The following is a 1,121,788-nucleotide window of genomic DNA, read 5'->3' on the forward strand; positions in this document are numbered from 1 at the left end:
TGTATACTCTTTTCCGGCCACTACTTGGTATTGTCAGCTGATTGCTTCCATAAATGTAGCCACTACCATTCTGTATTTATGGCTGTCCTGTCTAGCTCTTCCAGACATTGTTACTGGTCAAACATTCCCCTCAGCATATTTTTAAGACTACTTGCCTCACTAATCTGTTAAAAATTGTTATCTCAAAAGAAACAAAACACGAAATTTGAATTGGTAGCTTTTTGGCTACAAGAAGCTTCTAGAAGAGTGTCTATTGAAAATAGCAGTGAGAGAAAAGGATTAGAAACACCCACAAGTGAGAATTCATCAAGAGACAGACTGGTTCCAACAACAAGGACTGGAAAAGGAGTAAAAATATACTGTGCAAAGTCCAATCTTTATGAGGATAATTTTTCTTATTTAAAAGCTGGCTACATTTGTGAAATGGATAGCTTGTAGTTTTAAGCCTGGCTGTTTCTTTCTGCGGCTTTTGTTTTGCTTCTTTGCATCAGTTTATGTTCTGACCTTGGGAACTTTTAGAACTCATGACATATAAGTACACTGTGTGAGGCGTTCGAGTTGTCCATACAGAAAACTGCTATCACTGAGAGAGCAGGCTGGGAGCACAGGGCACTGAGAGCAGGGCCAGACATGCTGGCCAGCAAGCACAGTTCACAAGCATCGTGGGCCATCCATAGCCACGGAAAAGCTGCTGTTGCATGTTTCCCAACAGCAGGATGTTATGTACAAAATGTTTTCATGTAAAGCTATTTATCCCATACTGGCTTTTTCTGTACTAGTCAGTGAAACATCCGCTGTCTATTCCCATCTTCAGCTTCTATCCCACCCTAGTTGTTCTGGCTTCCACTAAAATTCCCTGTTTACAGGATCACAGAGAGCTGTTTCAAACAGAAAGCCAGCATTCAGGTACCAAGAAGCATATGGGTGCCACATCTCTTTCCTTCAACAGAAAAACTGCAAACCAAGGCTTCCCTTTGCAAGTTGGCAGCACATCTCCTGCCCTGCCTCCCTGGGCAGATTTCCTGTGTACCATCAGCTGCTTTTTTTCCCAGTACACATGAAGACTTGAGTGAAGTTCTCCCTGCTAATCTGATGTCTCTGTGCCAGACTGACCCTCTGACCTGAGTTCAGAGGTCTATCTCATCCAGGCCAGTTTTAGATCCTTTCTTTGTTGTTCCCTGGGTTCTATGCGTGTGCATCATTCTTTTGAGCACAGTGTCAGAGGAGCGGCTGATTGCTGTTACCAACCGATGAATTTCACAACTCTTCATGCAGAGGCTTGCTGTCTTTTCTTGTGACATTCCCCATAATGAGAAGGATATCATCCAAAGAATCACAAAGAAGATAGGAATTAATAGTTTTCACTCAAGGTGAGATCAAAGTCATTGTATGGTAGAGAATCTGCCTGCTTACAAATGAGTAAGTCCGTGTACGGTTTTCAAGCAGTCTGCGGTGCAAATAATTGGTATAGTGAGGTTGTTTACATTGTTTGGAGTGCACTCTGTTGTATTATTAGAAGTGAGGCTTGAGGGGTAAACTCTAATATCTAATCCGGGCATGTATGTAAGACGAGATCAAAGTCCCATTTAGCAGACTCCTAACTCGCTATACAAAGACTCACTCTAAGTAAGAGTATATGAGGTCCTCATAAGACTTGCATTCCTTTATCCTTTATAGTTTTGTATGAACTTACCATCTAAGCCACAGTGCATGTTTCTAAGTCACTGCGGTAGCTCTTGCTCCCTGAAAGACTTTCTGGGATTAGGAACTTCATTGGCTGAGGGATTTTGTAATCTCCATCTTTAGCAATAAGCTGTTTCAAGACTGAAGAAGTTAATAACACCTGAATTCAGAATACTTCTCAAATGCCGTCACAGCGCTGTCTAAAATAGTACTTTTAATATTCAAATCTTCTCAACAAGTTTACAAGCTCGAAATTCCCCTGCTTGAGGAAATACCTTGAGTGATGATGACATGAAATTCTACACCAATAAAAGATAGCTATGGCCTGTGGAAGATCAAGTCGTACCCCTGTTATAGACACTCACAGATGTGTGTCTACACTGGCACTTAAACATCATGCAAGATTGCTTTCCATGCACAGAGAAAATGGGAGGGAATTGTAAACATCTTAGTCACACAATCCCCCATAAACTCCTACTCCAGCTGAAGAGTAAGCAACCATCTCTAACTATAAATTGAGCTCAGCCTACAGATTTGTTCCTTTAGAGACCTGTCTAGAAAGGTTTTGCTTCTCTAGCCAGAAGCCACAACACTATGTCTTCAATAAGTCCTGATACACAAATTACCCATAAACAGTCTTTAAAGATACCAGAAACACACAGAAATGGTGCCGCCAAGAGTTGCATGCTGCCTATCTGGCTCCACTTCCATGACTAGCTATCTACCTATTGCACAGTCTTTGGCAAATTAAAACAATGTACAGCGTGATATTTTCTTTGAAGAATGAGGATTTTCCAAATGAGCCTTGCTGTCAAAGATTTGTTTCTCACGTTCATTCATCATAGCATACCCCCTTTCTCTACCGATGGGATCAATCAAAACTGGGAGGATGATGGCTTTGGCCACACCCAGGCAGTTACTCTACACCCTCGTTGGTGAAGCTTGATGCAGGTTATTTGTAGATACTCTCGTCACATTATTGCTTTAGTGCAGCCATTCTAATAGCTGGCTGCTTTGTGACGATTCTGTCTCATTTCTCTCCCAGAGGGAAACCTTCATTCCAAGAGACAAGGATTCCTAGCCATTACCTCCTAGGTACTAACTACAATTTTCACTGTGCGTCTCAAAGACAAGATTTTAAAATATTGCTACATGATCAAAACAAGATATTAAATTGATATTGGATTCTTGCTCTTTTACATATTTTCCTACAGAGAGAACCTGCTCTTGTAAAATTGTGTTTTCTCTTTTGATGGAGTATGATAACACATTTTTAAAGCATAGAATTTCCATACATCATGCTCTGCCTGACAATCCCGACGCTAAAACAATTGCTGCTGGGTGCACACCACGCAGGAAAATGACAGGCCATACCTCACCTGACGTGCTAAGTAAAGGAGCATGATAAATTGCAAAATACCATACATTTTTTATGAAATACCTACTCATATAAAGGGTTTCAGGCCAAAGGGATTTGATTAGGATCTCTTCAGGACCTTGTCTGGCCAAAAGTTTATACCCAGCGCATGGAATCCATGTGAAACTGGGTAAAAACGATTGTTTGAGGGAAAAATTAATTACATAAAAGTTTGAAAGAATCTGACACTAAATGTATTTTTTGGCCAATTTGTTTAGAATGAGGAAGATTTAATTTTTCAAAAAATAATGTTCTTGCAGAAGACATAGAAACCAACAAAATAACGAATTAAAAACTGTTTGCCCCTCAGCGAAAATATGGTAACGAATGACTACTGAATGACAAGTACTACTTTTCAAATCTCACAAATATAAACGCTGGTTTTCAGTTATTTTTCTGAAAATAAATCACAGAATTTTTAATGTAAATTGTTAGAAAGCATCGTGGATTTTTTTATACAGTCATAAGAAATAAAGAAGTACTTGGGGTGCAAATAATATTTCTAAAAATAAATATCCTTCTGATGTATTTACCTAGTACACAGTGCACTTTATGGATTTCAAGTGTACTCTAAATGTTTAGAGAAATTTAAAACCGATCGTCATTTTGAGTTACTCCTTAGAAGAGTGGAGCACACATACCACACGAGCCAACACGTTTACAACATGAATGATGGCTCTCTCCTGGATTTGTGAAAGTCATGGGGACAATTCTTAGACTATTCTCGCTTCAGGACAAATGTGAGAGGCCAACACCAGTGCCACCTGTAACGTTCCTTGGCCTAAGCAATTTAAAATGCAACTTTCTTTCATTTATAATTCCAGTTCGAATCAAAGCATCAACTACCTCAAGCATCACTGCTCTTCAATATCTAATTTCACAGTTTCCTTAACACGTATCTCGTGTTATTTATTATAGTCAGAGGCATCCCAACACCTTGTCTGTCCCTGCTACCTTTTAAATGGCTTATCTGGCAAACCATCAATCACAAATCATGAAACATCTTTTAGCTTAAGTAAGATCAGCTAAGAAAGTAAACAAGGCTTGTGTGTCCTAATTGGAAACACTGCTCACATCAATAAGTGATAAATGGTCGTCCTATGATGGAATATTTATCCCCTAGATGCATCTGTAATGGAAAGTATGGACAAGATTAAAATCACTAGTCATTCTCTAACTTTGGGTCATAAAGATGTTGATAAAAATACAACCCAAATATTTTGTTTTCAAAGTAATTCTATTTGAGTTTTAGAAATTTTTTTTGTATTACCAAGAGAGTGTATGTGTGTATTTTACTTATGGCATTTACTGATAAACCAGAGATCATGAACAGCTTAAAAACAACAAAAATAAAAAATTTTTGAAAACATTTTCTTGAAAATGTTTCTGTATATTTTTAAAACCTTGTTTAGATCCAATAATTCCTTATTTGATATTTGTATTGATCAAATAAAATTTACTAAAGGTTTTCTTCTTAAGAGTTTTTTTGCTAATGCATACACAATATTGTGTTTTCTGAAGAATATTGTAAACACTAAAATAGATGTGTTCCAAGATAGGAATAGATAGCTTCCTTCATAACCTTTAACTCAGATAGCATGGGCGTGCTCACTTGCTCCATGGAGTCAATCATGCCAGTCATTCACACTATCCAGGTGATGCTCGTTCACTTTACAGGTAATTTATCGCGACAGCGGCACTGTCTCAGGGACGGTTCACACAAATAATTTCACTTAGGCAAACACTATTTTCCAGTAATGACAGAACAAAATAAACTTACGGAACATTTATGAACAGTGACATCACACTCTCAGTACACATTTGCCAACCTGTCTCTATTGTTTGCAAAGGAATTAACTGTGGTAAGAAAATCATTAGAGCCATCTGCTTTGATGGTGAGAAAGTGCATCCATGATCATTTTATTGTAGGAGCAAAGATGAGAGAACTATTTTAGAATGCTTTGAACATCATTTGCCCCAAATTTGACATTCAGGCTTATAAAAAAATAACAATATTGTCTGTTCTTGCTGAGGCTTCTTCCGAATGCATTTACTCATGTTGCTCAAGTAAGGACACTGAGTGTTGACTTACCCTTTATTAAAAATGTTTGTTATGAACACCTAAATGTCTAATGAATTTTCACCCATTAAATAATAAGTGAGGAAGGGATTTTAAAGTTGTTCATCAAAATAGCTTCCTTGAAAGAGTAAATAAATCCACCATCTACCTTTGCGATTTCTTTTAGTTTTCTTTCTTGCTCAAACAATTTAGATTTGTCATTTTCAAAACTACGACTCTTCATATCAAAGAAAATATCTGTCTTGACTTTGTCATGAATACTTTATTCAGAGGCATCCCTGTCATATAATTGTGCCTGGTGGATTTCATGTTAAAAGAAGGCAAAAATGCAGGTGCACAAAAACATGTATGCTCATAAGAGGAGCCCATTACTCTGTAGGTGTTTCTCATGGATGCACACGATTGGAAAACAAGAAAGAGGGGAGGAAAGAGCAGGTAAAGAAGAAAAGCAAATAAAGTTCATTGACAACTAGGGTCTTAAATGCTATGTGACTTCATAATATCGAGCATAAGCTTTGCCTTTGTCAGGGTGGTCTCACCCATGGCAACAGCATCTTACATGAAGAAAGATATTTGGGGCTCACTCTTTCAGAGAATGTCAGTGCATCGTGGCTGGAACACAGTGGAGAAAGCTCCCTTCATAGCCACAGGCACGTGAGATGGATGCTACTTGTATCATGTTAGACCAGGAAACAGAGGACATAACTTGAACCTTTAAAGCCTCACCTTTGGGAACTACTTCTGCCAACTAGGTCCTGTCTACATACAACAGGTTCTAAAGTGTCACCCTTACCCACCACACACAAATAGTGCCGCTACCTGATAACCATACATTCAAACAACAGCATTACAATGTATCCATGCTTTACCATAAATCTCTCTATTTTTCTGTCCCTTGGAACAGCAATGTAGGAAGGGCCTCTACAAAGCAGAACCTGTTCCCACACAGGTGGATTTAAATTCAGTAGATGTTCTATAACTAAATATATAATGAAAAAACAGAAAGAGGGCTGAATAAGTAGACAGAAAGACACATAAACTACAGCCTCCTTTGAAGGCTCAACTAAAGAAAATAAGGTGAATCCACCAAATAAGAACATTTATCTCAAATTTAGAAATCCCTTTTTCTTGCCCGTGTTTTCAGTTCAAAATGAAGAAAGAATGCAGTTGTATCCAAATGTCTGCATCCAAAATTTTAATCTGTGGGGTGAGAAATGAATCTTTTACTACATCTTTATCATAACTCCATGCAAATTTGTTCTGAAGAGTAGGATACAAAATATGTAGACAGGTTAGTTTTATAAGAGTTTCACACAATTCTCAATAAGAATGATAAAATAAAAGTTATATTTACTTAAAATGATGAGCATGTACCCTCAAATCTTGTGTCTATGTATGCAAAGTGAATTCACAAAGTGATGAGTTTTGCTCATTACTGAGAAAAACAGCTTTACAAACTGTTTAAACAAAATGATTAACAAAATGGTTAAAGTCAGCAAAGTTCAAAGGTGGCCCCAGACTAGCAATAACTGGCCTCCTGCTCTGAGTCTTTTTATGAAATAATCTTGGAAATAACAGAAAGATGTTTTAACGTCAATCAGAATTGAGCAATTTAGGGACACTCTCACTGAAACCAGGCCTTAAATTTCACACTAAAACATAGACTCCATCTTTACTCAGTGAATGGGAAACACATTGTGCCTTTTTAAAGATAGAATCTGTTACAATGAAATACTCGTAATGTCTAAAGGGTGGGTAGACGCTAAGTACAGGCCTAGAGTTTGCACAGTATGTATTCTTGGGTTGCTCACTCATCAACTTATATTCCCACTTAATATTTTGATTGGAATAAAATTGTCAAAACAATAACAGGACAATCGCTTTTAGAGAATGGAAATAGGTAATTTTATTTGTTAAATAAAACCATTGACATTTAAAAAAGAAATTAGTTTAATATGTTATATGAGACCTAACAGTTTGAGATGTTTTAGATTAAAATTCACTAGTGCACCATGACTTTTAATGGTTTTCTCTTGTTGATGCAACAAAACATATTAGTAGCTTTCTTCGAAACGAGAGGTTCACTTCCTCCGTGGCCACAAAAATTTGTCTACAACCCAGGTTTGAAATACCGTAGTTTCTGTGTGTCAACCATAGTAGTAAAGTCACTGATTCCTTAAGCATGCGACTAGTTCTTCTTGCACTGAAGCAGCCACATTAATACCTTTCATTGGAACTACTCTTCCATCTAGATGTTTAGCAGCTGTTCATTATGAACAGTTCCCATTACTTAACACAAACTAAGTAAAGAAAAATTAGGCCAATAATTTTATGATTCCCTCTCTTGTGGATGAAGGCCAACACTTTTTAAGGGACGTGGTGACTGCTAGAACATTTGGTACTGTCGCCTTCTATGAAAACACAAGGCTATCATCCAACCTTGAGCTGTGCACAGTGAATGCAAATGTCAGCTCTGAGAGAGAGAACTGAGAGAGAGAACAGATAACCCCTAGTCCTGTTATTCAAGGATCTGTGGTGTAACAACACACACTCCCTTTACCAAGGACCACCACCACCTCTCTATGGACTTCATGGACAATGATTTTAAATAGTACCATGCTTGGGGAGCTCATGCTCCCAACTTTGCACCACACCTTCCTACTCAATCAAGGACATTATTCAACCCTAGGAAATAAATATTAACTGTAATTATTATTGCAAATAATGAAACTTCAGTGACTGCTAGATGTTGGAGTTGAATCATAGAGAGTACTTGCCGGTATATATGAGGATCTACTTTTAATCACTGGTAGTGGCAAAAATAAAAGTAACATGAGAAGCAAACAAGCAAACTATAGTAAAATTATTGGGCTATTTAATCCATGTTTGCTTAATTCCGTATTGAAAATCTTAAATTTCTTAAATGACGTTGATAATGCCCATAAACTCTTCTCTCTAGCCTGTCTACCATCTCTGACCTCACTCTGGTCCCTAGAAGTCACACGCCAGGAGACCAATAGTAAGCTGCAATTAGTCTTGACATGTATGAACATATAAAGTTCCATATTCCACATGTACTTGGCCTATGCAGGGTCTTAGTGATTTCTCCATCCCTTTTGTGAACCGGGTCCTGGAGGCCTCCATGTTTTGTGTGTGTGTCAGAACATTCTCCTCTTCTCAATAGCTATTGAACTGCTCTTTCTTTTTCTTGGGTAGGCAAACATCTCTAACTTCATGCTGGAATGGGTGAAATAACATTATTTTTCAGCTTTCAAATATCTTCAAAAGGAATATAGGTTTCATTTAGGAAGACACAGAAATAGGATGCATAGCCTTAGCATCTCCATTAGAAAAAAGAGTCTTTCTGAAGAAATTGTGAACAACTTTCCTGCCGAGGACTAGAAATTTCTTATCTTTAGTGACTAGAGGTCTGACAAGATGGCTCAGCAGGCGAAGGTGATGCCTCTGAAGCCTAAGCTCTCACATTGAACCCTGGAACCTGAAGAAGGAGAGCCCCAAACCCCACAAGTTGTCCTCTGAACTCAACTTGCCATGCCGTGTGAAGTCCTGTATGTATGTGTACACATACATACATACACACACACACACACACACACACTAACACCACCAGCAACAGCAGCAGCAGCAGATTATAAATAATGACATGGAGACTTCTTATTAATTATGAAAGCTTAGCCTTTAGCTCAAGCTTATTTTTAAATAGCTCTTATAATTAATTAACCAATATTTTCAATCTACTTTCTGCCAAGTGGCATTTGACCTTTCCTCAGTAAGGCACATCCAACTTGCTCCGAATCTGATGACAAAATCCACATTTCTAGATTCCTCCTCCCAGTTTCTTTCTCTGCCTGGAAGTCCTGCCTATTTTCGCCTGTCTCACGACTGGCCATTCAGCTTTTTAATAAGCCGATCAGAAGGTACCTTAAGACATAGGCACACTGTCATACTATACAAAAGGATTATCCCACAACATACCCAAAGTCTGATAAGTTTTAAAAATAAATTTAATGATAATCTGATGAAATTAATATTTAATCAAAAGATTTAAAGCAACAAAAATTAAATATAACTACCAAATTCAAATGAAGCATCCAACTTACCAGGAAAGGGGTGGGGAGGGGAAGGGAGGCCTTAACAAAGGGGTGACACCAATGTGGATATGGCAGCCATCCTGGGACTGGTGGGAGGGATCACATCAGAAATGCAGTTGCTTTGTTTGCGTTGCACAATAGCTTGTGGGATATTTTTTCCAATGAGATTTTATTATGGTCCCAAGTTTTTATATAAGAAATGTCACGAATGCACAATGTGGAAAATGCTCTTTTGAAAAATAATTGAGAGAAAAAAAAGCAGAGGTATCTAATCGATAGCAACTGTAAAAGCCTTTCTGAAGTCATTTGTTTTAAGCAAAGGCTTAAAAATTATTTTAAGCACCAAAACATTGATCTGAAGTAATGGAGGAAATTGTGTTACCATTGATAGAATTCACGTGGTGCCATCCCAAAATGTGGCACAGTGGCATTTGATGAAATAGCTGAAGCTACTAGATAGTAGTGAATACTGCGACCTTCACTGACAGCATGCGGTGGACCTCACTGAAGAGATTTTTCTTTTAGATCCAAAAAGTCACAGAGTTCGAAGAAGACTTCAAGCAAATCTATCCACACACTCCTCCCCCTGTATAAAGTCAATTTCCCTTCTTATCAGTCATATACCTACAGAAACTCCACTGCTTATCGCACCTAAGCATAAGACCATGCAGAATTAATGCTGAGAGTCCTAGCATCTTGCTATGGCAAGAACATCACTTGATTCCTTGAGTAGCAGGCCAGCATAAATAACACCAAGAGATTCTGCTTTTAAAAAGGCATGAAACAAAACAGGATTCCTTGTTTCTTTTGTTCTACATTTGCAAAGGATCTCAGATTATGTAAAAAATTACATGGAGAAAATCTGTTTGTCTTTCTTAATGTCTTTTTTAAGATGTCTCAACTGTGAACCTAAGTGTGAAACACACTTCCTAATTATGACATGCACTATGATTTTAAGGAAGGCAATTACATTCAAGCTGCTACCATCAGTAACTAGTTGCAATTATCATGAAGGTGACATTGGCTTTTAAGGCAGTTACAAGTTAGCTTTATCTACACTTAAAATATTTGACAAATGATAACTTCAGGAAATTGGGCATATTTGGGATGTTATTATTCAAAGGTGTGTACTGAACCAGTTTACAATCAAGTTTTTAGAGGCCATTCATATAGAAAAAAAAACTTTTCAAGACTACCATATATAATTTGGACCAGGCATGCCTCAATCCAGCCCAGTCAGCATTCATAGCCTCTATCTTTGTAAGCAGGTCTCCTGACTGGAAATCTCTCTCACTTCCTCTCGTCAGCTGAGTGAGTCACCCAACCCTCATTGAAAACATCTGTGGACCTCCCCAACTCCACAGTTGTTTCCCCCACTTCTTTCCTCTGATAGAAGCTCTGACTGTGGTTTATAATGACTATCTCATTGTATTCTAACTGGCCGTGAATTTGGTATTGTTTGATATAAAATTTTGAAGACAACACACACACATACAAGAAAGAAACCCTGTATCATTATCTATCTTGTGACTAACAGGAAGCCGGCAGATAAGTACTCTTTCTTACATCTAACAAAAATAGATCAATTTCTTTTCCTTGTGGATAGTGCAGGAAAAACAAAATCTGTATTCATCTATATATAAAAATGTGCTATGCTTGTAGATATCAAATACAAATCCCTTCTTCCCGAGTTACTAATTAAACAAGAATCTGAATCCACAATAGCATGGCCCTGGGGGTGACAACCATAGATGCACTTCCTCCTAGCTGAATGTTTGACAGAAATATTCAAAATCTTAAGGCAGAGGAGACCACATGGTGTAAGAGAAAGACTGATGGAAAACCACACCTGGTGTATTGGCTCTTCCTGACATGCATACATTCCCATTCTCCTGATACTTCATGTGCAAATTAAATTTATGTTTAATTAATAACTTGTTTTTGGCTTTTGTGCTTGGTAACAGAAACACTGTAGACACGATATCTACCAGTCACTATTTCCTCCTGCTAGGTAGACAGCACTGCTGAGAAGCCCCTCCCACCAGTGCAGTCACCCCTCCTCTAATATCCGGCTTCTGCTTTTTTTCTTTGTCTTTTTTTAAATTTTATTTCACAGAAGGAGCACTTCTTATTTCTATGATTCCCTTTCAACACCTGGGATGCAGTGCTGGCTGCCTAGGCATTTTTCCTTGAGTTTTATTGAAATGGTTGATACCATTTTCCTCCAAATATAGCTATTTTCATTTGTTCTGCCGTATTCCTGACAGCCTGCTCTCTCTCCATCCACAGCACATGCGCCCTTGCACCCCGCCAGGCTGTGATCACCAGCCAATTTTCAGCTGCCAGCCTGTAGCTTTTATTTTATTCCGAGAAGTTATAAAAATACCAATTGTGCATCACTTTCTAATTCACGAAATGGTTTTAGTCTTTTGTTTTCTAATTCACTTCTTTTCTCTTTTATAGGCCTGCCAAAGCTGTGGCCTCTGCTGCCTTTGCATGTTTAATCAGAGTAACCAATGCGGAGAAGTTTTACAAGAAATTCAGTCTGATCTGTTTTGAAACATTTATTTATTCCATATGGCACTTAAAGCAACTGGATTATTTTTGGTCGTGATGCTGCAGAAACTAGATTCAAACTTTTTTTTGGGGGGGGGAGTATACACAAAGCGGAAGCCCAAGAGTGGTTTCGTAGCAAAGAGCTTCTGTGAGACAGGAATGAACAGACAGTTAAAGAGAACTGGAAAAATTGCAAGAAAAATTTGCTGAATTTAGAGTCACTAACACACAGCTCCGTTTGGAGGCTAAATTAGATTTTGTGTGGCAGTGGCCCTGGGTTTTTATTTTGTGTTTGTATCATGTATGAACCATGAGGTGGGACCCTGGGACTAGCGAATGATAGTGTACACTCCATATTAGCGGCAAGGAAGGAGGCAGAAGGGCAGAGTGGCCTTGTCCAGCCTGCACTTCGCACAGATCCAACCAATGCCTGGATATTAATGATTGTTTAAGAGACAAGCACATGATTTAATGTTGTCCAGTCTATGAAGTGTGACATTTTTCTTCCATAATTGCTTAAATACAGAAACTTAAATATTGCAAACCCAGTAGCTAGATATGGGCATTTTAGCACAACTGAAGCCATTTTCCTATAACAAAACAAATGAACTAACAGTCACAGGGGAAAAATGGTCACTAGAGATACACAAAAGCTGGAGCCTGGTCCTTAAACATCGCCTGCAGTCCGCTAACTCACATATGAACGGAGCGTCTGATAATTTATTTATGGAGTAATTAAAGCAACGTGAAAAATAATTTTCAGTGGGTTTTTTTATTGGTTCGTTGCTGACATTTTTAAAAACAGGGGAAAATGTGACATATAATCAGAGATGCAGAAAAAAATAAATATAAAATTCTGTGAACATTCTCCCACTAGAGCCAGTAGGCTACTGTGGCTATGAACTATTACATTCTGCTCAGCCCTTACCCATGGTTCCTAGAATAAGCCTGGGGGAAAGACCACCCTTGGAATATGTGTCACAGAACTGCTGGTAACAGACATTTTCAGCAGTGAGGAGCAGTTTCCAGGCTCTCTGGGTTCCAGGCGTGAGTCATGCTTCCTGTTAAGCCCACAGACAGCCTCTGTTTGACGCTTCTATTCAGTAACAGAATGGGGGCAGAATGGGTCTGTGTCAGTGAGCTGGAAGCAGTCAGCCTTCATGAGAAATGCAAATAGGTTTCATTTACAGGGATATGGGCTGGTGGCTTGACTCAAACACTTCATGCTCTTAGGAAGAAGGAAGCTAAACCACAGGCTTAATCCTTCACTAAATCTTGAGGTATTCTGTACCACAAATTAGAAAATTGAAACCAAAACGTGTTCTCTCCTTCCAAAACCGAGGAGCTCAGCTCTTACTTCAGAGGCTGGCAAGCCCATCACTCTGCATCATTTCGCTTGGTTCCTACCCGCTGTTTTACTTTAATCATCTGTCCCAAGCCTGGTTGGGGCACAGCCACCAACCCATGAGTGCCAGCTATAGGAACAGAGACTAGGTAGCAACAAGGCTTAAAGAGACAGTAAGGAGTTTCCAGTGACATGAAGGATCAGTGCTTCATGTCTGCAAGTTGTATTCCTGCAACTATTCCTTGCTGAGCAACTGCCAACTGGGAAACAAAATGTATCTGTATTGAGCATGTACAGATTTTTCCTCTGGTAATTATTTCCCATATAATACAGTATAAAATCTGCTTCCATAACACTGTTGTTGTGTTAATTTTTCTAAGTAACCTAGAGGTAACTTGAAGTAAGTAATGGTAACATGTAGGTTGTGTGCAATTTTATGTCACTGTATAAACAAGAGTCTTGAGCATGGGTGGGTTTGGTTATCCATCGGGATCACAGAATCAATCCCTCCTGGATAGAGACTGAAAATTGAATTGCTGAATGTTCCATGTAACTACAGGTTATCTTTTTATTATTTGGAAACAGCTATTAATCTGTAGACTTCAGATTAATCTTCAGTGTTGTAAGAATCACTAATTATAAAGTTAAACACAGTTGTTCCCTAAAGGTGGGACAAAAGTAGAGGAGAGGGCCCATCAATGCCATTTCATACACAAGGTTCTCTGCAGTTAGAGATGTTAGCAATGGTACACGGACTTCAGATAGCAAGAGAAGGGATGGAGTTCAGCTGTCGAGCACTTGCTGTGTGTGATTCTCGGTCTCAAATACCACCTAAGTACCACTGAAAAGCACAGCAGAAATGAAAACAGGGAAGGTAGGAGTGCTTTAAACTTAAATGACATGAGCATTTTATCTTGTTATACCTATTATCAAAGCAAAATTTTTTAAGGAAACAGCAACCACTTTCAACTTTTCTTCATATGAGAAAAGGAGCCCATAGAACAGAATTTGTATATGGTTAATAAATAAGTGACTTGGAAATTAAGAGGTAGAGAAGAATTCAATTAATTATGAGAATCTATAAGCTAAGAGTGACCTCACCAAATCTGACTTATTTAATCATCACAGTAAAGATAATAAAATTCTTAATGACAGAATGCAGTCATGAAATGTGTCCTTCTGTTTCTATGGTTTTCAAATGAATATTTAAATCAGGGAGTATTCATACTTTCAGTAATTTGGTCAATAAACAGCAAGTGTTAATGCCTTCCTGAAATATATGGGCATTTTTCTTGGGCTACAAAAAGAATAAAATAAAGTAGCATACTTTTTTGTTCCTGAGGACTTTCTGCTAGCAGAAGAAACACACAATGCTGGGTGGCTCTCTGCAGTAGTTGTATACAATCTTGTAGGCAGATCCTAATAATATTAAGATGCAAAATATTACAAGAAATAACTGAGGTTTGTAGATTAGAGTCTTTTATTAGCAGATGGTGATATCCAAATATCCAAAATATTCACTGAAAGAAAAAATATCCAATCAGATTTCATGATATGTCTTCTGGATTATATCTATTTAAATAAACAAAGTGAAATGAAAAAGACTTACCTGGGAACGATAAACTAGGTACTAGAAACATGGTTTGTTTAGTGAGTGGGCTTAAAGCATCCATTGCAGTGTAGGTAAAGGAATGGTGAGCTGAACCAGCAGGTAGAAATGCCGGCAGCCAAGCCTAACTAGTAAGTTCAGTCCCCAAAATAGACATGGGGGAAGCTAACTTCTGCAGCATCCAGGTTACCCTTTGATCTCTTCTCTCTCTCTCTCTCTCTCTCTCTCTCTCTCTCTCTCTCTTCCTCCCTCCCTCCCTCCCTCCCTCCCTCCCTCCCTCCCCCTCTTCCTCTCTCTCCCTCCCTCCCTTCCTCCCTCCATCGCTCCCTCCCCTCCCTCCCCCCTCTCCCTCTCCCTCTCTCTCTCCCTCCCCTCCCTCCCCCCTCTCCCTCTCCCTCTCTCTCTCCCTCCCTCCTTCCCTCTCCCTCCCTCCCCTCCCTCCCCCCTCTCCCTCTCCCTCTCTCTCTCCCTCCCTCCTTCCCTCTCCCTCCCTCCCTCCCTCCCCCTCTCTCCCTCTCATGCATGTGCATACATACACAAGAAATAAAAGCACATTTTTAAAATTAAAGTACCAGTTAAGGAAAATAAAGTTTCATCCTTAGGCCAACAGAGAACAAAAGAATGGCACAGAAAAAGTATTGTATGAAATGAATGAAAGGGGAAAAGTACTTGAGGCAGGAAAAGGAACTGAAAATAAGACCATTGTATTCCTTAAAGTGCATGGTGGCCTGTTGTTTAATTGTAATGATGCCAAGAAAAGCAATGGAAACGGACTCTTTTTTTTTAATTTTTTAATTTATTTATTTATTAAAGATTTCTGTCTCTTCCCCTCCACTGCCTCCCATTTCCCTCCCCCTCCCCCAATTAAGTCCCCCCCCCCTCAGCCCGAAAAGCAATCAGGGTTCCCTGCCCTGTGGGAAGTCCAAGGAACTCCCACCTCCATCCAGGTCTAGTAAGTTGAGCATCCAAACTGCCTAGGCTCCCACAAAGTCAGTGTGTGCAGTAGGATCAGAAACCCATTGCCATTGTTCTTGAGTTCTCAGTAGTCCTCATTGTCCGCTATGTTCAGAGAGTCCGGTTATAGCTGGCCTGGGTCTGGAAAAGCCTGGAGACGGACTCTTAGACCATATCATGAACCGACAGAATTTTTAGAAGGCTGAATTATGGAAGGCTGCCTGGTGCTTCTTGTACCCATCTCAGTGAACTCATATTTAAGTCTCCTTAACTTGATCTTGGCTGTAGGCATTTAGTCCAAGCATTTGGGAGGGAAAGGCAGATGGATCTTTGTGAGTTTGAGGCCAGTCTTGTCTACAAAGCAAGTTCCAGGACAGCTAGGGCTACACAGAGATACCTTGCCTCAAAAATAAAACACACACACATACACACACATACACAAAAAAGCTTGACCTTAGCTTCATTTTCTGACAAGACCTTCTTTAAACATAAGATAGGAAAGGAATCAGCCATCAGCATCTCTTCCTTCTTACTGCCCCCCCCCCCCACCCCATCCTATCTGGATAACACTGAGAGACTTTTCCACTGGACAATATAGTGGGTTTTTTTTTTTGTTCTGAAATTGTGTGGCTTCACTTAATGCTATACATTCCTAAGTCCAATCATTTCTTTGAAAAGTTTGTGACTAGCTATTTCTTTAGAGTGAACAGTAATTCTATATATATATATATGTATATACATGTGTGTGTGTATAAAACATTATTCACTCATAAGATGATGGACAACAAAGCTGATTCTATGATTCTAGTTATTCGTTAGAATAAACAAAGTGGCAGCAAACATTTGGTTGCAAATATTTCTTTGGTAGGACATAGAATTATACAGTATAAGCCCCGGAGTGAAATAGCTAGGCCATATCATGGCTCTAATTTTTTAATATTTTTGGGAAATCTCCACACTGATTTCTACAACCACCATATATTAATTTGCACGCCCACCAACAATAATAAAGGCTCCTTTCTCTCCACATCCTCTAACCTTTGATGTCAGATTTGTTGATGGAAGCTCTTCCGACTGTACAGTAAAAGAAGCAACCAGTGATGCAAGCGGATGCCCCACAGAAAATCTTAAGAGTACCATTGACACTTAAGGGAAGGGGCTAATAATCCAAAATTTACAAAGAATTTCAGAAATTAAATGCCAAGAAGAGAGACCTGTTATTCAGTGAATGGGCAAATGAAGTGCATAGGAAGCTTTCCAAAAGAGAAACATGAATGGGTAATTAATATTTTAAACTATGTACAGTATTGCTTGCCACCGGGGAAATGTAAATTATACTTACTATGAGGTACCACTTCACCTCAGTCAGGAAGGCTGTCTCCTCGTTTGATAGGCTGCTTTGCTCCTCTGTGAATGGAGCAGGAGTTTTCTCGTCTTCTGTAGTCCCATTGTCCACTTTTACTGGAGCCCGGGATGCTTCCGGTGTCCTAGCCACTAAGTTTAGTGTGTGGCTTCATGACTCCAATGATCTGTTAGTTAGGTGCTAGAGATTTTAGTAGGAATCTTGCTCTGGGGACTGATACTCTTCAGGCTGGTTCATAGGGCTGCAGATATTGTAAGGAAGAACAGTGGAAAGTGTGTTGCTGAACCAAGGGACAGAATTCTTAGTCCTGGGTCAAAAATGGGTGGCAAAGCTTCATAGGGAAGTGACTCTTTGTATTTTCTTTTTTTTAAGCATAATTTCTTTATTGAATCTTTGGGAATTTCACAACATGTACCCCAATTCTGCTCACCTTTGATTCCCTTCATATCCTCCTCTCCTCCTTACAGCGCCCCCCAATGAAAATTAAAAAAAAAATATCAAACCAAAACAAAGCAAGCAAGCAAACAAACACAACGAGAAAAGAACCAAACAAAAGCAAAACAACAAGAAGCTGTTAGCTCCCACATCTTTCCCGCCTCTCCAATACCTCTCCACGTGTCCTGGTGGCGCTGGGAGCCACTGGGTGTCGCACACTGTACTCTTTGTCTCTTTGAGTCACTAGTCGGCTTCAAGGCCTCTCATTTTTGGCACACTATCATCACTGATTTCTCACCAAAGCCCTCTTCCAGTATGTCACAGACACCAGAGTTATGGAGATCCTGATGTTCTCATTGCTCCAGCAGATCTGAAGTGATATTTCATTTGTATGTTAATACATAAAGCTTGCCTGAAGTTCAGCGACTAAAATGGCCACACTGTCAGCCTCACAGACCAGGCAGTGGTAATGCAACACCTTTAAGTCCAGGAGCCATGCCAGGTGGCCAAAGAAACCAGTGGTAGTGGTGCACACCTTTTATCCCAGCACTAGAGAGGAATATGAGAGGAGACAGCTCTTACACATAGTCTCCTGAGATTCCTGGAAGCAGAATCACCATTTCAGACTGAGGTAGAGGAAAGACTTAGTGGACGGCTGTTTTGCTTTCCTGACCTTCAAGTTATACCCCAACTCCTGCCTCTGGGTTTTTATTCATCTTTTTACATTTATTAAAATACAAATATGCTGGGAGGTGGTGGCGCACGCCTTTAATCCCAGCACTCAGGAGGCAGAGGCAGGCGGATCTCTGTGAGTTCGAGACCAGCCTGGTCTACAAGAGCTAGTTCCAGAACAGGCTCCAAAACCACAGAGAAACCCTGTCTCGAAAAACTAAAAAAAAATAAAAAATAAAAAAATAGATAAAATACAAATATCACTACACAGGTCCTAGATGGGGTAGATGCAAGAGAGGGTCAACCCCAGGCCCGACTGTTTTCCTGTGTGGCAGCTGAACACCATGGTCACTCTAGGCCACTAGGGCTGCCCACCTCAGGCAAGAAGTAAATCTAGTCCCCTAGGCCCTTGCTGTCAGGATCAGCTCTCCCCCACACATGTTGAGGGGCGCGGCCATCTGTCCGGCGTGCAGTGGGTCGAGGGGGCAGTTCTCCCAGGAAGAGGGTCAGGGCCAGTTCTCTTACTGCAGCATGCAGTGATAAATTGGGCTAGATATCCCTGGCCAGTGAAGGGCAAGGCTGGCTTAGCATGCTTGCAAATCATGCCTGATTCCGAGGGCCCCATAAAACAACTCAGACCACAGACATCTAACAGACTTCAACTGCAGCAGGACCACAGAACAAGTCATTGCTCTCTGCAGCCATTTGGGACCAGATGACATCCTGGCTCTGGGTGCAAGCAGAGGCCACTCATGTGAGGCTGGCTCTGGTGTTGGCATACCTACTAGACACCAAGACCACAGGTTGCAACCGGACAGCAGTCTTTTGTGTAACCTCTGATGAAACAGAGACACAGGCTGCAGTAGAACCATGGACCCAGACATGGTCCTCGGCTGCATCTGGGTCTGGATGTCACCGTTGTCCCAGGCGACAGTACAGGTCACTCAAATTGACTCAGTTGGCTTACCTCCTTATGGGCATCCACATGGCCCTCAGTGGCAACATGGCCACAGAAGGCAAAGTGATTCTTAAAGCCTGTCTTAAAAGGAGAATAAAAATTAGTCAGAAAGGCAAGATTGGAGGACAAGGAATCCAAGTAGATGCAAAGGGGAAGAGAAGGGAGAAACTGCGGCTCTAAATGCTGGCCATTCATTCTCACATCTGGAACTTCACATACCTCACGTACCCTTTTTTAATTACCATATGGAGATCGACCCTCCTCACATCAAATAAAACAACAAAAGCAAGTCTTTGAGTATATGGCATGTCTAAGACTCTTTGAAAGCACTCCCATTGAAGAATGTGCCTGGTCCTATATTGGAAGCACCTGGAAGCTAGTAATAATTGGCTTAAGTGACTGAAGAGCAAGCGACCATGATGCTTCATTCCCATATTGGCAGAAGAGAGACTTCGATTTAGGTAAATAATGATTTTAGGTCTTCTCAAGAGAAAGTAGTTTTTGCTATTTTACATCTAGTAATTTATAGGCGATGGCCCTAAACTATTGCTTGAGCTTCATTTTGAATCTTTTATAAGTCAATTTCTGCAGTGGCACACATGGCTATCATTTTAACTTCAGATTTTCTATCTCACAGGGGTAGATGTGATGGTGTTCACTTGTAATCCCACTGTCTGAGAAGGAGATACAGGAGAACAAGAGATCAAGGCCAGTCTCGGCTCCATAGTGACTTCAAGACTAGCCTGGGATAAATGACACAATGTGTCCAAAAGACATTCAATTCTTATTTTGTTTCATTTGGGTTTTTAGTTACCTGTGAAGGCCTCATACCAGGTCACTAGCACCAAATCCCCAAATATTAAGCTTGTTATAATGAGTTCTCTATAATTACCTTCCTTTGTGCTATATCTCTTTTTACTTATACACTTCTCACTAAAATTGAATGTTATCAGGTATATGATTTAATAACTGTAGGGCTTTCGAATCATTGTGTGTTGACTGATGTTTCTGTCCTGCCCAGTCTTGCAGCCTTTTAGTCCCAAAGAAAAACACAGAGGTCTACATTAATCATAAACTGGTTGGTCTATTAGCTTAGGCTTCTTATTAACTATTACATCCTACATTAACCCATAATTTTTGTCTGTGTCAGCCACATGGTTTGGTACCTTTTATCAGCAAGGCATTCTTATCTTGCTTCCTCTATGTCTGGATACAACTGCACACTGACTCTTTCCTCTTCCCAGAATTCTCCTGTTCTCGTCACCCCACCTATACTTCTTGCCTGGTCACCCTGCCTATACTTTCTGCCTGGTCACCCTGCCTATACTTCCTGCCTGGCTACTGGCCAATCAGCATTTTATTAAATTATATTAAAACAATACAATTGACAAACCTTTAAAGGGTATGAGATCATCGCCCCACAACAATTGTCAGTCAGAGTCTCAGTGTATCAACCAGTCTGGCTTTGAGCGACCTGACCGAAGCCATCCCTTTACCTCAGTCTCTAGAATAACTGGAACAGCAATTAGCCGACACCATCTTTGGCAAGAAAATTGCTTAGTGTCCCTTGACCCTTCTGGTTTATTTATATTCCATTCTAGACTCTTTATTCAATGAATATTATTTAGTTTTTGTTGTAACTTATCTATTGATAAAGCCAGGATTAGCTTCCCGAGGATACCATCATAAAATACCACAAACTAGGTAGTTTCAAACAACAGAAATTTTTTGTCTTCATGATTTTCGGGACCATGCCAGGGAGCTTCTGCAGACTGTTGCATCATCATTCTTTGCTCCTTTCTATCTTCTGAATTGTTTGCTAGCAATTTTGATATTGTAGTTGCTCAGCTGGTAACCCTAAAAACATGATTTCTTCCCTTCTTTTTGAAGGGAATCTCCCTGAGAATTTCTATCTTTAATATAAGACTTTAAGGACAGCTGGATTAGGAGCACACCCTACTCTTATAAGGCTACAGGTGAATTAATCACATCTGCATCAACTTTCTTTTATTTTATTTTTTGAGATTGTATCATATTGATGTTCTTTTGTATTTTTAATTTTTAAAAATTTTTATTACTTTATAAATAATATCAATCAAAATTTCCACTTCCTCCCCTCCTCCCACTTCCCTCCGGCTCCCCCACACACCCTCCTTCTCTCCTCACTCTAGTCCTAAGAGAGGGTAAGGTACCCTGCCCTGTGGGAAGTCCAAGGCCCTCCCCCCATCCAGGTTTATGAAGGTATGCATTCAAATAGAATAGGATCCCAAAAAGCCAGGACATGCAGTAGAGACAAATCCCAAGGCCATTATCATTAGCTTCTCAGTCTGCCCCAATTGTCAGCCACATTCTGAACTAGCCTTGTCCAGTAGTCAACTCTCTTTTTAAATAAAGTCACATTAAAATTGTCTTTTGTATGTTGAGCACAGTCAACCCGCAATAATTACGCATGCTCAGAAATAATAAAAGGTGATTTCAAGCTCATGGACCCGTGGACTGAAAGGTCGAGGCCTTGGTACATTAGGAACTAAGACCTTGGCACTTTAATTCCTTGTTTATTAATCATGGATAAGAACGGTGAGCAGTAATGGTGAGTTGCTAATAATTATTGAAAGTCATATAAAATAATAGACCAAAATGAATAGATTGAAATGATTGCTTAGTAACTGACAGAGAGCAAATGCGCAGTAAATGTCCCCAATCTCTCCTAAGCATATAAACTATGTCTGAATGTGAACTGTATTCCCTCTCTTGAATATTATCAAAGTTAACAATCTATGGGGAGAGAGAGGCATTATGACTCATGCCTAAGCACTGCCGAGGCTATGGCAGGGGAATTACCACAGTTAAAGGCCTTTCTGTCCTACACGGTGAAAAAGCTGAAAAACACAAAATAACTCACAAAACTGGGAGAGAGAGAGAGAGAGAGAGAGAGAGAGAGAGAGAGAGAGAGACGCCATGGAAAGAAGTTTCCTGCTTTGGTCTAAATTTCGTCCTTTGTTAGAATGCAGAACTTCCTGGCAATGTCTGAAAAAAAAATCCTGAAGACTCCAAGAACTAAGACTTAAGAAGCCTCTGGAGTGGAAAGGCACCCAAACTCCTAAATGAAGAGATTACTGTCAGCAGCCAACCTTGACCCCACAGCACATGTTGTACTCAGCTGACAAATGTACTTTTACATCAGCTGACTGCAGCCCCAGCAGAATTGTTTCTGAGTTTAGCAGAGGCAGAGATTTCTCGACATAAACCAAAGAGCAGGACCATTGAAAACACAGCAGGGCTACTGGTCTACATGCACATTAAACGATGACCCTGGTTTTTCTATTCTAAGTGATAGGAGTCATCTGTAAGGCTTTCTGCTCTGAAGACCACTGTAAGGCCAGTCACAGAAGTATCTAGTGAAGCATGAACCCAGTTGGGAGACACGGTAGCAGTCTCTGAGAGGCAGAGATGCAGAAACATCACAGCAGAATGGGATGTTAAACGTGAGAGCTGTAGTGCTTGCTTGCAGTGCTTGAAGGAAAATTAATATTACCTTATTTCGTATGTAAAGATGGCTGCAGGATGAATTAAAGGTGGCACATATCAAGCACAGGACCACAGAGAGAGCAAGGAAAAAAGCTAATTGGAGTAATCTGATTTGAAGAGATGAGAATTTTCTAGAGCTTATGTTAGAAAGCTTCTAGAGCAGAGGCCAAAGATCTTTTTCTGTAAAAGGCCAAATAGTAAATATTTCCAGCTTGGGGGCCATATGGTCTCTGTCAAAATAACTTAACTTTGTCATTGTGGTGCAAAAACAGTTGAAGACATCTGTATACAAATGGGCATGGCTGTGTTCCAGCGAAGGCTTATTTCTAAAAACGGAAAGGAGCCAGATTGGGCCAGTAGGCCACAGTGTACTGAACCCTTGCCTCTTTTTGCTGCTATGGCAAACGATTTGTTCAGCCTTATAAAAACAAACAGCACTTAAGCCCGTGTCACCTCTTCCTGGTCCACGGCTGCAAAGCTTTCCACAGAACTGAATTTCAGCCATCCAGGATGACTCGCCTTGCTAAGTGAGGTCAGTCCCTTGGGTCGCAAAGCCAGAAGCAGAGCCTGGGTGTGAATTTTCCATAGCAGATAGATGATTTTGTGTCTTGTTGGCACACCTGTTTGTGTCCAACCTGCTGCTTGCTGCATCTGCCTACTGTTCTTTCTCTTCTAACCCGCCTTCCCCCACTCGTGTTCTTGTTAGCTACTTTTTGTTTTCCTGAAATGTCATTTGATTTTGCAACTCCCCACCCCCCTCCACACACACACTTAGATCTGTGGCTTCTGTTCCTCTTCCTTCATGGAGCTGTGATTACAACACATCCATTCAAACTTGCTACATCTGTGACTGTGGCCCCTATACAGATTCCATGAGCACCATACTTGGCTAGAACAGCATTGGGTACGCAGAATCCTTAGGGTTTGATTTTACTCAAAAGGCTGAATTTGTTGAAATAGTATAAAGCACCAGGAAATGGGGGAGACATCAAACATTCTAAAGTGAAACTAGATTTACCACATCTCCTGAAGACAGTTTAGCTGAGCTGGAAGGAAAGGATCTACCAATATATCACCACTTTCTTTCACTAAAAATGCTGAACTCCTGAAGCCTGGGGTGACCTGAGTTGTCACACAGTTCTTAGCTAATCTGAAATCCTAACGTGTTGATTCTCTATGTTCAGTTTGCTTCTTTTGGTCTTTCTACCTGAACATGTGAAAAGCCAAAGAGAAGAGTCTGCAACGCTTCCCCTCCTTTTCAGCTTCTGACACCCTTACTCCTCATACCAATTCTTCAGGCCAAAGAACCAGAGTAGGTTTCCTTCCTACATCTCTTTCACAGACATAAGGTTCAGGGTTGTTCACTTCTAAGAAAGTTGAGCTTTGTAATTTCTTCAAGGCAACCATCTGCTCTTTCTTTCTGCTACCTTCCACCCACAAAACTGTCTCCTCACCACCTGCACCTTTCTTTGGTCGCTCTTCTTCCCATGGGTTGAGATTCACTCAGGTCAAGCACCTGAAACACCAATGTGACACTTCCAAGAAAAACATAAAGCAGGGAAGGGTTGCTTGATGCTTCCTTGTGATAAACCATTTCCTTCTGTGGTCCAGGCCCATGTATTAATTCAGTAGACCTGCTACAGCGAAGGACCATGAGGTGAGCAGCTAAAAGAGCAGAAAGTTATTGCCTCACAGTGCTGGGGGCTATAAGTTGGGATGAAGTTTTGTAAATTTTCTGAAGTCATTTTGTAGTGGTTATTCCCTTTTGAGAGCTGTGGGGGGAAAATCCATCCAGTCCTCTCTTCCAGCTCTTGGGAATTTGCTGCCGACATGCCTGTGGCTTCAATCACTCAGTCTTTATGGCATCCTTTCTCTGTATGTGCATCCAGATTTTCCTTTCCATAATGAGTCAAGTCTTTTAGATTAGAACCCACTTTATGAACCGCATCTTGCCTCGACTGTGTGTGCAGAGCCCCTATTTCCTGGTAAGATCACATTCCAGAGTTTGGGGGCTTCTGACTTCAACATGCAAATTCGAAGGGAACCATTGTTAAGAACATGAAAACCTTTACATTTCTAAGTTTGATGCAAAAGCAGTATTAGCCAAGAAATACTTCACAACCTCCGAGAGAGAGACAGCTTTCTGTGCTGTGCCCCCTTGGTGGCAATTCCCTCTCCATAATATTGCAAATTTATTGAACTCAATGGTCTGTGTTTTTCTCCATTTACTTCTTTACCCAGAAGTCTATCACACTGCCTGATAAGCGGTAGACATTGGAAAATGTTTACTGAATCAAAGAAGAAGTCTTCTACACACTAGAAGTAGTAGGGAAACTAATGTAGTTGTACTCCCATAGGGACCTCAATATTTCTAGCAAGTATTTGGTTTAATCTTAAGAAAAGCCACTCTGCCAACAAAAGAACTCCAATCAAACCAGATTAGACTGAATTAAAACACCCATGTTTAATAAATGCGGCACTCTCCGGTGAACTGAGACAGCATGGCAGGGAGAGGAGTCCACACAAACCAGAAACCAGGTGTTCCTTTTTTCTGGCAGGAGCCTAAATACCCCGTGGAAGTGGTCCTGACCCTCCCTGGGAGGGGTCTGTGCTTGGCAGGCTGGGAGTTGAAGTCCAAGCATTTGCCAGGCTGGGAATTGCAGTCCAAGCACTTGGCAGGTTGGGAATTGGAGTCCAACTCAATATTATATTTCAGACTCTTTGGATACAGTTGTGTTAGAGGGCTGGGGTTTCACTTTGACCAAACAGCAAGTACTCACATCACAATGCTTGGAAATCTTGTGATATCATGGTTAAGGAGACAGACGAGTGACCACTGATTCAGTCACTTATGGGTGGAACATGACATTACCTTGCTTTTACAAATTTTCATAAATTTCTTTACATGATATCAAAAAAAATTATCTTGAAGGATTGGACTGGAAGTTTCTTAAGCTCACATCTTCAACCCTGCTAGCATTGTGATAGTGTTATTTAAGACAGACACAAAGCCACTTCTCGTAGTCACAAGCTTGACCAGGACTTGCAGGAAGTGTTTCGGGATTTTGGCATAATGGTAAGACTGAGGAAAGTCTCCACACACAGCGAAAAAGGCTCTGAGCCAGATCCAAGAAGATAAAATACAACAAGCGACAGCTCCTGTCAGATGAAGGCAGCAGGGTCGATACTGGTCAACGAGAACAGACAACTGTGCCACAGCGGACTGCATTTAGACTCGCCACACCACCAACCAGAAACGCCACTTTCAGAAATCAGGGACAAAACAAGCATCATTTTCATCACTCTCTCTCCGGATCTGGGACCTTTACTTTGTCCTCGTTTTATATGCCAGGAAAATTTGTCACCATGTGACTAAAAGAACATTAAATGGAAAAACTCTAGTCATAGGACTTTGCTGTCTTCGTGACAATTTAACAAAATGCCTCATTTCGGGCTCAGAGCTAAAACAATGCTTCAAGCAGCCCACCTGGGACTCCCAAGCAGGCTGTTTATCAACAGGAGTTAAAGTCCCCTTCTGAGCAGCTGCTGTGGAGGTGTCTTCTCCCAGCAGAGAGGCACCTTTTCCGTGGTTCTACATTGATCAGTAACTTCTAGTTAACGGATGTATCTTGCTTCTGGGGCCTTGAGACCTGACAGCCTGTAGAAAGACTATTAAAATCACTTTGCTAACAAAGAAAAATCAATGGTTCTCCACAAGGAGGTGCCCTCCAGTACAATCAATATACAATAGGCTAATGCTGGGCTGGAAAGACTGTGGACAGATGTAAGCTTTTGATGAGATTAAAGGTATGGAAAGAAGGGAGATGTTTTTCGTCTTGCTGACGAAAGAAGAGAAACAAAGATGTAGTTTGCTGTAAGTTGCATCTGCTCTTCCTTCAGTAGACCTTAGTTATTAAAAGCACCATTTTTTCATTTGAGTATAATATTTTGAAAAGTATCATTTATCTTGTTTTCAGTTTATAGACTATGTTAGAGAGTTAGAGTTGTTCTACAAGGCATGCTCGTACAAGTAGTTCCAGATTCAAACTGGAGGGACAGATAGGAGTGGGAACCCCATCAGTTCTATTGTTAAGAGCTATGGAGGAAAAGTATGTGCTATATGTAATTTTTCCCCCACTAACTGTGAGACATATATGAATTAAGATGTCAAGCAGGTCTTGGCGCTTTTTTGTGTATTTTTGTACCAACAAATCAATAATGAACTGTCATTTTCAGGCGCGGGATTCAAGAGCAGAAAAATGACATTTCCATGGCTTTTATAGCAGCTATGTATTTTCATAAAGCCTTGCTTGCATGCCAACATTTTTTGAAGCAGGCATGAAACTTGAAATAAACCTCAGTTCCAGCTGTTCAGACCGGAGCAGAGCCCACTCTTGGTAACAAAGAACTTTATGCTGAGAACATGAAGTACATTTTTGCTCAAAGAAATATTGCAGCTGAATAGAGCACACACAAGCAGGGAACAATCATCAGTAACTTACATACCTAGCTATAATGGGTATGTATGAACTGAACTGAACTGACACTCGGCGTTAAAATGCTAAATGCTCTTGATTTCATAAGACCAGCAACATAATTCAGGACTGGTGTGTAAAATTTTGCACAATGGTAGATAAAACAAAAGTGCGGATATTTTACAATTTACACAGTATTTGAAAACACACATTATTTAGGAGGTAATTTTTGTTTATTGCAGATCATCTCATAGGAATTATTGTTTATGGCTTCTGGTCTCTTGAGTTTGAACTTAACTAGTTCACTCAAGTGTTGACCTTGAAAAGACATTCTTGGTTATAAGTAAGCCAAATCAATTGCTGGATATAAAGCAATGCGATTCTTAGTTCATGTGCCCCAAATAAAAGCCTGCACACTGGTTAGGCAGTTTTGGGCATTAAAGGCAAAATCTGAAGCTAGCAGAGTGGTATGGAGTAAAAATCCTAAAGAGATCTCTAAGGATGTTTATTCTCTCTGTGGCTCTTGTACGATCCCCATGCTTCTCTTGGAGGAACACAGGCATTGCTCTAATGCTGATCTGCATTGCCAGAGCCTCTCCCCATTCCATGTCAGATTCCCTTGCAGATCACATGCTTTCTGTGTAAGTACTCCATGGGTCTCTTTAGACAGATATAGTTCACGAAAGGGAGAAGCGATAACAGGAGATTCTTGGATGAGCAACAGTTATGGGAGGAGTATGCAAATTATGTGGATACAGATAGTGCAAAATAATGAAATTATCAAAGAACTCTAGTGTTTTATGATTGATATGTAGTTTTGAGGTTGATACCTCGTCTGAAATACGGTGAAATTTGTAATTTATATTTGACATTTATCAATTACAGGGTATCGCAATCTCTAGGATAAATGCTACTATGCCAAGAAATGCTGCAAAGTGAAAATAATAAAAGAAAGTGTAGCAAGTTAATGACTAATTACAACTTAGTAATTACAGGCAAACAAAATAAAACTTAAAAGAATTAAAAGGTATCCAACATAGAGTAAGAAACATACAAGAGATTGAAAAATGTGATTGAAGTCCGAAGGACACACATGGTAGGAGGAGGGAACGGACTCTGATATCTACACATGTGCTGTGGCACAGGTGTGTACATGTGAGCACACACACGAGGAGCGAGGAAGGGAGAGGAGAGAGAGACTCAACAATTTAATATCTATATTTAAATTTCATATGGATTTTAAAAAATAAGTTCTGCTTAGTTTTGTGTATTTTTATCTTATTATCTTCTTTGCAGGCAAGCTGTCTTGTTTTGAGATCTGAATGTCTGGAGCCTCCTATTTCTAACTTCACACTGTTCTAGCTTTGTGATCCCAAAGACAAGCACAAGGCACTCAGTAGGAATTCCTCAAAGGTTCGTTAGGTCTTCTGATCAACTGCTTTTATTTGATGCAATCCTCTTAATTAAAAACCGAAGAGACGAAGATGGATCAATTTAATGCTGTAGTAAGTCTATTAAAATCACGTGGAACCAGAAGTGCTTGCCAAGGAAAGACGCTTCGTAAACTCTAAAGTTACATTTCCTAGTGCTGTGACCCCCAAAGTCAGTTTTTGATGCTGTGTGAAAGAACAATTGTGATTTGTTGGGGAAACAAGGGTCTTTGCACCCACCGCTCCCACTCACGAGGGAAACCAGAAACATTAAACACTAAGAGCGGATATAAATGTTTTTTTTTAATATTTATTTATTTATTTATTATGTATACAATATTCTGTCTGTGTATATGCCTGCAGGCCACAAGAGGGCACCAGACCTCATTACAGATGGTTGTAAGCCACCATGTGGTTGCTGGGTATTGAACTCAGGACCTTTGAAAGAGCAGGCAATGCTCTTAACCTCTGAGCCATCTCTCCAGCCCCTCAGAGCAGATATAATACCTAAATTCCACCCAGAAATCTGGGAGTGGATGCTGTTAATGACCTGGTGACCTTTTTCCTCAGCTCCCAGTTAGTAGAATCCACTCTCAGGGGAGATGTCACGTGTGTTTTATGGCCTGTTGATCTCTATACTAGATTCTGGGTCTTGGCTATCAAATCTTCCTGTATGATCACATGTAATTTGATCTCTATGCTAGGTTCTGGGTCTTGGCTATCAGATCTTCCTGTATGGTCACATGTAATTTGATCTCTATGCTAGGTTCTGGGTCTTGGCTATCAGATCTTCCTGTATGGTCACATGTAATTTGCAGTGGAACTTCTGTGTAGTCACCCCTTCCTTTGTGTTGTAAACTGGTACTAGAATGATTGTTGACTGATTTTTTTTTTCAAATTCAATTGTGTTTAGATATGCTAGAAATAAATCACCCAGCATCAGACACTCTCGAAATTACATCTGGTTTGAATAAGTCAAATTGAACTGATGAAGTTTGCATTATCACCCCTTGGCAGTTTGTTTCCCTGTCTGCTGTGATATCTGCAGGGGCCCTCGGTGACTGACCCATTTGGGTGAAACATTCAACCTTGAATCATGTTAACATATACAGTTTGTGTGTGTGTGTGTGTGTGTGTGTGTGTGTGTGTGTGTGCATGCGCACGGGTGCACACATGTGCATATGGGTTTGTGTTGTTCATGTTTTCAAAACTGAAAATAAATTTCTCAAATTTTATAAAAATTATAAGGATGGTACCCCAATTCACTAGCACTTAACACATTTCTGTACTTTCTAAACAATTGTGTGCGTGCATTTACAACAATCTCAAATTAAGAATATTGCTAAAATAATTGTCTTTAACTGGAATTAGTATTATTTCTTAACTATGTGGCTATTTTATAAATAATTAGAGTATAATTTTATAATTGAGTGGGTTTTTAAAATTTTTTGTGTTCTTTTTACAATTTCAGTTCTCAGTATAAAGAATAGAATGCCAAATAACACGAAGATGCGTTTTTAAATTGCCATCACTCTTACCAGCCTCTGTGACCTTTACCTCCTATGTCATAGGATTCTGCTTTACACCTTCCCGCTCCTGTAGCAGGTGGAAGTCTGCTGGATGCCGGTCTTTATTTTTCCCATATATTATCAGTTGAAATGTGCTATGAGTACATATACTGTTAATTCTCAATATTTAGGTCTTTTTTTTCATTTTTGCTTTGAAAAAATATTTAATTAGCATGCAAAATAATGGCTTTAACTATGACAGCACACATGCATATCCTATACTGTTCTTACTTTCACACCCAACTATTCCTGTGTTCTCCATCCTCACTCTCTCCTGATGGTCCCCTTCTTCCCCCAAATTGTCTCTTTTCTCCTTTTATGTCAGATATTATTGTATAATTTCAAGATTCCTCACGTGAAAGAAAATGTATTTGTCCTTCTTGATCAAGTTTAACTCATTTAATAAGACACATATCTATTCACTATTGTGGATTGAGACATAATTATCTTCTGATTATGTCATTCTTTTTCTACTATCTGAAATATTTTTGTAAAGTATCTTCTCTTTAGTTAGTCAAAAAGGAAAAACAGAGTATGGGTAAACCACCAGCTACACATAAGAAAAAAAAGTATCTGCCCACCCCAGCTATTGTCAGCTTCCAATAACTCTCCTGTAAGGGATGATGAAGCATGGTTAATAAAAGCTTAGGGTCAGAAATTAGAGTTCAATCTGAAGATCCAAAAAGCAAAATATCCAGCCACTGACTCTTACCCCAACCTCAGTCTTAAATGGCAATTCTGTCTCCTGGAATCTCAGAAGACTGCATCTGAGAGCTGTCTCCCTCCCATTTTATATTCCTCTTTAGGGCTGGGATTAAAGGCGTACAACACTCAGATTAAAGGTGTGTGTTACTATAGCCTGGTCTATAAGGCTGACTAGTGGGATGTTGTACTTTCAGTTCTTCAGGCAGTCTTTATTTATTAAATTTCATTTGAAATGCCATGATAGGATGAGACCTAAAGAGCTCCTCCTCAATATATATATCTACACCACTGTAAACACCTCCTCTCGGTATAAACAATTACCCCTAGGTCTGCATGTACTTTTGGATTCCATGGTTCTGTGGACATGGGATGTTACTCATTCTAAGAAAATAAAATGTTTTTTCCCTTGAGAAGTAAAAAAAAAAGGCAATATTCTGAGGCCTTCACTAATGTTCCTCATAAGTTCAGAACATATTTATATCTCTCTGTAGCTGGAAATAAATCAATTGCTCTCATATTCAATAAGACTCCCTGAACTTCCCCCTTACCTTAACTGAAAAGATTTCATCGATTTGTTTTTGCATGGTTACCTTTTATACAAGGATATAGCTTTGTTGTGTCCTCTAAAATGGCCTTGACAGGACTTTCTGCTAGTTGATTAAACTCCAATGAACGTTAAAATAAGGTCACAGCAGTCCATCCTGCAACCCAGTACTTCCACTTCAAACACAAACACAGAACTGCATAGATAAATCATGTGACTTATGATAGTACAAAACGTACCTAAAAATAAAAACAAAACCAAGAGTAACAGAAAGTCCAACATTGGAAAACTGGTATAATAAATTACAGAATAAGTATCAAATTTAAAATTGCATAACATGAAAAAACTATACTATACAAGAGTCCTCATAAGCCAGAGCATCATCCAGAGAGTTTGTTCCAGAGAGCAGGCAGGAAAAGCTGAGCCTTGCTGGGACTTCTTTCTCAAAAGAAAATTAATTCAATAGTGAGAGAAGTTTCTGATGGAAACCATCAATTACTGTGGGATATTTATATACTTTGTGAAGAACTGTTGCTGTGATTGGTGTAACTTAAAAGCTAAACAGCCAATAAATGGGCAGGAAGTATAGGTGAGATTTCTGGGCAGAGAAAGAATTTGGAAGGAGGAATCCAGGCATGCGATTTTGCCAACAGACTCGGAGCAAGTTGGATAAGTCATACTAAGAAAGGGTAATTTAGCCACATACATTGGTTAATTAAGTTATAAAAGCAAGATGGTAAAGAGCCTAAACTAAAGTCAAGCTTTCACAATTAATAATAATTCCTCCAAAGCTACAGAAAAATAGAAAGAAGAAAGAAAAGAAAATAGTAAGTCTTCCTGTCATTATTTGCAAGTTGGTGGTCTGAAGTTCAACAACAACAAAAAAAAAAACTTTCTACAACAAATTGCATGAGTTCCAGAATACTATTTGTCCCCTGTCTTTTAGAATCAGGCCATCATCAGGTCTTATGTATCAATAACCGTTAATAATATCATATGCTTTTTAAAAGTTTTTCCCATGCTATCAATAAATCTCACATTCGCCTCAGCTGTTTCCCCTGCTTGTTGCTCCGAGGAGTCAATTACAGTCTTTACCAAGCTGTGTAGAAGTCTAGTAGACTCTTTCAGCAGTGTGTGAAGGCAATTTCCTTTTATCTAGTCCTTTACTCTTGGTCAGGTGTCTTGAATATGTTTGCTATCCATTCCAAGGGACAGAATTGAAATAAAGTCCACAATTCTTTGCTTGAGTTTTCTTGTGCATAAGCCAAGCTTGAATATACCTTATGGTGCACAGACCAAAAATTGTTGAGTTCTTTGGGATCAGGAAACAGTCCGAAAAGACCCAAAATAGATCAAGGAAAGCAAACCGGATCTGAAAAGTCAAGACAACACAATCCAAGATGGTTATGGAAGGACCTTTATGGCTTCCTTCCTTAGCCTCAGAGAGAGAAAGCAGTAACAGGCAGGTCAATGCCTGTCCTTTGCTGAGCTCAGGAAAGTCTTGCTAAAGAACAACCAGCCTGTGCACACTGCTCCTCTACACAGAGAAATGTGAAATTTTACTCCTCCATTACCCTGGTTTGTGTTCATCAGATCAGTGTTTTGATGCTTATACAATAATTATTTCATACTTTATTAACATATATGCTCTAGATTAACAAATTGAGTTAGTAGCAGGATGTTAATCCTGAATATAGATAAAATGAATGGATATGCAACTGGAGGGTGAGTTCTGGCCACTTTTCAGTGTTATGTGATGTGCTAACATCTGATACTGAAGATGCTTCATTTTGTTTGTATTATTTAATACTGAGAACTTGTGCTGACCAGTGACGAACGGAGCCTTCCTTGGTCCTCTCTGTCTTAGCTCTGGTGATCATTCTACCCCTGCTCTTCAGTTGTGTTTTCTGGTACCAGCTCATGTCCCCCAATCTTCGTTCAAGTCCTAAAGGAAAAACTTTCCTGAGGTTGACCTTTTAAGGAATTTTGCACAATTAAATCATTTCTTTAGTAAGGAGATTTCTACAGATATACACAAAAAGTTAAACAATAAGTTCTAACTGTCCATTGGTGGGTATCATAAAGACTTACTAGGAAATTAATTTTCTATTGTCCACCTTTCCATATCTTACTTATAGGGCCCGTAGAACTTTGTAGAAACAAACACCCTGGGCATCTGTAGTATTTTTTCATCTAGCAGGTCAGTTTTGACAGTCACTTTTTACTCACATCCCACCTTTCAAGTTCCAAACACCACTGTGAATTGAAGTAGGTTCGCTGTGTACTGGTCCTGGCTTGTCTACTCTAATGACTCCAAATGCCTGTCTCCAAAGGCTACATGAAGACTTTCTTAAAGATGGGGAGAAAGAGACAAGGAGCCTGGGTTTCACCATATGCTTATTCTTCAGATCTGCCTTTGAGGGTGGAGTCTCATCTACACAGGCAAAGAAATTCAGAAAGCAGCTTAGGCTGGGTCTTTACAATTCAAGGTCACAGGAATTGCTAGCCTGGCATATCAAAGTCCTGCTTTAGGGAGGAGTGATTATAAGAGAGTCCCAGCTGTTTAATTGGTCCATTCCTTTCTCCAGATGATACATTCCCAGGGCTTTCTGCAATAAGGCTTTGAACCATAATTAAAAGGAAGAGAGCAGGGGGAGTGCAAGGCTACCCAGTGGCCTACCCTACAGTCAACACCTATTGCTGAATTCTATATATACCCAGTGGCCTACCCTACAGTCAACACCTATTGCTGAATTCTAAATATACCCAGTGGCCTACCCTACAGTCAACACCTATTGCTGAATTCTATATATACCCAGTGGCCTACCCTACAGTCAACACCTATTGCTGAATTCTATATATACCCAGTGGCCTACCCTACAGTCAACACCTATTGCTGAATTCTATATATACCCAGTGGCCTACCCTAAAGTCAACACCTATTGCTGAATTCTAAATATACCCAGTGGCCTACCCTACAGTCAACACCTATTGCTGAATTCTATATATACCCAGTGGCCTACCCTACAGTCAACACCTATTGCTGAATTCTAAATATACCCAGTGGCCTACCCTACAGTCAACACCTATTGCTGAATTCTATATATACCCAGTGGCCTACCCTACAGTCAACACCTATTGCTGAATTCTATATATACCCAGTGGCCTACCCTACAGTCAACACCTATTGCTGAATTCTATATATACCCAGTGGCCTACTGATGGAGGAAGGTCATTGGCTAATAAAGGCACTGCCCTGGCCCATTTTATTGGTTAGAGGATAGGTGGGAGGAGTAAACAGAACAAAATGCTGGTAGGAAGAGGAAGTGAGCTCAGAGAGACTCCACAGCTCTGCTCTCTCGGGAGCAGATGCCTCAGAGAGAGACGCCATGCCCCGCTCCCAGGATGAAGCTCCGACCCAGGATGGACTAGGCTAGAATCTTCCCGGTAAGACCGGTTCTCACAGATTATTAGAGATGGGTTGATCGGGATGTGAGAATTAGCCAGTAAGGGCTAGGGCTAAAGGGCCAAGCAGTGATTAAATGAATACAGTTTGTGTGTTGTTATTTCGGGGCATAAGCTAGCCGAGCAGGCGGCCCGGGTGCTGGGAACGCAGCCCCGCCACTCTTATTACTTCAGCCTACCCTAAAGTCAACACCTATTGCTGAATTCTAAATATACCCAGTGGCCTACCCTACAGTCAACACCTATTGCTGAATTCTACATACACCCAGTGTCCTACCCTATAGTCAACACCTATTGCTGAATTCTATATAGCTTGATATTCTTCTCTGTGGGAGTAGAGCTGCCTTTTCATCTTACAAATTTCATTCACGATGGTATTTATAACTCATATTACAGACTCCCATGACTCTGAATAAAATTAAAATCAGTAGTCCATCTGGCCAGTGCTACTACTTATTGAAACCAGAGGCTTTCCTGACCCGCTCTTCAATGACACCGCTGTTATGCAAACTTTTGCTATATGCTTCAGAATGTATCACCTGTACATTTCTCCTTTCAAAACTCTATATCTAAGTTCACCAGTTTAGCCTGGGTAAGCTCAGCCACTTATTTGTTTGTTTGTTTGTTTGTTTATTAATTAATTAATTAATTAAAGATTTCTGTCTCTTCCCCACCACCGCCTCCCATTTCCCTCCCCCTTCCCCGATCAAGTCCCCCTCCCTCATCAGCCCAAAGAGCAATCAGGGTTCCCTGACCTGTGGGAAGTCCAAGGACCATCCACCTTCATCCAGGTCTAGTAAGGTGAGCATCCAAACTGCCTAGGCTCCCCCAAAGCCAGTACGTGCAGTAGGATCCAAAGAAAAACATAAAGGCATCCTCCTGAATATTAACCTTCATCAGGCAAGGAAAGGAGACAGAGACAGACTCACATTGGAGCACCGGACAGAAATCTCAAGGTCCAAATCAGGAGCAGAAGGAGAGAGAGCACAAGCAAGGAACTCAGTCACCTTCTTAAATCCTAGAATGTATTTAAAAAACCCTGTTTTTATTTTCTCACACTCCATGATTTTAATTATTCTCTCTCTCTCTCTACACTCCCCTCTTCCTCTCCCCCTGCCCCTCTTTCTCTCTCGGCAAAGAAGTCTGTTTTGTGACTCAGTGACCAGCTTGCAGTCTTCTCTCCCTAGTAACTGCCACTGTAATGCTAGTCAGTCAGATTTCTACCTTTCATTTATCATAAGTAATTAATAGTCATTTCATTTACATAATGATATGGGTAAGATGCATCTCCTTATGTTGTATAATCTCTAAGAGCAGGAAACTCCACTTTATCCATTCTGTATTTTTGAGCTTTTAGTACAGCATATGGCACAGATATGAAAATGCATAAATGCTTGTTTAAAAATGATTGATGCTCTGTTCTGGAATCTTCATTTCAGAGAACACCTGGCCGGAGAATGAGTTTCCAAATCATGGAGAAGGACGATGAAGGGTCAGTCAGCACTGAGTTTCCCAGAGTTCATCCTGAGGCAAATATGCATGCTCCGCCAATGCTGAACTGCAGTGTTCAACTATTAGCCAAGTCCTATCTTGAAGAATTTTCTTATCCCAGGAGAACTCCAGGATACAGGCCTGCAAAAGAGAGCAGGCCAATCAAAACCAGAGATCCCGATTTCTTGCCACAATCTGGCACAGAATGAAATCTGAATAAATATTTGTCAGTGTAATTATATTTCCTATAGGAATATAATTGGCAGTCCTTGATATATGGCAAACAGCTAGAGAGAAAAATAACAAAGACAGGTGGATTCTATCTAAACCATATCACATTTTCTCAAAGTTACAGAATTGTTACCAAATAATCCATGTTTTTTAAAGTATCTGTTTTACCAAAGAAGGACAACAATGTGCCTTTCTCCTGTGATTCAGTTAAATGAGAAAATGAATTTTTTAAATTTATTTATTTGTTAAGGATTTCTGCCTCCTCCCCGCCACCGCCGACCATTTCCCTCCGCCCCCCATCAATCCCCCTCCCTTATCAGCTCGAAGAGCAATCAGAGTTCCCTGACCTGTGGGAAGTCCAAGGACCGCCCACCTCCATCCAGGTCTAGTAAGGTGAGCATCCAAACTGTCTAGGCTCCCCCAAAGCCAGTACGTGCAGTAGGATCAAAAACCCATTGCCATTGTTCTTGAGTTCTCAGTAGTCCTCATTGTCCGCTATATTCAGAGAGTCCGGTTTTATCCCAGGCTTTTTCAGCCCCAGGCCAGCTGGCCTTGGAGAGTTCACAATAGAACATCCCCATTGTCTCAGTGTGTGGGTGCACCCCTCGCGGTCTTGAGTTCCTTGCTCGTGCTCTCTCTCCTTCTGCTCCTGATTTGGACCTTGAGATTTCTGTCCGGTGCTCCAATGTGGGTCTCTGTCTCTGTCTCCTTTCATCGCCTGATGAAGGTTAATATTCAGGAGGATGCCTATATGTTTGTCTTTGGATTCACCTTCTTATTTAGCTTCTCTAGGATCGCGAATTATAAGCTCAATGTCCTTTATTTATGGCTAGAAACCAAATATGAGTGAGTACATCCCATGTTCCTCTTTTTGGGTCTGGCTTACCTCACTCAGGATAATATATATATATATATATATATATATATATATATATATATATATATATATATTCCAAACTTTCTTCATCCATTCTTCCATTGAAGGTCATCTAGGTTGTTTCCAGGTTCTGGCTATTACAAACAATGCTGCTATGAATCAACCTACCCCTGGACCCAGCAATACCACTCTTGGGAATATACCCAAGAGAGGCCCTATCATACAACAAAAGTATATGCTCAACTATGTTCATAGAAAATGAATTTTTTAAGTACCAAGGTGTTTTAATTTTTGTTGTCCTCTATAAAACCTATTACTGGGTAATATTAGTTTTCATTTTCCTTTGCAAAATAAGCAATTATTCATTGTTTTTCATAAACTGAAAAAAAAACTGAAGTTCAGAGGAACATTGGGGATTCAAGTTCATTTACAAACCGGAAGGTAGTAGCAGACTCCATTGTGGATCTGCTGAGTTCAAGTCTGGACTTGGAATCATTATTCTGTAATGAACAAAGAGGACAGGCATCAAATATTGTCAAGTCCTAGAGAGAGGGAGAAGTAGCAATACAATTCTAGAGCATGTGCTGGCCGAGATGTACTGTGGGAATATCTTGCCATGTAGAGATGCAATCTTGCTACTTTGAGAAGACAGGGCTGGAAGAGACAAAACTGACCAATAGTGGTGATTCAATAATTATGTTCAACCTTCAAAAATCAAAGGACTATCTCTGGTAGGGTTCAATATTCATTTGCATGCACAGTTCCATATTTATTAAATAGCTATTCATAACTGAGTTTCTATATAAAGTAATAGTCAGTGCAGTTATCTATATAGTATATGTAATATATCCCTGCCTACCCAAGGTTTTACAGGTAATTCACTTTAGAATTTGATGTGGGACTCCCCTCTGTATGCTGTGAATAAGTTTTATTACCATTGATTAATGAATAAAGCTGTTTGGGACAATTATTTAGCAGAGTAAAGCCAGGTGGGAAATCAACAGTGTTAGAGAGAGAGAGTAGATGAAGTCAGAGAGACACCATGTCTAAAAGAGAAAGAAGCCGGAATGCTGGAACCTTACCAGTATGCCACAGTCTTGCAATATACAGATTAATAGAAATAGGTTAATTTAAGATGTAAAAGTTAATCAGTAATGTACCTAAGCAATTGGTCAAACAGTGTTGTAATTGATATGGTTTTTGTGTGATTATTCGGGTCTGAGTGGCTGGGAAACAAACCAACAGTCTCTTCCTACAGAATAGCACCCAAACTATTGGGGCTAACATTCATGACTGGCCACCCACTTCAGGTCAGTGTCCTTGTACACCCACTCACGGTAAGGAGAAAAGTAGCTGAGAGCACACTAGCAGCTCAGCACTCTCTGTCTAGGAAACTGGCTTGATGGGGTCTGCTAGGCATGCACAGGCAAGAGAACATGGCAGATTCCTACTGCCATACACAGAGATATTTCCAGGTCACTCAGTGTGCTACATAGCAGATTTAGCTTTTATTCAGATAAAAAGGATTTATGTGCTGCATGCTCCTTCCCAGAGTGTGGTGAGTGTGGCTCCTACCTGACGGTCCCAGAACTGGCAGTAAATGTACCTCTGCCATATTGAAAATCTAAGAGAAATGGTTTTTAATGTATATAGAATTCCCTGTGCATTTAAGAGGATATATGTGAACAAGATAAAATATTTTACTTCATGATTATAGTTGTTGTAATATATTATAAATGTGACCAAAATAAAATTATCAAAGAAAAATATCTATTCTGTGACTGCAGACAGAAAATCTAAGGTATTTGAAAAAGTCTTGAAATATGAGCAGAAATTCAAAATCCATGTAGAAGAATGAATAACATGAACAAAAACATGGATACAATAATGGTGATGGTGTATGTGATAAAGCCAAAGCTTGTTCTTCTATACAACTGATGAGAGGAAAGGAGTGTGCCTGTGTGTGTGTGTGTGTGTGTGTGTGTGTGTGTGTGTGTGTATGTGTATGTGTGTATGAGTGTTTGGGGGTGTGTGTGTGCCATAAGTATATTGTGCAAGTAAGAAAACAAGCTCTAGTAATCAGGTTTGACTTTCCACAATCTGACCTCTGTCTTCCAATAATCTGCCCTCTCATCTATGAAGTCTGTGGTAATATGAGAGTCATATTCCGGCACTGCATTCCAATACTGATTATAAAATTCAGGAATGTCTATTTTAGAATAAAATTCCTGAATATTTCTAATGATAGTTATAGGCATTGGCTGTTACATTGTGGGGTGGTGCTGGTTTTGAGAAGAGACTGACATTGTGGTGGCATGATTTTGGGAGCTTGTCCTGACTCCGCATGCCTCCAGCTTTTTGTTCTTGTTGGAGGTGGGGACTGAGTTGCAAGGATTAAGAATGCTTTCCAGATTTTAGTAATTCTGGGATTTCTTCCTTTTTCTCTATTTCCCTTACCTGTCAGTCTCCATTATCCTCCTGAAACTGTCTTTCAAATTTAAACATCCATGAGGACTAAGCCAGAAAGCAGTACTTCCCCGTGGCCTCTGCATCAGTTTGTGCCAGTAGGTTCTTGCATTGCTTGAGTTTCTGTAGAACTTTCTTTTTTTTTTTAAAGATTTTTTTTTTATGTATACAACATTCTGCCTCTATGTGTGCCTGCACGCCAGAAGAGGGCTCCAGATCTCATTACAGATGGTTGTGAGCCACCATGTGGTTGTTGGGAATTGAACTCAGGACCTCTGGAAGAGCAGCCAGTGCTCTTAACCACTGAGCCATCTCTCCAGCCCCAGAACTTTTTTTTTTTGATAATGAACCAAGACGCTGGAGTGTAGACGAAATAAACCTCTTCCTCTGCACGCTACTTTTGCTTGTGGTGTTCTATCATGGCAATAGAAACCCTAACTAAGGCAGACTATCAAGTTTTCTTTTCCACACCATAACCACCTGTTCTGACATGAGAGTACATTACCAGAAAAGTAAAATTAAGTCTGAAATTCACCCATGATGAACACGTAGAAACACAAGAAAATAAACTTAAGATTTGAAAACACTATTGCACAATTGGTATACTTTGAATGATACCTTTATCATTCTCTTGTGGCATTGAAAACTTGAAAATCCATACATCAAGGAAATGTGGCAGTGAACTGGTGCATGAAAGCCTTAGCCTTGTTCTCAAGTCGTGATGATAAATAAGTTTTCGGTAGAGCATGACTATAGGCACACTGACAAGTATGTGCATACTTATGGACTTGTGGGTATGTATGCATTCAGGACTTGGCTTCCAACAGTTATTGAGAGATACTGAGAAGAGTACTGTTGGTATCAGTAGCCAAGGTCTACAGATGGGATGCTTCTTCCAATGGGCTCTGTTTATGAGAAACCATAAATCCAAGAATGAGCTACTGGTAAGGAGACACTAGCTTGCAGAATTCAGTGAAAAAGTGAATTCAACCTTTAAGTTCATAGTGAATTTATAAAGAATATATACTGGAATTTAAATTTTTATTCAAATATATTATACAAACTATCTATTTGTGAGGAATTTTCTTATATTCTTGCCAAAGTTTTGCTCAGAAATCCATTACGTTGTGTATTCTGTTGCATAGTCTCGAGCTATTTCCTCTGATTGATTCAGATATACAGTGCTCTCCACTGTTACTAATTAGTAACTCCATTGTTACTAATGTAAGAATAAGTGTATTCATTTACAGTGTGCCTGCTTTTCTTATAGAAAACACTGAATTTCTTTTGCCACTTACCCCAATAGATACATCTATAGGATGACTTTTTCCCCTTTGTCTCATAATTGTGTGTGTGTCTTTACGTCTTTCATCTTACACTGGTCCTGCCACTTCGTAACTGTTCTTGTGTAAACTCTGAGTTCCCTCTGTACTTACTTGTTATTCCAAAAAGAAATGTTTCTAGACAGCATGCATCCTCTCCTCTAAAAATAATTTTAGTAATATATTCAGAAGCTGACGAATCATCTTGAACCTCCTCTCATATATCAAACATCACGTTGCTTCTCTTGGGTGATACCTGGTGCCATAAACTCAGAAGTAAATTCCTGCTTCCTGTCACCTCCTTGCATCGCAGGAGTGAATGCTCCACATTTCTCTCTTCCCTAGTTATTCCCAGGCTTTGCATTTACTACATGCATTCCTCACTCAGGCCAGGGCACTGCTGTGATGTTACTCCCTTGTTGCTTTTAGCAGTATGTAATTTTGAATTAGCTGTAAATTTCATTGGAATACTTCTACTCTCTCCTATTTAATTACCTCTTATATTTAACTTGCACCTGCCTAACATGAAGTACTCACATGCTGCAGTGAAATCAAGAATGCTGACCAAACCTAACCACTGCGGATTCATGAGATCAAAACAGGTTGGGTTGTCTTTTCTGTGGACCTTTCTATATTGCCAGGTCAACTGAGTGACTTAAAGAAGTAGCTTCTTCTGAGACACAGAAAGTTGAAATAAATGAATCCATAACAGACTTTCAGAGCCTGCAGAAACTAAAATGATCCAGTGATAAGTTACTGCATTTAAAAGCAGCAAAAATAGTGGAGGCCAATGCTATTCTTTTGATACATCAGGATTGATTGTATATATTGTCTGAAGTCACGGGGAGCATTCTTAGTCTTTTCTTTCACTTCTTTTTATCAAGCCCCAAAAAAACTGTGTGAATGTTAATGTGCACTGAACAAATCCTATGATCACCATAACACACTGTAGCACCTTGTAATGATCCATTCCCAAGCTGCCATATCAACGGTCCATTATTGCTGTTTTTTTAAACAATCTTTTATTTCATATCCATTCCTTAAATGGGTGTCAATAATCCTGATTATTTGAATGCATTTCAGAGTTCATGAAAGACTGTATCTAATGTATTTCTGAACTTTAAATGTATTACGTCTCCCAAATTGCATTCGTCTACTAATCTTATAATTCAATGAAAAAAAAAGGAATTAGATTTGTTTGGCATGATTTGTTCTGTGTAAACCCACGCAGCTCATTGTTCAGTGGTGCTTAAGTGATAAAGAATGTTCAAATCAAATCTCTTCAGCTATATTCTTATTTGAGTTCAGGAAACTAATTATTTTATTCATGTTTTTGGGTACCTTCTGGATCCTAAAACCTAAAGAACAATATCCTTTTTCAATATTGTTTTTCCCATTATTTCTTCTTAATTATTTGTTTTGTTCTTATGTAATTCCATTGTCCATTTTTATTGCTACCTTTTCTTATTAGGCTTTTATTCAAAGTATTAACTTTTTCATTCTAATTTCCTTTAACAAAGTTTTGGAAAAAAAGCATTGATTTGAAAAGATAAAAAGAGCATGAACATGAATCTGATGTCCAGCATCTCCTTGGGAATACAGGGAATGCCTGTGACATACTATACAACTTTCCCTACGCTCACCATAAGAGAAAGTACCATTATTTAAGCCTTAGTCATACATAGGGATTTCTTCACTTTCCCTTTATGTTCAGCCTATCCTGGTTAAAAGTAAATAAGCTATGCTTTATTCACACTTGTAGGGGAACTATCCTTTCTTGGATGGAGATGGAACAGGAAGGTGTTGCATAGTAGTAGGGGTAGTATATGGGAGAGGGACTGGTAAGAGAGGATGGCTAATAAATAAATAAATATATGATATATAGATGATAGATAGATAGATAGATAGATAGATAGATAGATAGATAGATAGATAATAAATAAGCAAGCAAACAAACTAGAGCCCGGATTGCAGTCCTCAGAAGGTAACTCTATTTAGAGACAGGGTCTTTACAAGCGGAGCTAAAATTAGGTCATGTGAGTGGACACGGATTTCCATATAAGTAGTATCTTTCCAGTATGGAGAATTTAGGCAAAGATAGAAAGACGCAGAAGAAAGACCATGCTAAGACCTGCAGGGAGCCAATGGCCTCCACAGATAAAGGCCCTGGAAAGATACAGTGCTCAGTAGACACCAATCCTGCCAACTCCTTGATTTGGGACACCTGCTCTCGAGACCTGTGATCCCATGCACTTCTACCGGGCAAGCCACCATTCTTGCCTCAGCACTGAAAAACTAGTGGAGCGCCTAACTGTACGTACGTAGTTTTGCTCTTGACTTTATTCCCTTCACTCTAGACTCTTACGTTGAGATGAATGACTCTGGTTCTCGCTAAGCACAGCTTTTACAAATACGAGCCTCAGTAGCCAGCTTTCAGATCTCATAGGAGCCAAAACTCTTAAAGATGATGGGAAGACATAAGGGATATTCTATATTGTCCAGTTTTCCTGTCCTCAAGATAGACTGAAAGATTATGTTCAGGGACTTAAGAAAGAAACATCATTCTACATGTAGTTCTTAAAATGTCAGTTACCTTGGAGAAATTCTTAAGCATGGGGCTAAAGCTTGCTGGTACTTGCTGGCAAAGAGTATTTGCACAAATTAAGAAAAAGCTCTGGTGTTCTCTTTCTAGGCTCCAAATCTTGATCTAAGTCATACAAGAACACAAAGATAGTTGATAATCATTGACTTCAGCACTAGGAACAAAAGTAGACTTAGTATTTCTGAAAGTCAGGGTTTTGTATATTTGTTTGTTTGTTTTGTTTTGTTTTGTTTTGCTAACCCCTTACAATTTCTGAAAGCTGTGTCCCCTATTTGCTGTTGTTCTAGTCAGGTCCTTTTTTTTTCTAACTAAAAGAGGTGAAGAATCGCCCTTATAGCTGAGTGGTAGTAGTTCATGCCTTTAATCCCAGCACTAGGAAAGCAGAGACAGGTGAATCCTGTGAATTCAAGGCCATTCTGGGCTACAGAGCGAGTTTCAGAATAATTAGAGCTGTTATACAGAGAAACTCTGTCTCAAAAAACAAAACAAAGAAACAAACAAAAAACTTCCCTTGTTTTCATGGAGACATATCCAGAGTCCATAAGCCTTAACTTGTATTCAGTTTATTACATTCAGTTTAACACGTAAAAAATTTTCTTCTTCTTTCTTCTTCTCCTTCTTCCTCTTCTTCTTTACCATATTCAGCAGTGTGACTTCACTGGCTCCTGCTTTGTCTCCATCCTTTATCAGCTGCACAACACTCAGAATTTCAATGGTATCAATGGAGATTTAGTTTAGATACCTAAGTCAGCTGGTACCTTATTGGCCAATAGAAAGTCCCTAACCTTGGGGAGGTCCTCCCTGGTGACAAAAGCCACAGGTTCTCCAAGGCTGGGTTGTTATCCAGATACTCCAGGATGGCCTGGCACATCATAGTAGTCTCAACTTTCAGCATTGTAGTTTTTCAAATGTTGAGTGATCTTAATGAAGTAGTTGGACTTCCAGGTTGCTGTGTCTTCCTTGGGCATAATGGCAGTACAACATGGATTGTCATACAAAGTTTAAAGATCATGCCACTCTAATGAGGATGCCTGGCAAGAACTGATAAATGTTCTTCAACAGGCAATTAGGATAAAGGCAACCCAGAAAGTCAATGAGTAAGCAGCCTGGCCTCAAAATGCTGGTGTCTCTAATTTCTACTTTTTTCTATTTCTTGACTAGTAGCATAATATCTAGGAATGTAAGAATGTTAAATCCATGATAATTATTATGAGTTACCATATATAGAAAGGGGAAAATAGATTAAGTTCGTCAGATTTTTTAAAATTCATTTTTCAGTAATGGAGCACTAGTCTAAAATATTATTCCTCAAAGCAACCTCAAGCAGAGCATTCTAGATAGGTTTTTTGACTCAGGCTACATTGAGAGTAAAACTGAGCCCTATTAATGTTACACAGGGGCAGTAAGAGTAAGAAGAGATGGCATCAGGCAGAAGGACAGTATCCCACACAGGGTGCGAACACAGGCAGATGCCAACTTGAGTTTCCTGCTATCAGTCAGATTAGTGGGCAAAGAGATAAAGGGCTGAATCAACCACTGTTGAGGGATCTTGTGACTCATCTCTACGGCCTTTGTGGGCGTCAGTGATAGGCTCAGAGTAGATGGCCAGTTGCTAGGTGATATACCAAAAATAGCTGCTCCACCTACAAAAGCGAGCCTTTGGCTTGGCTGTGTCCACATCAGTTGGTTCCTGTTGCTTAGCGCTATCACACAGAATAACACAACAACGCTCTCACTGAGCAGTGAGGAATCCCAGTATGTGCCTGTGCTCAGAGAGGACATGTGGCAAATGTCTTCCAGAAGTTAATGAGTAAGACTGCACTGCTTTGGTTCCCGAATCTTCAGATCAGGCACAGTATGTACCATGTGCTTTTATAGTTAGTGAGTAACTCACTGCTTTATGTCATAGCAATGGAAATTATTAAACTTTCAAATTAATTTGAATAAAGTCATCCTTGTGCTTCTATTACTAGATGCCATAAAACTACTTTTGTATAAAGCGCCAAACACAGTCATCACTAAAAGATGCATTCCAATTTACAGTCATCTGTTATAGATCTATATTGTTTAGTTTGAGTGCAAAAATAGATTTCTATAAATCTATCTTACACAGAAGGCACTTAATTTGAACAAAATATGCAAGCAAATGATTTTATGCCAGTATTCAATGCTAATTTCTAGAAGATTTATATGTCAAGAAATGGAGGGTTGAATATGTGGATTTCCCAATACAGAAAACGCTAAAACAAGTAATCTAGAATCCATCCTAGTATGAGTGAAGTCTTTCTGTGCATGATCAAATTGGGTCTAAAGTAATGAGTTATTATTTTTGTATTTCTCACTGTTTGGGTTGTAAAAAATAATGCCTCAGGAGTTCTTCATAATCATGAATTCTTGTGAAAGTGAGCACACAGGAAATCCAGGAAGGACATCTCTCTAGCATTCACTTTCCATGGTTCTCTTAATAGTCAACTTCAGAGGTAAGCATGAAAATTAATTTTAATGGCAATAGTTAGGTCACTTGTACTGTTTACGACTTTAGGTGCAAATGAAGATATGCAAAAGACCCACAGTTGGACCATATGCAGAAAATTAAACACTTTGGAGTGCTCATCTCTGGATGGGAATCTTTTTCACATGCACAAGATTGGAAAAGCTTAAGACAGACCAATTTTGAGCTGAAGAGGGGGAAGTGAACACATAGTCCCACCTCTGCCAAGAAGGTGTTTGTAATTGGCAGCAGCTGGGAGAGGGAACGCTAGTTCTCTTTGGTGGAGTCTCACTGAGCAGGTCAGCCACACTTAGAGGCATGCACAAACGGCCCACACAGGAGTAAACGGCACAAATTAGACTCCATGTTTTTTAGTGACACTTTTGCTGGTTTTGTTTTTAAAAGAGAAAGAATATGAGTTGAGTGGAGAGAATCTGGGGCTGTTTGGATGGCAGGGAAGAATATGAATAAAGTATATTGTATGAAATTCTCAAAGAATAAATTAACACAGAAAAAAGATTTTAAAAGATATTTAAAGAGAAGGGAAACAGGGTATAGGAATTTTGTATTTTTATATTTTTAGATTCTGCCTTTTAACTAATGAACAAAAAATATGCATTATTTCATTCTTAAATCAGTTTATCTTCTTCTATAGTTCTATAATATCACAGATTAAGAAAGAGTTAAAGAAGACAATTTGAAAGTTGGGATAAGAAAACATTCATTGTTCTTTATATTAAAAAGCTTCAGATTAATTACATGCTAGCACAAATATGGCATGTTTTGGAATAGTTTCTTTTTAAATATGTTATCTAAATAACCAGTATCTTAGAGAGTTTTATCACACTCTAAAGTTTATTAATAAAAAAAATCTTTCAATTCAAACTAAAGAAAGATAAAAGCAAAGGGTCACTTTATTGTTTGATGTGGGTTTTCAAACTATAAATTACATTTCCTTTTGGGGGGTGCATCCCTTCCATGGCAGATGTGTGGAGGACATAGTACAACTAGCAGGAGTCAGGTCTAAATCCTGGAGCTGTAACTGAGGTCATCTGGCTTGGCAGCAGGTGCCTTTCCCTCTGGGCCATCACACTAACCCTGGTGTGGATGGCTTGAAGCCTCTGTTGTTAGCATGTATCCCAAAGGCTGAATTGTTTAAAAACACTCAATTAGCTGGCAACTTCAGTATACTTTGCTCTCCCTGACACAATTAAAGGACTATTCGGACATTTTTATTTTCTTAATAAGGATATCAAACTATCATATAAAATTTAAGTCAATCTATTAGCAAATGAACCATGTTTATATATTTCAGACCCTAATACACAACTAAATATCAACTGGAGTATTTTAAATATTAATATTTTGTCTAAGAAAAATAAAAACATTTTGAAATCAAGTGGTTGCACACCCCTCTGAATATTGTTATTGACACTGGATGCTAAAGATCCTAGCCAGCAAGCGGAATTTTTTCTTTTGTTTTCCTTTTCATGTGAGGGCAGGGTTTCAAGACAGGGTTTCTCTGTAGCTTTGGAGCCTGTCCTGTAATTCACTCTGTAGACCAGACTGGCCTCACACTCACAGGAATCCTCCTGCCTCTGCCTCCCAAATGCTGGGATTAAAGTTGTGTGCTGCCACCAGTGCCTGGTCAGCAGGCAGATTTAAACTAGAATGCGTTTCAACATTTTTTCCCAAAGTATGGAAAACTTTGCTTAAAATTAAGTTTTAAAACTATTTTTAAGAACAAAGGAAATATTTCTGTTCAATTACAAATAGAATAACCATGTTGTGGAGGCGGTCAGCTTGATTCCTGAACAAAAGACGGCATTTTGCAGACTGAAAAGTCCTGTTACACACGTTATCTTTCCTTGAATCCACCATTTTTGTAACTTTCTATGAGGTGATTTTTCTAGTGATTTGGAATATTTACTTGTATATGATGCTGTTGTTACCCCCTTAGCAAAAGTAAGCCTTAACAACTGAGTAGTGCTTACGCAACACTTCCTGTTTGGTTCAGTTCTGCTCTTAATTCACTCCTGTTTCTTCTAAATCATGTGACTCATCCTTCTGTGCCTCAAAAGTTTTCTGAAGACTTTTTTGTCCCTCTTCGACTAACAGTGCGATGTGTACAGCTTACTGTGGAGTGCAGTGTGTGTGTGCACTGGCTGTGTGTACAGCTTACTGAGGAGTGCAGTGTGTGTGTGCACTTGCCGTGTGTACAGCTTACTGAGGAGTGCAGTGTGTGTGTGCACTGGCTGTGTATACAGCTTACTGTGGAGTGCAGTGTGTGTGTGCACTGGCTGTGTATACAGCTTACTGTGGAGTGCAGTGTGTGTGTGCACTGGCTGTGTATACAGTTTACTGTGGAGTGCAGTGTGTGTGTGCACTTGCCGTGTGTATACAGCTTACTGTGGAGTGCAGTGTGTGTGTGCACTTGCCGTGTGTATACAGCTTACTGTGGAGTGCAGTGTGTGTGTGCACTGGCTGTGTATACAGCTTACTGTGGAGTGCAGTGTGTGTGTGCACTGGCTGTGTATACAGCTTACTGTGGAGTGCAGTGTGTGTGTGCACTTGCCGTGTGTACAGCTTACTGAAGAGTGCAGTGTGTGTGTGCACTGGCTGTGTATACAGCTTACTGAAGAGTGCAGTGTGTGTGTGCACTGGCTGTGTATACAGCTTACTGAAGAGTGCAGTGTGTGTGTGCACTGGCTGTGTATACAGCTTACTGTGGAGTGCAGTGTGTGTGTGCACTGGCTGTGTGTACAGCTTACTGAGGAGTGCAGTGTGTGTGTGCACTGGCTGTGTATAAGGCTTACTGAGGAGTGCAGTGTGTGTGTGCACTGGCTGTGTATACAGCTTACTGTGGAGTGCAGTGTGTGTGTGCACTTGCTGTGTATAAGGCTTACTGAGGAGTGCAGTGTGTGTGTGCACTTGCCGTGTGTACAGCTTACTGAGGAGTGCAGTGTGTGTGTGCACTGGCTGTGTATACAGCTTACTGTGGAGTGCAGTGTGTGTGTGCACTTGCTGTGTATAAGGCTTGCTGAGGAGTGCAGTGTGTGTGTGCACTTGCCGTGTGTACAGCTTACTGAGGAGTGCAGTGTGTGTGTGCACTGGCTGTGTATAAGGCTTACTGAAGAGTGCAGTGTGCATGCTCTTCCTTGGTTAACGTTAGTCTGGAATCTGCAACAGAAAAGAATCGAAGGATACTTCAATCATTTTCATTTGTCTTTGCTGTTGTCTTAAACGATGTTTGATTTACTTTTTAGCTTTCCTACAAGGATTGTTCAAAAGGTAAGACTGAGCAATCAATCAATAACTCTTTCAGCCAAACATAATTATAATAGTTCATGTCAAGAGAAGTTAAAATGAGAATATAGTTAAGTCCAAGCTATGAGTCTGCTTGTGCTATCCTGACATCTCAGCACAGCCATGTTTCCTGAGCTCCTTAGAGAGACCTAGTCATGACAGAGGCCCTGTAGGCAAGTTTCATATCCTTGTGAGTCCCCAAAGTTCTCTTTGTTATTCCCTCAATACATGTATTAGAATTTAGTCAAATGTAACTGAAGAAGTTGGAACACAGTTGAAAAGTGCACTAAGTGTCATGGTACCTAAGTGGAAAGTGCACTAAGTGTCATGGTACCTAAGTGGAAAGTGCACTAATGATGGAGGAAGGTCATTGGCCAACAAAGAAACTGCTTGGCCCTGTGGGTGGAGTAAACAGAACAAAATGCTGGGAGGAAGAGGAAGTGAGGTCAGAGACTCCACAGCTCTGCTCTCCAGAGTAGACGCCTTAGCGGAGACGCCATGCCCTGCTCCCTGGCAGACACACAGGATGAAGCTCGGACCCAGGATGGACATAGGCTAGAATCTTCCTGGTAAGCGCACCTTGGAGTGCCATACACAGATGATTGGAAATGGGCTAAATTAATATGTGAGAATTAGCCTAGAAGACAATGGGCCAAGCAGTGTTTAAATGAATACAGTTTGTGTGTTGTTATTTCGGGACATAAGCCGGGCAGGCGGCTGGGGTGCTGGGAACACAGCCCCGCCACCCCTATTACTACACACTAAGTGTCATGGTACCTAAGTGGAAAGTGCACTAAGTGTCATGGTACCTAAGTGGAAAGTGCACTAAGTGTCATGGTACCTAAGTGGAAAGTGCACTAAGTGTGATGGTACCTTAGTGGAAAGTGTACTAAGTGTCATGGTACCTAAGTGGAAAGTGCACTAAGTGTCATGGTACCTAAGTGGAAAGTGCACTAAGTGTCATGGTACCTAAGTGGAAAGTGCACTAAGTGTCATGGTACCTAAATGGAAAGTACACTAAGTGTCATGGTACCTAAGTCCTTCGGAAACTGAAAGGGAGGAGTGATGGCACCAGCAAAGAAATACTACAGTTCAATCACAAATGATTCAAGCTGTAGCCCGTTAAGAGGCAGTCAACCACCGACCATAGGATGTGAGTGTGCCAGCATTCCAAGTGATCAACAACAATCCAATATTTTCAATTTCTGGGCTTTTATTTTAGACTTAAATCTTGAGCATACTTAATTTGTTATCACCACATGAATTTCATAATGATTTCCCAAACTGTAATTATAAGCTTAATACAACCAAGCAAATTAAAAAAAAAATCTCCCCCATAGAAACATACCTTTTGAATGGAGCTAAGTAAGAATATTGGTGTTTATAAGCAAAAAGAAACCTACCTTATATATGGATTCTTAAACCACCACTATTATATATACATTTTTATTGAACATTCCAAAACCGTTAATATTTCCATAAAGGCACCCGCTAGTCTAACCACAGTTTCCTCTTAAACTATAATTTTCCATAAAATGCCTTTTTTTTAATAAATAAAGTGTCTAAGTAAGTCTTACTTTTTTTAAAAAACAAAAATCAAGCCCTAAAACTACTAGTTGAGTTCTCTCTAAGTTTGGTCAGCTTTCCAAAGAACCCAGGAGGCAGTAAACACCTCTCCATCTTCCTAGGTCAGCACTCACCCAAATCTTTAAAATTAAACGTGACAGAAATGCTTTTATGAAACCTGACTCCTACATAATTCTTGTTGCAATTGTCTAACATACATATCAGCTGTCGTTAAGTTGATTCCTCCACCTATTCTGCCTATTTTTAATTTTTTTTGCCCATACCAAACTTCCTGGAAAAGAGCCTATTTGTTACTGATCTTAAAAAATTTTAGGGATTCAAATAGTTTTTTTCATGTTTTATGATTATATAATCTGGAAAGGGCTGCATGATAAAAACATGATTCATTTTAGAACACTCTAATCTGGTCCAAATTCGTGACATTAGGCAGGAAAATGCCCCTCATTGTCACATAAAGAGAAGTAGACTCAGTTTTTAGAAGTTCTGTTCCTTCAGTTAACAGAGACATATTGTTTATCGTGTTTATTGAACTAGCAGTTGTCATTTGCAGATGTGAAAATCAAAAGGAATCAACTCATTAGAGATACTAAAATTTTTTTTTCAAAACCTAATATAGCACGAGCACCAGATTTAACTGTGCTCCTGCCGTTATTATCACAGCTTAGTTATCTTTTCTATCATGGTGTGCTTAACTAGGACACGCAGGATCTTGAAGTCATACCAAAGCTTGATGTGTAACCCAGACGATTTGCTAGAACAGGTGAATTTTGATACAGAGATTTTTTTCAAAAGTATTTATGCAAAATAAGGGGTGATAATCTGAAAGGTAAATGATGACATTCTTTAGAATACACTCATTTTAGCAACCTCAATAAATAAATCAAGTGGGGTTTTGCTCTCTGGGGTCTTTGTGTGGGAAACTCAGTAAAGTTGAACAGTCTCCCCCAGGATCACATCATAATCCTAGGAACCTAGGAACTGATAATCTGTCAAAAGAAACGTGGCACAGGATTGAGGAGACTGAGAGGACAAGACCAACCTGGCTTTTCTAGGTAAACCCTAAATAGAATCACAAGGTCCCTTAAAAGAAGTCCGGCTAAGTGACAATGGAGAGGAAGGGATGTGTCCCAGGAGAGAAAATTGAAATGTAACTAGCAGTCAGGAAATGCTGACAGCCCAGACTGGAAAACAAAAAAAACAAACCAAAACCAAAAACAAAAACAAAAACAATGCCCCTCCTAATGTCTTGGCTTTAGCCCTTTAAGGCTGACTTTGAAATTTTAACCTCCAGAACTGCAGGAAGATAAATTTCTGTTGGTACTAAAGTCTAAGTAATTTGTTATAACATCTACAGGAAGCAAGGCTTCAGTGATTTGAGGAAATACACACACAGGTTTGCAAAATTTCATTTTGAAGCACCCCCGAATAAAATAATTTTTCATTGAAGGTGATATTCTGTGTTTTAAGAAATTATGCAATCTTTAATGAGAGACCTCAATCACTAGTGAATATATCTTTTCATTTCTTTTACTAAGTTGAAGGGAAACTTCACTTTACTAATTGTTATGTTTGGTAGCCAATGCTTTTGAAATACAAAATGCAAGAATCTTTCAGAAATCAGCTACTAGGTTTATTATCTACCTGAAAGGAAAAAGAGGCAGAAAACAAAAGACCACAAAAAATAAAATTATATAAAAACTTTCCTTTTGCTTAAGTTTACGAAGCTATATTTTAAATGCTTCTAAATTAAGAAAAGACTTAATGTTTGTTGATGACTTATTTAGTTAATTAAGTCACTACCTATGACAACACAACATGTAGTTGTCCTTAGATATGAAAATACCTTTATTCTTGTGATCCCTTGAAACAGCTCAGGATCCAGTTCATCTTCTCTGACTGATTAGAACAAGAATATTGAAAAGGCGAAAACAAAAGAACAATGGAAAAACAAGACTCCTCAGTATGATTTACATTTAAAGATGCATTTAGAATTTCCTTCTATTTTACCAAGTAGCCCAATCACAAACCTCAGCTGTCTGTCCAGTGACTACTTCACTGGTCATTTAGAAAGTCGGTCTCTGTTCTAAGTGTTGTAATGGCTACACGGTCATGGTGGTGTCCTCAGTCTTAAGGCGTACTTATCGCCCTGTGAAGGACCACGTAGTACACATGCAACACAGTCAATGAAATCATGTATACACATACATAGATATCAGAACGTTTCTGGAGGATGTGGATAGTACTGGGTTGGCTGTGTGAAGAGTGAAGTAATTGTCGGTTTCAAGAAAGAACTGTGGCCGGTGGGGCATGGGAGAATGGGTACCGTGGGCTCATCTTCACAAGGTCTTTCTTGTGCTCAGAAATGCTTTCCTAGGCTTATTTGGGCTCTGTGTTTAAGGGTTTTCTAAAAAATAATTATTTTCCTATATATTCTTCACAAAGTTATTCTCCAGAATAGTCAGAGATTGAACACAATTCATTTCCTTTGCTTGGATCTTGAAAGCAGCTACTCAGGGTTAATAAGACACTACTTCCTTATGGTTTTCAGGGTGAATGAACAACGCGGCACACCTTCGATGCTATTGTTTTTAAATGCAAAACCAAACAAAATGAAAACAAAGGCAACAACTTCGAAACTTTAGATCTTTGAATCTTCTTTCATACAGTCTGATCACATTTACAGGCATGTCCAGGAGACGACGGACTGCATCAGTTGTCACACAGCAACTTCCCGTATTCTTTAAACGTTCATGAACAGTGCTCCAAATCGCCAAAAGTTACACAAGTTCCCAGTTTCCCTTAGCAAGCTGAAGCTCACTCTTCATTTGTCAATGTGCATAAAAGCTGCTTATAGCAAGGCATGGTGTATTTCTTAAGCAATAAATGGTTCGAGTCATCTATTTTGTCCTGAAATGCTATCTGTAGTTAACTGCATTGCTTATAAATGGTCATAGTAAATTCAGCATGAAAGAGAATATTACAGAAAAGACAGCAGCAGAAGCATTAGCATTATCTAATATTTATATATGTTATCAACAGAACACAGCCGTGAAACATTTAAATGCATATCAATGGGTACCATGTCTAAAAATTACTATAGTACCTATTTAGTGTAGTGGATATTTTTCTTAAAGAGTGCTTGCTGTAACTAGAACAGCGTAATATGTGATTTAGTACAGTTAATTCTTATTGATTAAATAATGTATTTATGTACTGAAGATAGTGAAAGGAGACAGGTATTTTTTTTCTCTTTTTGCTTCATTGTGATCCCAGATTTAACACTTAAATGAAGATTCCAAAGGATCATGACATGTCATTATTTAACTGAAATGGGCATTGACATATTTAAAAGACAGTATTCCTACTGAAACAGCAAGATGGCACCGGATACATGTAATGCTACTGGCCTATGACTCAATTGGAGCCAGAGTCCAAAATTGTGCCACTTATTTACAGTAACGGTGATTACTCAAATTCAGAAAGAATTGCCCAAATATATGCTTACCCTTCACAAGTCATGTGTAAAGCAAAATGGAACAGAAAGAACAGCAAATGTAATTGCTAAATACTTTGCTTTTTTACAAGAGCTGCAAAACAGTCATTTCTAACATTAAACTGCCATTTACAGTAGATTTTTTTGTACACCTGCAAAGACTTCAGTAATGATGGGGAAATGCCCAAGGCAAACGGTCTCCAAGTAGATATTTACATATATGAAATCAAATGTACCGTAGATACCGAGAAAATTATCTTATGTTATTATGAATTCGAACAAAAATGATATAGCTTCATCATACAGAAAACCCGTAGGACCCCATCCCAAGCCTAAGTAAAAAGGAATCCCCAGTTCCCTCTGCCCGTTCACCCACCATCTTCCTCTAACCAAGAATGAATGTCTAAATTATTCCCACCCACCCTCAAATAAAGTGCGCAGTCCATGGCAGACCATAGAATAATGCAACAGGAAAAGCCCCTTTTTGTATTATTATTTTAAAAATAAAATACAAACAACAAAAATAAAACAAAGATTGAAGAGAATTCGATGATTCTCTCAATCTTGAAAAACAAAACAGGCGAAGCACGGGGTGCCCTGCTTGACTGTCTCTCCTTTCAGTACACGTAGCCTTCGTTGTAGGGGTGGGGGTTGCAGCAGCCCCCTTCTGGCATGTAGGCCATGCTTTCGTCAAAGTGAGACAGAGGCACCGTGTCCTCCTCGTTGATGTGACGTTCCATGTCCGTCTTCAGCAGTGGGCGCTGATTATCCGGAAAGGCCATGGAGAAAAGGGCTTCCGGGTCACACACAAATTTGTAGACATATCTCTCTCCAGCCACCTGAGAATAGCATGGAAAAGCCCAGCGTCACCGTCCCCACGTGGGTAGGGGAGAGAGAAACAAACACAGATTAAGACAACAGCAGGGATGGAGGGCAAAGGAAAACATTTGACTAAATCACAGATTACATTTTCATGGGGAAACGTTTTAACTTTGTGAAGTAAGCTGTGGTTCAATCAAGGGAATCACGAAATGTTGGCCTAGAGTAATAATTAATCTATTCCACAAATAGCTAGGAAACTCAGCAGTTTGCTTTTTCCTTTTTAAAATAAAGGGGTACTTATGCTGCCATTTGGGGAAGAAAACCAATGTGATGCAAGCAATTCACATTGAAGGGTTTGTCTTAAAGGTAACATCTTTGCTTTTAAAAATGTCTTTAAGGTTTATCTTGAAGGGTTTGTCTTAAAGGTAACATCTTTGCTTTTAAAAATGTCTTTAAGGTTTATCTTCCCCTATTATATTTCTACAACTTGCAAGTTTTAAAAGGAAAATGTGCTTTATTCCTAATAAGATGAAACTAGTGATCACTAATTCCCAAGATGCACTGCTTCTTTCTCCTCCATCTTTCCCCTGGCACCGTGCAGTCTCATCTGAAAAAACCCCAAAGATACATAGCCTTATTTAAATGAAGAATGGAGCAAGAGGACATTATCCTGAGCACATCACTTTTTAAAATGAAGGCAAGATACATTAGATGAAGCTTAAGGATGTGTGTAAAGTGTCAAATTGAAGTAAGAGGCGTAAAAAAAAAGTGAAAGGAGTCTAAAATACACACTGGGAAGGGAGGAAATGAGAAAAGGAAATGTGACAACTGCCTGAAATAAAGGAGGCATAGCATAATTTGTAGAGAAAGACATGCCCCAAACTTAAGTTTTGAAGAGTAATGCTTCTGTAGAAAATGATAAACAATTGAAGGAGACAGATAGATGTACCTGCCACTAATATACAATGCTGAGGAACTCAAGACCCAGATGAGATGGGGAACAAAGGCAGTTCCCTGTGCTAACTTTGGTGTGTGTGTGTGTTTGTGTGTGTAGTTCACAATTTCAGATAGCTGAAAAGTATTGACTGTCTTATGTTTCTATGTCCAAAGATCTTGCTAGTTGATTTGTGACATGGGGAAACAGTGTGCTCACAGTTTATAAATTCTCTGTTCATGTTTGGGAGAGGGGGAATGACTGCCAAGGAGCTCTGCTGCTCTGGACTCAGAGTTAGAATATCTGCTGCCCTGAATTTAAGTAAAAGGATCCACATCAGTGTCCAAATAATCTGGCTATGCAGAGGTTTGAAAGAGCTGACACTAAGCAGTGTTTATGAATCTGGACATGTTTCTTAAACTGCCCTTCAGTTCCTTGTCTTGTGAAACGGAGACAGGAAGGGCTCCCTGGAAAGCCAGCTGTGGCACATGGAGGGAAGTCTCTAGCCCAGCGCAAAGCAGAAGGGGGGCATGGAGCTTAATGCTCTTCCTTTAGTCCTCACTCCAAATTAAAAAGACAAACAAGGAAACTAATGAAAGGACTGCAAAACTGAAAAGCAGGCGGCACCAAACAAACGCTGAGCGATGATACACCTTAGCTTTGCTTCCTTTCCTCTTTATTTGTCGAAGTATTTTCAGGAAATGAAAGTAAAATAAATGCTTTATTCTGCATGCCTCTGAGTGTTTTATAGCCCACTGTGTTTAGTTTGAGGCTGCAGAAAAAGAATTGTTTGCCTTGGGTACTGGACCTGTCATTTTGCCCGATGTGTTGAGGTTGTCTTTACTGGGAAGCAGTGTAATAAATGAGAAGCATTTCATCATGTGGAATTTAAATGCACAAGATGCCATCGAAATTATAAAATCTCCTAGGGACTTCTGCCTCTGCTTCCTTCTAGTTTTCTCTGAATAAACATTTTTAGTGCTACTACTGTATTTATCGCACTTTAGATATTGCTGAGTTTAAAATAGGAGCTGACACACAGACAAAGTACATGATGCCTTCCTTTGTTAGGGATACAATTACAGGGTGAGAAACCCTGCATATTAGGTAAAATCTAAATGTAACAGTGAGATGGAAAAGCACAGGCATTCTGTGAAGGGATGTATCAGAAGGAAATGGGAGGTGGGTGTGTTGTCAAAGCCTAGAAACATATTTAAATTACACTTCCATTTTTAAAATTTTAAGAAAGCTCAGCAAGTAAGGCACTTGCCTCCAAGTCTGACAACTTGAGATCCATCCCTGGGTCCCACAGAGGGGCAAGCCAGGCCTGAGGACTGCTAGCTGTCATCTGACTTGCACACATATACTGATGGTACACACACAAAAGCACACAGGAAACATAGTAATTTTTCAAAATTTGAAGGAGAGGGAATGGGGGCATATTTGACCCAAACAAAGCTCTCTGTTTACAATTATTAAATAAAATAAATAAAATCGCAAACGTAAATGGTAAAGCAAAGAGAAGCAAATATATCATGGAAAATATAAACATTACTACATTAGTAAATATTTTTATAAGTATTGCTAATTTTTTAACTAGATGTGAAGATATTTTATCTACAAAGTACAAGAATCTTTCCAATACAACTTATTTCTATTTCATGATTACTGAAATTAATTACACTTAAAATGTTTTACTTGTATTAACGCTTTCAGTTATTTGTATTTTATTCTCCAGACTTCTAGCTTAATTGTGCTTTACATACATCACAAAGGCTTAATTAAAATTTTAAGCCAGTGAATAAATATCGTCATACAAACTTGGAATTCCCCATTATGTGTTTGTGTGTAATAAGGAGGGGAGTCACAGAGTTCTTCTGAATAAACTATGCTACAATGTACTTAACCATGAGAAGTGGCTCTTGGAACAGCAGGGAAATGACTGTACATGTTTGAATGTTAGTACTTGCTAACATAAGGGACCCTGGTTTGTTGCTGCGTATATGCAGAGTACAATCTCCACATGCTGGTGTGGTACCCAACCTGCCTTTCATGTGCCAAACAGTGGCATCCAAAGAGTCTGTTCTGTGGAGCATTCACATCCACCTGCAAGGCCTAGAGAAGCCGTAAAGCACCAACGGCTGAAGGAAATAATAACAAATATTCAAATGTTTTATCTTTATATATTCATTTATTCATGGCCTCCTTTATGTTATATATTAAGAACATTTTATCTTTATCCATGTTTTTGTCTTTTACACTAAACAACTTTTAAATATTAAAAGAAGCTCATTTGAATTAAAATATATTGAACTTTGTTCTACTAACCAAATGAGATGAAACATTTATTACAAGTAAGTGGTTTGGGATATTAAACTGTCAAGTGATGAAATCAGGCAAGATATGGAGCAAGAAAAAAAAGTGTTTTGCTCCTTTTTCTAATAAGAACAAGAGATGTTTTAAGAATCAGAACGAAAAGAAAAAAGAAAAGAAAGAGACAAGCATTTAAAGAATGTGTGGCTGTGGGCACAGTAAAATTACAGCTTCTAGAGACATGGAGATGTACTATTGATACTGAAATAACTTTTTATTACCACGTGTGATAAAGTGGAATCTTCAGAAAGCCTGCCCCTTGATAGACACTACTATACATTTATCTGCAGTGTCCATGACTTTTCAGACAGACCTGTGATGCTCCAAGCAGGAGTCAAGCATCTACGGGTGGAAGCCTGGCTGGAGCAGGACAGCGCTACTGTGATTGTAAGAACTGACTTAGAGACCGGTGGTGGGCACATCTCAGTGAGTTTGAACGCAATATCACCTCACCTTCTGCATGATTCCCTTCTCATAGTAATAGCGGAGAGAACGGCTAAGTTTGTCATAGTTCATAGCTGGCCTGTTCTTCTGAATGCCCCAACGCCGGGCCACCTGCCAGCAAAACAGGATCACATTGTTAGTGTTCAGCCTTCATCAGTCACATTGTTCAGGGTTAGTGGCACGTGCGTGCGTGCGCGCGCACACACACACACACACACACACACAAAGACATTTATCAGTGTATGACATTTCAACCCACAAAACCATGTCCAAATCCAAGGCATAAGTAAAACAGCCTCCTCCATGATCTGAGTTTCCTGGGTCCTGCTTTAAACCAGGCATGCGGTCCTCTTTCCTAAATGTCACAATAGAATTCTTTGTCACCATTGTTTTGAGCAGAAGTTAAATGGAAATAAGGGAATATGTTTCCATCAGGAAAGAACAGGCTGCAATTGACCAAAACAAGGCATATTTTCCCTTCTGCAATACACTATCAGTCTTTTCCTTCCTGAACTTTCAGACAAAAATTCCAATTAAGAACTGCTTAATAATTCCTTTGTAAAGGTGTTTTATTACATTTGTGACAAGAAGAAGGAGGAGGAGGAGGAGGAACAGGAGGAGGAGGAGGAGGAGGAGGAGGAGGAGGAGGAGGAGGAGGAGGAGGAAAGCCCCTGCTCAGATTGTGCGAAGAAAGAACAGCTTGGTAGTGTGGCTGCCGAGGAAACAGTATGCCGATTGTTAAACTAAACTACAAATAATTGTTATTGCCCTAAGTGGCCTCTGAAGAAAACTAGAGCTAACTCCAAACTGGAAAATTAAACTCATTTAGGAAACATTAATTGGAAGCTAAAAATAATGTGGAAGTGGAAAAAAACACCATATATGCAAGTCTCTCTCTCTTTCTTTCTTTCTTTCTTTCTTTCTTTCTTTCTTTCTTTCTCGCAGAATGCCCAGTGTTTATTAAAGATCTTGGAAGTGTTTAATGTGTTGCCGTGGTGGACCACTGGGTCTGGCCAAGGCAGAGCTCTCAGCACAGCTTTGGAAACACTTCTTCCCAATGGAGGTGCCATTCCACCTCCATGTCACATTGGACTGATAGAGGCATACACAGAGAGAAGTCTGCATCTTTGACTGCAGTAGAAGTCATGAACTCATTAATCCACACTCTTTTGTAGGCTGAGTGAGAGAAACCATGCACAGACTAAGCAAGCTTAGGAGAGCATTCTCTAAGAGACCGTGATCCATTGTTTCCATGAAATTACAAGTTGTTGTGTCCCATACAATAAAAAATATCCTCAAAGCCACCTCTCTGCTCCTCTTCTCTTCATTAGCCACAACCTTTCTGTTGTCCCCCTGCCCCTTTAAAACCAATGATCCTTACTATTCTTTCTATCACTAATTTGTATTCTTGGAATGAACATAAAATGGTCTTTAATCATATCAGTTGGTATACTATTTTGTGAGTAAAGTTGTGGTGATATTTTTTATGATCTAACAAATAAAGCTTTCTTGAAGACCAGAGTGCAAAAGTAGCCATAGTAGTCGGTCATACAGGTCAGGTAGTGGTGGCACACACCTTTAACCCCATACTAGTTAGCCATAGAGGCCCGGCGGTAGTGGTGCACGCCTTTAATATAAGAGCTGACAGAGGACTGATCTGCAAAATATACAAAGAACTCAAGAAACTAGACATCAAAAGAAGAAATCATCTAATAAAAATGGGGTACAGACCTAAAATGAGAACTCTTAACAGATGAATCTCAAATGGACAAAAGACACTTAAGCCATCAGGGAAATACAAATCAAAACAACTCTAAGATGCCATCTCATACCTGTCAAAACGGCCAAGATCAAATTACTGATGACAATTTATGCTGGAGAGGATGTGGAGTAAGCAGGACACTCCCCCATTGCTAGTGGGAGTGCAAACTTTTACGGCCCCTTTGGAAATCAGTACAGCAATTCCTTAGAAAATTAGAAATCAGTCTACCTCAAGACCTGGCAATACCACTCTCACCCAAAGGATGTTCAATCACACCACAAGGACATTTGCTCAACCATGTTCATAGCAGCATTATTTATAATAGCCAGAACCAGGAAACAACCTAGATGCCCCACACTTGAAGAATGGATTTAAAAAAAAATGTGGTACATTTACACAATGGAGTACTACACAGCTAAAAAAAATAAAGACATCTTAAAATTTGAAGGCAAATGAATGGATGTATATATAAAAAATGAGTGAGGTAACCTAAACCCAGAAAGACAAATATGATATGTATTTACTCATAAGTGACTTTTAGACATAAAGTAGTGAATAATCAGCCTACAGTCAGTCCACAACCCCAACAAATCTAAACAACAAAGAAGGCCTTAAGCGAGAAATACATGGAACCACCTAGAAAGGAGAAAAAGACAAGATCTCCTGAGTATAGTGGGAGTGTGGGGAATGGGGAGGGGGGGATGAAGGTGAAAGGCAGTAGCGAAAATATATAGCTCAATTAAGTACAGTAAAGCATTAAAAAATACCAGCACTAGAGAGGAGTATAAGGCAGGATGAGACAGAAACTCACTCTCTTTTCAGTCTGAAGATTTCGTAGAGGTAAGAGCTCCCTAGTGGATCCTTTGCTTCTGGGATCTTCAGGCAAACTTCATTTGTTAGATCATAACCTCATAAAGTGACATGATAGAGCAGGAACAGACTGTCTATTCAACTAGCAGCCATGGGGGCAGATACGTCTTAATTTTCCACCAACTTGGCAGTAAATATTCTAAGTAATAGTGAATAGGGTGGGGAAAAGTGGCAATAAGAAATAAATACAAGCCAGGCATGGGAAGAAATGCCGGTAATTCTAACACCTGGGATTTGAGTATGAGACTGGGGTGATGACAGGAGAATCAAGAGTTCCAGCTCACTCCGGGCTAGGAAACCCTGAAATGTCAAAGAGAATGGAGAGGAGGGGAAAGCAAAGAAGGGAGGGAGGGAGGGAGGGAGGGAGGGAGAGTCTTGGTTTTGTTTTTAAAATAAAATTAAACCTGTAATAGTGGCTGTCAGTGGCTCAATAGAGATGCAACTACACAGCATGTCAATCTCGGGGAATGCGAAAAGTGTTGCTAAGCAACAATGCCTGAAAACATTCATTTACAAATGAGTCTTTTCTAGAGTCTTACCAGAGTTCACTTCAAAATTAAAATGCAACAAACTTTATGGCAGCATTGTCATCTCTGAGAGAGCCATGTGATAGTTGCAAAACATGTCAGAGGGAGTTGTAAGAGCTTACAACCTATAGTGCCGATTAATTCTCAGCACTATGGATTAGTAGTCTAGGATTTAAAAGGTATGCCTTTAAACTTATTCTGGTCATAACCAGTATAAAGTTAAGGGGGAAAAACACCAACAATATACCTATACATTGTAGACAAAAGACAGAAAGCATAAATAACTTTCAGGCCACCTGAAAACTGGGAAAGTCAACTTGATCCCCATAAGCACTGATGTTATACACGGCAGCACTCAAAGCCAAGACATGATTGTCAACATAAAGTTTCAAAGATTAGGCCAAGACTTCCAAAATCTTTCTCAGGAAGTACTTTGAAATGAGCGCTTGCCCTGTTAGGAAGGAGCAGAAGGAGTGTAGCAACATGGCATTCACCCTTACTGTTAAGTACACTAAGTGAGTCAATGTAGTTGTTTAAGAATAACTTCATCCCTTTTATGATATTAGTAAATGTATCTTTGGTGCTGGGTGTTAGAACTCAAGGCCCTGTGTGGGCCAGGCAAGCACAGTATCAGTAACCTAAATCATCCAGCCCACCAACTTTGCAAGGTAATGCTTGGATATGGGACAGTAAAGCTAGAATCAGGATCTGGCTCTCCAACTTCCTGGTATTCAACTAGCTTGAGCATCATCAAGTTGTTGGCATGGAATCTTGTAGGTGTCTTGCTATATTAAAGAATGTTTCTGGGAATAATTCCCTATAATAACTGATAAATTTGGAAATAATAAGCCATTATCTCAGATACCTGAGTTATGTTTGCTAACGTTATCCAAGCACACTGAGCACATAAGCAGGCTAGAATTAGATGTTCATTCACTATCATTTTCAACTAAGAGATGAAACATGATAGAATAAAACCTGTGAGCAGCATAACATGGTGGCTTCCAAGACATCATTCACTGACTGCGGGGTCAACACAGAAAGGTTTGTATGTAGCGGAGTTTTAGAGAGAGACTGTGAGCCACACAGAGAAGGAAACAATTCACAGACCCTTTCCAAACGAGAAATCGGAGAAGACAGCACAGTCATTGTCTGGTGGATATGATTGTAAGTGTGAACTAAGTAACAATCAGAAATAGGACATAAAATTTTTAAAAATTTTAAATTTCTTCTGTTTTTTTTTTTGGTATGTGTGTATGTGTGTGTGGTTGATGATAGTGTCTTCCTTAATTACTTTCTTGACCTCACCTTTTGAGACAGGGCCTCCCACCAAACCTGGAATATGCTGATTCAACTAGACTAGCTTACAAGTGTGTCCCTAGGATCTTGCCGTGACTGCCTTCAGGGCACTGGGTTTAAAGGTATATGCTGCCACACCTGGCTGTTAGCATGGCTGCTGAGAACAGAAATCAAACCTTCACGCTTGTACAAAAGCATATTATCTACTGAGCTGTCCTCTGAGGCCCCTAGGAAAAGATGCTGAACAAAAGCTTCGGAGACATGTAGTACCTATTACACAATTCCCACTGAGCTTGTTACCATTTGGAAAGAGTCAACTGGCTGCATTACTGGGTCCTGCTTTGACTTCCTGCACCTGTGACAGCAAAGTCGTTGAAACGTCAGCTGTATGAAACACGTGATTGCATATCTCCCTTGCATTTAATTAATCACGAAAACTCAGGATGCTGGCACTAAGTGGCCAGCCAGTCAGATCTTCCATTCTTTTATTCAGATTCAAACGTCAAACGCCTAAATGCCACTGATTGTTGTATGAGAAACTTAATCACTTGTAGAATGTGGGCTCTTTGAAGTGGCTCAAATGTTCCTGACATCATTTAGTAATGTGTCCTGTCTTAACAAATATGACAAAAGAAAAATGTTCTGTTTCTGCTCGGTTTATTTTAATCACAGGTGGAGGGAAATGGCTGTTTAACTGACATAAATCCCTGTTGAACTTCCCCAGTCCAACTCTTGCTTTGATTATTAAAACCTTCCATGAGGGAGAGCACACATTCCTGTCATGGTAAAGCGCTCTGAGATTATCCTGTTAGGCATCTTTAGTCTTTGTGGCCTGCACCATATTTTGGTGGTTCTTCACTTATATTATTTAAGTACATCAACAGAAAGCCAAAGTTTCTTTAGAGCCAAATGGAGCTTTAAATACACTACAGATTTAAACAACCAAACGTTTAGCAATGGTATTTCCCACTTCTGAGTCCTCTGTGTGTGTTTGGTGTGAAGCCAGGACTCTATTGCAAAAGCAACCCTCTGAACAGATGTAAATTGTTGCAAACTGGGAGAGACTACTGCATTCCATGGCTTAACACCGTGAAGCAAATCCGTACTTTCACGTTGTTTTGACCTACTTTCAAATTTAGGATATGTCTATACAGTTTTAAAACTTTTTATATACCTTTCTAGCATATTAACCAAGTCCACTTATAGGAAATTGTGGCTTCCTATTGGAAATCTACTCAACTAACCTCTTCAGGCTCAATCAACTTGAATTCCATGCCTCGTCCAGTCCAGGCAATGAAATGAGAATTTGAAGGATCGTCCAGAAGAGCTACCAAAAACTGCCAAAGCTGAAGGGACCCTCGTCTCTGATACGTGGGTCCTTCCCGGTACATTCCTGGCTCTTGCTTAATGTCCCCTAAATTTAAAAAATAAGCTATTATCAGCAATATTGTTCCATTTGCATACAATTTACACCAAATCAACCATGAAAACACTTAAACACAGTTACCACATGGGTTTTGTAACAGTGCCATTAAATACAGATTTAAAATAATCAAATGTTTAAACGGAAACCATCAATCTACAGACTGTATAACAGTATGGATTCTCAATATAAATGTACACCAGTAAGGAGTAAATTCATAAACATCACTTGTTTATAAAAATCTCATACGATTATTTGTCTGTCATTTACATCTTTACAACCATCGTACCTAATCACACTCCTTTGTGTTGTGACTCCAAAGATGTAAACAGCTTTAAGTTCCGGGCGTTTTACTTGTATAAATTAATTTCTACAAAGTGTAATTTGTAAATACCTTACTGACCCATACACAACAGACTACTGAAAAACTCAGAGCACATATTTTGAGGTAAATTTAGTCATGTCATGAAGTCTAAGTGACCTGAACTTTCTATGAATTGGGGAACTCACAGAGAGTTAGAGGAGTCGACAGCTCTGTCATTCCAGCTAATGTACCTGCTTCTGGAAGCCACTGCTTTTTACTGGGCAACAAAGGAAACAACGTTCTTGATGGATACAGCTACCTGCATTTTGTTAATTTAATTTAGTTTCTTGGTCTTTTGTTGTGTTTATCAAGACAAGAGTTTTTCTATGTACTGGTGGATCTCCTGGAACTCACTCTGTAGACCAGGCTGGCCTGGAACTAAAACATCTGCTTCTGCTATCTGAGTGCTGGGATTAAAGGTAGTCTCCACTGCCCAGCTTGTTGGTTTTTGTTTTTTATTTTTTTTTGAAAGAGAATTGTAAGAGCCAGAGAGGTCTCACAGAGCACCAAGAGAACACGGTCCACAGAATCAACCAAGCAGGGCTCATAGGGGCTCCCAGAGCCTGAGCAACCACAGGTCTACACTGGGTTATCTGCAGAAATGCTGTGGATAAGTTGAGCTCTGGGATTTTTATTGGACTCAAACAGTGGGAGTAGGGGGTGTCTCTGACTCTTTTACTTGCTCCTGGGACCCCTTTCCTCCTACTGGGTTGTCTCCATCCTTGATATGAGGGATTTTGCTTAGTTTTATTGCATCTTGTTATGTCATGGTTGGTTGGGAATAATAAAAGAGGTCTGCTCTTTTCTGAAGGGAAGGGAAATGGAGGGGCAGTGGAACTGGGTGGGGAGGACTGGGAGGAGTAGAGGGAGAGGAGATGGCAGTCAGGATGTATTTGTGAGAGAAGAATTAATAATATCAAAAAATCATGTATACCAGAACATTTTGTGAAATAAACATTTTAAGAAAATAAAAAGTGAGCTCTCTTTCCCTGGTATGGAAAAATATAAAACAATCTCATGAGCAAAAGTGTTAACAGTGCTTTTGTTATACTACTTGGCTTTTCAAAGCAAAAAACCAAACCAGGATACTTAGTGTTGTGACCAATATTCCTTCCCTTCTGGCTCCAGCCACATGTCTCAGAACTATGTGAGCTGGCATGATTCACACTGCCTGTCTAATGCCTGCAGATGGATCAGGTATCTTCTTTGTTGAAGAAACAATACAGTTAAGTAGCTGTATTCACACTAAGTGTGAACTGCATAATGAACTAAATCACAAGCTCTCTAGAGATTTCTGGCAGAAAGTAAGCAGAACTACACCTCATCACATGACCAGAAAAAACAAACAAAAAAATCATACTCAAACAACAACACAAACACACACAGCTATCCAGTTCAACAGCCACTAAAGAATCATAATATTCTTTTTTTTTTAACCTGGAACATTTATCTTTATTTAAAAGTCAGTTTTATTTATCTCAGATTTTTCCTTCTAATATTACCATTTTTCTTTTTGTGGAGACAAGTGTGCAGCCATACAGACAGCGAAACCTTGTGAAATGAAGCTTCTTTGGTGTTGCCGTCTACAAATGTGACTTATTCAATTAGCTATATGCAAAAAAAAAAAAGAAAAAGAAAAAAAGAAAATCCTCTCTGATGTAATTTTGTCCTCTAATACTTAGAAAGACAAAAGCTAGCTTTAAATATATATGTATAATAAAATTACCCTATTTAAAGTCAAAGAAATCAAACCAGGACAGCGAGTTCACTAAGCACCAACATCTTATTTTTACCATAGTTTTAAGATAATTTCCCTTCTTATATACCCTTACTAATTTTGAGATTATTTAAAATGTGAAACTCGCAATAAATGAAAAGAACAAGGAAAGGACATTCCCAAAAGCAAATTTTAAGCCCCAGGTCAATAGAAAAAGCCAAATTTAAGGATTTTGATGGCGTGCTCATAGGGGTAGTTAAGACAGCTCGCAGTTCTGAAATAGAGGTATAACTCTCCACTACAGAAGAAAGCCGAAGCAGTGCTTCCCTTTGGGGTTTCAGTTCCATGACCTTTAATAATTTAGCCGTCTTAAGGGAGGCTGAGGAAATAGATCTTCCTAAAACTCCCCATGCTTTCCAAAAACTACAAGAACAGCAAGAAGCTTGGCAGTCAAGCCCTCAAGTAACTAATTAGAATAGACTGAGCAGCAATCTGAGCATACACTTCGCTGTTTAAATAATGACAATTAAAAACTCTGAGAGCACCCAAGTCATTACAGCCGAGATCCCCAAAGTTTTTGCAATCAGCTAATCAGAGGGCCCCTGCTCATTTCCTGTTTGACAATCAAAGCAGGAAATATGGAGACCACTCTGAAGAACCAGTAAATGAATTAACCGTTCCCTTTTCCTCCCAGCTTCCTTGTAAATGTCAGTTTTTGCCACGCGCATGTCAAGAACAGAAGATTCTATCTGGTTTGACGCTCTCTTCTAATATCTGGGACCCTTTCATTGTACTAGCGAGAGATATTTAAAAGGTAATGCTTCCCTAACTTCCTTTTAAGCAATTACGACATAATGCTACATTAGCAATGGACATCTTCCTTGGTGGGAGTGTGGGGGGCAAGCAATCAGTAAACTCAATGGGCAGTTATGTTGTTCTTGTGCTCCGTAATGCATCTTTTCATGAACAATAAAAAGAAAGGAGGCTGCATTAGTCATCAGTGCATCCCTAGCAGCATGTTTTCTCTTTTGCTTTGTTAATTACAGGATTGGCTTTCAGTAAATCTCAAATAACAAGCTGCATGCGCTCAGCGGGGCAAAGGAAAGATGCCTCGCTCTGCACGATGTGGAGTAACAATGACGTTCTTCTGTCCCGTCTCCAGAAAAGGAATTTTATGGAACGGAAGAGAAGAGAGAAACAGAGGGAGGGGGAGCAAAGGAACACCCAGTAACCTCACTGGTCCATAGTGGGTGATTGAAGATGAGCACAGACACCTGCAAGTGCCAATGTTAACTGCTTTCAGCAAAGGAAAATGCAATCTGCACTCATAAAAATCAATAACGAACCGGAGAGACACCCACCATCGAACTTCTCTGGGACAACACACGTGTCATCGTAGAACTGCCTGGGGCCCTTTTCAAACATGCAGCCTGTGGGGGGAGAGCAGGACATGGTTATTAAGGATAGAGTATGAAATCAAGCTCCCAAGTGCTTTAATCGCTGACAGAATGAGATTCTTTGAAAACGACTCTGTAATTTTCCAGCTATTCGATATTGGAAGCATCTGTTTGGCTCTTTGCCTCAGTTTCCCCATCTCTCATATGGGAACGAGAGCAATAGAGTTCTCGTGAGGACCAGATGACTTGAGTGTACTGCAGTTTAGACAGGCGCCACAGCACAGTGATGTGTAACCATCAGAGACTTATGGCTTCTGACCTTAGTGTAGACCTTACCAAAGTACTGGCAGACCCTGGCTTTACAGTGTATTGTTTTATGTTCTGGCTTCCTTTTTGTTTCATTACTTAAGAGAGAGACAGCAAAATGAATTTCCAGAATTGTCCTTGATTTCTGGTGTTGTCCCTGGCTCTCTGAAACTGAGTTAGTTTATCCTTCAATTCCTTGTCAAAAAATCTTGGGAGGCTAACCATCTCACTTTAAAACCATTTGTATTAGATTGTGTATGTATGCGTGCCTGTGTGTGTGTGTGTGTGTGTGTGTGTGTGTGTGTATGTGAATGAGTGGTTTGTGGTGTGCACACATCACAGGTGGACCTGAAGATCAGAGGACAATTTGTGGTAGTGGGCTGTCTCCTTCTGTTATGTGGATTTGGGGACTGAACTTGGCTCTCCAGGTTTGGCAGCAAGAATCTTCATTCATGGCGCCATCTGACTCACCCGCTCCTCCTCTTCATTAATAGTCAAGAGAGAGAGAAAGGGGTTTTTGTTTTTGTTTTTGTTTCGTTTTGTACTAACTCAGCTTACAGAAAAAGTGAAAATAAACTGATATCTTTTAATAACCATTTTCTCTCCCATGTATACCTGACTTTACCTAATTCTCACCTTTAATTATCGGAAGAAATTTCATGCAATTTTAACATAGTTTTATTTCTAAAATACAATGTTCTGTGTGGTAGGTTTATAATATTAATAACACTAGCAATAGTAATTATATGTTTTGCTCTCAAGTATTAAAGATTTTACTGTTTTCTGCTGTCATTTAAACATCTATTAATATCATTCACATAAAGCCAAGTTAGTCCTAACTGAAAAGGTTGTAGCTAAGTGAATTTTACAGAACAAACATGTTGTTTAAGTCATAGTTCCAGGAATCCTTCAGTGGAGATAATATCCAGATAAAATCATTTCTTGTCTAGTACTTTGTAGATGTCAAAATCTATTAGAGCAGGAGAGTTCCATTGTGGCTACCTGAAATAATAACTCCTTCTCTACACTGCTCATGTGAATCCATTCTGAATAACTACTTTTCCAAAATGTACAAAATCAAGGACATTGAAAGGCAAAGTCCCACCATGTTTAGCTATAAAACCGTGATTTAAGTTTCTGAGGTTGTAGACAGATATTCTCCATGATATGTGTCGGTAGAGTGAAGTTAGGTGTGCAATCACTAAGGAGCAATTTCTAGTTAAAGAGTGCCAGGTGCTGGGAGAAAAGAATACAACTGTTTGTGTGGACAAGACTCACGCTAACAACCAAGTACAAGCTACCATGATGTCAGAGACTAGCCTTTCATTTTGAAAAGCTAGAGCGTGTTTGTGTTTATTTCGCCTTGCTAGGGACTGAACCCAAGGCCTTGGATATACTTTCCAAGCACTCTGCCACTGATCATCCCCTGCCCCCAAAGGGTAATTTTTAAAATAATGTTTTAGAAACATAATGCATTTTCTCAAAGCACACAATGACTAAGTCGATCCGAATTTGGAATGTGTGGCTATTTTTAATGTTATTTATTAGGAACTTTTAAAAATGGAGAACTTAACTTCTGTTCTGCTTGGGTGAGCCAGGAAGCCTTCTTGCCTCATGTAGATGGAGTGGCAGCTAGGCACTTCTGAAAGAAGAAGCAAAACTTGTCAGAGAGAGGCAGGTTAGAGGGCAGGACCGGTGTGGGTAGAGAGAAATGAACAGGGTTGCCAAGAGCCCACTTAAGCAAGCCTGTCAGCATACAGTGGGCCTTGCCAGCGAGCCTCCAGAAACGAAAGAAAGCTCCATGGATCGCAGGGAAGGCTGGCACTCTTCAGTCAGAGGTGAACACAGTTTTACCGACTCAGCTTTGCTGAAGCTCAGCAGTAGGACACTGATGCCATACTCATATGTCTAAGGGTGGCTGGAATTAATTGATATACCCCACACTATTCGGTCTATGTGCACTGCGAAACTCAAAGGCTTAGTTACAGATGACTTCACAACTACTGAACAGGAATTACTAAGAAAAGATAGAAAAATTAAATCTCATGAGCTATCTTGAGCCTTTTGGGGTTTTTAGCTGTTTTTCTCAGGTAACAGTATATCTGGTTTTTCATTTTTATTAAGAATTTATAGATTATGTTTAAAGCTAATGAAGAAGCAATGCACAATAAAGAGTTTTACAATGCCCATGCTAAGAAAAAGCCCCACCTACAGGGCCAAGGGGCCTGGAAGAGAAACCAACATGGCTAACATGAAACTGCTTCACAGTGCTAACTCAGAACTGAACATGTTGGATGATTTCGATACGGAGAAGAAAATCAACATGGCTCGGGAGACATATCTAAATTCAAGACCTAATTACTATGTAAACTACTTAGCTTTGGACAAACCTTTCTTTGCCTGCATTTCTATAAAATAAAGTGTTGGGAGATGATCCCCGACACCTATTACAGTTCCCCGTGCTGAGGAAAGATTCACTCAGAATTCAGAGACCGATGCATGGCAGCCCCTCAAATTAAGTACCTTCCTGTATTTTTGGAGTCCCTTCTGAACCCCACCTATTAGCTATTTAATACTTTATTTTTATTTATTTTACTTAAAACTACTTCCTAAAAACACAAGTTTCAGATCTCCCAGAGTACTACCCTTGAATGCATAAACACTTGCTTAAGACAATTAGATCCTATGTACATTTTACTAGTTTTATTTTCCTTAAAGCACATAAAAAAAAGAAAACTAAATTTGTGCCACAAATGCAATACTTAATAAAAAATAAAAACTTCCTTTCCACTGCTAGTAATTCAAATATACCACCCTTAACAAATGAATCTCAAAGTCCAGTCTCTTCAGATCTATCCATCTAGGTACCTGTGGTAACAACAGATAAGCTATACCTATATTTGGCCTGTTTTTTTTCTGGATGTAAAAGTTTTCATTTTCAAAGTCAATTCTTATTGTGTGTTTCTTTCTTTGGTCTGATGACAAGCGATTTTTTTTTGGCATAATGATTAATGTCAACAAAATGAGCAATTTTTAACATAAAAATATTTTAACCCTTATGGTTCTAATCTAAAGCACTTAAACAGTAAGCCATAATTCTAACAACATTTTAAAAGTATGGTTGTGGTGACACACGCCTGTAATCAAGAGGCTTGAGGAAGAAAGATTGAAGATTTGAAATCATTCAGAGTTCCACAGAGACGGTCTCTCAAAAAACAAAACAATAACAACAAAAATACAAAGCCAAAAATGTAAGATGCTGGGAATGTAGTTCAGTAGTACAACCTGGCCGTAGGCAAAATTTCCACCATTAGAAAAATAAAATTTAGCACTTGTCTGAGAAAAAAGTACATAAGAAGGCATAGTCTTTGTGCTGAAGACAGTGGACAATTTGCAATTACACATTTTTCTATAACATGATTCGCACAATTTATTAGATAATGCATAATTCTGAGTCTATGAAGGTAGAGAGATTCTTTCCTGACAGAATTGACAATAGAACAAATAGTCACCAAATCACTTTATTCCAACCTTTAACAAATGACGAAGCCTGAAATTAATTTTTAATGTTGTTCTGATTTATTGCGAGGCAGAAGGTCCCTCAAAACAGGTGGGCCTGGAAGGCACAGTGTTAATGACTGTAGTCAGTGTAACAGCTGCTCGGAGGCAAGCATTTTGCTGTGCCCATGTTGACACCATGCCACAAAAATACTCTTCCTGACTGCGGCACACCTGGAGTACGGCTGTAAGAACAGCTGGCGGGCTCGGAGGCTGCTGGAGGAGAAGGCAGAGGGTGACGGTTATTACATATAAGCGTGACTAAATGCTCTTCCCATCCCAGGGTGGGAGAAGAAGAAACACAAGTATTTCTGAGGAACTCAGTATACGAGGCTGAAGGACACTTAGAGAAAGTGTTCTGATGTGGTGTAAAATTAGTGTAGCCCTGGAAATCTAGACACAGTCAGAGACCTTTGTGCATAATTTGTCTAACTCTGCATCGAGAAATACAGCTGATGTCTTTATTGCTGTTCTTATACTTGACTGTTCTTTGAGAATTCTAGGTCTCTCTAAATAATTAAAACAGATTGTTCTGAAGTTTATTAAAATATCAGTGGCACATAATAAGACTCAGGCCAGAATTTTCATTACAGTTTTCAACAGACCAACATGTGATTTACATTCTTAGGAAGACAATGGGTAACAATTGATGGAGAGAATTGTGCTTTTCCAATTCCTGCCATTTATTACATGAGAGTAAATCAAATTAGCAACTAGTTTTTAAAAGCAAGGCCTTGGCTATCATTTTAAAATCCAGTCTGCCCTTAAAATAGATGTCATTTTTAAAGTAGAGAGAAAACAGAAAAAAATTAAATAAAAGAAAGGGGTAGGAGCTTTATTCACATAGAATAACTAAAGTCATGTTATTCTAAAGTGATATCAGTTAATTTATGACTATCAGAGTGGGTCAGACTCTAATCAAATTGTAGAAACATTTCCAAAGTGATTATTCAATCAAACGACTAACATGGTTAATTAGCGGCCGTAAACATTGCTCTGAAGTTCATCAAAGTAATGACTTGCCCAGAAAAATTACCGCTAATTAAATTGCCTGCTGCTTTCATTTCTACCTTATCTAATAATAAAAAAAAGTCCAACTGGTGAGATCTGGCATTCCATTTGAACTTTTGCTAAATGTCCAGCAAAGACCCAAGCTGGGCTTCACCCAAGCGGTGACTTCAAAGGCCAGTGTCTGGTGATGGACAGTGGAGGTGTCACTGGGAAGATTTCCCTTTCCTGTGGAAAGAAGGACAATGCAATAGCGACAGACAGCCCACTGCAGCTTGGCCATCGCAAACGTGCATGATGGCGGACAGACATCCTCTAGATACACTATCCTATCTGGCATCCTCTGGCTATGATTTTAGGATGACCAGCACAGTACAGTGATGGCTGACAGCTGCTTTGTCACCTACCAGGCACAAATTCATGTCTAAAGTCTTCTGTTTCACGGGAGTATAGCTTCCGGCAGGTTAGTTAATGGCTCTATCCTCAACCCTCTCCTCTTATAAAACGGGAGTGCTATTGATACTTTTAAAACTGTAACCAAGAGGCACATATGGAAAAAGTTGTATGTATTATTTCCACTAACATATTCAGACAGAAGGAATTTAGGACCTCTTTCAATAATTTACTTGTATATATTTATTTTGTGTTCTTAAATTCCATGAACTTGTTGATTTGTTGCTTACTGTTGCAGTTATTCTGGAGTAGACTGTGTAAATCTATCTCTTAATCAATGATACCTAAAAATATATCGATTGACCAGTCATGAATTTGATTAAGCCAGAATTTCCCCCAGATATTCTGAATACTTGAGGACCCATCTTTGAACCTCATATTTTTGCCATATTAGCCCTTGTTGTTTGTTCTGAAATCACACTGGCTTAAGAAGTTTAAAAGTCAGTCTATAAATTGGATTATGTAAATTGAATTTAGGACAAAGGGTTTTTTATTGATGTAGAAACTTGTGGATCAAAGCGTTCTAAAACTCGATATTAGTGCTGACCAAATCAACGCAGAGAAATCACAGTGCCTGTAATTTGTTACAGATGAGCTCTTGTGGTGATGAAAGCTGATCTAATATGCTGGAAAAATTCAAAGCAGTGAAATGTGCTGGCCTCTCCGGGCTTCCACGCATGGAGGTGGAATCAAGAACAAAGCAGTCTCCAACCTGAACGCTTGGGCTCGGCTTCATGGAGGGTCACTACTGAAGGAATCAGATTTGGGTGTGATTCAGAAAGTATCACTTCATATCAAGATACATGTGCAAGAAACTTCTTTAAAAAGTGCTTGATCCCTCTTTGCCTTACAATGCAATACTGTGCTGGAAAAGACAATGATGACGTGGGAAGGTTTTCCAAAAGTTTTAGCACAGAATGCAGCTTTGAATTTGCACATCTAATATGCCAGGCACTCCTTTGATTTGCATATTTGCTGCTCAGTTGTACAAAATGAAAATTCCCCTTTAGGGTATCATTTGTGTAAGCTTCCAAAAGCCACGCCTGACCCAGAGAGGAAAGATTAGTCATGATTGGTTAGGTGGGTTTTAGTGGTTGTTGAAACTAGTTTGTTACCAAGTAGTGTGTAAACCCGGGATTATCTCATATAACAAACCTAACAAGGAGGTTGAAAATGAAGTCTCTCCTTCATTTGATGCTCCTGGCTGGATTTCTGCAGTAATAATCAATGTATAACTTAATTCAGCATTCAAATGTCTTAAGGTAAATGAGAAATCCCAGGAAAGTAGAAGTAGCTCAAGACGGTGCCTTTGCTTACATTTGAATTAGAATGCAGAAGTTGATTGGCTGTACACGTTGACTCCCTGTAGGAGCAATGGGACTAAGTAAAATTCACATGGAGCTACTCGTTCATTCATTCATTCACTCTTAAGATAGGGTTCGTTGTGTCTTATTGACTGACTGTACCCACTACTGGGACCACGAGCATGAACCACCATACTAGCTAAGCTCTGTTCAGTACATTTGGATAATGGAAGAAAGTTTAAAATGCTAAATATACAGAGTCAAAATAATGGATTCTGTAAAACATGCATTTGAAAGTAGCATGTACTTTGTAAGGGGTGTGTGTGAGTGCGCGCAGTACTACTATTTAACAAATTTCTGAAAATGTATGTATTAAATCCTGATGTAGCTGGGGATATACACAGTGGTAGAGTGCTTGCATAGAAATGCAAGAAGTAGTTGGTTCAAGACCAAGCATCAAAAGTAAGTAAGTAAATAAATAAATAAATCCTGGCATGAGCTCTTTTAACAAGCAATGACACCAACTTTAGAAAAAAAAGAAAAAAATATTAGAACATTGTTGTTTTCAATCCCTTCAGCTCCTCGAGTCCTGGCTTCACTAGGTTAGACTTGTTTGCTTCCTCTCACTCCTAATCTCACACGTTATGGCAAATCCCAAGGGGTGTCTAAGGCATAAATGACACAGTGTGGTGAAGATAGGAATAAATGCTAACACAGAAGCACCCACGCTACCCTCTAACTCCGCTTTTACATTTGACGCATGAGTGCACTTGGTTCTAGTTAATCAGGAAAACCACATTTTATAGTTTCCTAAAAGACACAAGTCATGGAAAAGATGTTTTTGTACCCATAATGTACTCCATATTGGAGAAATCTGCAAGTTATTAAGTCCAAAATAAGTTCCATCAGTTGTATGTTAGACTCTCATGAGAAGGATGACAAACAAAGAGTTAAAACAGAGAAGTTCTATGAACCGCTGGTTCTCAGCCATATAGATCTGTGTGGAAGGACTGAAGGGAAGTCATGGTGGGTGGTTAGGAGCACGTTTTGTTCTTTTGGAGGACCTAGGTTGCATTCCCAGTATGCACATGGAGGCTCACAACCACCCATAATTCTAATTTTAGGGGACCCAGATTCCTCTTCTGATCTCCCTGGGCACCAGGCAACACACATGATACACAAACATACACAAAAACCAAACACCCACGCACATATTATAAAATAAGTGATGGATTTGGAGATGACTTAAGTTTTGAGAAGGGAGTGATGAGTTTAGTATTGCTTCATCCATACTTGGGATATTTCTCAGCAAATGGAAGGATATAGAGCAAATCTACACTACAGTGAACCAGGAAAGAAAGAGGGAAGTCATGCAGTTAAGTGAATTCAGTATTTCTGAGACATAACAGCAGCATCGTGACAAACAATAGCATATAATTTTCCCTCTGAAACCAAAAATCTTACTCATAAGCTTCTGAGATACATTGTGGACAGTATCACCCAAAAACATGAGCAAGCCTAAACAGTATATGGACATTCTGAACTCAGGATACCATACGTTTCACAAGCTGGTGATTTTCATTAAACTAGAATAAAAAATAAAGTCAAAGAGCTGAAGGTACAGGCATTATCGTGACCTGGGATATCTATTAGAAATCACCATGCCCTGGCAGTTGAGACAGAGCTAAAAGTAAATGTGAGAACCAATGCCATTAGCTGACCCCATGGTTCACAGCAGCACTTTGCATTGGAGGATTTAGAGCTGGGTACCCAGTCCATCCTAATGTGTTTCCTGTTGGAATCTGTGATTTGAAAGAAAAGTATACTTGGTTTCATCTTTCCTGCGATTCTTACCTTATTCGGCAGTAATATAATATGCGTATAACTTGTTCTGCTTGCCTCCAACAAAAATGAAACTAGTAATCAAGTCTAGCATGAACTGGGTCAGACATAGCATACTAGATTTGCATATGTTGACTTTAGTAGAATATTTCAGATATGTCGTCTTATCCTCTAACCTAAATATGAGTTTGACACCTTGTTAAAGGGCTCATAATCTTTGAAGGAATCTGCAGAAATCGTGATAAAGTCATGCCAATGAATGGCCAGCATTATTGTCAGGGCCCTTCATATGTGTCTGCCGCTGTGTTAGGCACTTCCAAGCCTTAACCATACTTTATCTTTACAAAAGCACTACCCCCCTCCCCTTGTAAATAAATAAATGGAGAGCCAAAGGAAATCACAAAGTTTGCTCCATCTGATACAAATATCAGGCGCAGGAGTTAGTATTTTTTGAATGTCAGAGAAGCTAGGTGGTTTTATTGTTTAATGTTGGGCATAAATAAAGAGCAGATTATGTAGATAAAGCAATAAATTAATCAAGGTTCACACACAAAGAGGAGTCAGAGTTCAAAACTCAGAGTTCAAGAGATCTGTGAAATAATCACAGCCATAGGACTGCTGACTTTTCAGTCTCTGGTTGCTCTGTGGTTATTTTTCTATGTTTTGAAATACCTGTCCTTATACAATGTCACGGGCACTATTAAAGTCAATTAAATAGAGATATTCACACACATAGTGAAAATGGTAAGCATCTGATTAACCCAACACAAATTGTTTGACAAATATTTCAAGTTATTTGCATCTTACCTAGAAGAAATATTTATGAAACCCATTCCTCCTCTTGCCTAGTTCTTACCTCTTGCCTTCCATACTGGCATTTGAATATGAAACTCCTTGAGTACCAAAATATTTTATAAGAATATTTAAAATCCAAAAATATTCACTCCAATATGCATGCACATGCATGCACTCGTGCACACACACAGATAGATAGATAATAGATGGATAGATCGTTAGATAGATGATAGATAGATGATAGATAGTTAGATGATAGATAGATAAATAGATAGATGATAGATGATAGATGATAGATAGATAGATAGATAGATGATCGATAGATGATAGATAGATGATCGATAGATACTAGATAGATAGATAGATAGATAGATAGATAGATAGATAGATAATAGATAGATGATAGATAGATAGATAGATAGATAGATAGATAGATAGATAGATGATCGATGGATGATCGATAGATGATAGATAGATAGATAGATAGATAGATAGATAGATAGATAGATGATAGAGTTTTGAAAAGAAGGTGATCCTTTCTTTGCCTCTTTTGTTCATCTTTGCTAGCACAGAGAGGCAAGGTCAGCGGTCTTTAAAGTGTTTCACTTAATTTCAAATCTCAGCTCCACTTAAAAGAACAGTTACACGCTCATTTCACCCACTTGGGGTAAGCAACTCAAAGCCTGTGTCCTGGCTGCTTTGTTCGAAAAGAAACCATAAATTACACACTATGAAAGTGTACTCCACCCCCTTTTCCAAGCCAGTTCAACTAACAAGCACATTATCCCTTCCCTTCCCTTCCCCCTTTCCTGCCTGTAAAATCCAACTTAGACAAACACAGTCGGGCTGAGATGACATATTTGAATGGAATTCAGACCCACCAGTTCCTGTTTATGTTTCTGATTTGAGAATGTTGTCTTCTCATTCACCATACATTAGGGACTCTGGAAGGCCATAAGCAGTGTCAGGTTACACACAGGCAGGACCAAAGAGCATTAATCATTACTTCCAGTCAACTGGCAAAAGCAGCAGCTGATGGAACACTACACCCTCCAGCTCTGTATAAATGACATTCCAGAGAGCCAGGCTGTGTGTGTGTCTCTCTGTGTGTGTGCACGTGTGTGTGTTTCCTTTCAGTCTCCATTTTATGAATGAAACTCCAGGCTCTATGGAGTCCATTCATGGAAGAGAAATGCTTACAAGGCTCGGCCCCTAGGGATCAATCAGTCATGGGCAAAACTGATATGATTGGTTTAAGACAGCCTTCAGCCTTCCATTACTGACTTAAAATGCAGTCCCTGTCCATTTGACCTGTGTTAATGCATAAAGAGTAAATCCAGACTGTAGTCTCAATTCTCAAATCAAATCACTCGCCAAGGCCACTTACAGTAACTGTAGATTTAGAGTATACTGAAGCATTTCTTAGAAAAACTGATAGCATAAAGCCATATCCTGGCTTGGTAGAATTGCTATTTTAACCAGAAACCCACATAAGGAAGGTAGACAATTAAAAGCAGTCAAATTATGAGGCTGACCCATGAAGACAATTATAATAATGAGATCAATTAGATAAATACCACTGTCAGTTTTCACAGTTGAAGTACCTAAAACATCATCCTGCTTGTCCACAAATCCCTGATTGAGTGAGAGAAAATTGTCTTTGGATGCTAGAGAAACAGATAGGAGGTTACCATCTCCCACACAATCAATAGCTCATTCTTTAAAATTCCCAAGTGAATCTCAACTTGCATTTCTTCAAGCAACAGTGTTAAAAGTTAAAAAAAGAGGGAAAAACAAACCACAGCCTTATATGAAAGAAAATGTGGCCTTAAGTGAGAATATTTCATATGGAACAGGGCCAGAGCTCAGCCTGTGGGAGTGTTATATCTCAGGTACAAAAAGCCAGAGTTCATGGAACCATAATCATAGTTGTAACAGAAATTACCAAAAATGGCAATGTTCAAAATTATCTAATCTAAGCGATCACAGGGGATGAACTGGAAAGAGCCAGTGCTAACCCAAACAGTGTTACATGGGTTTTATGTGCAATCTGTAACTTGTGCCTTGCCTATTGAGGGAAGAAAGCATATCTATCTTCTGGTGACTTGAGGCCACATGGGAACATAGCTTCAATCAACAGGCCCCGAGTTCCCACCTGGGCAGTTAGCTGGGGAAGCATGGCATGCCAAGGGAGGGCAGAGGAGAAAGTCAGAAGCAGTAAAGTGCAGTATGTTTTAAATCTGTTTCCACTGTGGCATTGTGGCAGTTCAGCATTTAAATAAGAACCTCCAGCATCAGCAAATCAATGCTAGGAAACATTACAGCCTTATCTTGTATGCTCCAAATTTAAATAATTGAAGAATCACATGGGAAGAGGAGTGGTAACCCACCATATAAGGCACCACTATAAATGTAAATATAAGGCAGATAAATATACGCCTTTTTATGTGGTGTTTGTTTAAAAGACAGGATCTCACAATGTATCCTTCGTTGGCCTGAGGTTTCCTTTATAGACCAAGCTGGCCTCAAACACACGAAGTTGTGCTTGTCTTTGCCTCCAGAGTGCTGGAATTAGAAGCAAGTGCCACCAGTGCCAACATTATCTCATATTTTTAAGAATTTAATGTGCTATATAACCTCTATGACTTAATACATTTGAAACCCGACTTGAACAGCCCATGGAATATAACCTAGCAGCAATTTGAAGATAGATATTAAAATATTTTTTTGTTGATTGGTGATTTAGATTCTGTTCTGGTACTGAAATGGAGATAGCTTCCTACTTAACTTTAACTTTGTGATGGCACAAGAGCAGTATGCATTTAGTAGGAGCTGTAATTCAAAATTTGAAGTCTGGTCATGTCCATGGCTGGGCAGTGGTAGTTTGCTGCAGTTCCTTCTCAGTCACATGACCACAAAGATAGACAAACTATAAGGCTATACTAGTCTTAAGTTACACTGCTATGGAAGTTAAACATATTAAACATATTTTATGTATATTTTTTCTAAATGTGTTAAGAAGTATAATTTCATCATCCATGAAGGATGCTCTACAGTTTTTTTTTTTTTTGAAGAGTTCAACAGGTCTAGATATCGTGGCTTTTCCTATTTTAGGTGTTCCATTCTACCGACAGGAGGTGAACTGAAATAATGAGTGGACGAGCAGAGAAGGTATACGTTAGGAAGGATGTGGTGGCTCTCACAGCTGCCTTAGGGATTTCAAGCAGAAAAATGTATCCCACCTCTTTGTCCACTTCAGTGTCTAAACAGAGCCTAGTTCTGATTACATCTTTAAGATAAGTAAAAACAGAAAAATGGTCTTATCAGTATGAAATCACTGAATTGATGATGGTATAAAAATATTTACCAAATAGAAATTACACATCTCTTGCATTTTGAGAATAATGAAGGCCGAGATTTTATGACGTCTTAGAATATTCCAAAAGATGCCAAAAACCTTTTGTTTGCAATGTCCTGTGTTTTACCTGACTCTACTAGACTTTCAATAACTTATTTTTATCATTGAATTTGTTGTATTTCCTGGACAATATTTTTTTCTTCCTGAAAACACCTAATCATTGAGAATTCATGAAATGGTATCTTTGAAGCTAACTTTGCTAGGATATATGTCTCCTGCTGTAAGCAAATACTAAGTTGTTTTGTAAAGATGGTTGGAGTATGCATCTTCCCTATGGACTCCAGAACTGAAGACTTGCTCGCCCACTGTTAGTGCTGTTCAGGATATGGTGGAAATTAGGAGTTGGAGGAAATCAGTCCACAGAGGAAACTTCAAAGGTCCTATTTGGTCTCCTTCCCTGTCCCTATCTTTGGTTGTATAGGTCAGCAGAGTTAGGACGCAATTTCACTTTCATACATTTAGATCAGTGGTTCTCAACCTGTGGGTCTTGACCCCTTAGGGAGTTGAACAACCTAAGACCATTAGGAAACACAGATATCTACATTACAATTCAGAACAGTAAAAAGAAAACTGTTATGTTTTGAACTAGCAACGAAAAATAATTTTATGGTTGGGGGGTCACCACACCATGAAGAACTGTATTAAAGGTCATAGCATCAGGAAGGTCGAGGACCACTGATCTAGGTGTTTAGGATGATGGTCCACCAACACAGAAAAACACAGAACAGTACTTATAATATTGGAATATTCCACTAGACACACTTCTGAAACTGAAGAGGACTCAGAACTCTTATTAAAGTGTTGACCAAGGCCCACGGGAATAGCAGACATATCCATCACCTCTGACAGTAGAAACTTAAAACAAACTTTAGTTTTAACATATTTAACATGAGGTAAATATTTTAGAAGTATTTATTTTCCCATTTCTCTGCCTACATATCATATTTTTTTAGCCAGCTAATAACAGAAAATCTAAGTCTTTATGTTTTTCTAAGGTGATAAAAGATATCCGTGTGGAAAAATGAGAGAGGTTGTGTAGGTGAAAAATAGATGGACTGAAGAATAATTTGCAATGAAGACTAAAAAGAGGGATGTGCAATTTCACTAAGAGCTTCCTTGCATCTGTTTTAGGTGCTGCAGTACCTCACAAGCTTCCGCAAGGAAAGTGAACACAGCCGACGGAAGTTACGAGTCTTCTGCTCTGCTTTAAGGGTATGCATCGCACATCAGGATATTCAAATAAAAGTGTGAAGTCTGGTAAGAGAACCCATCTCATACAATGGACTTGTAGCTAGTGGGCTATGGATTTGCTTCTCTTCCTTCTAATTATTATTGAGCTTTTGCCAGAAGAGCTTTATCAAGAACCACCTCCTTGATAAACTCAGTTATTTTTCTTCAAGGTTTGTTTGTATTTCACGTGTAGGAGAATTTGCCCCCATGTTTGTACATTCACCACATGTGCACCTGATAACAACAGAGCTCAGCAGCCAACCTTAGGGCCCCTAGAACTGGAGCTACTGACAATTGTGAACTGCCACATAGGTGCTGGGAATCAAATTCAGGTTCGCTGCAAGAGCACTCTGAACAGCTGAGCCCTCTCTCCAGCCATTGAGAAACTCAGTTCGTAAAAATGTTTGAGGAGCTAGACAAGGTGGTGTGTGCCTTTAATCCCAGCAATTTGAACAGAGATATCTGTAAATTCACTGACTGCTAGGTCCACCTAGTTAACTCCAAGCGAGGTAGAGCTACACCATGAGGGCCTGTCTCAAAAGGAAACAGGAAGTTTGAAAGAAATTTGCTAGAAATGAAAAGGATCGAAAAGAGTACAACCTAATCTTTTACAGGGTTTGAGGCCTGACAATTCATTCCCTCAAAACAGTGAGCACCTAAAATTGGAGTAAAATTTGACCACGGGCCCATGTGAGCTACACTCTTCACTAAATTAGGGAAGCTCATAGCCAAAAGCTGAAAGCAGCTGATGTTATTCGAGCCCATGGATCTCATAGAGAGCCTTCAGCTGTACAGATTCTTAATCCAGAAGGAGGAAAATTATAATAGTACATGCAAAAATCTGTGGCACACTCCCCTTTATTCTGAACAAATACAATGAAAGACATGGGTTGAGCAATAAGCTAAGAACTACAAATAAAATTCTTATATATGCTCTGGTTTAGGATGGAACCAATGCTTCTGCAGAGGTTATATACATAAGTGGATGTATATCTGTATACATCTGCTGTGTATCTAGGGATGGTGGTCATGCACCAAGAGTAACAAGTACAGAGGCTGAGCAGGAGACAGTCTGAAAACCCCAAGGTTTACTTTGTCAGCACAATGAGAACCAGGCCAACTGAAGTTACATAGCAAGACCATCACAAAAATATAAATATATGGTGAATAATAAAGTGCCTGTACCACTGGAATTCTGAGGTGACATGGGGAGTTAAAACCTGGGCAAAGAAGCTCATCCAAGTGGGACGCTGCCTAAGGTAATTGCTTTACATGCTCCAGACAAGGCACTCCACATGTCCTAGCTGTATATGCTCACTTGGCCAATGAGTGCAGCACATACACTGAATTTTAGAAGGCAACTGACTAATAAACAGAAATCTGTGTGGTGCTCTACTCAGCACTAACTGGCTTGTGGACAGAAACAAATCATCAGAGTCGACATTGTGTTAGCTTCCGAACACAGTACCATGGTGTAACTGCCTAAAAGACTGGCTCCTTGAATAGCTAATTCTTTTCTCTTCTCTGTCTTCTGATCCAAGACATTCCCCCCTCTCATCCCTTGAATAAAGATTTCTCCTCTAATAACATAATATTTTGAATTTTTATCTTAAATATTCGGCAGTTGAAATTGCATTCCTGTAATTATAATTATAACTAATAGACCCTCCATTTCCCATGTCATAATTAATGTCAGGTTTTATTAGAGCACAATCATGCTGTCTTTTCTCTTTGAAGACATCTTTTATTGTCACAACATTTATAGTACATTGAATTAACCAATAAAGTACCCTAGAAGGGTAACTTTCTATCACAAATTCTAGTTTACTTGCTGAGAAAACCTCGCTGCTTGTGTTGCTTGAAAATCACATGTGATGTGTTTCCTGATGTGCTACTGGTTCAAACCCAACAGGAAAAAGAGAGAGTGGTGATTCAATGATAAATACATTAGAGTTCCTAAAGGGTTGTTTAATGTGCTCTTGGGAAAGATGAATGAGCTAATGACAACAAACAGAATATCCAGAGATCACCCCTGTTGGTTGCAACATACGACATGCGCAACGGATCAACTTCATACCAGCAAAATGTACTTTGATACCAACAGATTAGTGATTTTTTTCTAAATCATATCCCAAAGTGCTTTCTTTTAAATTACACTCAACAGTCCAATCTTTATTGTGTAACTATTCAAATGAAGCTGAACCTTACAGGCAAAACTGAAATTAGAATTAAGAAATGTTGTACAACTGTGTTGATTTAAAATGTAACGGGGTAGCATGAAATTAATGGCTTCTCAGAAGTTAAGTAGCACTTTATAAGTCAACTGCAAGATACAAGGCACACCTAGGAGAGGTACCCACAGTTATGACATGGTGCTGGAACTTCTAAGGGGCAAACATCGTGCTTGTGAGGCACACACAGTGGCCATCTAACATCCACACTGTATTTGACCCACAGGTACTGCTGTTATCTCTTACAGACCCACCCATTAATGTTTTGCTTCATTAGAATCATTAAATCTCTTCTTGCTTGGTCACATGGTGTAAATGATCAATTCCACCCTATACATGCATGTGTTTTCAATATAAACATCAGGAGACACATGTGGAACAAATCACAGAAGGTTTGATGATTCTCATTTTGGGCACTATAGATTTAAAAACATATAGTAAAAACACAAAATTTTCAACATATTGCACAAGTCCCATTGATTGGCTATTTGAGCTAATTCATAGAATTTCCATCTGTACTTTTATAAAATTCAGTGATGAATTCAACTGTACTGTAGCAAATGAAATACAGTTAGAGATAAGCTTAATAGCAGTTAAGAGAATTTGATATTCATGGACAGAAAATGTTTCCTACCTGCAGTAAAGTCCATTGGCTTGCAAAGTATTTAATTATGGAGATCCAATAGCAGATGTGAAACATCTCTAAACTCAAATCACTAGGAAGAATTTCAAGTTCCCAAGATGCCCACCCTCACTCAACAGGCAATTTTTCTAAATTGTAAACCATACAAAATAGATATCTATTATTTTTTCTTCTTTGAAAACATATCTGGAAAACAATCCAAAATTCCAGATCAAATTTAGCTATCAATAAAGCCTCTTAGTTCTGAAATAGAATGGAGCCAATGTTTCTACCAAGACTATCCCACCTACCTTCTTACTGTCCCTCAACCTAATGTTTCCCCAGACCTAGAAGGCTTGACATACAGACTTAAGGAACCTTCTGATCCTATGCCCTCTTAACCAGCTAACCCTGGGAGATTTTCTGAACCTAGATGGGGTCCCAAACAGATGCTCTGCCCTCAAGAAACCAAGCCTGGGATGAATCTACTAAAGACCTAGGAGGGTCAGTTGGACAGGTAACTCAGTGTTATTGGGAAATTACTGTGTTTTCAGGATGCTGAAGCATGCTTTAGAGTGGCTGGTGCCCTCAGCCATTTATCTTCCTGTCCTTTGAGGATAGAGGATGAGGGAGAACCTCTAAGTCACAGGGCTGTCTTGTTTTACACTCTGAGGGACATTCACATTTATTCAACTTAAAACCTGAAGGCAGTTTTCTGTTCCCCTGAGCAGAACTGAGCAGTTATTAGCAGGGGTGCAATAGTTCTTTGATAAAGGATGTCCATACCCTTGCATCCAGGTGGAAGGAAATTGCAGGGTACTTAAGTATCTCCACATCTAACAGCTACAATAACGTTAGTAATAAAAATTTACAGGTGTGTGGTGTCCTCCTTATAAAAATTATCCTTTACTTCACATATTCTTTCAAAATACCTAGAAATATAAAAAGTTTATGTCCTAATTTCAGAGATGGATAGCAGGAAAAACTCAATAGAGAAAAGTTTAGGTAAGTGTTTGAGTTTTAAAATTAAATGTTGGTCAAATTTGGGGGTAACATTTAAAATCAATTTTAAGCTTAACGTCAGGATGACCACTTTCCTCTGAAACATGATATGTAGAATTTCCTAGCTCTCTAAGACAAAGCTAAACCCCATGAAAGAAGCTTAAATCTGCTTTTCTTAAATGTTCCCTTTCTAGGTAAGAATTCTTACTTTAGGGCCACTGGAGTATTGACGCCAACATTTTTTTTTTAAGTTACCAAATATAAATGTCTAGCATAAAAGACTATTACTTTGTAAGCATTGTTTCTAAATAACGCTAACATAGAAAAGAAAAACACAGGACCAAGAAGGAAATTATAATTTGCTACTCTAGGTTGAGTATGTGGCATTTTACACATTGCACTCTCTTTGAACTGGTTTCATTTTCAGACATGATTTTGATCACCGTCACATGACTAAGTCATTTGATAACCATATGGGATAAAAATCAGAAAGATGCCACTTACAAATCAATGGTCAGAAGCCACCCAGTCTGACGACACTAATCAAATCAACCAGGGAGGAGAGAAGATGGTTTACATATAGTTCCATCCGAGGATAGGCCTACCTGAATCATATGCAAAATCTCTGGGTTCCTGTTTGATCATCAAAGGAGGGGGGAAGCTTTGGCTGGCTGCACCTCCAACCATGGTGTTGTGTTCATAGACTGGGTCGTGGTATTCCTGCTTAAAGCCTTGTGGTGGGAAGGGGATGTTTGGCTCAGACATCTGGCGTTGGTACATAGGACGCCCTTCCCTTGGCAATGTCGGCAGAGGAGGAAAAGAATTACAGGGTTCAGAAAGCTGACGACGAAACCTGGAGAAGAGAGGAGTGTTTCAGATGAGATGGTAACACAGAACTGCTTTAAAGGGTGGATATGATGCATAACTGCAGGAGTTTAATACCAACCGGCCCAATGTGCACAGATCTAAAAACCTGAGAATTCTCCTTCTTAGAACTGTAGTGCTATGGCTTTTAAATAGCACAATGACGTGTGCTCCCCTTTTAATCCATCCATTGCAAACACTTCAACAGATGATACAATTAAAGGTGTACTGCCAGTAGCTGTAGAACAATAAACTGTTTTGAATAAATATGGGCCCTAACAGCTAAAATGACCAATTTTAAGCTAATTGGATCATTTACATAACTTCTGGAAGAAAAGGTTCTCAAATACTTACATACAAGAAAAAGCAGGAACAACAGGATCTGATCTCAAATGGCATTCTTTCTCTTTAGAGTCTGTCACCAAACTAATCAGCAGCCAGACAAAAACCTATTTACTGGCTTTCCTTCCACAGCCATCAGTAATACAGGAAGCATGAGAAGACTGAATCTTCTCAAAATCAGCATGCCCTTAAATTACTCAGCAGTTAAATTAACAATATGTTCTTGTGGCAAATTTTGGCATTCTGGGGTTTATGTTTCTTTTTCTAAAGACTACCTCTGTCCTGTCAAACAGCACCACAGGACACACACCTGCTTTCACGAGTTGATCAAATTGAGTTGATCAAATACTAAGCCTATGTACACAGTCGGCCACCGAAGACGATGATACTAATAATATAAAGAGGACGGGCTGGTCTGGGAGAGTGTCAGGATGCTCGAGGGTCTAGGCACAGGTGAGGTCCGTGCTCCTTCATTCTTGGTAACGATTGGCTAATCACATAATTGTGTATCTCATCTGTAATTTCATTGACACACCACAAAGATGTGAACTAAAGATTTAAAAGTGCTCTAAAAATGCTCGAGTACTTAAAAAATAACCTATAAAACATATCCATAAGCAAATATTAGCCTATTAACCCCCACACACTAAAACATTCCTGAACCTTTAATTTTGAAAGTTAGCATTTAATTTCAGCAATGTTAAATGAAAATAAGGTAAAAGCCAAGGCATGGCAAAGCGATTGCTTTAGCATTTCGAAGCATACTCCATGCCAGGGCTTAACTCTAGGTATACCAGTCTCTTCCATGGAAAGCATGGAAATTCCACTTCCACCTGCACAAAATAAACTTAGAAACTCGGATATTGTGAAACAGCTAGGCTGGCTGGCGCTGCATTCATTTCCCTTCTTTTGCTTATTTCATTAGCCAAAAAAAGAAACAGAAATTATCATTAAGAACTGTCAAGGAGTGAATCAGAAAATTGTAACTTGAAGATAAAATAAGAAGCTGGCTCACTTGTGAAGCCTTAAAAGGAAGCTAATAATGCCTGCGCTGAAAGCTTTGTAAGGAAGCAAGTCATTTGCTTTTACGAGTCAACCTGATTTGTACTTCTTCTTGCTGGAGGCCACTTATGTGGCAGTGACAAGCTGCCCAGCAAGATGCACAGTCTCGGCGTCATTCTGGTTAGCCACTGACCAATGGGAAAGGGAAAGAAATGGACAAAATAATTTGGTGGCCGAGGACAGTGTGTTAATGCACCCGTGGGTAAAAAGAATCCAGGTAGGCATTTGGGGCACCGCTGAGGAAAAAAGGCAGGTCTCTTGCACAGTGGGTTAAAGACAAGGTGCCAAAGGACTGGCCTGAGGTGTGCAGGGAGGCTGAGGGAAGGAAGTGGAGCGCAGGCCAGCTGGCCACAAACCATTCCCAGAGTGAGGTGGGGTGCCAAGGCTGGGGGTGGCTATCTGGGGGAGGGATCTGTTCCCACAGCAAATTTGCCATTTATAACCAAGGGACTGCCATTTGTTGGCCAGAGCCCTCTAAGAAATCCTCATCAGAAACATAAGGTTTCAGAGATTTTCCTGGGACTGGCCAGCTGGTGCGATCCTCAAAACTCAGTCGGGGGGCAGTGGGAAAAGACCCCGAGCTTCCCTCCTGTAGTTCCGGGCCGGCTGTTCTCAGTCTCAAGTACTTGACTTCAAGTTGAGATACCAAAATGGATTTGGCTAAAGCATCTCCAGTTAGGTCATCTAAAAACAAGCACACCACTTACTCAGCAGTCACCGTGCCTTACCACGAGCCAGCCTGCGCCTGCGCGGAAGGCACATGGCATAACCCATAATCCAGTGCTCACTTGAATTGCAGGTTGGGGACGGGAGAGGGGGGTATATGTGTGACAAATTAGGGGAAGGCTGCAGAAGTGAAGGAAAGCAACCTTGACAGTGTTTTATCTCCTCTGCTTTTTCTTTCTGGTCCTGCGCAATGTGCTTCTGTTTAATGGCCCACCCTGCAATAGGCATTGTTTCCGTCGGTATTTTCAAAACTGTTTACACAGAAGCAGGCAACATTCTACTCTAAAGAAGCCTCATGTCTATGGGGGTGAGAAGGGAAAGACAATAGGTGGCATTCAGTAGCAAAACATGGCAGAACTGGGTGATGGGAACAAAGGTAGAAGATGACTCAGTTCACTGGGAAAACTAGGATTTCATCCTATTCCTTTAAAGCAAGGGAGGGACTGGATTTGTGGCTGTGACATACAGCGCATCTTTAGGTAACCAGATTTGCCTGTGGCACACCTGCTTCCTCTGCTATCCAGGCGTCCTTTCGGCCAGCTATTTTCACAGTGATGTTTCTCCACCAGCTATGGTTATAGCTCGTGTATAATGCTTGGCATTTCGGGGAGTCTGATTGTTTATGTAATCCTATATTAAGAATTTAATTATACAACTTTTCAATTAAAAGGCAGATTGAAAACAGAAAGGCAATAGAAACTGTGCTCTCTGAGTCCCCTAATGATTTCCTCCTGCTGCTTGTGGTCTTGGACAAATGCAGGCTACACAGGCCGCACAATGGAGTGTGATGTGCATCTCAGTTCAGACTCAGGGTTCTCATGGAGATAGTCACACATGCGGCCACATTTTGTCATCAGCTCAGGGCACACTTCAGATAAAGTCTTTTTCTCCCGTGGAGACTATTGTTAAAGATTTTCCAGGACAACACTGGTTATGGGGATGGGGGGAAGAGGGAGGAATAGGAACTTAGCTGGGTAGGGGGATCCCGTGTTCTAAATCACTTATTAAGACAGTAGTTCCCCCAGTTTTGTACTGATACATGGATTTCATCTCTGCCGGTCAGTGATTTTCTACCACAGCCCCCTCATTTGTGCCACACGCATGTTCTTCCCGTGTTCATTTCTAAGTGAGAATCATTGGACTGCTGTGGTAGCTGTTGAAGCACATGTCATGAGTGTGCTGGTATTGGTCATTGGAAAGGAAAGCAAAGAGATTAATCAAATAAGTTATACTCCGTAAGACTATGTAGGACCAAATCATTCAGTGTAAGATAATGAATCTAATTTCATAAGTCACCTACTAAAATGAGCCTGCTAACTGCGGGGAGCAAGTGCACGCGCGTGCTCACCTGCTAACTGTGGGGAGCAACACGCGTGTGCTCAGGGAGAAGCATGGCTGCACGTGAAGATGAAGTGAAGCGATTTAAGAAGTGAAGGAAAAATGTTCAAATGTCAGTCTACAGGTTGATTTTCCATTTTAGCAGCCCCTTTAAATGTTTATAAAAAGAAATGTTTGCAAATGATCCCCATGAATTATTTTTAGACAGACAGAACAAGCCTTACTGGAACTATTCTGTAGAGATGTGCAAAAGTAATAGGCTTGTCTAAAAACACTGTAGATCTTCAGAACACCTCAGAGGGATGTCCTCCACGAAAGCCTTAACTGAAAGAGGTTTGTTTGGGTTAGTTTTGTCTGAAATGACATCTTCAGCTTACCTGTGGTCCATGGGGTAGGTGCTGTCTGGTATGGACTGAGAAGGAGGGAGGTGAGCTGGGAAGGCCCGGTCAGGTTTCGGAGTATGAGCTGTATTTGGAGATGCATGATGTAGTGGAGACACTGGAGTACTGGATGGTGTCGGGGGGTTGGAGGGCCTCATTCCCACGTGTGGCTTCTGATCATAGGCACTACCCAGAGAACAAGAGAAAGTATGGGTTGCTTCGGAGTAATTTTTAAAGATTCCTGTCCTCACAAAGAAAACATATCTTAACCATAAGTGATAAGGGAGCAAAAACCTTTGGATTTTGTTTTTTAATTCTATAACTTATAAACTTCAAAGTCCCTATGTCATTAAACAGAAATTAGAATATGAAATCATAGATGACATGAACATTTGTAACATAAATTTCGTACACAGACAACTTAGTTAAGGAAGACCCTATGACGGAGAGACATCACCACCTCCATCTATTCTCACCAGACAGCTTTCAGTAAGCTGGGCAGATCCTTCCTACATAACTAAGACCTCATCATGACTTTCAGTAAGCTGGGCAGATCCTTCCTACATAACCAAGACCTCATCATGACTTTCAGTAAGCTGGGCAGATCCTTCCTACATAACTAAGACCTCATCATGGCTCTCCCTCCATACTATTTTTGAAAATAAGTCCTAATATTAGTTTAATAAGAGAGACCATATTGGATTTGCTTTTATTTGTGGTAGAATTTTCAGGCAATGCTATTGCTTTTGTAGATGTTTTATATTAAATAAATGATCTTTGGCCTTGAATTCCTCACTTGGGATAATAAAGATTAATGGGGAAAATTAAAATGTCTTGGATATATTTAAAGTTTCTTTAATTATGAGTGCAAAATAAAATTATTAAGAATAAAATCCTATTATCTTAGACTAACTTCCACTCTCAATTACAAAAGGAAAAAAGTAAGCTGTTTGTTTTCTATTATGAACTTAAATTGCTTCCCAATGTGTGGCTTTCTGGAATATGACTGAACTACTCTTTCCAATCTAGACAATATCTTACTGAAATCAGATTTTACTTTCTGAACGACAACAAAAACATATTTCCATGCAAAGTGTCTAGATTTACTCTTCAAATATAAAAACTGATGTGAGCCGGGCAGTGGTGGCGCACGCCTTTAATCCCAGCAATCGGGAGGCAGAGGCAGGCGGATCTCTGTGAGTTCTAGGCCAGCCTGGTCTACAAGAGCTAGTTCCAGGATAAGCTCCAAAGCTACAGAGAAACCCTGTCTCAAAAAACTTAAAAAAAAAAAACAAATAAAAACTGATGTGAGCTGAGTAAGGCAGTGTGTGCCTTTAACCACAGCAGAGGCAGGCAGTCTGCTGGGAGCCAACCAGATCTATAGACTGTGGTGCACAATCCAGACAATGCTACCCCATGAGATCCCATCTCATATACACCTCTCCCCCCCCTCACACACACACATATATCACACTGATATATATCAGTGGTATCAGTGATAGACATTTTGAAAGGAATACTTCTAGTCACATTAATGTATAATAACTTCCAGTTTCTCTATTAGTACAATAGAATTATATCCAAGTTTAAATACCCTTTCCAGAAGGGCAGGGGCATGTGCTATGTACATCTAGATTGGCTTTAAAGCAATCTGTACTCATATAAAGAACACTGGGAACGGAAATTGTGGAGGAGAAAAGAGAGGAACTGGAAGGGAGGAAATAGGGAAATAGAGGTAATTGAATATATTATACACATGCATGAAATTCCTAAGTGTTGAGTTCTACAAGTGTTTTTATTGATATTTCTGAACAAAAACATATTCTTTCTTAAAGTGGTTTGGTCAAGTCTTTCCCATAAAAAAAGAAACAAATGACTACTTAACCTAAGATATTGCTTTCATCTCCTGTAAGGTGTTTTATTAAATCTTATCATTTACACAAAGATGGAAGTACTAGAATGTTTTGTATACACCACATACGCTGAGAGAGATGTTTGTTTCCAGAAAACTTCTCCAAATTGTTGCCTCATTCCTCAACTGTTAATTTGTGGGTCAGAGACACACTGCCTCAAACAGTGTTTTATGATCACTGTAATAATCAGGGCTGAATTGCAAAGAGAATCCTATATCTAACTTGTTCAGATTGTATCTTGACTTTGAAATCATCCAATGTCAAAATAACTGTGATGGGAATACATGCCTTAAGAATAAAATACAAACAACACAACCAAATTTTCAAACATGTATTAGTGTCTTATATGAACTCATCATGCGGCCATAGTTCACTTTTACAATAGGTCTGCTTTATAAAACTTTGTAGTTCAACTGAGCTGCCCCCTCGTTTCAGGCTCCCATGAGTTTCTTAGGAAGCAAGATACAAAAAAATAATTTCAAGAAGAAACAGGAACAAAGGACTCTAACATTGTCAGTTGCCATGAGATGGTACAATTTAATTTTCTTGAGTCTTAGACCCCACAGATGCGAAAGAGGGCGCGTAGTGGACATATTTGCAGCCACACAGGATTCCTCAGGATCCTAGGGCATTATGAGCTTGAGCTGACACACCTTATAAAGGAGTGCACATATTTGGAATCGTTTTTCAAATATTCTCACACCACCTCCCTTTAAGAACTAAGTTTCTACTGTAATCAAGAGGAATAGTCAATAGCCAGAGCCAACTTTTTAGAATGCAATTAGAGGCCAAGATGAAGAGTAAGAGCGTGCAATTCACTGCAAAGAGATTTTAATGAACATATGTGTTATCAAATTTTCTAGCGAATGAACAATGTACTTAGAATGCACCACCCTTTAGTATCATTTCAAGAACAACTGGCTTTTTAATAGATAATTGCCTTGGTTAGGCATTATGAAATTCTAGTTTTATTGCAATTGTCCATGAATGTATCTTATAGATCATCAGTAAGGCCTATCAGATAACTAATGTACTGCTTTTGCTTGCCAAATGTTGTAGTTTTTTCTGATAAACTCTTTACCTAAAGTAGATAATGCATTCATTCTGATGGGAACCTTCGAAAGCTGCTTGTGCCAAATAAGACCCTCTTTTCAAACCCAAGATGCATCAATACAGTAGGAAAACAACTGATGATTGAGATGAGAATTATTACTTTTAAATGATGCTAAAGTGTGCGATGGCATGGCAAATGGGCCTTCAGAGTTCTGCTGCATACATTACCTAATTAGCTTATTATATCATAAAGATGTAACCCATAAAGCTGACTGGAGATTGTTGGATCGTTTCGTACTTTCTGTTCTGCACAGTATATAGCTGCTCTCCCTGAGAGCAGCACTGCTTACCTGATGCTGTACAGGCACTTTTCTCCATAGCTGAATTTAAAAGGTTGCTCTTGACTGCAGGCAGACCCGAGTTCTGAACAGGGGCTGTGGGGTTCTTTCTTGATTTTCAGTGGTAGTCCATGAAAAGCCACTAAAAACAGAACAAAAGTACCTGTCAAGATTCAATTCCATTAGGAACTCAGTCTACTAGTCTCTTTTACTTCTCTTATTTAAAGTATCATTAACATTTCATAGTAACTTATGCTTGCAAGAATAGTAGAATTTGATAATCCATGAGGCAGAAAGGATTCTGGGAGTTTTCTTGGGTCTGCCACCTGCTTTTCTACTTGTAGTGTGTAACAAAATGTATGCCTGTAATTTTTCTCTGCTTAAAGTAAATCAAATCAGTAGTAATTCACTTTGCTGATATTAACAATTCTACAAGCTCGCTTTTCAGAAAGGAAGCTTTGAAAACATGTCATAAAGATTTTGAATGACTACACAGGGGCAGGGAGGACTGGAACTCTTAGTCAAGGCTGGAGCACAGCTTTGGGTATTATTCAGTACCAATGCTTCAGTGTCAAGGATGTTATGGCACGTGACAAAGAAAATCCATGTGTAAGTCCAAAGGAAAGCCATAATACTGCAGAGAAGATGAAAACCAACCTATTTAATATTGGTGGTTATTTTTAAAACAGAAACTAAAGTACTTGCTTATCTCTTTACCAAAACTCTGAAGATTAAAATACAATGCATGGAAATTCTTTATCGCATGAAATTCTCAATAAAAGTTACTCCCCATCAAATGATGCTCTCCTTTTTCATATAATTTAGTTTGTAGCTATGTTTAAGGAAGGTTGCAGTTCATGTGCATTCATTTGTGCTTAATTTAATATAGATTATGTCATAAAATACACAGCATAAGGAATCTATGCCAGGCGGTGGTGGCGCACGCCTTTAATCCCAACACTCGGGAGGCAGAGGCAGGTAAATCTCTGGGAGTTCAAGGCCAGCCTGATCTACAAGAGCTAGTTCTAGGACCGGCACCAAAGCTACAGAGAAACCCTGTCTCGAAAAACCAAAAAAAAAAAAAATTAAAAATTAAAAAAATTAAAACAAAAGAAATCTATATACGTATATTCACACAAGTGTGTTTATTTTATGACTATAAAACCAACTAATAAATTTCACTGTACTTTCCAAAGTTTGATGAGCACTCAAGGGTTCAATATATAATTATTTCACTATTAAATGTCGCAATAAAAAATCTGATACCTGGGGAAAAATACCACAAAAGCACTCACATGTTCATCCAGTATACATGGGTGATATATGTGTGTTCGTCATTTCACTAAGTCATAGAATAACAAATATGTATGTTGCAACATATTTATTTGAACCCTGGCAAAACTTTTTAATTATTTACTAGTTCTTTGAATACAGATAGAAAATGTAGGCACTCAATTTCTAACACTGTGAATTAAAACTTAGGTTTTACATATTCTTAAATCAATTTGCCCTCAGAGAAGTAATGTTAAGATCTGGGAACTCAGATTTAATCTCCATAAAAAAAATGTGAAGACCTAAGATATTTTATTTCTACATTTTTCATACAAAACGTATAAAAATAGTAATCAGCTTACAAAATACACTTAACCCAAAATAAAAAATTAACAAATTAAGTTTTACTAAAATTAAAACGGTCTCTTTAAAGGCAACATTAGAAGAACAAAGGACAAGCCATGAGCTCCATGATGCTCACACCAGAAAGATCTGACAAATAATGCTCATTTTACATGAAAGGAATTGTTGCTTAGCAATACAAATCTCTAACTGGAATGGACAAAAGACTTGGACAAGTGGTTCACACACACACACACACAAAAAAAAATGGAGTAGTAACAAACAAGTGAAAATGTAATCAAATATTTCTCAAGCAGGAAATTGCTAATAAAACCACAATTATCACCAGATACTCATTAGAAAAACTAAACTATGAAAGTTGACAATACTGATTTTTAAATAAAGAAAATAATGGGAAATCCCATTCATGCTGCTAAGGAGATAGGTGGGTATAATCATCTCAGAAAAGGGTGTGACTACCTGTTAAGGTTCAACATGAATATACCTTATGATCTGGTAATTACACTAATATATATTCTCATATGTGTGTATATGCATATAGGAAAAAGGAATGCATGTGTTCCCCAAAATATGTATCTAGGACTGTTTGTGGGAGTTTTATTCATGAAAAGAAAACTAAAAAATGCTTTAAATATTCACTGGTGGAGGTAAGTCAGCAACCTATGGCATCTGCAGGGAAATAACATTCTGAAATAGCAGGGAACCAAGTACCTTCCATCGGGTCCACAAACACAGATGCTCTCACAGCTATGGAGTTAAGCCCTGTAATTTCCAAAACAAAGCTAACTGAGAGGGGAAAGGTTTGCTTTCGTGTTTAGTGTGTGGTTTTGTTCAGAGGCTCAGCTAAATTATGTCTCTAAGGTGATCTGTAACTCCATGGCTAGCATCTTCACTCAAAGGGGAGAAGTGGACGAGACATATGGGGTTGGGAGAACAACATGTGAAGGCAGAGATCAAGTTGAGGATTTTGCAAACCAGGAAATGTCAAAGACGGGCAAGAAAGTGACATAGATTAGGGGAAGAACTGTGGAGTGGATCCTTTCCCTTATTTCTCAAAACCCTTTCTACACATCTCTCTGCCTCTGTAGCCTCTGAAAATCAAGAGAAGTCACACCTGCCTTTAAGTCACACAAAACATGGCTTTTTGTTTTTACAGTCCAACCAAATTACTGCCCCATTCCCAGTCATTTTTGTAAGCAAGCTGGCTCTGTAATGATTTTATGTTACAAAAAATTCTAGGGTATTATCATCACTGGACAAACGCTGACTCCAAAGTGAGCCTTGGCAACATCAGAGTACCCTGCCTTCAAATAGATCAGCACTTGACAAATGTGCTGTAGGTCAGCTCTAGCAGTGGCGGGCTTCAATTCCAACTCTCTTTAAGGCTTCATTTTATGTGTGTGGAGCTGTTAGTCATTATAGACCAGGAATTAATTTTGTCTTTACTAGTCATATGTCAAATGACTAATCGGAGAGATCTAAGGTGCCCAAGAATTTTTGTTTGTTTGGTTACGCTTGTTTTGGTTTTTTGTTTGTTTGTTCTGGTTTTTTTTTTTTTTTTTTTTTTTGTGTGTGTGTGTCCTTTTAATTTCTGCCAGTGAAGAATAAAACTTAAATCCAAACTGAAGCCTTCAATTTTCTGCGCAGGAACATGGGGTTTCTCTTAAGTTCTTCACTTTAGCTTGCCTGCCTGCCTACTGGGGATCCCACCTATGACTTCATATACACGATTTATAAAATTTATCTGAGAGATGCAGAGACTCCCAGTAGAGAAGGCTGAGCTAGAGGCTGGCTAGGAATATTTCATCACAGGACTCGAGGCTTCGTGTCTGCTAATAGGAGGTTTTTCCAGATCATTGGCACCAGCGCAAGAGAAAGCAGCACATTCATTTCGTGCAATTTGCTGTACCTTCCCACATGGAGTCGGTGCATGTAAAAGGCTGTTAAGTACTAAATTATTCCTTATCAAATCACCATCATCTGGAGTCATGATCAACACTAATTAAATTACTTTCACTGAACTCGGCTCCAGCCTGCTGCTAAGACTGCTTACATTCCGCTTGCAGTACAGTCCTCCCTGGGTCTGGAACACAGAGCTGCAGGCATCGGCATTGTTTGTAGTTTAATTAAAGTGAATCTTTCCTTTTTCAAGTGAATTAAATCAAGCGAGTTAGCCTCTTCATTTCATTGACAAAGAAATGATGTTTCAAAATTATACTTTATTTCCTGACTTCATAGAGGTCCAGTCATTGATCTAGGTCTGAAATTCACAGCTCACCTCTGCTGTTCTCAAACACGGTTCCCATGAAACCCTGCAGCTCTAGCAATCAGTTCTTCTAGGGAGAGGCAGTTGGAACACTCAAGAGATGAGCCTTGCATTCTCTGCTTTGATGGAAGTTTGACCTTTGAAACCACATCTTAAGTCTGACTAATGATGGCTGAGTTTGTCTGATGGCTCAATTTAAGAGTTCCAAAATATCGGAACTTAAAAATACACATTTCCAAAATAAATTTAACTACTTCTTAATCTGACAGTTTACCAGGGGTTGTGGTATTCATTAGTAAGTGACTGGTAATTTTGTAACTGTTTTCATTTTAGAAGTGTGAACTGTGAAACATGGCTTACTTCCTTTTATTTTCTACCTACATCCTAGAAAGGCAAACAATTCGATCACAACACTAAAGAAGTAGCAAGAGTGGGAATACCACTTTAAAAATGTATCTTCGAGTGTGCAAAAACACAATATAAAATGACATGGCGGTAAAGAGAGTGGATTAAATTATCTCAGGAGAGTACTTTCCTAATTATGACAATACGACATCCTCGTAACCTTCTGCTGAGAACAGACTGTGTGTGTTATAATTATTGACTAAATGCTCATCCACAAATAGACGGAGTTAATGTGGACGGCTCACTTTAGAATCCTGATGGGAAGCAGCATCCACGTTTGAAAATAACTCAAATTTATGTAGTATTTTATGCTCTTCAAAGAACCACTACAACAATTCTATTACGGCCATTCTGGTTTGGTAGATTTGGTTGCTGCTGTGGTTTTAAGGTTGGGAGTGCTCAGATGGTGAAGGCCGAGTGCCCAGTTTGAGGCATTATGGTAAAGGGAGGAGGCCTTTAGGTGGTGAGGCATGGTAGAATGGTTGCTAGAGCGGGACTTCGAGGCACTGGTGCTTCTTATTCCAAGATGTAAGAAGTCTCTGTGACATGATGCATTGTGCACCGCAAATAAGAGAAGCATAGCCAGCTGCCTAAAGTCTCTCAAGCCATTAGCCAAAATAAATCTTTCTACTTTTTAAGTTGATTTTATTGGGTATTTAGTCACAGAAATGGAAAGCTAACATTGTCGTAAAGAAGCTAAGCAAGCCGTCTTGGTAAAGATCTAAGACTCCACGGCAGCAGGTTAAGACTTAGAGCCTTGTGCTGGAGAGATGACTCGGTGATGAAGAGAACCTGTTACTTTTAGAGGACATGGATTTGATTCCCACCATCTACAGGGTCTTTCATGACCATTCGCAGTGGACCACACGTCCTCTTCTGACCTTCCCAGGCACCAAGCATCTGTGTTCACAGACATAACAGAGGCACAATATTCACACAAAAAGCACAATGAATAAATCTAATTTAAAAATTTAGCTATTATTATATGCCTGTAATCCCAGCACTGGGAAGTAGACATGAAAGATCAGATGTTTAAGGTCCTCAAGGCCAGCCTGGGCTGCAAGAAACCCTGCTTTAAAAATGATAACGAATAAACAATTGTTTTAAAGAACCATGGGATTTGGGTTGCAATAAAATTCAAATTTGTTTATACTTTCACTTACAATGTTTCTTGTTCACACACACACTATAACATTATATAAAATCACATCAGGTATTCCCGAAACTTTTATTTCTTCAGTAATTACTGCATCTACCAGGCCACAGATGCGACAGTTGGTGCCGAGAACTAGAAAGCAATATTGAGCTCCGGGGTGCAGGTGCTGAGTGAGATGACTTCATAGCATCAAGCGCATATATGGGTCCAACCAGAGTTTTATTTAGATTTCTAAAATACATTTCCTCTAGTAAAGATCTTAGCCTGTTCTCTATGCCTTACGCTTGATTAATTCACGTGTGTGTGATACACACAGCTGTATGCATGACCTTACTAACATATTCCTGGCACTTATATCGAAATGCAAAAAGTTCTCAGAGCATTTGTGTTTCTTTTGGGCATTCTGCCTTCTTTCTATTTATTCCTGAGACCGAAGCCATTGAGAACTTTACACTGCTCACCTCGCACTGGAGCAAAGGTGGTACTCTCCTACAAGGAAAGCTTGCCCTACCCTGGGACAACCAAAACGTCCCAAGCAACAGACAAGTCTCCTTCTAGACATGGATAGAAAATGTAAGTAAGCAGTACTTGGCTTGACTCAGACCTTTCCCTTTTTTTGTTTTATTCCTTAATTATTCTAAGAGTAAAACAGAATAGTAATTTCTATGAATACAAAGCATTTGCCCTAGGAGAAGAAACCTTTATTTTTGGTTCTTCTGAAAGGGCAAGCAGGTCTTTGAAACAAATCTACAATTTTCAAGAGCTTTAAGCCAAGACTGCAGACTTCCCATGAGTATCCTTACATTGGTACTGAGATTTCTGGCCTACTACGAAAATAAAACCCAAACCAAAACAAGATGTTTAGGATAATAATCTACTATATGGTTCTTGAGTTCTTAAATGAGAGGCGGTAGCCACCTGTTTTTATAAATGTGGGGTTTTGTTTGTTTGCTTAATTGGTTGGTATGTTTTTGTTTTATTTATTTATTGCTTTTGTTGTTGTTCTTGGTTTTGGTTTGTTTTTTTTAAGTCTGGCCTTTTCTGTGTAACAGCCCTAGATGTCCTGGAAAACTGTGTAGACCAAGCTGGCCTCGAATTCATAGAGATCCACCTGCATTTTTAGCAGAACTCTTTCCCATCCCATTCCTTGGTGGACAGTCTGGGGCTAGTTTGTGATATGGGAGTGATTTCTTATTAATAAAGAAACTGCCTAGACCCATTTGATAGGCCAACCCTTAGGTAGGTGGAGTAAACAGAACGGAATGCTGGGAAAAAGAAGCTGAATCAGGGAGTCGCCATGATTCTCCCACTCCAGACAGACGCAGGTTAAGATCATTCCTGGTAAGCCAGCTCGTGGGCTACACAGATTAATAGAAATGGGTTAGATCAATATGTAAAAGCTAGCCAATAAGAAACTGAAACTAATGGGTCAGGCAGTGTTTAAAAGAATACAGTTTCCGTGTAATTATTTCGGGTAAAGCTAGCCGGGTGGCGGGACACAGCCCGCCGCTCCGTACTACAACAAGTTTGAGCCATGGTGGCTAACTTGAGTAGTCCTGACGAGAGGGCCTCCAACGTCTAAACATTTACCATCTGACTCTTTCCAGAGAACAGCTTGCTGACCCTCATCTCAGATCATGATCTATAGTGATAAGAGAGAAAGCAAACACGAGAGAAGCTGGCAGAGTGACGTGCGCTCATGTCCACTGTTAACCCAGTCAACAAAGGCCACCATCATCCGTTAACACTTTGTGTGGCCTCACGTAATCGGTTCACGGTGCTATACAAACAAGCTGGTGAAAAATGGCACAGAATTGAGACTCAGAGCTGCAAATTTATGAGGCATGAGGAATTTCAAAGCACTTACTTGGACCAGGGGGGGACATATAAGATGGAGAATTTTCTACACCTTTCTAGAAAATATAACCAAAAAAGTCAAAATAAAATCAAATCATGTTGTGAACATCAAAGTGCTTTATGGGGGAAAAAATGCTTGGCTGTAGAAGTGGTTTGGAGGAGGGAAAACCTCTGTAAAAGGTGAAAAAAATAAATGGTATACATAAATTAGATTATTTAAGACCACACCATGAAAAATGCATGCAGCCTTTTATACAAATCTATGTAGTTAAGAGTACACTCAGTAGATGAAGCACTCACTTTCATTTGGTATCGCTTCAAGTTCAGGTGATAAATCGATGGCAACGGCCTCAATTAGTGCTCCGTTAAATTTCAGAAGCAAAGGGGAAGGCTTGTGTACAAGTAAGGACAATAACGTAAATACACCTTGCAAGACAGCAAGGCTCAGAGCGTCCTCAAGCTCCATCTGTGGATCTCCAAAGATTCCTTCTCAGTACATTTACTTCAAGCTCTCCCCACCCTCCCAGCACACACACACACATACATACACTGACAGCCATTACTAAAGAGCCCAATCTCAGCTATCAGCAGAGTGCCTTTATGGGGCCATTAAGCCATTTCTCTTGTTTACAGTGCCTGAAGAAAGATGTGAATTATGTCTGTGACAAAGCAAGCGATAACATTTCTAAACTGCTATCAAAATGCAAACTGAAACACATCGAAGGGCAGGAACCCTGGTTTGAGTTTTCATGATTTTCCATTGTTTGCAGCATCTGGACGTATATTCCCCTATAATATCTCTGAGGCAGAAATTCAGAGCCTTGCACGGCAACATGATATCCATTTCTTTCTTCAATAGGATTCTTTAAGGCATGCTAAGGCTAAGAAAGATGCCACAGAAATGTGAAGGGGATGTTGCTGGATGCTGCACAGAAATTCGCTGTGTAGAGGCCCCCTTGATATTTCATGACTTAAAAGACTTTTGAGTCATCATGAAAAACAACCATTGTTTTCTGGACCTCAAAATTTTTTGATTCAAGATGTTGTTACATGTAGTCAAAGTTTTGAGACTGAGCTAGTGTTGGTTTAATCTTCAGAACACTCTGAATACAGGAATTCTAAGAGAAAGAGCCCTGGAGGAAAGCAGGGCAACTTGGGGACACCCGACACCTGCTGTCCCCAGGGAACTTTAGTGGAATCATGCATTTCCTAAGAGAGGAACCTAAGCCCCCAAAGACTCCTGGCAGTAACAGTGAGTGTCCTCTCTCCTGCATGGATTTCAGAATAATTCTGTCAGAGGCACACTTCAACAAAGGGGAGATCACACGTGAGAAAGTTCTGGAGGTGACAGTGACCCTGGAACTCACATCCGCATCTAGCCTCACTTGTCCACAGACTTGGCACCTGAAGGCAAAGCTGAACTAGAAACCCAGAATCCTTCCAGTCTGCAGAATGGGACCTCTTGGAGTTGTCACTTTGGGTACATTACAAAGCACCATTATAACATCATAACACAATACAGTGGATATACATTCTGGGTTCAGTGTGTCATCCCTCTCCTAGAAGGCAGTGGGGATCAAAGTGACTTCTCTCACTTGACTTTTCCCACCAGCTCTGATGATATTGATCAGAGGTTGCCAGCATTTCATTGGCTTCAACTACATTTGCTTACTTGTGATAATTTTCACATATCAGATTCAAATTAATTTTATGCTTTAAAGATTCAGACTTAAGAATTCTCAAGAAAGGAATGAAAGCAACAAAGCAATGCCACTAGATGTGGTCAATATTCCATCATGAAATACAGGTCAGCAGTTGACTGAGCCATGTTCGGCTGGCCCCTCCCACCAAGACCTGGGTTTTCATATTTGACATATTCTCTTTTGCCTCCATCCTAATCTCTAGCAAAATCTGCATTGATGTCACTTTAGCGCTTATCTGCTAGGCATTTGAGTGCCTTGTCCCTTATATAACATAGTCATGAGTGTACATGCCCACTATCTATCTATCTATCTATCTATCTATCTATCTATCTATCTATTCTATTCTATTCTCCACTCATCTCTACCTATCTATATTTCTACCTGTCTTATTCACATACACACACACAATCAACTCTAATCATAAATGCTATATTGATGGCTTACATCTGTAAGGCCGATCTCAGGCAAGAATGACAATATGCAGAGTTACTACTGAATAGACATAAGAGAAGAAAGGCAAAGATCTGATATAAGACTTTGGGGCACATGTTTCTGGGCCCATGTTGTGAAAATAGGCATTGAACTCCACTCCAGGCATTTTGGCACTGTGGAAATCATAGTAACTCACATTGGCAATGGCCCTTAATCATTATGAAAAAGTAAAATCAGGTATAAATGTTATAAATACCGTATTAAAGCAAGGAGGGCACATAATGCACATTAAAAAGCTGTGCAGGCAATGAGGTTGACATTTTAAGGCACTCACTGCTTTAAAAGGTGTTTTAAATCTCTTTTAAATTCAATTACATGGACCACCTACTTCCTAGTTGATATGGGAAAGGACAATATTAGTATATTAATAAAACAAAAAGAAATACCAAAACCAGGAAGTTATTATCCTAATTTTAAAAGCATCATCAATTGAAAAATAAAGAGTCTGGATGCACAATGTGTGGATTCACTTCTCTAAGCTAAAGTCCAGGTCTCATATAATGGCTGTTCAGCTTAGAAGTACTAAATGCTCCTTGCTTTCCCGGGCTAATCGTCAATAAGAGCATGCTGGGAGGAACGGGTTCTTCTTTCTGGAAAAGGGCAGGAACAGGGAAATGAAGTTCTAATGGAGGAATGATCCAAATTGAATCCCTTTTGCGTTTTGCCTTGGCTTTGAGACAGATCTTCCTACCCCTACTGGTCCAGTAGATGGCAAGCAGCACGACACTTTTTTTTTGGAAACAAATTCTGTGCCGTGAGCCCAAACATACAGCACTTCACATCCAACTGGCAAGAACAAAACAGAACACGCTGCAGCTATTTGAGAAACAGATCTAATCAATCGAAATGAAGTTCCCAAATGAGAAAATCCATCCAAATTCATATCTCCCTAGAGCTGTCCTATTTAATGAAGTCCTAACCCTAACCTTTCTGAGCCCAGAACCCACTTTCCTAATGAATCTGTCCCACTGTGCACTGATACAGGTACTCTTTAAGACCTGGAAAATCCCCAAAAGAAAGATAACTTCTCTCCACCCTCATCTGTGTCAAATGATGGGTACCAGGTATAGGAAATGACTAGGAAGAAAGTTATCACTCCTAGCAGGGCATAGCCAGGCAGACTCTAATACTTCTTGGTGTCTCTTAATCCAACGTAAAGAATCTATGAGGAATGTTGTGTAGCACAGGGGCCTGTGTATCCAGGAATGAGGGGCAGTCTTCTCTGGCCATTATGTAAACATGAAGACCACTTCCTTGCATTGAAGGAAGCCAGCACTTCAACCTCCTCTAGCATCCAGTACAAATCATAGGGTGTTGCCCTCAGAAGGTGATGAGGACAGATCTCTAACAAATAGCTTAAGAAAAGTGTGGTAAATTTGTCCTTCAAAATACACTGCTGAAAAATAACAAAGGAAGGAAGGAGGGAGGAAGGCAGAGAAGAAGGAGGGAAGGAAAGGAGAGATAAAAGAAAGCAGATCATAAACAAAGAAAACCCCAAATGCAAATGATATCAAAACTGTGTCACTTAAGAGTGACAAGATACAACTGTGACCTTCAATTTTCCTTTTTAATTAGCTCGTGAGCACGGAAAATCAAACCCAAAGTTTCATGGTAATTACTTTAACTATCGGCCACAGTAATATGCAAAACAAAATTAAGACAATATTACATTGCTTAAGAAGCCTGCCAAATACTAACATGCCTGTCCCTGTGGAATAAATACCAAACAACAGTCATTGTGGCTTGTGAGTTTAGCTCACATAAAAACAAGAACTCAGGCTGAGCAAGACGATCCACTTCTTAAAGGCACTTACCACCAAGCCTGAGGATCTGAGTTCAAGCCTCAAGCCTCACAGAGAGCAGAGTACATCCATGTATGCAGTGGCATGGGTACACACTCACACACACACACACACACACACACACACACACAAATAAATAAGTGTAAAAAATGTTTAACAGGCACTCAATTGCTTTATGAAGGAAAACAAACTAGTTTTCAATTTTAAGTTCAATAATAAGTAGTGAAACAAATATGTTTGACAGAATTCACTAAGTTAAGTTTTCAGAAGTAGAGCAATATGATTATAATTTTAGAAATCATCTCACATATATTAGCATGACTTGGACCAGGTCTCAAATACACACAGGGGAAAGAGACAGGGTATATGGCCCAGATAGGCGGAGGCGACGAGGGGGAAAACTGGACTAGAGTGTTGACATTTCACTCTATAATATATAGCATACCCAAGTCTAATAAGACTTTATTATTCTGCTATTTTAGATGATGATTTTTGCACTGACTGTTTTTTTATGTACCTCCTCAAAATGATCTTTTGGTTACTTGGTAACTCATTACTACTTGCATAATTCCACTTCCTTGTAAGCTACTGAATCCTTGTGTTTGATTATTAATTTCACATACTTTTCATCTGTTTAGGGGAAAAATAAAGCCTGCAATTTTCATAGTCTTAAACTGACCATTTTAGCACCAAAATAATACATAGCATAAGTAGGGAGCAGGTCCCATAGGGCAGCAGCACACCTGCCGCATCTCTGCGTGACCCTACAAAGGGCATGATTGACATCAATTCAAACATTATTAGCCACTTGGCACCGTGTTCAAAAAGACCCCGACAGTAGACAATCAAAGCTGGAAACGTGTTCTCAATACCAGAGCTAGGAAAGTTTACCCGGAAAAAGAAAGCCAGCTGGCTAGAGCCAAAAAAAAAAAAAGTACCTTTCAGTAAATACCAATAAAACTTTACAGGCTGCCAAAATAACAAAGATAAGGTGATCACAAAGGAAACCCGGCGATTTCCCTGATGAGAAACACCTTCTTCAGAAATGGGCTGTCACCCGGCCATATTACAGCTGTTAATGCCAACTCGGGTGAATACTCCAACGGCATTTCACTTAACATAACGTCTGGACAATTTGTATCCTAAAATAAATTTGAGAAAGGTCCTTCAGAATGCCCCGAAATGGGATGGATGAGATGGCTCAGCTGGTAAAGGCTTCTTGCACCAGAGCTGATGATCTCGGTGCTGTAGGGGACCGGGGAGTGAAAAGAGAAGACTGACTTCTGACCTCCACACACGTGCCATGGCATACACATGCGCACAGATTAAATAACAGGAACAATAAGAGTGAATAAAATACAATGCTTCATAATGTTTAAGGCACTGCTGCCTGAGTGTGTTAGAGAACTGCTTTTATGGGAAGTAGTTAGCACCTTGAAAATCTCCCTGCACTTTATCAGACTGAGAACTGCCCAGCAGGGCTACAAAGGGGGCTTAGCATTTCCACACACTGGCTGCCCTAGAAGAAGACCTGGGTTTGGATCCCAGCAGCCAGAGAGTGCTCACAACTTCCTGTAACATCGATTTCATGGGTTCTGATGCCCCTCTTCTGGTCCTTACAGACGCCAAGTATGCAAGTGGAACACAGACATCCATGTACAGAAAACATTCACACATAAAATAAAATAAAAAATAAATCTTTATAAAAAACCAACACTCATAGAAGAGAGCAGGAAGTATGCTTGAACTCATTGACACAGGAGACCACGTCCTAAATATAACCCCAGTAGCACAGACACTGAAAGAAACAATTAATAAATGGGACCTCCTAAAACTGAAAAGCTTCTGTAAAGCAAAGGACACAGTCTACAAGACAAAACGACAGCCTACATAATGGAAAAAGATCTTCACTAACCCCACATCAGACAGAGGTCTGATCTCCAAAATATACAAAGAACTCAAGAAATTCGTCATCAAAAGAACAAATAATTTAATAAAATAAATGGAGTAGAGACCTAAACAGAGAATTCTCAACAGAGGAATCTAAAATGGCTGAAAGACACTTAAGGAAATGCTCAACATCCTTAGTCATCAGAGAAATGCAAATCAAAACAACTCTGAGATTCCATCTTACACCTGTAAGAATAAGCAAGATCAGAAACACTGATGACAACTTATGCTGGAGAGTTTGTGGGGTAAAGGGAACACTTCTGCATTGCTGGTGGGAGTGCAAGCTGGTACAGCCTCTTTGGATGTCAGTGTGGAAATTTCTCAGAAAATTAGGAAACGGCCTTCCTAAAGACCCAGCAATACCACTTTGGGGTATATACCCAAAGAATGTCCAATCATTCCACAAAGACATGTGCTCAGCTATGTTCATAGCAGCATTGTTTGTCATAGCCAGAACCTGGAAACAATCTAATTGCCCCTCATCAGAAGAATGGATAAGGAAAATGTGATACATTTATACAATGTATCACACACAGCAAAAAAAAAAAAATAATAATAATGCCATCTTGAATTTTGCAGGCAAATGGATGGAGCTAGGAAATATTATTTTGAGTGAGGTAACCCAGACCCAGAAAGACAATTATCACATGTACTCACTCATTGCTGTTTTTTAAACATAAAGCAAAGAAAACCAACCCACAAATTACAATTCCAGAGAACCTAGACAACAATGAGGAACCTAAGAGAGACAGACATAGATCTAATCTACATGGGAAATAGAAAAGACAAGATCTACTGAGTAAATTGGGAGCAAGGGGACTTTGGGAGAAGGTTGAAGGAGAGGGGAGAGGCAGGGAGGGGAGCAGAGAAAAATGTAGAGATCAATAAAAATCAACTAAAAAAAACCTGGGCAGGTGGCATGCCCTCATCCACACACCCCCACCCTTCATCACCACCCCTACCAAAGCTGAAACAGCAGGGCTGAGTATCTGAGGCCAGCACAGCTAAATATCAAGTGTGTGTCTTAAACACACAACTATAGAGTAGTTTCACAAAAACAGGAGCAATAAGAGACAGGTAAAAAAAAATAGAACGGTTGGGAGGGCAACATTCTTTGTAGTACTTTTTATTAACAAATGGTAATAAAACATATTCACAGAAAACAGGGGAATCCCACATCATCTCCCCTTTTCTGTATAAATAAAAAGGATGGTTTTATCTTTAACATAGTAAAATTACATATAACTAAACAGGTATCAAGCAAGATTTACAATTAAAATATTTTTATTATTGATTTTATTGAGCTCTACATTTTTCTCTGCTCCCCTCCTTTCCTCTCCCCTCCTCTTCAACCCTCCCCCATGGTACCCACACTCCTAATTTACCCAGGGGATCTTGTCTTTTTCTACTTCCCATATAGATTAGATCCATGTAAGGACTCTTAGGGTCCTCATTGTTGTCTGATTGTGATTTGTAGGCTTGTTTTCTTTGCTTTATGTTTAAAAACCACTTATGAGTGAGTACATATGATAATCCACAGACTTACTAACACACGATACTTGACAAAAAAGCAAAAAATATATAAAATGGAAAAAAAGCATATTTAACAAATGGTGTTGGCATAACTGAATATCAACATGTAGAAGAATGAAAATAGATCTGTATCTATTACCATGCACAAAACTCAAGTCCGAATGGATCAAAGACCTCAAGATGGAGCCAGCCACATTGCCTATTTTGTCATTTTTAATCATATACAATATCATCTACTGTACAAGAGTGACACCAAAATACGAAGTTTAAGTCTCTGCTGACAAGTCCAGCCTATGCAAATGAAGCAGGAAGCAAACAAGCCAAACACAATGATAAAGAAAATCAAACGAGAAAGACTTAGATCTGCTTAGCTATAACCCGGAGATCAGCAGTAGGCAGGCACTGTGGTAAGACGCTTACATAAGAATTTGACTTTGCAAGCATTGTAAGAACAAACTGCAAACATGCAGCTCACATTTCCATAGCTAAAGGACACATTAGGCTTCAAGAAAACTGATACTTAAATAGATAATTTCAGAACTCTCTTATATTTTTGTAAGCAGCTTTTGCAACTGCTTTGACATATACTCTATCTATCTATCTATCTATCTATCTATCTATCTATCTATCATCTCTCATTTTAAAGTTGAGAATTACAATCATAAATGAGCCAGGTCACATTACAGGGGAGATTTAAGAGGGAACTCTCATTCACCTTCACAATCTTGAGAATGAACAGTTACTGAGAAGCCCTCTAGACACAGATATTTAGCTTACTAAATCAGATTTCATTACCTTACAGCAATCAATAACAAGGCATTATATAAAATTATAATTATATTTGACTGAGATGATATAGTAGTTGGAACAGCTGAAATTTATAATCAATAGTTATAGAAATGCTCATAATTGCCAATGCTTATGACATATGAGATATTCTCAGTTCATGCTCTGCTCATATACTAAGAGAGTCTTCTACAAAATGTATAGAAAATCACTTTTAGAATTGTATTATTTTTACTGATACAGGTTCTCAGTGGCCAGATCAAAGGACCCCTTCCCCTTCTCTTCTGCTCTAAAACCTTCCTGCCACAATGCCCACAAATCTCCTAAGGCTTCAATACGGGACAACAACACAAAGTAAGATCCAGCAGGAATGGAGCCAGATCCAAAGGGAACAGAGGCATCTCACCTGCCACTCATTTAACTCCCCAGAAAAAGTGTCATGGCAACACTCCAGTGGAGATTTTTTACTTTGACTTGCTAACTACAAAGCAGAATAAATTAAATTACAGCATATGACACAAACGGCAGAGCATAAAGCACAGTAATATAACCATGGTGTCCAGAAACTGTCGAAAATGGAAAATCATACCTCAGAATGATATTTAAATATTATCAATATCTTTCCTTTGATCTTGATTGGCACATTTTGTGGTAACATGAAAACACACAGTAGTAATCCTTCTACAGAGCAAGATTTTCTGTTATTCAGTGTACACAGGGGCACTAACTGGAAAGTAACTAATATATTTGGTGTTATTGCTTTACAAAATGTTCACTCAAATAAATATTAGTTACCAATAGCTACTAAATTTTTAAATGAAAAGATGTGTTTGTTATTTGATAAGGTCTAAGTGACATATCTAAGCAATAAAGTATTTTAATGTCTAGCTGCTTTCTTTAAAACTGTCGAAATTTTATTTATTGCTATGTTGACCTACTTAAACTTCAATTTGTCCTTTTGGAACTCTTCTATACTAGATGAGACAGAATAATGATGAAAGCAGGTCATGACTCCAGGCATATCGCTTTCCTATAATTTAGTGACCCAAGAGTGACAGTGACAATTAGCCTTCTTGTTTACACAATATAGGAGGTTGCGATAGAATGGATTTCCCCCCACATTTCCCTTTCAGTTTCCCCCCAGAATCATAATCTCATACTTTGGCGAATCCTTTGCTGTCTCCAGATATAAGGGGCCATGAGATGCATTAAATGCTGGAAGGTGACAGATCCAGCAACTTATACTAGCACATTAAGGTGTGTGTGTGTGTGTGTGTGTGCTATAGCCCTTGTTGTGATTGATAGTTCCAAGAAACTCAAAAAATATGAAGATGAAAGCATACTGCTCTGCTTCCAAGTGTGCTAAAAAAGATGGACTGATAAGCTTGGAAAAAGCACAGGGATACCAACTGCAAAATGATCACAGGATCACAAACATAATAGGCTGTTTTGCATTCTCCTCCTGGCCCCTTTGAGGTAAACAGAGCTTTGTAAATTGAGGGTGTGCAGATGATGGGCCTGGTTCTCTTCCCCCACTACACATCAGACTCCAAAAGAAATTAGAAAATTCTCAACGTATATTCATTATTTAGTACGTATTGTTCTAAGTATACTAAGTATAGTTAATTGAGCACGAGTGTGCAGATATGCTAAAATATACACTTGAAACAAACTCTTTGGTTTTTATCTTTCCTCTTTCTCTTTCTCAATGCAGTGTTAGCTAACTTCACCCTGAGAAATTTCCACGTTCACTTGTTCACCAGATAAGTCCTAAGTGCATCTGATGTACTTTCACTAGTCCACAGAATTTGACTAGTTCCCACCTACGAACCTTACACGTGGGAAATGGGAAAACCCCATTGTATAATGTCCATCTCTGGATTCGAACACTGGGCCTAGTCTTTCTGAAATACAACAAATGCACTTGCCTATCAGCAGCATTAACACCTGGGCTTCATCCACCCCGAAGACCTACACTTCTTTAACAAAATGAGTAGCAAACACAAATATTTGGGAAATTCTCTGCCGAGAGATGTCTGCCACTATTTTTTAGCTACTTTGGTCTATGTTTGTCACTATTACCTGACCAAACTGTTTACTTAAAAAAAAAACTTCAGTTTTGGCACAGCTCCATCTGATGGGCATTGGTTACAAGCAATTCTTGAGGAAAATATCTGTAGTTGGTCATAGTGTGCCCACACTTAACTTCTCTGGAACATAATTTTATCCCTTGAAAGAACATAAAATACAAAAGGACATGGTAGTTTCTACTAAATTAGGTTGTCGTGAAAAATCAGATGTCTTAGGACATAGTGTGCTTAGAAGAAGTTTCAGCACTCTGTGAGCCCTAGGCAAGAACTGTTAGGGTCCAACAAAGCACGGGCATAATGTTGAGAAATCTCTAGGTTCAGGTCATCTTTATTTGTCTATAAGCCTGGTTTGTGGTTGAAGGGCATGTTTCAATTTCTTCATGCAACTTTTCTTCAATCCTCCAAATTATGCTGACAAGGAGAAACAAAAATCAAGCAAGTAGAGAATTTAGGGTGTACGCCAGCAATCTGTCTGGGTTTCATTGTGAATATCATAGAGACTGTGCTAATAATAAATGCTCTGGACAACTTCTCCTCATTCAATCTTTACTCTCCTCACCCTTTGGAAGATGCCGAAATGGAAGGAATGGAGCAGTTAGTGACTTGCCTGCATTATAGTTAACAGAAGGGAGACTGACATGGTGCCCTAGCTTGCTCCCATGTCTGAAAAACTTTAGTTCAATCTCTATAACCAGCATAGTAGAGACAAAAACTGATGCCCTCTGAACTCCATTTGTGGGTCACGGCACACCCACACATGTACACGTACACACAGACAGAACTAAAAGAAAGGAGAGGGGAAATTGAGTCTGACGTGTAGGACTTCCCAGCTCTCTGAACTTATCGTACATTACCGTTATTTAAATATTTTGAGCATTCCTCCCTTCTTTCTCTAAGCTTCTCAGAATTCTTTCTGAAGGCAAGAATCTGGTTTTTTGTTTTTTACATAAAAACTAGTTCTCATATAAAAGAATAGCCATTATCTTGACATTCTAATCATACAAGTAAACCCAAAACCTTCTTAAATACAATACTTAAAACTAGCTTTCAAATGGTGAGCACTTAAGGAAACAAAATGATTGTTGTTGGTGGTATTCATTTGGCAACCGTGAATATAGTAAAGAAAACACTTAGAACACTGGGCTCAGAAAACACTGCTGCACAAACCAGAGAACAAGCAAGGTTTTCCATAAATTTGGAATGTACTTGATAGACCTGTAGTGCTTGTTCCCCTTCACGGGGAGTGGGACTGATCGATCTCTAATGAGAACTGCAACAACCTAGGAATACATGCTTCTTACATGTGTATCAGGAATGATATCACAAAACCTTGTCTTTGCTTGCTACATGAATCAGACACAATCACCTCACATTTTTTTCAACTGTACTATTGGCGTTGTTTTCTAATTTTTTATTCCTATTCATTTATCTTATAAACTTCTCTGGGTAACTGATATTGTCAAATTTGCACAGAGCTGCTGAGTTTTTCCAGACTGGGTGTTAAAATCTTGACAAAATACAGTTCCTTCACACATTATATTCAACCAACTCCCCTCAACATTTATTTAGAAAACTGGAAAAAAGTGGCAAGTCCAGATGTAAGCTGCACTGCCAGATATGCAGGGTTTGTGCATGCTGTACAGCGAGGTGTGCATGGTGTGTGCATGCTGTACTGCCAGGTGTGCAGGGTGTCTGCATGTTGTACTTCCAGGTGTGTAAGGTATGTGCATGCAATACTGCCAGGTGTGCATGCAGTATTGCCAGGTGTGCAGGGTGTCTGCATGTTGTACTGCCAGGTGTGCAGGGTGTCTGCATGCTGTACTGCCAGGTGTGCAGGGTGTCTGCATGCAGTCCTGCCAGGTGTGCAGGGTGTCTGCATGCAGTACTGCCAGGTGTGCAGGGTGTGTGCATGCTGTACAGCGAGGTGTGCAGGGTGTGTGCATGTTTTACTGCCAGGTGTACAGGGTGTCTGCATGTTGTACTGCCAGGTGTGCAGGGTGTGTGCATGCAGTATTGACAGGTGTGCAGGGTGTCTGCATGTTTTACTGCCAGGTGTGCAGGGTGTCTGCATGTTGTACTGCCAGGTGTGCAGGGTGTCTGCATGCAGTACTGCCAGGTGTACAGGGTGTGTGCATGCTGTACTGCCAGGTGTGCAGGGTGTCTGCATGTTGTACTGCCAGGTGTGCATGGTGTTTGCATGCAGTATTGCCAGGTGTGCAGGGTGTGTGCATGTTTTACTGCCAGGTGTGCAGGGTGTGTGCATGCTGTACTACCAGGTGTGCAGGGTGTGTGCATGTTTTACTGCCAGGTGTGCAGGGTGTCTGCATGTTGTACTGCCAGGTGTGCAGGGTGTCTGCATGCAGTACTGCCAGGTGTGCAGGGTGTCTGCATGCTGTACTGCCGGGTGTGCAGGGTGTCTGCATGCTGTACTGCCAGGTGTGCAGGGTGTGTGCATGTTGTACTGCCAGGTGTGCAGGGTGTCTGCATGTTTTTCTGCCAGGTGTGCAGGGTGTCTGCATGTTTTTCTGCCAGGTGTACAGGGTGTCTGCATGTTGTACTGCCAGGTGTGCAGGGTGTGTGCATGATGTACTGCTAAGTGTGCAGGGTGTCTGCATGCAGTACTGCCAGGTGTGCAGGGTGTGTGCATGATGTACTGCTAAGTGTGCAGGGTGTCTGCATGCTGTACTCCCAGCTTTATTGTTGCCTTCTAAGCTGGTAGCTGTTTCAAGATCTTCCTTCGAAGCTAAATAATCCTCGAATGCTAGCCTTCCATTCAGTGGGCAGGAAACCTAGCATCTACTCCTAAAAATGTTCAGCATAGTGATGTCAACTAACTGTTAGAATGTCAGTCTAAGTTGCTTTTCTGTGATTGGCATTCCTTGCTAAGACAGTTACGAACCCTCACTGACAATTTTGTCAAACTCCTATAGACCTGTTGGAGCACAGTGCCTCTTTTGCAGCTAGAAAGTTATCTATTTTACATGGGAGATCTTTGGCCACCCACAGTGTCAACAGCCAATTGCATTTAAGAGGATTTCCTGTAGCCTGCATGTAAAGTGGAGTACCGACCACCCCAATGGAATACAACCAATAGCCAAGGTCCTGTGGGTATTTTATTATTAAGTAGAGATAATCATAGAATTAACACCCTTCTGATGTAGTTCTCATCCTAATTATTACTATTTAACTGGTAATTTTTTTCTTCAGGCTGAGTGAATACTATAATTATTATGCATTGCATTGTAAAGGTTACATCTTAATTGAAAAATCACACTTTTTTTCCCTCAATGAATATATCAACTTCAAAATCAACAAAACACTGAAGACGTAGGCAATTTTACTAGAATCACAAATTAGCATGTTCTTGATCAACCAAGGTTCATAACCTGATGCATAAAATGCTAGCAGATCCTGTATCTGTGTCTCTATTACAAGAATTGGAACAGTCTAGCTGAACTTTCTATTCATGCAGCCCCATGATCTGCATGTCAACAGGCTTGAAACAATATTTCTGAGTTTCCTCTCAGGGTCCTTGTGACTGTCCCCTGAGCTATTTGGTGTGATCAACTGAAAGGGTCCCTGTTCTGGCCTCCATTTTACAGTATGTGTGTGTGTGACCCAAAGGTTAGGAGCTGTCCATGCAAGTGCCAAGCACATGGCCAAGCAAACAAATTATATGACACAAAGTGGTAAGTGGATCACAATGAACACGTCATAACACGAATAATAAGATTGAGATAGTTGTTGCCCATGCAACATCACAGAAACACACAGATACATTCTCATGTTATACCTGGGCCACCCACCATATGGTAGTACCTAATCCTTTGTACACATGGGATAATTAAGACACCATGATCTTAAGCTGCTTGTACCAGGTCACCTATCTAGTCAAATGATGTGGGAGTGTAATATATCAATCTGTTGATTTCATTGGTTAAGCAATAAAGAAACTGCTTGGCCCTCATAGGTTAAAACATAGGCGGGTGGAGTAAACAGAACAGAAGGCTGGGAGAAAGAAGCTGAGTCAGGCAGTAGCCATGATTCTCCCACTCCAGGCAGACGCAGGTTAAGATCATTCCTGGTAAGCCAGCTCTTGGGCTACACAGATTATAAGAAATGGGCTAGTCCAGGTGCGAGAGTTAGCCGAGAAAAGGCTAGATATAATGGGCCAAGCGGTGTTTAAAAGAATACAGTTTCCGTGTAATTATTTCGGGGCATAAGCTAAAGCTAGCCATGTGGGCGGCTGGGTGCCGGGGATGCAGCCCCGCCACTCTTATTACTACAGTCAAACACAGAGATTTGAACTTAGATGTGCAGGTACAGGACACTGCATTCGGATCCTTTGGTGAAAACCATGATGATTATAATACATAGCTCCAGTATCTGCAGCATCGTCACTACATGTAGCAGAAAAGGGGTTTTTAAAAGCAGTATAAGATAAAATATAACAAATGAGGCATCAATTAATTTCAGCAGATATTAGCAAACGTTTTGCCGTCATTATACATTCCCAAAGATAAACAATGCCCAAACTAAAATGTTAAAATTTCCTTTGGGAGCATCATTATTTTGTTAAGCAAACGTTCAGAATTCCTGACGCTGAAGTCATGTATACACAGGACTTAACCACATTTCTCCAAGTCAAAGCACAAGGACTGACATTTCCATAGGTTAATAAGGAACTCAGGATGCTGCCCACTCCATGCTTGCTTTCTGTCTATGCACTGTTCTGTCCATTCAGGATAAATTAGATGAATCCTATAAATAAGAAAATGCATATTTTGTTTTTCATTTCCTTTACTGCATTTTATGAGCATGTAAATGTATACATGCATACATGCATGTGCCAAAAATACTTACATAGAACCCACTCCCTTAAACAGCAACAGCTCAGTGAATGCCAGTCTAGCAATTTGCTGCAAAGAACAGAACAAAAAATGCTACAAGGTGCGTCTTGATGATGTCATACATATAGCCATGAAAATCTGAGAGCCACTGAACTTGTGTGAGTCTTGAAAGGTATGCCTACCTACCAAGGTAATGCTGCTAAAAAAAAATTAGGTGTGGAATGGGAAAATGGCCCACGAACTATAAGATGTCAAGGAGCTGCCAAAGATCAGTGTTAATTACTAGTACAGTATTTAGTTCCTAGCACCTAGCTCAACTCCTGGCACCATGAAGGGGCTTTGGCTTAAGTTATTTCTCTTTACACAAAAGGACAGTACAGATGGAATTAAAAGGATAAACTGAATATGGTCAAAGCAAAGATGATAAATTTTGTTAAAATCCACATTCGTTTAACGATCTAATTCTCATGAGCAAAAGCATATCTTCAAGTTTTGTGATGGCTGTAGGCTTAGAAGATATTACAATACTACATTTAAATACAAACAATATTGTTATGTTCCTGTATGTATGTGAAGGTTTTGCCTCTTCCTCTCCCTCTCTCCTTCCCCCTTCCTCCGCCTTATTTTCTTCCTCATCTTGCTCTGCAAACACACACACACAAACACAATTATACATTCAAAGAGTTGGTGATGATTAATATGTAACAAAATATTAAGAGATATGAGTATAATTTATGTAGCATGCAAGTAGAGGCATTTATATACAGGTTTGTATATGTTATATACATGCATAAATTCTGCCCAACTTCTACGCATAAATACTGGGATAGGCCTTTATGTCCCACAAAAATTCTCTCTTAACCTTCTGAAATTGCCATTTAAAAGCCCAGGGCCTAAATTTGCACTTTGATCAATGGATACCTCCGTCACAGAATGGCCTGACTGAAGCTTATTGATTAACTGATAACCTTCTAATGCACCATCCTTTAATCTGCAATACAACAGTGCATGAAAGCAGAGCTTTCAGAAAGGAAAACACTGATTATCCTGAAAGAAAGCGCTGCAAGAGACATCTGAGGCTGTCGGAAACATCCAGAACAACAGAGCCACATCCTCTAGTTCCTTGGCTTGCTGCGCAGGCCTGGGACAACTGCATCACCTGACGGTCTGGCCCCGTGCCAACGAATAGAAAGTAGTCAAATGAAATCAACATAGAGAGGCTGCGGTGTCCATGAAGACAGAGGAAACAACCTCTACCAGCAATAAAAGTTCACGTCACAGCCGGACCACTGTTTGAAAGGAACAGCCAGACCTGTTCAGAGTTGGCTTCAGTGCTCCTCAAACATCTTCTAGGAAGGGGTCAATGTATGGGAGCCCTACCGTCTTGACAGTGTTTGACAGAACTTTTGCTAGCAAGTCTACAGCTAGAGGAAATTCTCAAAACAGCTTCTTAAGCTTCAACTCGAAACGTCAGTGTCAAAAAGTTCAGTGGAGAAAAGTGGAGAAAAGTGGAGAAAAGGGAATGCATGCTTCTAATCCAAGTTTATCTACAGCTTTATAGATCCTTGATGGCAGCTAATGTAAACCATCTAAATAACAGTAAAATGAGAATTACGTATATGTATGTATGTATGTTATATATATTATATGTATAATACATATAGATATAGAATATATCTATATATTCTATATATCTATACATATAGATATAGAATAGAAACTGCATTGATTCATCTTTTCATCTATTCTATTTTTGTGCTCATAAGGCAGAAGGATATAAAAATAAATTTTAAACGAGGAAATGTACACTATCATATTCTAATATTACAAACAGACAATTTTGATTTAAAGAAGTTTTACAAGTTTTTTTATTTTGGATTATAGGTTTTTTTTTTTATTTTCTATTTTCCTGGCACACAATCTTCTTGTAAAAGCAGGGAGAGCCCAAGAACTCGTTTGGACATCAGTATTTCAACTCTAACTTTAAAATGTAGGTATCATTCACTTGCAGTATCATTTCAAACCAAAGCTCTGGGCTCCGGTGAAAATGGATTGGCTGCATACTAGGAACTCATGACGGCTACAGTACTCCCAGCAGGCTTGCTGGTCCCTCTCCCTGTCTTCTCTCTCCCTCAGTTTCTGTTTTGGAGTCCTGCTTGTTTGCTTCTGATTCAGGGTCTTGTCAAAACATAAAACCCAGAGTAGTCTTGAACTTGTGGTCCTCCTGCCTCAGCTTCCACAGTAGTTGGGATCACAACCCTGTGCCCTCTAACATTCTGCTTAATGCCTCTGCTGCTGTGGCCGATACGTCCATGGCCCACACAGGTCTCCCGAGCTCCAGAAACAAATACCTCTGCATTAGGAGCAGACAAATGCACAGGGCCTTCATAAACATCATTCTCATTTAAATAAACAAGAAAACAAATCTTCAATACAGTGAAAGCTAAGCACACCTCCCCTGATGACAGTTGGAGCTTGCAAACACCAAGCTTACTATCTTGTTTGCGCAATTAAACCAAATGAGTTTCCCAGTGAATATTTCAGAGCCTATCACTTGCTAGAAGATTTCTTTTGCCTTACCTAAGTCTCTTTTAATTCTTCGGACCTTAATGAGAAAAATTTTCACAAGTATCAGTGCCCTATATGAACAATCTTTATTAATCATAAATGTCTTGTTGTGTGTGTGTGTGTTTTGCCAGAACTCAAAGATATATGTATCTTACTCTACCACTGATCAATTTTCATAGCCTTTCTTTTGTTTTATTTTGTTTTTTTCTCAAGTAGAAATAGTTTTGATGTTTGTAGGTGGTCTAAGGACCAAGAAGGAAGATTACAACAAACTAAGCAACTGGGAGCCAAGAGCCAAACTGCATGACGTCATGCATCCCATGCTTTACTCCTTTGGTTACATTATGCTCTCTGGATTTCTCTTTCAATAAAACAAGAGCAATGCCAAATAGTTTCTCAGTATTGTACTAGATAGAGATCACTGGGAAACGTATTTTGAAATAGAAGTATAAATTAATGCTTATCAGAAGGCTCTAATCTGATAACTAGGTCTAGTTCCAATGCTGCATGCTTACAGTCTCCATAATTCCTCAAAGGAAAGTGAAACAGCAAAACAAAGCAGATGTTTACATTAGCTTTCTGACAAAGCCACCTATGAGTGAAGGTTTAAAAAAATAATTCTACCTACCCAAGACGTTAGTCATTCAATCAGTCGATACCCAGTGATGACCTACTGCGTGTGATTCAGACAAAGATGAATGGGACATGACCCATCGAAAGCCAGTTGAAAGAGGCATAGAATCAGGGAGTAGATGAAGCCACACCGACACACAGGAGCTACTAAGTCTAAGACATTAATGAATAAGTGCTATCTGAAGTGGATCAAAAGGAACAATTATGGTCTCAAAGCACAGAGAGGAGAATTCTGTGCATGGCAATAATTAACATTTAAACACAGAGCTGGTGTGTAGCTCAGGGGTAAAACATTTGCCAAGCATACAGCAAGCACAAGGTCTCAGTCTGATGTCCATCACTGAAGAACAAAACTACCCCAAAACAAAAAGCCATAAACAGCAAACTACAGCATATAATCTTTAATATATTAAAGTCAGGATAATGACTGGTGTAAGAAAAAGAGAGATAGGATTACAAACACTGAGCTGTTGCCTGGGAGACTCAGGGAGTACACCCATGTGCAAGGTTTACCTTGTGGAAATAAATGTAAAATTAAAGGGACAAGACTTAGCCACTTTTTTCTGCATATAGTAATAGATCCAAATTCAAATATATAATAATGATTGTGCATAGACAAACAGTTTACCTCACAGGACTTAAAGCAAACGGGATTGGGTCTGATCCACATTTGTCTACAGATGAAGCAAGATTGGACATGCTGTGATTGCAGAGATCTTTTGTCTGGTTGCTTACCACATACCAGGCACAGAATAGGGCTTCCAATCATGTTTGCTGCACAGCTAAGTTTGCAGTCTGATAAACTGATTGTACTTCTGTATTTGACTGTACAGGCATACACTCAATACAAGTAACGGTAACGCTAACAGGGTGGTGAGGCCTGGGCTCAGTTGTTCTTGTTGCATGTTCCAAAGCATTCCCAAGTCTCTCAAGAAGACTAAACTGACATATATATCCAGTTTGTCTTTAATCCCAGAACTAGCATTTGGGAGATGAACGTGACAAGACCATCCTCAGTTTTAAGGTCATCCTCAGCTACATATCAAATTCAAAGTCAGACCGGCTACACGACATTCTCACAAGAAATTTGAGAATTGTTTCACTATTAAAATGTATTATTCCTATTTTAAAGTCACAGGACGACAGACTATGAATACAGACTGCACTTGTAAGAACATAATCATCTCAATATTGCTAAGAAAAATATAGGCATAGATTCTGGTTTGAAGTTCAAAGGTGACTGCTAGCGTGCACAAGATGCCAAGCTCAAACTTCAGTAAGATAACAATGTCAAATATAAATATATAGATATAATGTTTATAAAATAATATTTATAAAAATATAAATATTTATACAGGATCCAAAATCATTTGTGCCACAATTGAAGAGTATAACTGTAGGCAACTGTGAAATACATGTTGTTTAAATGGCCTGACGTGCCGTCTATAGCATAAAGGGGTTTTTGTCAAACTATTTTTTAAATGATATTTGAGCGAGGCATGGTGGCATTAATCCCCTTATCCCATCCTTTATTAATGCCTCTAATGCTAGCTCTTAGGAAGCAGAGGCAGGTGAATCTATGTGAGTTCCAGACCAGCCTGGTCTACACAGTGAGTTCCGGGACAACCAGGACTACAGACGGAGATTTGATATCAATAAAATAAAACAGTATTTGAAAGCTTGTACACAAAAGCATTTCACCTGTTAAAAATTTCACCAGACAAATGGGTGTTTTTCTTTAGTCATTTACAATATTTTATGAATAATTATATCAATAATTAATAGTATCCCCTGCTATTGTCAAATGCAAATCATACTTGCGGGAGTAAAGCTTGTCATATTTTAAAAAGCAACAATATTAAACAAACATTCTAACTTCATGAGACACAGCACAAAGTCTCAGTTTAAAAAAAAAAACTCAACAACAGACAAAAGCAAGTAATGAGCCATGGGTCTAATGGAAGCAAGGGCGAGAAATGCAGACATAAAACTCCTTAAGAAACAGCACAGGCACAAAACTGCAAAAATGTGTCCTTGATATCTGATTTCATGATTATGTATGTTTACAAATCCTAATAAATGTCATATCCTGGACCAAGCAGTGAATAGGACTGCAAAGGATACTGTGTGTACACGACGAAACTCTGGGACAAGGACTACGGTCATTTTCAACCCTCTCCCTCCACCCAGATTATTTTATCCATAATAAGTCCAGTTACTGCGTAACAACCTGACTAATACTGAGTGGACTTCAACCAAAGAGGTCACAGATAACTCATCTTAAAGTAATTTGTTACTAATTATAGGCAGGAAGCATGGAAAGCACTTGTTACCACACTTCTTTTGAACATGTTTTAGAAGTAAGTTTCCAAAGCTGCTGCTGCATCAGGGCAAGCTGAAGGTGCAGGGCATTGGGAAAGACAAAGCTAACCACTTGGGCTGAAATAAGCACTTTCAGCCTTTATCTATATTGGTATAGCAAACCTTAGGGCTGTTAGGCTGATAGTCTTGCTTTGATTTTTGGTTTTTCCCTTGGGATTATGTCTAACTTACCTACCTTAGTAAGAAGATACTGACAAAAAAAAAATAAAATGTTTTTGCTACAGTACAGAGAATGCATTAAAACCAAGACTACAGAAATTTTCTAGTTATGACTATATAGCCCTTTGTAGTAATTTCTTTTTCTATAGTAATCGCATATCTATTTTTCCTTAAAGTCTAGCTTTAAATTCCAGCGTATATTTCCCCACATTTAGGGGTTAGCCTTTCTCTTGTTCTTTAGCATGGAAAAACTGGTAAGAACAAAATGTGACCTGTGACTAAGTCAGCTCTTTCCCATCCCATAGATAAGCCAAGTTTGAGTGACATACCCAAGGTAGGTAGCTGACTTTTATTTCTTCTCTTGGACTAGTGAATTTCGATATCACTTAAAACAAAAATGCTAGCAAGGCAGAGTTAGTGTTGGATTTTTCCCCATCTAAGTACTAGGCCCAGCCTAGCTTAGGTTCTGAGAGTGGAGGAGATAAGGCACCAGCACCACAATGCTGTGTCTGGAGATCTGTCACTGGGTTTCTACCTTGATTAGAAAATACAGTTCTTGTGAAACCAGCAAGGACCAAACTAAGATCTCTGCTTTCTTCCACATGTGCCAGGTGGGCTGTCTGTAGAGTCAGACACAGGACACACCTACACAGACAGCCAACAGAACTTTTATGGATGAGAATCCTGGCTAGAAAAGCTCGCATTCGGGTGGAGACAGCCTTGCTCCGCTCTAAGTAAGAGAGAGCGTTCACTGTTGAACTACTCATGGTTCTATACTGGAGTCAGCAATAACTCTCAACGCTCAAAGCAAAAGTAGAAAATAGGCTTTGGGATTGGAAAGTAAATATTAACTGTATCATCGATTTCAAGAGAGAAACATGTTTGGCAGGAGGATCTCTGTGAGTTCAAGGCCAGCCTAGTTCAGAGAAACTGTCTTGAAAAGCTGATATGGGATGTCCTTCTGTATATGTGTTACTTTTCTTGGTTAATGAATAAAGCTGCTAGGGCCCATAACAGGGCAGAATAGAAAGGTAGGTGGAAAAGCTAAGCTAAATGCTGGGAGAAAAAACGGTGGGGTCAGGGAGATGCAATGTGACTGATGAAGGAGACAGAAGCCAGAACTTTACCTGGTAAAGCACAGCCTTGTAGCAATACACAGAATAATAGAAGTGGGTTAATTCAAGATCTAAGAGTTAGTTAGAAATATGCTAGAGTCATTAGTCAAGCAGTGTTGCAATTAATACAATTTCTGTGTGATTATTTTAAGTATTATTATGTAGTCTCTGACTACAAAAAAAAACAAAATAGAAAACATTTTAAAGAGACATCATTTTGTAATTCCCTAGTGTGCTTGCTTAAATAATAAAAGGATGCGACATTTAGATAATATTGTTAGAAACTTGCCCTATTGTTGGATAATATCTAGATACACACACAATCTGGAATCAGGTACCATCAGCTCTGTAGAGACCACTGCTGCTGTCTCTACTCTGAGTAAGCAAATGGCAGGGTAGGTAAAATGTCCAACCTTACACTCCATGCTAGGCCTACATGGGAATCACCTAACAACCCTTAGAGATTCTGAGTCCAGGATCTATGATTTTCTACCTCTTACAAGGTAAAATAATTAAAATTTAGACAAAACACTTCTTTGTCTCTATCTTAACAGGCGAGAGATGAAATCTAGAATTGGCCATGGTAGTTACTGTCTCTAATCCTAGCAGCTGGAAGGTAGAGGCAGAGGTTTATGATTTAAGGTCTTCTTTGACTACATAGCAAGCTTAAGTCCAACACAGGCTACACAAGATCCTGTCTCAAACTCTTAAAAAATTGAAAAAAGAAGGGAAAGAGAATGGAGCTAGCTGACCCTCCTCTCTAGTTCTTGATGTGCTCAGAACAGATCAGCAGTTCCCTGCTCCTTCCATCCTACCTTCTTTACCACAGCAAACTATGCCATCTCAAAACTATAAACCATCATAAAACACCCTCCATCAAAACAGAAATGTATAAAATGGAGTTGGGAGCTGAAACAATGGCTAGAAAGTTAAAAAGCACTACCTGGTTTTCCAAAGGACCCAGGTTGAATTCCCAACACCCACATGGCTCCTCACAACCATCTGTAACTCCAATCCCAGGGGATCCAATGCCCTCTTCTAACCACAACAGGCACTGCACACGCACATGGATGCACAGAAAGACATTCAGGTAAAACACTAGACATATAAAATTTTAAAAAGAAAACAAGAACTATGATCAAATGTGGTTAAATGGAGAAGGTAATATCTGCTTATAATCAGAAACTTGAGACAGCTAGAAAGGAGAAAGATGCATGTTTATATCTAGAAGGGACAGTGAAATCAAAAACTGTAGGGACACAGAATGGTTTTATGTATGCCCAATACTGCATATATATTGCCTATTTCCTTAGTAAAACATTTGAATTGTGAAAAAGGAAAAAAGAAGCAACGACAATAACCAATGAACAGCAACAAACCATAGATAAAGAGGAGGCAGACTTCTCCAGAAAACTGGGATTCAGACCTCAGACATGGAGTCTCATGTGAAGAAAGACAAGACTATGAAAATGAGTCTTACTGGGGCAATAAGCTTAATGTTGCCTCAAAAATTTGAGAAAAGCAGAGATGGTGAGATCTCATTGAGTTCACAACCATGCTGGTCTTCACAGAAATTTCTAGTTCAGGCAGAGCCTCACAATGAGATGCTGTCCCTCTACAATAACATTTAGAGAAAGGAATGGGGTAGAGAAAGGGGAAGGAGGTGGGGTTAGAAAGAAAGGAGAAGAAACACTAACAGCACACTAACAACCTCAGTAACAAACTCATGGTCTACAATGGTAGCCATGGAACTGCTCTGGGAATGCCCCTCTCTCTGGCCAAGAGAGAGAGAGAGAGAGAGAGAGAAGACCACAAAGTCCTCTTGGCCAATCAAACCCCCAGATTTAGTCTAGGGAGAAGGTGTTAGGACTAACACTGAGAACCAAGCTTTCAACAAGGTCTCACACTGTACTAAAAAAGAAACAGGTGCTGGAAGATGTAGATTACTAGAAATGTGAAAAGTTAAGAAAAAAGTTAATACAAACCACAAGTGGAGTTTGCCAAAATAACTTAGTTAGTGAAAGCAAAGGATCTACAGGGCATACAACACAGCTCTGTGAAAAAGTGTGTGCTCAGCTTAAGTAAGGCCCTGGCTACTCCCCAGTATCTGCCCTTCAAAAAAAAGACTGGACAAGAATCATATTTCTTACAGGAATTTTTAAGTGTAGCTCCTCTACTGCCCCAAAATTCAACATAGGTGTTGTTACTAATTAAAAAAAAAAAACAAAACAAAACAAAAAACTTGAGAGAATTTCATTCTGGCTTTTATTTCCTCAAAGGTATCACCATGTAGTAACTGCGTTTAGAAGAACGATTCCCTACACACTGGCTTGTCTTGACTAATAATCGATGCCCCTCTAGTACTGTATTATGCATGTCAGATAGAGTGAAGCGTTTGAAAATAATCAGTTTAGAAAACACGTGAGGTTATTCCACCAAGGCCATCATTCTAAATGCTTTGCATTCCACTGTCCCTTTGAGAGAAAGACAGGGTAGAGCTCCAAGGTGTGCCCTGCTAGGAATGCTGCAGGACTCCTGAGAACATCCTGAACTTAGAAGTGCCCATGAACATTGACCATCCTGCGGATTCCTACTGAGAAAGACCAAAGTGACTAAAGCAGCCTAAGGAAACAAATTAGTTATGAAGATAATGTATAGCTGTAGGATGCACAAAATTTAGGATGGATTTTAAGACTATTGTGATACAACTGCATTTAAAATGTTAATTGATAAATGATTGATAAAATTTTTAACATATTTATAAAAAATTCAGTTCATTTACCATCCTTTATGAACTTCAGAAAAACTCATCTATGTAGTTTTACTCTTTGGAACTCCTGGAACTCACTCTGTAGACCAAGCTGGCCTTGAACTCACAGAGATCCTCCTGATTCTGTTTCCTGAGTGCTGGTATTAAAGTTGTGTGCCACCACCTTTTACCTTTGTGCCCAGCTTACCTTTTCAAATGATATTCTCTTTCTCCCTTTCTCTCTCTCTCTCTCTCTCTCTCTCTCTCTGTGTGTGTGTGTGTGTGTGTGTGTGTGTGTGTGTGCCCACGCACACTCGTGCATACATATGGAGGTCCTTTCAGAAGTCAGTTCTCTCCTTCCACTGTGTGTCCTGAGAATAGAACTCAGGGCATTAGACCAGGCAGCAAGTGTCTTCGTACACTGAGACATCTTGCTAACCATACATTCCCATGTTAAAATGACCATTGAAGTCCCTTTTCTAAAGAGATACTCTATTAGTTCCTCACTAAAGTTACAATATATCATAAAGTGATTAAGTGTTTCCACAACATGTCTAAGTTATGAAAATGTATAGGCACAAAACAAACAATGTCTTCAAACGATTTTTTTTTCTTGGAATGAATGAATTAAAAGTCATTTGCCGTTATTTGTTTTATTTTGTCTATCCTTGCTTTAAAAAATAGACATTCTCAAAACTTAGCCAGCAATAGTATAACATTGCATTCCAGATTTTTAATTCAAATAGTTTTTCAATAAAAATAAGAAATGTTGGCTGGGCAGTGGTGGCACATGCCTCTAATCCCAGAATTGGGGAAGCAGAGTCAGACAGATTTCTATGAGTTTGGGCCAGTCTGGTGTACAATGTGAGTTCCAGGACAGCTAGGGCTGATACACAGAGAAACCCTGTTTCATCGAAAAACCAATAAAGAAAAGAAAGAAAAAAGAAATGTTAAGAAACTATTTTAGAAATTCCCAGCTGTTGTAGTTTTATATCTGTTCAGTTTTAAAATGTCCTTAAGTACGGCAGAGATCCATAGGTTCTCTGAGTATGACTAAAGTGTTGAAGGAAGCTTTGCTGTCAACTTCACTAATCTTACTTTACCAGAGGACTGTAGCAATAAAGACATACAGAAATGTCTTGTTTTGTGGCAGTCTGTAAGGAAATACAATTATCTATGCTCATCTTGGAGAAATGTAGAAATGATTGGCCGCATTTGGGGTGAACAGTTTCTTCTTTCCCTAACAGTAAAATCCTTCTGTCCCACTAAGCGTCCCCAGACAGAAAGCCCTTCAGAAACCACACTGCCTCTCTAGTCTAGTTTCAGAGAGCTACTTCATGAAAAAAGCCTTCCTTCACTCCCAGCCCAAACACTCTACTACTTTCTTCAAATCATTCTTTTATTCTCTCTTTAGTACCATGATGTAGGAGTCCCCTCTTTTGTGTGAATACCACTGGTTAATAAAGGAACTGTTTTGGGCCTTCACAGGGAATAGAGGAAAGGAGGAAACTAAACTGAATGCTGGGAGAAAGGAGGAGTTAGAGAGAAGCCATGTAGCCCCTGTTGGAGATCTTTACCAGGTAAGCCATAGCCACTTGACGATACACAGATTGATAGAGATGGGTTAGTTTAGGAAATGAGTTACCCAGAAATACGCTCAAGCTATTAGCCAAATAGTATTGCAAATAATATGGTTTCTGTGTGATTATTTCAGGCCTGAGCAGTGGGGAAACAAACAAGCGACCTCCTTACAACAGTACCAAGTGAATTTAGCTGGGTAGCATCAGCTGAATAGTTTGGCAAGGCAGTTAAAATTTGAAATAGGCTATGCCTTAAATGAGTTTTATGAGACCATTTTAGAATTATGCTTACCCGTTGCTTATGCTTCTTTTATAAAGAAAGATGTTTCACTTATAAGTCTCAAGGTATCATTAACTTGTCAATACTCGGTGGCGAAAATGACATTACAATGATTAGGATAACTGTCTTCCTTCCCGTACATCTGTAACAGGCCAGTAGTGCTGAATATGACCCTCCCTCTTCAGAAATCCACAGTCTCTGGGCCAGGGATGAGGATTCACCCCTTTCCTGCCAGCAGAAGGAAGGCAAAGAAGATAGATGCACACTCTCTGAGTCTGAAAATAGTCTGTTCTGCATGCTAAGTTTCCAGCTGGCACAGAATGACCAGTGAGACAATGTCTTCTAAAAAAAAAAGAAAGAAAATTAAAGAAAAGAAAAGAAAGAAAAAAAAGGAAGAAAGAAAGAAAATCTATAATTCTCTAATACAATAGATACTAGAAACACAGTGCTGTAGGGTCACTCTGTAAGATGGGGCAGCAAGAAAAATCCAAGAAAGAAAAGCTAGACGTCGTCTGAAACGAGTGTGGTCACAGTAAAATCTTTTAAAGCCATATGAGGCATAAAAAGTGTGTCATGCTTGAAGAATTGAAAAGTGAAAAAGACTAAGGTATAGAAAGAGCTGGAAGGGACGGAGTACCAGAAGCACACGAGTCAAACAGTTGAGTTGAAGAGAAGGCCAAGGCCTGGGTTACAGAACAATTTTCTGCAGAGCTCAAACCTAAGGACTTTGTCCAGCAAGAGGAGCAAGGAGAAAATTAACAAGGCCAGAAAACTGTGTGGATGCAAAGGGCAGACTTGAAGGAGAAAGGATCGCAGGCAAGAAAACCAACCTCAAAACCTAGTCCCGACCTCTTTGGCATCAGCCTCAGCAGGCAGGGACAGAGGGAACAGGGATGGAACAGGTCAGAAATTTGAGATGCTTCTGAGAGGCAGAATGAACAACTCAGTAAGTGCAGGGTTTTGCAAAGAGCTGAAGGGACAGTGTAAATCAAAGATTTCCAGGTGGGTCAGCAAGGTCTTCATTCAGGACAGCAGAACCTAAGAGACGGAATTTGCTTCAACCAGGCACATTGGTGCATGCCTATAATCCCAGCATTTGGGAGGTGGAGGAAAAACGAGAAATTTGAGATCATTTGTGATCATCCATGATAGTGAGTTTGAGGCCTGCTTGGAAATTTATAAGACCCACCACAAAAATATAAAGAAAAACGAAACAACTGTTGATCTGGAAAAACACTGATCTTTCTGATGTGAATTCTCGATAGAGTTTCAGGCTGAAACTCTAAACGCTTATACTCCACCACACAGTGGAGGGTGTAGGGAGATTCTAGAGGTATCCTCCAGACGATCCTTGTGGGATGGGGACGTTAGGGAAGAAGATGGAGGAGACAGCAGAGAAGAGACCAACGATAGAAATAACGGCAGGGTGGGTGTGGTTGCTCAGAGCCCTGCTGGTCAGAAAATAACCATCACTCACGTGAGCCTCCAATGGTAGAAATCAAATTTAACTGAAAGCAAAACTTCATTTCTGTGGTCCTGCTAACCACATATCATCAGCTTAATAGATGAACAGTGGATGGAGTCAGAAGGGGAATCAGAGTGGGGGAAACAGAGAAGTGGGGTCACACTGCTGTGACTCAGAGTTTGGGGGGTGAAACACTGGAGCAGAAAAGTTGATAAAGATAGCGAATAAGAAGAGAAGTGAGTGTTGTTTGCTACCCTGACAGCCGGAGCAATGGTACCTGGTCCTGGAGCTCTCGCCAACTTAGTCGAAGGTGAAGTGACTCAACAAGGCTTCATTCATTCTCTAAGAGGACAGGATGAGCTTGCAGTGCAAAAGAAAAGTACCTTCACAGGAAAGGAAAGAGTGGATGCGACTGTCCCCTTCCCATGCTTTGATCAGTCAGTGTGGGCCTTGCATAGCTCTGGCCCTGAGTCACTGTCCTTCTGAGAGTTCTGAAGGTCTCTAGTTGAAATCTCAGGACGAAATTTCAGAGATACGTGGAATACTTGTATCCGCATACCAAACAGCACATCACGCTCACTCCTTTGATCAAAATGAAGGAGACCGAACAATGTTTGCAGGGCTGGGGAGACAGGGGCTGTTGCTTTGTGAGTATAGGGTTTCAGGCCTAATTGAAAACTCTGAATGCCTTGATGATGGTCTGGCAATCAGAACGTACTTAATGCCATTGAAAACTATATGTAAGATAATTTAAAATGAAAGAATTTGTTTTAGGTACATTTTACTACAAGGCTTTTAAACATCAAGCTATACTATGAAGAATTTGAATTATTTCTTCCTACAAGCGAAATTTGTCATCTGGTGGATGAAACTTGGCTGAGTCATTTCACATCCGAAGAAACTGGTGCAAATTCTGCCAGCCTTCAGGGTCGAACCCCCATCGGGAGGGCACATTTTTACACCTTTTCTTCTTTTGACCTCTTAGGTGGCTTTTGATTCTTGAGAAAGTTCTATCTACCCTCTATGTCTGGGAAGTTTAGGATAACAGACACTGAAAGCAGACACCTGCAGCAAACAGGTGTGTGGGAGACCAAGGTCGACAGCATGGGTTTCATGAGGTGTATGCTGGTAAGAAGCTCTTGTCCCTGTCCACGTCCACTCATCTGATACGATCAACAATCTGGATGCACAAAACAGGTTAGTGCTTCAAACAGCACTTAGAGGAAAGAGAAAGCACCAGACAGGTTTCAGACTGCAGAGCTGCTTTCACTTTCTACAAATGTAGTTGACTGTGGCTTGCCACAGGCCAGGTATTCAAAGGAAAGTTCAAAAAAGAATTAACTTATACAGCCTTAATGATAGAGTTTTGTTAGTATTGTTCTAGCTCATTATTATCACCGTTGATTTCTTGCTGTGACTAATATAAACTAAGCTTTCTCGTGTATGTATACATATATGTATAATGGGAAAATAGCCTCTAGAAGACAAGATCCAAGGCTCTTCCTGGAGACATGAATCCACCAGCTAGATTGAAGCATGTCCCTGGTGGATGAGGAGTAACTATGCTTCTTCTTCGGAATCACTTCACGGGTCAGTAGCTTCGGTTAACGCTAGAATTGCAGAGTATAAATATCAGCAGTAAACCCTGGGGCAAGAATGTTTGTGCAGGCAAAATGCTCACTCTGCAATTAAGGGAGGGCAAGCATCCATGAATCACTCTTCCTGCGTTTTGAAGGGCCCTGGAGTAAGGCTCCCGGGTAGGAACACAAAAGCAAAGCGATGCTGCAAGAAGCCAGTGGCTACTTCCATTGGTGCTACTGTAACCTGGAAGCTGAAAACGTCGGGCTGAGAATTAAATCAAAGCAGGATAACGTGTACGAAGATAGAGTAATACAATTAACCAACGCATGTCCGAGCCAAGATCTTTTTCCAACTTTTGGGATAACTAATTTCCCGTGGGTTTTCACTCTGCCTCCCGTCAGCCTCCAGACATTCCCTTGTGAAGGCATTGGCAAAACTGGAGTAAACACTTGCACATTCGCACAACACACCCTGTTTCCTCTCCAAGGAAATGCACTGCGGAGGGAGAACAAACGGGGCCAGCATTTCAACACTTCAGCTTTCCTCGCCCATCCCTGGAAGCTTTGTCCAGCTCGTGCACAGATTCTGCTGATGTCATGACCTGACAAATAAAAACACCTCACGACTAGAAGCCAAATACAGCACTGGCACAATGCGAAGACAGGCTCTAGAAGTTGAAACCAACTACGGAGAATGAATGAAAGAGACAGGACAGACATAGGGAAACGTGAGAGATGGGACAAGCTGTACTTACCACTTTCAGCCTGATAGTCTGGCACGGACTGCTCGTCATTGTCAGGTACCTGAGCTGAAGAAGAAAAGAGAAAGATTTTGAAAATTAAGAGAGGAACAGCCAAGGCATAAGGAACGTCAAGTCAGACGTGACAAGCAAGGCCTATTTTGAGGGAGCTCAGTCCTGCATTATTTGCCAATAATCTCCTGTAAAACAGTCTTGACAGCCTAGGAAAGGAAACGAAGAGGTCCATGGATGGAACTGGAAAACAGGAGTGTGGCAGAAATAGCGCTGTAGCAGGTGGGATCCCTCTGAATTTCACCTGCCAGATGGAGATGGCGAATAAAAGGTACAGGGTTCCTACATCCTGCAAGGATGCATCTTGCAGAAGTTGCCCATTCACCCACTGCCGGTGCTTAAGACCTCACGGTGAACTACAAGGATTTTTTTTTTCTTTTTAAGCGATGTGTAGCTATCACACAAATCCCCTACATTTTTTTGAAATGACTTCTTCTGGTAAATGCTGTCTCCTGCAAACAGGACTACCATAATTGAAAACATTTGTCCTAGGTTTATTCAAAGCAAGCCATCAAGCTTTAAAAATGAAAGAAACCTCATTGACTTGTGCTACGTGCAACAAAGCAATCTATCTTAACAATAATTGTATTCATAATAAAAATGAACAATAAAGCAAATGTCATCTTCTCATGCAAAATATTTTCCTGGTCATGCTAGTCAGCACTGAGGAAAGAGTTTCACCATTTGTCAGACCCTAGGGTCGACTGACTTCCCACTTCGTTAAAGGAGAAGGACTAACTGGGAGGCTGTAAAGCATTTGGCTCCAGTTGAAGCCAAGTCCATCCTTTCACCTTGAAATGTTTATTAACTTTAATGTGGACATCGAAATAACCCTACTCAGTCTCGCTGGATATTACTCAGTTTTCAAACGCAAACAGATATGCATAGCTTTTGTGTAAACAAATGACGCAAAACAGAAATCAGGCTACTTGTAACTTGGTGAGCATATAATAAACTGTCGTCATCCTTATTAACTTTCATTGTGATCTCATTAGCTAGAATTACCTTACTAATATTGTATAATACTGTAAAATTTTATCCGATCAAGTCTCATTAAAGCAGATGTCAATCAGATTTCTTTTGAATGAACTTATTCTGTGTGGGGAATGTTAATTGAAATAATCAGCCTGAGCCAGGCGTGTAATTCCTGCATTTGGAAGGCTGGGCTAGCATGAGGCACACAGGGAGCTCCAGGCTAGTTGAGGCTGCAAGCTGGGACTCTGTCTCAAAAATCAAATATCAGTGACAACAACGCCAACAATAACAATCACTCTCCGTTGAAATGGTTCATACTGATGAGTGAATTAAGAAAAAAATCCCTACCAAAAAGAAAGGAAGAATTTCATGATCTAATTCCATGTAAAAACAGAAGACATCCTCAGCGGGCTTTTCTTTTCTGTGTTCATCTTTTCAAATGGAAACATTTTTGTGAGTAAAGCATATGTTACCTTAGTCAAGAATATAACTATCCTAGGACAGTCTTTCCTGGGATTAAAATGTATATATCACAGAGTTGTTCTATAATGATTTTCCCTCATCCCAATACTTTATGGAGGACAGACCATTCCCTACTGCCAAAGAGAGGAGATTAATCAGCAGTAATTCCAAGTCATAACTGGTACTAACTTGATCAGCTTGTACGAGGCACAGTCTATTTTCTTATTCCACCAGTGTTTGAGGCTGCGCTTAACAATTTTCAAGGCCAACAAATTTCACCTCACAAACTCATAACTTGCCACCTATAGGTAAGTTATTTAATTTCCTTAAATGTCACCCACCGCCCCCTCCATTGAAGCTTAATGAAATAATAAGGGAATTCTTAAAACCAATAAATCAAGTAGTCTAAACACATCCCAGATAGTTGGATATGTTCTCCTTTACAACTGTCTATCACCCGCTTCCTAAAAGTCACACACAAATGCACTTAGGAGCATTATTGTGGCCAGCTTAGTGTTTTTATAGTTCTACATCTAACATACATGACCGGACAAGATGGGTGGTGGGGTGCACACCTTTGGTTCCAGCACTTGGGAGGCAGAGGCAGGAAGATCTCTGTGAATTTGAGATCAGCCTTGTCTACAGAGTGAGTTCCAAGACAGCCAGAGCTACACAGAAAAACCCTGTCTCAAAAAAAAAAAAAAAAAAAGACTGGAGGCGGGAAAAATGAGGATGAGTTTGCATTCTCTTAGCTTTTGACAACGTATTTTTGCTATTGACAACATAGTTTTTGATTTTCTGCTCAGACTGATGAATCACACATGAAGAAATGTACTTTATAACATGTTTTTACATCAAAAATAATTAAAAATCCTGTAATACATATTTAATGTAACAAATAAATAATTAAATCCTGGACTTAAAAACCACATCCATATTTTACTTTTCCCTCTAAACAGATACAGGCCAGGTGTGGCCTTTACTCCTAGCACCTGAGAGACAAGGCAGGTTGATTTCTGAGCTTTAGGGCATGTTGGACTACAGAGTGAGTTCCAGGACATCCTGGGCTACACAGCGTAACCAAAAACAAAAAAGTTAAACAGATAAAACAATTGAGATATAAAGTATGCTATTAAAAAGGCTGCACTTGGGACTGGAGAGATGGCTCAGTGGTTAAGACCACTTTCTGCTCTTTCAAAGTATCCAGGTTCAGTCCCCAGCACATAGCACCCAAAATGGTGGCTCAAACTCTCTGCAGTTCCAGTTCCATGGGAACTAGGTGCACACATGGCACACAGACATACTTGCAGTCAAAGTATTCATACCCATGAAATAATCTTTCGTTTAAAGTCAACCTTCATTCCAGTGTTGTGGCACAAAGGAGACAAATAAAATAAAATAAAATATCATTTGCAATAATCTAATGAAGATGTAACGCTTGTTTATAGGAATGGCTGAAAACAGGTAGTGAGTTATTTGCCACTTAATACGCTTGCACGGATATGCTCGACCAGACATTTTCCTTAGTTTCATAAGACAGACCTGCAGCTTCATAGAACACATGATACAAGTAACAGCATCCAAGGCCCCACTGGGAGTGTGGTATGTACTGGGTGTTGGCCTGTGTGTGGAGCTGGGGCCGAAGAATCTAGAAGGTAGACCTCACAAGTACAAAGAAAATAGCTCCAAACTAACAATTTGTAAAAAGAGTATGGATGAAGGATGCTATTTCTGTTCTAACTCCTTAACATACTGAATAAGTACTTCACACTTATGCTTGAACATATTACAGAATTTTAACAAAAAACATATGACTCACATTTTCGCAGAAGCTAATCTTAAGAAGCTGAATAGGCTGAACGAGGCAGCACGCTATTTAAATAGACAAAGGCTTAAGCCTACCCCTAACTTCAAGTTGGAGTAAAAGGAAAGCATTTAACCAAAAACACAACTTGGATTTGGGAAAGAAACTACGACACAGTCTCATCACACATGTATCATGCGTTTTCTTCCTTAATTCACAAAAATTCTATGAAGGAGCAGACTAGAGCTGCCGGAAACATTGTTGCAAGCCGTACCAATCCTCCCCCAAATTTGAAAATTAACAATATAAGTCAACCTAATTTTTTAAATGTTTTTTATTACATTACTGTCTACTCTAAAATATGCTTGAAGTGATCATCTTTGGGGAATAAAATTGTGTCTCTACACAATGTAATGAAAGAGGAAGGAGAAAAGGAATGGAGAAGGAGAGAAAATATATACCAAAGACCAGGAAAAGGCTGGCATGAACACTGAGTGTGTAGATTTGACTGGTAATAGCGGAATCAGTTCATTGCACATTAATAGATTAGTTGCAACTGAGTCTCCGAATCTTTGCTTTAAAGGGCTAGCAGACACTCTCTGTGCTTCTGGCTTTATCTAGTGTCCCATCCAAGGCTGCTTTAATACTCTTCCCTGCTAGGACATAGCAGCACTGTAGGAAAAAAATTCATAAAAGTATTCATCGCAACCAAAATGTCACAGAATCAATGCCCATTTTTAAACTTTAGTATCGGTTCCTAAACATCAGTGCCTTAGGGAAGGGTAGTTTTAAATACAGCTTGCTTTGGCTTTATGCTGGTTTCCAGCTTTTAAATAAAACAATATTCATTACTTAAGAAGTGGTGAACATTTAAAATATTTTTCAAATTTAGCTGCAGGCAAGAAAAAAACCCTCTTATTCTTACAAACAGCTGTCTGACGAGTTTTTTTTTAAGCAAAGGGGGGCGGAGGGAGTGGGAAAATTACAAATGAAACAAATGTCAAGTATTAAAGGGGTTAATATTTAATTAAAACCAGTTCTATCCACTGTAACAATGACCTGGAGCCAAACAAGGCGGAAGATGTATGACTCACTCTTTCTACCCGTGAATGAGACAGCTGATCTCCTCAGCATTTCCTCAAGACAAGCAGGCAGAACTGGATTTCTGCCTCCATTCACAAAAACACAGTCCAGCACGAGCCATGTGGCCCAACCGCAATCTCTTGGTGTCACACCCTTCCAGAGAACTAAAGCAAGTAAGCCGAACTTGCAGGGTAAACACGCCACTTTTATTGCTCTGTCTCAAACAGACCCATTAAGAAACACATGAGAATAAATGACATATAGAGAGAGGAGGTGGAGCGGGAGAAGGAGAAAGCAAAGCAAGATGTACAAATGCATATCTAATCCGTCATATTCTAGAGAGAACCTTGGCCCAAAACCACAGATGTACAGAATTTAGGAAAGAAAGTGGAAAATAAGGAAAGGTGACGAACGAAGGAAGAAAGAAAAAGGAGGAGAGGAGAGGAGAAGAGGGGAGGGATGGGGAGAAGGAAGGGCCACAAAATGGGGTAGCATCTACCTAAAGTGACAAAGCACTGGCTGAGTTTGTGAGAATCCCTAAGTTTGATTCCCAGCAGCAAAATGATACTAGTAATAAAATAAACAGATGGCCTTTTTCGCTTGTCTATCACTCAAGTTTTGAGTTATAAAAAAAAATGTAACATATTATTGCTGATGTTTGTAGTACAGGGATCATTCTTTACCTGAAGAAATCTAAATTTTATTTCAAGTAAAACAGGAAAATCAACATTTTCACTGTGGTACTCCTTCTAATCCTAAAATGAGACTTCAGTCCATGGAACAAAATAACCATGAGCTCACTAAGCCGAGTTTTATACCGCATCCGGTTTTAACATTAAAATGATTGCAAAGTAAAAGCATTAATTAGTGTAGAAATATAAACATATTTAAGTAGAAAGGGGAGGGGACTTCCCTAGACAGAAGGCCTTTAATGCTGGACACACTCTTTGTGTATGCAGGAAAAGCAGAAAACAGGAAGGTCTCAAGTCAGCTTCGGTTTCTAACTAAACTGACCTGCAGTGACTTGAAAACATAAAAGGGAAGCCCAGAGCCAGGCAGCAGCCGTCTGCAGCCAGATTTTTCTCCCTCTGCTTCTAGAGAGGCCTGGCTCTATCATTATTCTTATTATTTTTAATTACAAAGTTGTGCACAAATCAAAGACAAAGTTGTACTGCAACATGCAAGAGATTACGCATTCTCTGTAACTCCACTGCAAAAGTTCAGCAACATTTTACTCGTCGGCAGGCTGAGAAAACTACTCTCTGCTCCACCACATCCAATTTTTCTATTTAAACATAATGTCTCTTCTTTTGTAAGTAGATCACAGCTAAGTTACACTTACATTTAAAAGTAAGATACATGAGATCTACCTGCTACCTTTACTCCAAACGAGGGCCCTTTCACATCTTACAGCCTCTACTTCAGTACACCACACACACACACACACACACACACACACACACACACACACGTCATCTCCCATCTAATTCTAAGGACCTCTCTGGACTTTCTTAAATGCTGAACTATCAGACCTATTTTATATAATCATATAAAGCACTGCAGTTATAAAAAGTGCACCAAATAAGAAAAAGAAGTCTGAGCACATCCAGTGCCAACACGCATTCTATTTTCTTTTTAAAAGAGAGCTTGTGCAATCACTATGAGTGCCCCGAGAGCACTGTGGATGGCGGAGGTCACTGTGGAGAACAACAGCAGCTCATATTCCCACTCAGTATCATCAAAACATAATTTGGACATGGATTTTGTACCGGAAGCAAACTGAGAAAAAAGTAGTAACATCTCTATTTCTAGGCCAACATGGCCATTATTTGTCAATTTCATAAAACCAAAAGGCAGTCCCCTTGTTGGTAAGATAATAATAATGAAGTTTGGTGTAGAACATTGTTCTTGGTGATAAACCTCTAAGGTGTAGCTGTGGCTGCATCCTGAAATTTGACTTCACTGTCACAGAAAACCTTTTTACCCTGGTGGTGGCCAATCCACCGTTGGTGACTTTCTCGAAACTCAAGCTCATCACAGAGAGCCTCAAGACACCCAGACCACAACAACATAGGACAAAAGTAGTCATGTTTCACACGAGATGTATAGTGAAATAACTTCTTGTCATATAAGCTGTACTAGTAGGTAAATGTTGATAGAGCACTTTTAGAAAAATGCAATGCTTTCTTGACTTCATTTCTTGCCCTTTTCTATTTCTGTGCCCCCAAAATAAGAAGTTTGGAACAGCACTTACTATATATAGCTTTCGAAACAAGTTAAGAACAAAAAGTTACTACAATGCTGATAGGAGTGACATTTGAACTAGTTATTTCAAGGGATCAAATAATTCCAGTTGCCTGTCAGTAGCAATCTTATTCAAAGGACTGAGGATCAATAAAGAATTGTCCACAATGACGTTCAGTCTAAAATTGCTATGGTAACATTTAAAATAAACATAAACTCTTCCTTTTACCTGGTACTGTAGTCACTGAAAACATTAGCTTTAAACTTTTCTTCGGAATGGGATGATTTTACATTGTGGCATGTTTGTTATAAGCTTTTAAATTGCAGCATTATTGCTTGGGAAGTGCTTCTAATATGAAGTTGCCTTCAACAGATATGTTTTACATCTCTGTATGTGGATGAGGCTGCAGGGAGGACTGCCATCATATGTGCTCAGAGGGGACTTTAGCAGACTGAATACAGGAACTCTGTGATTTCCCTCCAAGAGTTCTGCCTTATCTAATTCAACTGCCTTTTGCAGACCAAACCTATTTCATAATCCACAATAATTTACTCATGACTAATCAACATGCTGTTCTTGATATAATTTATAAAAATTTTTATAGGAAAACATTTAAAATTCCAAGAGGCATCATTTCTATTTAGGGATTTTGAGAATTTTCTTTTTTCAAATGTGACTATCATGTGACACTTTGTAGCAAACTTGATTCTCAGGTCTGAAAAATTTTTAGAGACCTGTTATACTTTCTAGAGGGACTCTAGCTCACAGGAGAAACTTGATAAATTGTCAATGATCTCTTTTTAAAAGATCACACTGCCTTAAAATCCTATAGTCATTTTCTTGACTATGGAGCACTAAGAAAAAGGACAAATTCATAGCTTGCCAGTTTAGCAATCCATTCATTTCTGCTTATCTATTATATCAGAAATGAACAAAACTAGCAACACATTAAGTAGTCTAGTTCTGAGATTCTCTTATTGTTCAAGTCATAAGATAAGTCAAATTAAAATATATAAGCACAGTACTTATATTTAATTGCTAAGGATGAAAATTAAATGTGTAGTTTATTACCATAAAAAAACTGCCTTACTGTTAGATTTTTTAAATTACCTTAATAAATTTTGCTTACTGCATAACTGGATAAATTAATGTAACTACTTTGGAAAAGTTTATATTATTCTAAAGTGCAATATGTAAATAGTAACACACCTGGATATTCAATAGAGATCTCTAGCCTAATTTCTGAATTTACTAAGCTCATGAATTCTTTTCTAAGTAAAAGCTGGTATTTCTCCAAATACATTAGCCCTTATCTAGGTTTACGTTATGTAAAGATGAATCTCAGGGCTAATTTACAGGTAGTGAAGAGATAAGAATATTTCATACTGTTGTAGAAGGCAAACTCGGATAAATTATTCAACTCTCTTATCTGAGGAATAAGACACAAATAAAACAAGGGGAAAATAAGAAGTGAGAGAAAGAAAAATGTACTGAAGATGATAAAAGTCTGCCCCAGATCCACATTTTAAAATTCTAGAAACAGCTGCTATGCACATTCAAAATCTGCCAGCCAGTGCACTGATTTGGATTCAGTTTTCAAATCTAAACATCGCAAGAACCAATAAACCCTCCACAACAATTAAGGTAAGAATGGTAACTTATTTTGGATAAATGAATAAACTCTTGAATAAACAAAAATCCACATAACCTCCAACTTGGCAAAACCGACAGATAAAAGTTAATGCAAGAGCGTCTGCAATTTTTCATGAAAAGGCTATTTGAATATATGGTTTATGTTGCAATAATAAGTAATCTATTGCAGTAAGTTTCATTTAGCGATGAGAAAAAAAATGACCTTACATTTTTTAAAAAAACAAAACTTTCACTAATACTTACCATTCATTAACATATAAATGCATCCACCCTTTCAAAGGATAATTAAGAGCTATTTAACTTAAATGATTTTGAATCATTTAAGATTGCAAAAGCCTTTTGAAGAACTAGAGTTATCAGCAAGACAAAGAAACTTGTTTACATGCTAACAACAACTTGATCAAGTGCACAGAAGACCACAGCTAAAACTAGCTCATCTGTCTACCACAGTGCTGCCACAGCAGCCCTGGGTTCCACTTGGAGACCCTCCCTTCACTTTTAACCAGAATCAAATTCCCCTCAGAAAGCATATGCACATATATATACACATATACACATAAATATATATTATATAATATACCAAATATTTAACAAAACATACTAAATATTTAAATATCGGCAAATTTCTCATGTCACACAAACACACACACACACCACAATTGTAAAATAACATCTCACAAATATTGCAATTCCAAGAGAAAAAACTGAAATTGTAAATATTAACAAAAAAACCTTCCACCTTAAGCATATCTGAACATATGTCAAGATTTACCGATGCTACATCTTATTGTTTCTATAAACAAAGTTGCACAAAATAAAGGATATAATAGGTTGTAGCATAAAGTTTTTTAAGAAATCCAAAATGCCATTAAATGTCTCCACATTAAATTCTAATAAAAGTGATAAGATGTCAAAAGTCAAACTTTAACAACCATTACATGCATCATAACACACAAAACAATTTGAAAATCTTCACTCCCACTAAAAGATTTACTTTAAATCCCCCAGATTTCCTAGCTGTGAGATACACACCTAATGTTCTGTGTTGTGAGCAAGGAGGAAAGAAGACCCCTGCACTTAAATCTTGAAGCATCCCGTACTGATGAGCCCAGAGAAACTAATTTCTGCCATCAGAAAGTCCCCCACCAGAACACCAAATAATCAGATGCGCTGCTCAAAAGGAAACAGCAAGCCAGCCGGTTCTGGCTCGAGGTCTCCCGAGGTACAATAATATAAACCTGATCAATTGCAATTAAAATCCGAACAGAGACTTAGAACCTGAAGTCTTGGTGCATTAGCTCTTGCCAAAAGCAGATGTGATTGTGAGCTGGAAGCAATTTCTCCTGGTAATTTGTGATGACACTGGGTAGTGCAGCCCCAGAGTCCCCAAAGACAAGCTCATCAGAGGCTCTAATGTATGCATGGCACATGAGGTGGCTCTTTTAGAGCTCAATTAATTGGGCTGAGCATTAAGACAGCAAGTTCAGGACTCCCTCCACCCCCTTCTAGAGTTGCCTTTCCCCTTCAAAGCCATTTTTTTTTTCTTTTTGCCTTACCTTCAGCAAGCCATGTTTCTTGTAACTGGCTCAGATCTTGAAAGAGTTCTGAAAAGCAAGTCAAAGACACAAACATCAGACTCAACCGTCTGCGGTCTTCATTAACTGAAAATGTTTGTCATGATGCTGGCATTCAGCTTGATTGTAACTTAGAGAGCATCAAGTAAATACAGTATGCACCTCCGAAGTATCTGAATAATCCTGCTTACTTATGACATCAGTTAGATGACACTTTATGAGATTTCTTTAGACAAATAAGTGTCAGCTATCTTCCTTTTCTGTTTTAGCACATAATTCAGAGGTAAGCTCATAGAGAATGGAAAACATGCCTGCATTGAAATTCACCGTGGTGCTGAACTAAAGATCAATCATACAGAAACCTTTCATCAGTACACTTAACTCCTGCTAAAATAGGACCAGGGCAAAGAACAGAAAGACAAAACATTTACATCTTCTAAGTTTAGACACAAAATACCAACAGAACTCGAGTTAACTTCCAAGTTGTAATTTCCAGTCAAATACCTCAACACTAACAGGGGTGACTTCACAATCAGGCATTTAAAGAAAAACTTCTACATTAGCACACTTATAAAAGTCAAAGACAGATAGTACTCTGATTATGGTTTATTAGCAATTTCAAACTTTATTCTGGCATGGGGTGTGGGGAAAGAATGAAAATGTGATGAAGCTGTAGAATTCAGTACATTTAATTTAAATTCAAACTGAACTTTGGTAACTGAGCCTAAGTTTCTTCAGTCCATTATGAATGCCCCGCAGGTTGAAATAATTGCTAATTTATTGACTTTTTACCAACAGTTTATAGAAGAATCTGCAGCCTCATTTACCAAATAATATATAACTACTCATTAAGCCTGAAGTTTGATCTTGTGAACACTTCAAGGCCTATTAACAAGATGTCATGACTTCACAATACAGTCATCAAACTCACTCATAAAATTTCAACAGTAGTATATGGCTTCATTTATGTTGTTTAACTTGTAATAAAGTTGAAAGAAAAACGTAAGCAGTGTGAATAACTACTGGCTTTGTTCAAGGGTGTTAGACAGTTTTAAATTGTTAGCTCGGGGTAGGGAATTTGTTACATGCCATATGGACAAGAATAAACATGAAATAGTGTTTAAAAGAAGAAGGTCACTGTTAGGTGTTAATTTACTTCTTTCATTAGTAAGTGACAAGACTGTAAAATAGTCTCTAAGGCAAACTCTGTTGGAATGGGTGCATGTAAAGTCCATGTTAAGTTCAGGAGTCCCAATGTTTGTTATTTTTTAGATGAGCTTGAGATGGACCCCTTCTTTGGAGGTCAGAGGGTGTCAGGAAGAGGGGTTCAGCTCAGAGTCAAACCTCACCTTCTGAATCATGAGCCAGATCTCTGTTAATGACTTTTCTTTTCCTGACATTTGTTGGTTTCTCGTTACAATTTCTCCCACGCTGACTCTACAAAAGGGAAAAGATAAAATCCTTTAAAAGAACGGAAACCTCAGATGTCACACATAAAAAAAAAACATGCATACATAACAAAAGCCTACTGGATCCTCTCTGAGTTGGAAAATAAATAAAAGTTCACAGGAGAACTCCAATATGTATTGTCTGACTTTGACAGCGAAAGCTCACACTGAGAGTTGAACAGCAAGGGAGACTGGCTTCCCAGATCCTTCTACTCCTGTTTATTCAGAGCCCACGTAATCTCAGCAGCGAAACATTAAGCTAAAACACTTAATTTTTTTTTACTTAATCAACTAGATTAAAACACTGATTCCACTCTATCTCAGACAACACCCCCACCCGCAGTAAGAGAAGCCAAAGGAGTGAAAAACTGGAAAAAGCGAGAAAATGAAGGAGGAAAACCAGCACCCCCCCCCCCGACACCCCATGTAAATGAAAAGTGTCAGCGTTTGTCTCAACTTCGTTCTTTTCAGTGTGGCAGACAAACCCAGCCACAAACTTTGAGTGCAGCTGCAGCTGCCCTCCGTCTCCTGTTCCACTCATGGTGGACACTTTAACCAGAAGGGGTCTTAAAACAAAACTATGCCTTCTCCAAATCACTCAGAGGTAAGCTCATTTCGTAGATGGGTCTTCGAAAAGCAGAGTCGCCCTACAGTGGCAACAAAGCAGAAAAAGTGTCTCCAGTCCCAACCCCCTGCCCCCTCCCTCTGCATCTCTCGCTCTCCCCACCCCCGTCAGAGCCAACTTTATAAACAGCAACTTTCGAACTGATCACTCACGTTGGTGACCACGTAAGGCACTTGCTGGTCATAAAATCCATCCATTCTGCTGCTCTTCGCAAATATTAGCTCAGTGGTTTATATTTTGAGCATTTAGCTGGAGATTTCCTCGGGGTCTGGACTTCTATCAACCTAGAGGGGAACAAGATGGCTTTTAGGCTTAAAAAAAAATCATGAATGAAGCTCTTGCATTTGCATAGCTAATTACCCTCGACAGTCCCATTCACAAAAAAAATAACCCTCCCCTACGCCGCCTTCTTCACCTGGATCCAAGAGAGCTAAGAGAGTTCACAATTTACATATTTTCGGTCGTATCAAAAATCCTAACAAGAGGCAATGTATTTATTACACTCTGGACGTTCCCCGTTCTCTCAGTGTACCAGGCAGCTCTGATTCGCAAACGTGTGCAAAACTAGCAATGGCGATCAACGAGACTTGCTTTTCACCTAACGGGACTAAAGAGAAGGAGACACCTCTTTCATAAGGATAGTTTTTGCAACCCACAACCATGCAATTATCTGGAGAGACATAAAAAGTTGTTGGAAAGACCCACCTGAAGGCCACGCTAGGCGAACGGCTGCAAAAAATTCCCTCCAGATTTAATAAAAACATTAATTATTGCCCAGCACTTCCCCTTGGAAGCCGAAAGCGCCTCTGACAGAGCTCAATTCGGTGGTTTTTCCTCTACTTCTCCTCCAGGGGCCTCCAATCCAAACTGATGGATCGCTGCCTCCCATTGGCTCCACGTCTCTTTCACAAGATCGGATTTCGGGCTGTCAATCAGGCGGCTTTCGGCCCCTTCCCTTGGGTCTCTTGCGCCCCTCTTGCCTTCACGACTGCTCTACGGGGAGGCTCAGAGTCCGCACCCAGGAAAGGCACCCAGGAAAGCTTCCTAACTCACTGTTTCGGCCAAGACCCGGGGGATACTGAAACCTAGAGCACCGAGTCTACCAGTTGTCATTCCTAGCGTGTTTGATCCTTTATTAGGCAGATGTCCTTAAAGCCCGGTTGTGAGGTTCAGGTACAGAACTACAAAGCGGACGTCCCTAGTCCCTCTTTACGTCTGACCCCGAGCCCACCGCACGCTCCAGGCTCACTCCCCACCAGCTTTTGGCCCAAGCAATTTTCTCATTTTTTCGACACTAACCAACACTATAGGGCTTATTGGACCTTTAAAAATATTACATCCTCAACTCAAACGATCTCCTTTTGTCCGTGGGATTTAAAAATACTGTTAGGAAAGCAAATGGGAGAAGCTGCTTCTTAGGAGAGGTGGGACCGGGAGGGAGGACCCGAAACGAGTACGGAGCGGAGAAGGTGAGGAAAAGTATAAAAATCAGATTCACCCCCCAGCGAGTGCTGAAGGAACAAAAACCCCCTGCGGGCCACAGAGGGGTGGGGGAGAACTGGGTGGTTCAGATGCCCCCCCCCCCCCCCATACACACACGCACACACCCGCCGTTTCCGGAGCTTTTGTTATGTGTATACAGAGAGGCGGAGAGTGTCACTTACTGTACTTGAGGATTTCTCTTCCTCCACCAAGGAGGGGTGGGAAGAGCGGGGAAAGCTCGGGTTACAAGGACGTTGATGGGACCTTTGGCAGCGAGGACGTCACCGAAGCTGCCTACCCATGGGGCTTGGTTCAGATGTCCCTTTCGTGGCTGCTATCCTACCCGGGATGGGAGGCTGGGAGGAGGGGACCAGGAGCTTCAGGGTATGAAAGTCAGTTGAGGCGGACTAGGGCTAGTGACTAAAGGACTTTTCCAGCAGCTGCTTTTTCCCGTAGTGCTCATTTCTATTTGAAAGTTTCTTCCTTAAATGGTGAAGACATTAACATGGGAGCAGCGTGCGCGCCTGGCCCTCCAGACCCGCCGAGGAAGAGCAAGGTCTATGACGAAAACACTTTGCGTTTCACCCCGAGGGAAGTGTGGTCTTGGTGGGCACACACAATGCTCGCCCCGAGACTTGTCAGAGCACCGCGCGTCCCGCTTCGCGCAGAGAACTGCAAGAGAGCCTGGGCGAGGGCTGCGTTCGCGGCGCCGCAAAGCTGGAGTCGGGGAGCTCTGCAGTGCTTTGTGAGGGTGCAACCAGGACAGGGGACAATAGCGCGGGTGCCCAGCCGACCTGCAAACCCCAGGACAAGACAGCAACAGTTTCCAAAGCCCTTCTTAGAAGCCAGAACCGGACAGGTATCCAGGGCAACCGGGAGAGGGCGGAGCATCTCCAAAGGCCCCGCGAGCCTATCCCTGCAGCCAATGAAGAACCGTAGATTTCCAGTCCATTGTTGTTTATTGCTGACCCCGCAGCGCTCCGCCAGCGGATTGGCTGTTTTTGAGCAGGGGGCGTTGCCCGTGCCTTCCCCTCCCGAACCAACTTTCAGCTCCATTCACAAAATCCCAACCTCTCTGGGTCACGTGGTTGGGGGCGTGGAGGGAGAAGGAAAAAAAAAAGACACAACAAAGACCCAAGTTCCTAAAACCACTAAAGTTTATATTCGTCGCTACCTCCCCAATGCACCCTAGAAAGTAGATGAGGGAAAGTACCTTTTATCTGAGCAGGGGTAGAGAGTGAGGAACGAAGTTCTGGTTAAAGGAATGCTCACAGAGGATAATTCCAGGGTGCCCTGCCTCGAAGAAAATCCTGTCAAAGAACAGAGACCTGAGAGAGGGGAGAGAGCTTAGAAAGGACTAGAAACTCTTGCTTGCTCTTCAGCAAGAAGCTGTTTAAAAGTGCCAGCCGTCTCTATAGAAAGGAGAAAGTTCTCTTCTGAGGCTCTCTTGTTATCTCAGTGCCGTTTTCTCTCCAGGTTCTTTCAGTGCAAGTTTTCACTGGCTGACCATTTTGGTTTCAGCTTCCAAAGTCCATCAGCCCTCCACGGCCCCTTTTTCTCTGATGGTCATCGTGATGCTGGGCTCCGCATTTCCGCTTTCCAGCCCTGAGTCTCACAGTAGTTGAAACTGGTTTTCTTCTCTGACTAAACAACCATTCTCTCTACAGCTCTTCTAAGCAGCCTAAACTGCTGAACCAAGTGTACTTTTTGTGACCAGACGGCTATCTGAACCAGAATAACTTCTCTACGGCTTTCTCTTTCTCTGGCTTCTTAGTCAATGAGACATTTTCTCTCTTGATTGTTCTGCTCCTAGTTATTCATGAAATACTAGCATCTAGCCTGGAACCTATCTCTGGTCTACCCTTGTCACTGAGAAAAAGAACAATAGATCTCATAGCAGAAGGTAACAAAAGGGTTGAGAATTTAATTTTCAGTAGTGTTAAGGAGATGGAAAGTGGCTGCAGACGCAGCTGTACACATAGGAAGAGTGCTTTGGAGTCGCACAAGTTCCCGCCACTTTTGGAAACTGCCTTTTTCAATCTGCTTAGTGCATTTCAGGCCTTCGTGAATGGAAAATTTCATTTTGGCACGATTTCAAACACAGAGTGGCAGTGAAGAGGCCAAGAGGCTTTGACATTTATTTACTTGTATTTTGAAATCCCAATTGGGTTTTGAAATAAGAGCTCTTGAAGGAACATAGACCCTCCCCACCCCTGCTTTTTTTTCTGAAAGTTTTTTTTAACTTGCATATAAAGCCATTTAAAGCTTTATAGTTCCTTTGCTATTTTGTTAGTGAAACAATATACATTAGTGGCTTTCCTGCAGTTGACTTTATGACATTGAAAATGCATGTTAAGTAATTTAATTTCTAAAAGTTGTCCAGAAAAATACAAACTAGTGTGTTCCCACTTTTTAAAAATGGTTAATACAGCAGGCAGGGTGCCCATGCCTGTACTCCCAGCACTCGGGAGGTAGAAACAAGAGAAGTACTGCAGGTTTGAAGCTACTCTTGTCTATGAAGCAAGTTCCAGTTAAGGATACAGAAAGACACATATCCCTACTCTGAAAAAAAAAAAACAGTAAGTAAAATTAAATTATTAGCAGAATTAAAATTAAAAAATATTCTCAAAAATTGTATGATTAAGTAAACTAACATTTTTTTTTGTTTTACTAAAATACTATATAAGTGAACTGATGATGAACTAATTCCCCCCCACTTCCATAGGACTATATCAAATAATCATGATAAGATGTACTATTATCCAGGATTATGAGCAATGCAAAAATAACTCAAGGGGAAATTTGGTGTCTCACCTGCATGCTGAAAGATAGCTGATAACCTCATGCAGATGTCCCCGACAAGGGAAGCAGGACGTTGAGGTGATGGATAAGATTATCAAAGAAAAGACAGAGTAGGCGACATTCTTGTCCCCACAAGTGGTACTGCCACTACCCTCTAGAGGAAGTCTGTTCACCATGAAGTCAAAAAGTGGCTCCTAATGCCCAGAAATGTGGATGGCAGACTGAAATCATTCACAGACACTGCAGTTTGGAAGTTGAATACCTGTGTTCAAGGTCAGTGAGTTCAAGGAAGAGGGTGGGGTGTGGCATTATCTCCTGGGCCGTGGCTGGCTACCTGGAAATTTCCTCCTAAACTCAAAGTTAGAGCCAATAATCCTGACTTGAAAAATCCCACAAAAGCCACAAAAGTATTTATTAGAAGAAAAATTCTAGATTCAATCCATTCCCACCAATAAAGCAACAGGGTTAACGAATTATACTGCTTCAGAATTCAATTGCGATTACGTACCTCTTTTCTTTTCTTTTCTTTTCTTTTTTCTTTTTTCTTTTTTCTAACTAGGTGATTTTCCTGATTCGCAAATGAAATCATATAAGAAATACCCTAAGAATTCAAGTTCCTAGATGTGTTTGGTCTTGGGCACTGTGGGCTGGAGCTAAACTGCAGGGATCTGAACTCAGGGCAAAAGCTCAGTTCAAGGAAATTATCTCAGGCTAGCCCCTAGGCTGGAGAGTTTAGGGTAGAGGGTAGGGTATAACAGCCACTCAGTAACAGTTAGGGACTAAGGGATGCTACAAAAACCTGGAGGCCAGGTTTCTTTGATATGTTAACTAGGCACCTTAGCCTTTTGTCCCAGGTTTGTAAGTTAACAGGTGAGAATTCCTAACTCTGTTGTATGGCAAAGGAAAATTGTGGAATAGTCCTTTACACTGTAGGAATGGTTTAAGAAAGAAGCGGACTGGCCAATAGTTAGACAGAATAAGGTTGGACAGGAGAGTCAAACTGAGAATACTGGGTAGAAGGGTGGAGTCTCACGAGTATCAAGCAAACACAGAAGAAACAAGAGGAACATGCCATACTGAGAAGAGGGACCAAGCTCTTGGTAAAACATAGATAAGAAATATGGGCCAATTTAACATTTAAACTACCTAGTAACAAACCTGAGCTTTTGCCCGAGCATTTATAATTAATATTGAGTCTCGCTGTCAGTTAATTGGAAGTGACCTGTGGGACAAAATCTTCCACCTACAGAAAATAACTTGTTTTGGGGCAGAAACTACCAACAGTCAGTGATATTTAAAGGAGCTAACATTAGAAGGGATGAGGGCTCTCAGTTTTGCCCTTCTGCACTTTTGTAATTTCTGTTTGGTTTCCTTTGCCTCTCACACCTTCATCTTGACTTTGAAGTGTTGCTGTAGAATAATTTTCTTGTACATTGAAAAGATTTATCACTCGAATTATTTTAATAAAACTACAGATAGGAAATATATATATATATATATATATATATATATATATATATATATATATATATGTAGGTGGGGCAACCAAATTAAGGATGATGGGAAGGAGGAGAAGGGAGGAGTTAGGAGTCACCAATTAGACACAGAGGGAGCAGGAGATGAATGTGCCATGCTGATAAAGGTACCATCATGTGGCAGAGCACAAATAAAAATATGGGTTAATTTAGGTGTAAGAGTTAGCTGGTAATAAGCCTGAGCTATAGGCTGAGAATTTACAAATAATATTAAGTCTCTGATTCAATTACATGGGAAGTGGCTGCCAGGCATTTGAGACAAGGTGGTAGGGAGAGGAAATGTTTTATTACAATGTGCCACCAATGATTTTAGCTGTGTGTGTGTGTGTGTGTGTGTGTGTGTGTGTGTGTGCATGTCTATGTTTTCAAGTATCTTTGTGACTTACTTCTGAAAGACATAACAAAGAAAACAAACTAGGGAACACAATTTATGGTACCACATATTTTATTTTTTGTTTCTTTTAAAAGAAGACAGTGTGAGTAAAGGCAGATGTTTCTGTTTACGGGACACATTTTCTAAAACATTTTTTTCTAGATGTTGTTCTGAACACCATGAGAGCACTGGAGAGATCTGCACTCTCTTCTCTGAGCTCTGTGTTCTGTGTTAATGTTTGTCACAGTCTATCCACTGATAAACTCCTCAGAACTCAAGCATTTACCTGGATTGTCCTATTGTGAGTAAAAGCTCAGGAATCAGATATTGATGCAAAAACCTGATAGATCAAGAAAGCAGTGGAGGAGTGACTAGCTGAGCCTCTCCCATAAAGTAGCACATCTTTTGACTTAAATTTTGAAGTCAAGGTATTTCTAAATATATAGGTTGGTTGACTCTAGCAGTTTTCATAACCCAGTGTCTCTGCAGACAAAAAAATTCAAAGAAAACACAATAACATGCAGAATCAAGATTCTCTGTGTATTTCCCATCTTTATCTGGCTTGCTGTGGGACAATGATCTGTACCCTGTCATTTATATTTTAAATAAACACTGATTGGCCAGTATCCAGACAGGAATAGGTGGGACAACCATGCAGGAAGTAGAGGCTGGGCGATGAGAACAGGAGAATTCTGGAAAGAGGAAAGCTTTTGCCAGTTGTGACCCAGCCTAAGAGGATTTGACTTCCTAATCACAAAAGGTACCAAGCCACATGGCTAATGCAGACAAGAATTATGGGTTAATAAAAGTTATAAGAATTAGTTAATAAGAATCCTGAGGTAGTGGGCCAATCAGTTTATAACGAATGTAGACCTCTGTGTGATATCTTTGGGGCTGAATGGCTGTAGGACCTGGTGGGACAGAAAACCTCAGTCAACAATGGCTTTTTTATTTTATATTACATTATTCACTTTTTAAGGACTTTATTATTTTAAAACATTTTTTTAAATCTAAGACTGTATATACTTTTCCTCTGCTCTCTCCCAAGCCTATGTATATGTTTAAACACACACACTGTACCCATTTAATGGTCTTTCCTGTGTAAATCTGTCTTTATTGTATATCTGTATTGTTTTTTGAATGCACAAGAGAAATCTTAAACTTCTATGTCATTCTTCCTGAAAATGGCCTTAGCTTGAGTTAAGTTGAAAAAACAAAAAACAAAAAAACAAGGGACACACAGTCCAAGCCTTGTGTGGGTGATGGTGTTTTGAAAGCACACAAGACAAGAAAATATAAAATCCAGAACTGTCCATTAAAGAACTAAGAGCAGCCAAATATCTGCACAGAAAATTGCCTAAGATAAAAGTTTGTTCTTTCAGGCATGAGTTCCAGACCTGTCGGACTACATAGACGGATAACAGTGTCAAAAAAAAAAAACAATGATGTCCTTGATTTTCACAGTAGATTTCAAATGGTCCCAACATGAAGGGATGTATACATGCATGTGTGTATTACAGCTATATGTATTAATGGCTGTGTAGTTTGATGTAACAATCATTTCACAGTGTACGTATGTATCAAAACTGTTAATTTCATCTGATTTAGCAGACCTGTAATCCTGGCTACTTAAGAACTGAGGTAGGAAGATCACAATTTCAAGGCTACTCTTGGCAATCCAGTAAAACTGATTCAGAAATAAGAAGTTGAGCCAGAAATGATGGTGTACTGTTGTGTGAAGTTTTACCCCTTCAGCTGTTGGGGGGCACCACCCAGCTCCCAAATAACTCTCACATGGAGAAGGCTTGTTCTTAGTTAGGAATGCCTATCCTTAGCTTGGCTTGTTTCTTGCCAGCTTTTCTTTTTTTTTTCTTTTTTTTTTTTATTAAAAATTTCTGCCTCCTCCCCATCTCCCTTTTCCCTCCCCTCCCCCCACCCTCACTCATCTCCCCCTCCCCCTCCATCTCCAGTCCCAAGAGCAGTCAGGGTTCCCTGCTCTGTGGGAAGTCTAAGGTCCTCCCCACTCCATCCAGGTCTAGGAAGGTGAGCATCCAAACAGGCTAGGCTCCCAGCTTTTCTTAAAGTATCCTGACTACCTTTTGCCTCCAGGCTTTTATCGTTTTCTTCTGTGTACCTTATTGATAAATAAAGGAACTGCTTTGGGCCTATAGCAGAGCTATAGGGAAGCAGAGCAAGGTGGAGAAAACTAACCGGAATTCTGGGAGAAAGGAGGTAGAGTCAGAGAGAAGCCATGTAGCTTCTGCCAGAGACAGACACTGGGAACTTTACTGGGTAAGCCACAGCCATGTGGTCATACACAGATTAATGGAGATGGGTTAAATTAAGATATGAGAGTTAGCCAATAAGAAGCTAGAGCTAATGGGCCAAAGCAGTGATTTAAATAAAATAGTTTCTGTGTGATTATTTTGGTGCTAAGCAGCCAGGAACCAACAAGCAGCCTCCTTACTACACCTTATTTCTTTCTTAATCCTTGGCTGGCTGAGTGGCTGGCCTCTAGAGTCCTCCTCTCCTTGTTCCCTCTCTCCTCCTCTCCCTCTTTCAGATTTCTTCTATGTATAGCCTTTGCCTGCCAGCCCTGCCTATTCTTTCTCCTGCCTTGCTGTTGACTATTCAGCTCTTTATTAGAGCCATCAGGTGTTTTAGATAGGCAAAGAATCACAGCTCCACAGAACTGAACAAATGAAACATGAACAAAAATCATACACTTTAATATTCCCCAATAGTGTACACTTTTAATCTTAGCACTTGTGAGGCAGAGGCAGGTGGATCTCTGAGTTCAAAGTCACCGTGATCTACAAAGTTAGTTACAGGACAATCAGGGCTACACAGACAAACCTTGTCTCAAATGATGATGATGATGATGATAAATGAATAAAATGTTTAAAATAAGAAAGTAGAAGGGAGAGGAGGAAGAGGAGAAGGAAGAGGCGAGGAATATGCCTCAATGGGAGACACTTGGCTAATGTGTATTAAGTCCCAAGTTTCAACCATAATATTGAAAGCAAAATTCATGAATGCATCTTTTGCATTCTCCAATCTCACTTCAACAAAGGTGGAAAATAAAATCTTGCTCTAATAATTATAAATGATGATTTAGAAGTGTTATAGAGCTTAATTTATTTCTCAAAATGTGCAGGCTTATCTCCTTTTCTTTTTTTGGCACAGAAACATTCATTCTCTGGTTTTTCTAGACATGTGATATGATATGTGTAACAACAGGTGTCTGGAGTTGATGATTCATAACCTCAGCTGCACTAGGACCTCTTTTGATTTCCTATGTATTAGATAAAAGGCTTGGGATAGATGTTCTTGAACCTCCATTAAAGTAGTTCCTTGATTTTTTATTTAATCTTTGCAGCACTTGGGGGTACATTTTTTGAATTTTAATTTATTTATTCTTAAATAAAACAAACTATCTTTTTTCATTTTACATACCAACCCCAGTTCCCACTGCCTTCCCTCCTTCCATTCCCTCTATTCCCTTACCCCCATCCATTCCTCAGAGAGGGTAAGGCACATTGCTTTGGGGAAGGTCCAAGGACCTGCTTACTATATCTAGGCTGAGCAAGGTATCCATCCAAAGAGAATGTATCCCAAAGAGCCAGTACAAGCAGTAGAGATAAATCCTGGTGCCACTGTCAGTGGCCCCACAGTCTGCCCCAGCCATACAACTGTCACCCACATTCAGAGGATCAGCAATAGAGGAGAGAGAAGCCTGAACTGGCCTTGTCCTGTAGTCAGATTGATGAATATCTTAAATGTCACAATAAAACCTTCATCTGCAGGCAGAGTCTTGCAGCAGAGCACTAACTGGACTGAGCTTCCAAAGTCCAGTTGAAGAGTGGGAGGAGTGAGATTATGAACAAAGAGGTCAAGACCATGATCAGGACACCCACTGAAACAGTTTACCTGTGCTAATGGGAGTTCACCAACTACAGTTAGACAGGGAAAGAACCAGCATAGGATCAAATCAGTTCCAAGATTCTTATATTCCTTATAAATGGCTTTGCTGAGCATGCCAGCATGGAGAAAATGAAACACACACACACACACACACACACACCACACACACACACACACACACACACACACACACACCACCTCCACCAGAGTAATGGAAAGATAGCATTCACAAATCATTACCAGAAAGGAAGTTTAGCTCCAGTGCAGGTCCGATTACTTCTCTCCAAAAATCAGCTTGCAGATTTGCAAATTGCACCTAAAGATTATTTTCCAAAATTTATGTAAGGATGAAATAAACCAATAAACTGAATTGCCTAGCAGAAGAGGAGTTTCACATAAATTGCCATTCATGTACATTTAGAAAGTTTTCTAACAGTCAATGGTGATGTCTCCTCTTGGCAAGTCTTCCTTGGGATCGGCCCATACAATCTTATGGAGGTTTACAGCCCTATCCTAAACACAAGAAGCAGCCTGCCTTCCTGTCACTCTGAAAACAAATCTCTGGCCCTCATTCATTCAGGGGCCAATTCTTGATCCCTAACAGAGATGAAAGATTGTCTACTGTTCAGAGGATTGACACTTCAGGGTCCTCTCCATCTCTCTGGTGGCTAGCTGACTTGGTGTCTGTCACAATACATCAATTATCTTGCAGTTAAGATCTCCTTCCTAAGTTCAAAAGTCTGACACAACAGAAGGCTTGGCTGCAAGAAAGTACAACAAAATAGTGGTCCAAACCGAAGGACTTTCTAAGAGGGGGCAAAGAGTGGCCTTGTGTCCATCATTTTCTTAAATCCTAGAAAGTCTCCCCTGAATAAGGGTCACCAGTGATATTTAAGTCAGCGTCTTGATATTTGAAGAACAATGTGTCTTTGAACTTTGTAATAGTGATTTTACTTCTTTGTGATCTTCCCGAATTCCCTTTTATATTTAAAATGTTCCTTTTGTCCCGAGTTTCTTCTCAAGTTTAAAAATAGCCGTTTGACTACAGGCATTTCATGTGAGCACATCAAAGGATGCCGCAAATCTTCCTTGTATCTGCGTGGCACACTCTAAATAAAGCTCAGGGTTTTGCTCTTGGTTCACTTTTAGATCGCAGACTGCAATTACGCCTTGTAGGCAGGGTGTCAAATAATATCAGTGCTCCTTGGTTTATCATATGCATCTGGGAACGACACAGTCTACTTAGAAAAATGCTGTTTATGAATGAAGCCTTATCTTCCTGAGGGAAGATTTACATGTGATACTTCCAGCACTATTTGGGATCATAAAGGAAAGCAGTATTATCAGAATGGTCTTCCAGAAGGAATCCCATTGTTTCAAGAATTTACATTCCAAGTTATAACATGGATATTATGCTTTGAGCTTGCACACATTATCAGCCACTCCTAGTGACATCTTACCTCTATCTCCCTCTCCCTTTCCCCTCCCCTCTTTTTCTCTTCCTCCCACTCCTATTTTCCTCCTTCCTCACGCCTTCTCCTCCCTCCCCTCTGCCTGTTTTTTCCACCCTCTTTTTTTTATTGATTTTATTTTTATAAAAATATTTTATGGTGTAGCCCAAGCTAACACTGAGTTACCTATGTAGTAGAGGTTAGTCCTGAACTCCTGATCCTCCTACTTCCACCTCCTGAGCATCGAGATTATAGCCATATACCACCAAAACCTGTATGGTTCTTAAAAATAACTTGTGTTATTAATTAAAATGTAGGAAAAGGTCATGGAATTTATTAAACAGCTATAAATGGTTCTTTCCTAATGCAACGTGGGATATTCATTATATGATTCAATCTCACAAAAGGAAGATGCATCATTCATACACCCAGTTTGATATCAGCATCATCAATGGCATAATTACTCTTATCTTTTAGCAGACGGGTTCATACTCAGCAATATCTTGCCCATTTTATGTAAGCTTTCTGTTCCTGATCACTGGTTGAAACTACTCTAAATTATTGATTCTCAAATTATCTGCACTGAAAAGGCAAATGTTAATTATCTACTCTTGAGTCAGGTTAGGGTGAAGTTTAGAAACTCAGATCAGTCTACACTCATTATTACCACATTACTTTGACTAAAGAATCCTGAAGTACCCTCTCTGACATACATTATTATAGCATATGCCACCAGACAGGACCCTAAAATAAGAACAGAGACATAAACAAGAAAAACGCCTTTTAGGGGAGCTTCCAGAATATCTGTCCTGTTTCCCTGTTAAAGAAAAGACAATGGACTTAAAAGATGATAGGCTCGCTTGTGCTAAGGCTCCATGTCTCTTACCCAACTGCAAATTGTTTAGTTCTAAGATGTAATTTCATGAGTTATAAAGATCACCAGAGAACCTCTCACGCAATGAGTCTTTTGTGTCCTCATTGGAAAGTGACCAGTCTGCTGTCAGTGGCCCCCTTATTTGTTCATTTTATTTCCCTACTCCTAAAAGTTGCCTATAGGATTCAACTCACCGATATCCTTTTCCACTTAGAAGACTTGGATGTTACTGGGTTTGTGAATAGTAAATAAAAAGCTAATTAAATCATTCATATCTACATTGGTGAAGTTTTGTCCATTAACATTTGTGCCAGTTTGAAACCAAATCCCCCCATAGGGAGGGGTGCTATTAGGAGGTGTGGCTTTGTTGGAGTAGGTATAGCCTTGCTGAAATAAGTGTGTCACTGTGGGGTGGGCTTTGAGGTCTCCTATGCTCAAGCTACTCCTAGTGGCACAGTTTACTTCCTGTTGCCTTTGCGTCAAGATGTAGAAATCTCAGCTCCTTCTCCAGAACCGTTTCTGCCTGCATGCCATCAGGTTCTACCATGATGATGATGGACTGAACCACTAAACCTGTAAGGAAGCCCAACTAAAAGTTTTTCTTAAAAAGAGTTAGCATGGTCATGGTGTCTCTTCACTATAATATAAACTCGAATTAAGGCAACCCTCCTAACACAGATATTCTGTCACACATTAATCTATGTAGGTCACTAGAGACCTTAGCATGTTCAAGGCAAGGTATATAAAATCTGTTTCTCTTTTCTTCAAACGCTGTTTCTCCTAAACTGAATTAAATCGTTAGACTTTTGGGTTGTCATCATCTGGGGCTAGGAACTTGTCCAGTCAGCTCACTCATGGTAATTTACAAGTCTCAATTTCTTATTGACTGTTGGTCATATAATTTCAGCTTTTTTTTTTTTGCTTGTTTGCAACTTGATATGCTGATTTTCTGAACACATTTAAGAGGACACAGTACCCTTTCATTGGAGAGGAAAAGAAGAGGCTTTACTCTAGCCCAGATTCAAGGCCAAGGTAACCACAGACAAAGCACACTTGGGTGTTCACTGTGCAAAAATCTCAGCTTTTTGAATGTGGGTTTCTTTGTAAGGCTGCTTGTCACTTGGCCCCCTGTTTGAGTCCAAAGAGATAGCTCAGAATGGAGTCTTTTGAACCTTACCTTAGAAGTGACCCGTTGTCACTTCCTTCGTATGCTTTTTTGTATATACCAACCTACTTGATTATGACAAAGGCCGAAGGAGGCTGTAACTGCTAGTGGTCATTCTACAAGTGTTAGTGTTATGGAAAGCCCATTGTCTTAGGGTTTCTACTGTTGTGAAGAGACACTATGACCATGGCAACTCTTTTTTTTTCTTTTTAATCTAAAATAAAATTCTACTCTATGTGTTTTTCTCATCATGTGCCTTGATTCCCTTCATTCCTTACTCCTTCACATCTATCTTCCACCCCTGAGCCCTCTCCCCAAATAAAACAAAATTCAAGAGGAAAAAAAATGAAGGAAAAAAATGAAATGGGGGAATGTTGTAATAAGAGCGGCAGGGCTGCGTCCCCGCCACCCGGCTGCCCGCACGGCTAGCTTTACCCGAAATAATTACACAGAAACTGTATTCTTTTAAACACTGCTTGGCCCATTAGCTCTAGCCCTTACTGGCTAATTCTGATATCCCGATCAACCCATCTCTAATAAACTGTAGCACCAGTCTTACCGGGAAAGATTCAGCATGTCTGACCTGGCAGCTTGCTTCATCGCGTGTGTCTGCCCTGGAGAGCGGAGCATGGTCTCTCTGAGGCGTCTGCTCCCGAGAGGAGAGCTGTCGAGTCTGAGCTCACTTCCTCTTCCTCCCAGCATTCTGTTCTGTTTACTCCACCCACCTGTGTTCTAACCTATGAGGGCCAGCCAAGCAGTTTCTTTATTTTTTTAACCAATGACCTTCCTCCATCAGGGGAAGGAATTAAAAATATCTCTGTGCAATCTGCAGTGACACACAACAAGCCACACTATATACTCCATGATCCACACATCTCTACTTGCAAGGGTTCATTGCAAAGAGTCATTGGTCTGGTTTGAGATCCCTGGTCTCCACTACACATTCAATGCTGGGCCCCCACTAGGACTCTTCTTGGACATCCTGCTGGTGCCCTGTGTTATGGAGGTTCTACAGCTTTGAGTCTGCAGATAACCATGGCAACTCTTATAAAGGAAAACATTTAACTGAGGTGGCAACTTGGGGTTTCAGAGGTTTAGCCCATTATCATCATGACAGGGAGCATGATGGCATATAAGCAGACATGGTACTGGTTACATCTTGATCAGAAGGCCAATAGGAAGTTAATTGTGATACTAGGTGAAGATTAATCAAGAGACCTCTAAGTCCGCCCCCACAGTGACACACTTCCTGCAACAAGACCACACTTTCCAATACTGCCACTCCCTATGTGTTTATGGGGGCCAATTACATTCAAACCACCATACTCACTAAGGCTAAGCTATTACTTCTGGTCAAAAGCCTATACTCTATCCAGGGTCCAGGAATGACTTTGTCTATTCTGTTAAGAGTTAATACTATTGGGCAGGCCAGTCACCTGGCAAAAGGACTGCCCCCCAGGAAAGCTGTTTCATCTTAAGACATGGAAAAAGACGGTAGAAATACTTACCCCTAAAATGAGTTTATATAATTCTTAACAGAATCTCTGCTGTCCTCATGAGGTTCTGGTCTGTCTGCCTCCAGATTGGTGGCATTTTCCCCCTTTCTTCTGTTTTGTTCTTTTGGTTGTTGGTCAACACATAAGTCTACTTTCTTTAGTCCTGTGGACTCCTTCTCTAAAGCTCTCTTCCCCACTGTTTAGCTTCATGTCCGCCACATAGTTGCTTCTAAATCGCATTGTTTTCTCTCTTTCTCCTCTCTATCTCCCTCCTACAGGCAGCTGTTAAGGTTTATATCCTGGCTGGCCTAGGATTTTTCTCTCAAACACTAATAAATTGTCCTGGAGCTCTCTTTTGAATCATCATGACTAAGAACCCTTAGAGGTGTCTCTGATTATCTCAGTAACACAAACTGATAAAAGAATCATTTTTGTCTTTTTTTTTTATAATATGTGAAATACAACACATTCTATATTGAAGAAATTTTTCCCTCCTTAGGTTCACATGCTGTTCACAAAGAAACACAACCACAATACTATTAAGATTTTGGGTTTATTTATTTTCAGTGATGAAGGTGTTTTTAATTTTCTCAGAAACTAGGTAATTCGGAAGTTTGAAAGACTATTGAGTAAATTATAAAGAAAATAAACAAAAAATTGCAAGATAGTAATTTAGTTGGCCTGCGTACTGTGTGCATGAATGCCTACACATAGAGAGTTTGAGCTCTTACAACTTAAATTAACCCATATTTTTATCTACCCTCTGTCATGTGGCTGACCTCAAACTCACAGAGATCTACCTGCTTCTGTATCCTGAGTGCTGGGATTAAAGGAGTGCACCACCATTGGCCGACTCCCTCCCACATTTTTAATAACCAAGTATTTTCTTGGTTATTTCAGGTTCTTGGTTATTTCAGGTACGTTTCTTGGAAGAAGCTTGTCAGCTGGACCAGCAGCAACAACAAGTCCCGGGGTCAGCAAGAGAGCAATCTGTGGAGACACCACTGTTAGCCATGGGCCTCGACATGTATGTGCACACATGTGCAATGTCCACCTCCACACACACATGCAGGAGCTTACACATGTAACACACAATAATAAAAAAACAATCCGGGTATTGGCCAACATCCATCTCCTTGCTAAGACTAGACCAAAACTCAAGAGTTTCATAGCATAACTTGAGCTCCCTCAAAATTCAGATTTATTTATTGCTTTTTTGAGACAGCACCCCACACTGTGTAGCTTCGGCCGATCATTAACTCTAGACAGTCCTCTTGCTTTAGCTCCTCAAAGGTTTGGGATTAGGTTTGCGAGGAATGATACCTGGATTGTTTTTTATTATTGCTGTTGTTTTATTAAATTGTCTTTTCTGTTTCAGAAAATATGCTGAGAGGAGAGGCAGCTTTCTCAGAGTCCTAGCACACACTAGTAATATTATTTGTGGTTCACTGTGTGATTTAAGCATTATTAATGTTTGTTTTACAAATGTGGATGTCCTTACGTTTGGGGCATAGATTTTTCATAATTGACAAGTCATCTTGGTGAATTTTTCCTTTGGTAAATATGAAATGTCTTTTCCAGTATCTTGATTAATTTTGGTCGGAAGTCTATTTCGTTAGCTATTAGAATGACTACAACACCTTGCTTCTTTGGTCCATTTTCTTGGAAAATATTTTTCTAACCCTTTATTCTAAAGTAGTATTATTTTTGATATTGATATTGAGGTATGTTTCTTGGATGTAGCAGAAGGATTCTGTTTTCAATCCTTTTTGTTAGTCTGTGTATTTTTATTGAATTGAGACCATTTACATAGAAGATATCAATGACCAATGATTGTCAATTCCTATTATTTTCTTGTTGGGGGTGGGAATGTGTGTATGTGTGCGTTTCCCTTTTTTTGATTTTGCTGGTGTCAGATTATTTGCTGTATTTTCATGGGTTTAATTAACCTCCTTGGGATGGAGTTTTCCTTTTAGTACCTTCTATAGGGATGGGTTTGTTGATAGATATTGTTCAAATTTGTTTTTGACATAGTGTTGTAGGATATTGCTTTAAGATGTGTTACTTTCATTTATTTGTTAAATGAGGCATTTTTTATGTTGCATTTGTTTAACTGTGTGAATCTGTGTAACTTTACATGCCTAACACACCTGGTTGATCTAATAAAGAACTGATTGGCCAATAGCTAGGCAAGAGAGAGGATAGGTGGAGCTGGCACACAGAGAGAATGAATAGGAGAAGTGTGCCAGACCCCCAAAGAGAAAACAAACAAACAAACAACAACAACAAAAAAGCAAAACCAAACCAAACAAGATCAAAATAGCAACAGCTATGTCACGGATTATTTTATTTTCTCCATCTGTGGTGATTGAAAGTTTTGCTGGATATAGTGGTTTGAGCTGAAATCTGTGCTCTATTAGAGTTTGCAAGATATCTGTCCAGTCCTGGCTTTTATAGTCTCCATTGAGACGTGAGATGTAATTCTAATAGCTAGGTTTTTATGCTACTTGGTCTTTTCCCTGAATTCAGCTTTTAAAATTTTTTCTTTGTTTAGTGTTTTGGTTATGTGGCATGGGGACTTTCTTTTCTGGTCCACTCTATTCAGTATTCTGTAAGCGTCTTGTATTTTTCCGGATATCTCTCTCTTAAGGTTAGGAAAATTTTCTTCTATGATTTTGTTGAAATACTTTCTGGGCCTTTGAACTGGCAATCTTCTTCTTCTGTCCTTATTATTCATAGGATTGGTCTTTTCATAGTGTCTCAGATATCTGGATGTTTTCTGTCAGGAACGTTTAGGATTTAACCTTTCCTTTGACAGATGCTTCAGTTTCTCTATTGTATCTTCTACACCTGAGCTCACTTCCAACTGTTGTATTCTGTTGGTAATGCTTGCATCTATAGTTCCTGTTAGCGTACCTATAGTTTCCATTTCAGGATTCCCTCAGTTTGTATTTTCTTTATTGATTCTAGCTCTATTTTCATGTCTTGAACAGTTTTATTAATTTCCCTCATCTGCTTATTTGTTTTGTTCCTGACTTTCTTTAAGGATTTATTCATTTCCTCCAACTGTTTGTGTTTTCCTGGATTTCTTTAAGAGGTTTATTAATTTCCTCTTTAAGGATCTCTATTATCTTCAGAAAATTGGTTTGAAGGTAATTTTCTGTGCTTCAGCAGTTTTGGGATATCCTACTCTTGCTAAAGCAGGATAGCTAGGGTCTGGATGTTGCAGCATTGCCCTGACAGTTGTTATTTTTGTTCTTACACTGGTCTCTAGACCTTGGGTCATAATAGGGTTAGGTGCTTATTTCTGAGGTTATCTTTGTTGAATGGGAGCTTTTTCCTTTAATTTCTCTTTCTTCTCTGGTCTTCCAGCCAGAGTGCCTGTGGTTCTCATGCTTGCTGACTCCTCAAATCCAGTAGGATGTCTCTACTGGGGTTTGGCTGCTTACATTACCTCTGAGGTTTTTGGTGCTGGCATTACCTCTAAGTTTCTGGGGTTCTGACAATTGGTGTATCTTCTGAGTTTCTGGGTACTGTCATGGCTTCTAGCAGAGCAGAGGGCTTCTGGGGTTCTGGATACCTGCATGGCCTCTGGGGTTCATGAAATCAGTGTGATCTCTGGGGCTCCAGGTTGCAATGCATCCTCCAGTATAGCAAAGGGTTTCTGTTAGAGTTATGGCCTGTGATATGGAGAAGACAGGAATAGGGAGTGCTGTTGGGGAAAGTTGAGGGGGCTCTGGGAGAGCACTGGATTTCCGTGGGTGGGCTCTTACCTGGAGCTAATTGTCGATGTGACCTCTGGTAGAGCAGGGGTGCTTCTGCAGGAGTTGTCAGCCAGGATATATGGAGACTAGGGATGTGGAGCTTTGTTGGAAAGTTGGATGGGCTCTCTGGACGTGTTGGTGAGTGAGGTCTTACTTGTGGTTCTGAGTACCAGCACGGCCTCTGATAGAGTAGGGAGTTTCTGTTAGAGTTGTGAGCTGAGATGTATCTTATTTTATTATCCTTCCTTCCTTCCTTCCTTCCTTCCTTCCTTCCTTCCTTTCCTCCCTCCCTCCCTTCCTCCCTCCCTCCCTCCCTCCCTCCTTCCCTCCCTCCCTCCCTCCTTTCCTTCCTCCCTTACTCTTTTCTTTCATTTTTCAAGACAGGGTTTCTCTGTGTAATAGTCTTGTGTCCTGAAACTCACTTTGTAAACAAGGCTGGCCTCAAACTTTCTGACATTTGCCTGCCTCTGCTCCTAACTGTTGGGATTACAAGCATGCACCACCACCGCCCAGCTGATGTACTTTATTTTTAAGGCAGTATCTCACTATGTAAGCCCTGGCTGACTTAGGACTTTCTGTGCAGGCCAGGGTGACTTCAACTCACAGATGTCCACCTGCCTTTAGCTTCCTGAGTGCTTAGGCTAAAGTTGTTTTCTACCACGCCCCACCAATGATGATCTTTTCCAGTTCCCACCAGTAAATAAACTTTAAATCATTCTTTAACTTGAGGTTCCAGCCTCAAGATCTTAACTGCAAAAGTTCTATAACAGTCATTAATCACGATGAGAAAAATGAAACAGTTAAGATTAAAACAGATTTAAATTCTTTTCAATAAATCAAGTATTTTAACATTATTCTGTGTTTTATAAAAGAAATGTAAGGGTTTGGCTATTTCAGTATTATTTATAAGGACTTCCAAAATACGCATTATAGATTTCAATAAGCATTGCACTTAAATAAGAAACATTTTGTAATGAGACTGCATAACATGGACCATTAAAGCATTTATATGTAAAATTTTGCTTAGAGCACAGTCAGTTTTTCAGGGAGCCATACTTTCACAAAATTATTAAATGCTGATATTCTATATAATTGATATAATTTTAACATAGAGATCATCTTAAATGGATAAAACATGCTTCAATATATTCATTCAGACCTGCCATATGATATTTTATTTAAGGTGGAATTTAAGGAATTTGTCATCTTTGTTACCATATACCAGAGTCAGTTAACCAAGGCAAGTACATTAAACATGTAAGCAATGTTTTAATTATTATCATCACTGGTGATTAGATATATACATTCTTCTGTTTAGTACACATAGAAAATAATGCTGAGACACACTATTTTTTTAAACATCAGTTTGACTCAATAGACTACTGTAGGAATGAAAGTTTTAGATTTTTCTGACACTACTGCAGCTTTGAGAAATAAGGAATGACCTGGATAAGCAGGAATATAGACAGCTTTTTAAGAATACAGTTAGGATATTATTATTTTTTATTTCATAGTATGTCAGTAGAAGACATCTATGTGACTGATTTTGCTCATTTTCCTACAGGTTACATGTAAGCTAATATGGAGTGTATGTGTGTGTGTTTAGAAAAAAAATTGAGAAATGTTTATTTTATATATCAAATATAATTGTCTCAAGCATGATGAGGCTACAGCAGTCCCTGTGTCATATTGATCACTGTTCCCAGGTCATTTGTCTTTGCCATGCTTCCATGTATCTGGCCGTGTGACTTAGGATTTCATTCTGAAAGCAAAAATGATGGATTTGGTCAAATTATCTCTGTAATCTTGTAAAACATAGACAAGAATGGCAACATGAGTTCAATCTATTTTTTGTTTACTTGTTTATTTCAGTATCACATCAACCAATACAAATCAGGTCATAGGTCATTGCTATCTGGTTAGTTTGGTCCCCAGATCAGGATCAAATACATAAATTAGTTTTCACTTGGTGTGGCCTATAATGCCAGTACTGAAGAGACTGAGGCAGGAGGATCTCAATTAAAGGACTGTCTGGGCTACAAATGCAGATCACCTAAAAAATATGGGAGCTGGAGATAGTCTTAAATTTCTTTCTGTTGAAATCATGTCCACTAAGATCAGCCTCAAATGTCCCCTCCTCTCAAGGTGCTTCCTGATGTGCACATCTGGAGATGATAATCCTGATGTGCACATCTGGAGATGATAATCTTAAAGCGCTTTGTCCACAAAGCTCTCATAACTCTCATGTGCTTCTTGGTTGAGCATTTGTTGCCTGCAGGAAGAACATGGAAGTGGGGGCAAATCTCCTTATTTAAAGAGGAAGGGAAGATTTTCTGTTTTGGTGGGATATTCTGCATCAGAGACTGTTTTTATTTTTATTTTTTAAGTTCAGGAATGGCTGCTGCAAGATTCTGAAGAGTTCCTAAGGATTATTTTGGGGAGGATCCACTGCTCATGTGCAGAGTAAGGAAGGAATTAGGAGCTTGGATGATGAAGACACTTTTGCCAGGCCCAGAGCTCACATGGAACAGTGCGAACATTTATGCACAGACTCCAGCAATGTGCTCCGTTTTCTTCTGGGAGGCATAATTTTAATAACGGAACGTGATGCAGCTATGAGGAAGAAGCTTCCTAATGCTGTGAGATTATAAGACAGTATTTTAAAGGAGAAATGAGGGCGTGCGATTGAGCTATGGAATTTTAATGTGCATAAGAATCACTGTTGAAAAATACCCAGTAAGCTATAGTTCAATAAGTTTCTTGTGTGATAAGAAAGTTGGTGGTCTATAGATCAGACTTTGGCCCTGGCTGGGGATCATAGCAGCAACCTTAAAGGGAAATGCTGGCTGTCCACTTCCCATTTGTCTGGTGCTGGTTAAGCACACATTCATTATCTCCTTCATACAGTACCTTCAGTTTTAGTTATTCATATTATTTTCCAGTTTAGTGAGAGCCTAAGGTGGGAAGATGACGCAATCCCAGTGTCCGTGAAGGGCACAATCAGAGAAGAAACAAAGACGATCTGACTTCAGAATTCACACTGGAGAAATCCGTGATATTAAAATCTGTAGCTTTTGTCTTTCCTCTTGTCTTCCTCTTTTCAAAAGTTTCAACTGATTGGGCCCAGTGCCACATTTAACAAGATTGCCTGATTAAATTTACTCCAGTAAAAAATTTCATTCCTAAGTAGAGAAAGACCAGCTGGAACATAATCAGCCATCATAGTGGGATGCCCTAGATATGAAGATGCCCATCCTACCAAGAATAATACATATGCACATAGCAATAATTCCAAAATAAATATAGAAAACTTCCACAGCATGTGTTATTATAACCATTTAAGCAAAAACATAAGAACTTTAAAGTGGGACATTATCATTGCCTTGAACACTTGTTTTTTCACTCTGTCTCAAAATTGACATCTCAAAATAAATCCATGATCATGAAGCCTAAGTACTAATTGTCTAAAGGAATGGTCTGTAATAAAACATAATTACAGTCAGATTTAACTTTATTTTTCCCAACTACTTCTTGGCCAAAATAGCTATATTGTTTTAGATGGACAAGACACCTCCATTTCCTATAACATTGGAAGCAGAGATAACTTATGCTCCTTGATAAAAAGGAAAGATATAAAAGAAGCTTTGGGTTATATTCAAAGTCCAGTGAACCTACTATAAATGCTAACTCTGTCCATATGAAGAACCAGGTTTAAAGAGGTAATAATGAGGCTAGAGAAGACTTAGTCACCAGAATGCTTCCCTAGTCTACACCATAACAGCCAAATGTGGTAGCTAGACACCAAAAGTCACCAAATGAAGGCAGAAGGTCATTCAAGGTCATTCTTGGCCATACCAAGTTGGAGGAAAGTTTGAGCTATCATTCCTGGAGCAGGGGAGATATTGTTGAATATTTTTCCCCATAAATCTTCAGAAAAAATGAAAAGTTTTCATGCGTTGAATTTGGAGTTGATATCTACCTTTACTTATGGTTTCTTTTTCCTTTCAAATGTAGTAACTATCCTTTGTGATTAGGTTTGTTCTTAAAGATGAAAGCTGAAGAAAACATGGTGGCAGTATGTTTTTCCTGGTTAAAGGGGTAACACTTTTCTTATGCTAGAGAAGTACAATGTTAGTATTAGATAAAGTTACCTTTAATTTCAGACTAAGTAATAACTACCAGCTTGTCAAGTTATTATTTCTCTAGATCATTGGAGACGGCTTTTATTTGAACTTGACTCAGAATCACCTACGTCCCTAAACAATATGTGGGCACCGTGACCACTGACTTGTTTTTCTTTTCCATTTGTATCAGCTTGCTGTGAGCCCTTTTGCACCTTTAAGGGACTTACTAACCCCAAATTAGAGGGGAAAAAGAGCCTTGTAGTGCTGTTAACACTGTTATTGGAAAGCAAGTAGAGGTATAAGCTTAGACTGATGCAAAGTTCTCTTCTCACCAACCTCAGTAGGCTTTCACACTAAACTTCTAACTCCTTCGCTTCCAACAAAAGACTATCAAGCCTGGCCATTCAGGTTTGACCTCTGGAACCCAAAGAGAAAAACCGAATGTTGTGACAAGCCTCTATCTCAGTGGTCCTATAGTGAAATGGGAGGCAGAGATGGGAGTATCCTCAGAAAGCTGGCAGACCTGTAGCCTTGAAAATACAGCACGGCAGAGACAGGAACAATTCTGCTTTAGTACTCAGGAAGGAAAGAACTAACTCTCCCAATTTTCCCATTGTCCTCTGGTTCCATACTCGTGCTATAGTACGTGTGTACCTTCACACACACACATACACACACACACACACACACGAGAGAGAGAGAGAGAGAGAGAGAGAGAGAGAGAGAGAGAGAGAGAGAGAGATGAGGAGAGGCTACAAACCTCCAAAGCCTGCTCTGTGCTGGGTGATGTACTTGCTCCAGTGACGTTCAATCACCTAAAGATTCCAGAATTTGCATGACTAATGGACAACCAAGTATTAAGTATGTGAGCCTGTGGAGAACATTTTATAGAATCAAGGTTCTAATCTCAAAGAAGCTTTCTCAATTTACACCTTAGGATAAGCTGGTTTCCTCCCTAATTTTCCCCAGACTGTTGTGTGCTGCTCCAGTAATGCAGTTAGCAAATCATACAGCAGCTGGAATTATAGTTTTAGGTACATAGTTTCCAGAAATTGTGAACTCTGTTTGAAGACACATGCTCTAATATTCTGTCCCTAGCATGGTACCTCCAGACAAAGGATGCCAGTAAGTTTTGTTGTTGCTGTGTTGCTCCTTCCCACTTGTTACTGATAAGGTGTTTATGTCTATTGCAGGTCCCCACCTGATAAACCAATATAATTCTATTGACAAATGCTGATTACACGCTCATTTCTGCAGGACCAACTGTGTTCTCCTATTCCTAATATTCAGTTCTGAAAATATAAACCAAAAAGGATTGTAAATGTTTGATCTTGGGCAGTTTGCTTTTATGCTTGCTGTATTTGGACTTTGCTTCAATGCTAAGTTGACTGTTCCCGTGCATAAAATGTATAGGAGATGAAAGGAATGTGGGCATTGTACAAATCAGGCGAGTTGTTCTGAACATTTGCAAATTACCTACTTAACACTAGTGAACCTCCACCTACTAAGAGTAAACACTTGTGGTGTCACAAAGTATTTTAAACTTCTGTTGACAAAGATAGTTCCTATTTATTTAGGCACAAGACACAAGTTGAAGTCCCACTAATAATTCTCTGGTTTTAGTTAAGATCCAACTAGTTAATATTTCTTGGTGTTCAGTGGATATCCTAAATAAGTCAAAGAAACAGTGAACTGGCACATAAAATAGGCACATAAAATGTTTTCATGTGTTGTCTGAGTCTGGAGAAGTGAGAGCCATTTCCAACTGTCCACTTGGTCATCAAGTTCTTAGACATTCATTCAGTCTGCATAAATGTGACCTTTTAAACTTAAAGACCTATATTGATGAGTCTATCTGTATCCAGAATCCCCACCAAATTTATCCATGATTACATAATGCTAACTACTTGGACACTGGATTAAACTCGTATAGTCTTTGGAGCCATACCAAGCCTATTGAATCCCTTTTAGGACTTGTGGATGATCAATTTTCAGTGTGGACCAGCTTTCCAGAATCTTATATCTCCCCTGCCCCCTCCACTAGATCTCTATAGCTAAAGGAGAGAAAAACAAACAAACAAACAAACAAACCAAAAGCAAAACTACAAAATCAAAAGCACTAAGCCATGCCACAGAATTAAAGATTATGGAAAATGAAAAATAGCATTCTTTGCACAAACTGAATAATGAAGAATGACAGCATTTGTTAAACAACTATCAAATAAAATATGTTTCATGAATAGATTTTAAAATAAAGAAATGGTAGAGGGAGAAAGGCAAGGGAGGAGGGAGAAAGACAGGGAGAGAGGAACAGAGGCTTAAGAATAAAGAGTTTTATTCCTTTTCTATCAGGCTGTGTTCCTGCTTGAATTGTTTCTCATTCCACACTATGAGTAGAATTCAAAAAATCTGTTCTTTTAGCCTAAAAAATAATTATGACAGACTAGTTTCTTCCTTGAAATTTGTGTGTGTGTGTGTGTGTTATTTTTTCTTGAAATGACTTCCTCCTTCCAATTTTTGCTTCATTTTCTTACAACTATTTATATTCTTTAAATGAATTATCAGCATGCAAATCTCCTGTTTTTCTTTATTATTATTATTTTTCATTTATTTTATATATCAACCATTTCCCCTCCCTCCTCTCTTCCCATTCCATCTGCCCACAACCCATCTACACACCCATCCAATCCTAATCCATCAGAAAGGGCGGGCCTCCCAAAGGAGTCAATAAAGCATGTCATATTAAGTTGAGACAGGACCATGCATGTTCTTCCCCCTCCATCAAAGGCTGGGTGAGGCATCCCTGCATGGGGAATAGGTTCCAAAAAGCCAGGTCATGCACCAGGGACAGGTCCTGATCCCACTGCTAGGAGTCCCACAAACAGACCAAGCAATACAACTCTCAACCACATGCGGAGGGTCTAGGTCAATTCCTTGTAGGCTCCCTAGTTGTAGGTCCAGAGTCTGTGAGCTCCCACTAGCTCAGGTCAGGTGGATTTCCCTGTCATGATCTTGACCCCGCTGGCTCGTTTACCAGTTTAAAAAAATCCTTTTTCACGTATTCCTTAGGCTAATACTTCCCCCCTATTTCTTCTTTACAGTAGAACTCTATTGGATATTTGTCAACACCAACTTAAGTGTTTTTCCATCTATCCATTGTTCCTTTAATTCCATTGATGCTCCACCTGGTGCATCCTATTGCCACAAACAAGTTCCATGTTGATGAAGTAAATGTTACGTTTTCTTTCCTACTTCCATTTAATCTATTAGCAGCCCTGGACTGAGCACATACATGGTTATGTCTTTCTCTTGATTTATAGGGCATGTACTTTGCTTATCTTCTTAGTTATTTATAGCTACTGTTTCTCAGTGCCCAGCTTAAGGATACTTCTGAACTCCAGTCTTTAGGGTGCCTCCTGGGCTAATGCTTGTATTCTTCTATTGCTGTGTTGCTCTCAATGGTCTGATGCTAGTTTTTCTTCTATTGCTGTGTTCCTCTCAATGGTCTCACAGACTCAGCTCAAGACTTTAAACGCTTCCTATATTCTGAATATTTCTAAAGTCATATTTACAGCTTGGAGCTCTGCCCTGAGCATTTGACTCATACATGAGCTAATCACTTGGAACTTCACAAGGATATCTTACATAGATATTAAATGGAACAGCCTTCACACCAAGCTACTCCACATCTTTCACCTTTAACCTTGTTCTGGCAAAGCTTTCACTGACTCTGAGACTGAAGTCTCTTTGAATATTTTGAAAACACTTTTAGTTCTTCCTTCTTTCTCTTGCTTTACTATATTATATTATCAACGTTTCTTGGCTCTTTCTCCAAGTGTATTAGATTCCTATCATTTCTCATTTTCACAGCTTCTGCTTTAGTTCAGCCCTGAATCATCTATCACCTGAACTAGGGCAATGGCTTCTTAATGTTTCTTAACACATTTGCCTTTGTGCTCCTGAAAGTGTGCCCACCGGTGTGACAGTACGAGAGCAGCAGCAATCTCCTTTTCCCTGCTGTTTTGATGCAGGTTCTGTGAAGTTCAGGTTTAGTCTGAACTCATGATCCTCTTATGTCAGTGTTGAGTGCGGACTTTGCAGGTGTGTATACCCTGCCTCAAGATCATTTCAAAATGCTCTTCCATTTCCCACATCATCCAATGGTTTTTCCTTTCACTCAGAAAGATGAATGAAACCCACCACAGTGTAATACAAAATCCAAAGGACTGTATGCTGTCACACATGGAAACACATATATTCACATGTTCTACAATAATTTGCCCTATAACCTCAAGATTTCAGACAAGAAACATCTGTGTAACATAGTTTACTTCTGGGCCAGGATCTGGATGCATACTAATTCGTTCCTCTGGCTTAGGGTTTTGTACAAGGTATCAACTGGGGTTGTCTGACAAAAGGATCCAGTTGTAGAAGGCCCTTTTTGATACTTCTAATGTGGTTTGTAGGAGTCTCCAGTTGCCTGCTGGTCACTGAATGGAGGACTCAGTTCTTTTCATGAGCATCCCTGTAGGTTAGGTCAGCTCACATTGTGATCACAGTCAGAAAGTGTGGGCAAATGGTCAGAGAAGGTGATAAACATGAGCCAGCCATTTTTACAAAGGAATCTGAGGAGTGACCCTTTCTCAGAGCATTTCCCTGGGTCCAGCCCGTCAGCACCACTCAAGAGCGGCACTAAAACATTAAGGTCAGGAGGCAGGCAACATCAAGAGCCACAAGAAAAGCTACTTACCATAAAATCCCCCCCCCATTACATATCTGACTTTATTTCCTCTCATCACCTTCTACTTGGTCTCTGGGCTTCCATTTCGCCAGCTTCTTTGATTTTCCATATGTGAGTCATACCCTTCCATGACACTTGGGCTAAACAGGTGAAGTAGCTTTTGATTTTTGAAAGTTACACTCAAGTCCTGAGAAGGTATCTGAAGTCACTGGGATGGAAGTGACCTCATGGGAATGTCACAGCGGTCTATTGTCTTGAGGTCAGTAATGTGTTTAAAGCTGTTGCCGAGAGAATGGACTTCAAGGCATTACTTCGAGTTTTCACCATTGTGCACAAAGGAAAAGGCTTCTGAGTTAGAAGGAACTGGCTTGCAGGTGCTTCGGTCTAGTCCTAACTGTATTAACGGGTGGCGAGTTATCTCAATTGTCTCCAGACTTGTTCATTGCTCAACTTAAAACATCATGGTGGCCACAGTGCTAGACTGATCAAAAGAGAAATACCAAATAGACATTAAAGTACAAACTCAGAAAGAATTTATATGTATAGCTGCACATTTTTAAAAGACGAAAATATAAGAACTGCAAAAGTTACCTAGATTGAGTTGCACAGGAATTTGTAGCAAGGACCACACCCCCTGGGGATGCCTTACAAATGGCTGTAGTGTGGCAATGCAGGAGTGTGATCCCTGTGTCTGGGATGAGACCAGGGAGTCCAAGGCCGTGTACTGTGAATCTGAAGCTAGTTTGGGGAACATACGGCAATGTCTTAGGAGACAAAGTAAACAAAGACACAAACACACACACACACACACACACACACATTTTACAAATGATGCTTGAAGCTTAATTTAAACGGCACAGGTAAAATACACCATTACTAAGGAAGAAAAGACAAAGATATGCCTTTGAGTTGTCACATTAAAACAATAGTCTGTTTCGATGGAATGTCAACAGAAGCTGAGGTCTAAAGGAGAAAAGTGTTGTCAGGAGTCTATTTTGATAAGGTATTTGTTCTCCCTGCTCTCTCATTAGCAAGCCCCTTTTAAAGGTTGCTTGTGTTAGCGTACACTTCTTCAGACAAAGATCAGGCTTTATGAGTTCCAGTGAACTTCATAGATGCTTCATAAATATGAAATAATCAATTTCGACACAGCAAACAATGACAGGATCTTCAGCCAAAGCCCTACACTTTCCCGATCATTACATTATATACAGATAAATGCATTTAAAAAACTTGATTTGGTAGTATGTTTATATAAAGTACTTTTTAAAATTAATTTACAATCTCTTACAAACATGCATAGCTCACATTATAGATAATCACATTTTTTTGATGAAATATCAACATAATTTTGAGTACTTTAATTAACAGCATAAATATCAAATGTTAAGGATGAATATTTAAAAAAGAAGCAATTTTATCCCATTTTAAAAGGTCCAGACCTTTAAATAAATTCACATTAAAAATGTTACTGTAAGTTGGATTATTAAGGCAAACATTCTCAATTCCTATGCATTACAAAACAGCAAGGATTTTAATATATTAATAGATGGGGGTCATGGTTTTATTTAATATATCTAATGCTTGCTAATCACATTGTAAGTTCTTTTTACTCAACAGTATTTACCTGACATTTAAAAATTAAATGGAAAGAAATGCATTTAAACCTATACTATACATTTGAAATTGATAGTTTATATTTGGTATAAAAGGGATAAAATTTATAGTCCTGGCTGACAATTTTATGTAACAAGACATGAGAATGTAAAATTCCATTCAAATTCCTTTCTTATCACTATTCATGAAAACAGCATTTCTCAGCTGGGAAAGCTAACAGTGATATTACATGGTGACATTATTTCAGAAGAGTTGTCTACGATGCAGAATATCTAATTTTTTCACACATGAGTAAGGACTATGTAGAATTTAGCATTTAATTTGCATTTTCTGTGCAGAATTCTAAAGGGCAGGGTTAAGTATTTTTTTGAATTATTGTAATAACCTAAAATTAATTTTGAAGCAAGAATTTAGTATTTATGTATTTTTTTGGTCCAAATCACTCCAAATAGCTTTGCCAAAAGAATAGTATATCTTGATACACTAAAGACACAAACACTGTTATTGCTGCCTTAGAGAAAAGGAAAGTAGAGCATGGAATTGCATAAATGATTTTCCTACGGCAATCCAAATAAAGAATAGGCACCCAACACATCTACAGTTTCAGGATTCCTCAGTTTAATGGCTGATGATTTTCTGTTAAATATTAAAATAAGTAGAACACGGGATCACCTCGCACAGGAGAGGAGACACTGCTACCTGCTCTCTGTAACCTTACAGGATCATAGACAGTGCAATCCGGTGCAGTTTAACACACTGCCTCAGTGGAGAAGAAAACTGAAATCCAGGGGATCCAGGATTTGCCCAAGGCTTTGGTGTTTGTAAACAATACAGACTGGAAACAAACCCAGGGGTCTGTCTGTTTTATGTTTATTTTTTTAATATACTGCTATGTCTTCTGAGGTGATGGTAAAGAAATTATATCAAACTCCCACTCCCAGATCATTGTTCCTTTATGTAGTCAAACAACGAAAGATGGGGTTTTGTTATAAGAGAATCTGAGTTTAATGTGCTTCAAATATAGTGCATCCTAGACACTCTCATTCACCTTTATACTTAAATAACATCATTAAAAATATTTCTTAGCTCAGGATACTAGAATTTTCAACTCATTTATCCTTACCTTTGATTATTTACCTTATTTGATTTATTTCTCATTTAATAACAACATTACTTGTCTATTCCTGAAGTGTAACCATAATCAGGACCAACAAGCTGACTAGTCCTACCAAATCATAAGCATGCAAGGTGATAGAGCTGAGGAAGGGTAGAAGTTGGAGAAAAAGAGATTGCAAGAAGTTCAGAAAGGCAGGGAGAAAGTGAATGGGAAATTCACCACTATGTAGTTGGTACCTCACAAGTCAATAAGTAGTAGAAAGTTGATTTCTGTATGCAGAAGCATGAATTGTTTTTAGAATTTATCATTTGATAATCTCATACATGTATATAATAAATTCTGGTCACAGTCATTTCTCTACTCTCTCTGACCGTCTTCTCTCCCACCAAAGTCACCATCCTTAGGGATTCTCAGCGTGGGTTGTGGTCAGCTGAGCCACTTTGCTAAACAACTGCTGTCACATAGTCTGGAGCCGGATGCCTCCTCTCTCAGAGCCTAGTGCTGAGTGACAGTTGAGTTATAGTCACCATGGTAACGTTGGTTTCAGTTTCTTATGTATCAAGAGAGTGACAATGTCATTACAAGCTCATGTTTAAAAAGCTAAGAAAAGTCATCTCTGATATGTCCCCTGGTCAAAACAAGCCACAAGACCAACCCATATTCAACACTGTTGTACATCGCTGAACTATATCCCCTTATTCCTGGAACACGATATAAATACACTTAAACAAAGAATGAGAGAATGTGACTATAATTGTACAGTCTATTGTATTGCTACCCTCAAACTATGTCATATGAAGAACATTTGATTTAAAAAAAAAGGCTTGATTAATCTGTAAACAACAGCAAAGGAGCTATGGTAGACACTTTCTTTGACAGTGTAGAGTGACATTGTATTTTCTATTCCTCCAAGCCAAATGAAATATGAAGGAGACTTCAGAGTTAATTTATACCCAACATAAAGAGGAAGTCTTTAAAATAATGGTGAGATTCGCAGTCTTGGGAGGCATTAGGTATGTGTTGGAGCACATTTCCTGTGGGTATGTTGAAAGGCTGTAAGCATGGAAGGAGTTTAGCATGGTTGTATTATCTCTTCCAGTCCTGAATCTCCATGTATCTACATAATTCTTAGAGAGTGTAAGTCAGGGGCCAGGATCCAGTATCATGTTTGGGATGGGCCTGGGAATGAATGACAACCTCAACTACCAGCTTACAATGACAACAGAGTAAAAGACAGGGAGATCAGAACCTTAAAGAGATTTGAGACCCTGGAAAAGAAATAAGAAACAGAGTCTAGCAGAGGAACAGCAGAGGAATGGAAAGAAAGCCAGAGTCACTGATTTTACATGGGCCACCTCAGCACTTAGCTATGCAAGGAAAATGTGATTCTTCATTTAGAATACCCGTCTTACCCCATTCCTCTCTGACTTGTAAATCTTTTTCACCTGGAATTCCTATTTGTGAAGTTATTACTTGGTCAGAGTTATGGGGGCTCAAAGGCCCCCTCCCATCTGAGTTTCTCATCTATAATAGCATCCAAACTAGTATATCTTTCCTGAGAGGATAAATTACTGCAGCTGTGGGTTTAAAATCTACAGTTACTTCCACCCTCCTGCATTTTTAACTGAGTGTATATTCAGGCACTTCAGAGAGAAATATGACAAAGCAAGCAGGAGAACGCTGCATTACCTAATCCAACTCTACATTAGTGGCAGGATGAAGGCGAAAATCCAGGCCCAATAACTAAGGTAGACAGTTCTCAGGGGACTCTTTGGACTCCTCCCTCTCTATTTAGCTTTTACCTGGGTCTAACTTCAGTCTGATAACAAAGAGACACCTACATTTCTACAAATGTTTCCCTGTTTGCAGAAAAACAATAACTTTGTATGATAAATTTAGTATACAGTCTACAAGGAGAATAAATATCAAACTGACAATTAAAGATTAAGTTGGTTGTTTTTGTTTTTGTTTTTGTTTTTTTTTTTCTGAGACAGGGTTTGTCTTTGTAGCAGTCCTGGTTATCCTGGAGCTCTCTTTGTAGACCAGGATGACCTCAAACTCACAGAGATCCACCTGCCTCTACCTCCTAAATGCTGAAATTAAAGGCATGTCCCACAAGATGTGCCTTTACAGCTTAACTTTTAGAAAGAAATTTTCAAATGGAGTCAAACAGACTGCAGGCTCAACTCAAAACAGACAAATTCAGTACAAACAGGAGAACTTAGGATCAAATAGGTCCCTAGTAGAATTTCTTCTATAATAAAGTGCAGAATATATATATAGATATGGCTTGAATTGAGAAGTTGGAGTGAAGAGGAAACTATTGTTGGTCCTTGGCGAGATGGTTTGGCTGATTCTCCTGTATTCCTCAGACATCACTAAGCCATGATGCAGCGATGTCCATGGGTGGTGTTGACATTTTTCTACATGGAGGTTCTTTGAGTTTCATAGTTGGCACTATTTTCTTGGGGCACTTTAGTTGATAGAGATGTCTAGTCTCCTATACCCCTAGCAGTATTTCTCCATTCTCTCTGGCTTTCTAAGGAATTCACAGTCTTATTTCCAAGTTACTTGAGAATTTTATGATGACAACATTCGGATGGAAATAAAATTGTTTTCCTTTCCCATGTCTTAGGAGGATTTGGAAAGTCACAACAAATCTTTTATGATTGATATTCATATTTTACTTTTGTTTGTTTGTTTTTTGAGACAGAGTTTTTCTGTGTAACAGATCTAGCTGTCCTGGAACTAGCTCTTGTAGAGCAGACTGGCCTTGAACTCAGAGACACACCTGCCTCTGTTTCCAGAGTGTTGGGATTAAAAGCATGTGTGATCACTTCCCAGCTTCATTTTCCCTTTTAACTTTGCTCAACCTTGGTCTTTATCCTAAGTTACCAACAGTCAGGATCTTCTGAATCTTACTCGTACCCATAAAACTGAATACAATATTGAATCTTGATCACCTTTAACTCTCTAAGAGTGGGATTCTACTGCTTGTTTTCTGTATTCCTTGCTTCCTCAACCCCTTTGTCATTGAGGACTGAATCTAGGGCTCATATGGAAGCCTGTTCTTAACTCTGAGCTATATGTACCTCCAACCAGGCAAGTGCTTTCCCATTGAGGTGCACTCTTTTCTAAATCTTTTAAACATACATATTAGTGAGCATAATCTCTGTGTTGTCTCATGGGTTTCAAACATACATCCTTTTGTCTAACTGTGATGCTTGGCCCTTTGCACAGTCTCTCTCCATTCTGCCCCACTTCTATGTTTGTTTCTGGTTAGCTACTGTATCCTTTGCTGCAGAGTTTAACTTCTGTAAGTTCCGCAGGTAAATGAAACCATGTGGTATTTAAATATTTTTATTGATTTTTATTGAGCTCTGCATTTTTCTCCTCCCTGCCTCTCCCCTCCCCCAAGGTCCACATGCTTCCAATTTACTCAGGAGATCTTGTCTTTTTCTACTTTCTACTTCTCATGTAGATTATTCTATGTAAGTCTCTCTTAGTGTCCTCATTGTTGTCTAAATTCTCTGGGATTGTGGTTTGTTGGCTGGTTTTTCTATGTATTAAAGTTTTAAGCCTGGTTGGTTTCACTTTGCTGTGTGTCCTCAAGGTTCATACATTCTATAGGAAAGGCAACATTTCCTTCTTTCTTAAGAAGGAATGGCATCCCACTACAGGTCCATAACACATTTTCTTCTTTCATCCGCTGTGGTCGTGTAGGTTTATTTTGTATTTTATCTAATGTGAATAGTAATGAAATGAACAACAGGATGTTGGTGTCTTTTAAAAGACTGACTTTACTTCTTTGGGCCACCTACCCCATTGTGGGATTTCCAGGACATGCGCAGCTGTATTTTTTTTCTAAAGCACCCTTATACTGTTTCATGTTCTAATCAATGATGTACAAAGGTTGCCTTTTGCCACAGGTTCACCAACATTTATCACCCTTTGATCCTAGCTATTTAGACACCTGTGGTGCACCTACGAGGCAATAGCCTATTGTAGTTTTGGTTTGCATCTCCCTGATGACTACTGATGTTGAATGTTTTTCAGATACCTGCTACACATTTGCGTGTCTCCATCATACATATTTTTAAGGTCATTGCCCTATTTTTATTTGGGTTATTTATTTGTTTATTATTTTGCTATTGAGTTGCTTGAGGTCTCTGTGTATTTAGGAGTAATAACAGTTTATCAGTTGTATGAGTAAATTGTCCCCCAAAATATTTTTACTAAACAGTGTCATTCACTTTTATTTTATAAATTCCATTGGTCTGTTTTGTTCTTAAGGCAACCACAATAAAAGTGTGACTGTTAAAAATATATTGGAGTGCAGTTAAAAGGAAATAAAGTCAACCATTAGGTTCACTCAGAAGTTAAAGAATGTCACTTGTTAAAAAAGTCCGCTCACATGTGTTATACTATAGCTATTTATTTAGTGGACATAACAGTAGGTTGAAAACCAGGTTGCCATGTTGCTATGTGTTTATGATACCAATCATTTTTAACCAATGAAAAGAAAGATTGTGGGGATTAAGTAAACCATTTAGAGGAGCTCAGGGATAAAATGAATTTGAAAAGTTCATAGTCTAGTTTTCCCTTAAAGGTTTTACCAGATGATTGCAATGTTATGAGCTCCCCCAGGGCAACAATGAAGTTATTGTCACTTTTCATCCTTAAAAATTGTAGTAAATGATCAATGCCCATGCACCTGATGGATGTAAAGTGACCCTCGGGGGAAAGGAAATGTAATTACAGTACAAAACACAGTAGAAATGGGACTTGTAAAGCTGTGATTGTAAAGGTGAATGGCAGACCCCGCGCAGGAATTGGTACACAGAAGCATCTTAACTCCGGAAGCAGAGGTCGCAGCAGCACTGGGCTAGGATGCAGGCACATGGGAAGACTGGCTGAGTGCTAGGCTCTGCTATCCAAACAGCTGTACTTCTTCCTCAGTCTTAGTGCCAGCTTGGCGCTCTCCCCAATTCTTTGAAACTATGAAGATTCTACAAGAATCTGAGGAATATTTTTCTTTTATGGCTTTGAATCTTTAAATCATATTTGGTTGATACTTGACATACTTGTTGACAGCCCAAATGGATTTTTTAATAACGTAGCTTAGATAAATCTTTCTCATGCTGTAGGGGAGCCAAAAATGTTTTTATGGCTAACTCGAGCTTAATACTCAGCCAGAGTTTTTCTTTTCTTTTTTTATGCAACTGCTTAATTTTTAATATGGATTGGTTCTTTTTGGTAATTAAAAACAAACATTTTTGTAAAACTGCCAACATATTAATCAAAATAATGTAGGGTTTCTTACATCAGGCATTTAAATATATTTTAAACCTACTGGGATGAAGTAATAAATAAAATTAAAACAGATTGAAATAGATTCTTTCATTGCTTGTGTTCTGTGTAAAGCAAAGGTCATGTATAAAGTTCAACAGGGGCCATAATAATTTCAATAGATTCCAAATTTTATTAGGGGGATGCATGTAAGAATGTTTATATCACCATAATAACATACATCACCAGGAAATAAAAAACTGTGTGTTCCCTTGGTTTTATATGAGTATGTGTGAAATTTTGTCCCTAGCCAGTCATGTTCAAGGATGACCTAAATTCCCTGCTATTTTCATTGGTGTTCATCATCTGTTCTTAAATCAAAATTTGGCTAATTTTTTTTTGTCAATCATTGCTAGTAAGTCTCTAGATTAGTCAGGCAACAAATAAATAAATAATCAGGAAAAATTTATGTATTTGTTTATTTATAAATAAATAAATTATTTAATTCCCATGTGGATTAGCCCCATTTATGTCTCTCTTAGGGTCCTCTTTGCAGTCTGCTGTCTATCTGTCTATCTATCTATATCTATCTATATCTATCTATCTATCTATCTATCTATCTATCTAATCTCTCTATCATGTATTTCTGCACCAAAGACAACAACTCCAGTATATTCTCAGGCACCAGGTTTTATAACATATTCATCCCAAGGGTCCTGAAGTGGTCCTCACTGCCTTCTGTCTTTCTGTTTCAGGACCTGCACATGGATTTCCCTCACTTCTCTTGTTCCTATTCTAATATATTTCTGGATTTCTTTTGTTAAAGACTTTATCAAGTCTTGTACTGGAGATCAAGTACCAGTTTTTTTTTTTTTTTACCGTCTTGTAAGAGAAGTCAGCATATTCATAGTCATAATATTAAATTCCATGTGTTTCATTCTTTTACAAATATCTTATTTAATTGTCCACCTTTACTTGGAGACTATATAAAATATATTAATTTACATATCTTTGCAAAAGAAAACATTTTAAAATTATTTCTATTGAGTTATATATTTTTCTCCACTCCCCTCCCTTCTTCTTCTCTCTGCTTCTACCCTCTTCTATGGTCCTTATGTTCACAATTTACTCAGAAGATTTTGTCTTTTTCTACTTCCCATGTGGATTAGCCCCATTTATGTCTCTCTTAGGGTCCTCTTTGCTGTCTATGTTCTCTGGGATTGTGAATTGTAGGCTGTATATTTGCTTTATGTCTAAAAGACACTTATGAATGAATACATATGATATTTGTCTTTCGGGATCTGTGTTACCTCACTCAATATGATGTTTTCTAGATCTATCCATTTGTCTGCAAATTTCAAGATGTCATTATTTTTTTCCGTTGTGTAGTACTCCGTTGTGTAAACATATTACATTTTCCTTATCCATTCTTTGCTCGAGGGGCATTTAGGTTATTTCTAGTTCCTGGCTATGAAAAATAATGCTGCTATGAACATAGTTGAGCACATATCCTTGTGGTATGATTGAGCATCTGTAGGTGAAGGCTGCCAATTTATTTCCCAGCCTCCCAGACAGACCCAAAATCATTACATAGAAACTATATTATTTAAAACACTGCTTGGCCAATAGCTTAAGTGTATTGCTAGTTAGCTCTGATATCTCAAATTAACCCATCTCTATTAATCTGTGCATCACCACGTAGCCTACAGGCAGGGATCCATCTGGTGTCTGTCTCCTGCTATGGTTACATGGTGTCTTACTGTCTTACTGATTCTGCCTTCTTTCCTCCTCTGTCTGCTTGGAATTCCCACCTTGTTCGATTCTGCTAAGTGACTAGTGAGTCAAAACAACTTTATTCATTAGCCAATAAAAACAACACATACACAGAAGGAGTAGTGATATTGCTGGGTCTTGAGGTATGTTGTTTCCTAATTTTCTGAGGAATTGCCATACTGATATCTAAAGTGGCTGTACCAGTTTGCACTCCCACCAGCAACGGAAGAGTGTTCCCTTTACCACACATCCTCTCCAGCATAAATTGTCACCAGTGTTTTTGTATTTGGCCATTCTTACAGGTATAAGATGGAATCTCAGAGTTGTTTTGGTTTGCATTTCTCTGATGGCTAATGATGTTGAGCATTTCCTTAAGTGTCTTTCAATCATCAAAAGAATAAATAACCCAACAACAACAACAAAAAATGGTATACAGACCTAAACAGAGAACTTTCTACAGAGGAATCTAATTTATATTTTGAAAGGGGCCCTTGTATGTATCCCTGACTGGCCTGGATCTTGGTATGCAGACCAGGTTGGCCTCAAATAGATGTTCTATCATGATGGCACGCCTGGCAGTTCTTTTGATTTTCTCAGAATGTTAGAGTATTAACATATTAAATAATCAGCTGCATTCTGACTGCATCAGTTCAGCTTTTTTTCCAGAAGGATAAGATGAAACCTAAAGTTTCTTAATTCTGAACTTCACTTCACCTCAAAAATAAAGCTTGTTCAGTGATAGTAAATGATCATCGTCAGTAAAACAATGAGCCTCGGTGAACTTAGTCTGACTAACTGAATTCTAAAGAACATTCCCTCTGCTCAAAGAAAGTACCACATCATTAATTGTTAGAGACCTAATATATTCAAGGACTGATAGTTTGGCATGAACTGCCTAGAAGTTTGAAATAGCATGCAAGTGTATGTGGGGTTGAAAGCTGAACTGCCCTATAGATCTGTCTGCTTCCTCCTGATCGTCACATTTTCCAAGTATTTTTACAGTGATGCAAAGGTAAAGATAATCAGACTCCCATTTTCTTTATGTTGATGGAGCCACTGAAAGCTCCAAACCACCACAAAGTCAGGAAATGCAAAGTGTGGTCACTTTCCACAACCTATTATGAAACAAAATTGCTTAATATTCTTGCGCTATATTATTGATCTGAGCATACATCATCACCAGCAAGCAAGAGAGTGTGTGTCTCTTCTGCCTTTGTGTGCTGTAAAGAGTCAGCCAACTGCAGCCACCTGCATATTTTTCTGGTATCCCCAAAACATTGGTATAAATGTGCTGCAAACAGTAATCTGCGTCTTCCTATATTTCATAGTCTATCTATATTTCAGACGAGATACTAAAAGTACTTTATAAAAAGGTAATGATATTTCTGTATTTAGGAAGTATAAATATATTTCTATAAAGAAATAATTCAATTGAAATATGCTGTACTAAAATTTTGTTTCTGAGGGTATGAGTCAGTTTCATAAATGCCTCCGACCTGAATTAATTTTAATTTTTACTAACTGAAAAGTAATTTAAGTGCTATGTTTGTCTGATTCATGCAATTCTCTTGTGAAAATGGGTAGACTAAGATGGACTTTGTTGTAAAATAATTTTCCTATATAATATGAAGCAAATATATTCTTTCAGCTTTTGGTACTTTCTTTGGAAAAATAAAGTTTCATCAATTTCCCCTTACAATGATCTATATCTGTAAAAATGAACTGAGACCATTAAAGAAATTTGTAAGCATCAACAGCTTATGCAAGTTCATCAAAGTCTATGATTCAAAATATGACAGTACTTATATTTGATCTTTGTTTCTGTACCACTACCAATCTCTCCATCTCTCTCTGTCTCTTTCTCTCTTTCATGTGTGTGTACATGTGTGTTTGTGTGTGTGAAAGAGGGATAGAGAAAGAAAGCAAGAGAGAGAAAGATGAAAGATAGAGAGAGAAAGTGATTGAGTTTAAGTAGGGTTGTTTTCCCAGGAGTGTGGGTTGAAAATTATCTCCTGGAGCAAGGGAAATTTACCAGTAGCTACTGGACTCAAGGAAATGATCACCATCCCCCAGCAACCTTCAACTTCTAATAAACCCTTTGGATCACAAGTCCCTCTCCCACATCCATTATGAACTGTAGACTTGTACAGATCTTGTATGGGTAACAAGAGGTACTGTGAGTTATAAGTACAAAAACCATGTCTTGTCCAGCAGATTTATTTACCAACACACATTCATATCTTTTTGACATGACATTCTTTCTGTCCCATTTCCTGTGAAGTAACACTTTTTAAAATCTGTCTATCTATTTATTTATCTATCTATCGTCTTTCTATATCATCTGCTTATATCTTTCTGTCACTTCATCTATCACTTGTCTGTCTATCTATATCAACCATCCATTGGGTCTCTATGTGCACTTACATGTACATGTGTAGGTAAATTCCTTGGCACAAGTGTGGAGGTCAGAAGACACACTGTAGAACTTGGTTCTGTTCTTCTATTGTGTCAATCATACCAAGTGGCATCTCAATGTCCTCATTACCAACCACAAAGTGCTCACATTTTTTCTAGGATGAAAAAATTACCCTCCATCCAAATCTATCTCTATTTATAATGTTGTTGCTATTCCTATTTAATTTGAAAATAGGTGCAGTTGTTATCTTGGACAAATTTTCTAAGTTTCAAAAATGTTTTGCTTTCATTTTTATTTTTGTTTGAGACAGGATTTCTCTGTTCAGCTCTGGTTGTTCTGGAACATGCTCTGTAGACAAGGCTGACCTCAAATTCAGAGATCCACCTACTTGTCTCTGCCTTCCCAGTGACAGAATAAAAAGCTTGGGCCTCCATGTCTAGATACATATTAATTTTTCTATGTGAAGTTGCAGGCAGTGCTTGGATTCATCTTAAAAGATCCTTGTGATGATTTTATAATCTGGTTTGTTTGACTGAGCACCAGCCACAAAGATGATGACGATTGTCAGGCAAGTATTTGATGGCTTTTCCTGCCATGGAGACCTGATCTTGGTCCCTTCAGGGTTCATATGTGGAGCTGTTTATTCTCAGTAATCCCAAATATAGCTATACATGGAGGTAGGACATTTGAAGTAACAGAATGTGGCCATCAAATAATGCAGTGTGCCTGATGTCTTGGAAAAGAATCAGATTCCTTGAAAGTGAGTTACAGACCTTTGTGAGCCGCTGTGCAGGTACTGGGAACTGTATCTTGGTCCTCTGCAAGAGCAGCCAGTGCTTTTAGCCTCTGAGGCACCTATATATAGCTCCAGTTCATTTTCCACTTTTATTAGACCTTATCCTATGTTTTATTAAAGGTTTGATATTCAGTCCATCTTATTATTGGGAGGTGGGTGGTTGAAACTTCAAAAGGAGGATCTTTTGGAATCTTCTGGATTCTAGGAGCACACATTGAGGAGGGAACTGGGGTCCTAGTCCAACCTCTCTCTCTTCTATACTTCATGACCTTGGCACGAATGGCTTTTATGTTTGAAAAACATATAAAAACATATTATCCCTGTCATAAATATTTGGGATAAATAAGCTTATAAGCAAGAAGGGTTTATTCTGGATGATGATTTCAAAAGTTTGTTGCCAGGATCATCCAGCTCTCCAATTTCTGGAGCCAGGCTGTGTAAACATAGTAGAGGAAGAGGCTCACATCGTGAATGTCAGGGACTAAAAGAAATGGACAAACCTGGCCCCAATGTCTTCTTCAAGGACACACTTTAATAACAGAACCCCTCTTAAAGGGTTCACTATCTCCCCTTATTGCTACAGGCTGGCAACCAAGTGGTAATGTGTGAAACTGGTAGACATTTTCTGATCCGAACTCTGGACACTTTGCTTTGCCACACACTTCAGCCTTGAGTGCTGCCTCACACACACCCCAGAATAATGGGGTCAATCAACCGTGGGCTTTAAACTGTATACAGTAGGCAAATGCACCATAACTCATGAAAAATTGTTTTCTTGAGTGTTTAACACACACAAGTATGCACCTGTGAAAAAGCCAATAAATCAAGCTTAGCAACGTCTAAGAGTGCTGGACACACTCTCGTTAAACCGAGCATCCTCAGCAAAGCCATACGTTCCTGACCTCAATTTCTGTTTCAGCTTCTTTCACGTAGCTCAGTAGAAACCATCATAGTACTTCTTCATGGAGGCGCACTCCTATCTCCAGGCCTTTTGACGCTGTTGCTGTAGCCTTCACACCCTCCACAGGCAGAATTGAAGGCCCCTCGTTAAAAGTCACTATATATGCACTACGTTTTCAGAGGCGTGCTGTCCTAATTGGCTTGCCAATGCAGCAATAAAGCAGTGTCCAAACCCAACAAGACAAAGAAAGGCTGTATTTCATGTCATGATTCCCAGGTCATAATCCCTGACTGAGTGAGTCAGGGTAGGAAATTAAGGCAGGCACTCGGAAGTAGAATCTGAAGCTGACAGCGTAGGAATGCCTCCTGTTGGATGGTTGTGCATGACTCATTCCCCTTGCTTAGCTTAGCTTGCTTTACAATATGACCCAGGACAACATGCCCAGGCCTGGTACTGCCCAAAGAGGGCTGGGGCCTCCAACGTAATCATTAATCAAGAAAATTTCTGACAGTCTTTTCACAAGTCCAATCCGACAGGCAATTATTCAGTTGAGGTCTCCTCTACTAAGGTGAGTCAAATTGGTATCAAATTGGTGAAAACTGACCAGCACAAGTCCATCTTGGTAGAACCTCACTTCCCCTTTAATTCCTCATCCTCTTTACTGGTGTTAATTTTCATGGTACAAATCAACATCCAATATTATGCATTCGTTGTCTATTTGTAATCTGTTTCTGTGCTTGAGTGAAGCTACTTAGAGAAGAATGAGAGAATTCTATAATCTCTGCTTTAAGAAAACTCTCATAATGCACGTGCTAAAGTTGCTGCTAAATAAATGAGTCAATCATTTTAAGTTTGTAAATGATAGACATCATTTCATATTACATTTTACACTACTAATTATCTATCATATTGGCTCACTGTTGTTGCTTAACAGTTTCCACTGTGATAAAAACCCTCCATCTTCTGACAAAACTTAGACCAATATTGTAAAAGGGAGGTGAAAGAACAGGATATTTCAAGACAAAATATTTACAGGAAGATGAAACAATTGGATGCAAAAAGGAGGTAAAACATTCCATATTTTAGGGAAGCTCATTGAGACAGGAAGTGAACAAAATGGCCTCAGGAAGTCCCTGAAACTGAGATTCATTAGGAGCCTCCCTCTTCTAAACACAATAGAGATTGCTGAAAGGCACTCTCTCAGACAAGGCAAAGAAGACTCAGGGCCAAGCAGAGCTGCAAAGACTCTCTGACAAGACAAGTTGCAAAGTGGCTTCTCAAACACATTGATTTGCTTAGATGACGCTCTGAAAAAGGCAGCTGGAAAGAAGCAGAGGCCAGCTGAACTGCCCAGAAGAAACAGAAACCAGCTGAGCTTCCTGCAAGAGGCTCAGATCAACCAATCACTGGGAAAAGATACCTGTTAACCCATTGAGCTTCCTTTAGGTTGTGCAGTGTGCTCCAGGGTTCCAGCTTTCCTGCACTGTCACACATAGTAGGGTGGGCTTTGGTGATGCAAATGTCTAATGTTCATTTCTGCTCCTGTAAGTTATCCCTCATATATATTCCTATAAGTAACCCCAATAATACTTATAGCTTCACTATTTGGACTTTGGTGATGCCCATAGTTTTGTATGACATTGGTTCCCTGTTTAGTAATGAGTAGACATTTGCTCATGTCTTCCTGGTAACAGCGTCACACAACAAATATCAGACATTATCTGTTGAACTGACATTCATATGATGGCTTTTATCATGAGTAAGTGGTAGAAACAGCAAATAGGTCCTGTCTGACTATGTGAAGTGACAGGCTGCCTTTAAAATATTCACTCTGAATATAGTGTTTTATTTTTCTGCTCTTTTTCTTTTTCCTGGTATGGTTTTACTATGTATCTATGACTATCCAGGAACTCACACTGTAGACCAGACTGACCTTCCTCTCTTCTCTGAGTGTTGGGATTAAAATATTACACCACTACTGCCCAGCTTGTTTTTCTGCTCTTAAATGTTTTCATCTCGTTCCTCTCTTTTATTCTGGGTTTTCAATTTTCAACATTCTAGAATTTACTTGTGTGGCATAATCAAAGAATGGGCATGTTCAGGTCTGTTCTAGACCAAAGTCTTGTACTTTGAACACCTCTAAACACTGAAAGATGTTAAAAGTGCTGCAAGTCATTTAAAAAGGATCATAGCACACAAGTTACGCGGAACGAAAATAAGATTACAACCTTGTGGACCATTACGACTTTTTATAATGAACAAATGGAAATCACAATAAACTAGTTTTTTTAAATGCCAAATAGATGATAAATACCAGTATCTTGCCAGAAAAGAAAAATGTACAACGTTTATGCTTGGGAAATATTTTAGAAAACATTTTGTATAAATGACTGAGCACAAGTGTCCCCCAGCTGAATCTCAGAAAATCAGATTGAGGTTTAACTGCATAATAATTGTAATTCAGTTATAAATGACTTAAACGCTCAGCATTTCAGCTTTCTTATTACTGTCTTCAAAGTAGTTCATCAAGAAAAACTAAGTAGAGAGCCTTGTTCATCATGTCTACAAGCAAGGTCTCATGTATACTTGCACGGCAGGGTTCAGCCCTGTTTATAAAACGAAAATTCCTACGGCACAGTCTGACCAAAGAAGTTGTTGGACTTCCTGCAGTGAAAAGTTGTCTACATTGAGTTGGGTCAGCTTGGGCACAGTAGGAAAGTCACGCTGGGATTACTTTATTTAACCTGTGTCTGGTCATGCCATGTAACATGAAGAAGAAGAGAGTGGTAGAGGAGTGAGCTTGCTTTTCATTTTTAATTCCTTTTTAATTTTCTAAGCTACTAATATTTGGAGATTATTTCCTTTGAATGAAGTATATTACTAGCTAAAGAAATGAAGAAAGAGGAGGAAGAAACGAGAGTAGCAATCACTATAAAAGAAATCCAAATAAGCAAGCAAGCAAACAAACAAACAAAAACAAAGCTAAGTAAACATGAGATTGATGCTTCAGATTGCCTCTTTATCTTGAGTGGGGTCCAGTGGCCCCCAAATGTCCATCTACTGACAGCTTGATTGCCACACAGTGATATGCTGGGGGAAGTTGGGGTCCTTATGAGGAAAGGCTAGCGGAAAGAAGACAGACTGTTGGGCATGTGATTAAAGGGGACATTGGGGCCTTGCCCTCCTATCTTTGTTCATTTACAGCTACTGTGAGGTTAAGGGAATCTTGCCAGGACATATTATGTCACCACACAGATGACCAACTAGCTGTAGACTGTACCTTCCAAACGGTGAGCCAAGATTCTTCTTTGTTTGTCCCAGACGGTTGTAAAATGACGGAAAAATAACTAATAAAAGATACTGTAAAGAAAGCATTTGTTGTTAAATACGAAATTCTATATTAGAATGTTAATATCTGAGGTATATCAAACCCAGGGTCCATAATCAATTTCGAGGAATTTGTGAAATTCAACAGAGAAAGTTAAAGCTTTATCCTCATTAGCTTCCAATATAAAGCTAGTCTTTCTTCCAAATACAAATGTGGCTGGCAACGTAAAAGGACTAACTGTAATTTATCAGAAGAACTGCAAAGTCATGCTTCTTAGTGGAGTCACAACTGACTGTGGAAGGTCCATGCTGGTGGTTTCAAAGAATGGCAGATGTTGATATCCAATGAGTTAATGGAGCTTGCAATGGAAAATGTCATCAGCATCCACATTTCTTTATAATTAGTTTCCTTTATAAACACATGTATCTTGTTTTGGGCATTTCAAAATATTTTTCTGAAATTTTATTCTGTAATAGGGTAAGTATTCCAAAAGGTCCATTGCATAAAAATCACTTTAGAATCTGACAGTTTTGGGTTTTGATAGATGTCATTTTGTTTTGCTAAGATTTATTTTTTTAAAGGCAATTTAAAGGACAAGACAAAATTAGTTTTGGAGGCAGTTTCTTGAATACCCTAAAACTAACATTGCACCCAGTTTGCGATGCTTAAGTTAATGTCTACTTTGACAGGACCCAGATTCTTGCGGGATATAGGCCTTTAGGCGTTCCTGCACTAAGTGTGTCTGTGGGGGAGTGCCTTGATCAGGTTGATTGATGTGGAAAACCCCATCTTAACCTTGGACGGGACATTTTGAATGCTGATGCTGGAACGAAAAGGAGAGTGGAGTTGAGCACAAACATCGATTGTTTAAAAACAATTTATTAGTGTGAGTGTGCTTGTGTGTGCCGTGGTACACATGCAGACCTCAAAGAACTTTGGAGTCAGTTTTTTCCTTGTTCCTTTATGTGGGTTCCAGAACTGGAATTTCTTGTTTACTTTGGTAATATTATATCCCTCTGGAGTCTTTGATGCAGTTGAAGAATAGATAGATAGTTAAGTTGTTTTCCTTTGTTATGATAAAGATAAAATAGATGTAAATATTGTAATTTTTACTTGATAACTTTTGTTATATGTAATTTTGCTATGTTAAAGTTAAAGCCTTCCTTTTTGTTTAAACAGAAAAAGGGGAAATGATGGAGGAAGGTCATTGGTTAATTAAATAAAGAAACTGCTTGCTTTGATAGGTTAGAACATAGGTGGGTGGAGTAAACAGAACAGAATGCTGGGAGGAAGAGGAAGTGAGCTCAGAGACGCCATGCTCCCCTCTCCCAGGGAAGACATGATAGCTCTGCTCTCTGAGGCAGACGCATGAAGCTCAGACCCAGGATGGACGTAGGTTAGAATCTTCCCGGTAAGACTGATGCTACACAGATTATTAGAGATGGGTTGATTGGGATATGAGAACTAGCCTGTAAGGGCTAGAGTTAATGGGCCAAGCAGTGTTTAAAAGAATACAGTATCCGTGTAATTATTTAGAGGCATAAGCTAGCCCGCGGCCCGGGGTGCTGGGGACGCAGCCCCACCCCTCATATTACTACAGGAATTCACATGAAAGGCTCTACAGCAAACATTTTCCCAATGATCCTTGCTGCACTCCGGAATTCTGCTCCTTGACCAGAGATGGAATGTGACCAGCTCTCTCAGACTCTCTCCCCTATGATTTTCCTGCCACAATGAACGGGAACCAGAAACTGTGAGCCAGACAAATCCAGCAAGCTGCTTTTGAAATAGTGTTTATCACAGCAGCAGAGAAAGATATTTAAACAGAGATCAACTGAAAAAAATAGATTGATAGCAATACAAATTAAATTATAAGGTCTCTCCCTCTCAGGTGTAGCAGCCCAGTCCTGAACGCTGCTCCCCTGGCAGGAAAAAAGGGATAGGACATGGTGCTATTCACCTCTAATCTTGGGACTCTGGAGGCTGTGGGTGAAAATTCTGAGTTCAAGGTCAACCTGAGCCAGGTAGGGACAGACTGTCTGTCTCAGAAACTGAAGACAAGAAAGTAGAACCATGTCCTACAGTCTGGATGTGGGCCTGGGGAGGACAGACAGTGAGACTTTACATCGCCTTTGAAGTTACATGTGCAGCAGTTTCCCAGGGCAAGATTAGAGCCATTGTCCAATTTTAACCTCAGTACTTCATGACACCTTTGCTAAGAAATGTCCTAGATAACTTTGCTTCTGTGATTCTTTTTAGAAATCTTAAGAAAAATGGTGAAGTTTGCACTGGATTTGAGGCCCCTGGATGTCCTACCTGTATTGATTTCTGTGTTTCAGGATACTGTCTTTACTTTTAGAAAAAAAAGTAACTGGAAAAAAATTCACATTCTTTCTTAACTCCTGGGGAATTATTGAGGCACTGTTTCTTTCTTCAAGCTTTTGATTTTGTATAAATTTTTATCTTTATTTTTTAGTGGTGAGTCCCTGAAATCAAACCCAGGACATCACACACAGCTTCAAGTTCCTTGGTGTTCTGAGCTGTCTCACTGGGCAAAGCTGTAATTTTGGGTGCAAGGACAGTCTTTTTTTTTTTTAACTATTGTATTTGAAAATGCTTTATGGACTATGAAATTAACACATGGTGGGTATGAAAATCAAAGAGAAACGTAGGAAAACAAAAATAAGACCACCACAACTAAGCACAGTTCAAGAAATCATCAACCTAAATTTTACAATAATCTAGAAGTAGTCTGACTTCAAGTGCCTTCTGTAGTTGGGTTCCTTGGAAGTCATATGTATGTAGGTTAAGTGTGGGGCATGATGTGACCCAGGCTCTTCAGGTTTTTTTTTTTCTTGTGTTTATCTTTCCTCAACTTACAGCCTAGGCAAAGGCATGAGGAGAAGAGAAGGGATGAGGAGGAGATATTTAAAAAGGTGCCCTTTACTCTTGCCTGAAAAATTTATGGTACAGTAGATGCCACTTCTCTCTAACCACAATCTATTTACTAAAATAGGTATTATCATGCCCTTCGATTTCCTCATGGGGATTTCTCTTAAAGGTGCATTTTAAATAAACTAAAAATAAAGAGGCTTTCAAAAATAGAGCAAATATATTTAGAAGGTATAAAGCTACATATATTAAATGACCTTCCAGTTTATATATATTCTTTCATTTTGATGAAATGAAAGCATAAGCAACACAGCAGGCAATAAAATCAGAGTTCATCAAAGTTAACAATGGCCCATATAGAAGCATGGAGAAAAGGTCCTATGCTCGTAGCTAGCACTCAATAGAAGATGTGGCTGTATGTGGTGCTGAGAATCAAACCTAGGACCTAGTAGTCATAGGCAAACACTCTACCACTCAGTGAAAGCCTAGCCCTGAAAAACACGGTTCTCAAGATTCCACAGTTTAACATCTCAAAACTTACAGGCTTTTTTTGTTTTTGTGAAGAATGTCTTGAGCCTGGGTCTTTGAAATAGCACCAATTGGCCTTTAACTCACTGTGTAACATGAACTCAGGTGAGATTCTTAATTCTCATGTCTTCATTTCTGAGTTCTGGAATAACAGGCATGTACTGCCATACACAGCTACATTAAATAATGTACTTTTAATATTAACTGCTGCATAGACACCTAGAGCTTGTATATACAGGAGTTATTTATTGTATAATGTTTGCTGTATGAGTGCATTGTGCAATGCTTAAATCAGATTAAAGATATTGATCACCTCAAAGAGTTTTTCATTTCTTTATGTCAAAAATCTTAGAAATTTTTTCTTTTGGATTCTTTTGTCTTGTTTTGTTTTAATGTGTGTGGGTGTTTTGTCTGCATAGGTACCGGTAGATGGAAAATGCATATTTGCTTCCCAACTGCTCAGTCCCAAATAATCACACAAATACTATATTAATAACAACACTCTTTGGTCAATAACTTAGGCATATTTTAGCTAACTCTTACATCTTAAATTAACCCATTTCTATTAATCTGTGTATCATCACAAGGCTGTAGCCTACTGGTAAGGTTTCGGCTGGTGTCTGGCATGTGTCTACTTTGGAAGCTACATGGTATCTCCTTGACTCCACCTACTATCTTTGTACATCTCTTCTAGACTGTCTATATTCTGCTGTGCTATAAGTCAAAGAAGCTTCTTTATTAACTAATGGTAATGAAACATATTTATGGCATACAAAGGGGTACCCCGTGTCATCTCCCCCTTTTTTGTCTAAATAAAAAGGAAGGTTTTAACTTTAACATAGTAAAATTACATTTAACAAAGCAGGTATCAAGCAAGAATTATGGTTACAATATTTATATCTACTTTATCTTTTATCATAACTAAGGAAAATTATAACTATCTATTCTTCAACTCCATCAAAGACCCCGGAAGGATGTGATATTACCTAAGTTTAAAGAAAGTGCATTGTAAGCATCTTCCCAAACTTTAGAATTGACAGAGACAACTTGATGCCTGGACAGTCATCCAAAGTTATTATGTAACATTGGGACATCCATCTTCAGGCCCATAGTATCTGGTAGACTTTTCCATAAAGCAGGGAATTTGAAAGACTGTTCAGCCTCTACTGGCAGTTTGTTAGTCTTTTTATTCTATGTCCTGCAGAATGTCTGGCAGACTCTTTCATGAAGCAGGAACTCTGGTCTCACCCTTTTTAGGCAATTTCAGCAGTCATTTTTCTATGGGTCCTGCTTGTCCAGTTTATATAGCATACTTTGCTCACCACCACAACTCTGGGAAGCAGCTGGCCCATGCTGCTATGGAGTAACTTGTAGGCCCCATTCAAGTGCTTGGCCTTCTGAAAGATCCAGAGCTGTTTGTGCACATAGCAGCCTTCTTAAAGTTTTGTTGCTACCACTGAGGCAGGAAGCCTTCTCTTAAAGAACCATGCCATTGTTTCTTTTAGTAAACAAAGCAAATCTTAAAAAAAAAAATAGTACCTGCACACTACTTTCATGGATGATGGTAAAGGAGGCCAAAAGAGGAAGTCAGACATCCTGGGACTGGAGTTGCAGATGGTTGTGAGCTGCCTGTGGACACTGGGAAACTTTTGTAGTGTTTGCTGGACTTTTCTAGGTTTACAAGCAACAATGTGAAAGCAGTAAACCAGCAAAATGAAGCAAACACCAGTTTTCTAGACAAACAGTGCGCAGAGGGTTCAAATCTTCCTCCATATTTTAAATCAGAGTGCTTTCTGTCTCATCTGGTGACGTGAGGCATTGAACCTGTCCCGTAACTACATAATTAACTTTTTATTCTCTTCTGGGTGTAAAATGTAAATTCTACCTCAGATAAGGCAGATACTACTGTTTCTTTTCCTTCAGTTTCTAAGGATTTATTTTATTTTGAATTATGTTTCTCTCTTTCTCTCCCCCCCTCTCTCTCTGTGTGTGTGTGCTGTCGAGTTCAAAAGTTGGTGTCAGATCCACTGGAGGTAGACTTACAGGTGGTTGTCAATCATCATCAGATTTATGTGCCTGGAAATGATCTTGGGTTCCTCAGAAGACCAGCAAGTGTTCCTAAGCACTGCACAGCCTCTACAAACCTCTCTTGTCTACTTAAGATTTATTAATGTTTAGTTTACATGCAGCATAAGTTTCTGCATGGATGTATATCCACCACTTTGACACTCAGGACATTGCTTAAAATGTGGCATGGCTAAAACAATCATCTGACATGTCAGGTCACAAATATAAACATGAGAGACATAATCTGTGTAGTGAGAGTCACTTTCTCATGAAAAGGAAACTCAGCTGTTAGGAAGCGATTATGAGTACATAAGTAGGAAAATAAGAAATTTGAGATTTATTCCATTGTGACTCCAAGTTAGTGCAGGGGCCTTTATCAGTCAGAGATGTGGGCTGTATGAATACAAGCCATCAACTTAACTTAGCAAATCTGGTGGGTCTTGAGATTTATGCCACGCAGTCTGTGCCTTCTGCCTTTTATGGATTGTTATCTCTGTGCCTCACACTTGAATCCACCCTCTAGGGTTTGCTATGCACTCTTGCTTCTGCCTTGCATGAGCTCCGAGCTTCAGTTCCTGCCACTCTCTGCTTTTGTTGCCTTACATGGACATGATATGAGATAGCATCTTCTTTAGTGAACATTTTCACAGCTGAGCTGATTGGCTAGTCTAAGACTTGGCTGTCTTCAGACATACGCCCATCCCACCATCTGTGACAATGACAGTAGTAGTGTCTCATGCATTACATAATGGTTCCTATGGACTGGACTACAATTTAGTAGTCCATCAGCAGGACATGACTAATTAGAGTCGTGGGCAAATTATGGCATCAAATTGCTCTATTGAGTAGAGCACAATGATATGAGAAATATCACAGTTATCATATTGCACAGTAAGGTGACCACTCATTTTCTACACATCGATTGAGCAATGTCACAGAAAAGAACACACAAACAAGCTAATTTCTGGCAGTAAACTTGAAAGAGAATATTTAAAAAAGAAACTCTCATTGCAGAATAAATGTCATATGCACAATTAAAATTAGATGCCAGGTGCTGTTTTTGGTTGGGAAAGACAGTCACTCTTAGATGGGGATTACTGAGGCAAGCATGAAAGAATAGTATTAATAAGTGAATATTTGGGGCACACAATACAGGTTACTTCAGTAATTGTAAGAACTTGCAAAAACATGATATGTGGTTACAGGATACTGGCTGTTGTGCAGAGGGTATTTATTTCTTGGAACACAGTCCAAGTATGGAGTTTTGTGAGGATTCTCAGTGCTTGTGAGAAAATTCCAAGAAAACAAGAACCAGGGTCTTGAGACCTCAGTTTCTTTAAAACACAGAACTGTCTTGCAATGTGTTTCCATGCTCCTCCCAGGTATATGGGGAGGAGTGAGTTTACCTCAGCTGTTGTTATTCATGGGCCTCTATGGAAAACAGGCTTTTGCCACATGTAGCTTGTCCTTGTGGCTGAACACTCTACTCCTGTGATTCTTCTTAACCTTCAGAGTAGAAATTGCCTGGTGCTCTGAATAAAGTCGACAATTGCAGGAGATTTAGTTTGCCTCATTTTTAGACCTTGCTTTCCCGGGTTCCTGGCACTAACTACAGTAGAAAACGTTTCCAGAGAGCTAAGCTTCTACAGTGACAGCCATGGAGTTTAACCTAGGTGGGGTGGTGATTGACTGCTCAGAAAATTCTTAAAAGGAGAAACCATATGACCTAATTTACATGAAAAAGGATTTATGCTAAGCATGGAGGTTCACATCTTTAATCTCAGGTTAAAGAAGCAGGCAGATATCTGTTGTTTCCAAGTTCGAGACCAGTGTGGTCTACATAATGAATTCCAGGACAGCCAGGGCCACAGAGAATGATCCTGTCTTAGAAACAAACAAAACAAAACAAAACAGAAAAATTTCTTTACAATTGTCTTTAGTTACATGCATGGGGCTGTGTCTTCATGCAAGTATATGCATGTGAATTCAGGTGCTCATGATAAATTGGTGGTGTGCGGTGGAGCTGGAGGGATGATATCTGAGGTTGACTTCTGGCCTCCACACACATGCATGCATGTAAGTCATATACATATGTACACTCATGAGCACACGTGTAAGAGACATTGATACTGAACATAGCGGACAATGAGGAATACTGAGAATTCAAGAACAATTGCAGTGGGTTTTTGATCCTACTGCACGTACTGGCTTTGTGGGAGCCTAGGCAGTTTGAATGCTCACCTTAGGAGACCTGGATAGAGGTGGGCAGTCCTTGGGCTTCCCACAGGTCAGGGAACCCTGATTGCTCTTCGAGCAGATGAGGGGGGGGGCTTGATCGGGGGAGGGGGAGGGAAATGGGAAGCGGTTGTGGGGACGAGGCAGAAATCCTTAATAAATTTTAAAAAAAAGTGTTAGAATTAGCATTGTAAAAAAAAAAATAAAAAAAATAAATATAAAAAAATTAGCTTTGAGTAGCCAGATATGCAATAATATTAATTACCAAGTAGAACACACCAGTATGTAAGAACCTTACTGCCATGCTCCCTTCCATGATAATACATTAAATTTTTGAAACTGGAATTTCTGCCAGCTCCAATTGAATCGTTTCTTTCAAAAGAGTTGCCGTGGCCATGGTGTCTCTTCAGAGCAATAGAGCACTGAGACACAGAGGAGAGAGCAAAGGGGTAGATAGATCATTAAGGTTGGAGATAGAAATTCCTAGAGCCATTAGTGGTCAGATAAAAAAAAAAGTATCAGAATGAGGCAGGGTGGTTCTCCGTAGAGGGCAATGAGAAATAAGAGAGTCCTGGAGATTCAAACCAAGGGAGTGAGCGACTGATGGAAAGAGGGTGGTGAGTGAGGTAGGAATAGGAAGGGAGCAGAGGAGAATATTTGAGAAGAGTGCCTGCCAGGCAGAAGAGTTCTGTGACTCTAAGTAGATGCCAAGGAAAGAATGTGTTTCTAAAAGGAGGATGGTACAGAGGATGAGGTAGTATGTTAAGGAAAATCAGTTGAGGAAAAGTTATTTGGAAATGTGAGTAAATTTTAGAATAGAAAGAAACAACCATCAAGCTACGTAATGGGGAATAATTACAACATCGTTTTGCACATGGAACAGAAGTGCTAACGCATATTGGGGTTATTTTATGTGGACTAGTTTGAAAAGATAGTAAGATAAGCATTGAAAAGGCCCAAAATGTTCAACTTGGAGGTGTCATCAAGGCTAATCAAAGATGTTCACGGTCTTTTTTTTTTCTTTTTTCAGCAACTAATGAGAGCCTCTAGACTTTAGAGATGAGACGTTTCTGAATTCATAGAAATTTAAGATGAATCGACAGTATAAAACTAAAAGAAGAAAGTAAAAAAAGTTGAGGCAAACAAAATATATTTTGATAAAAGACATTTAGCAGGTTAGGCTTGGCTGATTTATTAAATATTAATACAAAATACATAATTTCTATCAATTTTGGGTTGAACTGGTTAAAAGCAGATAAAATTATTGATCAAAAGGGGAAGTCAAATGGGGAAGATGATTTTGTCTGTTCTGTTGAGGAGGCATTTTAAATTAAATATATAATTTTTGTTAATTGCTTAAGCATTTCATTTACCTATACAATGCATTTTGCTCACCCTTCCCACTGACTCCTTCCAGATCTGCTTTCCTTGACCCAATCCCTTTACTTCCCTACTGACCCAGAGTCTAATTTGTGCTGGCTATGTCGTCATGGGTGTGGGGCCATTTAATGAAACATTATCTGCCCATATCTTTAAGCTGACAATCCTTCTTTGGAAACCATCAACTGTCAATGACTCCTTAGGTAGAGATCCAGGCTTGTCAGCTCCTCCTGTAGGATGTACTTTGTAAAAGCAGAATAAATCACTCAATGGAAGAGTTTAAAGTTATTTAATAAAAGCATTATTTGTAAATAAATTCCTCTATTATTATTGTTGTTATTATTATTAATAATACTATTATTACTAAAATTATCAGTAGAGTCTTGTTTCATCAGAGATTCATCTATTTCTTTTTAACTTTTGCATAATATTAAGGCTAAATCCAGTCATTCTCTGTTTACTCTGTAAGCATTTTAGTAGATGTCTTCAAACAAGAGGTTTAAAACACCACAGCCATAATGACATACATACTAAAATTAATAATCCTGTAACATTATTGAATGTTGCTTAGAGTTTCTGCCTCACATATGTCCTAATATTTTTGTATGCTTGTAGGAATTAATGTTCAAATTACACAGCCAATTCCTTTTTTAAAGCTTGTGATATGGTGTAGCGCACATAGAAAGAGACATAGGATATATGGAAGACATGATGCACAATTATGAAAAAATACTGGCACCCATAAACACAGCTCCAGAGCTGAAACTGATCGGTGCTGGCAATTAACCTTCTTTGGTTTTGTTGTTGTTATTTGGTTCTTTTGTTTAGTGTTTCTCTCTCTCTCTCTCTTTTTTTTTGCTTGAGAGAAGATTCTTCTAAATTTTTTCGTTTACTCTTTGACAATTTTTGTGCATGCTTATAATGTATTTTGGTCATTTTCCTCCCTCCTTCTCAGCCTCCCTCACTATTTCATCCTGTTGAACCCTGATTCCTTTTGACAAACCTCCCAAATATTTTCATTTGTTTTTGCTTTGTGCCCCACTGAGTGTAGTTCTGGTTGCTTGTGCATGTATGAGTGAGAATATTTACAGGAATATGGGCAACTATCCACTGGCTACACCTCTGAAGAAAATGCCTCATAGGAAAGAGTCATTGTAAACAGCATCTCAATAGTTTTCAGAAACTAACTTTGTAACTTGATAATCATGAACTTGAATCCATCTTCCTGCCCTGATATCTTGAATATATGGATTTGGGTCTGAGTTGCCATGCCCTGGAGGTCTATCTTCTTGCTGCCCCTGTCCAATTCGTGTGGTTTTTCTGTGAAAAGCCAACGCCACACTGGCTTTGTACTTATTATTCTCTTGCTTTCTTTTCTTATTTTTTAAATACAGTTTTACCACATATGTATGTGTCCTTAAACAATATGTTGTTTACTTTTGCTTGTTTTGAAGCTTTAGAAAAATAACACATAATGTGTTCTGCTTCCTTTTCCCTCAACATAATGCATCTAAAGTTCATCCATATTGTTGGTGTGGCTGCAGTAAGCTCCTTTTTACTGCTATATAATCTTTCCCAGGATGCTTTCATTGTTTGCCTGTTTTACTCATGGGTAGCAGGTTCTAGTCTCTTTCAGAATGCACAATTCTTAAGAATAATGGATTTCCTGTAATGTAGTATGAAAGTTCAGACTGTTGGAGCCTAGGAATGGTTTTGCTTCAATATATTTGCCAACTTTAGCTTTTCACAATAATGTCAAAATGCTTTAAAAAGCAATTACATCAATTAATGTTGCCACTGAGAGTTTATTAGAATCTTCAGAGGTCAGTGTATTTTCGCCACAGTAACTTTTCTCATATCCTGTCCATTTTATTGGTAAGATAGTATGACTAGTAAAAAGTGTGTTTCTAATGTGCTTTTCCCCCTTGAGAACTAGTGAGATTTAACATTGTAACACACAAACATTTAATATTAAACCTTTTGTATACTATGAAATTTTGAGAACAGTTAGGGGTACAGAGTGAGATTCTATCTCAGAAAACCAACAAATGAAGGATAGATAGATAGATGATAGATAGATAGATAGATAGATAGATGATAGACATAGATTATAGATACATGATAGATAAATGATTGCTATTTGATAAATAATAGATAATGGCCATTATGTGGTTCCTATTGTCCTTGAATCCATAATATTCCTGATTACTCTCCGGAGTGCTGATATTACATATATCATGTAGGTTTTCTCATGCTGGTGATGCTGGTTTTGTTTTATGAAATAGTCCTGGCTGTCACCATCTGAAACTTGGAACTCACTGTGTAGATCAGGTTGGCTTAGAACTCACAGAGATCCGCCTGTCTCGATTTTCTTAGTTCCAGAATTAAAACTGGGAACCACCATGCCCACCTTTCAAGATTTTTGGCTGATATGATGAATATTTCTATCACCTCACTCTCCTTTTTTGGAGACTGCACCAGATAGGCCATCTACTTATTAGTTGCATAGTACTTCCCCTTCCTATCAGACTGGCTCTATTAGTGACAAGGTGATGGTTAATGAAACACTTACTTTACATAAAAATAATCCCAAAGTGAATGAATAGCGATGTAAAGGAGGTACCAGAAGCTAAATAAGGAATAAGTATCTATATGCGTGTAGCCGTATATCTCTCTGTGTATACACACACACACACACACACACACACACACACACACACACACGGGAAAGAAGCAGCAGGGAGATTGAAGTACTAGCAGGGGTTTCAGGCACCTACTTCGGACATATATGCCATGAATGATGGGAACAACCATGTAGCACCAATTGAGGCAGGCGTTAGGCCACCCACCAGTGTCTTAAGTCTACCAGTCATTATGTAGACTGCCGTAGAGGCTATGACTACAAACAAGCAGAAGGCTGACACAGTTTGGGGGAGGAACTGAAGTCTACACCTTCAGTGGATAAGATCAGTCGAAAAAATGATTCCTGTTAGAGGGAGTTTGAGCAACAGGTAATCTAGCATAATGAGTTCATGAAATAATCTAGAAATATAGCCATTCTTTATCTTCAGTCACAGCAGAGTGTTACAAATATCCATTCTATATTCTCGGTAACAGCAGATTGTTACAAACATAGTCTGCATCCAGTGCATATCTGATGAGACAAGAAGCAGAACACAGTGAGGAAATATTTCTTCCCCTAAATTGCTTTAATCTATGCATTAAACAATTAACAGCATCTCATTAACTAGACCTTGTATAAATCTATGCTTGATCATCTTAATTGGTTATTAACCTATTAATTCTTCTGTGTATTGGCTTTTTCCTTTCCAAGTTTCCCTTCATTAGAGAAAGACAATAAAATAAACAAAATATGTTTGGTCATTAGCATATCAATCTAATCATTATTGAAAAAAGTGAGGTTTTTTTCTTAACTACCTTAAAAAAAAGACTTGGAAGGGATTTGGCTGTGTTACTCACACAAATTTAACCATCATACATGGTTGCTCAATGGGCAACACACTCTGTAGAAGCCTGACTTATGTACTTCTCAAAGGAGCTCTTGAAGCGGGTATCACCTTAGAGCAGTTAACTACACATGCGGAACACATCACATCACTGCAATAACATCACATGAAATAAACACTGTGGTGTGCATTTCTCAAGTCAGTAAAAGCATCCATTCATCACATTCCAATCACATGGACTGAAGGCAGTGCCCGCTGCATTCCAGACAGGAGAGCCTAACATTTCCACTTCACTCCAGTTACGTCATGTTCTGTTGGTTATGGGATAGAATTGGGCCTCCATCTGTTGTAATCAAAGGAGTGAAGCCTAATATAATTGCTGTTTTCCCCAAGAATCTCTACAGAGAAACCAGATTTTGTTCTAAATGCCAAGTACAATCTTTACTGGTACTGGCTGTCTGGGACACTGTGTTGAGTCAAATGATTATATGGAGGGGGGAAAAGTTCAGTCATGTAGAATAGAGCTTCAAGCTCTGGTGAAATCTACATTTAGAGCCAGGAATTCTTTGTTGTTAAATGTTGTAGGAGGCCACTTGTACTTTCTGCTGGGCACGGTAAACCTGTGGAGCTCCCTCTTCATGCTTATAACTACCCCTTTATCACCATTTAGTAATTCTTCCTATTACAATTTTCTTGTTCAGGTCACTGTAGTTTCTTTCTCCTTTGGTTTTGGTTCAGATGGATATATTCTTTTTTTGAGTGAGATTTCTTCCACATAAGTTTGGATAAACATGTTGCCCGTGGTCATAAGAGCTAGCTGCACACAAGTAAGTGCATCCCAAGACTTTCTCCATTTGAGATTCTGGTGTTTCGGAGCTCATTGTTCCCCTCAGAACTTCGTGAAACTAATGTAAAGATCTACAACTGCCTGCATTTGCCAAGATGCAGGACACTTAGATCAGTTTGGATGAGCACAAGATTTGACATATTTGTCAATAATCCCAGGAATAATTTTGCATAGTATAATGTTTAGCAGCCACAGGAGAAGGGCAAACCAATATAATTAAGGTTAAGGGTATGTGGAACAACTGACTCAGAGAAACTTAATGTGTCGCTATTTCTATTTTAGCTTTGCTCATGAATCAATGAGCTCGGGCAAAGGTATGTAAAGGAATGTATTTTAAAATAAGATTTGGCTGTTTGGCTTGAGGAATTTTTAGCCTTGCTGGTTAACCTATCCATCTGGAAAACTTGCTATTTTTCTTGTGTACAGCATAAAATCTGGGAATGTCATTCAATTTCTTAGGGAAAATGTCACAAAATAGTATTCGTGTTTATTCAGTTACTGATTCTGTTAAAAAGAATGTCCAACAAATTCTGCAGAGTCAGTCATGGAAATTAGACTATTTTAGTATCAAAAAGTATAAATGCATGGAAGTATTATACCCCTTTTCTATTACCTCTATAAAAGTACCCAGTCACTAAGCACAACAATGGCATGTTCAAAATACACTGTACCATTTACTTTTTGGTACATACAGACCAAATTTTCTTTTTTAAAAAAAGGACATAATGGACCACATCAGGGAAATTTTAATACAATAAAATTTTAAATTATGCAGATTGTGTTAACAATAAAGAATTAAATGCAGTCTGACAATAAATAATTATGTTCCAATACTCGAGAGCTGAGCACAATAATTTTCTGTAGCTGCCTCTTTACAGATAAGCGTCTTGCAGAAAACAGAGATGAAGAGGAGCTAGGCTTAGAAGAGCTGATTAAATAGCATAGAAAGGAATCAATATAGTATTTACAGGGATCAGAAATTAGTACCTAAATATTGACCTCCTCAAGAAAATGTGGCTAGATCATGCCACATTAGAGAAAGACTTTGAATGGAGACAGACCTACAAAATTACAGATTAGTAATTTTCTCCTTTTATAGTTAAAAATTTCAAGATCAGAAGATCAGATTGTGAATAAAAATCAAATATGAGTAAATCTTTTAAAATGACTGAAATGTAGTCTTGAAAAAGCATTCAAGCAAAGTCTGTGCTGGTATTATGTGGGGGTGAGAAGAGTAAAGGCCTGAGTGATTTTGGTCGGGAGAAGTGGGGAACCAATTTGGGTGACCACAGAAATGCTTTCTCCTGAATTAAGTCAAGAGTTTTCAACTGTGTTCTTTATATGGCTTAATGATTTTCTAAAGCTATGCTAATTCTAACAAAATGCTCTTAAAGCAGTACATTTTGAACATTTACTTTATTTTCAACACATTATTTATAAGTACAGTGATACAATTAAAGTACAAGCTACAGGAGTTTAAAATCCTAACAGTTTATCCAAAGTGAAATAAAAAGAAAGTATGAATATTCCTCATAGATTTTTGGTGGAAAATGGAGGTTAAGAAAAGATGCCAGGAGAAAATTCTAACATCTAACATAGGGCCTACATAAAGAAACTTCTGGGAACAGCACAAGAATGCATACATCAAAGTGACTTCTTGGTTAGTAATGTAGCAAGTGGCAGGCTGCTTACTAGCATACAGGAAGTCCTGGCTTTAATCTCCAACAAGAAATAAAACCAGGCATAGTGCTGCATGTTTGTAATCCCAGTCCTCAGTGATTGGAAGCTGGAGGATCAGGAGTTCAATGTCATCCTCACCTACACAGAGAATGTGATGGCTATCCTTTGCTGTACAGGACCCTGTTTTAAGTAATAAGAACAAAATGAAGACCCACTGACATTATAATGCCCTGCATTTATTAATAATAAAGTTCCTCTACATATTTCTATAACCAGTAGATAGTGTTGCACAAAGAATTCAGTTATTCCTTAGGAATACTGGGCTGAAATTTGAAACATAGTAAATGAATTCAAATGTTATCTACTCCCACTTCTGTTCTCAATCTCAGGATGCCATGTCTCCGTAGCATAGCACACAGCATGGACTGAAGATACACTTCCATGGTGCTCCAAGTCTCATTGCCAGCAGTGACTTGGATGATTCTCTTAGCTTGCTGCACCTCAGTTACCGTTTATAAAAGGAAGAAGTGATGTTTATCTCATAGGATTATGTGAGGATCAAATCAGCATGTGGGAAGTGCTTGACTCATCATCCTAACTGGAATTAGACTGGAATTTTGTCTATTCAGTAAACTTTCAAGAATAGTCGTTTAGGTGTGGTGGGCATCATTGACTATCATAAGTATTATTGTAATTTTTTTGGTTACTCATGCCTACCAGATTGAGTTATATTTTAACCTTTTATGTAATTATATTAAATGCTCAAAACTTATGACTGCTCTTTGATGATTAGGCCTTCAGCAATAGTTGGATCAGGATTCTTTCAGTCTTCATACTTATTTGAGCCCCTCCACTGTTTATACCAGTGTTTATCCCATGGGTTTCTCCTGAGAGACACATCTTTGCTGCACCTGTTTCTCTATCCACCTGACTCAGGAAAACTTTTAAATTTTCCAGTATTTCAGAGACAGTTCTAAAAAGTTCTTCAAGCACGTTTGCACTCAGAAAATAACTTTGTGATTCTTTAATCAGAAATACTGATTTCCATTCCTAATTAGGCATATCAATCAGTAGATATTGTTCTTGTTGTTGACTTTACACGGAAGAGGGAGGGTGACATAGCAAAGCACAATTAGTCTGCCTGGACGGTGCTTCCCTAAGCTTTCAAATGACCAGCTCTAGCTCATCATTCATAGCTCAGTTCTGGTGTTGCCTTCTGTAGATGCTGCTTTGACCAGTCCATTTAAAAGCAGTACGTACCCTGTTACATTGCACATCAACTATTTTTCGTAACATGCACTTTTATTTGAGAGTATCTTTTCCATGGCTAAGTTTATTTATAAAGATGCCTGCATCACTTTTCCCCTTTCCCAGCCTCTATGACATTGGCAAAACGCTTACCTAGTAGTGATATTTTCTCATTTCCAATACGGGCCTGAGGGGCTCCAACATATCAGAGAAATTGTTATGCTCTTGATACAGTAAGTACTTTAGGAAAGTCTTCTCTTCTGAGGGACATTGGACAATATGACTTTTGGATTCTGAAACTAAATCTGTTTGTCAAGAAGGAAATAAAAGTTTGAAGGGAATGGAATTAGCACAAAAGAACCAGAGAGAGAACTTGGGGGAAACATCTAAAAAATATAATGACAGAATTTTAAAACTTGCTAAATTATCTTGATATCAGATAGAGATAAGAGACTTGAGTCAGTGACCTGGAGACTAATCAGGGAAGTTTGTCTCCTTTGAACAACAAGCGTAAAATGGAAGCAGTACATACAAAGACAACCATAATTCACCTTTAACAGCCAGAGGGAGATGAACTTATTTCAAGGACTTTCTTTCCACCTGTTACTATGAAGGTCAGAGTTAGTCATGCAGTATATGTCAAGTGGGGAAAAAAAAAGTTGTCAATGGTGAATTGTGTATTCAGAAAAATTAACCTTCAGAATTAAAGGGAAGAAACCATCCTCAGAAAAAAGAAAACCTAAGACAATGTGGTATTGATATTCATTTAAACAGAAAAGCAGTGATTTAAAATTAAATCTCGGGGTGTTAGGGTTGAACAAAGAACAAGAGACAAAATGAGAAAAAGAGTACATGGGTCAGGCTGCCCTTTCATCATAAATGCTTATGTCTGTGCTTGCTGACTGAAATAAAGTTAAGTCATCTGTTTGAGCCAATCGCTGCTGCTGTAACAAAAACAGTCTACACCTGGACATTTAAAAACAATAAAAATTTACTTCTCGGGTTCTGGAGGCTGGAAATATCTATAGTAAAGTTCTGTAGAACTGTCTTCTGTTAAGAGCTTGCTCTCTGCTCCCAAGAGAGACTTTGCAGCAACATAAATGCTTTATTCCCTAATAGTGCCACAAGTGATCTCCCTTTCACAAGTCTGGTGAAGGTGCTACCACATTGGGCAATGATCTTACTGCATTGATTTCAATACATGAGTTAGGGAAAACATGTTAATACCAGAGAACTAGTCTATACTACAGAAGACTGATATAAACACACACACACATTTATATGTGTAGATATGCATATATCAGCAGCCTCCAAAGGACATTTGGAAACAAGTAGTTGTGTTAATGAATAAAAATCTTTCCTTTTTATGACCACAGTAGCACTTCCTCAGGTGTTTCTTACTACTATGACTAAATGAGCATTGTTTTTAAACAATTGCTTAAGAATGCCTTATAATTGGCGTAAATCACAGAGCAGTTACAGAAGCAAGAGTCAAAACTTGGTGTGACAATCAGGTATTCTATATCCAGTTCATAGTAAAATATTTGATAAACTTTGGTCTGTTTTCCTTACACCAGTAGAACTAGAGACCAATAACCATATTTGAATCGGTACCGTCTCTTAGACTTTTCATTTATTTTAGAAAAGGAGCTAAATAGAGCATAAAGGGACCCTATGTGGGTGTATATCTCTTTGAAAATCTCTATGGGAATTCTGAGAGAAAAATCAAAGGCTTCGTGGTGCACAGCAAGGCAAGCTTAGGCCAATGTCTGAGGTGATGAAATTTAAGAAACGGATTTTCTGGTTGATTCTCAAAGTGGTGGTGACTTTGGTCTGTAACATGAATGAACATAACAGAATTCAAATCATTCAATGATGTGTCAAATGACAGTATACAGTAGCGGCTTCCCCCAAAGCCCAAACTGTTCATAAAAATGACCTGGTATGCCAAACGAAAAGATAGAGTATGCATCTAAGTCTTGCCAAAAGCATTTTACCTTTGCTGAGGGAAGTAGAAAAAAAATAAAAGTCTTAAATGGCTCTTGACAAAACTTAACACATATTTTTGGTTTAAATTCCAATGCTTACCAGCTGTAGCTAGGGCCACTAATGCTGTCATTTTTCTTGGATAAAGTATATAGAATCAGTTTGATCCTCCCAACTGAATTTCATCAGAAAAGAGTACTAACTTGTATCCATAGCTGAAGAGACAGAAACATCACTCTCAACAAAGTTTTTATATTTCTCATTACACTAAATACAAGTGGGCTAATAGAAATCGAATGAATGAGAAATGACAACAGCTGTTTTAAAAGATACAAGTCACATGGGACCGTAAATCTGCATTCTAAACTTATGTTTTATGAGAAACACTCAAGGACTGACAAGTAGTTTCCATTAGACACATTGTTATGGGTTTGTGTTGAAATTGGGTAACAGGAAAAATGTTGTGAGTCAGGGACAGACACACACAAATCTGTATACATATACACATATATGTATGTATATATATGCACACACATAAATGTATATTTACACACACACACACATGCACACACACACACACACACACACACACATATATATATATACATATATTCTATGTAATCATTTTCTTTTCAATGCTGGACTCAATGGTCCCTAGACTATAGATACTTTTCTGAAGGTTGATGAGGCAAACATAAACAAACAAACAAACAATGTTTATTAATAACCTGAACTTAACTGAAAGAATTCTGAAGAGTTCAGTAAAGTAGATGAATCCTCTAGGTCTCCATAAGTCAGATCTGACAACAGCAAATATTTTATTGCCTAATTGATATGATCCCATTTCTGTATCCTCAGAGAAATTTGATGTCATTGGGACTGGAGTAAAGTAGAGAATCTCTAGCCTGTGTCATCTCAGTGAGAAAATTTTGTATTAATAAAAGATGGGAGGAAGGTGAGATAGTTATTGAGACTGTACAGTGAGTTAAGAATGTTATGAAAGGAAAAATGCTAATATACTTTCTCCCTAATGATGGTTTGTGGCAAGAACATAGAGTTCTTTTAGCATTGCTTCTGATGCTCTAGGGGTGAGGCAGTATGCTAAGAACTCATGCTCTTCTGAAGAACTAAAATCATGGTAGCAGCAGTCATCACAATACACAGGCATTCGTGAATGTTAATAAATAACCATGTCCCCAGTGGTTGCAGTAAGAGGAGCTATGATGACCACTGAATCAAACAACATTTATATGACTATGTTTTAGGTTCCTGCTTACCAGTGTGAACCTGTTAAGAAAGACTCATGGAGAGTAGAAACTTAGAGGAAATGTTTACTGAAGTTCAGGGAGCACAGATGCACAGGATTCTGAATGATAATTTTGTGACTATTATAACTAAACAAATGGTTAAACAAATAAGTGCTACTATATTAGAAGAATACATGCTGATTGTCCCATTTGTCATTGTAAATGGAGATTGCTCATTCATTTCCTGGCTGCCCAGACCCCAAAAAACACACAGAAACTGTATTAATTGCAACACTGTTCAGCCAATGACTCAGGCATATTTCCAGCTAGCTCTTACATCTTGCATTAACCCATTTCTACTAATTGTGTATTACCACGAGGATGTAGCTTATGGGAAAGGTTCTGAGGTGTAGGAGGTTCTTCTATCTATGTGTTATTTTGATTGGTTAATGAATAAAGGAACTGCTTTGGGCCTATAGCAGAGCAATAGGGAAACAGAGCTAGGCAGAGAAAACTAAATGGAATGCTGGGAAGAAGAGGGTATAATCAGGGAGATGCCATAGATTCGCAGCCAGAGGTAGACGTGCTGAAACTTTGCTGGTAAGAAACCACCTCGTGGTGGTATACAGATTAATAGAAATGGGTTAAATTAAGATGCAAGAGTTATCCAATAAGAAGCTAGAGCTAATGGACCACACAGTGATTTCATTAATACAGTTACTGTGTGGGTATTTAGGGGCTAAGCTAGCCAGGCAACCGGAATGAACAAGCAGCTCCTTCTCTTGCAAAAGTTCTGGGTCCTTCTCCTTTGGCAGCTACAAGACATCTTATTGATTCCACCTACTCTCTCTATATCTCTTCTAACCTGGTTATATTCTGCCCTGCCATAGGCCAAATCAGCGTTATTCACTAGCTTTATTCATAAGAGCAACACATATACAAAAGGACATTCTATAACATCTTCTCTTTTCTGTCTAAATAAAAAGGAAGGTTTTAACTTTAACATAGAAAAATTACATATAACAAAACAGGTATCAAGGAAGAATTACACCTACAATATTTAATCTATTTATAAAAGTTTTACATCTAATTTATTTTTTATCATAACTAAGGAAAAAACTATAACTCTATCTGTCTTTAACTCTTCAAAGACCCCATAAAGATACAATATTACCTAAATAAATAGGAAGTGCATTGTAAGCAACTGCAACTACCAAAGTTCTAGAATTGACAGAGCCATCTTGCTGCCTGTACAGTCACTCATTGTTCTTCTGTAATGTTGGGGCATCCATCTTCAGCCTACAGACCAATAGTATCCGACAAACTTTTCCATGAATCAGGAAATTTGAAAGACTCTCTTGACTATTGGCAGTTTGTTAGTCACTTTCTTCTTCATCTTATAGAATGTCTGGCAGACTCTTTCATGATGTAGGAATCCTAAAGGACTATTTTAGCTGCAGGCTGTTGTAAAAAGGTCATTAGTTTGTTTCCTGGCCACCTAGCAACTCAGACCAGAAATAATCACATCAAAACTATATTATTTAAAACACTACTTAGCCCATTAACTCTAGCTTCTTTTTAGCTAACACTTGTATCTTAATTTAATCAATTTCTAGTAATCTGTGTATTGCCATATGACTGTGGTTTGGCAGATAAAGTTCTGGTGTCTATCTCTGGTGGGGTTACATGCTTCTCCTCACTCTTCCCTTCTTTCTCCCAGCATTCAGTTTAGTTTTCCCCGTATACCTAAGTTCTGCCATATCAATAGGCCATGTCATTTTCTCAGCACATCTGTCTCACTGCTTGGCCGATTAACTCTAGCTTCTTTTTGGCTAACATTTATATCTTAATTTAACCCATTTCTAGTAATCTGTGTATCACCATGTTGCTGTGGCTTACTGGGTAAAGTTCCCAGCATCTGTCTCTAGTAGGGCTACATGGTTTCTCTCCAACTCTGCCTCCTTTCTCTCAGCATTCAATTTAGTTTTCCCCACCTAGCCCTATTCTACCATATCAGGCCAAGCCAGTGTTTTAAATAATATAGTTTCTGTGTGATTATTTAGAGTCTGAGCTGATGGGCATCCAGGAAAAAACACTAATGGCCTTTTTACAACAAATTGGTACCTGCATGGCCAACTAAAATCCACTTAGCTTCCAGGTGGTTGGGAAAGTAGCTAGTGGCCTCCTCACAATAGTAGGCAAGTTCAGCAGTCATTTCTGTGGGTGCTACATGTTCAGTTCATGCAACATACCAAGAAGCAGTCAAGGCAAGAACAGTTTTTACCCAAATGGTTAGAAAACTCCATAAGGAGCCTTTCCAGTGCCTACCATCCTCTTGAAGTAGTTGGTGTTGCCAAGAACACTGTTGAGAAAAGTCTAAGTTCTTAGAACCTTTTAAATACTATATTTCATAGGTCTTTGAAGTGTTGAAGATTATCTATCTAACTGAAATACTTTGCTGTATAACTAGAAAACCTAACTAACATGACTAGAAGTTTGGCTATTATAAATGACTGTTAATCGGTATTTCTTAATTACATATTACATTTTTGAAAGACCTGGACAAACACAATGCTTTAAACAAGAGCAGGAAAACATATACACAGTGTAGCAAATTGACCTTAAGTTTGTATCAATAGACCAAAGTCCATACCAGTGTCATCATCTCTATCTATCATATCCCCCTTTAGATGAAATCAAACATTTATAAGCAATCATTTTGGGAATTTGGGCATTGTTTTCTCCAAACTGTTTCATGCTGTTTGCTGTATGAAGTATTTTTAGGATTCATGAAGACCTTTCTGGGGATCTTGTTCCATCAAACCTTATTAGCCTGGAAAGAATCCACAGGTTATCACCTTCCATGAAAATAAAAGCAGAACCTCTTTTCCAAAGTAACATACAGACTCAAATTTTGAAGTCAAAATACCTTTAAAATATATGTGCTGGTTTAGTTTAACAGTACCCAGAATCAAAAGTCTCTCTGCAGTCAACAAAAATTCTACGAAAGCACAATAATATGCACAATCCAGATTCTCTGTGTATACTCCAACTTTCATTGGCTTATTTTTTAATCTATTGCTTTTTAATATTTACTTTATTATCTCTACTCCTTTAATATATGACTGTCTTTACTCTCTCTTCTCTCTCTAAGTCCTTGCAAATTTATCTAACACTGTGATCCATTAAGAGGTCTTCTTTTTCAGTCTGACTCTGTCTTTATTGAGTATCTGTAATCCTTTCCTGACCAGAAGTGCTTCTTAAAATGCTAAGCAGCATGGATAGGGCTAATATGGCTTTGCCTATTGCCTCTGCCCCATCCAATATGGTGGAGGTATGTTTATTGCCTGTTGACTGAGGTTTCTGTCCTGCCCAGCAGAGCAACCTGAGCTCTTTGCCACTGAGGGATCATCTCTCTAGCCCTATCAGAATGTTCTTTGAGTGATGACCAAAATGTTGTCTCATTTTCCAGAGGGATTTCTGCTTAGGAATTCCAGTCTTCCTTTTAAACACAGTGAGTGCTGATGAGTTTGCTTAACAGACTTATGGAATATGGGTGAAAGGTTTATTACTTTTTTTTACACTCAATGATTAAAAGATCTATATGACATTTACAAAAATCTGAGATTTCTTTCCACTCATACTATATTTATGACTTCAAAGGTGAAATAATAATAGAATATTATGCTGTCACTTAAAGAGTCCTCTGTTTATCAGTCTTTATGCTGTTAAGTCCCAAAGAAATCACAGAGAGGCCTACATTAGTCAAAAACTGATTGGTCCAGTAGCTCAGGCTTCTTATCAATTAATTCTTATAACTTATATCACACCACTTACACACGCATATGCACACAAAAGAATGATAATGATTTGAGCTAGTTTGGTGTATATGTAGTTATTCAGATAGTTTTAAAGACTATGGAGTCATAATAATATGAAGCCTTTTCTTTCTATCATGAAGCACCTGAGGCAGACTAGTTATGAAGAAAAGGGAATTATTGAGCTTACAGTTTTGGAATTTCAAGGTTAATATTGGTAATATATAAGTTAAATGACACAACAAATGATTTCTTCTTTTGGACTGTTTGCCTGCTTGTATATTTTACATAGTCCCTCACTTGCTCCAAGTTTTAAAAAATCATAAAACAAAGCAACATGTTAGCAAAGTTCTTATGAGATAGTTGTGAATTCACCTCTGCGGCATATACATACTCATGATAGCACTGAGCTTTCAAAAAATTTTTTAAATTGAAATAGAATTATATCATTCCTTCTTTCCCTTTTCTCCCTCCAGTCCCTCCCTGTTATCCTTTCACCAATAGCTCCTGAAGGGACTCTAGCCAGCTCCAACATGTCAAACATGGCTCTGGCAGGCCTTGTCCTTCCCCCATTCCCTCTACCTTGTTTTACCATTAGATTACAGTCACCAAGGTCTGTTTTCTTATTTGGTCACTTCCTCCTCCTGGGGCTGAATACTGAGGCCCAGCTATCAAAGTATTGAAGTCCAGCAATCAAAAGTCCCCTTTTGGCTCACCTAATTAACACACTTAATTAAAATTAAACACCTCATCTTAGCACAGGGTTTCCCTTTTTATCTTATAGACCACTATTTGCCTATGGGCCATGTCTTTCCCCTTTCTATCCAGAGGTAGTTCTTTGCCCCCACCTCCTCTCCCTTGTTTCCTTCCTTTTCTCCCTCATCTTCTTTCTCATACTTTGCCTCTTATTCACTGCCCTCTGTCTCTCTGGAGTAAATAAATCTCCTTTGTGCTGAGAACTTCGTCTTTGGGTGACCTGAGCAGATATTTGACCTTAAACCTCCCATACCTGTCAAATCTGTCAGTTATTTTCTTTGATTGCTTTACTTTATTGATCAATTTATTACTGTTATAATTATAAATAATTTATATAAATATTTGAGACATGTTCTCACTGGGTGGCCCTGATGGTCTATGACTCTCTTTGTAGATCAGCTTGGAATCGAACTCACAGAGAAAAGCATGGCTCTGCCTCCCTAGTGCTGGCATAAAAGCATGTATCACTAGCACTGAGGTTTAATTAATTTTTTTAGTTGTGAAACATTTACTCAAATCAAGTCATTAAAAAAAAACTTAATGTGAAAAGGAGATAGGAGTCAAACTTCTCCGATTAGGACCCTGTCTCACAGGAACCCTATTTACTCAGTTATTTATGGTCTCCATACTCTTGTTTCAATAAAATCTGTGTCTAAAAAGGCTTTCAAATTGCTAGAAATTCATTTAGCGCAATTAAAAACAAAACAAAACTGTGGAATCAACAATTTCCAATTTTATTTACTGACCCAAATTTCTAAGTAGAAAACTTGGTTTACATTTAAACAATCTCCCTAAAAGCCTAGTCAACACTCTAGAGAATTTCTAATTAATCACTTAAAGGAATTAAATAAAAGGTCTTCTTTGTATTGTCCTGGCAAACCTTAAGGGCAAAGTGACATAAAAATAAAGCAACCGAGGGTAGGGAGGTGACTTATTTGCCAAAATGCTTGCCATGCAATCAAGAGGGCCTGAGTTTGGTCCCAGCACCCTCCTCACTCCTGCCCTCCCCTTCAACCCTCTCCCATGGTCCCCATGCTCCCATGCCTAGGAGAGCTTGTCTTTTATTTTTTATTACTTCCCATGTATGTTAGATCCATGTAGGTCTTTCTTAGGGTCCTCATTTTTGTCTAGGTTCTCTGGGATTATGATCTGTAGGCTCGTTTTCTTTGCTTTATGTTTTAAAACCACTTATGAGTGAGTGCATATATGATAATTGTCTTTCTGGGTCTGGGTTACCTCACTCAATCCAGATTTCTTGGTAAAGCAGAAGAACTTTTTCCAGGAACCTGCAGGTATCTGTAAGACAACTGGAACAGATTTACATCTTGGTGTCATAGAGAAAGGCTATCGCTTTTGGTTTAAAAGGCATGGACATTTTGGAAGACAATTAAAGGGAATTGGAATCTCTGGATCTTTGAAGACACATCGGAAACCTGTTAATCCTGGACTATGAAGTTTGTGAAAGAGATACACCTGTCTGTATTTTTATCAGAAAACAAATGAAAAGAGAAATGAACTACCACTACCTTAAGTCATCAAATGCCATTAGACGAATCTAAGAGTGATAAATGAGCAGAAATGAGATAATTCTTTTAGCTACACAGGAAATCCTAAGTTTCACCATACTAGTCTTTGGCAAACACCAGTCTTAGAAACAGTGCTTGCCTTTAGCTGCTGAGTCCAGGATCCCCGAACATTTTCCCTTGAAGGAGGGTTTAGTCTACCTGCTTTGGCAAGATGAGAGGATTCATCCTCCATGTATAGTGTCTAGGAAACTGGTGAGGTAGAAGGCAGCTTTTGCTGTGTGAGTGGCTTTGCCATACCCAAAGGCAAGACTCCAGGTGGAAGATCTTCTGTAACTATGTATCTTCTTGGAGGAGCTAGAGGTTGTTGTGGGAGCTGGCATGTCTGGGTCATAAGAAGCTCTTTTGTTAAATGCCATACTCTTAGTTCTACAAAGGCACTTGAGAACAGGTACCTTTACTTGCCAGGTGTATCCAAATTGACATGTAAGTGAAATTTAGACATATAGTTTACCCAATCAGTTACAGCTTACCAAAGCAAGTAAATGTAAGAAGGTTAGAAGGAGTATTTTAGTAAGTCAAAGAATTTTGGAGGTGGAATGTCTCTTTGGTAGGTCCAGCACACCTGGGTACTCTTACCAAAGATGGCACTGAAGTCAAAATGGCAGCTATCCTCGAGTTTGTATTTTTCCAGAGTTGTTGCAACCCAGAGTTATAAGTTTTAAAGATTTTAAAACAAGCATGCACACACACACATACACACACACACACACACACACAGACATAAGACAACCATACTGTGGTCACATTATTTACACATATAAATTAACAGACAGACAAACAAAACTTTTTTGGGGGAGAACCTGTAAAAACTGACCAACTTAAAATCCTAGTTTAGGTGGCAGAAGCCAGGGAAGCACACAGGTGATTCCATTAAGGGCCAGGTCAGCAGATGCTATAAGGGAGAACAGAAACATAAGGATGGTACACCTATGCAGTTTTATAGTGGGAGGACTGGGGGAAACAGATCCATTGTAGAGAGAATCCCAGTGTGACCATATTAATTCCAGGAATGCAGACAAACAATAAACAGCTAGAGACGGGGAGAGGGGGTTGGAAAGGGGGAACGGGAGTATAGCATACAGAAACCATGGACATATGGGTGGTTTGTTTGTTTTATATCATCAAAATTTTTTTGGCGTTAAGGGATATAAGGTGTCAGATAGCCCCCGTTCAAAAGGATTTTTGTAAAAAGCAGTCCAAGGGCATTTGGGGATCTGACTTTGAATTGTAGGTGCCCATCTTGCAAGTCTATGCTGACGCTCGAAACTCAAAGCCTAACTCAACACATCCGCTGTGATAGAATCTTGAGTCAAAAAACAGAGCGGTGTGGGAAATTCCTTGGAAGGACACCTCCTACCTAAGTAACCTCACAGGGGCAGGGCAGATCCTTTCTCTCCCATATTAGGCAAGTCCTTGTCTAATGAGGTCAGGTTGGCACCTGGCATAGCCTGTGACTTCAACAGAGTGCCCAACAAACTTATGAGACTCTGAACCTTAAGGCAATAGCTTGGAACAGGGAACTTACCCAGAAGAAGCCTATCTTAACCTGGCAAAGAGCAGGTGAGCATAAGAAAGGTGTTTTCCCAACATGCAGCCCTGGACCAGGGGGAAAAACAGCCCCCTCGGGGAGACCTCACAAACCTCTCTGCTGATGCAATATTCTGCATCAGACCAAATCAAACTGAATTAGTAAAAGCCCGGGTTCAATGGATGCCAGCACTCCCAGGTGGCCTTCCAGGCCCTCAGAGAGGAGGTGGGGGAGGAAGACCAGGAAAACCACTGAGAGGGGAAAGAAAGACCGGGAAGTCCACTTGTTCATTTTCTGGGGGTGGGGTTTAAATAGCCTGTGGGAGTGGTCTTGAGCCTCTCTGAGAGGGGGCCACCTTTTGGCAGGCTTTCTTGGGGGTGGTCTGGTCTGAGGCAACTCCCAGAGGAAGGGGCTTGGGATGGATCTTTCCACCCAAACATTCCGAACTTTCTGGATATATGGATGCTAGGGCCTGGGGTGGAGCCTTAACCCAAACAATATGCTATCCAACAAACAAACAAACAAACAAACAAACAAAAATCTCAACATCCAGAAAGATAAGAGAACTGCCTCAATGAAAGAGGATGTGGGTATACCTTGGGGAACTTGGCTGACAGTGTTTGGATGCCATTTTCACTTCTGTTTCCTTTGGCCCAGCTGGTACCGTTTCTCAACATACCTAGTAGAAAGGCAAGAGCAAAGATGCTCACAAGATAGCTGACTCCCAGTGATGAATGTTATTTGTATATGTGTTTTTAAAGGTTGACCATTTGGTACTGGACAGCCAATTGATATACTATTCTCTGGGGACGACCATCTTTCCTTCTTCCTTCCAGCTTTACTCAGTTACTCATAACTGTGTGGGATTGAAGTCTTGTGAGCTTTTTGCCATCAACTCTGGCCATGTTCATTGGAGTCAACCTTGCTCAGCTCACATTTTGGTGGTCATGTTGGTGAGACTTTATGGATGTAGCTTCTGATATTACTAGAAGACATGATCTCACAGTAAATTTCCCAGTCCTCCGGCTCTTAAAATCTTTCTCTCCCCTCTTCTGTAATGGTGTCCCTGAGTTTTAGGTGTGGATTTTCCCTGAGTGTTAGGTGTAGGAGGGTCCTGAAAAATCTATCCACAGGGACTGGGCTCCAGACTCCTGAATTTTGACTGGCTTTTACTTCCTGTAGTGGTCTCTGTCTATTATTATTCTTTGATGATGTGTGAAAACTGCATTTGTGTCTGAAGACTTGAAGACCCACCTAACATTGTCTCCACACTCACACAACTTTGGTTCCTCATTAAAAAAATGTATCAAGCCATTTTGTTGTTACTTTTATCTTCAAAGGCAGTGATTCTCAATCTTTCTAATGCTAGGACCCTTTAATATAGTTCCTCATGTTGTAGTGACCCCCAACTGTACACTTATTTTCATTGCTTCTTTTCATTTTCATTTGCTACTGTTATGAATCATAATCTAAATATTTTTGGGGATACAGGTTTGCCAAAGGTGAGACCTATCTGTTCTAGAGATTAGACACATAGTTTTTTAGAACACCCTTAAAAATTATATTTGTCTATGGGTGTTGTATCTGCAAGTGTTTCTGTCTAATCTTTGCATGTCTGGTACCTTCAGTAAGCAGAGGCCAGAAGAGGGCACCAGATCCCGTGAAACTGGTGTTCTGAACAGTAGTGAGATATCATGTAGGAGCTTGGAATTAAACCCAGGTCCTTTTCAAGAGCATCAAGTCCTCTACTTCACCATCTCCCCAGTCCCTAAATATGCCTTTTGTGCTCTGACACAATGGAAACCCACATTTCAGAGAATGACCTCACTAGTTTGGTCTACATTACACACCCTAAGTCCATTTAAAAAGAATTATCAAGTATATACATGCCAAACACAACACACTTCAATGAATTAAATAATTTAAAAAACCTTGTTTTCCTCTTATTTTAAACAGCAAGATAAATGTCTAATAAAATCTTGGACCATATAAAATCAATTATTTTTCTCAATCAAATTTTTCATAGGAAATATTTCTGTTTCAAGTAGCTATCATTTTTTTCCATGTAACTAAAATTGTTATATTCTGTCTTTGGTATTTTTTGATATTGCCAAGAAGCCTTTGTATTCTTTTGTGAGACACAAAGGAGAGAGTAAACTGAAAATGCAAAATGTTACTTATTATTATATTATGTATATTTGTAAGTGCATTCCTGACTGCATATAGAATGGTAGAATGAAATACAGACTATAAGTTATAAGAACTAGCTTTTAATCTATGACTAACTCACATGATCTTAGTTCTTAGAAAGGTTGAGTTCTTATAAACTAAATAGATTTTGTCAGTTGTAAAACTATACTATTTTATATGATGCATACACACCCAAGTTAATAAATTACCCAAATTAAAAAATATAAGCAGAATTATTGATTAGATTGTATTAGCAGAGAATAGGAAGCTAGCCTATTGAAAAGAGATATTTCTAGTACAAAGAGATTGTTGCCAAGAGGAGAAGTAGAATCACGAAGGTCATCATGTACCTGGCCAATTGTATAAGCAACTGAGGAGCAGACTTCTGACCTAGCCACAAAAATTGTGTTTGGAGACAGGATCAAAGACCCGGTGATTGAAGGAGAAATGGCAAAGAGTGAACTTCAGGAGGACATCACAGAAATGAGCTTTCTCCTCTGGGAATGAGCTTTCTGAAATTTTGAGGACCATAAAAATGCTTTAAATACATCACTGAAGGGCTTCTTCAGAGGGGACTCAAATCTACAGTTTAAAGTTTGCTAGTTGAAAGTGGGAGGAAAAAAAAAGGTTTTGTTATGTAACTGACTGTGTTGGCTTGGGAGACCTTTGTGGCTATGGAAATGTTCAGCCTATAGAACCACATGGATGGCAATTCCAGTAGGATAAGATCTGCATTCTAACTGACAGAACAGCGGTGAACCCAATAAGACATGCTCTTGACAATGTAGATCAACACATCAGTTTGCATGGGTTCTGTAGTGCAGAGGCCTGTCTTATGTAGCAGTCTCTAATTACACTATCTAAGAGTGTGAGCGTTACACAATACAAAGCTAGAGGTGATCATTGGGCTTCTGGTGAAGGGATCACTCAGCAGCCTCATACTATGCTCCATTTGTGGTCTCCTCTTACATTAGTTGAGCCCTGCACAACTGTGTTTCTCTGTGAGAAAAGCACTGTACAGAAATCTAGGTGGTCACCGTGGAGATCCCTTCAAACTATTAGTGATCCTACCTAGAAACTCATATCCTCCATAAATAAAGTATGGGTTGTGACATTATATGTGAACTTGGAAATTTGCCGTTGTCAAGCCCAACATAAGCTGTAGTGGAAACAAGAAAATGTGATTTGTGAAGCTGATTCAGCAAATGTTCTAAATAGCCCCGAATTTGCTCTTATTGTGAGAGATAAAACTTCAGTAAAATCTGAAAAGGCAATTAAGTTGTAAATGTGAAGTGTAATGTTAGAAGGAAACATGCTTGCAAGAGATTTATTTTAATAGCTGAGTAAATAAACTGTGGGCCCATATTATCTAGAAATGCAGAAATTCTGAAGGTATCATTGACATTTTCATTTCTGGTCCTTTGCATTTGAAGGAATTAATTCAGGGTTCTTGAATTTTAGGATGTATCAAAAATCCTTCTGCCAGAATTTGAAAAGTGAGCTTTATTTCACTTCTAGCCACCAGGATGAATGTAGGATGTGGTAAGGCTAAATCATCTTGCTACCTATTGGATGAGGGATTTGAAGGCAGCCCATTTGCTCTTCCCTCAGTTAAGACCCTGTCTCTTTTTACTTAGAGGTTAGTAGTGAGTTGAAAAGCATTCTTTTAAAGGTGCCCTGTGTTCTCTTCTGTTCTGACACTCATCTGTGCTTTCCAGATTAGAACTACCCTCTCTAGCACTTCCTCTCTCCTTGCTGGCAGTGCTGTGAATCGGGAGAGGTTTTATGCTATGAGAAGGTAAGGACTTGAGGTCCCTCACTTCTGCAAACTGATTGGCTTCTCTTCCCTCTTTCACACGCCTTCAGATTGATTGGGATGCATCTGCCAACTCAAACTTGACGAAACTGGATTTGTACATTAGCCCCAAAATGCAGCAAAAGCTAGAAGCTATTGTGATTGCCTACAGTTCCATTTATCCTTTAGATAAGTGCTCATTGATGGGATTCTGCCATCTCAATGCATTTTGGTATTCAAATATTTCTCTCGATGCCTTCTCCATTCTTATATCTTGGGAATAATGTTTCTGTCATTTCCTTTTATCTGCCAAGACAAGTGAAATGGGAAAGACAGGTTAGGCAGTGTAAGTCTCTTATGCTCCAGGGAACCGAGAATGAGCTGAGACTCTAGATCCACTGCTGGCTTGGAAATCTCAGGATCTGGCCTCTGCTTTCTGAGGGTTGTCCACATAAAATCTGAAGACAGTTGACAAAGTAAAGCTCCATCATCAATCTGCTTTGAGAGGGCATTTTTTTTTCATGCCTGTTGATACTAAAAGTGTATTTATTCTGAAACAGGCTGTATCTTTCAATGAGGCTTCTAGAACGTTCTTATGGCTGAGTCCTTATGAATCTCTTCTGACCCAGTGAGCAGGCATGATTGCCAGCACCCCCACTCCAACTCCTAGACACTTACATATTTTGTATTGTTCATTACTTTTCAATGTAATTTGTTATTTTACATGTTTGAAAATATCATAGAGATGCCCTTGAGAAAAGACTGTTTTTATACATAAACCTGGGTGTCACGTCTTACATAGAAGGCATTTAAAACTGCGACTTAATGCGTGCATGAGTCCCACACTCCACATTTTAGTTGTCTCTGGAAGATTTCATTTTTTGTCAGATCTGTAACAGATGATGGTTGAGTTTTGTCCAACAAATTAATCACCAAATTTTAAGAGCAATTGAATTTGCCTTTTTAAAAACTGGAGAAAAATTATTCTAGCTAGAATTTATAATTTTTATAAATTTTAATATTTAGATAGATATTTAATATTTAGATAGAGGATATTAACGGCAGACTCTCTGTTCTTTACATACACCATTGATTTTAGTCCATAACCTACCATATGTGAAAGATGCTGTTTTAATGCCTATTTATGTATAGATGAATGAAGACATAAAACATCTAAGTAATTTCTTCAGTCAGGTATAGGTCGAGTTACAATTAAAGTACATACCATGTTTTTTTGTTGTGCATGTTATTAACCTTGACTTCATGCTTCTTTCTTACCGTATGGTTGATTAAGTTTCAGTGTGACGTATTTTTCATAAAACTGGGTTGAATGCTTGGCACTTAATTTATCAGTGCTCAGAGATGAGGTCTTGGTGAATGAGTGTGTCCTATGACCTCTCAGTCTACTTATGAGTTCACAACTTGGAAGATGGCAGAAACACTATGAAATAGGCTCCAGTTTGATGAGATAGGTATTGGGGTGGAGCTTTCCCTGAAAGCTGTGGTTTGTACCCAGCTACCACCTTTTCCTTCCTTCCTTTTTTCTTTCCTTCCTTCCTTCTTTTCTTTCTTTATTCCTTCCTTCCCTCCTCCATCTATATATCCATTCACCAATATATACATCTATCTATCTATCTATCTATCTATCTATCTATCTATTTATCTATTTCTGCCTGTCTATCTATTATTCCTGTCTCCTTGGAAATGAATGTCCTTTTCTGCCATATCTTCCTGCCACTATGATGTTTTGTTTTACCATGGTATCCCCAAAATTAGCCTTGTGTTGTAGAAGTTTCCGGCGTCCAGCTCCCGGACGCCTGGCTAGCTTATACCCTGAAATAACAACACACAAATTGTATTCATTTAAACACTGCCTGGCCCATTAGTTCTAGTCTCTTGTTGGCTAACTCTCACATCTTGATTCAATCCATTTCTAATAATCTGTATGTCACCACGAGCTTGTGGCTTACCAGGAAAAATTCAGCATGTCTGACTTGGCAGCTTCATGGTGAGCGGCTCTCTGTCTTCCTCCTTTCTCACAGCATTCTGTTATTTCTATTCCACCTATCTAAGGTGCTGCCCTATCAAAAGGCCAAGGCAGTTTTCTCTATTCAACCAATGAAAGCAACAAATAGAAAGAAGACCCTCCTACACCAGCCCTGCCATAAATTGAAACCCTTAAAATCATGAGATAAAATAAACATTTCCTTCTTTCAAGCTATTTGCTTCAAGTTATTTTGTTATAGTGATGAAAAGCTGAATAACAGGGATATTACCAGTTTAGTGGAAGGAGATTTTATTGACTTTTAACTAAAGCACATGTTTAGAAGAATCCAGAGCTCACAACTCTGACAGGAGGCCCCTAAATGGATTTCTTTCAGTGCTTATTAATTATAAAACTTGAGGGCAAATACAAGAACCTGAGACAATTACTATGGCTGTGATGTACCTGCCATATTGCATTCTGGCTCCAAAATGACTGAGCAAAATTCTGGCCCCACCTATTCTCCCAAGAACCACACTTTCTCTCCTTTAGGGTTTGCCAAGGACTTGCTTATTCCTTCTTTCCAGCTTAACGTGAGTTTCACCTCTCAGACCAAATGTCCTTTTCAAATGGATAACTGACCACAACATAAACAGATTCCTGTAACAGCCCCCTGCCTCATCAGGGGTCATGCCCACTGCCAGAATCCCAGGCCACAACTTGGCTGAGGTCTTCAAGTGGACCAGAGCCATTCACACCACCAAAATCACTGCTCTGGCAGAGGATTCCCCCTGCTGGACCAGAGACTATGTATCAGCAGTCAGAACTCCAGCCTCTAACCAGGACTGAAACTCACTTCTTGTCCAGAGGCCACCCTCACTATCAGAAGTCCAGCCTACAACTCAAGTAGAGACCCTCTATTCAGCCACAGATCACACCAGCCAGAAGACCAGAGAGGAAACAGAGTGCAAGGAACAAAACACTCATCCAACAAAGATAAACTCAGAAACTGGTACCTAGACATGTAATCACCTCAAATCCAGCTGCCTACACATCAGTGTAAGAACTCAACCTAGAATAGCAAAGGCCGTTCATTACCAGAACTCACCCTATACAGAAAGTCTTGGATATACCAATATAGCTGAAAAACAAGAAAAATCTCCTTAAAACTGACTTTATGGTGACAGTAGAGGATATTAAAGAGAAAATGAATAAATCCCTTAAAGAAATTGAAGAAAACACAAACAAAAATAAATCCCTTAAAGAAAGCCAAGAAGAAACAAACAGATGAAGAAAACAAATACATTCAAGACTTGAAAGTGGAAATAGAAGCAATAAAGAAAACACAAACTGAAGGAATTCTGAAAATGGAAAAATCTAGGGAAGGAAATAGGAACAACAGATGCAAGCATAACCAACAGAATACAAGAGCTGTAAAAGAAAATCACAGGCATTGAAAATGTAATAGAAGAAACAGATTCATCTGTCAAAGTAAATGTTGAATGTAAAAATTTTCTGACATTGAGCATCCAGGAAATCTGGAATATTATGAAAAGACCAAACCTAAGAATAATAGGAATAAAGGAAATACAAGAATCCAAGCTCAAAGACCCAGAAAATATTTTCAACAAAACACAGAAGAAAAATTTTCTAACCCAAGAAAGGATATTCCTATAAAGGTACTAGAAGCTTGCAGAACACCAAATATATTGGACCAGAAAAATGTCCCCTCAACACATAATATTAAAAATATTTAACATATAGAACAAAGAAAAAATATTTAAAAAGGCAGCAAGAGAAAATGGCCAAGTAACAAATAAGAACAGACCTATTAGAATTATACCTAGCTTCTCAATGGAGACTCTAAGAGCCAGAAGACCTCAGAAGATGTCTTACAGACTCTCATAGGACATAGATGCCAGCCCAGACTGTGATATGCAGCAAAACTTTCCATCACCATTGCTGGAGAAAAAAACAATATTTCATGATAAAGTCAAATAAAACAATAGCTATCCACAAATCCAGGCCTAGAGAAGGTGCTAGAAGGAAAACACCAACCCAAGGCCTTAACTACCCAAGGAAACATAGAAAGGAAATAATTTTATACCAGCAAAACAAAAAGAAAGAACATACACACACACACACACACACACACACACACACACTTACCCCACACCTACCACCACCAAAAACCAATAGGTAAAAATCTTTGGTCATTGATATATCTCAATATCAATGAACTTAATTCACCAATAAAAGACATAGACCAACAGAACAGATATGAAAACAGGATAGTTCTTTCTTTTGTGTACAGGAAACACACCTCAACATCAAAGATATTCTCCAAGCACATGGACCTATGAAACAAGTTGGTATCTAGTATCTAACAAAATAGATTTCAAAACAAAAAAGAAAGAGAAGGACACATGCTACTCATCAAAGGAAAAATCTACCAAGATGATCTTTTAATTCTTGACATCTCTACTCCAAATGCAAGAACACACAATTTTGTAAAGGTAACACTACTAAACTTAAATCACACCACGAACCTCATGTATTGATAGTGGGACATTTCATACTACACTCTCACCAAACAGACAGGCCATCCTGACAAAAACCAAAAGCGCTGGAGCTAAAGGAGGTTATAAATGAAATGGATCTAAAAGATATCTACAAATCATTTCACCCAAACACAAAAGAATATTTCTTCTTCTTGTCACCTCTCAGAACATTTTCCAAAAATGATCACAAACTCACACACACAGAAAGACTCAACAAATACAAGAAAATAATAAAATCTGCAACCTATCAGACCACCACAGATTAAAACTGGATTTCAATCACAGAAACAACAGAAAACATACAAACTCATGGAAACAGAACAGTTCTCTACTGAATGACTACAGGTTCAAGTCAGAAATAAAGAAAGAAATTAAATACTTCCTAGAAGTCAGTTAATGGATGCACAGCATATCCAAACACACTGGGACACAATGAAAGTGGTGCTAAGAGGAAAGTTTATAGCACTAAGTGCCTACATAAAAAACTAATTGCCTATATAAAGAAGTCGGAGAGATATTATACTGGCAATTTGACAGCACACCCAAAAGCTCTAGAGCAAAAAGAAGCATCTATACCCAAAAGGAGTAGACTGTAGGAAATAATCAAACAGAGGACTGAAATCAATAAAACTTGGAGAAAGAGAACAGTACACACAATCAATGAAAGAAAGAGTTGGTTCTTTGAGAAAATTAACAAAGCCTTGTTCAGACTAACTAAAAGCTGAGAGAGAATATCCACGTTAACAAAATTGGAAATGAAGAGGGAAGCAACAATAGACACCAAGGAAATCCAAAAACTCAGCAGGCCATACTTTATAATTCTGTACAACATCAATTTGGAAAATCTAATAGAAGTGCACTAATTTCTTGATAGGTACCAAAGTTAAATCAAGATCATAAAGATAATTTAAATAGACTTATGATAATAAGGAAATAGAAGCAGTCATTAAAAGTCTCTCAACCAAAAAAGTAAAGAGCCAGACCGTTTTCATGCAGAATTCTACCAGACTTTCAAAGAAGAGTGAATGCCAATATTCTTCAATCTATTCCACCAGGTAGAAACGGAAGGGATACTGTTAAATTCATTTTATGAGACTACAGCTACCATCATATGCAAACAACACAAAGATTCAAGAAAGAGAATGACAGATCAATTTTCCTCATGAACATTGATGTGAAAATATTCAATAAAATACTCGCAAACTGAATCCAAGTACACATCATCGTACTTGGATTTCATCTTAGAGATGCAGGGATAGTTCAGCATATGATAATCAGTCAATGTAATTTACCATATAAACAAAATTTAAAAAAAAACACATAAGCCTCTCCTTAGATACTGATAAAGCCTTTTACAAAATCTAACACCCTTTCATGAGAAATATCTTGGAGAAATTAGGGATATAAAGGACATTAATAAACATAATAAAGGCTATTTATGACAAGTTTATATCCAACATCAAATTAAATGGAGAGAAACTCAAAACAATTCCACTAAAATCAAGAATAGGACAAGGCTGCTCACACTCACCTTAAATTCAATATAGTAATTGGAGCTCTAGAAGGAATTACACAATAACTGAAGGGGATCAAGGGGATGCAAACTGGGAAAGAAAGAGTCCAAGCATTGCTATTCACAGATTATATGACAGCATATGTAAACAATCCCAAAAACTCTAGCTGAGAATTCCCACAGCTTTAGCAAAGTGGCTAGTTTTACAACAACAACAAAATCAGTAGCCTTTTAATACATACATGACGAATGGGTTGAGAAAGTAATCAGACAGAAAAACAACACCCTTAACAGTAGCCACAAATAATATAAAATATCTTAGCGGTAACTCTAACTAAACAAGTGAAGACCAGTAGAAACTTGAATTCTTTGAAGAAAGAAATTGATGAAGATATCAGAAGACAGAAAGAAGTCCCATACTCATGAATCAGTAGAATCAACATAGAAAAAATGACTGTCCTACCAGATTAAATTAATCCCCATCAAGATTCCAGCATTATTCCAACAAACCATGAAAGGACAATACTCATCTTCATATAAAACAACAAACACCCAGGATAGCTAAAACATTCCTGTACAATATAAAACCTCTGGAGGTTTTACCATCTTTGATTTCAAACTGCACTATAGGGTGATAGCAATAAAAAAAAATGCACAGGATTGTCATAAAAACAGACAGGTTGATCAATGGAATTGAATTAAAGACACTACCATGAATCCACACACCTATGGCACCCAGTTTTTGAAATGGAAACCAGAAATTACAACAGAAAAAAAAGAAAGCATCTTTAACAAATGATGCTGGTTTATTTGGATATCAGCATGTAGAAAAATGCCAGTAGACCCATATTTATCACCATGTGCAAAACGTAAGATCAAGTGGATCAAGTCCCTCAACCTAAAACCAGATATACTGGTTGCGGGGTGGGGCATGCCTTTAGTTTCAGCACTGGGGAGGCAGCAGCAGGCTGTTCAGGGCCAGCTTCGTCTGCAAAGTGAGTTCTGGTACAGTCAGAGCCACACAGAAAAACATTATTTGCTGGTTTTGTCTTCTGAAACAACAGTCACTTGTACATTTTGTATACATAAGTTGAATTTTACATTAGAGAATTTAAATTTATATTATAAATCCAGAGAGCTATGTATTACGTTTTTTTTTTTTTATCGATACGGTACTTCATATAGAAAATGTGCTGCACAAAGATATTTGTGATGGATTTTTACACTTTACAAATTGCTGTGCACTATGGGAGAGTATTTAGAATATTCTCAAGTCTGAACTGGCTCCTGCAGTGACGATGGCACCCGCAGTGAGACCGGCTCATTCATTATTCAACAACTACACTGAGATGGAACACCTAACGATCATGCTATTTCAGCGACTGCATCACAAATCAACAAGAGTTTTCTTAAGAGATAGTGAGTATATTGAGAAATTAAAATAAACATCAATACAATAGAACCATTTTGTGTTCTAAAAAAACCTGAAAAACTAGCTAGTGTCATTCTAGAAAACTCTGGTTAGCAATGTGTCCCCATACTGTAAAAATGAGGTGTCTTTTAAAAGTCTTTATCATTTTTCCACTAAAATCTTTCTAGCCTATCGACTTTTCTTTCTTCTCATCTCCTGAGCCATAAAATACAAGTCACTGAGGGTTTTTTCTCATAGGATCCTCATAGTTTCCTTTTAATAGTTTAATTAATCAATATTAAATTATTACTTTAAAATTTTACTTGCTTTCATTTTCTGAGATTATACTATAATTACATAATGGATTTTTTGAAATGTTTCTTAATTTTCTCATTTTTAAGGTTCATTTTTATTGTTTGATTTAAAAATCAATTAAGAATAAAATATTTGACAATAGAACCCTTGTATATGATGCACTGTGATTACATCCAGAACTTCATCTAAGCTCCCCTTCCTCTGGCTGACCCACTTCTTCTTCCCAAGTAGTCTCCTCCTACTCCTCCTACCTTCCTCGACTCTCTCTCTCTCTCTCTCTCTCTCTCTCTCTCTCTCTCTCTCTCTCTTTTTAGATATCATGAAGGCAGTTCCAAAATCTCCTGGAGCACACCTGGTGTCAAACTTGTGTAGTAGACAAAGATGACCTTGAACTGCTGATTGTCTTGGAATCTGGATGAGTAGTGTAGGATTCCTCATCTGGCACAATCCTTCAACTTCTTCCCACCCTGTAAATGGTGTGGTCTCCAATCTATACCCCAGAAAGTTCTCTGGAATTGTTTTCAGCTGCAGACGTATAACTCAACATATCCATTCAAATCTCTGATTCTTTCCCTTCTCAAATGTAATGCTTTAAAATTGAGGCCATACTGTCTTTGACCCCGTTTGACTGATTTCTGTGTTTTATGATGGCATCAATGCCATTCTTTGCTTGAATAAGAAACGTGTTGCTTATAATCAATCGTAAATAACTATTTTATCTCTCTGTAGGGATAAGTCCCGCCCCTTGGGGGGCGTGTTCGCCTCGGGCTAATGTCTGCCTATAAATTTGGCTAGCCTGCTCCCAGCCATCGCTTCTGCTTTCCTAGTCTCCACGGGAATGGTGGTTCTGTAAGTCTATTTCTACATTAAAGCTATATATATATATATATATATATATATATATATATATATATATATTTACAATCTGTCTGCATTCGTTTATGCCGTTACATTTTGGCCCCAACGTGGGGCTCAAACCCAAGACCCTGAGATTAAGAGTCTCATGCTCTACCGACTGAGCTAGCCGGGCTGCCTGGGTGCTGGGGATGCAGCCCCGCAGCCCCTAATTACTACATCTCTCAAATATTTTTACATTTGTACCGCCTCACTTACCTCCTGTATGTTCCTCCTTCATGTTAAGAGCACATTCTTTCAGCTAAGTAGTTCAGCAAACCACCATCAAACAGCCCCATGGGCTTAGGTGCCTTCAGTGAGAAGGGCAATAGTCTTGGGAGTGTTATTTTGAGTTATTCTATACCAGTTCACATATATCTTTTAAAAAGCTCTAGTGTCCACTCATTCTATATTTCCCAATTATTCATGTTCTTCTTTGTTTTGAATTCTTTCATCTTAAATGAGGAAAGCTTGGATTTTCCATTTCATATTTTTAAAGTCTCAAGATAATTTTCATGTGCAAATAATTTTCATGTTATATTTAAGATACACAGAATTCTAAAATTACTTTGTATACCTAATAGTCATTTTCTTTATTATTCAGAAGATTATATTGTATTATTATAAATAGAAAAGCAACATAATTTTCACTCAGCTTTGTTACTATGAGGATCTTTTAGGTCTTGAAACAAAGAACACAGAGGAAGAACTGGGTCTTAAATCACAGCTTAGTCATGTCCTTGTTTAAGCCAGGGACTACCTCTTCTTCTTTATGTTAAGAAAATTGTGTCTCTTCAAGACTCATTTATAATCTACTACTCTCCAGTACCATGATAGAAACCTGGTTTCATGGATGCCCTGCTTCTCTTGTCACTCAGGCTGGAAGAACATGGTGGCTAAGTCTGTTGTTACTCAGGAAATGACTCCAATCTCTTCTGAAACCACCACGGTAGCATGGACGATGTCATCAGCTGCATCCTAGCTTTACTCCTATTCAAGCTGAAGAGCTGCCAGACCTTTCTGCAAGGTTCCTTAAAAAATGTGTCTGTCTGTCTGTCTTAGTTAGGGTTTCTGTAGCTGTGATAAAACAGTGACCAAAGGTGACTTGGGGAGGGAAGGCTTCAGTGTGCTTACATCACAGAGCAACAAAGGAAGTCAGGGCAAGAACTCAAGGCAGGAAACTGAAGGAAGGAACTGAAGCAGAAGCCACCGAGGAGTGCTGCTTACTGGCTTGCTCTTTATTGGTTGTTCAGTCTGCTTTTTTTTATACCTGGAATCATCTACCCCACAAGGTAGTACCACCCACAATAGGTTGGGCACTTCTATAATAATCACTATTTATTAAAATTCACTATAGACTTTTCTATAAGTTATTCTTATGGAACATCTTAAAAGAGAATCCTTCCCAAATGATTGTAGTTTGTGTCAAGTTGACATAAAACTAATCAACACTGTAATCAATCACCTACCTATAATTGGTCTAATGATCATCTATATATCTTCTACATATTAGCTATCTACTTTTATCTTCTACCTATTTGCCCATCTATCACCTATATATTTTCTAATAGATTAATCTATATTTCTTTTTATTAGCCATTTTTCTGGCTATATCTGTATGTCTACTACCTACCTATTGTCAATCAATCCATCATTTTCTGTCTTTTTTTCTGTCTGTCTGTCTGTCTATCTATCATCTATCTATCATCTATCTATCTATCTATCTATCATCTATTTGAAATCTAAATGATTAGTTGATATCTCAGAGGGAGATCTTTCTGGTTCTCTGAAGAAAAATATAATGTAACAACAAACTTACCAAGAAATAGTGCTAAAAATAAGGAAAACCTGTTAGAATAAAAACTACCCTTTATCATTTCAGTCTCTGGATATATATGAAATAAAAACATCCAAAAAATCTATATAATGATCACAAATTTTCAAAACTCCTGCCCTATTTGTTACTTAATTTGTTGTTGATCCTAAGGACTGTTCAGAGTAGCTCATTTCTGCAATGTTGCAGAATGGAACTAACTCTTGTATGTTTGTGTTTCTCTCTGCTCAGGATACTCTCAGAACTGTGAAATCACCCTCCTTTATAGTGTCGACTTTTCAACATCCTCCCGTCTCTCACCCTTGGCGAGCTGAAGGTCCTCTCCCTGTGCCTGTCTACTTCTTCACTTTGAGTATTTTCTTTGCTTCCTTCCTATGTGCTTCTCTAAAAAATGAGAGGAATAGGATGGTCTGACCTGCCTTTTAGATGAAAGAGAGAAGCTTTTAGCTTGACTTTGACCCTGTACCTTCTTTGATACTTCTTGAATTGCAATATCAAACAGCACCTCCATTCTCCAGTCCTCCTGAAATGGCACGGAATTTTCCAGTTAACTCTTTTCAGTTCCATTCTCCATGGGCTGATTGAATCTAGCATGTGCTTCTACTTAGCCTCACAATCAAAATGTATTAATTTAAACATATGTTCATATTTTTTCATAGCTGGGTCTGCTCTATCTTTAAAAATAAATAATAGCAGGAATCAGTGTGTTGTTAGAGCAAATGTTCACTCTTACTAGTCTGATATGTCTTATATCATATTAGATTTTTCAAGGCAATTATATTTTTCTTCAAGAGTTTTAGAGAGATCATGTCTAGCTTCTATGCCCAATTTTAACTCTAAAACTCTTTTTCTGTGTGTTCAAATTATCAATTAATTCAATTATTCTTTCTCCTATGAAATGCCTCACTACTAAACCTTTTTTTCTCGAAAGTTTAGAGTTAAACGTAAGGACAAAGGATTATTCATGATTGGTTCTTGTCCTATGATCAACCAAGTGAAGTCCTTCCTTCATCCCTCTCTCCCTCCTTCCCTCCCTTCCTTCCTTTCTTCTTTCCTACCTTCCTTTCTTTGAGACAGTATTTTGTGATGTAGCTAAGGTTAGACTCAAATTCTGTATTCAGTCAAGGATGACCTTGAACTTTGTATGCTCCAGCTTTCACCTTTTCAGTGCTAGAATTACAAGCAAATATTACCATGCCCTCTTGATTAGTTTATCATTCACAAATACATAAATTAACCCTCTCATTATTTCCCAATGCTTTGCAAATCTCTTGATAAACTTAGGAATAAATTATTAGCTAATATCTTCATTTCTTAAGTCATGAAACAATTTTATGACTGATATTAAAATATTCATTTCTAAGATAAAAAAGAAAAGTCAGGGTTATAATCAAGAGAGTCTGATTCGTTTGCAAATTGTATAAAATATACACCAATAATTATATTACCTTTTAGCCATTGAGTTTAAAACTACTATTCATAAAAAATTCCCCAATAAGTTAGAATGTCTATTTAACAACTAACCCATGGGAAGTGACTCAGCTCTCTGGATGAACACTGAACACTAACATACTTGGATGGTCCTTTTCTGTTCTTTTTTCCCTTTACTGTTTTTGAAGTTTCTGACACTTAGTGTCAGTGAAAAGTCTCCTGATACCAATTTTTGATCACTCTATACCATGATCCAGTTGGGAACTCCAGCATAAATCTGCCTTCAGAATGGCAAGGACATTTACATATTTGGAAATTTACTTTAGCTTTGGTTAAACAATAAAACCAACGAAATAGCTTGTAAATTAAAAACAGAAGTAGCATGTATCCTAGCTCCAGCATTCCTGAGCATATACCTAAAGGACTCCATGGCCTACTTCAGAGACACTTGCACAAACTTGTTCGCTGCCGTCATAGTCAAAGAAGAAGGAGCCAGAACCAGTCTGAATCTCCATCAACAGATGAATTATAATGGAAATGTGGCTCGTGTACATAATGGATACCACTCAAAACTAATAAAAAATGAAGCTATGAACATTTCAGAAAAAGGGATAGATATGGACAGTGTAAAACTAACTGAGGTGCTAGAAAGAAAAGAGCAGAAGTCTCCTTCAGGGGTTTTTAGCTCTAATGCATGAGCGCAAATGTGGATAAGATCTGAAATGGTAGAAAGGACACTGAGAGTCAAACGAGGTGACACAGAAAGCATGAAAGCAGAAGGACGACGGAGGGAAGAAGCTGCGGTGCGGAGCAAGTATAGGGAGATGAGAAAGAAGAATCGACCAAACCACACTTCATTAGAAAGTGCCAACATGATAGCTAATACTTTGCACGACAACTAAAATTATTTAATAAGTAAAACAAAAGGAAGTAAAACAGAAAAATTAAGTTCTAGAAATTAATTTTGAAATACACTAATCATGCAATGCTATTTATAAAAGGCAGCTGATATATACTTTTTAGTAAGCAACTGTATATATATATATATTTATATGCTATGAGACATTAAAGTAATATCTTTCATTTGCTTTTTCTGCTTTTAGTAAAGAAATGACTTAATTCTAGCTTCTGCCTGCTAGGTCCACTCATCCTTGTGTCCCTGAGAAGTTGTTGAATGACGTCATCTCTCAGCACAGACTATACACCCTTCAATTGTGGAGTAATTAAAAAAGTTAGCCATACTAAAAATGGATTCGGTTTTTATTGTGTAACAGATGCCACCGCCTGTATTGACAGCAGAGCCACATCTCAGTGCTGCAGATAGAAAATGAGAGGATTGGAGCCTGTGATGCTAAAGTGCTGAGATCACCATCATTTATTATTAATGAAAATAAATAAGAAATAAAAGAAAAAAATAACTTTTGTTCCTGCAGAAGTGCATGCAAGGTCTGTAGTGTGCATTGCCCGGTCACCAGTTCCACTCTTTCCCACACCACACCCCAAACATGTGCTGTGTGGCTGAAAATCCTCTCTCTACGACCTTGTCCTTTTGAGTTTTTATAAGTCCCCTTTCCCCAGCATCTGTCTCACTGTCACAAGACACAGAAGCTCCTTTCATCTTGTGTTTACATCACGAGGCTCAAGAGAGCTATTGACTTTGGTGGTTTGTTTAAAAATACCTAGAAAAAAATATGAGCACACCCGTCATAAGAAAAGATAGAGGGAGCTATGAATTTTGTTAGGTGACCTCTTATGAAACGTTCAGGCTGCCTCTGACACTCTCTCAGAGAACTGAGGTTATCAATGGAGCAGACATCATGAGAAATTCCCAGGTAGACTTTTCCCACCACCCAGCTCCTGAGTTTGTGATCCATGGAAAGTGTGAGATATAAAAATGGAAAGTGCTCTGGAAAAAGTAACGTTTTGTAGTAATAAATATATTGAATAATAATACTTAGTTAAGATGTCAAAAAATTTTAATTTTCTATCCGACTGTCTTGGAATTAAAAAGAGGGGGAAATATTTATTCTTTTATATTTCCTTTACTGCCAACTTGCTTCTTTTACTTTTTCTCTGAGAACATAATGAAAAAAATGAAAAATTGAAACCAAGGGGTTGGCTCAGCCAGGAAAATTGCTTACTACCCAGGCTTGGCACCCTGTGTTCAATTCATGTCACCCAACTAAAGGTGGACAGAACTGACTTCACACGGTTGTCCTCAGACCTCCACATGTCCGTTGAGATGCACACTCTACACATACACACAGCATGCGCACACATACAGAAACCATTTTAGATTCAAAAATAAAAATGTATCCAATCAAAGCAAACATTAACATGTTGACACTATATACGTCATTAGAAGAATCGAGAGTCTCAAGCAGGTTTTATTCTGTGATTGAACCTTTGGCAGATGAAAGATAGAATCCTACAGGTTCAAAATAACCAGGACTGAGTTAAGATTTTAAAAATATTTTTCCAACCTTATGTAATGTTCTATTTTTCATTATATTATCCATGTTAATGCTTATCACTCTTCATTGGAGGACTTATTTTGGTTAAAAATTAACAGAAAAGCAAGTATATATTGAATGATAAAGTTCTTGGGAATGGTTAGGGGTAGAAATAAATAGAAATACTCTGCCCTTTACTTGGGATTTGAGAAAACAATATATTTAGCACTCATATTGTTTTGTATATTCATTTATTTATTGTGGGATTCACATTTGTGTTCTACAACAAAACACAATTGCTTATTTAATATTTAATTAGCATTACAATTTTCCTTTTCTTTGCTTTCACATGATGAGTGCAAATTTGTTCTTTTTAAATCTAACTCAATAAAATATAAGATAAACCAAAAACTATCACACTGAAGTTTCATAGGACAAACTAAAAGAAAGAACAGGGCCTATGAGAGGGCATAAGAATTAGAGACCTACTTGTTCATACACTCAGGAATGCCATAAAAAAATGCTAAACTAAAAGTCCTAATATATTCTCAGAGGACTTGGGTGCAAACGTGTGCAGGCTCTGTGCTTGGTGCTTTCTGCTTCAGTTTCTGTGAATTGATGTGAGGTTTGCTCCTGCTAATTTAAAAGGTCTTGTTCTCCTGGTGACCCCCATCTCCGCTGGCTCTTGCATTCTTTCCACCTCTTCTTCCACAGAGTTCACTGAGCTCTGAGTGGAGGGATTTAATGACGACATCCCATTTAGAGCTGAGTGTTCCAAGACTCTCACTGTCTGCATGCCTGACTGTGGGTCTATTTGTTCCCATCAGCTGTGGGAGGAAGCTTTAGATTTATGTTTTCAATGAGGCAAAGGAAGCAGTTTTCAAATATTACCTTGAAGGAGAGGAATCTGAAAGTTGTTGTGTGAGAAATAATTTGATTATTTGTCTTTTTGGTGAAGTTAGAGCTTTATAATTTTGTAGCCAGGAATTTAGGATTTATCTGACATTATGCTCTTAGTCTCTATGCGGGATAGATAGTCACAGTTCACAAAGGTGGGGCAGTGGGTGTGGCTAACAGCAAAAGGCTTCCAGACTAGTGAAGAGTTCTTTCAATTTTTCCAATTTGCTGTTTTGAGTATATAATTATCATCTTGTCAAGTTTACTTTGATACCAAAGGCACTATTACATTTCCAAAATCCTAAATCATTGTTTCACTTTCCACATGGCTGGGCTGCTAGAAGTCAGGGTTGAAAAGCATGCGCTGCTCTTCAGAGGACCCATTGCTTAGCTTTCAGTGTACACGTTGCACAGTTCCAGGCTGTCTCTAACTCCAACTCGAGGGGATCCAACAGACTCTTCTGCACTCTTGGGGTACCTCAATTCATATGGGCACCACATGCACATGCAAACAATTAAAAATAAAAAAGTAGAATATGAAGGTGTACAAGTAAAGAGAGAGTATAAAAGCTTGGAGCTGGTCCAACTCTGAGCCTTCCCTTGTATCTCCTATATCACCAGTGCACAGCTCTAGGGAAGAGAGTTCAAACCACTGTGCTTTGGCTCAACAAGTCCCTACTGGTGAATATGTTGCTTCCCTTTCTCATTTACTATTTTGAAGGTGTTTGTGTGTGTGTACATATTCATGTGTGTAGGCGTACTTTCATGTGGAATGCATGCATGCAGAGATTAGTGTTGTTACTGGATACCTTCTACAATTCTTCCTTAACCTTTTTTTTTGCCAGATTTATTTAGTCTATGTTCATGAGTGTTTAGCTGTACATATGTCTGTTCACTACATGGAAGCCTGGCATCTGCAGAAATTGGAAGAGAGCTTCAGATCCTCAGGAACTAGAGTTACAGACGATTGATAACCAACATGTGGATGCTGAGAACTGTATCTTCCATAAGAATAGCAAGTGCTCAACCCTGAACCATCTCTTCAACTCCACCACCTTCATCTTTTTTTTTTAATTTATTTATTTATTAAGGATTTCTGCCTCGTCCCCACAACCGCTTCCCATTTCCCTCCCCCTCCCCCGATCAAGTCCCCCTCCCTCTTCTGCTCGAAGAGCAATCAGGGTTCCCTGACCTGTGGGAAGCCCAAGGACTGCCCACCTCTATCCAGGTCTCCTAAGGTGAGCATCCAAACTGCCTAGGCTACCACCTTCATCTTTTGAGACAAGTTTCATTCTGAACTTGCATCTCACTGATCTTCTAGACGGATGGTCCAACAAGTTCCACAGATTCCCATTTCTGTTTTCCATCATTAGGATTATAGATGTATGGTGCTGTCTCTGGCTCTTTATGTGGTTGTTGGATATTTAAGTTCAGGTCTTCATTTCTGTGCAGTAACCATTTTAACTACAGAGACATCATTTGATCAACTTCTTAGATTGCTGTCACATACCTGGATATCTGTTGCTGGTTCTTGGCAAGAAGTCACATTTTCTTACCAAATTCCTTGTCCATAAAGGTTCTTGAAAGCTCTTAGGCAGTTAACAGCTGGCTTTCTCACAGTAGTGCTCCGGAGCGAAAAGTACAAGTCTCAATATCTTTTATGTCCCAACAGTAGACATTGTGTGTATCATTTCCATAACATTTTCAGATTATGCAAGTAGTGGGAAAACACAACACAAGGGCATGGATGCAAGGGAAAAAGACCTTCAAACGCCCTTGTGAAGATGGATTAGATAAAGAAACCAATCATCAAATTCTAGCTTTGGGCATATTAACTTTGAAAGAATATCCCCGAATGCTAATCCTACCTAAATGGTCTTTCAACTGCTATAAAAATAGTGATATACCTCAGTTACTTGTGTTCTAAGATAGGTTTCTAATCCCTGATTTAGTGTTTGAATTCAAAGTACAGCTCAGTAGTTAATTCTTCAGGAACATTGGTAAGATCCATCAGCTACATGCAAAGATGGAATCTCTCACCTCACAGAATAAACGCCCCTTACTGGCACTCTCTGAGAAGTAATGGTTGTATAATCCTCATTAATTTAACATTAAATATCCAGCAAACATTACCTCATTATATAGGCCCTATTGTTACAGCACTATCAGTTCAATTGCCTTCTAATCAATGTAAGTGCAGTTTTGAGCGGAAATAGTGGTAAAGGCTGAGCAATCTGTAGATTTACAATGTGATATTTAGAGGTTACAAATAAACCGGAGGCAGTCGAATTGGGGGTGGATCACTCTGAGAAACTTGTAACTTTTAATGAGTTAACATTGTTTTATTAACAAGTAACAAAACAGTTACAGCATTCATAAAACAATTATTAGATGAACTGTAAAATGCAGTTATCATAATTTCAGGCAGCATGGGGTTTAAAATCATCTAGTACAAATTTTAAACCAACAGCCTCCCATTCCAGACAGCCAATACCTGCACATGTAGACAAACAGCCAGTCAGTGATGAACAACAAACTCAATATTTTAGATTTCTCGGCCACAAGGCCTTCTACAGTGGTATACAATTGACTTAGTAGTACCAAAGCAGTCACTTTATAGATAAATTAATAAATTGTGTAGATCTCAGTACAACTTTACTTGTGAAAACAGACAGTGAGCTGGATTTGATCCACAGGCCACAGTTTGCCAACCTTTGTTATAAAATGCAGGTTATTGCCAGCATCCAAACCCAATGTATAAACAGAATGCAACTTGAGCTCAGCCACTACTGATCCATGTTGTGTAAGCTAACACATTCTTGATGATACAATCATGTTATGTCCTGTGGGTTCAAGCACAGTTGGTGTTTACTCTATCAGGTTTACTGTACACATCTGAGTACATCTGAGTCCAGTTCAGACTTGGCTCTGAGGCCTTTCTCTGGTGATTCTTAATACCGCTAAAATTTCTCAAGGGCCGATTGAGCAGTCTTTATTGAGGTAACACTTCTGCTGTGTTCCCTTAACACTGACATTCTACTACTTAATAAGTTTTTGTTGATTTTAATTTTACAATTGTTTGTGTTCTCTACCTTTTTTGGTATTCTTTTTAGCATGAGGATGTAGCTAAGTGGTGATATTCTTTCCTATCGTGTCTGAGGCTCTGGGTTTGATTCCCAATGTGGCAAAAGAGAACAGGTATAGATAGAAGAGTAGACAAAACATTTTGAAAATGAAAGTCAATTTTTGGGTATTTGTACTGTTGAGGGTAGAAAGGTCCTTGTGCCAACAGATCACTACAGAAATCAGGAATATTAAATGCTGTTGGGGAAGCTCAGCCAATCACATCTTGCTTGGGTGTGGCGATCTGGTCCCCAGGGAAGAAAACCTGGAGATGCAGGTGTGCTTGCTCTCTGCGCATGGTGTTCCCCTGAACAGTTTGGACATTGGAACTTTTACTCTGGTCGCGTGAGTTTCCCCATTGTCAATTATTAAATTATATCTGTTGTTTTGAGCTGGTCTGGTTATTTTTAGCGTACTGGCTAAATACGCCTTCAAAATGCACAAGAGCCTCTTCCCCATGGAGGTGAAAAAAATACCTTTCTTCCCACTCAGATAGCTGCGAGATATTGTTAATGAAATGGTGGCTATCGTGTTATCTGTGGAGGCAGACCTCACTCCAATTCCCCAGAATGATTATCCCAGATTCTCCCCTCCCTAGACCCATCCCATCCTGAGGTGATATGTCACTTGTACTTTATGGCCTACTGACCTCTATTTCATCTCAGTCAGACACCACATTGGATTCCAGGCGTTTAGCGATAGAAACCACCTTCATAGTCCCCTGCACTTTGTAAAAGAATTTCTCTATAGTCACACCTTAAGTATTATTGTGCACCTGAAACGGGATGATTGTTGCCTGGAGACCTGGATCAGAATGCAAGTTTCCTTGAAATCTGTTCCCAAATTATACTGTCTTTTAAATAGACTGACAGTGAACCACCTGGCATTAGACTCCCCAAAGTCCGATCCAGGTTGCCGAAGTCAATTGGAACCGAGTTTCTGTTCTCACCCCGTCATAGGTCACTGCCTGTGTTGACACCTGCAGGGGTTCTCTCCATGTAACTCAGCATTGAGGACATAGAGCAACATAGATATAAGTGGGTAAAAACAGTTTTGATTGTTGCTAAATTAAACCAAGAAAAGGTTCTTATCTTCGTATCTTTTCATTTCTAGTTTCTTTATTTTTCTTCAGGCCCCTACTTTCTTCAAACAAAATTCTTGAAAGCATAGGAAATGTCCATATAAATTCCAATTTCTTGTCATGAAATATGTATATTTTATATCTCTGTGTGTGTCTGTTTTGTATTTGTGCAATAAATGTGTATGTGTGCATTTGTGCTTGAAAGTATTCATGTGTGTTTGCATGAATATTTTTAAGACCAGAGATCTACATCACATTTCTTCCTTCACTATTTTATTCCTTATTTGTTGAGACAGGGTCTCTCTCTGAACATGGAACTCACCAATTCACCAATGGCTAGAGAGCTCCAGAGACCTTCCTCTTTCTTTCTCCCCAGCTCTGTAATCACTAGTATGTGCCACTATCCCTAGTCTTTAAAGTTGGTGCTAGGGACTTAATGCTTGCATGGCATACACTTTACCAACCAAGTCATCTCCCCAGACCATAACTCTTTAGAAATATTCTAGAATATTTATAGAAACTCAACAAATGTTTGTTAAATGGATTGGAATATAAGGCTTGCATTTAGTTTTCCTAGGAAATCACAAAGGCAGAGCACAGGGAGTGGGACTAACAGATACATTCTCATTATGTCCAATACACTTGGCCTTTTGAATAGCCTTCACTACTGGGTCATTTCCCAGCTTCTCCACTTTATATGAGTGGTCTTCAGTGCTATCAGAAATCACAAGCCATTCTTTCCTCCAGAGTTATTCTTCTTCTCAAAGATCCCAGGTTTCCAATTAAAGTTTTTTTTTAATTTATTTATTTATTAAGGATTTCTGCCTCGTCCCCGCAACCACTTCCCATTTCCCTCCCCCTCCCCCGATCAAGTCCCCCTCCCTCATCTGCTCGAAGAGCAATCAGGGTTCCCTGACCTGTGGGAAGCCCAAGGACTGCCCACCTCTATCCAGGTCTCCTAAGGTGAGCATCCAAACTGCCTAGGCTCCCACAAAGCCAGTACGTGCAGTAGGATCAAAAACCCACTGCGATTGTTCTTGAATTCTCAGTATTCCTCATTGTCCGCTATGTTCAGCTAGTCCGAATTTATCCCATGCTTTTTCAGACCTAGGCCAGCTGGCCTTGGTGAGTTCCCAATAGAACATCCCCATTGTCTTAGTGTGTGGGTGCACCCCTCGTGGTCCTGAGTTCCTTGCTCGTGCTCCGTCTCCTTCTGCTCCTGATTTGGACCTTGAGATTTCTGTCCGGTGCTCCCATGTGGGTCTCTGTCTCTGTCTCCTTTCATCGCCTGATGAAGGTTAATATTCATGAGGATGCCTATGTGTTTGTCTTTGGATTCACCTTCTTATTTAGCTTCTCTAGGAACATGAATTATAAGCTCAATGTCCTAATCTATCTACAACCACTGCTTTTTTTCATAAATCAAGTAATATCTTTGGTTTCTCTGAAATGTAAATATTTAGGCCAGATGATATGTACACTACATTTTATTTAGTACTTAATCTTAAGAGTAGCAAGAAACCAAGCAAGAAACAAGTAAACAAAAAGACAAACCCAAATGGGCTCATGTATTACTCTCACCATTTCTGTAGACATCAGAGATGAGAACCCACTGGGTTATTCCTGGAAATGTGGATGTGAAGTACCTTAGAAGAATGTAAGAGAGAATTTTCTCCATTGGCTCCAGTCCCCTAATATGCAATGATTACCTTCAAACATGATATCTACTTCATGCTTTGATGGTTGTACATTTATCAGGATGGTTGATGCTATTCTCATATAGACCCAATAAATTGCATTGAATAGAAGAAAGCAAAAAACACTAGCCATAAGTAAAGTTAATCCTAGTACCTGTGCATGTAAGAAAAACCATGCTCAGTATTTAGAATACCAAGGCTGTCCCAACACCAGAGAAACAAGATAGAGTAGGAAGGGTTGAAATAAATGGAAACACTGGAATATGTGCCATGTAATAATGGCAGCATTTCATCGAATTGTGTTCTGTAAATTCTCCTGCATGCCTGCATTTAACTGTATGTGCATGTACATACATGATTCCATGTAGTCAAGGAGGTTCAAAGGTCCTCAGTACCACACTGTCCTTTTCTGGCAGATACTGTTTGCACTTTGACATTCCCATCTGTAGCTCAGACTCTTCTTACTTTCTCGGTGATAATCTTGTACTAAACGGTCTCTAATAAGCAGAAACATATAGAGAAGATTCTCAGTACTCTAATATCTTTCTTCTAACATTTATTAGTCAGTAATTGTAGTCTAACTATTTTTGAATAACATACAAATAGCTTTTGATTAGAGTATCGTTTTCCCAGAAAAGCTGGAAAAAGTCATTCCATCTATTGGACTTTTCTCACAGTAAATAGAAATGGTTACATCTCGGAATAGACGTTTTATAAGTCCAAACAAATAGAATGTGAACAATGAACTGAATTAGGAAAAAAATTAAACCCTAAGGGTTTAAATATTCAATTACAAAATTGGTCCAATATTATGAGTTTGCTTGATGCCTAAGGTCAAATAAACCAAGTTACATTTGGAGGCCGACTCATTATGTGTATCATTTTTATTTATTTAATTTTTTTTTGAAAATTTTGATTATTAAAAGACTCTGATTTTCTTCTTCATAAAAGGCATTTTGGCTTACTGTTTGGATATTTTCCGGTGCTAAAACGTTGGAATCTGACAAAAAACCCTGGGTTGAATCTTTCACCTTGCAGGGCATTTGTGTTGAAAGAGTACATTAGGGCATATAAATTGACAGCTTTAGATAAATTATTCAAACCTTCTCTATATTTTGGTTGATACAGAGCAAGACCTTTTCCTGCAAGGTATTCGTCATGGCTTCCTTTAGAAAGCACAGCAGAGGTAGTGAAAAATGCAGCATAGATGGAAGCTTTAACTTCTGGCCTAACATCTTTATTATTATCAGGCAATATCTGTCAGATGGTATTTAGAAAGATTGTAACTTGGAAAATATTATTCTTATTAAGTGAAACTAAGCATATCCTTTGAAAGATAACCTATCCTTGGTGAAAAACGTTAGTTTTCCTCTGAAACTCATATGTTAGTGGTTCATTTTAAGTAGTAGTGTAAGCCCTGGAAATCACGATTACCTCTACTCATTATTCTCCCTTCGATTTGGGCAGGAAGGTGCCCTCCATCAGTCAACTCCCTTGTTACTGAGATGCCCCTAGTGTCTAACTGTGGTAAAACTGTTCTCATTCTGTATTTCCATTATGTTTACAACTTGAAAGCCAATGAAGGGGAGCAGCCATTTCTTTGACAAGCACATTCTTATTCTTTTTAAAAAGATTCTTCCAATTTCTGAGACTTTCAGGCATAAATAGTGAAATATGATCCTATCTACCTCTCATTTATCCCACCCCAGCCTCCTCCATGTACAAGAAACCCCCCAAACAGGCACTTTCTCAGCTTCATGTACTTTTGTTGTGGTTGTTTTCTCCTTGTTTTGTTTTCTTTTATTTTGATAATGCCCGGAACTCAGTTAATAGTGCCCATATGTGTATGTGTAGTGGATCGTCTACTGGAGCATGGGAAACTTACTAATGGCCACATTCTAACCTTTCCCAGTGATTATCCATCCCCAACAGCTCCTCTGTAAAGGGTGGGTGCTGGACATGATCTACTTCATCTATGTAAGGACTTTGGCAGGGGTTGATCTTGCATGCTGTATATGAGTTCATGAATGTGTTAGCCATGTCCTATGTTGTAAAACAACATTTGACAATCCTCCTATCCATCATTCCTCTCCTATATCCATTCTGCCTCTTTGTTGGTGGCATTCCACTGTTGTTTACTGCTAAAAGATGCTTCTTTGAACTAAGCTGAGAACAGTCAAGTCTATAGTTACAAACATAGTTATAGTAGTTAGAAGGTAATTTGACAACATGGTCACTTAGCAAAATAGCAGGTTCTACCCTGAGGCCTATGACCTCCCCAGACATTTTTTTTTTTTACCATGATTACTGTATCAGCCAAAAATTTCCCTCCTGTGTAGAAGGGAACAAATCCAATCAGAAAGCAGGAAGTAGTTAATTAACCAATAAAATTGTGCAATTATTGTACCAATTTGCATGTCTTGCCTGGCAGTTCAATATACAGCTTACAAGAGGTAGTACTGGGTAATACCGTTGATATCTTTTCTCCCCCAGCAGCCTGCACAGCACTTCCGAGCATTAGTAAAACTAGCTTCCAGGGGGGAAGTTTTCTTGTCAGTTTGAGATTGATTTTTCTATATCCTGTGGCCAAAGTGTGCAGTATCTTCAGCAATAAGGTCTTACCATATAGCTATGGTGGGTAATCGGGGCAAGGGTGCATTGTTTTTGAGGCCTCTGAAAGATCCCTAACCAAAAACTCAGGTAGTGACATATCCCCTGTCTTCTACTGTGATTTCCATGTAACAATCCAGATCTTCAGGTATTGACCTTGTCTGAATATACAGGGCAGTTCTGGTGAAACTCATTTTATTTATTTATTTATTTATTTATTTATTTATTTAAGTTGTGTATTGAAATGGGCTCAGCAGTAGGTTTCCTTAAATACTGAATTTTGATTAACTCACCGGTTCCCCATCCCTCCCCCTTTCTATTTCCACACCCCAGTTCCCACTGAAGATTTTAGCCTTCAATATTTCCCATCTCCTTTCATTTTACATGTGTTCAATCATTCAAGTTACTTTCGAAAAGTTAGTTTTGAGATGGTAAATGTCTCTGAGGATTCTCATAACTTTTCCTTTGGGTTAGCCTTCCCCTTTACATCCTGTTTTTTTTCCGGAGTCCCACTCTGAACCCTGTTTAAACATTTCTGCCCCCATCTCCATATTACTACTTTAACTTGCCTAGAACCTGTCATCCCCACTCCCTTAAACATGCTACCCCACAAGCCCTTTCTAGTTCCCTGGCTTCTACCTGAGTCTTCAGTGTAGTAATAAGAGCTGCGGGGCTGCGTCCCCGTCACCCCGGCTGCCTGCTAGCTTATGCCCGAAATAACAACACACAAACTGTATTCATTTAAACACTGCTTGGCCCATTCTCTTCTAGGCTAATTCTCACATATTAATTTAGCCCATTTCTAATCATCTGTGTGTAGCACCCCAAGGTGCGCTTACCGGGAAGATTCTAGCCTACGTCCATCCTGGGTTGGAGATTCATCGCATGTGTCTCAGAGAGCGGAGCATGGCGTCTCTGCTCCAGAGAGCAGCTGTCGAGTCTGAGCTCACTTCCTCTTCCTCCCAGCACTTCAGGACATAAAGTAAAAGAATTAAAGCCTGACTCTACACATAAGAGAGAGGCTACAGCTTGTATTTTTCTGGATTTGAGTTTTCTCACTCCATGTACTATCTTACAGTTTCATCCATCTACCTACAAATTTAATGATTTCATTTGACTTTAATGCTAAGCAACATTCTATCATGATTGTGCACCACATTTTCCTTATCCAGTTGTCTATTGATGGACATCTAGGGTGATTCCATTTCCTATCTTTTGTGAACATATGAAAAGTGGAATATTATTCAGAGACAGCTTTGCATGCTCAGTTTGGAGCTGGGATGTGGTTAAGTGACCTCACCAGGTAAAAAAGCCAGAGGAAATTTTGATAAAAATTCTCTTTGCTGGGAAAAATAACCATTTAGATATGAGAATATTTTAGATATTTAGATAGGTGGATATACAGAAAGAAAGGGAGATATTTTAAGGTGTTATCATTTAGGCAACAACAAGAATTCCAAATGTCCAGTATTTGAGGCTTTCTAGTGTCATAAGTTTGCAAGAAAAGGGTACAGTAGTGATTGGTACAAATGACCCCAGAACTTGGTTTTGTCTCTCTTTCATCTTACTGAAATAGGTTGGACTTTGTAAGAGCCAGAAGGTTCTTTTGATTTTTAACCTTAAATTTCAGTTGAAACCAAGCCAGTCTACCTTATCTTTTTCTTCCTTTTAATCTTAGAACAGAAAATAGACTAATCTACTTTATTGTTGAGGATACTTGAGAAATTTCACCAATATAAAGAAACAGAGTCCATGTCTTTTAATAAACTGTGTTGTCTCTGAGTCTCCAAAACCCACCTAAAACTATGAACTTTTACAAGGGCAGAAAAAAAGTCTTCATTTGTTTTAGCATGTTTGTTGGGGGAGGTCGCTTGTTCATTCCTGGTTGCCCAGAACCGAAATAACAAAACAGAAACTGTATTAATTAAATTACTGTTTGGCCTATTAACTCTAATTTCTTATTGACTAGCTCTTACATCCTAAAGTAACCCATCTATGTTAATCTGTATATCGCCTCCTGGCTGTGGCTTACCAGCAAGATTCTGTCATGTCTGTCTCTGGTGGTGGCTACATGGCTTTTTCTGACTCTGCCTACTCTCTCCTCCTCTATCTGCTTGGAACTCCCACCTTGTCCTATTCTGCAAACCTATTGATTAAAACAGCTTTATTCATTAACCAATAAAAGCAGAACATAGGCAGAAGGACACCCACACCACACATTCTCCATGTGGGAGGAAGGATAGGAAGGGAAACCATGGGATCGTCTTAAATCCAAAATCACTGTTTGACTTTGTCTCTACCAAGCACTGTTCTAAATTCTTTGTATATAGTATTTTATTCCTTTTAGTCTAAGAAGCACTACAACCTTCATTTTGTAGATTTTAGTTTGAAGTACTAAGGCTCAGCCGCCTAATGTCACATAGCTGGAAAGCAAGTAAACCAGGGTTGTAAAGGGTCATTTGTGATGGGATCAGAAGGGTCTGCTCTCCATCCATATGTTTCTGTCATGCATAGTAACGTCCTCTATTTTATAGGAATAAGGATAACTAGAAACTCTGATCCACTGAAGATAAGCCTTTAAATGTATTTATGTCTTTTTATTTCTATGACTTTATTTATCCCTATTTTATAATTTTTTTTCAAGATTTTCAACTAGGGAAATTCAGAGGTTTCCTGGGAGAGGAATCTGAGTGATGTGTGTCTGCTGAGGTGATTTATAAACAGTTGGTTTCTGTTTAAAGTCTGTGTCAAAACCTCCATGTGTGCTTGCAGAATTCTGCATTGCTGATTAGTTATCATAGCTATTCATGCCCTGTGTCACTAAGAGTTATTGTCCTATGGGATTGCCTCAGTTTGGAAACAACTTTGAAGGGAAGTGATATCTTTAACAACTTTGTTTTTACATTTTCTTTTGCTGATGAACTTGCTGTTTCAAATATTCTCGAAGGACAGTAGAAATTAATAGTAATGAGCTCATTTGGAAAGGAACGGCTCGTGATCCCGTTGGCTCCGTTCTCACTGCTGCTGCTCATTTTATTTTAGGGAAGTTTGCTGAGTGCAGCAAGGTGGTTTTCACGAAAATAAACTATTGAATTTTGGTAAGACTCTGGGACAAAAAGTAAGAACGACAATTGCCTATAAAGTATGGACTTTTTACTGTCTGGTGAAGAACAGTAGGTGTAGGTGGCTTCTAAGTGATAAACATGTGCGTTTCTAACTTCATTTGTACACCTGCCAAGTCTCCCAGCAGCTGGATTCATTACAGCCATCTGAGCATTAATAACATGAGTCCAAAAATGTCCTCAACAACATGCATCCTACTAAACTTTGAAAGGCTGTTATATAACCAGTTGGGAAGTGTTTAACAGTATGCATAGTAAGTTTAGGGCATTTTTAGAAAGTAAAGTTTGTGGAGATTTTTCTTTCTTTTGTTTTCTATAAACTTTGGGTTTCAGAGGGTAGCCATTAAATGGTAACAGGGTTTTGTTGTTTCTTTGGTTTGGCTGGGTTTTTTTTTTTGTTTGTTGTTGTTATTTGCTTCTTTTTATCAAATAAAGGATCCATTACTCATAGAGATGTTGACAAATAAGATTCCCTTGACCTAAAAGTTGTATAAAGCTGACCATATCATGCAACATGTTCACATTTTCAGCATAGGTTTGAGAGGCTAATTCTCTATTATCTTGTTGAGAAGTGTGGGGAAGGAAGGTAAGAGGAGATAGGTCCTCCACATATGATGGAGACTCCCTTAGGTGACAATCCTCCTCTGAAGTCTGCTTTGCTTAGGCATCTGCTTATCTGCTGTAAAGTATTAGGCTGATAGACCCTGGAAGCAGCCGTCCTCACTGCATTCTTGAACTTGTTGCTTTGGTAACTTTCTTCACCTCACTGAGTTTATACTTTGAAAAATAGAGACATGGATACAGAATAGCATCAGTTGCAGATAGTTATTCTAATTGCTATATATGGTAAAACATGTAACTATCATATGTGTTAAGTGTTTAGTATATTAACCAAAACATGTTGCTTAAAGAATACAGCCATCGGTTTTTATTAAGACTGAAGAAAATTATCATGAATTGATTTTAAACATATGGAAACAAAGGATTGATTGACCATGTTAGAAAAGACTTCAGAAAGCATCTGGGAGTTCATCTTGTATCCCCAAAGCTGGCTGTAACAGGGACTTGAGAGGTTCCTAGGTCATGGTGTATAGTCATGTAAAGCAGAACACAGACCGGAGACAGGTGGCCATGAAACCAAGCAAAAGATTTTTCAAAATCTCAGAACGATGTCTAACCACTCCTGATTCAAACTTATAGGGGAGAAAATCATTCTACGGCCACCAGTTTTTGTCCAGTGCGTGGTAGAGTGTTTGCATCTGGCATGTGGTTGAAAGGAAAACAGTGCCAAAGCACCTGAAGTCATGCCCGAGACGATTCTGAACACAGCAAGCCTCCAAGAGCACCTCAGCTTTCAGTGCCCAGTAGAATGGGAACGGTGTTTAGAAATTGATTCTCAGGTGTTTTAGTCAGTAGAGCTCTTCAAAGGGATAGAACCAAAGAACGAATAAGATCTATATATAGCTGTCAGAGGGGATTATTTTCAGTTGATTTACACGATTAAAGGCTAGATAATCCTGCAATGGCTGCTGGAAGTTTAGAGAGCGGGGGACACTTGTAGCTGTTCAGCGTAGAGTCGGAATTCTCAGAGTGAGAGACTAAAGATGCTGCGGAGGTTGAGGGTCGAGAAGCACCTAGAGAGCTCCCGATGAACAAGTCTACACTGAAATGCTGAAGAATCTGGAATTTTAAATCATGAATGACAGTAGCGGGGTGGGGGGAGCCCTTTAAAAACTAGAGCAGGCGCCAGACATGTGGCTTCCTTCTCTGCTCCGTGATCCCTCTGGTTCCTGCAGTTGCTGGATAATTCCATCCGCATTCTGAGTGGATCTTTCCCATTCTGTTTTGTTGCTTTAACATACATGCCAAACATCTCTGGCAAAACCTCCGTAGAGACCCAGAAGTATCTTTACCAGTTTTCTGTACATCTTTTACTACGGTCAGGAGGACAACTGAGGACAACTGAATTCTAACCATTATGTGCAACTGCAATGTTTTCCTACCAAGAAGTATATATATATATATATATATATATATATATATATATATATATATATATATATATATCGAGACAGGGTTTCTCCGTAGCTTTTTGGTTCCTGTCCTGGAACTATCTCTTCTAGACCAGGCTGGCCTCGAACTCACAGAGATCTGCCTGTCTCTGCCTCCCGAGTGCTGGGATTAAAGGCGTGCAACACCACCGCCCGGCGAGAAGTTTCTTAAACACTTTAAAAAAATCAAGTTCCCTCACCATTTGGATTTTGCAACTTCCTGTTGGAGTGTAAAATTGACTGACTTAAAGAGGTAGCACAGTGGAAGTTGAATTCAGCATATTTCACATTGATAAAGAGTTTAACAAATTATGTGTGTATTCACAAGCTTATAATATTTGTTTGTCTGTGCATGTGGACATGCGTGCTATAGTACAAACGTTGTGGTCTTAGGCCAACTTGGAGTCAGTTCTGTGCTTCCCTTATGTAGAGCTCAGGGATCGAACTCAGGTCATGAGGCTTGGCAGCAAGCCTTTTTACCTGATGAACCATCTTGCCAATCCATTCTTTCTTTATTTATTTATTTATTTATTTATTTTTGATTTTTCGAGACAGGGTTTCTCCGTAGCTTTTGGTTCCTGTCCTGGAACTAGCTCTTGTAGAACAGGCTGGCCTCGAACTCACAGAGATCCGCCTGCCTCTGCCTCCAGAGTGCTGGGATTAAAGGCGTGCGCCACCACCACCCGGCCCAACCCATTCTTTAGCACTTTAACTGATAGTACGATCATATAGGGGCATGTCATGTTTTTTAATGCATGTATACACTATAGAACTCTCAAATTAGGGTAACATCATATATTTTAAAATGACACATCTCTATGGTGACATCTTCCTGGTAAGATTCTCCTTCTCTGATCATGAAATGCTGTATCATCACTCTCATTCATTGTTCTATGAAACAGAACACCAGGGATTTTTATGTTTTGCCTATGACTTAGTATCTGTTAAACATTTTTGTATCCTTCCTTACTGCTATTCTTTCCAGAGTCTAAAGACAACTGTTCCTCTCTCAGCTTGAATAAAGTCAGTGTTTATTTTTTTTTTACCATTGGTTGAGATGACATAGTATGGTACCTGTCTTCAATGTCTGGCTTGTTTCACTTTACAAAATGGCTTCCAGTTTCTTGTAATGGAATTTTAGTCATCAGTCTATGACCAAGTGTTCAGTCTTAGAAAATATCACGTCTTAATAGCTATGAGATTATTAGGAAAGTCAGAATGGAGATATCCATGCCAACATTTGGTTTACTGCAACAGGAATACTATGTTAATCTCCTTTCCTTCACTAGTTACAGAGGTACTAGTTAATTGAGTGAGCCGTGTCCCCTAACAAGTTTATGAAAAAAAAAAACTTCATGTAAACTAGAAACCAGTTCAACCAGAAGCTATTAGAAAAAGAACACGAGTCAGTAAGACTTCTCATTAGTAGGAGTAATTAAAAACCTGTTTGCTGAACTCTTCCTATGTGTTAGGTAAAACCTTTTTGTACAGTATTAGCAATAAAAACCATGTTTTAAATGAGGAAACAAATGTAGAAATACTTAGTTATGGTCTCTTTTTTGGAGGGGAGGTTGTACTACATACTCTTCCATTACAGAATGGAGATGAAAAAAGCAGACACAGCTGATGAGCAGGTGGGCAGGCAAGTTCCAGTCCATTTTCTCTAACTGATAGTTTCCCAACCTGACCTAAGCCACAAGAGAAACCTTAGAATCACTCATATTTTGGCTTCAAGTAAGTACTTAAAACAACTGCATTACCGACAAGAAGCCGTTCTTTTTTATTTTCATAGTGACACCTTAATAATGATATCCCACACTGACTTGCACTATGTGTTTTTCAGAGCCATGGAAAATCCTAAATCAATCGGAAGAAGCTGAAGGGAGATCTTCCCACCAGAACCCTGGAGTATTAACCCCAAATCTACTGCAATCTAACTTCATTACTCTGGCAAAATAAAAAAGATTTGAACTAATCTTTCTGAATCAATTGTGGAAATCAGAATAGGGATTGAATATTTCTTTAGGTCCATCCTCATTCTAAACTGTGTTCAGACTGCAAAAATTAAAGTAAGATACATTTGTAGATGCTTCTCTCTATGAGGGCACAATCACGATAAAATAAAAAAAAATGCCCCTCCCCACTAAGATGGATTGCATCATCTTTTCAGCCTTCTAACATACTTAGGATACTATTTTAAGAACTATACAATTAAATTGACAATTTTTTCTTTGAATGGCAGCAGGCTGGTTATATCAATATTAACTCAAATTACATACAGATTTTAATTCTTTTTACCATTTAGATGCTGTTGTTGAATTTTAGATATCAGTAAAATCCTTTCTAAATAAACCCATACTAATTGCCTTTGGATCTTGATTTGCAATGGCCATGCTAAATGTAGATTTTCCTGTGTTAATTACATGTAGAATCATGTGGGCTTTAGTAATAACACATGTGAAAATTGTTCTATAATCAATTTACATTTCATATTTAGTTTACTTTTCTAATCTTTTTCAGAATCCATGAGGCTGGCCCTCTATGAGAGCTCTCATTTATAAGAAAAGGTCAAGTGGAGTGGTTTCAGGTTTTCATTATATGAAGAAAACATTAGCAAAAGAAATAAACGTGATTTGATTATTTCTAACGCTTAGAAGCATAGTTCACTTTGAACTCTAAATTATTTATGACACAGGAGACACTTAGTAAATAACAGGAAAAGCAGACTGTGGTATTTGCTAACTTTAACACTTGGGCTACCAAAACCTGGATCTGATGAAAATTTATTTATCTTGAATTAATTCCTAAAGAATAGTTATAATTCTAGTTATAAAAATAGGTTAAAGCAATAGCAAATGACCAATATAACATTTGCAGGAAAATAAAAGTAGTCATTCAGGATTGGTGTTCAAGCTAACTGTTTAAAATTGGCAAGAATGCAAAATATGAATGATTGATAATTTGGCAGTTTTATTTCCGTGTTACCCAATGATGACAGCTACCTATGAAATACAAGATTTCATCCCCAGGACAATAAATTAATTCACAGAGGAAGGTTGGAAAACTAGGTGTGTGTACAAACGCATATCTGTCAGTAAAATAAATGCAAGTACAATTTAATATATTCAAGAAAGCTACCAATTTGAAAAAAGTTAACCTAAAGCAAAGACCTCCCTGGGCAAACAACTTTGAGGAAGTTATTATGTATTTCCAAGCTTATTGAAGTTTATGAAAATAAACTCTTGTTTTCTGTTTCATTTAATGCATCTAACTTTTCTCTGTGGTGTGCCATAGTTATCCCGCGCTCCTGAGAGTTGCCTGATTCTACTTGGAGTTTTCATTTAAGACAGCATGGGTTTGAATCCCAGGGCCTTGGATGGCCTTATTCATGGAAGAAAGTTCTCACAGATGATGCTCCCTTTCATCAAACTCATTAGTAAAACTCCTCACAGGTATGGCTTCTTATAATATCTGGTTTGTAGTAGAACAGATTGACCTTTTAATAAGGTATAAGTCAAAATGTCTTCCCCAGGAACTCCTTTTATTGTTTCACTGCATAGACTATTCAAAAATTCAATATTCATTGTGTAAACTTAAATTCTCTCAAATTCATGCTTTCTGTGGCACACTGTCTGTAAACATAAACGCTAGATCATTCACTTCAGTTTCTGGGTAGGGCTGTCCAAATACAATCATAACTGTGAGCATAGAACAGCTTTTACTTCTTTCTTTCCTCGTCACTCACTTATTCTTTCGTTTCTTACCTTTCATATTATCAGGATTTTGGAACTAAGCCTGTTTTATTGCTAGCACAATGAACATTCTGTTACCTTAAGTAATTCTTAAAGGAAGCATGTGTGATGATAACTCATATATCTATTCATATATATATATATATATATATATATAGTGGTTATAAATATTCTCAGTTATCATGGGTAAGATATTCACTTTTTTCATCCCAGAAACAGTAAAATCTTTTTCAAGGAGAAACATTCACCACATTTGTATAAATCCAAATCAGTAGTTTGCATTGGCAAGGAGATTGTGAGGAAGAACATTTTGAGAGAAGATATAAGTTGCAGACTTTGTAATTTTGATGCAGACCACACCTGGATACATATTTTGGTAATCCTAGTGTTGAATGGGTACTAGAATAGGCAGAATATCTTTATTTATTTGTAGTACCTATAAAAAATATAGGTAAGTACGGGAATGAGTATAGAATGCAAAGGAGAGGAGATGGAGGTGGTGGAAAATCTATTGAGAGATTTGATGACATCTTTCAATTAATAATAGAAATTATATTTCCTGGAGCTTTTGCTCTTCTGCACTGGTCTCAGGAAATAAGGAGAAGACAGTGGAAATACTTATAAGGGATCCCATCACCTTGAAAGATGAAAGCTAATGAGAGGAGAGTCGTATAGAATATCCTCAATGAGGTCTACAATCCGGAAAAGATCCCTAAAATAAAATAAGTTTGAAGAAAAAAAAAGTTTAGATTCTCCACTTGTGACCCTGGTCTAATGAGAAATGCAAGGTAGCAGAAATATTAGATATGAGCGTGCATTTTACCCAAAGGAAACTCAGGGGTAAATCATGCTTGGTGTCATATTTTGGGGAATAAGGGGCAAGCATTATCGGGGAGAAGAACCCCATAAATTCATAGGGAGTGGCCGTATAAGGAGGTGTGGCTTTGTTGGAGTGAATTTGGCTTTGTTGGAGGAAGTGTGCCATTTTGGGGGCAGGCTTTGATGTTTCCTTTGCTTAAGATGCTACCCAGTTTTTGAGTCCACATCCTGTTGCCTCAATAGCTAGCACCTCATAGCTAGCACCATGTCTACCTGCATGCTGCCATGCACCCTGCCATGATGATAATGGACTGAACCTCTGAACTGTGAGCTGCCACCTCAACTAAATGTTTTCCCTATATAAGAGCTGCCATGGTCATGGTGTCTCTTCACAGCAATAGAAACCCTAAGACAGAAGTTGGTACCAGGACTGGGGTATTGTGATGAGCCTGACCATGTTTTGTTTGGAGGAATTTGGACTTTGGTACTTTATGTTAGGAAAGCTGTAGGATGCTTTAAGCACTGTTTAATGGGCCATACTAGTAGAAGCTGATGAAAGACTATGAAAATGAGGTATTTATATACAACAAGTCATTACGGAGCTCTAAAGAAAAGGAAAATAATGAAATGTATAGGTTAGTGGATGGAATTGGAAAAAAGTTATACTGAACTATGTAACCCAGCTGAAGAAAGACAAATGCTCCAAGCTATCTATATGGATACCTATGGAAGCCAGGCATCTAGAAAGGGTTGGGCAGACTAGGAAATTCTATAAATGATAAAGCAGCAGTATGATATTGATATAGGTATGAATAATTTGCATTAGTATAGATTTTGCTTTATTGATAGAGATTTAAGGTCAATTTTGTTATATGTATATGTATTTCTGATATTGATTAAGGTATTGTGATTGTGTAGTTCATTATTAAAATGTAATGTATAATTAGGAAATATAGGTTGTTGATGGATAATCATAAATAATAGTCAAGTTTGTAGTCATGTTAGTTAATATTTTCTGGATGTGCGTAGATATATTTTAGATAGGCATTTTTCATATTTTCAAAGATTATAGAATATGGCATTTTAAAAGTTTTAATAACTGAGGACTTTTCATGACAATGAGACACTCTGCTCCTGGCAGACCAATCTACTTCAAGAGGAAGATGGGCATCAAAGAGGCTCGTTATGGAGTTTGATAGCCATTTGGGCAAGAAACTGCTCTTGTCTGGACTATTGCATAAACTGGACACAGAGAACCCGCAGAGAGAGGACTACTGAACTTGCCTAAGGTGAGATGATCTTTCGGGGTTCCTGATTCATGAAAGAGTCTATGAGACATTCTGCAGGACACAACAGATGGTGACTGAACTGACTTTGAATTTTCCTGCTTTATGGAAATGTCTGCTGGATACCATGGGCCTGAAGGCTGAAGATGGATGCCCCAACGGTACAGAGGAACCTTGGGTGACTGTCCAGGCAGCAAGATGTCTCTGTCATTTCTAGAGTTTTAAAAGTTGCTTTTTTCTTGTTTGCTTAGGTAGTATTGTGTCTTTCTGGAGTCTTTGATGGAGTTAAGAATAGTTAGTTATAGTTATAGTTTTCCTTAGTTATGATAAAGATTACTGTAACTTTTACTTGATAACCGTTTTGTTATATGTAATTTTGCTATGTTAAAGTTAAAGCCTTTTTTTTTTGTTTAAACAGAAAAAGGGGAAATGATGGAGGAAGGTCATTGGCTAATAAAGGAACTGCCTTGGCCCATTTTATTGGTTAGAAGATAGGTGGGAGGAGTAAAGAGAACAGAACGCTGGGAGGAAGAGGAAGTGAGCTCAGACTACACAGCTTTCCTCTCGGGAGCAGACGCCTGAGAAAGATGCCATGCCCCGCTCCCGGGCAGACACACGCCATGAAGCTCCGACCCAGGATGGACTAGGCTAGAATCTTCCCGGTAAGACCGGTTCTCACAGATTATTAGAGATGGGTTGATCGGGATATCAGAATTAGCCAGTAAGGGCTAGAGCTAAAGGGCCAAGCAGTGTTTAAATGAATACAGTTTGTGTGTTGTTATTTCGGGCATAAGCTAGCCAGGCGGCTGGGGTGTTGGGGACACAGCTCCGCCGCCCCTTATTACTACAGGATATAGATCATCTGCAAATACAGAAGGGTTGTATTGGAGGTGGAAATGTATACACAGGAGTAGAGGTGGGAGATGGAGGGGATGCATGGTAACAGAGGAGAGTTAACCAGAATGAATGCTGTCTGTGGAAATTTACTACTTTGTAGGCTAAATAACAATGCAAAGTATAGGCTGGAGAGATGGCACAGTGCTTAAGAACTTTTATCGCTCTTGAAGACAGCCAAATCTTGGGTTTCCATAACCCAGTCGAGTGGCCCATAGCCACCTGTAATCCTAGCTTTAAGAAAGTCCAATGTCTTTAGCCTCTGCAGGCCCCAAAGACTTTGAAAACAAAACAGTCTTTTGCCATTCCTTCTGATTGCTTTACCAGAACTAGTTTATAGGTAAAGTTACCACAAACTTTTATTACAGAACTTGGAGAGAAATTGAGATGAAACTGTACTGGAAGCTTGTTTTCAGGTGACTGCCTTTCACAGTACTGGAAAGACCTTCTATAGACTTTTGGGAATCAGGAGGGTAATCTGCTTTCTGATTGGATTCTAGACTCATTCCGCAGAACCAGATTTATGCCTGGTACTATAAACCTAGTTCAAAACCATGACTGAAGAGGTCTTAGGCTATAGGTTAAACTAGGCCATAGTTTGAAACTGAGTATTGCGATTTCACTAAATTGGCATGGCATCAAGCTGCCTTCTAAATACTTAGGTTTATACCCATAGACAAATGCTACTCTCAGCCTGTATCGAAGAAGCTTCTCTTTGCAATGAATGGTGGTGAATGCAGAAGATTATGATGGGTGCATGTGCTGAGAACACATGATTGCTGTGTGCTTAGCTCCAAACAGAACATTAAGAGGGTGAACCACACCCTCTAAAGTTCCAGGGACATTGTGGAAGGAGAGGCAGAAAGAATGTCAGATATAAACAACTGTAAAATGTCTGAAGGTCATCACAGCTATTGCATCCATGATCATAAAGGTCCTGTGACTGTCTCTTCTGGGCCTATACAAGATTAAGCCTGGCAACAGCTCATCATGAGTTGGAGAAAAACTCAATGGGCCCAATCTTCCCCGGCTGAACTTTTGGCTTCTGAGGGATTCTAGGGAGAAGAAGTTGGTCACATAAACAGCACTGGTTAATCTCGGAGGACGGGATCCGAAAGCAAGACAAAGAAAACTGTGAATACAATGTGGGAAAGTACTTCTTAAGGAGGATGGAGGGCTGGTGGGAATGTAAGGAAGATAAGAGAGTCTGGTCAGTAAGAGAGACAGTAATCCCAATCTATTACACATATGCACAAAACTTTTAAAGAACAAATCTAGTAAAAATACAAAGGCATGGCTGAAGATGTGGCTCAGTGGGTATAGACACTCACCTCACAGCCTGACAACCTGAGTTCTAATCTTGAAACCTTCATGGAGGACAGAGAAAACTGGCTTCTCCAAGTAGTTCTCTGACTTCCACATCCCCACATTAATTAAGATTTTTCTAAACATAGCCAACAAAATAAGACAAGAAAAAAATAAAAGAAAAAAGTCTATAGGAGATTAAGGATGAGGGAGTCACTTGGTATTCTTGCTGCTACTTTTCAAATGTTTGCTCTGTGCTGACAAGTGGTTTAAACCCATGGCTAAATTATGGATATGTCTCAAATCCAGTAAAAGATTTTAAACCAGTTAAGGATTTTTTTCCTTGAATTTACAAATATTGATGACTGGAAATATGAGTGCAAAGAGTAGTCAAATTATTTGTAAATAGAAGGTTTCTCAGTGAAACCTTAAATTGTATATTTACTAGACCCCAAAACATGCTTACCACAGAGCTACTTCTGAGAATTCAGGGGCATGAACAAAACTGGGAGCTAGCTTTGCTGGTGTGAGCTTTAAAACAAAGATCTAGAGGAGCACGATGAATCATTTTCAATATCATTAAAGATTTTTACCATTACCATGCATTTCAGTGACTTGCAATTAATTTAGATGATATACAACTGTGCTCCTTCGAGTTGTTAACTAAATGGACCAATTTGTGTGTGAGATATTTACGGGAATAAATGTTAGAAAAATTCATGTTTTTCTCTAAAGATGTCTCCAGTGATAGAACATATACTTTGAGACTAAGAAAAAAAACCTATGATATAACAACCTCAAAAGAGACATCAGATATTTATAACTACATATGTTAAGGTAATCTAAAGTAGTACAAGCCAAAGCCAACTAACTCTTCACAGATGTGCAAGAGGAGATCACAGCATGGACTGACTAGAGAGCACAGAAAGAGTTACAAACATGTATAAATATTTTGAAAATATTATTTAGCCCATCTGTAGCTCTTATATATGGCTAAGTACACAGAACTCGTTTTATTCATTATTTCTACCATAAATTTCAGTATAAGTCACAGTGTGTTTAGTGGTTAGATGTATGGTGAAGCAAGTTTTGAATGTTCTGGCAACTTTTTCATAGAATAATTATACTGAAGGAATTAATTTTCTAACGTTGCGAGGACAGAAGAGAATAAAGAGAATATGCGGGCAGTGATCTGGGAATTCCTTGGAGACCTTTGAGTTGCCCTGGAAGAACCTTCTAGGTCATTATCCAAATACAATACCTTTTTGGTATCATGATAAAAGCTAAATATGTCTGCATTCCTCTAATTAACTCAGAGCTCTGTTGTTGATAAAAACGTAATTCATGTGTATTTTCAATATTCTTGTTCTTACTCTCTCAAAATAGCTTATTGTAATACAAAGGAATATAGGTACATTGTCACACACAAATGTCTCATATTTCTCTGAACTCAAAATAATTTGCTTTGTTCAGCACAGAAGCCTTTTCCCAATTGAATTCAGTAATTCAGTCGGTGAGGAGCTGGATGCACCCTACAGCATTTTTTGTTGTTAGAAGTATTTTCCATCTCGCTGTTTTCTCTGCTTGCCTGTTCCCAAAGCTGTTTTTAAAATAACCACTCTGAGGCTTAATATTAATTAGATACTCTTTGTCCTATTAACTCAGGTTTCTTATTAACTACCTCTTACATTTTAAGTTAACACATTTCTCTTACTTTGTATTTTACTATGAGGCTTGTGGTTTGTTACCTCACATCTTGATTCTTGAGTGGCTGCATAGCATCTGCCTGACTCTGCCTTCTTTCTCCCAGCATTCACTTTAGTCGTCTCACCTAGTTTTATTCTACGTTGTCATAGGCCAACACAGGACCCATTCTTTTCCCTAAATATGTACAACTGCTAGAAGAGCTAACTATTTTAACGACTACCTTACATGATTAAATTCTGCAAAATAAGTATGGTTTATTTCTAAGGGAAATGGTGGTTCTGTGGAGACATTTGAGACAACCTCAAGAAAAGGTAAATCTGCAAAGGACATTTTTGAAGACCTAGAATTTTACAAAAAGAAATAAATATAATTAAGAAGATTCAGAGTAAAAGGATATGAGCACAAGGGACAAAAATAAAGAAATCAAGTCTCATATGTTCTGTTACCTAGGAGAGCCCAAGATGTTAGAGGTGCCCAAGTCTGGGGTACCTGCCGAGAAGAGCTGGTAGAGAAGGAGTGGAATCTGTCCAAAAGAAATAAGTGTGTTGCAGACAAAAAAAGATAAATAGAGTTGGAAACCTGAGTGTTTTGACATCAGGCATAGAGATGCACAGGTTGGAGTTTGCTCAACTGCCTTTTGGTCTTGTTTTGGTCCAGTATTTCCTTACTATGCTCCCTTCCATGAATTTTGGAACAGAAATATATATATATATATATATATATATATATATATATATATATCCTGTGCCCTTATATGTTGGAAGTATGTGATCTGATTTTTTATTTTGAGCTTGACAGGTGATTACAGTTAAGAGGTTGTAAGAATCTCAGAAGATAATTTGTACTTTGGACTTTGACACATTGCTGAGACTGTGATAGGCTAGGGGACTTTTGAATTTTCTCTAAATAAATTTTATGTTAAGATATTGTTAAAAGCTTTTGGGGGACAAGGAGTGCAATGTGGATATTTAAATGTAATTTCCCCTCATAATCTCACAGAGAGTGTTACTATTAGGAAGTATGAATTGTTGAAGTGGGTATGGCCTTGTTGGAGAAAGTGTGTCAGTGTGGGGTGGGCTTTGAGGTTTCCTATGCTCAGGATATCACTGTTTCAATTAAGTTCGGTTGCCTTCAAGATGTAACACTCTCAGCTCCAGCACCATGTCTGCCTTCATGCATACTTGCTCCCCATCATGATGGTAAAGAACTGAACCTCTGAAACTGTAAGCAAGCCATCTCAATCAAATGTTTACTTTATAAGAGTTGCTCTGGTGATGATGTCTCCTAGAGCATTAGAAACTGTCAGTAAGATACCACATAATTGGATCCCTAGGTACAAAGGTCTTGATCCCAACTAAGGCAGGGCTGCTGATCCAGGGCCTCTAATGGAAAGCAAATGAGAATGTTCTCACGATCTTTCAAATGAAGGGAGTGTCTGGTGCAGAATGAATGATACACAAGTGAATGGTTAACACTTTTATTTCAAAAACCAAGATTTGTACATAACACTTTCTGAGAAAATAATTAAGATACTTTAATTAAACAAACCCTATGTTTCAGACACTATAAGAATATATAGAAAGGTTCATATGAGAATTTACTCAAATTTTCAAACACAATGCAACTCAATTGGCTGGTTTAAGGGTGTGATTTCTGTCTTTCACAGAATGAAGACTTTTCTGAGATTTATTTATTCATTTTTATTAAATTCCACATCCTTGATATACTTTACAAGGGCTTTATCTTTTAATGTGGAATATAGGTTATGCATTGATTAATTCTTCAAGGGTTAATTGTGCCATAAACAGTGTACTTTTCTTTTTAGAACCAACAGAAACCAAATAACACTAGCAGAGAAAGGAAAGGAACCACCAAAAAGTCCTGTGTTGTTTGAGTAGCATAGACAGTCTCAGACTCAATCAGTTTCTGCCCTGAAAACTGTACTTGCCCCCAGTCCCTGAAAGCAGACAGTTGAACAAACTGGGGTGTGTGTGTATGAATCCTTAGAGCTCAGTATTTTACACGTTTGCCTTCGGGAGAGTGTCTTAGGCTGAATAGCTAACCGATTATATTAGAATGAACACAGTCGCATAACCATTAAAGGACAAAGATTTTCCCTCTATTACAAAAACCTGATTATCACTTTTCACATCAATTACATATGATACACACATGGTAGGAAGTGAGAAAACACACATGTGACCTTTGAAATTCTGGTTCCATATAGGAAGCACCTTCCTGTTTCCTGAAAGAGTGCATCTCTAGGTTAACACTAGGGTCTGTCTTCTTTCAGTAACAACTTGGTATATGGCAGTGTTTAGCAGGGTATGAAACTCCATTCGTGAGATCCTCTGTCCCTTGTAAGTTAGTGCAGTATTCGTTTTCACACCACTCCACTTAAACCTCATCACTACAATGCCTACTACAGTTAAAGAGGTTGACTCAACACCTCCAACACACACGCGCCTGCAAGAAAAGCTTCCATTTGGTAAAGCTAACACTCATTATTCATTATTTTAATATGCCATAGAACTTTCCATTTAGAATTTTCCCTAAAATATATATTCTTCTCATGAAGCTGTCATAAAAAAAGAAGAGAATATCTTCTCTTATTTCAAAATCATCAAAGTAGATTTTAAAAAACTACTTTCCAAATCCCAGGAGTAGTGTACTCAAAGGGCAAGCACATCATTTATCTAAAAAAAAAACAAATGAGTTTAGAAAAGTCAAATTTGATTCATTTCTGAAGATTGATCAGTGTTACCCATGAATCCAATGCTGCACTGAAAAGTAGTGCCTGTAAGCCTGGCAGAGCCCACTCTTTCAGATCCTAACATCCTACAGGCCGGTTCTTATAATTCTCTACAGTCGTTTCCCAGTGCAAAGATGCTTCAAATTGTTGAGAAGCTGCTGCTGCCCGAGTGCCCTTCTGAACATAAAGTATTCTGTGAATTCAGAATAAAATTTTGGCCCAAGGTCTGCTTGCCCATTTATAGAAAAACTCAACAATCTGTGTAAAAGTGTTTGTTCCCTGTAATCATAGATGCACAGCAGCATGGGTAAGTTATGTGGCATTAGGGCAGCAATGCGTTTGTGGTTGTTTTGAGCATTATTTTGGTCTAGATTACTGTTCTGCTGAATAACTATTTTATTATTACTATGTCAGGACAACTGATTGCGGTACTGAATTTGTAATTTTAATCATTATTTTCCTGGGAAAGCTAAATTATGTCTGCATTCTATTCAAAAGCTTTTATTTTTAAAGCAATTAAAGTTATTGTTGATTGGTATTTAGCATCCAATGTTCCTGGAATACTAAAGGAATACACTTTATACATAATCTTCCATTACAGAACATTGCTTGAGAGCAGCTATTTGATACAACAGCATTCACTTGAGTTTTCAAACCAAAGAACTAAAATTACAGTAATTTCACTTGAAATCAATAAATCCATGCACAGGGATATGTTCAACAGAATCACTAACTGTTATTTGTTATTCAAAGATGAATGAATCAATAGAAAAATAGAACTGATAAATCATTAGCACTTTAACGCAGAGCAGAGAGGAAAGCTGATAAATCATGCATTTCAAGCACACGTTTCCCTGATGGTGTGTTTGAAAACATAAACGTGCAGTGATGGGACAATGGTCAGTGTGACTGAACTACACTGAGGCTGTCAGAAGTACTCCATTTCATAGGAGAGCCTCAAATAAACACTATGGGAAGTAATTGTTCCACAATTTCTTTAAACAACCGGGACCCAAACCATGCCATGAACACCTTAAAGAGTGATCTAGGCCATTATTTCCAACATTTGAAATGTCATAGAGATGCGATTGGAGTGACCCAGTAGTAAGGGGCTAATTGCATGCATGATTTGCTTCCATGAGCTCAACATCATTGCAGGTAGCAATTTACCCAAGAAGGGAGCTGATGCAGTCATTTACCTTCTTGAAGTACACTTAGCAGACCCATTAAAAATTAGAGTCGTATTTGGCAGGGGGACCAAATAGCCATGAAATTGGCTATTGAGCTTTGTTCATGTTGTATAATTTACTGTTTTTGAATGGTGAACATTTTAAATACAACAAGTGGGTAACTCACTCTTTTCCAACATTTTGCTTTTCACAAACTCAGAAGAACTACTATTTTCTGATTCTTTGGTGGGAAACAGGTTCATTAGGCACATAGTTTAAAACATCTATTTGGCTACTTAGTGTGATAATACATCTGTGTCTAGATTCTCATGCAGAAACGACTAAGGCTTTTTATATTATCACAGTTACTGCCAGTAATGTATTTTCACTCATTTTATTGGAATTAAAAACAAAGCTAAACAAAAAAAAACGCTATTCTCTATTTTTTAGTTCATGAAAAATCTTATGCCTGATATTTTAATGTCCATTCAGAAGAGTAAAGATGTTGAAGATACAGCATGGTATCATAGCAACTACTTAATAAAATCTCTGATTTAAGCTTCTCCTTGAGTCACAGGTCTAATACCATGAATACACTCACTAATTATAGCAGGGCAAGGGATGGCAGTTTTGCACGTTGGATCATTGCAGCCTACGTATTAGTGCTTGCCGACGACAGCAATTACATAAAGAATTTTTTATTTTCCATCATATTTCTTTAATCTCTCACAGGTTTTCCCTCACAGTTTATAAATGGGACGGGGCTAAGATGTGAGTGGGAGACAGAAAAACCTATGGGAATGCATGCAACTAAAGTATGCAGTCTCACATAATATTCACTCCCACTTGTTCATGCAAAGATGCCTATAAAAACAGAGACAATAAGTTTTCTAATAGCCAAATTGTGCATCAACTCGACAGAAACTGTTAATTCCATGGTCAGAGCAGAAGACTTGAAATGACTCAGTGTTTCATGGCCTGTACTATTTAAATTTCTCTTGATAGAGGGTTACTCCTTGCTTCGGTTTCTTCTCCTTTTGATGAGTGAGCAGAACAACCCAGTTTTGGGAGGAGGGCCCATCAGCATTGGGGCTTGGTTCTTGTGTGTAATTCTTATCTAGGAAAGAGGAAGACAGAGGAAGAGTGTTATGAGGATAAAATGCCAAGTTCTGGGGAACTCTGCAGCTATACTTCATGAGTAACAAAAATAACACAAGGTTAAAACTCCATTTCAGAGTTTCAAGATTTCAAAGATATTTTAAGGATGGCTAGGATATACATTTCAGTGATACCCAAATGCTAACCCAAAGGAAAAATTAGTTGAAGTCACAATTTCAATATGGTCTTACGTCTAACCTCACACGTCCTACAGTCTCCCAGAGCTTTTGCTTCAGACTGCACGATTACCCAGTGTCATTTCTTCAACATCAGTCATGTATTATTGAAACAGGAAAAGATATGCCATTACTGCATCAAGAGTCCTGACCATGGCCCAGCAATAGGAGCTGCTTAACATTAGGCAAGCCTTATTTATCTTTTTAATCAGATTGTTTCTCTCTTTCAACACGAGCTGCAAGGCTTCATTTCCAAACAATCATTAGAAATGAAAGTCAAAAGTTAACATGCATGAAAGGTCAGAAATGATCTTTCTAATTTGTTAATTAATTGGTAATACAATAGAATCAGACGCCGAGAAGCCGCAGACACTCAGAGGCACTGTTCTAAAGCGACTCATGTTGATTTCTGTGATATGAAACTACGAATCACCTTAAATGAGACAACCTTAAAGTAGATTATGTCTGCAATTTTCTCTAATTCAACTCTAAATTAGAGAAGACATTTTATGAATATATGCTATGCTCAAAGCTAATTGAAAGCAATTATCAAAGTGGCATTTTGTCTGTGACTTTAAGATACATTGTAAGATAATAAATGATTCTCATTATGTAATAAAAAGGTCACATCTTGCCTTTGGGCTACTGACGCTACGAGCTTTTCAAAAGCAATCTGAGACATTTTCTTTAGCGAACTGCGACTAATGCAAGAGCCATCACTTATTAAATATCAGTTGTCACCTGCGCAGCATCCGCACCAGAGATGAGTATTCCTTTCAAAAAGAAACAGCACCTCATTAAAAAACTGAAAAAATATATCTCCGAAAGTGCATACCTGACATTTTCAGGTTAAAATAAATCTCCTTAACTTGTCATTCACTAATAGCAATGAAGCAAAGAAAATAGATGTTTGTCATGGGAATCACATCATTAAATCAGCATTAGGACTTTTGGGAAATGAAAATTCACATTCTAGAAAGATACTTAAAAAACTGAATGAACAAAAAACTTTAAACATGTTGGAGGCAGACTTTGCTAGAAAAATACAACTATTTTAATTATCATATTTGTAAAGGCCAATAGAATAAGCAAGGCCAAAACTCTCTGGATGCTGAGTCTATCTTATTTTTGTTGTTTGTTATGAAGTAAAAAATTGATTGCTGTCAGTTCATATGTCAATATTCCCACGACATATGCAGATTACAAATGATCTCTACCAAACTTTTCCTATTTTAGGTTTCTCCCACACTGAATCATTTTTTAATTTGTTCTTTTTAGTCATGTATGTATGTATGTATGTATGTATCATCTATCTATCTATCTATCTATCTATCTATCTATCTATCTATCTATCTATCAATCATTCTATCTACCTATTTTACATCCTGGCCACCATTGCCCTTCCCTCCTTTTTTCCCTGCTCCCCTAACTCCCCTGTGTTCGCACCCACCAATCCATTCCTCCTCCATTTCTGTTTACGATAGGGAGGTCACCCATGAATATCAACATGGCATACATGACAATACATGCCATACATGACAATACATGATAATACATAGTAATACATGACAATACACGACATATCAAATTGCAGTATGACTGAGTACCTCCTCATGTATTAAGGCTGGGCGAGGTGACCCAGGATGAAGACTCGGGTCCCTAAAGCCAGTAAAAGAGTAGAACACATTCTCTATTCCCACTGTTAGGAGTCCCCCAAGAGAACTAAGTGACAAAATTATAACATATATGCAGAGGGCCACAGTTAGTTCCATGTAGGCTCCCTCGTTATCAGTTCATTCTCTGGGATCCCCTATGATCTCAGGTTAGTTGATTCTGTGAGATTTATTGTGGAGTCCTTGCTCCCTCTGGCTTCTACAACCTTTTCTCTCCTCTTCTGCAGGATTCTCCAGTCTCAACCTAGTTTGGCTGTGGGTCTGCACCTGTTTCAATCAGTTACTGGATTAAGCCTTTCTGAAGACAGTTGGTCTAGGCACAAATCTATGCATATAGCACAATATCAATAGGCATCATTACATTGACTTTTTTCCCCTCTAGTCCTGTTTGGTTTTATCCTAGGTCTCTGGATCATCCAGACTATGGGACCTGTGTGTTAGGCATTGTCAGGGGTGGCACTGGGTTTTAGTCTGAACAGGCCATTGGTAAGTCACTCCTTCAATTTCTAGGCCACCCTTACCCCAGCACATCCCATAAGCAGGACAGACTATAGGTCGAACGTTCTGTGGCAGGGTTGGTTTCTCTCTCCCTCCACTTGAAGTCTTTCCTGGTCACAGGAGATGGTCAGTTCAGGCTATAGCTATGACCATCCCTGTAGATTTCTGGAAGATTCCCTTGCTAGCCAGGTTTTTACTGACCCTGAGATGCCCTCCCCCTTCCAGTAGGTCTTTTCAGTACTCTTCACCCTAGTCTGCTCCTCCCAACCTGATTGCGTGTTCCCATACCTGCCTGCACTCAGTTCACTCAAAAAATCTCTTATATTTCCCTTTCCAAGGGAGATCCCCATGTCCTTTTTGAGGCTTTCATGTTACCTAGCCTGAGAGGCTGAGGCAGAAGGAATATGGCTACATTCAGTCTCAAATAGACAGCAAAAGCCAAACCAAACTAAAGCAACCAATCAACCCACTGACCAACACACAAAAAAGAAAGCCATTTCCACTGATTTGAGTATGATGGTGGTGGTAAAATATGCCTGTAATTCCAGCCCTCAGGAAGCTAAGACAGGGAGACAGCCTGCTAGAACCAGTTTCACACACCAAAAAGAAATAGAAAATTTCGTTTAGAAACTTGGAGGTAGGAGGAGACCGAGTGGGAGAGGGAGAGGGAAAGAGTTCAAATGCAGTTACTCTCTAACTGGGAACAACATCCCTACTGAATACCACTTGCTAGAAAATGAAAGCCACAGTATCAGAAATGGGTTATTTCTTTTTATTATTGGCCAGGGTTCCCAGACAACCCCACCCCCCTGCAAATATTATAAGACATTGCCATTCTTTTGGGCTACCTTCCAGAACTTGATAAGTCCTCACATAAATGAGTCATAAATTAAGAATAGCAGCACATAGTACATAGTTTCTACATGGAGACTAAAATTTTTATTGCACATTAGCAAAAATGCATAAAGATGTACTGAGATTTATTGTGGCAGGGTTTCTGTGTATTGCTTTGCATGATGCTGTTGAATGCTGCTTCGTTCGATCACCTCTTTGAGTTGACCTCAATTTAAACTCATTCATATACAAATAAGCAATGCTATAGAAAAGGAGAGAATTGAAGAATTATTTCATAAAGGTGACAGAATAAGGAGTTTATACGTTCCTGTGTTCAGAACAGAAGGTGAATGAGGTCTCTTCACCTTAGGCATTGGTGCTTTTCTTGAAAAATTTACTGATACCTAAGTACAATAATAGAGGACAGGACAGTTCTTTTGAAAATTTATTACTAAATATCATTTGGCTCAGGTCTTTGTTAAGTATTTACCTGGTTTCCTGTCACCCAGCATCAAATATTTCCACCTACCATTATTATGAAAGGTAGAATTTACCTTGTTTTTGTAGTCTGAACACAGGCTACTCAGCATGCTTTACTTTGAGTCATATCTGTTTATCTAAATTCTTTTTTAAACTGTTTTTATTGAACTACGTGCTTTTCTCCACTCTCCTCTCTTCCTCTTCCTACCCTTCTACTCTCTTTCATGATCCATACCCTCCTCAATTCACTCAGTAGATCTTATCTTTTTCTACTTCCTATTTAGATCCACATATGTCTCTTTTATCTATTTATCTAAATTCTTAAGGCATTCTGATAAGACTGGAAGAGAGACAAGCTTTATTTCTTAAAGGAACTCTCCTATTGCAAGAGGTTCAATCTGGAACATCTCAAAAGGCATTAAATGTTTTCTCAGTAACGTGGTGGTGTTGGGATGCAGTGGAATTTTTGAAGGTGGGGTCTTGTAGGAGGAAGCTAGGTCATTGAGGGTGTGTTGTTGAGCTGACATTGAAACATATGATCCTTTCTCTCTTTTTTGTTTAAGGCCTGCTTTCCCCTCCTGGTGTTAGCTCCATTGTGTTCTGTACTATCACAGACTCAACAATTGGACCATGGGCTATAGCTTCTGAAGCTGTAAACCTTTTCTCCATATATTTTATTTCTCTTGAGTATTTTATCAAACTGAAAGAAAGCTGGTTAGCATATCCACTTTGAGAAGACTAATTCTTTCTGTGATTTTTACTATTTCCTTTATCTGATTTTGTTCTCATCCTTCCTAAGATGGATGTATCAACATTCTTATGTTAAAGGCCAAATAAAACTTGGTTTTTGTAATCTGAATAATACATTTATTTCTAAGTTCAAGAGCATAATTTGAGGACTGATCCTTCCTGACTTCCCCTTACTATTTATCCCTTCTTTCCCTTTCTACCAGCTACATTCCTGGAAAGCTCCTCCTTTCCGACGACAATTGCAAATGTGAGACAGTGGAGTGTTGCATGTGTGTTGTGCATTGGGCTGCAGAGATGCTGTCAGGAAACAATTTGCCATGGTGGAAGCTGCATTTCTTTTTCATCAACATAGTTAAGGATTGGGTAGCAGATTCGAGGCACGGCAATCAGAAGGCCAGGCAAGATAGTGATCCATTCAAGAAGTAAACTAGACTTTAGTTATGGGCGTGCCAAACTGAACTCGGCAGGGCAGAGTCAACAGAAGAGGAGGAGGCATAGCCTGTGCTATATGGTGATTTGGTTGTGCTGGTCTTTGGAAAAGGAGAATGCTTTTAAGTCTTCTGTGCCTCTAACCTCGAATTGCTATGTGTGACATTATAGAAAGAGAGGTACTTTGTGGCATCGGTGACAGCTGGGAAGCTGGTGATGTCAGTGTTGAGTATGACACTCTGAAGGAGAGGTTCAACGTCTTTGGATTTGTGGGTATGGAGTTCAGAAGGAATATGCAAATTTAATGTGCCCATAATAATGTGAGAATAGATTCCTGACAACGTAGCAAGTGTGAAATGTATATATATGATTTTTTTAACAGGTTAGTATTGGCATTTCAGATTGAAGCAAGAGAATGCCATCCCGTGACAGACGTAACTACAATACACAAGAGAAGGAGGAGTAAACACTAAAAGGAAGTGTGATCCTATTCTAATCTGCCTTCAGTGTGAGCTAGTCCTTACTTTTACATAGTATGTAACTTCCAAAGCACATGTGCTTGAAGGGCTTGCATGCTGAAATTCCTTACAATGGTCTGGGTATAATATATGTAAGCTAGTAAAATGTTTAACCTAATTTGAAATATTTAAATTCTGCTTGAGAGCTGTATGTTGCAGGATGTTTAAGCAGATGTCCACACAATCGTGAGGATGGCAAATGCCCATGCTTCTGTGAAGGGCTACATGGTGCTTTTGGCTTTGTGAGCTCTGTGGTCTTCATCTGCTCCACTCAACATTGCTGCTGTAGCTCAGCGTAGTTTTTGGACTATATGAAAATCAATGAGTGTGACTGCTCCAATAAAAATTTATTTATGGAAACTAAAATTTAAATTTCATAAAATTTTCACATTATGAAACATTACTCTTTTATATTTTTTCCCTTACCATTTAAAGATGTGAGAACCATTCTTATAGGCAGCTATATTAAACATAGGCATAATTTAGTGACCTTTGATACAATTAAGTTCTATATTGAAAAAAAACAATGCTGAACTATGAGTTACAAAGTGAAACCTTTTTAAATTTAAAAATATGTTATTTAAAATGATCAATGGTTGTGTGATGAAAATAACTTTTAGTGGTTTATCTTTGCTGTACTAAGTGCCACCATTCAGAATTTCTTTAGTCAAAAGTTTTCAGTTGGAACATATGCTAGTAGTCCTCAGGTTTGATAATATACACATTGATTATGTTTGGTTTCATTGAATAATGTCTTTAATTGATGCTCATGGCTCTATACTAGGTTAAGCATAATAACACTGTGGTTCTTAAGATTTAGCTCAGCAGACAGCAGTTTCCTTTATAAATAGTCTCGCCAAGTCTAGCCAAAAGTTTCTTTCCTTGCTTCATCTCTTTAGGAATTTATTATCACTGAGTTTATTCCTCTGCCTTAGAAATGTATGGAGTGTCCAAAGCAAAGGAAATAACATAAAATATCTGTCAGGAGAGCTTAATTTCTCAATTATCTGACACAGTAAACGTTACCTAGTTTGATTTTGGAATAAGATTGTATCCTTCCAACAATGGAAACTCTTCTAAATTCAAGCATGCAAAGAAGCCACATGACAGTGGTGGGGAACGTGACTATAAAATGTTTAGGTCCATAGATGCCAAAAGAGAGAAGATAGACAGACAGACAGACAGACAGACAGAAAGATTGAGGGAGGGATGGCAGGAGAGACAAAGCAATGAAACAACAACTTTCTAAAATATCTTCCCAGCTTCCTCATGCTTTCATTTTCTGGAATGATGACAATTTCCAAATTTAATGTTCTCTTTAATAGCATCATATTCAAAGAAGTCAGTGCAAAAATTTAAAACAAAATTTCTCAAAAATGAAGTTGCGGGTCTTCCTTTCTAATGTAATTCACAGGAATTTTAAAATATATATGAAAAAAGAAACATTTTTTTTTTCTGATGACAATGAGCTGAAGGATAGTTACATACCTCATACCTGGATTTGAAATCTCTTTTATGATATAAATTTGTTCATCATTCAAAAATATTTTATACCTTTAATTGTTTTCCAGGAAGGTCAAAGATATTTTTAAAGCATTTTTATTATTCCAGTGTCACTAGTGAGAATTATATTGATGTTTATTCCAGGAATTTTCAAATCCATATTCTTATGAGAAAACACTACTAACAACAGGATAGAAAAAAAATAACACAGAAAACTTCCCTCTCCTAACTGTAATAAAAATACATTCACAATTCATTTCTCATGAATATACTTCATCTCAAAATTCCTGTATGGTCCTTATCATCTAGTAAATCCAAAGAAAAGCAAGCACACAAACCAACCAACCAACAAACAACATGGACTCCAAGACATAAAGTAAATTCTGAGCTTGCCATGGTCACTAGATCCAACCAGTTTTTGAATTCTGGTCAACGGAAGCTCGAATATAACCAGCAAGTATCATATGATGCTATAGAGGTTGTCTATGTGACAACTAATAGTAGCTATTATTTTCAGCAGCAATTTCTTAATACTTTTAATGTAATCATTTGTTTTCCAGTGAAAAACACATTCTGACAACCTTTCAAGGATAAAAATGTCCAAATTCCTTAGCTGTCACTGAGACACTGCATAGTATGGTTACCTGCTTTCATTCCGGTGTCTGGGGGTACCCCTACCACGTGCTAGTTCACCTTATGCAAAAGGAATATGAGAAAAATAGAACTGTGGGGAACTGGCTAATTATTAAAAGCATTTTTTTTGAACCTACAGTTTTCAGTTCCTAAACTCAGTCATGCCCTTGCCCATGATGGGAATGATCAGAAAATCTCAGCCTTTAATGTTAAGGCTCCTAGAGTTAATACAATTTTGACATCCCATCTGTTCCAGAACGTCAGTTGAATGATGTCATGATAGTTGACCTTATCAGCAATGTGTCTGGTGCGTTGATGAGTGAACACACTCTAGTTAGCCCAGATTGAAGGGGCAGAGAAAGGGCAAAGACCGGTCCATGGAGACAAGAGTGGTTGGAGAGAGAAAGAGAGAGAGAGAGAGAGAGAGAGAGAGAGAGAGAGAGAGAGAGAGAGAGAAAACAAAGAAAGAAAAAAGAATGAAAAAGAAAGAAAGAAAGAAAGAAAGAAAGAGAAAGAGAAAGAGAAAGAGAGAAAGAGAAAGAGAAAGAGAAAGAGAAAATGATAGTAGGTGGGCAAGACCCACCTTTTAACAGGGAACGCAGGGAATGTGCACAGGATAAACCCTTAGTGGCTGCGGCTGGGAGGGATCCTGTCAGGACCCTAAGGGCTGGCCAGTGCAGATGCCTGAGTACTAACCGTCTCAATACAGTTTCTTACCTCTTTATAAAAAGCTTACAGTGTATTTGCTTAATTACTAATGTTAATGCATAAAGTCAAAGGAAATGGAGCAACAATGAAACGGGCCCAGGCCAGGCTCAGGTGTAGTGATCCACCTGAAGATGATCTTTAATTTCTGAAAGAACTCAATCCTGCGTTAGTCTAAGGATGCGTATCAGCGAGGCTACGCTTCTAATCTGACCCAGTCGAGAAGATGCTAGAATTTGGTTTACGTGCATATTTTGGTGCTTCATTCCTCTCTCCCTTCTCTGTGCACTGTCTGCTGTGTCCTGAACTCTGTTAGCTGCACGCAGGTCTCTCTCCATTAGCAGTTGTGGTCTTGCGTATCCACACTGTAAGCGCATAAGGCACTGCACAGCGGCACGCTTCTCATTATGTATCGTGTTTTTACATTCTATGTCCAGTTGGTTTTGGGATTTTTATTGAAAAGCTCCAATATGTGAGCTTATTATTTTTATCAAAATAAAATTAATTTTCAAAATTGAAACCAACAACGCTTTCAAAATCAGGAATAAAAGACCATTTTAGTTTTATTCACAACATTTAAACTGAATGTTTTAAGGTGAAGAACTATAGACAGGTAAGTCTAATTATAAACATAGCATTTGGGATAACTATAAAAAATGTAATAGGCCAATAAAAATTCTTTAAAATATTTTGCTCGAACTGCAATCAAATTTAATAAGTTTGGCATTAATTAAGCTCTAATAACGTACTTCAATATCTTTCCTAAGTAGTGTGATCCATTTCCCCTTCATCCAGTTCGAATTATGCATACTGTGGTGTCATCGTCATCTTAAAGCATACTGAGAAAATGACAGAGTTGCAAAATTAAAATCATTGATAAATGATATTTTTCATGTTTTATACTAATAGGTATTACTGGGCTTTTAAATTAATAGAGCTGTCAGGCCATGAACCAAAATGGAAATTAAATATTCCAGAAACACCTAAAGATGACACCGTGGAATATTTTAAATCTTAATTAGGAGGTGCAATTGTTTTGTCTTCTGTAACTGCAGCAAATTAATTGGAAATTAGTCACAAGCAATGCTTTTTTCCCTTTAACAACCTGAGATGAAGAGACTGGAGCTTTCTGCCTTGCCGTTCTTGTTTGAGGGCCAGAATGCACACAGGCAGTAAATTGTACTGTCAATTACAGAAAACAACAACTGTAGTGAAATTAGGAAAAATTAGGTACAGGTAAACAGAACTAATTAATGCACAAGTAAAAGGGAAGACATAAAATAATGCCTAGCTAAACACTAACTTGTCAGTCTTTGGGAAAAAAAAAGTAAAGTTTAGAAGTGTAAATTTATGCAAAATATTTACCAATTAAGACTTAGGTACAGGATGCATGCACTGTGTTTTATCTAACCACGTTTGTGGCATTATTTCTGTTTTCATCTTAGATTATGTCGTGTCCCCATAGAAGCAGCACCTCGCTTGTTGAAGTATATTTCATGTTAATTTTATATTCCTACAAATAGGAAGACTGATGCTCATTAAATAACAATATGCTCATTAAATAACAAAATTTCCTTCAGTAGAGAATTATTACTTTTCCATATTTAAATATTAAGTCCAATGTCATTTCTTTTGTGTCTTTGTTGTTTATTATTATTTATTTAATTTATTCCTTGACAGCTTCATAATTGTACATAATGATTATTCACCCTATCATCCTGTCTCATGCTCGCTCCTTCTGCTACTTTCTTTCTTCTGCTTTCTTGTCTTGTGTGTGCATGTGTGTTTGTGTGTCCTATCGAGTTCAATTAGGATTATTTAATACCATGGGTGGGAAGGTCCTTTACTGGGCCATATGCAATGTCCCATGTATCAGTGGTAACACCATTGTGACATCTCTTCCTCCTGCCGCTATTGACTGTCGGTAGTCAGGGAAATGTATGTAGACCCAGTCCAAATTCTAGGCACATCAAAAAATTCACTATTTGCATTTATCTACTTATAATTTGTGGATTACTCATTTTCATATACATTTGCTCCTTGCTGCATCCCTTCCACACCCTTCTAAAGGAAGACATTAGAACAGCACAAGACTCTCTAATGCTAGTATCTGTCAACTCAGGGAATGAGTGTTAAGTTACCATAGCTATGTAACTTTCAATGAGAAAATAATATTCATATCAGACTCCCCGAAGACTAGTTACTAGAAAGATCAGCCTGGTGCTTCAAACATTATTTAATAATATCTAAAGTTAATCAATTTAGTGTAAGGACCTGAAGTTAGGAAAGTTTACTGATAATTTTCATAACATTAATCTATTTGAAATAAATTCTGATCTAATTTTCTTTTCAGATGATTATTAAACATATTCTATATTATGGTGATATGCTGTTATTTTTCTGTGAGTTCATTTGCATATTCTAGTGGGAAACAATAAAAGTCACTGTCTCTCCTCCTGTAAAACGCTGGCTAAATCCTAAACCTATGTCAGACTTTTTTCCCCATCATAAGTCATATGGGTTTATCTCTTTATTCCAGTCCCTCAAAGATTATGGCGAAGCTACTCTAACTATAAAACAGGAAGAAGTCAGGCATGATGGCACACACCTCTAAGTCCAGCACTCAGGTAGCAGATCTCAGTGAGCTCAAGGCCAGTCTAGTTCTACATAGTTCCAGAATAGTCAAAGCTGTATAGAGAGATTCTGTCTCAAAAAACCAGAAAAAAAAAACACAAACAAAATCGAAGAAATCAAAAAACAAACAGCAAAGGAACAACTTCTACTCTCCCCCTCCAAAATAACTAACAACAACAACAACAACAAAAAAAAAACCCACAAACAAAAACCTCAGGAAGAAATTTCAACTGCATTAAATACTAAAGTTATACCATAAAAAATTGTTGTTTCTTTCTTTTGTTACTAAATACAATCAGTAATAATCTCAGCAATCTATCATTATTCTGTTGTGATTTATAGTAGTTGATATCATCAGTAAGACAGTCTTCGTAAGAAGCATAAGTAGTTCTGGAATTCAGAGGACATGGAAACTCTGCTCTGGTCTGTCTGCCCTTGTTTTTCCTCCACTGGGATGGAGAGAGGTACTTAACTTCCTAAGTAGTTTCTCCCTCCCTCCTGACAGAAATTCCATAAAACATTGCTTTCAAGGAGTGAAAAATATTTTTAACTTCTGACTGCATGCAATTTCTGCTAAAGTGCAAGAAAAGTTGACTATTTCAGTTGCAGATGCCAGCTTGCTCAAAATAACATTTAAAATCGTAAAACCTAGAAAGATTTTTAAATAAAAACTGATGAAAGGAAGTTGCTAGCGAAACGGCTGTGAGTCAGTCCAACAGGGTGGCAAGGTTTTAGAATTTCTAATTTCTCCTTAGTCCTCAGGCTTGGGGGTCAGTGACTTAAATAGTAAATATAAGGAAACCCAAATGCTGTGTGTGTGTGTGTGTATGTGTGTGTGTGTGTGTTTTAAAGGACAAATCTAGCTATGTTTTTATTGCTCAGATTGTCCCATTCTCTCCTAAATCTTCCCAGGCTATTGTTATTTTGACTGAAGTAGCTAGTTGGTGAAAACTGTTTCATGTTGAAGTTCATTTAAAAAAAAAATGTTTGTTGCTTCTTAAAAAACCCCAAAGAGTTCAAAATGGGGCTCAGTTGGTAAAATGATTGTTTAGGATGCACGAAGCCTTGGGTTTGATGCTCCACACTGCATAAATCTGAGCTCAGTAGCACACTCCTGGACCCCAGCTGTTGATTGGTAGTGAAGAAGAAATGTAAATGCAAGGTCAGTCTTAGCTACACAGGCAGTTGAATTCAAGCCTGGTTATGGTTACATAACACTTTGGCTATGTAAAAGAAAGAAACCAAAAGCAATATAAGTACATAAAACAGGTACTATTATGTTTTCTAATATAATATACGAAATGCCTATTTACATGATATTCCCAAATAGAGAGCAATTTTGTGCCTTCCAGCTCTGCATGGGCCTTTAAGAAGGCGATTAAAACATAAAGCCAGCCACACCAAACCTCATTGAAGAAAAAGTGGAAAGTACACTTGAATGCATTTGCACAGGAGACCACTTCCTAAATATAACACCAGTAGCACAGACACTGAGAGAAACAATTAATAAATGGGACCTCCTGAAACTGAAAAGCTTCTGTAAAGCAAAGGACATGGTCAATAAGACAAAATGACAGCCTACAGAATGGGAAAAGATTTTCACTAACCCCACATCTCCAAAATGCACAAACAACAACAACAACACCTTCTTAAACCGGTTTCCTGAGTATCAGCTCCCTGGGCAGGGCGAAGAGTGTGTGGCAAAGCATCTTCCTGGACCAACTGGCTATTGTACAACCACAGTTATTTCTTTCTCAGCCGTATTCAGAAAACTTCCAGAGCCTGCTGTTTCCTTCTCTGAACCTTCTATCCTTTGGCAAACAAGCGTAAGGAGCAGATGACAGGAGTAGCAATAGAAAACGAGTTGGAGAGAGTCTTATAACTCTGCCTCATGACCTAGGGTCGCACTTAGCCTGAATGCCACAGTCTAAAACTCCCCTTCTTGTATCCTACAGTCATGAACATGCTTCCACATACCAAAGAATCTTCAGAGAAAAATCCTCTGCACTTACTCAAATCATTACCGATACACAGAAATCCCTGAACTATTAATATTATCTTTATAGTTATGTGAGAGAGCTTAAACTGTTAATGTCAATCATTTTCACTCAAACAAGGTAGGCACTGTCTTAAATTGCCTAAATACAGGGTTAAGGTATGGCAAAAAAAAAATGAATGAAAATTTCCAAAGTGGCTAAGATTTTGTTAGCAGTCAAGTTTTAGGGCATTTATAAGACTTGTTTAGTAGTTTTGAAAGAGATATGGAAGTGGAAAATATATTGTGAAATTTCCAAGTCAGCAGATGGGCACTTGTGAAGGCTAATATGCTGGCTTGATGGAGGAAATTCAAGCAGATCTCAAAACAGCCCAAGGCAATCAAACCTGATGCAGAGGGGCAGGGTCCCTCTTTAACTAAAAACTGAGTCAGAGGCACTGCACTGTCCCTGAAAGTACTACAGACCCTGGGCAAACAGCTTGCAGCTAGCTGCTATCAGAGAGGCTGAAAAGCCAGCCGGGCCAGTTAGGGGAGAATTCAGATCATGAAGTGGACCAAAGGAAACACAAGGTTTGGGAATACCATCCCATCTTTCTTGTACTTCCTGGCTTGTGCTTAAAGACACCTATTTTATTTATGGAAGAAGTGAATACTAGTTCTCATACAAAGGCCAAAGAGAAATTGTACTTTTCTTATTCAAGGAGTAGGAAATACAGACCCTTCACATTAAGAGTAGTGAAGTGACCGCTGCTTCCCCCACACTCTGATGCCCTCCACCTTCTCCCCTTCTCAATTTCATGACTGAGATAGGTGCCTAAAACTCAGAAGAGGAGAAGCTTCCTTTGATAGTGAAATTTGGCCTGAGAAGGACAAAGAAGAGCCTGTCTGCTTCTATCCTCCAACTCTTCAGCCTGAGCTCCATTTTAAGTGTTCATTTTTCTTTTTGGCCTGTTCATTTTCTAAAGAGAAAGAGAAAAACTGTGGAGTTGGATGGGTAGATGGGTGGGAAGGTAGGGAGGATTTGAGAGGAGATGATCTTGATGAGAATATACTATACTCTATATATTATATATACTGTAATATGCTATATATTATATATGTATGTAATATACTATGAATCTCTATATAGATAGATATATCTTTACAGTATACATAACTACAAGATTGATCCATAAAACTAAAACCTTAGGTTTGTAGGTAGAAAAGCAACTCAAGAACTATAAAAGTCAAGTGTGGCAGAAATCAAGAAGGGGAGGATTCAAGGAAACTAGTCAATGAATATATGTGGATTACTCGGTTGACAATATTCCCACAAGAATCAAAGACTATCAAATCCCCAGTCCCCGTCATGGGAAGTCCAAAATCCAACAGGTCCAGTGGCCCCATGCAGAGAGAGCAGCACCCCTGGGTCTCCCAGTATTTCTACTTGGGCCCCAGGTAGCCACACCCTAATTAGATGTGATTGGTTGATAGTTTCTCCATCAGCTATCTCATTGGACTTAGTGTCCACTCAACAGAATGGGAATAGCATGTACTCCTGAAAACCTAGCCAGTTACAGGTGGATCATGAGATCATTGATATCAGAGGAGAATCTACTACTGCTGTGTTCCCAGTTGCTTTCTAAATAATTGTCATCATACCTACACAGAAATGCAGCTTTCACCCTCATCCTAGAAACCTCCCTTGGCAGTAGACAAATCCCATTACAGACAACCAGTACAGAAATGAGCTGATTGTGGGGGGCTTAAGACCAATGGGAACATCTAAAATTCAATTCCTACATCCAAGGCTCAGGAAACGTTAGAAGAGGAGACACTAAGATTATAAGACCAAGAGGACTGATAAGTTTGCAGTGAGATTGCATCCCCTAGAAATGATAGGGAAGTCATACTCATAAAGTCTCACAAACATGGCTTAAACAAGACCTGTACAATGACACCATCAAGAGATATGCCAACATAGAAGGGAGGCATTTAACAGTGCCCTGCCTCTACACAAAGAACTACAGACTACTAATGACTGCTAATAGAAGAATAATTAGTGTTTCCCAGGAATGAACAACTCGTTTACTTATTCAAAATTCCATAGTCTAAACTGAAATAATAACACACAAACAATACTGAATGGGCTCAGCAGATTATATATTTAGCAATAATAGTCAAAAAAGAGCATAAATTTGAGAAGGAGTAAGAGAGCATGGGAAGTGATAGAGGGAGAAAAGAGAAGGATAGATATAATTATATTTTAATAATTTTATTTTAAATTTGTGTGATTCTCCTGTGTTAACCCTTGAGGTGAATCAGCAGGGAATGACTTTCAAGGACACAGTGATGCTTGACAACAGAACGAGAGAAGGAAAGCACTGGGTTTCCAGACAGCATTATAGGACTTTCACATAGAAGATGAAATCAGAACAGTATTGTCAAGACTGAAAGCTGAACTCATGTGGGAAACAGAAAAGACAGACTCACACTTGGACCTTTTCAGTTCCCTGTGACAATGAGAACAATGAGAACAAGCCAATATTCTCCATAGAAATTGAACAAAAATCGTATTAAAAAACAAAACATATCATAACTCATACCATGATGTTTCAGGTCCTCAGAATATATCACGATATGTCTGAGTACATAAATAATCAGAATAACCCCAAAAAAGCCTACAGGGAAAAGACAGTCAGTGATTCAAACTCTGTGATGATATAAATATTAATTTTCTTAAACAAAGATTTAGCAGTTATTATACCTATGTTCTAAGAAGTAGTCGAAAAATTCATGAAATAATATTAAGATAGCCATCAATTGAGACTGTTTTTTGTTTTTGTTGTTTTGAGGTCATTTCTCATATAACCACAGTTGGTTTGGAAACTTCTTTATTGTCAAGGATGATCTTGAATTCCTAATCTTCCTGCCTCTAACCCCCAAAATGTCGAGATTATGGGTGTGTGACTCTTCATCTGAAATTTTATGACTTAGAAATACTGTGATCAAAACAAGACATCAATTGGAAGGGTTGAAGAATAGAATAGAAATAAGGGAAACATGAGTGAAGTTGACGTAGATGAATATTTATCATTCAGTTAGAAGAATGTCAAGAAAAAGGGGAAAATGAATAGACTGGGAACCGTGAAATAATATTCTTACATATATATCATTAATGTTATGGAAGACAAAGACTGGTGAAAAATCAAGAATTGAAGAAAAAAACACCAATATATAACAAAATGTATAACATAAATGAGCATTGCATGACATAATGTATATCATAATGTATGACATAAATTTACAGATTCTCAAAACTAGTGAAACTGAAACAGGGTATGGTCAGAGAACTCTATAATCAGATACCTCAACATCAAACTTCTGAGAGCCAGAGAAAGAAGGAAAATCTGAAAGTTGTCCCCCAGTCACCATGAAGTTAACACCCTAGACTATGAAAAAGAAATCACAAAATGCTTGAAGTAAGGTCAATGGTGCCGACACACATGCACAGTGAAGACATTCCTGTAGAGTGGGAGTCTTTGGAGACCTTGTCAGAGAAGCTGGGGAATGAAAAGAATCAAGCAAGTATTTCAGACAAATGAGAGGTAAAACAGATTTCTGAGAACATTGTCTTTAAGCTTGGCACAAAAAGGCCTTTTGTTTGCGTATGCATTCTATTGTATTAGTATTTAAATCCCCTTGTAATCCAGGAAACTTTTTAGAAAACCTATAAAATATATTAGGATTAAGGTTATTATCCTAGCTGGACATGGTGGCATATGCCTTTAATTTTAGCACTTGGGAGGCAAACACAAGTAGATCTCTGTAAGCTCAAGGCCAGCCTCGTCTTCATCTCACATTCCAAGTCATCCAGGACTATCCAGTGATATTCTTTCTCAAAATAAAGCACATATTCTAATAGGATCAAATAATTCAAGCCAGGTGTGGTGGCACATCCTTTTAATCCCTGCCTTCAGTAGGCAGAGACAGGAAGATCTCTGGGAGTTTAAGGCCAGGATGGTTCACACAGTGCGTTCCTGGACAACCAGGGTTATGTAGAAAGACCCTGTCTCAAAATAAAATCAATATAATAATAATAAAATAATATAATTATTTATAAATAATATCAATATGTATATTATAGTAATCTTAAAGTAAACCACAGTCAATAAGTTGTGTTGGTATTGTGCTTGACAAGAAATGGGGCTCCACTTTCAGACTGTGGTGAGCAACCTTTTGTTTTAGCAAAAGCCTTCAGTGTTTGGGGATTTCCATTGGACTACGTTGGCTAGCAACTCAATGAATGTGACCTACTCCCACCATTGGAAGACTCACCTGGCTACAAGAGATGATTAGTTGGGAAGCCATATGCCTTATTACTAGGAGTTCTCATTAGGATCGCCTCCATAGTTTCCCTTATATATGAGACTCAGAAAAGAAGTTCACTAAAGAATTGTAAAATGTATAAAGGTGAGAGATTTCAAGAGATAATAATTCAAATTATGATAGAATATAAATTAGGTATAAGATTTTGGACTCACTAAAATAGGATAGACAATTAAATATTTCCTCTGAATTTGTCAAATGCAAATGGGCTAGATATTATTGATGTACTTATTGCCTATATATAGTATATAGTTATTGTAGTTATTGCATATTGTTTTCCATTTTTAGTTATAGCCTTCTTTTTTATTTTAGAGAAAAAGGGAAATATAGTAATATTTGATTTGCATTTTAATAAATAAAGTTTCTATTGCACTAGGTTTCCACACATGGCCCAAGTGCCCCCACCAATGCCGCAGTCTTTCTCACGCTCTTCCTCCACTCCATCTATCCCCACCTGTTATCTCCCTACTCCCATTCCCATAAGCACCCAGTCCATATGTAAAATCTATTCTATTTCTTTCTCCTGGGGAGATAGCTGCATTCTCCCTAGACCTCTTCTCTTTACCTAACATCTCTGAGTTTATGGATTGTAGCTGGGCTATCATTTATTAAGAGGTTAATATTCACTTGAAAGTGAATAAGTGCCGTAATTGTTTCTCTGGGTCTGGGATACCTCACTCAGGATGATATTTCTTTCTAATTCCATCCATTTACCTGTAAATTTCATCATGTCATTCTTTTAAGAGCTGAGTAATTATCCGTGGTATTCTTTATTCATTCTGTTACGGGACATTTAAGTTATTTGTAGTTTCTGGCTATTATGAATAGTCACAATGGGTATGTTGAACAAGTGTCCTTATGATAGGATGGAGTGTCCTTTTAGTATATCTCCAAGAGTGGAATGGATAGATCTTGAGATAGATTGATTCCCAACTTTCTGAGGAATCACCATATTGGTTTCCCAATTGACTACACAAGCTTCCACTCTCCAGCAGTGCAGGAGTGCCCCCTTCCTCCACATGTTAGCCAGCATGAGTTGTCACTTATGGTACTGATCTTAACCATTCGACAGGTGTAAGATGGAATCTCAAAGCAGTTTCCCTGAGAATACAATTCAGCATCCGTGTCACCCTGTTGAAGTTTCCTACTGGAGCTGAGATAAGCCATTGTGTAGGAGCCAGATCATTAGAGGCATTGGGGGCATTGGAGTTGGGGCATCAAAGCAGCACAGTGCAGTGTGGCTCGGGGCAGCAGTGGGACGGACGGCTGTGGTTGGGCCAAGGTAAATAGCTCAATGCATCCAGTAATGATAAAAATACTATTTGACAAAAGATGGCACTCTGTTATAGATGGCAGATTAGTCAATTACTGTGAGTTCATGAGGCAGTACAGTCAACAGCCTGCTTCTCTCTTTTATCACCTGGACTTGGGTGAGGTACTTGATTTCTCAGGCTTCAGCCTTTCCTATTTTAATTTGTCATAGGGAATTATGATAACTTTATTGATTTAATGGCTTTTTAAAGATTAAATAAATAATGAATGTGAATACATTGAACATAAACTTTTAATGAATATTAATAAGTATTTGCTTAATAAATGTTAGGTATAATTATCATGATTCCCTCTGAATATCTCATGGTATTTCAAATGTTTAGAAAAATCTATTTGCCTTGAAATTGCTGTATGTAGGAAATTCAAATGTATAAAACTTTCTATTTTGGGTGCTAAAGGTCTGAGAAAAATTGGATTTACCAAGTGATGAGAGAGTAAACAACTTAAAATCCTAAAGAGCAGCATAGAAGGGCTAGATAGAACATATGCATATTTGCTGCTATGAAGTCAGCTCGATGTCAGCTACCACTTCGAAAAACCTCCTTATTTTTACTGCGGTCATTTTACCACTTAGTTATGATCTGTTTTGGCTTTAGCAATATGGAGGAAAGCTTCAAGAATTCTCTTTTTCTTAATCATTGAGCTCATGGTAGAATTCCATGGGCATCATTCTTTGAGAAGGTGTCACAGGTAATGACTAATACACAAATACTGGCTATCAAGATTTCAAGTCATTTACAGAGTACAGGATGTGTCCAATAAATATAAAACTAATATCACAGAAGTAGCCAGAGAAATTTAGTTACACCAAAACAGGAAACAGAAGGATTTAATCTTTGGAGACTGGAAAAGTATTCCTTCCACGATACATTCAAGCTCTTTGCTTTGAGAATATAATGAATAAAGATAACTCAAAATAACTTTTACATGTATTTCGATATGAAAAATATGTGAATGAATTGCTAGCCAAACTACATTATGTTCAGTGAGAGAAGATTTTAGGAGAAAGCATGTTTTAAAGTGCTATAATACCCCAAGAAGTATTTAAGAAATTTATAAATTCAAAATGTACTTGGTATTGGCAACCAAAATATGCAGGAGGAACAGTTCTGTATTCTGAGAACTCAGTGAAGATCAAAATGATGGTCCTCGACTTCTGGGAACTTATACCTAAAAGGAAGGGAAATGGTTGTACTTTCAGTGTGAACTGGTTGGTGCTATCACAAGCAGCGGACACAGGAGTGAGGTGGAGGTTAGTGGGGTGGAAGACAGGACAGAAATGGCAATGCCTACAGGAGGCTCTCTGGAGGAGAAGCAGCAAGAACCAGCCCAAAGCTTTAGCTGTGCCCCTCAGCAGTTAAGGAAGAAAGATTTTCCAAACTCTTAGGAAGTAATGGATTATTCAAAGGAAGACGGAGAAGAAGAAACTGTTTAAACGGCAAACTTGACCTGCGTTCACACAGAAAAGATTCTAAGCAGAGAGTATTATGGTGGAATTAGAGTTCACAGTGACGATGCCAAATGGAACTGGCAAGGTAAATGAAAAGGAAACAACACTGGAGATGGGAACATGTTTAGTCTTTTCTCCAGAAGCCAGAAATGCAATGGGCAAGTCTAGGATGGTGGCGGTAGTGTCAGAAGAAAAGGAAAGGACTGCAGAAATGAATAATGAAATTAAGTGGTAGTGTTTATTAGTTTGGGGGTGGGGAACGTAGTCTAGGATGACTCAGATTTCCAGCTCTGGAAACACTTGGGGAGGAATGGTCAAAATAATATGGAGAAGGACTACAATCCTCTGTACTTGTAAGGGAAGTCATGCAGGAAAGCTTAAGGTTCTTCAAGTTTTGTAGTCACTTCTTTATGTGTGGTTTATTGAGAGGGTTTCTCTGTGTATCACTTCTTGACAAAACTCCATCAGTAGTCTATAAACTGCAAAAGTGGGGATTGCTGGGTGCACAAATATGAAGTGATGTCTGATGTGGTCTGTGCCCTACCCTATTCTATTGTTCTAAATGCCTGTAATGGCATTTCATTTGCATTTTAATAAATAAAGATGGCCTGAAAATCAGAAAAGTAAAGCAACTACACTGGCCAGCCTTACAGACCAGGCAGCAATGACATATACCTTTAATCCCTGTAACCACAATGACACACACCTTTAATCCCAATAGCCCCGCTAGCTTTCCATAGAAACCAGGATGTAGTGGTGCACATTCCCTTAATCCCAGAAATCAAGAGGATTATAAAATGCGAGAGACAGCTCTCATTCTCAGTCTTATTCTGAGATTCCTGGGGACAGGATTGCCATTTTTGGTCTGAGGTAGAGGTAAAAGGCAGTGGCTGGCTACTTTGCTTTTCTGACCTTCACGTTGAACTCTGGCTTCTGTTTCTGGGTTTTTATTAATCATGCTTCATCTCCCTCCATGTTTCAGGCAGCCCTTCGCATCACATGAAAGCATGCTAACAAGGTCAATCTGTGCTGTGTGCTCAGGAGGAACAAGTTAGAAAATCAAATGAGGTTCTAGAGTTCAACTTACAGATAGCTCTTCCAAACCATCCATGTCAATGTGTCTTCTAGAATCCATAGTCTTCTAGTTTAAATAAGCTTATTAAAATCATGAAGAAAGTGTTCTTAGGCTAAAATCCACTCCTTAGCAATGCTGCGAGTACTGATGTACTGTGATAACAGGACTATTTAACAATTATCTACTGATTGTCTTTAGTGGGAGGGTATAGTAAGTCATGAAAGGAATTGTAAACTATGATTTAAAACCTTTTTAGCTTTTGCTTTTCTTGATATCTGTGACAAGATTTGGTGAAATTTATAAATAAACATGACTTTGACTTTTTTCTTGACATTCTGATAAATGATACAATCCATTTTAATGTTTTTAACTTCAGTATTGTTAAGATTTACAATATTAAGCAACCACCATCCATCTCAAGAAACTATATTATCTTGATTTTTAAAATAGCATTAATTGATTTAAGAATCAAGACATATGCATTTCTTGCCCTTCTCCACCATCTATTCAGTTCGAAAGAAAGCAGACCTTCTGGTTTCCTCTAAAATTATAACTGGAGAAACTCTTTCATAAATCGAATATCAGCTTATGGATATTTAAATTTAGCAAAGAATTTTAACATTCTACAAATTCTTATGAAAAACATTGTGCTATTTTATTGAAGGAAAAAACCCCTCTCTCTAGTTAAACTATACCACTGCTAAGAATATTAAATATTCTCTTTAGTTAAATTTAAAGTTCAAAGTCCCATGTGGTTCTAGGAAAAGTAGAATATTCCAGAATTTAAATTAATAATACTAAGCCTTAGTTTTGTATAACTCTTGGCTCACTGAGGTTATAATATATATTTTAAATGAATAAGTATATTTTCAGGAAAATATATCTAAATTTAAATTACATAAAATTATTAATTTAGTAATTCTAGATTATAATAATTAAAAGGTAATGTGAGTATCCTGCTACGAATTGAAAAATAAAATCTCTAAAATCAGTGTCAAAGGGCTTATGTTGAATCACTTCAACCTATCTAAAATTTCAATTAAAAATCCATAGATATTGTCCTTCAGAAGTGGAAAACAGCAGCTAGTGATTTGCTCAAAGCCTTGCCCAAGTGAGCTCTCAAGGCACCCAGGACTTTGCCACGTTGTGATGACAGTGGGATTAGTGAGGAAGAATGCAGGCCCCAGATCCTGTTGCATGGACTTTAGGTACTACTCTACTATGTATTAGCTGTGTAGAATATGACAAAACTTTAGCTTCCCCTTCTTCAGTGTGTTGATTCTATACAATGGAGCTAAATGCAACACATGTGTGTGAATTGCATGTGTCCATACAGAGCAAGTAGTTTGATGTATGTACATGTGAGTATCTTAGCAAATATAAAGTATTAGCACTGCCATTGTTGCTTCTTTACTCAAGACCCTGCAGCATCTGCAAGAATGCAGAGCCCTCCCAAGGAAGGTCTTGGGTTCCACTCTTTTTGTTTTATTTTTCTTATTCTCTTGTGAACTTGGCTGAACAACATTGGTCGTATATTAAAGACTACTACTAGTATTTTCATGATCCTTGCTGTCCTACATCATAAATATGATCACCACCATGACTAAAAGTTTACCACAATTCATACTATAACTGTCATAATCACTATTACTTTTTTCTGGCATTATGAGAATCAGCACATCCATAATATCATCACCATTATCATTTCTATTTCTGCTACCACCAGCATTGGAAACATCACTGCCATCTCTAACAGCGCAATTACTGCCACCATTAGTGTACTGTCTAGTTTTATGCCAAGTTGACACAAGCTAGAGTCATCGGAGAGGATTGAAGCCTCAATTGGGAAAATGTCCCCACAATGTATGACTGTAGGTGCTTTCTTAGTTAGTGATTGATGGTAGAGGGCCCAGTCAATTGGAAGCTGGTGGCCCTAGGTTTGTAAGACAGCAGCTTTGGGAAACCATGTGGAGGAAATCAGTAAGCAACACCCCTCCACGGCTTCTGCATCAGCTCCTGTCTCTGGGGGAGAAAGAGTTCCTGTCTCGATTTTCTTCAATGGGCTATGATTCAGGATACGTAAGACAAATAAATTCTTTCCTTCCCAAGCTGCTTTTGGTCATGCTTCGTCACAGCAATAGTAACCCTAACCAAGGCAACCCTAACTCTAACAATGGCAATACTTAACATCTGTGAAAGTATAAATGTTAATATGGCAGTCCCATTCAGAGAGTCTAAAGAACACCAGAGAAAGCAGAAACACATGAAATCTAGTAAGTGAAAGAAAAAAAAATGAAAGAATATTTGTAATTTACAACAAGAGAGCAGAAAACAACTGAACAAAAGCTATCCACCCCTCTGCATCAGGAGGATGAAAGGAACTGGCATATCTATAGGTGGACACGTAAAAGGAGATTCCTGCCTCTCACCCTATACAGAAATCACTTCTAAATGAACCAGAGAAGTTATTGGAAGACCTGAAGACAGAAGAGAAGGTAGGGCAAACACTTCGATATATTGGTGTAAGGAAAAGCCCTGTGTGTAGGACAGAAAATAATTATTCGGGAAATAATGTCAACAATCAGCAAATGGGAATTCATGAATTTTAAAAGCTTCTGAAAATCAAGAGAATTGGCTAAAGAAATGAAGAGACAGCCTACAAAATGTGAGAAAATTTTTGTTAGCTATATAACTTACAAGTACCATCTAGAATACACAAAGAATTAAAAATAGTAAACACCAACAAATTAAACATGTTAATAAGATGAGAAGACTTCTTAAAAGAAGAAATATTGAGAGGTAATAAACTTTAAAAAGTGTCTAATCACTGTCCATCAAGTAAATGTAAATAAAAAAAACCAAGATTTTGTTTCATCTCCACCAGAAAGCAATTATCAAGGAAAAAAAAAGATTTTTTTTTACCTTATTACTAAGAAAGTAGTGAACTTTAGTAACTATAAAAAAGTTCCAGATACAACAAATTTTCAACTTAACACTTCATATGTTATAATTTTCTTATTAGGTGCTTGGAAATTAAACAAAAGAATTAAGAGAAAAATTCTAAGTATTTTTCTCTTTGTCCCAGAGTTTATGGTAGGTCTTTGATCAACATATATTCAAAAGCTAGGTCATGGACAAGAGTGGACAGTGTCTCAGCCTGAATGCAATAGCTTCTCTACATAAACAAGAGGAAGAAAAGGATGCACCACATAGAGAAGACAGGACAAAAGATGAGATTTTGCAGCACCTTAGCCATAGAAATGCATGAACTATGGAAGGCAAGGGTAATACTGGTAATGATCCCCGAACACTTAGTACTCACTGTGCACGGGGTCTGCATCCATGGCTCCCCATCAATCTGCATTGGCAGCGACTTGCTCGTCCTGGAAAAAAAATATTTCACTGTAACTATAATGCAAATATATTTAATGTAAGGAATTATTTGTAAAGCACAATAAGTCCAAAGAAGACAAATGCTGACCTCTTCTGAAAGGGGGTTTCATTAACTATTAATGCATTAACTATTAATGAACACATTGAAAGGTTCTTTGGTCACAGTAATGTTAAAAGCTTCCTGGTAGATGTAGTGACATAAAGAATAATTCTGAAGGCCAGAAGAAGATACCAGGGTTTGTGTTCAAAGACACTATCTGAATTCCTAAGACCAAACTGACTCCTTGCTGGCAAACATGTTTCCACCATCACAACCACACACGTATGCAAACCTTAACAAAAACAAGTGGGGTGTCAAAGACTTGCTCGAACCAACACATTCATAAAACAGTATCTTTTGTGTCTGCACTACAGTATGTGGTTTTACTTTGGGGTCAAAATACATCTTATGCTTTTTTACAAGTGAAGGAATGTGAAAAATTCAAACTTTGGAAACTTTACCATATACCGATTTATAATTTAGATTTACAAAGTCACTGCTTCTCATTAGTCTATGAGGAAATGTAACTTAATAGTAAGTACATCAGTTGTTTTTTTCCTTAGGATAATTTGTTCAACAAATACATTGGTGCTTTGAGGGCTTGAGTGTGATTGAACAGAGAGATATATTAAAATTGCAGATTGGTTGGTGCTTCTACATGATTTGAATTTGTAATATCTCCCATGGACCTATATGTTAAAGATTAGGATCCTAACTGGTACCCCAACTTTGGAAACTTTGGAATCTAGAAATATCAATAGGTGGATATAAGTTGATCCCTAGAAATAGGTTCTTGATGGGGGCTGGAGATATGGCTCAGGGGTTAAGAGCATTGCCTGCTCTTCCTAAGGTCCTGAGTTCAATTCCCAGCAACCACATGGTGGCTCACAACCATCTGTAATGAGATCTGGTGCCCTCTTCTGGCCTGAAGACATACAGACAGAATATTGTATACATAATAAATAAATAAATATTAAAAAAAGAAATAGGTTCTTGAGACTGTGTTGTCCCTAGCCTTTGTCTTCTCTCTGTTTTCTGGCTGCCACGTTGCAGCCACCTGCTCTGCCACACTTTTGCCACATGCTGGGCCGACACTTATCAACTCTGCAAAATAAGCCCTCTCTCCTTTAAGATATTTTCCCCTCATTTTTTTTGGTAACCATTGTAGAAATGTAACCAAAACACCACGGTCGTAAATAAGAGATTAGATTCTGTAGAACACGATAAGAGGTAGCTACTAAAGCTATAAAATCTGTTCCTTTCCTTCATTTTCAAATATGTAAGCTTTAATCACTGATCAGCTGAAACAAAAATAAGACAAGTATCATTATCAGAAATCTTGGATCCTTTCAGTTAATTTGGGATTATGTCATGTCAACACATACTGTCAGTTACAGTCAGAGATCTACCTGATAAGCACAGAGGAACACTGAGCCAGCCGCCGGCCAGCACTTTTCAGCCCCGTGTATATTTGGCCCATTTCCATTGCGCCTTCCAAGCCAACAACCTCTAGCAGCTGGTCACTCAGATCTGAAAGAAAATAGATCGCTGGTCAGTCACAGTGAACATGCATGCCTGCAGTAATGCCACTGTATCTTATGGAAGTCACAAAAGCCAGTCCACAAAGTGTCTGTGTCGAAAATCAAAAGTAATGAAAAAAAAAATCCAGTATTTCTGTAAGTCTTAGTTTAACTAATCCTTGAAGCTCTATGGAAAACTCTTCGCTCTCAGCTTACTCTAAAGCAAGTGGGAAGAACAAATTCAGAGCCAAATAATACCAAAAAAAAAAAAAAAAGAAAAAGAAAAAAAAACCTACCAGTAGTTTTTAACATCAACAAACTTAATGTTATTCCACATGTATACATGGAAGAGCTATACAGCCCACATCAGACACTTGGCAGCAAATACTCATTTCATCACTATAAATAAAGCACACAGATCTACTGTCAGACGTGATTTTGTTAAATTACTCAAACAAGAAGCCCTGGAGATCATGGAGTCGAAGCTGTTTATTTTATAGGTTATCAAGACTGAGTCTTATTTTAAGTGGTTTGAACACAGAGTAACTGTGTAGAGGTTCAAGAAATGATAGAAGTTTCTGGAAACATTTTCTTTACGTTAAGGAATACTTACTCTACCAAAGTGACATTTAGGAGTAGATGAGATAATCAGCACTTTGCAAACATCATCTTATTATTATTAACAGAAACCCCGGAAAGGGGCTGGTACCACCTGTTAAGTATTTACTAAGCACATGTCACAGGATGAACCTCACTAGTTCACATCCCAAGCCAACTCAAAGAAGTTGAAAGTTAGGGATCACTTTTTAAATTTCTACATACCAAGGACATGATAAAGCTGAGTTTACTCACTTTGAAGTACAAACCACATAACACTGATTATATACAAAGTAGATACTTCAAAACTAGAGACATTTCTTGCATAATGTGTACTTTGTAAGCTGCCAGCACTTTTCACTGGCTATCACTTGTGCAGAAAGCAGAGGGTATCATCCCAGCAGCTGACTCTCAGGGGAACCTACCCCCACACGTTGACAGTGGATTTGCTCATTTATAGGACACGGGTGCTGAGGTCTTAATAGGAGGCAGAAAGCATGGTGACCACACATGCCTTTTTCTTTTGTGGTGCTCTTTGTTATGTTTTTTGTTTTCTGGAGACAGGTCGCAATGTGTAACTATGGCTGGCTTTAAACTTGGTATCAGACCAGGCTGACCTGGAACATAGAGATCCACCTGCCTCTGATGGACTTAATGGCACACACTACCCAGCTTAGTGTGGTATTCTTGCAATGTTTTTGCTGTATTTTTGAGTGTAGATAAATTTAATGCTGTTTTAGTGACAAAAAATGTCTGGAGTGGGTAGCGCTCAGAGGGAAGCCACAGCAATTACAGCAGATCAACACGTGGTCCTTCTGCACCATCAATGTTGAACTTCGGGAAAAGCAAATGTGTTTGTGTGGGCTCCATGTTGGACAGGAAGCTTTCACTAATTACTTGGGAATGTGTGATAGCTCAGAGTTCAGAGATGTTAATGATCCGTGTTCAATAGATACAACTGTCGTGAACAGCTCTTTGAAACTCCCAAAAGTTCATTAGGATCAGGATCATTAGTAAATGTAACATAAGCTCTTCAAACAGAATGTAAGGCCAAAACAATGTGTTAAATTGACTGACAAAAGAATATTATTCTAATTTTTTTTTGCACTGTAGCCATAACAGGATGTGGTCCCAAATAGAAACAACCATTGAGCCATAAACCAGTGCTACCGAGCTATGGATGGGACTTGAAGCTCCAGAGAAGCCATCTTGCTGCTTTCACCCTATTTAGACTTGTTTCTCAGAAGCTTATTCTCTGTTTTTAGCTTAAATTTCTGTTGCCAAGAACAGATGGACAAGGAATAGAAACATATTCTTTCAGCTGTAGCCGGCACTCAAATGTGCTTGGCTCTCTAGTCTGGGTGCTAATGTTCACATTTCTTAGGTATATGTCAACCAGAAAGTGGTACCGTGGCAGATGCTGATGGCCCAGCTACGTGCAAGTTAATAGTGATAATCTACACCCCAGTGATTGAGCACGTATTTGGGGTTGTGGTTTTCTACTGCTCAGTTCCTAAATAAATGAGATTTTATGTGATTTTTCCCCTAATGATCTGAGGCTGGGAACTATTCTCCAAGTGAAACCATTTCTCACAACAGAGTTGATCTGTGAGCCCTAACTTTTCTAGGAATCACAGGGATTTGTCTACACCCACACCATATTGCTACTGTCTACCACCCTCCTGCTGATTTTTATCTTCAATTTGTCTTCTTCTCCATGAAAAAAAAATACCCTGCAACTCAATTCTACTGTTAATAATCGGTAAAGAAGATAACACCTCATGAATCCAGAAGACTTAGACTTTTGGACTTTCCTGCCCTTGCATGAAAGGAATTCTCTAGAAATGGCATAATATTGAAGAATATGAGCAAGGGTAAATAAATACCATATTCCTTTTAATTAGGTATTAGGAGGAAAGCAAAGGAAAAGCTAAAACCCAAACAACCCTACAGTCGAATGTGCAAACAGGCTCCCATAAGATGTTGGTCTTTTGATGCGGTGTCCACATGTCTGTCCGCAATTCCTGAGAGCAGGATCCCAACTGACTTTGGATACATAACTGCAATCTATGTGTTGATGAATTTCTTTCTGTCTGTACCTTTAAAAACATTCAAGACTTCTTCATTTCATACCCAGTCAAATGTTAAGTGCAGCCATCTCCACAGAGCACGGACTGACAACATTCTCTTAATAAATTAGTGTGATCCCTGGGAGTTGATTGGATATTTAGAAGAGTTGTAGCAAACCCTAGCTCATGGCCCCAAATCCCCTGCATTGTCTGTTTTTCCATGAGGTAGGAATTAAGACTGACTTTTATAAATTGAACAAGTAGGATAAATGTGGCCAAAATAATATACAGTGACATGAGAACCATGTGATATTTCCAATTTTATTAATAATAAGTTTGTTTTCATTCTTCAGTTCTGTGACTAGTAAGCTCCAATGACAGTGTAGATCCTGTGTCAGGGAACCATGAGCATCCCAAAAGTCTAAAATGTTTTTTTTGTGTGAGCCTTTATAAAAAATGATTGTCCATTTCTATTTAAGAGAAACATTAGCTCTCTCAAATCACAGAGATTTTTACTTTAGTTTGCTGTTAAAGACAGAAATGACACCACGGTAGCCTGGAAGTCAGTATCTGGACGCACACATCAGTGCCCATATCCATGTGGTTCTCAGCTGTTTCAAACCACGGTGTCTCACTGCACTCACGTGCAATGAAGCTTTCCATGATCCATTTTTTGAATATAGACAGCTCATAAAACAGCAATGCTTCCAATCTACATCCGAAGAATCAGGACAGCCTAACATTCTCCTTTGGGCTCACTCATTAAATTCTTGTTCACTTTCTTGAGTGTGAAAGGTAGAATTGGGCTCACAAAAAAAGGATGGCACAATTGTGGTCAGACCTACAGATCTAGGTGAGGCACTTCTTCCCAAAGTCACCTGTTGAGCATCAGTAATCCCCATGGCTGGAGACACGGTTCAGAGAGAAGAGGCGCTTGCCAAGCCTGGCGAGGCCTAATGACCTGAGTTGGAAACCCTGAATCTATTTGGTGCGAGGAAGGACAGACTAACGCAGAGTGACCTCTGACCTCCACATATGAGCTGTGACAGGTATGTACACACATGCTGAAAAGACAAAGGAAACAATCCTGCCATAGGGTGTGAAACAGTGAAAACTAAGAGACAGAAATTGGGGTACAACCGGAAGGTCAAAGAAATAAAGCAGCCTGCCACAGGCTCTTATTTCTCTTCATTCCAAAAATTGGAATTCTGCCTCCATGAATCTCAGAATGATACTGAGACAAAGAGCTGTCTCCTCCCATTTTACAATCCTCTTTAGTTCTGGGATTAAGGGTGTGCACCACTACCACCTGATTTCTATGGCGAGCTAGTGTGTGTCATTATTGTCTGATCTGTAAGGTTGGCTATTGTGGCTGTTTTACTTTTCTGATCCTCAGGCAAGCTTTATTTATTAAAATACAAATAAGTTGCCACTACAAAGGGTGTGTGTTTCCCTCCTGAGGAAGATCGTACTCTTCTTTATCTTGAACATGGATAATACTTATGAATCAGGAAAGAGCAGGTGACTCAACATTAGCCTTGGAAGAGTCAGCACATTCCAGGAGAATAGTGACGTGTGTGTGTGTGTGTGTGTGTGTGTGTGTGTGTGTGCTCGCGCATGCTACAATGGACAGACCCCAGGTCCTCCCATGGTACAGGCAGTGCTCTGTGTCTGGCCACAGTCCCAGTCCTGCCTTTGACTTTTCAAAGTTTCTCCTGGATATTGTTAATGCTGCATTGTTTTATTATACAAGAAGCCAGGGGTATGAAGGAAAATCTGAATGTCAGAGGCACAGCTAGATTAGTGAGCACAGGAGCAGTGGAGCTAATAAGTGGGTAATATTTATTCATCGTCTCTTCATCTTGACAGCCAGGCCCTGGTAATATGTCTCATTATATAATTGTTTCAGACGGCCATATGTGAGAGAACAGAAGAAGATACGCTGCAAACACAGGCTGAGTGTGGGTTGTAGCGTTTCATAGAAGAATGTGTCCTGAAGGAAGAGGAGGGAGATGTGGAGCAGAGTAGGAAAATCTGTGTGGATGGCACCCAGCAACATGCTGTCCTACTGTGGGAGATGTGGATGAAGGTCCAGTTTATCACACAGTGACTTTCCGATTACATCGCACTTATCAAGTCCACTTTTGGCCTTTGACCATCAATGGGGCTCTGTATTCTGCACACAGGTAGGTTATATGCTTTCCGGTAATGTTCACTTTATCTAGCAACAGTTAGAAACATGCCTGAGGATCCAGAGTAATATTTTTTTTTCTGTATTTATGTTCCTACTGGAGATTAAACTGATGCTTGATTGTCTTAGTGCCTGCTTGGCCAACCATACATTCTAAATGAGCTGCAACCCAAATTCCCCGAGCAAACTTTTACAAGTCTAGTGTGCAGGAAACGCATCCACGAATGAGAACACAATTCAAAGATTCTCTGTCAGTGGCTGCATCCACTGCACACTAGTTTTCAGTTTACCCATAGTGGTCCATTGTCCTGCTGCTGTTGCTGACAGGATGAAGCATAAGAAGGAGGCTGATGCTGGGCTGACTTTAGTGAAAATTTCTTATCACACCGTCTGTATTGCACCATTTATAACTACAGTGGCAGGTGTTCAAGACCATACTGTGTGGCTGTGTAGCACTAACAATTGACAGAGGGAAAGGAAGAGTATATATATATATATATATATATATATATATATATATATATATACAAACATATATACATATATGTATACATACATAATACATACACACATATACATGCATACACACATTTATACACGCAAATTCTCTACTTCAGGCATTCTCTTAGTTAAAACTTGCAACTCTCAAAACAAAAACAAAAAGCAAGCAAACAAACAAACCTAACACTCCCAGCTTCCTTTGAGGTTAATACTATTCTCCTCATTTGGCTGATAGGAAACAGAACATGTGTGTAAGCCTTCACATATGATGGAAAACTGTGTGTTTTCAATGAGGTCTGCTTGGCCCCTACTTCTTGTTGTTGCAGGTACGTAGCAACAATAACTGAGGGAAAAAAAGAAATGAAAGCTGCAAAATCCTGCATCTTCATGCCATTTATTAATGATACTAATTATTTTTGATATTATTACTATAATAAAACACAGAAAATTTGTACTAATGAAGAGTGTGCCAAGTCATGTGTGCTCTGAAAAATCTCTGTGCCAAAAATAAGAAATTCCAAAAAAAATTTTGAGCTAATTTCTATCCAAAAATGATTTTTAAAAGAAATTAAGAGACAGAAAAATTTGGTAATTTATATTTGGTAAGTTTTATAAATTCTAAAAGTGTGTGAAGGATTAATACACACACATACAGGTATCACATGCCTTTAAAAATGACTTAAATTATACATCTGATTGTCTCATTTAAAGACATCTTAAAAAAAAAAAAAAAACAACTGGCCAGAGCTGACTATTACTTTATGGGTTTTCATTTTAAAATTCTGAACCTTCCTAAAAAGAAAAAGTTGTATTGTCAACAACTTCCCATTGTGACCAGAGCAGTTCAGGGACTATAAATTTCTTGATTATAGCTCACTTGAAACGTAATCTTCATCACAGGACACTCAACCCAAGTAATCATTCTACTGACAAGGCCCACAGAGAACTAGTTTAAAGATTCCCCACAGCCATCCACGGCTTCAACTTGCAGAGTGTAGATCAGGAAACCTAGGCGCAGTGTGTGTGTGTTAGAGAGAGTAGTGAACGGAATACAACTGCTTCTGGGTCCTGGAGTCAGCTTGCTCTCTCTGTGCTCTGTAGAGGAGCTGAAGGCTCTCACTTGTTTTCTGAGTGAATGAGCCATTAGCGTGGGAATGTTTCCACAGTGCATTGCCTCCTCTGCCCTCCTCTATAAACTAAGCTACTTCAAGTGTCTCCTCATATTAGTGCCATCGCTGAACAAAGCAAGGGCTCATGAATGAAGGCAGATGTCAGCAAATTCTGAACAGCTTTTGGAGGGGCATGTGCACCCTAACACTGTGGCCCGTGAAGGAGCAGAGTAAGCAGAGATATCCTGAATTCTTCCCCCCCCCAAAAAAAAAACAAAAACAAAAAACAAAAAACAACCAACCAAACAAACAAAGCAAAATAACAACAAAAACATTTAAAATCTCAACCTAATGTGGACACAGCCAGTGGCCCTTTCTTCGTAGCTATCTGGGTTTTCTAATTCTCTCTAGAAGAACGATGGACATCTGTTATTTTCTTAAAATGCAGAGCATAGAGAGATGCTTCTGCTGTTCCTTAATTACAACATCAAAGAATTATGGGGAAAAGAAAGCAACAACCAAAATCTTAAAACCGTAGTACTCTTAAACTCGTAAACCCATGATGAGACTTCAAATAAAGACAAAATATAATGATGAAAAACAATGATTTATGTTGAGTGTTTCCCTGTATATCAGAGCTGTTTTGGTATTCAATCTATCCTGCTTACATATAAATACTGCACATTCTATCTAGAGATTGAGAGACTTGATTATAGCTTGGGTTGTTGTGCATAAAAGCATTGCTGGTCAGAAGTAAATCTCACTCTCCTGGCTGTTTGTCTTCACAGAAAAGGCTCCAGGGCCAAGCAGAATTAAGTATCAACAATTCTTATTTGGAACCTTTAAGTGCCAAAATCGTGGAGAATTATAACCTGAAGTCTGGTATCTTGCAGGAGATCCCTTGAAAGTCTGCTGATTTTGAGGCGTTGTGCACTAATAACATAATTGCTCCTATTTGAATCTCTCTCTCTCTCTCTCTCTCTCTCTCTCTCTCTCTCTCTCTGTGTGTGTGTGTGTGTGTGTGTGTGTGTGTGTGGTGTGTACACACGCACATTAGTTTTGCTTTACTGAGAGACTGTGAATCTCTCCTCATGAACCCTGATGAGAACTGCTACCTGTTTTTTCAAACACAGACTCCCCTCCCTAGCTGCATCACCTTGCTAAACAAAGATGAACAGTTCTTGACTCATCCTTGCCTCTATGAAAACAAATATTCTAGTCGGGGAAGACTCCGCTGAGTTTGTCTTATTTGTTTGAAAGCTTATAACAGATTGGTGACAGATGGGCTGTCCTGTCTAATGTGCCTCCTATGAACAAGTCAGGATAGCCTGGTGGACACCTGGCTCCTATTTTGTAGCTTGCTTGCCCTCCTATTTCCAGTGCTGGAAGGTAATTTTATTTCATTACCTTGTGTCTACAGAAAAAGAATTGTACTATTGTCCAGGATTACTAAATTCAATTAATGTTGACACAAGTAGTTTTATTTGAATGGGATTTTAAATTAATTCCATTTGTAAATACTTAAAAGAAATACAATATCCTTTGCCTTGTCAATTATAGTGTTAGCAGATGAATCCATTCCACACAAACATCACTTTGAAGAGGGCACGAGCCGCCTAGCACTGCAGAGATTCTCAGTAGCCACTATCTCATGGTTTTTATTACTTGTGGGCTGCAAGTTTCCAAAGAGCACGCATTTCCAAAAAGTTCTGCCCTGACACAAATGCTGGGTTTAGAAAGGTTCAGCATCTGCTGACCAATAGTAACGTCAACGTCAGAGTGAGCCCCTGAGAAGTGTCTCTGTTCCCCTCCCCCTACTGGTGAACATTTCCCTCTCCCACCCTCTGGAAGTGTCTCCCCCCCCCCACCCCCGGCAACGCTGGTGATGGTAAGAGAGGGTCAAAGGCCAACTTTCAGATTCTTAACACTATGAAACAGAGGACTTTCTATTCCCTTATAAGGCGCTGTTTTGGGGGAATGAGGAAGCCAAACCTTTTTCGGATTAGACCCATGCATTTCACTTTTCTTCTGCCTACTCGTAGAAGACATGTAACTTTAAAAAAAAAATTCAAAACACCATTGCATTGATAACCCTGGTCCAAAGAAAAATGATTCTTTTTAGCTGTATTCTTCTAGAAGTGATTTGTTTAAAAGGCCTTCCCTGTATTGGTCGTGTAGCCCTTCATACAACAGGACAAAAGCAGCTCTATGAAAGAAGACGAAACTTGGACAAACCGTTAGAAGAAGAAAAAAGCAAAGTTCCTCTCTGTTTTTATCAAATTTGATTGCTGCAGCTGTTCCCAGCTTCTGTATTTTAAAAATAGCCTTATTCAGTGCCTTGTTGGCTAAAGGCCAGAGTGCCATTAGAACATGCTGTACGGAAAACCTCTATTCAGTTAGAGATACAGAAATATATTTAAGATCAGTGGGGGTCATCTGCACCAAACACTTGTAAAGGAAAATAGAATTTTAATGTGTTTGCACTGATCGCCACTTTTACTCGCTAGTTTGAAGTCCCTGTAAAAGCTTCTCTATTATTCTTTTATTTTTCTCTCTCAGGTAAAACTACAGAATAAGTATTGACTTTATTGGAAAAAATATTATTAGAATGGTCTGTTTCTCAGATAGCGATTGTAGAGCTGAATGCACATTTCAAAGAGAACCTATTAACAGCTTTGTTTGACACTTACAGGCACCCATCCAACAAGGTGGGAACTACTAAGTAGGTGTTTAAGTGGGTCACTACATCTCCCTCCTGAGGTCACTGAATCTAGCATAGAGGTAGTCTGTCCCCAAACCCAAATGAGTCTTTTGGAATTATGATAAATTTAATAACATTAGGCTCAAAATGTGTGGATATCGGGTGAAAAGAATGAATTACCTAGTGGCGTTTCAGAGTTAACCTTTGCACCTGTTCGGTCTTTCCCTTTTCCTCAACAAAGAGCTGAAGCCAGTGTTTGCGACTAAACAGATTTACAGAGGAGGGCTAATTTGTGTTCCCAGCAAAAGGAATTTGTTCTGCATGGAAGATATATATATATATATATATATATATATATATATATATATATATATATATTATTCTTTTGAATTCAGAGAAACGAGGTCATGAGGAAGAATTAGAAAGCTGAAATTGGCCTAGGTATGAACAGAAGCTTTCATTAGGAAACTGCACACCTTGTGCCAAGGTGTGAAAAACCTGAGAATTGACATTGCTTGAAAGCTAATGTCTTAACTTTCATAGAGACTGATAGAGGTCTCTTGGGGTAAAGACTTCAGACTTTATGACCCATAGTGGTAGCAATAGGCAGAGTGTATATATTTATTGTAGTCCCATGACCTCAAAGTCCCACAAGAAAGGAGAGGTTCAAAGACACATTCTCATATACGTAATAAGATGTGGTATTTTGAAGATAGAACATTATTATTAACAAACTCAATTTGTTTTTTTTTTTAATTTTAAGTAGAATCACACATTTTCCCTCCCTTTAAGGCCTCCAACCACTTCCATGTATGCCCCTGCTTCAGTTCAAATTAGCAGTCTCGCTTTCCTTCATGATTACTAATATATATGAGTAAGAGTATGAGTACATGCCAAGTTTGTTCAGTAAGTATGTTTTGGGATGAACACTTGGTATTAGAAAACCAAGGAGTGTTTTTTCCCCTGGTGAGCACAATCTCCCCCTTTCTTAGCAGTCGCTATTGTCTGTAGTTCTTCTATGGTTCACAACCATGAGATTCCTCCATCCATATTGACATGTCAACAAGTGTTATCATCATTTGGGTCTTGCTTAGACAACCCTATTATTGAAAATTCATGGATATGGCTTCTTTGTCCTTTATAGGAGATGCAAATATCATAACAGACTTCCTGTTTCTCTGAATGTTAGAATCTTTGTGCTCTTTCTTCCAAGGTGACTCCTGACTCTTAGGTGCAGTGATATTTTGCTTTAACAAATAAAGCTTGCCTGAAGAGCAGAGAGCAGAGTTAAATCATTAGTTAGTCATAGATGCCAGGGAATGGTGGCGCACACCTTTAATCCAAGGACTGCGGAGACAGAGGCTGTGGATCTGTTAGTTCAAGGTCACCCTTGGCTACCTGAAATTGATCCAGTCTAAAAGAGAAACAGAAGCTCACACCAAGATTATCTGAGCACTTGGGATCACACGCCTTTAACCCCAGCACTAGGGAGGTGGAGACAAGAGTGCTGTGGCTGGGAAGAGAGAGGAATATAAGGCTGGAGGAGACAGGAGCTCGTTACAGTCAGAGGATGCAGTCTGAGGCAGCAGTCTGAGGAGAGGATTGCCCTTTTGTTCTGAGGATTCAGTAGAGGTAGAAGGTCTCTCTAGTGGCCTCATGCACTGCTTCGCTGATTTCTCAGCTCCACCCCCTAATATGTGACTCTGTTTCTTTAGTTATTAAGAGCAATTAGAATTCGTGCAATACCTGGGTGTAGGGGTTGTGTTACGTATGTAACAGTTGGATCTGGACCTTATGGCAGCAATTGTTCTTTGCCTGTTGACCAGCCATGCTTTCTATAATGGTCTCTGTCTTCTTGTTCAGGAGAGAGAGCTACCTTTCTCTGTGAGTTTGGAGTGCAATTGGGAATTGTACTGCTTTAGAAAATTTGCAGTAGTGGGTTTCCCTTTATAATCCATAGCCTCTCGAACCTCCTTAGCTGGCGAAGTTTTTAGCACTAAACAGCATTCCCACTTTGTTGAATGATCATAAAGTCCGATTAGATTGCTGTTAGTTGCTGCCAGGATGCAAAGGCCACCATTGCAGCTTTAGGTCTATTTTATCATGCTGGTCATTGCTGTCATTCCTAGGCATCCCTGCTGCACATTGACTTGGTGCCTTGCTATATTGCATAGCATCTTCTACTGCAATAAAAACTAATCCTAAGGGAGGAGGTTTTTGGGTCATATACAACTCAATTCTCTGAGGATTGTGTCAGGAGTGTTTGGTATCTTTAACAAATAGGGATCCATTTTTTTGCTTCTGGGAGTCAACCAAGGGCATTTCTTTTGGAGCCTCTCTTAATAATAAGGTTTTCTGACACAGCATCAACTGGCTTAGTACTTGGTATGTAGACCTAATTAGCCCTTCTTCCTTAGCTTCCTGAATTCTGGTATTACTGGCATGTAGTACCATGCTCAACTTGAATTTTTAAAAATAGGCATAACCCTATCGGACTTTTACCCAAATGGAAACAGAGCTTAAATGCTTCTCTTATCGAGGATGAATGGCTACCAGCTTGGTATTGAAATAAGGAAGATGTAAAATATTTCAGGATGTGAGAGACATGAAGTGTGCCACATCCTGACGGTTTGGTTCCTAGAAGGTCACAGAGAGGGATAGCTCAAACTTCGAGGGTCACAGGCAGTTGCATTGAAATGATTCTCTCATTTAACATTTGGTGCAGTTGTACTGAACACCAGATTCAAGTGGAAGGTACTAAACTCAGACATGTCTTAGAAGTTCTGATTTCAAGTCCAAACTTCTGCTTCAGCTACAAAGGTAATCTCAGGCAAATCATTTAATATTTCTGGATAAGCTACAAGATCTCTAAAAGAGGAGCGATGCATGCTTTACCTTGTGATTAACTCTCTTGTTTCAATAAAACCCACAGCAATTTCCTTGCTTATTCTCTTTCTTCATCCACCAGACTAAATATACTTTATGCCTAAGTGATGCAATTATGAATTCTGTGACTGCTACACTTTTGATGGATCAACATTTCCTTGAGAGTGGCTTGGAAACTATTGGAGGTAAACTAATTAAGTGTGTGTGGCTCATGTGGAAGACACGTGACTGCAGATAGCGAATGGGTGGTGGGACGCAGAACTGGGAGAGGGAAAGAGCAACATGAAATGTATGAGCTGGAAAAGTTCCTTGGGGTAGATCAATGTGAAATGCAATTCGGCTGGGTGCCTCTTGAGAAAACCAGAGACTGGGCATTCCTACCATGAAGCCAAATAACAGATAGATTAAGTAGGCCAACACACTGCAGGCGGCAAGGGACAGCATTGGGTTGACTGTGAACTTGGACCAGAAATGAGACTCAGTCTGGTGTTATTGCTACAAAGATTGGGGACAGAGAGATGGCACTCTAGATACGTTCTAGGTATAAAGTAGAATTTAAAAGGCAATTGGACTCTACTATAAAAGAGAACAAAGCTCCTTAAAGCAGTGTGGGTCATGCCCCAGGGCAATAAAACTCTGTGTTGGGCGATTAGGTGAATACCAAGATTTCACTATACTATTGCTTTATGATTTCTTCAATAAAAATGGTAGTATTGACAAAATCTACAATTTCTTTGCTCTTTGGATATCAGAATTACACAAAAAGACATTTGTTATTTGCTATAAGCTTATTAGAGTCACAGGCATCACTGAAACCTGTATCAACACACACACACACACACACAAAATAAAGAAGCATATTAAAATTACACATGTCAGCTAAGCTGGGGTAGGTGTGCAGTAGAGAACAAGGAATAAAAGGAGCCTATTCTATACAAGCTGAGAAGCAGAGGCTCACAACCCATGGTGGGCTCTGATCTGTCAATAAACTTCTGCACGGTGGTAGGAGTCCAGGCTGCCTGTTTGTCAGAAAACTCATTCTGGTTACAAGCAGGGTGAAGTACCTGTGCTTAGCCATTCTCAAACCTAGTCCTAGAGGTTTCACTCAGTGAGCCAATGCATTCACTTTGTGGCCTTCTAAATGTTTATATTTAACTTGAAAAAGAGTCTAATTTGTTTAATAAGTCCAGCTGGATTTGTGTCACGACTGAATGACACCAAGTGACAGGTCCTTGGTAGACTTTAGTGGAGCTGTTTTCCATCATTGGAACGTTTCATTGTTCTGAGTTCTAGGAAGAGCAGAAATCTTGACAACCATCTATAGTCTTCACCTTATTTCTCATATTCCTTTCTGCAAATTCTAAGGCCTTGCCCGTAATGCAATCTCAAATTTCCTCAAGAAGCTTGATGCCACTTTCTGAAGTATAGGAAGTTTCAGCTCCTCCCCTATTTAGATGCTGACAGTCCTCTGGGCTTTTGTTGATTACCTATGTTCATCCCTGTGTCAAAAGTCCCCTAACGGCTCTAAAGCCTCAGCCTTTTTTGTTCCCTTGCTGATTAACCTATAATGTGAAGCAGTAATCAGAGAAATAAAGATCTGTGGTATGGGTATGGTTCAGGACCTGGGCTAAATCTTCTTTCTTAGTAGTTAATTTCACCACCTAGGAGAACATGCCTTTGGCCTTGTTGTTGGGAATGGTACTCACAAATACTTTAGCCTGATCCTCACTGTCCCTCCACACTCCCCATGAACAGAATTTCCAGTTTTTTATACAAATAATAGTGTCCACTTTTCTCCATTGTCTCTTCTTTATGGGGAATTGGGCAAGAGTTTTAAATTTCCTGGGTTATTTCAAGTTTATTTTGCTATATTACTCATATTGTTTCATAATTGTGCATAAAATTTCTTTGTCGGTTTTTCTATTTACTTCATCCAACAGAATTACATTGCACACCAGTAGACACACACACAATATACCAAAATGTGGATGTGTGTGACAAGGGCAGCAATACTGAGTAGTGTCATGGAGAATGGAGGCTGTTTAACTCTCCAAACAGGAGGTTCTTGGAGAACAGTGATGTGAGAGGTGATGTATGCTGTGAATATGTTTCATTGCCATTGGTTAATAAAGAAGCTGCTTTGGGCCAATGGCTTAATACAGAAAAGATAGGCTGAAAGAGATATAGCGAGAGAGTAGGCAGAGTCAGAGAAAATCCATGTAGCCTCCACCAGAGACAGACTTGCCAGAACCTTGCCCACAAGTCACAGCCACGTGATTATACACAAATTAATAGAAATGAGCTAATTTAAGATGTAAGAGCTAGTCAATGAGAAGCTAGAGCTAATAGGCCGAAAGTGATTTAATTAATACAGTTTTTTTTTAATGTGGTTATTTCATGTCTGAGCAACTGGGAATGAATGTAAAGATAGGAATAGTATTGGAAAGTCCAGAATTGGAGTCAGCCATAAAAGACAATATGTTTGGTACTTAGAGCTTGGAAATGTTTGCATAGTTTATGTGGGTGCACTTATGTATTGTCTTTCCTTTTCTCCCCACTAAACACCTCCTCCATGTACTCCTCTACCATGCTCTAGTTTGATCTCTTTCAAACATCTTCTTCAGTACCGTTAATACCTGAACTATCCTGCCAGTCCATGGATTGAATTTTTGAAAGACTATTTAGGGAGTTGAAGATGACAATATCTTCTGGGGGTGACTGTCTAAAACCAGCATCAGAACACCAGCAGTGTCTGGTGGGGGTCTGTTGTTTATCTGTTCACCCCCTCAAAGTAGAATTGAGAAGGGAACACTCTACTGCCTTTTAAATAAGGACACTAATCTTAGTGATGACAACATTAGGACCTAATCACCTCCCAAAGCCTCACCTTTCAATACCGTTCCCTCTGTGGTTAAGATAACATAGGAATTGGAGAACTGGGGGAGGCATGCAATCCACTGCAACTGGGTTCTCAGCAAGAAGCAGAATGATCATTTAGAGAAGCCCTTACGTAAACCTCATGAAAGATGACCAGGAATCAATCAATGTTGCATCCCCGTATTAAAATAAAGATTGTCCTAGGGACACAACTAACTAAACTGGCAGGAAGGTAGGGATTTTGAAAGAGAGATTAGGATGCCCAGGTTCAGTTCCAGTGCTTAACAGTTCCAGGAAAAGTTCAGAGAAAGTGCGTTGAGGTAGAAGATCAGGTAAATGTATTTTCAGTTGTACTGACAAGTGGGTGGCTGTGGTAAGCATTCATATACAGCACTCTACAGAGAAGACTGCTCAGAGAATGAAGATCTCTACATGTGAACATTATTTTCAAATTAAGTTAAAATCTTTCTGGGTGAGAATGATACATTGTGTTTCTTGGTTTGTGTTTAGATTCTCAAATGTACTATCTGGCGCAGGGGCCATCAATAAACCTTTGCAGAATTAAGGATATGTGCACGCTCCTTGATAGTCATCTATACTACCACTAAAAGAAAGATTCACCTTCAGATTTAGTTCCCAATGAATACCACCAGGGAAGTGATGGCTCAGGACCTTAAAGAAAACTTCTTGAAGTGACAGATACAAAACTGTGACCAGAAGATTGGATTAAAGGTAATCATCAATATGTTTGAGTATTTTTTTTTTAATTTTAGGTGTTGCTTTTGTTTTCTTCTTGTTGCTGTTGGTTTTGGTAATTTTCTATTTGTTGACATGGTCTTCTGTAGTCTAGACTGACCTCAAACTTGCTAAGTACCAGAGGTTAGGTGAATTCCAGATCCTTCTACCTCTGAAATGCACAAATTGTAGATATGAGACTACCACACTGAGCCAATTGTTTATATGTTTTCTTAGATTTATCCAGCTCTGTCCAGTTTCTTACATTTAATATGAGCATACAATGTTTATATCTTATGTGTAAGCTGTTGCTATTTGTAACTGTTCTTACCTGTAACGAGGAACATTCCTCACTGATCCAGGTCCACATAAGGATTAAAATCAGAGAAGGTAGATTCTTTTTGACAGCTCAAAGTCTAGGCCCATGAACTAGAAGCAGTAGCTCAAGGTTACAGACAGATGGAGTCTTTGACTGACAACATCAATAATATCTTTCCCAGCACTTTTAGACACTAAAAATACTATCTGGTCCCCACACTTGCAGTTTTCCTGGCCTTACTAACATTTATCAATCCTTATCATGACTCAAGAATACTGATATCTTCTTTACTTTTACTGACCACTTTAAAAATTCAAGTCAGTTCGTCACATTTGACTTTAAATAGCGTAAATACATTAGGATTAGCTCTGAAGCAATAAAGTGTTAAATAACAGTCTTCTAAATGATTATGAGTTTTAAAATATTTAAAAGATCTGCCTAAACTTTATAACATTTTAAGGCTAAAAGTTCTTTCTTTGGAAGGAGAAAGAGGTACCTGTTTGTCAATATAAGACGCTAATCGCACCATCACATTACTGGATGCTGGCCATGTGTTGTGAATTTTGACTTCTATCAAATGATGAATTCTTTTCCAGATAAGTCACCAGCAAAAGGCACTTACTTATTACACATGTTTTTCAGCATATGTTGCAAGTTTATTTTAATGCTGAAGAGGCACATTATGATCAAAGCAGAATTCTGCCCAATTTAAACTGTTCCAAGCTATTTTCATACATTCACTCATGTAATACTGTAAGATTTACATTAAAATGAACGCTTGTCTACAATTAAGCGATTCAGTCAACATTTAAAAAAAGGTGCAAATGTGTGCAATGTGAAAAAAAAAGTCGACAGATGTGCGAATCATCTTTGCTTGAGGGCCAGTGCCAAAAAGATACAGACACACACACACACTGATAATAATTGGATTAACCAACAATAAATAATAAACTATAAAATCAATGCTAAATGTAGAGATGAATATATAAATGTCACATATATGATATATGTGTGCTTGTGTTTGTGTTTCTCCATATTATGATATTTCTCTATTGCAATCATAAATAAATTTCAAGGTAGTATGAGAAGCCATAGGCATGAAAAACATTTAGAGATTCCATATGCGCAATCAGAGTATTTACCATAAAACCTTTGAAATAAGAATTATCAAGGATGTAGTAACAGAAAGATGAGTTTCAGGTTATCCAAGTCAATAAGCCTCCACATTTGGGCATCTGGTTGTTGTGCATGACCCTAAGAGTTCTTATTCTTATCTAAGTGAAGCTCTTCAAACATCATATAATGAATCCTGTATGATTTCCTGCAAGGGTATCCTGGAAACAGCAGAAGTCTGTGAGACATGTGAAATTAGTTCAGATGGGATCATTAAAATTTTTGAAGGCATATTTTGGTTACTGTTGGAAACATGTCTAGTCCTCCTCTGCTTCAGTGGGTGTTGTTGTGAGGAGGACGGCCACTTGTTCCTTTACCATCCTCACAGACTTTCAAAACAATCACACAGAAACTATATTATTTAAATTACTGCTTGGCCCATTAGCTCTAGATTCGTATTGGCTAGCTCTTACATATTAATTTAACCCATTTTCATTATTTTGTATTTTACCACGAGGCTCATAGCCTACCGGCATGGTTTCAGTATGTGTCTCTGGTGGGGCTACTTGGCTTCTCTCTGACTCTGCCCTTCATTCTCCAGAATTCAGTTTAGTTTTCCCTGCCTAGCTAAGTTCTGCCCAGCTATAGGTCCAAAGCAGTTCTTTATTAATCAATGGTATTCACAGCATACAGAGGGGAATCCCATATCAGGGTGTGGGGCCAAGACTCTGATATTGATTGGTGGTCTGTAACACTTAGTCATCCTGGAGCTTCTCTCATCAGAGACCATTAGTACGGGGTGGGTGCTTACGTGTTGACCTTATCCTGTTCTCCCCAATCAGCTACAGGACACTTTGATCCTTGTCCTACTAAATTCCCAGTGTCTTCTAATCAAAAACATAGATGCCCAGAGATGGTCTTGACTGACAGGCAGAATGTGATTGGAGGATATAAAAGGACAATATAGTAATGAAACTTACATATGGAAACATATGTACAAGGGGCTCTTCATATACGCATCCATGTTTAGCTTGATGAGAATAAAGACTGGTGTAAGCAAAGATGAATATTTTATCCAAGTTTCATGTTTGAAGTAGGATATGGGAAGGGTTAATGGGTATTCATGTTCCACTTTGAGCACCGCTGCCCTTGACAAGAAGTCATGGCTTGCCAGATAACCTCAACAGCTCCCTATTTTTATATTTCCTCCTTCCTTTTCTTATGGCTTGAGGTTTCTCTATGTTGGTGTACACATATGCTATCTTCATATGTCTATTGAAGAAAAGAGTTCAAAATAAAACTAGTTATATTAATCTTAGAGGATTTGAAGAAGCCAGCTGTTATTGGTCCCCTCTCTTTTTTCTGCTTTCTCTTTTCACATTTAGAGCACAGGAATCACCAGATTCTTTCTAAAGCTAGTTGGATTTGCACCTGGCTGCAAACACTGCTCCAGTTTATTGCCCCAGGTCTCCAGGGTTTGTTATACGAACAAAGGGGAACTCATGACCTCTTGGTATACTTCCTTCTTCATCTTTCCCTTTGCTCTTTCATACTTTCTTTGTGTTCTTCTCTTCATCCTTCTCTGTGTCTGAAGTACTTGGCTTTTAGGAGCCTGTCTATTTTATGAAATGATTCACTCAATTTCTGGAGCGATATAGGTCTAGTGATAGACAATGCATGCCTCAAACAATAACATGCTTCTCAGGAAATAAGCTGTATATAAACTGAGGACATAGGGTCAACCTGAAGAACTATCACTACTGTTATATCTATAAACATGCTTTAAAAATCACCACTCATCAAATTTTAAAATGAATCTCTTGGCTAAACATTTATTTGCTTCTACTGAATAATGGAAGACGGTCCCATCTCTCCACAAACCAAAATTAAGTATCACTGAAATTCCTTTTCATAGACATCTGATAAAGTTAGGCATTTGGAAAGATACAGACACTGTGTGCAACAGTAGAAACAAGATCAAAACATTTTGGTGTTCTTTCCCCCTTCAGTAGGACAGCAACTGCATGAAGCTATTCTCTGGAGTAATGATCTTGTCTGTCTCCGAAGGCTTTTGATCCTGCATTCGGGAGGTCATAGTCAGCCTCCAGCTGCACTGTGCTCCACTCCTATTAATTTAAAATGGGGGTGTCAGAGGTCCACATAACAAAACCTGTCCTTTGTCAGGTAAACTCTACCAGTTTCTCATTTGATGATATGAGAGTTTATCTTTAGAAAATAAACCATTTATATATTCTATTTCTTTGATTCTGACGAATAAAGAAAAACCCAAGAGAAGATAATAAAATATTTTTTCTTAAAGAAGGTTTACTTTAATCCCACATTTTAGTAACATTGCTTTGAAAAGGTGGTGAATATTATTATTTTTGTCATTATCTTCATTTTTTGTGAAGCAACCTAACATATTAAAAAGCTTTTCAACTCACTGCTGTCTTTTTTTTTTTAATATTGAAGATTCAATGAGGATACTGAGAGAAATGTAGCTGAAGACGCAGGTGCCCTAATAAATGGGTGGCCTTTGGATTACTGTATTTATGTGAGCTATGGCAAAACCGAGCAGAAACCTAAACGTTACACATGCAAAGTGGTACAACAAGAACATCTGTGTTGAGGGGACTGAACTGGCATGGCTAACACCTCCAGTGCCAGGTGCAAAGGAAATTTCAATACAGCTTGAGTCATCTTGACTGCTAGCATCTGCCGGCGTCAGATTATCGCCTGTGTTCGCAGTCCACCAGTATCCGTGCGGGTATTTATGGGATACATCTGGTGGTGATGTGGCCAAACAAGAAGGGCCGATGCCTTGGTTTCATTTCAGGGGGCAAATGCCTGACTCTTTAACTCAACACAAAGGCAAGTAGGGATTCTTTTCAGGCCCACAGGCAGGCAGCCAGCTCTGCAAGGCTGCTGAGCACGTAGCACTCAGCATGAGGACTGCTTTGTTTTGGTTGGTTCCCTTACATCACCACGTGTGCAATCTGGAGACATTTGTCCCTTCAGTTTAAATGTCTGTTTCTAGATATGATTGCCAGGAAAAGAAAAGGGTTTCTGTGTGTTGCCAGAGCTGTAACAGAGCTTCAATGTGACTTGGCTCAAAGTTTCAACATATATCTATTTTTCAGTATGAGTACGCGTGGAAGGCAAAGCAATGGCAAAGATCTTCCTCCCGTTAGTCCCCACCACATGAACCACACATGTCCAATCACTTTGACCACGTGAAGCTTACACCCCACATCTCAATTCATCACATCTCCCCATCCCTAAGAGATGAGCAGCCCACCGATGGCGAGACAGAGAGCTCATAAGGCAGCCACTGTTTCAGCCCTTTACTCCATGGGTCAGACCCAGTGAGCCCCTTTGCTTCCCGTCCATGGACTCTGCTTTTACATTAGGAAGCTTGCTTCCTTGCTTCCTGCTCTGCAGACCATCGGCCTCTGCTCTTTCCCTCAGACCCCTGTCATGGGAAGCAGTCACTCAGGCTTTTTCCCTAGGAAGAGCCTCTTGGGTCGGTGTATCCTTGCAACTGCCCTCTCGGTGTTACAATCAAACATCTTTACGAATCTCATGGCTATGCTCTCCTTCCTTCTCAGACAACTCAAATCTGGCTTCGTGCTTCCACTCATAAAACTCACTCTTGTTAAGTTTGTAAGTCGTGCTCCTTCAAGTTGCTGAACTCCAGTGTCTCCACCATTTCGTCGGAGATGTCTGCAGTGCTTCCAAATCCCTTCATTTCTCCTGCGCTCCTCTCCTCCTTGCCATTCCTTTCTCTGTATTCTCTATCCTTCCTCCTACAACACTGATAATTTCTTTTTAGATTCTTCAGCTTTCTTTTCTTTCCCTAATTAAGGAACAGCAGAATTGTGAGGCTTTTGTTCCGAGTCCCCTTTTTACTATACTCTATATTTGGAGAGTCTTATTCACAACTATGGCTCCCTTAACCAACTGTGCCTTTAAATTCTAGCCATGCTAGAAATCCCATAAGAACTTTAAGGACATAAATAGGCAAGGACAGAACGCATATTATAAAATCAAGCAAAATAGTGAATGTAAGAAAAGGAACCATCACACCTTCATATAAAGACCTATCAATCATGCTTCATAAACTGTCTCTTCCCTTATTCTATAAAGGTTCACCAAGCGCTTTGCGGGTATACTGTCACTCCACAGAAAAGTAAAAATGCTTCTCTCAAGGCAGTTGTTTCTCTACCCTTCAGGCAGTTCTTTTATTTTTCTTTTTGCCCATTTAGGTATAGGTGACGACAACTTTATTCCTGTGACCCCAATATGTTGATAATTCCTTTGCAATGCATGCTATTGTAAACACACCTTCCAAAGTCACCCTGATCACTTAATCTCTGTACCACTATAGCCCTCACTGATAAGCAAAGGTTAGTTTGCATTTGGATTTAAAGTAAACTAAGCTTTACTTTGTATGATGGATTCATATAAACAGAGACACATTTCCCAGTGTTTGTGTTAATGGGATTATAGTCTTGAGAGAGCTCAGATAATGTGCACGTTAAGAACAAAAAATGAGAAACTGTCATATTAATGTGTTCAAAAACAGAGAAGAGGGAAGGAAAAGGGCTGCCCTGTCTGGAGGAAATGCAGAAGAGACTGGAAATCTTTCACAAGCGGAGAAGTTTGAACCCATCCTAACTTAACCATGGCATTTGAAATTATATTTTCTATGTCATCGCTTAAATTTATAAATCTTGATCCAGATCAATGTGTCTCAACACTGAAATCACCTCACAAACCCATTCAATAGTTAAATGAAAATATCAGTCTGATGAAGAAAAAAAGTGAAAACCACAATGATATTTGCTCAGCCTTGTAGGTGAGTGTGTTGGTGGTCTGAGACATCTGCCAACAAAAGCTCTTTTTGTGCTCAGAGTTGACTAAAGGCCAAATGCTAATGGAAACGAAGGCCTGATCTGTTTTGGAAGTGGCTCTTGCCCATGATGAATAAGAGATGGCTTAGAGGAAGATAAAGAGAGACTGATCATAATTATGTCCATTTATGGACTTTCTAAGCTAAAATAATACATAATATCCTTTGAGAAAAACGCTGAACTACTATTCTTGTAACAGAGATTTTAAGCATAGCTTTATTAAGATATGATTCATGTAATATAAAATTGACCACTTAAATTTCATTAATTTTTGCAAAATTGAAAGATATGTGCAGCCATCATCACAGTAGAGATCAAGTTATTTTCATAATCCCAGAAAGAAGCTTACATCCTCCAGGCTTGCTTATTCGATGTTTGCTTTTTCTCTGATAGATTGTGAGTTCCTCTATCTACTGGGAAACTAATGATGAGCTCTACAAATCTGGCCATCCCAAATAGTTTTCACAAAAGCAAGCTTAATGTGGCCTTTTATAATTTTTCTATTTTATACTATGTTTCTTAAATTACTCCAAGTTATAGCAGGCATCAGGACTTTGCTCCCTTCTAGACCATTCGTGGATGATTCCACTGTGTTAATATAACTTATTTCTCTTATACTTTCATCCACTGTTTCACTCTTTGAGGGTGAGGGGACAGGGTTCTACTGTGTAGAACTCTTGATCTTCCCATTTAAAATCCCAAATTGCCTGGCATCATGGGTCTGCCACTGACTTCCATTTTAATTTCTTTAGCCATTTGCTATTGTTACAGTTTGAATCTTAAGTGCCCCAAAGGTATATGTATAGAAAACTTGACCTCTTGTCACAACGGTGTTCAAAAAAGTAAGAGACTGAAAAAGAACCCATTCTCTCCTGCTTAGTTCATTGATTTGTTTTATTTGTTCATGTTTTAAGCATGTGTAGTATATGTGTAAGCAACCATGTGACACAGCATGTGTGTGGATGTCAACTTGCAGGATTCAGTCTGTGTAGTAATAGGAGTGGCGGGCTACTTTCCCGGCACCCGGCCGCCCACATGGCTAGCTCTAGCTTATGCCCCGAAATAACAACACACAAACTGTATTCATTTAAACACTGCTTGGCCCATTTCTATCTAGCCTCTTCTAAGCTAACTCTCACATCAAGTCTGTCCTTCTACCTGGGCTCCAGCAGCCAGTGAATAACTCAGGCCACCGGGGCTTGATAACAGGTGCCTTTACTTGTCCAGCCCTTATCATTGCAGCTCAGATGGAACCTAATGAAGGACATTGTAACATTGGTGGATTCATCCAATGATTGATTTGTAGAGTTTCAGAGGGGCTTGTTAAGAAAGGTCAGTCATGTCTTCCTGCTTCCTGGTCACAATTAAATGAGCATTTCTCCCACCCTGAGTGGCCACTGCTCTTGGCCTCACAACAGGCCTAAAGGCAAAGGAACCAAGCAATAGCCGACTGAAGCCTCGGAAACCAAGAGCCAAAATAAACCTTTCTTCCTTTAAGTTGATTTCCCTCAGGTACTCTGTCCCAGTGACACAAAACTACTACCCAGCTGTTATGAATGATGTTTCTGTAAACACTGATCGCACGTCTCTGTATGACTGTATGCTTTCCTTTCTCTGTATCATTTATGAAGGAGTACTGAATTGTATATTTCTCTTTTTTGTATCCTTAGTTTTTCCTTCATGTTGATATTATGTGGTTAAGACACATATTTAAAACGCAAATACACCACAGAAGAACTGACACTTGGTTTTTACAACACCCCCACCCTTGTAAATCAGTAGTGCCGTTCTTTAAAGTCAATTGAACATCCAGTTACTGGGAGTGGTGAGATAGTTCTGTTGGTAAACTGATTGTCCTGAAAACACAAGGACATGGATTTCATCCCTGTAACCTGCATACAAAATGCTGGGCATGGTGACCATGCGCTTGTCATCTCAGGTCTGAGGAGGTCGAGGCAGAAAGAGCCCTAGAGCACTCTGGACAGCCAGTCTGGTCTAGAGCCTAATTAATTTCAAGCCAGTCTTGGGAAGATAAAAGAAGGTAGGTCGTCAGAGAGCAACTGAGAAATAACAGATGATATCGTCCTCTGATTTCCACACAGATCTACACACATGTGTATTCACAAACAAGAACACCCCTGCACATAAATTTGTCTGTGATTGTTATTTGAATAGTAGCTATTTTCTTAATCACTTACTTTCATTGTATTTTTTATGTTTGATTATGAAGTACTTTATAGTCAACATGTACTGACATGTTAGTTTTTATCTTTCCCATGTGATTATCTCTGACTGATTGAATTTTTCAGTCAACTTCCAGTTGATGGCATTCTTGACATACCTAGATCCATGCCTACCATTTATTTTCCTGTTTGATTTCCAGATGTATCATACCATACTTGAACACCCCATTGCTTTCTTTTATATTAAGTGAAGCTCTCCTTCTTCATAATTTCTTTGACTTTAATGATTTTTGTTATATTTTGTTAAGCACCCCTAAAAGTGGCTCTAAGGTTTCTAGTTCATGCCAAATAAATTTCACTCTTCCATAGCTCCATTCTCCTACCATGTTTTTGTATTTTCTTTCTTCTAATTACTATATACATAAATATTGCAAATGCACATTACAATTATTAAATTTGTAATTATTATCTTTTCTTGAAACTGAAAGAAGAAAAGGGAGTGCATGTTCATGCTTTTGCTGATTAATTTGTTACAGTGATTAGATCTTTTCATTGGTTATTGTACATTGCATTACAAGTTGGCATCAATTTCTCAGCCAATATTGTTTTGATTGCTCCCGATTCCATAGGGCTATTATTGCCAAATGCATTACATTTCTGCATCACGGGTCTAATCATGCATTTTGTAATATAATGTGATCATTTCTCCACTAAGTTTTTGAGTTAAGAGAAAAAAGAAGAAACTTGAACTTGAATTACATTTTATTATTACATAATGATCTCTATTACTGCTTTTTATTGTGAACCAAAGATACATTATGGACTAACTTGATTTCAGTAAGAATATTTTTTAAAGTATTTTCTGTAAAAAAGAAAAAGAAGGATTTTTTGTGAGCATTTGCTTTTCTTAACTTATACTTATTTGAGAATATAATTATGCTCTATTCATTTATGAAAGAATATCCTGTTCAGTGTACAATTACTTGTTAAAGTTTTCATGTATTGAGGCCTGTCATCCTCGTACTGCTGGCCTTTATTGTTTCTGATGGAAAATCATTTGTTAATATTATTTGAATTAACTTGTAAATCCAAAATTATGTCCAATTTTTGGACATGCAACTGTTTCCCCCAGTAGTGTGTTTGTATGCATGTATATATGTATGTGTGTGTATGTTTGTTTGTGTGTGTGTGTGTGTGAGAGAGAGAGAGAGAGAGAGAGAGAGAGAGAGAGAATTACGTGATTCCATTGCATGGTTCTTTTCAAGTTTAATGTCTTGTCTTGAAATTGGAATATTAAAATGTATATGGACAGTAGTTTGTTGTTGTTTCTTTTCCTTCTTTTTTTAATATCTTGCTGCTTTCAAGATTTCTTCTCTCCTTTGAGTTGTCAATATTTTTAGTGTAGTGTCTGTGCTGGAATGTCTTTGTGCTCATTTTCCTTGGAATCTGCTCAGTTTGCTGCGTGTGTAGCCTAGCGGTTGTCGATAACGTTGGGTTTTCGTCCTAATTTTCTTCACTATGTTCTGTAGCTTTGTCTTCTCTTTCCCTTCTGATATGTCATTGTGCGTATACTTGCTTATTCTATGGTGTCCCTTGCTTCTCTGACTTAAAATTTCACTTCTTTTCCTCTTTATTAGTTGGATTCCACAATCCATTTTACCAACAATAGTGTTTTCCTCCTCCAATTCAATCCTACTCAAGCATAAGCTAGTTCCTCTTAGAGAATTTCTCTTTATAGAACTAGATTTCCTTATTATCCCAATGCTGCTGATCTGATATGCTATTGTGCCCCTGACTTCCGTCATTAGATTGGACATAATCTTGATGGCTGTTTTGCAGACTTTTTCTTTTGCTTGCAATGCTAGGCAGCTTCTCTTCTCTGTTTCCCATCTACACCCTGTTCTGTGAATGAATTAGATTTCCCTTCATCCTTTCAGGACTCAAATGTTTTTGTTGAATAGTTGATACCGCAGACAATAAATCATAGCTATTTTGAATACTTGCTCTGCCCAAGAATATTGCAGTTTTCTTCTCTGTTTAGTGGCTAACTGGATTATTGATGAAATATATTCCTTCCCATAGTAACCCTCACTTTTGCTCTTGCTGAAGCCTCTAGCATTGATCCCCAGGGAATGCACCCTTGGAAATGTGCCTAGTCAGGACTACGGCAACAATAGTGGTATTTGCAGGACTCACCCTCACTACCTCGTTTTCTGGCCATCACATCTCACTACTTGCTAGCCTGTCATGCTCTTGTTGCATTTTTTAGGACATAAATTGCTTGGCGGGCAGATTTATTATGACAGTACCACTTGAAGAGACAGCTCCTGAAGTCAGTGTTTGACATATGCTCAGTGTCCAGAATGGTACTTCTCAGCTCTCTATCCTCTGTTCCCGTCAAGAAAGCCTGTAGTTTGGCTTGTATCCCAGTGAATCTACTGACATCCTTCTCATTTCATTTCTCCTTAGGTTTGAACTCTGCTACAAATACAATTAACTATGTGGAAAGATGTATGAAGCTGTCTGTTGCTCAGCATCATTTATCCTATTTATCCTACCGCCAAAATATATAACAACAGCAATGGAGCTGGGATGGGGACAGTAGCAGCCTTCTCTCTGAATAACACCCCAAACCTTAGGTGCAGGATGGTTTGTGAGTGGAGGGACCCAGTAGTTTTCACAGACATTCTTGAGCAAACATTTATCGCCACATAATTTATATGTGCCATCAAAAACACTCTGTGGAGATTTTGGTACATATAATTTAAATACATATTTTAACATTCTGACTATGTGTCTATGTTTTTAACATTCCATCTATACATTCTATTTTACATCTTAACAAATCATGACAAAAGCTGAATCTTTTCCTTCTTCCATTGGGGAATAGAGTGCAAGATTCAAATGATCTTGCTATATATATATCCAGGAAATAGCTGTCCTTTTGGATAGCTTGGAGGCAGTCAAGAAAATGGTATCACTGTATATAGAAATTTAAAAGAGACCAACCAATAGAATATTGTCAATTATTATTTTTGATTAGCTTAAAAAATAGCATGGACAATCATGTGGTGTATTAGGAAGAACATGATAATACTTAGAAATGGAAGCAATAAGAGCAATTTGTTGTATTAATGTTTTAATTTTTACTTTCTCTACAACATACAAAATCTTTTATTCTCTAAATATGATAAACCATGTTTATGAGTATAAATTATGCTATTTTGTTACCAAGACAAAGTTTGTTTCTTACTCAAGTGTTCAGATTTTAACCTTATAATTAGTTCTCTCTTAAACCAGTCAGCAAACATGAGTCTCTTCTACAGTTGACCGAATTTTTCTTTCTCTCTGAATGAGTTGCTACTTGATCTGTTTAAGTTTGCAATGTCTGTAGGTTGGATGATTACTTGGCCATGGTTACCTAAGAACTGAAAAAAAAAATTCAACCACATCATAAACAACCTTTCAGAATCCCAAAATGAGAGTATGATAGAAATGAAGTAAGTAAAAATAAATCCACAGACTCAGACAGGAGCATGTCGGAAATTCTTACAAATGGTTGGGTTTCAGGGGGAAAATGATATTATAAATATGTAATCTTTAGTTACTCAGCCCTCCCCCCACACCCTGATTCTTAGATTTAAAGCCAGATTCCTTCATTATTTCTGACCTGATATGAAACACCATCTGGCATGTTCATGTTAAGAGGATTATATGTAAGAAAAATAGATATTTTTGCTCCTTCTAACTCTAAGACTTTTTAAAGGCGTGCACATTATTTAGGTTTGAAATATGAAAAAAACAAACTGATAAAGAAAAAATGGGTTTGATATCTATTTTTTTAAAGTAAAACAATTATACACAGCTTTGATAATTAATTATTTTTATTGGTGTTTTTAAACATTTTTATTTTGTGGGTTTGTGAATATTTCTTTAAAGAAAGATTACAAATTCAGATTTTTATAGAGAGAATATTCATTAGTTTTTTATAATTTTGATACATACATATTTGAAACTAAATCTTACAGCTCACGATGTCTATATTATCTAAGTTTTTAAGATAACTATGAAATATTTCATCAATTTCCAGTTCCATTTTATTTATAATACATGGATTGAACTAATCATACAAAAACTGTGACATTAGAGTAAATTTTTGTTATTGTTGAAGATCATAATTTCTAACTCTTCATTTACATAAAATCATAAACTTTCAAAACTATTTTCTGAAGCTATTAGCTCAGATTAAGAAAAGAATTTTGTAGCCAGGTGACTCATGCTGTTAAGCCTAGCACTGGGGAGGTAGAAACTGACAGATCTCTATGGGTCCCAGGCCAGCTCAGGCTATATAGTGGGATCCAGTCCAGCTAGAATTGTGCAGTGAAACTCTATTTTGAGAACAAACAGACTCCATCATGAGAACAATGAAAGAGAAAAATAAACAGAAAAGTTTGTTTTTTTTTTTTTTAAATAAGAAAGGTGACCTCCAGAAATGCCATAAAAGGCACTGGAAATGTTCTATTTGCTGAGAAGTTCTGGGGTTACACTACAGATTTCGTGACTATATACCCTATAGTCAATTACACCCTGCATCCTACACAATGCTTTCTTCATATTCCTAATGAGCTCCTGTCTAGAAATGTTCACATCACAAGGCCTGAAAGACACACACCGCTCCCTTTGCCACCTGAGCACAGACCTCTGGACTCAGAACTAAACTCACATGGGCAACAATTCTCTTTGCCTAACTTCTTTTAGAAAACATCCATAGTGGTTAAATGTTTACATTCTAAACTATCAAGATTATACATATGTCTCTGAGCAAAAGCCAAACTGTGACAAAACTACCCCGTGCAAAAGGAAAAAGTAACAGTAAACCAGTAACCAAAGGACTGAAGAGCAGACTCAGTGTTCAAGAGACCATACTGTTCTTGTAGAGGACAGAGCTCAGTTTCTAGTACCTACCCACAAATGCCAATAACTCCAGCTCCAGGGGACTCCATGTTCTGTGCCCTTCAGACACCTTGCATATGTAACCCATAGAGATGTAACCAGAAAAGATTTACCAAGATTGGTTGAATAACTAGAAATGAGTCAACTAAATTTTTGTTTCAAAAGTACAGTAACTGTGCTTTGTTTGGTTTGAACTTGGTTAAATTACACATGAGAAAAGAAGGACGAGGCAGCCAGAGGATATGGAAACCTCATTGATTGGTCCAATTCTTTTCATTGTCCTATAGAAAAAAAGAATAATTATACTGAAAGCATGGATACAAGCTGTGTAATTGTTGTAGCTTTGTCACAAACCATATGGTAATGTCTGTGTAATTAAGGCAAAAATCAGGAAGTAATATAAAAGGGCACTTGAAATGTTAACATTTTATCTGCCTTTTTTGATCTCTGGAAAACAAGATCAAACATCTAGCCAAATACCATGGGAGTTATTAAACAAAATCCCCAGTGTCAAGTATGAGTTACCTCCTCTAACTTGCTGGTCAGGTGGACCCAGAGCATCCCACAGACAGTAAAGGCTCTTGCATTTCTCTTTATCATCCACTAGAACTAGAAACAACGTCCCGAACATTTCAATTGGAAGATACACAGAGACCTAGCAGCAAGTGAGACCAAGGCTTCCTCCCTGCACCATGTAGACTGCTGGAGAAGAGAAAGTGCCCATGTTCTTACCCAGCTGTAACTCTATAGAATACAAAACCAACCTGCAGACAAGATGTCCTCAATTGTGCAATATTGTCTTTCATGTAAGTTCAAGTAAAAAAAAAATCCCCTGAGTTGGAAAGTAATGAACTGTAGGTAGGAACCCATTAATCTTTAGATAATTTGACATAGTGTCAAATTACCTTATAATCTTTTATGCTTATATCTACAAATAAATGCCACTTTCAGCCTTAACCAGAGAACCCTCTGTTTGTAGTAAAATGTGAGTAATGGCGACACTCATGTCTGTCCAAGCTGCCAGAAGATGGAAGAAAAACCTAGGAAAGCCATCTTCTTGGCATGACACAACCGCTTTAATCATGAACCTAACGCAACTGTATCCATCTAAACCTAGACTATATACTAATGGGAATGTCAACAGCCTACGGGAAAGATTTAAGTTTCTTTCCCTCATATTGCACCAACCCCTGACTACTGGCTACCGATAGCTTCTGGGAAAGGGAAATCATTGCCACTAGCTGTGTAACCACTGGTAAGGCCACCAGGCCCCAGCTCAGAATTGAAAACCTACAGTAATGAGCACACTGTTCTTGGTTAAGTCCATTGGGTCTCAAGGTAAAAATAAATGAATATGGAAAACAGCCCAGTGGGGAGGAGAGGGAACTAATAGGGGTGATAGTGAAACAAGGGAGGGGGCATGTGAGTAATAGGAATTCAATGTATACATGTATGAAAATAGCAAAGAACAAGTTTAATAAATCAGATTTTCTGGATGATTATGTATGCTTCTGGAAAATATGAGACTATACAGTCAGAAAGATTTTTTCTGTTATTAAGTTGACAAGAATGTTTTCCCTTGACATAGTGTGTATTATTCATAGTCCCGCTTGAACCAGCTAATATATATAGTGATTTAACACACTTTGTCTATGGGCTTAGAATCTTAGTACCATAAGGAACTTCTGGCTGTTGAGCTGAGGCATATTACATCAATTAATGTCCTTGGCCCACCCTCTCCAGTGACAAAAGAACTCTTTGTAGGTTATTTTTATTTTTACAACTGATGTCTGTTAGGCTTTTAGGCCACAGGATAGAAACAGCCGCAATCTGTGTTATTGTTTCTTTACTTTGAAGGCAACAAGGCCCTGAAGGACAAAGACTAAGTTGTTGCTGCACCCTGCAACACATTCTAAATCAACACGGAAAATAGAACTCTTGCAAATCTAATGGTGTGCCCTTTTAAAGTAGCTTATTCCCCCAGGGATTCATCTCATTGCTATATTCACTCAATGACTCTAGTTTTAAAAGACATCCCATTTCATGTGTGCAAGCTGTGTGTTTGCATGTGCACATCCACAAAGGAACTCATAGGAGCCAGCTCTGCTCTGGAGAGGACATGACAGTACCACTCATAGAGAAGTCTTCATTCTTATAAAATATTACTTTGTTCTATTTCTTTAGTTCATTAAAGATAGCTAACTGCAAATTACCTAGCATATCATTTTCTCTTTTATTATGGGTAGTGGCATTTTATTTGTATTTTAATAAATAAAGCTTGCCTGAAGATCAGAGAGTAAAACAGCTGCACTGATAAGCCTTACAGAAACAGGCAGTGGTGACACACACCTTTAATCCCAATAGTCACACCAGTTTGGTATAGAAACGAGGTGGTAGTGGTGTATATCTTTAATCCTAGTACTGGAGTAAAATACAAGACGGGAGGAGACAACTCTCAGACACAATCTCATTCTGAGTTTCTTGGAAGCAGGATCGCCATGTTGGACTGAGGTAGAAGTAAGAGTCGGTGGCTTGCTGTTTTCCTTTCTGACCTCAAGTTGGACCCCAATTTCTGTGCTTTTATTAATCATGTTGCACTCAAAGCTGAAGGATCTCGAGGATACGGGGCAACAACAGGATGTACAAGAAAAGTCCCAGTGAAAGCCCAGAAATAATGCAGTAGAAGTCAAGGCCTCGGACTAGACCAATGACTCATTGCAAAGAACACTTCAAGATTTATGAACGAATGGGCACTCTGTGAATCACTGAGTCACACTATAACTTCCACAATGAGATTTTTTTCTTTTAAATTTTATTATATTTGGGGTTTTTGCAAGGTTAGAGAGCAGATAAGAAGGGATAGAGAGATGAATGGGATCTAAATGCGTGAAGTGAAACCCACAAAGAATCAATAACATGTCAAAACGATTTTACTATAAAGAATTGACATATCACAGTGAATTTGATCATACACATATCATTAAGAAGTAGTGCACATGCTCAAAAAACACACAGGCTTATAAACACAAGTGTATACCCATAATGATGTGATTATATGCGGGGTAATAGGAATCCAGAAGAAAACTGAACTAGTAACTCAAAATTAGGCAACTCATTCCTAGTACTAGGGTTTTATTTGGTAGCATAGGATCTCGAGGTGGTGTATTGTTTTCCACATCATATAGTCACTTCATTTAAACTCTTTTTATATGTATATAAATTTTAGGCATCTTCTATGTAGTAGCTTTCTATACAGCCTTTAAAAAAGGCTTTCAGTGTTTGCTGCCTTTGCCCATGGTCCCATTTCATCTCTGTCTTTTTTCCACTCACTCCAATTAACACACCTGTACTAATTTCTTATTTAGGTCTTCATAACACCTAAAAACTATCTTTAGTTTAGTTGGAGTCTTTTGTTTTGTCATAAGTCTGAGCTTATGCTATTAGGGCAAAGTGAATATTTAACTCAAGTGCCTCAACACAAAGATAAATAGAATTTGTGTGCAATACTCTGACATATTCTCAAGATGTTTTGCCTTCATTCTCTCCAAAATTGAATCTAAAACTCATTCCACATAATTTCTCTTACCATAAAATGTGACTTCAAACAAATGGGTAAGTGCAGTTTTGTCCCAAACCCTACTGTCAATAACTATATGGCTTACTTGCTTTGCACAATACTTGAGGGAAAATTATTACCCTGGGAAAAAGGAAGTCTGGTATGAAAAAATGATATATATCTTCAAAGATTTGTTGATAGTGAAATGCCATCAACTAAGGTGTGATTGAGTAAAATCTGTAAAGTCAGAATCCTTATTAAATTAACAAAAAGTAAAAATTAATGACTTCAAGGTAAGATAAGCAACGGCTGCTGTGGGACACTGCTCTTGTACACTGTAAAGATTTATCACTCTCATTGGTTTAATAAAACACTGATTGGTCAGTAGCCAGGCAGAAAGTATAGGCAGGAGGACCAGACTAGGAGAATTCTGGGAAGAGGAAAGTCAGAGAGATGCAGTCACCAGTTAGATGCAGAGGAAACAAAATGAGAATGCCTCACTGATAAAAAGTAACAAACTACATTGCTAAAAGAGCTGAGAATTATAGGTTAATTTAAGTTGTAAGAGTTACCTAATAATGAACCTGAACTAATAGGTCTGACAGTTTCTAATTAATATAAGCCTTTGTGTGGTTTCTTTGGGACTGAACAGCTTCAAGAATGGGCAGGACAGAAGTCTCTGTCTACAAATGGCTACAGGTTCCAGAGCAAAACTGCCAGTAGCAAAGAGATATAATAATACAAGCAATGTCACCATGTCCTCTTGTAGCTTGCAGTTCCAAAAGCACTGAACATTTTAGCTTTAACTTCAGACTCATGTTGTGACACTGGACAGTCACCCTCATGAGTTTAGTTCTTCTCACTTTGATATCTACTCTTATTTCAGTTACCATCAAAAAACAATCATCTTCTGGTCAGACTGCCAGTTGTGCCTCTGTCTGGAAAGCCCATTCTGCACACTGCTTCCTCTTTAAAATAGCTTAGGGAAGTGTTGTTACCCTCTTCTGCCAGGTGAGTGCTCCTAACATATAAGTCTATCACTAACGCTTTCACAGCAGTTAAGTAATTGCTCTTATATGAACCTTGAAAACCATGCTGCAGCCTGTAGGAGCCCAAAGTTTAGGGTTAAGTATATAGTGCTCATTGCTGGCTAACAGACTAGACTTACTAAGGTTGGAGTACAGCACACTTTTTAATAACTCTAGAAAAGTTCTGCATGTACTGGCAACATTCCCTGAAGAAAAAACCCTCAATGAAAATAGCCTATTAGCATTTTGAATAAATAAATCTATCAAGAAAACATGTGAGGTCTTCTGGAAGAGGGCAAACATGAAGCTGAAAAATTAAGCAAGGCTTGTGATGTACTGTGGCTCACTTATTTTGTATTAAGTGTATGTTAGCAAGTACTTGTATTATTGCACATTTATAAGCAATTCACAAATATATGCACGTGGGCACACAGTTTCTTATTGAGAAGGAACATCTTATACCATCTACAAAAATAGTTAAAGATAATTAGTGTGTTGCATTTTCTAATAATCCTTAAAAGATGATCAGCTTTTCTTGTTTCAAAAAAGAGGAAACAGCCGGGCGGTGGTGGCGCACGTCTTTAATCCCAGCACTCGGGAGGCAGAGGCAGGCGGATCTCTGTGAGTTCGAGACCAGCCTGGTCTACAAGAGCTAGTTCCAGGACAGGCTCCAAAACCACAGAGAAACCCTGTCTTGAAAAATCAAAAAAAAAAAAAAAGAGGAAACAAAGTCTTGTTGATACACAATTTTGACACATCTAAGTGAAGAAGCACATTGAATTTGAAGTGTATCTATAACACAGTTTAAACATACCAATGTTACTAAGATTCTTTATAGTGTTCAACAATGTATAATCCCCATGCTATGAAACCTGGTATGATTTACTGAGTTTTTCTATTAGTTTGAGAATGTTTAGAAATATGTTTATGCTGCTGAAGTATTCCTGGGAGACACATCCTGTAGAAAGGTCCCCAGAGTTTTATGTTGGTCATTCTAGTTTGGTTAATTCACCTTCTTCCTATTTTCCTGTCTTCCTGCATCTTTTGTCATGTCTCCTTATATGTTTAAGAAAAGTAATCAAAGATCTAAGAGGGAAAGAAGAAGAAGAAAGCTTTAAAACAATACAAGCTGGATGGAGGAAGGCACTTGACACATCTAGAGTCCTAGAGTCAGGCCTTGTCAGGGGCCTCCATCTACTGGTCCACTGTCTTCTAAGCTCTTCAATACTTGTAGGTACCAAGCGATTCTGAGGTGGAAAACTTCTCAAAATTCCTTACTATCAATATTGGGAAAAATACAAGAGATACAGAATAAAATTTTAATCCCTTAAGGAGTGTATATCCCCACTGCTACCTGAATTTCAAGGATTACCATAACTACATGTTTGTTCTAGACTCTGGAGGCAAGCGCAAGAGAATCATTAGAGTAGAAAAATGCTTGTGTGATTCCATCTTTTCTGCCCAGATGGAACAGACACCAAAATTGGACAAACCAGTTTTTTAATTGGTAGACACAGAACCAAGGTTTTGAAGTGTGTATATTTAGTATACAAACACCAAGAATGTGTTAGTTAGGAAATTTATGATTAAATGTAAGTTGTCTGATTATTCAATTAGTTTAGTTTTTTATCAATCCCCGAACAACAAAGAGGTACTTGCACGATTGAAATATGTTCACTAAATTGGCATCTGTCATAGTAAAGGGAGTGCCTGCTCTAAGGACCAATTTACAGCCCCTCCCCACTAGCACGAGCTCTTTTAAAGCCCTAACAGGGCAGTTTCCAAAGATCTAATGATTTTAAGATCTAAACCACAGCCAGATGAGCAGGAAGTATCTGTTGCCCCCTTTAAAATGACATTTTGTTTTTGCGACACAAAGACAATTCAAGCTTATTTCCATGCTTGTTATTTTGCCTTAATGGGCACAGAAGAGTCATTGCTTGAGGTGTTTTGACGAGAGCTGGAGGGCAGGGAACACATGAAGAGTCCTCAAGATAATGCAAGCTTATGTGTAAACACAAGATTGCCTGAAGCTACATGTAGGCAAAGAAAGAAGAGTAGGGACACAGAAAGGAAGGGGTGGGGAACTGAGTTTTCAGACAATTGTGTTCTCTTGTCTGGTGAGCCTGTGACCAATGAGAATGACTGAAGTACTCAGTGACAAACCTTTAAAAGTACATTTTCTTCACAGTGCTTTATACGTGAGCCAAGGGAGGATGCTTATGTTGGATGTTTTATGAGGTAGATTTTGTACCATTGCCCTTTGTTCTTGTCCTTAGATTGAGTTTCAGAATTTTGTTTTTTGATTTTACAGCGAGTCTGAGGTTAGATTGGAGGGGAGGGAAAAATAGTCCTTATCAGGAGGTCTGCAATATATAATAATAAGACTTCTGTCACTGGGAGGCACAGTGATGAGGTCATATAAGTGAACTAGAAGCAGGGATACATGTGTGCATATTGAAGTAGGTATTATAGGCACTTCTATAAATTGTCTATGGTCTCTCCTCAGTATACACACTACGAGAATTAGTATAAGCTGTGTTTGCAGATGGAGCAGGGGTCCTCCAAGACTCAAATTATTTACATACTTAAGAAATGCCAACTTGTCCTTTTGGAGGTGGAATGCAGGGTGAGTACTGTACCTCACCCAACAGAGAGGGAAAGCAAGCTGGAAATAAGGCTTCTCTGGCCACCCTGCCTCCCAGGTACACATATTGTAGAAGCCTGGCAAAGGCAACTGAAACTATGAATTAAGGTGATAAGCATACCTTTCAAGTCCCCCCAAAGGACCCCAAAGGTCTAGACTGTATTGTTTTCTTTATGGTGCTCTTTGGCAGGCCAGCAGCATCATCTGCAAGCTACAAACCTTGGCCTTTGTGCTTTCCTTTTGTTTCTCTTTCAGGTGAAAAAAAACCCTGAGTGGAGAAAAAGTCAGGTTCCTAACATGTTTTCCCAAATAGTAATGAGAAAAGAGTCTTCCACCCTTCTGCACAAACACAGCTACATACACAGATTATTAGCGTTCCTCCTTTGCTGGAGGGCTGATGGGGAGGGGGTAAGGCAACCATGGTAGATTTCTAAGGAAAAGAGGTTTTATATACTTTCCCCCAAAAGTGATATTAAGAATTTGAAAAGGCATAAGAATATTAACTATTTGTAAACCCTAGAGTCAATCTCTGCCATGAAATATTGTCCTCTTCCGAAATCCATATGCTTGAAAACATGAGGCGCCCAATGCACGGTAAACAGGCCCCTGATCTCTTGATTTTACACAAGAAACTGAGACTTAATGCAAATGTTTCTCCAAGGGTTTACTTTTCCACATGCGGAATCAATTACTAAGGATGAGGATAATATTTGTGAACAATAATTTAATAAAGCTGTTATATTTGAACATGTAGTTTTAATGATCTGAATATAAATCATCATAATAAAATACTCAGAGTATTCTCATTGTATTTTGCCTTCTCATCTGGGTTGTACTCCAGCTCCTTCCACAGACAGCTGCGTTATGTTGACATTTTCTGTAGGAACAGTAGAATCTCCAGGGACTTCTCAAAGGTGACTGAGGGGGAGGGATAGAGTCCCCATCTTGTATACTTTCAGTATTCACTTTAAAGCAATGTACTCCTTTTCTGTTTCTGCCCCAACATTTCATAATTATATCATTTTGCAAGAATTGTGTAATTTACATAACCACCTAAATTGTCATAATTGCTAGAAAGTGCTGAAAAAGCATACGGTAGGCATTTCAGATTCGTTTCTGCTCTCTGTTTTAAACTAATTTGAAATGCCTTTTGCATAAAAATTCTTTTGGTCAACAAAAAAGTAACTTGGGTTTGATTTTTCTGGAACCCCATTTTCTTTTCCTCAGGCTGACTTTTCCTCTTCTGGGAATCCTTTCCATTTTCCATCTCCCTGAGTACCTGGGGACATGGTCTCCACAGTAAACAAGCCCCCCGATCTTTTGATTTTACACAAGAAACTGAGAACGTTATGTTATCTCACTCAACTAAATTCCATAGATCATCTCCTAGAGAAAGCCTAAAAGTTCCAAAAACAAAACAACACAACAGACTCCTGTGCCTGATTCTATCCTGCCACAGTGTTATTCACTATATTTAACACGAGGAAAAGGAAAAATCCAAGAATGAATGGTCTCTCAACAGTTTTCTCAGCATGCCATTTCCATCATAATTATCTTAACCATCTGTTTTGCTTGGAACAAGCAAAAGAATTTGATATTAAGAAACTAAACTGTCATTCCATACAACAGAGTAGGACTTTGTTAATAGGACCTCATTTCAGGGTATAAAACTGGATATCAATAGTATCAAATTTCGTCCATAATGCAAAATACCAATATTTGATCACTATTGCTCTGGGATTGAGCAGCTCATATAATTTCATAATAAAATTTTGTAAGTATAGATTAGCACAGTATATGGTGTATGGCATTTGCTGAAACTGCAAGCAGGAAACACACAATGTAAAATCCCACCAAACAGGTAAGGGTTCTTGAAAATAGAGACAATTTTTTTTCATCTAAACCTGCTTTAACTTCGCTAAAAAGTGAATCTATCTTTGCATATTTAAAAGGCTGCGTTTTAATGTTTAGCTTCCTGAAGATAATTTGGCTGTTATGTGGCAATATAAGAGACATGCATAAATAGTAATCCACACTTCTGGAATGTTTTCTTACCTCCTACATGTGTAAATTTATATGGACAGACTGCACACACACACCCACAGACACACACACGCATGCACATAAAACACATATATTCATACACGTATAAGCCCTAACATATACATAGACACACATAAACACCCCATACATCCACATCCACACATCTAAACACACACATGCATGCCTACATACACCCAAACTTATATACAAATTCCAGGTTATGTTACTAGAAATTGAAGTTTCAAAAGCAATAAAAATATTAGTTGTCACTAAACTTTATGTTTTGCCAGATACTATTGTACAATACTCATTTTAATCATAATTTTAAAAATGATATGTCTGTCAGTCAATTAGCCTTTTTAAATTATAGGTCTTGTTTAATATTAAAAACCACTAATTAAATAATATAAAAATTGTGATCTAGCCAAGCACCAACCCAGAGAGTCATCAACAGGAGAGGCAGCTTCTGCTTCTGAAACTGGCAGCAAAATCAGCCCAAATTTCATAGGAAAATGAAAATAAAGGTCAATTACAAAATGGAAAAATCCTAGTAAACTTATCTCTTCTGAAATTGGGGAACAGCAGCAAAGTTAGGAGAACTGTGACCCTTTGTGTTAACATTATGCAGAACTTAGAGTTTGTCCCAGTGGCAATTCAGGGAAAATGAAAAGAAAGGAAACAGAATTCTGTTTCATGGCCTTGTTTCCAAGAGAACCAAGTTTTCATACACCTGATGATATAACCTAGTACTATAATATTAGTCAAGGGATTGGATATGATAGGATATCCTTATAGGAAAGAAACAGAATAATAACTCAGCTATTTTCTAAGACTCAAGGAAATTACCTGTTTGCCAGCTATGAATTACATAACAGGAAAGAATAATTAATTATGAATTTATCTTTTCTTACACAGTCATAAAAACATAAAAGCTAATGATATCACATGCAGGTCAGTTCAATTCTGATTGCAGTAATACTGACAATTAATTGAATCACAAAACTCAACTACAAAAGGATCAAAGAATCTCAACATAAGGCCAGGTACACTAAATCTGGTAGAAGAGAAAGTGGGAAATAGCCTTGAACTCATTGGCGCAGGAAGATTTTTCTGAAAGGAACACCAGTAACACAGGCACTAAGATCTATAATTAATTAATGGAATCTCATGAAATTGAAGCTTCTAAATGGCAAAGGACACCATTATTTTAAGAATGTGCCAGGTTACAGAATAGAAAAAGATTTTTATCAACTAAACATCTGAAAGAGGGCTAATTTTTAAAATATACAATGAACTAAAAAAAAACAAACTAGACTTCAAAATCCAAATAGCTCAACTAAAAATGGGGTACAGATCTAAACATAGAATTTTCAAAATAGCAATTACAAAATGGCAAAGGGGTATTTGAAGAAGTTTTCAACATCCATAGTCATGGGGAAAATGCAAATCCAAGCTACTATGAGATTTCATATTACATCAGTCAGAATGGTCAAAATCAATAAAGCAAATGGCAGCTAACTTGGTGAGGATGTGGAGGAGGACAATTATTCATTTATCCACTGCTGGTGGAAATGCAAACCTGTCCAGCCACTCTCGAAACCAGTGTGCTGAGTCCTCACGAAGATGGAAATATATCTACTTTAAGATCCAGTTGCTCCACCCTTGGTGATAAACTCAAAGGACACTTCATCCTACAACAGAGATGTCCGACCATCTTAATTCCTGCTCTATTCATAATAGTCAGAAATTGGAAACAACCTGGGTGGATGTCCCCCAACAGATAAATATATAAAGAAAATGTGGTGCATTTACACAAGCAGAATAGTACTCAATCACTAAAAAATGAAATAATGCCAGTCTTAGTATAAGGAAAGATGATTATTCCTATTGCAACTTGATATGCTGTGTTTTGTTGATGACTATTGCAGGCCTACCCTTTTCTCAACAGAAATGTAGGAGGAACAGATTGGGGGTAGCAGAAGGCAGGTGGAATGTAGCACAATTAATGAAAACCAAGAGACAAATACGGGGGTTCAACCTGAAGTTCAGGAAAGAAAACAGCCAAACACTGGCTCCTACCTCTACCTCAGTCTAAAATGGCAATCCTGCCACCAGGAATCCTCAGAATGAGGCTGAGACTGAGAGTTCTCTCCTTCCACTTTATAGACTTACATTCCCCTCTAGGGCTGGGATTAAAGGCATGTACCTACTGACCAGTTTCTAAAACAACCAGTGTGGCTACTGGAATTAAATTTGTGTGTCACCACTGCCTTGTTTATAAGGCTAACCAGAGGGGCTGTTTTACTCTCTGGTCTTCAGGCAAGTTTTATTTATTAAAATACAAATAAAATATCACTATAGTTGGGAGAGGGAATGGGGAGAGAGGGGGAACTGTGGTCAGAATGTAAAAAAAAAATAGTAAATTCAATAAAAATAAAATAAATAAATGGTTAGCTTAAAATGTTATCAAAATGAAATAGCTAAAATTTTAGGAAATGGATGAAGGTAGACAAAAATCATCATGTGTGAGGTAACTCAGACCCAGGAAGACAAATGGTATGTATTCAATTATATTTGTGTGGTAACGGTCTTTGATAAGCAAGCAACAATCCACACATGCACAGTAGTTAAGTATAGAGTAAGAAACTAGGGAGAAAGAATAGATCTCCTTAAGAAGAGAAAATAGATTGGACAATTATGGATGGATGAGGTGGGACACTGGAACAGGAGGACTAAATCGGAAGGAAGAACAAAGAGTTGGCTGAGGGAGGGATTACGGAAAGGGATATCAAAAACTAAGGACAATTTGAGGGGTTATATGGAAGCCCTATTCAGCAGAAACTTCCATAATATGTGTGTGTGTGTGTGTGTGTGTGTGTGTGTGTATGTAGTTGATATAAATAAAATTACCAAATAATGGGAAGATAATACCTCACCTGGTCTATATCTTGTTATCAAATGAAGTTTCCAATACCAGGAATGGATTACATACAATCAAGTTGTTGGCCCAAAGGTCACCAAGGGAACCCCCAACAACCAAGGCTATTGTCAAGGAAATTAGTTGCTTTCCACAAACTGACAAGCCCCACTGAAAAAGACAAAACCTATACAACTCATTGAAGTAAAGGGATTGCGGACCTAGACTGTTTACCTTATGGGTAAACAGTTGGTGACTCTAGGAGGTACTCTAGATACTGCAAAAGGAAAAGATAAACACTGCAGTTAAAACCCTTCAATGTACCATGGTTACTTGACTGTGAGATGTGCTAGTACAAAACTGGTACAGAACGTGCAGGATTTGATTTTTAAGGCCGACTTCAAGAAATGGAACCCATACCTATTGCACTAAGAACCTGAGACTAGCTAGGCTAGGGAACGAAGAGAAACCAAAAACCAGTGTTCTGCTAAATGAATGAACTATTAAAAGGGCTCATTTTATTATACTCATAGATCATCTCTGTGTTCAGTCATCATCTGAGAAGCTTCCTCCTGCAATAGATGGAAACAAAAACATAGAAGCACAACCAGTCAGTGTATAGTGAATCAGAGACCTTGGAATACTCAGCCCTAAATAGCACATATTCTTCAAATCTTTTCTCCGAAGGCTCTGGAAACTATGCAGGAAAAAAAAAAAAGAAAGAAAGAATTTAAGAGCCAGAGGGAGTGGTTCTGGGGATACAAACCACGCTCAAGGTCAGGGCCCAAGTCCAGCTGTAGTTGGCCAACATTAAATAAACTCAATGGCATCTTTGGAGGTTCTTTGTCTCACAATATTTTGTCAGGGCATTTTAAACTTTATGAGTCCTTTGAGTATGTGTTATGGCTTCTAGTTTGGTTTTTATGGTATTCTTGTGTATGTAAATGTATGTGTCTGAATCCATATGCTCAAATGTTTCTTGTGGGTTTTGTTGTTGTTTTTGATATTTTTTTTTGTTTTTGTTTTTTTTTTTTTTTTGAGACAGGGTTTCTCTGTAGCTTTGGAGCCTATAATGGAACTTGCTCTGTAGACCAGGCGGCCTCAAACTCACAGCGATCAGCATGTCTTGGCCTCCTGAGTACTTCTGTTGGTTTGTTTTATCCTGTTACAATTTGTTTGTTTTTGTTTTATCTTACTTTGTTACTATTATTTAGATGGCATTTTTAAGGAGAAAAAGAAAGAATGTGGATTTGGGTGGGAGAAGGGAGGGAGAATCTCAGAGCAATTTGGGAAGGGGAAAACACACACATACATAAACACACATATATAAATATACACACATATGTATACACACACACATATATATGTATTTATATACATATATATACATATAAATGTGACAATAAGCAGTTAAATCTTTAAGGATGCAGAGAGTTAATTATTAGGGTTTTTTAAAATCATGATCACTTTTCATTTATTTACTTCTTTAAACCATATTTTAACTGCTTTTTTTAATTTCTTGGGAGATGGTGGAAAACAAATAAATCAGTGAGGTTTACTAACCTGAGTATTAAATCTGTACTATAAGGTTTTAAATATTATTTATGGTTAATCTTGCTCTCTCTTTTGAAGATTCATCTGTTTCTCTTTAATATATATCCAATTAGTCAACATCTTGTCTATCAATAGTCATATGACAAATACCTTTCAAAGGTTTAATATTTCATAAATTTCTTTTCATTAGCTATAAGGATGAGTTAAAACTTTTATTCTTATTGTGGTATTCAGGAATCTCGGAACTTAGTTTGAAGTTTAACTATAACAAGTTTCTTAGGATTTCCTTTTCTTGATACAAAGGAAACCAGCTATCATTACAAAAAAGTACCATTTTCAAGTTAGTGCAGAGTTACAGGTTTTGTGTACTGTATGCAGAAAGTAGGACCAGCAAAGTTTAACTACAAAGGGGATCTTTCAGTAGTGTTCCCATTGGTGGGTATCTAGACTGTGGATCTCCTGAATATTTCTCCCAGGGCAGGGCTGGCAAGTTAGTATATATTCTTGGCATCCTTGTTGCTGATCTAAAAGTCCAAGTGAGCTACAAACTTTAATATCCCTATAGAGCTTCATGCTGGAAGAGACAAGTTTTCTACATAGTTTAATAGTTGAGATGCTACAAAGAAGGGTATTAGATTCCACCAGGTGAATCTCCCAGATTGGTAGAGTGGTACTGAATGCCATTTTATTAACTTCACAGTGATACAACCCTGCATCTTTATTCTGTTATGGCAGAACTCCAATGAAATTTCTCTTGTCTAATGTGGGATTCCCCACTGTATGTTACGAGTATATTTTATTTCCATTGGTTAATAAAGAAGCTGCTTTGGCCTATATCAGGGCAGAATATAGTCAGGTTGAAAGAGATATATAGTGAAAGTAGGCTGAGTCAGAGATATGCCATGTAGCTGCCAAAGAAAAAAGAGGCTGCTGCTGGAAGCTTACTGGTAGGCCACAGCCTAAAGGCAATACACAAATGGGTTAATTTAAGATTTAAGAATTAATAAGAAGCCTGAGCTAATAGGTCAAACATAGTTTTTGTGTGAGTTTTAAAATATTTTTTATTGATTTTATTGATCTATATATGTGTGTTTATTCAGACTGGGCAGGTGGGAAACAAATCAGTAGTTTCCACCTACAAAATAACACCCATATATTTAGGGCTAACCTGCATGGTCAGTCACACACTTAAGTCCAGGTACTTATATACCAACTCAGGCTTAGGAGGAAAGTAGCTGAGAGCATGCATGCCTACTGCTTAGCAACCCAACCTGGGCAAGAAGCTGGATCAAATCTGCTAGATGTGCACAGACAGGAAAGCATGGTGGATTCCTGCTATCACATATAGAGACACACAGCACACTGTATTGAAGATTTAGCTTGGACTCACAGAGAAAGGGTTTATGTGTTGCATGGTGCTTCCCAGAGTTGAGGTGGTGAGCACAGCACCCATCCAGTAGTCCCAGAACTGGTGGTAAACATACCTCTGCCAAATTGAAAGGTCAAGAGAGGTGGAGCCAGCATCCATGGCTGCTACAACCATACTGCTTACCATTTTAAAATGTTCCTTGTCAGAAAAGGATTTCAGATACACAATAGGATAGATTCAGATATAAAAGACCTCTAAACGAGACATAGTGTGTTTAAAAATGTTTGAAAGAGGAAAAAAGTATAGACAGTTATAAAAAGAAGTAAAGCCTTTAAAAGATAGTAAAAGTAATGTAAAAGAGTACAGACAGTCATAGATTAAAGGAGCAAAGAAGAAATGAGCCACATAAAGATGGAAATACACAGAGAGTCTGGGTTATGTATATTATAGTGTTTTCTTTGAAGTTTTTGACTGTAAATGAACTAAGCACAGAGAGACATTTCTTTATGAGGACTGCTAAGTTAACCCAACATAAAGGTATCTTGACTTCAAAATTTGGATCTAAGGATTTGTTGCTTTGGAAAAGAAGTTCTGCTTTTGTTTTCACAGAAGATGAGAACCTGTAGATCTTTTTCTGGCTAATGTAGTTTGATGGAACAAAACCCCTGAAACTTCTTCATGAACCCTAAAAATACTTCATCCAAAAAAGTAGGAAGCAGATTGAAGAAAACTATGCCCAAATTTTCAAAATGATTGTTTATAAATGTTTGTTTTTATTTAAAAGGTGTTGAGTACAAATTGTTAATGGTCAAAATTTATATATTTTTTTTAAAAAAATGAGAGACATTTTAGAGATGAATAGTTTTCATTGGCATCAATCTTGTTCTATTGATATAGATTTAAGGATATTTTTGTTACACTGTATGTGCATTTCTGTTCTTGTTTAAGGTATTGTGTTTGTGCATCTCATTTAAAACTGTAAAGTACAAATTATCAGATAGTCATCTGTTTTAAACAAATTTTTTGTTAGTAAAATTTTTTAGATATATAGAGGTATATTTCAGTTAGATAGATAATCTTCAGCACTCCAAAACCCCACAGAATATGGCATTTAAAAGGTTTTAAGAATTTAAACTTTTCTCAACAGACAGGCATATCTGCTTCTGGCAGCACCAATTCTTTGGTGAGGTTGATGGGCATTGAAGAAACTTGTTATGGAATTTGTCTTCAATATGACAAGACTATCCATTTGGGCAAGAAACTACTCTTGTGTGGATGCTTGATGATATGCTGTATGAACTGGAGATACAGGACACACATAAAAATGGCTGCTACACTTGCCAAAAGAAGAAGAGATGGTCTTCACGGTTCCTGCTTCCTGAAAGAGTCTGCCAGACATTCTTCAGGATACAAAAGAAAGTGACTAACAAACTGCCAATATATGCAAAACAACCTTTCAATTTTCCTGCTTCATAGAAAATTCTACCAGACACTATGGGCCTGTAGGCTGAAGATAAATGGTCCAATGTTATAGAAGAACTTTGGGTGATTGTCCATTCAATAAAATGTTTCTGTCAATTCTAAAGTTTTGGAAGTTGTTTACAATGAACTTACTGTTTACTTAGGTAATATTATACCCTTCTGGTGCCTTTAAAGAGTTGAATACAGACAGTTATAGTTTTCATTATTTATGGTAAAAGATAAATTAGATATATAATATTAGACTTCAAAAGATAGGATAAATGACACAGTATTTTTTTTACTTTGTCAGATATAAATGGACTAAATATTATAAATATACTTCTTGCTTGATAACTGTTTTGTTTAAGTAATTTTACTATGCTAAAGTTTTAACCTTCTTTGTTATATTATCTTGGTTTGTGAAATAGCCAGTCTAGCTAAAAGATAAAACAATTATATATTTATTTATTATTAGGGACAAACTCACAAAACAGGAACAATAAGTCCAAGCTAAGCTTTGCTGCAAGGGAACCACACAGAAAGAGTGCACCTGGGCTGTGCAGCGTTTTTTTCTGGGTCCCAGAAAGCCATACCCTAACTTGGTCCCACCTCTTAAAGATAATTTGTTGACAAAGATTCCCCATCACTTTTTTTTTAAACTTAAGCATAAAATGGGAGATGCTGTGGGAGTTCCTTCTGTATGCTGTGAGTATGTTTTATTAACATGGGTTAATAAAGAAGCTGCTTCAGGCTATAGCAGGGCAGAATATAGCCAGGGTGGAAGAGAAGCAGAGAGAGAGCAGGCAGAGTTGGAGATATGCCATGTAACTGCCGAAGGAGAATAACATTGTGGCCAGAACCTAATAAGTATGCCACAGCCTTGTGGTGGTACACAGATGAATAGAAATGGGTTAATTTAAGATATAAGAGTAATAGGCCAAATAGTGTTATACTTAATACATTTTCTGTGTGATTATTCAAGCTGGGTGGCAGGGAAATAAAGAGTAGTCTTTACTACTCTTGTCTTTACTCAATCACTTTTGTCTTTCTGATTTTGATTTAAAGACTTTTCAATTATGTTATATTTACATATTTTACTGTATAATTTGAAAATGTAATGAAATGAAATACTATGCATTCATATGGGGTTAAGTTTAACAGCTCTTAAACTATTATGCTAGCCAAGGGACTAGTACTCATGAACAAGAATCCATGTGAAATGTGCACAGTAGGCAATCAGCAATCTCTACTGTGAAGATGCCTGTTAATCTCAAAAAGTAAATATTGATTGAATGAACTCAGCTCATCACACATGAAACTCTTCGAAAACATCACAGCAGGAGCTTAGATACTATATATTAGTATTATTGCACTTGGTCATTGTATTTTATACTTATTGAAATATCTAAATAATACACTCTGAAAATTAGCATGTTTGGCCTTAATTTTAGGCTTAAATTTTGCTTTGAATAAGGTATTAATTATTGTGCCTTTATTTGTCAAGAGACTATTGAAGGCCTAAAGCACAGTCCTTATGGCCAAGAAAGACATTGCTTTGCAAATAACTAAACATCTTCCAAGGTGTAGAGATGAACACCTAGTACTTAACTCTAGCTGCTTTTGCTGTGTGCTTCCTCTCATTCCGTTCACATCGGTGCTTTGCTTGCATCTGTTTATATCCTTGTCTATTATTCATCTACAGAATAACTGCTCAGCAGCCATTCCTTCCTTTCATATCTTTTGTGCATCTTTCCTTCCCATGGGTTGTTTTGGCAATTAAACCGGGAGAGGGGTGCAGAGCTTATAAAAACAGTGCACTCAGAACATCATGGTTTTGCATTTCTAGGAACATTATTGCTTGTTTCAAAAGGTTTTAAAATGCTAGCATGCATTCAGGAAACTTTGAAGCTTATAGGTGTGATGAATTTGAAACTATGAGTGGAATCTATGCAGTGTTTTCTGAAACGGCTCACTACCGTTCAGTCTTTATGTGGTGAATTACCATGTGCAATTTTCTGTTTGCTGCAGATTTTAATACCAGAATTTCAAGCGATGCAGTCATGGTGATGCCTCACCTCTATGAAACACTTCACAATTTTATAATGTTTGCTCATTCATTATATCCTCTCATCTTTCAGAGTAGATACTTAGAGTTTTCATTTTACATTTTAACAAAAAAGAGAAAGTAAATTGAATGACTTGCTAGGTCAAAAGGTCAATGAATCTCTGAGCCTAAAGCTATATTTACTTGATAGGTTCCTAGCCTTGTCTGTGCCAGGAGAAACCTCACCAAATGAAGTTGTGCTAGGCTTTCTGCAGGTCAAACAACTAAGATATATTTTGGGGAAATTAGATCTCTTGGGCATAACTTGGCATGTGGTTCTATGTCAGCTTTGCCTCCCTGATGTGGGAGTGATTTCTTATTAATAAAGAAACTGCCTAGACCCATTTGATAGGCCAGCCCTTAGGTAGGCGGAGTAAACAGAATGGAATGCTGGGAGAAAGAAGCTGAATCAGGGAGTCGCCATGATTCTCCCACTCCAGACAGTCGCAGGTTAAGATCATTCCTGGTAAGCCAGCTCGTGGGCTACAAAGATTAATAGAAATGGGTTAGATCAATATGTAAAAGCTAGCCAATAAGAAACTGAAACTAATGGGTCAGGCAGTGTTTAAAAGAATACAGTTTCCGTGTAATTATTTCGGGTAAAGCTAGCCATGCGGGCGGCTGCGTGCCAGGGACGCAGCCCTGCTGCTCGTAACACAACAGAGTGGCGCCTGACGTGATGGACTAAATCCACTTAAAAACCTGAGAAGGCTTAAAAATAAGGGAGAGAGACTTTAACACAGATTTTTGCTGTTTGTTGGTGGCGTGCTGTAGAGAGATTTCCTGATTCGGCAACAGCAGCAGAAAAAAAAGCTGCGTCATTTTAAAGTGCGGCTTCTTGGGACTGTGCCGCCAGTGCAAACTCTGGCTTTAAAGCATTTCAATGGATTTTATGGGACTGGATGTTTGTGTTCCCGCTTGGGATCGGAAGGAGAGTGCTCTCAGCGCTCCCCGCCTGCACCTGGGCAGATGGCAGAATCAGGCTTAGGCAGGCGGAAGAGCATGGTGGAAGAGACGTGTTTTCAAACTGCGCAGTGCTCTGCGTGTCAGATTTGGTTGTAACTTGGATAAAAAGAGTTTCTGTGCTGCATGCTCAGTCTCAAAATTAAACTGCTGAGTGCGGCTCCAATGAGGACTTGCTGTGTGCCTGGAACTGTGCACAGCTCAGGGGCACCAAATGGATCTGAGGCAGGAGCGGCTGCTCCTTGCTGAACTGTGCTGGTTGGCAGGAACTACCGTAATTACCATAATAACAACACAGTTAAGGTTTAGACTGGGCAGGACACAGGTGGTACCGTATTACCTGTACATGGTGCAACTTAAGTTTTTAAGAAGTGCTTAACATTTTAAGAAATGCTCCTGGATAGTAAAAATATTACAGATTCACAATAAAACAGATTCAGACATAACAGACCTCAATGGATCACAGCGTTGGATGAATGTACATAGGCTTGAGAGAGAGAAGAATAAGAATATAGAGAATAAAGCAAATGTCTTAAAAAAAAGGGTAAAGTCTTTAAAGAGACAGAATACAGATAGTTAAGAGATTAAATAAAGAAAAATAAGCCACGTAAAAATGGAAAATTCACAGAGAGTCTGGATTATATACATTGTGTTTTCTTTAAAATTTTTGACTGTAAAGGAGCTAAGTACAGACAGACATTTCATTACATGGGCTGCCAAGCTAAACCATAATGGATATAAAGGTATTACAATTTCAAAATTTGGGTCTAAGGATATGATACTTTGGAAAGGGTCTTCTTTTGTTTTCACAGAGGACCAGACCCTGTGGATTGCATCTATCCCGATATGGTATGATAGACCACGACCTCCTGAAAAGTTCCTGTGAACACCCTCAAAAAATTACTTCACTCAACTGCCAACTGAGATGAACCTGACACACAGGTTACACCCTAAACGATCTGATTAACAGCGCCCCCATTCAGCAGGAAGCAGTTTGGAGAGAAAAAACTGCGCCCATGTTCCCAAAATATTGTTTATAAATGTTCTTTTACATTTAAAGGGGGAAATGATATAGGTATGAATAATTTGCATTGGTATGGATTTAAAGGTCAATTTTGTTATATGTATATGTATTTCTGATATTGATTAAGGTATTGTGATTGTGTAGTTCATTAAAAAATGTAATGTATAATTAAGAAATATAGGTTAATGGATAACCATCAGTAATAGTCAAGCTTGTAGTCATGTTAGTTAGATTTTCTAGATATATAGAGATACATTTCAGTTAGATAGACATTCTTCATATCTTTCAAAGACTACAGAATATGTCATTTAATGTTTTAATAACTTAGGACTTTTCATGACAATGAGACACTCTGCTCCTGGCAGCACCAATCTACTTCAAGAAGAAGATAGGCATCGAAGAGGATCCTTATGGAGTTTGGTAGCCATTTGGGCAAGAAACTGTTCTTGACTGGACTGTTGCATAAACTGGACAAAGAGAACCCACAGAGAGAGGACTACTGAACTTGCCTAAAGGTGAGACGGTCTTTTGGGGTTCATGACTCATGAAAGAGTCTGCGAGACATTCTACAGGACACAGCAGATAGTGACTGAACTGTCTTTGAAATTTCCTGCTTCATGGAAATGTCTGCTGGATATTATGGGCCTGAAGGCTGAAGATGGATGCCCCAACCGTACAAAGGAACTTTGGGCAACTGTCCAGGCAGTGAGATGTCTCTGTCATTTCTAGAGTTTTCTTATTTCTTGTTTACTTAGGTAATATTATATCCTTCTGGAGTCTTTGATGGAGTTGAAGAATGAATAGATAGTTATTGTTTTCCTTAGTTATGATAAAAGATAAAATAGATATAAATATTGTAACTGTAATTCTTGCTTGGTAACTGTTTTGCTATATGTAATTTTACTATGTTAAAGTTAAAGCCTTTCTTTTTTGTTTAAACAGAAAAAGGGGAAATGATGTGGGAGTGATTTCTTATTAATAAAGAAACTGCCTAGACCCATTTGATAGGCCAGCCCTTAGGTAGGCGGAGTAAACAGAATGGAATGCTGGGAGAAAGAAGCTGAATCAGGGAGTCGCCATGATTCTCCCACTCCAGACAGTCGCAGGTTAAGATCATTCCTGGTAAGCCAGCTCGTGGGCTACAAAGATTAATAGAAATGGGTTAGATCAATATGTAAAAGCTAGCCAATAAGAAACTGAAACTAATGGGTCAGGCAGTGTTTAAAAGAATACAGTTTCCGTGTAATTATTTCGGGTAAAGCTAGCTGGGTGGCGGGACACAGCCCGCCGCTCCGTAACACAACACCTCCCAAACCCAATAAAGCAATGTTGATAATTAAACTTCAGTGCTCTAGCCAAAAAACCTTTTCTTCTATATCAGGAAGCTTCTACTTCTATGAGGCCCTCTGTATACACCAGGTAGTCATTATCTTTGTGTCATCAAACCATGTGGTTCCTCAAGAATCTAACACAATGTGTTAGATTATGCTCAAAGTTCTTTGTAGTTTAGTTTTCGCAAGCCAATTAAGGTAATGTAAAGGTAACTCAAAGCATCAAAACCAAGACATGTGTATACTTTCTTGTATTCAAATTGGTTTTTCTGGATTTTTTTTGTAAAACTTCATATATCTAAAGTAATTGTTGTTGTCATTTTTCAGATAGTTGTTAACTTTCCAGCAAGCCTCTTAACTACGAAAAACATGAAGAATCCACACAGAAGTAACTGTATTCTCCTTTCTTTAATTCCAGTGTCAGTTAATATAAAATGCAAAATACATCACATTGTAATAAATAAATTAGAATGACAAAAATGACACAAAGGTCATAATTCACTAGTTTAGTCTTTGTTAAGTTTACATTGTCGAAAATATCATAAATAGACAGAGAATTCTAAATGACTGATGCTAAAATGTTTTACTGTTTTTGGAATACCTAAAAGATTTCAAATATCACTAATTTTTTTACTAAATGGAAAGCAAACCATTTGAGATAGGATATGTCTTTGAAAACAATACTGAGTCAAAAAAATGGCAATGGTACTATTCTTGACTCTCACTAATTATTATGGGTTTGAAAATCAGTTGTCAAAGAGATTGATTATTCCGTTGTGTGATCTTGGTACTTTTCCTCCTGTTGGGTTGCCATGTTACACTTCAATATGAGAAATTTTGCTTCATTTTATTATATTTTTTATGTTTGATTATTATTTCTTGAAAGTCTGTTCTTTTATAATGCAAGGCAGAAAGTGGACCTAGAGGAGAGGAGAGGAGAGGAGAGGAGAGGAGAGGAGAGGAGAGGAGAGGAGAGAAGAGAGGGGAGGGGGAGAAACTGGAAAGAATGGAGAGAGGGGGAACTATTATAATCAGGTTATATTGTAAGGGAAACAAATCTATTCTTAATAAAAGTGATCTGAATTCAAGGAAAAGTTTGTAAAGATATGCATCTTACCATGGTACCATTTACAGTCTCTTCTTATAGGCATCCCAACTCTTTCTGTAGGTACATGTTCATTCTATATTTTCCCTTTCCAACTACATACAAGCAAAGATAGTTGCTCTCTAACCAGAAATCATGTTTACCAAATACCTTTCATTAATGCTCTTTGGGCTGACGAGGGAGGGGGACTTGATCGGGGGGAGGGGGAGGGAAATGGGAGGCGGTGGCGGGGAGGAGGCAGAAATCTAAATAAATAAATAAATAGAAAAAAATATGCTTCTCACAGTTTCCTTCCACAGTTTCTAATCTACCAAACAAAACAACAACAACAACAATAACAATAACAAAAAAAAACAAAAACAAAAATTTTCTAAGTTAACTATGCAGTATCTGATTTGACCGAAGTAATTAAGAAATTTTAATATTAAACAATAGCACAATCATGGTGTGAGTCTGTATGCATGTGTGCTCATATGTTGGTAGGCACAAGAAAGTGTGTGTGCATGGTCTGGAGCCCAGAGGACAAGACAGATGTCATTCCTCAGGTGACATCTACCTTTAATTCTGAGACAAATTCTCTCACAGTGGATGAGGCTGGATGACCAAGGAGCCCAAAGAACTGTCTGTCTTTGTTCTACTGGTGCTAGTAGTAGATGTAATCCCTTAGATTTGTTTCCGCTGGGAGATATTACTTTATTACTTTAACTATGTGAACGTTGTTACATTAGTGTCCACTGCCTTTGTTAACTAGGTGAAGAAAGTTGTGTTGCATTTGCCTTAATTGAATAAATTTAACCTGGACTTGGAAAGGCAGAGTTATCAACAGTTGACAGGAAGTAGCAGAGTGGAGCCTAGCATGTTTTTTTTTTTTTCTTTTCTTTTTTTCTTAAGCTGTGCTCCCTGGATGTCAGCAAAGAAAGAAAGTTAGCCAGTTGTTATGCCAACTCTGAGCTCTCAGGATTTCACCCTAGCCTTCCAATCTCTAGTGTTGTTAAAATAATAGGGATTTAGTTAGAACTATCTTTAGCAGCAGCAAGAGAGCCATTGTTTGGGGGAGCAGATTCCGGAACAGGCTCTGACCTTAGAGGCTTGTTAGCAGTTCAAAGTGTAGCCTCCTTCAGGGAAGTAAAGCAGCACTTGTGTGTTAGCTTCTATCTCAGATTCCAGCTGATTTGTTTCCAAATCCACAAACGCGTTGAAAGTTATCTTTGCAATCACTCCGTCATCATCTCATGACGAACAATTCTCCAACTCTGTACTCCAGCTTCCTTATTGGAGTTGTGGCTGTCATCACTAGGGTGTGTGATGGATGACTCCTAAGGTTGCTCTTTCCACTTTCTCCATATGGCAAACTTTATTACCCACCATTTCCTCCCCAACCTCTGCTATTTACATTTATTGTTTGCCAATAGCAGTTAAGAGAGAGAAAGAGAGAGAGAGAGAGAGAGAGAGAGAGAGAGAAAACCTGGCTACATGAGGCTTCTTTCATGACATCTTACTATTTAATGTGCTTATTCACTACCTTAATAAGACAAGATACACTAAAGGTTAGGCAGAATAATGCTTGCATAGTCAGTCTTAGGGGTCTTTGATAGTGTTTTTATGTGTCTCTTCATGAATCTGCAGAGGTTGAAAACTAACCAGATCAAGAACCTTATAGAGAGGGACTCTCCACCTGTTGAAATAGCTGTGGTCATAGACATATCCCAACTCTCCATGTAGTTCTGTGGTCTTTTCTGACTCTCACTTAAAGATGTCCTCTCGTGCTTAGAAAGTTAAGTGTTATCAAGGAATATTCCGGAAATCACTTAGACTGTCTTCTTGCCTAGACTTAGCCTTTCTTAACATTAATTAATATATGGATCTTTCCTCTAGCCTCTTTCTCGGAGCATTCAGAAAAGTCTGGGTTCACTATGCACATTGATATAAATGATACTATGAATTTGCATATGATATATTGTATAATATTTCTACAAAAAGCCACCATCAGTACAGTTCTGATTTAGTATATCAAACATGATTTCCCCTACCTCACATTTAAAAATTTGCATATGTGTGTGTGTGTACCTATACCACTGTGTGCAGTATCCTCAGAAGCTAGAAGAGGGTGCTGGGTTGTATCAAGCTGAAATTAAAGACATTGTAAGTCACAAAATTTGAATGCTGGGCACCAACCTTGATGGAGAAAGGTCATTGGCTAATAAAGGAACCACCTTGGCCCATTTTATTGGTTAGAGGATAGGTGGGAGGAGAAAACAGGACAGAACGCTGGGAGGAAGAGGAAGTGAGGTCAGAGACTCGAAAGGTCTCCTCTCGGGAGCAGACGCCTGAGAGAGACGCCATGCCCCGCTCCCGGAATGAAGCTCCGACCCAGGATGGACATAGGCTAGAATCTTCCCGGTAAGCGCACCTTGGGGTGCTACACACAGATGATTAGAAATGGGCTAAATTAATATGTGAGAATTAGCCTAGAAGAGAATGGGCCAAGCAGTGATTAAATGAATACAGTTTGTGTGTTGTTATTTCGGGGCATAAGCTAGTCGAGCAGGAGGCTGGGGTGTCAGGGATGCAGCCCTGCCGCCCTTATTACTACACAACCTCAGCTTCCCTGCCAGTACTCCTAACTGCTGAGCCAGCTCTCCAACCCTCACGAAAAGACAATTACCTTCGATTTCTCCTTATGTTTAGCCACAATTCTATGACCGTTATTAAAATTCTGAGCTACTTGGAAAATGTTTAGCAGGATTCTATATAAACTGAATATGCAAATATGTCCCTAAATTCTAATCATAGAGCTTTGTATGAAAAGGACACTTGAATACCATTGCATTACACTCATGTATGTCACAAAAGTGTCAACAGACAAGTTGACTCTAAAGTAGCCTGTGAGAATAGGAAATATCACAAGTCGGAAAGCCATTCTTTATTTAATTGAATTAAAAGAAGTTCTTCTTGTTTTAACAAAGGGAGTTTGCCATGAAGACAGGAAAATAATGAAAACAACAAGTAAAATATATTTGTCTGGACTCACAGGAGTATATGAATATACTGGGAACACATCCAAATCGCAGAAGGAAGGAGAATGGTGGAGATAAAACATGTAATGTGCAAGGAAAGAAACTGAGAAATACCAGCAGTCCTACAAATAAACTAAAATGTTACCAGATAATGCTTAATAAAGGAAAACACATTGCAGTGAATTATTTTTAGGGGTGACAGATATGAGATGACCTGCAGTAATTTAAATACATTATCATAAGGAAGCCCATATGGAGCAAATGAGCATCATTTGGTTCCTATTTGCTAGATAGATGATATCTGATGCGTGAAGAACCTTCACAGGTATTCATCTGGTTACCACAGTTCCTGCCGTGCCTTCACCTGCCAATTCTCGTCTACAACAGCCAGTTTCTGGTGGTTACCAGTCTTGATTTCCTCCAATGGAGAGTGGTCTCTGAGTTATTGGAGCAGAGTGTATGCTGGATGGATTAATTACCTAGAAAGAAAGGCCTACCAGCAAGGAAGCAGGACGGCACCTGTCCTTACATTGTCCTGAAGGTAGCCTCAAGAGCTGTAAGGTGACAGGCAATTCTCCTGACTCCTAAGATTAGCGTATGTCATTCACAGGAAGGTCACACATCTTGACTACTTTCTGTGCTTGAGAATCAGATCCCTGTCTAGGAAGGAGCAGAGAGCTGGGAGAACTGCTTCTCTTACAAAACTAGGTCAGATTTCCTCCAGCACGGCTGCCCAGGCCTTTCAAAGCGGTCTCTCACATTGTGGCAATACTTTGAGCAAATCCTCATGGTTGTTCATAAATTATATTGCAACCTGAAAGGAGAAAAAGTTATTCTATCCCACTTTTGACTGCAGCTTTTCATAAGGTAAGTCATAAAATTTAATTGGTGACCCCAGAGCAGGGTCATAGTTCTTAAATTCAACTGTATCCTTCCTAACCTCCAAGTCAATAATAATAACTGAAGATGATGTTCAATAGAGGCATCAGCAACAGTTAATATATATGAGCCACAGCCAAGTATATGAAAACTTTATTATTATTATTTTTTAAGGAAGTGCATAAAGTCTTCTAAGTCTCCTTGAAATACTGCAAATGTCTGGGATTTAGACAATGAAAATGGTCAGCATATGCACAACAGTTATAGGTGGCAGACTGAAGACTACAGAAGGAAAGGATATGATAGAGAGGATAATCTTTTAGAAAGTGGGTCTAGAAATTAAATGTAAATAGGTAAAACAATCTATAGGCAATTTCAGCTAGAATGACTTCAGTTGACTTACCTTTCTTCAGAGTTGAGAGGTAAGAGAAAAAAAAAAACTAAAGAGATTTTTAAGTGAAAATTTGCTTATTGCCATAAGTTTTTATAAATGTTGCCAGAATTGTGCTCAGTGCCTGTTAAAGTAGCAGAAATAGAGCTGATGCTAATGTACTATTTCCCCGTGACTCCCAGCCCAACTCTGAAGCTGGTTGATTTAGTGAGTGAAACAGAAGGCAGGGGAGTCAAAGAAGCTGAGCATGGGACAGAAATGTTGGTGAGGGTCAGATATTCAGAGATATTTTAGAATGCCTAGAGCTGGAGAGACAGCACAGGACTTGCTTTTATACTTCACTTAGATTTTATATTTTTAAGATTCTCATACAAGTACTGTATTTATATCATTTCCATTCCTTCTTCCCCTGCAAATTGCCTTTTGCCCCTCCACTTCCTCTCAAATTCATAACATCTTCTTCTTTAATTATTATTAGAAACATACTACACACACACACACACACACACACACACACACACACACATCTCTTCTGAGTCCATTTAGCTTTGTTCCTATGTATTCGGGCTTAGGTCTGACCATAGGGTTGGATAAGCTATTAGGAGTAGTTTTCCTGGAGAAAACTAATTTTCCTCTTTCAACAGCCACAGATTGCCTGGAGATCTTCACTTACACATGAGGTCTTGTAAAGGCCCCCAGTCCACACAGGCATGTCAACTGCTGTCATCATGATGCCAGCCTTATTTAAGCAGCCGTATTTTTGAAATTTCATGGGTACAACTTCCTCACAATCTTGACAAAACACTATATCACAGCAAGCACTGTGATTTCCTGGCTCTTACAATTATTGTCTTCTATTTTATGATTTCCTCTGAGACTTAGTTGTAGGGGCTGTGTTGTAGATGTATCATCTGAGGTTGGACATCTGTTGGTCACATATTTTTTGCATTATGACCAGTTGTGTATCTTTATAATAGTCCTATCTGCTCCAACAAGAACTTCTTGATGATGGGTGAGAGCTACACTTATCTATGCGTATAAGAGTAACTATTTAGAGTGCAGTTGGGAATAATACTACTTAGTGACGTGGCAATAGCAGTTTCTCCCCTAGGGTCTGTGGCCTATCCAGTCATAGTAAGTTGGATAGGTTTATGAGATCAGGCATAAATACCCTCTTACTGAATCGGTGTCAGGTCCAACTATAAAACTATTGTTTATCACCCAGCTAAAAGTACCTCACTATGACAGTGACCTTATCTCGTTGGGCTACTCATTGTTCTTTGTAGGTTTTATCCTGATGATGACGATTGTTTGGTTGGTTTTTTAACCTGTGAATGACCCTTTAACGGTGGTCAACAAAGGCCATTAGAAAACACAGACACTTACATTACAGTTCAAAACAGTAGCAAGATTATAATTATAAAGTAGCAATAAAAATAATTTGATGATTGGCGGTCACTACAACATGAGGAGCTGTATTAAAGGGGATCAGCATTAGGAAGGTTGAGAACAGTTGCTGTAAAACAAATATGTTCAAGAACATCTTTTGAATCATTGGCAAATATTTTCCAAACATTTCATTCAGAAACGAAATATTTTCACTCAACTTATTATCTTATAAATGAAAAAAGTTCTCTTCTTAATGTTATTGTCGTTCTCCCAGTAAGTCAGAGATCTTGATTCTTGCCTCTGCACTGAATAAATTCAGGAGATTTTAAATCTTAACTAAAATTATTATCAGCCCAATGGGGCGGCACACCCCTAGAATTCCAGCTCCTGATGTAGGATGTGGCACACTTCATGTCAGCTTGGACGACATAGCAAAACTCTTTAAAACAGAAGGAAACAGAACAAAGAGGATGGAATACAAGCTGATTTTCTACAACTAATATTGCAATTTGAAAACTAAAAAAGAGTCATAGCAACTATTTTCTTGAGGCATCTTCGCTTATTGATGAAACCTTGTAAAATGAATGGAATGTTAGCATGGTCGCTGAAGGTAGTGAAATTGAGTTTGTGACTACTGTTGCCATCAAAACCTTTCCCATAATTATTGGTAATTGTGGTAAGGTTAGGTATGCTCTGGAGGAAGGACATACACAGAACTGGAGGTGGATGTTGAGAGTTCATAGACTCATTCTGCTTCCACTTCACTTTCTCTGAATCATGCTTGTGCCTGAGGGTGTGAACTCCTGGCTTTCTGCTCCCATCTCAATGCCTGCTTGCTCCCATGCCTCCTCTGTCATGATGGACTCATATCCCTCTGTATCAGTAAGCCTGAACAAACTCTCTCTTCTCTAAGTTGTCCTTGCCATGCTATTTTATCACAGTATCATAAAAAGAGCAAATATGGAAACATAGGAAGCATGCTTATCTACAATATACACTGTTGGGAAAAGGACTCCGAACAGGATGGCAGCGGTAGGCTGTCTATAAATTCACTTTCTCAATGAAAAGTGAATTGAAAGACACTTTTGCTTGTTTGTTTGTTTGTTTTGGTTTTTTTGAGAAAGGGTTTGGAGCTTTGGAGCCTGTCCTGGAATTTGCTCTTGTGAGCCAGGCTGGCCTTGAACTCACAGAGATGTGCCTGCCTCTACCTCCTGAGTGCTGGGATTAAAGGCATGCGCCTCCACTGCCCCGCTGAAAAGATGCTTTTGAGAGGACATCTTAAACTTGTCTTCTGTAATACATGAACTTCCATCAGCCTAAGGATCGGTACGTAATTCTGTCTGAATAGGTTTTATACATCAGTATAATATATAAAACAATATTGCAGTATAAAGGCCAGTATCTATTAGGTGATGATTAGTTGCAAGATGTTGCTTTAAGTGCTTCTTGTATAATCTTGACAATAACCATATGCTATGTATTTTAAACTAAATGCCTTTGATGGTGAAGGGTACTAAGGTACTGGAAGGTCACATAGTTAGTAAGTGGAGTCCAAGCAAGATGACATTAATGTATATAAATGAGCCACCTTTTCAATCACTGAGGCAATCCCTAGGACTATGTTGAAAACGACTAAGTCTAAATTCTGGGTTTGAGAATGTTGTATAATTCACCAGTCTTCTCTCATGTAATAAGTTCCAAAAAAGACATTCAATAAAATTGGAAATTATTTTTTTTCTTTCTTTTCTGGCTGAAGAATCCAAGGTAACTTAGGAGATGTGGTTCAGAAATAAATCCTTTACACTGTTCCTCACCCCATCCTTATTGAGGTACACCGAGATAATAAAAACTGTATGTACTTAGGTTACATTGCACGGCATTTTAATGTGAATTTGTGTATCTATTTGTATACGTCTTTACTTTACAGGATGGTTTCACAGTCAAGTTAATTAACATGTGTTTTCTCATAGTATCATTGATATGGGATGTCCTTCTGTCTATGTGTTGCTTTTATTGGTTAATGAATAAAGAATCTGCCTTGGCCTCTTGATAGGGCAGAACTTATGTAGGTGGGGAAAACTGAACTGAATGCTGAGAAAAGGAAGGCAGAGAGAGAAAAAGAGAGATGCCATGGACCCTTCGCAGGAAATAGATGTTCTAAAACTTTGCTGGTAGGCCATGGCCTTCTGGTGATATACAGATTAATAGAAATAGGTTAAATTAATGTAAGAGGGCCAAGCAGTGATTTAGTTAATACATTTTCTGTGAGATTATTTCGGGGCTGGGCAGCCGGGAACCAACAAGTGGCCCTTCGCCAACATATCATCTTTCATGGGATGAATGTAAGCACAAAATTTTCTCCAGAAAGTTTCAAATTTATGAGACTATCATTAATTATATTTATGTAAATTGTTATTTAATCTTTAATGTTTGGGGCCCACAATGAATTTCTCTCTCATTCCAAACTGGAATGACTGTACTGTTGGATTAACATTCTGCCCTTCCTCAACCCTCTAGCAACTGGCTTGAACCTTTCTCATTTCTGATTTTAGATATTAGGACATGCTGAATGCCACAAACAACCAAGATCCAGCATCATTTTTCTTTCTATGCGCAGCTTATTCACACCTGGCACGATTTTCTTTCTTTTGCTTTTCATTTCCCTTTTTAAAAAGTAACTTCTTTGTTTACTTGTTAAGTTTTGGGGGCTATTCTGAATAGCAGCCTCTTCTCTGGGTCAAATTTAACTGTATTCTTGGTTTTTCAGTGCTTTTCTATGTACTCCCATATGGTGTCTTTTATTAGCTGTTAGCATACTTAGAAGCTGTAAATAGCTCTTCTTAGCATTTCTTATATGGCAGACTTTGTGGCAGTAAGTTCCCTCGGCTCTCATTTGAGGGAAGGCTTTATCGTTCCTTCTTTCTTTTGAATGTTGACATTGCTGTTTGCTATATATAAAGGGAAGATCTTCCTTTCATGGCTTGTAATGTCTTAGTTGTTTCTCTTTCAGACCAAAAAGCTTCCATTGAGAAATCTATGAATAGTTTTTGGGGGATTTTCTAGCTTGGAATAACTTATTTCTCTGTTGTTTCTTTCAAAGTTTTTTTTGTCATTGACGTTTGTTTGTGATGTGATTTTGGTATCTCAAGACAAGGTTTTTCCACGTAGCTCTGGCTTTCCTAAAACTCACTCGGTAGATCAGGCTGGCTTTGAAATAACAGAGAGCCTCCTGCCTCTGCCTCCCTGAATTCTCGAATTAAAGGCAGGTTCTACTACTGTTCAGCCAGTGGAGATTTTTTTTATGGTGTAGCTTATTTGTGAATCTTTAGTCTTCATGGATTCCATTTGCAAAGTTTTCTGCCATTGTGATAAATAATTCATATGTCCTTTCCTGCTGTATTTCTTTATTAAGAAATGTGTGTTTGCCAACGATAACCTTTGCTGGAGAGGTTGTGGAGGAAGGGGTACCCTCATCCATTGCTGGTGGGAATGCAATCTTGTGCAACCACTATGGAAGTCAGTGTTTCGGTTTCTTAGGAAATTCGGGATCAACCTACCCCTGGACCCAGCAATACCACTCTTGGGAATATACCCAAGAGATGCCCTATCATATGACAAAAGCATTTGTTCAACTATGTTCATAGCAGTATTATTTGTAATAGCCAGAACCTGGAAACAACCTAGATGCCCTTCAATGGAAGAATGGATGAAGAAAGTATGGAATATATACACATTAGAGTACTACGCTGCGGTAAAAAACAATGACTTCTCAAATTTTGCATGCAAATGGATGGAAATAGAAAACACTATCCTGAGTGAGGTATCCCAGACCCAAAAAGATGAACATGGGATGTACTCACTCATAATTGGTTTCTAACCATAAATAAGGGTCACGGAGTCTACAATAGGTGAATCTAAAGAAGCTAAGTAAGAAGGGGAACCCAAGGAAAAACATATAGTTATCCTCTTGGCCAAGGGAAGTAGACAAAATTGCCGGGGAGAAAATTGGGATCTTGGGGTGGGGTGGGTTGGGGGTAAGGGGAGATGGGGAGAGAAAAGTTAGAAGGGAAGGAGGTCGGGCCTTGGGAAAGCAGGAGGATTGGGATAAAGGAAGGTTGGACAGGGGAGCACAGAACCACAATTCTTAGTTAAGGGAACCACTTTAGGGTTGGCAAGAGACCTAACCCTAGAGGGGCTCCCAGGTGCCCAAGCTGAGGTCCCCATTTAGTTCCTTGGGCAGTTGAGAATAGGGAACCTGAAATGACCCTATCCTTGAGCAATACTGACGAATATCTTGCATATCATCATAGAACCTTCATCTGGTGATGGATGGAGATAGAGACAGAGACCCACACTGGAGCACTGGACTGAGCTCCCAAAGTCCCAATGAGGAGCAGAAGGAGGGAGAACATGAGCAAAGAAGTCGGGACCACGAGGGATGTACTCACCCACTGAGACAGTGGAGCTGATCTATTGAGAGCTCACCAAGACCGGCTGGACTGTGACTGAAAAAGCATGGGATAAAACTGGACTCTCTGAACATGGCGAACAATGAGGGCTGATGAGACGCAAAGGACAATGGCACGGGGGTTTGATCCTAAGTAATGTGATGGCTTTGTGGGAGCCCAGCCAGTTTGGATGTTCACCTTCCTAGATATGGACGGAGGTGGGAGGTCCTAGGTCTTACCACAGGGCAGAAAACCCTGACTGCCCTTTGGACTGGAGAGGGAGGGGGAAAGGAGTGGGGGGAGGGGGAGAAGGGTGGGAGGAGGGGGCGTAGGGGGGGGAGGAGGGGGAGGGAAATGGGAGGCTGGGAGGAGGTGGAAACTTGTTTTTTTTTTTCTCCTTTTCTCAATAAAAAAAGAAAAAAAAAGAAATGTGTGTTTGTTTTGCGTGTTACGTTCCTATAAGCCTTTACAAGATCTTCATATTGTTTTATTATTTTTTTCTCACACATATAATGGTTCTTTGAAGTCGCTGAATATTCTCTTCTGGTTGATCAATTGTTCTTTTGAATTCTTGCTTACAGAGCTTCTTTAAGAATTGAGGACTGTGGAGATGATTCAGCAATTAAGAACACTGGCTGCTATCCTAAAGGACCTAAACTTGATTCTCAGCATTTACATAGCCTTTCACAACCATAAGTAACTCCAGTTCTGGGAGATCAGTCACCCTCTTCTGGCTTCTTGGGTAATGGTATATAGAAATACATGCAGGCAAACATCCCCATATGAAAAACAAAATACATTAATTAAAAAAGATGAATACTTTTCAAGGTCAGACTAGTTTATAGTGTGGGTTCCAGGACAGCAAAGGCTATACAAAGAAACCCTGTCTCAAAAAAAGAAAGAAAGAAAGAAAGAAAGAAAGAAAGAAAAACAATAACAACAACAAGAAGAACGAGTATTTGAACTTTTTCCAGGCAGTTTATCCTTCTTGGTTTCCCTAGTATTATTTACCTGTCTATGATGTTACTATGACTGAGTCTTCAAAAAGGATATGCTGTGATGCTTGAAGTCTGGCTTTGATGTCCTGTATTTAAAGATGCCATTTCTCATCTTCTTTACAGACTCTTTACAAGAAAAATTTTCCTCACACTAACACAGTCAAGAGATTTCAAGTAAACCAACTTGTCAGCAAATTTGGTGCCAAGTAGGCACTCAATAGAATTACCTGCTGCCCAAGGTCAGTGAGTGGGCAGCCTAGGACCTGATCCTTAATTATTTACCAGATAGTTGTGTAGACAAAAGCAAGCTTGGCAATACTGATGTTAGCAGGCGTCCTCGAATCTGGGTCTGTGGGACCTCCTAACAGTGGGGCAGGTGATGATTTGGGTCTATAAAAACTATCTTGGAATGAAGATGTGTGTGAGCTAGCCTGGGGCCACATTTTACTGGATTAAGTCTGTTTCTAGGGTCCATGGGAAGTTGTGTACTTCTTTAGGTAGAGGGATGGCACCTCATGATATGCTGGATGAACTCTAAGAAAGGTTTAGTAGGTAATAAGAAATAGGCTTCCTGTGCTCTTCAATGAATTATTTTTTTTTGTCTGTATTCCTGCTAGTTATTTTAAACTGTCATCTGGATTGCTGTACTCCTGAGAAGGTAGATTTATGAGCAGATGATTATTGGAACTGATATTTCTATGAAAAACGGGAAGATAAAGCTTCCTATTGTGCAATGGTCCTGGCTCTCTCAAGCAGTCTCTTAATTTTTGTGTCTTCATCTTCACTTGTCTGCCTCAACATTATTGCTAGATTGCCCAACATTTTCCTGAGACACCTAGTGAATAATCTTAATAAATTATTATTAACTCCCCCCAAACCTTCCATTTCTCATATTTTATTCTTATTGCTCTGTCTGAAATCTCCCTTGCACCCAGCTGAATTATTTTTGGGCAGTGTTATAATAATGAAAACTTTAAATACCTCAGTTAATATGTGTTCTACTTGGATATTGAAAGGACTTCCTTACTACTTGTTATCCTTTTGAAGTATATATCTACTTTCTGTGTGTTATTTAACTATAATATTTATGACTCAGCTTATAAAATATTTTTTGTCTTCCTTCCTCTCACTTTTAAACTGCCCAAGGAAAAAGAGGCACTTGGAGCTATTATATTCCTTCTGAAATGGAGCACTTCGATTGGGTATTATGCTTTTATTAGATATATCTTTGGCCAATAGTCTTTTAGATATATTGTATAAAAATGTAAACTGTTGATTTAAACACCAGTGATAGTCACAATCAGTTATGAACAGATGAATAGGATCTCATTAAGACAAATGGTAGCTACGTTCAAAAACAAAGAATGGTTGTCCAGTTAGTGAAGGCTATGAGCAGGAAGCTTTTGAGCTATTTTTCTTTTGTAATCGTTAAACAATTTGCTAACATTGTTACTTAGAATAAATACTATAAGGACTTCATTTATATAAACTTATGAGGATAAATACACGGGAAAATATAGATCCAGCTGTGTTCTATATAATAAAACTAGCTGTCTAGACAACACAATTTATCTGAGGTTATGGAACTGATAAGAGGAAGAATCTAGACTGGAGTTTAAGATATGATGCTATGCCCTGTAAGTGGATACTCCTTGTTCCCAGCTGCCCAGACCCAAACAATCACACAGAAACTATATTAATTACAACACTACATGACCAACAGCTCAGGCATATTTTAGCTAATTTACATCTTAAATTAACCCATTTCAATTATTTTGTATTTTACCATGAGGCTCATGGTTTGTTACCTCTTGCTTCCTGGGCAGCTACATGGCATCTGCCTTTTTTAGCAGCTGCATGGTATCTCTTAGACTTTGCCTATTCTCTCTATATATCTTCTAGCCTGGCTATAATCTGTCCTGCCATAGGCCAAAGTAGCTTTATTCATTAACCAATAAAAGCAATACATGTACAGAAGGACATCCCACATCAATATCCCAAAAGTGATTTCAGATTATTCTAAGGAGGATCCCTCTGCTTTCAATACAGCCTTGCAGGAGGTAAGTGGCTATTTGCTGAGGATGTAGAAATATGCGAGCAGCTGGTGAATTACTGGACACAGAATACTATTGCATTGATCTTAAAATTATAGGACAGAGTGGGCATCAGCCACGGTGAGAAGAGTGCTACCGAAAAGCACCAGAGGAAGGAACAGCAGTGAAGGGAGCACAGATCATAGCAAACTAAAAGGGTATGCATGTATTAAAATGTCATTGGGAAACTTGTTATTCAAGTGTTTAAAGTTGTAAATAAAAGAAGTGCCAGGAAATGTGGATTCAGATTTGAATTTCAATTTCAATACAAGAATATACTACTTAGATTACTCAGGAACAGAATGAACCTCAGTTTACTCATAATTGGTTTTATAATCACACTTCATTAATTTTTAAGTTATCATAGCACTATACAAGAAAGTTCTGCTCCATGTCTGAGCAACATCAAAGTATTTTGTAGATGTTAATTATTATTGTGAGCTTTTCTAAATATTTTAAAAGTCTCTTAAGACCTACAGTTGTCTTTGTGCTTGGTTTTCCTACTCTGCCTTGTAGTGTAGAGCAATCACTACATTATGGGGTTTGATTTATTCCCAAAGCAAGAAAAATAAAAACAAAAGCTGACTGAGATGTTATTGCCTTTTATGACTCATACTCTTTTGACCAATATCTCAAAGTAATTTTATTGTGGATATTTATAAACAACATTGATTTCCCTAGAATGAACAATGCCATGCAATCTCACCAGGTTTTAACGTTTAGACTTGTTAGGCGATTCAACACACGATGACGGAAATCCTATATTTGGTTCATTAAAGTATCATTAAAAACACACCAGTTTTCATGTAAATAATGAGTTATGGAAAGAAAGAAGGTTATGACAGGAAAGACAGACATGAAGGGTAACTTGAGAGGTGGAGGCAAATCCAATTAATTTTGCTTTCTTTATCATTGCCTGGCCTGCAATTATTTGTAAGTAACAGCCTTCAAAAGACAGATACAACTTGCAAACAAAAATTAAAGCGTTCCCATTTTAAGACTTGGCAAAACTAAAATAATTTAATTAGAAGCATCTTAATGATTAAAACGTTTTAATATTAATCACCCTCCTATTGCTCCTACACATAATGCAATCAGCAAAGTCAATACAGTATACTCTTATGGTGATAAAGACCATGACACTGAATTCAATTAACAATATTTCACTCCACTCAAAGCAGCTCCCTGGCCTCTAATTAAGTGAGAAGCAGGATAAAAGGACAAAGATTTCCTGAGAACTTTTCAGAAAACTGTAAAATAGGAGAGATATGTGAAGATTATTTGATAATGCTTACTCTGGAGCAAACACGAGAATCAGTCAACAGAACAGTAATGTCACTGCCAAGACATCCGCACCCCAGAGCGCTGCTGAGGGTGCCCGCTCCAGGCTTCTTCTCATTGACTCGGATGTCCTACTGCCTGTAACAGCTGCTTTCTCTGCTTCAGTTCTATTTTCTTGACTTTTCTGAAGTTTAGACAGCTCTGTAGCTTTATTTCCGCTTGATAATATTTTTATAGCTTTCCCCATTCTTTATTATTTCATAAATTTTGGCAGAGGTTTTATCCATTTTGTTTGCTTAAATGATTTTTCCCCACATTTATTTATCTAGGGAGGAGGTTTACACAGGCCTAGGTATACACACAGAGGGGTCAGAGAATGCTTATTGCATCAGATTCTCTTCTTCCATGAGGGTTCTTTTTTTTTTCTTTAATTTATTTATTTATTAAGGATTTCTGCCTCGTCCCCACAACCGCTTCCCATTTCCCTCCCCCTCCCCCGATCAAGTCCCCCCCCCTCATCTGCTCGAAGAGCAATCAGGGTTCCCTGACCTGTGGGAAGCCCAAGGACTGCCCACCTCTATCCAGGTCTCGTAAGGTGAGCATTCAAACTGCCTAGGCTCCCACAAAGCCAGTACGTGCAGTAGGATCAAAAACCCACTGCAATTGTTCTTGAATTCTCAGTATTCCTCATTGTCTGCTATGTTTTCTTGAATCGAACTCAGGTTGTGAGTTTGGCAGCAACTGTTTTGCCCACTAAGCCATTTGTTGGCCCTCCTTTTTATTTTTCATTTAATGGCATTTTACTCTTTTTCTCATTTTGTGTATACTTTGTCAATTTTATGACTTCCTAAGCTGAACTCTGAGCTCATCAAGTTCTGTCTGTCTTCTTTTGGGGACTCCCAGTTTTGACTACTCATTTTTCTATGTCTTTATTTCCTATCGCTTTTGTCTTTCTTCCGTTAAAAGACTTTGGCTACATTTTAAAATCATTTTCAGTATTTCTTCTTTCTTAATATTTATGTCTCTTCCCTCTAAATACTATTTGATATGTTTCCTCTGTAAAACGTGTGATATTTAATTCTAGTATCACCTTCTGTTTTTGATGTTTTAAAATTTCTAAAGCATATCAATACTTTAAGAGTCATGGAACTTAAAGAAAATAAGTGGAAGAATGAAATCACCTGCAGTTTTCTTCAATGAGCTGCCTGTTTTGTTGAGAGTGAATGAGAGCCAGAGAGGATGCTGGGAGACAAGTCGATATTAGTATTTAGTGGAAGGAGATCGTGGCTTTATTAGATGGCACACTAAAGACTAAAAACAAATACATTTAAAATAAGCATTGTGGGCAAAGCCTCATGATTAAAAATTAAGAAAAAACATGAGGAAATACCAATCATGGTATATGATTATGTAGCTCTATGTTGTCTTTTCTGGATGTACCTGTTGGAATTAAATAATAAGAAGTACTCATAATAAACTTGGAATTTCAATTATCTAGACTCTCAACTTCACTTGTTATTTCTACCTTCAACTAAATGCACATAAAATATTTTATTAGCTTGACATTATGAAACCCAATATTCTGAACATTACCTAGACAAATAATAATTTAGCAAAGATCAAACGGTGCAGGATCAAATTTGCGTTTGAGTTTCCACACAGATATATCCTAGATAGCAGACTTCGTGTTGTAATTCTGTGGAACATACAAGGATAACATTTCTTCTTTATTGGCAAGTGTCTCACATGGGATGGCTAAACAATGACAAAGAGTAGACAATAACACACCATCTAGTAATAGCATTTCTTTTGTAAAAGGTGTAGTGTAAGTACTATTTGACACCCACTGTTTCAGAATTCAGAAATATTTATATTTTTATCTAGAATTTTTATAAACAACCAGTATAGGAAGACTTCCCGTGTTAAATGTGTGTGGGGAGATCATTCTTGGCAAAGAAATTTTGATAAATGCTATTGGTCTTTCTTGTTAAGACATGATGGAATTTTAGAGTAACCATTAGTAGTTAGTCTGGATTGTGTTTAATTTAAGATTTGTTGATGGAGGAGTTCCTAAAAGCAACTTTCAAAGATGACCAACAATATTTAATGATGACTGAAATTAGGGGCAAGTGTAAAAGGGCTCTCTGCCACTGCTCCTGGAGTTCTTCTGCATAATTCAACAACATTTAATCAGCTCAAATGTGCCTGAATGGAAGAGAACAAAAATTGCTCGAGGGTGAAAGGGATGGGAGGGGGCAGCCCTAGAGATGGCAACCGCAGCTGTGGTTCTCCAATAGCAACAAGTGTTATGGAAATACACGTAGGCACAATCAGGTCTATGTACGACAGGAACTCGGTTTTTGGCACTAAAAGGAATAGACTTTTCACAGCTGATTTGATTTTCCCATGTTGTAAAATGGAGTGGCGAGCACATAAAGGAATTTTAAAAAGGAACCCATAGCCCTAAGGTAAGTGTGCTCTTTCTAGTACAACCACCTGCCCTCCCCGCACCCCACAGAAAGCCACCAGCAGACGAGCATGCCTAGGAAACCAACAGCTTTTACATTATTATTGGGAGATGGTTATTTTAAGCCAAGAAAGTTTTGATTCTTAAACTTGGATTTAAATTGTGCTCTAATTTGTAATATAGATTTGGATTCGTTTCCTTGGGTAAAACTCACTCAAGAGTCTCACAGCAGCTATTTTATAACCTATATATTTTAAAACTCTGTCTGACTCCCTGCTTCACAGGGCTTAAAGAACTACAAACCTCTGAGCATCCCTCTTCCCTCCCGGAATAAGTACCGTTTGTAAAGTAGCATGGCTCTGTCCTACCTAGTGAATTTTTTCATAAAGGCAGACATTAAATATCCAACAGGATAAAGTGAAATTTTGTGTAGTAATCATTGACATTACAAGACATAGTTTCATATATTTATCAAGGATTGTTTCTGTATTGCAGTGTTGGTGCTATAACAAGATCTGTTTATTTCAATTAATTTCTATGCATTATTCAAAATATTGTCAATTTCTTATCCATCAGAGTCCATGTAGTTAAAATATCCATTGTCTCTGTTCATGCCTATCTTTACAGTGCATGTACAATCTCCAGCACACAGCTACGTGCTTTGTTTTTCTAGTAAGCAATAAGAATTTCTTCTCCTTTCATTGAAAAATCAAAATTATAGATATGCTTTATTATTTACTTTCCATCTCCCTTTTGTATCTGATCCAATATTAAATGGTATTTTTTTAATTTTGCAAATATTTTTTACATTAAAAATGAGCACATTTCAAATTATTGAGCATTTTTATCACCTAAGTTTTCAATTACACATGTCCTCCTTTGAAATATTATTTCACATTAAAGACATATACACACACACAGACACATCCATACACACACACACACACACACACACACACACACACACACACCCTTGAATTTGCTTAGGAAAGAAATCTATCAAAATAAATAATTCATGTTGAGATGGACTGAAATCTAGTCTTTAGAAGGTGCCAACAGATGGTTTACATTTATAGAATGCACACTTGCTGACTTCCAAACAGAAATTAAAATTCATAAAGTATATCATTAGGACTCCTCATAAGTAGCATTATGTTTATGATATGAATTTGGATTTTCCCAGGTGAACAGTTTTCATCATAATTTTACTGAGAAAAAAAGTCAAACAAATTGCTTTCCAGTTACTATTTTGTTTGTAAGTTTAAAATTAAACCTTGCTGGTGATCATCCAGCCAGCCAGGAAGCTCAGCTGATGAGGCTGTTGTCGCCGTGTTCATCTCTGTTCAGAACTGGTGCATTTCCCCTCATTCAAATAACAGCCATCATTACAACTCAGACAACGTGGAGTGTCTCCAACCTTCATTGCCTACTAAGTCAGTTAGGTTAGGAACTTTCTGCCGATATAATTAAGAGTCAGCCTTCAGCTTATGAAAGGTCAGGCAGCAAGGCATTTTTAGTTAATTTTAGTAACTCTGGCTTAAATGTGGCCACTTAATACCAAGAAATTATAGTAACATTTCACTTGTAGTGAACCTTGCTGCTAACCTAAATGTTAACATTTACCTTGGGCAAGGCTGTGATTAGAACTGGCTCTGAGTCCCCAGAGTGATGATTTCTTGCTCATTAACGTTTCGTCTACATGATCCAAAGTAAAGTAGAATATTGTCAATTATACCCTTAGTGAAATAAAAAAAAAGGCATGGAAATCGTTAGAAATAAAATAAAATAGACCTGAGGCTTTTGTATACCAATTGTGTTCAAAGGTTTGCTCGATTAGATTAATGAAATAAATGGAACAACCTCTTCAGAATGGCAGCATTTACTTGTGTCAAATCAAAGAAAAGTAAATGAGTTGGACACTTGTGGATGCTCTTACCCATGTTTTCATTGCTTTAAACTATTCAGTACTTTCAGAGGGGTTTTTCCATTATATTGGGTTATCCAATGCTAAAGTCATTTCAAAGAATATTAAAATGAAACCAGTCTTTGAATTAAAATGTCAAAATATAAATGTTTAAGCATTGTAGAAAGAAAACAACCCAGCTGTTCCAGGTTGACTTTTTGCTTTTCAGTCATTAATAAAAAAAATGTATTAACAGTCTTCCTATTTTCATGTAGGAACATAGAACTGCATGCCTGGTAATATTGCTGTCTTATGATAAAGGCTAAGGAGTAGAAGATTTGAACATTCAAGAAAACAAATAAGCAAGCAAGCAAACAAACAAACAAAAAAACCCTGAGAGTTGAATTGATACTTTTGTTTTTTCACTTCATATCCTCCATGTGGTGGGTACTGTATCTAAACTCATTGAATACACAATCAATTGAATATGTGCTATATACTTGCAAAATTCAGGACCAAGCAACACACACTGTTAGCTTTTAAATAGATATAAACTATAAACAAAAGTGTATGCTGTGCAAATACAGCTTATGTTGCTTTTAATCTTGAACTCCAGCATTCATTATCCTTGCTGGTCTGATTTCAAAACTTAATCAGATGTTCTTTCTTGAAAAGCAATCACCATTAAATGGCACTGAGAATACAAAGCAAAAATGAAGTGCCTATATAAAGCTCCACAATTAATAACTTTTAAAAGCTCTGAGAACAGGATTGTGTATACTGAACATTATTTTTTGCTGTCTGGATGGCCAGGAACTGGACTGGGTAGCCCAGAGACCTTGGATTGGTGCCTTGCCCAGTTGTCATCACGTGCTCCCTCCAGTACCACGTGGGATTAGGTACAGAGATCCACAGCCAGACATTATTCCGAGAGTCTAAATTACAGGCCTTCAGGGGATTAAAGACTGGGTGTCAGAGAGGTGAGGATACCAGGAGAACATGGTCCTTTAAATCCTCTAAGCAGGAATCGTGTGGGTTCACAGAAAATGAAACTCAATCACGGAGTCTGCATAGGACTGCACTACGTCCTCTGTAAACATGCTGTGAACGTTTAGCTTGGGATGTTTGTGGGAATCTTAATAGCCAGAGAGGATATATCTCTGACTCCTTGGCCTAATCTTGGGACTCTTTCTCCTACTAGGTAGCCTTGGCCAACCTCTATTTGAGGGATTTTGACTTGTCTTATTGTATCACGTTTTGTTGGGTTTGGTTGTTGTCTCTTGGAGGCCTGCTTCTTTCTGAAGGGAGATGGAACAGGAATGAATCTGGGACCAAGGGAGAGAAGGGAAGGGGTAGGAATGGAGGGACGGGAAACTGTGGTCAGGATGTAATGTGTGAGAGAAGAATCTATTTTCTTAAATAATGCTTTTGTTTCCTCTAGAAACTTTGAATAGATCCTGGGTTGTGTGGAGAAACAGCAACGTGGAAAAGGCTTAAGTCCTAAAGGAACTAGTGGCCCTGTGATGATGATGGTGATGATGGTGTTGACGATGATGATGATAACAATAGCAATAAGTAACTCAAGGCATATTATTTGACTCATCTATGTTACAATTATCTAATGCAAAGAGGCTGCCTGTGAGCGAGAGGGTAGATTTCACCATACATGGAACCTGCTAGAAATGTGATTTTAGAGTTTCTAGTCATCAGTTGGGAGAAAGAAATCTCTGTTCATAAGTCACTCACTTGGGGATAATCTGCTACCACAGTCTGGGTAGACTTAGGCTGATTGAACCCATCTCTAGTCCCCATTCAAAATAAAAGGCTTGAAAGACTTCTGAGTTCTGCACGTGCCACGGCACCAGTACAAAGAGATGGATGGAAACACCTTCATAGGGAGTATATGTGGGACGTCCTATTCAGAATTATGGGCAAACCATCTTTTGGGCACACTTCCTGGGGAAATAGCAACTAGATAGAGAAGGTTATGGCCCAGGAGGCCAAGGAAGTTGGAGAATATTTTTCTTCAAACATGCTTGATTTTCTTTTCTAAGTAACAGAGGTGGCCAAAACCCTAAGACTCCCTTCATTCATCAAGACCATATCTTGCATAGAATCTGAGGAGGTGTTGGTACATATGGCTAAGGACTTGAAACGTTTCTTATATTAGAAAGTTTCTTTTTAATATTTCAAACACTGGGTATTATGTAAAGAGATTCATTAACTATCAGAATAAAATAGCTTGAAATAGGACTGTACTTAGCACTTGGAAACTAAATACACTAGACTGATTTTTGATAAGAGACATTAAAATGATTTTTATGTAACTGATCTAACTGTATGTCTGAAACCACTCAAGAGGAGGCAGCATTTTTAAATTTTATCATTAGCTTCCATAATTCATTACTTTTCACATTTTTAATCTAGACTAAGATTTTTAAAACATCCTAGCTATATCCTTCTTCAAATAGTTTGGTGGATACAAGATGTTGTGATAACAAATTTTCACCTACTGCCTGCTTATTTATTTAAACTCTTCTATTGTATGTACTTCAGTTCAAAGCTCATTTTCAGCCACTTGTCACAGATTTTTTTCTCTTTTGACTCCAGATATGAAAGAAGCATGGTTTGGTTTTTCTCAAAAGCAGAAGTTTTGGAGACCCCAGGACTTTACAGAGAGGAAGAATGACAGAGGATGGATGCTGGTGGAAGATACTGGCAACCTATGTTTTGTGCTTTGTGGTATGACTATGTATCCTATAGCCTGGTATAGGAAGGGACCATGGAAAGATCAGTTCTTGGGATTAATTCATTTACCCATTTTTTTAAACAATGGTAAAACCACATACTCTCAGGCTGGCCTTAATGTCGATACAGAATTGATAAGTAGAGGAAAAGAAGTGTTTGCTTCTTGGGACCTAGTAACCGGTGATGGCACATTTTGAGATGCTTCTGTTATTTGTTCTTTAAAGCAGGAATCCTAAAGGCTATCAGCAAGTGGTGGTTCCAGCTGAAGACAGCACCTGGATACAGGCACAATTCTTTGAGTGAACAGAGATCACCAACAAACAAGGGCCAAATCACACAGAAGGCTCTGGATTTGTGTTTGTTGATGTATGATTTACACAAGTGAGAAGCATCCCTATTTTCCTTTGGAGAGATCTTATGGGGGCAGGAATTCAAAGAATTTCAGCATCACAGTGTGGTGGCTGCTCTGTGAGCCACCTCACCTTGGACCTTGCAGCTCATGAACACACCCACATGACTGCAACCCAAGTAAGATTTGCTTGGAGTAGAAAGCTGTCGGATTGTACGGTACTGAATTAGTACATTTAATCACTAGAAAAAGGTTGCTATTATTGATTTAAATCACACACGATATTTTGTTGTTGGTGTTGTTTGTCCACACAGGGTGTTTCTGTGTACCCCTGACTGACCTGGAACTTTCACTGTACACCATGTTGGCTTTGAACTCAGAGATCCGCATGCTTCTGCATTCTAAGTGAACATTTGAGTTGACTACATACCTTAATCATGAAGAACAAAAATGAAAACTTAAACAGAAGTAGGGTTTCCCTCTAAGATAACTTAAAATTTTTCATGTTGACCTTCTGATGAACGCGAGTGGGATATAGAAGAAGCTTGAGGATACTGTTAGTGCCTGATACAAGTGTGTAGCTTTCTGTTTAGGTTTCCAGCTTTTACAAGAGTGTATATAACAGGCTAATTCTACAGTCTAAATTTACTGCTTCCAAGCAGACATCAGCTAAACACAGCCCTGAAACTTTCACGAACACTACACATTGGATCACTTTTTAAAATTTCATTTGGTAACACCACAGGCAGGCTTGTGGTTATTATTTTTTGGTTCTATTATAAATACCTTTGGCTTCAGGGCATTTTTCTATGTCTGAAGTGTTCTCTCTTTTATTTTCTTTTAAAATATTTATTTTCATTATTTCTACTTATTTGCCTTTATGTGGATACGTACACCCAAGTACTGTTCTTATAGATGCCGGAGGTTTCTGATCCCACTGGGGCTGAAGGTATAGTGAATTGTGAGCACTTGGACATGAGTGCTAGGAACTGAATTTGGGTTCTAGAAGAGCAGTGGACTCCTTGAACAGTTTAGCCATCTCTGCAGCTTGTTATATTTGCATTTAGAATGTCTGCCCTAGTCTTAGGCCATATGTTACTTTGTCTTAAGCCCATCCCCTCCTTTGCTGTCCTGTCTGTGCTTACAGAGCACAGAACGTGTTGTGCGTCTGCTCTGCTGTACAGAAGTCACCCTCAAGCTTGCTTTGTGCTGTCTGTCTCCATTCTTCTTTTAACCAAATTAATACCCACATGTCCTTCCAGGGAATCTTTTGGAAAATCCCTCCCTACTGCTACACCATGGCTCATCTATATATACTACACTTTCCAGTCTTACACTATTAATTATGTTTCCCAAACTGTGATATGGCCTGCTGTTTGTGTCTATCTCTCCACTCAGCCTCTGCATTACTCAAGGCAAGAACGACACCTCCTTATCTCTACTCCTGGCTCAACAAAAATATTGTACACACAGTAGACTCATTACAATATTTGAGTATAATTATAAAAATGAAAGGTCCAATTAATTATGTCAAATTTCTATATACCTTTTCTTAACTACCATATTTATTCTGGCACCGTGGGGACATAAACTCTCTCACAAACTGGGGTGCTATTGCCAGTTTTGGTTTGTGGCTTGCTTCTTACATGAGACATGCAGTGAGAACAATAGTAAACAAGGCAGTTGGGGTAGTGAAAATAGTTTCTTTTTTTCTACTCCAGACAAAGTAGGAAAATGCTCTTGCGTGTATGTTAGTGCTATGTAAAAAAGTAGCTTTCCCCCAAAGAGTAATCTATTCTCCGTCCATTCGATTATTATCTTTACAAGGCAAGTAGCTATAAGTGTATGTGGAAGCTATCAGTCTCTTAAAGATGGCTTTATAAATCTGTTTTTTGTCTGTATGCCTTTAAATTATACCTAAATAACACAGTTATATTTTTGACTGATTGATTCTAAGAATTTTGCTATTACAGCCAAACATGACATTTTGTATTATGCACTTTTTTAGCATTTTTAAAGAATGAAATGCTTTTCTATTTCTTGAAATGATTTTCACTTTGATTTTCAGCCAAATATCTCAAAAATCCATAGCTCCTAGAACTCACAGCAAATCAGTGAGACCAAATACACATGGCTGGCTGCTCTGCTGTATGCTTTAAAGAAAGCTAATATATTGATTAATTTTAGACGAACATCCATAAACTGCTGTGTCTGGAAAAAATGTATGCAGCTCTGAGGACTAGAAATGATGTCACTTTGTTGCAGCAGGAAAAGATTTCTGTGGGTCTGGACTTTGAGTATTGCTATTGAGATTCTGAATACCAGTGTGCTAAGCCAGACAGCACTATTTACCCAACAAGTGTGAAAAAAAGGGGGACAATATTCATGCCAATCCAGTTCATATGCTTATGTGCTTTTACTGCTTAATTTGAAGTATGGTTGTTATTTAATACACTACAGAATGTACATTGGTTAACTAAGTGGATAATACTGCTCACTTTAACCCAGTTTTATACTTTAAAATGCTCTTTCTCTAGTTGATGCTCAAGACTGAATCAAGGATTTTGAGAGTGCTAGACAGGCCTTGTATCCCTGTGCCACATCCAAGCTGTCCTGTGCTCTTCAATCCATTGCCAAGACTAAGGAAGAGACTTTGGAATGAAAGGGGTGTGACCAGCTTTAATAGGAGTAGAGGTTTTCCTTTTGACCTCCTTGCCATACAAGATGGACAAGCCAGTTTGTATTTGTGAATATTTGCAACACGAGAGACTTTGGTATGGAAGTAGATGCCACTGAGGTCTTCTATGGTGCTCTAGAGTAAGGTTATCATAAATTAGTGGATGCTTTTCTTAACACATTTTAGAAGGTCTCATGGCTACTTCAACCAACAATAATAAAACAGCAATGACAACATCAAAACGAAAAACCCAAACCACAAACTCCAAGTAGAATAAAATAGAGGAGAATTGTGCCAATCCTTGGATCAGACAGCAGAAGTCGTCTCAAGCAGTTTCTGTACACATTTTAAAGCAACTCCTAGCAAGTGCACAGAATTGCCAAGAGGCAGTTTCATTGGTTTGTTTGGTGTTGACTTTGAGGAGGCAGTGTGAGTGGTGGGCATTTCACTGCTGTGAGCCACAGGCACAGTATGGTTTTGAAGCTCTATTTTTCAGGGGTGTTCTCTGAGTTCACCATTTCTCTCACTCCCCTTCTGAGTCTCATAGCAAATCAAATAGATGGTCCCAGGATACAACCTTATATTCTGACAGAGTCGGGGCATCCTGGGTCAAGGTGATTGCTGGATGGGAAAAAAAAAAACATTCAAGGCTGCAAGCACACTACGATGAGCTGCAGTCCACAGATCCAGAAACACAATAATTCTGCACAACCTATTTATCCCCATTATTATATTTGTTAGGGAAATGGTGCTTTCTCTCTTGAAACATTATAATGTTATCTCAGTTCAAAATAAATATTAAAATCAAGTGCATATGGGCAGTTTTATGACTTTTTAAGTAGGTGACTATTTGATTATTTCACTAAAATCTTGTAGCACAACAATAAGATGGAAAACCAATAAGACGGCCGGAGAGCAACATGCAAGATACTGACCTTTCTAAATCAAGTATCATTGATTTCTCTGCCTGTCACTTAATGTAGCTTAAGATTTATATTTTGCTGCTGTAAGGAAAGACATTCTTGAAGTTATTTAACAGTAGAAATATTTCATTATCAATGTATGGTTGCATGGTTGTGGCATGATAATGTCAAAATTTATTGGGCTCTAACCTTAATATACCCTCAGAGGTCATGGATGCTTCTCAAGATAGTCACCCCATTATTATTTTTACAGCTTTCAGGCTGGAACTCAGAGCGTTGTATTTTCTAGGCAAGTTGTGTAGCACTGACCAACACATCCGCCTTGCTCTCCACTTTCCCTGGACAATGTTATATTCTCTCTTCGTCACTGGTAAGGAGCTCCTCATATTCGTCATCTCTTTGCCTGCCCAGCTGGCACAGACAACTGCGGTTCCTGATGTGCCTCTCTATGCCCCAACCTTCAGTGTCAAAGCCACTTATCAGAAAGTAATCAGTGTCTAGGCTTTTAGCCAGAGAGCTGTGCAAAGCCTGAAATCCCATGGGTCCCTAACAAGTGCTATAGCACCTTAATTTTTTGAGACGGGCTTTTGTGTGTATCCCTGGCTGTCTGGGAGCTCTCTGTGAAGATCAGGCTGCCCTCAGACTCACAGAGATCTGCCTGCCTCTGTCTCCTAAACTCTGCAATTAAAGGTGTGGTGGCAAGTGCATTCCTTTCAGAAGGAATTGTGGGTAATGTAGCCTTTGACTGTGTCTTCCCAGCTTGATATTTTATTCCCATCTCTTATGTCCATTTTTACATGACCTCAAGACACCATTGGTAGATATGTTTTCTCATTGCCTGGTGAGACATTCATCTGGTCATTTACTTATTAGACATATACTGGAAACTTGCTGCCTGTGAAGACCTGACCTGGGATTTGGGGAATTCCCAGTGATACTTTAGAAAACCTTGTGCCTTCAAAACTTTTAGTGAGCAATGCTTCATATAAGCAAATACATAAATGTGATATAAAAATTAACTTTTCTGAATAGAGAACACTTAAACACATGCTTATTTATAGTTCAGGATAGATGAAAGTAAAGTGAAGACAATGACATCTTACCTACCTTATAGTATTGGAGTAATATTCATAATGTAGTAAGGGATATGAGAATTTTGAAGCTTTAAAGGGGCAAACTTATCAGTACATGTTTTGAGAACAGAGCTCCACAGGAATACTGCCTTTTATATATAAAGAAGAACTTAGAAATTGATAACACAGCAACATGTTTAGTGAGTTGAATTATTTAGAACATTTCACAAAGGCATCTTATTTGAAAAAGAAAAGGTTGTGGTAAAATGAAAATATACTTTCCCTTAAACGTTTTAGCAAAATTTGAACTTCTATTTCAGCACAAATGACAAGAAGCAGGAGAAGCAGTGTTGCAAGCTTTGGATGATTTTCTACAGGCCTCCTACCTCTCAAGGTCTTCGTCTCCCTTCGAACTTTAGATAATTGCAGCAGCAGATCCGAAGGATTGGTGTAGCTCTAGGGTTTTCTTTCACATTTTGTCCGATTGGTCTAGCGCTTACCTGTCATTACAGAGGCTGCGGTGGACGCACACATTTTAGCATCAAACCACAGTTTAATAACAGGGCACGGAGGCCGCAGAGCCTCCTGACTCTGTTCCATTACTAATTTATCAGGGGCTAAAAGCAACCAAACTGAGGATCCTGGGCAGACAATGGGGCCTTTGAGGGGCAAAGCAAAAGGCATCTAAAAGGAAAGCATTTCCATTCTAAAATAGCGGCACGCACAAGGCCTGAGTGCTCGGAGAGAAAGAAAGCCCAACAGGAAAGGTATTCTTGGCTTAAACACACCAAGCACAAAGGCTTTTAGTGGGGACCCAAAGAAACAGAAAACAGTTCCCTATAAATTGGGCTCACTGTTGTCCCTGTCTGTGTCCCTGCCCCTGAGTTTGTGTGTGTGTGTGTGTGTGTGTGTCTCTGTGTATTTATTATTGTTCAGGGGGTAAGGGTAAAGGCAAAGACAACTTCTCAATATCGACTCTTTTCTGGTGACAATGTACTTTTTATATCTGCTAACCGGGATAAAGAAAGCAGTGGAGATATTGCTATGTTCTTTCCCATTTTGCTTCTAGAAAGAGCACATACTAATATAAAAACCCTTCATTCGTGTGCTGATAAGTGGAATGCTTTTGTCTTCTACTTCTTGGATGTGCTGGTAGGCACGCAGTAATGTTTGTGTATATCCATGACTTAGTCTGATTAAAAAGAAAAAAATGAGATTAAAAAATAATTTTTCTAATTGTTTTTTGCCCACTGTCTCTGATGAATACTATGGTGTGGAAGTGCACTGACTATTTGGAGAACAAAATGAATTCACAGCCTGTGGATTTAAAGCATTATAAATATAGACGCGAAACAACCTTTTAGTACAATACTCAGGTGGACAGAATGACTGTTCTTAGATTCTTAGGACTAAAGGTTAGGGTTAGAATTTCTAACCCTAACCTTTAGTCCTAAGGTTAGAATTTCTACACGGATGCTAGATACCATGTAGATCTATGTAACATTATCAGTTGAAAGAAACTGATGAAAAACACATTACAGACCTGCACAGACGATCACAACATCTAAAAAGAATTCATTATTTGTGTTCAGAGAAACCACACCTTATGATCATTTGCCGATCTTCTGCCTTGGACAGAGTTCTGTACAGGGTCACTGGAAGCTTGCATTGCGCAGTCCTGATCTTCATCTGGTGCCTCTGAGCACTTCCTAACTACGTCCACTGTTCTCTAAGTCAGATGTCACACACAAAGGGTTCATTTGTGTTCCCATGCAACAAAGTAAACCTTACAGGAAGCAAGAAGGGTTTAAATGTTGCTGGTTTTTAACTATTGGACAGCTTTAGCAACTTCCTCTTATGTTCACAGTGTCCACAGTCACAATGTCTACCACCACGGAGCCAAACCTGTTCCTGCCTTTTTAAACCTTTATGTAGAAACAGAGCCTCTGCTGAGTTTCCCGGGGTGACCTTGAACTCTGCAGTACTTTAGGCAAGTGTTCTTCTACTGCCTCAGAATCACAAATAGCTAGAATCATAGCTCTGCACTCGTGGGCCTGGCTAACTCAGCATCTTGAAACAAAAATAAAAAACTTCAATTAAAAATCTTTTCTGAATACTCACAGATTTGATAGAGAAAAAGGTTATATAACTTATCAGTTTCAGAACTCAAAATCAAAGCCTGGTTTCGGAGAGTACATTAAATCCTAGAGCAATTTTGGATAATAATCATAGTGTCTGATGTACCCGAATGAGAAAATGAAGAGAATAGCTCAGCATGCACCCCACTCGTTGTTCTGGCTTCATCAGCAGTCTGGGAGTGCTAACAGGACACGGGATATATTCAGCCATCTCATATCAGGGCTAACAATACAAAGAGGATATGATATATATGCAGCTATAACTTATGGACTCAGTTCATCGCTCTACGGTTAGCTTGTATTGACCATGCTTTAGAGACAACAAGCGGTAGTGCTAGTTTTAAGAATGTTTTGGTTGGATAGGGGAGCACGGAAGCACAATTCTTAGTTAAGGGAGCCATCTTAGGGTTGGCAAGAGACTTAAACCTAGAGTGGCTCCCAGGAGCCCAAGGCAATGTCCCCAGATAGTTCCTTGGGCAGCTGAGGATAGGGAACCTGAAATGACCCTATCCTAGAGCAATACTGACGAATATCTTGCATATCACCATAGAACCTCCATCTGGTGATGTATGGAGATAGAGACAGAGACCCACACTGGAGCACTGGACTGAGCTCCCAAGGTCCCAATGAGGAGCAGAAGGAGGGAGAACATGAGCAAAGAAGTCGGGACCACGAGGGGTGCACCCACCCACTGACACAGTGGGGCTGATATATTGGGAGCTCACCAAGGCCAGCTGGACTGTGACTGAAAAAGCATGGGATAAAACCGGACTCTCTGAACATGGCGAGCAATGAGGGCTGATGAGAAGCCAAGGACAATGGCACGGGGTTTTGATCCTACTTCATGTTCAGGCTTTGTGGGAGCCTAGCCAGTTTGGATGTTCACCTTCCTAGATATGGACGGAGGGGGGAGGACCTTGGACTTTCCACAGGGCAGGGAACCCTGACTGCTCTTTGGACTGGAGAGGGAAGTGGAGAGGAATAGGGGGAGGGGAAGAAGGGTGGGAGGAGGGGGAGAACATTGGGAGGAGGGGGAGGGAAATGGGAGGCTGGGAGGAGGCAGAAACTTTTTTTTTTTCCTTTTCTCAATTAAAAAAAAAAAGAATGTTTTGGGATATTTCTGAGTCTTCAAGTAATAATATTCCAAACATGGGTGTGATTGAAGTGATCACTACGTTATGTCTTGTTATTTTCAAACCGTCCTTTTCAAAGGGATCTTCTAAAAGGGTACAAATACCTACTATATGGCTATTAGTAATATATATATATATATATATATATATATATATCAAAATACACCTAAATATGTAACTAACTAAATTTTAGTTCATATATTTCATATTAGTTCCTAAGATGAGATGGAATATGTGTGTGTCATTGAAAAAGTCCCATTTGAGTATTATCTATCAATCTATCTATCACCTATCTGTCTGTCTATCTATCTATCTGTCTATCTATCTATCTATCTATCTATTTTCTATATACATACATTTTTCTCTATATATGTGTATAGACAGACAGACAGACAGACAGACAGACAAATAATCTATAGGACAATATCCCTCAGTAATCCTTTAAGACTTAACTCAGGGATTACTTCTTAGAGGGTTTTTAATTTTTCTTGTTTTGAGAAAGCTTGTTTTAGATCTGTGCAATGATGTCCCTTTCTGATAAGCATGGTGAACTTGGGCCAACATGAGAGCACCATAGTTGCCTGGCTTTTGTTTGACTGTTCCACAGTTTATAATAGAAGGTGTTTGCTCATGTGGCCGTTGACTGCTGAGAAATCACTCCTCAGAAGGAAGGATGTGTCAACCTTATGGCTTTCAGCATCACTTCCAGGAGGATGCCAGAAGATGAGGCCAAGGGATAACCTCTGTGTTTGTTGATAGACTCCAAGGATCTTGCTTTGCTTCTGAACAACAAATGATTCACTTAATAGAACCAGCCACAGTATTCCTAACAAAATGCAGACTCACCCCACCCATTATTTCCTCTTGGTAACAGTCAATGATTCATTGTTATCACAGATTCACAGTTATTTATCCAGCATGAAAAGTCTCTTATGCACTGACTCCACCCTAGTTAGTTGTCCTCCTGAAATCTTTGTACATGTCTGCTTTCCTCAGTGACTTCAAGTTTTCCGTTTCTTGCTCTCTATTGGTTTTTCTTCTGTGTGTGTCTCAGTTGAGACAGCTGTAATAAAATACCTGGGTGACTGAAACAGCTACGTGCCTTTCCCAGACTAGAAATCTGGGAGGTTCAAGATCAAGGTGAAAGTAGATTCCATCTCTGTGGAGAACCTCTTCCTGGTTTGCTGCTGTTGTCTTCCTGTAGGTTCTTCACCTGGTGTCACAGAACAAGGTTTGGGTTTTTTTAGTTACACCCAAATGCCCCAACCCAGTCATTCACCAGGGCTCTAATGTCAAGATTTTACTCAGGTGTATTTAGGAAACACAAACTTTATTCCATCGTCATTCATGTGTATAAGTTTGTTACAAACGCCTTTCTTTTTTTAGTTTGAAGTGGCCTTGCTCATTTGTATACATTAACTGATTAAATATCACCATCTCTGAAGTGTCCCCCTGTCACTTTTGAGCAGAGGTAAGTAATACTTCATTGGTAGCCATTGCTTTGAACATATATAACTTTTAAGATTACTGGCGTGAGATGTCAGCTTTGCTTTATTTTATTATTTTAATGACACGAAAATTTAAACTTTTCTGATTTTATGCAGGTGCCAAATCTCATCTCTCTCCATAGCCGCCACAGTCGCCATAGTACCGGCAGGGGATAGTCACCAAGGGAAAATCCTCTGTAGTGAGACATTTCACATGCTTGAGAGGAGCATTTTTATTTCAGCAAATGGAACACACAGTCCTTGCTCCTAATTTGACATGAATCTATCTCTTTGGTAAAACCAGGCTTACACTTAAGTCTTTTCACTTTCCCCTCTAATTGCTTTTCATCTGGGCAGAGTAGAGCAGCGTTTAGCAGGCCCTTAATTGCAGCATGTGTGGAGCGAGTCAAACGCTGTCCATGTGGGGAACTTTTAATAGCTCCGATTCACAAAGGTCTCCGGCTGCTGGAAAGGCCTTGCTTCCTCTCCCTGTGGCAGATGACAAGAAGTGCTGAAACAAATCGTGTGTTTTTTACAAAACCAAGCAGAAATTCCTAGTCGCCTTTATTTAAGGACTGTACCTCGCCAGTGATTCCTGCCAGTAAGAGAAGTCAAGACGTTATGAAACATCTCAATATCAACTTAGAAGTGCCGGAGTAACTGAATAAATGCAGGCAAACTTTACAACAACACACTTGGTGAATGACACAGTAAGCTGCCTTTCAGTTGGGTCTTTTTACCCTAGGTTGGTGGTTAATCCTTAGTTCAGAAAAAAAAAAAGCCAAAGAAATTAAATTTGAGAAGAAATAAATTTTGTTGTTCTCTTAGATCCTAATCTCATGAACTCTAGTGATATGCTTGGTATAACACAGAATTTTCTTTTAATTTCTAAAACTTACATGACATGAAATTGATATTACCATGACATAAATAGTTGAAGTTTAGATATCTTAACTAGATATGGTTTTATGTAATTTGGATGTGGTAAGAACTTCAGAAGTCTCTCCATTACCCCATGCAATACAATCTTCATTCCTTATAATAAAGGCAAGTAAACATATTCATCTTCCTCACAGAGCTTCAAAATGACATAGTTGCAGGCTGGGGATATAGTTCACTATGAAATTTTTGACTACCTTGCACAAGGTCCTGGATCTTTCCTCAGTTAAAGAAAAAGAAAAGTAAATCATACAAATAATTTTCTCTTATATCCCCCTTTTATTGTTCATTGTAAAAGTATTTAATAAAATATGTCTTATTACTATATGATAGGAAATTATGAAGTTAATATTCTTATGCTTTAAGATATATTTTTATGTATATATGGTATGAAAGATTATTCAGAATATATTTTGTTACACATGTACACAAAAATATTAGAAAGATAATGCCTATATTGTAATATTCTGAATAATTTTTAGTATTCTTTGGTGCTTATGAACATTCTAAAAATGACTACTTGACATTTATGATTTGGATTCTTTTCCGTTACTTTTAAAATAAAATTAATTATGATTGGCTATAATCACCTGGTTTTTAGTATCCATCCAATTGAAACTCTGTAGTGTACTGCATAGTGAGACCAGCCGATTTCCTTTCCCTCAACCTTCCCTGTCTCTTGGTACTACCACCGTATTTTGAATTTCCATGAGTTCAACATTAATTTGAAATTCTCAGATGATCAGTGATAGCCAGTGTTTTCTTATGAGTCTATCATCACTTGTGTCCTTCCTTTTGGGAAATGTGTACAGATACTAACAGTCACAGTACAAAGAGTCCAAAGGCATTGCTTTTTCAGAAGAAACAAAAGCCGTTTTCAAGTCCCTATGAAAATACAAGGCCCCAAGCATCGCACACAATATTGAAAGCTGGAGGTACAACAGTGTCTGACATTAAAGTGTGGTGGAGTGCAGGCAACAGAGAACGGAACGGGAATAAAATTTTATACTTTAGCCAATGGAGTGCGGGACACAAGGGCTGGAGACAATCAGGTTGATTGATTCTCAGCTAATATGTCTAATCCCCCCCCCCCCCAGAGGAAAGCAGAGCCTCTGCAAGACCACAATGGGAAAGTGAATGCAGAGGAAGGAGAATGAAGTTTGTTCCTTGTCTCACACTATGGGCAGACATTAAAGGAATTTAAATATAAATCCCCTTACACTCTAAAACTACTGCAACTCGACAAAGGAACCACAGTCCAGGACTTCTGTCTGCAGTGAGGCTTTAGATCTGACCCTCACACTCCAGAAAGACCAGAAAATTGCAAGTGGGCTTGCATTGAGTATCAAAGCTGGTACTTAGGCAAGAGTATAATCAACAGAGTGAGGGGATGGGCTGCAATGGGAGACAGCATTTGCCAAGTCCAAAGGTTAGTAGAGATGGGTTGCTCAGACAGCTTGCTGCTACACAAAACAGATGATCGATTAAATGGATAAAAGTTCATCTTTATTGATCTTTATTTTTAAAACAATGAATAGGTCTGGCACAATGGGATGGCACATACCTTTAAACCCAGGGGCAGACAGATCTCTGTGAGTTCAAGGCCAGCCTGGTCTACATAGAAAGCTATAAGCTATCCAAGGTTACAAATGAGATCTTTTCCAAAAACAAACCAACCAACCAAACAAACAAACAAACAAACAAAAACATGCATTTTTGATGTGGAATTTTCTTCTGTATGCTATGACCACCATTAATAAATAAAGGAACTAACTGCTTTGGGCCTATAGCAGAGCTATAGGGGAACAGAGCTAAGCAGGGAAAAGTAAGCTGAATTTTAGGAGAAAGGAGGCAGAGTCAGAGAGAAGCCATGGAGCCTCTGCCGGAGACAGACATGTTGACAATTTGCTGGTAGGCTACAACCTCATGGTGATGCACACATTAATGGAGATAGGTTAAATTAATATGTAGGAGCTAGCTAATGAGAAGTTGGAGCTAACGGGCCAAGCAGTGATTTGATAATATAGTCTCTGTGTGATTATTTCAGGGCTGAGCAGCTGAGAACCAACAAGCAGCTTCATAACAACACATTTTTTCATTCCTAAATATTACTAAGTATACTTTCTTACTGTATATTCTTAGAAATCTTAGCAATGAAGACTTTTTATATTGAATGCAGATAGCTTAATTTTACTGAGGTCCTCTAGATGTTTCTTATTGATTTGATGTGTGTATACTCTTTCAGAATGGAGCTTCTAAACTATACAGCTGTTGCCTGAACGCTGCCAAGTTGAACAGGGCAAGAAACCTACTGGCTTGTTGAGAGTCGGCTCACTGACTGACGGACTGCATCACAATTACTCTCCAGCAGGGCGTTTTCAGATTGTTACTGGGGTAAAGCATTTGGAAGAATATAGCAAGGGTTTCATAGAGAAGATGCCCTTTCTCCTGGATAGAGAAGCTGCCCATCCCATTCATCTTTTCCAAGGCGTATTGATTATAGCAGAGTAAAGACAAAGAGCCAAAATTAAATGCATAGATGTTTCCTGGAGCCAGGGAAATGCTCGTCTGAGAACCAAGGCTCATGGATCATTTCATGGATGAAACATTTATTTCACTGATGTTTATGCCAAACTGCACCTGGTAATTCATATTGTGTATTAATCACGCAGAGATACGGATGAGAAGCCCAACATTAATTTCTCTATACTTTAAAACAATTATGATGCATATTTTAAGTATTATATTTATATGTAGAGTTATTATATACATTATTAAAATGAGAAACTATATTTATTAGTTAAATCTTCACTTAATGTATTTGAAAAGTTTTAAGCAGTGTTTTAATAGTTTTCTTGCAATAAATTTGAATGCTGAAATGCCCAATATCTTTTTTATATTTTAAATATTTTTAAAGGTACCTCTCTCTAGAAGAAACCTTTTGCTTTTGCTATATTACCTAAGACTATTACCTATTACATAGGCATCAATGGATGCATTATGAGTTTATGTTATTTTCTAATTCCCCTTAGAAAATGACAGCAGTTAGAAGCTGGAAAGTGTTTTGGCCACTGACCCACAAAGTTTCAATGTCTAAAATCATTATTTATACTCAGTACCAGGATTCTCTATCACCACCGATGAAGCCTTTCCAGAAATCTTTTAGATTGCCACAGCACCTGGGAACTATCCTGGCACAGGGCTATGTGGTCTCACTTCCTATCCCTGAGTGCTGTGAGCCTCATTCTTTGGAATTTCTGGATTCTTAAAACTAGGGAAACTTGCGAGATTGTGTGGCTTCATTTGTCAGCATGGTAGCAACCTCGGTATTTTGGCATGTTGACTTTGAATAGTAACAGAATACCGAGAAGGTGTTACTTGGGTTCCAAAGCCTTGCCCCGAAGAATATGAGAGAAAGCAAAATTTGCAATTCAATTGCTCTGTATTTTATGCCAACTATTCTATTTTAAAAATGAGGAGGGAGTTGGAATAGGAATTGGGTAAATGTTCACATGATAGAAAAGTTTGCCTACTTATTTACAACTGACCTTATTTGTACTCATTGCCCTAAATTCTCATTTTGTATTTCCTGAGCTCTGTTCTAAAACACAAAACTTTAATTTTTTCCCCAGATCTTTCTGTATAAAACTTTTGTAAATTCACTGAACATTTAATGTCTGGATAAATTCTGAGATTCCAGACTGTTTCAATAACTGTGGTTATAAATACATAAGCATATTATAACTTAACATATTTTGGTTATTTTTAGAAATATAAACTATGTGCCAAAAACCTTAGACAATTTTAGAAAAGCAATTCAATGGACAGAATGGCACTAATGGCACCATTTTTTTTTCACCTGCAACCAACACATTGGCCACTTCCATTACTTTTCCTATTGGTCACACTCTCTTAAGTAAAGTGATATATACACATATGGACTTCTGAAAAACATGTTTATTTTTGGTATGTGTTGGGGTGGAAGGAAAATAGAACCATATAATCTGGACCAACTCTTTCAGCATTCAGATTCCGTGACTATGTTTTCCAATAGAAAAATAGGTTCATTAATTCTTAGTAAGGTAGCATGGAATATTAGGCTTCACAGATTCAAAAACTCAAATAAGGTTTTAAAACTGTTGAATATGAAGAATATAAGAGATGCCAAAATGCCATCAGTTTCTTTCATATTAGTCTTTGTATTTTAGAGACTTTTGTTTTCCATTCTTCAAGATTTCCCTCTTTTGAGGGCAGGAGGAAATTTCATAGGGCTTATTGTCACTATTTTGCAAGTGCAAAATGTTTAGTGGGACTCTGCAGGAATGTCTGAGTTGTGGATGCTGGGGTGATCGTGGTTGGCATTTGGTGGCCAAGCAATAGAGTCTTGCTGGTTTAGTACGTATCTATATTTCCTGCTGCTATCTTTTACCTACTGTCACTGCACATCTTAGAGGACAGATAATGAAATCAAATCATTCTCAGCACAAGGTAGTATGTGTGCCTCACATGATATTGGGTCTTCGCCAGGGATATGGCAACTCCGAGCCTTTGATCAGTGCATCCTTACACCTTAGGAGAATTATGGGGCTGAAATAGAGAAAGGTGATCCTGGCCTCAAATAGGGGTATTAAAAATATGTCATCCATTACTCTGTGATATGCCTGGATACAATTTTTAATTCCTAGAAGGACAATCTGATCTTATATAGGGCATGGTGAAGAATATCTGAAAGACTGGAATTCGAAACATGATTTCATCTCTGGCATGGACTCATTTTCTCATCAATCCTTTTGGGATTACCTAGAGCATGTAATGGGCAATCCAAGCATAGCCACATCTGCTTCCCTCTAGGCAGGTGCCTGAAAAACCTTCATACTTCCTACGCTATCAGGATCAGGAACAGGAGTGATGGCAAACATCAAAGCCAGGAAGCATGTAAGAAATTGCTCATGGAAAAATTACCTCAAATTTTGAGCATGAGCACATTACTCAGCTCTTTGACAATTTCTGAGGTCCATTCCTAAGACTTATATTTCTTGGCTCTTATATCTTTCGTTTGCTACGGCCTAGAAGGTGAGGATCAGAACATGCTTATTCATTTCACATTTTACGTGTGTGTGTGTGTGTGTGTGTGTGTGTGTGTGTATGTGTGTGTGTGTACAATAGTGAGAGCAGGTATATGTGGAGGCCAGAAGAGGAAATCAGATACCCCAAAACTTGAGTGCTTGAAACTGAACTATAGTCTTCTGGAAGAGAAAAAGGTATTTTTTAAAACTACTAAGCTATCTCTGTAGCTCCTACAATGTTTATGTTAAAATCATTTCTAATGCTTGAGGTATATTTCATACATTCAATTTAAATTATTAAGTTGAAGAGAAATCATTCAGGTATTGAATACCAGGATGTATTTCCAAGAGTTAGTTCTATTTGACAAGTGCTGCCTTTCATTTTTAAAATTACCTATCATCGACTGATGGATGAAGGTCACTGGTTAATTAAATAAAGAAACTGCTTGCCCTGATAGGTTAGAAAATAGGTGGGTGGAATAAACAGAATGCTGGGAGGAAGAGGAAGTGAGCTCAGAGACACCATGCTCCCCTCTCCCGGGCAAACGCGATAGCTCTGCTCTCTGAGGCAGACGCATGAAGCTCAGACCCAGGATGGATGTAGGTTAGAAACTTTCCCGGTAAGACTGATGCTCACAGATTATTAGAGGTGGGTTGATCGGGATATGAGAATTAGCCTGTAAGGGCTAGAGCTAATGGGCCAAGCAGTGTTTAAAAAAATACAGTATTGCTATAGGATAGGGTCATTTCAGGTTCCCTATCCTCAGCTGCCCAAGGAACTAACTGGGGACCTCGGCTTGGGCATCTGGGAGCCACTCTAGGTTCAAGTCTCTCGCCATCTCTAAGGTGGCTCCCTTAACTAAGAATTGTGCTTCCATGCTCCCCTATCTAACCTTCCTTTATCCCAATCCTCCTTTTTCCCCAAGTTCCCCCCATTCTCCCCTTCTCCCTTTTCTCTCCCCATCTCCCCTTGCCCCTATCCCATCCCACCCCCAAGATCTCAATTTTCTCCCCAGCAATTTTGTCTACTTCCCATAGCCAAGAGGACAACTATATGTTTTTCCTTTGGTTCACCTTCTTACTTAGCTTCTTTGGGATCACCAATTGTAGACTCCGTGACCCTTGTTTATGGCTAGAAACCAATTATGAGTGAGTACATCCCATATTCATCTTTTTGGGTCTGGGTTACCTCACTCAGGATAGTGTTTTCTATTTCCATCCATTTGCATGCAAAATTTGAGAAGTCATTGTTTTTTACTGCAGCGTAGTACTCTAATGTGTAAATATAGAGCCTAGACAGTTTGGTTGTTCACCTTCCTAGGAATGGACAGAGAGGGGAGGACCTAGGACTTACCACAGGGCAGGGAACCCTGACTGCTCTTTGGACTGGAGAGGGAGGGGGAGAAGGGTGGGAGGAGGGGGAGAAGGGTGGGAGGAGGGGGAGAAGGGTGGGAGGAGGGGGAGAAGGGTGGGAGGAGGGGGAGGGAAATGGGAGGCTGGGAGGAGGTGGAAACTTGTTTTTTTTTCTCCTTTTCTCAATAAAAAAAATGGAAAAAAATAAAAGAATACAGTTTCCGTGTAATTATTTCAGGGCATAAGCTAGCCATGTGGGTGGCCGGGTGCCTGGGACCCAGCCCCACTGCTCCTATTACAACAATCTATCATCTTCCTTCCTTCCTTCTTTCCTTTTTTTCTTTCTTTCTTCCTCTCTCTCTCTGTCTTTCTTTGTTTATGTCTAGAATCTTTCTTCTCCCTCTGTCCTTCCTCCCCCTCTTTTTTCTTTTCTTTCTTTCTTTCTTTCTTTCTTTCTTTCTTTCTTTCTCTCTTTAGTATGTGTGTATGTGTGTGTGTGTATACCCTGTATACCCATATACATATATGCATGTGAGCCCAGGCATGTGAGTCACAGAACATATGTGGAGGTCAGAGACAACTCTTGGGAGCCAGTTCTCTCCTGTCCATGGACTCTGGGGATCACACTCGGGCCTCCACATAGGCACCTCTCCTTACTGCTGAGTCATTCATTAGCTCTGCTATCATTTTATAGAGTTAGAGAAAAAGTGTTCCTTGCACTCTCAATGATGACCTATTATTTTCTTCTTGGCAAATCTTTGTCCCTGATTTTCCTTTTTTTTTTTCCTTCTAGCCATTAACCTTGCTCATGGCCCCTTCCCCACTTCCTTTGCTTTAGCACTGGGTCCTTGTAGAGTAGCCAAAGTCAGTCTTTGGTTGTTAGTCAGACTCCATGGGCAATTCCCTCAATGTTGTCACTGTTTTCATGAAAGCAACCAAATGTATAGCCAATAGACCAGCTGGAAACCTCTCCGGAGATAGACACATCCAAACAGGCGGATCCTCGACATGTTGTTGTGGGTCAGTGTGGTTCTGCTACCAGAAAGAACAGCCTACACCCATATGCACTGTTGCTCCTGTATGGACGGCTTGCAGGAGCATCCGCACGGCCTGGGTCTCAGCCAAAACTCAACCCTCCTCACATACAGTGAGGCGGAGACATGATGCGACAGCGATTTGGAACACTGTGTGTGACATGCTGTTTCTTGGCATACTTCTTCAGAAAGGAAGAACAGGCTCTGCTAGGCTCCCTAAGATGATTGTTTAGTACAGATTCAGTCATTCAAAATGACGAGAGATTCAAAAACAATTGGTAGCTTTACTGTTAAACTTTGTATTGGAGACTTTCTGAAAAATTATTTTAGAAGCTTGTAACAGAGACTCATGTTTGGGGGACAAAACCCCCAATTTTTAAATATTCTTTTCAGGATGTGTATAAGTTGATTTTACCAATAGTATGAATACATTTCTCCTTGTGTTTAAGTAGAGAGGTATGTGAGGAAACATTATTAAAGTGCTTCACAAAGACAGAAATACATGTGGATGTATTTTACAAACTGATTTTGAACAAGAAAAATATGCTGCATGAGTACACAGTTACATTTCAGTCTATACTGCTAAGACACAATTTCTTAATAACCTCTACACATTCTACTTTGAAGATGTCTAATATGGGCTAAAAATCCAGGCACACTCAGGAAATGTCTTTCCTGAAAGGATAGCACCATTAAGAAGTTACTACATTACGTTCAGCTTAAAAACCTTTTTATTTCCTTATCAATGTAGTATAAAAATAAAGGAAAAATGTCTAAGGAAAAGCAATCTCAGTATTCAAACAAAAGTATTTCTGTACAAATAATAAGTTTGAAAAGAGGTGTCTTTTGTCTCCCCAGAAAAATCCCTTCATAATACAGGTGAGATTTGACAAGTTTGGAATCATTTCTAAGGAGAGAGAAAACATTTTTTTCTTTTAGACTTATAACATGAGAATGTTAAACCAGAAGAGAAAATTGTTGATTCATTCTAATGCTTGTGTCAAATCAAATGTTTTGACTCATTTTGGAATGTCCACACCACTGCTTTAGATTTGGGGCATCATGGACAACCTGACACCACCAACTCTAGCTTTCAGAGGTGACCTCTCATCCCTGGGATGAGGTGATAAACAACAAAGGGTGATGTAGGAAGTTCTTATGTATATGTGTTGCATTCATCGATTGATGAATAAGGCTGTTTTGGTCAATGGCTTAGCAAAATGAAGTCAGGCAAAACATCCAAACAGAGATAGAGAGTAGGAGGAGTTGAAGAGATGCCATGTAACTGCCAAAAAAAAAAAAAGGTGCCAGAACCTTGTCAATAAGTCACAGACTCATGGGAATACGTAGATTAGTAAAAATGAATTAATTTAATAGTTAGAGCTAGCCGATAAGAAGCCTAAGACATTGGCCAGACAACTGTAACTGATAATAAGCCTCAGAGCAGTTATTTCCTAAATGGTTGTGGGAACTAGTGAGCAGGACCCGGTGGGTGGAGGAAAACCAGTCCAGGGGGACCAGCTGGACAAACATACTTCCAGTCACAAAAGGGACTGTGTGAGGGTCGAGGACTGACTCAAGGCAGTGATACAGGCTCTGGGTCTAAGCTGTGTGTCTCCTTCCTCCCAAAGTCCACATTTTCATCCTATTCATTTCTATAATGAAAATGTGGGGGGGGGTTTCACTGCAGGGGGGACAAGTGCAACATAGAAGAAAAGGGAGGGAGGATGAATAAGTCACAACTTATTTTACTTAGATTGAAAAACTTAGTTGTTTTGAAACAATGAAATCTGTTTGAAAAAGTCTTAAGGAAACATTACATTTACCTGTAGTACATAAAATGCATATATGTATGTATATATTCTTAAGTGAATTTATGTCACTTTAGCTGACAGTATTCCTGCAAGAGCCATCTACCATGATCTAATGAACACCTGAGCATCAATCATGAGAGACCTCATCCAGTTGTTGATCAGAGGAGTCCCTAGAACTACTAATTCAATACAGGTTATTGCCCTTGGTCCCGTTCCAGACATTAAAGTTAAGTCCCTATTGCTGGTACACTATGTTCTTCAGACACAGAGCTAGATCTGACATGAAAATATCCTTCCGGAGGATTAGCTTTCCTAGCACTGGAAGACACTAGGAGAGTTGCCAAGGGAGGAAAGCAACCAAAGAGTCCCACCAGGCTATGACACATGTGAACCACAAGAATGAGCTGCACAGCAAGGTACCTCTAAGTGAGCAATAATAGCACTCACAGAAAAGCAAAGCTGGTAAAAATGCAAAGAGCAAGTAACCATGGAGTGCTCAGCCCCAACCACATACACCTACAACAGAAATGCTCCTCCATGGCTCAGGGAATATCACAGAAGATGGCACTGGAAGATGGGAAGAACCAGAGCAATAGGAAGTCTGCTGTGAGGCTGTTTCCTAGAAGGGACAAGAAAGCTGCATGCATGGTTTCTTAACAATACTGCTACCTAAACAAGACCCAAACAATGGCAAAAAATAGACATACTGATTTTGAAGAAGAAACCCTCAGGCAGGCCTTTTTCCCTAGATAAAGGACTAGTCGTACCTAAAGGCTGTTGACAGAGGGAGAATTAGTTTTCCCCAGGGTTAAGGCCCTTAATTGGTTGTCCAATATCAAGTGCTCAGTTCTTGTCCATGCCTGCAATATTAAATAGAATCAGCAGTATACATGTGTGTGTGTATTTCAGTGTGTGTCTATGTGTATGTATGTACACAACAGAAATAATCAAAGAAAAAGAGGCCATGAATTTGAAAAGTCAGGGTGGTGGGATGGGAGGACTTTGAAGGAGTGAACGTGGGATAGAATGGAGAGATGGAATAGAGGAAATTAAATGATTATATTTTAATAAAATTTTAAAAATTTAAGAAAAGAAAGAAATCTAGAAAATAGAAGGTTAGGAAGGAAATCTTATATCCTCTGTAACATTCAATTCCAAAGACTGATTGAAATGGATTTTTTTTCATTTTCTCTAATTTTTAACATCAAGAATAAGGATTACTTGTGAGGCTTTCCTTTGACTGGAGAACTCAGAGAGATTGTGTAAGGCTGGGTCATCCTCTCACACAAAGAATGTCAGTGCCTTCCTGGAATTCTAGCACACTCTATGTCCCACAATGCACTGTAAGCACTCTGCACCCTTCCTTCCACAAGACCCAGGTTGTTGGGGCACACACTCCCACTCCCTGGGTCATGTGCGCTTGTTGTGTCAACATGGAGGAGACACTTGGAGAGCCTGATTGGTTTTGAAACTTCTGCATGAAGGGGATAACTGACACTTTTGAGGCTGTCAACATGTGCTGGGGACAAGGAAACTCCTACTCCTATCAGGAGAAATCTTTGTGGACAATAGAATAGCTGAGGACAGGTACAGCAGAAAGATTATATTCCAGGGATAAGAAGAGGAAACCTCAAATCTGCAGACCCAAGGTGGGAATGCTGGTTTAATGGTACTCAGATAATCATGATTCACAGTTAAGCAAAGTGACTACAAATTACAGATCCAGGAAGCCACTTTGGAAGAAGCTGATGGTAAGACCAAAGTATTGTGCTGTCTAAAAGTACCCAAAGGTTGCCCACTGCAAGCAGTAAAAGATGAACCAACAGTCCTCTCACGTATAAATATAAGGTTTTAAAACTTTTCTCTCCTCTCACTTTAGTTCTAATTCCATAAATGCCTCATATAGCCATTAGACTGTGCTTCTTGTATTAAGATTGGCTCTAAAATACCTTCTTAGTGTTTGGCTCTTTTTTAGGCAAACTCAGAATGGTTTTGCTTCAGGAATCTTGCATCTGGGGTCAGGTAAGTCTAAAATTTGTTGGATCCTCACGACTTGATCTGTAACAGAAGCTTGAGGCTCTCTGTTTCAGAAATTTTATTTACTTTAAGAGAAAATTTTCAAGGCAATCATCTTGAAGAGATTCTGATGAAAGTCTCAGTTTTAAGATTTTACTGACTGAAAAATATTACAAGTTTCCTCTAGCAAATCTTAGGAATACATCCAGGTGAATTATTCCAGGTCAGCAGAAAATTGTGCCATTAGTGAAAACCACATACCCTAGAAGTACACAATAAAGGTCTTGTTCCCTAAACATTTTGCTTTCCTAAGCACATTGTCATTTTAGACAACAAAGCAGACACCCATGTGGAGATGCAGGCTCTAATCTCAGGAGTTTCAGATAGGGTAACTCTTGCCTTAACATTGTTTGCGTCTACTTCATTCCTCCTTTTCAATTTTCCTACAAAAGAGGCACAATCTCGGAAGGACAAATGCTCACTTGTAAATCATGACCATTATTTATCTCCACTACGGAAAGCTGTGGGAACTACGGCAGTTTGTTTGTTTTATCTGTGATGTGTCATATTGGCCTAATATTTTGAAGTTTAAAATATAATTGTGCACACCTTTTGGGATGGTTTTAATTATAATGTCTGCATCCAAAGACCTGGTTGTTGAGAAGTTCTGTCATTCGCTGCTCTTTCACTTCTAGTGGGTATGAAATGATTCATTTATGTTGTCCCTCTCCCTCCTGCAGGGTCTTCCCTGGGAAAATGGCGCTGCAATGTCAGCATTGCCTCTGAATGCCAGTGTGGTGAGGCTGCCTTCCTCCTGCTGCTCTCTGTGCTCCTGCCGTGAGAGCTGCCACAGCGACCCTCCCCTTCTGCGTCAGCTGGACAGTGTCTATCATATTCATATCTCAGATTGACTGCAGTTCAAACCTGGCTATTTGTTTCTTTATCAATTGTCACAAGAATGAAAAGAATATTTTAGTACTGTTTCAGAGCTCACAAATAGGAAAATAAATTTTAGAGCAATCTATACCCATTCCCTAGTTGGAAATCTCAATCCTTAAGCCAGCAGGTGAGGCTATGTTTTTTTAAGTGGCTCATTCTAATTCAGATCCCGGGGAGGTCTTACTTATGGATGAATTCTATCGCTATACCAAGAGAACTATTTAACCTATCTGTTCTTAGAAAATGCTTCTGAGTACCTGCTGTCTGATTTCAAGCCATAAATGAGAAATTACTGTTTTGAAACCAGATTTATTAAAACTGCTGATTCTGACAATGACTATTGCTTTACTAAAGAACAAATGCAACAGGAGAAAGAAACACAGCTTTTGTATACTGCTGATGTCAAGTTAGGCCATCTGCGCATGATGAAAAAAGCTGTGCAAAAGGAGCCCCCAAACATTCCGGGTCTTTTGAATGTACAACTCAGAGACTGAGAAAGCCCAAATGAATGTATTCAACCCATTTTTAGGAGCAGAGAGAGAAGATGGGGAAAAGGAAAAACACCAATAGATATGTCCTTAAATATTCATTTTAAAAATTATTTTTGTGTTCTCAGGGATGTTGTTGTTTTTTGTATATGAATATAATCAAATTAACTCATGTATTATTCTTTTTGTAAACATTTTGGGTTATTTATGGAAATCATAACTTGGTATCAGTTTTCCATGCCATTCTTAGGTCAGCTGACTTTGTGTGCACATTTGTGCATAGCATGCAGGCACTTTCTTGTATGTGCACTCTCTATTTGTGTATATGGTATATATATATATACCATAAAATATATATATATATTTGTTCATGTGGGTATGTGCATATATGTGGTGTATATGTGTGAGGGCACAAGTGAGGTGATAGTGTAAGAAGTGGTTTTAACAGTTAAAATCAGCTCATCACCTTTATCTTTTGAGACAGGTTTCTCACTAAACCCAAAGGACATCAATTCAGTTAGTCTGGTTGTCAATGAGCTTCAAGGGTCCACCTTTGTCTCCATCTTTGACTCTCAGGGCAGGGGTTAGAGGTAGTTGCTACTGTGTCCTCCTTTTTTATGTTGGTTGTGGAGATGGATCTGAGCTCAAGTTTCCACGCTTGCACAAGTGGCATTTACAGAATGAGCCATGACTACAGTCCCCAGCATTGGCTCTTTACAGGGTGGGAAACAACACCATAAATCTACAGCTCACTTATTCTTTACATGTTTTCATTGATAGGTTTGCTCTTAGTAACTGTAATATATATACATATACATATATATACACATATATGTATATATATGTATATGTATATATATATATTCATTTGAAAAACTCTCTCTTCATGTTTTTCTAGGTGATATTCCTCCAGGCATGTCTATAATCTATCCCCAGGCCCTCAATTGATGGATTTTTAGTTGGTAAAATTCCCTAGTTTAGAATCGTGCAGTGATATCCTATATCACTTTTTTTTTTTTTTTTTGGTTTTTCGAGACAGGGTTTCCCTGTGGCTTTGGAACCTGTTCTGGAACTAGCTCTGTAGACCAGGCTGGTCTCGAACTCACAGAGATCCGCCTGCCTCTGCCTCCCGAGTGCTGGGATTAAAGGCATGCGCCACCATCGCTCGGCTTGAAGTATTCTTGTACAAATTTAAAAACAATTTTTTCTGATTTTGCACACCCTGACTTTTCTGTCTTCTCCCTTAGTCATATCCTGTTCTCAAAACCAATTATATAAATTTAATAACTTAAAAACACATTAAAAAAATCTCTAAATTTAAGAGTTGAAAAATATAAAGCAAGCCTTGTTAAATCAAAATCAAAGTGTTACCAGGCAGCATTTCCCCCCTAGAGACTTGTTTTAACTATTTTTCTATTGCTGTTGTAAAATATCATGGCCAAAGCAATTTGTAAAATATTATATTTATTTGTGTTTACAGTTTCAATGAACTAGAGTCCATGATGGCCAATCGGAGGCCTGGTTGTAGAAACAGCTGAGAGCTCACATCTTGATTCACAACCAAAAGACAGAAAGAGCACACTGGTAATGGTGAGTCTTTGGAAACCTCAAAGCCTGCACACAGTGACATACCTCTTCCAAAAAGTGACACCTCCTAATCCTTCCTAATCAGTATGGCCAAACTTGGAAAAAGTTTATGAGCCTGCAGGGTCATTCACATTTAAACTACATCAGGGATATAGACTGTGGCCTCCTGCCTTCCCTTTTCTCTCTGGAAGAGATCACTGCACTGCTTGGATCATGGCTTTCCAGAAAGGAGCATGCAGCTGAGTCTCACTCTCGTACCTGGCTGGGCTTCCTTCTATTTCTCTTTTCTACTTACAAAATTCTAGGGATTATGTTGGGTCCATCCATTTAATCCAGGATAACTGCTGTAATATAAAGTTTATTGACCAGTTACTTTGATTTTTTGCCTTGCCTTGCCTTTCTTTACCTTACCTTATCTTACCTTACCTCACTTCTCTCTTGTAGTGTAACATGACAAATTCATGGAATTCGAAGAGTAATATATAGACCTCTTTGCAGAGGACCCATATTCTGCTTCCTATACTTGCATGAATTCTTTAAAGATTCTTCTCCTGTGTCACTGAGTCTTGTGTTTGCCCATGATAATCACTGTCATACTCAGCCTAACAAAGAACTTGAAATTCTAGAACTATTGGCGTCCTGCAAGTGATGGAATGCTGCTTGGCATAAACATAGAATAGAAATCTATTCAACATAGTTTATAGATAAGAAAAATGATTGTTTAATTGTCCTGATATCAGTTTACTATGCTCACTAGACATAGACTTTATGTTCGTATTTGCCTTTTATAGATTTCGTTTAGGATATTTTTGGTGACTGTCTGTTGTCCTAATACTCAATGAGTACTGAATATCGTAAATGGGAAAGCTCTAAATATTCAGTGTGGAGTGGTGGCTTTAAGTAGATTGGAAATTTAATGGAAATCAGGTTCCCTCTTTAATAGAGTGGAGGAAGATTTTAGTGCAGGTTGTGGGGGTTTCATTGGCTATCAAAAGAGATTAACCAGAAAGGGTCTCGCGAATGCAGTCTAGAGTAAGGAGGCAGATGTAGTAATTATAGGGGACTGACACCTGCAATGACTATGTCTTTGTTTTCTTTGTTCACTAAGTAGAGAATATCCACCACTCTTCTCCAGCATATAGATCTAGATCTTGACAAACAGCATGCTCTCTCCAGATCCCTGCTGAAGAAAAGAATGAGTGTATAATGAGTGTATTGATGCTACCCATAGAGTTTGCCTTCATGGAAGTGGCATCATAATAAATGTCTTGTTTGATGATATATCACCATTAGACCTGATTCTGTATTTCTGAAACTCATTCTCTAGTTAATACTTCTCAAGCAGGCCGTTCTGGTTGCAGAATCAGAAACACTGGTTTCTAGAATTGCTTAAAGACAATTTAGGTACACAAAATATGTCAGGTTTTATAGTTTTCCAAAGCTAAAACTTGCAATTTGGATCTAGAAATCTCACCATTATTGTACCTGTAAGGTTTATTGGGTAGATTTATATCCATTGACTATCTTAAAGTTTAAATGTTATTCATGCTTTCTGACACACATCTCAATTTTTAATTCCCATTACCTCTTACTTGAATACCTTTATATTTCTTTCTCTAACACTAATTCTTTTAATTCTGCTTCAAATCTATCACAACATATAGAGAGATAGCAGCATATTTGAAATGTTGGAGGAAAATAAATAACCAAAAAAGGAAGAATCATTTTATAAAATTTTTATGTTGATTTTAAATGCATAATTTTCTTGGGAAATGCGAATGGGAAATAGCTATGTCAAAAGGCGTAGAAAATCCATCAAATTGTAATTCTATACCTGAAACCATTGCAGCAACATGTCACAAAGTTCTAAAACAGCATCTAATAAGCTTTCAGAACTTGTTTTTTGGATGAGCCAATAGATGAATTATGAAGCACATTAAAGAGGTCTCATGGGTTATAATCAGATCTGTTGTAGCAGAGAGAGCTACATGAACTTAATATCAGACTGTTTCATTTAAATAAAAAAAACTGTGATATGTGGTAAATGGAAACCCTGTTCTTCATTTCAGATGTTTAATCTCCCCACCATAACTTGGGCGACCAACAGTATTTTGGTGACGAAAAATAGTGTCTCGTGCTTTGACCTGCCAGGGAAGTGTACACGAGAGAGAAGTCTTGGAAAGTTTAAAGGGAGACAAAACACGAGGACAAATATTCATTGTTCCTGAGAGACATCTAGGGAACTACAGTTAATCATGTGTACTGCTTATGTCAATTATTAACAAAAACAAGAAACAAACAAAAATCCCTACAACAATCTTAAATGTAAAAGAGACTAACATATTTGAAAATGCACAGGTTGCTCAAATGCAGAGCACAGGGCGTCATCATTTTCCTTCAGTGATATTCACAGTCCCCATGATAAACTTTCTACAAGGTTAACTCAATAAAGTTTGACTTATTTCAGAAGTGATCATCATTTTGAATGTCAGTATACAGCTGCAACTTGTTCTTTATTCCTTCTGTTTCATTTATTTGTTCTTACTTCTCTGTCCCTACTTTTCTCACATCCTAAAACACATTATCTGTGGCTTGATACATACTATTAAAATCTTCCAGTTTAACCCATATCCCTCTTCTGGAAGATCCTTTATTTTTAGCAGAAAGAGCCACATACGTATTTAAAGTACCTACCTGTCCTATAAGTTTGAGTAAATTAACAGATAAATTCTTATTCATTTTTGTTGCCTGTCAGTCTTTTTTTTTCATAAATCATTAACAATGAACATTAAAGTACATCATTCCACCTGGAGGAATGACTGGATCCAATGGGTCACTCGGCATAGAAATTTATTACACAATTGATATATCAGTCAAACATGACATTCGTTTTGACCCAAATGGATTTTCTTGGGAAAATTCTTTCCTGGCATGCAGATATGGTTTCCTACACCATTAGGCCTCACTATTTCACAGGGTACATATACCTTCCAACATATTTGTTTATGTTTAACATACTTTTAATAGCCAAAGTTTTAAATATAAAAGATTGCACTTTTCCTTTCTTACCAAAATATTTCAGGGCCAAAGTCTTAGAATAAATATTAAAACTGAATGTTAAATAGCAGCTGAGAAGAAAATTTTAATTTGGCCATAGTATTTAGGAACAACAGCACAGGAACACTTCATCCTAGATCTTATTGTTTCTCACAATCTGTCTGCACAGGAACACTTCATCCTAGATCTTATTGTTTCTCACAATCTGTCTGCACAGGAACACTCCATCCTAGATCTTATTGTTTCTCACAATCTGTCTGCACAGGAACACTTCATCCTAGATCTTATTGTTTCTCACAATCTGTCTGCACAGAAACACTTCATCCTAGATCTTATTGTTTCTCACAATCTGTCTGCACAGGAACACTTCATCCTAGATCTTATTGTTTCTCACAATCTGTCTGCACAGGAACACTTCATCCTAGATCTTATTGTTTCTCACAATCTGTCTTTGCCTCCCCTCTCACATCTGCCGCATTCCAAATATCTTAATGGTTATCAAGTCTTCAGATACCTACCTAAAAGAGAAAAACAAACCACTTATACAAACACTTTTCTTAGAGAAACAGCATCTGGAGGAGTGGGAGGACCTCCCGCAACAATCTATGGCATCCATAAGAGTAAAATTCATTATCTTTTAAATCATATTTTCAGATTATATTGCCTCAATCAGCTCTCAAAAACATTAGTCATCAAGCCTTTGGCCAATTAGACGACTTTATTTATTGTAATACAGGCGAGAAATTTGGCCTGATCTTGACAATAAGAATAACAGTCCTCTTGCATGATGCTCATACTTACTATAATACACATTCATAGACACACACAAGTACCCGTGTGTATAAGTACATGGGTAGCACGTGTGTGTGTGTGTGTGTATGCATGCACGCGCGTGCACACACACACACACACACACACAGATACACTGTCTTAAATCTTTCAGAGTATAAATTGAAATGAACATTTATTTGGTTTACCCTCTGGCTAAAGATAGAGATCTGGGAAAACTGGCTCCTTTTGCACTATGAATTTTATTCATTCCAGGAGGGTGCTCACAGTAAAGTCTACAATACTTTTGTCAGACTCATAGAATTAAGACTCTAAGTTCCATCAGAGAGGAGCTTCAGAAAGCGTCTCCAGTCTTGGATGAGAGGCAAACAGCAATGCTTTAGCAGTGAGAGCTCAGAAGACTCACACTCTCACATGAACTGCAGCCACGCCCACATTTCCTCCACCTCTGTAATGAATAAGAACAATGCAAGCAGAACACAGTGACAGGAACAGACTTAACACGTGTGATTCAAAGTAATAAAACTGAAAAAGGAACAGAAACTAAATGATTTCATTAGTATTTACCTATATATGCTAAGTACTAAGGCTTGCAGTGGCGATCAAAAAAATACCTATAATCACGCTCTAGATAATGGCTCTTCTGCGAATGGAAAGAAGTTTGAAATACATAACCACCATTTTCCTATTTTGTGCTGATGAATGCATATGTGGTCAGTTTGTGATAAATCACAAGTGAATACTATTTGTTCAACTTTGTGTACATACGTGCTTTGTTTATGCTGAGAATATTAAGGTATATGTTGTGTGTTCCCATTAAATATCTTAAAGTTTCTGACATATGCTTCATGGTGTTCATTTGGAAAAAGGCCACTTTCCCTCTTGCTTACTTTGTTCTAGATATATGAACTTGTTTGCTCCTTTTTAAAAAAAGAAAAAAAAACTATTGTCAATGTCAGAATCTAAGCAGCTGATGTTCTTTCTGACCTAGTCATCCATTTCTAATGGTTTGTTGTATCCCCGTCTTCTACCTTGATGTAAGGACACCTTTCCCAGAGATGAATTCCTTGACTAGCTATCACTGTTTGTTAAAAGACTTTATATAATAAAACACTATGTATTTAATGTATCTTTTATCTTGTGTAAGATCTATGAGGCAAATACTCCTTTGCCCTTCAATCTCTGGATTGCTCATCATCAAAAAGAAACATCTGTCAAGAAAAATTATTTTGAGGTGGGACATTTTGTAATTATTAAAGATTATTCTACTATCCTACAGTGGTACAGGTTACTTAAGATCCCATTATACAATTTGGTTATGACAGCAATGCTGCTGGGAATAAGAATATTGAAGTAGACCAAACCTCTAGCACTTTCTTAGAAAATGTTTACATGTGTTTAATGCCAATTTTGAAAATGATAGTTTACTTCCTGTCACAATCTAAATGAAGAGGTTCTTTTAGAGGTATTATGAAATTAAAAATGTTTAGATGGTGATTGAATATAAAATGTCCTTCCAAAGGTCATGTGTTGAATAGTTTACCCAATTCCCAGCTGGTGGTATTGCTTTACGGCTGTGTAAACTTAAGAAGTGGGCCTACACGAAACAAGTAAGGTACTGGAGGCAGTCCTTAAGATACATCAACCCTGGCCATTCCCTGTGCTACTTTTTTTGCTTAGTCTTTATCCATACAGTGAACAGAAGAAACCAGGTTCAAGCAGTCATAGAAACCTTCTTTAAAGAAGTCAAAATTAATCTTTTCTCCTTTAAAGAGACATTTATTTTTATTTTATGTTTGTGCTTGTTTGCTTGCATGAATGTATATGCACTGTGTGTGTGAGTGGTGTGTGTATATGTGTGCGTGTGTGGTGTGTGTGTGTAGTGTGTGTGGTTGTGTGATATGTGTGTGTGAGGAGTGAATGTGTGTATGTGTGTGTGGTTTGTGTGATGTATGTGTCTGTGTGTGTGGTGTGGTGTTGGAAAAGCCAGGAGACTGCATCAGTTCTCTTGACACTGAGGTTAGAACTTATGTGAATCACCACATGAAGTCTGGGAGCAGAACCCATGTCCCATGTCTAAACACTGAGCCACCCTCCAGCCCCTCTTTCCTCCATTAAGTAGCTTTATCAAATCTTTCCCCGAGAGTTGCAAATCAGTAATACAGAAATTTAGCTCTGTAAGAGCAATTTTTAAATTTCACTTTTATTTAAGAAATTATGTATTCTCTTTGTTGAACTTTGTGTTTTGGCTAAATTTAATTTTATATACTTCTTGGGAAACTGTATTTACCTTACTATAAAGATAAATGGTTGGTCTTTAACTTGATACACTTTGATTTTATGAATTAGTAATATTTTTTGACATAGCTCATAGTTACGCTTCATGAAATAATAAAAACTTCACACTATATATATTTGAATATTTGATTATTTTCCAAAGTCGCCTTTACTGTTAGATGCTTGTTTCTTTGCTCAGATCAGTCTTTTGCAACACATTTTGCTCAAGTTCAAATACATCTAATATGTCAAGGGGCCTGGCTATAACCTTCCGAGTGTCAGTGTCGGCCAGCTGGAGCAAGGTAAGTTTCCAAAATACTACACCATTTCGCCTGCTACACTGGCTTTGGATACGTGGCTTTTATTTTTGTGAAGGGCATGGTTAGGTGAGACCGAATATCTTCACAGAGGTATTGATCCAGGCTGGCTGCAGGGCTTTCATGTACACTGCTTCCAGAAGTTTCTTTTGCTATCATGCAAACAAAGTTTGAAAAGTTTCAGTATTGGAAGGGAGAATAATGATATATGTACACATGATTTAGTATTTTAATAAGATCCTGAACTAGATATTGTATTTGTTTTTTACTTTTGTCTTGTCTACTATTGAACTTAGCGTTTTTTTAACAGAATAAACACAACACACAACCCTTAAATATATAAAATATATAATATAATATGCACATATTATTTATACTATATATAGAAAATCTTACAGTTCTTCACACTATGATGAATTTTGTGCATATATTTCTAGTTAGAATTATTACTTTTCAGTTAAATTATCTTCTCACGTATATTTTATTTTATTTTATTGAGCTATACCTGGCTTGCTGGTGTGCCACATTTGACATCCTTCTATCCAGTTTATGTGAGACAGCTTATCTTTATATTGAAGTGTTTTATAGATTTTTTTATTGCACTGTTAAGAGTACTTTGATTTCTGCAATATTCCAAGATTTTCTTGTCATAATACATAACATTCCATAGTCCCACTTATTGCTCAGCCTTAGACGGTTCACTTACATCTAGTTTTCTGCCTCAGAAAGCCAGGTAATGAGATGAGCTTCAGAAAAAGAAATTGCTGGTTTAGTTTCTCACATTACAGCCCAAACAGATTGTTTTTGCTGCGATTGCTGGCCAGAGCTCAGTTCACACAAACTTCCCCTGCTAGGCAAGTATTGCCAATTTAGTGTCCAGTACTGAGCTTTTAGCTCATAAATATCATTTGACTTTTTGATTTTTAAGCTGAAAAATAAAATGTTTCTTTCAAAATAATGTGAATTTTAATGGAAATTCTGTGGAAATTTTCAAGTGATAAAGTAAAAAAAAATTATTGAATGGCTCAGTAGATCCATTTTCAACTTAATGAAAGCTATGAAAGGACGTTCATTATTAACAGAAACTATTTCAGCAACAGTACAGAGTGATTCCAGTAAAGGCAAATCCCAGCACTGGAGTTTAGTTTACATGAATTATCTATATTTTCTAGGATTTTTTCACTGAATCAAAATGCCTACACATTGTATAAAATACTGTTTGTGCTTATCACCTCATTATTTGATGTAATGAAACTGTGCTAATCTCTGGAAACTGTGTCTGAGGTGGACATGAAGGAAAACATGATAGTTATGATTAACCTGAGCTAAAGCCAAAGAAAGCACCCTTGTTTATGAATACGAATGTTCGGAGTTACTATTCAATGATGATCTTCAAAGATTTCTAAACAAGTCAAAAGTAACGATGATCTACTGGCCTGCTGGCTTGTTACCCACTGGATGATGTGATTACTACTAACCTCAAGGACTGCATCCTCTTCTTATCAGAGGTTCCACTTGTTTGACTGGAATTTCAAGTTTCCATTTGCAACATCTTCATGGTGGTGTTTGTCCTGGTCCCTTAGTTTCCCTCATTGTAAGATAGATAGCAGAGAGCAGAAGGCTTCACCATAATGCCTTAACTTCCTCAGTTTTGTTGAGCAGAACACAAGACATCCAGGACTCTACACATCCCAGATAAATGCTCCCCCACTTAACTTCAGCTGTTTGCCTGAGACCTAACAAAAAGTTCATTGACCTGCTAGAGATTATTTTTCCAGAGTCTTTTATTTAATAATTTCCTGAATATTAATGCTCATTTAGGTAGGATAAGCAGATGGTAAAACCAGGCTAATATTTAAGGAAGATAAAAAGAGAGACTGAAACCTAGATTAATTCTTAAGATAACTATGGGATTTATTCACCTACTGTGCCTGAATTATTCAAGTTAGATACTTCCCCCTCTCCTTCTTAGAGATAATATTATCTATCATCAGGCCAACTAGATGAGTAATTAAACCTTTTATTAGTGTATGTGTGTCTTGTGCGTGTGTGTGCGTGTGTGTGTGCATGTGTGTGTGTGTGCGTGTGTGTGTGCATGTGTGTGTGTGTGTGTAGGTAAATATGCCATGATGCATGTATAAAAGTCAGAGAAGAATTTTGGGTAGTTAATTCTTTCCCTTCACCTTTATGTGAATTCTAGGGGTCAAACTTAGGAATCTTTACTCACAGAGCCATCCCTCTGCCCCCCAAATAGAATTTTAAGGTTTTTCCTAATGAAGCTAAATAACTTAAGTAACTTTTCATTTGGAATTATTTGGTTTTATCACAGTGCTGTCTAATAAGTACATAAACACACACACACACAAATACATACAGGCATACACAGTAAACAAGCAAACAAATAAAAATCAACAATTTAAACAAGAAAAAAATTATTTTACCTTTGACTAACAGTTCTGTTAATTAATTTTATAAGAATTTAGCTAAAATTTGAGAACTGTTATTTGCTGACCAATATTAACTATAATTAATAGGATATAAGGCACCCTTTGGTTATCATATGCTCATTTGGGGGGCCTTTTCAAAGTCATAGGAGCTTTCTCAGGAGAGTAGGCAGCAAAACTGGCAGAGAAATGAAAAAGCGTATTTACAATATATGGTATGAGAAAAGAATATACTTTTTGCAGCTGAATTGTATTATATAGTGAGTATGCTCCACATCTTCACTATCCATTTATCAGTGGAAGAACATTTAAGTTGATTTGGTTTCCTATTAAACATTGAGAAGCAATGAGCATGACTGAGAAACATATATGTATACAACAACAATTAGTAAAAAAAATAAGTCATGGACTTCTCAGAGAGGCAGAAGGACTGCATGGAAAGGTTTGGAGGAAAAAAAAGTGAAGGATAAAACAATGTAATTATATTATAATCCCAAAAAATAAAAAAAATGATTTTTAGAATGGAATGGAGGGGCAGATATGCCCAGCCCACTTTGGTTCTGATGCAAAGTTAAAAGATAGAGAGAATCCACTTAAGCATTGTTTTGTCGTTTTCATTTCTCTGCCAGTTTTGCTGCCTACTCTCCTGAGAAAGCTCCTATGACTTTGAAAAGGTCCCCCAAATGAGCATATGATAACCAAAGGGTACAGGGAACTGATTGGGGAAATGGGGGAAAAGGAGGGGATCTGACTTGGTAGGGGAGAGAGTTAAATACAAAAGAAGAAGGAGGGGTAAAATTACAGTAAGGAAGTCAGAAAATGTCATACAGAATCATACTATTAGCTGTCTACCTAAAAATACCTTGTATTGCTTGTAAGTCTGCATATGTGTGTGTGTGTGTGGTGAAAGCTTAAATGAAAAATTCTCATCTGAGCTGACAATGCTTCTTCTAATAGCCAAATTCCCAACAGACATGAGATAGTAATCTTTTAAGTTGTTGATTATGGAAGTTCAAAAACTCCCAAACCATTATAGATTATTGCTATTGTCTTTGTTTGCCCCCAAGTAGTAGACGATAAGTCCTTACTAAGTTGAAGAAACCATGCACTTATGACACAGGGTCCAGAGACTCCTGAGCTGGAGCTGAATTAAATACCTCATCCCTGGAACCAGCTTGCATGGAACATTAAGGCACCATGCAAGTTCCCAAGGGAGGGAAACAATGAACAATCATACCCACCTATGATCATCATAAATCGAACAACCAACCTGACATGATAACCCAGCAGCGGTGTGTATACTTTTGCATTAACCATCAGTTCTGTAGACCTTCTCAACAAGAAAGAAATCATGCCTGATACTATAACCTAACCAACTAACCAGAGACAGTGATGTCATGGATCTTGGAGATAACCTACAACCACCACTTTACTAATAACAGCATTATCGCTAGCTGCATTCTGAGTGTCATTATACTCACAGTTTAAATGTAGTTCTCACTCCTCGTCAAGGATAATTGTCTTTGCAATGGACAAAGGCCATTATAGAGAGCAGCAACCAATCAAATGCAGAGTTGTGGAGCTCAGTCTCAATGGGTACATCTACAATAAAACTCCTCCAACTAAGGCTTAAGGAGTGTTATAGAGGACAGGGTGAATAGATTGTTAGAGCCAGACAATGAGGGAATTTGCTATGAGATTGTATCTTCCAGAAATATAGGAAGCTACGTTCACAGGGTCTCTACAGCATGACTGCCTAAACAAGAACTGAGCAAGCATTAGACATGCTACAATACACGAGGGAAAGAGTGCTAGGCTTCAACCTTACTCAAACAAATGTGGGCAATTAAGGGATGTTGGGAGAGGGAGAAATAGTCCTCTGCAGGTTAAAGCACACTAAAGGTAATCCAGTACCAAAGGATCATCCGTGAAAACAACCATAGAAGTAAAATAATCAGACTGATGAAATTGTAATTAGGAATATCTGTTGTTCTTAAGAACCAGCATGCTATATGGAGAACCATATAAACACCGACTAAAGCTGTGTTTTCACCCCTATGTAGCTATGCACCCAAATGAGCTTACATAGTTTTAGCTCCATCAACTGTGAAAGGTTTGTGTTAATGAAATAAGCCCAAGTGTATCTCTAGGATACATCAGAGTTTCCCTCAGCCTCCCAGTCCCCAATCCTCAACCATCACCCCACAAACTTACTGGGCTGTTACTGTGTTTGCAACTCAATCCTGTGAACACAATTGCAGCTAAGCAAGCTGTTCCCTGTCCTAAAAGGTTACAGGTAATTGAGAAAGTCATAAGCAAAATCAATATTGCCAAGCTACAGTCTCTTGATTTCATACTGTGCTCTCTTTGCAAATATGCCTCGTTGTCTTGCATTTGTTTGCAATAATCTAACCATCCACCTTCTTTGACTAACCAGTTCATTGTCATTCTGCAGGTCTCTTTGTAATTCATACTTAACTCATTTAGTATTTTCAACAAGATTTGACTGTACCTCATTTGTCTTTATTTATCATTAGAACTTCTCAACATACGTTACCTAAATACATTATTCCAATTACTGGTTTAACTTTCTTTCTTTTCCCTTTTTTCCTTAAATTTACTTTATTTCTTGACATCCACTATTACATTATTAATAGAAAATAGATTAAATAATTAAAGGATATGATTAACTTTGTATTTGGAGGGTATTTGAATCAAGGCACTTACAACTGTTGTCACGATCTCAAACTGTACTTCCTACTCATCTGTAAGAGGAAAAGACTTTTAATAGTATAGAAAATGCTCATAGGCATTTAATATTTTCGTACTTCAATTAATTAAAGTCTTTCCCAGAAAACGATGTGGTATTATAAGCTTTCATCTCAGACATTTAATTCAAGTTTTAACATATTTCTAATGTATGACTGGGCATATTAATTGGGTAGAGTCAAATAATAGTAAAGGTTAAAGACTAGAAGATGTTCTCAGTGAAAGATGAGCCTCTGGCTGCTGTGCATGCATATGGGAAGGACAAGCTTGAGCTCCCTTAAGATTAGAAAAATGTGCATAGACGTACACAAACAAAATACATATCTTAATCAAGTATAGTAGTAAACAGCAACCCATAAGTGCTCTAATTAGAAAAGAAAATATAATATTGGTAGTTAACTTGCAATAATGGCCAATTTGAAGCAAGAGAATTGGTTCAGTTTTCCATTGTCAACTGTGTCCACTGTGATTTGTGCTAAGCAAGGTATTGTGCCATTAACTCAATTTAATTTTTTTCTTTTAAGATATGTCTACTTAAAATTTTATAAAAACTCTGTTTTCTGCCATTTAAAGATTGATTCAGCAAATATAGATGTTTCTATTACCTCATTTCATGAGTAATAATGAACTTATATTAATTTTTATATCAAAAGTTATTGCTTTTCATTTTAAATTTAGTTACATATTAATACCCTATGTGGCTTCATACTAAACTTTTTTCATGTACTTGTACATCAGGCACATTCTCAGGTGTTACTGAAATTTTTTAATATTTCAGCTCCATTTTTTTCTTTAGTGCCATGGATTGATATCACAATCTTAAGCAGGCTAAGCAAGGCCTCAAACCCTTGAGTGTATTTCCAGGTCATGGATGGCCAGGATTTTCATTTGGTTTTGGTTTTGCAGGCCTGAACACAGAAACTCATGTATGCCAGGTAAGTTGCCATACACTAAATTATGTCCCTAGATTCTCTACTCAAGATTGGTTTTCATGAATTATGCAATTTGAAGGTTATATACATATATATATATATGTATACACACATGTGCATACGCATTACTCTCACCCATATTCCCCTATTAATCTCTTCTCCATCTTTGAATTCTTTTCCAGGTTCATAACTTTTGTCAATCTATATTCATAACTATACCATGATTAGTTGGGCTGTGATGGCACATGACATTAATCCCTGCACTCAAGAGACAGAGGAAGGCTGATCTCTGTGAGTTCAAGACCAGCTTGTTCTACAAAGTGAGTTCCAGCACAACCAGGGCTACCCAGAGAAATCTGTTTGGAAACAAACAAAACAAACAGCAACAACCCCCCAAACAAAACCCCCTCAACTATAAACTATACTCTGATTAATTTAGTAGTATTAATCAATGAAAATAAATATATTATTTGCCTACATGCAATGAAAATATTTGTATACAAATTATATTCTGTATTTAGTAGAGTTCTTTTATAATAATCACTAAATGATTTAAATATACTTCATAGAGGATATTTCTAAGATTATGGCATTGTTTAATAGTAAAAAAATTATACTAAATCTTTGTTTCTGAATACATCTTTTTAATATTATTTGTGGTGAATTAGAAAATATATAATGCACTTCGGGTATATACTTATCAATGGCACTTGCTCGAAGAAGAACATTTGTGACTTGGTAGTAATGTCTGCTGAACCAACTATTGGTTCTCATGGAATATCTTTTATTTTTTTCTGAACTTCAATGGACTATTGAGAGTGAAACTATGGTTATTTTGAAGACTTGTTTTATGAACATGTACATACACACACAATACTATTGGTTCAAAATCAGCAGAGTGGGGAGGTAGCTAAGATGGCAGATTGCTCGCCTAGCATTCAAGAAACTATGGGTTGCGTAACCCAGATACACAAATCCAGGTGTGAACGTGTACACCTCCAATCCCAGTAATCAGGATGAAGGCAAAGCCTCAGAAGTTTAAGGCCCTCATCATCTGTATGGTGAGTTTGAGGTCAACCTGGGTTAGGTGATATCCTATCTTAGAAAGCAAAATAAAATAAAGATGATGAATTTCAAAAGGTTTATATTTAACAATGAGAGATATCAAAAACTCTATTTTATACTATCTAATGAAGTGTATTGATATTTAAAATCTTACAGAAAGCCGATAGTTTTCCAAATGATTAATTCTCAGTGTTTTTTAGAATCATATGGAGTTTAGAAACCCATTCAAAGTTCAGTGTACAACTGCAGATTTTATTCAACTGTAAAAAAATTATAGAGGTTTCACATTCCACATTTCAAATAACATTTAAGAGCCTATTTCTTGTTCAATTTTCATATAGAACTAAAAATATATCAAAAAATATTTGAGAAAACTGTTAGCACAAACCTTTTTCTAACTGTATATCTTTGCAAGGCTTGCTTGTCTTCATGCACTAAAAGGTAGAGAAGCAGATAGGAGAAGCAGAAATAATATATCACGCAGTAGAGGGATTTATAAAAAGTCAATTTAGTACTGTTCAAATCACTAGTTTTTTTATAATATTTAAAAGTAGATGTTATATTAGATTTTAGTAGACTTATCACTACCTTTAAATTTTATTTAAACTGTTTTCTCAGCTTTAATTTTAAGAATTGTATATCACAGCAGACATGAGTTATATAAGCAACAGTCCTTAGAGGCCTGCAATATTATTTAAGGTTATAAATAGGTTCTGAGACAAAAAAAATAATTTGAGAATAACACCATTTGTGCTAAGTGAGAAGAACAACAATACATTGTATTGAGACTTTAGTAATGATTTTCAAGAATATAGTCAGAGCAACTCTTATGAACGTTTGCCTGACTCCCTTATCACATTGTCTAGTGGTCTGCTGTACACCAGGACATAGTCTCAAAAGTCAAAAGCAACACAAACACCTCTAGATTCATTTCCTAGCACTGAGAAAGAACCATCATGCTGATGTCTTTCTAGATTTTATAAGTAGCCTATTCCTTTATTGTAACAGCTGGTCTGCATTCTTGATCTGGAAATGGAAAGAATGAAGCTTTGTAGTGGATATAAACGTGACAGGAATCTTCAGTAGTTCAGACAAAGATGCATGTAGTCTAGAAATGTAAGTCAGAGCACTAGGTACCTGAGTGTTTGACAAACATGTTGTGTGTTCTTTAATAAAAAGCCTCAATAAAGGCATCGTGATTTAGCCCTGAGATTTTTTGACCAAAGCTACAACTATAACAGAAGAAAATTTTAAGTCAACTGGAAAGTAACATTGAGCATGTTCTTAGGAATTTGTAAAGATAAACTACTAGACTATGTCTACCATGGGATACAATCATCATGTGACTATATGTACCATGTGATACAATCATCATGTGAGTATACAAGCCCCATACAGTCTAGTTTTTGTTAGAGCTACTTTATATATCTTTTTTCTATTCTTATAATTCAACAACAGGGGAGAATCTTTACAGAGAAAATTGTTTCACTCAGGAGTTCGGAAGCTTCAAAAACATAGTATGTTAACCAGGTTAGCTACAATGAAAGACCTCATGGTGGACAGGGCTACAAAGGTAGGGGCATCTATGGGAGGAGACAGGAAGACAGCAGCCTACTCAGAGCCAGGCTTTGGCTTTTATGGCAACCCACTGTCACACAAATTCATGGTTCTTGAAAGATGTACCTTAATTTCTTATAAGGTCAGTGCCCACTAAGACCACATGTCACTGTGCTCTACTACCTGAAGGCCCCAGCACCTCTACAGCTCTACACTGTCAAACACATACTCAGTGGCCCAGAAGTGTTCGTTCCTCGGTGTGTACATGAGTCTGCTCACAGCAGTAAACAGTAGATCTGCACTAACAAACTGAATAGACATTAAACTACCAAGGGAATGACTTGACTTAAGCGCTCACTGACATTTCTAGTCTTAATGTAATTATTTTGTCCTGTAAATGTTTCCTATTAAAGATATACAGCATATGGCAAAATTATATTTCACAAAACACATCTACTAACCTTAAAACTAAAACAAATTTAACATAAATAAAATGCAATCAATTTGTTCAATTCAAAAGCCGAGTATCGTTTCATTTAAAGTTTTGTCCATCCCACACAGTTCCTAATGAAGACAGAAAACATCCGTTAATCAAGAAAATAATTAAGTTAAGAAAAAAAAAGTGTTAATAAAAGCATATTCTGTTTATTTGTTGTCTTTTATGGGAAAAGCTGTATGAATATGTTTTACATGGGCACGTGTGAGGGGATAAAGAGAGATTTGGATAAATAGAAATTCATAGGTAAGGCAATAGGAACAGGAGTTCCTATTCTGGAAAACAGGGAAACCATTCTGGAAAGGTTTGCTTGACTCTGAAGAACAGTGTTATTCAGGGCTACGCTTGAAAAACCAACCAACAGACCAATGGCATTGAAGTTGACTGGAACTCATTATCAAGGGTCCAAATAATAGTAACACTGATGATACTTTATTTTGAGAACCTAGCAATAAATATTATAAACCTGTGAGAGCTTTGCATTCTTAATTTAAAAGAAACGACACGCCCATCGCCAACATTAAGAGCAACAGATGCAAGACCAACACAAAGTATCCTGAAGTTGTTAAGCCACACCCAGTTCCCCAGAGATTTGCTTGTGACTCTGGACCTGGGCCAAGTGGTTACCAAAGCAGGTGCTCTAGATGTGAAGCAAAAGGCTCACTCCTGTGTTTTCCTCTGAGTGCGGCTAAGCTAAAGTGCAGTGAATTTTGTGGACAGTTACTGCCACATCTATTGGCTCACAGTTGGCAGCAGCTTGAAAAGAGTTTTGCAGCATAGCTAAGGCCCATTGCGTGTGCCCTTTCTTCTCCTACATTGTATTCTCAGGGCAGCAGGCAGCGCCTCACAATGACAGCCTTCATTCTCCATAAAACCTAGTTCTGAGAAGGCTAGAAAACAGGCCTGGGCCTTACAAGTGATGCAGTGTACTTCTGGGAGGGGCTTCTAAAACTCAAGCCCAGCAGATACAAATCGGACTGGTTGCTAAGTGGTGGTCATGGTGACCCGCTTGTGTGGGTGTTTGGGAATCATTCTTGTGTCTACCACAATTTTAAGAAAATTAGAGATGGCATATCAAAGGGAATAAAGACAGGAAACATGTCCCAAGATTTTTTTTTTTTTAAATCTGAGGGGAAAGCAATAAATAAGTAGACAAGACACCAAGAACTATCCTGGAAAAAGTAATACTACAAGTATTCTTAATACTTCCAATGAGTGAACTGCACTGTAGCTGATATTTATCGGGACAACATATCCCTTATTTTGAAGAGATGGTTAAAACTACAAATTTATCCAACAAAAGTAGATCAGAAATTGTTCTAATTCCATTTTTTTTTTGAATTTTCGAGACAGGGTTTCTCTGTAGCTTTTGGTTCCTGTCCTAGAACTAGCTCTTGTAGACCAGGCTGGTCTCTGCCTCCCGAGCGCATGCGCCACCACCGCCTGGCTCTAATTCCATTATTTTTAATTTTTTTGTTTTGTTTTACACTTATTGGTTTATTGGGTAAGGTGTGCCTGCCATTCCTGTGAAGGTCAGAGGACAACATGTGACAGTCAGTTCTCTTGTTCTCCTATGTGAATTCTGGAGATTGGACTCAAGTCATTGGACTTGGTAGCAAGTGTGTTATGTTGATACACCTTGTCAGGGCAGAATCTCATTCATAATTATATCACATGTAAGGATGTTAAGATTTCAAAATATCACTATGTTAATTACAGAATACATTCTCAAAAAGGGGAAAACTTCCAGTGAACTGAAATAGGAACACTATTTTCATCTTCCTGGGACTCAGGATTAATTCCTGGAAGGACTGTTGTTGGTTCTATAGCTGAGGAGAGACCTGAGTGTCTGCCTCCTGTTTTACATATGTGAGAAGAATATTGGAAGTGCTTCCAAATATTCTAGAGCAAAAGACTTTTAGATATTTTAAATTATTGAACAAGAATGCTTTACATTTTCGTAGCAAGTTATTCTTTTGAAGTTATGAAACAAACTTGGTGAAGCTAATTATTCCGAGGCCACAGAGCTGTATTTAATCAAATAATTTTCAATCACACCCTTATAATCTAGCGATCTAAAAGTTAGTGCTTGTATGAAAGATATTCAATATTTAAAGACCCATTTTAAAAATGCTGATATCAGGGTTTGGTGAATCCTGTGTGAAATAACCTAATTGATTGGATATGAATTTACTATTTTCTTATTTCTAAGTATGATAATAATTTTTTATCTTATATATCCTGGCAAATTCTAAAATTGAAACCTAAATGAATGAAAGTCAATGACCCTACATATTCAGAAGATGCTGTTTTCCAATTGGTCCCTTTAGCTATTTCAAGTCAATCAAGGGAATAGACTGTTCAGGTGGCATGGTTGGCATCTCCCTGGGGTTTTCTTTCCAAAGGAAGAACAATGATAATGCCTGAAGAATCCATTGTTCCCAAAGGAAGAGATGCAGTCAGATAAGAAGATAAAGCAATATAAACAGACAAATAAATAAAAATATAAATAAATATATATATTTACTTCTTTTACCCATTTTTGTCTTTCCTTTAATAGTTTGTGTCTGAGAGAACACTGTTTTTTCCTCTCTCGCTCAACTTTCAAGATGAAATCAAAACTTATACCATGCTTCTGCTTGCCTCTCTCCACTTCTACCACATCATGCTGTTAAAACCAATGCCTTGAACTATGATTAAGGCCTTGGATAATTATTTATCAAGTGATATATGCTTCATTTCAAGCACACACACACACATAGACATACACACACACCCCAAAATCAGCAACACATTTGTAAGGATTTTATCTTGAAGTAATAAGGGCGGTGGCGGGGCTGCATCCCCAACACCCCGGCCGCCTGCCCGGCTAGCTTATGCCCCGAAATAATTACATGGACACTGTATTCCTCCAAACACTGCCTGGCCCATTCTCTTCTAGGCTAATTCTCACATATTAATTTAGCCCACCTCTAATCATCTGTATGCAGCACCCCAAGGTGCGCTTACCGGGGAGATTCCAGCCTAGTCCATCCTGGGTCGGAGCTTCATCCCGGGAGCGGGGCATGGCATCTCTCTCTGAGGCGTCTGCTCCCAAGAGAGCTGTGGAGTCTCTGAGCTCACTTCCTCTTCCTCCCAGCATTTTGTTCTGTTTACTCCTCCCACCTATCCTCTAACCAATAAAATGGGCCAGGGCAGTTCCTTTATTAGCCAATGACCTTCCTCCATCATTATCTGAGCATTATTGGTAATTAGTCTTATGCATACAACTCTACACTTCAGGGTATTTTATGTGAATTTTTTTTTAGTTTAATATGTCCTTTAGCTCTAAAATGATTTCATTTCATTTTTGTTTGTTTCCAATGTTTTGGATCATAGAGTGATTTCTAGATTTGCAAAGGAAATTAAATTTCAGTATCTATCATAAACAGCGTATTCATTTACTTCCTTGAGATTGAAAACACCTGTTATAGTTGCTTGTTGATTGCTGACTTTTACATGAACGTTTGGATGAGGAGTAATGTTTACAAAGATAACATATAGAAAATACTCAGAAACAAAACAGCAGAAATCAAAATCTGCAGAACTAAAATGAAAATCCAAAACATAGTATTTAATAATATACTATGATGCATATTGGGTTAAAGCCTTCATTAATAATAATAAAAAAGACAGAAAATACTTTCTTAAGAATGTTAAAAGAATGCAGGATGACAGAAATGGCTGACTATGAAATCCAGCTTCCGGTTCACAGTCCCATTGTTAACTTGTCATCAGAGCAGAGCTCAAATGGAAAAAAATGCAGCTGCTTCTCATAAATAAATTACTGTTGAAATTTGAAAACATCACTGCTTTGGGGGTGGGCGGGGCTTAGAGCTGCTAAAGATTATCTTTCTCATGGCTAGAATGCTAAAATAAATGCACTGACTCTGTTTCTCACTGTGCTCGTGATGCTCAGGAGATTTTCTGCTGCTTGGTATTGGGGATCTAGATAGAATGGTGCAAAGAGAAACACACCTGTAGTTACCTATTATCACCAAGTACAGAAAGTTTGGAAAACACTTACAGAGGTTCAGAGGCCCCATTTACTAAAATCTCTGAATAAAACCACTGTTTGAAACTCATAACTGCCTTCTTTGCTACCTTAACTTTGGGTCAGATTCATGTGAGACTTTGCACAGTCAAGTGACTCACTTACAGAGTAGGTGACCAAGAGTAAATAATAACATAAGGTTGATGAGTCTTTACCTAACCTCTCTCCTTAACCCTACACTCCCCCTTCAAGACTAAAGACACCGTGAATAGCTTCAATATTTTCAGTTCTATGAACAACAAGCCATGTAGGTAGTCCATGTTGTGATTGGCCTCCACTATGAGTAATCAACTCAAGAAAAAAACAGGCTGTCCCTGTTAGCTTAATGCAAGCCAGATTGCTTGCTTGTTAGGTGAGTTCCTGGAGAAACGAGGCACTTGCTGGTTCAGATCAGAATTCTGAAGTAATGACTAGCCAGACCCAAGCTGCTTTCCTTTACAGACCTCTCAACTCTTCTACTTTCCTCCCTTATCCTGGAGCCCTGTTAAGTTTTTCAGAGGACAGAATTTTCAGTATTTTGGCGAGAAGACATACCCTTGTCACTCAGTGTGGTGTATTGAATAGTAAATTCTTGTCTGGTTCATCCTCATGAACCAGACTGGATTCTTTGTGAGCGATGTGGCAAAGCCTGGCAGGCTGAGGCTGCCAGAGTCAGGATTGTCGTTTAGAATTCCAGAAGCAAACTGAAAGTGCTCCTGGTTAGCGTTTTGTTTATTGTTGATTCCTTACAAGGATATTAGAGTCTGTACTTTTGAATCTGACCACAGCTAACTCACTTTTTAACACCAATGTTTTCTGATACGAAACAATGCCTCTTGGGACTCTTTTTCCCTGGTGGTATATTACGTTCATGAGTTTTGAAAATATGAAAGACCTCTAAACACAATTCTGTAATCTTGTTTTTCAGGAAATCTAAAACTGAAGTTGACGGGTACTACATGAGTTTTCTTACCAATATTCTGGCAAGAAACGCTGAAGTCATGAATGCTACAGATTTAGTGAGAAGTGCGTTTCATGGAGATTGTTTTAAAAGAAACATTAGTGCAGGAAAAAAAAATGGGATTCTAAAAATTTGATGAGAAGCACCACAAGTTTAAATTGTTCTTCAAAGGAAGATTCTTGTGACTTTGTTTTTAAATCTTTTTTAAAAAAATGTGGTTACCATTGTGTTCATTCACAAAAAATGTATTTTACAAATAACAGTGAACTCTTTCATTAAATAGGAACCAGATTACTACTTTCAGTATTAATGGTTAGCTTTGACATATTTAAAAAGGGTAGAAAATACTTAATAGACCTGTCTCCAATTCTGAAATGAACAACTCTTCGGGGAAATGGAATTGTTCGAAGACACATTTTCTCTCTGCCAATCTGTGAAATATAATATAATTATTCTCATTTAATGAATCTCTCAATGAGGAGCAATTCTTCAGCACTTGAGCAGGTGAAATATAAGGATAATGGGAATGGCTTTGTAAATACGAGGATGAAATGAGATTGTTATTTTGTGCCTTGTTATGGGATAATTAGAGTAACAGTGTGGAATTCAGCAGGCATTTATTTCAACTTTCTCAAAAAAGCTCCCTAGGGCTCATTTAAATTAGCCATGTTTATCCATGGAGAATTTTAGCCTTATTTCAGATGTCTGCTACTCTATAACATTCGAGCCCCAATGCTTAGCTTAATCTGATTAATTGCAGATAATGTACAGCCATCAAAAAGACCTTGTCTGAAACATACGTTTAAAAAGAACGTTTGGTTTTATAAATTCATAGCTGACTAAACAGAGAACAATGAAACTGTTGCTGTTATTCGGTGTAGAGGGACTGTGAGCTATGTGGGTCTCTATCAGTTTCCACAAAAATGGAATGGGTTGGATACTGTCCAAGAAGCCACTATTCATGTGCTTATTAGGTCTTTAGAATAAAAGACTATATTCATGGAAACCAAATTCATGGCCATGGAATTTTAGTGGCAAGTTTCTTTGGTTAACCCAAATTTGTTATTTAAAGATAAGTAGATGGTAGAATTCAGTTTGTTCAAGAAACAGGTTTCTTTGTTCTCTGTTAGACACGCCAGCATTTATTGGAGTTATATAAGAGTATGCAAGGAGAACCAAGAGCTAGACTGTGTCCATTTAATCACACCAAAGCAGCTATCATAAAGAAATCTATAAATGAAGTAAGCATAAAAGGTCAATATCTCTCCAGTGTTGAAATCAAGGGACATGTTCTTCCACAAGGCAGTACAGTTGATGTTTACATCTGAATTGGTTTACAGATTTTCCTAGTCAGTATTTTCCATCCTGATAGAAAAGAGAGTGGGCTCCTAAAAAGCAGTGAGGGGTTCAGAGTCACAACCCCGTTTCCCCCAATGGAGTGATCCCATGTCTCTTGGATAATTTTCCCATGTTCACAATATTTAAAAATCCTTTCTAATTTGTTGTTATCTCTCGCTCCCACAACCCCTGTAGGAAAAGTCATTATACGTAATTTGAGGGACATTTATCACCACAGCTGCAAAGTATCTATCACTCTGAAAAGACAAGATTGCTTCAGCACTTTCTATTGAGGAAGCCTGAATGGGGGTTTCATACTTGGGATGTGAAACTTCACCAGATTCTTCTGTGCATGCACACGCTACAATGCACCCTCTACACGTTGTTAATTAGTTACTACATACATTCTTCACAGCGTGTTCACTTGAAATTTTGTTTTTTTAAATTTCAGTCACTGAAAAACTGAAATCTAGTTGTAGTGAGACACACTCTTAACCTAGATAAAACCTTGACATTACCTTTTATAGACTCAGGATTGGACACATGTCACGGGGATAAAGAAAATGGTAATTTTATTATGAATATCATACATCATCAACCGCAAATATGACATGTTGAATTGTTTATACTTTCCATTTTTCTCTGAAGGTACAATTCAATTCAGTGAGCAGGAATGCAGAAGGGATCAAGACACGATTCACCACTTTGCAACCAAAGTGTTTAGTCTCCAGAGACAGGGAAGATATTCATCCTGAGCCTTAATTAATCTCTTTCCATCATCTCATGATACCATTATATTGATTGCTAAGACAAGGACTTGTTTTTCAAAACAAAACTGCTACCAAATATTTATTTTTCTGCAGCTTTCCTAGACTTGTTTTTTTCTACTATGGCTGGGTTTCATCTGGGATTGAATATGTACTAAAAAAATATATACTACGAGGATGGTATCCGGGATAGCTTTTCTCAGTAAAATAACCCTTGAGTTGATTTTCAGAATCCATATATGTGTGTTTGTGTTTATACACACATACATGTATACATATATATGTGTATACATATGTGTATGAAACCAGATGTGCTGTTGCCCAATTCAAATCCTAGTGTCTTGAAGACAAATATGAGAGAAACCCATGGGCTTGATAGCCAACCAATCTAGCCTACATAGTAAATTCCATGCAGTGGAAGACCTTATTTCAAAAGGGTGTAGGTGTTTCTGAGAATAGCAATCTGTTCAATCCTCTGTGTTCATATGCATACCTGTGTACACACAACATGCATATGTATATGCATACATGCACATACATGCATCATACAATTATATCAAAGTGCTATCACTTTAAGATGCCCCAGTATATATTATGTAATCTTAAATTTCAATTCTGGTACTTAGGTAGCTTTATTAAGTATGTATAATTATTTCATTTCCCAATGCTGTTATATTTCGAAGGAGGTAGTTTAAAAACATACAAGTGAGAACTCATTTTGAGACATCTCTTTTAAAGGTTACTAAACAGCAAATGTTTGGATCTATCTGTTTTCAGCCAATGAAATTTTCATGATATTGTTATATGCATCTTTGTGTGTGTGTGTGAAATGAAACCTTTCAAATGCCATGATCTTTTTTCAACAATTTTAACATCTAGGTATAATTGTATAGCATGAAATCCTTTCTTGCTTCTAAATTTAATTGACTTAATCACTGAATTTAAATGTTTGGAAGTTGTTCTGCTTGCCTGGGTTTGAATGCCAAATACAGCATCACAGATCTAAGATGAACATTGCTTTTATATTTAGGCATGGCAACACTGCCTTCTAAATCACCCTAAATAACCTGCAGAAATGTTTCGAGAATGGGTAATAATGGTTGACAAATGTCCTCAGCGGTGACTTCCTGCTATGTATGATTTGTGCATGGCAAAGACAGTTAGAGTCTTCCTACTTCATTCCTCTCTTTGCAGTTCTCTGTGTAACGCAATGTACAGTATATATACATTAGAATCATCTGTCAGAGCACATATCCTCACTTAGAAGATGAAGACATAATTATCATCTGCAGAAGCGAAAGAAGATGTCAAATTTTCCCAAAGTTTCACAGCCATTTTCCAATGTATTCTCTTTGATACACGTATTACACACTTTCCCTCTTTCTCCTCCTAATTTCTGCAATTTATAATAAAAGTGACAATAAAGCCATATGATACGAAACTAAGAATCTGTGGATTAAAGTCAGGTTGTCAGGCTTGGAAACAAGCGCCTTTACCCACAGAGACAGTATGAGTGTGTGTCTGTGTGTAAAGGTGTGCCACACCAACTCTAGTGTCATCTTTGTGACATGACATACGTCATTATGCCAGACAGGAGCTATGTGTTTTATGGGACTAGGCTTCCTGGAGGTCAATGGCAGACGGCCTGGTATTAGCCACTGCTGAGGCACAGACGGATTTCTCAATTAGCTGGCTACGTGGTATATGGGCTTTGCACAATCTCTTTTAATAATGATATTCTATATATCTACAAGACAAGGATTATCTCTTCAGGAACAGCTCAGAGATAGGAAAGCACAGTATTGAAATGTATAAGACTATAGCAGAACCCTTGTTATACATAGGGTGTATGATGAGCAAAAGAATAGATGGGTTAATGTTGATGGGCAAAAACTGTTATATTATACTTTGAACTTTATGGATAGGCTTGCTAGATCCCAACCCCCATGATGTCTGCTGCATAAGAAGGTACAAAAAAGTATATTTCAGCAGGTGCAGAGAACTGATTAGGCATATTTGGTCACTAGATGAGATAAAGAAAGAGTTAGGAAGGGCCATGATAGCGATAATGAGACAGAAACTTTCTATTCATAAGATGAAACCACTTTCTGAGGTTTATGTTCCGAAGGACAAGGGTTCCTCATCTAAGGATGTTTTATGTCTAACACCTGTCCCTGATAATATGCTTTTCTTAAATATCGCTAATGTGACTAAAAGAAGCTTTCATACTATGCCAAACAATGATACATGACTTTCTGATTTGTTCTTTGTTTGAATACTATATAATGAAAACATGAATTCAGTAAAATCGCAGCAGATTCCAACCACTCTCTTGTGTGTTGTGTCTGTCTGTCATTCGCCCAACTTGTGCCTTCCTGAGTTCCAAGACCCTGCTTCTCCCATGGTCTCAGTGGCTGCCCTGAGCCAGTCCGTGGCAAGAGTGTGTGTGTAAGCGTGTTTGCTTGTGTGGGAGTGTGTGTGTCTGTGTATGTGTGAGTGTGTGTGTCTGTATGTGTGTGTGAGTATGACTGTCTTTTTGTGTGAGAGTATGTTTGTGTGAGTGTATGAGTGTGTGTGTGTATGTGTGAGTGTGTGTGTCTGTATGTGTGTGTGAGTGTGTGTGTCTGTATGTGTGTGTGAGTGTGTGTGTCTGTATGTGTGTGTGATTGTGTGTGTCTGTATGTGTGTGTGAGTGTATGTGTCTGTATGTGTGAGTGTGTGTGTCTGTATGTGTGTGTGAGTGTGTGTGTCTGTATGTGTGTGTGAGTGTGTGTGTCTGTATGTGTGTGTGAGTGTGTATGTCTGTATGTGTGAGTGTGTGTGTCTGTATGTGAGTGTATGACTGTCCTTTTGTGTGAGAGTATGTGTGTGTGAGTGTGTCTGTATGTGTGTGTGAGTGTGTGTCTGTATGTGTGTGTGAGTGTGTGTGTCTGTATGTGTGAGTGTGTGTGTCTGTATGTGTGAGTGTGTGTGTCTGTATGTGAGTGTATGACTGTCCTTTTGTGTGAGAGTATGTGTGTGTGTGAGTGTGTCTGTGTGTCTATATGTCTGTGTTTGTCTGTGACTCCGAGTTTTAACTATTGGGAGAGCAGCAAAACAATTCATTTTTTATCAGTGACTACCAAGGCAGAGTTGGTAAATTTGGACCAAATAAAAGAATTAGCTTTAGTAAATGTGAATGAAAGCATTAGAAAAAAGTGGATTCTATTATATGTTAACTGGTTTTAAGATAAACTTTCCTATGATAAGCACCTGTCTAGAAATACCCATATTTTCTAGAGTAGACAGTCACCTAGTTAATGAAGATTCAACCAAGAAGGCTCCATATTCCTCACATCCAGGTCTAAGTTTGAATGTGATAACTTCTGCTCAGTAGTTTTCAGATGTTTTGATGGCAGTGAACAACATTCAAATGAATCAATATTAAAAAGTTGAACATGAGAAAGTCATAACATGTATAAATACAAGAAGTTCAGATTTTAGAGCTTCAAGTTTCACATTGCTAGGAATTCCAAGGTGGTCAGTTTTTAACAATGTGACCCTTTTTTTGATGAACTGTGGGAATATCATAGCTTTTTCCCCGATTTTGATTTTGGAGGAGAGCTGCTTATTGGTGTTTGGCCGCTTAGCCCTGAAATAACCACACAGATACTGTATTAATTAAATCACTGCTTTTCCCATTAGCTCCAGCTTCTAATTGGCTAACTCTTACATATTAATTTAACCCATCTCCATTAATCTGTGCATCACCACGAGGTCGTGGTCTACGAGCAAAGTGTCAGCATGTCTGTCTCCAGAAGCAGCTCCATGGCTTCTCTCTGACTCTGGCCTTTTTTCTCCTAGCAACCAGTTTAGCTTTCCCTGCCTACCTAAGTTCTGCCCTGCTATTGGTCCAAAGCAGTTTCTTTGTTTATTAAAGGTAATAACAGCACAAAAAGGGCAATCCCACATCACTTTTAATATTTTATTTTGTTGATATGATATTGAGACTGTTCTGATGCATAGATATGTAATGAATGAACAAAAAATTTCTGTGTTGATCCTCAGCCATCTGTAATTACCATTGCCTTCCTGGTAACGTCATGACTAACTCTGTCCATCCAAATAAATATGATAGAACTAAAATAACTCAGTTCCTTGTGAGGTCTCTCACACTTTGGTTACAAATGCTTTTCAAGAATGCCTTTTGATATATTTTCAGCCATATATTGTCTGAATATCATTGCAGATATATAGGAGACTGTTTGCCATAACCTACTCCTTCTCACGTTCTGGTCAAAGACAGCCATAAAACAAGATTGTTTTTCAACTCTACTCTGTCCATGGAGACGTATGGAACACAATTTGCTGCCTGGTTCAGACTTTCACTCCTAGTTCAGTTTGCTCAGTTTTGTTTCATTGTGCTCTAAATTAACATTTTCAGTTTTAAGCCTGGCTCCTTACAAGAAGTTTAATCATGAACATGTTTAAATCAAATCCACCCTGATGGTCACATATTTGGTATATGAATGAGAATAAGCTTATTATTTGTTGGAAATCGTTAAATAACACAATTTCTTTACCAGCCCAAGGGCTATTACCAACCAATATTCTCTTTCCTTTAAATACTGGTGTTGTCTGTTGTTGCTTCCACATAAGTTTCAGAATGTGTGGTCTTCTGATTGCAGGTGGTTCCTATGCACGCACTATGGTGATAGTGTGTACAGATATTTACATTTCCTCCAATAAATATTCAGAGACATTATTTTTAAATGATCGCTGCAGAATAGATTCTTTAACATTCTGTCATTTATTTATGTTGTGCATATGTAAATTAGTGTGCGGGAGGTCTCATGTTTCTCTCTGTGAATGTAACTCTCTGTGAAGTCTACCTACTTATCTATTCTCATGGAGAAGGCAAGAAATGAAAGAAAGGATAGGAAGGCCCTGCAAAGTATCTGTCCATTCATAATTGGAGAATAGTTAACATGGGAAACAATTTTGAATAGAAATAATGCACTTTATTTCTATTAAAGTTTGCTTTTTATTTGTCCCAAAATACTGCAATGGTATTGAACTAAGTCTTTAAGAACTGCTGAAGAATCACAGCTATAACTCAGTAAAACGCAGGATGAAAAATAATGCTTTAGCTGAAGGCCTTTATGTCTTTTAAAATGCAAATACCTCTCTCTTTGTCTGCAATCAGTCATTTATACATTAATGTGAGTGAATTTATTAGACATCTCTCTCAGGTTAATTTAGAAGAGGGGATGGTGCAGATGAACTCAGCAGCTGCACAGACATAGGAAGATTAAGTATTAAGGGCAGGAGCATGGACTATAGCGTGGCCTGCTTTATAGTTTTGCTTACAGGCAATGCCGTCCGTGTTTAACACGCTCATTTGTATTTATAAACACACATAAAGAAAATGTCTGCTTAATGAGGGGAATGTGAGTGCGTGTTTCAGAATTGTATCCAAATAGTTCACTGTGTCTCGATGGAATGATAATATAATTAAGCAAATTACTTATAATTTTGTTCAACTCTGAATTAAGTCAGCAGTAGAATTCCCAACCAAAACACTGACAGAAAATATTTTGATCTCATGAGTGCTCTCAAAGATTGCAAGCCAGGGAACTGCCTGGAGTTTCCCATCATGGGCAGTCGGGAAGAGGAACTCAGGGTTCATGCACCAAACCCAGGCTTGCTCTTTGGTTTTATGATAGTTCTTTAAATATGTTTTAAACACATGCAAGCTTTTTCTCAACTATTTTTATCAAGAAGTAATTTCTTTATATTATATGAACGTACTGATATACTCCTTCATGCCTCCTGGCATTCAAAACTCTTTCTAAAGTTAAGAAAAACAAGTATCACTTCCAAAAGCCACAGGAGAAATCCGCCTGATGCTTCTCGTCCGTTTGCACAGAGCGAAACCTGTACGAAGTGTTCGAGCACTTTATAATGAACTGTTTCCCAGCTGAAAATGTCACAGCCATCAGTTTTCCACCGCTTCACTTAGGTATTTTATACGTATAGAAATGGTTGATCTGGTTCAAAATGTCACCACAGCTATTCGAAATACAACGCGGACTTCTATCCGTAAGACACTGTATCTCTCAAACCTCACTGCGGAAGCTTATTTTTGCAGTAAATTGTGACCAACACAGAGAACCACAGCTGGCCAAAGGGGAGAGAAAAAGTGATTGCAGAGCCCTACACCCTGAATGGGAACAACTATCTCACACTCTCTTCTTTCTTTGTCTCCGAGATCATTGCAGGTGACGGGACAGAAGGCACTGGAGCCAAAGCCAGTGGATGACTACAAAGAAACAATGTTTTTCAGACAGAAATGAATTCACAGCGGCTGTGACAGTGAAAAAGGCCTGACCGAAGTGAAGCCAGATAAATTACCTCCACGTGTTCCCACACACTCCTTTCTCGTTGTGTTTGGGAACCTGGCTATGAAGGTTCCACAGTGGGAAGGGAGAAACAGGAATAAGAGAACCTTCCCTTCGCAATAGGTCTGTGAGAATAGTTGTGTCTGGTTTCTGGTGGCTTTATTACAAGCACACAATCTTAAAAACTTCTGGTGGGCAGTTCTGAGGCCAAGCAAGCAGTATGTGTCTAAGAGTCCTATGAAGAGGGAGAGGAGGTTGCCTTTCCACATATCTGCCTGGGTGAGAGCACACTTAGGAGCCCCGGAACTCTCAGAGCTCAGAAGTGAATGGAGTCAGCTGAGCCCTGAAATCAGCCTGGGTTTCAGGAACAGAGAGGTGTGAAGAGCACACTATGTACTGGATTATAATAACAGACTAATCAAGAAGCCTGAAAAGTCCCCACACGTATAAAATATATATGCATAGCAAAAGTATTTCTAACTTAAAAAACAATGAGTACATTGTACTCTATGATAAAATGCAATTTAGATAATTAAAGGATTTTTTTTAGCTTGATCTTACTGAGGTCCTCAGATAATTGAATAATTAGAACTTTTACCATCAATCTTAAAAGCCTACTCATATTTGGATTGGTATTTGGTATAGATGCAATATTCATGCCAACATTTATACAAAATAATATTTGTACATATTTCCTACTCATTCATGGAGAAAAAAATGCAGATTTTTCTGTTTATTTATTCTCCAAAATTCCATTTTATGTCATCTGTTATGGTTGTACTGAATTCTTATTATAGAATGCTTTAATTGGTTTGCTGTTCAAACTTCCTATCACCAGCAGGTTATGGTTTGTCTTGTGGGGGAGCGTGACACTCTTTCCCTCAGCCTCTGCCATTTTGTGATACTGTTTTCTCTAGCAGAAGTCATTGCCCAAACCTTAAACTTGAGCCAGGTACAGAAGGAAATACCAAATCTACCAATCATTTCATATATTACTAATCTTCTTTTGAGGCTTTAATGCTACAACCTCCTCATCGTGTGCTTTCACAATACTGAGACAGTAGAATTTATATTTATTATGAATTATTTATTTGATAGAGTCTAACTCTATAGAACCCATTATTCAGTCAATGGTGGGTTCAAATTCATGGTACTCCTCCTTCCTTAGCTACCCAGAGTTGCAGAATTTGTGGAGTTGGGTAGTACTCATGCATGTAGTAACTAATGTTCTTTGTGCTTAGTGCTGTTAATAATATTAGGCATGTTTTTGAAGTTAAAATATTATAGGCTCTTCTACATGAACTATGATTATTAGCTCCACTTTTGTGTCTTTGATTATAGCATTTATCAAGAACAGTTGCCATGTCACAAAGTAAATTATATATTATAATGGAGTTGAAATGTATATTCCTATAGCCATGGATCCTGTCTTGGTAATCCGTTCTCCCTGTTTCTTGGGTGTTTTAATGGTTGATGTAAACTTTCTCAAAAACAGCAGCAGCAGGTAAAAATACATTGTGTGATAGCAAAGCCTTTTCATATATATGTTACTTGGAATGGCAACTTAATGCAAGATGATTTCAGTATTATATCTTGACTGAAGAGACAAGAGCAAACAAAGTCTTTGACAAAACAGCTGGGTCCTTGGTACAGCTACTTAACCATTGACAAGAATACACCAATTCCAGAAGAGCTCAGTGTAAGGTATTTTCTATTTTACTTTTACATTTTCTTTTCTGAGGAAAAAACATCTCTCACCAAAGAAAGACGAGGAAAGAAGTAAAACATAAATAATACTTATGATTTTTAGATCCATGGTAATTTAATCCTATATAGTTATCTGTAGGCTTTTTTTTTAAGGAAGCCTTTAGAGGAAGAGTAATAAGCAGCTTAGCATACAATCTTAGGGAAGCTTACCTTGACTTGCAAACTTCAGCTCTTTGGCATCTGTAAGTGTGGGTCTTTTGTCAGAGCCTTTTTTCTCGATCCGTCGATGGCTTCTCTTTTTTTTAGATTCTCCCCAAAGATTAGACCCTCCATGCATGCTTGGTATATTCAAAATTGCAATTCCTTCCAGAGAGATGTTTATTAAATCTATCTGTACTCCATCACACTGGGGAAAGAGAAAGAGAGAATTTATTTTTGATTGCTTATTTACTTCCTTGTCTTTTAATGAAGCTATTTAAATTCAAGTCAATACAGAGAAGAAAAATGCAGGAACATTAACTTGTTACCATTCATAATTATTAAAAATGGACAAACCTCATCAGGTTTACAGCAAACCTTTGGCAGAGGAACATCCTCATGTTTCTTTAACTCCAATATGCAAATTGTGAGCCAAAGAGGTCAAGTTTAGGAATGGGGACATTTTTGTGATCATTGCCTCTTTTGAATAATGGATTTGAATTTGAACTCCTGATCTTCATGCCTCTACACTTGACTTGGTTTAGTTTGTTTTTTTTTCCTTCCCTTCCCTTCCTTTTTCTTCTTCCTCTTTTTCTTTTTCTTCTTCTTCTTCTTCTTCTTCTTCTTCTTCTTCTTCTTCTTCTTCTTCTTCTCCTCCTCCTTCTCCTTCTCCTTCTTCTCCTTCTCCTTCTTCTTCTAACAGTGAAAAATGGCTTGATAGACATTTATGAAGGGAAAACAAAGTCAGTAGAAAAAAGTGATCACAGAGAGTCCTTTTGCTTTGGAGAAAGAGATGAGCTCAGGTTCTAAGCTCATCCAAAGTGAAGACAGGCTCAGCTGCCCAGAAAAATGGGAAAATTTGAGTGAGGGAGATGGCAGGCAAAGCACTTTCTCAAGCCAACTAAGGAAACATGACAGATTTTTATTTTATTTTATTTTATTTTATTTTTTGCCTTGTAATAAGTAACCACATTATATATAAAAAGTAACTGTGGACACCAACTGTAATTTGGGTAGCCAAAGTGGTGAGGTTTTAGAATTTTTTTTGTTTGTTTGTTTGTTTTTATTTTTAGAGACAGGGTTTCTCTGTGGTTTTGGAGCCTGTCCTGGAACTAGCTCTTGTAGACCAGGCTGGTCTCGAACTCACAGAGATCCGCCTGCCTCTGCCTCCCGAGTGCTGGGATTAAAGGCGTGCGCCACCACTGCCCGGCTAGGTTTTAGAATTTTTAAACTTAATTGTTGATAGATATATGTGGACGATCGTGAGGTTAGTCTGTTCCCTGAACATATGTATTACTTGTGTGAGTGCGGGTGTCCATGGGGCCCAGCCCGTGTGCCAGAGGTCCAGGTGCTCTGCCCTGAGTAACATGGGCACTGGAAATCTAACTCGGGATCTCTGGAAGAGCAGTAAGTGTTTTAACCACTGAACTGTGTTTCCAACAATCTCGTCTGCAGTGTTTAAGGGACAACTTGCTTACATTTTTTTTTTTGCTTTAGATTTTCCAAAATGATAAACATTATAATTATCTCAAAAATTATTCCTCCATTTTCTATTATAAGTCTGTAAGGGAAGAGATAACACTTGAAATTTTTTCAAAGTACCCTCTTAGGAATAAGCATTTCACTTGTCTCTAACAGTATCTCATCAAAGGGTTACTACAGTCACCTACTATAATTAAGTCGTCAGTAACTTAAACACCAACTTTTAATTCTCATGGAAATCACGATGCCACAGAAGCCACAACAAAACAACCTGGATCCTGTCTCTTCCCCACATTTGCATCATCCTTCTGAAGGCAGGTTTGTATCATGTTCACCAAAGTAACAAAGCAATGAGATAAAGTGCTTCACTTTGAGCCCACTCTGGTGTGGAAGAAACAATTCTGGAAAAAGAGCTAAATTCACATTCAGTTTGTTTCACTGAAGAGGACCCTGCTCTGAATGACATGATTCACTTTTTCCAGAAACAAGGTCCTTTCCTTCCTTTTTATGTATTAAATTAAGATCATTTATTTCTTTTTACTAAAGAATTCTGCTCCTGTGTATACTCGCTCACCGCTATATATTCTAGATAAACAGATATTAATTTCATAATTAAAAGTAATCTTGTGTAAATACCCTGCAGGCCTCAATGAATCAAACACATACTGTGTGTCAGGCCTCCCACTGTCTTCAAGTGGAACGCACTGGCTGGATAATTAGATAGTACATATTTTTTAACCTTATTTGCATGCATATTATATCTTTTGCACACTGACAAGCAGCAGTAACAACAAAAGTCAGATTACCACAGGGAATTCCCACAAAGAAGTCTTCATTCCTTATAATTTGCAGCCTAAATTAAAATAATTTGATCTTTGACAAGGATGAAATGTCAAGCAGAAGGGGGTCCTCTACAAGCCACGGCCTGTGGCTTCTGAAAACTGCCTAATTTATGTCAGTCACTTCTTAATACATATTTAAGTATTACACGAAAAAGATGATAAATATGCAATCTGACACCTTTGGTATTTCCCTGCTGTTAATTTATAAAGGTCTGGCTTCCCCCAAACTGACTAAAATCATTTAAATAACAGAAGAATTGTGAAATAAGCTGGAGCCGGGGCCTGGCTTCCATTTCCACTCGATATTGAACTCAGCAGGTAGTACACTAAGACAATTATGTGACTAGGCCTTAGGACCCTGCTGTGACAAGTTACTTTCAGAATTAGTGAAGGAAGATTCCTTTGTTCATCTGCAGAAAAGGGGAGCGCGTGCTGCCAGGTCTTTCTTCTGCCTAATTGAGCTCATGGAGTTAGGTGAGACAATGGAGACACAACAGCGTGGCCTACCATGCGCGTTTCCCCCCTTCACAGTCAACACCATGTGTGGCTTGAAGGAGATGGGTTGGTCATTCTCTGACAGGAGGGAAAAGGACACTAGCAACCTGCAACTGTCAAGGAATCCTGGTGAGCACAGTTGTTCCTCCAAGTGCAGGATGCTGTGTTTAAATAAATTGGTGTCTATGAGTGGCTTAGTTTCTCTAGTTCTCCATCCCAGGCCACCTTTCTCTGTTTGCTTTGACATCATGTTATTTGTCTGGAAAGCTCTTGCATTTGTTAATTCTTGATATTACTGAATGATTTTTGAAAAATCTCAGTATTGGGGGATGAAACAAAATTCTTGACCTTAACATTTACTATCTTCCTAGTCTCACTAACACCCCCAAAATGACTGAATGTCCTAAGGGCTGGGCATTCTCATTCTCTCCTTGACTTCGGTACATGGAGAAAAAGAGCAAACCTATGTGCCTGTTGGTTCTAATCTCAGGCACCGACTCAGGGTTTGGAACCACATTTATCCCTCCTCCAAAACACAGCAATGCAAACTTGGCGTTTGACATTTTTCTTGACAATTTTGCAAGTTGTCATTTTATTTATATTATTGTCTTTTGTAATAAAGTTAGACGATGATTGAGATTTTTTAAATTGAGACTACCAATTTTTAAATCAATATCTCACCCTCTACATTTACATGAATATAGCACTGATTTGTTTCCATATATTTAATTATTCTGGCAATAATGTATTTTTCTTCTAAGTTGTTTAAATATTTAGGTATGCAATGAAGATTTTATAGTAAATCTTTGATTCATACTATGTATAAAGACTGAACCAGATGATGCAGGTGCCTTGTTGGTACCAGACATGAGGTAAACTTTAATAATCCATGTATTTTAGAGTTATTATGAAGCACTTTCCCAGCCTATTCATTCCGTCCCAAACATTTACTCCGTTCGGAAGGAGCTCCCTGCAGGAAGAGCACAGTGGTGGAAACATTCACACAGCAAATGACTTGTTTCTGAAGGAGCAGCCAGTAAAACATATAACCATGGCTTGAGGTTCTGTTGTTACTACTATGGTTTATTCCTCATTAGACATTTTTCAAACCATAGTTGGTGCGATTTTAGGCCACATAGGAAGCAATAGCAAGCAGAATCAAATTTCCGAACTGCTGATTTCTTATATTTAATTATGAAGTAACCTTGAGGGTAGAAAGTCATATTCTGCTAATATGATAGACTGGATTCATTAAATTGTGAGCAGAAAGGCACGCTTGGCGTGGATAGTCACACACACACACACACAAACAAACACACACACACAAACACATACGCACACATAGTATACGATGGTATAATGTAGAGAACACACAGTACTGACTCCAATTTACAAATGCTATAGTAGTCGTTCCTTGAATAATCCAGAAATTCACAACCAGAAGCCAGATGAGGAAAACACGGAGAAGCAGGATGCAAAGCTAAGTAAATTAGTTCTGGTTCAGATTTCTTGAGTATCCTGAACAGTTACTGTCCTGATAAAATGTCATCATGAAAGAATAACACTAATTTTAGCAGTATTTAGGACTTTAAAAATCAGTGTTTTTTATAATTATTGTCATTTACATTCTCATTGCTATTTAATGAAACCTTTTAGAAGATTTTGTGATTTGTGACAACACACAGAATATTGCCCTATGGATTGAAAACTTTCAGTCTGTGCTCAATGAGAGGCACCAAGCATCAAAGACTCAGGAAGGCTTGGGCCTCCAGTTACACTACAGAACGTCTTAGTCTGGTCTCTGCAACAGATTACTTTTGAGCACAGATTTCTTTTTGAGAGCAAAACTGTTTAGCATCTACAATATAAAGCAGTTTTGTGCATTGTTAAGTTTGAAATTAAAGTGATAGTATAATTTAAAAATAAATTTATGTGTAGATAAGTAAAGACGACATATCTAATGATTCATTAGGGGATGAAAAGATGATGGCTCAGGCGGGCAAAGTGCTTGCTTCATGAGCATGAGTTCTGGAGTTTCTGTTCCCTGCATGCGTGGGATAAACTGCATGCACCATGTGTACTTTTATTCCAGGACTGTGGAGGCAAAGAAAGGCAGAGTTCTAAAACTTGCTGGGCCGCAAGTGGGATTCTTTCTCAATAAAATAAGATAGACTCCTTCTGAATAAAATATGATGGACAGTGATAGAGGAGGACTCTCTATCTACCTCTGATTTTTGTACACATATACATGAATATGTATACATTCATAGCATACATACAAGACAGTAAAGCACAAAGTAATCTTAACACATAAAACTATATATACTATCACACTACATATGATTAAATATAGCATGCATTATTAACAACATATTATATATTAGAAATACTACTGATTACATACATAAATATACACAAAAGCACACAACATATAGGACAGACCTTAATTCTTACCTTCTGTGATTGTTATGATTTCATACAATTGTGAAGTTTTTCTTTTCCTTAACTATTTAGTCTACTTCTAATATTTACTCTCATTCTCTAGTCATGATAAGAAATAAACACAAAAATATTATGTTGAGAATATAAGTAATTAGTATTGTCACCAACAGTAAATTACAAAATTGGGCTTTTGTAGAGCCTAGCTAGGACATTATGAACTTGTAAATACAGAATTTCCCTAGGAGCCTAAAACATAGTATCTATCACTCATAAAGTAGAACTAATAGCAATTAGTACAGAAAAGACACTCATGACAGCTTTTATGCCAGCTCTTGGAAGGAAGAGGCAGGCTGAGCTCTGGGTTTTCAGACAGCCTGAGCTACGAAGCTAGTTTCAGGACAACCAGAGTCACACAGAGAGACCCTGTCTTGACAAACCAAAAAATAAAAAAAACAAAAAAACCCCAAAAAAACAGGAATAAAAAGTTAAGTGCAGGTATGAGTTGTGTCTTAGACAATTTCACTTCGGTTCACAATTATTACTTGCAAATGTACCACTTATAACATTGGTAATAGGAGATAATTTGTATATTTGTTTTAAAAATTAAAAGTGGTAAAGCCAATATTTTTGTATTTATATCAGAAAATTATTAAGGATTTTTGCCACAATTCTGTCTCTTTGTTTTGTCCTCACTATTCATACAAAATAAAACTTTTCTTTAATTTTTAAGAATCTCTCATTAGATCATTTCAGTTTAGAGTATGTCTTAAAATATTTGAATGCTGCAATATCTAGATATTTTTGGTAGACCTATTTGTTTTGGGTCTTTCTAACATATTTTTTCTTATCTTTGCTCTCTTTCTTGGGGCTTTCATATCCTTTATCTGTAATGGGGAATAGCAACCTTGAGAACTGAAAAACCTAGCTAATGATTGAAATGGAATGGGAAAGGATATATTTCAACATTTGTCTGTGAAACTAAGGAGACTATTAGTGCACTGAATCTTAAAGTTATGAAATAATCATTTCTGAAAATGTAAGTGGGCTTTTCTTTCGCAATTTTTTTCATTTTCTTCAACTATATTTTTATTCTTGCATCATTTTCTTCTTGCTATGCACAGTAAATTCTGATTTCCAAAGCTCCATTATAGATCTCTTTTTATATGATATGATACATAATAAATGTATCAGACAGTGATACCTTCCTTATGAGTAACAAATGTCATATTTTAGAATCTTGAGTAAATCTATATGTATTGCTAAAAGTGTATTTCTTAATACGAGTCATACCACAACACCAAAAAAGCAAACACAAGACAGTTTTTACTGTTACAAAAAGTGAATACATTTTTTTTCTTACTTCTATTTCTACAGATTCATGTAGTTTCTTGCAGGTGGCTGAGAAGGTTTCAGATGTGCCAAACTCAAAATACCAAAATTTGTTCTTCATTCTGCAAAAGGAAAGAAGCAGCTTAGAATCATCATATTTGAAGGGATTGGAAAGTTAATCTAACACTACCTTGCCTTATATCTTTTTTGGGTTTCTAGTGCTGTAACAGAGCACCTGCACTATAAACAGTGTAAAGAAGAAAAGGTTTATTTTGCATACACTTCCCCATCACACTTCATCACTGAAGGAAGTCGGGACAGGAACTCAATGTGGGAGGCAGGAACTGAAGTAGAAGCTGACTTACTGGCTTGCTCTCTCTGTCTTGGTCAGCCTGCTTTCTTTTTCCCCCAGGATCACTTTACGGGGGGGGGGGTGACACCACGTACAGTGGTCTGGGCCCTCCCACATTAACCACAGTTTAAGGAAATTTGCTACATTCTTGCTTACAGGCATATCTTATGGAGATTCTCAATTGAGAGCTCATCTTCTCACATAACTCAAGCTTGTGTCAAGTTGACATAAATCTAAACAACATTCGGATCTTATAGAAAAGAGGCAACACTTGAGGACATGTGATACCAAAAACACAATGGATGATCACATAATTTCAAAGTTTGTTTGTTAGTGACAAATTGCCATTTTTCCTCTGTTGATCCTCCCAATCCAAGATTGCCTAACAGCTTCTGTAGGGATTGCAGGGATGTGCTGATTTTACAGAGCCCTGTATAGTCTTGACTTTTGCATGTGTTAGTTGATTGGACTTTTAAAAGTGGATTTAATACTTATAATATTTGTGTCTTAAGCAACTTGACATTGAACTATCAACTCTATAACCACAAGGAGAAAAAAATAGCAATGCTCTGAAATTTTTATGGCAGAAAAGAGATTAATATGAACTAAGTTGAACATTTATATAGGTAGCTATGTGTTCTTTACAAATGGAAACAATCCAAAGCATAATAAGGAAAACCTACTCACTAACATAAAGCTAAAATTTATAAGAAGAATTATTGTTTTAACAGATAATGTATTTTCTCATATAAGCAGTAGTTGGAAATCATGATACAGTCTGAAAGCACTAAGCAAGAAAGATCATTTCCAGAAGCTAAAAGAAAGATATTAAAAACTCTGTATCAATTCTTAAAGTAATATTATATTTTCTCTTCTTGTCATTCAATGGTTATATATTTGACTCTTTGTACCAGGTAATTAAATTTATGATCACTTACCGTAACATTACAGAGTTTCACTAGATTTTTTATTACCTAAAATTCATTAAAATTCTTTCTTATGAATGAATTCAATTTTTAATTATTCATATTTCTGATATGGAATATGTCTTTAATGAGAAGAAAATATAGATAAAATGATGCTTATATTTTCACATATCAAAGCAATGTTGAAATTTTGATATAGTATGTGAATATATTTATACATGAATTTCTCCTGTTTTTCTTATGAATATTGATGTGCTTTTTATTAGATTGCAAAGCACTTTGACAAGACAATATTCTGCAAAGGTGTCACCAATTTATTGAACAGCCCTTGCTTTGAAATGTAGCAGGTAAGATAATGTTGAGCTTACTATTATGGTCTATTAAAATAACATTTCCCACACAAAGTTACAGAATATTAAAATAATCTTACATTGTCTAGACACACTCAGAAATATTTTGGCTCACATAGGTTTTATTTGCCTACCAAATTTATATAAGCTTACTTGTACCAACCACATGCAAGCCAGTAAGCGGAAGAACAAAGTTGTAGTCATATTTCGTAGGATCTTGGTACTGTAAACTCTTCCTTTTCCCTAGAGAACATTTTTATAATTTATGGACTGGTACCACATATGTGAAAAATGTAAAGAAGAATGAGTAAGTCTATTGAAACCTGCAGACTTGTGTCTATGTTCCAGTTCACGGTAACCCAGGCTGAAGTTATGTACATTTTAAAGTATTTCCCTGTTGACTCATTTTGATAATATTACCATCTGATTTATGATGAGAAGAAATATTGGTTTATATAAGATGCCCTGAAGACAACCCTTTAAGAATGTAATATTTGTGCTAATTCCTTGATAATTTTACACATTCATCGGATGTATTTTGATCACGAGTTCTGTGTCATATTTTGGAATTAGTTTTCTAGAATTGGCAGGAATAACATATTTGTGTCAGCTCTTTTTCTCAATGTTTCAGGCCTCAGTCAATAGTTTGTTTATTCACTAACAAGTATTCCATAGGACCACTCACCTCCACACACATGCTACTGGGTTAGGTTCTAACTAAGCAAGTGCAATTGTCCATGTTATATTATGTTCAAACTATGAAGAATGTTGCAAAAGTACAGGTGGGCATATAAAATAATAACTATAATGTTAGCTAATGAAATATAAGTATTGTGTGAGAGTTCTTAAGTGACTCAACTAATTTTGCTTCAATGAATCCAAAAGGTTTGAAAAGAGGTAGCATATGGATAATTCATAGAAAACACTGGAAAAAAAGAGTTGGGTTCCGGCTTTCTGTGGCAGTTCAGTAGGTCATAGAAACATGCTGAAGTTGGGCTAACAGTTGGGTGGGGCCTATTTCAATACATGTATGCCAGAGTTAAAGGTTATAATCGACACAAAGCTGAGAGACGTTTGTGATCAGTGCAGTGACATGGGCAGCTTTATTTTCCTGGCAGGTTAGTCTAGGAATGAAGCCATGGGCTGGAGGATTTGTACTGCTGAAAGTAACATGGTCAAACAGTGCCAACGAAGGCCTAAGCCCAGTGTCCAGGGGAAAGGAAGAGAGACACAATTCAAGAAACAGAAAGGAAAGGGCTCCACAGCAACTGAGACATTTTTATTGTAGAAACTTGGGTTAGCTCTGAGTGGGTATGTTTGAGCATGAAATGTCCACGGCTCAAACTTTGCAGGTTTTATGATCTAAATATTATATGGCAGCTTGAAAGTTAAACTTACGAGGATTAGGGCTGCACACAATTGACAATTCTCTTTCGTTTCCGTTCTGCCTATCAAGTTCACCATACTTTCACTTGACTATTGTTCCAAGCCACAAACAACCCTCACTTAGTTTCACAAAAGCTTCATAAGAAACAGAAATCCTGGGAATTTACATTCAGCCTCTATTCTCCATATTAGTTAGCATTACTGCTCATGTGCAAAAGCTACTTTAAATTCCCCATTATTACAGCCACTTTATGTTTCACTTCGATAAATATATGTGGGCAATAAAGAACACACAGAATCAGAGCCACATGACAAATTAAAGGCTGTTAAATTTTATTTTTTAAACCAAACTGGTGCTCAGGTTGTAGAAATACAAAAAAGGATCATTTAGGCATGTTTTTATGGCTCACAATAGAAAATGATTCAAATAATTCAGACTCAGATTGGTGAGAGAAATCACATCACTTTGGACTTGAGAATATGGGAACTGGACTTCAGTCATTGTGAAATGGTCACATAGAATCAAATTTATTGTACTTTCAGACAGGGTTTATAACACTAAGAAAGATGAAATATGTCCTACCATGTCCACACACAAAAGTTAGGAATGTAATTATAATCTTAATTAATGTCTGAAGTCTTCTTTCCTATGAATTTAATTGTAAATCTGCAATTAATATTTAAACTGCTTGGTTACCAGATGTTCAGGTAAAAAGAAACAAACTCCCATTTACCAGACATTTTCTCACTAGGAGTGATTTTATCTTTTACATATTATCAGAGAAATTTGGAATATGCAATATTTTGTTGAAACAAATTTGTCTTTGTCAACATGAAATTTAGTTAACATTTAAATCCACAAGCTTTCAACTTTCAACTTGGTAATTTAACATCTAGCAATATATTTTCTTTGGAATTTTCCTAGGTTTCATCTTTTTTACTTCCTTCCTTCCTTTCTTTCTTCTATCCTCCTCTTTCCCTCCCCCTTCCTTCCTTCCTTCCTTCCTTCCTTTCTTCTTTTTTTCAGTTGCTAAGTAACATAAATGCTCCAAACACACAAAACCAAATAAAATATGTAGTACCAGAGCACTTCTGCAGAAAAAGTACAGAAGTGCCTAATCATGTGTGGAGGCTGTTTCTAACCAGGCTGTATAGTAAAGGTGGGAGGTACAAGCATTTTGTTTATCTTATGCAGAAATATGACTCATAAATATACAGAAAGCTTAGTTTGGTGAGATTATCCTTAAAGGTCATGTTTGGATCTTACAGGTGAATTTGTTATGTGTTCACTGGGAATACAGAATGTACAAGAACATCGTTTACAATATAAGAATCCAAAAGTCTTCCCGGAGGCACTTGTACATTTTGAAAGGCTGTTAAAATTATTCACCTGATGCAAACTGAAATCCTTCTTGATTTTTGATGTTAAAAGTACACAGAAACATAATGTCCTTCATAACTTAGTTTTCACGGAATGAAGTCAAAGGTGTCCCGAAAGTTCATATCATTCTTATCAATTTTTCACCCTTTCTTCCTCTCCCCGAAGTCTTCCAGCAATCATTTTAAATGCAGAAGAGACATTCGCATGAAGGGCAAGGGTCTTAACAGTTAAAAACCTTATTAGTATCCTAAGTTCTTGTCTTCTAAAGCCACCCCATATTCTGCAAAACCTGGACTTGGCTGACAATGCTGGTGAAGAAACAGAGCATTCGATTGACCTACAGTAACATGGTAAAGGCTTAAAGTTGTGGGGAAATCAGGGAATCAAGTCGCTTTTATTTGTTCTAGCTGCCAGGAAACATAACACTAAACATCAGCTACAGAATTACTCATATATTCCCAAGCAAAGCAAGCAATTACTTAAAAAAATATATACCATAAATCAGATGGAAGTACCCATTAGAGCCTCCTTTAACTAGTGATGGAGTGTTTAAAAGGGCCATTTGGGGAGGTGAGTGCAAGCCAGAGCATCAGTTGTATGTCTGCAGGGCTCTAGATCTCGTTAGTGCAGTAACCCTAGATTGTGCCAATAATGAGAGACGCAAGAATTTGTGCTGGTTTGAACACCAGTGTCCCACATAGGTTCATATATTTGAATACTTGATCCCTAGTTGATAGGAGTGTTTAGAAGGATTAGAGGGTATGGCCTTTATCATTGGGGACAGTCTCTGAGACTTCTAAAGCCCACACCATTCCCAGTTACCTCTCTTAGTCTTGTAGCTGTATCTCAAGATGTAAGTACTTACTACGCCATTACCATGTCTAACTGTCTGCTGCCATGCTTCTTGACATAAAAGGTCACTGTGGGTACCACAATGAACTTTTCTATAAGTTTCCTTGGTCATGGTGCTTTGTTACAACAATTAAAAATTAATTAAGGCAGTATTTTATGCTTTTTTACTTCTGAAAAATATTTTATTCAACATTCACACATACATATATGTTTTGATCAAATCTACACCAAATTGACCCCTTTAATTTTTTTTTTCTAACTCCTCTACCACTTTCCTCTCCCAAATCCTGATGTGGGATTCCCCTCTGTATGCTGTGAATATTTTTTATTACCATTAACCAATAGTAAAGAAGTTGCCTTGGCCAGTGGCTTAGCAGAGTAAAGACAGGTGGGAAACCTGAACAGAGATATATAGATAAAGTAGCAAAGTCAAGGAGATGCCATGTAGCTACCAAAGGAGAAAGATGCCACTGGAAACTTACCAGTAGGCCACAGCCTTGTAGTAATAAACAGATTAATAATACTGGGTTTATTTAAGATATAAGGCTTAGTTAATAAGAAGCCTGAGCTAATAGGCCAAATACTATTGAAATTAATATGGTTTCTGTGTTATTATTTGGGTCTGGTGCCTGGGAAATGAATGCACAGCCTCTGTCTACAAAATACCTCTTCCCTCCATCCCCCAAACAAGTCCATTTAGTTCTACCCCTTTGGACATGGATATAGGACCATCAAATGGAGTATGGGTTTGCTCACTTCTTGAAGTCTCCTGGGAAATCCAGTGTTTCATATAGGACTTCAGCAAAACACAGATGTGTGTTAATAACTAAACCCTTACTCACTCAAATGAAATAGACCTTTGTTCTTTTTTAATTGGTTAAATAAATTTACCAATAAATAATTTTTAAAATGTCATTATTTTTATGAAAATAAGAATGAAATGGGACTTTTACTCCAAAATGTAAAAATTATAGTGTTAATACTTAAGTATGTGATGGTAATACATCACTGAAATTGCTACCCATATGCACATAGCAGTGGTACATGTGACGTGTCCTTTATTATTCTAAATTGTGAAAAAAACTCTATTTTATTTAGATTCTCAGATTTAATCTTTTTTTTTTTTGCTTACAGCAATTTATGTACCTTTCAATGAGAGAATAATATTGGTAGTAATCCTTAGGAAGAAACACTGTTAGTACTACAGCTGGGACACTTTATAGTCACACTAAAGAAAGCAAACAAGTCTCGTGTTTTCAGACAACAGGTAGAAATATGGATTTAAGAAACTATTTATAAAAATGCTTCCATGTCATTCATAAGATGTGCTTGTTAAGTCCCAGGGAGACAATGAAACAAGCTATAGAAACTTCAGGCAGATTCATATAGTACTCCATCTTGCTTATAAAAAAGATAGATGTTATAAAAATGTAATTTTCAACTTGAATTACTCTTACAAGACTCAAGACACTCTCTCATGTGAATGTATGAAAAATATGCCTCAGAAATAAGGGATTTTAGTGCTTTAGGAATTCTCTCTAAAAATGATGGTAATGTAACAGTGTATGTATAAAATTTTCTGCATACAATGCTAAAAACTTAATGCTCCTCTATGTACTCTTTTTGTTGGCTTTTGTCACATATTAGTTCTAATTAAAACCATTCAAAGCAGTGATGTTTCAAAATCACCAGGGAGGTGCATCACACAGGCAATGCTGAAAATACTGTGATTACTTGAAACTTACTACATAATGTGTTTAATCCATGACCATACATGTCAGGAACATTTACATTAAATCAATAATTTCCCATCATTAGCATAAATTTCTGAAACTAGTTAGGAAGAGTAAACATAATTTGATGATAGGGACAGTTGTCTTTCTGTCTGAGCACAGCACCATTTCACGGAACCCAGTGAGGTGTAGAAGAGACTCTCAACATGTCGTGGAAAATACCAAAATCTTATTTCAGAAATTCCATAGTTCTCTTTTCCCTTCTGAAAATATTTCTCCTCGAATACAATAGCAAGTGTAGCACCACCTGGAAATGTTTCCTGGGCTGTAAAGAACATAGGAGACACAGGTCTCTCCTGGATGACACTTGGGCATCACTTATTTCCTTGGTGATTTTCTTTCTGTCTTCTGAAACAAAAATGTGAATTTGACATTGGTCTAGAGTGGTTAGTGGAACCTGTGGACCTCTAGAAAAGTCTTTCCCCTTGGTAAAACTGACACACACATGAAGGTTCTGCCTCTTCCTTCATGTTCTAGTGAGTCTTCAGAGGAGGATGTAATTTTAAGGAGACAGAATGGCTCCTATCTTATCCCTACAAGGAGGAAAGCCAGGAAAATCCCGAAATATTGACCTAGGACTCCTGATTTATTTAATCAGCCACCATAAAGGCATGTTCCTGGATTTCTTTTTTTTTTTATTGAGAAAAGGAAAAAAAAAAAACAAGTTTCCGCCTCCTCCCAGCCTCCCATTTCCCTCCCCCTCCTCCCACCCTTCTCCCCCTCCTCCCACCGTTCTCCCACTCCCCCCATTCCTCTCCCCCTCCCTCTCCAGTCCAAAGAGCAGTCAGGGTTCCCTGCCCTGTGGAAAGTCCAAGGTCCTCCCCCCTCTGTCCATATCTAGGAAGGTGAACATCCAAACTGGCTAGGCTCCCACAAAGCCAGCACATTAAGTAGGATCAAAACCCCGTGCCATTGTCCTTGGCTTCTCATCAGCCCTCATTGTTCGCCATGTTCAGAGAGTCCAGTTTTATCCCATGCTTTTTCAGTCACTGTCCAGCTGGCTTTGGTGAGCTCCCAATAGATCAGCAAAATGTTTCTGGATTTCTATCTGAGGGAGCTATAGAAAGAGGCCATTTATTTTTCTGTGGATTCTTCCTTTTATCAAAAGATCACTAGCATATAGTGTACCATAGTTTGAGAGGTAATACATATATGCATGTGTGTTGCTGTCATTGAGACTTTTGCAAAACCCAAAGTGAATTGGTATTATTGGCATATGAAGCCATTTTTCTAACTGTGAACTTCAGCAGTGACTGAAAGAACAGAGCTAAATGAAGGACTTGTGCTCACCACATTTTACTGCAATTTTCTCCTGAGTGGATTTGCAATGAGCACTGAATCTACTTTCCTCACCCCGCTTTCTATATTCTCAAATTGCTTTAGCATTAATTCCACATTTGAACATTTGAAATACTCTTGGAACCCTGCCATAAAACACCCATTTTCGATGTATCCTCAATTTGCCTCTGGTGTTTTTATTGTATCCAGTGAGCCCATTGTAGACTAGTAAGCATTAGTAAGACTAACTACTATAATAGTGTAGTAAGGGACAACCCCTATTGTAACTGCTCATACCCTTCTACCAATATAGAAAGAGAATGACCTTGTATTATTTGCACTAATGAACTATTATGAGAAATCTGAACTTTTCATAGAGACATTTAAGTTATCTGTTATAAATCAAAATAGTAACTTATACAATCCAGCTAAAATTGATAAGGAAATGCAATTAAAACATAATTGTATATTTTATGTATGTGAGTGCTTGGTGTTGAAGCACACCAGAAGAGGACATCAGATCTCATTAGAGACAGCTGTGAGCCACACCATGTGGTTACGAGTAATTGAACTTAAGACCTCTGAAAAAAGAGCCAGTGCTCTCAAGCGCTCTAGCCATCTCTCCAGCCCCTAGTTATCTTGGGCATTTCTAGGTCAGACAAAAACCTGGCACAAGCGAATCTCCCAGAATCTTCAAGGACAAGCCTAGATAAGATTCCTAACAATACTAAATACATAGCCTGAACTGGACATCTCCTGTGAGCAGGCAAACTTTATGTGGAGGGAGTAAGAAACTGACCCAGATACACAACCTTTGACCTACTCTGTCCTGACTATGGGAAGTGCTGGGGTAAGAATGACATGGAGATTGAGGGAGTTGCCAGCCAATGACTAGTCTAGCCTAAAACCAATGCCAGGAAAGTAAGCTCCACTGCCTGGAGCACTAGGACACACAGGTTGGGTGATCCAGAGACCTAGGACAGAACCAAACAGGACTGGAGGGGGAAAATAGGGTAATGATTGCTAATGGTAGTCTGTTATCCTCACAGATGATGTCTCGCGTAATCGTCATCCAAGAGGCTTTACCCAACCACTGATGGAAACAGAGGCAGCTCCACAGCCAAACATTAGGTGGAGCTCAGTGAATCCTCTTGGGGGTTAGATTGTAGCAGCCAGAGGGGTCAAGGACACCACAAGAAAATCACAGAATCAACTAACCTGGGCTCATAGGTACACTGAAAGACTGAACTGACAACCAGGGAGCCTGCATGGGAGACTGACCAAGGTCCTTTACATACATATGACAGTTGGAGATTGGCCTTCTTGTGGGACTCCTCACAGTGGCAATAAGGACTATTTTCAACTATTTTACAGCCTTTCCAGACCCTGTTTCTCATACTGGGTCATGTCGCCCTATACATGGGGAGGTGCTTCATCATACTGCAACTTGATTTGCCATGTTCTCTGGATACTCATTGGCAACCTGCCGTTTCCTAAACAGAATCAGAGGAGGAGTGGATTAGAGGGGTGAGAACGGAGGGGCACAGGGTTTGACTAGGAGGAGAGGAGGAAGGGGAAACCGAAGCTCTGCTGTAAAATAAATCACTTAATTAAAAATATAAAATTATTTGTGTCACTTAAATAGGAAACATGGATAGATTATTGAAAGGATCATATTAGTCCTAAATGGAAAATATCTATCATAAAATTTTTCTTTAACATATTTAAAACCAAAGGAGAGGGTATTATGAATGCAACAATTAGCATGTCTGGTTTTAATCTGACATCAAGAGACATGAGTGTGCTTATTTTTTGAGGAGACAAGAATTCACTTATTTGATATTTGGACTTCCTACTGCAAATGTGAAGACATTAAAACTGCATTTGTATATATAGTAGAATAGGTCTTTATTTGAAACAGCACACATATTTTATGAAGAAAGAGGTGTAATATGATTAATAAAAACTCAGAGAACATAACCAGTTTGTATTAATTGTGCTCCAAAGGCATCTTAACTTACTTTTAGTGAATTGTGATAAATGCTAGTGAGAAGCTATGAATTTGGACACGATAAAAGGAAAGACTTCCCTGTGGACCAAGCCTGAATAGTCTTTCCGAAGGTTCTGTGTAACAGACTTCCTACGTTCCTCCTATCTCTTTGCTCCGATTTTGTAGTCACCAAGCAATATGAATGTTAGTTTGGTTTCTCATGGATTTTGAAGGTAGTAGCTTGAATTTTGGAATTGTGCATTTGGGTTATTAACATCTCCCCTCTATTTTAAGTGCTATATAAGCTTCAGTCAGTAAAACTGAGAAAATGAGGGAAAGGGACTCTGATCACTTTTAGGCTCTAGGACTCAATTGCTTATATGTATTTAATAAGATGCTGATACAGGATCGCATCACTGAGACACGATCTCAGCAGAACCTCCAGGGAGCCCAACAGCCGTCTTCGGCAGCAGGCCATAGATGGATGATTGTGATGGAAAATGCTGAGCTAGAGAAGGAAATCACAGCTTGCTTCACCCTCTGTTTTCTGTTATTCAACAACACGCTGTCAATCACCATGTATAAAAGATGTTCAGTTTTATAAAAATACAGTTCAACAGATATTTACTGGGCACTACTAAGTTTCAGAGAAATGAGTTAAGTGTATATATTTCAATTATCCAATAAGATTTCCTACCTCAGTCATAAACAACTTCATTACTAGAATTCAAATTGATGTGAGACTGTGTTTGCAGCAAGTATTTGAAGATGCTCACTATTAGTAAACAAAATAACTTTGCTTAATAGCAGATGCTTAGCCTGTTCAAATTTGAAGTTCACTTAAAACAAGTGGCCTGAGTAATGACAACACAGCAAATAAACATGACAAATAAAGGTGCATATGTATTTATATACACACAGTACATACAGGAATACATTCACATACATGCAACTATATGCATTTATATGCAAAGATACATGCACACATCCATTCATCGATCCATACATACATATACACAAACACACTTGCTTTCACCACTGGGAAACCAATATATTTCTATTACTCTGAATTATTTTAATTCTATAATCCATGCCATTAGAATCTATTTTACTACATTTTGTTATATTTTCATGTCTCTTCTAACCAAATTTTAGATGTTAGATTTCATAAAAGAAAGTCAGGCAACAAAATCACACCTCTCTGCCCCCTTCATGCGCTATTTACCTTCCCTGTATTCTGTGAGGACTACTGCAGTTTCACAACTTAAAAAAATACATCTAATAAAACTCGCTTCTATTCTCTAACAATTAGTGAAGTGTTTCACCTTTTGTTTTACACATTGGCAGTTTTTTTCAGGCTCCCTGGCAAGAAGCACAGTTCTGCATTTTGAAAATGCTGTGATTTTTAAAATTTTTCTGACACTAGAACTAAAAAGAGGACGATTCTCCTCCGGTGCCACGAAGAGTAGTTATATAAACATTAATTATCTCACAAAGTGATAAGGTATAGGGATCATATCACTTGAGTTATACTGAAAATATTGATATTTTAAATCAAATTGAAGAATTAAGCAGCCCAACATATGAATCAGTGCAGCCATTATGGCTTAGATTACATTTTTGTCACTGATTTAGATCGTAAGGAACCCAGATAACTCCCTGAATATCATGTTCTGTTTCTGTTTCCATCATGAAGCTATAATTTATAAGAAGTATTCTGGCTTCCTTGTACATAAACTAATTGACAGATGTCTTCATTCTCATTTTGGGATTAATCATGTGTCAACCATACATTCAAACATATGTGACATGATTCGAAGACAGACATGAAGGGAACCTTGTTTTTCCTGTTTCAAGTTTTCTCTTGTTTCGTTTAAAAAACATTCCTAGCCAGTATCATTTTCGTCTGCTTAAAATTCCGCCCATAAGCAAATAGCAAATGGGGGTCAATTCTGGTGGAAGTTTAGTTAAAGAAAAAGCTGTTTTCATTATGCATGTCAGCAAATCACGAAACTCTAATTTCTTTTCCTATGTTAAAATACAACAGCATGTTGCATGACTTTCCATAAGTAAAACGTCATCTGTTCTTCTATAGGGTCAGAATGAGTTGGAAACCTTGGGTATAAAGACGTCCTGAGACCTTACCTAGATGCAGATTTGAAGTCATCACAATCGGAAATTTATTATCTATTTATTTATATTTATCCCTATTGACTAATGATTCATCCAAAGATTCTTCCTGTCAGGGCATGGTGTGTAGGGATATACTGGTATTTTGAGCCCATCAGTAAGAAAATAAAATTACAGAGGCTCTTTTGGCATGAACCATGTTTAAGAGTTACAAAATCAAACATTCATAATATTCTCATTTATAGAATATTTTAATGTCTAAAATTCTTGCTGAAATCCCTATAGAAATGCCCAGGGCTATACATGTGAACAGGATCTTTTTGCTACATAGCCATTTCATTATGAGTTTATTTCTAGACACTTGGAGCACATGACAATGAAGGCAATATCCTTAGGAAAATGAAAGAGAATACCAAGTAAAGAAAAATTAGTCGGTGTTTATTCATCTGTTCATTCAGCGAGTTTTGGATAATCTCTCTTTCTGATCCAGGCCTGGTATAGTGCTGAAAATTTGTGAATGATCAAAATAAATAATTTTTCCATCATATTGCTTTTAACTGATACTCATTTAAACACAATGATAGATCACATATTAACACTCAGAATGAATGAACGATTCCTCGTGCTTATTGCAGGTTGAATATGCAATAGACTACCCTCCCAAAGTTCATGAAACATGACAGGCAATTCAACCAACTCCCAGAATGCTTATTATAATAAGTGCCAATCATATTTGCAATTATTTCATTGTTACTGAATATACAAGAAGATTATTTCAAGAACTCAGATTGGTCCTTGCTTGGATGCTTGGCTCTTTGCAGTGGGACGGTCCTACTTCTCCTTTCCAGAGGCAAAAGTCTCTCTATCCCCTGGAATCTAGTATAGTCTCATGCTTTAACTTCATCAAGGATATGATGCAGAAATGATGCCCCAGGGGCTCCAGATCATAGAATTGCTAATGTCAGGTTCTCCCTCTTGGAACATTGTAGATACTTACATGATGAAAACTCACAAAAGAAACTAGTTTGGTGATGAATCCCAGACTCCTGCCTTCAGTTCATCTCCCAGTTCATACTCAGCTAACCACAGACACGTGTACCAATTTATTCCTGCTTTGAGCAACTGTTTGGCGTGGGTGGTGTGACGTGTAATTATAGATAAAATACATGAAAATGTGTTGTATGGCAGATACTGTCTGGATAGCCTATATTAATATCAACATGACTTCCGTAAGTTCAACCTATAAAGTCACTACCCTAGAGTTTAGACATTGCAAAATTACTATGGCACTATGTAAGCGCAGAAGAAATTAGCAGAGATCATGAAGAAGTTATAGTTCCTGAGAAGGAAATGCATTCCTTTCACAGATGACTGTAAGTACTAAGGCCCTGTGGCAGAAAGGAGCAGATTTCTAAAGCCAGCTCGGCAAAAACCTGTGCACTCGGAAGAGAGTGTCAGTGCAATGGGAGATAAGGACAAGCTGACAGGCCAGGGACAGACATGAGATCGGTATCCCAGCTTCTTGTGGAGGAAAGGGTTCGTAGCAGTGCTTATGTGAAAAACACAGTAGTTTCGCTTCTTTGTAAATGTCATTTACCTTCTAAAGGCAAATTTTGCTTTTGCTTTGTGTTGTTGCTGCATACACTTTCTGCAAAGTGGTGGCAAAGTTTCCCCTAAAAGCCAGCAGTGACTGTGCTACTCAAAGTCATCATTAGGTGTTTGCAGAGAAAAGCGCAGTTAAGACTAAGTCACCTAAACCAACCAGATGATGAACACGAGTTAGAGAGCTGAGCTCTGGGTACAGCTGTCTCTCAGTGGAGCAATTAGACCTTCGCACTAACTATGGTAGGTAGTCAAAAAGAGTACTGGATTCATGCAGAGAACAAGAGACTATGGTCGGGATAGTTGCTGTTCTATGTGTCATCATCTCTACCAACTCAACATAGAAGAAAATTCATAAGTTTATGAAATGTCTCAGATTCTATCATTGTTCCACAGAAAAAACGAGTGGCTAGTGGAGTCTGTCTCTGAATATTTCTAGTGGTAAAAGAGTCTTGCTTCTGTCTAAGATCTAAGAATCTGGGAAAAGCAATTAGCAATCCTATTTTTCTCCCTTTGCTTAATAGGCTCACAATAAAATAAACGACCTCTAGTCTTTTCAACTGACCGAAAAAAGGATTCATTTGGAGGGGAGGTTGTTATTTTAAGTAATAAGCTCTTCAAACAGGCAAGTGCATAAGAACTAAAGACAGAAAGAAGAAAAATTCTGAATGCTTTTTGTTACATTCAATTGTCACAATAGAGTAATTTTCTCTCTTCCTCCATAAATCTATCATTTTGCTAATACTTATGTAAAATCATTTTCATTGTAGCACATAATATATATTAATAAGCTACTAGACTTTCCCTAATATTCTACTTTCCTTTCCACTTTAGATTTAACAATCATATAATAATCACTGTTCGGCTTGGGAATGAATCACACGTAATCGTGAGGAAGTAGCTGCGAGTGAGATGCCGCCCATGAGGGATTTAATCATAGGAAATGGCTGACTTTTTACTTCCAACAACCATCTGCACTCCTGGTAAATCAGGTGCTAATGAAGGCCAGACCCATACTGCACAGGAGCATAAATCATAGGAACCAAAAGTCATGGAGCAACAGACCTGAGAAAAACAGAATTTTCTAAGGGAATGCACCAGGATTATCATATAGAAGGTCACCATCTGTAAGTGTGTCACATAAATGAATAAATTTGGTGGTTATAATGGCACATTATGACAGTGGCTGTAAACATCAAATCTTTACATTACTTTGAAGCTCTTCACTTTTAAATATTATGATCATCTACGGTTTCATGTCAACTTTTAGACAGGCAACATCTTGAGGGTAAGGACTCTTCAAGTCAGTATATTTTTATCTCTTCCACAGTGCACTACATTTAATTCACTCATTATTTGCAGCATAGTGAGGAGAATAAAAAATATCTTATTAGTGAAGCCTACTCTCGAGCTGGGAAGAACTGCAGAATTCATCTTTCTCCTTCAGAAGATAGGGAAAAGCAGCATCTAGCTTGGGAAGAATAGGCACCAGACAGGGAATTTGATTCAAGTACTGTCTCCTGAGACTCAATCAATAGACTGTAACTTTTCAGAGGCTTGTCCCTTAGTCATCAAAACCCTTAGCTGTATGCATTTCTGCATAGTTGGGATGATATGCACAGTAGGCATTAGAATAGAAGTAGGGGGAAGTCCTGAAGCCACAAACATGGTAAGTCAAACCGCATGTCTCCAAAACAAGCTTGACAATATATCTAGCAATTTCTAAATTCTAGTGGAAAAAAAAAAACCCTATATTTGTTATTATTTGTGTGTTGTAAGGAGGAGCGTGCTGCATCCTGCTGCCCAGCTAGGTTAACCCCTGAAATAACCACATAGAAGTTGTATTAATTAAATCACTGCCTGGCCCATTATTTCTAGCCTCTTATTGGCTAACTCTCACATACTAGTTTAACCCATCTCCATTAATGTGTATCGCCACTTGACTGTGGCTTACAGGCATGAGTCTAACCACCATCCATTTTGGGCAGGAGAACCATGCCATCTGACTGACTCTGCTCTTCTTCCCAGCATTCTGTTCTGTCTTCCCTGCCTACCTGAGTTTTACCCTATCAACTAGGCCAAGGCAGTTTCTTTAAAAACCAATGAAAGCAACACAAATACAGAAGGGCCTCCTATACCATTTGTGTTTGCATTGTTAGTTGTTTTCAAATAACACAGAAGTAAGAACCTAAAATCATAAGCAAAACAGTGCCTGTGGTCTCTTTCAGAAGAACACCGAAACCAGAGTTGAGTCCACAATCACTGCCCTAGCTTTCCTTAGCCTGATTTTCTCCACCCATTTTCATGTATACAGAAATCCCAGAAGAAAAAAAAATCCATTAAGCATTTTCTCTCACATTTATAAGAATACGCTATAAGGAAATGTAGTTTCTGAGGTTGATTAGTCTATAAACGTTTTTAAAAATTCCACAAGGTGAGTGCTTAGGGTAGTGCCTGTCCTTGAGTCATGGAGACACAGTGAATTTGGTAAGAGGTGCTGTTCTTCCTTCCTGATGTCAACAAGTGAAGTACAAGTACCGGTTACATTTCAGTCCCTGGAGTCTGAGAGACCTGACTTCTATTATGTAACTAGGACTCTGTAAATTTAGGTCAGTGTTCTAATGTTCTGGTGTATTGGGACTATGGGAACAAGGCAGAGTTTGACAGTGCTTTTATGTAGCATGCATTTAGGTTACAGATTTTATTTTTCATTCAGATGTATCCATTATCCAGTTAGGTGTGGTTACAGAGGATTGCAATCCCATTATTAGGTATGATGAAGGCTACATAGCAAGACTGGGTCTTTAAAACTATTAAATATGCTTTTCTTGTGTGCACACTTGGAATTCCAGCACTTGGAAGATGGAGAGAAGAGAGTAGAAATTCAAGTTCCTTTAGAGATACATAGAAGATACATGAGGCCACTATCCCAACAAAATAAAACAACAAAACAAAACAAAGCAAATAAGCTAAAACCAAACCAAACAAACAAATAAACAAAACTGGGGAGGGAACGGTATCTCAAAACAATTACTTGATTCCAGGGTTTATCATGTTAGGATGACAAACACAATTTTCAATCTGTACTCAATTATATATGTGTATCATCCAGTTACAACAAAGGCTGGAAGACAGATGTTAGTATGTAACATGTCCATGTGGCACTGTATGCAGACTGTATGCCAAGAATGCTCCTCAGTCCTTAAAGGAAGTTTTTTAACTTGTGACGAGTGAGTTTTCACTGTATGCAGCTTCTGAGTCCATCTCTTCTTCAGGCAAATATATCTCTTCTCCAAATACTGGCATTTGTTCTTTAAAGTTTGAATTCATTGAAATGATCTTTGTATATGTGTTTTACAACATGCTATTTTCAAAATTACTGCTTTTCTTCTCCTTCACTTATTTTAATGCATGACAAAGAATTGACAAGTCTTTATTTCATAATTTAAACTACTTTCCTTGAAGACAAGTCCATTCTTCTCTCATTTCAGTAGACAACAGCACTTGAGAGGTATTTTATGATACCTGATATTGGTATGTGATTGAACATTTTTATAAAAGAAATGATTATAAGTTGAATTCTAGTAAAAATTAACAGTCTTGATGTTTTCTTCAGAGATTTTTTTTTTCTGTGAAGGAATAAGCTTTCATTTGCATAACGTATTGTGTTAAAGACTGTAGAAAATTCCTTGAAGACCAACTGTGAAGGAAGTTGCAATTTGTCAGATAGCTTTAAATACAAGCGTATCGTAACTTATGGTAACATGTAGCAGATGAGACAGAAAATCTGCCAAAGGCTGCCACAGCGAGACTCAGTATGACTGGGCCGTGCTCTTGTTTGTCTGGTGATAGTTTTGCTTTAATGGTAGTCATACATAATGCGACTAATTATGAATAATGGTGACTTCTCAGAGGAATTAATAGCTTCTAAATGTAAATTAGATTCATATTTATTAAACTACTATACTTACCAACATTGTTTTAGGGTGCATGTACTTTCTTAGAAAGCATAAATACTATAAATGGATGTATTTTTTTTCCAAAATATTTCCATCTAGAAGCATGTATTCAACAAAGCCCATTTAATATGTCCAATTAATCCATTTTTGTTCTTATATATTTTTATTTTTTCTTTCTTTATTCCCTCCTTCCTTTCTTCCTATTTTTATTTTAATCAATGCCAGTATCATTGCTTGCCTTTGTTATTCCATCAGTGCAATTTGGAAAATCTTCCTTCTCAGTGGAATTTTATTTCTTGGTTCTTTTCTGACAGGGACAGACCTTCAGCTCACTCCTATTACAAAAGATAATATCAACTATGATGTGCTCATATCTAAATGGGAATACTTAACTTTTAAAGTGAGGTCCTTCAGAAGTGTTTTTCTCTTTTTTATTGAGTAGCAAAGTTAAGGTTAGTGGCTGTACTGTTTATTTGAACCCTTATTCAACATAATACACAAAGATGACCAACTTCCCTAAAGAGCATGATGAAGGATAGTGGTCCTTGGAAGATCTGAGTCACTGTCCTTCCAAGGTGATTTATTGCATTAGAATAAAACTTCTTGTGTTCAAAAGGAGCTTTAGACCATCTTTCCAAAGACAGATTTACAGAAGAATCTAGTTTGTTTCTTTAAATCAGTTAAGCAAACTATAGAATTAAATAAAAATGAATTAAAATTTCAATCATAAGTAAACACATTTTGAAATTTATTTTCCAATGTATTTAGTAGGGCTACTTCTTCGCCCCAAATCAGCTTTCAGTTTAAAAACTAAAGTGACAATTTTTTTTTTAATTTCCTCCTATGGAGTCTTCTTCACTCCTTTGGTAGTGGGAGAAGTAAGTTTGTTGACAGGATGAGAAGAGAGGCAATAGTGCCTGTCGTTGCCTACCCAGTGTTTCCTTTGGCCTTCACCATTTTATTATTTATACCCTCTTATTAATCATCTCAGAGGATTTATAGCATAATGTGAGTGGTCAGGTCATCAGTATAGGGAGAATAGTGTGAGCCATCAGATCATCTGTATAGGCAGCATAGAGTGAGCGGTCAGGTCACCTGTATAGGTGGCCTTGATTTACATGATGGTGGAAGGCTGTTGTGTTCGTTTTTTGTTTTTTAATATTTCCCTTTTGGTTTTTGCTTTCCTGTTTCAGAATTTTTGCCTAAACTACAGTCTACTTTTTATCCTAATAGGGGAGATCTCAACTATATTTCCCTAATATGGTTAAGTGGAGTGTCACTGAACCGGGTTTATTTTGATATTTTCTACTTTTTTGGGAAATCTTAATCTGAAACCTGTTTTGCCCACTCCATTGACCTTTCAGAAGGACCACAGACTATCATCAATTAGTGTATAGCCCCACCCCTCTCTCGCATGATTCATCCTGTTAAACCCAGAACCACAACCTCTCAGTCTAAAGTGCTCTACTGACAATAGCATCTCATTCTTGACTGTGCTCAGGTATGCCTCATATATAACGACATACAAGTTAATGAGCACATGGTGACAATTCCAGGCAAACACTTTAGAAATTTTCCATTGACTTATATTTAGGACAGGTTAGTAAGAAATTATTCTATTGGAAAAGTTGGAGTTGATGCACTTCTTCTCACAGAGATTAATTAAAAAAAATTCAGTCTCTAAGGAATGATGGAAGGTATGGAAGGTACTATTTTGTAGCGCTGGAACAGTAACCTACTTGATCAGTTATTTAATTGGTTTTATATTAACACTAGTCTTTGAACTTCACTTCATCTGAAACTACCATTAAAATATTATATATCAAATAAAACTTAACTCTTGTCATCTCCACGTGTTCTTCAAGCCCCCACTTTCTTCCACCCCAACATCCTGATTAAAATCCTTTGGTGACCTATTGTGAATTGGGGATACAATCTAATTGAACCTGCAAATCCTCCACGATCTAGATCCTGCCTCTTTTAACAGTTTTATGATAATGAAAGCAGGTCACACAGATCTTCCTTCATTTGTCTTCCATAAATTAATTTTCTTCAATAAATATCCACACGATAAAGACCAATATTTTTTTATACTTCTTTATTATGAGGGTCACTGGGTGGTTTGACAGCATGCTTGTATTTTTCCCTGAGATGCGAGTGGTAAGCCCACTTCATTATCACAATCAAGTATCTCAAAATGGCCAATGAAGAAGAGGTATATTGTCCATTTATCATGTCTTTTTCCTTCTTTCTAGAAGTTTCTCTTTCCCTTTCTTCTCTTAGAATGTCCCAAGCCATCCTTAGCCCTAGGACACTTCTAGAATGAAAGCAGTTCTTGTAACAGGACACCTTTAATATTATCTTTTCATGAATCATCAGTTGTTCTCAATATTCCTTCTCCTTCCTCCCCAACAGAGATACTGTTTGAGTCTTGAGTCCATGGTGCTTGTCACATACCAGGTCAGAACACAGAAAGGAGGTCTTTGATAACACAGATGAAGCCTCAGGAAAAGTCAAGACTCTAAGCTGTGTAGCACGGGAAGGTAAGATCGATCTAGACTTGAGTGAAGTATGAAGTGTATGTATTGAATGTGTTCCATGGATTCATCCTTTTGTCCCCGGATCATTGGGCTACCGGACGGCCCTGTTTAGTTGCTGAGGAATCCCATCAGGACGGGTGAGTGTGTGCTATCCAGGGGCGGATTGTCCCGGAAGAGAGCACAAACCCCCCTCCCCCAGCTCCTTCTGCAGGGCTGTCTTTCTTTCACAGGACCCAGCCCCCCAGCACCCCTCCCCAACCCTGCCCTGTTGTATGCTAAGACCAGTGCTCAAGAACAGTTTTAAGCTCCTACACTAAGGCTACCCACCCAGAGCGGTGAGTGCCTGCCTACCGGGCAGGCCTCAGGGTCCCCTGTAAGGGAGTCCGGGCACCTTCAGCTCCTGCGCCAGGCTCTCCTGTGCTCTTCTGGATACCGCCACCCCCCCTTGCTCCATTCATCCTTTTGTCCCCGGATCATTGGGCTACCGGACGGCCCTGTTTAGTTGCTGAGGAATCCCATCTGGATGGGTGAGTGTGTGCTATCCAGGGGAGGATTGTCCTCAGGTCATTGGACTACCAGGCGTCCATGCTTTGGTGCTGAGGAGTTCACCTGGACGGGAACTGGCTCCTGCTTCTACACTGAAGAGATACACCCCGAGAGTCAATCACAGCAAAGACTGGACCAAGACACCAGGCCTCTCCTGGCTCCATTTGAAGGAAGAGATGGGAAGGCGCCAATGCAAGAATTCCTCCAACAACCTGAAAGGCAACATGACACCACCAGAATCCAGGGATCCCGAAATAAGAAGAATTGTACACCCTACTCCAGAAGAATTAGAAGAAATCGACTCAAAAGTGAACTATATGAAAATAATAGAGGACCTTAAACAGGAGGTGAAAAACTGCCATAAACAATTAGAGATTACAAACAAAAAGGTAGAGGAAATGAATAAATCACTCAAAGACACGCAAGAAAACCAAGAGAAACAAGAAAAAGCAATCAAACAGGTTAGGGAAGCGGTTCAAGACTTGAAGAATGAAATGGAAGCAATGAAGAAAACACAAACCGAGGGAAGGATGGAGATGGAAAATCTGGGTAAACGAACAGGAACTACAGAGACAAGTACTAACAACAGATTACAAGAGATAGAAGAAAGAATGTCAGACACTGAAGATACCATAGAGAAAATAAACACACTGATCAAAGAAAACAGCAAAACCAACAAATTCTCATCACAAAACATTCAGGAAATCTGGGACACAATAAAAAGACTAAACCTAAGAATAATTGGGATAGAAGAAGGAGAAGAAATACAGCTCAACGGTCCAGAAAATATATTTAATAAAATTATAGAAGAAAACTTTCCCAGCCTAAAGAAAGATATTCCTTTGAAGGTTCAAGAAGCATACAGAACACCTAATAGACTGGACCAAAAAAAAAAAAAATCTCCTCGCCATATACTAATCAAAACACAAAACATACAGAAGAAAGAAAGAATATTAAGAGCTGCAAAGGAAAAGGGTCAAGTTACTTATAAGGATAAACCTATCAGACTTACACCTGACTTCGCTATGGAAACCATGAAAGCCAGAAGGTCCTGGATAGATGTACTTCAGAAACTAAGAGACCATGGATGCAAGCCCAGACTACTATACCCAGCCAAGCTTTCTTTCACTATAAATGGAGAAAACAAAATCTTCCAGGATAAAAACAAATTTAAACGATACGCAGCCACAAATCTAGCCTTACAGAAAGTAATAGAGGGAAAATCACAAACCAAGGAGTCCAACAATGACCACAATAACTCAAACATCTAGAAACCCTTCACCAGCACAACTCAAAGAAGGGAAACACACAAACTCTACTACTAAAAAAGTGACCGGAGTTAAAAACCACTGGTCATTAATATCACTTAATGTCAATGGACTCAACACACCTATAAAAAGGCACAGGCTAAAAGATTGGATAAGAAAACAGGATCCAACATTCTGTTGTTTACAAGAAACACACCTCAACCACAAAGACAGGCACCTACTCAGAGTAAAGGGCTGAGAAAAGGCTTATCAAGCAAATGGACTGAAGAAACAAGCAGGTGTGGCCATACTAATTTCTAACAAAGTTGACTTCAAACTTAAATCAATCAAAAAAGATAGAGAGGGACATTTTATACTCATAACAGGAACAATTCATCAGGATGAAGTCTCAATCCTGAATATCTATGCCCCTAATATAAAAGCACCCACGTAAGTAAAAGAAACATTACTAAAACTCAAGGCTGCCATCAAACGGCACACACTAGTAGTAGGAGACTTCAACACTCCTCTCTCACCAATGGACAGGTCAATCAGACAGAAACCTAACAGAGAAATAAGAGAATTAATGGAGGTAATGAATCAAGTGGACTTAACAGACATCTATAGAACATTCCATCCAAATAGGAAAGAATATACCTTCTTCTCTGCAGCTCATGGAACCTTCTCGAAAATTGACCACATACTCTGTAACAAAGCAAACTTCCACAGTTACAAAAAAATATTCGTAACCTCCTGCATCTTATCAGACCACCATGGATTAAAGTTAGAATTCAACAACAATGCTACCCCCAGAAAGCCTACAAACTCATGGAAACTGAACAGTCAACTTCTGAACTACACCTGGATCAAGGAAGAAATAAAGAAAGAAATCAAAGTCTTCCTTGAATTCAATGAAAATAAAGAAACAACCTATTCAAACTTATGGGACACTATGAAAGCAGTCCTGAGAAGAAAGTTCATAGCACTAAGTGCCCACTTAAAGAAAACAGAGAAAGCACACATTGGAGACTTAACAGCCCACCTGAAAGCTCTAGAAAAAAAAGAAGCAGACTCACCTAGGAGGAGTAGAAGACTGGAAATAATCAAACTGAGGGCAGAAATCAACAAAATAGAAACACAGAAAACAATCCAAAGAATCAATGAAACAAAAAGCTGGTTCCTAGAGAAAATCAACAAAATTGATAAACCTCTATCCAAACTAATCAAACGGCAGAGGGAGAATATGCAAATTAATAAGATCAGAAATGAAAAGGGGGACATAACCACAGACACAGAGGAAATTCAAAGAATCATTAGATCTTACTACAAAAGCCTGTATGCCACAAAACTGGAAAATGTAAAAGAAATGGACACGTTTTTAGATAAATACCATATACCAAAGTTAAACCAGGACCAGGTGAACAATCTAAATAGACCTGTTAGTCGCGAAGAATTAGAAGCTGTCATCAAAAACCTCCCTACCCAAAAAAGCCCAGGACCAGATGGTTTCAATGTGGAATTCTACCAGAACTTCCAAGATGAGCTTATACCTATACTCCTTAATGTATTTCACAATATAGAAAAAGAAGAGTCATTGCCAAATTCCTTTTATGAAGCTACAGTCACTCTGATACCAAAACCACACAAAGACTCAACCAAGAAAGAGAATTACAGGCCAATCTCACTCATGAACATCGACACAAAAATACTCAACAAAATACTGGCAAACCATATCCAAGAACACATTAGAAAAATTATCCATTATGATCAAGTAGGCTTCATCCCAGAGATGCAGAGCTGGTTCAACATACGAAAATCTATCAATGTAATCCATCATATAAATAAACTGAAAGAAAAAAATCATATGATCAGTTCATTAGATGCTGAAAAAGCTTTTGACAAAATTCAACATCCCTTTATGATAAACGTCTTGGAGAGATTAGGGATACAAGGGTCATACCTAAATATAATAAAAGCTATTTACAGAAAACCGACAGCTAACATCAAACTAAACAGAGAGAAACTCAAAGCCATCCCACTAAAATCAGGTACACGGCAAGGCTGTCCACTCTCTCCATACCTCTTCAATATAGTGCTTGAAGTTTTAGCAATAGCAATAAGACAACATAAGGGGATCAAGGGGATTCGAATTGGGAAGGAAGAGGTTAAACTTTCATTATTTGCAGATGATATGATAGTGTACATAAGCGACCCCAAAAACTCCACCAAAGAACTCCTAAAGCTGATAAACACCTTTAGTAATGTGGCAGGATACAAGATCAACTCCAAAAAATCAGTTGCCCTCCTATACACAAAGGATATGGAAGCAGAGAGGGAAATCAGAGAAGCATCACCTTTCACGATAGCCACAAATAGCATAAAATATCTTGGGGTAACTCTGACCAAGGAAGTGAAAGATCTATTTGACAAGAACTTTAAGGAATTGAAGAAAGAAATTGAAGAGGATACCAGAAAGTGGAAAGATCTCCCTTGCTCTTGGATTGGGAGGATCAACATAGTAAAAATGGCAATTCTACCAAAGGCAATTAATAGATTCAATGCAATCCCCATCAAGGTCCCATCAAAATTCTTCACAGATCTTGAGAGGACAATAATCAACTTTATATGGAAAAACAAAAAACCCAGGATAGCAACTTCTGGAGGCATTACCATCCCTGACTTCAAACTCTACTACAGAGCTACAGTATTGAAAACATCTGGATATTGGTATAAAAACAGAGAAGTCGACCAATGGAATCGTATAGAAGACCCAGATTCTAACCCAGAAACCCATGAACACCTCATTTTCGATAAAGGAGCTAAAAGTATACAATGGAAGAAAGAAAGCATCTTCAACAAATGGTGCTGGCACAACTGGATGTCAACCTGTAGAAGAATGAAAATTGACCCATATCTATCACCATGCACAAAACTCAACTCCAAATGGATCAAAGACCTCAATATCAGTCCGAGCACACTGAACCTGATAGAAGAGAAATTGGGAGGTACCCTACAATAGATGGGCACAGGCGATCGCTTCCTATGTATAACCCAAGCAGCACAGACATTAAGGACAACATTGAATAAATGGGACCTACTAAAACTGAGAAGCTTCTGTAAAACAAAGGACACTGTCACTAAGACAAAAAGGCAACACACTGACTGGGAGATCTTCACCAACCCTGCAACAGACAAAAGTCTGATCTCCAAAATATATAAAGAACTCAAGAAACTAGACTTTAAAATGCTAATTAACCCAATTAAAAAATGGGGCACTGATCTGAACAGAGAATTCTCAACAGAAGAAGTTCAAATGGCCAAAAGACACTTAAGGTCATGCTCAACCTCCTTAGCGATCAGGGAAATGCAAATCAAAACAACTTTGAGATATCATCTTACACCTGTCAGATTGGCTAAAATCAAAAACAACAATGATAGCCTCTGCTGGAGAGGTTGTCGAGGAAGGGGTTCCCTCATCCATTGCTGGTGGGAATGCAAACTTGTGCAACAACTTTGGAAAGCAGTGTTTCGGTTTCTCAGGAAATTCGGGATCAACCTACCCCTGGACCCAGCAATACCACTCTTGGGAATATACCCAAGTGATGCCCGATCATATGACAAGGACATTTATTCAACTATGTTCATAGCAGCATTATTTGTAATAGCCAGAACCAGGAAACAACCTAGATGTCCTTCAATGGAATAATGGATGAAGAAAGTGTGGAATATATACACATTAGAGTACTACTCAGCGGTAAAAAACAATGACTTCTCGAATTTTGCATGCAAATGGATGAAAATAGAAAATACTATCTTGAGTGAGGTAACCCAGACCCCAAAAGATGAACATGGGATGTACTCACTCATAATTGGTTTCTAGCCATAAATAAAGGCCAGTGAGTCTATAATATGATATCCTAAAGAAGCTAAATAAGAAGGTGAACCCAAAGAAAAACATATAGCTATTCTCCTGGGCAGGGGAAGTAGACAGGATTTCCAGGCAAAAAATCGGGATCTTAAGGATGGGGTGGGAGTGGGGTAAGGGGAGATGGGGAGAGAAAAGTGAGAAGGGTAGGATGGGGAGAACTTGGGGCAACGGGATGATTGGGATAAAGGAAGGTTTGATAGGGGAGCAGGGAAGCACATATCTTAATTAAGGGAGCCATCTTAGGGTTGGGAAGAGACTTGGACCCAGAGGGGCTTCCAGGTGCCCAAGGCGAGGTCCCCAGTTAGTTCCTGGGGCAGCTGAAGATAGGGAACCTGAAATGATCCTATTCTATAGCCATACTGATAAATATTTTGCATATCACCATAGAACCTTCATCTGGCGATGGATGGAGATAGAGACAGAGACCCACACTGGAGCACTGGACTGAGCTCCCAAAGTCCCAATGAGGAACAGAAGGAGGGAGAAGATGAGCAAGGAAGTCAGGACCAAGAGGGGTGCACCCACCGACGGAGACAGTGGGGCTGATCTATTGGGAGCTCACCAAAGCCAGCTGGACTGTGACTGAAAAAGCAGGGGATAAAACTGGACTCTGTGAACATGGCGAACAATGAGGGCTGATGAGAACCCAAGGACAATGGCACTGGGTTTTGATCTTACTACATGTTCTGGCTTTGTGGGAGCCTAGCCAGTTTGGATGTTCACCTTCCTAGACCAGGACGGAGGTGGGAGGACTTTGGACTTTCCACAGGGCAGGGAATCCTGACTGCTCTTCAGACTTGAGAGGGAGGGGGAGAGGAGTGGGGGGAGTGGGAGAAGAGTGGGGGGACGGGGAGAGGAGTGGGGGGAGGGGGGAGGAGTGGGAGTCTGGGAGGAGGCAGAAATTTTTTTTCTCAATTAAAAAAAACACGAAAAAAAAAAAGAATGAATGTGTTCCATGTGACTAACAAGAACAATGCTTTCAATCTTTGAAAAAGAATTACCCACTAGGCCTATCTTTACACTTGCAAAGGACAAAGCTGTGACAGCATTTGAGCCTTGCAAGTTGACATTCAGATTCTTACTTTTTAAATTATTTTATTATTTAAAAAAAATACCAATCCAAATTCCCACTCCCTTTCCACCTCCCACTCCCTTATCACACCCTCCCATTCCTCCCCCTCCCATCCCTCCCCCCCCCATCCTAAGAGAGGACAAGGCACCCTACCCTGTGGCAAGTTCAAGGACCTCCCTACTACACCTAGGTTGAGCAAGGTATACATCCAAAGAAAATAGGATCCCAAGAAGCCAATACATGGCAGTAGAGACAAATGCCAGTGCCACTGTCAGTGCCCCCTCTGTCTGAATGGGATCAAACTAGTCCTTCTGAATGACAGTTGGGACATCCAGGTTCTTACTTCCTTGATGGACTTTGCTTGTGAAAATCAGAAAGGGAAAGGAAGGCCCTGAGGCTAAATGCAGACAGACATCCTACTTGACATTGTGGTGGGGGCTGCCTACCCAGGGTGAGTCTGAAAGGGGGAACCTTCAAGAGCAGGGCAGCTAAAGTCGGAAGAGCCTAGAAAACTGCCCGATGCACTGGCATCACCTGCTGAGACAATCAATCCCCAGCTCTGCATTTCTCCACATGCTCTTTAGCTTGCCCAAGTAACTTAAATCTAGTGTACTATCTTAGATACATTGTCCATCCTTCTTTGCTCAAAAGTAATGAAAACGTACGCATTTTCATCATCAAATATAATCTTATATCAGATAAAAATTTTTTCCCAGACTCTTCCCCAAAATTAACAGTTACTAATTGTAATTTTTCATTTTAAATTAAACCATAGGAATAATTTTCTTTTCTCCCTAAACCCATTAAAAGTCCAATGCTTTATAGCAGAGATGACACTGAATGATTTGCAAATTAATGAGAGCATAACGGAGCTTTAAATTTCAGAGACTAGAATTGAAGCAGACGTCTATGAAATGCTGGTCCTCCCACCCCGGCTCTTCCTTCCACATTGCTTTCTTTAGTACTACACCCAGGTTTAGTCACTGTATGAGTTCTGTGGAGTAAATGATTCGGGTTTACTGTAGGTTGACTGGGGCATCTCAACGTTTCTGCTGGTGCAGATTAGTGAGCACAAATATTTGTCTGTGAGTTTAGCTTTGAGTTTTAAAGATGGGATCTCACTCTGTAGCCCTCACTGTCCTGGAATTCACTTTGTAGACCAGGCTGGCCTTGAACTCACAGCAATCTTCCTTCTTCGGCCTCCCTAGTGATGGAATTAAAGCTGTGTGCCTCAAGGCTGGCAGGAGAGAAAGCATTCAAATAAAATCTTAATTCTAAGAGGCAGACAGGAGATTCCTATAAATGATCAAATTTGGAATTAGATTTTGTATTTTTCCTTATTTTATCTTATTCATTTATTTTATTTTTATTTGTATAAGTTACTAGATCCCAAATTAAGGAGAAAGTTTTACTAGAGAGTGAAGGACAAGACCATTTAGTAAACTTGGCAATTTCAGTTTCTGAGACATTTAAGTACAATAGCGTGGGCATTTCATAGACTCAAGCACCAGGTTGTTACAGCGCAGAGATTACAGGATCAAGGCTCTGGATTCTAAAAACCCCTGACTTTGAGGTCATTTTGTGCCATGTTATTTTGAGTTTTTGTTTCAAGGAATTTCATCTTTTGGCCCACTGTGTGGAAATGTTTCCTGATAAGGCTGTTTCAAAGCAAAAGGAACAAGAATAGGGTCTTGCAGTCAGGCAGCCAAATGTACCTTTTATAAATCTAGCTCAAAACTTGTAGAGAACTCTAACAATGGTCTCATTAACGTAGCAATCACTCAATGTCATAGCTATTATAATGTACTAAGCTGTTAAAAGAGGAAGAAAAAGGAAAATTGTTTTAATCCCATGATTTAATTTAAAATGAAAATGAAAAATTACATTACAGGTAGTCTTGCTAAACTCCTTTGATCTGCTTTATGGTTTAAAGTATAGTCTTTCTTTCTTTTGAGGTCATGCCTTTGTCTTTGTTTTAAAACTACCCAGTGCCTATTCTTATCTTTGTAGGGCATGTTCCAATGTGTTTGACATAAATGAAAAGAATAAAAGTATACTGATAACTTAGTAACAAATGAGGCCTCAAATGAGGGCTATTGAAACAGTAAATGTCAAAACAATAGCCATAGGCAGAGTCCCACTTTTCTGGGGAACAATCGGATGCCTCCTTTGTCCCTGTGCCTGACCTCACCCGTGCAGTATCACTCTGAGATCACCTGGGAGTCTTACAAAGTCACTTTCACCATGTCTGTAGGGAATATTTCCCAGGCCTGTTTTGAGACTGTCTCTTGAAGGATTGTTGATGACAATGCAATTCTGTTCTTTCCTTCTTGATGATAATATGTGAGATCTCTATCTCTCCAACCCCCTAGATTTTAGAATGTGAATTATTTAGATTTCTGAAGCTAGTAGGACTCCATAACTTCGTGATTCTTAGTTCCTGTATCAGAAACTCTTAATATTATTTGACTGTATAGTCAATACAGCCCAGACTGTTTGAATCTGTGACCATTCAGATAACTGGCTTCGAGGAAGGCTTACCACAACAGCAGCTAAGGGAATTTGATTCTAGGCTTCAAGGTTATTTCTCTATCCTGTGAATTTTGAAGCAGAAATAATAAAAACATTGATTAGAGGTCCAGTCATTTCCAAAAGAAGAGAAATGACAGTCCAATTCATTTGACCAAATAAAAGGAGTAAAACAACACAAAACAGAACAAAAACAAACAAACAAACAAACAGAGTGAGGTTAGTTTCTTGCTTTGAATATTCATTTCTTAGTTTGGCAAGTATATCATGATTCCACAAGATAATAACTTTAGGGAGACATAGATAAAACACACACAGGAATTCTCTGTGCGATCTTGGTAAACTTTTTTGGAATCTAAAATCATTTCTAAGTAAAAATTGTCTGTAAATTTTATTTAATGGTGGAGGTACCAATGTCTCAAGTGATTTGTCAGTTAAATTCTGGACAATGAGACAGTCACATTTTTATAGGACTAGAAATTGTCTAAGGCCATATCTGAACTGCCTGATGATTTTCATTAGAGAAAAATATCAGATGTCTAAGCAATGCACATTTCTGAATGAACCACCCAGGTTTATTGGGAGAGGTGTATAATATTACATATATTGAAAATGTAAAAGTCAGGGGTTATACAAAAGAGGTAATGTAGATAAACAACTCTTTTCTTCAGGCCTCCTTTTACTTAATTATTATGGAAATACAACAAAGATGCAAAAAATCTTTTTGATTTTGTCAATTATAAATATTTATATTTTTAAAATAAAGTGCAGTAGATATTACCAAAATGGATCTAGAAAAATAGGAGAAAATTTTGATTAAAAATAAAGTAGATTGAAATGAGATTGTGAGAAATGTCAAGGTAATGAAAGGAATTAATTTGTTTCCAGTTTTTATCAACGACCTTCTCAAGAGTACTGGAGACAGCTATGATGTATACACATTTTTAAGACTTTCCCCGTAACATTAGAGTTCTTCATTTTCCAAATTTGTTATTTGCATATCAAATTCATAGTTCTGGCTTCATTTTCTTGTCTCATTATGTTGAATTGAGCGGGTGTTTGTTTTGACACCCTCTTTAACTAAGAGCCTCTATTTCTTTTCATCGTCTGTAAGCCCTTAACCATGCACAAAATCATTTTTGTTGAACCAACTTCCAGTTCACGCACCACTGCGACTAGAAATTCTGCAATGAAACCCATCATTGGGTGATTCAAAGACCTTGTGGAAGGTTCCCCAGCCAGCCGCTTTCACTTTCTTGCCTGTTCTTGAGAAATTTGGCAATTCGGAAAATAGAAAAGAGGGTAGGGGAATATTTTAATTATTGTCACATAATAATGCATAATTTCAGCAGGCATTAAATGATTGCTTTTAATAGAATAACTCTTCTAAATTGATAGTGAAGCTCTGGGAGGCATTTGCTCCAGTAACTGTGAAACCCATCCAAAGTGCTGCTGGAAGCTGAAGACTTAAAAGCTCTGGGCATGTGCGGTTGTATCCTCAAAAGCTGCCTGGCAATTTACTCTTGACACACTTTAGCTATCTTTAATGGTTGAAGAGTTACCATTGCCCATCCATAAGATTTTTGAACAGGTTTCAATGTATAAAACCCCTTGTGCCAAGATTGATAGCGGTTTGCTTTAAGTCAGAATTAACTGAAGAAAAATGCACAAATTATTTAAAATGTCTATGAAGAAATGTAGACAAAAAGTCAAGCACCCAGGGTCTTTTATAAGTAAAATGACATTGTTTTGAACTATGTTAGAAATACGAGGATGCCACACAATACCAAAAACCCCACTGGTTTTTTATGTAAGCGATGTGTGAAGTTGCTTCTGCTTTTTTCACATGCCTTTGCTTACTCTACCAGGAGTGGGGCTTGTGTTTTAATAAATCACTGATCTGTGTAGTCTCATGGTTAGGGATTAAAGTGTAGGTATCGCTGCTACCTTAAAACATTGTATAATTACTACAAAAGAGTAGTTCAAGCCAGACCTGCTGTTTGTAATCCCAGATACCTGGGAGGGTTTGGTAGGAGGGTCTCATGTTCAAGTTCAGTGTGGAGCTACCAAGGGGGTTAAGAGAGCCCTGGTAACTTAGTAAAATCCTGTCTGTAAACAGAAAGTTAAAAGAAGGCTGTGGTTATTTGTTGCTGTAGTAGAACACAAGGGAATCTCTAGGTTCAACTCAATGTACTGAAAAAATAAAATCAAGAAAAGAAAACAAAATAAAGGAAGAAGTTAAAAGGGTTAGCTGCTGCTTCTACCATATGTTGACTTAATGTAATTTTCTGAGCACAGAAATTGGGCAGAAAGTACTGCACTACCGTGCTGTCTCTATTCCTCCATTTTTAAGAACTTGCCGTTTTCTTCTTCCTCAGACCTTTCTGATTACATTGTGCTGGATTGATCAGCAAAATGCAGTCTCTGAACATGTAAGTCTGCGACACAGACAAAGGGACCTTGAAGCTATAATTAGGGCTAAGGACTACAAAAGAGAAGCCTTTCGAGTGCAGGTGTTTGAATCATAGAACTTCAAGGATGGGCACTACGGAGGCGTCAAGACTGTAATCAGGGAACCCCACAACTTTCTTGTTCCTGCCAGGCAGAGGCTGAAACACAGCATGGACCAGAGATTACAAGGAGAAAAAGATGGCGACAGTATGGCAATGGCGACCTGGGTCCTACAACCGAAAGGATCATGCCTCTGTAGCCCCTGCATGAACATGAAATACACTCTTCTCAGAAACTCCAGAGAAGACCAGCAGTGGGGAAACCTAGGTCACAAAGGTCAGGCGAGTCTACCAAGACAATCAACTTAGAAAAACTGAGCTAGTACACATGGATTTTATGGAGATTCAACTTTCTGAGCTGGTAATACTCTGTTCTAGCAGTTATAACCACAGTTTTCACTAAATAATGAAAACAAGGTAATAAATTTAGTATGTATGTATACATCAACACACACTAAACTCACTGAAGGATTCATCTTTTCCTTTAGGTTTTTTAAGATTATTTTTTATTTGGTTTTTATTACATACTTATGCAACCTACGGAGAAAGGCATTCATTGTGACAAATTTATGTGTCTTAAGTAATGAGAATTAAAAGCCGTATACCATTAGGGTCTTGATTTTCTACCTCTGCAGAGGATTGTGTTCTATTTTAGTTACTGGCTCTCATCTAAGGCAGAGGTCCCCTTGTGATTTCGTCTTTTTTGAAGACTTCACTCAGTGTTCTCTCGTAACCCTCAAACTGTCCTCATTCCTAGAATAAAGTTTTTATTAGCCTCAAAGTCCTGTGCTTCCCAACCCCTAGGAGCATAATGATGCTTTGGGCCACATTTCTGGATTCTTCTAGCGTTCAAAGTATAATAGCACTCAAATACAGCAACCCAGAATGCTGGTTCTTTATTCTTCAAACTTTCTGTAATCATGTGCTCATTTTAATTTTTTCAGAATTCCCCTTTCTGAGTCATAATGTATGCATTTCCTTTGGATTCAAGATAGTTTCTGTCCCTTTCTGCTTTGTGGATACCAAACAATCAGGTTTGGGAATACAAACCAAGTTCATCCCACATCTCTCCACTGTTAGTCTAGTAGAGCTTGCCTGAATGCATCTGGGAAGGAGGGTGAGAACTGCATACGCAGGGGCCAGAAAGGGTACAGTCCCTGACGTCCTTGTCTGTAATTATCCTGTGCACTGATACATAGAAGGTAGCATTTTTCCTTCAAATGATTTATTGACAAGGCTTAGATGATGCAGAGAAGAAGACATCTTTCATTTATGCAAATATACTATGTTTCTTTTTGCATTTCTTAGCTATTTACTACAGTTTTTATCTGGAATAATCCTGAAAGCTTCGGGATTGGTGATTTGTCTCCAGTTTACATACACTGGGGCATGCTGGAAGCTGTAGGAGATAAATACAGTGGGTAGTCTTTAGACTATTGTGGGAGGCCGGCAAGGTCTCAAATGGGTCCAAGGGATCCGAAGCAACCTTCAGCTCGTGTCTTGAGTGAACAGATTTTTGTCTGTCATGCTCTCTTCAGAAATGCTACTCAGAAGTCCATTAAAAAGGTCTGTCTGTTAATGGGGCAGAACCTGGGGCCAAAACCAGCTCTTTGTTTTGATCAGTTCATTATTTCAGGTATTTGCTAAAATGTCAGATTTCTGGACAGCACTTTATTCCCAGTGATCCTATTAAAATTTGTGTGTGCACACATGTGCACACTCATGCCATGTGTACTGCACATGTGCACACTCATGCCTTGTGTACTGCACATGTGCGTACATACATCGAAAGGGCTAACCTGTAGTTTGTCTCATATATGGAAGAGCCTGCTTATTCCCTCAGGGACAGTTTTAATAGTTCTATTATTAGGCTTGACTAGTCAGGAATTCTTACCACTTTATTATGGACAATATAGCAACTTTTGGGAAATTAAGCATTTAGTGACCCAACTTGATGCCTTTTAGAAGAGAAACATTCATGACATGAAGGACCATTAAACTTATGAAATTTCATAAGCTCAGCTTTCCCTTGTACTTACAAATTCAGAGAAAAAATAACAGAAGGTATCCATCCAAGGGTTCAAACGAAGACTTGCCTGATATGACATTTCTGAGCCTTGACTTAGGTGGTAGTTCCCCACTTAGTTTTCTCCAGGAAATTGAAATTAGAATATAATCGTGGTACCAGTGTCCCAGCAAGTGAAGAGCTGAACATTGCCATCACTAGTTCTGACTGCCAGGTCATTTGTCAGCAAGGCAATGAGAGCTTTCTTTTTTGTTGTGGAGCACACTGCAGAGAGAATCCTGCCATGATTGTGGTTCAACAGGCATTTAATATAATTTTAATAATAATAATAATAATATAACTTTAATAATCATTGTTCCTGTATATGCCTCCCCATTTCACGCTTGAGAAAGATTATTTGAGATCATAGTGTTGGGGAATATTATTGTCAGGTGTGTTACTTTTGTTTATGCTACATTTGTTAAACTCTGTGAAGCTGTGTTACTGTGCTTTTCTAAAACACCTGATGGGCCCAATAAAGAGATGAATGGCCAATAGCGAGGAAAGAAAGAGAAATAGTGGAACAGCAGGCAGAGAGAATATGTGGAGAAATCAGGACAGAAAGGGAGATGTGGGAATGAGAGAGGAAGGTGGAGGACTTCAGGGGCCAGCCACCCTGCTACACAACCAGGCATGTAGTAAGAAGGAAAGAAAATGTATAGAGGAATAGAGAAAGATACAAATCCTGAGGTCAAAGATAAATGGGATAGTTTAAATTAAGAAAAGCTGGCAAGAAACAGGCCAAGCTAAAGCTGGGCCTTCAAAACTAAGAATAAGTTTCCATGTGTGATTTATATGGGAGCAGGGTGGCAGCTCCCCAAAATAGCCAAAAGAGTAAGAGCCAAGGGTAAAACAACCAACAACATCACAGAATCCGTGAATATCATTCTTACTTCTTTTCTGAGGAAATCATTGCCTTGGTTCTCTGAGGTACCAGTACCAGCAGTCACACCTAAGGAAGACAAGCTTTCACCTGATCATCCATCAAGGGGAGGCTAGGATCAGTTTCCAGTGTAGGAGTAATTTGGTTATGATCTCATTTAGCCACAGAAAAAATATATTTCTAAGCCATATTACATAAACAGATTAGAGTTTTCAGTTAGGACAAAAAATAGAATATGTGCTATAAGATGTTTCTCGGTGTCATCATGCGAGATGTTTAGCTGATCTTCCATTTTGACATCTGAAATGGCATTTCAACTGTATTCTAATAAATAAAGACTTCCTGAAGATCTGAGAGTAAAACAGTCCCACTGGTCAGCCTTACAGACCTAATTATGGTAACACACACCTTTAATTCCTGTAGCTGTATTGACACCCACCTCTAATCTCAATAGCCATGCTCTCAGATGCATCTCCTTCTGAGGTAAGAGCCAGTAGCTGACTGCTTCACTTTTCGGATCTTCAGGGTGAACCCCAATTCTGACCCTGAGCTTTGATTAATTGTACTTCAAACATCCTTATGTTAGGGCACCAATCCAGGTGAAGGAATGTCTGCGGGGCAAAAAAGGGAAGCTCCATTCTCATCAGTGTGTTCCTCTGTGTGCCCCACAACACTTTTTCTCCTCAGCCATAACTTAGCCCCATGGATATGTGAGGTTGCAGAAGAGGCTAGGAAATGCATTCATCCCACTGCACTAAAACCAGGGTTCAAACTGTAAATAAAAATGAAAGAATGGTATTGAGTGTGTCATTTGGCATAACTTGTTGATGGCCAGATAAAACTTTGCTTTTGTATTATGCTTTCGGAAAGCATGCCATTTGTTTATGAGAGCATGCACAGAAAGAGCAATGAGTATAAACTGTATTTCACGACACAGGCAGGAACAGGGATGTGTTCTCAAAACATCTGGCATTTTTATTAGGGAGAAAGTTCCAAATACCGCTAATGGTACTGAATCTCATTGTCGTCATTCAAATAGAGGAAAACAGTAAATTCTACTGAAATAAAAACTAAGGTCTGAAAGAAACAAGAGAGCCGAGCTTGTGAATGTACAGAGCTCACTGTGAATTTCTAAAGTGAGAGGAGGTATGGCACTTAGTGGAACTCATTTGAACATATGAACTTTCCTCTATTTCCGAGCTACGGTTCCACATGGCACAGGGGGGATTTTCTCCGGGCTGCTGCAGGCCTGGAAGCCTGTGATGCGGCAATGTCGCATGTCTAATCATTGTCTTAAGCCCGCGTCGCAAACCCAGCTCGGTTCCTCAGCGACAGCTGTTGTTTGCTTTACGGGTACATTTCACTTTCAGATATGACTTTTTAAAGAATTTCTTCAAATTTCATACTTTTTCTTAGCAAGTATCTCTATTTAAATTCCCAAGATAAGAAGAAAATGATTTGTCTCACACCTCCTCCACATGCAGGGAGAGTCTAGGCTGCTTGTGGCCTTTGGCCCTAACATATGATGCCTGCATCCAGTCTAATTCCTTCTAATTAAATAAATGCTCTCATTCATGCACCGGGGCCTGTGGTGAAAAGGTAGTTCCGGTCACAAGACTCAAGGCACAAGCACAGATTTTAGTGAAAAGAGTGAGTGAGTGAGGAAAGAATGAAATCACAGCCGGCAGGTCCTTGGTCTCTGGTTTACAGGGACCATGCAGAAGTGCAGGCAAAGGTGTCTGTGGAAGCTTAGACATTTTCTAGCACAGATGTGTGCACTGCAACCCCATGAAGAACTAGCATTTGGAGGGGGACAAGGACAAAGGAAACTAAGAAAATGAAAAAAAAGCAGATTATAAACATCAACACCCATTATTTGATCTATTTAATAGAAACCTTCTGCTTTATGATTGATTTATGCTTTCTATTTTAATACTAGTCAATTGGTATAAAAAATAGGAAGAAAACAGGATATACCATGAAACCAAAATATATGGGCTTAGGGAAAGCAGTCTTGGGGCTACATTTGCAAATTATTGACCATCAATCTTGATATAGATTGACATGTTGTGTTTCCATCCTCTCAACTCTCCTAGCAAGAAAGTCCTTTGCTTATATTCCTGTTTTAGAGATTCACATTGCCAGCTGAAGTAAGTTGCAAAATTCTCCCAGTTAGGAAGTGCCATTACCAAGATATGGTGGCAGACTCTCCTTTGCGGATTAGGCAAATGTGCCTGTATAATGTTGAGATAGAGAGTGAGCCTGCAAGCAGATGTGCTCTTCTTCAGTTTCACTTTGCAGCTCAGGCTGGTTTTCCCTGAAGGCTGGGACGACAGGAACATCTCAAAATTATCCCATCACCTTTTGTTTTGTTTTTAAGACTAAGTAAATATACAAAAAATACCCAGCAGAAGAAAAACAAAAGGAAGAATATTAAGAAGGCAACTGTTCTTCTAGGTTGAAGGGATTTATGGGTATGTTTTCAGGGGGTAAAATTTGAAGTATTATTGAAGTAGTCTACCAATATGCAACTATAAACCTCTTTTCTATCCAAGAATAATCCTTATGACATAAAGATGACTGAATATCTTCTAAAATTCTATGAATAAATAAACTGATGAATGCTGAGGCTCTGAATTGGTTTTTATTAATAATAATAGTTTATAATTATTTTGGTATGATGGGTAAAAAGAAGACGATTCCCCAAGTAACACCATTTAAAAAAAGAAGAAAAAAAAAGCCAAAGACGATAGACAAAACAGTGAAAACAGAAAAGCACAAAGATGAAACCAGTAGCTTGTTGAACTTGCTTTTGCCCTTGCTGCCAACATGGAACCGGGGCTTTTATACAGAATAGCTAGAGCCCTTCTTTACCCCTTTGTTAACTCATCCTGAGCATGAAGGCAAGCACTCCCGGAAAGATCACATGAGACAACCCTTGCCCTTTCCTCACGGCCTCCTCACACCTTGCAGCTTGAAGAGTACATCACAAGTCACTTTTATCATCATTATTGAAGAATATCTTTCAGTACTAGCGCCATTTTAAGCGTTGATGTGTTTGTAAACGTCAGACAAGCACGCAGCATTTTGGATGAGTTTGTAAAAGTCAGACTCTCCCCCACGGCACTTTGGATGAGCCCTCTTTTGTGTGTCTGCTTCATGCCTTTGTTGGAGTTACACATTTTCTGTGTGTGGGATTGAAGAATCATGGAAAATTGCCACTTGTGTGATAAATTACTGTTTTCACCCATCAAACATCGAAAATGCTTGCTACGAGGCTCACACACCATTATGCTGTCCCATCTAGGACCTGCTGAAAGTCAGCAGGGTGCATCTGGCTGAAATTCAGTCAGGCGATTAAATTTATTCAAGCCTGGTGAACTTGAGAGCTTTCAAAAGAAGAGTAGTTGAAGCCACGAGATTATAGTCCTGACAGGTCTCTGGAAAGGTGGGCGACACCTGATGTCTCTCAGCGAAGCCTGGTACCTGTTCGCATTGATCTGCAACAAAGTCCCCCTCAGTACGTCCACTTAACATTTCCTCTCAGGGAACCTGTGCCGTTGGAGATATTTACGACTTGCTTTCAGCTTAAAAATAAATCACCTCTAATTCCTCTAAGCGAAATCAATCACAAAACCTGTAAAAAATGGACTGGTTGTTTGGTCGATTCTGGCAGAAAAGTAAACAGCACTTCAGCTTTTCCCCGCCATTAAGGCCTAAATGGCCCAGAAAGTAAATCAATATTTCTAGTCAGCCTTCTGGCTATTGTTTAGCCAGTAGATATGGATTTGCTGTGGCTTACTGCACTCCCTTGGGACTAACCTATAATCCTCCGAGAGAAATAATAAGTTCGTTATCTAGTTCGGCTCTCTGTTGTCCATTTAAATGGACCACATCCATCAGCGGTCCCCGTTAAAGTTAAAAACATGAGGGCACCCTCTGAACCCACTTTACGCTGAATCACTTTCATCAAGAGGAGACAAATTAGACCTCAGAGTTCTGCTGGTAGGCAAACAACATAAGACCCCCACATGGGGGAGGCCAAAAATTTGGAAACAGTGTTGCCAATTCAAGACAAGATGTGCTACTAGAACCCTGCTGGATAGCCTGGGCTACACGCACTAGGCTTCAGACCCTTTAGGACTTGGTCCCTTCCATCTTAAGTACATTTTAATACTCACACGACTCAGAATGTCTGTAGTGACTTAATATCTCCCTTTCTGATAGCACTAAACCAAAATGCTGCCTTCACTCCTCAGGAGCACATGAAAGGTCGGTCAGGGCTTAAATCACTTAATTGCGATAATTTTTAATAAATGTTGCTGAGACAATTTGAAACTGTTTAGGGGCAAGTGATTATTTAAAGGAACTATTGTCACTTGCTAGCTCAGTGTGTTGGGCTGTACTCTCCTTCAAGTGCCATTTGTGTTTCTCGGTTTATTGGGAGATTATGATAAAGTTGGAACAATTCATTTAAAATGTTCTGTATAGATAATCTTCACGAACAGTGTTATTTTCCTGATCACAGCCATGATCATTGGAAAAGTTTAAATGTATGTATTTGCAAAGCCTGCGTTTCGTCATCAAAACAACCCCTATAAGAAGAAAAAAGGAGGCCACATTGCATAACATTTCAGTTAGAATCTCTTTGGGGTGTGTTTAATTAAAATTATTGTAATAGCACAGCTAAAGGTAATTAGAATTATTGTAAATAAGACACTCATCTAGTACTTTAGAACTAGAACATGTGTGCAATGGTACTCATTTAGGCAGGACGGCTTTCCTGATGGTTAGAGCAGTGACTTTTGTTATGACACAATATTTGCCAGTTCTTTTTTTAACTAATAGGATTTATTATAACTTTTTTTTACTCTTCATTATATAGAATGTTTGTTTTATAGAAAACATTAAATTATGTGGCCATCTGCTCTAAAGAAAAATACATTAAAATCAATATGAGGCTTGACCTGTTTATTATTTCTACTAACCAGTTAGAGTTCTTTGGTGATTTAAAAATAGATCTGTAAAGAATTAATTCACTTTTGAGAGTTTAAGCTACAACTAACTTTGTATGGAAATATGATTTCTCTGTTTTGTTTTCCACTGTGTTTTGAAGAATCCTGTGGTGAGATGATACCTATGTTAGATATGGTCCCTTGAGGATGGTCAAGCCTTCGGATGTACATCACCTTTGTGTCTGTGACTACCAGAGGACAGAGCATCTAGAAGGTAGAAAGGTAGTCAGAAATAGCTCCTTAGATATGACTATTAATACTTGAAAGTAGTATTCTTTTCTTTACTATTTAGCATACTGAATATATATCTCATAATTAAATGGGTGCTAGGTCCTAATTCTGAATTTTGGTTAAAAAAATATTGAGAGACTCTACTGATTATGTGATATGAGAGTTAGACAAAATAATGGAATTTATTTGCAAAACTTAGTTGATGTTCTTATCCTGCTTTTCTTAAGTATTGCTATTAAGGTTCAAAATATTAATCTTATATCTGAAAATAAGTTGACAAATTATTCAAATTTTTACATAAAACTGTTGACTTTAGGTAAATTTATAAAATCAGTGTGTTTCTTGAAACAATATAATCCATATATCCTGCTGGTACTTGACTATTTTGTTAGTCAAGAAATATCCAACCCCTACTAACTTTAGAAATTTAAATGCATATTAATTTTATCAATTTTTATTTCTGCACATTTTTCTAATATTTAAAAAAACACTAATACATAGCAAGGAACACTGTCAATAGTTTTGAACTTACCAAACCAAAATGCTTTGAGGATTTAAGGCTACAGATTTTCCTAAGAATATTCCCCATTCAGCAAGGACACAGATACAAACAAACAACAAGAGTCTAGGCATCTGGATATTTACTTGTTCTACTATGATAAAGATCACAACCAAAAGAAACTTGGGTAGAAAAGGGTTCACCTCACCATACAGTTTACAGTCCATCAGGAAGAGAAGTCAGGGTAGCCTCAAGGCAGGGATTTGGAGGCAAAAACTGAAGCAGGGGATGTGGACACTGCCCATGACATGCTAAATTGCCTTTTTAAATAACATTCCAGACAACCTGCCTAGAGATAGCACCACTCACAGTGACCTGCACACTCCCATATCAATCATTAGTCAAGAAAATGCCCCCACAGATTTGCTTACAGGTCAGTCTGATGGAGACATTTCCTCAACTGAAGTCCTCTTTTTTCAGAAGATCCTGGCTTGTATCAAGCTGACTAATCAGCATTGCCTATTCTCTATTAAGTTAGTATCATGATGTGATCACCTTTATAATGAATGTATTTGTGACATAGCCCATGGCCTCATAATTATCAACAAATGGTACATGCATTTTTGGTTTACATATTTCAAAACATGATTGATAAAAATGAATAAATTAGTAAATCAGTAAACCAGAATATATGCTTATAAATTTAATCTTCTGCTTGGTTTCTGCAGTAAAGTCTTGAGATCATTTAGCAGCAGGATATCCAAATCTCACGGGAACACCCACAGGCATTAAATTTTACAAAATTTCTACATATAATGCAAAAATTACTTTCTTACTTGCAGTATAGTAATCTATACAATATCATCAATTTTGTAAGATGGCTTCCAATGCATCATATTTTTTTCTTTTTGGCTTTGAAAAAAATCATGCTAATACACATTCCAGGAAGACACACTACTCTCAGGGATCACAGATGTTTACCTTGGAAACAGCCAACCCCATGTCTTTGGCATTATCTTGCATTCCTACTTCCCACTATTAGTATTCGGTTAGTCATGCTAATGGAACTGGTGAGGGTAATACTTTCATAGATCTGATAATTTCTTAGTCTCTATACCAGGACAAGAGACTCCACGTCCACTTAGATAATAACTAAGGGAACCCTCAGTCCTGAGGTGTGTGACAGGACACTTACCTCCGCTTCCCTGGAACCTTTGGTCAGAACATCATGAACTTGAAGACACAGGCTAAACCTAGACTCAGCCATGTAGTAAATTAAAAGCAAGGTATGCACTTGTATGTTTTGTTCATTTGTTATTATCTTAAATAGTTAAAGAAATACTTTTTAAAATTTAATTCATGCAAGTATCTAAAAATCAGTGATTGCAGAGAAGATCAATTGGGTCATTTAGATACTTCACGAAGTCCCAGTTTTTTCATTCAGTATATTAACTTGGGCCTGTCCAAATTGAAGTGGCTAAAGAGATGGGTTTCTACAACTGAACATGGAAGATATTTCTAAATCAAATTCATCTACGGCAAAGCATCATTAAAGAATTTGCCATTAGAGTTATACGAAATTGTTCTCTGCTTAATTGCATCTCATTTGTCCTTCGTTCCCCTTGGCTACCCAATGCAAACTCTTGCTTGACTAGATTTATTTTAGTTCAGATCATCCACTTATATTATTAATGAAAGTATATCATTAATGAGTACTATTTATTATATATCATTGTTTAAATATTTGTATTTGTTGGCACAACAGCTAGGAAAAATTCCTGTAATAAAAATAAGCTTATTTCATAGGGCTTTTATTGCATTCAAATAAAGATCCAGTAGGTTTTAAAAACATTTTTTAGATAAATCGTTCAGTGTTTTAAACCATATAATCTCACATAAATTGATATTATATATTAACTTTCTTCCTGCTATCAATTTTCCCATCAATACTCATATATTTTTATTTTCTAAAAACCTCAGTCACATTAAGCCTATCTTTTTCTGCAGTAAAGAATGTCTCCCATACCCTCATTGATTCTGTTTAACTCAAGAAGTTCTGAAGATGCTGGATTCAGCAGCACGGTTCTCTTCCTGCCCAGTTGATGGATATTCTTTAAGATAACCACGAATCCAAAAATGAGCTGATTAAAGAAGTATTAAGAAAATCTATACAGGTGACTAAGTCAATCCATCAGTGTTTTTCTTCAGTAGGATCAACTTTTTCTCGGGTAGAGAAGACCACTGCCAGGAGATAGCAATGAACTCTGACCTCCGAGAGTGCTGCAACAGGAACTAACAGCAAGGAAACATTTTCTATTAGAGCAAATAGACTCCTAATCAACATATTATCGATCCTTCATTTTTGTCAAGGTCACTTTGTACTTTAAAAAATGATCCTACACTAAGCCTTTAATAGGAAAAGTGGACTAATTTGATTTAAAGAGTAAATGCTATTAATTATGAACGACAGTCAATAAAATGCTTGTTCTTCTAAACATAAAGGCAAATCTAGCAGGGCCTTGATTTATGGTTATGAATAAATTGATGAAATATGTTTACTCCTATCACTTATTTCCTTTCTACTTTCTGCTGCTATACTTGCCTGTGTATTAAAAAATCTTTGGCATAATCTCTGCAATTGAAAGATAACTTTGGTTGAAAATATTTTCTCCTAATTTTATTAATATGTTTTTATGTTCAATAGATAATGTTTTATATATTATTATGAGATTATTTCTAAGAAAATTATGGGTAAAGATGTGAGTAAAAATCTACCATAGTTCATTCTAAGCTGATTCTCAATTGTGCCATATAGAGATGAGATATAAACTAGAATTATAATGTTATTAAATTCAGGAAGCAAAATATTTCAGAAAGTAACTTTGTTCAAATATGTACCTTAAAAATACTTAATTGTATAGATACCAAGCATGTAATATTTTAGATTCCAGACTATTTTATCTATTAATATTGTCATTATTCTCCGTTGAAGTTTGTCCATTAGTTTATCTTTAATAAATTAAGAAATAAATTATTTAAGAAGAATAAACTCAGTAAATTTAAAATAAATTAAATTCTTGTCTCTACATGTTACCTGTATGATTACTGATCTCTCAAAGGAAAAGAAAAATATTTTTTCACCTAAAAATGGTTCAACATGAACAATGTATGCTACTCTATAGCTCACTGCAATAAGGAAAATGCATTGGTTATAAAATATGCATTGGAAGAAGTGCCTTCAATATAACTTTTCCCATTGTGAGCCATCAATGTGCAGACTAAAGTTTGCTCCCTTGGACTGTAATTATGTGACGATGTCACTGGAGGATGGCAGACCAGGTCAACCTCACACGTCTGTTAGGATTTCATTTCTTCCTTTATGAAAGAAATTTATTGGTTAGGAAACAATATATTATAAATATACTTCCTAAATGTGAATAATGCAAATGAACCAAGTTTAGTCTGTCTGCAAATTCTACCATAGAAATAGTATTTAAAAAAATTGAGGGTTTATGAGCTACGCAACCAGCACGGAGATTTGATCTGGGCACCAGGAGATCCATCTCTGGGGTGAGTGAGTTTCTGACAGACGGCAGCAGCCCGGGACAAGGAACTACTTCCTGCAGGGCCTATACTCCTGCATACTGCCTCTCTCTTCCTATCTCACCCAGCTTGCATCCAGAACCCTCCCCACTTCTGCCTCCTTACCGTCTTTGGGCGCATAACATCACCCAGCTCAGCCTGTCTGGGCGCTGGGATCGAATCCTGAGGGCAGCCGGGCGGGTGGGAATTCCTTTGTTTCAACAGCCTGCCTGCAGCAAGCAAGGTAGGTGCTTTGTTTATGAGCTACCCTACCAGCATGGAGATCTGATCTTGGCACCAGGAGAAACATCTCTGGGCCTGCATCCAGAACCCTCCCCACTTCTGCATCCCTGCCGTCTTTGGACATATAACAGCACCCAGCTCAGCCTGTCTGGGCACTGGGATCAAATCCGGAGGGCAGCTGGGCAGGTGGGAATTCCTTTGTTTCAATAGCCTGCCTGCAGCAAGCAAGGTAGGTGCTTTGTTTATGAGCTACCCAATCAGTACAGAGATCTGATCCTGGCACCAGGAGAGCCATCACTGGGGCACCTAAAGAGCCATCACGGGAGAGTGCCATCACTGGGAAGGTACATCAGTGGGCAAGGAGACCTGATCCTGTAAAAGAAGATCCTTAGGGGAACATTCAGAGGAAGAGATGGGCAGACGCCAATGCAAGAATTCACCCAACAATATGAAAAACAACATGAAACCACCAGAACCCAGCGACCTCACAACAGGAGGACATGAACACCTGAATCAAGAATCACATAACTTAATTAAGGGAACCATCTTAGGGTTGGCAAGAGACTTGAACCTAGACGGGCTCCCAGGTGCCCAGGGCGATGTCCCCAGTTAGCTCCTTGGGCAGCTGAGGATAGGGAACCTGAAATGACCCTATCCTATAGCCATACTGATGAATATCTTGCATATCACCATAGAACCTTCATCTGGCGATGGATGGAGATAGAGACAGAGACCCACACTGGAGTACCGGACTGAGCTCCCACGGTCCCAATGAAGAGCAGAAGGAGGGAGAACATGAGAAAGGAAGTCAGGACCAGGAGGGGTGCACCCACCCACAGAGACAGTGGGACTGATCTATTGGGAGCTCACCAAGGCCAGCTGGACTGTGACTGAAAAAGCATGGGATAAAACCGGACTCTTTGAACATGGAGGACAATGAGGGCTGATGAGAAGCCAATGACAATGGCACTGGGTTTTGATCCTACTTCATGTTCTGGCTTTGTGGGAGCCTAGCCAGTATGGATGTTCACCTTCCTAAACCTGAATGGAGGGGGGAGGACCTTGGACTTTCCACAGGCTAGGGAACCCTGTCTGCTCTTCGGACTGGAGAGGGAGGGGGAGAGGAGTGGGGGGAGGAGGAGAAGAGTGGGAGGAGGGGGAGGGAAATGGGAGGCTGGGAAGAGGCGAGAATTTCTTTTTTTTCTTTCAATAAAAAAAATTGAGAAGACTATTTTTATTGAAAAAGACAATTAGTAAAACTAAAATGTCTTATAGGAAACAAAGAGCAGCAAGATGTATTTTGCAGTTGATTATCAAAACCTCACATGAAACAAATACATTAGAGCATTTAATTACCAAAACAATATATTTATTAGAAATATATTCTGGATCACCATCAAGAACACTCACTAGTGTTTGATTTATAGGCATTTTTTTTGCCAGCTTTGTATTTTGGAATTTATTGCAAAGATAATTTTCATGTTCATCCAAAGCAGGAGGAACCATAGCTCCATGGACAAAAAGACAGCCATATCTGAGGCTGCATCTGATACAAAAAGCACAATATTCAACAACAGTGAGTGTATGTGCAGATGGTCTATTTAAGCACAATTTTATGTTCCAACTGCTTCACACTTGTGTTGGGGACATGGCTCAGGACAGAAGAGTGTTTCTTGTGCAAGCAGGAAGTGTTGAGTCCCTAGAACATACATACTTGTCCCTCCTCCTGGCGTGGAAGGAGGCATTCTCAGGAGCTTGCTACCCATGCTCAATGGGATGAGTTGGAGAATGACAGAGGAGGACACTTGCTATTCTCTGGCTTCTGAAAATACCTGCATAGTTGTACACCCATATACACAAATAATCACATTTACAGAAAACATGTCCCAGGCTCTGTGCTTAAAGGACTTCCGGACATTCTTCTTATTAGGTAAATATCCTGCTCCCATCTAAACCCACTTTCTCTCATAGCTAAGCCTGTTCTGTCATACAACCATCCTCTGAGTTATAGAACAATGAAACTCTATAGAAAAGAGCCATGTGAATGTACACATACAGGGCTTCCACTGAGTAAAGTTTTTCCTAATGTGTTTATCCCATTCTCCTCATTTTCCCGGTAAAAGAGAGTTTTAGACAATAAGCTAGGGTTGAGAATATGCTTGATAATTCATTTGCATAACTGTTATAAAATCTACTACACAAAAATAATAAAGAGATAAATTATTCTTGACAAGAGGGACTGGGGACATTGCTTGGTTAGGAGCATATCGTTCTTGCAGAAGACCTGACTTTGGTTCTTGCCCATAAGTCAAGTGATTCAAAATCCCTGTAACTCCAGCTGCAGGGAATCTGATATCAGGGAATAACCTCTGACACCTTCAACATATGTAATGTATGAACATACTCACAATTTAAATTAATGCAAATAAATCTTTAAAAAATATTCTGACAGCGTGAATGTGTGCCCTACGCATGAATGCTTGTGTGTGCGTGTGTTTTGTGTGTGTTACAGAAGACAGAGAAAGACAGAGACAGAGGCAGAGAAAGGGATGGAAGGGAGGAGGAGGAGAAAAAAGAGGGAGGTAGACAACAGAAAATTTGGGCATGAATTCATAGATCACGTGGTTCTATGAAATTGGGAATTTTTACAAATTTTCACAAATAGACAAATACATTTTAAGTTTTCTTAGTAAGAGAAGATTTGATGATAAGCTACACTTGTCTATACAAATAACTAAAATTCCAGATGAGAGCTTTATTGATATAGAAATGGGCTTAGTCTTGAACCCATATGTACACTGGTCGCCAGTATGGTTGGTCTGCTTCTAACACGCAGTGCATTGTAGGGTTGCTCGAAACACTATTTCACATTTGGAACTCTACCCATTTCCATTTTCCAGTCTCTCAGTTCTCTTGTCATTCAGCCTTTTGCTGTCTTGGCATCCAGAACTGTCAATGGGTAGCAGAGTTTTGCAGACACCTGTTGGGACCCCAATGCTGCTCTGTTCCTCTTCTGCTCTGTCTCTTCCTCATTCCTATTCTTCAGCATTATAGAATCACCACCTCGCTAACTTGGTTCTCCATGGGACTCACCTATGCTGTGTGTTCTCTATTTTCCTTAGTCATCCTTTCTTTCCCTTTGGTTTGATCATGGCTTGCTGCATGGTGATTTCGATTTCCTGTGCCTTGTTCCTGTCAACGGATTCTAGCATCTAGTGTACGTGTGCTTGCTTATAACAGATTTAACCTCGGAATCTTCTGCCTCTGGTGGAGTAATTAATGGCTCCGAGTGCTCATCAATTCAGCTTTGTTGTCATAGACTTGGAAGCCTTCTTTCATGCTTGTTTTCTTTCAAGATGAATGCAGCTGGCTTTAAATGGCCAAGTTTACTGCCGTCTCTGAAAAGTTAGCCTTAGAATCAACATTGGAACTACTTCAAAGGATGCCTTCTGCGTTGCAGAAAATGTGACATAAGCAGCATAAATGCTCACCTACTGCAGTTACCCAAATGTCTACTTTGATCTCATCTTCCTGAATGATTTTGATCAATGGTAATGGCCATTAAAAAGATTATAGATGGGAATAGTGAAGAAATACCACATCATGTAGCATCCACTTTGAGATTCGTGTCAAAATACATTTAAACATACATAAACAATCTCTAAATTTTCTGTAGCAGAGGCTGTAAATATGTCCTTGTAATACAAAAGAAAATTATGAATATGGACATCTTATAATACACACTGGTATGAGCTGTATGTGGTATCAAAGGCATCATCCTCTTAAGAACCTGAGTAACTGATGAAAACTTTAAGCACAAATGTATACTATGATTTTGACAAATTCACACTACAATTTTGAAAATCAACAATGAGGAAAAGCTACTAAATCCTACTTTCACAAAATGGAATCCAGGCTGGCACATGCCAAGGTAAATGCGTAAGTTGTTTTTATTATCATTTTGCTTTTCTCAAATGAGCAAGTCATCTACAGAAGCAAAATTCATAGGGAGCGTTATAGTCTGATGATCACTGTGATGAGAGTGTACTCTGATGACATCTAGAAGCACAGCATGAGGATGGAATTAGAGAGAATTGTGGCTAGCTTGTTATTCAGGGACATCTATGGAGAAACATGGAATTCAAGATGCTACATGCACTTTTGTTGAACAAAGAATCATACAACTGAGGGAGACATAACCATGGACCATTATTTTAAAAGTCATTAAGTTTCTCAAGTTGGTCAAGTTCATGGAGGCTAGCTCAATGTAAGAAAGATGGGCAGGCTTCTGGAGTGCAAACTTGTTATTTTGACATAAGTCCAGGCCCCCAAATGCAGCCAAGCTACGTGGCTCACATTTTTCTTCGGTGCACTGAAGGGAAAGGGATGGGGAAGTTAGACAGTCATACGAAAGGTAAACATGCCCAGGGTTTTTTTTTAGCAACTTATACATTACAAAATATGAGCTAATGCTTTAGCTCCCCCATCTCAGCTGCTCTTTGGCAAAATCCTAATATCATCACCCCTACCTATAACAGCAGTTGTCTCAGTATTTGAGCTTTTGTTTATGGATCTACATTGTGTATGAAAAATAATTTACCATTTGTGAGTTTTCAGTAATCTGTAGCTCAATATTAATATGGTAAAAATCTAAAATTAATTAAGAACATTTAATTAACTTTATATTAATTTAAGGAAAATAACGTTGAGACTTAAGATTACTCAAAGGATCTTCAGTTCTGCAGAAGTGGTGTCAAAACTCAATCAATTAACTTTTAAATTACTTTATTAACTACGTCTTAAAGTTTGAGAAAAGAGAGAATTGACTATCAAAAACAATGACTATCTGATAGATTTACTTCCATGAAAAATGAATTTTGGAGTTGGCTGATGATTAAAGAAAACATAGAGCTGATATTGCTGAGATTGAGACGGAGCATGGGACATCATCCAAATTTTGTTTCTAGATTGGCAAGGAAAATCTACTTCAACAGGGTGTTCTTTGAAAGTCATTTCTCTTGAAGTTCTCAAAAATAGAATAGACACAGAAGATTCTTAAGCTTTGGATCTAATAAAAAGGCAAGACTTTTAAAAAATAATCTTCATAGCCTGCCAGATACTTCTGTTTTCAACAGAAAAGTTCATGAGGAATTATATTAACGATATTTGTAGATTATTATGAAAACCACCATGAAATTTGGCAAGAAAAATGTAATTTATTTTTAAAGGAAGTTCTATCAGTGAATTATCAAGCTATCACAAAAAAACGCCTTTGCACACTGAAGTGTGTAAGGACACTTTGGGGAACTGCATTTTAACGTTGCACATCAGACTCTTCATTAAACAGCGTGTGAGATGGAAACACCCTCTCTGGGCTCCTGTGGAGGGGACTCTGCCGTCGTCCGGCAGTAAACAGAATAACGCACAGGCTCTGTGCAAGGTTTAACAATTTTGACTTGTAGAGAAGTTAACTGGTGACTCCTTAGAGAAATCACCCAAGAAATCCGAGCTGAGTATTTCAGGGCTCTGCTGCTGCTTCTGCCCTCGCCAAGTACAAGCATATACTCTGCCATTTGGACAGACACTAGTGCCTGTATGGAAAGCACCATATTCTCCAGAGATCTGGCAAGGAACCACCTTCATCCTGCCAGTGTAGAAATAGCATTAGAGCAAGACTAATTGCTGGAAAGCCTGTTCAGAAAGATTTGTCATTCAGGATGGTAAAAATAATCCCACTTTTCAGAGTACATTCAAACTTTTTTTTTTATTTCTAGTATTTAATAGACATCAAAACATTTCCCTTTCCACAAGTGAATGCGTTTTATATAGTGGAGTTATTTCCTTTGATTTGAGTTCAAGCAGAGAAGTTGAAGCAAAAAAGAATTTTGTCTAGACATACCATGTTTGTTCCTTTTGTAAGAAGTAATTTATTAAGTCTGAAATGTGTCTGAAGGAAGAATTTGTATGCTCTAGAAACATCTCATTGAGAAGTGGAAATGCTAAGAGAGACCAAAGTATTGCTTGTACAGGAATAGACAGTAGCGTCTTAGAAAGTTAGAATGAGCTACAGAGATATACAGTGTGCAGAGCTTTTCTAGGAATCTATGTCCCAACCTGTCCCTGATTGCCTCCCAATTCACCAGAGATGTGATCTTTTATTTTGGAAAGTGACCACAAATTGCTCACTTACAGAGCTGCAGTGGCCGGAACTTCTTAGGACATTCGCGACCTGATTTCAGCAACAACAGCATCTCTAATGAAGTGCTTTGTCTCTGATGATTTTAACTTGGGGTTCAAATCTCCCCAGGAATTACAGTTATCACCCAAAATGTCTTTCACAGTGCAATTCTAAAAAGCCATAGTATTATCTAAACAATGTCCAGGCTAAGCCAATTCTTCGCTTTAATTTCATACTAACGAGAATGTCACCATTGGATCTCCAGGGCTGAGTAGCTTATGAACCTGAACTTGTCTGTGATCCGTAACTCTAGAGAGCCAACATCACCACAGTGAACTGAAAAAGAAACCTGTTATGAGGTTAAGCCATGTGCACTGCTTGGCATTCATTCAGCTCACTGTAGCTGAAAAAATAACTGTGAGGCTCCATATCCCATTAACACTGTGTTAATTATTGTCATTGTCCCATCAGCGGCTTGTTTACAACAGCTCTGGCTGACAGGGATGGTGGGATGTTCTGTCAAGGCTATCACCTGATGAGATTTTTATTGGCAAAAGATATTTCTTTCCTTTACTCATCTATCTTGGGGGAGTCAGTGCTTCATTAACTCATGCCTAATCACGTGTGCAATAGGCTAGTTTTTTTAGTCTTTCAAATAGTTGACACCACTGTCCTCTTTTGTATTATAGTTAACCAATTTGCTCTCGAGAAAATCCCATGTGCTTTTGTTTCCTTATGTATGATTCTATGCATAAAAATGTTTTCCTATAGGGGCATGGATTCTGTTAAGAAGAAGTAACACAATGCATACATACACCCACACCGCTACACACACACACACACACACACACACACTTTTCAACTAGTAAGAATCATTGTCCTTACTGACTGAGGTTAATATGGGAGGAATAATTTTAAATCTCCCTTGATGAGAAGGTACCACCAATAATTTGGAAATAACTGATAATCACTGTTTGTGTCTCCTTACCCAACCTAGATTTTGCAAATTTTACATCCCTTTAGCTTCTTATGTAATAGTCAATGTCTACTGTCCCAAATAAAAATCAGTGCTATTCTTGTGATTAAAATGTTTAGCATCATTATTTCTTTAAAAGGAAAAATTTCAAGATAAATTAAAACTACTATTTCAAAATCATTTAATAACTCTAATTTAATGAAAAAAATGTATGCCCCCTCATAATATTAATACCTAATTTCATGACCATACTATCTCATTAAGTTTGTTTTTGAAGATTGTACTTACTTTTAATTAATTGTCTATGGCATTGGATATAGGCTACAGGACACGATTTAGGAATTAGTCATTACTTCATTGTTAGCTCAGTGGTAAGTGTTCTGATTGTGTTCCTTTGGAATTACATTTTTGCTAATTCAGTTTCCTCATTAACATAATTGTAGTAAATATTCTGTAAAATATTCATCAAAATGTGAGAGGTCTTATCCACAGCCCTAGACCTCGGGCCTAAACAGTCACAATAAGTATGGATGGTTTATGTTTTGTATCAGTTAATAAAAGAGGTCTTGGTTTTTGTTCAAACACCAGACTACACCTTGTGTGAAGACAGTGTTTTATATACTTGATAAATCCTTAAGTAGAAAGATTATGAATAAATATAATAGTCCATATAAACAGTAGTCCTCCACATATCGATGGATTGTGTATAGAATCTCCGGTCAATAGCAAAATCTGTCTATAATTAAGTTCTATACAAAATGGCATTGCATCTGCATGTGCCCATTCACCCAATTCTATGTGGCCAATCACCTATGTACTTTAAACAATCTCTGTATTAATAATAGTGCATAACATGGTGGAAATATAGTAATGCTATAAATAAAACTTTCAAAAGCTAGTACATATTTACCACAGCTGCATGTGTGAATGTTATGTGTGCACGTGCATATGTATGGGTAGGTGCCCATGAATGCCCTTTGCTCTCTTAGGTATGGTCTCTCACTGGGCTGGAGCTCTCCGAATAATCGTTGTGAGTGGCCAGGGAGCCCCAAGCATCTAGCCATCTCTGCCTTTCCAGCGCTGACAATACATGCACATGTCTCCACATCTGACTTTTTAAAATGTAGGTTTGAGGATGGAAATCAGGCTCTGATGACAGCCTGGTAAGAACTTCACGGATGTGGGCATCTCCCGAAACCTCTGGCACATGTATTTTCTAAGGAGTTTTGGATTCCAGTCTACTAGATGTGAAGCCTGCGGATGAGGATGATTCCATGTGCATCCCCGATTTTGCTTTTCTGGAGACCTTGACTAAGGCAGGTAGTGTTTTTTTTTCGAAGTAATTATATACCCTAATATACTTCCCTTAACAATTGAATTCAGATCTCCATCTTTGCTAAAAAGAGGCCTGGCAGAAGGAACATCTTCTCCCTCCTTGGGTCAGAATGATTTTCTGCTCCCAGAGAGCAAGACAGTTTTGCTGGCAGATCCTATCTCCTCCTTCCTCCAGTCCGGTGCAAGCAGGAGAGTAATTAATCCTCGTGCTTACTTGAGTTTGGTTTGGCACAGCATGCTTTCCCTAGCAAACCATAATTGATTCTGAATAATTGATCAGTGACGGACATTCAATTTTCTTTATCTTCTCTTCCTCTCATTCTCCTGTGATATATATTTTCTTTGGGGAACCATTTTCCACTTTCAAAACAGCCCCAAATGCAAGGCCTTTTAGTGATCAAATCAATTTATGCTGCTTTCTGCCAATCTGGATCAAGTCCCCGTGACTCCTCTTGGAGAACTCTTAGAGAACCGTAATTAGTGTCCCACCGTATCCATTAGTTTTCAGAAAGGAAGCAAACTTCTCAAGTAAAGACATCGGAAACGATTTCCATGTCGCTCCTGTACTTTATCTTCCCACTACACTAGGATACTTTCCCCGTTGATAAGGGCTCTTCCTGAAACCAGGGACCTTTCTGAACTATGGAATCAAGCTGAGGCTCCTCAGGAATCATTCCCTGGGATTGAATCTAAGCTGTGCCAGCTCACTTAGCAGTTAGTGCTGTACTTCCCTTTATATAAAGGCAAGATGACATTATGCCAGTGTCCCATCGACTACACTTTCAGTCCATTAGACAACAGATTAAACCTCCAACCAAAATACAACTGAAAGTTTTTTTGAAAAAAAAAAGTAGTTTAGGAATTCAATGAAATTCATCATGTCACAGCGAAAGCAGCATGCTTAGTGAGACATGCAAAACTGGCCACTTATTAAGGAGGCTGAACAGCTATTCCCCTCTTACAATCACAGAAGACTGAAGAGTCTCGGGGCAGAGTAGGTTAAGAACAGATAGTAAACATTGTGAGATCCATCCCACAAACATCTCAGCTAGCTCAGTTGAAACTTTCTTTTGGAAGTGCCAGTCTTTCTCCTCCGACATGAAACAGGAAATTACTTCTCTGTATCAACTGCCCGAGGATTTTACACACACCTTCTACCCGCTGAGGGGAACCAAATGATTAAAGCGCAAATCTACAAGTGGACTTCTTATTGTCTGTTCTACCAACAGAAAAAATAGCGTTCAAATACTCACCCTACAGGGTCTTCAAAACCACCTTTTAATTTTGCATTTAATTTCATGTAGGTGCGTGAAATTAACTCTTGTTAAGGACTTGACTGTGTACTGGAAGGTGAGCCTGTGGCCTTCAAAGGAAACCTAACTGCAGTCCTATAACCCACTGACCAGTGATCTGGACCCTCATACAATACTTTAGCACAGCTGGCTCAATTTTTCTCTTCCTGAGATCCCCCACCATATCACAGCTGCTTTTTTCTGCTCTAATCTTATCGTTTAGTGCCTTTATCATTTTTATTTGACAGAATCATTCCTTCCTGCACATCTGACTTTCCACTGGCTGGTCCTTCTCTGCCTCTGCCATTCATTCTCCCTTCTCTGGTGGCCAACTGACACTAGAGAGACCCAAGCTTCACTCTCCAGTCTTGCCTGGAATCATCTCACATCTCTCCTAGACCAGGGAGCCACAAGAACCTGTCTCTCCCCAGTTAATATCTAAAGTTTTAAATGTGAGCAAGTGAATAGATTTTGGACCTCACATATACTAGTTAAGATCCACTTCTTGATTTCAAATCCACTTCATCCCAGGCTTCTGAAACTAGTAATCTTAATCATTATTGCACCATCTGGATAACTAAGACAATACATATACAAACAAATGGGGAAAGTTTTCACTATATGACCTTATCAATATCAGTAGGAATCACAAAATGTGACTTTAAAAATTCATTTCTACAATTTATTAACTTGTTTTGCTGTTATGACTTCTGAGATAATTTACCTTATACAAGCCAGTCCATCTTTATAAAGTTACTCCTTTCATAGCTTAAGTTTGGATTATTGTAGTTATGACATCAGCTTATAAGAAGAATTACATGAAGTTGTTTTCTAAAGGTTGTCTCCAGAATGCCTTCATTTATTCTTTCACTCACAAGGGAAATATGCATCAGAAGTTTCAAATGTCTCTCTCCAGGTGCTGAGGATAACAGCAGTAATCAAGAAGGTAAGGTGCCAGTCAGTGGGGAGCTACAATCAAGTTGGAGAAACATCTGTACAACACAACAGTCAGGAACCTTTGATTAGGGTTTCATATGTGGGAGGGTGCGCAAATGAGGGACAATTTTGTAGGAGATTATGACTGGTAAAAGACACGAAAGAGAAGGAGCCCCTCCCGTAAAAAGTCCAGGAAAGACCATTGTAATTCAGAGGTACCTAGTAAGACAAAGGAATTAAGACATTATTGCCATTTAGGAATAGACAGGACTCCAAATGTAAAGCAAAGGATAACCAGGCCACAGCCCACAATCACAGAGAAGCTAGGTAAAATGGAGGACCAGGTTCTGGCTATGACAAACAATGCTGCTACGAACATAGTTGAGCACATTTCTTTGTGGTACTATTGAGCATCCTTTGGGAATAAACCCAAAAGTGGTATTGCTAGATCTTGAGGAAGGTTGTTTTCTAATTTTCTGAGAAATCGCCATACTGATATCCAACAACAATGAGGCCCCTAGCAAAGACATACATGGATCTAATCTACATGGGAAGTAGAAAAGTGCAAGAATTCCTGAGTAAATTCGAAGCATGGGGATCATGGGAGAGAGCTGAAGGAGAGGGGAGGAAGGGAGGAGAGCAGAGAACAATGAATAGCTCAATAAAATCAATAAAAAAAGGAGGACTATAAGAGGAATACATGGAGGGCCATAGGAAGGGAAAATAGTTAAGATCTCCTGGGTAAACTGGGGGAGGGTAGAAGGAAAGGTATGGGGGATGGGAGCCTAAGGGATTGAGATAGCTAAATTGGAAGGGAGATGGAGAGGGAGGAAGTCATTATGAGGTTAAGGAGAAACCTGGTGCTAGAGAAATTTCCAGGAATCTACAAGAAAGATCCAAGCTAGGATGCTAAGACTCCTAGCAGTTTGTGGAGAGGGTGCCTGAACTGGTCTTCTCCTGTAATCAGATTGATGACTATCCTAACTGATATCATAGAAACTACATCCAGTAACTAGTGGAAGCAGATGCAGTGATCCACAGCCAAGTAGTTGTCAGAACTCCTGGAGTTCAGTTGAAGAGATAAAGAAGGAATCACATGAGCAAGGTGAGGCGGTCAAGATCATGATGGGGAAAACCACAGAGACAGCTGACCAGAGCTAGTGGGAGCTCTGAACTCACAGCTGGGAAACCTGCGAAGGACCGAACTAGGCCCTCTGAATGTGGGTGATAGTCCTGTGGCCTTCTCTGTTGTTGGGGGACTGGCAATAGGACCAGAGCTTATCCCTGGTGCATGAACAGGATTTTTGGAACCCATTCCCTATGGTGGGACACCTTATGGTTAACAGCCTTGATACAGTGTTGAAGGGCATGGCCCTACCTCAACTTGGAAGACCAGACTTTGTTGACTTCCCAAGGGAGACCTTACCCTCCACTCAGGAATAGATGGGGGATTGCATGGGGACATGTAGGGAAAGTGGAAGAAAATAAAAAATTAATTAAGAAAAAAGTAATGAGACCAAACTGGGACTGGTGAAACCTTGTAAGATCAGTCACCTCAGGAAGTCACCATTCCCTATTGCTTGAAGGATCATAGTGAGGAGGAGATACTGTCCCTTACTGCTACTTCCTAGAGGCAATGTCATCCACTGTGAGACAGAATTTTAGTTGTTGCATTCAAGAGAGGACTGATGCTCTGAAGAGATCCACCTGCTATCAGAAACACTGCCTCAGAGAAAATGATGGAAGAGAAAAAGATGGAATCTCCATGAGTGACTGAACTCAGACGTCAGCTGTAATAGGAGAAGAAAAGGACACTCGGAAAATGCTCCGCACACCTCAGCAAACTCACTAAGGAGAGCAAAGGAGAAAGATTTTCATCAGGGCTCAAGTTTGATTAAAATAATAGCTGAGGTCATTTAAGACTAAAACTTTAAAACCTTTGTCAAGTAATATCAAGTGTGAAATACATTCAAATAAATTTAGATATGCATTTTTAGTCAAATGCAAATATATATACCATTGGGCCCTGACACAAAACATTAGAGAGACCAGATGAAAGGGATGGATCTGTGTGCTGCCCTTGTCAATACCATATTTTCAGACTTTTGGTAGACTTTCTCATTGCATGTACACGGAGAGAGAGAAGCATTTTAGATTAATAAGCAAACAGGTGATTCTCCGCTGTTACACGACAGATCTGAAGCTAGAATTGATGAAGATTATGAAGGAATCCTGGGAGAAAACAGCCATTTTGATCAGATGAAACTGGTTACAGTATTAACATTGCTTGGGTTGTAGTAGGAGCGGCGGGCCACTTCCTGCCATCCAGCTCAGGACACCTGCTAGCTTTACCCAAAATAATTACACGGAAACTGTATTCTTTTAAACACTGCTTGGCCCATTAGCTCTAGTGTCTTACTGGATAATTCTCACATCTTGATTAACCCATTTCTTATAATCTGTGTAGCACCTAACCCATTTCTTATAATCTGTGTAGCACCACGAGGTGGTGGCTTACCAGGAAGGATCTTAACATTCATCCGTCTTGGAGAGGAGAGCTATAGTGTCTGCTTGACTCAGCTTTCTATCTCCCAGAATTCTGTGTTGTCTTTCCAGCATACCTATGTTCTGACCTATTAGGTCAAGCAGTTTCTTTATTAATTAACCAATGAAAACAACAGATAGACAGATGACCCTCTTTCATCATTGGGTTTTGAGTGAATGAAAGGTATTTGAATAATTCTCATGTTGAGATGAGAACAAATATCCTTGAAGGATATTTCCAAATTCATTGAAAATTACTAAACACAACCTATTTTATAATCACAGTTTTCTAATTCAGTGTTTTCTTAATATTTAAAATTTAAGGGTTCAAATTTATTATTTTTTGATACTCAATAATTCTTGAATATAAAACATTAAGAGTAACAAAAATAAAGTTAAAAAGAAAATCACTATCATGCCTTGAGTGTCAAAGCTTCTTAGCTATAAATACTTGTCTCTAATTTTTTTCCACCAATTTTCTAAACTTTTCTTTTCATCCTTATTGTTTACATATATACAATCTTTGTATACTTTTCCTTCAGAAGAGTTAACATATTTTAAAATTTATTATAAGACTGTATATTTTTATAGAGTCTAGTTCTATATAACTTTCTATTCATTTTGTTCCAAATTCCTTTCATGTGTACATTCATTCTATTTCCAAACCTTTAGCTATTCCTATCTCTAGGACATTTTTATGCAGTAAGGAACATCTAAAATAGATTTCATTTACATTCACTTATATAACCAACTATGTTTATATTTGCAAGCACATTTCTTCAAGAATTAGTTAACATTTATCCATCATTAAAATGCTTCCAGAAGTTAAGTCTCAAATGGTAAAAATTGTGATTGAGTGAGCATGGTACATAAAAGGGTTAAGTGATTATAATACTAAAATTATACCCATATGTGTTAACCAATGAAACAATGCAAAACAAGACAAGAACAGATTCTAGAATAATAAATATTTATAACAAAACAGGCACCTGCTATATGTCCTAAGAAGAAAACGTCTTATTAATTAAATTAAGGAAATTATACCAGTAAAATTTGCGAAACCGAAGGCTAAAGAACTGAAAAAAATAAAAATAAAACAAGTTTTACTTTTGCTCAAATATACAGAAATTTACTAAAATAAATATATGTTCAAATTATACACTCATTTATTGTAATTGTGATGTTCATAGAGAGTCATAAACTATTGCAAAGTCGTCACAGAACACTTGAGAACACCAATTATGCCTAAGGACTAATATTTTATAAGTCCTTTTGTGATCAGAGAATGAGGTTCAAATTGTTAATCCATCGCTTGCTTTGTTATCATAATCTTAGAACCTTGGATTATGAATCTTCATCTTTCTCTACAGAGGAAATCAGAATAGCCACCTCCCTAGACTCCTGCAGAACAAACACAATAGTCCATTCTTACCTCAGCATGATTTCCGTCTCACAATCCCTGCTGTATAGGTGAGATATGCTTAGTGTGTCATCTTTCTCCTTACTCATCTCTCTCTTCTTCTTGGAATTGTTATGATATAAATAGTGATTTTAGTGTATGAAATTGTTAACCAAATATTAACTCTAAAAGTTAAATAAGAGGTGCAACTCAAGCAATGACAGAATAGGTGGCAATGATGTAGAAACATGAATGAAATCATTTAGTGAAAATGCTCAGCAAGTACTGATATTCCAAGTCAATTTGGTCATACAAAAATGTGTGTTTTATTGACACAATTTTGTTTACATGTATATGTGGAAGGACCAGGTATAAAGGTAGGCATTTACGCATCTAGGTCATGCCTGAGAATATGCCTGATAGTGTATGCACTCATATGTGATAGCATGCACATACATATAACATACACACAGAGAACACATACATGCATGCAACATACACACAGGGGTGGAGAGAGCAGAAATCTATAAGCATTGAAAAATTCAAATATGCTTCATAAATTCCCACTACAATGCTGTTGTATTAACATTTGTCAGCAGCAAGAATGGAAATAGAAACAGACTTGGTATGTAGCTAGCAATGTACAGAAAAAGAGACAATGGTAGAATAATCTCAACATTTGACTTCAAACTGTAAACAGAAAAAATCTGCTGGGCGGTGGTGGTGCACGCCTTTAATCCCAGCACTCGGGAGGCAGAGGCAGGCGGATCTCTGTGAGTTCCAGACCAGCCTGGTATACAAGAGCTAGTTCCAGGACAGGCTGAAAAACCACAGAGAAACCCTGTCTCGAAAAACCAAAAAAAACAAAAAAAAATCTACAATAGGAAAATGTGATTAAAAAGCAGATGATTAGGAACTTTCTCTGAAAAGGAGGTCACATCAGGCTTCTCTGCTAAAGATAAAGACAGACCGAACTCAGAAAGAAGGCACATGTAAGATAAATAAGAGATTGCTTTTATTGGAAATTCGATGAACATATAAGGAACAGGAATTTGATTTCAGAAGTTAAAGCCTAACTCTATATTAATCTAATTCAATGTTTTAAAGATCCCGGTATTTATTTTAACCACAGTCAGTCTATTTTCAGCTAATCAGACTTCCTCTAGATTTATAGGTTTATGGGTTTCTCTGGGTTCATTCAGTGGAGAAGAAGTTGCTTGCCCACCGGAACGTGATGTTAGGGGCCTGTTGTTGAAGACAGCATACACGTTTGTTGTGTGATATAGAGAAATCAAGCTGGACATGGGCTAGGGTCTCATCCTTGAGAGATCTCAACGTTGCAAAAGGCATTGTGCCGTAGGTGGGGAGAACAGTTATGTGCAGCCTCATCCAGCAAAGGACCTTCCATCCTACACTATTAGCCTTCCAGGAACGGTCTGCCCACTTGTGCAACAGAGGCACCAATGTTATGGGAGTCACCACTGATAGGAAAGGATTCATTATTCGTAGTGTATTGAAACCTAGTCAAAAGCCCATGGATAGGAGGAAACTTACTGTTGTTATTTAAATGAAATTATTGTCAAAAGTCTTTCTAAATATGTTTATATTCAAAGAGAAGATACTCTCAGCATTGATCAGAAAAATTTTTATACTGAGTGGTACTTAATTAAGAAACTTGTGGCTCCCTAAGGTGCTGGGAATAAAAGACAGTTCAGTGCTAAATTCTACAGGGGAACCTAAATTAAGCCCTCTAAAGTTTGGGAACATTGTGGGAAATAATGAGGCAAGATTATTAAGAAACAGATGGTGGTGAGGGAAGCTATAGAACACTATCTTACAGATCAGGCACGACCACTTCAATCCTGAACTCAAAGCATCTGTGGTTGCCTGTGCTGGGCCTGAATAGAAGAAGGCATGCAAATTTTTCCTTGCCATCTTTGATGGGGAGGGACTCTTTGGAGAAGTAGGGACTGTGGATGGGTATTGTGGGAGAAGTCACCAGCTTTGTGGTCTAGTGGGTGAAGCTATGTCCATGCTCACAAGGCTGAGTAAACCCAATGATCTCAAAAGAAAATAAAAAAAACTAATCAGATGGGAATTAGGAAGAAACTTGTGTGGAGATGGGGGTACAGACGGAATACAGAGGGATAAGAAGGCTTGGGAGGGTGTGAACAGTGCATTCAATACAGGGCTGAAATTGTCAAAAATAATAGCTAAACTCTAAAGAGAAAAAGCAAGTGATTTCCAATAAGATATATGAAGGTATATTGGTTGCATAACAACAAAAGAGGAAGTAAGTGAATTAGAGTAAAATAAGCATCCTTTCTCCATGCCTAGAGCTCAGATCATGAGTACTCACTAGGAATGACGAGACAGGCAGAGACAGGCAGAGACAGGTGAGTATGAGAGCTGAAGTCAGTAGGGGAGGTTTAACAAAGGTTATCAGGTTGGCTTTAAGGTGATGTAAAAATTTATTTGAACAATGAAAATATTCCACCCCGAGATGAAAACAGCCCCATGGAATTGAGGACATCATTTAAATATTATATGGTACCCAAACGGTCCCAGAGATGGTGTAATATGGTGGCTTTAAAAAGAGCCCTCTGAGCAGTCACAGGGTTTGGTATTATCTCTGCCAGTAATAAAGTGGAGTTCTGTTTAATTCACTTGTATTTTAGTCTTGTACAGTGTATATTTAAAGAACTTCCTTGTCGTATATGTAAGGCTCTTACAACATGAAAATTCTGTAGTTTTCCAAAGGAAGATGAAAGATATCAAGAAGGGAAAAGATATATATTGATTTAACCTTCAGTGTCTGTTTAACACGGTGCTATCAGGACGTTATATTGCAGGTTTCTGTAAATGGGATAAAAGTGCCACACATTGCTTGACTGACTACTAAGTAGATTGGCAGGGGTGTGAAATGACATTCTACAGCCATGGGGATGTGCGAAGGCCACTTAACATTTCTGACAAGCCGAATCAGCTGACATTACCTCCTGTGCAACTTCTCTATTAAAACCTTATCTCGTGCAGCTGTAATTTCAAACAGCTGTATAAAATTTAAACACTTTGATGAAACTGAATAATGATTTTGAGACTTTTTGGTGTCATCTATGCTTAAAGAAAAAAATTTAAGTGTCAATAAAGAATAATAGATCTAGAAGTCAAATGCATAATTGTAAAATCAAATAGGCTAAAATGCACGTAGTTAGGAATATACAAAGTGATTATATATAAAGATATTTCTGATTTCTTTAAATAAAACTATTTCTGATATATATTGAAATTAGCTTGGTCTTATACATCAGAGCAATGATTAACCTTGATTTAAATGACATACATGTATTTTTAATTATGCTTTGCTTTGATTTTGTTTCATCTAAGTGATTAAAAGCCTATGATGCTGCTTCTCAGACATGTTTTGTAGTATGGAGATAAGCTCTGACTTTGAGAAGGTAAGAGAGATCACTGCCCCTCCACTTTGCAAAGTATAAACAGTGTGTAAAATAGATGCAGCTGAACGTTCTTTGTGTTTCAGATCCTGGCCACAAGCTTACCCTCGGTTTAAAACCCTCCATTAAGTGTATTTGCACAAGTAGTCATTCAAGGAGTATCTGGTGATCTTGTCCATTATGTAGAGAGCTACAGAGAAAAAAGCTCTGATAACATCACACCTTAGACACTTAGACTAAGCCATTTTTCTCTTAGTTCACATCTTTTCATACTGTTAGAGACTTACAGATAATATAAGAAAATGCTTATGTGCATAACTTGTAAGGAAAGCCTCTGGTAACTGATGACACTCTCCTGTGTGCCTGGCAGAGATGAGACCAAACCCTTGTGTCTGACAGCTCAGCATGAGCTTTGGTTCTGCTTTAGTATGCACGCCAAGTGCAACTTTTCAACATCTCCTTTGTATGGCGGCCCAATGAAACACTTTCAGATCCAGTGATTTTAATGGGTAAGACCGCCCCCTCATCAGATGTCACTTGTTGGACACTTTTCTCCCTGACATAGATGCCCTGATGCTTCCGAGTTCTAGCAGCTCTGTGTTTGTTGCTGATCTATGGATAAATGTATCCAATGGAAAGAAATAATACAAAAAGTCTATTACAATGCTCCATTCTAGACTGTTATCTTGTGACCTTGAGGAAGATGCTTCATTTCCCTCTTTCCCTATGTTCTGACCATAACTATTTGTAAACTTTATTTCCCTTGAATGGATCTCCATTTAAATATACTACAGTTGCAACTAATTCCACAGTTTTACATATTTTTATGGTTGCTTTGAGATGCTATACACATATACCACAGAAGAACAGGAAATAAACTGTAAAAAATTAAATAAGAATTTTTAACGTTCACATAATAAAGTTAAAAACAAAATAAAACACAAGATACAGCTTTCTTCCCATAGTGACAGAAGCTATGAATGTTTTGATTGGCAAGAGCTGCTAGAGTTCTGAGGAATCATCTGATTCAGAATATAGTACTGTACCGATATCCCAAATAATTTTATTTTTAATCTCTGCTGTGAAAATTATTCTGGAACATTAGCAGAAAACATCAGTAAATACCATTTAAAAGGATTATAGGTATTTTGTACAATTTAAAGAATCTTCCAAACACTAATTTCCATTTCTCTTTTGCTTGAATGTTTGTACCATAGTAAGACTATTGGGGTTATCATAACTTGTTTCTGCTGATATCTTACTTTTAAATTTCTGTACAGCATACTTATTTTGGTATTAATTCTAGTGGATAATTAAAAGTGCACCACAGGGAAAATTTTTACCTGACACTTTGGATGTAGACTCTTGTCTGAATGGCTGTTCTATGTGGGTTCCACGTTAGCATTGAAACCCCATTAAAATTATTCAAGATTGAGGAGCTTCAATTAGGCATGCTCAATATGAGAAAATTTATGCCTGGTATGATAAACCTAGCCTACAGCTGGTGAGGTCATGAAACCTAGAGAACTGACTTCTGTATCCTTCCTCAACCAGTATATAGTTTCTAATTGTACTCTAAATATTTAGCTTTTGCAGTTCTCACTTTGTACAGACGATGCTTCATTTTACAGTACTTAAGACTATCAAAAACACACATACAACTGATCAAAGTAGAGATTAGCAAATCATGGGTACACAACCTCAATGGTACATTTATAATTCAACTCCTACACGTCCTGCTCAGAAGAGAGGAGCGGAAAAATTATAGGAATCAGACTGGGACATTTGCTTTGAGATAATGTCTTCTATGTATGACGCGTGAACCATACTAGTGAAATCTAAATAGCTTGTTCACCTACACAAGATCTGCATAAACAACATCAGCTGTCAAGACAGCAATAATGGGGGATATCTCACAAGCTCCCACATAAACAGCTGTACCAATTAGAAGTTTCTGAGAAAGGAAAAATATTGTCTTCCAGTGCATGAAACCCTGATAAGTTACCTAATACCAAGTGGTCAGCCCTAAACACATAAACACATGAGCAACACACAATGGACTCGTGGGACTCACATATATGCATATGTACATACAAATAGATATTTAAAGAGATCCTGAATTTGACAAGAAGTGGTTGCAAAGGCAGAGGAAGGACTGAGAGTTGGAACAGAGGAGAGTCGGGGATAGAAATGGTGTAAATACAGCACACATGTATGAAATTCTCAAAAAATATTTAACACAAAAAACAAAATGTATCAGAATGAAAGTCAAGGTCTCCAGCAGAGATTAATGCAATTGTGAGAAGAAAAAAAACCAGAAAACAGTTTTTTTAGAATGCAGACATCCAATATCTCAGTTAGCTCTACATGATGCTCACTAAAAAGCTATAAATTATGTGACAAGAAAGAGATATGTATATCAAACAAAGCCTTTACCTCATTTTGTAAGTATGAGATCTGTGTTCCTCATTGTGTTCCATTAAGTTCTGAAGAGAAACGTATTTGCTCATATGTCAAAGAACAAAGTGGCCATTTTGTTTGTGATTGGGGTTGGGATTGGGCTCTGACTTCTTTGGTAATATCAGTGAGTTTTGAGTTTTATTTGTCAGGTATATCTGTCTTTAAAGACATCAAACTTGAAACATCAAGGCCAAATATCAATCTCATTCTTTATTTTAGTATTTAGAAAAAAAAATCTAACTAAAATGCAGCTCTACACATGGAAAACTAGTATTTTAAAGGGCTATATTTTAATAAAATAAATGAAAATACAGGACTTTATAAGATTGCATTGGGAAAATATGCTGAGGTATTGATTAGATATGAATTTAGATGGCAGTGTAATCACCATGGCAATACTAAATGTGTGTTCTAATCTTACAGCTTTTCTTAGTCCTCCATCCTTTAGTGATAATCCACAGAAGGAATTTTCAATTTGTTTCCATTTATCTGTCAACAACACTTCCAGAAAATCCCTATAGACAAAAGTTGGCTCGTAGCCCCTGCTCACTGGTATGTTAAGAAGCATCTTGACTTTGTGCCACTCTCAACAAGGTATCTCTTGGGGCTATTTTGTTTTGGTTCTGTACTAAGAAATGTTTATTTGAAGGAGAAAGGGACCCTATCTCTCCATCTCCTACTGGCCTCAGGATATTCAGCCAGAAGCTTTGGTTCTTCTGGAAAGTATGGCAGACATGGGCTGCTACTCAGCTTCACTGATCTTAAACCTGAAATCAACACTGAGTTGCTGATTCACTTAATTGAAACATTAAGCATAAATATTCTCTGACTGATGAGAAATTAAAAAAAAATCAGGATCTTACTTCACAAATTTGTTCATTTTGGTATTTAAAGTGATTGCAGAATTCACTCATGGAGCGGTTGCATTGTATCTTAAAACGTTCCTGCTGCTCTAAAGAACAGAGGGTTGGTGTTTTCAACAGTCACGACACATACTCACCCTTTACCAGCTGTTTCACTACAAACAAAACAACTTTCCACATCTATAATCAGTAAAGAGTGAGAATCATAAAGACCCCACAACTCACAATTTTGCTGAGAATTAAACTAACTCACTTAGAGAACACATAGTAACCAATGTGACGTTATAGTAATATATTTGCTTATTCTAGTTAATTTCATGCTTGGATAAGGCAGATAACATTTGCTCTAAAATAAGTCAATACCTTTGGTCACTTCTAGAGTTTCTCTTTTCAGAAGAAGGTAATGTGTTGTCTTACAGCCTTAATCAATGGAAAACTTCCACTCAATCCCAAAATACAATTTCTACAGACATTTTAATGGGTAGAGTTCTTCAACGTTCTCAACAAGAAACAGGAGGATAATGGAGAGCAGGGTTTAGTACTGACACTGAGCAGGCATTCAGAGTACTGCTGGAATTAGCTAAAGAAAATACACCTCTGGGAGAAACCCTAACTGCTGTTACTATTTTCAAACAAATATGAGACTCAGAAGGACCTATTTAAGTGCTGATATTAAATGTCTCATCATCTTTCCATTCTGAACCCTTCTTTTAGGACTTTATAAGTAGGTCATAAAAATTTACTTCAGGCAGTCCTTACCATCCAGAAAAGCTATTACAGCCCCCCAGGAAAACAATAAGCATATTTATAGAAACTTTATATAAAATATTGATGTATCATGTTCACCTATTTTTAAGAGTGCACTTGAGATGACTAATCTCCTTTGTCAATTTGCTGAATCATATTACCTTTCTCAATTCCATTAACCTAAAAGGAAAATAACAACTAAATCCAATACATTTCAATTGTTTCTAAATATAATTCATCTAGTTTCAACAAATATCACTGTACTTTGAGTTGCTTGTTCGTCTCTCAAGTGTTACAGGGGCTCCTGTTCCTGCCAACAAGAATGAAAGTATATATATATATATATATATATATATATATATATATATATATTCTTTTGAAGTTGATTTTTGTATCTTGATTATTGGGAATGTCTATAACAAAAATAATTGAGTACAATCAAAGACCCTCTTACCAAATCAAAGAGTAGACTGTGTAAGGAATATGCGTATTGTGTCTGATGACTTCTTTATTACCAAGAAGGTTAGAATTCTATGGTCACTTAATACAGACCATCCAATTTACCCCAGTTAACCATACACAGCATCAAAGGAACGTAAAGTAATCCCAACATTACTAACCTCAAATATTAAGGTACTCACTAGAAAAGAAATATTTTTTGTCTTGTTTTCTTTACTTTTATCATGAGACAGATCTTTCTATGTAACCCAGACTGGCCATAAATTCCTAATTTTTCTGTGTCACCCAAAACTTAAGTCTGTTGTATTTTACTTGATACGAAGGTCTGAGGATTCCATTTCTTTCACGGGTTAATTATGTTTTGTTTTAGCTTTTGCCTTGAACCTTCCACAAAGCAAAGTGCCTTACCCTTTTACAGGATTAGAGAGGAGGAGGGATGGAAGGGTATGTGGAGGGAATGGGAAGAGGGAAGAGAGTGGGAATTTGGATTGGTATTTTTTTAATTCTAATAAAAAGCTCTCTTTATTAAGACATTTTCATACTTAGTCTTGTGATTGTCACAGATAAGCCTGAATCACTAAATTGATTTTCACTCTTAAAAACACAGCAGGTAAACAAGTTCATCAAAGTTAATAGTAATGATGGCAATCCAAGTAAGTACACGGGTAAAGAATGTGAACATTCGTTTAAGTGTTTCCTGCCTCTTCCAAGTGGCCCTAGTTGCTTACATATGTCCTCCCAGTACATTCCCAGGAAGAGCCCCTGAGGTTTATCATATCCCAATGGGTAGTGCTAATCCAGAAAGAAAAGCCTGCTACAATACTCCACAGCTAACTATTGGTAGTGCTGGATGCTAATTCTTCTCCGATTATGATGACTATATCTCATAAACAAGCTCTAAATATCTCTCTACTTTAGAGAAAACCATCGTGATTGGGTAAATTAAATTTTCTAACAGTAACAGAATACGGGGTTGAAGCTTTAGATGGAGACCTGCACAATTGAGATTGCCATGTTGCTGGAGAGTGGAAAGAATATGCAAATATACCTGTTACATGTATTATGTATTTTTAAATTCAGAATGTATTTTGATATACTAGAAGTGTGTTCTGAAATTTGCTACACACCTTAATTGGGTGACATAAGATGAAATATTTTGACCTATCTTTTTAAAATAACTCTCAAAAAGAATAATGGTATTTATCTTTTGAAATCCTCAATAGAATATTAATTACATAAAAACTAATAAAGTCATCTGACATTTAAGAAGTTTTAAGTAGTCTCTTAAACAGTGAAAGATACCTATAGTCTTTAAAAAACAGGTTTTCAAATATCATCTGGCCTGTAATTAGTATTAAAACAGTCAGTGAATCTAGTTACGATAGATTTTTTTTATTTAACAGCATAATTACTGCTTACCAGTACATAAAATTGGTTTTGATGTCTTTTAAAAGGCTTGGCAATGATTCCACCACCCTGAACTCATGAAACTGTGATTCCATATAAAGTTACATAAAAATTTGAAACAGGAGCATTTCTACATGAAAAAAAATTAACTGAAATCATTGACATTTAACACAATGATGATTACATTAAAACTATTGACTCACAGTTAACATTTAGAATGAAGCTAACCTTTCAATTTGGTGTGTGGCAATATATTGAAACTGAAATTCCCAAGCACAGTTCCATCAATCTTCCTTCCCCATGCTCTGTTCCTTCAGTAAACTACCTCTCTTGTTGCCCAGATCAAAATCTTCAGCATTTTATTATTTAAATCGCTCTTACATCCCACATAAAATCAATCATCGAATCCCATCAATATTAATTTCAAAATGTGTCCAGAATTCAGTCATCTTTCCTCATTCTTTCCACCATCTGTTTGTTGCAGCCAGGATCATCCCTTGCCTAGATGTGGGCAACTGACTCCTAACTGGTACCACTTCTTCCTTGATATGCTCATTCACTGAAGCACTGATGCAGTCCCCTGCATGTTCTGCTTGATCCTACCACTTCATAGTATCTTTACCACCTCTCCTGAAGTCATGAGTGACCAGGACATCTGCTTCTAACACTCTCGTTCTGCATGCCCCATTTTTCTTTCAGTCATTACATTCCTGTACCCGTTTTAGTTTTTGTGACTAGTTATAGCTCAGAGTGGCCTTAAACTTATCTTCTTCCTGCTTTCCACTCAAAGTGCAAGGCCTTCAGGTATATACTAACATAGCCAATACCATATTTAGGACTGCTTCTGCTTTGGATACATAGATCAAGCCCTGAGACTTCATGCTTATTCTATTTCCCTTCCAAAATATAGTTGTTCCAACATTCTGTCAATCATATCTTTTCATTTTCAATGCATTCACATATCATATGACAAAACATCTCTCACCACACAAGAAAAACGAGCTATCCATGCCATTTTCTGGACCCTTTGTTAAACTGATAATATATCATTCTGGTAAATGCATTGCCTTTAATATTTTGCTATCTTCAAAGAAATACTTTTGAAATATGTTTTACTAATTTCTAAATTCTTACTAGATTTTCAGATATTTCAGCTCTTGATTTATTTTCAGTAAATATCTCTTCACAGTTTTGAATAGGAACTCTGTGACTGAAGGGTTTGAGGCAATGACTAAGAACACAGAGCAAAGGAGGGAAAAGTAGTCACTGGTTGCTCAAGTCTTCTGAGTCTTCCTAAGCAAGAGCTGATGGTCCTGTACTATAGAAACATCTGTCATTGCCTTCATGTTTTAGGATTTTGGTTTTACTCGGTCATCAAGTCATAATAAACCAATAATTATTTCTTACCTAATAAATACCTATGAATAAATTATACATAGGATAACATTACCTAGAAATACACTAGGCCAGAAGTTACTTCAGTTAAACCTGATATTTATATACTTTCCAATGGTTTTTCTGTATTTTATTTGCTAACACTTACACCTTTTCATGATGCTAAACTTCCATTTGTTTGTTATCAAAGCTTGTTCTCTGAATTAAAATCTCCCTCAAACAATAGGTAGAATATATCTTAAATATATTACAATTATAATATAAAGCATATTCATTTAGATGTTTTGCAGTGTACTTTATACCAAAGTCATGATAACTAAAACCTCATATTTACTGTGTACATAGTTAGAGGAAGGTAAAGATGTGTTTAAATATAGATTTGTTGTATAAAGACAACATCTTGTACAGATTTAAAGCAGTTAATAACTTACAGCTGAAAAGTGCCACAGATACACTTGAATCAAAAATAATCCTGACACAAAGAACTTTACAACAACAACAAGTGATTATCAAACTACACTGGTCTATCCATACCCAACACATAAATATATAAACTAGAAGCCATAATGGAAATCAATATTAAACAGAAAGTCATTGTTTCTGTTTCTTGAGAGTGTCTCTGTGTAGCTCTGGCTGTTCTGGAACTCACTTTATAGACAAGGCTGGCCTCAAACTCACAGAGATCTTTGCCTGCTGAGTGCTGGGATTAAAGGCGAACACCACCAGCCAGCTGAGGTGGATATTGATTACAAAAGCAACATAGCATTTTAGGTGAGTAAGCACCTTGGTGTGCTTCAGCATTTACACAAGATTAGGAGAGAGAAGAGATATCACCTGGTGACATCTGCAGTAAGTCACTGATACTATCATGTAATTGGACATGAATTAATGATGATGAGTAGAAGTTTTGGTGATTAATCAGAGCAATCCTATATCAGCAAACAAAAATGAGCACTTTTAATTACTGAAGCAAGTATTAGTAATAATGTTTTACCCTACTCTCAGAAAAGCCATCTCAAAACAATAGCAAAATATTTCACCCAAATTTGGAGAGATATTTGAGAAGAAAAGCCACAGGAAGTTAGATTACTGCAATTAAACTGTTTTCTATCTTTGAAACGGGGTGGTGGTGGCATGCACCTTTAATCCCAGCACTTGGAAGGCAGAGGCAGGCAGATCTCTGTGAGTGCCAGGTCAACCTGGTCTACAGAGCTAGTTCTAGGACAACTATTACACAGAGAAACTCTGCCTCAAAAAAAAAAACAAAAAAAACAAAAACAAAACAAAACTAACAAAATTCTCCAAAAGCACACACACAAAACTGTTATTTATCCTCAAACTTCTGTTTCTTGTTTATTTTAAACATAGATGTAAGTCACTATTGTGATTATAACTAAAAAGAAATCACATTAGTAAAAAACTGGATATTTGCTTCTTGGAGGAACTTATCATCATTTAGATTGATATAGAGTGAAAATACTGGTATGACAGAGAGAAGCCACTTTTGTCAATTATGTGCAATGCAAGATTATACCATGTGAAACTTGCTAGTTCTGCATGAAATGCACAACTAGATCCTGCATCTATAAAGTACACCAAGTGATTTAAAGCCATGGAGTCTGCATTTGAGATGCAAAGATTCAAAACAGGCTTTCTCTCTCATTATAAATACATTAATTGAATATCAATGAATATTTATATTAATATATACTAATTAAATACTAAATCTTAATCTGCTAATTCATCATTTTTAGAATTTTCTTCAGGCACTAATGCAGCTGTAGTCCCCAAATACAGTTGGGTTTTAGTACTATTTAAATGTTTCGGAAACCAGTGTTTCCAAAAATAAACCAATGTTACTTCCAATAATAAACCAGTGTTATTAAAAACCATTTATGACTTTAAAATCCAAAATTTCAAATTTTCTTGACTAATGATCTATATTCTACACTAAATCACTAACATCTTGATTTAGCAAATATTGGCTAAATTGTATCCCAATTTAAGATGCCTTTAAAATTTAATGTTAGATGTATATAGTATAAAAATATTTTTCAACTGAATGCTGTTAATATTTATCTGTTCATGAAATTCTATTGAGGCATTAAAATTTAATCTAAACAAATACTTCCTCATGAGAGTGTGTGTGTGTGTGTGTGTATGTGTGTTGTGCACATCCAGTGTGAGCCAGAGAGTTTTCTTCTGAAGTGATACCCTTGTAGATGGTTGCCTGGCTTACTCATTCTCATCTCCCCATTAATGTAATTTCCCCATCTGGCTGTGTTCCTGAGTCTCTGGCCATTACACAACTTGGGTGTTCTTTTGGTACATGTCCTACAACTAAAATCATTACTGTTTCCCAGATTTCTTCATGAGTGCCTGAGCGAAGTAGTCAAATCCCTGTTCATTTCTTACGGAATTCACAGCCCCCCATACCATTAACACGACCCTGAAACATTATGCACTCTGCACTATACTATCTCCTGCTTTTCGCCATTCTTTGTATTTCACTTTTTTTTTTTTTCCAGACAGGGTTTTTCTGTAGCTTTGGAGCCTGTCCTGGAACTAGCTCTTGTAGACCAGGCTGGTCTTGAACTCAGAGATGCACCTGCCTCTGCCTCCCAACTGCTGGGCTTAAAGGTGTGCACCACCAATGCCCAGGTATACCTTACTTTTTTTTTAATGTCAAGTTTGATGTCACTTTACACGTAATACTCTATCTTACAATATTTGTTTAAAATATAGCAAATTTCTATATTGGTAAGAGAAAAGCTGATGAGTATTAGTAACTTATTAAGTCAAGAAAATACTATATGTAGACAAAAAGAGAATGTTGCAAATGTTTAGAACCCCAACTGTAAACAGAGACTGCTCATTCATTTTCTGGCCTCCCAGACAAGAATAATCACTCAAAAACTTAAATATTAATTACAACACTGTTTAGTCAATGGCTTAGGTGTATTTCTAGATAGCTCTTACATCTTTAATTAACCCATTATTATGTTTACTCCTTTAATCTATGACTGTCTGTACTCTTTTATATTACTTTTATTGTCTCTGTAAAGACTTTGTTATAGTTTTCTATAACTACCTATACCTATTTTCTTTTTTCATAAGCCTACATACATTTTTAAACACACTTTGACCCGTTCAGAGGTTTATTTCCATCCCAATCTGTCTTTATTTCATAACCCTTTTTTGACCACCGCTGTAAGCTGTTATAAAAGCAGTTACTTTGGATGTTGGTCCACTCTGCTCAGCTTTCCAATGAGGCAGAGGTCGTTTATGGCCAGCTCTGAGGGCCATGGTTACCACGCCAGCTCTTGGAAGAAGTTGGCCCTTGCTGCCACCAAGTAACTTGCAGCCTGCTGCCCACAGACCCCGTTCAAGCAGGACCTCCTGAAAGATCCAGAGCCATTTGTGCCACCAGCATGAACCAGGAAGCGACTCTTAAAGGACGTGTTCTGCTTGCCACCAGCAAACCAAGCCTTTCTGAAAAAATGAGGCTACCAAGAAGCTACAGTTAACTTCCATTTCTTGTGGGTCTAGAAGCCCTTTGGTTTTGTTTTGTTTTTGTTTTTAAGTTTTCTTAGGTTTTATGAGGATGTATATTTTGCCCAAATATTGGGTGCTGTTAAGTAGACAGAGACTGTACTTTGTTTCCCAGTTACCCAGACCTGGAAAATATCACACAGAAACTATATTAATTACAACACTGTTTGGCCTATTAGCTCAGGCTTTTAATAACTAAATCTTACATGTTAAATTAACCCATTTCTATTAATCTATATATCACCACGAGGCTGTGGCCTACGTCTTTCTATTTTGGCAGCTACATTGCATCTCTTTGACTCTGCCTAGTCTCTCTATCTCTGCTCAGATTTCTTGCATTGCTATATGCTGACCTGCCACAGGCCAGAGCAACTTATTTATTGAAGAATGGTAATAAAACATATTCACACCATACAGAAGGGAATCCCACATCACGTAATCTTCTTTGCCTTAAATCTTTGGGACTATTTGTTGAAAGGAAGAAACAATTTGGTAGCTCTTATCTTAATAGACTTTATAATTCATGTCTCATACGATTAAGCAGTCCCTTTCATTGAAATAATTTACTTGGCACCTTAGTGGTCAACTCTTTTTTACATAAAGGAGCTATTTGTTTTTATTTTATGTACATGACTGATTTACATAATGTGCATGTCTTTGTACCATGTGCATGTTGTGCCTGTGGCGGCCAGAAGGGGTGCCACATCTTCCCGAATGTACTCATCACTGGAGGTTATGCAGTCACTGTGGGTGCTAACAACCAAATCCAGGTCCTATACAAGAGCACAGTGATTAATTCATATCTGTAATTAATATTGCTTAATTTTTTAATTTTGTAGTGACAAGCCATCACATATTAAATTAATTCTAACTACATTGAAATTGTTTTTGACTGTCAAATCTTTGGTAATTAATGGTTTCACACCAAAAAGAGATTTCTCCTGTCAAATCAGAGACTTCTCCCTTTTTTGTTCTGATTATTCTTTTGTCTTACAGTTCACATAAGAAGATTCTCTTGTGACTAAAGATTGATCCCCTGCCTAGGGACATAGCTTATTTACTACAGCATTTGCTTTGGAAGCATAAGGACCCTAGTGAGACCAGCAGCACTCGTGTAAAAATGCCACATCTGTCCTGACAACACTCACATTTAATTCCAGTACTGGGAAGGTGGGTCCCAGCAGGTACCTGGGGATCACAAGCTAGCCAGGTTAGACAACTGGGAGAGTTCCAGGTAAGTGAAGGACCTTCCCACAAAATATGGTAAACAGAGTCTCAGAAAAAAACATCTGAGCTTTTGTGGTGTCCATGAGTATGACCCCACACTACATACACATAGATCCCCCCACCACAAACAAACACACATACCACATACTACAACTACATACACATACCACACACACACACTACATACACACATAGTACACATAAACACCACATACTACATACACACACATCACACACCACACACACACTTGTGCCACACTACATACACAGACTACATACACACACACTACATCACACATACACACACCGCATACTACATACACACAAACCACACACTACATATACATACAACATACACACATCCCACCCACACCACACACTACCTACACAAACTGTATACACACATACCACATACACACACAGCACAACCCATACCACATACTATATTGACATCACACACACACACACTCACACACACACACAAACCACAATTCCAGTTTGCAAAACAGTCAATGAATATGAATCATGACATTTTCCAAGAACCCTGTGTTCCAACACAACTCATTCTTGTACAAAAAAGGAAAAGGCTCTAAATGTAATTCATGTGTATATCAGATGCAAACATGTTTCCTTATGACACCAGTTGCACAGCTGGTTAACATGTGATACTTACACATGTGTTTGCTCTTTCATGCTGCACATGCGCAGCCCCCACTTTCCAGCTCCCCTCTTGGTTTCCCACCTGTCATTTGCTAACTTTTGACTTCCCAGCTTAGTCTGTGGACCTACTCCCCAACATCCCCTTTCCACCTTTGCAGTGACTTTCCACCCCCTCTCATCTTGCAACTTCTTTTAAAGTGGAAGAGTAGAAACTGGCTTCTAAGAATCAACCCATTAACCACCACCTAAAACTGAGGACATTTGGGCGTGGTTTCCAGCGGGACCTCCACCTTTCTCCTAAGTTATCACTTCCTATATTTCTCTATTCTCTTCCTAAACTTTTCTAAAGCTGTGAATTCCTCTCTGTTCTTCCTTCCTCCTGTACTTCAAGTTAACTTGAGAGTCCTACTGTTACCACAAGTGGCACACCAGAGTTGTATCACCTGGGAAGAAGAAGGGAATATAAGAGCCAAGAAGACATTTCTAGGGAAGTAAATCTCAGGTAGCAAAGGAAGGCAGCACACAGGGGAAGGGTGTGGATTATCACATTCTTGGGGCGTGGTTAAGAGTCTACCTTTGCAGGATAAAATATTCAGTCTTCCAGATGCCAAAAACTGACATGGTGAGCCCTGAACAGGAGATCCACCTTGCAGACAGGCACAGCTTCAGTCAGTGAGCAGCTCACACCCACTGTCTGGTTACCAAACACACTATTTTTCTACTTCCTTTCTTTGTTTCAATAGTTATTAACAAGAATCAGTCACATTTTAGTACAGATCACATGTTGACTGACATGTTTGTTTATTGAAACTTCATTGAATATCAGCTCTTTTCTGTGGTCTTATCTTCATAAAGTCTCTATCTGCAAAATCCTCACAGAGTACTCTGTTCCCGACCATTCAACCAAAAGTTCCCCAGAAAATTCTTAGACTTACACAAACCTGGGTTTAGAACCAAGCATTTTAACTTGCTAGCTATGCGATTCTTTAGCCTTTCAAGCATACATATATTTAATGAGTATATATATATATATATGTATATATACACATATATATGAAAATGCTTAAATGAAAGCAGCTGTACTGTGCCTTCTGAGAATGCTATCTTTAGAGTTACACAACATAATTCTCTGAAAACTCACAGGCAAGATTACAAAAGATGTTTAAGGCTATTAATTATAGACTAAATCCTTAGTAAACATTTATTCCTACTAAATGCTGAGGAATATGAGGAAAACATATCATTAAGTAAATAATAAGCAATTAAAATTTAATAAGTATTTAAAAATCCTGTTAGCCAATTATATATGTCATCTCAGAATCAATCTTCAGTTTCTTTTATTGTTAAGTTGTATGAACACAGAGTTTCATACTGTTGAGTTGTCTTTATTTTGACTTCTAAATGTTAAATCTATTTCATGAGGAAAATCCACCATTTCCTCAAATATGTCTTTGTCTAAATATTATACCATAAAGAAGTAATACTAAAATTATGTTATCCTATGTAGTAAAGGCTTTGTAGATATTATAAGATTGTTGAATGAGAGACAGAATAGTCTAGATTTTTTTTTAGACCCACAGGAGTTCTGAGAGGTGGGAAAGAGAAGAAAATTAGAAAGAAAGAAGGCTACTAAAGTAGCAAGAGTTTTGATGTGTGATGACCTTTGTTTGAAAGATGAAGGAAAGAACATCACCATGGGTTTGACCAAGACGGCGAGATTGATCCATAATAGACGTGCTTCCCACCCAAGACTGGTGGCCTCAGTTTAGTCTTTGTTAGCAAATTATGGCATGCTCACACCACTAACAATAATATGATGATAACAAAGATGGAATGAGCTCTCCATGAGCCTCTAGAAAAGATCACAGCAAGAAAAAGCATTTAGATTTTAGTCTACTGAGACCATATGCAATTCTTTATGTGCAGTGTAATACAGCTAACAAACACATGCATTGATGGAAGACAGCAGCTTCAAGAAATTTCTTAAAGCATCAAACAACAACAAAGCACAGAGCTTTCCTTACTGAGGAAAGGCTCCCAACAAGAAGGCGTGTCCTTAGCTTTCAATGCAATAGTTACAGCATCTCAGCCATAGAAGAAAAACCACATACTGAAAACCAGTGAGCAATGAAATATGTTTCCTAGACACCAATGTTATAAGGAGGAAGATCTTTCGCCATTGTCTATTCTATGACTTGTGTAGTCTGTTGTTCTCTTCTTTTCCCTTTAAAATTCTAGTTTACAGAAAAACAATCTTATTTCCAAGTTATAAATCCTCATGTGGAAAAAGAGAAAAAAAAATGTCTTTTTTTCTTGTTACTGCACACCTTTTTTTTTATTGTTCCAGACTAATCAAGCTCTTGACTCTGACCTTAACTCTCCTTTCAGTTTCATTGTAAATTAATTTTTTTCTTCATATTTCTGTATTTTTCCTAAAATTAAGGATTTTTTCTCACTACCATTTTATAACTATCATTTGTTTATTTGTATAAACAAAGAATAATTGTAGGAAGATTAAAATGTTTTGAATTCAAATAAATCCTTCATTTTTGACGTATGACAAAGTTTGGGATAAAGATGAAGTAGAGATGTAAACAAATGGAATATATTTAGTCCATTTAGTTCTCCATTTATTTCAGGATCACTGCCTACTGGTCAGTGCCACCTGAAGTTCATATATATATATATATATATATAGGGGATATATATATATATATCCCCTAAGGCATATAGAGACAAACCTAATCTCCATAATTTCTTAAAGGCACCGTGTAGACCCTTAAGATCACTACAAAGCTTAAATCCAGCAACTCACTCCCATTTTGTTCAATGTGTGATACTAAGAAATTAATTAATTCTCAGTTATAAAATCAAGGCAAACAAGACTGTCTTAACCAGCACTTAAAGCCTGGTGATGTGGTTATACTAAAGGAACATGAGGAACTCTGTTAAGAAAAAAAATGATAAATGTTATTTAATGTTTTTATTAAAAGAATAAAGGATATAACAAGGTTCTAAGAAAGCTTCTAACATATTCAATGTCATATCATTTTCAGTGGGTATTTTGTTCTTGTCTCTCATAAAATACTTTGCTTCGTCATATTACAAACTTCAAGAAAAAAAAACAAAAAAAGTTGACTTCATAACTTTGACTTTCTTTGAAAGTGTCTAAATATCTCTCCTGTGTCTTGCCAGAATAGATAGTTTGAGTTGTTGTTTATAAAAGCTGTTTCTGATATCCCAATGATTATTTATTATGCTTCAAATTTTGGTGTGAACTAAATAACCTCTTTCTCTCAATTGCACGGTTCAAGTGTTTTTCTAATAGATTATGATTTACAATAATATCTGTGCTGGTTAGCACTGCCTGTCTGGTTGACACAGCTTGGAATCATAGGCAAAGAGTTTTAATGAGAAATTATGAAGCTCAGCTTGGTTTGTGGGTGTGTTAAAGGCGATTGTCTTTCTTGTTAATTGATATAAGACTCCTGTCATTTGGGGCATAACTGTTTCATGCACTGGTCCCTGGACTGAAGAAGAGTAGAGAGAGTTAGTAGAAAAAGCAAGCAAGGATCACACACTGGTTCTCTCCTTGCTCATGACTGTGAACACAATACTTTAAGTTCCTGCCTTGACTACCGCACAATGACGTAGTCTGGAATTATAAACCAAACCATCTCTTTGCTGCTCTCTGTTGCTTTTCATCAGAGGTTCAGAAATGAAGCTAGGACAGCATAAAAAGAAAGTTCAGCAGAAATTATTTCTTCTGGAACAAAATGCTCCAAAGGGTATTCAATGTCTATTTTTTAAACTACTGCTTGTATTGGCATATTTACTAAGAAAGTGCACAACTCAATTATGCAAAGAAGTTCCAGAGTGTACATTTCCATATAATTATCAGTAATGTCTTGCATTCATTCAGTGAGGGCCAATCTCAAGCCATACTTCATGATAGCAGAAAACAAATTAAATAAGTTGTAGAATTTTACTTAAAATTTAATTACTGATAATACTTATTATTCCTGATGTCAAGGAGATTACTCTGTTGTCCAGGCTGGTGTCACACCTGTGGTTGTGCTTCCGTGCTCAGTCTCCTAGGTGCTAAGATAAGAGACGTGTGCCCCCACACCTGACTTTTCCTACTACTTTGGCTTTCTATCTTGTTTTAAATCTAAATGTGTTGTTTAGGCTATTAAATGCTACTGAATTCTACTTTCTTGTTCTTTTAACTCTCAGTGATTTCCTACTGATTCGTGAACAAGATGGCTAGGTATTTCTAACCACAGAATTCATTAAAGCTGGCCCAGATGTAGCTCCGATTATACGAGGCTGACCTTTGTTTTAATTAGCAGAGTTGCAGTGTTTTAGGAGTAAAAGCGCTGGAACTTCACAGAGCAAGTATCACCTTCACAAACATTTTAACGAAACAGGGTGATACTATGAAGCTTGGGTGAGCTGTTAAAAGCTGCCCCAGTACTAACTTGATTTCATAGTTTTCGCTAATTAACTCAATTAATTTCCCCCTTTAAGTGAAATTACCTGAATTGACATTTGTGCTTTTGTTTCTTTTTTTGGGGGGGGGGGGGGCGGGCTTCTTTTTGCTTATTTGTGTGTTTTAGCAAGAAAAATGTGCAAACTCAGCAAACCATACATTTTTTTTTTATACACAAAACTTATTTCTGGAAACCAAGACTTAATGATTTATGAAGATGCACTTCATGTTTAAATATATGGAGGAATTTGAAAGTAGTAAGAGAAATGTAGGTTCAGAAAATCACCATAATAATTAAAAATTAACTGCACCTTACTGCTCGGTACCCAGTTCCAAAAGATTAACATTTCAACATATTCTGCATTGCATAAAGGATAATTAAAGAAAAATTACTTTGATTGTTTAAAATATAACATGATTTGTATTTAAAAATTTTTACTTTTATACTGAATTTCCTAAACACTTTGTCTATTTGTCTCTGGGTTATAATAGTACAACTTCAAAGTTGTGTATTGCTGACTCCATTGAGAATGTGTGCTTTTAAAGTATGATAAACATATTCTTTTAAGTATCTCTTTAGGGATTGTACACTTACTCCATATGATTACATGGTCCAGCTTTATTTAAGGAGTTATTATTTTATTAATTAGTTAATTCATTCATTCATTTTGACTTTTTGAGACAGAATTTCTCTGTATAGCTTGGAGCCAGTCCTGAAACTCACTCTATAGACCAGGCTGGCTTCCAACTCACAGAGATCTGCCTGTCTCTGCTTCCCAAATGTTGGGATTTTAGGTGTTCACCACCACCACCTGGCAGAATTGTTATTTTAATTGCATACCACCTAAAGATAATTGTGTTAATTTGTGTTTTAGTAGGGAATCTGTCCAGACATAATTTGTTCACTTTTAGTATTTACTGATTTAAATTTTTTGTCAATGATTTATTATGAGATTTGAAAACTGAATTATTTATTCACTCTACAACCCTAATTTGCTCACAAGGTTTGACTTAAGCCCTTCAAGGAAGATGACTCTAAATGTACACCATGGAGATTTCCAGTTTACATTTAAATGATACTTTGTTGCTTTTTAAGTAACTGAAAAATCAAAAACAAATAAAAAAGGTTACTACTTTCTATCTAAGCCTAAGAATGACCAAAATACAAAATCAATCAGTCATTGGATCTTTCTTTACTTGTGGCTTGCCAAGTGTCCCAAACCATTAGTCTGTTACAACACCTGAACAAATAAGTCTTTTTACTTAATTGAATTTTGGGGAATTTTAAACACTCCCCATCCCAATCTACCTGTACAAAGTAAAAACTCAGGAGGCCTGGGACGAATTGATTTGAATTTGAAAGATGACACAGAGGCCTACATCAATTGTAAATTGGTTGGCCTATTAGCCCAGGCTTCTTATTAACTAACACTTACATCTTACTTAACCCATATTTTTTGTCTGTGTTAGCCATATGGCTTGGTACCTTTTATCAGTGAGGTATTCTCATCTTGCTTCCTCTGTGTCTGGGTGATGACTGCAGACTCAACCTTTCTTTTTCCCAGAATTCTCCTGTTCTGGTTGCCCCACCTACACATCCTGGCTGGTTACTGACCAATCAGCATTTTACTAAACCAATACAAGTGGCAAATCTTTTCAAGGTTAAAAGACCACTGTCCCATAGTACACTAGGACTGGGGTTTTCTGTCTCATCAGTTTGTAGGCTGCCACTGATTTTCTGTGCACTTGTTAGAGTTGCATTAGCAGGCCAAAAGAGAAAAAAGCAAGCTGGATTTTTAAACCATTCTTCAAAGCCTGTGACATTTGGAGAAAGACTCTAGAGTAGGCCCAGAAACACTTAGTTATTTTTTGTACTCCTTTTATAAAAAGGAAAAATAATGAAATTAAGCACAGATCCTCTCTTGTTAAAGGGATATAATTAAGCCAAACTTCAAATAGGTGTTTGTTGAGAACGATTTGCTGCCCAAAACCTCTGTACTGTTAATACAAAAATTTCAATATAAACAAAAGAAAAGCGCTGTGAATCTTCCTTGTTGGAGGACAGAGGTTGGAGCATGGGTGAGATTTCAAGGAACCAGTCATGAGTGGGTGTGAATTATTGATGACAGCATAGTTAGAACATTATCGTATCTCAAATAAGAATGCCATAAAGTAAGTCTTCCTGTGAGTACTCTCAGGGAATGCTGGTGGCAAGAATAGGTTTCAATCAGGCACAATTATCTTAAAAAACAAATACTTAAGTATCACCCAAGCCTATATGTTTTGAAAGGTTAACATGTGCAAGTTCTAAAATCCAAGTTTTAAAATCCAAGTAACAGAAAAAAATGTAGGGAGCTAGGCAGCCTCCTAGTGTAAGTTTCTGATTTGTTGTTGTTTACATTTCAAGTTCTCTATGAAAATTGTGTAATGACAGAGAAGATATAATTTTTTGAAGTTTGTTTTTTCAGCCCTTTTCAAGGCAAGAATGCTTGAGTTTCACAGAGAGTCACATAGAAGAGGTTCCTATGAACATGTCTTTAAGTGGGTATGAAGAAGAATATCAAGGAGGAGGGACTTTTGTGGAAGAGCTGCCTTTGATTCCCAAGGGATGCTCTCCTAACTGCTTCTCCCCTTTACATTTTCTCTGCACTGCCTTCTCTTCTGATAAAAGAGATGTATTCTCCATGTGAATTTCAGTTAAAATAATAGAAATCCTACTTCCATTTTTGATTATTACAGGAACATGTCAATATAATGGCAGTAAAGTATTTTTATTATTATTGAGATAAAATACTATAAAATGCTCTAGATATTTAATGCAGTGATGAACGTATAAAAAAACCAGGTCAGACACAATAATCAAAGTGAAGTTTCTTCCTTTCTCCTCTATTATGTCTATGGACATATGCTTTCTCCATGTTTGTGTAGATCTCTGATGTATACGAAAATGTTGGCTAATTTTAAGACTTGAGGAAGATTAACATTTTTATGAAGTCTGTTTTGTGTTGTGGTTGTTATATTTGGGTTTATGAAATAAATGTATCCTGGATGACAGATGTGTCTCAAACCTTTTTTTTTTTAACTAATGAAAGATGCTCTTACTAAATTTGCTACCACATCCCATTTTACAGCTTTACTGTAGATGACAGAGTAAGGTGACTACAATTCATGTTGAAATATAAATCAAGCCGCAGGCTTGGACAGTCTTGGGTAAATTGTTTTCTGTGAGAATTCTACGAATATAAAAACTATAAGATCTTATTGCTGAAAATATCATCCACTTGAATTATAAAACCAGATGGAATCAAGCCAGTACAGATCTAAAGGTTTCATTCATACTGGCTAGCTTTGACCTCGCTAGAAAGTACTATGTTAGCTATCAGAATGTAAAATTATCTGTGCTACCCATCTGTGAATCATGTAAATTACAATAATGGCTGCTCCGGCAAAACGTGCCCACTGATGTGATAGTGGCATACCTATCATGGGAGTAAACAATTATTTTTTGAGTGAGATTAAGTGTGACTCCAGAAGATAAAACATATCCCAGCACCATTGTTAGGCCAAGAACACATGTCTAGACAAGATATAGTCTCTAAAAAAGAATCTAACTTCTGCTAAATGGATTTAAATATGGCCAAATTACTGATTGTTACAGCTATAGATAGAAGAATGTTTAAACCATTATCTGAAAAATGCAATAGTGGTGAATAACAGAGAGAACCATTACCTTTCAAAGGGTGGCTGATTTTAACTGTCACTCCCAGTATGCCCTCCCTAGTCCATCTTCCCCTACCACCTCATCCTCCCATTGCATCCCTGCCTATGTATTCTTTCTCTCTCTCTCTCTCTCTCTCTCTCTCTCTCTCTCTCTCTCTTTCACTCACACACACACACACACACACACACTCACACACACACACACATTGTTCACTCATAACTTTTTGTATATCTACCCATCTTCACTAGTCCCTGACTCTATGCCTAACCTCCATAGTTTTATGATTGTAGCTTGCTTATATTTTATCTAAGAGCTAATATCCACATATAAGTAAATACATACCATATTTGTCTTTCTGAGTCTGAGGTAACTCATTCAGGATGCTTTTTTCTAGTTCCATCTATTTACCTGTGAATTTCACGATTTCACTTTTTAAAAACAGCACAGTAATATTCTACTATATAAATGTATCACATTTTCCTTGTTCATTAATATGCTAATGGATACCCAATTTTTCTCCCAGTTTCTGACTATTATGAATAGAGTAGCAATGAACATTGTTAAGCAAGTATCTCTGTAGCAGAGTGAAGCATCCTTTGGGTATTGTCCAAAAGTGGTACAACTACTATGTAAATCAGTGTGACAGCATCTCAGGAAAATGGGAATCAATCTACATCAAGATCCAGAAGGAACTACTCAAGCTGCCAAGGGAGAAGTGTAGTAGATGTTTCTATCCAGCAACAATACCTAAAACCACAGCAATGACCCCATTGGAAAATATCCTAAAAAGTGCAATGTTATTACTTACATACTTGTCATAACAAACACCTTTCTAATTGGATTTAGGACCCACTCAGTCTTAGGGAATTCTTGAAATAATACAAACCTAGCTTACTACCTGTAGTTGGTGATTCCAGGTAAATATAGCTCTTACCCTTCATCAGAGAAGTTGCAACAGATGGTGACTATTACCTAGACAGACCTACAATTGGTCACAAGGTAGTGAACAAGGGATTTTGTGCAACCAATACCAACTGAAATATCTGAAATACAGCTACACCTAATGCTCAGGGGAAATTGTGGTGACAGGGCAGAAAGACAGTAAGAGTTGGAGACCCAGAGCAAGTACTGATAGATAGTGTCACAGAAGAGAAAGTGGAACTATGAAATCTCAACATGGTTTATAGAACAAGACAAGGCATAATGAGAATATTGGTTTACATGCCAAGTGAACTATGCAAATTCCATTATCTCTTACATCTAGATAAATGACTATATAGTTAAATGTCTTATGAGAAGGAGAGAGAGAGAGAGAGAGAGAGAGAGAGAGAAAGAGAGAGAGAGAGAGAGAGAGAGAATATCAATTTTCTCTGGGAACAGGCGACCTGATGTGGAAGTTTCCTCTGTGTGGTGCTTGTATTTATTAATAAATAAAGAAACTGCCTTGGTCTGATAGGGCAAAACTTAGGTATGCGGAGAAGACAGAACTGAATTCTGGGAGGAAAAAAACAGAGTGGGAGAGAAGCCATGAATCCACCGCCAGAGTCAGACGTGCTGAATCTTTCCCGGTAGGCCACTGCCACATGGAGATTAGATTAATAGAAATGGGTTAAATCAAGATGTAAGAGTTAGTTAATCAGAGGCTAGAGCAAATGGACCAGGCGGTGTTTTAAGTAATACAATTTCTATATGGTTATTTCAGGGCTAAGCTATCCAGAAGATAGGGACAAACAAGCAGCCTCTCCCTATTACAGCTACCACCAGTTCCAAGAGATCAGCCCTGGGCATATACACATAAACAAATTAAATTCCATTATCTCTTACATCTAGATAAATGACTATATAGTTAAATGTCTTATGAGAAGGAGAGAGAGAGAGAGAATACATATATATATATATATATATATATATATATATATATATATATATATTCTACGTGTGTGTGCTTGTGGAAACAGTACAAATAATTGAAGAAGAGATCATGCATTTGAGATGGGAGAAGCTAGGAGATGATTTTGTAGTGGGAAGAGGGGTGGTATTATAGATGTCATGCTGATAAAGAAAGTTGTTAAAAGTAAAATCATAAAGACAAACAAACAGATGACAAAAAGGGCCCCAAAGGAAAAAACAAAATAAATCAAAAAAAAAAAAAGATTATTACTATGATCAAGTAGATTTCATTCTAGGAATGCATGATGGTTCATTGAAACAAAAATCACTAAGCAAGACACAACATGCCAATTGAATGAAGGATTAATACCATCTTGGCACTGAAACAGACTCAGAAAAGTCATTCAATAGGATCCAACATTCCCTCATCATAACAACTCTGGATAAACTAGATAGGGAAAGAACACACCTCAGCATAATAAAAATCTATCATAAAAACCCAACAGCAAAGATCATGGTGCACAGGAGATGTACAACAGGTTTTCTCTAAAAGAAATGGACAAGGGCACCTGCATCTCAATTTTTATTCTTCACCACGCTGGGTATCTTTGACAGCCCAGTCACTAGAGATAAATGATAAAGGACATCTCAATTGAAATGCAAGAAGCCAAATTGTCCCTGTTTACAGGTAAAGCGATCTTACAGGTGGCAAGCAATGGAATCCACTATAAAATAATACTATATCTTATAAATGAGTTCATCAAAATTGCAGAATGCATTAATTACAGAAAAACAGAACAGCCAATGCCTAAATCACTGAAGCGTTTCCAGGCACAGGGGATAGCAGAGAGAATGATACTGTCTTAATTCAAGATATACCTCAAAGATGTCATAATCAAAACAATATGGAAAGTCTAGTGGCTCAGAAGAGATAGTTTAGAATCAGTCCATGCCTCTACAGCTGACAATTTTTTCAGCAAAGATGTATTCAAAGTATATTCACAGAAAAAGTGGGGTTTTTTAATATACTGTTCTGGAAAAACTGGATACAAATATACACATGATGGAAAATATTTTTCTGGATGATCTCGTATCATCCAGAAAAATAAAACTAATGGAATTAAAGACATAAAATGAAACAACATGCTATGAAGATAGCTCAAGGAAAGAGAGAAGAGAAACAGTGAATAAGTCCCCAGAAGGACATCACAGGAAAGCAGACATGTCCTACCAGATGATCTAGTTATTGGGTAAGTATGCAAATGTGGAGAAACCAGCTTTGCGAAGGCACATCTGTATGCCCATGTTCATCGCAGAGCTATCAAAAGTGCCAAGACACGGGAACGATGGAAGTCTCCATCAGTGATTAATGAGAAAAACATGTGGAACATACATGCTACGAGATATTAATCTGCCATAAAGAATCCAACATTGTCAGGTGTTTCAGCATAAGGCTGTGCTCAGCCCAATTATGTTAAATGGATTAAGCCACTTCCAGAAGGACAGATACCTGTGTTCTCAATGGTGTATGAAATCTAAAAGCAGTGTTCTGCTGAGATTCGAGAGTGGAATAGTGGACAGCAGAGGCTGCAGAGTCCAGAGGGAGGGAAGGAGAAGGACAGGGGTCAGTCAGCAGGTGCTATATCAGCCAGGTAACAGCAAGAAATTCTGATTTGCTACTGTGCGGCAAGGTGATTAGGGATGTCAAATGTGTTCCACATACGTCATGTAACTAGAAGAAATGAATTTGAATGTCTTTACCACAAAGAAATGAATATTTGAGGAGATAGTTATATTTAACCTGATTGAAACAGTACACAATGACACACGCATGAAAAATATCATATGGAACTCTCTAAATATGTATAAATGAATTTTATGTTTTATGTATCAGTAAAAATAAATTTAGATAAAATATGCAACATGACTACTAAGTAAAAACTGTTATTTCTCAAAAAAGGAATGCCCATCAAAACATAGGAGATTTTAGAATTTCATAATCATTTCGTGAGTGCTAGATAATATTTGTTTGTTAATTAATTAGAAATTTGTACTAATCACAGGGTATCACACATTGGGGAGTACCTTACTCCTGGGTGAACATTAACCATTTTGGTTTGATATTTTTTTTTAATTTTCGAGGATGTTAAAGGCATATATTGCATACAATGGAAATATGATCATATATGCCTTTAAAATTCCCTCATATTATCCCAAACATGCTCCCTCCCAAATGTTTCTATTTTAAGACAAGATATTGCTAACTTTACTTAGACTGGCCTCCAAGTTTTTCCTCTCACCTCCATTACCTGAGTAGCTAGGATCACAGATGTGTATCCCCCCTGCAAAATCCATTGCATGTAAGCAGAAACACTTCAAACAGATTGAGTAATGTTTTTCCTAATTTGTAAATAATTTATTTCAATGGGGGGTGAGTATAATCAAATATGATGTTGAAAAATGGGGAACGTGGCTTTCTATATTCTTCATTTACATGGTGTTGACTCTGTTTATGTCCCGCAGTGTCTTACTTATCCCTTACAGACAAAACCGTGGCTTTGTGAATTGTCTGTGAGTATCTGAAATATAAATTCCAGGTTATTTTGAAGTTGTGCCTGTTTGTATCATTCGCCCACTCAAGACATCACACATTCTTCCACCACCCCCTACACTTGGAACAGACACCCAATTAATACATGCCAGGCAGGCCACCTTGCTCTTCTCTTTCAAAAACTCCAAAAAAACCCATCTGCTCTGGGAGGCTTTCCAGCTACAATAACCACCTACTCCTTTCCATTGCCTATAATATCTGCATCATTTTCTGAGCACTGCTTACAGAGTTCACCATCACAAAATCCATAAGATATTTTCTAAATACCATATAGTGGTATTTATCCTCCCAGAATAATAGCACATTCCTGCAAGCTTTCTTTCCATGACAGAATAGGAAATAAGAGCCTCTAAATACCAAGAGACTAAACATTGACTTGGAACAAGATTTTCTCCAAACCAGTAGGTATTCTGATTAGTGTTTTGTGTCAAATTCTAATGGATTTTTTTTTTTTTGCTGAAACCATCTAATTGGATTTTGTGAACATACTGTCTTGTATAATGTAAACAATGAAATGCATTGTTTTATAATGAGCCTATTTTAAACTTCAAATTATATTGCAAGTAACTTGCTAGGAAACAATGGTTAATTTTGATCTCATGATATTTTTGATAAATTATTCTATGGAAGAATACAATAAATTACAAGTTATTTTATCATGAAAAAGAGAAATGCAATGATGGAAAACTGATTTTTTTCAGATTATAAAGTTATGTATAATTATTCTGGATAACAGACCATCTTGAAACTCTGGGAATCGCCTCCATGTCAACAACATGTTTGTCTTCACTAAGGCTTCTACTATCCAGAGGCTAAATCATCTGCTTTGATTCATGTAAATGTCATGGACTTTTATCTTATATTTTCACTATAGAAGTTGAAGACCACGAGGCAGATACAAGAGACTGAGGGCTGGAGAATCTGTATACTGACTCTACACACTAAGGAGACACTGTGGAAGACATCGCCCAGGTAAGTGAAGGCCTAAGTCACAAACAATCCCACACCAGTTTGGAATTATGACCAATAGAGAAGCTATTTATTTAAAGGGGAAAAACTTACAGATCACAGTCCCAGACAACATCCCTCTGCTCAATAAGGAAAAGAGCCTAGTCTCCGGAAGAGGAGCAGGAAGCCAGAATGAGAGCAGAGGGAAGTGGCCACTTTTTTAAAGGGAGAGAGACCACGCCCTAGTGGGCTGGTATCTCCGCAGCTATTGGCTGAAGGAGCAGAAGGAGCTCCCGCAAAAGGTAAGGAAGGCAAAGATCCATGTAGGCATAATAAAGGGCAGGATGCAACCAAAATCAATATATATATATATATATATATATATTAAGAGTTTAGTAGCAGACATTGGTTTTCTCATTCATCAAGTCAAAATGGAAAAGAAAAATATGGAGTAAAAAGAGGCTTTGAAAGAGTCCTGGGAAGTCATGGAAGAAACCTTGTCCCTGGAAGATAATGCTACTTTAATAACTTTGTTAATTATGCAAGAGAAGTAAGACAGCAATGTCTCAAACTGGTTCGCTGTCCAGTGGATCCAAGGAAGGCAATAGCCCAATGGCAAACACTTTAGCCTTTCCACAATGAGCACTTAAGAGTGCTGAGAGTTACATAGGACAAGTAAATGGTGATTGTGGGTTTTCTCTAATCAGTACTGCTTCTTTGAAAGACCCCATTGTACCCATGTAAGGAGGAAATGTATGTCCTTTTCCCCTGAGGATCACCGAGAAAAGGAGGGTAACAGGGGCAAAGCTGCTGAAGAGAGGAAGACACCTGGAGAAACTGGGTAGCTGCTGGAAGAGTTGTTACATCATTAGTGGGACTGGAGACTCAAGGTGAAAAGTCAGTTGGAGAAGTTAAAGAAATCCAGTCCTTTACATAAACATATGAGTGCTATATATCTAAATGTTTGTATCAACATATTTATTTCAAAATATATGTAATTAACTTGACAATTATTAGCATTAGCTCTATTTCAAAAACATGTAGATCATAAAATCACCATAACATTTAGCTATATTATCATTTAATGACTATGGACTGCTACTACCCACAATACACAGCTGACAATGGGGATACAAGTTTGGAGGCCACAGCATTCTTACTGTGCCTTTAAAAGCTGAACCTAAGAATCGATGCCAAGAATCATCCTGATCTGAAACTTTCGAGATCATTTCTCTTCACCCTCTTTAAAATAAGTCATTCAATAAATTTGCTTTGAATTTTATTTGGAAAGGTACACCTGTTTTTGACTGTTTAGAAAATATTAATTATCACCATCAATATGCTTGCAATATTTCCTGCCAAATAGAAAAGAGCAAGCATGGCATACATCTCTGGGCATAAACATTTCAAGATCACGTGACATATTTTACATCGATGAAAATCCAAAACGGTAAATCCGTTCACATATACTGTTTCTTTGTTTACTCAACAATGCTAAAGGTCAACAGCCTTCTTAGAAGGTAAAAACAACGAGGCAATTACCTTCTCTGTTAACAATGTTCTCATATGAATTCCAAACCATTCAAAATCATCTTCAACATGCTATCTATTTTGAAATTAAGAAGCCGTCTATGAGCCTAGGATTTGAATTTCCCCTGGTTTGGGAAGGAATGACCCTTCTTTTCATCGTTCAGGCACAGAAGTCACACACACACACAGTGAGCAGGGTTTGATGTCTATCGTTTGCCAATCACTTATAGGGGGGGCTATCTTGATAAGGACAGTTCTTCCCTGAAATTTGTGGATAAAATTCTCTGAGAGGAATTTGATGTAGAACTCTGTAAACACAAATGACAAATTGAGACGTAATGCCTTCATAACACATAGGCAAGTGCCTACTTAGTATCGAAAAAAAAGCTGGCATAACACAACAGCCTGTGAGGGGAACAATACTGTGGCTCACACATTGGGGGGACTCTTACATCCTAGGTACCTTTTCAGCTTCTGACCCATTCACTCAACTTATACTCTGCAGCAGCCATTCTCAACCCATGAGTCGCAACCCCTTAGGGTTGTCCAATGACCCTTTACAGGACTCACCTAAGATCATTGGAAAACACAGGTGTTTATATTACTATTCATAATGGTAGTGAAATTACACTTATGAAGTAGCAATGAAAATAATTTCATGGTTGTGAGGTCACCTCAGAAGGAGGAACTGAATTAAAGGTTTGGAGCATTAGGAAGGTTAAAAGCCACTGTTCTGTAGGTAAAGACCTATTCCTATGACAGTTTCCAAGTAGAATGCATGAGGGCCACCCTGCCGGGTGGCAAAGGTACCTGAAGGGATAGTTTGACTTGAAGGAGGCAGAGTGTGCACTGTCTCTGATGGACATTAACTTCTCTGTTGTGATCCATGTTTTCTTTCCTAACACACGAACAAGCAGTGTTGAGGTATATTAGGGACTCTGGTTTGTGTTTTTATGCAGTCTGTGTGGAATGGAATCAGATCATGTTGTATTTAATGAAGCCCCTCCCGTGACTGCTGGTAGTTCCCACACGCTGCAGAGTGAGATTTACTTTGCATTACTCATACGCTGTCTCCCTTCCCCATGGCGACTGGACGGATAACACATCATAGAACCTGCAGTTCCCTTTCCCCTCCTCAGTCTTTGAGTACTTTCTCGCACAGTAGAGAATCCCATCTGTTAAGAGGGTGACACACATTCTCTGATAAAAATATATTTTCAGCCTTGTGGGTCATATGGTCTCTGTCATAACTCAGCTTTGTATGGCCATATGAAGAAGAAACCAGTAACCTTGGCTATATGCCAAGAAAACTTTATGTAACCAAAACAGAGGTTTGGAACTAGCATGTGGAGCTTCCTTTATGGACTCCCAACCTGTTTGTGCAATGCACGGGGTTATTATTTTGTTCTACCTTTTAGGAGGGAATGTAATTATTTGAAAATTAATTCCACACTTAGAAATGCCAGTTAATCACATGACATCCCTTGTGTCTCCCGAAGTGGTGTTTTATCTTCATCGTGACTTTGGTTGACCAATCACCTTAAGTCAATTCTTAAGGATCCTGTATTTCACTAAATTATTGTGTTTAATCTTCACAATAGCCCATGAGCTATCTTTACCCAGCTAGGGCTACACAGAGAAACCCTGTCTCAAAACAAACAAACAACAAACAGAAACAACTTTCCACTGTGCAAAGGATAGGACCTTCTCAATGAAAAAATATACTACTTTTTCCTTGCCAATGCCATGCTTTTTTTATTAGAAAACTACAGACTTAGTGTTGCATAGAAATATCATGGGGGATTACTACCAAAGGTATGTAAAACCTTAATTTTTAAAGTTTTCAGAGACTTCCAACACCATTTTCATGCTCTTAAATCTAGTCAGTCTTTCAGACACCCCTTACTGTGCTCTAGAGCAGTGCCTCTCAACCTTCCTGAGGCTGCGACCCTCTAATGCTGTCCACATGTTGCGTTGTCCAGCAACCAGGAAGTTATTTTCTTGCTACTTCCTAACTTTTTTGGGGGGATTTTTCAAGACAGGGTTTCTCCGTAGCTTTTGGTTCCTGTCCTGGAACTAGCTCTTGTAGACCAGGCTGGCCTCGAACTCACAGAGATCCGCCTGCCTCTGCCTCCAGAGTGCTGGGATTAAAGGCGTGCACCACCAATGCCTGGCACTACTTCCTAACTTTAATGTTGCTACTGTTATGGGTTATGATGCAAATGTCTGATATAGGACTCCATGGGGTCAGGACCCACAAGTTGAGAAATGAGGTTTTAAAGGTCCTGAGCTTTTTCTTTACAATGTCAGTATCTCTCACTCACTGGAGTCAGCTGACAGACTTTTCCTTGTCTGTTCTATTTTTGAGACAAGGTTTCTTGTAATCCAGTCTTGTCTGGAATTCCCTATACAACTTTGAGCGGCCTTGAATTCCTTTCTTTCCCTCCTCTGCCTCCTGAGTCCTAGGATAAAGGGTTTGAAACATCACAGCAAATGGTGGTTAACATATCAAATTCTGATGGAAATTAAAAGGAAAGGTACTAGCTTTATCACATATAATATTCAATTTCACTTAATCACAGAGGACTAAGAATTGCTATTTCATTGTTCTAGGTAGCAAGTGTGGGCTCCTAAATCGCAAATAATTTACCCGAATGTTCACAGCTGGGAAGAAGCAGAATCAGATGCTCAAAGAAACGGATTAAAAGCTTGTGGTTTTTAATATGACATTATGAAGTGTTTCGAGGTCAAGTTATCCATGAAACCAAATATTGCGTTCACAGTTCCAAACCATCAATATTGTGTCGATTAGAATTCCGTGCATTTCTTAGTGAGCATCAGGGCAGCTCGGCCGCACAAATTGAACAGGGAAGTTAAAACCCTCAGCAATCCTTCAGTGAGAGCAGCCTCACTGTCTCCGTGCCACATCGCTCAGAAGACTCTGGATGAAATTTAAATGCTTTCCCTGGTATGGAATCATGAACATTTGTCAAAATTGTTTTCTACAAAACTCCCCAGCTTTTCACAGCTGTATAAATGCTTCTGCAAAGAAATGAGCACAGCGTGAATAAAAACAGATGTGGCATTTTGTGTATTATCAACAAAATCTCTTCTGTTTTCATCTTGCCAGCGTCTTACCATAACTTCATTTAAGTCATAATTCTGCACATAAGAATGCGGGGAAAGTACCTAGCATTGGAATGCCAACAAGGGCGTTCCGTGGAGTCTTGTGGTGGCTCCTATTTCTCCGGAGATCACCTTCGCACAGGAACTAATTTTCTATGTTTGCTAACTCAAACCCCAGCCTTTCAGGCTGTGCACTCAAAGTCACACCAAACATTCTGCACCCTATTAAATGTAATTGAGTCAGAACACTTAAAGGTACCCGAAATGAATGTGCACTGAACAGTCTCCATTTGGGTGCAGGAAATCGATTTAGGGAATTTTTTAATACCCTGTGAATTTTAAGAAGAGGAAATTACCTTTGGTTATTTAAAGAGAGAAGATTGGGCTGAGGCCTTAAGTCACTATGCGCTCATTGAGCCCAGTCTGGTTTAAAAGGTCTGCCTCTGGGAAGCCACGAGTGGTTTTTCTTTGCAAACTATGTTTTCATAGTTCATATTAAAATACCACACACTGGGTATTCTAGCGAAACTCCATATGGTTGCTCGTCTTGAAAAGTGAACTGGTGCTTCCTTTGTTTCTCCGTTAGCCTTCCAAAGAGAGGCGAGTCAGTCGCAGATTCACTTGGTCTAAAGGCTCCAATCACTTGAAGAGTTCACAGAGAAATATATTTTGCAGCTTTTAATTGTTTCAAATGTCTATGAGGGTGGAATATATTTTAACAGGCTTCTCCGTAAGTGACATGATTATTTTATTCTCATCTGAAAACCCAATTATCACCTTGTTTCAGGAGACAAAGAACAGCTTTAGAAGCAACTAATATATCTTATCAATGGGACAGTTTGTCACTTCTGAAATAATAGTCATCTTTGCAAAAAAATTGTTATAAGCCCTATTGGATGAAGAAGAGAAATGGACCCCCTCCCACTCACATTGTTACATATTGCAATTGACTTCCCACAGGTTTTTAAACTGTTTAATACAAGTTTGCTGGTTTGGATCATATATGTAAAAGTGACAGCATTGACAATATAGATGGTAAAACAGATGTGCTCCCCATCACTCTTAAAAGTAAGCAGTTTTCATATACCGTATAGATACTTCGCTTCCTATGTGTGTCTGCACACAAGTAAGCAGTTTTCATATACCGTATAGACACCTCACTTCATACGTGTGTCTGCACACAAGTGAGAATCCTGCTGCCTGCCATAGCAAGGGGAGATCAGCGCACACTGCCAAACAGGAGGAAAACGAGTCACGTTGTCGAGAACTTGGTATTTTAGTTACCTCAGATTGATAGCAGCCAATGACTTCTGTTTTTTAGTAGCTTGCTTGTGTGTTAATGTTTTTGCCATACAAGAACGACTGCAATAACAAACATATCTAAAATACACAAAATTTCAGTAAAAGCATGTTTAAACAAAAGAAAGCATTGCTTATAGGGTTGGAATCTGTAAACTATTATTTTTCAAGATCTTCACATATTTCTAAAATAAAATTTATGCTGGATGTTTACAAACAAAATTAGCTGTGTAGTGTGTCACAGGAATGCCATGATACATTTACTTTCTACGTGTATTTACTTATAAAAAAGAAGGAACATTTTTAAATAAAACCCTCCATTACCTCTAGAAAATAATCTCAGACATTTTGGCTTCTTAGTAATGTATCAACCCTGTGACTTTTAGTTTGACTGCAGCAAAGGCCCTTCCACAAAGGGTTACGGCTGGGTTTGTTCATCCAGGGTGATCAAAGCTTTTTAATTAGTCAGTGGGATGAGGCGCACTGATGTCCTTTGACCTCCCGCTGCTCACTGCTGAGGCTTCGGTCCTTTATACAGACTCCCGAGCGCACTGGCTGCCATTCAAACACAACTCAGATTACACTTCGTTAGAAGTGATGCATGCTTCCACATGAGAAGGACTACTGATGTAAATAATCTAAATCCTGGCAACGCAGCAACCAAACAATGACTTTGGCAGTGAACATATTCAGCAAGGACTCATCCAACCTTCTCTAGAAGGCAGAGCTGTGCAAGGCTGAGTGCGCTCACGCCCTCTGCTGGCTGAATTCTATAACTTCTTTCTATGATTTCAATGTATCCAAAAATCTTAGATTTAGAAAAACTGAATTCTTTCCTTCCTTCCTTCCTTCCTTCCTTCCTTCCTTCCTTCCTTCCTTCCTTCCTTCATTTCTTCATTCCTTCCTTCCTCCTGTCCTTCCTCCCGTGTTTCCTTTCTTTTTCCTCCCTCCCTCCCTCCCTCCCTCCTTCCCTCCCTCCCTCCCTCCCTCCTTCCCTCCCTCTCTCCCTCTCCCTCCCTCCTTCCCTACCTCTCTTCCTACCTCCCTCCTTTCCCTCCTCTCTTCTTTTCTTTCTTCTTTCCTAATTTCCTCCCTCTCCCTCTTTCACATATCGGGAAACTTACTAATAATATATATTTTATATTGAACTCCAACATTTATGCACAAATACACCTTGGAGACCACAATAAAATTATACTCCTACATTACTTATATTAAAATAACAGAAAAATGATAAATTTGTATTCTTTATTAATAAGAAATTCTTCTAAATACATTATAACAAAATTATTCAAATGCATTGGTTTTGATATATTAAAAATGAACAATAACAACATATGCTTAATTTTCCTGAAAATATATATAATATAATTTGGCAACCATTTTAAATTAGTATCTCAAATGCAATACACTTATTGCATTTCAAATAACCAAGTTCAGTTAAGTAAGCTGGGCCAAGCTACTTGGAGTCATTCCAAGTTTGCAAATAATGGAACCAAAGTGATCCCTTTATGGCAGCAGCGAATCGGCTCCAGCAGGCAGGTCACCTAATGGCTGTTCAATAAGCTCTGGGGTCCACAGCATTGGCCTGGATGGTGCTCCCCTATCTCATAGTCAACAGACATGCACTGTGACTCCTCATCATCCTCTTCACCCCAAGTGCAACCTTTCCTCTGTTTTGACCTGTCGGTTGGCACTGCTTTCATCCGCCCTGCATGTCCACGCTTCCCTGTCCATTCTTCTGCCTTTCTAATCCGTGCTCTCATCAGTTGCTAAGCAAGGCAACAATCAGCACTTTTTTCTTCCACATATGTATTTCCTTATCCTTACTGCATAAAATCTGTTGTTTCCTATGACTCCATGAACAAAGGCATATCTATCTATCTGTCTGTCTATCTATCTATCTATCTATCTATCTATCTATCTATCTATCATCTATCTATGTATCTATCTATACACACACACACACACACACACACACAGTCAGTTTAGGCTTGAATTCTGGTGTAGCTGAGTATGAGCTTGATCTATGACCCCCCTGCTTTCAACTTCACACATCTGTACTATCACACTTAGTTTTATTTGGTGGATAAAGATCACACTCATGGCTCTATACCTGCTAACCAGAGTCTCTACCAACTGAGCAACACCCCGAGCCGTCATCTGTGATATACCCAAGGCAAAAATAAATATTTGCTGTTTTCTTTAGGCCTTTTGCAACTGCAGGATAGACGGACCTACTGGGCTTCCAGCACCTGGGCATGAGTGGCCAGCAGTCAGTTTTGGAGCAGGGGCTGCTGCCCTATGCCTATCTGAGTTTCTGCTTCTTACAGTCCATCATGACAGCAAGGGTGGCCCTGGAGACTAACTCAAGTCCTCAAGTGACACTCGAAGAAGGAGGAAGAGAAAGGCTGCGTGAGAATGAAACGGATGAGCTAGATGGCAGAAGTTTTAGTTTGAAGCAAGAAAGGTCATAAACAGTGATTGCTAAAACATATTGGCCGTTTCATATTTGGTAATCACTACTTAAACATTTTTTTACCGAAGGGCAGAGTTGGAAGGCGCTCTGAGAATCTGGAAAATGACATGGCAAGTTGAAGCTTTATAGTTATTGCTTTCTTAATCTTTCCAGACACTTGGCCCACTAAGAAGATGTCTTCTTTACATTTTCAGATTAATTGACCTCAGTCCAGAGAGGCATCAGGGTTGCCTGGGTTAGATCCTCTACTTAATGTACATGTTGTTCATGTAAAATCCAGAGAAGAAAATGCGGCCTGAAAATGCTCTACATGTGAGTACTTTATTTTCAAAGAACAATTTCAGTGAGGGAATCACCCTTTTTCCAAGAGAAAAACAGCCATTCAAAGTTAGTATTTGTTAGAATTATTTCTGTGCAGAGAGAAAGAGATGTTGAAGATGCCCACATAAGCACATTTTCTCCATCAGAAAGGTATTAGTAATTAGTGCTTAGGTACAGCCAGAAGCCGCCAAGAGCACCTAATTAGTTCCAATTAACTATGGCAGGGGATTACTTTCTAGGTAAGATTACCTTATAATGAGGTGATTAACCTCTTTGGAAATAGTTCAAGATAGACTTATTTTATATTTAATATACCCTGGAAAGAAACATCACAGGAGGGGTCTTCACATTGTTCCCTGGGATAATTTCTATGAAGTATTGATTGGTTTTATTCCTGAAAAGTTACAAGATACTTTCATTATATTACTGAATATATCACGAATCCCCGTGCATTTAGACGCGAGAAATTAGGTGCGCTTCATGTCGAATCAACTTACTGAGATAACACCAAGATTATATACTTTAAGAAAATAAAAAATGAACTATAATCAATTAAATTATAAGTGCTGGCTCTAGATTACCTGTGAACAAGAGAAGAAAACAATATTGCCATCGACATTAATCACAGAAGTATGCTTGTTTCCCAGAGCCAGTTGTTCCTTGTGTATTAATTTAGAGATTCTCTTGCATGCCAAGAACACCATTTGATCTTGTTAGAACTCAGCTGATGCTAACCAACAGGGTAGGTCAGAACACAAGGACAGAGTTCTGTGACTTAAGTACAAGAAATACTTGATAAATTAGGGTACGGGTCATGACCAAAAAAAGGGGGAGGGATTTTTAAATGCTGCTTAAGTTAGTTTTAGCTTTTAATTTACTACAGAATAATTTATATTTAAGGATGAAAATTACATTTATAGCATATGATTTTATATATATTTTACATATGTTTGCTGTCAGACTGTTAGGAACAATTTGTGTTTACTTTGTGTTTTCATTTTATAAATATTTTTCAAAAATTTCATCTTAAGTATAGAAGCTATACGACCAAGTAGATTTGTTTTTCAAAAACTACTTTTAGTAGTTAAGCACATTCCTTAAGTATATGGAAATACTTAGATAATTTTTTTGGATTTTAGTAGGAGGTCTTTGAATTAGCTATTTCTGTTTTTTAAACTCGTATCCATGTTTAATTTTCTTAGGAAGTGTAAACATAAAATATTTGAATATATCACATGGAAATCATGTAAGATCAAACATAAACCCTAAGAACAGTACACGAAAATCAAGGAAAAATATTTAAAATATTTGTATAGAAACCATACAAATAAATTCTAAGTATCTTGTAAACAGAAACCAGAAATATTTTTTTTTACCTCAGTTGGAGGATGTATAAGTATATCCAACCCTCACTTTAATATATATTCCTTAGTTCTCTCTGGGCACCTAAACTTGGGCATTCACAACCTAGTTTTCTTCTGTACAGTGTCAATGTAGGGTCACCTATGGTTAATTTCTTTCTGGGAATCTCTGACAAATTTCTCTCCATAACCTTAAGTTCAGATTCCCATTTCCGTGGGGATTCTCCAGACTCACCATCTAGTTGGATGACAACCACCAGCAGCATATCATCTAAATCCAGAACATTTAGTCATCTTTCTTGGTGTACTTCGGTGACAAGAAGAAAGGAGTGAATGGGGAAAAGGAGAGTATTTCCGGCAAGAAACAAAGAAGGATGAAAAACTGCTAAATTCCATCCCTATTCATCCCTGAGAGCTCATAGACTCTATCAAAGCAGCTACCTCTCAAACAAGTCTTTCAACACCTAGAAGGTGAAGATTGAATTTAGGTAATGAATTCAGCAAATAATAATGAGGGCTGCAGAAGTAGAACCCACTGACTTTTGCATGCAGAGCTCTGCTCATTGATCCACTCATATTTTTATTTGTTCAATTCAAACACTATATCTATACTTTTAATACACAAATGAAGACCTATGAAAAGAATGGCATGGTTTATAAGCTATCCTAATACTATTATATTAGAAGTAAAATAAGCATGATAACTATTGCAAAAGTATAATGATATGAAAGTAGAATTTCTTAGGAAATATATGCATGGAAAATACACATCCATGTAGCATGATATGCCCATATCACTGTGTAAATTAATCATGTATGTATCTACTAAGGTATTCATCGAAAACAAGATATGATACATGTAGAAAAACAGATTTAATAATAATGTTTTTTTTCAGAGACATGTTCAATGAATTTTGTATGGAGGATGAAATTAAGCACTCATGCCAAATAAGGTGGAAAATAAGTATGTATATTTTTAAAGAACATAAATGGGTTCCAGTAGGCAGAAAATGTAGACACAAATTACTTTACAAAACACATAAGAAATAGATTCCTTTTTATTCTCCCTTATTTTATTTTGAATGCAGTGCATATTTAGCAATGCAAAACTCAATTCTAAATATATAAATATAGAATGATGATATTAATGAAAAACTTGAATATTTTTTGTGCTTCAAAATTTAATTAATTCAAGTCAGCAAACAACTTCTCAATGGTGCTTTATAGGATAGGATTGCTTGGTTGTGCTACATCATATCAACATGACTAAAATGTTTTCCTAGTGTGATGGATGAAATGTTAATGCTAGCTGTGTACATACTAGGCAAGCACACTGTAACTCCAGGTCACTCACCAACTCACTGAAGCTTTTCTTTACTTTCAACTTTGTACTTCATCAGAAAGTCTCAATTCGATTTTTTTTTCTGTTTAGATAAGTAATAACACATTCAAGGCTTTGAACTGGGTCCTCTAAATATGTTCCCTCTGTATGATTTAGTCCTCGTGTGGGACTTCTGCTTGAGGGATCTGGGGCTGTCTCAGTCTCTGTTGCCTGCTCTTGGGACCCTTTCCTCCTACTGCCTTTCCCAGCCTTAATAGCAGAGGCGGTGCCTAGTCTTGCTATAGCTTGATATGCTATGGCTGCCTGATATACAGGACTGAACTTTTCTGAAGGGAACAGAGAGAGAGTAAATGACGGGGATTAGATGGAGGGACTGAAAGGAGAGGAGGGAGGGGAAAGTGTGATGGGGATGGGAAAATGTATTGATTAATTAGTGAAAAATAAATAATAATCATCTATTTTATTATTTTTTTTCTTTCTACTTTTACTATTACAGCAAAGAAGAAAGTTTAAGAACGGATATATTTTTGCTTCTCTTTATCTTGTACACTATAATTTCCAATATTTAATGGAATATAGAATATACAGAATAATGTCCATTCTCAGTTAAGACTGGATAAACATTATCCACACAGTTCAAAGAATGCATGGCTGTTGGCATTTTAAAAATCAATAAGTATGATTTATGAGCTATTTATTTTGACTAATAAAATACTGTATCAATAATATATCTTTTCAGACAGACAATATTTTTTTAGAGATGAATTTGGCTGACTTTAAGAAATAAATGAATACCGCATGCTATTCAATTTACAAAATAAAAATATATGCATACATAGATGTATATGTATGACATATAGGGGATGATACTTTGCACATCGATATAGTACCAAGTAAACCTTAGTATGTGGGTGATAATTACACATGGCTAGCCAACTAATTGGAAAATAAAAAGGTCAAACTAATTTATAAATGTGTAGTAGCTCCTTCCCTTGATGCTGTGACATAATTCCTGGCAAGAGCAAATTAAGGGAGAAAGAGTTTCTTTAGTTTACACTACAAGGGAATCCAGTCCTTCAAGGCAGACTGGCCTATCAGCAAGAAGGTAATACAGCTGGTCATACTGAGTCAGGGAGCAGAAAGTACTGGGGGCTCTCGCTCAGCCATCTTCCTCTGTTTTCTACAATCTGACAGCTTTACCTGTGGAATCAAGCTACCTAAGCTTAGTCTTCCCACTTCACTTAACTAATGTAGAAATCCTTCACAGATATTCCCAGAGATTTGTCTCCAAGTTCCTTGTAGTTCTCATCAAATTGATAGTCAATATCATAGCCGGTGATAATTCTGCTGAGCATTGTTCAACTTCCATGAGTTTTTGGGCTTTCTGCAATTAGTGTTGTTATTGAATTCTAACCTTAAGTCATGTGATCTGATAAGATACAGGGGGTAATTCCATTTTTTTTTTTTGTATCTTTTGAGGTTGCTTTGTTTCTGAGTATATGGTCCATTTTAGAGAAGGTTCCATGAGGTGTTGAGAAGAAGGTATCTATTTTTGTGTTTGGGTGGAATGTTCTATAGATGTCTGTTAAACCCATTGAATTATAACATCTCTTAGTTCTTTTATTTCTCTGTTAAGTTCTTGTCTGGCAGAAGCCAGGAAACAAGTAGGACCTGAGAGAGACATACATGGATCCCCTGGGAAGGGGAAATAGACAAGGTATCCCAAGTAAAGTGTGAGTATAAGGGGGAAGGTTGGAGAGTAGAAGAGGAGAAGTGCAGGAGGTAGGAGAATGTGAGGTATTAGGAAGCTCAAGTTGGGGGAAGGAAAGAGAGGGAGAGCAAGGAAAAAGATAACTTGATAGAGGCACCCATTTGGGGGTTAGGGCAAAACCTGGCACTAGGAAAATTCCCAGGAATCCACAAGGATGACCCAAGGTAAGAACCTAAGTAGTGGTGGAAGGGGGTGCCTTAACTGCCCTTCCCTCGTATGCAGATTGATGACTACCTTAATTGTCATCGTAGAACCTTCATCCAGTAAATGATGGAAGCCAGTGCAGAGATTCGCAGTGAAGCACTAGGCTGAGCACATGGAGTCCAGTCACAGAGAGGAAAGAGTGACCACAGGAGCAAAGGGGTCAAGACCAGGATGGAGAAAACCCACAGAAACAGCTGAGCTGAGCTAGTGGGAATTCACTGACTTTGGACTGACAATTGGGGATCCTGCATAGGACGGCTCTAGGCCTTCTGAATTTGGATGGCAGTTATGTGTCTTGGGCAGTGACCACGGAACCGGTATTCATTCTCGTGCATGAACTGGCTTTTTGGAGCTCATTCCCTATGGAGGAATACATTGCTCAGTCTAGAAATAGGGAGAAGGGCCTTGGTCCTGCCTCAGTGATTCAACAGTCTTTGTTGACTCCCCAAGGGAGCCTTTACCCTCTGTGAGAAATAAATGGGTGTTGGGGTGGGAGGAAGGTGGGGGAGCTGGAGGAGGGAGAGAGAACTGGGATTGGTATGTAAAATTAAGAAATATTTAAATAAATGAATAAGTAAATGAATAGAATGTCCTCTATGCCTGCCCCCCCCCTAAATTCCTGCTTGTCTCTGACTGGCAGAAGTCAGGCCTTCACGGTTACGTTTCCTTCATCGTGCCTTCTCCAGTCTCCCTCTTAAGTCCTTTCTATCCACAGCATTTTAGGGCTTCTTTAGCCTGCCTGCAGCTACAAAATCTTCTGCTTTCCTCCCTCAAACCAGTTCCAAAATCTTAAAAACAATATGATCGGGCTCATTTCAGCAACGGTTTCATTCCCATTATCCCTTTTTCATAGTATTTACATTCTCCATTAATGCAACAGAATACCTGTCAAGAAACAATTGTAAGACAGAGGAAGGACTGATTTTGATTCACAACTCACAGGAATGTGGTCCTTTAATACGCAGGAAGATGGGGCAAGAAGGGGAGGCAGCTGGTCACACTGAGTCTACACTGAGAGGCAGAGAGAGGTGAAAGCTGGTTTCGACCAGCTTTCTCCCTTGTAGTAATCTGGGAGCCCACCCCTTGGAATGCTGCCACTAACACTTATGTATGAATCCTGTACCTTCATTAACCTCATCTAGAAAATCTTTTGCAGATATGCTCACAGATTTGTCCTTAAAGTGACTCTAGTTCCTGCCAAGTGACGAAAACTATGTCTCATCAATTAAATCAGAGACCAAATACTTATAATGTTCAGTGTGGATCTAAAACAATTATATTCAGTTATCTTAGTGTTTACTGGCTGATCTGTTTAGTTCACGCCAAGAAAGAGGTTTTAGTTACAGTGCATTAAGAAGATGAATTAATTCCATCAACTCAAGTGAATGAAAACACCTGAAATATAACCAAAACCTTTGGCAGAGATGATTTCACCCAACTTGTAATTTCTTTCAATATTCAGTCATCTTTGCTCCTAGCATTTAAATTTTTTTTTAAAAAAAATAGGGCTGCACAATTATCGGATATTTAGAAACACACATTAGTGTGGCTAGTGAACAATTATTAATGTTCTTTTCTTAAAAACAAGAACTTAAAGTACTCTAAATATAACCAGAAGAGGTGAACTATCTGCGAAATTACAACAGCTTGAAAATGATTGTAGACACTCACAGACAAGTTATATTTATATTTCAAATACCAATATTATGTAACATATGGTTTTAAATTGTATTAACATGTGTACTTCAAACACTATTTTTCCTTGAGTCTAAATCTGAGAGGTCTTTATATACTTTCGGTTTTATTTTAAAGTTTCAGCAGACAGAGAGTGTGTTACATTTTAACTGTTAACTTAGATCTTTCCAGGAACTTGGAAAGAATAAGATATGAGCCTTGTAAAGAGTGCTTTTTAAGCAACAGAAAATCATTATCTTTCCAAATTCTTTCCATTCCTACTGTAAGAAGCATAGGGAGCAGGAATATATATATATATATATATATATATATATATATATATATATATATATATGCAATTAATTTCCTTAAGTTAATTTTAGAAATCTAGTGTTATCTACTACATATATATATATATATAATGAATTTCAAAGTGTTCATGCTGGAGCATGGCATTAGTGGCAGGCAAATGCTTGTGACGTGAGCTCTGACCAGAGACACTGTCACTAGCATCATTTCTAAGAACTCATTTGCAAGTTTTTGAAAATACGTTAGTAACTATGACTGAGCTTGTCGCAGTGTTGAAATCCATGTCTGCCCTGGCAGATCCAATTGTTTTATGTATAATTTGCTTCCTCACAGAAACTTCTCAGAAGACATTCATATTTTGATTTTTTGTAGTAGAACTTAGAGAATCACCTAAATGCTTTAAGTGAAAGCCACCTCCAGAATTATAGGCAGGAATGCACATACTTGACCTGAAGCTAGAGAGATGGCTTCTGTCTTAAAGCATTTATCAATTGTATGTTCCGAACAATACATTTAGGACTTGCCAACATTTTTCAAAATTTTGATCTTTGGATTGAAGCAATCTAATGAAACTGAAATAAATAGACAAATAAAAATTTTGAAACTACAGAAAAATAAACGGTCTTTTTAAGAGTAGATATATGTGGTAGAAAATGAATATTTAAAAAAGGAAAAGCTAGCAATGAAAATTCCAACGCTCATGTTTCGCTCCTCTGTCTGTGACAGGAGCTCCTGCCCCTTATCCTCAAAACACTGTGGAGTTCTCTAAAAACAGTGTCGTCCGTGAATCCCTTAGAGGCAAGACCACATTTAGTCACTACTTTGAGCAGCACACAAATAGCAAATCTGCACCTTCTGGTTTCCCTTTACAGGCCATCCTTTAAGATAAATGATGAGTGTTCATAGACTGGAGAGGTATCTGAGGCAGTAAATGCTTTCTCTGGTTGTTGGTTCAGACTCTGTGAGCTCCTATTTTTCTTTTATATCTGTTTATTTGTTTTGGCTTGTTCACTACTCATTATTTGTGCTGGCTTTGTAAATATACCTCAAGAGTATCGTTAGAGATCAGGCATCACTGTGCCTTCAACATTGCTGTTCCTTCCCAGGATTGTTTTGGCAGGTTGAGATCTTTGATGCTGCAATAAGAATTTTAGGATTGCTTCTCCTGATTCAGTAGAAACAGTCTTGTAATTTTGATGGAGACTGCATTTAATTTGTAGGTAATGCTAGGTAATGTAGATACTTTTAAAATATCGATTTTTTTTCCAATCAATGAATGTTGGAGGTCTTTTCACCATCTAGTGGTTTCTCATTTTCTCTCTCTAGTGCTTAGAAGACATTCACATCATCAGTTAGAGCTTTCCTAGGGATTTATTTATTTATTTTGAAACAACTCTAAGTGTTAATTTCCTCTCTGATTTCCTTTTTGCCAAGCTTATTTTTGTTTCTACCAGCCTTTACTTGTAGCTAATAAGGGATGGTCATTCAAAGGGTAGGTTTTTATATGGATGTTTTTATTTATCCTGCTGCTTTATTGAATCTAAGTTTTCAGATGGAGTCATTTAGATATTTTAAGTAAAAGGTACTTTTAAAACTTACATTCAAATTTTGAAAGTTTAGAGGAAATCAATAAATTCCCAGAAACATATGACTTCCCAAAATTAAATCAAAGAGATATAAATACTTGAAGAGATCCATAATAAGTAATGAAATTGAGGCAGTAATATAATCATCTCAGAAAGAACCCCCCGAGGCCATATGTATGTATTGCAGAATTCCTCTAAAACACCAAGAAGTACTCATACCAATACTCCTCAAACTGCTTCTCCAAACAAGGAAGAAACACTACTGAACTTGTTTACAAAGCTAGTACTTCCTTAGCACACAACCAGATAAGCATACCACAACAAAAGAAGACAATAGACAATCTTACAGCTTTCTGACCCAAGAGAGAAGAAACAAACTGTTATATGCTGAAAAATTTATTATTTGTAATCTAAGAAACAATTCAAGGCACCAGAGGTATTGAAAACATCTGTTTTACAAAAATTCTTAAACAAATTTACTAAAAATTAGGATCTGACAAATCATGAGACCTTTTTATGTAGATGATTCAGTAAATTGTACCCTCAAGTCTATAATTAAGACTTAACTTTTGAAATATATCTTTATAGCATTTATTTTTATAAATTTGTTTTCACATAAGAAAATTATGTCAAGTACTAGTGTATGGTGAAATTAGCATTTAGATATGTATTGACTAAATTACATGAAGTATTCATGGCTAAGGATCCACTTAGCCAATATAGAGAACAGAGTCCTTGGCTTTTAATACCAATATAGAAATTCATATAATGTCCATACAGATATAAAGATTATGGTCTTCTCACAATATGAAATACCAGGTAACAATGAGGATGATAAGAACAGAAGGCAATTTAATACTTTTCCCCATTTTTCTAGGGTAGAGGCCATATTTCCCCCGAAGAATCAAAGCTAGGGAGGCAAAGGTTTTCCTGTTTCTTCGATTAAGGACAAAGGTCGCTGTCTACATTTCTGCTCTTGAGGTTGTTGGAAAGGTAATTTTTACTGGCATTTACTTGAAGCAAATATGGGATGGTGGTTCAAAGGGTAGCAACCTGAGACACCAGCATATATAAGATCACTCAAAGTTATCAACTTATCAAACCAGAACTGTGTTTTCCCATGGGATGGAGAATGAGCAGCTCCACTTACTAAGCCATGTAAAGGCTTGTAGTATGTGTGATTTTCACTTTCGACATATTTTAAATATTTACTTTAAAGCACATGAAATTGAAATAGACATGATACCCACTGCATTCTGCACTATAGCACTATGAAAATCTAAAAAGAAAAATACATTCAATTTTACTTCTATCTAAATGTGAACACCTAAACGGAACTTTATCCAACCCTTTCATGGAAAGGGTGTACACCACATAGTGATCTTCTATAACGACATAATTACCGACATCAATCAAAATTAAAAATCCATCAGTTGTTGCCTTACCGGCTGTTGAATTTCTCTGGGTGTTTTTCTCTCATGATATGGAATCTGTGTGCAATGGAAGCATCCTAAAAGAAGAAATGGGGGAGGGATAGTTGTGATTTTATTATCTTGTCGAAATATAAAGTAATAAACAAGACTTTTTCATCAATTCTGTTTTTACAATGCTATTTACAAGAAGATATTCTGAAATTAATGAAATATGTACTACTCGTGTGAAGTCCAAGAAAGAATGATTATAAAAACATGTCAAAGTTAGACATTTCTTATAATTATATAAGAAATTAATTCCTATTGAATTTATGTATCTTTTAATTCCTGGGTTTGGCTCCATGCTTAAATTCTGCTTAAAATCATACATTTTGTCATAAGGTCAGAGAGCAGTTGAAAGTATTTCTAAACAAGAGTAAAAGAGATGACTTCAGTGGGAAAGTGACCCAGCCGAGAAGTTCCTGATCCTTGGAGGTCAACTGTGGGTAAGAAGACAGTGACCGGCTGGGAACCAGTAAAGCAATGGAACCTTTGGTTTCTGAGTTTGCTCAGCATGCCCCAGATGTCTGATAGATAACTGGTCATAACACACATAGCCTTCTGACCCATCTCCTGTAATAGAGAAAGCCAGCAAAGAGAAGGGCACAAAGAAATCTTGACAATTCTAACTCATCTCTCAGATGCTAAATACAACAGTTCTGAGCACGAATGGGTACCACTTTCTTTTTGGTAATCCAGCCATTCTCTCTAAGACAAGAGTTACACTGGATGTGTGAGATTGGCGGAGGGCTGTAACCCAAGTTTTGGAGTACAGACCATTTAGACCAGTATTAAAAACAGTCCTATTATTCCAAATAAGGAGATACTTTCCCATTCTCCAGCAACACATAATTAATCACTCAAATGAGAAACTAATATATTTACCAATCTTTTTAATAGAAAAGAACTTTTGTGATTCAATTCTAAGTTTGCTTCAGAGTGAAGACAAAAGAAAAAGAAAACTAACACAAAAGAAATAAAGAAGTTGTATATTTGAGGGAATCTTGAAAACACTAATCAAGGATTAAAAGTCTAATGAATGAAATGAAAAGGCGAATGTGTTTGCTCATGCATAACAAAGCACAAGGCCCAACAAAAGGGTCCAAGGGCTGCAGATGGCTGAAAGACTCTCTCTGCAAGACAGAGCAAGCTGCAGCTATTTAGATACATCTTACACCTTAGCAATTGTCAAATAACTGAATTTATTTTACAAGAAAAAGGGTATAAAATTGTAGATAGATGAGTATTGAAAGAACATTTACAATAGGTGCACCCACACACTGAGACAATGGGGATGTTCTATTGGGAACTCACCAAGGCCAGCTGGCCTGGGTCTGAAAAAGCCTGGGATAAAACCAGACTCGCTGAACATAGCGGACAATGAGGACTACTGAGAACTCAAGAACAACGGCAATGGGTTTCTGATCCTACTGCATGTACTGGCTTTGTGGGAGCCTAGGCAGTTTGGATGCTCAACTTCCTAGACCTGGATGGAGGTGGGGGTTCCTTAGACTTCCCACAGGGCAGGGAACCCTGATTGCTCTTCAGGCTGGGGGGGGGGCTTAATTGGGGGAGGGGGAGGGAAATGGGAGGCGGCGGCAGGGAAGAGACAGAAATCTTTAATAAATAAATAAATTAAAAAAATTACTGAGACAGCCTGGTCTACAAGAGCTGGTTCCAGGACAGGCTCCAAAACCACAGAGAAACCCTGTCTCGAAAAACCAAAAAAAAAAAAAAAAATTACTGAGAGCACTTTTTATTGATTGATTTTCTAACACATAATTTTAAAACAAAAATAAAACATGGACAACATAGTGGACATTTTAAAGGAAAACTTTGCATATTTTGTAGCAATTTTTACAAATATTAATATGTCTTAGTAACATTTTAGGTTACATATCTATCTTATGGTGTTACAAAGTTATATGAAAAATTAAACTTGAGTTTCTGTGATACACATGCTCTTTGATCAGTAATTGTTTTTAAAAGCGTTTGTCTTAAGTTTATTCCTACTTGAATGTAAAATGACCTTGAAGAACCGACTAACTGCAAAAATCCAACAAATAATTACACAAAAGCAAAAGCATAGAAATCAAGGACTAAGAGAGTGAATGGTTGACACTTCTGGCCCATTGGGATAACATCGTTGAGTTCGTTTTTATTTGAATTATTTGGTTTTTTCCTGTTGCAAATCATGTAGGGTGATTTTCTGTAAAGTAAGTACTTTTGCAATAAAAATCACAAAAAGGAACTTAAGCTTGATAGAGAAATAGAAATAAGAGGAGAAGAAAATCAAAAAAAATATTTAAATAGACAGGAATATAATTGAGGAAACTCCTAATGTAGAAGATTCTCATGCCAACGAGCCAAAGATAAACTTAGTATTATCTCCATCTCCAAGATACTCAGGCAATTGAGCACTTAGTAAAAGGAGAGGGAAAGAAAAATAAGTAGGGAACATTGCAGGCTTTCTCCCTTTGAATGGATTCCACCACAAAGAGAGCTGGCCTTGTGTAGGGCAAGGCTGGGACTGGACAAGGGTAGCAGGTGTTCATTTGGATGAGAATTCAGCCCAAATTTGATAGAGACTCTGAACCTCTGGCACTGCCCCAAGGGGCCTGAAGGAATACTGCCAGCTGCCGCCAACTTGCTCAGTAGCCATTGTTTTAGAGATACATATGACTCTCTAATGAGAAATAAAGTAAGGAAATGCAAACATGGCATTTTAATTTTACCCATTCTGCCCCCATGTTGAGGGAACAACTCAAATCAGCTTCACTTCACCTTCTGAGTTCAGACAACTGAATTCAGAGCAGGTTTGGAGTTCCAGGCCATTGTGTGTTTCAACAAATTGGTTTTGTATCCAGAGCCACAGCTTTCTTATATTTAGAGGAAATACATCCACTCTGCAGTGCTGGAGACGAAGTGCAGTGATTCCACACAGCAAATTTTATTTAGTCAGGATGTTCCTGTGATTCATGAACATGCTAGAACATTGCTGACAGGAAATTTGATGCTAAACCATGCTTATTATATTGCATAATTTTTAAGTATACATTTTCTGGCTTTTAAGTTGATTTCATTATTTCCTTAACTTATAAAGTTTTATTTCAACTTAATTTTATTTTAAGCTAAATTTAAGAAGTAAAAAGTAAATATATCAAGTCCATTAAAGCAAAATAAATTTACTGTTCAGTTTTATTTAAGCAGTAGCTTCAGTGTACTTTTTGAATGGATGCAGTTATCCATGTATAAGTACATATTAAATAAAAGAATATTTGTATATGAATGCATATTCAGTTTCTAACCATGTCTATTTTAGTTATTCTTTCCTTAATGTTTTTCTACAACGTTATTTCTATTTCTATATTGTTACAATCAAATTACCCTGAGAGACAATTTTGTATAGTATGATGACAAACTGCTATTAGCATTTCATTATTTTTAATTTTGCAATTTTCCACAATTTAGAGCATTTCACTGAAGTTTGTTATGGTCATGTAATTTTTCTGTGACCATGCTATAGAACAGAGTGACACTTATATGTGAAATAAGAATTATATATAACTTGGTGGGAACGCAAACTTGCATAGCCACTTTGATGTGTGTGTTATTTTATGAGAAATTAGGAAACAATCTACCAGATTTGTGTTTCGATGTTTAAAGTGAAATGGTTCAATTAAGATTAAATATATTTACATATATTAATTTATTTTCATGTGTGTATGTTTTCATAGTACAGGAAAACTCAGTTGATTCTTTCCTTCCACCAGTAGGGTCCAGAGCTTGAATTCTGATCATAAGGCTTGGTAGCAAGTACATTTGTCTGACAATCCATGTAATTAGCCTTCTTTATTTGATTTATGAACTCTGTATCATAAGTCATCAAACAGAACAGCTACAACAGAACCTTGAGTATACATGTCTATATATAGATAATAGGCAGTCATGTTCTATCTACCTGTAAGGCATACTTCCTGAAAGATCCAAGCTTTATTATAGGAATACTGTTCAAACAGGATTATATTATTTATATTTAAGATAATTTTATTTATAGCTTGATTGATTTGAATAAGAGATCTCAAAATGACAGCTCATCGCATGTTTACTTAGCTTTCATTTCATTGGGATAGCCATCTGCCCGACGCATAACAAATGAATCCTGACGGGCTTTGTAAATGTTAATGGGTGTCCAAGTACTTTTTTTTTTTTCATTCACCACCACCACAACCTTGCTTACAAGTAGATATAATTTCCGGAAAAAATACTAAATACTCTGAAAACATGATGATAAAAACATTGCTTAGAACTTCAACCTTTGTGGGGAAGGGTGTGTTCTGGGAAATATCAGTATTAGTGACAAACTATTGTCGGCAATGACGCTTATTGTTGCAATGCCTACAGTTCTGTGGAAGGATAGAAAGGGCCAGTCAGTCATCTCCAATTCCCCTCTACTGCATTTGTTCAACTAACTCTGCCCTTTCTCTGTGTTCTGTAAGTATACCTCCATTTCAGACTGACTTTCTGGAGTAAAACACAATATGATACAAAACTGTAGTTCCTAATGGTCTATGAAGAGAAGGGAGGGGGAGAGAAGAATATCACCTATCCAGATCACACCTTGTAGAGACATACTGAAGAGAATAAAATAAATACCAAGATGGCTGCCTAATGGAAGAGAAACCAGATAGTTCAAAATTAAAGCCTAGAGAGACTAAGGAATGGACAGGAGAAGAAAGGTCCACATAACAGCAATATCAAAAGAAAACATGACTAAAAATTAAGCATTCTGCTGGAGCCCATCTATCAAATTCAAATATTGTCCAAAATAGCCTTCAAATTTCATTTCTGTAGAAGCTGCTCATTTGTTTCATTTGTTTATTCATTTTGTAGTTTTAAATATTTAAAACAGTTGTTCTGTGAAACCTGTTACACATGCATTTATTTTTCCTGACAAAATGTACCAGGAGAAGAAACATATAAAATAATGCAGATTTGAGCACTCAGGTAACAGCTCAAGGTGGGAAGTGCTGGCCATGTAAGTGTGATGAACAGAGCTCAATTTGGATGATTTGGCTTCATACCAGGAAGAACAAGTTGACCAGCTAGACTAGCTGAAAGGGAGAATTCTGAGTTCAAATTAATCATTTTTCCTTAATATTTATCTATCTATCTATCTATCTATCTATCTATCTATCTATCTATCTATTCACCCATCCTTCCTTTCTTCCATCCATCTAGCTATTCAAAATCAAATAAAAAACCCTCAGATGAAGGTTCTATGATGATATCCAAGGTCCCAATGAGGAGCAGAAGGAGGGAGAACATGAGCAAAGAAGTCGGGACCACGAGGGGTGCACCCACCCACTGAGACAGTGGAGCTGATCTATTGGGAGCTCACCACGGCCAGCTGGACTGTGACTGAAAAAGCATGGGATAAAACCGGACTCTCTGAACATGGCGAACAATGAGGGCTGATGAGAAGCCAAGGACAATGGCACGGGGTTTTGAACCTACGTAATGTGCTGGCTTTGTGGGAGCCTAGCCAGTTTGGATGTTCACCTTCCTAGAAATGGACGGAGAGGGGAGGACCTAGGACTTACCACAGGGCAGGGAACCCTAACTGCTCTTTGGACTGGAGAGGGAGGGGGAGAGGAGTGGGGGGAGGGGGAGAAGGGTGGGAGGAGGGGGAGAAGGGTGGGAGGAGGGGGAGGGAAATGGGAGGTTGGGAGGAGGTGGAAACTTGTTTTTTTTTTTTCTCCTTTTCTCAATAAAAAAATGGGAAAAAAAACCCCTCAGAACATAAGCCTCTGCTTATGGGTGAATGTATGTTCATCTGTACGGACATGTGTTTTCATACAATTATGATCACACATACAACACATTCAATGCTCACATATGCATATGTAAATACAGGCATGATTCGGTTTTATCTTGGAGTTGATTGTCTACTCTTCTCTTGGCAGATATTTGGTTATTCTTGACAGTCCATGAGATAAAATATTTTCAAAGACTCTCTAAGCATGATGACTTTCCCAGGTCTGACTTGAATTTTGAATCTTCATTGACTAAAAGTATTTCATACAGGGCTAACAGGAAGAAATTTCATGCCTCTACCATATCCAAAAGCCCATGGCTGAGGTGGTGATAGGGAATCTTTTAGGTTATAATTTAGATGATAGTTACCTTGTCAAATTGCTTTCTAAATGTCTATGTTTATACCCATAGAATTGTCCTGGTCATGACACAAAAATAAACTCTACAGTAATTAATCCATGCTACAAAATTTTATACACAAAGTTTGGTATGGAAGAATTCTTCACCATCCTGTCACTCTTCTATTATTTAAATATACTTCTAGAAGCCGAGTCACATATGCACATGTTTAGATTGTGTTTGCTTACTTTTATTTTATAATATCTTATTTCTGATTGCTGAATATCTAAGTGATTTAATATTAAAGTACTCCTACTAGTAACCCCAAAATAAGAATCAATGTTCAACACAAAAAGTTGGAATAGTTGTCAACATGTGAAAATTAATTATTTTGATAGTCTATATTCAATAGTAGTACATATAAAAAAAGTTTTAGGAGCACAATCCCATAGTCAAACTTGAATGAAGTTGAAAATATAATTTTAGTTTTGCACATTGTAACATGTTGTGTTAACCATAGTCAAATTTGAGAAAATTAGAATCATCTTTGTGTATTTATGCAATCATGATCATTTTTAACAAATACACTTGGAATGTTTATTTTACGCAGACTTTGAGGGGCATATTTAGCAACTCTGAATGCAAGTTTTATATTAGATTTTGCAAAGTAGTTCTAGGATTGAATTCCAAATATGTATAAAATTTTATTTGTTTAATAAATTATGAATTGTAAATGGACTTTCAGGCTCTATATTTCCATTTGAAGACAAAAGGAAAAGATAGTAATCCAAACTTGATACATCAATACATGCTAAAAATACAAAGTCTTCTACAATTATGATGTCTTCCATCATGGAAAGTTCATACAAAACAAAGCTGTACCCAGAGGAACTAGACTGAATTTTCACCTTAGACCCATTCCATCATCTAATATCATATGTGTAAACCTGTGTATAGCTAAAAAGTTACTTTAGAACAAAAGTCTCAGTTTAATTGTTTAAACTTCTATGAAGGTTTAAATGTATTAAATTGCTTTAGATAAAGTTATAAGGAAATACTCCTCCTTGTTGGACTGGTACACAAATAAAATATGGTGGCCTTTAAAATTTGCCTTTAAGATATATTTTCCATTATATTAATTTATCATCTATTCATTTATTATTTTATAAATGAATCAGACATCTGATGTTTTACTCAAGGCATATGAACAACGTGAAACAATCTCCGTTTAATTTTTGAAATGTAGTCTATTGTCTGACATTTGATGATTGAATTGAAGCTCACACTGCCCCAGAGATAAAAAATAAATCCATTTTTACACATATAACAATGCAAACTTAAACTAAGCATTCATATTTTACATTTGTCAAATTACTAATGGAGTCCCATAGAAAGGGAACTGGCTTCACAAACAAGTATTAAGGGGTGTGTTGGATTGAAATGTTTTGCAAGACAAAACACCATTCATTTTCTACCAAATATGCAAAGCAAACAGAAAGATGAGAGCTCCTTTGACGTTTGCAGATTTTCAGAACAGCACATTTGTAAAGCACTACCTTGCTTCTATGAGACTTAGTTAAACTAGTTTTTAACCGGTAAACTATCTGCTGTTCTTTTCATCTAATATTGGAAAAGGGAAAACATCAAGAAGCAACATTTAAGATCACTAACATCTGCAAGCGTAATGGGTGTGTGATTCATGATGTTATGTTCAACATTAGTTACACTTGATCAGTAATACTCCTCCAAACTTCTGGCAAAAGCAGAACTAATGATGAGTATTTTAAATTAAACTGATTGACATTGTTGACATCATCACAATCAAATTATCGTTTTTTTATATCCTAAAAGAAAACTTCAACAATTATATCCTTGTGTGTTTCACGCTGACCCCTAAGGTCTCGATGGAGCGTTCACTAATCACTGGCACCATGGAATTCAGAGACAAATTCTTCCTGAGACACAATGGGGGCACTTTAATAAATGAACACATAGGAATCTATAATACCATTACACAAAGAGAACCACAATAATGGTCAACACATGGCTTTTTAAAATGCATTATTTGTCACTAAGTAGAATGCCATTATAACAAGAAACCTTTTGTGCTTTAAAAGGGTATGTTTCTCAGTAAAATATTTATGCTTCTAGAAATTACCAGACTGTATAGCTCACCGACAACAATTTCACTTTTATTACATATAAATTGTAAATTATTTCTCCTGAATTATTAATGCAGTGGAAAAGAGACTTGTTCAGGCTATCGTCTTCTCAAAGGGTTGCAAATAGATGAAACAGGACCAAGATGACAATCTCAGCATTTAAAATACACACATGATAATTCAAACAAATGTTATGACATTTAGGATAATGAACCCCTTCATTTATCCTACTATCTGGTATGAGTTTTATTTCACATATAAGGAGTCAGAACAGATGTCCAAAATTTATAATGCCAAAAGAAAGTTAGGACATATCTTCATTAGTACCCTCTGAGCAGCCTGCAGTGTCTCTTTAAAACAGCTACTAAAGACCTTCGAAACAGAGAGAGAGAGAGAAAACAGTCTTCAGACAAGAACAGTGAAGCTCAGAGAAAATGCTTCGAACCATGTGAACCACACAACAGCGACATACCTAATCTGCAATCGGAAAATGAATCACTACAAATTTGTTACTAAAGACCCCTCCTCCAGGGGGAAAACAGTTTGGCAGTCATTAAAGAGAAAAACTGAGGTTAAAAATTATTGGAGACTTTTTGGAGTGAATTAATTCTAATCAATATGTTTATTGACTACACAGTGAACTAATGACTTCCTTAAATAACGTGGGTACCCATTATTGCTGACACTCAAATTAATATTTAACCTAACGACACGTATGCTTTCTAAAATTTTCCTGAAGTAGCATTTTCTTGTCTTTACTTTAGAAGCAGAGCCTGTGTTTTATCAAACATGTACATGCTCTTTCTTTCCATATTTACAATGTAAATTGTAAAGGCAATGTCCATATGGTCAAATGTTTAATAACTGCTTGGAGCAGTTTGTGTATAGATTTATGAACAAAGATCAATCTAGTAGCATATAAAACAAGGGAAGATATGGATGGGTACAAAGGGCCTTCTATTTCCATACCAAATTTTTTTTGATTTCTTTTACACAGAATATTAAGTAATATATAATATAATATATATGCCCATATTATATATAATTTATATAGCAGTTTCTACAAAGGCACAATTATTATATATGGTTATTTTTATCAAACTTACTTTGAGGTTATTTTTTTAAAGAAGGTTTAATAAGCACCTGCTATGTCACACATCAAATTAGATTCTTAGATGATAAAATTAATTCTAATCTATGTCTGTACATAGGAAAGTTACACTTATAAATATCTCATCTCTTTAATAACTTAGCTTTCATAAAACTTAATGGGAAGAATCAGAGATTCTTCCAGAGCATGGATATTACCCTGAAATTCTTTTCTTTCACATTAATAGTGAAAATTGAAGAAAAGAGTAGAGTTCCTTCAAACATTGATAATAATTTGATGACTAGTGCATTGCTTTGGCTATTTTTCAGGCCCATATGCAGAGAATGAAGAGTCAACACATTAGTAGGAATACATTTCTAAACATATGTGAGGAAGCTTCCAGATAAATTTCAGAAGGCACATGGTAAGAAAGTGAAGACCCTCTGTTTCATTACTAGCCTTATACTAAGATTGTTGGACTTTGTAGATAATGCTACATGAGATTCCAAAACTCCATTTTCCCTTTCACCAGAGAGACACTTTTTAGGCAGCTTTATTATACTCTTGAGTTCTTCAAATAGTCGTTGATAGAGTGGATCAATATAGTGCTCGGTACAGAGCAGCCAGGCAACAGAAACCATCAGAGGACCCACTGTGTGACAGAGAGTACAACCTGGTGGGAGATTCTAGAAAGGAAGTAGAGCTTTCCCATGTCACTCTGAAGACTGAAGAGTAATCACTCACCAACTTTCTGAAGAATGTTATTACTATTCATTTATTGACAAGACTGAGCCCATCAGTGTTGGGTAAATCGTGCAATAGTGCAAAATCAGTTGATAGTCTAAACAGTTCTATTGCCCCCTTCTACTCTTGATGGATGACATTATTTGCATAATACTATTGGGATGCTAAAAAATTGACTTCATTTATGGACTGTCATTCTTAGAAAGACCATTTGGTACTCTAATACTATCAAAATCTAAACAGAACCTGCCAGGATGGCTTATCAGGTAAAGGTGCTGGCTAAAGTACCACAACCTGAGTTCAATCCCTGAGACACACATAGTAGAAATGGAAAAGAGATCCGTACATTGCTATCCTCTGTTCTAGGTATGTGTGTCATGGAATGCACACCCTCCCAATAAAAATATACAGAAACAAACACATAAATATAAAATGCTGTTAAGCATAATGTATGTTGTACATTCATCTCAATGAATATTAACATATATTTAAGAAGCCTATAACTATTTAGATGTTTTGGATCATTTTTCTCATTAGGGTCTTCTAATTTAAAAATATGTGATAAATACATACCCTTTTCATAGCTTTGAATAGAATATTAATTTCACCTTAATTTTAGACAAGTACCTTTTATAGCAAATAAATATTGTTTTGGATAATCAAGTTTATCTTCTTACACATTTCCCATAATAACATTGATTAACGATGCTGACATTGCTGAAATGTGCTTAAATCTCATTAGCATATATTCATAAATGCAAGTGCCCCATTTCTTAAATTGCTCTTTTAAGGGTACATGAGTACAGCCAACTTAATTAACATATAGTGTTATATAATTATACCAATACAAATTTTTTTACAATGGGATAAATAACAAATCATGGAATTTGAAAAACTTGAAAAGTAATTAGAAATTCAAATTTATAGACTGAAAAATGAAGTAACTTTCCCAGAATTCCAGTGGAACCAAGAGCAGAATGGAAGCCTTCTTACTTAAGGTTAAGGCATCTTTTTATATATGATGATAACTTTTTATTGAGGCCCATTGCAAGCAATTTTCAGGAATTGTCAGTTTAATGGGTATTTTCCAAAAATGTATACCATTCTATCAACTACATGTTAGAGCTTTTTATACACTAATAAATTTTGCCAGGAAATAAAAGAAAGCCAATCTAATCTGAAACTGTATGAAACCATATTAATTCTTATAGACAAAATTTACTTATAATTTATATTGTGGTACAGTTTCTCAACTCACATTAAGGGTTCTTTGGTCCATATGTACTGTAATTGGTGGGGAAAACAGAAATGGGTCCCATGGAGATGAACAAGGAAAATATATCTTCAGCACACAGTAAGCAGTAAAGAAAACCATGGCTTTGGAAAGCAAATGCTAGAAGCTGTTCAAATCCTGTCCCAGGGTAGTAGGACAAAGGCCAGAATGATTTTTATTTTCTGTATGCTAAAAAACGTAAGTGATGTCACGTTAACTCAGATCTAAGGCTCATGACAATGAAAGGAAGACGTTTCTTCTTCCATAGGTTACCTCCGGAGGCATGAAAATTAAATGTATTTTGTCAAAATTGTATTACTCAAGCATTCTGCCGACCTGGGAGGATTTCTCACAATCAAAAATATCCCTTCTCTTTGTCCTTATCTCAAATAGATCATAACTTAAAATCATGAGAGTACACCTTTATTTGCTATAAATTAACACAGGCTTTTTGTTTTGTTTTGTTTTATTGTGTGTGTGTGTGTGTTTTGAGACACGATTATTTTGAAATTTGTTTATATATTATCATTTAACTGCATTTACCCAGTTTATAAGCTCTTTGAAACGTTATTGTTTTAATTAAAAATTGAAAGTTTTTCATATTGTACTTATTAAAATTCCAACTAAATTTTATATTCATATCATTAGTACTTAAAATTGCTCATTTTCTTATTACTCATTTATTTATTCATTAGACAATTGCTATATGTTTAGCATTAGACTTTTTTAAGATTAAAAAAAATACACAGGAGAGTATGTTGGTGTATATGCCACACATGTGCCCATGGTAGCCAGAGATAGAACCAGATTCTCTGGAACTACAATGCGCAGACTTTTGTGAGCTACCTGATGTTAGTGCTATTACTCAAACCAGAGTGTTCTGGAAAAGAAGTAAGAGCTCAGAACATATGGACATTTCTCCAGGCTCTGGTGAAGAGATTTTAAGCATAAAATTTCTTCTTTTTCTTTTTTCTTTTTATTTCTTCTCTCTCTCTTTTTGTTATTGTCTTCCCTCAAGTAGAATAACTGCACATACAAGTTATATTTCAAGTAACATTTTCATATATTTTGAAAAGTTTCGTCTTTTAAATTATTGTACCACCATTAAGATGTCAACATTTTAAAATAGTACACAAGATCTTAAAGACAAGCTATCTAATGGGAATGTTCATGGTGCCTCACATCAAATGGTGATATGATCATGACACCTCATATCTAATAGAAGTGTGATCATCGAGCCCCGTATCTAATGGAAGTGTGATCATGGAACCTCATATAGATTGGAAGTGTGATCATGGAGCCTCATATCTAATGGAAGTGTGACATAGAAATGCATTCACTCAGTGATTGGAGAGAATCAAAATGTCTCTTGGGTTTTAAAGTACAACTTAGAGAAATATTATTGAGCCAGTGTTTCATCATCTAGTGGATGAAATTATATTCCTTTCCCAGTTCTTCCCTAGCAAGTACTCCTTAAGATAAAATCAAAGTTCAGAAGGAACTACATAGTGCATCCCAATTGCATAGGAACTAAGAGGGGCAGAAAGGGAAGAGGCTATAAACATAAAATATTTTGTAAAGGGCTCAAATTTAGTCAACGACTGTCTAAAACAAACAGTGGTGTCTGGATGAGGAACTCGTGTCCTTATGCATACAAGGAAAACTCTGTCTCGACAGGGCTGGCTCTCTCACCATTAGTGAACCAATTTTGCATTTCTTTTTCTGTTTTTTAAGAATGGTCAGGGAAATTTCACACAGGAGCCTCACAGGCACCACAAATAGAGGAACTTTTATTGGGAAGAGATAAATGGTGTAGCTATTGTCTAATGACATTATTCATAGTTTCACACATAGGAAGCATGCACACTTTCAAATCTCTTCCAACTTGACTGAATAGTGTAGAGATAAAATAAAATGAAGACAGGTTGTGCAATCCACAGCCCATTACAGGAAGATACCAGGGAGGGAACTCATTAAGGAAATTAATGTTTTTTTTCTATTTGTTTGTTTTGCTTTCTACCAATGACTTAATGACTCACTTAGTAGAACCAGAAGTTTAAAGGATGGTTTCTAGAAAAACACACGGGATTGCTAAATCAACAACTATGACAAAACCATCTGTCAATATTTGTCATTCTGGCTAATGATTAGCCAACTTGACTGAATAAAGAATTTCCTAGAATGATAATGAGGTGCACATCTGGGTGGGATCATAAGAGCATTTCTGGAGAAGATTAAGTTCTGTAAAGAACACCCATCCCATAGACTTGGGGCCCAGACGTAATGAAGAGGGAGCAAGAAAATAGCTAGTATCTTCTCTGTTGCTTCATGGTTGGCCACTTCGTGACTAGCTTTATCAACCTCTCACTTTAGGACTCTAATTCATGGGACAATGGGAACATTAACCAATCTCTCTAAAACCATGCAACAAAGTAGAATATTCCTGCTTACATTGTTTCTGTCAATATTCTGTGTACAATCAACATATACTAATATAGATAGATATCAGAATGGCTGCAAACCAGAAATCAATTGAAATGGAAATATTTCTTGCTAGTATGATACTATGCTAGTTCATTGTGGGTGTGTATTTGGGATATAGATAATTCATCATCTTAATAATTTGGTCTTTATTTCTGGTTGATTCATACAGAGCTGTACTTAAATTAGTACACGCAGGAGTCCTACTCATACTTAGATGTGATTTATTTATTAGGATTCCAGCCTCAGAGAAAAGTGCTATCTTAAGATGGAACTGGAGTGGTCACATATTTTGCATATATGATGGCAATAAATTTTGTGGGCAAGAGTGTGGCTGCTGTATACTGTTTGAGTAGTATCTGCTACTCATTCTTTCCATACATAATCATACTGCCACACTTCACTGAAACAGTTTGTTTTTTCCTTAAGTCTGGGCTACACTAAAATAATTTAGCAAAGTCACTTTCTAGGCCTTTAAGCTTTTAACTGAAGTTATTAGAAGTTAACTTTCACTTTAGAATTCCCATAACCTGCTGAGTTATACTTTTGTGACAGAGAGAGAGAGAGAGAGAGAGAGAGAGAGAGAGAGCCACATACTTGAGAAATTAGCACAGACATCCAGACATGCTGGTGAAGAAACTACTTTGAGAATAAATTCTCTAAACTGCAACAACCAGCAATAATGTTCATGATTTAAACAAAACAAAACCACACAAAACATCAAATTGAGCTTTTTCAAAATTCTTACGATCTAAAATTGTGAAAAAATAGAGTGGCCCTTTTAATCCATTGCCTTTGATGTTGTATACCACATGACAGTTGATATAATTAAACAAAAGAAACTCAGCTGTATTGCCACTTTAGTATTCATTCGTAATTTTGAAAAATACTATTGAAATTGTATTTTTTGTAGTAAAAGGCTGCAAATGGATAATGAAACTTTGAATATAGTTTACAAAAGTATAACAAATTGTAATTTTGACTAGGTTGATAATTTGCTATGATGGTGAATTTTTATTGTCTTGAGTTTTATAATTCTAGCTATAATTTCAAATAACTGCAAACCCCTCTTACTGCTTATTTTATTCATTCAAAGTTCAACATAATCCCTCCCTTTCTAGAAAACAAAGGTCACAGCCAGGACTTCTCCATCACCTGGGAGTCTCCTCCCACCTCCACTTGTGCTTGCCCCAGTCTTCCCCTATGACTGTGAATTACACCTTTAGCTCATTGTTACCACCACTTGATGACTTAGGTGGTCTTGACATATAGTGACACTTAAATAGTAATCGACATTTTGATTCATTTGCACTTATCTCAAAGTATTAATCCTTTCCTTAAACTGGAAATTGAATTCTTGAAGCAAAAAAAAAAAAAAAAAGATTAAGATACATGGTATCCTTCTTACAAAAGTGGTTTGAAAAGGGTAGTGTGACTCACATTAGCTCCTAAATGGATTTGGATCCACTGTGATGGATGGGGATTAGATTCTGCTTCCACCTGCCTCTAGGTTCCCATTGTTTCTAATGAAGGCAAGGTAGCTCTCCACACTAGAAAGCACTGCTGTAGAGAACTGGAGTAAGGTTCAAGATTATTGTCATGTAGACTCAGGCGCAAGAGAGTAGAGAGCTAAGCCCTGTTAGGAAATGATTGCAGAAGTCCAAAGCAGTGGGAGCAGAGGCCTAATGTAGGTGGTGAGTGGCATTGGAAGTGCAGAGCAGGGGACAGATGTGAGCTGAACTAGCTATTAAGAAGTTCCCCAAACTGCTTTCTATTAAAGTTCCCTTAGAAAACGAAAATGCACTGTTGTAAGCACTAAAACAAACACAACCAAAAAGAGGTTTTCTTAACTGGGAAATTATGATGTGCAGTTATGTTTGGTATCTAAATGCAAATTTTGCATGTAGGCTGCATTTATGGAAGAACCGAAAACAACCACAATATACTATATCATAACAAAAGCAAAACAAACTAGCTGCACTTGGCATAGTAATGATAAACCCTTTAAATTAAATCTTTATGCAGATTCTATTTTATGCTCCAAACTTTTCATGGAGCCTGTGTAATTCTGATGTGTAAACTAACAAATAGATATGCTCTGCGCATGGAGTAGTTGGTTTGGATACCAGCTGGCTTGGCTGCACGCCTTTCTAATGGTAATGAAGTCACACAGCTGCTAGGACAATCAGCTGGGGTTCGTATTATCACTAGCTAAATGGGTATCCATTGACTGGCTTCTTATCCGGACTCATTAAAGTTCAGTATTGAAGAATGAAATGTGGCTCGAGGTTTACAGCAAAGACTTGTTAGTTTCCCTCTATAGTTTTTCCTTGTGATTCCAAGAATATCATTCATCTCCCTGGGCTATGTGATTGCTAATGCATTGGTAAGTTTAAGCACTTCTTTGTATAGAGTTTTTAAGATGAATAAGTGTTCTGAAGTATCTAAAAAATTTTAATGTATGAAATAAAAATGATTAAAAATGGAGTTGATGCCTCAGCCAAGAAAGGCACTTGCCACCAAACCTGACAACTCAAGTTAGATGCTGAGAGGCATATAGTGGAATGAGAGAGCTGACTCCTGCTTTTCCTTTGAGCACTAACTTGTACTGTGACCTGTATATAACCCCTCCCCAACACACAATATAGGTAAATGAATGAGAAATTATATTAAATTATCCAAAACCTAGTTTAAGATAATTAAAACAATACACTTTCCATGGAAACTTTATCATCTTGAAACTGATTTTATTTTCAAGATGCATAGAAAGTTTTGTGGGTGGTTCCTGAAATTTGACTGTTTCTCTAGTCGTCAACCAATGGTTAAATACTAAAATGATTTCTCCCAGGTAACTGTGTTGTGATGTGTCATGATGATGGGTCAATGATTGAATACTAAAATGATTTCTCCCAGGTAACTGTGTTGTGGTGTGACGTGATGCAGCTGGTGTTGTTCATCAAATGCTAAAGTATTATAAATCCACAAAGTGATAAGAATACGGATTCGGGTCTTGTTAGGTCAGAAGTTGACAATGTCTACATGCTATGACACAGCTCTTGAAGCCAGTTGTAAATCCCATGTCATACTCGAAGGCACAGCACTTGGGTACAAGGTTCTATCTTTGGCTGTCTAATCCTTTTGATCTGTAATTTTAAATTTTACTTTGGTTTTCTTTCAAGATCACCTGACTTCGTGTTTCCAACCTTATCTCACAAACAATCTTGGGAATATCTGAGAATGTTCAATCTCCACATCTTTTGCTTCTAAATATCAGTTAAAAACTTGTATGCTAAATATATAAAAACACACACATATATATGTAGCATACATGTTTTTAATATATGTGTATTTGTTTTAAATTATGACTCAATGCCCTTTTAACTCATCTCCAGACAGTAAACACAATTCAAGAGACTTCAAGAAGAAATGGAAGTAATTATTGCATAGGTGGAGCAAAAGTCAACAGATATACAAATATATATATATACATATATACATATATATATATATATATGTATATATATATATATAGTGGGTTTGTATCTTTCCCACCTTCTGTAAATGTTGTCTTTGCATAATGTTACACATGGTCACTGCCCAGATCTGCTTTCTGCTGTTTCTAAAGAGAAGACTACTCTTCCAATGACAGTAGTGTGCTTTTAAATGCCATTATTTTCAGGATGTCCAGGCCTTTATGCAGGTCTTCCTAATCTTTTAAAGTGACCTTTCTAACTTCTATGGCAAAATTAATTTCTAATATGTGTAATGTCTGATTCACACTATGGTCCATAAAAATACAGCACAGCATGACCGACCATCTTTCCTCGGAAGTCAGAATATTCTGGCAGAATTCTTTGATTGGGGAATAAAATTCCAGAACTTCAATAAACCAATGGAATTCAACTCACTGATGTCATAGAAGTTACTGTTTCACTTGAGAAAGCCTAGCCAAGTCTTGATTATGGTATAAGACAGAAATTGGAGGGAAGCAAACTAGACTACTCTTGTATTTGAAAGCCATTTTGTAATTGTCATTCTCAAGCTTTTATTTGGAATAACAGACCATGTAGCTTCAAAACATTTATGTGAAATGGTAAATTAGATGCAAATAAACATTTCCTGGATTTTCACAGAGCTACAGAGAAAGTCGAAAGACCTCACTATTTCTGTAGACTCAGGCAGGCCTTAACAACTTTATATCTGGTGAGTAAAATTGGAATTTCACTCCTAAATATTCTTTCATTCACTAACAAAATGTGTCATGGATTCTTGGAGGCAATAGGGAATGTAGAATTGGAGAGAAATACTGTTCTAGGGTGCTCATACCTGAGATTTTTTTTGAATCACTGTTCCCTCCAAATTCTAGAACTATGTGAACAGTGAAAAAAAAACTTCTTTATATTTTTACTATATTTAAAGAAGAATGTTTGCCATGACTATCTGCTATGGTGAAAGTCACTAACGTTGGCCTCCTATACTCTATGCATTTTCCAGGAGATGACCACTGTCTAGTGATGGTCAGCAGTTCACAAGAGGAAAGTGCCATTTCTGGTCTGGAGTGATTACATATTGCAAGTTCATTCTTTGCCATCTTCCCCATTCCATCTGTAGGTTGGATGATGCCAAACTGATAATATGACAGAAACATTCTTCTAGAACCTGATTTTTGGGTGACTGAAAGGAATGTCCTGAGCAGAGGAATTAATATGGCTCCATTGCCTGACTCAAGTGAGATCTAGAGGTCAGTTTATTACTGTTGCAAAACATTGCCTAGTGTGTTTAATCTAAACAACTCTATACTATTAAACTCTTCAGTCACTGACTGAAACTGTAATATGTCTTTCTATTATTTTCCTAAGGATTTATATTAGTTTATTTTATGTTTGTGGACCTGAGTATAAATACAAGTAATGTATGAACTACATGTGTGCATGTGTCTTGGGAGAAGAGAGGAGATATAAGATCTCCTGAAACTGGAGTCACAGGCTGTTGTGAGCCACCATGGATGCTGGGCAACAAATCTGTCCCTTTGCAAGAGCAGCCAGTGTTCTTACTCACGAAGCCTTCTCTCCAGCCCTTATCCTTCCTTTTGAGATGGGTATTACATGTCCTACCTTGGTGTCAATTTTGCTATGCAGTCAAAACCCAGCCTTACGATCTTGATTCTCCTGTCCTTACCTCCAAGTACTGAGCTTATAGGTGTGTGTCACTATGTTTTTATTCCACCTATATAATTTTTACTTTGATACCTAGGACCTCATTAACTGGCCCTCAAGACTTCAGAATAGTATCCAGGATGTAATAGTTTCCTAGAGCATATTTTTAATTTAAATGAAGTATATTCTCTGAGAATAGTCAGTGATGATTCTGAAATAGTGAATGTGCTACCTAAAAATCTCAATGGTCTCTTGCTGACCAAAATAATTATGGAGAATTCACACACAAACACAAACACACACACACACACACACACACACACACACACACACACGTATATTTAATATGTTAATCCATAAAAGTGTTAGAAGATATTTTTATTTTGTATCTTACATAGATTGTTTTTTACATTGCCATTTGGGCATTTCTGTGATTTCCATAACTACCCTGCCTCTTCAGGTAAACATGCAAGGCCATATGCTGAACCAGTGTGGTACTTCCTATAGCAGAGTTTCTTCTTTAGAATGCTTAATCTTATACATTCTATGAACCACCCATAGAAATTCCATTATGTTGGCACAAGTCTGACCAACTCACAAGGAGGCACAAAGCCAAGCACACAGATGGCACAGGGGGAAAGTGCCAAAAAAACATGAGAATCAACTGTGGGTATTGATGGCATGATTCCCAGACATGGAAGTCCAAACACTTGTCCACCCTAAGCTTATAGCACATACTTACAGATAGGCAGATTTGCCAACAGGAATCTACCACTGTTAGGTTAATTTTTAAAAATATTTTTAAAGCCACCGTTGGCTCCTGAAGACAGCTAACAAGCAGGCAGTGATTCTGAGAAGGTGGCTGTTCGAGATTTTTCGGTTTACCCAGGTGATCCCTCAAATGACAACTTAGGAACATATTAAAAATATTATAGTTACCTAGACCGTGAATACCAGGAAAACAAATGCATTGTGAGCGCTTAGCAAGCAGCAGGATTGGGACAATGTCAGTAAAGTAAGTTCCAAAACCCAACGTCAAGAGCACAGTGAAGTTCCACTGTGGATAGCAAATGCTCATCCTAGACCCTGCCTGCCCTTGAAAAAGAACCTTTTAGTTTTTGTGAGTGACCGTGGGCTTTACTACCACTCCTGGGCCTATGAACACACTGGACTGTTTCCGGTCGTTGGCAGGTCCGGACCCTGCTGTTTTAGTAATTTGCCTGAAATGTCTTAACTTCTTGCCACCTAGGCTACTGTATCTCATTAAAGTTCCTCTTTTAAGAAAACTGTATTTACATAGGGGAAGTCAGGCTTGATTATTTAGACAGGATGGAGTGAAATCTTTACGAGAAGAGCACCTTTGACTCCCTGTGAAAGAATCCTAGGAACACTTCAGGTAGCGCTCTTCCAGGGATAAGGATAAATCAGCTTTAGGTACAGTACCCATCAGGAGAGGCACTTCACCTACAGTATCCCTGAGAGTGGTTGATGGAGACATCCTACAGGCAAAGTTGCCAACACGTTAAGGATTAAACTGGAACTCAGAGAACCTATTGGGCACACAGAGAGTGAGCTATTTATTTTAATCTGGTCTTTTTAGCTCCATGTGCACAGTGTTTTACAATCTTCCTGTCATGTCAGGATACGGAATCAGAATTATTCGTTTACGTTAAGATGCAAGCAAGGATAACTCATTCACTTTCCCAGGGAGGTCTATGTGACATTAGTCACAGGAGCACAGGGCTTTTGTTTAACATGGAGAAAATACTGTATCCTTTTCAAGTGGTGAAGTCCTGCCACATTCCGTAACAGTTGGCAGACACAGACATTTCAGTCTCTTCAATCAGTGGACAGCATGCTGTCATTTATTCCTTGATTCCTGGTCAGTCTCTGTCAGTCACACTTTCCTTGGTTAGCAAGGGCAGAGTTTAAGCTTCAAAGGGTCAGGTTAGAAACAGGAAAAGGTAAGATAGGGGAGCAAGGAAGCACAATTCTTAGGGTTGGCAAGAGACCTGACCCTAGAGGGGCTCCCAGGAGCCCAAGCCGAGGTCCCCAGTTAGTTCTTTGGGCAGCTGAGGATAGGGAGCCTGAAATGACCCTATCCTAGAGCAATACTGACGAATATCTTGCATATCATCATAGAACCTTCATCTGGTGATGGATGGAGATAGAGACAGAGACCCACACTGGAGCACTGGACTGAGCTCCCAAGGTCCCAATGAGGAGCAGAAGGAGGGAGAATATGAGCAAAGCAGTCGGGACCACGAGGGGTGCACCCACCCATTGAGACAGTGGAGCTGATCTACTGGGAGCTCACCAAGGCCAGCTGGACTGTGACTGAAAAAGCATGAGATAAAACCGGACTCTCTGAACATGGCGAACAATGAGGGCTGCGGAGAAGCCAAGGACAATGGCACGGGGTTTTGATCCTACGCAATGTGCTGGCTTTGTGGGAGTTTAGCCAGTTTGGATGTTCACCTTCCTAGATATGGACAGAGGGGGGAGGACCTAGGACTTACCACAGGGCAGGGAACCCTGACTGCTCTTTGGACTGGAGAGGGAGGGGGAGAGAAGTGGGAGGAGGGGGAGAAGGATGGGAGGAGGGGGAGAAGGATGGGAAGAGGGGGAGAAAGATGGGAGGAGGGGGAGGGAAATGGGAGGCTGGGAGGAGGTGGAAACTTGTTTTTTTTCTTCCTTTTCTCAATAAAAAAAATGAGAAAAAAAAAAGAAAAAACAAAATAAAGAAAGGTAACTTCAGAAAACTGAAGCTTTAGGGGAGTTAAGTGCCTGTAAAAGTAAATAAGCAGGTTTCTTTATTCCAAAAAAAAAAGAAAGAAAGAAACAGGAAACAGGATCCCAGAAACTGATGCCAGAGAGTTCCACCCTCTCCTTGCTCTATTGATCAGATGAAATCATTGGGCCCATTTCGACTCTTGAGGAAGCTGGTCTCAAGAGGTCTAGCCAATGACTGCTCAGAAAATTTTTTATTTATTTTTTGTTTTTTATTTTTTGTCATTTAATGTGCTGCAAAGAAGTAGCCTTCCTCTTGAAGGATAACTTATGGCCTCAGTTTATTTTAAACTGTTGAAAAAAGTCTTCCTGGTATCTGTCTCTCCTCTGTGTGTGTCTTCAAGCAACTCCATGGGTAGCTCAGGTGTTATCAAGTACCCTCTAACCATATTCAAAGGAGCTAGTATAATACTATGCAGTTTTACTAACTGAATTTTGAAAATTGCAAAATACTTTATATTTTATCATTTTCCCTTCTCAATATAAGTCGCTCTTTTAATTCATTGTATTGTAGGGCTCAGTTATGATGTAGCTAACAATTACTAAGATTTTTGAAACATAATGTCTTATAATACCTACTCTATAGCCAAAGTTTATGCACCGAAACCTAGAAAAGCTTATTTAGGCTAAACAAAGGAGTTTCTAGCATTACTTACTTAATGGCATTTTATGTTTCTGTGCTCTCCCTCATTCATGTAGCCGTTGGATCCCTCACTATGTAATTGGTAAAAATTTACTACACATTAGCAACTTAGGCGAAACAAAGAAGGTATGGCATGTATCCAAAAGAGAAGTTCTCTGTGGTACAAGATTCAGAACTGAACAGATTACATAACCTCAGCAATGAACACATGGAAGGAGATGGAGTTTTCATTTGAGGTAGAAAATGACATCCATTATACCAGTGCTATTAATAACAGCCTATTAATATTTAATAGAACAGAGTGATTAAGACAGAATCCATACTTTATTATTCTATCTTCTACATGTATTAAATATGTTTGACCACATTTGGCGGTATTATGCATAATTAAGAATAAAACTAAAAAGTTTTTTTAATCCATATTGGACATGCAGTTATTTATGTCCATGCGGAACAACCATATTTAACTAACATATTTAAGTAACAGTTAAATGTGTCTTTATTATGGGTAATTTTTTATGTGCTTCTCATTTGCTTCCCTAGTAAAATGAGTTACTTGGTGAGCGTTACGAGAGAAAGGCTTTTGAGAGTATCCTCACTGAACTTTGATGGAGTTAAATGCTTTAATTCCAGGAGCAATAAGGACTCAAATAACTATGAGCTTCTTATTTTCATATTATAGTAACAAAACAATTTTTAAAATTAAAATTATTTTCAATATGCTTATTGATATATAGGCACTACACTCAAAGGGTAATATTTTTTATAAGAAAACTGAAAAATTTGCTATTTGAAATACAAATTACTAGATCACTCCCATATTTATGGATATCTAATAGAACTTCCTCCCTGCTTAGACTCTAGGACATAATGTTTAGCTTAGTAAAAAAAAGGATAAAGTTAGATGAAAAGAAATGCATAAACAACTGAATAATAATATTCAGTTTACTTTTTTGAATCTGATACTCACTAACTCCTAATATGGTTTACTTTTAAGTTTGTGCCAAGAATTTGTTGGTACGGCTTTTCTTCTATGGGCATTTCTAGGTACTTAAAAACCACCAAAGTAACCCAATTCTCTTTTAAATCAGTACTAATTAAAACCTTAAACATCCATGGAAAAATCAACATTAGATATCTAGAAAATATCAATAACAGTTGTACTGATTAACTTGAGAAGTGGCTACATTGCTTTTAGGTCAGTTCAGGGTCAATTCTTTACCTACATCTTCAGGCCAGCACTACCATGCTGTTCAGGTGAGGTGCAGGGGCTACTTTCCCACGTGCTGCAGCTGGTGAGGGGCAGGAGCAGCTCCTACTCTTATGATCTTAGGGCCAACTCTCCCACCTGTCACAGGTGGCGATGGACAAGGGAAGGAGGGCACAGTTCCCTCACCCATGCCACCACATAACGTACAAGAGGGTTGTGACCCACTATCCCATTTTCCCACTATCAGATCCAGCTCGCTCATGCCCTTATGAGCACGGTCAACTCTCTTGTGCTGCCCAGGTGAGGTGTAGGACCCTGTCTCCTGAGTGCTTCAGGCAGTGAGGGGCAGGACCAGATCTCCCTAGTATTGCAGTCAGGGAGGGGCAGGACAAACTCTGTGTAGCCCTATGCTCTAGGCCTTCAGCAGTATCAGAAGCCACAGATGAGACTGCAACTACATCAGAACCATGAAGCCAGACACGTGTCGCAGCAGCTGCTCAGGCCCAGGCAGCACCATGGCCCTGGGTAGCAATCAGTCACCCATCTCAGCCCACTCCTCATCTCTTTTCGTCTTTTGTTTTTTCAGATATGATTCTGTCGACCGGACATGAACCATTCTGTCTCTCTCTTTGCCATACCACACCACACATTTGCTCAGCACAGCCTCGGGCAAATCACACTACGCCTGCATGTGTTTCTCTTTGTCCTACTCAGTCCATCTTGAAACTGGGCACCATCATGCTTCCTCATCATAAAGAGATCATGATAGTGCCCAGCTGCCTCTTGCCATTGGGTGGGCTCCTGGTAGGTGTGAAGTGGCATTTGGTTGAGTCCTACCTGTCCCAGCCACGTGGAATGGGATGGAGCTGTTGCTGGAGTCCTCTAGCCTCAGGTGACTCTCTTAACTGTTACTCACTAGAAGCACTCAGCATTACCAACTATGTCTTTTAGGGATCGTGAAAGTATCCCTAACTACTACATATATCATCTAGAAATGGATTATATGTACAATTCTTATTTACAGATTTAAACATGACCTTCCTTATTATAAATTGTTAACCTAATTATACTAAGAAGTCAGCCCTGAAAACATATATACTAGAAGCAATGTATGGACTCAATGACTTATATTTATAATTGTTTATGTATATAAAATACATATATGCATATGAGGCCTTAAATTTAAGGAGAGCCGGGAGTGATGTATGGATATGTTTGGAGGAAGGAAAAGGAAGGGGAAAAGTTTAATTAAATTATAATCTCAAGAACAAGAGCAGAAAAAGAAGTCCTAAGCAACTTTGTTTCTGGAAGGAAAGTGTGTTCACCACTATACCACACCACAGATAGAGGGAAAATGTCTCTGCAATTAGACTAACATTTGCATTCCATAATCATAAAGAGAGTGATTAACTTATGAAATCATCTTTATCAACAATAAATGTATTTTTTTAACCTTATGCAGTATGGTGCAGAGCAGCAAAATGAATATTCAGTTAATGGTAACAGAGCTTAATAAGAAAGATATTAGTTATATATGATTAAAAAGTGGGGCGGGCTGTTGGAGAAAGGAGGAAGAGAGGTAGAATTAATAACCTCAAGAGAGGCAGGATTAGTAACCTCAAACCCTTCTCTCAGAGCTGGGCCATTCTTTCAACTCTAAGCATTGCCTAGAAAAATCTCTAAAATTTAGAAGGTTAAAAAAGTTAACAAACATCTGTATCAATTTTTAAAAGATTCAACTCTTGAACCTCAAGACAAGCAATCACCCGATACAACTGTAAACATAGCATAATATATATTATTGTTTAATTATTTTGGATTGGTCAGCTGTAGGGGAATTCTTCCAAGTCTCTGATGAAATTGGTTATAGCAGGTTTTGTGATTATTTGCCAGGAAAATAATCGAGTCAGTGATGACTGTTGTCGAGGTCCTATGGTGCAGAGCCAAGTTGTTTGCTTTTAGATGGATTGTGTTGCTGGTGTTGGCGACAGGCAGACCAAACTCATTTTCCCTGCTATTCGGGATATATAAAAAAGAGAATCAAACAATCTAAATGGTCTAATAATTAAAATTTATTTAACAGTATTTATCTACTAAAAGTTGCAGCAACTAATTAAGTAAATGATTTAGATGTGTTATCCAGCAATCTTCATACCAGGAAGAGGGAAACTTAATACGTTGCAAACATCCTGTATTAAAGTGACCGAACAATATTGCTACATTCCATCCGACAAATCCTTCAATTGTCACTACATTATTGGAAAAATATCCATCATCATTTTCTGAAATCTTCTAGGAACTATGCATGAATAACAGAATTTTTCAGAACTGTGCAATGATCTCTTGCTAGGAATTGCTGGTGTGAAAGAGGGAAGCTACATTTATGAGGAAAAACACTGTTTCAGAACCCGAGTGTACTAGTTTACTTTCGGCTGCTATGATTAAACACCATCTGAAACCAAGGGAGGCTTATGCTTTCTCAACATAGTTCATCATAGAGGGAAGTTGGGGAGGAACTCAAGGCAGAAATCTTTATGCAAGAACCGGAGCAGACAATGGAGGAGCTCTGCTTACTGGATTGCTTCCAGGCATGTTTGCCAGCTATATCATACAATCTGTAAGCACCTACCAGGGTCTGCCTCCATCAACAGAAAAACAAAACGCCCTACAGACTCGCCCACAGGTCACTCTGATGAGGCGTAATTCCTCAGCTGAGGTTTTCTCTTCCCAGTTGTCTCCAGTTTGTGTCAAATTGATAAAACAAACAAAAGAATAAAGAAAACTAATCAACATAAGGGAATGAAATAATCTATTACTCCCAAAGTCTATTGATGAAATTCTCAGCATAAGAAGCAGAAAAATAACCTACAAGAAATACACAATAAAAAGCAATTAAGGGCTAGAAGGAGACACAAAGATTGTGAAGAGAAACTGTCTGTTTCAAAGAACTGCTGAGAATACATAGTTCTCCAGGGGTGTCCAGTGCTGTGCCCCAGTTCTGTCCCACCAGTAGGGTACACAAGTTAACACTGCAATTGTGAAATTACACATTGTGTGTGTATGATTTTTATTTAAAATACATATTAATTCTATATGTTAAAACTTTATAAATCTCCTTTTCTTTCAGGAAATGGGAAGTTTAGGTAAAAGAAAGGAGAGACTCGTGTGCCAATAAGAATCAATAAATTCTGTGACTGTCACATGTAGCTTGTGTTAAGATCTACCAGAGAGCTAGTTAAAATGGACCATCTGCCCTAGTGCCCAGATGTCCTCATAGGTTGGAATAGGGTGTGATATTCTCTATGTCTAGCAAATTCCCATGGAGGGACCACTGCTTAAAATGCACCAACCACATGCTGGGGTTTCCTTTTGATGAAATCGAGCATCAATTTTCTTAAGGTCATTTTGTCATTTAAGTCAGATTTGGCCACTGACTTTACACAGTCCTGAGATTATAAGCATAAACCATTACATGGAGATTTCTATTGTAATTCTAAGGTACATTAATAATAACTAATATTATTCATCATTTGATAAGCATATACATTTCAGAAATGCCTACTATAGTAAAATATCATTTCACATTATTTTTGCACTTCAGATTTGATTGTTTGTCATTGCTATATTAATAGATATAGATATATATCTATGTTATAGATATTATAGCTATACCAATAGAGAGTTAAATTGTTTATAAGTACTGGGGAAACATCTCAGCACCCATTTCACAATCTCACAACTATGTGAAATTCCAGCTCAGGCAATTTGACACTATTGGCCTTCCCAGGCACCAACCATAATGCATGTGCAAACACACATACTTAAACATACACATATATACATAATTGAAAATAATAATAATAAATCTTTATAAACAATAATTATTTCTACAAGTTAGAAAATCTATATATTAGTACATATAGAAATTTTAAAAATTCATTCTGGATTATATTTTTATTTCTTATTTGGAGTATTTTAAAGAATAGTTTTAATTTTATTAGTGTAGCGGCGTAAATGAATGCAGACAGATTGTAAAAAATATATACAGCTTTAATGTGGAAATAGACTTACAGTACCATGGTTCCTGCGGAGAACAGAAAGCAGAAGGGGCAGCTGGGCGCACGCCAGACAGATTTATAGTTAAACATTAGCCCGAGGCGGACACGCCCCCAATGGGCTGGGCTTAACCCTACATATTAGACTATGATAAATCATTTTTAAATACAAGGGTCTTACTTTTACTATTGTATCTAAGTTGTTTTTTTTAAATTAAAAAGTACAATATTTTTCAAGTTTTATTTAAAAATATTTTAGGTTCAGTAACTATATTATGAATTTTGGTAAGTAATTTCCTTTTTAAATATTTTTAATCTGTCTAGCTAGAATTTCATCTGTAGTCTTCACCTAATTCAAGAATAAATTTTCAGTTATTAATTTTCTTAATTGATTAAACATGACCTATAGCAGGGAGCCTTGCCTTTATATACTTCATAGCCAGACCACAGCATAGCTGTTCGTAGAGAAAGCTCAGAATCTCTGAGTGATATTTTTACTAAAATTAAAATGAAAATAAAATTCACATATATACATTAATATTTGCACTATGATCCATTGTGGTATAACTAATATTAATAAATATCTATGGTGTATAGTTCAACATATGCATTCAATAAGCAATGGAAGCATACATATATTGAGCTGGTTCTGAACATATTTATGATACTGATATACAGTCAATTTTGCTAATAAGCCACTTCTGAATGCATTTATATCAAGTATTATTTGTTGCAGTCAAATGACCTTGAGTGTTGAACTTGGATACTTGACTGTTTGGATCCCGGCTGCACTACATACTAGCTACATGATACACTGCTGTTTAGTAACTTTTTAAATACTCATCTTGTTAATTAGCTATTAAATCTCTTCTACATTGTATTCACCTGTAAATCGTCTTCTGTATGAGTCCTATGTCTGTAGGGATAGATATAGATATAGATATATTAAATAAGCTGGGACTTTTGTATTCCCTCATACTGACATATCAAATAGTATTTGTGTCATCTGAGAGTGTCATCTGGGCTCCCGAATGGATGGCCCTGCTGTCTAGGCCCTAGCTATTGGCAGTACATCCCAAGCCCCACTCCCACCTGCTGAATTCCCAGGGACCTGCCAGAAATCTCTCCATATCCCCCAGTCATTAGCCCCTGCATCAGCAACCACTGGAGCCATAACCTTGCCTGCACCTGGAGGAGCAACCACCTGAGTCACAGGCCCCAACTGTAGCTACAGAAGGAAGAGGGACCCCCTGAAGCTCAGGACTTACCTGCACCAATTGGAGGAAGAGATGGGTAGATGACAGAGTAATAATGCACTCAACAACGTAAAGAGCAACACAGCACAACCAGAGGCTGGTGGTTTCACAACAGCAAGACGTGAACACCCCAACACAGATAAAGCAGAAGAAAATGACTTCAAAAATAACTTTATGAAGATGATTAAGACTCTTAAAGAGGAAATGAAATTCCTTAAAAGAAATGGAGGAAACCACAAACAAACAATTGGAAGAAATCAACAAATTCCTTAAAGACAAGAAAAAGCAATTCAGGCAGCTGAAGGAAATGATGAAAGACTTGAAAACTGAAACAGAGGCAATAGAGAAAACACAGACAGGGAATTCTGGGAATGAAATATGTGAGTAATGCACAGGAACTACAGATGCAAGCATAACCAACAATACAAGAGATGGAAGAGAGAATCTCAGGCATTGAAGACACAATAGAGCAAATAAATTCATTGGTCAAAGAAGATGTTCAATCCAAAAAATTCTGAACAAAAATTATCCAAGATGTCCATAACACCTTGAAAATATCAAACCACAAAATAAAAGGAGTAGAAGGAGAAGTCTCTCAGCTAAAAGGCACAGAAAATACTTTCATCAAAATCATAAAAACCCTTTCCCAACCTAAAAAATGACATACCTATGAAAGTACAAGAAGCTTACAGAACAACAACAACAACAACAAAAAAAATAAATTGGACCAAAAAAAGTCCCCTCACCGCGTAATAATGAAAACATTAAACATATAGATTGAAGGAAAAATATTTAGAGCTGCAAAGGAAAAATGCCAAGTAACATATAAAGGCAAATATCTCAGAATTACACTTCTCAATGGAACCTCTAAGTCAGAAGGTCCTAGACAGGTGTTCTATGGACTCTAAGATACCAGAGATGCCAGCCCAGGCCACTATACCCAGCAATATTTTCAATCATCAAAGATAGGCAAAACAAGATATTACAAACACACACACACACACACACACAACAGATTTAAACACTTCTTGTCCACATATCCAGCCCTACACAAAGTACTAGATGGAAAAGCAACTCAAGAAATTTAGCTATACCCACAAAAACATATGCAATAGATAATCCCAAGCAAATCTCAGAGAAGGAAAACACACCCCCAATACTGCCAACAACAACAAAACCAAAAATAACACAAACTAACAATCACTAGCCATTAATATCTCTTAGTATCAATGGACTCAATTAACCTATAAAAAGGCACAGCTTAACAAAATGGATATGAAAACAGAATCCATCCTCTGCTGCATACAAGAAACACACCTCAACTTCAAAGACAGCCATTACCTCAGAGTAAAGGGTCAGGGACCTATGAAACAAGCTAGTGTACCTGTCCTAATATCTAACAAAATAGACTTCAAACTAAAATGAATCAAACGAGACGAAGAAGGACGTTTCATATTCATCACAGGAAAAATTCATCAAGATGAAGTCTCAATTCTGAACATCCATGCCCCAAATACAAGGTCGCCAACATTTAAAAAAAAAATACTAAAGCTTAAATCCCAATCAAAGCACACCCACAAATAGTTGGAGACTTTAACACCCCATTCTCAAAACTAGGCAGGTTTCCAGACAGAAAATTTACAGAGAAATGAGGAACTAACAGATGTCAGGACACAAATGCACTTAACAGACATCTACAGAGCATTCCATCCAAACACAAAAGAATATACCTTCCTCTCTGCACCTCATGGAACCTTCTCTAAAACTGACCATATACTCAGTGACAAAACAAACCTCAACAGATACAAAAAGATTTCAAACCCCCTGTATCCTATTGGATCACCATGACTTAAAGTTACAATTCAACAGTAACACTAATTGTAGAACACAATGGCACAGGAGACCACTTCCTAAATATGACACCAGTAGCACAGACACAGAGAGAAATAATTAATAAATTTGACCTCTTGAAACTGAGAAACTTCTGTAAGGCAAAAGACAGGTTAGCAAAACAAAATGGCAGCTTACAGACTGGGAAAAGACCTTCACCAACCCCATATCAGACAGAAGAATGATCTTCAAAATATACAAAGAACTTAAGAAACTAAACATTAAATATGAAATAATACAATTAAAATGGGGTATGGATCTAAACAGAGAATATTCAACAGAGAAATCTCAAATGGCCAAAAGACACATCCTTAGCCATCAGGTAAGTACAAATCAAATCAAATCTGAGATAACATCATACACCTGTCAGAATGGATAAAATTAAAAATACTGATGACAGCTTATGCTGTAGAGGATGTTCATTAAGGGGAATACTCCTCCAAGCTAGTGGGAATACAAACTTTTACAGCCTCTTTGAAAATAAGCATGGCGATTTCTTAGAAAACTGGTACTCAATCTACCTCAAGATGCAGCAATACCCAAAGGCATATACCCAAAGGATGCATACTCATAACCTAAGGACATGTGCTCAGCTATGTCCATAGTAGCATTATTCGTAATAGCCAGAGCCTGGAAACATTCTAGGTGCTCTTCTACTGAAGAATGTATAAAGAAAATATGGTACATTTACATAAAGGAGGACTACTCAGCAATAAAATACAATTACATCTTGAAATTTGCAGGTAAATTGATGAGATTAAAAAAATCCTGAGTGAGGTAACCCAGACGGAGGAAAACAAACATAGTGTGTACTCACTCATAAGTGGATATTAGAGATAAAGAAAGGGACAGCCAGCCTACAGTTCATAACCCAAGAATAACTACGTAGAAAAGAGGACCCTAAGAGAGACATACATGGATTCCCCTGGGAAGGGGAAATAGACAAGATCTCCTTAGTAAACTGGGAATGTGGGGGTGTAGAGAAAAAGGTTGAAGTGGAAAGGGAAATGAAAATGAAAGTGGGGAGGACAGCATAAGGGAACAGGATGTTTGAGTTAGGGGAAGGACACAGAGGGAGAGCAAAAAAAGATATCTTCTAGAGGGAGTCATTATGGTGTTAGTGAAAAACCTGGCACTGGGGAAATTCCCACGAATACACAGAATGGCATCAGGTAAGACTCTAAGCAATACTAGTGAGGGTACCTGACTGTCCATCCCGTGTAATAAGACTGATGACTACCCAAATTGTCATCATTGAACTTTCATATAAGCGATGGCAGCAGATGTAGAGATCCTCAGCTAACCACTAGGCTGAGCTCCTGAAGTCCAAAGAGAGGGAGAAGCTATAATATGAGCAAAGGGGTCAAGATCATGGTAGGGAAAACACAGAAACAGCAGATCCAAGCTGGTGGGAGCTCACTGACTCCAGATTGACAGCTGGGGGACCTGTGTAGGCCATTTGAATGTGGGTGACAGTTTTGCAGCAGTCTGTGGGCCATGGGTAGTGGGACCTGGATGTATCCCTAATGCATGAACCAGCTTTTTGGAACCCATTCATTGTGGAGGGATACTGTGCTCAGTCCAGATATGAGTATGAGGGAGAGCTTGGTCTTTCCTCAGTGCGATGTGACAGACTGTTGACTCCACATGGAAGCCCCACCCTCTCTGAGAAATGGATGCATAGTGGGGTGTGAGGAAAGTGGGGGAGCAGGAGGAGAGAGGGAGGGGGAACTGTGATTGGTTGTAAAATGAAAAAGATTGTTTCAAAACAAGAAAAAAAAATCAAAGCTGAGAAATAGACTGTATTAAATATTTGTATCATATAGCTATCTTGCTACATTAAAATATACATGTGAATCATATTCTCAAGTGTGTTAGAAAGTGCATTTTTTAACATTAAATTTGTAAACAAAATCCCTACTACTCTGGCAAGACAGTATCCATGTTGAATTGACTTCAGTGCCTCCTGCCTCTGGGTTCAGATAAACATTCCTAGTGCTGCTGCAGAAGGTCTGAGTAGTTAAGGTGACTGGTCCCTGGTGAGAAGCATGCCCTGCCCTCATCATATGTCTTGTCTGTCTGTCCAACCCCTCCATGTTCCTGGAGAAACAGTCTGTACATTATACACTGCTTCAAAAGAGATAGTTCCAGTTTAAATATGTTATTTACTTACAAAATTGAGAGATAGCTTTACAGGGATGTCTATTAACATTATTGGGTATAATGAAAACTAATATTTTCATAATAAACAGAATGACTTTAGTGATGGGAAAGATATATTCGATAAATATATGTTGAATGACAACATTTTTTGAGATTCGGAAATGTGCTGAGCACAGAGAATTAGCCTTCCTCAGAGTTGATTGCCCTAAATAGTTAGCCAATCCCAAGTAGTCATCCTGGGAAACACACGGACGTGTGACACTAAAGGAACTCAGGAGGTTACATTCAGGAATGTGTGTGTGTGTGTACGTGTGTATATGCGGTATATGTATATATGTGTAACATCAACAATTAATGAATATGAGGCCATGAATTTGAAATGTAGTCAGAAATGCTATGAGAGGAATTGGAGAGAGAATGAGGGAGAATGATGTAATTATAGCATAATTAAAATTAAAATGTGTTACACAAGAAAAACCAGAGTGAGAGGGAAAACTGCCCAGATGTTGAAAGTTACCGGTTACAAGAAGACAGATGCCAAATGCTACCGCTGCTCTTCTTTTTAATACAGTTGAGTGATTCCAGAATTTTTTAAAACTATTAAATTTTTCGAATCATCACTATATTTACCTCTTTGCTTTCATGGCCTTGTTGTGGATGCAGACAGCACAATCAATGCTAAGACACACAAGTCACTTTTTCTTCATTTATCCATCTGCTGCCTTGAACCTGCTGGCACTCCAGCCATTCCAGTTAAAGCTTTGTCTTCATCTGTTTCTTGTAGGGAAGCTGAAGAGTGCCTGTGTGATTCGGTCCCGGTGAGTAAGAAGACTCTGTGTGCTTAGCCTGACTCTTGCAGCCGAGTCGCGGCTGCTCTGGAAATTATACTCTTGCAGCATTTGCACCCTGCCTCGTGAACAGTGTTATCAAGTTGTCTTCATTAAGCGGCAGAAAAAAAAAATCATTCTGCTCAATAAGGGATACTCTTCTGTTAGTCTAATAATCGGGTGCATGTCCTTGGCAGGTCACTTACGTGACTGGGTCTAATGACCTTTAAATTAGACACATAATGCTATTGATAGTAGGCAAGATGTGATGGCCCAATTACCACACAACGGATACAAATTTTGAAAAAGTCAGTACAGAAAGTGAAATCATTTCATTTGTTCAGTAGAAAAAAATGTACTTTAATTTTTAGATTGCTCACACTACCTTAAAATATCATCTATAACAAATTAATGTGCAGATGTTATCAAGTTGAGTTCATAAAATTAAATTGTGCAGAAATGGTATTTGAAAAGTATAATGAACCCAGAAAGGAAAAAATTCTAGAATTTTAAAAAATTAAGAAAAATAATTTAATGACTTTTTACAAATGCTAAAAGTAAGTTGCTACTCCCCTAAAGTCATGAAGACAAAATTTTACTTTATATTTTTTTGCATACTAAAATTAGAGCTTTAACTGAATGCTTGTCTTCCCTTGGATGGGAGATCTTGAACTTGACTTAAAATGCATTCTTTATAAAGCCATGTAATCAACTAGACATTACCAAGTACTATATATTTTTACTCTTTCAGAGTGGGGCTTTAAATGTCAGCACTATTGACCTTCAGAGCTGGCATTTTTTGATTTGAAGGGTTGCACAACATGGCACTGTATTATATTATCACTTATCATCATCCCGGTCACTCTATATACACATTTGCCATCTCCAATATCACAACAACCAAAATTACTGTTGCATATCAGCAGGTGTCTTTGAAGGCGAAACCCCCTCTATCATGAACAGAAGCTTTAAAATGACGAAACGGACTTAGAATCTGATTCCAACTGTTTTGCAAAGGACTGCAATTACATAATGAGTCCAGAAAAAAATAAGTGAATAAATAAATATTTTTTCTTTCAAAGCAACTTTCAAAATGGTGTATCAAACTATATTCTGACTGTGAAGTTTAGAGAAGTTCAAAGTTTTTATCTGGCCTTCCTCTCTGGTATGCTTGTATTATAGGTGTGTATCTACTGAAAAATATTTCATAAATTAAATAAATAAAATAATTTTAAGCATCGCTTGTTGAATGTGAAAATCCCTGTGAGAGTTAAGTGAACCACTGTTTTAAAAGGCAAATTCCCAGCACAGTCTAAAACTGTTAACATGCAGAGCAGTCATGTGAGCAGATTTACTCTCCATCAAATGCAGTTCATCTTAGAGAAAATAGTAATTCAATTCTTCAAAGAGAGCAACTAAAATTGAATACATAAATATTTCAGTACGCTTTTATATGAATAAATACACTTCTCTTGGGGGCTTTATTATTTCTGTCTTCTTTCCTTCTTTTCCTTCCCTTCCTTCCTTCCTTCCTTCCTTTCTTCCTGCTTCTTTTTTCTTCACTTTTTCGTTCCCTTCTCTTTCTTTCTTCTATTGTATAATTCTTTTTTCACAATAATAATTTCACATTTTGTAATTTCAATAGCTAATAGAGTTTATATGGTTTACTTATGAATCCTGCAAATATGAATATTTTCAGTCGTTAATTTAGCTTAATGAACATTATCTCATTCTAAAGATTCTTCAGCAACTTTAGTTAAAGCATGTTTAACACTCAACTTAGTATTGATCTCAGGTAGCTTGATTTCCTCTGTAGAACCATGGCTATACCTTGCCTGACATTAATAGTATTATGTCTGTAGCTTAAATGTCATTAGAACAGATTACTTAGCTGACCCTTGAAAGACATGCACTCAGTCATAAATGGAAAGGGAGAAGATTGTTTAACCAGTATGGCATCCTTAGCATCTTCTACTTCAATCAGAATTGAACTGCGTTCGCAGTAAACCTTAAGAAGTATTTGAGATAGATCAAGGGACTGGAGGGACAGACAGATCTCCTTTGGAAAGGGAAATAGAATAGATATTTAAGGATGGGTGGGGAGGTGAGAGTGATCAGGAGGATCAAGGGGGATTGAAGAGAGACCTAGTGGAGAGAATATGGAGAGAAACAGCTAACATTAAAAGATATTTGAGGGGTAATATAGCAGAAAATTTTAAAAATGCAAACAAATGTGAAAGCAATCTAAAAGAAACTACCAAGTAATGGGGGAATCAAAGCCCCAGTTAGATATCTCTTGCCCCCAAATGAAGCTTCCAGTGCTTGTACTTGGTTACATTTAGTTGAATTGTTGGCCAAAGGGGTCCAATGCAATCCCCCAAACTAATCAGGCTAGTGCTAAGACAATAGGTCGCTCTCCACAAACTAAAGGCATGTCCCCATTACTGAAGATAATGACTATGCAACTCACTTATCATGAAGAAGTCAATTTGGTGCCAACAGAGAGCTTTAACCCCTATTATCTCTTTTCTGTGGTACAGGAAGGTACTCAGCATACTATCGAACTAGACTATAAACACCAACACTGGCACAAAACTTAATCTATCCTACCTGAAAGCTAAGCTAGTGCAATCGTAGCAAAAGGCTTGGGGAGGGCCCAACCTATATCTGGTTCAATTAGAGGCCCATTGTACAATACGAAACCCATATCTGAAACTGCTTGGGTGACCAAGATCAAGACTAAATAGCCCAGGGACCTAGGATAAAACCAAATACTACTATTTTAAAAATGGCAATAAAGTGAATCATATTGATATTCTGCAATACTCATAATTCAGTCCCTTACTAAGCAATAGTCATCATCAGAGACACTTCCTCTTGCAACGGATGAGAACAAAGGCAGAGAACCACAGACATTATGCAAAGAGTGAGAGACTTGGAACAGGCAGCTCTAAATATGATGTCGCCATCAAATACCTCTCCTCAGTGCTCAGGGAAACCTAAGGAAGAAGAGACAGAGAATACTCTTTGTTGTGAGAATTCATTCAGCCAATAGCTTCTTCATAGTGACTAGATACTCATAGCTACTTTCTTCTCATAAATAGCTACTACGTTTTAGTATAAGACAGACTACTCAGGATAGAACAGTTATTGAAACCTCTGTTAAGTGTTAATTACCTTAGACTTTAGATTTAGCATGTGTTTCTTGCTTGATGTTGTTCATGTTGGTTGGAATTCTATTTTTGTGTATGTTTTTGCATTTTCTTTTTCCTGGACAATAAGTGATAATTTTTCTTATTGCATATAGTTAAGTTTTAGGTTTAGAACCCCCTTATTTAGACAAAAGTAGGAGGTATTGTGAAAATTCATTCAGTCAATAGCCTTTCGATTACCAGCCCATTAGGGCACGGCCTGAGGTACTATAAGCACAGAGAGAAGGCATGCTTGGTCCTTTTCCCTTTTTGCTTGGTTTGTTGGTCAGAGGTCCTTTCGCAGCTCCCAGTGCCCACAGAGCAGAGGAGTACAGAGGCTCGCTTATCTGACTGTTCCCCTATAAACATGAGTTAGGGATCTCATGGGACTCCTTTAATTATGCCATAGTCCTTGAGTTTATATTATGGCTTTAAGTTTAGTGTTTTTAAGGGATTTTAGAGTATGCTAACTTGTCCGTCTATATCTACATTGTTTCTTGTGACTTTTCTTAGGCCCTTCTTTCCTTCCTTCCTTCCTTCCTTCCTTTCCTTCCTTCCTTCTTTCCTTTTCTCTCTCTCTTTCTTTCTTTTTTGTCCTGGCATTATTTGTTTGTTTTTATTTTATAGTAGTATTTTATTTTATTTTTATCACTTAGAAGCCTGTTAGTCTTTTAATTAGAGGCAAAAAGGAGTGGATGCAGATAAGAGGGGATGTGGAGAGGAAGTGGGAAGAGTGGAGGGAGGGAAACCATGATCAGAATATATTATGCAGTAGAAATAAAAGCTATTTTCAATAAAAATAAAAAGAAATAGAACTGAGTTTCACATTATTAATGTGCTATGAAAATTATTATATATAATATAAGATATATATGCATATAAATTAACACATGAAAATTATTCTGGTGATGTCTTTAACGTCAAGGTTTTGTTGAACAATCAAATGATTTGAAGAACTGTTCAAGGAGTTGCTTTTACTGTATTGGCAGGATTTTTATAATCTTTTTTTTAAATCTACCACATCTGAAATAATAAAATAGAAAACACTTGGAAAGTAATAAGACATAACATTAATGAAATAAAACAGGGTGTTATACAAAGTACGGTGGATTGCCATGAGTTCTTAGCGTGGAACTGTTATTTAGATGTAATTAGAAAGATACAATAGTGACTTAAGAAGTCATAGGTGCCTAGTGCTTTCCTTTATGTTTGCACTCATATTTGGATATGTGCTCCTAGTACGGTGTCTGTCTTCTGATGTGTAAATAGGGAATATGGGTGGAGGTCCGATCGTTACTTTTCTAGACTTAAATAAAGGACCCTTTCCATATATACTAGAATTAATGTATTTATTACTATTTGTAATCTACTGTTATTTACTAAAACATAATTTAAACTACATGTACCTCATTATCCTAGAGTGATCTGAAATATAACGGTTTATTAAATGGTTCTGATTAAAGTATGAGTGAATAAAATATTTAAGAGCTATCTGATTTTGTGGTCATTCACTTTTAATTTAGGAGGGACTACAAAAAGGGTAATGAACAAAAATAAGATAATTAAATGAATAATCAAATAGGTGGTGAATTAGAAACTTTGTAAATATTGCTGGATAATAAGATTACCAAAATTTCAACTCAATTAGTTCCAAGAAATCTTCTATATACTTGTTCACATACAAATCATTGTTGAAGCATCAAGAAAGGGCCTGTTTTAGTTTGCTTAAAATGCTGTGATTTTGTTTGAGCTTAAGGTTTTATTTTTTGCTGACAGAAATAATCTCACTTCTTCAATGAAAGATGACTGCGATAAAAAGAAGCATACTTATAATAAATAAAACATTATACAGTTAATGAATAATGTAGTTTGATAGGAGGACGCAATATGTAGATGTATTTCATAGAGGCAAACTTATTTAACTTCCAGAGTGGGAAACGATCAAATCTCCCCATTCTACATCTCAAAAAAATAGTTTTATAATATTTTGCTGAGGTGCCAGGTGTTAGAACAGAAATATTCTTGTTATATAGAAATGAGATAAAAAAAATAGTGTGTGAACTTTTTACTACTTAATATTAAGGAATCTATTAGCATCTTTGTATAGAGTCTAAAAAACATTAGTGAAATAGACTTAATGAAAAGAACAGATTTATATATTTCAAAAATATTTTAACAGCTGGTGTAATGGCCTTGTTATCTTTCGGTTTGGTTTGTAAATCTGCCTGCCCCAAGTTTTACAATCCAGGCACCAGACCCTTCTCTGAGTAGACTTCTCCATTGCACTGAAAATGGCTGCACCTCTCCAGAAAGTCCTACTCTCTCAGACAGGTTTTACTGCATCGAATCCAGACATCAACTTACGAGGCCTGAGGCACAAATTCCTAAACACAGAGGATGAAATCACTAACCGTGTCTTCCATACCGTGGTGTGAATGTACGGCAATAATTGCTGTGTAATTACGTGGTAATTATTGACCATTTAAGTACACTTAAGAGCAGGGTGAGTACTATGTAATCAAAGACTAATTATCTGATTATTTCTGTCTTTTAAACTGCAGGCTTACAAGATATAAAAATTGTAAGTAACATGGTGATTAGTCACTAAACTCCATGGTAACTTGAAATAACCTGTAGAAAATGTATTTGTATTGTAATCCTCCTGACTAATGATGGCAGACTAGACATGATACTCATTTTAAGACATATTCCCGGGAAATTTTATCTCTATATTATGCTAATAAAGCACACGTCCTTAACTAATGACATTCATGTGATCTAACAAACAAAGCTTGTTTGAAAATCAGAGTGCGGAGCTAGTCACTAGATAGCCATAGAGGCCAGGCATTGGTGGCAAGCATCTTTAATCCTATAACTCAGAAGGCAGAAGCAGATGATCTCTGTGAGTTCAAGGCCACCCTGTGCTATATAGAGCCAGGTGGTGATGGATCACACCTTTAATCCCCGTATTTGGGAGTTACACTCATTTAATTCCAGCACTAGGGAGGTGGAAATGGGTGATGCTGGGTTATGGCCTTTGACGGAAAGGGATATGACAGGAAGGAGAGAGGAAAGAATGTTTGGCAGGAGGAGAGAGGAGATCAAGGTTTCAGTCTGAGGCCTTGTAGAGACAGGATACCCCATTCAGTCTGAGGATTCATGGACACAGGATCTTGCTCCCTTCGGTCTGAGAGTTTGAAAAGTGTAAAAAGTCTCTATAGTGGCTGACTCTTTACTTCTCTGATCTTTCAACATTTACCATAATATCTGACCCCATGTTTTTATTATTAAGACTGATTAGAAGCAACACTACAGAATTATGATATGTATCTTATAAGAAAATTAATAGATATTTGAAATATGGTTGGCTATAGCTTATATGTAAAATATAGAAGTTCCTTGTTGATCACATTGTAGACTGATTTCATGTACAAGAAGAACCCACCAGAAGAGTATCATGAGTAGGGAGGTGCATAGGGTCTGATTCCTAGCTGAGAAGTTATTGACAGTTGATGGCCTCTGAAGGATAAGAGTGAATTTTTCTCAGGTTTGTAGTCCTGAATGGCTACCCATCTCCACCATGTGTTCCATACCCATATTCCTAAGACACAACAACAAGTGGACTCTGAAGTCTTTAAAACTAGAGATAGAGACAGACAGACATATTGAGACAGGGTGACAGAGACAGGGGCAGATTTAAAAAGAGCTTGAAATTAGAAAGAAACGGTGGTAGAGAAGGCATTTGAGGGGGAAAAATGGGGTGGATTTAATCAAAATACATTATACGAATGTCCAAAATTCTCACAGAAGGCAAAAAGACATTTCAATGTAACATTATTCCTTTTAACAATATTCCTTCGCATATTATTTTAGAAAGGACAGCTTAAACAGCTAGGGCAGTGGTAGAAAAGGAGTTTGAACACTTGATGTCATGGTGAAACCTAAATTCATAGTACAGTTTATCTTAGGTATAATGGCTTACAACTCTAACCAGCACAAGGACCTTTGAAAGCTTAGAGAAGAAGCTTGCAGGTTTGAGTCTAGCCTAAACTCTATAGCAAGATGCTGAAAATACAGAATAAAAAGAGTGTATCTTAATTTCATTAGTAATTCCATAATATTCAAGTTGGTGTCATATTAAGGATGTTCATCAAAAATATTGTTTAACTATTGACTTTAACTATATCAAATATAGAAACTACAAAAGAAACAGAGATTTAGCAGTGGCACAATTGAGCAAGAAAAGGAGGGAAATTTACGCTGTTTATATATGTTTGTTCTAAGACACAATACTAAGCACTGTGTGTGTACTTGTGATTTAAGTTAACAATTATAAAACTCTAATTAAATATCTTTCTTAAAGAAAGGTGACCAGAAAAATTTGTAAATCAAGCCCTGAAATAAGGATCATGTTTTCCAGCATGAAGAGATTATAATATGTATTATGATATGTAAAATATATATGCAAAATTGCAGTCATTACAAACTACATATAAAAACTTCCAGTGTTCTCCTCTAAACTCGGTGGGCACCTAACTCACATGTACACATATGTACCCCTTTCCACATAAATATACATAATTTTAAATACAAATAAACTAAAAAAATCATTGTCGGTGTGTCACACAATTTAACTAAATGAAGTAAGAAAATAATACTTCTATGAAAAGAGCATATCTTCCTGAAGTTTGGACTTTGAAAAATATTTTAGGTATGGCATTGAAAATACTAACATAAGAAAATTTTTACTTCATTACAATTGAAACTATTTTACATCAAAAGATACTATTAAACAATAAAAACCATTACATGTTCAAATTAAACATCTGAAAGTTTTTGTATCGAAAATATATAGTTAATGTTGATAGCCATTTGATCTGTTTGACAAACAGACCAGAGACATTTTATTTTATTTTATAAATATAAATAATATATTATTCATTCATATTTTAGATAGATTTTTAAAGTGAGATATCAACAGTTTATAGCCATGTCCACAGATGATCAATACAATAATATTATGAGATGTGAGATAATAGTACCTCACAAACAGTGCCTGTGATTACAGTGACTACAAAGAAAATAGCCTATAAGAACTGGACACTATGTGGAGAAACTTGAATGTTTATTCATCACTGATAAAAATTTAAAGATTGCAAATATTATTTGCATTTGCTTTGGTTTCTTGAGATGTTTAACAAATATTTGCTATGTAACACAGAAAATCTATTCTTAGGACTCCATTCAAAAAAGGAGTTATACATATAAAACATGCATATAAAAGTATGCTGTTTATAATTCTTCAATCTGAAAGTAATCTAAAAGACATTAGTTAAAAGGAAAATGGTGGCCTGAAACTCCTTGACATAACCAACCAATATCTGCTTTGACTTAAGGCCCACACTGCAAGGCATAACTCACACTCAGCAGAGCTTTGGTGACCATGATCTGCAATCAGACAAACCAGGGACCTAGTGTAAAACCACATACTACTAGTCTTAAAAATATTAAAAGTACATCTATAAATTGACTCCTAAAGACATTCTGCTATATTCATATATCAGCTCCTTCCTCAGCCACCATCAGAGAAGCATCCTCCTTAATAGATGGAGACAAATACAGAGGTCTACAGCTAGATATTATGCAAAGAGTGATAGATCTTGGAACAACATTCAGTCCTAAATGTGATGCCTCCATCAAATCTCTCCCCTCAGGGCTCAGAGAGCCTGTCAGAAGAGGAAGCAGAAACAGTGTGGAGCCAGAGGAGCTGGAGAAAACCAGGAAAGCAAGGCCTTCTAAATCTACACGACTAAACGTATGTGAAAACTGAAGCAGCATGCTTGGGGCGTCAATGGGTTATACCAGGTCTTTTACATATGTATGATGGCCTACAGTTTAGTGTGTTTCTATGGGCATTCAGAGAATGGGGACTAGCAGGTCTCTCATTCTTGTTTCTTCTCCTGAGTTCTTTTTCTCCTGTTTCTTCATCTTGTCCAACTCCAGAGAGATTGCTTTTGTTTTACCCTGTATTTCATTTTGTTAATATTTTCTTAATATCTAATAAAGTCTGTTCTTTTCTTGTAAGAGACAGAACAGGAGTGGATGCAGACAGGAGGGGAGGTGTGAAGGAGCTGAGAGGAGTAGAGGGATGTGAAATTGTAATTACAATATATCATGTGAGATAAAAATTTATTTTCAATATAATGAATATATACATGTAAATATACACATACTATAGTTTATGTATTGACATGGAAGAATATGGTCCAACTATAAAAAAACTATGCTTCATGGGGAAGAGATGACTAGAAGATTAAGGCACTTGCTTCCAAGCCTGACAGCTTGAGTTCATTCTCTGGGACTCACATCGTGGAAGGGGTAACCAACTGCTGCAAACTGTCTTCTGTCTTCCCTGGTGCTCACAAATATATAAATTCTATCACAAACACAAAGTAAAATGAAATCTTTATACCACTTTGAAAATTATAGTCTCTAATGTGTAGAGACATAAATACATCAGTGATAGAGTATAAAGATTTAAATTCATACTAACGGAAAAATGAAGACTACAAAACTATTGACTTACTAACTTATAATGGGTAAATTTTAGACTTTATAAATTATACCTCAGTTATTTTAAAAGCTCCAAGGCTTAAAAATAATACTGAAAAAGCACTTAGTAAAAATAAATAAAACAGAAAGTGAAGGATAAAGAAACAGAATGTCAGACCATTGGACAAAATTGTGTAAAGAAAACTTATGTGTGGACTGATTTGAGTGAACAATGACCACTAAGATCTGTCACAATGTAAATTGCTCACCTACTACAATCCTACAGTGCTTGAAATAATAGCTAAAGCATTAATATGGGGATGGGATAAGGATATGAATAAGAATACGTTGAAGGGGTCCTCTTTGCAAATGATCTTATTCTATATATAAAAGATCCCAAAGACTACACCATAAAACTCTTAGGACTGAAACACCTTTAGCACAGTGACAGGTTACAAAATTAACATACCCAAATCAGTAGTCTTTCTATCAAACCAAGGATAAACTTGGTAGAGAGAAATTAGGAAAATAATTCTGTCCACATTATTCATACAAAATAAAAATATCTTGGAATGAACATAACAAAGGAAGTGAAAGACATCTACAATGAAATTTCAATACACTGATGAAAGAAATTGCGAAACACGTCTTTCACCATCCGTCAACCATCTATCTGCCATCTGTGGACTACTATATGTCATCTATCTATCAACTACCCATCTTTCATCTAACATCTATCTATTTCTATCAGTCATCTTTCTATATCACATATCTGTTAATCATCTATTTATCTAACATCTGTATGTCATCTATCTTTCATATATCTATCTCCCATCTTTCTATCAATCTATTCATCATACTGCACATGAAAAAGTAAAACACACCTTCAGACAACAGGAAAATCCATATAAATACCATGCAAACAGACACACACACACACACACACACACACACACACGAATACCTAAATGATGAAGGTACAAGTTAATAGGTTGTGGATAAAATAAAAACCATCACACATTTGTGATAGGAATATCAAATGAAAGAGCCACATAAGCTTTTTTAATCAGTTTTTAAATTTGACATATATTTACCCAAAGTACTTCTCCAATGCATCCACCCTAGAGTAAATGTACAATTGTGTAAAATTTACATGTGAGTGCATTAATCTCATTTGGTAAAAACTGGAAACGTTTCCATGTGGGTTAACTAATGTAAGGATTAACAATTCTGTATGCTTGCATATACAACAAAAATTGCTCAGCAATAAATAACAATTACTGATACGTTCTTTAGAACTTCGATAAAAAACAGTTTTACATTATATGGTTCTTTAATTTGAAATTCTGAAAAGATATATGTGTAGAGAGGTGAGATAGGCATTTTCCTGGCATACAAAGTTGGAGAAGGATCTGCTTCCAAATAAGGAGAGAGAAAAGAATGGAAATAATTCTAGAATTCAAGGGAGAAGCAACAGCAACCTTAGAGAGGCTGTCTTACTTATTTAAAGAATGAAGGGTGAGAATGGGAGGGAAGGAAGGAGGGAGAGAGGGAGGGGGAGAGAGAGGGAGAGAGGGAGAGAGAGAGAGAGAGAGATTTGTGATACAAATGATGATACATTAAATATTTTCTTTTACAAGGGAAAAAGAGACTTAATGATTTTGGTCATCTGCCTTCACATCTCAGAGAAATATGAAATGATTAATTTTGTTCTCCATCAGTGAGTACAAAGGGAGAATTTTCATAGAAACACTACGTAGGGGAGATAGAAGTAAGGGACATTTTTAGCAAACAGCATACCTACACAAAATATTTCATCTTGTGGCAGAGCAATGTGAGACAGCTCTAGCCAATTACTGAGACAAGCCAAGTGTGTTCCCATAATCTATACCAGCAAAGGAAGCCTCCCATACATGATCTACTTCTCGGTCAGAAGTGAAGCCAAGCTAAGTGGTCAGATTGTTCCTAACAAAGACAGTAGGTGAAGAGTGAGACAGTTCTTCAACAGTACAAATACTGTCACTAGGAATATAAAAGGAAAAAGGAGCAACCAATGGACACTTACAGGGTGCATAACTGACTCTAAGGGGATGGATTTCAACAGGTTGCCAGACAATTAATTAAATTTGATTCTCACAAATAAACTCAGTGATCTACAGCAAGACAGAGATAGACAACTGCACAACTGAATACTCTGAGATGAGAAGCTGACCATAAAACAAAAATCGTTAAGGAAATCCTCCAGCTGAAGAGGGCAGTGCCTGATGTGAAAAACACAACAGAATACTCTATCCAGAGGAATAATTATGGAGCTGGAAAACTGGGAGTTTTCAAGCAACCACCTAGAAAAGGCAAAATAATATAAATAAATGCATTGAACAAATATGAAATACTACTTTGTAAAACTATGTGTGTTTATTATCAGAGTTTATAAAAAGCAAGCTGTATGAAAGAGGTAGTTATCTAATTTAAAAGAAACAATGACTCAGAAGTTACTAAAGCTGGGAAGGGAGGTAGATATCCAGATCCAAGAAACCTTCCCAAACTGAAAAATGTTAAGTATAGAGTCATCCTTCACAACACATTATAAACTAGTTTTGAAAAGTCAGCACAAGAGAATTTTGAAGACAATATCTTATCACCAAGAAGGCAATATGTACAACTATCTAAAGACAGAGCAGCACACAGCCTGTGGCTAGGAAACAGTTGAGTAGTAGGTTAAAACACCTAAAATAAACCAACCTGTCAACCAAAGACACCACACCTGTGCATTTATTCTTCAGTAATGAAAGGTGTTCTCAGAATAACAAAAATGGGGGAAAAGGTTGCTAGTAGATATATCCTACAGGATGGGCTATAAAATTTGTTATACTTGAAAGGAATATATAGCCGTCAGCAGCCAGAAAGCATATTTCACCCACAATATAAATATATAAATATATGTAGAATAATGTAATATTGAAATGCATAGAAATAATTTTTAATTTGAATATAAAAGTTCAAAGGTAAACAGTGATAATAATTATAACTACAAAACTTTAAAAGTTGCACAAACTAAGAATAAGCAAATTTTGATCATAACTTAAAATGCACTTTTGTGTGGTAGGGAGTAAAATTAAAATGGTGCCATATGAAATGAAAAAACCTCATCACCTGCCCCACAAAACATAACAGAGTCAACATTGTCTCAAAACATAAAATAAAACTTACTCAGATAAACAAAGATAAAGGGAAAAGAATATAAACAGTAGAGAATGAAATCCATCAAAGAGAAAAAGAGAGACACACAGGAATAAAGTTCTATGAAGCAGACAAAAATTAATAAAGTGCCTAAAAATCAATGAATTAAAACCAAAGACAGAAGAGAAAGAAGACAGGCTCCAGTGTCCCAAAAGATGTTCTACAAGAGACTCATTTTACATTTGGGGATATGCGTGGGATTACAGGGAATGAGAGACAATAAAAGACTTTTACAAAGAGCAGGGATGCTCAGTGCTACCACTTTCATTCATCAAACAAGGGGAAGTCTCAGCCAAGACTTTTAACAAAGACTGAAAACAATGAGGAAGAGGAAAAGGAAGGGAAGTTGTACCGAGGAAATTCAGTAAATACACAGAATAGATAAGTGTCTTAGTTTGTGTCCCTGTGGTGATAAACAGGGACTGAAACAACCTTGGAGGAGGGAAGATTTATTGGTCTTAAAGGTTTCAGCCCATCATTGAGAGAAGTCAAGTTCGCCACTCAGTGAGGAACCTGGACACGGGAACACTGCCTACTCACTCTCAGTCAGCTGATTCCTCAAACCCAGAGTAGCACTACCACCATTGGCCAACAGTATATTGAATCACATCTGTCGTCAGTCAAGGCAATGTCCTACCGACATGCCTATGTGATAGAAGCAATTGCTCAATTGAAGTTCCTTCTTCTCAAATGTGTTTGGCTAACATGATAGTCAACATGAAAATAAATGTTTTTATAAACAAACAATGACGTATTAAAAAATAAAACTAAGTAATTAGTTTCATTTCCAACAGCACCAAAAAAAAAAAAATTACATGGAAAATTTTATCCGAAGACTTTTTCTAAGATTCTAAAAAAGGTATGATAAAAAATTTTAAATAAAACAAACAAATAGATAATCTCTTATGATCACTGGTTAAAACACTTAAGGACATAAAAATGTCCAGAGCACTTAAACAAAATTTGCATATTCAGTGACATTTTTATTATAATCTCAAACGTGTTTTTATAGAAAGAGAAATAAACAATTCTAAAATACATATGGAATCACAAAAATACATAAATTAGCAGAACAACTTTGAACAAAGCTGAGACTTCACACTTCCTACAGCAATGAAGATAGCACAAGAAGGCAGGTACAGAGACCAATGGAACAGAACGGGAAGCCCAGAAATTAATCTGCACATATGTAGCCAACAGAACTTTAAAAGGAGTGCCAAGTCTATACCCTAGAAAAGGAAACTGTGTTCAAACGGTTTTAGGAAGACTGGTTATCTGAATCCAAAGAATAAAATTAGAAAATTATCTTATATCACAAAAGATTATTTCAAAATAGATTCAAAAGAAGCATAAGAAACTAAATATTTCAGAAGAAAAACAAAAACCTTCTTGCTCTTGAACTACTTTCTTAAACGCTGCACCAAAAGGGCAGACAACAAAAACAAATAAAGATGTGGAATCACATTCTAGTAAAATGTATCTCGCTAGCATGAAACAATCAACAAAACAATGTCCTCAGTTTTTATAAATCATAGATTTAATAACTGGTTAATTTCCACACTTCATAGGAAATCACCACAACTATAAAACAGAAATAAAAATAGTTAAAAAATATGAATCTTCAGTAGACATTTAATCACAGAAAAGGTGAGTAACATATTGAGCACTGTGTAACATCACCTAGACACAATGAATTAGTATTTTAAAGCTATGAGGATTGCTACCATGGGGAAAAAAATGAGATTGGGTGATTTAGAAAATAAAACAACAACAACAACAACAACAAAAACCACTTTTTTGTGTGTGCTGTTAGTGGGAATGTAACAGGTAGATCTACTATGAAAAATACCATAGAAGTTTCATACAAATAATCAAAATGGCATGATATGACTTAACAGTCCCACTTCTGTTTACAAATCTCCGAAAAACAGAACCCAGAATCTCACAAAGGTATCTTATTCACAGAAGCCAAGAGACAGAAACAAAATGCAACAAATATCCATTGATGTATGAATGGATAATAAAAATAAGATATTTTGTTTTCTATTTCTATCCTGAGGGAGGTAACCCAGACCCAAAAAGATGAATGTGGGATGTACTCACTCATAATTGGTTTCTAGCCATAAACAAGGGTCACGCAGTCTACAATTGGTGATCCCAAAGAAGCTAAGTAAGAAGGTGAACCAAAGGAAAAACATATACTTGACCTATTGGCTATGGGAAGTAGACAAAATGGCCGGGGAGAAAATTGAGATCTTGTGGGTGGGGTGGGATGGTGGTAAGGGGAGATGGGGAGAGTAAAGGGAGAAGGGGAGAATGGGGGGAATTTGGGGAAAAAGGAGGATGGGGATAAAGGAAGGTTGGATAGGGGAGCACGGAAGCACAATTCTTAGTTAAGGGAGCCACCTTAGAGATGGCAAGAGACTTGAACCTAGAGTGGCTCCCAGATGCCCAAGCCAAGGTCCCCAGTTAGTTCCTTGGGCAGCTGAGGATAGGGAACCTGAAATGACCCTATCCTATAGCAATACTGACGAATATTTTGCATATCATCATAGAACCTTCATCTGGTGATGGATGGAGATAGAGACAAAGACCCATACTGGAGCACTGGACTGAGCTCCCAAGGTCCCAATGAGGAGCAGAAGGAGGGAGAACATGAGCAAAGAAGTCGGGACCACGAGGGGTGCACCCACCCACTGAGACAGCGGAGCTGATCTATTGGGAGCTCACCAAGGCCAGCTGGACTGTGACTGAAAAAGCATGGGATAAAACTGGACTCTCTGAGCATGGCGAACAATGAGGGCTGATGAGAAGCCAAGGACAATGGCACGGGATTTTGAACCTACGCAATGTGCTGGCTTTGTGGGAGCCTAGCCAGTTTGGATGTTCACCTTCCTAGAAATGGATGGAGAGGGGAGGACCTAGGACTTACCACAGGGCAGGGAACCCTGACTGCTCTTTGGACTGGAGAGGGAGGGGGAGAGGAGTGGGGGGAGGGGGAGAAGGGTGTGAGGAGGGGGAGAAGGGTGGGAGGAGGGGGAGAAGGGTGGGAGGAGGGGGAGAAGGGTGGGAGGAGGGGGAGAAGGGTGGGAGGAGGGGGAGGGAAATGGGAGGCTGGGAGGAGGTGGAAACTTGTTCTTTTTTTTTCTCCTTTTCTCAATAAAAAAATGGAAAAAAAATAAGATATTTTGGCATATTGGAATATTATTTGTCCTCAGAAAAGAAGAAAATCCTACATTTTACACAGTATTTTGATACTGTGGGGGTGACCTGGCTATATGCCAAATGAAATAAACTAGCCAGTGCTGTTGTAGTACCGTGTGATTTCTCTTTTGGAAGCTATGGGAGCTGGAGTGGGGAAGAGAATGATATGGGGATCATCAATTGTTATGAAGACACTAAGTTCCAGAAATCTGCTATATAAAGTGATTTCTAGAGGTTTGATTTGAGATGTTCAGTACACTAAAAATTTAATATGGTAACTCTTCCATTATGTACTCTTATTGCAACACAAAACTAAATCCAGAACTAAGAAAATGAGTATATTTTTAAAAGCCTGCAATATATCTGTTACATGTAATGACAATATCAAGAATATATATACAAATCCATGCTCACACAGTTATAGGGAGTCAACATCACATAGTGTCATTTTATAACCAATTATACCTCAATAAAAGCAGGAGGGAGGGAGTCAAACTCGACACTGCAGTATTTTCTTTGAACTATGGCATTAAATAGGATGTAGGAGGTATATATAGTTATTAATTAATAATGCTTAACAAATAAGACAAAAACATAACAACCTCATGGGAATTTAAATACACACTAACTGTAGTGTGTGTGTGTGAATTATGTTTCCAAAGCCTGTTTTGAAGGATAATGCTGAGGCAGAAACTTGAGCAGGTTACTTATCACCTTTGTCTGCCAGGCTTTGAAAACTATCTCATTTGTGATGGCAAAACTCGTATAATAAATGGTCTTCTCGACAGCAGCAGTAATTCCGTACCACAAAGCTTGGCTGAAGATGCTGCCCAACCCCTCCTCCAGTGCACTAAAAGGCTTTGTACTCAGTGCACGTCCTTCGTTCACCTACAACACTTCTAGGTAGAATGTGCACACCACAACCACACGGTGACTCACAGACCATGACTGGGCTTTAGGGGTATCTACTTTAGAGTATAATGCTCTTTACATCTGCATTAATGATCACTGTTTTACACTATTTTAATTATCAATAGAACTTGTAAAATTTGTTTTGACCAATTGCCTATAGTACAAATGTTAAAAATCACATGAAGGGCACTGAATATGCCTCTCTCTTCCATGACCCATTTGTGGGTTTCACTGAAGTGAAATACATTCAGAAGGTCCCTACATTTGGTCTTTCAAGGTATCCTCAATTGATTTTGTGACATAGTCAATAGTAACACTTCAGTGAATTTTTCCCATACATCAATATTTTTGTTTCATTATTAGAGTGTTAGCTGTTAACCTTGCCATTGTAGCTAAGATGCTCCCAGCCAACATGCATAGACTTGCTATGAAAATGAAATTTTAATGATAACTTAGAAGGGCTGGACTCTTCCTTGCCTTTGGCAAAAGCCATAGTAATTTGTTTTGCAAGCATCGTATGACAATTGTCCTGAAATAACTCGATTGGCTTAGAAGAGAAGCGACTGTGCTTTGTCAAAAAATTAAGCAAAAGTTCATGACCCAAATTAGCTGAGATCTCTAACCTAAAAGGCTCTAGGGGAAGTTACGAAAGTCGTCAATTCAATAAAATTTCATTTCAGAAGATTTCTGTCTTCATAATTCCCAGTGTATGCGCCTGTCTGTTCTGCCTGTGCAGTCTCATCACAGCTGACAGTTAGCCGATACAGTGATGTACAGATTTACCGTTCACAGTTTTGTAGTGTAGTTTGCTTCACGCACTGCTTCGGTTACTAATTGATGGGTGGTTTTCCCTTATTTTTCTACTCTGATGACTTATTTCCAGCTTCTAATTCATTTTTAATTGATGTGTATCAAGCCAAACAATAGTAACAATGCTAAACACAAAATCTTAGTCAAAGAAAAACATAGCCTGCCATCCTGAATAGTGTTGTTATCCAGCCCTGGTAAAAACTTCCAATGCAGGGCTTAGTACAATAAGACTCTCTCTATGAAAGTGGTAACAAATTTGAAAAAAAAGGGTGTGGTACACCTGACCAACTGACCTAACTGTGATTTCATGTAAATCCACAGATCAGCTCATAGACATTCTACATATAGCAAAGTTTCACAAGCTGTCCGGGCTTTCTCCTCGAGAAATGCTACAATGAGAGTTTAGGTCTGAGGACCCATGTTTGCTGGCATTTTGACACCTTTGGTCTGTGTAGGGACTCTTCCTAGTACTTTACCGGAGCTCCTATTACTCTTCCTCAGCCCTCTCATGACGATCTCTCCTGAAAGACCCTCTGTAAGTCTGAACTGCCAACAGCTACCACTTATTTTTCTGATTTAACACCTGCACTCACTTAGAGAACTCTGAAGATATTCTGTATAGATTTTCCAGTTGCTCCCTTTACCAATTTACCTGTCTACCTGAATCCATTTAGCTGACCTTCTCTGTAAAGGTAAATAAATCTACCATTCAGATTTAGAAGTCATGATTTTGCCTGCTAGGGGTAGGAGCTCATAACCCAAGTTCTCTATTGGGAAGCACTGTGATGCATGCATCTTCCTGGGATGTCAATTGTCATCTTGGGTACCAATTGGCTCTAGTGAACTTGGGGGAATTCCATCTGTTGACACAAAAAGAACGTGCCCTATTTTTACAATCACGTATTCCCACAATACTTTAAACACCTCTGAAGGCATCTCAGCCCATTTTCTGTGAAGCTTGCTGTTGCGAGACAATGCTCTTGTACACTGCAAATATTTACCACTCGTATTAATTTAACAAAATGCTCATTTACCAGTAGCCAAGCAGGAAGTATAGGTGCTGCTCATTTAAGGCCCATAAAGGCTTCCTGACTCAGAATTAGTGGTATAAATCTTGCAGCTCTTTCAAGAGGCTCTGCCACCAAACACTTAAATGGTGTTAATGATCAGCCAGCAATAGGCTTCTTAGTGGTGGCATGATCTTGAAACTCCACAGAGTTGTGGCAATAAACATTGCCAGTACCTCTACCATGAAGCTAGTCTCTCCAAAAGCTAAGCATGGGTGGAGCTGACCAACAAAGCCGAAGCTTTAATCCTAGTCATACCGCACAGCAGATTAAAGAATCTTGTGTTTAGAAAGAGATAGAGATAAACAATAAAGACAGATTAAGACAAAAATCTCTCTAAATTATTTACAATATGTTTAAAAATATATGTAGGCTTTGGAAAGAAAAGAAAAATGATAGAGAAAGTCCTTATAAAAAAGAAATAGAGTAGTTGGGTATGGTGGCACATGCTTTAATCCAGAATTTGGGAGGTAGAGGCAGGCAGATCTCTGTGAGTTTGAGGCCAGCTTGGTCTACAGAGTGAGTTCCAGGACAGCCAAAGTTACACAGAGAAACACTGTATCAAAAAACAAACAAACAAAAAAATAAAAAAAAGAAAAACAAAAAAAGCAAAACGAAACAAAAATTAAAAGTAAAAATAAGAGAAATAGAGTTTTAAAAAGCCACATAAAGATGGAAAATACACAGTCTGGATACTGTATGCTACTGTGTTGTCTTTGAATTGTTTGACTTCTAGAGAAGGAGCAACAGCTGCTAAAAGACATTTGATTATAAACATTTGGAAAGGAATGAGAGAAGAGCAAGTCAACAGTGTACAACCTAAACCAGAACAAGAAGCACAAAGCTGTGGGTCAACCAAGGACTGAAATTAGCACTCAGGCCTGTGACCCCTTGTGCTCCTGCTCACATCCTACATCTACTTTTCATTGACAGATTACATTGTGAGGACAGTAGCAGGCTGTCCCCAACTTTAACTATTCTACTGTTACCATCTTTAACTATTTGTGTTTGTCTCTCTTTTCTTTTTTCTCCTTCTTTTCTGCCTCCCTCTCTCTTTCCACATAGCCCTCCCTCTTACTGTTACATCATCAAAAGCCCAGAAACTTACCTGGTTTATGATATCTGGGTTCATTTCTTTCCTTCCTCTTTTTAGTTTACCATTAAGCAAAGTTTCCACATTTTCTCTCAGTCTTTCCCTTTGCAGCAGATATTCCCATTCATCTGTACACCCGAGTCCTTCCCATGTAGCACCTTGATCACCAACACTCGTCTTCCTTTTTCCTTTGCATGCAGGCTAATGTATTAGTGCAGACAATATTGTGTGGTTCCTTTACTCACTACAACTTTGATATTTCAACTTACCCTAGTCAGAATGGCTAAGGTTACAAAGCAAAAGATAATGAATTAGTGAGGATATGTGGAAGAGAGAGTATTCTGGCACTGCTGGTAGGACTGTAGATTGGTACAGCCACCATAGAAATCAGTATGATATTTATGTAAAATAAGTAATACATTTATCATATGAACTAACTCATGCATACCACTGAAGGTTCCATTTGCACTACAGAGACCCATGTTCATTGACAATCACAGAGGCTCTACTCATGGTCACCAGTAAGTGGAAGTGACCTATATGTCAATCTATTGACAAAAGGACAATGAATAAGTAGGATTGTAATGGTAATCAATTTTATTTAACTGTAAGAAGTGAAACTTGCAGTTTAATGTAGGAACTGGTGACTGTTATACTATATACTGTATTCAGATCCAGAAAAATAAAAATCACAGCATTGTGTGTTGATCGTAGCATTGAATCTTGAGATTTACATTAATTTGGATTATGTATAGAATCCAGGATACTGGAAAGCCCATTGATGGGGGAGGGGGAAGAAAACTAATAACTCAGAAGGACCAATATAAAATAAAAGTATGTATAGGATGGAAAAGTTGCTTGTTAACAAAACCTCATTGTAGACTGATGGCTATACATCTAGTTTTGACTCAACACTTACTACACTATCCTTCAAATCCTCAAAGATTCCTCACACAAAAATAAGCCAGTTGAAACTAATTTAATCATAGGATATGAGTATTTAATTTTTGAATTTTTCATTTTTGTCTTTACAAGGAAATATGTACACTTACTTCTGCATTTCAGATAAAAACAGTAAATGGAATAAAATGAAAATGTATGACAATTATATTCTGATAATATGGCTAAAGCATTAAGACGAATTGTTAATCATTACTTAGCAAATTATAACTTTCATATGGAGAAAATAATAACGTAGGTATATAATTAATAACATTACACTTGGGCTAATACCATGTAAGTTAATTATAGACGATACAGCTGATTTAGTCTCGTTTACCTAAGGAGCTGTTCTGACCCTGCTTCGGATTAATCACATCTTCGGTAGAACACTCTCATTTATCACTGTCTCTTGCAGCATTACAGCTCTTAGCAGGAGGACAGGGACATGTCGAATGTTAAAAGATCCTTAGTTGTGAAACACTTTGCAAGTTTGGTCATTAAAAGCATATGACAGCTAAAACCAGGCAGGATTAAATTAGCTATGGAGCATTAGGAAAGCTCATGTCTCAGAAATCAAATGACGGTATGAAAATAAAAGACTCTGATGTAATCATTCAAGTCACTTTGAAGTTGTTACTAGATTTTATAGCATTTTAAGGGAAGATTGCATGCTCTGAAATAAATATAAGTGAATGTACAGAAAATTGTGAATTTCTGAACATATGTTAATCCCTCTGTGACATTAGAAATATTAAAAAGGTTAGCATACTTTACTTCATTCATATAGAAGTTTATTGTGTATATATTTATAAGAATAGTTTTGTTTTAAGAATGTTGAGAGATTTGAACTGTATTATTTCATCTTACAATGATAGTGCAATTAAACACCAGCATAGGGAAGAAGCAAGGAAGCTGGTAGCTTTAAATACAGTAGAATGGTCATTTAACACCAATTTGATAAATGCTCTATGCTGACATGCTTGCAAAGATCAGATATATTTTTGATTTCTTTTTATATACTGGGAATTAATCCCAGAGTCTTAGGCTTCCAGTATAAGCTTCCTTGCTATGAGTTATATCCAAAGTTCATAAGACTAGGCACTCCTGAATAACCTAAATTCCTTGAATCTCAGGTTTAAACATAAGGTTTAAACAGGTAATGGTTCGCACCAAGAAGACCACCAAACTATGGGGATTCCTCAGAACCCACATGCCGGAAAGATAGAACTAGCTCCAGAAGTTGTCTTTTCTAAGACTCTCAGGTTCAAGGGGAGTATAAACCAGGAGATAAGTTAAAGCAATGTGTAAGATGTGAGATGCAGTTAGTATGAGATAAAAATGTGTAGAGAGAGATACAGTTATGGAAAAGCCATTGAGAGGAAAGATAGTCTGAAATGGGCAAGAGTGCCATGTATCCTGTAAATGAGGAAAGAATTGGTACACTCAATGACAGTGGGTGGCAAGCTGCTCGCTGACAGTACTGTAGACCCAAGCAAAGGAACAGTGTCAAGACACTGAATCTCAGAAACTGAGAGCAGCTTGTCGATGTGAAGCTGATGCAAAACCAAGCCCAGATCTCATACAAAACGTAGAATCTATCAACATCGGCATAAAAAGGGGGTCCAGGAGGTTTGACCTGCCAGAAAGAACCTGACCCTGAGAATGAAGAATGAAAACTATGAGACCACTGAAGAATAGTAGGGGTAGAAGTGAAAACTGAGGCGAATCTTTGTTTCTTGGCATTTAGAAAACTACAAAGGAAATATATAGAGAAGAGGCTGAGACAATATTCACCCTTTTATTTGGCTAATAGAGAAATGATTTAGATGGATGAACACCACTGACATCTTCATAAATGACTTCTTAAATACTCAAAATTAAAACCACCCAGACAGATGTGGAGAGGGAAGTGTTCAAAATGGAAACACATTTGCTATGGGCATAAGAAACTAAAGAGCAAAGGGATTTATTATTCAAAACCCTTTGAAGATGACACTCTGAGAGAGATGGTCAGAGAAACAGAGAGAAGGAAAATAAAGACAGGCAGAGCAAGCTTGCATGTTGTCAAGCAGATAGTGCTGCTGAGCCGTGCATGTGATGACACTGCCAATGGAGCTACTCATCTGATGTCACACATGTTTAAGAATGCGGCCCAGCAACCACAATTCCTACTCAGCTATGATGGGATGAATCACCTCAGTGGTCGCCATGGCTTAACACCCCTACGGGTGCAGCCCACACACCTTAGCTGTAACCAGCAGCTCTCTAGGTGCACTCAAGATCCTCTCCACAAAAAGAAATTCATGACTGGTGCTGGAAATCTGGACATCTAGTTAACTACTCAGTGCTGGTGAAGTCATGGTTATTAGAGGAGAATCTGCATCTGCTAATTTTCTGAAACAGTATAATCATTAGCAATAATTTATACACATTTGTCTTTAAGTCCAAGTGTAGTCTATTTCTTGTCTCCCCATAAAGAAAAGATATTTCTACAGACACCAACAGCCAATCAAATTGTTAAGTTGTGGATCCCAGTCCCAATAGATACATCCAAAAAATAGTTCACACTAAAGACTCAGGGAACATTGCAGGAGAGGAGCAAAGGGACTGGAAAGAACCAGAAGATTATGGCTGGAGAGATGGCTCAGTGGTTAAGAGCTCTGCCTGCTTTTCTTAAAGGTCCCGAGTTCAATTCCCAGCAACCACATGATGGCTTACAACCATCTGCAATGAGATCTGGTGCTCCCTTCTGGCCTGTAGGCATGCATGCAGGTAGAATACTAGAAACACAATAAATAACTCTGAGAGAGAGAGAGAGAGAGAGAGAGAGAGAGAGAGAGAGAGAGAGAAGCCCTCTCTCAAAAGTAAACAAAGAACTAGAAGATCCGGGTGTTGCCTGTATCTCCTACTATACCAGAAAAAGTACCCATAAAGTCTAACATGTTTACCCACATGTAAGCTGAACAAGGAACATGTCAAAGTGTGTGTGTTTGGGTTGGAGGCATTGGCAAAAGCCCAGTCCACAAAGTCCTCAACCCTCTGCAGAAAACAAGTCATCGGAAGAAAAAAACTGTTGAGTAGGGGAGGGGATCATCCTTTGGGAAGAGGATGTAAACTGCTTGTCAATGCCAACTGCTTAGACCTGAAAACATGCCTACAAGTAACATCATAAGGACTAAATAGACTATATTTACACACACACACATATACATACATACATATACATATCCTGTTTCAAAAGACAAAGTCCTATTAAAATCTCCCAACAAAACCAGGGAGTTAAATCATTTCATACCATTATAGATTGTTTTAAATTTTCATATAATTACTGACTTTTATTTACATTTATTTTTTTAATCTTCTCTCATCCTGACCTGAGTTTTCCCTCCGTCGCCTCCTGCCAGTCTCTGCTGGATACCTCCTATGCCCTCCAGATTCATCTTCTTGAGCCTTTCCCACGATTATTTGGGCATAAAACATTTTCTCTCTGGACTTTGTTAAGTGGTGAATGATTTCTCCTGTTACTCACATAAATTTCAGGACCTAAATATAAACAGTTAGCCAGATGAACCTGATCTCTTGTACCACTAACTGAGGTTAGAGGTTTGTACATAGTAGTTGCTTAGCGAGTCGGGGGTGCCCTCAGTCTGCATTATCAGCCAGACCTGGCAAGAGAAGCTGGCATCTCAGTTCTGGGTTGCTTTTTTGTCTAAAAGACTTTGTTTCAACCAAGCAAACACCTGCTATTCTATTCTTGAGCATCACCAGTGAAAGCTTAACTTACGATCTGTTCACGAGTTAATTGTACTTAATTGCTTTGTCTGCTAGCTAGTGATGGAAAGCGGGCTTCTAAGTTTCTCACCATTTGTGGAACAAAGACTTAACTGTAAAGGCATATTTTATACACCAGAGTCACTCAATATAGAAAGAAGTCATCCTTCTATCGATTCACAGGAACAGTGCCCAATAAATGAGGATAATGCTGCCAACAATTGTGGGAAGAATCCCATGCCCATTTTAGGCGGCAGGTTGGTAGCACACCAGAGACATACAGACAGAAGCAGTCGTTATTCATACGCAATGATTTCATAAGCCTTGCTTATGAGTTAATCCTTCATCGGATATGTATTAACTTGTGAGTTAACCTCATGAATATCAGCTGTCATCTAGTGTGTATTCTTGCAGATGCCAACAATTTGCCTTCAGATTTCATGATGCCATTGATTTTTAACAGTTTAGTAATTCTCCAATGCATAAAATGTATAACATTTTCCTTATTCATTCTTCAGTAGGGGGACATCTAAGTTGCTTCCAGTTTCTCGCCATTATGAATAAGACATCTATGAATGTAGTTGAGAAAATGTCCTTGTGATAGGTTGGATCACCCATTAGGTATATGCCCAGAAGTCGTATAGCTGGATCTTGAGGTAGATTAATTTCCAATTTTTGGTGAAACCACCATATTGATTCCCAAAGGTGACTGTACAAGTTTTCACTCCCACCAGCAGTAGAGAAGTGTTTTCCTTGCTCTTCATCCTTACATGCATAAGCTGTCATTTGTGTTTTTCATTTTAACCATTCTGAGAGGATTAAGATTAAATCTCAAAATTGTTTTAATTTGCATCCTTTCGCTGACTAAGAATGTTGAACATTTCTTTATGGGATTCTAGGCAATTTGAAATTCCTTTGTTGAGAATTCTCTGTTTAGGTCAGCACCCTACTTTTAATTGGATTATTTGCTTTGTTGATGTCTAGTTTATTGAATTCTTTTTGTATTTTGGATATTAACTCTCTGTCAGATATGGAGTTGGTGAAGATATTTCCCCATTCATTAGGCTGCCTTTTTGTCTTATTGACAGTGTCCTTTGCCTTACAGAAGCTTTAAAATTTCATGAGGTCCCATTTATTTGTTGTTGATCTAAAAGCCTGCATTATTGGTGCGCTGTTCAGAAAATTCTTTCCAGTGCCAATGAATTCAAGACTAATTCCCACTTTCTCTTTAGTCAGGTTCAGTGTATCTGGTTCTATGTTGAGGTCTTTGATCCACTTGGATTTGAGTTTTGTGCAGAGTGATAGATATGGATCTATTCGCATTCTTCTACATGCAGACATCCAGAAAGACCAGCACCATTTGATAAATATGTTTGCATATTTCCACTTTATATTTCTGGATTCTTTATAAAAACTAAGTATCCATGCTTGAGTGGATTTACATTTTAGTCTTGGATTTTATTCCATTGTTCAGTTTGTCTGTTTTTATGCCAATATCATATGTTTTTTTTTAAATAACTACAGCTCTACAGCACGGCTTGAAATCAGGGATGATGATACCTCCAGAAGATCTGTATTGCATAGAATTGTTTTAGGTATCCTGGATTTTTTTTTTTGGTTTGTTTTTCCATGTCATGGTTGGTATTGTTCTTTCAAGGTCAACAAAAAATTTGTGCTGGGATTTTGATGGGGATTGCATTGAATATGTATATTGGTTTTGGTAGGAGGGTAATTTTTTACTATGTTAATCCTACTGATCCATGAATATGGGGGATTCTTTCCAATTTAGATATCTTCTTCGATATCCAAAGTTTTTAAACACAGAAGTCTTTCACCTTTTATTAGACTTACCCCCAAGATATTTTATATTATTTATGGCTATTGTGAAGGGTGTTATTTTCCTAATTTCTTTCTCAGCTCATTTGTCAAGTGTTTATAGGAGGACAACTGAGTTTTTTTGAGTTAATTTTGTATATAGCCATTTCACAGAAAGTGTTTATCAGCTGTTGGAGTTCCCTGGTAAAAATTTTTTGGGTCACTTATGTAAACTATCTTATCATCTGAGAATAGCAATATATTGACTTCTTCCTTTCCAATTTGTATCCCCTTGATCTACTTTTGTTGGCTTATTGCTGGAGCCATAATTTACAGTAATATATTGAATAGATAGGAAGAGAGTTAACAACCTTGATTCCTGATTTTAGTGGGATTCCTTTGTTTCTCCCCATTTAATTTGATTTTGGCTATTGCCTTGCTATATGTTGCCTGTATTCTGCTTAGGTATGTCTCCTGTACCTATGTTCTCTCCAAAACCTTTATCATGAAGGGGTGATGGATTTTGTCATAGGTGTTTTTCAGTATCTAATGAGATAATCATGTGTGTTTCTTTTTTCTTTCAGTTTGTTTGTATGGTGGATTACAGTGATAGATTTTCATATGTGGAACCATGCTTGCAACTCTGGGATGAAGCATACTTGATAATGATAGTCTTTTTGAGGTGCTCTTGATTTCAGTTTGTGAGTATTTTCTTGAATAGTTTTGCATCCATATTCTAAAGCTAAATTAGTCTATAATTCTCTTTCTTTCTTGAATCTTTGTGTTGTTTGGGTATCAGGGTGACTGTGGCCTCATAAAGTGAATTTGGCAATGTTCTTTCTGTTTCAACTTATTAAAATAATTTTAGGAGTATTGGCAGTAGTTCTTTTTTGAAAGTCTGGTAGAAATCTTTATTAAAATCTTCTAATCCTGTTTTTCTTTTGTTGTTGTTGTTAGGGGAATTTTAATGGCTATTTCTATTTCCTTAGGGGTTATAGATTGGTTTAAATTGTTTGCCTGATCTTAATTTAACTTAGGTAAATGGCATTGAGAAAATTGTCCATTTAATTTAGATTTTCCAATTTTGTTGAGTTAAAGCATGTCCTATTTATTCTTTCGGTTTTCTTGATTTTCTGTTGTAGTTTTCTTTTTTGTTTCTGATTTTGTTGATTTGGATATTCTCTCTCAGAGTTTTAGTTAGCTGGCATAAGGGTGTTTCTATCTTGTTGATTTTCTCAAAGAACCAACTCTCTGTTCTTTGACTCTTAGTCTTCCTTCCTTTCTTTCTTTCTTTCTTTCTATTTTCCTTCTTCCTTTCTATTTTATTGGCTTAAGTTAGATAATTTCTTGCAGTCTACTCTTGAATGTGCTTGCTTCTTTCAGTTCTAGAGCTTACAGGTGTACTGCTATGTTACAGTCTCTACATTTTCTTTATGAAGTCATTTAGTGCTATGAACTCTCCTCTTTGAACAACTTCCATTGAGTCTCATAAATGCAGGTGTGTTGTGCATTCATTTTTATTGAATCTGTGAAGTCTTTAGTTTCTTCCTTTTTTTTAGCCCCAACCCAGTATTTGTTCAGTGGAAACTTTTTCAGCTTCCATTAGTTTGAAATCATCCCACACACTATAGTGGGAGACTTTACTCTCCCACACCCACCACTGGAGAGTTCATACAGAAAAAAATCAGAGAAATATAGAAACATTATGAATCAAAATGACCTAGCAGATATCTACAGAACATTTTTTCCAAACACAAAATGATATACCTTTTTCTAAGCACCTCACGGAATATTCCCCAGAATTGACCACAAACTTGATCACAAAGCAAGTCCCAACAGATATAGGAAAATTAAATAGTCCCACATATTCTATCATATCAACAAAGATTAAATCTGGATATCAACATCATCAGAAAGCCTACATTTCTTATGATAAATAAAATGGGACTTAGAAAACTATTTTTGTAACAAATATTTTAGAGATTTTCTTAACATTAAATTCATTAGCTTTTCAGTTTCTTAACTACAATGTCTAAATTTATTATATTGTATATGAAATATTAATTAGAGGTTGGCAAGATAACTCATTAGGTAAAGACACTTGCCTCCAATCCTGATGACCTGAGATAGGTCTTGGACCTACACGGTAGGAGGAGAGAAGTGCCAACTCTAAGTGTTGTCCTCTGACCTTCACCCGTGTGAACATATGTAAACATAAACACAAAATAATTTAATGTGCTCATCTTTAAGTTATCATGAGTAGCAAATGATTATCAAATTAACAGATGTAATTAAAATCTTTATACTGATGGAATTTGATCAAAAAATTAGTTTAAGTGCTACAAGATAGTATCAGTTTAAGAATTACTTGTGTGCACTGATTTGTTCTTCAGTCTTGGCAATCAAACTCAGGAACTTGCACACACTAGGCAAGTGCACATGCTATGGTAAATACTTCTCCATGGAGTTATTATCCATTCACAATAAGGACGTTTATAAGATGAGCAGACAAACGATTGGACTAAAAGGTGATCATGTTCAGATGACAAATTTATTGGCCTTCAGATCAAAGCAAATACTTTGCCTTCGAAGTGAGTCAGTGACCACTTCTAAACTACAGAAAGATATTTCTAGTACATTATCAGGAATACTACATACTATGAGAAGGAGCTGAAAGCTGAAGATACCTCATCAGTACGAGTTCCACTATCTTGGAATTTATGTCAGTGAAAATTATGTAGTCATATTTTTTCCTATGTTGGCAGAATAAGGGGCTCTTACTGACTGACTAAGGCAAAAGGACATTAAATCATAGCTATGAAAATATCTATTTGATAGGACATTCGGGTAGTAATCTACGTGGTGCAGTAAAAGCCCACTTGTCTTTGTCAGATTTTTCCTAGTTTAGGAGAATACTTCCAGAGTGACTTCAGGAAGACTAATGTGGATAAAGGTTTCCTTTTCATGCCCCCGCCACTGCATCTTTTACTATGTATGATACAAATTCATTCTGAAGTTTTTCTACAAAACAGAAGTACCATTGCAGAAGTCAGGTTCCTTACTGACTTGCCTCTCCCTGTCTACTAGCTGACTTCAAATTTGAAGAGATTCTGAAGTACTACTTTCCGGTATGATTAACAGCAGTTACAAAATAAATATTAGGACATGGATAATAGAATTGGTCTAGTATAGTCTTCATGGGCATTGTCTTGAAGTTGTGTATCTCATTATGTTAGCAAGACAAAATAATTTATATTTATGGTAGCTATAATTTTTAATGTTTACGATCCATGTACTTTCCTTGACTTGGCCTCAGAGATCTAGGGGATATGAGATAATTTACAGTTCTCATTTAAACACACATACACACATACATGCACTCACATATCACATATGTTTAATTTACATACACACATGTGCACACACACACACATATATTCAGTTGCAAAGACAATCACCACTATCTTTAGTAAGAAATAGACTTTGTCGAGGTATTTCATTTATATTTTAATAAATAAAGCTTGCCTGAAGATCAGAAACATATAACAGCCACATTGGCCAGCCTTAGAGAGCAGGCAGCAATAACACACACCTTTAATCCCAGTAGTCACACTAGCTTACCATAGAAAGGAGGTAGTTCAGTTTTGCTGAAAATTTTCACTATTTTACAATTTAATACAATTAAAATATGAAGCCATATTAAAATTACTAATATAATATCTGTCTAAATGAGACAAAATTTATGGTCAACCAATCAAGTTGAATGATAATGCCAGTGTTCTAAAAATTATTTAAAATCCCAATGCAATAATCTAATTACAGGGAGACATAGTTGATAACAATTGACCTAAAAGATGATATATTTATTTTTAGAAAGCTAAATGTGCTTCATAGTTTAGCATTAAATAAATAGTAAGATAAATACATTAACAGTTTATAGTGAAGTGGGTGATTTAGTGTATGTTGTTGGAGTAAAAAAGTGCTAAAGTAGAGAATAAAGATAATACGAAAAGTGACTTCAAATTACTTCTTGATGAAGCAGCTCCCATTAAATTGGTATCAACCATTGTATACCACAGAAAGTGTGAAAACTATTTTCATTCTTGTGTAGCTTGGAAAATTGAATTCTTTTGCACAGGGAGCTCCCATGGAACATGAATTTTAAAGTTCCCACATAGGCTTCCTGTCCTTTTGAATTTGATCTTCCATCTCAAAGCCACAAGGGTGAGAACATGACTTTACAGAACAGACAAGGTTTGGTTATGGCTGGAGGAGTCACAACTGTCAACAGAATCAGAATGTAGGAATCTAACATTAATGACTCAGCAGATTTGACACTTTTAGGGTACCTCACGTGGAATCCCGGAAGAGAAATAGGTGAGGAGAGATGAACCTTAAGAAACAAATGACAAAAAGAAAACAACAATTGAAGAATCTGCTATTATTGACTGAAGACAGCGTAACATAGGCGAACTCCCTGTGTTGCAATGCATTGCTAATGATATAAGAAACAAAAAGCAAACTTCCATTGAGCAGGAGAATAACAGCCTGATGACATGTGAACCTGTCTTATTTTCTATCAGAGCAGCCAAGCTAGATGCAATCTTCGAATTGAACTCAAAATGCACTGGTTTGGTTTATTGTATCGCCTACTGGAAACCTACAACGAGACCCAATGAGAGGGACTGGGTTGCTCATACACCTTGGAGCACTGGTTCCTCTCTTCTTTCCAGTATTTAAAGTCACTAGCAATGTATAATTGCTCACATACCTGAACAAATAAACAGCAATGGTGTATCCATGAATGAAAGAACTGGTCCAGCAGTGACCATTAACTCTCAGCAACTAAGACAGCATCGTATCTCATGTTAACAGCAGGCAAGGACACAGATAAGGTTAAAAGTTAGTATTGCATTGAGAATTAAGTATTGTGGTGTTTGCTTCTGCACTTTAAAGTATATTCGATTAATAGCCTGACAGTAAGAAAGTAGAACCACAGTTCTAAATCACATTAACCGTAAGAAATAAATGTTCATTTATCTCTATATTTCCATGTGCTGGGTGATATCTTTGTTAACATCTTATTACATTTTAGGGCTTTTAAAGCATGATATTAGAGATACAGCTTTATAAAGCCTTAGAAATTTGATTGCCACTGTTCTCATTGCTCCCATTTCAGTAGTAGCTTTAGGCATACTTCAATCATTTAATCCTTATTATGACCTTCAAGTAGTTTCTATGATGGCCTCTTCTGTTTGCTTTGGCAGGAGTAGGAGTTTTTACTCATGGACAAGTTGCTTTTCTCATTTAAAGAGAAATGAATGCAATATAGTGATATGGCTTTTGGAATTAGAAACATTTCATTTCCTCTTAATGATGTCCAATAAAATTTGCACCCTCAGTTTTTGTTATTTTTCTCTTGTGGTTTAGATTTTGACAAATGAGAATATAATGGCTTACAAAATATTCGTGCTTTTAATATTTAACATATACCATCAAATTATTTTCCAACCGTTTTAAATTTATAGGCTTATCACACAATATAAAGCTGCCCACTTTTAGCTGGTCAGTGGTGGCATAAGCCTTTAATCTGAGCACTCCAAAGGAAGAAAAAAGGCAGATCTCTGTGAGTTTGATGCCAGTCTGGTCTACATGAGCTAGTTCCAGGATAGGCTCCAAAGCTACAGAGAAACCCTGTCTCAAAAAACCAAAAGAAGAAAAAGAAGAAGAAGAAGGAGAAGGAGAAGGAGAAGGAGAAGAAGAAGAAGAAGAAGAAGAAGAAGAAGAAGAAGAAGAAGAAGAAGAAGAAGAAGAAAAGAAAAAAAGAAAAAAAGAAAAGAAAAAGGTGCCCATTTTTAATCTTTAATCTTAGAAATAGTATATGGTAACCTTTGTAATTTTCACAATATGGTAACACATTGCATAACACTACATTTCGTTGTTCATGAAAACTATTTTCCTCTGTTCTTTTTAACTATTTTCCATTTTCTCTGTTTTTTCCTATATTTCCATTAGATCAATGGCTCTCAACCTCCTTACGCTGTGACCCTTTAATACACTTCCTCATGTTGTGGTGACCCTGAACCAAAAACTTATTTTTGCTCCTACTTCATAACAGTAATTTTGGTACTATGGATAATAATATAAATATCTGATATGCAGGATATCTGATATACGATAACTGTTAAAGGACTGTTGGACTCCCGAAGGGGCTGAGAACCATTGCATTAGATCCTTTATCTAGTTATCACTTTGCTTTTATATTTTGTGTCAGCCTTGCAGCATGAACAGAACTTATTGTCACCCAAACCACTTCCCTGAGTACTGGGATTTCACGTACATGTCATGAAATCTGCTATTAGATTCTCATCTTGGGGGGTGCATCTTAAAAAGATTTATTTTCTTTATTTTATGAGTATGTATATTTTAACTGCATGTATGTATTGCACCATGTACATGCATGGAGATCAGAGGAGGGTGACAAATACCTGCACCTGGAGTTAGAGACGGTTGTGAGTCACAGTACAGGAGCTGGGAGTGGAAACCCAGCCCAGTCCTCTGCAAGAGCAACATGTGCCCTTAACCAAAGAGCGATCTCTCCAGGACCTCTCATGTTTTGATTATAAAATGAGCAAACTTAGTTTATAATCTTATGTTTATTAATATCTAGAAGTATGTTTGTGGCATTTACTTATAAGTGGTACTAACATGCATTTCAAATGAGAAAAATTATGAAAAATGTAAAATATTTCCCCTTTAAACATTTGAGATTTTCTCCTTCATGAGGCAATTTTTTCCTACATAAATGACACCTATATCCATGATGCATATCACACATGACCAGGAAGATGAATTATAATTTTTTCTTCAAATGAATAAGTAGCACTACCCCATCAGTTATTGCCTCCTTCAATCTTATCCAGGGATCTGGAATTCAGCATATGCTAAACAGCATATTGTCTATGCATTTCTTGGTCCCCTGTTTAGTATCACTTTCTACTCAGTTCTATTTATTTTTATCATAGTATATTAGCTATAGTTTCTTAGCAATATTTAGCATATGGCAAGAACATTGACCATTGTAGGTACATTATTACAGAAAAGTACAATGGCATTCATCCAATTACAAACTGCAGTTTATTAATAGGACCACTAATCCCATTACAATTCTCAGCAGCAATTATCAAAATGTGTAAATTAATTCTGCTGCAACACTGAATTTTGTGTAACATTAAATCTTTCCATAAAATAACATTAAAACCTTATTTTATAACTTTACACTGTTTTCCTCATTCATGCGCACTATCTTTTTATTTATTAATTATATATAATACATGATTAATATATGGTTATTACTTCTAAATAAAAGTTTCTATTCAGGAGTTTAACTTACTTTAGTTTCTGGACATATTTTTAAATAATATACTTTTGCTGTAACTGTATGTAATCTTAAAATAACAACAAACATTTTATATATATGCATATACAGTATTTAAATTTCTTGAGACTAAATTAATTTGCTTCTAACAGTGGACTCAAAATGATAGAAGAATCATTTTTTTCTTTTTCATTTTAGTTGTAACAGTGCTACAATCCCTAAATGAAGATAATAGTAACAATGGAATTTTTTAGTGATAAGAGCTACCCGCACTTGCTTCTCTTTAAAGAACTGTGATGGTTCTGGTTCATCTCGGCAACGAAAAAAACCATCAGTCATTATGTTGTGTTCTCTGTTGCTTTTCCTCTGCAGGGCTGGGGACTCGATCCCAGGGCCTTAGAATACTAGCTCTGTTGATTTATTTATTTGTAACTTTGCCATTTGCATCTATAGGCAAATATTCTTTAAGGGTAGCTATATTTAGAATGGTGAGTTTTGCTAGCTTTGGAATATAAACCAGCAACTCTTCCTAACTATCACTCTTAAATATCTTAAAATTTTGAGGATTATTTTTTAAAAAGATTCATTCATTTATTTTGTGTACAGTGTTCTGCCTGCATGTATAGCTGCAGGCCAGAAGAGGGCACCAGATCACATTACGGATGGTTGTGAGCCACAATGTGGTTGCTGGAAATTGAACTCAAGACCTCTAGAAGAGCAAATACTCTTAACCCCTTAGCTGTCTCTCCAGCCAGAAGATTTATACTCAAAGGAAAAGTAAGTTTAATTGTTCCCAGCTTTAGAGCATGTTGAACTTTCCCCAGCTCTAGTAGACACACACACAGACACACACACATGCACAGTGTTATCTTCAGCTATATATGGAGATTAATGGTTCTTAAAAACTTGATAACAGAAAAGCAGACATAGAATCAACCAGAATCATTTTAGACATGAGAAATGGTGGAGTCATCTCAGATCCACTGAGAGAAAAACATTGAGTGCTGAAATTTGCTATGCAGCTGCATCTGAACAAATCCTGTTGATTCTGCCTTTGACTTGAGGATGGGCACAGGAAGACTCCCTCCCTTCCCAGCAAATATCAGCTCTTTACATGGTCATGGAAAATGTTCCATTTCTCAGACTGACTTGAAAACACAGTTGACACATTTAAAATCACTTAAATGTCAACAATAGCATATGTCTCCTCCCTCTCTCTCCTCCTCTCCCCACGTCTATCTCTCTCTCTCCTAAAAACAGTCTTAGTCAGTAGTTCACATATTTCATTAATCATGTGAAGAAGGACCCTAAGTTTTGTGTGTCATTTTAATTTCATTGTTAACTGTGCTCCAACTTTCTTGCCTCTTTGCAACTCTTTTTAAATAAATAAATATATTTTTTCCTTACACACATATGTGCAAACACAATACACAATAACTAAGTCTCAGGGAGCATTTCCAAAGAGGTCAGAAAGATTGTAATTCCTAATCAGTTATCCAAAACCAAGAGCCTAAAAAGCATATACAAACAAGCAACATTAAATGGGCCGAGCAATGCTTATGTGTGGTAGGATGTTCTTCTGTATATGTGCTGTTTTGCCTGGTTAATGAGTAAAGCTGTTTTGACCAATGGCTTAGCAGAGTAAAGTCAGGAAGGAAATCTGAACAGAGATAGCGAGAGAGAGTAGGCAGGGTCAAGAAAATACAAGAAGTGAGATTCCAGCAGCAGCCAAAAGAAAAAGACCCAGAACAGAGTCAAGGCTACAACTATGTAGTGATACACAGCTCAATAGAAATGGGTTAGTTTATAAGAGAAAGCTGGACAGTAATTGTCTGAGTCATTGAACAAACAATTATATTTAATATACTAGCCTCTGAGTAGTTATTTTTTAAGCAGCTGCAGGTGAACAAGAGAAAATGGTCCAGGGGGACCCAGAAGAATGCAAAAGAGATTCTTGATACACATATGTGTGGATTATACATACATACATATGCATATATGTGTATATAATATTATATATATAAAATTATAATATAATACACTCACCTGCATGCACACAAATATATATATATATATAATTATCCATAAGAACCTTTAGCTATTTAATTCTTGAATTCATTTACACATATAATTAATAAATATGCACAATATCTATGAATAATATGTTTATACTTCTCTGTAAAATTTCTGTTATTTGGGTAAATATAATAACTATGCTATTAATTGTCATCTAGTTCATGCTATCATTTTATCTAAGAATTAATACCAAGTTTTTTTATTTTCTTTTTAGTAATTTCTAGAAAATGAAATTTTAAAGTACGTAAGAATATTATCTTTAGTTTTACTATGTTGATTTCCAGTTGCCTTCTTAATTTCATTTGTATTTCCAAGAATTATCTAAAAATATGTTGTAAAAGTTTCAATTGTTAGATGTGTTGGCCTCTGTAAATCGCCTTTAATATACTTTTGAGTTGGGTGAATTATTGCAGATAATTTTTATTTTAAGATTTCTACTTTTTTATGCAATTGATGTTCTTTATGGCCAACTTGACTGATTTTTAATAAATCTTTCACAGATACTCCCCAAACAAATGAACTAAAACCAAAAACAACAGTTATTTGCCCGAATAATGTGAATTTCTCAATAGTTTTTTAAAAGGTTTTCAAATTGTAAGGAAAATCATAGACTTTATTCAGATGGTGGCTAAGTGTGACCAGAGAGACAGAAAACACGAGTCCCAGTTCAGTTTGTTTCCCTCTTTAAGATCCACAGATATTTTCAGCTTTTGATTGCATAGATATGCTGCAGGTCAGGCCTTAGTCCTTAGGATATGCATTTGTACTGAGTCCATGTGGGAACAATTACTGCAATAAGTACATCTGCTAAACTAACACAATACCAAAACCCAGTACATGGGTGTGCTAGGCTTCAGCATCTGTTGGATTCAGGCATACCAACGTGACAGAAACTATTTAGAGAACTCTAGTATAATGTTTGAGTCTAATGGACCTTAATTTTGAAATGAACATCTTTAAATTCTTTTTCTTTTCTTTATCTCTTATTTCTACTGCCTACTGTCATGAAATATTATTTTAATATGTGTTACATTTGTTAACACTGTGGAGTATTTGCTTAATGATGCAAAGATGCTCTGCATTCTTTCATGTGTCATTTCTGTAACTCTGTGAAGCAGTGCTATTTTGCCTGCCTAAAAGACCAAATTGGTTGAATAAACAGCTTTCACCTTGTCTTATTGTATCTTGTTTTGTCTTGTCTGGTTCCACTTTCTTGGTGACCTATACTTTTCTGAAGAGGAAACTGACTCAGTAATTAAGAGCAATTAAGATGCTCTTCTAGAAGACACACATTCATTTTGCATCACCTCATGGTTGCTCTATCTGTAACTCCAGTTCATCTCAAGGTTCCATACCCTCTTCTGGCTCCATGTGACCAGGCACACATATGGTACATAGATATACATGCAGTCCCAAAAGTGTAGCACATAGGTAAGTAAATTCTGAAGGAAGAGAAAAGGGGTATTTCCTAAAAAAAAAAAAATGCTAACATAATTTTTTATGATCAGTAAATTTTCATAGATTAAAGCATTTCATTGAGTATTAAAGACAGGTATAAAAAGTAGGGTTTAGTGGGCAATCTTACCACGCCAATGGAGAAGTAGTTGTTGATGATGCTGTAAGGCACAGGGTCTCCTTTCTCATCCTTGTCATTGGGTATGACTTCAAACTTCCACCTGTCCAGCATTATTTCTGTGCTGATCTCAATGTCCTTTAGGATTTTCATCAGGTTCTCTCCTTCATAGCCTAATCAAAAGTGTTACAGTGAGATAAAACATAAACCATCTGACGGGAGTTACACATGCACAGTTAATTATCATTGCTTAATTATATAAATTATTCTGAAGTCAAATAATGCATTTTACTGCTAATTTTAGTGTACATTAAGTACTGAACTTAGTCTGATAATTACACCAACATTTCAGGATTAGTTTTGGCTTCCAACAAATATTCGTTTCTTGTAATATAAATTCTCAGTTTACCCAAATGCTGAACAATGTTTCTACCACACATCCATCACACTTGTGTACCAATGCATTAAAATGTAATTCATTTTCAGTTCTATATTCTATAAGCATACTTTACATAAAATACCAGCTTCCACCTTACCGATGAAATTGTGGACCTAGTTGCAATGTTAGATTTTCCATCTGTCACTTATCTTCACCTTTCCTTCTAGTGGCAAAGAAAATAAGCTGTACATTCTGGGCATACTTCAATCTATTTCATAATTTGTCTACTCGTAGTGCATCTATGCTTTCTAGATGAGAACCCTTATTTTGGCAGCCACCTCCCACCATAAGGCATTACTTGGACATCTTGTCTAAACTTTAACCCATGTTCAAAACTGCCCTTCTCTTAGAATAAGTACACTGCAATAAATGTTTATCTTTAATACTGAAGGCGTCCCTTGCCAAATTGCCAAGTCCATGCATTAATGGATGAGCTATAGATAGTTAATATAGATACCCTGTGTTGATTCAATATTATAGTCTTTACAATGTACCTATAAGTGCACAGTATGCAGTGAGGACTGAGGAGTACATGGTGGATATTAGTGTGCATGTTTCTTAACCTCCCAGTGCTTGACCAATGTGCTCAGTGTTACACATCTGATGAGAAACAGTTTTGCTTGCACATGCTGTAAATAAATAAATTTGTTTTTTTTTCCTTCGTAAATAAATCCTAACCAATAGTTGGTTCCATTTCCCTGGTGATGCTGCTTAGGAATGTTGGTGCCATGATTCTCCTAGAAGCCTTTCCAGTTTTCTGGCAAGCACAGTAATTTTAAGGCTGAAATTGTACATCTAGATTCTCTGCTGGTTAGGGGATATCGATAAACACTGTGGCCCCAACTCTCCAACTCTAATACTCACCACCTACGCAATAAGTACCATGGCAATCCCACCAGGCTTCCTTTAGCCATTGCAATAAGAAACTATGCTTCCTTCTTCACAGTTTAGCACCTGGTGAAAGGCCCTTAGGAGGGCCTTGTAGACCATCTGGCTAATGGTAGTCTTCATAATTCACTCTTCCATAGCTCTGAGCTTTGCTGAATCTATATCATTTTTCACAGATTTATAGCTGATGTTTCTTAACAAAGATTTACTCTCTAAAAGGATAAGAGTCACTTATTTATTTCCCCTCTGCTGGGCCAGAACACAGTAAGCACTTTGAGAATTCATCTTTAATCTGATCTTTGACACACAATGTAACCCTCATTTCATTCACCAAGAGTATTTATGTAGTTTTGTATGAATCTAACCTGTGTGAATATGGAATTCTTTATTCAATTTGAGATTTAATTCACTTGATAATGTGAAAATAGGAAAATAATGTACTAAATTTTCAAAGCTCAAACATTTGAAAAGATCAAATACGTATACCAAAAGACCACAATAAAACACACTCATAGTTCCCTCTCTCCAATCAATACACATATCTGAAAATCAGTGGACATGAGCATCTTGTAATGATTATGTCTTTATCTTACAGCGTCATGGTCATTAACTGAATACTAATATCATTTTACTATAACATCCTTTTGAAAATTCCAAGTACAATATATGCTATGTATTTTACTTAGCTTCCAATTCTGTGTATGCAACAAATACAAATTTGAATGTGTATATATGGAACAAAAGTTCTCAACTTTGTTGTAAATCACAGTTGCTTAGGTAATTCTTTTCTCTTTCGTTTTCAAATGACGGATGTCTCCTAGAGTCCCAGCCCAAGGGATTTTTAGTCAGCACATTGAGGGTAGGGTCAACCATTTATTTTTTAACAAGCTCCCATGGGTTTCTTTCTTTGGAGACTCTTTCAAACTTCTCATAGTATGTTTAGATTAAAAAATATTTAGAAAATATTTAGAATTTTCCCACATTTCTTACAGAAGCCAACTGGAAATGCAAAATCTAGGAAAGTGAAAACAGCTACAGATGCATACATCACCACCAGAATACAAAAGATGGAAGAGAGAATCTCAGGTGTTGACGACATGATAGAAGAAATGGCCAAATAAAATGCTAAATCTAAAATAGTCCTGACACAAAATATCCAGAAAATCTGGGACACTATGAAAAGAACAAACCTAAAAAGGATAGGAATAGAAGGAGAAGAATCACAGCATAAGCACAGACAACAACTTCCTGATCAGTACCTGATGGCACAGGTACTAAGAGCAATAATAAATAAATGTGACCTCATGAAACTGAAAAGCTTTTCTAACCCACACCTGAAACTATGTGGTGAGCCACGAACCAGAAGCTGCACAGCCAAGACCCAGGGTAGAACCAAGTAAAAATGGAAGAAAAGTCAATGACACGATCTCTAATGATACTGTGCTATACTCATAGATCAATGCCTAGTGCAACTGTCATCAGAAAGACATTGTCCAGCAACTGTCCAGAGAGACCAACATCCAAACACTAGGTGAAGTCTCAGAGAAGTTGTAGAAGACGGGGAGGAAGAATCCTAGGAACCAGAGGGATAGAGAACACCATAAGAACATGACCTACAGAATCAACCAAGGAAGGTCCATTGAGACTCAATGAGACTGAAGAGGCATCACAGATCCTGTATTGGCCTACCTGAGCTAGGTCCTCTGCATAGACATTATGGTTGTCTATTTTGGTGTTCTTGTGTGACCCCAAAGAGTGGGTGTGGGAGGTATCACTGATGCTTTTACCTTCGCTTGTTAATCTTTTCCTCCTAGTGGGTTGCCTTGTCCACTAACAATATCAAGGCTTCTGCCTAGCCTTATTATAATTTGTTATGCCATATTTGGTTCATATACCTGGCAGGCCTACCCTGCTTTTTTTTTTACTAAGAAAAGGTAAGAAGGAGTGGGTCTAAGGGAGAGGGCAGGAGGGAGAAGACTGGGAGTAGTGGAAGTTTGGAAAACTTTGGTCTGAATTTAACAGATGTAAAGAATAAAAGTAAATAAAATATTTGCAATTTAATTATTTCTTATTTTGTACATTCAGGGATTAACTAGTAATCTATAGATGATTATAATGTCTCATCAAAGTATTTCAGACTCATTGCTGAAATGTTGCCTCCATTTGCACTTTGCTTGATTCTCTATCCCACTGTCAGTTCCATACTTAAAAAAGGGCTCCTTACTAATTTTCATTCCTTGAACCCTAAATTTTGTCCCCTCTGCTTATGAAGTCCACACCCAGTTTTATGAGATGTTGTCACTATGATTCCATTAGTTTCCCCTCTGATAGAGAGGGTTTTTCTTTATTGGAATCGCTTCACTTGTTTTAGAAAGTCTTAAGTGTAACACATGATTTTATATGAGTAGAATTTCTATGATTTTTCCTTCCTCTTGTCAAGTATAGAACCCAAGGGTTACCACGATGTGAATCTAAAATAACAGTGCTTAGGGTATTCATTTCTGAGAAAGGAGTTGTTTTATCGTATTGGTAATAAAGTCAGTCTAGAAGATGATTTCTTTGTGTGTTGTCCACTCACACTCCTTGATCATCCTTCACATTAGGATGTAATAACTTCTACCTAGTTTCTGCACTAGAAGATAATAATAGTGAATTAAAAGTCTGAATATTGATTTAGAGTTTGTTTCTTGTATTTTATTTTCTAAGCAAGAAAAACCCAAGTCAGAGATGCTTAAGAACTTGTCCTTTGAAGACCAAATCTGTAATTTATATTTAATTAGAGCCATCACCCAATCTTAACTCTGCAGCTCATTTTGTCTTTCCAAACTCTTTATTATTGTTTAAAATGCTTTAGTAAGCAAAGATCACCTCATTTATTGACTACAACCACATGGTCACCATTATACAGTAAAGGCAGTCTCCTACTTTCAGATGAGTTATTTTGCAGCTGTCTTACCTCCACCCCACCGCAGGCATCTTGCTAGATCATTGCCAGTCCCAAGAGGCAGAATAGCAACTGGAGGGTGCTTTACTACATTGGCTTTTTCTGTGGAATAGGACAAGGAGAAAAACAATTTTAAATCAAATTGAACAACAGTAATTAGGAAACTAACTTACATTGAATAAATAATTTGACCAAGCACATGCAAATAGAAACAAGTTAATTTTTACAAATCAATTACAACTGACAATGTCTATGTAGTTATGTAGTTGTGGTAACCGGATATATATATATATATATATATTATAATATATTATATATATATATAATTTATAAAGTAACAGAGATTCTTCATAGAACTCATAGGAGGAAAACTGTTTAAATATCTTGTTTTAACTCAAAATTGTGTGTGTGTGTGTGTGTGTGTGTGTGTGTGTGTGTGTACATGAAACAGGTACATGAAGCTTAGGAACACATGTCACCATGGGATCTATACTGCTTGGAACCTATAAATTTCCTGCACCATCAACTCTAGTGACACTCTATTTTAATTGAGAATAGTAAATTCTAAAAAAATAAATAAATTATTCTGAGTAATGCTGATCAATTGTTTCTATCCATAGTATTTCAATATTTCAAAGCAAATGAATAGAGCATTACTGCTGGATGACCTGAGAACCTCAGGCTTGTTCCCTTAAGGTTTATTTAGATTTAACTTTACATTTAATAGTATTTTAGGTTCCAAGCAGTTTAGATCTGTCACCAAAATTCCACGTTCTTTTATTTGAACCATGACAAATATATTTGCCTCTCAAGAATTTATATTTTCTTTCCCTTTCCCTCCTAAGTTCATGAAGTCAGTGTGTGGGTATGTATATGGATCAATTGACGAGATGACTTGCAGATAAAACACAGTGCAATACCACTGAATTTGGGGTATACAATGAGCCAAAAACTCCCAGTGTTTTCATTTTTAAAACCCTTACTGGTGTATAACCACTTATACCTTTGCTGAATAATTTTTATAATTATCAAATTTTAGCTTTTACATAGGAATCATTTACAAATATTTTCTGTCTTTCATTAGAATTCCAATACCAGAATTTTTACTGTGCATTTTCATGCAACATTAGTAGATTAAATTGCTAGATTTGTAAGGAAAGTGTTGATGATGACATGTTCTTTCTTGGATTCTCTGCACACAGGCAGCTGGGGGATAGGAGGGATTCCTCCAGGCTGAGACTAGTGACTGGCATTCCCACCAGGACGTTTGCAGTTTGAGATGTTTTTCAGTGATTAACAAGACAGAATGTTCTGATTTTCACTTCTTTAAAAGGAAAAAAAATGTGTATTTGTAGAGAACAAACTTTCTTCGAATTAATATTGATTTGGAAATGACCTGTAGATAATAAAAATTACTGAACTCAGAGACTAAAAGAATTTAAAGAAAATATTTGCTTGAAACGTATCAACTTTAGAATATCAAGACATTATATATTTCAAACTATGAATGTGTTCCAAAAAGGGACACATCTGAAAAGAAAACTGCAAGAATTTTCAGAATTCATTCATCATGATGCTTGATACTTGATAGACAGAAAGACCAAGAGGTGACAGAAGACCAACAGAAGGTAAGGTTACTAGTCTCACCCAAGCGCATTAAACATAGGACTTCATTACCTATGCAATCCAAAATCCAGCCCACTGTCCCATCTCCACCGCATGCTAACACTCTGAAGTCAGGGACATCCCGGAAAAAGTGCAACCTGAAAAATAAGTATTTTATGGCATATTATTTACATTTCAATACTTCCTTATGTATTTTTATTATTCTTAGCTTTTTTCAAATAACTTACATTTTTTAACTTACAAAAAAATATAAATATTGCTATCTTACATATCTATCGAATATCATTTTGTGAATATATATTCCAGATCTTGTCTTTAAAATTTGTTTAAATTTATTTATTCAAGGTTCTATAGGAAATTTAATTTATTTTTATAAAAAGCCGAATTCAAAAAAATATGATACTAAATTATAACATTCATAAGGACATCCTCGCAGATGTAATCGAAACACACATAATCCAGAATAGTATATGAAATACAATTTCTTTATTAAGTTTTGTCAATCAGCCATTGTCTTTTGAAAATTTATTTAGTCATGATTACGTGTCAGTCACTCTAACGTGTTCCCACTTTTCTTTTCTCCATTACTGGGAGACATTGGTCAGCCTGCAGTTAAATGTTAGCTTTCAGAATTTCCTTAGCACTTGCAGTCTGCCAATAGAGGAGCCAAACTTGATTCACCTTGTCTCTGACCTGGTCAACAGATTTACTACCCAGGGGTGATCAAGCTTAATTGCTGGGTTAGCTGTGCTAAATACCCGCGGCTCCTGTTCGCACTGCATGCGGTGCAGTCATTACCACACCTGCGGGGAGGACAGTCAGAAGGCAGGCAATGTATCCCACCTTAAAGTCCTCCTTGCTATTTTCCAGCAAATGAAACGTGGAAGCAGAGGAGAAGCTGGTGCACCCTCTTTCCCCTTGCCCTATGTATCAGCGTTGAGTACAATGTGGTACGGAATCACCCACGTCATTTTTCTCTACGTTGGATATTCATATACAAACAGCCATCTAGAAAGCTTCATTATGCATCCTATATATTTTATTCACTTTAATATTTTATGTATGAGAAAGTGAGAGAGCGGCTGAGGAAGAAAGGGAGGAGGGGTGAAGGAGAAGTGGGGGCTACTTGTGTGAATGGCAGAGAAAGCTAAAATAGGTTGGAACCCAGTTAGACACAGTGTGGAAAGGGTGATGTGGATGGTGGGAACCAAAGTCTGGTCCCTCGTAGAGCAGTAGGTATTCTTAAATTACTTCATCGACTTCTCTTCATCCACTGAGTCATCACTACCCATATTAAACATCCATGAGACTGTACCATATACACATGTAAAAAAATTTCTTAGCTTAAAACATTACAGAGAGATCTGTCTGTATTTCTACCACCTGCAGATATATAGGATTCTTCGTGGATTTTGTTATTTATGAAAATCCTTTATAGATTCAGTATGAAATCGTGCATTACACTGGTTGTCACAGGAACGAATGGATTCCAGCATTAAATAATTTGCTTTTCTGACCTTTAAACTGTGTATGGCATTTCATTATTACAGGCTGGAGAAGTGACTCAGTGAGAAAATTACTTCCTTGGCATGTGTGAGGTGCTGAGCTCAGTCCCCAGTAACATAAATTTTCAGAGCCGGTCTTGTACACTATTATAAAAATTACTATTCTAGTTACCATTTGAGTCGCTTTTGTATGAAAATTTGCATGTGTATGAAGGCTGTTTTAGAGTACAATGTTCTGCGACATTTGCTTTATTGCTCTTAATGACTCCCAGAGTGGAGAGTGTCCAATTCCTTGAAACCCTTGAATAGTACAAACATTTGAATATTACAACATGGCTCTCGAGAGTTTAAACATCAGTTTGTGTGTGTAATGTAATGTCTCTTTAGCACAGTTGAGCATTCCCACAGGTATCTTGGTGACGTGTGGCCTTTCCCATGAACAGTACTATCCAAACCTTGAGAATTACTTCAACTGAGTGTTAATGTTATTTAACAAACATTTCCATATTATGAGTGATAATTTACACTTAAATGAAATTCATTTGAAGATATTTTCAAAGCTATAGAAACATTATATGAGAAAATACATATAATTTAACTGAGCCCACCATCTGGTAATAAAATCCATAGATATTTAACACGAATGTATCTTTCCGTTCTTTGGATATTATATTGTGTATATTTTCCCTCTCTTGAATCTGTGGCGAATATTTTCCTCCACTCCTTCTCCACTTCTGCACTGTGCACAATGTGGTGAGTACCTATGTGCCAATCTCCCCTTTACAGAACATCTTTGACAACCCTTGTGCTCTTCTGTTTCTTCCCATGTAATATTCTTCCTCTCTATGTGCCAATCCCCCCTTTACAGAACGTCTTTGACAATCCTTGTGTTCTTCTGTTTCTTCCCATGTAATGCACTTCCTCTCTCACACAGGTGAATCTGAGCATGTACGCTTTATTCACCACTCTGCAATTCCCCCTGGCACTGGTACTAACTTTTCATCAATGATGTTTCCCTAAACTTTTCTATGCATAACTGTTTCTTTGCTATTTCCACTGATATGTGAAATTCCAATTATGGGAATATGCCTTTCAAATTCATTTCAGAGACACTTGGCTGGTAGATCTATGCAGTTATAAAGATTTTTTTTTGTATTTGCTTCCTACTATTATAAGCAGTGTTTGCTTGGAGAGTATTATAATTGAGACACTCCAATACAATGCAATTGACTCATTCTGAAATACAGCAAACAAGTGTTCAGACAAATGTAGTCCACTTAGTTCATCCTCTCCAGTATTTTGATTCTTTTCAATCTTTATAAAGAAAATTTTTGATTAATTTCTATTCGTTTGATTCTTGTTAAAATTTCTTAATTTGTCTTCATTTTAATCATTTAGTTTGTATTTTATGGAAATAATTTAAGAATTGAACATTCTTTTTACTCCAATATACACTAATATGGATTTAAATGAAAATGAATTCAACTACAATGTGTTCAAATTTATAAATCTCTTGATGAATAACTAAGACTTGTGTAAATGAAAATCTTCTATTTGCAATAAAAAGAATTTACATATAGTTTCTCTTTCACTTTATCTGCTGCCTACCGTTGCTTTAGTCTAGCAAAATTTTCAATTTATTTTTATCCATTTCTACATTTATTAAATAACTGAATAACCACTCAGACAATGGGAATTTTAACAGGATTAGAAAGCATGAGAACCATGCATTCTCTTCTGCCCTTACTTGGATTTCTCCATCTTTGCATCAGCACAGTTCTCTCCCAATCACTTTTACTTTCTAGGATGTGTATAAGCCAAAGGACGTAAAGAATTTTCCCTTGAAACTTTGCTTTGAATATATGTTTTTAAAGTAAACTTTAAAAATAATAAGAAATAAACCTAAATCAATATTAAAGATATAAAACTAATCAATTATAAGTATGATAAAATCCCTCATATTTGAATATAAGATATTGGATATGCTAATTTGTTAGTATTATTCAATAAAATATATATTTTTAATATAATATTAAATATATTTTATATATGTTCAGATATTTTATTTACATTTTGAGAATATTTAAAATTATGTTTACTGATACTAATGTTACTTTTTCCTGGGAAACAATTTTCCCATTATATATTTGATGGAGGAAGGTCATTGGTTAAATAAAAAGAAACTGTGTGGCCCTCATTGGTTAGAAGATAGGTGGGAGGAGGAAACAGAACATTCATTTTTACTATGAATAAGGTACTCTTTGGAGACACTGATGTGATTTCTTTAGTTTAAATTATTAGTATGAAAATGTTCATATATGCCTGCTCTATGACAACATTCTTGCAATCCTTCCCTTCATCCTACTGGTCACTGAGTACTTATAAGTTTATAGAAAATAAGATTTGGTTTGCTAAGTAACATAACAGCACTCAGGGTCATAATGGGCCTCATTTTTCTTCTCCTTTCAATTAAAAAATTTGCCATATTTATATTGCTAAATAAAATAGAAGTCTTAGAATACACTATGATTTCCAACACTTTTGAAAAATGTATATTATTTTGTAAGTTTCTTAAGTCTGGTGACATTTGGATAAAAGCAATTTCTGGTGATTTCTTTTAAATAGAAGGTTCTAAATAATGCGTAAATTCCCTTAATAATTATTGAAGCATTGTTAAATATAAGGAATATTATTGAAAATGTTTACTTGTAATTCTTCCTAACTTAGGTTTTTCTAGTTACAATTCTGTAGCAGATTATGGTCCCCCTCTATATTTCTGAACACATTGGCACTGGAAGCTAAGGAAGCTTTCTTTTGTTTCTATTAATCACATGTATTTTTTTTTAAATTTCATTTTACATTCTAAACACAATCCTCCACACCCTTTCCCCCGCATCAGCTCCTCCCAAAAGGTGAGTAGTCATCAAAGTCTGGCACATTAAGTTGGGGCAGGTACAAGCCTCTTCCCCCTGGATTAAGGATAAGAATGGCATCCCACCATCCAATAAGCTAGCTCACACACAAGTGATAGATCCTGGTCCTGCTGGCAGGGGCCTCTCACATAGTCCAAGCTTCACCACTGTCTCCCACATATGGAGGGCCTAGTTCGGTCCCATGGAGACTCCACAGATGTCAGTTTAGAGTTCATGACTTTTCATGAGCTTGGTTCAACTGTCTCTGTAGATTTTTCCATCATGGTATTGACCTGCCTTGCTCATATATCCCATCCTCCATCTCTTTCGATTGGATTCCCAAACTCGACCTGATGCTTGGTTGTGGTTCTCTACATCTGTTTCCATCGGTTACTGGATGAATGCTCTATGACAATAGCGGCATATGCGGGCACCCTCTCCACTATTGCTAGGAGTCTTAGCTGGGGCCATCCTCACAGATTCCTGGGAATGTCCCTAGTACCAGGCTTTTCCCTAACCCCAGAGTGACTCTGACAATGAAGATCTCTCTTTCTTTGCTCTCCCCCTCCATCCCTTTCACCCCCCTTGAGCTTTCAAAGCATGCCAGCAGGAGTGGTCGTCACATGACAGACTAAATTGATGCCTGCCCATGGGAATTCACCACTGTCCTTCTGTTCCAGGGTGCTGCCTCATCTGTAATTCAGGTGTGTTCTTTTTTAAAATTCTTATCATTGTCTCTTTAGCAGTGTCTACCCCTGAACATCAATTCCAAGCAACTGTCAGGTTGGCTTAGCTTATGTAAATGGGTTACTGAATGGACTGAAAATTTGGCCTTTTAACTCAATTTCCTAATCCACTCAATCCATGTGCTTTTCCATAGGAACAGAAGACTAGAAAAATCCTGTAGTCATTCTTAGTGTCAAATTCCTGCTGCTTCCCATTAAAATAGAATTGTCATCTCCTGCTTTCCTGTGCTTTTTACATATAAGAAAATAAATTAAAAGATCATACATTATACTATCAATAGGCATTCTCTTTCTCTCCCTCCTCTCTCTCTCTCTCTCTCTCTCTCTCTCTCTCTCTCTCTCTCTCTGTGTGTGTGTGTGTGTGTGTGTGTGTGTGTGTGTGTGTGTGTTTCTCCCTCTCTTTCTCTCTGTATTTTTAGGCCAAGAATACTTCTGTATTTCTCCAACTTTTTGCCTATGATGTTGAAGCAAAGAATAAATCCACAAAGACAATTTTCTAGAACTCAAAGTTCAGGCTCAATTTGGGCAGAATAGTTCTGCCTACAGTTGAAAACAGGAACCAGTGGACATTAGGAAACTATGCCCATAGCAATTATACTAGAAGGTGCAGCCATGGCATTGCATCAATTCAATAAATTTGTCAAGAGCCAAAATTCAAAGTCTCACAATACTTCTTTTAACCCAGGACAACAGTCAAGAATGCCCGCTTCCTGTTTTTCTTTCCAGTAATTAATGGATGAGGGAATGAGAAGATTTTAGAAGGATGCCTCTGTGGAAAGTTTAGTAGTGTATGCTACACTTTCCATCTATCAGTTGAAATTATTTTATCTAGAAGATCAATGGGTATAATTACTTTAGAAGGAAATTATCTTGGCCTGTACAGGTTATTTAGTGCATATTTTAAAGTTAAACTTCAAATAGATTATGAATATTAATTATTATTGAATTTCCAATGTAGTCCACAGCATTATTGGTTTCCCTAGAGACTTTATCTACAATTGTTAGATTTGAAAGCAATCTTATGCTAATAACTGAGCTCAGTAGCTCCACTGTAAATGTTCAACAGGCACCCTAGAGCAAGTTGTATAGTTCCAGTTATTCAACAGGAATACATTCTAGACTTCTGCTGTACAACAATCTTCCTATAGTTAACAACATGACAGTGTACATTTAAAACACAGTTGGGAAGACAAATCTTGTAAGTATTCTGGACTCAAGAATAAAGCATTGGTGAGATGGTCACACTTTCTCTAATAAGCTCACATTCCTTTTAATTTTGAGACGGAATTGATGCAGTATTTTAAAAACACACATGAGAAATGTTTTAAGAAAGAAAAATGTTTCCAGTCCATACACTATAACTTTAGAAGTGTGTGATAATGAGATTTATTAAGAAAATTCATGTATTCGTTTTGATTCTATGGTGAAAATTTATTAATCAGAGAACATAGAGATTGGTGTGTGCACCATATGTTCATGAACCATACTGAAAATACAGAACAAACAAGTGTATGCTATTAGGCAGTGTATGTATTAGACATTATTTATACTAAGAGGGATGTAAATATTTTGACAGCACTAATATTTATTTTATTACCTATGTTTGTGTTCCTTGCAGTGAATAACTATGAGACTAAAGCTCACGAATGGCATCATCATGTCACCAGCTGTCATTTTTCCTCTTTCTCTTCATCACAAAGAGTAACTTCAGGAGAATGTCTCAAGAGTTATCACTTCCGACTCTAGAATTTCACATCATAAACAGAATGCTCCTGTCTTATTACTATGCTCAATTCATATTCACAGTTGCATGTATTCATCTTCATATTTTTTTCAAAATCACAATATTGTATGACTTCATAGCTGCCTTGTAATTTAGGGAGGATTCCCAGTTTGTGATTATTCTTGTGTTGCCACTGTATTGATAGTGCACAACAATTGATTTTTTAGATAAGATCTCGCTCTAGCTTAGACTGGACTTAAACTCACTATGTAGCCTAGGATAAACGTGCATTTGTGATGAGGTTCCTGATTAAGCCTGAAGTACTCTAAGCACAGACATCAGTTGACATACTAAGCTAAAATGTCAGTTCTCCATAGCCTTCCCCTTGTTTTCTTACATCAAAGTGATGTCTACAAACAACATACACTCACTGATAATGTTACTGAAACTTCAGTGCCCTTTCAAAATGGGAGTAAGAAGCATTTAAGTCTCCTAGGGATTCGTTCTACAACTTGTGCAACATAGTGCTATAGTGCTGTTACAGAAGAAGGAATTTTCACTTAGCTATTTCCATTTAGAACTTGTAAAGAACAGCTTCAAATACAGGACTTGCAAGCCTCTGAAAACCTCCCCAGTAGGTCCAGCTAAGAAGAAAGTTCATCATAAGAATGCTTTCTTATCAAAACATCCTCACTTTAATTTGATAATTTGGTTGCTAGAAAATGTAAACATTTTCAACAAACTTGGGGGTCCACTCCATCAGGACAAAGAGGACAACTGCACGTAATAATTTGAGCTCATTTTATGATCTTAGAATACAATTAATGCCATTACCAAAAAAAAAAAACCTCATTGCAAAGATAGTTTAGTAAAACATAAAGAAATGAAACATTAAGTTTATTATCCCTTGACATCTTGGAAAACTGCTTATGAAAATGTGAGTTTTACGTGTGGAAGGAAAGAGACAGAGAGCAGAAAAAAAGACAAAGTGAGAAACCACATGGAAGCGTTAATTTCTGAAAACCATTGATGCTATCTCATAATATATTTTCTTCACACTATTATAATAGGTACAAGAAATTAGTAGCCAATAAATAATACGTTCTCTAAAACTGTCTTCTGGACAAGTGGGCATGAGTTTTAGAAAATGTTATTAAAGAGGTACGAAATTTCCTTCAAGTTATTTTCAATGATTCACAAAAAGTAATGTTTGGTTAAAACATTTTATCCTATATAAAACTATTTATAAGATCACTAAGATAATAAAGTACCTTCAGAAACAACTTTTGTTAACATAAAATTTTATACTAGCTGGGAAATATTCACATGTGTGTTCCTCTGTGTATGTGTGTACTTTTGGCATAGTTATTTGTTGTGTGTGTGCAGGTGTAGAAGTTTACGTGTGCAATGGAGGCCAGACACTAGTTTTCCATCGCTCTGCAATGTATGTCCTCTTAAAAAACTTTTACTTTTATTTTACATATATCACTACTTGGTTTTTATGTTTGTATGCACACCACATGCATGCCTAGTGCCCTTGAAGGACAGAACTAGAGTTACAGACATTTGTGCATACTCATGGGATTGGTGGGAATAAACCTTTGCTTTCTAAAAGGGCACTCAGTACTTAATATTTAAGCCTTCACTCCAGGCTCATAGACTTTCTTTCTTTCTTTTTTTTTAAATTTATTTATTTATTAAAGATTTCTGTGTCCTCCCCGCCACCGCCTCCCATTTCCCACCTCCTCCCCCAATCAAGTCCCCCTCCCTCGTCAGCCCAAAGAACATCAGGATTCCCTGCCCTGTGGGAATTCCAAGGACCACCCACCTCCATCCAGGTCTAGTAGTAAGGTGAGCATCCAAACTGCCTAGGCTCCCACAAAGCCAGTACGTGCAGTAGGATCAAAAACCCATTGCCATTGTTCTTGAGTTCTCAGTAGTCCTCATTGTCCGCTATGTTCAGCGAGTCCGGTTTTATCCCATGTTTTTTCAGACCCGGGACAGCTGGCCTTGGTGAGTTCCCGATAGAAAGAAAACCCAAAGAAAAGCATATAGGCACCCTCCTGCATATTAACCTTCATCAGGCGATGAAAGGAGACAGAGACAGAGACCCACATTGGAGCACCGGAAATGAAATCTCAAGGTCCAAATCAGGAGCAGATGGAGAGAGAGCACGAGCAAGGAACCCAGGACCGTGAGGGGTGCACCCACACACTTATACTTTATTTCTTGATATAGTCTCTGCCTTAAAACTGTAATTCAATAATTGACTAGACTTGGTGCTCAGTGAGCTCCTGGTATCCACTATCTTCCTTCCCTGACCCCAGTTTTCTAGGAAAGGGAACCTGAACTCAGGCTCCATTGGTTGTGCCACAAGTCCTGTACCTACTGAGCCGTCTCCCCAGCCTAGAAATAGTTATTTTAAAGATAACTTAAATAATTATAAATATAAATTTATATTAAGGACAAAGTAATTGATTTAAATAAAAATTCTAGATCATTTTTGCTTTGGACTATGCTCCACTAAGATTTGTGATGAGTTAGGACTTAATTTGTGTTTGTTTTGTTTTCTGCAAAGAAAACACAGAGATTGAGAGCAAAAGAATTTAGACAAGAGAAGGGTACATATTTCATGACCCCAAGAGAAAGACCTCTGTGATACTTTAATCATATATGTGTATATGAAAGGGTGGATACACATTTCACTCTCCCTTTCTGAATGTTCTTCTTGGGTAGAAGTCCAGCCTGCTCTATTCAGCTGACTGGAACACTCACATCCATTATTGTTTATAGAAAGAGGAACCCTACCTATGTTTTAAGAGTCAAGATTCTGACTATATAGCACAGATTGACATGGTATTGATGTTACAGGACAGACTAGTGTCAACCCAAAATCTTCTTCTCAGGGCTTCCAAACTCTGGGGTCACAGGTTTGTGCCACAACATCTGATCTCCATGTTTAGAATAACAAGAGAAGGTTGGATCATTACACCAAAATTGATTACAAATTCTCTTCTGACTCCAATTCCTATTCCCTTGCTCTGGTATTTTTTCCTTTCTTTTTCTTTTTGCAATTGAAGCTGTGACCTCTCAGTCTCATGTTCCTTAGCTCCCTACAGGACAATAATAGTCTCTTCCCTGAAAATCAGTCTTAAATGACTTTCCTGGCTTTGCCTTGGATCATGGTATTTTATCATACAAACAGGAAAGCAACTAATGCAGTTCTATTTTTATGTGTTCCAGTGGCATGTGTGTGTATGTATGTACACATGCATGTAAATGATATCAATGTTTAATTATTTACTCATGTGAATATTCATGCCATAATATTTTATTCATTGTTAGATTTTTGAAGCCTGGATAAATCATGATTCATAAACAATTATGTATACTATTATAAATGCTATTTCAATGATTTAACTGTCTAAACAATAAAAGTTCAGAATTTCCGACATCTCTGTGGTCCTAATTCATTTAGTGAATAATATAGTGACTGAAGACTATGAGACCTCAGGTAACAGAACTCATGTGTGAGAAAATCAAGTTGGTGACTTTCATTACATTAGTCTATTTTATGTTTCTTTACTTGTATTAATCTATAGATCTTTACGTTGCCTTTTAAGATTGAAAATGAAATGTAGCCCCTCCAGTGCCCAGTACAATACCAGAAATACACCACTGCATTTTATTTTGGAAGAGCTTCATCCCCACCTGCATCATGTTTTATTGTCACTCCCATGAAGGAGTGTGGGGAATATTTCAGATTTGCATCAGGGAATAGCAGGCTTTCACATTTTTGGACAGTTGTAGCAGAGTTTCCTTGAATTTTGTTAAACACATGTTAGTTTTGCAAGGCATTTTGTGAGGTGATAGCACTCTCTAGCATGATGCTATAGCGAGAGACATATGTAAGAGGTCATGAGCTCTGACTGAACAGAGATGATTAAAATAAAAATATGATAGAAAGTTTGTTATATAAAATGGTATTTTAAATTAAGAAAATAACTAAATATGTGGAATCTGTTACATAAATTCCAAGTTGTTAAGAGGATGTTTCTTTTAAGATTTCACTAACAGAAACATGGCTGATAGTTGAGAATGTGAACCTAGAGATTGCCTGTTAAGTTATATTTAAAAAATAATATTTGTCTTATATTTAGACTTAGCATACAAAAGAAAAAACTAAAAAGTATATTTCTCAAAAAATAAACCATATACCTATTTATGAGCAAAGTGAAAAAGAATTTCCCTATTTAAGAATATTATATTTTATGTTGAAGTCTTTGATCCATTTGGATTTGACTTTTGTGTGTTGTGATAGAATGGATCTATTTTCATTCTTCTACATGTTGAGGATATCAAGTTATGCTAGAACCATTTATTAAATATGCTTTCTTTTATGAACCTCATAGAAGAGAAAGTGGGAAGTACACTTGAATGCATTGGCACAGAAGACTACTTTCTAAATATAACTCCTATAGTACAGACACTGAGAGAAACAATTAATAAATGGAACCGCCTGAAACTGAAAACCTTCTGTAAAACAAGGACATATTCAATGAAACAAAATGATAGCCTACAAAATGGGAAAAGATCTTCATCAACTGCACATCAGACAGAGGGCTGATCTCCAAAATATACAAAGACCTTAAGAGATTGGTCATCAAAAGAACATAATCCAATAAAAAATGGAGTTAGACCTAAACAGAGAACTCTCAACAGAGGAATCTAAAGCGGCTGAAAGATACTTAAGGAAATGCTCAACATACTTAGTCATCAGAGAAATGCAAATCATAACAAATCTGAGATTCTATCTTACACCTATAAGAATGACCAAGATCAAATACCCTGATGAAAACTTATGCTGGAGAGGTTGTGGTGTAAAGGAAACACTCCTGCATTGCTCATGGGAGTGCAAGCTGGTACAGCCCCTTTGGATACCAGTATGGCAATTTCTCAGAAAATTAGGGAACAACAACCTTTCTCAAGACCTATTAATACTTTTGGGTATATATCCAAAGAATACTCAATATTACCATAAGGACGTGTGCTTAACTATGTTCATAATAGCATTGTTTGTCGTTGTTGAAATAGGAGCGGCAGGGCTGCGTCCCCGGCACCCGGCTGCCCACATGGCAGGCTCTAGCTTATGCGCCGAAATAATTACACGGAAACTGTATTCTTTTAAACACTACCTGACCCATTAGTTCAGTTTCTTATTGGCTAGCTCTTACATATTGATCTAACCCATTTCTATTAATCTGTGTAGCACACGAGCTTGCTTACCAGGAATGATCTTAACCTGTGTCTGCCTGGAGTGGGAGAATCATGGCGACTCCTGATTCAGCTTCTTTCTCCCAGCATTCCGTTCTGTTTTCTCCACCTACCTAAGGGTTGGCCTATCAAATGGGTTTAGGCAGTTTCTTTATTAAAAAGAAATCACTCCCACATCATGTCGTAACCAGAACCTGGAAACAACCTAAATGCCCCTCAACTGAAGAATGGTTAAGGAACATATGGTACATTTACACAATGGAGTACTACACAACAGAAAAATAGATGACATCTTGAAATTTGGAGGCAAATGAATGGAGCTAGAAAACATCATATTGGGTGAGGTAACACAGACCAAGAAAGACAGACACCATATCGACTCACTCATAGACATAGAGCAAAGAAAACCACCCTACAAATAACAATCCCAGAGAACCTAGACAACAATGAGGACCCATAACAACAATTAGATCCCATACATGGATCTAATCTACATGGGAAGTAGAAAAAGACAAGATCTCCTGAGTAAATTGAGAGTATGAGGACCACGGGAGAGGGTTGAAGGGGAGGGGAAAGGAAAGGAGGGGAGCAGAGAAAAATGTATAGCTCAATAAAATCAATAAAAAGCAAAAAATGAATATTAAATTTCACTTCAATTCCTTAGATATATTTTAAATTAAATTTTAATGGTGATCTGTGAATAAAGTGTCTGTGTTTTTTATAGTTTATAGTCAAAAGACAAAATTCTATCTACTTTGTAGGTCCACAGAAAACATGAGGTAGGTTTGATGTAAGGAAGAGTAGCAGGTAGAGACTATATAAGAGGAGTCATGGATGTTTATTTTGATAGTGTGGAAGAAAACTAACTGCATCCTATGAAGACCTGAGAGTAACATTCTTCACATAACTATTTTTTACCAACATATTTCTTATTAATTTTCTATTCAACTCATTATATTCATTATAAGGAAGGAGTCCACTTTTATAAAACTTTCAAACTTCAAATGCCTCAAAAATAATAGAACCAAAGCAAAAGCCCTTAGAAGGAGATGCTGCACACACACACGTATACATACATGCATGTATACATGTGCGCACACACACACACATATGCAAACCTATTGAAGCACTGAGGAAAAAATAGACCAGAAAAGTGATACCATTCAAATTCAGAAATTACAAAGGATATTAGATTACCTGAGAGATTCTGTTGATTAGAACACTTCAAAGTAATGTGCACAAAGAGGAAACCTGCAGAGGGACTGACCTATAAACAAGGAGAACACAGCTAGAACAAAGGTGGGAAGAGACACTAGCCATAGGGCGGAAAGAAAAAGAGAGCAGGAGAAAACAGCCACACAGAGCTTGCCCTGGCATCGTGCAGAGGACAGCGTCATGCTGAAGTGCAAGCCTATATCTGAGACACAGTGCGGGATGGTTATCAGTGGCCTAGCACACAGAATGTCCTCATGAAATGGGGCTAATGACCAGCTTCTCGAGAATCTATTTGGTTTCAATCTAGGAAGCATTTGCATGGTGCCTGCCTCATCCATTTTCTAAGGAACCTCCTTGAAAGAATAAAAGAATTTTGAAAAAATGGTTAAATATAAAATTAAAAGTGTATAAAAGCACGGGGAACTGATAGTGCAATGAGAGCTGATGAAAACACATAACTCACAGTTATGACTCTGTCATCATGAACCAGCATATGCATACCAAATACACTATTAAAGTTTAGCAATATATAAGTAAAATGGAAGAATACTTTAATGATCCGGTCTTATATGTAAGAGTAACCTATAAATATAATATATTGAGAATTCATCTAGTATAGAATTAGATACTAAACAATCAATGTGTACATGGGCAAAAGAGAAAAAAAACTATAAATTGAAATCACAGAGAACAAATTTGAATAATTCTTAATTAGTACATTAATATTTATGAAACTATATATTTAAATACACATTAAGATGTTAAAAGGAAATTGAGAAAAGGAAAGAATCCATGTTCTAGGTGAGAAACAAAACAATGTTAGTGTACGTGTGGAAAGGGTCCATGTTTGAAGTATCTCTACTTTGGTCCTTACTTGACTTCAGCAGCTCATAAGACTGCTAAGAGTTTCATACAATTTCCAAACAAACATGAACTGCACAGTGTGTGTAAGAGACCAGTCATTTGATCAAAGGCTGGGCCATAAGGTATTTTCTTTTGTCCTTGCGTCTTTGACAGAAAGATACAAGATCAACATGGTCTGCTGACTTGTGGTAATATGGCAGTCGACTGAAGTAATAAAAGATCATCACTTTGTAACAGCTGAAAATAACTAGTACATTATTTGGAAGGTGACAGTAGGTCTGTCGTATGGTGACATCCAGAGAACAAAGTGTTTGCTAACTCCATGCCTCCCCACACCACCTGGGAAGCTTTGAAGGTATTCAAGTGACAGCCCACAATACTTACATGTTGGTAATGTGGCTTCAGTGCCATCCACCCTTTTGTTTGTTTGGGGTATGGTGACTTTGTGACAGGGTCTTGCTAGGCAGCCCTCACTAGCCTGGATCTCACTATATACACCAGATTGGCTCCAAACTTGCAGCAATCCCCCTGCCTCTGTCTCTTCAGCATTGACCGCAAGCTTGTTGATAACAACCCGTGAGCAGGAAAGTGTTACCCATTCTCTTAGTCTCCAGCACAAACAAGTTTAGGAGTTTTGGAATATCAACAGCTGAAAAGGACGAGCCACTTTGAGTTATAATGATGTGTTCTGAACTGGACGCTGAAACCACCACCTTGACATTGTCAGACTGTTCGTAGGTAGCACGTAACTTAGGCACAGACTTAGATCTGGAACTGGCTGCTGTCACTAGTACACATTTGCCTAGGTTATGTAGTTTGCTGCTCTACAGCAGGGATGGAAAACACCTCATGGATGTCCTCAAGGTATCAGATCACATATGCTGAGGAGAGAATGAGCAAAGAGAAACCATCATGCAGTGCTCGTAGGGTAGCAAAATAGTACTGCCCTTATGGACACTAGTTTGGGATTCCATATATATAAAATTACACGGTGGTTCAGTATTCCGCTCCTGAACTCCATATCCTCCCACAGGAAAACTTGAACACCATTGTTTATTGCTGCTTTATTCACAATAGACAGGAAATAACAATATAATATTATTTGGTTGTAAAGAAATAAATAAAAATGAAATTTCCAGGAAAATAGATATCCCTGGAAAGTACAACACTAAATAAGGTCACTTGCTTACTATTAGGTAACAAGCAAACATCTAAACAAAGAGAAACAAACAAAATCTCATAGCCCAAAGTGTGTGTGTGTGTGTGTGTGTGTGTGTGAGAGAGAGAGAGAGAGAGAGAGAGAGAGAGAGAGAGAGAGACTAAAGAGGATGACAGACACAGTATAGATAAAGGGACACATAAGTGATAAAATGTGGTGAATAAGTGGATCAATGTTCTGTGTTCTGAAGTAGCACAAAGCTTTTTTTGCGTTTTAAATGAAACTAAAGCATGGTATATGTTCTTTCCTTGACAGAGTGATTGTGAAATGGGCTTCTTTGAATTCTACTGACCACTAATGCAATGAACAAGAACTCATATGTTTGTTACATTGACCAATTTGAAAAAAAAAGAAATTTATTATTATCTTATTTTTTGAATAAATCACCTTCCCTTTCCTTTACACCCTCAATATCCCCAAAATTTTCTATAACGTAAAAATTTTCTCTTTTATTTTCTGCTTAAAATTACAATACATTGTTCTATTATAGTTTTACAAAATATCTTTTTGATGTGCTATAGAAATTTTATTTTCTTAAAATAAGATATCACTTACATAAATTTATATTTGGAGGTGTGCTTACATTTTTCTGCTTGCGTCTGTCTAAAATGAGACTCAGTGGCAAGGAAGGAAAAGGAACTGCCCTCACAGATTTCCAGAGAACACTTACAGCGTGTGTGATTGTGCTTGTCACTGTTGCAGGCATGCAACGCCTTGGACTACCAACATTTCTCTTTCTCTGTCTTTGAAGAAACAATTCACTTCGACAGTTAATAGAACTGAAGCCAATATTCCCCACTGCATACTAGACCAGACTATAGCAAGATAAATGTGTATGTGTCCCTAGGAGGTTTGCTTTTGGTTTTTTCAGAGAGCAACAAAACCAATCAGAGGCAGCTGCTCTGAGCAGTGGTCTGCAGGGCAATTGTTACTCCTATGATTTTGATTTCTTACACTGTCCTGTCTCCTATCTGTTCTCAAACTCCCGCATTCTCCCTTTTTCCCCAATTCAGTAAACAACTTCACAATTTTTCCATGGTTTCCTATAACAAGGAGGCTGTGTACCTGTTGCTAACAAGTCAGGCACAGGAAAGAGAAAACTATATAGCTGATCAGACGTGCACAGTGAAATGATTATAATGTATTTTACCTATCAAATTACAGAAAAGAACTGCAGAAGATCATCATATTAAAATGTATTGAGAGAAACACATTATATTCTTTTATTGGAAATATATATTGATTCAAACTTCTTAAGTAAATTTTTGAGGAAATAACATTAAGACTGACAACACTATCAAACAAGACATTTTACCTGGTGTGACTTATTCTATAAAATTATTTCAAAACACTTTCAAAAATAAACTTAAGTTCATAGGAATATTCTTGTAATGTGGATTTAGTAATGTTTGGTAATTTAAATTTAAGACAGTCTAATTGAACATCAATAATAAAATTGCTAATAATCTTATGGATTGTTATTCATCGCTTATAAAAACTGAATACAAATATCTACACAAATGAAAAATTGCCCTCCTATTTTCTTTCAAGGGAGAATATGAGAATTACAATTTATATAGCAAACAAAGTTTATATTCAAACTTATATAAGCATATTTACGTAATATAAATATGTTGATGTTCGAACATCACAGGGATATATATATATATATATATATATATATGTGTGTGTGTGTGTGTGTGTGTGTGTGTGTGTGTGTGTGTTACCAATGGGTATCTACAATAGATTGGTCAGGAAGATAAACTATGGAGGAGCTGAAGCAGAAGGGACGTAACTTTTTTCCTAAGTGGTATAGTTTGTAGCGAAGGTGTAAGGAATGGAGGATATCAGGATACATAAAATATAAAGAGGGAAACAAGCATGTAATACTTCAAATAGTGGAAGAGAATTAAAATGACAAAACTTTATAAAAATCACGATTATTACAGTGATCCATACAAAATAAGCATATTATTGCTAACTCTCAATTATATTGCCACCCAGAGTGCTGCAGATGAGTGTTATTTACTAAAGCTATACTATACAGTGATGTGTCTGGAAGCACTGGCACACTTAATGTCACAGCTCTCCTAGGAAGTCAGCATCATTCGTCTCTATGTAGGTGAGACAGTGAAGGCACACCGAGGCTAGGCTGTCCAGGATCCAGCTAGGTTGACTGAATCAACATTTGAAAGGGTTTTCCTCAACCAGTCAGAAAATGCTACTTCTGTGGAGTACAGAGAATATTTGAGAGCAAAGAAAAGCATGATTCCAGAAGTGTTTATGAGTCAGCCTCCTGACTTGTCCTGGCCTTGATGCTGATTGTCAAGACTTGCTGCCTGTGACCAGTTGTGAACCTGTCTAGCTGGCAGGGAATATTACTCGACAAGCCTGCCACTACTCCATGTTTGGAAACCTGTCCTGGATAGCAAGCAATAAGGGGTATAAGAAAACGATTGTTACAATTGTGGAGAGTATGATAATCATGTTTTATTAACACTAGTTTACACATACTATTATGGTACAAATTTTATTAAATTTTTAAAAGAACAAACCATTTTGGTACCTAATTTATAACTCTTGGGAAACAGCCTACAGGACTTATTTTAAACTCTACTCATGTTTGTTTGCTTTTGTTTTTCACAGGCAACACAAAAGCTTATTCAGCTCCTCTCTGCTTTGTGTGGGTCTTATGTTTACTGCCACACTGATAGAGAGAAAGGAGGTCACTGCAAGAGGATGACGTTAATAACTTAATGAGGCCAAAGTAATGATAATTTAGTTCAGTCTATATTTATTTCATCAAAAGTACATGTTTCACGTTGAAAATATAATTTTATTCCGCTATGCCTTACCTAGTAATAAGAAACTATATTATAAGAGAGTGGTATTCATTAGATGGTTCAGACAATAAACGAGAAAATTATATTATGACTTCTAGTCTTTGTTAATTAGTTTCTTGTTTCAGTCTGCAACAAATCTATTCTTAATACTAAACCAGTAAAAGACAGCAGTTCCTCAAACAAGGTTTAGCAGCTTTAAATCTTGCCCTGTGTGTGTATGTGTGTGTTTATATGTGTCTGTGTGTGAGTGCGTGATGAGCATGTGTCTGTGTGTATGTGTGAAATTATTAGTACTGCTTATACTAGAAAAGATCCAAATTTGAAGTGTGTTGCTAGCTATTTTGAAGAGCATCGTGTGTTTTTGCTTTTTTGCTGTAGGTACCATCATTTTTTTTCACATGCTGAATGCTCCGCAGAAGTTAAATGACCTTTATGGACACATCACACAGGTTATTTCATTAGTAGCTATGAAGTGAGTCGATGACAATGAGGTTATCCTCATGCTCACTTACCCTGGCATTGGTCCATTTCCAGAAAGGCTGTAAACCTGGCGAGGGTTTAGTAGATACTGGAATTTTCTGTAAATGCTGTAAATGTGAAAACATGGAGGCAGAAATTTAGTAAAGACCAATCGTGATTTTTCAGAAACATTACAGACCTAGTGCCGAAAGTGTATAGGTTAGTATTTAATGGTATTTGATAAATCCATCCTTTAAATATCAGACATACAGTACTCAAAGAACTAGTGGATCTCAAAAGAAAGGAAACAGACATGAAGGTAATACAGCTTGAAGTCAGAAATGATGGTCACACTGCTATCATGCAGCAATTGCTAACCCTCCATTACTTCATTAATTACCATTAAAAATGGAGGCACACAGGCCAGTTCCATAATTAACATTTGAGCTCATTCCCATGCTGTGAGAAAGGAGGGAGGAAATCTTGTTCAAATGAACAGTGAACTAACTAACTAAGGTAAATGGACATTATTGTCGCTAACTAAGGCGAAACATTGTTGCTAATGAAGATGAAACATTGTTGCTAGCTAAGGCGAAACAATTTTGCTAATGAAGATGAAACATTGTCGCTAACTAAGGTGAAACATTGTTGCTAACTAAGGTGAAACATTGTCACTAAGGTGAAACATTGTCGCTAACTAAGGTGAAACATTGTTGCTAAGGTGAAACATTGTCACCAACTAAGGTGAAACATTGTTGCTAACTAAGGTGAAACATTGTTGCTAATGAAGATGAAACATTGTTGCTAGCTAAGGTGAAACATTGTTGCTAACTAAGGTGAAACATTGTCACTAACTAAGGTGAAACATTGTCGCTAACTAAGGTGAAACATTGTCGCTAACTAAGGTGAAACATTGCTGCTAATTAAGGTGAAACATTGTCGCTAACTATGGTGAAACATTGTTGCTAACTACGGTGAAACATTGTCGCTAACTACGGTGAAACATTGTTGCTAACTAAGGTGAAACATTGTTGCTAACTAAGGTGAAACATTATTGCACTCAACTTTTTATTTTTAACTTTGGGTAGGAAAATGTTCTTGAAAATAAAAAAAAAATTTCAAAACCAAAAAAAGAAAAAGAAAAAAAATATTTCAGTATAAAACTTTTAATTATATTCTCTTGTTAGATGGCTATGTGGAATATAAGCTTCTCTCCACAGATCTCAATACTGGACCTAAGTAATAAAGATTAAAAACTATCACATATGCAAGGTAGGGTTACACACTTTATAATATACATTCCTGGAAGGAAATAACATAGTCCAGTTGTTATATGTGAACATTTCAACTTATAAATCTGCCAATTTATTCTAACAGGTTAATTTTAAAGACTTTACTTTCTGAAAGAAACTAATATTTTACCCCATCTTTAAATCTACAAATAAAGGAAAAGAAAAAGAAAAAAACCTTTTTACCTTAATTTATTATGTTATGTAGTAACTTGAGTCATTCTCTGTTAGTTCCCTTTTCTGCTCTGTGACCAGAAAGGTTAGACCAGTCTTTTGCCTTTAAGGGAGAGGGGTCTCTCAGCTCGGGATGTTTGTTCCCACTAGTACCTAGTCAGTCACCTGGTACTCTTCAGACCCCTTCCTTCTGAGCCAACAGCCCATCTCTTAACTTTCCCCTTAACTATATCCGTGTTGAGATGCTCCTGGTCGGCACCATGCCCTTTCAAGAATCTGCTTTCTCCTTTACTCATCTGGTGAACATCTATTTATGTAACACCCAACACAGGAGTACTTATTCTGAGATTTCTCAGTTTTCATGGATATTTCCTCCTCTGAACTTCCATGGCAACATATTTTAAACCTTTCTGTGTTAACACTCTTCATGTGGTTTTGCAAAATGTGTGTTGACATGTCCCCCATCACAAACCTTCTGACTTTTACCCTGGCGGTAAAGGTGCTATTGGGGTTTGGATGTGACCAGCAGAAGCCGTCTGAATAAGTGATAAGTGAAAATTTTCACACCTGTTGGTTATTAAAGAAAATTTTGTGTGGATATATAATTCTGTGACATATTGCAACTTATCAAACCTATCAAAGTAAAAAACGACAAAAATAAAAAAAGGAGACATCTCTACGGAGTCCTAGTCTGGAAGTTACCTCTCACAGGAAAATTGTTCACATTCTGAATAGGTATCTTTTAAAAGATCTTTTCACATTATTTGTCAAATCTTTTATTCTTTTGAGAATTACACACATGTGTGAAATGTGTAAAATGAAACATGACCGTCCAGATCCTGTTTCCATTCACTGGTTTCATTAATGAGGCCAGTGTAGCTTCCAGTGTTCCTAAGTATATGCATGTGTCTTTGTCATTTAAATGTTGAACTTGACCATTAAACATGAATGTAATTGGCCCTGAGAGCTCCTTTGGAATTTCTAACAGAGGACTAAGCTACTGCCATGCTCTTGAGTGAACACTGTTTCTGCTCCCACAGGCAAAGTCTTCCTTTTTAGTTTGAGAACAATCTCAGAAGGCATGAGGTCAGTGGCAAGGAAAAAGATGGCTTCTCTTAATCAGCTACCTCTGCTGACTTCACGCTTGGGATCAATAAGGACATCCTCATCCATGCATCCACCTCCTCTTCAGGTGCTCTTTTTGTTCTGTAAGATCGCCCATACTTCATTTGGTACTCCCCGTCTGTGCATTGCTATGGAGTCATCCCCTGGATTGTGTGCAACAAGTCAGGTAGCACAGCCTCAAGACAGTGATGCCCAACCGCCAGCTGCTATCAGCTGAAATTAGCTACTCAGTTAGATAGTTCTCACGAGTCCCTCCACCATCTATACTGGAATTGAAGCCGGCTTCTACAGATAAAACAGCTAGCGTTTTCTATGATATAATGATTTTCTTATTACTAATTTGAATGTTCTAAATTTTCCCTCTTACATGCTTGCTTTGTATAGATTTCCAGCACTACATTCAGTAGTGATGAAATTGGCATGGTTGTCTTATTTTACAATTCAAAATGGATGCTTTCGGTTTTTCTACATTTCTTATGATACTGTTACTGAGGTTTTCATGAATGACATTGTACTATGCACATTTCTTCTATATCAAATTTCTTCAACATTTTTTCATCAGGCGTGCTGAATCTTGTTGGGGAACAATCTTTTTGTACACTGTGAAGATGTGCCTTTGCCAAGGCACCTTCTGATTAGTTTAATAAAGAGCTGCATGGCCATTTGCTAGGCAGGAGGTATTGGTGGGACTTACAAGTACAGAGACTTCTGGTAAGAAGAGAGACAGCAAAGTCAGCTAAATATGAAATTATTTGGAAACACAGAATGGAATAGAGGTAATAGCCACATATATTAATAAAAATATGGGTTAATATGTTAAAAGACTTAGGAACAAGCCTAAGCTATAGGCCAAGTTTTTGTAATTAAGAAGAAGTCTCCATGCCATTATTTATGACCTAGAAGCACAAAGAAAAACCTAACTACAAAAAATCTCTGCACTTACTGACAAGATAAAAGTGGATAAAAACATCTCTGCAATAAAGGAATGTAATCCATCCAATGGGAGAAAGAATTTACAAAATATGCAACTTATAAGGAGCTGACAGCATTCATGACAATATAAAAATCTGAAAAATTCTAATTAAAATCAGAAATATAGCTAAATATATATTCTCAAAAGAAGACTTATGAATGGCCAGTATGATGTATAAAGAAATAAACAAAGCTCATCACTGCAACACACTTTTAGGGAAAAGCAAGTGAAAACTACAGTGAGCGATCACCAGACTCAGTAAGAATGGCTATTATTTCAACTGGCCATAGAATGATGTGGATGTGGATAAAAAGCATCCTTTATCTGTAGGCCTCAGTGATATATTTCTTATTTAAAAGAGTAGTGGCATACTTCAAAATCTTAAAGATGGAAGTACTGTTTGATCCACTAATGGATATGTATCAAAAGAATTAAAATAATGTTGTTAAGGAAGCACCTGCACCCCATGCCCACTGCATTATAGCTTACAACAGCCAAGGCCAGGAACAACCAACATGTCCACCATCGTAGGAGCAGACACACATGGTACAGACTGAACTGTGAACGAGCAGCATGAAAGCCTGTAATTTTTGTCACCACATGTATATACATAGATGTTAGTTAAGTGCAGTGAATCATGCAAAAATAGATACGAGCAGCATGACCACACTTGTGGGATAGAAACACAGTGATCTCGAGGTGAGAGTTGATTGTAAATTATCAAAGGCGGTCATGATTACAGAAAGGGGGCAGTTGTGGAAAGGTCGGTAAATGGGCACTGGGGTTAGTTTCACAGGAGCAAAACATTTTGATGCGCTAATGCCCAGTTAAACAACAAGAGATAGTGGACAACTTCATTATGCTAGAAAAAAGATTTTTCAGTTTGATAAATATTTGAGGAGATATGTTTAGCCTGATTATAATAAACAATGTATTAAGAATACCACAAGAAAGCCTATTAACATTTACCATTTCCATCCTTTTATTATTTCTGAAATAAATTAAATTACAAAGGTGTGTGTAATAAATTAAGCTTTTCAAAAATGTATTTTGCAATATTACTTAATTTCTACTTTCATGAGTGAGGCAACTGATCTCTCTAATGAAATTTGTGAAGCTTTAAAGTTTTGAGTTATTATTACAGTACATATTTGTCATAGTAAAACATAACTATATGCTATGAAAAGTAAAAGTTAATATTTCATTCAGTGAAAAGATAGCTTCATTTAATCAAAACAACTCAAAAGTTAAAGGACATCAGAAAAAGTAATTTTCAAAACTCTACTTTAGGGATGGAAATCTTTCTAATTTGTTGTTAACAACAATGGACTCTAATGTACAGTCACAATGTTTGCTTTGACCTGTGTTCTTATATGAGATTAAAAATGACATACCAGCAATGTTAAGGTGGGGGTACATGATTATATTACTCCTGTCTATACTTGAATAAACTCTTCAGTGGTTTCCTTTTCATATTTTTGTTGCAGATTATGAGTTAATTATTAATTCATCACAAGAGTAAAATTTAGTAATTTTGGCTTGAATAAATACTAAGATGCCTAACACCGTAGCCTTTTTTTTTTATATTATATATACTGTCCTTACCTACAAACACAGAATTATGAACTCTAAAATGTAGGCTGAAAATCACCATAATATATTTGCCTAAAAATTACACATGAATTCTCTTCCTTAATATTGACTGTGATTTGCTTAGGTTCTACCTGTTAACCGCTTGGTAAACCAACTTCCTTTTAACATTGTGAATCTTTGTCATATACCAAGCCCTTTGCTAAGAGGCAAGATCATAGGTGTGGTAGACAAAATGGAGATATGTGATATTTGGTAGCTAAAATGCTTACAAAAGGCCATTACATGAAAATTTCAAATATAAAAGACAAACTGATTGATATCAGTTTGTAACATATAGGTGTTAGCTTGACTCATAAGAGTTATTATCCTTTGAGAAGCAGTGTTGTTTCCATCATAAAAGTAGTTCATCTTTTCACTTTTATAAAATAGAAAAACAGACTTGACTTTTAAAACATACCGTTCTCCTTGCTTCCCACCACTTTTGGGGTTGACGAAAACTAGAAGTGGATGCGTGCCAGGAACAGGAGTAATCTAGAAGGAAATACGGAGAAATGATTAGGATGCTGCACAGGGAAGGATGGCTGTCGTCTCTTATCATGGGTAAAAGGCTCACAAAGGAACATTCCTTTAAAGAAAGAACAAGAGGCAAGAGAAGAAAACCAAAAGCTGCAGTTTGTGAAACATTCTGTAAACTATCAACCATCAGTCACTGTAAGAGAAACAAGAATCCGGTTACAAATATAATGGCTTCTTTACGAAGAGTTTCCCTAGCTTAAAGCTGGTGTTCCACATGGAATCTGTCTCTTTGGGGGCCTCCATCACACCTAGTGTTCCCGCCCACACCATCTTACCTCGGTACTTTTTTTCTCGTTTTGAAAACAGAGTCCCTGTGGACCATGCCTATTTGCTAAGCAGGGGTCCACTAACTGTTGCTCCCCCTTATAAACGGCATGGGCAGCGATCTCTGACTCTTCTTCAGTGGATCAAGATGGGAAAGCGCTTCCTGCTGGAATTTTAATCTAACAGGAAGTACACATTAACAACACAAGCTCATGGACAAATCTGGACTCTGTAGAGAGGTGGCCGGGAACTCAAACAATACTGGCGCTGTGTTGGTACCTTGACAACATGGGACCATTGTTTTAGGTAGAGTGGCAAAGAAATCTTGTGTCTGATTTCACAATTGATAGGTAGACACCAATAAAAGTATACTGGGTAGAAACACTGTTATTCAAAGAATATTGATATCATGCTTAAATAGAGCTTAGAATAAAAATTAAGACTATTTTAGCAAAAGATTATGAAACCAATAGGATATGTTAAATATTAAGATAGGAAGTAGATTAGGTTATTCTTGATGTAGTGTTTTTTCTCCCCTAGAGATGATTCTTAAATATTTAATGTTACAATTGAAAGCAATCATTTCATTACATCATGCCCTTTCTTGCTGTCTGTTTTAATGGTGCCAGTTTAAATATTCCTTCCTCCAATTCTTCAGTTAAATGGCCTCTTCCTAGTGAGTTTGGGCAAAAAGAAATGTTAAAAGCTTCACATTGGGTAACTGTGGAAAATGAATCAGATAGTCTTAATTTTTCTACTCTAAAACAACTAATTCTGAAGTCAGCCTTTGCATCTGCCTGTGTTTTACTCTTCCTAACAAAAAGCATGAAGATGCTTCTGTCCCATTTAACCTCTAACCGGTTCATCAAGGACAGGAGAGCTGTAGGGTCTGTAGTTACTTCCTGTTCCTCCCTGCAACAAGTGTGCTCAGTTAATGTGAATGAAGTGGCCACTACCATGAAGCCTGGGACCGGATGGTATGAAAAAACTGTCAGTTTTACCCATCAAAAACTACATTGTAGAAACATCAAAGAAAAAACCCTCCCTTTGAAGACTTGCATTCCTTTATGTTCCTTCATATCGCAAGACTGGAACACTTAAAATTATCTTATGCAAAAAAGGAATAATAATATATGTACAATTTATTTTATTTCTAAGTTTCTTTTGAACTAATATTCATTACTTTTAGACATAAGCATTCCAAAATAAGATTGCATATGTGTGTATGTGTGCATGTATGTATACATGTGTGTATGTAGACATATGAGCACATTTATATGAAGGTATGTTTATGTGTGTGTGTTAAATGTCTTCTTCAATCACTTCTTTAACTTATTGTTTGAGACTAAGTCCCTAAGAGCCTGTAGTTCATTGACTGTTAAGGTCTGGAATCTTCCTGTCTCTGTCCCCACATTATTCATAATACAAAAGTACAGTGCTGTTCTCAGATGTTCTAGATGGATACCAGGGTACTGAACTCAAGCCCTCATTCTTGTGTTGCAGCTGCTTTCTAGACGGAGGCATCTCTGTGCTCATAAATGAGAATTTTGAGCAAAGTAATAAAAATTCAAATATTTATGATAATGATTTTTTTTCTCCAAATTACATGGTTATTATTATATCAGATTATATTTAAAATTCACTGGTGTTAATAATTCTTTCGAAATATTTTGAAATGCATTTCTGAGATACTGAAAAATTTACAAGCATAATTATAAATTATAGGCAAGATTGTTAAAAAATTGGTTCCAATTTTCTATACAATTATGAACTAAAAATATATCACAGAAGAGATTATAAAATACATGGTGTTCTGTAAAATAACACAAAATTATATATATGTGTGTGTGTGTGTGTGTGTGTGTGTGTATGTTAGGTGGATGAATCAGTAAAACGCCTTAGAGAAATATAAGAGAACTTGAAGAATTTAGAATAACAATGTTTCACATTCAAGAAAGTAAAATGGCCAAGATGCAAAGACAGAAGTAGCAAGTTTGGTTGCACCATTTCTCCCTACACCACTGTGCTGGTGTGCCATGAGTTACTGTGGGTCTCTGCTCGTTTGATAGAGGCTAACGAACCCAGTATTTCCTGTCCCCTCACCGCTGACAGTGGAGACACAGTGGCTGTGAGCCTCAGGTGTTAAGGGAACATAGAATGTTTGCCAGACCAGAAAAGCCATTCCAGGCAAATCTGGCATATTTTTCTAGGCTCAGGGAGAAAGCTTTAAAATTGTGTTAACCTTTGCTTCTATAAAAAGAAGGCCTATCTGCTTGAGTAAAAGTGGGTGCTAAGTAGACAGAAGTCTTAGTTTTGAGAGCCAAAGACCTGCAGGGCTGTCTAGTCTTTGTCAAGTTTGACAAGTTAAAACATTTTTTTTTTTTTTGCTCTGAGAAAAGGAATGGTAAGAATAGAGTTGAATGATCTTCCCCATCTTATTTTCATCTTAGTGGCTTCTGGTGCTTTCAGAACACGACTGTATTCATATACATACGTGTACAAATATAGATGAGTGTTTAAGATACTGAGCTTCCAATGTCTTGTCAGGTAAGAGAATAAATACCAAGTAGAGAAGCATGCTAATGTCTCCTCTGGTGAAGTGTGCTGGCAGCTGCTATGACTGCATCCCCCTGTCCCCAATTCTCCCAGCACACAGAGAGTACATTCGAGAAGACAGTGAGCAGCTTGCTGCCTCCAAACTCAAAGAAGAGACCTCATAATCAACAAGTTTGCCTGTGCCATGCTCTTGGATACCTCAAACCTCAAGCTGTGGGAGAAAAAAAGTCTCAAGTATAAGCCATAGCTGTCTGCAGCATTGTGTCATTGCAGACCCAGGATTCAAATACAGAATGGGTGGAGCATGTGCTCTCTAAGGGATGAAGAGGACCCACCCTCTCTTTCCTATCCAGCATGGGACATGGAAATTGAGAAGACCTAATGGTGACTTTGAAGATGCCACACACTCAGCACTACTCCTGATAAAAACATGGAGCTGTTCCTATACCCTACCCCTGCACTTCAGTTAAGTGGGACAGAAACAGTGACAGTGATCTTAGCTATGCCACTGTCTTGTTTTTCATTTTTTTTAACTTTCTTATGTGCTGCATAATCTAAGTGAAAGACAAGACCCATGGGGTCTCAGCACAAGATATATATATGGAATTGGGCACAATGAGACACTTCATTTTTTATCAAATGTAATAATACACCTGCTCACTAAGAAAAAAGAAATTAAAAACTTGATAGCAAAACTCTGGAAAAATCTCTATTTTTTCTTCTATAGTGCCCCTGTCAGTCAACATTATGGGCATACTCGTTTTCATTTCCCTGCTTTATAGCTTAGATTGTTGGAGATAAAAGAAGACATGAAAGTATCATTAGATGCGATTTCACCTATTTCATTAATTCAAATTCTGCATCCTGATTTCCAGACATCTGTCCAGTGAAATTATGTTTCTTTAATCACAGAACTCAGTCTAAAGCAACTGATTTCTACTGTAATGTACAGCATATGTACTGATTCTCCACTTGATATGACTGACATATATGAATAAAGTTCATTTAAATTGTACCTAAACTTTATAAGTACTTTTTAATACCTAAAACAATTTCATATTCACAAAAAGAGCTTTTACAGCAAACCACCTAAAAGTACATTGACAAAATTGTGCTTTGTTATTCCACATCAGCATCGCCTACTCAGAAGAAAAATTCTCTTGTATTGATTCAATCTAATAATCAAACTCAGAAGTTAATGTACTTCTGGCTTAGTATGTAAGATTTGCTAATGTCTTTCCTCTCTTCTTTGATCCATCTTCTCCCTTCCTTAGTGTGTTTCTTTACTCTGACAAAAGATCTGGTCTCAGAATCACTATTCAGCAGAGGAAGAGTGAACGTCTTCTCCTCCTCTATCAGGTTCTGAATACTGGCATTGAGATGCATTACCACCACTACCATTTTGTGAAGTGCTGGGTATCCAAGTACTGAACACCAGCTCAGCACTCTGTCAACTGAATCTCATCCTCGACTCTTGAGTAGTTTCTTTGGCATGAAGGATATCGTTAGGAGAATTTGTAAAATAAAAAGGATCTAAGGACTACAAAACAGGTGTGTATCAATTCTTGTATTTATCCTTTAGCAACGGACTTTTTGGAGGTTATAATATAATTACATCATTTCACCCATCCGTTTCCTCATTTTGAACCCTCTCATATATCCTTCCTTCTCCCTTTCCAATTCATGGCCTCTGTTTTATTAGCTGTTATTATAAGCATTACTATATATGAACATGCATACATTTCCTAAATACAACCTGCTCAGTCTGTTCGGTGTTACTTGTATGTTTATTTTCAGGTCTCATCATTTTGTATCAGATAGACGATCAGTGTGCTCTTCCCTAGGGAAGACTATTTCTCCCCCTGTCAGCATTCCTTAATTCCCCAAAGATTTTGTGTAGGGTTGAGGCCCCTGGGCCTTCTGTTATTAATTTTCAAATGCCTATTGTTATTGTCCCTGTTCAGCTCATGCTGCCAGCGATCATGTTAGTGGCAAGCTATAGGTGTACTACTGTCATTAGGAGACAACACAATCTTTTTTTTTTTATTAAAGATTTCTGCCTCCCATTTCCCTCTCCCTTCCCCAATCAAGTCCCCCTCCCTCGTCAGCCCAAAGAGCAATCAGGGTTCCCTGACCTGTGGGAAGTCCAAGGACCACCCACCTATATCCAGGTCTAGTAAGGTGAGCATCCAAACTGCCTATGCTCCCACAAAGCCAGTAAGTGCAGTAGAATCAAAAACCCATTGCCATTGTTCTTGAGTTCTCAGTAGTTATCATTGTCCGCTACGTTCAGAGAGTCCGGTTTTATCCCATGCTTTTTCAGACCCAGGCCAGCTGGCCTTGGTGAGTTCCCGATAGAACATCCCCATTGTCTCAGTGTGTGGGTGCACGCCTCGCGGTCCTGAGTTCCTTGCTCGTGCTCTCTCTCCTGCTCCTGATTTTGACCTTGAGATTTCAGTCCGGTGATCCAATGTGGGTCTCTGTCTCTGTCTCCTTTCATCGCCTGATGAAGGTTAATATTCAGGAGAATGCCTATATGTTTTTTTTTGGGGGGGGTTCACCTTCTTATTTAGCTTCTCTAGGATCACTAATTATAGGCTCAATGTCCTTTATTTATGGCTAGAAACCAAATATGAGTGAGTACATCCCATGTTCCTCTTTTTGGGTCTGGCTTACCTCAATCAGGATAGTGTTTTCTATTTCAGTCCATTTGCATGCAAAATTCAAGAAGTCATTGTTTTTTACTGCTGAGTAGTACTCTAATATGTATATATTCCATACTATCTTCATCCATTCTTCCATTGAAGAGCATCTAGGTTGTTTCCAGGTTCTGGCTATTACAAACACAATCTTTTTTTTTAATGATTTTATTTATTATGTATACAACAGTCTGCCTCTCTATATGCCTGCAGGCCAGAAAAGAGTGCCAGATCTCATTACAGATGGTTTTGAGCCACCATGTGGTTGCTGGGAATTGAACTCAGGACCTCTGGAAGAACAGTCAGTGCTCTTAACCGCTAAGCCACCTCTCCAGACCACAAACACAATCTTAAAGAAAACTACTGAATCCTCTTGTTTCTAACCTTTCCCTACCCCTTCTTCAGCAATTTCCCCTGGAGTTAAACTGGTTGCAGGTCCAGTTCAGCATCTCCCTACAGAGGTCCCTGCCTTCAGTGGTCTCATTTTATTTGATCTTCCTGAATACCGTCAGACATGTATTACTTCAAAGTCCATACTCATTTTTTCCCCAATTTGTCTATTTCCTTGTTGGTCTATTTATTTGGTTTATATTCTTTGGCATCAGGAATTTCTCATCAACCACAATCACCCAAGGTCTTCAACATCTCAGTGGATGTCAACTCTTCCATTTTAGTCACTGCCAATTCCATATAAACTATCCCTTTAGTCCTCATTTTACCAGTTTGATTCTGTTCTCAAAACATTCTCTACCTACAAAGCTCAGCGGTGAGCCTTGAATCCTGCAGCGTTTCATTGCTCCTGGAAGTTGTGCATTGGCGGGCCAATTCTCTAATAAACTAATCTTAACAGGAGTGAGCCTTTTAAAATATACTGTAAAGTCACACCATTTATGCTCACATCCAAAGGCAACGTGCTCAAGAAAGCTTTACAGGACTTAGAACACCTAGTGCCTGTTACTTCTCTGAAGTACCATCTACAACGTTCTCTGTTGACTCTTTCTCTCTAGCCTTCAGGATGTCGTTTTAAAGCATAGTGGATATATTCTGCACAGTGCCTAGAAATGTCCATTTCCCATAGATCCAAATGGCTAATGATCCTGCCAATTTGAATTAGTTCTCCATATATTACCTTCTGGCCCTCTTCTTTAACTATATACGACTTCAAATTTTTGATCTGATATTGTCTTACTTAGCTCTGTCTTCTGTATTATTTATAATATAACATACGTATGGAGAGATAAACTCAGTTAAAAAGTTACAGTTTTTTTTTTCAAGATATGACGTCTCTGCATAGTCCTGGCTGTCCTGGAATTCACTGTAAAAGAGGCTAGACTTGAACTCAGAGAGCTCCCTGCCTCTGCCTTCTGATGCTGTGATTAAAGGCATATGCCACTGTCGCCCTGAAATCTGATGAAAAGTTATAGTTCTTAAAACTATAGAAGAATAACCTTCTACATAAACAGGGAATTAGAATGACTATAAAGAACCACTAAGAGTCAGTGAGATTAGGGCATTATACAACCTGATCAAAGAAATGAACTGTCTTGTATACATGCTAAGTAGTGTCATAGTACACGTATTCATGTTTAGTTTATTTGTGATTACGAAGCATAAAGTTAGAAAGTTAATAGGGTAAATGAATTGTCTGGAAGAACACACCAGTTGGAATTTAGATATTAAGTATTATGGTCTCTTTGCCACAGAATTGAAATCTTAAGAGCTGGATTCTTTCATTCTACAGTCATGCTTTTATTCAGAAATATACATAATATTTAGGATCAAGATAAATACCTCATAATAAAGTTTAACCAATTGTTGTTTGTCCTTATTTGTTCACACATTGGATTATCCTCGTTATTATTAAAGTTCTTGCATGTTAAAACTGACATTACCATTCCATTTGATACTGTGTTTGAAGAGTAAACCTACGGTGTGGCAATGACAAAGACAGAGTGCCAAGCCACTGCTATCTGAAGTCCCCTAGGACTTGGGTTAATTAATGAGACTCATCCTAGGGTTATGCATGATCTATTACTTCCTCTAATTAGAAATAATAATCCTGATCATTATACTGGTTAGCTGAAAAGGAGGAAGATGAATGTGCCTAACTATGATTAATCTTCTTTACGCAGTGTAGATCTCCCCTGTCAATGAGTTACCTGCAAACTGGGCTGCAACTCAATGCTTTTCCATGGATAGGCTTTTTGAAGCTGGCAGAAAATTAATTTTCTGCTATATATTTTTACCTTATCTCAAAAACAATAATTATATTGTTTCAAAAATGATAAGTCACCACAATATACTTTCTGTTTTGCATAAAATAATTAAGGTTTGCTTCCATTTTTCCGTTCTTTTTAAAACCATGTGAGTTCCCACATCCGAGAAGAACTCAATTATATACAGGATAATATATGAATTTAAACTAAAATATTTTTGAAACATGCAGTTTTATTTATTTGCAACTGTTTTGTCTAAATTCATGTCTGCATTTACCAAGTTACAACTTGGACTGATAATTTCACATGTCATCCTTGTTATGAAGAGTTATTATTACCTTAGAACCAAGTGTAAAACTGTTTATCATCTGTGTTTTAATATGATTGTCCCTGTTCATAGAAGGCTGAAAGTTAAATACTTCAGCTTTGTCTCAAATAAATATTAAAATATAGCTTACATTATATAAATAATATATAATACATTTATTACACATAAAATATTTAATATAACACATAAACATTAAAATATAGTATATCACTGCATCATATAAACCTAGAATGCCGCACACACCATGGAATTCTTGCATTATGAGAATGTTCAAATTTGACTATTTAATCAGAGAGCACAGACATTATCGTTCTAGTGAAGAAATTACTTTTGTCAGACTTAATACAAAATAAAAATGCATGAAAGAGCATAGTGCTCAGACGTTCACCACTTACTTATAGGAGTAGAACACACAGAATCTGAGTAAAGCATTCCTCAGTTAGACCTGGCCCTACCACTGACTAATGGCAGGGACTTGGGAAGTTTTCCGATTTAGAGCATGAAAACAACAGTTTCTAAAATGGCAACAAGTAGTATGATGGCCCCATGTTCATGTTAATTGAGAGAATTATGAAATAGATTTAAACTATGCAAATATATGTAAAATAGTGCCCTAGTTCTTGTGTTCTCTTAAATATTAGCAAATGATCCATGCTTGTTTTTCATGAGGAGAAATATGTACATAAGCATGCATTAAATACACTTCAATTTGCAAACTGAGATTTCAGACAGAAACCCAGAATGATTAAAAATTTAAACTAATCAGTCTATAATTTTTATATTAGATTTAAGTTTTATTTGTGCTTGGCAAAAGCCTATGGGATCACACAGTAAATTTTTGCTATCAAAATTGTGGACAGATTTCAAATTTGAAATGAGTCACATGAGATATTATTAAACACATGGATATGATTTCCAAAAATGACTCTCAGACATAGTCTTTCATAATTGAATATTATATACATGAATATAATAACTTTTGTTTAAAATTTCATTTTACATTTACATTTAATTACTCAGGAAAGTTCCTATTTGTAATATATCTTATTAGATTGCAAAAATTAACTCATTGTCAATAGGTAAGCAATGATTAAGTGCCATGAACTTTTCGACATTCTAATTCAAGGAATTATTAGACAGATTATGCTTACTCTTAACTGTGCTACTTAAGAGATATGAAGTATGTGATACTTAGTATCACAGATAAATTAGCAATTATATAAGATACTATCATTAACTAAATCTGATTAAAATTCATATGTATTAGAATCACAAGTGCTGTATGCAAATGTATGCCACGGTCATCCATGAGGTCAGCAGTTGCTAACAAGCCTGAAATTTCCAGTACATTAAGAAAAGAAGAAAATATAATTCAGAGAAGCACATAGGTGAAAAAATGAAATAATCTCACAGTTACAAACATTAAAATGTTGGTGGATAGAATGAATTTTTTATGTCTAAGGACATAGCTATAATTTATAAATTTGTAAAATATGTCAACAACTTCTCTTTGTCTAAACTAGAAACATGTATGATCTTTGAGTTTAATTTAAGATGTAGAAATATGGATATATGCACTTGATACCCTCATTTTTATTATTTTATTTAAAAGAAAAATTTTCACACACAATGTATATCTTCTTTCCTAACAGCATAACTTCACAATCAACTCTTCAAAATCAGACCCATACAACATATGTGTATGTGTGTATACATATGCATGTGTATGTGTGATGTGTGTGTGATTATAACTGGATAGAGACATACAATATGTGTAAATAACACATGTACAAACTAAATTTATATATTAGTTCTAACTTTCAGATTCACAGATTTCTTGCCAATTTTGTTTTAAGTGGAGATAGCATTATAAATGATTAATCTATCCAGAATGTCATTCTGTCAATCAAGTACAAGAATGACATTTTGTTAAATTAGTAGTGAGCTTTCTAAAGAAGTCTACTGAGATAATATACATGATGAAAGAATGTGTTGATAACTGAACATATGCCCTTCTCAGAATATGAAAGTAACAAATATGACTGTTACCGTGATTTGGCCTTTGGAAACCCTTACCTGCAAACCTTGTCCATCCATAGTAACAGAGTTAGCTCTTTGCATTTTGTTCTTGTCTGTCACTTTGTTTGGCTGCTGAGAGCTGCCCTTTTCCTTTTTAGCTGTTGACTGCCTTTCCTGATAAAAAGAAAAATATATAAAACATATTTGATAAATTATATTAAAAATTAAAAGGCAGAAATGGTTTGATAAAGGGGGTCTTTTAAAAGATCGTGATTATAAACTTGAGCCCAAATAACTAACCTGGAATGTGTTGTGAAAAGTACAAAAACTTTTTCTTTCTACCAAATCAATATATTCCATAGCAATATGATCAAAATATTATATCATCGTTAAAGAAATATGGGGAAGAAATTAAAATTATAATGATGCAGAGGTAACCAGTATCAGAAGTATAGGAGAACTATTATATGTGAGAATTTATTACTTTCATTAGCAGTAGAATAGATTAAAATTTAAAGATTTTTATAAGTATTAAAATAGTACTTATAAATACATTGAAAATTATTTCTAAATTAATGATGGATTTTGAAGCTACTATGTACATTAAAGATTGTACGTATTGGGAAATTAAGTTTCTGTTCCTTCTACTTCTTTGTTACCATAACAAATTCAAAGGACATGTACACACACACATAGTGTGTGTGAATGTATAAACAGAGTAGGAATTGCTTGTTTCTTTCCTCTGATCTCTCTTTTTATTCTTTTAAAACCAATCAGTAATTTCCCCCCACTCAGTTTTTATTCAGATCATCAATAAACTTCTCATTGATACATCGAATGACATTCTCCTCTACGTAAACACAGCGGTGACAGAATGAATGTCTTCCGACTTCTTGAGCTCATGCCCCACTCTGTTTGAGGACACCGATCGTCCTATCTCTAAAGACTTCACTATGTGTTGTCCCAGTCTCATTTGCTTATTCTTTATCCTCCTTGAGATCTCTAATAAGTCCCTTCCTTGGCCTAATCATCTTGACAGCATATACTTGTTTCCAAAGTAACTTCATTCCATCCCAAGCCTTTCAACATCACTTTTATGAAGATGTCTAAAAGCACAACCTCAAACCATGTGTCATCCCAAATATTAGCTCTTATACTCAAATGTCCTTTCAGTATCTCTCTCTCTGTGTATCTAAAACACTTAGCATTCCTTGAGCAACTACACACTACCCATCAAGGACTTAAACAAGTAAAATACTATCACTATCATTTTTTTCTCCTATTTTTTTGTAATTATCTCCTAGCGGATCAACATCCTTTTATCCTTGACTTCCCATAGTCAAGACTCTACAGTCTGACACACGCTTTCTGCTCTGTGCAGTGGCACTGCATCCTTATTGTTCCTGGTTAACAGTAACCACCCTTCTAATTCATGACTTCTGCAACTGCTTTTCACTCTCTGGAAAAAAGTGACTTTGAATAGCCTCGGCATTCTGGTCTTAGACCTGATAGTAAAGAGGCTTCCCTATTCCTTTACGCTTTGTTTCAATACTAATTTTATAGTTGTCAAGTTTTAATCAAAGTCCCATATAGAAGAGAACATTTTCCTACTGATAAACACAGACTTTAATCACTGCCTGATAATAACCAATATAAACAGATAAAGAACTGAGTAAGAAATAAGATTTAAACACTAAAGTTTCTAAAGTTTATTAACCAGTGCATTTAGAATTATTGGGCAATATCTAGTTTCAATAAGTAACAATCTGCTAGCTGATAAGTAATGTCTGGCCATGGGCACTTTACTAGTTGACTGCCCATGTACCTTCTATTACTTTCCCATGTATATGTCATATTAGCTCCAGATACTTACTAATGTGGGATTTCACTTTTGTAATTTGGAAAGACATTCTTATGTAGCTTTAAATACAATGTTCTTTTTATCTTTGAAGTAAATAAAGGATATATATTTGTCCTTGTATACATATATATTAGAATATATATGTTACATTTTTTGCATTAAAATACTAATCAATGTAGTTAACTGACCTTGCAAATTGACTGAGTGTATTTCTGGTACAACTAAAAGTGGATGGGGTATTATGATTCCTCTCATTCAAATTCTTATGCTGCCTTTTCATGTAATGAAAATGCTGTTTTTTTATAAGCATAACTTCTGTGAAAGTTACAGTAATTCTGATTACTTTTGTAAATTTCTTTCCAATGCTTAAACGTTACAGATTTACCAACAGGTAGTTCTCAACAATACAATGTGTACGAAGACTCCATTATGGGGTAAGATGAGAAATTGGGAAGCGTGGGTAGAATTACTCCTCTGCTACTTAGACATTACATCATCCTGAGCTCCTATACAGAACCAGGACGGCGTCACTCAGAGTTGTCTAGATTTACTAGGAAAAAAGTCTGTAAATTCTTGAGCACGGTACTTAGTTAGAGTATGTGCCCTAACAACTCAAAGTAAAAATAAATTAAAATAGTGTGCTTCCCCTTCAGGAGCACGCTGGTATTGCTATTAAAAAGTCCAAATGGTTTAAAGACCTTAATATAAATCTGACTATGCTAAATCTGATAGAAGAGAAAGTGGGAAATAGCCTTCAATGCATGGGCACAGGAGACCACTTTCTAAATATAACCCCAGTAGCACAGGCACTGAGAGTAACAACAAATAATTGGGACCTCCTGAAACTGAGAAGCTTCTGTAAAGCAAAGGACACGGTCAATAAGACAAAACGGCAGCCTACTGAATGGGAAAAGAGCTTCACTAACCCCATATCAGACAAAGACTGGGTTTGACTTTTAAACTGCAGTTTCATTTTTTTTTCAGCTTTTTGAGCTGTAAACCATAAATTAAGACAAATATCCTTCTGTCAGATAAATTCTCCTAGATAATAAAATGTGGTAAAAATTACTGCTTTAGTCAATAGAAATTATTCAAACATTGAAAAGAAGTACTCTAAAAGTCCATGAAAGAATATAGAACATTTAAGCACAACGTGGAAAATAAAGTTATTGATATTTGAGCATTTTCAAATATCAACTACCTGTCTTTGCTATTCAGACATTTGAAACACAAAATTCAATGTTTGTGTTTCTCAGACTCCAGTCACAGAACAAATCTTTGCATGGGAATGTATTGTATTCGAATTCCCAGAGAATAATCATCATAATAAGCAGAGCACAAAAACCAGGCAACACTCACAGAAAACAAAATGATGGAATAAATGAAATAAAAAGACCTCGCTTTATATATATATATGCTCTACAAACATGCCTCTTCTGTCCCATGCTGATTCTAAGAGGCGAAGTGTTTGTTCCTGGGTGAAAACTGCTGCCTCTAAAGAGATGTTCATGACAATAACCAAGCCCGCCGCTATCGATTGCTCCACAGCTATGAGCAATGAGGGATGATTACCTCCAGCGGGAGTCTCTCCTTTCTGTGCAATCTCAGCATGAAAGACAGGCAACCGCACTTCACTTGGCTTCATACAAAGCCACAAAGAGGAGCGGTCTGCAGTTAGCAGCAGCCATGACTTGGGTCTCAGACCTTGCCAAAATGCAAGTAGTCTGCATGGGGTTACGGCCCCTTCCGAGACTGCAGCAAGGCTACAAAAAGTCACCCAGAAAAGCAGTGGTCTTAACCCATCTTTGCATACGCGCGTTTACCGTATTTAAGGACTCCTCTCCATACATCAGGGCTCACAAATTTAACAGCTTGGAGACACTAATCAGTTCCAAAAAAAACACCACAGCTGTATCCGGCTTTGTGAGAAACCTATTCTACAGATTAACTATTTTACTGGCCAGGATTACCCCCAAAGAAACCAAAGCCTTGAAGTCTATCAGGAATCCTTGGAACTTATAGCAAAATTTAGTTGATTGCTGCAAGTCTTAATTAAAATTAATTACAAAAGCACAAATTAAAGGAATGGTATAAAGTCTAATGATATCAGTCTCTTATTAAATTCTTAAATTTTAGGTTTATTTCTTTAATTTTATGTGTATGAGTGATTTTACTCATGTGTGTGTGTGTGTGTGTGTGTATGTACACAACACATGTGTGCCTGTAGAGGTCATTTGAAGGAGTCAGAAAAGGGTGTCAGATCCCATGGAACTAGTGTTACAGAGGGTTTGTGAGCTGCCGTGTGGATACTGGGAATGGAACCTAGGCTCTCTGTAAGAGAACATGCTTCTAACCACTTAACTGTCTTTCCTGCCCCCACGTCTTAAACAATCATTTCATTCATAAAAGTAACTCTGGATAAAGGCATATGTATTGGATTTAGAGCCCAAATCCATGCATTGTTGCTTGTAATTATGCAAGCTTTAACCTGCTATTCCCCACAGCAGCCACCATCTATACTACCTTCGAAGTGGGAGGATTTCTCACAGGATAAGCAGGGAAAATGGAGACACTGCTATTGGTCTAAAACAACAACTGAATACGTGGCAGTAATTTGAGAGAACGAAGAAAGCCTTACTAGCCGCTGTCGCTAAGTTCATCACATCTTGCTGAAACCCTGCACTGTACTAGAAGGTGATGCGAGAAGCACTTGTGGTCCTCTCATTGCTTATTAAGTCCTAAGAACTTGGGATAATTGCGGTATGATATTGGGTATCCTTGGGGAGATAGGACACAAATTCAAAGACACTGCAGCTTCCTTTAAAGTAGCTCTAGGCAATACTCATGCCCAAACATGAAGGCATGTTGTATGTTGTGAACTAGATATGTTGGGTTCAATTACTTCACGCAAGGTTTGTATATCACTCCTAGATAACTTCAAAGATACATAATAAGTACAGTATTTCCATTAAATAAATCCTAAGTGGAAAGAAGAAACTTAAAGAATAGAAGTAACTATGTCTAAGTAGTCTAATTTTTACTTTATGCTAACATATGACAACACAATTACAAAATAATACCATGGTGTGTATAATGTAAAATTATTATACAGGCTTACACATCTTTTTGTAAGGATGCTGACTTCTGGGTACAGCCTTCCATCTACACTTTCAGAATCTTAAAGCTGGGGGACACAGCTCATGTATGTTCACCCTCAATGTTCTGTTAACTAACTTTAAAGTTTAGTACATTGATCTTATGATATTCTCAATATAGTTTGCCAGTTTTAAGTAAACTTTCTTATTTTCTGAAAAAGTAGAATTCTTACCATTTCAAATTTATAATATAATTGATATGTTTGTTGCTATAAAAATAGCTTGAAGGCTTTGGATAGAAACAATTTTGGAAACTTTGTGCATAGGATTGGGGATGTTCAAATTAAATGTATGTATGGAAGTGGGGGTGTTCCAATTCTGTGTTTGTATGATATTGGGATTTTCCAATTACATGTATGTATGGAAGTGGGGGTGTTCCAATTATGTGTATGTATGAGAGTACAATGTTGCAGTTAAATGTATGCATGGAAGTGCGGGTGTTCCAGTTATGTGTAGACACAACTCTATTATGGGAATTCAAAATAAAGAAATTATCCTACAGATGCCTTGAATTTTTACAATATTTGAAAATAACAGAATGACACGTGAAAAGACTGCGATATTCAAGAAATGCCATGTGTCAGTGATTTCAAGACTGTTTCAAAGGAAAGTCCTGGGTCCTTTGTAAAAGGTGTAACCACTTATTTATAGTTTAAAAGTTAAATGATTGCCGGGTGGTGGTGGCACATGCCTATAATCCCAGCACTCAGGAGGCAAAGGCAGGTGGAACTCTGTGAGTTCAAGGTCAGGCTGGTCTAAAAAGTGAGTTCCAGGACAGTCAGTGCTACACAGAGAAACTCTGTATCAAAAAACAACAACAAAATGTTATATGTACATTTCTTTGTGTTCTTTTAATATTTTAAATGTGTGGTCAGTTAACCTGTTAGAAGTCTTTCACAGAATAGAACACAAGGATGCAAGGGAGTGAGCATGTATGTGCATTTGTGCATTCCCCCATGCACACATCATACCTGGGTTTAAGGATATTTTAGAACAAAATGGATGAAAATAAAATATATTTTGGGGGTTAGTGAAAAACTAAAATTTGTAAAGAACATTGTATCCTACACTGAAAATAAAAGATAATTTAAAAAAGAGTTTAATAAACACAATACATAATATTCTGTTTCCTAAAACTGAAATAGCATGTCGGAATAACAGGTATATTGATTTTAGTTTTTCAATCAATTGTCCTGAATTATAAATTGTGGCAAATATGGGTGGGTACATTTTAAATAAACAAAACCACATGATGAAGACTTTGGTTTGTTGTCACTTGCTAGACCTACAGCAAGGCAGGGATAAAGGCATTTACTTTTGACTACATACTATTCTAATGAAGTTGTGTGCAAAGCCATATGCTGCATAAAACTTCCTTAGACATTGTTTTGAAGAGATGACTGCTTCTAAAGGAGCAAAGAATTCTCAGCACATCATTGTCAAATGCTATGTAATGATGTTCTCAAAGAGTTGAAGTAATTTGTACTTTTAGCCATGTCCTTCTATTGATATTGAGAATTTCACATGTGAATACAAAGCACAGTGGTCATATTCTTTGCAAAGAAACTTTTAAGTTTTCGCTAAATGTATTATGACATATACTTTTTGATATTCCTAATTTTTGTCACAAATAGAAATTGAAAAGTATTTAAGACTATCCCATAATTGAGAGTACAAAGAATTTTACTTCCAATATTGAAATGTTGACAAATACAGAATTAACATCATTGCATTAATTTTAAAGTGTTAACATCATGTAATATTTGGAATCAGTGATAATATCCCTTACATCAATATATGATGATCATGACTTTTAGTTGTAACAGTTGTAAAATTTCCTTACATACCTCAGGAACAGAAGCTCCTGCCGTGGGCATAGTCTGCTGAAAAAGAGAAGTTTATATAAAAGCCGAAAAACCAAAACTGAAAATAGAGCACCTATGATATCACCACACACCATATATCTGAGAATAGAACAGAACACCTATATTATTACCACACACAATATATCTGGGAATAGAACACCTATGATGTCACCACACACAATATATCTGGGAATAGAACACCTATGATGTCACCACACACCGTATATCTGGGAATAAAACACCTATGATGTCACCGTACACCATATATCTGTGGGCTCCATGAACTGGAACTACAGTCTCTTCATGGATTTTTTTTTGTTTTCCTAGATTAAATAAATGGACATCTTTTTGTCAGGCAAGTAATACTCAAAGCAAAATATGTTAGATGTGAAGTGACTTACCCAAAGATGACTTTATTTATTCAGACTACACTGGTGAACATTCCTGCCAAGTATACACACTTCCACTGCCTTTGTGCATGTACATATAATTTTGCAGTGATATTTTATTAATATCAATTTATTATTATCTTAATCAGCTTCTAGGTTTAGAAAAAGGAATGGCTGTATACAAAGGGAAAAGAAATATTGAGCTTTGTTTTCATGGTGACTTAAAGTTCTGAACCCCAAATGGGGAAATAGAGGTAAGTGCTGGAAAAGAAATGCGGAGATAGTTGGTGGTGGAGAGAGACAAATGAACTAGTTACCATGAACATTTGGATGAGGTAGAGCCTACACAGGCACTTCCACCATTGTGCTGATGCCTTGCAAATACTGAGAATTAAGAAACACAACAGTGTAGGTAACCTCACAGGGGTCTGCATGCAAGAACCTACAGGTACCACAAGAAAGCACAGATGTGAGAGAAAAATCTAAGATCGAAAGTAAAACACAAAAGGTATCTATTACGTTTGTAAAAAAATAATAGTTAAGGCATAAAAGCAAGCAAACCAATTATTGTAGAACGGACTCAAACCTTTCTGTCACTTCGCTACCACTTGCCTAGATTTACTATTTTATGGATATCAATATGGGGGCTTTCTCTTCCTCAGATCTGCAGGGTTGTTAGCCCGTCACTGCTATGGACTGAGCACATAGCATATGTGTAGGCTGGGCAGCGAGATGTGGAGGTGGAGACACCGAGGAAGCTGTTGAACCTCTCTGAGCTGGGATAGCGTAACTAAGGATGAGGATGAGGAGCAGACAAAACTGAGGCCTACCTCAGGTCAGATGGCATCAGTACCTAGACAGGAAGCCACCAGCCCTGAGGGCTTTGCCAGGTGGTACTCTGCCTCCTGAGAGACATTTGTTGAAGAATGAAAAAGATGAAAATTTCGTGTCTGTGAGCATCCTTCCAACCAGAATGAATAGGTATAGGGATGGCTATTAAATTATCATGTCACTAGCCACCTCTTCTTGAACTACATTAAGGTCTCAGGCAGAAAAAAAATCAGTTGCTACTTCTCAAAACACAAATTCAGATATCACATTACTGCTTTTCTCCTCTTCTGTACATACTTTTAAATATTGAAGATGAAAAGAATAAATGTTTTAGTTTTGAAAATTATCTAGAGTATATAATTCTCAGTGTAATATATTTTTAATTAGAATTAATACAGGAACTGTATATTTTTATTTAATCAATGAGAGATGTGACTACAGAGGAATGTGATTGATTTTATTTAATCAGTATCTTTTTAATATTAAATAGAATACACAGAACAGATAATTAGTTTAAAAGATGCATTTGCCTTCAGGGCACTTATTAAGTTCAATTTAATATTGAAGAAATTTTAAAATCCTATTATTCTTAAGTACGTATTAGGATATTTCTTGCCTTTGTATTTTCTAATATGTAATCATTTTAAATTGACAATTTAATCCAAATTGTCACAGAACAAAGAGAAATCTTTAGTGGAGATTATTGGAGGTTTTAGTTAATATTATAGGGACGCAGTACTCACATTTAAAGAGTCATCATTTATTTCAAGACTAAAGTAAAATTATCAAAATTAGGCCTACACTTATGTATGAAAATTCATAATTTTAGGAAGGTGCTTTTACATTTGAGATCTCATTTGACTCTCTTATTGAACCAAGCAAACCTATTTTCAGATTATGAGCAACAGTTTAAAATAAAATTAAATGATTAGCATCCAAAATTAAGAGTTAGAAACTCATTTTGCCAGCCAATGCTCTCAGTATTCAAATAACAGAAAAATAATTTTACGACACTGGAGCTTAAGATATAGCTCAGTCGTCATGAAGTTGCCTAGGACACTATAGTCCAGGTTTGGTTCTCAGTACAGTACACATGCATGCATGTGAATACATGCACACACACACACGCGCATGCATGCACACACACTCTTGGGCATGAATGTCCAAACATGCACATGCAAGCACACACACATGGACTCCCAGATGCATGCACACAATACACACACGCATGCACACAAATGTGCACATGCACTCACGTGTGTGCACACACATGCACACCCACATACACAAAGAGATGAGAAAAGCAACAGAGACAAACACACATACACATAAACACACACATATACACACACAGAGAGAGACAGAGAAAGACACATACACATAAATATGTAAACAAGTGTCTACTTTCTGCATGACCAAAAATAAAATATCTTTAAATGTTAATGAAAAATTCAAAATATGAAGGAAAACCAAATAAAGCACTGTTAAAGGTCAATTCGGATGAATTCAACACACTTTTTTCCTGCAGTGGTATTCTGAAAGTGCACACACACACACACAAAAAGCTATTTTAAACTGTGTGCTTTCTCTTATACGCAAGCATATATCTCTGACATTAAAAATGAGTGGTAAGAGTATTTTTAATAAAAGGAAAAATAAAAATATAAAAGAAAAGGAAAATGAGTATAAAGAAAAAATTTTGCTCCTAAAGGGGCACACAGTCTTAGCTAAAAGGGTCAAGTTACGTTTTCCTCAACATTTAAAATGAAACATAATGAGGCATAGCTAGGCTATAATAAAAAAATACATTTTAGTTTTTCATGAACTTTCTTTTCTTATTCCAGTTTCATAATTTAAGCTTTATATTTTTGGGGGCTCTTCATATGTAGACTCAGACACACAGCCATAACACTATTTTTTAAAAGGTTGTTCTATTGCTACTAGTACCTTTAGTAACGTCCAGGTCAATATACCATCTGAGCCCAAAAGACAATAAATTATTTTTATTCTCTATAAATACTGTTACAACCAATTAAAATGTAAGTATCAAACAAAGCCTTTAGAATTCATAAATAGTAGAGGAATTTTTCCCTTCTATTTAAAGTAGATTTTTTTTCAAGCCCTATATCCTGATTATGGATTCCCCTCCTTCTGCTCCTCTCAGTATTTCCCCAGCTCCCCTCCCATCCTGCATCCCTTCTTTCTCTCTCTTGTTTGAAGACAAATAGGCAACTAAAGAACAATAATACAAATAAAACAAAAGCAAATGAGAATGGGACAAAAGAAAAAAGTAAAAGGAAAGAGCCAATGAGAAAGCACAAGGAAGGCATCCAGATGCAGAACCACTCACGTCTGCACACACACAAATCTGATAAACACACGTGAGTTGGAAAACAATGTATACTCACAACGATTGTAAGGTGAAAATAAAAAATCCCTGGCCAAGCATTATAAGACAAAAGAAATTCCAAAAAAATGCCAATGAGCTTGTTGCTTGTTGGCATCGGCTGCTGGGCATGGGCTTGTATAACCCGTGCAATGCCACTGGCAAACACGACAGAGCCACTGGCCAAGAGAGAGTCTCTTGCACAATCACTCTCTACCAAAGTTGATTTCATAAGCTTGTATTAACAGAAATTTAATGACAACATTATTTTACTTGTGCTGGGGACATCAGTTGGAGGAAAACCTTGTCCTGCAAATGTATGGATCTAAACTCCATCCCTAGAATCCACGTAAAATGGCCGGAATGGTCATTTCAGGTTCCCTATCCTCAGCTGCCCAAGGAACTAACTGGGGACATTGCCGTGGGCTCCTAGAAGCCACTCTAGGTTCAAGTCTCTTGCCAACCCCAGGGTGGCTCCCTTAACTAAGAATTGTGTTTCCGTGCTCCCCTGTCCAACCTGCCTTTATCCCAATCATCCTTATAGCAATACTGACGAATATCTTGCATATCACCATAGAACCTTCATCTGGTGATGGATGGAGATAGAGACAGAGACCCTCACTGGAGCACTGGACTAAGCTCCCAAGGTCCCAATGAGGAACAGAAGGAGGGAGAACATGAGCAAGGAAGTCGGGACCATGAGGGGTGCACCCACCCACTGAGACAGTGGAGCTGATCTATTGGGAGCTCACCAAGGCCAGCTGGACTGTGACTGAAAAAGCTTGGGATAGGGCCGAACTCTCTGAACATGATGAACAATGAGGGCTGATGAGAAGCCAAGGACAATGGCACGGGGTTTTGATCCTACTTAATGTGCTGGCTTTGTGGGAGCCTAGCCAGTTTGGATGTTCACCTTCCTAGATATGGACGGAGGGGGGAGGACCTAGGACTTACCACAGGGCAGGGAACCCTGACTGCTCTTTGGACTGGAGAGGGAGGGGGAGAAGGGTGGGAGGACAGGGAGAAGGGTGGGAGGAGGGGGGAGGGAATTGGGAGGCTGGGAGGAGGCAGAAACTTGTTTTTTTTTTCCTTTTCTCAATAATATATATATATATATATATATATATATATATATATATATATATATATATATATAATAGCCGGAATGGTAGCATATGATTTTAATGTCAGCCCCAGTATGGTGGAGACAGGAAAACGCCGAGGCTTAACTGACCAAGCGGCCTAGCATACTTGGCAATCTCTAGGCAAGTAAACACTTTGCCTAAAAAAATATTTCTCCCTAAAAGCAAGACACAAGTAACATTATATGAACTGAGCCGATGGTATTTAGGAACGTATCTTCATATACATGTTCTTGTATGCAGACACTAACAGACAGACTGTGTATTGAAGGAGAAAGGCAGGAGTACTTAAGAGGGTTTGAAGGGAGGAAAAGCAAAGGAGTAATGATAAATTACAAACTCATTCTTTTAAAAATGAAAAATAATTTCTACATATTTTACTCTTAATTGAGTTTCATTTTATTTTGATCTCAGTGTCTTTCATTGTTCTATGTTCTCACCATGTATCTTGAAATATTCTAATAAAATTTTAATTTAAAAAGACTCCCAAAAACACATTTGCACCAACACACACTACACACACACACACACACACACACACACACACACACACACACAGATGGCTTTGACAGTGATTACTATTTCTTCTATTAATAAGTATATAAGAGCAGCACATTTATGTTTGATGCAAACATCTACATATATAAAAACTAAGTCTACTGGAAGAGAAAGAATGAATAACTCAAAGCAAGAAGAGAGAGAAGGGAATCAACCTTCCAAAAGCTAAAATACCAGATTAATACCTATACATATGTTACCCATAATATAGCTATAATGTTGTCTGTTATGTCTGCTGTTCCTCTTCAAAAATCATGGCTAGTTCTAAAATTCTCTCCCTGTATATTCAGTTTAATACTGCTCCCCAGGGTCAGTACAGATAATGAAAGAATATTGATAATAATATTTACAGTCAGGGCTTAGTTTTCCTTTTCATCATCAGAGCATATGATAGAATGCGTTCTGATCTTTTGTCCATCTGAACACCCACTGATCTCATGCCAGAACATTTTCTAACCAGGTTAAAGTCTAGCTCTGCATTCACTTTAGGTACAATTGAATTGAGTCAAAAATTTACACTGACTGCCAGTCAACCTTATCATGAACTTTCATTATGTGCTTGTAATTAATTGGGCCCAGCGAACAATATCAGTACTGAGTTATAGCCTCTTTTCCCCTGACCATATAATTAGAATATAATTACCCACAGGATATCAGGATGATGCGGAACCTTTCCTCTAAATGCACCCTCATTAGGAAATAAGTCTCAATGTACATTTATTCAATCAGTGTGAATTAATTAAAATGTTACTGAAATAAAAGAGGGTAGCAATAAAGAGTGGCTGGCATCTATTAAGAGACTACCACTTGAGATCTGCATGCACAGTTTATGTTCAAAGCCATTTAGTATGAGGAGGAACTTTGGCATGTAGTCTGAGCTACAAGCACTGAACAATGAAATCTGACTAAAGAAATGCGTGCGTATCTTTGTGTTTGAAAAGCATTTATAGACAGTGCCTAAAATATTTTTGAAGTTTGGGTAAGTCGCTAATTAAACCATTGTCTCCTGAAGATTCCATCAAGGTGTTGGCATGAACCTGAGTATATATGGTACACAAAATCACTTTAATTTTAAAGCATCTAGAAAACTAGTTTTTATCCCCTATACCCATTTACAAATATGGATATTCGAATGAATATTTGGACTTGTAAATCTTATGATATAATAATTGAAAATTACCAGACTTAGAAAAGTACAAACTATTTTTGTCTTTTAATAAAGTACTCCAAATCACTTAACCTAGCTTAAGCTATTTCAATACCATATTTTCTTTAAGCTGAACATATGTATCCACCTAAGAATATACTCCTTTTTAAACGATGCATATTATATCATACCACACATTCAGATTATATAAAACATGGTAAAAATAGTAAATGCATAAGGAAACTGAGGGACATGTGACGCTTCCCACAAAAAAGTGTGAATTCCTATGAAAATAATCTACCTACAACCTATTTGTTCATATTTCACTAATAGATGGATTACGGTCCATTTTGATAAAATTGTGGAAAATAAATAAATGATCCTTATATACAAGGACATATATTGGAACATTTCAAAGATCTATATTATGCATATTCAAATTAATATATTCATTTTCAAGCTTTTATATCTTAAAAATTGTACTTAGAAATAGATTTTGTAAAACTTAGTTTTGTTATTAGAATTTGACCTTCATTCTTAAAAAACAGACATACACTGCCTTTGAGTGGAAATTTTTTAACACTAGGATAAAATACTATTTTCCATATTCTTTGTAGGAGTAAACTCTAATCGGTTTGTAAATACTTTATTTTTCAAGATATCAAGATATTCTATAACATTGTATGTGTGCATTTGTGTATATGTGTATGCGTATGAATATGTTAGCGATCCATGCTTTGCATATATTCTAGCATATGCTACACCCAAACATTAGATACATCTTTTCGGAAAATAAGCAATGAAATGGGTGCTGGAACAACTCCATAAACAAGCAGGTAGAGGCATGTTCTAGTTTTAACATGAAAGTTGTTTTTAATATTTCAATAATATAATGTGCATGCAACCATATTTTTTCATAGCATGTTTGGAGAAGAAAAATTATAATGAAAGGAATATGGTGAATGATCTAGATGGAGCATGGAAGAAGAGTCTTCCTAAAATGTCATACTCCACAGGGGAGTTAGAAAGGATCTCTAGTAAAGCTCCCTGGTAGCCCAATGCAGATCTGTGGCTTCCTGCAGGAAACACCTACACCTAGTATGGAAGCCACTGAGAGCTCCCAGCCCTGTTTTCTGGAGAATCAGCCTTTGTTTACAGGAACATATTCTTCCCGAAATGCCTCTGGTTTCAGAGATCACTTCCATGATGTATTGAAATAGTCAGAATGGTCTGACCCTGAACTTCAGGCAGTTGAGAGTAAGTCAGTGATGTTACTTTTTATCCCAAATTCTCTAGTGGTGTTTTAGGAAGGCTAATTTTCCCTCAGAGCACATTCCAGATAACTTTAGGCTGTGTGTCTACTCCGCTGCTCTTTTCAAATGTTTTTTTTTTTTCTTCTTTCCCTCTGAAGGGATTTCCATTCCTCCACATTCACATACAGCCAGATCCCTGTTTCAGGTTAAACTCCTGTGCCACCTTGCCTCCACAATTCAAATTGATTTAATAAGAATCACAAGAATTTTCAAAGTAGGTAGGAAGAATAATGTGGACTGAGAAGGAAGAAAGACAAACATTTGAGGTTCTATACATCTGAGAATGCTTGAAGCAGATTACTGTGCAAACACAAGAGACTCTTCTGCATACAAGACACGATAGCTGTTCTTCCAGGGTAGACTCTCAAGCACACAATTGAACTGAAAAGAAAATTGAATGACTAATGGTTTTTGTTTATTTCTCTTTCAAATTACAGTGTAAATAAAAAAAATTGTGATAGGTGTAAAAATATCAGAAAAAAAATAGTCATAGAAAGAGGGAAGGCAGAGAATGCTAGAATGAGAAAAGGGAGGCTCATGGTCATGGTAAATTCCAGGAGTACAGAAGAAGAAATAATCAGAGGAAATAATTTGAAAACCACTTGTGGATGGTACACAATAAACATACCATAGACAATTAGAGAATGTGTGTGTGCAGCCTTCCTTCAGGGTTTGTGTAACTCAGGGCAATGAAGCTAGGGTTGCCACAACTCTTGAGAGGGTTTCTTGGGGTTTCTCTTAGCAGGGCAACCACCATGGCAAAAAGAGGCTAGGGGAGGACAAGGGTCACTTTATTTTACAGCTCTCGTGACACTTTCCGTCTCTGAAGAAAGCCAGAACAAGAACTCCAAGCCTAAACTTGGGTAGTGGACTGAAACAGAGACCACAGAAGAGCTCTGCGTGCTGCCTTGCTCATCATGGCTTGCTAATCCTGCTTTCTTACACAACTAAGGACCACTTCTGTAGGCTGGGCCCTCACATATCAATCCCTAATTAAGAAAATATTCCACAGGCTTTCCCACAGGCCATACTGATAGGGAGATCTCATTTGAGGCTGCATCTTCCCAAATAACCCTAGCTAGCTCTTGTCAACTGGAAACACCAAGCTAAAGAAACAAACTAACACCAACTAAACAGGAAAAAGATGAGGAAGAGAAGGGAGACCTTCAAGTAACCGGTTTTATCATCTAGATTTGACCTCAAGAAGTGGGCCTAAAGGACCCAACAGAATCACCGTACTTCCTGGGTAAACAGCAACACAGTATGATCTAGGCAACAAAACCAGGAGTGAGCTAGAGATCCCTGGACTGTATGAAAAAGGTGTATGCAACAACTTTCATATACATGTCTTTGGTTTCAAGCAAAAAAAAAAATGAAACTGAACAGCTGACACCGGATATGAACATGGAAGAAGGCATGAACATGGACATGGTTCGTGGATGATCTCCCCTATTTCAGTAAGAAACATTAAATCTACAGATTATGTTTGCTAGGTGGAATCTGTCCTTACGTCTAAGGGCTTCCAGACAGTCTTGTTTGGGCTCCATTCACCATCTTACACATAGGAGATGAGAGTAACACAAAGTACTAACGTTTAATGTTATCAGGTCTAGATGTCAGTCCTGCCCACCACAATCATCCAAGGAGACAAGCAGAAACATAATAAAGTTCACTTTTCTGGACACCGTCACCTCATAGTTTGTGGCAAGTTTGCCTTGTCAGTGTTTTACTAGGGCAGCCAGTTTGATACGTATCTAACAACAATGGGCAATTCTACCAATTGTATGAGTTTTAAATAGTCTACCATAGTAAGTTTTTACCCTGATTTGAAAATTTTAATATTTCCCATTTAAAACAATTTTCTTTTATAAGTTGTTCAACATTTTTAACATTTTCTTTTTAGGAAAAAGAGGCTTTAATGGTGGGCTCATCAGGAAACTAAATATTTAATTTATGTGGACTATTTGAGGTAACACATGACATGGAATTTAATTTTCTTTCCAGTCTTCCATATTTTATTTAAAAAGTAATCCCAACATGGCTGATGTTCTAGAAAATGTAACATGAGGTTTTATCTGATATTTCATTATTATGCATGATTCTATGTGTCTTGATACTTTCTACCAGTTCTTAATATATAGTGCCATGTCCACATTATTTCATCAGAATACCTTTAACAAGACAGAAATATTGCTAAGGCTCTTAGAACAGGTCTTCCTCTTTGTTCTTTTAAATCTTATGTGCTTGAGTACATTTTCCTTTCCAGGCAAATTTGGAATAGCTTCTTGAAGCAAAAAAAGAATTGCATAGGAATTGCCCAAAGGAGATCAGTCAAATTGAAGACACAGATTCTTTTTGCTCACTTAGAATTTTTTTTCTTAGTATACTTAAAATCAAGAAAGTCCTTTAGTTTTATTTCCTATTTTTAAGAATAGCATGTTAATATCTTGATAATACCTTGATAATATCCTCCTTGCATCCAGGGCACTCTCTCAGTACCCCTATGCACTGGGGGAGGAATCCAGGGCACTCTCTCAGTACCCCTATGCACTGGGAGAGGAATCCAGGGCACTGTCTTAGTACTGCTATGCATTGGAGGAGGATCAGTTGCCCTCCATTTGAATCTACATTACTCTGATACTGGTGAACTCTGGCTAATTGTTTCTCTCCTCTATTACCTCTTTATCCTTCAACCTTCTACTCATATGTTTTGAGTAGATGTCTGCAGTAATGTCCTTTGCCAATAAAAATAACAATTACTATTTTCTTCATTTTAAACAGTGACTTTTCAGGCACACGATCTATGGAAACTCTATGGGATAGGCCCCTTCCTTGTTCTGTAGTTGCAGAATTATTACTACTTTGGCAAAACTAAAATGAACTTTAGTCATAAACCACACAAACACACATATATGTGTGTATATATGTATTTATACACACATAAATACATGTCTATATATTAGCTATTGTTATAAAATGCAGAGAAAAATTGCAGGAATAAGACTTTTACATTGCACTGTCTGTTGAGATATTAATGAGTTGCAAGGTAATGGCTAACACTGCCATATACTGAGCTCATGATTGCATGAAAATAGTCCTCTATAGTATTTCTCGAGATGAACACTATCAAGTGTGGATCTTTCTTTTCTTCTTAAAGCGACTAAAATCAGAGACTATAAAAATTCAAACTGCCACTGTCAAATTTTTAACATTTTCCAACATAAATTTCTTGTTCTCTTAATTTTGGTATGAGTTCACTGACGTTTTGGCTGCACACTGCATTTTTCTGTGACCTCCCTTAAACATCATTGGCAATTACTTGTAGGAGAGCCTCAGTCATCATCAGTACGCAATCCCACATCCGTCCTTGCTTTTGAATCACAAACGTACATGAGTGTTTTGTTTCATTTTAATGTACTTTAAGTGTTCCATCTTGTTATGGTTGTAAATCCCTTTGATATGTTTATGTATGGGTACAGATTTTTGATTTCCATTAGATTTTATCTTCATCAAACTTCCAAATCATATTTTCCTGGCACTGAGCTTTGGCATTCCTACGGATTGCGATAAACTTTCCACGGCACAGTTTGTTTTCTTCAAAAGAGTTATAACTTGCTCTATTCACAACTATGTTTTAAGTCGAAACAATCACAGAAACTTACAGAAATATTGACGTAGTCCTATTAAAAATAAACACAAAAATATAACTATGATTTTAGGTAGAAACAAACATAACTCAACATACATAATGACCCTTTTCTTAAGCAATGGCATTGTGTATGTGATGTGTGTTGTGTGTATGGTGTACGTGTGTGTGTGTGTGTGTGTGTGTGTGTGTGTTATCTCACATCAGCATACAGATGGTTTCCTTAGAACATAGCAGTGTTAACCTAACCAGAACAATGTAACGACTTATGCTTTATCTCACAGCTTAGATGATGTAGTGTTCACATAATGACACTGTGTTGCTCCCTTTTCTATGATACAGGCTTTAATGTTGTATATGAGGAATATGCCAAGCTGGAAACAAATGTAGGTATAATTTATATATGCCTTAATCTTCCAGTGTTATCAACTGCCTACTGGGATTGGAATGCTCCAATTTAATGCTACCCATCCTAAAAATTAAATAAATATAAAGCAACATTCCCTATGAATAATACCATGAACCTGAATCTTTTAGAGTTTCAAAATATAGAAAAAAATGAGATTCCTTTTGCCTATCATTACCATGATGACAATTATGAATTGACCTATAATGAATATTAATTAAATGAATATTAAGTAATGACACTGATGAAACATTTATTGAGAACTGACAATGTACTTTATCCCCATTCTTTTGACAAAAGAAAAGATGAAGAAGAAAACTGTATGGGTTCAAATCGTAGGTAGGTTGTGCCAAATATTTCGAGACACGTGAGTTCAGTAGCTGTTGCTGAAGGTGAAAGGGGTAAATGGAAAAGAAGAAAGAAACAACCAAAATAGTATAAAGCTAAAATGTGATACTCAGAGAAGCGAGCTCCAGCCTCTTTCAGAGGCTCACACCTCCCCGCCACAGGCTGTATCTATGGAAGCTCACGAACTCGCAGAGGGAGGAAAGTTCCAGACAGTTCACAAGTCTCAGAACTGTGGGGGATTCGGATGTATACCTCCTCCTATCATTGGCTGATGCTCAGCATTGGGCTTGCCGTTATTAATTCTCACTTCGTGAGGTAAGTGATAGGTAGACGCAAAAGGATCCCATAATAGCTGAGCTGTGAAGAAGACTCGCAGATCATATTCATTCCCTAACAGACCTTCTGACATTCTGGGGAGGAGTGACTTAGTTTAACACATGCTCCAGGGAAGGCGTCACATACCCTCTGCTATTTAAGATGTAATCACCATATTTACAATGTATAATTTAGAATTCTTAAAATTGTGGAAGAGTAAGAGCTATCGGAAGAGGAGAAGTTAATACGGCATATGGTTCTCTGAGGGTGTTATACGTAGGACTACGTAGAGAGCTGCTGCAGTAACACCATAATTGGCCACATTACAGACTTAACAGTGGAGAGGAAAGAGAGGTAGAATCGAGACCATTTGACTCAAAGTTGAAGAATATTCATAGATCCAAATTTCCAAAATAATTTTGTTTCCCTTTCTGTGATCTAAGAAGTTTTGCTATTTATCTGATTGGCATTAGGATAAACTCCATTACCAAAACTTAATAAGATACTAAGACGTGAGAAATTATCCCAGAAAGAGTGCCTTAATTGCCCAAAAGGAGACAAAATACTTAGTGTATCAATTCTTTGGTAATTTCTTCTTGTTGATAGATGCTGCTTCGATTACACTTCCCAGTGAAATGTCAAAGTTTAAATGGAAATGAAATAATCATTTGACAGTAACTTAGAATTTAAGATTCATTATTTCTGTCAATACAAGGTGTCTATTGTTACTAATGTGTTTGTAGTACAGCAGAACTAAATCTCTGTCAATTACATCCGTTCATAGCACAAAACAGGATGGGGCACTGAAACTTTGTACTGGGGGTTAGAAGTCACAAGAGTGTGTTCTTCCTGAGAAAGTCCCACTAAAAAGTCACTTTCATGAAAATAAGGAATATGGAATGGAAAAGTTGGCAGCCACAAACAGTGCGCACTTCAGATGCGCTCGATTAGAGAAATTATATCGCCATTTCTCATAATTCACAAGACATGAAAATATATTTGATTATATTGACTTAAATATTAAGGTAGCATGCCACTTGGCATGCTAATTGAAACTTACAGAAACATAAAGAAACGATCTAAGTACCAAAGAAGTTATTTTTATATGCTTCTTTTACTTTACTGATTTAAAGACCTAAAATTTATGTCTTTTTAGAGTTAAATGAATATTTGTTATTTTACAATAAAATTTTTAAACTTAGTTTTAAAATTCTAGTGCAATCCTTATAGTAACAGATGATATAAATGACTCATTTTCTAATGGTTGGCATATTTTAAATCAGTTTTCATGAACTATCGCATCTTTTTTTTTTTTCAAGAGAAGTTGGGAGAAATGTTGTTAACTAATCTGATCTAATGAAGTAGTGAGTGTCAGGCTCAGGTGGGGAACACTCATCGTGTGGCGTCCAGAGTGGAAGGTCCACTCGCGCTTCCCCCTGCAGTGGACGAGCAATTACACGCTTAGAAGAAAGGTAAGCTTTTAACTTGTTGTACATTGCAGGCAGGTGTGTGTTATAATTCTATGATTTGTATCATGTGTTTTCCTGATGAGTGATAAGAGAATGCCTTCTTACAAATATTTATAGATAACCCATATACATATTTATTTCAAGTGCTTGTTTAAGTCTTAGTCTTTCAAATCTCTTCTTTTGCAAAAATATCACTGGGTGACCTGTTATCTATGAACTCACTGCATCTCCTTCTTCCACTGCCCTGCTTATAACAGGTTCTCCTGAAAACCTTTTTGCCCTGAAAAAAAGGTTCTCCACTTTCTCTGCCTTGACAAGTTCTACAGTTCCAGCAGTGAAGACTCTTGACTCCCAACTAACATATTCTTCCTGTACTAAATGAAAACACTCCTGAAAAATGGTTCTCCATGTTCTTGGTCATGACTAATTCTACAGTTCCAGCAATGAAGACTCTTGACTTCCAGCTAACAATATTCTTCCTGTACTAACATGACACCACTCCTTGGCCATGACTAGTTTTACAGTTCCAGTAGAGATGACTCTTGACTTCCAACTAACAATATTCTTCCAGCGCTAACATGGAAGCCAACAGAATCTTACATATGATAGGAGACTGTCCAGTCACCAGAACAGCTGCAGTGGAAAACACTGACAGTTTCAATTGGGGTAAGAATGTGGGATGACATTTCTGAAGAAAAATACTAATGCTAAATAGCTGCTCTATCACAGTGCAACTCTTGCATTTATAGGTGCATGTCAAAAAGAAATGAAAATAAAACCAAAACAGGCATATTCAATGTCATGAGATGAGCAATGGTGGTGTATACCTCTCAGTAGACTGGACATTATTGAATGTGCCCTTTAAGAGGGCAAATGTGATGGCCTGCGCAGCATACTTCAATAAAGCTGTTTTCAACAAAATAGCTAAGGAATAATAGTATAGAACTAGTATCTTAATTTCTCCTTTTACGTTTTGTATGGTTTGATAAAGGTGACGTGAATGGTCATTTTGTAATAACTAATCAAAACCTCTTGTCATCATGGTAAATACTATCTCCAAAACCAATGAATAGAGGTTACAAGGGATGAAACTTCAAGTAAATAATGCAACAGTAACCAAAACACCTAGTTCATTTTCATTTTATGTGAGGGCTACTGCTTTTCTTTAAATAAACATTAAAACTATGTATAACAGTGTAGATTCTTTCCTGGGACAGTCATGTGGATCCTAAGTTTGAAAAATTTCAGTGACCACTAGTTTGAACAGTTTAACAAATATTCTAAGTAGAACATTATTTTGTTTAAAACATGGACCTTTAAAATGTTAATGAGCATAATATTTAATGTATTTACTCCATTATACAAAAATGACCTTTAATTCTAGCTTAGCAAGGTAGGAGGAATCTAAGGTGAAGTAATTTCACCTGATTTATTATCATATACAAGACTGAAGAAACTTGAGTGAACAGTTGTACTTTGAGAATTACATGTAGTTCAATTATCCTTGATTTCCAATGTCTAACATGGGTTAAAAGAGACTGGGTGGGTTGATGCAGGTAAGAACTTTGTTGACCATAGAAGAGACCTTGGAATTCAAATAAAGTTCAATTAATTTATGCATGAAAGAAATATTTCATACTTGTATTTTATAATGTAGACACAGAAAGCACCTTAGAGATATAGGAAAAAGAATGAGTTCTGTAGTATGTCACTAGGATAGACAATCTCAGGGGGAAAATTGTCAGAGATGCATGGGATACGAAGAAACAAGATTATGAAGGTTACAATAGCAGACTCAGTGATTAACTTGCAATTTATCGTGAGGAATCCAAGATAAGACTTAGACTGGGAACTTGTGAATGTTGCCCCATAGAGGATCCAGTGGCAGAGATAAAACAAACAGGGACCTGAACTGGGATCTGGTGGAAGAAAGAGAAACTGATTCCACGCAGTGATAATACTTGACTTTTGCTCCTATACCATCGTTATATCCCCATCATTTCTCTATTTACTTGTGTATAAACTTAGAACAATTAGTATCTTTACATTATGGGCTCACAGTGAGTTTCAAATAAGTTTGTACTTCTCATTACAAATAACTGTACTCTTTAATAATCTCTATTTCTCTCTCCTTCATCATTGTTTCTTCATACCGTTAAGCCTGTTCTAAGATTATCCAGTCTATGACTGCCTCCAATTACCCTTCTCTCATTTCTCTTCTTAACCAAGGTTATTGTTTCTGTATACTTGTTTATGTATACATTTCTAGCTCCCTGATTCTCTCTGTTCACCTCATATGGAATAATGTGGCAGTATCATTTATGCTGAACTGTGATTATTCTGCTCTTGGAATTGAAATGGACCTAGAAAATAATATGATGGAGCGCTTGTCTAGAGAATCACGTTCACTCTAGGTTCCTAACCATGTTCTAAGTGATGTTAATAGAGAGGTTGCCTCTCACTCCTTGGTAGTTATACTGTGTGTGTTTGAACCCTTTAATTTTCATCTTACTGGGTGACTTCACAATTAATTTCTAGTCAATCTTCAGACTTCTTATTGGTCTTACTCCATTCCCATTTACAAGCAAGGATCTAGCTCCCTGTCTCCAAACATGTAAATTCTGTATCTTTGCCCCATCGCAGCAGACAGATTTTTACTGAAAATTATAAATTATATCACTCTTTATCTAGGAAAAAGTCTTCTGAAGAATTCTCATGTGATTCAGATTAAAATGTAACTAACATATAATATCTAACTATCACGCACAGTATGTCGTTCAATTGTACTATTGTTTCTCTACACACTCTGGTCCAGTTATTAATATCATTCATTGTCCTTCTGATATGTCCAGCATCTCCTACCTCAAAGACTATGTCCTTACTAGACTTTTATTAAGCTCTCTCCCCAGTAAGCCATGTGGTGTCTTATTCATATATAGATTTAGAAATTATTCTCTGTGATTTTATTTTATTCTTTGCATTAAAAATGCCATATGCATTTTATTGGGTATATAAGATATTCAAAATAACATTTCAATATTACTCAATAAAATATTAGAGAATATTATGTTGTAATGAGGTTTTTGACTAACCCCAAAAGTCCAGACCAGATACAAAAATTGGAGTTATTCATGATAAATTCCTATGAGCAAAGCAAAACCTCAAGGAAGTAAATAGATTCCAAAATATTCCTTTCTCTAAAAAAATAAAAATAGTCTTCCTCTGTCAACACAAAGAGAAATGTTCCTCTATCTTGATGCTTATTTTAAAATATGAAGTGGCTAATATTTTATTCTTCTATCATTGTGTTACTTGTTCTTACAAGAAATACCACTGTGTACTTCAGTTAGGACCTTCATTCTACTGGACTGGAAGGAAAAGTCATGATTTATGAATCACAAGTAAAGGCAAATAATGACTTTGATGTGTTTTTATTCTTGGGTTACATCAACACTAGTGACAATCAACCTATCCTTTTAAGCTTTGTGGTAAAAACACTTGAAATCTAGTCTGTTTGCAATTTTTCAGTGTCCTGGACAGCGTTATTATTTATAGCTATCTTTCTTCAAATTATGCTTCTAAACCGACAACTACTGTGCCATTGGAGTTTCTCCTGTTTTTGGACAACAGCGCTTTTCCTAGTCAGGGCAACTATTAGTATGAGGGAACCATGACCAATAACATGGATGGAAGAAAATTATTTATTTGGTTTCTACTCACGTATCATAATGCATCATTAAGTAAAGTCAAGAAAGGAACTCAAACAGGGCCAAAACTTGGAGGCAGGACTGATGTAGAGGCCATGGAAGGTTGGTGTTTACTGGGTTGTTCCACATAGCTTGCCCAGCCTGCTTTCCTATACGCCCAGGATCACCAGCCAATAGGTGGCTCCACCCACAATGGCCTGGGCTCTCCCACATCAATCACTAATTAAGAAAGGGCCCTATGGGCCTGCCCACAGCTTTATCCTATAGAGAAATATTTCTAATTGGGGCTCTTTCTTCTCCAGTGACTCTAGCTTAGGTCAAGTTGACATATAACTAGCCAGCACAACCTTGTTCTCCTTCCTCCAGCTCTTAGCAACCACCACGCTGTTCCCATGTGCTTTAGTACAACCGGGGTCCAAATTAACTACATATTTGTGGTACACTTCACCATGATTTCCTCCAACTGATACATGAAGGCAATGGTGTGGTTTTCTTCTTTACTATCTGGTTCTACCTAAAATATTCTTTGGAACTCGAGAGATGCTTGCTGAATAAATTAATACTTTTAACACAGCATCTGTCCTAGTATGTGAACTCAGTAAACAGGCTACGACATGAGATAATAATAATATAGTAGATGTGTTGGTGTGAATATAGGATGGAACTTCCAGGTTATGGTCTACACAGAAATAAAATCATCCAGAGATGTAGGATCTCATTAGGAAGAATAATAAAAATGTAAAACATTGACACAAGAAGCCAAACACAAACCAATATTAGGCAACATGACATCACAATCCCTGGAAAGATGATAAAGAAAGAGTTCCAAGAAAAATCAAAGACAGGATGAGGCATAGTAAAAGTCACTTAAAGGTAGATAAAAGCTTCCCACTGAGAGGAACATGTTTCAGAATAGACCGTAGTGTAATGATTCAACTACAAATGTTGAGATACAAATCATGATAAGCACCTTACAAATATCTGATGATAGAAAATAACTTTTCAGAATCAAAATTATCCAAATAAAGCAACGAAAATCTTTTTCTAGATTATTAGAAGGCAGGAATATCCATGTAACACATGTTTCTAAACCGTCAGTTTCCCAAAGAAAGGAGTGATGGAAAAATAAGACTGAGCCTCATGATTGACATTCTGTGACCCAGCCTGGCCAAAACAGCCCTCGCTGAGCTGGGTATCCCACCCGAGTTATGATGACAGAAAAACAAATCAGGCTTTCTGTGGGAATTAAAACCTCTTGTCAAAGACGAATTTAAGTCAGGAAAATTACAATATTTTTAAAGAAAAGAAAAATATTGTATAAATTCTACAATCTCCCTATAAGATAAAGATAACAGTAAATTAACTTAAAATCTAAAGTATTTATGAATCAATATTTATAAATAACTGCATTTGTTACATATGTTCAACAAATATATTGAGAGAAGAAACTGAAATTAGTTAATACTGTCTTCTGCAATATGAGGATATTTTCTTTTCTTTTAGTAATTTGACAAAGAGTTCCTAATGATTTTGTAAGTAAAGGTATTTAAAACACATTAGTATTTTGCAGATAATAACAAAATGAATCATAAGTGGGTGAGAATTGAGTAATTTGATTAATTTCTCAGTTGACCTTTACAAAAGTATTTGTCTAATATTTCTTAGTTGTTGTATTTTTGTTATATAAAACCAAAGTTCCAGCCATTTAGTCACTGTGTTTTTTTGAAAATGAGCTGTGTGTTATGTAGTTTGTTTTCTGAAATGGCTTTCCATTTAGAAACAATTTCAGATTCTGAAAATTGTGAATGTTGTCTTTGAATGTCTGTTTTTATCCTTATTAAGAATCTTCTCAGAATACCCTTCATTTTTCATTTCTATATTTACTTAATTAGGTTATTAATCATCAGATAGTATAATTTATTTTTAATATTAAAAAACAGTGAGAAAGCGTAACGTATTTCAAGTTCTGTGTCATCACCTCAGGTAGCCTCTGATCTAAAGGAGAAACCTCAACAGTGGAGACAAAGAATGTGCACTCCTTGCAAAATGCCCACAAGAATAACTTCATTATTCTGGGAAGCCAGGTCTATAAAATATGTAAAATGTAGAAGCGTTCTGCCCATATAATTTCTGGTATGTCCAGCATGACTAAGAGACAACCGTCACGTCAGCTTCAGTTTGAGCATGCTTGACCCCACCATGTTTGGACACCAAGAGAATGCCATGAGCAGAGGCTTCTGCTCAGGAGGGATAATGTGGGTAAGACTGACAGGTTTGCCTTTACTAATGAAAAACATTATTTCCATAAATACTTATTGCTATAGTGAATTGTGGGAGTGATTTCTTATTAATAAAGAAACTGCCTAGACCCATTTAATAGGCCAACCCTTAGGTAGGCGGAGTAAACAGAACGGAATGCTGGGAGAAAGAAGCTGAGTCAAGGAGTCGCCATGATTCTCCCATTCCAGACAGACGCAGGTTAAGATCATTCCTGGTAAGCCAGCTCTTGGGCTACACAGATTAATAGAAATGGGTTAGATCAATATGTAAAAGCTAGCCAATACAAAACTAAAACTAATGGGTCAGGCAGTGTTTAAAAGAATACAGTTTCCATGTAATTATTTCAGGTAAAGCTAGCCGTGCGGGCAACCGGGTGCCGGGGACACAGCCCGCTGCTATTACTACAACAGTGAATATAGATATATTCACGATAACCACAAGTGACATGCAAACTATAAGAACAAACTCACCAATACCACCGGACAGATTGTGGTGGGTGGTAAAATATGGTCTTTCAAAGGTCCACAGTCACATTCAGGCTTCAGATGAGAAGCACATTTATTGTGCAGCTAGGAAAGGAGAAAGGGATAATATCAAGAGCGAATTGTAACTTAGATACAATAATACATTAAAAATGTATTGCAAGATTGTACAAACAAGGAGGCTCGAAAATTTACTGCAAAATTTATACCTAACGATCTTGCTTTCTTTGACAAACACAAATTACTGACTGTTCCAGTGTTCCCCTGCTTATCTTTCAGCATAATCTTGAAACCACTGTGCACTGTGAATGCATTTTTTTTTCTTTTTGACCCTCCTGCTTTCTCAAAGTCATTCCAAAGTGCACAGCTCAGTATGGGGCATAATTGATCCCATCATTAGTTTTAACTTTGTAATTCAATATGTAAATGTAACCTGAGATTCATCTCAGTAGGAGCAGGATATAAATAAAAGAAGATGATTATGATTATAAAAGTGTGTCTTTATATTGTATTTACCAGAACGACATTCAGTTAGCATGTAATCATATAATGTGATATTTATTTTACAATATGTATGAACCTTCACTGATATTTTTATCAACTCTGATCACAGTTTAATTTCAAGTTTTTTATGTAACATAATGAATAAAGTAGTGACGTTTTTAAATCAACATGATGGTTTGATCAGTCAAAGATTTGATAAAAAATAATTCTTGTTTAAAAATATTTAGAATTTTCTTTCTTTACCATTTTATATAAATTTAGTATAAAATATTCATACTTCGAGGAAATTATATATTTTTAATAGTACCACAGCAATTTATAGTTTGGCGACTCTTTTCAGAAGGTCACTCCTTTTACCCTTAGTTGTATTAACTTTTCCCATAAGCAGTTAATCAGCCTCTGAGTGTAGGCTCATTGTTGGTCCACTGTTGGTACTGGATGCTGCACTGGAGGGGGATTCCTTCTGTTCTATGTTCTAAAACAGAGTTCAAGTGGTTGTACTGTGATTAGTGCCCATTAGGGTGTATTATAGGAAATAAAATATCTTTACACATCCATCTGAATTCAGCATCTCTTTCGCACAGTAGCACATGAATGGCTCTACAGAAAGGTGGGGCAAGCATCTTCTTAGGCACTGCTGACCTTTGCCAAGAGATAAGAGGCACTAAAAACAAAGAAGCAACTGAATCCCTGTGTTCAGTAAACCTATACTCCATTTGGGCAATAAAAACGCAGCTTCCTTAAATTAACTCTAAAATATATTGGTAGTTTATTGGAAATTATTCTCATAAAATAAATAAGGTCCTGGATATTTGGATACACTGGTAACTGGCTGACATGTGGGAGGTGGATGGGATCTGCTCTGAATAATGTATAAAAGTCAAAATCTTAACTCCTGATACCAGTGAATGTGAAACTATTTCGCATATAGTGTTTATGTTAATATATACTAGCTAAGACATGCTCAGGCTGGATTTGTCTGGGCCAGATTCATTGATAGGAGGCCTTCTAGGGAGAAGGACTCTGGACCAGGAGATACCAGCATGGTGGGAAGCCTACAAGTGAGAAGCCAGGCTGTCTTTAGGAAGCTACACCGCAGACTTCCAGAAAGTGTTAGAAACTAGGAGACAACAAAAGAATCTTCCCCAAATCCTGCCATGGGCTTATAGCCTTGCTGACATTGTTACATCAGAATTATTGTCTATCAGGTGATAAGAAAACAGATGTACATTGTCTTAAACCACCTAGCTTATGGCGTTTTGTTATAGAAGCTCTATATGGAAATACAGACGCTATGAAAATCCCAAGGCAGATCCTATGTCTTAAGGCTCCTCTGGAGCCTTAGATGAAAATTTTACTCTCTGATAATGTGGAAAAAAAACCTTAAAATTGAGGGTCAAATGCTCAGAAAATTCTGATAAGCCAATCCTCCTGTGTGCATGATGAGACTGCATTGGAGTCTTCCTCTTTGTGATATTCTAAAATAACACATATTCACGCAAAAAAGGAGCACCACTCCCAGGCATCATTTGAGTCTCAACTCCCTTGCCCCTGAATCTTATGTGTTTCCAATATAAAATGTAAATCAAATAATTAGTGCTCAAATTTTATATTAAGGCTTAAATGGAAAAAAACACCTAAGAACTTAGAAATAATCAACAGATAAGAGGTCAAGGATGAGCAAGAGTTCAGCTGTCAATAGCTCCCTTGGGATACTGCCCTTATAGACCTAACTAACCCTCTATGGTAAAGGGTACAGCTGCCAATAGCTCCCTTGGGATACTGCCCTTATGGACCTAACTAACCCTCTATGGTATTTTCAAGTTTATCTGCTACAATGTCCTATTGTTCTGATTTTTTTTTCTGGGCAACTTGGAGCAGTTTTAAAGCATCATCACGTGGCAGAGTCCATAACTCGATAAGTATCTTACCTGTCAGTAATGTAGAAATGTGTACTAACAGGAACTTTTCTTAAGAAAGAATTCTGTGTTAGCTAACAATGTACTGGAATACCTTATGTTTTAAAGAAAACTATAAACAGACATCTTGAAAATATATTCTAATGGATGTTCATTGCATGATATTGTTTATAGAGGTAAAGGTCAATGCTGTGGACAACATATAAAAGCACTGATTATTTTTACGAGCTGACAGTCAAATTGTGTAGTAGATAGCACTGATGCATCCCCTTGCCCAGAAATGTACCTGACGACAAAACAGAAACTAGAAAAGCAAACCAAGAAAGAGCTGCAAACCAAGGTTAGCAAATAAAAAAAAAATGTGCTATGTTTCTTGTAAAGGTAAAATTCTCTAAACAAAAAGAGTCTACTAAAAATACAGGTATCAACAAAATATAGTAGAATTCAATCAAAATTTTCTATAGGTTACTGGTAACACTGTATTTTCTGAGCAAGAGTGTATATGTCTTTTCAGAAGAAACACAAAGGGAAGGTTGTTACTATCTATCACCAACAAAAACAAGTTTCTGGCATTGGTGCTGTTTCTTAAACACAGTGTTGACAATTCATATATTAGGAGACATCTCTAAATTCATAGGTGGACAATATTTTGAGACAGACCCTTAGAGAACTAATTTCAACTAGATGGAGTGGGAAAGGATTAGCAACCCTACAATAAAACAAAAGAAAGCTGAATAGCAAATATCTTGGCTTGACATATAATGTCATCTGTGACGTTATGAATCAGAAAAGTTTTTTAATATTACATATCCCTCATTCTGGAAGTCCTTAACCTCCAGAATATAAGAAACCGATCCCTTTAATTGAAAATTACCTGTGTTGTAGCATAGTGTGATAGTGATACAATCAGATTAGAACTGGCTGCCATGTTATTTCTTGGGTCAGAATGTACGAAAGAGACCCAGTGTCAGCAAGATGCCAAGGATTGTTGACTGTCTTCAAGGACACGGGACAAAAGAAAGCAAGAGCAGAGACCCTCAGGTCTTCCATGAGGTTATGAATGAACCAGAGCACAGATGCATTATGCCCTTTGAGGGATATTTCTAAAGAGAATAGTTCCCACCTTAAAAATGCTTTCAAATATGTGGTCTCCAACTATCTTTGTCTATCTTTTAAAGATGAGACAAAAAAATAAAGTTTTTTTTTTAAATGTGCTCAGAAACTCTCTTACAGGATAAGAGATGCAGGCTTACATCTAGGAAAGTCATATAATGTGAACCAGCTTTTCTTGGACTTGAGTTAAACACTTGGAAATAATTTCAGAATCTGACATCTCACAGTAGCACCTAATTTAGAGTCAGCTCTATGTTTATTAGAAAAATCTGTCTCAAGTTTGGATAAAAAGGAGTTTGACTGTGTGTGTGCAGTGTGTGTGTATGTGGTGTGGTGTGTGTGTGGTGTGTGTGTGTATGTGCTGTGTGTGTGTGTGTGTGTGTGTGTGTGTGTTTTGGAGTGGAGTTGAGCTATGAGAGAAGTGGATAGTAGATAAAGGGAAGAAAGGAAGGAAAAATATCTATTAGAATCTAGAGATTCATAAAAGAAGGAAGTTTGTCCTTATGAACAAAAACTCAGTGGCCTAACTTGAGGAACTTTATTGATTAGTTAACACTTCCTCATAACATCAATATTTTACAAATTTGAGGTACTTCCTGAATGATGGCATTTGCTAAAGGAAAAAATCTTCCTATGCTTTGGAAAACTTATAAATCAAGAGCTCAGTCTTCTCATTAAAAGTAATTCCTTATATTGCTAGTCGTTTGAATGTATAAAATAGGAATTTTCTTATTAATCTCAAGTAATTGTATCAACCTCACATCTTAGTGATTACCGCCTGACAAGGCATCGTTGTGCTCAACCAAGAACAGTTCAGCAAGCAGAGTAAACACCATATCAGGAACGTTTTCAGCAGATGTGACAGGCTTAGAAATGGGCTCTGAACAGTGTCAGGACATAAGCAAAGATACAGAGGTGCGTATTTTCCTAGTTCAAAGGCCTGAAGCTGAAAGCACAGAAAATACTTGCTCATGAGGGAGATATAGATTTTTACTGTTTTTTCTTAGGCCTTTACTGATTTTCCTTGCTAAGCAAGGAGCTGTAGAAGGCATAACACTCCATTCTTTGAACTTAGATGTACATCTACAAGATGGTAGCCTGCAACACAGTATCAAACACAGTGAGGAGCCGGGTGGTGGTGGCGCATGCCTTTAATCCCAGCACTCGGGAGGCAGAGGCAGGCCGATCTCTGTGAGTTCGAGACCAGCCTGGTCTACAAGAGCTAGTTCCAGGACAGGCTCCAAAACCACAAAGAAACCCTGTCTCGAAAAAACAAACAAACAAAAAAACACAGTGAGGTTTCACTGACTGAGAAATGCAAATGTGCACCTTGGTCATTGATCTTTCAAACTTTACTAAACTATCAGATACAATTGCAGAATTGCAAAATATTTTGAAACAAAATTCCAAGAGGAAGTGCATTTGAAACTCAGTATCTAACACTAAGAAGACTAGCGTATTAGGAGTTCTGGTGAATCTGAGCAATTCCTCAAAACTCCACCCTCGATCAAGAACCTCCAATGACTAGAGAACAATGTGGGCCATCAACCTGTAGCACGGGAGGCAAATACAAGCTCAGCAATGTGGGCCTGAAGAAATGAAATGTCTGGAGAATTGTCCAGGTTTTCATTTATAAATAAAGTTTTAAAAATGTGAAGAAGAAAATATTATCATCAAAGAAAATATCAAGTGAAATACAGAACTAAAGTTGGTTCCTAGTAGGCATTTAAGATAGTGCAGTCCAAGGAATGAGAAGCATGAAATAAGAAGGGGAATTAACCACGGCCTTCCCAGGGGTTTCTCAGCAGAAACCCAGCTCTAATTGGGGAGTGGGTAGGGCAGGAGAGTGAAAGAACACGTGCTTCAAACTTAAGTCTGAGCTTTGTGGGACTCAAAGTCAAAATGAGGTAAGTGGCGGGGAGGCTGCATGTATTATCATGGAATTATTATACATTGCTGAAGAGGGCGTAGTATAGCAAACTAGTAGTTTCAAAAGATTTTTCTTGTGGTGGTACAGAAGCCTACATCAGAGAAGTACCTTCTGTCAGGGAAATGAGCCAAGAGATTCTTACTCTGATCTAGTTGGGATGTGCTGAGAGCTTGCGCTAAGGTTGGGAATGTGAAGTCAGAAATCTCAGATCTGGGAGAGATATTTTAAGGAAGAAATGTGAGGGCTTAGCAGCAGGCTCTATGAAGAAGATGATGTGAAAGACAAGGAAAACCTGGCTTTTAGCTACAGCAGTGAGGAGATGCCCATGCTGTGGTCAGCAGCCCAAGTGGCCGGGTAAAAGTTGAGTGTTGCTCTTGAGAATGCAGGTCTATGACCTTAGCATGAAAATTAGTGAAGCTTGAAATTTTCATAAAGTATCTCAAGGAAAGCTATGAAAAATACTAAATACATATTCTCTCAGCTAACTACAAGATAAATTAATTAATTAAAGTTTTCTTACTGTTGTTGAAAATTAAATTTCTTAAATTTCTCAGAGACATTGGCAAATGAGTGGAGACTCATTACATTTGAAATGTAAGTCAACCTGTTTTCCTCACTATTCTTTCTCTCTCTCTCTCTCTCTCTCTCTCTCTCTCTCTCTCTCTCTCTGTGTGTGTGTGTGTGTGTGTGTGTGTGTGTGTGTGTATTTAAGAATATAGTTTAACATGAAGGTTTGGGAAGAACCTTATAGCTCTACCCCCCCCCCAAAAAAAACACAAAAACCTGTGTAAATATCTCAGTGGCCTCTGCTGTTTATTCTGTTAAAGAAAGATTGTTAAGAATGAAAAGCCCAATATGCTATTCTGTGGAAAGCAAACAAGAACAACAAAACACCCCTCGAGGCTAATAAACATTCAAAAAAAAGAGAAAAGATTGTTTACAGTACATTTTAGAAATTAAACAGATAATGGGATCATCTGATAACTGTTTTTATTCCAAAGAGTTTTAAAGCTCTTGGACAGTAAACTTGATAGAGTCTAGAACTTCTCACAAAAGACCTTAATTATTACTATATCAAAACCTTCTGGGGCCCAATTCACAATGCACCTACAGGAAATCAATGTGCTTGGGAGAATGGCTGGATTTCCCAAGAAGCAACCAATGCCCAAATAGAAATGAACCCCTTCACTTTGCCCACTTTTCACTTGTGGCTTCTGATTGCTTTCTTGGGAACTTCTAGAACTCTGTGGGACCATATGTGAAAACCATATAAACATGCCAATGTTGGAGCAGTGAGACTCCAGATCCTGAATTTCTTGGAATCCCCTGATCTGAGTGCCCACAGCTGCTCTGAGCAAGAGACCTTCAGGAGTTCCTGATGGCAGGAGAGTGGTTTCTAGTGGGTTTGGCTGGGGCGTGGCTATCTCTATATAATCTGCCCCTAAACACAATAAAGGGGGCATTTTTGGGGAATTCAAGGTTGACCCGTGTCGCTGTCTGTGTGTGTCTGTGTATTTTAACCTTCAGCTCCCTGGCCCGAAGCTCACGAACTCGATAATAGCGCACAGAGCGGCAGACACGGGGGCGCGGGGCGCAGCAATTGGAGGTCTCCACCGAGATATCGGCATGCCAACTCTAAGATCAGTCCTACAGTCTTGGCTTCTTTGGGAACAAGTCTAACCCTCGGGCAGATGATATAAGAAGCTCTAAGATTTCAGCTGATTTAGTCTAACCCTGAAGCCTTCCAGGGCAGTGATGTCATTCATGCATTACTCACTGTGATCTGACACCAAACACAGTGCAGCCCCGTCAGGCCTTGGTAACATTTAACTGTTTTGTGGCACTTATCACACTTGGTTGGACAGTTGCCTTCAACCCAATAATGGTGCATGACCTAGAACAGAAGAAGAATACATCGGTAAGAGGAGGTACCCGTGGTGACATATCTAGAAAGCCCGTGTTACCAGACTTACATCTGTGTTCTTCTTGGACTTCACATAGGTCTTGATGCAGGAGGGAGGGGCTCTGGCCACACAGCGTTCATGGACTGTGTACTTGCAGACTGAAAGGAAACAGGTACTCAGTGTCAGAGCTGACCCTGGTCCTGATTGCAGTTTTATGAGGGAGAATGACATTAACAGAACCTCATTTCACATCCACAGCTCCCTAATCAATCCAATCAGCCACAGCAAGGAAAAAAGTCCAAGTCGGCTGTTTTTATCATGGAATACAAAAAGGCCAATTAGTACAGGAAATAGTATGCATATGAGAGACCGATGCTCCTCCATCATGGCATAGCAGGAAATGCTTAATTAAATCAGTCCTCATTCAAATCCTTCACAATAATTCCCAGATGACAAAAATATTAAAGACAAATTGATGGCTGCCAAATGGCTTGGTGTCATTCGCTAGAAGGAAGAGATCTATATTTCACAAAGTATAGGCACGAGAGCAGCTGGCAAGCATGGCCGCCAATGCCTGTGCGTTTATACTGCTTTGTACATTGACTTATCTCTGTGGGAAAGGACAGAGTTTTCTATTTCTAGAAAGTAGACCTCATCATCCATTCCAGGCACTCAGGGAAGTTCATTTTTCATTTTCACCATGCTATTGTTTCTCCCAAACAAATAACTTCATGAGGCAATCTATGGTGCTAGGAAACAAAACTTGGTATTTATATGCAAACACACACATATATATGTATATAGGCACAAATACCAGTAAATTATATATGTGTATGTGTGTAGATAGATAGATAGATAGATAGATAGATAGATGATGTTTTTTTAAGGTGAAGGCTGACTCCCAAAACTAATGGCCCAGAGTTTATCAATATGTAGAAATTTATAAAACTAAACAGGTGATCACTTTAACAATCTCCTTCTTGGATTATGAATGAAATGCCTATAATGCTCATAGCATTTTATAATAATAATATTCTAAAACATCCTGTCTGTGATTTTCGTGCAAGAACTTGGAGGAACACATACTGTCCTTTTCTATTATACCACACCCGTCTTTGAAAGTTATTGTGTTTAAAGCAATCAAATCTGTCCTAAAATGTTTACCCCCTTAAAAAGTTATAGAAGTTCTAAAGCAGGGGTTTTGATGCTTTTTTGTTTTGTTTTTGTTTTCGAACATGCAGAAAGTTCTAGCATATCTAAATCTTCCACAGTGACCAACAGAAATGTTCCTCGTATATGATACGTGGCAGTGTGTTATGCAGACGTAAAAATCTTAGTAATTTCAAAATTATATACATGAAGTGTAGGTTTTTTTAATGTCAAATAATGCACCTATAGAAATAAAATTCTGAAGCACAAGACAACACAGAAAAGAATGTGGCTGAACTGTTGGATCAATGGAGAACTTCATTCCTACCTCAGAGAATATCAACTTTATTTTCAGGTAACAATGCAATAAATTAAATGGATAATAGACAATTGTATTAATTAACTACCACTGATAACACATCCACCCTCTTAGCAAATCTCTAACTGGTCATGTGGATTTATTAGAATAAAATTAATCTTGCAGACAAGGGAGCTGAAATTAAAACAGAAGTGACGTGTGATGCCTTGTATTTCTATAGCTATGCAAAGCAGATGAAGACTTTCTTTATGTAAACACAATGTGTCAGGGAGTTGGGGAAATGGTTCAGCAGGTGCAGGACTTGCCAAACAAAGACTAGAGTGCAGACCCTAAGAATTCACTTTTAAAAAGACCATTTGTCTCTCACAGATGGTGGGGACAGTCTCCCAGGAGCAGAATGGTTAGCTGGACTAGCTAGATGTGGGTCACTAGGAGAATCTGAGTCAGGATGTAAGGTTCAAGAAACCGCAGAAGTCTGCCGTGGACTTCCACATGAACACATGCTCACACGTGGGAAAACACACACACAGACACACACACACACACACACACAAACACACACACACAGAGACAGAGAGAGAGAGAGAGAGAGAGAGAGAGAGAGAAAGAAACATGCAAGACTTGAAGTTGCATTTTTTTGATAACTTGAATGAACAAAATCCATTTCTATTCATTTGATCTAAGTCTTTTAAGAATTGAATGAATCTTCTCACCTTGAAAAGCTAATTAAAAATAAAGTGGTTAGCGTATGGGGTGAATATAAAATATAATATAAATATAATGTAAGTAAGAGAAACCAGTGAAAGATGTCTAAATATTTCTAGGAGAGACAAGAAACACGAAAACTGAACTACAATAGAAAGAAATGTCTGAGAACTTGGAAAGTTGGAAAGTATCATTAATTCCTTCTGAAAGGATTGAGGGACTACAGGGAAATACACATTATAAGCACCACGGCTCGGCTCGGGGTTATGTCACACAAACAGGGCGCTTGCAAGCGCTCAGTTTTCCCTCAAGCAAGGTGATGACGTCAGGGAGAGCCCGAGTACTCACAGGAGCAGCAGAGGCCCTGCTTCCCCACACCGATCAGCATGTTCAGGCAGAGATTGCAGTAGGCAGGCTTGTTAAAGTGTTTGAGACGCCACACATGCTGTCCGTCATCCTTCACATTCTGCACCGGACGGGAAAGAAACAGATTCCACTTAATGAAATAAACAGTAGAATCTGCAAGCGCCAATAAAGCTCTGACTGGACCGAAGCGTCTGAAGACAATCTGTTCCCTCATCTCTACTCCCTACTTTACAAGATCGCCACTGAGACACTGGGAAAACACGTGTGCTCCAGTCCGACGAGACACCACCATCGGCTCTGAGATGGTGTAGCCAACCCATGACATCTTGTCTCGTGTCAACAGCGTAACAGCACCGCCGCCAACACAAGGACCTTCCAAACAGAGATCTCCCTGAACACAGGGCGTGCCTGCTTCGCCTTTGAGTAACTCATAGTTAGCACGCGATTCCACAAACAAACGAATAAAGAGAAAGGTCTAGTGCAAGCCCGGAAAGTGGAAACATGTAGAAATAATTAGTTCACCCTTTTGTTGGGAAAAACCGAATTCAGAATGAAATCAGGTTTTGTAAAGAATGAAAAACAGGGTGCAAAATGTAATGTTTACAAATCAGACATGGTGATTCTAGGGCCTCACCGGCTCATCTCTAAGGTAATCTTAAAGAATATATTCTGCATTCCCTAAAGTAAACTTTTATAATATATTCTGCATTAAATACTAATTTTGTTGCATAATTATATAACCATTTCTTTACCTGTCTTGCAAAACAGTGATTTATTTTTCTCCATAATGAAAGATGGTAAAAGTATGAATATTATTATCACTTTTATAACAATCGTGGTAGTTATGTGTCACAATAAACCCCATGTTTACATTAATTCACAATTTTAGTAAAGAAAAGTGCTATATTGTTTTACTATGCTAAGTATATAACATTTTAATAACTAATGACATTTATCACATCCATATTGGTCAAGATTAAAATAACACAAATCTACAGGATGCTACTCCATATTTAAGTCCCTACAAAAGCTACAAAAATATTACATGAAAGTATCATGTTGCCATCATTTATTACCATCATTTTGTATATTATTACATACACTTCATATCTCATTCTCCAATTTGTGTGAAACTGAATTTTGAAATTACTGATAAATATTCTATCAACAGTGACATAATTCATAAATTCTCAAGTTGTCAAGAATACATACTTCTTTTTTTTTTTTTTTTTGGTTTTTCGAGACAGGGTTTCTCTGTGGTTTTGGAGCCTGTCCTGGAACTAGTTCTTGTAGACCAGGCTGGTCTCGAACTCACAGAGATCCGCCTGCCTCTGCCTCCCGAGTGCTGGGATTAAAGGCGTGTGCCACCACCGCCCGGCCAAGAATACATACTTCTTACACTGAGTCCCCAACTAATATCTAAGTATATAACAATATACTGTATTGGGAATCTATAAAGAGATAACACAAGCATTTTTATTAATAATAAAATATTAATAGTAATGTTTCTAACTACTCTCTCTTACCATAGTGAGAGAAAGGACATTGATTTATAATATCCATAAATCCATAGTAACTAATTCTCACATTAGAATGAGACATGTCAAATTTGCATCACAAGTTGAAGCATTAATGAAAATTCTTCCTGGTAGGTACTTGTCGATGGGCCCCTTGAATATTTTCAACTTTTGAAGGCAGAAGCACTGCCTTGTTTTTGTCCCAGGAAGACATTTCAAACACAAGTGACTATCCAATACCTTGCACAATAGAGAAGCAGCTCTCTCCAGAGGCGAGAACAGGCTCTGTCCTTGCTAATGAAGACAGGCTGAACAGACTTCTGTCCTACATAGAGACTTGGTTTCCCAATCCAAGGAACCAGTCTCTGAGTTGAGTACAGCATTTAGTTGGCTCACATCCCTTAATCTCCTTACAGAAAGGGAGAAAGGCAAGCCAACTGAGCTGCTAAATGCCTATTCCTTGGATTGCTCAGGGTCTGGCTAAGGGCATCTCATGTTCTCTGGTACTTGGGAACTGTAGAGAGTTGATCCAATACCTTCACCACCAGGTTAATACCAGACCTTTTCCAATTTCTCATCAATATTCAAATTTGTCTTTTGGATAAGGGACTGGGAAGCTCTCAATGAAAGCAGTTCTGAGAGGATGTAGATGATTATCATTGATACCACATCAGGAGAGAGAATTTTAAATATTTTTCTACATAACTTAAAAAATAAGCTTCGTAGTTATTTCTGAGTCCAGGACTGGTTTTGATATGTCGTCATAATTTTAATAGCTCTAGAATCTAAATGGGATAATAAATGTTTATCTTTGCTATATATTATGATCTGTATTTTGATTTCCATCACATTAAAGGAATTAGACATCTTGATCTAAAAGTATTACTATGAGACTGTTGATTTTTGATAATCTTTGAAAGTAGCGGCACATTGCTTTAAGACATTTTCAAGTAAAAGGAGAGAGGAAACATTCTAATTTTCATATGTTTTGCTGTTTTTGTCCTCCCTGTCATTTCATTTTAAGCGACTGGCCATTCCATGTGAATAAGCCTCATCCTGTTGAAGAGCACATATGGACGAAGTTAGCTGGCATTTTCCTTATCAAAAAATAAACAAGTCTGAACGTGGGTGTTCTGTCAATCAGAACACTTAGCCATGTACAGGCTGCAAGTGATGCACAAATCTATTACCCGGGCATAAAATGAATTACCAAAATAAAATTAAATAGCTTTATAACTCTTAGCCCGGTGCACTGCCCCAATATGCCAGAGATGAAATATGTATGTGGCTTCTTTCAGAGAAGAAATTGGAACCAAGAGCCAACTCTTTGTCATAGTGCAAATTGCACCCAAGCTCTCTGGATTTTCGTGTCTTGTCTTGTCTTATTTAGATTGTAAACTTGGTAGTTGAGAGAGAATCCATCTCATCACATCAGAAGAATGTATTCCTATTAATGCTTTTATAGCAAATAAATATTTATTATTAAGAAAGGAATGACATTTTTTTTTTTAAAAGAATGAGCAGAGAATCTGAAACGCCTGAATTCTGGCCCATGATGAAAATGTGAAGATACTGTCTCACTTTCCTTACTACTTCCCTGTCTGATAAAATGAGGGCACCCACTTTCCCTTCTCAGGCCATAGTGTGAGGTTTCATTATACAACACCTGTGAAGTTAATTTAGCTCCTTGAAGAACTGGTGTTATATAAACAGCAAATATTATTGCCATCAGATGGCTGAATTGTGTAACATCCAAATGCTTCAGCATAAATAATTGAAAAGGCTCTTCCTAGGTCCACTGTACTTTATTTCATAAAATATTGCTTTTTCTCCCCTCTTCCCTATACTAGACACAGGACTGTTCCATGCCTATGGCGAGGACGACTGTTCAGTGATCCCTGGAGAAATCCACCAAAGGAAGGGCTCTCAGATGTTCCTCATCCTTCAGTTCTCTAAAGTTCAGACAGACGTGGGAAAAATAAAAATGGAATGCCCTTTGGTTCTGCTGTTATTTGCCTGTTTGTTCTTGAAAATTTTAGTGGGTTTTTTTTTGTCTCAGCTTTTCTCAGGACATAGACACTGTTCAAATGAATTAGGGCCACTCTAAATGGTAATCATTTTCCAAAGACTCTAAAGAGATATTTTTCAGACATCCCAGGCCAAATCCCCCCTATCGTACATCTCACCAAGTTCCCTGAATACATAGAAGAGCGCGTGCTGCAAGTTACTTCCGTTGTTAGATAGAGATCATTACAGAGTTTTGTATATTTTGTTCACTATCTATAAGTTATATCACTATAATAAAAGCTGTTCTCTTTGACAAAAAGATGGGCTTCACTAAGTCTGGGTGAAAAGAACTCAGGAAGATATATTAACATATTGGTAGAGTCAGATTTGGTTGCTAGTTTTTAGACTGTGCTTCCTGTAGTCAGAACAAGGCCCATTCATCCAGAGGACTCCAATCAAAGTCTGTGCCATATCATACTGTGTAATAATATAATAGTTTTCTTTAATAACCTGTCATGGAATCCTGGATCTTGTCAGGTTTTGCAACTCCTTAACATTTGATCCATGTATAGAGAATGGAAAAACATTCCTAACAAAATTAAAAATTTTAATTAAAATGTGAATATCAGGTTTTTTCCAAATATGATTTAGTTTAATCAAAGCACATCACTGTCTGTCACTCATTAATCTCAGCAGGGAAGAAATCACTTCTTTGCTATTCTTTCAAGCAAAAGTATGAAGAAAAATGTGCCCTTAAATATTCTTAATCTAATCCATAGTATATATTACATATAAAGACTAAACACAGTGTTTCTTTGAAGCCATGTAGTGAGATGAAACATTCCCTTCAAATGCAACTCAGGTTAAACGTGGCCACATCTTATGTAACCAGAAAGTTGAGGCTTTTCCATCTAGGTCTATTTTGCTAAATGGTCGTGTAGAGAGATTGCCTTCTAAATATCTTTGTGCATATCTGTCCAGCAAGATTGCTTGAAACCGCTGTCAGAGAAACTACGAAGTAGGCAGCAGCCGATGCAGAGACTAATAACCAGTCAGTGTTCAGAATAAGTAACTAATGTGCTCAGACCCAGATGAGACATCTTTATCCCTGCCATGCCAAGGCTCATTGAGCGTCAGTGAGAAAGAGGAAATGGAAACAGTGTAGGAGCTGGTGGATGAGGCTGGGGATGCTGTCTTCTGGACATGATATGCACAATGCACTTAGAAACTCACTGCACATGTAGCTTTCTGCCCGAGATCCAAATTAGTCAAATCAACCAAAACCAGACATGGAGGACGGAGGCTCATGGTCTCATCCTTAGCTGGAATGAATGCTCTTGGCAGCTGAGACCTGCTAAAGCAGTGCTTCTCAACTTTCCTAATGCTGTGACCCTTTAATAAAGTCCCTCATGCTGTGGTGACATCCAGCCGTAAAATTGTTTTTACTACTTCTTCATTACTGTAATTTTGCTACTGATATGAGTCATAATGCAATTATCTGTGTCATCCAATGGTCTTGGATGACAAAGAGGTCATAACCCACAGGTTGAGAACCACTGTACTAAGGAGAGAGAATCATTTTTCTGGACTGTGACCGCTGGCTTGTTACCCTTGCTCCAGTGAGTGTATATGTGGGTTGCTCTAGATGGAAACATAGGTGAAAATTGGGGGTGGCAAAGGAAAGGGACATGATCACCTTTTGTTGCATATAGGTATGAAATTCTTAAAGAATAAATTTAAAATAAAATACATTTGTTCTGTTTTTATTTTTCGTTTTATTTTTTGTTGTTGTTTTTTTTGTTGGGGGGGGGGAGAGCCTCTCACTATATAGCCCTGCCTGACCTGGAACTCTCTATGTAAAGCAAGCTGGCCTCAAACTCACTGAAGGTCTCACTCTGCCTTCTGAGTGTTGGGGTTAAAGGCCTGTGCCACCATGTCTGGCTAAAACAAAATAATTTCTTTTTTTCTTTTTTTGGTTTTTCGAGACAGGGTAGCTCGAAGCTTTGGTGTCTGTCCCGGAACTAGCTCTTGTAGACCATGCTGGCCTCGAACTCCTAGAGATCAGCCTGCCTCTGCCTCTCGAGTGCTGGGATTAAAGGCGTGTGCCACCACCGCCCAGCTTAACAAAATAATTTCTTAAGAGGAGTTAAAATTTCTTATTTCAAGCAAACAACTGTTTAGATAGGTCATCCTATTACATGACAAGATAATGAAAACTCTTCATGATTAAAAGGTATATGTTATTATAATGTTAAGACTATAGATTTTAGATTGAAGCATTATTATCTCTTGCATCTGAAGGACTGAATGATTAGCTTTTGCAGTGTCAGCAAAGAGCAGACTGTTAGGACTGCTTCTCTTCATATTTCTAGAGAGGTTAACCGCCTATCACAAACTCGGATGTCAGTCAATGAAAACCAGGTTGACTAGCACTCTGAAGGTAGCTCTGCTCCTGTTCTGGTCTTCCTGTTACTTGTGGCATCTGTGGCATCTCGCTGTGGTTATCCGGTTGTTGCAGTGTTCATACACTTATGCACCTGTCTCTACTTCTCAAGACTAATTGAAAGTTAATTGACGTTCTTGTTGTTTGTAAGATGTAAAATCAGAGTGACGGGCCTACTGATGCACACCTGTAATACCATAGCACTCAAGGGCCTGAGCAAAGACTGTCTTCTTAGGTTTGAGGAAGGCCTCAACTGCAGAGTGAGGCCTTACAAGTAAAAAAAAAAAAAAAAAAAAAAAAAAAAAAAAGTCAACAAACAGAACAGTGGCAGAACAGATCATAATCTGACAAAGCTCGGCACTGGTTAAATATGCCTAGCCATTTGCTTTTAGAAATAAAGTTTTATTAAACCACAGCTTTGGTCAATCATTTATATGAGAATCGTGATTGCTTTTCATCTTATCACGTCATGGAGGGGAGTTTAGATAAAGATCTGTGGCCCTGGTATCTAAATAATGCAATGTCCTTTAGAGTCAGTTTCTAGTCTCTAAGGCAACAGTAACTACTAACGGAGAGTGGCGTATGTAATGAGTAGACCTTTGTTTTCTAAATTTGAGGTTAAAAAAAAAGTGGAGATGAAACTTATTCTTAACTCTTTCAGGCAAGTCCTGTATACCAATGGCCTGGGATGACATGACTTCCAGGTTTTGTTTTTATTTGTTTATTTTGTTTTGATTTGATTTGTTTTAAAGCTTAGTTATATAAAATTTAAGCAAAAGTGCTACCCCAGAAAACAAAAACAAAAAAAAAAAACAAAAACTCTAAACGTTATCCAATGGTGTGAATCATGAAGAAGGAGGGCACACCTCTCAGGCATAAATACCTCGTGGTGATTGAACTCACAAAGCTCTGACTTTCCCCTCCCATGTGGGAGACTGCAATACTTTTTCCTTCTCGGGTTAGTTTGTTTTGAACTTTGTGAGGTTTGTGGAAACTTGGACAGGAAAAGAAACGGCAGCCACTATCTAGTCATTTAGGGAACATCAGGTTTATGGTGATTACGTTTTACAGGGGTTATTATTTTATTAAAGTTGATTTTAAATTGCTGCATTATTTGTTTATAAAAAACTAAAAGAAGTAAAATTTCTCGTTCAGAATGGTTCTTCACAGTGAAAATATATTCAATCCTACATTAAAAAAAAATCTCCTTTCGTATTAAGCAATGTTACTCTGCCACCTTGTGGTTATAATTGGGAACACAGTCTCGACGACTTCAAAAACCACTCCCAAATAGGTTTCTCCTTTTAAATTCTAAACAATCCTTTTGCACTCAAAACATTAAGCACTAATTTTTAAAATGAAGTTATAGCATAAGCTACTTATAAATAACTGATGTGATATTAGAATTAGAAGATTGCCATCCAGCTACTGTCACACTAAAATGAGTTATCCCGTTGCTTTAAAACAACACTCTAACTTTTCATAGATCTATAGTTAAATAATGCTACTTTTTATAATTTTACAAAGTATTTATATAAAATAACATTTAAAATTTACTAAACAATTACTTCCAAATAAAACCACCCTGCTCTTTCCATGCTAGCGAATCCCTTGCTTTTGTCCAATTTTTTTTTTTCTGTGGAGCACAAGATGGAACTCGAGGCCTGAGGTGGGCGAGGCAGGTGCTGTCCCACTATGAGACGGCACCAGTGTCAGACACCACACATCCTTCACACAACCCTGACACACCCTACACCTCCCTTCCTTCCTCCTGTATGATCACTTCCACTTATAATACCCAAATTTTGGCTTTGAAATGGTGAGGTCCATTTCTGGGAAAGAGGCACTTTTGGAAGGTCCTAACCTGAAAGACATGACAGCTGCACTTTACTGCAGAAAACCTTAAAACTTTGTCATTTTATTGTTCTCCTTGTTAACTTGTTATTTATTCTTCATATGCTTATTCAATGAATGGCAAGTTACAACTAAAAGTCTGAGATTATGCAGAGCACAAAAAGTTCAAAAACCACGTCTACATCATTTTTCAAGGTGAATTAATGTGCTAATTCCTTGCGTGTGTTTTTCTTTTTTTTTTTTTAAATCTTTCTGTTATTTTTATCCTTATTCACAATGTGGTAGAATAGGTCCAGACAATGGTTTTATCGATGAGGTAATACTTAAGCCCTCAAAATGAGCAAATATATAAAAATAAAATTGTAAACAATACCATCTACTTTTAACAAACTATGCTAATGATAATTCCCACATATATTTCAGCTTCCCTGTGACCATGTTTGAACTCATGGATCTTCTGAAGAACAAGATGAGAGAGACAGCAAAAGAATTGTGGTATCAAAATGGAAATTAGACAAATTCTAATATGCTAAAGACCACTTATGTCTTCCTACATCTGCAGATATTCCTAAAATCTAATCCCATTTATATTTCCTACACACATATGCACAACATTTTACATGGATTTGTGCTGCACAAAATCATATGGTGGAATTATGAGAAGTTGAGAAACTCCCTACATGCTGAGTTGTAGAAAACAACCCAGCTGACTGATCATCAAATGTTGACAAAGCACCTCTCAGCACCTCTCACACATCCTCCTCAGGCTTACATTTTCCAAGCCCAAGAGGACGAGAAGCGGGATAGTGGTCATTCCTCCTTGAATCCACTCCTCTAGAGACACGGTACCATCGCGGTCATAGTCAATTTCTTCCATCATTTCATGGAGGATCTGGAAAAGGGAGATGGGAAAATATTCAAAGAACTGAATTTTTTTTTTTTTTTTTTTTTTTTTTTTTTTGGTTTTTCAAGACAGGGTTTCTCTGTGGTTTTGGAGCCTGTCCTGGAACTAGTTCTTGTAGACCAGGCTGGTCTCGAACTCACAGAGATCCGCCTGTCTCTGCCTCCCAAGTGCTGGGATTAAAGGTGTGCGCCACCGCCGCCCAGCCTAGAACTGATTTTTTTAAATCCTTATACTTCAACAGACAATTGCCTCCAATTGGTTCTATCATTTTGTGACTGGAAACTAGTGAGAGCAGAGAAAATATTCTGTAAATAAGTCAGTTAATCCTGTTATTGGGAAGAGAGTTGACTTGCTATGATCTCTAGAACCAGACTTTCCTTGATGAGAGTGTTTAGGAACAGTGTTCATCTTTTAAACATTTTTTTCAAAGGAAGAGCAGCACAGTGAAAATTAAAAGGTGCTTTTAATTTAAGGATGAAAGTAGTCTCTGATTACTTCCTTGAGATCACTTTTTAAGTTCATATATATGCCAGAAAGTGTCTGGACAAATTAACATCATGGCAAAGAGCTCGAATAATTCTTTGCTAAGTAGTAATGGGTGAGGGAATTAAGTTGTTCTTAATTGCCTATAACAATTTAACAAGCTCAAACTTAACGACTTGATCATATTTGATTGGAGTTCTTTGAAGACACCTTGTAAGTAATGTCCAACAGTGTGTGACTGGGATACAGTTGCCTCTTTATAGTGTGGTGATAATGTGGATACTTATTTCAAAGGTATTTCAAAAAATGCAGAGATATAATGAGATGATGTGTTATACGTTAAAGAGCCCTAGTGTACAAAGGAAGTTTGATGTGGTGTTTGAGTGATTATTAATATAGATTATATACAAGTTCCAATTATGCTATCCTTGGTTGCTGTGAGGGTTTTCCCACGTCAGCCAACAGGCTTCCAACCTAAGAAAATTAGAAAGGTAAATGTGGTAAAAATGTGAAGGAATAAGGAATATATGGCCTGCATATGCTATGGGCATTTTAATCAGTGTGGAGAAATACATCCAAGCATCTTGAGAAGAAAGATGTAAAGGGATACTAAAATGTGATCCTTGTTTGGAAGTCGAAGGAGTACGTCCCTAGCATTCTGCTTGGTTGCTTGGTGTCTTCTGTCAGATTGTTTTTCATCTTTGCCGCACAAGGATGAACACAAGGATGGAGAAGAAGACTTTGGGGAGCAGGGAACACCCCCATCATTACTTCATATCTTCAAAATAAAAGGCAAAAGATTTAGAACTTGATAAAATGGTATAAGATCTGGTTAAAACATTGTGCTTCATGGAGGTACGTCAAGGGCTGAGTAGAGATGATCTAGTACGAGAACCAAGCTTGAGATAGCATACAGCTGAGAGGGCAGCACTCAGGGGCTGCGGGCAGGAAGACTTTTGAGGCAACACTGGAGTAAATTGGGAGATCCTGTGCTGCAGGATTACACAGTGAGATTTCAGTTGACAAATTAGGTCAGCCCACCAGAACAACTGGATTCTGATGGAGGTGGGCCCAGACACAAGATGCTGGGGCTACCGCCTTTTCAAAAGCAGCTGTTCTTGCCACAAAATTCTTGTGAAGCCATTGCACTCGCCTTGTCTAAGTGGGAATTGTCCCAAAATACTTAGCAGTGCATTAAACTGTTGGGCACCATTTTTCCCATGTGCACGCAATGTTTCCATGTATAGTGGGCAACTTCTCCCCAAACGGTGGAACCCAGGTGGGAAAGTCACACAGTCAAAAACCTTTGTTCCCACAGTCAAATCTCTGCTCCACTCCCAGAGATAAACTTAGAAGTCAGCTCGCTGCAATTGGCAGGACATTTGGCCACGAGAGGACTCTTCCAAATAGATCACATTTGGGATCTTCCAAGATAGAGAAATGGCACTTCGAGCACTGTTGATTCATAGTCCTTCCTGATAAGGCTCCTGGGTGTCCCAAATTCACTCGCAGCGGGTTTGGGAAAATGCAACCTCAGTTAACCCCCTGCTCTGACTCTGTGCCTACACTCACCGTGACTTATTGATACAGTATTCTAGTCTATTTCTTAACTCTGAGACATAACAGGAAGAAACCATTGATCATTTAGCCAGCTCCGAAGAAGGTAATCCTTTTCACATGGGCTGCTTTGGAACAAATACCGCCATTTGACACCGTCAACCTGAAATCATCAGGCCGTTGATATTGTACTGTGTGACCTTAAGTTCCCCTTGTTCTAACCGCTTAGGGTAATGGATGTAATTCGTCGATCTGAGAGTTCCCTTTAGCTTGCTTTCTTGGCAAAAGGTTAACGTGGACCAGGTTAGCGAGCCTTCTTCCCCAGTTTATGCCAGTCTCCGTGGTTATCCTGATGTGATCCCAGGCACCACAGCTCTGGCGGCAGGTCCCTATCTTGGTCTACATTTATCAATTATAAAGCTCTCGTCTAATTTATCACACTTAGAAATATAGTATATGAATTCCCCTCCTCTTCCCTTAGAATTTAAAGCTCCCTAAATCAACTTTCTGCCTCTTAGTGTTGCCTAGTAGTTTTGAAAGCCACGCCTCCCTAAAGCCGCAAAGAAAACTGAGAGACTGACAGCAGGGCTTTGTGCAGCTCTTATCTTTTTAATGACCCTGAGAAATTCAAGCCTTGTAACCTTACTATTACCAGAAAATTGTTGATTGTGTGTGTATATAAACTGGAAACTTTGCAGAACGGCAGAACAATAAAGGAACTGAATCAGAGAAGCATGGAATGAGAGATTCCTTCGCCCTCAGACTTCCCAAGCCTTAAGCTGGTTTCCTCTCTGAACCCTGGGAGGAGATTGGGGCTGACCCCCCAAAAGCTCTACTTAATCCTGTCAAAGCAAGAACAAGGAAAGACAAAGCATGGTGAGAGCTGTCTCACAAACCCTGGGCCTAATTTGTTTGTTCGTTGTTGTTTCTTCTTTTTTCCTTTTTCTTTTTGACTTTGTAATGCAGGGTCTCTGTAATTATCTCAAGTTGGCCAAATGAGTCACCTTCTTCAGCACCAGAGTGATGGGACTGATGAACCAATATACTCAGCCTCATACTTTAATAATGTATGCTTAGTAAACCCAGTGTTAGGACCTGGATTCACTTAACAAAGTTTCTTTCCAAGGACAAGATGGTCTTCCTATGGTTTCTACCAACCTCCTGTTCACTTTTCTCTGTTTGTGCAGAAATACAAAGAGTCAAAGGAAAAGAGCTGCTGTTGAAGATGTAGGCAAGATAAAGTGGTGAGCTCTGACAGCAAACACGTGGTCAAAGTAAGGTTGTTTCCTTCACTCTCCACTATGGGAGCTGTCCCTGTGGGAGCCCAGCATATCAGGATTACAGAGCATAAATGTTGCTGAAGTTTTTATTTCCATTCTAGTTATATCAGTCATAGACAACTGTTCAGCCACCAGCTGTTTTGTTGCCTTTTTTGAAATACTCATATCTCAACCAGGTGGCGGTGGTGGTGCACACCTTTAATCCCAGCAATGGGGAGGCAGAGGCAGGCTGATCTCTGAGTTCAAGGCCAACCTGGTCTATAAGAGCTAGTTATAGGACCGCTAGGGCTACAAAGAGAAACCCTGTCTCAAAAGCAAAACAACAACAACAACAAAAATCAACAACAACAACAAAACACCTACATCTCACTTTGGTGCAGAATAGGCACCAAAACCTGTGTTTTCTTGGAGGTTGGTATTGAGAGGAAATAGATACACACACACACACACACACACTTGCTCCCATGCGAATAAGCACACTTCACTGATAGATGAACATTTGTCATGGACAGAAAGTTAAGCAGGTAGGAAAAGGCTAGTTTAGGTTTTTGTTTTTGTTTTTTTCCTGATCAAATGGAACAACAGAACTTCTAATGAACCCTGTGATTCCAGTGGACTATTAAGATAGATTCTTCAATAAATTAAATGCACAGTTTACCAATTTCTTGAATTCCATAGACAAACTCAATTGAGAGCGACTGTGTGACTTGCTATGAACACAGCAGGCAAACTCCCACCACTAACCAAATGACACTGAAATACAGTTGCATGAAAACAGGAGGAGTCTCAATCCTGGTAAGAATGGTTCCCTGTTTCGCACAGGGGTCTGCCCCACCTTTGGTTGAGCAGGACGGGAAGGCAGTGCGAGCTTTGGCCTCAGTCTTATCTTTATCTTGGCAGTAGCTGTATCAGTGTGAGTGCTGATTAACATCTGAGCCTCTCTGATTCATATGCTGTGCAGGTCTTAAATAAAACTGAATCTTTTTCTTCATGGACACTTCATAAACTTACCGGACTGCAACAATAAAATAGACAACTGTCTCCCATCTATTTCCCTGCTCAAAATATATGCCCAAAGTTAAATGGCCTAAAGGAAAATTTCCAGACCTTTTATGATGCTGTGGTTTTGTATAAATCGATACCTAATAAGGCATCTTTAGGTTTTTAGAAACATTTTTTAACTTGATTTCTTCAGACAAGTTGGTAGAAACTTCCTGACTGTGTTGTTAACTTGTTGTAGATTTTGAGGAAGCAATTTGAACACATGTGGGTCTCTGTTTGCCCACCTAAGGAATAACTAAAACAGTGCGTCCAATAGTTACAGGCACTGCGTCCAATAGTTACAGGCACTAAATACCATGTGCACAGGAGCAGCACAGTGCAGCTGGGATATAAACACATCGGCCTCTTGTGTAGCACAGACCTTGGCAGTGCCCATCAGCAGCATCCACTAAGCCCATGTATGTAACCTCACTATTCCAAATATAATAACTGTGAGGAGGAAAGCCAAGCCTGCAACTTCAGAATATCACGTGCAACTGATCATTCCATTCAGAATCAGCTCAGCTTCGGGTTAGACATAATAATTGAATCATAAAAGTTTAAAAACAAATGTTATTACTATATTCAGACCCCAGAAACACTAGTCAACACTTCAGTCACCCACGTGCCTACCGGGTTAAGCTCAGTGACATCCCATTCCAGGTACTCCGCCACGTGCATCATCTGGCTGATGATGTTTTCCAGTTCCTAGGTGCGAGAGGGAATGGGGGAGACGGAGAGAAAGGAACTGGTTAGTCCTGGATGTAGAACATTTTTGTTCAGTCAGTACAAAAGTTGAAATGGTTAAATGACCAATATTTCAAAAATCATATACAAATACATACAAGCTATTTAGGTATCTTTTAACAACATAGAAAAGAGTAGCTAAGTCTAAATTATATTAATTATTATAGATTTTTATAACTTGTGTACAGAAAACAGGAACCATCCTTGGTGGTTGAAGTCTTCACCAGGAGAGGGCGCTACAATACCAAGCAGGGCTTTCATCTAGCCAAGCTTTCCTGAAAGTTGGAACATGTGTGTTTTCTCAGGGTGTTTTAAGACACCGCAAGTCCTGAGGGCTGGAAGGTGGGCAGACAACTGAGGGGTTTATTTTTATTTTCGTGCACTGAAAGCATATATGGACTGTGCTGACCACTTCTCAGGATACTTCTTCAGGATACATGGTGTTTTGAGGTCAAGGTTTGGGGGTTAAGCATATGCAGAGTTTATTTGCTGAGATCAAGTCATAGTTTAACTCTGTCTTCATCTCAGCTCTCTGAAGAACCGCTACTGAATACAGAGGATACAGATGACTTGGCTAAGCGAATTTGAATTATTTTTAAGTGTCTATACCTAAAGCTTGGTTTTCCCAGCTATCTCCAGATAACTACATATTTTGTAAGATAACTGTTGGTTTATAATACAGAAATTATATTACTTAGAAAGTGATATTTGTTTCTATTTGAAATATGAAATTTTATAGAGATGAAACTTGAAACTTTAGAAAATCAAAGATTTTTCTGCCGAAATCCCATCACATTTGGTCACAGTTCATGAGATAAAGACAGTGATTATGGGAAGAGGAGGTTATCTCTTGGGGACTGAAGAGATGCCCTGAGAAATGAGTGAGAGCCACACTACTCCCAGAGAAAATACAACTAACAAACATGTCATATGAGAAATGTTGTCACAGAAAATACAATATAAGCAAATTGATATAGAGATTGATAACATCCAACGCCTGCTAACAATTCGGTGGGAATTACTAATTTCTCACCCATTGCACCTTTGTTCAATGCTGTGGATGAGTTAAAGCTTCCGGATCAATGAACGAAACCTGTGGTTCATAACCAGAACATCGGCTTGTAAGTTACAGAAATCATTTGTTCTCTCTTAGTTAGTCTCTTAACAAGGGAAATGGACACCCTCCCCTAACCACAGTCATGATCCTACAATGGTCTCTAAGGATAACATGTGCTATCATAGGAAATACATTCATCACGTCACCAGAGTGTTGAAAACAATCATAAATATTAATAACACGTGAGACACAGTCAGCCTCACACACAATTCAACCATGCTTTTGCTCTTCTTTTTCTAAAAGGTGAGCTGTTATATCTTTAATATGTCAATGTAAAATTATAGAAAGAAAATTTAAACAGTTATTAAAGGAAAGAGTATACGGAGTAAAAAAATCAATCCTGGGGATTATACCTTGACCTTTAATTTACACAAAAAAGAAAATAAAAATTAAGAACTAATCATGAACAAATCCATTGATTCTCAAGGCAGTGTTTCATATCGGGCATCTAGTTAGAAGTCTTTGCGGCAATCGCTACATATGTTCCCTTAAAATGGCCAAAATCCAGGGGAAAAAAAAGCACTTGACTGAATTTTTGAATCTGCTGCCAACCCGTGGCTAAAAGCCTAGTTAAGACATATCATTTCAATTTAATTAAAAAGAAACATTGCCTAAAACAAATCTGCATTAGATGTATTAGAATATAATTTGCATCATTGCAGACATGAATGATACAATAAATATTTTAAAACATCTACAAGAAATCTAAATGCCTTTCTGTGAAGTGGCACCAGAAGAGATGAGCAAGCTCATTCTGTGTGTCAGTGTGTCAGTTTTTCTGTGTGTAGATTAATACACAGAAGAACAGGGGAAGTCTGGGCTTTAAACCTGAGATGTCCCTGAATCGCAGCATCAACTCATGGTGGAGCTCCTTCCCTCTGGAGAAACAAGGATGCAACTGTTCTACTTAGTGCTATAGAAAGACAAATCTAACATCATTGATGTCCTTGTGAAAGTCTGTGTGGCAAGGTGGCTCAGCAGGTCAAGGCTTCTGTCACCCAGACTGACCACCTGCACGGGTGGAAGACAGAGCTAAAGCCTGCAAGCTGTCCTTTGAACTTTACATTCTCATGGTAGCATCATAAAAATATACACAGGTAAGCTCAATAAACACTTAGGTCTATCTGAGCCACAGCAACTTCTGTCAGATGCACAGAAAGCCTTTGATAACCCATGCCATCAGCGTATGTGCATGTCGCTCGCAGTCAGAGCGGAATGTGTTATTCCATGCTTCCCTGGATTCAGGCTTCTGTACCACCACAAGGCCAGAGTCCGATGCACCCACACACATGGGAATGTCTAAACCGACTCCAGCGTTAATTCTTTTATTACTGCTTGCAGTTTTCCGGGCCCACAAACTATATTATCAGCAAATGTAGAACGGAATTGAATGCCGTGTGCAGTACGGATGTGCACGCTGGGTGTCTCGTTTCTACTTCTCTGAGCACTGCAACTGATTCCCACATAGTATAAATGAATAAACATTTCATTACACTTATCAGGTAATCATTCATACAGACTCTTTCCCTTTCATTACTTTGTCTGGCTTAAGATGAAATCTTCACACAGAATTAGATGAGGCCTTGTTGAAAGAGATTTCTCACATCAAGCTATAAGCTAGCGTCACTGCATTTGAGTAAGATTACTTTAAGAAAAGTTATAAATCAGTTTCACAATTTTTTTAGATTTTATATGCTTACTCAATACTTGTTTTCCTTGGAGGTGAATCTTACAGATCGTTTTTCTCCTTTTTCTAGGTCACAGTTTCAGCTCTGGCCTGTTTTGTTCATAAGGCTGGAATTCTCCTTGTTTACTGAGCTCAATGCAAAACTTAATGTCATATGTTTTCAAAGCCATTGAATGGAATGCCCACAATCCTGTCTGCTCAGGTAACAAAATCACCATGTGAGCAGTCCTACGGTGTGTGCCTTCTCTGGTGAAAGCTATGAATTTACTTTTTGCTTCTTTCAAAACGAAACAAAAAGCCATTTGGCAATTTTCAGAGAAGTTTGAAAAAAACTTACCGAGCTGTCCAGGAAGCCATTCCCATCTGTGTCATAAAGACGAAACATGACTAGAATAAAAAACATGAAGAAAAAAGAAAGATTAGCGACGAGGAAGGTCATGTTGGTTTAAGGTACATTTCTTAAAACTAAGTTTCTGTTTAACACAAATCCTTAAATTTCCCTGCTCAAAGCCTTTATTTTTGAGATTTTTGTCTGTTTGATTTTGCTAAACCAAAAAAATGAATTAATTGGCAAAATAAAATACTGGATCTCAGATATTAAGTTTACAAAATTTTGTTCATATCTGGAGAAAATTAAATAGTAAATAAATATATTATTTGTTGAGGTTTGAGTTTGAGCCTTAGTTGTGAATTCAGACATGAAAGAGAATTTGAAATATTCAGCATCTGGTTACTGAAGGGCAGTGTTGAGGAGGAAAAACAAGTAATTTAGAAATGATTTAGAATTTCATAAATCAGTTATATTTAGAATCCATGGAACAATTTCCTTATGCCTAACATTTGAATTGGCTGCCATTGGGCTCATATTTACTGTGACAGCCAACGGAAATGGGACTCATAGGTGCATCCCAGAAGCTAGAGTCCACTGTGTGAATCCAAGCCACGGTTATGATTTACCACAAAGCATGTGAGAAAGGAAACAGAAGTTTATAATAAGAGATTCTTTCTGGTGGGGGATCTCTGCTCCTAAACACACAGCATTAGCATGACCATTTTGGTATCTTGGGTTGGATATACAGGCAGACTTCACTGGTACCTCATTTTTAAACTAATCAAGTACAGATATTCAGAACCCAGACTCTCCTGGTGAGCTATGGAAAGCAGAACTGGAGTCTAAGGCCTGAGGTCTCCCTTGTATAATTCACAGACTCCAAGGAGGCCAAGGAAGAGGATGCAGGTGTCATCTTGAGGTAAACACACGGGGGAAGGACACAGCTGTAAAAACAGAGGAGTGGAAGTGAGGGTTTATGTTGAGGTTCATAATTTCCTGAAGGATCTGATATCTGAGTTCTGCATGTTTACAGCGACATTGGTAACTCGGAGAGTGTGTATCACCGTAATTATTCTTGATGTTATTGGTTATAGAATTTCGCCCAGACATAATGCACAGAAGATGCAGAATTATTCTATACCTCACTCTATGTTTTCAAATGTCATTAAATTATAAATCTGTATTCTTTTATAATAGGAAAACAAGCTTTAAAGTATAAATCTGGAAGAAATGTGTATGTACTGAATTGAGGTTGGCTAAATTTTAAATTATTTAACCGTGTTAAATATTGATCTACCTCAAATATCCAACAACTGCGAATAAAATAGTAAACCTTAAAGGAAAAAAGGCCTTCAACAATATAGACACACTAAGATTTCCTAGATAGTAGAAAAAAATAAAAATATTTTCATATGTGAAAAGAAGTCACAGACTACCTGGAGAAGAGTCACACACATAGGTGAGGCAAGCTAAGTCTAGCTCTACTTCAGCAGAAGAGCTTAAAATGTCTGTAAAACCAACTCGAATGGTTCAAACTTGTTGCTGTTTATGACCAGTGGCAGTTGAGCCAAAGAGACCCAATAAAAAAAAAATTTCACTCTAGGAATAAGAATAGGGGCACTGAAAACTCTTCCTCAGTGCAAGTAGAATCTGTATGAAATTATGAAAAATCAGAAAAACAAGAGAAAATATCTCCTAAAATACATCCCAGATATGGAATGAATGAAAAGAGGAAAGGTGAAAAAGGAACTAAATTCAATCAAGAATTGAAAACTTTGCCTTCAAAGTGCAACGTTCAAATAATGGCTGCGGAGAGTGTGCAGGCGTCATTCAGGAAGGGGAGGGGTTGTCAATGAAAAGGTAAGAAGATCAAAAATGTCCAACAAACTTTATCATTGAGAATTCAAAGAGTGACGTTATAGGGAGCGAGAAAATTCATCATCTAAGGGTGATGCAGACATTAGCTCCACGGAAAGCAGAAGTTATTCAGCCTATGAAGTTTTTGAAGACTTTCCCTTTCAAAATCATCTTTTTAAATAATATTGGTGAAAGAACTCTTGAACCTTAAATATTAGTAATACTCTTGTTTGTTAGTATTTTAAAGTGGAGATAGAGCAGTATAAATTTACAGATGTTTCCGTGCCAGAATAAAACAAGCCCAATATTCAGATTATTCTGTCAACTTGATATAGTTCAAGGGTGGGGACTTGCTACAAATCTTTGAGCTAACTTAGCCCACTTTTTTCTATTTTTGTAACCATGTCATTTTACTTTACGTAGCAACAGTTATGTGCCCACACTTGAATTTAGATAAAAGGTCAGAGCGGAGTCACATTATGTAAGATGAGAAAATTTCTATTTTTCTAAAACTTTTCCAATTCCAAAAATTTTGAAAATGTCTGTCTTTCCTTTTTGTTGAATGTCTTACAACACAAACTATGTCTTTGTACCTTCCATGATATGCTACTGATATGAAAATATAATGTTCAATTTCTTAGAAAGAAAGTATTCGTTTTAATTTGGAATTTCTTCATTATACAATTTTCAGTTACCCACTTTCCAATACCCAATATTAAATCTTAAGGCAGAAGTTAAAAAAATGACTGCCTAGAAAAATTTTAAATCCAATATAATGGGAAAATATTCTCTCCATATTTCCTGTAATAAAACAACAGAAGTGTAATTAATGGCTTTTCCAAATAAAAATGGATCTTACAGTGACTAAAAAGTCATGAGACTTCCTCAACTCTGAAGACTGGCAGCTGTAGTCACTTTTCTTTGCAAGTTATGGAAAGATTTGACCAAATGGTGGCCATCAGGACCTTTGAGTAACCCATTTCAGAACTTTTCAGGTTACTATTACACACAGAGGCAGCATGGCAATTCTTAATGACAGCCATCCATTTCCTAAATGCTTTCCTGTTGATTCATCTTGGTATTCACTTGTCACTGACACAAGGCATAAGGACCAGCAGAATTTGCTCTATTAGGAGACACCAGGAGGATTTCTAATGTGAAAGGGGCCTCAAAAGGCAGAGGGCTGAGTCAGAAACACTGCGACAGAGGACAGTGAATGTGGAGTACAAGGTGGCAATGCCTGAGCAAAGTGCCATGTGTGTCCTTTAATAGATCAGCTGACCCATATGGTCAACAAAATGATGACAGCCACCAGGAGAGCAAACAGGGATTAGCTTGCAACCCTAACATACACATTGTGCTGCACACACTCCCAGACAACCAGACACGTGAGGACTGGGATAAGGAACAGCAGGTGAAGAAATGGTTTATATTTCAGCATTTGCACTGGCTTCTTTAAATGGGGTAGTCTTTATGCTAACTCCTGCACATATGCCTGGCACAAAAGACTGACAGGGAGGACAAGGTGAGAAGCAGTAAACAGAATTGTCACTTTGGTAGAAGACGCATTCCTTTCATGAATTCTGAAGAAAAAAAAAAATGTAGTTGCTCTATCCAAAGCAAAAAAAGTCGTAAATACCAAGGTCAAGGAAACAATCCTGCAAGGAAATTGGTGGTACTGAGGTGCAACTGTGGAGGAGAAATCGCATCATCTTTTCCTCTTCTAAGTGGGCATCCTGGGCCAAGAGCAGCAGTGTCTCATGCTTGTTCCTCCTAATCACCTAATTGTCAGGTCTTAAATCCTGGAGTACACAGTGAACTGTGTCTACAGGGCCTGCAAGTGATTCTTTTGGGCAATTGTGTGGGAACATCTGACCTAAACCCAGATGTCTACATCCCATTTCAGTGAGCTACCTCAAAGGAAGATGCAAATTCAGTTCTGTCTCTCACGAGTAAGTATTTTTGTTTTTTCATCCCATCCTCTTCCGGTCCTTCTTACCTCCCTTTTCTACTTTTCAGTTCTGGCTCATGCTGTGTTTAATGCGCATCACTCTTTTGGATTAACTAGGTAGTGCATGAGACACTATGTTGTAAATCTTATTGTAAATAATTCTAGGAACCAAAACGGTAGGAGAATATTAGGAATTTGTAAATGGGCAAATGAGGACAGGTTAAAACGCATAAGTTGCTAAGGAACTGAATGACGGGTGGATTCGATTCACTGATGTGGGAAAATATCAGTCATTTAAAAGGAAAAAGGAAAAGCACAAAATTCCTGACTATGTTGATGTATATTCACAGTGATTGCCCCAAAGTCGGGAGGTCAGAAAACAAGAGTGTTCTTTGATTAGTCTGATAAAAACTGCAACACCACCAGGGCACAGGGGTTTGTTTGCAGCTAAGTCTGAAGGCTTAATTAGAAAATGAGGACAATGGTGCTGAGTCAGGTGTGGCCTCAAAAAAGAGCTAGAAAACTCAAAGAAGAGGAGTGAACCACAGATCAATTTTATTGGATTCATCCGATTTTCAGAATGTGCGAAAGTTCTACCTCTGAGTGTGAGCAAAGGACATATGGCATTAAGAACTGAACCAAGAAGTATGATTTTTATGGATCCAAAAGAAAAGCAATGTTCTTCTAGTTGGCTTACAGATAATACAAGGGCAGTGCCAGTCCTTTATGGGAGAGATGGATGGTTCCTTCATTAATTTTCAGATCTGGAAAAAAATATTTTTCTTCATCGTCATCCCAAACATGGCAATGGAAACACCTGAGCAAACTTTCCTGTTGGCTGTGACTTCAATAGACATGTACTGTTTACTTTGGAATGAAAGAGATTTCTACATGTTCTTAGGAATACAAAATAAATCTTGAAATGCAAGTATTCAAAGTTTATGAATAATAAATACACATTTAAAGAGTACTATTCACATGGTTTATTCATATCCTAAGCTGGTGTGACTCCTAAGTTAGCATAATAAATAATTTCCTTGCGAGAAATATCAAAAAGTTACCTTTAAATTTAACTAAACTGCTTTGTAACTATAATCTTAATACATTGTAGTATTTTAAAATTATTAAGAAATACTGGTTTGGTTTTACTATCTTCACTATCATTTCTGTAGTAAAATTTTAATGATCTCTAATATGATCCAGTTAACCTGAGTGTAGAACAACTTCTCTAGTTGTAATGAGCTTCGCAGAGAGATCAGGTTTGTTTGTTAGGAGTCAGTGTTTGAAGAGTACGAACATTCATTGCACTGTGTACAGTTCGCCACCAGAGGGAGCTCAGTCACTGCTGTTTATTAAAGAGTGTTCACTGGGTCTTAGAAAGGAAGTTCCTACTTCTCATATTGTGAAAGAAATGAATATACTATTTAATTATTTATAGTATATAAAACCAAGTACTATATATGAGGCGTTTGAGGAACTGTTCTCTGCCAAAGAGAGTGTTAATCCGATGTCAAAGGGCGGGGGGTTGCCATGGAGAAGAGTATAAGGCATGAGTGTGTCTTTGAGCGTGTGTGTGTGTGTGTGTGTGTGTGTGTGTGTGTGTGTGTGTTTGACTGTCTGTGTGTGTGCAGGCACATGCACGTGCACCCTTACACGCATGTGCAGTAGAGCGGTGGGGAAGTCCTCCTCAGACAACAGGAATGTGGCATTTGCTAGAACATTTGAACAGTTCAAAGTTTCCAGTTGCTTCTTGCTAATTCAAAAGAGCCCAGTAGAAAACACTTAGGAGCCGTATAATAGACATGTTTACAAAGTCAATAGAAACAAATGGAATTATCAAACAAATAAATTATCAGAAATAGAATATCACATCATAGTAACCACACTTCAACATTTCTTAACAAAATGTAATGTTTCAGAATTTCAATTAAGATGCATTTTCAGTTAAATTTAATAGTAACTTTTTGATTGTATGGCTCTAAGAAAAATGATTTCTTTTCATTGCTGAGCTCATTCAGGTGAAAAAACAATTTAGGCAGTTATAATTACATCAACACACAGTCCCTCAATAAACACAATTACAGAACATACACTCAAGCTTATCTTCGGGCCGTCCTCTTTCAAGGAGAGACAGATAGCACACAATGTCCTTGAGGTGGATGACATCGGGGGAGCACGTGTTCACTGGGGAAGAGCGCGGAGGGGTGATGGCACCCTTATTCATTCTCAGACCTGAAAAATATATTTATATTCATATATTTAAAATGTTCACTGTACTCAAAATTATGAAATGTCTAAAGGAAATAACACTAGATATCATGAAGATTCATATATGTATGTATATTACTTAAATACAAAATAATCAAATGTACTCAAACACCAATATATTATCATTCCATGTGTGCTGCTAACAGAGCAAACAAGACAGAGTCTACGACTGTAGGATGTTAAAGCCAACTTAGCATTTCTCAGGGAATGTGAGAAGATGCCAAGAGTTACCATATAAGGAAACTATTTCCTGTCTTCCTGTCTCTGTCAGACAGGACAAATAAAATTTACTTGAAAGATACCAAAAATTGTCCTTTCTTAAGATACTAAAAAAAGACTGTGATTTATATACTGAGAGTAAGTAGTCTTTCACAAAATATATATTTATGCAAGGATATGCCAGCACCATAGGTAAGACATCCATCTGACATCACAGTATCCGTGAGTATGAATAAGCATAGTATAAAGAAGAATCAGGACCACCATGATGGGCATTTTGAGGAAAGGCTGTGCATGTAACTGTAGTTTGATTTCAATATAGCCTTCATTTGATGCATATAGTTCATGAAGAGACGAGTAAATTGTAAGTCAGCTGGAGCTAAACACTGAGACTCTCTTTTAAAAAATCTTCATGTTAAAAATATTTCAGCTACATCTCATTGATTTAGTGTGTGTGCGTGCACATTTGTATGTGTGTACACACATGTACATGTCCTGACACACTTGCGGAGATCACAGAACCACGTTTGGGTATTGCTTTCCTCTTTCCATGCAGGTTCCAAACCTGAACTCAGATCATAAAGCTCAACAGCAGGTACTTTTAGGTACTGAGCCACTATGTCAGTGGCCACTGTTTCCACAAACCTGGTAGAATGTCCTGTTCTAAGACAACGGTGGAGAAATTAAACATGTGTTGACAGTTCTGATAACAATGCAAGAGGAGCTGCTTCACAGAGAAGCTTCATCTCACAAAGCAGCCTTGGAAACCACATAAGGAGCTCCTGAAAAGCCCTGAAGTTAATCTCAATTATAACCAAGGTGTACATCGCCAAGAAGTTTTTGACCAGGGTGTCTCATGGATTCTGAATCTGTCATCAATTGTGAGAAAGGATATTTCAAAGCAAGTGTAGTTTGGCCAGCTGTGTTCCTTGGCACATATCTTTCTGACAAAACTGTTTGCAACTTTGACTCTTTCTGTACGTCTTATATCATCTGGGTGTCTCAATGTTCTCAGATATCAAATGCAATGCTGTACGAAAGAGTCTACAGGTCTAGCATTACTGATAAGGTCTCTCATAATAAATCTCATGTAGAGTGCTTCTACTATCAGGCAGGAATCACTAAGAGTGGCTTTCACACATCATTTCGCTTAACTCTCAAGTTAACCTTGTGAGGTCGACTGTATTACCCTCATTTGACAGAGGAGAAACAGGCTTCTGCATATGGGTGCCCTAGAGATTCACCGCCAGCCATACCCATCCAACTTCCTCATTCAACCCGGCCAACCTATGCAGTAATTTCCTTTAAGGACACTAATGGAAATAAGGGAAAGAATTTACACCTTAACGTAGACACAAACAAGCACAATTTGTGGTTGTCATGACAAAGTAAGTATTTTCTGTGATAACTTATCATGATTATCACTTCTCAACTCATCCTTAAAATGTCATCAGAGATCCTCCTGACTGGATGACCTGCACACGTCCGGATCACCGCCCCATCTGGGGGACACTCTTCTTCTCTCTGTTCTTACTCACTATGATATGGCTCTTCATTATCTGCCAACACTATTCTTGTTCAAGATTGTCAGTGAGTTACACATTTTAATTAATTTTTCTTCATAATACAAAGATCACTGCATGTCCAGCATGAACTGATATTCCTTTTTACTTGAAAGGAAGCAGAATATCAAAGGTAATATTGAGCTTTAGAAGGACTTCACCATTCCCCAATAATTACAACTGGTCAAGTAAAGTTCATCCGGCTGCAGGAATCGGGGGCTTCTGACTTATAGCAGAAGACACTGTGGTGCTGGCCCTTGAAGACTCGCAGAACATAGCAATGAATTATGGTGATAAATTACGGCATGACTCATCCAGCTGGGGAGTTAACTCTCCTCCCAAATGCTCAGCCGGGGTCCTGATGATGTAATCACCTCCTCTTGTCTTAACTCTTTAACACAAATTTTTCAAATAGAACAAGGGAGAAGGAAAGAAACATTGTCTCATTTATGTGGAAGGAAGAATAGCTGTGTAGTTTTGAAGGTTAAGTCCAACCAGTCGACTACTTGCTTTCATAATACTGGATTCAAGGAAAAATTGGAGATGGTAAGGGCCACATAATTTTCTTTTTGTCTGCCCAGGGTACAGTACATATTGTGAGGAAGTCTCTATACATAAACATTTCATTTCACATCACTTTTTGATAAATATCAGCTTTATTATAAACATAAATTTAATTTCCCATGCAGTCTTCTTATTTAAAATATGCAGTTTAAAGGTGTTAGCCTGTTCACAGAATTGGGCAACAATTTTGATCATCATCATTAGATTTTTATTTTTGTACCAAATACCTGCATTCACTGGCCGCTACCCTGCCTCCATCTGCACAGTGCCAGGCAACCACTTACCCACTTTCTGTGTCTACAGATTGTTAGCATCACTTTGTGAAGAAAAATATAATTATCATGTTGGTTTGATGATAAGTAAATATTTCTCTCTTTGTGTTGATAACATTCTGTACATAAAACCTCATTGTGCATTTGATTCTCATTATTATATTTTAAATATTTTAGGGTGTAAAAATATGGGCACATATGCAATCTGTACATTGAAAAACTAAGAAACGTTTCCAAAAGACGAATTATAACAAATATGGTTGGTAAAATATGTATTTTGTAATGATGCATAAGGTTTATCCGAGAAAGAAATCTTTCTCAGATAAAATAAAAAAACCTTTTCCAGATAAAGACATTTTTCACAATAATTTTGACAAAAAAGGATAGTAGAAATTATTTATGTTTTAAATGTATATTTGTGAAGACTTTTTTTAAATGGAAAACATAAAAAAGTCTCAGATCTCACCCTGTATACCCTCCTTACTATGCGTAAATACTCACTATTAACATTGCCTTTCAGTCATTATACCCAAACACTATACTGACTACTCTTATATAAGTTGGATACAAAAACTAGAATTATCAAGAAAAACTCAATTAAGAAAATGCCTCCATAACATCTAGCTGTAAGTCGTTTTCTTAACTAATGATCTGTGGGGGAGGGGCTGGTCCCTGGCCTGCTGCTCCTGGGTTCTATAAGAAAGCAGGCTGAGCAAGCCACATGCAGCAAAGCAGTAAGCAGCCCCCCTCAATGGCCTTTGTATTAGCTCCTGCCTCCAGGTTCCTGCCCTGTTTAAGTTCCTGCCTGGGGTTCCTTCAGTGATAGACAGTGATATGGAAGTTAAGCGAAATAAACCCTTTTCTTCCCAGCTTACCTTTTGGCCATGATATTTCATCAAAGCAATAGAAACACTGGCTAACACAGTGAACAGGCATTCTATTACCCAGACCGATTATGGAATCTGCAGAGTTTCAACTGAGAACTGAAATGGCAGTAGATTAAGGCATAGCCATTGTGCTGAAGTTAAAATAACATTTCTAAGTCTCAACAAATATGTTTGCATTTTAATATTTTAGAGCATAATAACTGGATATCATTTAGCAGGAATTTATGATAGCTTTTCAAACAAGCTTCTTTCATGTAATAACATGTAGTTTAATTTCCTCTGTTTCTTTTTGAGTTAATTATTTCCTTTTGCACTGAGTAACATTCCATTGCCTAGATAATAACTTTATTTATCTATCTCAGAATTGAATAAACTTTTACATATCTGAAGGTTAGCAATATACTCATTTTTATAATATTTCTCTCAGTACTAAAGCTGTAGTGGCTGCAATAGAGATCACAGTAAAACTGAGGATCTGAGAGTCATTTTCAGTAACAGAGGGGTTAAAAGTGTTTGTGAGAACGGTGTAATGTCTGTATTTCAGAAATTTTCTGATAATGGAAGTGAAATCAGAAGTTGGTTATTGCAGTGGATCATCGAGTGCCTGACACTTTGAGGAAGTACAGGTGACAGGAGAAATCTACCCAACCACCTTAGGAGGGCCTCCACCTATCCAAAGACAAAGATAACTATTAATAAATAACGTGAATCAGATTGCAATGAAGGTTTTCACAAAATTAATTTCTTTATATCACAAAATGCCACACAGATTACTAGGCATTCGTTGAGAAAGTGTATCCAGGCCATGTAAATTTATATTAAAAAACATTGTTACTGTACACGATATTTAACGTCTTTATGCAAAGAAAATTGGATGCTTTATTTTTTATATGTACCATACTTGAGTGCAGTACATTGGTGATCATACCTTTATTCCTTTTTTCATTTCTATTTTATTTACCTTTATTTCTTATTTTTCAGTTCACACACAGAATATCTTATTTCTGCTGACGTTTTAGGAAAGTAAGTGGAGTCCCGTGAGGGTGATTGTAGTCATTATAGAAACTTTCTGTTCAGAAGTAACCTGAGGTTTTCCAAATTCAACTATATTCTGTATGGATAGCAGATTGTTTTAAAGTAGCTTCTTAGAAATAGAAAAAGATTTATGTTTTCAATTTCAGAGTCAATGATACCCAACCCTTGCAGTTCTATATTGTGTCCATTGTTCCTTGTTCCTCAGGAAAAAAAAAAACTATCAAATGTGTTTCAGTAAAAATGGATAGAAGCAGTCATAGGAGGGACAGGGGACACTCAATACTTCAGTGAGGAGCCATGCTTTGAAAAAGAACTTGGATTGATTTATTATAGATGCATGGGATTTGAGCAGCACACCTTTTTTGAAGGAGAGCTACAGAGGATATGAAGTTATCCCAAGTGAGGTACAGTCGGACTAATGCTCATTTGTCTGTATTTTGAAGCCTAATTTGATTGTTGTTCCTATTAATCTTTGCATTCCTATTTTGTACTAATGTATGATGTTTGGGGAAATAGGATCTTTGAGATCAGAATTCTTTATAAAACCATTTTAAGTCACTAGAAACATTCCCTATTTCCCATGTTTAATGCAGGTAAATACATTTGTAGACTACAGATAAAATGTATTTTGTTTCCTTGGAACCCAAGGACAGTGTTTCCAGGGTGAATTTTACTTGCAGATCAAAATAGAAACTGTCTCCTCTAAAAATGCTCATTCTAGAAGGTCATACAGTTCTATCAAGAGTTACAAAGAAGTAAGGGCAAGCATGGAGAGCTTTCTCGAGCTGTTATAAATGGGGTGATACTCTAATAGCTAAACATGCTGCAAGAAGGCAATGAAGACAAGAACGCCTGTTTCACATATTGTGGAGCCTTATCCCGTGGAGGCTTGATTTTAGAAAGCCGGCACCACACGTGATTCTTCTTGAAGAGATTAGCTCCGCCTTTTGTGTGGAAGCAGCACAAGCTGCGGAGGTGCAAGGCAATTGGCAGATGGCCTTGACTCGTGGTACGTGGATGTCTCCACCGCCTGTGTGATTTTAAACTTTGTATTTCCGAGTGCAGGGATTACACTCCATTACCGCTTGTCTCTACACTGCCTTCTTCCCCTCATTGCCCCACAGTGCAGCCCATGGTGCAGTGGCCGGCAGTCCAGACTGCCGACTCTCCTGAGGACTCTGAGAGCCTTTAGGAATTTGAAAAGTTTGAATGATTTTCATAGTGACACAAGAGTTTTTCTCGTTCTCACTTTCTCGGAATTGCATGCTGAAATATGTAAGAGACCACATGATACAGCACACACATAAAACAGATGTAGATGTGAGTATCTAGCTGCAAACAGGAAGTCATACACAAGAGTTTCAACAGGGGAAAAGATATTACACTTCAAAAATCACTTTGGTTTTGCTTTTAAGGATAACAATTATTTTTAAATTGAGTTATTTTGTTATCATGTGATTTGGCTCATTTTTTTAACGTCTAGAATGCCTCATCTTTAATGAAACAAATATTAAGGCATATCACTCAAATAAGTTTGTTTCTTGAATTAGAATATTTCTAAGATCTTTTACAACTGCATTGCAACATGCAAACTGGACATCCTTTATGTCTAAAGGGGCGCACTATCAGAGATGAGCCTGTGGAAGCAAGGACAAGGTTAGCTTCTTGCTGCAATAATTGCCTTCGCATTGCATTGCACTCAAGAATAGAGGGTTTGGGTAGCAGAGGTGTTCCATCTCCAACTTGAGGTACTACTAACTGAAACATGGTGAGCCTCTGGCTAGATTACAGGTAAAGTACAGCTGTCCTTGTACACACTCAGAAGGATTTTGAGATTCAAGTCTACTAATGTTCCCACTGAACTTCTGATCTCAGGAAGCTGCCAAGGAAGTTGTCCTATGCAGAGGATCCTGGACTAAATCACCCAAACAAATCAAAAAAGTTCTAAACTCACAGATCTGAATCTAAATAAATGTCACAGTTGATTTTACATATTATATATTTTTTATGCATAGGTTCCTTTTTCATTATAGTTTTTCAACATATAGTTATTTATAGCTGTCTGGCTATTAATTTTCCCCAAACTTGTTGAAAATGCCTCTTAGTACCATTACAGAAACATAGACTTCCACTTGAAATGGTAAGTCATAATGATCCTATTTTCTGTATTGTTTATTATACTAGAGATATTTTAAAAGTTAATGTCAAGTATGAATTCTACTGCAGATACACAGATAATCTTCAGTGTAAGATTCTTTTTTTTTTTTGATGGTGTGATACTCATGTCTCTTTCACAAGACCTGCTCTATGTTCAGGTCTAAGAAAACATACTTACCCCCTGAAAGGAGGGCAGGCTTGCTCTTGACGTTTGGGCTGGAATGGGGGAATTTGTTGCTGAATGACATGAAAAGATGTGCTGTGAAATCGTCAGGGAGTTCTGCTTCCAGGAAGGTTTTCATGAACAGCTTGAAGCCTTCAAAATCTATGGTCTGAAAAACAAGTTTAAATCTGTGATGTCAGACCCAGTGAGATAGCAAGACCATGTTCAAGTCATGAGCAACAGAAATGACCTGAGCTGATTACTATCTAAGTATTGTTATCCGAGTCTTGGTGGTTCTACGCTATCTTTGGCAGCGGCAGGTATGTGTCTCCCCTTTGATAGTGTGGAGCAAAGATAACACGATTTCTATTTAGATGTTTCTATCTTCACAGCAGCCTTGTGACATCAAATTTTACCCTTTGATGTTTTCTTTCCCCCACATCCACTGGGTCTGTTATTTCCAAACTCACAGATTTGTGTTGAGTAGCTCAGATATTTAGTGTGAACAAGTTAATATGGAGTCACATTTTTATATAGCAAACACACAGAATGATGCAACTATTCCCTTTTCTTAATGATAACGGTGATCATTTAAAAGTGATCAGCAAGCATTTCAAATCAAAACCAACATCAATTGACTAACCAGTCCATATCTTTACAAACAAACCTCTAGTGGAGCATATTGTAAGGTCTTTCACCCTTCTCGAATCCATATTCATCGGAAAGCAGTCATTTCAGAGCAAGAGCGCCAAGTCTACTCAAAAAGCTATTGAAGGAAGCTAGTCTCTCACTAAAGCTTCATATGGACTACACAGAGGTCCCTAGTGAAAATGCCTTCCCGCAGCAAAGGACAACAGGTAAAATGGATGCTGCAGAGTAGCTGAGACAACTGTGGGCCCTCGGGACAAAAGCATGTAGCTAATACTCCTGTGACTGAAAAACGTGTTAAAGGAGTGTTTTCAGGAGACAAGTACAGTTGGAGAACAAGGAAAGACTTAGGGAATTGCACTAATCAGTTGAGAAGCCTAAAGACTTACAGAGAAGAAGCCAGAATAAAACCAGGTCAGCGAGGAGCAGCAGCAGGGGAAGACCAGCCTCCCAAAGCCAGCCACGGTGGGACTTTCCCTCATCACAGTGAGTTAGGACACTGAGACGAAACTAAAAGCCAGAAAACCTGGTGGTTGATTGTTCTTCATTTCTCTAAACTATTCTTTTTAAATGGAAAACTTCCCATCTTGTTTTTCTGGTAATATCTTGAGAAAAGTGAGAGAGAATACATACAATTTTGTCATTCATTATGAGCATAGTGATGTCATGTTATTATTTTTGGTAAACTTAAAATAAACTGTTACCTTTTAAAGACATCACCAAAACCATAAAACTTTCAAGTATGGACAATGACTCGAATAAGTTATGTATGTGTGTGTGTGCAGATATTATTTTTATTTTTTATTGAATGTAATCTCAAGTAATTAAAATCATCTTTTACCTTTGTTATTAGTAATTTCTTCATAAAATTATGTATGATATCAATACCTCACAGTTATTTTCTGAAGAAAACCTTAGATATATTCATTGTAATGTAGAGCTCAATAAAGTCAATAAAATAAAAGAAACCACATATAATAAAAATCACATATAATAAAAATAACATTTTAAAATGAAGTTTTAAAAAATAAATTAATTAAATCATAAAAACTGTAAATAAAAGGTAGTTATATCTTGGAAATACATGGGTTATTTTGCATATTAATTTGTCTATTTGTTGGCTCAAAAATAATAAAATTCACTGCCTCCTCCTAAATCAAAACTTTGCTTTTTTTATTTGGTTCTGTAATCAGACAATACTTTCAAATTACTGAGTTCAGAGAGTAAAATTTCTCAAAATATCTCACTTCTTTAATTTAAATTTTATTTAATTTAATTAACTTTTTCATATATTTTATATACTGACCACTGTTTCCCCTCCCTTCCCCCTTCCCTCCCCCTGAGTCCCATCTATCCCTCTCCCCATCCTCTCCCCTCTGTCTCCATTCAGGTAGGGGCAGGTCGCCCATGAGCTTGAACAGAGCAGGGCACATCAAGTTGAGGTAGGACCAAGCTCCTTGCCATGGAGAGAGGTTAGGTGAGGTCATCCAGCAAGGGGAACAGGTTCCCAAAAACCAGCAAGGTGTCAGAGAAAGGTCCCGATCTCACTGCTAGGAGCCTCATCAAAATATCTCACGTTTTAAAAGAAGACCATTGCAGACTAAAGAATGGAGAGTTCTGTTCTTCAGTGAATTCTTGGAGGTGATGGCATAAGATCTACAGTTAAAGAGTTTATGGAAGAGGCGAAGGTGTATCCTGTCACCCTCACGATACACTGTTTCCTTTCACCCTCAAGGTCCACTGTTTCCTGACACCCTCACGGTCCACTGTTTCCTGTCACCCTCACAGTCCACTGTTTCCTGTCACCCTCATGGTCCACTGTTTCCTGTCACCCTCACGGTCCACTGTTTCCTGTCACCCTCACGGTCCACTGTTTCCTGTCACCCTCACGGTCCACTGTTTCCTGTCACCCTCACGGTCCACTGTTTCCTGTCACCCTCACGGTCCACTGTTTCCTGTCACCCTCACGGTCCACTGTTTCCTGTCACCCTCACGGTCCACTGTTTCCTGTCACCCTCACGGTCCACTGTTTCCTGTCACCCTCACGGTCCACTGTTTCCTGTCACCCTCACGGTCCACTGTTTCCTGTCACCCTCACGGTCCACTGTTTCCTGTCACCCTCACGGTCCACTGTTTCCTGTCACCCTCACGGTCCACTGTTTCCTGTCACCCTCACAGCATACATGGGGGCAAATCTTTCTACTTAACTACTGATGTTATATATGGCACAATGTTGTGAAACCCAAACGATTTTATAGACAAAAATTATCTGATTCAATGTTACCAATTCCCAGTCATGAAGTAAATATTTTTCCATTATTTTCTAAGTTACCTATAACATTTTTTACAAAACAATTTCAAATATCTTCTAAAATCATGCTTAAATCATAAGATTTTAATGATGTGTATGAGATACTTAATTTACATAATTTTTGCAACATCTAATAGTGGGGAAATTTCTAATTTATATGTGAGTTCTACTAGTGTCATTAGTTTTGGTAAATTCAAACTTTTAAAAAGTGTCAGTACATTTATAATGTACATCAATGTACATTAATGGAAACAGGAATGGAACAAACAGCACGGGACTTGAATATTTAAAGTTGACTATTCTAACACACATGAAGCTTAATTTTTAAAATTATTTTTAATATTTTTATTTTATGAAGCAGTCATGGACTAATTAGAGCAATCACAGAAAATCTCTAAAGAACACAGACTTCTCGGATGCTGCTGCCAAGTTGGTATGAATTCAAAACACACTTACCCATTTTGTTCATTATTATATTTGACCATGTGGATTCTTTGCTCACAAAGTCCCCATAATATTACAGGCTTAAGGGACTGCTAATTATATATAACAGAAATATGTTATGTACATGACATGTCTTTTATATTGATGGAATCCTCACAAAATAAAGAGGTAAGTGCTAACTTTGCAAAAAGACAAACAAGCTTTTTAAAGTGCATGAAATTGCTTGCTATCAATGCTTCTAGTTAGCACCATGAACCTAAAAGTTTTACCGACTTCAATGAGAAGAATAAACTTTCATGAACTTATTTTCAGTGTTTGCACATCCTGCAAGATGCTTGGCAATCTTTTATATTTATTTATTATTTATTCATTAATTATTATCATCATTTTTCTTTACAAAGTGTTGCAGGTATCCAAGGCTATCCTGAAACTTACTATGTAGTTGAAACCCCTGAACTCCTGATCTTCCCATTTCCACCTCCCTAATGCTAGGATTACTAATCTCTTTTATCTGCTTTGCAACCGATATTTATGATAAAAACCAATAGGTACATGTAAATAAGCCTGATGTTTCATAAGTAAGAGATATAAATGAAAAAGAATAAAAATAACAGTGAATGAGTGCTCAACTGCCGACTTTGAAGATGCCTGTGACTGTTTTGTTTCGTGTGTCCTACTGTGTTGCAGTGTGGATATGTCATACACTCTTAACTCTCTGGACCGTTTCAGCACGGCTACACTGCCACCACACACAGGGTCAGTAACTGATGTCTGCTCTTCCACACAAGACAGTTTGGCATGCTACCTTTAAAAATATATTTACAAGTGAAAACTTTACCTCAATCATTGAAAAAAATACTATTTATACTTTTCTATAACTATTAAACTTACCTAAAAATTTCTTTTAAAAAGTTTATATAATACAGCCCTTCCCACCAAAATACTTTGATGAACTTTCTGCTAGTGTCTTCAGTGGTTTTCTAAAAGTGATATTCCTAGTGATGGTAACATAAAATTAAAAATCAGACAAAATTCCAAAATAATCAGTGTTTCAAGGCAGCATTAAAAAATATATTTGAAAATGGGCCAATAGGTCATTTAAATATTCCTAAGGCATTATTTACCCTAACAGGGCTTGTAACTCCTGCCTAATGAGTGTCATTAAAGGAATGCCAGGTGAACCGTTAGCGTTAAGATGGTTTAAAATCTACACATGAACTTGGCTCTTACTATTAGTGTAAGAAAAGTTACAAAGTCATTCCAAATCCATTCATGCTTGCTTTTAGATCCCATTGTTGAGAAAGTAACTAGCACAATTAATACGATTTTGTTTTCTAAATTACACATATTGATCTACAGCTTATTTCTCTTGTTTCGATAGCATTTATGAGGATTTTTATAGCTACTAAACTTGCCACATCTTGATACATGGGCATAGCAGGTGGTCCATTCTCAAATTTTCAATGCTTCCAGAGGTCATACGATAATGAATCTTAGTAAATGCAGAACCTCAATTCTGAGAGTAAAAATTAGAAATCTCCAAGAAGTTGTTCATATCAATTTAATTACATTGAGATATAAATAGTCAGTCTCATAAGTGCTTATATAAATACCATCTCAAGACTCTGCGTCAGAATTCTTTCTTTAATAGATAAATTCTTCTAGTATCTGGCATTAAAACCTGAGCCCATGTATCAAGATGAAATTCAAATATTCTAAGGATAAATCAACCATATTAAGTGAAGCAGACAGAGTGTCACAGACAGTGCATTATCCATTCTGCTGCTGTGTATTCAAAGCTCCAACCTGGCTTCAGAGCAACTGTATTGATACTGGTAAGGAAAAGGGGCAGAAGTGCGGAGTCAAAGTCCGCATGTGTTCCTGGCATACAGACTGACCTGGCTCCAGGAGGGTGTGGGTGATGGAGCAATTGCAAGGGATCGATACTGCTGTCTCAGTACTGCATGAGGGAATGTCCTGGCTGAGAAGCACGTAGCATGTCTTCTGGTTCTATTAGCATGCATAAATAGACAGGCTGCATGTCAGAAAGGACGATAATATTATATTTTGTTTAAATTGAATGTAAAGAAATAAATCTTTGAGAAATTTAAAAGTGCCTTGTTGGTTGGGGTTAAAGAAGTTAGACATTCTCACATACAGCTTTGGTGTGTGATTGAGGAGTCCTGAGTAAAATGATGCTGTTCCCAAAGTCTTTTTACTAAGTCGGGAATACTTAGAGTGCTCAAGGAAGTACAGAGATTCTGTACTCTTCACTGCATGACTAACAGAGCTTTGTTTTCAGAACTGAATTCACTGCCACAAAATTGAAGCAATGGGTTGCTTATCTTTCTTCCGGGAAGGAATTATCAGTAACCCTTTAACTCTGTTTCCTCCACAAAGTCAGCACAGAATTGTAGACAAAATGAAACATAATATAAAATATAATCATTACCATTATATTTAGATTCAGTTTTCAAATTATACACGGTAAACTAATAAACTAACTAAATTTTAAATAAATTAACTTACCTAAAGCTGATATGTTTGGTTATACAGTATTAGAAAATTAAACCCCAGAGTCTCTAAAACCATGATCCACACTTTGAACACGTTTTCCTCCTGCCAAAGTATCAGATCCCTACTAGTGATATTAATTGGGAAAGTTTCTATTTTTCAGTTATTACTTTATGTATTGTAGATGATCCAGTATACTCTGAGGGCCTAGTTAGTATAGAGGTATAGATTAGTGGCATGGCCAAAGAATTCATAGTTCAAATAAGAAGACAGATTTCAATAGAAAAGAAAATGTCTTACTTGGTTAAGAATATCTTGTTTCTGTGCATGCAGGGAAAGAAAGAATACACGAGTTAATGTAAGAGAATTTTTATCCATTATCTCATTTTGCTGATATTTTCACTAAAAGTTAAAGATTATGTATTGATTTTAAAATGGTCCCTGTGTAAATGAGTCTCAAAGGGTTGTTGCGAGACAATAACATAAACATAACACTGGGTAAGTGTCAGGAAAACAAATCATGAGCCCAACCCCACAAACACTCAAGGAGCGTCTAGAACAAAGAGGAGGCAGGCAACAATCCATGCTTTAAGTAGGCCTCTCTAAGTCTGAAGTAACAAAAAATTGAGCTAGGCCAGTCTTTATGTGTGGCCATAGTTCCTATTGAAGTGAATCAAATATAATGAATAAAACAAATTATAATTAAAACCTTCCAGAGAGGGTGATAAAGATATGTATATAAAAATATATTAGAGTTTATTTATTCCTCTCTTACAATGTTTCTTTTCATTAGTGCAACATATAAACTTATATTCCATGCCTTAAAAGACTGAAATATTTTGTAATCAAATTTGACAGCTAAGAAAAACCAAACAAAAAAATCAAACATGCAAAAACAAGCTAAATTTTCTCATATACCAATGTTCACTATTTTCATGAGAAGCATCATCATTGTACCTTGCTGAACATAAATTTATTTTAAAACATTACTTTTATTAATTTAAGAACATCAAGACTTTTAAGATTTTAATTTTTAGACAATATTTAAAACTTTTATTTAGATTTTCCTTACATAATTTTTATAGAAATGATTATCAAATTATTTTAAATATAAAAATTAATTGTAATTGATCTGTCCATATCTTTTGTCTAGCATTTATTCACTATTAAAATAATTCTAAATAGATCACATTTTTTGGATAAAGGTTTCCAATATAAACTTTTATATTAAAAATTCAGGCTAACTATAACAAAAATGAATTTTAATAATTTCATTTACAGAAGTAAGTGAAGCTCAAGGGCTTTTTGCTTTGCCTTTAATCGAAAAATACATTTCATGGGAGTATTGATAATTATACTTATTTTAAAACAAGGGATCTATTATCCTTTCGAACACTAGGCTTTGTTAAACACCTTCCTATTTTTCTTATACAAATTAACACTTATAAATAGTTAATCATGCTAGATAACTTTGAAGCAGACCAGCCAAGACAGAATAATAACTCCCACTGTGATTAGAGACTAGAAATTGTTTATAGTGTTGGTTTAATATTTAATAAAACAGATGAAAGCTCTAGGAAAAAAATCTTGAGTGATTTCCTTGTCAAAGACAGGTATTACTAATTATTTTCTAGTGGCTTTCATAAAACACAGAACTCCTCTTAAAGTGTGATATTAGCTTTAATTTTTTCCTCTTAAAGGGAAGTTCTTATTAATATTTAGTTTAGAAAGTAGCTTTATTCTTCTTACTCTTAATTTAGAGTTGTTAGTGGGTCATAATGAAAACAACCTTTCTGTTTTTAAACTATTATTATCTTAATGCATTAAAAAATTGCATATTTACGGAGGAGTAGCACATTATTGAAAAGTCTGATATTATTTGTATTTAGTAACACATCCGGTAATTACTCCTCTAAATCCTGTGGTGACCTTTAATCATTCTGAAATACATAATAGTCACAAAGAGAGCTTTGGAGAACTTTATACAAGAAATCCCTAAGAGTAAAGGACTAAAGTGCAAATAATATCACTATATACAAGTTCTAAGTCAATTGATGACCAGGTACTATGTTCAGAGAGGATAAATATTTCAAGTATATATAAGAATGTGTATTTTCAGGGATCACTGGATCAATGACTATTAATGACATTTATAGTTTGACAGCAATTCAGGCTTCTTTCCTTCCCCTTATCTATTTTCTCGGACTTTGAAATTTTCTCTTTTATATATCCATCCATAAATTTTATCTTGTTTACTCTGCAACATTAACAAATATGTATGTCAGGGAAACACAGCCACACCTGTGCTTTTTCTTAGCACAGAATAGACGAAATGGCATCGAAACCACTGACAGTTTCCATCGTTAGAAATTACCTTTTTTAAGCGAAGAAAGTAAGCCTGGGTTACATTTAAAATATATAATTAAGTGTCATAATTTCAAGAAAATAAGAAAACATGAAGTGAAGGTTTATGTGGTAATACATGCATGCATTCTTTCCATGTGGATAACTGGGGCAAGAGCTTGAAAGTTTGAGAACATGAGCTACATGGTGAGGTACAGATGGGAATATGAAACTTTTTGAAAATTCTGAGGTTGTAATTCAGACATTGGACTACATATTCCACAGAAGAAAGATCTTGAAAGATAAGTAGGAATTATGTTCTTGTATATATGCAAAACCAAAAAGTAATGTTTCAGTATGCAAACAAATCTATATTGATGACATGGTTCGACATTTTTTTGCAATTGTTTTTTTTTTTTTGCAAAGATCTGTTTGTTTTATTCTCCTATACTCAAATCTCAGTTGGTGAGACAACAAATGATCTAAGAGTAATTTTGATCAGACCTTCAAAATACAACATTTCAGCTGATATAATTGGAGAATTACTTAACATATAATTTGGAGATAAACTCTATAAAACATGGCATTTAAAATGAATTGATGGATCAGGAAAATTCTTATAAACAAAAAATATAGAGGATAAAAGGGAATTTGAATTGTCCTTTGGATGGCTCCATAAGACATCAGTGTCGCATCCACGTCATGAGTGTTCTTTTAGGATCGTTTCCTGTAAGGGACCGCTCCCTGCCCCTTAAATGTCTGTCTTGGATTAAAAGCTTCAGGTCATAGGAAGAGACACAAGAGTATCTTTCTTTCTTCTATATTCCTGTTTTCTAAATTCTAGAAAAAGCCTCAATATATTTAATGATATGCATATTTTGAAGTACACACACTAAAAGTGTTTTCATCAATAAATGTATAAAAATATACTATATTTAATGGACTTCCAGAATACCAATTTATTATGGACTTTATTGTTTGGAATGTGCTAAATGGTTATGGTATGTGAGATATATACATGTAAGTGTATATATGTATATATATAAATACATATACAGAAGCATATGTATGTGTGCATTTATAAAAACACACATATACATATTTGTCTAGAATTTTCCATGAAGAAAATTCACCCAGCAAGCACACCAATTAAACTGATAAAGAAAAAAAAAGAAGTTTTACCCCTTCAGGATTATACTTGGCAAGCACGCCATTACCATGGAATTCTTCAAGCACATCCTTTAATTTCTTTGTAGAATCTACAATGACAAGAAGAAAAAAAAAAGAAGGGAAGAAAACAAAACAACATTTACATAAGTCGAATATGATTTTTGTAGTTCACTTCAGAAATAAAGATATAGGTTATAAATAATCATCAATGGAAACTCAGTTAAAATCAACACATGAAATGTCTTTTGATTGACTGGGGAAGCTGAGGAAGTAACTCGGGTCCCTGCAAAAACTAGACAAGCATTCAATCATGGTAATACAGCCCCAGTGTCAAAGTCCGTTCAGGCACCAAAGATAATGGAAGATGTCATGAAAGGAACAAAAATAATATTTTCTTTGGTTGAGTATATTCTTCAAGATTCAGTTCAACATCTCTCTATTATATATGAGTAAGTAGCAGATAAGTGAAGAGATTTTTGTTTCCTTGCTGTATTTTGATCATGTGCTATCTTATTAAATATAATAAACCTACAAACTGCAGCCTACAGCTCTCATATCACTGCTGTGGATATGTCATCTTTCAACCAGTGTAAAAAAAATTCTATGCCCATATGACATTTTGATCAGCAAATATTCATTTGATTTTTTTCTGGGATTGAATTAATCTAAATAATGCTGTTTTGAACACTCAAATGAATCAGGTTTTGTGTGACCAAAACTAACAATCCACTGGAGCCTTTCACAATGAGAAATGATAAATAACCCTGTATTAAATACTTTCAGACGCTGATAAATAATGTTATTAAATTTTCTCCCATACAACCCTCTCATAAATTATGATTTCTGATCAGGCCATTAGAAATTTATTATTCACTAATGTTGGAGAAGCATAACAGAAGAAAAAGAAAAACTTCATAAATGTTCCATGTCATTCATAAAATAGAGAGTAAAAAATATGAATTTTGAATGTGGGAAATAGAATTTTCAGGGTTTTTTTTTTGTTATGGAAGAGAACATGAGTAATTGTTTTCTAGCATTTTAGTATAACCCTCCTCATTCTTTCCTGAGACTTGGTGATCATGAACTACTAACAATTAGATAAGATACCTTTTTACTTAAAAATACAAAAACCTTCCATAAATCATTGACACATCCTGTTAGGGGCCATGAGGCGCTCTGCGTATGTTTGGTTTCTCCTGAAACGTGTGGCTTCCTTCCTTTATGCTGTAACTGATGTGGGTGTGTGTGCTGGAGACAGAAGTCAGAGTGTGCAGTGCAGCCCTTTTGCAGTTTCTCTGCTTTCCATCACAATCTGCAGCCAGCACAACCTCTCAGGCCACAACACTACCACCAGCATGAGCAGGAACTATGACATCTTTGATTACTCTTTGTCCTCTCCAGCCCAATTAACCTGCTTTCTCTCTCTGTGGATTTGCCAGTTCTGAGCATGTTTGGGGGGAGGGGAATAACATCTCATCATACACTGCTTCTCCGTCTGGTTTCAATCCACTATCTTAGTGTCTTCAAGTTCTGTCCATGCGCAGCACATTGCTTTCTTCACCTGACTACTACTCCACTGCACATTGAGTTTTTAAATCAGCAAATGCACATATTTCACGTGTTAATCATTTGTACTAATGTGAAAAATGCTGCAACACAAAACATGTTAGCTTTAGAGAAACCATGTTTCAATTCCCTTTGGTAAAAGAAGACTTGCTCAGTCATCCATGTCTGACAATTTGAGAAACGGACTTGAAGATTTTCACAATAGCAGTACCATTGTATAGTCTCACAGCAATAAGTAAAGGGTGTAATCGCCAAACATCTATTTAGATTCAACACTTCTTATTTTCAAATCTCACTTTCCTAATCGTTTGTGGTTGGGCAATATTTTCTTCTGTATCATTTTAGTCATTTGCAAATGAACAAATGATGTGCATATTTTCCTGTGCACATGTGTGTGTTTGCATCTGTGGGAATGTTTGTGTGTAGAGAGATGCAAAAAATGGCTAGGTACACACGTCATTCCTCAGGAGTCATCCACCTTGTTCTTGGCTTGAAGCTTGCCAAATTGGTTAGGCTGTCTGCATTCCCCTGAGATGCTTCTGTCTTTGCTTTCCCAGTATAATTGGACTTGCCTTAACTCACAAATAATGACACAGAGATTTATTATTAATCACGGAAGCTCAGCCTTAGGCTTGTTCCACTAGCTCTTATAACTTAAATTAACCCATATTTGTATTAATCTACATTCTACCATATGGCTTTTACCTCTCTCCCCTTCTGTGTATCCTACACATTCTGTGTCTCAGTGGCATCTTGCATGCCTCTGCTCATCTTGTACTTTCTCTCTGCCTGGAAGTCCGCCTATAGTTACTATTTAGTTATTGGCCTTTCAACTCTTTATTAAAATGTTCATTATATCTTCACATAATCTACAAATATCCCACAACACCCCTGATATTATAATCCCCCCAATGCCCACTAATAGACCTTTTCTTGTTTACTTAATTTTAATATTAAGGCTCAGAACTGAGCAAAGATTCTCATATTTGCAAGTACTTTAACAGCTAAGCAACCTTGTGAGTCTTTGATCATTTACATATTTATGATAGAAATATCTATTTAAGTCTTTTGACCCTTATAACTGGGTTGCTTGAATATTTGCTGTTAAAGTCTCCTGGGGATGTTTTTTTTTTTGTTGGAATCCACAAGACTATACAGTGAATGTACAGATGACAGACCAATGGGCAGATCCACGGGAAGTGTATACATATGTACACATCCATATGGAGTAACCTATTTTGCAGAACTGCAGGAAAACTTGCCTTTTGGAAAAGTCACTGTCATATCTGTAAAATCCTTGTGAAGCCATGATTCTTCCCTTCAAAAAGGGATTCATTCCCAGAAAACCTCAACAGTGGAACTTCTACACAAGCCATGGTGTGACCTTGTTCCATTCCTCCATGCCATGAGGCCTTAGATAGATAACATTCATTCCTTGTTCTAACAGTCAAATTTACATAGTCAGTCCCACAAAATTATCCACTAATAGATCACATAGAAATTTCTACAGAAGATAGGCGCTGAGCAGGAAAGTAGCATGCCCTACTTTTGCTAACGAACAAATCTGGGCATCCCCAAAGCTGGTCATCACAAAAGAGATTAAACGAGGAGAGTGGGTGAATCTAGGATTCAGGGCATTTAGTAACTTTATCTAATGGTTTAGAATGTCAGGTACTTCACCTTGAATACTGGCTCTTTCCTGGGTTAGGTCATCTGTTCCAGGGTACTGCTTTGTCAGGTTCTACCTGACCTTTTTCGTGTGATTTTGACATGCATATTATCATTGTCCTTGCCTGTGGAATTTTCCAACTCTATCTGTGAAAACTAGAAACCTTGTGGAAATCAGCACTTACTCCTCTTCCTCTTCTTCTTCTACTCTGTGCCCATCTATCTTCACTTTTTCCCCTTGCATAAAAAATAAAGAATATGCAGAGGTAATGTATTTGAGTTAAATTTTTACCCTCAAATCCTTGCCTGGAATAGACATCCAATTTTGAGCCCTGAGGGGGTACTTAGGCTGGTACTCAAGACCCCAGATAGTGTCTATTTGCTTGAAGTCTGTACATCTACCTGAGTTTTTCTTTCGGTAAATATCTTACTAGCATTCTCTGTCTGTGATCATATTTGATTTGCTGTCATCTCAGACACTGATGTACAAATTGTTAGGAAAGAAATATGAATTTACCTTATATGCACAATTTTCAATTTTATTATATACTTAAAGTTATGAAATTAAATAAACAGAAAGATTTAGCTGAGAGTAAGGAGTCATAAGACTGGTGTGGGTCTTGCCTGCGAGTTTAACTTTCAGTACCTATCAATACCATTAAAAACTAGCAAAGCTAGAATTACTTTCTATGAACTTGGTCTTAACTTTGCAGAAATGACGTTGATTGCTTCAACATGTATCTTGTCAGAAACATATGCTAGTACAGAGATTAGATTATATATTTTTACAAACCTTATTCCAAATTCATCCTTTGCAAATGATAAGGAGCTACAATCAGTAGTGGAGAAATCTTTTTAATTCTTGCTCATAAAGACAGATGCAGAACAGGCTGTGCCATCAGCGAGACACGTACCTGTATTGAAGCTCTCATTCTGGAATATCTTTCTTTGTGAGATTGCATGTTTTTTGATCATCGATTAAGTAACACATTCAGCAATAATTTATAAATGTTGTTCAAATTACATGTGTCAGATTTTAATAACTTGACATTCTGTTTACATTATGTCATTCCTAATAGAAAGGAAGTGTGATACATTAAAAGCTGAACTATTACTGCATGCTATTTTGTTTCCTCAAAATAGGCACAAGTATGATATTAGCTCTGGGCAATAAAGAAAGGAATTCATATAAGGAAAACTTGCGTCCTAATACACCCCTACCTTTGCTAATTTTCAAACTCTAGTATAAATGTTTTGGCATGAAGATCACCTGTGACCTTAGCTTGACCTTACAATCTAGTTTGGAACTTGAATTTTATTTTTTTTCTTGTTCTTAGACTCAGTTTTTCCAAGATTAAAACTGCACTCGTCCACAGAGTCTTCCACACATTGAAACTTAACGTGAGGTAGAACAAATCCTCCAAACCTTGAAAACTTAACGTGAGATAGAACAAATCCTCCAAACCTTGAAAACTTCACGTGAGATAGAACAAATCCTCCAAACCTTGTAAACTTCACATGAGATAGAACAAATCCTCCAAACCTTGAAAACTTAACATGAGATAGAACAAATCCTCCAAACCTTGAAAACTCTCGCCAACACCATTTAGTTAACTATCTAGATATACGCTTGTGTTCTCTGTACAGGCTGGACAGTGTGGGCTGTTGTGTATTATAAAATAATCACACTGTGGTTGTTATTTAATTGAGCTATTCCTGAATGTCTTTCTATGAGATCTCATGAGGAACGCTCCTTTCTTTTTGTTAACGCCAACTCTAGCTTTTGTTGTATATAACAACAGCAACAAAGACACAAAACATTGGGTCAACAGAGACAGAAATTTCTTCCTCATAATGCTGAATTAGGGAAGGTGTTATTTTTGTTGTTGTTTTGTTTTTTGTTTGTTTGTTTGCCATTTTAGCTTACAAGTTCTTTGCGAATACATATATGTGTATCATCATATATATATATGTATGTATGTATGTATGTATATAATGATATATTATGATTTTTTATTTTCAAGTTTGTGTTTTTGTGAGATTCCAGTCTGTAAGAACCATTACTTCCCTGAGTCTATAAAGTGAGTTTCTTGTGCTTTATTTCTTGGCTGTTTTCTTTTGTTTGTTCTGTTAGGTCCCAATTTGTCTGTTTTTGTTTTATCTTATTTTGTTTTAGTGTTCCTTAGATGCCTGCTTGTTTTCTAAGGAGAGACAGAAAGGCTATGGATCTGCATGGTTGGAGAGGTAGGGGGGAAATGGGAGCAGTTGGAGAAGGATAAGCAGAAATCAGAATACATTGTGTGAAAAAAATATGTTCTTTTACTAAATAGAAATAAAATGACATCTTTCCACACCCCACCCCTCAACCCCACCCCCATCATCTTTGGAGCTATTTTTTTTATCAGAAAGAATTTGTATTGCTGCAAAATAAAAGAATACAGGTGACTATATAGTTCAATAAGTCTAGAAAACTTAACAGTAAACAACTGATCAAGTTATAGTTTCCCACATAAATAATAATTGATGTAGTTTTTCATCATGAGACATTGGAAGAACATTCCCTCTGTCTTTTTGCCTTATTTCACTTTTTTTGTATTTTTCTTTTTGTATTTTCTTTCTCCCATTTTATTAACAATTTCTTTTCTCATATGATATAATCAGAATAAGTTTCCACTCCTCTAACGATTCCTGTTCCCTTCTATCTCCTTTCCAATGTAGACACATTCCTTTTCTGTCTCTCATTAGAAAAGGACCAGCTTCTAACAGATAACAACAAAACATAAAATAAAATATTGTAAGATAAAACAAAACTCATCATATTGAAGTTGGACAAGACAACCCAAGAGAAAAATAAAAGAGCTGCAAGAGAATTCACAAGAGTCAGAGACCCATGCATTTACACTCAGGAATCCCATACAAGTGCTAACTGGGAGCTCTCATAGATATGCAGATGACCTGGTACAGATGCTTATAGCCTTGCTGCTACTGCTACATTCTCTATGAGTTCAAATGAGCTTTGCTCAGTTGTTTTAGGGGAGCTTTGTTCTCCTGATGTCCCACATTCCCTCCATCTCCCCTACTCTTTCTGCCTTCTCTTCCATGGGTTCCCTGAGCCCTGCAGGGAGAGATTTGATGGAGACATCTCATTTAGAGCTCTGTATCCCAAGATCTCTCTTTTTGCTTGTCTGACTGTGTATTTCTCTATTTATTTCCCTCTGCTGCTATAGGAAGCCTCTCTGGTGATGGCTGAATAATAAGGTGTTGCAGATTAACACAGGAAACTGTTTTCTTGTTACTTTCCTTTTATACATGAGTATTATTAATTTTGACTCTAGGTCTCTGAGCTATTTAGACTCATAAAGTAGTGTCACATATGGCGAAATGTTCCTTAAGTCAAATCAGATCGATATTGGGAGGTTACTCCCATGGTTAACTCATTACAACTTCCTACCATTGTCCTAGCAAATTTCTAGGTCTTCAATTTGATTCCATTGATCAACATGTCTGTTTTTAGGCCAATATCATGTTGTTTTTCTTAACTGTAGCTTTCTAGTACAATTGAAGTCAGTAATGGTGAGACCATCAGCTGTTATTTTATCGTTCAGGATTTATTTAGCTATCCTTTTTTTTCTTATTTCTCTGTGTGTGTGTTTCTATATGAAGTTGAACACTGTGCTTTTAAAGTATGTGAAGTAGGGGGATTTTGATGGAGATTGCCGTGAATCTGTAAATTGCTTATTGTAGGATTCTTTTTTACTAAAAAGTAACTTTTAAATGAGAAAAAACTAAAATATGTGTGTTATGTGTATGCATATGTATAATCAATATTTTTATTCATGTACATTTGTGGGGAGGGTCACAAGCATGTATGTGTATATCTGTGTGCTTGCATATTTGTGAAGACTTGATGTTGAGATCGTCTCCTTTTACATTGCTTTCCTCCTTATATATTGAGTAAGAGTCTCTCACTTATTTCCAGTGTTCACCAATTTGGCTAGTCTAGTTGGCCACTTTGTCCTTTGGGCTCTCCTTCTTCTCTGGAATATAAGAGGATTGCCACACCCACCTGGACGTTTCTTGTGTGTGTGTGTGTGTCCACGCATGTGTCAAGGGCAGTGGTTTTATCTGTTAGATAGTAGACATAGCTGTCATAAAAAGAGGATGGAATATTCAACAATTAATAATAAGTCTACATAACATTTTAAATGCATTTGTAGTTTTTATGAATAACGTATAATTAATAGACTGCATTGGTAGCCTAGACTTTTTTTATCAACGGATACCATGCTATGGTTCCCATATTTACTAAGTGTTTGGGTACTTATAAACAAAGGAAAAATTATTACTTTGTCTTTATGCTTTTGCTAAGAGTAGTATCTGGTGCAGAACAATAAACATGCTCCTTATTATCATCTTTGCTATCAGTCTTGCAATGACCTCTGCAATTTAGTTCTTTCATAACCAGAATTACAGATTATCACCAAGTTTCTTCAGTATTATTTTACTTTTCATCTAGTTGCCTTCAGCTTCTTTTCTGAACAAAGAAAAAGAATGTAATATAAACTGTTCTAAAATAATATTTAACATACCAATTTAAAGTCTTTTGTTGTTGCAAATTCACTTCTGTGGGCAATAGAATTAAGTGCAGTCATTACATGTGTTAAATCAAAACATTTAGTGAATTAGAATTATGCGTTACTGTTTTGAATCCCTACATTATTAAAAAATAAGCCCACACTGGTTCAGAGGATGACAGTTTTGTTTTTTTTAAAGTTTTATGTGGGCTGCAAAACGTTTAGTGAGACATCAGACATTCTGGCAACAGTGTTGCATACTCCAGTCACGCTGCTAATAACATCCTGTTTTAGAACAATGCAAAATGCTCAAGTTTGAAGTTAGTTTCTGAACACAATTTTCAGCTTTCTGTACATGTAGAAAGAGACACAATCTTTGGTAGAAACCAAAGTCTATTGATTCTGAAAAAAACAACAACAACATAATTTGTGGTCAGAAAAATGGTTCAGTGAAAAGAGTACATGGTATGCACAGAGAAGAACTGAGTTGAAATCCTCAGTACCCACATAAAATTTTTAGTGTGGCTGAACATACTGAAGTGAGTGTGTGTGTGTGTGTGTGTGTGTGTGTGTGTGTGTGTGTTTCTCTGCATTTATATCATGGTACGTGTATGGTCTGAAGACACCTTGTGGGGTCAGTTGTCTCTTTCTAAAATGTGAGACCCAGAAACTCAGCTTAGGGTTTCTGCCTTGGCGCAAGGGTGTTAATTTCTGAGACATGCTCCTGGATCCACACACATATTTTTAAAGAACTTAAGATTTCAAAATATTGACCCAAATACTGACTCTGTGGATTATACACAATATTCCTAAATTGTCATATGTTATTTGAGTTCCCTGAAAAGATGACTGGAAATTGAGCTGCGTTTTCTCCCTTTTCAAACCCTAAAATGTTTGTTTCAATGAGTCCTCGCAGGCACGCTGCTGTCTTGAGAAACGATGCTCCCCTTAATCCTGTGCCCTAGAAGAGAAAACAGCAAATGACCCAAGAATAGGACATTGTGTTCTTGAGAAGTTCAACAGAAGTTACTACTATTTATTCCATGACATGAAAATGCCCACGATAGGGAAAGGGAAGCAGGAAATCGGTCATGGCAAGCTCGGCCACGGGGACTCAGTTGTCAATCCACTTAACCACTATTGGCATTCTTTCTTTTAATTCTTCTTTCTATATACTTAATAAATTATTCAACCAAACCAAAAGGACGGCTGTGAGAGATAGCTCTCAGAATCATGCATGGCATGCCGAATGAAAGGCAAGATTTGTCATCGAAATCTCCAGACTTACTATACCTTATCATCATAACTCAGGGAGATGTAAAGGATTTAGGGTTAAAAGGGCTATAAAGTATTGCATATTTTAAATTGTGTTTTTAATTTATATGTGTCTAAATGTAATTATATATAATATTTATATATTTGTATTATATATAAAAGAGACTTATTCTTTGTCTTGTTCTTTGGATGACCAAGAGAATTGTTGTCTCACAAACTTCTTGCCCTATCCTGTTCTGCCCTCTGTCTCACTGTTGGGGACATTAGCAGGGGCAGCATCTTGCATCTGTAATGTTCAGAGATCATACTGAAATAAGAATTTATAGATGCTCTAAATAGTTCCTCCCTGGTGTTTTCTTGCCTACTTTTGGTTTCTCTCAGTGCTTACTGCTTTATTTAAAGAGAATTTTTTGTTGAAGAACTTGAAAATTCTAATCTGTTTACTGTGTAAGCTGATCGAAGATAAAGGTAAAAATTCAGTTCTAAAAGGAACTTGACTTTTTGTTATGTCAAGTTCTCCAGTGGTGTAGTTGGAATCTCCTTGGGCTGCCAATCATCTCCCAAATAAAGACATGGAGGCATACTATTAACTATGAAGATAATTTAGCTTCAGCTTGTCCAAGAGTTATCCTTTAACTTACCTTAACCTGCTTCCATTTATCTACATTTTGCCTCAGGCCTTGTTACCTTTCTTTCCTTCTACACATCCTACTTTTCTGCTTCCTCCATATGTGTTTGGCTCGTCTTTGGCATCTCTCTGGCATCTTTCTTTCTCTCTCTCTTTCTTTCTTTCTTTCTTTCTTTCTTTCTTTCTCCCTTTCTTCTATCCAAGCCTAAATTTCTCCTCCTATTTACTCTCCCTGCCCTGAAGTCTTATTTATACCTCCTCCCTTGCTATTAGGCATTTCACTTTTTATAAGACCAATTAGATACCTCAGGCAGGCAAGGTAAAGCAACATAGTTAAACAAATGCATAAATATCTTTGCAAAGTTAAACAAATGTTCCACAACACAATGGTATCAGAATTTCTGCTTTCCTCAGTATTAATATATTTCTTTCAGAAATAGATTCAGAATGATATTCCATATGTTAAAAAGTGATCAGCTTTGGTATAGCTGACTTAAAGGTTAAGTTGTTTACATTATGCTTTGAATTCTACTATATCATGACACTCAATCCTGGTATTGTACAAAATTCAACAAGTAAGTTGACTGGAGGTGTACATTATACATATGCAGCATTCCTTAGCTCCTCCAAATATCCTGTGAGCATATCCTTAGAAGAGACACCTACACTGGTGGTTTCATAAAATGGGATCTGTTCGAGTCTATCCTAATACTGGGCTGTTCTTTATAGCAACTAAAACCAAACTTTTTCAAAATATGTTATCAGAAAAAAAGCACCAATTATGTTGTTTTTACCTGCATTTGTGGTTCTTGATGATGTGTCTCAACTGTTTCCCATATGTTCATCTACAAGGACCAACAATGCCCCACTTTTCAAAAAGAAAAAAAAAACTTTTAAATACTTAAAAAGAAGAAGAATGGAGAAGAAGGGGAGGGGGAAGAGAAGGGGGACCAAAGAGGAGGAGTGAGGAAGGGGAAGAAAGAGGAGGAGAACTAAACATGATTAATCTTTCAGAGAGCTGGAGCTCAGAGATGTGGAATCAAAGCTTTAGTGGGACTGATTGATGCTGAGGCTGGTAAAGCACCCTTCCTCCTCCTTCCACACCTACAGGTGTCTGCCAGAGTTCTGACTAGATCCATCACCCCATTTCTGTCTGTTTAAACATTGTTTAGATGGCTTTCTTTCTTTCCAAATTGTAGAATATTGACTGTTTGATTCAGTACTACCCTATCCCAAACACAAGATAAACTACTCTTGAGAAGCCTTACAATGACTTTGCAATGCTCCTACTCTCCACAGCCCAACAAGTAAAAATGATATTAGTTTATAGAGCATATGACTTGAAGGTCTCTTTGTCAAATGACTATTATGTCGGCAGATACTGGTTTTAGGTTAAAAATCTTGATTAAATAGTATGTATGTTTAACTAAAACCTATAAATGCATTTATCTGACAATCAAAAGATAAATTATATTTTTATGAGGGTTAGATTTTTAGTGTTATTTTAAGTCCTTTGAAAGACCTTTTAAGCACACGTAAACACACAAACAAATAAAATATCCATCCCTGAAAAAAACAACAGAAAAAGAACACTTATTACTCAAGGTCAACAGAAAAGGCATATAAAAACCTTTAAACTGTGAATCATTTGCAAGAGAGACGAGAAAATAAAGCCCTTGGTAGCAGGACTTCAGACTGTGCTGTGGTTTTATGTCTCTTCTGACTACAGGGGATTTCCCCAGAAGACATTATCTCCTGACAAAATTCATTGTTTGATATACCACCACCATTTGACAGGATAAGTATCTGGTTGTAGTCCAGGAAAATCTTGGCTTCAGAATCAATACGGGAGCAAACCCATTATATCATACCTCACAATAAACACACAGCCAAAGCTCGTGTAAGAAAATTCCTTTCCACACTTACCACAATTCCAGTTGAAGAAAAAAGTGTAGGAGGAGGCCGCTAGTCAGTTCCGGCCAGCTTATCCCGGAAATAATCACACAGTAACTATATTATATAAAACACTGATTGGCCCATTAGCTCTAGCTTCTTATTGGCTAATCCTTGCATATTAATTTAACCCATTTCTATCAATCTGTGTATAGCCATGTGGCTGTGGCTTACCAGGTAAAGCTCCATTGTCCCTCTCTGACAGCTACATGGCTTCTCTCTGACTTTGTCCTTCTTTTGCCCAGCATTCAGTCCAGTCCCCCTACCTAGCTCTGCTCCATCCCACCCTGCACTGCTGTAGGCTCAAAGCAGTTTTTTATTCATTAATGGTAATCACAGAGAGAAATCCCACATCAAAAAAGCTCTTGGAACATTGCTCTTTTTTGTGTCTTCAGGAAATCTGAATGTATTCCAGAGAAATTTAGGATTTCCGATTATGAGATGATGGACGAGTGATCTTCATGTCTTTCAATGCCATGGGCACTACCCTGGGAAATATTGCCCACCTGATGATGTGCTACAGATGTGAATGACTTTGCTCTAAGAGAGGATTAAACACATAACCCTGTAGCAGAAAGGTACCATGTTTGATTAAGCCATAGCAAAGGTCAGGTCCTTTTAGGTGTTACTAACGACAAGGTTTTTATGAGCAGAGGTACACTGTGGTGATATTTTGTTTGTGCTCTAACAAATAAAGCTTGTCTGAAGAACAGAGTATGGAGTTAGTCATGAGCTAACCACAAAGGTCAAGCCGTGGTGGCACACAGCTTTAATCCCAGCTCCTGGGAGGAGGAAAATTACCTAGTTCTCTGTCGTTAAGCAGGACAAATATTTACTTTCAATGTCTGCCTTCACCAACTCTTTTCCCATCTCTCTTCATCTTCAACCTTCTGGTTGTCCCTGTGAATCTTCATCTAGAATGTCTTCAAAATCTTAATAAGAACAAACCTGGCATTTTATGTAACTGTCTGTTGTCTTTATGTTTAAGAGTACCTGTTATGCTATTTAGTCTTCATTTCTGTTTATAAATAAGACATAATTTACACTAAATACAGAACGAAATCACTGTGTACTTCATACCCATGCAATAATAGGCACACAAAGTGCTAAATCATTAGACAGCTAAAGTTTAGTTAATTGGTACCTTAGTGCTCTCTGTATGCAGAAGCTTTTGGTAAATTTCATACATTTAAGTATTCATTATTGGTTGGACATTTTGGCTTGAGTGTTTTCCTAAGTGAAGAATAGATATTCCTCCACTAGAAACAATAGTGAAAGAATTCTTCCAAATCAATATTCAACATATTTTAAATAATGTGCTTGATCTAGATAATAATAAATACACCCTTTACTATTGATAAGTCAAAATCAAAATTCTACAGTTAATAAAAGTAATTGAAAGATAAAGAAGCAAGCAAGTGATTCATTGTTTAAAAAAAGGAAAAAAAAAACAACCATAGAATTCATTCAAGCAGATTAGATATTGAACAACTGTAGTTACAGGTGTTGACTATTCTAAAGAATAAAACATATCCCTGGCATTGGATGCCCTTCTGTATGTGTTGCTTTTATTCATTGATGAATAAAGCTGTTTTGAATATTAGCTTAGCAGAGAAAAATCAGGCAGGAAATCTGAACAGAAACACAGGAAAGAGTAGGCAGAGTCAGGGAGATGCGATTTAGCTGCTAAAGAAGACAAATGCCAGATCCTTACCAGTAAGCCACAGCCTCGTGCCAATACATAGATTAATAGAAATGGGTTAATTTAAAATGTAAGAGCTAGCCAGGAATATGCCTGAGTCATTGACCAAGCTCTGTTGTAATTAATATAGTTTCTGTGTGATTATTTGTGTCTGAGTGGCTGGAAAATGAACGATCAGCTTCTGCTTACATATCCTCACTGTTTTTTGAGAGAAGTGGTCAATAATGAGGACAAGAGAGAATCAAGCTATGTCCACTTAGAAAAAGCTGTTCTAAAAAGCATAGGGGAATCTTCACACTGAACAGAACACCAGAACAGTAAGTAGCCAATAAAAATAGGTCCAGTAGCCTACATGCACATGACAAAGGTGTGTTAGTAGTAGACGGTTAAATTTGCATGAACTCACATTTGTCAGTATTTGCATAATCTTATTGCAATGAAAAAAATTTCCCTAAGCAATAAAACTGGGTAGCTAAAGAGTGCAGCTTCTGAAAACAGGTTTCAGTGGCCAGGTTTCTGACAATTAATTGCCTGATTATATCTTTCAAATAATTGGAGTTATTTGACTTCATTTACAGAAGTGAGAGATAAATAAAAGCCAGTTGAGGTCTGAATGATTTCACGGGTAGATATATATGTTCCCTTCAGAAATCTTCTGAATTCTGTCTATAGACTGGAAGGAGACTGAGAAAAACTAGGAAAGGAGTTTTACAAAGTTGAAGATTTTGTGGAGGAAAAGCTCTTTAAATAGATGAAATCTTAGGAAATCAAACTCTAGGGTTTATTGAAATAGATATCCATATTATCATGTGAATTTTGATAGTATCATTATCAATGGTTAAATGTTGTTTCTTCAGGTACCCTTGTCATAAGTTCATTGGCCAGCATACTCATTATTAAGGATCCAGAGTACTACAAATTTTTATTAACATTGAAATTGTAAGAAAGTATGTGAGAGTCTGTGTGTGTCTGGGTGTCTGCCTGCATGTCTTGGAACACATTTCTTTTTATTATTACTATAAACTCCTCAAAATAGTACAGATCAGACCAAAAGGTTGACAGATTTTTCAGCCTTGCTAGCTTGATGTTCAACAAGTTTGAACTGGTTTATTTTTTCATAACAGAATGCAATATGGAAGCATTATCCATTGTCAGTAACATCATCAGTAATATCATATCAGTCGGTACCCATGTCTGAAAATAACTTATAGATGAATATATCTGTTTCCATCAATAATCAAATGTTCAAATAAAACACCATGTTAATTCAATTTCACATCCCTGGGAATTAACTACATGGACCTAGATATTACTAAGAAATGCTGTTTTGGCTTCATAGCATAATGAACACTAAGCATCATGCCCTTACAGACATGCCTGATGTAGGATGTCTTTCTGTATATGTGTTGTTTTTATTGTTTGCTGAATAAAACTGTTTGGATCAATGGCCTAGCATAGTAAAGTCAGTTGGGAAATACAAATAGAGATATATAGAGGAAGAAAAGGCAGCATCAGAGAGATATCACGTAGCTGCCAATGGTGAAGGATGCCAGCACCTTGCTAGCACACCACAACCTAGCGGAAATACATAGATTAAAAGAAATGGGTTAATTTAAGATGTGAGAACTAGCTAGAAATACACCTTAGTCTTTGACCAAATAATGCTATAGTTAACATAGTTTCTGTGTGATTAGTTAATTAGTTAGTGATAGTTAATATAGTTTCTGTGTGATTATTCAGGTCTGGGTAGCTGGGAAACAAATGAGCAGTCTTAGTTTACACATGACTGTGGAAGACAAGTACACATATAGAGAAAGAGGAAGGTTCAAAGTCAGGAGATCATGGTACCATGCAAATACAGTCCTGGGTCCTTACAAAGGCGGAAGTTTTGACTGTATTTTTTCTAAATGAAATCAACAACTTAATTGAGAGAGCTCATGTACCTCTCAACATAATTATATACTATAATTAAAGAAACAGAATTAGTGAGAAAGGTGGGAGAGGAAATAATATAACCATTTTAATTCTAAAATGCTAAGTCAATAGAACAATAAAAAAATATTTCCTTATTTTTCCACACCATCAACATATAAAAATAAAGGCAATCTGTCAGTTAGAAAACTAAATAGCCTAGGAGTCAAGGCTCCTTTCATAGGCATGTATAAGGTAAAATAAGAATTGATGTTTTTTCTACTAACAATTTGGCTGAATTTCTTGGCAAATGGAACCACTCTTTCAGTTCCTAATTGTTTTCCACAAAGTAAAAAGAAAAAGTTAATTATGTTCTCATGCAAAGTTATTAATAAGAAAATGTTCAGCAAAAAAGAAGTAGTTGGCTTCATATTTCTTGCTTTTCACCAATAGTGGCAATTAACTTTTAATTTTTACCCTTAGACAGAAAATTTTGGAAAGTATACGTAGTTATTCATTCTTTGTAATTTTAAGTAAAATGTTAATGGCTTAGTAGAAGGAGTGAAATCTCTGTGTTTATTCTGACGTCGATTCCTTAAATGAACAGAAATGAAATGTTGGAAGGCTTGCCATCTTTCGTTGGAAGACACAGCAACTCTCTTTTGGTATTATTCTATTTTCAGTTATGAATGTAATCAAAGGTACTCAAAACCCCATAGTTAAACTATCCATTTCTGTTCTTGTAAGACATTATTGATTCCCCGATATAAAAGTTGAGAAATGTGCTTCAAACATACACAAGGATATTCATAATTTACTGCCTATATGATATAAATGACTGACAGTTTATAACTGTTTCATTAAAAACTTATCTTGGTCTGTCAGCTCCAGACTATCTATTGTGTGTGGCATATTGATCTAAAAAATAGATTAATGCTCATTTCTTAATGTCACTTTCTTTCTAGGGGTGGGGATGGGGGGCATTGCTCTTTGTTTGTTTGTTTTTTTCTGAAGGAAAGACCAGGAAGGGTGTGAAATGATACAAAGTGAAAAAAGGTGTTTTCTTCCACCTCTGAGCTAGAAAACATCAATAGTGCCTTTAGCCATCTTTCTCTTCCCTTTCTTTCTGTTTTGTCACATGAAAAAATGTGTGCTACTTAGACCATTGTGGAAGCAAATATAAAATATAATGTCCTAGTATATCAGCATGGGACTTTTCTAGCCCTGCTTACCTTCCAACTAAATATCCACTGATGTGGGATTCCACTCTGTATGCGGTGAATACCATTGGTTAATAAAGTAACTGTGTTGGCCTGTTGATAGGGTATAGCAGGGCTAGGCAGGGAAAACTAAACCGAATGCTGGGAGAAAAGAGGCAGGAGTCGGAGAGATGTCCTGTAACACCATGAAAGACAGAACTTTACCCAGTAAGCCACAGACTCCTGGTGATAAACAGATTAATGGAGATGGGTTAATTTAAGATATGAGTTAGCCATAAATATGCTTAAGCTACTGGCCAAAAAACAGTATTGCAAATAATATGATTTCTGTGTGATTATTTCAGGGCTGAGCAGCCAGAAACAAACAATTGGCCTCTTAAAATTATCCACCCTGGATCCTCACTAGGTACAGTCCAATGTTTACAAATTCTGTAAGCTTCCCTCTTAGAAAACACTGACTATGGAAAAGGAGAGAGACACACCATCACACTACCCACCATTCTGATGCCATTACCACATTGTTCTTCTCCTGCCAATTGAGATGCTGTTTATAGCCATTGCTTGCTAGGACCATCATTTCCTAAGCAAGCTTATTTTTATTGGTTTTATTTCCTTTTCCTTGGTGTCCAATTATATGTATTTTTCAATTACAATAGAAATTACCCAGAGACTCACTTTTAATCAGGAAGTAGGAATGGGTAAATAGTTGTTCAAATATACTATTCCTCTTGAAAAAAAAACACACTGTATCATATAAACCATTCTTATATGTGACATTGTGGTGCTGTATTTAGTTCTACATACCATATACCAAAATTCTATATTAATCTATGCAAATCTTATAGTACTTTGAACAATTAAGTGTTTTTCTTGTTTATTTCTTTGTAGTATTTGTTGTTGCTTTGTTTTGTTTTGCTTTTTTTTAACTTGCTTGGTATTTGAATGATAAACATAATCAATGGAATCAGGAAATACTATCCCTTCCTTTAATTGTCCATTCATTCATTGTTCCAGAGTTTGTTCATCTTTAATCCTTAATCTTTAGCAAATACTTGGCCTCGTAAAGGACTTTAAAAGATTATGTAGTTATCTGGGTCATTAAATGAGTGAGTTGAATAAATAATACTAAGATGACACTATTACTAGATATTAAAATGCTGGTCCCATCTTGGAGAAAAACAATCATTTGTCAGCTAACTATTGCGACAATTTCTGGATATCGTTCCTAGCCACTGAGTAGATTTGTTCATTCAAAAAAATTGTTTTCAATTCCTTTTTTGTCCTCTGAGCATAAGGAAAAAATAAGTTCAACACAAGCATATTTGCTCTTTAATCAAAATGTAAGGTGAACAAATAAGTGGAAAAGAAAATAAATGCTAATCCAGGAAGTAATTAATGTTAGAAAACAGAGCTGATAAGGCAGAGAGTGTGACAGAGGATGGATTAATCAGGCAAACAAGGAATATTCATTCAGAGCAGCGAGCATTTTGGAGAGGGGGAGAAGTGCAAAAGGGAAGTCACAAACAAGCTGACAAATTTGATCCCATTCGTTGGAAAGGCCCAATGTCTCACTGAGCAAGTGGCTCTGATTGGATCATCAATGTCTCACATTTTACTTTTTCCTCATTAAGTTTTTGTGTTGTTCATCTTTTTTTAATGGTCATATAGGTATTAAATCTTTCCTAAGCATTTTTTCCTTCTAAAAGCTATTTGAAGAGTCGGATTACATGTGTTCTTTCTCTCTTCCCGGGAAGTATTTGTAAAAAGTAGACAATAGTAAACAGTCCTTGAAAATGAAGAGCACAGCAATTATACTCTAAGCAACTCAAGAGAATTTTAGGAAAATTATAATATCTGTACTGATTTGTTACTCTACACAAAGAAAAAAACCACAGAATTTATCTATAAATATATATGCATATATAAAAACATCATATATATGTATATAAGTGTGTGCGATCTGTATTCCAGAATTGCTGATCACAAAATAACTGAAGGAATTATGAGAGTTTGGAAACAATTATATGGATGGGAACATGTTAATTGACTTTTGTCAATATGACTTATCTTTACACCTAACTTCTTTTTAATAGATCCTGGTTCTCTGTCTCTGTCTCTGTCTCTCTCTCTCTCTTTCTGTGTGTGTGTGTGTGTGTCTCGGTTTATAATTAGGAAATTGATGGTTGGATTCATTATGCATATTAATATCAAAATAACAAATTCTGCTTATTTGAAAACTTCAGAATTGCTATTAAAATTTCCAAATACAAACATCCCTGCATTCATTTTATTATTACTTATTTTAAGTAACTTCTTTTTAAAAAAAAACAAAAACAGAGCTTACATTTTACAAAGAAAGGGGGGAACTTAAATAACAAGAAGGTAATGTAGCATTTTATTTTCCAACAAACAAACTGAGGTCATCACAGATTCAATGACTTAATCATGTCTTCCAACTAGGGAATGAAAAAGATGTCTCTCTTCAGTACTGTTTATTTTTAATAAAATATATTTCATATGCATAAAGAACTAAATTTATCATAATGACAAGTAAATGCACTTATGCTTCCATTCATTTTGATCATGAACACCACTAAAATCTGCTAGGTTTTATGATGGGTCATTTTTAAGTGTCATGTGAACACGATCAAGAGTAACTAGGATAGAATCATCTCTACCAAAAACGATGTGGACTATGTTGGGCTGTGGGGATTCCTGTGAGGGTACCAGGGACGATGTGGGCTGTGTTGGGCAGTGGGGATGCCTCTGAGGGTACCAGGAACTCTATAGACAGTGCTGGCCGATGAGGGTATCAGGAACTGAATGGACTATGCTGGGCTGTGGTAATGCCTGTGAGGGTACCAGGAACTTTATAGGCAGTGCTAGGCTGTGGAGATCCCTGTGAGGGTACCAGGAATTGTATGGACTGTGCTGGGCTGTGGAGATCCCTGTGAGGAATTTCCTTATTTGAAGTGGGAAGACCCACTGGGAATCTTACCGTCTTATGGGCTGGACCCTGGACTGAATAGGGAAGAGAGACCCTGGCAAGTACGCACATTCTCTCTTTTTTCTTTTAATTGTCAACGGGATGTGTCCAGCTGTGTCAAGTTCCTTCCACGTTGACTTCCCCACCCTGATGGATGCCCCACACCTGTGAGCGCCAACGAACCTTGTCTTTGCCGAGCTGCTTAAGAGTATTTAGTCACAGCAGTAAGGAAAGAATCTAGGACATAAATTGGTACGGAGAGGTGGTTAACTGAGGAATTAAACCAGTCCCTGGGGCTTTGGTTGTGATGCACCTGACCATGTGACCTTTGTCAGAAGCTCTTTACCCGAGATGGGAATTTATGCTCACCTCCAGTCCCTCCCTCTCCGTTTCGGAATTGTTTCAGTCTTGAACATGCACAGGTCTTGTGGACGTTGTCACGACTATTCTGAAATTGTCTTTTGCTGCTGTTTTTTTACATCTTCCTTGGTTTTTTTTGTTTGTTTGTTTGTTTTGTGGACATACCAAGTTTTATAATCTTCTCCATTGAACTTTCATTTAAATTAATAGATAGTATATGTATTTTTATTTCTGCTTTAAGGGACATTTTTATTATTTTTAATTATATTTTTAGTTGTCTTTGGAATATAAACTGGACAGCACTGTAGGGCCCATGGGTCTGCCCCTGTTTGTTCCTGTGCTCCCTCTGTCCCGCCTGGTGATTAGCTATAGGGCATTGTTGACTCCAACTTGGGCATGGTAATTCCCCACTTGCCTGGGGGATATTCCTTTGTGCCGAAGCTAGGTATTTAAGGTTTTCCCCAAGTTTGAATAAAGGGCATTCATTTGGCTGATCTCCTTTAGAATGACCTAGGTCTTGTATGTTCTTTCAATCTCCAGGCCCTTGCCTGGCTCACGTAAGGTACAGTGGCGCACGAACTGTACCAAGAGAGTAACGCAGGTGTTACACAGCATGTATTATATATTCCATTTATCGTTATCCTGGCTACAGTGTCGTAGCATTAAAAAATAGGTAAACCAGCGATCCTTGAAGAGCTTCTCTGCCATGTTTTGTGCCCCTTGCTTCACTCTATATTTTCCTGGTGAGCATCTCTATTATAATGTTTAACAGAATATGTTATGGACACCTGTGCTGTTTCTATTTTTGGAAGAAAATACTTGCATTAATTTGTCACTGAAAATGGTATTTCTTTTGTTCTTATCCTAAGTACTTTTAGAAATAAAGTATATTTTCTTAGTTTCCTCTTTTACAAAGAACTTTGAATCATGAATACATACTTCTTTCCTTTAAACATTAATATCAGTATAAAATTGAAATCACATGAAAACAATAACATGAATATTATTCTACTTAAATTTGGTGCTCTTTCTGCAATCTTTATTTCTTATTTGAAAGTTTTGTACAACGTATTTTGATTCCATTCACTCTCCTCCCACAATTTCTCTTAGATTCACCTCCCTTCCCTACCCACCTGACTTTGTGTCTGCTCTTTTGTTTGTTTCTCTTGTTGAGTTCAAGTCCAATCTGTGCTTCCCATGTCCTCTGGGGTGTGTGGCCTTCCATCATGGCATGTTCAGCACACGAGAAACACATCGTTAAAGAAAAGTATCTCTCCTTCTCGCAGGAGCAATCAACTGTCTGAAGCTTTTCAGCTAAAGGTTGGACTGCAAGCACACATCTGGCTAAGGGTTGGACTGAAAATGCACTTCTGGCTAAGAGTTGGACTGCACGCGCAGATCTGACTAAGGGTTGTACTGTAAATGCACATCTGGCTAAGGGTTGGACTGTAAATGCACGTCTGGCTAAGGGTTGGACTGCACACGCACATCTGGCTAAGGGTTGGACTGTAAATGCACTTCTGGCTAAGGGTTTGACTGTAAATGCACTTCTGGCTAAGGGTTGGACTGCACATGCACTGATCTGGCTAAGGGTTGGACTGCACGCGCACAGCTGGCTAAGGGTTGGACTGCACACGCACATCTGGCTAAAGGTTGGACTGTAAATGCACTTCTGGCTAAGGGTTGGACTGTAAATGCACTTCTGGCTAAGGGTTGGACTGCACGCGCACATCAGGCTAAGGGTTAAACTGCACGCGCACAGCTGGCTAAGGGTTGGACTGCACACGCACAGCTGGCTAAGGGTTGGACTGTAAATGCACTTCTGGCTAAGGGTTGGACTGCACACGCACATCTGGCTAAGGGTTGGACTGCACACGCACAGCTGGCTAAGGGTTGGACTGTAAATGCACTTCTGGCTAAGGGTTTGACTGTAAATGCACTTCTGGCTAAGGGTTGGACTGCACATGCACTGATCTGGCTAAGGGTTGGACTGCACGCGCACAGCTGGCTAAGGGTTGGACTGCACACGCACATCTGGCTAAAGGTTGGACTGTAAATGCACTTCTGGCTAAGGGTTGGACTATAAATGCACTTCTGGCTAAGGGTTGGACTGCACGCGCACATCAGGCTAAGGGTTAAACTGCACGCGCACAGCTGGCTAAGGGTTGGACTGCACACGCACAGCTGGCTAAGGGTTGGACTGTAAATGCACTTCTGGCTAAGGGTTGGACTGCACACGCACATCTGGCTAAGGGTTGGACTGCACACGCACAGCTGGCTAAGGGTTGGACTGTAAATGCACTTCTGGCTAAGGGTTTGACTGTAAATGCACTTCTGGCTATGGGTTGGACTGCACATGCACATCTGGCTAAGGGTTGGACTGCACACGCACATCTGGCTAAGGGTTGGACTGCACACGCACAGCTGGCTAAGGGTTGGACTGCACACGCACATCTGGCTAAAGGTTGGACTATAAATGCACTTCTGGCTAAGGGTTGGACTGTAAATGCACTTCTGGCTAAGGGTTGGACTGCATGCGCACATCAGGCTAAGGGTTGGACTGCATGAACACATGCGCTCCTCATGCTGTGCGTTCCTGACTTGAGCTTGCATAGTCTTCTCTGCACAAACTGCCACAACCACTGTGAGTTCTTCATATGAGCAACTTCCCTGCTTCTTTCCTCTTTTGGATATAAAAATCAATCTTAAAAAGTGGATTAAAATTAATTAAAAATTTTAAAATGGTGTTGCAATCCTGAATTATATGTGTTCAGATTATGACACTTACATTTGTTACTTATTATTATCCATTTATTTATCCCTTTCAACTTATATTTATTCTTTTTCTCATCTTCTCTCACTCTCCCTTTGTATGGTTTATGTCCTAACTTAGCCTTGTGTCACACTATATTAGAATACATACTATTAAATTTGAAGTCTAATTTAAGTTAAATTTGAATAAAAAAAGATTTTAAATTTGTATCATGTTTCTCTTTCTCATAAATTGTAGAACACTTTCCCATAGGATACTTTTTGATGAGCATAGGAAATTATTGATACTTTATATATTTATTTTATTACATTTTTATATATTATGGTCCACTTTGTGGATGGAAGTTTCTGTACCTGGTTCAAACCACTGTCCTTCAGTCCCAAATAAGCACACAGAGGCTTAATTATAAACTGGCCTCTTAGTTCAGGTTTATTACTAACTAGCTACTATAACTTAAATTAATACATAATTCTTATTTATATTTACCCACATGACTTGGTATGTTTTTTTTTCCCCCCCAGCTTCAAACCCTGCTAACAACGGCTGGTCTAGCAAAACATTCTTATTTGAGAAGATATTGATTAATTGATAGTTTCTAAGAGAGGGGGAGATAGTTTCTAAGAGAGGGGGAGTCAGCTTTCTTTAAGCATGTGCCCCCTGGTTGGTAGACTACATTCCATTGGAATTCTACACACCCAAGAGTTTATATAACATTAATTGAATTTGATGAATATAAAATAATAAGAAGAAGTTAGGCCAGGGGCAAAAGGGAGAGTAGATTGGTTAGAAGATAAGTCAGGGTGTAAACATTTGATGTGGGATTCCCTCTGTATGCCATGGATATCATTGGTTAATAAAGGAACTGCTTTAGATCTATAGCAGAGCTATAGGGAACAGAGCTAGGCAGGGAAAACTAAACAGAATGCTGGAAGAAAGGAGGTAGAGTGAAGGAGAAGCCATGTAGCCTGCCAGAGATGGATGCTGGAACTTTAGCCTGTAATCCACAGCTATGTGTTAATATACAGATTAATAGAAATGGGTTAAATAAATATTTAAGAGTTATCCAATAAGAAGCTAGAGCTAATGGGCCAAGCAGTGATTTAATTAATACAGTTTTTGTGTGATTATTTTGGAGCTAAGGAGCCAGGAACCAACAAGCAGCCTCCTTACTACAAATTGCCATACCAATGTGGTAAACTAAATCCATGTAAAACCTGAGAAAGCTTTAAAAGGAATCCTAGACACACACACACACACACACACACACACACACACACACACACACACAAACAGTTAAGCATGGTTTGGTAGCAGCATTTACTTGGGTGTGCTCTGTTTGCTAGAAGCAAGCAGAGGCATGGCTCCATTAAGAGAAGTTTTACTGACTCAAAATTAGCAGAAAAATGTCACACTGTTTTGAAATGACGGTTTTCTGAGCTATGCTGCCATTGCAACCTCTGGGTCTTTCAGGAGACTGAGCATTTGAATGGGGGTTGTGAACAATGTGCCATGGCTTCCTTGTTGGCAACATGGACCACATGTACCCGCTATGTGCCTAGAGATGACACATTGTGCATGGCTCTCGGAGGCAGCCAGAAGCTCCACCATGCTGGACTGGGTGGGGGATGATAAACAGCTCTTTACTACAAAATTTAGTAGCCTGCTTTGTAGAAAGCAGTCAAGAAGTATTTACTTTTGCCAGGCGGTGGTGGCGCATGCCTTTAATTCCAGCACTCGGGAGGCAGAGGCAGGCGGATCTCTGTGAGTTCGAAGCCAGCCTGGTCTACAAGAGCTAGTGCCAAGACAGGCTCCAAAGCTACAGAGAAACCCTGTCTCGAAAAAGAAAAAAAAAGAAGAAGAAGAAGAAGTATTTACTTTTAATGAGCAGACAATGCCATGTTTCTAGCATAGATAACTTTCATTCTTTTGTCTGAGAAATTACAACCTTCTGCTAGGGGACTTTGCTCTAGCCATCCCAACTGTCACCTAAATGCCTGGGATTGAATCCTGGATTCCACAATCTCAAGTCTTCTTTTAGAGAGTTCAAGAACCAGCTTTTCTAGTAAGAAAAGCCCAGTACTTTGGAGGCCTACCAAGGGATTTTGATGGACTTAAATTTGGACATTTTAAATATCATTTGTTCTGGTCTCTTTTGTATCCTGTCCAGAAATTATAATGCTAATAATACTTGCTTGATTCTTATCACTCACATCTCCATCCAAATGCCAGTCAAGAATTTGTTTTCTGTGACATAGCAGGCTGTTATGCAGATAGAACTAGCATTCCCCTTTTTTATATCTTCTATAGATCCTATGAAGTAGCATACTACCACCAGATCTGACACCACCACCAAGCAGGAAGAAGCCAGATTCCCTAAATGCCAGTTAGTGCTACATCTTCCAAGAGGAGAATGTTGGAAAAAGGGCCACAGCAGCTCCAACAGAAAATACGGAAGTAGTAGCTGCGGGAATGTCCTTGGTTCTATTTTGGTTGTAGGCTAGAAACATCAAGAGTATTTGAGACTTTAATCCATGATCTGGATTCTAGTCAGAATGAGGATATTACAATAGCATTAAAAAGAATTTTTTTTAATTCCATGAGTGAGAAAAAATTTCAGAGAAACTTGGCAAAATTAAATTCAAAGAATATCAATGTTTTTGAGGAGTCAGGACACAATAATTTTGTCCTTTAATACATGGGTATGAGAGATAGAGCAATATGCAAAAGTAGACATCTCAGAGATGATTATGCCATGATGGTTCTAAGAAGTGGACTGACATTATTATCACAGGAAATCCTGTGTTCTCATGTCAATGGGTTTCCAAGAAAAGGATATTTTGGGGACTTTCCATTTTGCATATGCTGTTGCCCTTCAGGGATGCCCTATGGGAAGATGTAGCAGAAGCCCCTGCAGGTGTTCATTCAAAGAGCAGCTTCTACTTCCATGCAGACTCATACTTTCCTTGGTATTTGGTATACAGCTGTTGACCATGTACATTCAGTTATCTATTCTTCATTTATAAAATAACCAGAAGCAGGCTAGTTCAGCTCACAAGACCAGAAACTCACATCTTTTCTCAGGATGACTGTGATTCCTTGGCCCTGTGTTTTAACTTTCTTTGCAGGGATCTTTGTTGCTGCCTTCTTGATACTGTATCACACTCCTCGTTGATCATGCTCTGCTAAGTGGACCTAGGGAGTAAGAAATCTCACATGCTCTACAGTTATTGGTACTCATGTGCCTATTGTGGATATAAAGTAAAACAAACTATATTTTGGGGGCCTTGAATCTCAGTGTAACTCATAGGGTTTCAAGTATGTCAAGAGGTTCTTTTGAAGATGCCTGGTAAGTTATGTATTTCTATGGCTAAAGATTGGCTTTGCTGGATCATCATGAATTTGAAGGAAATAATATTAGAAAATCGATGGCAAATAGATTTGAGAATTCTGTGTGTGAAAAAACCCTTGAGTATGCAAACACAAGAGGAGCAAACAAAGTCATGCAGTCATCTCTGTCCCGTGTGAAAAATAACTAAAGAGTCATAGCGCAGAAGAACTCATGATTATGTGAATGGGATGGCATCAAGTCAGTCTTTTCTCTGGTGACCCATTTTGTCACTCAGAGGCCAATGAGTAAAGCGGCCATCGTAATAAGGCTGAAATGCTGAATGGTTTAGCAGCATGGAGTTCTATGGCAGTGAGACAACTGAGTGTAAAGTCCGCTAACAAGAGTCCAAAGCTAAATCCCCAGTAGACCCCTGAGATGATGTGACAGATATCTGATGACTGTTTGATTATTAGTATAATGTTTTAATTTTCAAAGGATCAATGTTGTTCTTTTTACTAGAATAGACATTTGGCTGATTATGAACTTGTCTTCATTGCTCATATGCCATCCAATGTTGTAGGTACATCATTTTGGTACTTCTTTTATTCTGTGTGGATATATTTACGATAGCATGGGGTTTCTGCCTTTGAGTTTACTTCATAGATCTCATCTGTCTGAGTCCCTTCCAGTTTCAGTTGGTATACAGGATATGAAGTTTCACTATCTCTATTTTTTTGTACACCGAGCAGTCTTACAAAATTGAATATATTCTTACAAAAGAATATATTGTTGCATGTATAGTGTATCTCAGCAGTTACAAATCTGTAGAGATGGCTATTACCTTTTATAGAAAAACTATTTTCTTCAATTCTTACAATACCTAATCTATAAACATTAACAAATGCTGTTCAATGTATGTGGACTTAAAACTCCAGCTTCATAAGAATTCGAAGAAAATACTCCTTGTGCTTCCTTTCAGCTAAATATCTTTCCTAATCAGTAAATCTTCCTTCCAAAGGAATCTAAGCAAATGTTCATGGAATTTGAATCTGCAGTTTATTTATATCCTTCCTCTAAAGCATGTTAGAGTTATAAATACATTTTAAAAGACACCATTCTACCAACTCAAATCACTCCAACTTAAACTAGTTCTGAATCTAAAAAGTTTTAGAGAAATGATTTTGTCACTACTATTAAATAAGATTATTATTTTATAATATATTTTAACCCTCACAGTCTACTTCAAAAGTAGTAGAAACAAGTTCTTAAAAACAAATCTATATTCAAACTGATGCAATAATTTTTGATTATCTCAGTATTAGTTTTCATGGGAGCTTCAATGTCCTTTTAGTGAAGTCTCCATTTTAATTTGAAGTTTTCATTAAGTGGTAGCTATACTCCATAGAGCTGAAAAGGTCAGAAAGATAAAAAACTTCCTCAAACAATCATTATTTGTAGAATTCTAAATAATATTACTAGCATTATGCTGTACAACCAATTATTATGATTCAAAACCTATACTGAGGATGCTGATATCATCTTAGCCTAGAATATATATGTATATTAAAAGTTAACTCAGATATAACAATTGGACTTCAGCGATAGCTCAGTGGTCAAGAGCAATGATTGCTCTTCCAAAAGACACAGGTTCCATTTCTAGCACCCACATGGCAGTTCAAAATTGTCCGAAACTCCAGTTCCAAGGGATCCAACACCTTTATATAGACATATGTGAAGACAAAACACTAACTAATGCATATAAAATTAAAAGAAATAAAAATTATTTTAAAATCTGTTAAAAGGCATAGCTCTTTTTCTATTAGTTCACTAAAAATGATATAAATACTTTAACTCCAAGTAAAGGAAATAGGAGGTGTAAGTAGGTACTTCAAAGTTTGCCTCCACTCTTTAAAACATCTCAATATTGTTGGTACCACTTTAGTTTAGAACACAGGAACATATATAAGACAAATATGGATCCATGCTCTTCACACATTGTAGCATTTCTGCAGACATATGTCTCTGTATTTTTCGACAATACATAGCTATCTGTTTGGTACTCATAAGTTGCCCTCCCATTTCAGATAACTCATCTATATGCTTAAGGATCCCTCCTCCCTCTTTCCACTTATTCTCAGACCATGTTGTTTCAGAGGTCTCCCTACTTCACAATCCCAGGAATGAGCATATAGTGCAAGCTCAAGCAGGCACCGCCAAGAGAGTCATTGCAGAAATGTGCATGTATGCTGATAGCTCTGAGAGCATCATTATTCTTAGGGATCTCAAGAAACAAAACGGTAGTACTTACTGCTCCCGGCCAGTGGTTGCAAACTTTAGAATCCCTACCACTGCTGTAGACACTCTGCTAATAAAACTAAAAAAAAATGAAAGCCATGGAGAGAGAATAAGAGCTGAGAAAGATAAATTCTTAAGTACATGAAGCTATGCCTGTGGCTTGTACAGCTATAAAACTTTTTAACTGAGATAATAATTTCTCTCTTTGCTTCTCCTACCGTAGAAACCAATTATGGTTGGGTTGCTAACTGTAGGGATTTTTTATTTATTTCACAGACTATATTTTGTAACTAACCATTCTCTTCTCTGTGGAACTATTATATACAATATAATATATGTTATCAAAGAACAAACCATGGTTTGTTAGCTGTTTTATTGTCAGTCCTTATTATAATGTTAAGTCATTCAACTAAAAAAAAAGGAAAGACCAAATAAGCACTAATTTTCGAAGACACATATAATTGTAACCATTACCAATTAAAAATACCAAATAGTTTAATCTATAATTCTGAGTTACCTATTGATGTGCGATTTCCCTCTGTATTCTAAGGGCCGGGAACTAACTTGCAGCCTCTTCCTACAACCTATCTTGAATATGCAGAAAATAAGCGTTATTTTTCTCCTATTTTATCACATGGAAAATCATCCTGATGAGCTGAGCTATTTTACTTCAAAACTAGCTATCAACTCTGCTGAGCGCATCATCAGCTCACACTGACAATGACATGAATTCGGTAGAAAATAGTGGCATTGGAACAGGAGCTCTGAGCGTGTCTCACAGCCTTACTCCTCTCTGTCATAAAAGTGTTGCTTTTATGAAAACACCAGTTACCGGATACAAGATTGTAGCACACTTTTGCATGTCCTTGCTTTAGGACTTTAGCTCTGCAGATTTCCAACTGGAGGCATCTAGGACTGATATATTTTCTCCTTTGCACTGTATCTGCTGCATAATCAAATCAGAGATAAGCAGACGCAAGTCCTTCAGTTGCTCTTTAGATCATTAAGACTCCACCTGGTTCTTCTCCTATGTCCTGGAGCCTGGAAGGAGCTTGTGCATGCTACAAACACAAAGGACTTGTTCTAATTAGAAATGTTTCTGCAAACAGAAACACAGTCCTGGAAGTCTAAATGTTTTTCTCTGCCCTGTTTTCAGTTTGCTAAAATGCCTGCAAATATGTTACTTTAGGATGAAATAGATCAGAGTATTACATTTTGTATTGATAGAGCATGCAGTTTTCCTCTCTGCTAGCACATAATTGCCCCACGGATGTATTGGAAATTGTTCTGACTCTCATGTCCTTGTTCTGGCTGCTTTTTCCTCTCTTTTCTGAAGTCAATTTTCTGATTCACTTTTTTTTTTCCTAATGAATCATTTTGCACATGGAAATGTTAGTGCACTGAATTCTCAAAGTTAAAAACAAAAGGAAGTTTAAGAACATCCCAAAGCTCTAACTTCCATGGCCGCAAATGAATGATCCTACTTGCATTTTTGTTCTGTTGGAATTTGTCCTGTCAAATTTCCCAGACTCCAAACTTTCAGCTCTGTTCACTCTATTCATTCTTCTCGCAGATCCCACATATGAGCTATTTTTCGTATTAAAAACTCATTGTAATTGAATATCTTTTCAACAACTGAAATGCCACGTGTGGTTGTTATGTTAAAGCAGCTTGGGGAGACTGTACATTAGCATTAGCAAGCAGGTTTCTCCCCTTCACCACTAGCCTTGTTTATCCCCAACACACAGCTAGTACAGCATTGTGATCTCGTCCCTTTAGTAAATACAGCTTTGGAGGACTCGTGGTCCAAAGGAAAGAGGAAAGTAAACATAATGAAGTACTGAATTTGGTCCCCAAATAGCATGTCACAGCCCATGAAATGCCGAGAACAAGTACGCAGAGCCACACAGACGGCTTCCTTGCCTTTGAACGCCCTATTTAATGTTCAGAGACTTGTGAAAGTGTGACTATTCCAGGGACTTTCACTGTTTGCCTTTCTAACAGTGTCCTCTCCTGAATATTTCCATTAGAAATCTAAAGGGAAAGGAAGACATGGATAAGGAGTTTGAAATAATGTGTTTATGTTTTGCTCCATTTGTAACAAATAATGGACTCTCAAGCTTATTATAGCTATCAGGCAAAGTCCCCTGGATTTCTGCAGCCAAAGCTGTTCTTAGGAATGCCAAGCTCCCCCAAGAATAAACAATGGTATAGAAGAGAGGCAGGAAGACTGACTCGGATTACAACTTGCTGCGGAGGCCTGCAGGACCCAGGGTAAGACACATGGCACAGCAGAGGAGTCCGCAGCTCCTTCCCCCTGAGGGCGCATTCTCTCTTGTCTTGCTCATCTAAGCCTCTTCATCTTGGGTTATCTCCGTCTATTCTAAATGGTGGATGGGTAAATCACAGTGAGGTGTTGGTGATTCACAGCGTGATCAATCCTGTTTACTTTCTCATAGCTTCATCTGTCACCTGCTTTCATGGCTTCAGACTTTCTTGCTTCTTATCCCTTTTGTTCACGTTTTCTTTGATTGACTTTTACGGTGATGTAAACAGGCCGCACTCATTACACTGTTAGGCAGTGAAATACTCATTACCACACAGTGATAGACTCATTGCCTTGCCTGGGGACTTCGTAGGCTTAAGAACTAAAAACTGCTCATTTTTTATGCTACGTGTTTACTTTTGAAGAATACTTTTGAAAATATCTATCACGTCAATACATGTCAAATAATTATATAGAACATTTTATTAATCTTTTATTTTAGTTATTGTTTCTAATCTTTTTCATTATGGACTTCCCTCAAGTTTGTATTTTGGTTTTAGGTCTTAATTGTTGGATGACTAATGTAGGCATTGTGAATGTCTTTCCTGTGCTTTCTTAGATGTACTATCCAAGACTGTGAGAGGCTATGGTAGGGATGACTGAGTTGCCCAACTAAATTCATCAAGAGAAGAGAGAATGTCATCTTTTAAGGAGCTTCAGAAGAAAATATCTTTTTTCCTAATAAAGCCATGAGAAAAATGGTGTTTTTCAACTTCTGGCCATTGGCTGCGAATGCTCCAGCTACATAACTAGCAGCGTGAGGTCAAAGCAGCACCAAAAATAGCCACATAGAGATTGAAAAAAAAGAAACCTAATAATATTAGGCTATTTTTATCATCCCAGAAGCCAACACCACTTCCTTCTTCTGTCAAATTAAGATTTTTTTTTAAAAAGTAGAAGCACAGATATCACAGCTGGTCTGAAAGAAGACCACTTTTCTTTTCTTTTAACCATGTTTTTCTCGTGTTATCCATGTTGCTGCTCAGGGGCTATGGAAGCTGTTGTGATATTGTCTCAGTCTCCAGTTCTTTTAAGCTCACAGCCACTCATCTCAGTACCAGCTGCATGAGAACATGAGGAGGGTGTACACAGAGAGTCAGGGTCCGCGTCTGCCTGTCTGTTGATGCTACACCACCTCACTATTTTCTTCTTGCTTAGGAAAATGGGAATATCAGTACTATTCTTCAAACTTGATGTACAATTTGAATAGGACAATAGGAAGGAAGAACTCAGCATATTTTACACATTGGTACATATAGTTTAATATGGTCAGATAGCAGCTACATTCTCTGTGATTACTTTGGTCTTAGAAACAAAGTAGAGAGCCTAAAGTAGCTGACAACCAATTGGCAATGTTACTTAAAAATAAGACTTTGATTTTGTGTTCTGCACCAACTATAGGGCATCTGCAGACGTTAAACCCAAGTTGTTACTACTGCTTCTGTGTCTTTCAGGATAAATTTCACTGCTTGGCCCTTTTCAAATCCCTAGTAAAATTTAGGCTCTTTTGGGGGTGTTGAGAATTAATCAAAGGCTGACTTCACTAAGTCTTCCTCGAACTTTACTTCTGATATCATTTATTTTCTACTACACCACCCAAGCACAACTCAATTACACAGACACATACCATACACATCCCAAACATATAGACACATACCATATACACCATCCACACAAAAACATATCATACACACCTCCCAACCACATAGAAACATATCATACATACTCCCAAACTGAGACACAAAGCATATATACCCAACCACAGTGACACATATCATACCCACCCTGACCACATAGGCAGATATTGTATACACCCCTGATTACAGAGACACACATCATATATACCCAACTACAGAGACACATATCATAAATACACAACCATACAGATACATATTATATACACACCCACACACAGACACATATCATATACACCCCAAACCACAGACACATCATAAATCATATATACCATGCAACTCATGCACATACATGCATCATATACATTCACTGTGCACCAGACACATCACATACAAATCAAATGCTGTATATGCTTACACCTACATACCCACATATATAGACCATATATATCACAACACATGTACCACACAAACATACGTATAAATGCCCAGAAACATAGCACACATCACAAAGAGATGCATACAGCCATCACACAAACACACACACACTACATGCACACATGCATTCACACCACATGTGCATGACTAAATATCTCTGGAGTATTTTAAGATTTTTGTCTTCCTCAGAACACATCTCAGAGTTTTTCAGTGTTATAATTTTGCTTTTTCTATACCAAAAATAAAATATAGTTTACAAAAATCCCAGGGTCAAAGTTTGGTTTGATTAGAAGATAAAAGAATGAAATCTAGTCAGACATTAGAAAATTTAAAGAATCAAATAAAAATCAAGATAAAGGTAAACATACATAAGATATGAACTAATGAACATAAGATATGAACTAATGAACACAAGATATGATCTATAACAAACAGTTCAGAAAAGATAACAAAGGTAACTTTACAGTGAGTAAATTTGAATTTCAATTTGGATGATTTTTTTCATTTTTTTGAGTTTTTTTACATCCATACTTTGGTAAAAACATTTATTTTTGGATGTTGAGTCACAGGTGTTTTAATTAACTTTTTTTCTTCCTGGGAAATGGACATTTTCAACTAAAATAAGCACAAATGACACAGTACTTATATTATCATATCAGAACTAATTGAATCTCTAGCATATACTTCCTAATTTCCACCCAGGATCTTGATAATGATATAATGCACAGAGAATTCTATTTTAATACATTCCTACTAAAATATAATGACACAAATGCACAGGAATGTGCAAAAACATACAAATTATGGGATGGCATGGAAGCAAGAATCAGTTCCAGGAACAATAAAAGCAAAGAAGAGACCAGAAGCAACCTCCCATACCTGCCAAGCTTAATGTTGAGTTCTCGACTATGTACTAATAGATCTAAATGTAACTCCGCCACCAACTGGGAAAAACTCCAGATTTTCCCTTGGGTGTAGAAATCGTGACTTCTGCCAGGAAACTGTGATAATACCAATGTTCCAGAAGGTTAGAACATGAATTCTTAAGATCCTTAAGCCTCTATACACGCTCCCAAGGGGGGCACTTAACAGCTAAGCATATTTGTTTCAAAAATATCAAGGGAATTTGGGCCATTGTATAATCCTCCTACAAGCAACTATTGAAAGCAGCTTAAAGGTATTTTTCCAAAATAGAAGTAAAATGGAGACATCAGGGGAGGTCTAATTTCCATCCATTATTAAATCAATCACTTAGCCCTATGTCCCATAATGCTTTCGGTTCTAGAACTTCAAACCAGCAAGTGTTGGTGGATACCAAATGCATCTATAATAGGGAGCTGTATGTAGCCTGGTTGAGTGACTCTGGGTTCCCTGGTAGCAATGACCTAAAACTCACTACAAACATACATGTCGGTAGCCTTTTCCCTGCTGCCGCCTGATGTCCTGCCCCAGGCCACAAAGCCTTCTGGGGAGCACTCTAAATAGAAGACACAAATAAAGGACTTGTGAAAATAGCTATCACACAAAGGAAACAGAAACAGGAACATTGGGAGTGTAGGCAACAAAGAAGAATAAAGAAGTAAATCACTTCTTGAGGATTATTGGGACCTTCAGTAACATTTTTTCCCTTGCCACAGAGAAGCACATGTGGTGTGGGAGGTCCTTCTGTCTATATGTTGTTTTTATTGGTTAATGAATAAAGAACTGGTTTGGCTTATAGCATGAGAGAAAGAAAACAGAGTTAGGGAGGAACACCATGGAGCTGCCAGAGATAGACGTGCTGAAATTTTGTTGGTAGGCCATGACCTTGTGGTGATACACAGATTAATAAAAATGGGTTAAATTAATATGTAAGAGTTAGCTAATAAGAATATAGAACTAATGGGCCAAGCCGTGATTTAAATAATACAGTTTCTGTGTGATTATTTCAGGGCTAAAGCTAGCCCAGTGGCTGGGACAAACAAGCTCATCTTCTGCCTAAAGTCATAATGGCCTGAGCAATGACATGGTCACTGCTGTTGAAACATACTGTGGTCTGACTGTGTCATGCAATGGACCATGTGTGGACAGTTAATCCTAAAGTGAGGTTTTAAGAGCATGGCATTTTAAGCTGTCTGGTGTTTAGATATAGAGTCTCTGTGAGTGGTTAGGAATAGGAAACGTAATCCAGGTTAGGAATTAGGAATGAAAACCAGTAGCTCTAGAAGAAAGGAAGAGGGGGCTGCAGATAGGTCACGGGGAGAGGACCTGCTTAGCATTCATAATATACAGGGTTTGATTCTCAACACCACAAAAATGAAAGAAGCAAACAAAAGAGCTAGGCTATTGAAGCCTACTAGGAATGCCGTCACTGGGAAGACAGACACAGGAGCGTTGCTGCAAGAAGTAAAGTCAGCCAAGTCTAATACAATAAATTTCAGCACATTGGAATCTAACCAGAGAGATCCTGCCTCAAAATGTATAAATAATAAATAATGCAGTAACAAACAAACAAAGAGGAGAGGGAAAAGTGCATAATCTACCCTGTTCTGTTCTCAGCAATGTCTTGCAAAACCTCCAACTCTTTGCCAGCAAGGAGGGCACACACTGCAATGTAGCACTGGGAATCCAGAGCTGAGAAACAAATTCACATGCCACCCTGTGCTACTGCGCAATTAGGTAGAGAAACAGACTAAAGTCTGTGGTTAGATTGCTAGATGTTCAAAATCTCTATAGTAGGAATGGTCAGATGTGAAAAACCAGCACAGAAGAAGGAATAAAAGAGGAAGGGAGGGCAGGATGGAGAGAAGAGGAGGGAAGAGGAGGGGGGGGAGAAATGATGACTAGAAAGGATAGCATTATGTAGAAATGTGGTGGCTTGATGTCAGGCATCTGATTGCTACAGAAACACTTCATGTTCTAAAACCTTAAAGTGAAAATGACGTGGTAAATATTGAGTTTGCACTTCAGAAATTGAGCTTGTCTAAGGAGGCTGTTCACCTTCACCTTTGTGCTACCCTTCCTACAGCTCCCTTTTACCTGCTTTCTCTGGACCTCTACCCTATCCTTATAAATTCCAAGGGCTCACTGTCTCTCCATATTCTATTTCTTGTTCCCCAAATCCTCTGTCCATCTGATACACCTCTGTGTAGTCCTGGGCATAAATGGAACCCTAACACCCTGTCTTCACATCATAAGTGTTTTACTTAGCAGAACATTTGTTTTCTAGACCAAGAACTATATTGAATGGTAATATTAATTGCTGCTTCTCTTTTCTTGTGATTGTACTTTTATTTTACAAGTCAAGGAACCAAGACATAAAGATAAAGAAACAGACGTAAACTGTAGCTTGTTGAGTTTATATTTAAAACCAGTTAGTTTAATTATAAGGCCTTAACCTTTACATTGCACATAATTAAAAGTTAGATATTTACATATGGATATATATGACATAAACATACTAATCAAATTAAGTCATAAGTCTAAAGGAAATCTAAAGTGAATATTGTAATAAAAAAGCAACATATTAAGAAAAGATTGGAATTAGAATAGTTTTACATATCCAAAGCATTCCTTAATATAATAATCATTAATTATTTTAAATATATTAATACACATTATTACAAAATAGAATATATTAACTAATAATTGTAATAATTAATGATTCCTTAATATAACTCTCTGATTTCTTTTCACAAATCTTTCTAAACAAGAACCCCAAACATGGAAAGTGCATACTTGTGTGGATGGAGTAAAGGAATGCTTTGAATATGCAAATCTATATATATATGCATTTCAATACGGGGTCTTGGTTACAGAGAGTTAACTCATCATGGCCATGAGTGTGGCAGGCAGGCAGACCTGGCACTTCAGCAGTGTCTTTTGTCCCACATCGTAACTATAAGAACTCAGTAGAGAGATATAACTGGAATGACACAGGCTTTCGAAAATCCAAAGCCTGCTTGCAGAGACACACCTCTAACAAGGCCACACGTCCCAATCCTTCCTAAACATTCCTGCCAACTAGGGGACCAAGCACTCAAATATGTGTGCCTATGGGGGGCATTTTCATTCAAACCGCTATGATAGGAACACAATTGCTTTTCTTCTCTTTCAATATAATTCTTGATCACAACTCATGAATATTAAATAGTCATAATACTCAATGACTAAATTATCTAATGGATTTCTACAGCTGCAGCATAAAACTGCAGTTTTTAATAAAAAGTACATTCTGCCAACAACAATAACAACAAAAAACCTCCTACACAAGATTTTACTTCATGATTCTTAAGACACCTACTTTTTAAAAAGATTTGTTTTAAGTGTGTGTGGTTTTGTGTGGATATATTAATGTGTGTGCAAGTGCACCTAGAGCCCAGAGGAGCTGGAACTGCCTGGAGCTAGAGGTACAGGCAGCTGTGAGCTGTTTGACGTGAGTGGCTAAGAACTGAACTGCGATCCTCTAGAAGAATAGCAAGGGCTTTCTTGCCTCCTGAATCTGCTTTCCTGCCCCTTAAATATGCACATTTTAATTTTAATTTTAAGAATAAATAATCTTTTATTATTGAGCATTAGCTTACATGCAGTGGGATGTTTTTCACTGTCTTGCAAACATTTTGCATCACAGAATAGTTCAGCATAGAGTTTATGGTACAGCTTGTCAAACGATGAGATACTAGTGAGACCTTCTCACTGGTAGTTTGAAGAGCCCGATTTAGATTTAGATGAAACAATTCTGTTCTTAACTTCTAGACACAATCAGGATGCTTACCACAAAGGTTTCTAATTATCCTACTCCTTTACTTACTTAAGTTCATTGACTCTTCTCAATCATTTCCAATTGGAGGGCGAGAACTTCATGAAAGCAGTAAGAACTCTGAACAAACGTGTGGGTTATGGTATAGGTGGCAGAAACATGCCCATTGTGCATGTACTATTTATGAAATGCTACACAGAACAGTGGCTCTTCCTGCTATAAACCTTCTGTTCAACTTAAGGTAAGGTGCTCTAACCCAAAACATCTTAGAGCTAAAACTGAGGAAATGCACAATGGCCAAGTCAAGCTAGACCTGGAAAACTGTTGTGTCTAGATTTTGACTCCAAATGCTGCTGATGAGTTTACATAAGCTTTGAAGAGTCAGTTCTGGTGACTAGAGTAAGGATGAACCAGAAGTCCTCTTAGTGGATGTGTTTTGCTTGACTCCAGGAACAGCATCTCTTCTGTAATCACCTCAGCACTAAAATGCTTGCGCATATTCACTTCCAAGTCATTGCCAGTAATACTCCCTGACTAGAGAGTGAAAACAGAAAGTCAGAAAGTTTAATCAGTATCAGAGCCCCTTCCAGCTCTAATGTGCCCCTTGCTACTTAAAAAGGCAAAAGCTATTTTTCATATTTACCTCACCTTAAGTGTGATCCATATTTATTAGGCATTTGCTTATGAGATGCTGTACTTTTTAAATTTACATAGTTTTTATTTGTTGAGTCAGTCAGTACATTTTCTTATCTTGATTCTCTGATGGTCCCTTCTCAACAGAGTTCTGTCACACAAGAAAGACTAAGCTATTGCTTAGAAGTCATTAATCAACGAAGGAAAAAAATCAGCGAACAATGCCTACCTTTGCTAGTTGTCATTTTAATTGTATTAGTTAATGAAAAATATGTCAGCAATGTAGATGCTATATTTCTAAGATGACTATAGGTTTTTTTGAAAGAATTCACTAACTTCAAATAAAGAAACAATAAAGATTAATGCCTACATACTAACTGCATTAGCTGTTGAAGGAAATGAAGAGGGTATATGATAGAAGGGCAAGTGGCCAAGAGAGGCTAACATTTTGAAAGATGGAAAGAAGCTGCCTGAGTAAAAATTCAGAAAAAATACATAGCTAGAATAGTGAGGGACAAGACTGTGTGACTGAATCAGGCACACCAAAGAGAATGTGGTGAGCTGCTGTGAAAGACAGGACGGGGATTCCTAGAGCTTCACAGCGATTTGCATGGTAGCCCTTCCTTTGCATACCATGTGAGTTCAACGTATGTGTCAGAGAATGACATAGTAAGATTGAAGTCTTTCAGCGTTTTCCTAGAGTCTTAAAGACAAGTATCTTGGCAACGCAGAGAGGTAGAGGAGATGGGGGACCAGCAAGAAAGAGGATGTTGCTATTACTCAAAGTGGGATGGTGGGAAGTGAGTTTTCAGTAAAAGATACATAAATTAAAAAAAAACTTAGGAGTTATTTTGATACTTAAATGATTGTCATTTTTGAGAAATAACATTTCCTTCTGATATATGGTAAGATAACATTGTAAGTGTATAATGAGTCTGTGTCCTGCCAGCCAGCTCCCAAGTAACAAGACAAAGACTTATATTATAAATTATGAAAGTCTGCCCTTTAGCTTAGACCTGTCTCCCTAGCTCTAATAACTTAATTCATTTATATGAATCCATGCTCCGCCATTATGGTGTTTCTGCTCTCTCACCTTGCATCTCCTGTTACTCTCAGTCTCCTTGAGTCTCTACCTTTCTCCTTCCCACAGTCCTCTCTGTCCCTGGAAGTCCTGCCTAGTTATTTGTCATTCAGCTCTTCATTCAACAAGTCAGGGTGACACGATTTCATACATTGTACACATATCCCACAATATAAGTGAGAAAAAGAATGACTTGCTCTCATTGTATAATAGGATGTTGTTTTACTACTCAACTACTCTTTAATAAACAGTACAAAACATATTTTGCAGAATATGTTTGTATCATCTTAACAAAGAAAAACGGCCCTTTGTGAGAGCAAATATCTTTCTACGTTTCCATATGTATATGTAGATAAGACCTATGTGTGCGTGTGTGTGTGTATGTACTGCCAGAAGACAAAATTGAAGATCATGCTCAAATTTATAAATATAATCCACAATGCATTTGCTAACATTTTGAAGATATTTCTTTACAATTTATGGAACAAAAGTAGTATAAGTTCAATATATGGTGCTGACAGTGAACTTAGTTATATTTTAAATGTTACTTTATATTCATGATGCAGAAATGGAATAAAAATCCAATTTTGAGAAGTTAAATATGAAAATCCAATCAGCCATCAAGTCGAGGATGTCGACTAGACAGCCACACATTTAGAACAGAGATTGAGAGAAGATTGACTTAGAAAAGTAAATTTGGGAGACACTGTCACATATGTGCTATTTAAAATCTTAGAACAGATGATCACACAGGAAATGAATGTGGAGATTTATAAGGGATTATAATCTAGAAAGGAGCCATGGGTTTGTACAGAGAATTTGAAGTGGAAGTTGGAGAAACTACTCTAGAAAAAGAGAAGAAAATTCAAAACATGGGCCTAGAAGCCAAAGGTAGACACTTCCAAGTAAAGGAAAAGTATTGTGATTCAAGTCAAATAGAAGCATTCATGTAAAATCTCTCAAGAACCTTGACTATAAAATTATAGACGTGATGGCTGTAGATATTGTTAACTGCAGAAGCAGGTCAGAAAGATGGAATAGCCCACATGACTGGTCTTCTTTTGATTGACCAGTTTTCCAGTTGATACGGACTGATAGAAAGATGAGAATAGACTAAGGAGACAGGGACAAGAGAATGGATAAGATCCTCCAGAGCAATGAATGAGGAATTCAGAAAGCCTATGGAGCCACAAGCCTAGCTAACAAAACACCAGTGCATGGCAATGACTCTGGCAACCAGTCTAGCAAGCACAAAAGCACAAATGAATCACCTGCTATTTAACAATGAAGACCTACTCCTAGAAACAATTTTCATTCATAGTCATAAATCATAAATGTCTTCAGATAACGTATTTTCTACCCAATATGTTAACTATCATGGGTTATGAAATTTATTTCAACTGAATTCACTGAAAATTCAAACCAACTGATAAGCTCTTATTGAATATGTTTTAAATATAAGAATAAATTTATGTCATATTGTCTTCATGACACAATTATAAGGTCCAATATATCTTCACATTAAGGCAAATTAAGTAAAAGAATAGTTTAAAATCAGTAATTAAGAAAACAGAGAAATTTCTGTAGAAATAAAATTAAATTAATCAGAAGACAGAATGAGTAAATTAATGAATAGGCTATTGAAATCCACAGAGAAGGGACAACATAATTTTAATCAATTCTCTTAATTCATATTTCTAATCTACCCAATTATTATTTTTTATTACCAAAGTCACCAGATTAAAAACTTTTCTCTCAAAAAAAATAACGAAAAATGATCCCTAAGGCATTCTAAATATAAGTTATTTTCACATCATTAGAAATCAGCCTTTGGAGAATAGAAACATAGTTACTATAGCATCTTATTAAATAAATAATTACAATCCGTGGTAACGATCTTCACCATTACAAAGGGAAAGTGAACTTTAGATTTCAATATCCTTGAACAACTTTTATTACAATAAAAATCACTTTTAAAAGTCAATTAAATAAAACAACTCAAAAGGTAGTGAGACTATGGGTACTAAAATTGTCTCATGGTTCACATCTAAAAATAATTTATGGTATGATGGTCTTTTTAGAAATAAGTTTAACAATGGTGTTATTATAAACTTTATTTTTCATTTAATTAAGCACAATTGTATAAGCTAGCCTGGACATACCACATATAGCAAATTCAATGAGAAGCTATATATCCAAAATACATTTTTGCAGCATAATTGAACTATAGTTGATAGTTCCCAATATTATGGAAGATCACCATAGTCTAGAGGTATATAATATTACTGTCCACAAACTAATAAAAAATAAATAAATGTCATTTTAAAACAAAATATTAGTTTTGAGGAAAAGCATTTTGATTTCATAGGCATATAATGCTCCTTTGGGAAACATGCTTTGACAGACGTGGCTAGAAGTAAAAGCCCATGACTTAACCAGAGGATGTGGAGATCAGAGAGAAAACTCCACCTGCATTTCCCATATGCAAAAACAGCATGGTTAAAGTCTAGGGAGCAGACATAAGAAGCCAATGGGGCCCTCTTAAAGATTACTCATATATTGTATTAAAAATACTGGCTTCTTGGTCTATACTTCTCAGGAGAGCTCTGGACCTGAGTTGAAAAAAAAAAAAAGGACAGTACTCAGCAGAGAATGATGGTCATGTTTACCCTTTCGTTTTCAGGTTTGAGGAGGAAGTCAGACCCTACTGAGAGTGCTCACAGCGGAGCAGAGGTTGTGGTGAGGAACAATAAAATTGACACAGGAAAGACTTAGTCTTGTGTGAGTCAGTTCTTCAATAACTGAGGTACCTTCTCATAAACCAAACTATTTCTATTTTTCTCAGTGACAACATTGTCTGTGCTGTTTGGGACCCAAGCAAACTAAACTCAGTGATCTTCCCATAAAAACATTCTCTACTTATAATCATCAAAGTTTTATGGTGTTTTGTTTTGTTTTTCTTCATATGTCAAGGGAGTTTATCTTAGTTGCTGTTCTGCTCATTGCAATAAAATATCATAACACCTAAAAAGTGATATTTTAACTTAAGGAAGAAATGGCTTAATTTGGCTTAGAGTTCAACGGTAGAATTCATCAAGGAAGGAATGATGTGATGTAAGAAGATTGTAGGTAGCTTGTCACTCAGCATCCCCAATGAAGGGTCATGACAAATTTGGCAGGAGGAAGAGGTCTCTGAACATAGCACAACCACCAATTCAAAAAATTAAACATGCAGTCAGATCAGGGAGTTTCTGGCAATCTCGTTTCTGAATACACAGTATGCACATTTATACTGTGTGTGCTATCATACCTTGCAATGCCAAGGAACGTTGTCTAAAGTATGTTGGTTCTTATACTCAGCTCTTCCTTGTCTCTTCTTCTGGTTCTGATCACTGTGACCCAGCCTTGGCTTCAGCCCCAACTTGTGTTTCAGGAAGCCTTTCCCTCGTCACAAACATAACAGCTGGGGCTGGTTCCTGGCAGCTTCACTTTGACTGAGCTCTTTCAGCTTTTTGAGTACAACCCAGAAGGATTCCTGCACAATGCTTTCTTGTACTGTATCATTATTTCCCCTTCCCAACATCAATCAAATGGTCTTTCATGTTTGCTTGTGAACTCAGTCATGAGTATACAAGTTTAAAGTAGAGTGCCTGCAGAGAAGACAAAAGTGGGGCTTTCAGCTCCAACAACTGAAAGGTGCCGTACCTCAGGATTTTAGGGAATATCAGAGCTATACTAACTCATTTACCACAATAGTTGACAGCAGCTAATGTGCTCTGGAACAATTAGAGTCCAGGAAGAGCCAAGACCAGAAGAAGAGACTAGGAAGAGCTGAGTATAAGAACTGCAGATCCTAGCCACCGAGAAGTTCAACTGAGGCTCTCTGAGTTAAGATCTGAGACCTGGTACCTGAACCTATCAGAGCCTACCTGCAGCTGCATGCATGATCACTAACATTTAAAGCACTGAACATTAAGGTTTGTAAATTTGAAGACTTCTATGTTTGGAAGTAAGAGTTCTCAGTGCCCAGAGCCATAGTCTACTCTTGAAAACACAGAGAAATAAACCTTCAACTTGGCACCAGTAATGCGCCAGTTAGATTTACATGTATATTTCTATAGCTTAAGTCCCACGCTCTGTGGAACAAAAGGCCAATGAGCTTGAAGCACAGGTTATAAGTCCTGTCACTACTCATGATTTCCAGCCAAGCTAAAGAATGTTCTACACTTTGTGCCAAATTCATGCATACCTCTGGAAGTTTCAGAAAGCTTTTATACCAATGATAAGAGATAGCTCACAGGATGTTATAAGCTAGCTAGTACCTGACCATCATGGAGTGTTTACTCCAAGGAAGTTTCACATCTATAGCCCAATTCTCTTGTCCATCTGCCCTGTCTCTTGCCATCCACATAGCTGGCTGGTAATACTCAACAGTGGATGCCTAGCTATCTTCTGTATCCAGTTTCTGCTGCTACCAGGAGGCAAGCATATGACCCAAGACTGATAGAGGGAAACGGAGAAGAAATTAGAAGCAAGAGCTAAAAATGGCTTCTTGTTCTTAAAACTATATATGTAACTATATATATTCCAAAATACATGTTTATATATGATCAATAAAGGATAGGCACTCAAATGTGAAAAAAAAGAGGTAGGCAGAGAGCTTTGTGAGACAAACACCAACAAAATGAGACTCTAGCAATGAACTTCTAAAAGTCAGAAAGAAGCAGTATTATGTGTATTTATCAGGATGACCTTTTAACAAAATGCTCTGTATGAAAATTTGGGTAAGGGAACCTTCTACAAATATTGTATATTAATTATGCAATGTATTTAAAAAATTGAGGTCTCTATAAAGGATGCCCGTGAGGGAACTAATTTAAGCAACGCATCCATTGAGTCTCTCTGTGCACACTGGTAAGTGGTATATACTTTATCATATTTTATTAGGTGTTGAAATCTCAGTATATTTATTAGACTTTAAGAAAGTTCTAGGAAAGAACAATTTTAATAAGCTGATGTGGGATTTCCCTCTGTATGCTGTGATTACCGTTAATGAATAAAGAAGCTGCATTGGACCTATAGTAGGGCAGAACTTAGGTAGGTGGAGAAAACTAAACTAAATGCTGGGAGGAAGAAGGGTGGAGTCAGAGAGAAGCCATGGATCTGCCACCTGAGACATAGGCTGGGAACTTTAGCTGGTAAACCATAGCCATGTGGCGATATACAGAATAATAGAAATGGGTTAGTTTAGGATATGAGTATAGCCAGAAACACTCATAAGCTATTGGTCAAATAGTATTGCATATAATATGGTTTTCTGAGTGGTTGTTTGGTGGCTGGGCAGCTGAGATGAACAAGCAATGCTTCCCTCAACAATAAGCCATACTTACACATTAGAACTATAGATCCTGGAACACAGATGAAATGCAGAGAGAGATGTTTCCTGTGGTCTGTGCTAAAAAACTAAAAAGCAAATATTCAAAATGTGAAAAAATACTTGAATAAGTTCCTGACTACTCTAGAAAGAGAATATAAGGCATAAAAGATATTGTCATATGTGAAAGACGGAGAAAGGAGACTAGAGAAAAAGACACAGTAAAATATAAATTAATAATAGTGGGTTAAATTAAGATGTAAGAGTTAGCCAATAAGAAGCTAGAGCTAATGGACCAAGCAGTGATTTAATTAATACGTTTTCTGTGCGTTTATTTGGGAGTCTGGGCAGCTGGTACAAAAACAAGTGGATTCCTTACAACAATCATCTATTACTTATCATACTCCATTTCTGTGACTTTGATTAAATCCAAACAAAAACTCTAAAGGAATTCCGAGTCTATAAGAAACTAAGAAAATAACATTAATTCAAGAGGGAAGAATCATGTGTCAATAGAGGAGGTATGTTTGATTTAAAGCTGAGATTAGAGTGGGCATAACAGACAGTTGAAATGTGATCTAGCATTTATAGGAGTGGTATCACAGTCAAGTTCATTGGATTTCCATCAAAAAGATAACTTCCACCACAAGGAACATCTGAGTGAGAGTGAGGATCAAAAAGTGAGTGAATTATATACTTTCCTAGACACCCACAAGATTCCAGAGCCTTAGATTTTGCCAAGTTGCTGATCATAGTGTCCTTTGGAGATCTTGGCAGACTTTGAGTCACTTAGTAGTTACTAGGCTAATAAATAAAAACGGATTCTTGGTGAAGGTCTGGGGGTGAAGAATATTCATCCTATCTCTGGACATTATACACATTGTGTGAATATATTTCTAGATTTCAAGGGAAAAATGTTTTCTTTTCTTTTTTTTTTTAGACCTAAGAATATGAACCGAGGAACCCTGAAGTGGCTAAAAGAATAATGAGGTGACCAAAGACTTGTTGCTTAAAGAATGCTAACTTAAAACCAGACTAATGTTTGCTAACTGGTCTCCGTTCTAACATGTTTTAGATACTGTGTCAGTTTGAAAGCAAATGACCCTCCAAGACTCATATGACTGAATATTTGTTCCCCAGTTGGTGGACCTGTTTGGGAAGAGATTGGAAGATGTGTCCTTATTGGAGGAGGCATGCCACTGGAGATGGATTTTCAGGTTTCAAAAGGGTTATTCCATTTCAAGGTTGTTCTCTCTGCCTCAGGATTATAGACTGAGATGTGAGATCTCAGCTGTTCCTGCCATCATGCATTTGCTTCACTGTCATGGGCTCTAATCCTCTCAAACCAAATGCCTACTTAAATGCTTTCTTTTATGAGTTGCCTTGGTGAAGACATTTTAAACAGCAATAGAAAGTAGCTAATATTAATGCTTGTCATTATTCTCCCCCTACCTTATGAGAGAAATGGATGACAACTTACCATATTTTTGTGTCAAGCTGTATGATTACAGTAACATCAGAAGTTGTCATAGTAGGATTTTAATGTCTCAGACTATAAACTCTGGTGAACACCAAAAACACACAAAAAATTAAGACTTTTTTTTTTTAATTCTCCAAGCACTTGAAAGAATAGAGGGAAAAGAAACAAGATAGAAAAAAGAACTTTCATTTGATTTGAATATTAGAATCAGGGACAGTGGAGTAATATGTAATTAATATCATCTCGAGTAGAATTTTATCAGTGGTCATTTCATGAATTTGCATTTCCATGCTGACTGTTTTCAGAGATCCCTTAAGTGACTATTCTTACATAGTAGTTTCTATACACTTGATCATGCTGCTAGACAAAATAACATACAAAATTGGCATAGCACTCAGCATGGTGATTATGGTGGACCTTAGGGGAAGAACAAGTGCTAAAAGGTCCTCTCACAAGCTTTGACAAATGGCAGAGGTTATCACTTTTGAGAAGTGTGTCTTAGTGTTCCTATTGTTGGGATAATAACCATGACGAACTTGGGGAGAAGATTATTTTAGTTTGCAGTCCCACGTCACAGTCCATTACTCAAGGAAATCGGGAAGAACTTGAGAGAGGAATCTGGAAGCAGAAATTCGAGCAAAGACCATGGAAGAATGCTGTATACTGCTTTGATATGGATTGCTCAGCCTGCTTTCCTATACAACTCAGGACTATGGACATAGGCATGATACCACTCAACCTTTCGCTTGCTGTCGGATGGACCCATCCACGTTAGTGAGTATTCAAGAAAATGCTCCATAGATCTGCCCACAGGCAAACTTGGTGGGGGTATTTTCTCAGTTGATATTCTGTGTTCCAAGATGATACCACAGATGCAAACCATTACAAAACTAGTACTAGCAGCGCAATAAGGAGAAATATAGGATATTGTAGAATACTTAACTATGAAAAGATGTGGTACTTGTGTTTATGCTGTGGGATATTACTTTTACTCTGTAAAGATGTGGCATACTTGTTTATTCTATATTTGTTTCACAATGTAAGGATGTGTGTTTCATTATGTCAAAAGGTGTTGCATTTATTTCACCTGACCTGCTGAGTGCATCTGATGAGTCTAATAAAGAACTGAATGGCCAATAGCTAGTCAGGAGATTGACAAATGGACTGTCAGGCAGAGAGAATAAATAGGAGAAATCTAGGCTCGAAAGAAGAAGAGGAATGAGAGGAATGGGACACCTGGGGCTAGAAGCCAGGCAGCCAGCCAGAAGCAGCGAAAGTGAAAGTAAGATATACAAAAGGCAGAAAAGTACAGAGCCCCTAGTCAGAAGGTAGATAAAGAGAAACAGGTTAATTTAAGTTAAAAGAGCTAGCCAAAAAACTACCTAAGCTAGGTTGAGCATTCAAAATTAATGAGAAGTCTTCACGCCATGACTAGGGAAGTAGGTGGCAACCCCAAAAGAGAAAGCCTGGAACAGTGAAGTACTCATGCACAGAGGCAGTGGTGATGCTGCTTCAGAAATGCTCCCCAGAGATGCTGAGAGAAGTGTCCACTCTCTTTAAGTTCCAGGAAGAGAAGACACTGGAGATCATTTGACTCCTAGAAAAACAAAGTTACTAGAAATAAATAGATAATTTCTAGCCCAAGAAGCCCCAAGTTATCTAATACTTTCTGTTTTATCTTTATTAAGATTTGCATCTGTGAAGAAGAACAGTGAAGGGGGATTTAAAAGATAATGTCCTTTTCCATGACTTCTGATGGAGATGCGAGAACACTTGTGTGCAGATGCTCTCTCTCTCTCTCTCTCTCTCTCTCTCTCTCTCTCTCTCTCTCTCTCTCCAAAATTAGAGAATTTGATCTTGTTGATCTGGGTAAATCATATCCCATCAATGATTAGAATGAGTTCTGTGTTAAAAACCATGAGTTATAACTAAGGCAGAGATGTGAAGTCAATTTCTAAAGACTGACTTTCAAGAGGACTAATTTTCTTAAATACAATAACTAAATTATAATAGCCATAAAAACTATAACCCATAGACACTTAACTGATGTTTGTCAACATCTGAATGACTCTCTTCTCTGGCAAAGCAGGGATACTACCCTGAATAGCTTCTGGAAGCCATTTGCCCTCCTGTAGTGGCAGTAGCTCCAAGAGAACCACTGCCAAAGGCCCCATAGCATCCACTCTGGAAGAAATGGCAGCAGTGTTCTAAAGCTTATTCTAAAAGACTTCCAAAGCCTTTGGAAAAGGGGAGGACGTGACTAGATGGGGCCACTTGTTGTCTTTTCCCACGGCCTTCTGTGCTTGATAATAAAAGATTTAAAAATAAGGTAATGTAACTGACACTTGAAAGAAAATACTCGTGTGTGTGTGTGTGTGTGGTGTGTGTGTGTGTGTGTGTGTGTGTGTGTGTGTGTAAATGAGAGAAAGAGGAGAGGTGCAAAAGAGAGTTAAGAAAGAGGAGATCTTTTCTTTAAATAAAACAGATTTAAGCTCATTTTTCATGAGTCTGATCTAAAAATACTCAACAATTTCATTGTGCTCATGTTCCTGGAATGAATATAGAAAGTGGGTGAACTTCCTACATTGAAAGTGGAAGTCAAAAATGGGATGCACCAAGATCCATAGTGCAGGGTTGGGGAGGGGAAGCAACAGGCCAGAAACAAACAATGCTTCACTCTGAAAGGCAGCTGGAATGGAAAAAATGCATGTTTGTCATCCCTGGACACCATCGTGTTAATGGCTGCTATTAGCTTCTGTGTATTGAAAGACATCCCTGGGTTTTTTTTTTCATGTTCTGTAGATTTTGTAAGCAGAGATACCAGCCAACTGCCTGGATTCCTGTTTATCATTTCAATGATCTTTTATATCGTATATTTTATAACTATCTTGAGGGGAGATTATGCATTTTATTGTCCATTGCAAATGAGGCAAAGTTCCTTAACTCAGAGTGGTCTTCTCACAACTTAATTCTCTGCCTGTGGAAATGTGACCTGCCCTTTTTCATGTTGTCCTATGCGTTTGGGGTAAACAGCCTGTACACACATGAGGTGCATCAGCTCCCTCTGACATGACTAATGGAGTTTCCCGTCTCTGACCCATGAGTGCTGTGTCTCCTAGTACCCATGAGTCTTCAGGATGCTAACTTATTACATCATCAGCAGGGAAAACTCTCAGATCTTCAAACTTGGCAGTATTTATCCATATAAAATCTGGTTTGCGGAATGAGAAATGGGGTCTTCAGACACCTGGGGAAGGTTATAAAGCAGCTGTGGGGTTAGAAGATAAAGTGTCTAAAAGAGGTAAATGAGACCGTCTTTGAGCTAAGGCCGTAGCTCATGAAGTCTCAACGAAGGAAACTACATTATTCAGCAAATAATAAAAATAGAAATATGTACTTGGGGGAAGCAGAGATATTGAACTCCAGGGAAAGTAAAGTTGAACCAAACTCAGAACGACAGAAGTGGTAATTAACTCACTGTGGTAGCTTGCTGTTTTCAGGGCAATTTCATACCCAGTATTTTGTTCGTGTCTTATGAAACTCCTTTGAGATAGGCTTCTTTATTTCCTTAATTACACAGCAGAGGAGATTAAAGTTTAAGAAGGTTATATCACTTGCCAAAACCGAAAACTACTGGTTGGAACACAAACAGTGCAGATAGGTCCAAGGAAATTAAATAAACTCCAAAATGAAAGCAGTTTTTGCCAATAGGTTTACAGTATTTTGCCACAAACTATCCCCTTCATTTTAAGAATCATCCAGTTCAGTCCTGCGCCTCTGTAATCCTTATTTCTCTTAGATGAGGCAGATTAAAATTCTTCGATGTGCCCTCTGCTTTAGTTATGGACGCCTATTTTTTGTTTCATTCTGCAAAGGGGCCATGTGCATTCTCTCCACTCCTTCTTTTCCACTCATTTCACTACACCTCCTACAGCAAAATAATTAAGTAAGATCCTCCAATCTCCTCAAATCCCCAGTGTTTTAAAATCTGGACACATCGTGGTAAACCTTAGACCTTATCATTTGTCTTTTTATTTTTGTTTGCTTTTGTGTATTTGGGACAGAGACATAATGTATCGCTCTGACCGGCCTAGATTTCATCTGGAGACCAAGATGGCCTTATTCCTGTGGTGAGCCTTCTGCCCCAGTCTTTCGGGTGTCACAATTACGGGTGTGTACCGGCACATTCAAATAGACCCAGCCTTGAGGAATACTTTTGTCTTTTGATTGTAGAATAACGGTCCACCCACCCATTTCCACCTTTATTTCCAGTTATTCATGGGGATCTCCTAAAACTAGTGCTGGCTAGTTTCATTTCAACTCACCATAAGCTAAAGTCATCTGACAGGAAGGAATCTCAATTAAGAAAATGCCTCCATAAGATAGAGTTGTAGGCAAGTCTGTAGGGCATTCTCTTAATTAGGAAGTAATTGGGTAGGGTCCAGCCCATTGTGGGCAATACCATCCCTGGGCTGGGAGTCTTGGGTTCTATAAGAAAACAGGCTGAGCATGTAATGAAGAACACGTCTGTAAACAACACCGTTCTATGGCCTCTGCATCAACTCCTTCTTCCATTTGAATTCTTGTTCTGATTTCCTTTGGTAAGGAACAGTGATATGGTAGTATAAGCCACCCAAACCCATTTGCTCCCCAAGTTGCTTTGGTCATGGTGTTTTGTCGGGGCAATAGAAACCCTCACGAAGACACCCACCCTCTAGTTCTTTCACTCCCAGTATTCCCTGCCCCTTCCTTCTCTTCTTCCCAGTGGGCTTCCCTCGGCCATATCATGTATGCCCTTGACTAGATAACCACTTACTATACCATGGCACACCACTCTATGTCCTTGAATTTGAATTATTTTTTGAGTTTCAAACCTTTATGCCAAAGTATTTAATTCATACATCAGCATGAAACCCTATAGAATCCTATAGCTAAATTGTTCACGATCAAAATACTCTATTTTCTCTCCAAATTTGTCATTTCTTGTACTCCATTTCAGTGTTAGATGAATCACATTAACTTAGGTATTCAAATCCAAATTCCTCCTCTCTCTTCATCTCAAATTTAATTGGAGAGTACGTTTGCTCATTTTCCTTCAGAAGCTCTCCTTTCTGTTTCAATGTCTTAACTTTCACATAACTCTGTATTTCTAATGGTCGCTCTTTCTTCAAGTACATTGTAAATATATATTCAGTATAAAATGCAATATTATTTCACCGTCCCCCAAATTAGTATTCTTAGGGTCTTTCAGTGATAATGTATGTACTTTAATAAAAAGTACTCATGAGTCACATTTGTGATTATTGCTGAATTCCTCACATCTATGCTCGGGACTTACCTGCACAGCCGTGCACACAGAAGTGTGCTAGAAAATGATAGCATACATACCCACTAGGACTTCAGGTTCATCCCTGATGAACAACTCTTTTTCATCCTTATTTATCTGTTCCAAAAACTGTATGGACTTCGTTTCTGTAATCTCTTTGCATTATTGCCAATTAAAATTAAAATCCAGTTGCCTTTTACCTTCTACCCATATGAAACTGAGTAAAAATCTGAATCTTTAATATATAGCATTCAAATGATTGATTTATAATGTACTGTAACATTTGTCACTCTGCATAGTCTGCAGGCTTTTAAAATAAAAGTATTATAGTATTCAGTATATTACCAGATACAAAAACAAGGTCTAAGAAGAAAATACACCACATTCATGATGCTTGCAATAATCAAAGAAGGAAGAAAATTAAGTTCCTCTACTTGTGTTTGATTTTTTTCTTGTTTTACTGCCTGAGATAATGAATAAGGTAGAGACCAAAGCAATGTCGAGTGAATATAACAACGTTTAAAATACAACAGTGTTGAGGATGAAGCATATCATTAAGCTACATAAGCCCATGACTTTAGACAACAGTAGGTTATCTAAAGGAGTCTCAGAAAGGGTCCAGCACTGATGCTGTACCAGAAGCCAGAGGCCTTGCCCTTGACCAATAGTATATAATGAACATTTACAAGTAAAGCCGAGCGAACAAAAAGATCTACTGTGAGGCACATCACGGCTTCCAGTGCCTCTAAGACAAATGAAGAGGGGCTTGGCGAGGCAGGAAAGATGGAGGAGCAATGTAGTCTTCTTGTTTGTTTGGTTTGTGTGACAGTTTCAATGAAACTGGCCCCCATAAGCTCATAGGGAATGTCACTATTAGGAGGTGTGGCTTTGTGGGTGTAGGTGTGGCCTTGCTGGAGGAAGTGTGTCCCTGTGGGGTAGGCTTGCAGTTTCCTATGCTTAGGATATTGTCCAGTGTCTCCGATTATTTCCTGTTGTCTGCAAGACATAGGACTTTCAGACTGTAGCCACCACCGTGTCTGACTACATGTTGCCATGCTCCTGTCATGATAATGAACTGACCCACTGAATGTGAGTGAGTCTCCCCACTTTTCCTTTATAAAGAGTTGCTGTGGTCATGGTGTCACTTCACAGCAATAGAAACCCTAACTAAGTCAGGTTGTTTTGTTTTTAATTAATATCTCTACGGTTTTTGTTTTGGGGGGACATTACTAGGGTGAGGGGCTGATACTGAGGGACTGAGAAATAAGTGGAATTGAGATGCATTATGTAAAATTCCCAAAGTATCAATACAAAAATATGTTGAAAGGAGAAAAAAAAAGATATACAAGCCTTAAGAATATTTTTGTTTAAATTGGTTGCACTATTATAAGTAACAGAATGAGTATTACTTCAAGAATGGAGATTATTACTTTGTTTTTTTCTCTTTTATTTTCTTTTTTATTGATTTTGTTATGCTATACTTTTTCTCTGCTCTCCTCCCTTCCTCTCCCTTCCCCTTCAACCCTCTCCCATGGTCGCCATGCTCCCATTTACTCAGAAAATCTTGTCTTTTTCTACTTCCCATGTTGATTAAATCCATGTATGTTATTGTTGTCTAGGTTCTCTGGGACTGTGAATCACAGGCTGGTTTTCTTTGCTTAATATCTAAGAGCCACTTATAAGTGAATACATATGATATTTGTCTTTCTGGGTCTGGGTTATCTTACTCAATATGATGTTTTCTGCCTGAAAATTACAAGATGTCATTATTTTTTCTGCTGTGTAGTACTTCATTCTGTAAATGAACCACAATTTTTTTATGAATGGTTGAAAAGGAAATTTGAAGCAATTGACTTATGTAACTCTCTAAGCTAAATGATAAGCTATTTTTACCCTCTTGATTCAGGTCTACAATAAGCAGTAAGCTGTATTTTATTCCTCTGGTACTAGTCATAGCAATGAATTTTACCATGTAAGTTTGTACACGGGGAACAGTGTCCTCTTCCTCAGGCTGGAAGTGCAATGGAGTTGTCTGAGTAACTTGGGCCACAGACACTTAAGTCTGTCCCTGCCAGTGAGACACAGTCTTAGAGATAGCAACCAATTCCTAAGACTTTTTACTATTTCTTCTTCCAATTTCAATGATAGCAGCTTCATCACACAGTTGAATACAAAATTGAACCAAATTCATGTTAGGTCAGATTTTTAAAAATGTAATAGGATATATTTTATGTAGTTATCTAACATCAAAACCAAAAAGTCTATAACAGAATTAGAACTAGGAAAACAGTTTATGCTATATTTTCTTTTGTACCTCATGTCTATTTCCTGTATTCAATATAAACAAACATATTTGTTACCAAAAGTATAAAATTTAACATGAAGTTTCATAGCTTCTATTTTGTTTATTGATTCTAACTGTATAAAAGTTCATGAACTGTATAGACCTTTAGTCTGGTTAATTTTATTGTGTGGTATTTGTATTTATTTGCAATGCTTTATATAATAAAGTTATCAGAAATAATTTTTTTAAATTATTAATGTAATGGGAAGAGGGAACAAAAGCACTGTCTTGTCAACATACTGAAATAATACGAGCATTTTAATTAAAGCAGATAGTGACTCATTTTTACTAATATTCCAGAGAAGTCATACATCAATATTAGTCTGTTGGAACACAAATTGAAATGAATTGATTTGTGACAGCCTAAAAATGTTAAATAAATTAATGCTAAAAATTCATCAGAATCACATGTCTATTGGTCCAAAAATAATAAGAAAATACATTATCACTTTCTTTTACTACTCCAAGATTTAAGCATAGAAGAATAAAGGTAGCAAATACACAAAAGACAAGCAGACAAGCAAGCAGGAAATAGAGTCTGAAGCGTTTATCAAATAGAGCCAGAGATGAGACAAAAGACATTACGCTGCCAAGATACATTCCAGAAATACAGTCTGGGTCAGGGCCAGGCGCTGGCAAGTCCATCGATGTGAATCAGAAGAAATCAGGTCAGAAATGAAAGATGCATCTAAACTAGGTGCTCAAATGCAAATTTCAGGCCAATAGTGAGAGTGAAGTCGAAACCCTGTAGGGAACCCAAGACAGTGTGTTCAGAAGGTTCAAGTCATCTGAAATTAGATGACCTCAGTCACCAGGTCCACGATGCCAGTCAAAATAAGGACATCGACTAAGAAGCACCTGGCATATTTCCTCACACTTAAGCCCCAGAATCTGTGTGGTCCTAGGAAAGCAAAGCACACACCACGGCACTAGGACTCCAATCCAGCTTTTTCTGACACCAAATTATGTGTTCTCAGACAAGATGCTGGCTGGCACTGTGCCATTTATCCTTTCGACTTGCATAAAGAGAGTAATTACCAGTGAGTGCCTTGTCCTCCCAAAATAGAGCTGATCCAACACAGGGCACAAGACAGAAGGAAAAGCAAATCTCAGCATAGTAAATTAGAAAGAGGACTAGTATGTGATCTAGTCTGTTTAGCAATGAAATAAAATCATACACAGCCGGGGAACACGCATGCTCATGCACACGCACACAGGCACACATACACACTAGTGCATGAGTGTGTACATACACATACACTGTCAGGCTTCTTCCCTTTGTTCCTTATCTCATCTTGTATGAACAAAAAGGCACAATTAGGTTTCCCATTAGAGGAGGGGTTTCTGAAGGAGAAGAATACATCACTTAAAATGAGAAAAAGATGTCTTAAGTAGAGTGTGCCTCATGGTTTTCTTCTTGTTGATTTCCTTTCCTGTCATATTTTGGTGTACCTTCTATCCCCCTTCCCTTCATCTTCCTTCTCCCTCTATTCTTGCCTTAGATCTCCTTTCTTCTCCATTATCTTTTCTTTGTGTGTGCCTTGGGGGACTGAACCGAGGGCCTCCAACATGCTAATGAGCATCGTATCATCCTACCCCTAGCCCTCTGTGTGAATCATCAAGGAATAGTAAGGGATACTTGGTGACGACCAGGAATGAGTGTGAGGGAAGTATTGAACTCTACATCTTCATTAGACAGAGAAACACCGACATTCACAAATGACCGTCCCAGGGCCCTGGTATGGGAAACCCTGTGCACGTTGGTAAAAGAAATATTCATCTTAAATTGTTCTCATCTCCCACCCCCTTGCTTGTCTCTTAACCATTCTCTAGTTCTTTCTGCAGAATTGAAGCCCTCCCTTTGGTTTCCATGAACTAGGCTTAAGAAGACCATTTTTATGTTCCCATGGGGGAAGGCACTTTTGGCCCCTCTTCTACTTCCCCCTTGGCCTACATGTATCTCACCATGTCAAGACCTTTTATTAAAAACAAAAACAAAACAAACAAACAAAACAAAAATCCTTTTATTTAAGAAAAAAGACTTTCCTGGTTCCACCTTAATCCCAATCAGCCTGAAGCGATGGAAGAAATGCGGTCCCAGGTCCCAGGGAAATGGAGTGAACAGGTTGCTGTGAGAAATGAATAGAGCAATTGGGAGCTAGTATTTTTCCCCTAATCTTGCAAAACTAGACTTTCCCCAAGATATTATCAATGGTTCTCTACGACGATTCATGTTCATGAAATAAGGAGTGAGTTGCTGAAGAGTAACATGTTTACCTGAGAAGAAAACACACATCCTGGCTTCACGAAGTGAATACCTGGGCCATCTTTCAGGAAGAGAAGATGATGCTCAGTGGAGGATACCTCACCCACCCTAGTGAGTACCTGTCACGCCAACTCCCTGTGTCCTGTAAAACCGCTCAAATCTCTTGAGCCATTCAGAATGGAGATTTGGGAAGAGAAGATCTCTCTCATTTTCCTTACGACTGGCCTTGCATAAGGCTGTTTACTCACAAGTGACAAACACTAACCTCAGATTCTGGTAACATTGGAGCCAGCCCTCTGTTGAGTGGCTGCACCCCCCTCCCCCACTGTCCTGCATGTAAAATAAAAAGAGGGAAAAAGGTGTAGATGATAACGGCCAGTAATGTATTTTAGATTGGTCTATATTTTTACAATTTTATTTATAAGACATATAGACAAGATACTACTGTTTTAATCCTGTCATTTAACATCCTGACGATCCAAACCAGCTGCTTTGCTGGAAAGATTTCTTCCTCAGGTAAGATAATTTACTTTCCATTCGTGATTATTATAGCTTTAATGAGATAATACTTATAACAAGTTTACAGTAGGGCAGTAAATATCAATTATTTATGATGATCAATGCTTTCTTTATTAAGCTTCACAATAAAAAATATTCTGAGTTTAAAGACTATGTTTTTTAATTGAAAATGATGAAAACCTTATACTTTATGTTACATTCTGTGATGATTAATTTTGTTAACTTGATTATGTTGAAAGTCATGTAGACTTGGATTCAGGATAGAACAAAGGAGTCTATATATCTGTCTGTATATCTGTCCATCTATTATCTATCTATCTATCTATCTATCTATTATCTATCATCTATCTATCTATCTATTATCTATCTATCATCTATCTATCTATCTATCTATCTATCTATCTATCTATCTAACTATCTATCTTTTATCTCTCACACAAACACACACATATGTTTCTTCTATCAATCTTCTATTGTCTATCTATATCTTTCTCCTTCTCTCATTCTCCCACCACCTTCCTGGCTGTCATGGTGTTACTATAAAATTGAACCAAAATAAACATTGTATTTATGTTTAAATATTTGTGAAAGCAACAAATGTCTTGCACCATTACCAAGGTTCTACCTTTAGACAGTGGACAAGCACCTGCAGGGCAGATTCTTATTTTAGTAGACTCTCAAACTGTCCTTTCATTTGCTATAAGCTAAAACTTTATGGTGCAAGTTGAGTAGACCCAGAAGCATTCCTGTCCATCACTTGAATCTGCATGGCCTTAAACTGAGCATGCTCAGGAAGGATCAACCTGTACATTTAAGTTCTTTGAATAAAACCCCCATGTTCTGTTTGTTTGAGGAAGTCATTGCATAGGAAATGGCTCACATATCATTCTTGGCTACGTTAGGTAACGAATCTTTCCCACTATTTTATATCTTGACTGTGTTTATTTTGCCTTTGTAGGTTCACTAATATAGGAAAGAATTGCATTCAGTTGCAGTAGTCCTAAGAAGATGGAGTTAATGCTATCAACTATTAGTTTAGGGGCAGGGTATATACTTTAGCTAATAGAGTGCTTTCTTCACATACAGAAATTTTTGGATTCCATCACCAGTATATTTTGAAATGGTCATAGTAACGCAGCTTTGTAATCCCAGCATTCAGGAGATAGGGGACAGAGGATCAGAAGTTCAGTTTTATTCTTGGCTATATCTGGAATCTGTGGGCAGCCTGGGATACATGAGACCTTTTCTCAAAAACAAAATGTAAAGGTTTGCTTGTAAAGCTCAAGGTTTTTCCCACAGAATCAATATGAATGCCTCTCACCAATGGAATAAATTATATCCTGAATCTGAATATTAGGCATCTCAGTCTTCAACTCACCATAATTTTGCATGGGTCTGCATTGTCAGCTACTATAAACAGTATGAAATTTATGAATGTTTGGAAATGTTCTTCCCATAAGACAGTACCTATTAAAAATAGATCACATACAGTAGAACACACTTGCAAACAAAACAAACAAAAGCTTAATTCAAAACGACAACTTGAAGATACTGAACCATTTGAAAACATCATGTCTCACGTACTCAGAAGATGTTCCCACTTGTGACAAAATGTGGAGTCTCTTAACCCTTGCTGTGCCCTGGAACCACAGCAGGCAGCACACACCAAGCAATAATGAGATCAGCTCAATCCTCTACGCAGCAGGAGAGAGAGCGGTCTGTCTTGTAACAACGTTCCAAAGGCTTTATATAAAGCGTGGAGACAGAAATTAGACTACCCTCCCACATCTCAATGAAAATGCTTCCCATGGAGTGACTCAGCCTGCAAACCTAAACAGGATTCTTGTCACAGCATGCTACAGGCAGCCACAGCAGGCTCGACATTTGCTGCCTTCAGCATGCGTGGGGACTGCATAGAAGGAAGGCAGCCAATTGCACTGGAGGCATCTACCTTGTGAAGGGGCTCTAGACTCATAGCAGCAAAAGAGGACACTGACTCTTCATGCTCCCAAATGTGGTGTTTTTCTACTTGATTATCAGCATTAAATTCAAAGGGCCACGACCACATATTTACTCTATGTTAATATAGAAATTGTAAACAGTATCAGCAGTTAACAATTTACTAGGCATTTTGCTTACTTCTCTAATATAGCTTATCCAATTTGATATTTGCAATTATGAATAATTCTCTTATTTTCACCATTTTATTGTTAATAGGTACAACATTAGTATACAGAGATGTCAGGAAAGTTATCCAATATCAGGCACAGGATTAGGATTTCAACACACACATTTGTGTGTACTGGCTGTCTTCCAAGGAATGCTACCCCAGTTTCTCCCTATCCATCCTTTGTTCATTTCTAAACAGCCAAGAGGTTTATAGAACCATCATAGTTATAGGCTCTATTGTAGCAATGTGCAGAGATTCCCCAATCAAGTAAGAAATGAGATGATCTTTACAATATTCTCTGGGTTTAATTTTGATTTAGTTTTATTATGGGAACAATTTCGGGGAATCATTCAGTCTTCTCAAGTATCCTATAGCTTATACTTTACTCCCTCAAAGCACACAGAATACGTATTTAACATTTAACATGCATAGTCTTAGCATGTTATGAATTTAACTATGATCAACAACTTATATAAAAAATGACTCAATAATGTATTTTAAACAATAATATGCTGTTGAAAGATTAAAAAAAATTAACTAGCAAGAAAGTTAGGTCAATATGCTACTTCTCTGATAGACTCTGGAGGAGTGTTCATTCCTAACATTAAATTGAAGACTCTGATCTCTAAATGGCTAATAAGATGATGGTGTGTACTGAATCAGAGAGAAGGGTATGGCATGTAATCGTCACATGATGGGCGTGCTTGTAGTCACTGTGGACCGTGACAATTTATTATGCAAGAATGTTTTTTAATCTTGATACATTTTGCTTCTTAATTACCTGAGAAACTTCTGAAAGAATAAATACCATTTCTCTTGTTATCTTGATGATTTGAGAAAGAACAGTAAATTTGATGATCATACACTCTCAGGTAGTTTTTTGCAGATTTTACAATTAACCATCAATTTGTCATCTCATAAAATTCTTATACATAAACTTTTACTGTGCATACATAATGAAGCATCTTAAACTACCTTACTGTGCTTGAGCTATTTTGGTCTATAATTTGAGGAAGAACTAATTAAGCATATTAGTTTAAATTCTTCATGTCTTCTCTTTAAAGCTTACTGTTGAGATTAGGTACTACTGTGGAATATCATGCTGTTTGAGGATGTCCCTCCCTATGCTGTGAATATGCTTTATTACCATTGGTTAATAAAGGAGCTTCTTTGGTCTACGGCAGGGAAGAAGATAGGGAGGTGGGAAATCCAAGCAGCGATGGGGAGAAAGAATGTGGAGTCAGAGAGACACCAACCAGAGCAGTACCAGTAAAACATGGAGCACTTGGAGATCATAGATAAATAGAAATCGGTTAATTTATATGCAGTGCTAGCTACCCAGTAAGAAGCCGGAGCCATCGACTAGTTTGTAATTAATACTAAGCCTCAGAATGGTTATTTGGGAATTAGCAGACAGGAGAGCAAGCTTCAGTTACACAATGTATCCAAGATCTCTTCTCTGAATCATTTGGATATGTTCACATGAAAAGAAAGGGAGGAAAACAATACCAAAATACGAAAATAACTCTCTCCTTGTGGATCCTTCCTTTTATTTCTTTTACTAGTAGTGTTTCCCAGGCTCAGTTTTGTGTCTGATGTCCCAGTTTCTTTCAAAGTTGATACATGATTTAATTTATATCTTAGTTTTTTTTTAAATTTTCATGTTTTTAAAAGGCAGTTTTAAGTTGACCTACTTGTGAATATAAAAGATATGCCTGCATCTGTCCACAAGACAAACAGGAGGTATGATCTGTTCTTGTAATGATTCAAACCTTGTTAACAAAAATGTCAAATTAGATCATCTTCAAAATGAATACTTACACTCAGCATATTTCTGAAGCTGGGAAAATTCCGAGGGACTGAGATGGGCCCATTTTTCCTGGTTTGTCATGATGTAGGAGAAGAACACCTCACACACCAGAGGAAGGATTCCTTATCCAGGTGTTGGGCAGAGCTCTGTGCTTCAAAGAGTCTACACGGTGTGTTTCATGATGAAATAGTTCAGGCTTTCAGAACATCCAATCTGCCCACGTGCAACTCCCAGGAATGTTTGTAGTTTTAATACTGTCTTCTAATACTGTAAAAAGAAAAACACAAAAGTAAAAAAGGTTATCAATATTGAACAAAAGAAATTATAGCGAGAAAATTGTCTGTCATAACTAATACATTGTTTTATTTTATTTTGCATATGTTCAGTCTTCCCTCTTTGTTCTTTAATGGTGTTCCATGTTCTTTCTCTAATAACAAATCACAGAAATAAATGAAACTAGGAGTACAAAATGTGATGAACATTTTGCTTAATCAAAGTATGCTGACAAAAGTAGATTTGTGTTCGATTTTATAAACTCCACATTCCAAGGATAGGCAAGAACATCATTTCTTTTATGATTTGAACTCATCATTTTCAAAATATCTAAGTAGTACCAAACCCAAAATCCAGACCCAACTTATTAAAGGAATTGGAAATCATATACAATTTGTTAATGTACTAGATTTCTAGTTGTGTTCTTGAATGATACTTAGCACTAAAACACACACACATATATCATTATTCAAATCAATTAGGGGTCTTATATAATTGCTATATTACAATTAAATTTTAGAGAACTTTTAGTCTTATAATCTTTAAAATTTTCAATAACTGTGCCAAATCAAAGTAATACCGAATGTGTGAAAGACTTCCTTAATGAGAGTAGATGACTCCACTGTGAATCACGTTTTAAAATAAATCCCCAAGTTGTCAGAGGCTTAGATTCACTGGCAAATTCATAAAGACAAAAAGTGAACTCCATCTGGCTTCAGTGTTTTATTAGAGACTGTGATCAATGGCTCAGAACTCAACCAGGCTGGCATTGGAAGTTTCATAAAAACGGAAGCTTGGGAAGAATGACTTTGTCTCTAAAATTTGCATATTGAAAGATTTATGAAAACAGGTACAACCTGTTAAAGCCACAATACCTCCAACATGACTGTGAAGAAAACAAAGAAACCTAAAGCAAACAAAGAGTCAATGTTCAATTTTTGGTATCTTTATTTTGAAAAACAGTAGCTTGTTCATTGGAGAGAAAAACAGAGTGATTCGGATGTGTTAACCAATGGCCAAGGTATTTGAAATAAGTCAGGACACAGGCAATGGATACACCTTGTCTCCATCTGTTTCTATTTGCTGGTTTCATCGTCCACACTGGTTTCACTCTGACTCTTTGCTGCTCTCCAGCTCCAAGAACTTGGGTGATATGGTGCACTATGTCCTCCTCACCCAGAGGAGACAGATGATTCAGTCCTATTTGCCTCGTCACATGCTCTTCCCAGGGTTTTCAATGTTGGGTGCAGTGGGTGAAGGACAGGGTAAAAATGGCTATAACCAAATCATTACTGAAGTAGTTGGACCCATGTTCCTATCAAAACCTGATTCACCAGCTTTCTTGTCTCTTCCACATGCTAGTGATGTCCCTTCATTAAAGAATTAAATGTAAAGATATACTAAGACTATCACACATATGTACAATTAATATGCATTAATGATTTTTTTAAAAAAATCACAGATAAAATGAGCAAACAAGTTTCTGATCTCTATAATATCTAAATCTCTTGTGATGATGGTAGTTCATTAATTGATTCTAAAAAGGTTTGTTGAATCTCTGTTACCCAACATGGTAGTCAATGGAGACACAGCCAAGAGTCAAACATGAAGAAGATGGGAATAATGCTGACACTGAAATTAAATCAGCTGTCAAGGAGATTGCACAAGTCACAAGGTGTGTGGCACAGCATGCGGTCTTCCCATTTCAGGCCTGTGAGACAGGCTTTGATAGTGCCTCTGACTTTCGTCAAGTGAAACCGTTGGCAGGGAATGATTGCCATCCCCGGGCTGCAACACCATCTCCACCTGTAGCCCCTCCACTCTCTGTCTTCCTGAACATCCTTAGTAACAGAACTCCACAGAAGGTGTATGCATTGAAATGACTGTTACCAGATATCTGGAATTAAGGACCGGAATGACATTTAAGAAGATTTATATTGAGCCATGCAGGAATGTTCAGTTGGACTGAAATGTGTGGAAGTGTCCTGTCGAGCCTTTCTATCTGTTCTTCCTGTCAGGTGACATGTTTGGTGTATGCTGGAGAGTTTCTTGTTCTATGGAGGCAAATGTTTAGAGTGGAAGCTGTGTGCTCAATAAATTAATCTGGGATATAAAAATAGCAAACAGCAGAACAAAATCTAACCATTGTTCTATGAATAATGTTTTATTAGAACAGAGACATGTTCAATAGAGAAACTAGCAAGAGGCCTATTTTTTTAATTTGAAGAATTATAATGTTTATTATACAAAATACTGCAACAAACAATTAAGGACTAATCCAGAATCCCTGAATACACCACTAACCTTATATTAAAAAAAGAGAAAAGAAAAGAAAAGAAAAGAAAAGAAAAGAAGTCGGGCAGTGGTGGTGCACGCCTTTAAACCCAGGACTCAGGAGGCAGAGACAGGCAGATCTCTGTGAGTCTTAGGCCAGCCTGGTCTACAAGAGCTAGTTCCAGCACAGGCTCTAAAGCTACAAAGAAATCCTGTCTCAAAAAGCACACACACACACACACACACACACACAAACCTATCATTATCTTCATACAATTCACTGTGAAATTGCTTCTAATTAGATCTTTAGGTTTTCTCCTTTTCTACCACAATTTCCAAATTCCCTGTTGTTCTTAGATATTAATGAACTGAAAGGTTTCCAGTTTGACAAACTGCTAAAATGGTACCTAATCAGTTATAAAGTCTAATAACTTATAAGGCCCAATACAATTCATGCTGACCTCTATTCTGTTATAAGAAGCCAAGTATTAAATAATGTAAGTTCAATATTTGGTGGCAAAACAGTTATTCAAACAAATACTGTGTCTATGTGCAATTTCAGACCGAATGACTAGCATGGCCATGCTGAGCAGATACTGCAAGCATCTCAGCTTCCGGTTTTGTGACGCTTTAGTTTCATAGTTTTAATTACTGGGGTGCAGGCTAAAAAATGATGTTCGTTTAAAACTTATAACTAGGTGAGCTAACACATCAGGCCTATGAAAAGATAAATGTAGCCTGTATAATATTAAATCCAGAGCCACAGCTACGCTTCATGCCGCAGAAGGTGTTGAAAATAACACAGCACTTTCTCACAGTCCCTGCCTTTTCACAAACGGTTAGAGAGAACGTGACGATATTCAATTGGGAATCCCCATGGTGTGTTCGCAGATTTCCGTTCCCCTGCAGATGGCTTTCTTTAGGCGCATGAAATGAGTGCCAGGAGGGAACCACTGTGCTGGCTTTTGGAAAGCAGTCTAATTCTGGCTTTCTCATCTCGTCAACAGATGTGCCACTTTGCTTAGTTAGTGGCAGGAAATAATTACATTGGAAGCACTGAAGAAAGCTATTTGGCCCATTGTACCTAGGCTGAACAACATTCTCCATATTCAGGGAAGGACTCAATGTCCTCCTGAGGGAAAAAAAAATATTTAGTAATATCTGGAAAAGAGGACCTGCAGTTTGGTCAGCCAATTCTATGAACGTCACATGTCATGACTCTAATCACTGAATAAGAATGGGTGAATCTTAAGACTCCCTGGGGAATTTAGGAAGAACATGTCCATACAAATTTAAAGGGTTTTGAGGACAAAAGGTATTGCCAGGATATCAAGAACCATAAACTCCTTTATTGAAGGGAAATGAAAGGAAAACAATAGAAACGAGTAAAGATGGAAGAGTAGAAGATTATTCTAGGAGGACAGATGAAAACAGAGTCAAGTCACGTAGAATATCAATGCTATAATTTATAAGTTTCTATCCATTTGGCTCTGAGAAGTATAAATTTGAAACTTGATAGCAGGTAGGCACTATGCTAAACACTGAGCAGGCCACAATATGCTGATTATCTATGACACTTGAATTCTGAGATTTCTGTAGGTGAATGACCTAAATTGAGTAAACCCACCGACTTAATAAATACTTAGAAACTACAAAACTACATTTTTAAAAAGCAGGCAATAATATTCTATATGGGAACAAAAAACATGGTTTGATTTATTTTGGAAAATGCATAAAGCAAAAAAGGAGGATTATTTAAACTAAATTATAAAGGTTAACAATTCTTCACAAAACCTATCACATGCTAGAGTCAGTGGAGATGAAGATGCTTCAATAGAGTAGATGCTTCCTTAAGATAGGGTTGGAGGGCATTTTCTTAATTAGTCATTAATGTAGGAAGGCCCAGTTCACTCTGAATGGTGTCATCCCTTGGCTGATGGTCCTGGATTCTAAAGGAAAACAGGCAGAACAAGCCACGAGGAGCGAGCCAGTAAGCAGCACCCCTCCCCATGGTCTCTGCATCAGCTCCTGCCTCAAGACTGCTGCCCTGACTTCCTTCAATAGTGAACAGCGATGTGGAAATGTAAAAATAACCCTCCAAGTTGCTTTTGGTCATGGTGTTTTATCGCAGCAATAATAACCCTATTTTCAGAAATTTTAAGGTATTTCTAAAGAAAGTGATAATATTAGACTCTGGTGACCAAAAACTACCAGACCATAGGAGTTCGATTTGAATAACAGTAAAAGCTTGATATTAAGGATATCATTAAAGATTGTATGATGTGCTATAAGTAAGTTATCTAACTATGTGAGTGAGATATATGTGGAGAACCAAAAATGTGAGCCTATTCCACCTTATCTGAAGGTCAAAGAGTTTGACAATGACTTTAGCTACACATCCTGACCTAGAATGTGCTTACTTGATGCTTTGGATATTTAGATGGCCCATAAATGCATATCCTCTCTACCCTAATCAAAGGTCAGAGAATTCAAGCATACTTCTGCTACTTCTTTTGAATTAGGATGTTTGACCTAAGGAGTGGCTGCCTTCAGGGTGATTGTTCTAGAGTGGGCTCACTGCCTAAACAACAAAATGCTTTTCCCAAGAGTTATGTCTCAAGCTTGATGTCTCTAAGTGTTGAAATTGCAGTTGTCTTTTGTATCATGTTAAAGCAGTCAGTCCTTTGCCTTACCCCCCCCCCCATTTGGTATTGGGCTATAAAAGTGTATGGAAAAATAAGCACAGGCAAACTCATAACTCAGGATGGAGGAGACTGAGTGAGCCCCATTACTATCCTGTGTATCTGTAATTCATTCTTATCTTTGATCTTATTATCTGACATTGCTAATCCTCATGCTCCTACCCTGGAACATATAAACCTGCCAGGCAAGAAACCTGATAGTATTCAAGGTGGGTCCCAACAGATTAACACACACACACAACACACCTTTCACCATGAAGATCCATGACATCTTCACAACAAGAAGACCCATGACATTCACATCATGAATCTCTGTTTTTTAAAAATTTAGCTTTTTTGTCCCATGTGTGTGTGTGCACATGAATTTATACACATGTGTGGCATGGCATATGTGCAGAAGCCAGAAGGCAATAGATAGTAATCAGATCTATCCCTCTACCACATGTGTTTCAGAAATGAAACTAAAGTTGGTGACTTGTGACCAGTGTCTTTACCCTCTGAGCTATCTCAGAAACCCTAGAGGGGCTTCTTAACCTATAGAATTGTAAGAAAAAATGAATTTCTGTTGATTTTAAATGACTCATCTTTAGAGACCCTATCATAGCTCTCTACAATGGTGGTAAGAGCCATGACTTTGAGAAAGAATGTATGACCCTCGCAATAATCTAGCCTTGCTGGAAGCAGAGTGATGAATGCTGGACCTCATCTTGCTGTGTTAGCAGTCTCCTTCATTCCATCACACAGATCAAATTTAACCATAATTCAGGGGGCAAAGACCAAGCTTTGGTTTAGTCTTAACATAGAACAAGTACAGAGCAAAATGAGAAAGGAAAGCAGTGTTATTAAAGTTGCAAATAAGAAATATTCAACTCCCCTTATGCAAGAGATTAGTATCAAATAGATGGATCTGGATAAACTTGTTAAGAATGAGTTACCACAGGTATAAAGACAGTGGTTAAAAAGGCCTCCCACAACACAGCCTGCCTCGCACCTAACCACCAACTAAGGCCTCCCACAACACAGCCCGCCACACTTCTAACCAACTGCTAGAAGAGTATGGTAACAAAAAGGAGAAACCAAAAAAAGGAAGAAAGCACCTTCCAAAGAGAGGGAAGAAGTCACTTTTTCCCAAAGCTGCTACTCATTTAAATAAAATGCTGTTTGAAGAGTCCAATACCTCAGCAATACTAATTTGTTTGATACAAGGCAAGTCAGACAGCAAAAGGTTGCATTAATGGAGCTGAGTTTAATCTGAAGACTGCAAATGTCAACAACCCTTACTTAAGAGAGAAATCCAAAGCCAGGAGAATTCAAATTCAGCTAAGACTTCTATTCACTTATTTATTAATTTAATTACTTTGATAGAAATTATCAAAATAAAATTTTTTAAATTCTTTTAAGTGTATTAATTGTCATCCTTTAATTTTAGGAGAGAGCTGAAGTCACTAGTTTGTCAAAGTCACTAAGAAAAGAGGATTTGTTTTAGAAAGCAATTCAGTGATAAAAATATTCCTAAGGATGGGTATGGGCTCATTCTACAGATTTTGTTTTTAGGAAATAAAAATTTCTAGGTGATTATTCCCGTATTCTCAGCAATGTGTCCCAGTAATCAACAGAGTATTCAGTTATAAAGTTATAAGGGTGGAGGAAGTAACAGGAGAATATAAAAATAAATACACAAAAAGATGAGGAAGTAGTATCAATGAAGTAATTTAGTAAAGATGCTTGGCAAAGCTAAAAGCCAATTGCCTATCATGATTGATTCATTTCAAACTGTAACAGTCATACAATTTTTAAATGATAAATTTCCATGCCAAAATTTGTACCTGACAAATAATCACACTCTTTCCATTTTTAATCAGATCGACCTACACTGCCATTCAGATTCTGAACCATGGTCTCCTCATGCCTAAAGTGAATCACTTAGCCTACTTTAGCCTCAGGAAAGGAGGGGGACAGACTCCCATCTCGCAGAGGTGTTAGCTCTTAATAGTGTTATACATGTCTAATATGACAAATAGGTTCTCAATCAAGGCAATTATTTTATTGCTTTTATATATGTCAGGTACAGGATGTAGCATTGAATTTGGACATATTTACAGGATGTATCTTGGGGGTAAAAGACTGAAAATCTGCAAACCTTTTATAAGATTATGTGGGTGGCTTAATAAAAGATCCATAATTGAGTTATTCTGGGAGTCTGCTGGCAGAAAAAAATGTCTAAAAGAAAAACAGCAAGGGAAATCTGCAGATATGCTGAAGGAAAACATAAAAGTTGCGTTGTATACAGTTTTGAAGTCAGAGTTTTGAATTTGGATGGTTATTGTGTTTTCTGTTTAAAATTTCTCTTTAAATGAACCTTAAATTTTCATGCATATCACTTTCAACTTGAGGCACACATTTTAGAATAGATATGGACAGTCTGGGCAAACATGAGGAATCCGTATAATTGTAGTCTATTTTTCAACACGAAATTCTAAGTGTAAAGTGGTCTGCCAGACTCTACGTTCCCGGAAATAAAATAGGCCCCATACAACAGCAGACCCTGCTGAAGGGAAGTTTCTCCAGGAGTCCCAGACTAGGAACAGAAAACTGAGGATCTGTTGCCAAAGTGGAAATGTGGATCCCAGGAAGACGCTCCTCGTGTTCTGACAGCTTATTTCACAGACAAACTGGCATATGCATATTTTCTGGCTGGGATTTCATTTTTTTTTTTCAGCACAATTATAATACTGCTAAAAGAAAGACAGGATTTAAGAACATTTTCCTTCTGAGGTACAGTCAGACTATAAACACATCCAGCTATTATTAGCTTCTGTTTTCTCATTTCTTTTAAAGTACAGAAACACTGGCAAACTTATGGAACCAAGGAAGTGACCACGAGCAGAGTGGGCACAATATTATACTTTATGTAGGTGGTCTTCTGGATTCCGATTATACCTGTTCAAAGGATGGAGACACTGACTCTGTGCATCCCCAACCTCCAGAGCAGCCAGGAGAGAAGTGATGGAAATGACTTCCTTGTCTAATATGCAAATGTCCAAGCTCAGTCTTCCTGTCTTGGTCTCTTACTTTTAGGAGCTAGCCAGCCAACACTAAGAAAGCTCACACCAGCTCTATGAAGAGACTACTTGGAGCTGAGGATGGAGACTCAAACATGAAATAGAATGTACAAATTTAACATGTCTTTTTTACCCCAGGTTTTTACTTCACAGTTGTGGATCCCTATAAAGACAGGAGAAAGAGAACAGAAAACAGGAATTTGGCATAACACAATTTAGGAAAAAAAAAAACAACCAAAGTTCTAAACCTAGAAATACAAGTCTATTTCACTGCCTCTTTTAGAAAATAAAACTTTACAAATATAAATACAAGCTTAGCTATAGAAAAGGGAACCGAAAGAAAGAAAGGACAGCTCTTCCTGTCACCCTCAGGTCAGAGACACTGCAGTTCAATGGCTTCTCCTTCTGACAACAGAAGCAGGCATTTCTTAGGACATAGTCACTGAAAGTCAGTGGCTTTATCGAAGCAATATTCTATGATCAGCTAATGAAAGCAGAAACACTGAAAAGAAGTCTCCAAGTATTAATCCTATTCCCGTTTCCAGAAGAATCTAGAATGCAATACCTATCCAATTCAGATTTTATGCTGAATGTACGTACATGCACTTTTATTTTATACAAATTTGGTTATACATCTTAGTTCTATTAATTAATAAAGAATAAATTAAGTACCAAGCATTTTCTGGAAATTGATGACAACTGGCAATGAAATAATATCTTTCAAATCTTTAATTCCTTGAAAAATAACATACTCTAAGGTTTTGTTTTCGTTTTTTTGTTTTTGTTTTTTGTTTTTGTTTTTTTGTTTCTTTTTCGAGACAGGGTTTCTCTGTAGCTTTGGACCCTGTCCTGGAACTTGCTCTTGTAGACCAGGCTGGTCCCGAACTCAAAGAGATCCGCCTGCCTCTGCCTCCCAAGTTCTGGGACTATCAGTGTGCACCACCACCACCGGGCTCATACTATATGGTTGTTACTCGACATATAGACTCACTCCCTGAGGAGAGACAGCACTGAAGAAACTGGGGATGTGTGACACATGTTCAGAGATGACAACATTGATAGTAAATCCACAGTATAAAAATAGAGGTGCAGTCAATACAGCATAAACACATGGGTGAGAGTAATACAACTTTTATGAATTTGGACTAGACATAGCCTTATTTTTTTTTCCTAAGATGTCACTGAATTGAATATGCCACACACACACACACACACAGAGCTGTGAAACACAAGCAATGCTGCTTTCTCCAGTGATACAAGCAGTGAATAGCAGTGAATATAAATCTTTCCTTCCACTGTTTGTTTAAACACCAGGTTTTCCATAACCCAACAATGATACACTGATGTTTCAGCCATCAACTGATACCTTTTTTTTTTTTTTTTTTTAGAAACTAGCTTGAGAATCTTTTGGATTGTAGTCATCGCTGTTCAAAAAAATTTTAAATGATAGCTGAGATAAAAATAGCATTATATTACAAATTCTATTTAAAAAAAGTCTCTGCTCCTTTGCCATGGCATTTCACCACATCCTTAGCATATTTCCTGGCAGCTTTAGTAATAGCTCTCTTTACTCCATTGTCCACACTGTAACACTGTATTCCAGTTACCTTTTTAACTCTCTCTCTCTCTCTCTCTCTCTCTCTCTCTCTCTCTCTGTGTGTGTGTGTGTAGGTGTGTATGTGTGTGTGTTGCACTTGTACGACAGCACTGGTATGAACATCAGAGAACGGTTTGTGGGAGTCATTTCTATTCTCACTATGTGGGTCTTGACCCAAACTCAGATAGGACAACAGAACTGATATCTTTCCCACTGTACCATTCCATTGGCCCTAAGATACTTCTACCAGTAAATCAGTATGTGTGATTCCTGTATCTAACTTTCTCTACTGGTTCTTGATTACCAATAGAATAGCATCGAGTTTGCAGTTATTAGGGTAAGCGTAGGATATTTTAGTAAGGTAACTCTGGAGCTAAATTTGACCTGATACTATTCCTTTACTGTGTAATGCTTTGCATCTGATTCTCAACTTTGGTGGACGGGCCATAAAGAGTAAGGCTCTCAACATGGCTGTGGTGGTGCCAGGTTTACCTTTAATTTTAACCCCAGCACTCAGGAGGCAAAGGCAGGCAGATTTCTGAGTTGGAGGGTAGACTGGACTACAGAAGTAGTTTCAGGACAGCCAAAGCTATGCAAAGAAACCCTGTATTAACCCTCTGTGCAAAAGAAGAAAGAAGAGTGAGTATCTAATGCCTAAGTGTCTACCAGCAGCCCCATGTCTATTAGAAGAGATGGGTAGAGTAAGTACCAGATCAATAGGCTGTAAGAAACTCCATGATACTAATGGGATCAAAGGCAATGCCCTGATAAGGCCTGACTGAAAAATACTCATAGATTCTTCTGGCTTCTGCTTAGGATGCTTTGAACATTGACAATAAAACTGGAATGCAAACAGAGTCTAATTCTTCACCTTAAAAAAGAATAAGTGGCTGATAATTTTCCTCGCGTCAAAATATTTTGACATCCAGGGAAACTCCTTAAGTCAGATGATAAACAATACAAAATAGCTTCAGAAGTCCTTGAAGCTGACTTAGATTCGCTATGCTCCTCCCTCCCAGGGTAAGCAATACAGACTTTCAGGCAAGCCAGGCTGCAAAGAAGACACAGAGACAGGACCCAGTTTCTGGAAGAAGCCGAATCAGTTGATCTTCCTAGGAGAGATTTAGAACATCGGAGTCTTGGAAAGGACTCTCTTGGACCTGCTGACTGTCTGCAGGCTCTGCAGCAGGCTTCAGGGTCCCACACCTGCCAGATTGGGCTCTGGTGGTGCAGCTGTCTTTGAATCATTTCTGCTCCTGTAACCCTCACGCCTATTCCTGTAAAGAACACCCCAAAGAAACTTACCAGTTCTCCTGCTTGGGCTTCAGTAGTAACCATGCTTTTGCCTGTTCAGGGCTGTCTGCCTGCAGTGAGTAGACATACATACTTTGTCACCCCAGGAAAAGACTAGTAACGCAGCAGCTGAACAGAAGCAAACGGTGCTTTCAGTAACAATGCGTTCATTCTTAAGCTCCAGGAAGGAGTTGGTCTGAAGAGGGTAAAGCCCTAACCAGTTAACAAAATTGGTCAGCTACATGTTAATGACCTATAGAAAGATTTTTTTAAAAATTACCCATTCTTACAGGTAAGATAGACTTAAAAGAATCAAACCGTAAATTGGGATATGGGAAAGATGAGTTTTAATGCATTGAGGAGAGCCTGAAGGATGCCCAGGAAGAAAAGAGGACTGGCAAGCTGAGTCATATCACACTGGTTCGCACACGACTTTCTTTCTTTCTAATAACACGAAAGTCATTTTCTCCTTGCAACAAGAACCCAAGGTGTTAGATGTGGCCACTCTGTCATCAGCCAGGTCTATCTAAGGAACACTGGTGAGCGGCTGCTGGTTGACAATCACCTTGCCTCACCTGCTGATATCCAAAATATTCCAACACTTAGATATCCAGGAAAGGCCTTAGCCGTGCTGTATGATTTACTTCCAGCAAATTTATAATTTCTTTAGTGTGGTATAGGAGAGGAAAAAATGTAGGCTGTTTACACTAAGGTGCATAGTCTTTATGTTAAAACATTGGTATAAAATATGTACATATATTATATAGTGTTTACTAGAAAGGGAAAAGGAACTAAAAATACTATTATAAGTCTGTCTTTCCATAAGCAACAGACACAGCCTACCCAATACAAATGACCATACCTACACGCAGAGGTGAACACACACACGTGTGTAAAATCAGTCAGCAGTTGCTTCAGCAGTGAGTCTTCCAGCCGTAAGTGACCAAGCTCTCTATGTCTCAGGTGCTGCTTTACAATAATATTCTGAATCTATTTCCAGGAAGCAGTCATTCTTCCAAACTTACCTTTCTACTCTCAGTTTAGATCCTAAATATTAGCATCTTATGTGAACTTGATAGGACTTGGTTGTAACTTGCTTTTTGCTCATGAGGAGAGATGCACAGGTACCTTTACAATGCTGTCCTGAGGGATAAGGGATACATAATTTATACCGAGTTTCCATGGAGGGAGCTATGCAAACTAAAACATGGTGACAGTGCCAATTATCCTTTTGCACATTACAAATGACAACAAAATGATTGACATCTCCCTAACTCTATGACCACATTACCTACCACACTGAATCAGATACAAAATCAGATTTAATAAGGTAGAGAATGTTCTGATAGCATTTTAATCCTTCTGTAAGAGATTTTAGAAACATATTTTATTTGTGTCTGTGTCTATGAGCAAGAATAAGTATATACAGTACAGCACATTCATGGGCAGGACAGGAGTTGATGTTGCCTGTCTTTCTCAATCACCTTTTACCTTGCTTTTCAGAGAGAATCTCACTGAACCTGGATCTTACTGGTTTCTAGTCTGGCTAGTCAGTCAGCTCCAGAAATCCATTTGACTGATGGTCTTCTTAATATCGGGTTGCAGGAATGCAACTCCTTTCTTGCCTTTTACATGGCATGGGAGATCAAAACTCGTGTATTCATTCTTTTGCTAAATACATTACCAACTGAGTCATATCTCCAGTCCGGGATCTAATTTTAACTTATGGTCCGTTCCTTACAAGTCCCTTGAGGCTTTTATCTAAGAGTTGAAAAACTCGAGATTAAAATTTAGAAGCTGTCTGAATGGAACAGAAAACACAGAAATGCTAAATTGTCTTTTGAAATACAATTTTCATTGAAATACAAAACTATAAATATACGATTATAATTGATCCTTTTCTATGAGGTAAGCATATGTTTTTTTGACATTCACAAATATATACAATTTTAAATTCCAGACATTAACATTAGTGTTTATTACTTATGTATGTCCTCACCCTTTAATTGCTATGTGTACATATAATATGAATACAGTATGTAACAGTATTTTAAAACTGCATAATTTATATCACACTGCCATACTTTCCAACCACTTCTATTGTGTATTCAGTTTCTTATATTGATCCATATCTGCATCAGTGACTCATTTGTGGCTCAGAGATTGTCACTATTATAAAATAAAAGTACTCATTGTACAGATATACTCAGTCTACTCTAATCCTTTCTTTCTGGAAATTTAAGTTTTATCTCTAAATTGTAATTATTAAAAGTTAACAATGTGAGCTAGGGATGCAGCTCAATCAATAGGATGCTTGTCTAGTGTGAGTGAAGGCCTGGGTTTATTTTCCAGGAGGTTGCATACACGCAGTCCTAGCAGGCAGAGGTGAAAGCAAGAGGACCCGAAGTTTAAGGTCATCCTCAGCGACACACTAAATCTGGTCTAGTCTGGCTGCATGAAAACCTGTGTTGGAACATGGACAAAGGAATGAGGCATGGTGAACAGCAAATTGAGGAACTGTGAGAGAGGCTCCATAAAAAAAGGCACAGCCTTTCACCTCTGGGGCATTTTCTTCCTTGGTTGCTTTTGGCTGTGATTTCCTACCTCCTGCAACAAATAGCTGCATTCAATTTACAAAGCATGTTTATTCTTGTGAATGTCAGAACAGAGCCATAGAACTGAGTTTCATGGAAGGATACTTGATGTGCTATCTTCAGTGTACCCTGAACCTGGATACCTTTCTGTCTTGATTTTATGCTTTCTAAGATAAAATCTATAGTACATGCCAGGCAATTGTGTTTAAATTGGTCTGCCTTGAGAAAGTTCTGGGAAAGGGCTACTCTGTTAATATTTAAAATGTGCTTACTGGTGCCTACTTGCATGATTTTCTGATCATGTTATTGTAACCATGTTTTCCTTACCATGTTTTCCTGCACTCAAACAACCTTCCTTGGATCTTTGCTTTCTTTGTTTCATCCATGCATAAAGGGAAACTGAAACTGAAGTAAACTTCTCTCCAGCATTAGACTGTAGTCTGCCCCATTCTTTCAGGTTTTCAGATCCCAGGTCGAGCAGGTAAGATCTGCATACATTGAGGGAAAGTTGACAAATGGCCCTCAAATCAAGGGTCTGAATGAAAAACTATGAAAGGACATGAGGACTCCTGCAGAAAGAGGTAAATTGGGGTTAATATGGGGCTAAATCTGGAAACCAGCACCATAATACTGAGTTGATACATCATTTTCTTAAAAAGAGTGGTGTTGCAATGTCTAAAGTCCAGTTAAAAGAATGTTGGTTTTTAATAACAAAATATAATTCATGGTAGAGAAGGGCACTCTAGATCCCAGAGTATGGGATCAAATTAAAGAAAATACACTAAAAGCTCAAAGACAAGGAGAAAGTATTCCAGTGTAGTTCTGGGTGACTTGACCATTGGTCCATATCCTAATACAAACAATAAATGGGGATGAGTCAAAAGATACAGAAAAGACAATGACAGATGCTTTACATGAGTTTGAACTAGATAATGAGACACAAGAGAAAAATCTAACAAACTAGGAGGCGGGTTTTCCCAGTGCGAGTTCAGAATGGACCCAGCGGAGCAAAATCAAGAAGTACAGATGTGTGAGGACAAGCACCTCTGGCCATATGCTTCAATTTCTCCCTTGTCAGAGAATACATGAATTTTACCCAAACAAAAGATCCTAGTCAGAGTAAAGTATGATCAAATGATAGGCTTAACTCCTTTAATCAGCCTGTATGACAAAGACACTGAGATGTTTTTGAGACAGGACTCAGGAGGTACACACAAGACTATGACACTCTGTGTAGTCAATAACCTTGAACACCTGATCCCTCTGTGGTCAGCTCTAGAGTGCTGGGATGAAAGGCATCTACCTCCATACAAGGTTGATGAAGTGCTGGGAACCAATCCACATCTGTGTGCATACTAGGCAACTTCCCTATCAACTGAGCTTCATCCTTGATCTCAGATAATGAGATTTTCATGTGTAATGAAGTTTTCTCTGCTGTTTGTTTTATTTCATCCAAACAGATTATCTTGAAAGAGTTCCTTCTCACAAGGTGAGTCTTTTTGTTTTATTGATTTCTATTGAGCTCTATGTTTTTCTCTGCTCCCCTCCCTGTCTCTCCCCTCCCCTTAAACCCTCTCCCAAGGTCCCCATGCTCCCAATTTACTCAGGCGATCTTGTCTTTTTCTACTTCCCATGGAGATTAGATCTATATATGTCTCTTTTAGGTGAGTCTTTTAAACAGAGGTCAGAAACCAAATCAGCAATCTGCCTCCCTCCCTCCCTCCTTACTTCTCTCCCTCCTTTCCTTCTTTCTCTCCCCACCTTCTCTCTTCTACTTCTTCTGAAATCAAAAGAGTATACATTCTACCAGTCCACCTGATGGGACTTAATATGGAAATTTCACCAGTCGCACCTAGGCGTGACAACACAGCCCTATGATATTTCCATGTTGTGGGATCCTGAACCTGTGCCTGATTTTCACATTTCCAAGAAGATGCCATTATTCCCCAGAATCAGCAGAGGATTAGTTCTACAATCCCCTGTGGCTCCTCCCCTTACTGATACCCAAGATCTTTAAATAAAACCTTATAGTATTTGTATGTGTTCTATACAAATTATTATGAGCAATTACTTCACCTCTAGACTGATAACCTTTAAATGTAATACAAAGTATCATATTGTAGTTCTTAAGGAGTAACAACAAAATCTACACAATCGGTATCCGCACAATTTCTTTTTTTGAAAGGTTATGGGTTGGAGCTGATTTGACTCACAGATGAGGAATATGCAAATCTGGAAAGTCACAGGTAATTCCTTCTGACCCCTTCTTCTGTCACACAAAAATCTTCATTTAATCGTTTTACTGTAAACATTTTCAGGAGTAAAATGAGTAACTTTAAGGCAGCCTGTGCTACACAGTGAGACACAGTCTTAAGAATTGAGGGGGAAATGGAAAGAAAGAGAGATGAAGGAATGGCGAGTGGGAGGGAGAGAAGGAGAGAGCCATTGCCTCTGTAACAGCAATAGTAAAGAAAAGGGGGCTATTATTTTGACAGGGAATGAGGTACATGGTACATGGGAAAGCTAGATGAAGGAAAGGGAAGAGGAATGTCACATAATTATACTTCATTTTAAAATAGATTGACAAAAGAAAAAGAAAAAAGAATGCCTGGCTAGAAAATGTGTTCAATATGAATTGACTGCTTAACTCTGTAGGTAACTGTTTGACATTTTACAACTAGCATTTATAGGATACCAGTCCTTAGTTATAATTGAGGCTCCTGCCACTGTCATCTAACAATATTTCCCTCATAATGCAAATAAATCATCAGGACTCTGGAGAAAAAAATTGACATGTAAAAATAAAACTGATTTCCAATAATCAATCCTGCTTTACAGATGTTGAAGGGCAGCAGATGAAGGTGTTGAGGCAAAGAGAAAGAATGAACAAAAGCAGTTCGAAACACAGGAAGAGTAATCTAAGCAACATAGGGAGAAAATAAAAAAAGGGAGCCATCAGACAATATATAAAAAGTAGCACTCATAGACAGAATAGAAACATTCCCTCAAGCGCTCATGTAGTGACAAGTAGCTACTTCTGTCAGAAGCTCTGGGGGCAAACAAGATAATTAACAGTGGTCCCAGATCGCGATGATCTCAGCGCCTCCTCAAAGGCAGATTTAACCTCATTCATCTTTCCAGAAGGCAGTTGATGAATAAATACAGCACTTCAGAAGCTTAGTGCTGAGGTGTGATTCTGACTGCGGAGATTAGGAAAAGCTATGAAAGGGAACTCAATAAGAGTTTGACCTTGAACTACTTGTTCACCAGGAGGTGAAATGTATGAAGTCATTCCAGGCAACAGTAACTAGGAACTGATCCCGGTGGAATGTCCGTGCTGTTGGTAGATGTCAGGAGCAGGAAACCCAAGTCTGGGAAAAGAGATTATTGATCCTGGAGAAGGGTAGTGGGGTGTATGGAAGAAGGTGAAGAGAAAAGGGATGCAGAATGAACGGTTAGTGCTCTTCATTAGTATCAGCAACCTTTCTTCATCGTGTGCCAAAGCGGTCCCAGGATTTCACCATTATTCCATCGCATATTAGTTTACTCCGTAGAAGCAGACTGTATAGCTCACGGGAAAGAAGAAAGGTCTTGACCTCTTACATTTCACCCAGGGAGCTGGAGTACAGGGAACTTAGTGTTAGCAGTGATAAGGGGTCTGAACACCAACGAAGTTGAGGGATAAGGACAGAATAAAAAGCAGCCGTATAAACTAAGGAGCCCAGAATGAAAGACGCTGAGAAGTAGTGCTTTTCTCTGATCTTCAGTACTGATAGTAAAATGTATAATTTCCTTTTTTAATTTTTTTGAGCCAGGCTGTGGAAGAAGAACAGTATATTCTCTTAAGGCAGCGTGTCCTTCAAGACTTCAATTATGGACTTTCCATGCTGTAATAAACATGCTCCTGTTTTTCCCTCACCTCCTTTACGAAACTGGAGAAGGCAGGCATCTCACGACAGCCGTGTCAAAGCCAAGGATCTCTCGGCTATTGGGTCACGTAAAGTACACACATTGGGCACCTGATGTGTTAGACACAGCACCAGGCAAAATTGTTCCTCACGCCTAGAAGCACAAATTTAGGCATGTGATCAAAAACATTCAAAAGTACCAATCTGATGCGACTTAGTTATTTTTCATTACCACCAATAAAAGGAAAATGAGAAAGTGCTTTGTTGAGTAATGAATTAACGGAAGTGAAATTTTGTATTCCGGTACTTAAGTGATATGTTTTAGCAACAATATGTCTCATATCCTCTTGCTAAGTATACATTTTACTGCAAAGATCAACTTTAGTTATATTTGAAATATATCTCTACTTTCATTTAGTAATTTCTGCTATCTCAAAGCCTATAGTCTTACAAACATCTTTAGTTTCAGATCTATAAAGGAGCATTATTTTTCCAGGACAGAGTTTCTCTGTAGCTTTGGAGCCTGTCCTGAAACTAGCTCTTCTAGACCAGGCTAACCTTGAACTCACAGAGATCCACCTGCCTCTGCCTCCTGAGTGCTGGGATTAAAGGTGTGCACCACCACCTCCTGGCTAAAATGAGCAATTTTTATAAGATATAAATTTCATTCTTTACAATTCCTGATCTATTTTTACTGTAAAGACTTCTTAAATTTGAACTCAAATAAAAGTCCTTTAATTGATATGTCTCTTATTACCAATTAATTTTTATGTGTACATAATGTCAGTGTGTCATTTTGTGAATTTTACTTTTTAAAAAAGTATTTGGCACAAGAAATCATTATAAAATGTTAATTTATGTATTTTTCCCACAAACTGTTTAATTCTCTTTTTGTAACAATATAAAATAGGATAACAAAATTTTGAAAATTTGTGTCAGAGACAGAATATTAAGTAGAGGAAAATTAAATGGATGCTTTTACCCTTGTTTATGAGTTTTTCAGCCCTGTGCTATTTTGAAATGATTATGTAAGCTGATCTCACTTGGATCTTTTCTTTAGGACACTGTCCCTAATTTACAGTGGGAGGAGGAGATTTGAAGAACTTCACGCACACGACATTGTGCGGGTAAGCGTGAACACTGTGAAGATTCCAGCGAATGGTCACCGGTCATTCAAGGTGCACAACGTGGTGCTTCAGTTGAAACAATGACTACATCTCTCCCTTCCACCTTTGATTTATTAGTCAGGGCCACTGACTTAAGCTGGAAGTCATCATTTCAGTTACGATGAATGGATAGAAAACAGGATGCTCCTGTTGCCATCCCCCAGTGTTTGGAGATATAGGAGCAGAATGACAAGCTGACCTCTTTGCACAAATACTGGGAATTTGAACTTTGTTCCTCTGGTGGTGTGGCAAGCCCTTATTCCCACCGAACCATCTCTTTTCCCCTCTGAACTATCAATTGTTAAGTGCAGCCTGTACCTTAGGTATACGTCTATGTAGTGGCAATAACAACTTTCTGTATATAATAGTGATTCAATTTTAAAAGTTAAGGATATTGAAAAGGAAACAATAAATATGTTCAATCTAATATCTTCACACTGAACATTTAATACTCTATGCTCAATCAATTGTACCTACAACATTCTGATAGAAATTTTTTGTATTATTAAATGTTTAATGTTTACATTAAAATGCTAGATTTCGACTTTAATAAAGAAGTGAAAACGAAGATAAAGAGGACCTTATCATGTCACTGTGTGAGTCATTTCGTTTTATCACCTTCTATAAGTGAGGCAGTTTTACCTCAATTCAACTTGTTTGAATATTTAGATTCCATTTCAATTACTTTTTCTTACAGAACAAAGTATATTCTACATATTACAAAACATTTAATTGACTTTTAAGTTGACTTTTTCTGTAATTTCTCTTGAATTCATTGTACATGGTACTATAAAAATATTTTTTAATTTAGCAGTTAATATAAAAACATAGATTCAGTTACTTGTGGGAACAAGTTAAATGTTCAATATTTTATTTATTTAATTTTCTTATTATACATATCAACCACAGTTCTCTCTCCCTTCCCTCCTCTGCCCCCTCCCTCACTTTCCCTACACCCAACCCTCCAGGCATTCCTCAGAAAGGGTAAGGATTCCTCTGGGGAATCAAGTCTGGCATATAAACTTAAGGCAAGACCAAGGTCCTCTCTTCTGTATCAAGACTTAGCAAGGTATAGAATGGGCTCCAAAATGTCAGTTTATGCATAAATCCTGGTTCCATTGCCAATGTTCCCACAAACTCCCCAAGCCACAGAACTGTCACCCACATTCAGATTGTATCAACCACGTTAGGTCCTTATCTGTCAGTCCAGACCCAGAAAGACAAGCATGGTATGTCCTTATTCATAAATGGATATTAGATGTAAAGCAAAGGCTATCCAAGCTACAATCTACAACCACTGAGAACTAGGTAACGAGGAAGACACTAAGAGAGACATGGATGGATGCCCCTGGGAAGGGGAAATAGATGAGATCTTCTGAGTAAATTGGGAGTCTGGGAGAGAGGGGAAGGGAAGGGCTGAGGAGATGAGGGAACAGAATGGTTGAACTCTGGGAGAGACAGAGAAGGAGAAAAAGGAAAGAGATGTCTTGATAGAGGGAGTCATTATGAGGCTAGGGAGAAACTAGGTACTTGGAAAATTCCCAGGATCCACAAAGGTGAGCCCAGTTAAGACTCTAGCAATAGTGGAGAGAGTGCCTGAACTGGCCTTCCCTTGCAATCAGATTGATGACTACCTTAATTGTCATCATAGAACCTTTACTGGACTAAACTCCCGGTGTCCTTTTGCCGAGGGAGGAGGGATTATATGAGCCAGTGCAGTTAAAGTCATGATGGGGAATCCCACATAACAGCTGATGTGAGCTACTGGGAGCTAAATTTTCAAGATTTGTAACAATTTTAAATGTATTTTTTAATGGTCTAGAATGCCAAATGGTTGTACATTACATCTTTAAATTTTCAGAACTGTAAAATAGGATGTGTGCTAAAAGTCTGTAATGTGTGTGTATGTGTGTGTGCACATGTGTGTTTATATGCATGTATGAGTATGTTGTGTCTATTGTGGTTTGTGTGTGGTGTGTGAGTGTGGTGTGTGCATGTGTGTGTGTGTGTTTGTGTGTGTGTGTGATTTGTATCTTCAAACCACAGCCTATCTTTCCCCTTGGATTTTATATTTTCTAATTTTCTAAATATAATGTTTCATATTAAGTAGTCATCATTTGCCTCGTAGTGTCAATATTACATTTTACAAATATTTCATCATTGACAATTGAAAAGATTCTGGTCAGATTTTTGATTTTGGTAAGATATAAAACAATAAAATTTATATTGAAGTTATTTAAAATATAGAAAACTTAATTTTTTCTTTAATATAAGTGCATAACTGTTGTATAAGGAAAAAAGATTACCACAAGCTCAAATGAAAGGATATATACAATATTTTTATTGGATAAATAAAATAGAATATTATAATATGAATTTAAATGTAGTTGCATTTTTGTGAAAGAGCAACTAATTATATATATATATATATATATATATATATTTGTTACACATTGGAATTTTGATTTCTGAATACAATATAGGGAGTTTCAGTTAGAGCAAATAAATATAAACACTTTAGTGTCAACTTATTGTTGTGGTGATAGTATGCTTTAGTTGAAACTTGCCAAGTTTAAGAAAGTGTAAAAAGGAAATGGGAGGACAGTGACTGAAAAATCAAAATTATTTAAGGATTTTTCAAGCAATTTAGTTTGCTTCCAGAGTTAGTGTAGACCATTTAAATTCAACCCAGTGTTTTATATAAATGCACTACTGTAAGAATTTTCACTGATCATTAAATCGAGCTAAAAAGAGAGTCTATCTGTCACACATACACGTTCACAGAGGAGCACACTCATCCCAGCAGTATTGTTCCAGGGAGGTGAGAAACTAGAACTGTGCCGTCCCTCAGTAGTAAGCATTGAATTGGAGTCTACAATAGATAAGCCTATCATCTGCCCATATTCTAGTGCAACACAGCAAAATAAAACACTGGTTGAGGTTCAGAAATTGGAATATTTGGAATGTGGTATATGCACACACATTTAAAATGCAGAGAGATGAACCCAAATGGAATTATGAGTTATTTCCAGATGTTAAGAAATGACCATCTGACAGATACTTCAGAGAAAATAGTCATTTGATTGGAATGCTATAGAAGCATTAGAAATTAACCAACTATCGAAATGCTATGCAATAAAGACAAAAGAGTGTTTAACAGCTGGAGACATTAGGCGAAAATTAATCATAGAGAGCAGATGCTATTAACAACAATATGGTGATGATGATGGAAAATGAAGTCACAGTCTAAGCTGATGTCTTATATGTCTTAGGTGAAACCGAACTATTTAATAAAATATCGTAAAATTGCATGATTTTATTTATAACACAGAAAACCTGCTACTGGCAGTTGGAAGGGCAGGACAAGGATGCTAGCAAGTACATTTTGCATGGGCTCTAATTAGAATTATTGCAAGAAAAGACAGTTTTTCAAAGGCCACATCAGTAAAGAGGAGGAAATGGCAGTTTTGGAATTATTCCAGAGTTAAAACTAGAAAGACCTGACGACCTATCGGCTAACTAAATGGAGAATGAACATGGCTTCTCTAAATGTCAATTCTGTTAATGGGATTCTAGAAAAAATAGATTTGCGTTCAGGTTAAGGATGAGTAAATTTAATGGGAAATAGGTTACATTAGTGATATCTGGGGATTCTGTCCATATTTATCCATCCTAAAATTTCATCTTTTCCAAGCACTTTTTCTTGGCTTCTCTGTCAAATGGATGTAGCAAACTATGCTGGGAACATCTAATATGGCAGAACTCTCCCCACATAGCCCACATTGTTTGGGCTTACATATTTTTTTTCTTAAGGGAAGGATTTGTTTTGGCTCACAGCTTAAGAAAAGATAGTTTACGATGGCAGGGGCGGAAGGGCAGAATTCATGGGCAGAACTGCAGCTGGAAGTCTCTACGTCTACAGAGATCAGGAAGCAGAGAGCAAGAAATGTTTGTGCTCCGCTGAATTTCCTTTTTCTCTTTCATTTGATCTGGACCCCATCTCTGCACATTTAGGATTAGTCTTCCACTTTCAGCCAGTTCTACCAATTTCAGTCCTTTCTACAAATGCATTCAGTTGCACCCAGGGAAGTGTCTCACGGATGCCATAGGCATTATTCAGTAGTCAACGGGGTAATCAAAACTAAGAATCAGAAGTCCACAAATTGCCAATGTACAAACACATAAGTGTAATCTATAATTAACCCCAGTACTGGTTCCTATAAACTGATGGCATTTTTATAATACAAAATAAAATCCATTCAATCCAATTTGAAAATGTCCCTACTCTTAACAATACCAATACTGTCCGAATCCCCCAGGTTTCCTCTGAAACTTAAGACTTTCTCTTAGTTGTGAGAAAATATAAAGTCAAAATACAAGTTTCATGCTTCTAACACAAAATGGCAGAAAGAAGTTTTCTATTCTAAAATGAAGGAATGAGAAATAGCAGGGAAAAACAGAACAAAATAAGACTGAATCTCAGGACAGAAAATAGCAAACCCAAAAGCTCTATGTCCATCAGTTGTAACTTTTGATAAAATTACTTGGGTCCCAACAGGCTCCTCATCTCTCTGGCTCTGAAGCCTGTGGCACATATGACCTCCCTTTTAGATTAGCTTCACGCAGTCAGTACCTGTGGCTGTCCTTGAAAAGCAACCTACATTTCTACCATTACTGATGTCCCAGGGCTCCACAATTAACTTTTATGGCTTTATACCAACCTCCAGAAGCTACAGAAAGAAAATCTCAACAGGCTTGTCTCTGTTTCTTTTCCTGTGGCTGCAATGAAATACAATGGCAAAAGCAATTTAAGGAGGAAAGAGTTTATTTTGGCTCACAGAGTGAGGTTCTGTTCCATCATGATGAGGAAGTCTTGGTATCAAGAGCTGGGGGCAGTCAGGGTGTGGTCATGTGGTCATGGATCATATATTCAGGGAGCTGGGTATGATGAACACTGGTGCTTAGCTCACTTTCTCCTTTGAAGTCAGTCCAGTATTTCATCATATGAGAAAATGCTGCACACACTTGATGTGAATCTTCCTGCTTAATTAGCTTAATTAGAATAACCCCCCAAGACAAGTCCACAAAATTATCTCCTAGATTATTCGAAATCCTGATAATTTGATAACATTAATATCCACATGCCAGCATATTGCTTTTGCCTCCGGGACTTTAGGAAACCTGATATTATTTGTACTTGTTAGATTTTGTCAAACTGACACAAATTACACACATCTAGATCATATCGGGAAAGAGCAAATCTTAATAGAAAAATTGCTTCCATCCGATTGTCAAGTGGGCATGTCAGTGTGGGCATTTTTTTTTTTTTGGTTAATGATTGATTATGGGGAGTCCAGCTGACTGTGGGCAGGAACATTCCTGGACAGGTAGTTCTGGATTACAAAAGAAAGAAAAGTGAGCAATTAGGCCCCATAAATTAGTAATCTGAAACAATCAAATAATGCCATTATATTATAACGTCACCAAAGGATCAATGCATGGATTAGGTAAACATACTTAGAATCTAAGAATATTCCAAATTCCATTACTTGGCAGCCAAGTTTTTAATACATGATGCTTTGGGGTACATTTTAGAAACCACTCACAGATCTACAAAGATACACCACCACCATACAATTTCAAATGCATTTAGTTGATCTGCAAAAGTTTCCCCAAAGACCCGTCTCTTCAAAACATTATTCAAAAGCTCAAGTCCACTGTCTTCCCCTAGACTCCACGGGCATTTTTTTCAGAAGGAATCCTCTAAAAATCAGAAAACAAATTCTATGCTTCTAACAATAACAACAACAAAAAAAGATACATGGTGAATATTCCTACTCCATCAGATAGAAACCACAGAAGAGAAAATGTTAAATCTTGCTACTTCATTCTGAGTATCTATAAAAGACAGTGACCATATGTAAATTCTACATGTCTTGAAGCCTCATGCCTATGGCCTTGCTAGCAACGGTACACACAGTTCCTTTTTTTGCTGTATCTACTCATAACCCACAGATTTCCTTGTGTGGAATTCTTAGTATTTTTCATGCCATGGAGTGCTCTGTTTATTTTTTACTTCATCCTCATAGTTTCACAAACTATCCACTAGAGGAATTTGTTCATAGCATGGCAGATTGAGGAGGAAAGACGCCCATACAATCTCAGGTGTTTGAATGCTTGGTCCATAGGAAGAGGTGTGGTCTTGTTGGAAGAAGTGTGTCACTGTGGGAGCAGGCTTTGAGGTTTCTTTCTGGTGCTTGCAGATCAAGATACAGAACTCAGCTCCTTCTCCAGCACCATGTCTGTCCTGCTATGGTAATAATGGATTAAACCTCTGAAACTGTAAGCCAGCTACAATGAAATGTTTTCCTTTATTGTCATGGTCATGGTGTCTCTGCACAGTAATAAAACCCCAAGACACCATGTGTATATCCCCTGACCTTCCTCAGAATCTCAGTGGCTTTGTAGCCCCTGCCTTTTGCATACTTGCAAAATCAGAAAGATGTAAATGCATTTGAAGTCTTTTGGCAACAGAAGTAGCAGAGCCACCTTAAACACCAACTGCTATGGCCTCTGAGTACCTTGACAGAAAATCATCATGAAATGAGTCCTGGGGAGGAAGGATAATGGAATCATAGGGCAGCATGTACCCATTCTTTCATACAAAATTGCACTTTCATAGATGTGTTGGATTGGGGTAGGATTATCTAACAACCCCTCAGAAAGCCTCAAGGCATCTTTCTAGCACTCCATTCTTAAGCATTTGTGTTTTTTTTTAATGCTGTTAACAACTACAGCCTCTTAGTCCATAACTTTCAATGAGCCCCTATTCTAGCCAAACTCCACATTGTCAATTATTTTCTTCCTTCTTTTCCTCCTATTTCCTATACAAAACCTGGATAAAAGCAATCAACAGCACCTATGTCACAGCCTGAATGTTAGCCTGCCTCAAATCTCTTTTTTTGCCAGATTAATGTGTTTCCTTTGATGTTGGCTTCCCACAAAGCCTCAAGGGTTTGTATAAAATATGGATGCATTTTCAGAAAATATATTGCATGTGTGTTCTATAATCCAATTCCCAATAAAACCTTTATTGCTATGTAAAACCTCACAAGCACAGACATCTTTGCTATTGTTGGTGTGGTCAGAACTCCCCCCGGAATCAGCCATTCACCTTTGCTTGGCGTCTTTCATTGACTCTTTAGTCTTCAACTCTATGCTTTTCTGAGTCTTTCCCACAAGTAAGTTCCAAGGTCCTCCCAACCATATCATCAGGTGGTCACAGTGATAACACAGCTTACTGTCAGCATGTTTTTTTCTATTAGCTAGTCACAAATGCCATAATAAATACTCAAGATAAACAATGGGAACTCACCAAGGCCAGCTGGCCTGGGTCTGAAAAAGCCTGGGATAAAACCGGACTCGCTGAACATAGCGGACAATGAGGACTACTGAGAACTCAAGAACAATGGCAATGGGTTTCTGATCCTACTGCATGTACTGGCTTTGTGGGAGCCTAGGCAGTTTGGATGCTCACCTTACTAGACCTGGATGGAGGTGGGGGTTCCTTGGACTTCCCACAGGGCAGGGAACCCTGATTGCTCTTTGGGCTGACAAGGGAGGGGGACTTGATCGGGGGAGGGGGAGGGAATTGGGTGGCAGGGAAGAGGCAGAAATCTTTAATAAATAAATAAATTTATAAAAAAAACCCAAAAAAACAAAAAAAGAAGTTTTTCTATTATTTTGTTAATTATTTTAACTATAAATGTCTGAAACATTCTATTTTTTGTTGCTTAATCTGCATTTATCCTGTCTCAGCTTTCAAAGCAGCTGGTAATTTAAATTTTTATTTTCATTTTAAATTGTGGACATTTTAAAATTCCTTTTGATACTTATTTGGATAATGTGATATCTAATCACTCCTATTTTCAAAATATTTTTTTCCAGTTATCTTTTAGTTATTGAGGTTTAGTTTGGTACCCTTAATTCCATGGATGCCTGACAGCAAGTATTGTATGATTTTCTATTGTGGAATATTATTTAATTTAATTTAATTGGCAAAGATGTGTTTCATTGGTTTATGCTGTAGAATATTACTTGAGCTGTGTAAAGGTGCGTTACATTTGTTTATGCTGCATTTGTTTAATGATGTAAATATATATGCTTAATTATGTAAAATATGCTGCATTTGTTTCACCTTGACTGCTTAAGGCACCTGATTGGCCTAATAAAAAGCGGAATGGTAAATAGATAGGCAGAGAAAGGATAGGCAGAGAGAATAAGTACAGGAAATCTAGGCTTGAGAGAGAGGAGAAAAAGAGAAGAAAATAGAATGAGGGAGAAAGAGGAAGATATGCCCAGGGCTAAAAACCAGGCAGCTGTCATCCAGTCAGACATAGGAGGACGCAGGAAAGAAAGACATAAAGGGTAAAAGTTCTATAATGAGAAACAGGTTAAATTAAAAGAGCTAGCCAAAAATGAGCCTAGGCGAGACCAAGCATTTATAACTACTATTAAGTTTCTGTGTCGTGATTTGGGCAGTGGTTGGCTACCAAAAGAGAAAAGCCTGGTGCAATTTTTATTTACTAAAATTTGTGTAAGTTTGTTTTCTGAGTCATAGTAAGATTGACACTGTTGAGTGTTCCATGTCACCTTCACAAGATGTGTTTTTGCTGCTATTGGGTAAAGTAGCTACTGACTGCACAGTCGATTAGGTTGTTGTTGAGTTCGGCTGCATCCATTCTGGTTCTCTGCATGATAGATCTTTCCATTTCTGACAGAGAATATCTCTAATGCCTTTAATCCCAGCACTGGGGAGGCAGAGGCAGGTGGATCTCTGTGAGTTCGAGGCCAGCCTGGTATACAAGAGCTAGTTCCAGGACAGGAACCAAAAGCTCCAGAGAAACCCTGGAATAAAAAATAAAAAAATATAAAAAAAATAATAGAGTTATTGATTTTTCTTTACAATCTTACTAGTTGTGTCTCATGAAACTTGTTGCTACATTGCTAAGTATATACTATATGGAATTCTTATTGGGAGTTAACCCTTGAATTAGGAAGGTTTTTATGTGTGATAGCTTTTTATGTTTTTGATAACTTATTTTATATACCATAATTTTGTCTTGTCTTGATGTCTCCTCTTTCCAAACTACACATAGATTTTCCTATGGTATTTTTATTGCTGTTAGTATGGTGGGTTTTTCTATCCATTTATCTTTACTTTTCCTATCTCTTTATACTTAAAGCGGGTTTTAATAAACAATGCAAAATTGGCCTCAAGACTCTGACAACTATGATACCTGCTGAGTTTTCAATGTTGCATGTTTTCCAAAGATGTTCAAGCTGATTATTGACATAATAGAATTAATGTCACTGTTTTCCTTTTTCCATTTGCTGCTATTGTTCTTTGTACCAGTTGTACTTTTCAAATATCTACTGCCCTTTGTAGTTCAAACTGACAGCCTTTGATTCTGCATACCAATGAGACTTCTTAAACTTTTCCTCATTGATGCATTAGGACCTTGCATTTGCAGTTACAATTGGTCCACGTCAATATGATAATTCACAAGCAATAGTAACTTATGAAAAAATATTCCTAACTTCCTCTGCCCTTTTGGTACACTACTTCAGTAGTGCATTGTATTTTTATATACTTTCATTATTGCTGTTATTCATTTTACTTATAAATAAGCAGATGTGTTTATGCAAATGTGATTAAATTAATCGGTCCACATAATTAAGTTCACTATTACTAATATTTTGAGCATGTTATCTTTCAAGTCAATGAAAAAACGAGTTTTTCTTTTAGCTTCACCTCTGCTCTCTCTGACATTCTTCTTTGACATTATTTGACTTTTTCTGTCCGAAGACCTTCTATACCAAGTCTTGGAGTACAGGTCTATCAATAACAAATTCAACTAACCTTTTAGTTTGTGTGTTTGTTTGAGAAAGTATTAATTTCCTTTTAATTTTTTCCCAACTTCATTTTTGAAGAACAGGTTCCAAGGCATAAATATTCTAGATTGCTTGTTTGGTTTCCAGAAATACTTTAAATATGTAATTCTACTCATGTGACGTGGTTTATAAAGTGGAGTTGGATAGAGAAGAATGTTCCTCAAGGGGTGAAGGGGTAAGATAGGCTTTTACCCCTTTTTCTTCCCTTAGTAACCTTTCTTTCCTTCTTTCTTCTTTCTTTCTTTCTTTCCTTCCTTCCTTCTTTCCTTCCTTCCTTCCTTTCATCCATTCTTCCTTTATTTCTTTCTTAGCTCTGAATTATCAGGTAATCAAAGAAGCATTTCTTTGACTTTCTCTGAGTCTTGATCTTCATGAAATATTCTTTTGTAAACCGAATCATTCTGTAGAGACACAGAATTTGCAAAGGAAAAAGTAGCAACAGATTTCTTGTTAGATTTGAATGTTGTACTTCTTATTTTGAATTATTTGCAAAGGAAATTCAATCTTTTAGTGATTTGAAATATTTTCTTATGACTTGTCAATTTAAAATAAGATAAAGTATACAATACAATGAGGTTTGGAAATAGTTCCAATTATGTTTCTGGTGAGAAAGCAAGTGGTGATTAGCAAGGGTGAAAACTGTTATTTGAATTCCTTTGTCTCTTTAATCCTGCAGAGCATATCCACTAAGCATCATTACAAAACTTCTATAGAAAATATGATAATTAAGGGTGTAAATGATGACACCATCATTTTGTCCCTTATACTACATCCATGTAATAGTCTTAGGAGTCTGTTTTTGCCTGCATTAAGAATGGAGATTGACACATGATCAAAACAAATGAATTACCAAAAAAAGAAACACTACAAAAAAAAGGATATCAAATGATTTTTTCTTTTCCATACACACATCATTGAGTTCCGTCACATATGATTTCGAAGAATTTCAGTTATTATTTGGTACAAAAATTTTTCCTGCTCAATGAGCTTTCTCTTATCAAGAGCTCTTACCAAAGGACAATGTTTTTGTGACCATGATTTCCATTTAAAGTATAAAGGTGTTCCCACTGAAGACACTGGATTGAAGTATAGAGTGTTCTTGAATGACTTAACAGCACTGTCACAGTCTGTAACTGCATATAGTGATATTTCCTGGAAGCCATCTGTACTGCTCCAAACTAAACCCATGTGAGATACTCGGAATAAACAGAGCATATGAGCTTCTCTCCCGGAGACAGGTTCAAACAAGAATGGCTTTGTATCCATACAGCTCCCACTGTTTTGAAGACTGTGTAGCAATGATGTCCCCAAGCAAGCGGCCCTTTCATGGAGTAGTCGATTTGGGAGTGGAAGGCTTTGCCAGCAGCTGGCTGTGCCTCACAATGAGCTTGAGCCACTGGAGACCTCTTTGAAGTTTTTCTAGCTGGTCCAGAAACTCTGCTTTTTAGCAGATCTTCTGTATGTTCCTAGGTGTTTACACTGAGGTTTGACATTAACTGAAAGAAATCCTGCCATTGTTTTCTCAAATATTTACTTAATCAGTATCCCTCCATTTCTACCATTCTTGTATCCTTGTATTTACAGTAGTTTACATTTTATCTAATTTCTCTTAGAATCTGGAGACAATTTCATCTTTTTTTTCAGACTGTCCTCTGGGTTTTCACTTTTTAAATTTTCTATTTATAGATAACTTTGAGAGATCATTTTTTATTCATTTCTAAATGGTTTTCTAATAGCATCATCACAGGTGTATTTAAGTCTGTTACTGCACGTACTGGCTTTGTGGAAGCCTAGGCAGTTTGAATGCTCACCTTACTAGACCTGGATAGAGGTGGGCGGTCCTTGGACTTCCCACAGGTCAGGGAACCCTGATTGCTCTTCGAGCAGATGAGGGAGGGGGACTTGATCGGGGGAGGGGGAGGGAAATGGGAAGCGGTTGTGGGGACGAGGCAGAAATCCTTAATAAATAAATAAATTAAAAAAAAAAAAAAGAAAGCAGGCTTAGCAAGCCAGTAAGCAGCACTCCTCCATAGCCGCTGCATCAGCTCCTGCCTCCCGGTTCCTGCTTTGAGTTCCTGCCCTGACGTCCTTTGAATACGGGCTGTGATGTGGAAGTGTAAGCTGAAATAAATCCTTTTCTTCCCAAAAAAAAAAAAAAGTCTGTTACAGTGTTCTTATTGCTAGTATTTTGGTTGTTGTTTTGGTTCTTTCTTAAATTGCCCTATCTGCTTTTATCTCTTTTATTTGCTACAGCCCATAGCACATTAATCATATCCTTTAAATTTGTCTGAAGACTCCAACATTCTATGATTCAAACATATCTGTTTCTGACACCAATCCTGTCTCTTAAAAATGTGTTATTTTTTTATGACCAACCAAACATCTGTTGGATTACACAAATAAAGAATATGTGGCTAGGTTTACACATTGTTATGTTAATTCCTGAAATCTTCCCATCCATCTTGCCTAGAACTTAATTCTTTTACATTACTTGTTTGTGTGTTTTCTGATATTCCTTGTAGTTTTTTTTTGACACCTGGACATGATGCATGGAAAGGAAGGGACTACTATAAATGGATCTTTATTAATATGATACTTGTAGACCTGGGCCCCACTAGGGAAATGTTAGTTAAACAATTGCTTTAGGAAGGACTTAATGCCTCTACCTGCTATGTAGCCCCAGAGGCTCACAATGAGGACATTCACAAGTGGGTACTGGCCATAAGAGATCTTGACCACAGTCAAGGTCCCATTGCTGCTCTCACCACTTCCCTGATGTCCTCACTGTGGACAGGCAGTGCACCAATGACACACCCAAGGGCCACCAAGTAGATAGATCTTGTTGGTAATGCAGCAAGCCAGGCCATCTGCAGTGTGATTGCCCCTGGGCAAAACTTAGAACCCTATGCCCCAGATGCAATAGGAGATTTTCTTGGACAAAGGATTGCAGATTACAACCTGTTGAAGCATCAGCGCCTTCAAACTCCAGGCATAGTGCTTCTCAGCCCCACCAGTAAGAGCAGGCCTTGGTAATTAAAAACTTTATTGGACACTGCCCATTTTTCCATGTTTCCCAATGCTGACTGTCTATCTTGATAGACAAGCTATTAGAGGCTTGGGGGACACAGGTGTGAACATCACCATATTAACAGAAATGGAGGTTCTCCACTTCCTGCATTGGAAATTTAGACCTGGCCCTCCCATCAGTGGAGTAGGAGGGCAACAAGATTCAAAATGTACTACCTGTCCAGTCCCTTGGAAAGACCTTGACGGCAACAAGGGAGCCATTCACCCTATTATTCTTTGATGACTTTCAGGTCTATGAAAATTCGGGTTTTGAAAATTGTGATCCTATGCATGAGTTACACCCGCACTGTCCCTCAGAAATCCACCACGATTGAACTCCTAGCCCCATAAAATTGATATGACTACTGAATGAAGACATCTAGGTGGAACTGTGACCTATAATTGAAGCCAAGCTGTCAATCCTAAAGAAATTAGTTGTACAACAGTTAAAGATGGGGCACATAGGACCAACTACAAGTAAACATAATACCTCCATATTTGTTATTCTCAAGAGGTCAGGATGTTACAGCCTCCTGCAGGATCTTTGTGCAGTTAATGATCAAATGGAAAAAATGGGCTCCATACAACCAGGGCTTCCCCACCCTAGAGCTGTTCTTCCATCTTATTATATTTTAGTTTTAGATATTAAGCATTGGCTTTTTTTCTCATATTCCTTTGGCACCACAGAATCAAGACTGCTTTACCTTTACAGAATGGGAACCTAATATAAATAAGACAGCCAAGAGATGTCAATGGGCTATATTCCCCCAGGGTAATAGAACTGTAAGAACAGCCTCACGATCTTCCAGTTATGTTGCTCAGGCCTTGGTGAATATTCCCAAGAATGTTCTCTTAATCCTTCGGGTGGATGATCTTTTTAAGGCACATCTAGATGCAGTCTATCTGCAGAGGACTGCCCGAAAAAAGGTGTTAAAAGGTCTTGTATTATTACATTTGATGGTGGCACCAGATAAAGTTCAAATGGTAGCTTCCTTTGCCTTTTTAGTCTTTTCCATTGCTAAGCAGGTTCTCCCCCTTTCCTTTAAATTGGAAATGAAAGAATGGTACTCATTCTCAGAATCACAACAATTATGTGGCATGATTAATTGGCTTAATCCCTTTATGTTTCTTCCTCCTCAAGAGACAAGATATTGTTGGAGGACCCTACCTGACCGTCCATCAAGATCGGGCTCATTCACGAGGCTTGAGATCTACTACAAAAAGTTGTGGCCATTCTAGACACCTCTAGCCTAGCCTACAATGCTATTATCCTCAGAAGCTCTTACTGGCAATGATCCTCTGGACACTCAGGGGATTGGGGGAACATTATGGTAATCAGGATGCCAATTGTGAATATATCTATCATATTCTTATCTGTGCAAAATTGCCTTTAAGTTTGAGCAATCCTTCCAACTTGACCTTAAGGCATGAATTCTAGCATTAAGAACATATGGACAAGAGCCAGATAAGCTTGTTTTCCCCTTTTTGTTAAAGAATAGCTGGTCCCTCTGAGTAGATTCTATTTAGTTCCAGGAAATGGTTATAGAATTCACAGGAACTATTGACAACCATTTGCCAAAAACCAAGATCTTAGCAGAGCTCCCTACACTTCCAGTAGATACAGCTCTATTCAGACCCCTTCTCCACTCCCCTCTGTCATGCCACTCTGGCTTTTTCAGATTAAAATAGATACCTGTTCCTCCTTTCTCTATGTTCTTGCCCTTTCTGGGAAGAAAGCCATCAATGCTATCAAGATCCTTAAGTTGACTGTGGTAGTTGTGGGAATACCTTGGGCACTTAAGACTGACAATGGCCCTGCCTATGCCTCTCAATTATTCAATGACTTTCTGGGGTCCTGAGAGATTTCCAATACCGCTGTCATTCATTACCTACAATATACAGAGACAAACCATTATGGAGAAGACAAATGGGGCTTTTAACAAACGTTTGATCAGGACTATCTCACCAGAGGCTAGGAGAGAGCATCATCTGTCCTTAACATGTAGGGATAAGCCCAGCCCATTAGGGGGCGTGTTCGCCTCGGGCTAATGTTTACCTATAAATCTGGCGAGCCTGAGCCCTGCTGCTCTTTTTTGTTTGTATTTCCTACTCATTGCTGGATCGCTGGTGTTGTAAGATATCCCTTCATTAAAATTTGCTGTTTCATATTAAGCTAGACTGGTTAATACGCCGCCTACATTTACAGAGGTCCTTTTTCATAAGAGCTTTCTCAGTTTTGATGACAAGGGACCTAGCCTGGCCTATAAGCACTAGGCATCTCTGCGAAGGAACACATCTCTGTCCTGGTAAGATGGTGAGAAAATACCTCCCTCTAATGGCAGCTGCCAGTCCCAAGGCTAACCTATGGGTCACGATATGCTTGTGTTTTCCCTCAGACTGCCATGGTGCTAATATGGGTCCTGGTAAGAGATGTATACCTGACCATTGATCAGGCTACATCCACCAAAGAGGTAATGACGGATTATGAATAATATATATCTTCCACTTTCTTGTTCTTATTGCCCCCCAAACAGACGTATTTTTAGAGGAAGAAATTGGCATTTATGACAACATCTAAGATGAAGAATGTTAGTTTAACATGTCGAGAGTTGATTAAATATATTAGGGACCATGGTCAACTAAGTTTCTATATTATTCATTATAGTTAACAAACAATTTGTTTTTTTTTTTCAATTAGATCATATGAAGACAGAGGCTATGGCCTTAGACTCAATTTTTTGAAAAAGTTTGGCGTAATATAAAGGTTATTTCTCCCTGAATGCTTGCATATGCCTTAATTGGTGGAGTGTTATCATTAATATTCTTTTTACATGTCTCCTGCAGCATATTCAACAGCAGTGGGCAGTACCTAGGATGGCTTCAGGTGTTAATGGCTCCTAGGCATCCTTCTCACAGTCCTCCATAGGAGGTTATGCATGCCTGTTTATCTGTAATTCCAAAGGCTACTGCCTAGTGCCCCCACCCTAGCAGCTCTCCAGGAATGAATGCCCTTTGAGGGCTAGTAGTCAATGATGGGTGAAAGTTTGTCAGCAGACCAATCTAAGACAGGCACAATACAGTTGCTGAGCCCTCTGAGTTGGGGTCAACAAAGTCTAAGCAAAGATCTCTGGCTCCCACTGAGCACCCATGTAATAAATAAAAAAGGGTGGCTAGTAGGAAGAAAAGGCCTACAAGTCTGAGAGATGAGCCAACCTGTAGTCTGCCTGAGGGCTTAATAGCAGGCACTGTCAGAGGTCCTGATTGTACTAAGCCAAGGAGGGGTTACAGTGCAATATTAATGGATCAAAATGCAGCATGGGTGCTGGGAGGTGGGTATGTAATGTTCTCCCCATTGCTGAATAAACGAGTCTGTTGTTTACCTTATACCTGACTCCCAGAGTCTATGCCATTGACACTGCTCTTTCCCACCCCCTCCCCAATGGAATCATTAGGACCCAGAAACAGGTAGTGAGGTGTAAGAAGGGAAGAAATTGCTCTACATCCATGCTGTGAGACAATGGTCTGTACCCTGTCACTTGTATTTTAATAAAATGCTGACTAACTCACTACCAGTCAGAAAACACCCACTATCCAGTCAGGAAGTATAGATAGGGTGACCAAAAGTAGAAGCAGGGCGATGAGAACAGGGGAATTCTGGGAAAAGGAAAGAATCCATCTGTAGTTGTCACCCAGAAACAGAGGAAACAAGATGAGAATGTTTTGCTGATGAAGGTACCAAGCCATATGTTAGTGGCTAGCATAGACAAGAATAATGAGCTAATTTAAGATGTAAGATTTAATAAATAAGAAGCCTGAGCTTTATTATATTAAATATAATATTTATTATTATTAGCCAACCAGTTTATAATTAATGTACACCTTGTGTATTTCTTTGGGACTGAACGGCTGTGGGCCTGGGCAGGACAGAAATCTCTGTCAACACATCCATGGCTAGGTTTCATGATAAGCCTCTGGCATATAGAAAACTTTTATGCTTACAGATAGCAGTTAGGCTTTGACAGAGTCAGGAACAGCTTAACTATCCTACAGAAACTAGCTCATAGAAAAGTAGAATGTAATTAATGTCAGATACTTGAAGTGAGCTCATCCAAGTTTGGAATATTGATGGTTCCTAAGTTTTCAATTATATTTCAGTTTATTTTGTTCTTCTTTGAAAAAGCACATACACTAAAAAAAAAGAATTGGCACCAAGCAACTTTGTTCTGGAAAGTCAATGAAGAGTTCGCAGGGAATTTCACACTGCCCGTCGGTGATGACCTTCAAAAGCCCGTCGGTGATGACCTTCAAATACAACTGAAAAACACTATGAAGAATTCGGCACTAAACATTTAGACCCAAAGTTTGATCACTTTCAAGAACAGTTTTTTTCTCTTTCATTTACTTTTAAAAGTGTGTTTCCTATCTGGAGACTGCCAAAAAGACTGTAATCATTATCAAATATATTTCAGCTTACTAAGATATCTCAGCTTCTCACTAGTTTAAATCTTCAGAAGACTATCCTTAAATAAGATCATTTCTAATCGTTTGTTAGTACTAATAATATTTTTGGATGACAAAGATAAAGTACATTATGTACTAGTAATAAAATTTTTAGCTACACCAGTCAGGTTTCTAAACCATGGGATATCGAAGTGATTTTAATGATCATGGTTAGCATATATGAATGATAAAATAATGCATAGCGTGTATCTGAGGAAGTTCAGTAGAGTTGTTCCTAGGAGACATGCTTCAATATTCAAAGTTTGTCATTTTAGTGGGAAGGTGATGGAGAAGCTGCAGCACCATGAGCGGAGTTCTGCTGAGCATCCAGCAAAGTAAGCACAGCCCTCCCAGAAAGCAATTACCAGGCTTAAAATATTACACAGCACTGCACTAGCGCTTTTTAGCTATGAAAATGATTAAGCTTGTTGGATTGTGCTGGTGATTTTATTCCAAGGTCATCTATTTCTCTGAAGGAAGTGGTCCAGGTCTTAAGCACACTCAAATGCATTTTTTAAGAATTGTTTCAAACAACATCAGTTTTCTAATGAAAAATATTACCTATTTAATGATTCATGTGCCTTAAGACCTTATATTCAACATCATATAAAATATTTTTGTCTAATACATGTTTATATGTGTTATATATTTTATTTATTTCTTTAAATGAAAATGCTTCTTAAAGTTTTCTGAAAGTAGGACATTATTTTTTTCAAAATCATTTACTAAATATTGATGAATGTAATAAGAAACTCTAAATACATATAAATTATCAAACCATAAATTAAATAACCTACATATGGATCCCTTATGAATTATATTTTCTCTTCTGCTTTTAATACAATATAGAACTAACTCAGGCTGTTTACTCCTTTGAGAATCATCTTTATAAATAATACTGAAAGGGCACAGGAAATATAACTTCTTAGAATAAATAAAGGAGCACTCTGGGATGAAGTACAGCTCACTTGTATTACTCTCCTGACTTTAACCCACAAGAAAAAAATGAAACAAAACAAAAATAAGAATATATCCTTTAACGGTTGTTTAATTATAAATTAAGTATGTGACAAAACAATAAAATTACAAGTTCAGCCATAGATTCAACAATGGATGTTCTAGTCTTCTTCAAGAAGACTTGCTACTAAGTTCATATTCTGTACATGATGCGGTTACAGAACAATGAGGTTTAGAGTCAGAGGGCCTGGATCAGTATATACTTAGCTTCTAACATCTCTCCACATAACTGATCTTACTTCCTGTATCTCTGAGCTACCTAAGAGACTCCTGGAGGAATGGCACACTGGTGTATGAACATTATGAAATCCTTTATGGACACAGAAGCAGCATCGGTGGTACATACTTTCTACCTACCTTTTGCTCAACTTGAGCGTGTCACATTAGGCTCACTTCACAGACCTATCTGAATTAGCTCTGGCTCTATGTTCTTCCCAGTCCTTTCTCCTCCTTCTTGCTAATTCTCACCATCATCTTACTTTTCATGAGCAAATTTCCCTCCTTCAGTTTCTCCAATTATGCATTCACTCTTTCTGGAGATTGAAGACAAGTTAAATTTCTCTTATAACTATAGTGCAAGGAGAATAGGACCCTCAGTCACAGGTTTCAAAAAGTAGCATAGCCCCTTTCATGTATTTAATGCCTGAGACATGTTACTAAATTCTTTGTTCCCTGCTTCCTTGCATGGATGCAAATTTCAAATTCCTCAGGGACGACGATGACATAAAACAGTTCCCCAATGGCATTTGGGAGAAGAAACCCTCATGCTTGTTTGTGTTGGAGATAAAGATAGAACATCTTTATCAAACTGTACGGATAGCCCTTCTGGATATTATAATCTAAATGTTGCCAAAATTCTTACAAATAGATGTGAAGAATTATACCCCACCACGACAGAGTCTAAAATAACCAAGTCTGCAAGGATGAGCCGAGTGCCAAAGAGAATATTACCTGCAAAGAAAAAGCCAAAAAAAAAAAAAGGAAACAAAATGTATTTCTCATTACAATGAATGGAGAAAAATCTAAACAACAGATACAGTACATAGAAAATAAAACTTAAAGCAGCATTGTTTTATAGAGCACTTGAGAGATTTTGAGATCCTGTGTTCCATAAAATAAATCATTAAATTTTAAATATTTTTGTTTATGGCTTTGATTGGTTAGATTTAATTGTTGGTTGATTGATTGACTGAGACCAAGTTTCTCTATAAATTTCAGACTGACCAGGAAGTTAAATTATTTCTGCCTTAGTCTCCTCAAGTGCAAGAATTACTTATGCATGCCACCATACCCAGATATTTCTTTTTAATTTTAAATTTTGAATGTTTTCTTTTCTATTATAATTCATTTGCTAGAATTTTACAATGAAGTGTCCATCCTTTTGTATAGGAGATATCATTTTTGAGGAAAATATTGAAGCTTTTATGACATATCACAGCATTATTAGTGTTTGTATTTAAATATATTAACTCATAACATGCTTTCAGTTATGGGCTATTTATACATTGTGTGGAGATATGTTTGCTGTGAAGGTGAACAGCCAATAACTGGGAAAGAGGTATAGATGGGACTTCTAGAATTGAGAGAAAGTAGGAGTAGAGAACCAAGGTGCAGGGGAGACACCAATGAGACTTGGAGGGAGTCAGACCTACAGAATGAAAGAAAAGGGAAAAGCCACATGGTAAAAAAAATATTAATAGAAATAGGTTAATTTAAATTATAAGAATTTCTTAGGAACAAACCTAAGCTATTGGCCAAATTTCCTTAGTTAATAATAAGTCTCTGTTTTTAGGAAACTGTTAAAAGTCTCATTATAAGTCAGTTATAAGGCTAATTATTTGGGATCTGGTTGGTGGGACAGAGAATGACTTTTAGAGTTTTCCTTCTAAAAACAAAGAATCATTTCTTGGTAGGACTATTGGTTGTTTCCCTGCTTTGGAAGCTTGCATAATACCTTCTAGTACTTGGAAAGCTAGTCCTCAGTGGGGAGCCTCTCAGGTCAGACCTAGCTCAGGGTTCTCTGCGCTGTGTTTGAAATGTGTAGTCTCCTTAGCTTTAGGGGCTTATCTTCCACCTCTTTCAGAGAACCAAGGGCAATAGGAATAGCTTGCAATGTTTGGAATCTCCTTTGTCTATTTCTCTGTTCCAAAACTAACTTATCCTTTCAAGTAATTATATAGTGTATGTGTGTGTGTGTGTGTGTGTGTGTGTGTATGTATATATAGTGTGTGTTTATGCTATATTGCTCTATATTTATAGTGTGTGTGCATTAGGACATATATAGATAGAACTAATCAATAATAAGGGAGATATTAATCACTAATATCCAACCATCTAATATATCTAGTATATGATTCAGAAGATATTATCTGTTCATAATTCTTGACTTTAAGATTTCTCCTATAGGAAATTTTCTTCTTTTATTATCTTAAATATTGAAACTTAACTGCCATGTAGCATTTCCTTAGTATTTATTACCCTTTTCCTTGTGTTGTCATTCACATCTATGAATTCTGCTCTCACCAAGGTGAAAAACCCTCCATACATTGCTGGATGCTATTGTCTCACTGCCTGTTCAAGAGTGCATTCCAGCTGGCAGACTTCATCTATCCAGCTAGTAGACGCTCCACATGAGGTGTCCTCTCCAGACTCCTCCTCTGCTCATTCTATCTCGTTGCTTTCTGAAATTTGCATTGCCATGCACTTGAACAATACTTACCAACAGTCAAGTAAATTAAAATGAATAAAATGGGAATTAATAAATCAATGCCTCACAAAGTAATTTTGAGTTTTGCTCAAGATAACCACCCAATCACCTGCAAAAATATATTTTCTTGTTTCTCTAATAATTGTAAGCCTGGTAAATACTAGCAAATCTGATCTTGTTCTAATAAAATTTCTTTTGTTTTAAGCTTACAAAATAATTGTCTATATTTATGGGGTAGAATTTCATGTGTCAAATGCTTCAATGGGGAAAATGCCTCACTTCATGTGCCTACCACATTCTCTGGGATGAGACTATTTGAAATGCACCCTTTAAGAAATGTTGTAGTATTCAACACATTGCTTTTCATTGTCGTCCCTCCACTGTGCAATGGAGCAGCCAAAACTGCTTCCCAGTTGCCAGAGGCTCAACCTGGAGAGCCACAAAAGGGAAGTAGAGAAGCCAGCCTTAGGTACCAAGATCACAGGCTAAGTTCATTACTGATTTGTGACTTCTCATTACTTTTTGAGACATGCTAACATGCCTAGGTTTTTGTTATACCACTGCCACCTAGAATGTAGATCAACTGTGAAATATTACTATTATTTCTCATGAATGTTTTCAATGTTGGAAAACACTTTAGAAACATATATATCACTCATGCATCAGATTCTTATCAGGCATTTAATGAGGTCCACACTGCTAATATCTTATGAAAATATTACCATAATCCTTACGCTACTTGGCATATATGAGTAGATGTAAACCTAGATTTTATGACACAGATGTTAACTACTTATTATTGAAATAAAATTTCATATTCATTCAATTATTTTTTGGACATTTAACCTTTGGAAGTTTCAATCGTGATGCATGAGGATTAATTTTCTTTTTTTTAAAAAAAAGATATTATGGAGACAGGAGTGAGACTCTCAAGAATCTGAGCCTCACTAAGCTCTTTGCAAAGCAAAGGGCAGAGTGATGGGTAAGTAGATACAAAATCAAACCTTTGTAATTCATTAACTCATTTCTAGATTTTATATATCCTATAATTGGCCATGAGTCCAATCACACTGATTTCTGCATAAGTATACCATGTTATAAAATGCTACGTTGAAACTGAAAAGTCATGTGATATAGAGTAAAAATAACCAGCAAATATTGTACTGGATGCCAATAGCATCTATCTGCCTGCCCACGCTCACAATCATGGTTATAAATGACTGCAGTATTTTGCTATTGAGCCCAGAAGCAGCTCCAGAATCCCTCCCACACAGCTCTTCAGGTAAACACTAACAGATGATTGATGTCAATATAAGTGATGAAACCCACTGATCAATACTTACTTTGCAGAATGTAACTGCCAGCAGTGTTCAGCCACAAGATATTGTGCTCTTGATGCCCAGTGCAACTCCTGACTTAGCAGTGGAGCTACGTAAATGTTGGCTGAGTGAATAGTACAATCTGTGAGTGGAAATGTGCACAGCATAGATGCATTGCAGTTGCACAGCAGAGTTGCACATCACAGATGCATTACAGTTGCACAGCAGAGTTGCACATCCCAGATGCATTACAGTTGCACAGCACAGTTACATTACAATTACACAGCACATTTGAACAGCACAATTGCATTACCATTACAACTTCTGGAAAAAATCAAGTTGCCACAAAAATTCTGAAATTGCAACTTCCTAATCTCCTTGATGTTAGATAGCTTTAGGATTGTGTCCTTTGAGGTTCTCTTTTCTAAGATGCTATTCTGGTCTTGCTCATGGCTCTCTGGAAAGGATGCCTGATTTCTCAAATATTTACATTTTTGTGAAACAAATATCTACCTGAAAAGCTTGCCCTACTTAAGAATGTGAGCCATCATGAAACAGGTAATAATTTTACATTTTATTTCATAGTTATGAGCAAGAACATTAGTATTTATTGGCTAGTTTACTGACATAATAATGTATTAATTCCAATGTAGAAGTTATAACTAATCAAATGGCTTAATCATGTCCAAAAAAAAAAGAATAAAAGAAATGAGAACTGAATGACAAGAAAAACATTTTAGCTAAGAATCAGGCTCTTCCAAAGTGGTCAGTAACTGTGAAGAATTTATATTTCTCTGTGGGGGAGGTGGAGGGGTGCAGTGTGTATTTTTGTGAATATGCTTGGAACGCAGGGGAGATATGCTGAGGTGTTCTTGGGGAGTTATGTGTGTGGTATGAGGTATATGTGGTGTGCGTAGGTAGGGTTGAGTGTGTGTGTGTGTGTGTGTGTGTGTGTGTGTGTATTCATGGCAGGATGCATGTGGTTTTCAGTGGCAACTTTCTAGAGATGGTTCTTTCCTTCTACCAGTTCCAGGCATGGAACTAGGTTGTCAGGCTTGCAGGACCCACTGAGCTATCCCATTGGTCCTTGTTTGATAAGAACTCTGGTACATGAAGGATTATGGTCAGCATCCCTTTCCTTTATTGCAGTAGCTGTTCATTCAAACACTCTCTCAATGAGGCCCAAGGTTACTTGTTCAACAGGTGCAAGGAAAATAGAAATTTTTCAAATTGGATCTTTTTTTTTTCCCATTTGGTTTTTGAAACAGGGTTTCAGTGTGTAGCTTTGGAGCCTGTCTGGAACTTGCCTTAGAGATAAAGCTGTCCTCTAACTCACAGAGGTCTGTCTGCCTCTGCCTCCTGGGTGCTAGGACTGAAGGTTTGCGCCACCACAACCCAGTCACATTAATTCTTAATCTAGATAATAGCCTATTTAGTAACACCATATAATTCCCTAATTATTGGTTCATAATTGAAGTATTGCCTAGTTTATTGACATCAGTAAGTATTAATTCTAATGTAGAAGTTATAACTATGCAAATCGCTGAAACATGTCCAAAAAAGAATAAAAGAAATGAGAACCGAATGTCAAGAAAAACGTTTTAGCTGAGAAGCAGGCTCTTCCAAAGTGGCCAGTAACTATGAAGGATTTATATTTCTGTTTGTCTGTGTGTGGGGGGCTACATTTTGTATTTTTGTGTGTATGCTGGGAATGTAGGGGGACATGGTTTCATTCCCTATTTGTCAATCTCAATGAAAATGAACGAGGCAGGAAAACAGAAAGAATGATAAATTGGAATATCAGCCAGCTATATAGCATATAATAGAAAGTCAAACAACTTAAAAAAATATTTTTAATGGTATACCTATTTTTGATGGGGAGGGATTCCTTTTTTAGGTTATTTTGGGGGGGTGGTAGGTACTAGAATTTGAATCTAGGATACACATGCTAGGCCAGCACAATTCCACTAGTGCGTTGTATCCAAAATCTCCTTTTAAAAAGATAATATCTTAAAATTTTGATATAATGTCTTATGTAGGCTTTCTTTAGACTTATGGCCTCAGCCACCCAAGTAGCTGGGATGACAGACCTGTGCATTAAGTCTGGTGTCCAAGCAGGATTTTGATACTTAAAGGGTTACATGGAAGGAAAAAATATAAAAATAACCAACCTAATAAAATTATCTTTAAATTTTTCTTAATATATAACTATATTTACCTAATATACATATTGTCACATAAAATATTTTGTTATGAATTATATGCCTATACAACAATTTACAGTTAACTTTCAATTCCAATATTTCTAGCCAGGTTCCATTATCTTCCAACATATAGATACACTATTAAAATATATGTAAATTGAGTGTCAACTATTTAAATATTCTTAATTTATTTTAAAGAAATAATATGTATAATTCAGTAATTGTTTATATACTATTGTGAACAACTTTTAATAAATAATTGCACAATTTATTCTAAATATGAAATAATAATTTTATCTATCAAGAATAAGGCATTAGGTAGATGATTGAATTGGTAAATTACTTGCTAAGGATCTGACTTCAATGCCTATCACCCACAAAAAAATAATTGGCATGATAGTTCACACATGTAGTCTTAGAGCTGGGAAAGCAAAGACAGATGATCCCTTCCATATGTCAGCTAGGCTGTCAGTCAAACCACGGAGCACAAGGTTTAGGGAGAGATTCTCTTGCAAAATTTAACATGAGGTCTGAGGAAATGGGTCAATCAAAAAGTGCCTGCCGTGTAAGCATGAAGGCCCACCCGCATTTGCATCACCAGCTCCCTGGTGAAAACCTAGTGTGCATGTCTGCTGCATCTCAGGCTCTTTGGTTGCCTCAGACTTCTCTTTACTCAGGATTTACTAGGCCACAATTGACCTCACTTATTCAAGTAGACTTACATTTACCATAATAAAAGTCTCTGGAGAGAAGCTAGTTAATAATTTAGCAAGTGAGACAGTAAAGAGTCCATATTTTGATTTAAGCTCATTAAGATAAATAATAATAAATAAGTACCAGTGAGGAGGCTCAGTAGTAAAAATGCTTAAAACCAAGTCTGATAAGTCAGTTCAATCCCCAGATCTTACATCATGAGAAAACACGGACCTCCTGAAGTGATGCAGCAATTCTCTGAATTCCACGCACATGCAGAGGTACGCACACATGCACACACACACAAACCAGAAACTAAGTAAATAATATAATAACATGCATTTTCATTCTTATAGAGTAGAATAATCACAGGTGAATAAACCATGAGTAAAGCATGAAAATATCAATTTTTCTGTGTACAAAACCTCACAATGGGATTATATTAATAAAGTATATTGTTTTATACTGTGCTGTAAGTTATAATATAAGTGGGTTTCTATATAAAACACGCAGACAATGGAATAGCTAATAGGCTGCCTATCCACAGAGAAATTGATGAAAGTAGAGAAATATTGCTACAAAACTTGAATTCATCTGAAATATTTCTTTTTTTAATTCAGTAGCTACTCCCAAAGTAACAAGTGTAGCAGAATTTATTGTACCTTGTGCTTCAAGGCAGTGCTCTCTAGCCCCCCACATAGATTTATTATTAGATGCTTTGCGAAGCCTTGGATGACACAGTCCCTTGCATGTACATTTTAAAGTTGTTTTTCCAAAGGAGCTGGAAAAAAACAGCTTTGCAATATTTTACCTTACACAATTCCTTTTTCTCTTTCCCGATTTTTAAGGGAAGGAAGAGGATAATAATCCCAATGATTAGATTATTTTTTTTTTTGCATAAGCCTGCAGAATCTTTAGAGAGTATGGGGCTTTTCTTCTCGTAGAAAGCCATAATGAAGCCTGGTGCTAGAGGTGCACACCCTTAATCACCATACTTAGGAGGCAGACATAGGTGGATCCCTGGGTTTCAGGAGAGCCATGGTTACACAGGAAAACCCTGTCTTGAAAAACAAACCAACTAAAATGAAAACACACACAAAAGAAAGAAAGGATGAAAGAAAAAGAAAATGATAGTCATTTCCTTAGGCTGAACTGTGACATGGGATAAGATTAAAATGAATTTGCTAAAAGACAGATATTACGTATTTAGTATAAGATATCACAAACAAACAAACAAACGAAAAACCAAGTAGACTGCCTGCAGACACTCTACTTTCTCTGTGTTCCCCTAAGCCCCATCCCTCAGCCTCCTCCTTAGTGCTGTCTCAGAACACCTGCTGCAGCCTCCCTTCTCCTCTGCCTACAACTCCTTTGGCTCACACAGACTGTCCTCTCCTAACCTCCCTCCTCCCACTGGTCCCTGCAATCCAGCCACAAACATCAGCAGTCTTTCCTTTTGAACACAACAGCCTTCATGTTCTCTTAAAATCCACAGAAGAAGCAGAAATCAAGGGGGGAAAAACATGCATGCAACAAAAACGAACCCAGATATTAACACCTAAACCTATAACCATCCCAAACCCAGATGCCTAGTCACAAGCATAAGAACACAATCAATGACAGTCAGGGCAATACAATGTATCTTCACTAGAGCTCAGCCATCCTACCGCAGTAGGCCCTGAATATTCCAAGGAGGCTGAACCACAAGAAAAAGACTTTAAAAGCAACTGTATGTCGATGATAGAGGTCCTTAAAGAGGAAATGAATAAATACCTTAAAGAAATCAAGGAAAACTGGGCAGTGGTGGTGCACACCTTTATTCCCAGCACTGAAGAGGCAGAGACAGGTGCATCTCAGAGAGTTCAAGGCCAGCCTTGTCTACAAAGCAAGTTCCAGGACAAGCTCCAAAGCTACAGAAAAATCCTGTCTTAAAAAAAACAACAGAGAGAAAAAGAGAGAGAGAGAGAGAGAGAAATCAAGGAAAACACAAACAATTGGAAGTAATGAATAAATTCATTTTTTAAAAAGCCAAGCAAAAACAAAGACTTGAGTTGAATGAAATGCTCCAAGACCAGAAACAGAAACATAAAAAAAAAAAACCCTCAGAGTGAGGGAATTCTGGAGATGAAAAATTTATGAGTTCAAACAGGAACTACAGAAGCAAACTTCAACCACATAACACATAAGATGGAAGAGGTAATCTCAGGCATTGAATGTATGAGAGAAGAAATAGATGCTTCAGAAAAAGAAAATGTTAAATCTAAAAAGTTCCTGACACATATCATCCAGGAAATGTGGGACACTATGAAAGGACAAAAGCTAAGAATAAAAGTAATAGAAGAAGGAGAAGAATCCCCACTCAAATGCCCTGAAAACATTTGCAACAAAATTATAGAAGAAAACTTTCCTAACCTAAGGTAGGACATTCCCATAAAGGTACAAGAAACTTCCAGAACCCCAAAATGATTGGACGCAAAAAAAAAGCCCCCTACCACATAGTAATTGAAACACTAAACATACAGAAACCATGAAAGAACATTAAAAGCTGAAAAGGGGGAAAGACTAAGAGAACATTGAAAGGCAGACTTGTGAGAATTACACCTCACCTCAGTGGATCCTTGAAAAGCCAGAAGAGCCTGGAAAGATGTACTACAGATTCTAAGCCACAGATTACCACCAGAATCTGTTCAGGAGAAAACTTTCAGTCACCGTAGATGTGAAAGAATCAGATATTTCATGATGAAGTAAAATTTAACAATATCCACAACCGAGCTTTAGAGAAATTGTTAGGAGAAAAATTCCAACTTAAGGTTAGCTATGCCCATGAATACATGGGAAACAAGTAATACCATACCAGCAAAACAAAAGGAAGGAAAAGACCATTAATACCACCACCACCACCACCATTAGTACCACAACTAACAACAGCAACAAAATAACAGAAATCAGCTAGCATTGTTTATTGAGATCTCTCAGCATCAATGCTCTCAACTCCGCAATAAAAAGACACAGCCTAAAAGAATGGTTGAAGAAACAGGATACATCCTTCCATGGAACACGTGTCAACATCCAGGAGAGATGTCACCTGACGGTAAAGGGTTAGAAAAAAGATATATCAAGCAAATGGACCTATGAGACAAGCTGACTGTAGCCATTTTAATATCTAAGAAAACAGACTTCAAATGCAAACTAGTCAAAGTGCACAGGGAAGGACATTACATGTTCATCAAGGTAAAAAAAAAAAAAGTTCACCGATGTAAAATTTCAAACCTTAACATCTATGCCCTAAACTCATGGCATCTACTTTTGTAAAAGAAACATTATTACAGCTTAAATCACATTTTGGCCTCCCCACCCAATAGCGGGAGGCCTCAGTTGATGGGAGAATTTGCACTGAGCTGCACCTGGTCTGGCTGCAGACTTCTAGCATCTAGCCTTCCATACACCTCTTGTTGAGCAGTAAACTTGGGTTTCTCTTGTTGTCCTCTATGTGAATCTTGCCTGAGAGATTATTAAAGGTATAAAACCTATGCAAAGCATGGTTGGTAAAAATCCTGCACACTGTGATATTTCTTAAATGAGAATTTGCATTTGGATTTGTCCCTTTGAAAGTTTCCTGGGGAGGTTTGGGGGATGCGAAATCAACTTGCTAGGGGTATAAATTGGAAAATAACAAAGAAGCCAGGGGCTAACAGATAGCATCTCAGTGCTGGGTCTTTGTCCCCAAAAGGCTGAGTCCTCCTGCAGCCAGGAAAGGCTAGTTTATTGTTAAGGTGCCTCTGTGTCTTTCCACAGACCAGAGTGAAACCACACCCATTTCACAATATACAGTCCCCTACTTTCTCCCATGAACAGTCAGACAAAACTAAACCAAGCAATAATGAAGCTAACCGACATTATAAAGAAAACAGACCTAACAGATATTTACAGAACATTTCACCCAAACAAAACAAAAGTATCTTCTTTTCAGCACCTAGAACTTGCTCCAAAACTGACCACATACATAGATATTAAGCAAGTTTCAACAGACGCAAGAAAACTGATATATCTCTGTGCATCATGTAAGTTCACCACAGATTAAAGACGGATATCAACAACAGAAAGTTTACAAACTCATGGAAATTGAACAACTCTCTCCTAAATAACAAATAGGCTAAGGAAGCAATTAAAGACTTTCTAGAATTCAATGAGAGTGAAAACAAAGCATACCCACATTTAAGGGACACAAGAAAAGTGATGCTGAAAGGAAACTACATAGCACTAAGTGATTACATTAAAAAACTGGAGACATCTCACACCACCTACTTTACAGCACAGCTGAAATCTCTAGAACAAAAAGAAGTAAACAAGAGGTACATTCTCCAAGAAAGGTAGATTACAGGACATAATCAAACCGAAGGCCTAGATCAAACCATATTGGAAAATCTAAAGGAAATGGATAATTACCTCTACAGTTACCACTTATGAAAATTAAATCAATTTAAACAGTTTAAATAAACATATAACCCCTAGTGAAATGGAAAAAGCACTAGAGTCTACCAAGCAAAGAGAGCCCAGGGCTAGATAGTATTTGAACAGAATTATACCAGACTTTCAAAGAAGAATTATAATCAATTCTACTCCAATTATTCCACAAAATAGAAACACAAGGAACATTTCACCAGGGAACTCCAACAGCTGTTAAAAACTTTCAGTGTAGTAGTGGGATCCAAGTTTAACTCAAAAAATTAGTAACTCTCCTAAATGTAAATGACAAATGGAATGAGAAAGAAATTAGTGAAAAAACAATTCTCACAATAGCCTCAAATGATATAAAATATCTTGGAAGAAGTCTAATCAAGTACATGAAAGACTTGTATGACATAAACTTCAAGTCTTTGAAGAAAGAAATTGAAGAAGATACCAGAGATGGATATAGATCATAGATCAGTAGAATAACATAATAAGAATGACCATCATAACAAAAGAAACTTACAGATTCAGTAAAATCCCCATGAAAATCCCGACACAACTTTTTATAGACCTTGAAAGGATAAATCTCAACTTCATATGGAGGAATAAAAACCTACAATAGCTAAAAGCAATTCTGAATAATAAGAGTGAGAGGTGTCACCTACAACCCCTAATTTCAAATAGTACTACAGAGTTATAGCAATGAAAAAAAAAACATGGTACTGGCATAAAAACAAACAAGCCGATCAATGAAATCAAACCGAAAACCAGGCATAATAAACACATATGGATACCTGATTTTCTACAAAGATGCCAAAATTGTGCAATGGAAAAAAAGCACCCTTAACTGGTACTGGTCAAAGTGGATGTTTATGCATAGAAGACTGCATCCATATTGATCAACCTGCACAAGACTCAAGGAAAAGTAGCTCGAAGACCTCAACATAAAGGCATATACACTAAATCTGATAGGTGAAAAAGTGAGGATTAGTCTTGAATGCATTGGCACAGGAGACAACTTCCTGTACAGAACTTAGATATCATAGACTCTGAGAACAGCAATTTCTAAATGGGGCCTCATGAAATTGTAAGTCTTTTGGAAGGCAAGAAACTGACAATCAGACAAAATGTCGTCCTACAGAATGATTTTTATCAACTCCACATCCAACAAAAGACTAATATCCAAAACATATTTTTAAAAAAATCTCAAGAAACTAGGCATCAACAAACCAAATAATCCAATTAAAAATGGTTACAGATCTCAACAGAGGATTAGCAACAGAGGAATCTAGAATGACTGAGAAACACTTAAAGAAATGCTCATCATTCTTATCAAGGAAATGCAAATCAAAATGACTTTGAGATTCCATACTACCTAAACATTTGTCATTACAGGTAAGATCAATAAGACAAGTGAAAGCTCATTCTGGGAGGATGTGGTGCAGGGGAACACTCTTCCACTGTTGGTGGGAAGGCAAGCTTGGACAGCCACTATGGAAATCAATACAGAGGTTCTTCAGAAAGATGGGAAGTGATCTAACTCAGGGCCCAGTTATACCACTCTGGTGCATATAACAAATTTGCTCCATTCTACTATAAGGACACTTGCTCAATCATGTTCATTGTAGCTTTATTCATAGTAGCCAGAAACTGGAAACAACCTAGATGTTCCTCAACAGAAGAATGGATAAACAAAATATGGTACATTTACACAAGAGTATTACTCAGTGTTGAAAAAATAATATCATAAAATTTGTTGGCAAATAGATAGAACCAGAGAAATTTCCAGAGAAAATCATCATGAATGAAATAACCCAGACCCAGAGAGACAAATTTCATATGTATTCACTTATATGTGGGTATGAGCCATTAAGTATATTATAAACAGGCTACAATCCATTGACCCTCAGGTTAGGTAAAGAGATGGGGTCCTTGGGGATACATGAATCTCCCTGTAAGAGGGAGATAGAATAGAGTGTATGGGTAGACTGAGATCAGGTGTGGACAGGAGTGGATAGTATTGGGTTAAGGGGGAGATGGGAAAATAAAATAAAAAACATATTGTAACAATGACTTGATTGACATCATATAAAGGGGTGCAAATATGAAAAATTAAGTTACCTCTACAAGCTTCATGTACAGTAAACTTGAACACTATTTGTCATAGATATGTTATGTGCAGTGAGAATCAGTAAAGATGTGAAGAAAGACCACTCAAGACCCTTGACTATTTTTCAACACAGCACAAAACCTCAAAAAGTTTTATTTACTAAGTGGAAAGTGAGCAGATAAATGGGCACTGCCTCCCTTGTTTGCTAACCCAAGCATAAACAGATCGTCTGGTAACTGCCTGAGTAGAGCCTTCTATAGCATCCTTCTAGATGGTCAAACACTATCTCCTGTTTTCAAAAGAGAAGGATTGCTTTTTATGTCTGATCAGAGATTAAAATCTAGAATTTTTGATAGAAATCATCATGACTTTCTCAGTTCATAGGTGTCCACATACTACCTATATGAATCATATTAATCTGCCATGATTGGTCAAATAAAAATTATACTGTCAAATAGCATTTAATATAACTTATATATTCAAATTTATTCACTTATTTATTAGTTGATTAAAGTAAATAACATGAAATAATTAAAACCACCATCACCCCAGTTGGTTAACAGTTGAAAGCAAACATCTTTTGAAATCATATGAATTCATTTTTTTTCCTGCATGCCAAGTATGTTCAATTCACATGAGTCCTTTGAAGAGGTCAGGTAAGGGTAAATAAGAACTTTTTCCTGCTAATATACCAGAAGCATCTGTTGAGTAAATAATAAATGTTATATAACTACTTTGGCCTTAGTTTGGCTCAGGCAAGTGAAACTTGAATTCAATCAACTCTCTTTAACTGTTTACCTTCCCAGGTCTCAGATCTCAATGCTTCCTGCCTAGCTGCACCTACTTAGTGTTAGTTTGATATTTCACGCAGAATGCTTCCAGTTCAAATAAACAGAATTTCCTTGCCTTCCCATTTTTTTTTCATTTTTCTAAATGATATTAAGGCCATATCATTCACCTTATTGTCTTTAAATGACATGACTTTCTAGTTGTCTCCTCAAACAGTACACAAAGTTTTTGCACAATTGTTAGTCCACTGAGCCTATTGGATTTGCAGTAGAAATATTTGTAAATTTTCAAGGAAAATAAATCACAATTTATAAACCTAAATATATTTTATTCTTTTAATTTTTGTTTAATTATTTTACATGCTGTTTTCAGGTTTCCCTCCACCCTCTCCTCCCATTCCTTTCCCAAGCTCCCCACTGCCCTCCCTGAATCCACTCCTCTTCAGGTTCTGTTAAGAAAGAGGAGCAGGCCTCCAATGGGGCCCAACATATGGTGGCGTCTTAAGTTTTGAAAAGACTAAGCACATCCCCTTGCAGTAAGGCTGAACAAGAGAATCCAGGATGAGGTAGGATCCCAAGAACCAACCAAAGCATTAGGACAGCCTCTGTTCCCATTGCTAGGAATCACACAAGTAGATGAAACTATACAACTGCCACATATATGTAGAGGTTCTAGGTCAGTCCCATGAAGGCTCCATGCTTGCTAGTTTAGATTCTCTGAGTTCCTATGAGCTAGGTTAGTTGTTTTTATAGGTTTTCTTGTGGTGTCTTTGACTTCTCTGGCTCCTACAGTCTTTCCTCCCCTGTCTTTAGCAGGGTTTCCCAAGCTTGACCTACTATTTGGCTGTGGAGCTGCATGTTTCCATCAGTGACTTGATAAGTCTTTCTGATGGCAATTGGGGTAGTCATCAATATGATCACAGGAGATGTCCAGTTCAGTCTCTAACTTTATTCAGAATTACATTTTCATGCACTGCGTTCCATTTAACCATACAATAGTCATCAAATTTCATGTTTAGAAAAGAACTCATCAGTGTTTGCAATTTCCCTTTTCTATTTTATGTGCAAAGAACTGTACTTAGGACTACAAAAATACTTACAAATAAATTTGTTAGTTTTAGGCTAATATACTCACATATAAAGAATCAACGAGACCAAAGTTAATTTTAAAGTTCTTTGCTAGCTAAAACTGCTAAGGAAGTTTCAGAACTGTGTGTCATATTCCAAGGAGGCTTATGTGATAGCCAGCTATAATTTGGAATTTGAACAATTCTACTGTCTTATTTTAAGTGCAATTTCCTTTTCCAATTCTCTGGGCAGTCACACTAACTTCACACTGCCATTGCTGCTGTACATGGCTTGTCTGATTTGCATGGTAGTAGTTTATAATGTATATGTATGCTTTGTTTTGACAAGTTCCCAGAGAACCAAGCTCGTAGCAGATGCTTAACACATATGTTTATTCGCCAGGCTCGCTGTACAATTTAAAGCTTTCCTAGGAAATGATTAAATGATTCTCCATAGTGCAGAGTTCTCCTGACAACATTCTCTTGAGGCTTTTGGAAATATTGCTTGTAGGATTAAATCATCCTTGGGAAAAATTAAATCAAACTCCTAGCTTTTAGGGGCTAATTTCCATTTTGTATATTTTCCATCATAATATTTTTATGTGAGTCTCTGTTCAAAACAGAATTTGTATTTGTAACAAAATTTGTAGAGAATGGCAATAGATTTTCATTCTAACTAACTTGAAACTTGTGATTACCCCAAAACAGGAAGGGAAATAATAAATTGTTGATAAAATAGCAATGGGTATACACAAATAAAGACAGTCAAAAAACTGTGTAAATCTGAAATTTGCAAGAAAAAAAGCCATGCTAATAACAACTCAAACTGCCCCAAATTTCCATTTCTACCTTTTGTCTTTATTGCCTTTTTTCATAAATGGGATATAGAGTAAAATCATTTACTTTTTATTAATCTCACTTGTAAAGGCTCTGATGTCCACCCCTTAGCCCTCAAAGCCTTTCAGTCACCAACCTCTGTATTGTGCTGAAGTATTCTTAGGTTGCTAGAACATCTTTAAGCACTAGTCCTTCTTGGGGCATAAAATGTTCTATTAGCAGATATTCATGATTTTCATGGTGTGATCTATTAAAATATTTTATAAACTACATTTGATTCCCTGTTATTGAACCAATGAATCTCACATGGGCTAGTAAAGGGATGCCAGTCAAAAGAGCCCACACAATTCTATTACCTGGCAAAACCAACTTGATTCTAGTTTAAATGCTGTAAATCATTATAGCTTTGTGCTTTAAAGTCCAATCAGTTATTTGATGATAATAAATTAAAATCCAGTGGCCTCACATTACCAGACAGAAAAAAAATGCCACGCACATTCTGGATATACTGTTTCAACAAAACAGTAGTGCATATGAAATGATAGCCCACCACTGTGAGTGATGGTATTTTTCGTTATTCCTAAAGAATTGCAAATAAAAATGTTCTGTGTTAATATTTTTTTAAAATATCCATCAGCTAAAATGTAGAGTCTCTTCTCTATTTGGCTGGCATGTCTATGTTGTTTGACAAAGCTTATCTATTGAAATAACATGACATGAAATGTATTCTGCATCCGGAAACGGATATAGTAAAGTAGGTATTGCATGGTAGAGCTAGATTTCTCCTTGTTTACATCACTTCATATGAGATATTGTCCCCATACTTGAGCATTTACTTTTTTCTTTCAAGCGCTTTAAATATTTTATGTCTTAGCATGTTAGAATCTCGTAAATTTGTATGTCTTATGTAAATATTTGTATATTTGATATGCTTTAGTCATACTGGCACTTTTTTCAATATCTGTAATAAGTAATATATAAAACTTAAACATTCGTCCAATGATGTCACGTATGTGTGTCAAAAAACTGGGCAACTATTATTTTATGAAATAAAATGTCTATATTAATGGTGCCTATAGTTGGAAAGAAATTCAAGTATAATATCCAATTTTTCTCAACAGTAAATTAATTCTACTGAAATACTCACACTGTATAAAACATTTATATGTTGAGTTGAAATCCTTACAGATGAAATAACTCACAAGGCACTCAAAATAATAATGCAAGCTGGCTGTACATCTGATCCTTGCTTTCTCGTACAAAAGGATTCAATTTTTCTGCAATTTCATTTGATGAATAATTATCTACTTTATCGTGTAAATAATTCAGATTCTTTGGTCACTGATATGGCTGATGGTTAAAGTCACTTGCCACAAATCCTGATGACTTGAGCTTGGTCTCTAGGACATAAGTGGTGGAAGGAGAGAGTCAGCTCTTGCAAGTTGTCCTCTGACCTCCCTATATGTGCCGTGGGAGTTGTGTGCCAACACATTGGTACACACACACACACACACACACACACACACACACATTCATAAGAGTAAAACATTTCTAGAGAAAATGCCAAGAGCCTTCATATTACTTGATAATTCCCAGTTGCGTAAGTCACCAGTCTTGTTTGTTTCTGTTTCAATATTTATGTTTCTATGAATCCTCTTGAGAGTTCATCTTGCGAAAGAAATTTCCAGAAAGAGCTGCATCTTATAATGAGCCTTATACATGGCTGGTTACCTGATTGTTGACATCGAGCTTCAATCTTTGGTGCTCAGATCAGGCCGTCACTTCAATTTTCTTATAACTCTTAAGACTTGCTTTGTGTCCTAATATGTGGCTGATTTTGGAGAAAGTTCCATGAGCTGCTGAGAAGAAAAGCTATTTTTAGCAATTGTTTACAATGTTCTATAGATGTCCATAAGGTTGGTTTGATTGATGTCATTTTTTAACTCAAGTGTTTCTCTGCTTACTTTTGTCTGGATAATCTTTCTATTAGCAACACTGTATTGAAGTCACACTATTTCTGTGTGAGGGTTAATATGTCATTTTAGCTTAATAGTGTTTCTTTTATGAACTTCAGCACACTTGAAATTGGTGGGTGAACAGAATTATAACATTCTCTTGATTGATTTTTCCTTTAATGGGTATGAGGTTTCTTTCCCTCTCTCTTCAGATTCATCTTTGTTTGAAGTCTTTTTTTTCTCAGAGATTAAAATAGCTATCCCTGCTTGCTTGATCTCATTTTTTTTGGAATACCCTTTTCTATCCTTTACCCTAATGCAATATATGTCGTTGATTGTGGGGTATGTATTTTGGGTGCAGCAGAAAGATGGATCCTGATTTCTAATTTAATCTGTTAGCCTGTATCTTTTGTGTGTGTGTGAATTGGTTGACCAAAGCAAAATGGACTCCATAGTTTGGTGGGTTTTTTTAATTCTGATATGTTTTTAATCTTAGAGATCTTTTTGTTTATTTGTTTCTATTTTGATTTCCATTGTGTGTGTGTGTGTGTTTAAGAGAGGGAGAAAGAAAGCAAAGACAGAGTTGGATAGGTATGGATGTAACAGGTTTTGATGAAAGCGGAGATATAATCAAAATATATTTTATGAAAGAAAATTTAAATCAAAAAATAAGCATAAGAATAATTTCAACTATTCAATGAAAAACCTGTCAAAATAAAGTTCTTGCAGTTTCTAGAGAGTAGACAGGCAGCTCAGTGTACAAACAAGAAAATCATAGACATTTATTAGAGTTTGAAAACAGGCCAGTGGATCTCTGGGTGTGACTTCCGTCTAGTACTGGCTGCTGAACAGCAGATACTGCCCGGAGATGTTCCCATATTCTAGGGATATGGATCCTGACCCACTTCTAAATTACTATTGATCTCTTGTGCCAAAGTCTGATGGAGGAGTGGGTTAACTGGTAGAAAAGTGAACATGAAAAAGATGTCAATCATTTTCTGAGAGAATTGTAAATGATTTATTTCTAAAAGAAAATCAAATAACTCCCGGGTTATGTGTATAGTGTGTGTGTGTGTGTTCTACATTGTTCAAAGTTCAGAATCCACTCCCTTGTGTTACATTCACCACTCCTATGTCTTGTGGCCAATTTGACTCTGTTTCCTAAAACTTAAACTCACACATTCTAATTTAATGTTAATCTTTGCTGACTGATTGATACCTTATTTTATTAAATGAGTAGGGGAGGGGAAAAAAGAACCCAATTTCCCAGTGAACTGAATTTATCTTATATATTTGAAATGCAGGTTTTCTTTTGTATTTAGATTTAGGGCTGGGGACATATGGGGTGGGCACACAGCAGCCACAGGGCCCATGTCCAAGTCAGAGGACAGTTTGCAAGCTTTGTCCCCACTCTTTCACCATATGGGGAGTGGCATCAACCTCGAATCAAGCAGCTTTCTGACTCCTTCACCAGATGCTCTTTGAAATCTACATAACTGGGCGTGTCCCAAGCAAGAGATTTTGATGATCTCAAGTTGTGTGACTTCTTAGAGAGAGAAGTATAGTTGAATAAATAGAATGTGGATATCATTCTCAGTCTTGAGAGAGATGGAGAAAGAGTGAGGATGAATGACTGATGAGGCTCTGAAAAGATTCATATTCTCTACAGACTCATATTCTCTAAAGATTTATATTCTACGGAAGGACTAAATCTTCCTCTCAAAATAGCAGTTATAAGAGGATGTTGGTAGAGCAGGCTTGGATAAAAGGGAATATTTCTATTTTAAATTCCTTTTTTTATATTGCACATAAAATATGGACCTTATGTATCTGATCTGGTTGAATGATAATGGCTGAAGTTTTTTATTTCTCAAATGTATTTAGTTTTTATGTCTGTGGGGGTTGTGGAGAAGCAGGATGTGCATACCTCAGTCCTCATGGAAGAGGTCACAGGACATCTTACAGGAAGCAGTTCTCTCCTTGTAATGCCTGTGTTCAGGGGCTCACTCAGATCAGCAGCTTTGGTGGCAAGCCCCTGCTGAGGTATCTTACCAGCCCTGACAATTTATGAAGAGTGGAAGGATTAAGTGGAAGATAGCCAGGAATGTAGCTCAGTGGTGTACCCCTCACCTGACAGGCCTACAGCCTGGGGTTTCATGCCCAGCACCTCAGCACATGAAAATTAAATGTCTTATTAGGAGCATAAAAACAGGTTTTCTTGGGGGAAGATATTGTTAGAGTGGAATGTTTCGATTGTAATCCCAATTTAAGATGCTTTATAAGAAACATATTTCTCATTCCCACTTTCTGACTCTGCCCAATCTCTTTTGCACTCAGTACCTGGCTTAAGAGAAAAGATTGCTTATCTGTTCTACATACCAGTAATGTTATGACAGATCCTATCATTGCCTTCTGTGGACAGCACATCAGATTCTTACGTCCCATTAAGACCCGCAGAATTATCCATCTTTTCTGATAACCACACTAGCAAAGGAAGAAGCAAAGCTTGTGCTTGGATGGCCATGGACTTCAGCGTGTTCTTTATCCCCAGGGAGTCAATAAGCCATGAATAAACAGAAAGCCATGTCACGCTGACCTCCCTTACCGTAGAACTTCTCACTCGGCTTCTTAAAAGATCTGTGCTTAGGCTGCCCTGCTTCCTGGACGGAGATAAATAGGTTCTGTGACAGCCTGACTTTTTCTGAGGCAGCACTCAATTCATCACCCTGCTCCTGAAGCACATTCTCCAAATCCGGACAATAACATCTCGAAACTTTCAGAGGGGAAAAATAAACCCTCATCTCAGGATCTGTAAATTATCGAGAATAGCCATGAATAAAATGAGGATGAATCCGGATTCATGCTTTCAGAACAACCTTGGGAAAAAAGGCAGTTCATGCCCTTAAGGCCATTGTTCAGGAGAACTCAGACTAGAGGAAATTAGGCAGAAAACAGAAAAGATATTAAATATTCCTCTCTGTGCCATTTTAAAGAATTCAATTATTGAGTATCTCTGCACAGAACAGTATGAAGCCGGTAGTTCACCACCTGTCCTAAAACGCTTTCTTGTAATTATGGAAAATTGAGAGGAAAAAAAAAACACAAGGACATGGAACAGAAAATCAGTGACATTTGAGACAAAAAGACTTAGTAAGAAAACCCTTAGGAGTTTCAGGGAGCCCAGTACAAAAACCTTCAGCCCTCTTCAGTGTGGAAGAATCCTATCCTGAAAGGACCTGTCGCTAAGAAAGATGTAGTTCAGGTCACTTGATATCCCTTGACCAAAGTAGAATCCAAACCTATCTGTGTGGGAAGGGAAAGAGTAGCTGCAGGTGTGGGAAGGAGCACTCAGCTGTCAGGCAATCACCATTCTCAACCATGAATAACTGCTACTACATAGAGCATCTCTTCTACTCAGGGAACTCCGGGACCAGTGAGCACTGCAGGCACACTAACGTTTATTATGGAACTGATAAACCATATGCCAACAGGCATCAAACTACAACAGCAGCATCTAGATTTGGGGGTGGAAAACGTTAACAAAAAATCTTTTCTGAAGGAGGGAGAGAGAGAGAGAGAGAGAAAGAGAGAGAGAGAGAGAGAGAGAGAGAGAGAGAAAGAAAGAGAGAGAGAGGGAGAGAAGAGCTATTCCTGGAAACAGAAAAGAATTTAGATGGAAGAGGCTGTGTTGTGAGGAAAGTCGTCCAAAAATGGAACTGCTCCTCAGCAGTAGAATACAAAGAGAAGGAAAGTAAAGAGGCAGAACTATCAGGTATACGCAGTATATAGTCAAGTAGACCCGTGTGCGCGGATGGGGAAGAGTGGGAGACAGAACTATCCGGTGTGCTCAGCAGGTAGTCAAGTAGACCCGTTTGCGTGGATGGGGAATAGTGGGAGGCTACCAGAACAGTACCAGAAAACACACCCACTCACACCAGCGTCATTCCAGGTAGCACTTGGAAACAGGTCTATGAGTTTAGGCTTAAAAATGCCACAATAAATGCATCGCTCTACCTAATATCACATGAAAATGAGAACATGCTCATTGAATAAGTCAACCTAAGTCATACAATCAGCAAGCACTGATGCTGGATTTTCTTTTTGCAGGGGGGAGGGGGGCACTGTGCTGCCAGCTGTGACAAGGTGAATGGAAACCCACAGGGAAAGGATGTCTTAATTTGTCCAAATGTCAGGCCAAAGTGACGACGCAGTTTGTTTAGTGGGAAGAGAGAAAATAGAATCTCCTATTGGAAAGATGAACTAAGAATAGAAAAAGAAGGATCAGGCAAAGAAGGGTTTGCAAATGTGGCTGCTAGAAATGAAGAGTGTAGAATTTAAGAGCACACTTGAGGAAAATTAGTGTCTAAAATTGTCCATGACTGGATCAAAGTGAAAAGAAAGGGGCCAGAGAAGAGAAAGGAAAAATCAAGTGACAGAATGTGAGTCAGGCACTCTGGAGACTGGGAGCATGCAGGAAGAGCAGGCGTTGCTAGGTGAGTGGTACCTTCATACTGGGAAAAGAAATTGGAGGGACCTAATCATCTTAGTTCTGAGTCAATGCTTAGCAGCAGGACCAGTCTAGAAAGAGCTAAGAAGTCTCTCGGAGATATTTAAATTAAATCCGTTAGCTTCATAAAAATTAGAACAAACAATGAAGCTGAAAAGATTGCTCAGTGGCTAAGAAATGCACAGAAAGCACAGAAAGAATGAGGATCTGAGGTCAAATTCCCAGCACTCCTTGGATACCTCCAAATCCAACACTGGGACCAGGGACCAAGGGATTGAAGACAAGCAGATCACAAGTGAGGTTCCAGGTTTAGTGAGGGACGCTGTCATCAAGGAATAAGGTAGAAAGGAGTAAAGGTGAAGTCTTCTGGCCTCTGCAGTGCACTTGAGCATGTGCCCAGGCATGCTCATGCACATACACACACATACACACACGTACATGCACACACGCACATGCTCACTGTTGTAAGCCCTGTCAAACTGCACTTCATAAACTTCACTACTTTGTATCCTTCTGTTTCCCAGATTTTCCTGAAATCCAGACAGAAGTAATCACTCCCCTTAAACACAGAGATGGCTCGCTGTCTCCAGCTCCCATATGGCTCACCTAGAGGTCCCTCTGCTCACAGAGGCCGGTGTCATCTCAAGTCTGCATGACCTCGCCACATCAGAAAGACTCCTAATTCCTCAATCATACATGATGCTCTAAGGTCAAAGTCAATGTAGCTTTGCATACCTGACACCCACCACCCACCTACTCTTATGACGGCAACTGTCTGCTCCAGCCAGTATGGGCTCCCCTCAGCTCTCAAATTTGCCTTGCACTAACCTCCTTTTACACTTCTCTATTCATTTTTCCCTAGCTATCACGTGTCGGCATATCTTCAGAGCTCACTTTATGTTTACCTCCTAGTCTTTAAACTCTCTGGACCAGATCAAGTAGTAGCTATAGGGGGACATTTCCAGCATGCTTTCTATGTTACTTATCTGGTTATCCTATTTGTGTTTTCTCCACTTGAGTCCTAATCATTGAGAATTAATGTTTCTGTCAACTGGTTATTTCACTGTGGCACTGAAACAGTCCTTTTGGGTCAGTAAAGACTAGTTTTTTGCCTGCGCCATGGCCGACCCACAGCCATTTGTTTGTCTTCTAAGCAGCAAACTACAAATTCTCCCAGTTTTCCTTTTTGAACATGACTTGGCATCGATGGTGGTGGGTCCTCGTGCTTTTTCTTCCTTTCTTCCTTTTCACCTTCCTTTCACATCTCCGCCTCTTTTCTATTGTGAAAAGATCTTGCAGATGGCTCAATCAGTAAGAGCAGTTGCAACAAAAGTCTGCAATATGTGTTTGATCCTTTGAGCCAATGTAAAAAGCTGACATATTGGTGCATGTGTGTAATTTCAGTTCTTCTATGGCAAGACAGGAGCTGGGCCAGGAAATTGCCCAGAAGTCCGTGGGCCAGCTCGCCTAGAGTACGCAACATCAAGTCAGAATCAATAGAAAGATCCAAGCAGCATAGAGTTTGAACCATGTCTCATAGCCATTTTCTGGTCTCTAACACATATCATGCCTGTGCACACTGACACACACCATAGATACATCATAAACACACATATAATTAACTAATTTAGGGATAGCTTACAGTGGCCTCAGAACTGAACTCCTCTATTTCTGCCCTGTTCCTGTGTGATTGCTCCAGCTCCCAGGCCTACATGCAATTCTATTTTTGACAAATCCCCTTATTTAGCCTTATACCCTACTGCTTATTCAATGCCACCACTTAAAATCTCAGAGGCATTTCCAATGTAAGTCGTTTGTAGACTAGCTCGAAAAAGTACAGAAGAAAGCGTATTTAAAATAACACTCACCCTCCTTCACGTTTTCTTCTTTACTTTTTTCTTTATCTTATCAAGTCTACATTGCAGAGCCACGTAACTGAAGGTGTATATAAAATCTTATAACATTCTTAATGTTTAATTTCTATCTCTTCCAAGAAAACCAAAATTTGTAAGAATACTATTTCAGTAGAATTTCTGTTGCTTAGAACAAACACTGCCAGGGAGAGCATCTTCCGAATGCTTTTATGAGACCTAGTGAGTTGGCACAGTGGGTAAAGACTCTTGCCTCTCCAACCTGCTGACTGCGTTTAATCCCTCTAATAAAGATGGAAGGAGCGAGCAGACTGGACAAGTTCTTCTCTGGCCTGAACAACACATCTGGCAAGAATATCCACACTTATACTCATGCATGTACTTGTTTAAAAAAATCATTGTTAAATTAGTTTATAGATAATTAATGTTCGTCATACTCACTAAACTGAAACTTTAGTCTGACAAATTGTTTATGTGTTTATTTATCATTTTTTCACAGCTTCAAGATTTTTTTATTAAATACTTTGGACTGCTTTACTAAAACAATATCAGCAACATAATATAAAAAAAGCTTACCGAGAACAAAGAAGTTCAAAATGGCAAAAAGAAGTAAGTTACCCAAAAACAGTGAGTTAGAAGAATTGATAATATGTAAGCATGTTTGATAATTAAGTAATTACGAATGTATTTAGAGCATTAACATAAAGGCAGTAGATTATATTTAATGGAAGAGTGAGTAGGAGACACAAAATAGACACCCCAACGTCATCATGAGACAGCTAATGCAATTACTAAGGTGTTTGTTCTCTTACTTGTATAAACTACTGCTGGAATCTCCTATATCATCCATTAAGTCCCCTCCTCTTTTTTAGTGTCTTAAATCTGAGGGGATCCTTTTCCAGCCCTGTGTGACTAAGGAGCCTTGCCTGTGAAATATGCAAGGGCAGAGCATTGTTTATAATCCATTACATTTTGTTCAGCAGCTATAGTCAAACTATAAAGTCAGTCTTTCTGATGAGTTAGTTCAAGGAAAATAAGAAATGAAAAAAAAAATCACTGATAGACCTAATAGGACTTGAAGGTGGAATGAAGATAAAAACCCGATGAATCTAAAGAGAATGTGCGTTGATTCTTCAAGTTGTGCTGCTAAGTCCTCGTTCCCCTGAAAACTGAAGGCAGAACATTTGAAACTAAGCTTCAAAGTTGCCTGCATGTAGCCAGTGGAGTGGATCCTCTTACTTAACCACGGAATTTAGAAAAACAAGTGTACGAGGGCCAATTCAGAGGCATGTTTCCTGTCATGATGATCTGGGAAAGATTAGCAAGATTAGATTGCTTGTGCCTCAGTGGGCACAGCTGTAGCAGAGAGGAACACCAGATAACTAGGGCCAGGGACTGCTCATAGCCTCTGGCTCACTGGTCTCACAACGAATCTGTGATCTGGTACAGAAAAGGCATTCTTAACATTGACTCTCTAAACCAGTCAGAACTGAAAGCTGATTTGGGTTTTAGCACTGACAAGAATGAGGTCCATGACTCAGCTGGTTTAGCACTCCGTCAAATTTACTAGTAAATTACCAAATAATCCTTTCAAAGAATAAACATAAGATTAAGAATACAAGTGAGTAGATCCTGCCTGAGGCTTTGCCTTATTCCACAAGAGGTTGTCTCCAGAGTCCAGTGTTACTAGGCTCCCACACAGAGGCGGGCATCCCCCTTGCCATCACAGAGCAGAATTTGGCAGTTGGAGTGTCTGGAGCCATCTAGATGGGAGGTCATGTCTGAAGCCTTTCCTTTTGGGGAACTCTGTTGTTCTAAATAAAAACACCCTGATCTTACTTCTAGTGTTTCCATGTAGAGGGGCTGGCTATGGCCTCCTGTCACCCCCACAGAAAGAGACAGAAGAGCCAGCTCAGTGAACACACTGGTGCTGAATTTAGAAAGTTGGGTTACTCATCACACCAGCCAGGAACAAGCACTCCCTGGGCAATGTTTGGATAGCAATATTTTATCCATTGTTCAGGGGGAAAAGAAAACAAGTCCTCAAAGGAATCAAATAATCATTTATATTCAATCACTTAGCAACTAAAACAGAAATGGAAAGAAAAGAGTCCTAAAATAAGGAAGTAAAATTCTACTTGTAGGGTGGAAAACAATCAAATTAGAGGAATCTGAAAAACATAGGACACAGGGAATTCTGGCCAGATCAAACTAAAAGAAATCTTTTACTCATCTATCAAGGAAGTCATTTACCTAAGGTTAAAATTATATTTTCATCCTTGTTCTCTTTAGCATAGCATAAATATCATACTAAAATGCATTTACCTACCTCTCTCAGTAATACCTAAAAGCAAATACAGAAAAAGTTACAGACACATATGCACACACACATATGCACACACACACAGACACACACACACACACACACACAGACACACACACACATACACACACTTCACATCAGTTTATCCTAATTTACCATACGATAAATCTAACAGGATATTGAAGTGTGGCAATTTTTGCATTCCATGTAGTTTTCATTACCTTGTAAAATTATATTCTTTAAATATCACAGATGAAATAATGAGGGCAATAATATACTGCATTCCAGAAAAAAATTGACTAATTATATTTTTTTAGGTCACAGATAACCTTATTTATATTATTTAGGCACAGAAGAATATTATTATACCCAAGTTTACAATCTGAACAATGCGTGGGTGCGTGCTCACACACACACACATACATACACACACAAATACACACAGACACACGTCTAGAGACAGCACATTCTATAAAGTGTTATTCATAAGCAAGAAGACCTGAGTTAGATCACCCAGAAGCCCTAAATACAAGTAGGAGGCAGTGGCACACACTTAAAATCCCAGCACTGAAGAGGAAATGACTGAGAATCTTTAGGGGTCACTGACCAGCCAGAGTAGCCTTATTCTAAGGCCCAGGTTCCAGCGGGAAACCTTGCAAAAGCACAGAGTAGACTCCTTTCCTTAGCCACAGACTCAAGTTTGACATCTTGGTCTCCATACACTTGTATACACAAGTGCATGTACCCATGTACATATGTATACACACACACACACACACACACACACACACACATCATGCATCCATACCCACACATACCTAACTTAATGACCACATCTAACTTAAGTCATTAAAAGTGTTGAAATAAGGCTGTAATCACTACTTTTTCAAATTCAGTTTAATCTCATTTGTTCAAAGGTGAACAGTATGATCACAGATCTCCACAACAAGCAACACACAAGTATCAAGTGTGAGAAACTCAAGTGACACGCTTTCAGAAGCAGACAAAAGGGGAAAAATATTGTGGCCCCAGAGCAACAATTAAGAGATAACAATTTCAGGCAGTGGTGGTGCACACCTTTAATCCCAGCACTCGGTGTGTTCGAGGCCAGCCTGGTCTACAGAGGGAGACAACAATTTAATCACTGCCAATAAAGGGAGCTCCAAACTCACACAACATTTAATTCAGTACTCGTTAGAAGGCTAGTTTGTGCCATGTACTTTTCTAATCATTGAAGAAGTTTTTTGTTTTGGTTTTTTTCTTTGTATTTTTAAAAAACTGGCAGGACAGTAGGAGGGCAAATCAAATGAAAGAGAAACCATACAGCAAAGATGCTGCAAGCAGGAAAAGTCTCAGAGAAGATGGTGCCAAGTAGAAAAGAGGAATAAACTACGTGAATAATAGCAATTTTTCCTGTGATAATAAGATTTAATGCTCAAATGTTAAAAGCAAAATAAAAATAGCAGAGAGAAAACACTGTTAAAATACGTTTTGCTTCAGTGAAGCAGTAACTTCAGGTGTGGGCTATCAGGTTTTCAGGTGCTGCAGGGGAGAACGGAAAAGAAAACACAGTGTGGGTGCCCATAAAAAGAACTGAAGGGAGAAGAATGATCCCCACATCTGTTAGGACCCCAGTTTTCACAGCTCCGTGATTTGGGGCAGCATTCAATAACCCAAGTGAAAGGCAAAGGCAGAATTTTCGGATGCTCGGTTGAGGTTTGGTCAAATGCAAAATGGAAGGAGAAGGGCACAGGAAATGAAGATGTTGGGAGAGAGAAATTGAAGTTGTGTGCTGGGTCTTGTCTGGATGATAAGCGGAAGGAAGCAAGGACACAGTGGACACTGTCTTCTCTTTCCCGACTCCAAAACCGAGTGCTCAGATGAACAGAGATCAGCACACAATGAAGAGCAATGCCGGTGCAGAGATCATGTCTGCCCAAGCGAACAGCTTCTCAGTCTCTACAGTTTAACCATTTCTTGTGCCCGCAAGAGATGTGGGTAAAGACCACAGCCATTTAGATTTCCAAATCAGAAAGTAAAAACAAGGAAGGTGACCATGACACTGGAGGGTAGGTGGGACATTGTAAATTCAGAGAAAAATAGAACAAAGCAGCACAGATCAACTCACTCACATTTTCTGTGCCTCCTCCCGAGTGGCTGAACTGAGTTGCCCACTGAATAAACTTAAAACTGTAAATTCATGATCATCTATTCCAATAGTGCCCTCTTGGCAGAGATCACACTGTGTGTCTTCTCTAACCATTCAGAATTTCAGACTATTTCTAACTTATTAAAAGTCTAGCGGAAAAATTAAAATTTCAAAAACGCCTTCAAGTTTGCATGCCTGATTATGCCCGATGCTGGCCTTTTATTTACAGGGAATGTTTCCCCTTGTGAAACACAAACAGTATCTGTGTGTCTTTGTTTTAAAAAGTCAATACCATAACCATGAAACGTCCCTCCCTTCTAACTGATTTCCTTCATGCTCATCTTATCATGGATATGAGCTATACTAAAAATTATTCCATTTCAGGAAGATAAAAGTTTCTGCAAACCCACTTATTCTCAGGAAACAGCTCTGTCTTTCTTCAGCCTTTCATGGATAGACTTTCAGCATGACTCATAGCTTCTTTCTCCTGGACTCCTACTCACACAGCACATGTCATCTGGCTTTGATTTCCACCCTGTGACTTTACACCTCTACAGCAGCAGGAGACACCCTGTTCAAATCTGACTGGCACTTTTTCCAGCCCTGTCTCGCCCAGCTCTCGATAACACCCAACAGAGACAATCACTTCCCTACTATGATAGGTCACTGCTACCTGGCCTTTAATCCCACTAATTTCTGGTGTGGTCTTTCATCTCTGGGACAACACATTTTCACTCTTTGCAAGACAGCCTACTACAAAGATATTAAAATCTACGAAATTATTTCTTAATATTATCTTTATTCGCTCTAATAGCTTCCCAGATATTCTGATCTCTGTCAAATGTTTCAATTACCAACCACATAAACAAATAAATTTCTCTGTTGTGGTTTGCTATTCTCATCTCTTTGTTCATTAAAGGTCACTACTCACTGAAGAGTTATGCTTGCCTTAATGACAGAAATGCTGCTATTCACAAGGAAATGCATGATCTCTAGCATTTCTTTGTACGTGTCCTTGTCCTATTTTAAATGAATTCATAGTCCCTCCTCAAGACCCAATTCAGATTATAAGAATCTGACTAGTTTGTCGATCTTCTCTGTCCTTGACTCCTATACTACAGGTCCTTGGACGCATCACTACACATGGCTTGAGGCATTCTAATTTCGACACCCATATATCTCCTTTCACATCCCGATTTAGGAGCTCCATAGTGTGAAGGTCAGGTTACAGTTACAATTTTGTTTCCAGAGACATCTATTCTGATGTATGGTAGGTGCTAAAATATTTTAAATGAATAATTGAGTGGTAATAGATCAGTGTTTCCTAACTGTGTTCCAATTTCAAAGACATTTTAATAGATGTTCTCGGAATGGGTATTCTGTGATTAAATAACACTGAGGAAATTTCTTTTTAAATCTCTGCTGCATACTGTATCTGAAGAACTATTTCAATGTGCCTTTGGTATTTCTTATTGGAAAAAAATTCTGATCAACATGGTGCTGTTAAGAAATGAAAATTGCAACAAATATAACAAATACTTGGATTTGTTTAACACTGTCGCTAATGTTAAGAATCAATGGCCATTGGTTAGATCATAAAAATAATTACACTATAGTCAAATTTAAAGTATTTTATTTTTAAGTATCCTTATACAGATAAAATCTGTATGTTAAGTATCGAACGTTTCACCAAGTAGGCATCCAGGTAGTATGGATGAAAACCACATCATCAGATACAAGATTTCCTAATGAAGATCCAAGCCTTCACATGTTGTTGCTGGAATAAGAGTCTGTGGGTTTGTATAGCACACATTCCAAACCAGAGACTTTCCTAATGCTGTGACCTTTTAACACAGTTTCTCAGGCTTTAGTGTCCCCCAACCATGGAGCATCTTCATAACTCTAATTTTGATTCTGTTATGAATTTAATGCCATATCTGTGTTTTCCAATGGTTTTAGTTGAACCCTGCAGAAGGGTTCTTCTATCCCAGAGGGGATGTGACTCACCGTTTGAGAAACACTCCTTTAAAGAAATAACATTGTTCTCTGCACAGCTTCTATGCTATGTCTTTGCTAACAGGGGCTTTTCCTTGGCAAAGAGAAAGTTCTAACATACGTTGCGACAAACAACCTTATGTAACAATAGAACACCCATCCCGGTATTCAGATCTCTTATTAAGAACAACAGGATAGCGAAGTGACTCATCAGCTTGTGTGCGCTGCCTTGATTCTAGTAATTTGGGACAAGTGTGGGGAAGTCACAGTTGTTAATGTGCAGCCCAAAATGACAGATGAGAGAAGTTACTAAGCAACATTAAGTACTTGTGTTTTTCTATTCTCTCAAAGCTGCCCAATGCTGAATTATTCTGTAATATGAAGGGAAAAGAAAAGGTAACGTGGGAGTCATGGTTTTGACTGAATGAAAGCATTGTGTTCAATCATTCTGAGAATGGGGTTAACCGAGAATACATAAGCCTGGCTCTAAAGGGTTCCATCAGGGTAGGTATAATCCCTGAACTCACTCTTATCTCCCATTCTCACAGTAAACTATATAGACTAGAGCTGTAATAAACAAAGTAGGGCAAGTGGGACTGAGAGAAGGAGACTAATGGTTCTTGCACCAGTTCTTCCTTGCAGCTTGGCTCTCCTGTTGTGTCAGCCCTTGATTCCTATCAAAGTACGACTATAAGAGTAAATCACTTGTTGGCTCATTATTAGGTATGTTATCCTTGAATCCTTCCAGTCACTGCAGTTACTCATTTGAGGTGACAGTCTTAAGTAGCTGTATATCCATGACACTTAAACTTCCCACAGGTATCTGGCTATTGGTTATAGAATCCAAATTTCACTTGAGGAAAGGCACGGCAAGTGAGAGCTCTCCAGCTCTACCTCTTTTCATTAGCCAGCAAAGGGAAGCCTTGGTGAAAAGCCAAGGAAGAAGCACTTCCTTGTGTTCTCTGTGTCAGCAAAACAAGGTGCTGAACAAACCACAAACTCATCTTTCCTGCTTTATGTCCCGTCTTTAGGTAAAAGATTCTGTGATGGTTTCTCCATCCCTCGTGGTTCATATAACTCAAAGGCTGACTATCTAGGCAACAATAGATTTCCTCACCCAAGAGGTTCACATAGGCAAAAAACAGAGAAAAGCAGAATGCTACCTGTATTGCTCTATGTTGATTAGTACAAATGGATGCTATGACCATGTTTTCAGATTGTCAGAAAGAAAAATGAAAGACCTCTCATTGTGGTATTAGAAATGGTATAAAAAAAAGTTAAAATTTTCTGAGTTTTAATTTTGTCATCTGCCTTTCTTGGGGAGTTTTAAATTTATTTTTGATTTATCTATATTAGCAGTTACCTCTTTTTAAACAATCCAGGAAAATCTGTTTTGGTAAAATAATAATGAAGATAATACAGAAAGAAAGCTTAAAATAATAAGTAACTTTATAAGTATTCCTAAGTAATTTCATTAATATAAAGCAAAAATAAGGACTGTCTACATTTAGAGTCCCCTCAGAACATTTTTCTTAATAAACATGAAATAAGGTTCCAAGTCATCTGGCGCTAGAAATAGTTAATGTGTGAATGTGTGCATGTGTGCGTGTTCATGCACACGTGTGTCTGGATGGATGTGTATGCGGGTGTGTACTCACATATGTGTGCAATAAATCTGTGTGGTATATGCTTGTGCACATCTGTGTGGGTATGGAAGCCAGAAAGGACCTCGGGCGACTTCCTCTATTGCTCTCCACCTTTTTATTTTTCAACTTTCTCTTTCTTTTTTAATCTAGACTTAAGTGATTCCGCTAGAATGCCTGGCCAGTGAGCTCTTGACGCTATTGTCTCTGGCACCCAAAGAGAGTAACTGGAGTTACTGAGGCGACGCACCATAGCTGGCTTACATGTGGGTTCAGGGATCCAAACTCAGGCCTTGGAGCTGAAATGACAGCACTTTTGCTCCCGAGTCACCTCCATAGTACCGTATCTTTTAATATTTATTATGAATTTTATTTTCTAAGACCTCAATATATATGGCTAAAGCATGTATTTATATGAAATAGATGTTAGTTTTCATTATGCCTTATTTATAAGAAATCTAAGCCACAACATTTTAAACAATAGACTCAAGTTTAATCAAGTATTAAGGATTTGAGTCCTGGCAGGTATTTTGAAAGCAGATAAAAGCTTTTTAGCAGTATTTCACAATACATAAGAAGTAAATGAAACAAAATTCAAATTAGAGTCTGTATATTGAGCAATTTTGTGTGCGGTTGATATTTTTCCTAATTGCTATCTATATTTCTATCTCATCATGAACAATCAAAATGTGGAGTTGTCGAAAGGCAAAGGAAATAAATTATGAAGCAAGGTCCAGCTGCCTTGCTAGGGGAAGCATCATGCTGTGATTACTCAGTTAATAAAACACCAAAGAATTTAAATAGCTAACACACTTTTCTTCCCACTTGTCCTCCTACTGATTTACATTCTTATGTGATAACTGATTTATGGGGATTAGAAGAAAGAATAAAATAAATGATTTGACCTCAGAAGGTACTGTTAAACAAGTCTTCTATTTGAAAAGTTGATGTGGGAGTCCCCTCTGTGTGCTGTGATTACCATAAATGATTAAAGAAACTGCCTTGGCCTGTTGATAGGGCAGAACTTAGGTAGGCAGGGAGGACTGTACTGAATGCTTGGAGAAAGAAGGGTGAAGTCAGGAGACACCATGAATCTGCTGCCTCAGATAGACGTGCTGAAACTGGGCTGGTAGGTCAAGACATCATGGTGATATACAGATTAATAGAAAGGGGTTAAATTAAGATGTAAGAGTTAGCGAAAAAGAAGCTAAAGCTAATGGGCCAAGCAGTGATTTAATTAATACAATTTCTGTGAGGTTATTTCGGTTCTGTGGTTCTGGGCAGCAGGGACAAAGGAGTGGTTCCTTGCAACAAAAAGTCACATGCTATGGCCAATTCACATAGTCGTGAAATTTAAAAATGTAAAGAAAAATTTACAATAACCTCATTAAAAGTAGAAGTTAAATTATTACAGGAAGTGAACACACTTCTTTGGAAGGCAGATTGAAGACTGATTTTTCTGTCTGTTAACTATGGTTCATCTTTGGTGATTAGGAAGAATACAAAGGTTACTTGCAGACATAACTAAATCATAGGTAGTCATGGTTAAATTAAAACTGTGTAACATTTTTTTCTTCAATAGAAATAAGATATAAAACATTCTCACAATTTTTTTTTCAAACTGTGGAGGTAGCTCAATTAGTAGAATGCTTGATACTCTGTAAGAAGCCCTGGATTTGATTCTCAGCATCAAATCAAGTCAGATGTGGTAGCACACACATAAAATGCCAAGTTGTAGAAAAGTATTGTGAGGAATATCAGACATTTAATGTCATAATCAACTACATAATGAGTTTGAGACCAGCTTGGGCTATTTGAGAACCTCTCTCCAAATGAATGAATTCTAACATACTGTTACGATGAATTGTTCTTTTCTATTTCAAGTGACAAACATTTGACATTTATCTTATTCTGACATTTGTTTTTATTTTCTGTCTAAAGATGAATTATTATTTCAACCCTAAAAATAAGATATTAATGAATATTTATATTTTTGTTTTGGAAATAATACATACATTTGCCATATTAAATGTATCCCCTGCAGAAACATGAAATACTCCTAAATTAAGTCTTTCTAAGTAGAGACATAAAATAAAGAATTCCACAGCTAACTTCAAATAACACATAAAAGTCAAAATACAATCATACAGAAAATACCATGTAAACTAATTTTCATGCTACTTGTACAAATTGCACATAAAAAATAACTTTGTGCTTTGATGTGACTCTTATCTCCCAAGATATAATACTGATGTCAAGTAATACCCCCAATCAAAAAAAAAAAAAAAACCTAAAACACATTTTTGGTCCCAAGAATTTTGCATAATAGATTCACAACCTAAACTATAGAGAGTAGCAAATGTATTTTGAATGAATTTATAACATTTTTATGAGTTCTCCCTATCTCAGTAGTACTTTGGCTCAAGACTTTAAACTTGCTTTTGAAATACAATTTCTTTCTTTGTTGAGAAGGATGTTGATTCTAATCATCACAGAAGTAGTCTCCTTGTTTTTCAAGGGGTTGAATTCCTTTGATCGGATCAAGTACTTACTATGCTCCAAAACTGTGTTCTGCAAGCACTGATGTTTCAAAATTAAACCAATAGGCATTGGTTTCCATCCAAAGTACAGAAACCAGAAAATGTTCACCTTTTCCATCAAGGAAAGCACAAGTTGGAATAACAGCAGAGATGGTAGGACCAATGAATGGTTAGAACCAGAAAGAGTCCCCAAGATGACTGATACTAGAGTAGAAATTCACAGCATAAAAATATACCTTAAAGGGAAACACTTCAGTGTGCAGGAAAGCCCGGAGAAGTTTGGGTGTCAATAAATAAATTTGGAAAAAGTCACTTGACCCTGTCATTCTTCAGTTTTCTCTTTTATATAACAGGAAGACTATGAGAAAGATGGTCAAGTTAAGGTAATTGTCAAGATTAGATGTATTATGTTTGTAAAAGCACTGTCATGTAGCAAACACTCCATAAACTCTGCTGGCATTATCTTTAAGCCATAAGAGAGTGTCAGGCAATGAGGAAGTGAGCTAATGTTAATAATTATTTAAAAGTCAGCCCTCAATGCTCTGCTTCCACCCACAACAAGAAAGGTTAGAACTGACGAATGACTTGAGACCAAGAATATGTGTTTGCACACCTCCTTCATCACTCTGTAGCATGGACCCATTTTAGAGCACATTCCTTTATCTTCTGATTTTAAGTTCATAGCTTTTGTCCCTTGTATTTAGAGGGATTGGCTGATGATTAGCAGCTGTCAGGCAAAAATAACTGAGTCAAGAACACAGTGTTTTAAATTTGCAATGCAATGTAAACTTCCTGTTAAAGGGCAACCCCTTTATTTCATGTTGTTGACTCAGATAATACTCAAAGAAAAATAAAATTCTGATGTTTAAATTTAGCATGCTGAGAAAGACCAATCCTAAAATATTGTTTGGCTCTAAGCCTATAAAGTTACTATTTTATTCTTGTTAGTGTTTGTCTTCATTAATAAGAAGATCAGTGGCATTTATCCGGTTAGGCTCCTTCACACCTGACAATGTACCTACATGGACCATTGTGATTTAAACCTCACTAGTTAAAGTCAGTCTTTAGCTTTCCTGGCAAAATTTCAGGAAATGATTATGCAAGAACCAGTGGTGTTTCCTTGCAGGGCTTTATCTCTTCATCTGGCCCTTTTCTACCATATTTCTTTATCTTTTATTTTCTTTTTTAAAAAAATATGTAAGGATTATACAAGGGTAAACCTAATCTAATTTTATAACCAAACTTAATAGGAAATGTTTGAGTCTCTGCTTTAACCTTGACTTTCAAGGTCTCTACCTCAAACACATCCCAAAGAACAGGTATGCATCATTTTGCAGCACCCTCCCGTGGAGTCCCTTCCTTCTCAGAACCTTCACAGTATTTCCTTCCATATTAGACACATCATCTTTTCTCCTGGCACCAACCCCAGTTTTGTTTCCAGAGTTAGTAAAGCCAGAAATTGGAATAATGGCTATCTATGCCAAGGTTTGGACTTGGGGTCAATTTAGATTCCAGTTTTCATCATTTCTATCTTGACTAGAAAGAGAGCAAGGCAATCTCTCTTACCTAGTATGATTTCTCAAGTACTTTCAAACAATTGTGCCTACAAAAATGATGCACTTAGACCACCCGATCTATGGTGGTCTATGAATACCCTAATAAAACAGGTAGCAAAGTGACTAGGAGCCTGAGGCTACCCTAGGCTACCATTTGCCAACTATATTTTCTGTAATATATTCTCTCTCTCTCTCTCTCTCTCTCTCTCTCTCTCTCTCTCTCTTTCTCCCCTAAGGAAAACTTTCTATTCTTTTCATTCTACAACCAATCCCAGTTCCCACTTCCTCTCTTTCTCTCAATCTTCACCTACCCCACCCCACCCCTATCTACTCCTAGAGAAGGTATGGGACATCACTTTGGGGAAGGTCCAAGGCCCTCCCTACTATCTCTAGGCTGGGGAAGGGATTGATCCAAAGAGAACAGGTTTCTAAATTTAATCTTGGGTCATATTTATTGTAAATATTAGAAAATACCTTTCTCCTATAGCTTTTGTACCATAAATAAGACAATGTATTCAAAGGGCTTCACCTGCAGTTACTAAGCTTGTAATAATTGGCAATTGCTCATTCTTTGTGTGGTGAGAAACCATTTTTGGTAATAACCCAAGAGGTTTTCAAGCACTTGAGTCTACTTCCTTCTAATACCCAGTGATGGACACGTACACAGAACTGTTCCTTGGGATTAAATTTCATGTCAGTGTTTCATGAGAGAAAAAAAAGTCTACAGAAATGGGGAGAATCTTCTTCCCAGCTCTGCCTGAAGCCTCCTCTGCGCAGGTGCACCTGGCTAGAGATAACACTCCTAAGGGAATTCTGTAGCTGCCATGCATATACAAATACAGCTCTGATCCTGAAGCCAGCCAGGAAAGGATGATATTCAAACGGCTTCTCTAAGCCTGTGCAAAACCTCAGTCATTATTAATAGATAGGTTTAGATTCAGAGAACAGGTACTAACTTTGAGATTTCTGACTATGGCTATTTCTGTCAATAGCATTCAAAGGGAAGCGTGAGTCAGAAATTCCTTGCCTAGTTCAGACGCGGTCCCAACAAATTGCACTAATGGTTTAAACATGAAAATAACTTCGCTGCAAAGTAATCTGACAATCCTCTTCCCAGATACAGCTCCTAGACTTCTTGCAATATGACATCACCATGAAGTCTGAAGGAAACACATTGTTACAACTTGACTCCTGTCTTTGAAGAAATCTTGATAAACAGCTGAGTTCTTAGCCTGTTTTCCCTTCAGTTGGATAAATGGCTGACTTCAGGTACCCAGTGTCTCTAGAGTAGTTAGTGTGGAACTGTTTGGAAACTCACAGCAGCATCCTCTTACAGATTGTGTATGGATGCTTTCTCCCCTGCCCTCCCCCCTCCACTTTATCATCACTGTGTAAAATGTTTACCCAGGCTCACATGACAAACACATTCCCTAGATCACATGTGACTCAATGATTCACAGAGTTACAGTTAGGGATTATGCAGGTAAAATTTTTTATAGGCAGAATGGTTGCCTAAAATGAATGGGTATCCCAACAACAAAAATGGCCCCAACACTAAGTTACCTGTTATATCTAGAGATTTCCGAGAGGAGTGGACGATTAGGCAAACAACTCCAGTGCCTCCTTGTCTTGTCTTGTTTGGAGTAAAGCAGCAGATTGGATAGCTTAGGCACAGTCAGAAAATTTTAAACTAAAATGGCTGACTAAATGCAGTCCTGAATTTCCACTTTTCATGTGACAGAGGATTTCAGAATTATATTGCATTTCACAGCAATTGTTAATCTTAACGTCTTCTCTCTTTCTTGTTTTTAGACAGTGTCTCAGGCCATAATCTTGAGTTTTCTGTGTAACTCTGTCTAGCCTCAAATTTATGAACATCCCCCTGTTTCAGAGCCGGTTAGGGTGACAGGTGTAAACACGTCTGCCCGCAGAATTTGCCTCCAAAGTTTGAAACCACTTTGACCTGTCAAACCTATGGTAGTGTTTGTACAAGTGCTCTTTCGAAGATCCTGGATTCCTGGAGCCTGTTTTAGGCAACTTCTGCCATAACTGTAGGCTTCCTTAGAGTAAAATATAGTGAAACAGTCGTTTCTCCAGTGATCCTCCAGTTAAGTCTACAGCTTCCTTTCTAATTAAAAGATTATTTTAGTTCTCTTTTCTGATTGCTTCTGTGGTTTAAAAATTGGGGAAGGGGGTCCGTGAGAGTGAAGCTGGCCAGATAATCCCAACTGTTTTAAATTAATTAGTTCCCCTTTTAGAACAGACCTTTTGTGTCCTGCCAACATCTTGTTTACTTGGTAATTTGCTTTACAATGGGCTAGCCCTGGCTGACCTATTTTTAAGAGTTGGTTATCTACACTTTGAACAAACAGGCTGGATTTGTTTTTGAAAGTTCTTAAGCCTTGGTTTCCTTCTGCCCGTGAACACAGTTCTGCTAAGTAGAGAAGTACAATGACATCTATGTGAAAATCATCCCTTTGAAATCACGAAGACTTCAAACCATAGTGGTTAGGCAGTGGAGATAATTGTAGACAGTGAGAACCTGGAAGACTCCACCCCACCCACTGGAAAGAATTTGAATGTTTATCATATCATCAGTGTTGCCCAGACGGTCACCAAGAAGCCAGCTATAGATGAAGTTCACGTTTAATTTTAATATTGTAAAAGTAAATAAAAGACACGCTTGTTTTGTTTGCTTGTTTACAAATTAGCACATGAATCTGAAATGAAATTTAGGGCAATTGGGGCATTTAAAAATCGAAGCCGACTTCTATGATTCCTCTCCACCCGCCCCCACAGGCAACCTGCCATCTCATCAGTAACTTTCAGGGGATCATACTCGCTCGCTAGTCTCCTTGCCTATAATCCCAATGAACTGAGCACTTTGCCGGACTCACCTAACATTAGGTCCCTTGCTGCAGAAAACAGTAAGGCGACTAATAACTCACACAGGAGTGAGGGACAAAATGCTTTCAGATTTGCATGGAGAATCCGAAGCTCTGCTTCCCTAACTTTCCTCGCCATTTCTTCTCAGCTTCCCTTCCCCCGCACCACATACCCAGAGGCCACTCAAACTGCCAACCAACCGTGCTGAGTTGAACTTACTGCAGCGTGATGCAGGCGAAGGCGAGGCGCATCTCTGAAGCGAGAGCGACAGCTTTTCCGGAGAGGAACTGGGACCAGCCAGCTCTCAGGATCCTTTCCAATTCACACGCTCTCCGCTCCGTCAGAAGGCTCCCACACAGCCCGGCTTCCCCCAAGAGCGGAGCTTCAAGAACTCTGCTCAGAGCATCCTCCTCCCGACTGCCACCCCCTTCCAGAACACACGGCCCGTTGGAACTAGTGACTGAAAGATGGAAGTCTTCTTCCAGGCAATGTCACGGGCTGCCTGCAACCCACCACTCCCAGATCATTTGCAACTCAAAAACAGCGGAGGATGAGAGCTGTAGGCTTCCGGAGCCTGAAAGTCAATTTTGGCATCTCCTCTTCCCACATCTCACTCCTCCCACTTCACCCTCCTCTGCCGAGGCCACCTCCAGTCCTCCGGTCTTTCGCACAGGCTAGGTATTGCAAAGGCTTGTTTCCTTATGAAACCACTAAGCCAATGAGGAATGAAACTGAATTTATCAGAGAAGAAATACCTGTTGTCCGTGTCTAATGCTCTTCTCTCATCTCTCTTGGTCCAGGATTTGTGTGAGAACGCGTTGATTCGGGAAGTGTGTGCAATGTGTGTGTGTGTGTGTGTGTGTGTGTGTGTGTGTGTGGTGGTGAGGCGGCGGTTTGCGTGGCTGCAAGCTTACAGCCCTGCTGAGGCTGCTGCTGCTACTATAGCGGTTTGGAGCACAGGGGGAAAATAAGACAGGGAGACAGGGCTTCCCAGCTGTTTAACTGCGGGCTGAGTTATGATCAGACAGTGGGGGAGAGAATGCAGGCATTAGTAGTTGTTATTGAGACTTTTAGCTGGATTGGCTGCAATCGCTGTCATCTCCTGTACATTTTTCCCTCCACCAGAAATCTGATGCCTGTTTCCCCTCTCGTTGTTACTAAAGTATATACTCTGAGTGCTACTCTCTCGATTGCTCCTTTCTACTTGGCCACTGTGAGCAGGTAAATGGGAGATGGGTGAGGATCACCTACAAAGGCAGCTGATGAGAAAGAATAATGGTATACAGTTGTAACCAATCAGGATGTAGATAATGATGGTTTTTGAGTCATGTGCTAAAAGTAATTTATTGGGTAATAAAAAACATAACGTGAAGTTACATGATCCAGTGTGTGCAATACCTGGTAGCAATTACGGTGTCTGTCAGGTCCTCCAGTGAGGGTTGTAAGGATGACTGTGTTATAAAGGTTCTCAGCCTCTTCGCAGGACAGCCACCGTTTCAATATTTCAATATAGTGGCACCTGTTTGTCAGATGCAAACTGGCAAGCCCACCTGTTATTCCTGTGGATGCACGCTCTCTCTCGTGGGTTACTCACTCTCTGCCCCTACTTATCTCCAACATACAGTACAGAAAACCTGCTAACCAGCAGGAATTATAGATAGCCGCATCCTCTCAAATGATTAGCAGCATCTTAATGTCTAACATTTGATCTAGTAATAGCTGTGTTCGTATTGTTGTTTTTGAATAGACTGGAAATAATAAATCACAGACACACACCTTTAATGAACCGTACTTTTACTCTTTCATTAGCTTTCAGTTGTCTGAGCTAAAAATAACTTAAAATCTTTTAAATTTTATTTGTAATGCATGTCCTTAATTATTTCTGCCTTGCTATGAATACCTTTTCTTATCTGCCATATTTATTCCCAATCATAAGGCTTGTTTAATCAAGGTTATACAAGATGAATAGAAATATGAAAAAGAGTCAAACCCTAGAAATTTAACAAATCCAAAAAAAACCCAAAAGCCTGAAGAATTACTTATTTTCTCTTGATTTGTTCATGTAAGAAAAATTACAGCCTTTAAGTAAACAATGACTAATTAATGAGCAAAGCATTTATCAATTATTTAATAGATATCAATTTAGAAAAATAAAACTTTAACTTCTTTTTTTAATATTTATTTATTATGTATACAATATTCCACCTGTGTGTATGCCTGCAGGCCAGAAGAGGGCACCAGACCCCATTACAGATGGTTGTGAGCCACCATGTGGTTGCTGGGAATCAAACTCAGGAGCTTTGGAAGAGCAGACAATGCTCTTAACCACTGAGCCATCTCTCCAGCCCCCAAAAATAAAACTTTAATATAATTACAATTAAAATACAATATCAATACTTTACTTGAAAACTTACATAATACACTGAGATATATTTTTAAAAAATTAAGAATAAAAAACTTAATAGAATATGAAACCATATAATTTTTCCATTTCAAATGTTTGGGGGGAGGGACTAAGTATCTCATAAATCATAAATCATTAAATGAAAAGAAAAAATTCTAAAGTTTCATACACATGTAGTGCAGACAATGTAGACAATGAAAGGGGATTAATTTAACGTCTGAGAAACACTTTCTTATGAGAAAGTCTTTTTAATTTCACACTCAGTCAATCAAATACTCCCAGCTGTTGAAAAGTTCCTGTGCGTCTTCTTTCAGCTAATGGTCTTGAAGCTCTTGTCTGTCTTCCGGCCCATATCTGTCTTCCAGCTCATGTCTGTCTTCCTGCTCTTGTCTGTTTGTCTTCCAGCTCATGCTGGTCTTCCAGCTCATGCTGGTCTTGCAGCTCATGTCTGTCTTCCAGCTCATGCTGGTCTTCCAGCTCCTGATCTTTCTACTTTGGCCTACAAAGGGCTGGAATCAAAAGTTATCACCACTACTTACTTATCACTTGGAATTTTCCTCTTAGCTTTTACTCTTATTTTGAAATCCAGATTTTAGGAAGAGCAATGGAATATTCTTCAAAAAATAATTTATTAGATATTTCAATGCTAACATCTGGTCTTGGTCAAATGGATGTGACACAGATATTGAAATAACTGTAATGACTATTAAAATCTAGCTAAGTGGACCTTTTTAAAAGTTGAAGACGGGCCGGGCGGTGGTGGCACACGCCTGTAATCCCAGCACTTGGGAGGCAGAGGCAGGCGGATCTCTGTGAGTTCGAGACCAGCCTGGTCTACAGAGCTAGTTCCAGGACAGGCTCCAAAACCACAGAGAAACCTTGTCTCGAAAAAAACCAAAAAAAAAAAAAATATATATAAAAAAAATAAATAAAAGTTGAAGACAACATTGCTGAGATATAGAAACAAAAAACAGTACTTCTGACAATGTTTAAATCTTGGCAATGAAAGAAGGAAATCTTCAGCTGAGGACTGATGACAGATCCTCAGTTCTGACTCTTATAGCCCCAAGATTGTCCATTTTCTAAGAAACCTTGCAAACCACTGCTTCACAGGATTGGTTTCTTTCTCTAACATGTTCCTGTGATTAGACTAAAAGAGAAATACTCACAAGTGTCTTTATATAATTAGTACATCTAAAAATGATGAGAAAAAATAAAAACTGCCTTGTAAATATTCATTTTTTTTAAAAAAAGAGCAATCAAGAAACCCTGATTTTTAGGTGTTTATGTATATGTGTGTATGTATGTATATGTGTGTGTAAGTGTTTATGCAAATATGTGCACACAAGGGTGGTCAGGAATCAACATTGAATGCTTTCCTCCATTGCTTTAAGCCTTGTTCTCTGAGACAAGTCACTCGGAAGCCTGGAGCTCAGTGGTTTGACCAGGCTGCTTTGTCTCGGTCGACAAGGAGTCCTCCTGTTTCTGAGATAATGGGCATGACCCTCACTAAGCTTCTGGGATAGATCCAAGGGACCTAAACTCGGTCCATTATGCTGGGATGGCAAACACTTTATTGACATAGCCCCTTCAGCAGCTAGAATGAAGCAGTCTTAGGTTTCCTTGAAACTTTTTTCACCATCAACATGCGACATCTCAATCTAAAGCCTTTAATAATACTACTTTCCTGCAGAAAAGCCAACATTGTGTAAGGTCTATAGTGACAAAAGAAAAAAATCCAAAAGACATTGTGTGTATAGTCCACTTATACATGCCAATATATGTCAAAATGTTTGCACCATGGCCATCTACAGCCAGTAGGTTATGAATAAATAAAGCAAAAGAATAAAGTAATTTGTGACAGCAAGATGCAGGTGTTTGAACTCTTCCTGTTTTTATTTTGCTACTGCATACATGATAGCACTACAATTATGAGAATCTCTTGGCATGACCTCTGTCAAGTCTATCACCCACAAACTCCACAGCAGAGTATGATTAATATCTGCTCCCCCAAGACTACTCAGAAATGAGATTCTCTTCCGGAGATACAATGAATAAATCCTCTAGAATCTCACCTCCCCAGGCCACCAAGTAAATAACATCACGATTTTCTTAGTCCCAAGAATCCTTCACCAACTGCTTTAGAAAGGTGTGTGCAGTCTTAAGGAGACTGGACTAGAGAGGCTAAAGAAAAGTAACTCCTTATAAAGGCACCTGTAGTTCACAAATGATAAGAGCTCTAACTGAGCTATTTTCACTATCAGTGTGATAGTTCTTAACCAAAACAAGAAATGCTGCTTACATAATCAGTTATCATGCCACTTTTAGTAGACTATTAAAAAAAAAATCATAGCCCTTTAGACTAGCCGATGCTTAGAAAGTACATGGCATGTTCGTTGTTTCTTTAAAAAAGTGGAAAAAGAAACAGTTCACCAGGCCATAGGGCCAGCCTTTAACACATATAGATTCCATAAACAAGTGTATTCTCTCATGCAGTTTTGAATGTTTTATGTTTCAGAAAACTCAAATCCTTCAAATGCTTGATTACTTGATTTAATTCTTATTAACTCTGACTTGAATTGTGAGAGGTACTACTTTCTAAATTAAACGCTCTCCTGAGAACTTTTTCATTAGTTTCGAATCTATGAACACTGTATATAGGTTGGAAGGTGAGCAGGGACACAGAAAAGATTTAATTCTATTGTGTTCCTTTTACGGAGAAGAACAACCTTCACATATTAGATTCGAATGGGCCCTTAGACCTCCTCTAATCAGATTCTCATCGTTTACAGCAGAGGAAGGCAATGAAGTCAATGACCACTGCTCGCTGCTGGAAAGCCATGCTAGCAATCTTCCCACTGTGCTTTCTGTCTTTGCCTCTCAGCAGATATGTCACGTCTCAACTAGGTCAAGGAGATGTGGCCTTGAGAAAATTGTCTTTTTCATTCTTTAACTTATTAACTTACAAAACAGAATAATCGCAGTGTGTGCCCCATAAAATGACAGCTGAGGAATTCAAGGAATAAAGTACATGTAAATCATGACACACACACACATACACACACAGAGCACACATATGCATTTACAAATACACACAGGGATAGTGCCCTTCATGACGAGTGCATCATCTCTTCTTTCAAAGAATTGATTTCTGAGGTTAAATGTTTGAGTCTTGACTCACAGATAATTTTTGATTTACTTATCTATAAATGAATTTATAATGGGGTAGAAATCTAAAGCATGCTATTTTTTTTTAAAAATTGGAGACAAAAAGAATTACTTTTCTATAATTACCAATGAAGGTTAGCTAGAGTTGCAAAGTTTCCTCGGAAAGCAATAATCAATAACACAAATTAATGAAGAAGCCATTCAGTCAAACTTTCATAGGTGCACACAATATGAGAAATCTTAGGCTAGGTGCATAATTAAGAAATTGCAGAAAATGCAGCAAAAGAGGATTTAGAACATGAAATGGGAAATGTGTGACAGAGAAATTGTAATTCTGCAATTGAGCTCTTCTGTGGGAAACTAGCAGGCTGTAATGCAGTCTAGCATTTATTTGGCTGTCTCCTAATGCATGTGGAGCACAATATAATTGATTTAGCAATGAACGTCCACAAAGAGTTCCTGAAAATGCCCGTATTTTATATTGCATGCCACCACTTTGTTACTGAGGTCAGTTCAGTGGTTGGCAACAAAGACAAGGCAAACATATTCTAAACTGACTTTCTTACTTTCTAAGAAATTGGAGAAGTGGGTTTTACAACACTGGACTGTGCCGATTCTCTTGAAGGAATCCTCCTACCCTCTGCAACACTTAAGTTTCTGTTTCTCTATAAGATTTACAGAAGTATGTTTCCATTGTTCACTGCTCTATTTCTGATGTTATTCAAACTTTGGTTGCACTGAAATGGAATAAAAACAAATAATAATTTTAAATGTCATGTTTTTTTTAAGAGAACAGATTGTTTCTGGTTAATGAATACCTAAATTAAAACACTACCTATTAGTTTAAATCAAATAAACACATTTGTCTTAAGCTCTTTAAATGACTACATTTATTAGTAATGTGCATAGCTTAAAAATTACTGTAAGAAAATGTAGAATTTTGTTGAGTTCAGACATTTAACAGCATTTTGTAGTATCATTTACAGTTATTTAAAATTTTTTTATTAAGTTGAAACAAAGATTCCACTAACTTCAAGAAAGTGGATGAGCTGAGAGGAAGAGACTGAACATGTAAAAAGCCTGACAGCCACAAGGGATGTGCATCCAAAACAGATAGGCAAGCAGTCTGGTATGATGGTAGATTTAATAGCACATTGTTGAAAAGATGGGCACAGTATGATTGTGGGAATTTCAGAACAGAATTTGTTATCATTGCCCTCACTGCTAAAATTCAGCCATCTGCACAGTGTTTGTCCTTGAAGGTACTTGCAGAAACAGAATACATTTCTTCAATTAACCTGCTTAGTCTCTATTGGCTGGGAGATAAATATGGATAATAAGATAATAAAATGTGTTTCCAAAAGGAAACCTTATTCTAGGCTCAATTAAATCTCTTAAAACTGACTCTACTGTTCTTCATAAATGTTTTTTACTGTGAAATTCTTTGCCTCCAGCCTCAATAGTTGACCAAGGAAAGGCCTAATTATCCATGTGACCCACATGGCTCAGTCTGTTAAAACCAACTCATTTGATCCTACAGTGAATAATTTTGTAATGTATTATAACCGATTTTAAAATGACATTAAAAGAACAGAACAAACAAGATTGCTTGAATGAAGGGAATTTATCAGTTATATTCTACTCTTTGTTGTTATAAGCTATGTATAGTCTTTTTATTCTTATCTTCCCAAAAGATATTGAAAGAACTACTAAGGTTTTATGGTAAAAGTCATACCGTTCTTCATAACCTTAAGGATTAACCTAAGTAGGCATTCCAGTTATCTGGGCAGAGAAATACCCGCTCCCCAGGAGACAGTATATTCTACAAACATGAGAAAGTATGTAACGCCCGATTAAAACAATGGTCTCCTTCTATATTAAGCACTTTCACCTCTTAAGAGCATTTTCCTTAACCTTGTCCGTCCCTTGAGCACGCCCTGTCTCACCCTTCAGAATCCCTTTCTTCTATGCTTTGCTTGTGTGTGTTGTCTAAATTCTCTCAGTAAAGATCGCAGGACTAGGAAACTGCAGTAGGGTCAGTATGGGATCTCCCTCCACTGTATTATCATGATTATTGCTTCATATAAATGCATAAATTCATGTCTGCATACTAATATCTGTGGTAAATAAATTATTTTTATTTCAAAGGGCTCTTGCAAAAAAACTTTCTTTCTTCCTTTCTCTTTCTTTCTTTCTTTCTTTCTTTCTTTCTTTCTTTCTTTCTTTCCTGTTGGGTACTGGCTGTCCTGGAACTCACCAGACCAGTTTAACCTCAAACTCACAGAGATCTTCCTGACTCTGCCTCCTAAGTGCTGGGGTTAAAGGTTTACACCTCCACTCATGGCCCCAAAAGAGCTTTTAAAAACTGAAAAAGTATTTTATTTTATGATTACTTTCTGTTCAAATTTTGTCCAACAAAAGTAGTTCACTTTTATCAATCCAATACTTTCATAATACACTTTAACCAAGAAATATATAACAATTAACATATCATTTACATATGCAGCTATATTATACAGTACATTCTAAACTAATTTTCAAAGAGAGAAACAGAATATAAGAGGATTTAATTACTTTATTTGAATTTCCATATGAGCCAAAGACACTGGGTCTCTATTATCTGGTTTCAGTATTCTAATAGCTGAGCAAGATTGCAACTGTACTTCTAACAATTTGAATCTAAAATTAGAATGTCTAAAACAATATAAGATGTACTGGTTTAACCAATGTTAAATCAATATACAATTTACTAACACTTGGATTGTCAATGATTTATTATGCTGGCTAATCTCAGTTATCATCTTGTTGAGATCTAAAATCAGGAGACAGGACTCAGAATACAAAGGTAGGAGATAATCAGACCAGTAGAGATGGTGCTCTTCTACGGGCTGCAATCCTGGAATGCATATTAATGAGAAGGAGAAAGTGAGTTTAACACAGGCATCCATCACTCTCTTTCTCTTGACTGTGGTGTTCCTGCCTCAAGGACTTCCCCACCATGATAAACTCGCAAACTGTGAACACACATAATCTTTCTTCCTTTGGCTTTTGTCAAGATATTTTATCACAGGAACAAAAGAAAGTGACTCAGACATTTACTTTAGATTTAAAAGACCTAATATAAAGTTCTTGGTACAATCCAAAAGACCATTTAAAATTACCATGTGTGCCATATGCATGTATTCATGTACATGCTGGGTACATGGAAAGTTAAGCACAACTTAATGTTGTTATTAAGCTCCGTATTAAAAGTTTCTTACATTTTTTTCTTGTTATAATCTATTCCAAGTATACACATATTAATTGCAATTTATAGTTTACAGCTAATATGCTTCCTTTCAAAATAAGAAGTAACCATGTAGAAATAACATTAATAATTAAGTAATTAAAAAAAACTACATTGGCTTTTAATCTTAATAATTATAGGATTTATAATGCATACATATATATTATGAATATTTGAATGAAAATTTGAAATTTATGCCCTGCTAATGCTGTAGCATGCATGGGCAGTTCATATATGGCGGTTCTGTTGAACTTGTATATAGATTATGGTAATAAGTAAATTGCATGGTATCTTTATCCTTAGTACTTCATCTGTGATTTTCTCCAATTTTACTATAAACTCATTGTACAATCAATGGCCATATCTTTTTTCTTTCTGGATACCGGAAAAAAAAAATCATGGAATAGGAAATATTAGCCTGCTTTGTTGGGACCTGTCCAAATGCTGAAAGTATCTAAAGATTTCAGCCAAAAGGTTGAAAAGGTTGTACAGTTTATAACCTAATGTTGGAACTAAAGTATTTGTATTTTAATTTTTCTTTCATTGGTCATGGGAGAATTGTTAACTACATAATGAAGCTGATGCACTTTGACAATATTAGTCACACAAGTCTGTATGACATACAAAGGGCAGGGGTGTGAGAAGCTTTTTGCTTCTCATTATTTAGATAAATATCTAACAGATGACCTTTCAATTATCCATGTCTCAATTAAGCTAACAAATTGAGGAACAATTAGTATATCTGTTGTTCTTTTTTATTTTTATCCAAACACTGTATGAGGAAGATTGAGCCCTCCACTGGTTACAGAGGCAGGCAATCATTGCAGGAGTACTGTGAGTCATTCAACCTCAAATGAAAGGACAATGATGTTAAATTGATAGAGAAATTCTCTGATATGCATTATTTCACATTTTTACATAATTGGATATTAACGTATTCTATTTCACTTAAACAGTATACAAATCCTAGAAAAAAAAAGATTGACTTAAGCTTGAATATATGAATTAAGTTCAAAACACATTCCAGCATTAGGGAGGCAGAGGTGGGCAGCCCTCTGTGAGTACAAGGTCAGCCTGGTTAGCAGAGCAAGTTTCAGGATAGGCTCCAAAGCTACATAAAGAAATCCTCCCTCAAAAATCCCCAATTCCCCCCACACAAAATGTTGTGAGCATCAACACTATAGGACACTTCAGAACCACCCTTAGACATTTCTGTGCAGAACTTCTAATGGGGCTAATATATCTCAAATATCTTTCAACCTTCCAGCTATTTTGTGTTTAAGTGATAAAATTTTATACTAAGTAATATGAATCTAGTCAACTTGAAAGCAATAATATTAGCAATTTTACCTAGTAACAACTGGCCAATGGTTTGTCTAAGAAGAATGGACCTATTGGTTGAATGGTTAGGGTGGCTCATCTAGTAATATAACAGAAGAAAGAAGAGAGATACCCATTAAAACAGGGTAAAAGGTTGCTGAATAGACTATAAGAGATGTCAATGCTTTATTTAAATCAAATAAGACATATTTAATGTTATCATCATATATAGTCAGCCAAAAATTATTCAGTGTCCCTCCAGAATAAATGGGTATCCTGATGGCTAATAGCAATTGTTAGGGTCATAGCACCTAGAATCACAGAAAAGTTGGACTTCATGGCATGGCCATGATGGAGCTTTTAGCCTGGGCTAACAGAGGTGCGTGTGCCCACAGCCTCTGGGCCGGGGTCCCAGAGTGAATGAAAGGGGAGAAAGTGAAATGTGATCTCACACGGCCTGCTCACCTGCAGCCTCACACATGTGATGTCCGAGCACAATGGACCAGCCAGTCTTGTATAACTGTATGTCATTTTCAGTCACATCTTACTCACGGTAGCTTTTCTGTCTTAAGACACTTTCTTGTTTCTCCTGACAACAATAACACTTCATTGTGTCTTCGGTTCAAGTCCATTCATTAGAAGACACCATTTAAAAAACTGATTGATCTCCTTATTACTGCCATTCAAATATCTAACTTCTTAATGTTATGCAGAAACCTAATCCTCCAGCAGCTGCAATACTAGCCAGGATGTAACCATATTGCATAAATTCTGACATTAAAGCCTGGTTAGCTCAGTTTTATCAGACTCAGAATCTTTGTTTCCTCTTTCTTGTTTCTTTCCTCAGCAGCACTCAAGCTAGACAAGAACCCTATACCCTACTTTACGTCATATTTTGAGAAGAGTGATTACCGTTATTACTGATACATTAGGCTTGATTTGCAATTGAGATCTCCCTACTTCAGGCACCAGAGTAGATGGAATTACAGATCCATGGCACTGGAACCTATCACATGTTTGTTTTACAGAACAAACCAATTATTAAATAAAAAATAATACAATGATTAATGTTAAAAGTGACAGTGGAAAGATTGAGCATTTAAGAAGAATGTAAATGTAAAGAGAAAGAAGCAGACTCTAAAAGAATTCTAGAAAAGTAAATCCTTAATGTGGCAGGAGAGAGGAAGACGATTTACTATAGTCTCATCAGTAGACTGAGCAGAGGTAAGAGAACTGAGGGGCTTAAAGATATTACAGAAGAGTTCACTTGAAATTGAACATAAAACAAGCAAGAAAAAAAGGAAACAGACATCCAGGTATTACAGAATGTTTGCATTTGGTGTTGAATGTTTGTTTGTTTTTTCATTCTCTTGATGTTCATGTTCCAGCTATTCTAAAATCAAATATTTCATCTTGCCCTTTCTGTTTCATCCCTAAATCATTCTCTAGCTGATTAAGTTATAGCAATTGCATTTTTTTAAATTTTATGGATTTCTTCACTTTGAAGTGTACTGTGTCTTAATCTGATACAGTAAATTTAGCTCTACTCTGATTAGTTATTTGTGGGAATGTTCTTTTATCTTCATACTTCCTAACTCGTCTTTATACTAGAGAGGCCTTCTTGTTCACAAGCCCTCTGCTATTTATTTGTTCATTTACTCACTGTAACTTTGAAGTTTTGTCTCTAGCCTTCCTATATATTTATTTTTCCTCTAACCTCTTCTCTTATTTTTACTGCACCTTTACCTAATTATACTTTTTAGATTTTTATTACAGTTTTCATTTATTTTTATAATATTCTTTCCTCTCCCACTGCTCCTCTCAGATCTTCCCTACCCACTCAACTTAATGTTTCCCTCTCTTAAAAACAAACCAATAAAAAACAAAAAATTAAAACAGAAACCCCAAACCCAAAACAAAACTCTATAAATCAAAAGCAAATCAAAGAAAATTAATAAATCAAAAAAATGCCAACTAAAGTAAAAATAAAAAGTGCTACACATAGAAAATAAAGTTTATTCATAAGTATAAATAGAACCGATAAATAAGAAAAAATTATTGCAGGAAGATGAGGGGGATGACTTCTCAAATAGATGCAGCAATCCTGTGAGCCTCGTAACTAAGCCTTAAGAGAAGCAAGAGGAGACTAGCAAATCAGTTCAGAGATTTAGGCTTTACCCCCCACCTCACAGTCATTGTTCCAGCTGACAGGCAGAAAGTTGGGAACAATAAAACTGACCTGATTCTTACCACCCACCAGCTAAATTCAATTGATATCTAAAACAGACTTTATCCAAAATCACGAAATAAGCATTCTTCTCATGATCACCTGTGAAATTCACCAAGATAATCCTGAGCAATTAAACAAAAAATAAAATGACAAATATCATTCAATATTTGCTCTCAAACTACAGGGAAAAACATAAACAAAAATAGAAATATATTGCAAAAGTATCTGCAAATACAGGGAAATTGTCTCATACTCTTTTGCTTCTTTTTTATATTTTTCTTTTATTGAAAATAAATTCTTTTTTATACAATATGTCATGAATACAGTTTCTTTCCCTTTATTCTTCTCAGTTCCTCCCCTTATCTCTTCCTTTTCAGATTTATTCCCTTTCTGTAGCTCATTAGAAAAGAACAGATTTCTAAGAGGTAATTTTAAAAAGCCATGAATTATATTTAAAATATAGATATCTATGTACATTAATTATGCATAAATATAAAATAAATTGAAATAAATATTTGCTTTGTCTTTACATTCAGTACAAGAGTTAGAACATGAATTTTATAAAACAATGTAATTTAAATGACGGAGTCAAATTCGCAGGTGAGTAATTAAAACACTAATCAGGATAGTTGTGAAAACTATAAACCTCTGGTGAATGAAGTCAAAGAAGATGTCTATAAAAGGAAATACATTTGAGGGAGGAAGACAGTATTTTCATAATAGTTCTTCGCAATTGTATTCCCAGAGTTGAATTCATGATGAAGAAAACTCTGACAAGTTATTCTGTGGCTACTGATGAGATGTTTCTTAAGTATTTATGAAAAGAAAAATCACAGAAGCAAATTATCAAACAATAGTAAAGTTGAGCATAATTGAAGGTTGGCATTGGGTGATTTTAAGACATTATACAGTTAGAGTATTCAGATGCATGCCAAAAAACCAGTAAAATGAACCAATCAAATCAAATAAAGCATTGAGAAATGCACTAACTGAAATATAGTCAGTATCTCTTTGAGAAAGACGTAAAAACTATTTAGTGGATAAAAGACATTTTCCAAAAGTGTGGCCAAAGCAAACATGCATACATGAATTTATAAATAAATCTAGACACTCTTTGTACCTATCACAAATTTAATTCAAAATAAACAAAACACACAGACAAGGAACACAAAAATATAAAATATGTAGACGCTAAAATAAATTAAAATCGAAGTGACTTATGTTTGGCTGAAAGTTTTTACAGATATTGCTCACAGCATGATCCAAGAAAGAAAAACATAATCTGATTTTAAAATTCTTCTTTGAAAGACATTCTTAGGAAAATAAAATAAAATTATTAGGGCTGAAGAGATGGATCAGCAGTTAAGAATGCTCATTGTTCTTCCAGAGGACAGGAGTTTCGTTTCCAAGACCTACACCAGGTGACTTAAGATTGCCTGTAACTCCACCTCCAAGGCAGCTGATGCCCATACCAACATACCCTTATATACATCTGGATAATACGCACATACATAAGTAAAAATAGTAACATAACCATTTTATGTTTTAAAGACACACAGCAGAGCACTTGAATTTAAAATCCACAAAGAACTCTTATAATTCATTAAAAGAAAATAACCCAACTAAAAGTTGAAAAATGACCCAAATAGACACTGTATAAAAGAAGAACCAGAAGTGGCAGAAAGAAAACATAGAAAAAGCTGGGAGTGGTGGCTCACACCTGTAATTCAGGAACATGAGCCACTGAGGCAGGATTTATGCAGCAATGATTATATCAACAAATATGGATCCATTGAACATAAGACATACATTACCCTAATATGAAATGTGTGCTGAAGGAAAGCAAAGTGAAAGTATGAAAGTAATATATTTCATGATATTTGCTCAATTTTTCTGTAAGATCACACCCTTTTGAGGTAGTTGTTTGATAAAGAAACATGATGTCTATTTCAAACTGAGGATGGAAACACAAGATAACAAGGTCTAGATGTTAAATTTATGTCTAAATAAACGAGTGATTTTTAATCACAAGGTATTATTTTATGACAGAGAGTGTATTTGTAAAGCCTAAAGATGCTTTTCTTATCATAGTGGGTGGACAAGCAGTGACATTTGCATAAATGGGTAAGTTCAGATACTACTTTATCTCTGAATACAACATTTACAAAAAAATTATCTGGCCTCTGTTTAATTCAGTGGTTGTGAAAATATTAGATTACTATATAAAGGAATCCAGGGACTGGAGCCAAAAACTAAATCACAGATAATTGTAGCAACCATACTTAAAAAATTGAAACATTGTAAATATTGTGAGTATAACTGAAATAAATTTCCATATTTAAATTTTCATTTTTAAAGGTCACTTTTACAGCAGCCTACTATGCCTGATTTTAAACTTGGTGCCCTAAGTCCTCAACATGTTCTAATTGCTTAACATATATGACAAAAAGCCATTTTGCCACTTTTAATAAGGTAGGAATTTTTTTAAAAGCTTTCTAGGACTGAGTCAAGAGCAAGGATGCCTAATGCCAACCCTGACAATCTGGAATTCATCCCCAGAACCCATAGACTAGTTCCCGCAGACTATGCTCTTATCTCCTCATGAGCATTGTGGATGCCTGCACGTAGACACAGACACAATGTGTTTGTAAAAATAAAGGAAAATATTTAGAAACAGGAAAAAAAAATAGGGAACTCATAGTAACCCCCGTGAGTTCCCTATTTTTGCTTTCCTGTTTATTAAAACATAACACACACCGTTTGTGGTATGTTTTTGCTCTTTTGCCTTCTGGGAAGGTCACTACCCAGCTGCCAAATAAACCATGGAGGAAGACTTATCCTTTCTAATGAATGCCCAGCCTTAGGTTGGCTTCTTTCTAGTCAGCTTTTCTTATCTGATTATTCCAACTACCTATGCCTCTGGGCTTTTATCTTTCTCTATTTCTCTATACCTTTCTTCTTTCTCCGTGGTCTGCTGTGTAGCTGGTGGTTGCCCTTGACGTGCTCAACTCCTTGTTCTCTCCTGCTCCTCTTCCTCTTCTCCTACATTTCTCCTTCTATTGATAGTCTCTTCCTGCCAGGCCCACCTTGCCTTTCTCCTGCATCGCTATTGGCCATTCAGCTCTTCATTAGGACCATAAAGTGTTTTAGGCAGGCAAGGAACCACAGATTTACAGAGTTAAACAAATGAAGCATAAACAAAAGTAACACACCTTAAAATAATGTTTCCCAAACCCCACGCCATTCATTTTCATGAAGCCACATTATTCCAAAAGACAAACTCCTGTGGAGAAGCAGATGAAAGGGCTGTTTTTGGTGATGTGCACACTATGACTCTTAGTGAAAACAGGAGTGTTTGTACAATTGAGTGGAAGGAATAGAATTTGAAAAAAAAAACTAGTGGAAGAAATAAGTACAAAATATTTTTATAACTAAGTATTTTTGTTAGAACAATTGCAAAGCATGCAGCCTTTAATTTCCACTCATGTTCATTATCAGCATATACAAAAGCAAGTTATTTGTACTTTAATCTCAGTTCAGGCAAACTTGCAAAATATATGCATTGCTCTAGAATTCTGTATATTTATGTTTTATATTTCATGATATTTTTTCTTGTAGCCACTCATGTATTCTGCATAATGAAATAGTTTTCTTTTTTTTTTTCATTCTGCATGCACTTTATCTATTTCCTTACTTTACTAAAGTGTCTAGGAGTTCCAATGTCATGCTGAATAAGAATAAGAGAAAAAACCTTTTTCTCATCCTGGACATTTAGTGTTTCAACAGTATATACATGAACTGTAAGCCTTTGTGTGTGTTCTTTATCAAGATGTAAAAGAGCCTTATGGGCCTTATGGTACTAGTAGGCTGAGTTCAAACTCAAGGGATTCCTGCATTATATTTCATACATTGTCCTCCCACTGGTTCCAAGTGATTTCATATTTTTAATTTTATTTTTGTATTTTAAAGTATTTTCACTTTTAACTTTTGAAATTAAAATATAACATCATTTTCTTATTTCTCTTTCTTCTCTTCATACCTTTTCATATACTTCTTTCTTGATTCATCTCAAAATCATAGACGCCTATTCTTTAATCGTTATATATACATTTTCCTAAATATGTAAGTACAACCTGCTCAGTCATGTAATGTTATTTGCAGTTTGAGGTAGGGTATGATATAGCGCAGGATGGTTTCAAGTTCATTATATAAGCAAGACTGGCCTGCCTAGAACTTTTGATACTTCCTGCTTTAACTTATCAAGAGCTGATATAACACACATGTAATCTGAAAATTACCATATCTGTGCCAGTCAATTGTCACTGAATACTAGAAATGAATATTTTATGAAAAGAAAGACTTCTTACCCTTAGATACATGGCTCCATGTCTTTAGCATCTCGTAAGGCAAAACACCATGCCAAAAAAGCATCATTCTGATTTACTACAGCCACAAAACAGGAAGAAGGAGCAAGAGAACACACACACACACACACACACACACACACACACACACGAAGGCAAGCCTCCAAAAATAGCTCTACTTTCGCATAACATATTCAGCTGTGAATGAACGCATCTGTTGATGAGGGCACTTGTGGCCTAGTGCTCTCTCTCAATACTGCTATTCCACAGGACTAAGTCTTTGACACATGAGCCTTTTAAGGGACCCTTTACATCCAAGTCAGAGCATCTAGAAGATTTAGTTGTTTTGGTACAGGCATTAATGACTTTCTTTTCTCGCCCAGTTATTATATAAAATGTGTGATGTTTGATTGTATGTTGGAATATTTGTGGCTAGACATCTTGCTTTCTTTTCATCTGCTCTTTAGGTATTCCAGAATCAATCAATTCTCTCTCTCTCTCTCTCTATCTCTATCTCTATCTCTATCTCTATATCTCTCTTTCCTTCCCTCCCTCCCTTCCTCCTCCCCTCCTTGTCCTCTCATTATGTTGAGATTTGGGGGGGAGTAGGGGTAGAGGTGTGTTATTATTGTTTGTTTTGTAAGTTGTGAGTGGGAGGAGAACTCATGACTACAGTATTGTATTATTGTCATGATGCCTGAAGTTCCATTTTTCTGTCTTTTTTGTTTTGTTTTACTTGGTATATTATTTTCCATATTGATTTGATTAGTTAGTAGTTTTATTTATTTATTTATTTATTTATTTATTTATTTATTTATTTTGGTTTTTCGAGGCAGGGTTTCACTGTGGTTTTGGACCCTGTCCTGGAACTAGCTCTTGTAGACCAGGCTGGTCTCGAACTCACAGAGATCCGCCTGCCTTTGCCTCCCAAGTGCTGGGATTAAAGGCGTGCGCCAACACCACCCGGCAGTAGTTTTATGTTTTAAACTGTCCAGGGAATGAGGATGTTGCCTTCTTATGATTGGAGGGGTTGGATGGTAGATATTTCTCCTTTACCTTTCAGACTTCGTGGGTTCTTGTTGTAAGCAAGGAGGGACAGCACAGTGGTTTCTTTACATTGTCTGTATCTTCCATTATCCTTCTTTAAAAAAACATCGTGGCCATCTGCTTCGATAGATGCTCTCAGGAAAGCCAGCTCAGGGCTCTGCTCACCGGCTCCTGCTTTTTTTCTCTTCTTTGGGCCACTAAAAGCTAATCTTTTTTTTTTTTAATTTTTTTTTATTGAGAAAAAAAAATTTCCCGCCTCCTCCCAGCCTCCCACTCCTCCCCCTCTCCCCCCACTCCTTCCCCTCTTCCCCCACTCCTCCCCCCCTCCCCCTACTCCTCCTCCCCTCTCCCCACTCCTCTTCCCCTCCCCCCACTCCTCTCCCCCTCCCTCCACTCCTCTCCCCCTCCCTCTCCACTCTGAAGAGCAATCAGGGTTCCCTGCCCTGTGGAAAGTCCAAAGTCCTCCCCCCTCCGTCCTGGTCTAGGAAGGAGAACATCCAAACTGGCTAGGCTCCCACAAAGCCAGAACATGAAGTAGGATCAAAACCCAGTGCCATTGTCCTTGGCTTCTCAGCAGCCCTCATTTTCCTCCATATTCAGAGAGTCCGGTTTTATCCCATGCTTTTTCAGTCACAGTCCAGCTGGCCTTGGTGAGCTCCAATAGATCAGCCCCACTGTCTCCGTGGGTGGGTGCACCCCTTGTGGTCCTGACTTCTTTGCTCATGTTCTCCCTCCTTCGGTTCCTCATTGGGACTTTGGGAGCTCAGTCCAGTGCTCCAGTGTGGGTCTCTGTCTCTATCTCCATCCATCGCCAGATGAATGTTCTATGGTGATATGCAAAATATTCATCAGTATGGCTATAGGATAGGATCATTTCAGGTTCCCTATCCAGGAACTAACTGGGAACCTCGCCTTGGGCACCTGGAAGCCCCTCTAGGTCCAAGTCTCTTGCCAACCCTAAGATGGCTCCCTTAATTAAGATATGTGCTTCCCTGCTCCCCTATCCAACCTTCCTTTATCCCAATCATCCCGTTGCCCCAAGTTCTCCCCATCCTACCCTTCTCACTTTTCTCTCCCCATCTCCCCTTACCCCCCTCCCACCCCACCCTTAAGATCCCAATTTTTGCCTGGCAATCTTGTCTACTTCCCATACCCAGGAGGATAGCTATATGTTTTTCTTTGGGTTCACCTTCTTATCTAGCTTCTTTAGGATAACAAATTATAGACTCACTGACCTTTATTTATGGCTAGAACCCAATTATGAATGAGTATATCCCTTGTTCATCTTTTTGGGTCTGGGTTACCTCACTCAAGATACTATTTTCTATTTCCACCAATTTGCATGCAAAATTTGAGAAGTCCTTGATTTTTACCACTGAGTAGTACTCTAATGTGTATATATTCCACTGTAGAAGAATGAAAATTGACCCATATCTATCACCATGCACAAAACTCAAGTCCAAATGGATCAAAGACCTCAATATCAGTCCGAACACACTGAACTTGATAGAAGAGAAATTGGGAGGTACCGTACAACAGATGGGCACAGGCGATCACTTCCTAGGTATAACCCCAGCTGCACAGACATGAAGGGCAACATTGAATAAATGGGACCTACTGAAACTGAGAAGCTTCTGTAAAGCAAAGGACACTGTCACTAAGACAAAAAGGCAACCCACTGACTGGGAGAAGATCTTCACCAACCCCGCAACAGACAAAGGTCTGATCTCCAAAATATATAAAGAACTCAAGAAACTAGACTTTAAAATGCTAATTAACCCAATTAAAAAATAGGGTACTGAACTGAACAGAGAATTTTCAACAGAAGAAGTTCAAATGGCCAAAAGACACTTAAGGTCATGCTCAACCTCCTTAGCGATCAGGGAAATGCAAATCAAAACAACTTTGAGATATCATCCTACACCTGTCATATTAGCTAAAATCAAAACACCAATGATAGTCTCTGCTGGAGAGGCTGTGGAGGAAGGGGTACCCTCATCCATTGCTGTGGGAATGCAAACTTGTGCAACCACTTTGGAAAGCAGTGTGGTGGTTTCTCAGGAAATTCGGGATCAACCTACCCCTGGACCCAGCAATACCACTCTTGGGAATATACCCAAGAGATGCCCGATCGTATGACAAGGGCATTTGTTCAACTATGTTCATAGTAGCATTATTTGTAATAGCCAGAACCTGGAAACAGCCTAGATGTCCTTCAATGGAAGAATGGCTAAAAGCTAATCTTATTTCCAGTTTAGTACTTCAAAGATGAAATACTTATCTAACACTGTGTTTACTTTCCCAAAGTAGGCGCATTAGAATACCCAACCCACTGTACCAGGTGCATACCTTTTAACCTGTAGCTAATCTGTGCAGGAAGGAGGCCAGCTAGGTTATTTTCCTTCAGTTCTTTAGATGAAAACACTTTAAACCATACGAAATTATTGCAAACTCCTACACAAATTTTGCAGAATTAAACATAAATGTCAAGGTTAAGAAGTACTCAAACAGTACTTTGAAATGATATTTTATCTTCTTTTACGAGGATATGCTGCCCTCCAGCTTTGTATGAAGAAAAACAACATGCCTTGCCTTAATTATGCCTCTTTCTCCTCAAGCTGTATTCTTTCATAGAGAAAATACAGAAAAAAATTCAAGGTTTTTCAAAATATATAAACTAACAGTAACCAGTTTGCATTTTATAGTTTACGTTTTCCTAAATATTTATATAAAATATTTGCTATAAAATCCTTGAGATTGAGATCCCCGTACATAGTCGATTTGGAAGAATAAAACTGTGGACTAGATTTTTGGAGGTATCTTATAGTCAGTTCTAAGTCAATCTATGTAAAAGGAGGATCGGTCCTATAAATATATTCCTCAGAGTTCTTGGTCTATATGTCACCAGAAGGACAGCTAATTGAGTAGCCTGGAATTTGAACAATGAGTAAGATTTTCTTGCTGAAGTCCTTACAACTTGAGGCATAATATCTATCTCAAATCACATATATAACTGTTAATAAAAATGTAGGCAACACAATATATAGATTAATTCCCTTACTAAACATATATATAGTAGGTAAGTATTACTTGAAGGGCATAGGTGACTTGGGTGGAAATAAAATCATGAAATAATGAGTCTCAAGATGACTGATTAATACAGTGAGATTAACCATTTTGTGAGTGTTCCAACCCATTGTTATCTGGATTTGAACACAAATAAAATGCTGAGCTGTTCTTTGAAATATTAACTATGGCCTATCTATTATTAAAACCAACCCTTATCATATTTTTGACAAGAATCACAGTAGACTTTCTGAGTGAGCAATATTCTTCCAGATTATCATGTATTAGTACTGCAAATCACAATATTACAGTTAGTAAGGCACAGTATTGTATGCCACTCTTACGGACCAAATCTCATTGTACTCCTTATCAGACAAGGAACATTTAATAAAAAAGAAACTATGCCAGAAATTTCCAACACAAGTTATTTAACATGAAAATAGCTCATCACAGAAAGGCCTACAGGATCCAAGGCTTCGGAGCTAGGGATATCACAAGAAAATAGAAGTTTAGAAGAAACCCCTGTGTTGACTGCATAGTTGGTGTGGTATCAGGGGTGGGGTCAGCTGGAGGTGAAGAGCAGAGTCAGTGGGAAAGAAGTCACCAGAATGTTATTCTTGTGTCACGTTGGAAATGCTACATCTTGGTTCAGGATCTAGAAAAAACAGCTGCTGTCATGCCGCTCTTGTATGTTGTTGCTTGAAGGATGCTACAGCTGGAGACAGGAGAGAACGCCGGCAGTCTCACATCATTAACCCCTAAATGGTAAGATGCTCTTAATAGAACGAGGAGCAGACTTTCATTCCCAGTATTAGTTTCTAGCACAGGGGCATACTATCTACAACAGCTTCCTCCACTTAAGATAAACCTTTGCTTCTAGGTTTATCTGTTGCTCAAGCGTCATCAATTGCTTTCTATTAGATTTGTCTCTGTCCCCAGAACACATTAAAATTTTCCGTTTTGGTCATCGCATCAAGATATTTTGCAGTTCTGGAGTACAGTTGTTCCTTCCTATCACTGGAAAGTGCATCTTTCAATTTTTAGTTTCACTTTCTAATTTAATTAAAAAAGATGTTTTTCTTTATACTTGCGTGTTGTATGAGTCTTAGAATATGATCTATGATATCTTTATGTGAAGTGTGGATGAATTTCATTTCCCATTTGCATTTATTTCTCTCTCAAGATCATAAGTTTGCCTCTTTTTACACATAATTATTGTTGTGCTACTTGTATCACCCACAAGTTCCCCCAGTTTAGAAATGATACTTCACTATTGTCTGCATGCCCCAGATGTTAAGTGCTCATTAATTGATAGAACTTCCTAAATGGATGTATACAAAGATAGAAAAATAATACAGGTCTTAGGAATACATGAATTTTAATTTTAGAATTGCAAAGAGATTAGCATTGTCAGAATATATATTCCTAAGCTTCTGTAATTTCTGCCTTGCTGCTTTTCAGTGGTGATTAAGATTTAAGTGATTATAATGCGTCTAACTCTCAAAAGTTCTAGAAGTGTCCCTGTCCAGTTAATTTTGGAGAAATCACAAGGCATCATTGTTTTACTTCTTTATGATCATAGCGGCATGCAAGCCAAGAACTGTGAAAGCTGTCTCTCCACCTACGCGATATCCCAGTAGTTGCTCTCTGGCATCTCTCCTGGATCTGTAGAAAATGGACATCCTGCCAGCTGTCATGTTTTCCCATTGCGTAGCAAAAATCTATGGATTTAGATATGCATTCATTGTTGCAGTTATCTGCAGATGGCTAGAGGCCCCAGGAGAAAGGACACAGTGGAATCACCTATCAGTTCCGGGGGGTACTGATAGGTTGATAACCTGAGGTGAATGTTTCACGAGTAATGCCGAGAATAATCTCAATTTTTCTTTGATCACCAGAAAGCTAATATTATCCCTTGATACCACTAATATCTAAAATTAGCTGTTTCATAAGATAATCACAGAAAAGTCACTTAAAATTTAAATATAAATCTTATTTATTTGGATGTTGATATTATGAGTAAGCATTTATATTATAAAACTAAAATTGTGACCTGGCACCAAGTAAGACTCGGGTAAGTCACGTGGTTCTCAGTAGGAATGCTGAGCATGCTGCTGCCAATCATGAACTCACTGAATTAAAAATCAGTATTATTCATTTACTCTGAATCTTCATTTTGAAGCAAAGCCTTAAATGACTGTGCATGTGTTAAAAGAAGACACAAATTTCGGAAGATACAAATTGTAGGAAATCACTAAATACTGATTTTTTAAATTAAGTGATCTTATTGTCAGTGTTCCCCAAAGTTTGGGTCCTACATAAATATTGATAGCATTCTTTCTAATACACAAAGTTATGGCTAATTGCTGAGGATCTTGAGCACTTTTTGAGGTATTTCTTAGACATCTTTATTTCTTCTTTAGAGAACTTTCTATTTAGATCGCTAGCCCAGTTTTTAATTGAGTCATTTGCTTCTTTGACTAATTGTTCCTTGAGTTATTTGATATTAATTTTAATAATAATTAATTAGCAAATTCTTGGTATTAATCACATGTCAGATATATGTCTGGCAAGGATTCCATTTCATTCTGTGGGTTTCTCCTTCCCTCCATTGTTGATTCCTTTACTGCACAGCAACTTTTTAGTTTTATGAAGTCAATGGTTGGCCTCAATTCTTAGGCAAATGATGTCCTATTGAGAAAGTCCTTTCCTACATGCATATTTTGTTTTATTTTGATAATTTTAGCATTTAAGATTCCAAATCGAGTTCTTTGATTCATTAGAGCCAATGTTAGGTGCAGAGTGAGAGACATGGGTCTAATTCCATTCAGAGTTGGTAGATTAACCAAAACAGCTAAAAAATTCTGACCAGGTTTGGGGGAAGCCTTGATCACTTCTTGTAGGAATGAAAACTGTTCAACCTCCCTGTGAATCAGTATGGAGATTCTTAAAACAGCTAGAAATAAAACTACCATATGGCCCAACTATATCACTCATTGGCAGATGTCTAAAGAATTTGACATCCTACTTCACAAATATTTGCTTGGCAGTGTTCATTGTGCCCTATTCACAATAAATAGGAAATGGAAACAACTTGAATGCCTGCCAACAATAAAATGACATGCACGATGGAATATTACATAGCTGCAAATAAAAATGAGATGAAATTTGAAGGTAAATAGATGGACGCAGAAAAGATCACACAGAGAGAGTTCACCAAAACCCAGAAGACAATTAGTGAGTGCTGGTCTCTAGTCTGAGGTACCTGGCACTAAATCTTCCGATGTGAGTGTTCAACATGGAGTAGCTATAGAAGGCAAGAAAGTATAAAAGGATAATAGCATGGGGTTTGAGAGGAAAAGAGCAGGATACAGGCAATATGCAATGCGGAATAAAAAAAATGGGAGCAGAGATTCAGCTAGGGAAGGGGAAGGGAGACCAATACAGAAGGAAAATGAAGGAGGAAGGGCAAATCACAAGGCTGTTAGGTGAAGCCTCGAGGACTCATGCTTGTTTTAAGTATACCTGAAACAGAGCACATACATCTACAGATTAGTACACACACCTGTTAATATATGTGTCTATAAATAGGTATTAAATAAAATTATGCCAGTTGGGTTGACAATGCTCACCACAAGAACCCACATTAACAAAACCCCAGTACCAGGCCTAAGAAAAATAATTCTGAGTGACTGGATAGGATAGGATACTTCAAGTGACTCACAAAATAATATACACCATTGTTGTGGCTCTTAGCTTCTTGCCACAGGTTGAGGGAACACTCCTATTGTTGAATACATTACACAGTCAGGATACAAGATTGAGATGGTTCCTGCTGGATCTAACCTGAAAGCCTTATTTCTGTGGTCTAGCTTACATAGTAGGAAAAATTACCATGCCTACTTCTGATAGAGGGAAGCAATTAATCGTCTTACCCAGTGGTGGCACCCATGAATCACAAGAGTGATTGGCAGGGCAAGATATCTCTAAAGGTGCAATCAGGGGCACTCACATTTTATCAATACGCAGCTAATTGGACTGAAGGCCCACTCAACAGGATGGAAATCATGTCTGGAACTAGAAAGCAAGGTAACATACTGGGACTAGTGAGGTCACGGGTCTTAGAAGCAAATCTACTAGCATTATGTTGATAGATGAGCACAATCCCTAGCTATACTATGTCTCATTCATATGCCCATAGATAAGTAAAACAATAATTACTCATCAAAGAAGCTACTCCTCACAGCAAGTGGAGAACATCCCCAGAAACCATAGCTCAGCACAATGGAAAGATCACCAGGCTCTGAGTAGGCACAACTCATCCCCAATGGGCACATCTGCAGCAGCCCCAATGGGCTCATCTGCAGCAGCCCCAATGTGTTCATCGGCAGCAGCATCTGTGGCTCAGGGGACACCTGGAAGAGTAGGGTAGAAAGACTGTAAGAGACAGAATACCAGGAAGTCTGCTATTAGACTGTGCATGCTGCAAATGGCTATGTAAACAAAACCCAAACAATGACAATATTAATAGCGCCTCACCCCTAGAAAAAGAACTACAGACAACTAATGACTGTAGAAAGAGGAAGAATTAACTTCTTCCAAGGATGACCCTCTTAATTGGTTATTCAAAAAAAATGATTAACCTTGAAACCATATATACTCCACCACCAAAAATGGATTTAACTGCTTGTATTTATATATTTGTGCAAACACATATACATACATGTATGCATACATATATACACACACATGTAAAGCAGTAATCAAAGAAAAGATGACTATTACTTTGAGAGCAGGAGGAAGACGTGGATAGAATTGGAGGGAGGGAATGTTGGAGGGGCTGGAGGGAATAAGTGGGGTGTGATGTAATTATATTTTAATTCAAAGTGCATCAATTTTATCAAGCAAATTTATTATGCAATAAAAGGTATGTTTCATAATTAACAATCACTCAAACAGATGAAAGACAGTTAAAGCCAAGTGATCACAATAAGGAATGCCCTTTGCAATCAATTCCTTAATGTGTCTCGAAGCTCCATGTGGTATATTGATCTGTGTTTGACATTTCTGCAGCTGCTGCTTGGATTCAATATGTTTTTACCAGTGACCGAAATAAACATGAACAAGCCCATGTAAATAAGTTTCTTCTCAGTTATAATTTTACCTACGGTTTGATGTTACATCTGGACGTTTGTGGTTCTAAAAGCACATTAGGGACACAGAGATAAGCCTTAGATCCAATTTGAGTGTTAATGGGCAGGAAAACATTCAAGGGCCTGCTTTTTCTTCAGAGTGCCAGCTGATGATGAGTGGCAGGTTCCTGTTACATCTCTTTGTATGCTCTAATGAGTCTGAAAATGGCATCCCAATTTAAAGTGCCTTTGGAAGATGATCAGCTAAAAGAACTCTGGTTGTTTTTAAGGGGACTCAGTATAAAGAATACAATGTTTATTGGGAAAATACATAATATTAGTGAGTGCCACAGCAAGCTATTTATGGAGAAGAAAAATCAAAAATTGTTTTACAGCAGCACAGGCACAACAAACTAAAAAATTGAACAAATCAAGAGTCCACAGCCCCAGAGAAACTAGGTAACAATGAGGATCCTAAGAGAAACACACATGGGTTCCCCTGGGAAGGGGAAATAGACAAGATCTCCTGAGTAAATTGGGCATGCTGGAGAAGGTGTAGAGGATAAAAGGGGAGGAGGAGAACACGAGGGAATGGAGTGGTTGAGTTGATGGAGGGCAAAGAGGGAGAACAAAGAAAGAGATATCTTGATAGACGGAGCCATTATTGGGTTACACAGAAATCTGGTGCTAGAGAAATTCCCAGGAATCCACAAACATGACCCTTGCTAAGACTCCAAGGAATAGTGGAGAGGGTGCTTGAACTGGCCTTCCCCTGTAATCAGATTGATGGCTACCTTAAAAGTCCTCATAGAATCTTTATCCAATAATTCATAGAGCAGATGCAGAGACCCAAATCTAAGCACTGGTCCGAGCTCCTGAAGTCCAGTGGAAGAGAGGGAGGACCAATAATATGAGCAAAGGGTCCAAACCATCATGAGTGTTGCTTTTATTGGTTGGTGAATAAAGCACCCTCAACCAATGGACAGCCAATATATAGGAAGACAGGAAGTCAAAAAAAAAAAAGATACAGGGAAAGAGAAGGTGGAGTCAGAGAGATGCCATGTAGCCCCCGAATAAGAGAGATGCCAGAACAGAGGTAATGCCATGGCCATGTGGTGATGCACAGATCAGTAGAAATGGGTTAATTTATAAGAGACGAGCTAGTCAGTAAGAAGCCTAATCCACTGGCTGAACAATTGTTAAGCCTCAGAGGTTATCTTGATAAGTGGCTGTGGGCACTGGTGGGTGGAGAGAAACTAGTCAAGTGGGATTGAGCTAGACAGAAAAGAGCCTTCTGTCTACAGATACTCATAATTTTGAAACAGACAGACGTTATGGAAGAAAGAGAAAAGAAGATATCAGACTTAGGAGAACAACCAGTTATCAAAGGACTTAGAAGTGAGAGAAGGGGAGGTTAGAGGAGACTCTGGAAGACATTCCAGAGAGCATGACAGCACAAAGAAATACCAGATGATTTCAATCACTTGTTAAAAAGAGAGTTTTGAACAATTCACAGAACATTTAATGAAGTCCAAAGCTTGAGTAATAAATAGGAAGGAGTAAATGAGCATAACAGACACAGTATAAATGTTTAAATAAAAAGCAATTAGGAGGATTGGAGATGGTCTAGTGGAGGCAGTTAACAAGCATGATTCCTTTTCTCCTTAGAGGCAAGCTCGACAGACTTCATTGTCAGAGGCAGGTGAGTTCACACAGAGAGAAGGATTGTACAGAAAGGAATACAGAAAACTGATCATGAGCAATCTGAAAAAAAAACAGGCTGAATTTGATGAAGATCATTCATGGAAGCGTTAAATCTTAATGGAGAAGAATCCTCATCGCAGGAGCAGAATGATGAGGATGGAGATGAGACTAGCCTTGGGAGGTTTCACTTACTGGGAGTCTCTGAAGACCTTTTTATTCCTTACTTTATATTTAAAATGAAAACAAACAAACAAAAAACCCAACAACCCCTTTCTGCACGTGAAAAGGTCTCAGCATGTAATTTGGGCTTGCAGGTTTGCTGGAACTCAGCTCATACTTGGCTTTTACTCTCCTTTTTAATTATATTCATGTGTGGGTAGATGCACATGTATGCCAGTGCTTATGGTGGCCAGAGGTTTGGGACACCCTTGAATCGGACTGCAGGAGTGGTAGGAGACAGCAGCCTGTCCAACCTGAGTCCTAGGAACTTAACATGGGTCCTGTGTAAGAGCACCGTGTGCTCTTAACCACTGAGCCATCCCTTCAGCAGCATCATACATTGACTTCTGTATTAATCAGACAGAGGCATAATAAACATGAAGCTTTTACAGTGTGTAATATATATTAATAGGACAAGCCTTTTTCTTCTATGTTCTAAAGTGTATCCATATTATCATCTTTACTTTTATTTCCTTTTGATAGTGTATAAAGATTTAGTGATGTGAGAAATGACAAGAACCCCCACGTAACAATATCTTACTATTAATCTTGGTAGTAAGAAAATGTTTCCAGGCAGGTGGTGGTACACAAACCTTTAATCCCAGCACTTGGGAGGTAGAGGTAGGCAGATCTCTGATTTCAGGCCAGGCTGGTCTACAAAGGGAGTTTCAGGACAAGCAGTAGTACACAGACAAACCCTGCCTCAAAAAAAAAATAAATAAATAAATAAATAAAAGAAAGAAAAAAGAGAAAGGAAAGAAAAAGAAAAATATTATTTCCTATATTTAAATCTCTCTGAATGATATACTCAGATTCTGCAAAAACAAAATAAACTCCATCAGAACAAAAGGTATTCAAGGGGTATCAGATATATCACAATTGTTTAAAATTGTCAAGGATATTTTACTGCAATCAACATCCATTTATCCTTGGAAATTTTCATGCTTATTTAACATTACGTAGGAAATGTCAAATGCATGGTTTAATTAATATCTAAAAGTCAAGACTGTTCAGTAAAGAAGCTAGGTCTATGATGGATGGTTCATGACTTAGCTTAGTTTGCAAAACTACAGACCTCATGACCAACTTTGTCTTTAAGAATTTTTTAGGGTCTTCCTGAAAAGTTAGAATTTCCCTCTCATGGAAATTCATTTAAGAAATCCTCATGCTAGATAGAAGTCCTTCTATTGATTCCATACAGAAGTGTCTTAAGTACAGATCTGACTGATATAATTTTGTCATAAGTATATGTTCATATGTGTATCTATGTATATATTTTTATTCATTATCTATCTGTATATATTCATAATTATCACCATGTGAATGCTATAAATTTATTTTCCACTGATTTCTTTTTTTGATTAAAACAATTAGATGGACAAAAGCATTTTCTAAATATAGCTCAATTTCACAAGCATCAAAACTCTGATTGTAGGTAAAATTTATATAATAGATTTACTACAGGAATACAGTATTTTTTAAAAGGTTGGTGTCAATAATGTATTCACAAATATATAGGAATCCAACCATTAATTCATTCAGGAGTTGCAACAATAGGCAATTTATCCTTGGGCGCTAGACAATCACAGTAACATGAACATATGGCTTGAGTTCTAACTCTGAGTTAATTGCTCTTCATATAATAACATTACTATGTTCATCTATCTATACACATTAAATGGAAAGGTGATAAAATATGAACTTTAAATGTATTGTTACAAGATGAAAGGAGATAATTCACATGTACTATCTGAAGCTACCAATTGTAAACTTTATTACAGTAATGTGATCTTCAGTCCCATATAAAAAGCCATGTGTGTTAGTATGTACATGTGACCCAAAAGCTAGGAAGGAGAGAAAAGTACAATATCCATTGGGTATTCTGGCCAGGCTGTCATACTCAGACAATGAATCCTGTCTCAAAACATAGAAAGGCTATATTTATGTGTTTAGAATTGCAGCATTTAATTAAAAAAATAGGAGAGATCTTGAATATGAAAGAAAGCAAGAAGCTGGTCTATAGAGTGTTTGGAGGAAAGACAGAAAAGAGGGTAATGAGGTAATCATATTATAATCTAAATTTATATTATTAAAAGTAGACACATAAAAATAAAGGAAGACACCCAATGTCAATCTCTGGCTTCTGGGGCATCTGTGTACACAAATGTGGAATTATACACATGCACACAGCACAAGCAATCCCCACTGTAAAATAGTTAAGGTTTTTTGTTGTTGTTGTTGTTATTGTTGTTGTTTTGAGGCAAAGTCTCACTATGTAGCCCTGACTGGTCCAGAATTCACACATTCCTACAGCCTCTGCTTCTGCCTCCTAGATGCTGGGATAGATTAGATGTCCCTATGCCCAGCACATCCAATGTTTCAAATGCTATGTTTCTACCAAAAATTAAAGACATCGATAAATCCTATTGTAGTTTTGTATATACATGTGAATTAGAAGGCAAAATTCTATTTTTTTTTAATTTAAGGCCATTGAAAATTATATTCGTTCATACTTGACAGTTTGTTACACTGTCTTTAAATAACTTTTCTGAAATAAGACTTTTGTTAGAAGATAATAAATCTGTTGCTATGTAATGGATAGTGACTTTAACAATCCATATAAATGAAACATTTATGGTTTGTTTTGTTTTTCATGAAGATTTATTGGCACTTGTTCCTTCTCAAATAGTAAGTCAACTGACTTTATTAAGGAATGGTCAACAGGAATGATTATAATAGAACTGGTTATATCCTAAACAACATCATGTATTTTTAAATTAGCCAACCGACAGTGCTATCTCTATTGAAAAAGAAACTTATTCTTACGGTGCATGAGGGCAGGACTTCAGAAAAGAATTTACTCTCCATAAAACATGATGTTTTAGGTAAGATTTGATTATTATGGGATCCAGATAGTAGAAACTGCTAGAATGATCTGAAGAGAAAACACAAGATTTTTAAGAATGAGAATTTAAAATATACTCCTATTCTGAAACTCCTGGACTTGTGAAATATGTAAATGGACTTTATGGAGAATGAGTGGACATATAAAAATGTATCCTGTAAAGCCGGGCGGTGGTGGCGCACGCCTTTAATCCCAGCACTCGGGAGGGAGAGGCAGGCAGATCTTGGTGAGTTTGAGGCCTGGTCTACAAGAGCTAGTTCCAGGACAGGCCCCAAAGCTACAGAGAAACCCTGTCTCAAAACAAACAAACAAACAAACAAACAAAAAACCCAAAAGTGTTTTGTGTAGTGTTGGATAAACGGACTTATCTGTGTGGATGATCAATACTTTATATAAATTATCACATGGTTTTTAAATAATGAAAACAAATTCTGAGGAGTAATACCAGATATTTTACAACTTAAAAAAATCATTGTCTTAACTGTTTTAAGAAATTACCAAATGGGATCAATTCTTATCCACACTATAAGATCATGCAAAAATATAAATTTGCTCTAGATTCAAGGGATGAGAGTAATGAAAAAGACTGGCATATCATGGTAAACAATTTGGCTACAAATTAATAAAATATACTCTGAAAGCATAGACACAAAATAATAAAAATTTAAACATCAAATAATTAAAAATAACTCATATCCTACTAATAATTATTTTTAGACTCATAAGTTCTATTTTTGTAGAAATGCTGATTTGTTCTTTTATGGTTCTTACTTCATATACATTTTCAATTCCATGAAATATAGATTCAGATTTTACAGAAAGATGAATCAGAAGAGGACTGTTTTCCCATTGTGTGCCTATGGTGCTCCACCCCTATTTTTTTGCTATACCCAATATTTAAAGAAAAACTTATATAGACAAACAACAAGTTTAATCAAGCTGTTTTTGTAAATTCACTTGATTCTAAGTTGTGAATGTCTTAAGTGGCCTATCCTGTGACTAATTGCCAGGAACAAATTGTTTACTGGGCAGAAACAGAAGTTTTCCCTCTAGTCCAAATGAGAAAGGAGAAGGAGGAATGAAACGGTTCTCTTCTAGACTGGCAGAGAAGGGAAGGAGACTGTGTTCCAGCCATCAGAGAGACATGTGAGGAACCATGCCTCAGAGCTGTCCTGAGAGCCAGCTTACAGATCAGTCGTAGAACAATCTAATTACAGGGACCTAAAAGCATCGACTGAATATTCCTATCTAGCGCTTTGATGTTGAATTTCTCTGATGTTCAGTGGGCAATTTCCCAACCATATGCCATGAAGCACATGACAAAGCCACCTTCAGGCAGTCTTATGAAAAACATTGACAAAATTACACTCAATTCTTTGCCAGCCTGGTGTTTGTAACACAGATGAGCATTTTCAATAGTAGCCTATGGCAATTGTATCAGCCAGAAACATGAAAATATCTATATAAGTATAAAATTCTTAAATTCAATTAAAATTAGATACTGAACTGATGAGTTAAAGGTTATTTTAAAGATCTGGGGTACAAGCTAATTCAGAGATAGAATGACAAAGCAGTATCAAACAGCAATATAGCAAGTCAACAGCTTACAACAGAACTCACAACATTCTTCTGTAGTTTCCCCTTCTAGCAATTACCTATAACCAAAATCTTGAAATTCATGGGGAAAATATTTACTATTACATACTGCTAAGAAGTTAAATATTTTCATTGCATATACAACAAATTTAATACTCATTAAATATTTCATGTATGATGAGATACTGCTAAGTAAAATGTTTTCAACTCCAAGCATGATATTTAAAATAATTATCTATTAAAATTTTAAGTTATCAAAATGATATGTATATTTTGTTTATTTTCCTCAGTTTATTTTATAGTCTTCTCTATGGGTTCTATACTCTTTTTTTAAAATAACCTGCTTGACATTTTAAGTGGATTTTAATCTTTTCTTATAACAGATTTTTCTTCCTTTTTCTTATTTCTTATACACATTATAGAAATGATAGAAAGTGATAATAGTATCATTTTCTGTGATAGTTTGCATGATAACAACTCTCATGGACTTTTGCATTTGAATACTTGGTCCCCAGTTGTTGGAAGTGTTTAGGAAAAGCAGGAGGTGATGTAGCGAGGTCATATGATAGCTATATTTTTATTTTTAAAGGGACTTCCACTTTGATGTCCTTAGTTATTATATTAATTTATATTCTCACCTCCAGCAATAAGGGTTTTCTTCATCCCACATGCTCACTAAAACTTGTTCTTTTTAATTAATTTTTATGTAATATACTTGACTATATCATTTCCCCTTCTCCAGCTCCTCCTAGAACACCTCCATCTCCCTACTCACACAACTCCACATTCCTTCTCTCTCTTGTTGTTTGTTTTATGTTGTTGCTTATCTTCATGACTTTTATCTGACCAGGGTAAGACAAGTCTCAGTGTAGCTTGATTAGTATTTATCTTATTTCTAAGGGATCTCCAACAACATTTTATGGCAGAGACAGACCAATGGACAGGGAGTAGGGGCATTCAATAAATGAAATATTGATGAATTCTATTTCCAAAGTGCCATCTTATTTAGGTGAATGCTCTACTCATGTTTATACTAACATCATTTCTCTACAACTAGATGACAGGAATCTTCAGTTCTAACTGACTTCCCACCCTACACAATACCACATATAAAATGCAAAACCACATTTAAAATTGTACATTTAAAAATGTGATATAATTCAATACCAGTATCCTATCAACAGTTCCAAATGGCACTCATACACACACAGGAGCATCAGACTCCTCTGTCTTCCATCCTTGCGTGGGAACTGTGAAGTGGGTATGACTACCCCAACTCAGCAGCTAAACAATGAAACAGGAATAGCTCAAAGATATTCAGAGATTTCAGTTTTAAGCTCCCTTCTCATTTTATGTACATGGTATTTGCATTTTTTGATGCCTCCTGCTTTTGAACCAAATCTTTTATTGAAAATTTGCCTTCATTATACTAAATGGATTGTATGACTCAAATAATTGCTTAATCATATCTAAAACAGACAGGCAGAATAATCAAAACATATTCCACAAACATTTTATTTATTTATAAGAGGCATAATAATCTATAATATAGGACATCTTTTTGTGATACAATTTTAAACATTTTATTTTTTTATTTAGTGTGAGTTTGAGTGAGTGAGTGTGTGTGTATGTGTGTGTGTGTGTGTGTGTGTGTGTGTAAGATCAATTGTGTCTATAAGGCTGTCGCTTTAAAGGTTGAGAGGAAGAAATCTAAAAGGCAAAGTTTATGTCTGTTATATACAATATCAAGGGCTTGTGCTAAGGAAGAGACACTCATTTTTGTCATGAGTCATCTTCTTACTTCACTAAGCATCTTTATAACATTCCAGTTGGTCATGCTTAAACTTAAAAAGCATAGGGTCTGTTTAGGTATCTAAGAGCCTAGCAACAAGCGGATTGTTTTAAGCCATTTGTTACTTTGCTTGTAAAACAAAGTCCTTTATATAGAAATGGGAAAAACAAAACTGCACTCTTATGAATCTTCTAATTTATATTTCTGGCATTTATTCTTTTCTGGTTGAATTATTGTTACCATGTATACTTGACTCTGAAGAATTTTTTCCTTTAATTTGGTAAAACATGTATTGAATGTATCTATATATTAACCAGGAACCCTTATATTAAAGTAATGAGATTATACTAAGAACTTGAGAGTCAATGTGTGGCATTTATATAATTATTAGTGAATATGAATAATTCTCATTGAATAAAAATATCCTTCCAAATTTACATATGTTAATATCTTAAAAATGAGCAAATAATCCTGAAGAGGTGTGTGTGTGTGTGTGTATGTGTGTGTGTGTGTGTGTGTGTGTGTGTGTGTAAGATGTAAACATGTGCCTGGATTCCTTTTTAACCCCTCTCTAAACAGGCATGTATTCTATAACCACAGTGAATGGCTGAAATAAAGGATAGCACCAGATGATGTATATTCTATAGCTTTATAGACATGCTTTCTTACAATAGCTGAGATTGTTTCTTAGGTACAATAAACCATGAAGGTTTCCCAATGAGTTATCAACTTCTCTGAAGACTGTGAAACTTTATGAAAGTTGCACATCTTCTGCACTCCCCATTTCTACTCTACTCAGAAATTTATATACAGCCACTTATGGGCCCTTCATTCAGAGTCTCCAATACTTGGAAATAAATTTCTTGTGCTTAGGAAGGTAAATAGATAAACTATGGCAAAATAAATGAGATTTCAAATGTGAAATAATGGAAGAAAGAACCTTAAATTAACATGTTGCCAAGAGAAAGAGACCAATCAGAAAAAGGCTACATACTGTATGATTCAATTTGTATGGCATTCTAGAAAAGGCAAAACTATGGAAACAATGAAAATAACAGTGGATGCCAGATGCTTAAGGGTGGGGTGGGGGAAGGATGATGAGTAGGTGAACCATGGAGAATTTTTAGAACAGTAAAGCTATTCTATAAGACATCGTAATGCTAGATATGAGTCATCATACATCTGTCAAACCCATGGAATGAACAACATGGAGCAAACTTCATGATGCACTATGTGCTTCAGTTAATAATGCAGCAATGTTAACGTTATCTGATCATCTATGAGGAATGTACCATGCTAACAGACTGTACTGATGAGAGACTTGAGGGGAGGTGAGTTGAATGTGTATGTGGGGACTTTCTGTTCACAAACATGAAACTAATAAAAATGATGTTCATTAAAAATAAAAATATGCGGATTTATCTCCAATTCTTGGTACCATAGTATAGTATTGTGAAAGAGAAAACTAATTCTTTTGGAAACTAATCTTTTCATTTTCATCTATACATTAGTTCATCTTGGCACTGAAGACTCTCACAGCCTGTCTGTTCCAATAATAGACAGCTTTTCATTCCTTCAAGGTCAGCCTTCTATTTCTGCCCTTAGTTTCATTCCTATAACATAAGTACCTCATAGTATCAGTATAGTTTTGCCAACAATTTCAATGTATCTGTCATTTCTAGTCTTCTATTCAGTAAAACCATAGAAGAAATTACTGCCTTTAAAAAAAATCTTAATTGCAAACATTATTACTTTGTTGCCTTGTGGATTACTTCACCTTGAAAGTGCCTTGAGTTATTATTTCTAGTTTCCATTCATTCAATCAGTTTTCATCAATGTGCCTCCCACCTATTGTCATTTCAACAAAATGACTGCCTAAGTCTAACAAGGACATAATCTGTGAACACTAAATATTTGAATCTTCAGTCATTCACAAATTCATCCTCCTTTGTATTCCATGATTTCAGTGATTCTAAAAATAAAAGTTTACCATAACTGACATGGTGACACATGCCAGTAATCTCATATCTTGAGAGCCAAAAGCAAGTAGATGGATATTTCTTAGTTTAAGGCCAGCCTGGTATATGTAGTTTCGGTCCACCCCAGGTTATAGAATGAGAACCTTGTCTCAAAAAATATTATTTTGTGTCTCTCTTTTCATGAAGTTGAGAAAGGTGTTAATGTCCTCTTGTTCTCATGAAACTAAAAGATTTATATAAAAATATCAAATAGGCAAATAATCAAATAGCCACTTAGTAACTACCTTGAATGAGTCAGTTAAGCAATACTTACTGGTCTACGAGATGAGAACATGTGAGCCCAGCAAACAGCAGTCTCAAACTTGTATGGTAGCACAAATTACTTCATAGTTTCAAACATTTGCTTTTGTCTAAGTCCTACTTCTATAATTCTGCTGTGAAATTTTTGAAAACACTGGTTTTTTGAGTATGGTCCCTGGACCCACAGAATTGGCTTCACCTGGAAACTGATAAGGAATCCAAATGTTTCACTTATACTTCAGACTTGTTAATTAAGATAACCTTGGTGCAGACCAAGGTTTTTATTTTACTGAATGTCCTATATGCAATTTTAATTCTGCTCTAATTTGAGAATTGTTTTCTGTAAGCATTATGAGTTCCAGAATTTATTCAGATGTGGAATGGGAAGAAAGCATAGTTCATGCACAATGAACAATGGTGTCTGCACATCTGACTTCCTCACCTCCATTCTGAATTGTTCACCTTGTGCTAAGAATCCAAATTGTGATCATTTGACAACTGATGTTTATGGTTTGACCTGAAGGATAGTCTCTTGGTGGAGACAGAGACCATTTGGGCCTGTGAGCTCAGAGATGCAGAACCCTGTGAGAGTTCTTCATTAGCAGTCAAGTAGAGAAAAATGAGATGAGGATACAAACAAAAAGAAACAGCAAGCAGAGCTTTCTAAGCAATGCCACAATTCTGAGCGCTCTGTCAAAGGAAGCTATAAATAGAGCTCGCCATAGAGCAGTGTGACTCCATATGCACGCTGAGTAATGACTGCAGCAACTGAACTGAGAATAAACCATTAGCAACAATGATGAAAGGGAACTATCGGGAGGCTGCGATTGCTTAGGCAAGTATGTTATTTCTTGTTTTTTATGGGGACAGAACTTATAGATGTACGTTTGCTTTTGGATATCATGTAAAGAAAGAACCAATAATTCTTTATGTGTTTACTATGAAGAAAAAGGAAAAGAAGATATGAATAAGATATATACATATTTTTTTTTAATATTGTGTTCATGTGTGAGTGCAGACACCCTTATGACAGCAATTATGTGGAGGTCAAAGGACAAATTCTGGAGTTCTCTATAAATATCTCTGTCATTTCTAAAATTTTGGAAGTTTCTTGCAATTTTCTTTCTGTTTACTTATATAATATTGTATCCTTCTGATGTCTTTGATGGGGTTGAAGAGTAGGTAGTTATAATTATGATTTTCCTTAGTTTTATGATAAAAGATACATTAGATATAAAACTTTACACTCACAAAAATAGGATAGATGATAGAGTATTTTCTTTAATTTGTCAAATAAAAATAGACTAAATGTTGTAACTATAATTCTTTCTTGATAATTGTTTTGTTACGTGCAATTTTGCTTTTTTAAAATTAAAATCTTTTTAATTAGAAAGAATAGGGGAGATGATGTGGGATAATCCTTCTGTATATGTATTGCTTTTATTGGTTGATGATTAAAGCTGTTTTGGCCAATGACTTAGCAGAGTAAAGCTACGCAGGAAGTCCAAACAAAGATACAGAGTGAGAGTAGGTGGACCTGAAGAGATGCTATGCAGCTTCCAAGGGAGTAGCATGCGGCACTAGTAAATCACCGATTTAGAGAAATGGGTTAATTTAGTAGTTAGAGGTAGCCAGTAGGAGGCTTAAGACATTGGTCAAACAATTGTAACTGATAATAAGCCTTAGAGTAGTTATTTCATAAACGGCTGCAGGAACTAGCAAGAGAAACCTTGCGGGTGGAGAGAAACTGGTCCAGTGGAACTAAGAGAAATGGAGAAAAGCCCTCCATCTACAATCTATTCCAAGAAGAGAGACTTAGAATGTTACAGTAATCTATGTAAAGATCTATGTTGTGTTGTCACGGTAGATGCTCATTGTGGAGATGAAAAGCAGTCATCATGCTTAGAAGACAAGCACCTTACTTGCTGAGCTCTCTCCTTGGCCCTTAGATGAATTAGTAAGAAGGCCTTAAAGAAGATCTATGTTTTCCTTTTATTATTTAAACAATTATGGCTGCATCCACTCAAAGGAGTTAAATCATCCAGTCATGTCTAGCATCCTTCAGATTACTGCCCAGAACTGTAGCATCCAAAAAATGGTATGTATCTCTTACTTTGAGCAGTCGAATTCTTTCATGCAGCTGAGAGGACCTTAAGAAGGTTCTCCTGCTCTCAAGAGGACTGTCTCTCCTATTGAGATAATTTACATAAAACATGCTGGTGGAAGAAACTGTTCATATATCATTGGGCTAGGTTTCCTGGTTAGGTAAATCCATCACCTCTCCGTACTCTAAGCATAGATATCTTTCTATGTACACCCACACAAGTTCTCACACCATTGTCTGTCACGAATTACCAAAAAGGAAAATAAAAGTGATAAAAGGAAGGAAGAAGGAAATATATGCTTCAAGAAATTTCATTTCCAGTAATTTAAGCCAACCATAACTGATTTTTTCCATTATAAATTAGTTTTGTAACCAAATGCCCCAAGATGAATTCCTTAATTAGCCAATATTTCCATTGTCTTATTCTTTCTAGTGTCATTATTTATATCCACAGAAGAATTATGCACATTCTTAACCATTTCATGAATATTCTCACACTGAAATATAACTGCGTTCCACAGGTCAGCATCCTGGTACATAGTGAGCCTTGCTCATCCATACGGAAAACTGAAACTGGAGTAGGAAACTTTAGAAAGGTTTAAGGTCTATCCATAAAGAATTTCCCAAAGCTATCTCTGAGCAATTAATCTAGATTGGTATCAGAAACAGAAGACAAATCTGACCACATAATCCCACAGTTCCATTGTGGAAATTCTTATAATTCATCTTTCTGATGAGGTTGAATAGTCATTAATGTTGCTTTTGTAATTCTATTGTATATCTTCAAATCTGCTTAAATCTTATGGTTCTCAGTAAAATGCTGTAGTTTTTCATAAAATGAATATACTTAGTGTTAAGTTGTTAAGTATTTTATAGCTTTATTTCATTTACATTTTCTTTTAGTTTATATAAAAACCAATGGTCTAGACAGACTGATTTTAAAATAAGATTAGGAAATTTATTACACATAGATGTTTCTAGGTTTTTGAAAACCATTGTATGTGCTGTGTGTGCGGGGGAGTTATTTTAGGTTATTTGTGTTGAGACATGAGTTATATGCTCTTCTGAATTCTGACCACTGCTATGATTCCGTTTCCTTCCTTCCTTTCTTATTCTGTCCCTCTTCCTTGTTTTGCGGTAGACCAAACACTGTACATACGAAGCACAAGCTTGTGAGTGTTCTGCACATGATCTACAACCAAGTTGCACCTCCAGCTCTAGCTCTTGAAGTAAATATTTTTTTAATTAGGGATTTGGAGGAGGCAACTGATTGGGTCCTCAAAGCACTTGAGTTCGCTGAGGACAGCATGACTCATCTGTAGCCTAGTAACCATCCTGGTGTTCTCCTAGCTAAATAACTGCTCCTTGTCAGACTAGAAGATGGCACTGGTCAACTGAGATATTAAACATTCTAGGTCTGCAGAGGCAAAGGTAATGCTTCCTTGGGGGGGGAAATGGAAAACTATTCATCATAGCATCTGTTTTCATTGAGAGAGAAAAGTAGTTTGCTCCAACATTTTCCCTCACTTTAAAGCTATTTACCCAAAATATCTCCCACTGCATATGAAAGTAACTATGGACATAGTAATTTGTGAATTACTATGTGAATAAATATACATATATATTTATCATATGACTAAGAAATGATCCAGAATTTCTTTTAGGCAAAGTGAATTGATTTTTACTTTTTCCTTCACAGCTTCTCCACAAACTGATCATTTTCTTTAGCTATATTTTTCACAGTGAAGACAAAGTTTAGCACTGGAAATTTGTTTCCACAGGTGTGATCTACAAATTGGAGATCCACCTCTCTCTGCTTCTTAGAGACCAATTTGCTTTCTAAACACAAATATGAGAGACTATAACTTGGGTTGGATGACGCAGATAAGGTCAGGGCACCTTCCTAGGAAAAGAGCCAAAGATGGTCAAGAAATGAAGCTTTTTTTTTTCTGTCAACTTAGCAGGTACACATGAATCTACCAATATCTTAATTAACATTAGTGCCCCCATGGTCCCCAAGTCAATGCCCCACTGGCCACTGAACCCTCAGCCTGGAAGGTCTTCTGGTCCTGTGGCCTTGAGTCTCTACCATTCTACTTATCAATAAGACTCAGGAGTTAAAGGCTGGGGTGAAAACCTGCTAGCTCAGAGAGTTTGAGTAGTAACTAGCTTACCTTGTTTTTTTGGCCAAAGAGACTGCAAGAGACATGTCCCTTTTCTTTTCTGTGTATCAAAATGAAATGCCAAATTCAAGTGTCCAGCCTTTCCTTTCTGTGCATCTTCTCTATCCAAATTGTTGGCTTCTTTATGGCCAATTCTGGTCAGCTTGTCACTGTCTCTAACCCTGATTTAAGGTTTCACTTTAGGCAAGTCTCATGAATGCCACAGTCTTATCAAAATATCCCACAATAGAAATACAAAAAGAGACCTTAAAGATCAAAGTAAAAAGAGGCTAACATAGCTTGAAAGATAATAATCTGGGCAAGAACTGGAACCAGCTGGGTCAAGGTTGTTCATTGAGGCTTTGATTGACATAGGCACGAGAAGGACATTCTGTACAGGATGAAATATGTTTGGGCATTGCAACTGTGCTTTTCCTACTTAGGTCAACTGGGGAAGAAATAATTGACCACATTCAGTTATTACTGGATTATCTTTTCAGTAAGTGGCAGTTTGGAGTGGCTCAATACTCATGGTGTTCGAGATGGGAGATAGGTAGCCACATCTGTGACCATGAGTTTACCTTTTGAAGTTTTGTTTGTTTTGTACCAGAAAAAAGCTACAAAACATGATTTTTGTCATCAGTTTACTTGAGATTTGTGGCTCTGAGCAGTTATTCTAGTTTTATTTAACCAACCAATAACAAGCAGTTTGGAAGACTGCTTGCAGAAATTATCCTTTGGAAGCTTGAAGCTGTTTTTTTGGGGGAATCCAATTATACTCCAGCCCCTTCATCTCTTACCTTCCCTGATGTTAAGGAAGATCATACTCTCAATTTTCCTCAGCTGTTCCTATCATCTCTGAAGATGTATGTGAAAAACATTTTGAATATTGTGCACTGAAAGTATCTCAATAACTTTGTACAATATCACATTGCTCTTTGAAATAGTGCTTGAAGACTGGTATAAAGACAAAAAGTGACAGCCTAAGATTTGTTTAAATGATTCTCCAGTTTAATTTTTTTTTGTTTGGACTCTTTAGAAAGATATGTATATTACTTATGTATCTGTGTGGGTATGTGTCTGTATCTGTGTATGTGTATGCCTGAGTGTGTGCTTGTGTCTGTGAAAGCCATAAAGGGAGCTTAGGAGCCTCTGGAACTGGAGAGACAGGCAGTTGTGAGCTACCTGATATGGGTGTTGTATATTAAACCCTGCTCCTCTGGAAAGGTCATGAGCATTCCTAACCTTCAGACTTTTATATACTGCAGTTATTACAGAAACCAGCACTTGTCTTAAGTTATTTTAGAATGGATAAAAATTGTTTGTATATACTACATCTTTAAACAAACTTCTGACTTAATTTTCAAGGTATTCTCTGAGACTAACCTAAGAATTATTCATTTTCAAATAACATACAGTTTACAAATATTCTTATGAATTACTATAGGAAAGACAAATATAAGTAGAAAATATAAATATGAACACCTACATACTGCCATTTGAGGAATATGATCCCACAAAAGTATCTTACATAATGAAGTAGGAATAAATCTATTAAGGGAGGAGAATGACAATGATAGTAATAATTTCCCTCCAAACTTCATGTGATGCATTTCATCCATCTGTGGGATTTATTTACCAGTGTCACATGACAGGACACTTTGCATCTATCCTAAAGCCAATATGATTTTCCTATATAGCAATATTAATCTATTTATATTTCTACAGGATTTTATAACATTACAATTCCTCTTGCCTGTCAAGTCAAGCCACTTTGAGTCCTTGGTAAATGTTTCATTACCCAGAATCTCAGACAGGATGGCTCAGAACAAACACAGATAAACACAAGCATCCCAATTTATAATATTGCAGCTTCTTGGACGCATGTATATTCCAGAAGCTCCACTCTTCGTGATGTTAATCTTACTGTAAGTTTTGACTTGGAATGCCTGTGGGGGCCAAATGAAATGGATCTGTTCCCCGAGACTGAAGGTGAGAGAGCTTAAAAGCCTACCTTGCTCTTTCCAAGTCAGAGGAGAAGTCCGACCTAGGGTATGGTTACTTCGTGTTCTGGATATTAAGATGTTCCATTGAGGTGGATCCTCTCCACATTGGCTAAGGTCAAAGAATTCACGCCTATTCTTGCTCCTTCAAGGGTAAGACAAATGGTTTGACCCAGGGAGTGGTTACCTACAGGATACTTGGTCTATGGTGTAGTCACTGCGTATCCTGCCTAAAACATCAGCTTATTTAACTCAGAAAATAGTGGTTTGATGCCTCAAATATTGAAGGAAATAATCGTTCCGTTTTTCCTTTTGTCATGTTAAAGCAATCTTCGCCTTCTTCTTCCCAACCCCCTTTTGGATTGGCTTATATAAGCATTCAGAACATAAATGTGAATGTATTCAGTATTCACTGAATAGCCCTTCTGGTTTATTCTTTGTCTCTGTTTTTCTTTCATATCTCTGTTCCTCCTACCTATTTTTTTGAAATGGATGGGGTAGAATATTAATTTCCAAATATATCTTTACTAATACATTTCCTGTAGAAACCCAAGGTTCATAAAAAGTAAACCTTGTACACTTTAAAAATAAATCATCTAGGATTATTCTCAATGTCCCTGGTTCAATGAGCTTTGTCAAGTGGTCAAGATGCACTTGTTTTCCTTAGTCTGAAGTGTCTCAAATATAACACAGAACAGAATTATAGAGCTACAGAAAAGGGCATTTCACTGGGATGAAGAGTGTATGGAGGGTGTGTCAAGTGAGTGAACCCAGGTCATCACTCCTTCTAAGCTAAGCTGAGACGAAATTCCATCTGTTCTTTCTCTATACATAATTCTTTATGAAAGGCAATTGTTCGTTCATGTTTATCTGTTGGAATCACAAATTTGCTTTATCAAACAAATCTGTAGTCTGAATTGTTTCTCCTACAAAAACTGTTTATTCTGCCATTTCTCCCTTTTAAATAGAAGATAAGAAGAGATTAAAATTTCTAGCTCTTTTGAGCCTAAGCCCTGGTCTCTCCTGAACATGGGGTAATAGGGTATCAAGATTACATAGACTGAAGAATTTATCTCCTGGTAACACCAAACCAAAAAATAACAGACTAAGTATACTGTTTGTCCATGATGTGAGCACACAACCACTTGTATTTGCTATAATGCCGGATGATGTACTTACATATTTTTGCAATCTCATTCTCAAAACCCATGAATTTTCATGTCTAGAACTGACAAAACTTATGAACCTGATCTGCCTGTTCAGACTAACAACATTAATGAACTTTAAAGGAATACTGTGTTTTTTAAATAAATAGCGTAATACAGGAGTAAGATTTTTGTACAGGTTAGCCTAGATCAGAAAAAAACACACACTTGCATCTTATGTAAACAATTTTGGCATTTTTTTCTAATTCAGATGTAATTAGGTAAATAGAAGTTGATTAATCTACAAAGGAATGAAATGAATTTATTTTCATTTTTAAGAGATTTTTAAGGCAAAAATGTGGCAAAGATAAACAAGAAATTGTTACCTATTAAATAAAATAGGAGCCATGTGGTATAATTTTTTGAGACAAACTGTCATGCTGAAGATTTGCTGTTTTTGCATTCAAACCAATATGAGTAAGAGGATCACTTGATCACAGTATGGCTACAACCTGGAAAACACAGATAAAATATGCATAGAATGAGAATATGGATTGGTTGGTTGTAAGCAGTGGGTAGCATAGCAAAGGAAGGGGTGGTTTCTGGCCATGCTCTTTTTTGTAATTGGGTTTGTTCTTTTCAGTGCAATGGAAATGGAGAGGACCAGGAAGTGAGTATTGAGCTGTTTTTAGGGAAGCAGAATCCACACACCCCTCACTCTGAGCTTTTCTGGCAGCAGTTTGTGTAAGTGTAGAGTTGATGGGGTTAGTGTGGAAGCTACTTAAGAGACAGTAATATGTGAGACTAAATATATTCTAATAAGCATATAGGCAACAGTTGGAAGATGGTAGTGAAAAAAAAAACTCACCCCTCAAATATGAGTTCAGACTGGTACGCATCATGCTAAATTACAGCTCAAAACACCATTTTACATGAAAAACTTAGGCCATGTAGAAAGAATTTATTGTTTAAAGACATCATGTGAAGATTGCTTACAGAAACTTGAGCACTATTTATTGCATGACTTTTTAAAAATTTCCTCCAAAAATTAAAATAAACATTAAATAAAACAAATAAGCTGCATAAAATATTTATTTCTTGATTACACCAGAGCGGTGGTTTATTTTTGTCATAGAAATGGAATATAACAGAGTGATGTTATTTGTACTAGGCATGGTTTGATAAGTTTATGTAAACCCGACATAAAAAAAAAATAAAATGTCATATAAATGTTCTCTCATCCAACATCACATGCCACTCTGCAGTAGATGTAGGTACTGAAATCCATTTCCAACTTATATATAAACATATCAAAACAGCCATTCCCAGTTCCTCTTTTGATTATAGTGTCCCCCATCATCACAAGCTTCCATATTTCTGCCAACACTGCAATTACCTCACCAACTCTTATGGACGGGCCCTTAGTCTCTTTCCTCTGTGAACATTTTAGTATGGCCTTCCGTGCTGACAGGTCCCTCCTGTTTTCTACAAATGACAAGTAAAATTCAATTGCAATTTTAAAATTGCCTCCCAAGTGGGCACACCCTTGCTGGAAGGATTTGGTCTTAAAAGGCTTTCTAATGTGTTACCACCATGCCACGCATACCAAATCACATGGAAAATGCTTACTAGATAAATTTTAGCAACCCCCACAGGCAAATTGCAATGGGTTGTCATCATATTCCTTATTGAAGAAAGAACTTAATATGGTTGACACGGCTGGTGTTTTGAAGAAGACAGTCACTAGATGGTGTCTGTTGCCAGCGTGTGTATCTTCCGCTGAAACACACTGGCCGGTGACCAATACCTTTGGAATCTTTGTTTGGCTCCATTCCACAATATGCTCAAACACTCTGATTATTTTTCTGTTTTCCCTCTCTTTCTTTCTTTCTTTCTTTCTTTCTTTCTCTCTCTCTTTTCTTCCTTCCTTCCTTCCTTTCTTTTTTCTTCCTTCCTTTCTTCCTCCCTTCCTTTCTTACTGTCTTGTCAATTAAAATAAAGAGATGCTGGGAAGGCAGCTGAGAACCAGAGGAGACGAAGATGCGTTCTCCCATTAACAGAAGAATTTCACTAAAATATATGACATAAAAGATTTCCATTTTTGAACATTTAGAAACTGCACGGTGGAGCAGTCTTGATATTTGACTCCAGATTAGTCCTGAAGAGGAACCATTCTGCAGAAACAGCACTTTGCATTACAAATTCTGACACATTTTGTTCACACTAAACTTTTGCCAAATTGAGCCAATTATTTGAAATGAATCAATCCAGTGGTTGACTCAAGCCCCTGAATTAATTTTAACATTGAGTTTTAGGCTGGAGCTTCAGCAGTCTGCTACAGATTTTATTTTTTACCTGGAAGCTGAGAACACTTTTTTTTTTTAAAAGGAAAAATTACTCCATGTGTGCAAGAACAAAAATCTAAAAGGAATAAAATAACTCCTATATAATGTAAACAAACTTTGATTCATCTCTGTCACAAGCATTCTCTCACATTAAGAGCACAAGCTTCGCTTTCTAAAGAATGGCTGCTGTAATTAAAACCAAAACTGAGCTTTAGATTGACTTAATTTTACATTTTTTTTTCCAAAAATAATGGGGTTTAAGAAACTTGAATTTACCTTATTGGAAAGTAATCATGTTTAAAATGCTAGAAAGCCAGGAAAGTTTATTAGACTAATGAATTCTTCTGCAAGGATTTACCCAGATAACCATTACATCTCAAGATATAAAGAGCCAGAGGGGCGAGGGGAGCAGAAACAGCTGAGGTCAAAAACCTCATCCTATTCTAATAACCAGTGGGAATTGTGTGAGGTTTGTCTGCATCTGTGGCCAGCATGTAACGCGGAGAGGATGAGACAGTGCAACCTCTCCACACAGCTGGGACTGTCCACTGTAAAATACATCTGCCCTCCTCTACTTAACAGACAGGGAATAAGGAGCAATGCAAAGCTCTACAATTATCTTTCTATTTGTTTTGTATGTTGCATATTTGATCTTTTTCCTTTTTTAAATAGTAACCAAGTCTAAGAATAAAGCAAACAAATTTCCATTTTCTTATAGTAATTTTCCACTAGAAACTCTAAGCCTATTTTCAGCGAAAAAGTATCGAATAGAATGGTACTATGGAATATTACTTTAACTATGTAAGGGTGAATTACATTTGTTTATGCTGCGTTTGTTTAATTATGTAAAGGTGTGTTACTGTTCCCCTTGCCTGCCTGAGGCACCTGATTGATCTAATAAAAAGCTAAACAGCCAATAGTTAGGCAGGAGAGAGATAGGTGTGACTGGCGGGCAGACAGAATAAGTAGGAGGAGGAATATAACCTTGGGGGATGATTGAGGAAGAAAGAGAGGGAGATTCCTGGGGCGAGACAGGCAGACAGACACAGAGCAAACAATGAAAGTAGGACATACAGAATGAAAGAAAGGTAAAAAAAAAATGAAGTAAAATGTAGATGAAGAGAAACAGGTTACATTATAATACCTAGCGGGACAAACATAAGATAAGGCTGGGTGTTCATAACTAATTCTAAGTTTCTTTGGCATGATTTGGGAACTTGGTGGTGGTCCAAAAGAAAGTCTGATACATATTGGGAGCAATATTTTAAATACACATTTTATTTTACGTGTGTGGGTGTTTTGCCTGCATGTATACCTGTGCAGGATGTGTGTGTGGTGCCTGCAGAGGGCAGAGGAAGGTGTCCAATTTCCTGGGGCTAGAGATACAGGCAGTTGTGAGGCCACCACGTGGGCACTGAGAACTGGGCATGGATTTTCTGAGAGCAAACAGGACTCTCCATGGTCCCACGTGAGCAATAATCTAAATGACTTCTTTAGGCTTTCAGATATTCTATTTGAATTGTTTTTTTTCTTTTGAGATAGGATCTTGCTATTCAGTCCATACTAGTTTTGAGCTTGTGGTCTTTCTCCCTAGGCTTCCAAATGATGGGATTACGGGAGTTTGTCACTATGCCCAGCTTGAGTGAAATTTGTGAGTACTACTTGGATCAAGCTACAGCTGCCATTTCTGTGTCCGTGGTGAAGATAATTCACCGATTTCTTCAGGCTTTAAGGATGACATTTGAAAGTCCTCAGAAAAAGTCTTAGTGGGAAAAATATCCTTGGTTCTGTCTTCAAGATAGGAAATATCAAGAGTGTTACAGTTTCTGTTTGTTTGCTTGTTTTTGGTTTTTGTTGTTTTTTTTTATTATTATTTTCTGACTCATCGTCTTGGACTTCTACTTTGGGATTTCAATTCTTGAGAAATTTATCTGATAATCAGAAGTTAGACTTGCCAGGGGCTCAAATTGTCATTAAACCCTAAGGCCCACTGCAGAAATTTTTAGCCAGCTTAATGAGACAGTGTCCTTGTCTTTTGACTGAAACATTTTCCATAATGAGCATTAAGTGCTTTACACAAGCAAATCATGGAATAAATGAGCTGCTTCTCTCCACATGAAAGCAAATTTTATTGTGTCTCTTGGATTGTGGTCAATGTATATGGTTATTAAAGTACATGAAATTTCATCCCTTTATCACATTTACGTTACATTTGTATTAAGCAAGTACCATGGTATGCTTTGCTTTAGTATTAAAACTTGTTTGGAGTGTTAGTGGGTGCTAGCATTTTTGAAAATTCTGAATACAAAGGATTCCAGTAATCTTTGTACTATTTTTGCTGTTTCTCTTGATGCATTTTCCAGTTTGTCGAAATTACTTTGAGTGTTAATTGTCCTGTCTGGCTTCATGCTGTTTATAAAACAGCTTACAAAACAGCCTCAGTTAGAGCAGCAGGTAATGAGTCCAGAGATACCAAATGGTAAACCCTAATGGTACACCAGAAATTTCTCAAGCTTCTTGTATCATAAATAAAGGTGATATTTTGAGATCTCCCTCTACCCAGCGTGTGTCTAGGGAGAGGGGAATTATGGCAAATACCCTCTAGCTTTCGGGAAATCTGAGCTGGCTTCAAGTGAAAGTCGAGGAAGCAGTAAATAGATCATCATGTGATCCAATCTGGGTCCAATTAATTTAAATAAATTCCACAGTGTGACTTTAATCATACACTCTTTCATTTATTAATCAAACATCATAGCATTTTGTAAAAATTAGTTGTTGCTGCCGGTGATTAACCCTCGACATGCAACTCAGCCTGCCTTCAACCCCTTAGGCAAGAGGAAAGCAGCATCGAATTGCCTTTGCTCCCTCAATTCTCAGGCTCCCGGGAGGGAAAGGAACAATGTATCAAACAAACAGGGCAGGTTCAACTAATGACAGAGGCTGAAAAAATAGCCCAGGGTAATGAGAAAGGGTAAGGTAGTCATAAAACTATCATGACCAACAACTGTGTGTTCACTGCATAGAGGAAAATAAAAGCTCAATAGCTCAAGAGAAAGGTGAGTGAATGACTTCCAGGAGAAAAAGGCAAGCAGGTTACAACTCATCCTAGAAACACCATTTCATCTACCACAATGGCAAGGCAGGTGAATAGCCTTCACACTTCCCCGTACTCTCCTTCAGCTTGGCTGTTTTCCTGGCCTTTGCCTCTACACAGAGGCTCTGCTTTCCGTGTGTCTCTTGTTGTCACAAGGATGTCAGTCTGGAGCCCAAGGACAGAGAGAGCATTTCGGAGACCTTCTTCTCGAAGGTTAAGACAGCCATCCCCTCTGCCTATGGACACCAGGCATGACTGGAGTTCAGAGAGACAGCAAATGCTAGAACAAGCGAGGGGTGATAATACAGGAATTTCCAACTCTTCTTATGCAAAGTCCTACAGTGCAGTTTCAGATGTAGATTTGCTTGGAAAATAATCAGAATTTTCTTTCCTTTTCCCAGGGAGTCAAGTGAGGTAAACCTTTATGCCACAATCAAAAGAGCGCTGTGCGGTTGCTCACCCTGTGATGATTCTCTTTGTTGGGATTAATTTCTCGGTGGCACAGCATCTGCAGGTGGGATTAGTCTTTTTGTGGCTTTGTTCAACTCAAATGTACCCTGACAGATGGTGCTAGCAAGTAAATAGGACCTGTGTATTTCAGAGGTGGGAGAATGCCTGCACTCATCAAAAGAACAATTACCATAACTAAGTAGACTTCAAGGTGCACCTAGCTTCCCTGAGCTCTGGGGTATTAGTAGGGGAGGGGAGGGGCTCATTCACATTGTGGAATGGATGCCTACCTCCTTCACACTCCTGAGGAAGAGACACACAGAGCTTGTGGCGGGTTTTTTGGCAGGAAACTTTAACCACAAGACATTGAACTCTTTGTGGGTATTAAATATAGTAGCTTTTAAATGATTATTTAGTTCAAGATTTGTAGTTGAGAAAAATAGCTGGCCAATATTCCACAGTATTTACTGTTTAATAGAGTCCACCAGGTTTAAAATAAACACTCCCGATGCCAATTAGGCTTACTGGGGAGAAAAACATGAACGAAAAGAATCAGCCATTAACACGAAGCTCAGCGGATGCATTAGTGCATGTGGGAATCCCAGGATAGACCAAAGTTTTCATGTGTTTACTTGTTAAAGTCAGAGCAATGTCTAAACTTGCCCATTACAGTATACTGAATAGAATTCTAATGAAACTCAGGGGCATTGCTTCAGGCCATTTCATACTGGGACATAGCTATCGCCAAAGCCATCCTAAAATACATACTCTAATCATTAATATTGCTTAAAATAGAGGCTACAAAATAGGTTAAGTGGGTGGTGATAAAGGCATTTGGTGTATGCACATGCGTGCATGTGCGTGCACGTGCGTGCGTGTGTGTGTGTGTGTGTGTGTGTGTGTGAGAGAGAGAGAGAGAGAGAGAGAGAGAGAGAGAGATGCAATGTAGTCTCTTAAAGGCTTACTTTAAGCTATGACTTGTAACGAAAGTATGCCTCAGAAAAACAAATGTCTCTGTAATTGATTTTTAAATGTTTTCACTAAGTCCGGAAACCTTGAAGCTCCAGCATAGCCAGCACACATTTGACTAATTTTTTTCCTTGTTTGTACCTACGCTTATTCATATTTAACCTTTGCTGAAATTTCTCTTTAGATGTTTTTAAAATATTCTTCACAGAAATTAAACTTTTCTCTTTTTTTAATAGATGGTAAGGTATGAGAAATGCTGTTTAATTTAAATAAATAGCCACATTGTGCCTAGCTGAATCTTAAAACAGAATGGCAGAGTATAATATGGATTGATACTAAGGTACCTAATCGAATCAGTGACTGGAAGAATTTAAACTGTCCTCAAATTTTTATTTTACATTTTGTCTCAGTTGTTACAGGTATATTTATCCAATACTGAAAAGATCCTTGACTTTTTGTATTAGATAATATACCCAAAATAATTTACTCTTCAGAAAGAATGGTTTTCTTTCAGTATCTCTAATGTCAATTTATATATTTTGAAGTAAAGAAAATCACCTTTACATTATGTTTATGGGGCTACTAAGTTGAAAAGGATTCAAGTACCACGGCCGTGGTTCTAACCTATATCCATATATGACTGTAGTCGTCTCTTAATTTCTCAAAGGAGGATTAGAAAGCTGGGGCGGAAACAGGTGATGTACATTGTGACCCAGCAAAATCTCCAAGGAAGGGGTTCCAGGAGAGATCCAGGTTTGCCTCAGCTCCAACCGAAAGGCAAACATAAGTGGGAAAATTGCCACTTGTCAGCTGCTCTGTGTCGTATTATAGGGTGATACCGTTCTTTACACAGCAAATGTCAGAAGGCCGACGCGCTACTGTACAAACTTCAACACGCACAACAAGGAACATAAGAGATCCAAGACTATTGGCAGAGTTCACGTGCAAATGGCAGAGTTCACGTGCAAATAAATTGGATTGGGGAGACTAGGAGAGTCTTCCCACACCCCTGAGGGGAAGGGGCAGAAAACACCTGAGATTAGAGTTATTTTTAAAGTTATATAAATAAAAGTCTTTAAGTCCTTGTTTAATTAAAAATGGAACAGTACAAGCAGATGACTCACTTTTATCTTAAAAGGCTGAAAATTAAAAATTATGCAATGCACTAAAAATACAAAGAGTGAATCAAATGTTGCTTCCTATAGAACCTTGCGGTAGATTCTGGAGCTTGGTTGCATAGGTAAACTGCTATGGCTCTCACTGAGGGGTAGGTCATAAACACAAAGCACACATAAAGAATCAGTGGAGAGCTGTTTATCTGCCTAAGCAGCTCATTGTGTCATGACGATAGAACAAGACTGTCCTTCCTAACTGACCAAAAAACGCCAGTGCACTTTTCATAAGTTACCCAAGTCTTACCTTAAGAGAAGCATTAGCATGAGGTGTTTCTCTGCCCAGGGGTGAATCACTCTCCTTCTCCATTCACGTAATAATGTAGGTATGGAAGCACTGGGCCTACGTGTCTCATTTTTATTCAGAAATACAGACGATATTTTCTTCAACTGGGCAGCTTCCAACACTAGTCCCTTTCATAATGCTGTCATAGTGACAGTGGCGTCTGTGGACTTCATGGGAATCAGTGTGGTGTTTTATCTGAAAGGAAAAGAAAGTCAACACTGATTCCTGGTGTATTTTGCTTTTTAAAACACTGTAAAATATGTTATTTAATTTGCTAGTGAATGGGAGACAAGAAGATGCCAGAGACATTAGATCAATTGATGGAGAGATGTATCTAGAAATGCGGGTATAGCACATGTGTCTGGAGGGATGATGCAGTTACTGGGGAGCATGGCCAAAAGATCATGGTTAACATGGTTAACTGGTTGCAAAGAAGAATTTTAATCTCGAGTCACTTTCCCAAATACTCAAGTTTTCCTGTCAACAAGAGCTCATTTTAATTATTTCTAAATTATTTTAAATATTTTTTTGACTTCTAGAATGATATTGCGGTGATAGCTCCACATGCTAGATTCCATCCTACACAACTTTGGCAAACACTTCCTGTCACCACCCTTTATGCCAAAGTCTATTACTGAAGTGCCAAACATTCTGTATTCATTGGTTCAGTTGCCATTTACTCTGAGTGTGCATGCCAGCATCATGATAAACAATGAAAAAACACTGGCAGAATCTCTCCAGGAGGCATCCCACGTTTTATATCACCAGCACTTCAAGAATGAAAGAGAAATATGGTTTTCGTTTATATAATTTAAGTGATTAATTTAAAAACAAGTTCTTTTAATACCAAACTATGACATATCTGAACTTGCTAGAAAAAAAATTAAAAATGAAAAACTTTATTTTCTTAAGCAGTGTGGCCCAATGTAGATTGATCATGGACCAGTGAATGACACCCTCTACATAGGGGATTATGGATAGGACTAATTGGATCTGGGTTATTAAAAGAAGAAAAGAAAGAAGTGATGTGAGATTTCCCTCTGTATGCTGTGAATATGTTTTATTACCATATTGGTTAACTAGTTAATAAAGAAGCTGGATTGGGCCTATGACAGTACAGAACAGGGCAAGGTGGAAATTCCAAGCAGAGACACAAGAGAAAAGAGGACAGATTCAGAGAGACGCCATGTAGCTGCTGAAGGAGAAAGATGCCTGACCACCAGCCAGATCCTACCCATAACTATGAGCCTCATGGTAAATTACAAAATAATAGAAATGGGTTAACTCAAGATATAAGAGCTAGCTAGGAATGCACTAGAGTCATTGGCCAAGTAGTGTTGCAATTAATATTGTTTTCTGTGTGATTATTTTAGGTCTGGGCAACCAGGAACGGAAAAGCAGTCTCTGCCTACAGAATGGTGCCTATGATTGTTTGGGGCTGATGCCCACTGCCCACTTCAGGTCCAGATGCTTGTGTGATCACTCGGGGTCAAGATGAAAGTGGCTGAAACCATGCCCGCAGCTCAGCACTCCCCACTTGGGCAGGCTGCAGGATCAGGTCTGCTAGGCATGCACAGGCAGGAGAGCATGGCAGATTCCCAACACCATACACAGAGATATTTCCAGGTCGCACAGTGTATTGCATGGCAAATTTAGTTTTTACTCAGACAAAAAGGGATTATGTACAGCATGGGGCTACCCAGAGTTGAGGTGGTAGGGACAGCTTCCACTTGGCAGTTCTAGAGCTGGCGGGGAACTACTGTCGCCTTATTGAAAGCCTGAGAGAGGCAGAGCCAGCCTCCAGGCAACCAAGCTGCTTACCATTTTAAAAGGGTCCCTGGTCAGAAAATTATTGCAGATATGTATATTACCGTTTTCTTTAATTTTTTTGACTGTGAATAAGCTAAGTATAGAGAGATATTTGATTCTGGGGGTTGCTAAGATAAACCAACATATGTACCTTAAAAGCAACTTGATTTCAAAATTTGGGTCTAAAGATGCGTTGCTTTTGAAAAGAGGCTCTATTTTAGTTTCCACAGAAGATGAGAACCTGTGGATTCCTTGCAAGCTAATGTGGTTTGATGGAACAGGACTCCCTGAAAGTTCTCCATGAACCCTGAAAATACTTTGGCCAACAAAAAGCATGAAGTTTGGAGAAAACTATGCCCAAATTCCCCAAAATGATCATCTATTAATGTTTATTTTCATTTATACAAAAGGGGGCTGGGTATAAAGCATTAGTAGTTACAGACAATCTCTTTTATTAAAAAATTAAGGAAGATATAATATAGAGATGAATACTTTGCATTGGTATGGATCTTAGTCTATTGATACAAATTTAAGGTCAATTTGTTATATATATATATTTGTTTTCTTTAAAATATTATGTTTAGACAGTTCATTTAAAATGTAATGTATAATTAAAAATTTTAGTTTAATAGGCAGTCATTTATAATAGTCAAACTTGCAATTATGTTGGGTTTTCTTGAGATATAGTCATATATTTCAGTTAGATACTTCAAAGACCTACAGAGTATGGCATTTAAAATGTTTTAAGAACTTAGGACTTCTCATGACAAGGAGACTCATCTACTCCTGGCACCACCAATAACTTCAAGAGGATGATGGACATCAAAGAGGCTCCTTATGGAGTTTGGTAGCCATTTGGGTAAGAAACTGCTCTTGCCTGGACTGCTTGATGGTATGCTATATGAACTGGACATGCAGGACCCATAGAAAAATGAATGCTGAAATTGCCTAAAGGTGAGACAGTCCTTTAGGGTTCCTGCTTCATGAAAGAAACTGTCAGACACTCTGCAAGACATAGAAGAAAGCAACTGCTGAACATTGCTAATACAAGGCAAAACAGATCATCAAATTTCCTGTTTCGCTGATATTATGGTCCTGTAGGCTGAAGATGGATGCTTCAGTGTTACAGAAGAACTTTGAGTAAGTTTCCAGGCAGCAAAATGTCTCTGTCAATTCTATAGTTTTGGAAAATGGTTACAATGAATTTCCTGTTTACTTAGGCAATATTATCCTTATGGAGCCTTTGATGGAGCTGAAGAATAGAAAGTTACAGCTTTCCTTAGTTATGACAAAAGATAAAGTAGCTATAAACACTGTACTGGAATTCTTACTTGATAGCTGTATTGTTATATGTAATTTTACTATTTCAAAGTTAAAATTTATTTAGACAAAAAAAGGGGAGTTGATGTGGGATTCCCTTCGTATGCTGTGAATATGTTTTATTACCATTGGTTAACAAAAAGCTGCTTTGGGCCTGTAACAGTGCAGAATATAGCAAGGCAGAGATAGAGGAGAAAGAAGGCAGAGTCAGAGAGACACCATATAACTGCCAAAGGAGAAAGATACATCTCCACCAGCCAGAACCTGCTTGGAAACCACAAGCCTCATGGTGAAATAGAAAATAATAGAAATGGGTTAATTCAAGCTGTAAGAGATAGCTAAGAATACGCTAGAGTCACTGACCAAGCAGTGTTTAAATTAATATAGTTTCTGTGTGATTATTCTGTAAGGGTGGATGGGAGCAAATGAGTAGCCTCCATCTAAACAGAAGAGGAGGAAGAAGGGGAGGAAGAGAAGAAGGAGAGAGAGAGAGAGAAAGAGAGAGAGAGAGAGAGAGAGAGAGAGAGAGAGAGGGAGAGAAGAAATAAAATTCAATGTGGATGTGAAATAAATTCTGGGATATATTGTGCGGTAAGGATAGATATCATTTAAAATACATTGTATTAATGGATGAAATCAGAAAACAATGCATATGCAATTATTTGAATAACTAAAAGTGTTTTAGAATGAGCGATGGGTATTGACTATTATGTGAACTCATGCTGAAATTAAGGGATATAATTACCCCCTTTTCATCCTGGAGGCCATGTCTGTGATGGCTATACCACACATAGAGAAGGCTGTGGTCATCTTTATGGATATGTGAACTTGACAAGAGAACAGGTCTCTATCTGCTAATAATAATTAATTCTAATGGAAATGAAATACAGAGCAAGCATTATGATTCTTGAATTCAAGTTTAGTAAAAGTTCATTTCTTAAAGCTTTTCTAGACATGGACGGAGGGGGGAGGACCTTGGACTTTCCACAGGGCAGGGAACCCTGACTGCTCTTTGGGCTGGAGAGGGAGGGGGAGAGGAGTGGGGGGAGGGGGAGTAGGGTGGGAGGAGGGGGAGGGAAATGAGAGGCTGGGAGGAGGGGGAAACTTTTTTTTTCCTTTTCTCAATAAAAAAAAAACAAAATTCCAACTTATAGGAGATAAAGTATACAAACTTTAGTTGCTTACTTTCAATTAACCATTCACTTTGTGGACCATTCTTTTAAATGTACTGAAAAGTAGCCTTGCCCTTCCTTTCTTTTTCTTCAGAAATAGTGGCATAGAAACGACCACGTCATAGAATGTCTGTACTGAACAGATTGATCACTTCTGGCATAGGAGAGTCATCAGGGATGTAGCCCCCGAGAGGCTGTTTCCACATATGTGGAAACAGGTTGCACTAAGTAGTCAGAAGATATTAACTTTGGAGAAAGAGAGAGAGAGAGAGAGAGAGAGAGAGAGAGAGAGAGACAGAGAGAGAGAGAGAGACAGAGAGAGAGAGAGAGACAGAGAGACAGTGACAGAAAGAACTCATCTTCTGTCTTTAACTGCTAAGAATTCTGAGCTGGAAACCAAATTCAGCAAGACAAAATGGTCACCTTGTATGTGTCTGAAACTTACAGTATAGCATAGAATAGGACTTTACCCACCTATCCTTTACCAGGAAAATAGATAGAGTGGGCTTTTTTTTTTTTTGGAGTATAATTGGTCAGGACCTTTTGCTTATCTTAATTTTTCAATTTCACATGACTCCATGATATATAACACACTACTTTAATATACGTAGACAACGAAGTCCAGATTATATCTAACCAAAGTCACCCAGAAAGTGAGAGAAGGCTAATTAAGCCATTCCTAAATCAGCCTAAGACTGTCACTAAAACAAAACAAGGTAGTAAGGCTCTGAAGACTTCCTGCGAGTTTGTTTTAGACTTCTGTCTTACCCAAGGCAGTAATCTGACCTAAACAGTAGAGCTTGAAAGGGTTTTATTGTAGATATCTGTAGCTGCAGGTCAGAAGGCACCAAGGGAGAACAGAATTCTGCACAGTGATAGAGACCTTCACAGATTATCAACTCAGGGCCTGTGTTCCTCCTACACAACTCCAAATCTGCATGCCATACCTCTAAGTGAACACAGCGAAAGAATGAAATACAAACTTAGAAAAGCAGTAAGAAGAACACAATAAATTGTTTTGTCTCCTGAATCTAAGTGGTGTGAAGTAGAACACAGAGTACAGATGATTATATAATTTAGGCAAGATTTTTTTTAAATGATTTCATTTTATTTTTCAATTTATTTGCATCAGGTGTCTGTATGTGATATATGTTCATGTATATTGATACTGAGAGAGGCCAGAAAGAGGCATCAGATTCTCGGAAACCAGAGTTACAAGTGGTTGTGAGTTGCCTCACTTGGATGCTTGTAATCAACTCCAGTCCTATGCAAGAGCAGCAAGTGCTCTTAACTATTGTGCCATTTCTTCTGTTCCAACACCTTTAATGAATTACAATTCTGTATGTATATGATGCAGTTGAAAACTGGGCCAGAATGAAAAATTAAAGACCACACAGTCCATTTACCAGTGTCTTAACCGTGAGCTTGGGAGAACAGACAGCAACAGTTAAGGATGGCGCTAGCAGCACGTCATTACCTTATACCTTCACAAACACACACATAACGTTTTCATAGTCTTTAATAAAATGAGCTTTTAATTTATTGTTACAATTGTGTCTCGCCATTATGAAACCTTTCACAGTTTTCCTTTAAAAAGATAACTGTTCACCGGTGCTCCACATCTCTAGACTGTTACACCTCCAATCAGAGACTGGCAATATCTAAAGACATTTTGTTTTTCGGTCTGAAAACTTGGATGAGAGTGTGGAATACTGTTACTGATTTCCAGAGAGTAGGATTTAGAACATATCCTTGAAACATAAGTTACAACTGCTTTGAATTCCTTAAACATCAGCAGTGCCACTGTAGAGAGAATCTTACACATAGACACACATGAGTGGGAGGGTGGGGAGAGGGAGAGCAGAAAGGAGAGGGAGGGGCGTACTATATAACTAACTGGTAAACATGGTCACAATTCATGGCTGTAAAGCATATGTTGATAACCTCTGTCATATAAGAATGATTCTTTAAGAGTGATTGACCCACAAATTACTGTGTAGTACACAGACCTAATCTAGTTCAATGTCACTCGAAGCTAAAACACCAGGATCTAACACCTAGGCTATCTCAGTATTGAACCTTCTCAGTTACCTCAATAGCAGTGTTTTCCTTCCTTCCTTTCTTCCTTTCTTCCTTTCTTCCTTCCTGCCTTCCTGCCTTCCTGCCTATCTGTCTTTTTCACTTTCCTTCCTCCTCCTCATCCTCACCCTCTTTCTCCTCTTTCTTCTTCTCCATCTTCTCCTTCTGAGACATGATCTCTGGTTGTCATGAAGTTGCTGTGTAGAGCAGGATGGTCTTGAGCTCTCAGAGACACACCTGTTTCTGCCTCAGGAGTGCTGAGATAAAAGGCGTGTACCACCACATTTTGAAAAGTTACCCTCATATGCTATAAATGAGCTTCTAACATGTTGAACTGAGGGATGATACCTGTAGCCATGTCTCTACACTAGTGGATTTTACTACATTTCAGTTTGGTAAACCACATCACAAAGTCCTGTCAGCAAGGATGGGCTTCTCAACTGTCATGCTCACTCTGCAATGTACTCTTAGGAGTACATTTTTAGTCATATCCAATGAGGCTTTTCTATGTTGTGAGGAACAGATGTTTGTTTTGGTTGCATTTTTGTATTAGGAAACCTTTACTAAGGGAAAACCATACCATCCAGAAAAGTGAAAGTGAAATCCATGGTTAAATATCCTTGCTGGTGAAAAATAAATAAATGGAAAAACTAAGTCAAAATAAAAAATCAGAGTGCTGTGGAAAGGGCTTTGCTATGGAAGTGCTTTCTTCTCAAGCACAGGATCCATATCTGTTTCCCCAGTACACATGTAAATGCCAGGTTTAGTAGTGAACATCTGTGATCCCAAGGAGGTGGAATCATGTGCAACCCTGGAGCCCGCTGATCCCCCAGACTAGCTGAATCAGTGAGTCAGTGAGCTACAGGTTCACTGAGAGACCTTGTCTCAATGAATGAGGTGCAGAATGAATGAAAAGATACCGGACATTGACCCCCAGCCTCCACACATGCGCAAGCATGTTCATGCAAATGTGCAGATACACTGCACCGTTGGTGCACACAAGTCCCTCTCCATATACAGAGGATCAGCAATACCCTCCACTCATGTGCAAGCATGATCATACAAACGTGCAAATACACTTCACTGTTGGTGCACACAAGTCCTCTCCAGAGGATCAGCAATACCCTTCACTCATGTGCAAACATGTTCATGCAAATGTGCAGATACACTGCACTGTTGGTGCACATAAGTCCCTTTCCACATACAGAGGATCAGAAAAACCAATGTCACTCTTTTGTTATAAATATATAACCACCTTCTTTATATTAGGAAAATGGACTTTTCTAATTACATGCTCACCCCTATTCCCAGAATTCCCCTGTCAACTCTCTTCAATACTGTATATTAAAATTCCAGCTTCACAAAATCTAGGAAAATGTCCTACTCGTCAGTAAGAACACAAACTCTTAGCTATATTCTGGCTCTTATTTTTCATGATGTTTTCCCAGACTGTCCTCTCTTATTGATTAACCAGTATTTCCCTAAATTGCTATGACACCCTACACAAAACCCTTCCCAATACGCAAAGCTAGAAGTAACTGAGAACATTTCTAAGCTCACATTCTAGAAGTTTGAGTGGTTAGAATTTCTGCTATAAAGTCAGTCTTTGTTGAATGGCCAGGAGGCCAGCAAAGCAGTCACATTATGCACAAAGACAGTGAGGTGTCATTGACTAGGAAACTAATTTCTTTGTGACAGGATCTCACTCTGCAGCTCTTGTTGATCTATAACTCACTGTGTCAACCATGCTAACCTCTAACTCACAGAGCTCCTCCTGTCCCTATCTCCTGGGACCTGGGGTTAGAGGAGTACCATCAACCTTAGCTAGAAAATTAATTTTAAAATTCAGTATTTAATTGGAATTTCTAGTTATTTTAATTAAACTCTTTATATTTCATCTCCTGTTAGCAATTCAGTTCACAAAACTATTGAAATGGGCCTCAGTTCCTCAGTAAATGTGGTTGCTGTGCAAACATGAGGACCTCAGGTCAAGTCCCAGTTCTTAAGAGAGAAGGAAAAATTGAAAGTTGTCCTCTGACGTCTACACAAGCGGTACCCTCCACACACATCACACCTAGACACTCCCAAAGGAGTAAGAAAAACAAGGAAAATGACATTGAGGTTCGAAGCAGCAGATAAGGCATATTTAAACAAGAATAAAACGTAAAATACTAAGATAAAAAATTTGTGATAAATCAGTGTCTAAGAAACGTAATCTTCCTTTGACATTTAGGTTACTTGAATGTATTGAAGTAGAAATATCATATTATCTTTCTTTTCTTTAACAGTGTGATGTTTTCAAGTTGTGACAAATCTAACACTTTAGAAAATTCAGGTAGGGCTAGGACATTTTTCTAATTGCTTTACAGTAGAACTGAGGGCAAAAAGAAATTACTCTATAGTAGGAAATGGAATATTGACAGAGACACAGATAAGAAACTGTTAAACAGAGCAGGCAGTCATGTGTAGCCACATAGGAATGTACACGATGGAACACAAGGCATTAGAAGGGGAGGAAATGAAGTTGTCTAGGTTCTATTGCCCCCTGGAGAATAAGCTATTTGTGGTTTGCAGGCTGTGGCTACAGGGACTGCCCTACTTGTGGTTCCAGAGGAAAGCGTAGGCATAAAGTTCAAGGTACAGGTGGGAGGTAAGTTGGGATGCAGTACTAATAAACTCAGAACGGGGAGACAGCTGACATCAAGAGAGAGCTTGACATCAACCCACCACCAGCACAAACAGCTGTGTTTATTGACCTCCCTGTTGTTTTGGCGTTGGTTTCAAGTTCAATTATATAGAAAATTCAAGCGTCAAACCCCAGTGGAATGTTTTAGAAAATAGAGGACACATTCCCCAGAATGTGCAGAGAAAAGATGAAGCAAACATGTAGAAGTGTGAGGTGCCTGTGAGACCCCGCCTGTAACCACATGACTTACGTATTCAATGGATAACCAGAAAGGCAGCATTCTCGATAAGCTGTTAAGTATGTTCAGTGTGCCGAGATTTGAGGGGCATGATCTTATGTGGCTGCACACCTTGTGCTAAGGTGACTTTTCATTGTTGAAGGATATGAACTGACAGTTGATTTAGACTTATATAAAGATTGCTGACATTGTCTGTATTCAGCGTGGAGAACTATATGTTTTTGTCACAGTCGGAGACAAGGGGAGATGTTGGTGTTGACAAGAAGAAGAGAAGAAGAGTAGGAGAAAGTTTAGAAGTGAGAGGTCCAGTATTCAATGGGCTAAGGTTCCTCAGGTTTCAGAATAGCGCAGAAAGTAACAGTCTCTTGATTTTCTTTTAGTAAGCAAAGGATAATAGGAATCCCTGCTATCAAATCCAACATGGTAACAATGGCCCTGCTCTACTTGTAAGCATCAGAGAAGAGACACCCAGGGTGCTGATTTTGGAGTGGTTATAGGGTTTGTAGTGAAGTTGTCTCTAGAACAGAAGACGAAGACATCTTTCATTGTGAGACCTTACTATGGTGTGGTATTACCTGAAGTGATGTTATCTCCAAGGCAACGCCTTTGTTCAGGTCCATGTAGTCATAATTTACAGCTGTGATATTCTTTCATATGTGGAGAATGGTGAGAATGGGCTCTCATGTAGTGTAGGCTGCCCTCAAACTCAGTATGTAGCTGAACATGACCTTAAAACTTCTGATCCTACTGTCTCAGTCTGCTCAGTGCTGTGGTTCAGCTGTGCACATTCCGGCCTTGTTTGTAGGCTTGGGTACGCCAGGCAAGCACTTAATCAGATGAGCCACACACCCAGACCCTCGAAAAGGCTTTGAAAGCCTATGTACATTAGAGTCGGTGTGGGTCCTGTTTATGGGTATTTTACTGACACTGAGCCTCTTGAAAACATTGATAGCAAAACTGAGCCAAGAAGCTTTTGACTGTTTTTTCTTGTTTATTTTTAAATCAAGATTTACTTGGTGCACAGTTTAGAAAAGAGACATTGGCATTTCTGGTATTGTTTTAATTTATCCCACAACCAGGTCCAAAGTGGCACAATATCGCTCAGAGTACCAGTGACACATCAAAGCATAACATATAAGTGGCTGAACCTGAAAGCTCTCTACTATCCAAGATTTTGTCCAGAGGGGTGATAAGAGAGCACCTGCTGCAATGGGATTCAAGCCATCTGATCTGAGGTAGGTTCTTCTCATCAGTGACATGCTATATTATTTACTGTGGAAAACACCCATGGCTGGAGACCAGTGCTAGCCTGTGGACAGCCCCATGAATTTAGCTGAACAATCCCTTGTTACGATTACTGGTTTCTCAGAGAGATCCTTTAGTTGCAAGGTCTTGCCAGATTCGCTGGAATGTGAGGGTATGTGTTTGCAATGTGAAAACAAAGGCTGACATTGGAAGTCTGCAGCCTCTGCACTGTGAAACGTTAGGAGCGTCCAGTATAGAAAGAGCAAGGCCATTAGCCAGCAGCTTGTGCACGGATGTGTTTGAAAGGACTCTGCTCTTTGGTCCTGATTATCCTGCATTGTGGTTACCAAGCAAATGTTATCTCGTCCTCTCATTAAGGGACACAGTGTCAACTTCATTGCTATCTCAGAATGTTACTTCTATTTCGTTTGTTAAGTGAAGCTTCCAGCCTCATTTCTTGATAGCCCATCATGTCTATACAATGGCCTTTAAAATTAACTTTAGTTTACCTAGAAGGCAACCCTGGATGAGCCACATACATCTTATATCCTAAATATTGAAGAAGGTATTTTGATTGGATAATGATTCATTTCAAATGGCTCCAATATCAAGTGATCAAGCTTCGGGACCATGGGAAAATCCTTACTTAATGGGCCCAAAGGAATCCTTGTCTTACTTCTGATATGGTAACTTATAGCGTGAAGAGAGAACTTAAAATCCCCAGGAGGACATATTATTGATAGGCTAAATATATAATGAGTTTTTATGCTCATAGATGTGAGATAGCCCCATCACAACACACATTTGAAATGTAGGAAATATAATAGGAGGATATTTGTGACATTTCTGTGAGACACGCATCAGCCAAAAAGCCTTGTGTTAAGAGATTTAAAATTTTGGGGCAAGATAGAGAATAATGGAGGAACTGGAAAGTTATTTTGTAATTTAAGTAAAAGTTTTTTTTTTTTTGATTTTTTGAGACAGGGTTTCTCCATAGTTTTTGGTTCCTGTCCTGGAACTAGCTCTTGTAGATCAGGCTGGCCTCAAACTCACAGAGATCTGCCTGCCTCTGGATCCCGAGTGCTGGGATTTAAGGCATGTGCCACCACCGCCCGGTTAAGTAAAAGTTTTTTGAGGAGTTCATTAGGCCTCCCGGTTAAACTAGTTATCTGCCCTACTAGGCAGATGAGGCTTCCACTGCATGTATCTTTTAAAGAGTCCAGTGTTGGAATTCTCAGTATTGAAGCACATGTTTTAAGAGATAATGTCTGGAACTCAAAAAATTCAGATACAGGGTATCCCAACACAGCCATGCACTGTGACCTTAGCATGGAGGGACATAAGTGACCTTTCTTTATTATATATTCTGGATATCTATGAAGTGGGCGGTTCATAAAGTTTATTACTCAAGGAATTCCTCCTAGATAAGGACATGAATTTTATAAAATGTGCAGATATGAGCAATACACTGGGCAGACCACACAAGGACAATATGGTAGATGGAAGTTTGGCCAGTAGCACTGGCTTCAAGTCCTGTCCTTTATTGTGGACATGATAAAGGGGTGGAAAATGGCAACGGTCCACTGAGTTACACAACCTATGGGAAGGAACACCGTCTGGACAATCTGTGACTCCCATTCTGCATATTTAGATGATCCTATGGTTCTCAAATACCTGAAGAGTCTTCTTACACATGGCAACAGTAGAGAGTCTGAAGATAGAATTTGCCACATCTTTCTCCAGGTAGAATATGACACAGGCCCAGGTTTATATCTGCCCTGTATCAAGAAGCAGTCAGTACCCTTCCCGTTTTTTGATGTACTGGCTTATGACCCAAGAAAGACTGGGAAATGGAACCAAGAAATTATTACACCTTTATTGCTTACTAGGAGAACCTAGTACATGGGCAGTAGCATTTACTATGACACCCAGTACAGTATAAAGACTAGTGACCCTACTTCTGTCAACAGCCCCTGTGACACCCATGGCAGTCAAGACCCTGTCATTTTCTCCTGATAAAGATCCTTATGGTGAAAAACATACATTGTAGAATAACTGAGCTCATTAGATTTAGGTTTGTAAACAAGACAACCTGTCACTTGGCTAGAGATGTGTGCTATGGTTGCTGACATCAGTCCAGATCTATGACCATTTTCAGGCAAGGATAATTCTTATTCTTTCTTTTATGAGCAATAGATCCACTTAGATGCTATGTCAAGCATCCTGTAACATGTATATATAAATTTATAACTTCATGGAGGTTCTGCTACAGCTACAGTCTTCTTGGATGTGGGCATATGATGGAGGAAGGTCATTGGCCAATAAAGAAACTGCTTGGCCCTGTGGGTGGAGTAAACAGAACAAAATGCTGGGAGGAAGAGGAAGTGAGGTCAGAGACTCCACCGGGAGACACCATACTCCCAGCTCCCAGGCAGACACACGCCATGAAGCTTGACCCAGGATGGACTAGGCTAGAATCTTCCCGGTAAGACCGGTGCTCACCGATTATTAGAGATGGGTTGATTGGGATATCAGAATTAGCCAGTAAGGGCTAGGGCAGAAGGGCCAAGCAGTGTTTAAATGAATACAGTTTGTGTGTTGTTATTTCGGGCATAAGCTAGCCTGGCAGGGGGCTGGGGTGTTGGGGACGCAACCCCGCCGCCCCCCTTATTACTACATATGGCGCCCACATGGACAACTGCTTCCACATAAAGCCTGAGACAGCTTGGGAAGTAATTCTAGAACAAAATGAAAGCATTGTGCCTGGTTTCTTGGTAGCAGCAATTTCTTGGTTCTACTCTGCTTGCTAGAGGCAAGCAAGTGCCTCATCTAAGAGAGGCTTCCTGACTCAGCTTTAGCTGCAAAGGCTGCAGCTCATTAAGAGGTCCTGCCACGAAACACTTAAACGGTGTTGACGAAAAGCTGAACACATGCTTTTCGGTTTTCAGCCATAGCAGGAAAAAGCTGCGCCGTTTAAAAATGCCGGCTTTCTGGGCTGTCCTGCCAGGGCAAACTCTGACTCTTTTACACAGGCAGTTTGTGCGGTTTGCAAGCACAGGCTGCTTAAGCTCGCCTGCTGACAGGGACATTGAAACACTGTAGGCTTGTGGCACTGAATGCGGCTCTGGCCGGTACCTCAGCCATGAGGCTGGAAAGCTAAGGAATGGACTGGATCTAGCTGGCAAAGACACGCCTTTAGTCCTACTGAGATTGCTTGGTAAATTAAAGATTCATGTGGTCAGAAAAAGAGAGATATACAGTAAAGAGAGATTCAAAGAGAAAAAATTTCTAAATGGTTTGAAGTGTGTTAAAAATATATGCAATGCATGCATGTAAAAATATATGCAGACTAAAAGTTGAAGTTCTTAAAGTAAAAAACAAAAAAAGGAAGAGAGTTGTTGTGTGTGGTAGCACACTCCTTTAATCTCAGTGCCTAGAAGGCAGAGACAAACAGATCTCTGTGAGTTCAAGGTGTAATAGTGTACACCTTTAATCCCGAATGCCTGGGAGGCAGAGACAGGTGGATCTCTGAGAGTTCAAAGACAGCCTGGTCTACAGAGTTACTTCAGGTCAAAGATACAGAGAACCTGTCTCAAAAAGCAAAAAGTTAAAAGTAAAAATAAACGAAATAGAGGTTAAAACAAATCTGTACAAAGATGGAAAATACACAGAGAATCTTGATACTGTATGCTATTATGCTCTCTTTGAATTGTTTAAATGCTGAGGAAGGAGCAACAGATGCTAAAAGATATTTATTTATAAATGCTGCTGAACTAATCCGACATAGATATTTTGATGCCTTGACTTTGAAATTTGGATCTAAGGACATAATACTTTGGAAAGGAGTTTCTTATTTTGTTTTCACAGAGGATGAGACGCTGTTCATTTCTTCTATTCCGATTTGGTATGATGGACCACGTCCTCCTGACTGGTTCCTGTGCAAGCCTTCAAAACATTGCTTCGCTCAACTGCCAACTGAGATGAAACTAGCACACAGGTTATACCATGAAAGACCTAATTAACGACGCGCCCATTCAGCAGGAAGCAGTTTGGAGAGAAATAACTATGCCCATATTCCCAAAATATGTTTATAAATGTTCTTTTACATTTAAAGGGGGATATGATATAGATATGAATAATTTGCATTAGTATAGATTTTGCTTTATTGATAGAGATTTAAGGTCAATTTTGTTATATGTATAAGTGTTTCTGATTTTGATTAAGGTATTGTGATTGTGTAGTTCATTTAAATACGTACTGTATAATTAAGAAATATAGGTTGTTAATGGATAATCATCGATAATAGTAAAGCTTGTAGTCATGTTAGTTAGATTTTCTAGACATATAGAGATATATTTCAGATAGGCATTCTTCATATCTCTCAAAGGCTGCAGAATATGGCATTTTAAATGTTTTAATAACTTAGGACTTTTCATGACAATGAGACACTCTGCTCCTGGCAGCACCAATGTACTTCAAGAGGAAGATGGACATCGAAGAGGCACCTTATGGAGTTTGATAGCCATTTGGGCAAGAAACTGCTCTTGCCTGGACTATTGCATAAAACTGGACACAGAGAACCCACAGAGAGAGGACTACTGAACTTGCCTAAGGTGAGATGATCTTTCGGGGTTCCTGATTCATGAAAGAGTCTGCGAGACATTCTGCAGGACACAACAGATAGTGACTGAACTGACTTTGAATTTTCCTGCTTTATGGAAATGTCTGCTGGATACCATGGGCCTGAAGGCTGAAGATGGATGCCCCAACGGTACAGAGTAACTTTGGGTGACTGTCCAGGTAGCGAGATGTCTCTGTCATTTCTAGAGTTTTAAAAGTTGCTTTTTTCTTGTTTGCTTAGGTAGTATTGTATCTTTCTTGAGTCTTTAATGGAGTTAAGAATAGTTAGTTATAGTTATAGTTTTCCTTAGTTATGATAAAGATTATTGTAACTTTTACTTGATAACTGTTTTGTTATATGTAATTTTGCTATGTTAAAGTTAAAGCCTTTTGTTTTTTGTTTAAACCGAAAAAGGGGAAATGATGGAGGAAGGTCATTGGCCAATAAAGAAACTGCTTGGCCCTGTGGGTGGAGTAAACAGAACAAAATGCTGGGAGGAAGAGGAAGTGAGGTCAGAGACTCCACCGGGAGACACCATACTCCCAGCTTTTTGGCAGACACATGCCATGAAGCTCGACCCAGGATGGACTAGGCTAGAATCTTCCTGGTAAGACCGGTGCTCACCGATTATTAGAGATGGGTTGATCGGGATATCAGAATTAGCCAGTAAGGGCTAGGGCAGAAGGGCCAAGCAGTGTTTAAATGAATACAGTTTGTGTGCTGTTATTTCGGGCATAAGCTAGCCGGGCAGGGGGCTGGGGTGTTGGGGACGCAGCCCCGCCGCCGCCCTTATTACTACAGGCATATGTCTAGTTTTGAGACATGAGTTCAAATATGTTGCCAACTTAACTTTGCACTAGCATATTTCCAGGCATAGTTCTTATTATTTTCTCCCACTTATTTTGAAGCTCCTTCTTCAGGTTAGCCATGAAGGGGTATTTCTCTCCATTCTCTGTGATCTTCCATGCTGACTTGTCCCTGGGTAAAGCAAATGCCCTGGTTCCAGCATTGATGGGTATTCATGTGGTGGTGTTTTTAGACATCATTTTACAGCCCCCCTCATTGCATACATTTCATTTTTAAAAAACCAACTTTATGTTTTCATGTAAAAGCATTTCTTCCATCTAGATTTTTTCGGTGAATTTTTGATCAGAGATTGTAGTTGCACAAATGAAAGACTTTCTCCCCAGTGTGAGTCAGTGAGATGATTCAGAGGGATGGTCGCTGAAGGCTTTGCCTCATGCATCATAGTTAAGTGCAGATGGTATTTACAGGCTCACAAGTATGTGTGAGGTGGAGTCAGCCAGGCACAGCCAAGATCTTGTCCATTAGGTGAAAAGTACTTTCATCTCTGAAGAGATTCAGGATTTCAGGACCTCAGTACAGGCTCTAGAAGCCTGGTCAGCAGAAGCACTCTGTCAGGAGAAGCCCCCCAAGACGAGCAGGTGCAGTGAGGTGCAGTCATCCGATGCAGTGCCCCAGTCCTGCTGCTCCGGACTACTCCCAATGCAAGTCAGATGTGTGTCCTTTCAGCAGCAGGTGACTTTAATTACAGGATTTTCTTCTTTATACATTTTGAGGTGCTTTACAGAAGGCAGACTAATTTTTTCCATGGCTAGCAGATAGCACAGAACCAAACAGTTTAACTTCCTGTGTTAAAAATATCTGATAGACCAAGGATAATTTAAAACATAATTATATGTGCTTTGACTGATAATTTGATAAACTGTACTAGATAAATGCAAACTTCTCTATCTTAGTAATATACCTTTGATATTTATTTGCAGCTTACATTTACATTCATAAACATACAAATTGGGGTCATCCTTGTGAATTCCTGGGAATTTCCTTAGCACTAGGTTTCTCGCTAACCCCATAATGACTCCCTATATCAAGATAACTCTTTCATTGCTCGCTCACTCCATCCACCCCCAGCTCAATCATCTCATTCACTCATGTTCTGATTCCCAGTTCCCTCCCCTCTCCTGCCTGAAGCAGCCCCAGTTTACCCAGGAGATCTCATCTATTTCCCCTTCCCAGGGTGATCCATGCATTTCTCTTACGAGTCTTTTTTTTTTTACCTTACCTTCTCTACAGCTATAAATTGTAGACTGATTATCTTTTGCCTTATATCTAGTATCCATTTATGCGTGAGTACATACCATGTTTGCCTTTCTGGGTATGGGTTACCTCACTCAGAATATTTTTTTCTAGTTCCATCCATTTACCTGTAAGTTTTATGATGTCATTGTTTTTTAATCACTGAGTAATACCCCCATTGTATAAATGTACCACATTTTCTTTATTCACGCTTCAGTTGAGGGGCATCTAAGTTGTTTCCATGTTCTAGCTATTACAAATATGCTGCTATGAACATTACTGAGGAAGTGTCCTGTTGACAAAGGCTGCCCATTCATTTCTGACCACCCTGACATGAAATAATCACACAGAAACTATATTATTTAAATCACTACTTGGCCAATCACTTAAGCATATTGCTAGCTAACTGTTATATCTTAAGTTAACCCATTTTTATTATTTTATATTTTACCATGAGGCTTGTGGGCTCATGGTAAAACCAACAAGTTTCCAGCTGGCGGCTGACATCTTTCTCCTCCGGTGGCTACACGGCTTCTCCCTGACTCTGCCTACACTCTCTGTATGTTTCTTTCAGCCTGGCGTTACTCTGTTAAACCATTGGCTAAAAGCGCTTTATTCATTAACCAATAAAAACAAAACGTAGACAAAAGGACCTCCTACTCCAGTATCCATTTGGTAAGATTGAACGTTCTTTGGGTATATGCCCAAGAGTGGAAATGCTCTATCTTGTGGTAGATTGATTCCCAATTTTCTGAGAAATTGCCATACTGATTTCTAAAGTTGTACAAGTTTTCACTCCCATCAGTAGAGCTAAAACTCTTAGCGACAGTGGAGCAGGTACCTGAATTGGCCTTCTCCTATAATTAGGTTGTAGAATACCATAACTATCATCACAGAACCTTTATCTAGTAGCTGATGGAAGTAGATGCAGAGATTCACAGTCAAACACCCAGCCAAGCTCTAGGAACCTAGTTGAAGGGAGGAGGAGGGATTTTATGAGCAAGGGGGTTCAAGATCATGTAAAGGAAACCCACAGAGACAGCTGACTGGAGCTTGTGTGAACCCATAGACTCTAGACTGACAGCTGGGGAGCCTGCATGGGACCTAACTAGGCCTCCTGCATGTGGGCTACAGTTGTAGTATGGTGTGTTCAAAGGGCCCCTGGAAGTGAAACTTGGATCTTTGCCTGGTGTATGAGCTGGATTTTTGGAGCCCATTTACTATGTAGAAATGCCTTGCTGAGTCTTCATGCAAGGGGAGGGGCTTGGTCCTGCCTCAATTTAATGTGCCAGGCTTTGTTGACTCCCCATGGGAGGCCTTACCCTTTTGAGGAATTGGGGGGAGGAGGAAGAAAGGGGAATGTAGAAGGAACAGTAAACCTCAACTGTTAACAAATTAAACAGTTTCAGATAGCTCCCCCCCCCCTTTGGTAGAAGAAAAGAACAGATTAAGACATATGATATAAACCTATTCCTGCTGCATTTGATAGCAGAACTCCAGGGTCTTAAGATTTTGTTTTTAAACTGAGAATTACATTGTTTGTTTTTCTGTGAATGCCTTTGATCTGGACTAAGCATTGTTCCTACATTTCAGTGTTCCCATTCTTGCCCAACCTCTCTGCTACCATAACTTCTCTGTTATTGTAATTATGTGTGTTAATTCTCCTAACAAATTTTCTTTTAGGTAGAAAGCATGATAGATGAGAGATAAAAGCTAACTGGATAGATACTAGATAGATAGATAGATAGATAGATAGAATAGATAGATAGATGATAGATAGAAGATAGATAGATAGATAGATTGATTGATTGATTGATAGATAGATAGAATAGATAGATAGATAGATCGATAGATAGATAGATGATAGACAGACAGACAGCGATAGATAGATAGATAGATAGATAGATAGATAGATGATAGACAGACAGACAGCGATAGATAGATAGATAGATAGATAGATAGAAGATAGATAGATAGATAGATAGATAGATAGATAGATAGATAGATAGATAGATGATAGACAGACAGATAGCGATAGATAGATAGATAGATAGATAGATAGATAGATAGATAGATAGATGATAGACAGACAGCGATAGATAGATAGATAGATAGATAGATAGATAGATAGATGATAGATAGATAGATGATAGATAGATAGGATAGATAGGTAGATATAAGGTAGAAAAATAGAAAGGTACATAGATAGATACACAGACAGACAGATAGATGGTAAGTGATAGCTATATGGGTAGATATAACCCTTATGTCCTAGGTTTTTACCTCAGCATCCACATTAAAGACAGCACTGTAGATACAGACAAAGAGCAAATCTCGGAGGCTGCCTGGCTAGCTAGCAAGCTCGTGATTGAATGAAAGGCTTTGTACAAAAAAGTGTAGAGTATAAAGGAGATAGGCATCAGTGTTGACTCTTGGTCTCCATATGTGCACATGGCTGTATGCACTCTACATAGTCACATACCAAAGATGTGTATTGCTCAGATAGTCAAAACATCCTTTCTATGAAGAGGTATAGCATGATGGTTGATGGGTATCTGGATCATACAAAATGGAAGCACTGATGGATATTTATTTTTAAAATTGGTTGCTTAATTATTGAGAATTTCATATTTTGTTTTCATGCCTTATAAATAAATCTGAATGCTAAAGTACATTATTAATATTCTTAATTGCATTTTTATAAGCATGAGATACTGGTTCATTTGATAGGTTTCCTTTTAGAATTTCCTGTAAGTCCAATAAATTGGTGTCAACTCTTGAAACCTCCCATGAGTATATTTGAAGACTTGAGTGGTCCCTGAAATCTATGAAGGTCTGTGTTTGTTATAAACCTACTGATTAAAGAATACCTTTCATAGATTCATTGGGCAAGTTTGGTGAATATAGAATATCTTAGAATATCTTTGATTTCCTTCATGCAGAAAGAGAAATTCTGTGGATATTTGCTTGCTTGTTTTTTTTTTTAATTTGTTTTACAATGAGAAGACAGTAGTGAGAGAAATTCCAATATGTATGGTTTAGGACATTTTAGCATCCAAATAACTAAGTAATACAAATATGTGGCTCTCTTGGGTTTGTGCAAGTTTATTCAAATGATTTATCATATATCTATCAATGTTCAGTAATTTCTGTTACTCAGTAAATATTTTGACTCAATTTTCTTGGGGATTCTTTGAATTTTTTCTAGCCCCAAATATCTCCCAAATTTTTGTTACATTTTCCTTCTCATCCTATATGTTTGTTTGGAGTGCATTATACCTCAAATTTCCTTTCCTAAATATTCACCTGTACCGCATCAGCCATATTTTACAAGTTGCAATTATTATCAGATCTCTGTTCCAATTCTTTCCAGTCTTAGCCCTATCATTCTTCCATTCCACAGCCAATCTTCTAGAAATCACTTTAGTTTACTCTGTTCATCCTCGGGCATCCCATAGACTTTCTAATATCTTATATCAGCATAACTTCTGTAACATAGCAGGTTCATTCCTACAAATTCTCATGGCCTCTAACAAAACAAATTTAGACTATATTATTTTACATGTAATTCATTTCTCAGCAGTTTCTGATACCATCAAAGGTTCCTGATTTTTTTAAACTTCAATTTTTTTGATGTGATTCTCTTGAACAATGTCAGAGACAAAGAGAAAATAGCTGAATTAATACAATTGCAATGAGAATACAAGAAAAAATGAATAAAACACATCACTGTATACCAGTTGTTCAAACAGAATTATGTAATCACACCAACACTATCCACTACGCACAAAATTCCTTGTCTCGTTTTCCTTTCTTTGTCCTGAATGAACCACCCTCTCCTTTCTTCCTCTCTGCCTCTCTCTCCTTCTCTTTTATCTTTATTTCATTTATTTTTGATTTATTTTTAAATATACGTTTCTGGGTGAGTCTATGCATGTGAGTGCAGTGCCCTCAGAGTTCAACAGAGGGAATCAGATCCCCAGAGCTGGAGATATAAGAACCTGTGAGCAGCCCAACATGGATGGTAGGAACCAAACTCTGATCCTCTGGAGAGCTATGCACTAACAGTGAATTCCCTTAATCCCTGAACCAGCTCTCCTTTCCTCTTTTTTTTTGTGTGTGTGTGTGTGGGGGGGGGGGGTCAGTTTCATCCTGTTGCCTAGGCTTTTCTGAAATTTACTAGTTGGTCAGGCTGGACTCAGTGATGCCCCTGACTCAGCCTCCCAAGTGCTAGATTACAGGTATGTGTTAAAACACCTAGCCTCCTATAGCAATTTTTTTTTACTGTTTATTATAAAATAAAACTCAGGGACAAATACTAAAGATAACTGAGATAATCACAAGCAACCATGACACACACTGCCAGTGTACACTTCCTGGCTCAAAAGAACCATGTGACCTCTTAGCCCCATCTTTCTCCCTTCCTAGGGCCTTTCTTTCTCTTGTTTCAAGTCCACGAGGAAACTCCATGATTCATTCCAGCCAGCTGAATGTGAACCCTGCCTCTTGAACCAAACACTCTATTCCACTGTCCATCAGACCATAACACAGACAAAATTCCCATAATAGCTTTATTCTTCCTTTGATTGTGGTACCTGGACATTATTGTTCATCTGTAGTACACTTTCAGCCCTACTCCAGTTAGCTGTGGCTATAATGTAGACGTCATCTCCAAAGTCTTATGAGAAACGTGGTAACTATCTCTGGCAATCCTCATGTTCCTCACAGTCTATTCTTTCTCTTTCTTGTGAGCATGTTGCAGATCGCAGATACTGACAACCTGAGCTTGGGAGTCACTGAAGAGAGTAAAAGGAACTCTATACACACATGTATCTCCAAGCTGGAAACTGTTTCACATTTTAACACATATCTGAATCACAGGGAAGGTTTGCTCCAGTGCAGATAGGGTTACAGAACTTTCTGTTTGAGGAGCTTCTAAGTTATTTCTGTAAAGGCCAGACAGAGTTGGGAATGTACTACCTTAGACATGCCTAGAAACAAATATGTTATTTTTTTACCCAGTCTTTTATATTTTGTGTCTCTTATTAAATAAATAATCTTCTCCGGAGTGGTGGTTTGAAAGCAAATGGCCCCCAATGGAACTGGCACCATTGGAGGTGTGGCCTAGTTGGGGTGTTGGGAGCAGGCTTTGAGAGTTCCTATGCTCAGGATACTGCCCAGTGTGTGAGTCACCTTCCCGTTGCCTGTAAGATGTAGCCAGCATATGTTTGCCTGAATGCTGCCATGCTCTCCACCATGGTGATAGTGGGCTGAATATCTGAAAATGTAAGCGAGACACACCAGTTCAATGTCTTCTCTGGAAGAGTTGCCATGGTCATAGTGTCTCTTCACCATTCCATAAGACACCTCATCTAATTCAGAAAATATTATAGAAAGCAGATCAAAATAATGCTATTTCCACCTTGTTGTAAGCATTTATTATGGCAAAAATAGAACAAACCACTCTCCTGCTATGGAAATGAGTAAAGCTTAGGTCTCTGTTTTGTAATCTTTCTACTGGTTGTCCTATTCCTCCTAAAAGCAAACCTCAGCTCTCAAGCTACGCTGTCTGACACTGAGATGCCCAAATGCATCATTGTTTAAGGTATTAAGAATCAGAACAAGGGCTGGAGAGATGGCTCAGAGGTTAAGAGCACTGTCTGTTCTTCCAGAGGACCTGGGTTCTATTCCTAACACCCACATGACAGCTAACAATACTTTGTAACTCCAGCTCCAGGGCATCTGACACCTTCACATCAATGCACATAAAATGAATTTAATTAAATGAAAAAAATAAAAAAATCAGAACAAGAGAGTCAAGGGGGCAAATAGAGGTAAAATAGGCCTTCACAAAGCAACTTGGTTTTGAAATTCCAATGTAGCAGATACAAAATAAAATCATTTTTTCCCATTTTTTTTTCTTTAACCACTCGGAATGCTACCATCTGTGCTATTTGGAGTCAAGAGGGAAATGTCCAGTAAGGGCGAATTCACTGGACAGCGTCAACAGTTGCCAGAATAGCCCACTGGTTCAGCTCCTGCATTAGGTGCAGCATTTTGCTCAGCTGAGCTTCGTCGGAAGCAAAGTGTTCTAGACTATGTCAGAGGACAACCAAATTTGATACCCTGTGAATCTGTGATTAACCCTTTTTTTCTTTTATGAAAATATACAAGATAAGGCCTTTAATAACTTGTGATAACACATACTTGTAGGCTCAAAGTATTTTTGACATACTTATGTGTTTAGCAATGATGTTTAACTGAAATGGAGATGCCCATCCTTAAATTTGACACAGGCAATTCAAATGCTGCACATTTTCTGTGGACTTTTTCTTTTTGCAATACGTTAAGGAGCAAAATATAAAATAGGAAATTGAGAAATCTAGTTATTAACAATTTGCAAGCAATATATATCAAAACAATTTGTTTTAAAATACAGTTTTGTGTAACTGCTGTAGCAATATTTTTGTTTCAATTATCTAAAGCGTCAGAGACAATTTAAAAGATTAAATGTTCTTTAGGCATTTAATAACTAAAATAGATTTTTTCTTTCTCATTAAATCTGCTTCTTATAAATAAGCCTATCCATAAGTAATAAGTTCTTACAAGAAACTTACCTTCTTACTTTCTCTTGGTTCTGTTACTTCACTATTATAAAGAAACAAAAGAAAAGAAGGAAAAATGGATGAAAATAACAAAATAAAAACATTGAGGCAAGTATAGAATGTGGCAAGTCAGGGACCTAGAAATTGAAAGAGTAAATTGAAAAGAGCATAAGGGAGGGGGACTTGATTGGGGGAGGGGGAAGGAAATGGGAAGCGGTGGTGGGGAAGAGACAGAAATCTTTAATAAATAAATTAAAAAAAAGAAAAGAGCATAAGGGGGAAAAAAAAAGCCTACTGAGAAAGTCCTGCTGTGATCCCCTAGGTCAGAAAGGGAATTGATGGGTGGCTGCTAAAGTCAGTTCTTTTAAGTCTACATTTAAAAGACACAATCACTGGCAGAAAATTACATGAGAGATTGTTTCAACATTACGTTGGTTTCTACCAAAAAATAAAGACTGGGGTTTAATACATAGAAAACTTGATCACAACAGGGAAGCTCTGATCTTAAACCTCAGTGTTTCCGTCCCACATCTTAGAAATTAGCTGTTTCGTTGCATGGGCTGCATCATAGGAGCATGTGTTCAGAAAGTGCCTGAACCTGAATCAGCTATTCAACCTTCCCACCCCCGTGTTGCACATCATGCAAATCTCATTGCCTGTAAGACACTTCAACTTTGTTTTGGTCATGACTTGTTCAGTGTCTTCGATGCAACTTCCTGCCAAAAATAAGAGCCCCACTCTCAAACGCCATTCAAACTATCTCCCTTTTTGAACCCAAGACAGACAAATGGCTCAAAGCCTTCTAGAGAAAGGAACATTGGCCTCACTCTACTGCATCATCACTGCATTTTCTCCTGCCTTCTTCTGCTCTGAAGAGAAAAAGGTCAGTTTTTAAGAAAAATATCAAAGACTTTCCAATTGTTTTGACAGCGCAGGCTTTTTAAGTCCTTGTTCAAAGTAACATTCATAAAGGGTATTTTTTAAAGGCATGTGTATGAATCTTTAAGGGTTCTTACTGGAATATTCTGAATAAATATGTTGTGAATATTTTTTATTACCATTTGCTGCAGCTGGTCAAGGTTAGCACACTCTTTCCGGGTAGCAGACCTTGTAGCTCACATCTTTTCAACTCTCCCTCCTTGCCCCCATGTTGGGGGGAGTTGGGGAGAGACTGCTTGTTAGCTCCCAGCTGCTCAGTCCCGAAATAATCACACAGAAACTATTATTTAAATCATTCCTTGGCCCATCAGCTCTATCTTCTTATTGGCTAACCCTTATATCTTAATTTAACCCATCTCCATTAATCTGTGCATCATCACAAGGTTGTGGCCTACCAGTAAAGGCTCAGCACATATGTCTCCAGCAGCAGCTCTATGGCTTCTTGTGCCTCCACCTTCCTTCTCCCAGCATTTAGCCTTGCTTTCCCTGCCTAAGTTCTACCTCCTATAGGTCAAGCCAGTTCCTTTATTAACCAATGGTTTTCACAGCATACAGAGGGGAATCCCAGTTCACCTGGATGCTTACTGTGTTCCCCCACCCAAGTTCTCTTTTTAAATCATGACCTCTTCTTTTATAATTATTACTTTTACAGTACACTCCCACACACCCCTACACACATATACATACATGCACACTGCTGAGTTTTTAATGTCTCAGCTTTGAATACTGCTAGTTTCTTCTGAGCTTCACATGTGCACCATGGAATATGAAAATAAATAAATCAATAGATGCAATAAAAATTTCATGTGTTTATTTATTTATTGTACATCCTGACTGCAGTTTTAATTTTTCCTGCCTCCTCTCCTCCTATTTCCTCATTCCTTTCTCCCCTGATTCCCCCCATACACTCCCCCTCTGTTTCTGTTCAGAAAGGAGGCAGGCTTCCTATGCTTATCAATGAAGCATGGCATATCAAGTTACAGTAAGACTAAGCACCTCCACTTGAATTAAGGATAAGCAAGACAATCCAGTATAAGGAGTAGGTTCTCAGGAGTGAACTAAGGCATGAGAGACATTGCCTGTTCCCATTGTTAGGTGTCCCACAAGTAGACCAAGCTATACAACTGTCACAGATATGTAGAGGGCCTATGTCAGTCCCATATTGGCTCCATGGCTGTTGCTTAAGGCTGTGTACATTCTTATGATGTTTTTTGACACTTATGGCTTCTATAATCCTTTCTCTGTCTCTTCAGCAGGATTCCCAAAGTTTGTCCTAAAGTTTGCCTATGGGTCTCAACATTTGTTTCCATCAGTTACTGGATGAAAACTCTCTGATAACAATTAGCATAGTCACCAATCTGATCACAGGAGATGGCAAGTTCAGGCTACTTAGGACCCAAAGAGAAGGTACATGGATCTTCCTGGGAAGGGTAATACAACGTATCTCCTGGTTGAACTGGGGGTTAGGATGGGGGTGGAAAATTAAGGGATTGGGTTGGGGGACAGATTGATAAGGTATTTCCCTCTGTATGAAGGATTCCCCTTTGTATGTTGTGAATATTTTTTATTACCATTGGTTAATAAAGATGCTGCTTTGAGCCTATGGCAGAGCAGAATATAGGTAGGCATGAAAACTAAACTGAATGCAGGAGAAAGAAGGTGGAGTCAGGCAGATGACATGTAGCTGCCCAAGAAGCGAAATGTGAGGTGACAAACAGCAAGCCTTGTAGTAAAATATAAAATAATAAAGATGGGATAATTTAAGATGTTAAGAGTTAGTTAACAAGAAGCCTGAACTAATAGGCCAAAGAGTGTATAATTAATATTAAGCCTCTGAGTAGTTATTTATAAGCCACTTTGGGAATAGGTGAGTGGAGAAAACCAGGTCCAGCGTGACCAGAGGGATGGAGAATATTTGTAGCTAAAATAGATGGAGGGGGAGAGTATTGAAAGCAACAACTAGAGTGGGAAGGGCATTTCAGGACCAAGTACAAACCAGACACAGGGGGACTCCCAAGGATCTACAGGGACAACCCCAGTTAAGACTCCTAGCTATGAAACATTACTCTTGCAATCTTCTTCAAGAAACAGAGACAATAATGAACACTGGCATTCATTTCTCTTTCCCTTTTTGCATTCTATGTCCTTAGCCCATTTCTGTATTTAAGGCTGAGCAATTGGGATTGGATTATCTATGACAGAGCTTGTTCTTAGAGAGTACTGTGTCTCCCTTTCACTGCAGCCTTTAGCTGACTAAACTTCTCCTCTAGGGTTGGGGTTCTGTGAGATTTGTCATCCATGTTTGCATGTCAATGTGATTGCTCAGAGAACATCACAGAAGAGAAAGAGAGGCTGAAAGAGTTGGAGAACCAGGATGTCTGACATAAGATAATACCTTACATATATGATGCGGAAGGGGTACCCACTAACTCTCAACAATAGTTAGCTAAAGAAATAGTGACTTTCAACTTAAAATTCTTCAGTTGTAATGTACTTTCAATTGCATAGTTTATAAAAAGATTATTTAACTAAATGACTTACTTACAAAACAGTAACTCTCAATTTCTGGTTTTTAGAATGTTGAACATAACATTGATGTTTTCATTAATAAATTAGAGACTTTTTAATAGAGCCTAATAGTTTAATCATTTAGATATATTACTTTGTTTTAATGCCTGCCTTAATCTTTAACATGATTCTAAGACATAATTAAAATATCTTTGCATAAATAATACTAAACAGAAGAAAACTAGCTTGTCTTAGAACAATCTTATTCAGCAATCTGGTTTACCTTCAAAACCAAGGTTGATGTAAGTTGCCAAAATAAAATTTAAAATGTTTTCTTAAATATATCATATTCCTGTTCAAATTATGGTTGCAAAGGCCTTGATGTTCTTTTGAAGAGGGGAAGTTCCTTAGACCTCCTTTTAAATTTTGGTGACCTGTGACAACTTTTGTTGGGTAAAAGTATGGTATGGGCAAAAGTAAAACTTCTTGCCGGACGGTGGTGGCACACGTCTTTAATCCCAGCACTTGGGAGGCAGAGGCAGGCGGATCTCTGTGAGTTCAAGACCAGCCTGGTCTACAAGAGCTAGTTCCAGGACAGGCTCCAAAACCATAGAGAAACCCTGTCTCAAAAAACCAAGAAAAAAAAAAGAGAGAGAGAAACTTCTCTAATTTTGTGTTTAGTTAACAAAGTATGAGCAAGCTTGACCCTCTGGGCTAAGGTGATTCTGTGATGCAAAGCTGAAGTCTGCTAGGGAAAGAAGTGGAGTCCCACAGGGCCCAGCTGTGCAGCCCTGTCCACTCTGCCACAGAACATGTGACTTATCCAAGTTTGGACCCATCAGTTCAACTCAGCCTCCATCTAACCAGTACCTAGTTAAACTATTTGTTTTATTCATGCTTATATGCAGCAGAGAGAAACATTCCATTTGTATGTAATTAATATTAGGTAATGTTCCTGAAATAAATCTTAATTTATTTTTTCTAAATTTAATCTTCTAGTGGCTCAAGGTCTGGGAATATAAATCTGGGTGTTCTGTCAGGCAGCGATGTCAAGAATTGGGATGACTAATGCTAATTTGGAGGACTGAATAGAATTTTCATAGTCTGTTGGCTTTTGAAACTAGAACTAGAATTGGATTCAGTGACCTTTCAAATTTTGTTGTCCTTATTAAATCAAGATTTTTATCATCTAGGAAAAAATTCTCAGTTTCCTGTACTCCTGATGTGATCAGAATTTGATCAACAATGTAGTTGGAAATAAAGGGAGAGTTTGGAGGAAATTTGAGACAAATGGGCAATGTTTTAATAAAATGATGATAAAGTAATGAAAAAATGCATAGCATTTCCAATTTCCTGTTATGATGCATGCAGTCTTGAAATATAATTAATTAAGATGGATGGCGATGTCAAGGGCAGGCACTCGAGGAGATAAACTCTTAGCGAGAGTTGATGTATCAGCTAAAGCTCTTCAGAGAGGAGTTAGGAGACAGAGAAAGGATTGAGTAAAAAGAGGGAGAAAAAGAAAGAGAGAGAGAGAGAAAGAGAGAGGGAGAAACAGAGAGAAACAGACAGACAGTGTTTGAGGAACAGGATAAGCGAGAGAGCAAATGAGTGGACCTAGCTGAGTATTGGGATAGACCATCATGACTCCTTAGCATGAACCTGTAGAGTGCTCCCTCTTTGCTGGGGAGTAAGTACTGAGGAAGTATTCTTCTGTGATGCCAGCAAATGCTAACCACTTGAGATGCTGCTGCATTGGTCCCGAGGCAGCCTGCTTCAGTATCTACTCTCATGGATTTTCGCTCATCCACTTTGGCGTGCCTTCATCTATTAGCTGTTTTTCTTTTTGACTGAGGAAGTTAACAATGTTAAATAATTATTTAGAAAAATAAAATTGAAATATGTCCATGTCACTTTTTTAGTCCATGTTGAGTCTTTGAAATATTGCACTGGGTTACACTGTACTGCAGAAAAACTGAATTCTATACCGGATAGCTCATGTCTCTGGGATTTCACCCTTGCTTGTTGGGTTCCTGCTTAGTATTTTCTCAGTGGCATAACAGCTCAGTTCTAATTTTGTTCTTTTGCTTCCTCAAAATTGGCGTGGAGCTGTCTGAAACAAGTGGCATATCAAAAGTAGCAGCCATTAAATAATTTCCATCGAGTCTGCAATTGCTGTTGCATAGGAGGAGGCACAGTTTTGAAAGGCTCCTTGTGGATGTGTATCCAGGACCAGTTCAGAAGCTTCCAACACGTTTGATTTGCACACAAAACAGTTGCCATTTGATTTATTCAAGGTAATAAAACATAAAGCAGTGATTTATGATAGTTTTATATTTTCTTTATTGCTTCATTCAGTTTCTAAATATTACACACATATTATCTTAAACAGCATATTTGCTGCTGCAGTTGGTTTACAGGTCCATAAAGATGATGCCTATTACTTCATGAAGAAGACAGAGACTCTAAAGAATCATGTTATACTTGTGAACCAAATGACTAGGTAGTAAATTATTTCCTAATGAGAAAGTCTAGTTAATATGCTCTAATACACTTTATTTTAATACATGCGTGCATTTTGGGCATCGGTTTTTATTGTTTTGTCTCTGTGTTTCATCACTAATATAAAATGTTAAATGGGTAAGTGTAAAATGACACTTCACAGATATTTAAAATGAGTTTTAAAGTAAAACACATTTCTTAGTAAGGCATGAGAAATGGGATGTTATGGAAGACCCTGTAAGGCAAACGTCAGGCTGAAAAACAGCATATTGTGCTTGAGAATAGAGACACACTCTTGTTATATAGCCTCTGTCTCTTGTCTCACAGACTGTGGTGATTATTTATTCTCTGGCCCTTAGAATCTTTAAATAGATTGTGGATAGGTAGAATTCCATTTGACTTATCTACAGAACCAGATGTTCACTTAGTTCTGTTCAAGTTCCATTCTCTGATGACATCCTACAATTTCAGTAGGCATCTGATTTAATGATGCCATTGGCCTCACAGAGCCTGGGGAGTTAATCAGGACTAGGGCAGGATTCTGTTGTCTCCACAGCTGAATTTACAAATTGTGACTTGCTACTGTAAAGAGAATCTCATGTATGAGATATATCTTTTAAAGATGAAGAATCTTGATAATATTTTCTTAGAAAGGCAAAGGTAAAAATATTTTTTATATTTGTTGTTACTGCTCTGTTTTGAGTGTGTTAATTTGCTAATAACCAAGTTTACAATATCTAAAAGAATCCCTGCATTTTGAGACATCTGCTGCATTGCCGGATCCTACTACATAAGACACGTAGTGCTGTGATGCTAATTTACAAGTTAGTTAAAAACAGTGTATTGATGTAGGTAAACTAAGTTGTACTTTCACAGTAAGCGTAGCAGTGAATTTTTAAAGTAAACCTAGTGCCTTCAACTTTATCATACTAGGACATAATTTCAATATCAGGACAGCTTCTTTTCTGGGGGATTAACATTACTTTGAGAGCAACCATTGTTGGGTCTATTTAAGAAGGAATCCTCAGCTGAACTATTCCCAAGAATGTGTCTGAGTACTTGCTTATCGCAAACTGTGATCCCTGGAGTCATTGAGATAAAAAGGAAGAATCCTTGATGCCATTGTAAATGACTTTCCTTTATGAAAGGATGTCTAAAATTCCACACAATCCATCAGAGCTAGGAGAGTCTATGAACAGTGAAAGAAGTAGGAAGGGCAGAAGATTTACTGGATCTGAACACTGGAAGCTTAATGCTCACTTCATGATTGTCTTTAACACACTAAACATTCTACTTCTTTCTAAATAATTTCATTTAATATATACAAAATGAATATGAGTAGATAATTTTCTGAAACCTAAGGTCTTGTTTACAGCTCTATCTCCAATGCATAAATGTGTGCCTAGTATATATATATATATATATATATATATATATATATATATATATATAGAGAGAGAGAGAGAGAGAGAGAGAGAGAGAGAGGATAGGGAGAGAGAAAGTTGCCAAAAGAATTGAGAGAACCAGCCAAGAGAGTGATCAAGGAAGCATCCCAGATCATCTCAGTCAATTTAAAATTGGCTATTTTCAACAGAAGAACAAAAATGTCTTGTATTTAAAATGACTCACTGCAGACTGCTGGCCACAGCAACTTTCCCTCTGTAAGCGATTTGTGAAATGAATGCCACTGCATGCACTGGTGATGTTATGGACTTGGATCTTGTCATGGTTCTCACTGGCTGTGGTATTTTCTAATTCTTGAAGCATGGGGGTTTATGACTTTGGTTTTAATTAACTTTATATCTTTTCAAAAGAATGGTTTGCAATTTGGTTACATAAAACAGCAGGATAATCATCTCCCGAGAGAAGTAAACATCACATTTTTTTTCAAATTTTCAAAAATGCATCATCCCTACTCTTGTATTTGTAAACAAATACTGTTAGACAATCAGTATCAGGACTATTATACATTTATACAGTTTATGACTTGTAATGCTTTAAAATACTTCTGTAACTATTTCAAAGATGAAATTGTTCTTTCATTTTATGTATTGTTATTGTGTGTTCTCTCTCTCTCTGTCTCTGTGTATGTGTGCATTTATGTGGACATGTGAGCTGTAACACAAGTGAGGAGGTCAGAGGGCACCTTGCTACCATCTGTTCTTTCTTCTCCTATGTTGGTTGTAAAGATCAAAATCAGGTCGTCATGTTTATGTAGTCAACACTATTTAGCCATCTTGCTGGCTCTTATACTTTTTTTGGAAGCAATTTTAGCATTTTGTGTGTGTGTGTGTGTGTGTGTGTGTGTGTGTGTGTGTGTGTGTGGAATTTTTATACTTTAACTTCAGTATGTTAGAGTGAGTTGGCTACTTCTTCTTGCTTCTCAAGTCAAGCTCAGATAACTGGGAAGATTCCATTTACCTTTACAATGGAAAGACAGTGTAAACTAGAAAGATGACATGCCCACAGTAAAAAAAAAAATTAATTCCACCATCAGGGGTGGAAGGCAACCCCTTCTGCCCATTTTGCAGGGAAAGATTTCATCATTAGAGAATCACAATCCATGGGAAATATTGGGGCCCTATCTCCTGGTTCCAGGACCTTCCTCCCTTGTGAGTTTAAATACAACTGCAATGACATTGCAATTTCCAGTTGACCCCACACCTCTTAGCACCATGGTTTCCTAATTACCACATTCTCTCTTAGAAGGCCCATAGGAAAATGAAATAAGTCTACCAAGACATCACTCACTGTTCATGAGTAAAAGGCAAGAGTAAGGATAGAGGAGATGATAGTTTCCAATTAATTTCTTAGGTTGTCTCTGGAGCATGCTCACTGCCTAAATATATCCCTGTCCAAACAATAATTCCTGAGATTTATTACTTCTTCCTTGCTGACACAAACTATTCTGTCCTATAGGTGTGCATTCCTTCAAGATAAACCAGAGGTAGGTCTTGGTTATTATATCACACTTGAGGTAGTGACATTCTCCTGACCAGTAATTCTGGAAGGTAAGCACCAAGTTAGATAACATGGCATCCAGGAAGAGCCCTGACTTTACAAGAGAAGGCTGATAAACTCTTCCTACACTGCCATCTGCCCTTACTCTGGGACACTGCATGTTGTAACTTGAAGTTGTGATTCTTGGAAACGCAAGATCAAGCTGTGTTCACAGGCAACAAAGCCAAAGAATGAAGCCAACAATGTGAAGTTGGCAGATGACTGTAGCAATGAGGAACTCTGACTTTAATTATCCAGGGCTCAGAAAGTGATAATTCCAAAGATAGACACTTTGGCATGGCGAGTTTTGTGAAGGACATTGGAATGGTCTGTCTCCTGACTCTCTTTCTTCTCTAAGATGGTTGTAGAAATTAGAATTCTCTTACCCCACAGCAAGCATAGTAGCTAGTAATGTCCCTTAAAGCCCTGCATAAGGCCTAGGAATATCACACCATATTACCCTAATCCATCTCCAACATTCTGGGTAAAATGTGCCCATAAAGAACTTTCAGACCTATCCCATTTGACAGTAGATCATTCTAGAAAAAACCCAGTCAAATAGAAACCTCGAGAGGAGTTAAAGAAGATAGGACTTCCTAAGTTTTTTCTTTTAGTCAGTAATGTTCAATCTTATCTTTTTTCTTGTGCACTAGCATTTCTATATGGTTGTCCACAATTTGTCTCTATGCACAGAGACTCTGTTTAAGCTGGGTCAGTAGGTCTTCATTCTGAAAACCCTTCGATCATATAAACATCAGGTAAATAAGTGTTATTGTTTTCTTTGCTATGAAACTTAAACCTGGCATTAATTATAGGTTGTTGATGGATAATCATAAATAATAGTCAAGTTTGTAGTCATGTTACCTAGATTTTCTAGATATTTAGAGATATATTTCAGATAGGCATTCTTCATCGCTCTCAAAGGCTGCAGAATATGGCATTTAAAATGTTTTAATAACTTAGGACTTTTCATGAAAATGAGACATATCTGCTCCTGGCAGCACCAATCTACTTCAAGAAGAAGATGGGCATCGAAGAGGATCGTTATGGAGTTTGAAAGCCATTTGGGCAAGAAACTGCTCTTGCCTGGACTGTTGCATAAACTGGACAAAGAGAACCTGCAGAGAGAGGACTGCTGAACTTGCCTAAAGGTGAGATGGTCTTTTGGGGTTCCTGACTCATGAAAGAGTCTGCGAGACATTCTGCAGGACACAGCAGAAAGTGACTGAACTGTCTTTGGAATTTTCTGCTTGATGAAAATGTCTGCTGGATACTTGGGCCTGAAGGCTGAAGATGGATGCCCCAACGGTACAAAAGAACTTTGGGTGACTGTCCAGGCAGCGAGATGTCTCTGTCATTTCTAGAGTTTTCTTATTTCTTTTTTACGTAGGTATTATTATATCCTTCTGGAGTCTTTGATGGAGTTGAAGAATAAATAGATAGTTATAGTTTTCCTTAGTTATGATAAAAGATAAAATAGATATAAATATTGTAACTGTAATTCTTGCTTGATAACCGTTTTGCTATATGTAATTTTGCTATGTTAAAGTTAAAGCCTTCCTTTTTTTTTTTAAACAGAAAAAGGGGAAGTGATGTGGGAGTGTCATATATCAATCTGTTGATTTCATTGGTTAAGCAATAAAGAAATGTTGCGGGAGGTCCTCCCACTCCTCCAGCCTATCACCACTGAGGTACCAGCCCACTGGGGCGTGGTTTCTCTCCCTTTAAAAAAGCAGCCACTTCCCTCTCCTCTCTCTCTTCACTTCCTGCTCCGCTGGCGACTAGACTCCTTTCCTGGTTGCTAAGAGGGCTGTTGCCTGGGACAGTGATCTGTAAGTTTTTTTCCCCTTTAAATAAATACCACCCTAATAATCATAACCCCGAATTGGTGTGGCATTGTTTGTGACTTACGCCTTCATTTTGGCACCCAACGTTTGGTTTTAGAACCTCTCCTTTCCCCACTCGCAGCCTCGAGTTCGGCTTGGCGGCCCCAAGTTCGGCTTGGTGGCTGCGGGCTTGGCGGGCACAAGTTCAGCTTTGCAGCAGTGGGCTTGGCGGGCTCTAGTTCGGCTTGGAGGGAGCCCCTCCTTCCTCAGCCGCCAGAGGCCTTGGACTCCCCAAGTGGATTTAAACTCCACAGGCCCGCGTAGTCTCTGGCAGCCTGGTTTGCTCTTTTCTGAGTCATTTTTAAATCACCCTTGCAAGTACAGCTCTTAAGTGGCACGAACCAGAGCACGTGGTTGCTGAAAGCTGCAACCCCTCAGGGTGACTTGTTCTGTCTCAGGAATTGATTTAATTAGATTTATTTTGTTGAGAAACTTGCATTTTTCAGTTTTTAACATCTACTAAGGTACTGAAACAGGACCATGTTTTCACCGCGACTCTGCAACAGCGCCACCTGCTGGATAATAGGTAATATTGCAGTTTTTGTTTCTAACGCAAATTTTACTGCTTTGTTTTCACTAATACAATGGATTAGTAAATTTATATTTACTAATACAATGAATTACATCATACAAGGTTTATATGATTATGGGGATACCTTAATTTGCTTGTTACTAGCCTTCAGTTTTCTTTTCCATATTCTATCATTAAGGAAGAATATGGCACTCCTAAGAACGATTGAATCTTTACGTACTAATAATGAACAGAAGAATATGGCACTCCTAAGAATGATAGAATCTTTACGAACTAATATTGAACAAATAATTGACAGGATTAAAATTATTGAAAATCAGAGGTTATCTGAACAAGTGGATACTATGACAGACAAAATTGATTCCATATCCAAGGGTATTAGAAAGTTACCTGAAAGGGTTCAGGCTGTTGAATTTGACGTTCAGACTTTATCACAAAGTTTTGATAAGGTAACAGACAGAATGTACCTCCAAGATGGGAATCTACATGATATACAAGAAAAGTTTAAGGAGGACATGTTATCTTTGAAGGAAAAAATTAAAGCTTTGGAATCACAGGTGCAGAATGGGGACCAAAAAATTGATACCTCAGTGAAATCACTGGAAATATATACAGGTCAGGAGATTCAGGATTTAAGAGAGACAATGATAAAAAGATTTGAAAAGATTGGGGAAATTATTGCAGCTGGTGAACAGAGTAAGGAGGCACAAGGACAGGATATAAGGCCTCCACCAGCTATTAGAACTGGCTTACCCAGGGTTCTAGCGACATACCCTATACTTAATTCTGAAAAAGCATCAACTTCTAAAGGCTCAAAGGGAGTCAGAGAAGCTAGATGGACGCCAATAGCAATGAATGATCTGAAAGAAATTAAGCAAGCTGTTGTTAATTTTGGCTTGCACAATGCATATGTAAAGGAAATGATAAGGACTTGGGCTTCTAATGCTAGAGCTACTCCCCATGATTTCCATCAGTTAGTGTCTGCAGTTTTAGATAATGGACCTTCCTTGATGTTCGGAATTTATTTCAGAGAAGAATCCAAACATATGGAACAGCAAGGAAGAGCAAAAGGTATTGAGGTTTCCCAAGATCAAATTCTTGGTGCAGGAGAATATGCTGATCCACAGGTCCAAGCTCTTTATGACGATGAAGTACTGTGTCTATGTCACCAAGCAGCTTTAAATGCTTGGAATAGGATACAAGATCCAGCAAAAAGGGTTGAATCATATACCAGAATTAGGCAGGGACAGAGAGAACCCTTTATTGACTTTTTGCAAAGATTAATTAAGGCTCTGGACATAGGGGTAACAGACCCAGAAGCTAGACGAATACTTCTTGAATCTCTAGCTTTTGAGAATGCAAACATAGAATGCAAAAAGATAATTGGGCCTTTAAAGTCTAGATCAGCACCTATGGATGAATGGATTCAGCATACGATGAATGTTGAGACGTTTAGCTATAATGATGAATCTTGGGTAGGAGAAGCGATTTCCAAAGCAATGAGGAGACATCAAACTGCCAGGTGTTTTAATTGTGGTAAATTAGGACATTTGCAAAGGAATTGCAGGCAAAGAATTTCTAGGAATAATATCTCTTCTGGGAATGACAAAAATAGGAGACCTCGGCCTTCAGGTATATGTAGGAGATGCGGTAAAGGCAGGCATTGGTCCAACGAATGTAGGTCAACAACAGACAGACGGGGCAATCCGATATCATCGGGAAACTCCTTGGGGGGCCTCTCGCAGGCCCCCAAGCCAACAGTGGCCCAGTCATTCCCAGTCACAGTGGAGAACGTGCCTCACCAAGAAAATTAAAAGCTCCAATTTCTGCTGTAAAAAGTAATACTGGTCTAAATGAAGAATTACGTGTGGAGGATGAGTCAAAAAACCCAATAGGACAGAATAAACGTATATTTTGGCAGACTTCTATTAATGATCAAAGACCAAAGCTAAGAGTCTGTATAAATGGCACTTTTATTGAAGGCTTATTAGACACAGGTGTGGATGTAAGTATCATTACCCCAGAATCTTGGCATCCGAATTGGCCTCTTCAAGAGGTAGATGTTCAGTTCCTGGGAATTGGAACCCTATCTCGTGTAAAACAAAGCACAAGATGGGTTGAATGCATAGGGCCCGAAGGGCAAATAGGAAGACTAAGGCCATATATAGCCAATATTGCCATAAATTTATGGGGCCGTGACCTGCTACAGCAATGGAATACCCAGATTAACATTCCTGTATTTCCAGGAACTCATAATTCTGGGAAGGATATGATGAGGTATTATGGAAAAAGGTCACCAGCCATTCAGGCTGTACAAGAACATACAGCAAATACCAAACCTTTAGAGGTACCAACGGCCCTACCTTTAAAATGGCTAACTGAGAAGCCAATATGGACCAAACAATGGCCTCTAGCTGAAGATAAACTACAGGCATTGGAACAGCTGGTGCAAGAGCAACTAGATGCTCACCATATTGAAGAATCAACCAGCCCTTGGAATTCTCCTGTGTTTGTTGTAAAAAAGAAATCTGGTAAATGGAGAATGGTGACAGATCTAAGAGCTGTCAACAAAGTAATTCAACCTATGGGCCCACTACAATCTGGAATTCCTTTGCCTTCTCTGTTACCAAAAGGATGGCCTCTTATAGTTATTGATTTGAAAGATTGTTTTTTCACTATACCGTTACAAGAAAAGGATAGAGAAAAATTTGCCTTCACAGTGCCTACTTACAATAATTCTCAGCCTAATAGGAGATATCAATGGACTGTCCTCCCACAGGGTATGCTCAATAGTCCTACACTGTGCCAATATTTTGTAAGTAAGCCATTGGAAATAATTCGTAAACAATTCCCCAAGTCCATCATTTATCATTACATGGATGACATCTTATTATCTGATTCAAATAAAGATACTTTAGAAAGGATGTTTGAAGAAGTAAAGAAAGTCTTGCCTAGGTGGGGATTACAAATTGCCCCTGAAAAGATTCAAAGAGGAAATTCTATTAATTACCTAGGTTACAGAATAGGGTTAGAGAAAATTAAAATGCAAAAGGCACAAATTAGGAGAGACCGGTTAAAGACTCTTAATGACTTCCAAAGATTGTTAGGAGACATTTCCAGTCTACGACCAGCTGTTGGGATAACACCTGATCTAATAGTTCATTTAAACAAAACCTTAGATGGTGATAAAGATTTGAATAGTCCAAGAGAACTGACAGCTGAAGCAGAAAAGGAACTGACAATGATTGAGGAAAAATTACAGGAGGCACATGTGGATAGGGTGAACCCAAATCTTAGCTGCATCCTAGTCATATTGCCTTCCAGAATTTCTCCTACAGGGATTCTAATGCAGAGGGAAGATATTATTTTAGAGTGGATATTTATACCTAATAAACCAAGTAAAAAATTAAAAACTTATGTGGAAAAGGTCTCTGAATTAATTATAAAAGGTAAGCTGAGACTTCGTCAACTAGCAGGTATAGACCCAGCAGAAATTATAGTGCCTTTTACTACTGAAGAAATAAAAAAGTTATGGGAAGACAATGAACCGTGGCAAAGAGCTTGTGCTAACTTTTTGGGAGAAATTAATAGCAACTATCCCAAAAGTGATAGACTTAATCTCATCAAAAGAACTTCTTGGATTCTTCCTAGAATTGTACGTGATGCTCCAATAACTGGAGCCCGTACGTTCTATACTGATGCAAATAAATCAGGGAAAGCAGGTTACAAGTCAGATGAATTGAGTAAGGTGGAACAAAGCCCTTATAATTCTGTCCAGAAGGCAGAATTATATGCCATTCTTATGGTGCTAAGGGATTTTAAAGAACCTCTTAATATAGTTACAGATTCACAATATGCAGAAAGAGTTATCTTGCATATTGAAACCGTTGAATTTATACCAGATGACACAGAGTTGACTTCATTGTTTATCCAGGTACAAGACATAATCAGGAACAGGCTTTGTCCGATGTACATAACACACATCCGGTCCCATACAGGTCTGCCTGGTCCTCTAGCCCAAGGCAATGCTGAGATTGATCAATTATTGATTGGAAGTGTGTTGCAGGCCTCGGAATTTCATAAGAAGCATCATGTCAATAGTAAAGGCCTAAAGAAAGAATTTTCCATTACTTGGCAACAAGCTAAGGACATTATAAAGAGATGCCCTACTTGTTCTTTCTATAATCAAACACCATTGCCTGCAGGGAGTAACCCAAAGGGTACTAAGAGAAATGAAATCTGGCAGATGGATGTGTTCCACTTTATGGAATTTGGTAAATTAAAATATGTACACCACACCATAGACACGTATTCAGGTTTTCAATGGGCTACTGCCCTGAGCTCAGAAAAGGCTGATTCAGTAATGACACATTTATTGGAAGTTATGGCCATCATGGGTATACCTGCGCAAATAAAGACAGATAATGGTCCAGCATATGTATCTAAGAAAATGAAACACTTTTTTGATTATTATAATATAAAACACATTACAGGTATACCAAATAATCCTACAGGTCAGGCAGTTATAGAAAGATCAAATCGTACTATAAAGGATATGCTGAACAAACAGAAAGGGACTGAAAATACCCCCAGAAATAGATTACATAATGCTTTATTAACCTTGAATTTTCTTAACGCTAATGAGAAAGGAATGACAGCAGCAGAAAGACATTGGATAATGGAAAAGTCTGCTGAACTAAATCAACCGATTTATTTCAAAGATGTGCTGACCTCTCAGTGGAAGCCAGGAGATGTGCTACGTTGGGGAAGGGGTTTTGCTCTTGTTTCCACAGGAGAAGAAAAATTGTGGATACCATCAAAATTAATAAAGTTTCGATTTGAAGAGGAGAAACTTCTTGGAAAGGAGAAATGACAACTCATCCACAACGATGATATTCATACAGGTGGTAAGAAAAACATTTAGAATGGGGGCAGGGTTCTGTTCTTATCTCCACAGGAAAACACTCATCTTTGAGAAATTCAAGGGACCCTGGATGTTTGGATACTGACAGATGGAAAAATACCTGCCCAATAGGAAATATCAAGACAACTGAATGGGTTGTGTAAGTAATATTAAACCATATTTCTAAATTTATAAAGCTGGTTTTGAAGTTGGACTCTGGCTCAGTCCCTCTCCAATTCCAAGCCTGTTAGTAAGAGAAAAACCCAGAGTTTCTGGAGTTTCTGTCTCATGTCAAGAGCCATGATATGGGACAGAAAGAAATATGAGTTTAGAAAACATCTTTGCTTTTCTTCATATCTATCATACTTTTCATTGAATATATCTATCATGTCTTTCATTGAATATATATATATGTCTATATATGTCTATATATTTCTATATGATTAATGTTTAAGTTTTTCATAATGAACAATGAGTTTTTCCTGAAGTGACATTTGAAGTTTCCAGGAAGAAGATGGGGCCCCATAACAACAACTCCACCTGGTTGATATGACGTCATGATACTGATAGCGCTACTACAAGACCTGCTTTTGGTACCAGCTGCACAAGACAGTTCCAACTTGGTTAGCTGAAATGGTGCACATCTTATACAACATTTTGGCCAGACCTGCACAAAATACTCAGAGACTATTGGCAATTTTAAAAGACATTGATCTTGAAATTTAACCATCATTTCACTTTCACAGGATCCCCCAGAAAGAACGTCGCCCCCATGACAGCTGGAAGTAATTCTAGAGGACGACGTCCCCTTTCCCAGTAAAACTTGCCCTTGGGTTTAGGGACATCATTTAGGGGTTGATTATAATTAGTATACGATTGAGGGTTGGGGGAGGAATTTTATACGCTCAGGGATCATTTTGAAAAAAAAAAAAGAGGGATGATGGGATAATAGATTTGTAATTGTGAGTTACTGTTTTTAGACAAATACATTGGTATAGATTCTTGTATATTGATACAAAGTTAAATTATATTGACTGTTGTACGCATGCATGTTTCTACCTCTGTTTAAAACATTTTTTATGTATTGACATATATTGTATTGATATACATATATATATATATTGTATATATTGTATATATTGTATATATTTACCATATTGCAGTGTACATTTCTACCTCTGATTAAGATACTTATATAATGATTGTGTATTGATATATATTTACCTACTGCAATGTATATTTGTACATTGTTTATATATGGAGGTCATTGTCCTCATTTGTTTCACAGTCATTTATTGTCTTAGTCTTTAAGTTAGATAGATATTGAGAATTATATAGACTAATAGTCATCTAAGTTTGTCATTTATTATAGACTAATCAGGTTCTTTAGATATATAGAGATTATACTCAGTATAGATAGATAATCTTCAACTTCTTCAAAGAGTTGTAGAAAATGGCCTTTAATCTAACTCAGAGTTTTGTGGTAGTGAGACACAACTGCTCCTGGCAACACCACTCTATTCCCGAGAGAATGTTGAGCACCAAAGACACTCCACCTGGAGCCTTTCTTTTTGGCAGAACTGGCGTTTGGGCAAAGAAATGCCCATACCTCAACAACTGACAAAGATACAGAGCATGCATCAATGGATAAAACAGGACTGTCATATCCTGCCAAGACAGGGTAAGATAGTTTTGAAAAGTTGCTTGCCTTAGAAAATGGTATGTCAGTTATGTTAGGCCTTAGCCAAAGTTGGTTGCTTCAACGCTGCTAATGTGACTTTGGGTGATTGCCCAGGTAGCTAGTTGTCTCTGTAATTTGTTGCATGTTTTGGAAGTAGTTTTACTGAACTTCCTAATTACCCAGGTAACATTATTTCCCTTCTCAGATCTTCGATGGGGTTGAAGACTATATAAATGTAGTTACTTTCTCTCATGACTTGGCCAAGTTATTTATTATACAAGACCTAAGCTAGTTAGAATAGGATATTTGTACTTATCGTATATAATTTCATAGTAGGTTTAGAACTCTCTTATTTAAACAAAAGGGGGAGGTGTTGCGGGAGGTCCTCCCACTCCTCCAGCCTATCACCGCTGAGGTACCAGCCCACTGGGGCGTGGTTTCTCTCCCTTTAAAAAAGCGGCCACTTCCCTCTCCTCTCTCTCTTCACTTCCTGCTCTGCCGGCGACTAGACTCCTTTCCTGGTTGCGAAGAGGGCTGTTGCCTGGGACAGTGATCTGTAAGTTTTTTCCCCTTTAAATAAATACCACCCTAATAATCATAACCCCGAATTGGTGTGGCATTGTTTGTGACTTACGCCTTCAAAGAAACTTCTTGGTCCTCATAGGTTAACACATAGGTGGGAGGAGTAAACAGAACAGAAGGCTGGGAGAAAGAAGCTGAGTCAGTGAGTCACCATGATTCTCACACTCCAGACAGATGCAGGTTAAGATCATTCCTGGTAAGCCAGCTCGTGGGCTACAGGAGATTATTAGAAATGGGCTAGTCCAGGTGCGAGAGCTAGCCTAGAAGAGGCTAGATAGAAATGGGCCAAGCGGTGTTTAAAAGAATACAGTTTCCGTGTAATTATTTCGGGTAAAGCAAGCCGTGGGGGCAGCCGGGTGCCGGGGACGCAGCCCCGCCACTCCTATTACAACAATTACTGAAGGGTGAGGAAGGTGCCATGCTATGCTGCCTCTCTAATCACTGCCCTGATTGCTTCTCACCCTGAATGACTTATCTCCTAGGGCTTTAGACTAACAAACAGCATTTTCTTAATTTTTAAGATTTTTGAGTAAGCTTTCTTTTAGGTGTAAGTAACATCATTTTCACTTTTTTTTTAAAAAAAAATAATCCCATAGTTCCATACTCACTTAACTCTATTTGGTAGTAATATTCTGCTCTTAGGCAAGCTAATACTTCTTTACAATTCAACCCAAATAAATGCCTTTTTGTGCATGTGTATGTGTGTGTGCACTGGGGGATAGTAAGAGGGGAAGGGAAGGAAGGAGAGAGGGAAGAAGGAAAAAAGGAAGGAAGGAGGGAAGGGAGAAAGGAAGGGCAGTCCTGTGGTGATGTGGGATTCCCCTCTGTATTCTCTGATTATCATTAATGAATAAAGAAACTTCTTTGGACATATATCAGGGCAGAATTTAGCTAGGTGGGGAAAACTAAAGTGAATGCTGGGAGGAAGAAGGCAGAGTCAAGGAGAAGTCATAGAGCACTGTGGGAGACAGATAGGCTGAAACTTTGCTGGTAGGCCATGGCCTTGTGGTGATGTACAGATTAATGAAGATGGGTTAAATTAAGATGTAAAAGTTAGCCAATAAGAAGCTAGAGTTAATGGGCCAACCAGTGATTTAAATAATATAGTTTCTGTGTGATTATTTCAGTATTCTGGGTTACCGGGAAATGAACAAGCATCTCCTACAACGCTATGGCTTTGTTTTTATCATTTAAGAAATGACTGAAACTTGAGAGCTCTCACCTAATGGGTGGATTTATCTCTTCCAAGATTTTAGTATGATTCTGGTATGGGGAAATGAGGACAAGGAGATGGGGCTTAGTTAGAGGAAGTCAGTCACTAAAGAGTCTGCCCAGGAAAGATATATCCTGTCCTCTGCTTCTCCTCTCCCTGACTCCAGTGTGCTCTGAAGTAGGAGACTTAGTGCCTCAAGATCAAGAAGCTGAAAGATAACATGACGATTTATTCTGATGAATAATACTTGACTGATTGTATCTATTTCTCTGATGACCTGCCTAAAAAGAATACAATAAAAATATTTCAAAGGGTTCTTTTGAGAAGAAAATTTCTCTGTTAGTATGGGCAGGTAATAGATTCTAGGGACAGGGGACTGAAATCTTTAAAACCACTAGTCTAAGTTGCTTTTCCTTTCTTTAAACTGTGCTGCAGCTGTCTATCTCAGAGACGAGATGCGGTCTCATGGAGGGTTGTGTGGAGAAGCTGTCTGCTTCTCAGGACAAAATCCCTTCTTTCAGACTCTGCCTATGCTTGGTTAGGTGCCACACTGATCAGCGGAGATGGAAAACCAAGTTCTTTACCTGAATAAGATGCACAAACTCAAACTTGAATTTTCCTTTTTTTCCCCCGGTGCTTAACTGTTTACAACCTGAATATAGCTCTGGGAAAGACTCACATTCCTGGGTGTAGTGGAAGGATTTCTGGTGTCAGTGAGGCTGGTGGAACTCCATAAAACTGTCTCTTTACCTCATGGAGTCTGCAGTGAGGATGATGAGGCTTAACCACTTCAAACGTCATTATAAGATGAAGTGGGCAGTGTTTGATATTGATTTCTTTGCCAAAGAAGAAGTGCTATTAAGGAAAAACATCTGAAAAAGTTGAAAAGATTGATCTATGGTCTTATAATCTGTGTTTATGAGACCTAGTTTTCTTGTGATGACACGGCACACCACAGTTTGTGAAGGATCCTGCAACGTGCCCTAAGTTACAGTATGGCTGCACCTAGGACCTTCCACAGGAAACCTATAGCTATCACTTAGGGTGGAAATGAAAATAACTACAAAAGTGCAAGCAGGATGCTGCTACAGCAATGATTTTATCTCCCCCAAATTTCATATGTGAATCATGCCTGTGTCTAGCTATTTTCATATCTGCTTGTGACTGTGTGTGTGTGTGTAGTGTATGTGCGTGCACATACACCCTCCTGCCTGTGAGCAAGAACAGAGATAGGTGTTAAATGTCTTCCTCTATCATCTTTCAGGCAGTGGCTCTCACTGACCTTAGAGCTTGCTGATTCACCTAGACTGGATCTTCAGCTCCAGGGATCCCCGTTTCCATGTCTGGGATTATACTCAGGAAACTCTGTGGCCTGCCTTTTTTATTTTATTTTGTTTTCCTTTTGATGAACTGGTTTTCCTTCATCTTGCACTTGAAAAGAATCTTATAGTAAAGAGAAACTAATTTCATTCCTTTTTATGATAAAACTGTATCTCAAGGATTGGGTCGTGCTATACCTGTAAACTTAAGTACGAATCGTTCTGTACTGCCTCTTTCAAGGCATGGCAGCCATGTCTTTGTTTCTAACGATTATTATGACCTCCAATAGCTTACTTGTTATGACCCCCTTTCGTTCATGTCTTTAAGAAAGTCATTATGACTAACTTGTTATGTTTCTGTTCTGCTTCTATAACTCCACCTATTTCCCACCAAATCCCCATTTGGAAACTCCTTACCTACCCCTGAGCTATAAAAAGTCTTTCTCTTGCCCAATGCTGACCCTTCAAACCACACCTTCCAGGGAGGCACCCTGTGCACATGAATAAAAAATAATTGCCATAATTAATTTGACCAAGATGATTTGGGTCAGTGGTCTTTTTCCTCACCACTTTGGTATTAACACTTTCCCCCTATTCGCTGAGCTGGGTATTAAACTTGGGTCTTCATGCCCATGTATCAAACACTTTTATCAAGTGAGCCATCACTCCAGCCTTTATATCAAAAATGAAGAAAAAAATCCATTAGCATCTTAGACAGGCACTGTGAGACAGTATTAAGCTTCTGATTAATAATATAAAAACTATTACAAAATAGTAAAAGAGCTGGAGTGCCAGCATTTCGAGGCTCAGCGCTGCCTGTAACCTCAGTGACTCAAGATTTGAGCCCTCTGACCTCCCTGGTCCCTCACTCACACACCCATACACAACTAAACATAAACATAATTGAAAAAGGAGTCGTCTTTTATCCTCACTTCTCACTTGGATGTAACTGTGTGTGGGGGTGTGGGGGGATCAATAATTACAGAAGAGGTCATGATTTGAAAAGGAGCTTGGAGTTTGGGGACACAGGAAAACTGTAGCAGGGAAAGGGAGGTGAAAATGACGTGCGTGGGTGTGCACTCCCTCCTCCTTTTTTTCTGGATACTGGGAACATAAAAACGCGTTGCAATATTGCTTGCTTCATAACGCGCTGCCTCTAATGAAGATTTAGATGTCTGCACTGAGAGCACGTAGCAGAGAGCTCGGGTTGGGTGTGCGCCTGTTCCTGCAAACGGTTGTACTTCGTGCAAATAATAAAACCTATTTTATGTCAGCTGATGGTCACAAGAAGACATAAGGTTTCCCCACACAGGCATGAAGGTTATTATCCCTGTACGTGCGTGAAACATCAACACTTAAAAGTACTAGCTGCGCTACTTAGGTTTGCATTCTCGGCACACTTCCTTCCATGCCCTGGTTCGCCTCGCCCACCCAAGTTCATCCAGGTGCAACCTGGTTAATACCGATTCCAAGGAGGGTGAAGTCAGCGGCTGAAAAGGGAGGGAGTGGGGAAAGGAGCAGGCTGCCTGGGTTGCCTAGGCAATACAAAGAATGTCAGGGAGGAGGGATTTACATACTGATGTAATTGCATTTGCTAATTACATTCTATTGTGCTGACCCGCCTGCTTTTCCAGTTTCTTTCTGAGTCAAGCTTCCCCAAGAAGCGAGTCTCCTCCTCTTCTAATTTTATCCCCTTTCCCAGCCTCGGTGCTCAGGGAGCTACCGTCGGCGTGGTGGTGAGAGGCTCTCCTGTAAATCAATGGGCAATGTTTTAGAAACCCTGTATGAAAATGCATCCCTGCTGGATCTTGCTTGAATGTGACTTTGCAGCTCAACCGCAGGATGGATTTACAGAACTGGAAACCTGCCGAAAAAGCGAGAAAATAAATTTGGGGAAAAAAAAAATCCTATAGTGATTGCAGGGTGACCATGATCCACCAGCCGAAGAAGAACATTTAAAATATAAAATAAAAAACTGAGCCATTTCCTCTGGACTCCAATGTTCTTGAGTTGGAGAGATGCCTGGACAGCAGGCTTTGATAATTATTCCCTTCCTCCCCCTGGTGGCCGTTTCGTTTAATTACAACAAGCTTTCCCAGGACGGCGTCCTTTAAACACATCCACACTCACTGTGCAAATCGTTTTCTCATATTCCCGAACCACTGTCATGAAATGTTATCTTTCAGTGCTCTCGCCTCTAGCTAAAAATACATTAAGAGATTTTAATGTGTGTAGTACTTTGTCCTTGAATCACACAGCAAATTTAAACATTGAAAAACTAATTTGCATGAGTTCGTTGTTAGAGTTGGTTATTCTCAGCAAGGTCTTTGCTTTCTCTCCATTCTGCAACCCTACTGAGCCCTTTTCGTAAGCCAGTACCGTGAGATGGCAGCCTTCAGTCTCCATTTTTCTTTATGGTTTTTATTCTCTTTGAACGTTTGCTATAACAGGTCATTCCTTCTCTACTAATTTCCTTGTGAGGGGGATTTCTATTAATTCCATCCAGCAGCGTGTCTCTTCTGAAGGCTTTCCTGGTGCTTCTGTCCTTCTCAAACCCTGGCTCACTGCACGACTGAGAGGCTGAACCCTGGCTCACTCCGAGGCTCAGAGCTCCTGGAAAGCTATGAGAAACAGGACAGACGCTCTGTCTCTAGACTGCACAGAATCTAGTGTCCTTTTATGGTCATTATCTATGGTTAATTTACCAAAGTGGGATATGTCTGCTTGTTTGTTTCTGTGAAGTCTGTTCCACGGATAGATTTAGTTTTGTTTTGTTTATCAAGACCAGGGTTTCTCTGTATGATCTGACAGTTCTGGAACTCCCTGCATAGATAAGGTTGGCCTTAAACTCAGAGATTTACCTGCCTCTGCCTCCTGGGTGGTGGAATTAAAGGTGGGTGGCACCCCAAAGAGCAAATGACTCATCATTCTTAGTTCTTGACCTCACAGTACGGATTCCCCTTCATCTGTATAAGGAACTTACCAGCTTCACCAGGTCGTGAGGGGACATTGCTTGAGATTGCCTACTTCATTACAAGTTTGTTTTCACTAGTTTGTCCTCTACACCATTTCCTCCCCACCCGGAGCCAAAACCATACTGAATATTTTGCCTGTGTAGAACTGCAATGCATGGCAACTGAGAGCAGTTCATTAGGCTTGGATTCAGGCATTGTGTGTGTGTGTGTGTGTGTGTGTGTGCGCGCGCACGCGCTTGCTCTTGGCTGCTCTCTTGGTTTATTTTCTCATGAAAACAAAATGTAAATAGTTGAGGGATTCTCAGTGGCAGTCACATCTAAGAAACAAGTGAGACATGTTTCTCAGATATCTACGCGTACACGGAGAAGGTTCTCCTAAGACTGGTGTATTGAAACACATCCAACTTTCAGCTTTCAGAAACAAAGACTGGTCTTAAGAGAGTAGGAAACAGTCGTTAAATTTGTGTCACACTAAAAACCTCATTCATTCAGGCCTGGATTGTAAGAGAGGTGGCCAGGAACACATAACATAGAAAGATAGTCAGATTCTTGGAAAAATTTTCTGTCTGTTAGAGTAAGATTATTACAATGTTTAATCCAAGAAAGCTTGGAATCTTCTTACTTTTTAAAAAAATAGGACCCAGAAGAGTGAGTCCCCCGCATGTTTAAAATATTCAATATTTCTAGAACAATTGTCAGATGTGATATTGGAGGTGAACATGGTACCAAGGATGGAAGATGAACTCTGCCTCACTTAGAGACTGGGGGATAGTTGCAAGCTCCCATCTCAGCATCTGCTGCCCAGGGTTATGGAGAAGGCAATGAATTGAGCGACTATGAACCAGCAAGTGCTGAACAGGAGTAGCTCACAAGTATGCTTGCAAACTTCCCCAAGATTTCTCCAGAATACTAGAGCTCACTTCACAGAATCGCAGTCCTACATTAATACCTGAAGGTGAGAGCCTCTGCCATGCTAAGTGATTGCTGTTGATTCTGCTGTGAATTCTTGGGGAGCAGCTATGGCAGAGAAGTGAGCTCTGCATTGGTGGACTTCTCAACCACAAATCTGCAGGCATTCCCTTGTCAGCAAATACTGATTTCATTTTCCCAGGTTTGACTATCTATCATCTGTAAGCCAATTAAGGAGCCAATTTAATAGCAGAAAGGGCAGATTTATCCATTCAATATGAGAAAACTTGGAAGGAGAACAAAGAGATCGAGTGACCTCTTAATTTGTCTTTTGGGTGTTCCTAAAATGAGACTGAAATTGAGACAGAAGGTAAAGGATATGAAGATCTGAGAAGTTGCTCTGCACATGTGGCCCCGCCGGCCACTGCCTGTCACTGCCTGGGCTGCAGTCCCTCACTTTTGAGGTAGTTGGAAAAGTGGTCAGAATCATGTGACATCTCTCCCCTGAGATAAGTCTCCCTTGCCTCAGTGTACCTGTTCAGATACTCTCCAAACCGACAAACACGCACTTTCTTACCACAGTGTCAGAATTTACAACAAATTCAGAAGGTTCAGCAGATTTAATGACTGCCATTTGTCATAAATTCCAGCTATCATAGTAGCTTGGTTCAGGTGAATATGGGCTCCTTTATTCCTATCTTATTTATTAATATCAGCACTTATACCACACAATTGTACAACACAACACACACACACACAACACACACACACACACACACACACACACACACACATGAATGCAAGTTAAGGAGGCCGTGGCAGGGCTCTCAAGGCTTCAGACATGATCTGAAAAGAAGTCAGATTGGCGTCAGGTGGAAGATGCTGCTGGAAACTGCTGATATCAGGTATGAGAGCAAAGATGCAGAATGCAAGGTATTAAGGCTGAGGCAGGTCGGTCCAGGAGAGCTGGAAATGGGTCAGGTTCAGGTCCAGACTGTTGGACAAGCAGATTGCCAGGCTGGTGAGAAGTAGGCTGAATGAATGCTGGGGACAGAGCCAAATCTGATCCTTGCCTCATGCATGCACCAGGCATCAAATGATATAATGGTATGGAACTCTGCCATCCGTTTTAGTGTCTTGTGTGGCTGGCTAATAAGTTCTTGGGTTAGCTTTCTCTGATATGATTTTAATGTTCCATGTACCCTCCCCCAGAGTTTCAAGTCTCCCCCAATAAACTTAGAGACTGGCTCCTTTGTCATTCCTAATACATCCTAATAGCTTGTGATATATGGATGGTGCCGGGCAGATAGTACAGCTTCTGCGTCCACCCAGGAGCCAGTTAACCTTTCTTACAATAAAATCAGCAGCTACTGGGAAAATGAAGTTTCCTGGGGCAAGACACAGACTGAAAGGCCCTTTTTATACACAAGAGAGTAACTTAGAATGGGGTGTCATCTGTTTGGGGCATCATCTGGGGGAGCAGTAAGATTCCAGGGAAATTCCCATTTCTTCGGGATCTACTTTTAAATAATATGATAGCTGGGCTGTGAGGCATATGTGTCTTTTTAGAATAGTTTTACGTAGCCCAGAGTCTCTCCACCCCCATCCCTTAGAAATCTAAGTCACTTGCAAACATGCTAGGATGCCGCTATCTCCTCAGTGAGATAATGTGCCTTCTCCTTCCCAGAAGTCCTGGAGCTTACGGCAGGCAGCGCCTTGGAACTTGCACACAGGCTAGCCTACTTGTCTGAGTCCTGACTCAGGAAAGCTTAATTTTCCTTCTCTGAATACTGACCAAAGCCTGGGCTGATGTCCCTGACACTCTGGACCTCCTTACTCATCCTCTGAAACTCTACTCCCCAGCCACACCTCCTGCTATTCTGCTGCTTGATAACCTCCACTACAAAAACCATGCCTTTCCTCTTCAGCTTCTCTCTCCCCTGTTCTGGGCAGCTGTGTAGACTCAAAGCTTGCCAGTTCTGCTGCTTTTCCTTCAGATGCTAATAAAATTCTCGTTCAGCTTACAAACCATTTTATTCATGAGACGAAGAAGCTATTAGAGAGAACCTTGATTTCCCTGGTAACAGGAAGACAAGGGCAGAACTCTAACTGTGGAGGAGCTGAAAGAAGAAGTTGTTGGGCTGGTTCAAAAGGGAGAACACTGGTACTGTCCTGTGTAGCCAGGTCAGGATGATTCAGACATCTAGAACTTCAGAGTTTTCATAAAATACTGACATACTTGTGAGAAATTTGTTTCTTTTTATAGGTACTCAAACGACTTGCCTCAAATATGCATACTTTTAAAGTACTATGTGTCAGACATTGTAAAAAATGAGTAAAAGCATATTACAACTATAGAATACTAAAAAGGGCAGGCAAATCAAAAGTTCAAAGACAGTCAGAGATATACAGTAAATTTTTGGACAGCATAGGACCTTATAGCAGCTTTGCTTTGGTTTGTTTTTGTTGTTGTTTTAATTCCATATATAATATGATGGAGTTTTCCTTCCCAAGACCCCATCTCTATAACCATGGAAACAAGAACAGATCAATAGAATGACAGCTGGGTTGATGATAATGAAACAATTGAACCCCTGGGAACAATCAAGAAAGCCTCTCCTAAAATTCCAGCTATTATCCTCTCCCCAAGATGCAAGGGATCTTGGGAGACGTCCCAATATACAGGAAGCAGAGGCTGATTTTTAAAGGGATTGCATGATACAGCGTCTACAAGGCTGTCATCTAGGAAGGAATGGGTTTAACAGCGATAAGGCTGTTTGCTGGCTCAGTCGAGTATCCATTTGCTGTGCTATGTAAACAAGCCCAGCGCACTTATTTGTTTCTCTTTGCTCTGCTCTTTTATTTGCTTGTGTCTCCACAGGAAAAGTAAAGGCAACACCTGGCTTTCATAATAAGACCATGTCTGAACAAATGGGGGAGGGGAACATTCAGGGAATGCTTGTCCGAGTCGACACTTGGGCTGTTATATGGAATGAAAACAGAAAAAAAAGACCTAACTATTCAGGTCCTCTAGGGAGAAGCAAATGCCATCATTCTGAGATAGACAAGAGCTTGGCTTCTCCAATGGTCAAGTGGATTCTAATATGACTCAAAGCCAATGCTATCAAGGGAACAAAGCCAAGGAGTAATGCTATCAAGAGTTAATGCCTTGAAAATGGCATTTATTGTAATTGCAATGTAAGTTCCAGAAAGATTTTATGGATAAATTAATTTTGCTTCTGTTGATTTTTTTTCTACTGTCATCAAGTATTTCTTCTATGCTGATGGGTATTTAAGAGGGAGAAAGTATAGAAGCAGAAATTATTCTCATCTGGGTTGATACATAGAAAAAAATGAAACTGATTTAAAGATTTTAAGTGATCCTGAAGACATGGTAAAAAGATATTTTCTTCCTACACTTGAAAAAAATCTGAAAGTTACTGATAAATTAAATTGCGGTAATGAACAGAAAGTCATGGTGCGGCATGATTACTGAACTCATAATGGTGCCATTCCTGAGACAGGAAACTATGAAAGAAGTAGAGGCTCTGCTCAGAGTATATTAAACATGGCGGGTCTCTGTGGGTCTTAGCTATGTGACAGAGGTGAGTGTTGGGGGTAGAGGAGATGTAGAAACATGAAGTCCACTTCTCCTCATAGATATGTTCAGTACTGTGTAGTAGCATTTCCATTTTAGAACTTTCCAAGTAGCCATAAGCTTTTTCAAGTTGGAAGATGTTATAAAAGAATTTGTTTAATAAAAGTTCTGAATTTTCCTGTTCCTTATCAGTACAGATAGTAACATCAACATAATATTTATCAACATAAAAAAAATTCTCACCTCTAAGGGGATGAAGTGTAGTTTATTTTAATACTCATGTGGTACCAGTAACCCACAAAAACAGATTCAGGCTACCACAAATTCCAAATTACAATAAGGTAACAATTTTAAGGCATTTTTCTAGAAACAGAACAAGGAAGGTCATAAATCAACATTTAAAATCCTTTGGTGGGGCATCAGGTGGGCAGGTTTCAGCAACATGGGGAAAGCTCTGTCATAGGTCTTGGATTCTATCTTTCTGCATTCCCAACCCTTTTATTGGTGGAGACTGGAAGCCTTAGTAAAAATCCCCAAAGGCTTACCCAATGGTCACAAAGACGTTAGGGCACATGCAGAGAAGGACAATAAATAACTATAAAGGAACATAAAGATAGCCCAGAAAATTTTAGTAATTTGGGTCTTGACAATTCCATTGAGAGAAAGAGAGAGAGAGAGAAAGAGAGAGAGAGAGAGAGAGAGAACAAAAGAACTGTTAATTTACACCAAACTTTCATTATTCCACAAAGCTTCCCATAAAGCACTTGTTGATGTTGTGGTTGTGAATCTCCCCATAAGAAACAAACAACAAACAAACAAATAAACAAACCAAACCATTTCAGATTGAGGCAGTGAAACTCAGATGGAACTGAGAAGAGGAACAAGAATAGGGCTCAAGCTTCTGACACACAGGTGTTGGAGTCCTCCATGGATGTGGTTTACTGGTGAATGACCAAACCATTTTAAAAAGGGAGCAGGTGCGTGAGCAGCAGACATCAGAGGAACCGATGCCGAGAAGACAGTACAGGAAGAGGAGGAGAAACTGATACTAAAATTTCCCCGGATGGATGAAAGACAGATGAGGTTAAAAGACAAATAAGCAACAAATGGTCTCCCCCCATCTGTGTCAGAATGCGGAGTCCTGGCTTCAGGAAGACTTTCATTATGACTATCGAATGCCATGCAAAGATCACGCTGTCACCATGGGATATACTAATTAGAAAATTGGTGAAAAGAGAAGGCAAAATGAATTGCCCTGCTTTCTGACATGGTGAGGAAACAGGCAGTCTATGGGGAACTCTTCTGAGGACTGAAGTGGCTGTACCCCAAAGATGACATAGTACGTACACCACCGATGCATCTGCACACTTTTCTGAAAAACACGCCTGGTCTTACTCAGAGATCTTAGCTCTTTCCACAGCACTCATGTCTTAAAACATTTTCATCAGCAGCTGCCTGGGGCATCAAACCTCAATTATTCTTCAGACCCGGAACAGACTCTCTAAAACAAACTATAAGTACTCCTCCTTGGCATCTCATACACTCTCAGCACCTGAGGGTCATTATTCTATTTTAAGTTGTCAGTGGTACAAAAGAGAGCACAAATGTCAAGCCATATTTCTAGGTGATTAAATGGAAGGTGCTAGCTGCCTTTAGCAAACTATGTTTAGTGTTCATACATGTCTGTTTATCATGTAAGGAGCAGTAAGAGTTCATATTTTAAATGTATGCCATAAAGAAGAAATTTACGCACTTAAAGGTAATAGGTCAGTTCATATTCAAAACTCCCCAATGGGATTCTTCTCCTTGTCAAAAGTCTGAGTTTTCCTATATCCTCTTAACCTGTATGGTGTTTGCCGACACAGGCCAAGGAAAGAAGGTGGAGATGGTACTGTCAATTTTGTGCATGTAGGACTAGCTTTACCTTTTCACATATCAGTTGAAGAATATTACCCAGCAAGACACTCAGGGGAGAAAAAAATAAGTTGTATGAAATGTGGCGTTCTTGTTGTCTTGCATATCCTCAATATATTATAACTATAATATGACTATCTAACAACTATTTGCACAATCCCTTATCATTTAAAAGGGATTAAAAAGGTAATTGTTAAAATTCACCTGTCACATGCAATTACCACCCCCACACTGTAAAGGACAAGATTGACGGTCGGAAGACAGGAAGTGACACCATTACCAAGTAGCTGTGCCAGGAACAGCACTAATTTCGTGCCAGTTGCCTTCCAGAAAGAAGAATCATTTTCACAACTCAGCATTCCCCACACCAGGGCACTGCCCACAAGAGCTGCATGACACTCATTCCCACCTCTTCCCATTTGCCTCCTGTCTGGTTCTATGTTACAGGCTGGGATTTCTTAGAAACAATCTCACGGTTGACTGCAAAAGTCCCACAGTTGAGTCATTTCCACAAAAACCAGAAGGCAATCGAAGGACAGCATATTTTTTTGAGTTGAAGGACATCAAAGGCACCAGAAATATGATTTAAACCAAGCTAATTATGCAAATAGCAGTGATGATGGCTGAATGTGTAAAAATATATCTACCGTCACATTTGTTTTTGGACCCACTACATTTTTGAAGAGCATACAAGATATTTACTCTTAGGTATTTACTTAACTGCAGCACTGGATGATTTTAAAACTTCTCCTTGCATATTTATTAAGGTTCTTCTGAGAACTGAGTGATACAGCAACGTGCAAAGTCAGTCCAGTCAGCCTCTTTTCCCATGGAGAACAGCAACAGCTGATATTTAATGGAATCATGCATAGAGGTGCTGTCGTTCTTGAATGATGGCCACCTTTGTACTGCTGTCTCCTAGCTTCTCCGTACACCCTCAGATGCCCAGTATGGCCGCAGGAAGGCCTGCTATAACCGAGACCTTTCAATCATGACTTTCGTTTCCAAGGAGAAGAGAACCAAGAGACAATCACGCCCATGTCTGTGTATATGTTTCTGAAGAACGTCCATGAAGTCTTCCCATTTCTCCTTGAAAACAATGTTCCATCTGGTTTCACTTCCATAAAACTGTTTCAAGGAGAGGCAGAAATCCCAAGTTAGCATGGATGATTTATTTTGTTGTTTTATTTGCTTTTAAAGTATTTCATGCATGATGGGAAATGAAGGTATGGTTTCTTCAGAGCACCAAAAGGAAACTTTATCTCTCCTTGGCATGAAGTGCTGTGAATTTGAGGGGTCAGGTTATGGGAGGAGAAGAGATTCAGTGTTGTGATGTCCTTTAAAAATATTCTGTTTGAATAAGCTGTCATTCTTCATTCTAAGGATATGGGGGTCATGGTTACTCGTTGAATACTTTCATCTAACTAAACTACTACCTTTTAGATTTTAGATCTCCCTGTGCTAAGTAGGAGTACTGTAGCTGAAATGATGCCCTCTGAATTATTATTATATCTGAATTATTATTTCACCCCATTCCTAAAAATTATAGTGCCTTAAAGTGTTTTCCTTCTTCCTTAGAGATTTTCTTTGCTTACCTTTTCTCATTTGAACACACGCACATGCAAACAACCCTCAGTGGGAATTAGGATTGTTGCAGAATATTTGATCACACTCTGAACCCTGAGATTGTATTATTTACAGGAAAAACCTGTTTCTAGTTGTGGTGCGGTTCAGCTCTAGCAGACACCTTTAAGAGCTTTCTGCCTGAATGTTGTAAACATGATTAAATAAAGCTAACCATAGGACAAAAGGCAGGGCAAACAACCAGGTGACAGAAAGTGAACATAGGAAAATTAAGAAAAAAAAAACAGAGAGATTAAGAAGGAGTCAGGAGGATGAATAGAGAGACACACCGGGAGTAGAAGGGAGGAACATTAAGTCGGGGAAGATTTTGTTGAGATGACTTGGAAGAAGGAGGCTTCAGGGACTTTGGCTGAGTAGGAAGGTTAGCTGGGTGCTTTGTCTTTCTATCTGAGCTAACAGGCTTTGACCTCAGCATCTGGCTCCCAAGTTATTTTAGTTAGGACTATTGCTGTGAAGAGATATGATAAAATTATTTATCTATCATCTATCTATCTATCTATCTATCTATCATCTATCTATCTATCTATCATCTATATCTATCATCTATCTATCTATCTATCTATCTATCTATCTATCTATCTATCTTACACACTAGCCACAGTTTCTCCTTCCTCCACTTCTCCCAGTCCCTTTCTCCATCCTCGTTCTATTACCTCCTCCCCCTAATCCATTCTACCTCTGGTCCAGTTTAGGCAGGACAGGTTTCCCATGAGTATCAACAAAACATGACATATCTTAATAAGATTTAGAACCTCCCCTAGTATTAAGGCTGGGCAAGGTCACTCAGTATGAGGAGTAGTAGGGTCCTAAAAGCCTGTAAAAGGGTTGGAGACAGCCCCTGTTCCCACTATTAGGAGTTTCACAAGAGGACCAAGCTACAGAACTGTAACATATATGCAGAGTGCCTAGGTCAGTCTCATGAAGGTTCTCTGGTTATTGATTCAGTCTCTGTGAGCCTCTATGTGCAAAGGTTAGTTGATTCTGTGGATTCCTTGTGGTATCCTTGACCCCTCTGGCTCCTACACTCCTTCCTCTTCTCTTCTGAATGATTCCCTTAACTACATTAATGTTTGGCTGTGAGTCTGTATCTGTTTCCATCAATTGCTAGATAATGCCTCACCTGATGATTGGGCTATGCACCAGTCTGGTCACAGCAGGTAGTCAGTTCAGGCTATGCATCTGTGCATCTGTTCTTTTTTTTTTTTTTTTTTTTTTTGGTTTTTCGAGACAGGGTTTCTCTGTGGTTTTGGAGCCTGTACTGGAACTAGCTCTTGTAGACCAGGCTGGTCTCGAACTCACAGAGATCCGCTTGCCTCTGCCTCCCGAGTGCTGGGATTAAAGACGTGCGCCACCACCGCCCGGCCTATGCATCTGTTCTTGCAAGGAGTATAAGCTAAGGACTCTGAGTCTTCTTTGTCGGTTCCTGGGAGATTCTGTTGCACCAGGATTTTACCCGACAGTGAAATGTTCTGCCTTTCTAGCATTCTCTTTCATTACTCTCCCCCTCTGTTATCTGCCACATGATCACTCAGGTTCCCATCCCCGACCACCCTCAGTTCACTCACAAAATCTCTTCTATTTACCCTTTCCAAGGAGTTCTGGATGTCTCCCCATGGATCCCCCTTTGTTACCTGCCTTAATGGGGCTGTGGATTGCAGTATGGTTATGTTCTGTTTTATACCTAATATGAGTCAGTACATACCATGTTTGTCTTGGGCTGGGTTTCCTCACTCAGGATGATTTCCTTTTCTAGTACTACCCACTTGTCTTTAAATTCCCTGGTACCCTTGCTGAATTTTCCTGCTTTATGGAAATGTCTGCTGGATACTATGGGCCTGAAGGCTGAAGATGGATGCCCCAACGGTACAGAGGAACTTTGGGTGACTGTCCAGGCAGCAAGATGTTTCTGTCATTTCTAGAGTTTTAAAAGTTGCTTTTTTCTTGTTTACTTAGGTAATATTATATCTTTCTGGAGTCTTTGATGGAGTTAAGAATAGTTAGTTATAGTTATAGTTTTCCTTAGTTATGATAAAGATTATTGTAACTTTTACTTGATAACTGTTTTGTTATATGTAATTTTGCTATGTTAAAGCCTTTTTTTTTTTTGTTTAAACCGAAAAAGGGGAAATGATGGAGGAAGGTCATTGGCTAATAAAGGAACTGCCCTGGCCCATTTTATTGGTTAGAGGATAGGTGGGAGGAGTAAACAGAACAGAACGCTGGGAGAAAGAGGAAGTGAGCTCAGAGACTCCACAGCTCTCTCGGGAGCAGACGCCTCAGAGAGACACCATGCCCCGCTCCCGGGCAGACACATGCCATGAAGCTCCGACCCAGGATGGACATAGGCTAAAATCTTCCTGGTAAGCGCACCTTGGGGTGCCATACACAGATGATTAGAAATGGGCTAAATTAATATGTGAAAATTAGCCTAGAAGAGAATGGGCCAAGCAGTGATTAAAAGGATACAGTGTCCGTGTAATTATTTCGGGGCATAAGCTAGCCAGGCAGGCGGTTGGGGTGTTGGGGACGCAGCCCCTCTGCCGCCCTTATTATTACTTCACCTTTGAGTATATCAACCACAGCAATTCTTATTAAGTAAAACATTTAGTCGGGATTGCTCACTTACAGTTTATAGGTTTAGTACATTATTTTCATGGTGGGGAGCATGGCAGTGTGTAGGCAGACATGATGTTGGAGCAGTAACTGAGATTCCTACATCTTGTAGGCAACGGGATGTCGACTGAGACAATGGGAAGTATACTGAGCATAGGAAACTTCAAAGCTCACTCCCATGGTGACACACATCCTCCAACAAGGCCATACCCACTCCATCGAAACCACACTTCCTAATAGTGTCACTCTTTATGAAATTATAGGGACCAATTACATTCAAACTAACACATGAGACTTTATTTAAAAAATCAAATGATTGAGATTTTCTTAAAAATAATGTATGATATTTTATCACCTCTTGACTCTCAAACTTCTTTTCTATCTGTTATTAGAATTTTTTCCACTCATTCAGTTTCTAAGATTCATAAAACCTCGAAACTCTAGATATGTTGTTCAGTATTTTATTATACATAATTTGTTCCCATGAACTAAATATGTAAAAGATTCACACTATGTGTCTTATCCTCCACTAACAGTATAAGTTGCAAATGCCTCCCACCCTCAAATTACTGGAGATTCATTATTCTAAAACCTCAGTGTTCAAATCATATGGGTCAAACTGTTGTTCAGCTCCTTAAACCAAACATTATTGAGACACTACAACCATTGCACAAAAATTCCAAGCTTACATCAGTTGATAGTCTATTTTAGATTTTTTTCCCACACAATAAATTCTGATTATAGTCTTCCCACCCCCTTAGCTTCTTCCAGGATCATCCCTACTACCATCCATACAAATCCACATCCTTTCTTGTTCTCATTATAAAACAAACAGATATCTAAAAATAATAAATTAATAGAAAATTAAAATGAAAACAAACACATTTGAATTGGGCAAAAAAGATAAACAGAAAAGCTGGAGCCTCCTATCCCCAAAGGAACAAATAACTGTAGTAAATGCTCTGTAGTTCTATAGAGATTATAAATCTGAAACCAAATCATGGTGCAAAGACCATTGTTTTAAAGTTAGGAAAGTCAAGTGAGGGTTTTGGCTGTTAGAAGGTATTTCAAGACAAGGTCACAGGTGCAAAAATTTGAGTAGCCTTAGAGCAATTCTAGTCATATGTATTGATTAATCATAGAAATCACAGAGTGGAACTCAAAAGAGAAAGGAAACCCGCTAATTAATAGATCTTACTTTCAATTATGCCCTCACCATACTGGAGATAGCAATTTAGGTTTAATGGAGTTTGGGTGGCAACCAGGCTACAAAGACACCAAAATAGAAAGTTGAGCATAAAACCAAAGAAAGAGGTTGTGTGCCTACTAAAATAATTGGCCTATATTAACATTTTTTCTTAGACCACTTTTATACCTTGGAGTGACAAAGATGAATAACCACTGGGAGTTGGTACTAAAGGTTTACCACTCGGTAACTTATGAATATAGAATGTGTTCAGATTCTGGCCTAATTAAGTCTAAAATTAACAGCTTAGTTTATGAAGAAAAATATAGCCTTACACAAAAATGTAAGTCAAATTTAATATACTCAATTTTCCTACATATTTTTCTAGCAGGATTATATTTGTTTTCTTTAAGAGTAAAACAGACAACCATACATAAATTGCACCTAGTTGCAGATGTTCCTAATTTCATGGAACAACTTATTCTTTTGTTTTTGGTTCATTTAATGCACTTTCTTAAAGTAAATGTCTGCAGTGAATTAAGAAAAATTGAGTAAAATATCTTTTCTAAATTAAATTAACCATAATCTATTAGACTTGGAATATATTCGTAATAGTATTAGTGATAGCTCATCTGTATTAAAATTCAGTGTGAAACATACCACTGTATTTTCCCTATGTTTCTTACTGCTTCCCTTCTCATAACTAATGTTGATGAAGGAGTTTCTTGAGGGAATGGGGAGTGCTCTGCATGAGACATCATAGCACTTGGTGATTGGTTCGGTTAAGGTTATTCTCTATTTATTATCATATTACTTATATGCCTTATAAATCATTAAACAGGAATTTGTACAGCTTACCTCCATTTGAAATTTTTGTGAGATGAAAAAATTAACGAAAGCAATAATGCAAAGCATGTTTACTATACAAAGTTGCAGAGGCTCAACCACTGGCTCTTTTTGATGCAGCATAGACATACAGATTATGAAATTTACTTCTTCAAGTATGAAGGTGCTCAGTTCATCATGTGTGATCTACCAGTATCTGGATAGACAAATAATCCAAACACAGGCTTACTCTAATGGCTGTGGAAGGAAGAAGTTAAAACATAGTGGAATATTTCTATCACATTGTAGTATCCATCATTACAAGAAGAAAAGAAGTCTAGGAAGGATGGTCTTGTATTAACCTCTGAAGGAAACAGGGTGAGAAAGATTTGCTATTAAGGTTAAAGCTCAAAGAAAAATGCCTATCAAGACAGCTATTAAAATGATAATAGTCTTTTGGATTGTTTTGAGGGGCAAGCTTTTTTCTTTCTCATAATTATTAAGACCACCACTATAATAATGTTTATCCCTTTAGCTGTAGTTACTGTGGCTTTCCAATACCAGCTAATGCTGTTAACTAAGCAATTGCAGCAATTCAATCTCTCAATTGAAAAGTTAATTACATTTTAAATCTCTTGAAAAGGCTTAATATTTTCAACCAACAAAATGCTTCTTAAAGTATTTAGACTTAAATTATAATTTCACATTCAGTTCAATTTTTATCAAGAAAATTTCATATCTATTTCTCTGTCTGTCTTTCTGTCTGTCTGTCTATAATCTTTCATTTCGCTATTGTCTATCTTACCAACCTATTTTGCACATGTTAAAGATACTTGAAACGGGCAGTGAAATGATAATCTGATCATTAGTGATTAGATTGTGTATAAAATATTACATGATCAACTTTTCTCTTTTTATTATGCATTCTTAAGTATTATAAGCAAAGAAGCTTTTAAGAAAAAGAATAGTTATTCTTAAAGAATTATTGAGTCTCTGAATGTAGTTGTCACACTATTGTCAAAATATAATATTTATTTTATCCCTTCCCCACAGCTCAGCTATCACTGCAGCTGGGGTGGAAAAGAGGAAGAGCCCAGATCTGGGGATAAGTACAAACAAGGAAGGAGCTTATTCCGGACAGAACATATCAGTTGAACACAGAGAAGGAAGGTGAGTACAAAACCCCACAGGCAGCTGAGAATTTCTGGCAGAAGGAGAGTCAGTTTTCAAGAGTGGAGCTTCCGGTAAGTCAACCACACTTCTGAGGAAAAAAAAAAAACGCACAACCAAGAATATAAGTGTACAAATGTAACTTGATGAGAATAAAGAAGAGAGGACACAGATTTGCTGGGTGGGGAAGCAATTTGAACATAGTAGAAGTTAGAATATGGTATGAAGTCAGTCAAAACACTGCGTATGAAATTATCAAGTACATTTTTTTTTTATAGAAAAGCTAATCCATGTAAATATTAACCAGAGTCTGTTGGCAGAGACTTATTCATTCCTGGCTGCTTAGATGACTGAAATAATTAAACAGAAACTATATTATTTGCAATACTGTTTGGCTAATAACTTAAGTGTGTTTCTGGATGATTCTTATATCTTAAATTAGTCCTTTTTATCTGTGTATTGCCACATGACTATGGTTTACTGGCAAGGTTCCAGTGCATTTGTCTCCTGCAGATGGCTACATGGCTTCTCACTAGCTTTGCCTACGTTCTCCCAGCATTCAGTTTAGTTTTCCCACCTAGCTCTATCATAGGCCAAAGATCTTTCTTTATTCATTAACCAATAAAAGAAACACATATATAGAAGGACTTCCTATATAATTTCCTCTTTTCTGTTCAAATAAAAATAAAGGTTTTAACTTTAAAACATAGTAAATTACATAAAACAAAACAATTATCAAGCAGGAATTATAGTTACAATATTTATATCTTCTTTATCCTTTATCATAACTAAGGAAAACTATAACTATCTATTCTAGAAACTCTATCAAAGACTCCAGAAGGATATAACATTACCTAAATAAGTAGAAAGTGCATTGTAAGCAACTTCCAAAAATCTAGAATTGACAGAGACATCTCACTGGCTGCAACCAACATTCTTCTGTGATATTGGCACACCCATCTGTAGCCTACTGACCCATCATATCTGGCAGAGTTTTTCATGAAGCAGGAAATTTCAAAGACATTTCCACCTATATTGGCAATTTGACAAAACTTTCTTCTGTGTCCTGCAAACTCTTTCATGAAACAGGAACCACAAAGGACTGTCTCACCTTCTTTGGTAGCAACTTCAGCAGTCATTTTTCTGTGGGTCCTGCATGTCCAGTTTATACAACATAACATCAGGCAGTCCAGGCAAGAGCAGTTTCTTGCCCAAATGGCTAACAATCTCCATAAGGAGCCGCTTTAATTCCCATCATCCTCTTGAGATAGATTGGTGCTGCCAGGAGCAAATCTATCTCATTGTCATGAAAAGTCCCAAGTTCTTAAAACATTTTCAGTGTCATATTCTATAGGACTTTGAAAGATCTGAAGAATATCTATACATCAGAAATACATCTTTGTACATCTAGAAAACCTAACTAACATGACTATATACTTGACTATTATAGATGATTATCTATTAACCTGTATTTCTTAATTATCCATTACATTTTTAAATGAGCTGAACAAACACAATACCTTATAAAAGATCAGAAATATACATATAAAAATTGACCTAAATTTGTATGAATAAACCAAGATCCATACTAATGCAAATCTCTATAGCATATCCCCAGTTAAATGTGAACAAACATTTATAAATAACATTTTGGAATTTGGGCATAGTCTCTGGTGGTGGCTACATGGCTTCTCCCTGTCCACTCTCTCTCAATTTATCTCTTCCAGTCTGGCTATATTCTGTTAAACCATTGGCCAAAAGTAGCTTCTTTGTTCATTAATCAATGAAAGCAACACATATACAAAAGAACTTCCCATACCATTTTCCCTTTTCTGTTCCCACATCAAGAGTCAATTGAATTAAAACCATATCAAAAGTTTAAATGTTTTAAGAAAACCTGAGCAATTATTTAAACATTTATGATACATTTAACAACCTGTTTTTAAAGATTTATTTTGTAATTTTAATTATGTGTAGGCATGTATGTATGTAAGTTTAGGTGCTCACATATTCAGAAGAGGAAGTCAGATCCCTTGGAGCTGGATTACATGCAGCTGTGAGATCTGCAATATGGGTGCTGGAAACTAAACTTGAGTCCTTTGTAAGAGTAGTGCCTGACCTTAAATACTAAGTTATCTCTTCAATCACAGTATCTGCTTTTTATTAACAAATTAACAAACTTTAACACAACATACATACCTCTTTTGATTTCAAACTCATATACTGAGTATCTACACTCACTATCATATGATCTAAAACATTTGCTTTCTATTTAAGACAAAGTATTATGATCTTGTCCTGGTTTCTTGCTACATTAAAAATATAAATCTAATATAGCTGGAGTTATGTTTACTATCAAAATTCACACAGAACAAAATTGAAGTCCATGAGTCTCAATGTAATTATATCTGATTTAGAATGACAGATGCCCAGGGCATGGGATAACTAATGTGTGTGGACCAATAGGGAGATGGACTTACTGGAGAAGGACTTAAGAAACAAGCTAGATGGCAGCATCCACCAGAGGGTAATGAGAAACAAAGAAGGTGATGTTCAAAAGAAACCCAGTAAAATGAAGACTGAAAGCAAATAAGTTTGGCAGTTGGTGATTAATTGATGTTCAATCTCAATTAAATGCACAAGTGATCACTTGAAGCCCAAAGCTGAACTTAAGATGTATTTAATGAGCCAATTAGTCAGGTAATTTTTAACACATACGTTAGATGTCAGGTATTTTAGAATAGTTTCAAATTACAACAATTCAAATGAGAACAGATGGACATTTACAGATTTTTTTATGGCCTAAATAGATCATACCACATCTGAGATACTCATATTTATATTACTAAGTAATTAAATATATAACCCAAACACAAAAAGGAATAAATCTAGACCTTCATAAAAAAGTGCAAACATGCTGTACATAGATGATAATTTCCCACACAGGGTAGTTACATTAGTTGTGTGCATGTGTGTTTGTGTGTTGTATATGTATATGTTTTCTTTATATTTATAATAGAAGAAAACTTGTACTAATTATATATGTGTATATACACATATATATGTATGTTGGTGATCAACATACACACTTTTGTATATATACATATATATGTATATACATATATATGTTGATGTGGGATTCTCTTCTGTATGCTGTGAATACCATCAATTACTAAAGGACTTCTTTGAGTCTATAGCAGAGTAGGGCAAAAAGAGATAGGTGGGGAAAACTAAAGTGAATGCTGGGAGAAAGAAGGAAGTGTTGGAGAGAAGCCATGGGGCTTCTGACAGAGACAAACAAATGGAAACTTTGCAGGTAAGCCACTGCCATCTGGTGATACACAGATTAATGGAGATGGGTTAAATTGTTATGTAAGAGTTAGCCAATAAGAAGCCAGAGCCAATGGGCCAAGTAGTGATTTAAATAATACAGTTGCTGTGTTATTATTTTGGGAGTCTGGGCAGCCAGGAACCAACAAGCGGCCTCCTCCAACAAATTTGTGCCCAAGTGACCAACTAAAATCCACTTAAAACCTGACGGGGTTTAAAGCAGAATTCTAGACACATAAATACAGAGTTTAGCACAGCTTGTTGCTGTTTGCTGGTGGCATGCCACAGCTCCTATAAGAGAAGTTTTCCTTACTCATTAGTAGCAGAAAAAAAGCCACGCCATTTTGAAATGCTGACTTTCTGGCTCATGCTGCCAGCACAACCTCTGGCTCTTTCAGGAGACTGAGCATTTGAATGGGTTTTGTGAGCAATGCTCTATGTCTTGCTTGGTGGCAACATGGACTGGCTGTGTATCTAGAGATGGGATACTGTGCATGGCTCTTGGAGGCAGAGAGCAGTTCTGCCATGCTGGACTGGGTGAGGCTAGCAGAAAGTACCGTATTTCCCCTAGCAATGGTGCCACTTAAATATTTAAGAAGTGCTTAGGATTTTAAGAAACACTCCTAGACAGTAAAGAATTACAGATACACAATAGCACAGATTCATACATAAAAGATCTCTAAATGGGTCACAGTGTTAGATAAATGTACATAGTCTTGGGAGAGAGAAGGAAAAGAATATAGACAATTATTTAAGGAAGCATTTTTTTTTAAAAAAAGGTAGTCTTTAAAGAGACAGAGTACAGGTAGTCATAGATTAAAAGGAGTTAAGAAGGATTAAGCCACATAAAAATATAAAATTCACAGAGAGTCTGGATTATGTATATTATTATGCTTTCTTTGAATTTTTTGACTGCAGAGAGACATTTGATTCTGGGGTGCTAAGCTAAACCAACATATATTTCTTGAAGGTGTCATGACTTCAGAATATGGGTCTAAGGATATGTTGCTTTGGAAAATAGGTTCTTCTTATGATTCCACAGAGGATGAAAACCTGTGGATTTCTTCCAGACTAATATGGTTTGATGGATCAAGACCCCTTGAAAGGTCACTTTGAACACTGCTCAAAAAATTTCTGTATGCAACTGCTGACTGATCTGAGCATACAGGATAAACTATAAAAAATTTGATTAACAGCTCCCCAAATCAGCAGGAAATTGTCTACAGAACTATGCCCATATTCCCAAATACTGATTATAAATGTTTGTTTATATTTAAAGGGGGATATACTATAGAGATTCACATTGGTATGGATTTTGGTTTATAGATACAAATTTAAGGTGAATTTGTTAACCTCTGTATATGTATATTTCTCTTCTTGATTAAGGTATTATTTTGTACAGCTCACTTAAATGTAATGTATAATTAAGAAATATAAGTTAATAGGCAATCATCTATAGTAGTCAAGTTTGTAGTCATGTTAGGTTTTATAGATGTACAGAATTATATTTCAGTTAGCAAGATAATGTTCAAATCTCTCAAAGACTTTCAGAATAGGGTATTTAAATTTTTAAAGAATTTGCCAGGTGGTGCAGACTTTTAATCCCAGCCCTTGGAAGGCAGAGGCAGGCAGATCTTTGTGAGTTCAAGACCAGCCTGGTCTACAATTGCTAGTTCCTGAAGAGGCTCCAAAACTACAGAGAAACTCTGTCACTCTGGCTCAAAGCCTCAAAAAAACAAAAAAAAAATTAAGATTTTTTTTTTATGACAGTGAGACATATCTGCTCCTAGCAGCACCAATTTACTTCAAGAGGAAGATGGTCATTGAAGAGTTCCTTTATGAAGTTGTTTAGCCATTTGAGCAAGAAATTGCTCTTGCCTGGACTGCTTGATGAACTGGACATGCAGTACCCAGAGAGAAATGACTTCTGAACTTGCCTAAAGGTGAGACAATCTTTCGGGGTTTTTGCTTCATGAAAGACTTTGCTAGGCATTCTACAAGATACAGAAGAAAGTGATAGACAAACTGCCGATATAAGTGGAACTGTCTTTGAAATTTCCAGCTTCATGGAAAAGTCTGCTGAATCTTAAGGGTCAGTAGGCTGAATGAAGATGGGTGCCCCAATGTTACAGAAGAACTTTGGGTGACTGTCCAGGTAGAAAGATGTCTCTATCAATTCTAGACTTTTAGAAGTTGTTTAAAATAGACTTCCTCTTTATTTAGGTAATATATCTTTCTGGAGTCTTTGATGGAATTGAAGAATTTAAAGTTATAGTTTTTCTTAGGTATGATAATGGATAAAGTAGAAATAAATATTATAACTGTAATTCTTGCTTGATAACTTTTTTTATATGTAACTTTACTATGTTAACATTAAAACCCTCTTTTTATTTAAACAGAAAAGGTGAGGTGATATGGGATTTCCCTCTCTATGCTGTGAATACCATTGGTTAATAAAGGGCCTGCTTTGAGAGTATAACAGAGCAGGGCAGAAAGAGCTAGGAGGTGAAAACTAAAGTGAATGCTGAGAGAAAGAGGGAGGAGTTGGAGAGAAGCCATGGAGCCTTTGCCAGAGACAAACATGGTGAAACTTTGCTGGTAAGCCACTGCCACATGACAACACACAGATTAATGGAGATGGATTACATAAATATGTAAGAGTTAGAAATAAGAAGCTAGAGTTAATGTACTAAGCAGTGATGTAAATAATACAGTTTTTGTGTGATTATTTTGGGAGTCTGGGCAGCCAGGCACCAACAAGCAGCATCCTCCAAGTATATATACGTGTGTGTGTGTGTGTGTGTATGTGTATGCACATAGATACACACATATATATCTATATGTGATATATATCTTTTAATTATTTTAAAATATATACATTGATCATATCTACTCCAGATATTCCTCACGTTTACCTACCATCCTCCTCTCCCTTGACATCCATACTTCTTTTTAAATTTAAATAATACATTGTGTCAACTTAGAGTCGCTAAAATCATTTAAATTAACTTTTTTTCTATTTTTAAAACAAATTTTATTATATTTTAACCATGTTAAACCCCCAATTCCTCTAAGACTATCTCCACTCACCTACTCATCTAGTTTTGTGCCCGTCCTTTATAAAATAATTATAAAGTACACTGGATGCTGCCCATATGTGTATGGTCTTCCACCAGAGTATGGTCTACTTACCATACTTTCTTAAAAGGCACGGTCCTAAAGGTAACTACATATCCCTGTCCCTTAAGCTAATTTGTTGTTGTTGTTGTTCGTTGAGATAGATTGTAATAGCCTTGGCTATTCTAGAACTCTTTTTACAGAAAAGGCAGGTTACAGATCAGAAGATTTAAGTAAGGTGGAACAAAGCCCTTATAATTCTGTCTAAAAGGCAGAATTATATGCTATTCTCATGGTACTAAGGGATTTTAGAAAATCTCTTAATTTAGCTACTGATTTACAATATGCAGAATGATTTGTCTTGCATATTGAAATGGCTGAATTTATACCAGATGATACAGAATTGACTTTATTATTTATGCAAATTCAAAATATAATCAAAAATAGGCTCCGTCCCATATACATAACACACATCCAATCTCTTATGGGTCTGCCAGGTCCTCTAGCATAAGGTAACGATTGATTACTGATTGGAAATGTATTGAAAACTTCAGAAATTTATAGGAAACATCATGTCAATAGCAAAGGTTTAAAGAAAGAGTTTTCCATTAATGGCAATAAGCTAAGGATATTATAAAGAGATGCCTACTTGTTCTTTCTATAACCAAACACTGCTACCTGCAGGGAGTGACCCAAAGGGTACTCAAAGAAATGAAATCTCGCAGATAGATGTATTCTACTTTGCAGGATTTAAAAAATTAAAATATGAACACCACACCATTGACACTTATTCAGGTTTTCAATGTGTAACTGCATTGAGCTCAGAAAAGGCTGATTCAGTAATCACACACTTATTAGAAGTTATGGCTATCATGGGTATACCTGCACAAATACAGACAGATAATGGTTCAGCATATGCCTCTAAGAAAATGAAAAATTTTGCTTATTAAAATATAAAACATATTACAGGTATATCATACTACAGGTCAGGCACTTATACAAAGCCCAAATGAACTATAAAGGATATGTTAAACAAACAAAAAGAGATGGAAAATACCCCCAGAAATAGATTACATAATTATTTATTGAGCCTAAATTTTCTTAACATTAATGAGAAAGGGACAACAGCAGCAGAGAGACATTGGATAATAGAAAAGTCTTCTGAATTAAATCAACTGGTGTTTTTCAAGGATGTGTTGACATCACAGTGGAAGCCAGGAGATGTGCTATGTTGGGGAAGGAGTTTTGCTCTTGTTTCAACAAAGAAGAAAAGTTATGGATACCATCAAAATTAATAAAAATTTGGTTTGAAAAAGAGAAATCTCTTGAGAAAGAGAAATAATGGCTCATCCACAGAGGTGACAACCATACAGGTGGCAAGGAAACCATATAGGGTTAAGGCAGGGTTCTGCTCTTGTATTTACAGGAAAATGCACATCTTCAAAAATTCAAGAGACCCTGGATGTTTGGATGCTGACATAAGAAAAAAATAACAATCCAATATGGATCATTAAGAAAAATGAATATAACTTATAAGGACAGGTAATCAAAACATATACATCACACACACATATATATGAATATGTAGAGCTGGCAAGTTGGTTTTGGAGTTGTATAAAGGCTCTGTCCTTCTCTAAATACAAGCATTTTGTTAAAATAAAAATTCAGAATTTCTGTCTTATGGAAAAAGAAAAAAGAATTTAAAAATCTTTTACTTTTCTTCATACCTATTTTTGTCTCTATCATACCTTTCATTGAATATATGTCTGTATAAATAATGTTTAAGTTTTCTTCAATGATCAATGAATTTTTCTGCAATAATCTTTGAAGTTTCCAGGAAGGAGATGGGCCTCACAACAACTCCACTTGGTTGATATGATGTCTTGATGTTGATAGGGCTACTATAAGACCTGTTTTGGGTACCAGCTGCTCAAAATGGCTCCAACTTTGTTAGTTGAAATGGTGCACTTTTTTTTTTTTACAATGTTCTTCTGGACAGAACTACAAAAAGGAACCTCAGAAAAAACTGACCAAATACTCAGAGACTATTTGCAGTTATACCAGACAGTAATCTTGAAACTTAACCATCATTTTTCTTTCATAGAATCCCTCTAGAAAGAGCATCGCCCCATGACAGCTGGAAGTAATTCTTGAAAATGATGTCCTCTTTCCCAACAAAGTTTGTCCTAGGGTTAGGGACATCATTTAGGGTTGATTATAGTTGTTATAATGTTGGGGGTTAGGGTAAAATTATTTAAGCTCAGGGATTGCTTTAAGAAGGGGGGAGGTAAATTGGATGAGATAATAGATTAGTGTGAGCTTCTCTGGTCAGGGTTGAGAGGAGCTGTCAGTGTCTGTCAAGATATGCAGTAGATGACAGCTGATATTTATAAAGTCAACCCACCAGAGAGAAACATTATCTAATGAAGGCTAAACTCATAAACAAGGCTATCTGTTTCTCTCTGTAACTCTCTTGTGCGATGATGCCCTGATCTCCCCCCACCCTCTGCCACCTTAAATAGCCATAGAATTTATCCCACAATCTTGGCAGTGTGTTTCTCACTTTGGGGGCAGCGTTGTTCCTGTGTCCTAAGAGAAGAATGATTACTCATTGTGCAATCATGGTAAATAAAACAAGTCCTCATAGTTCAGCCTTTGTTCCACAAAATGTTGAGAAACTTAAAAACTTGTTCTCAGCTAAGCTGACAGGACAAATTAGCTAGACTGAGAATCTCCTGAGTATGGGTCACAAGTTAGACTTTTCACACATAATGCTTAGGAACAGAGATGTCAATGTCTAGTCTATTAAATCAAGGTCTTTTAGACATAGAGGGACTTGGACCACTTGCTAGTTTCTCTAGCCAGGTCCTGATAATAACAGACCAGTGGTTAGTCCCTACTAAATTCCTTAGCAATTAACACTCTGCACCAACTTCTAACCTCGGTATATTCAACGCTCAGCTAAGTAACTGTTTATGTTTAAGTACTAAAATTTATATGGGTAACAAGAATAACAAGCAATCAGCTAATCAAGTTCAGAGAGAGCTTTACATGGGAAAAGTTTCGCAGACAACCAGGGCCACAGAGGATGGTCTGTCCAAGCAGCCTTGAATCAGAGAGTTTCAAGCTTCCCTCCCCGTGCTCTTGGGCAACATACAGGATAAGAAAATGTGTCTTGAGACTTGTGATGCGTTTCTGTGCCAGCCCTTGTCAAAGAATGCTCAAACACTCAACACTCTTCACCCCCGCCTATCCATTGCTGCGATAAATGGCTCTGCTCCTTATCATTTAAGTAATACATCATGACCATGAGAAATAGCCTTGTATTTTTTAATGTCTAAAGTTTTTGTTCAATGTGTATACAAGCTGTGTGAAGAGAGAATTAAGAAAAATTAGAACAAGAAAATTGGAACTAAAGATTGGAGAGAATTAGAGCTAGAGAATTGGAACTGTAAAAGAAGAGCAAGAAATAATAATAAAAAAAAGCCTGATCCTCAGATGTGTATGTCTTTCCTCTCTAGATAGATAGGAAATTTCTCCAAAATCCTCGCTGCTTTGAAAGATTTCTTTTTACTATTCTGGGTGCAGTGCTGGCAGCTGGTCTCACAGGCTGCAACAAGTAGCACTAATCTATAGTATTAGTGCAAATATTAGGAGATACATTGAGTACTAGTGAGCTCTTCCATTAGTGCCTGTGGTCTTCTGAATTATGGGTTTCCATCTGTTGAGAATATGTATTTGTACATCTATTTTATCACCATAGCCATCATTTTAAAGGCAATCATAAGCCCAGAACTGTACATGTGAGACAACGCATTTCCTAGTTTGTGCTTTTAGAAGAGTTTCTATTTCAATGGGAAACAGAGAGCAAGCTAAAAACTATAGCTTGTTAAGCTCTCGCTTGACTCTGGTAAGCAACATGGAAAATCCTTTGTTCTTGTTTCAATCTTTACCACTTTTAATGGCACTAAGCAGAAAGAGTAAATGAACATCGAATAATGCTGTAGTATACAATCTTAATATTGCTTCTGCTACAGACCAGAAACTAACAGAGTAATGTGGTCCTCATCTGCGAAGTACTGGATCAGTGTATATGAGGCACCATCTGGAAAATGTTGAGCTTCAATGGGAGGACCAATAAACAAGTCTAACAGAGTAATGGAAATATTAAGAAGTACTTATGGAAAGGTGTTTCTCTAATTACATTTTGTAGGCCATGAAGAGGTTTCCCATTAGTTTGTCATGGCTTGTGATTGTATCTTCTCTGGTTAATCTTCCGAAAGAACTTTCACAGACACAAGAGACAGAGCCTTAGCCAGTAGAACGCCAACACCACCATCAACTGCAGGGATGTTGGCTGTCTAAGTGAAATAGAAGCTGACAGCTTGTGCTGAGGAAAATGGTATAAAACATAAGGAAGAAAGTAGGGGGCTAGGGATGAGAGAGAAAAATTGAAATTATTCACAGAAGTGAAATGAAACACAATGGATAGCAGGGATGATGGTGATGCAATACTTTACATATTACTTAATTGGATTTAATCCTAACATATTTGGAAGAAACCAAATAATTCTAAAATAAACACATTCATCAATGTTCATACTCTACAGTGAAATACATAAAATCTTCTTAACAGGTCTCAAGATGATTAGATTTCTGTGAAAAAATTTCCATTTTGTAGGTTTTTATATTTCACATTTAAAATAATAAGGTAAAATGATCACATAACCATATATTTAAGATAGGGAAACCATCATAAATAATGCGTTTCTAATAATCCACAGTTATATTTTGTTCACCTGCATGTTCATCATGCACTACAAAATAATTATTTTTGTGTCTATGTTTCCTTCTTGAAGTGCAGTCTCAGAATTTAATAAAGCACTTCAAATCCTGATGAATTTTTCCACTGTCAAACAGCTTTAGGAAAGAGACTGAATTCCAAATTACTTTGATTTTAAAAGAAATGTATTCTGTCTCTACTTCTATGCCCAGGTTTTTTTTTTTTTAATGGATGACATGTTTCTAAAGCAATAAACTTCTAAATGAATTATTCAACCAGGCCTGGAAATGACATGCTTCCTGCCCATTCTCATATCAGTTATTGTATGCACCTAAAAATGATATGATAAAAGGAACATTGAGAAAGCTATACTACACCATATAGATGCCTTAAAACAGAAAACACTTAGTATCGAAAGTTTAAGACGATTGGGTTTTCAATGACAGAGGGGACTGAGACTCAGTGAGACAGCAGAAGATGTCAGTTCTTACAGAAACATATAGGATGCCTACAGCTAAACATTAAGTTTTACTTTTCTGTACTTATCATTCAGTCTTTGCTAATGTGGTAGAATGCTTTGATGGAGCAGCTGAACAAACCGAATGCTGATCCTCAGAGAGGAGGTGGTGGGAACCAAACTAATTGCAAACACCAGTGGGAAATAGGATCTCAAAAGACAGCACGTGAGATAAAAATTATGATACTAAACAAAATAATGACAAAGCATACTGAGTTTGATGCATGGAATCCGTGACACTGTCAAGTCCAACACAGGTTGGATCTAGTGCATTAGTGCTGGTGTAAAAAACTGACAGCAGACATATGAATACTGCACTAGGTTCTATTGCTTTGATCAATTTTTACTGTATTTAAAAGATTTAATGTTCAATGTTTAAATGTTATTAACACCCACCACTTAATTTATTACTAATATATTGACCTCTAAATTTTTACTAATTATTTATGTTTTTCTTCTCTCTAGTTTTTCTTCTCTCCTTTTTGCAATTAATATATATATATGTATATATACATATTTGTTTATATGTGAGTGTGTATTGTGTGCACATGGTAACTGTGTGTATCTGTGCACATATGTGGAGGCCAGAGGAGGGTGACACCATATGATCTTGAGACTATTCTCTCACGGAAACCAGGGTTAGACTGGCTGCAAGCCAGCCCAGTAATCTGCCTGTTTCTACCCCATACAGGGCTGGGGTTACAAGCCTCCACCTAGCTAAGAGCAACTTTTGATGTAAGTACTGGTTATTTGAACTCAGGACTTCATTATTCCATAGCAAGCGCTCTCCTCCACAAAACCATATCTCTAATTTCATATTAACTCTTCAAAATCCATGTATATACTATGATTTTCTTCATCTTTCATAATTTATCACAATGTGCGAAACTTTATAAGCTAAGGCAGTGAAATTCAATTTTCATAAATTTTAATATTTGAGAAGCATTAAAACATGATTGTCCTTTCTTTGCCATCCTCTCCAGAATGCTCATTCATTTTTCTTTTCTAGTAGAATTGAATTTTAAGTTTATATATTAAGTTCTAAAAAATAAATAAGGACAATAGACAAAATCAAAAATGTTAAGAAAAAAAGCAATAACAATAGCTAAAGTTGTACGTTATTAAACATGGAGAAAACAAATCAGTGAAATTATTCTGTTTTTCAAAATATTGATTGATTTCAAATAAATTTAAAGTGCGTATGTGTGTGTCTATACATTCATAAAATGCTAGAAAGTATAAAAAAAATTAGAATCTTTTAACTGGATTTTCAGAGGAATGTGTAATTTTGGTTTAACCCTTATATCTTCTAAGAGATCATCTAGTAAGGGACAAAAGCTGCGTAATTCACTATTTTCTGCATGTTCTGTCCTTTTACTTCCCAGCATGGTAGATGTGAGAGAAGGGTGGGGGGAAATTTGTGTTCCTAATTAGACAATCAGGACACTCCCTCCATTCCCCAGCAATCACCAAGAATGATGGGTACATGCAGTACTCTCAGTATGTACTGCCGAGTGATGTCAGAGGAGACAAAATGCTTCACTCAAAAATTTGGAGCTAGGCATCATTTATTTATTTGTTTGTTTGTTTGTTTGTTTATTAAAGATTTCTGCCTCTTCCCGCCACTGCCTCCCATTTTCCTCCCCTCCCCCAATCAAGTTCCCCTCCCTCATCAGCCCAAAGAGAAGTGAGGGCTCCCTGCCCTGTGGTAAGTCCAAAGACCACCCACCTCCTTCCAGGTCTAGTAAGGTGAGCATCCAAACTGTCTAGGCTCCCAAGAAGCCAGTATGTGCAGTGTAGTAGGATCAAAACCCAGTGCCATTGTTCTTGACTTCTCAGCAGTTCTCATTGTCCGCTCTGTTCAGCGAGTCCGGTTTTATCCCATGCTTATTCAGACCCAGTCCATCTGGCCTTGGATGTACTCACTCATATTTGGTTTCTAGCCATAAATAAAGGACATTGAGCCTATAATTCGTGATCCTAGAGAAGATAAATAAGAAGGTGGACCCAAAGAAAAACATATAGTCATCCTCCTGGATATTAACCTTCATCAGGCGATGAAAGGAGACAGAGACAGAGTCCAACATTGGAGCACCAGAGTACAACCCCAAGGTCCAAATCAAGAGCAGAAGGAGAGAGAGCATGTTCAAGGAACTCAGGACCGTGAGGGGTGCACCCACACACTGAGACAATAGGGATGATCTATCAGGAACTCACCAAGGCTAGGCATCTTTTAAAACCTCATGTTGGAAATACTTGCAACTTGCCTTTAACTCCTAGTTGTAATCATGTTTTACAAGCAATGTGACAGCTTTAGTTTTACTCCCGCTGCCTGGGGGAACCAGCCCGATCAGTAGAGGGCTCAAGGGAATTCACAGAGTCACCATAAATTAAGGCTTTTCTATCGAGGGGATTACGAAAAAAGACAGTCACACACTCTCTTGGTGGTTTCTTTCCTTATTGTTTATTCTTCTGTGTTCTTTTTTTGTGTTCTTTCTAATGTATACTTTTTTCCTATAGATTATATACTCCAAACAAAGGTTTTCAACCAATATAGAAATTACAGTGTAGTTATATTCTGTTTTCTAAATGAATGTTTACAATGATTACAAAATAAACAGTAAAAAAACAGCATGCTTTCCATATCCCTTACATGTTTAAACACTTTAGGTATTACAGGGGAAATAATTATCCCAAGAATGCATGTACAGTCATACCCAAGCAACTTGTTATACATTAACTTTGTGGGCAAGCAAGATGTCCTTCTCAGTCAGGTCTTTTACTGGCAGGCTGGATTTTACAGTAACAAAGAAAGGGCCAATTACTTATTAATTACCTTGAAAGGTAATCTTATAAGGAATCACAAACCTAAACATTTATATATAATAAAGAATCATTCAGGACTATTTTAAAACTTTGACATACACATGTGCTCATCAATAGTTTTTTTATAGCAGGAGACGGAGGGCAGAAATGGGTATAAGGAGTTCATCATCACCTTTGGTCATCAACCAATCATAGCAGGAAAGGTGTGTCACCCAAGGATGATTGGACTGCTTTGTTCTCATTCTGCATTCAACTACATGCCTTTCTAAAACTTTAGATTGTCTTCTTGGGTTTTTTAACCTCAAAGTTATTTAACAATACAACTTAGTTTAAAATATTTTCAAAGTTTTGTTTCAGCTATAATGCTCTTTTAAACTTGTGAGCACATCTCCCAACATTAAGGATAAAGAATTTAAACTAGCTGGGCTACTGGGACACAATTATTTTTCTTAATCATTAACCTAAGCCAGACTGTGTGGCTTCTCAACATTAACTCATGTGTTTTAGCTGTGACACTTCCTTGCTTATATTTTTAATCATCAAGATTTTTAAACTAGTTGTAGTGGTATATTATTTGTATTTTGATAAATAAATCTCCAGCTAATATTATTATTATTGTCATCAATTAGACAGTACAGCTTAGGAAGAAATCATCTTCATAATAATCCACAAGTAAAATTGCTCAGTAGAATGGGACGTCTGCATGAGATAAACACACTACATTACAGGCAATGGGTATTTTCCCACAACCATTCACACCATGCCAGATCTCAGAGAAAGCAAGCAGCAACAAACACAAACGGACAGAAGAAACAAAAGACAATGGGGAGTTTGTGGTCTTGGGGCAGGGCTTGCTTTTTTGAGATTCACCCATCCTCCTGACACCTTGAACTTCAGTTGCCACATGCTGCTCCTCTGACACGGCCACTGCAGGCATTTTGCTCCATTCTAACTTTTCTCCACAAAGAAAGTTAGTTGTTCAGTTTCTGTACAGCAATCTCAGCCATTTTTAATTAACTCAAGAAATGAGTATTTTTGTTGTATTTGCTGATGTCTATGAATTTTGCTAATTGCATTCTGTGAAATATGGTGTACCATATGACACATTTGATATTGGGGTTCTTTATCTGTATTGTCTTCCTGATGAGGCAGTGAGTTGATTTCTTCTACAAGGCAATGGAAAATTTGCTGGGGATTAATAGATAGATATATGCCAAGTTCTCTAATCACTGGAAAATCGTTTTGAAATTTCTATATAAATACTTACTGGAATCTTCAAGAACATAATATCTAAGAGTTCAGAAACATTCACATAATTTATTGACATATCCAGATTGTACAGAATAGCTCAGAACATAGATTAAGTGCTCTACTTATTTGTGTTGGGATACTTTCATTAAGGGAAGTATTATACAGCTGAAAAAGAAACCCCTAAATTATGAACTTTGCTAGTAAAAGGGTGTAACTAGAAAAGATCATATTGTGTGAGGTAAGCCAGGCACAGAATGGCAAACATTGCATGTTATCTCTCATTGGAGGTGACTAGCTCTGAATACTAAGACTGGACTGACATCAGAAGCCAGGAAAGTAAAATGGGGTCATTGCAAGGCTAAGGGCACTGGGAGAAATAGAGAAAGGAACTAATGGGGCAGTTGATCAGGGAAATGTGGGAAAGGAACTAAAGGTGACACATGATCAGAGAATGTGAGATAGAATGGGTGTCTTAGAACTGGGAAGGAGGTGAAAACAGAAGAGAAGGGGGCACAAGGAATTACAGGATACAAGTAATCTGATAGGCAATATCAGAAAAGGGGGCCACTGAGGAAGTGGGATGAAAGCCTGTATAGGAGGAGTGTAAAATAACAAGGATGCCTGAAAAATCAAAAGTCATTTCATTAACGATTTATCCTAAAACTCTATAATATATGCCCTTCTGAATAGAAATATAAATACATAGTTTTAATAAACTTTTCTCACCTTAGTTTAAAATGCTACCCAACAAGAGTCAATGAAAGCCTTAAACACAACTACAAAACAAAATAAATAAATAAATAAAATAAAAAAACAAAACAAACAAACAAAAAAAAACAATACCAGGCATGAGAAACCCTTCTTTTCGAGTGGCTGTCTAGGGGTGTGCAAGAGACTCCCAATACATATAGTCTATGGTTGCTGCCCTTCTTACCTCTCCACCCCCAGAGGTGGAAGCTAAGTTCCTATTGCTGAAGACACCATGTGCTTCAGATACAGAGGCTAAGGCTCCTGAACCAGAATAGACATGAATGTACTATCCCTAAGAACTGATTTTAATGGTACCAGAAGGCATTATGCCAAATAAAGGAGGCAACCAACAGTCCTATGAAGGTTTTGAACCACATCAATGCCAAGCATGAAACAGTAATCCTGAGGGTACCATCCATACCATGTTAGTTATCAACAACTCTCTAATTGGACTTAAAGATCCAGTCAAGAAAGGGTGTACTATGCCTAGTTCTAGAAACTTAACATCAGTGCTAATAAATTCATGGATATTAGAGGGGAATCTACAATCATGACCTTACTGAACTAGCAAAATCCCTAACAGCCTAAGTCTTTGACTTTATACCCACAGGTAAGAGTAGTCCTCATCTCTCATTGCAGAATCTTCTTTTTGCAACAGATGGAGACAACTCCAGAGAATCACAACCTATCAAAATGCAGAGTGATAGAGCACAACCTCATAATATGCATTAATGTATATGTGTAACACCATTCAGACAGAGATTAGATTTAAGAATACATATGTATATACCCATTTGTATATGTATTCAATAACAATTAATGGAATAAGAGGCCATGAATCTGAAACAGAGTGAAGAGAAATATAATAGAGGGTTTGGAGGAAGTATAATTATAATGTAATTATATTATAATCACAAAAATTAAAAAAATAAGAAATTATAGCTTATGCAGTTTTAGTATGTTAGAAAAATATATTTCTATAGATATCTTGGAACTTTTGGGTTATTTTTTTGTGGTCTTGTGTAGTAATAAGGGCAGGCAGGGTTGCGTCCCCAACACCCCAGCTGCCTGCCCCGCTAGCTTATGCCCCGAAATAATTACACGGACACTGTATTCTTTTAAACACTGCTTGGCCCATTCTCTTCTAGGCTAATTCTCACATATTAATTTAGCCCATTTCTAATCATCTGTGTGTAGCACCCCAAGGTGCGCTTACCGGGGAGATTCTAGCCTAGTCCATCCTGGGTCGGAGCTTCATCCCGGGAGCAGGGCATGGCGTCTCTCTCAGGCGTCTGCTCCCGAGAGGACTGTGGAGTCTCTGAGCTCACTTCCTCTTCCTCGCAGCGTTCTGTTCTGTTTACTCCTCCCACCTATCCTCTAACCAATAAAATGGGCCAGGGCAGTGCCTTTATTAGCCAATGACCTTCCTCCATCAGTCTTGAATGAGACATAGGGATTTTGAAAGCATAAAGCAAATGCTATCTATTCTCTTAAATTTGTTATAACAAGTAATGTAGATTGGCACCTCACATAATTAATGCCTACTGTGTCTAGAACTGTTTATTTAACCATAAACCATTTATCTTCTTTATTCAGATTTTTATCCATATTATATTGCATTGAGGATAGTGGATAATTTCCATAATCAATTCAGCATTTTCCCCGTGGAAGAATTTACCATATGTTAAAGGATTTCATGGGTGAAACTGCAATTTTCAATATAAATGCAAACATTAGTGTGACCAGTATTTGTTTTATGAGTGCGTGTAGAAAAAGACTCAAGCTAGAAAGTCTAGCCGAAAACTGCCTCTTTCTCTAGTGGTTGTAAAATGCTTCTCCATTCTAATGTGATTTCAAGTGTTCTTTTTATAACACATTTCTGTGGAAAACCATACTTGAAGATAATTTTAAAATGCTTACATTAGTCTACTTTTGAACGGATTTTAGTGTTTTACTTTTAATGTGTCCTTTCTCTAAGTATGTGAAAAAGTCTTTCAAACTGAGTAGTAGTCTCAAAGAACCAAGTATGAGTCTGAAATCAGTGGGTGTGTGAAGGCTTGAGCATTGTTGAGGACTCTCATGACCATGGGTGGGTGTCTAGCACAGTTGTTTCCTGTGCACTTTAGTCTGCTAACAGACATTGACCCTGGGTCACAGCAGTGAGCATGGAAACTAGGTCAAGCCAACAATGATATCCAAGTGGTCACCTGTTAGCGTCATTCAAGCTCCTCTCTGGACTTTATACTCCAGGTACTGTCTGCATGAAACTATCCATCCTCCCAAGCAACAGACAGAGGGATCAACCCTGATATAAAAACTTAACCGAGAGACAGAGGAGATCAGGAGAAGGGCATGGTTTAGGATGTAAAGCAAACGTTTTTCAGGAATTTTAACTTTAATCCATGTTTTTATTTTCAATTTTATTTTATTATTTTATTTAATTCATGTTTGATTTTGCTACTTTGTCTCATGACCTGATAATTCATTCACGGCTCAGTTATCGGCATTCTTTCTGAGCAATTTCTTTGACTTATTTCTTAGATGACAACTCTGTATATTGTGCTTATCACATGTTCTTGTAACACATGCTATTCATGGCTGAACTTGCACAAGTACCTGATGAAATTGAGTTCTGTCCCTGGACTGCAGCTGTTACTCACCAGTGTTATCACAGGAACTTGAGAACTGCACATGGTCATCTCACATTATAAAGTGAACTATAAACACCATGATAATCTGCTTGTCATGTTTATAAAAGTAGTTAAGTTTTATGCAAAGAAAACATCATGTGAAACAATTAAAAATATGCCATATCCCACATCTGGGCAATAGCATCAGCCAGATCCCACCCAGATTATGCCTGAGGGAAACACGAGGATTACGAAATGACAGGTAGAAAAACATAGATACAAAAGAATAGACAAAAACACAGGATAGAATTGGGAGGGCACCCAATACTGAATCCACCTATGCTTATTTTCCATATGTTTAGTGCACCCCGATCCAAAAGGGGAAAGAAGGCAACAGACGGGCTTTACCATGGTACAAAGAACAAGCAGAGTAATTACCCCTTCAATACCCAAGATATCAAGTAACTATATACGTTTAGGCAGGACATGCAGTGACCACACTTCAGGTCAAGTATCCTGTAGGCAGCCACTCCTGGGTCTATCCTCCTGTTATAACATTGAAGGATCAGGAATAGGCTTGAACTCTCTGACCTTTGGTCAAAGTGGAATGAATTCACTTCTGTGGGTTCTGGCAAAATACATTAGGATCTTGTCTCATTGGAGGACTTGTTTAAAAGACAAGCACCACTGATCCAGCAGCTTTCTCTTACAAGGCCAACCTTGAGTGAATCCTCACCACTGTCAAGTCACATGACATAAATCGTGGCCCGATGAGTAAGATTTTTGACTATTTCACACAGAGAGGGTTCTGTTTCAAGATTATGAAATTCCTTTGTACCAATGGAGGACACCTATATCATTAGCACTACTGACCTGGAGATCAGCATAGGGTTCAAGCCAGAACAACTGATTGACTCTAAGCCCTGTGCCCATGACTGTGTCTATGAATAGGGGTGGAGAAAACTGGGTCCTGTTCAGCACTATTGACGGGCATCTGTACACAGTTATTCATTCTGCTGTCCAGAAGAGACAAGATATATAACATTTTCTAACTTGTATTTACCAATAAATCCCTTGGTACTGGGAAAATGAAATGAAATTCCAAAAATGAACCAGAGTTGGTGGAATAGTGAGAGCAAAAGAACTCAGAACATTGGAAGATATTATCTTTAGGCCAGGGAAATGGCCCATTCATTTTGCATAGTATTTGACTGTCTGACTCCTGTCTGAAAAGCAACTGGATGAGGGTAGGGTGACTATAAACGGAGCACAGGAGGTCTTCTAAGGGTCCAGGAAGGAAACAGGGCTGGATTAGGTCAGTGGAAGTGGATATGGAGAGCCAAGAATATATGACATGAAAAAGACACATATGGGTTTATATTTAAGAAGAATGGCAGTCCAATAGTTTTTTAATAACTTCTCTGCTCCCTTTCACAAACAATATGTCAATTTTCCATTTGCGGCAAAGCTACCCAACTCAATACACTCTCAGGCTAGGCTATTTAGTGCCAAGAAAGCCCAAATGAGGAATAGCAGTAATAAATGCATGGAAAGTCGACTATTTGCTATTAAAATCTTTCAGGCCTTTAATTTCTTTCAGACATTTAATTTTATGGAAGCTTTGCTACCAGCTGAATAAGAAACCAATTCATAAAAGGCACGAATTTACTTCTCAGTGTTCAAAACCTGCTCACATTTATCTGCTTATATTAATAACACATCCTAGAACTTAAATCAATAGGTATATAGATTATTGATTTCTTAAAAAAGGCTTTGTTCTATACAATCCTTTTAGAAAATATAAAATACTACTAAATTTCATTAGACAATAACTAACCTCCCAAATAGCATCATGCTTAAAAATACTTACAAATAACCAGAATTACTCACAGATGATTTTTTTAAATTTTAGATATTTTGCTTTTTCTGTTATTCTTTTGACTTAGTCATCAGTGAGTCACCATAAGTCTCCTTAAGATTCTAAAAATCATGAGAATAGTCTATACTGAAAGACAACACCACAGTTATGGCAGATTTCGGTCAAGATGAGATATTAAAAATTCATGTATTTTTATTTCTGTTGAAAAACCTAATGAAATGCTAAAAATAAGCATTAACAAAATATATCTGTACTTGTGCTCTAAAATTATTTCAGAACATAGAATCCAAAAGCATCAAAGAGCTAATGGGAAATATAAACTCAACTGGTCAGTGTTAGAGGGAAACCAAGATAAATGAACAATTGGTAACTCAATGGAATGCAAAGATAGGAGTGACTTTATAGTTCTCATGACACATTCAAGGAATCAACATCATGTGGGAAATTAATACTGTAGTGGTATATTATTTGTATATTGATAAATAAATCTTTCCTCAAGACCAGAGGAAAAGCTAAAGCCACTAGAAGTCAGGTAATGGTGACACACATCTTTAATCCAGGATTTGGGAGACGGAGTCAGATGGAACTCTGTGAGTTCAAGGCCACCCTGGGCTACACAAGACCAATGCAGAAACAGATCCAGGTGGTGGTGGCTCACACCTTTAATTCCAGTACTAGGGATTCATACACCTTCAATTCCAGCACTAGAAGGAATATAAAATGGGAGGAGAGAGAGACTCAATCTTTATAACTTGCTTAGTCTGTTTAGTCTGTGTAGTGGGCTTAGTCTGTGGTCACCCAGCCTTGGTAGAGGTAAGATTTCTCAAGTGGCTTGACTGTTTTTCTTCTCTGCTTTGCAGGTTGAACCCCAATATCTGACTCTGGCTTCTATTACTATTATTTTTTATTATTATTTTATTATTATTCATGCTACAGGACACAACTTCCCTTGGGTCTGATAATGAGTAGTCCAATAAATTCTAACTTGTTTCTCTGAGAGTTAATTGGTGTCTTTAGTTTTTGCTGTGGTATCATAAGTAGAACAGAATCTTAACTGAAATGTAGGTGTTCTGTTGCTGAAAATCACAGAAACAAGCAAGGGATTGTAGAAGTGCAACGCTGACTAAGAGGATGGGGACTTGAAAGTAAGGCAGTAGAATGGACCTACGTAGATCAGTCATCATTCTGTCCTTACAGTTCTAGATAATTTCTAGGCTGATCTTTTAAAACCCTGGAAAATTATTGTAGGAGCTGTGGGGCTGTGTCCCCAGCAACCTGGCCGCCTGCTAGCTTATGCCCCGAAAAAATTACATGGACACTGTATTCTTTTAAACACTGCTTGGCCCATTAACTCTAGCCCTTACAGGCTAATTCTCGTATCCCGATAAAGCCATCTCTAATAATCTGTGTAGCATCAGTCTTACCGGGAAAGATTCAGCATGTCTGACCTGGCAGCTTGCTTCATGGAGAGGCCTCTGAGCTCACTTCCTCTTCCTCCCAGCATTCTGTTCTGTTTACTCCTCCCACCTATGTTTTAATCTATGAGGGCCAAGCAGTTTCTTTATTATAATTAACCAATGACCATCCTCCATCAGAAAAGTAGTCAACCAACCTTTTTGGCATGAATTTTATATAATACAGAGAGATTTGAGAAGAAACAACATCCTTATATCATATATAACTATTGGCATTCTAACCCAATATTACTAGCTTAATGTATCTCTCATCATAGTTAGGCTTTTAATTATTTCAAAAATAAATTGTAACCTTTCAATTGCACATGTATTTTATAGTCATGCTCAAACAATTATTGTTTTGATGGTAATTTCAATACATTCATTTGAAATGATTTTTTATTAGTTGCATTGTCTAGAAATACAGCAGAATCTTATACAGACACCTGTTGTCTAATAATCTTAATTAATTAACAGGTCAGCAATGTTCTGGGCTGAGTTTCTTAAAGATTTTCCATTCATAAAGCTTTATTACTTATAACTGGACATTATTCATTTTTAGTACCATTATGCAACATATGTTACATTTTGGTTTAATTGAACTAATCTATACTCTTAGAAAAGTGGCTGTCAGGAGGAGGAGGAGACTGGATCTTTGTGCTTCTTCTGATCTAAGAAAAAAAGTTTTAAGACTTACAGCTATGCTGGGCTATATTAAAAATATTAAGCTTTTTTTGTATAAGTCATGTTTTACTACTAAATTTACCAAATGCTTGCTCTGTAGCCATTAATAAAACTAGCTGAATTCATATTATTTTAATCCAAATAATGCTTGAAGCAAACTTTTGACCAATAAATCTATATGTTTACTTCTGAAATAAATACTATTTTTATTTAATATATGTTTTTCATATTTTGAACATTTTGAAGACAGGATTTCACTATGTAGCCCTGTCTGGCATGAAATATGCTCTGTCTAATAGGCTGGCCTCAAACTCACAGAAATCTGCCCAAGTATTGGGGTAAAACTTGCATACAGTCATGCCAAGCCAATTGGGATTTTTAAAGGAATTTTTAGCATTTATGTAAAAAGACTATTGGGTTGCAGCTTCTTTTTCAGTGTGTATTGTTTTTGATATCAATGTTACATTGTATTTATAAAATAAACCAAGAAAGTATTGGTTTTTTTCCTACTTTCTGAAATATTTTGCAAAACAACTATAGGACATGTTCTTTGGTGAAACACTGAAGTCCTTTGCAGATTATTTCTAGAAAGATATTTACTTATATATTTTTAGGATTTATTTTGTATTAAATAATTTAAAAGTGTGTGTTTGTGTACATCATAAAAGTGCACATAGAGTCCAGAAAATAATACCAGGACATCCCAAGTCAAGACTTCGATGGAAATGAGCTGCCTGATGTGGGCTCTGAGAACCAAGTTCTAGTCCTCTGTAACAACAGTAAGAATTCTTTATATTTTTATTTATTTTTTATTTTTTTTATTGAAAAAAAAATTTCCGCCTCCTCCCAGCCTCCCACTCCTCTTCCCCTACCTCTCCAGTCTGAAGAGCAATCAGGGTTCCCTGCCCTGTGGAAAGTCCAAAGTCCTCCCCCCTCCATCCATGTCTAGGAAGGTGAACATCCAAACTGGCTAGGCTCCCACAAAGCCAAAACATGAAGTAGGATCAAAACCCAGTGCCATTGTCCTTGGCGTCTCATCAGCCCTCATTGTTCGCCATGTTCAGAGAGTCCAGTTTTATCCCATGCTTTTTCAGTCACAGTCCAGCTGGCCTTGGTGAGCTCCCAATAGATCAGCCCCACTGTCTCAGTGGGTGGGTGAACCCCTTGTGGTCCTGACTTCTTTGCTCATGTTCTCCCTCCTTCTGCTCCTCATTGGGACCTTGGGAGCTCAGTCCAGTGCTCCAGTGTGGGTCTCTGTCTCTATCTCCATCCATCACCAATGAAGGTTCTATGGTGATATGCAAGATATTCATCAGTATGGCTATAGGATAGGATCATTTCAGGTTCCCTATCCTCAGCTGTCCAGGGAACTAACTGGGGACCTCACCTTGGGCACCTGGGAGTCCCTCTAGGTCCAAGTCTCTTGCCAACCCTAAGATGGCTCTCTTAATTAAAATATGTGCTTCCCTGCTCCCCATCCAACCTTCTTTTATCTCAATCATCCCGTTTCCCCAAGTTCTCCCCATCCTACCCTTATCACTTTTCTCTCCCCCTCTTCCCTTACCCCCCTCCCACCCCACCCCCAAGATCCCGATTTTTTGCCCGGCAATCTTGTCTACTTCCCATACCCAGGAGGATAGCTATATGTTTTTCTTTGGGTTCACCTTCTTATCTAGCTTCTTTAGAGTAACAAATTATAGACTCACTGACCTTTATTTATGGCTAGAACCCAAGTATGAGTGAGTACATCCCTTTTTCAACTTTTTGGGTCTGGGTTACCTCACTCAGGATAGTGTTTTCTATTTCCATCCATTTGCATGCAAAATTCGCGAAGTCATTGTTTTTTACCGCAACGTAGTACTCTAATGTGTAGATATTCCACACTTTCTTCATCCATTCTTCCATTGAAGGGCATCTAGGTTGTTTCCAGGTTCTGGCTATTACAAATAATACTGCTATGAACATAGTTGAACAAAAGCTCTTGTCATATGATCGGGCATCTCTTGGGTATATTCCCAGGAGTGGTATTGCTGGGTCCAGGGGTAGGTTGATCCCAAATTTCCTGAGAAACCGAAACACCGATTTCCAAAGTGGTTGCACAAGATTGCATTCCCACCAGCAATGGATGAGTGTACCCCTTCCTCCACATCCTCTCCAGCAAAGGCTATCATTGGAGTTTTTTATTTTAGCCATTCTGACAGGTGTAAGATGATATCTCAAAGTTGTTTTGATTTGCATTTCTAAATTGAGATCTTGCGGGTGGGGTGGGATGGGGTAAGGGGAGATGGGGAGAGAAAAGGGAGAAGGGGAGAATGGGGGGAACTTGGGGAAAAAGGAGGATTGGGATAAAGGAAGGTTGGATATGGGAGCACGGAAGCACAATTCTTAGTTAAGGGAGCCACCTTAGAGTTGGCAAGAGACTTGAACCTAGAGTGGCTCCCAGATGCCCAAGCCAAGGTCCCCAGTTAGTTCCTTGGGCAGCTGAGGATTGGGAACCTGAAATGACCCTATCCTATAGCAATACTGACGAATATCTTGCATATCATCATAGAACCTTCATCTGGTGATGGATGGAGATAGAGACAGAGACCCACACTGGAGCACTGGACTGAGCTCCCAAGGTCCCAATGAGGAGCAGAAGGAGGGAGAACGAGAACATGAGCAAAGAAGTCGGGACCACGAGGGGTGCACCCACCCACTGAGACAGTGGAGCTGATCTATTGGGAGCTCACCAAGGCCAGCTGGACTGTGACTGAAAAAGCATGGGATAAAACTGGACTCTCTGAGCATGGCGAACAATGAGGGCTGATGAGAAGCCAAGGACAATGGCACGGGGTTTTGAACCTACGTTTTGTGCTGGCTTTGTGGGAGCCTAGCCAGTTTGGATGTTCACCTTCCTAGAAATGGACGGAGAGGGGAGGACCTAGGACTTACCACAGGGCAGGGAACCCTGACTGCTCTTTGGACTGGAGAGGGAGAGGAATGGGGGGAGGGGGAGATGGGTGGGAGGAGGGGGAGAAGGGTGGGAGGAGGGGGAGGGAAATGGGAGGCTGGGAGGAGGTGGAAACTTGTTTTTTTTTCTCCCTTTCTCAATAAAAAAATGGAAAAAAAAAAAAAAGAAAGACAGCCCTGCAGAAGGATTGGGGGAAGGGGTTTTGTGCTCTCTTCCGGGACAATCTGCCCCTGGACAGCACACACTCTCCTTCCAGATGGAATTCCTCAGCACCTAAACAGGGCCGCCTGGTAGCCCAATGATCCGGGGACAAAAGGATGAATGGAGCAGGGGGGGCGGTATCCAGAAGAGCACAGGAGACCCTGGTGTAGCTGAAGGTGTCCGGGCTCCCTTACAGGGGGCCTTGAGGCCTGCCTGGTAGGCAGGCACTCACCGCTCTGGGTGGGTAGCCTTAGTGTGAGTGTAAGAATTCTTAACTGATGAGCCATTTCTCCAGATCCATAGGGAGATGTTTATTGTTACTTAATATAACAGCTTTATTAATGCATAGCATGCCACACAATATACTTATTTCAACCATGAAATTAATTCATTTTTATTGTATTCACAAATACGGAAATCTTAACTACAATAAAATTAGAAAAGTACTTTGCCAAGGAATTTCTAGAACCAGTAAAAGCCACTTTCTGTTTATTTCCAAACCATCAAGAACTCAATTATATAGACTTCCTTCTTCAAAATATTCTGCATAAATAAGATATATGCCTTTATACCACTCAGCATGTCATTTTCAAGGTCCATTGCTGTAGTAACATGTATTATTTCTTCATTCTTCTTATTAAAAATATGATCTCAATAGAACATCCCCATTGTCTTAGTGTGTGGGTGCACCCCTCGTGGTCCTGAGTTCCTTGCTCGTGCTCCGTCTCCTTCTGCTCCTGATTTGGACCTTGAGATTTCTGTCCGGTGCTCCCGTGTGGGTCTCTGTCTCTGTCTCCTTTCATCGCCTGATGAAGGTTAATATTCCTGAGGATGCCTATGTGTTTGTCTTTGGATTCACCTTATTTAGCTTCTCTAGGAACATGAATTATAGGCTCAATGTCCTTTATTTATGGCTAGAAACCAAATATGAGTGAGTACATCACCAAGGCCAGCTGGCCTAGGTCTGAAAAAGCATGGGATAAATCCGGACTAGCTGAACATAGCGGACAATGAGGAATACTGAGAATTCAAGAACAATTGCAGTGGGTTTTTGATCCTACTGCACGTACTGGCTTTGTGGGAGCCCAGGCAGTTTGAATGCTCACCTTAGGAGACCTGGATAGAGGTGGGCAGTCCTTGGGCTTCCCACAGGTCAGGGAACCCTGATTGCTCTTCGAGCAGATGAGGGGGGGGACTTGATCGGGGGAGGGGGAGGGAAATGGGAAGCGGTTGTGGGGACGAGGCAGAAATCCTTAATAAATAAATAAATTAAAAAAAAAGAAAAAAATATGATCTCATTGCATGGATATTCAGTGCTGTATATAACCACCCATAAACAGTTAGATATGTGGATGTCTACATCATTTTGTTGTTTTGAATGATGCTTCTTTTAGCAGCCATGTGCTGGTTCTAATTCAGGTACTGGCTTCAATAATATACAAAGAATCAAACTGCAAATGCTTCTATTTATCCTTCTAATCCTTTGGGATTTTGATGTTAGTCACTGTAAATTTTGTGAATTAATACTTCAGTGAGGTTTTGTTTGCACTTACCTGATGAATGAAATGTACCTTCCATTTAGAATATCTTTCTTGTGCATATTAAACAATATTTTCTAGCCCTTATTTTTAAGTAATGCTTATTCAAACTCTTTATTCATTTGCAAGTTTATCTTTATATAACGAATTGTATCTTGATATAGTCTAGACACACATCCTCTATCAGATTATGATTTTCAAATTTAATACAAATTTTCATATATAGCAATTTGTTTTTTGAGAGGTGGCAATGACTTTAAATGTTAATAAGACTTACAATAGTACTTTCAAATATATTCAGCCACATGATTAGAATCCACCTGTGGTGTTAGGTCTAAAATTAAACCCACTCTTCCACTCTTCTATGACATCTAGAGAAAGAACACCCTCAGTGGTCTAACGATACTCCCACTCTCACTTTTGTAGAGGACCTGCATTAAAGACACAGGCATAATTCCTGTTTTTTTCTGAATAGCAGGTTTCCTTTTTCTTACTCCCACACTCCTGCTAATACATTCTGTTCTCAAGGGTAAAGCCTGTGTTGCCTCCTAGGTCATACAGTGTCCTCCTGTCAAAGTCTCTCAGTACATATGACTAGTAAGTTGCCATGGATATTATCTGTACACTATCAGGTACCATTTCTTCTTCACTACTGTCATGCTTGATAATATATTTCTTTGTTATTTGTACTGTTTGTTTTGAATAAACTTTTCTGATAGTTTGCAATCTTTATGAGATTTCATTTTAATTTTATGAAAAAAAGTAAAGGCCAAGAATCTAAAAATATCTAACCCAACTGTGCTGGTTAGTTTTATGTCAACTTAACACAAGGCACACTCATCAGAGAGGAGGAAGCTTTGTTAAACTAAATCCATAAGATCAGGCTGTAGGCAAGTCTGTAGGGTATTTTCTTAATTAGTGTTTGATGGGAGAGAGCCCAGGTCATGGTAGGTAGTGTCAAACCTGGGCTGGTGGTCCTGGGTTCTATAATAAAGTAGGTTGAGCAAACCATGAAAAACAAGACAGTAAATAGCACCCCTTCATGACATCTGCATCAGCTCCTGCTTCCAGGTTCCTATCATGTTTGACTTATTTTCCTGCCTTCCTTTGATGATGATGAATAGTGATATCAAAATGTAAGCCAAATAAATACTTTCTTTCTCAAGTTGTTTTGGTTGTCATGTTTTATGACAGTAATTAGTAACACTAAATAATGCACCAACAAGTGGTAAACAAACAAACAAAAATCCACCAACTACTATATTTACACTTCTTGTTCAGAACATTTCATTGCATATTTATGTTTTATGTTTAGGTGGCATCATAAAGTGATTGCATCCAGCAAGATTGCCAGGTCTATATTGTGCTTTTTGTGATATTATGAACTCTCACCTTAAAAGTGGTAGTAACTCAATGCTTTCACTTGTAGAAGCATCACTTAATATTCAACTATGAAACAGCAAAGGCATTAGGTTGTGTATGAGCTGTGTTTTTGATGCTTAAATCCAATAAAGCAATCATAACCTTTGGAGGAACCATTAAGCCAAGAGATAGTGATATATAAGTCTCTGAAACAGGAAGCACATGAATCATAACAATGTAGAGAGGACTCCTTATACACCAAAACACATGTACCAACTTGCACACATGCATGCTGCGCACGCACACACACATGTATGTGTGCATATATATGATAACTGATATGATAACAAACAAAAAACAAAATTGAAAGGAAAAAAGACAGAAAAATGGCAGAAGAAAGGGACTGAAGAAAGGAGGCAGGAGAGAAAAAGACCTGGTTTTAGAGAGAAAAACAAAAACAAAAAAATCAAAATTGAACTAAAAATCAACAAGTTGACGATATAGGAACCCAAAATATACTTCAAGAATTTATCTAAGAGAAAAGGTAAAAGGGTCTGATTACTTTTTGTGCTTCATAATACAAGCTTCTAATTAGATTGAACTTATTCCATAACACACTAATTGTTAAGCATTCATGCCTGTAATGATTGCTGGAGGTCCTACAAATTTAGGCTTTGAGACATCTATAATTTTAGTAAACACATTAAATATAAGACTGATTATAAATTGGTTTACCTTCAACGTCCAAATGTAAATGTATTCTCTCTGCTCTCAAGGGTAGTCTTTAGACAAACCATCTCCTTTTCTAGATCCACAACCCTCTGAAACCCTGCTCATAATTAACTTTTAGAATCCCATGAGTCTGGACACACAGCGATACCATTAAAACATCACTAGTTCAAATGTGATTGACATGCCCATCTCATCCAAATACTTTTGGGTCTCTTGATTTATTTCATTTTTAATAAGAATACTTGATGTGATAGCTATTGACTTAAAATTTTAAGTACTAAATGGAACACTGTTCTGCTATGGGACAATGGTCTTTTATTTTGTAAAGATTTGTCACTTGTATTGCTTTAATAAAATGCTGATTGACCAGTAGTCAGGCAGGAAATAGAGCTGGGGTGACAAGAACTGGAGGATTCTGGGAAGAGGAAAGGCTCAGTCTGCAGTTGTAACCCAGATGCAGAGGAAGCAAGATGAGAAAGCCTTGCTGATAAAAGATACCAATCCACATGACTACACAGACAAGAATTATGGGTTAATGTAGGAAGTAAGAGTTGTATCAACTCAGACACCTGAGCTAATAGGCCAACCAATTTATGATTAATGTATACCTCTGTGTGTTTTTCGGCACTGAATGGCTGTGGGACCAGGCAGGACAGAAATCTCAGACAACACTGTTCTATATAGGCAGATTATTATAAGGTGGATCTGTAAGACTTATCCTTGTTTTGTGACTGAAACTTTATACCCGTTGCCCATTTTCTCTCTGTCAGTTCTTTGCAACCACTAGTATTCTTAGTATCTCTGAGCTTAACTGTTTAAATATACTCTTTATAGCTGTAATCATGCAGTATTTTCCTTTTGTAACTGCCTTATTTGTATGACTGTAGGGGAAGAGGGCTTTTTGTAAAGCTAAGTGGCTATGGACTTAGTATGTAAGCTTGTGAAGTGTCAGTCTTTGTTCAAGGTGGCACATGACAATGGCCCCAAATTCATTCATGCTGTGAGAAATGACAGGGTTTTCTTTCTTTAAAAGTTTTAGTATTTTCAGATTTTATGAACATGTTTTATATAACAGGTTTAATTTTCATGTTATCCAAGAATTTTAAAACAATCAAAGAAAAATGGATCACCAAGCACAATTTATTATCCAATCTACTGCTCACAAACTGATTTCTTCACATTATGGTGACATTCAGGAACATTCCAGATGAATTCTTAGCAGGAATTTGTGTGGCAATAAATAGATTATTGTTAAGAAAAAAAATTGGAAAACAAAGGAAGTAGAGTAGTTAAATAATTTTAAAAACAATAATTATATTTCTAGATATAATATAAAATGACAGTGATCATCGAGTAGAAATAAGCATTTATTTTGAGATGGGGAAATGAGAAGAGCCATGCTATAATTACAAAACAAACACAAACATAAGGATTGCATCTGAGTCTTGGGTTAAATGAATATGCTGAAGGACTTAATGGTATGGCCTGGAGGGGCAGGGCTTAGTGGTAGGGCTAGGTGCCCATGGATTTAGTATGCATGTATGAATTTGGAGGAATGTTTTTGTTCAGGGTGACAACTTCGGCTCATCTGTTTATACCATGCAATTGATATTGTTCTCATCATTCAAGACTTCTAGTCCTTCAAACTGCTGCAGAAAAATGTTTCTCGTGTCTTAATTAAGACTGCAATATATGTGAGCACTAGGAAACGCCGCCCAAAATCTCTTCCTAGCTCTCAGCTTCTGATTTATTTTAATGGGTGACCATGTGTGTCTGTGTTTGTGAAAGACAGTTGGAAGGTGATGTCTATAAGAATTCTCTTTGTTGCTGAGCTGTATTCTTTCCTATACTGATTATTTCAAACAAAAGGGAAGAACATATTGATCCTTGCAGTTCATCTTTCAAAACATCCTGTTCTTTCCTAAGGCATCGCAACCAGTGTGTAATGAAAGGAATGAAAGAAAGGAAAAATGAGGAAGCAATCAATAGCTTAGACTATTAAATACTTTATCTATTAATAACTTTAAATTTGGCCTAGCCACAAACTTAATAGGATATATGAAGCACATGAGTAAAGAAAATTTTAGCATACAATATAAGCACAATGCAAGCACAGGTGAATATGATATGCATTGGATTTAGGCAAGAAAACATTACATCAGCTCTTCCAAATCCATGTGTTCCCTTTTTCCTGCCTTGGGAATGAAGAGGGTTTTGAACAAGCTCTAATAAAATCATAAGAAATATTAAATTACCTAGAGAAATTTGGAAACTGTTGAATCAGCAGTGGTGGTGCACACCTGTAATCCCAGCACTTGTGAGGCAGATGCAGCTGTGAGTTTGAGCCCAGCTTTGTCTACAGAGTGAATTCTAGAACATTCAGAATTGTTCCACAGAAAAACTCTGTTGAGAGGGGGGAGGAGGAAACTGTTGGGGGAGATTTGACTATATGTGTATAACTGTGAGAAAGCATTGGCCCCAGTGCTTAATTTTTCTAAAAGATTTATTTGTTTATTATGTATACTGTGTTCTGCTTCTGGTAAGCCTTCAGGTCAAAAAAGGGCATCAGATCTCATTATAGATGGTTGTGAGCCACCATGTGGTTCCTGGGAGTTGAATTTAGGACTTCTCAAAGAGCAGGCAGTGCTTTTAACCCCTGAGCTATCTCTCCAGCTCCTGGTTCCAGGGTTGTAAACAGAGTGAACCCTGGTAGTGACAAATGAATGTTTTAAGTGTTAGGAAGCAACGAATCTGATAAACTCTCATGAAAATCTTGTAGAACCACAATAATATTTGCTGGAAGATAATGTCAGGTTTTTAATTTTCTATTTTTGTAAAAGGTTGAGGATATAAGAGTTAGAATGCAATATGATATCTTATGAATTTCAGTGACAGATAAATTTCTAAAAACCGATTGAGCAAATGCTTTTGTAGTATGATTGGGCATCTCTTCTGTATATTCCCAAGAGTGGTATTGCTGGGTCCAGGGGTAGGTTGATCCCAAATTTCCTGAGAAACTGCCACACTGATTTCCAAAGTAGTTGTACAAGTTTGCATTCCCACCAGCAATGGATGAGTGTTCCCCTTACTCCACATCCTCTCCAGCAAAGGCTATCATTGGTGTTTTTGATTTTAGCCATTCTGACAGGTATAAGATGGTATTTCAAAATTGTTTTGATTTGCATTTCTCTGATGGCTAAGGAAGTTGAGCGTGACCTTAAGTGTCTTTTGGCCATTTGAACTTCTTCTGTTGAGAATTCTATGATCAGTTCAGTGCCCCATTTTTAATTGGGTTAATTTGAGTTTAAATGTCTAATTTCTTGAGTTCTTAATATATTTTGGAGATCAGACCTTTGTCTCACATAGGGTTGGTGAAGATCTTCTCCCAATCAGTAGGTTGCCTTTTTGTCTTAATGACAGTGTCCTTTGTTTTACAGAAGCTTCTCAGTTTCAGTAGGTCCCATTTATTCAATGTTGCCCTTATTGTCTGTGCTACTGGGGTTACACATAGGAAGTGGTCTCCTGTGCCCATGTGTTGTAGGCTACTTCCCACTTTCTCTTCTATCAGGTTCAGTGTGTTTAGATTAATATTGAGGTCTTTAATCCATTTGGACTTGAGTTTTGTGCATGGTGATAGATATGGATCTATTTTCATTCTTCTATAGATTGACATCTAGTTATGCCAGCACCCTTTGTTGAAGATGCTTTCTTTCTTCCATTGTATATTTTTATCTCCTTTGTCGAAAATCAGGTTTGTGGGTTAATATCTGGGTCTTCTATTCAATTCCATTTGTCCACTTCTCTGTTTTTATGCCAATACCAAGCTGTTTTCTTACTGTAGCTCCGTAATAGAGTTTGAAGTCAGGGATGGTAATGCCTCCAGATGCTCCTCAATGGAAGAATGGATAAAGAAAGTGTGGAATATATATGCATTAGAGTACTACTCAGCGGTAAAAAAACAATGACATCTTGAATTTTGCAGGCAAATGGATGAAAATAGAAAACACTATCCTGAGTGAGGTAACCCAGTCCCAAAAAGATGGATATGATATGTACTCACTCATAAGTGGATTCTAGCCATAAATAAAGGACATTGAACCTATAATTTGTGTTCCTAGAGAAGCTAAATAAGGTGAACCCAAAGAAAAACATGTAGTTATCTTCCTGAATATTGGAAGTAGACAAGATTGCCAGGTAAAATTTTGGAGCATGGGGGTGGGAGTGGGGTGAGGGTAAGGGGAGATGAGGAGAGAGAAGGGAGAAGTGGGAAATGGGAGAACTTGTGGGAATGGGATGGTTGAGATGAAGGAAGGGAGCAGGGAAGTAGATATCTTAATTAAGGGAGCCATTTTAGGGTTAGGAAGAGACTTGACTCTAGAGGGGTTCCCAGGTGTCCAAGGAGATGTCCCTAGCTTGTTCCTTGGGCAGCTGAGGAGAGGGCACCTGAACTGGTCTTATCCTATAGCCATACTGATGAATATCTTGCATATCACCATAGAACCTTCATCCGGCAATGGATAGAGATAGAGACCCACATTGGAGCGTTGGACTGAGCTCCCAAGGTCCAAATGAGAAGCAGAAGGGGGGAGAACATGAGCAAGGGAGTCAGGACCACAAGGGGTGTGTCCATGCAATGAGACAATGGGACTGATCTAATGGGAGGTCACCAAGGCCCGCTGGACTGGGACTGATGGAGCATGTGATCAAACTGGACTCTCTGAATGTGGCTGACAATGAGGGCAGACTGAGAAGCCAAGGACAATGGCACTGGGTTTTGATTCTACTCCATGTACTGGCTTTGTGGGAGCCTAGTCTGTTTGCATGCTCACCTTCCTAGATCTGGATGGAGCTGGGAGGACCTTGGACTTCCCACAGGGCAGGGAACCCTGACTGCTGTTTGTACTGTAGAGGGAGTGGGAGGGGGGGGTGGGGGGAGGGGGAAGAAATGGGAAGAGGGAAGGAGGTGGAAATACTTAATAATAAAAAACTGATTGAGTTTGTCAGACATAAAACCTAGAAATAATACAAGTATAATTGTTTTGACAAGACACCAGTTTAAAATGTTTAAACTACTATATACTAAACACCATAAAAGGTAACAAAAATGTTGTTTAATGTCAATTCCCTCAAAGTCAAATATTTAAAATTAGTCAAAGTATGCATAGATTTCTTTAAGATGTAAGTATGCTAATTATAAAGAATTATAGTATTTAAAACCAATTTGTTTTTTGTTTCCACATCTCATGACTTCTTCAGATATTTTCTCTTTCAGGTACAATGTCACCTTATGGTGGACAAATTCTGTAAGTTAGAGTACAGTACTGAAAAACCACATTCTACAATGAAATATGTTCTTAAGGACTTCACCAAACTCTTCTACATTCTCAAACAATATTTTAGAGTCAATATTTGTATAAAATTTGCATAGAATTTTAAATAAAATGAGTACCATGCCAATGAAGGAGCAAGATTAATCTAGAAAGTATCAATCAGAATTGACTGTAATAAAAAATGTCCTCTTGAGCTTGCAGATGTTGAAAACTCTGCTTCTGTACTTTAAGCCTGAGCCAACAGAGCTCATTGCTCTGCAGTACTGAGACCCTGGACAGGAACTGCCCTCACCCTCTTTTATACCTTAGGTTACAGCACAGAGGCTTCTATGAAAAAGTGTCCTTCAAACTCTAAATTAACCAAATTTTGTCTATTACAACTTTCTTTCTCTCCTTACTTCACTGAGATGTCTGTAGCGAGGTCAAAGTGCAACTGACAAACTTTCTTGAGCTACTTTTTATGAGATGACCCCCTTTTGATGGAAGCAAACGGGCTCTCAAATCCTTTGTATCAATCTTCAGCTTCTATGAGTTAGGCTGATATTCTCATTTGCATTCAGATGTTTCCCCTCCGTTTGTTTGCTGCAAAACTGTGTTTCACATTTTCCCTTATGCCAGGCAATGACTACAGCTTCAGACAGAAGCTGTGGATTTACACAGCAGACCTGCATTTCACCACTGTTCAGATGCTAGCTGTGGCTTGGGTCTATTCAAATTTTGCAACACTTAAGTTACCAGCACTAAGGAACTTATAGTTAAAGTCTGACCAGCAATCTCACTTTCTGTTCTGTGACACTGGGTCTAATGCCGATGATGTCTTGTCCATACATTTTCACTAAGGCAGCAGGTGAACTGAGGATTTTCTGTACCTTGGAAATTCTGATGTTGTTCTTCATAATGAGCCTGTTACTCTGTTCCCTAATATCTTGATGCTTTCTTGGGTTTATCCATGTTTCATCAACTCAGATGTTTTTCTATTTGTCTCTTGCACAGCCAACACTTTTATCAGTACCATACACATTTTCTGCTGACATTGATGTGCTGAGCTTGAAATGATGTCACTCGATTTCAATCTCAGCCACATGATCCCAAAGTGGCTCTGATGTTCTTTTTTTGTAACAAGAATAGCTATTATCACTGCAATAAGTGGAGTTTTGTAGAGCTGATACTATTTTTGTCTCAGTGAGAAGATATTTTTATTTTTACTGAAGAATCATCAAGTGCTGACAAACACAGTGCCTAATGTCGGAGGCCAGACCATCCATTCAGAGCTTTGAAAACTTTGAAGAATTCATGACTTCTCTTCTCACTAATTTTGGATTACTCTTCCCACACAGGAAGTATGACACACAGCTCTTTTTTCATCAAAGTCACATCTTATTATATTGAAAATAAAAGGGTGCATATCAAGACTTCTAAGAGAAGCCCAGTCCCCCCCTTAGCATCATGTTCTAGCCTCCAGCTGGGGCAGAGTCCACATGTTCAATCAGAGGCTGTAGCTAGAAGTAATCTCTGTCCTGCTGGTCCCCCTGGACTGGTTATTCTCCACCACCTATTCTTGAAGTTGCTTATGAAACAACCACTCTGATACTTATTATCACTTACAATTGTTTGCTTAATCTCTTAGGCTTCCTATTGGCTAGCTATGAAATTAACCCTTTCTATTAATCTGCTTATTGCTACAAGGTTGTGACTTATTGGTATATGCACCTTTAGTCATGGCATCCCTCTGACTCTTCCATTGACCAAAGACAGCTTCATTCATCAACCAATAAAAGCAACAAATATACAGAAGGACATCCCATATCAAGAGACCCTATCCCCAGCCTTCCCATTTCTCCTCATGCCCCAACCTCTGATTCAGGTGGAGACATCTTTCTACACAACCAGAGGCCAAACTGGTTAGAAGACTAGAATGGAAACAGAAATAAAGGAACAAAACAGATACCCAACAAAGACAAACTGAAGTATTTGTACCTAGACCTATAATCACTCTAAACACAGATTCCTGGATACAGTATAAGAACATAATCATAAATAGCCAAGGCAATATGTCGCTAGCAGCACTCATCTCTCCTACTAATGCAAGCCTTGAATATTGCTACACAGATGAATCACATGAAAAAGAACTTAAAACTAACTATAAAGATGATAGACTACCTCAAAGGGGAAATGACTAAATCCCTTACTTAAACAGATAAAGGAAAAGACAAACAAAAATTAAAGGAAATAAATATTTATTAAAGAAAGCCTTCAATAAATTAAAAATGCTAAAATCCCTTAAATAAATCCAAGAAAAAAGAAATTGTTAAGGGAAAAAATAAAACTGAGATCAGAAAATAGAAATATAAGCAATAAAAAATAAAAAATGAGGAAAATATGAAAATTAAAAATATGGTCAAGCAAACAGGAACTACAGATGCAATCATCACCAATAGAATGCAGAAAATGGAAGAGAGAATCTCAGGCGTTGAAGGTATAGTAGAAGAAATGGATATATCCACAGCATTAGTATTTTCAAGCGTTTCCATTAATGTGTACAGTTATGGCTTCTGGTATTATAATAGATAAAATTATTTTGTTTCACATATTGAATGGTACCATGTTCATTCTACTTCAACATACACTACTGTGTATGCAGTAAGTGGAGCAAAGTTTAAATATATTGTTTATGAACTAGCCAATGCCTAATACCCAAACTCACTTGCTGTTCTGAAAGAAAAAAGAAATTTCATCACAGGGAAAGTTCCTTAGAGAAATTAGACATTTAGTTCTTCATCTGCATCCTCAGTGCCAGCCCCCTTCTGTATTTCCTCATTGATACCTTCATCTTCTCTGCAAGGAGACACGGGTCTAGGATGCTGTCATGAGCAATGGAAGCTGACTCTTGTCACAGATATGATTGCAAATGATGATGTTTAAACTTCTTTACCCATATCTTTTGCTTTTTAAGAAAAATACTTTCTATAGGCAAGTTACTAGGAAGTGATGTTTAAAATATTTTACCAATAAAATACTTCAGCCAATACATGATTTTCATACATTACAATGCCACACTGATTCTCCTTGGGGGAAAATACACGTAGATAAAATTATCATAGACACATATGAACCTTTGTATAAAGTACATATTCTAAGCTTAGAAGATTTCCTTAAAATGGACTATCCTTCTAAGTGGACTTAATTAGAAGATGTAACTCAATCTTACATTAAATTAATGGGGTGTCAAGGTTGGAGTATTTTGAAAAGAAACACACTTTATCCAAAGGGTTAACAATTTTTATAATCCAAGAAATAATAGGGAATGTTCCACTTATTTCTACTTTTATTCAAACCACAAATAAATAATATCCCTGGCTCTATCAGGTAAAGTTACCTGATATTAAAAGTCGGAAATGTTTGTGTTATTCTATCTCTATATTCAGCACCCAGCAATGTGCTTCTCGAGGATGAAAGATCACAACAAAGAAGCTGACAGGTGTACGTTGATGCATGGGTTGCAGTTTGTATTACTTGAAGGCTCCTGCAGAGTTTTTAGGGAAATTATTTTTATTCAGATTCAGAACTTACGTTAGGATATATTTGATAGAATTGGAAGAACAAATAGAAACAGGCTTGGAGAAATCCAATTAGGAGTATGATAGATTTCTCTGCAATGGAAAATGCCTGGCATGGGAGGTCTAATCTGACATCAGCAGAGACATTAAAGACGGAGGTCATTGGCTCTGAGAACTGGCATTGTCCTCCTCCAACAACTGAGCGGACAGCCTGATGACTTGGCGAGAGTGTTGTACCGTTTAACTGAAGACTATTGCATTATACTCTCTGGCATGAAAGAAACGTGTGCATAATTTAGAGGAAAAACTTTAAAAGTCACAGCGATTTAGAAGCTCCCCAGTTTTTGGAAACACTAAAGGCCAACTTTTATACTAAAAGTTTATAATAACTGTGTTAATTTAACTCTCTGGAAACAATATGAAAATACATGTTTTATGTTAAGGAGTATTTTCTTTCTGTAGGAAAATAGGGCTAAACATAAAAAAAACTATTTTTATTGATTTTTATTGAGCTCTACATTTTTCTCTGATCCCTTCCCTGCCTCTCCCCTCCCCTTAAACACTTCCCCAAAGTCCCCATGCTCCCAATTTACTCAGGAGATCTTGTCTTTTTCTATTTTCCATGTAGATTAGATCTATGCATGAATCCCAGAGAACTTAGACAACAATGAGGGCACTAAGATATATATATATATATATATACAAAAAACAATCTTGTTCACATAATAAAATTATAAAATGTTGAAATGTGATTGAAATCATAACTGCATTCATCCAAATATATTTATTAAACTAGAGATAAATCTAGGAGGTTTTATTTTTCATAAGATTTTTGTAATAGTTTGCTAAATTATTTTATTAATTTTTATTTTCCAAATTTCTTTAACTCTATATCTCACATATTTTTCTAACATTCAAAACTTTCTCTTTAATGTCAAGAAACTATACACAACCTCAAATTACCTAGACCTTTTTGGGCTTCCAAAAGCCACTTGGTAGGACGTCTAGAATCTAATGTTTTATGACTTAGTCCTAACTTTTCTTATTGGAATGAGGAAATAAGTTTATTATTTGAGGGAGTGCACATAACCCTGAAGAATCCTGGCAAACAGAAATATGCTTTATTTTCATTACCTTGAGAGTATGAATATGGTTCAAACCTTATTCTTTCTTGAGAATTTGCCCACTAATCATCACTGAGGAAGATATCTAAGTAGAATGTGACACATAATAGACTCTAAGACATGCCTTTATTTACCCTATCACTATCAAAAAATTAAATCTATTCATAATCCTGATTTTTCCTTTTATGAATTAAAACAATTGACTTTAAAACTGTCCATGTATATTAGGCATAATATCTTAGTTTTAAGAATTGAGGAGATTATTAGGACATGATGAGAAACATTTAAACCTATTAGGGCATTTTAGTGAACTAATAATGGTGTAGGAACTCCTGTATATATGTTGCTTTCACTTGTTAATGAATAAAGAAACTGCCTTGGCCTAGTTAATAGGGTGGAACTTAGGTAGGCGGAGAAGACAGAGAATTGGATTCTGGGAGGAAGAAAGCAGAGTCAGAGAAAGCCGCCATGGAGCTGCCAGGTCAGACATGCGGAATCTTTCCCGGTAAGCCATGACCTCGTGGTGATATACAGATTAATAAAAAATGGGTTAAATTAGGATGTGAGAGTTAGCCAATAGGAGGCTAGAGCTAATGGGCCAACCAGTAATTTAATTAGTTCAGTTTCTGTGTGGTTATTTGGGTGTAAGCTAGGTGGGTGGCAGGGACAACAAAGGGCCCTCTCCACACAACATCATAAGTCTACTAGGTTATAACATGTCTGTGACAATGTGACGTCATTAGGCAGCACACTGTGAGAACCCTTGTGATATTCTGAAGTCAGGATGTGCAGAGAAAGAGTTCAGCAGGAAGTTGTCTCTGACAATCAAAATGAGGAGCCCTTAGGGAACAGAACAGAAACACACTAGGAGGAAGTGCAGCCTACTCCACCTCTGATGTCACCATTTACCTTTTCAGCATCACTTCATTCTGAGCCCCTGAGCTATGTATTTGACTCATACTTCCTATTTGGTAATTTGCTGTAGCTCAGACACCATGATTTTAAGTTAGTTTTTTTTTTTTTTTGTCATGTGTGACATCAACTATGTTGGAATGTATGGAATTATAGCTTAGTTAATCAAATCATCACCCACTTATCTTATTCCTAATTCTGCCTTCCTTCTGCTCTAGCTAGAAGCACACAGCTTATGAGGGCTTTGGAATCAGCTTTCCTATGTTCTTGATTTCCTCACTAATTGGTTATAAATCTTTCAGATTCTTAACAATAGTCCCAATTGCTGCCTACACTTCTCACTTTAGATTTACTTGGGCTGGGTTCTTGTTTGGATTTAATGCTGTGATCTGAACCTGTGACAGTCTCCATGGAGATGATAATGTTGCAGGCTCTGTGCTTTTTTTTTTTTTTTACTTGAAGGACATTTGATTGTTGGTTATTTTGGTGTCTATTGTGCATGTGTTCTTTGCTACTGGAGAATTCAATGCAATGTGGAGAACATTCTGTAGCCTCTCTAAAGGAGAGAACTAGTTTAAGATCAGTGTCAGTCAGGTTATTGTTGTAGTGAAATTATTTTTTGTATTGGAAATTAAATTCGGGGCCTTGTACAAGGTACGTATGTGCTTAGCCACTGGGCTACATGGCCTGCCCATTCTGCAATTTTCCTTATCTTCTCACTCAGCAAAAGTAAGTCTACACACACTGGTATATCTGTATTTGTTGTATTTGTAAAAGGGAAAACACGTAATTCTTATAGTAGGTCTGTAATATATTCCTTGGATTTAATCAATAAGCTACACCAGGATTTTTTTAAAGAGAAGAAATGTTGGTTTGTTTATTTATGGAGACTAGTAAATAAAATTTTAGAGGCTTCAAGAGTGCTTAGAGGAACAAAAACATCTTAAACCTTGAAACTGTAAGTATTCTGGTATTTCAAGAATTAACGGAGTGGAGAGGTTTACCATAGTTAAGGTACTGAACAAGTGTGACATCTTGAGAAACCATAGAATCCACATGGCAAGAGAAAATGTCAAAATCACACACGTTGCCTCTGATCACTACATGGCGGTAGACATTACACAGACATAAGTGAGTGAAAGAGAATTTGAGTTCATAATAAAACAACTCCTACACTAGCACAGTAACCTGTTATTACACTGCTGCATCCTTCCGAGGATGAAATACTTCACTCATGAGAGAAGAGCCATCAAAACCCTCCTCCTCCAAGCTTATTTCACAGCATTGTACAGGAAAGTTTGGGAGATACATTCAAACCATAAGACAAATAAACCTCTATTTATTTTTACTTCCTGGATTGATTATTCAATATGATAGACAGTGTCTGCATTTTGTGTCAAGTTGAAGGAAATTTCTACTTGTTTACCTTAAGTAAACCGATGTGCTTGTTGGTAGATGATTGTGACGGTTTTCACGGGCTCTTGCTCTCTGCCAATATGGGTGATACTGACAGTTATTAGTTATCTCATTTTCATTTTCTTGTGGAATAAAGGTTAAATTCATTAAAATTGTAATTAATATTGAAGTTTGATAAAAGATCAGTTTAGTTTTCTTAAAGGAAGCTCCTCAATCATTTTTGAATATCAAAATAAAAAAAAACACTTGAGCATTTGTAGTAAGTTTAAGAAGGTTAGAAAGAAGGTATTTTGTTATTATTATTATTTACTTAGCAAATACTTTTCAAGAAAATAAGTCTAAAACAAAGCAACAAAATCTGTTAAAATGTGGTAAAAGTCTTACTTTGATACTTTTACCAATAATGTATTTATAATAAATTTATGAGGTTTGTGTTTCTATATATTATGATAGAAACAAATTTTGTCATCTAATAATTGGAAAATTTACGTTCTAGTCTTTTATATTTTAATTTAAATTTTAAAAATATATTTTATCATATCATCTGCAAATAAGGATACTTTGACATCTTTTCCCATTTGAAGCCCTTGCTGTCCTTCAGTTGTATTGTTGCTCTAGTGAAGACTTCACATGTTGAGTAGAAATAGAGAGAGTGGACAACCTTGTCTTGTGGATGATTTTAGTAGAATTTCTTTGAGTTTCTCTCCACTTTTAAGTTGATGTTGTCTATGGGCTTGTTGTAATCTGCCTTGATTCTGTTGAAGTTATGTCCCTTGTTCTCTTAATCTCCTTATGACTCTCATCATGAAGGGGTGTTAGATTTTGCAAAAAGACCTTTCCTGCATCTACTGAGATGATCATGTGCTTTCTGTCTTTCAGTTTCCTTATATGGTCGGTTACACTTATTAATTTACATATATCAAACTATCCCTGAATCTCAAGGATGAAACTAACTTGATCCTGCTAGATAATCTTTTGAATGTGCTCTTTAAATTGGTTTGCAAGTAGTTTATTGAGATGTTTCCATGTGTGTTCATAAGAAAAATGGGTGTATAAGTTTTTTTCTTTGTTGTGTCTTTATGTAGTTTCAGTATTATGGTAATAGTGGTTTTGTAAAAAAGAATTAGGAGCAATTCTTTCATTTTCTACTTTGTGGAATAATTTGATGAGTATCAGTGTCATATCTTTAAAGGTCTAGTAGAATTCTGTATTGAATCCATGTAGCCAGAGGCTAATTTTTGGTTAGGGGAGTTAAATTACTGATTTTATTTTCCTAGGTATTTAGATTATTTATTTTTATATTGATTTAATTTTGGTTGGTTGTATATATCAAGAAATTCATCCATTTCTTTTAGGTTTGAAAGAGGACACATTTTTAAAGTATGTTTTTATGATTCTTTTAATTTCTTTGATGTCTCTTTTAATCTCTGATTTTATGCATTTTGACTTTTTCTGTAAATCTTTTGGTTAATTTGGATAAAACTTTGTCAAACTTGTTGATTTTCCCAAAGAACCAACTGTTCATTGCAATTTCTCTTGATTTCTTTGTTTCTGTTTCATTGATTTCAGTTCAGAGTTTATTTCTTTCCCTCCACTCCCTTTGGGTATTATCTCTTCTTTTCTTTCTTTTTTTTTTTTTTTAACTTTCGAGACAGGGTTTCTCCATAGCTTTTGGTTCCTGTCCTGGAACTAGCTCTTGTTGTCCAGGCTAGCCTCGAACTCACTGAGATTTGCCTTCCTCTGCCTCTCGAGTGCTGGGATTAAAGGCGTGCACCACCACTGCCCGGCCTTTTCTTTCTTTCTCTCCTTTTTTTTTTTTAAGAGCTTTTGAGTGTGTTATTAAGTTATTTGAGTGATTTCTCCAGGAATGTTTTTGTTTTTGTAGAATCTAGGGCCATCAGCAGACCCTTAAACTCTTGAGAATGCCTTCATTATTTTTGTGTCCCAGGGATTTGAATATGTTGCATTTTTATTTTTATTCAGTTATGCAAAGTTTTGAATTTCTTTCGTGATTTCTGTTTTGACCAAATTTTCATTCACAAGTGAGTTCTTCAGGTTTAATGAATTTATATACTTTCTGATGTTTCTACTGCTGGTATCCAGCTTTATTCTATTATGACTATATCAGCTATAGGATATAATTTAGTTTATTTTTTAAAAAAATGTACTTTGAGACATTTTTTCATATTAATTGATTGTCAATATTGAATAAAGTTCCATGGACTACTGAGAAGAATGTATATTCTTTAGAAGTTTGGAAGAATACTCTGTTGATATCTGTTAGGTCCACTTGATTTATGGCATTGTTTAACTCTAGTATGTCGCTGTTTAGTTGTTTCAATGATCTGATTAATTTGCAAGAGTTGGGTATTGAAGTCATTCACTATCATTGTGTTATTTTCAATACGTGATTTAAGCTATACTATGTTTCTTATACTGTGTTCAGTGCTCTGGTATTTGGTGCACACATGTTTAGAATTGTAATATCATCTTTCTTTTTTATGTGGAAGGAGTTGAGACAGGTTTGTTTCTCTGTAGCTTTGGATCCTGTCCTGGAACTAGCTCTTGTACATCAGGGTGGTCTTGAACTCACAGAGATCTGCCTGCCTCTGCCTCCTGAGTACTGGGATTAAAGGCATGTGCCACTGGCTGAAATATCGCTTGCTGATGTTTTTTCTTTGATGAGCAAATACTGTCCTTTCTCATTTCTTTGGATTAGTTTTGGTGTGAAGCTTATTTGAGCAGATACCAAATAAATACACCTGATTGCTTTTTGGTCCATTTGCTTGGAATGTCTTTTTCCATTCTTTCACCCTGAGGTGGGATAATTTCCTGGGTGCTGTAGAAAGGTAGACCTTGTTTTCCAATTCAATAATCTTTGAGTCTATGTACCTTTACTGAGGAATTAGAATTAATATTGAGAGTTTTTGACGACAAGTGTTTAATTTCTGGTATTTTGTTGTTCTGGTTTCTATGTGTGATTGAGAGTGTTTTGCCTCCATGAATATCTGTGTACCACTAAATGTTCTGTGAAGGCATCGGATCCCCTGGAGTTGAGGTAACAGATTATGGGGCTACCATGTGGGGGCTTGCGATTGAACCAGGGTCTTCTAGAAAATCAGCTAATGTTCTTAGACATTAAGTCATTGTATCAGTCCAAATTTCTGTTCTTTTATTAATAAGGAATGTTAAAAGGCTTTGTCATGGTAGCTGATAATTGAATAATTAATTGCTTTCATTTCATTCAGCATGTTCTTGAGTTTGAAACAGTGAAGAAACATTTTTTTTTCATAATAGAAACAGCAGAAGTTCCAAACAATTCCATTCCTTGCTTTGTGAATATTTTCGACATTATTTTGCCATATTGACTAATTCTGTATAGATATCCTTATATTTATTTTAACTAAATAGCCAAATGTTCTCTTCCAATCTTTTGTATGTTGTCATCTACCAAATCAGACACTAAATTTATACAGGAATATTGAATGCCTTGGTAGATAAAATTTGTGTTTCTCAAATATTTCTGGAGAATCAAACAGCCCTTTTCACTTTGTCAAAAGAGTACTTTGAAAAAGTTTAGATTAAAATAATTTCCATTTTTTAACTAGCACCACATTAGTGCAAAAGATAAAATACAAAAAATCATAAAATTATTACTTGTATTCAAGTAACTTGAGAGTACTGTGAACACTGTAGAAATTCTACGTTTTCCTGAATAGATTTTAAAGCTCACGAGATTTTCCGTAGTCCTCTGTCCTTACTATTTTCCCAGAGGAGACACTGGTACAACTCTTAGGAAAGAATCAGAAATCAATTGTGTAATGTGTGCACACCTTTAATTCCAACACTGTGGAGACAGGCAGGGGTGTCTCTGTGAGTTTGTCATGTGTGCACGCCTTTAATTCCAACACTGTGGAGACAGGCAGGGGCGTCTCTGTGAGTGTGAGGACATAGTAAGTTCAAGGCTATGTGGAAAGACCTGTCTCAAAAAGGAAAATAAAAAACAAAGCAAAAAGTTAGTCATTCACTCTACACAATAAATTATGTCTGTTCTCTTTATACTGAGGTCTTTGGCTCTAGAACACATCAAACACACTCATTCCATATTATCTGTAGATGCTCTTTGCTGTACCTTATGTCTAACTGAAGGTTATCTTACTGAGAAAATTTTGTCCAACACAAGCAAAGTTATGTTTCATTTGTCCACAGCCTTGTGGACAGCAACATATCCAAGGTCTAAATTGTGGAAACTTGAAGGATCACACTTGTATTCTACTTTAAAGCTCAAACTGTTATGATGTATCAGCAGACTGAAGCTGGACACTCAAGGCCTTTGTAAAACTAGAGACAGAAAACTTGATTAAAAAAAGACAGGTCACCTGTGTAAGACAAAAAAAAAATAGTCTCACTAGACTGAACTAATTAGGGAAATCAAATTGTGTCTATTTGCAATAATGGTGATTTAATTTTCCCGCTCTGTGTTCTGTTGTTTGTTCTCTCTTTTATCTAGTCTGATTCTCAAGTTATCAGTGTCCTTTGGTACCTCATACTTCAGAAGCAAACAACCCAATTCAATAATTCTCTTTAATAAATCAAATATAATTATTTGCAAACACCGTTTTTCTTTTACTCAAGCAATCGTTAGGAAAAGTGATCGTGACTTCCAAGATGCTACCTTGACTATCAAATTGAGAATGTTTCTCATTTCATCATATGGCAAACCCACACCAGAAGACACACCTATACATAGCACCAATGTTGATCGAGGTCTCTCAGGTAAACTACCATTCACCAATACTGAGCCTCAATGCTAGGTCTCAGTGGAACAGACTTTAACATGGCTTTTTGAGATACTACAGACTGTAGCAACTTGTACACACCACAATGTGATCAAAATTTTCTCAATTTATAAGAAAGACTTTCTTGGTATGGAATTATGACAGTATTTTTACATAAATAAAATTTAGATAAAATAATGTAAGGTTATCTGTGGGTTAACTCAGTAGCAAACTCAGTGGTATGAAGTCTGTGAAGCATATTTGGGGCCCTGGCTTCAATGGCAGTGCGGGATAAATAAATGAATTCCTGAGAAAATAGATGAATAAATTATAAATATCAAGAGTGAAAATTCTTCTAAGAATTTCTTCACAGACTTAATTCTCTGGTAGAAATTTAGTGACGGCTCCTAATTATGTGCTTGACGATTTACTATGTTTTTAGGCGAATTTAACAAGAAACCAGAGATGGAGTGATTTATAAAAAACAGAAAATTAATCTTACTCTCACAGCACTGAGACTGAGAAGCTCAAGACCAAGGTGCAAGCAGATTCAGGGTCTGAGGGAAGATCCACTCTGGACTCTCAGGTGTCTTCTTGCTACTTCATAAGCTGAGGTCAATGAAGCTCTCTCGCCAGAGTATCCATCTCAGCAGGACACAAATCACTTTTAGCAAAGCTTGGTGACCATAACCAATTCAGGGCCTGCTCTCTAACATCACCTTGAGGGGCTATTTTCACATATGAATTCAGGGGGCACTACCCTTGCCCCCCAACACAAAGAATAGATTGTCTGGTAAATTCATCTCTCCATTAGCTTAAAAATGCTTTGTGCATTCAAATCATCTTCATAGAATATAAAAATGGAGAAACTATAAAAGTGATTCAAAATTTATAAGAAAGCAAAAATGTGTGTTCTTTCATAATTGCACTCAGTTATTTCGAGAGGCTGACAATTCTATTTGCTTGAGATTAAAGCTTAAACCAGGAAGGAACATGGTGCCTTGAAGATTTCTATTACTGAGAAAGAAGAAGGGCTGAAGGATCTCTCTGATTTTATTATTCTATGAGGTGTCATCAATTTTATATGTATAAAAAGAAAATATTCTAACATATAAAATTCTTATAAAAATCACATTGTTGATTACTTCTACATCTTAAAAATCCTTTCATCAATGTATTAAAAAAATTTGACATATGTTCATCTTGTATACATGAAGACATATATATCGGAATCAAATTTTTCAGTGTTTGAAAATATATCTATCATGATAAAAGTAATTTAATGTCTCAATTTTAGTATTAAGAAATTTATATTGATTTTATATTGTCTTAATGCAGGAAAAGAATGTTAAGAACTCAACATACAGAATTAATAAAATCTTTTTTTTTTTAATGAGCAAAGCAAGATTTGGGGCATACCTTATACTGTTTCATGGTATAATATCATATAAGAAAAGTTTAATGTTCATTTTTCTGTTGTAATTAAATCAGTATCCAGAGAATAATGAGGAGTAAGAGTATCCAATACATCTAAGAGTTACCTGATATGGAACCATGAAATGGTAGGAGCACACAGTCCCTTAGTACACTTGAAGGCATTCTTAAACTCACTTGTCGTGGTCAGAAGTGACATTATTGTTCACATCTGACTGATAATTTTGTTCACTGACTCTCCAGAACACAAATGAAAATTTGTTACAGTATGTCAAAGACATTGCTATGACCTAAAGTCTTAAAATTTTCTGAACTGATTTTTAGATTTAGGATTTTCTTGTTTAGAGATTTAGAGAATGAAGGCACAGTGATCTAAAAGTATTTCAAATATGTTGACCTGATTGCTAACCAGATGAAATTGCCTGTGATGGTATGGTTAGTGTCCATTGTCAAGTCGACAGATTCTAGAATCAGCTAGAAAAATGGGCTTCTGTACTTATCTATGAGGGATTATTTTGATTGTGATAACTGATGTGAAAAACTCATACTAATTCTGAGTGGGATGATGCTTTGGCCAGATATCCTGTAGGACATAATGGAGAATAAAAAGTAAGGATCAATATTCATGCAATGTTTGCTCTCTGTTCCTCTGGTTGTGGATATAATATGAGCAGCTGTTTCAAAGTCCTGTTGCCTCAGCTTCCCTGTCAGGATGTATTGTCTTCAGAAAAGCCAAAACAACCCCCATCTATTTTACGCTGTTTGTGTCAAACCTGTGTTATCATAGCAACCAGGACAGAAACTATTCATTCTGTCAGAAATGTCAGAAGGAACTATCCAAAAATGTTTTCTTTATGACAGATATCAAAACTGGCATAACTACTTGGGCATTTACAACTTTCTTCCTGGTATAGCATTATCACAGATATTTTAGAGTACAGATACCAAAACGTTAAAAAAAAAATTCCATCTTTCCTAGAGGCTCAAATGCAAACAAGCTGATAAGGAGACACAGTGACCTCTACTAAAGACAAGTGATAGCAGCTGTCATTGATCACTTCCAGAGAAATCACCCATTTCTCACCTCACGTTTCTCTCTTGGTTGAAACATGAACTGTAGATATGTCCTTTGCATTATGATCTTGTTTAAGGTTTACTCCATGTAACCACTTGAATTCAGTCAACTTAAATAGGTAAATTGACTGTCATTATTGCAATCTATTCTCAGGTCTGTTATATGCTTTGCATATAAAATTTTGAGAAAATTAAATGAAACTCACATGGAATTCTCAACTAATTCCTAGTTAAGTACAGATTATGCACATCTGTGTGTATTTGTGTGTGTGTGTGTGTGTGTGTGTGTGTGTGTGCATAGTTTTGTCTGGAAAAATACTTTTACAAGATGATGAAGTTGTCATAATTTAATTGTAATGCAATTTTTTATTGCAAGAAATATTAGTTTAGAGTATTAGACAATGCACTCTAGACCTTTATGTTGAGAATTTTTATGATATTTTTCTCCTAGAAGCTAATACAAAAATACAGTAGGAGAGGCTTTTAGTACATCAGAGAACATATTTTAACTGAAATTAAACTTCCAGTTAGGCAAAAGAAAACAATAAAAGATGTCTAATAAGGTATTTATTTAGTTTGAAAATTAATTCAAAGAAACATTTGATTTTGTTCCTCAATTGCTAGTCATAAAATAGTGAGAGAAAAGATAAAGGAGTTGTATAATTACTTCACTGCTTTCAAAAGAAAATTTTAGCTCTTTAATTTAAATAAAATTGCAAAAATAATACCATAATGAGACTAGAGACAGAATTTCTCCTCCGTGTTTTATTCTCACTCTCAGTCTGAGCAAATTAACTCATTTAATTATGACTTTTCATTTAAGGTATTTTACAATATTTGTTGGCAGAGGCTGCTCATTCATTTCCCAGCTGCCCAGACCTGAAATAAACACACAGAAGCTGTATTAGAAGCTAGAGCTATTAGGTCAGTGATTTAATTAATACAGTTTTTGAGAGGTCATTTTGGGAGTCTGAGCAGCCGGGAACAAACACACAACCTCATACAACAATACTATTTGGCCAATAGCTTAAATGTCTTTCTAGCCAGCTCTTACATCTTAAATTAACAAATTTCTATTAATCTGTGTATTGCCTCATGGCTGTGGCTTACCAGGCAAAGTTCCGGCTTCTTTCTCCTCAGGCAGCTACATACCATCTCACTGACTCTGCCTTCTTCCTCCCAGAATTCAGTTTATGTTTCCCACCTAGCTCTACTCTGCCTTATCACAGGCCAAAGTATATTCTTTATTCATTAGCTGATAAAAGCAACACATATGCAGGAGGTCTTCAGCGTCAAATGTTTTAATTAATTATTTGAGGAAATTCATAATGTATTTTATCTTAAATCATATTCTCCAAAAGTTATTGATTCATTTGGTAAAATAAGTCCACTTGATCCTTCTCACCATTCCCTCACTAGTATTTTCAATGATGAATATGTATGAATATGTGCATAAAGATCTAAGAGTCTAGTTAGATGACTTTTCTTAGTGGAAATTTAACATCCTTATTCTAGGAGTCAATCCTGTGTAGTTGATGAAAACCATGGCCATAAATCCCAATAAATTGTTACATAATAATAACTGCATATTTTTTCCTGTAGTGACTCACTAGAATATTTTTCATTTGATAGACACCTATACATGCATCCATAAAAATTAGAATTAAATGAAAAGTCATTGATGTAAAAGTGCTGTGGGAGTTGGGCAGTGGTGGCACATGCCTTAATCCCAGCACTTGAGTGGCAGAGACAGGAAAAGCCCTGTGAGTTTGAGTCCAGCCTGGTCTACAGAGTGAGTTCCAGGACCGTTAGGGTTGATACACATAAAATCCCTGTCTCTAAAAATCAAAGAAAGAATATGCTGTGAGAATAAAATTATAAGTTGCCTATCCCCTGGAAAAAAATTTAATAAGTGAAAAACTTGTCTAAGACATTTAGAAATAACTTTACACATATAGTAATTATTGTATTAATTAGACAGTCTTACTTGCAATAAGTACCATAAATACATACAGTACTTAGTAACAGCTGATGCCTCTGAATTGTTAACCACTTGGTAACAATCTTGTTTCAGGATGACTTTCTTGGACAAAGCAGTCTCACTCAGCTAATAAAAAGTTGATGAAAACATCTCCCTTAGATACTTCCTGAAATCTGATGTTGATGAAATTCTTCAATACATCAGAGTATAAAATAATTTAAGAAAATAATATAGTATAATATACATGAGTAGCACATACCCACATATATGTATGAATGGCTAGGACTTCTATTTTTATAAAATTTTATTTAAAAATATACTAGGAAGTGGGAGAGTGGGAGTACAGTAATAGCTTATTATAAATATATACTATACAGAAAACTGAAATATATATTTAATTTATGGATATGAGCATAACAGATAATCTGTCAGAAAAGACACCTGAAATACAATCAGACTTAACAAGCTGATACTCATCTAAAAAGGACTCACCTCCTTTATCGTCACCCACAATGTCACTGGAAAGAGTGAAAGGCAGTATTTTCAAAATGCAATACTGTCTTAGTTTGCGTTCTGCTGCTGTGACAAGCACAACATGGGTAGAAAAGGATTAATTTGGCTTTGAGGTTACTTTTCATCATTGAAAGGAACCAAGGCAAGATCTCACATCACGAATGGAACAAGATACTGAAGCAGAGACCATGAGGTAGTCCTCCTAACTAACCTACCCTCCAGTGCTTTCTCAGCCTGATTTCTTACTTTTCAAAATAGAAACAAGAATATTTTTATATAGTCATATATATATATATATGTGTGTGTGTATACACACACACACACACACACATATATATATATATGTATGTATGTATACACATCATTTTCCCTCTTTCCTCCTGTCACGAAGTCCAATATAACCTTCCTTGCTCTCTTTCAAATTCATGGCTTCTTTTTCATTCATTGTTATTGAATGCATATATGTATGTGTAAACAAATATACCTCAATATAACCTGCTCAATTTATATAATGTTACTTGTAGGTATGTCTTCAGGCTGACCATTTTGTATGAGACAACCAATAGACATGGTCTTCCATGGGGAAGACTCTTTCCCCCATTTTCATCATGACTTAGTTTCCTGGAATTCTTTGTAGGGCTGAGGGCTCATGGGCTTTTCTTACCCATTTGACATGGTTATTAGTGTCATCCTTTTTAATATGCTTTATAAGATAGAATCAATGCCTTGTACCACAGAAACCTAGCTAACTACTCGGTGCTTGTGAAATCATGGACACTGGAGGAGAATTTACAATCACTACTTTACTAAACCAGCATAATCTCCAACAGTTGTGATGGTTTGAATGAGAATGGCCCTCATAGACTCATGTGTGTGAATGTGTGGTCCCAGTTAGTGGAATGTTTTGGAAATAGTTAGGAGGTGTGACCGTGTTGGAAGAACTTTGGCCTTACTGGAGGGTCTATGTCAGGCCTCTGATTTGCACAACAAGAACATTACCTACGTAGCCATTTCTTCAGCCCCTAGAACTTCTTCTTTCTCTTCATGGATTTGGCCATTTAGTTTCTATCACATCTCTATCTGTGTTATTATTATCCTCACTTTTGGAAGGTATGAATTAAAATGCTTCAAGAATGTACATAAGAGAGAAACAAAAACCAACCTATATAGTAAGTCACAATCATTGTCAGTTATTTCGATTCAGTACTGTTACTATTCCTTTCATTTGGCCCATATGTGTGGATTAAAATAATAATGTGTAAGCATGTGTGAGTGTGTGTTTCAAAAACTGTATAGGAACTTAAAGGTTGATACAGGTATTGTTCTCTTTTTTCATTGTTAAGGTAATTGAAAAAAACGCTGTGGTGGATACAGATTCATCTTGTTTGCTGTAGCTTGGATAAAATTTGGGTGTCATGCAAGCATCTTCTTTGTCCTTATGCCTATAGTGATACTATAATGAGGCGATGATAGGGTATTTTAGTGTGATCTTGGATCACTGGAGCTCAGCCCTTGTCTGTGGTTATTTTTGTTTTTTTCTGGTAATTTTTTGTCAAGAAGCTTGTTGGTGGTATCTGTTTGGATAACCCATTGTCTCTTCTTTCTCTGTTGACATGTGGTTTGCCTTCTGCTTTGCCTCACCATCTACCATCTGCATGGCTCCCTTATCTAGGCTTTCAAAACCAGTGCCATGCTTCCTAGACTTTCAAGTCCAAAATGGTGAGCAGAATAAGTGTCTTTTTCCTCATAAATAACCTGACATGTCTTCATTACAGTGATGAAAACATAATGAAGGTACTAGTAATGAAAGAATAATTTTCATTATAAAGTCACTACATTAGAACCAAATAACCCTAGAGAGGGAAACATTCACAATTATCTTGACAGATGTCTTCAGGGAATCCAATTAAACTGTTCTTAATTTCATTAAAATTTCTTGGAAAATAAAGGTAGAAATTTTTCTAAATGGAAAGCTTATATGAGACTAGATTTACTAATATTAATCCTAGAGGGTACTCTAAATGCCATTACTTTGATCTGCATTCCGAGTCTCTAGATAAAATGACCAGCAAAATAAAAGTGTTGTACCGATGAAAGAGAAGTGTCTAAATCTTATTTTTATGTAAATAATCTATCTGAATTATTTTGCATATTTTGTCTAATGCCAAGAAATGATGAAGTAAGTTCACTCTGTCACATAAGGCTGCTAAGAACTAAACTCATGTTCTTGGAGAGTATGTGGTTTACAGTTTGAAGAGTAAGTGAAACAGAGAAAGATAACAAAATTGAAACAAGCAGATGAAGCAGAGAGGAAAAGGAGAGGAATTCACAGCGTACTAAGAGAAGGGTGAGTTTTGAAGGGAGATGCACGGTAGGCTTTGTGAACTACTCTTTCAGATGGGACAAGGGTGAGAAAAGAGGTTCAGAAGAGATGTTTATGGGAGAGAAGTAGACGTTCCAGAATGTATTCATAAGCTATTTAGCCATATTGATAATAATGTTATAGCTATGACATAGAATTTGTATGATATTTGTGGTGTGCACGTGCGTGTGCAGGATATGTATGTGTGTATATGTGAGAAATAGGGTAGAGGTCAGAGAATCACTTGTGAGATTTGTTCTTTTCCTTGTACCATGTGGGTTCCCAGAATTGAACTAATAATATCAGTCTTGGTAGTTGTGAAGCCATTTTACCTCACTGACCCATTAGTTTTAAAAATTAAGTATGATATTTCCTAAGTGTCTCAACAGGATAGATCTTGCAAATCTATAAAAACTTGAACACTGATTTTTCATCTAATGAGAAAATGGTATGATACATTTTCTGAAGCTCACTATAGAAAATATAGAGTTCTCAAATAAAAAATGAATGAAAATTCTGTGAGTTAAATCATCATCTTATATAAATTTGATAATGAATACCTAACATTACAAAGCAAAGAAATGACTATAAACTATGCAGGTAGATATGTAGTGATATCTTTTTTAGTTGAGGAATATGAGGTTTATAAGAAAAATAGTCACTCACGATGGCAAAGAAAGTGCATTGCAGAGGTCTGAACAGGAATGGCCCCCATGGACTCATGTGTTTAAATGCTTGGTCCATACCGAGTGGAACCAGTAGGATGCATGTCCTTTTTGGAGTAGGTGTGGTTTTGTTACAAGAAGTGTGTGACCAGGGGCTGCACTTTGGGTTTCAGAAGTTTAATCCAGCTCTCTGGCTGCTACCTGCTGATCAGATGTAGGACTCTCAGCACATTTTCCAGCACTGTGCCTGCCTTCATAGCACCGTACTTCCTTCCATTAGGATAACGGACTAAAGCTCCAAAACTTAAGTCGGTCCCAATTCCATGTTTTCCTTTATAGTCATTGCCATGGTCAAAGTGTCTTCTTCACTGCAAGTTAAGACAGGCATCCTAGTTACATGCTTTAAAGTCTTATTGGAAATGTAAATCACGTTGCAGAGTTTTTTATTATTTACTGTACTCTTTATGAGTATGCTGACCTGTCCATATGGATGTGTAACAAATGTGAGCTTCATATATGCAGAGGTCAGAAGAGGAACTCAGATCCCCCGGTACTGTACTCATGGATTGTTGTAAGTTGCCATGGGAGTACCAGGAATGGAACCAGAGACCTCTGGAAGAGTAGCCAGTGCCACTGGACAACCTCTACAATCTCATCACTGGATCCTTAAAAATGAAGAAAGGGTATTGCTTATGAATTCACACTCTATTAAAAAATCTATACTTCAACTCTTTACCTTCCTAACAACATAAGTGAGTAATTTGACCATCTCCCATTTGTTTCATTTTTCTCCTAACTGAAAAGTTTCTATAGTTTGATAAGCCTCTTGGCCAATGTGGCAACCCAAATCAGACCAAATCAAATGGAATTAGAAAAAAAGCCCAGGTTTAATGAATACAATACTCCTGGATGATTTTCCAGTCCCCCAGAGGGGAGACAGATAAGAGAGACTGGAATATCATGTGTCTGTTTTAGGGGGGCAGTTTAAATTCCCTGTGGGAGTGGTGTTGAGTATCTCAGGAGAAGGCTCATTATTGGCATGCTTTTTGAGATGCTGCAGGGTTTGGAGAGAGAAGGAGGAAGGGACTTGAGGTGGAACTTCCACCAGAACACTAACTACTTAGGAGAATATGAAAGGCTAAGACAGACAGTATATTTAAGGCATCTTATTTAAATATATGCATTATTTGGAAATATAGACCTTATTGTGTTTATCTGTCTTTTCGGAGAGAGAAGGGTTGACACAGTTTTTCTGTGTATGTATGACTGTCCTGGCACTTACTCTGTAGACAAGAGTGGCCTTGAGCTCACAGAGATCTGCCTGCCTCTGCCTCCCTGAGTGCTGGAACTAATGGTATGTGCCACCATCACCCGCTGCATTATAGTTTTCAAAAGTAGTACAAGATACAATAGAGGAAAGGTTTGCCTCTTACTATGACAAATTTCAAAAGGAATACTCTATACTAACACTGTATAAGATTTGTTCAAAGCATAAACAATTTGAAAGAGGTAACTAACAGTCACCAAAAGTAGTAAGGGTGGTTTATACACTTAAATTTTCTGTTACTTCCAACAATGAAATAGATGCTTTTAATCCTGCTGACTCTGGCTGTTTTATTTGTAGATCAATATGCAAAGACATACAATATGTCATATGAATTCTTTCCAGGGAACAGGGAGGCCTAATGCAGATGTTCCCTTTTCCCGCCAAACCCCATTTCATCCCCAGCTCTTCAAGAGCACACCTGCTGCAGCCTCTTTCCCCAGTCCCTTCCACTGATCTCCTCCCTTATAGTTTCCCTTTCCTCATCTGCTGCTTTGTCTCAGATCCCAAATCCAGAAGGCATTTGTTTGGACACCACAGGCCATTCTGGCTAGGGAAGCTGGCAGCTTAACCACAGATCTCAACCTTTCTCTCTGCTCTTCCAAATCCAATTCCCTGATCTCCTATTTAGCTCTGAGGCAGAACATCTGCTGTTACCCAACCCCCATCTTCAGTGGTTCACACAGATCCTCCACTCAAAACTTCCTCTCTCACACCATTGCTTTGTCTCAGACCCCAGCTTTTGCTGACACTCCCGTGGTACCCACAGGGCACTTTGATCACGGAAGCAAGTAGACTAACTGCAGATCTTCACCTCTTCCTGCATTCTTCTGAATCCTATCTCCTAGTCTTTTCCCCATCTCTGTTCTCCATAGACCTTCAGCTGGGGCTCTCCTCATTCTCTGCCCCATTTCCAAGGGACTAACTGAATAGATCCTGCTGTAACACCTTCCTCTACTCCTTAATTTAAACCACTTTAGCATCCTCACCCACCTAGGCCCATTCCTAAGTGTCACCTCCCAATGCCTAGAAACACATTTTCCATGGCTGCCCAAGAGACCACAGCTATCAGGACCAGAGAAGAATTTCCCAATAAGCAAAACCTAGCCACTACACTCTCCAAAGAACTAGCAAGGAAGCAGAAATCAAGGAACAAAACACATACCCAACGAAGACAAGACCATATAACAACACTTAGAATTACAACCACCCAATCCCAGATACTTAAAACTTATGACAGCATAAAAACAAAATCAATAACTACCAGAATAATATGTCTCCACTAGAGACCAGAAGCCTTACCCACAGCAGATTGTGAATATTCTAACATAACTGAAGCACAAGAGAAAGACCTTAAATAGCCTTTGTGAATATGATGGAGGTCTTTAAAGAAAAAAAATGAAAATTTCACATAAAAAAATCTATGAACACAAACACACAAAGAAAAAGTGATGGAAGAAAATCAATAGAACAGTCCTTAAAAAGACAAACAGAACCCATAAAAAAAAACAGAATTAGGGAAATCTCAAAAAAATTAGGGACTCAAACAGGAACCTCAGAAGCAAACCTTACTAACAGAACAGAAGAGATCAAAAATGCATCTCAGGAATTGAAGACACAAGAAGAGAAATGGATGAAAAAAATTCCCACAAAGAAAGCCAGAAAAACACACACAAACATTTGAAGTAAATGAATAAGTTCTTTAAAGAAAATAAAGTAAAACCTAACAAGCAGATTAAGGAAGCAATTAAGTACTGTAAGGAAACAGTACTGTTCAAGACCTGAAAATGGAAATAGAAGCAATAAAAAAAAAACCAAAAGTCCAACCAAACAAAAAAACACAAACTGGGGGGAATCCTGTAAAGTAAAATTTAGCAATGCAAATAGGAACTACAGATGCAAGCTTCACCAAAAGAAAACAAGATATGGAAGAGATAATCTCGGGTATTGAAGAGACTACAGAAGAAACGGGTTATCACACACTCTTAAAACTAAAATGTTTTAAGACACAAAACATCCAGGAAATCTGGGAAACACACACACAGCGGCATACACACCACCACCACCACCACTACCATGAACAAGAAGAAAATAACAGGAATCAACAATAATTGAGCAGTGATATTTTTCAATATCAATGGTCTTGATTCCTTAATAAAAAGATGCGGACTAAGACAGTGGATGTGGAAACAGGATCCATCCTTCTGCTGCATCCAAAAAGAACACTTTAACATCAAGAATAGCCATCACTTCAAGGTAAAGGGTTAAAAAAAGATATACTAACTAAATATTCCTAAAAAGCAACCTGGTATAGTTATTTTAATATCTAACAAAATAGACTTCAAATTAAAACAAATCAAAACACATGGAGACGAATACTAAATACTTAATAAAGCAAAAATCCACCAAAATGACATTTTAATTCTTAATCTATGCTCCAAAAACAAGGCCACCCACATTTGTAAAAGAAACACTGCTACAACTTAAATCACATATTAACCATCCCCCACACTTATAGTGAAATAATTTAATACTCAATATCACCAATGGACAGGTTATCGAGATAAAAAACAGAAAAAAAAATTTAAAAAAAGAGAAAAAAAATTAAACAGAAATACTGGAGCTAACAGATTTTATAAACCAAATGGACCTAACGGAACATTTATATAGAACATTTCACCCAAACAAAAGAATATACTTTCTTCTCAGTGCCACATGGGTTTTTATCTCTGCCTGAAGATCAAAAAGTAAAGAAACTAGCCCTTGACTCTCACCTCTACCTCATTCCAAAAAGTTAGTCTTCAGTCTGAAAATTTGTGGAGGCAAAATCACCCATTTCAGTCTGAGGTAGAGGTAAGAGCCTATGACCATCTGCTTTGCTTTTCTGATCCTCAGCCTGAACACCAGTATCTGTCTCTGGGTTTTTATTATTCATGCTACAATTTTCCAAAATTGGCCACATACTTGAACACAAAGCAAGTCTCAAGAGATACAAGAAAATGAAATAACTTCATGCACCCTACTGACCACCAAAGATTAAAGCTAGATATCAACAACAACAGAAAAAAACAACAGAAAGCTTACGAATTCATGAAAACTGAACAAACAAAAAAATGGTTCAAAACAGAAAGAAATGAAGAAATTAGACTCTCTAGAATTCAGTAAAAAATGAATACACAGCATTCCAAAAATTATGACACAATGAAAACGATGTTGATAGGAAAATTCACACTCCCAGGTGCCTAGATGAAACATAGAGATCTCAAATATTTTATTCATCAGACTCATAGATGGCCATGAGTCACCAGGTTGTTGCTTAGTGTTCTTCTCCCAATGAGCCATCTCTCCAGATGGAGAGATCTCTTAATAATACTTAGCAGTTATGTTGGTAATAGAGGCTCCCATGCTGATGGATCAGTAGGATTGATATAGTAAAAAATGGACATCCTAACTAAAGCATTCCACAGATTCAATGCAAACACCATCAAAATTCCAACACGATTTTTCACAGATCTCTAAAGGACAATTTTTAGCTTCATATTGAAACACAAAAAACTCAGGATAGCTGAGACAATCTCAAAAAATTAAAGAACTGCTGTATATATAACCATTCCTGACATCAAATTGTACTACAGAGTTATAGTGATCAAAAACAGCATGCCAGCATCATTTGTTAAATATGCTTTCTTTTTTCCATTTGATACTTTCTGCTTCTTTGTCAAAAATCAGGTGTTCAAAGGTGTGTGGATTAATATTTGGGTCTTGTATTCAGTTCCATTGGTCCTCCTGTCTGTTTTTATGAGAATTTTTTCTGTTTTCAGTACTGTAGCTTTTTAGTAGAGTTTGAAGTCAAGGATTGTGATACCTCCAGAAGTTCCTTTATTGTACAGGATTGTTTGGGCTATCCTAGGTGTTTTGCTTTTCCATATGAAGTTGAGCACCATTCTTTCAAGGTCTGTGAAAAATTTTGCTGGCATTTTGATGAGCATTGTATTTAATCTGTAGATGGCTTTTGATAAGATTGCCATTTTACTATGTTAATTATACCTACCCAAGAGCATGGGAGATCTTTCTACTTTCCGGTGACTTCTTCAATTTCTTTCTGGATATCAACATGTAGAAGAATGAAAATAGTTCCATATCTATAACCCAATACAAAACTCAAATACAAATGGATCAAAGACATCGACATAAAGCCAGCAACACTGAACATCATAGAAAAGAAAGTGAGAAGTATATTTGAATGCATTGGCAGGGGAGACCACTTCCTAAATATAACCTCAATAGCACAGACTCTGAGAAAAACAATTAATAAACAAACAAACAAACAAATAAATAAATACAGCATGGTACTGGCACAAAACCAGAGACTTTGATCAATGGACTCAAACTGAAACACCAGATGTAAGTCCACATACCTATTTGACACCTGACTTTTTGATAAAGGAACAAGAAATGTATACTGAAAAGAAGTGTATTCAATAAATGACAGTGTTCAAACTGGACACGTATGCACAGAAGAATCTAAGGAGGTCCATACATATCACTCTGCACAAGACTCACCTCCAATGGACCAAACACTTCACTCAACATTGAACCAGATATTCTGATAGAAGAGAAAGTGGGGAATAGCCTCATCAGCAGAGGAAATTCTTTCTGAACAAAACATTATTAGCATAGGTACTAAGAGAAACAATTAATAAATGGCATCTCATCTCATGAAACTGAGAAACTCCTCTAGGGTAAAGAATAGTAATTTGACAAAGCAGTAGGCAGACTGTAGAGTTGGAGGCAATTTTTCCATGATCTTCCCTCCTTTCAGCTCCAGCTAATGCCGAGTTGACACAAAATATGTATGACATGTCAACTTGACATACAAACATATCACTGTTAAACCATAACGTTTCTTTTCTTGTTCATTTCAAATATCAGACATTAACATCAACATCACAAGATAAAACATTGTACAATCATCTCATTGTTTATAAATTCGAACACTTTAAAATTCAGTCTCTTTAAAAATCCAAATATCTTTTAAAGCTCAAAACCTCTTAAAATTCAGTATATCAACTGTGGGCTTCTAGAAAATAAAGACTAAGTTAAATACTTTCTTAATTCAAGAAGGAATAGCCAGGCACACAGTCACAACCTAAACAATGCACAACCAAACTCCAAAAGCGTAAATATCTTAATGTACAATTATCCAGGATTCACTCACGATTTTTTTTGGCCTCCTCTAAAGGACTTTTGTCACTTCCATAGTTCTCTCCTCTGCAGCACACAGATTGTCTTCTAGGCTCATGCTTGACTCCACTTGGTACCCATTCCATTTTACAGGCATCTCCAAAATTCTGGGGGGTCTTTTTGCTGCAGGTAATCTATACTTTCATCAAGCTTCTCTTGGCTTTCTTTGGGGACTCCTGACTTGCCACACAGTGAAAAGCTTTAGCTCTTCTCAGACACCACTTCATACCCTCAAAACCAGTCCCACTCGAGTGACTCTTCTACTACCCAAGTTCAGCTCCTAATAGGAGATACAACCTTGGCCATTTCTGGAGCACAGTATCTTTGTATTGACCGGGATGAAACACTTTGCAGCAGACTTTACCTCAATGGTGCCAATTGCTCCTTAATCGCAGTTGATTCTTCAGCCTCAGCTGCCAGGGAACATTGTCCCAGTAAAGCGAAGGTTCCTCTTTAGTGGTTCTTGTTTCCTTTCATGGCAGCCAATTCCTCCGCCCTCCTATCCAGAAACAAAGATTTTCAAATAGAATGTCCCAGTAGAGGATTTGCTTCCTTCTGAAATATCAGAATCCAAGCCTTGTAGTAATATGAGCGGCGGGGCTGCATCCCCAGCACCCCGGCAGCCTGGCTAGCTTATCCCCCAAAATAACAACACACAAACTGTATTCATTTAATCACTGCTTGGCCCATTTCTATCTAGCCTCTTCTAGGCTAATTCTTACATATTAATTTAGCCCATTTCTAATCATCTGTGTAGCGCCCCTAGGTGCGCTTACCGGGAAGATTCTAGCCTAGTCCATCCTCGGTCGGAGCTTCATCGCGTGTGTCTGCCTGGGAGCTGGGAGCATGGTGTCTCTCTGAGGCGTCTGCTCCCGAGAAGAGAGCTGTGGAGTCTGAGCTTACTTCCTCTTCCCAGAGTTCTGTTCTGTTTACTCCTCCCACCTATCTTCTAACCAATGAGAGCCAAGCAGTTTCTTTTTATTTAACCAATGACCTTCCTACATCAAAGCCTCCAGCATCAGCACAATGTTCAGCATTGTCATCTCCCCAGCTCCTACAGAAAAGGATACTAAAATTGCAATGATCAGTGGCTTTTCTGGCTCAAAGTTCCAAAATCCTTCCACAAGCCTCCCCAAAACATGATTGGTGGTTCTGTCTCAGCAACATCCCACAATAATAGTACTAAAAAGTCTTAGTTAGGGTTTTTATTGCTTCAATGTAACCCATGACCAACGATAACTTGAGGAGGAAAGGTAAATTTGGCTTATATTTTACACCCTAGCCCATCACTGAAAAAAAGTCAGGGCAGGAACTCAAACAGAGCAGGTTTCTTGTTGCAAGAGCTAACACAGAGGGCATGGGTTGGAGTTGGAGTGCTGCTTACTGGCTTGTTCCTCAAGGCTTGTTGACACTGCTTTCTTATAGAACCTAGGACCACCACTAGCCCAAGTATAGCACCATCAACAACAGTCTTCATCCTCCACCATCAATCCTTAATCAAGAAAATACCCAACACTTGCATCTTATAAAGGCACTTGAGGTTCCCTCCTTTCAGAGAGTCTAACCTTTGAATTATGGTGGTGTCTTACAGCAAAATATTCTAGGACAATGGTGGGAGAAAGCCTGTGGGAGCAACAAATTGATGTCTGATTCCACAAGATGAAACCCATACTAGACCCTTGCTTGAGTGGCTAAGAATCAGAGATGAGATAGCCCAGCAGCCTAGTATAAAACCAAATACTACTAAAATGATTCCATAGATCAATGCCTTGCTCAGCCATGACCAGAGAAACTTCCTCCTGCAGCAGATAGGAACAAACACAGCAACTCCCAGCCAGACATTATGCAGAGTAGGACCTTAAAATGAGTATCACTTAATGGGATGTCTCCATCAAGTCCTTCCCATCAGGGTTCAGGGAATCTTGTAGAGAAGGTGGAAAGAGTTTAAGAGACAGAGGGGATAGAGGACAACAAGGAAACAAGGTTCTCGATATCAACATGATCAAAACTCATACGAACCCACGGAGACTGAGACAGTATGCACAGGTCTCCCTAAGTCTGCACCAAGTCCTCGATGTATATATTATAGCATCTAGATTATTTTTTCATGGGATTCCTGAGGGTGCTAGTGAGTGGGTTTCTGAGTTTTGTGCCATTTCCTTGTCATTTTTTCCTATTATTTGTTTTGTCACCCCCACGATGCAATAGTTTTTACTTTATTTTATTATATTTTATTCTGTCATGTATGGTTGCTTCTCTTTGAATCTTTTTCGAATTAGAGACAGGAAGGGGAGTGGACATGGAATAGAGGGGATGTGGGAGTAAGCGGGAAGCATGGAGGAAGGGGAAACTGTAATCAGGATATATTATGTGAGAAACTAACTTATTTTCAATAAAAGTAAAAAATAGAAAGCATATTCCATGTAATTTGATAGGCATTTAAGTACCAACTAACATGAAAATCTTAAACCTACATAGAGAAATAGAAGTTCCTAGGACCACGCAAATTTTGGGTAATTTCAACACTATAATTTCAGTAACTTTATTCTGGTTTATACCCTTAAATACACTTTGATTTTTTTCTTTATTGTATTTTTTACTTCTCATTTTCCAGTTGTAGCCTTTTCAAGAGAAACTCTAGATTTAATTCTTGTCTATTAATAACTGTATATTGTTCTTGATTTTTCAAGTACTATCACCTTTTTAATGAAGTGAGTGAGGTGGGCTTTGTGAAGGTTTTTGTTTTAAATTGTGCAAACTGTACTGAAAACTCTAGTTTAAAAAGGAACACTGCAGATTGACTACAGGGCCAAACTTGAGAACATAACACTGCACGGATCTCCTCTTTAGTTCCACAAATGCGGTGGTTTTTACAAATTGGAACTGACTTCATAGCAACCCTTAATTTTCCTAATAAATTGAGGATGTTTTAACTACCTAATGTGTGACATCAGTGGAATATACTAGCTCACAGGGATTCGGATTAACACTCGTAGAAGATCGTGTTGTATTTGGGAAGGCATCATGGTACAGTGGATAAAGTCTAGACAAAGATGTGATCTGCTTTGACTGACTCCCATCCTAATCCTTACCATGTGTGCAGTGTAATTGTGAGCCCCTTCTTGCAATATAGCACAAACTTGCTACTTCTACGAGGGACCTGGTAACTTTCAAGATCTTCAGAAAAACAGTGATATAAAATGCTATATTCCTCTGTAAGGGAGGTCTTTAGTGGAAAGTGATATGTGTTAGTTTAGATGATATTTAAAAATATCTTTGACAGGCACTCCTTAAAAAATAATTCTAGTGATCAAATGCAGGCTCATTGTAAATGAAGGGACTCTAGCAGGCCATAGTATGGCAAACACAGCTCCGGCAGGCCTTGTCCTCCCTTCCCCTGTCCCTCTTCCTCGTTAAAGCTGTTATATTACAAGGTCTTTTCCCATATTTGGTTACTTCCTCTTCCTGAGGCTGACTACCAATGCCCAGTTATAAAAATATTGAAGTCTAGCAATTAAAAGCCACCATTTGGCCACCATAACTAACAGACCAAATCAAAATCAAAAACCCCATCTAAAATGGGGTTTCCCCATTTACCTTTATAAGCTTCCACTCCTCTATGGGCCCACCACTGGGACTAATATCCCTCTGCCTCTCTCTTGTTTCTTTGCCCTTCTCCCTCAGTCTTGTCTTTTATTCCCATCCCTTTCTCCCACTGTGACAAATGAATCTCCTTTGCGCTGAGAATTTGGCCTTTGGGTGTCTTGGGCTAATACAGGTCCTTTAAATAAGTATAGTTTAGTCATTACCTACGGGGAAACAAAAGAGTAAGTAACTAGATAGAAAACAAACTGTGTTGGTTAGAGTCATCAGAAACGTACATTGTAGATAATTGCTAGGTGAGGACATTAAGATGGGGTGATCAGGTTCAGGAAAACATGAAGCAGCAGGGACGGTCAGGGCTCAGAGAGGCAGTGTAGAGCCATCATGAATGTTTCGTGCCCCAATTCTCTCACCCATTGGCTGTATCCTGGAAAACTGATTTAACGATGTGTTCTTCAGCTTCTTTGTGCTACAGGGGAAATGAGAGCACTGATTTTTTTTAGCACAATACTGATGAGAAAATGCGCTACAATGTTGAAGGGTTTAGCACAATACTGACTACAAAATGCGCTGCAATCTGGAAGGGTTTAGAATCGTTCCAAACGCACAGTGAACAACAGGCATTGTGTTCTTATGGGAAGCACTAGGAGAGATCATCCAGGTGGGCAGCAAACAACACAGATTTCTTGTCCTCTAATTTTTCTCAGGTCTGTCTCTTGTTATTTTTATTGCCCCCCCTACTCGCTGCTCTATGACCTTTTTAGAAACTGTTTCACATCTGTGTGGAATTCTTCATGTGAAAATCCAAGCAGAGCTTCGACCTCCCTCACCGGATTAGTTACTAAATGATTGCCAAGTGCTTGGAAGACGCACAGCTTTCAGAAAAGGTTGTTTGCTAATTCTCCTCATTCTGAGAAGGGCCAGTTGATGACAGCCCCGGACTGACTTGTCTCTTCTCAGACAAATACTCAGGCCGTAGTCACTGTGGAATTTCCAATTTGCAAGTGGCCAGAGGGCACACTGAGACATTCATGGCCAAACAGCCCATCCTGCACCTGGCATAGGATTAGGGACTGCATAAGGAAAATGTTATTTCCGGCATTCAGTTCTCAATTTTTTTTCCCATTCTCTCAGTGGGGTTTGTATGGCAATCTTCCTGTCATAGGTAAGGAGATCAAATGTTGAAAGACAATCTTACCTGAGAAAAACCCATTAGAATGAGATTATGGAAATAAATAGGTATCTTTAGTGGTTTAGCAAGGTCTGCATATGACATCATTTCCACAAATTTTACTGCATTTAAACTTCTAGCAAAGATACTTAAAGGTCCCAGAGGCATCTTCAGCGAATCTACAGGATGCAATGGAAAAGGAAGGAGTTTTCATGGAATTGTGAATTGTACAGGAGTACCATCTAGAGATACATATTCATAAGTCATTAACAAATTCCAGATCAGTTCATGATTATTCATCATTAGAAGCACACTTACTCGAATTTACATGAATTATTCATTGGCTTTGTTTATGAACATCTTTAACTGATTAATGGCAAATCTTGATGAATATTCCTGAATTGTTCAGCCTGAAGCACAGACCATACTGAATGAAGTCATGCATCGCTCCTCAGGAGTGTAGGATGAATAGCTGATACAGGAAGAGAAGTAAGTTCAATGTCATTTTGCAAATATGTCTGGTTTAGAAATCCGAGGGCTTAACGTTTTATTAGTATCATACTGGCAATCAACATCCAACTCTTAAAGCTCTTGGCTCTAGAGTCAGAAAAGGTGATGTAAGGCACAGCCAGGAAGCATGGCTCAGGCGCCTCTGTGGAATTTCTCTGGCCAAAATTCCTGAAACTAGTCTCAGACCATGACTAGGTGGACTTTGCCTTTAAATTGCTTCCTCAAATAAAGTATCTCATTGTAATTTGATACCAAGCAATATCTGCAGTCCCTCCAAACAAACTTAAGTTTTCATGAATGTTGAAGTTTCTTAATGAGGAATAACCATCACATGGTGACTGCTTTTGTCTCTCAGTTTTAACCTAGCAATCTCTAGTCTTTCAGTGCACTGGCCTACATACACCAGAATGTTTAAGAACCTTACTGACTAGAAGTCGTCTGTGAATTTAAAGTTTTGTAAGAAACTTAGCATGACTGAAAGAACAGGGTATACGGACAAAAAAAGATCAGCCTGGTGGTGGTGGCACATGCCTTTAATCCCAGTACTGCAGAGGCAGAAGCAGGTAAATCTCAAGGCTAGCCTTTAGCCTGGCTTACATAGTGAACTCCAGGGCAGCCAGAGCTGCCCAGATAAACCCTGTCTTGAAAATCAAAACAAAACAAACAACAAGGTATCAAGAAAATGATTTTAAAGGAAACTTCATAGAACATCACTCTTGTGACTTGAAGATTCTAGTTGCTCATAATCACAGGGTGCCAGGATATAGAACCTAGAGGAGAGCAGGAAAGGGGTTTGGTGCAATCTTGAAAGCACAAAGTTTCAATTCAAAAAAATTTAAATGAAATAATCCATGTTAGTAGATTCATGTTATTCAGTCAGCATAAGGTATTGCAAACGTTGAATTCAGCAAATTAACTCTATCTTTTTTCTTCTCTATTTTTTTCAGAGAAAGAAAATTCCAGTGCAGCCACTTAGAATGAATACCTTTCCATAACTCAGAAACCACATGAAGGATGCTTGGATCAAATTTCAAATCTTCCTATGTCGTTTTGTTCTATAACTTTCCTTGGAAAAACTGTGTCTGAACGCTCCTGCACATAAGAACTGAAATGACAAGAGCAATTTCCTATAACAATGTGTCCCTCAATCAAAAGAAGAAAAGCAGGAAGATAAAAACAAAGGGAAAAATAAAACAATAGACATTTTACATCCAGGTGTGATGGGTATTGAAGCATTCACAAACTGTGGGTTTCCACTCAGTGACTAAGTCCTTGCCCATAGAAATAGTATAGCAATGTTACAGGGCTCAGGAAATATTACCTGTCTCAGCAGACCTCAATAAATATGCTGTTGTGAAATGAATACATGTATTTGTTTGGATCAAAACAAGATTTTTTTTTTGTACTGGTGAGAATAGACAAGGAAGCCAAGCAGAAGTAGATATTTTCAGTGCAGTGATAAATATCTTGTCCCCATAATGAAGCCATTTTCTTTCTGTGGCAAGGTTAATGGGGCTTATTTTTCAATCTGACTTTCCTGATTTGTTATTTTGTAGCGAGCTTCTCTCCTCTTCACATTTAGACCGAGGCAACTTAAGGGGTAGGAGTTGGGTTGACTTGATGGCATCGCCTGTCTAGTGCCTCATTTCATTGCAGGATTGTCTCTTCAGGTGGAAACATTTTGCCTTCAGCCACTTAGACAAATTGAAGCAGGAAGGTTAAGAGGCTGCCGAACAGGCAAGTGTAGAATGAAGTGTCAAAATAAATTGTGGCAGGATAATTAAGCCACAGTCATCCGGTTCATGGCCATGATCATTTATTTGGGGCATAATTGCTTTTTTCAAAGATGATGTATCAAAGAAAGCAGGAATGCTGAAAACTTCTGTTAATTGTACCTAAAGAAAATTGTGATAGGGTTTGGGAAAACACTTTTTATCTACAAGTGTTCCTGGCATTTTTTTTTTCTGTAAAAATCCACATGAACACATTATTTCCTTCTTGTTCCTTTCATGTACCATAGAAACCATTTTACAATTTAAATTTCATTTCTTTATGTTCGGCTTTATTTTTCTTTTAATTTGAAATATTCATTTTAGGGGACTGGAGAGGTGGTTCAGAGTACTAGCTTCTATTGCAGAGGACCCAGGTTTGATTCCTAACCTACATGGCCGCCAACTATAACTCAAGTTCCAAGAGATCTGATACCCTCTTTTCCACCCCCACCAGGACCAGACACAAATGTTATAAAGTATATGCATATATCCACCTACATCATTCACACAATAAAAATAAATAAATATATTAAAAATAATAAAATTTAAATTGCTTATTTAAGGAATTAAATGAGAATGTTTCAAATAACTATGCAAGTGGACAAAAGCAGTAGAGGGCATGGGCTAATATGGTTATCATAAAAGATATTTTGAGTAACCACTGTCAAATTTGCCATGGATTAATAAACTGTGTTAGTTGAAGACATTTGAAGTTTCTAAAATGGGTATAACTAGATTCTTAAAATATCCCTTATTGCCTTAATTCTTTATTGGATCCATGAAGGTCACACCAGGACAGGATGTTTCTGATTTACTAAATCGTTAAAAATGTCATAAAGATTTATACAGAATAAAATATTATACATGATTTTTGTTCAAATTCTGAAAAAGCATATCTCTAGCTGAAACTTATTCATAATTGAAAATTGAGGGGAAAATTGTAAGTCAGAGAGACTCAAGATTCCTTGGTAAAATAGTTAATTTCTGTTGATCTAGATGACGTTAAAGTGCAGTTCAACAAGGAAGTCCAGGATTTATAAGAAAAGGAAGAAAAATTAAAAGTCTTTATATAAAATAATTTATCCTGGTTTTGAAAACCTTTAAAAAGCTAACAAAAAAATCTAAAGTTTATTGAACTTTTTTTTTATTGAAAAGGGCATTAAATGTTCCCCATCTCTCTTTCTTTCCTTTTCTTTTCACCACAGATTGAGCCCAGGCTAGCCTGGAATTCACTCTGTAATCCTGCATTGCCTCTGTCACAATGACTGCAAATGTTAACCACCATTCCAGGCTCTATAAACATTCTTCTGATGTACTTTAAAGTATTTTTATTTTTAGTTATGAGTATGTATGTGGAAGGGCACTTGCTGGGTCCTGAAGAGAGCATCGGATCCCCTGGAGCTGAAGTTACTTGTGGTTGTGATATGGGTGCTGGAATAAACTCTGTTCCTGTGCAAGAGCAGAAAGAACTCTCAATTGCTAAGACATTTGTCTGTGCCCCTTTATAAACATTATTCATATGATAAATTGTTGATATTTGAAAATTAATTAGTTTAAAAAGACATCCCTCATATTTTTATCAAAAGTCAAGTGACTTCAATTTTACTTAGTTTTTTAATTTGTAATTAGGGGAGTAGATTTTTCTTCTATCAACTTGTATAAATAAAAACCAATTCCAAAGTTTTAAGTGTGGTGCTTGAGACAAATACAATCCCAAAGAGAGCAATTCTCTGCTGCTACTGTGAGAAAAACTTTATGGTGCATGATTCCAATATCCTGACAATGTATTTGGAGGTTTTGGTTGTGATTCAATGTGTCTTCAGTTGAATGGTCAGCTTATTGCTACCTTTGAAACTAACATTTTTTTTTCTAATTTGTTTATCAATGAGAGAAAGAGGCATTATAATCCATATGATAGGTAGGTAGAGGAAGCATATAGATTGCTTGAAGAAAGAGCAATTGAGGAAGAAGGAGCTGGAATTAAACCTGCACGTGATAGCATGCTGCCCTTATTTCAGGAACCTCAGGAAGCATTGACTGCGGTAGCAAACTAAAAAGGACTAATGTGATAGCAATGGGGAGGATAAGACCATGTTGATGCTGAGATGCAAGTTTTTAATGAGCTTTGAGGAATGGAGGCAACCTGTTATATTTACATTTTACAAGAGTCACACTGGTTACTCTGTTGAAAACTGGTTCTCAAAAAAGAAAAGAAGATCAGGAGTATTAAAAGCTTATAGCACTATGTTAGACAAGAATTGATTTTGACTCTGAAGCAGCTGGTCACTAAGAATTGGATCTTCATCAACTGAAGTACAAAAAGGTAGGTGGAAAACACGTTAAGATGATTTTTAAACACCAAAATCAGACAAGCAGGACTGATTACTTATTGTCCAAGCTAAATGACAGTTGCATGTGGAAACCAGGTTCACAAGAGAGGTACTACCCGGACATATACATGTAAAATTTAAGAAAAAGAGTTACACTTATTATAATAAGAATAAATGAGATCATCAAGCAGTCACACCAACAGAAAAAGACAAAGAATCTGAAAACTTACCTCTGCAGTACTGCAGACAGGATTTACAGAATCCACAGAACATGCAAAGTGATGCGGCGGGTGAGCTATGAGAAGAAAAGATTAGGATGCAGGGAACACGTGGAAGTAAAGGGTAACTGGTCATCATGCTGGATAAATAATTGAGATGTTTACTGTATGATGGAGGAAGGTCATTGGCTAATAAAGGAACTGCCTTGGCCCATTTTATTGGTTGAAAGATAGGTGGGAGGAGTAGGCAGAACAGGATGCTGGGAGGAAGAGAAAGTGAGCTCAGTCTCGACAGCTCTCCTCTCAGGAGCAGACGCCTGAGAGAGACGCCATGCCCTGCTCCTGGAATGAAGCTCCAACCCAGGATGGACATATGCTAGAATCTTCCCGGTAAGCGCACCTTGAGGTGCTACACACAGATGATTAGAAATGAGCTAAATTAATATGTGAGAAGTAGCCTAGAAGAGAATGGGCCAAGCAGTGTTTAAATGAATACAGTTTGTGTGTTGTTATTTCGGGGCATAAGCTATCCGTGCAGGCGGCCGGGGTGCTGGGAACGCAGCCCCGCCGTTCTATTACTACAACTGTATAAACAAGAAAATATTTCAGGTTTTTGCCAAAGTTTAAATACTGATAAGTACTTATAAATTCCTATGTTTACTGAAGTGCTATGAATAGGTAAAAACTAAACAGATTCTGAGAACTAGTCTTTATATTTCACAGTGTAAACATCTTTGGTGCATAGACTGGATGTGAGGATCAACTGGAGTGCATTACAAAAGGAGTGGTAGGAAAGAAGTCAGTAGTAACAGCTACAGATGATGATTTTGAGCTTTGTCCAAAAGGAAGGAAATGGAGGAAAAAATGTTATTAAGAGAAAAGTATGTTTAAGAAGAAAAAGTCTTCGTCTCTTTGCTAGTGAGGAAAATGCAGTGGGGAATCTGACAAGTTAAGGAGACACTGAGCTAGGCCAACGAGGAAGCATGGTCTGTACACTCACGGACAGGTAGACAAGACCCAGAATATGAATTTACAGTTAAGCGATACCATGTGAACATAATTTTTCACTATCAAATTTAAAGGTTAAATAATAATTGGGCAGTTATTTTTCTCCTGCCACTGTCACAGTACCATGGACAGTGACTCACACCAACTGTTCAGCCATGTCTGCGAATTAATCTGGAAGATTCGTAAATACCACAGGTTTTAGAAAGGTCAGCTGCATAACAAGACTTTTAAAGTGCTAATTAAAATCAGATATTTAACTTGATTTTCATAATTCTAGAAAACATGTAGTATAATGGAATGAAAATTGAAATAGAAATAAAAGCAAATGTATTAATATGACACTAAATATAGAAAATGTGGGCACTTTAATCAAGTAATTTAATATTTCTGGAGCTCGGAACATTCACTGGGAAATAATGATTGGAAAGAGAGTTAAATAAGTTCATCAAAGGTATTCTCATGCCTCAACTTTGAATATGTTTGCTGTGCGTTGACATAAGCATGCTATTTATTTCCAGACCTGTACCAGTGACAGATTTTCAGTGTTCCCACGTTCATCTTAAATGTAACAGAATGTCTCCTGTAAGCACTTGTCTTCATGTATTAGCTAACAGTATAACTATCATTACATTCAAGTAAAGGAAGAGTCAAAGACAAACACCTGGAAAACATAGAATTTCAATATTTCATGTTAAAAAGAGGCAGAAAGACTGACTGACGAAGTAAGTTATACCATAAGTACTCATGTTGTCTCTTTGGTTTTCCATTGTCTATGTAGATATTGAATTATACTCCTATGCCTCCTCTACTCAAGTTCTCAAATGACTGCCAAAGCTTCATGTGTAGCAAAAACATCCAACAAAACATATTTTACTTTTACTTGTTACTGGTGAGAATAATAGTCACTTCCAAAACTTCCGTTATGTCTTTTGGATCAGAGTTCTATAATGCTTTCTATATGCACGGCAGCCATTTAGTGCAGAAATGGAAGTACCACATCATGTCTTTTGCTGAATGACATTGTGGCATATAAACTACGAAATGCGTTATTTCTTTAGTATATAAAATGCCTAGGTGGACAATTTAAAAATGGCTCTCAATTCTATCTTCTCTTACTTAAAGGAAAATGCAGGCTCCACACAACCCTGCATACCCCCCCCCCACATTGACACTGATAGACATGTGTGACTACTTTCCCATGAGATATCATTTAGGAAACTAGCTACTTCATCATAGGAAGTTTCCCACCACTCCTTATTCATGGTTTTTCTAACATTTTGGAGGATTAACAACAGGTTATGGGCAGAGTTACATAATTCTAAAATAATAAGTAGAAATTAATTCTTTTAGTGTAGTGCTTATGATGTTGATCACACTAATCCATTGTTAACATTAATTGTACTCTCCCACAGTATTTAAGATTGAGTTGTCTGCAAAGATTAATGAACTAATATGTAGAAAATGGAAGTCAGTTCAACAAATAGTAGTGCTACATTTTACCCACATAAATAAAATTTTCTTTTTATTTGTTAAATTTTTTATGTTTTTAGTTATTCTAAATAACTATGTATACTCTTTATTCTTATATTAATATATTCCATATGATATATGCATGCTATTATACCAATTTTAAATTTTAAATATATTAAATGCATTCATTCATCCAAAAGCCTTCAGTAAACTTCAAATTTTAAATCTTACTAATTTTTTTTTGGTTTTTGTTTTCTGTCTTTTGTTTGTTTTGAAACAGGGTTTCTCTGTATAGTCCTTGCTGTCCTAAAACTTGCACTGTATACTACTCTGGCGTCAGATTCACAGAGATCTCCCTGCCTCTGTTACCTGGGTGCTGGGATTAAACCTATCTCAGCAAATTTTGCTCATTTTTAATGTGAATATAAGTTATGTCCAAAGCTACTAAGTAATCAAATATCAGGAATAATGCTTTCTAATTTTATCAAATATCAGGAGTAATAATTTCTTATTTATAAGACACTTGAAACCTTTACAGTATTACATCCCTCCAATTCCAGTAGACTTATTACCAACATTTTCGTTTCTCATGTCAAAACTCTAAATCTATGATTTAGAAATTACAAAGAACTTAAGAAAATGCTCATCAAAAGAACAAATAATCCAATAAAAATGGGGTACAGACCTAAACAGACAAATCTCTACAGAAAAATCTAAAATGGCTGAAAGACACTTAAGGAAATGCTCAACATTCTTAGCCATCAGAAAATTGCAAATCAAGACATATCTGAGATTCCGTCTTACACCTGTAAGAATTGCCAGAATCAAAACCACTGATGAAAACTTATGCTGGAGAGAATGTGGAGTAAAGAAAACACTCCTCCATTGCTGGCTGGAGTGCAAACTGGTACAAATGCTTTGCATTTGAGTAGGGAGATTTCTCTGAAAATTAAGAAACGATCTACCTCAAGAACTAGCAATACCACGTTTGGATATATATCCAAAGGATGCTCAATCATACCAAAAGTACATGTACTCAACTATGTTCATAGCAGCATTGTTCGTCATAGCCAGAACCTGGAAACAACCTAAATGCCCCTTAACCAAAGAATAGATTAAAAAAGGGTGGACTTTCATACAATGGAGCACTACACAGCAGAAATAAAATAATTACATCTTGAAATTTGTGGGCAAATAGATGGATGTATAAAACATCATATTGAGTGAGGTAACCTAGACCCAGAAAGACAAATACAGTATGCACTCACTCATAAGTGGCTTTTAGACATAAAGCAAAGAAAAAACAGACTACCATTCACAACCCCAGAGAACCTAGACAGCAAAGAAGACCCTAAGAGAGACATACATGGATCTAGTCTACATGGAAAGTAGAAAAAGATAAGATCTTCTGAGAAAATTGAGAGCGTAAACATTACCGGAGAGGCTAGAAGGATAAGTGGGAGAAAGGGAGGGGAACAGGAAAAAGTATATAGCTCAGTAAAACAATTAGAAAATAAAGTAAAAGAAAAGAAATTATAAATAATTTTTCCAAAATAATAAAATCACTATTTGTAGAAAAGTATATATTCTTTTTTCTATCAAAAATCAGTAACACCAAAACATCACTCTTTTTTAGATCACACACACACACACACACACACAAATTACAACTACATAAAATTACTTTCTATACCCCTGAGCTAGTAAGCTAGTATTGGACGTTATTAACCTTACTTATGCAATAACCCATGAACAGACTTGTCACCAGATCTGCAACCTCAAATGGGAGATGGAGGACGAAGTCACTCTGAGTTTAATAGCCAGCTCTGTACTTCTCTTAGTCTAGTCACAAAACTATGATTAATATAGCAAATGTAGGCCTTTCCCTCCGGGTATGACATAATTCTGTCTGTCTCTTTACAAATATATTCCATGTGCGATGTTGATCCGGTTTGCTACAGAGCACACCAGGAATGCATTACAGTCTCTGTTCAGGAGGAGGAAATAGTCAGACTTATTCAGTCATGGAAAGTGTAGATTTATATTTCTAAATGCCATGTGCCATTTTTAGAGGGGCCTCTGGTTTTTGCGCATGCAGTATAGTAATTGTCCTGGGAAGAAAACAAGAAATAGGAAAAGTAGTAATTCCTTGAGCCTTCAAAGGACAGTAATCTGGACCTGAAAAAAGGATCGTCAAATATTCGTTTGAATTTCTGATGTGAAGTTATTGGTTTATATCACTTTGAAATATTGAAAAGTTTTTTTTTCAGCACTGCAGGCTTTAAGTTATGTTTCATTCCTTATGTTAAAGTCTGAAGTTCAGAGCAATGGCTTTGAGAACATGACAACAATCTTCCCAACACAGCAAGTTTAATTTTTTACAATTGTGGAATATTGGAGAAAAGATGAAGAATGAAAGTGTGCGAAGATCATTTAGAATGTAGGCATACATTAAATACTCATTAATGCATTGAATACATGCATAGTATACTTATGAGAGGATATTGGTAAAGTCTGAAAATATAGACTAAACTGATGTTATTCCTAGCAAAAGAAGAAAATCTGTGCAGGAAATAAACTGTTGATGAGAAAATGTCAACTTGACGTTATATATTTATTTCTATATCTATACCACATGTTCTAACACTCAGTGAAAAGAAACCAGCAATAACTTCTACTATGAGAACAACACTGGCATGGCTGTCATTTCAGCCAACACATCAATGTCTGGAATACTGTTTCAATGTCTTTTAATATAAAGTGAAGAATTAGCTATCTCAGCAATCAATGCAGAGAAAAAAATCCTAATTCCTGACCAGGAAAGAATCACTGATGGAATTTGGCATTTTGCTTTTCTGATTTCTGATAAAGGAAAATTTATATGGAAAAGCAGAATAATTCTATGTACCTAAGGTTATTCATTCTGAGAAAAATGATAGTGAAGGTTTACAAACTAGTAGAGAAAAAAATATGATCATTTGAGTTTTCTATGAAATACACAAGAAAAAAAGCAGGGCAAACTGTGTTAGCAGTAAGATACTTCTTTTCCTTTTCTTCTTTTTCATTCTCTAAGTTACAGTATGAAGGTGTATAAACCTCTGAAAATATGGGCATTGAAATTATCATAAAAGATGAAAATACAGAATCTGTAAGGGAATAATTATTAGTATAGAAAAATTATTAAATAATTAGTGTGAAATAAAATACTAAAGAAATAGATTGTTAAAACAAGCACAAGGGTTAAAAGCACAGTAAAGTGCTTGCCACACTAACATGAGGATCTGGGTTTGAATCACCAGTAGCAGCATAACAATCTAGATGTCAGCGCCTGTAATCTTAGAGCTGGGGAGGTAGAAACAGGAGGCTTCCTTGAGCCCTCTGGCTAGTTAGTCCTGCCCAGTCAGCAAGGTGCAGATTCAATGAGCAATCATATCTCAAAATATAAGGTGGAAAGCAATAGAAAAAGGCATATGACATCATCTACTTGACTACACATAGACATGCATCCTAATGCATATGTGCACACACATGGGTATGTACATATGCATATGCTACATACCAAAGAATTAAATCAAATGGTACATGAGAAAAGGAGAATGAAGATAATCAAAATATAAAAGACATGTGATTGTTTGGTGGATCATCTAATTCACCAATTGGAAAATATTAAAGGAGATACAGAAACAACATATTTGTTGGTGAAGGGAAAATTAACTTATTAAGCTGAAATACAATATTGTGCCACTGGGGAAAAAATCTTCATTGCATTGTCTATAGAAAAATGTCATTAATACACATTTGTATAAAATACAGTTCAGAATCAGGAAGTTTTTTTTTTTCTCAAAACAACATGCGTTAAAATAAGAGAGAAAGTGAGGCATTTGGAAAAGAAGTTCGACTGACAGACTTTTTCACATGTTTACATGGGCACTAGGATTTCCTAGAGAAACATCAACAATAAAATAAATTCTATTGGAGTGAGATTCACTAGACTTCCTGACACAATCTTGTCTGTATAGTCTAGCAATGAAAGATGTTCACACGGGAGAGACTGAGACAGTAGTTGCTAAGTCACTCAAGCTGAGTGCCTCTGCAGTCCCAGTGTAGATCTGAACCCTAGAAAAATCCTGGAGCCACTGGTCAGTCTGCAGTTCAAAGCCCGAGAAGCTTGGTCCTCATGTCATTAGAGGATGAAAACTGCAGGGAGAATATTAGCAGCAGGGTAATGGACTTGTCAGTGAGATGCAGAGGCAAAGAGGTAGACATCAAAGACCTCCCATTTGTAATCTTCCCATATCTGGAACAAGAGAGGACGCCATCCACCCTTAGGGTGAACATTCCAAATTCAGTTAGCAGAGTCAGAAGAAGAATCCTTCACAGCTGTGCCAAGAGGCTTGTCTCCTAGTAGGGAAGCAGGAGGTGTCACTTTCACTCACAGAAACATTTCTCTTATACACCCCTTAAATACCATGTATGTATTGAATGTGACCAGTTTTCTCCTATAAGTCTCCATACCAATATCTACTCTCCAATACTTTATGAAAATTTCTCCTTAAATGCTGTTTCCAGACATGCTATGGTTGTTGCATTCATGAACTCAAAACTGCTGTGGATATATGAACAGGTTTATATAAAGTCAAGCAGTCAGAATCTAACATGGGGCAGGAATGGGCTCACAATGTTCTAGGGAGCTAATGGCAGTAAGTGGCTTCAGGATAAGGGACAATCATTCTCCTGTGCATAACTACACACCTTTGTGTATATGGGTAGTACTAACTGGACTCAGTGTAATATAAAAAAGAAAAAATAAAGAAAATGGAGTAGGAAAGGGGATATGTTGAAGGAGGTATCTGAGGAAAGTCGGAGTGCAGAAATAGGATATTTATGCCCTAAATATATTATACATATGTATTAAGTTCTCAAATAATAAACATCATAAAAAGATCTATTTTCAAACACAGAATCATATACTTTACAAAAATAAAGAAGTATTAACTTTATGTTTTAGGTACAGAATTTGGAAATGGAGAGTCAATGGGATTATTGAAAAAAATCTTGATCAGATCTGACTAATTCCAAACAAATTCTTTCCTTAATTGCCCAGTTCCTCTTTGTTTACTTTGTTTGGACACAGATAAATTACTTGTGAATAAGATGTTCAGTGATGTCATCAATAAAACATGTGGCTCTATTTGTTTAGAGAAAATTACTGACAATCAACATTGGATGTGGCATAAACATTAGAGAAGAAATGACTATTTGATTAGATATTTAATTACTTTTAATCAATCAGAAGACACTTGGATGTTATTGATGGCACTGCTGACTTTGATACTCCTTGAGGGGTACTTGCTTATGAGTCCAATGTGTTTTCAATTTATAATTTTGCAATGAAAGAGGTATGGCTTTAAGGGACCTCCACAAACAGATCAATGAACTGCAGGCCTTCAACAAGCTTGTATAGTACTTTTTTCAAAACATGTTACAAGGGCCATGCTTTTAGTATTTCATTAGCTGTCTGTTTAGGCTAAAATTTGCTTTTCTTTCTAACTGGTTTACCTTATAACTTCTATGCAGACTGAATGTCATTAGCCAACTCAGAGGGATACACTGGCCTCTCTTCTCCTCCTTCTCCTATTCCTCCTACTTCTTCTCATATGCCTTCTCCTCAACCTGAAATCTTCTTCTTGTTCTTGTTGTAGAATATTATTTTAAGATGTGTTACATTTGCTTGTGATGTGGCATATTTGTTTAATGATGCAAAGATGTGCTGCATTATTTTATGCTGCATTTGTTTAACTCCATGAATCTGTGTCACTTTGCCTATTTGAAACACCTGATTGCTCTAATACAGAGATGAACAGTGGATAGCAAGGTAGGAGAAAGGATAAGCAGCACTGGCAGGCAGAAAGAATAAATAGGAGAAAAGAGGAGATGAAGAAGGAAGGGAAGGAAGTCAGGGACAAGCCACCAGCTATACAGCAAGCCATTGAGTAAGAGGGAAAGTAAGATATACAGAAGTAAAAAAAGAAAAAAAGTTCACTGGCAAAAGTGGATAGGATAATATAAATTAAGAAAATCTGGCAAGAAATAAGCCAAGCTAAGGCTGGGCATTCTTAAGTAATAATAAGCCTCCATCTCTGATTTATTTGGAGTCTGGGTGGTGGGTCCCCCCAAAAGCCAAAATAAAGTAAAAAACCAACTACGTATTCCTCTTTATGTTCTCCTCCTCCTTCTTATCCTCCTCTTCCTCTTCTTCTTTCTACATTGCTCAAATTGAACAATTCCTTAGACTTTGAGAATCCACTCAAGGAAAACCTCAAAAGTATTCTTCCTACAGAAGTTTTTAATGTCAATTATAAATTCCTTTAAGCATTTACCTTAAGAAATGGTGAGAGAAACACTATTTTTAGTATTTTACATATAACCATTATGCAATTTGACAAATATAAATGATTAAAGATGTTTAGTTATAAAAAAAAACTTGCGAGGAGCACATTTATGCTAACTGCAGATCTTTACCTCTCCTTCCACTCCTCCACATCCAATCACCCAACTAACTCATCCTCAACTCCGTAGTAGAGCATCTGGTACAGTGTCCCTTCATTCCCTGTCTCTGAACACAGAGATCTCTCTGCACTCATCATTGTATCTCAGACACTAACCGCAGAAGGCATTCTTGGGAAACTGGAAGACCACTCAGGCTAAGGAAACAGGTGAGCTAACTGCAAATCTTCATTTTTCCCCCCTCACCTTTAGTTTCAGTCACCTGTCATCCCAATTCTGTAGCAGAGAAACTGTTGTTGCCTACCTCGCCACTCTACTGCTAGCTTCACTAGTTCAGGCAGATTTCCTCTCCAGTGTTCCCCACCACTCATCCCATTATCCCAGCTCCCAAGTCTTGTAACAGGCAATTCCTGGGAAACCTCCAGACAAACCTGTCAGAGAAGCAAAAAAAGGCAGCACAACAGAAAGGCAAACTATATATTTTCACTTTCTTTCCTTTCCTCCAAATTCAATCTGTCAGTTCCATCCCCAGCTCTGTAGAGGACTACCTGCTGTGGCCTCTCCTCATTCTCTACATCTATCTCAGGGAACTAAGCAGACCCTAGTGGAACACCTTGCTTCCTTGATTCTGTGGACTCTGTTAGTCCCCCAATCCCAACCCATTCATAAATGTCAGCTGCCAACACCTAGAAATATATTTTAAAAGGAACCATCAGTGGCAACAATGAGTAAAATATAAGAATTCCCAACTAGGCAACAAAGAAACACCACATCCTCCTAAAAATCAGATAGAACAACAGAAACCAAGGAACAAAACCCCATCTAAGAAGACAAGACAAGATATCACTACCTAGAATTACAAAAGCTCCAAATTTAGATGGTCTACTCCAGCATAAAATCACAGTAGCAATGAGGACAATATGTCTTTATTAGAATTCAAAAACCCTACTACATTAGACCCTGAGAATACAATGTCACAGAAACAAAAGAAAAAGACCTTTAAAATAGTGTTTATGAATTTAATAATGACTCTTAGAGAGAAAATGAAGAAATGAAGAAATCTATAAAAACAAAACCAGTGAAAGGAAATGAATGAGGCAGTTTGAGCCTGAATGCAGATATAGAATCAATAAAGAAATTTCAAAAGGAGAAATATCTGAAAGCAGAAACATTAGAAACTCAAACAAGAAACGCAGAGGCAAGCCATACATGAAATGGAAGTAAGAATCCCAGACAAAATGCACATATAGAAGAAATAGATACCACAACCGAAGATAATATTAAATCTAAAATAAATCCTGCTATAAAACATACTGGAAATTTGAAAAACCATGAAAATACCAAGTTTTAGAATAACAGAAACACAGTAGTAAAAAGAAGCCCAGACCAAAAACACAGAAAATATTTTTAATAAAATCGTGGAAGAAAATTCCCCTAACCTAAAAAAGGAGCTGCATATCAAAGTACAAAAATTATACAGAACACCAAATAGACTGTAAAAGAAAAGAAATTTCCCTCAGCACATAATAATACAAACAATATATGTACAAACCAAATAAAAAAAATAAAAGTGTCAAAGGAAAAAGCTCAAATAACATATGGCCTCCTAAAAACAAACATATAAGCGCATAAATTGTTAGTGTAATATTTGACTTCTCGATGGATACTCTAAAACCCAGAAGTGACTGGAAAGATGTTCTACAGACTCTAAGAGATCACAGATGCCACATCAGATTACTAAACCCAGCAAAACTATCAATCACATTAGAAGAAATAAATAAGACATTCATGGTAAAATCAAATTTAAGCAATATCTATCTACAAATCCAACCCTACAGAAGGCACTATGGTATGGGACAACTGTCTATATTCTGTCTATTGCATTTTTAATAAATGCTGATTGGCCAGTAGCCAGACAGGAAGTATAGGTGGGATAACCAGACAGGAAGTAGAGGTAGGTCAAAAAGGACAGGAGAATTCTGGGAAGAAGGAAGCCCATTCTTCTGCAGTTGTGAGCCTGCCAAAGAAGAAGCAAGATGTGACTGTCCTGCTGAAAAATGCTAACATATATTAGAATAATGGGCTAATATAAGTTATAAGAGTTAATAAGAAGTGTGAGCTAATGGGCCAATCAGTTTATAACTAAAATAGACCTCTGTGTGATTTCTTTGGAACTTAATGATTGTGGGAACTGGGCAGGACCAAAAACCCTGACAACAAATGGTGCCCAAACATGTGGACAACTGCATCCACATAAAGCCTTAAAAAGCTCAGGAAGTAATTCTAGACATAAAATAATAGAGTTAGGCGTGACTTATTGATAGTAGCGTTTTCTCTGGTGAGCTCTGCTTGCTAGAGGCAAGCATTCTCATTTAAGAGAGGCTTCCTGACTCAGCTTTTTTAAGATGTCCTGCCACAAAACACTTAAATGGTGTTGATAAAAAGCTGACTGCATGCTTCTTGGCTTTCAGCTGTAGCAGGAAAAAAGCCATGCCATTTTAAAATGCCAACTTTCTGGGCCATCCTGCCAGCACAAACTCTGACTCTTTCGGGCAGTAGGTCCAGCTACAGAGCATTTGAGTGTGGTTTGTGAGCAGACTGCAGCTTGCTTGCTGGCAGGGACCTTGAAACATCATAGAGTTGTGGCAATAAACATGGCTGTAGCCAGTATCTCTGCCATGAGGCTGGAATTTCAAAAAGCTAAAGAATGAGCTGGACCTAACCATCAAAGCTATGGCTTTAATCCTACCCATACTGCTTAGCAAATTAAAGACTTATGTGATTTTTATAAATGAATCTATTTATTTATGTATTTATTTTGGACTGGAAAGATGATGCCATACAAGCAGTTATAGAATTGGGAACCCAGACTGCCTGGGCATACTTGGAGATCTAATGAAGTTGTAAAAATCAAAAATGGTGCAAATGTATTGTGTCTATTGAATAGTTGGTGTGGGTTTGAAGTGAGATTAGAAGCAACATGGGATCTTTGTTTCACGTAGAATTTTTGATATAATGTAAATCATTGCATTGTACTCTGAAATATTTTCAAGATAGATATATTTTGAAACTGTATGTTTGACTTTGACAGCATTTCATCCTTAATCTTCTATTTTACCCATATATCAATGCTTGAAATTATTTAGATATATTTTAATGTATCAAATTAGCAAAAGTTAAAAAAGTCTTTAGATATTGCTGAGAAAAAAAGTTAGGAAGAACCACTAAATTTATCCATTCAGTGTAGACATAGTCAAAGCCTGGCTCTGCTAAAAGAATTTGTAAAATGCTTTTCTTCTAAAAAATTATGTATCTCTCTAGGAAGATAAACTGAAATATATTTTTAGCTCATATTTCATTATAGTATTTTTTTCACACATCTAATAATTTCCTAATAACTACCAATAGCTACCACCCCAGCATCATTCTCAGTGACAATAGTAATTGTATTATCCTTTCTTCTAAGTAAGAATATCAAGATCAAATCCCAAATTCTCCCCTAATTCTACTTATCTCACACTACCCAGCAAACTGTTCTATATCCTGGATATTTATTGAGATGTGAAAAATTGGGGCAACCTTAAAGCAAAATCCACAGAAATTTATTTAAAACCTTTTCATCTTCAACTTTCACTTTCTGTTACCTTGAAAATTAAATAACTCTAATTTTCACTTTTTAAGGATGAATTTCCTCTTCTTTCAAAGAAAAAAATTTAAAAAGGCCTGCTCTTAAAGTGATTTCAGAGGAATTGCTTTATATAGTTTATGTAACAAAATTTTCATGGTACCTATCAAACAGTAAGTGTTCAAAGATGCCACCTGCAATCAGCATCAGTGGAAGCAGTGATGCTGTTTCCTCATCAACACTGGAATTACTATCATCCGTATCATTTTCATAATAATCATTTTGATTTATACCTACTCATCCTTCCTCTTTCTTAACTTGAATCTTCAGCACATGAGTCTTAGAAGAGATTATACATTTCTAATTATCCAAAGTTATTACTTTTCAAGGGTAAACTTTAAATTAAAAACTTTTCATATTTTCCTTCAGCCTAAAATATAAACTCAGCAATACTCTAGGGCATATATAAGTTCTAAGTAACATGAAGTGTCTCTAATGTCTCAAATATCTTACCCTAATTTCTGCTGTCTGCTACCAACTAATATGCATTCATTTGTAACTTATTCATAAGTTACATTCTCTATTTTTTCATTTTTAAGGCATATGTTCAAGTAGCCCAAAGGTGAACTTAAACTTGTTATAGAGAAAAGGACAACCCTGAGCTCTGTAAAAGTCTGTCTTTACTTCCAAGTTCTGAGATCAAAGGCATGGAACCCTACTCTTGGCTCACTTTCTCTTTCATCTAATGTGCCTTTACAGTACACCATAGCTGAGACTGCTCTTCCAAAGGAAAGGGTAGGGCATATCATTTGCTTTCTCAAATTCAGGCTCAATTATGAGTTTTTCTTTGTTGCCTCATAATATAAGTCTTGTAGACACATTCATTCAAATTGTTACTGCACAGCTGTGCAAGAATTTGAACAGACTTTGTTTAGGTGTTGTTCCAGTGTCAGAAGCTAGGACAAGTGGTTATTATGGAGTGGAAAATCAACCTTTCCTGTTTCTCAGTTGCTATAACGAGGAGTCTTACAAACTACCTATAACAATTCAAATGCATTGCTTTGTTTTTCAAAACTAAAGCATTGTCTGCCCTTATTGACTCCATCTTAGGGTATCAACTCTTTTTTGATAATTGTATTTTTGTTTTAAAATATGCTCTCAAATTGTTATGTCCCATAAGCCATGAATATCTCTTCAAAATTGATATGAACTTAAATAGTTCCCTCAGAATAATTTCAGATGATTAAAATTTTCTTTTCAAACACTTAGTTGAGAATCAGTGTCCCTTGGGCATACATAATAATACTCCTAGATATAATCTTACTACACTTCGACCATTCCAAAGTTTCAAATATTCTATTTCTTTCAGAAAGGTTTTTTTTTTAAATGATTTTGTTGCTCAGAAGTCACTCTTGAAATAATAGTGTTTTGAGTATGACTCTTGGAAACTTTCCTTTGGGATAATTGTATTTTTCATAACACAGGGGATAAGACATGCTTGCTCTCATTGGTCTTCCTTTCAGATATCATCTCCATGAATGACTGAAATTAAGGAGAAAGGTGCAAATTTAGGTTTATATCATCCAGTTGTGCCTTTTATCTAAAGGAAATCTCTTCTGTACCTTTTCTAAATTTTATGTTCCTGCGTGAACTAGGAATATCTCTGCTACAGTCAGTCAAATTCACATATATGTGGACCAGTCTTTATTTCATCATACATTTTAGGAATGTTGCTATAACTGCCAAAACCCGAAAGACTGAGATGATCACCGAACTCCTCTAGTAATGTATGACTTCCCCATAATAAACATTCAACATTTTAATGTTTAAATCTTAGTGGCTGGTACGGTGGTGCAAGCCTTTCCTCTGGGGGCAGAGAAAGGAGAGCTCTGTGTTCAAGGGCAGTGTGGTCTACAATGTGAATGCCGGGGCAATCAGAATCACATGCTATGAGACCCTTCAAAATTTTTGAATGTTATTATAAAACTATTTCAAAGACATTTTTTTTCATTTTAAATCTGTTTATTTTACATTCTGACAAGTTTTTCCTCCCACCTTCCCTCCCAGTTCTTCCCCCTTCTTTCCCTATACCCTACCCTCAATCCACTTTTCCTGTTTCTGTTCAGAAAAGACTGGGCCTCCCAGGGATATCAACAAAACACAGCACATCTGGTTGCAGTAAGACTAAGCACCTTCCCTTGTATTAAGGTTGGACAGGAAACCCAGTATGAGAATAGAATCTCAAAAGCCAGAAAAGAATTAGAGACAGCTCCTGCTCCCACTGTTAGGAGTCCCACAAAAGACCAAGCTACACAACTGTGACATATATGCATAATGCCTAAGTCAGTCTAATTCAGGCTACCTGGTTGTTGGTTTAGTCTCCGTGAGCTCATATGAAGCCAGGTTAATTGATTCTGTGAGTTTTCTTGTGAAGTCCTTGACCCCTCTGACTTCAACAATCCTTCCTCCCTCTCTTCAGCAGGATTGCCGGAGGTCAGCCTAATGTTTGGCTGAATGTTTCTGTTTCTGTTTCCGTAAGTTGCTGTATGAAGCCTCTCTGAAGATAATTGGGCTAGGCACCAATCTATGAGTAGTATAAGGTACCATTGGGCATTGTTATAATGACATGTTATTTTTTTCTCCAGTCATGTTTGGTTCAACCCCAGGTCTCCGGATCATTGTGCCTCTGGATTCTGGTGGTCCTGGCAGTGTCAGAGGTGGGAATAATCCCATGGCATGGGTCTCAGGATAGAATAGTCATTGGTTGGCCACTCCCTCAATCTCTATGCAGTCCTCACACGAGGAATTCCCATTGGCAGTACAGACTAGGTAGGAAGTAATGTGGCTGGATTGGTGCCCAATCCCTCCACTGGAAGTCTTGCCTGGTCACAGAAGATGGGCAGTTCAGGCTACAAATTGATTATTATGTTGATCCTACCTATCCAAGAACATAGGAGATATTTCCAATATCTTCTTCAATTTCTTTCTTCAAAGACTTGAAGTTCATGTCATACAGATTTTTCACTTGCTTTGTGAAAAGTTTTATCAAGATATGTTACATTATTTATGGATATTTTGAAGGGTGTTGTTTCCCTGGTTTCTTTCCAAGCCAATATATTGTTTCTATTAGAAGAGTTACTAAATTTTTTGAGTTAGCCTTGTATCCAGTCACTTCACTGAAGATGTTTATCAGCTATAGGAGTTTCTGGTCAATTTTTTGAGGCGGTTGGTTATGTACACTGTCTGTTCATAGGTAGTCATTGCTAAATTAGATGGACTGCAGCTTGGAAATCATTCTAATAATCCACCCTCCATCTATCTGCATCTATCTGTCTACACACACACACACACATACACACACACACACACACACACACACACACACCATTTTTGTCTAGTTTAGAAAGCTGAGAAATACTAAATTCTATAAAATAAGTAAATAAATTCACTCCACTTCTATTGTTGATGATTGTGATGTACTGTGTCAACAAGGTATTAGTCCCTGGAAGAAATGGAGCAAGGTGTCCCATGTATTGTATTTGCTCCACAGAAGCACCCAGTACTGAGTATCACTCTCCTACTGCCAGTGTTCATTAGTCTGGAAAGGTAGCAGTGAGAATGTGAGATTCTCCTGATCTGCATTTTCAGTGATTACGATTTGCTTCCTGGTGTGTGAGTTGGCAGACTTCTGCTCTGGAAGTATTTGTCTAAACAAGAAAAAAATAAATTCCAAATCCAAATAGTAAAATAAAACAAGTAATTTTTAAAAGAACAAATACCATTACATTAGAACCAGAAAAATGCTGCTTTTTAAAAGAAAAATAATATTAATTCAGCCATGTTAATCAAAAATAAATAATCACATAAAATGTCAACATCAACAATAGAAGTTAAACTCTCATAGAGCAACATTAAAAGATAAAAATAAAATTCTATGAATAAATTATTTTAATAAACTGATAACAGATTAATAGGGAAAAACCTCAATACTACCTAATTGAAACTGTTTCAAAAGGAAATAAATGACCTGGAAAGTAAAATCACAAGCCTAGTAAATATATTTAATTCATGTTTTACAGTCTTAAAAACTCTAATCTTTGTGTTCTGAAAGGACTACTGGCAAATTCCAATAAAGTTTTGAAGATGAAATGGCGGTTGATGAAAACCTTGCAGTGAACAGAATATAGAAGAAAATTCCTGAATCTTTTAGTACAGTTATTATTAAACTGAAAGCTGAAACTTGACAAAGATATTTAAAAGAAGAAGGAATCAAAGAAAGAAAGAAAGGAAAGAAGGAAGAAAGAAAGAAAGAAAAGAAAGAAAAGGAAAGAAGGGGTAAGGAAGGAGTAAAGAAAGAGAAGGAAGGAAGACAGGAAAGAAAGCTACTGCAAAATATCCCTCATATATAGGAGTACATAAATGTTTATGCTTATAAATGTTCATGTCTTAAATAGTAAATTGAACTATAAATAGAAAGATATGACGAAGATAATATTTACAAGCCATTCTTCCTGTCATAGAAATGTGAGGAAAGTTCAACTTCAATGTTCATCTTGAGAAATGTTATTTTCTAAAGAAGAAAATTCATGCATCATTTTAAATGATAAAAAAGACAAAACTACAATATTTAAATATTCATATTCTCTGTCTTTCTCTCCATCTGTATATCTATTTCACTCAATTTAGGAAATATTAGAAATGCTCCTAGCTTCATAGCACCTAGAACACTCTGACAACTAATGTGCTGTATGCAATGTTGGCACTGGTTTGTCTCTTCCAGATGGCAGAAAGGACAGGGCATCTTCTCCTCCTACTCCAAATAAGGATTATGTTGAATATCATAATCAATTTAACTAGGAAAAAGTAAGAGCTGTACATTTTAAAAATTAAGATATAAATGTGACTTTGGTCATATTTAGCATATATATTTATGAAAACTACTACAGAAGCCTTTAGGAAAATGATACTGGAAATATTGTGAAAAAGGAAATCCAATAAATTATTGTACAATAAAAGTGAACTTCATTTATATTTCACACTTGACTCAAATGTCTTATAGAATGTAATGTCAGACCTAAAATTGTGAAAATTCTAGAAGGAATCATTAGAGAACGTCTTTTAGCAACTTTGAATTAAAGATTAAAACATCAATTATCATAGATATTAAACATTTTTAATCTTGGAGAAGTCATTGCAAAGATACTGAAAAGACTTCAGATATGGATGCTTGACCCCACTGTTACCCTCCACCAGCAGAGGACTTCATGGTACTCCACATATTGAGATAGAATGTCGGATACATAAAGAGAAAATGAAGAATAATAAAACAGGATGGATAAAATGAGATGGAGAATGAGATGGCAGGGTAGAGGAGGGAGTATAGGGAGGGATAACTTCCACTGAAATCATTTGGAGAAGTCGTCCTGAAATGTGCTACTGAGAAGCCTCCTAAAATAAAATGTACATATAAAAATGAGTTTAAATTGAATTATCTCATGATAAGGAACGATAATCCTTCTAAATACAATGAATTATCACATAAAAAGCTCAGTGCCAAGAATGGTTGACTTTTCTTTGAGTTGTTGATCAGAAGGGTTCCGAAAGATATCCAAACGTTACAGGGTATTTCCATTGTTATTGCTTGCCATTCAACGCTTGATTGTAAGACCTAATGCTGAAGACCCTACACATTTCTGTCACAGAGCATGGATAGTTCAAGCTTGTAGTCCCCCGGAACCTTTATCCCTATTGGCTAGCTTTCACAGTGCTGGAAGGTGCTGTGTGCACTACTGAAGGAGGAAAGTAATCATTAATCTTACGCACTGTGAACATTGAGCTACAACTAGCAGGGCAGCAAGACATGCTCATAGTGCAACACTGGCAAAATAACATAGGAGTAACCACTACTATCTGATTGGATTTGAGGTCCACCTCACCGAAATGAGCTCATTCTTGGTATCGTTATCAGGGAACTCATGGCTACAGGTCATAGGCTCTACGGAAGAGCCTAATGCTAGTATTCAGGTAACTGAACACAGTATTAAACCAGCTACTAATTATTTATTGCTATATCTACAAATTAGGCTATTGCTCAAATCTTATCATAGATTTTATCAGTAGATATTGATTTAACACAAAGACGCACAATGAGCCAAACTGTAAAGAATAAGTAATTAAACGGAACACTGGTATCTGATCCACTCTCCCCAAGGCCCAGGGATCATCATAGAAAACAGGGAGTACACATTCAACAATGTTTGATAACTACAGAGGAAGGGGATAACTGCAAAAAATAACCTGCTTTCTGCACACCCAAGAAAACTGAACTTAATAATCACAGCAGTTGTGACAGAATGCATCATATCTGCCAAAGATCAGACTGGACAAAGGCGAAGTTAAAAGGGGGAGATGATGAGGAAGTACCTCCCCGAGCTGAGGAGTGACTGGAAGAAGGAATGATGTTTTTCCTCAATGTATGCTCTGGACAGGGTGCATTGGTTTTCTTTTCTAACAAACAACAAGATGTCATAATTACTTTGGCTTTTGAAAAAAAAATTGTTTTCATCATAGTTAATACTGTTCTCTAATACTGTTTTCATCATAGTTAATACTGTGCCCAAGCTGAGGTCCCCAGTTAGTTCCTTGGGCAGTTGAGAATAGGGAACCTGAAATGACCCTATCCTTGAGCAATACTGACGAATATCTTGCATATCATCATAGAACCTTCATCTGGTGATGGATGGAGATAGAGACAGAGACCCACACTGGAGCACTGGACTGAGCTCCCAAAGTCCCAGTGAGGAGCAGAAGGAGGGAGAACATGAGCAAAGAAGTTGGGACCACGAGGGATGCACCCACCCACTGAGACAGTGGAGCTGATCTATTGAGAGCTCACCAAGACCAGCTGGACTGTGACTGAAAAAGCATGGGATAAAACTGGACTCTCTGAACATGGCGAACTACGAGGGCTGATGAGATACAAAGGACAATGGCACGGGGGTTTGATCCTACATAATGTGATGGCTTTGTGGGAGCCCAGCCAGTTTGGATGTTCACCTTCCTAGATATGGACGGAGGTGGGAAGGTGGGAGGTCCTAGGTCTTACCACAGGGCAGAAAACCCTGACTGCTCTTTGGACTGGAGAGGGAGGGGGAAAGGAGTGGGGGGAGGGGGAGAAGGGTGGGAGGAGGGGGCGTAGGGGGGGAGGAAGGGGAGGGAAATGGGAGGCTGGGAGGAGGTGGAAACTTGTTTGTTTTTTTTTCTCCTTTTCTCAATAAAAAAAAAATACTGTTCTCTCGTATCTGCTGCAAAAGGCACTCTCTGAATTATGGAACCAGGGAAATAATGACTGTAATTTGCTTTTGCTAACCTCTGATTATTTCTGCTGAAGGAAGCACTGCTTGGTATAACTAGATAAATAATTATTTTCTCCAAGGTATTATTTTTCAGTCTTGACTTCCTACATAGGTCACCAGAAGAGCTGGAAATCATAGAGAAGTCCAGCGCCATTACTTCACTACAGATACTCCACCTTAGTGGTCTGAGACAAAGCCCAAATTCCAGTATTTTTTTTCAAAGTTTACAAAGTGATTCTGCTGCCATTTGAAAGTTGCCAAAGCTATTATTTTTCTTTTACTCTTTTGACCTTTATGTGAACATGATTGAACACAATATTGATTAGCGTGAATGTCAACTGATTCCTCCCACCTGCTCAAAGAGCAATGACTAAGCAGTGAAAGGATGTGGGTATCTATGATACAGAAAATAAAAAAAAAAAACATGCAGGACTATCTTTACTATCACCATTATGTACAGCTATTTTGCAAATCGAATATCCCCCTTTGGGTTATATGGAACCTTGACTTAGAAGGTTATCTCTAATAGGAGAGATGCTTACTTGCACAGGATTAACAGGTAGTAGACATATTCAACACCTCTGAGAAAAAATAAGTTTATATGCTGCGTACATGTATCAGTACCAAGATTGGCCAAATATAAACCTCAGAAACATTAACAAATGAAGATTGAAAGAAAAAATATAATTGACACTAAACAAAACATATAATTTGCTCATTGTATTAAACTAGATCCTGAATCCACTGTAGATAGGGATTAGACCTTTTACATATTTGAATATTAATCTTATGAATAAATTAGTCATTGATTTGAAATATGTGGCTATATCAGCTTTTTTTTTTTTGCGAATTTGACATGGGCTGGTGTTATCTGAAAGGCAGGAGGCTTAACTGACAAAATGCCGCCATACGATCCAGCTGAAGGGCATTTCTGAATCAGTGAGTTATGGCAGAGTGGTGGTCATTGTGGGTGGTGCCATCCCAGGAACTGGTGCGCCTGTGCTCTAAAATAAAACAAGCTGAGCAGACCATGCTGAGCAAGCCAGTAAGCAGCACTCCTCCACAGACTCCTTATCAGCTCTTTCTCAGTTCCTGCCCTGTGTGAGTTCCTGACCTGATTTGCATCAATCATGACTTACTGAAATGTAAGCCTAATAAACGATTTCCTCCTCAACTTGCATTGGTCATGGCAGTTCATTACAGCAAAAGTAATCCTAGCTAAGATAGTGGCATTGAGATCTGGTCATCAAGAATGACATGGCATATATAGCCTATCTTCTTAATACGGAAAAAAGGACTATTTAGTGGAGAAAGTTAAAAGTGATATATAGAATAATTAAGTCAAATGGACCAATAAAATTAGTAGGCACACTAATGCAGACAAAGTACTTTTAATTTCTGTAGTGTTGAACTTTTATTATATTAACTTTTAACCTTGATCTTCTGATGCCTCATTGATTTCCTTAGCTCTAAACATCAGTTATTGTGAACAACTTTTTCTATACCTCCTCAAATTTTGTACACCTCTTATTTTGTGATACCACCTTGACAGACATGGGACAATCTGAAAAAAATGCCACATAATATGATCAGAGAAAATCACAGTCTTTTGACTGGTGTTACATAGTTATGATATCCTTCCTGTTCCCAGCCAATCACACAGGTTTCTATATTCTATATTTTATAAATTTTATTTCATAGGTATTTTCTAGGTCCACAACATGGTTCAGTGTATTAAGGTTGTTGAGGCAAAGGCATTGCTGGAACCCCCATGGTAAAAGACAGAGTTGAGTCCCCAGTGCTTTCCTCTGAACTCTACCTAGCCTTATGGCATTTCTGTACACACACACGGACACACACACATGCATGCACAAAACTAAAAAAAACAAACACATAAACAGATAAACAAATAAGACATAATCTGGAAAGGTACTTTCTATCCCAGCTGTCTGTCTATCTATCTATCTATCTATCTATCTATCTATCTATCTATCTATCATCTATCTATCTATCTATCTATCATCTATCTATCTACCTTGCAGAAGAGAACTTGCCCACTTTCTCATCTCCCACCCACTAACCTTCCAACCTTGTCTTCCAAAGGTTGCCTTACACCTTTGCCAGAGATAAATCATACAAGCTCCTGCCTGCTCAGCCTGCCCTCTTCTGCACTAGACCTTCTGGGTCCCTTCCTTTAGAAGATTCCAGGTGTGCCTTCCCTTCATGCATATGTTTAAACATTAACTTTTTACTAGATCATTTTTGTAAGTGTCTAGCTACTCATCCAGTCCCTAACCAAGTGACATATTTCCTTTTTTTCTGTCTTCTATATTTATCTTGTACGTTTCCTTCTGGAGCTCTGTGCAAGGTCACTCACAGTCCCTGTCTTCAGTCATCTAGCTCACATTGTCTATAAATCACACCATTCTATTGAAAATAACTTCTGAAGTCACCCATAATTCTAAATTATGATGAATCCAATACTCAATCCTTTGAACTTGTCATGCATGGTATATAGCAGTATTTGACTCTAAGTTATTACTCTTTCTGCTTAAATTTATGTTAGTGTATTCTGGATGGGATGATTAAGTCTTCTCATAATTTATGTTAAAATTTCAATTCTTAGTATAAAGGCAAGTAGGACTTTGCAGGGAGAGGATTAGTTTGAAATGAGATCTTAGGGGTATTGCTCCATGGTGAAATTAATGTCCTGATATGAATCAGAAGAGAGCAGAACTCTCTCTCTCTCTCTCGTCTAAGCCAAAACAGGTCAACTGCAAGCCACAGAAACTGGACTTCGCTGGGCTATAATTCAATTGGCTCTTCAGCATTGAACTTCCCTGCATTCAGAACTGTGAGAATTAAATATATGTAATTTAAAGTGCCCGTTCAATGATATCTTGTTGTAGCAATCTGAAGTGACTAAGATAATACAGTTCTTACTCTATTCTCTCTTCCTTCTCTCCCTTCCTCCCTTCTTCCGTGCCTCACTCCCTCCTTTTCCCTTTCCTCCTTCTCTGTCTCTGTCTCTTTCTGATCTCCGTTTGGCGTCCAGGTTATCACTTTTACGGTGTTCTAACAAATTTCTTCCTATGTAATTGTTCTCTCCAATGCTTTGCGAGTGACTCAATTCCTTCCCACCTACTTTCCCCATGCTCAGTCTTGTTCCCATCTATTCCTCTGTCTGCATTCACCATCTCCTTGGTCTTATCAGGTGGCCTAGTTTTAAGTCTTGTCTGTGTACACACAGTAGCCAGTGAGCATTTCCTGCTCAAATTTGCCTCCCAAAAGACAAATTCAATCATTTAACTGCTCATCTGCATCAATGCCTGCAAGTGTTGGACTTAAAGTCCTCCTTTTCAGTGGAAGCTTCTTATCTACTCATCTCTTTTCAGTCTGTGACCTCAAAATATTGACTCACTGTGTGCAGCTACATTTCCAGTCTGTCTGCTACCCATCCCCACCCTTTCCAGAGCGTCCATTCTCTCAAAATAACCATCCTTCCTTTATATTTGTAGTAAAATTTGTAAAGGTAGCCTTCCTTCTGACAGGAGTCATCAACATGCCTGTCCTCCTTCTGTCCTACCCCAAGTAATCACAGTGTCTCTTAAGCTCATCATGACAAGACCATTCTTTCCTAAGCACTTCGCTGACAACAAATAGAATTTTTATGATCACCACAGGGCACTGTGTGATCTGGCCCTCTGTGACCTTCTGACTCCAGCCATGTATCACTAACACCGTTAACATTCTCAGGTCTCCAGTCAGGCTGCCCCCTTCATCATTTCTAGAACATACTCGTCATGCTCTTGTTTCAGGGAATTGGTTAAGATGTGCCCTTTCCATAAGTATACTGAGAACCACCTTTCAAACCCTAAAGATTTAGCAAGATACAAGCCTACTCAGTGATGTCATTCTTGACTTGACTCTCATGCCCAGGGTCTCTGCTCTTACCTGCTGTGCTCGTTATTTGTGAAGGTTTTCAGCAAGCCCCAACATGGCAACCATGGCTCTTGCAGGCCTGGCTGCTCCCCCATTCCCTGTGACTTGCTAAACTGTAAACATTTCAGTCCTAAATCTGACTGCCTAATTCTTTTCCTTTGTTTCTCAAGTTGCTCCCTCTGAGGCTGACCACTTAGTTCTAGGTTTCAAAGTATTGAAGCCCAGAAATCAGAATCCCATTTTTAGCTACCCTAATGAGCACACCCAATCAAAACCAATCAAATCATCCTAACACAGGGTTTTTCTTCTTCCCTTTATAAATTGCCATTTGCCTATGCCTCATATACTTAAGTATATGAGATGCCTGTCTTGAGCTGCCTTTCTTACAACTCTGAAACTTGGAACATGAAACACTCTTTATAACAGCAGCTGAAATGTGTTCGAGATGGCAAGTCAAAGGAGGAAACTATGCATCATGTGAAGAGATTGGCTGTGCAATGATGATATTAAGAAACATCTCCATCTACAGAAGGAAGTAAACTACAGGATACAGCAATGGTGCTGAAGATACTTTAGCCATGTTATGAGTATGAATGATAGCAGATACCCAAAGATAGCAATGCTTGGAGGCATTCATGGCATAAGGCAAAGAGAAAGCCTCCCCCGCCAAAAAAGCACTGGATAGAGAGCATAAAGGAAGACTGTGGAACCTTGAGTATGACATAACACAAGCACCTAGAACTGCCCAGAATAGAAATAGCTGGAGATAAATGGGCTGTCCATGCATGCTTAAGCATTGCTGGGGCATAAATGATGATGATGAAATGATGGCTTGCCCATGGGCTATGTTTGTTTCCTCTCGATCCAGAGGCAGTCCTTAGTCCCGGCCCTGCTTTCCTTCTTTGTGGTTCATTTCCTCTTCTCCCTTTTCTGTTATGTCTTGACTTGGTCTCTTAATCCCTGTTCTTTGTCTCTCTGAGGCAAATACATCTTCTTTGCACTGAAAACTTGGTCTTGGGAGTTTTGTGCATATGCCAGTCCTTGTAAGCTATTTATGGAAACTCTGTGTTCTAACATAAAACATGATTTGGTTTTTAATCTTTAACATTTGTTTCCTAAATTAGAGAAGAAGCAGGTAAAGTCTGAGAATTTATTTAGTTAGTTATTTTTATTTTAATCCTAAATTCCTAGAATTATACTTAGCAGATATAATTTCTTTTGAGAATATTTCATATCAATAAATGATCAAATAACTTCTGCAATTCTCATAGAACTTCAAAATGTAGTGTTTATAACATATTGCACTATTGGCTCTCACAACAGATCTATGAGGCAACTGATATTCTCATATTTCAGTGAGTCCTCAAGGTCAGTAGTCCACCTAAAATTTTCTAATTTAACTAAAAATGTAGAAATAAATTAGTAAGGTTGAGCTTTCACCTTATGCTTAATACCCAACTAGATAATAATCTTATTTCTTGTTGTACATAGTAAATTTAGATTTTAATGAAGCATTGAAAATTTCACTTATCACAGAAAAGTTGTAATATGAGTAGCCATAAAATTATATATCTGATGAAGTAGTGTGTATGTGACCACTATTAGGACAATTCTTTAATTTAGGTTGCTTTTATACCTTTTCCATTAAACCTGTATCAATGACAAAAACAGGTGTTCTTGTGAGATTTCTCAAGTCAGTAACTTATAGCATAGTCTGAATGCTTTTAGAAGTTCATGGCTTTCATTATATTTTTGATGGACACTCAGTAAAATCAACATGAATGAAGAAAAGGCTATGCCAACTGATCAGGTATTATCGCCTATATGTGATTAAAGGCACTAAAAGACAGGCAAAACAAAACAAAACAAAACTCCCAAACAACCTAATCTCCCACCAGCAAAACAGCTGACTGCATTGTGCTTTGCTCTTTGTGGCCCTTTAGCTTTTTCCTGTGCTGCCTTTTCACCAGAGCCGTTTAGCTCTGTGGTAGCCATATTGTTTCTGTGGTTATAATAGTCTTTTCTGTGCAATATGTAGCCAGATTTTTTTTATTTGACATTTACATTGTCAATCATGGCCATAGAATTTCCCACCAACATACTGTGCTGTGTTAAGCCAAGAATGATTCATGATACCGGTAAATCCAATCCTTAGCAGAAACTGAAGCAATTTGCAATGTTTCTTTGCTCAGTCCCTTAGCTGAATCAATAAAGCATTTTTATATTTTAAAAACATTCAGTTCACTGGCAAAATCTCCTGTCCTAATTTTGAAAGGAGATCTAAACTGGGCTGACTTCTTGTCAATTTTTATTGTATTTCAAATGGCATTCTTTATATGTCTAAAGATAATTATTTTTCACAATCTTTGGGATTTTTGTCCATTTTTTACATCAGACATAGGAGCTATGAACCACTTCTCAGAATGCTATCCAAATAATATGATTGTCTGATACTATATTTGGATGTTCAATGGCTGTTCTTAAGAACAGTGTCTTATAAAAAGCCTATAGCGCTGGTAGAAGTTAAATCCTTAGATGAGACAATAACGATGAAACCATTGCCCAGAAGAACATAATGAAAGGTCCCTAAAAGACAGAAGGAGCATGAAATTCAGTCATGATGACTCAACATCACAATCACTTGTTAAATTACAAAATGCTACTGGAATACATAAAAGATTAGATCTGTTGGGGGGGATGGGGAGAGCTTCAGAAAGTCAGCTAGTCTGGAAACCATCTACTGGGACTATTTTTCATCATAACCAGAATAAGATCCTTCTATTTATAAGACTTTTCTTGACTACAATCCATAAAAATAACATTCTATATTTTGTATTTCTTTGAAAGCACATTTAGTAATTTCTTGCTGACTTGGGAAGATTGCTGTGTAACCAAGTGCCTGAGTTTGTCCTCAGAGCATAGGGGCTAGAACTGTGTCTTCTCTTATCCTCCTACTGTGCCCCGCTTCTAGACTGGCTGAGAAGAGGCACTGAACAGATTCCAGCAAGCTTTTTTTGGACTGACATGCTACCAAGTTTAGTACCTGGTTAAATTATTATTCTAGGCTCTTAGCTCATTGCTAACCCAAGATGGACTTTGTCATAAAGAATGCATAACAAAAGGGACAGCCTGAAATGGCCTGTTTTAGCTTTCTCCCACATATCCTTTTGTCCTCAGTCTCATCTACAGATTGCTCAGCCATGATCCATTTCTTCTTTGACAATGTTTCTATTAAGAATTCTATGGAAATAATGGTTGTGTCTTTTAGTTGTCTTGTGTTTTTCTTTCAGATAATAGGAAGATATTTTGGTATCTTAGAGAAACAGGTATAATAAATAAATCAACAATCACTGCTTGAGTAGCCACATTTGTATTATAGATGAACAAGAAAATCAGGAGTAAATCTTGAAAGAGATATGAAATCCAGCCAATGTGGATATGCACAGGTCAGCTGTGTGACTGCCTAAACTAAGGTTTCTACTGCTGGGTACCTTAAAGCTCCATGATCCAAAGCATCTTGAGAAAGAAAATATTTATTTTGGGTTATTCTCTGTCTATAACAGAGTTCATCCTTGAGGGAATCAAGGCAGAAACTCAAACAGGGCAAAACATGGAGACAAGAGCTGGTGCAAGACTACGGATGAATGCTGTTTATTGACTTTCTCTCTGTGGATGCCTTAGCCCAATTTCTTATAGCATGCAGGACCACTAGCCCAGGGGTTAGCACCACCAACAGTGAGTTCACCTTCTTCATCAAACAAGAAAATGCACCACAGACTTGACTCCAGGTTTGTCTTAGGAAGGCAGCATCTCAGCTGGTGTTCCTAGGAATAAAGTTGTTTAAATTCCAGAATTATTAGTTACTAGGTTTAGGTATTTGGTGAGATGTAGAGCCAGGAACTCAGCACACACAACCCTCCTTTTGATGAGACATGGCCCCCATAGCATTAGTTATGAGCATGTTGAAATTGAATTTGCGTGCTGGTTTAGATTATACTAACTATATTTTCACAAAATAACAAATTCTTTACCTGGATTTCTCATATAGAAACAATAATAATGTTCCATGTCAGCGTGGTAATATATGTAAGATGTTTATAAAACTGAGACTATTTATTTATAACTTGCCATAACTAGAATATCAATCATTATCATACTTGACAGATTCTTCCAGGCAGTTCCAAGGATCTAAAACTTCAGAGTAGAAAAGGAAAAGGTCTGAGGCTTGAGTAATTGGAGGTCCTGGATAGTGGAAGATGGAGGCAGAGTAGCTAGAAATTGAGCCCCTTCTGTGTTGATGTGGGAAGTATATGCGGCTTCTGCGGTGGTTTGAATAGAAATAGTCCACATAGACTTGCATTTGGGTGCTTGGTCATAGGGAGTGGCACTATTAGGGGGTATGACCTTGTTAGAGCAGGTATGGCCTAGGGCAGTAGTCTGCTTCTGCTGTCTGTGGATCAAGATGTAGAACTCTCAGCTGATGGAGGAAGGTCATTGGCTAATAAAGGAACTGCCTTGGCCCATTTTATTGGTTGGAAGATAGGTGGGAGGAGTAGGTAGAACAGGATGCTGGGAGGAAGAGGAAGTGAGGTCAGTCTCGACAGCTCTCCTCTTGGGAGCAGACGCCTGAGAGAGACGCCATGCCCCGCTCCCAGGATGAAGCTCCGACCCAGGATGAACATAGGCTAGAATCTTCCTGGTAAGTGCACCTTGGGGTGCCATACACAGATGATTAGAAATGGGCTAAATTAATATGTGAGAATTAGCCTAGAAGAGAATGGGCCAAGCAGTGATTAAATGAATACAGTTTGTGTTGTTATTTCGGAGCATAAGCTAGCCGAGCAGGCAGCCGGGGTGCTGGGAACGCAGCGCTGCCGCCCATATTACTACAGTTGGCACCCCACGTGATGGACTAAACCCACTTAAAAAACCTGAGAAGGCTTAAAAATAAGGGAGAGAGAGTTTAACACAGATTTTTGCTGTTTGTTGGTGGCGTGCTGTAGAGAGATTTCCTGATTCAGCAACAGTAGCAGAAAAAACGCTGTGTCATTTTAAAGCGCGACTTCCTGGGGCTGTGCCACCATTGTGATCTCTGTCTGGCTCCGGTGGGAGACAGAGCTTTTGAATAGAGCATTTGGAGTAAAGTGCTACGATTTGTTTGATGGCAACTAGACTCGCTGTGTTCTCGGGTCTGCTCTGCTTGCTAGAGGCAAGCAAGCACCTCATCTAAGAGAGGCTTCCTGACTCAGCTTCAGCTGCAAAACCCTGCAGCTCTTAAGATGTCCTGCCACGAAACACTTAAACGGTGTTGACGAAAAGCTGAACACATGCTTTTCGGTTTTCAGCCATAACAGGAAAAAAGCTGCGCCGTTTAAAAATGCCGGCTTTCTGGGCTGTCCTGCCAGGGCAAACTCTGACTCTTTTACGCAGGCGGTTCATGCGGTGTGCAAGCACAGGCTGCTGAAGCTCGCTTGCTGGCAGGGACCTTGAAATGCCATACAGTTGTTGCAGTAAACATGGCTACAGCCTGTATATCCACCATGAGGCTAGAAAGCTAAGGAATGGACTGGATCTAGCTGGCAAAGCCACGACTTTAATCCTACTGATATTGCTTGGTAAATTAAAGACTCATGTGGTCAGAAAAAAGAGAGATATACAGTAAAGAGAGATTCAAAGACAAAGAAAATTTTTAAATGGTTTACAGTGTGTTAAAAATATATGCAGACTAAAAGTTGAAGTTCTTAAAGTAAAAAACAAAAAAAGGAAGGGAGTTGTTGTGTGTGGTAGCACACGCCTTTAATCCCAGTGCCTAGAAGGCAGAGGCAAACAGATCTCTGTGAGTTCAAGGTGTAATCCCAATGCCTGGGAGGCAGAGACAGGCGGATCTCTGAGAGTTCAAAGACAGCCTGGTCTACAGAGTTACTTCAGGTCAAAGATACAGAGAACCTGTCTCAAAAAGCAAAGAGTTAAAAGTAAAAATAAACAAAATAGAGGTTAAAACAAAGCTGCACAAAGATGGAAAATACACAGAGAATTTTGATACTGTATGCTATTATGCTCTCTTTGAATTATTTGAATGCTGAGGAAGGAGCAACAGCTGCTAAAAGATATTTGTTTATAATTGCTGCTGAACTAATCCAACATAGATATTTTGAATTTGGATCTAAGGATATGATACTTTGGAAAGGAGTTTCTTATTTTGTTTTCACAGAGGATGAGACGCTGTTCATTTCTTCTATTCCGATTTGGTATGATGGACCACGCCCTCCTGAAGGGTTGTTGTGAACATCTTCAGAAAATTGCTTCGTACAACTGCCAACTGACATGAAACTAGCACACAGGTTATACCATGAAAGACCTAATTAACGACGACCCCATTCAGCAGGAAGCAGTTTGGAGAGAAATAACTGCGCCCATATTCCCAAAAAATGTTTATAAATGTTCTTTTACATTTAAAGGGGGATATGATATAGGTATAAATAATTTGCATTAGTATAGATTTTGCTTTATTGATAGAGATTTAAGGTCAATTTTGTTATATGTTTAAGTGTTTCTGATTTTGATTAAGGTATTGTGATTGTGTAGTTCATTTAAATATGTACGGTATAATTAGGAAATATAGGTTGTTGATAGATAATCATAATAGTCAAGTTTGTAGTCAGGTTAGTTAATATTTTCTAGATATATAGAGATATATTTTAGATAGCCAATCTTCATGTCTTTCAAAGATTACAGAATAGGACATTTAATGTTTTAATAACTGAGGACTTTTCATGACAATGAGACACTCTGCTCCTGGCAGCACCAATCTACCTCAAGAGGAAGATGGGCATTGAAGAGGCTCGTTATGGAGTTTGATAGCCATTTGGGCAAGAAACAGCTCTTGCCTGGACTATTGCATAAACTGGACACAGAGAACCCGCAGAGAGAGGACTACTGAACTTGCCTAAGGTGAGATGATCTTTCGGGGTTCCTGATTCATGAAAGAGTCTGCGAGACATTCTGCAGGACACAAGAGATAGTGACTGAACTGACTTTGAATTTTCCTGCTTTATGGAAATGTCTGCTGGATACCATGGGCCTGAAGGCTGAAGATGGATGCCCCAATGGTACAGAGGAACTTTGGGTGACTGTCCAGGCAGCAAGATGTCTCTGTCATTTCTAGAGTTTTAAAAGTTGCTTTTTTCTTGTTTGCTTAGGTAGTATTGTATCTTTCTGGAGTCTTTGATGTAGTTAAGAATAGTTAGTTATAGTTTTCCTTAGTTATGATAAAGATTATTGTAACTTTTACTTGATAACTGTTTTGTTATATGTTATTTTGCTATGTTAAAGTTAAAGCCTTTTTTTTTTGTTTAAACCGAAAAAGAGGAAATGATGAAGGAAGGTCATTGGCTAATAAAGGAACTGCCTTGGCCCATTTTATTGGTTGGAAGATAGGTGGGAGGAGTAGGTAGAACAGGATGCTGGGAGGAAGAAGAAGTGAGGTCAGTCTCGACAGCTCTCCTCTCGGGAGCAGACGCCTGAGAGAGACGCCATGCCCCGCTCCCGGGATGAAGCTCCGACCCAGGATGGACATAGGCTAGAATCTTCCTGGTAAGCGCACCTTGGGGTGCCATACACAGATGATTAGAAATGGGCTAAATTAATATGTGAGAATTAGCCTAGAAGAGAATGGGCCAAGCAGTGATTAAATAAATACAGTTTGTGTTGTTATTTCGGAGCATAAGCTAGCCGAGCAGGTAGCCGGGGTGCTGGGAACGCAGTGCCCCCGCCCATATTACTACACTCAGCCACTTCTCTTGTACCATTTCTGCCTTCCTGCCACCATGCTTCCCACCATGTCAATAACGAACTTAACCTCTGAAATTGGAAGTCAGTCCCAGTTCAATGTTTTCTGTCATAAGCATTTCTACATCCATGGTGTCTCTTCACAGCAAGAGAATCCTAAGAAGCTTTTCATAGTTGACCCTGAATGTGAGTTAGACATGGAGGGGACAAGATTGATGAACTGGAAGTTTTCCAACCAGTCAATACTTTGGCTGATACTAATATGTGAGTGGGGTTTTAATTCCTGATCAACTGCTGATAAACTTGATATTTACTTCTTAAATTAGTTGTAGATATGAGCATCAGTGTTCTGATTGTTAGACATTACCTGCCCATTGTTCAATTATATGTATGGTCTTTTTTCTTACACACTGATTTTATTTCTACTACCTATTATATCAGATGATTTATTTGTGCATATGTATAATATGAAGAAATTAATAAATATAGGAAGGAATCTGGCACTCCATATTTTATGGAATAAAGAAAATAAATCAATTAACCCAATTTAATATTTTATTTAAAGTTGAATTTTATCCTTCTGAAAATCCCACACAACACATTTTTCAGACATCAGTTCTCACAGGAATACAAACAGATTATGAGTGTCCCACCCTCTGGGACCAGAATGAAGTGTTTCCCCTCAGAGGTATAAGGTTGTTTATCCATCCAACTGCGTTATGGGTGGTGTTTCCCCTCTTTGTAAGCATCTGTTAGAGGTTGTTTGCTAGACAGGATATTGAGCCACAATATTGTGCGACAATAACCACAGTCAAGTCCTGCAAATGTTCATTTAGTGATAGTGTCTGCACTAAACTCAATACCACCTTGTTATCACTTGTCAGGCAAATCAAAGGCACATAGAGCATATTGAAGGCCAGATATTATCTAAGTGCATCAGCCATGCGGGAGTTGTCCCCAAGGTGCCATTTAAAATAAGAATCACAAAAGCTGCCTCGGATAAGAACAGAGGTCTAGTACGTATGTACTAGGAATAGGAAATTGTGAAATGCTGCAACAATGATTTCCTTGTTTGCAATTTTAATATTAACTCATTGAAAATAAAATCAAGCAACACATATAGTATTTATAATAGTACAGGATGTATTTAAAATTAGTTTCTGACCACATGGACTTGTTGAGGACAATGATTTTCCAATTTATTCTGATAATTGCATTTCAAGGAATCTCTATTGTTATTTCATCTTCCTTCTATTGTGTTTAAAATTAAGATTACCTTAAAATTTTAAAATAACTTCCATAATTTTCCTTGGATGTAGTGAAGTCCTTAAAAACCATGCTTTACGTTTCCTGAAACATCATTTTCACTGCTGTTGTTACCATGTTTCAATACCTTCCTCTACTCCCATTCCACTCTCTCTCTGTCTCTTCCCAGAACAAATTAGCTATAGAAAAACCATTTGACAAGAACTGAAATGGTAAATGGTTACAGCTTTAATCTTCCACTTCAAAATTTACATAACTAATTGAAAAACGACCCTTGGCCATTGGCTTTATACTAGAAAAAATTTTATTTAAAGTATTAATTTGAAGAGTAAATAGGTGAGAAAGTACATTGTTATCAAGGAAATAAATTTAACTCAGTAGTACACATCAAGCATGTATAAGCATTTGTGTGTTTCCGTGAATGTTCATGTGTGTGTTTGTGTCTGTCTATGTATGTCTAAATATGTACATTTATGTATGCTTGGGTGTGGGTGTCTGTGCATCTCAGAAAAGAAACATAAGAGAACAATGGTCCCCATTATCATGTCCCATAAGTTGGAATCATCACCTTCTTTAAACATACAACCTTGATTTATACAAATCAATTTCAAAAGATAAAAATTATTATGCTTTAAAACCTCTTAGTCTTCCTGTGCCAATATTTCTATTATTCGGCATCAAGTCTGTCTTTCCCTGTCATTTTTTTGTTGATGGGTCAAAGATTCCTTGAAGAAAAACTGAGGTCACAATAGTGAGACGTTCATTTTCTCAGCCTAATTAGAATTTTGGCTTAGATGCTGCTTTCATACCAAATTTGGAGGCCCATTTATCTGTAAAGTACTTTTTGTTACTAGTGAGTATAGCAGTGTTTAAGAGGGCAAATCATGGCTGAACAGTTTGCCAAGGGGTCAGAGCCCAGCATCTGAGGTGAGAAGGCACACATCAGTCAGCCTGAGTCCCAGAACTGAGAAAAGTTCTGGGAACTCCTGAACAGTACACCGGCAGCTGCCAAGCCTCCATGCACTTCTCTCTCTCTAGCAATGCGCCAATCAACAAGATGTTTCCTATCAGTGATATGGAAAAAGTGGTGTGGATGTGCGAAGACAACTGAGCATCGCTAGTGCTAGACTATAATACACATTGCAGATGGGAATGGAAAGGCATCACGTGGAGAAAATTTTATTTTTATCTTGAAATTCTAGGAAAATGTAGAAAATATATTCAAAACTGAATATTTGGAGAATGACTAGATAGAAAATCTCACTGAGGCACAGACTATAAAAATAACAATAAAAAGAACATTTATGGGGGGGTTCTAAGAAAGAAATCTGAGTTGAGGAAATACAGCTAACCCAGAATTAGTCCACAGTGAAGGATTTGTAGGAATAAAACTCATGAGCTCATCCTTCTCACAATATACCATTTGGTTTCCAATTCGACAAATATTACTATAACACAAATAATAAGTTATTTGCTGGCGCTACAATCCAGGCCAGTCTCTCAGAATGACAGAAGAGGATTGTATTCCAAGGGACATGTAGAAGATACAATGTAGCAAGAGATTTACAACCCTGAAGGACATCAAATCAAAATTACAGGTAGGCAGCCCCGGTGGGTTTTGTTTTCCATAGAATAAAAGAAATTAATGTTCAGTATTTGTGAATCCATTGAACAACTGTCTGTTAATATTTATATGCAACATTTTTCTCTTATATACAGTGTTCTAAGAGTTGGAATTCAGTTCTTTTTAGCTTGTTTTTGAAAGGAGTTTATGAAGATAAAAAAAATAATTTTGAAAGATAGAGAGAGACAGAAAGACATAGAGGAGACAAAGACAGAGTCAAGAGGATGAGACCGTACACCAAGGGTAAATTTAGGCTTCCCCAGAAAGTCTTAACTGAGTTCACAAGAGACAGATAGAGTGGAGGAAAAGAAACAGCAATCATGTAATATCCACTAAAAACTATAAAGGCACTGGGACAAAATAATTGTATGTGACTTGAGTTAGAAGCCTTCTTAGATACAATTGCCAGGGACAGTATCTCAAAGAAGGTGTCCATGAGCTTGGGTCTGAAACATGAAACACCAGTATGAACTCTAGCACCTGGTCTACCTTTCATTTACTGTGTTCACTGACCTTAGTGTTTATCATATTAGAATTTCTCAGCAGTTGCAGAATTGAAACCACAGCCCATGACAGAAATTGACAAGTAGACAAACAAGTGTCTATTCATCCAACAAATAATGCTGATTGCCATATGGCACTAAGTTTTAGGCTTGGGAAATACAGGGCATAATAAATACTCAGTGTACTTCTCTGTCTCAGTGAAGGCCCAACTCTGGCACAAGGAACAATATGGTACATGCTCTAAGTATAAATTAATAGAGGAAGGAACAATCAGTAAATGAGACTGTCTGGAAGATAAAAGGACAAACTGGAGTGTGCTGTAATAGAATCTAAAAGAAGACAGCTTCAAAGGGCAATTGTCACTTACCACACAAACAGAGAAAATTGTCTCTAAGTCATGTAATCCAAGCCCTGGGAAGTGAACTTGACAACACAGAGGTAACTGTTGACATTAATAAAAGCAATCGTGGGGAAGTGATTGTGACCAGAGATCAACTGAAGTGAGTCAAAAATAGAACGGAAGGCGAGGCAGTAGAAAGGACAACTTTTAACGAGAAAAAGCAATGAAATAGAGAAGCAATCACAGACTGCAGACAAAAAAGATTTGTTTTCTTTTTTCCTCACTAAGATTTCCTTTTCCATCAAGCATTATTAGAGTTCATTTAGCTCTTAGCAAGGGTGATCACATCTAAAGACTTATTGATCGTTGGGAAGGAAACATGCACAAGAAGACCCAGTCTTTGGGAACATGAGAGTTAGTGCCAGAAGAGTCTTGACATGTAGTTTAGCATTGATACCTTGATAGAACTATTATTTCCCCAACTTAAACAGTCAATGTGGTGATTAAAACGTGTGGAAAGTTGGGTATTCCTGTGTAATGTGTCTCTTGACCCTATTGTTTGTGACAAATTAGCTCTAGTGTGTTGAGCAGGTTTGAAGAGGTAGAAGTAGGTGTAAAATAATCCCGCAGTGGAGTGGGAGAATGAGAATCAAGGAAATGACTGACAAGCAGCACCGCAAGCCTATTTAGGAACTGTCGCTGTAATTTTAGAACAGCAGCAGCTCTTCCTATTATGGGAGCTTGTGCAGCAATGCTCAGATGCTCAGGTGAAAACACAGAGAACTAAGATCATTGGCATGAGAAAGGGACTGGGGGCACAATGAAGGAACAGAGAGTGCTGCAGCAGCAGCTGTTTCTGGCATGATTATCTTCACAACTCTCAGTCTTAGGACGTAGAGAGGGTAAGCAGTATAGAGGAGGTGGGTCCTAACCACTCAGAAGCACCAGGACATGGGTAGTCCTTCACACAATAGGCCATCACAATTAATAATACACTTTCTCAAGATCAGGTTGTAAGCAGGCTGTGGCGCATTTTCTTAATTAGTGATTGCTGAGGGCAGTCCCAGCTTGTTGTGCTAGTGCCATCACTGGGGATTCTAGGTTCTGTAAGAAAGCAGACTGAGCAAGCCAGTAGGCAGCACTCCTTCATGTCCTCTCCATAAGCTCCTGTCTGCCACCATGATTGACCTCTTGTTAACTTGTTACAATACTTTTTAAGACATAACTTTTCCCTTTTTATGGTTTATCCTGAGAACTCAGATTAATAAATCCCACCAATATAAAACATTTTAAAAACAAATTTCTCGCATTCTTTACCAATTCAAAGACTTTAAATATTTAGTCTATAAAAATCCAAAGTCTTTTTTAAGATTCAAAATCTCTTTTAAAAATTCAAAATCCCTCAACTGTGGGTTCCCATAAAATCAAAAGTAAGCTTAATACTTTCTTAATTCAAGAGGGAAGAACCAGGGCACAGACCCAATCTGAACAAAGGAAAACCAAACCTCAACAGTGTAAATAATTCAACATACAGTATCTGAGATTCACTTACGATCTTCTGGGCTCCTCCAGGGTGTCTTTTGTCTGGTTCTTCCCTCTACAGTATACACAGCTTGCCCTGTAAGCTTGTTCAGACTCGACTCTATACCTTCTGCTGCTCTTGGCAGCTGTTTCATATTTCTGGCATCTTCAAAGTTCCAGGGTCTTCTGCTGCAGATAGGCTGCACTTCCACCAATAGCCTCTCATAGGTTCTTTTCATGATGTCAAACCTCAAATTAACTCCATGATCCCTTCAATCCTGCAGTTTCAATGGCTATGAAGGCTGCCCCCCCAATGGCCTCTGTTGCCCTCTCACAGTGCCAAGCTTCAGCTGCTTTTCATGCCTTCACAACTAGAACCAGCTGGGTGACACTTCTAAGCTTGGCTGCCAGCAGGAGGTACAACCTTGGCCACTTCCAGAACACATCTCCTGTGAGCTGACCTTGAGGAAACACTTCCTAGAAGACTTCACCTCAAAGATGCTGACATCTTCTTTCCCACAGCTTATTCTTCAGCCCTAGTTGGCTAGCATCCACAATCCTAGCAAAGCAAAGGTTTTACTTTAGCACTTCAAGTCTCTTCTTTTTTCTCTATCATCTGTCTGTCTATCTGTCTATCTATCTATCTATCTATCTATCTATCTATCTATCTATCTATCTATCATCTAATTATCTTTCTTTCATCTATCATCTATCTATCTATCTATCATCTATCTAATTATCTTTCTTTCATCTATTAATATCATTTATATCTATCTATCATCTATCTATCTATCTATCATCCAATTTTCTTTCTTTCTTTCATCTATCTATCATCTATCTATCTATCTATCTATCTAATTTTCTTTCTTTTTTCATCTATCTATCTATGTATCTATGTATCTATGTATCTATCTATCTATCTATCTATCTATCTATCTATATCTATCTATCTGGATTTTCAAGACAGAGTTTCTCTCTATAATAACTCTGACTATCCTGGAACTCTCTTTGCATACTAAACTGATCCTGAGCTCACTGAGGTTCTCCTGCCTCTGTCTCCAAGTGCTAAAATTAAAGGTGTGCACTACCACCACAAACGTAGGATTTCTCTATATAGCCCTGACTGTCCTCAAGCTCAAAGAGCTTCCCAAGTCTCTGCTTCCCAAGCACAGAGATTAAAGGGTGCCACCTTTGTTCTCAGGTTTTGTAATCACAGTTGACTCCAGCTCAACCTGACCAGGCACCACAGATTGTCCACTCAGTGGCCCAGTTGATGACTTTCTTCCCCGTGAAACCAGGCAGCCTCCATTTTTGCTCTCCGTGCTCTCAACATTCTCATCTTCTGAGTGTATACCGAATGCTCAGCTGAGCTCTAAATAGTCAATGGTTTTTCTAGCTCAAAATTACAAAATCTACTCACAATCCTCAACAAACAAATAAATAAATAAATAAATAAATAAATAAATAAATAAATAAGATGGTCAGGTGTCAGGTAGATCACAGCAATATCACACTCCCTGGTACTAATTTCTGTCTTTGTCAGTGTTCTATTTCTGTGAAGAGACACCGTGTCTGCAGCAACACGTATAAAAGAAATATTTACTTGGGGCTTAGAGTTTCAAAGGTTTTGTCCATTATTATCGTGGTAAAGATCGTGGTAGAACCCAGGCAGACATGATGCTGGTAAAATAGCTGACAGCTCCACATCATGAGCCAAAGGCTTCAGGGACAGCCACTGACCGAGACTAGGGTCTTGGGTTTTTGAAACCTCAAACCCAACCCCCAGAGACACACTTTTCCCAACAGGATCACACATACACTAACAATGCCACACCTCCCAATCTTGCTCAATTAATGCTACTCCCTGGTGACTAAGTGCTCAAATATATGACCCTATGGGCCTATACTTATCTAAACCACCACAAATGTATAAGCAATTTTTATATTGTTGGGCGTGAATGGACATATTCAACGGTTTCCCAAATGTACATAGCTAAGGCAGATAAACAGCTAGATTTCTAAGAACGTTATACTTGCTTTACTAGTTTTCTGCTAAGTCTAAAAATCAGATCCACACTGATAGTGGGTTTAAACAACGCATATTCATCATCTTTCAGTTAGTGTGGTTCGGGATCCAGCTATCTGTTTGAGATTCCACAACATTACCACTGACGTGAAGAAGGACACTGAAAAAGAAATCCACACTAGCTCAGAATTGAGTATAATAAAAGGTTATTTATTTAGGAGTAGACGCACAGATCACAGTCCTCTGCTGGAACAGGGAATGATGTGGGTATAGGAGGAAGATGAGAAGAGCAGTCAGGAGCATATAATAATAATTTCCAGAGTTTTTTTTTCCTAAGGGGCAAATTATTTTGAAAGTGGAGGGGAAGAAACTGTCTTAATTCTTCTCCGGATGCTATCAAGAGACACCATGGCCAAGACATTTATGAAAGAAAATCTTTGTGGAATTCTTGCTTACAGTTTCAGCCCATGATCGCCATTGTGGGTAGCATTACACTAGTTATACAGGTAGTGCCAGACCTCAACTGGGCTTTGAAAACCTCAAAGCCTACCCACCTTCAAATCCCTCCCCCAAAATAGTCCCACCAACTGGGAAACAAGAACTCAAATATATGATCCTATTGGGGCATTCTCATTCAAACCACCCCGGAAAGTAATCGAAACATTTTCTGTGAAACACTGCAGATATCTATTCTTGAGAACCAACATAGCATGATTAGGGAATTCAATCTAACTAAATCAATAGTGGAAAACTTTAGTTTACATATAAATGAAGTGCAGATTATTTCCAGTGAATGTTTCATGTTTACTGTATCATAAATCATAAAAATTCAAATACAAATAAGAAGTAAGCTCTCTTTGTGTAAGTGAATTTTTAATTATTCAAGAGAATAGCAAGCAGTGACATGTGAATCTGGCATGTTTCCATCATGCGCTCAAGTCTTGGGCACTGGTCGATGGATCTACTTGTATTGCAAGCTTTAAGAGGCGCGATTTTGTGGAAGGGCTTCAGGTCATGAAGTGGTCAGCGCTCAAAGCCGATAGTGGGAATCTAGATTCTTTCTTATTGCTGTGGCCACATGACGGCCCCCTGCTGTGCCATATACTTCTGCTGTGATATACTGCCTTTCCAGCTAGGCCAGCTGAGCCTGGAGTGCACCTCTCAGAAGCCATGATCCCTAAATAAACTATTTTTTTCATACATTGATTTATTTAGGATTCCTTATACTAACAGAAAGCCTACTAATTTATATCAATAATCAAAGATTGTTTATCTTAGTTTGAATGACCATATGTTTGCCTTTAAAAAAAAATCAGTCTAGCAGTTCAGAGAATTTCACCAAGACTTTGAAGATTCATTGTGCAAATAGGATGCAGAGAGAAATGAAAACAGAGAGAATTGCTGACCTGCCCAGGTGTTCTAGGGCTTCACTCCCATAATTTTTCTAGAAGATTTCTAGCATCAACATCAAGAGACATTTTTCTTTCCAAGTAAAACAATTGCTGTAGTAAATTAAATATCCTGTATCTTGGCTTTGTGGAGATTTGTGTTTTTGTGTTCAAAAACAGACTCACACAGGTAACAAATACTTCTTTACAAGTAACATATTTAAGCAACACATAAAATATTCTGCATTAAAAACATAATAAAAAATATTCTGCATTTTTTAAAGCAAAGTCTTTCCATGAATTTAGGTTCTTTCTTTCCCTATTTTCCAAAGTACCATGGTTATGAGTATGTATCTTAATATAAAGTCCAAATTATGTATTTTTATCAATGTGTTTTCTTGACAGTACCATGCTGGTTATTTTCTTTCTCACTCTCATACAAACTAGAATCACCTTGGAATAGGGAATATCAATCAAGGAATTTTTCTGTAGCCAAATCTGTGGGACTTTTTTGGTCAGGGATTAATGAAGTAAACCAATAATGAAATTAAAAGATAGAAAGCAGTCGTTGCTCATACCACCGTCCTGCTTCTCAGAAAACTCTCCCTTAAATGCTCGTTTCATCAGCTGGAGGAATTAGCCTTATAGACTTTACTAGAAAGCCCACAGATGTTTTTCATTTGATGACTTATGTTCTTTACCTTTGAAGATTTCTCTTTTGTTTTTGCCTCTTCCCTGCTCTTAATTTTCTACTTTGAAAATGTATGCTGGGGCTAGAGCAGTGACTTAGTGCATAAATGCATGGGCTGTGAATCAGGAGGACTCAGGTTGGAGTCCTAGAACCTGCATTACAGCTCACATTGGCCTGCCCTCTCCTGGCCACTATAGGAATTGCATACGTGTGGTATACACAGGTAAGCAAAACGCCCATCCAGATAAAATAAAAATAATAAATCTTATTTTAAAAGAAAAAGTATAAGAAGCTGTATTTGAACATAGCGAGTTTTACAGAATTTTTGTGAAGGAGAAAACATTTCTCTGGGATTTTGCCTGCTTTTGAGGAAAAATGGGACTTTATGGATATCTTGAAAGTGGTGGGAAAAGATAGGTGTAGTATGTTTGAGGTAGCATGTAAAAACCAAGGCAACAAACAGACCAAAGAAAATTGAAGAGTGTAAAGATATATATATATATATATATATATATATATATATACATATATATATGTATATATATGGGTATTTTGTAGGATATTACTAAAGGCGACACTTCAGAACAAATATTGGTTTATACTCAGATGTAGTTCAAGCCCCCCCAAAAAATTAGTTTTACTATTATAAAATAGCATGTGAAAATGGGCTAGTAAGTGTTCTGAAGCAGGTGAATGTAGTGATTGAAAGTATTTGGGCAGCATATATCTTTATATTATGCGAACGTGTCTGCAGGGGAGCATGAGACTGTATATGATGTAAATGTGTCTACAAGAGAGAGCATGTCTGTATATTATAATGTTGAGGAAGGAAGACAGTAAGCAATGATGTAAGAAAAATCAAAACAAACAGAGGCGTTGTGCTTTTGATTCTCTGTTTCCTGATAACTCTAGACTATTGAGTCTTGGTTCTCAACAGAGTTTTGACATTCTGCTTATGTTATAGGTTGACCTCTAAGGTCCTTTTTCTTCTTACAGTGCAAATGATTCATTCATTTTAATTCTTCCTCAACTCCCACGTTCCTTCATTCCTTGCCTTACAGTCCCAGCCAAAGCTGAATTACCTTTCCCAATTGAATGAAAATCTCTTATTTCCATTTTCAGGATATCTATTATTAAAACCCTCATCTGGACTTATTGTTATTTATTCTGAACCCATTTCCTATAAAATCCCAGAGATAGGCATTCTGTTTTATTCACTCTTTGAGGAAAAATATCTCGGTGAAACTAATAGTGGGCAGTTATGACAATGTAGATGTTGTATAAGCCAATGTCTTAGTGACCTCCCAATGATTTAAGCAAAGTGAAAGACACAGCATGTAATTGGATTTTACTGTACCATTTGGGCAAGCTAAGGCTTAATCATTGCATTCCAAATATAGTATGCATTTTGAGCTGTTGAATCAGTGTTTATCAAGCTTAATGCTATAAAGTAAATTCCAATTATCCACATGAGAAGTATACTCTATGTAAAACTGAGGAATCATAAATCAACCAGAAAGCATTTATAGTAACTTGATTTCCTGAGGCATGAGTTTGCATATAATCAGGTTTCAATTAAGAAGGAAAGAACAGAAGGAGTCATTACATAAATATCAATGCTTCAATATTTACCTCACCACAGATAATTTATAGTTTGAAAAAGCAAAATAGCAATCAACTCTATAAAGTTGACTGACAGAAATTTAAATATGTGTGAGGAATAACAAAACACTCATGGAGTTTATAAGTAATAAAATAAATAGAATGCAATATAGGAACATGTAAGTAAAATTCTTAGAGATTATAAATTGATTTAGTTCTTACATTTATAGTATCTCTGTGTGTGTGTGTGTCTGTGTGTGTGTCTGTGTATCTGTGTGTGCTTACACATGAGGGACTAGAGGTAAGAGAATACCTGTGTGAGCTGGTACTCTGATTTAGTATATATATATATATATATATATATATATATATATATATATACACAAATTGTGTGTGTGTTCACACGTGAGTGACCAGAAGTGAGAGAATACCTGAGTGAGCTGGTAATCTGATTTAGTTTATATATATATATATATATATATATATATATGTACACATATTGTGTGTGTGTTCACACGTGAGTGACCAGAAGTGAGAGAACACCTGTGTGAGCTTGTACTTTCTTTTCAGGGTTCAAGCACAAGTTGTCTTGTCAATCTTGGCTGCAGAAACATTGACTTTCTAAGACACCTTAGCATTTTGAATGGGATTTGTTAACAATGTGCTATAGCTTGTTTGTTGGCAACATGGACCAGCTTTGTGCCTAGAGATGGGGCATTGTGCATGGCTCTCAGAGGAACTAGGGTGAGCGGGGCAAGCAGGAAGTTCCGTATTTCGCCTAGCAATGGCGCAGCTTAAGTTTTTAAGAAGTACTTAGCATTTTAAGAAGTGTTCCTAGACAGTAAAGAATTACGAATACACAATAACAGATTCAGAAGAAAAGATCTCTAAGTGGGTCATAGTTTATGATAAATATACGTAGGCATGGGCAAGAGAAGAAAAAGAATACAGAAAAAATAAGACAAAGTTTTTAAAGAGACAGAGTACAGACAGTAATAGGAAATGTAGCAAAGTTTCCTTATCCACTCATCAGTTGTAGACTGTTTTGAAATTCTGACTAGACAGCTTATGCCACCAAGGAAAGCCCCCTATAAGAGAAATAGGCTACACCTTGTTGAGTTGTTAGCTAACCAGGTCCCATATGGCCCACAGATATCACAGCTTCTTGCCAATGCTATTGGTTACTCTCCATAACCTGATGGTAAGGCCCTTGGGCTAAAAAGACCACTTACTTATGTCATTGAAAATAAAGAAATAATGCTTGTGTTCATCTAGAACCTTTATCACTACTGAATAGAACTCATGGTCCAAAGGTACTTGGGATGCTACTGGAGGAGAAAAGCAATTATCAATGTCATTCACCTACAAACTCTGTAAACTATAACAATGACCTCCCTAGAGCAAGAGTGACAGAATTATTCTGAGAATAATCACCACCTTTTGTTGTATTTAATGCTCTCACCATGATATAGAGCCCAGACATGATCCTGCTAAATTGGGTAAGAACTTGAGACTAGATGGGTCCTAGTGAAAAACCTGCTAGTTATGCTGCTAAAAGAACATAACTATAAAATGACACTTAAGCATATATTGTTATACCCATAGATCAAAACATGTCTCATTTCTTACCAAAGAATCTTCTTCTTACAGTAAATGGCAATTACCACGGAGACCCATAATTAGATGATATGTAGAGAATTAGAATCTTTGGAGCACTCAGGATTAAATGGAACAACTTTTTAAAATCCCATCCATCAAGGCTCGGAGATCTATGGGGAAAAGGAGAGAATTATTCTAAGAGCCAGAGGTGATGGATGTTTCCAAGCATGCTCACTAGTTTTGTGTCAACTTGTTTTAGTCACATGAGGGGTTAGAACCTCAACTGAGAAAATGCCTCCATAAGACTGACCTGTAGAAATTCTTCTTAATTAGTTTATGAAGATATGGAAGGGCCCAGCCCATTGTGGGTGGGACTCTCTGGGATGATAGTCTTGGGTTCTACGAAAAAGAAGACTGAGGCGGCCATGAGGAGCAAACCAGTAAGCAACATGCCTTCAGGGTTTCAGTATCAGTTCCTGTCTGCAAGTTCCTGCCCAGTTTGAGCACTTGCCTTTGCTTTCTCAGCAGACTATAATTCAGGATATGTAACCTAAATAAACTCCTTTCTGCTCAGGTTGCTCTTGGTCCTGGTGTTTCAATTCAGCAATGGGAACCCTGACTAAGACACCAAGGAAAGAGGATCCTCCCAACATTATAGGACTGATGCACATTTGAACTCCCAGAATGAGATTGCATGCAGAAGGCTTATATAGGTTCAAACCAGACAATATTCCATCACTGAGAAGGGTAAGTTAATGCTGTCTTCTACCTTGAATAATAAAAACAAAATGTTTGCAATTAATAGCTTCTGGGAAGTGGAAAATAGATTTTCATGAATGAAATGCCATGGGGTATATCAACTAAACTCAAGTGCAGACCACATGCCAAAGAGAAATTGGCAAGCAGAAAATAGACTACATGTTTTGAATAGGCTTTTTTAAGTTTTGATAATTTTTGCATAACTTGGTTTGATTTTTGTTTTAAGTGAACATGAAGTTGGATGGGTAAGGAAGAACAAAGAATTTGGGAGAAGTTGGGAGAAGGAAAATAATATGATTAAAATATATTTTGAAATTTTTAAATAAAATAATTTTATTTTTGTTAATTTTACAAAGAATGTGATTAGAATTTTGATGGTTTTTTTTACTGAACACATAGATGACCTTTGATAATTCATTTTATTTTCAATGTCAGTTCTCTCAGTACAGGATTCTGGAAGTTCTCTTTATTCAGCAAGTTTATCAAGCTTTGTAAAATAAAATTTTATAGTCTTTTGTTGTGGTCTTACAGATTTCACTGGGGTCTGTTATAATAATCTCGATCATTTCTAATTTAAATTAGGTCTTCCCATTTTTTTTGTTACTTTGGTTAAAGGTTCACCAATCTTGTCACCTATTTTGAAGAAGCAATTCTTTGATAGACTCTGTATACTTTGCTTTAGTTTCTGTTTCATTAATCTCTTTCCGGTCTTTTTTATTTCTAGTCATCTGTGCTTTATTGTTCAGAAGACATAAAGTGCATCATTAATTTTCTAGTTTGAGGTCTTCCTTTCTGAGAGTTCTTACAGCTATAAATTTTCTTCTTAGGACAACCTTAGCTGTAGTCCAGCATGCCCAATGGGGAATGATGCCACTCACATCTGTTTCTAGGCTATTTTAATCTTCCTTTCTGATTTCTCCAGTGACCCAATGTTCATTCCAACGTGCATTATTAAAATCTCTGCTGTAATTCCATTACATAATGCCTGCTCTTTTTGATTTTATTTCAGCTCATTCTTCTAGTCCATAGAGTCTCTTGAATAAGTCTCAGACGTATTGAAAGTATTTATTTATCATGCTCCTTGATTTCATCAAAATCTACAAATGTCTGCAAGTATTGTTATCTCCACTCTGTCTTCTGCCCCTGAAGTTTATTTTCTGCATTGTCTTATCTGCTGTTGGTGCTCTTTAATACATTTTTATTGACTTTCTTCTTTAATTTTTAGAATTCTCTAGTAGTTATTTCTCAGTGTTTCAATCATTCACTGAATTTTCTTCTCTAATTTCTACCTGTTGGGTTGACTGGGGAGACTTTTGTCAAGGTTTGAAACATATTTCTTAAGTTCACTCACTGTTTGATTGAGTCTTCTATGTAGCCACTGATCATTTGAAAAGTAGGATTCTAAATTCTCTCTCAGACATTTAGCTTTCTCGGTGTTTTGGCTTACCATAAAAGGAAAGGGTAGTAGTGTGTTGTTTCTTTGTTTCTTTCTTTGTGTTTCTTTGTTTTGTTTGATAGCCTATTGGAATATATGTGTGTTCTAAGTTTACAGCTTCTCCCCAGCTGCCTTTCCTATTCTATTTGATTGTGTATGCTTTTACATAATTTACTAGAAATTGTGTTTTCTGGCACTTTTTAGAGGGAGGATGCACTAGTGATGCTCTGACTTATTCAATGTCAATCTAGAATTTTATTTTCTGTGGAAAACCATTTGCATTTCATTTGTGCCCCTGTCACTTCAGAGAGAATGGTGCCAGGGTACTATTTCAAAAAGATGCAATTCATTGATTCGTTTTCTTTACAAAAGCAAAGGGAGTAATTAGATATAAACACATAGAAAAATATTTCATTTTTTTCTTAGTTTTGTATGTATGGATTCTTTCTTTACATGCATTAGACATGTAGGCATGTAATCTGTGAACTAGTTGTGTGTCAGCTACCCACAGAGGCCAGGGGAAATTGGATCTCCTAGAACTGGCATTGTAGCTTTAAATGACCAGAGTGCTACAAATCCCAGTCTCTGGAAAGGCAGCCAACTCTGAACTACGAGGACATTTCCTAGCTCCTGCAGAAAATGTCATTGTAGTTTTAGATCATGGCAGTGGATCACAGAGGTCATTATGTTGAGGTGGAAATAACAATTAGTGTACAAAAGTGCAAGTAGATATAAAACATAACAAGAAGACAGAAAAATCAAATAAACATTAGAAGAAGGGGAAAATAAAGCAGGTGCCAGAAGACATAAAAACTACAAGTCCTCCCAATCACCCCAAACATAAGTAAACATAATCATACATGCAATCCAAGCACAAATACAAGAAAAAAGGACAACTATCTTATGTCCTCTCTCACTTATAAGTGGCTTTTAGACATAAAGCAAAGAAAACCAGCCTATAATTCACAATCCCATAGAACCTAGAAAACAATGAGGACCCTAAGAGAGAGACGTATATGGATCTAAACTACATGGGAAGTAGGAAAAGACAAGATCTGAGTAAATTGGGAGCATGGGGACCATGGGACAGGGTAGAAGGGAAGGGGAGAAGAAAGGGGGGGGGGAGCAGAGAAAAAATATAGCTCAATAAAAACAAAAAATAAAATAATAAAGTACAAATGTACTGCCATGCAGAAATAATATCCCATGCACCTCCAGAGGATCTCTAATTTTAACTCGGATTTTTTTATAAATTCTCTAAAATATGACTGCCAACTCACCAAGTTAGTGTGTATTTTCATCTTGCATACCCATTCATAATTCTTTCTATGTTTTATCTGTGTAGCTACTTTTGTGGATACAATACACAATCTTCACATCCAAGGACTAAGAGAGTTTATTATGACTTCTATCATGAGTTACTACATGCAAAGAACACAGATTCAGGTAGTTTGACTGACATGTCCATTATAAACGTCATTGCGGGAAATTTTTAGTCATAGGACAATGACAGTAATGAATCAACGGATGTATCAAACACATTGATGTGGGCCGTGAGAACTCTTGTTTGATGAAGATATTAAGTGATGCAATCTTTAGCTTTCTGTTTGGGGAAAGTTGATGATCTATTACAAAGATATCCCACAGGTTCTACCTAAAAGCCAAAGGGATGTTAGATCAGATGCAAGGTGGGTGATAAATGACTGTCACCAAACAGAGCCCAAGATAAATTTGGCTTTCAATCTATAACTTTCCAACTCACTGAAATAGGGAACTGCCAGTTTAGCAATTAGGGTGCAGAATATTCAACGTAGATATGAATTTTTCAGGAAACATCAGTGCACAACTCTCTGCTAAGCAAAATGTTTTGTGCACATGAAAGCCCTTTTATGTCCCTTGGCAATGAAAGGTTCAGTGTTAGGATGTGAGTAAATTAAAAATAGGTGGGCAGGAATTTAGACTTCAAGAGAGGGAAATGATTGGTAAAGTTACTTAGAAACGTCCCTGAATTATACTGTTATCAACTACCAAGATTCAAGTCTGAGTTCTCTTTCTTCCCACTCTCTACATTTGACATACAATTTTCATTTAGAAATGATAGAATCATTAAGCCCAAAGAATAATTCATAACCTATGGAATAAGAAGACAAGGAAAATAGGCTTCCTAATTAATGAAATTAGTCATCCGTGCATATCATTACAGTCTTTCACTAGACTGACTGGCTTCCTTCCTGTGTCCATGATCACTTACACTCCATGGAAATGTGATGCTTGAAGTATTTGATGTGATTCACTCTTTTTAACTCCCTTTTCCTATTAAATTCTATTTTGAGCCATAACCTCACATGGAGTAGCTAGCTCTAACTTTAGAAAATATTGGTTTCTAACATCTAAATAGTTGTGACTTATATTGTGATGAATAATTTCATTTATCTTATTATTTTGGTATTAGATCAGATTATAGTTTTGGAAAACAAATGGAGACATTATAAAGGAAATTAGATAGTAACAATACCATTTCAAGTTTTTTCTCAATAAAATTACCCTTTCACTATATGCCAAGTATTATTAATGATGGGGTAAAGACAAGAGATGAAATTTGTGAGAAATGTGGGTCTACAAATTTTTATGTCCATAACCAATGCCATTCTATTTTACAGTCCAAAGGAAAATGGGACTTCAATAGGAGTCATTTTGTAATACGGCCTATCTACCTCCTATTAGGAAAATATGAGCGTTATTTACTATTTTTCCAATCCCGTCTGTGATGGTTAGTCTTGATTATCAATCTGATGGGATTTAGAATTACCATGACAACAAACTTCTGGGCATGTCTTGGTGGATTTATGAGATTAGATTAATTGAAGTGAGAAAATTGATCCTAAATATGGGTGGCACCATTCCATGGCCTGGAGTCCTGGACTGAATAAAATGAAGAAAGGGAAATGAGTAATTCCGTTCATCAGTGTCTGTTCCTGGCAGCAGATACGGTGAGAGCAGCTGCAATAAGCCCCAAGTGCCGTGACTTCCCCACCACACTAGATTGTATGCTAATATGTAAGCCAGTACAAACCCCCATTTCCTTATATTGCTTTGCTCAAATATTTGCCAACAAGGCTAGGAACTAACACAGCAGCTGATTGCACCAAGGCATACTGTGAAGAGGCTTTAAATTGGAGAAGACATTCATAAGGTACTGTCCCTTAGGCCACCAGTCTTCTCTTTAATTCTACAATAATAGTTTCTCTGTATGTTCTGTGTTTGAGTAAACATATTTTTAAATATGGATATATGTAGGCTTTAGAAAACTCAGCCTGTCTTAAAATTCTCTGTCCAGTACCTATAGCTCTATGACCAATTGACAAAACACAATGGATTTTGCTGCTATTGCAAAGGGAAGGTTATGAGCAGTAAATACTGTCAAGCCCAAATCTTTGGATATCCTGAAAGTGACTCAATAGAGTTAAAATCATTCTTAGCTAGGAAGAAGTCTGAGTGTGTCACTGGCCGTTCCACATTCACCTGTGCCTAACGGAGTGTCTTCATCTTTGACAATATGAGGGCATCAAGTTGCTCCCTGTGAACAGTGGTTTGTAGTGGTGGTGAGGCTCCAAGTAGCAGTGTATTCAGCCATACATAAATAGCAGATGTGTGGTACTGTGGCAGGAAATAAAAGCAACTATAACAGATTAATCATTTCTGTAGAGATTGTTACCTTAATGTTTGCACTACCAACACTATCCCAGAAAACCAACTGTTTCAATCCATCAACGGTCTTCCTTTTTATTTAATAAGATTTTATTATGTTATAGGAATTTTGGAAATAAAGTAGAGTTACCTTCCAAATGAAGTTTCTTTATGAAAATTTAATGTTTTCTTTTTGTCAGCCTAAAACTGGAATTGTTTAAATTCAAATCATATTGAATAATGAAAGGATCCTTTTGTGAGGGTAGGAAAACATCTGAAATTTTCTGGACATAAAGTAGGGTCTGAGTAAGCAACCAGTAAACACAAAAGCAATATTAATGAGAGGTCACAATAATATCTTCCTTGTTTTTCGTTTCACTAAAACTAAGGTCACCACCATCCCTATAGGCAAGAAAGCACAACAAGGCAAATTCAATTACAGACAGCTTCTTAAAAGGTCTCAATATAAAAGTACTTAGAGATATAATATTAATAAGAGCTAATGGAAATGTTGTGTTGGGATTAATGCGTCCTGGCCTTCAGCTGCTCTTCCCTCCTAGAACCTTCTAATTAAAGTTACTAGAAGCTGTGCCTAGCTTAGAGGATCAGAGGATGGGATTTTCACTTGTTGGCCATTGACTGTAGTGTATTTAAGCCTACATGGTGCTAAAAAAGAAGGGTTTTGGTATCAGTGTTAAAAGGTCTGTGTGTTGTTCTGTCTCTGTGTGAGTATTCTCAAACTCCACCCCCTTGTCTAGCGCATAGTGCAGACCTGGGCCGCGGTGTGCGACAATGTTGGAAGGTTTGGAGTTCAGACTTGGCGTTTAGAATTGTTGGCAGGACTGAAGCTGATCGCCAGCCAGCTTTTCTGAAGTCCATGTAGCTATACCCTCAGAAACAGGTGTAGACTTGAGGTGACAAATATAACCCAAGACAATAATCTTTCAAGTTTTGCAAATGGAAGGGAACTATAAGAATCATTCTCACATCTGGGATTCATGAACAAAACAGAGCATGCTCAAGGAAAGCCTGCAGTATACAAACACAGAAAAAGCCAATTCTAGGTAGATGACATAAAGTGTCACATGATTCACTGTCTAGTGCTTTTTGGTCTCATTCCTCAACTCAGTAGCCCACTTTCTGGTCTAGTTCTTTGCCTTGAAGTACATGGAACAGAAATAGGTGTTTTCCAAAGTCAGATCTGTACTTACTATATACTTCACAACAAAGTCCTTCCCATCCAGGTGGAAGGAAACCTTTGATGTCTTTTATAACTATAGCAATAACCTTATTTTACCCTTAATCACGTAGTTCTATAAATCTCTCAAGCTGACTGAGAAAAGACTCTGTAACTAGTTCTTAATTTTAAGTTGCTATTTTTGTTTTGTTTTTATTCTTGTGTCATGACTCAGTGAGTTTTACCAAAGCCGTGAGCATGGGTATGAGTGTTCTGCTGTCCACTGGGTCATGACTAACTTGCCAGCAACTACATAACTGAACACAATGACTTCCTTTGGTTTGTCAGCCCATGACTATGGTTAGCTCCCCCAGGTGGCCACAAGTCTAGTGAAGCTCTCCCCAACAATAACTGAATGTTTAGTGGTTTAGTTGTCTATTGGCCTTATATACACGGTCACAACGTTTAAAAGGCTGTGATGTTGTGGTCAAATCATGCCCATAATTTAGCATTTCTCAGTTATCTTCCCATTGTTAATCTCTCACATTCTTTATGCCTTCTCGTCTAACATGTTACTGGGGTCCTGAAGGGGCCATATGGGTGTCCTATTTATTGTCAAGCTAGTTATTACTTTTTAAAAAGACACTGAAAGTGGTGTGTTCTCTCAGTAAAGAGTCCTTTGTCCATTTCTGTAGAATGTTCAGTACTTATTTTATAAGAGGATAATTAATGTTTTCTAAAGAGGTAGATAAAACTAGCAGGAGTATCATTGGATAAGGAAGATAAAATTTTAGTCAGTTTTGCTGATTAATTTTTTGTCCTGCCATTTAATCCTTCCATGCATGGAAAACAGTGAAAGTAGTAAATACAATGAAATTGTGTGCAATGATCAAGTTTTATAAACAGATTTTATTATTTGTCTATCAAAGTGAGTTCTGCTTTCGTTCTGTAACTTATCAGTGTGCATGTAGGTAAGAGTGATCCTTTCTAATTTATTTTTCCTATTGCTAAACAGAGACCTTTTTCAAGGGTTGTGTCCATCCCATGCTAAAACATACAAGCTTATCATTAAGACACAGTTATATTCTCATATGAAAATATGCATTTTAGATATATACAAATAAGACATTAAATCTTAAAGATAAGCCAATAAGTAGACCAACTAACAGAAACAATATGTAAGAATTATGTGAAATCAACAATTAATGTAGACACAGGCTAGCAAGAAACAGAAAGAAATTCATAACACAGTTATATATTCAGAGTGTACCCTTAAAACTCAAGGTGGGACATTTGCTTCTCACAGACACAGGGTTTAATCTGCACATGGACTGGGACCAAGTGAAAGTAGAAAAGATCAACTGATAAATCTTAGAGTGTAGATAGGCTAATATAATACCATTTTATGAAAAAAAGCTTAGTAAGGAAGAGCATGCTACCACTAATTAATTAATAGAAGTCAGAAAACTGATTTTGTCCAAGGAGTGAGATTTCACCAGATTTCTTCTCCTATTCTACATTGTTGTAAAAGAAACCTTAATAATAGTTTCTTTAACATAGAGCATAGAGTCTTTTTTTTTCTTTTGGGCATTTCTGGAGAAGGTAGTGGAAGTCTAAAACAGTGAGGGTAATGTCAGAGAAGGAGAGACAGGAAGAAAGAATGGAGAAATATTCAGTCCTTCAGAATCCATCATTCACTGTAGAACAACCTCTAAATTATTTTTTTTTTCCAAGACATGGTTTCTGTGTGTAGCTCTGGCTGGCCTGGAACTCTCTCTGTTTACCAGAATGGTCACAAGCAGAGATCCTCCTGCCCCTGCCTCCTAAGTGCTGAGATTAAAGGTGTGCCCACCATTGCACACAAGCAGAGATCCACCTGCCCCTGCCTCCTAAGTGCTGAGATTAAAGGTGTGCCCACCATTGCCCTGCTCTCAAACTTCTTATTTAACTTCCTTTTCTTGAATATTTCTTAAAATTTTCTAGAATTTTCAGAACATAATTTTCTTAAATTGACAATTTCTACTATTAGATGCTTTCATATTCTGATTAAATTACATACTTATCAACTCTAGTTTTATTGCCTATTATTTTTAGTTTAACATATCTCTAAAATTTAGAAATATCAAACATTCCCCATTTTCCAAGTGTTTATAAATTGAATTAATTTAAATTACCAAAACCATCTAGAAATAAATGGCAAATTTCTCCTTTGAATTTCTTTTCCTTTGTTAATATCTTTTCTTTCCTGGACATTGCAATCTTCCATGAATGCTGGTGGGATTTGGTTTTTGACTCAGATTACTTTGGGGTCCATGAGAGTGGTTCCCTCCCAATCCTGCTGCAATTTATCCTGTACATATGTGGGGACATCGATGTGCTCACGACTGACTGATCAAATATATGCATATCTTCCTAGCAGAGAAAATAAGATTAACTCCAAACAAGAAATACAACATGTTTTCCTGGGCATCCCTGTGAGGTTGTGGATGTGCTATGGAGCTCTCTCTGGTATCTACTGTGTTGGGATGGAGGAAAAGTGACTCTTATCAGTATCTGTATGACTGGGGACACCTAGGCTTCCAAAATTAAAAAGAACAAGGCTGAAATAACCAGGAGAAATGAGGCAAAAGAAAGTCTACCAAACTAGATAGATATTGGAGAAATGGCAGGAGAATAAAGCTACAGACTACATAAGGTTTTGATAAATACTCTAATGAAACAGGTAAGAGGATATCCAACAATCTAAACTGATGAATCACTGACCAAACTGAAGGGCAGATCTGGGCCTCAGAAAGAACTCTCGCATCATCTATCCCAAGAGGAAACGTGGATAATCAAACCCAGTGGGTACCTAGTTCCAACCTGCATAATTTCCTCTGGTGAGAGTGAATCATCTTTGAGGTCCCATACCCTGTTTCCAAAATAGCAATTCAAAACACAGATCTCATTTCACAGAAAGCAAGAGTTAACTTATTCCAAGAAGTTGCCAGTGACTGTAGACTGGAAACAAATATTCAAATTGATACAGATTTCATCTTCCTCCATGGAAGTGGCTAAATATGCCTTTATATTTACAATGGGGAGAAAAAAGACATAAGTCAATGGATGTGCCAAATGCATTGGTGCAGATGGTGGTAGGTAGGTGAGTTCCAGAAGAGCGTGGATTTCTCTGCTATTGTTTTAGAAGCTATTTAACATATTCTTAGCTTCTGATTTGTAGAAGTTAATGCTATCCTAAGAATACAATAAAATGTTTACCTGGAATTAACAAAAGATCATAGATCAGATATAGAAGTAGGTGATAAACAGGTAGTAAGAACACTAAAAGTAGCTCAAAATAATTTTAGTCTCCGCCTGCAACTTTCCAACTTCTCATAAAGTTCTTATCAGACAGTTTGCAGAATTTTCAATAACTGTGATGTTTTCAGGGAACTCGCATTCCTGTATTCATATGTTCTCACTGCTTACAGTGTTTCTTTTCTTGTAAATAAATCTTAGAACTGTTATTTTTATTCCCTTTTTTAAAATTTCTATTTATTCTTTGAAAGGAAAGTTTCATACATATATACAATGTACCTTGTTCTTAAACATGCTTAATCAAATTTCCTTTCCATCTTTTCCCGGACTACCCATCATATATTTCTTTCAAGTTCATTTCCTGTTTACATAATTTTTATCTATTTATTGTTTTAACCCATAGACTCAAATTAGCGTTGCCTATAAATGTGAGTATGAGGTTCTCCACCAGTGCAAAGACAATGTACTGTGCCAGTGACCACACCTCTAAACAGTAATAACTCTCCTCCCCCAGTAGCCATCAGTTGCCAGTACCTTCTCAGCTGTGAGAAGAATCTGGGAATCCCTAAACCAATGAGGCTGGAGTTTTTGACTGCCTTCATTTTTGTAGGCACATTGTAAGTAACCACGGTTGTTGTGAGTTCATGTGTCCATCAGCCATCTCATGCCAGGATGACAGCATTTCACCCCACTTCTCCCCATCTTCTTCATAGTAAAATATTTAGAGTTCTGTATCAAGTATTTTTGACTCTAAGTAGCCCTATGTGATATACTTTTGTGATCAAGTAGTTGGAGGATGTTACAAATAAAATTATTGTTTTACTTTTCATGTAAATATTGAATTCTTTAGTATTCTTCCAAATTTCCAATAAATTTCAACACTGCATGATGTTGTCATTGTGGGCTTTTCATGGAGGGCAGGAGGCACTTGTCTGGAAAGGCTTAGGTCTCTAGTGTCTCAAGAAAACTACAAACAATATAAAACCCCAACCCACTGATATTAGTTTATGGTATCATCATAAGTCAGTATGTTTTCAAAATGTACATGTATCGATTTAAAAATAGACCTTTGTCATGGTAGAAAGTGAAATAGACAATGCAAATGATTTGTGTACTAAGTATCAAACTCAGCATGAGGCTCAATTGATATGTTCCCAAATGAGTTACTAAGAGGAGATCAAATTAGGTACCTTATATAAAAACAAAACTATTCTACAGTGCAATCATTTTTTAGACTTATCTATATACAGTCTAACAAAATGATTTTAACTAGACAAAGAAAACAGTGCTGTTGTATTTCCTGACTTAGTTCTCTGTGTTAAAAATCAAATAGCTGTCTAGATTCTGAGTCTCCATAAATTTCTATTCAAACTCAATACCCATACTTAACACGATTTATCCATTTTGACAAGATACAAAAAATCTTATTCTTTTTTTTTTTTTTTTTTTTTTTTGGTTTTTCGAGACAGGGTTTCTCTGTGGCTTTGGAGCCTGTCCTGGAACTAGCTCTGTAGACCAGGCTGGTCTCGAACTCACAGAGATCCGCCTGCCTCTGCCTCCCGAGTGCTGGGATTAAAGGCGTGCGCCACTACCGCCCGGCAAAAAATCTTATTCTTAATGGTCCACACTTTCTATCCGGAGAACACAGATGAAAGTATTGCTTTACAAAACATTGCCTGAAGATTTTCTAAGATAGAAACTTAGCCCTTGAAAAATCTCTGCTGCATTTTGACTGTAAATATTTAATCTTTGCAATACATTTTGTTGAATTGCGTTTATGTCTTACATATTTATTTTATAAGCATATGTTTTTTGCTTTATAGATTAAGGTAGTAGTAATAAGGCACACAATTGTCTTTTTTTAAGCCCATGTCCCTTTAATGGAGTGATTTGTCTGCAGTATGAAGTCAAAGCTCTGTCTTTTATTTCTTGGTCTTTCTTCCTTTCCAGATTTCAAGGTATCTTATACCACAGTCTTAGTCCAGTCTTGAGGAAGTAGAAATGGTCAATCAACAGCTTACTTCTTCATTTCAAAGGTTCTCTGGAAAACATAACCCTTAAATTTTTATGTTATTTCCTGGTCAGAACCATGTATTAGAGGTTCTGACCAGCTACTAGGACAAGTAGAAAACATAAGCTATGCTAGGAATGCCTAGTTACAAAAAAGAAATTCTATGTCATCAGAAAGGACTAAGTGAAACCCTGAAAAGTCTAAGGTAGCCATATTTACAGAACTCTCAGTCAAGACCTGAATGTTATAATGACGCAAACAGCATTGAGATGTGGCTTTTCTTGCACCTGTGTTTGAATAAGAATTACTGGTTTTACTCTGATTCAATGTGGAGTACCCATATTGTATCAAATTTACCTCCCAGTTTTAGAGTATTCTGAAATCAAGTAGATTAGGGTTTCTCAACACGGCAATGCAGTGAAATTTTGCTTGATGCAGCAAAGATGCTCTGAGAGCCCTAGCACTCAAATAAATCACTAACTACTAGCTTTGATCATGTTTTTAATATAGGTAATGATGATTCTCTTCTAAATATATTTTACGGGTTTGCTAACAATTTCTTCTTATGCCTTGGTCCTTCTATCTGAGATTTAAAGAAGGAGATGCTTATTGAGGTACAATCAGCATACATCACAATAACTAGCTGAACCAGAAGAGAATTTCCACATCATGCATAATATTCAAATTATTAAATATACAGAAAAAGAGTGACTAATTATAGCAACAATGGAAAATATCAAATAACGTAGGAAGTACGAAGGATCTGTGATGTGTTGGAAGAACATATTGTTAAAAATATTGAATTTTAAAATATATATTTTAAAATATATAAATAAAATATATATTTTAAAATTCAATATTTTTAAAATATATATTTTCCCTCTCTCTCACACACACTATATATATATATATATATGAATATATCAAGAAAGGTATGAAAGAATTATCACTTTTTATTTTCATATTTATAATTGCTCATATGTTGTTTTATCATATGTTTGCGCAAGAATAAATGGTCTGAACCGTGCCAGGTAGTTTAGGACCCAGGGCCATCCCCTGATGCTGTGCCCTGAGCATCCCCGGATGCTGTGCCCTGAGCATCCCCGGATGCTGGGCCCTGAGCATCCCCGGATGCTGGGCCCTGAGCATCCCCGGATGCTGGGCCCTGAGCATCCCCGGATGCTGGGCCCTGAGCATCCCCGGATGCTGGGCCCTGAGCATCCCCGGATGCTGGGCCCTGAGTCTTGGGACTTTAGAGTAAGTCATCTTGCCATGTGTGCTTACACAATGTTAAGCCTAACAGTTAATCAAAAAATAAAATAAAAGTAAAACAAAGTAAAATTTAAGAAAAGTACTATTCTTACTACTCCTTTGATATTTTTTTTTTACATCAACAAATGTTTCAGAGGAAAAAAAGAAGTCTTTAATGTCTTGTTAGTTTTCATAATGATGGCTTTACCTAACACATAACCTGACTTGCAGGAGTCAAATTTTAAAGGCATCTCTTCATCCGGGGATGCGGGGAGCTACTGGCTTGGCAAGATATTTCGTAAGGTTACAAATGTATTTTTAAGCAAGTAGAGATTGGAATGAAAACAGTTAATTTTTTATGCTTAAGTTCGTGATTTTTCAAGTTGTTGGTTTTCGACTTTAGTTTTTATTTTCCTTTTAACTACAAACATATTCTTCTGCTTTCCAATAGATGTCAGTATCAAAAAGGGAAACAGAAGAAGAGCCTTTTAATACATCTTGCAGTGTAATGGAGACTTTAATCGTCTTTATTTCTTTTCTCATGCAAGGAGAACAGTTTTAAGAACACAAGCCATGTACTGTTTGCGGTGGGAGCTGTTCACATACTCCTATAAGCTGGTTATGCTGACTAAAGGGAGTGAACAGGTAAAGGAGGATATTCTGGAAAGCCCCTCTTTACTGTGCATGGTTCTATTTATTTTAACAAATAAATTGGTATAAGCAAATTGGATCCCTTTACAATGTGTTATGTGATGATCAGGACATGTGGTGTGGTCATTGTCACCATCACACTAACCCACACATTCTTATGGTACATAGCTACATACAGTCGTGTGTGGGACAATTCCATGCTATATGGTCATAGGTTGGTACACACATGTGTTGCCAAGTCCATAGATAAAAGTTTGTCTAAGAAAAATACACTGAATAATATAATGTTAGCTACCATCAAACTACTGTACATTAAATCTCCAAACTTACTAGTTTTGTAGCTGTAAAGTTCATAACCCTTGCAAGACATCTGCAAAACCTACCACCATCTCCTTATTTTATGTCCATGTGTGTTTGCCCACCCACATGCAACCCTGTGCCTGTGCATGTCAATAGGCAACGTGACTTGGAGTTAGAGCTAGTTCTCTCCCACTGGGTTAGTCCCTGGGACTTGACTGAAGTCGTCAGGCTTCAGAGAAAACACCTTTATACTCTGAGCTCTCACCAACCTCTAAGTGCCCTTAATGCTACTAAAATGAGAAGCCTCAGACCAAACCTGCTGGACACTGCCTATCCAAACATAAATGGAGGGCTAGTCTTCTTTGCCAAGTTTCAGAAATATTCTGTTTCTGACACCTTGGCACTGCCTGATTACAAGAGTGGACCCCCCAATCTCCTGAACCTGGCACCCCAGAACCTGGGCAGGTGGACTCTGACTGTGTCTATGGATCACTTACTTCATGGAAAGATAAAGCCTATAAAATACTCTGAAAATCACAGTAGAAAAACCAGGATTTTAAATCAGTTCTGTTGGATCTAGATTACTTTTGCAGATGAAAGAAACCATCTGTTCTCGCCAAAAATCTTACAGACATCATTTTTAATGAGGTGCAGTTTATGCCACTGACACAATGCCAAAAATAAACAAAAAAGCTTACCATTAGAGTTAACAAAAGGAAGGCTAGATCTAGTCATTTATTTTCATGAACCCCTTTGCTTTGGATCTTACTTTCCTTAAATAAGTTTTTCCATTTATATACATAAAAAAGAAACAAACAAAAAATCCCAACCTACTAAACATTCTGGCCTTCGAGACAAGGATCCTCTTCTGATTTCAGTTCTACTGTTTTTTGTTTCAGTAAGTTGTGGTTAGTCTCATTATTTCCACTTCCTGGTGAAATTTATGATCATCATATTCTATCTAAATGTACTGCACGCGTTTCTAGCAGCATTAGTCATGCCAGCCACTCAGAGAAATAGCGCAAATGCTCATCACTGAACGAAAGGACAAACAAAATAGAGATGAACGTGTAGCAGGCTTCATTATTCAGTCTCAATAGGGAAGGAGGTGGTGACGCGTGTTACATGGAAAATTCTCGAAACTCTAATAAAAACTAAGTTAAACGGGGGAGGGTGTTGTGGGGTTCTACTTACAAAAGGTGCATAGAGTAACAACAGTCACAATACAGAAAACAAACGGCATTGCCAGATTAGAGACCTGGGGAAAAGGAGTCTGGCATCTTGGTGGATGAAAGGTTTCATTTCAGATTTAAAAGGCTTGCATATGGATGGTTCATTAACAGTTTATTTATGTTTAATAGCATAGTGGTATGCTCTTACCACTGTTTGAAAGGGCAAATGATTTTTAGGCATTTTTATCAGGGAGAAACTTGACAAATAATTGCCCAAATATCCAGTAAGTCAATTTAAAGTGATAGTGTACATGTGTGTATTTTACCATCTTCATATATTTGTGGGTTTTTTTTTTTTTGCTTAATTTCGAGTTTAGAGGAAATAATTATTTTTCCTTTTCAAAGCCCGCCCAATTGGAAGACGATCAGGTAGATGCGTTCACTAGGGCCCATTGTGCTCTGTGATTCAGTAATACAAAAGCAAACAAAATGCATGTTTGAGCCTTACCAGTTCCTATTTACTTTGGATCCCCTGTCAGAATATTCTGGAGCTTCTCTTTCCAACACAAACAGCCTTGATTCCATGGAGCTCCCTATAGGACGCTCTTACCCACAGCATTCTTTGTAAACACCCTTCTTTGCTGCTGCTGGCTGCAGCGGGTGCTGCTCAGTGTATGGAGATGCTAAATTCACACACTGTAGGTTTCCTTCAGATTCTTACATTTAACAAATGTAAGACTTTCAGATAGCTCCCCATTTTCCCAGAAGCCCAATTTCCTGAACTGTGAGATGGAGATAATGGCTCCTTGAGAAATGCAATGGTGATTTGGAGATTCATGTACTACTTGAGGAACTGACAGTACTCACTCCACAAACTCTATTAACCATTCTCTGGCCACATTGCAATAAAACTAAATCAAACTATTTCTTCTAGTATTCATCAGTTATACCCAAATGAAAATGTACATAAATAGATTCTTTTTAATCCTTCATCAAGCAATTGGGATTCCACAGTCCTTTCTTATTAAGGGAGGGAGGAAGAGAGGGAGAGAAGGCCTGATATTTAAATAAATTATTTGAGCTACAACAAAGCAATAAAAAATTGCTTTTATTTTATGAGCATGTTTTCTCCTATTTAAGGCTAGAATTGGTAGTAAACTAGAAATCTATTGTTTAAAACTTGCTCTACAATATAACAAAAATTTGTTTCTATAAGGCTAAAAATTCATAAAATACATTTTTGTATATATATTAAATATTTTTATATGCTGGGTTCAGGCAGGTGTCATTTTTATTATTATTATTATTCAATTCTTCCTTGTGTTTGTATATTAATTTTAACAAATCTTACTAGTCTCTCTTTTAGAAAAATACAAACTAATTGTATGGTACATTTAAATTAGAAAGTCAAAGGTCATTGTTTTATGTATATTTATATTTAAATAAATGATATTGTCAGCAAACACACTTGGCCTTGATTTTATTTGAATATTATGGAATTTTGGAAAAGATACCAACTACAACTATTTCGTCTGTCAGTAAATAATGAACCCACAGACTCCTGAGTACTTTAAACATTTTCTACAAGCTGCACTTGTATTACTTAGTCTCTGTAGCAACTGTACAAGCAATTCTTTAGTGGATGATGTCAGCAAGGTGCAGTTCAGTGGCGAGCAATTTAGACCTGCTCATCAGCATTCTAAGGAAGTGTTACTGCTCCTGAATGCCAGGAATGAACTATAAGGAAAAAGGGAAAGTGGAGTGCCTGAAATTTAATATAGCTAACTAGCTGTAAAGATTTTTTTTTGGCATTTTTTTTTCTTTTAGGCTTGGAGACAAAGCCTGGTTCACTAAGGTTCTGAACTGAAGGTGAACAGTGCAAACTATAATCTACAAAGCCCTTACCTCTTATTTTCTATGAGAGTAAGGTTAATAGAATTTCATTACCACAGTGCATAAGAGACTTATTCACTTGGTCCAGAATCAAAAGTTAATTATGGAGGTTCCAAAAGTTCATGGTAGCCTTTTTCTTTTTGTCTAGTCTTCTATGTGTAGATCAGGCCCATGTAATTTTGGGAAATCTGCGCACTTAATTTTAAATCACTTCTTACATGAGCTGTGCACTTTGCAGAATGGTCAGGGCCATGGTTCTATAGACCAGAGCAAAGCCCACGTGCATTTTACAGGTATATGAATACATCTCCCTACTCTCTAACTCCTGGAGCTGGCTCCCCTTTATTACAAAAGTCAACTCTAAGGCTGGTTATTGTTTCAATAATATTCTGTTGGTAAGAGGCCACTGTGCAAAGCTTTCTTCATGCGTTCCAGAAAGCATTTGGCTCCAGACAACACAAAGGATCTTTGCAAGCATTTTTGGTCTGTTTTGATTGAATACAGATTGTAGGATTGTTTGGCAAACCACATTATTCCTTCAACTGTTTCTTCAGTAGTAGCATATTACTTTCTAATGATAATCATTTGCATTTCCAGGACGCCATGGGTTCCTGATGTTTTGTAATGAGTTTATCCCCATCGTCCTTGTGCTTCCCTCTGGGTTGACAGGAGGCTTGCAGCTCCTGGTGTTCCCCATAGTCACCTTCACAAATGGCTGCAGGGAATAACCAGGGAGAAAAGCTCATACTAACCACCCGGTTAAGCTTTGTAAAGTGTGACTTGCAAAGCCCAACATTTCCCATGCTCGCAGAAGGAGCAGATCCTAAAACATATCCTCGATTTTATTCTGTCGCCATTATAAGATTGTCTTTAATATGCATGCTAGGATGCTTATGCATTTTATATAATGCAAAAGGTAAACGGAAGGTTAGGCAGTTCAGCGGGATGTTTGTTCCCAAACAGCGCCCAGTTTTTCTTTTCATTGTCTGCCGCCTCCGCCCCCTCATGCTTCCTCCAGTCCTCTTCTGGTGGTGGTCCGCCAAGCTCTCTGCAGATGTTTCTCCCACACAGTGGAAACATTCCCTGATGGCTCTGGGCACTTCCCGGTTTTGTTCTTATGGGGAAAGGAAAAGTTGGAGAGAAAGAATGAATTTCTGGATGGCTCTAATTTCCTTTTGAGCCTTTTGAAAGTGCTGAAATAGAGAAGAAAATTATATTAGACCTATTCACCTTTCCCACACTGCTAACCATGTAAGCCATTTGCAAAACAATTTTCTTTTTAAGTGAGAAAAAAGTAAATAAGTAAATAAGTGAACTAATACAGTCCTCTAGAAGTCCAACGTAGCAACTTCATGTTAGACAAGTTTACATAATTGTATATACGTTTTGGACTTTTGAATAAATTGTTATGGATGTTATAGTTATTTGGGAAATTAAAGTATATGATATTTATCCTACTCAAAGTTTAAACATCGGATCTTAAAATCGTCAACTATTTCTGTAAGAATTTAATTTTCCCTATTTGCACATTGTTTTAGGTCATATTATAGAAACACAGAAACTGCAATAGCAAAAGAAAACAACTTTTCTTCGGTGCATCTTCTCTCTGTAGAGCCCTTTCCCCTTTCTTTCTTGACCTGTGGATTTTAGACATTTTATTTTCTAAATAATAAAATTTCTTTTGTCATAATAGATATAAAAACTATTCTCTGTTTGAAAATGTGTCAATATTTATGGTTAAAAATAAAGTTTATAAAAGTTAAATTTTCTCCATTTCTAGAAATTTCCATTTTTCTAGTTTCTCTGAGGGCAATTTTGAGGGGAAGGGAATTGGAAGGAAGGAAGTTGGAGGAAGGAAGTTGGAAGAAGGAAGTTGGAGGAAGGAAGTTGGGGGAAGGAAGTTGGGGGAAAGAAGTTGAGGGAAAGAAGTTGAGGGAAGAAAGTTGGAGGAAGGAAGTTGGGGGAAGGAAGTTGAGGGAAGGAAATTAAAGGAAGGAAGTTGAGGGAAGGGAATTGGAAGGAAGGAAGTTGGAGGAAGGAAGTTGGAAGAAGGAAGTTGAGGGAAGGAAGTTGGGGGAAGGAAGTTGGAAGAAGGAAGTTGAGGGAAGGAAGTTGAGGGAAGGAAGTTGAGGGAAAGAAGTTGGGGAAGGAAGTTGAGGGAAGGAAGTTGGGGAATGAAGTTGGGGGAAGAAAGCTAGGCTGAAGAAAGTTGGGGTGAACAAAGTTGGGGAAAGGAAGTTAGAGAAAGAGCAAGAGAGACAGATTGTTGTCTGCTAGGGATTAGCTTTGGTTTCTCTTGGCTCTGTGGTTTTTACCTCTTATTGAAGCAGGAAGGAGGAGGTAGAAACAGGTTTGTTGGGTATCTCCAATGTCATACTCTATCTGTCTTGTCTTGATCAGGCAAAGGTCAAAGCTAAGGGCTTCTTAGGCCCTCCCATGATTCTTCCCCTTCATCAACTGTGATGCTGTCTTCATTGTCATTCTCTTCCACTAATACCCAGTGTGAGTGTGAGAGTACTTCTGATTCCTGTTAGGCAATGTGTTCTCGGGCCTACTGAGTGCAGTTACTTCATGAATGAAGCTAGTGGCCAATGGGTGGCAGATAGGTTGATCAGAAGTCTTCTGAGACAAACAAGCTTCAAAGCATGAAAGATCAGGGCTGCCTCAGGCTTGAAAAGGAAAAGGCCATCTGCTCTGTCCATGGGCAACTTCTCATCAGCACTGCTCTGGGCAGGAATTCTTCCTCCAAGTTCATCTTCCAGCTTTGCACATCTACGTAGACTTCTGTGGGAGTAATTAAAAATTTCAGGCTCATCGAAGATAGTTTCTCTCACTCATGGCTTCTATAGTCCCTCTTTCAATTTAGGATTAGCTGGTAATTATTATCTTGAAATTTTGATAATATTGAGATAATTTCAGTTTTACCCTGGGTTATGGGTACAGTTTTAAGTAAAGAAAGCATCAATGTTTATTAATATTCTTGCATGTGAATTATATTGTAGCATTATATGAGATACTGAAAAAATATTTCAAGACAACAACCAGGTTTGGGCTCAGGAACTCTGTGAATAGCACAGAAAACACAAGTAAAAACCCAAACCACGTTAGCTTCACAGCATAAGAATAAAACACAAGAGTGAAGAGGGAACCGTCTTTGGAAATTGTGCCTGTATGGCATGAAATCGTTTTGTTTGCTTGTTTGTTTGTTTGTTTGTTTGTGACAAGGTTTCTCTATGTAACAGTCCTATCTGTTCTAGAGCTCACTTTGTAGACCAGGCTGGCCTTGAAATCACTGACATCTGCCTGTCTCTGCCTCCCAAATGCTGGGATTAAAGGTGTGTGCTACCAATGCACAACGTGTGTGTGCGAAATTGCAGTAAGAGAGAAAAAAATAAAATACCTACATTTAGATTTCATTTGGTTAAAATTTGTTGTGAGGGAATAAACCATTTTCAAACATAAAGATACTTTTTAATTGATTATGTTAAGAACAACGATTTGAAAATGGCTTAGCAAAATAGCTTTTATTTTATGAAAATTTCAAAGCCTCCCTTCCATTAGAGAACTGGACAAAACAAGAATATTGACATCACTGCTGGCTAAATGTAAGGCAGCCAACAAATGCACAGGGACAATATACCCCTGTCAGCAGCAGCCCCACACTTCCTTCTTCCCATTCCATCCAGAGCCTCTAGGGAATGCAGAATTGGAGTTGTAAATTTCAGTTTTCAAGATAGCCAAACTAAGTTCCTTTATATAGATGATCTTGGCCTCTCATATATCCTAGCATAGAGAGTAACCATTGCAAAAATTTCTTGTTGCATATCTATGCCAATAGGTTATGTTTCTGAAAGATTGTATTCATACTTTCAGTAAAATATTGTTTACCACTCATATTTAATGGTAAAATAAAATGTGAATGTTTCCTGATATAGTAAGTAATTTCCTTTTGTGTCCCAAGACCTTCCCTGCTTCTACATGGTGCTACTTACAACCATATGGAGCAGATGACCTGAATTTCCTGAGTTGTTTGTGAGGTCTGTTTTCTCAAGCATTGCAAGGGCTGCATGTGAACCAGGTTGATGTTTATTCATTTTTAATAGCAGAGGAAATGCTCATTGAGGAATTCTCTGAGCATTTTTGCTCTACAAAAGAACAAAATAGCAATATAGCACTAGTAAATAAAAACGTGGTGGCTAAAATGGGCACATGGAAAGAAATGCTGCAAACTTTCTATAAAACTTTCTAAGCCTAACCATGGTGTATAGAACAGAGTAAATGAGATGGAAGCAACAGATTTAGATACCCAGAACACAGGAAGGTCATCAGAGGTTGGGTTAGACTCAGAGTGTTCAGGTGGTGTGGTAGTAGATGACAAGAAAGGAATGTATGTCTGAAAAGAACTGGGGTTTGTAAATGGAGATTCGATTTAGAACATGGGAAAGAAAGTTAAAAATGTTTGCTTTCTAGTTTTTTAGTTCTCTTATCTTTTTTCTATGCTAGTCCTATTCACTAATTAATTACTGACATAACAAATTATACAGTCCAAATGAGATGTGTGTGTGTGTGTGTGCATGCTCTCATGTTTATCTGAATGGGTTTGCTTGTTTATGTGTGTGTGTATGCATGCTCTCATGTTTATCTGTAGGGATTTGCTCCTCTATATGTGTGTATGTGTGTGTGCTCTCCTGTTTATCTTTATGGGTTTTCTCCTCTGTGTGTGCGTGTGTGTGTGTGTGTGTGTGTGTGTGTGTGTGTGTATGTGTGTGTGTGTATGTGTTTGCTCTCATGGTTTATCTATATGGGTTGCTCCTCTGTCTGGGTATACAGGCACAGGGAAGTCAAAAGTCAATGTTCAATGACTTTCTCAGTCACACTCCATGTTATTTTTTGAGACAGAGTTCTAGAGCTTGGCAATGCAACCCAACAGGCTGGTTAGTAGGCTCCATGAATCCTCTGTGGTCACTTACTCCTCAACACGGAGATCACAAGTACTGCTTGTACCCTGCTGTAACATGAGTGTGGGGAATGAAGAAACTGGGGTATGCATGCTTGCATGACAAGCATACCAGCAACTGAGGCAGCTCACTAAATGCAATTTCTTTACAACATGAAGCAATTTGGAGTGCTGCTCATGGTAGAGTCAGAACCGCAAATGGCCAGACCTGTAGATACAGGGAGTCTTTTCTCTATCCTGTGAAGATCTGAAGACAATGAACTATCAGACTTGGACATGAAGGCATGGGGTCATTATTTCTGTTACCTTCTATGCTTAGAGTCAAAAGTAAGTACCTATCTTATCAGGAACGTCTAAGTATGACCAACCCTACATTCATTTTCCTTAACCAAGTGAAACCCATTTTGGAGGAACGCACTCATTTGCTATATGTGTTACTATTTAAATAATTTATCTGAGGAAAACATTGTTTGAAATAGTTTGAAAGCAGCATCAGGTGTTTTGTTGAAACTATTAAACCAAAGTCATGCTTTATAGATACATGTTAGGAATATTGTTGTTGCAGAACAGGAAAGAAAATTTCAGCCCAGACTCAATGGGTTATAATTTCTTAGTAAGTCTGTGGGGCAAAGTTATGTGGGAGTGTCATATATTAATCTGTTGATTTCCTTGGTTAAGCAATAAAGAAACTGGTTGGCCCTGATAGGTTAAAACATAGGTGGGAGGAGTAAACAGAACAGAATGCTGAGAGGAAGAGGAAGTGAGCTCAGAGAGAGGCCATGCTCTGCTCTCCCGGGATGATGCACACGATGAAGCAAGCCGCCAGGTCAGACATGCTGAATCTTTCCCGGTAAGACTGGAGCCTCACAGATTATTAGAGATGGGTTGATCGGGATATCAGAATTAGCCAGTAAGGGCTAGAGCTAAAGGGCCACGCAGTGTTTAAAAGAATACAGTTTGTGTGTTGTTATTTTGGGGCATAAGCTAGCCAGGTGGCCGGGGTGGTGGGGACACAGCCCCGCCACTCCTATTACAACAGCAAAGTGAGCCCGTTTCCCTCGATGTCAGAGATTCATGATTTTATGGTGGAAATAATCCAATGGGAAGCTATTGTACCTTTAGTTCCTATGGTACCAGAAAGTATTGTTTTCTTATGTCTGAGATGTGGTCTCAGAAGCAATCTGTGCTTTGATGCAGACAAACCGTAGCCTCCAAACTGAGGCAGTCGACCCCGTAAGATACCATTGTGTATCCTCAGCATCCAGTTCCACACAGCGTTTTTCTTTCACTTATCAAGATCCACAAAACCAAGCTTTAAGCAAATAGAGTGGATTACATAAAGTTGATCAATGCTCAAGAACACTGTGTTTGTGGTGTGTGTGTCTGTTTATGGTGTGTGCATGAGTGAGTACCTGTATGTGTTTTTTGCATTTATGTATGTGAGAGTGTGTGTATGTGTGCATGCATGTGTGTGTATGTGTGTGCGTGTGTGCATATGTTTGCAGGCATATGTGAGTGTCTATGTGTGTGAGTGTGTATGCATATATGTGTATGTGTGTGCATATGTATCTCTGTGTGTGTGAGAGTGTGTATGTGCTCATGTGAGTGTCTGTGTATTGTGTGTTTATATGTGTGTGTGTGTGTGTGTGTGTGTGTGTGTGTGTGTGTGTGTGTGAAGGTCAGTGGACAGCTTTGAGGACTACTGTGGAATGTGTGTTCAAACTCAAGTCTTCAGGTCAGGCTAGCACAAGAAGCTTTTAGACACTGATGCACTTTACTAGGTCTAGATCAATGTCTCATCAGTTAGTAAAGGTTGTAAAATGTTTCTTATATTTATCAAATTAATATCTTCAGAATATATAAAAATCTAAATTCCTTGATTTACCTCCAGATCTTCAATATAGAAGGACCTGTGAATGTTGAAGTGTATGGAAGGTAGATAGGGTGGGTGCTCATCTAGACTACTGACCCAACAGAAAAGTGCATTTATTTAGCTCAAATCAATTGATTGTTAGATTTATACAACACTTAGCTCAAAACCGTTGCTCAATATGTTTTCAAAACATAAAATATATAATTATAGGTTCAAAACAACGTTAAGAAAATTTTCATTTGGAATATTTAAAATATGACCACACTGACCGTGTCTGGAAAATATATAGTTAATGGATAGAAGTTTCCGTCCTTGTTTTAATTACTGAAAGGTAAATAAAGAGTAGTACAGATAGTCAGAGATTTTATGCTTGCTTCCATTTGGGACAAATTCAAATATATTTGACAAATATTTCAAGTAATTTGCCTCTAACATCATGCTAGAGCTTCAATAAACCCAGTTGCTACAATTTTTTTTGGGGGGGGTCTTTAAGATGCTAGTCCCTTTACAGTGTCTAATGCACATTTATCCATTTAAAATAGTATATTAAGGTTTATGTTGGCATTTTAATGGGGATTGCATTGAGTCTATAAATTGTGTTTGGTAAGATTGCCATTTTCACTATGTTAGTCACACTAATCTGTGAGATTGGGAGATTTTTCCATCCTTTATCTGCTACAATTTCTTTCTTCAAAGACGTGAAGTTCTTGTCATACAGGTCTTTCACTTTCTTGATTAGAGTTACACCAATGATATTCTACATTATTTGATATTATTGTAAAAGATGTTGATTCTCTGATGTCTCTCTCAGTCCGTGTGTATATATAGATTCCTCACAAAGTAAGATACTGTCCAGTTGAATTTAAGACCTAAATCTTATAATATTTTTCAAATATGATCAGTGTTTTCCTATGTCCATAGTGATGAATATCCATTTCTCTTATTGATGAGTTTTGCTTTCTATGTGTAAAAATCAGTAGTATCTTTGACACCTAAGAAAGTTAGTCAATATTCATTCATGTTTGTGGAAGAGTTTCCAGTAGGTCTTCAACAAGATCCAACATAGTATAACAAACTCTAAATAAGCATTCCACTACTGATGGGCAATAGAAGTTCATCTCTGTAATCTTTTGCTGTGAACTGTTCGATAACTGAGCACCTGTTGAGCATGCGCAAGGCATTTTCATAATCTCCAACATGAAAAAGTCTTGAAAGCCTCACACACTCCTAAATCTGATGTCTGACAAGAAATACTCTGTCTATCTTTGTTTAGTATCATTTTAACAAGTATCTCTCTAGATAGTTTTAGGTTATGAATATATCTCCGAATACTAATAACCATACATCTAACAATGTATATGTCTCTAGTTTCTTGATTTAAAAAGAATACCATTTTCCAACATTCTGTTATTTATCAGAATTTATATTCATCTCTCCACCAACAAAATGTTTCTCATTCTCTATTGACACAGTAGGGTTTGATGTTTCATATTTGATGTGATGAAATCTCACAAATGTCTCTGGTTCAGTGGTTAAATGATTGTTCTTTTGCTGCATTGTGTGAGACCAGCCTGGGGTCCTCTAATTGATCTGACAGCCTTCGGTTTTTGGAGCCAGAATTTTAATCACTATTGCTTCACTCTCTCTTTGTGCACTAGGAGGCTATAATGGTTATATAAATGAAGGAAACCTAAAAAAATTCTATTTCTGTGTGTATACATACATCCTGAAGTTGCTTGTGCTAAATAATTTGTATACATGATTATCTTGGAGAAAACACAGACTTTTGAAACATACTTGATGCTTCTTGGCTCATACATTTCTTTCTATTTCCTGTAATCATTAATATTACTAACCCCTTCTCATCCCATGCATCACATAGATTGATAAACATTCATGAAAGCTATATATTTGCATAACTTTTCATAGAGAATTTTGGTATTTAATTTACTACATATACATTTTCACTTTTGAGACAGTGATCAACGCAAATTGGCAGCCTGTTGACTTTTTCATCTCATAGACTATTTCAAATGCCATCAGTGCTTTTGGAAAGTGCCATTAGGATAGGATGCCAGTTACCATTGTTGAAGGGTACCTTAATAATTCCAACTTAAGAAGAATTAGCCGTGCTCATACCCTGATTGTGATGACATGACTGTTTTCTTGTGAGTTAAACTTCATGCTGGGTTCTAAGTCTAAACTGTAAGTGCAAGATGCATTTAGTCTGGATTGTCTGAGCAGAATGAACAGAAACCATTATGTAAGAAACTCTTTTGTAGTTATGAATGTGTTAAAGGGAAAGCATATCATGGAATTTCTCACATTAATACAAGAGAATTTGCCAGGAACTGAAACTATTAAATAGTGTTTGCAAAACCTAAAGCAGCATATTCTAGCGTTCTATCAATGACATTTAAAAGACAGAAGCAGGTACTGTGGCCACATTTCTCAACCAAGTGTCCTTTCTACTCCATATTTTGTCACTCTTCATCTTCCAAAAAGTCTGCCTGCTGTTCAACTTTATGGATCAATTTATTAAAAAGTGAGCTGGGCAGGGGTGCTGCACGCCTTTAATCCCAGCACTTGGGAGACAGAGGCAGGTGGATCTCTGTGAGTTCGAGACCAGCCTGGTCTACAAGAGCCAGTTCCAGGACAGGCTCCAAAACCACAGAGAAACCCCCCCCCAAAAAAACCCAATTTATTAAAAAGTGCATGTAAAAATATTTTAATATTAAAATGTGTGTGACATCTACATGTGTGTAAAGGTATTCAATGATGACTTTTTGTGTGGTATTCTTAAACACTGAAGCTTGTTTAATCACCGTCACCTATTTATCTTAGTGAAGATCTTAGCTGTACCAGGGTTATTGTCTTAAACTATAACACTATGGATTAGAGAACTTTTTCTTCCTTCCTGCTTTACTGTGAATGGAACCTAATATCTTGCACATTGTAAGAAGACAAGATCTGTCCCTCACTGCATTCTAGAGTGCTTATATAAATGATCAGTACTTGATTGTGAAGATAGCTTAGAAATACATTGTTCTGAAGCCTAATGGTAGGGTGATTTTTTATTCAAATGAATGTTCCCATCATGTGTTAATACTTCTAAAAAGATCTGCAGGAGGGATAGAGATATAACCTAGTGATAGAGCCTTTGCCTAGCATGAGAGAGTCCCAGAATTTGATCCCCAGTGCTGGTGATACAAAAAGAAAAGGGAGAACAGAAATAATTCTTGTGTAAAAATAAAAACAATTCCCTTTGGGTAGTTAAAAATGATATAAATATATGCTGCTTCTAATTTGTACTTATTGATAGTAAAGTGCCAAAATATATCCACAGAATATGTTTGTAACCATGGATCCAGCTGCCAACAGTAATTGGAAAGTGTGGCTAAATGTCAAGAGGGCAATGGAATTTCAAAACACCAAACACATAAGAGAGAACCATGTTTATTTGTTTATCTTAAAAGATTTTAATTTTATTTTTATTATTTTATTTTATTATTTTATTCATAATGTTATTTTTATTATTGTATTTACATTTTTATTGAAATTATTTTTCCTATAAGATATTCTTATCTTGGTTTCCCTCTCCAAGTCCTTGAGATCCTTCTCACCTCCCCACCGACCCACCCTATGCCTTCTTAACTCTTTCTTTAGGAAACAAATGAACGAAAGTCTAAACACATCAGAATAACTTGAAATAGTCGCATACACGCAAACATTAAAACACAAAATCAGAAAGTATATACAAGTATATACGAGAAAACTAAAAGTAAGAATAAAAAAAAAACAAGCCCAAACAAAGCAATATGAGAGAAAAAGTTTATAAAAAATACCATTGAGTTCATTTTGTGTTGGCCATCTACTGCTGACCACGATTGAAACATTCAGGGAGACTCTATTACAGATCTCTCTCTCTCTCTCTCTCTCTCTCTCTCTCTCTCTCTCTCTTCATTGCAGACAGATGTGAATTAGAGATAGGGATGAAAAGCATGTCTGCTTCCCCTTCTCAGCACTGGGACCCCGTCTGACCTAGGCCTGTTCATGCCTGCTGCCACAGCCTCTGTGAGGCCCACAGAATGTCATTCCTGTTGTGTCTGGAGACACTGCTTCCTTGAAATCATCCATCATCTCTGGCTCTTACAATCTTCCCCACTCCTCTTTAACAGAACGTTCTGGGCCATGGCAGGTGAAGACCTCTCATTCAGGCCCGAGTTCCCCCGACCTCTCATTCTGACATTGTCCAGGCATAGGTCTCCATGCTATTTCCCATGTGCTGCAGGAGGAAGTTTGTCTAATGATGGCTGAACAAGGCACTGATAGGGGTGTAGCAGAATGTTGATAGAAGCCATTTTACTTTTAGCTTCCTTTAGCACAAGAGTGATACTTGGTTTTCTCCTAGGCTGAGGGATTATCTTGTCTCAGACTCCTGGAGTCCTGAGAAGTATCAGACATGGGTTTTTTTCTCGTGGAGTAAGGCTTAAATCCGATTAGAAAGTATTTACTTGCTAAAGAAAAAAAGGGGAAACCATTTTATTTTGAGAGTATTTGTTTCTAATTTTGTATTTTGTCAGAAGAAATTCTAAGTTGCTATGCTGTTGAAAACAAGGAAGGACAGAATGAGATTTGGAAAAAATGTATTCTGATCATGGATAAAATGTTGTCTGTTTCTTTCCTTGGAAGCAAACTTAGATGAAGCTTTGCTTCTGTAGAGTTGCAGAGAACCGTGATATAAAATTTAATTTAAGATTCTGAAAGCCAGGGTGCTTGGTATGTTTTTTAACTTTCATGAAGGTTTTGAGAAAAGGGGGAATAGGATGAAGAAAAGGAGCTTGGATTTTGGATGTTGCCATTCCCACTAGGAGATTGCCTCACCGTTCACCAACATGCATACTGATATTACACAATGCCTTTCAGTGTTTCTATTGTAGATTCCTCACTGCACAGTTAAATAGTATGGCACAGTAGAGCAAGATTTTGAAAAATCTAACAAACAATAACATAAGGTAGAAATGCTGATTATAAGGAGGGCTCGTTCAGTTTAGTGGCCAGTTGAACCTCTGCATGCAATTACAAAGTCACATGTCCCAAACAGCATGACCCTCTGAAGATTAGGTTGAAGTTTAACAAATCTGATTATAACTTGACTAATTCCAGAAAGATGAATGGAAAATTGTAGTGAAAAGGACAAACTAAGAACAGGGATGGACTCTTTTTGATGATGACAAGCTGATCAGTAAGACTAGTTAGTACACTGCAAATTGTCCAGGTTATATTTTTGTGCCCAAATGATACAAACCAGGATCTCCTGAGGTAGAAGAACCTCTATGAAGAAAGTGTCTCTATCAGATGCCTATAGGTGAGTCTGTGTCATTTTCTTGATTGATGATTGTCATAGTAAGGCCCAGCCCACTGTGGGCACTGTTACTACTTGGCAAACTATGTTGTCTTGTATAAGAAAGCAGGTCAAATAAGCCATTGGGAGTAAGCCAGTGAGCAGCATTATTTTCTGATTTGCTTCACCTCCAATCTTGCTTCTCCTCAATAATGAACTGTTACCTGGAAGCGAAAGCTGAAACAAACCCTTTTCTCCCCAAAATACTTTTGATTATGGTGTTTATTTAAGCATAGAAACCTCATTAGGACACCAATCTTACATGTTTTAAAAGCCCAGGACTCATGCACCTTCTAAACCATCACTACAGAAAAATTCTCATTAAAATCTTGTCTTTTTTTGTGTAAATAGAAGTATCAAATTGAAGATAATGACATACTCTGTACATGAACTTATGATTCTATAATCCTTGAATTTTGATTTGGATAACTTACAGAAAGAAATGGAAAAGTGTCGCAGTCTTCAATGCTAGAATTCAGAGAATTAAAAAAAAAATGACCACCAGAACTGTCCGATGATGGCCTTGAGGAGGTGATTTAGCCCCCTCAGAGTGCTGTGAAATGGTTTTGCAATACCTGTTCCTGCAATAATTTAGAGATTCATTTAACTATTTCTGATAGAGTTTTGCCCTATAAACAAATTCTGGCCGCTCTGGTGGACAGGCAGGACTGAGCGTCCCTGTCTTCATCGCAAAGGCACTGCGCACCTCTCCATCAAAAATGGGGAACTGATGAGCCTTATTTTTAGAGCTATTCTCTGGAGGGAGAAAAGTAGGGACAATTAAAGTTCTTCCAGTTGAGAGCCAGCATAAATTACATGGAATCATTCAAGATCAATTTATGATATTACTAAGAGTGGCATGATCTGTCATCATGCATTAGTGCTCGCCAGAGAAAATAGGGCTGGAAAATTTGCAAGGCTGAAGGTGAAAAAATGCCCCATCCCATGCTCAGAGGCCCTAGGCATTTTCCCTATCTGAGAACCACATCCATATTCAAAGGGTTGGAAATTTGTAACTTGAAAACACCTGCATTTCTAAAAGAAAATTAATTAAGTCATAGTGAAAAAATTTAAGGTAGAAAAGAGAAAAGAAATACATTTGAGTTTATTCAAAGAAACTTGAAGTGCACTTCAATTATTTTCACGATTAAACTCATTTTAAACTACCCCTGAATATTCATATATATTCAAATATACCCCCATCATAGAACTATTCTGGTATGCTAAATAAATACTTGAGAATCCATAAAAATTCTCTTTTCTTTAAATTAATGAATGATGCAACTTATAGCATAGAAATTTTGGGGAATATATAATGCAGGTCTCAAGAATTTTAATGATACATTAACAGTTTCAAACCAGCAGAGGGCTCTCTCCGCAAGGTGGGTCTATACCTGGGAAGTCCAGAAGGGCCTGTTAATGAGACACCAAAGTAGGATTTAATATTTGTTATTGACCTCAGAATTTGCTCAAATCCTGGGTTTAATTAAGAAGTATAAAAACTGAATGAAGCAAAGCCAAACCCACTTCTGACGCTTGAGATATAATTATTAATATTTTCATCATGCAAAGTTAATTTTCTTCTGCTGTTCCAGCTTGAACAGTAAATGTGCTTCAGCTCTGCTTCATGAGTGCACACAGACTCCAGCAGCCTGATTC

At 37.7% G+C, this 1,121,788-nt stretch overlaps 2 protein-coding genes and 1 non-coding gene across 16 annotated transcripts; all 3 read right to left on the minus strand.

Annotated features, from left to right (window-relative positions):
- Positions 1-50,887: 50,887 nt before the first annotated feature.
- Positions 50,888-145,316, minus strand: Etv1 (ETS variant transcription factor 1). Of its 5 annotated transcripts, none has more exons than XM_041658183.1 (13): positions 144,905-145,316; positions 144,352-144,483; positions 143,476-143,563; positions 142,109-142,156; positions 132,274-132,327; positions 94,495-94,624; positions 91,176-91,364; positions 87,072-87,319; positions 70,577-70,645; positions 68,662-68,730; positions 65,041-65,210; positions 59,348-59,449; positions 50,888-55,604 (listed from the first exon to the last, which is right to left on the minus strand). In XM_041658183.1, exons 2-13 carry the CDS (start codon positions 144,394-144,396, stop codon positions 55,383-55,385), a joined length of 1,434 nt encoding a protein of 477 aa, XP_041514117.1. In that variant the 5' UTR covers positions 144,397-144,483; positions 144,905-145,316; the 3' UTR covers positions 50,888-55,382. The 5 variants fall into 5 exon arrangements, with proteins under 5 accessions (XP_041514117.1, XP_041514118.1, XP_041514116.1 ...); XM_041658184.1 differs by lacking the exon at positions 144,905-145,316 and adding an exon at positions 144,615-144,743; XM_041658182.1 differs by lacking the exons at positions 144,352-144,483; positions 144,905-145,316 and adding an exon at positions 144,032-144,180.
- A 12,258-nt stretch (positions 145,317-157,574) lies between these two features.
- Positions 157,575-157,712, minus strand: LOC121452660. The gene has a single exon (XR_005974904.1). It is a non-coding gene; the product is annotated as a small nucleolar RNA SNORA22 (small nucleolar RNA).
- Positions 157,713-260,626: 102,914 nt separating this feature from the next.
- Positions 260,627-861,509, minus strand: Dgkb (diacylglycerol kinase beta). Of its 10 annotated transcripts, none has more exons than XM_041658352.1 (27): positions 861,421-861,483; positions 838,972-839,096; positions 783,669-783,924; positions 723,292-723,368; positions 720,067-720,087; positions 713,865-714,018; positions 706,814-706,954; positions 700,921-700,970; positions 697,666-697,740; positions 692,540-692,659; positions 683,929-684,046; positions 681,477-681,565; positions 681,281-681,397; positions 674,026-674,124; positions 653,601-653,636; positions 646,795-646,911; positions 636,537-636,610; positions 630,979-631,053; positions 612,217-612,302; positions 610,552-610,641; positions 606,281-606,441; positions 534,722-534,786; positions 426,870-426,960; positions 420,261-420,456; positions 290,133-290,253; positions 288,613-288,673; positions 260,627-264,195 (listed from the first exon to the last, which is right to left on the minus strand). In XM_041658352.1, exons 3-27 carry the CDS (start codon positions 783,736-783,738, stop codon positions 264,088-264,090), a joined length of 2,412 nt encoding a protein of 803 aa, XP_041514286.1. In that variant the 5' UTR covers positions 783,739-783,924; positions 838,972-839,096; positions 861,421-861,483; the 3' UTR covers positions 260,627-264,087. The 10 variants fall into 10 exon arrangements, with proteins under 10 accessions (XP_041514286.1, XP_041514287.1, XP_041514290.1 ...); XM_041658353.1 differs by having other exon boundaries at positions 838,972-839,099; positions 861,421-861,468; XM_041658356.1 differs by lacking the exon at positions 861,421-861,483 and adding an exon at positions 860,885-861,274 and having other exon boundaries at positions 653,601-653,633.
- Between the last annotated feature and the right edge of the window lie 260,279 nt (positions 861,510-1,121,788).

This window comes from Microtus oregoni, unplaced genomic scaffold (assembly GCF_018167655.1).
Source record: "Microtus oregoni isolate MIOR12 unplaced genomic scaffold, Mior012 000009F_ref0000495, whole genome shotgun sequence".
In the NCBI taxonomy this organism is placed as follows: Eukaryota; Metazoa; Chordata; class Mammalia; order Rodentia; family Cricetidae; genus Microtus; species Microtus oregoni.

Bases quoted from the DNA above. Each gene is read 5' to 3' on its own strand.
- Dgkb (XM_041658354.1), bottom strand. From the start codon at position 783,738: ATGACAAACCAGGAAAAATGGGCCCATCTCAGTCCCTCGGAATTTTCC. The intron at 723,369-783,668 runs GTAAGTATTCAT...TTGTCATTGTAG, and splicing joins GCTTCAGAAATATGCTGAGT to ATTCTACAAAGAAATTAAAG. The intron at 720,088-723,291 runs GTAAAACTTCTT...CTGCATGCACAG, and splicing joins CCAAGTATAATCCTGAAGGG to AAACAAGATATTCTTAACCA.
- Etv1 (XM_041658182.1), bottom strand. From the start codon at position 144,115: ATGAGTGGAACAGGAGACGGAGGGCAGCTGCAGCTGCACTCAAAGTTT. The intron at 132,328-142,108 runs GTAAGGCAAAAA...TTTCTTCTTCAG, and splicing joins AGAAACATGGCTTGCTGAAG to CTCAGGTACCTGACAATGAC. The intron at 91,365-94,494 runs GTAAGCAGTGCT...TTCTCTGGGTAG, and splicing joins AAGTGCCTGTACAGCATCAG to TGCCTATGATCAGAAGCCAC.